Source organism: Neovison vison, chromosome 4, assembly GCF_020171115.1.
Source record: "Neovison vison isolate M4711 chromosome 4, ASM_NN_V1, whole genome shotgun sequence".
NCBI classification, from domain to species: Eukaryota; Metazoa; Chordata; class Mammalia; order Carnivora; family Mustelidae; genus Neogale; species Neogale vison.
The window spans coordinates 125,096,239-126,249,671 of record NC_058094.1 but is presented as its reverse complement, the minus strand read 5'-3'; the positions used below and the strand labels follow the sequence as shown (position 1 = coordinate 126,249,671).

The following is a 1,153,433-nucleotide window of genomic DNA, read 5'->3' as shown; positions in this document are numbered from 1 at the left end:
AGGAAGACCAACCTTTATTTTGCGGCCTCCAGAGCGCCCGGGGTGCCCAAGTTCACTTCTAGATGTCCTGGCTCATCCCATGGGAGAGCTCACGTCCTGGGAGCAGGCTGCACCGACAGAAGGGAAGGTCAAAGGGAAGTACAGCTCCCATGCACCTCGCAGCCCCAGAGAAGAGAGCGTGGGCCGGAGCGCTGTGCCTGCCGGGATGCTGGGCGCGCGGTGCCTTCCGGGATGCTGGGCGCGCAGGGCCTGCTGGGATGTGGAGGTGGGTTTGTGTGGCGGGTCTTTGGAGTGGACAGGCCAGGACCTGCTCCCTGGATCGCTTCTTTTTTGGTGACTTGGCATCAAGCGGCGCCACGTTTACGCCACGTCGGCTGGACCGGCCCTCGTTTTGCCCAGCGTGTGCGTGGAGGCCTTGTGTTCTGGCTGCGGAGCCAGGCCAGCTCCACTGGCCCTGTGGACAGGCTTCCGCAGGCTGTGGAGTGAGGCAGGGGCCACACCTCGGCTGACGACTCCTGCATGAAACTCAACGCTCGTGGACTCGGGGGTTCTGAGAGCAGAGTCATGAGAAACAGATTTATGCCACAGATTTCACGGAAGCTTCTGTGGCACTGTTTTTGGTGGGAGCCCAGGTCTCCAGCGCCGCACCGTGCCTCTGAGTCCCTGGCGAAGGTGACCGCGGGTACCTTGAAGCCGTCATCGGTGGCGCTGAAGCAGACTGTTTGGAGCCCCGAAACACTCCTGATCCACATCCTGCTCTGGGCCGTAGGCTGTGGAGGAGGCATTTTGTGTAGTTCTGGTCTCTTCTCGAAACTCTTGGATAACACCAAATTCACATGCTGGGACAGAAATGCCCAGACAATTGGTGGGAAGTGTAGACTGAGCAGCCGTGACCAAAGGAGCGTCCTGTGAGTGTACCTCAGCCACGCCTCCACTACCTCTGTACACACTGGATCCTCTTCAAAGAGGCTTTTAGAAAACACTACGTATCTTGAAAAGCACGTGGCACTTCTTTTTTTTTTTCAATTTATTTATTTTCAGAAAAACAGTATTCATTATTTTTTCACCACACCCAGTGCTCCATGCAAGCCGTGCCCTCTATAATACCCACCACCTGGTACCCCAACCTCCCATCCCCCCACCCCCCCACCCCCGCCCCTTCAAACCCCTCAGACTGTTTTTCAGAGTCCATAGTCTCTCATGGTTCACCTCCCCTTCCAATTTACCCAAATTCCCTACTCCTCTCTAATGCCCCTTGTCCTCCATGCTATTTGTTATGCTCCACAAATAAGTGAAACCATATGATAATTGACTCTCTCTGCTTGACTTATTTCACTCAGCATAATCTCTTCCAGTCCCATCCAAGTTGCTACAAAAGTTGGGTATTCAACCTTTCTGATGGAGGCATAATACTCCATAGTGTATATAGACCACATCTTCTTTATCCATTCATCCGTTGTAGGGCATCTTGGTTCTTTCCATAGTTTGGCGACCGTGGCCATTGTTGCTATAAACATTGGGGTACAGATGGCCCTTCTTTTCACGACATCTGTGTCTTTGGGGTAAATACCCAGGAGTGCAATTGCAGGGTCATAGGGAAGCTCTATTTTTAATTTCTTGAGGAATCTCCACACTGTTCTCCAAAGAGGCTGCACCAACTTGCATTCCCACCAACAGTGTAAGAGGGCTCCCCTTTCTCCACATCCTCTCCAACACATGTTGTTTCCTGTTTTGTTAATTTTGGCCATTCTAACTGGTGTAAGGCACTTCTTGATCATAACTTACCGATCTGTACAATGAGATGGGGATATACAAAGTCGGAGAAGAAATGAAAATGATTGAAGAGGGTACACTTCAAGTTTCAGGAACGAGGTAAGCCAAAGTGAACAAGGTGAGTCCGAGAAACAAAGTGCACAAAGAAAAGTACCCATCCCATTCTTTTTCCTTCTTCCGTCGTCGTGGTCGCCTTCTTATTCTTCTTCTCCTCCTCCTCCTCCTCCTCCTCTGAAACTTTTTTGCTTCTGCACTCAAAGAAAACACAATGGGCCAAACCACACTCCCCTGCCAGTAGTGGAAAATCCCTGTATAACCTCTGACTCCTGATAAACTGACTATCTAACCTAATCTACTCTCGATGGGAATCCTTTCTGATAACAGTGGATTAACGCATTTTCTTTCTTTGTTATATATGTTATATACTGGATTCTTACAGTTGGGTAAGCTGGAAAAAAGAAAGTGTTATTGAGAAAATCATAACAGAAAATACATGGACAGCACTTTATCTAAATTCCACACGGAAGTGGATATTCATGGGTCAAACCCATGTTAAGGGCCAGCTATATTAGTCTTTGTATTGTATGTGTTCACGGGGCGTTTGACTTCTTACAGCCATTCATATGAATTTATCCTGTAGTATTTACCAAGGGTGGAGAGTTAGGAACCAATTGCAGTGGGAATTTCTTGTCATACCCATTCTACTTTTTCTGTGTTTAGCTTTTTTTGTTGTTGTTGTTACTTTTGTTTTGCATGTATGTGTAGCCAACGGGGACGTAAGTGTGTGTACATATATCGGAATGATTTATCTGCTAGAACTACATTTTTTGTTTTCTTTTTATTTTACTTTATATATTTTTAAGATTTTACTTACTTATTGACAGAGAAAGAGACAGGGAGAGAGGGAACAAAAGCAGGGGGAGTGTGAGAGGGAGAAGCAGGCTTCGCGCTGAGCAGGGAGCCCCAGGAAACAAGGCTTGATTCCAGGAGCCTGGGATCATGATTTAAGCTGAAGGCAAACGCCTAATGGCTGAGGCACCCAGGCACCCCAGAACTACATTTTTTAATGAAACAATTATCTGTGTGGTTAGCATTTGACTTTAGCCAGGTGATGAGAAATTAGATAAATATTTCAGAAAAGCCTGTATTTTGAACTTTTACCCTTAGGAGTAGAGAGGAAACCTTTTCATATTGATATATACTTCCAAATGCATGAAGGATGGTTATATACCTTGCATCCGCCTGTTTATTTGCCATTTATGATTCTTCCTCTTCAAATGGGCTCTAAATAAGTGTTTCCTCTTGCTAGCTTACTTTGTTGAACAACTTTTGAGCACAGAGGAAAACATTATATTGAATTGAAAATGCATGAACTGATCAATAATATTGGATACCATATGTGGTTCTTTTAAGACACATTTGGCACAACATTTTTGGTTCTGTCCTGTTCTTCATTTTAAGTTTCCTTGGTGTCCTTTTTTATTTATAATACCCCTTACCCTCAAAAGTCTTAGCTGACTTAGAAAATGAGTAATAGGTAAGGCAAGTAAAAATTCTCAGAAAAAGTCCTGCATTTTTCACAGATTAAAAACACGACTATCTTCAGTAATTTAAAAAGTACACCCCACTGGTTGAGAAAAATAATTTAAATGATGGCCCCAAGCATGTTTAGACATTGGAACATGAGGCAAGTTTTAAGGAATTGCAAAATAGCTCTTAAATTTTTATTTTTATTTTTACAAAGTTTTTTTTTTTTTTCCAATTAAATACTCCCTGTCCTGCACCCCATTCCACCTCATTTTCAGAATGTTCTCTTGTAGTGATGGTTAGCAGTATACTTACATATGGCCAAGGGGCTAAGAAAATATTCCACTGGGGTTTTAGGAGCTTAATTTGTGGCATAAATCTCTGTTCTCAGGCCTCTGCTCTCAGACCCCACAGGGCTGTCAAGTGGTGCTGGAGGGCAGTAGGACTTAGTTATAAGTTTTAACTTTTATAGCATTTCACATGACTCTAAGACAATTGTTTTCCACTGGATTTCAGATGAAGCTGTTAGTTCCTCAGGAGTCCCCCATCTGGGTTTCCATTAATCTTAGAAACAGGCTCAAATCCTTTCACACTCACATGCTTTGTTTGCATCTGTAACAGGGCGATGGTGGATGGAACAAATTACTATCTTATTGTTTTCTGGCATCCTTACTCATTACAAAATCTTCCATAAAGGATGGTACCTTGTGGGTGGGATTTGTAAAAAGGGCAAAACAGGAATGGCTTAAAGAGATTACAACATGCACGTTTGGTTTTGTATTAAAATACGTTTTTCTAGAAAGACCTTCATGCATTTGTAGGGGAAGCGGTGGGGAGTTAGCTCCGTGTTAAATTGAGGATCAGTGAGATTAATTTATACGGAGAGAAATTCACTTTTTATAGGTATATAGCTCAATGCATTTTAAAATAAGGTATATTTTATGTAAAGCAAAACCCATGCTTTTTTAGTGAATAGTACAAGTTTTTACAAATGTGAGCAATCATGTAGCTATGGCTGAAATCAAGATATATAATATTTTTATCACTCCAAAAAGTTTTCTTATGCTCCTTTGTGGTCAGTTCTCTTCTCTCTACTGCCACTGATCTGATTCCTGTTTCTTTTTGTGTCTAGCTTCTTTCCATTAACATAATGATTTTGAGATTCACCCATGCTTTTACATGTATCGATAGTTTATTCCCTACTATGTTTGAGTATGATTCTATTGTATGGATATATACATGCATTCACTATTGTATGGGTATATCACAACTTGTTCACTTGCTAATAGATGCATTTTGAGTTACTCCTAATTTTTAGTTATTATGAAGAAAGCTACTATAAACACTCACATATATGTCTGTGTGTAGACAAATGTTTTCATTTACCTTATAGAAAATGCCTAGAAGTGGGGTTAGTGGATTGTATAATTGTGTATTTAAAATTATAGTAGACTTCCAAGCTTTTTCAGTGTAGCTGAACCATTATTGTATTCCCACCAGCAAAGTATGAATAGTAAAATTGCTCTAAATCTTCATCAGTACTTGGATTTTTGGATTTCTTTTTCAGATTTTTGTATTTTGTCTTTGTTTTGTTTTGTTTTGTTTTTGTTTTTTGCCATTGTTATTCTATGTGTGTAGTGATATAACACTATCTTTTCAATTAGAATTTGCTTAATGACTAATGATGCTTTATATATGTGTTTGTGCATCTGTATATAATGATGATATATATCTAGGTATATATTTAGGGTGAGTGTTATAATATGTGTTCTGTCTTCTATAATGAGGATAATCCCACTTTGGAGAATTGAGTTTGACATAGTAGGAAAGGGAACTTTTGGAATCAGGCAGATAACGGTTTGAATTCTGACTAGTACAGAACTTGTGCTTCTGTTTCCTCATTTCTTAGGTGGCCATAATAGTACCAGTCTCCTACAGATACTGGGAGTATTACATAAACCAACATAAACAAACATATCTAATGCAGCTAGCAGAATGCTGCAGTTCCTTTTCCCTCTGGGACAATGTTGGCCTTAACATGTGTGAATCTTCTGCAAAAATATCCTCCAGAGAGGTCTGATGTCTGAAACGTCGAGAGTCAAAACTTTATCGCTTGTGTGTCCTATGTGGAAGGGAAGGCCTTGGTAGGGTAAGGGGAAGTAAATAGTAACCCCACAAAGGGTCAGTTAGTCCTCTGGGGTGTTCTGTATCATTCAACTCATAACTTCACCATTGGCCTGCTTTTTAATTACATGGGGAAATGGCCTCTCCTCTCACTAGACCATGTACTTCACAGGGATAGGGACTATGTGTTATTCACCTCTATATCTCTCTTCTTGAATGCTGTGCCTAGCTAGAAGTCACCTGGTACCTTAGCAGTGTTTTACCTACAGCCTGAAGATTGGAAACACCATTTCTCCTTGTATAAGGAAACAATGGTTTGTCATGGGACTGACAGCAGCCAGTGTTTGGACATTTAAATTTATGTTTTGTCAGAGGGTTAAGGTTTAGTGTCAGGTTTACATTCTCTCTAGCTGGTGTTTATGTACTCAGCTTGGCAAGCTTAGCTGGAGAGTTCCATTAGTCTGTGGGATAGTATATATTTCTCCCTCTTCTTGCTTGAGCCAAGAGCATACATAGCCCTTCTGCCCCAAAACTCAAGTAGTCCAGGTATTCCAAGGAAAGCTGTCTTCTGAGACACCAGAAAGAAACTGACTCAAATCCTAAACCACATACAGACAAAGCCTGGATTTTGTTGGTTCATTTTGATTTATGGATTATCAGTGCTATACCTTATGTGCTCGTCCTGTGTCAAACCCAGCCTATTTCCTTTATTTCCACAGAGAAGCAAACAAAATAAACAATCACAAACCTAAATCCACCACATTAATATCCCAGCAACACAAACCACTTTAGAGTAAATATTAGACATCTCCATGCTCACAAAAAATCCTTGGGTTTTCAAATTCAGTCCAACATCCTGATATGTTGCCTTGATTTCTTTCTTCTACCTCTCTATCTTGAGTAAACTAAATAAAACAGCAAAACCTTCTTTTTTAAAAACCAAAAAAATTTCCCCCCCTTTTTTTTTTATAAATGGCATTACATTCCTCTCTTCTTACTTGTAACTATCAATTTCCCCTTCCATGGTTCTGATTCTAAACTTCCTCATGTTTTTTCAGACTTTCCTATAGCCCCTTCTTCACATCCTTTTAAAACTACTAGATGTCTTTTGAAAGTATTGATACAGTCAGACAGTTTTTGCAGGAAGAGAAAAGGCCTTATATCCCTCATTTGTAAAATAAGTTTCTTGCTATTACTATCTAAGAGCCTTCGTAATTTGGCTACAAATTAATTTTTTCCAATGAACTTTATTTTTAATTTAATTTTATTTTTTCAGTGTTCCAAGATTCATTGTTTATGCACCACACCCAGTGCTCCATGCAATACGTGCCCTCCTTAATACCCACCACCAGGCTCACCCAACCCCTCACCCCCCTCCCCTCCAAAACCCTCAGTGTGTTTCTCAGAGTCCACAGTCTCTTATGGTTTCTCTTTCCCTCTGATTTCCCCCAACTCACTTCTCCTTTTCTTCTAATGTCCTCCATGTTATTCCTTATGCTCCATGTGTAAGTGAAACCATATGATAATTGACTTTCTCTGTTAGACATTTCACTGAGCATAATCTCCTCCAGTCCTGTCCAAGTTGATACTAAAGTTGGATATTCATCCTTTCTGATGGAAACGTTAATATTCCATCATATATATGCACCATATCTGCTTCATTTGTTTGTGGAAAGAGTCAAAATGCCTCCAATGAACTTTTCAGTTTAAATATGTGAAAATGATTGAAAACTCTTTAAGTTTCTTTTTTTTTCTTTCTTTCTTTTTTTTTTTTTTAAGATTTTACTGGTTTACTTGAAAGAGAGAGACTGAGAGAAAGAGCATGATAGGGGAGAGGATCAGAGGGTGAAACAGACTCCCTTCTCCCGGGACTCTGGGATCATGACCTGAGCCATAGGCAATCACTTAACCAACTGAGCCACCCAGGTGCCCTCTTTATGTTTGTAAGCTACTTCAATTTGTGAGTTCAAGACCAACATTTCCAAATGCCTTAGAGCTATTCCTCATGCATGTCTCTTACAAACACTTCAAAATCAAAATGTCCCAAGTCAAATTGATTATTTTTGTTTAAACAATCCTCTGAGGATTAGTAAATGATAGCCATGATGTAAAAAAGAGGTAAAACTTAATAACACATAGAGTTTGCTTTTAACAGCCTTGGCATGGGGGCACCTGGATGGCTCAGTGGGTTAAACCTCTGCCGTTGGCTCAGGTCATGATCTCAGGGTCCTGGGATCGAGCCCCACATTGGGCTCTCTGCTCAGTGGGGAGCCTGCTTCCTCTCTCTCTCTCTCTCTCTCTCTGCCTGCCTCTCCACCTACTTGAAATTGAAATAAATAGTATGTTAAAAAAAAAATGTTTGTCATTAACAGCCTTGGCATGAATGGCTATGGGAATTGAAGGAAATTGTGATATTATTAACTAGAATATGTCTTGTATCTTGCACATTTTGGGTGGGAAGAGTTGCCTGATTAAGCAGATTTTAAGTTTTGATTGATTGATTGACATATAATTTGCCAGTTAATGCTGGGTCTAAGTGACCTTTCTAAATTGTGAAAAGAACAGTCAAGTCTTTACACAGATATTGTAGCTTGACAAATAACGTGTTTCTCAATACTCCTTTTATTCAGAGCTGGTTGCTGGGAAGGGGGTGAGTATGAATTTGCGTAGAGACCAAAGGACCTTCAGGAAACAAATGGTTTGAGACCACAACTCCTTCTGTTATGAGTTTCTATATTATTAGATATTTGAGTTTCTCATATTATGAGATATATGAGTTTCTATATTATTAGATATTTGCTGAATGATTTTCAAAGTATGCAAATGAAATTCATCAACCAGAAATGCTTTCCCTGTGCCTCACCCCTCCTGAACCTAAAAGAATGACAAAAGGAGGTCTTAGGATGAAAGTATGGACTGAAGGCTGGACTGAAAGCAAGAGCCTACTGTGTCTGTTGTGTAAAGAGATTGGTCTGAATGTAGCCTGTGATTGAATTCTGACTCCTGTGATCCAGTTAGGGTAGCTAGCATACTGGGTGTGTCTCACAGCGGTGGCTTAGCCTAAGGTACTATGGGAATATAAATTAATGAGGTAACATTCATTAGTGATTAAGCAGAAGGAGTCTATAGCTAGATTGCTGAAGTCGAAACCTGTTTTGGGCATGTTACTTGTCCATGCTTCAGTTGATCTTCCTATAATACAAAGATAGTAATATTACATATTTCCTAGGATTCTTAGGAGGATTAATAAGTTAATATTTGTAAAGTATTTAGAATGATCTCTTTTACAGATAATAAGTGCTATATAAATGTGTTTGTTAAATCAGATGAAATCTCGGGAAGTCAGTAGCATAGCAGCTTTAAATATGACAGTGGTCAAACTGCCTCCTCTTTATTTTTTTTTTTTTTTTTTGAATGCATAAAGCTATATTTATTTTTTTTTCCCCATTTATTTATTTTCAGAAAAACAGTATTCATTATTTTTTCCCCACACCCAGTGCTCCATGCAAGCTGTGCCCTCTATAATACCCACCACCTGGTACCCCAACTCCCACCCCCCCGCCACTTCAAACCCCTCAGACTGTTTTTCAGAGTCCATAGTCTCTCATGGTTCACCTCCCCTTCCAATTTACCCAAATTCCCTACTACTCTCTAACGCCCCTTGTCCTCCATGCTATTGGTTATGCTCCACAAATGAGTGAAACCATATGATAATTGACTCTCTCTGCTTGACTGATTTCACTCAGCATAATCTCTTCCAGTCCCGTCCATGTTGCTACAAAAGTTGGATATTCGTCCTTTCTGATGGAGGCATAATACTCCATAGTGTATATGGACCACATCTTCCTTATCCATTCCCTCTTTAAGAACTAGTTTGTCTTGTAGGGATTTAGTAACTTCAGTTACCTAATAAATAGTACACATTTTTCCTAAAATAGTTTCATTTTTAATTTTGTTTCCTTGTGTGTGCATGGATATTTTAAAAATCAGAATACATAATAGCACTAATGTTTTATTTAAAAATCCATAACTGAGTATCCTCTGACAATTCAGACAAGTTTTCCCAGTAATGGCTTTTAAAACAATTCTATAAATGTAAATGCAGATGTTTGGGTACTATAACATAAAACTATGTCTTTGGGCTTGTGTGTATAAGTAGTCAGATACATGTAAGTCTGGCAAGATGCAATTCCGGTTTATAATCAACACCAGCATGGAAAAGTGGACTGTTTTCAGAGACCTACTCCATTGGAAATGACATAACCACGTTCATTTCTCTGTCTTGTTTTGTGGCCTTAAACTGGGCATTGTCCCATTTTGTTCACTTCAGAGAGTCTATTAAACATTTGGTCATCCCCCTTCACTAAAACTAAAAATTACTTTTCATTAAAAAAAAAAAATCATAGTTGATCCCTCCCAGTAACCATGATGAAATTGCAACACCAAGGACATAAACAGTATTAGCAAATTCAAACAGTGTTTCCTTTAATTGCTTCAGGCATCTGAAAGACTAAAAGAACTATTATATTCTTAGACAAGGTTAGCCTTTGTAGGAAAACCAGAGACTTTAAAACTCATTAGATTTCTGCATTTGGTAATAGTTCTCAGCAGATCATTGTTATAAAATATAGAGTATCTTTTACACCTGAAACATAAATTTAATGACATGTTATTTTTGTAAAATATGAGTGCTTTATCTAAATTATAGCACTTGTCTATAATTTCACTATTATTAATTCACTTGTCCACTGGTCACTTATTTAACAAATCTAATCTTTGGAATATGAACAAAAATCTGAAATTAAACATAAAGGCGGTTGATAACTAACACACAGTCCATGTGCTTTTTTCAGGTTCCCACTTAGCGTCTATTTAGTCATGCTTTGAATCCAGGTCCAACAAGTTTGAAAGCCTGGTTTCTTGACCAATGTAGATTAGGGTCCGTGTATTTTAGGAGGGTAAGGTCAGAAGGTGTAAGTAAAGTCAGGTCGGCACCTGACTGGGCTTAACAATGCAGGACAACCATAAAAGATAGAAAACTATCATACGGTTTTGCTTATTTGTGGAGCATTAAGGAATAACATAAAGGACATGGGGAGATGGAGAGGAGAAGTGAGTTGGGGGAAACTGGAAGGGGACATTAACCATGAGAAACTGTGGTCTCTGAGAAACAAACCGAGGGTTTTGGAGGGGAGGGGTTGGGGGGATGGATGAGTCTGGTGGTGGGTATTAGGAGGGCATGGAGCACTGGGTGTGGTGCATAAACAATGAATTCTGGAACACTGAAAAGAAATTAAAAAAAAAAAAAAAAACCAGGTACAGCATCTCACAAAAAAACATGAGGACATTGAGTTTAAGGGCAATTAGCCATTTATCCTTCAATAAAACCTAAAAATACCAAACACCAAACTAATATTTTTTTCTGAGTCATTAAAAATAAGTTAAATTATGCTTAGAATAATTTTAGAAAGTTTCCAACCAAAAATATTTGGGGAGGGAATGATTTAAAGTGATGAACTCATGTAAGTGAAAAATCCACTTATATTCAAAACCTCATTCTCTGTACGTCTCTTGTATCTGTGGTTGTAATCTATAATCACCACAGAATACATTATCAAGTGTCTCCTAATATTAATCCCCATTTTTAAGTTAGAAAATTTGGGGAAAAGATTTATACCATATGGAATATTTTGACAGAATAAGCTGTATTCTAGTCTTAGAGTTCCTGAAATTATTTTGGAAAGATTCCACTTATCTAGAATTTCATCTATTTTCAGTGCCCCAAAATACAGCAAGAAGATGAACATACTTCTTCTCTTCTTCTACCACCTTCTTCATTTTGCAGCTAACACATAGTTGAGAGACTCCAGGTAGTGCTTTATTCTTTCTCGAAGTCCATCCTTGTTTGACAGAAAAAAAAAAAAAATTTTTTTTTTTTTTTTTTTTTAAGAAGGCACAGCTTAAGAGAAAGACAGCTAGAAGCATGGGAACTGAAAAGGAAGCCAACTTCTGTCCTTCCTAGGATGTACCAGAAAGAAAGATGTGAAAGAAGTGATGACAATGTGAGACTTTTGCCAATTGAAACCAGATTTCAAAGATTATGGCTCAATGATATAAATAGGTACTGAGATGCCCAATTTTGTATAGTTGAGGAAAACTCCAGAAATTCAGTTTCTAGCCTATCTCGGACTAATAGAGGTGGTGTATTTCATCCACATTGTAGCAAATAGTGTTCCCAAAAGTTCAAGGGCAAGAAAATGCAATAGTGTTGTATTCAATATCATTGCTGTACCTTCTCATAAGTGTCCTTATGACATCTAGGTAGTGTTTTTTCTCCTAGAATCAGTTACAGCCTTTAGAACATAAACAAACATGAGTAGACAGAATAAACTCATTTTACTTTGTAAAACTTAAAATTGTCCTTGCCTCAAGATATGAAAATATCTTATACAAAGCATTGGATTTCTCACCGATTTTATTTATAGTTATTAATCTCCCCCCCACATCCTAATTACTTCTTTACAAGAGTCATCAAACTAACCCTTTGTGCACACTGTGTGAACATTGTAGTCACACATCCTCTCACCACCGTCTTTTTTAATGTACTTGGAGAAAATGTAAATTATGATTTGAATAGAGAAGACCTGTGGCATTTAGTCTCATTCATTTACATTCTGAAACATGATTTTAATTTGAGATCTCATTATTTTGCTAATGTTTCTTGTTTATGTGACTTTTTGTTGTTTTGAGCCAAACTTAAGGATATTTTTAGGCATTTACAACTGATTTGTTGGTGATGGTTTAAATTTGATTGCAGGGAGTCTGAATGAAAATTTCTCATTAGAATTTTTATGAAGTGTATATTCAATTATAATTCAATTATAACTGTAATGTCTTTAACCTTTAATAGCACAAGCCGCCAGCATAAAAAGCATGTTTTACATCATGGGGTCATGGAGTAAATTGTAGAGTTTTATTAGCACAAGCCTTGGGTAAAACTGGCATAGGTGACATTTGGCTTTGCTATTCATAACCTTCATCTTTTTTTTTTTTTTCCTTTCTCTGAAACGTGGTACAGCTGGTATTCCTTCTGGCCTCGAGCACCCCTGTGTGCTCTCTTTCCTTCTATCGACCCATACTTGCTGCCTTAGGAAATGTCTGATTTTAGTTTTCATCTCTTTGTATGAATTTAGGTCTACGTGTTACTCATATTGTGGAGGCAAAATTGATTGATTGGTCTCCTACTTAAAGTATTTCAGGTATCACTGAAGGTGGGAGAGGAGGCAGAGGGCCTTCCCAGTGACCTAGGGGTAAGGTCAGCCTTGATGACAGGAGCTGAAGGAGTCCAAGGGGAAAAAAAGAAAAAAGAAAAAATCCGAGCCAAACTTAACAAATACAGATGAGTTTGGTACAATTGAATTTTTTTCATAGAATCATTGCAGGCTGAATGAAATTGGCAGGCTGAAAGTCAGATTCTGATGTATGTCTTTCCTGTTACAGACACTAATTTCATCCAGGAAAACTGTTTTGCAAACCACCTTGCATTTCTCTGTTCTCAGTGACATTGATCATCCTTTCCACCAGCCCATGATTAGACAAGACACCCGCACTAAAGACATGGGTCAAGGAATGCTTTTACATCGGAGTCAGCTATGGCTGCATGTGTGCAAGCAATAGAGACATTAGTGAGGAAAAATTAAATGGCTAGGGGAGACAAAGATGGTATCATGATCATTAAGAAAATGTTGATCAAATAACCTATTTTTTTCTTGATATAATCAATTAGTTTGCTTTGTTAGAATGTATCTCAAAATACACAGTACGTGAAAGGATTTTGACAAATTTATAAAAATCTTGATCTGATCCCACTACTTCATTGAACTGATTTCTTCATAGACTAAGTCCAGTTTCCATTTTCAGCCTCATTTCTAGACATGATTTAGCCATTCATACTCACTTGAGCCCATGTTTCTCTAATAAGATAGAATGGCATAACTCTGGGGTAGTACGTAGTTTATAATGTAGCTAAGGCATACACAAAGTACATGAAGTAACTAGGACACATACAAAGACACAGGATGCACTTGATATAGCTTCCTGGAATTTCAAATATTCCTCAAGATAACAATAATCCACATGGTAAACTATTTTAAAACATTATTTATAAACAAATATAGTCATGGTTTGGAGTAGAATTCCCAATATTAATTTTTTAGTAGAGATCAAAACTTGAAATTCTACTTTGGTAATATTCTATCTTCACCCCAGTGTTGCATAAAAACCTTCACCCTACTCCTTAGAGATGTTTAGGAACAGATATCTGAGAAGTACGTCATTACCTATGCTAGATTATTCACAGGTTTCAGAACATTCCAGACACTTATTTGCCTCCGTTCCTTTGCTTATGAATTCCCTCCATTTGGAACCCTTGGCTCATCTTACTTCTTCTTTTTTTTTAAAGATTTTATTTATTTATTTGTCAGAGAGCGAGTGAGAGCGAGCACAGGCAGAGTCAGAGGGAGAAGCAGGCTCCCTGCGGAGCAAGGAGCCCGATGTGGGACTCGATCCCAGGACGCTGGGATCATGACCTGAGCCGAAGGCAGCTGCCTAACCAACTGAGCCACCCAGGCGTCCCAATAATATAATATATATAAGTCCCAAGACATGGATCATAGCAAGAAGGTAGGCTGGTGTCTTTCAGAGGACTGTGGCTAATATACTAGAGGTAGCAAATATTTTGAAATCAGATCTAAGTTTGAATCTCAACTTCACTATTTCCTACTTGTATGAATTTGGGAAATTAATTTACTTTTTCTAAGTCTTAGTGTTCTCATTAAGTGTTCAAAATGGGGATCATAATAACTACCTCACAGTATGGTTGCATAGATTTTGAAATGATCCGTGCAAAATATCTGGCCCTTAGTAGGTACTAAATATTGTTTCCTTCTCCATCTTTACCAATTCTTCCCTATATGATATAATTTGATATAATCCTTATCAATTCCTCCTATATACTGGATAAACCCCAACCTGTTTAATCATCCCTTTCCAATGAGTCTTAATCTCAGAAAATGATGTCAAGAAAGGGAGAGGGCTGGTTAGGTTGAAGAATGCAACTGAGACAGAAGGATGAGGTAAATAAAATATCATGTTTATAATGGGAGGCCAAAAATAAGAGCAAATCCAAATCTAAAGATCCATAGTGAAGCACCCTGACTAAAGATCCTAAGCAAGACAGAATGGGTTGGCTGGAGATTCCCTTTGATGCATCCATATGGGTAGGGGAGTTAACTCTCCTTGGAGTACCTTTCACTGACTTTATGAGAAGGGAGGGGGTCAGCTAAAGCTTTGAGCTATTTAGAGATATACTAAAAATATATTACCAAAGCTTTAAATTTCTGCCCATCATATTTCCTCCTTGGGTAATTTGTAGAGATGGCCATCCCCCACCCCCCACCGCAACTAGTAAAATCTGGCTTAAGAGCAACTTGGAAGAGCAACTTAAGAGCAACTTGATTACAGATTGTTGTATCAAATTTAAAGACATGAAAACATTGCCTACTTTCAAGCAAGCAGAAAGCAGGAACCTGATAAAATAAGAAAGAGAACAGGTAGATTAAAAAAAAAAAAAGGAAGTCAGGGAGTAATTAAAAATGTGATTTTTAAAAATTACATTTTAAATGTAATTTAAAAATTAAAAATTTCCCGATTTCTGATGGAATATTGTCAAGTGGCAGGTAGTTCTTATCAAAGGTGAGTTCTGAGGTATAGTTAATATCCACAGGGATTGAAAGGAGAAGAATATAGGATTGGGAAACCAAACCAAACAGATACTGGAAAAATCACACTTTCCAAGGCCCTTTCAGTTCACAAAACTCATGGGATTGGGAAGCCCTGCTTGGATCCTGGTCCACCATTCTTGTAGCTAAAAATCAGAGAAATAATTCATCCTTTGAGTGCAAATGGATTAAAAGAGAGTTCAAAGAGAGTGGAGGATCATTCCTACAAGTTCCTTTCCTTCCTCTCTCCAGTCCCACAGATAAACCCAAATTGTCATCAGTTTGGTATAATCCCACAGGGGCACTTCTCCTGGCTTTGCTTTTTCCTTTGCATTCTCTTTTCTCTCTCCATCTCCCTCCTGCTTCTGAAGTTGACCTATAGACAACACAGCAGCATGAATCTGTGTTCTTTTCCAAATATTGGCGCAAAATGGTATGGAGAGAAATAACTTCCCTTTTCTAACATTTTCCTTTCCTGACTCCATACCTTTTTATCCTTTACCCATCTCCACCAACTCTGGTGATTTTAATAAAAGGTTCTCTAATAGCTGCTACTTAAATACCTCTCTTTGACAATGCTTAACTTCAGCTGATTAGTATAATGCTCATAGACACAATTTTGGAACTGAATAAGAACATTATTCAACAGAATAAGGATAAACTTGCTCATTAACTATCAGTTCTCCTAGTGAACTTTTCTCACATGGGCTCTCTGCTACTGATATATTTCTTTGGTTTGAGGTAGAGATGGTTTAAGAAAACATGTTGATAACATGTTAACTACTAGTTACCCCTAAGGACTACCTATCCCTTTCCTAAGACCTAAGGAAAATACACTGTGTCTTTGTTATTGACACATAGGCTAAAGTCAGGAAACTCTTCAATAAAACTAAGTAATACTATTTGATTCCACCTACAGATGTCACTGGCATGATATTTGTGGTCATCTTAAGAAAATGTAGTCTGTCCAAGAATGGAAAAACAAAATTAAGTACTTGTGAATTAAATAGCAAAATAGTTCAGTAAGTATATTTCTTGAAAACACATTTGCTGAAAAATCCCATAACATTACATAGAATTTGGTGGTAACTTGGTATAATTTTAAACCACCAGTGACTTATTAACTTGAAAAGACTTTTATGGGGTCACCTAATTGAACTCATTCTCTTCAGCTGAAAGGAACCCAAAATAGATGGTTTTCTATCATTATTCTAAACATATTCGAGACCAGAGATTTTGCAGCTTCCTTCAGTAAAACAGTGTGAGGTAGCTGAGTCATTCCTTGAGTTTCCCAAGTAGCAGCAGTGGATCCACACTGCAGAGGTTGGAACTGGTCTGCTCCCTCCTTGCTGCAGAAAATAGCAGGGAGGAGGAGAAGGGGCTGCACGAAGGAAAATGAAAGGTACGACTACCCCCTGTAGAAAGGGCTGAGTTTTACTTAAGTTGCTGAAGTTTATTACTTGGAAGAGTTAAGAACATGCTTGGCATTTATCAGGGATAACTTGATCTGATTTAAATATATGAGCACTGCCACCCACTGTTACTACTACCCACTGTCATTGGGGGATGTGGTTCCACACCCAGGCAGCTCGTGCCTCTTGTGTATAATTTTGTGAAATTACTGCCACATGCAAAACTGCAATTTGGATCAGTGGGACTTTACTGATAGCTTGAAATTCTTCCTGCCAGGGGATCTTGTGTGACTGTGACCTCCAAGTATCCCATGACAGCCTAGATATTCTGTGACAAGGATTCTTCATCATTTTGGAGCATAACCTCCTTGAGAAAATAAGGACCACTATGGACATAATACACAGGAAACTGTGCAGACCTCTTGGTGCCCGTCCGTGAGTGCCTGAGTCACCTTCCACCACTGACATCACAGAAAATAGCAAGGATAGCTGGCCAGACTGAAGGGCTCACATTTTCTTTTCTTTCTTTCTTTCTTCCCCTTTTTTTTTTTTTTTCTTTCTTTCTCTCATTTTAGAAACAGCACCACCAGGAGCAGGGACTTTCACATATACAGTAAAAATGTACAGTATCTTCAATGCAAAGTTGGATGGGTGCCAACCCCCTCCCCCTCTCCACCCAGAAGCATCTTCATTTGAATTTAAAGGGGTGGATGAGTGACAGCAAGACTCTGTTCTCCTTCTGACAGGGCTTTGGCAGATCATTGGTTGTCATCAAACCTATTCCATTTCTTGCTCCCTGCCAGGAATTCCACCTACATGCCTGATGGCAATTAGTCCCTTGTAGGTGCTAATGAATAAAACGCAGCACGTAGACTTCACGAGGATGAAAAAGCCTACGATCCAGATCTATAGTCACTCCAAGTATCAGTCCCCCACACCAGTCCCCCTCAAATGTAGCTTTCACTCTGTCCAGCACATGCTGGGGCCGGCCAGCCTGCCCCCTCCTCTGAACGCTGCAGCACAGGAAATAGAAGGGAGCTATGTGATAAAGACAGGGCTCAGCAGAAATCATGATTTTAGAACCTGAAGTGTTACCTGTTTTTTTGTTACTGTCACAGGCTGCTACAGGTTTCGGACCGTCTGTGCTGGGGCTGAATCTCCAAACCCAAAATATGCTTTGGAAGAAGTGTTTGGAGACCATGTTGGAGAGCATTCTGCCCTGAGTAGGGTTAGTTGATCAGTGGTTCCCAGGACCTGGTGATAATCAGATGCTCTTAAGCAGCCTTTAAATGTACAAATTCCCTGGCCCGGTCTTTAGAGAGACCTAGGATAAAGACTGAAAATCTAAATTTTAAAAATCTTCCCAGATCAATCTGATAATCCTGCCAGGATTGGTGCTCCAGGAATAGATGAGCTCCTGTGTCCCATTCAACTCGAAAACTCTAGGACTACGTGTCAATTGAAAAGTTCTCAGAGATTTCGCTCACTATTCATCTGTACCTTTACTATGTCTTGAGAATTTAAAGTAAGTAAACAATTCTCTTTTGTAATCTGGCTATCTACCAGAGATGAATCAATCTTCAAATATTCTTTTGAAATGAACCTGTGGTGATTTTTAAATTTTTCTTTAATATAACTTAGTTTTATACCTTTTCTACATAATAAGCATGTATTTTTTTTATAATTAAAAAAAGTCAGCAAATGGTACTTTTAAAGATTTTTTCTGCATCCCAAGAGGAACTAATTTGCTCACAGGGAAAACTGTATTTTAATACAATTGCTATTCTTTAAATCCTCTGTTTTCTTTTATATGTTTAAAAAGATTACTTAGAAAAGGGGTCCAGAGACCTTACCAGACTGTCACCTTGACAATCCAAAAGGGCGAGAAAGATAAATAAAAAAGGTTAAGGACACCTGATAGGCCACAAAGACCAGTTTCTTACTCACATTTTGTGTGCACAAAACATTGCCTTTCTAGGGTCTCAAACACATTATAAAACAATTGCTAAAGCTTTAGAATGATGTGTATAGTTTGGTCTCTTCTAATGGTAGCAAACCAAACAAAGTGGCAAGAAAGAAATTTTTCTTCCAGTTTTCATGGGCTCCAAAACTTCAGATAGTTTGAATAGGATTCCCTAGAGCATTCAAACTCCATCATGTTTATCAGAAAGAACTTAATCCAAACCCTTTGAGGTTTGTTCTTCTCTAGTCAATATCTATTTCGGCAAAAACAATCATGGTTTTAAAGTATAACAGAGAAGCAAGGAAGAAAAGAGAGATTTTTCTTTCTGATAGTGAAATGGGCAGGTGCAGTTGAGACTGAAAGGCCATAATTAAAACATTGTTCAGCTGAGGCGCTGTAGAAGTTCATGCAAGACTGAACAAATCCTCCCCCTGCCCCACACACCCGAGTTCAAGGTTTTGGCAGGAAAGGAAGCCCAAGGTGCACTGCTATTCAAGAAACAGAGCCCCGGAGCCTGAACTTTAGTACCCTTGAGGGACACATGGAAGAAATTCTATACTGCTGGACCAGTAAAATTGGCCTGTTTAAATCTATACATTTTAAACCACATAAGAAAGGAAAGGATAATAAGCACTTTTTAATTGAACATATAGTTATATGGCAGGACTTACGTATACACTGGAGTTTCAAAGATCTAATGAAATAAATATTATTTCTATTATACAGATGGGAAAGTAAATTTGGAAAGTTATGTAACTTGTCCAATGTCAAAATCAAAAGTATTTATTTTAATTGGCTGAATTCTGGGATGGACACCGTGTTTTTGTATGATCATATTAGAATATGCAGACTAAGAAAAGTGATGAAAACGTGGTTAAAAAATTCCTGATTATCCTCTCAACCCATTCCTATGGCAGACCTAATAAACTGATGATTTTATTTTCTGTGTGTGTTTGTTTTTTCGCTTTTTTTCTTTTTCTTTTTTTTTTCCTTTCTGGCCCAGAAACCTGCCCAAGGAAACATTCAAGGAAGTTATTATAGGTCACCTAGCGTTAACACATAGATGACACCAAGTACCAGCATAGCAAGGATCAGATGGCAGGGTGGAACTCTAGAGGAGACAGGCAGGAGCTAGTTGATGGAGCTTCCTGGTCTCTGGCTTCTTTCCCAGCCCTGTGGAAGGGCAATTCCACAGGGAATTCTTATATCCTTTAAAAAAAAAAAATCACCCAAATAATTGAGATCGTAGTTTGCTTTGTTCACCTTTCTGTAGAATCATTTGTAGGCTCTGGATTCAGAGGAAATAGATTGCTTTAATGCAAAGGATTTGTATCTGTGGAAGAAACAACTTACTCCTTGACTAGGGGTTAAGGCAGCTTTCTTTCTTGTGTTTTATTTTTTTTATTATTATTTTTTTAATTTGATAGAGCTTTCCCACATCTCTTTGTGGGTAGCTGCCTCCTCTGCATATGCATAAACCAGCTGTCCTTTGGAATGACACAGGCCCCCACAGTGTCATGGGGTAAGACTGGGGGGAGTTGACTGAGAACCTTGAACAGCGATGATGGGTGCTGCTACTAGCAGTTGTGGGCTAGGTAATATTTGTCATGCTTCAAAGCCAGAAGGCCAAGACCTTTGACCTGGACCACCATCTTTCAGGCTGCAGACCAAGGATTGCTGAGGCCTAATATAGGCAGGGAGTCAATCAGGAGAACTTAAGAGGGGGAAAAAAAAAAAAAAAGACTCTGCCTTTGCTTAGTTCTCCAGATTGGCTCTCCAGATGGCCCTCTTTTCTCTGGTAAATTATGCAACAAGCTGCTTCAGCCGAGTTTTGCAGACCTGGATGATCTTGAACTGATTTCAACAAACGGGCGGACTTGTGGGGTTGCAGGGCTTTCTCTTAGTCCTTTCATCCGAGGAAGAACACTGGGGAAGGAAAACCAGATAATTTCTGGCACCAGTCACAGAAATAGAGTGATACACATACAAAAAGTACTGTTGCTATATGCCCACCTTATAAGAAATGATTTTGAAGAAGCTAAGAGTCTATCTCATTAGGAAAGGTTAGAGTTCATCAAGATTATTCCACAGAAAGGTATTTGGCTTTGCAAATTCTCACTAATTAAATGCCAGGATCATCTCTAGTAATACTACTGGAATTGAAAAAGTAGAAACATTGCTTTACAGCATTAAAAAGGTATGAGAGTCTCACTCTTTGCTGCTATTAACATGTCCTGGAACAAAAATCAATAGAGCATGTACATGAGTCTCTTATTATTTCTTTGATTTGCAGAATGTCTCTTCCACTGTACTCTCCGGCTGAGGCAAGATGGCTTCACCCATCAAGCCCCAGGACTACTCCTAGTGATGAGGAAGATGAATTGGGGGAGGTGGGCAGTGGGTGGCAGGACCACACTCTGCTTTCCTACCCCTAAAAGCCAGATCATGGCCTGACACAGATTCTTCCTGTCCCTGAACTGGGAAGTAGAGGCATTGGGGCCAGATTTGCCACCAAGCAGGGAGGGAGGCAGAGTGAGAACAGGAGGCAGAATCAATAGGCCAAGTGGCAGGGGGAGCAGATGGGTAGGTGGTGGCTGAGCTCAAAGTTACAAATAAAGAGTTATAGGAAAGGGGAACAGCCCACTAAGAAGTATAATTCAGGAACTAAAAGGAAAGAGGAAACAAAGTTTCTGTGGTAAAATTATTTCTTGAGGAGATGAAAGTGTACAAAAGCCACATTAAAATTCACCCCATCATTCATTTTTTTTCCAGTCATCCATTTAACCCAAACATGTTTAAGCACCTTTCAGACCCTACACTGTATGTTGGGATGCAAATGGGAACAAGATACGGTCCATGCGCATAGTCAAGTACATGGGTGAAATCATTAAAAAATAACTAAAATGTGATGTGATAAACTGCCTAAAGAGAAATATCGGGTACTATAGGGACACAGAGGGAAGACTGACCCAAGAAGTGAGGTATAGAGGAAGCTCAATAGAGGAGAAGTTACTTTTATTGGATCATGAGATTGGTCAGAGTTTTTCAGATGACAAGGGGAAGAGAACATTCTCAGGGATGGGAACAGCAAAGCAATGGCATGGATGCAGAGGTGGAAGAGCCCACTTGTGTGTGTAACACTGGTGCTTCTGAGACAACTTCGGAGGACAGGCTAGGAAAGTAGGAAGTGGTCATCCAAGAATATGGAAGGACCTGGCACCAGACTTACATGTCATGCTAAGAACTTTGGATTATCCTTTGGAAAATAGAGCACATTTGAAAAAGAGAGAGAAAGAAAAAAAGATTAGTAGAGAGTAGAAGGTTGGTAGGGAAAGGATTAGTGACTCTTTAAATTCTAGTTTCCTAAACCAGAGCTGCTTTTCTTTCTCTCCTTCAAGCATAAAGCCAATAACTATCTAGTAGAGTGGGGCCTAATCAATTTAGGGACTCCAAATATAACTCACAGCTGATTCAGTTATTAGTTATGCATCTGAGAAGATACATAACCACTGTAAACTAACAGTGAAGAAAATGGTAGTATGAATAATTACTATTTGTTTATTCAGACACTATCACTAGGAACACGTTCTACCAGTCAGATACTGTGCTTGGCACTGGTTAAATTATCGTCATGTCTTCTGACCTCCTGAAGCTTTTGATGAAAATGGAAAAATAGTAAACATGTAAATAAATACATAATTATAAATCATGATATAGCAAATGAAGGAAAAGACCAGGAAATCAAAAGTGACTCAGGGTAGAGGGATGGTACCAATTTTATATGGCATGTGAGTGGGAGATTGATGAAAAGGGTCAGATTGTAGGAGATGGAGGGAGAGGAGTATAGGATAGGACATGTGAGATGATGTCGGAGAAATAGTGAGAAGGCAAAATGTGCATCGTCTTACTGGCAGCCTATGAGTTTATTCCATTATTCTACATAGAGTTGAAAGCCGATTAAAGGAGATGCTTTGAGTTTTTTAAAGATCACTGTGGATACTATGTGAGTGGATCTGAGGAAGGAAAGATTAGAGGTGGAGAACCTCAGCCAGAGGGTAGTGTGCTAGGAAAGACATAATGGTAGCTTAGGAAATAGTTGTTCATGGAGACTAGAAAAATGGATGAAGAGGAGTGTTTCTGAGGACCCAACATAGAAAGTAACTAGAAAGCACTCTGTTTAAAGTAGAGGAAAATAGAGGAAATTTAATTTATGGATTTGCTAGTCAGGTGATGGAAGAGCTAAGCTAGTAAGGGAGGATGAGGCAAACTTGACCTTAAGAAGACACTTTCTTCCTACTCTGCTGGAGAGACTAGAAGGAAGGTGGCACCATGAGAGCTTCTGGGCTAGAGTCACTCAGTGAAACTTAGAGCCATCACAAAGACGCTTACTTAAAATGTCGTGGAGGAAGAAATACCCTTTTCTCTCGTTTCATCCTATTCTCTGCTGTTCTATCATTGCCCTCCATTTGTGGAATACAGCTGGAAACCATCTGGTATAGGAGCCTGGAAACACACTTTTCAGAGCTAAGTTTCCTATATCATAGGACAGAGAAGATAAAAGGTGAAGAATAAAGCTGAATGCAAATAAGTCCAGGACTGATATAATATGATATTTGTATTTTAAGGTAGAATTAACATGACTTGGTGATAAGTAAGATGTGGGGAGCTGAACAGAGAAGAAATGTCAAGAATGATCACTAGGTTTTTGGCTTGAGAAATGGTACCATGGGAGAATGATGAAGACAGTAGATTTGGTGAGGAAAAGCATAAAAAAAATTCAGTATGGGAGCAGTTAAATCTAAGTTGCCCATTAGATGTATATTTAAGAAGTCATTAAATCAGGGGCACCTCGGTAGCTCAGTGGGTTAAACCTCTGCCTTTGGCTCAGGTCATGGTCTCAGGGCCCTGGGATGGAGCCCCACACGGGGGGGGGGGGTCTCTGCTCAGCAGGGAGCCTGCTTCCCCCATCTCTCTGCCTGCCTCTCTGCCTACTTGTGATCTCTCTCTCTGTCAAATAAATAAATAAAAATCCTTAAAAATAAATGAAGAAAGAAGTCATTAAATCAGTAGGTTGAATTTACAGATCTTGAGCTCAAAAGAAAAGTTAGAGCTTTTAAGTTTGGGAGTTATCAACATTTAGATTGTATTTACAGCCATGAAAATTTGGTGAGGTCACCAAGGAAGAGAACTTAAAATAAAAAGATGGATAGGATTTATACCTAAGAAGCCCAACAGTTAGAGGGCAAAGGGGGAATTGTAAAGGAGATGGGGGAACCCCATTAGAGCAAAACAACAAACAAAACTTACCAACGTTGACTGACAGCAAAATGTCCTTTCATTACAACTTACTTTTCTGTTCCCCTTTTAAGTAGAACTTCTTGATTCAGTTGTCTTTATTATTGCTGATTCCTTTGTTCACATGTTATCCTGAGCCCCATCTACCCAGAACAGGTTACCCCATACCCTTCACCACAATCAATTATGTCAAAGCCATTAATAATTTTTACATTTATGAATATTAATAGTCAATTCTCAGTGGCTCTTACATGACCTATCACTTCACTTATGAGAATGAGAGCTGGTACTATTAATAACTGTGCTGAGAACGTGTGTGATAGAAGACTGTCCTAGGTAAACCAAGACGTGTGGTCTCCATATCTATTAGCAGAAGTAGACAGGATTATCACTCTCTCCTTGACGCATTTGTCTTATGTGGTGTTCAGGGCATCACATCTAATGTCTTTTCTGCCTCATCTTAGTTCTTCTCTGTCTCCGGTGATACTTCTCTTATCCACCAGACCACCTCACTTTGGAGTGCCATAGGGCTCGCAATTCTTTTCATCCCTATCAAAACCCATTTTCTTAGTGATCACATTCAATATAATCAATTTCAGTCTATCTGTATACTAGCCACTCTCAAATATTTCTCTCTAGTTTGAAAATCTCTCCCAACTCAAATATTCAACTACACAATACACCCATTTCTACAGCTGAAACTCTGACCATCCTCCCCTACCTGTTTTGTAATCTTTCCCATTTCAAGTTAATGCAGTTCTATCCAGGTTTTGTTTAGGTAAAAAACCTCGATGTCATCCTTGACTTCCCACTTTTATTTTCACACTCAGCTCTAACTCATCAAGAAAATATCAGCATCTGTCACCTCCAGGTATTTCCATAATCCAAATGTTCCTTACCACATCTACCATAACCACCCTGGTCCAATGATTAGACAATGCGGCTACTTCCTTGCTTCTATCTTGCCCCTAAATACTCTTCTCAGTTCAATAGCCAGTGTAGGGGTTCCTGGTGGCTCAGTCAGTCAGTTAAGCATGTAACTCTTGGTTTCAGCTCAGGTCATGATCTCAGAGTTGCGGAATCTAGCCCTGCACTGGGCTCCACACTTATCAGGGAGTCTGCTTCTCTCCTTCTCCCTCTTTTCTCCCTCCGCCCCTCCCCTACACTGGGATAAATAAATAAATAAATCTTTTTTAAAAAAAAAAAAAGCCAGTGTGATTCTGTGAAATATGTTGGATCTTGTCACTTGCATGCTCAAAATTATGCAGATTCCTGTATCACTTAGAATACAAAGCCAAAGCCCTAAAACACCTACCAACCTCCCAAGCCTCCTTGCCTGACATTGCCTTCTCAGCCTCCTTGTCGCTCCCCAAGCCAAGAATACTCCTGACACTGAGCATCTGCTCGAGCTATTCCCTCTGCTTGAACAGATCTCTTCCCGTTTACTCACACGGCCCCTCCATCCTTTTTGCTCAAATGTCATTTCAGTGAGAGATTCACTTTTCTCTGTAACATTTATCATTATCTAATATCCATCGTATGTATTTACTATTTGTCTCTCTACACTGGAATGCAAGCTCTGTGAAATTGGAGTTTTTGTCAGTGTTGTTTGCTACTACTGTATCCCATCTCTTGGAACTGTGCCTGATGCAGAGTATAAACTCACTCAATATTTTTAAAATAACAATGAGTAAAAAAGTTGGTAATAGAAGAAGAAAGAAAACCAGGAGAGGATTGCGTTACAAAAGCCAAGAGAAGAGTGTTTGACAAAGAAGAGAGTGATCAGTGGCACCCAGTGCTGTTGAGACATCTCCTGAGTTGGGATTTGACACCATGGAGGTCTCCAATTATCTTGGCAAGAGTAGTTTCATTGAGAAGGTGGAGGAAGAAGACAGACAGAAAGGACATACAGGCTGGATGTAGTAAAGGTTGAATGGGAGATGATAAAGGGGATACTTCAGCATGCATAGCCAGGAAGCTTGGAGAGACAGAGCTAGGAGGGAGGGCTAAAGCGGAGCCAAATCAGTGCCATCATCAATACACAAGTAGCCATACTCCAAAACAAAAAACTTTCTTTGATTCTTAATCTGACATCCAGTCATAAAAGTCTAACAACTGAATCTCAGTTCAATTGAATTTCAGTTGTTAGAAAGACCTCTCAATTGAATTTACTCTTTCTGTTGTCACAGTCTTAGCTCAAAGTACCTTGACATTAGTATTTCATTAAATTCCTTGCCATCAGTAAACAGACTGGCCTCAGGCTCGTCACATTTTTGGAGTTTCCCTCAGGGGAATTAAATAGGCTAAGATCAGGATTAACAGAGGTCAGGGCTAAAGAAAACAAACAAACAAAATAAACCAGAATAGTAGGGATGATCTTCCAGCCCCAACAGTCCAAAAACATGTCCAAGGAGGCTTATCAAATTTGTCTAACCCTTACCAAGATCAATAATCAGGATAATGAAGGTTAGAAAAATTGGTGTGGTATCCAGATTTCCAGGTTACAGCTAGTCTCAGTGTGTGATGACTTTGCAAGCCAGGAAAAGACATTCAAACTAAAGATGTGAGAATACAGGCTGCATGGTCTATGCCTGGATAAAAAGAAACTGACAGAAGTAAATGGAGTTATTATGGTTCTCAGCTGATGGGCTGGGACAGTGAAATGACTACTAAAGAGTAGAAAGAAATGAATAAAAGGACATCTAGAAACTAAGGAGAGAATTTAAGAACAGATGGTTCATGTGGGAGGAAGGTAGATGGGAGACTATACATCCAGGCTGCCAGGGGCACAGGACTCCAGGATCAGGATAGCCGGATATTTTCACATCTCCTTTTCTGAACGGGAGGAGACTCATAGTATATCTCCTGGTCTAGTTTTTATTAAACTAGGCTCTGAGTTGGTGAAAAGCCTAATTATAGATGCTAAACTGAGGCTAGAGGAGGCTGTGGCCAATACAGGTCTTCACACTCCAGACCCCAGAGCTCTCCATTACACTATGGAACCACTGGTCTTCACACCTCATTCTCTCTCCTTTAGTTCCATTCTTTCCACTTCAGGGACACCAGAGTTATCTTCCTAAAGCACGTTCTGATGATGCCACTTTTGTGACTTCAATCACATAATCACTCTCCACTTAACAACCTTTACTCTAACTTGACTTTCAAACTCGTATGCCCCTCCTCTTCTCTCCATTCTCTGACCATGTGAATAGGGCCACACTCTCATTCAGTCCATCTACTGCCACTGCTACCTCAGTTCTTACTGCTGCGGGGCTTCACCTTCTCCGTGCTCTGTCAGATGACCTCCCACTGGCCATGTGACAAAGTTCATTTTACCATCAGCCTTCCCCAGGCATAGAATAGCATTAATCATTGTCCTCTGTTCTTTTTTGTTTAGTTGTTTACTACTAGTACAAGAGCTTATTAGTATAATAGTACAAATATGAGATTTTGGAAAAAAGATAGTGAGAAGACAAAAAAAAAAAAAAAAAAAAGCTCTGGCTGGGCTGCCTGGGTGGCTTAGATATTAAGCTTCTGCCTTCAGCTCAGGTCATGATCCCAGGGTCCTAGGACTGAGCCCCATGTTGGGCTCCCTGCTCAGCCAGAAGTCTGCTTCTCCCACTCCCCCTTCTTGTATTCCCTCTCTTGCTCTTTCTCTCTCTGTCAAATAAATAAATAAAATCTTAAAAAAAAAAAAAAAAAAAACCAGCCTTGGGGACTGGAAATGAAACCAGGAATGATAGTTGTCTTTCTCCGCTTGACTTATATCATTCCTGGTTTCATTTCCAGTCCCCAAGGCTGTTTTTTTTTTTTTTTTTAAGATTTCATTTATTTATTTGACAGAGAGAGAAAGAGCAAGAGAGGAAATACAAGAAGGGGGAGTGGGAGAAGCAGACTTAGACTGATGCAAACATAAATTTTACAGGGTCCAATGAAATTGTGTATGCCTAATTGTATACCTTAATCATTAGGCCACAAATTTAGCTTTAAACCTTTAGCTAAGATGAGGAGAGAAATTGGTCAGTTGCATAATATCTTCTTGTCCATAAAATAAACACCAAAGTGTTGGTTAGCAGATGCACAACTTAGTCCTCACATTTAAACCAGAAGAGATTTTTTTTCCAAAGGATTACCTATAAAGAGTAAACTGCAACAGAAAACATCTTTAATAAACATCTCCACGGAAGAAATAACCTCTAGTATCATAGGTTATGCCTTAAGGACTCATCAGCAAAGGCCTCTCAGCAAAGTGCAATTCTATAGGGGATCCTGGTCCAGACTGTCTAATTCTCATTTTCTCTGACTTGATCTAGAGAGAAAATATTGTTTAACTAAGATATCTTAGAAATTCTCCAGTTTCTTAACCTCTCCAAAATTCAACACACATTTTCCTGAACATTTTCTGTCGGGAGCCACGCTGGCAGAATAAGGACAAGATGGCGCATGTGCTTTTGAGGAACTAGATGTGATTGGCTGACAGCTTATGTAAGAGGTGCATGAACACTGCAGGACCTTTAGGTGGTGGAAGGGAATGATCATGCATGTGCTGCATGTAAGGGCTGCTCATTGGCTGTTACAAACTGTATATATATGCGTGAACTTCCGTGTAGGGGAGAAGTGCGGGGCCCCGGAGCGGTGGACCAGCACGGGTTCCCGGCGCTGGGGCGCAGTGCGCGCGGCGGAGACCCCCGGGGCCCTGGACCGGGCTGCTTCCAGCAGGGCGTCCCAGGGACAGGGCTGCCCCCAGATCGCGGTGCAGGAGGAGAGGCTATGAAGAGAGCACAATAAAGAAGCTTGCCACCCTGTGTGCCCCCGGGTCGTTCTTGATGGCGAGAGCGACAATTTTCCATTTATTAGCACTCGTAAGCCTTTTAAAACACAAGAACCTCACAATTGAAGGATCTATAGAGGAATGGACTATCTTTAGGAAATTCTTTATATAGGTTTTTTTGTTCCTTATGTATTTAGAATGCAAATATTGTGGTCCCGGTGAAAGACAGAATCATATGTTTCGCTACCCATTTAGCAGTCTGGTCACGAGTGGGAATGAAACACTAAGTTACTGACTGGGGACACATACCTAACTAAAAGGCTATTCTACCTTAACTGAGAAGGGAGACAAAAAGAACTTATTGGAAAGATAAAAATCATCTTTATAATTTTTGAATCCTTATTCAAACTTATAAAAATTAACCACTGAGGTCCCAAATCTCCTCTTCGTTTTGTATGATCAAAAGAGTTTGTCTTAAAAAACTTCCAAAAAATGGAAAGACTGTTTACATCATCATGAAATAGTCTGGATAAAGCTTCCATAGGATGCCTAGCTTTGACCAGGGGCTAATTTGGGACATTCTTGAGAATTATATCAAGGTAAATATATGAGGTAACTTGCTGAATAAGATTGCTAATACGTAAGTTAAACATCAAAGAACTTTCATTTCATTTCAGGAGAGATTGTCTATAACTTTTCATTTTGGCAATAATTAGATAGGAAAACCACTTGCCCATAATTTTCTGCTCTTTGGCACTGACCTATGAACCGTGAATGGTTCAGACTCTGGTTTGCGGGCAGAGTGGTGCCACAAATCTTCTCTCCTGGGTCCTTCCACTGCTAAGAAGCTCTTACTCTCTAAACAAGCCTGGGTATTAATGAAGAATTACATCAGATGCCACAAACTAGAAGCAAATGTCTTAGCACTTCAGATAATTTCTCAGTTTTTGTCTCTAGCATTTTAAAGCTTTGAAAATGTAATGACCCGGATGAAAGGGGCAATAAAAACAACAGTGTTTAGCATCATCTTGTATGTTCATGTGACAGAGCAAGTTATGAGACCATGGCTCCATTTTTTTCAAACCAATTCTTTTGAAAGTCATTATTAGAATCTATTAACAGCATCCCTGGCCTTTGTATCAGGCAAAGTACTTTTAAAGCAATAGTTCTCAACTGGGATCAATTTTGCCATCCAGGGGACATTTGACAATGTCTGGAAACATTTTTGATTGCTATAACTGGGGAAGGGAACACTTCTGGCATCTAATGAGGGGAGGGCAAGGATGTTGCTAATATTAAGTAAGGTGCCATGGATCAATTTATTTTAAGAGGAGCTTTGAGAAGCCTAGCATGAACGCCATAGAGAAAGAGCTCTGTGTTACTGACATGAGGGAGCAAAGTGGAGTTAGATGCATGAGGCCAGCAAACTGTGGCAGGAGGTAGCCCCAAGTATCACTTCACAGAACTTAGCAGAGACACTACTAATGTGGTGATAAGAAGATGGGGTTTTGGGGACGCCTGGGTGGCTCAGTTGGTTAAGCGGCTGCCTTCAGCTCAGGTCATGATCCCAGCGTCCTGGGATCGAGTCCCACATCGGGCTCCTTGCTTGGCGGGGAGCCTGCTTCTCCCTCTGCCTCTGCCTGCCACTCTGTCTGCCTGTGCTTGCTCTCGCTTCTCTCTCTATGACAAATAAATAAAATAAAATCTTTAAAAAAAAAAGAAGATGGGGTTTTAATTCATTTAGATCTTTAGTATAATGTCGAATCTACCACCTAATAGTTTCATAAATTTGGATAAGCTATTTAATCTCACCAAGTCTTAATTGGCTTCTCTGAAAAAGGAATAATAGTGATCACTTCTGAGGGTCATTGCGGGGGTTAAATAGGATGTTTATAAAACTCCTAAGTCGGTGCCTGGGACATGGTACTTAATATTTGTTAATTTATCTTAAAGTAAATTCTTTGCATCCTGAAGAATGCCATAGTTAGCCCCAGAAAGACTGATTGGAAAATCTTTAAAGTTTGAGATATATGACTATAAGTTTCACTTTTAACACTTAAACAGTATGACTCTATAACAATATTATTTCAAAAGGAGAACATTTCCAAATCTTATGTTTCTAGGATAACCCATTTACCAAAGCCATTAGCAAGTTTTACTAATAATGATTAACTGTAAATTTCTACAATTGTAGGAGAATGAGCTGTTATGTATTATAGACACACAGAACATGAATATAATTTGTTGTAAGAGTAGAGCAGTGGATTTCTATTGTTATACTTTCCTGGACTAATGCACACACTTTTGCTGGGACATATTTCTTCTTCTTTAATGTTGGGGCTTAAATAGAAGCTTCTCTCGGTTTATGAATCCTTTCGCTTTTCATTCCAAGGGAAGACATAAACCAAAGCTCGAACAACATTCTTGTCACCCTCCAGCTATTCCTTGCAAATATGGCCTCCTGTTCTGTATTATACCAATAAAGCCCTTTCCTGGGATTTTGAGTTTGGGATCAGAGAGAGAAAAAGCAAGTTTGAACTCTCTGTGGTGGTGAAATTGGAACATATAAGCCAGGTGGGTTTCCCACAATCTGAGAAAATGAATAGGAAGCAGAGATGTGGGCATGTGCATATATCATTCTGAGGGGTCAAGGTAGTGACAGAGACTCCCCCATTCTAGGCATATCTCTAGGGCCTAGCTGTCCACCTGCTAAATCCCCTGCCTTTTTCCATGTATGGGTATGAAGCAAAGAATTCTCTCTTTGGCCTAATCTAATTCTGTTTCTTTTCAATCCCTTAAAACCATAAACGTCTTGAAGAAGTCAGGTGAGTTGTAATCAGTTAAAAAAAGGGGAAAAAACCTGTTTCTGCATGTGTCTAACTAGAGGTTATTAGAGTGAGGGCTGAAGGAGTAAGAGATTTATTTAGTCAGATAAACTCTAGTTTATCTAGACGTCACAAGTTGATTGTGGGAACTTCCGAGTTAACTGATTAATTAATCTAAGTTTTAGATTCAGTCAGGAGACAGAAACCACTCTAATTGATTTAACAAAGAGGACACTGTATAAAGAATGGCCTATTTTGTATGGAGCATCTCAAAGAGTAGAAGGAGAATTCTAAAGTATCATGGAAGTAACAACTACGGGAAACAGCCAGTACCCACAGGGCTGCGGGACGTAAGGGAAGAGGTTGGAATTATGAACCCTTCCAAGGCTGGGGGAGCCACACGGTGGGCTGGGACCCAGACCTATGAGAGGGTGTCCTCAGTGGGTGCCCATAACTCTGAGGCGGTTTCCTGAGACTGACTCTGTCATTGTAGGAAAATCAGCCAGCTAGATAGATTCAGCTGCTGCTGCAGGAAGGCACGGTCACGGCTGGGGTGAAGGAGCGTGGCTCCGCTGCTGAGCACAGACGGGGAGGAACGAGTCCTGCTGGCTCCCTCTGGCACTGTCTATTGGCAGAGCATAACAAGGAGGCCTCTGACAGGCAGAAATGTGCTGTCAGCGTCTCAGGCCCAGAACACAGAGCTGCTGGTAGAGGTAGGTTTGAAGCTGAGGGACAACAGTTTAATAACTGGCATGATCTGTAAGGATAATGAACTATGCTTCTGGAGGACTGGGAGATCATAACCGACACAAGTCTTAAGAACATTCCCTGAAAGTAAGTAGTAGTTCAGCTAACAATTCTTTCCTTTCCTCCAGTGATAATTTGGTCTCCTGAGACTGCTGCAGGTCCTGGTGGAGGTGCCTAGATCTCCCTTCTCCCCTGGGAAGGACTAGTCATTTGTCTTCATTAGGGTCAATGTGATGCTGTATTAGATGGCCCCACATCAACTTCCCAAGCTTTAGCTGTAATTAGTCATTTCCAGTCTGTTCCCTGCAATTCCGATTTTCCTTTCTCTTTCATCATTTGCCTTCATAGAATGTCTTTTTCAGCTGTTGTCCACCTTCAAAACCCAACTCATATTCTTTTCCCTCTGGGAAAATTTCCAGCGTAAAGTGATTTTTCTGCCATAGTACATTTACTGTGTTTTTTTCTTCTTTTCCAAATAATGGTGACATGCCTTGTAATGCGGCTGGGGTCCATACCAAGGCTCAAATCTCTCTGAACTGGGGAAGAAATTGGAAGGAAATAAGAAGGAATTGGTGAGGAAGACTTGTAGCCTGGGCTGAAGCGCTAGCCAGGCGGTCTGCATCTCATGGTGGGACTGGGGAGTGAAACGAAAGCAGAGTGCCCCCACTAGCACTGAGTGCCCTATTCACTTCACACTCTTGAACCTTAGGGAGAAGTCATGACTAACCTATCTCCAGTTCCTGCCTGCTCAAGAGGAAGAACCTAAGGCTATCCTGCCAATTTAGATTTGCTTTAATTCCAGGACTGGGCATGTTTAAGGCTGTGCTTGAGTATCATGATGGGCTTCTGGAGTTGAGCTAAATTTGACATTGTTTAGATTGGGCCGTGATTTGTATCCTCATAGGTCTTTACCTAAGTTCTTGATAAGCTACTCTGTGTAGGGGAATAATATTCATTCTTTCCAATGAAGATCTGCCTTCCCTCTGGATTGAAAAGGAGACTTTTCCAATCTTATACCAGTTCTGTCCCAAGATCGCACTTAATTTTGCCTCTGGATACAAATCTGAGATATCATTTCACTATATAGAATTGCCACAATTATCTATGGGCCATCATTAACAAAGATCATTCTACTCATAGTAGAATCCAGAAATGATATAGAAGGGCAAAAGTTTCTGCTGATGAACATTACATTTTTCCTGGAATAAACCTTTTTAATGGAAAGATTTTTTTTATGTTAGCTGATAACAATCTTCTCCAATTACTTGCAAAAGTGAGTTGGTAGTTTAAAATTTCTTTCAGAGGTACTCTATTAAGTACATCTCGAACAGTGTTTACTGTCAAGACAGAAAGTTATGCCAGAAAAATAGAATCACTTTCCTTTATTAACCTGTTATTAACATCAGGTAGACAACCAGGTTGCAAAAAGAGTTTTCAATAACATTCACCCATTACCAAGAGACAAATGTTTTATCTCCTCACCCCTTCATATATAATTCCAGTGACAAATATAACTACTATTTATTACACTGCATGCCAAACATTGTACTTAATAGTTCATGCTCATATTTGACACTGAGATCAAATATTTAAATGGGCTGAAATTCAGAGCCTTTGATAATTTTCAGGCCATATTCTTTGTAAGAAGTGTGCTCATTGTTTATTGGTTTTGTTATAAATGCTTATTGAAAGCACTGCTTTCCTCTTAGTTCCTTGGTCTCTCCTTTCTAGGCAAGCAATGAGTAGTGAAATGAGGAAAGATGGTTTCAAAACACACAAAACCTGTTCCTTGTGTAGATACAGCTTAAAGAATATAAACAGATGGGTTTCTCCCACAAGGACAGGTCATCATACCATCAGGGGAAAATGAGTTGGCTGCTGCTGAGTTAAGAAGCAATGAAGTCATTGCTATGCACATAATTAAAATGTGATATTTCAAGAGGAGTGAATCCAAGGAGGAAAAAAGAAAAATCGCAGATAATACACACTGTGGTCGTGGCTTTGAATTAATGTGTGCCCGGGTGTAGAAGAAGCAATGCAAACAAATGTCAGCCATCAAAAATAGGCAAAATGACTATACATTTAGCTTGTAACATTCTCCACTCCACCTCCCTTGACACACAACTTAAGGCTAATAGAATCTAGTTTTGCTAAGCTCATTTGAACTCTGTAACTGTTGGTAGCAGACTGGATCTAGGGTATGTAGAATAACGTGATGAACACCATTTTGATGCCCTTGTCAGTTCATAATAAGACAAACCAATCCAGAAAACGTGGCCTCGGTCAAACACCTCTCGATGTTGCAATGACAGCTTTTGCATTGGAGTCTGAATTACAAAGTGGACCAATTCAGGGAAGAAGCTCTTTCTTGTAAAGGCAGATATTTGGCTTACACAGGTCTTCTCCTTTCTAAGCAGCCTTAGGCCTAAATAAAGAAGAGAACACTATAGGATTTTGAACAATGGATCCTGTGCCCTTCCTGTCCAGGAAGCTGCCTAGTGAGGAGAAAACAGCAGATGCACAAGCAACTGTTATCTCGGGTAAAAGAGATGCTTTTCTTGGGACCATATCACTTTCATGTTTACAGCTCCTCTAAGGCTATATCTATATGATGACAGGCTTTCTGGTGAAAGCTGAGAAATTCAGTTGCAAATCTGAATGCTACAAAATGTGTGGCTATTTGGCAACGGAAGGATCAAACATCTGGATCTTTGACTCAGTTTTTCCATTTTCACCCAATATTTTCATATCGTGAAAAACACCAATTAAAAAAAGCAGCCAATCTGGTGTTTTGGCTTTCTTAGCAGCCAATTTGTATCTCAGAATGGTTGGTCCAATTGATTGTGCTGCTTTAGATGGCCCAAAAGAACAGATCAAGATAAAAATAGTTGGTGGGGTAGCTGTTCTGATTTGTTCCAACTGATATGGTGGTATTGTGACCTCTAACTGATAAATGCTTTACAAATGCAAATAATTTCTGACATCTCGGAATTCCGTAATTTATTAGGAGGTAGATGATCATGATTTCTCTCCAGTTCCTCAGATAAGGAAATGGCTTTGAAAGTACATGATTTGCTTTGGGAAAAACAACAAGACAGTATTCATTCTCTGCTAGAACTTGTGGGTTACTTTCTCAGTGGAGCCTCAAACCTTTCCAGTGAGACCAAACCACACCTAAGTATTCACAGACAGCAAACTGCAGTTTACTTTTGAGGTCCTATGGTCCTATGGAACTAAAAAAAGAAAGAAAGAAAGAAAGAAAAGAAGTCTTGTTGAAATCCTGTTTCCCTGTGTAGTACGTTGAAGTTTCCAAATATTCTCATTCTGGAGAATGGCCTATTTTTTCAGGCTATCAATCAATGTTAATGCACTAAATACATTTGATGTAGAAAATTAAAGGGTGTGTAGATCGGGATAGAAAACACTGAGGTTATGATACAGTTTCTGTGCAATTATGTTTGAGTATTAGTTCTAATATCCAAGTGGTAAAAGCTCTCTAGTCAGGAAATAGATTGATTTTTGGTAATATTTACATAATCAGGAACTGTTTTAAAAATAGATGTAATTACATAGATAAATCACCTTTGTATTAGTTACGCCATTCTATTCCAATAAACCTAGACCTGTGAATCTGAGTATAACCATTTTTGTAGGCCCGCATCTAGGTTTCCACATGATGGTGAATCTATAGCTGCCTTCAAGATGACATTTTTTTCCTCTGGCAATGAATCTGATGCTATGGAAAGATTAAAAAAGAAAAAAATACTAAGTCAAAGAATAAAATTGAAATAATATTTAAGGAAAATTATTTTCTTTCCATGTATTTTTAAATTTTACAGCTTTCAAAATAACCCAGCATACAGTACCCCTCAGATTGACTGACTCATCTTCATGTCCACACACTTTCTTTAAAAACAGAAAAATCATTTTTGAAAATGATCAAAACATAACATTTTGCTGGAACAGATGCCTTGCCTGCGCTCTGTGCCACATTTTTGTAGTATTTAAAATGAACGTTTCAGTTTTAAACACCACGGCATGACTAATCGCCAGTGAAGAGGAAAAGAAGGTCCTAGTGGAGTCAGAGTTAGGGTCTCCCTCCACCCCATTTGTGAGAAACACTGGAGCTTATGATCTGTGCAGCTAGCTAGTACTGATCATGGGGCTGCCATTCTTGAGATTGCTTTTTGAACAAGACAAAGAAAGGGGATAATTTTTTTAATACCCAAGACCAATGTGTACTTTGGGGTGATCTATTTGTTATTTCATTTTGCATCTCTTATTATATTACATGCTCTCCTTTAAGTATATCTGAATTTTAACCTTACAGGATACATTCTAAATCCTGATTTAGAATAATGTCCCATTGTACAGCTGTTAATTCAGCAAAAGTATCAACAATAGTCCCTTTCCCTTTTAAAATTGACCTGATTTGGAAGATAAATTGTATAGTAACCCAGTGTATAAAGATTTTCTGTTCAGGAAAAACATTCATAGTACTTGATTTTTCTTGTTACATTTCTCTATTAGTGACTTAGTGATAGATGGATAAAAACAGATGGCTTTTTAAATCATATTGATTTTTCCAAGTTCCTACAAATTTGAGAGACTGGCTAACAAGGATAAGAGATCAATCTGGCTTTGTCCTGTAATATTCTGCTGATTGTCATTTTACAGACAATTGCTGTGACTAGTCTGGGGTCTGTCCTCTTCTTCCCTCCCTTCCAGCTCAGTGTGGCTGCCTCTGAAAAATGAGAGATCAGTTGAAAACCACATTTTCCAGAGTAAAGGTTTTATGGGTCACTGTAGCATTGTAGGAACATATGGGCATTCCAACAACAGAAACAACAAAGTATTCTTCAATGATAGACTGAATGCAGTAGGACTAAGTTGCTCCTTCTATTTTTTTTTAAAGATTTTATTTGTTTATTTAACAGACAGATTACAAGTAGACAGAGAGGTAGGCAGAGAGAGAGAGAGGGAAGCAGGCTCCCTGCTGAGCAGAGAGCCCAATGCAGGACTCGATCCCAGGACCCTGGGATCATGACCTGAGTCGAAGGCAGCGGCTTAACCCACTGAGCCACCCAGGCGCCCAAGTTGCTCCTTCTATTAATGTGTTCTGTTCAGTTCTAATCTTAACACACGTATAGGTCTTTGTCTTGGAAAAGTTTACTCAAATTCTATAACTTCTGTCTTCAATGGGAAATGTGGGATTCATGGAGAGAAATGATCAGACAAGCCAGTTCCAATTTTGAAATATTTCTAAATGTGTAAGCAAATTGGGCAAAACCTAGGATCTGCCAATTATGTGTGATAGTCCACTAGAATTTTTTTAAAAAGATTTTATTTATTTATTTGACAGACAGAGATCACAAGTAGGCAGAGAGGCAGGCAGAGAGAGGGGGAAGCAGGCTCCCTGCTCAGCAGAGAGCCTGATGCGGGGCTCGGTCTCAGGACCTGGGATCATGACCTGAGCCGAAGAAGGCAGAGGCTTTAACCCACTGAGCCACCCAGGTGCCCCTTCACTAGAATTTTTGAATAATGATTGAGTTATTGAGTTAATTTGCTAAAAAAGATAACAGTGGAAATGTTGATAGAATGTGGGGTAAAAAAATGTTATTTCATGATCCAGAGTGTTGCAGTTAACGATAAGCCACTGATTTTTCATCCTCCTTACATAAAATACTGCCCTGTGTCTAGAGTGTTTGCCAGGGGCTCAATCACACATTACATAATACTGAGTTTTCCAGAGAGGAGTCATGGCTCACACCCTTAGAGCAATATGGTGAATGTATAGAGGGATATAGCCAGTTATGGAAACAGACAGGGGTTGATCCTGTACATTCTTATTTGTTTGCATCACCCTGATTTATCAGTTTTGGGGAAAGTACATTTAAGTGGATTCCTGAGTTGCACAAGACACCCTGTGCTTCACCCTTACGCATGGTATCTATGAGTGAGGAAAGGGTTTGTTTGTAAGTGGAAGTGGAGAAACTGACACAACATTTAAACTAAGCAGAAACTGCATAACTCTGTTGTTCCCACTGCAATTATGAAACACAAAATGATCAAATAATTTTAAGAAGATATTTGCAATTTAATTAATTTTGTATTCTTCATCATACTAGGAAAGATTTAAGAAGCTTGCACATGTGTTGAGTGCAAGAGGAAGTAGAAGGACTAAAAACTGTGACTCTTTGGCATCTAATAACTTGCAGTGCTGTTGAGAGTCAGGAATATGAATTTATATGGGAGTAAATGATTTTTTCCCAAATCCCAAATCGTATCATATAACAACATGTTATGAATATCAGAGACTATCTCAGATACTCCATAATATCCTATACATTCCAGAATTATAGTGATTTCTAATATTTCATGTCATTCTTTCCAAGGTCCCTTTTCATCAGAATAAACATTTTAATTTTTGGATTAGAAAATTCAATCTCCATTGATATAGTTGAGAAATTTGAAGGTGTCTAAAGAAAACTTGCACAATGAATATATGCATATTTAATAAATGCTTCAAAAAGTTAAAAAAAATGGGTCTTAAAGATTTAGGGATCAGTTCAAGGGGGAAAGTTGAGTATTTCAGGCAATCAAAAAAGGACAGGAAGGACCTAGGAAATTGTGAGATGGTAAGAACAACAATTGGCAATGTTGGAGGTTGGGGGAGTAAAAGAAAATAAATTGAATGGATGGGGATTCTGGAAGATCTTTGAAACCAGGTAGTGCAGGAAAGATTCAACCTGAGAGCCACCCAAGGCTTCTCCTTAGAGGGGCCACTCACCATTGAATTTAGAAAGGTTGGTCTGGCTGGGAATGTAGACTAAGGCAGGGAGAGGGTAGAGTTGGAGGATTCAGGCCAGAAGATGGTCTAATAATTCATTTGTGAATTTTGACAAAGACCTCAAAAGCTATTTTTTTTTCAGTCATATGAAGATACTTTATAGTATCTTAAAGCAATGTCAGTAGAGTAGGATATGAGTGCCAAATATATTTTAAGCATTGGCATCATCAAAAAGGTGAGGGTTTTGACCTGTTCCATGACTGTTAAGTCATATCACAATATATCAGCATTTCTTCAAGTGTATTGCATGGTGCGTTTTTATTCCTTGGGAAGGTAGTAGGTGTTAGGATGGAGAAAAGGAGTTTATGTTTGAACATATTTGGAATGCTGGAGTCAATAAAATTAAATGAAATCCTTATTGCAGGATTTCTTAGAACATGTAAAATGTTAATGTCTTTGTGCATAGTGATGGGGTGGGGGTCTCTAACATGTGGCATTTCCAATCTGATTTGGCCATGGCATGTAGCATTTCCTAGGACTAGCAGACTACTGAAAACTCAGTAGGAACTATTCATAAAAGCTAGTGAAAGAATATGGTGTAGTCTTATGTGTGATATAGATCTATAGAAAAAATATATTATAAACATATATGCATATACAATTTCATTAGGATGGGGTGATTTCATAACTGCAAGGAATTCAAGTAATTCAGTCTTTGCTAATTGCCTTTGCCTTTAAGGCTTGTCAGAATTCTTCTCATTAAATTCATAATCTCTTCTCATGGGGGAGCATTGAGGACGACTTCACTGGAGTGGCTCACCCACTCACAGCCCCCAAATCAGGCTGTTCATCATCTGACTGTTTTTCTTCAAGCACACAAAGAAACTATTTTCTCTTGGGTAGGGGCTTCCCCTGACCTACCACCCACCCCTGTTAGGTAGAGAGTCATCCCCAAAGAGATGTGTCATTCTTGGAACAGAACATCCCTTAGTGAAGATTCACTGAGTAATCATTCAGCTAGAAGCATAAATCTACCCTGAGGGTCGGAAAAACCCATAGTGAAAGAGAATAATGGGCGAAGGGGAATTGCATTCCAGGCTATTAAAATAGACACAGGCACTGAAGTGAATGTGCTGAGATGAAACAAAGGGAACTCTCCAAAATTCAAATATGGAACTCTGGGTGATAAACTCCTGCCCCGGGTTGTGATTAACTCTTCAGTCACTCAGGAAGAGATCATCCTTGCTTTCTACTCAGGACAGTAAGATGGTTGATCCACACTGAACCATTTCCTGTTGACTTCATGGGGCTGATAGGGAACACACTTTCTTCCTTTTCCTCTTTCTTTTCTTCCCTGGTTCCCTTCCATTTCTGGCTCTCGTGTTGACCCTGCAAAAGACATTAGACAAAGGATTAGTCATAACTCAGGATTCTCCAATGACTCAGAACAGCCTACCTGCAGCCAGACAGGCCTGGGGCAGGAGCAGAGTTGGCACCGGCCCTGCTCCGTAGGTTGGAACGGGAGCTGAGAGAGCTGTCCTTGCTGCAGAGGCTGGCGGGGAAGTTACTGCTGGGTGGGCTAGGCACAGGTCCAACAGGGATCAACATGTTCCCGTCACGATTCCGGCAGACGCCTGGCACCAGGGGGGATCCAAGCTGGAGCCGCCCAACAGGTGGGCAGAGCCTTGCTCAGAAATTCAGACTGGCCAGGGGCTTGATTATCAAAAGGGCAGGATATGGAAGGAGTTAGAACGTGGACTCCTGGTCTCATTCCCCTCAACTGTAACTGTATGATCATAGACAAATTACTTAATGTTTCTTAAACTCTGTTTCAGATAATGTTATCAGAGCTTTTATTTTTTAAGGATGAGCTGAAAAAATAATATCTAACATCTATTTGGCCCTAACTGTATGTTAGGTACTGTGCAAATAACCTGCTATGCCTAACTATATTTAATTCTCAAGATAATTCCATGGGATCAATGTCATTAATTATCTCCCATTTCACATGTGGGGAAACTAAACTTCAGGTCACCAGGTGGTAAGTGATAAATCCAGACTGACTTCAAAGACCCAGATTTTAGCCAAATGTAAATTCCCTCTCAAAGGTTTAGCTCTTTCCTCATGATGCTGCTGCCTTTCTACCACTGCTACTGCTACGGAAGATAGGGATGATGTTCTAGACTCAAGTTCCATCCCTGGGGCAGGAGAGAGGGAAAGTTGATAGCAAGAGTGTGGTCTTCTTCTTAGTTCAAAGAGGGAGTTGGGGAGCTACTCAGTTGTTACAAAGAGCACTAAAAGCTAAACCTAGCCTTATAAACTGCAGCACAGGTAAGGGAGTTGAGCACAGGGAGTCATTTATAAAACCTCATCATTTAAAAAAATATTTTTAATTGAAAAATTGTTGACATACAATATTTTATTAGTTTCAGGTGTACAATGTAGTGATTCAGCAATTATTTGTATTGTGAAAGATCACGATAGGTGTAGTTACCAGCTGTGACATACAAAGTTACTACATTACTATTGACTATCTTGCCTATGCTGTGTCCTTTATCCCCATTACTTACTTATTTTTATAACTTATAGAACCTGGCCTTCAAAATGGGACACAGCACACATGGATAGATAACAAAAGAGGAGACCACAGATCAGCCCGGGGACAGTAACCCTGGATTATCATCCAACACAATCCAGGAAATGAGAAAAAGAGTAGAGAAATCTTCTACATGGAAGGTAATTGACTTCTACAGCCCACTGCAGAAGTTATGGGACATGTGGGGTAAGAATAGAGTCAGTATCAAACCAAGAACTGGAAGTGGACTGAACTTGAAGGTTGGAGATCTCAGGGGATTCTTGTGGATTAAATCTAGCAGATCAGAGGTTAAAATTCATTCAGCTATTTCTTTAAAATATAATTTTGTATAGTTTAGTGTACTGTACTGCACTGTGGTATATTATAGTGCAAAATAATAAGTACACAGTAGCATAGTAGTATGTTTGTGGTGTAGTATGTGATGTGATTTGTTGCAGTGTGGTCTGTTGTGGTATAATAGAGTCGTGTAATATAATGTAGGGTAGGGCAGGGTAGGGACAGTGTAGCATAGAGCAGTGTTTTGTTGTATTGTATGGTGCAGTATAGTTTTGTGTAGTATAATGTAGCTAGAAGTCAGGAAACCTGAGTTATCATCCTTTCTGTGCTGTTAATAGCTGTATGGCCTTCGATAAATCAGCTTAGTTCTTTTTGGCTGTAGTTTGTTGTAACATGAAATGAGGGGGTTGGAAAAGATGATCTTGAAGGTCAATTCTGAAACATCCCACAGCTTGGTTTTACTCATGAGACATCTAACAACTTATATTTTCTGCCAAGATTTAGAGGTTTCTTATACAGACTTTCCTCAAATTTAGAATGCCAGATAATGTTCCTGGAAGAAAGTAGAAAAGGGAAAAACCCATAAATAGATTTTAGTACCAATCTAACATTAGAAATTAAATTAAACGAAAGGCTAACTTATTGCAATGCAATTCTCCTCATAATTCTTTGTTAAGTGAAAGGCATTCTTAGCCAAAATACTGGGAGGTCTGGGTAGCTGGAATCCGGCTCTAGAAAGTTTCTCTTGGTATAGGCACAACTGCAGTACCTGGAGAGTAAGCAGTTTTGTCAAAATTGCTGGACCAGAGGACACCACCAGTCCAGTCTGCCATAATTACTAGTACTAACACTCAATTTTACATGATTCCTCTTTTGGAAGACATGTGAATTGGTACAATATTTTAAACTGAATTATTACTCAATCTAATAATAAATGTACAAAGTTTAAAATTAAATCTTACTGAGAGCCCTGTTGAAAAACATTGAAGTTTTTCCCTTACTCTTTTTCACTTGCTCCAGTCCTTTTGCCCCAAAGCAACCACTTTTGATCATCATCTATTACTTCTAATATTTATATATTTGCAAATATCTTAAATAATGTTATATACTATTCTCTTTTGATTCATCAGTTTTAGACATTATGTGTTGATTTTCTATGCTGATAGATAAGGATTTACCTCTCTAATACCAGCATTCTCTTTGTGTCTACCTTCCCACACTTACAGTACTTTATTTTGAGGTGGAATCAATATTAGTATTAGAACTATAATGCCTATGAAAATATTATTTACAGCTGAGCATTATGATAAATTGTGATTCTATATCCTCCCTTTTGTTTTTGCTGAAGTTAATATATGCCTTATTTTTTACTCACTTAATTTTCTTTGTAACTATTGTTAATTGTTTAAACAATCTCCAAAAACTTGCCAGTTTTTCGTAACATAAATCACATCAGTAATACTTCAATTTCTTGTGTCCATTTTGTTTTGTTTTGAGACATTTCTAGGCCTGTTTTATAACTGCCATCCTGGGATGTCCATAGTTAGAATTCGTTTTGCCTTTCTCCTTATTTGGGTTCCCTATTCTTCCTTATGACTCCCTTTGTAATGACATACTTCTTTGTTGTGGTTGTTGTTGTTTTTTAAGATTTTACTCATTTGAGAGAGATAGAGAGAACACAGAGGGAGAGTTAGAGGGAGAAGCATACTACCTGCTGAGCAGAGAGCCCAATTTGGGGTTTGATCCCAGGACCCTGAGAACATGACTGGAGGGAGCCAAAAAGAGACACTTAGCTGACTGAGAGCCACCCAGGTGCCCCCTACTTCTTTGTTTTTAAGGAGCAATTCCTTTAGCCATTCTGTCAGATTGAAAAATATAATGCTAGAGAAGAAATCATGATGATAACAGCCCTTGACATACTTGTCTTTTGAGTCACAATGTTCCAGTTTTTACTGATTTCCTTTAGCTCCTGGGACACTGTTGTCATCTTGGAATTTCCCTTCTTCTTCCTGAAGATCTCATTGCTACTCTTCTGTGTTGACTCTCCTGTTTTCTGAATCCTGTGTCTTCCTCTTTCCAGATTATATCTGCAGTTGGCTTCCTGAAAAGGAGTAGAAAGGAGGCAAAAATGTTTGAGACCATGCTTGTTTAAAAATGTCCTCATTTTTACCCTTACAGCTGATTGATTATTCAGCTAGGTATAGAACCCTAGCAGGAAATTATTTTGCCTTCAAAATTTTAAAGTAATTACTCTATCACTTTCCTGCTTTCAGACTGACTTACAAAAGTCAGATTCCATTTTGATTCTTGATCCTTTACATATATAACTTTTTTTTCCTGGGAGACTTCTAAAATTGCCTCTTTGCTTCTAGCATTCTGAAATATCACAATAACGTTTCTTTGAATTTTCATCTATTGTGCTAGAAACTTAGGAAACTTATGTCATTCAATTTTGAAAAAAAATTATTATTTTCTTCAATTAATTTTGTGGTTTGTCTCCTTCAACACAGTAAAATTATTCAGATGTTGGGCCTTCTGTGTTTTGCCCTTTACTTTCTTAAACCTTCTTTTCTGGCTTCCATCTTTTTCTTTTGTGTTCTTTCTGGATGAGTTCCTTAACCTTATTTTCTAAGTCTCTATTGAGTTTTCCATTTCTGCTTTCTGTAATATTTTAAATTTCTAAGTGCTATCTTTTGTTTTGTGAATACACACACATATATTCCTCATTCCCAAGCTCACAGATTTTGTAGTAGAACTTGCATGTTCATAGACATGTAGAACTGTGAAAAATGTGAGTCAATGATGCCACATTCCTTTGAGGTCATGAGCTCTGAGGTTCCCAGAGCTGATGCTCTGCCTTTTTGTTTCAGCTCTCATACTGTACATAAGTATCCTGCTTACAGTATATTTGATGCAGCATTTTCCACATTTTTGTACTCTTTGCTGATTATGTATTGAATAGTTGATGAAATGTTTCCAGGAGCTCACAGGAACCTAACCTTTTATCTCCTCCTAGGAACAATGGTGCAGTAATCTCTAATTCAGCCTTATAAGTGACTTTCTAGAATATAACAACCATGAATAATGAGAATTGAGTATATGTGTAATGTATATGTGTGTATGCATATGTATATATATTAATATAAACTTATTTTTCTTTTCCCTGCATACACCCTGTTTCTCTTAAGTCATTGTGTGTGTGTGTGTGTGTGTGTGCACACGCACGTGCTTGCTTCAGTTATTTGATTGCTTTGGGGGTTTTGTTCATGATAAAGGTGAAAAACTAATATGCTGGTTATATTTTCAGAACATGGAGATTGTGTTGACTTTGAGTTAAGAAAACCCAGTTTGTCAAGATTCCTTTAGTTATTTTTTTGTGGGCAAAATTACTCAGAGAATAGTTCTTTCAAAGAGAATAATTGTCCAGTTGTATGCATAATTGCATAATCATAAGCCTTTTCATTTAATAATTTTTGTTTTGAAAATAAATCTTCAGAAAGAATAAAAAGGACACATAAAAATTTAAGCAGTGAAGATGTTCATTGCAGTATAGTCATTTTGAAAAAATATAAAAAGGTTATATTTTCAATGGTCAATTAATTAAGAGGAATATCCCCTCCAAATTTTGGTGTAATATCATGCAGTCATCAACTACTGTATTAAAAGAATTGTTAACATCAAAACCAAATGCTTGTGTTATAATAAAAATAAAGAGAACAGTATAAAATATAGTCAGAAAAGATACATATGGGAAAGAATTAAGAAACTCATGTTTATTTTTTTTTAAGATTTTATTTATATTTAACAGACAGAGATCACAAGTAGGCAGAGAGGCAGGCAGAGAGAGAGGAGGAAGTAGGCTCCCCGCTGAGCAGACAGCCCAATGCAGAGCTCCATTCCAGGACCCTGGGATCATGATCCGAGCTGAAGGCAGATGCTTTAACCCACTGAGCCACCCAGGTGCCCCAAGAAACTCATGTTTAAATAGCAGGATTATGAGTGACTTAATGCTTTATTGTGCATGTTTCATCATTTATCTAACAAGTTTCCTATAATAAGCATGCTTTAAAAGTAAGAAAAGTTTATATCTAGGAACTAAGTGCTAATAGTAGTCTGTTTCCCTTTGCTTCCAGGTTTCTTGTAGGTACTTTTAGTATCTAGAACTAAAGTTACCAAACATCTTGGTTTGTCCAGAATTAAGGAATTTCTCAGGATGTGGGTATTTCATTTCTAAAACTAGATCAGTTCTGGGGCGCCTGGGTGGCTCAGTGGGTTAAAGCCTCTGCCTTCGGTTCAGGTCATGATCCCAGTGTCCTGGGATCGAGCCCCATAGAGCCCCATATAGGGCTCTCTGCTCAGCAGGGAGCCTGCTTCCTCGTCTCTCTCTGCCTGCCTCTCTGCTGACTTGTGCTCTCTGTCTGTCAAATAATTAAATAAAATCTTTTAAATAAATAAATAAATAAATAAATAAAACTAGATCGGTTCTGAGCACACTGATTGTTAATCACTCTATAACAAGTGATTCTTTTAATGAAAGTGATTTCCTTTAATGAAAGAATATGGAAACATGAAACATAAAACTGAATTGGCAACTGAATTACATCTACATCTATCTATCTATCTATCTGGAGAGAAAGAATAAAAATCTGTCAACTCTGTCTACACAGAAAGCCAGATTCTTTGAATTATACTTATAAGCTCAGCCAAAATTTTCTAAAAGTTGGGGTTCCTGGGTGGCTCAGCCAGTTAAAGGTCTGACTCTAGATTTCAGCTCAGGTCATGTTCTCAGGGTTTTAAGATCAAGCCCTGTGTCAGGCATTGTGCTGGGTATAGAGCCTGCTCTAGATTCTCTCTCTCCCTTTCCCTATGCCCCATCCCACCCCCTGCCTCTCTTAAAAAAAAAAAAATCAAAAACTATGACATTACTTGGTTATATAAAAGTTTAGTTGTATTTTATAATTAAAGTATTTTAGAGTTAATACAACACACAGGGACTATGTTGTATTTTGTCATACTATAAAAAATAAGGAGTTTGCTTCTATCTTGGCCTCTTCTCAAGTTCCTTCTCTTGCTTTGCTTCATCCACCCGATTCTAAGGTCCTTTCCAGTGATCTCTTTTGCTTATACTCTATCAGTGACCCAAAGGAATGACTTCAGGTCTCACATTTACACTGGGAATTCTCAAATTTACCCTTTCTTCTGATTTCCAGGAATTAATTTCCAGCTCTATATTTCCTGTCATTTATCATATCCCAAACTACATTCCCCTCCCAAATAGCCAAGATCCTGTAATTCCTCACTCAAATTAATTGCTCTACCAACATGCAGGTTACCATCCATTTTCATTTGTTCTTCCCACCTCACCACAGCAGTCAATTGCTAAGTCTTACCAATTTTAACTTCATAATTCTTTATTCTTTTTTCTCATAATTTTGATAATTCTTGATTTTGTTGGCCCCTGAGTGATATTTTTTATATAGTCCTTAGCACTGCTAGGAAGTCAAGCATTTTGTCTTGTCAGGTGGTTAGATGCCACTAAGTTACCATCTCTTCAAATTCAGCAAGGTCTTCCTGCTCCTCTAACTTCTTACAGTTTCTGAATTTGACCTCTATCCTGAATTTTGATATCCACACCAGTCAGTGCTGGGCATATCACTGATCTTTGCTTTGTCCTATAACTCTGCCAATGTTCCCTGTCCTGTATTACCAAACAAAAAAAAATGTAGTCCGAAGACACAATCTATGCCTCTACTTGCCACCTTGATTCATGCCAGATCTTGTTTGCCAGAGTATATCAGAAGCTTGAAAGGACACCAAGAGACTACCAGCATTTCCCATGCAGTTTACCCATGTATGAAAGTCAGGTAAATCCTTTTCCCATATTTACATTGGATCCTAGAGCATGAGAAATATTGATGGCACAGAGTGTCTCCCTTCTCTTATAAGAGTCCCAGAGGTCTTTGTAGAGCTTTAGAAGTGGGAAACTTTCAGTTGCATCAGCTCCATCAGAGGTGCTCAAACCAAAAGGATTCCTAAACCAAAATCTCAAACCAAGAAGATACAATTATTTTTTGCCTATTTTTCTAGTACCTGAAGCAGAAAAAGTTCTCTCACTGGGTCATATCAGAGGAGTCAGGTGGATCACTCCCTCTAGTGAAATAACCTGACCCTTGAAACGCCATAGCACATCAAGTTGGAAAGGAGTCATGACACATCATCTGGTCTCTTATCTGTGAACTTGGTTCCCACATTCAGCCCAGTTGGTCTTTCCAGTTGGGGACAATATATAACTCTTGTATTGAGATTTCAGGATCAACTATGAGTTTGAGTCCAAGTAGACATAGAAAATTTTGTATTCCTAACACCTATACAAGTGATTTTGGTAGGGACTTTTTTTTTTTTTTTTTTTTTTTTTTTTTTTTTTATTTATTTATTTATTTATTTATTATTTTTTTTTTTTTTCCAATTTATTTATTTTCAGAAAAACAGTATTCATTATTTTTTCACCACACCCAGTGCTCCATGCAAGCTGTGCCCTCTATAATACCCACCACCTGGTACCCCAACCTCCCACCCCCCCGCCACTTCAAACCCCTCAGATTGTTTTTCAGAGTCCATAGTCTCTCATGGTTCATCTCCCCTTCCAATTTACCCAAAAGCACATACCCTCCCCAATGTCCATAACCCTACCCCTCTTCTCCCAACACCCCTCCCCCAAGCAACCCACAGTTTGTTTCGTGAGATTAAGAGTCACTTATGGTTTGTCTCCCTCCCTATCCCATCTTGTTTCATGGATTCTTCTGTAGTGGAATTCTTTTTCTTTTTTTATGTTACTTGAAATCAAAATATAAAACAAGTAAGATTGGAATTATTTGTACTTAAAGCTAACTGGAATTCTCCAGGTAGCTTTCCCTATAACCTTTAGAGAACTCTAGCATTCTAGGAAATTATAGTTTGAAATAAGATAATGAAGATACTCTATGTCCACATTTCTATAGCAGAAATATATATATACAGTTTTTCCCCAAATTAACTTTGTCCCTTTTCTCCAAGTGTCTTATTTTTTTTAAGATTTTATTTACTTATTTACTTGACAGAGATAGACACAGTGAGAGAGGAAACACAAGCAGGGAGAGGGTAAAGCAGACTTCCAGCTGAGCAGGAAGCCCGATACAGGGCTCAGTCCCAGGACCCTGGGATCATGACCTGAGTCAAAGGCAGACACTTAACACCCGAGCCACTCAGGTGCCCCTCCAAGTGTCTTAGTAACAAATTCATGATTATTTGGGTTTACTGTGCTTGGGCTGATTGAGTTGGGAGCCTATGGCACTGTTCAGAGCCTCAAAATCAAAGTTAGTGGGTCTTCATGGGCCTAGACATAGACATCTGATCTCTGGATCTCTGTGAGGAATAAGAATATTTCAAGTTCTTACCTTCAATAATCAGACAGTTTACTTTTTTTTTCTCCCTATAACAACAGACAGGATTATTAGTAGTAGAAATTGAGATTTTCTTTATTCCACATTAAAAAAGAAAACACCGTGTTTTGCCACAGAATACTTTTCACCAAAAAAAAAAAAAAAAAAATGCCCAAACTTTAAATTCCTTAGAATTGAGGAGCAAAAGAAGTATAGTGCACTTATTTCCCAATTTTAGGCTCTTAGAAATGCTCTTGCAATTTACTTTTTTTAAAATTTTTTACAATTTGCTTTCTAAGTAAGAAAAAAAATGTGTACCTTCTTTTAGAAATTCTATTTCTTTCCTTCCTTCAAGCCTACCTTGTCATACCAATAAATGGCATATATTTAGAATATATAAAATTTAGGACTCTTCTCTGTAGTAGATGCCATAACTTCCAAAAGCACAGTTGTATAGTTTTTCAATTGAACCAAATCACGTATTTGCATCTGCAAATTCTGGACATGAGTCAGGGAGTTATTGTGTAGACTTTCATGACCAAATGAAATGTGAATTCAAAGTTCCTTTCAAAAGAGTTGTCACATTGATTTCTCCCTCAATTCTTAGAGCTAATGATTCCATAAAAGTAATTAATAACTTCTTTTAAGTTAAGTTCTACTTCAATGTCAACAGGTCAACAGCACTTTGCTATTAATGTAGTCCATTCCAGAATGAAATATAAACATCCTTTGCAGAACAGGGTGTTAAAACTAAATTTAATATTGAAGTATCAAAATGCAGTTTTGAGTCTCAAAATGAACGGGGTGCATCAAAATGCAGAATTCACAAAAGAAAGGTGAAGACCCAACCCCACAAATCTTCCATCAGACTAAAGCCGGAAAAGCATATCAGAGTATGTAGAGGAGTTGTGAGGTGTTTTCTTTCAAGGGAATTGCTATATGTGCAAGTCACTTCCAATTTTCAGAAGATTTTTTGGGGAATAGACCTGGGGGTGAGTTGTTTCTACCTATCCTGCCTCAGCTATAGAGCCACATGGAGAGCTTGAAGCATGTTTGTGGAATACAGGACCGCAACCTTATTCATGCCTGAGAAGGTCTAAAGTGGTCCATGGCAGGACGAAGAGAGAATAGAGGAATCGGTTGGGGAAGTAATTAATCTCACTTCCATGGTAGGGCAAAGGACATGTGTTTTTTCGTGGACCACATAGAAAAGGGAAGTCATGGAGCTCTTTAAGTCCTACCTGAAAGCATACTTGAAAGGAAGAAGATTGATCAGAGGAGAAATGGCATGTAAAGGATCAGCATCTGAGTGGGGAGGGGCCAATTTACTTATCAGTCACTTGCCCAATAAAAACTTGGGGAGAACAGAGAAAAATCAAAAGATACCCCTTCCAACATACTGGTGGCTGTCTAATAAAGGCTTAACAGGGCTTGAGAGGAAAGGAGGACTCTAATCTTGGAATGAAAATTGAAATTATAATTGTTATATTAACTTGGACATACTAATTTCTCAAATGACTGCTTTGTAATTTAAAATGATTTTAGGTCTGTCTTTGACCTAAGGTTGACTGGAATTATCTTGGAGATGGGAAAAACAACCTCATACCCAAATATACACTTTAAAGGAACAAAAGGAGACAAAGCAAATTTGCATTTGGTTACATTTTGGTTGCATTTTGGTCATGAGTTTTCACATAGTGGTTTATATTTGGATTGTTGAATTCAATTCATTGAGTATTTATTAAATCTTTACAAGAGGGTATTAGTATTGTTTAGTAAAACAGGGTGTAGTTAGGGAATAAAAATATGACATTGAATGCTAGATCTTTACCTAACTCATAATATTATCCTATGAACTTGATATCTTTGATCCTGTTTCCTCAACTGTTGTCTGAGGAAAATAAATTGAGATTATTTTGAGGATTGAATGGGATAGTGGAAAGCCCTGAAAAGACCATTTGGAAATAGTATAATAAATGGTCCCTCTCTAGCACATAGTCCTTTATAGACACTCTTCAGGTGAGCTTCAATAAGGAATGCTTGTATCCATATTAGATTATTTCCTTGTAATTTTGAACAAGTTTTTTCTTGTCTTTGGAGAAATTACTTTTCAAATGCATTAATTAGGTAGTCTGTGGACTCCTCTCCACAGTCATATAAGGACACACGTATACAGAATAACAGTAATAGTCAGTCATACTAATACTGGCTAGCCACAATGACACACACCTCTGAAATAGATACTCAAAAAGAAATGTTAGAAAATATCTTTTTAAACACATGTCTCATAATAATGACTACATCTTGAGTAGTTCCTAAAATAGACTGACCTTGGACTTTTTTAGTGCCCAAAAAACATAGATTCAGCACATCCAAAACCTCAAATTACTTCTTCTAGGCTGTTGAAACCCTCGTCAGTAAAAAACCACTCATATTTTAGTGAAGGATGAACCCACAAATTTTGCTGATTTTCTTGTACATTTAAGATCCTGAACTTTAACTGTGTGGACATTAAGATGACTCATACAAACTCTCTGATCCTCAAGGAACTTAACAATAGTGTTGGGTAAACACAGCCTAGGTGAACACAGTAACAAAGAAAGATACTTCATGCTAACTTCCAGGTGGGTTGGGGTGACAAGGAGACAGGAAAGAAGGTACCACAAAAGTTTTAAAAGGGTCAGGCAATTATTATCCAAACCAACCACCTCTGCTGTCCACCTCAGGCTTTATAATTATATGGTCCTCTTCTCCCCTCCCCTGCTAGAAATTTCCAAAAGACCACAGAAATGCTCCACAATGGGCGATGTCATCATTTGGCATTATTCACTGTAACATTTACAGGCTACCCCAGACAAGGAACTCAAGGCCTGGAATGTGATCCAGCCCTGTCAGGAGGATGCTGTACTTTCTCTAACCTAACTGAAAACTTCACAGTCCCTAGGCCCCCTTTTCATCCCTCACCATCTCCACACACTGTTAATCATAGAGTGACAAGAAACACTAACCATAATTTATATGTAGCCTCATTAATCCCTTATAGGGGCCTGAAGTAATTTCCTTCCATTTACACTCATTCAGACTCCATCCTTCTGGTTTCCAGGGTTCTCTTTATACTGTTTATTCCTAATCTGTGTTGGCGACTTGGGAATTTATTTTTCCAGTCCCTCAGAACTCTCTCCCTTCTAAGGCTGCAAGGCCTTATATAGTTCCTTTTCTGGAACTTTGACCCTGTCTTCATTATTTGACATTTCCTCACATGGAATTTCATCAGCTGGTTACCAGAATATGTTTCCATTAGTCTTTTCATGTCATCCTGAATTTTATCACTGGTCTTCTCCTCTGTAGGTATCTAATTCTTTAAATTTCATCACCTTATTACAATTAACTTTTGTTGAGCAAAAGTATTCTGAGAGAACACATTAAAACATGCCCTTATTCCTCCTAGCATTTGCCTTGCATCGCTTTCTCTCTCTTACTTAGAACAAGTTAACAGAAAATTAACCTTCTCCATAGGTAACATATATATACATATATGTGTGTGTGGGGAGTGGCCAATTTATATATATATATACATACACACACACACACATATATATATATATATATATATATATATATATATATACATACACACACATATACATATATCATGCTATTACCTTTGGAGAAGGTTAAACATATATATATGTGTGTGTGTGTGTATATATACATATATATGTGTGTGTATATATATATATATATATAGAGAGAGAGAGAGAGAGAGAGAGATCTCCTGAAATGTACCTGCTCTCCCCAGGCATCATTCTTCTAGAGAGCAAAATTTAACGGAGTGTCTGTATAGGATATTATTTTTAGAAGGTTCATCAAAATCCTCATGTCTCCTTTCTTGAACATTTTTATCATGACCATTTATCAGTGATTTATTTATGCTTCACAGGTGGCCCTTATTTGCATCAGTATTACCTCTTTTTGATTCAGTAGAGCTCTGGTACTTTCTGTCCTTTCTCTGATTTAGTAAAGCTTTGCTATCTTCTCTGCCCTGTTAAGAATCATTCAAGATTGTTGAACACTAGCCTTATGTTCTTTTTTTTTTTTTTTTCCCAATTTATTTATTTTCAGAAAAACAGTATTCATTATTTTTTCACCACACCCAGTGCTCCATGCAAGCTGTGCCCTCTATAATACCCACCACCTGGTACCCCAACCTCCCACCCCCCCGCCACTTCAAACCCCTCAGACTGTTTTTCAGAGTCCATAGTCTCTCATGGTTCACCTCCCCTTCCAATTTACCCAAATTCCCTACTACTCTCTAACACCCCTTGTCCTCCATGCTATTGGTTATGCTCCACAAATGAGTGAAACCATATGATAATTGACTCTCTCTGCTTGACTTATTTCACTCAGCATAATCTCTTCCAGTCCCGTCCATGTTGTTACAAAAGTTGGATATTCGTCCTTTCTGATGGAGGCATAATACTCCATAGTGTATATGGACCACATCTTCCTTATCCATTCATCCGTTGAAGGGCATCTTGGTTCTTTCCATAGTTTGGCGACTGTGGCCATTGCTGCTATAAACATTGGGGTACAGATGGCCCTTCTTTTCACGACATCTGTATCTTTGGGGTAAATACCCAGGAGTGCAATTGCAGGGTCGTAGGGAAGCTCTATTTTTAATTTCTTGAGGAATCTCCACACTGTTCTCCAAAGAGGCTGCACCAACTTGCATTCCCACCAACAGTGTAAGAGGGTTCCCCTTTCTCCACATCCTCTCCAACACATGTTGTTTCCTGTTTTGTTAATTTTGGCCATTCTAACTGGTGTAAGGTGATATCTCAATGTGGTTTTAATTTGAATCTCCCTGAGGGCTAATGATGATGAGCATTTTTTCATGTGTCTGATAGCCATTTGTATTTCTTGATTGGAGAAGTGTCTGTTCATATCTTCTGCCCATTTTTTGATGTGTTTGTCTGTTTCGTGTGGGTTGAGTTTGAGGAGTTCATTATAGATCCTGGATATCAACCTTTTGTCTGTACTGTCATTTGCAAATATCTTCTCCCATTCCGTGGGTTGCCTCTTTGTTTTTTTGACTGTTTCCTTTGCTGTGCAGAAGCTTTTGATTTTAATGAAGTCCCAGAAGTCTATTTTCGCTTTTGTTTCCTTTGCCTTTGGAGACGTATCTTGAAAGAAGTTGCTGTGGCTGATATCGAAGAGATTACTGCCTATGTTCTCCTCTAAGATTCTGATAGATTCCTGTCTCACGTTGAGGTCTTTTATCCATTTTGAGTTGATCTTTGTGTACGGTGTAAGAGAATGGTCGAGTTTCATTCTTCTACATATAGCTGTCCAGCTTTCCCAGCACCATTTATTGAAGAGACTGTCTTTTTTCCACTGTATATTTTTTCCTGTTTTGTCGAAGATTAATTGACCATAGAGTTGAGGGTCCATATCAGGGCTCTCTACTCTGTTCCACTGGTCTATGTGTCTGTTTTTATGCCAGTACCATGCTGTCTTGGTGATCACAGCTTTGTAATAAAGCTTGAAATCAGGTAAGGTGATGCCGCCAGCTTTATTTTTGTTTTTCAACGTTTCCTTAGCGATTCGGGGTCTCTTCTGATTCCATACAAATTTTTGGATTATTTGCTCCAGCTCTTTGAAGAATGCCGGTGGAATTTTGATCGGAATGGCATTAAAAGTATAGATTGCTCTAGGCAGTATAGACATTTTAACGATGTTTATTCTTCCGATCCAAGAGCATGGAATGGTCTTCCATCTTTTTGTGTCTTCTTCAATTTCTTTCATGAGTGTTCTATAGTTCCTCAAGTATAGATCCTTTACCTCTTTAGTTAGGTTTATTCCCAGGTATCTTATGGTTCTTGGTGCTATAGTAAATGGAATCGATTCTCTAATTTCCCTTTCTGTATTTTCCTTGTTAGTGTATAAGAAAGCCACTGATTTCTGCACATTGACTTTGTATCCTGCCACGCTGCTGAATTGCTGTATGAGTTCTAGTAGTTTGGGGGTGGAGTCTTTTGGGTTTTCCATATAAAGAATCATGTCATCTGCGAAGAGAGAGAGTTTGACTTCTTCATTACCAATTTGGATACCTTTTATTTCTCTCTGTTGTCTGATTGCTGTTGCTAGGACTTCTAATACTATGTTGAACAAGAGTGGTGAAAGTGGGCATCCTTGTCTTGTTCCTGATCTCAACGGGAAGGCTGCAAGCTTTTTCCCATTGAGGATGATATTTGCTGTGGGTCTTTCATAGATAGATTTGATGAGGTTCAGGAATGTTCCCTCTATCCCTATACTTTGAAGCGTTTTAATCAGGAACGGATGTTGGATTTTGTCAAATGCTTTTTCTGCATCAATTGAGAGGACCATGTGGTTCTTCTCTCTTCTCATATTAATTTGTTGTATCACATTGATTGATTTACGAATGTTGAACCATCCTTGTATCCCAGGGATGAATCCCACCTGATCATGGTGGATAATCTTTTTAATGTGTTGTTGGATCCTGTTGGCTAGGATCTTGTTGAGAATCTTAGCATCCATATTCATCAGTGATATTGGTCTGAAATTCTCCTTTTTGGTATGGTCCTTGCCTGGTTTGGGGATCAGGGTAATGCTGGCTTCATAGAAAGAGTCTGGAAGTTTTCCTTCTGCTTCAATTTTTTGAAACAGCTTCAGGAGAATAGGTGTTATTTCTTCTTGGAAGGTTTGGTAGAATTCCCCAGGGAATCCGTCAGGTCCTGGGCTCTTGTTTTTTGGGAGATTTTTGATCACTGCTTCAATCTCGTTATTAGATATCGGTCTATTTAGGTTGTCGATTTCTTCCTGGTTCAATTTTGGTAGTTTATATTTTTCCAGGAATGCATCCATTTCATCTAGGTTGCTAAGCTTATTGGTATATAACTGTTCGTAGTAACTTCTGATGATTGTTTCTACTTCCTTTGTGTTAGTTGTGATCTCTCCCCTTTCATTCATAATTTTATGAATTTGGGATTTCTCTCTTTTCTTTTGGATTAGTGTAGCCAGTGGCTTATCGATCTTATTGATTCTTTCAAAAAACCAGCTTCTAGTTTCATTGATACGTTCTACTGTATCTTTGGTTTCTCCCTCATTGATCTCAGCTCTAATCTTGATGATTTCCCTTCTTATGTGTGGAGTTGGTTTGATTTGTTGTTGATCCTCCAGTTCTTTAAGGTGTAGAGACAGCTGGTGTGTTCTGGATTTTTCAATTTTTTTGAGCAAGGCTTGGATGGCTATATATTTTCCCCTTAGGGCCGCCTTTGCTGTATCCCATAGGTTTTGGACCGAAGTGTCTTCATTCTCATTGGTTTCCATGAATTGTTTCAGTTCTTCTTTGATCTCCTGGTTGATCCAAGCATTCTTAAGCAAGGTGGTCTTTAGCTTCCAGGTGTTTGAGTTCTTTCGGAACTTTTCCTTGTGATTGAGCTCCAGTTTCAAAGCATTGTGATCTGAGAATATGCAGGGAATAATCTCAGTCTTTTGGTATCGGCTGAGTCCTGATTTGTGACCCAGTATGTGGTCTATTCTGGAGAAGGTTCCGTGTGCACTTGAGAAGAATGAGTATTCTGCTGTTTTAGGGTGGAATGTTCTGTATATATCTATGAGGTCCATCTGGTCCAATGTGTCGTTCAATGCTCTTGTTTCTTTATTGATTTTCTGCTTCGATGATCTGTCTAATTCTGAAAGAGGCGTGTTAAGATCACCTACAATTAGTGTATTCATATCAATATGACTCTTTATCTTGATTAACAGTTTTCTTAAGTAATTGGCTGCTCCCATATTGGGAGCATAGATATTTACAATTGTTAGATCATCTTGGTGGATAGTCCCTTTAAGGATTATGTAGTGTCCTTCTGTATCTCTGACTACAGTCTTTAGTTTGAAGTCTAATTTTTCTGATATGAGAATCGCTACCCCAGCCTTCTTTTGAGTCCCATTGGCATGAAAGATGCTTCTCCACCCCTTCACTTTCAGTCTGCGTGTATCTTTAGGTTCAAAATGGGTCTCTTGTAGACAGCATATGGATGGGTCCTGTCGTTTTATCCAATCTGCAACCCTGTGCCGTTTTATGGGTGCATTTAGTCCATTCACGTTGAGAGTGATTATTGATAGATACGTTTTTATTGACATCGAGTTACCTTTGAAGTCTTTCTTTCTGTAGACTGTCTCTATATTTCTGTTCAATGCTATTCTTGGGATTTTTCCTCTTTTATAGAACCCCCCTTAATATTTCCTGCAGTATCGGCTTGGTGGTTGCATAGTCTTTTAAGTCTTGCCGGTCTTGGAAACTCTTTATCTCTCCATCCATTTTGAATGTCAGTCTTGCTGGATAAAGTATTCTTGGCTGCATGTTCTTCTCATTTAGTGCCCTGAATATATCTTGCCAGCCTCTTCTGGCTTGCCAGGTCTCTGTGGACAGGTCTGACGTTATTCTGATGGGCTTCCCTCTGTAAGTAAGGAGCCTCTTTGCCCTGGCAGCTTTCAAGAGATTATACCTACAATTATAATTTCTCAATTTGACTATCAGGTGTCGTGATGTTTTTTTGGAGTGTATAATCTTGGGTGGAGACCGTTCAGCCTCTAGTACATGAACGCTGGTTTCATTCGCGAGATTCGGAAAGTTTTCATGAAGGACTTGTTCCACGACATCTTCTAGACTTCTTTCTTTCTCCTCCCCTTCAGGAATTCCAATAATTCTGACGTTGGAACGCTTCATGGCATCACTTATTTCCCTAATTCTGCTTTCGTGGGATCTAAGCTGTTTTTTCCAGGCTTCCTCCTGATCCTTTCTCTCTATCTGTTTGTCTTCCAGATCACTAATTCTATCTTCTGTCTCAGTTACCCTAGCTTTGAGAGAGTTTAGATTGGATTGGAACTCATTGAGAGCATTGTGGACCTCCTCCCTGGTAGCTTTAAGCTCCGCCCTAACATTGTGAACATCCTGTCTGGTCGCTTTCAGTTCGGCTCTAATCAATTCTGTTTGGTCATCCATGGCTTTCTCCAACCTAGCTATTGCCTGGATAATTGTTAGCCTGAATTCTCTTTCCGACATATTGTCTATGTTGATAGCCGTTAGCTCTGTTGCGGAAGGTCCATCCTCTGTATTTTTCTTCTGTTGGGCATTCCTCCTCCTAGTCATTTTGGTGGGAGAAGACTGAACAGATGTAGCTGGATGTATCAACTCTGGTGCAGTCAAGGTGCACCCTGGAACACTTCCTGATCTCCGTCTCAGAAGCCTCAGTCTGGGTGCAGAAGCTGAATAAATTCCCCCTTGGACGCTGGCAGTGCAGGTTCCAAGTTAAAGACCCTGGGGGCGCAGGATCTTTTGCTCGTCCCCAAAGCCAAGGCAGTGGCGGCTGTCTGGGAGCTCCTGACCGCCAGAGAGGTTCCAAGCAGCGATCGCACACTGAGATTTTGCCGCTGGCCGGGGCTGGGAGTGCCCGGCTTGCGCGCACCTCTTTTCAGAGGCGGCTGTGGGTCGGGCGCGCGTCTGGGGCACTGAGAATGGGGCGCTGGTCCGTAAGCCGCAGGCTGGGCTTTTGCGCGCCTCAGTCCGGGGAAGAGTTTCGCGGGCGCGCGGCTTAGACTTTGAAACAATGGCCCGGGTCAAGAAGCGCCCCAGGGCCTTAGAAACCCAGGAGAGCTGGAGCGACGTGCGCGCGCATCTCAAGCTTTGTGGTAGGGCTAGCGCGCGTTCTGCAGACCGGCTCCCATCCCCTCACAGGAGCCGGAACCCCGCGCTCTGGGGCACGCTGGCGGCTTAGGGACCAGGAGCCGGTTTCCCCGCCGTACTCTCTCTGCCTCCGCGCCGGGGAGGCCGTCTGGGACCGGGGACTCAAGCCCCTGTCCCTAGCCGCCCGATTCCCACAATTTGCCCCCGCGATCCTTTGCTCTTTTGGAGTGCTTTCAACCAGTCTCCGAGTTAATGCTGGTCCCCAGACGCAGGGCACTCTCGCTCGTATCGGGGTATTACTTTCCCACCGGTCGCCTCTGGTGGCTCCCTCCCCCTTTTGTTTATCTTCCGATATCAGTCCGCTGTTCCCATTCCGCTTTACCTGCTCACTGGCGTCTTCTGCCCCTGTAGAGATCCAGACGTGTATAATTCTGATCTCAGGCTGATTTCATGGGTGATCGGAGTTCTTTGGTAGGTAATCAGCTCACTTTGGGGTACCAGCTGAAAAGACGCCTCTTCCTAGTACCCCGCCATCTTGTCCCCCTAGCCTTATGTTCTTTGAAACCATACTCCCCTGTTTGTCCTCCTACCTCCCAACCATTCTCTCTTCATCTCTTGCTGGTTCCTTCTTCTCTATTTGATTTTAATAATGGAGTCCTTAGGGTTTAGGGGTCTGGACTCTAGTTTCTAATTCACATTTTGTTCTCTAGTTTTTATCTTAAGTCATAGCTTTAAACACCATATATCTGCTGATGTTTGTCAAATTAATGTCTGAATTTCTCCCATGAGTTTTAGACTTGTATACTTGAGTATTTTCTTTCTTAGCTTACACATTTAAGAAGCTTTTCAAACTTACTGTGTGTAAAAGGGACTTTTTTGTTTCTCCTCTGTCCACTGTCCATTTTGTTCCCTTCTGTCTTCTCTACCTTTCCATAAATGTACTATGAAATGCCTAGTTGGCCTGGCCAAAACTTGAAGAGTCTTGCATGATTCTTCTATGCATCAGAACATTTCATAAATTTTGCCTTTAAAAGCTATGTGAAATATATCCAATTTTCTCTACTCCTACTGCCATCCCTGTTCAATCCCCTATAATTTAACCTGGCCTGCTGCAATAGCATCTTAATTTACCCTTCTATTTCCATTCTTTCCTTTTAAGATCCATTCTCCACGTAGAACCTGGGTAATCCCTTTTTTCTTTTTATTAAATTTGAATCAGATCATATCATCCATCCCCTTGTGACATTTCTATAGCTTCTTTTTTAAAAAAGATTTATTTATTTATTTGTAGGGGTGAGAGGCAGAGGGATGAGGAGGGGCAGAGATAAAGGGAGAGAGAAATGCAAACAGGCTCCTGCTGAGCATGGAGCCCAACACAGGGCTCAATTTCATGACCCTAAGATCACAACCTAAGCCAAAACCCAGAGTTAGATGCTTAAAAACTGTACCACGCAAATGCATCCATTATTTCTTATTATTCTCAAAATAAATCCAAATTCTGTACCATGACCCATAAGGTCAACCTTCTAGTTTCATTTTCTACCACCATACATTTCAACCTATTGGTTTTCTTCCCATTCCTGAAGCACAGCAAGCTTATTGTACCTCAGGGCCTTTAGACCTGTAAATCATCCTGCCTAGAATACTGTTTTCCATAGTTCTTCTATAAATGGGTTATTTTCATATTTTGGGTCTTAACTCATTATCTCCTCAGAGAATGTTCAGTGATTGTCCTATTCTTTGTCCTAACACTTGTTATCTCTTGGTTTATTTTAGTGTCTGTCTTACCAACTAGGATCTAATCACCCTATGTAACTAGTTTTATCCCTTCTTCAGTGCCTGGAACTCAATAAGTTTTTTTTTTTGAAGAATAAATGAATGAATGAATGAATCAATCAATCAATCAATCAGTGAGTAAATCTCTGGTTCACTCCTTTATTTTGAAATATATTAGATACATGATCTTTCTTATTTTTAGCAGAACTAAATACTAGTTTTGCACATTTTACACATAACATTTTTAAGTAATTATGAAATCATTTTTTCTTATATAATCATAACATGTTATTTGAAGTGATAAGTTTCTTTAAAAGGTAAAATGATTGTACTCCTGTCCAAGGTAGAGTAACCGTTATATCCCATCTGAATCAGCCAAAAAAAAACAGACGACCACATAAGTAGTTGTCTTCATATATTTGATATATGGAAGTACAAGACAATGGTTCGTGACAGGGGGGATACACACAAGTTGTAGAGAACTTTTAGGCAACAGCTCATGAAAAAGACACCCAGAAAGAGTCTTGCCATCTTGAACTTGGAGTCAGAGGAAGCCAAGGCAGCTAGAATTTATAGAACACCATACCAAAGAAGAGATATCTGCATCGAGAGAAACCTCCAGAGATCTGTCAAGATGCCCTCTCAACTTTTCAGTGGAGTACTGCTTAGAACATGAATGTGAAAAAAATTCCCAAAGGCAAGGAAAGAGGCAGATGAAAGAAGCAGAGGGAACCATCCATAGCAATCATACACCCAGAGTAGAAAACTCTTATGGAATTATCCATGTGGCATTAGATAATTAGAATATTATACCTTAGCCCCAGGGGAAAAATAGCTCTAGACCAAAGACTGAACTAGTCCCACCTCTAAATCTTAAAAACCAATCTTTAAAATTATCAAACTGGTTTTGGTTTCTATTTCCCTGATGATTGGTGATGTCAAGCACCTTTTCATGTAACTGTTGGCAAATTGTAAGTCTTTTCTGAAAAAAATGTCTGTTCAGTTCCTCTGGCCATTTTTAAATCTGATTGTAATTTTTTTTGTTTGCTTGCTTTTTTTTTTTTTTCATTTGTTTTTGCTCTTGAGCTGTGTGACTTCTTTGTATATTTTGAATATCAATCCCTTACTAGATAATATGACTTAAAAGTATTTCTTCCCACTCCATAAATTGCCTTTTGATTTTGTTAATGGTTTCCTTTGCTGTGCAGAAACTTTTCAGTTTGATGTAGCTCCACTGTTTATTTTTGTTTTTGTTGTCTTTGCTTTTGGTTTCAAAACAAAAAAAGTCATTGCTAAGATGAATATCAAGGAGTTCACCCCCTGTGTCCTCTTTTAGGAGTTCTATGGTTTCACACAAGTGTTTAATCTATTTTGAGTTGATTTTTATTTATGGCGTAAGAAAGTAGTCCAATTTCATTCTTTTGCAATATGGCTGGCTGTCCAGTTTTCCCAGCACCATTTATTGAAAAGAACTTCCTTTCCCCATTTATATTCTTGGAGCCTTTGTCCTAAATTACTTCACCATGTACGCATGGATTTATTTCTAAGCTCTCTTGTTCCATTGATCTATGTGTCTATTTCAATGCCAAGAACATACTATTTTAATTACTGTACCTTTGTAACATATTTCAAAATCAGGAATTGTGAAGCCTATAGCTTTGTTATTCTTTCTCAAGATTACTTTGGTTATTTGAGGTCTTTTGTGGTTACATACAAACTGCAGGATTTTTTTTTTGTTTCATTTTTCCGTGACAAATACTATTGGAATTTTGATAAGGATTGCATAGAATCTACAGATTGCTTTGGGTAGCATGGACATTTTAACAGTATTAATTCTTCCAATTCATGAGGATGTATCTTTCAGTTTATTTGTATCTTCTTTGATTTCTTTTATTAATGTCTTATAATTTTGAGTGCACAGACTTTTTACATTTTTGGTTAAATTTATTCCTAGGTTATTTATTCTTTTCAATGTAATATAAAATATTTTTTCTTATTATAAAAATTATAAGATATTTGACTATTTAAAACAGAAGTAATAATAATGAATTATAATTTATGTTCTATATAACATATATAGAAATAAAACATATAACAACAATAACACAAAAGCCAGGAGTGAAGAAATGGAAGTATATTGTTAAATAAGTTCCTTATATTATTCTTAAAGTTCTGTAATCATACGTGCTTAGTTAAGGATTAAGGATACTATAACCCCTAGAGCAATAATGAAGTTATAATTAATAAGCTAACAGAAAGATAAAATATAATTAGAAAATTCCTCAATGAATACAAGAGAAAGCACAAAAAGAGGAAACAGGACAAATATAAAAAGATCAATTACAAGATTGTCTATTTAAACTAAACTATCTCATTAATCACCTTACAAGTGATTTTACACATTCTACTGAAATATATGATCAGATTGGACACCCCCCCAAAAAGCAAGGCCCAACCATTTTCAGAAATAAATGCTAAATATAAAACATTCATGAGATTTTTTTTAAGTATCAGTAAATGGAGAAATAAATATATATCACAAAACAGGAATTTCCAAATTATTTTTTTTAAAGATTTTATTTATTTATTTGTCAGAGACAGAGGGAGAGAGAGTGAGTGAGCACAGGCAGACAAAGAGGCAGGCAGAGGCAGAGGGAGAAGCAGGCTCCCTGCTGAGCAAGGAGCCCGATGTGGGACTCGACCCCAGAACCCTGGGATCATGACCTGAGCCGAAGGCAGCGGCTTAACCCACTGAGCCACCCAGGCATCCCGGAATTTCCAAATTATTAAGATTCCCAAAGTATCAAAATGACCTATAGATACAGTGTAGTCCCAATCAAAATCACAGCAAGCTTTTGTACAAATTGACATACCAATTTAAAGCTCATATGAAAATGCAAAGGACCAAAATGAGGCAAAACAAACTTTGCAAAGAAGAACAAAGTTAAAGGAGTATACACTACCTGATTTAAAGTCTTCCTTGTATAAGCTATAGTAATCAAGACATCATGGTATAGGCATAAAGATAGACAAATGGATTAGTAAAATACAGAGTTCAGAAGTAGACTCAATCATATATTCTCTATTACTTTTCAATAAAAGTGCAAGGCAATTTAACCATGAAAGAATAATTGATACTGGAACAATTGGCTGATATATGAAAAAGAAAGGAAAGAAGGAAGGAAGGAAGGGAGGACTTGTATCTATTTGTGCCTTAACCCTATATAAAAATTAACTCAAAATATATTGTATGCCTAAATGTAAGACCTAAAACCATGACACTACTAGAAGAGAGATAGCAAAAGGTGTAGTGACCTTAGGTTTGGCCAAGATTTGTTGAATATAACATAAGAAGTACAAATTACTAAAAAATTAATAAAATTTTATTAGAATTAAAAACTTTGCTCTTGAAAGACATGAAAAATGAAAAGGTAAACCACAGAGTAAGAGAAAATATTTTTGAAATGTATGACAAAAATTTGTATGAGAATATATAAAGAACACTTACAACTTGATAAAAAAAAGACAGATAACCCAATAATATATGGACAAAAGATTTAAACAGACACTTTGGTAGAAAGTATATAGAGAGATGGCAAATACATGAAAAGATGTTTAACATCATTAGTCATTATAGAAATGTAAATTGAAACCACAGTGATTGGAATGCCTAAAATTAAAAAGCCTGGTCTTATCATGTTTTTCTAAGGATGTGGAGCAATTAGAACAACAATATACAGTGATAGGAGTATAAAATGGTACAAACTCTTTGAAAAAAAAGTTTGGTAGTTTCTTAAAATGTTAAACCTATACCTACCTCTTGGTAATAATGAGTATGAAAGGATTGGACTAATGCTGGGAAGTTAATTCCTTGAGGTTATTTTACCCAGGCATAAGCCTTCATCTGGGTATTAAGTACTGCAACAATTCCTTCAAAATCCTTGCTTCTGCGGGTTATTGAATACCATTTCAGTTATTTAATCAATAATCAACTCATAGGGATGTCTGGGTGGCTCAGGCAGTTAAGCATCTGACTTTTGATTTTGGCTCAGGTCCTGATCTCTGGGTCATGAAATCAAGCCCTGCTTCAGGCTCTTCACTGTGGGTGGAGGCTCCTTAAGATTTTCTGTCTCTGTCTGCCCTTCCCCCCACATTCACACACTCTCTCAAAAAATAAAAGTAAAAAATAATAATCAACTAATAATAATTTGTTAGGCATTAATTTTTGGCATTATGCTAGATACTGGGGCTATAAAAGTAAATAAAAGTCTTGGCCTCAAGAAGTTCCATATTGAGGAATGAGGATGTACACATAAACATATTACATCAAGGTTGTGGGTTTTTTAATCTTTAATTATTTTAATTTTAATTTTTTATTAACATATAGTGTATTATTAGCCCTAGGGGTACAGGTCAGTGAATTGCCAGGTTTACACACTTCACAGCACTCACCATAGATCAATGTTGTGTTTTATTTAAGTCTTAAAAAGATATGTCAAATGTACACAAAATAAGGAATGACTAATTTTACTCCAAGAGTATCATAACCAGCATTTGGAAAAAAATACTGCTATAGGATATGGAGACAATTAAGTATTTAAATAGGGTCACATAATCTAGGAGAAGAATAGAGTAAGGTCTCAAAATAGCTCAAAAGCTATTATAATACCAAAGAAAATGATGTGAGAGCTTGGACTCAGGCTGTGGCAGTAAGAATAGATACTGATATCAGGAATTGAGAGACACTAAGAGACAAAATTAACAAGACTTGTTTACTAACTAGGTATGTGGTGTTAGAGGGCTATAGGAGTGAAATATAACATTTCCCTAACTTATATGACAAGGTAGTAAATCTAATTAACTGAAGAGAACACAGGAGATGATGTTTTGGAGAAGCAAGAGTGATATTGCTTATGATACAACTTGTAATATTGTGGCATGAGATACTTGGATAAACCAAAGCAGAGCCATTTAATACAAGTTCAAGCTCTAGAGAGCAGGTATACCAGAGCTACAGATTATTGATTATAGGAGGAATGAGTTATATTATTAAATCTATACACAATGCATATAAATATATACATTGTTAAGTCACTATAGTGTATACTTGAAACTTACATAACACAACTATACTGGAACTTAAAAACTTAATAAAATAAAAAAAGTTTAATTAAAACAACAAAAGGTAGAAAAACGAGACAAAATTAGGAACAGAGAACAAGGGCAAAAAATAGAAAACAGTAATAGATATAGTAGATCTTAATTCAGCAGTATCTATAATTACTTTAAACTTCAATTGTATAAACATACTAATTAAAAGATAGAGATTGTCAGAGTGTAGATAAAAAAACAGGCCCCAACTATATGTTGTATACAAGAAACCTACTTTAAATATAAAGATACATAGAGATGAAAAGTAAGTAGAGAAAAATAAACCATGCTAAACTAATCAAAAGATAAGAAAGCAGGAGTAGTTATATTAATTTCAGACAGAGCACTCTTCAGAGAAAGGAAAGTTATCAGAGATAAGCATTTGTTTCACATAATGATAAATAAGTTAATTCTCAAAGAAGATAAAGCAATCCTTAATGTGTATGCACCTAACAACAGAAGATCAAAATACATATGCAAAAACCGATAGAATGTCACGGAGAAGTAGATCAATCCACTGTAATAATTGGAGGCCTCAACATTCTCTATCATAAATAGACAGATACAGGAGGCGGAAAATCAGTAAGGGCATAGTTTAAGTCAGAAGTCAACCAGCTGACTATAATTGACATCTGCTAACTGCTTCCTTTTTGCTTCCTTTAACAGCAGGATACATATTCTTTTCCAGCTTGTTTGGAACATTCACTAAGATAAGCAGCATTTGGGCCATAAAATACACTTTAATAAATTTAAAAAATAGAAATTATTTAATATCTGCTTTCATACCATAGTTGAATTAAACTAGAAATCAGTATAAGAAAGATAGCTGGAAAACCCCCAAATACTTGGAGATTAAACAGTGCACTTCTAAATAACACATGGGTCAAAGAAAAAAATCTCAAGAGAAATTTTAAAATACTTTGAAATAAATGAAAGTACAACCTATCAAATATTGTGGGAAGCAACAAAAGTAGTGTTTAGAGATAAACTTAAAAAGCTGAATACATATATTAGAAAAGAAGGAAAATCTAAAATCAATCATCTAAGCATCTACTTTAGGGAAATAGACAAAGAAGAACAAATTAAATCCAAAGTAGACAGAAGAAAAGAAATAAAAATAGACTAGAATCAATGGAATTGGAAATAGGAAGTCAATAGAGAAAATCAGCAAAACCAAAACCTGATTCTTTGACAAGGTCAATATAATTGATAAGCATCTAGTCAGGCTAACTGAGGGGAGGAAAAAAAAATGGAGGGAAGACTCAAATGTCTAATACCAGAAATAAAAGAGGAGACATCACTACAGATACCTTAGAGATTAAAATGACAATAAATGAATATTATGATCAACTCAATGCCCACAAATATGATAATCTAGATGAAATGGGCAAATACCTTGAAAGACACAAACTGCCAAAAGTCACACAAGAAGATATAGAAAATTTGTACAGGACTAATCTATTAAAGAAATTGAAATAGTAATTGAATTTACTTTCAAAAACAGAAAGAACCAGGCCCAGACTGGTTCACAGGTGAAGTCCACCAAACATTTAAGGAAGAAATAATGCCAATTTCCTATAATCCCTTTCAAAAGATAGAAGCAGAAGGAATGATTCCTAATTCATACAGTGAGGACAGCATTACCCTAATAGCAAAACCAGACAAAGAAATTACAAGAAAAGAAGTCTACAGACCAATACCTCTCATGAACATAGATGCAAAAATCCTCAACAGAATATTAACAAATCAAAACGAACAAGGTATAAAAATAATTATACAACACAACCAAGTGATATTTATCCCAGGTGTACAAGCCTTGTTCAACATTCAAAAATCAGTTAATGTAACACCTTGTATCAAAACGGTCTAAATAAGGAAAACCACATGCTAATGTCAAAAGATGCTGAAAAGCCATTTGACAAAACCCTAGTAAAAACTAGGAATAGAAGGGAACTTCCTCAGCTTGATTAAAAAAAAAAATCTACAAAAAACCTTATGACTCAACCATTAAAAGAATGAAATCTTGCCATTTGCAACCATGTGGATGGAACTAGAGGGTATTATGCTCAGTGAAATAAAGTAATTCAGAGAAAGACAAATACCATATGATTTCACTCATGTGGAATTTAAGAAACAAAACTGGTAAACATAGGGGAAGGGGAGGAAAAATAAGATAAAAACAGAGAGGGAGACAAGCCATAAGAGACTCTTAACTATAGGAAACAAAGAGAGCTGCTGGAGGAGAGGTGGGGGGGTAATTAGGCAATAGGCATTAAGAAGGGCACTTGATGTAATGAGCACTGGGCACTATATACAACTGATGAATCACTAAATTCTATCCCCAAAACGAATACACTATATATTAACTAACTTGAGTTTAAATTAAAAATTAAAAAGAAAACCCTTATGACTAATATTATACTTTGGTGAGAAACTAGAAACTTTCTCATTAAGTTAAGGAACAAAGCAAGGATTTCTTTTTTCATGCTCCTTTTCAATATTGCTTTGGAACTCTTAGCCAATGCAATAAGAAAAGGAAATAAAAGATGTAGAAATTGAGAAAGAAGAAATAAAACTCTTCATAGATAACATGATCATCTATGTAGAAAAGCTGAAAGAATTGAAGAAAACTTCTGGAACTAGTAGACCTTATACCAAGGTTATAAGATGCAAGGTTATATATAAAAGTCAATTGCAATAGAGCTTAGAGTCCAGAATTGTGATGCCACCAACTTTGGCTTTCTTTTTCAATGTTCTTCTGACTATTCGAGGTCTTTTCTGGTTCCATATAAATTTTAGGATTATTTGTTCCATTTCTTTGAAAAAGATGGATGGTACTTTGATAGGAATTGCATTAAATGTGTAGATTGCTTTAGGTAGCATAGACATTTTCACAATATTTATTCTTCCAATCCAGGAGCCTGGAACGTTTTTCCATTTCTTTGTGTCTTCCTCAATTTCTTTCATGAGTACTTTATAGTTTTCTGAGTATAGATTCTTTGCCTCTTTGGTTAGGTTTATTCCTAGGTATCTTATGGTTTAGGGTGCAATTGTAAATGGGATTGACTCCTTAACTTCTCTTTCTTCTGTCTTGTTGTTGGTATAGAGAAATGCAACTTATTTCTGTGCATTGATTTTATATCCTGACACTTTACTGAATTCCTGTACAAGTTCTAGCAGTTTTGGAGTGGAGTCTTTTGGGTTTTCCACATATAGTATCATATCATCTGCGAAGAGTGATAGTTTGACTTCTTCTTTGCCAATTTGGATGCCTTTAATTTTCTTTTGTTGTCTGATTGCCGAGGCTAGGACTTCTAGTACTATGTTGAATAGCAATGGTGATAATGGACATCCCTGCCATGTTCCTGACCTTAGCGGAAAAGCTTGCAGTTTTTCTCCATTGAGAATGGTATTTGCGGTGTGTTTTTCATAGATGGCTTTGATAATATTGAGGTATGTGCCCTCTATCCCTACACTTTGAAGGGTTTTGATCAGGAAGGGATGCTGTACTTTGTCAAATGCTTTTTCAGCATCTATTGAGAGTATCATATGGTTCTTGTTCTTTCTTTTATTGATGTGTTGTATCACATTGACTGATTTGCGGATGTTGAACCAACCTTGCAGCCCTGGGATAAATCCCACTTGGTCGTGGTGAATAATCTTTTTAATGTACTGTTGAATTCTATTGGCTAGTATTTTGGTGAGAATTTTTGCATCTGTGTTCATCAAGGATATTGGTCTGTAGTTCTCTTTTTTGATGGGATCCTTGTCTGGTTTTGGGATCAAGGTGATGCTGGCCTCATAAAATGAGTTTGGAAGTTTTCCTTCCATTTCTGTTTTTTGGAACAGTTTCAGAAGAATAGGTATTAGTTCTTCTTTAAATGCTTGGTAGAATTCCCCCGGGAAGCCATCTGGCCCTGGACTTTTGTTTGGAGATTTCTGATGACTGTTTCAATCTCCTTACTGGTTATGGGTCTATTCAGGATTTCTATTTCTTCCTGGTTCAGTTGTGGTAGTTTATATGTCTCTAGGAATGCATCCATTTCTTCCAGATTGTCAAATTTGTTGGTGTAGAGTTGCTCATAGTATGTTCTTATAATTGTCTGTACTTCTTTGGTGTTAGTTGTGATCTCTCCTCTTTCATTCATGATTTTATTTATTTGGGTCCTTTCTCATCTTTTTGATAAGTCTGGCCAGGAGTTTATCATTCTTATTAATTCTTTCAAAGAACCAACTCCTAGTTTCGTTGATTTGTTTTATTGTTTTTTTGGTTTCTATTTCATTGATTTCTGCTCTGATCTTTATGATTTCTCTTCTCCTGCTGGGTTTAGGGTTTCTTTCTTGTTCTTTCTCCAGCCCCTTTAGGTGTAGGGTTAGGTTGTGTACCTGAGACCTTTCTTGTTTCTTGAGAAAGGCTTGTACTGCTATATATTTTCCTGTCAGGACCACCTTTGTTGTGTCCCACAGATTTTGAACCGTTGTGTTTTCATTATCATTTGTTTCCATGAATCTTTTCAATTCTTCTTTAATTTCCTGGTTGACCCATTCATTCTTTAGAAGGATGCTGTTTAGTCTCCATGTATTTGTGTTCTTTCCAAATTTCCTCTTGTGACTGAGTTCTAGCTTCAGAGCATTGTGGTCTGAAAATATTCAGGGAATGATCCCAATCTTTTGATACTGGTTGACACCTGATTTAGGACTGAGGATGTGATCTGTTCTGGAGAATGTTCTATGTGCACTAGAGAAGAATGTGTATTCTGTTGCTTTGGGATGAAATGTTCTGAATATATCTGTGATGTCCATCTGGTCCATGTGTCATTTAAGGTCTTTATTTCCTTGTTGATCTTTTGCTTGGATTATCTGTCCATTTCAGTGAGGAGGGTGTTAAAGTCCCCTATTATTATTGTATTATTGTCGATGTGTTTCTTTGATTTTGTTATTAATTGGTTTATATAGTTGGCTGCTCCCACGTTGGGGGCATAGATATTTAAAATTGTTAGATCTTCTTGTTGGACAGATCCTTTGAGTATGATATACTGTCTTTACTCATCTCTTATTATAGTCTTTGGCTTAAAATCTAATTGATCTGATATGAGGATTGCCACTCCTGCTTTCTTCTGATGTCCATTAGCATGGTAAATTCTTTCCCACCCCCTCACTTTAAATCTGGAGGTGTCTTCAGGTTTAAAATGAGTTTCTTGTAGGCAACATATAGATGGGTTTTGGTTTTTTATCCATTCTGATACCCTGTGTCTTTTGATTGGGGCATTTAGCCCACTAACATTCAGGGTAACTATTGAGAGATATGAATTTAGTGCCATTGTATTGCCTATAAGGTGACTGTTACTGTATATTGTCTCTGTTCCTTTTTGGTCTACTACTTTTAGGCTCTCTCTTTGCTTAGAGGACCCCTTTCAATATTTCCTGTAGAGCTGGTTTGGTGTCATCATCAAGACAGCGTGGTACTGGCACAAAAAGAGACACGTAGATCAATGTAACAGAGTAGAGAGCCCAGAAATAGACCCTCAACTCGATGGTCAACTAATCTGCAACAAAACAGGAAAGAATGTTCAATGGAAAAAAGACAGCCTCTTCAATAAATGGTGTTTGGAAAATTGGACAGCCACATGCAGAAAAATGAAATTGGACCATTTCCTTACACCACACACAAAAATAGACTCAAATGGTTGAAGGACCTCAATGTGAGAAAGGAATCCATCAAAATCCTTGAGGAGAACACAGGCAGCAACCTCTTTGACCTCAGCCACAGCAACATCTTCCTAGGAACATCGCCAAAGGCAAGGGAAACAAGGGCAAAAATGAACTATTGGGATTTTATCAAGATCAAAAGCTTTTGCACAGCAAAGGAAACAATCAACAAAACTAAAAGACAACAGACAGAATGGGAGAAGATATTTGCAAACGACTTATCAGATAAAGGGCTAGTGTCCAAAATCTATAAAGAACTTAGCAAAGTCAACACCCAAAGAACAAATAATCCAATCAAGAAATGGGCAGAGGACATGAAAAGACATTTCTGCAAAGAAGACATCCAGGTGGCCAACAGACACATGAAAAAGTGCTCCATATCACTCGGCATCAGGGAAATACAAATCAAAACCACAATGAGATATCACCTCACACCAGTCAGAATGGCTAAAATTAACAAGTCAGGAAATGACAGATGCTGGCGAGGATGCGGAGAAAGGGGAACCCTCCTACACTGTTGGTGGGAATGCAAGCTGGTGCAACCACTCTGGAAAACAGCATGAGGTTCCTCAAAATGTTGAAAACAGAACTACCCTATGACCCAGGAATTGCACTACTGGGTATTTACCCTAAAGATACAAATGCAGTGATCCAAAGGGGCACGTGCACCCGAATGTTTATAGCAGCAATGTCCACAATAGCCAAACTATGGAAAGAACCTAGATGTTCATCAACAGACGAATGGATAAAGAAGATGTGGTATATATACACGATGGAATACTATGCAGCCATCAAAAATGGTATCTTGCCATTTGCAATGATGTGGATGGAACTAGAGGGTATCATACTTAGCGAAATAAGTCAAGTGGAGAAAGACAACTATCATATGATCTCCCTGGTATGAGGAAGTGGAGATGCAACATGGGGGGTTAAGGGGATAGGATAATAATAAATGACACAAGATGGGATTGGGCGGGAGACAAACCATAAGTGACTCTTAATCTCACAAAACAAACTGAGGGTTTCTGGGGAGAGGGGGGTTTGGAGAAGGGGGGTGGGGTTATGGACATTGAGGAGAGAATGTGCTATGGTGAGTGCTGTGAAGTGGGTAAACCTGGCGATTCACATACCTGTACCCCGGGGATAAAAATATATTATATGTTTATAAAAAATTAAAAATTAAAAAAAAAGTCAATTGCTTTCCAGTATACCAGTAATGAACAAGTGGAATTTGGAACTAAAATACAATGCTATTTATGTTAATATCTCCTAAAATGAAATACGTAGATATAACAAATCTAACAAAATATGTCTAAAATCTATATGCAGACAGCCATAAAACTTGGTTGAAAGAAATCAAATAATAAATAAATTAAGAGATATTTCATGTTCATGGATAGGAAAACTCAACATGTTCAAGATGTCATTATATCAATTCTTCATTTGTAGGTTAAGAATCTTAAATCTGTAGATTATGATTAAATCCCAGTCAAAATCCCAGCAAGTTATTTTGTAGACATTGACAAAATGATCATAAGGTTTTTAAGAAGTAGAAAACCAAAAATAGCCAATACAATATGAAAGAAAAAGAATGAAATTGGAGGACTTACACTTCCTGACTTTAGTACTTACTATGAAACTACAATCATTAAAATAGTGTGATATTCACAAAATAATAGACAAATTTAGATCAATGAAACAGAGTAAATAGTTGATAAATAGACCCAAATAAATATAGTTAGCTGATTTTTGATGGAGAATCAAAGGCAATACAATAGAGAAAAGAAAATCTTTTCAGCAAATCATGCTGGAAAAACTGAACATCCACATATGAATAAAAAACAATAACAGAAAACACATGTACACAAAATTAATATAGACATAGATATTATACACCTCACAAAAATTTACTCAAAATGAATCCTAGACCTAACTCTAAAACACAAAATTATAAAACTCCTACAAGGTAACAAAGGAGAAAATCTAGATGACCATGAGTACAGTGATAACTTTTTGGGTACAACACCAAAGGCACAATCCATAAAAGAAATAACTGATGAGTTAGACTTTATTTAAATTAAAAGCCTGCTTTGTGAAATATACTGTCAAAAAAATGGGAAAACCATCCATAGAGTGGGGGAAATATTTGCAAAAGACACATCTGATATAAAAAACCTCTTATAATTCAACAATAAGAAATTGAACAACCAAATTAAAATGGGCAAAAGATATGAACAGACATCTCATAGAAGAACATATACAGATGGAAAATAAGCATATGATAAGATACAAAAATTCATCCCATTAGAGCATTACAAATGAAAATGGGATTTCACTATATACTTCTTAGAATGGCCAAAATTTGAAACTGCATAAATGCCAAATGCTGCCAAGGATGTAGAGGAACAAGAACTTTCATTCACTGCTATTGGGACTTCAAAATGGCACAGCCACTTTTGAAGACAGTTTGGCAGTTTTTTTACAATTAGCAATAATCGCGCCTCGGATAAACCTCATTGGCTACGATACTGCCACTGCGCAAAGCTGGCAGTTTTTTTACAAAACTAAACATATTCTTACCATATGATTTAGCAATTATGTTTGGTATTTATGTAAACAAGTTGAAAACGTATATCTCCCAAACCCTGCACATGAATGTTTATAACAGCTTTATTCATAGTTTCTGAAATTGGAAGCTATCATGATGTCCTTTAGCAGGTAACTGATTAAAGTATAGCATATTCAGATAATGGAATATTATTTAGCACTAAAAAAATTAGCTATCAAGGTGTAAAAAGACATGGAAGAACTTTAAATGTATATTGGTAAGTGAAAGGAGCCAATGTGAAAAGATTACATACTGCATGATTCCTATATGACATTTCTATATGACAACTGTATAACATTCTGTAAAAGGCAAAACTATGGGAACAGGAAAAGGATCAGTGGTTTGCAGGGGTTAGGGAGGAGGGAGGAATAAGTAGGCAGAGCATAAAGGGCACTTAGTTTAGTAAACCTATTCTGTAAGACACTATAATGATGTATAGATGTCATTATCTATTTGTTAAAATTCATAGGATGTACACCACCATGAGGGAACCCTAATGTAAATTATGGACTCAAGTTAATAAAGAACTGTGAATGTAGGTTCATCAATTATACAGATAAACTACTCTGGTCTGCATGTTCCCATACCCCTCACAGTGTATCACTCTGGTGGGGGTTGTTGTTAGTGGGGAAGGCTGTGCATATGTTGGGGCAAGAAGTATATGGGAACTTTGTGAAACTAAAATTGTTCTAAAAATTAAAGTCTATTAAAAAATTGTACATGATTTACACTTTCAGGAGAAACAGGATCCAGCCTCTGTAAGTGCTCCTCACCCCCATCTGTCCTTGAAGTCTCAGAAGTGTATATTTTCTGGTGAAGTTTGGGATCAAGCTTACTGGAGAAAGATGGGGGAAAAGCAGTAATCAACAACAGTTAACAAATTGTGACTGGGCCATGTACAACTAAATATAAATGATAAAGTAAATCTAGTTGTGAAGTATTGGGATTAATAATCTGACTCATGAACACATCACTAAAACGTTTTCCTTTTTAGAAGTAGTATGATACAAACTATAGTTGGTAGAGTAATAATAGTAGCCCTGACATATCTCCAGAAATGATAACTTGGGTCTCAGTAGCTTGATCACTCATTTTTAAAATCCTTCCTATATGTTACATTATTGTATAGTTTCAGTGTATAATTTACTTTGGGGACTTTGTTTTAGTGAAAAATGAAATATAATAAATATAAAATTCAAGCAACATTTTTAAACTTTCTCTGAGGAAAGGAAAAAGATAAATTAATTTAAATAACAATTTCCTTTTAAAACAACTTTATAGTATCATCTGTCAATTAACTGAGTCCAGTTATTAATTAGGTCAAAGAGTAGAAAAAGACCATGATGACACATTTAAGTCATGCCATTTCTTCCAGATTACAAATTTAAAATACTAATTCAACAATAAGTTTTTTCAAAAGGAAATTGAAATGCTTGAACAATTTTTTGACTTACTGTAGGCCTAGTTTGAAGTCTTGTGTGGTCTGAATTTGTGTGGCCATTCATCAATATGATGATTCATCAGTGGTTTTAGCTTCCAACACACCAGAAGATTTTAACTTGGGCATTACTAGGAGTTATTCATAAAATTGGCTTCTCTGCTCCATAGAGGAAAGGAAACTGAGAACAAAATCATTATTTTCTTATGCAACTATAAATTTTTACATAAACTAAAGGCTTTAAGCTTTTCATTTGGAAGAATAATTACCTATATCAGCGTTTCTCAGTCACGGTTCAGTTTATGTGGGGAGTTTGTGAAGGAAAGAGATAATTTTCAGAAATCCAGCAAGTAGCTTAAAGATAATAGGAAGGAGCTGTGACATGCACTAATGAAATGAACTTCTCATCCTGAACTTTCCTGAGGTTGTTTCCCCTGCATATTTTAATAATACAAATCCATTAAGGGCCTTATTTTTTTTTTTAATTTTCTTCCTTCCAAAGTTGTTCTAAAAGTTGAGAAAAGTTGAGAACCACTGGTCAAATTGATAAATCTGTAAATAATTGCTTTTATTTTTTATCCGTGTACCCAGGATGTATTTGTATGTCTAATTCTGAACATAATTGAAGAAAATGCATCCATTCATAGTTTTAAATTTATAGGGCATAGATACAAATTAAAACATTTAAGACTTTTATTAATGGTTCAGGTTTAATTACATAATTTATTGCCTTTTTAAAATGATCAATAAGTAATCCTTTTATAGTTCAATTTATTTGACAAAGGAGAAATGACATAATAGACTAACCTTAGTTTCTTTTGGCTTGCAAGTCTTCCTTTTAAAACATAAGTAGCCATATTGATAGATAACATACGAATGTACATACCTTCTTTGTGGAAACTACCTTGGCAATTTCCAGGAAACAGACCCATTTTCTCTGTTGTATCTGGAAGGTTCTAACAATATGTGTTGGTCTGACCTCTTCCTTTCATCTCTTACGTAGTTGGGCTTGGAAAATATATCCATCTGTGTTGTGTCTGTAGTACGTCTGATAGTTTGGTTTACAAGGAATGTTTTTAAAGTGAGCTGCAGTCCTCTTTTCCAGACAATATTAGAGTGTCAGGAGACTCTCAGAGCATTCCACACTTCATGCTCTCTTACCAAGGCCCACATCATTGAAAAGATGTATAGCTCGAGGCTCTCATGAACATCCAGAAGGGGTTCCTTTGAGCCTGGGTCAGGCAGGGACCTCAGGGATTGGTCACACATTGACACCATGGATCAAATATGTCTTGGTAAGAGGGTAAAGCAATGAATGAGGAAAAGCTCAGAAAACAGCAATTTGCCCCAGCAACAAAGATTTTTTTTTTTAAATAATTGATACACTAGCTTACACAGACTGCTTTGGAGGATGGGATGGGAAAATGTGTTCATTAACATCCTGGTGTGCATGTGTGTGCTGCACATGTGTGCATGCATGTGTATACATGCATGTGTGTATACACGTGCACACATGTATGTGAATTTAGAAATTGCTGGAAAATTATTGGAAATTTATTGTCCTCCAGGATAAATTGGTCACCCACAAGGAGATATTTAATACGTAGTTGATAGACTTATAGGAATTAAAGTTAGATATAAGACAATAGATTGGCATGCTATTCACATTAAAAGTAGTAAATGAAGTTATGAGATTGGATTAGATCAACAAAAGAGAAAATATGGAGACCATCTAAAGAAGAGTACCTAAGAGGATTGCAAAATATTTCATGTAGGAAGTGACAGTGAACTGAGGCTTGAAATACTGATAATACGTCAGTAGCCAGAGATGTCAGAAATGAAATTTCTAGCAAAATATTCAAATATGTGACTAGGTACTGAGTGTTCAAGGAAGAGAAACCTGTGCAATTTGGGAAGTACACAGGCTATTATAGAGAGCTTATATTCAAACATACTGGTGTAAAGGTAGATTGAGAGAGAATGCTAGATTTGCCATATTATGATAGAAATATTTTATAAAATATTTGTTCATGTTATGATCAAGTAATACAAAAAAATAAAGAAGATAAAGGGAAGGGAGGAGAACAAAGGAAAAATAGAAAAAGATGATAATATGGAAAAAATATCTGAATAGGTATAGGAAAAGAAAGACATGAAAGGAAAATAAATAACTAGTCAGCAAGGAAGACAAGGCTAAACTAAAGAAGAGCCTCTAGGAACTTCTGCTTAGTGTCAAAGGTCCCACCCTGGTGCTGTTCTGAACATGGCCATCACAATATTATTATGGGACATCCTCAGCCATGGGAAGTGTCTGTTAATAACTGGTTAGGCAGGTGTGGCTGTTGTTCCACTCTCCTCCTTAATGTGAGGCTCTACTCTGATATAACCATCCGAACTCAGGGTAATCCTCCCTGTCTGCACAAAAGCAGAAGTGACCATGGCAGAAAAAAAACAAGTCTCAAGGTCAATTCTGACTTCTCATCTGCAGGACCCCATCCAATTTCAAACAGACTCAAAAATTTTACCCAAATGGTAGTCTGTCCTTCCTTGTGGATGAGAAATCTCAAACTCAGCAAAAAGAAAAACAAATAGTAACTCTTTTGCCTTACACATCCCTTCCATAGTTAGTCAAAGGTAATAAATATTGTCTATACTTTAATCTGTGACACAAAAAGAGAAAAATCACCAACAAAATATACATGTGTGTCTTTCCTTTGTCCCCAACAGGGTCTGAACTTTGGCCTTCCAGTTAAGGAGCCACTGCATCACCTTTCTGGTTGTTCTCAAGCCCTGTGCTGAGGCAGGAGAAGCTCTGTTTGCAGACTCCATACTGCCTGGTCTATATCCTCAGACAGGGTCTACTCAGCCCTGTAATTCCATCCTACTGTGTTAGTGCAACTGAAGTTGAGCTCTTTTCTGTGGACTTGTGTAATCCCAAGACTTTATTCACCCAATTCATTTGTGTGTTTGTGTTTTCCAAGCTTGTTTCTCTTTGCACGTTATTAAGATTCAGAAAAGCAGATTTTTGCTTAACTGAATACAAGATAAGAAAGGTAGTTTGAGGGGCACCTGGGTGGCTCAGTGGGTTAAGCTTCTGCCTTCATCTCAGGTCATGGTCCCAGGGTCCTGGGATCAGCCCCTCATTGGGCTCTCTGCTCAGCGGGGAGCCTGCTTCCCTTCCTCTCACTCTGCCTGCCTCTCTGCCTACCTGTGATTACTGTCTGTCAAATAAATAAATAAAATATTTAAAAAAAAAGAATAAAGAAATGTAGTCTGATTTGCTTTTACTCAGGGAACCTTGTATTTTCACATCAGTTACAAATGGTTACATACAGTTGCGGCATTCTTCCTGTTCCTAAACTACATGTCAACTTTGCAGTTCTGAAAAATTATTATTTTTTTTTTAGCAGACTGAAATACCTAGTTCTAAGGTCCTTAAAATTGCGGATTACCCTTTTGAAGTACATGGGGGTGAGTGGTCGTAGAGTAAATTTTCCGAGTATTTTCTAACTACCAGGCAATGAGCTAGGCTCTGTTCCTATTTTATCTCACTGAATTCTTACAATGCTGCAAATAGTATATTATATCTATTTTATGATAAAATGGATCTGTTCTAGGTTAAGTAGCTTGCCAAACCACACCTGGTTGAAAGTATGCTCATCAGCAAAGATCACAAATCTCTATGATGTTATCTCGGGATTCTAAAGCTAGAAGCAAGGGAGGTTGTAGAAATGCACAAAACAGGGACACCTAAACCTAGGATCCTTTCATGTGTATCTGTATTTGTGTGTGTGTGTGTGCATTCTTCTTCTTTGGAATCCTGTGTTGCAAATCCATAGTTCTCCTCATGTGTAGTAATCTCTCCAGTTACGAGGGAAAGAAATTTTTTTTGCTAATAATCCAATATTTCAGAAAGCTTTTTTGGGTCTCTTTGCCATAAGCCAATTTTTGTTTTTCAGAATTCATTACCTTGTGAGTAATTATTATTGAATTTGGATGTATTAAACTTCTTATTGTATATTCCCATTTTTAACTATCTGTGTGGTACATATATTCCCTAAAGGTCAGATTTCTGTGCAGTCCATATATTTCCCAAAGGCCATATTTTGGACTTTAACATGGCAGCTATCCCATGTAGACCTTTCCAAAACACAAACAGACATAGAAATAAACAAATTTTGTATTTTATTGCTCTAACTTCTCAGTAAGTTTTTTCATCTATTTCCACATTCTCTTCCCACAGATCTGTGACAGATAAATAGGAGCTTCCAACCAAAAGACAAAGACCTTCTCTGTCCATTTTAACCTATGATCGAATTATAGTTGTGATGCCATTTATGCAAAATGACCTCTGCACGGAACTTCAAATATAATACTTTAAGGGAAAAAAATGCCACTGGGTTTCATTTTTCCTTTTTAAAAAATTTTTTATTTAAATTCCAGTTAACTAACATATAGTGTATTATTAGTTTCAGGGGTAGAATTTCGTGATTCATTAGTTGTATATAACCCCCAGTGCTCATTATATCAAGTGCCCTCCTTAGTGCCCATCACCCAGTTACCCCATCCCCCAACTTCTCTCTAACCACTGATTCTAATCTTTAAAAGTTTCTAAATTTTCAATTATTGAAATCATCAAAAGGGTCAAATTGCACAGTCATGAAACCATGGCCTTGGTGTGAGGGTAGCTGGATTGTTATTGTTTTTTAACTGGATATGTGTTTCTCTTACATGCTTTTCTCATATTGCTGCTTCACTTGGCTTGATTTTCAAAATCATAATTGGTCTCCTTCAACCCCAGACCACTCATCTTCCCGTGCAAAGCTTTGTGGAGGTGGAAATAATAGTGCTAGCAGTACAGTCCGACTACCCCAGTGAGTACCCCATGCATCCCCTTGATTACTTAATCACACTAGTGTTTCTCTGAGTGTGACCTAGAGATACCGTGGGTCTGGTGCATCTCTTTTGAAGGTCTTTGCAGTCAAAACTATTTTTCTAATCATAATAAGGTATTATTTGTCTTTTTAAATTCTCATGTTCTTAAGAGTAAACAGTGTAGTTTTCTAAAGGACATGGTAATACCAGGGGCATGACAGATTGAATTCAGAAGCAAGTAGAAGAATCCAGCTATGTCTATTAAGGCAGACATTAAAGACTTTTGGAAAATTGGAAAACAGTGTCACTCCTCAATAATTTTATTTCTGTTTTAGAAGATGTGAGTTACTTTCATAAATATATATTATGTATGGTAACATGTGGTGTGTTTATTATTATTTTAATAAATTATAAATGTGTTTTTAAATTCTCAGTTTTAATTTTTAACATGATAGATACGGATAGATAAAATTCATAGAAACAAAAGCTCTTTGAGGTCCTTAATAATATTAAAGTCGTACTGAATCTAAAGAGTTTGAGAACCACTGATCCAGAACAATGTAAATAATTTCTTGTAAAGTACGCCAGAAAATGAATCTAATTAACTTTGCTCTTTAAGGAAATCTTGTTCATGAAGCAGCCAGAACAATGACATCTGAAAAAACTACTCCTTTGCTCCCACAGCATGCCCTCTCTCCCCAGCCCCCACCCAGTACTTTGTGAGTCCTGTGAACACCCTTTGCACTTTATTTCCTAAACCCCATACTAGTGAGTAACTTACCTTCACTTTAGTTCCTTGCTCTTAGAAAAAATGTGATAATTCCTTTGTATTCATACACAATCACAAACACAAACACACACACTTGTAAACATTTTGTATTCTCTACTTGAAACTTTTCTGATCACTTAGCTTTGTACTTATTCCTTTTATCACTGGAGAAAATAAGGCACGATTCAGGGAAAGCTCTACTAAACAGCACACAGAGGAAGAGAGATTTGGAAAGTCCTTTTACTTTTGCTATTTGCACTGCTCTACCGATTCACACTAACTGTGGACTTGCAGAAGGGCTGATTTTATTTCTCTGTGGCCCAACAATAATAGCCTGGTTGCCTCTTCTACCCTCCCTCTCAGAACCTGGAAAAGAACAATACAGCATTCTGGAGGTTTCAGGTAGCAGCCAGGAGCTTGCCAGCATACTGACACCTGAGTCCTCTAGTGATGGATACAGTAACTCTTCTTTTGGAGATGGCCAACTAGCTGGTGCCTGGAGACATATGGTGACTTCTTCCCTGCCAAAGAAACCAAGCCTGTGTGCCAGAGACTTAGCCAACCAGTGCTGGCTCTCAGGCCTTCCTTCCCATGGGATGATAAATGAGCACCCCCCGGCATTGTTGCTTGTTTGGGGTCTAGCAGCACTTTCTGAGCTCCCAGGTATCAAAGTGTCAGGCACACCAAAAGGAGAGAATTCGATCAATTGATAGGAGAGACATGATAGAGAGAGCAGCATCCTTCTCTGATCTCTTCGCTGATAGGGAATGCAACACAGTGGCGCCCACATTCTGCTCCAGCGAGTCAGTCCCATACACCAGCTCAGGAAAGGCCCTGCAAAAGCAGAGCCTGCTGCTCTCAAGTTCAGGGACTTCAAGTTTCATTCTCTGTGCCAGCTGGGGTCGTTTTTCTCTAGAGTTCCAGAAGATGCTTGGCGTCCCTTCCTCCCCGCCGCTTCTTTAAGTTTTCTTTATTTTTTAATCAAGAAAAATTAAAATCTATATCTATATCTATATTATTTTTTTAATTCAAACAGTTACAGAAAAAAAGTTATAAAATGACTGTGGGTTTCTTATATTCCAGTACCCAACTTTTATTTCTTTATCCCTGGTAACCACAAGTATTACTTTTTCTGTACCACTTACTAATCACGTGTGTGTGTCTCCACAGCACAGTGATTACCAGTTAACAGTGCAAGATTTGGAGTCACACTGCTTGGTTTGGACTCCTGGCTCCACCAATTACTAGGACCATGGGCAATTTACCTTCACTTTCTGACTCACAGAGGGCCTATTAATAGTACCTACTTTTTAGAGTTGTTTAAGTATGTAAATTACTTAAAATAGTACCTGGCACATAGTCATAATTAAATAAGTGTTGGGGTTTATTATTATTAATAATATGATTATCATTTATGTAGACCTCTTTTAAACATTTACACAAATGTACTAAAGATGATGTTTTTTAACTTTGCTTTTTTTTCATCAAATGAAATAAGATTTTTCCATGTAAACACAGATCTATCTCATTCTTTTTAATAACTACATATTATTAGCATATTACTATGTGAATATACCTTTTAAAACCTAACTAGACTACTGTTGACTAGCATTTGGGTGTTTCCAGTTTTCTTCTATTACAATGTTTGGAAAATTTTTGTTAATGTTTCTCATCTCAATGGTAAATTCCTAGCAGTAGGGTCATAAAATAATAAGCAGTGGGATCAAAAAATAAATACATTTTTAAATCAATTTTCACTTTTAGCATTTGAAATTTTGATCTATTTGGAATTTATTTTTGATAACTGTGAGGTAGAGATCCAGTCTTGTTTTCTTCCAGATTGATGACCAGTGTTCAAATACTGTTTATTAAATAGAAAAATAGAAGTCTCACTGAATTGAAAGCTTATTTGTTATACATTAAATTCTGGATCTGTTTTTAATATTTATTCTGTTTCAGTGGTCTGTATTGCTATTGTTATATACCATTTTCATCAAATGATAAACACATTGACGATTTTTATGGATTTTGCCAATATTATGGAAATGATGGATCAATGTGTAATTCTCATTTTCCCACACATACTTTACTGGTTATTGTGAATCATTTTAAATTATTTTTGTCAACCTGCTAGTTGGAAAATATCTTGACTTTCTTATTTTAATATTTTAATTCAAAACTTAATTCAAAAGTAGAGTTGAACAAATTTTCTTTTTTGGGGGGATTTTATTTAAATTCAAGTTTGTTAACATATAGTGTATTGCTAGTTTCATGGGTAGAATTTAGTGATTCATCAGTTGCATATAACACCCAGTGCTCATTTTATCATGTGCCCTCCTCAATGTCCATTGCCCAGTTGCCCCCTCCCCATCCCACCTCCTCTGCAGCAGCTTTTTTTTTTCCTGTAGTTAAGAGTCTCTTATGGTTTGCCTCCCTCTCTGTTTTTATCTTAATTTATTTTTCCTTCCCTTCCCCTCTATTCATCAATTTTGTTTCTTAAATTCCACATATAAGTGAAATCATATGGTATTTGTCTTTCCCTGACTAATTTCACTTAGCTCAATACTTTCTAGCTCCATCCACATTGTTGCAAATGGCAAGATTTCATTCTTTTTGATAGCTGAGTAGTATTCCATTATATATATAGAATATATACATACACACACACACACACACACACACACACATACCCCACATCCTCTTTGTCCATTCATCAGTTGATGCACATCATTTGGGTTCTTTCCATAGTTGGGCTGTTGTTGATAATGCTGCTATAAACATCACGGTATATGTGCCCCTTCCAGTCTGTATATTTAGTATCCTTTGGGTGAATTCCTAGTGCAATTTCTGGGTCTAGGGTATGTAGTTCTATTTTTAACTTTTTGAGAAACCTCCATACTGTTTTCCAGAGTGGCTGCACAAGTTTGCTTTCCCACCGATAGTGTAAGAGGGTTCCCCTTTCTCCACAGCCTCATCAACATCTGTTGTTTTTTGTGTTGTTAATTTTAGCCACTCTTACAGGTGTGAGATGTTATCTCATTGTGGTTTTGATTTGTATTTCCATGATGATGAGTGATGTTGAGCATCTTTTAATGTGTCTGTTGAAAAAATTTTCACAGAATCATTTGCCATTTGTGTCTTGGTTTCTATAGATCGTTAGTATTTTCCATATGTTCTTTCTACTTCAAGTAAATTTCTGGTCAATAATGTGTGTTTTAGAATTTTATCTTGTAAATTTATTTTTTATACTTTTATTATATATTGTTTATTCCATTGATAGGGTCAGATTTGGATCTTTAATTATAAAGATTATGTGCACCTATGGGGTGCCTGGGTGGCTCAGTTGATTGAGCATCTGACTCTTGGTTTTGGCTCAGATCATGATCCCAGGATTCTGAGATTGAGCCCTGCATTGGGCTCTGATCTCAGCGGGTAGTCTGGTTGAGATTCCCTCCCTCTCCCTTTTCCCTTCCCCCCACTCTTTCTCACAAATAAATAAATCTTTAAAAAAATTAAGATGCTTGCACTCTAATATACACACAAAAGGAGACACATCCCTTGCATATTGACTTCTAGATCTGTGAATTTATTTTTATGTGTACAAATTTTTAAAGAACTGAAATTTATTTTTGTATATGACCTCACAAGACTCCACAAGTATTTTATTAATATTTCAAATGTCTGTCCTGTTTTCAATGTTATTTATTGACTCTTTTATCTTTTCAACACCGTGAATTCCAGAATCATCCAATCTTCAAATCCACATGTTTATATGATCTACTCTAGCATCAACATATATGAATTATGATAGCTTCATGATATGGTTAACACATGGTTTGGTTGATAATCCTTTTTTCTCTAATTCTACAAATTTTGGTGTCTACCCTTGCACATTGGATTTTTCCAGATGAAATTCAATATCATTTTTTAAATTTTCCTTAGCAGAAAAAACATACATCAAACTGTGCAAAATTTAAATAAATCAAATTGGATAGGTTGGGTATTAGATTATTAAAATAAATGATACCTATAAATTATAAGCAGAAAAAGATATTTCCAGTGATTGAATAACATCAGAGACTTGCTGTGTTCCTGATCTATGAATGATTTATAACCTGCTCTGTGATTTTATATTTTTTTCCTTTGTATAAGACCCCCCCTTGATTGCAATGTTTCCCATTTCTGATGCGGTTTTGGGTATAGGCTTTCAGTAATGTCCATATTTGTAGACTTATGAATGAACTTACTGATAAAATATCTAGTCAGAACATGTCTATTTCTCAAAACCTGCAAGAGCTCCCAGCTCGCAGTGCAGTCCAGATCCCTGCAATGGCCAGTAGACCCAATGTGTTCAGTGCTGGCTTTCTCTCTATACCCATCTTCTATTACTTTCTCTCTTACTCCACACCAACCACATGGTCTGCCTGCTATTTTTAAATACATGAATCCTCTCCCACTTGGAAGACTTTGCACATGGCTTGCATCACCACTTCCACAGGCCACACAGCTTTAAATGTCCCTGTCAATGAACCTTCCCTGACCACCCATCCAGTTCTGCTCTTTGAAAGAGTACCCTTTTATCCAACTATTAAGGTCCTCATAATACGTGATAAATTGTCTGTCTCCTTCACTAGATCCCCTTTATAATTAGGGACTTTCATCTATATTTTCACTGCTATCTCCCCAAGGCCTAGAATAGCACTCGTTATTTAATAGACCTTCAATAAATGTTTTCTGATTGAGTGAATGAGTAAATGAATCTTTTCAAAATTCAGTATCTCTATCCAAGACATGATATAGTATAACATATGAGTTTTCTCTCATGTCCTTTATAGATACACAATTTACATTAAAAATACATAATTCCTATTTTTACAGGATAAAGAAACATGTTCTTCCAATCTATTTTTTAATTGGACATTGTTTGCTTATAGGAAGGCTATTGACCTTTTTAAAAATATTTTATTTATTTATTTGTCAGAGAGGAAGAGAGAGCACATGCATGTCAGGCAGAGGGAAAAGCAGGCTCCCTGCTGAGCAAGGAGCCCGATGCAGGACTGGATCCCAGGACCATGGGATCATGATCTGAGCCGAAGGCAGACACTCAACTGACTGAGTCACCCAGGCATCCCAGCTATTGAATTTTTATTTTAATTTTGTAACTAGCTTCTTATTAAATGATATCATTCTAATAATTTTTAATTGATTGTCTTCAGTTTTCTAGATATTCAATAATATAGTATGCAAATAATGATAATTTTTGCATCTACATTACAATTGAATTGCACTGTCTAGTTTTTACAAGCAAGAATAAATATAGTAGTCATAGAGGGCATCCCTCTCCATCTTTAATGAAGAATGCTTCTAGTGTTTCACCATTAACATGGTGAGGGCTTTTCATTGCACGTATTTACACATGCATATGAACAGACACAGATGTCACAGAAGTATCCTCTGAATTCTATGTCAGTGCTTCTTTTTTTCAAGTTAGCAGTGGATGTTGAATTTTATTAAATTATGTTTTGATATATTTGAAATAAATATGTCTTTCCCTTTTAATCTATTTATGATTAATTATATGCTTTAATAATGGACCATCTTTGCATTCCTGAGAAAAACCTATTAGGTTACATTGTAGTTTTCTTTGAAGGTGCTGCTGAATTTTATTTGTTAATGTTTTTAAAATCCTTGATTTCATATTTATAAATGAGATTTATCCATAGAGTAAATTTTTTCCACCATTTGTTGAATTTTCTATTTCAAATGTATCAATCATCTTTATATATATATAGTCATTGATTTCTAAAATTGTTTTAATATTTTTTCTGTATTCTGTCATTGATACAAAAACATTTTTCCTTAGTTACTAATTTTCAATGGTGTCAATTTAATTCTTGATATATTTTTTTAAAGATTTTATTCATTTATTTGACAGAGAGAGAGAGAGAGCACAAGCAGGGGGAGAGGCAGGCAGAGGGAGAGGGAGAAGCAGACTCCTTGGTGAGCGGGGAGCCCAATGTGGGGCTTGATCCCAGGATGCCAGAATCATGACCTGAGCCAAAGACAGCTGCTTAATTGACTGAGTCACCCAGGAGCCCCTAATTCTCGATATTTCTATAATTTTATTTATTCGGTCATTGTTTTATTTTGATCCTGAATTTGTTTCCTTACCTTTGAAGTTGTGTTCTATTGTTTCAGTGTGTTCCTCTTGATGTTTTTCCTTTAAAACTTTTGTCCTAAGTTTAAAACACACGCGCGCGTGTGCACGCGCACACACGCACACAGACACACTGCAAGGAATTTCCTTCCATTTTCTGGTTTATATCATCTTACAGAATGTAAGCATTATCTGTCTTATGCATGTTCTTCCTTCACTGCATGCTTACTGTAGTGGAGTTTCTGCATAGTTACCATCGGTGGTGTGCTGGAGTGGATTCGTGAGTGTCAAATGTTTTTTATCTCTTACAAACATCACATTCACTGATGTCACTTTGGTAGGTTGATATTGGCTATGGTGGGAGTATTTACTGTCTGGCAATTAGCAAATGCTACAAATTGTTGCATGCCTTCTGCCACCCCCAGTTTGGTATACTTTTACCAGCATAAGCCTGGTTACCATAATACTGATACCATGTATACTGATACCATGTAACCAGTTATCATAATATTTCTTTTCCATGCATTTATGTTACATGCAATAAGATATATTAGCAATAAGGTATATTAGATTATTGTTCTGATAGTGTTCAGATGAATTCTCCCGGACATTTGTCAGCTTGACTTGGCCTTCTTCCTTAGAGCTTCAGTTTAAAGTCAGGACGGTCTGTAAATGTTTCTTCTTTTCCCCAAGTGCTTGGAGGCAGTAAGGGAAGTCTGTACATTTCTATCTTAATAAGCTAGTGTGCTTGGAGGGCCTGATTTCTGCCTTCAACAGTTTGGTTAAGGGGTGTGTTCTAGAGTTCACTTCACCTGGCCCAAGCTATTTCTCTGTCCTGTTCGGGTACCTTCAGGTATAAAAATCTTCCTCCCATGCCCATTCAGAACACATCTCCAGAGTGTTATATAACCTGGTCCCAGTATTCCCTTCCCTTGCCTCACCCACAACTCTTAGGCAACTGTCCCCTTCCCCTCCCAGCAAATCAGGGGCAAAATGAATAAAACCTGTAGCTGTGGACCCCAACTTCTAGTTTAGAAATAGAAGAAAACATTCTTTAATTGGCTTCTCTGTTTGCCTTTTCTACTTAGGGCATCTCACTCCCTTAGGACTCCCTCTCTGAGTTTTTATTTCTTTGCTCTTTTGTCTTCCATTCAGCTAAGTGCCTGTTTACCCTTGGAGATAACTGCTCAAAGTGACTCTAATTCTCTAGGGAGAAGTCTTGCCTAGTTCTTTCTTTACTGAGGTGTTAAAGAGGGGCTTCTGATTTCAAAGTCTTCCTTGTTCTTGCTCACTTCCTGCCAAAGACCTATGTACTTCCCCTTGTCTAAATCTCCCTCAGTTGGGGGATATTCATTAAAGTTTATTCTGGAGTCTCCATTTCTTTTTCCCTAGACTGATTCTGAAGATCTTAGTCAGGAGGCACAGCAGTTTCCCAAATTGGTTATCTTTCTCTTTACTAATTCAAAACTTTTCAAAGATTATGATCGAAAAGTATACTTTTTTATGAAAAAAAAATATATATATATATTCCCCCCTGCAGTGTTGTGCCTGTTTGGTGCTGTATACTTATTTTGAATTCATTTTGTGAGATTTTAGCAAGTAAATGCTGTATGATCTTTTTATATACTGTATTTCCTGAAATAATCTACTCCTGGCCCATTTTTTGATAACACTGGTCAAAGAAAAATGAAGATATGAGATCAATAATGTCAGTGGGTGTGTAACAGAGTTTGACGAGTGTTTTTTTGACCTTTCTCCATTTACTTAAATAGGGATGATTCAAGTGGAAGAAGAAACACGTCTTCAGGTTCAATGCATTCTGACTGGTTTAAGTTCACAAAAGCCTTTCAATTTGGATTGGGGTGGTTTTATGGGGGATACAATAGAATAGTTCACTGACTGTGTATAGTGTGTTGGGAATCGCATTTCCTTATTTCAGACAGTATGAAAAGCTACCAATCTGGATATGCACACTTCTAGGTATGATAGTAGTAATTCTTGTCTACTACTAGTACTAGTAATTAGTAGAATTACTATCTAGTAGTAAGTAGAATTACTATCTAGTAGTAATTCTACTACTACCATACCTGGAAGTATGCGTATTTAGATTAGGTGATTTTTATCTGTGGAAAGTACAATTGTGTATTTACAAGAGGTAACTGAACATTTGAGACAGTTCTACCTATTCCAGTCTCTTGAGCAAATTTTCCAATTCTTTGAGGAAACAGAAACCTAAAGATGCTAGTTCTGGCCTATCAAGGCAGGCAAGACCTATAAAAATTGCCCTAAACCATTTTTGGTACTTGGTGAAATTAGGTAGAACAGACAAATTCTGCAACAAGAGAAACTTTGTACTTCCCCCAAGCTTTCTGTATCATACCGCAGGAGAATAAATGCTAAGCCAAGGAATCTGGAATTAGTCCATCAATGCTGAGAAGTTTGATCAACATGTATTCGAGCCTACTTTTGGTCAAGCTCTTTACACATTTTGTCTCATTTCATCATCATCACAATTTCAAGATGCAGACACTGTGGTTGGTGTTTGTCATGGGTGAAATGGAGTCTCAGAGAAGTGTACTTACTGCAGATCACGGGGTTCGTAGGGGTGGATACAGACTTTTAATCCATGGCTCTCTGAATACTTCTGGTTATTCCTTAATACATCCCCAAGGACTCAAGCATCCTCTATCCTGGGAAACTGCAGCTACTCTCAAGAATAGATTACTTAGTACTTGTCTGTGTGGCCACCCTGAGTCAGACTTAAGGCCACTGTAGTTGGTTGGACTTGTTCATTCAGTGCTGCCTGGAGGCTATAAGAGGGATAAAAAAGCAGTCAACAATAGTTAATTTTAAAGACAAGGCACAAGGACAATTGACTTTATCACCCTGTTTTATAAACTCATTGACTCTCTGCCAAGGCTGACAAACTGACCAAGACAGAAATTTAGTACCTTTTATCAATGTCTGAAGCACATAATGTCACTGAAGTCCACACTCGAATCACATATGACTATTTGGATCAAGTACCAATCTTAAGAAATAGGTGTTAAAAGAAAAGGAACAAAACTAAACAAATCCTTCAGTCTGTTGTTTTATCTATTACAGCTCTCCATCTGATGTAGCCAATTTTGTTCATGACATTTACTGCTCTAAATAAAATGAATTACTCGTATGTTGACCAAATTAAAGTAATTTGGGTCTATTGGTAACAAAGAAGAAAGTAAGTTGTGTCCATAATGAAGGTATGTACGTATACCATGTACTTGGAACAAAGGACATGAGATGAAAAGAAGGCTTCACTGCTCTTCAGGCTCACATCTAGATGTAAAAATAGAGTATTTTGTTGTTTTAAGAGAAATGATTTTTATCTTACCTCCTCTTTCTCAAAGGATAATGCTCTGTGTGTGACAAAAAGAAATAGAAAAATATCAGTACTCTCTCTGAGAGTGGTTTGCCACTAAAAGTTGTCTTTCAATTACTTGATTAAAGAAACATGGAGGAAAAGCCAGATGTTGAATCTTGAATACATAATGGAGAATCCCATTGCTCCCTCCAGTCAGAGAGCAAAATTGAGCCAGATTTAAAGCCTGTGGGAAAGAGCCAGGGGGGTCAAGGCACAGGGAGGTCTGGCCCGGAGAGCCTGGATGATGATGACAGGATGGAGGAAATATCTGCACAGAACAGATACACCCTAAACAGTCATCATACATTTAGCATCTCTATTTGGGATGACCTCTTCTTATTAAAACACTCGGGCTCTCTGGGGAGGTTCATAGACTCAGGAGAGATATTGCTTTGTTCTAGACCAAAGTCTGAACTGTTACTTGAGGGTCATTGGGAATACATTACAAGGACATCATCTGTTCCACCTTTTTCATAATTTCCCCTGTACTCAATGTTGACCAGGATAAAGGAGGGTAATGACTACATAGAGAAGGGAGCAGCTAGCTATTACCTTGCTTATTTGATGGATACAAACAAAAGTATCAGATATTTCTGGCCACAAAACATGTCTTCCAACCAAAATTTCCAAATTTGTTGCCCTGTAATGTCAATTTATTAAAATTCACTTCTCCAAGTTCATATGTAGATCCATAAGGACTTAGACTGTTAAGATTAGATGTAAAAAAAAAATCACTGAAATGCAAATATTTTTTCCTCTTTCCTTTGGGTGAGAGGGAAAAAATATTTTCCTTCAGGTATTTAAGATTATAGTCAGTTGCCATGAGCCAGTTGCAAGGGCTTGGGCCAAGCACTGACCAGAATGAGATTTTTGGTGCCCAAAATGCTTGATTCTTCTTGAGTCCAAAGACATTATTATAATCTTGGATTCTGATAAACGTTCACCTGGCAATATTTTGAGAACATCGATTTCTGGTGATCCGCTGGCCTCGATGAAGACAGCATTAGTCTGTGGAAAGTAAGACTCTTTGCAGTGAAAACATAATCACTCTCTTCATTTGGTCATAGATAGAACAGATTACCAGATACCATTTCCAAATTTCACCTCATTTGTTGACAGGCCTGAATTTCATTGGACTATTCTGTTGAGACCAACGACCAGAGAGAGAATTATTTCAATCTCCTAAAAACAAACAAACAAACAAACAAACAGTCCCTGTGATGACAAGAAAATATATAAGAAGCATTGTATCTCAAGCCTAGCCTAACATTTGTAGAAAAGGTTTGGCAATTTTAAAAGTAACCTTGTTCAGATTCATAATGGTTTGAAATCCTTGAATGATTCTTAGTATGTACAAAGGAAAAAAAAGGGTAAGATGATAAAAACGTCAGGAGGCAATCGAAGTACCTTGAGTTGATAATAGAGTTATTACTATTAGAATAAATATTAGAATTTGAGGTATCAGATGTGAAGCAAATGCACCATCAAGGCATAAATATCTAGCTATCATGCAGTTGTCCCCAGAATTAAGAGAGATTGACTTATCTGTAAACAAAGAAACCATGATGACTGAATAGCTTTTCTTGTTTTGTTTTTCTTCTAAAAAATTACTGAGCTACATTTACTATAACTTTGACTTATGGAAAGGAAAACCTTGATTGTGCCTCAAAATGCTTTTTGGATGCCTTCCTCACTCTCTTTTTATTCCTATACATTTGGCATTAATCATGCTTAAGGGTTTGGATAAGGCAGGAACCCAGAAGAGATGCTAAGCTGTATCACTCAATAAAGCATTCCCTATTCAGCTTGATGCACGGCCCTCTGAATCTTGGTGGAGTCATTCTTAGAATAGCAAAGTCCATCTGCCCTGGGATAGCAGTAGCCACAGAAGAGACAGATGGAGACCTTCGAATACTGGACCACTTGGGCAAACTCCCTTGATTGGGAAAAAACAGCTCAACCTTTAAAATTGGCCTGAGGAACAGCAGATCCCCAGTGCATTCTTCGAAGTGCTTTCCACCTTTAATTTAGATATTTCAAGGGAAATTTAATCCATATGTTTTGGATTCATTTGGACTTAACTCATAAATATGCTTCATCAAGGACTGCCAAGCTCTGCATTCACTAGAATCAAGTAGTTTCATGGGACAATAGTGTAGACGGAGGAAATTTGATATCCAAGAGTCCATCACCCAAACAAGGAAAAGAAACCTTCAGGTTCAAACCACTGTCTATAAATTATCTTAGAGTAGTTATTTACCCTGCACCATTGTCATGGTAAAATAAGCCACTTATGACTGTGTGGGGTGCATACAAATGCACACACAATAGATACATGTCCTTTCCCAGAGAAATCTCACAACACACAGTCTTTCTGGTCAGCAGTTCCAGAAAAGTTAACAAATCTAAGAAGGAAATAGAGGTTTCTACTTATTCTAGCAGCTTTTAAAAACCATATGGTTAGACTCTTCTCTGTCTCTCACTTTCTGTCTCTTGTTCTCTGTCTCTTTGTCTCTGTCACATACACAAGACCACTGCTGGGACTCTGTCAGGTCACAGCCTAGGAATCCCTTTTCCTTCTGTGTATCTCCAATTGGCTAGACAATTTTGACCAACTTGACTTTCTTCAGTTTGTATTGTAGAACATCACTTGCTCAGTATAAAATGATGTTACATAACTGAATGGGCTTTTTCCCCAACTAAATCTCCCTCCTCTGAGATTATTTTATGCCTGCCTAGGGGGCTGTGGCCTACAGGTTAAGGATCCCCATGTGTTCACTGCTTAGAATAATGCAAAGGACAGTGGCTCAATGAGAATAGTGTTATAGTCCCTCCCCATCATTTATTAATTTATTTTTACTTAAAAGTTATAAATTCAAAATTAACAGTTTCTATCTATTTTGAACAAATGCTGTCTGTCTTTCAGGGCAGTGTACGCTTTTAATATTCTCTGTCTTAACATCTGTGTTGAGGAGTTTTCAGAGGAAAGGTAATTCATGGCCCATTTCCAAATCAGATCAAATTTCTTGTGCCAATGGCACCTAATACCTCAAGGGATCTGAGGGCCTCTAATGGCCAAATACACTGAGGGTATTAGAGACATTTCTGGCATGGCTGCTATCTGCACATTCTCCTATTAGAGAAAGTGAGAGGAGAGGGAGTCGTGCAGGCTGATGTGTCATTTGGGATTCTGGAATTCACGCACACTGAATTCTCAACTTTCAGTGAGGGTGGATGGTACTGTTGCCTTGTACAAAGCCCAGCCATGCAGGGGTAAGATGGCTTGAGCTAATGTTATCAGAAGGCCATATTCCCTTAGCATTTCTCACCTGAGAGAGCGCAGTAACAATTATGATGTCTGTTGGTTTGAAAGTCTGATGAAAAAGATGAATAATGGTCAGATTGGGCAACTAGATATAATATAAGACTTTATGTAACTACCTTGTAAACAACACAGCATTTTAGACCAAATACCCAGAGATTTTTTACTTCTGCAAAACAACAACATGAAAACAACACATGTTTCATCCCTTCATAGGAGAGGACTATACATCTTCTAGTTCAAGATAGAGTAAGACAAGTCCAAAAAGGCATAGAATCAATTCCGATTGTTCCTCTTTTCTGCAGGAGGAGCATGGTATCAAGGGATACTCCTTTTCCTTCATTATGCACTTTCACAGTAAAAAAATGCCACCAGTGAATTTTTGTGGGGCCAACATGGTAACTGCACTTTGCCCATAAACCTAAATTCATCCTGGTGGAAGTGACAATTGGTTAAGAAATAACAAGCCTTCAGGAAAAGAAAAGCAGAGACAATAGATGGAAGGGAGAAAAGAAAGCAAGTAAATAAAGAATATTTACTGGTTTCCAAGCAGCTGACAACCACCAAATCCCTCTTTTGGTTTCAGTGCAAGACAAATAGATTCACAAGGAAGGAATTATACTTCTTAGCACTGGACTGAGGTAGTCTTAGCCTAAGCAGCCAAACCCTGCTCAGAAGTTTGGCAAACTTACTTGGGTTACTCTACCAGCCCTCTCTACCTCCTTCTCCACCCAGAGCCTCCAGGCATCAAACTGCTTCTGAGCAGCTGACCTCAGCCCCACCCTCAGCCACACAAAGTAGCATTCTCCCCAGTGCCATGTCACTTCACCAGTGTGGAGGTCATCATCTCTGGTGATTACACTCGGATTTCTTTGAAAGGGTAGTTTTAATTTTGATATACTCCTCTCTCTGCCAGATAGATTTATTGGTTGATGGTAAGAGTGAGTGATTGTTCTACCAAGAAAGTCTGTTTGGCTTCTAAATCTTTATTTCTAATTTTTGCAGCATCTCTGTAAGGTGGATAACATATTTTTCTCTGACTTTTCTATGTTTTAAATGTGACTGGAAGTTATTTCCATTCAGCCTTGAGTAAGCTTTCCTTCTTAATCCTCAGGAACGCCCCAAATGGTTAACTGGAGTGGGAGCCCCTTAAATTGTCTGTCCCCAGAGAGAGGCTCTTATTACTTGCTATAAAGTACAGTCTAGGCTGTGAAGCACTCCCTTTAGTGTCTGGTCTTTTTCCCTTTTGAGACTTACCAAAAAAGTGGGGCTTTCATCGAGAATGGTGGAGGCAGGCAAAGTAGTGGCAGAAGGATAAAGGTCTGGGGATCACTTACCTCAGAAAAGAATAAGAAAGCTACAACCTACTGCCTCAGCAAGGACATCATTACCATGAATCAGGAACCATGATGGGAAGGATTTCATGAGAACCAGTGTAATCCTCTTCTGGTTTTATGCCCCTCGTGACTATATTGGGATCAGCAATTGAATCCTTTTCCTGAAGAAGAGAAGAAGACACCAGCACTTGTCTATGGGAGCAGCAGAGTGGAGAAGCCAAGGAGACCGTACTCACCTCCAGAGCCTGTGTGGTGAGCAGAAGCACCCAAGGACCTACTCACTGTGGGCACCTTCTTAGGGGAAATGCCAAGCAAGCCCTGAGCCAGAGGAATACCACAGGCTAAAATCAGACTGAGCTCTGGGGGTTTAGGACCCATAGTTTCATAACATGACTGGTGGAGAGTAGCTACCACACTAAAAGGAGGTGAAAGCCCAGTAGCTTGGGGAGAATAGAGAAACAGCATGGTCAGAAAATAGTCAGCTAGTTACTTTCTTATCTTCAATCCTGGAAGGTTTTAAGCCATGAAGGGTAGATAGCAGATAGTAAATGGGTATATCCATCTGGAATCCATCCTTGTTCTTTTGGTAATAGCACTTTAATATTCCCTCTGGAAGCCCTCTCCTACTCTTAGTCTGCCCCATCCCAGCCTCAGTGTAGACAGGCTTCCTGAGCCTCAGTCAATCAGCTCTGCTTGGCCACTGTGATTGGTACAAGGCTTGAGCATGTGAGCACTTTGGGACCAAAGAGAAAACTGCTTAGGACTCTGTTGGAGCTGTTGCAAAGAGATGCTCCATTACCCCTGTATTTGGATGATGGGAGTCTGAAGTTTCAAAGATGAGTAAAGGCAAAGCTGCTTTCATGACACCCGTTGGGTTCCTGCCTCATCAATGCTCCTGGACTTTTCAGTTAAGTGATCAGATATGTTTCCTTTTCTGTCCCATCACTTACATCTAGAGATCTTGACTAATATAGAATAACATCAAGTTTTTTTAAAAGGTGGGAGAGGGACTTAACCCACAAAGTGTAAAACTTAAAAAATGAGCAAGCAGGTTAATTTAAGTAGAATAAGAGTCCATATAAGAGAGTAATGAGAAAACCATACGATCATCTCAATAGATGTTGAAATGCACTGGACAGACTCCAACACCATATGTGATGTTTTTAAATAAAAGATTTAAGTAGGAATAGATTGTTATTTCCTTATCATAATCAGGAACATCTATTTTAAACATCATACTTAGTGATGAAATAGTAAAGGCATTCTAATTAAAATTAGCCACAAAACTGGGTAGGCAAGCAGAGAGGTAGGTAGACCAATAATTTATAGATTTGATACTTGCACGAATTCCAGAAACAATTTTATTTCTTCATTTGTCCTTGGAACTTGACCAAATGGTTCTAAAGTTCAAAATCAGATGAGAACCGCTAAAAGACATTAAGATAGATTTTAGTACAGCAACAATGCAAATGGTCTATTACTGGTGTAAAACTTGATGAATCAGTGGAATTGTTCAATAAATGTAGTTTATAAAATTGATGATTTTCCTGAGTCTCAGTCAATCAGCTCTGCAAAAAATGAAGTGAATTTTTTTATTAAATATTTAACATTTTAAAATTTATTAAAAATTTAACATTTAATATGTAACTGAGTTTGACTACAAAGTTTTTAAATTTAAAAGCAATAGAAAAAAGAAAAAAGAAGAAGAAAAAGTAGAGGGATATTACACAGGAAATGAGCGATAGGTTACCTAGTCTATATAGAATACATCTATATAGAATACATTCTATACAGAATACATATACAGGTGTCTACATCTGTATAGACAATAGTCTATACAGAATACAATATAGGAAAACATAAAGATAGACATCAAGCTGGGGGAGAAAGCTACAACAAATATCTTAAGCTTAATATTCTTCATGTGTTAACCTTTGATCCAATTCAATAATGAAAATACTTATTTACTAAAAGAATCCTAACTAAGGGAGATAGTTTGATCATTCTCAGGACAAGAAAGAAGTTGCAAATTGTCCCCACAGGACACAGGCACTCCTGCAATCTGCTAATGGGAAAGCAAACTGTTTAAACCTTTCCAGAAAGCAATTAGATCATAAGTGTTAAGAACCTTAAAGAGTTCAGACTTTCTGACCCAGTGATTCTCCTCTAGGATGCTCCTGAGGATATAATCAGAGGTATAAACACACGAGTAAGAACAGGATTGTTCAGATCAGCTTTATGTAAAACACTAAAAATTGACCCAACCGAATAAGTAAATTTGAATACAGCAATTTTAATTTAAAAAAAAAAAACAACAAAGATATTTTCCAACAAATTTTGAAAATTTTAAGTTTTTGAACATTATAAAGAATGTTATTTGTTCAATATTGGTAATGATAGAATTATGGATTATTTGTTTTACTGATAAAAGTTTTTTTAGTTTGTCCGACTTTTTTATTAAAGGAAGGTCAGCAAGGAAAATGAAAGGCAAAATTATAGTTAGTCATTTTATATTGCCTCCTCCTAACATAATAACCTAAATGTGTCAAGATTTTTATCTCTTTAATCAAATGATATATTGAATACACATAAACACGTGAATTTTAGTGCATACATTTTTACTTTTAATAAATGGAATTTATTAAACATACAAAGAGTTGTACTTTTTCATATTTTATTTAAAGTTCGCCTCAAACTGGGAAAGTTTTTTTCAGGGACATAGTTTGAAATAGGGCCACCAAATTTAGTTGGACATGAATTGTTTATGTGGATTACTCTTGTCACCTTAGTCAACCTCTAATGGGGGTTGGCGGGAATCACTTGTCTTCCACTGGTCCCTTAGGCTTAGACAACATCTATAGGGGAACAAATTAAAGGTCTGTAACTTCGAAATCAGGTACTATTCTTATGCATTTAAATCTCTCTCTTATGCTCTTTAACTCTCTTAACACCTGGCACCCTATTGGACATTCATTCCATTAATATGTGTAGGAGTATAGCTATATAGGAGTATAGCTAGGCAAATCATTTTGCCTTTCTAAGCCTGTTTCATCATCTGTAAGATGAGGATTGTGTGACACCATCCAGATAAAGTGCCTAAGAGAGTGCACACACACAGTAACCACTATGGACATTAGCTTTGTTGACTCTCATTGGCACCCTGGCTGATGGCAGACCCATATTGCAGGTCACACAAGTAGAGGGGCATGGTGCCAACTCTGTGGCTGGGCCCACTTCCCAGATGGTCTCCTCCCTCTACCTTGCCTGTGTTTTACTTCAGAAGAGCATTACTTGGACATGCCCAGGGCACAGGCATCCATCCAAGTGGTTCTAATGGTGTGCCGCATGGTAGAAATGTATTTCTTTGTAGGCCTTGTGAATCATTTACTGATAGCAATAGTAGGTAAAGGATTCCCACGCTTAATGCAGAGGTATTGTCTGTCACTCAAACACAAGGCCTGTATATGTGAAGACAGTTCATACCCTGGCTTCATGATGGCCTCAAGTTTGGAATAGTCTAAGTTTAGAAGGTCCTGTATTCAACTGCTAGTATACTGCCTATCCAAGCCTAGGCCTGCTGCTTAGGGCCCTTTCCTACATGTGGCCTGGGGTTGGGCTTTGATGGGGAGGTGGCTGGTAGACAAAAAGGAGGGCTTTATTATCTTCTGGTTGACAGTTTTAAAGAAAGATTTTCCTAACAAGGCTACCTCATATTCCTGGAATAAAGTACCTATATGAAGCTAATCTTTAGGCAGGTACCATTGTCCATGTTGTGTTTATTTTCCTAGCAGTCTCCACCTCAAACTGAGGCACTGTTTTCAGTTAGAGATAAAACCATTTCCTCTTTAAATACAAATACCCAGGGGGTGGTCAAATGATATACTGTACCCTACCCATTGTTTCTACCCTCCTGAGGATTTCTGAGAGCAGGCTTACTAGGGTGAGCAGTGCTGGTCTCTGGACAAAAAGAATGGTGAGGATGCAGCCCACTACTGAGGAGGGAGACAGGAAGGTGACTTAAAAAATTTTTTAAGGGCGCCTGGGTGGCTCAGTAGGTTAAGCTGCTGCCTTCGGCTCAGGTCATGATCTCAGGGTCCTGGGATCGAGTCCCTCATCGGGCTCTCTGCTCAGCGGGGAGCCTGCTTCCCTCTCTCTCTGCCTGCCTCTCCATCTACTTGTGATTTCTCTCTGTCAAATAAATGAATAAAATCTTTAAAGAAAAAAAAATTTTTTTAATGTATTTTTTAAAAAGGTATTATTTATTTATTTGACAGACAGAAGGTGACTTAAGACCTTGCTTTCATCCCTGCTTTGGGCAGCACAGGATCTTCAGTGTAGGTCTTTCTGCTTGCAATCCCTCTCTGGGGCCTCTACCCCTCTCTTCTCTGTCTCTTTGTGAATCATAGAAGGCCCTAGGGACATTTATACAAGCTCAAAACTTCCTTAAATTTTATTCTTCCTGGTTAAAGATGAATTTTCTTGTTTCCTTCATAACATAACACACTTGCATGTTTTGGTACCTGCCTAGGCTAGAGTTAAGGAAGCAAAAATAGAGTCGCCCTGATGCTTTAATCATGTCTGTTTCAGAGGCAAAAACTGGGAAGTGTTCTGAGGGTTCCAAATTTTGCCATCCCCAGTCATACGTGAAATATTGTAGTAACCTCATCCTTTCTATTTTCTCTAAAATTTGTTCAGTCTTTTCCAAATTTACCTGTGTAGGCAATCACCTTATAGCCTGCCCTTCTCCTACCACACCTGAAGCTGGGAAAGGGGAGTGATGTCCCAGTGAGGAGGCTGCCTGTCAACCAAGGACAGATAGTACTAAGTTGTCTCAGAAAAGGTCATTGCAATAGGTACTTTTTGTAGGTACCTGGTTCGAACTTTCTCATGTCCCATCAGTACCTTGATACCAATATAATCGGGGGCTTTTAAATATACCCAGTGGACAGGTAACTTATTCCCCTTTTCAAACTAGGAAACTCTTGGCTACCCACGGTAAACTAAATACTCCTCTCCTTGGAAATCTCAGAATAGGTCTGTGTGATATCAAACACCTATGCTGGGAAAAACAGGGGCAAACAAAGCCATAAGGGACTGCCTTTGAAATGGAGCCTGGGAACCCTTCAACCACATCGAGTGTTTGTTTGCTTTCCTTGTTTCCCTAGAACTCTGCTCACCTGGAGGCAACAGCCTGTACTTTGTCATTTGTTGGGATGAGGAGGGGCAAGGGAAAGGAGGCACTTTGGCTGGCTTGTCAAAGCATCCCCAACGGGAAACTATTTAAAGAGCTCCTATCTTAAGTAACCCTCAGCCTGCCATTCCTTTCACTTGGGGATATGCCAAGGGCTGTGGCTGACTCAGCTTGGGCCCAATTCTGTTGTCATTACTTAAACCCAAAGTTCCTGGTTCCCTGGTCTTGGTGGAGAGTTAGACTACATAGAGAGAATAGGGATGGTACCTGGGTTGGGGCTAGCTTTGGACATGTGTTTGAGACTTTTATTTTCCTCTATGAGTTTTAATTTATGGTATCAAAGGGATTAAAGAAATATGGAGTTCTCTTTTCCAGGAGCAGCCCAGTTGAGGACATATTAAGCCTGTGTCATGCAAGCAGGAGGGTGGAGGGAGGGAATACTGGCTTTCCTTCATTGATAACGGAAGAAGAGTCAGGTCTTCAGAATCTTTCAGATGAGAGCAGTTATACTCCATTTACTTTAGTTGGGAGCTGCTTCTTATAAGGATTCTAAGGGAAGGGGCCATTCTTTACCAGAACTGAAATACTGTAATAAGACAAAACACAGACCTTGCTGCCTAATGTGTTTGGTGTTCCCTGAGCAGCAGGCCCATGGTTTTCTCTACTCGAGGACTCTGCCACTATGGTGCTATGTTGTCTACCTGTCTCTTCAGTCAAGTCATCATGTACCTTGACTTCAGTCAAGTCATCCCGAAGGAATGATGTAATTAGTCATTGTCTAGTACTAAGTGCCCTGTAGACTAGAGCTTTTCCCCAGTCTGCCAGTTGGCTGACTTCTATCTCGATGCCTGCCTTCGGCCCTGATGCCCATGCCTGGCCCACAGGTGTGACCAGCTAGGGAAATCACATGAATTCTGATTTGTGCAAAGAGAACTACCATGGCTGACGACCTCAGATGAAGTCCTGGATGTGGCAGGTACTTGGCATCACGATTTACCCACTTCTGGAGAAGGGCATGTGGTTGCTAAATACTCTAAATAATTAGAGGCAGCAAAAGTTTGGCTTTGGTTCTCCTCTAAGGGTAACTCAAAAGTAAGATGAGGAGCAGTTTTCTAATTCCCTGAAGGGACCCTGAACAGCTTCAGCATATGGAAGACTCACCCCAGAGCTAAGCTTTAGCACTCCCAAGGATGTCAGCACCTCAAGGGTGAGTGTGGCTCCTGTGAAGGATCAGATGGAATGAAAGAGGTGACCCTGGAAGGACCAAAGCAGGAGAGGGAGGATCCTGGGTGAGAACTGAAGAGAACTGACTATAAAAATGCCTGGAAACTCTCTGATGACTCTAAGACTTGGTTATGGGGACTTTTGGAAAAGAGTGAGGCCCTGAACTGGCAGGTGCAAGAGGATCCACTAAACTATGTGCTATGATAAGGAAAATGACAGGAAAAATCCCTAAGAAAAGGAGTAAGGAAAGAAAGGCATAAGAATCTCAGCTTTGTAAATGTAGAAATCAGCAGGCAATTCTGAGATTTAATTCACTCAGGAGTTTAGAAAGATATCGAAAATAATACTCAACCCAAGAGCAATTACTGCCATTCTTAGGGCAGTTAAAGAGATCAAAGTGAATATATATATATATATATATATATATATATATATATCTCATGTCAGGTGGGGAGCCAGCAAGAGTGGAGTCTCTAGGAAAGTGCCATCAAGTAAGTGATGATTTGAGGTAAAAATGGTGAGAGTTTGAGAACTAGAATTGGCAGAGAACTCAAGCTATAAGAATGTGTGTGGTATAGCAAATCAAGTTGCCAGCCCAACTGAAGCAATACCTATCACTTGAGTTGCTGGCTAGCAATTGTACACTCTAGACATTAACATCTTGATTATGATGGTCAATCCAACCCACCAGGTCTCATGTCTATCTGTAAATAGACCTGCCAGTGTTCCTTGACTTGAGACCTTATGAAGCTAAACAATTTATTGAAATGGAAGTAGACTATTTTAATATATTAGTCAATGCTAATTAATATATAATATAATCATCACTGATCAAAAAGAAGTGGCTCTGCTGTACACTTGCAGTTCTTTCTCATTTAGGAGCTGTTGGGAACTCACAGGCTGGGAATGATCTAGTGTTGTGTTGTGTTCCATCAGGTTCTGCTGCTTTCTCTCCACCTGGGTGGTGCTTTTCTTAACTAGTAGATCTTCCCTCATGACCTCATTTTATTGAATCAGAGCTTTTCCTCATTGTCTTTACTGATAAAGTTTGCTCAAAGTTAATTTCAAGGACAGTATTTATCAGAAATTGTTAATAATTTGTTCCTTCTGCCAGTGCCATCTGGAAATACTGACTGTCTTATCCTGCTTGGATCCTGGGGATCGGCATTTTCTCCTATTTCTCCTCTACCTCTTCCTCTTTCTGTGCGGTTGTATATTGACCCCCAGATTCCCTGCCCTCGACGGCCACGGAAGGAGTTGAAAGCTGGATTTAACTTGGATTAGGATTAGGTCAGAGCATCCCCTGATATTAAACAGATACATGAACTTTGTGCCCTTTTCTGTGTAATGGTGACAAGAATCCCCTCCATAATGGCAACTCAGGAGTTGTTTCTGTTTAGCCATTTTATGCCTCCTTTAGGGAAGGCTTTGGTTACTTGAGCCATAAAGAGATATCAGACTCTTCTACCTGCACCTCCTGGACACCAGATACTTTGCAGAGTTGTTGAAAAGCACCATGCCTCCCATTGTAAGAACTCCGGCTACCCACACTATCACTCCAATCATCGTCATTACACCATTATTCCCTTAACCCTACATATTCGAGGTTTTCAAGATGCCTTCACAATCTCTGCTTTGTTTGATCTGCTCAAGTCTTATGACCTATTCATACTACCTGTTATTTCTTTGATGTTTTTTCAAATGAGGATCCTGAAGTTTGGCCAAGTTACGTGTCCCAGGGTCAACTCTTGGCCCAAAAGCACATGGCTAATAAGTGGCAGAGCCAGGGAAAACCAGATGCTGAGGGCATTCATAATACTCAGGGTCCCTCCTCAGTTCAAACTCTCCCCCGTCACTTGTCCAACCCCATAGGGAACTGCTCTCTGAGAGCTGGGAACAAGGAAGTCTGGAAAGGATCTGACAATCCAATTTGCATCTGTTAATGTTAAAAACTGATAAGTTTCAAAATGTCACCCCTCTCAAGGACACTGCATTTCAATGAGCCTCATTCAGTTATGTGATATGAAGGAATGCTTTCCTAAATATAAGACTGCAGGCATTAATGAGAAGTTAGGGATGGATTATTGGGAAATGGGAATGTTCCGACACCTCTCAAATCACTTCATGTCTGGGATTCCATTTGATGAATTCCCTATTCATTGTGGGGCCACTCCATCTCTGAGATGTTGATTTACATACCTGCCAGGAGCTTGAAAGCAGGCCTAGGGGCTTCATTTCCATTCATTCATAGCAGGGTGTGTGTGTGTTGTGTTTTGACCTCCTCACATTTGTTCACCTCTTCTCTTTCACATTCCCAGTCCAGTTTTGCCCCTTCCAGTGGGACCAGGTCCCTGACCACAAAAAGCAGCAGCCTAGCAATCCAAACCTTGGACCAGAGGCAAGCAGCAAGGGTTAACAGGTTTTGCACGAAGCAAGCCTGGCTCAGCCCTGCGAATCTCGTTTTCACATTTGCTGCTTATTCATGACCCAAACCCATCTGCTGCACCAGTAACCATCAGCCACTCCTGTTTCAGATGTCAGCCACCCCAGCTGTTTCTCTTACTCTGTAAACACAAAAGGAGGATGCAATTACCACAGTATTAATATTCTGGTTTGATTATTTCTGTGCAGTGAAATAAAGACTGATGAAGTCCCCTCTGGCCTACCAACATCTCAGCCCCATACAAGGCACACATACAAAGCACAATCCAGATTATAACCTTCCAGGAAGACCCAGGTGAACTTTGGAGGTTCTGCTATGACATTAACCACCTTGGAAATGCCAAGGTGAACGAAGTGTGTGCAGGAAAATGGACAACTCACTTGGGTCCTGCAGGGCTTTGAGAGTGGAGTTTACATTGAAATTAAGGAATGAGGCTTGCATGTAACTCAAACTGACTCTTAGATATGTTTTCATAGAGACTCCAGAAATCATAATGATTTCTTCTATCAGTAAATGTGAGACACAAGCTTCTGTGAGAACAGAATTTCCCTCTTTGGTTTTTCTCACCCATCCTAAGGCAGTAGGAACTGGAATGGTCTGACTCATCAAGAAATCTTCCTTCAGTTATTCCATAAATTTGCATTAAGCATTAGTACATCTTCCCGAAGTCATAAGCATGTCCCACATCACCTTGAATAAGGGGTACAAGGTACAAGACTCCCTACAGAACATCTCCTGCCCTCCCCAGTCTTCATGCTGGCTGATACCAGAGTAAGCACTTTAAAAAAAGAGGATGAGGTGGCACCAGTCTTTCTGGCTTAAGTTCTTGGCTCTACCTCTTACCAGGCATTTGATCTTGAGAGAGGTCCATTACCTGTCTGTGCCTTTGCTTCCTCATTTGTAAAATGAAGACAGAGTTGTTAAGAAGACCACAAGAGTTAATAGATGTAAAGTGTTTAGAAGAGGCCCTGGCACATACTCAGTGAACCATAACTGTTATTATTGTGTCTTATCTGTATTAAAGGACTTTCAGGTGATAATGTCGGGGTTGGAGTACTGGGGAAGACCTCATGGAAGAAGCACATGTAAGTCACACCTCAGACAAAGAACTCAATAGTTGTAGGGAAACAAGAGACAAAAGAAACAGCAAGTACAAAGTAATGAAGGTATAAATAAAAGTTCTTGGCATGTTTAAAGTTAATTAAGTCATGCAACAAGAGAGCAGGGCATGTAATGGCAGAAAAGGGCAATAGACTGAACAGGGGAGTTAAGTTTGTAATATACTAAAAAAGACCCTAACTGCTAAACCAAGGTGTTAGGACATGTTCTCATATAGAAAAGGAAGTCTATCCTAAACCACATTTAAAAAAAAAAAAAAAAAAAGTCTAAGAACAGACAGTTTGGAGGATTGAGGTGGCTAAAGCATGGGGAGACTGCTGAAAGGCAAGGGTCTGACCCATGGTGCCAGAGTGCCAACAAGCGGACCGAGAGAGTGACCTGAGGGCTGTGTGTTTAAGTGAGAAGTTCAAGGTGAAGACCACACTGGGGCTCGGGTTCTAGATGTTCAAGAAGAAGGAGACCCCCTTTCCTGGCACAGAGAACGCAGAAGTATGTGAGGAGCATCCCCAAGGGATAGGGGTTGATTTGATTTCTGGTCTCCTTGTGATGTTCCTGAGATGCTTAAAGGCAGGGAGCAGGAGCCATGCCCTCCAGGTAGCATTTCCTTTATCTGTACAACCTACTCCCTGCTCCAGCAACAGGTACTAACTCTGAAATTCCACCCACCTTGCACCCCAGCCAGTCAAACACTGCCTCATGGAGGGAGGGGATCCTCATGGGCTCTTCGTGGGCATGGAGTTTTGTTCAGCTTATTTTAACTTGCTGTAAGAGTTCTGCATTTTATAATGGAGAATCTTATTTTATGAAGCAGCTTTGGGGGTGGTATGTATTGGTGTGGAATGTATGCATGCCTCTGTGTGTGTGTGTGTGTGAGAGAGAGAGAGAGAGCACACCAGTGTGCCTGTACATTATGTACATGTCCATGTGTCTGAAGGTGTTGGTGTGTACGTGTGTGTATGTCTGTTCGAAGAGGAGGTGAATCTGATAAGAAGAGTCAGATTTGCATGATAAAATTTCAGGTACTTCTAAACCCTATCCTCAAAACCTGCTTACCCCTCCTGCTACTCTGAAATTCCTCTAATGGAGGCCTGACCCTTTTCTTCTTCTTCTTTTTCTTTTTCTTTTTTTTTTTTTTTTTTTTTTTTGTAGATGGCATTTTTAAAAAAAATTTTATTTATTCTGTTCAGCTTAACTATACACACCACAATGGGTAAAATTAATGAGTAAATGCCCTCTCCCCCAACTTGATAGTTCTGTGCCCTTGGACATAACCCAGCTTTCTCATTTATAAACGGTGATAATTGCAAGGTTGTTGAAGAATATTATAAGCATTAAATAAAATAAGACAGTAAAGCCCTATATCTGCTAAGTGCAAAGTAAACATGAGTTATTAATATGGAAGGACACGGACATGCTGACACTGTTCACGGTCAGGGTGGGGTTAGCCATGGCCATGTGACATCCTCATTCAGCCTTGGAGTCCCAGCTCTGCCTCGGTGTGACCTACACCTCTCTGTGCCTGAGCTCCCTTCTGTGCAAGACAGAGAGGCTGACCGTGCACCTCCTACATCGAGTTACTGTGCAGATAAGTTGGTGTGTGTAAACTGGGTAGCATGGTGCCTGTGTGCAGTTGACACTATTTAAATGTAGCTGCTAATGTTTCTAAAGGAGAATAAAAATAAATACAGAGGGTCTGGTGGGAGGGAGGGTACCACTGAGGAGGTAAGTGCCCAGGGCCAGGGATAGGAGGCTGAGAGTCTTGAAGACCAACTTTCTGATGATCGGGCCCAGAGCACTCAGCAGAACCATAGCTGTCCCTGGAGCCGGCATGCCGGGATGCTAGGCTCCATAGACTGCCCATCTAGTGCCGCTTCCAAACTGGAACTAAAAACAGTTGTGATATACAGTGCCAGAAAACTCTAGGTTGTCCTAACATGATGACTTGGTGGGGATGGCAGTTGTTTAAGTGTATGAACCCTAATATCTTTATCACAGTCACCATTTTCTGAAGAGGAAGAGCAAGCTGGGAAAGGGAGGAGAAACATATGGAACTAGGCCCTGGCCTAAGAGTAATACTTGCCTGGGAACAAGTGGGTGTCCCATTCTGAGAAGCCCCAATGCACGTCCGTCAAATCAGCTAAGCTTGTAAAAACAGAGTGGAGTTTTCTGGAAAAAGAGTGAAGAGAATCAATCACTTGCATTATCAAAGGATTCTTTGCTCCAGGGGGGAAAAAGGACAAAGAAAGAAAGAAAAGAAAAACACTAAAAAAAAACTTTTTTTCTAAAGGGTTCCCCACATGGTCTCTTTAAATGGCATCCTTTCTTGGTGAATTTCAACCCTGATTCAATTTGCAAGTATTGGATTTATACTGCAGTGCATAAACCATATGTTCCCGAGGAGAGGTACAAATGTGTAAAGTGAGGTACTCCTATAGGAATGATATGTAGGAGAAATTAAAACAAACCAGAGAAAAGGAGCTCTTTCCTTTATGAAGAAATTGAGTAATTTAAGTTAGAGAGTGTGTGCTTAAACATCAGCTGAAAAACAGCTGCTCCTCCGAGGAGAATGAGCCAAGAGTGAGGTTGGGAGGAAGTTGAGATGAGAGCTGTTTAGTTCTTTAATGCTCCTGTGTGTGGATAAAAGGGTGAGAAGGAGGGGATCTTCTCCGGCATGAGCAGCAGTTCCAAGCAGTTCTGGAAGTTTCTGCCTCACTGAATATGATCTTCCCGCATGGCGGCTGGAGCGGAGGGCCAGCGCCAAACACATGGTGCAGTGATGTCGCAGGGCCAGCGGGTCAGGCACCTGTGAAGCCGCAGCCACAATACGTTTTTCAGAAGCTGCTTTTTGACTTAACTGAGCACAATTTTCCATCCCATATGTGCAAAGCATTTCATCCATTAGCGTCTCCCTGGCTCCTTTGGGCGTCTTTTTTTCCATTCAAAAAAAAAAAAAAAAAAGAAAAAAGAAAGAAAAGAAAAGAAAAAAGAAAAACAGAAAGAAAAAAAACCCAACAAAACAAAACAAAAACAAAAACAAAACCACAGAAAAAATAAAAACTTCCTAACTCCAACTCATCATACACAAATATTTCACTTTGGAAATCCATTTCCATCTTCTCTCAAAGACTGAAGTGTTTTAACCTGTAGAGGTTCAGCTACCCCCATCTGCTTTTGATTAATGCAAGTTCTCTCTTTCCTGGGTCTGAACCCAATCACATTAAACAAGGTACTTTGCTAAGTGTTGTGAGGCATAACAAGGGACCATGAGCAGCTGTCTTTAAGGAGCTTACATTTTAATTTAATGTAATTTAATTTAATTTAATTTCCATGTAACTGCCTGTCTGAGTTCCTCGATTTCTACTGTAGGGTACCTCCTCTGAAAAAAAAAATATGTTTTAGAAACTTGCAAACTGACACCTTAAATCCTGAGTCATTGAGGTGGGGAATACACGTGTCTGTGTGGGCAAGAGTGTGCACTGTGTGCACACACACGTGCAAACACACACAGACATCAAAAACACTTCCTCAGATTCTATGTTGTGAGCATTCTTTACATTAAACAACATGACATTTTTTTGGAATCTAGAATGACAGGTCCTTTGACCTAAAAACCACATGTAGCCCAGATGTGACTGACCGTGGTAAGAATAGTTTCGAAAGGAGAGATGTGGAGGAAAGCAGAGCAGCAAAGGACACTGTTGCAATTGTGCAAGAGGGAAAAGACAATGGACTGAATGAGACAATGGTTGTGGAAAGGGAGTAAAGTCCAGATACATTCAAAGGTAGAGGTCAGACTTGGTAGTTCCCAGGACTGGGGGAGGAATAAGAAAAGTTTGGAGTCTTAGTTCATTCTCTCTCATCTGACCAGGATATTAGGAAGATGGCATTGATGTTTACTAAGGTACAGAATTCAGAGAGGAGCGAGGATGGGCTGGAAACAATTAAGCTAAGGGCAAATTAAATTGAGATTACTGGGGGAGCGCATCCACCCAGCTACCAATTGTCTATGGAGAACACTCTGAAGCTGAGAAGTCATTGCTGGAAGGCGTGAGGGAGAGCAGAAGAATGCTAAGTCCGAGAGGAGGGTAAAATCATATAATGAAAGAAGATTATGTGTCACATAGTGTGAATGTCCAGGAAGAAAATGATTGGTACTTGCACACCAGACTTTGCAGAATGTTGGTTCTTCCCAGAGAGCAGCAGTGCTGTGTTGGGGGTGGGGGGAAGGGAGAGACAGTGGTGGGGGATTTGGGAAGGTGGAAGGCTGTGAGTGAACCACACAGATCATCACAACCTTTGGTTATAAAAGGATGAGAAGAGCTTGTGAGTTTGTGCAAGGCAAATCCATGGGCACTCCTAGGAAGTGCACAGAGTACATAGTAGCATTCTAGTCTAGTCTCTTGATCCTCTAAAACACAATGCACATGGCCTGGTATCTGCACTCCAAGAACGTGAAAGGACTCAGATTCTTCTCAAAATATAAAGGGAAGAATTTTAAGGATCAATATACACAGATGGGTGTATAAGCATGATAATCCAAAGAACACTGATGCCTTTATAAAGCTCCCTCACCAACCTTTCCTGTCTAGTGGGTAACAGGTTGGTAAATGACTAATACCAGCATTTTCAGTTAACAGATGATGTAACCAAATGATCGAGAGTATCTTAATTATAATGTAGTAGGTTTTGGAAGTTTAATTAGAAGTGATATTCCAAGATGGCCAGAATTCCAGGGCCTCACCTGTGTGCAGGGTTTCTTCCATTTCTTTAATTCAGTCCCTACAGCGTGTCTAATCCTTGAATCCTTTAAAATGTAGGTTAAACAACTCTAACATGTAACAGAATTACAGACCAATTCTGTATTTGACAACATCTCTCTGAACAGGCTAACTTGTATTTTGGGATTATGTGGTGAGAGCCTCCTCTAGCCATCATGGTACCTCTCCACGGATGCACCCGTGTGCACTGACCGCTTCCCCACCGCACAGAACCTGCATGTTGAGTGGTTCATGGAAGGTGTGCATTTGCAACTACTCACTAGGGCTGGATGAAGCTCATGGCTAAAGGTCAACACTTCAGACCCTATCCAACCCCAGATGGCCTCCCCATATACTGCTCAGGGTGACATCTTCTGGTTGGGTCTCCTTACCTGCGGTCTGATACCACGTGCAGCTAGGGCTCTTTCATCCACGATGTGTACTCCTTCAGCAATTTCTGCAAAATATAAAAGCGCTCATAAAGAACACAGGCAACTTAGATGTTTCAGGCACTAATGTTGCCTCTTGACCTCCTTGATTTGCTGAGCTGTGGAACCTTTGACCACCTTGACTAGAGGCCATCTGACTCCTGCTAAGTAGAGGCAGCTCCGCCTAGTGGCTGAGAACGTGACAGCTGATATTGTGTGGCCCAGTTTAACTTCTTAGCTCTGCCATCTTCTGTCTGTGTGCTGCGGGCAAACTACTTAGTCTCTCTTGGCCTTGGTTTCCCGGTATCTAGAATGGTGATAAAACTAGAACCTTTCCTATTGGGATATTATGAAATTAAATTAGTTAATACAGGTTATGCGGCTAGAACAGTTCCAAGCATGTGGCCCACATTCACGAAATGTAGTATAGTTGTGGAATTGTAAGTATCTTGGCCTATAGCAGTCTACACTCTGACACAATGGAGTGGCTGGCGGAGTAGCTCAGAGGAATCTGGAACTGGCCGTCTGCTGGCCTCACTGATGGCAGCCTACAGAACAAGAAGGACTTCAGCCACAGGTTCTCGGCAGCTCTCAGCAAATGACAGATACGCACTTGGGGTTCGAAATTGCTCTCCCAGAGGACTAGAAGGAGCTATAAACAAAAGTCAAGTTGTCTCTCCCCCGCCCACGTTACCTTTTATAGTAAGTACAGCATTTGCTGATCCTTCAAGTCATTCCTTTTCTTTCCAATCTCCTGACCCACCCAGCTTCCCAACTCCCAGACAAAGAAGAGAGTTTTAAAGATATTCTAGATATGTAACAGGAAAACATACGCATCCTTTATTTACGAATCTTCCTTTGTGAAACCAGTTTCCTAGTCCCTGATAATTGGCATTACCCACTCTTAGATGAACCTGCGAGTTCGCCCTCACTGGGGAGAATCAAGCCCAGGGTATTTTCACAGAAAGCACAAAAAAGAGCCACCTCTCCAACAAAGCTTCAGGCTGCGGATCCCAGATAAAGCCAGGCACACATCTCCCTGAAGAGCTGACCACAGAAGGCATTTTGTGGGTGAAGCAACACCAGCAAGCACTAAGAAGTGAAAGAAAATAAGTCCTTTTCTTTTACTATACCTCATGGGCCCTTCAGGCAAAGGGACATGACACCAAGGTCCTGGTACCCTTTAAGACCTTGCTAAGAACAGAAAAGAGGTTGGGAATGAAAAGCAAGTAGTAGCAGCAGCAGCAAAAATGGCAGTTTGAATCTACTGAACACTTACTACACGCCAGGTGTTGTGTTCGGTGCTTTCCATGCATTGCCCCGTTCTGTCTTCCCCCATGCCCCTCCTAGCAGGTATGATCTAGAGTTAGTGTGATGCCTGGGACGACAGACTCTAGGGTGCAGTTTCTCCACCAGAGCACTATTGACCTTTGGGACTGGGTAATCCCTGGTTGTGGGGCTGTCCTAGACCCTATAGGATGTGAAGCATCCCTGTCTTCCTCAATCCTGTAAATACCAGTAGTATCCTTCTCTGCCCTAGCCATGACAACCAAAAATGTTTCCAGACATTGCCAAATATCTCCCAGGAATCAAAATGAGCCCTGGCTGAGACTCGCTGCTGTAGGGCCCTAGGAAAGAGGATTCCCAGTGGCAAGACTTACTATCGCTGCAGCTGTACGCTAGTCTCTTCACTGGCCAACGTGCCAACCACATCATATCTTAGAAATTTTTAGCCGAAATAATACCTCTACCATGCATAGGACAGTGCCTGACGCATGGGAAGTTCCAGTAAATGTTAGCAATTTTCATAAAATCTAACTTTTCTTGCTTAAGAGATGAAAAAAACGGAGATTCAGAGAAGTTAAAAAATCGGCCACATTCTCAGCTGAGACATGGCATAGCCAGGGTTCAAGTCCAGGCCATCTGCCATCAGAGCCGCATGCCCTCCACCAGTGTCTTCTGAGAGGAGGGCTCCGGAGCCTGCCAGGCTGTAAGCTGTCCAGCCAGGGGTGGGAGGGGTCGCCTGGGGTCCTAGCAGGGCCAGAAGCCTGGGAGTCCCATGGCTCTTCCCGGACAGCAGCAGGCACAGCAGCAGTGGCCTGAGTGGCTCAGCCGAGGTGGCCACGCCAGTTCCCTGGCGTTTGATGTTATTTGTCGGCAGTCACAAGTGGACGCTATCAAGGATTACTATTTGTGTATCCGTGAGTCACAATATGCCAGATTCATAAGAGCCAGATGTCGCAGCTGACCCAGACGGGGCCCTCAGACGGATCCCACGCGTTTTGTGTGTCAGGCCTATATCCATTCATAAAACAGCTCCTTCCCAAAATATAAGTCTTGAGGGAAAAAAAAAAATCTGAAGTTGGTTGTGCAGTTCTACAACTAGCTGCAATTGTTTTCCAAGACCCTCTCCCCGCTTCCCCCGCTAAATGCTTCTCATTCTCTTAATTCTGGATTAGTTCTAACACGGCTCAGAGCAGACAAGGGGGCATGGTATCTATCCCTCAGCCGCAGAAAAAGAAACAGGAATGGAAAGACAGAACTAGGTGAGCCTAGGATAATAATGTTATTTTTGCTGTTGTAAACATTAAAGCTACAGAAATAGCTCATGGTCAGAATCAGGCGATTGTGTCACTAACCAACTCCCCACCTTTTTTTTTTTTCTTTTCTTTTCTTTCTTTCTTTCTTTTTTTTTTTAATTTTGGATGTAGCCAGTTTCTCAAGGACACAGCTGAAAAACCCTTAAAAATATGCATGCACGCATACACAACAGTCTCAGGAGTTCAAGGTGTCTGGAGTAAGGATTAGAGAGGGTCAAGTCAGCTCTCCCTGTGAAAATTACAGCTGCACCAAAGATGGTACAGAGTATCAGCCCAGGGCTCAGGAAACTCGTCCGGTTCTCAGGAATGAGAAAATGCAGCTGTGCTGGATCAGACAGAATGTGGAGGGTCAGGCTTCCCTCTCCTCGTCACCACTCTGTCCAGAAAGAAAAGTTGGGGAGATGCCCCACTACCCCAGGCCGCATCCAGGCAGCCATGATTGAAACATGTCTCTGACATTCTGGAAGGGTTCAAAAGACAGGTATGCATTTCTAAGGAAACAAAATTAGCACCAAAAATAAACCCGGGCTTTAGCATTTTCCACTTTTCGTTTTCACTTTTTGTTTTCCTTCAGGGGTTGAAATTTAATATCTCTTTTAGCAAACTAGAGCTGGCTCCCTCTCTTCCTCTGGCTCTTTCTCCCCAGTGCGCTCAGTGCCTAGCTCACAGATACGCTCAGCTGATTAGGAAGACTGTGCATTGTCACCAAAGCCTGTTGTCACCAAGAAGATGTGTTTGGGGGCAGGTGCTTTTAATCCATCCCTGCACCACCCTCCCCAACATGCACCCAGCCAGGCTGACCCTGCTAATCTTCAGGTTCAGCATTTGTCAGGTGCTGACAGCGTAAGAATCCCTTTACAAAATGCACCCACCCTGGGGTGTCCGTGTGTGTGAGTGTGTGTGTGTGTGTGTGTGTGTGTCCAGCTCTCCTGCAAGGTTCCACATTTCCCGTGGGTCCCACTAGTATAGTCATCAGAATGACACAGCCTCATTCAGTAGCTGTTCTAAGAAACTTTGGCTGAGGGCTAAGCTTGCCCCTCTTAGTAGGATGTCCTCCCTGACATTTCTCCCCTCCCCAAGAGGCACTTTTGGTGAGACAACACAAACATCATTCACCAGCTGCACTCCCGCCCCTTAGCTTGATGACCTATGTTACTGGCTAGCACAGAGTCATTTTTTAGTTTAACTCATGTCCGGTTAGGCACAAAGATATTTTTTAAGGCTACTTTGTGGGGGGTAAGAACACATCAGGGGTCACTCCAAATCCATTCCAAATCAGAGTCTTGCAGGCCAACCCCACAGAGAGCCAGAAGGAGGAAATGACTCACTCTCTGGGCCCATTGCTCTCTTGTAAGTCATTAAACTCTCTCCCACCACAGAGAGCCAGGGGCCATCACCGAGGTTCAGCTGCTACTTGAAATCAAATCCTACTTCCAACGGCACCGTTTCCCGCCACCTTCCAGAAGGCCATGTCTTCAAGATGTGTGTCTATGCAATGGGCCACTCTAGGGTTGGTTAAAAATTTGGCTGAAACAGCTTTCCTTTCTTCTTACCTTCCTGTGATAATCCCTGGAATGTCAGTTGTTGAAATCAGGTAGGATTAGTAAGTCTTTGGTAAATAAGAATCACACATCGTCCCCAACTCATAATTCTTTAGCTCTGTTGTTTTCAGGCAAAATGGTGGATTAAGTCAGAAATGTAGAAACATACAGAAATGTATAAACGTGGTACATATCCCTCAAATTTATTAAATTCATTTACTTATTTCTCCCAACAGTCCATTCATAGTCATTCAAAAATACTCAAGTGCCCAATCTGCCTGACGGAGGGAGACCCAAGGGACAGACATGCATAAGACATGCTTCTCACTGATGGGCTGATAGAGTGCTAGCAGAGAGACTGGTGAGGAAACATACGTAAGTGTGTGACATCATGATCTGGGTCTTAGGAAGCATAGTACAGTGACATAGTGTGGGTGGTCAGTGCCACCTGCAGGCATCAGGCAGCCTTCTGAGACTGGATGAGCAGGTAATTTGCAGGCACCTCAGTGGGCAATGGGAGCTCTTTGAAGGTTCCATGCCCCTGCCTTTCTTCACGGGGCTTGTTCTGCCTACATTCCTTACCCGGCAATGAGGAAACTTCTGGCACATGGTTTAGGCACCCACTCTTTTCTCCTTGGGGAAATTATGAATAAATTAATGATGATGAGTAGTTAAAGAGAGGGAAGAGGTAAAGAAGCAGTAAATCAAAGAAAGCTGAGGCAACTGCAGACAAGGATGAGCATACCCACAGTACGTGGGTGACAGCTCCTAGAGGCCACATCTAGGGCAGACATCATACAGGACCCCAGAAGTGAAGAGGAGTTTGGATGCTGGATGGGCACACAAGATGGAACCCATTCATCCTCTGTATTTGTATACTATTTTGAAGAGAAACTTGACAATGAAGAGTAAAATAAACACATACCCATAATGTATTAGAGAGGGGGATTTTGTCTCCATTAAAAAAAAAAAAATCTCTGAATGTACCTGGAGAAAGAATATGAGGTAGTCAAAACATCTCATCTGGTGACAGTAATAAGAGAAACTGGTATTTCCCGAATGCCTATGATTTTGTTCAAGGTGGTGTTTGTTTTTACATTTAACAAGGGATTTTGATGTCTGTGATGTGCTGGACTCTCTGAGGACATCATGGGTTTTGTGAAATTGTGAAGATAAAAGACTGTGGGAATATAGAGGGAAGGATGAGAACTTTCCAAAGAGAGCATTTAAGAAAGCTCTAGAAGAGCTGAGATTGAAAACATGGGTAATATTTATAATGAAGGAAGTGATACAGAAATGGCATTTTAGTGAGACAGAAGTAGCCTAGAGAAAAAAGACCTAGGAATCAAAATTGGGGAAGGGGAAGTAAGAATTTCAGGGAAAAGCTTAGTATACTCAGAACGTGCACAAGGCTAAGTGTATCCTGGGTAGTAATTAACCAGCTCCTCTCTTTTTTTTTTTTTTTTTTTTTTTTTATTTGACAGAGAGAAATCAGAAGCAGACCGAGAGGCAGGCAGAGAGAGAGAGAGGGAAGCAGGCTCCCTGCCGAGCAGAGAGCCCGATGAGGGACTCAATCCCAGGACCCTGAGATCATGACCTGAGCCGAAGGCAGCGGCTTAACCCACTGAGCCACCCAGGCGTCCCAACCAGCTCCTCTCCTAATCACATGTGGTATCCATTAGTGCAAGGGCTGTGTAGACAATATGCTCCTATTTTCATACCTTGGGGCCTTGAGAAAAACAAGTGACATTTTCAGGGCACAGAGATTGTGAGAATAACTCGTTCTTTCCTTCTACTTGGTCCTGGGAGAAAATTTCAACCCACTGGCTCAGCACGGGGCGCTCCCTCCATCTCTGGGCAGGAAGGGGTTACTGCCAGGCTTTTCAACCTCAAAGGATTGCTGTAATTAGTAGATAAAATTATATAAGCAGCTAAAACAAAGCCAGGAGCACAGTGTGTACTTGGCACACAGAAACTGAGGATTTGTGAAGGAGTAAAGTAAAGGAGTAAAGGAGTAAACTTATGGGGACATGGGAATCACCTGGAAGCTTCTTAAAATAAAGTGCTGGGTGCAGCCCCAAGTTTCTCATTGAGAAGGTCTGGGGAGGGTCCAAGCATTTGCATCCTCGGATGATGCTCCTGCTGTAAAAATACTGTATCTGTGGGGACCCCAGCACTGGCCATTCTGCCTTTCTCTGCTATGTCACTTCACACACACTGAGCCTTTACTTCTTCCTGCCCGGGCCTCTCAAGCAACTCTGGTCTCAGAGACAGGAAGTTGATAAACTCATCTCCAAGGAAAATTTTTAGATAACCCATTAATTTACTACTTATTGCTTAATATAAATGAGAAAAAATCCAAAGGTAGAAATTATTTCAGGCACATTAGGTCATGAAGGGTAAAAAGATTTAGAGGAAGGAAGGGTCTGTAATACTTTTGAGCTCATACCTCTGTTATTGGTGAGATGACTTTGGAAATCTCAGAACTTCTTGGCTAATAAAGGAAACACAGTATTTTTACATAGCTTAAAGGTCACTGCCTTCACTTGGCCCATGAATACCAGAGAATTCAGTTCCTTTTTCATCTGTTCTTCCACTCCCCTCCCCACAACCTTCCCTACCTCATTACATTGGAAAAGTGCTACCCTGAGCACTCCAAGACAGCTCTGACTGACCCTTCTGCAATGGACGAAGCATCATTTAATCTGATATCCAACCAATATAGACAAGATGGTGCTGGTGTTCAAATACATTCCTCAAATTTAATATTAAGGAAAGAAAACCCTAGCTCATCTCTGTCACTGAAAGATCATGAGATTGCCAAGTGGAGGTTTAGAAAAGAAGCTGGGCTTTTCTGGGAAACCACCAGTATTCCAGCAAAAACCATAGCATAATGAGAGCTTCTGTGGGGAACTGGGAAACATCAGCTATGGAAAGAAAAGGCAGTATGTGGGCCGTACGTATAAATAATTCTGTGCCCCTTACCCAACTTGCACTTCCAGTGTAAATAAGCAAACCTGTGTGGGAGGATTTCTGTCTTCCTGTCAGCAGAGATAAGGAGGCACATCAACTGTAAGAGCTCCCCGGAAGCACCGGAAACACAGCTTCCAAACATCACTGGCCTGTCCAGTCTGCAGTGAACAGCACCTCAACCCCTTCCATCTGGCAGAAAAACAGACAGAGTCCACAAGGTGTACATAGCCACGTCTTGACAAGAGACCTTCTGTGTAGACCTCATTTCATTTGCAATCCAATGAGCCCTCACTGATGTGTGCTCGTGAATATTAGGTAGAGGGAACTAATATTTATTGATTGCCTTCTCTGTAATAGACTCCATGCTAAGTGCTTTACAAATAATATCTAATTTGATCCTCAAAGCAACCCTGTGGGTCAATGTATACCCTACATTTAACAAAGGAGGGAATTGAGGCTTAATCAAGGTTTAGCCACTTGCTTAACATTAGTGATGTGACAGGATTCAATGTGACTGACCTGTTTGAGGCCAAACTATTGCTTTCACTGAAAGACCTGGGTTTGTTTGTTTGATTGTTTATGGTAAAATACATATAACATAGATTTTGCCATCTTGACTATTTTTAAACATACAGTTGAATAATTAAGTACATTTACATTGTTGGGCAACTCAGCTCCAGAACTTGTTCATCTTGCAAAACTAAAACTCTATACCCACTAAATAACAATAGCCCACTCTCCCTCCCCACAGCCCCTGGTAACCACCCTTTTACTCTCTATTTCTATCAATTTGACTAATCTAGATACTTCATACAGTTGGAATCACACACTATTTTATCTTTTGGTGACTGGCTTATTTCACTTCATGAATGTCCTCAAGATTCCTCCATGCTGTAGCATTTGTCACGATGTCCCTCCTTTGTAAGGCTCAACAATATTCTGTTGTATGTATATATCACATTTCATTTGCCCATTCACCTATCAGTGGACACTTGGATTGTTTCCATCTTTTGGCTGTGATGAATAATGCTACTGTGAACATGAGTGTGCAGCTATCTCTTTGAGACCCTGCTCTAAATCCTCCTGGTTATAGATCCAGAAGTGGAATAGTTGAATCACATGATAATTCTATTTTTAATTTTTTGAGGAATCCATATCACTGTTTTCCATAGAGTCTGCACCATTTCACGTTCTCACCAACAGTGCACAAATCTTCCAGTTTCTTTACATCCTTGCCAACATATATTTTATGTTTCTTTGGCCAATACTTTTTTTTGTTTTGTTTTTGTGGTAGTGGCCATTCTAATGGGTATGAAATAGTATCTCATTGTGGTTTTGATTTGCATTTCCCTGATGATTAGTAATGTTGAGCATCTTTTTCATATTCTTTTTTGTGTATCTTTTTTGGAGAAATGTCTATTCAAATCCTTTACCTGTTTTTAAATCACTTTATTGTAGTTGTTGTTTAGTTGTAGGAGTTCTTCATATATTCTAGGTATTAATTCCTTATCAGAGAGATGATATGCAAATATTTCCCCCATGCCATAGATTGCCTTTTCACTCTGTTGATTGTGTCCTTTGATGCACAGAAGTTTTTTATTTTGATGTAGTCCAATTTGATTTTTTACTTTACGGCTTGTGCTTTTCATGTCATATCCAAGAAATCATTGTCAAATCCAATATTATGAAGCTTTTCCTCTAAGTTTTCTCCTTAGAGTTTTATGGTTTTAGGTCTTATATTTAGGTCTTTAATCCATTTTTCAGTTAATTTTTATATGTGGTGCTAGGTAGGGTCCAACTTCCTTTCTTTTTCTTTTTCTCCCTTTCTCTCTCTCTCTCTCTCTTTTTGTATGTTTGTTTGTTTTCATTTGGCTTTTCCTTGTGCCTATCCAGTTTTCCAGCACCAGCTGTTGAAAAGACTGTCCTTTCCTGTGGGATGATCATAGCACCCTTGTCAAAAATCATTTGACCATTATATGCAAGGGTTTACTTCTAGGCTTTAGTCCATCAGTCTGTATACTGGTCTTTTTTTTTTTTTTTTAAGATTTTATTTATTTATTTGACAGAGAGAGAGATCACAAGTAGGCAAAGAGGCAAGCAGAGAGAGAGAGAGGAAGAAGCAGGCTCCCTGCTGAGCAGAGAGCCCAATGTGGGGCTTGATCCCAGAACCCTGGGATCATGACTTGATCCAAAGGCAGAGGCTTAACCCACTGAGCCACCCAGGCGCCCCATGTATGTCTGTCTTTATGCTAGTGCCAGACTATTTTGATTAATGTAGTTTTGTAATAAATTTTGAAGTCAGGAAGTCTGAGACCTCTAATTCTGTTGTTCTTCAAGACTTCTGCAGCTATCAAAAGACCTGTTTTGAAGGGAAGATGCAAAATATAATTATAGAGAAGACTGTTGAAGTCCAGAAATGGAGTGAAGTTCTTTTTTTTTTTTCCTAAGATTTTATTTCATTTATTTGACAAAAAGAGAGAAAGCATAAGCTGGGGGTGGGGTGGGGAGAGGGAGAAGCAGGCTCCTCACTGAGCAGGGAGCTTGATGTGCCATGCAATACCAGGACCCAGGTGTCATGAGGTGAGCTGAAGGCACCCTGGAGTTCTTAATCACACAAAACTGGCTTGCCTAAGAACAATCAGTATGGATGCCAGAACAGTCTTCCAGTTTGAGAGCATTACTTTTAACAAGAATTTGAAAATATCTGCCCCATCCTTCGTAAGTTTGGTCAGCTGACTTAGAATTAGCCACGCATCGTCTCCCGTCATCTCCCTAGTCCCCTAGCCACTCAGCTCAGGTTCCTGGCCAAATCTCCTGGTTAGATGAGCTGCTCTGGATGAGAAATTGTGCCATATTCACACCCTAGAGCAGCAGGACAGTAAACAGAGTGAAATTTAAAGAAGCCTCATAGAGGTTGAGACCATTCAGAAAGGGGAGTTTCCTCTCCAGTTTTTACTTTAGTGGCAGAGGGTTAGAGCCTGGCAGAAAAAAAACACCAAACTCTGCAGGAAATACCTCGTTTAATCCAAGGTAATGTGGTTGGATCAGTGCAATGGATACAGAAACCTTCTTTCCCTTTCTTGAAAAAAAATACAATCAACAAGAAATATGAGAAAAGACAATATTGTTAGCACACTGGAAGAGAGCAGCAAGAAGTCCATGGGAGTCTGGAGATCAGTCATTATGCCACAGCCAAGGAAACAGGAGCAAAAAGGCTAGAACACAAGTAATGAGAGTACAAGAAACCCAGGTGGTGAGTGACTGCAGAGATTTTCTCAGCACCACATTGCTAGCCCTGGATTGTCCTAAAACCCAGCAGCCTTCCTCAGTCTGAGTAAAGAGCAGGAAGCACAGGAAGGAGCCCTCTTCCTCTTACTCCTTTCCATCACTCTGCCCACTCCCTGGAGCTCTCTCCTTCTCAGATATCCCCTGAGCGTCACTACAGTGGCCTCTCCTTCCAAGAAATCCTTGGTTTTTAAATTAACCCTCCCCATCCAAACCCCCAAATCCTCTCACCTCAACTCTTGACAAACCCTAGATGTGCATGTGTGCACACATCCATGCACACATATGCACGCATGCGCGTGTGCGCACACACACACACACACACACACACACACACTGGACTCTTCTTTTCCTGCCTTGAGGCTATTTCACAAGTACCAATTCCCAAGGGCTTGGTGTCCCTACACAGGAGATTCTGAGAGATTTGCTTTAGGTGACAAATACTTGTTAGAGAGATAACCTCATGACACCTTCTCTAAGCTAGAACAGGGATTTCTGGGGGATTGTCAAATGGGGAAAAGGGTTTCTAGTGGAGGAAGAGTTGCCAATAGAAGAGTTAGTAAAATGAGAGGGGTAAAACAAGATTATGTGTGTGTGTGTGTGTGTGTGTGTATGAAATAAAACAATCATTATTGATTTATAGAGTACTTATTCTATTCACCAGGCTCTATTTGATGAATGACACATGGACTGTCTTGGTTAGTTCTGATAACCACACCATGAAGCCAATGTCATTTCCGTCCTCAGTTTGCTCATGCTTCAACTCAGGAGAAGGGAGATGAGGGTCCATATGCTCACATGCTCTCCTTTACAGAAACTCTGAGGTTGGGTCTGAGAGGAGGACATCTGCCCCACTTTGATTAATCTCTTGCCCTTCCGTGGGTAGACCCAGCATTTGGGAATGTCAGGCTGGGTTTATAAAGCAGTTGCCCAGCAGAGTACTCTCCCACTGTCAAGAGGCAATTCGTCCCTTCCCCTTTCTGAAACCCGCACTGGTCACACAAGAGTAAGGTACATTACTAGTGAGTAAAATATGGCTACTTGGTCTGTTTAGAGCAGCATCTATCCCACATAGGAATAGGAATAGGCCTGTGGAGTGTACCCTGAACAGTCAGAAGACAAGAGGTCCATTGGAGCTCTCAGTCAGGGTGCCATTTTTGAGGGTTAGCTTCTCAGGGCCTCAGTTTGCTGCCTGCAGAATAGTGGTGGTTGAGGAGAGACTAAGGGAAATGCTCCCATGATGAAGGCATCAGTGGGCAGTCTCAAGAGAGTCCCCCACACAGCCCTGCAGCAACCCTCTGCTTGTACCCCATACCGACAGAAGTAGGAGGAAGGGAGGAGGGGCACCTCCCCTTCTGCTGTCCCAGCAACAAGTGGGCAGACAATCTGGCGACCTGAACTGTCTAGTCACAAGGCCTTTCACACCCTTTCCCTACCCCCTAGTTCAAGGCTTTCTCAGGAAGAAAAATATAAGAAAGATAAGAAGAACCACCCATCCCTCCTGTCTACTTGCAGGGTGTGTATGCATTATAAGATCATTCTTTGCCTTTCCTGTGTTCTGAGTGACCCAACAACATTCTCTCATAGCAACTGCATTTTTATATGGATTAAGAACCAAATGTTGAAAACACAACAGAAAAAGAAATCTTACTGCAGTTTCCAATATCTGACCTGCCAAGAACCAGGAGCTTCAGGGAAGCTAAATCAATTACTTAAGAAGTTTCCATTTTTTCAGCTTTTTCTCAAGAGAAGTTGGAGGGAAACTCTAACCTACCTTTCCAAAAAAAAAAAAAAAAAAAAAAAAAAAAAAAAGAAAAGAGTACATACCCGGCAGTGAACTGATAACTAAGGCATTTCCACTGTTTGCGTGTTGGATGGGAAAGCCTGCCCAGAGATTTGCCAAGAACACCAAAGCTGCCTCCAGAAGGCTTCCTGGGATTGCTGTTGGAATAGGCCCTTTAATTAGTGAACTTACCCAGGTTACCTAAAAAATTTGCATTGTTCCCCTGTCAGTAAACTCCATTTTTTGGAACTCAGCACTTTAAGGCAAAAAGAGTCTAAAGACATGGAATTTACTGTCTTCTTTCTAGAATCTTATTGAAAATTGCATATTATATAATTTGGGTAAATTGGAAGGGGAGGTGAACCATGAGAGACTATGGACTCTGAAAAACAGTCTGAAGGGTTTGAAGTGGCGGGGGGGTGGGAGGTTGGGGTACCAGGTGGTGGGTATTATAGAGGGCACAGCTTGCATGGAGCACTGGGTGTGGTGAAAAAATAATGAATAATGTTTTTCTGAAAATAAATAAATTGGGGGAAAAAAAAAAATCTCTGTTCAACTTAATGCAATTCCCCTAATATGTGCTGAATGCTTAAGTGTGCCCGGTTCATTGAATGCCAGATGTGAGAATTCAGAGACTCAGTACGAGCTCAGGAGATCACAAAGCAGAGGGAAAGACAGCATGCAAATGGAGATCTACGGAAGTTCAGAATCCACACTTCAAGGAAGGGCGTGTCAATGTGGGGGACAAATGGGCTACCTCAGAGCATCAGGACAGACTAGAGAAGAATGACCAAGATAAATATTGTTGGTTGACAAGGCTAATAAGGCAACCTGGAGAGAGGGCGTTTCTTTTGTGTTTTGGATTTTACAAACATTATCTTAGTTCATCAGCTCACATACAAGTGGGTTCCCAGTCTTCCAGAATTAGTCTTTCCATTTTATGAGTAAGAAAACTGAAGCAACAGGAGACAAAGTTTCTTGTCCATGGTTACAAAGCATTTAAACAGGGTTTGCTCAGGCCTCTAATTCATGGTCTGTGAGTTAGAATCAAGGTGTGCTCTAGCTTGAGGCAGACAGTCTTTGGACAGGAGGGAAGGTAATGAGTTCTGCTCTTCGAATGTCATGCTTGTGGTACACGTGAGAGCAGCTGAGCTGGAAATAAGGGCTTAGGATTCGAAGAGAGTTTGGAGGGAGATTTAGGAGCACGGGCAGATTGGTGAGAGTGAGGTTGGCCGGGGCAAGTGCGTGGTGAGAAAAACAGCTATAGATAGGATCCTGGGGTAAGGGGAAGAGACTGAAGATGGACAGATCAAATTGGGATTTTGGCTGAAGCAGCAGAAAGAGCGGTAACATTATGGAAACCACGAGAGAGGAGAGTTCTAAGGAATGAACAGGGTCAATAAATGCCATAAATGCTGTCAAGACACACAGGGGAATAGCCATTCAATTTATTTGGCAAACTAGAAGTTTTCCAGAGATAGGACTTTCAGCCCTAAGGTAAGAAGACAGAGGAGAACATGGCAAGGAGGAAGGTGAGGATACGAAAGCAAAGATGTCGAGAAAGCTGATGATGAATGAAGGGTGAGAGTTGAGTCTTGAGCTTTTATGGGGATTGCCTTGTTCTATTGGTTGGTCTGTTTCCAGATAGAGGATTTTTAAAAATGTTTGTATGCAGAAGGCAGAATGTAGTGGAAAAGAGAAGGTTCTGGGATAAGGTAGAGGCAGAAAGTTTGAAAAGAAGAAGAACCCCAGGGGGAGCCACATAGAAGTCAGCCTTGCAGAGATAAGAGATGATGCAGATAAAAGTGAAGGTCCCTCAGGAGGAACAGGGAACAATCCTGACCCTTGTCCTCATGTTCTCTGTGAAAGCCGTGTCAGGAGTCTGTGTTGCGCATGAAGCCTATTATAGGGTGAGTTGAGATACGGAGCTACAGAGGAAAATAGAAACCCACAGAAAGGATTTGCAGCAATGAAGACATATGGTGGGAAGTTATCAGCGGCAGGTAGGACAGGGGGAAAACTGACATCTGGTGGCCTACTATCAGTGGAGGAGACAGAAGTAGGTTAGATTATCTGATGTTCTCATGTAATTAAGTGCACGTTACATTCTGTCTGATACCTTCTGTAGATAAACACAGGAATGTCCATGCTATGAAGAAACAACTTATGTGGATAACTTTCCCAAGCATTCTCTACTCCCTATGTGTCCAGTACTATGTTTAGTATATATGTGGGCTATTTTAATTTTCCAAGGATGAGTTGTTGGCTGTTGCTCCCTCCAGTTCACAGTAAGGAACCTCAGGATTAGTTAAGCCACTTGTCTAAGGCCATCAAGCTAGTTTGTCAGAATCAGATTTAGAACCCAGGTCTGTCTTATAATTGCATGCTCTTAAATACTATGTTTCCTGATGCAGAAAATTTTCTGACATAAATTGCCACAAAACGTTTGATAGATACAAACATTTTTTAGAAGGGAACCTTAATTTGGTTTTCTTCCTGAGGAGGTGATATATGCACTTCTTGATTCATCCACACATTTGTTCATCCATTTGTGTGTTTTAGGTTTTTTTGTTTGTTTTTGTTTTTGAGCACCCCTAATGAACTTGGCAACAGGCAATTCAGCAAGGATCCTTGTGTAAAGGAGACCCGATTACACACTGAAGGAACTTTCTGCCTCCGAGGAAACAGTCAACAAAAGCATTCCCCTGCTGTAGGCATTATGAGAGAAAACTCTGTGACCACCAAGGGGCACCAGGGATTAGGGGCTGGTCTTCTGAAGGTCAGAAAAGATTCATAGAGGAAGTGGCCCGGTCTGAGTCTAGGAGATGAGCTGGTGTTAGGCAGGTTCTCCGTGGGGCTCGGAGCTCGGGAGGCAGGGGCAGTCCAGTGAGGTAAATCTCCGGGCCTTGTAGAGTGTGCTTCCTGGAACCACAAAGAAGCCCGAGTGGCTAGAGTGAGTTCCCAAATAGCAAGAAGCTGCCTTCTTCCTGATTTTTGATATATCAGCATGCCATCTGCATAATTATTTTGGTGATATATTTATTTAAATCAACTATTTAAAAATAATCTTGCTTCAAATTGAAGAATTCGCAAAATTGCTGTTTTGCTCCATGGATAATTATTTTTTCTTAGACATTAAAATTCAAAATACTCATCTGTGTATCTTACAAATCCTCTGCCACGTGCACAGCAGAGTGCAAACACCCTGAGCCAGAACATAAAAGGGAGACTCCAGCCCGTGGGTCTTCAGCTTCCGAGACTTGGGACCACTTGAGAGTATAAAGGAAACAGGAATCCTCTCCAGGCACCCGCATGTGCCGGAGCACACACACTCACACGTGGTATTCTGCATGTCATTTCAGCAAGGGAGGGCTTGCAGGTTCCTGGGTGAGAAGTTAAGTCACCTGTGTAGGCCTAGGCCAGCTGCTTCGTGAGCGGTGGTGTGAAGGCTTAAAAAGACGAAGCATGAATCCACCTGCTCTTTATCGTATTTGGATTCCGCAAGCCCACCTGGTTGTACTAAATAGCCAGAGATATAATTTTAGGAACCTTGTCATCTTAGCAGTAGGAAGACGGCAGCCTTAAGAGGTCAAGGCTAAGTGCAAATCAGCATTGGCCTGTGTGGACTGGGGACTTCAGCCCTCCACTGACTGGCTGAAGGAACAGATTGAGGGAGCCCAGCAGGCAGCTAGTGGCAAAAAAAAGCAAGCCACCGAGGTGCAGAGACAGGGTCGTGGCCCCCCGTTGTGCAAGCGCTCACTTCACAGCCTGTCAGCTAGCTTGTGGGGCGGGGAGCTGGGGAGTCTGGCCAGACCTCACTGAGAAGGTTTGGAGGGGCAGCTGGAGCCACCGCCCAGGAGCAACTTCGTGCTATTCAGGTTCTCTGCTCCGTTGCTGAGGCGGGGGCCGCATTAAGTGATGCCCGTCCTCACTCCTAGAGAGAGGGCCAGACAGCAAGTCATGTGGGTCTTCTGTTGGCAGAACGGTGCCACTCAGAGGCCCCTCCCTCCGCCTTCCTCCAAAGGCCACAAGAAGGGCAGACGGAAGGAGGGAAGAAAGAAATGAGGGTGGTGTAGATGAACGTGCTGAAGAATGCAGCTGCTGCTTTAAATGTACTGCTGCTGAAGCTCCAAACACGGTAGCCCAGAGCTCGTGTTAAATGGTGAGTAAATGAAAAAGGTCAGCGTGGCCAGGGACCCAATTACCCTCAGCCTGGTGCACAGGAAGGCCCAATTAATCCTCATTAGCTCGGCTTCGGTGGGGTTCTGTGCGAGTGGCTCTGGCCCCTCCGGCTCTGGCTCGGGTTGTGTTCCTGGGTCCAAAAGCCCTATGGGGAATCTTGTTTTCTCAAGGCTCAGACTCAGCTTTAAATGCTCGCTCATTTGACCCAAGAAAAAAAGGGATTGTGGCCCAGAGGTAATGAAGTGGTTTTTTTTGAAATCTGTCTCATTTTTCTCTAAAATGAGATTTCTCTTGAGCGCACAGGTATTACATGATCAAGACACACCAACCTCTATCTCCCTTGCACACACGCTTCCACGTAGATTCTTCTGAATTCAGAGGATCTGATTCTGAGTAAGAAGTTGGACCATGTCAACATAGCCTAATTTAAGTGCTTTAAACAGAATGAGTAGCGTAATTAAATTGCTTATGCCTCTTGTGCTTTATTGGTTTAACAACCTATTATAATAAGTATGTGGTCGTTAAGCTAAACAGACGATTTGATGCTAACATTCTGTCACCGTAAAGTATGAGGACAGCACTGACAGGACCAGACCTCTGTGAAGATGGGCACTTTGTCTTTCGACAGTTTCATTCTTCTGTTCTGGTGTTGTTTCCTCTCCTCCAGGTCCATTTTCTTTTCCCGTGTCCTTTTTCTACTTGGCACCACCAGGCCCCCTCCTAGTTTTCTCTTCCTCAAAACCTTGTGCTCCAGTAGGGATCAACTCATTCAGGCAAAGCCACCTCTGGCCCATTTTAGTTCCGTGGTTTTTTTTTCAAGTCTGATTCAGGACCCCCTACAGCTGGGACAGGTGGGTGCTTGTAAACAATTTGAATTTTTGGGCTCCACCAACCGAATCACTATTTCTTAAGAGTGGGAAATAAAAACAAGAAATTTTATTAAGTTTCCCAGGTAACTTCTATGCATGTTCACATTTTTGTGCACGTACTCACACACACACATAGTCACACACACATATGCACACACACGCGCATGTGCACATCACATAAACTAAAGTAGCTGGCCTCCCAAAGGCTCTAAGAGATGTTTGTAAACCCTAGAGACTTAGAGATTTAGGACAACACTCTAAGAGTGGATCTAGGCTGAGACACATGTAACATGTTTGGACAATAGAGTTCCATGTGTGTGAACTTCTCCCGTCCATGAATCAATGACTCCTTATGCAGAAAGTCAGCAGAGAAGCAGCCAAGCCACAGCCCATCATACAAAGGCCAGAAATGAAAGCTGGTATGTTAAGAGAGTATAAAGAGAAAGGGATACTAGAAAGGGAGATAACCTTGGGAAGGAGGAGTGGGGAACATGTTTGCACTTGTTGATCTGATTGCCTGCGACTTGTGAACATGAGTGTTATTCTGATGTCCCCATGGGGGCAGGACAAATGTTCCTGAGCCACCTCTAATTTGAGTGTTGAGTGACCAAATGTGTGGGCCCTACTAGTTTCCTTTGCCCTGTACACACTGATCCTACAAAATAGGAGCCTGGATCCAGGGCTTCCTCCCTCCCACTGCCCTGCTCTCAGAGGCACTCACTGCAGGAGCCGAGAGACGAAGCGTGGTATCATTATTTCAAAAGTGATTTCAACGTGGAGCACAGATCACTCTACTGTGGCTTACCCAGTTTTTTTCTCACTCAGTGATACATCTGAAGGTAGGCTCCACCACATTTTAAAAGCCCAGGGCTCCTTCTGTCTTTCTGATCTGCCTTCCTTAGAATGTAGCCTCCTCCCTATGGTGGTTGTACGCTCACCTTCCCTCTGCATTCCAGGCAAAAGGAGGAAAAGGGAAGCAAGGAGGAAAGGCTAAACTTCTTTCAGGAAAACCAAAGGTTTCCTGAAAGCCCCAGAAGTCTTCTGCTTCTCACCAGCAAGAATATCTGAAAGAGCTACTTCCAGTTCCAAGAGAATATGACAAATGTAGCTTTTATTTTAAAAATTTGGAACATTGTCTCCTTGAACAAAATTGGTCTGCTATTAGTAAAGAAGAGACCTGCAGATACTGGGTAGGTAATGAGCAGTGAGTGACCAGGCATAAAGATGTGCCCTTGGCTCATCTGGGGAAGATGATTCCTTTGTTCTATGTATTTGCTGTCCTTACAGTGTGGTGTGAGTAGCATTGATGCTAAACCCCTTCTCTCTTCCCATAGCTCCCCAGCTTTTAACATGTACCTCGAGCTTGTTGTGTCTAGTTTTAAGTTCATTCATTCATTTGTTGTGACCCCACTCAGTGTCAGGCACAAGCCCCGCACCCTGTGGACATGATGGAGGGAGGCAGACTCTCACTGTCATGGAGCTTGCGTGCCAGTAGAGGGAGGGAGACGTAAGAGCAGGTAAATACAAGGCAGAGAGGAGTGCTGTGATAGGAAAGGAGGGCACACAATCCGGCAGATGCTGCCAGATCTGCTGCGGGGCAAGGGAGACTGCTCAGAAGGTAATGCAGAAGGAAGGCAGTGGTGACAAGTGGGCAGGCTAGTCAAGAAAAAATGACCAGGACATTCCAAAGGATCTGGGGGAAGAATATCGGCCTCCTGGAAACATTTAGGGAGCAGCAGGTTTGAAATCCAGAGTGCAAAGCAAGGAAAAGCCATCAGGAGAAAGATGGGCAAGGGTCAGATCACCATGCCCTTGTTGGGGACAGCACGGGAAGCTAGGGAAGAGCCAGAAGCAGCTGTCAGGGTGGTCCCAGAATGTCATGTTGCAATGTCTCTCAGTTCTTTAACTCAGATAACTCCATTTTAATGGTTTTCCTCTAATCTGGTGAAGCAACTGGGAGAGAAACAGACAACTTTACTTTTTAGTCTTTTAGAGCAGTATCATGTAGACACAGCTTCCAAAATCTATGAATCAGAGAGGCCAGACCACACTGCTAGTGTGTTCACTGACCTGTGACATCTAACACCATGTCCCAAGCCATCCAGACTTGGCATACACTGAGCATAGAACCCAGTACCTGACTTGTGATGCTCTCATGAACTGTCAACTGCGAGCAAGCGCCCTAGAGCCTCCTTGGCTGTCCTCCTGCTCCCTCTTGGGCCACCAGGCCCTCCCGCCACTCAGCAGGTAACTGCTACTTTGAGCCAGTGAAGACTCACCTTGGAATTAACCCAATTTCTCTTTTTGTTGTAAGTGCAGATCCCAAAGACAAATGTCAGCATATATTCAGGATTTATGATGTGTGATTACTCAAGGATGGAAATCAGGGTGGTATTGAAAATCCTCAGATACTGAATTAAAATGTGTGAAAATTCAAGCAGAAGATCATCTGGAAATCTACTTTTCTGAATTTCTTAACAGGAAATGATGAAGAGAGAATGAGGAAGGGGAGTAAAAGGGTATTTCTTGGTCACTTCTTACTATGTAACCATCATCCTCACACATATTTCCCAGCCTTTATGTTAGCCCTCCTCCAGTAGATGAGGAAGTCAGAGTTCAGAGAGGTTCAGTGAACTCCTGAAGGATGAAATCCCACACTCCCCACTTCACCAACCTACCTGGTAAGAAAGACCTTAAAATGAAAGTCCCAGCTTACAGACTTTCTGAGAACAACAAAGTAGAAGCAGAAGACCTGGGTCAATCTGAAAATATTTCTGTCCATGCAGAACTTATGTCCACACACATACCTGCATATGAGTGTTCATAGTAGCTTTATTCATAATTGCCAAAAATCGGTGTCAACCAAGACATCCTCGAAAAGGCGAATGACCAAACTGGTGAGTGGTACGTCCTTTCAGTGGAATACTGTTCAGCAATGAAAGAAACGAGCTATCAAACCACAAAAAGACATGGAAGAACCTTTGCTGTAAATTATTGACCAAAAGAAGCCAATCAGTAAAGGTTACATTCGATAGGATTTTAACATATATAGCATACTGGAAAAGGTGACACTATAAAGATGGTAAAAAGATCGGTGGTTATTAGGGGTTGGGGAGAGGGATGAAGGGTGGGTGGGAGATTTTTAAGGTATCTAAACTATTATGGATGGTGCTGTAACATACATGGCGGTAGGCCTTTGTCAAGAACCATGGAATGCACAGCCTCGGGAGTGAACCCTGATGTAATCTGTGGACTTCAATTAATCATAGTGTATCGTTCCTGGTTCATCAGTTGTAATAAATGTGCCACACTAATGCAACATGCAATGATAGGAGAAACCCGGAGGAGAGTGGAGAGGAACTCTCTGTACTTTCCACACAATTTTTCTGAAAACCTAAATCTTCTCCGAAAAATGAAGTCTATGAACAGGAGTCTCTGGCATGAGTTTTTTTCTAGAAGGACATGGAAGTTTGAGATGCTTATGGTGGGCCTAGCAGAGATGGGGGCTTTGCAGGGCAGAGGGGACTGTTTCATGGAGAACCATGCATTCAGGTGTGCACCTGACCCCTGTCCCCTAGCTGGAGGGGCTGGCTACCACCACTGACTCGGAAGAGTCCATAAGTTACAGGCAAAATCTGGAGGTGGGCTCTCCCCTCTCATTTGAGGGTGGTCTGATTAATGTGTGATTAAAAGTTGTCAAGGAAACGTGATCCTTACAGTTTAGGCCCATTGCACAAACAAGTAGCACTGTCCTCATAGAGTGTAACATTTAGAATGAGATGACTCATGGTCACGTCAGACTCTTCAGATGACCGAGTTTTCAGGTCATTGCACGGCATGTGGGCTGACTGGCTGAGAAGTCCTCACGAGGGCTCCCACATTCCTGGGGACACGAGGGGAGGAGGGCAACAGGACAGACCAACTGAACTGGGCTGTGAACATTTAGAAATGTTACACTTTTGATCCGAGAGACATGCCCAAACTGTGATTTGTCCTCTAAAGGTAGCTCACTCTGGAGACATGTTTCAAGACTCCTGGCTGATGTTCCTGAGAACTTAATATGTAACACTCCAGCAAGTCTTCAAGGGAGGCATGAGACCTGGGCTCCAGTTGGAGGGAGCAGCCCGAAGTACACCACCAGAGCACGTAGGACTGCCCCCACTTTAGAGCTGGACAGCTGATTCACTCTGGCCTACTTCATTCTACGTTAATAACTCAGCATGGCCACCGACGTCCGGGGTCCTCTCAGAGACTACCTAGTTTCAACACAAGCAGGAGATCCTAGTGCTTTTCTTTCCCAAGGCCTTCCTGAGATCTACTCAGTCCCCTTTTATTCTACACGGGTTTTCCCCATGTGCCAGGGCCTCAGCCTTAGAAGAACAGAAGCTTGTCTCCTTTTTCTCCTGACTTCCAGTTCTATTGCCATTACACAGCTACCCTCCGCCCTAGATTTAGGGACAGGAGATCAGGTCTGGACACCCAAGGCCCTGTCCCACCACCTGGCAGCCCATGCTAATAATCACCCTTATCATCCACCAAGGGATTTCCAAATGCTGGATATCATACCAAGCTTTTTTCGTGCAGGAACTCATCTAAACCCCAAAACCTTATGAGGACCTCACTGTCACCTACATTTTACAGAGGAGGAATGTGAGCCTTGGAGATGTCAGCGGACTTGCACAGAAGCAGAAGGCATGGCAGCATTGAGATGACAACAGTGTTGTTTTGGTCTCTTGGAGCCCCAGCACGTCGTGATTATGTGGTGACTATGCAGCTTAAGTAGACCAGACAGGAATTTGAGTCTTTCATATCACAGACTCTTTGTGGTCTTTACATCACATCAAAAAATCAAATATGTCCCTGTTGTGTCTATTTTCTCCCAATATTTTCCCAATGGGAGCTTGAGATTTTTCCACTGGAGACAACTGGTTTATATTCCCCAAGAGCCAAGTGGAATGCCATGAGTGAGCATGTCATTGCCCTGAATACCTTTGGTTCTCTTGTAACCACAGATCGTGGTATGTATAAAACGGACATACAAACTTCCTGCATACTTGTCCCTTCCGTTCCAGGTTTCTTACACCACAGGATGTTATGTATACCTAGAAATTAATAGGGTTTTCTTAAAAGGGGAATTCCCCCCCTCACCCCAATATAATATAAGCTTAAACCTAATTGGTAACATGGTGGGATTACCATTTTTCTGCTCATAGATACCACAGAGCCATGGGGGGCGGGAGCAACCAAAGCCCGTAGCCCATCCTTAGCCCTTGCCCTGGACAAAGCCTTCTTCCCAAGGGCTGGTCCCACCACTCACAGTGCCCAGAGCAGTCCTTTCTTTGGGACTCTTACCTTGAAATTCCCTGAGAAGTCTGTAGAAGACAATGACACAGGATGCGACCTAGAAATTTTAAAGCACCAGCCCTTAAGGTCCTAAGCAGAAGGACTGACCTCTTTTTCCAAAATTGCTTCAGATTCTAAAACCAAACATATTAACCATTCTAGGTTCTAGAAATAATACTGATCTTTAAAAAAATTATTATAAATGCTAAGAACAAGATAATCAACATCTATGAGAGCCTGCATTGGGCAAGTGCCTTTGACATGGGTGCAGACTGTGTAAAACTTGCCTCCTTGGACTGTTTGTTAATGCTGTGTAAATACAATCATCTTATGTTTACCTAAATAGAGCCTAAATAGTCAGTTATGAGATACCACAACTGCATTTCTTAATGCACGTTTCCTTTAAGTTGTGGCTTTTAGTTTCGATGAATATAAATAGAATTAGTACCAACATGTCAATATCAAGATGATCTTGGCCTTCTGCCCTGGATACCTCAGGTTTCCCAGAGTTCTGTGGCTGGTGGAGCTCTTTTCTCCAGGTGATGCATAGATGGATCTACAAGATCAGAGCTGTCCTATAGAGGCAGCTGATGCAGAGGCCTACAGGGATCTGGCAGTTAATGTAAATGAGAGGTTCCATTGAAGTGTGGAGAGCAGTGGAGACCATGTGAGGGCAGAGGAACAGACCCTTTCAACAGAAGTTTCTCCTCTGTTGGTGCCTCTGGAAGGTCTAGCTATGCGATATGAGGGGCCCAGCGCAAATGCAAATGCGGGGTCCTCTGTCAAGACAGCACCAGCAGAGCAACACACCTAGCCTGGGGCCCTTCTGGGTGTCAGGCAGCATGTGACAGCACAGGTCAGAGGCCCATGAAGGTGGCCTCAGCCAGGAGAGGGCGGTGGACCAGGCTGACAGCAGCTGCACACAGAGACTGGAGCTTGCTCTCTTCTTCAGGCCTCTAAACCCAGAGCAGGACCCCAAACGGATGTTGTAGGTAGTGGCCTGGGCTTCTGAGGTAGCTTCTGAGGGCTCAGCTTTCATGAGCCCATTCCATGCTATGCTGCTGCTCCTGGAATCCATGCTTCCACCACTTCCACCAGCTCCCAGATTTCATAATGCAAACCTGTTCAGAGTTTCAGAGCTCAGCTGCATCTGAGTCCTTGATAACCTGGCAAGCTCTTCTGAAAGCTGTGGGACTCAAGGTAGAGACTTAACACACCTTCTTTTCTCTTCTTCCCAGTCTAAAACAGAATACATGTCTTCTTCCAACCCTGATATTTAAACTTTTTCCACTTTTATTCATAACTAACTCATTTTAGTTCATTGTCTATTTTGTAACTTGTTACTCATGTTTTATTTAAAATATTGATTGTGTTTCAAACATGCAAAATAATTACATTTCAAATGTAACAGACAGATATCCCAGCATATCTAAACTTAGATTTAATAAATTTTTGCACTTGATATATTTCTTTCCGCTTGATATATTTCTTTCTGCTCTGTTTCTTTGTTTTAAGAAAGAAATGACTCCGTTGGTAAAGCATGTGACTTTTGATCTTAGGGTTATGAGTTCAAGCCGCAACATTGGATGTAGAGATTGCTTAAGTAAATTAACAGGGGGGTGGGGCACCTGGGAGGCTCAGTTAGTTAATGATCTGATCTAACGACCTGACTCTTGATTTCAGTTTAAGTCTTGACTCAGGGTCATGAGTTCAAGCTTCATGTTGGGCCCAAGCCTCATGTTGGGCTCCACTCTGGGCATGGAGCCTACTTGAAGGAAAGAAAGAAAAAGAAAGAAAGAAAGAAAGAAAGAAAGAAAGAAAGAAAGAAAGAAAGAAAGAAAGAAAGAAAGAAAGAAAGAAAGAAAGAAAGAAAACATATTTAAATAATCCATGTACTCCTTCCCCTTTTACTCCAGAATTAACCACAATCTTGAAGTTCTTAAAACTTCCCCATCAATAGTTGTATCTTTTGATACTTTAAGTATCGAAGCATGATACTTTGATACAAAGTATCAAATATATATATAACTTAAATAAATAATAGTTTTTTCTTTTCTTTTTTTTAATTTCTAAGTATAGTTGCCACATAATATTAAGTTAGTTTCAGATAGGCAGCATAGTTATTCAGTAATTGTATGCATGATGGAATGCTTAAACGGTACTTATATTATATTATTGACTATATCACTCATGCTGTGATTTTCATTTCTGTGATTGATTTATTTTACAACTGAAAGTTTCACCTATCTTGCTCTTCCCCTTCCCCGATGTCAGCCATTCCCCCATCCCCTCCCCTTTGGCAACCACCAGTTTGTCTCTGTTTTTTTATGAGTCTTTCCCTCCTTGTAGTTGTTGTTGTTTGTTTGTTCATCCATTTTTTTTTGTTTTTGTTTTTTTTAGATTCCACATATAAGTGAAATCATATGGTATTTGTCTTTCTCTGTCTGGCTTATTTCACTTAGCATAGTACCCAAATTATATAATACATTTTCAACTTGTTTTTTTTATTCCCTCAACACTTTCAGAATAGATCTATGTTGATACAGTACATCTAGGATATTCATTTTAACTGCTGTTTAGTAAGTCCCTATATGCATATAGGATAATTTATTCATGCCTCATGCATGAGTCTTTCTGTTTCTTTCTGGTTCCTTGTTATTGTAAACATGGTGCAGTGAAGATCCTGCTATTCGCGTCCATGTGCACGTGGACACATTTCTCAAAGCTATGGGTTGTAGAGTTTGAACATCAGCAAGTTGGGAGCAGCATGACAATATTCATTCAGGGCTGTACTGACTTATGCCCCACAATCAGTATGTGAGAGTCCCCAAATCCCACATCCCCTCCTACACTTATTACCAGTCATGATTTTTTTTGCCATACTGATGGGTGTGAATAGCTGATCTAATCTTCATTTCTGTCACTGATGGGATCAAGTGTCTTTTCTTATGTTTATTGGACATTAGGGTTTTCTCTTCGCCAGGCATTTATTTATATCCTTTGCCATTTAAAGAAATTAGATTGTTTGTCTTTCTCGTGTTGCTATGAGGTAGTTCTTTATAATGTTCTGGTGTGGATTATTTGCCAGTTAAATTATAGCAAATATCTTCTGGCCTGCGGCCTACTCTCTTACTTTGGATAGTCTTTTGTTATACAGAAGATTTTAATTTTAATGTGATGAAATTCATCATTATTTGTTTTTACAGGCTGTTGTTTCTGTATCTTGTTTAGGGAATCCTTGTCTAATACAAGCTTATAAAAATACTCTCCAACATATTTTTTAATCTAACTTCATAATTTTGTATTGATAATTAGGTAGCTGTCCATAGCATGTATTTCAAAATTGTGATATAATTTACATAACATAAAATTTAACATTTCTCCAATATAGTCCTCTAAATATTCTAAAGTACCAGGCTCTATATTTATGTCTTTAATCCTCCTGGAATATAATGTTCTATGTTGCAGAAATAGGTGACATTTATATTAGGTGAGGTGTTAATATTTCTGAAGTAGGATGCTAACTTACTTTGTTTCCAGTGGCATTTTCTCAAGATCATTTTGTAATAGCACATTCTGTCTCTACTACTTGTAAGGCCGCTTCTGTCATATATCAAGTTCATCTTCCATCAGTCAGTTTGTTCCCTCCCTAACACCATGCTGTTTTCATTGATGTAACTTGATCATGATTATTGATGCCTAATTCTTCATGAAGATGCTTTGGGTTGCAGTTAATACTGGCATAAAGAGTGGGGGTTTAAAAAGTACCATGGAGTAAGAAGTCTGACAGGAAATGGCTATTGCTCCTTCCACCATCACTTTCTCACGAAATCCTATTCAAAGACAGAGAGAAGGGTGGGGACTTGAAAGTCATTGATTGCTTTTTGTAAGAGAAAAAAAAAGGGGGGGGGGATCCTTTCCCAGAAGCCCTTCTAGGGATTTCTGTTTACATGTCATCACCCAGTCCTGGGTACAATAGACAGCCATCCGTTGCCCAGCAAGGGGGAATGGGGTAGCAGGAACTGACTTATTATTGTGATTTGTCCATCACTCCTTGTAATTCTGTCATCCATTTTGACTTCATATGTTTTGGGACTCTGATGTTAGATGTTTAAAGATTTGGGATTGTGACCTCCCTGGCAGATTGTTCCTTTTATTCTTATGTGAGAATATATTTTGTATTTTTTCTTTATTTCTTTTTCCTTAATGATCCTTTATTGTCTTATAGACTACTTTGCCTAACATTGATGTTAATATGCTGGTTTTCCTTTGGCCAATATGTTCTTGTATCTCTTTTCCCATCCCTTTACTTTCAAAGTCTATTTCTTTATGTTGTCCATGTTTCTTTTGTGTGTATCAGTGAGGATGGGCCATGCTATGTGGTGATAATAAACAATTCTAACATTTCAGCAGCTTACAATAGCAAATAGTTATTTTTCTTTTGAGCCGCATGTCCCCCAAGGTTCCACAGGGGCCTCTGCTCTATCTGTCCTTACCGTGGGTCCAGAGCAGCCACTCCCTATAGTATTGCTAGAGAACATAGCAGAAGAGAGGAAAAACTTGATATGTCCTGCACTGGATGCTAATGTTTCCACCCCATTGTGACACACATCACTTCAGTTTATGCAAAATTGTCATAACAACTTCCAGAGCCAAATCTCACCAAGGAACAGGTGACTGAAATACAAACCACGAGTCCAGAATGAGAATAAGAAATATTTAGTGAGCTACTTTAATAACTGCCATGGCTGATATTTAAATTGTTAAAATAAAACTCTGTGTGAAAGGCAGTATTAAGAGTATTATATTATTATATTTATTATATATTTACTGTGAATAATGGTATATGAAGTAATTTTTATTTTATACTTACCTTGCTTTTATTTCTCTTATCCTTTCCTTTCCTCTCATTTGTTGGGGGTAAAGAATATATATACAATTTATATTTTTACTTGCTTATCCTTAGATTTTAATAAGTATGTTTAATGCAGCAAACCAATATTTCTATATCACAACTGAAAATATAGTGATTCTATGGAATGTCCTCCATTGTCTGTGGTGTTATTGTCTAGTTTTTTTTTTTTAAAGATTTTATTTATTTATTTGACAGACAGAGATCACAAGTAGGCTGAGAGGCAGGCAGAGAGAGAGAAGGAGGAAGCAGGCTCCCTGCCAAGCAGAGAGCCTGACGCGGGGCTCAATCCCAGTACCCTAGGATCATGACCTGAGCCGAAGGCAGAGGCTTTAACCCACTGAGCCACCCAGGTGCCCCTATTGTCTAGTTTTTAAAAACTAGTTTTAACAGTCAATACTCTAGACTTATCACCCATTTTAACCATCATTTGCTCACTACTGCTTTTTATATCCTACCACTCATTTCAGGGTTTATTTTCTTCTAATTTGATTATAGCGAGTTATTCTTTTATCAAACATATTTGAAAAAATAACTTCCACTCATCGTCTGAAAATGTCTTTATTTTTCCTTCTTTTCTTAAAAAGAAGTTTGGCTACTTCTAGAATTTTACACTGACCATTGTTTTCAATATAAAGTTATTTAGCACTTTGAAGATACCATCCCAGTGTCTTCAGGTCTCCATTTTTTTATGATAAATTCATTATAAGCCTAATTATCATTCTTAACTTTCAATATCTTTCGCCACCAGTGGCTGTGAAGACCTTCTGTTTGTCTTTGGTGTTCTGTAGCTCCACTGTAATGTGTTCACATGAGCATTTTGCTTTTAATCTATCCTGCTTAGGATTCATCAAGCTTCCTACATCTGAGGCTTGATGTCTTTAAGCAATCCTAGAAAATTCTCTGCCATCATCTCTTTGAATGTTGCCTCTCTTGTCACTCTTTTCTTTCTGAAAATTGAATTTGCTATGTTTTAGACTGTCTAAATCTCTCCTGCATAGTGCTTACCTTCTCTTTCACATTTCAATTTATGTATTGCTCTATGCTACATTCCAGGTAATTTCCCAGATTTTATATTTTTGTTTGTGGATTTTTTTCTTCCACTATGTTTAATGTGACTTATAGTCCATCCTTTGACTTTTTAATTGCAGGTTTTTTTCCTTGTGGAAAGAGGCTTCATTTAGTTCTTTTGATTAATTAGATTATTCTTCATACACAGTGTCATGTCTTTCAGCAAGTTTTCTATTCCTTTTAAATAAAATAATAATTTCAGATAATCTCATTTCCTGGTTTCAGATGGTTCTATTCTAGCACTTAGGAGGGGATCTCGTCTTCCTACTGTGTGTATTCACTTGCTCTTATGGTAAATCATTAATTGCTTCATATCGTTTGTAGTGCTTTTCCTGCAAGTTCTTCTTGATGTTATTCAGACTGGCATTTTTTTTTTTTTCCTAGATGATCAGTGATTTCTCATAAAAAGTAACTCAGAGTCTGATCTAGCAAACCATTAGGGATTCACCTCCACTACAAGCTGCAAACATACACAAGTGTTGTATGAACTTTAACAACAGAGCAGTATTTAAAACATATCTAAGGGAAAAAAGAGAGGGAGGGAGGAAACTCTTTTTTTGTCTTTAAGTTACCAGCTCTGAATCCCTAATTTTTTTTTTCAAGGAACCCAAGGATTTCACCTGTCTAAGACCAGATTTCATGTTTAATTACCGAGTTGAGATTCTGCACTAGCTGGCACTATAAATCTGATTGTCACTCTGTGCGTGTGACAGGCTGGAGACTTGCTTCTTTTTCTACTCTTCACTGAGCCCTGGCTAGAGCAAGCTTCTTGCCGCTTGCCAGGTTGGTCCCGGTGGTTTTCCTAGGAAAGTGTTTTCACAGAGGGAGTAAGCAGCCTCAGTTCAAGCACCAGGCCTTGTGGAGTCAAAGTCCAGGCTTTCTGTCCACATGTGAGTGTTAGTACTTCAGCCCATCAACTGTAGGACACTTATCTAAGTCTCAATCACCTCGCTATCCTATCAGGCTGTTGCTAAGTTAGCCGTGCGCTGACTAGGAGTTCACTCTTCATTCCTGACAACTGGAGATTCCTTCTATTTACTTTTCCCTGCAGATATGTTTTATAGACTGCTGCATTGGTATAACTCATCCAGAATTTCTGTGTTGTGGCAAGAGGTCCAATAGATCAGGGTTCCACATTGCTGGAACCACTCAGAGCTTTACTTTCTGTGCAAGAAATCACCACTCAGGGAAAAATATCACCAATCTGTAATTACTTTTATGGAAGTTTATTAAAATACTGAATTTCCTCAATGAATAAAACTTGGAAATATGTATATAAATGTGTTAGAATGGTATCTACTCCTTCAAGTAAGAAAACTGCTCTCCATCACATCAGTCAGTGTTTACCTTTTGTGTCTTGGTCATGGCCGCATTGTTCTAAATCTGTGTTTTAATAATGAAACTTTTCAAAATTAACATATGGAACTGCATTTTTGTTAAACTATTTACTTCTCATTTCTTGTTTCCAGGTTTCATTTAATATTATCCTTCACTGCAGCTACCATACTTTGTAGAAAATGCGTTCTCTTCCAGAGCCAAGGAAATGTAAAACAAAAATGACACACACACATGTCCCAAAAGTATCCATCTGTTCACTCACCCTTCTGGAATTTAGGAATTTTTTCATATACTAGTATGGAGACTTTTCCCCTTTAAGGCTTGTATATCTGATATTTTGTGGGACCTGGTAAATCCATAACATAGCATGAGATAAGTTCCAGGGAGTAAGATAACATTTGTTATTTACAATTCATTCAATCCCCTTGACAATTGAGTGTTATTTTCACTTTAAGAGAAATGGTAAAATGAATGGGAATGAAAATTAAGTGCTGGGAGTTGGCAAAATAGGACCTTTATGTTGGTGAATATTGAACACAGGGAAAATGACAAGTGACAGCCAGTTAGGAATTATATTTCATGGGAAGGTACTTCATAGCCAAATATAGACAGAGGGGATTACTGCTCTTGAAATACTGTTTTGGGATATTTCTTAAGATTTTTTTTCAAATTGTTTGTTTTCCCTATAGCCAAAGCCCCAGAAAACCCATAGTAGTCCTGCTCCTTACACCATTCAAGACCAGAGCTCTTATGGAGAACACCCCTCCTACCCACCCAGGAGGAAGTTGTATTTACTGAATCAACTCTAATTACAGCTTTAGCTGAGGTTGGGAGGTCAGGAGAAGCATGAATGCAACATTCTCAGAACAAAAACATGAGGTTGGAAAATTTGATCTGCTGAATATGTTTTCCCAACCCAAATATAAGTAGGCAGTCTATCTAAGGTTAATATAAGTAATTATGCCTTTGGTGTATCTTCTATCTCATAAACATAAAAATTATGAAAACAATACAAAGGCAGGTACTAATACATGAACAGGACCAGAATAGGAATGAACTGAACTACCATCTCGAGAACTGGAAAATAATTTTGTCCTTTGAGACTTACATTAGAAATCGACCCACAAGGGATCGGGATCAGGAGAACAAAGCCACTTTAATATGGTAGAACTGATGGTTCTGATATATCTATGGCAAGGGCAGGCATGGTTGATGTAATGTACATGTACATGTAAGTTGATGTAAATTTGGCAATTCATTGCTAAAGCTTGAAGCATGGATCTAAACCTTGATCCAGTCAAAAGACATATCTAAGGATATATGAAGTAATCCTATCAGTATTGTCTATATGGAAAATTTTTTTTTAAAGATTTTATTTATTTTTTGACAGAGAGAAATCACAAGTAGACTGAGAGGCAGAGAGAGAGAGAGAGAGAGAGAGAGAGGGAAGCAGGCCCCCTGCTGAGCAGAGAGCCCGATGCGGGACTCGATCCCAGGACCCTGAGATCATGACCTGAGCCGAAGGCAGCGGCTTTACCCACTGAGCCACCCAGGTGCCCCTATATGGAAAATTTTTTTAAAATAACCCAAGTTCAATGAGGTTGGTTAAAGAATTGTCAGTAATTGTTAATAATTATTTATAACCTGTTAATAATTGCAAAGCAATTTATAGAATAGTTTGCACAACACAGGGAAAGGCACCAGTTAGCCTTTATTTTTGTCTACCACTGCTTCTCCAGACTTTATCAGGTAGATGGAATTCCTCTAGAAACAGGGATCCATATATTTTGTTTCATTTTTTTAAATCATTCTTAGCATGTAATTCTCCAAACTTAGAACTTGTTTTTAGGAGAAAACATCTCTATTTATCTAACTTGGGCCTTCTGGAGGTAGATGGTCTAGAAGGGCTGGTGGTTCCTTATGCCTCCCTCCTGCCGTGCTCAATTTCCTCACCTTTCCCCCATTTTCCTATTTTATGAACTGTGGCTCTAACTTTTTCAGGGCTTCAGTGGGGGAGGAGAGAGGTAAGAGAGGTAAAAGTTTTTTGAATGGTTCTTTAATGGAAGGGACCATGCTCCTGGGGTCTGGCTGAAGGTTGAAGCTTTCTTTCTTTGCCCTGCACTGAACTTCTGGGAGCTCTCCCCTGGATTCATTTGATTGCATTTTCCTTGACTTTGCACGTGTTCCCTAAAATTAGTCACCATGCTCATAGCAGCCCACCAGACAAAGAGTCTGTAAGTCCCAGGATGTCCAGGAAATCTTCTTGGGCTGCACTGAAGATGGCCCCACCAGTTCTTGCTATCTGTGAGGCCACATCTGGCCCATGGGAAGCACCCACCTACCTTTCCCCCTGAAGGCAGACAGACCCAGCGTAGTTCAAGTAGCTCATCTCAGCTTTTAAGTTTTCTAAGCAGAAGTTGGACATCAATCTACTAGGTCTCCGCAACTAAGGAGAACACATATCAAATCAATTATGAGTGGGCCTTGAAGCTTCTCTCTCCTTTTTTTTTTTTTAAGATTTTATTTATTTATTTGTTAAAGAAGAAAAAAGCACAAGCAGGGGGAGTGGAGACAGAAGGAGAAGTAGGACTCAGTCCCAGGACTCTGGGATCACGACCTGAGCCAAAGGCAGACACCTAACCAACTGAGCTACCCTGGTGTCCCAAAGCTTCTCTATTTTAAACAACTGGAGGTGAAGTGGAAAGCATCCTACTCCCCATCTCCTAGTTGGAATGGGGGTTCTTACATCCCACTAACTGCTCTATTCAGTGAAATCTTTCTAAAACCTTTCCTAATCTCTATTTCTGCTTTTATATCCTTGATGTGAGGGAGAGTCCTAAGAACCAGGAAATGAATCTTTTAACATCTCCTTTGAAATTCCTACCACGTGGGATATATTGTTTTCAACTTCCTTTGTCTTTGCCACGTATTGCATCTCTATATCTTCATGGAAACTACATGCCACATAGGGGGACATGAATGGCCTTTATTCAGTAACTCCCTAATTTTTGATCAAGACAGTGTCAAAGCTTTGGAGGAGACTTTGTGTATAGAAAGGGAATTCCTGAAGTTAAATTTGTGGGCAAGGTCTTATACATCTGAATTCCTGTGCCAGAAAAAAAATTAAATAATGAAGGATACAATTCCTCCTTGCAAGAGGGAAAAAGCAAAAACACAATGATAAGGGGGAGAAAGTGCATGGCTAAGTAACATGGCTTCAAAAAAAAAAATTCATAGGAAAAGGATGTCTACTATTTAAATGTAATAGTCTTTACATCCTGAAGTGAAGAGGGCTACACAGCAAAAAAATCCTCATATGGATGATTTGTTGTTACTGTCGAGTCAAAGAAAGAACCCGATTTCCACATTTGGGTCTATGGCCAGAACAAAATAAAGCAACAGCTGTAGGCTGAACAGTAGAGAATGGAATTTAGAAGAAACAGGAAGTCGGAGTCACAGGTGATCATTAGAATGTGAGATTCTGGGAAGTTGCCAGAATCCTGAGAAGAGCAATGAAATGAAGGACCAAGGCATCTTATCTAGATAATAAGGAGCAGAGAGACCCATTTGACATCTGGCTTATACATATAAGTATACATATTAAAATGTCTGGAAGATGTTAACTGTGGTTATTGCTAGATGGTGGGATTACAAGAAATCATTATTTTCTTTCTTTCTTTTTTTTTTTTTTGCTAATATGTGTTTCTTAGGTTTTCTACCATGTTTTTGTAATTAGAAAAAAAGCAAATTTGAGTTTAACAGAAAAGAAAAAGAAAAAAATATGAATCCGAATCAGGTGAGCTAAGGAGACAGAAATATACAGGCTGTACCTTGGCAAGTTCATCCTAGCTCTAATGTACTATCCTGCTAGGTATTACATTCTAAAATGTAAAACAATAGATTTCTATTTTGTTTTATATGTGCATCAGTCTCCAAAATTAATTAACATGTGTTCACTCTGAATGTACTTACCAAAAAATAAAAATAAACCATAAATTTCCACCCCTCCATGTTGATCAGAAATACAGGCCTTGGAGGGCATGTGCTAGTGCCCTATCTCCTCCTGGAAAAGGACTTGGGTCAGGAAAGTATATTTCCCCAGAAGGGGTAGGGGGAGAACAATAAAAAGCTTTCACCTCTTCACTCTGGTTTTTAAAAAATCAAAGATGATACCCAGGTAATATAGTAGTAAGAGGTTGGGCTCTGGAGTCTGCCTTCCTGGATTAGAATCATGGCATTGCCACTTACTAGCCAGGAACATGTTTCCTAACCAGTCTCATTTATAAAATGAGGGTAATTAGAGGACCTTCCTCACGGGTTACTATGAACATTAGCTATGCTAATATGTGCAAAGCACTTGCCACAGTGCTCCGAACATACTGATGATCACTCAATGTCAGCTCTAAGGACTGGTACTAAGTCGTGTAGCTCTGCTGTCATATAACTCTCCATCTGGCACCCCACTCCCTCCTAACTTGTTTCCTTTGTGGGACCTCACTTGTTGACCACTGAGAACCAATTTTACTCCTTGTCCAAGATGGGGGTTCTTGATTTATTGAAAGTCTTTAAGGTCAGCCTTTGGAGTCAAGACTGAGCTGCCAGGTCACCCAGATATCTTGTACTACTTTGCAGTATTTCTGCAGAGGTAACCCCCTGTTGTGGACTATAAAATTCCTGATATGGGGCCTTTGATGGACTGTTTGGGTTGGAAGAGATCAGGGATGAAGGAGAGGATCTTAGGCATTCTTAAAATCCAAGAAAGCTAGGTTCTTTGAGAGTTGCTTCTGAGATGCCTGCATGTGTTTCAATCTCTTCTGTCACCAAAAGTGTGCCTCTGAATGCATATTAGATTTTGTTTACTGTTGATAACCTGTTTTCTTTTCTACATTCTCTGCATTTTGTTTTAATAATAAAGTCCAAAGTCAAATAAATTAAAAATTTTTTTCCTAGCCTGGCCACAGAGAGGAATAATTATATATAGATAGGCTAAATTTGTCATTAACTTTGCTGGACAAATTCCCCAAGTGGGAATTTTTATTGGCCCATTTTAATGTGGAAGTCCAAGTTCAGATAAAATAACTTACCCAAAAGAACAGGTAGGAAAAAGGGCTACTTTTTCCCTCTAATTTCAAGATATTTTTTAAATATCTTTTTATAATTTTTTTAAAGATTTTATTTATTTGACAGAGAGAGATCACAAGTAGGTAGAGGCAGGCAGAGAGAGAGGAAGGGAAGCAGGCTCCCTGCTGAGCAGAGAGCCAGACGCAGGGCTCAATCCCAGGACCCTGGGATCATGACCTGAGCCGAAAGCAGAGGCTTAGCCCACTGAGTCACTCAGGCGCCCCTCTTTTTATAATTTTTTAAAATAAGGCTGGAGAAATACACTTTCTTCCTCACCTCTTCTCTGTCAATGAGGGGAGGAAACCAAAAAATATTTAATTTAGCACCTTTGAGTGTTACATTATCTAGAATATGTCTGAAGACTCACTAGTTCCACATGAGGTTAATGGCTTGGAGGCAAGAAAGGAAAAAAGAAAAATGAAAACAAAAGAAAATAAAGCTTCAGGTCAAGGAAGTTTGGGACATGTTGGATTAAACCAAATGAGATAAATTTATTTACTGTGGGGGTTCTCAGACTCTTCTACATTCCTATGTCGGTCTTTAAAATTGTCTTATGGAGTACTGTGTTTCTCAGAGTAATCTGGGAGAGTTCTACTCTATTCCCATTTGGTAGAAACTTTCAAGTATATTTGACAGACTGTACAAAACATTTTGGAATGACACGGGAAGGGAGCTAAAATATAATGGCAGTGAGTTTTCAAAGAAGCTGTTGATGTTAATAATAGAGTTAGTGTTATGAAAAGTCTGAAAGTGGTGATCCAGTGAAAACCAGGTGAGAAGCTTCCTGGATCTTGTGTGTGTGTGTGTGTGTGTGTGTGTGCGTGCGCATGCGTGCATCTCTATCTAAGGATGTACATGTCTGTTTTAACACAAGAACATAATAGCTTTTTGTTTTTTCATTGTTTATCATCATGTTTTGACTCATGTTCTTAGAAGAGCTTGCAGCATGTTATTAAAAAGGTGACACAAGCTGGTTCTTGAGGAATGATCCCGGTGAGAAGAGGCAAGATAGAAGCAGCAGATACAAGGGGAAAAAAAGAGTGTAAGGGAAAGTAGTGACTTCTCAGCAGACAAAGTTTTTTTGTCTTTTTGTTTTGTTTTTCCTCATGGCTGTTGTGGGAAAACAGGAGTAGTAGAGGTTTTGGGGCACACACTTAAAAAAAAAAACTTAAAAGTTTTTATTTTAAAAGAATTTTAGATTTATAGAGAAGTTTTGAAGAAAATACAGAACATTTCCATGTGCCCCAGAATCAGTTTCCACTATTATTAGCATCTTATACTAATATGGTACATTTGTCACAATTAATCAACAAATATCCATATCTGTGCATTATTATTAATGGGAGTCCATACTATAGTCATATTTCCTTGGTTTTCATTTACTGTCCTTTTTCTGTTCTGGGATCCCAGCCAGGATAGCACATTACATTTACTTATCCTATCTCCTTGAGTTCCTTCCATTTGGCTATGGTAGTTCCTCAGACTTTTCTTGTTTTTTGATGATTTTGACAGTTTTGAGGAGTACTTATTAGGCATTCTGTAGAATATTCTTCAACTGGGGTTTGTGTGGTGTTTTCTCATGATTAGATGGGGCTTATGGGTTTGAGGAGGTAAACTGCAGAGATAAAAGTGCCTTTCTCCTCGCATCTTTAAAGCTGCCAAGTAGATAACGGCAAACTGTGGAAAACACTATATGTTCACCAAAACCTATTTCTGTTTTTGCCTAAGTGCATAGTTAGACTATATTTCTCTTTTTTTATTTTTTATATATTTTCAGCATAACAGTATTCATTATTTTTTCACCACACCAAGTGCTCCATGCAATCCATGCCCTCTATAATACCCACCACCTAGTATTCAAACCTCCCACCCCCCCCCACCCCTTCAAAACCCTCAGATTGTTTTTCAGAGTCCATAGTCTCTCATGGTTTCTTAGCCCCGCTTAAAGTTAGTGAGGCCATGAAGCTGGTTTCTGGATAACAGAATTCTTAAGCTTTGCTCACAACAAACCCCATGGATTTTCCACATTATTTTTTCATTTTTCACCCTCTGGTCAAAGGCAAAGATTCCAGTGGAGAATCTGAAACCCTAGGAAATGGTAGAGGTGACAAGGACAGGTCCTGGCTCCCTGAATGACCTTGTGGAGCACAGCCCTAAGTGGCCTACAGTGCACTGTGATATGAATGAGAAGTTAACTTTGTTATGTGAAACCACTGAGGTTTGGAGATTCAAAGTGAATCCTTCCCTGAGTAACACAGAGGTGATCAGGATGAAACTCTCAGCCAGTCACAAATGGTGAAGAATCTGTCTACAAGGGAGACTGCCTATCCCTTTGACAATCTGGCCAGTTAGGGTGTTTTCAAAGAGAGAGCCAATCTTATGAGCATCTCTTCCTTTCAGCAATTCCTTCCAGGCCAGAGACCTCCCAGAAACAGTAGACCTTCAACACCATTTGTGAGGTGATGTTCCAACTGAAAGCAGAAACCATGCTGATAAGGGGTCTTTCCTGAGCTTGTCCCTCTTGGTGCACCTCCACCCCTACTTCCACACACATGCAGTGCCTGGCCTAGGGACATTTTGTGTCGTGAATGTTGGCATTCGAAAGAGAAAGGAGTTAAAGTATTTGGGGGACTATATGACACCGGATTTTTGGGTTAAAGCAGACAAATCTAGAAATAAATTCACTCCAAATGTGCTTTTTCCATACTGTGTTCACTCTGAGTCTGCCATGTCTCAGCGAGTTCATTGTCTGAAGGGCCCCGCCTGCCCCCGCCCCAACCCCGATAGTCTTGTTACCTCAGTGCAGTTGAACAGAAATGACCTGGTGCCAGTGTCACCTGAAGGATGGGACACTGAAACACCCATTTATTTCTACATAGCCCAAATCTGGTTGATAGTAAGAGTCATCTGGGGAGCATTGAAAAATATGGAAATTGGAGGGAGGGTGCCTGGATGGCAGATTTGGTTAAGTGCCTGCCTCTTGATTTTGGTTCAGGTTGTGATCACAGGATCACAGACCTACATTGGGGTCTGCACTCAGCAGACTCTGCCTCATATTCTCTCCCCTCTCCCTCTGCCCCTCTCCTCATGCTCTCTCTTTCAAAGATTCTGACTCACAGGTCTAAAATGAAGCCTGAGAATCTCTATTTTTTTTTTCAATGTTACAGGAGGTAATGATCAGCCAAGTTTGAAAACCTCTGTTCACAACCACTTTCAGTAATAGTCTGACACACTAATTAGTAATACACTAATTTATTTCACTGAATCAATTGCTTAAAATTAAGCAATTTAATGTGTGTGTACACATACACACACCATCAAATCAATGCGAGGTAAAAAGTCTGTTCACTACACTATTAATCCATCTTTCTTTCTCCTTTTTAAAAAATATTTTATTTATTTATTTGACAGACAGAGATCAGAAGTAGGCAGAGAGGCAGGCGGGGGGGTGGGGAAAGCAGGCTCCCCGCTGAGCAGAGAGCCCAATGTGGGGCTCGATCCCAGGACCCCGGGATCATGACCTGAGCCGAAGGCAGAGGCTTTAACCCACTGAGCCACCCAGGCGCCCCTATCTCTCTTTTTTTTAACTTATGAGAGCCTCTTGTCTGACAACACCTCTGTTCCACTATCCCTTCTCTCACCCCTAACTCCTTCAATGACCGTCAGACTGCTGGGAAGAAAGTCTTCTCAAGGATAATGGTTCACATCAATATCTCCTGCCTACAATTTTATTTAATTTCTCTTTTAATTAAAAAAAAGTTCAGGCTACAGCAATGCTTCTCTTTTTTGTTTTTGAAACATCACAATTCTAAATACTTCATTGAGAAACGAACGGATTACCAGCATCCACTATACGTGTAATAATCGTATGCGATAAGCTTTCATATGATCGTCTTCAGTTTCTCCAACCTGCTCCTACAGATGCTGTCAACACATGTCTCTAATGTATTCTATCTGGAATTCAGAAAGTCTATTAAAAGTTTTCTTAGGGGTTCTGTGTTGCTATACAATTCTCCCTAGTTTTATTTTTCCTTGTTTAAATAATCACCTCTTTACTAATGAGTTCAAACTGATTACTAGGATTAATGTCAAGTTTGGTACTTTCCCCTTCAGTGATTATCAGCTCCAGCCTGGCAAACCCCCACGTCCTCTCAGTTCCCCCAAAGAAACTAGAACTTGCTAGGAGAGGCTGGGTTCTTTTACAGTTTTCAGATCCCTCTTATCATTATTTATTAGGGTGTTCCAATATGGAAATTATTGCTAATTGACTGAAAAGGTGAAAATAAAAGATCCCTTCTCACTTATTAAATTTTATGTGAAATTAGGGGAAGGATGTATGAGTATATTAATAAAAATACCTAAATTTGATGTTTATTTAAAAAAGAGAGAGAGTAATATATGTAATGATCAAACTTTTATTAAGGAGTCCCTGGAAGTTTTATCAGAATATTTATCATACCAAATAACTCCATTTCCCAGTCACATACACATACATACACACATGTACTCAAATAGAGCCACTTTAAAGAAATTTTTGCAATAATTAGATTCACATGAAATTGCAAAGACCATATAGGTAGGTTGCACATACCCTTCATCTAGTTTGCTCCAATGGTTTTGTCTTCTGTAACTATAGTACAGTATTAAAACTGGGATATAGACCCTAGTACATATCTTATGTTACACACGTCTTGAAAAATATGAATGAATGAATTAATGAAAATAAAAAATCTTATCTGCTTATCCACAGAAAGCTTCCTTCTCAGAAGCCAAACTGACTCACTGACTTTCACTGAATCAGCATCAAGTCACAATTGCTTTGTTGTGTCAACCCAAGTTGATAGAGTCAGTCAAGTGTTTTGGTTTGTCTTTGAATTGGGTTATATTTACCCAAAGGAAAAAAAAACCCTGAATGGAAAAAGTGATTCAAAAAAAAGAGGGGTCCCTGCGTCACTCAGTTGGTTAAGTGTCCAACTCTTGATTTTTGGCTCAGGTCATGATCTCAGGGTCGTGAGAAAAAGTTCCACCCTGGGCGTGGAGCCTGCTTAAGATTCTCTCTTTTTCCCCCTCACTCTTTGCCCCTACCCTCCAAGAAAAAAGGAAAAATTATCAAGCTAATTTCAGATGAAGTATGTTTCAGTTATCTGTGCTGTGAAATAAACTCAGAATGTGGTAACTTTTTAAAAAATCCCATTTATTTTGTTCACAAATCTGGGCAATTTGTGCAGGGTTTAGTAGAGACAGTTTCTCTCTGCTCCACTGTATCACTCCATATCAGTTGGGAAGGCTCAAACGCCAGCAGTTTCCTGTGGCCTCTGCTTGGCTGGCAGGCTTAGGGCAGAGTAGGGGTGGATCTTGGAATCATCTGAACGCCCCTTCAGCCACAACTGTATTTCCCTGCTCTGCAGGAAAAACTCGTAGAGCTGGGAGTTGGGACACTTGGCTTCTCAGTCATCTGTGTCACTCGGAGATGTGCTCTCTCCCCAGGATGCCTCCAACAGACAGCTTTAGGGAAGTTGGACTTCTTATATGTCAGCTCAGGGCTTCCAGAGAGAGAAGCTGAGGGAGACAGAGAGAGCATGCAGCTACATATGCTTTATGGCCTAGCCTTGGAAGTAGTGCAGCCTCACATCCGCAATATTTTATTCATTGTAGCCAGTCACAAAGGCCTATGCGATTTCATGGAGAGGGGATTTAGACCTACCTTTTGGTGGAAAAAGAGCAAAGTTTTAGAAGAGCATGGAAAACCAGAAATATTGTTATGATAGATCAAGAACATAAATTAGTGAAAACAATCTAAAATTAATGTTTTCCCTTTTTTAAGCAGCTAAATATGCCATGATCAAAATGTTATCAAGTAGCCACTTGAAATTCTGTTAGAATATTTGCCCTCCTAAATTGGCTCAACACTGCACACACACACACACACACACACATATCATATACACATATAATACCTATACATACACATGCACATACAAATGTATACACATAGATGATTTTTTATTATACTTTTATCTATGTCCTCAGCCAAAGCTTCTTTCTCAGAAGTCTGAACTGACTCACTGGCTATCAATGAATCCAACATCAAGACACAACAGTCCCCAATGTGGATGCAGGCTGGTGGGTTCAGCCAAATTATTTTTCGGTCGTCTATGAACTGGGTTATGGATCCCAAGAGAAGGAGCTGAAATCATCAAACTAATTTCACATGATGTACTAAGAAGAACACAGTACCACATGAAAGAGCTTAGTGATTAGTTTACCAAGCCATCTTGCTCTATGTAAATGACCTGTGATAAATGACTGGTCAGCCAAAGGAGCAGAAATCATGTATTATTTCCGCAGTTTGAAGTGAAATGCCATTTGTATTTATCATTGTTCTGAAACAGCACAGTAGATTGTGTGGGACAAAACTTTCTGCAAACATGTAAGTAACTCTGAAATAAAAGTAATGTAAGCTTTTATCAGAGGTTCTTCACTTGGATTATCAGTGGTGACTTACAGGTGGTGTCATTGTGCAGGCGACTGTGTAACTCACACAGAAATTTACAATTCTGAATGTGGAAATACTTAAATAAGGTCAAGCTCTCTTGCCTTTCATTTAGAATTTTTATTATAGATCCTGAGAGTCAAAAAGTACACCCTCAGCTCTAGCTTGAAATATTTCCTGGTTTTGCATTCTTTTGGTTTATTTTCATTTTTCTTTTAGTTTCTCTGGATCTAAGATTAGTGTAATTGAATGAATGGGTGGCAGTCTCCTCACCTAAAACTTACATGAGTCTTAGGGCAACCCTGTCCAGAGAGAATGGAAGTAACCACAACATAAATGAGGCCATTCGATACGATATTTCTTACAAATCAATATTACCTAGTGAATTCACCATTGAGGGCCTCCGATAACTGTCATTTATCATTTTTTGAGCACTTGCTATGTGCAGGTGGCGTGCTGACAACTTTGGTAATATCGTCTTTCTGATAATGACAAATTTCTGTGCAGCTGCTGTTATTCCTGTATTACAGGTAAAGAGATCAACACTCCTGGAAACTGAGTAACTTGACCAGGATCACAGAGTAGTGGAGTTAAGTTGAACCTAGATCCATCAGACATGAATGCTCCCCTAAGCCACTATTGTGCACCGCCCTTTACAGAGACTAAAAAACTCCAACAAGAAAGAAAGAAAGAGAGGGAGAGAGCAAAAGAGAGAGAGAGGAAGGAAGGAAAGAAAAACGCAGTAAGGAGTTTGAAAGGTGACTGGAAGAAGCAGAGAATGTGAATGTGAGCTAATTAAGTCTGGAACCTCATGAGGGGTATAAGTAAATACTTCAGAGTGAGAGAAAGTTCACTGGGACTAATGAGGGAGGGTCCCTGATCCCTGGAAAGAGTCTGGTTCCTGGAAATTTCCACACTTGAGAAACTGCCAGCCGAATGGTGAATGATTACGATTCACACACACTTGGTTGGGCTTCCTCAGTTATTGGTTGACCTGGGGCTGCACTCAAGAAAGTTACGGGAGTAGAACTGAAGTGAAACAGGGAAAAGAACATAAAATATAATTCATGAAAGGAACTGGGTGTAATTCAGAGGAAAGACAGTGGTTTCAGAGTTACACTGTAAAGGAAAAAAATGAGCTGGTTTGGGGTTGGAACAGCAGAAGTGTTCCCACTAATGTCTTCCCGGCGCCTCCTGTGTGTGCATCTGTGAGTTTGTCTTCCGGGTGGGCTATATGTGGGTGGCTCTGCCCTGTCCAGGTTCAGCTGGCAAGGTGGGGGACTACTTACATTGTTTCTGTCCCATGGGATTAGGATTCTCTCACTTTTCTCACCTCATTTTATCTTATCTGCTTTGCTTTAAACCCTCTGACACCATGCTTTGCAAACTTTAATGTGCTTATGAATCACTTGGGAAATAGTGTTCAAGTGCAGATTCTTCTCTAGTAAGTCTGGGTTGAGGCCCGAGTTTCTGTATTTCTAACAAGCCCCTAGCAGCTGTGGGTGCCCTAGCTGGGGAACAACACTTTGAGTCATGGGGTTCTAAAAAATAGTATCCCCCCCAGCATGAGAGAATGAGATGATTTCTTTCTCCCAAGAAAACACTTCTGCTTTGTCACTACACCTCATTTTCTGTATGTTCTAACTTGTGGCTAAGCCCGAGGACAGGATGGACAGCAGGTGCCACACCAAATCCCAGGCCTGTTCCCAGGCCTGTTTCTCCCTTAGCCCTTCCTCCCTTTGCCTGACTCCATCTGGATGGTTGGCTTTCCTTCCTCTCCAGAGGGAATTCTACTGAAACAGCTGCTTCCTCCTCATGTGTATCCACCAGTGTTCTTATAGAACGCTTAGAATCTAGAGCTTGGAATTGAGCATGAGAAATCAGCTGCCCTAGGCTTCCACCCTCAGTAAGTAGATGTTTAAACCATTCAGAAGGAGAGAGGGGCCCATTTTCCTCACCTGACCCACCATCCTTTCTTTTGTATTTTTTTCACTGTTCAAATTTTCAAGCATCAGCATGGGCCTGGTTCAGTTCAAGACTCAGTCACCAAGACCATTTTTGGATTAATTTGGTTCCAGGTCAAACATTCCAATTTCACACATTTATCCCATGATTTCCTAATGCTATCAAATGACACATCGTTTTATTTTTTTTCCTTTTGTTTTTCTCTTTCAACTAATTTATTTAATGGGTCCAAAATGGGTGATTAGACCATAAAAACATGTGGTATCCTAATTGGATTTTGAAAATGTGTAAACATGGCCCTCCAGTGGCTTCCTATTACCATCTGGACCAAATAGAAACTTCTGACCATTGATTCCAATTCTCCTCTGCCTACCCCACCCTGGTGCCCCCCTCATTTGTTACTTCTCTTCTCCAGGGTCTCTCTGCTCCAATGTGTCTGGGCTTGGTCTTTTTCAGAACCCTTTCGTCAAGGTCTGCCTTAAGGCTTCTGCCTGAACTGGTCTACAGACGAGAAACAAGATCTCGCTATTCATTCTCTACACATTTCAGAAGGGTTTACAGATGGGAGTTCAAGATCTATTCCTTTAGGAATATTTTCAGAATTAACCCCATCCATTCTTTGTTACACTGTGGTCCTTCGTTTACTTCAGTGCCTTCCAATTATTTTGGAAAAGAATTGTGTTTTCCTTATGTGTTCTTATGTGGCTCACTGAGTCATTAAGGGACAGTGACAGCGTGTTTCTTTTGGTTTGGGTACTAATCTGGGTACTGCAGATCACAGTGAATAAGCAGGCAAGGTTCTTAATATCAAAAGAGTTTACATACAGGTTTGGGAAGGTGGATAGTGAGCAGTAAACAAATAAAGGAACCATAATTTCAGATGGTGAGGAAGTACTTACTGCTGGATGTTCTGAGACTACAGAGCAGGGAGTCTGCTTCCTTTTGGTCTGAACTCTCTCTCTGAATCCATAGATGTGCACATCAAAGCTTGCATGTGGACAAAACATGTTGAGCACATCTCAAGGGAAAGATCTTGAGATGGGTTATGTCTGGGAAAATATCACTGAGGAGACTGGTGATCAATTTCATTGGTGAGAAGGTGTCTCTCTTTAGTCTTCAGCATAGCCAAGTTTTAGAAACTTCAATGTCTCATTAGTTTCTCAAACTTAATTGGACTCATCTGGGGCACTTGTTTCAGATGTAGACCCAGATGTTCCACTGCAATTGATCCTTGGACTGTATAATAAAACACTGCAACACTTTAAGTGATAATCAGAACACTGAGATGGATGGATGAATGAATGCATGGGAGGAAGGGAGGAAGAGTGGCCAGAAGGAAGGATGGATACATGAATGGACCCAAAGATTTTTAGGCTATAAATTAGTAGCCAGACTCACTAAGCATTTTAAGCAACTGGGCATATGATGCAACATAGTACTATGACTCTTAACTGTGTGCTGTGGCCCTGAGACCATGCTTTGAGAAGATAAGCTCGGTTCCATCTCCTTCCTCTAATTTTCATGAAGCAAATGCTTATTCTTTGAGCTCTAGGTATAAAAATTATTTTGAGAATGAATAATTAAAATAGACTGTGTTAAATTTAATCTTTCATTCAATTGTCCACCAAAATAGTTACATTTTTAGAATCATGTATTTCCTGAATAAGTCACCTTTACCAATTTTGCTGTCAGAACAAGATATTTAATACCACTGGAGATAAAGATAGCCCTCAGGAAGCCTCAAGATCCTCAAGAAACCATACTGCATTAGGACCAGACACTACCTCCCCTCAGGGTGGCTGAGAGGCAATAGGACAGTCCCACTTTTGCCAGGAACCGTCCTACCAGGCTCTCCATAGCCTGGAAAAGATGTCAGGAGAGGGGAGATGCTTAGCACGGGCCTTGTGGGAATTGCAATGCATGTTCTAACCCCTAACTGAGAAGCAGGGGAAAGTGTGTTTCCCTTTTTGAAATGGATTGAGGGGGCTCTTAGAGAGTCATTCATAATGACTGAGGTATCCGCCATAAGGAGAAACTGACCTCATATTCTCCACCTGGAGGTTTCCAGAGCTTCCAAAGTTGGCAGACCCTCCTGCAACATGTCTCCATGGAGAAATAGGTGCCAGAATTTTGGGCAGACCCCAATGTGTGCCCCTGAGATATGCCACAGGCATACAGAATTATGCAATCTGTGACCCTCTTGCAGCCTAGAAATTTCTGAAGACATTAGAACTTGGAGGACTGCTGCAGAAATGCCAGGGAAGGGCAGGGTGATCTCCAAACCACCTAGTTGTTTGTTTGTTTGTTTGTTTTTTCCCCATCCCTGGGTGATGTGAAAAGGGGCCCCAGCCTTTCATTGGCTCCAACTAAAGGAGCTCAAACATTAGTGGAGGAGCTGGAGCCATGATTTTCCTCTAGTATCCACCAAATAAAGAGCTGGAATTTCCACACAGGATTGATGGAGGACAAGGCTGCTTTGGGGAGAGTGGGACCAGCTCAAAAACACACATATGCCACCTATGTGACACCAGTAGAAGTAGACAGAACCAGGAAGAATGATAACAATGTCCGAAGTTTCCTCCCTCCTGAGGGTAAGTGGACAAGGAGGGATTTCTCTGGGCCCCCAGCCCTCCTTCAGGCTGCCTGAGGAGCTGGGTCTAGAGGAGGGAGGGGACAGTATTGATCCAGAGCCAGATCTTGCCCCCCACCCTCTTTGTAAGCAGCCAGAGTCACAGCTCTAGCTGTAAATTGGATATGCAATTAAGGGTTTAAATTAAGCCACACTAAGTTTTAATTACCAAATGTGACCAGGAAGTTATGGAATACGCCCAAGATTTTGTTAAAGGAAAAGAAAATAGTGGATTCTACAGAGCACAATCGAACACAGAAACTTTAAAAAATACATACAACTATTTCATTTTTCTTTGGATTTCAGTTGCAATTCCTTCAAGATCCCATTGTCATAAAAGCCTTTACTTCAAGTAATTTTTGTTCTCTCATGGTCAAATAATCCAAGAATGTTAATTTCCCATTTTATTTTCTCTCTTTTTGCATATTTCTGGGGTTACATAATGTAGTTTCACCCATTGATCACCCCACATTAAATCTTTCATCAAAAGTTCAAAGTCAAGTATTTGGTCATTTGCAAGCGAATCTATCTGGCATTGAAAACTAGGTCTCTAGAGTGAGGGGATTAGATGATGTGCCAAAGCATTGCATCCGGTTCCCTGGGTGATCTCCTAAGGCGTGCACACAGCAGGAACAATACTCCAGCCAGACTCAGAGAGGAGCACAGGAGTTCCCAATCGGAACACATGCTTGAGACTACTCTTGTTTGTATTTAGCCACTCTTGTATATACATAGCTTTACTCTGGATTAAGGGGGCCTTGACTTAATGTAAAAATGCCTTTGGAAAAGCCTGCTCTACAGAGGCAATCTCAACGGATCAAACAGGATTGTGCGCCTGATCAGTGCAGTAACAGTAAGTCAAGTTAGTGTACAAGTCAAGGAAGGAGACCCATTATTTTGATATCATGACTCTTGAGCCCAAACTTTTGTTTCCTTGTTACCAAAGCTAAAACCAAGAAAATGCATTTTAAAATAAAATAGCATTTGTGTTTCTGCTCTTTAATTTTAAAAATAAATTATGAACCTCTAAGCCTAGTATTTTCCCTTATCAAAATGAAAAATTCTTTCTGGAGCCTCCCTCAGGCCCCTCTCCTTCAAATTTATATCAGTACATAACTAATAAAGATGTATGTTATAATAGATCACTTCAGTGGATATTTATGTAGCTTTCAGAAATCACTTCACAATCTTAAAATAGTTATTCTTCAATCAGCCAAGGTATTCATTCAGTCAATAAATGCCATTCCATGTGATCATTGCTGTGACTGCCAAACTATGCAATCTTAAAATGTGGGGCGGGGGTGGGGGGTGGTGGTTAAAGAGCAAGAGGAGTGAATATCCAGGACAGGACCAAGTATTTTATGGCAGGAAGCCTTTCAGGTAGACTGGCCAGATTCCACATAAGTCCATTCATATCAGGAAGTCTTTATCATTGTCTTAAGCCTAGAAATCAATGGCCATCATCCCTGGAGAGTCTGAAACCTGAAACAACCATATTTCTTTAAGCACCTTTGCAAAAGTGCTTAATTTTCCATGAGAACTCACCGTTTTGACCTCGCTCCTTGAATTCAAGGAAAGGGTGGAAAGTCGAGTCCAATAAACGGATAACATTCAGGAACTTCAAACTTCATTATTTCTGATGGCAACCCAAAGCTTTTTCCATTGAAAAAAAAAAAAGGCGGGGGGGAAGGTGAGGTATTTCGCGTTCAAGTAGCTCTTTCAAAGAGGGGAATGAGAGCACGCAGCCTTCTTTACCCTGGTGAGAGCCTCATATTCTATATCTTGTGTCTTTGTTTTGAGTCCAGCCCCTGGTTGAAGGTCAGCTAAGGAAAGACAGAATGAGGTTCAAATTCTTTAATTAGTTTTGTCAGTGATTCTCTATGGTTGGCAATAAAAGAAATACTTTCTGGGAGATCAGGTTCTCCTCCTGGAACTTTGGATAGGATAAAGCCCTTGAAAGGCCAAGATCATTTTCAGCCCATTGTTCTAGCCTGTCTCTGAACTGAGCTTTTTGCTAAAGAGCTTTTGAGCCAAAATTTTTATGTCATCTCCACAATCATGGCCCAGGGCACCGACAAGAATGTCTCTTCCAGATACTAACGCACAGAGATCTGCCTGCCATTTTAGAAGGGCTTCATAAAACAGTGTACTCTGTGAGCCAGCCAATTAGGAGGAAAAGATTTTTTGTTTGAGAATATTGTGAATGAACACTGCAGTCTGGGATACACATTTCCTGGAATGCTCAGAAGCCGAGTCCTCCAAAGATAAAGTACTTAGGAAAGGATGAGGGCAGCTCACGAAGGATGCTGAAACTCATTTAGAAGTCAATATTGGAGGGGAGGGGAGAAAAAAAAACTTTCAGAGATTCGTCTTTGAGATGGCCATACCCTTTCACACGAGCAAGTTCTATTCTCTAGTCTTTACACAGGATCATTTTAGGGCTGAGCACATAGCAATAACCTTAAAAATAAGTTATTGCGGGGCACCTGGGTGGCTCAGTCGTGAAATGTCTACCTTTGGCTCAGGTCATGATCCCAGGGTCCTGCGATCTAGCCCCCCATCCGGTTCCCTGCTGAGCAGGAAGCCTGCTTCTCCTTCTCCTGCTCCCCCTGCTTGTGTCCCTCTCTCACTGTGTCTCTTTCTGTCAAATAAATAAATAAAAATAAAATCTTCAAAAAAAAATGTTACTGCATTGATATGGTCATATGCCAAAACAGAAATTCTTCATATGAGATAGGATAAAAATATGATTTCAGCTCCATCTCAGAAACGGGACAGTGCAAACTCAGGCAGAATCCACAAAGGAGAAGTGACCATGTCTTTCCAGCTTATGGAGCAGCTGGAGCATGTCTAAAAGGAACCACACCCACTGCCTCCTCAGTGAGTCATCACCCTCCTCCTTCCTTGGAGAATACCACCCTTAACTTCCTGACAGAGGACAGGGTTTTCTATGGAGGCACCTTTTTTCTCCCCTCTGTGTAAGGCATATACAGGAGAAGGAGGCTCCCTCCTCCTATAAAGGAGGGAAAAGGTATCAAATCTTATACTGATATCTAAATTCACAAATGTTTCTCTTGGGCAATCTCATTTTCCTCTACAGGTCTATATATCTAACCCAGATCATGTATCAGTTCAGAAAGAAACATTTGCTTTGTGAAGGTACCAAATTTCCTCCTTTGAACTTGACTGTCAGAGAAGAAAATAATAATAATAATAATAATTCCTTGTGAGTATCACTTCTCTTATTTCAGATGTCAGATAACTCTCAAAACCATCTTGCATCCTTATCATGTTCATCAAATAAGAAACTCAAACATCACAACAGAAAAAAAGACCAAAGAGAGAACATAGAAAGTAGGCATTTGTTTGCCATTCTTTGAGCAAATGCTCATCTATATCTGTTTCCTCCAGTGAAGATACACATTTTGTACTAAAATTCAGGGCCACGTCCACGGATGTCATCCAATAGCACCATATTTCGGAAGCTTTCTTCCCAGTAGAAGGAAGCAGCCACTTGCCTTAATGGGAAGAATATTAAGATATAAATGATTTCTTTTCACGCTACACACATAGTCTGTAGAATACTCGACTGTATGGTGACTTTTCCATACTATCATCTGGCTCTCAATTCAACAACGGGGCAAATGTTCCCAGAGAGCAGTGGGGATGGGAGTTGCTCCTCATCGATGGCCCCTGATGGCTGTCCTCCTCCATACCCTGCCTGTGGGCACCTTGTTATATCTGACCCAGTGGCATTTGTGACTTTGCCCACAATGTCACCCATTGCTGATATTTGTACCTCAGACTGACCAGTTGGCTCCCAACACCCCAGTTCTTCAGCAGAGTTTGAAGTTTCTGTGCTGGGTCTTTAAATTATTTCTCCCGCCTGCCCTGCTTAAGATTGCTTGAAAAACAGCAAATAAAAACAATAAGCCTGTCTTAACTTTGCCAAAAATAAAAATTGCCCGGGACTTTTCAGAAGCCACATTCAATTTGTGAATAAATGAAATGGATCTTCTGGACCAACCATGACAATAAGCACTGGCCTACATGTTCAGGGCCTGCAAGAAGTAGAGGCCATGGGCCTAATGAGAAGCAGTCGGCGAATCTAATGAGAATCAGACAGAAGGCCTAATGAGACATTTAACATGCTCTGCCTCTCCCTTCTTTTTTGTTCCGTTTTCATGGGAATCTGTGTTTGGGGAGCTCAGTTGCACTGGCTACAAGCAGATACATATGGCCTTAGTGGGGCAATCCAGGAAACAATACCAAAACTTGAACATGGCCGGGGTTAGGAAGGGTGGAACTCGGAAAATGTACCCAAGGGCCATGATAATGTGGTGAGGTGGGTTTTTAGTTTACTTACATTTTAATTGCATCTGTGCCCTTTTCAAAATACTATGTAGTCGTAGAGCTATTGCTGATGATACAATAAACAGGCAGAGATTTCCATCACATTACATCACTGCTCTGAGGGAAACAAAGATAAGGAAAGTATGCTGTGCTGTTCTGTGGCTGACTGCTGCCATTATGAAAGAAACGACTGGAATGCAGGTGCTGCCCCAACGAGGATACCTGGCATAGTCTCCTTCTGAGGCAACGTTCCTTGAACACTAGGTGTTTTCATTTGTTGCCCTTGGATGGAGCTGCCCACGGTAGAGATAGCTATCAAATTATAGGTTGGGCTGGGTCGAAGCTGGGGGCAGGAACACAGACCTTACTTAGTTACAGCACTGCATCTCAATTACCTGTGCAGGAGGCACGAAAAGGAAAGATGTGTATGTCCGTGCCCACTGTTTGAGATTTCGTCTGACCTATGGATTTAACAGTCTTGGAGCATAGCCTGATTTAGAGAAAGTAGGCAAGATTCCTGTCTTATTTAGCATGCAAGCATAGGAAATTTGCATTGGCTTTTGTTGCTGGCCTATCAAATAACAGTTTCTTTGGATATAAATACTCTTTGTTTTATTTGCTTGCCCAGATGGATGCTTTAAATGCAACTTTCCCCTTCTCTGTCCATGTATTTATTTATGACAACTCTTCGTTTTGGTTGTCAAGGTCCCGCTTCTGCTTGCCCACCTGTATCTCAATTAAAGACTCAAAGGTGAATGGAACAGGCTTGCTCTTTAGTGGCGCCACCTAGTGGTCTCCCTTGGCAACACAGCTCTTGGCCGTCAAATCTGATCTGATTACCTGTAGGTTGGTGGGGGAAGGATAGAGCAGGAGTGCACCAACATTTTAAGCTCCCGGTGCTAATCTCAGAATTCACACATGTCAGCTTTTTTAAACTTTACAAAATTTCTATGAAGTAAATTTCTAAATGCTGTTATTCCTATTAGCTAAAATTCACTGAATGATTCCTATGGGCAGAACACTGTGCTAGATGCTTTGTATATCATTGGCTTGTTTTTCCTAGTAATAATGCTATGAGGTGCAAAGTATGTGGTCCTTTGAGCTTAACTGCTAGGATCTGTAATGTGCTCTAGCCACTGCTTACTGTGTGACCTTGAACAAACTACTTAATCTGTCTGTGCCACAGTTTCCTTACTTATGATAGCACATACATCATAAAGTAAGCACTTGTAAAGTGCTTTAAAAAGTATCTGACACATCTGTATTTTGGGGGTAAATACCCAGGAGTGCAATTGCAGGGTCATGGGGAAGCTCTATTTTTAATTTCTTGAGGAATCTCCACACTGTTCTCCAAAGTGGCTGCACCAACTTGCATTCCCACCAACAGTGTAAGAGGGTTCCCCTTTCTCCACATCCTCTCCAACACATGTTGTTTCCTGTCTTGCTAATTTTGGCCATTCTAACTGGTGTAAGGTGGTATCTCAATGTGGTTTTAATTTAAATCTCCCTGATGACTAGTGTTGATGAACATTTTTTCATGTGTCTGATAGCCATTTGTATGTCTTCATTGGAGAAGTGTCTATTCATATCTTCTGCCCATTTTTTGATATGATTGTCTGTTTCGTGTGTGTTGAGTTTGAGGAGTTCATTATAGATCCTGGATATCAACCTTTTGTCTCTACTGTCATTTGCAAATATCTTCTCCCATTCCGTGGGTTGCCTCTTTGTTTTGTTGACTGTTTCCTTTGCTGTGCTGAAGCTTTTGATCTTGATGAAGTCCCAAAAGTTCATTTTCGCTTTTGTTTCCTTTGCCTTTGGAGACATATCTTGAAAGAAGTTGCTGTGACTGATATCAAAGAGGTTACTGCCTATGTTCTCCTCTAGGATTCTGATAGATTCCTGTCTCATGTTGAGGTCTTTTATCCATTTCGAGTTGATCTTTGTGTACGGTGTAAGAGAATGGTTGAGTTTCATTCTTCTACATATAGCTGTCCAGTTTTCCCAGCACCATTTATTGGAGAGACTGTCTTTTTTCCACTGTATATTTTTTCCTGTTTTGTCAAAGATTATTTGACCATAGACCTGAGGGTCCATAGGTTTATAGCAGCAATGGCCACGGCCGCCAAATTGTGGAAAGAACCAAGATGCCCTTCAACGGATGAATGGATAAGGAAGATGTGGTCCATATACACTATGGAGTATTATGCCTCCATCAGAAAGGAAGAATACCCAACTTTTGTAGCAACATGGATGGGACTGGAAGAGATTATGCTGAGTGAAATAAGTCAAGCAGAGAGAGTCAATTACCCTATAGTTTCACTTATTTGTGGAGCATAGCAAATAACATGGAGGACATGAGGAGATGGAGAGGAGAAGGGAGTTGAGGGAAATTGGAAGGGGAGGTGAACCATGAGAGACTATGGACTCTGAAAAACAACTGGAGGGTCTTGAAGGGGTGGGGGTGGGAGGTTGGGGGAACAAGGTGGTGGGTATTACATGGAGAAGTGAGTGTGGTGCAAAAGCAATGAATACTGTTACGCTGAAAAGAAATTTTAAAAAATGACTATTAAAAGTTATTTTAAAAAAAAGAAAGGAGGAGTTATAATAGTTTTATTGGTAATAAGTAAATATCTTCACTTTTGAACTGCTAATCTTGATCATTTGATAATAAAGAATGAAGTAATATTTTTAAAAAAGTATCTGACACAAAGTAAGCATTCAATATATGCTAGCTAGTATTATTAATAATAATAGAAGGCTTGGGTCCTGTCCCATTGCAGCTAAACACTGGTAGACAAAAACCCCATTATACAGACTGGTCTCAAATTTCATGTCCAAAATCTGAAATAGACACCCAATAGTACCAGGCAGCTCTATAAGTATCTCCCTTTCATGTTCACTTTTAAACTCCCCAAACAACTATTTTCTACCTGTTTATCTTCATATTTTCTACACCAAGGCTCCTCTTACCGTCAGCTGTTACCTTATTATTGAAGTAACAATTATGGAGAAAACACACAAGTAGGTAGGAGGTTTTTCATCTCTCCTCCACCATATTTGCTGACCACCAGTTCTCTGCCCTCTGCCTTTTGCTAAGGGATGAAGTTCCTATTCTCATCAAATGGTAAGTGTTCCAATTACACACCTGGATCTCATGCCCTCTTGTCTTTTCAAAGACTTGGCTCCAGTCTTTGCTAAATCATCACATTCTCCCTTTCTACTGGATCACTACCATCAGCATCCAAACAGGCAACCTTAAAATAATCCCACTTTGAGGCTACACTCCCTCCAATTAGTATCCCTTTCTCTGCTTCCCACTGTTCTAGGTAGAATGAAGAAAATCATATCCCAATAAATCCTCTATTTCTACCACTGTGTGTCTGTCTTTGTGAAAGTCACCCATGACCTCTATGCCACCACCAAATCTATTGGCAGCCTCTCTCTGCTCTCTTTACTTCTCAGCGAGGTTTAATTCATCTTTGCTGAGTTGCTGTGACACCACACTCTCCTGCTTTCCCTCTTCCCTCCCTTGTCTCCTCTTGTTGACCTTTAAAGTGCCCACTCAAATGTGCCATCCTACCCCTCTTTTGTTCTGTGTGTCTTCAATTCAGAAAATTCATCTACCCCCACCACTTTAAATTTACCTATATAAAAATTAAAAAGAGATACCCCTTAGCCCTGGTCTTTTCCTGAAACTCCAGACTCTGATACCTACTCCTGACTTAGCATTTCCATGTGGATATATAATAGGCACCTCAAACTGCCACAACAACAATTTTGATAACATACTCAAACATATTTCTATTTCAGTTTTTTTCTTCTTAGTATGTAGCATGACTATTCACCTCGTTGGTCCTGTCAGAAGTCCTAGAGCCTGTGATGAGGAAACTTTGATACATCTTTCCCTTCCATAAACTTAAAAATATGTTTCACCTCTATCCATTACACTTCATGTGGATATTTCCCACTAGCGAGAGCCCCATCATTTCTCCCCTGGCCGAAATGTGTCTCCTAACTGACTATCCTGATCCTCTCTCCCACATTTACAATTCATTAGCCACACAGCAGCTAGAGCCATTACCTGAAAATATAAATCAGATCACACTACATCTGTCCGTTAAATCCATCGATGGTTTCCTTTTTCATTGTAATTAAATCCAAATTTCTCACCTTAACAAAACACGATATAGTGTAGTGTCTTGAAGAAAAATAATCATGAAGCTTTTCCTTAATTCTGAGTGTTCTCCACTATCTTTCCAACAAATTCATTTTTTTAACCTAAGCTAGCAGAGTCTAACTTAGTTATTTACAGTAGAAGATCTGTCATTATATACCCTAAAGAAAATTATTCTGTTTAATGTCAGACTCTTTGCAAGAAAATGTTTGGGAAATGGATAAATTAGGGACATATCAACCTGATTGCAAACTCCTTCCATCCAAAACCAATAGGTTGTGTGTGTGTGTGTGTGTGTGTGTGTGTGTAATTAGAAATACATATGCACACATGAACATAGTGATACTTAATAAGAACTTGTTGAGTTGCTTTAAATTGACTTATAATTTTTCTGTGAACTCTGCCTGCTCCCAAATCTCAGAGACAAAACAAAGCACTCCTAAATTATCCTGGAAAGGAAAAGAACTGGCAAAGTAAAACCGTTTGCTATAAGACTATTAGGAAGGAATCAATGAAGATAAAAGTGCTAGAAATGTATACCTGAATGTCCTACTATTGCCTTGATCCTGGAAGTTTCTCCCTAGAATAAATTTGGGAGCTTCAGGAAGCAAAAATAGCAGCTTTCTACTATTTGTATTTGTTTTTGTTTAACAAGCACTTATTATGACTAACTGGATGCAAGGCACCACTCTAATTGCTTTATAATCACTGTCATATAACCTACAGTCTCCTCAAGAATATGAAGTATCAAATACTTTTGCTTAACCTCAGCTACCCTACCTTCTCAAGGTGGATGCTCTTCAAAGACCAAAAGAAATGTGAGCATAGAATTTTTGAATTTGTAACTCCAATGTAGCAGGTGTGAAATACCTGAAAAATGAAAAAAAAAAATAAAACTTAAAAAATAAAACTGTTGCCAAGGTTTGATATACTATTTAGTCTTCTCAATGGCGGTTGGTCTTCCTTCAGGAAAACATGAGGAATACTTTAAAAAGAAAAATAAATGAATAAAAACTGAGCAACAGGAGAGCTTGTCTTTCTGGCAGCCCCTTCATCCTGAAAGCTATTGCTGGGGAGGAAAATCTTTTCTCCACTCTTTAATAATCTTCTGGCTGATCTGATACTTAAATTGACATGAGACAGATTAACAGAAGAGAACCAGATGTAATTACACATGTAAAGGGAATCCATGTATATATGAGAGATTCCAAAGATAGTCAAGCAAAATGAGGTCTATCTGTCATTCTGGACCAATGAGAAGGGGGTAGGGGTCCTGGGCTTAACAGAGAGGGGAGACAATTCATGGGAAGAATGGAAAGAATAAATGTTCAGTAAACAAATATTTGCTGAGCTACTCAGAAACATAGGACTTTTTTTTTAATCAAACAGGCTTTGCTAGTTTCTTCCCTGTCTCCCATACCTCATTCATATTAATACTCTAGTTATCTGTGGTGATTAACACCCTTTCTGGAATAGGTCCTCTATCTAAATTCTTTTTTTTCTTAAAGATTTTATTTACTTATTTGACAGACAGAGGTCACAAGTAGGCAGAGAGGCAGCAGAGAGAGAGGGGGAAGCAGGCTCCCCACTAAGCAGAGCCTGACTTCGGGCTTGATCCCAGGACCCTGGGATCATGACCTGAGCTGAAGGCAGAGGATTTAACCCACTGAGCCACCCAGGTGCCCCTAAATTCTTTTTTTGTTTGTTTTTGTTTTAATTTAACTTAATTTTTTTTCCAGTGTTCCAAAATTCATTGTGCACCACATCCAGTGCTCCCCTCTTTTAGGCAGTTACCAGGGCAGGTAAAAACAAAAGCTTCTTAAGTCTTGTGGGTTTTGTTTGTTTGTTGTTTTTTGTTTTTCAGAATTATCAGCCTGAAATAATCCACATGCCAAAGAGACACATTTTGGGATGGTAAATTCTGCTTCCCTGTAATGTTTTTCCACCTAGGTTTATGAAGGCCACGCCCCAGACTTTTTCCAAATAAGTTAAAAGTATGTTATTTCAGCAGGTCACAGCACAGGAATACCTGTCCTCCCACATTCTGTTTATACACAAGATATGTTACATTTGCATTGGGTATATATTTATACGTGCAAGTGCCTAGCAAAGCTTAAATTAACTGTTAGAAAAACATAAATGTGATCCTTCTGTAGTTCTTTTTTCCCCCACAAATGGCTCTTATAGTGAAATTCCAGGTTGAAGTATCATTTGAAGCTGTGCTAAAGAGAGATCACCTAAGCTTTTGTGAAATCCACTATCATTAGGAGCACAATGGACAAGACTCACTCTAACCTGGAAGAAGCTAATGGAGAGAAAATTGTTGGAGGAGTTTCTAGAAGATGCCAATACTCAAGCTGTACCTGGATCAAATAAATAATCAGAATCTCTGGGATTGTACCTGGCTATCAGCTTTTCTGAAAGTTTCCTAGGTGATGCTGATATGCAGCCAGAATTCATAAAAGAAACATTACTAACTGGGTACTGGGTCTACCTACATCTCCAAATAAGATGACCAGACCTTAGTGTCTGTAGGATGCTATACAGTTGTTATCTCTTCCATATAGTCATATTCCTTTCTGACTTTATTCTGAGACAATTTTTTAATTTCACAGTAATCATATACTCAACTCACCAAACCTAAATTCAAAGTCATTGAGGAATCAAATCTTCATTGAAAAAGCTTCTTAGAACTGTAAAGAGGCCACTGAGAGTTCCAAGACTGGATCCTGAGCTCCTCTGAGAGATGCCCTCACAGTACTGGTCCTATATAGAAGTAGTGGTCCTACTTCACCAAGACAACAGAGCAGCATCACTAGAAGAAGAATAGTCTAAACCATTGCCAAGACAAGAAATAAAACCAAGTCAAGGGGATCAACGGCAAGAGCTGATTTGAGGAGAAAGTGAAGTTAATAATTTCCATTGAACAAAGACATCTTGAGTACCCATTGTATTCTAAGTATTGGACCAAGCATTGTAGGTACAATCCTACCTTGTGGGGTCTGAGAATTTAAGGAAGATATGTCATCAAATGATTTAAAAATTACATGGAAAGTTATGAGCAGAGTGAGAAAGGACATTTGTCCCAAACTAGTGTATTTGAGAAGATTTCTAAAACATAAAACCTTACCCAAGTCTTGAGAAGTAAATGTTAGTGAAGCAAGTTAGGAATGCTTGGGAAGTGGGTAAGCAAGGGCAAAGGCACAAGCACCTTTGACACAGCAGAGGTGTGTGTGGAGGGTGGTGTTGGGTGGTTTATAAACAGTCTGGTATGACCAAAGATGAGAATGTGAGGCAGGAAAGAGCAAGGTCAGATTCATATGGTAGACTCATGGTGTTGCCTGTAGTGTGGAGAATGGGTTTGAGAGTGGGTTTGGGGTAGAGAATATGGCTGAGGAAGGTGAGTCAAAGATGACTGCAGTGGTCTAGGTGAGTGATGGTAGGGCCAGTGCCAGGGCAGTGGCAGTAGAGGTGGATATGAATGGGCAGGAAGTAAAATCAGCAGGACTCAAGACTGATTAGATGTGTGGGATGAGGGAGAGAGAGAGCTGACTATAAACAAAGAAAGTTGGACATTGTGAGAATGTTACCCTCAGGACATAGAGTTTGAAATAGGTGGGGACAGACAGTTTAAGATAAAGATCATGAACCTCATGAGGATTTGGGGTGCCTGCTTTTAATAGAATATAAGCTGTGTGGTTCAGGTATGGCACAGCCTTGAGTTATTAAATTGGATTGCACATCTGTAGAAAGTGCTACAGAAATACCTTGTCTGTCTTCTCCACCTTCATTTTGTATTTTACTTATCACATTGACAGTTGGGATTAGTACTTTCCTAATTCAATTGTTTTTGTAAATCCCCATTCATCTGATGATTGATTACAGGTGTCTATAAACTGAGAAATGACAGAGTAAGCTTGGCCTCCCTTTGCTCCTTCCCTCAGTAACCAGAGGCCTGGAAAGTCTTGGGGCTGCCTCAGGAACAGTAACACACGCTAAATGAGCTGAAGGAAGGTGAAACATTTAAATTAACCTTCAGTGGAAACCCCAACCCACTTGTTATGGTCATTCTTGGCACAAAAGGCCTCTCATGTTGGCTAAAATCCAGAAACACAAAAATGGTAAAATAGCAGGACAGAAAGTTGGCATAGACCCTGTAGTGATTCCCTGTCCCATTGACTCCCCTGCCTTGGAATTCTGTCTAGACTTGGCTTCAAGGCACATTCTTTCAGCCTTTGGTAGGCAGAGGTGTCCGAGTTTTGCAATGTGTACATGATTTAAAAAGAACTAAGAACAGGCTCTCAACAAACCACTGCTTTCTGAAGGTCAAATCTCGCTGCTCCAAGTGTGACTGGGAAACACAAATATATTCCAGATCGCTCAGCCCACAGGTGCAGAAGCTTGCTGCAAATTTCATGTGCAGACTTGCGGGGTCCTTTCTCTGAGTCTCCAGATGCACATGGAATGTTTTATGTACAGGAAGACAGAGGCTACACAGGGACAGCTGGGTTTTGGAGAAAAAAGTATGGACATGTAGTTAATTCTACCACAAATCCCCATATTCAAGCCACCAACATAGGAAGGAGAAAGGGAGCATCCAGGGGGATTTCATCCACATACTCATTCCAAAAATTTTGAGTGCTTACTACAGGTCAAACATTTTCCAATGATATTTTCCTGCCTGTGACAAAATTTCTCACACTAGAGAAATATGTTTCTTGCCACTCGGAAATCACAGTGCCATTCAGGGAGTTAGAACATTGGCATACCATTTGCCCTGATTTATGATATCACTAGGAAAGTGATCTGATGACTTTTCTTTTATCTAACTTCCTAGTCACTTTTCATAAATGCCCAGGGGAGAAAGATACCTTGAGAAGTGCATTTCACAAAGGAAGCCATCTGCCTGAAGGAGATTGAGAAATGTTTGATTTGAAATGAAATTGTTCATCCCTCTTGTGCTCAATGGCTATATTGCCAGGAGGGTGTTGCCTTGGAGAGCCATAGGTTTTCAAATTCTCCACAAATAGAAATACAGAAAAATCTATCCAATGATCATAGTGATGATGATTAAAGTAGGCTAATAAAAATATTGAAGGAGATAAGAAGAATGGGGGAAACATAAGAATAATCTAAAACTGTAAGGGAAGGGAAGGGTTCAGAGACATTGATATCACAGTGTCATTCTTTCAGAGATATTTAATGAGCCCCTATTATTTTCAGACTGTGCTACATGCTGAGTATACAATAGTAAACAAAGAAATCAAACTTTCATGAAACTACCGTAAAGTGTCAAAGAGAGATAACTGAAAAATATATATAGGTATATAGGATGCCAAGTGCTGAGATAAACAAGAAAGGAAGAGAAAAGCAAGAGAAGCAACGTGTATATAAGCATTGGGTGGGTATTAATTTTCTTAACAGGTGTCAGAGATAGACACACCTAGAAGAAAACATTTGAACAGAATCTAATGGCCAAATGGAAGAGTGATTCTTTGGACAGAGTTGATTCTTTGAATTACTCATCTTTTCTATTCCCAGCCCAGTATCCTCAGTTTCATTACCTATCAGAATCATATTGTTCATGAAGTCTAAAACAACATCTTCTGATTATTAGACCATGCGAACTAAGACACAAGAGTTTATAACCAGTCTATTTTCTGTGCTTTCCTCTGGCCAGGTCCCAGATCCTATGCTATGTATGCCAGGTAGTTTGTGAGTTATTTGTGCTTCTTCCAAAAACATCAAGAAACCAATCCAGAGCATAAGCTCCAATCTCTTCAGCATAAGAGTATGGGATTTGTTAATTCAGATCAAGGAGTTAGAAAAGAATAAAAAAAAATTAAAAAAAATAAAAAAATTAAAAAAATAAAATAATAAATAAATAAATAAATAAATAAATAAATAAGAAAATAATATTCGGGAGTTAGAAGGCTTCCAGAATGTATATAACTGTTTGGTGGAGGAGAAGTATGGATACTTTCTCTGTTCTTTTCCCTCCTTACATTGGATTCTTGAGGTATTCTCATTCTACTATCAACAACATGGAAGAAACTGACTCCATCCTCTTACTCAAATGTGCTTTATTAAAGCAGTAAGAGCTCTTTAGCTTCAAGCTAAATGCACACTACACACCTCCAAGGGGCCACCTAGTCCATCATTTGGAGTCTTGCTTTGGCTGCCTCTGTCCTGACCTTGGAGGCAAGGATGACCAGCCATGTACCAGCATGGTACATGATAGATTTCCTGAGCAGCTTGTGCACCTTTCTCTATGTTTTACCCCTTCCTTGGGTATATTTAGGTCCCACCTAATGGGTTTTTAAAGTCTTAGCCATAATTTTATAGTTGGACAATTGGGTAGTTAAGTTGCCTTAGAACTCATGTCTCAAAGCTAGGGTAACTGAGACAGAAGATAGAATTAGTGATCTGGAAGACAAACAGATAGAGAGAAAGGATCAGGAGGAAGCCTGGAACAAAAAGCTTAGATCCCACGAAAGCAGAATCAGGGAAATAAATGATGCTATGAAGTGTTCCAACGTCAGAATTATTGGAATTCCTGAAGGGGAGGAGAAAGAAAGAAGTCTAGAAGATATCGTGGAACAAGTCCTTCATGAAAATTTTCCGAATCTCACGAATGAAACCAGCGTTCATGTACTAGAGGCTGAACGGTCTCCACCCAAGATTATACACTCCAAAAAAACATCACGACACCTGATAGTCAAATTGAGGAATTATAATTGTAGGTATAATCTCTTGAAAGCCGCCAGTGCAAAGAGGCTCCTTACTTACAGAGGGAAGCCCATCAGAATAACGTCAGACCTGTCCACAGAGACCTGGCAAGCCAGAAGAGGCTGGCAAGATATATTCAGGGCACTAAATGAGAAGAATATGCAGCCAAGAATACTTTATCCAGCAAGACTGACATTCAAAATGGATGGAGAGATAAAGAGTTTCCAAGACCGGCAAGGCTTAAAAGACTATGCAACCACCAAGCCGACACTGCAGGAAATATTAAGGGGGGTTCTATAAAAGAGGAAAAATCCCAAGAATAGCATTGAACAGAAATATAGAGACAGTCTACAGAAAGAAAGACTTCAAAGGTAACTCGATGTCAATAAAAACGTATCTATCAATAATCACTCTCAACGTGAATGGCCTAAATGCACCCATAAAACGGCACAGGATTGCAGATTGGATAAAACGACAGGACCCATCCATATGCTGTCTACAAGAGACCCGTTTTGAACCTAAAGATACACGCAGACTGAAAGTGAAGGGGTGGAGAAGCATCTTTCATGCCAATGGGACTCAAAAGAAGGCTGGGGTAGCGATTCTCATATCAGATAAATTAGACTTCAAACTAAAGACTGTAGTCAGAGATACAGAAGGACACTACATAATCCTTAAAGGGACTATCCACCAAGATGATCTAACAATTGTAAATATCTATGCTCCCAATATGGGAGCAGCCAATTACTTAAGAAAACTGTTAATCAAGATAAAGAGTCATATTGATATGAATACACTAATCGTAGGAGATCTTAACACGCCTCTTTCAGAATTAGACAGATCATCGAAGCAGAAAATCAATAAAGAAACAAGAGCATTGAATGACACATTGGACCAGATGGACCTCATAGATATATACAGAACATTCCACCCGAAAACAACAGAATACTCATTCTTCTCAAGTGCACACGGAACCTTCTCCAGAATAGACCACATACTGGGTCACAAATCAGGACTCAACCGATACCAAAAGACTGAGATAATTCCCTGCATATTCTCAGATCACAATGCTTTGAAACTGGAGCTCAATTACAAGGAAAAGTTCAGAAGGAACTCAAACACCTGGAAGCTAAAGACCACCTTGCTTAAGAATGCTTGGATCAACCAGGAGATCAAAGAAGAACTGAAACAATTCATGGAAACCAATGAGAATGAAGACACTTTGGCCCAAAACCTATGGGATACAGCAAAGGCTGTCCTAAGGGGAAAATACATAGCCATCCAAGCCTCGCTCAAAAAAATTGAAAAATCCAGAACACAGCAGCTGTCTCTACACCTTAAAGAACTGGAGGATCAACAACAAATCAAAGCAACTCCACACATAAGAAGGGAAATCATCAAGATTAGAGCTGAGATCAATGAGGGAGAAACCAGAGATACAGTAGAACGTATCAATGAAACTAGAAGCTGGTTTTTTGAAAGAATCAATACGATCGATAAGCCACTGGCTACACTAATCCAAAAGAAAAGAGAGAAAGCCCAAATTCATAAAATTATGAATGAAAAGGGAGCGATCACAACTAACACCAAGGAAGTAGAAACAATCATCAGAAGTTATTACGAACAGTTATATGCCAATAAGCTTAGCAACCTAGATGAAATGGATGCATTCCTGGAAAAATATAAACTACCAAAATTGAACCAGGAAGAAATCGACAACCTAAATAGACCGATATCTAATAACGAGATTGAATCAGTGATCAAAAACCTACCAAAAAACAAGAGCCCAGGATCTGACGGATTCCCTGGGGAATTCTATCAAAACTTCAAAGAAGAAATAACACCTATTCTCCTGAAGCTGTTTCAAAAAATTGAAGCAGAAGGAAAACTTCCAGACTCTTTCTATGAAGCCAGCATTACCCTGATCCCCAAACCAGGCAAGGACCCTACCAAAAAGGAGAATTTCAGACCAATATCACTGATGAATATGGACGCTAAGATTCTCAACAAGATCCTAGCCAACAGGATCCAACAGCGCATTATAAAGATTATCCACCATGATCAGGTGGGATTCATCCCTGGGCTACAAGGATGGTTCAACATTCGCAAATCAATCAATGTGATACAACAAATTAATATGAGAAGAGAGAAGAACCACATGGTCCTCTCAATTGATGCAGAAAAAGCATTTGACAAAATCCAGCATCCATTCCTGATTAAAACGCTTCAAAGTATAGGGATAGAGGGAACATTCCTGAACCTCATCAAATCTATCTATGAAAGACCCACAGCAAATATCATCCTCAATGGGAAAAAGCTTGCAGCCTTCCCATTGATCAGGAACAAGACAAGGATGCCCACTTTCACCACTCTTGTTCAACATAGTATTAGAAGTCCTAGCAACAGCAATCAGACAACAGAGAGAAATAAAATGTATCCAAATTGGTAATGAAGAAGTCAAACTCTCTCTCTTCGCAGATGACATGATTCTTTATATGGAAAACCCAAAAGACTCCACCTCCAAACTACTAGAACTCATACAGCAATTCAGCAACTTGGCAGGATACAAAGTCAATGTGCAGAAATCAGTGGCTTTCTTATACACTAACAATGAAAATACAGAAAGGGAAATTAGAGAATTGATTCCATTTACTATAGCACCAAGAACCATAAGATACCTGGGAATAAACCTAACTAAAGAGGTAAAGCATCTGTACTTGAGGAACTACAGAACACTCATGAAAGAAATTGAAGAAGACACAAATAGATGGAAGACCATTCCATGCTCTTGGATCGGAAGAATAAACATTGTTAAAATGTCTATTCTGCCTAGAGCAATCTATACTTTTAATGCCATTCCGATCAAAATTCCACTGGCATTCTTCAAAGAGCTAGAGCAAATAATCCTAAAATTTGTATGGAATCAGAAGAGACCCCAAATCGCTAAGGAAATGTTGAAAAACAAAAATAAAACTGGCGGCATCACCTTACCTGATTTCAAGCTTTATTACAAAGCTGTGATCACCAAGATAGCATGGTACTGGCATAAAAACAGACACATAGACCAGTGGAACAGAGTAGAGAGCCCTGATATGGACCCTCAACTCTATGGTCAATTAATCTTTGACAAAACAGGAAAAAATATACAGTGGAAAAAAGACAGTCTCTTCAATAAATGGTGCTGGGAAAACTGGACAGCTATATGTAGAAGAATGAAACTCGACCATTCTCTTACACCATACACAAAGATCAACTCAAAATGGATAAAAGACCTCAACGTGAGACAGGAATCCATCAGAACCTTAGAGGAGAACATAGGCAGTAATCTCTTTGATATCAGCCACAGCAACTTCTTTCAAGATACGTCTCCAAAGGCAAAGGAAACAAAATCGAAAATAAACTTCTGGGACTTCATCAAAATCAAAAGCTTCTGCACAGCAAAGGAAACAGTCAAAAAAACAAAGAGGCAACCCACGGAATGGGAGAAGATATTTGCAAATGACAGTACAGACAAAAGGTCGATATACAGGATCTATAATGAACTCCTTAAACTCAACCCACACAAAAAAGAGAAACACATCAAAAAATGGGCAGAAGATATGAACAGACACTTCTCCAATGAAGACATACAAATGGCTATCAGACACATGAAAAAATGCTCATCATCATTAGCCCTCAGGGAGATTCAAATTAAAACCACCTTGAGATATCACCTTACACCAGTTAGAATGGCCAAAATTAACAAGACAGCAAACAACATGTGTTGGAGAGGATGTGGAGAAAGGGGAACCCTCTTACACTGTTGGTGGGAATGCAAGTTGGTGCAGCCTCTTTGGAGAACAGTGTGGAGATTCTTCAAGAAATTAAAAATAGAGCTTCCCTATGACCCTGCAATTGCACTCCTGGGTATTTACCCCAAAGACACAGATGTTGTGAAAAGAAGGGCCATCTGTACCCCAATGTTTATAGCAGCAATGGCCACAGTCGCCAAACTATGGAAAGAACCAAGATGCCCTTCAATGGATGAATGGATAAGGAAGATGTGGTCCATATACACTATGGAGTATTATGCCTCCATCAGAAAGGATGAATACCCAACTTTTGTAGCAACATGGACGGGACTGGAAGAGATTATGCTGAGTAAAATAAGTCAAGCAGAGAGAGTCAATTATCATATGGTTTCACTTATTTGTGGAGCATAACAAATAGCATGGAGGACAAGGGGTGTTAGAGAGGAGTAGGGAATTTGGGTAAATTGGAAGGGGAGGTGAACCATGAGAGACTATGGACTCTGAAAAACAGTCTGAGGGATTTGAAGTGGTGGGGGGGTGGGAGGTTGGGGTACCAGGTGGTGGGTATTATAGAGGGCACGCCTTGCATGGAGCACTGTGTGTGGTGAAAAAATAATGAATGTTTTTCTGAAAATAAATAAATTGGAAAAAAAATAAAAATAAAAATAAAAAATATATAAAAAAATAAAAATAAAGAAAGAAAGAAAGAAAGAAAGAAAGAAAGAAAGAAAGAAAGAAAAGAATATTCGGGAGTTAGAAGGCTTCCAGAATGTATATAACTGTTTGGTGGAGGAGAAGTATGGATACTTTCTCTGTTCTTTTCCCTCCTTACATTGGATTCTTGAGGTATTCTCATTCTACTATCAACAACATGGAAGAAACTGACTCCATCCTCTTACTCAAATGTGCTTTATTAAAGCAGTAAGAGCTCTTTAGCTTCAAGCTAAATGCACACTACACACCTCCAAGGGGCCACCTAGTCCATCATTTGGAGTCTTGCTTTGGCTGCCTCTGTCCTGACCTTGGAGGCAAGGATGACCAGCCATGTACCAGCATGGTACATGATAGATTTCCTGAGCAGCTTGTGCACCTTTCTCTATGTTTTACCCCTTCCTTGGGTATATTTAGGTCCCACCTAATGGGTTTTTAAAGTCTTAGCCATAATTTTACAGTTGGACAATTGGGTAGCTAAGTTGCCTTAGAACTCATGTCCCTATAATTCTTCAGAACTATATAATGTTCTATTTGTTTTTCAAAGTTCTTCCATCTATTTTCTTACTTGTTCCTCATGATAGGGTTGTTAGAAAGCTTGTGCTATTTGATACCTCCATTTTAGGGGTGAAAAATATAAATCTCAGGGAGGTTGAGTAGCTTGTCCAAGAATCTAAGCAGATAACTTCAGACCTCTGAAGGCAGTTAGTTCTTCTGAATCTGAATCTATTGCTCTTCAATTATGTCTCAAGTGTGCAGAACCCTGATACTGGATTCTGACCACATGTAAAAGTCTTGCCGATGGGATGCAAGTCCCCTTCTTACCTACCTTTTACCCAAAGTGTAATTTGATCTTCCTGTACTCATGAAGGAAACTGCAGATGAAGCTGTTTCCTGTGCTGTGAGATGTGAACATCCAACAATGGTGAGAATTAATGACACTGAGAACCTTTCATTTCCTACCTTCCCTCCCTAGAAGCTCTCCACCCAGGCTTTGGCCATGATTCCATGAGTGCTTTCTGACTTATGGGCTTAGCTCCATTTGTAAAGGAGTTTCCAATTAAGTTACACAGGATAAACAGAGGTTATGGGGCATCCCCTTTGCCTGGCATAATAAAGCCTTTTCCTCTATGTAGTAACAAACAGAGCACACAGAACATTGAACACATCCAGAACTGACATTGAATGGATAGGAAAGAGGGCTTCTAGGGAATGCAAGTAAGGATAATGAGGTCCATCCTAATTTGTGTTCTAGAACTTTGCTTCCCAAATTGTCTGCAAACCAACTGATCAGTATCACCAAGAGGAGGGGGCTAGTTAGAAACACAGAAACTCAGGCCTCATCTTAGTCCTCTCAATGAATAGTCTGCATTTGAGCAAGATCCCCAGGGCCAGACTCCTAGTCACATCCCCTCTGTCTCCCTCTCTCACTTTCTCCCCACTCCTCTGTATTGTTGTGTCTGGTGTTTCACAACACCCCAATCTCACAATACTCATGTTCTTCAATATATTCCTTAAATTCTCAGTTGTAGTTATGGTTTTCCCTCCACCTTACTGGCACTGAAACTGAGGTTCAGAGAGTAAGACTTCCACTAAGTATTACTACATCTTATTATGACCAGAACTATTCTATACAAGTCCTCTGTGGCCCACTCTTTTGGGGGAAGGCTTTCTAGAACAGGGGAAAGGGAGTTCTAACCCATCCTGGAGGCTCACAGAAGGGAGACTTCCTTGGGCAGTTCTGGGCTTCTCTCTATGGTCACAAAATGGTTATGGGGACTTTAAGCTTCACAATCCAAACATCATCCAGAAGAGAAGGCTCTTCTGATCTGTCTACTTGTCCTGGCATCTGTTATTGGTCCAAGTTGTTTCACTCCCATTCTTGTACTGATCACAGGGGCTGAAGGTAGAAACTCTGACAAAGTTAAACCAATTTGGGTGTACTTCTAGAGCTGTGAGTGGGGTCTTTACACCCAATCATATCGCTAAACAGGAGGAAGTAAATTATCTTCCCCCGCCCTCTGTACCCCACCCCACAATATCCAGGATACAAGAGGTGAAATGAGAAAGTATAGCTCAAAGGAAACAAACCTTTACACCTCTACAAAAGTTAAGACTGTGCTTAAGTTAAATGTAAGAAATACATTTATGGACAAAATCCTATATTAACTGGGAAAAAAATGAAGTCACAAAACAAAATTAGCATTTTCTATGCCTTTTTAAAAAATTATTTCTCTGTAAAATAGGGTACATAAAAGAATGCTAGAAATAATAGGCTATAAGAGACTTTTATTCTTTTTCTCAAGATTTTATTTATTTATTTATTTGACAGAGAGAGACATAGTGAGAGGGGAAACACAAGTAGGAGGAATGGGAAAGGGAGAACAGGATTTCCAAGGACAAGGAGCCCAATGTAGGGCTCAATCCCAGGACCCTGGGATCAAGACCTGACCTGAAGGCAGATGCTTAATGATTGAGCCATCCAGGTGGCCGGAGACTTTTACTCTTGATGCTTTTCTCAATATTTTGGTTTATATCTTCAACAAACATATATTACATAGACTACATATTTAAAACATAGTTTTAAACATACACTTTATTCTTTTAACATCATTATTATCCTAAATGTCAATATTCAGATTCTAAGATCTATTCAGTTCTACAGCATTAAGATGAATTTTGTTGAAACACCTCTTATTGGTATTATTATTTCAGTAGCTCATGCCATTCTATAAGAGCTCCCCTCTAGAAAAGTAGATCTTCCCTAAGAAAAGCAAAACCCGGGGTGTGGGGGGGGGTTCAGTTGGTTGAGTGTGAGAATCTCAATTTCATCTCAGGTCGTGATCTTAGGGTCTAGGGATCAGGCTCCATGCTGCGAGGGTAACACCTCAAGTTTCTCTCTCTGCCCACCCCCCACTCATATATAAACACCCTGTCTCTCAAAGAATGAATGAATGAATGAATGAATGAATGAATAAGAAAAGTGAAACACAGAACTTAGTAGCACTAAAAGGAGAATCTTCACATGGGTAGGGGTCATGAGGCAATAAGCCCACTTTCCTTTTCCTGGGGGTTGCCTCACCCACCATTCTGTGGCCTTTAATACTTCTGCACACATTCAAAATAAATATCTTCACCTTGTTACCCCTTTGCATAACTGCAAAACATGTTGGACTTTTTACAAATAAAATAAAAGAATTTACTAATGAATGAGGAATTACACAAAATGAATAAACTTAAAGTATAATGATTCTATTGCAAATGTCATGATCTTTGAGGAATATAGATGGGAACTGCATCCTACATCCTAGATCCATCCCCACTTTATCCAAAATTCCTTTTCTCCTTTTTTAATTGAAATATTATTGACATACATTTGTTTCATGTGTATAGCATAGTGATTCAACAGTTGTGTACATTGCAGACTAATCACCACAATAAATCTTGTAACCGTCATCATACAAAGTTAATGCAATGCTGCTGATTGTAATTCCCATGATGTCTGTTATATCCCCAAGACTTAATTATTTTATAAATGGAAGTTTGTACTCCTTGATTCCCTTCACCCATTTCACACACCCCAACCCCCCTCCTTTTTGGCAAGCCTGGGTTTTATTTGTTTTGTTTCTTATATTCCATTTATAAGTGAAATTATGTGATATTTATTTTTCTCTGTCTAATTTATTTTACTTAGCATAATACCAGTGGATATAGCTTGACTTTTATAGAAAGAGATACATCTATGTTTTTCAAATTAGTGTTTTTGTTTTCTGTGGATAGGTATCCAGAAGTAAAATTGCTGGATCATGAGGTAATTCTATTTTTAATTTTTTTGAGAAGCCTCCATAATGTTTTCCATACAGGTTGCACCAATTTACATTCCTATAAAAGTGCACAAGTCTCCCTTTTTTCTAAATCCACACCAACAATTTTCTTATCTTTTTTATATTAGGCATTCTGACAGGTGTTAGGTGATAACCTCATTGTGGTTTTGATTTGTGTTTCCTTGATAGTAATGACGTTGAGCATCTTTTCATATGCCTGTGGGCCATCTGTGTGTCTTCTTGGGGAAAATCCCTGACTGTGTCCATTTTTAAATCAGATTTTTTTTTCATTGAGTCATATGAGTTCTTTATATATTTTGGATATTGACCCTTTATCTGATATATGATATGAAAATATCTTCTTCCATTCAGTATCTTGCCTTTTTATTTTGTTGGTGGTTTCCTTCACTATGGAGAACTTTTTAGTTTGATGTAGTCCCATGTGTTTATTTTGCCCTTTTGTTTGCTTTGTGGACCTTAGCTTTGGAGTCAGAGAAAAGAAAACAATTCTAATGCTTCTGTGAAGGAATTTACTACCTATGTCTTTTAGGAGTTTTATGATTTCATGTCTTACATTCAAGTCTTTAATTCATTTTGAGATAATTTTTGTATATGTAGTTTTCATTAAATATATGACTTATGGACCAGTTTCATTCTTTTGCATGTGGCTGTCAAGTTCTTCAAATACCATTTATTTAAGATACTGTCTTTTCCCCATTGTATATTCTTGCCTGCTTTGTCAAATATTAATTGATCAAATAAGTGTGGGTTTATTTCTGGACTCTCTGTTGTGTTCCATTAATCTATGTGTTTATTTTTGTACCAGTACCATACTGTTTTGATCACTATAGCTTTGTAATATATCTTGAAATCTGTGACTGTGATACCTCCAACTTTGTTCTCTCTCAAGATTGCTTTCAGCATTTGGGGTCTTTGTGGTTCTAAACAAATTTTTGGATTATTTGTTCTAGTTCTGGGATAAATATTATTGGTATTTTCATAGGGAATGAGTTTAATCTTTAGACTGCTATAAGCAGTATGGACATTTCAGCTTCATTTATTCTTCCAACTGATGAGCCTGGTACATCTGTTCATTTGTTTGTGTCCTCTTCAGTTTCTTTTTATCAGTGTTTTATAGTTTGCAGAATACAGGTCTTTCACCTCTCTAAGTTTATTCCTAAATATTTTATTCTTTTTGGTGTAATTGTAAATGGCATTGTTTTCTTAATTTTTCCTTCTGCTACTTCATTATTAATGTATAGAAATGCAACAGATTTCTGTATATTAACTTTGTATGGTGCAGCTTTACTGGATTCACTTATTACTTCTAATAGTTTTTTGGAGGACTCTTTAGGGTTTTCTATGCATAGTATCATGTCCTTTGAAAATTCTGAGAGTTTTACTTCTTCCTTACTACTTTGGATGTCTTTTATTTCTTTTTCTTGTCTGATTGTTGTAGCTAAGACTTCTAGTACTATGCTGAGTGAAAGTGGCGAGAATGGACATCTTTATCTTGTTTCTGATATTAGAGGAAGTGTGGTCAGTTTTTCACCATTGAATATGATTACCTACAAATTTATCATATATGTCCTTTATTATGTTGAAGTACATTGCCTCTAAAGCCACTTTGTTGATAGTTTTCATCATTAATGGATGACAAATTCTGTCAAATATTTTTTTCTCCATCTTACTGAGATGATAATATAATTTCTATCCTTTATTTTATTAATGATGTTATCACATTGATTTGTGATGTTGAACCATACTTGCATCACTGGAATAAATTCCACTTCATCTTGGTGAATGATCCTTTTAATGTACTGTTGAATGCTGTTTGCTAATATTTTGATGAGGATTTTTGCATCTATGTTCATCAGGGATATTGGATTGTAGCTTTCTTTTTTTGTCATGTCTTTGTCTGGTTTAGGTATCAGGGTATTGCTGGCCTTGTAGAATGTGTTTGGCAGCTTTCTTTCCTCTCATATTTTTTGGAATAGTTTGAGAAATATTGGTATTAACTCTTTTCTAAATGTTTCATAGAATTCACCTATGAATCTCTCTGATTCTGAACTTTTATTTCTTGCAGGTTTTTTGTTTACTAATTCAATTTCATCACTAGTAATTAGTCGGTTCAGTTTTTAAATTTTATCTTGATTCGGTTTTAGAAGATTGTATGTTTCTAAGAATTTATCCACTTTTTTTCTTTTTTTTCTTTTTCTTTTTTTTATTTTTCCAGTGCTCCAAGATTCACTGTTTATGCACCACACCCAGTGCTCCATACAGTACATGCCCTCCTTAATACCCACCACCAGGCTCACCTAACACCCACTCCCCTCCCCTCCAAAACCCTCAGTTTGTTTCTCAGAGTGCATAGCCTCTCATGGTTCGTCTCCTCCTCCAATTTTCCGATTCCATTTTTTTTTTTCTAAATTGTCCATAAGCATATTGTAGTTTGTAGTAGTGTCTTATGATCCTTGGTTCTGTGGTGTTGATTATTACTTCTCCTCTCTCATTTCTAATTTTATTTATTAGGTTTCTCTCTTTTTCTTAATGAGTCTGGCAAAAGTTTTATCAGTTTTGCTTATCTTTTCAAAAAAAAAAAAAAAAACAGCTCTTGGGACACCTGGGTGGCTAGTTGGTTGATAATCCAACTCTTTTTTTTTTCCCAATTTATTTATTCTCAGAAAAACAGTATTCATTATTTTTTCACCACACCCAGTGCTCCATGCAAGCTGTGCCCTCTATAATACCCACCACCTGGTACCCCAACCTCCCACCCCCCCGCCACTTCAAACCCCTCAGACTGTGAAAAACAGTCTTTTTTTTTTTTTTATTTGATCAAGAGAGAGAGACAAGCAGGGGGAGTAGCAGGCAGAGGGAAGAGCAAGAAGCAGGCTCTCTGCTGAGCAAGAAACCCAGTGTGGTACTCCATCTCAGGGACCCTGGGACCATGACCTGAGCCAAAGGCAGGCACTTAACTGACCAAACCACCCAGGTGCCCCAGCTGTCCAACTCATAATTTTCGCTCAGGTCATGACCTCAGGGTTGTAAGATTGAACCCCATACTGGGCTCCACACACAGTGGGGAGTGTACTTGGAATTCTCTCTCCCTCTCCCCCTCCCCACTGTGCTCTCTCTCTCTCTCTCACTATCTCTCTCAAATAAATAAATCTTTAAAAAAGAAAAAAAGCCAGCTCTTGGTTTTATTGATCTTTTCTACTATTTTATCAGTCTCTATTTTTTTCTCTGATCTTTATTTTCTACCTTCTACTAACTTTAGGCTTTGTTTTTTTGTTTTTTTATTTCTTTTTCTAGGTTCTTCAGGGATAGGGTTAGATTGTTTGAGATTTTTCTTACTTCTTGAGTCCTATACTGCTATAAATTTCCTTCTTAGAGCTGCTTTGGCTGTATCTCAAAAATTTTGGATTGTGGTGTTTCTATTTTCATTTGTCTTAATGTATTTTTTTTTAATTTACTCTTTGATTTCTTCATTGATCCATTGGTTGTTTAGTAGCATGTTGTTTAGCCTTCATGTCTTTGGGTTTTTAATTTTTTTTTCAGGTTTTCTTGTAATTGACTTCTAGTTTCATACCCTTATGGTTGGAAAAGATGTTTGGTATTATTTCAATCTTCTTAAATTATTGAGACTCATTTTGTGGCCTGACATGTGACTTATCCTGGAGAATGTTCCATGCATACTTGGAAAGAATGTGTATTCTGTTGTTTTCAGATGGAATGTTCTGTGTGTGTTTAAGTTCATCCAGTCTAATGTGTTGTTCAAAGACACTGTTTCCATATTGATTTTCTGCCTGGATGCCTCTATACATTGAGACAAGTAGGGAGTTATATTCTCCTACTATTATTGCATTAGTGTCAACTCCTTTGTAACAGATATTAAACATTTGTTAATATTTCTTTTATGGATTTAGGTGCTGCAATCTTAGGTGCATAGGTATTTATAATTTTTATATCCTTTTCTGGAATGATATCTTTATCATTTTGTAATGCCCTCCGTGTCTCTATAACTGTCTTTGTTTTAAAATCTATTTTGTCTGATATAAGTATTGCTACCACAACTTTATTTTCATTTCCTTTTGTATGGAATATTTTTTTCCATTCTTTTACTTTCAGTTTGCATGTATATTTAGGTTTGAGATGAGTGTCTTCAGACAATATATAGATGGGTTTATTTTTTGTTTCCACTCTATCACCCCATTTTTTTGATCAAAACATTTAGACTGCTTACATTTAAAGTAATTATTGATAGGTATGTACTTATTGCCACTTTGTTAATTGTTTTCTGGTTGTTTTTTGTTTCTTCTCTTTTATCTTTGCTTATGATTGTTAACTTTCTTTATTAAAGGTTGTTGGTTTGTGGTTACCATGAGATTTATATATAACATCCTAAATATACAGCAGCATATATTAAGTTAATGACACTTAAATTTGAACATATTTTAAAAGAACTTCATTTGAACTCCCCCCTTCATGTTTTATATATATGTTTTAATATTTTACATCTCTTTATTTTGGAGTCCCTTTAATTTTTTATATATGACTGATTTTACTATTTTTGTCTTTTAACCTTTATATTAGTTTTATAAGTATTTGCTCTACTGCATTTATCAAATGCTTGCTTTACTCATAAAATTGTTTCCCTTCAAAATTTCTTGCTGCTAATTTTGTCCTTGTCCATTAAAAGAAATTCCTCTCAATTTTTTTGTAAGACTAGTTTAGTAGTGATGAATTCCTTTGACCTTTGTTTGTCTGGGAAACTCTTTATCTCTCCTTTAATTCTGAATGACACCTTACTGGGCAGAGTACTCTTAGTTGGAAATTTTTTTCTTTTAGTACTTTGAGTATGTTATGCCACTTTCTTCTGGCCTGCAGTTTCTGGTTGAAAAATCTGCTGAGAGCACTATGGTGTTGCCCTTGTATATAATAATTCTGTTTCCCTCTATCTCTCTTTCTTACTCCTTTTAAGAATCTCTCTTTATCATTAACTTATGACATTTTAATAATAATGTGCCTTGGTGTGGGTCTCTGGATTTTCTGGACCTGGATTTCTGTTTCCTTCCCCTGATTAATGAAGTTTTCAGTCCATATTTGTTCAGATAAGTTTCCTGCATATTTCTCACTCTTCTGGGACCCCGATCATGGGAATGTTATTCTAATTGATGTAGTCCTATACCTTTTAAGGTATTTTCTGGTTTGTTTGTTTTTTTTTTTTTTTTGTACACATTTAGTTTTATTGTAACAAAGCAACTTGTACTTTTTTTATTATTAAATTTATTTATTTATTTTCAGAAAAACAGTATTCATTATTTTTTCACCACACCCAGTGCTCCATGCAATCCGTGCCCTCTATAATACCCACCACCTGGTACCCCAACCTCCCACCCCTCGCCACTTCAAACCCCTCAGATTGTTTTTCAGACTCCATAGTCTCTCATGATTCACCTCCCCTTCCAATTTACACCAACTCTCTTCTCCTCTATAACACACCTTGTCCTCCATGCTATTTGTTATGCTCCACAAATAAGTGAAACCATATGATAATTGACTCTCTCTGCTTGACTTATTTCACTCAGCATAATCTCTTCCAGTCCCGTTCATGTTGCTACAAAAGTTGGGTATTCATCTTTTCTGATGGAGGCATAATACTCCATAGTGTATATGGACCACATCTTCCTTGTCCATTCATCCATTGAAGGGCATCTTGGTTCTTTCCATAGTTTGGCGACCGTGGCCATTGCTGCTATAAACATTGGGGTACAGATGGCCCTTCTTTTCACGACATCTGTATCTTTGGGGTAAATACCCAGGAGTGCAATGGCAGGGTCATAGGGAAGTTCTATTTTTAATTTCTTGAAGAATCTCCACACTGTTCTCCAAAGAGGCTGCACCAACTTGCATTCCCACCAACAGTGTAAGAGGGTTCCCCTTTCTCCACATCCTCTCCAACACATGTTGTTTCCTGTGTTGTTAATTTTGGCCATTCTAACTGGTGTAAGGTGATATCTCAATGTGGTTTTAATTTGAATCTCCCTGATGGCTAGTGATGATGAACATTTTTTTCATGTGTCTGATAGCCATTTGTATGTCTTGATTGGAGAAGTGTCTGTTCATATCTTCTGCCCATTTTTTTATATGTTTGCCTGTTTCGTGTGTGTTGAGTTTGAGGAGTTCTTTATAGATCCTGGATATCAACCTTTTGTCTGTACTGTCATTTGCAAATATCTTCTCCCATTCTGTGGGTTGCCTCTTTGTTTTTTTGACTGTTTCCTTTGCTGTGCAGAAGCTTTTGATTTTGACGAAGTCCCAAAAGTTTATTTTTGCTTTTGTTTCCTTTGCCTTTGGAGACATATCTTGAAAGAAGTTGCTGTGGCTGATATCAAAGAGATTACTGCCTATGTTCTCCTCTAGGAGTCTGAAGGATTCCTGTCTCACGTTGAGGTCTTTTATTCATTTTGAGTTTATCTTTGTGTACGGTGTAAGAGAATCGTCGAGTTTCGCTCTTCTACATATAGCTGTCCAGTTTTCCCAGCACCATTCATTGAAGAGACTGTCTTTTTTCCACTGTATATTTTTTCCTGTTTTGTCAAAGATTAATTGACCATAGAGTTGAGGGTCCATATCAGGGCTCTCTACTCTGTTCCACTGGTCTATGTGTCTGTTTATGCCAGTACCATGCTGTCTTGGTGATCACAGCTTTGTAATAAAGCTTGAAATCAGGTAATGTGATGCCCCCAGTTTTATTTTTGTTTTTCAACATTTCCTTAGCGATTTGGGGTCTCTTCTGATTCCATACAAATTTTTGGATTATTTGCTCCAGCTCTTTGAAGAATACTGGTGGAATTTTGATTGGAATAGCATTAAAAGTATAGATTGCTCTAGGCAGTATAGACATTTTAACAATGTTTATTCTTCTGATCCAAGAGCATGGTATGGTCTTCCATTTTTTTGTGTCTTCTTCAATTTCTTTCATGAGTGTTCTGTAGTTCCTCGAGTACAGATCCTTTACCTCTTTGGTTAGGTTTATTCCCAGGGATCTTATGGTTCTTGGTGCTATAGTAAATGGAATCGATTCTCTAATTTCCCTTTCTGTATTTTCATTATTAGTGTATAAGAAAGCCACTGATTTCTGTATACTGACTTGTACACTTTTAATGTTTACAACTGAGCATCATCTTTCCTTTCCAGTGAAACAAAAAGAAAATTTAAAAATAAACAGGAACAAAATTACAATAGAGAATGTCGATTCCAAATAAGATCCTACAAGTTCTGCTGATTCTCCCATCGAGTGGCAGGACTCAAGTCATCATTAGGAGAGAGTTTTATTTTAAATGTGTCATCTTAAACTGCAAGGATGTCTGTTAAACATCACAATTAAACATGCCAAAGGAGAAGTCATGTTGTCAAAATGCCCGCTTAACCCACCCAAACATCTCAAACCCACCCTTTGCTGACCTTCTATAACCCCATTTTTTAAAATTTTTTTTAAACAAGAGAAAGTAGACATGTTGGTAAATGCTAACTGTCCATATTCACATAGAGACACAGTGTAATCTCTGAGCCCAATATACAGAGAAAGGAGGAAAAAAGCTAGAATTCTATGCACTACTACACAGGGGCCTAGCACCCTCCCGCTTCTAGCAGAGCTAAGGGAGCAGAAGGTTTTTCTTTTTTCCCACAGAGCACGGTGGTGTTGATTCCATAAAGTTTTTGTTTTTTTGAGATAGGAAGGGACAAAAATGAATTTGGAACAAAAAGGGGTAGAGATTCTTTTCCCACTGTATTCTGCTCAAGGTATTTCCTCCCAAAATAAGCTGAGAACCATGGTATAAAAGGAGAGAAAAAGGAGACTTCAAAAAACAGGACGAATGAGCACGAGAGGAGAAAAGAAAAAAAAAAAAAAAAAAAGATGGCAACTTGCTCCCAGGGACTGAAGAAAATTTAAAAAGGAAGGTTAGTGAAATAAGTCAAGCAGAGAGAGTCAATTATCATATGGTTTCACTTATTTGTGGAGCATAACAAATAGCATGGAGGACAAGGGGCATTAGAGAGGAGTTGGGAATTTGGGTAAATTGGAAGGGGAGGTGAACCATGAGAGACTATGGACTCTGAAAAACAATCTGAGGGGTTTGAAGTGGCGGGGGGGTGGGAGGTTGGGGTACCAGGTGGTGGGTATTATAGAGGGCACGGCTTGTATGGAGCACTGGGTGTGGTGAAAAAATAATGAATACTGTTTTTCTGAAAATAAATAAATTGAAAAAAAATTAAATTAAATTAAAAAAATTTAAAAAAGGAAGGTTAGAATCCATCAGTGTTCCATTAGTCATCTTCTCCTTCATCCTCCTCTCTATCCTCCCCCTCATCATCATCTTCATCTTCTTCACCTTCATCCTCATCTCCTTCATCAATGTCTTCCAATCCTTCATCATCATCATCATCATCATCATCATCCTCTTCTCCTTCCCCTTCTTCGTCATCCATATCGGGAACCAAGTAGTACTGTAATGGATTTGGCCAAATATCATCTTTGATGACCTCTCCTAATTCATCTGCACCTGCATCAGAATGGTCAGTAAACCAGGTGAAGAAGCTCTCTGGTTCCTCTTGCTGTCTCTTCCTGCTGGCTTTATTCTGTTTGACTTGAACGTTTTGTCAAATCCTTTCCAGATTTCCATTTCATTTCAGTGGACTTTGAAGATGGATCACCACTCTCATTCAGATGAAATTCTTTGGAGAGAACTTTATTTTCGAAGTAAGGGTTTTCATCAAAATAAAAATCTATTCTGTAACCTGATTTAATATCTTCAAATTCTGTCACTTCAACTCTTGTCAAATAATGCAGTGCCTCTTCATCCTCCTCCCCAAGCAGTGCAGACACGTGTGGATGGTTGACAAATGTTGTTACCCAAAAATTGGGGATTTTGGCGATCAATTCCGACCTCTTCTGAAAAAATGGTTGGCGGGGTTTGTTATATTTTTGTTCTACTTTCAAAATCTCCTCACTGGCTTGTTCATTAAGTCTGTCTATTTCATTTTGTACTTCATCAATATGTTCAATTGCGTCTTGCTGTTCTTTTTCTTCTTTATGCAAGTGCTGAGATGTTGACGTCTGCCCTGGCTTGGGAGCAGGAGGCTGTCTCGGTTTCTTCGTTTGAGGCGGGAGCAAAGACTGGCGTTTGGGGGCCATGCTGCGAGGAAACTCCAGGAAACTGGGAGAGAGGCACGTCTAGAAGCTCTGATTGCTCTTAAGGTATTTTCTTTAAACTTTATTTTCGTTTTCTTCTTTGTCTGGGTGAGTTCCATTGCTTCATCTTCCAGCTCACTGATTTGTTCTTCTGTTTCTTCCAATTTGCTGGTGAACCCTTCTAGTAAATTTTTCAGTTCAGATATTATATTCTTCAGCTCTGTCAGTTCTGTTTTGTACTTTCTTATATTTTCTATCTCTTTTTTGAAATTTTCACTATGTTCATTCATTCTTCTCCCTAGTTTGATGAGCATCTTTTTGACCATTACTTTGAAGTCTTTTTGGTAGATTACTTATCTCCATATCATTAGAGTCTTTTTCTGAGGCTTTGTTGGTCTTTTGTTTGGAACATATTCCCCTGTCTTCTCTATTTTCCCAATTCTGTGTTTGTTTCTATGTATTATGTGAAAAAGCTGTCTCTCCCAATATTGAAGGAATGGCCTTATATAAGAGATGACCCATGGGGCCCAGGATCACAATCCTCATAGTCACCAGAGCCAGATGCTTTAGGGATGTCCCCTGTGTGGACTGCATGTGCTAGCCAGCTTTGGCAGAGCTGTGGCTTTAGGTGTGGGGGTGGGGTGGGGACTTGCCCAGCTGTGGCACAGTCATAGCTCCAAGGAGGAAGGGTGGAGTCCTTGCCCAGCCAGTTGTGGTGCTGCTGGGCTTTAGAGGGCTGAGGCTAATCCACCCATGCTAACAGATTAGAGGAAGAGTGTTAAAATGTCATCTTCTAATACTGGGATTGGCAAGATGTAGTGGAATTGCAAAAAACAGTGCCCACCAGTTCTTCTATCCCTGGAGAGAATCCCAACAGGTCCCTGACTCTCTAGCCATCACTTTAAGATTAGTAAGTAAGTCTATTTCACATGTACTCTAGGTAGTTTTCAAGTAGCTTCTTCGGCAATGTTCTCAGGGTGAGTCTCTGTAACCCTTTATGGGTAGGTTCTCCATTCCCTACAGTTACATGTTTCTCTTGAACATAATTCCTGTTTGTTTTATGTTTAGGGGGATTTTTTTCTCCTATGCAGAACTTAAGAGTTAGAGAGCTAACTTTAAAAAAAGGCGGGGAGGGCACCTGGGTGGCTCAGTGGGTTAAAGTCTCTGCCTTTGGCTCAGGTCATGATGCCAGGGTCCTGGGATCGAGTCCCACCTCGGGCTCTCTGCTCAGCAGGGAGCCTGCTTCCCTCTCTCTCTCTGCCTGCCTCTCCTAATAGTGAGTTGCCACACCTGGGGTAGGGTTTTTGGTGAGAGTGTTTGACTCTCCTATCTCAATCTGGTCCTTTTATTCTTTGTTATGGATATGCTGGTCATTTAGTTTTCAGGACTTTTTAGAGGAAAGTATTCCCTATGTATCTGTAGATTTGTTTTGTCTGTGGGAGAAGGTGAGTTCAGGATCTCCCCATATGGGCTTCTTGAATCACCTCCTTCCTATTATGTTTTTGAGATATAGATAAAGAGAGAGAGAGAGAGAGCTTTCACAATGTATTAATCAATTTCTTGATTATAAGAATGGCCTCTACATAGACCCCGGATTGTCAACAAAAGTATTTATTTTATTTATACTGGCTTCTCTTTGGGAATAATAAATAAAAAGTAAAATCATGGTTCCAGTTCTAAGAAGCTTACCTTTTCTAATGGGAATACCCAACAAATGCCTGGAATTCATGTTAGAAAACCAAGAAAGAAATGTGCAAAAGCTCTCCATTTATCATTTGGCTCATGGTTGGATGGTCTACCTCCTTTACCACTGCTTCCTCAAATCATAGGTGACCCTTACAAGCCAGCTGTAATGGGTGTCTCTTCTAAGAATCCTTCTCTGATCCCCTCTCCAAGATCCTAAAATTCCTTTTCTTCTCAACTCCCCAGCATAGACTCTGTTTCCCCTGAAGAACATTTCACAATTTAATACAATGATTCTTCACTGGGTTAAATAATTCTTAACTGGGCTATGCTTCCCTCCAAGAAGCATAATACCAACAAAATAATACATATCCTTCATTGAGAACTTTTAAGCTGGACATTATAATACATCCTTTCATAGCAACTCATTTAGTGATAGTAATTATGAGTTTTAAAATGATTATGTAATTAATCAAAATCACACAAATAGTAGAAGTCCTCACATTTTAACCCATGTATTTTATTTCATAGGCCCTGCTTTGAATTACTGATGCCTTTTAATAATTTTCAAACTATTTCCCATACCCTCCCCTCCTCCCATTACAGCAGCTCGGATTGTGACCACTTCATCACATCCACACACTTTTGTCAATCAATGGTGAATCTTTGGGTTGGGTGGCAAGAAGTTACATACTTCTCAGATGCCAAGGTGAAATAATATTGAGAACCACTTTTTGATCCTATTTATCTGCCTCATCTCTCCTACTGGATTTGTTACTCCCATAAGAAAGAAACTGTATTTTCTTATCTATCCGCTCTCTCCGCCATATAACATCAGTATGGGTCTTAGAACAGTGTCTTGCTCTATCATTTCTGTATGAATATTTAAATAACATTTTTGAATAAAAAATACAAAATAAACATATTATGTAAGTAAAAATAATATAAGATACAAGTGATGACATTTTTAGGTGAAGGGGTTTCCTGGAGGAGGTGACATTTTTCATTTCTTTTGTCTGTGAGAACCTTGTGTTAGCACAGGTGAAGGTGAAAGACAGTCTAGTTTAGGAGAATTGTATAATGGTCTGAAGTAAAACATTCCTTGATGCTGATGAGAAATGACAATGCTGATAGATTATCTACAACCATGGAACAGATGAGCAAGAAAGTTTAATTCTGGGAATTTCTGTTTTCCATCCCAGGGATGGTTCCTTGGGCCATTATCACTTCAGTGGATGAAGGTACTTGCTACTTGCTAAAAATAAGCTACTAATGTTTTCCTTAGAATTACAGCACATGTCAGAAGAGACTAATGACCCAATGCTGTACTGTTTTCTTTTCATTTCAGTTGGCCTCAAACAAATAAACCTGATAAATATTATCAGAGTCACATATGCTCATTAAGGGTTATAGTCAGTGGCTATGTTTGTTTTACTGTGTAATAGATGATGAAACCATGGTGATGAGTGGACTAAGCTGGGATGGTTTCTGTATTTTCCCATCTTAGCACTAGAGACTTGCTCATTGTTTTTTTTTTTTTTTTTTCCACTGCCTGGTCTTAGAAATAGAACAGCTTACTAAAACACTTATTCATTTTGACATGTCTTAAAGCAGTGCACATTCACATCTTCTGATTTAGTTCAATGGTACATGGTAGATGTTCAAAAGTCATTCTTAAGTACAACATGGAATGTTAAGCAAGCACTTTTAGTGGCTAAACAACTAGTGGGAAAGCTTTCAAATAAGAAAGAGTATTGTTTAATAACTTATTAAGTCACTGTGATTGAAGATTTTGTTGGTAATTATCTTATGAATTAGTGAACAAAATTTGATGCTCTATAAAACTTAGAAAAGTCAAGGTACACTGTGCTGGCCTACAGCCTTTTTTTTTTTTTTCCTTGTAAGGCTTTAGGCCAGTAAAAGAAAATAAGCACTGTAATTATTTCATAATGAAAATACTACACATTTTCATATCAGATCTTCATGGCTTTCATATTTTCAAGAGACTATGAAAAAATAATGAATCTACCCACATTTCTGTAAATTCCTATCAAAACAGTAAAATTTTACCTGTTATTTGACTATCTGTAAAGGCTCATTTGCCTTTCTTGCTCTAATCCATCCCTGTCAACAGACAGAATACAATCTGGTCACATCACCTTCCACGCAGAAACCTTCAGTGGTACCTTATTAACATGATCCACACACCTTCACCTGATATATGTGACTGTTCACACCATGGCCTATTTCAGCTCCTTTTTAAATTCTTCTTTCACTCAGCTATTATTCCCCTCTTATGCAACTCTTGATCGCCCAAACTTCCTATGTCCTGACACTTACAGGCTTTTGTCTTCCAAGTCTTCAAATACCCTCTCCCTTATCTTCTGGGTAAAATTGTTTTCATTATGACTCCACTCAAATATAACTTCTTCTGAGATTTTTCTTCCAACTTACCCCCTAACATCCAGTAATTCCCTTTTCGGTGCTCCGACAGTATATTCTCCAGGCATTCATAACGTGACATTTCCATCACCCTGCATGTTCATTATTTGATTTAATGTCTACCTCTTCTTGTGCTGAGAATGTTTTTTTGTTTTTGTTTTGTTTTGGTTTGGTTTTGGTTTTGGTTTTTTTTTTGCAGGTAAAATCTCAACACTGATACAATATTTATCCCAAGCAGGTGCTTCATAACTGTCCATTTATAACACAACTGAAAAAATGAATTGCAAGCTGCTCCTCAGGAAGAAGGAACACACCCAGAGCTCATGATTTTTAATACCCTTTTGCTAGCTGCAGTTTCAGACAGGAGTTCCAGACTGAAGCCAGTGATATGGCTCTGCAAAAGTGTCCAAGTGGCTTTTAGTTTCTAGTTAAAACCACATATACCCAAGAGAATATCAGGAGTGATTACTTGAACCACCCCTCACTTTGTCCCCATAAAAATGGTGAACATAAACGCTTTCTCCTTTGAAAGTTTCTTTGAGTCTGCTGAGATGTGTTCATTTAGAAGAACAAAGGGTGATTAGCCTGTCACCAGCCAGACAGCAGGAATTGTATGTTTGACAGCCACTTCCACAGGGATACAGGCCTGCGTTTAGTTTCCAAACAGATTTCAGGGAACTGACTTGGCAGGGGAAGTACAGTCTTTCAGGGAAAGCTGCATAAGACCAAAGAAAACAGACTCACACCTAATAGCAATAATGGTTCCACCAACATCTTCTAAATCTGCTCTGTAGTTATATACTTAATGTCATTTTAAAATGATAGCCATGAGTATAGTTATTGAAATACAGAGTGACACAGATGCAAGGAGCCATAGAAGTTGTTTTGTTAATACCCTTTCTTATGCAGATGTGGATGTAAGGGCTAAAAAACAAGTCCTATTGGTGTAACCTATTTGGGATACAGGGAACATTTTTAGATAATGTGTAGAGGTGGTGTTGTGATAGAGTGGACAGGACATCAGTTCTAGATCAGGTAAGTCCTGTGTTATCACTTATCACCTCTATGGCCCTAGGGAAGTTACTTAACCTCTTCAACTGTTTCTTCAACTGCAAAAAAAATAAAAAATTAAAAAAAAAATAGACTGCTATCTTTGTTAGAGGTTGTGATAAGGATTAGAGATTCTACATATGGAACATCTAGCCCAGTGCCTGAAAAAATAGAAGTCCTCAAAAACTGATGGGTATTATTATTGTAGTGGGAAGCATGTTTGAGGTAGACTTGTCATTTGAGGCTACAATATCCAAATGTTCTTAATATTTGGAAAGAAGCTTGGGAGGAGTAAGGCTCACCTTCTACTACAGAACCTATCAGCTGGAGAGTGAACACCTGGTTTAGCTCAGCCAATCAGAACTTCTTGCCTGGGGCTCTGAATCTTAAACTGACTGCTGCACTAATACCACACCCTTCCCAGTCTCTTGCACTGCCTGTGTTCTGCCAGAGGATTAGAGTGATAGTCTCCCTTAGTTCATATATGTGCTCTGAGCTTTGCATGTCAGGGAGCTCTCTGATATCCTCCAGCAAATTCCTTATTTGTTTAGGTTTAATAAACTTGATTTCTACTATTTCTGAGTAGTTAAGATGCTCATTATGTAATTCTAATAGAGACAGAGAAATCCTTTCCAATGTACTCACAGTCCATTGTTAACACACTTTGCACTCTATCATTTCCTCAGTAAGAACCACAGCTTAATTTCCTATGCTTATGGTGAAAGAGTAGTCTATAGAGATCATGAATTGTGGATGAACCACAAAGTTTAATTCACAAGATAAGCAAATATATACACAAACCTGGGCTTGAGAGGCATTTCTATCTACTATGAGTTTAGAGACCTGAACTAAATGGCAGCAAAGTACTGCCAGAGAGTAGAAGCCCAGAAAATTCAGGCTCACCAAGTTAATATCAGTTATAAAAGAAATGATCATCAAGGGCAACATGATTTTGTATTCAGTAACCAGTGACTTTCTGATGTTTTTATGTTAGAGGGAAGTATATGACAAATGTGTTGGCTCTAGAATGAATAAAGGCACTTGGGTGGCTCAGTCGTTAGGTGTCTGGTCAGCTCTGGTCATGATCCAGGGTCCTGGGATCAAGTCCCACATCAGACTCCCCGTTTAGCAGGAAGCCTACTTCTCCCTCTCCCACTCCCCGTGCTGTATTTCCTCTCTCTCACTGTCTCTCTCTTTGTCAAATAAATAAATAAATAAAATCTTAAAAAAAAAGAATAAAAACAGCTCCTTAAGTCATCAAGGGAGTGAGGGAAGGGAAGGTACTACAATACAGAATTAAGTCAGAAGCAAGTAGGCAGGACTGTTATGTTTGAGGGTGGCAAGGGGATCATGAGCTCAGCAACAATCAACAAGGTTGGGTTGAGGAGCTGTTGGACAACAAGCATCAATCAAAGCAGAAAACTGCCCTGAACCTCCCTCTCAAGGAATGCAATGTACAACTAGTGGAATATAAGAGGGATAAAATGCAAATAGAAGTTCAAATGGTGCAATAACATTAAGCACATTCACATAAATTTAATAAAACAAGAAAAAAAAGAAATAGTAAATCAGTTGCTTGTGCAGAGTTCCATCATGGCAGTAGTTCTTAACATTTTGTGTACATTATCTGTGGCTCTTGTTAAAAAATAAAGATCCTTGGACCTCTTGCCCAATAGGTGCTACTATAATGGTTTTTGTGTAGAGCCAGAGATGTGTATTTTTAACTGATTTGAAGATGTTTCTTTTTTTTTTTTTTTTGAAGATGTTTCTAACATAGGTAACTTTACTCAGTATATTAAAAGAGTCCACTAAGGTTTTTTAGTTTTAATAGTTGTAATGCCAGGTTATGTGGTCTTAGAACAATAGGCTTGAGACTAAGACATTTGACATTACAGTATTATGAATAACCAGGAGTGAACTCATTTATGAAAATTCTAACTTCCTAGGTGGACTTGTAACCTGATGATGTAGACAGCCCAGTAATAAGAATAGCCATCATGCACTGAGCCCTCACTGTAGGCCAGATGCTGCTAAGTGCTCTATATGCATTAAATAGTCTACTCTTTTTTTAAAAAAGTATTTTATTTATTTATTTGACAGAGAGAGAGAGCACAAGTAGGCAGAGGCAAGTAGAGATGGGGGGGAAGAAGGCTCTCTGCTGAGCAGAGAGCCCAATGCGGGACTCGATCCCAGGACCCTGGGATCATGACCTGAGCTGAAGGTAGAGGCTTTAACCCACTGAGCCACCCAGGCGCCCCAATAGTCTACTCTTTAAAGAGATTCTATGAGGTTGATTTTATTACCATCCCCATTTTACAGATAAGAAACTGATCAACAGAAAGAATGAGAATCTTGGGTATCACATACTTGTGATGTTTTTTTTGTGTGTGTGTGTGTGTCAACTTGACTAGGCCCTGAGGCATCCAGACATTTGGTTAATGGTTATTCTGGGTGTGTCTGGATGAAATGAATCTTGGGGCATCTGGGTGGCTCAGTGGGTTAAAGCCTCTGCCTTCTGCTCGGGTCATGATCTCAGGGTCCTGGGATGGAGCCCCGCATTGGGCTCTCTGCTCAGCAGGGAGCCTGTGTCCTCCTCTCTCTCTGCCTGCCTCTCTGCCTACTTGTGATCTCTATCTGACAAATAAATAAAATCTTTAAAAAAAAAGAAATTAACCTTTAAATTAATATACAGGGTGAAGCAGATTACCTTTTTGAATGTGGGTGGGCCTCATCCAATCAATTGATGTGAATACCAACAAAAAAGGTAGTAAGAGAGAATTTTGCCTACCTGACTGCTTGAGCTAAGATATTGACTTTTCCTGGCCTTGGACTGGAACTTGCAACCTTGGCTTGCCTGGTTCTCAGGTCATTGGAGTCAGATTTGACCTTCCACCATCAAGCCTCATCTTCTGGGTTACCAGCTTGCTGAGTGCTATCTTGGGACCCCAGCCTCCAGAGCTGTGAGAAAATTAAATCTCTGTTGTTTAAGCCACTATGGCATTTTGTTATGGCAACCTCTTAGACTAAGCAAGATAGATTTTGGTACTGAGAAGTGGATGCTGCTGTAATAAATCCCTAATATGTGGAAGTGGTTTTGGAACTGAATGATGGGTAGAGGCTGAAAGAGTTTGGAGGTACATGATAGACATGTGGACATTAAAGGCATTTCTGGTGAGGTCACAGACAGAAATGAAGAACATGTTATTAGAAACTGAAAAAAAAAATGATCCTTATTGTAAAGTGACAAAGCACTTGACCAAACTGTGTTTGTTTTTACGTTTTGTGGAAGGTAGAACTTGTAAGTGATGAAATTGATTATTTACTGAGGAGATTTCTAAGCAAAGTGTTGGAGTGGTTTGGTTCCTTCTGACCTCTCAAAGTAAAAAAAGAGAGTAAATTGAAGAAACAATTCTAAGCACCAAAGAACCAGAACTTGAAAGTTTGGAGAATTCTCAGTCTTACTGAAAAAAAAAAAAAAAAAAGAGAGAGAGAGAAAGCTTCTTTTGAAGAGAACACTAAGAGTGTGGCTGAACAACCATTTGATAGGAGATCCTGAATTCTAATTAAACAATATACTACCTCAATGGAAAGAATAAAGATGAGATTATATCAGCTGAGATATAATCAGCTGCCAATTTGAGCTAAGGCGGGGCAGAAAAGATGGGACAGAAGGAAGTAAGACTGTTGGATTTGGGGTTTTACAAAATGGGACACAGCCCTGTCTTTCAAGCAATAGGAAGAAGTACTCCTAGAGCAATCTATACTTTTAATGCCATTCCGATCAAAATTCCACCGGCATTCTTCAAAGAGCTGGAACAAATAATCCTAAAATTTGTATGGAATCAGAAGAGACCCCGAATCGCTAAGGAAATGTTGAAAAACAAAAATAAAGCTGGCGGCATCACCTTACCTGATTTCAAGCTTTATTACAAAGCTGTGATCACCAAGACAGCATGGTACTGGCATAAAAACAGACACATAGACCAGTGGAACAGAGTAGAGAGCCCTGATATGGACCCTCAACTCTATGGTCAATTAATCTTTGACAAAACAGGAAAAAATATACAGTGGAAAAAAGACAGTCTCTTCAATAAATGGTGCTGGGAAAACTGGACAGCTATATGTAGAAGAATGAAACTCGACCATTCTCTTACACCATACACAAAGATCAACTCAAAATGGATAAAAGACCTCAACGTGAGACAGGAATCCATCAGAACCTTAGAGGAGAACATAGGCAGTAATCTCTTTGATATCAGCCACAGCAACTTCTTTCAAGATACGTCTCCAAAGGTAAAGGAAACAAAATCGAAAATAAACTTCTGGGACTTCATCAAAATCAAAAGCTTCTGCACAGCAAAGGAAACAGTCAAAAAAACAAAGAGGCAACCCACAGAATGGGAGAAGATATTTGCAAATGACAGTACAGACAAAAGGTTGATATACAGGATCTATAATGAACTCCTCAAACTCAACACACACGAAACAGGCAAACATATAAAAAAATGGGCAGAAGATATGAACAGACACTTCTCCAATCAAGACATACAAATGGCTATCAGACACATGAAAAAATGCTCATCATCATTAGCCCTCAGGGAGATTCAAATTAAAACCACCTTGAGATATCACCTTACACCAGTTAAAATGGCCAAAATTAACAAAACAGCAAACAACATGTGTTGGAGAGGATGTGGAGAAAGGGGAACCCTCTTACACTGTTGGTGGGAATGCAAGTTGGCGCAGCCTCTTTGGAGAACAGTGTGGAGATTCCTCAAGAAATTAAAAATAGAGCTTCCCTACGACCCTGCAATTGCACTCCTGGGTATTTACCCCAAAGATACAGATGTCGTGAAAAGAAGGGCCATCTGTACCCCAATGTTTATAGCAGCAATGGCCACAGTCGCCAAACTATGGAAAGAACCAAGATGCCCTTCAATGGATGAATGGACAAGGAAGATGTGGTCCATATACACTATGGAGTATTATGCCTCCATCAGAAAGGATGAATACCCAACTTTTGTAGCAACATGGACGGGACTGGAAGAGATTATGCTGAGTGAAATAAGTCAAGCAGAGAGAGTCAATTATCATATGGTTTCACTTATTTGTGGAGCATAACAAATAGCATGGAGGACAAGGGGCGTTAGAGAGGAGTAGGGAATTTGGGTAAATTGGAAGGGGAGGTGAACCATGAGAGACTATGGACTCTGAAAAACAGTCTGAGGGATTTGAAGTGGCGGGGGGGTGGGAGGTTGGGGTACCAGGTGGTGGGTATTATAGAGGGCACAGCTTGCATGGAGCACTGGGTGTGGTGAAAAAATAATGAATACTGTTTTTCTGAAAATAAATAAATTGGGAAAAAAAAAAAGAAGTACTCCAAAGGTAATTCAGAGATTGTCACAACTGCCACCACATGCCTGGGAGATAAGGCTGTGCCCAGGAGGCAAGGCTGCCTCAACCTCAAGGGTCAGGACTGCCACCCTTGCAGGGCCACCTGGCTGAGCCCTGGAGGCGATGCTGCCACCTCAGTGGGCCTGGAGGGCAAAGCATCAAATCAAAGAGGCTTATTCTCAAGATATACAATTTAATGGAACTGGCCTTGTTAGATTTTAACTCGCTTAGGACACATCACCCCTCCCTTTTTTCTAATTTCTCCCTTTTGGAATAGGAATTTTTTTTATTTTCTGCTTGTCCCAACATTGTATTTTGGTAGCACATAACTTGTCTGGTTTCACCCATTCACACTGAGAAGAATTTTGCCTCAAGATGAATCATACCTAGAACCTCATCCATATTTGATATAGATGATATTTAGATGAGACTTTGGACTTTAGAGTTGGAACAAGTTAAGATTTTGGGGGATTTGAGGGTGGAGTGAATGTAGTTTGCACATGAGAAAAATATTATTTTGAGAGTCCAGGGGCAGAATCCTATGGACTAAATGTGTCCCTCCAAAATTCCTGTGTTAAACCTAAACCCCAGTGTTATGGTAATCAGAGACAAGGACTTTGGGAGAGAATTAGGTTTAGATAAATTCATGAGGGAGGGGACTTCATTTTGAGATTAGTACACTTATCAGAAGAGACATCTGACTATACTTTGGGTGCTCACGCTTCTGGCTCTCTCTCGCCCTCTCTCTTTCATGTGAGGACACACAGAGAATGCAGTCAGCTAAGCCGGAAGGAAAGACCTCACCAGAATCCAGCCATGCTGGCACCCTGATTGCGCACTTTCAGCCTCCACAACTATAAGAAGTAAGTTTCTGTTGTTTACCGTATATTGCTGGCCAGTCTATGGTATTTTAATATGGCGGCCCAAGCAGACAGACACCTAACTAGGAAATGGTAATGTTGGGATTTGAACCCATAAGTCTAATTTGAGGACTTTCCCCATGACTATATTACACTTTCAATAAAATGTTTGTCCCTAAAAGATCTCTAGACAGTTAGCTCTATCCTTAAAATATGTTTCAGTCTTTCACAATCCCCTGACATCAATGGGATAGATAAAAATACGACTTGACTGACGTTTCCAGGTGCTTGGGTTTATTCTTCATTCTTAAAATGTCTTTGAACGGAGGGACAGAAATTTCTCCATTCCTCCCTTCATGAAGATGTTTAGACAGGCCACCAAGGGAAGGAGCAACTGAATCTCTCATTTCTACATGACTTGACCATGTTATCAACACCAGTGCTGAAATGAAGTTTCACCAGATGCAGCCTGGTCCCCGAAGGGTTTCACAACCACAGCATCTCCAGAGGGCCCATCAATGACACATACTCCAAGCAGTTCATCAGACCACTGTGTGCTAACCTTCTGTGGTCTGGTAAAAATGGAGCACTTGATAAAAACACAAACATATTTTTAGTACCAACATAGGTACTAAAGGTAAATGCAACAGCATTTCTGGTCTTTAGCTGGTCTTTACATACAATGTATCAAGTTCACACGTAGTTTGAGATCAGGTTTGATTCTTTTTTTTTTTTTAAGATTTTATTTATTTATTTGACAGAGAGAAATCACAAGTAGATGGAGAGGCAGGCAGAGAGAGAGAGAGAGGGAAGCAGGCTCCCTGCTGAGCAGAGAGCCCGATGCGGGACTTGATCCCAGGACCCTGAGATCATGACCTGAGCCGAAGGCAGCAGTTTAACCCACTGAGCCACCCAGGCACCCTCAGGTTTGATTCTTGGTAAAGAGTTACTGATTGGTTATAGAGTAGAGTGACACGAATCACACTTTTTTTCACATGAGTGGAAGGAAGGGTCCCAAGGATGTTTGCTTATGGATGTCTTAGAGCTTGATTATGGGAAATGCTAATGGTGGATAGTTGGAAAAAAGGCTGGCAGGGACAAGGGACCCCACCCTAAGAGGAAACCACCCTTAAGAGGATTTTACACCACCCTGGAAGGAGCTCTCCACCCTTTTCCAAATGTGATAGATGACAAAATTTGATTGGATGACTGGGGCATAGAAGGTTAATCAGATTAAAATAGTCCCCCACAAGCCCATAAAAACCCCTAGACTTAGAACTCCAGTTTGGCAAACCTCCCAGGTCCCCATCCTCTGGGAGCTTCGTACTCTAATCTTACTATAGCTCAATAAACTTTGCTGACTACCACTCTATCTCTTCATTCTTTGAAGAAGCACGACCAAGGACATGTGGAGACTCAAGGAACAATTCCTATAACACTAAGAGGTAAACCCAAGCTAAGAAGCTCCTCTTGTAGATGTGGGGTTTAGTATTTTGTGGAAACATAGGCAAAGGGCCATGATGAAAAAAGCATGGGGACAAGAGACTCTTAATGTGTGGAGTCCACCACACTTACACTTATCTCCAGTCAAGGAGGTTCATCATAGAGTTACACAAGACAGATAACACAACATACTACAACTAGAGCTATCAACCATACAATCATCATGAATCCCAAACCAAAGCATGACATCACTGTCCTGCTTAAAGCCTTTCAGTCCCTCCCACTACATGAAGAAAACATTGAAAAGCCCTGACCTGACCTGCAGTGATTGTCTTGTGCACATTCCATTACCCTAATCTAATGCCTTCTCTTCTTTTCTAACTTCTTTCCCTCATACCAGTCTCCCCTTGTTTCCTGGAGTATATCTGTCATTTTTTGCCCTGTAGCCTTGACATGGGAAGGGCTTCTTTCAGACAGTACTGCTCCTCCTCTTGACGTTGGCTTAGTCTTACCCTTCTTGGTATTATTACTTCTCCAACCCAAGTCTCACTCCCTGGTTTGATGTTGTTTTTGCTCTCATAACTTCCTTAGCACTCATACATTATGAAATTACTTTGTCTGTCATCCACCTAGACAAGGCCCATGAGCACTGGGACCATGTCAGTGTTCCACCACCTTATATGTGCCTAGAATTTGGGAGGTATTTAGTAAGTATTTGTTGAATGAATGAATGAGTTTAAATTCTTTGTGACAAGTGCTGGGCTGTCCCTGTCGATGCCAAGATGTTGCAGTTGCTTAATACAGAAGTCAAAGGATCCTGGAGAACTAGCACTGCCTGACTTGTCCTGTGGCCAACCTCTTTGTGACACTTTGGCAAAGATAAAGATGAAGGGTGTTGCCACCAAGACCCATAGCATGTATCTCTGTGAGGGTAGAATGGGTGCACCTGGAGGCTGAGTACAAGCCTGCATTTCACATGTACCACCCCCCCAACTGCTTCAGTCCACAGAGGGATGCTTTCTGGTTGGTCTGCCAAGAGCAGGGAGCCTTGGATAATTCACACAAAGATGCAGTAGGGGCTATCCAGGACCCTGTAAATAATTAAAGAGAGTACAGACCTCCAAGCCGGTGATGACCAGAAAAAATTTGAGTCTCAGGCCTTATACATCATGTAAACCTGCGCCAACCCATTGGATCTCTGAGGCATCCTTTGGATCATAGAAGGGCATTAGCCATAGCCAATGCTACAGCCTCCCTCAAGAACAGGAATCAATGGCACTTAGGCAATATCTGCCTAAGAAGGGACATACTGGTCACTTTAATGCAGTTTGACTTTAATTTGGAGAGAAAAGCAAACACCAGGGGAACCAGAAAAATAAGGCAAAGCAGAGTAACCTTGTCCCTTTTCTTTATCAAAACCAGCATTCCCATGGGAAAGAGTGGCTTCCATTTCTGGTCAGAGCAGCAGCTTTATAAGTTTATGTCCACTTCCTTCCCTGTCAGTTCCATGCAGACAGTCAACAAAGAATCCCTTGAGAAATGCTGAAACCCTAATTCTTTCATTCTCCTTTTCCCACAAAATGCAGATAGACCTGAGTAAAATGAGATAGCACATGCAAGTTGTTTTATGAATTTGTAGACTCATGACAGACTTTAAGTAATCTGCCCTAAGGGAAAACTAAGCGGATGGAGAAATTGAAGATGATATTGCCATTCTCTTTAGTAGAAGGATCCCTGTCCTGTCCCTTTAATTTTATAGCTAGCATACTGTGGAAGTCAGATCAGTAGCTCCCTTTTACAGATGGTCTATTGCATTTGCTATTGACATTACAACCTGTTCCCTTTTCTCTCCCTTCCAGCAGCAGCCAGAACATTGACCAAAGGCTCTTGGAAGAAGAAACACATTCAAGGCCATTAGTCTGTGGTCACATGTGTGTTCAGGCCTCCAACTCGCACTCACTCTATCCTGACAAGTACAGAAGGTGAAAACATTGCTAGACAGTCTGTTTCTAAGAGGTATCAACCTGTTGCTGAAAGATTTATCATCAGGGAACTGTGAGGTAGGAGAAAGCCTTTACTTGAACCAAAATTGGTCATTCAGAGTTCATACTGTAACTTGATCATTTATTTATATTTTATGCACCTTCCATCAAGGAGAAGAGAGGATGCATGTGGGACCATTACCTCACAGAATGTGATGTGGTCAAGCGACTATCTCATTGGACAGTGTTATAGAGACTCCATTGTGCAACTCATGTGAATATTTCTTTTAACCCTTTGGGCTCTGTGTGATCTCCAGTGAGCAGGGCAAAGTGAGGTTTTGTCTTCTTTATTCACCGTCCACTACAGATGGGATCATGGAATATGGCTACTGCTTCCAGCAGACACGTATCCCATACACATACATATCTCCCACTACCCACTCATGAAAAGGAATATGGCTGGGGAGAGGTGACAAGAGGCCTGGAAATACCTAAGAATGTACTATAGCAAAGAAGACTCTTGTAAATATTAATTGCCTGTGTTCATGAGATGTTCAGTGACATGACACATATCAATGTCCAGAAAAAGAAGTGACATCTTGGCACTGCTCTAAAAATCAAAGTAACACCTATGTACACAAGGTTTTACCCCTGCCAGAAAGTGCTTATTCAATTTACTCACTTAATCTATAATTTACCTATTCTTCAGAGATAAAGTAATGGAAGTCTAAGGGATGATTTGCCCAAAATCTTAGCCCAGAACTGGGATTCAAAACCCACCTCCTTAGACCAGAGGTCTATTCCCCAAGGTCTCCAAAACCACTTCTAAAGATCAGATATATGAACCCACATTTGAACTACCCAACATTTATCCTCAACCAGCAGACCCATAGTCATGATTGGTTCACATATGAAGGGGTACCTGATGATCTTGGGTTGACCATTCAGACTGGAACAAGGTAACAGAGACATGAGCCTCTATGGAGCTTAGTTAAGTGGAGCCATAAGAGGAAAGCCCATAACCTCTTGTTGCTGAACTCATAGAAGTTACTTTTCTTTCTACCTCTCCAAGACTTATTTGGGGTTCTCCAAAATCTTCCCTTTCTTACTTAAGATAATATGGAAGATATGCGATCTGGTTCATTCAACACACATTCTCAGTCAAGTTCTTCCTTGCCTTCCTCTTGTCTTTGCATGTAAGGGTGGCTATACAATACAGTTCTGGCCAAGGAGACAAAGGTACAATTCTTGGGCTTGATTATGGGCTCAAAAATAAAAAAGAAGAGATGCACCTTTCCCATTTCTTGCTGACTGGAAAGCAGATGTTATGCCCGAAAGGGCAGAAGCCATCTGGAAAACACTTCTTTAAAAAAGGAAAAGATCACTGAAATCGGCTATCAGCCCTGAACAGTCTACCTCTAGACTTTGTAACATATATAAAAAGAAAGATGCAGTTACTGGTTTAAGCCTCTGTGAGTTGAGTATTCTGATATTTCCAAACAGAAGATGCAGCTTCTTAAGCTTAGAACTAGTAGAATATTGCACTCCTTTGAAGGATATGAAATTAACTTAAATGATAACATCTCTTCTGTGATGGAGGCGCCTAAGAAAGCCATCTACACAGAGAGATCCAGAGGACTACACTGTACATGTAAGAAGGATGGTCCTTGATAAGCCCACTTCTAAAGCTTCCATCCTTTACAGATTGGAACTGGATGAAGGTATCCTGGTCAGGCTTTTTTAGGTTATTTGAAGGAAAATGTATAGGAAACCTTGGGTAAAGATGGTTACTGCAAAGATAGAAGAAATGTAGAATAATCTGGAACATTGACCAGACACCATAGCAGTTCAGGTTCCATTTATTACTAATCATCCACTTACTAATTATGCAAAAGATGTTTATGGACACCAATAATAATGCCAAGTACATATATTCCATGGTAAATATGATTTATCTGCTTTCAGAAAACTATAATATGGATCTCAAGGCACATGATTCAGTAAGTATTTCTATAAAGTTGATGAACGTCTGGATAATTGGGCTATGCATAAGTTTCACAGAAAAATGAAAAGTAGCTCAGCATAACTAAGAACAAATAATAATAATATTCTGCTCTGTTGTTGTTCACCTAGCATTTGTGCTTTCCCAAGAAAAGATCTGAGAGGACTGGGCTGAGACCAGTCAGGGTGAAATACTGCTCTTGGACACATTTGATAGGTCATTTCAAAAAGTGATTGGATTTCCTCCTGCCCAGTCATAGTGGCTGTTGCTGGAGTGTTTTTATGACTGGGTTAATCTGCTTAGGCTGCAATGACAAAATACCACAGACCATGTGGCTTCCACAACAGAAATGTATTTTCTCACAGTTTTGAAGTCTAGAAGTCCCAGGTCAGGGTCTGGCATGGTTGGTTGCTGGTGAGAACTCCCTTTCTGGATTGCAGACAGCTGCCTCCTTGCTATATTTTCACACAGTGGAAAGAGAAAGCTTAGATGTCTTTCTTCTTTTAAAGGTACCAGTCCTATCAGATTCAGGCCCCATCTTGAGGACCTCATTTAACATTCATCACCTCCTCTCAGGCCCCATCTCCAAATGCAGTCACACTGGGGGTGAAGAGCTGCAATATATTAATTTTGGAGAGGGGAGGGACACGAACTTCTATCCATAAGAATGCCTGATTTTGCCTGGCTGGAGAATACTCTTTATGAGCCCTACCACATGATCAAGAAGAAAATCAGGGACATTTTCTTTCTAATTTAGCTCTTTAAACACTGTGGATTTTCCATTAAACATTCTAGTAGAATAGGATGTGCTTCCCTCACATGAGGACAAAAATAGTACACCTGGGGGTATAGTAGACAGGGTCTCCCTCTGCAGAAGCCCAGCTCATTCACTTCAAGGAGACACTGTCTTTGGCCAACAGGTAATCCATTTCAACTGATCAGTTTCCAGTGCCAGGAAACCCATGGGGGAACCAAGGAGAGTCACTACGGGGGGATAAAGGATGGGGCTATAGGTGGAATATAAAATCCTGCCTGGGGTCTATACTTGGGTCTCAACACACATAAGTAAAAACAGGGATTTTTCGGGTGACTCTCAAATTGAGGTCAGGGTCAGATATTTGCATTCTCATTTAACAGAAAAAGAGAATACGCCAAAGGCATAGGAAGAGCTTATGATAAAAACAGAGTTTTCCCTGCCTAAAACCACTGGACCCAGCCACTATCAAGATCCATGCATGGCAGTCCTGTCCTATGGGAGACCTTGATCTAAGGACAAATCTTTCCTATCTTTTTTTTTTTCAATTTATTTATTTTCAGAAAAACATTATTCATTATTTTTTCACCACACCCAGTGCTCCATGCAAGCTGTGCCCTCTATAATACCCACCACCTGGTACCCCAACCTCCCACCCCCCCGCCACTTTTTAACCCTCTGATGGTTCAGTCTTGCTTCTAACAGTGTTAGCTACTGCTCAAGGGTCCTCTTCCAAAGTTTTCCTATGTCTTAAAGACAACATACCTGAAAAAAAGAGGCTGAAACTTTCAACATAAAATTCAGATTGGCATAAGCCAAGAGCCCCCAAGGAAGGATATATAAAAAGTCAGAATTGCATGTTTCCACATCTGTTTTCAATGAAACTTATGTCAAATAATTTTATTCTTTGACAAAAGAAATCCAAAGAATTACTTAGTTTTTTCAGAATGTGTTGAAATGTCATTAAAATTCACCTACTAACACACACATACAACATTCCACCTGTCCATAGTGTTAGATCAAATAAGAAGACGGGGCCTGTGCCCCCTGAATAGGAAGAGACCTGACTTGCAGCAGAAGGGGAGAGATGATGCTATGCTTATTAGCATTTCTGTTTCCCACCAACCTGGGGCATGTGATCTGTTCTTAGCTTGACACCAAACAGAGAATGGCTCTGCTACAATACCCTATATGTTAATGCAAAAGAGACATATCCCTAGAAAAGAACACCAACATGGGTCTGAGTACTCAAATGTAGAGAAGTCATTCCTGCTAGCAAGTCAACAATAGTCATTTTACAGAACACAATTGAGAAAACAAACGTACAAGAGTAAGTTTCTAAAAGATGATTTGTTAACATGTATGGAAAGTCTGTAACAGTGCAAACACTTTGGTTAAGTGTTTTCAGTCCTTGGAATTTACCCAAAGGTTATTTAAAAATGTATAGGCAAAATATGTATTATTAGGAGAGAGCTCTTCCAGGTTCTCTTGTGCTCCTACACATCCTGCTGTGTATGCCAAGAAGGCAACATCTACACCATTCTACCCAGGGCATTTCTCAGGCTTATGCTTAAGTCAGGTGACCTTAAAGAATAAGGTCACATCTCCTGGGGCAAAAAGCAGGCTTTCTTACTGCTTTCGTAGACGCAAATTCCCTAAACTTGATGTGTGTAGAGTTTCCATCTGGGCCCATGGAAATGCTGCTGCGGCTTTTGGGGGCCAGGAGAACCAGTGCACAAGTTGATGCCCAGAAATTTTGTGTCTGTGCCAGCATCTATAACATAGTACTTGGCTTGTTTCTGAGCTGGCAAGTAGGACAAAATCAATCCCAAACCTGAAACTTAAAGCAGCATTGTTTAGTAAAAATAATGACACTAAATGGCCTCCAAAGAGAATTGATTAATTATGCTACAAACATGCAAAAAATATGGTCCAGACATTTAAAACTACTTCAGTCTGTATCTTTGTTGACATAGAGATAATATAACAGTGTATTTTTGAGTAAAGAAAAGTGGGTAACTAAGAAATATGCATAGAAGATCCACCTTTATATACCTCTGTGGATTATTTAGGTTTTTTCTCTCAAGTTGTATGTGTTCTTATAGTTTTTGATAATATTTTGGGTGTTAACCCCTTATCAGATAATGTGATTTGCAAATATTCTCTCCCATTCTGGAGGTTGCCTTTTCATTTTATTGACAATTTCCTTTGTTGTACAGAAGTTTTGATGCTTATGGCAGCATTATTTACAATAACTAAGATATGGAAAGAAATTGAGTGTATATCAGTGGATAAATGGATAAAGAAGATATAGTATAGGTGTACAATGAAGAATTATTCAACAGTGTGAAAGGAAATCCTGCTAGTTGAGACAACATGGACAGACTTTGAGGGCATCGTATGAAGTAAAATAAGCCAGACAGAGAAAGACAGATAGTTCATGGTATCACTCACATGTGGAATCTTGAAAAAAAGAAAAAAAAGAAAGAAAGTTAAAAGAAACGGAGACTAGAGAGTAAAAAAGTTGTTGCCAGGAGCTTAGGAAGAGGGTGGGGGAGATATGGGGAGGTTGGTAAAAGAGTACAAATATTTAACTGTAAGGATTAATGTAAAATGATGAATACAGTTGATAACTCTGTATTGTATAATTGAAAATATCTTACACTTTTATATATTGATTACACCTCAACAAAGCTGAAATTTCACAAAAAGACAATCTGTCATATCTATGAGTTATACCATGATTTATACCAGAAGTCTGAGGCTGGCCTTCAATCTCACTGTTTCATCTCTACATATATGCTTTTCGAAATCTTTTAGGTCCCTCCTTTCCAGTTCATCTCACTGCTCTGGCCTGAATCTCAGTCTTCCCCATCATTTTCCTGGATATCTCCGTAATCTTTGAACTGGTTTGTCTCTATTTCACATGTCTCTGGACTATCTGTAACTACGGACGTGATTAAAACAACACCTCCTTTGCCTCAAATGCTTCCATGCCTCCCAAATACCAACAAAATGGTCTGGCAGGCCAGGCCCACAGTAATTAGCACCAGCTGTCTCACCACACTTCCTTCTTGTCCTCTGTGCCCAGCTCTGTGCCCAGACTCATTGATTGGGGTAAGAAGACCCTTTCTTACAGAATGCCCTCACTTCAACCCTGTCAGGCAAATGCTTGTTTGAGGATACCGCTTTTGCAGGAATTGTGTCATAACCACATCCCCAAGTTGAATTCCCTCCTTGGAGTCCCAAATAGATCACATGCAAATTCACCAAAGTGTTTACCATCCTTTGCCTTTATTTTTTTCATGCCATTCTTTCCCATTGGCTTGTGAGCTCTTTGAGGGAAGGAGTAGATCTTAATTATATTTATATTATCAACATTTAGTCTTATTCTTGACACAAAAGAGAGTATCTATGCATAAACTAAAAAATGCAGTTAAAACGTAAGAGTCTGAGTTTGGTCATACCCAGAAAACCTTTATTCTGAAAGATCCAAGTTAAGAACCCCTACTGACAGACTCCAAATGTGTTGCTATCAATATTCTGTTGCCCCAAAAGGAATAAAATGGCTGATTCTCACTTGCAAAGAATGTTGCTTTGGAAACAGGTGTTTCTGTCTGCCACAGGGCGGCCCCTCTGCTGCCACTGGCGAGAGAACACCTTGGGAATGTCCACATCCCTGGGAGGAGAGCCAGCAGGAAGAACTTACACTGTAATAGCATATGCTGTGTGCTTTATAAGATAGTCATAGGGAACTGAGTGTACTAAATACTCTAAGATTTTTTCCTATAATTTATTAAGAAAAACATTCAAGAACAGAAACAAACGTGAATTTGGGAAAATCAAAGCAGTTGTAGAAAAAGCAAATAAAATCCTTAGAAATGACTGATCTCATGGGATGCGTAACTGAATCTGGATATCAGGTTTCTATATTCCATTTATTTGCTTTTAAAGATTTTATTTATTTATTTGTAAGAAGGAGAGCATGTGGAAGAAAGAGATCATGAACAGGGGTAGGGGCAGAAGGAGAAGCAGGCTCCCTGCTTAGTAGTGAGCCTGATGTGGGGCTGGACCCACGACCCCAGGATCATGACCTGAGTCAAAGGCAGATGCGTAACCAACTGAGGCACCCAGGTATTCTCTGTATTCCATTTAAAATGTATCACTTGGAATAGGACTCTAAAAGATAGATCAAATGTAAACTCAGAATTTTCTTTACTTCTGTATGAACCTTATGTTAAGCAGGGCATAATTAAGTTTTCCCCACAAGGTCAAAATGTCGAGACAGACTCTGTAACATGATAGGATTTGATAAGCCCTTTCTAATATGAAGATTTTTGCCAAGAAATGCTCTGGAACAGCCAGTGACAGTGGAGTTTACAGAGCTATCTTTTAACTTGCAAGCAGGACAAGCTATCCTGTCATTAAAGCTTCTTTATCCTCCCTCCCAATACTTGGCACCCTGAGTTGGCCTCACTCAGTTGGCTAGAGAAGGAGCTAGAATAAAAGCATAACTTAGGGTCTTCTGGAAGGTACTGGGTCTTGGGAGCTCACCCAGCATCCACATAGCTAGAAGCAGGACTTCTGGACACTTCATATCACAGGGGCTGAAGAGGAAGGCTCTGAACTGGGCTAAGCCTATAGGTAAGAGCAGCCAACACTCAGAATAAGAGTCACCGTGTATCCTGCAGTAAGTCTATCCCAGACCTCCATAAATGTAGCAACAGTTTTCTTGTTGCTTGTGGCTTTGCTTCAGAGAATTCTTTGCTCCTCTTGTTTTTTTATTCTTTTTTTTTCAACAATGTATGCATTACTCTGTGCTCATCAAGATAAGTGTACTCTCTTCTTTACCTATTACACCAATCCCCCCCACCTCCCCTTTAGCAACCACCAGTTTGTTCTCTGTATTTGAGGTTCTTTTGTTTGGCTCTTTTCCTTTATTTTATTGTTGTTGTTCTTTGTTTTGTTTCTTAAATTTCACATATGACTAAAATCATATGGTATTTGTCTTTCTCTGACTTAGTTCGTTTATCATCATACCCTCTAGCTTCTTCGATGTTGCTGCAGATGGCAATATCTCATTCTTTCTTATGGCTGGGTAATGTTTCTTTTTATTTTTTAAAAATAATTTATTTATTTACTTATGAGAGAGAGAGAGAGAGAGAGAGAGAGAGGGAATGAGTGGTGGGGAGCCGCAGAGGGAGAGAGGTAGAAGCAGACTTCTTGCTGAGCAGGGAGCCTGATGTGGGACTCCATCCCAGCACCCTGGGATCACTTAACCCGAGCCAAAGGCAGATCCTTAACCAACTGAGCCACCTAGGGGCACCTGGGTGGGTAATATTTCATTATATATTATATATTTATGTATTATATATAAATATAAAAATTATATATTATATATTATATATATATTTCTCACATCTTCTTTATCCATTTAACCATTTACTTTATCCATTTAACTGAAGATTAACCAAATTTAATCTTTATCCATTTAACTTTATCATAACATCTTTATCCATTTAACTATCCGTGGACACTTGGGATCCTTCCATATCCTGGACACGGTAAACAATAGTGTAATAAACATAAAGGTGTATATATATTTTTGCAATTCATGGTTTCATTTTCTTTGGACAAATACCCAGTACTGGGTTTACTGGATCATATGATATTTTCATTTTTAATTTTTTGAGGAAACTCCATACTGTTTTCCACAGTGGCCAAACCAATTTTTTATTCCCAACAAAAGTGCATGAGGGTTAATTTTTCTCTACATCCTTGCCAACACTTTTTATTTCTTGTATTTTTTTATTTTAGCCATTCTGAAAGATGTAAAATGGTATCTTATTGTAGTTTTGATTTGCATTTCCCTGATGATTAGTGATGTTGAGCATCTTTTCATGTATCTGTTGGCCATAGGTGTGTCCTCTTCAGAAAAATGTCTTTGCAGGTCCTCTGTCCATTTTTTAGTCATATTATTTGGGGACTTTTGGTGTTGAGTTACAAAAGTTCTTTACATATTTTGGATATTAACCCCTTATTGAATATAAGATTTACAGGTATCTCTCCCGTTCATAGGTTTCTTTTGATTATTCCATCTTGGCTATTTAATCATTAAGCCCTATGTCATCTTCATACCCTTAGGCAACCCAGACACTTTGTCTTGTGGTCAGTATTACTTCTTTCCTGACAGACCCAAGAGAAATTTGTTGTCTTATTTTGATGTCTCTTCTGGCACCAGAAGCTGACTTCCACCTCTGAACTGGTTGGATCAAGGTTCGAAACTAATGTGTGGACACCACACTACATCAGTTTCTCTGTTCCTCAGAGCTAGAACCATCCACCAAATTATATACATATTGGAAGCGTAATCAACTGATCATGATTTACTGTGCCCAACCCAGGTCTAAGTTTAACCCTGATAACAAGATGAGGCTATCTTAAAACAGTTCTCACAGCTGACTAAGCAAATACAGTTCTATTATTTGAAGTCTTGGATATGGTTCAGTTTGTGACTTAGTCTACGGGTATTGTAAATGATTTGTTGGAAGAAAAAAGGGGGATTCTTTCATAAATATTTCAGAGATGTCTAGATGCCTCATTTCATTCTTTCTAGTTTTACAGAAGTATATAAATAAGATTCAAATATATGGACAAAGGAAGGAATTTGTTCCAAACCTTATAGAATGGTAGAATGAGTATGCTTTTCATTTGGAAATTACCTTAGGTTCATGAAAGAAGAAAAGAAAAATGGGTGGGTTATATAGAAACTTATTAAATATCATCTGTTATTAAAATTATGCCCTACAGGGGCACCTGGGTGCATCAGTCATTAAGCATCTGCCTTTGGCTCAGGTAATGATCCCAGCGTCCTGGGATCAAGCCCCACATCAGGCTCCCTGCTTGGTGCAAAACCTGCTTCTTCCTCTCCCATTCCCCCTGCCTGTGTTCTGTGTGTGTGTGTGTGTGTGTGTGTGTGTGTCTGCCAAATAAATAAATAAAATCTTTAAAAATGAATAAATAAATAAATAAATCTATAAATAAAATTTGCCCTACAGATTGGAAATGTTCATCATGTTTAGTTTTTCTTCATTGTTTTCAGTATTGGGCACTATATTAGGGAAGAAATAGTGAAAGAGTGACTTTTTGTGGTTATTGTATGCATTTCTATATGAGAAATCACTGTTTTATTTCCAGAAATTCCCAAAATTTGAAAAAGGACATTCAAAGCTACTTAGCCAGAATTTAAACAAGTACCTCATCAACATCATTTTGATTGAGGGTGGGAGTGTGTGAGATTGGGAAATGGGGAGGAGGTTATTTTATTTTAATTACTTGGGTGTGGGAGGATCTGGTTATCAGTTTCCTATGAAATGCATTCTCTGCTGAGGGGTTCTGTGCTCGTCTTAGTCATTAAATCAAGATTCTGTGATTCTCTCATAACTTACACATGAACTTAGTGACTTACAATAACACTTCATGATCCAATCTCAACTTGCTCTTTTCCAGCTGAAACAAGGATAACATCCCTGCCCCCAGGAGCCTAGCAGCACCTTTCCCACACCAGTGAGATTGTAGACTGGCCCATTCAGAAGCAGCAGCTTTTGGGCAGTACGGGATTCTGTAGTAGTGGGAGAGAAAGCACAGGGCATGTCCGTTCTCACCCCATCTGGGCAACAAAAGGGATCTTCTGAGTAATTCCTAGGTTGTGCTGTGTAGATACTGAATCCAGAGAAGGATGTATATTGTCATGGCCAGGGTCATGTGCTGATAATCATCAAATTTACAAAAGATGGAAGAAATATGGTGGATGCACATGTATATCTCTTTGAGTAGGGGACAGGGAGCTAACTTAAACATCTCTGGCCTGGTGAAACAACCTCTGGGACAGTCACATGCTTCCTCTCCAAGCTCTTTCAACCAAACTATGAATCTTTTCCAACATGGCAAACTACTGCTCTATATTAAGGCAAGATTTTAAACACCCCTCAATAGAGTCGTTAACTTCTGAAGAGGCAAAAGATGACAATCCATAACTAGAAAGGAAATATTGCTATCATAGGACCACTAATATATGTTTAGAGGATGATGCAAAACAGGTTTATTAGTTTTCAATTCTCCCATTACTGTAGAATCTTTCTCTTGAGTCCTCTCTTTCCTGGCCTCTCTTGATAGTATTTATGTCCTGCTTCCCTCCACCCAGAACCCTGGTTCCCAACCACTTGTCCCATTTAGCTTCACCACTTCTGGAAACTATATCGAATCTATAGAGTCTTATTTATCCTTGGAAGTAGCTTTAGGTTCTCCATAATTAAAATACACATGGAAAAACTTTGATAATATTATTCACTTCTTATTGCATAGCCTTGATCTTCTGTGCAAAAACAACTTGATCTCTATTCTCTGATTAATCTAAAAAAGAAAGCTACTGACTGAGAGATGGATGGAGAAGAAAAGAAAAGAGTTGTGGAGGAAAGACAACGGGTCTTTGTCTTGTGGTATTTGAAATCAGACCATTACCATGACTAAATTCTCACAATATTTTGGATTTTCAACCAACTATCTTCTTTCAGTCAATGGTATCTACAAATTAGTGAAGTTCAGCTAATGTAAATAACTTTTGTTTTTATTTGCCATTACTCATTTTTAAATGAAGGATTCAATCTCTGGTAGTAGCTGTATAGGTTGATTATCAGCTTTTCCAAAAGGGGCTAAATTATCTTTCAGAAACAGAATTGACAAATTCTTGGAACTTCAGAAATAGAATTGACAAATTCTTGGAACTGAAACCAACAAAAACACAAAAGTATTTATTTTGTTCATTTGTTTTAGTGTGAATATATAATACTTTAAAAGAAACACCATATGCAACCCAATTAATATGATTCATAGAGTTGTCATTAGAAATTAGCCAATAATCATGCTGAAGTGAAAAATTTTTATTTAGAAAATTACCAAAATTTGTTCTTTTTTCCTGTTATTATTTACTTTCTGCCTCTTTTCTCAGATTAATTGAAGGTGGTAGAACTAAAACAAATGAATTAAAGAAGAAAGAAGAGAAAAAGAAAAGAAGGGAGGATGATAAAAGAGTGTAAATACACAGGCCATATGAGGTTACACAGTTGAAAACATCATTAAATTTGGTTCTAAGGTCTCTGGCAGCCCAAGCAAAATAAGGTAGATATGAACCATTACACTGTTCTTATTAATAGATAAGAAGAAACACACTAGTTCCTCAGGAAAGCAAATATATTTTTCTTGTATTAATTTCTCAAGGAAATCACACTGATGGGACCTCATACAGGAAACACTGAGTGATGTCACACACAATATTCTACTGGAGTTCTCCAGGCAAGTACCCCACGCAGAGCACCCCTTAAAAATCAAGAGCACAAAATTGAAATGCAAATTAGCCAAATTTTAAGTCCAAATATGAAACTTTCTGTGAGTCCAGCTCGACTGGCAGCATGAATGGAGTACTTAACTTTTAGACAACATTTTGGTGGAGGCTGGTAAAAGACACTTTAAATGTTGCCTTTAAGCCATGGAAGGCCAGTGGTGTGATGAAATGGTTGAATGCAGATCAATTATTCCCAGCCAGAGAGACTCAGTCACAACACAAGGATGTATCACAACCAAGCTACAGGTTAGCAGTGGTTACAGTCTTCATTGATGGCTCTCCCTGCTCCCCTCAGACCTGTTTGTTTGTTTCTTTTCTTTCTTTTTTTTTAATTTTAATTTTTATTTTTTATTTTTACCTGGAGGTAAAAACAGGCACAAATTCTAACAAAAAGTTACTTAGCATATAAAGAATTGAAAATACATCTTCTGCAAACGAAGAAGACTATACCCTTGGGGGGCCTACACAGCTGGGATCATTCCCACGGAGCTGCACAGGCTGAGACTGGAGCAGCTCTAGGGGACCAAGCATCCTCACTCAGTGCTGCAAACAACTGACTGTTTCCATAATGTGAGTTTTGTGATGTGGTGTGACTAGGTCCCATTCAGAGAAGCTAAGTGCCAATGGTATTTGAGGCCCTTTCTTAGACTGTGCTTTCCTGAACTCTTCTCCAGAACCTGGGTCTCAGAACCAGCCCTCTTACTGATCAGCATAGTCAACACAGATGTCCCTACAAAGATTGAGTGTACTTCTGTTTTCAGGATATAATGTAACATTTAAAATTAAGTTTAAATTTTAGCAAGTTCCTTTCTGTTTCCTCTCATATACTGTCCTTTTTACCTCAGTGGGGTTCTCTTTCTACACAGAAAGACCCTCCTGACCAGGAACTAGATGGACAAGGTTCCTGATTATTCAAACACAGAGAGACAAATCTTTTTTAGTTTATAAGTGATTTATTGGAAGGAAATACAGATGTCCTTCTTGAGAGGAGGTTAATAAGACATTTTAACATCGGGACACCTGGGTGGCTCAGTTAGTTAACTATCTGCCTTCAGCTTAGGTCATGATCCCAGGATCTTGGGATCGAGTCCCATGTCGGGCTCCTTGCTCAAGAGGGAGCCTGCTTCTCCTTCTGCCTACTGTTCCCCCTGCTTGTGCTCTCTCTCTCTCATAAATAAGTAAACAAACAAATAAATAAAATCTTTTACAAAAATTTCAGTATCTTCAAAAATACAAAGAATACTATAAAGAATATGAAAACTTTTCTGAAAACTCCTAATACCATTTGTTCAATTCAGTATTCAGTGGGCTGAGAGACATCACTTCAAGAATTAAAGTGAAGGGGGGCACCTGGGTGGCTCAGTGGGTTAAGCCACTGCCTTTGGCTCAGGTCATGATCTCAGGGTCCTGGGATCGAGTCCCTCATCGGACTCTCTGCTCAGCGGGGAGCCTGCTTCCTCCTCTCTCTCTGCCTGCCTCTCTGCCTACTTGTGATCTCTCTCTGTCAAATAAATAAATAAAATCTTTAAAAAAAAAAAAGAATTAAAGTGAAGGAAAAACAGTTGTTCTTGACAAGTCCAAGATAGCCTTCCTGATGATGGTCCTAATCAGGCTAGATGAGTAAGTCAGCCTCATGCAAATGCATAATCTAAATTTGCATTTCACATCTTTTCAAAGGATTAAAATATTGAATAATATAAAATGTTGCTATGTTTGACCTATTTTTAACACATCTTGATGATTTGGAACTGTTTCTAGATCATCTAGATGTGTAAGCCCTGCCAGAATGAAAAGAATAAGTACATGCTGATAGTTGCATGTAACAAAGTGAATAGGATATAGATCTATGTAATTATAACTGAAGTACTGATTATGTAGGTAATATTTCTCCATATTTATCCCATAGAGGGCCATTTAACATTATTAAATTTTGAATGCAAATAATTTTGGAAAGAAGTATTTCATTTCATTTAACACGCTCTTCTTAAGAAGAACAATGCGAAAACATTCTTCCTAGTACAAATTGGCTCCAGGTAAGGCATGAAAACATATCCTGCTGTTCAGGTTTCTGGAGAAAATTATTTTTATTCCTAAAAGCAGAAACAAAATTGATGTTAAAAAGCTATCTAATTGGAGTCTAATATCCAAGCAGACAATGCATTAGTTGCATTTGGAAGAGTAAAAATCAGCGAACATCTCTATCTCTTTGGAAAGTGGATTTGGGATAGGATATATTTTTGTTCAGTGAGCTGAGGAGCTTGGTGACAATCTCCACTTGGGAAGCCAACAATACTTTTATATCTGCCAAAAATACTTTCTTACTTCTGGGTACAAAAACCAAAATATTTGAAAATAAAATAAACATCATACATGCATGTGGGAATAATTCACATAATATTTAGGTAAATTTTGAAATGGTATAACTCAGAAGAGAAAACTTATTAAAGCACAGGCTGGAGCTGTACTGCTTCCTTATTAACTGAAATTCACAGGAAAGGTACAGTTGATGCTTAAAATATAGTCTTTTTGGTTTGGTCAGCTTCTTTGCCCTTATTCTAAGGGCAAGGTACTAGAAAAACACTCATCTCCAGATGGTACACCTGGAAACCAGCCTAAAAGAGAGATACATAGATTTGAAAATAAACAGGCTGAAGCTGATTAGGATAGAAAAGTTTCCAGAAACTGATCCACAACACTCCTATCTAACAAGCATATTGAATTCTGCTGTATTCCTTATCAAAAGTCAACCTAGAGCCATTGTGTGATCAGTCCAGGAAAGGCCAAATAACCCACCTATTTCCCATTGAATTGCATACTATTTTCATGACATTGATGAGAACTTTTCAACTTAGAATTCTTTACTAGAACTGCCAGTGTGCTGCCTGTCTAGCCCAAACTCACTATTTTATTGAGGTCATTGTTGTTATTACTGTGGTGTATGACTTATCTTTAAAAAGATCCCTTTAGTAGGAGTTGGGAATCATGGGGAGCAGTCTATTGAACTATTGATATCACTCAATCTGAAACATATAGAGACACAGATTGTCCAGTTGAGGAAGAGGGGCAACAACCACCCTACCTCTCTGTTCTATCCTGGGTTTTTATTTCATTTGAAATAATTACAGAAAAACTGTGCTTTTCTGAGTTCTTCCCTCCCTCTTCAGCAATAACAGGTGGAAGATAAAGTCCAACCTAGCAGAAGCCAAGGCCAGGGAGTGGAGTGACTGATAACAAAGAAGAAAAGAAACAAATAAGAGTTCTGGAAGCATCACAGAGTTTTCAAATATGGAGTCTTTGGTTATACTCCCTCATCGTTTTTGGAGGGCTGAGTCGGTTTTGTGTGTGAACCCATCTGCCTCAGAGCCTTCACTCAGAGAGTGTCGATGTGTATATAGGAAGTTCAACCTTCAAAAGACAATTAACTTACTGCAGTTTGAAACCATTCAAGGTTATTCAAGTCTTTCTAAATGTATTGAATTCACTATGTAATTTAAAGTGACCTGCTATGGGTGGGGAAAGGGAGAATTCACATCCAGTTACTGTCAACCATGACAGTGGCTCATAATCTCATCTGTGTTACACAGCATTTTCCCCCTTCTTAAGAGAGTATCCTAATTTTTTAAGAATAAACATTTGACTTCAAAAATCCTTATGGTAATACTTTTCAGATATGTCTGTTCAGATAAGTTGTCATATCACCAGTAATATGTGGAGCTGCTGTTGAACACTCACTGCAACACACACACACACACACACAGACACACACAAAGACACACACACACACACACTGATGTTCTGGAAGAGAAGTAATGTGCTGGTGTGCTAGGCTATATTACAAGAAATATAAAATGACATGTGATACCGAAGATTTTATTTTGAAAAAAAAAAAAAGAATATCTAGAGGCATGAGAAAGGTTGGAAGAAGAACAAGTGAAAAAAGACACTTCATACTTTACCAAATTGATGTGTCATATATGTGTAATATTTCTCTTTAAAAGTATATTTTTAGTGCTACTAAGGTGCATGTGTCTAAATTTCCAACATCTTTTAGATTCATGGGACTTTTGAAAGTTTCCAGTATCTGGAATACTTATATATTGTGCAAAACCTACTCTGGTTTCAAATGTCCTTGTCTGGACTTGGAAGCAAAATGGAGGATCCTTCTAATGGCACTTATGGGACTCTCTTTACAAATACTGTTGTCATTTATGTTCAATGACTGCTGCAAGAATAAACCTGTGTGGGAACAAAAGACTTAACATGAACATAAGATCTATATTTGTCAAGTCTCAGCTTCCAAAACAATTGCAGAGACCACTATGAGAAACAACTTTGAAGGCCAGAGTTCAAACAATGTGCTATGCCCTTTTGTGGGTAGTTGTTTTTTTCCACTTCACAAGGGGCTCAGAATCTAATGGTCATCATTGGCAGTTGGGCAATGTAGCATCAAAGGTTTCTGGGGAGCAGGGTTATTGCCAGATTTGACACTAAATCTGTTTGTGGGTTTCATTCCAGTGCAAGTGACATGAATCATGGAGTGATGGAGAAAGTCATCTATTAAATGTTGTTTTAGCGATCTGTCTTGCAGCCACTTTGGAATACAATCATGGGTGGCAAATTTTTTAAAAAAAGAGATAGCTGTGCTGGTATTTTCCATTTGGCATTCAGCTACTTGTGCAATAACATGGTACATGAGAACCTCCAAGACATCCATAAAGTTTCTTTGTAGAAGCAAACCAGCCTAAGGGTATGTCTTGTGTTTTCCAAACACATAATGAGAGAGCATTAGTCATTTATTTGCTGTCTTCAAAATGGCAATGGGGGATTTACTAGCTAAATGAGAGATGCAGTCATGCTGCATGGTGAATAGAATAAAGGCTCAAGCGTTCCTGCTGATACTCTTTATGATTTCACCAAGAAACTGCTGACTTAGTTTGAGTCTCTGAACAAGCAATAAGTGAAGGCTAAGGCAGAGTTGTAAACTGCCTACTTGGGTATTGACAATATCCCTCAAGACATACAGAGAGGTCTTTGGCAAAAAGTGGTAAACAGGCATTTAAGAAAGTCTTTCTGGTAATTAGTGGACCATTAAGCTAATTGAACAGAAAATTCAATGTCCACACATGACAAAGAATACAGGCTTTATATAATTAGTTTAGGAAAGTCATTAACAACATCAGAAACAATAACTAAAAAATAGCAACAATAAAAAATTCTGTGGTGGGGGTAGAATTTGATTTCCAGGGTTGCTGCATTATATTATTTAAAAAGTCTAATTTTCAACAAAAATATGAGACATGCAAAGAAATAAAATATGGCTCATCCACAGGAATATAATGAATCTTGTGAGGAAGCTCAGACATTGAACTTACTAGAAAAAGGCTTTTTTTTAAAAAAATTTATTTATTTTTTTAAATTTCTTTTCAGTGTTCCAGAATTCATTCTTTAGGCACCACACCCAGGACTCCATGTAATGCATGCCCTCCACAATACCCACCACCAGGCTCACCCAACCTCCCAACTCCCTCCCCTCCAAAACCCTCAGTTAGTTCCTCAGAGTCCACAGTTTCTCATGGTTCTTCTCCCTCTCCAATTTCCCCCAACTCCCTTCTCTTCTCCATCTCCCCATATCCTCTGTGTTATTCCTTATGTTCCACAAATAAGCAAAACCATATGATAATTGACTCTATCTGCTTGACTTATTTCACTCAGCATAATCTCTTCCAGTCCCGTCCATGTTGATACAAAAGTTGGGTATTCATCCTTTCTGATGGAGGCATAGTACTCCATAGCATATATGGACCAGATCTTCTTTATCCATTCATCTGTTGAAGGGCATCTTGGCTCTTTCCACAGTTTGACAACTGTGGCCATTGCTGCTATGAACACTGGGGTACCGATCGTCCTTCTTTTCACTACATCTGTATCTTTGGGGTAAATACCCAGTAGTGCAATTGCAGGATCATAGGGAAGCTCTATTTTTAATTTCTTAAGGAATCTCCACACTGTTTTCCAAAGTGGCTGCACCCACTTGCATTCCCACTGACAGTGTAAGAGGACTCCCCTTTCTCCAAATCCTCTCCAACACATGTTGTTTATTGTCTTGTTAATATTGGCCATTCCAACTGGCTTAAGGTGATATCTCAATATGGTTTTGATTTGAATCTCCCTGATGGCTAGAAAAAGGCTTTAAATAAGATAATTTAAACATATCCTTAAGCTAAAAGAAATGATGTCTAAAAAAATAGAAGTATGAGAATATATATTTTATATATATATATAATCAGTTGTAGAGTATCAATGAAGATAGAAATTATAAAAATAACCAAATAGAAATTCTGGAATTGAAAAGTACAGTAATTGAGGGGCACCTGGGTGACTCAGTGGGTTAAAGCCTCTGCCTTCAACTCAGGTCATGATCCTAGGGTCCTGGGATCAAGCCCTGCATCGGGCTCTCTGCTCAGTAGGGAGCCTGCTTACCCCTCTCTCTGTCTCTGTCTGCCTCTCTGCCTACCTGTGATCTTTGTGTCCCAAATAACTAAATAAAATATTTTTAAAAAGAAAAGAAAAGTAATTGAAAGGAAAAAAATTACTAGAAGGGAGCAGCAGCAATCTGAGTCAGTAACAGGAAGAATTAACAAGCTTGAAGATAGTCTAGCTGAGATATCAAATCTGAAAGACAGAAAGAAGAAAAAATGAAGAGTCTCAGAGACCTATGTGATACAATTAAGAATACAAACATATGTATAATGGGAGTTTCAGAAGGAGAGAAGTGTAAGAATGGGACAGAAAGAATGTTTGAAGATATAATGTATGAAAACTTTCCAAATTTGATGCAAAATATTAATCTACATTTCCAAGAAATTACAAGTAGGATAAATTCAGATATCCTAATCAAAACACACCATAATCAAACTGATGAAAGACAAAGACAAAAAGAGGATCTTGAAATCAGCAAGAGAGAAGCAATTAAACTTATACTAGGAATAATCATCAATAATATTAATACTAATTTCTCTTAAAAAGCATGAAGACCAGAAGATATTCTGGTAACATTCACAAAGTACAGAAAAAAATGAGAATCTATATCTAGCAGATTGTTCTTAAAAATAAGATTAAAGAAGAAATGAAGACATTTCCAGATAAACTAAGCTGAGAGAATGTGTCACAAGCAAAGCTGTCCTACAAGAGCTATTAAATAGAACTCTTTAGGTTGAAATAAAAGGGCACTACAGAATAAGTCAAATCCCCATGAAGAAATAAAGAAATAAGGGTAAGCACATAGGCAAATATAAAAGATAACACAAATGTATTTTTTATTTATAACACCTTTTTTGTTCTTTCTGATTTAGGAGAAAATTACATAAAAAACCATAAGTATTTATGGTTGTATGATATATAGAGATTTAATTTTGTGGAAATAATAAAATGAGGGGGGAAGAAGGAAAGTTTTGTATATTACTTGAATTCACAGGCACTTATCCAAATGAGACTGTTAAAAATTAAAATGTTAATTGTAATCCCCAGGGCAACTACTGAGACAATACTAAAATAAATAGTAAAAGAAATTACAAGGGAATTAAAGTGATACATAAGATAATGTTTAACAAAAAAGAAGGAATTAATGAAGGAATAGAGAAACAAAAAAGAGATGTATAAAAACAATAAGCAAAACAGCAGATGCAACTTACTGGCAATTATATTAAATGTAAATTGATTAATCCAGTCAAATAGCAAATATTTAGGGGAAAAAGGTCCAGCTAAATGCTGTAACAAAAACTTTAGATTTATGACACAAATTGACTGAAAGGAAAAGGGTAGAAAAAAGATATATTAACCAAATAATAATCACAGGAGAGCTATAATGGTTATCCTAATAACAGAAAAAAAATAAACTCTAAGAAAAAAATTGCTAGTAGAAACAAAGAATGAAATTTTATAATAATAAAAGGATTAATTTATGAAGAAGGCATAACAATTATAAACATATGTTTACCTAATGTCAGAGACCTGACATATGAAGCAAAAAATGACAGAAATGACAGGAAAAATATACAATTCAACACTAATGATTGGAGATTTTAACAACTCTTTCAATGATGGATAGCAACTACAAAGAATAATGAAAAAATAGAAGATTTTGCAACCCTATAAACTGACTAGGTCAACAGACATCCATAGACCCCACCTAATAACAGACTACTCCTAATATGCACCTAATAAGAATGTGTATTATTCTCAAGTGTACATAAAGAATTCTCCAAGATAGATGATTTTAAGCCATAAAAGTAGTATCAAAAATGTAAAATAATTGAAATTGTACAAAAGATTAACATTCCATAAAATGATATGAAATTAGAAATCAATAACAATTTGGAAAATGTATAAATACATGGAAATCAAACTTAAGTGATCAATAGGTCAAAAAAGAAATCACAAAGGAAATTAGAAAATACTTTGAGATGAATGGGGGCACGTGGATAGCTCAGTCAGCTAAGTGTCTGACTTTTGATTTCAGTTCAGGTCATGACCTCAGGGTCATGAAATAGAGCCCCCCTTGGACTGGGTTTGGAGCCTGCTTAAGATTATCACTCTCTGACTCTCCCTGTCCCCTCCTACTCCTGCACACACAAGCTCCCTCTAAAAAATAACAAAAACAGAAACAAAAAAAAGAAAAGAAAATAATTTGAGATGAATGAAACCAAAATACAGTCTTCCAGTTTTGGAATGAATAAATCACAAGAATAAAAGGCACAGCATACGGAATACAGTCAATGATATTGTAACAGTGTTGAATGGTGGCAGATGGTAGCTACACTTGCGGTGAGCATAACATAACATATAGAGAAGCTGAAGCTGAATCACTCTGTTATATACCTGAAACTAATATAGAACTGTGTCAATTATACTCAAATCTTTTAAATACATGTCAAATTATACGAGGTGCAGCTAAAGCAGTATAGAAGGGAAATTTATGGCTCAAATACATATATTGAAAAGAAAGAAAGTCTCACATTAATAACCTGAGGTTTTATCTTAAGAAACTAGGAAAAGAAGAGCAAACTACGCTAAAGCAAGAAGGAGAAAAAATAATGAAGTTTAGAAACTAAATAAATGAAATAGAGAACAGAAGAACATTACAGCAAACCAACAAAACCAAAAATTTGTTCTTTGAAAAAGATCAACAATTATGATAAACCTTTAGCTAGAGCTCAAATTATTTAAATCAGGAGTGAAGGAAGGCACATTAATACTGACCTTAGAGAAATAAAAAAGGATTTTAAGGGAACATTATAAATAATTATATGCCAACATTTAAGATAGCCTATATGAAATGAACAAATTCCTAAAAAGATACAAACTATCAAAACTGAGTCAAGAAGAAAGAAAATCTGACTATACTTACAGAAAATTAGGAGATTGAAAAGATGATAAAAATTTACCAAAAAAATTTTTTAAAAGGTTAAAAAATTTTAATAAAAATGAAAAGAATTTTTAAAAAGCCCAGACACAAGTTACTTGTGGTGAATTCTATTAATCAATCAATCAATAGTAGCAATACTTCACAAACTCTTTGAAAAAAATAGAAAACAAGAAAACATTTAACAACTTAGTCTATGAAGCCAGCATTCCTGTTTCCAAATTCAGGCAGACATCACAAGAAAGGAAAGTGACACACAAGTAGTGTCCCTTATAAATATAGATACAAAAATCTCAAACATGTCTTGAAAGAAATTGCTGTGGCCGATGTCGAAGAGGTTACTGCCTAGGTTCTCCTCTAGGATTTTGATAGGTTCCTGCCTCACGTTGAGGGCTTTTATCCAGGTTGAGTTTATCTTTGTGTATGGTGTAAGAAAATGGTTGAGTTTCACTCTTCTACACGTAACTGTCCAATTTTCCCAGCACCATTTATTGAAGAGACTGTCCTTTTTCCACTGTATATCTTTTCCTGCTTTTGTCAAAGATTATTTGACCATAGATTTGTGGGTCCATATCAGGACTCTCTACTCTGTTCCACTGGTCTATGTGTCTGTTTTTGTGCCAGTACCATGCTGTCTTGATCATCACAGCTTTGTAGGAAAGCTTGAAATCAGGCAACATGATAGCCCCGGTTTTGTTTTTGTTTTTGTTTTTTTTTAAGATTTTATTTTATTCATTTGACACAGAGAGATCATAAGTAGGCAGAGAGGCAGGCAGAGAGAGAGGGGGAAGCAGGCTCCTGGCTGAGCAGAGAGCCTGATGCGGGGCTCGATCCCAGGACCCTAGGATCATGACCTGAGCCGAAGGCAGAGGCTTAACCCACTGAGCCACCCAGGCGCCCCTCGGGTTTGTTTTTCTTGTTCAACATTTCCTTAGCAATTCGGGATCTCTTTTGGTGCTATACAAATTTTAGAATTGTTTGTTTCAGCACTTTGAAAAATGCCAGTAGAATTTTGATCAGGATGGCACTGAAAGTATAGATGGCTCTAGGCAGTATAGACATTTTACCAATGTTTATTCTTCCAATCCATGAGCATGGCATTCTTTTCATCTTTTTGTGTCTTCTTCAATTTCTTTTATGAGTGTTCTGTAGTTCCTCGAGTACAGATCCTCTTTGGTTAGGTTTATTCACAGGTATCTTTTTTTTTTTTTTAAAGACTTTATTTATTTATTTGACAGACAGAGATCACAAGTAGGCAGAGAGGCAGGCAGAGAGAGAAGGGGAAGCATACTCCTTTCTGATCCTGAGCCCAGGACCCTGAGATCATGACCTGAGCTGAAGGCAGAGGCTTTAACCCACTGAGCCACCCAGGTGCCCCTATTCACAGGTATCTTATGGTTCTTTGTGCTATAGTAAATGGAATTGATTCTCTAATTTCCCTTTCTATATTTTCATTGTTAATGTATAAGAAAGCAACTGATTTCTGTGCGTTGATTTTGTATCCTGCCACATTACTGAATTGCTGTACCAGTTCTAGTAGTTTGGGGGTGGAGTCTCTTGGGTTTTCCATATAAATTATCAGGTCATCTGCAAAGAGAGAGAGTTTGACTTCTTCTTTGCCAAATTTGAATACCTTTTGTGGAGCATAAGGAATGACACGATGGACATTAGGAGAAGGAAAGGAAAAGTGAATTGGGGGAAATTGGAAGGGGGGATGAACCAGGAGAGACTGTGGACTCAGAAACAAACAGGGTTTTGGAGGGAAGTGTGTGGGGGGTTCAGTGAGCCTGGTGGTGGGTATTATGGAGGGCACAGAAAAAAAGACTTGAATCTAGAAAATGTCTGATTACCTTTACCCAAAGTTTTCTTTTCTTTTTTTTTTTTCTTTATCACCCTTCGGGTTTCCATCAGCATTTTCAGGAAATCACCTGATCTAGTATCCATGAAGAGCCGATTGCATAGAGCACTGGGTATGGTGCATAAACAATGAATCTTGGAACACTGAAAAAATAAAATAAAAGTTTTTAAAAATCTCGAAGAAAATATCAGTAACCCCATTGCAGCAACATGTAGAATTAATTATACATCGTGACCAAGTGGAATTTATCCCAAGAATATAAGGTTGGTTAAACATACAGAATTTAATCCATGTACTGTATCATCTGAATAAAATAAAGGACAAAAAATATGATCACTTCAATAGTAAAAGCATTTGACAAAATCCAGTATCTTCTATGATAAAAAAATAAAAACATTCAACTAAGAATAGCAGTGATATCATACCCTGATAAATGGTATCTATGAAAAAAATCCCAAGACTGGAAGCTTTCCTGATAATTTTAGGATTAAGAAAGTGTTTCTGCTTTTACCCCTTCTATTCTACATTGTACTGGAGATTCTAGTGAAGGAAGTTAGGGATGCAAAATAAATAAAAGGCAGCTAGGTTGTAAAGGTAGAAGTAAAACTATTTCTTTTTGCTATGACATGATCTTTTGCATAGACAACCTGTGGAATCCACACATACAAAAAATGGACTAGTGCTAATAAGCAAGTGCGGGACACAAGATCATATGCAAAATTAATTGTATTTCTGTACATTATTTTCCTGTCACAAAACATGTTTCCCACATAGAGTCTGCACAAGATCTTTTCATCCACAAAGCCTAAACAATTACACTTTCAGGCACTGTAGGTACACTCAGGTAGGTAAGAGTCCCAGAAACTCTATTAAAATGAATCGGTCTTCACTACTTGACATTGAGCTCAAACCAATATTTGTTTTTGATAGAAAGACAAACAAAACAAAACCAGAGTGAATTAACCTGTTTGGGCTGCCGTAACAAAATATCATAGACTGTGTACCTTAAACTAAGCAATTTCCCATGCTTCTAAATGCTGCAAAATTCATGATCAAGGTGCCAGCTGATTCATTTCCCAGAAAGAGCTCTCTTCCTGGCTTACAGGTGGCCACCTTCTCACTGTGTCTTCAAACAGTAGAGAAAACCATTATGCTTTCTTGTGTCTATTCTTTTAAGAACACTAATCTCATCATGAGGGCTCTACCCTCTGAGCTCATCTAACTCTATCTCCCACATGCCCCCTCTCCAAATGTCATCAGGACCCCAATACATGAATCTGGGAATGGGGTCACAACATTCAGTTCACAACACAGAAAAAAAGACTTGAATCTAGAAAATGTCTGATTACCTTTACCCAAAGTTTTCCTTCTTTCTTTTTTTTTTTTTTCTTTATCACCCTTCGGGTTTCCATCAGCATTTTCAGGAAATCACCTGATCTAGTATCCATGAAGAGCCCATTTCTCCTCGAGGGAATGAATTTTGTGCATGTTTGGCTAAGTAATCCCAAACAAACAGTCCAAGACAAAGACAATATTACTCAGTTCTGAAGAGCTCTTTTCTATGTTTCCCATTATAAACTAAGAAATAGAAGGCTCAGGATTCTATCATTGAAATATTGAGTAACATGCATGGCCCTGTTTGGAAAATATCAAACTGTATTTGATTGTTATTTACTCAGCATCAGTAGTATTCAATTAGCAGAATGAGCAGTGGAGTGAAAAATTTCAAGCAACATTTTGTCCAATGTTCATTTTATTAGTCTTGACTGTTAGGCTCCTTGAATTTTGTACATCAAGTAAAACACCAAAGTTGTCCTGTAAAGATGCCGTTTTAGAGGTGATAAGAAAGAGTCCACTTTCCTTATCTTGACCTCTGGTTTGGTTACTTCCTCCTCTCTACTCTGAACTGGAGGTTCTCAAGTCTTTTGGAAAGCATAAGCCCAAAAGAACTGTCCTTTGCTAAGAAGTGAATCTGGGAACTCTGAGGGGCTTTGCAGAATAGAGACTGGTAACGCTTAGCATAAATGGTGCTAAGATCACAAAAAGTTGGAAACATGCTATGGTTTGTCACAATAGTCATCCCTGGGCAGGTAATATATGTGCAGATAAGTGAGGGAGATTAATGCACTCGATTTCATTCTACTGTGCGTACTAAAGACCAAGTCAGAGAAGATCCATTCCTTTCCCTGAAAGGATTCAAACTGAAGGTGTCATGCAGAAACCGGTCTTTACATGTGGGGAATGCCATGCAGGCTCATGCTATGGGAAGCCATTCCCAATGTGAATGTTGGCATTCAGTTATTTTTTTTAAAGATTTTATTTATTTATTTGATAGACAGAGATCACAGGTAGGCAGAGAGGCAGGCAGAGAGAGAGGGAGAGGAGAAAGCAGACTCCCTGCTGAGCAGAGAGCCCGATGTGGGGCTCGATCCCAGCACCCTGGGATCAATTATCATCAGAAAGCTTTAAAAAGTCCAAAAAGAATAAAAGTCAAGATTCACTCAAGAAAAAGTAGAATTATTCTAAGAGAAAAATCAAGGGCTCTCTTTTATATCCCAGAGACATGCTAAGCTTTGGGAACTGTGACCTGCTACAGTTCTCTTCCTTCTGAAACACAGACCACAAAGAATTCTATGCATAGACATTAAACTTAGTGAAACTTACACCAGGAGCCATGTACACGAATCTTCATACCAGCGTGATATCCATGTGACTGGACAATGGATAAATAAAGCATGACATTACAGTAGCACACTATATTTTGATAAAAATAATTGTATTATAGTTGTACACAAGAACTTGAAAGCATCTTAAAATGTGAGTGAAGAAAAAAGTTCACCTTTACCGGAGTATCGATGATACAAAATTAATAATTAACAGGCACCACCCTCTACGTCTCCTTCCTCTGTTCTCACCATCTAAATAGATTGTTCATTTCTTGGGCATGTGGACTGTTTTATGCAAGGCCTTATATTCGAGCCGTGTTGAAGTGTGCCCTATAATGGGTACCTATATAAAGCAGAGAGCTGAGGTCCTTGGACCCCTGGCTAATCCTGGTTAATCCTCCAGTTTACTGGGCAACCATCTTATACAGTTTAAATACAGAAAACTGAAAGAACTAAGCTACCTTAGTTAAAGGCCAAATGAGAAAGTTCATTCCCAACAGGGAAAAATCTCCGTTCATGTTTCAGAGGAATCAAGACTGTGGCCTCAAGAATGACTCACCTGTCATTGAAGGCATGAAGTATAGTAGAGTGACAAGGACTCACTTCGAGGAGGTAACTCAGAACTGGGTCTGCAACACCATGGATGCAGGCAATGATGGGCTGGAGAAAACTGCAGATTTAGAGAATAGATGGGTCCTCCCGGCGAACTTTGACCAACCAATGCTTGTATCTTGGAGGAGGGAAGATTGAAGGACCTGTATATTTTTAATCAAACTAGAAATTATGGCAACTATTTTCTACCCCTTTAAAATAAAAATGCCAGCTTCATTTGTACTAATGATTATCATGTAATTATAGCATAACTCTCTGGCTAAGGGTAAATGTGTAAATGTGCTCTGAATGAAAGAATGGTACAAAAATGCAGTTAGTTATTATTAATGACCAAACTAATATCATAATTTGAGCTAGACTTCTTATGACCTTGGTTTTCTGATCCTCAAAGGTCATTTTTCCCACCAAATATCACATGTAATATCTTCAACATACAGAGCAGACAATTCTGTGATGTCCTCCAGTAGTCACTTTTTGCTAAACAACTATGGTTTTTAAAACCAGGTAAGGGTCTGGGTTATGAGTTCCTGGATGAAACCCCCACAGGATGCACACTTTGAATGGAACATTGTTTATCTCTTTCCTCTCCTTCTTTTCACTTAGAGGCTAAGGGATCTCCTGAAACTCCTATCATAGAGACTCCAACTGAATCTCGAATGTGTTTGCCATTATGTCTACCTCCTGACCCTAGCTCAGCTTTCTAACCTTCTCAGAAACACATATTCAATGTCCTTGCACCAGTGGGCCCACTCTTGTTCTGTCTGATCGACAAGAGCTGGGCACTTTCAAGACAGCTCAGGGGCCAAATCTCCCACTGGAAATCATTCATGTTGGGCCTGCTTATGTAATGCAGCCAAAGAGCAGTAAATACCACTAGGCACAGAGGGGGAAAGTAGAGGCCCATAAAGAAACTTGTTTGGGGTAAGTCAATTACTTGTGACATTTACTGCAAGGTAAATTCCAATTACCATTATCATGAAGTTGCTAACTCCAATTTGAGGTAAAAGCCAAGGGCACCTGTTTATTAACTCAAAGCTCACTAGGCATGTCCTTGAATACTGTTCATTTCTGGATGAAATGAAATATACTTGTGTTTTTTTTCCCAGAGAAAAGATAGCCATGGTGAACCTACATACTCAGTGAGGAGAGCCAGTGTTTTGTTGCTTCCTTTCAAGCATGCTTGTGATTTTAGTTTTGCCTGAGGCTGCTGTCTTGGGCTCCTTGGCAGGGACCAAGAACCCTGCCCTGTGACTCAGGGTCTGACTGCTGAGGCATGAACTCTAAGGTGGGTTGAAAGAGCCACCTGATGGGGAACAAAGGTGGGGTTTTTTGTGGTGTTTTTTTGTTTTTGTTTTTATTTTCCCCAGAAGTGCCCAAGTCTTAGCAGGCACAATCAAAGAGATAAAGGGTTTACCCACTACTCTTCCTAACAATGTCTTCTTTTGTGAATCAGGGGTGGGCTCTGGTGCTCCTCCCCCAGGGAAACCAGGTAGGATGTCTTCTCCCCTGGTCAGTTCTACAGAAACACTGGAATATGTGGCAATCATTTCACTAAGTCCAAAAGGGGTCCCTGGGAGTTCACTTCACAATCCAATTCAGAGAAACACTTAGACCTTTATCAGCCATGAGCCTTTCACCCCTTAAAATCCTGACCAAAAATTCAAGTGTCTCCCTTCACAAGTATGGGTAACCCTGAGGAAAGAGTTCCAATGATGATAAGATTTTTTTCTTCTTAACTTACCTGAGCTAATATAGGAATACTTTGAATCTTCTTTGAATCTGCATATTAACTGACTCTAATATGATTTATATTAATATTTTGGATATATGTAACTTTTCCAAGTGGGAATGAAAAAGATGATAATATCCTGTTGTGATGTTCTGAATAAGTGTCTGGGCCTGCCACCTCCTTATTGTGGCATCGTCCTTTTCTGCAGTCAAGAGTCTTCCCTCGCATAATAATCGCCTACACAGGCGTGCCCACGCACACAATCCTTCCGCAATGGACAGCCTCACTTTGCAGCTGGAATTCCTGAGACACAGGAGAATACAACTACCACTCCCAGAGGTGATGCTTGTCATTTTGGAAGCAGCAAATGCCTCCGCAGCTGTCTGGTAAATGTGGAGGCATCTGCTGGTGCCACTCCTGACTGGGCCCTTCTCCACTGGTTATGATGGCCATTGTTGGTGAAGAGGTTGCTGCCCACACCAAACCTGGTCTCTCAAACCCCCCATCCTCTCCCTGAGACCTTAAACCTGAGCGCTGTCAAGCCTCAGAACAACTAACTGTTCACCCCAGCTGAAGGCTCCACCTACCTCTGCCTCTCTCTAACTCCACCGATATTCTGTTTCAGAGAACTTGTAAATCCCCTTCACCAAGACTTTTCTACCCAGACAATTTTCAACAGCTTGGAACTTCAAAAACCCAGATTCAGGGACCTGAATCTTCCCACTTTTAGGAGGTCCCTGTAGTCCATGTGCAAATTTACCGACCACTCTTCCTAACATCTTTTGTGAAAAATAAAAATAAATATTTCACCTTGCCAACATTGTTAAAGGGAGTCTTACAACATTACTATTTTCTGGATATGTTAGCGCATTTCCATCTATCTCTCTAGAGAATTGGCAAATGCAAAGGTGTCAGTAATGCCCAACCTGCATCCAAGGTCATTCAACCCAGGGCCATTACCCTAGGGGTCAACACCAACCTATCTACTTCTAGCCTGGGTTTTTTCCTCAAGGGGGGCTTGGGATAAGGGTGCAACAGGACTACAATTCAGTAACCATCCAAATAAACATGCCTTGCATTTCTTTTTTTTTTTTTTTAACATTTATTTATTTACTTACTTACTTATTCATTTATTTATGAGAGAGAATGAGAGAGCACAAGCAGGGGGAATGGCAGACAGAGGGAGAGAGAAAAACAGACTCCCCACTGAGCTGGGAGCCCGACCTGGGACTGGAGCCCAACCTGGGGCTTGATCCCAGGACTCTGGGATCATGACCTGAACCAAAGGCAGCCACTTAATAGACTGAGCCACCCAGGGCCCCTCCAACTCTTTTTTTTTTTTTAATTGTCTTTTAAATAACAAAGGTACTAAGTACTTAGGTCTTAAAGCCACTTAACTTTCATTTACCTTGGCCACATCCTCTCACATGACTTCTCCATTTGTCTCTGATAACATCTAAAAAGAAATTATCCTTTCTCTTTCATCTGGGAATCCAGGGACATCCTGAGACCAAACAAAATTTGCCAATTAATAATCTGAGGTGATAATTTTCTTGCAAGTCAAGAATGGTGGAGGAGAAAGAAGAAACCAAACCAACCAACCAACCAGCTAATTAAGAACAAGAAAAGGAAAATACAGTTCATGTTGAAGGATCTGACAGAAGCACCTGCAAGCAGGAAGTTGCTGCCAGGTGGGCTGAGTGAGAGTGTGACCTTCCAGCCATTCCTAGAGGAAAAGTCCTATCCTTTCCTTCAGCCCTTTCTGTTTGGCAATATCAGCAGGTACAGGGCAGGAATCAATAAATACGGAACTTTCCAAAGCTTTTCATGACATTCTGGTTAACTTCATTCATAGTTACCATTTGTCCTGCACATGGAGTATTTTTCTCACAGATAATGCCAAATCAAAGAAAGAAATATTTGTCATGGCATGCTATATGCCAGATATGGGCACTTAGGAAATAAGAATAACCAGCACACCATTACTTCTCCGGAGAAAATAACTGCTAGACATATAAATATTTTCAATACTAGGTCACAGTGGATGAATTCTAGAATTATAGGAGACTGAGCATACACAGGGAACTTTAACCCAGCAGAAGAGGTGGAAGAAGGTAGTCAAGAGGACTTCCTAGAGAAGGTGCTCCTAGGATGAGTTATGAAGAACAAATAGGGGATTCTGGAAGAAAAACTATGGATGAAGAGCAGGAGTGAAATAATTGGTCAGCAAGATGTGTTCTGGGAATTAGAGGTGATGCTAGAACAAAAGGTCCAAAGGAACAAATAATGGGAGATGAACTCAGAAAGTCAGGGGAAACCAGGTTGTGAAGGGCCTGAATTCATGCATAGGCGTAGGACTTTGTGAGGTACACAACAGGGAGTCACTGAAAAGTTTTGCACAAGGGAGTGAGGAACCATCTAGCAATAATCTGAAAAATGAATTTGGGGGAATGGATGGCATAGAAGGAAAAAACTGGGACAAGAAGACATGCCAATAAGTTATTAAAATATTTAAGGCTAAGAGAGCATAAAAATTGAATTAAAACCCTCTCGGGATGAGGTTATTTGTGAGGTAAAATTTATAGGACTTTCTGAGCGATTAAATGGAAAATGGGAGACATAGGATTCAAAAGTAACTTCCAGGTATCTGACTGGAGTGACTCAGTTGGCAACTGCACTGATAAATAACATAGAGGATACAGGAGGAAGGTTACTTGAAGAAAAATAGGAGTGTTAGGTGGGTTGAGTTTGAAGTGGCTGTGAGGCATCCAGGTGGGGATGTCTAGTAGGCGTTGGGTGGGCATATGAGTATGGAGCTTGAAGAGAGGTCATGGTTACAGAAATAAACATGTGAGTCATCTATACCTAAAAGGTGGGTAACCGTATGTGATTCAATGAGCTCATTCAGGAATGAAGAGAGAGGAAAGACAAAACTCTGGAAAATCCCAACAGTTAAAATGGGTGGCTCTTCATTCCTATGAAGTAAATCAGAATGTTTAGGATAACCTTTTTCCCATCACCGCTTTGGAGGGGATTTTTTTACTTGTTCAGAGTCCCCCCCAGGCACCAGATCTTTTGGCCAATGACAAACACTGGAATCAAACAATAGCATAAGAACTTAAGCATTACCTATCCTTGTGAATTTTAGACTCTAAGGGATTCTGGCTGCTTCAGTGTTTTAATACCAAGGAAAGAACCACTAAGAATGAAATTTCAGGCATAAACAAAGATTTTTGAAGCCAGGATGGACCTCATGGAGTTCATTCTCTCTTTTGTCCATTCCCATCCCATCTTTTTATTCCAGTCATCTTCACCCAGGATTCTGGTCTCAGTGGGTACTACTCATTTCAGCCTGCAGATTAGCTGTAAGGCCTGAATAAGTGAAAATGTCTCTAAAACAAGTAAATCGTCCCCATGCTAATTTGGGCCTTGTTGTTTTGGTAGGCTAATAGAGTTTCCATATTTTCCCCTTTCTCACAAAAGATTTCAGGAGACAGGGTATGTGGCAAAGACTTTTTCCCCACCAGTTTCATTCTCCTCTCTTCAGCTCATGGCTAGACATTTCCCACTTCCCCTTTCAACCATCACCTGACTAATTTCTCTCCAATAGAAAGAATTTCTGTTTCTCAGTAATAGGATAAGTGCTCTCTACATCCCTGAAATCCTTCCTTTAGTGACTGTCATCTTTGTAGTACCCAGAGCAATATGAAACAATGGTTGTGGTTAAAAAAAATCATTTGCCACTCAGGCAGCAACCATGTGTGCCCCATGTGGGTAATCATTCTCTTTGTCATGTAGGAAACATAACAGGAGGTGCTTGGCTGTGATATGAAAGTAAGTTTGCCCCATATTCTAGTATCTTCTGATATGATTCCTACCTTCTTGATTTGGTTTGCATTAACTTTTGATTGGTAGGGAATAAACTTTTCCAACCCTGAAAATATCAGATCACCTAATGCTCAACTTTTTAAAAATTTTATTTTTTCAGTGTTTCAAGATTCATTGTTTATGCGCCACACCCAGGACTCCATGCAGCACATGCCCTCCTTGCTTATTCTACAGTTTTCATGTAAAAGGACAACTTTCAACAAAATTGTAGTTTTCTTCCTCTGATTTCAAATATGCCAACTTTAACATATGCTTATTTAATTCTGCTGGGACTTTTATTATCTCTTTTAAGAGCCCACAAAAAGTGGTTCACGTGTTCCAATATCGTGAATTTCTCCTACCAAATTCCCTAGTGCAGCAGCGTTTGCAGGCATGTGGTCTAAGGTCTAACATATAGCAGTTTGGGACATGACTACACTGATGAGTAAATTCACTCACTGAGTTCTAAGCTGTAAATAGGAGTTCTCAATGCCTTCCCCTCTATTCCTTCAGCTTAGCATTTTCATAATTTAGGGTTAATAACTGTACACACTCCTGGTAATGATTTAAGTCAAGATCCTATCTGTGCTCGATTTCCTAAATATGAGGTATCAAGCACAGATGTTAACTGACTCACAAAACTTGAGGGCCCAGTAGAAGACCTGATTTTGCATGTGACTTTAAAAAACAAAATGAGAGTCCTTGTCCCAGTAGTTAGAAGCCTTGTCCAATGATGATGCTAATCACTGTGGCAAAGGGGAGACAACTTGCTCTTTGGGTCAAGTACTACACTCTTGGGATGAGAATGGAACCCCACACAGACATCCATGACTGAGAGAGGAGGAGAGGAGAATCCGTAGACAAAAATTAGATATGTAGGAAAAACAACGTTGCCTGAGCAAACTCAAGCAAAACCAACACCAACAACAAAACAGTGAAAAAAGAAATCTCTCTTGAACAGATCTTTTAGTCTGTTTTTCAAATGCCATATTTTTGTACGAGTGTGGATTATTATTAAGCAAATATTTATTTCTTCCTCTTCCCTCCATGAGTGAAGTTTGTCTTCCTGACCCACTCACTGGTGCTGTTTAGCCATATGATTTTCTATGGCTAATGGGATGTCAATGACATGAAGAGGCCTTACATGTGTTTGCGTGCTTTGACTTGGCTCTTGTGCCTTGAATCTGCCATAGGAAGTGCATGCTGCCGTTAGAGCTGCCCCATCAGCCTGCATCCCAGAATGGACACACATACAGCAGATCTGAATCCAGTCCACAACCTCGAGCTAGGCCATTCTAGATGATGATTCTAGATGAGTCCATTCTAGATGAACTGCAGGCACCCTGCATAACTATAAAAGAAGAAATGCTTATGTCGTAAGCTCCTGAGCTTTGAGATTGTCATGCAGCATTATTTTGGCAAGTTTTCAAGACATTTTTTTTTTTTTTTTTTGCCATAGATGCTCCAGAATTTCCTTCTAAAAGCAGAATTTCTTTCTAAATGCAGGAATACAGAACAAGGGAAATTATCTTTAGGTTGCATTTCCAGAGCAAGGACATTGGTTTTTTTTGTTTTGTTTTGTTTTTAATTGCTAATCATGTTTAATTATTTTTTTCTTTTTTTTTAATTTTTTAAATTTATTTATTTTTTTTAAAGATTTTATTTATTTATCAGAGAGAGAGAGAGGGAGAGAGAGCGAGCACAGGCAGACAGAATGGCAGGCAGAGGCAGAAGCAGGCTCCCCGCCAAGCAAGGAGCCCGATGCGGGACTCGATCCCAGGACGCCAGTGTAACAGTATTCATGTTTTTGTACCACACCCAGTGCTCCGTGCAATCTGTGCCCTCTCCAATACCCACCAAGTGGTGGGTATTGGAAAGGACATTGTTTTTATTCAGAAGGTAGGTTTACTTGGATGGGCTAATAGAGATCTGGGGGATGATGGGATGTTGTCAGTTCTAAGAGGTACCCTTTTCCACTCTAACATTTCTGTCCCAACATGTGTTATTTAATCAATCATTGGTGGATGGTAGTTTCTTCATTTCCTTGTTCTGCTCCCCCCCCAGTCACGTGTCCTTTAAAGGCCGACTAAGTGGGTCTCACAGTCCAGCCATTCAGAAGTCCAGAGGCACATGCAGGGTTTGGCAGGACTATAGCTGATGACGGTTGTGCTCACTGACTGGTGTGTTAAGTGTCTAAACAGCATTAGTAAACATTCAAAGAGTATGAATTAACTGAGTGAAGCAAAGTAGTATCCTATTGAGAAAACGAAACAGAGAATTCCACGCTGCGGTATGGGTGAAGTCGGCTTTTTTTGGATATGCCTAATTGCCTGAATGCATAGTTTTTCAGAACCCAGATTACTTTACTGTATCATGCAGTAACAAAGCAATTATTTTTTATTTGGAAATTGTTCAGAACAGTTATTATCAAATGACCATCTTGACAGTTAAAAAACAAAAACAAAACAAACAACAACAACAAAAAAAACCTGTAAGCATGGTCCCATCCAGCATGGGAAATCACACAACAAAAAACCATGATGAAAAAAAAACAAAAAAAACAAAACTTAGTTGTCGCCTTGTGAGTGCTGGCAACTGTCAACCAAAACAAAAGTTTAGCTTCAGTTTATCAGATATTAAGCTGCTCTGTTTGACTGCAGTTAGTCAACAGTTTCAGCTGCTGAGGTTTTCCCACAGAATATTATAATTGGTTGGATAATTGGGGGTTGTGTTCCTGACCAAGGACTCAGCAAGAAATAAATCATAGATATAACCAACAATGTGTCATACAAGCAAGATACAACAACCATAAACCTCCCAAATCATTTGAATTAGTAAAATTATGATCCCAGTCCCATAAAATGGGCAAGAATTTACCAATAATAACATAAAATACAAGCCTAATGCATCATAAATTTAGCCAATCTAAAACTAATAGAAATAGCTATTATAAACATTGAGTTAAGACTTTTGTAGGATGATGTGTATGGCCCTAAGTCTTCAAGAAAAGAAAAGCAAGCTGTCACAGTAAATTTAACTGATGCATTCTTTATTTCTCAATAAATTCCAGTGCTGTAAATATGTCAAATAAAAGCCAATATTGTTTCTTGAAATGCAAGACCTTGGGGAAGGATGTTTAGGACAAAACACCACTAGCCCTTAAATTTAAATTGTCGACATTTCCATCTATCTCCATATATAATTAGCTGGCACCTGTGTGGACACACCCTTCTGGATGAGTCATAATAGAATTCCTCCAGTGTCCATCCCTGAACATAAGGATGTGAAAAGCAACACCAAAAGAACTCCTTTTCATGGTCCCTTCAGGCTGGTGGTTCTTAACTAAACCTAGTTTTTCTTGACATTTGGGACACCAAACACTGGATGGTGTCCCCACTACTGACCTCTAGTTAGTAGAGACCAAGGATGCTGAGTACTATCATGCACAGGAGAGCCCCCTAAAAGAAGTTATCCATCTGTAAATGTCCATAGTGCTGAAGTTGAAAGACTGCACTTTACACAAAAATTTGTACTACAGAAGAAAAGATATGGATTCAGCCATTCAGCTTACCTGGATAATTCTTGATCACCTATTTTATTGCTCAACAAAAAGTGCTTCTTATCAGCAGGCCTACCAGAATTAATCTGCAAGGAAAGCAAGAGACTTGATTGTTTTGTTCATCACTGTGATCTCAACCTAGTGCCTGGCACATTTGTGTGCTTTGGTGAATATTTGTTAAATAAATGAATAAGTGGATGGAAAGAGGAAGAAGGAAAGAAGGAAAGGAGGCAGGAAGGAAGAGAATGGTGCTAGGGCTAAAGTTTGCTTGATTTCAGTGAACTTGCTTTCCTTTCATTTACTGTTTTCCAGAAAAAAAGTAGACATGGATTTGGCTAATATTTACTATTTCCTAAATACTATTATTAATAGCTTCTTATATTGAATGTATCATATTAATGGTAATTAGAGGACTCAGAGTATTTAGTAACAATCACTATGCAATTGTTTTCGTAGCGGCTCACAAGTAGAAGATTGTAAAATAGTGTCGACTTTCAGTGTTGATGGCACTCAGTTTGGAAGATGATTTTCAAAAAAGGAATCACAACATCTAAGTAACCTAGGACTTCGTTAAAGGTTTCAGTGGGCTATATTGTTTGTTTGGGTATTTGTATCATTTTGCTTTGTCTATTGTTTATTTTCTTTGGTCTCCTGGCCTTTTCCCACCCCTAAGCAATATCCTGAGATGAAAGAGTCACCAGTGACTACTTGGAGGGAAGTGTTCAGGAAGAATGGAAAGTCATGCCTGGTGACCAGGGAAGAGGTTGGGAGGGGGAGGGACCACAAACATATATATGAATAAAGCCCAGACTTATTTTTAGCAGTCTGTTACCAGAGTCTCCATAAATCTCCTATCTTTCCTTAAATCACAATCCAGTGTCAGCATGGTCTGTTTCACAAACAAGCAAACAAACGAAACCCTGATTTTCCCTAGGGCCTATTATAATTTCTACATGTCAAAGTTCATCATTAAATAAATGCAAATTAGTAAATATAGTTGACATCTATCATGCACTATGGACTCTACTGGGTATTTGGACATAGATAAAGTATGCTTTTTGCTCTCCAAGAAAGGAAATATGGGATTAACATCAATATTAAGCCCCACTCAATAGGTGGCAGAGTAGATGAGAAAATAGGAAGCCAAATGCAGCAGAGGCTGACCGAATTTGCCAAATTCACCAAAACTGGCTTCGGTTGGATAGGGCAGTTAAACCCTTGGTTGGCATTAAGCACACAAAGACAGTCATCTTCACTTCTCATCACGTCTAAATGTCATTATGTCACCTCTAGGTTTGCACTCCAACCACACTATAAACACAGATCAACTGTCAAGTTTATATCTCATTATAAAAATGGCCCACATTCTTCTAGGCATCTATAGACAGGCATCTCAATGTCTCATAAACCCTACACATGATAGGTTAACAATTTTCCACCGATAGCAAATACCAACTTAAGTTTATAATTCTGGCTATTCTCCATTAAATGTTAATTTTGTCAGACTGGGCATTTGGGCATATTTATTGTATTTTGACCTAACATTCATCATCCTTAGCTAAATCACATTACTACAGCTTGATACACATTTCTTAAGCCTATGATCGGTTCATGTCTTGAAGCTTTGTCTACTCAATGGGCTCTTCACAGAATTTTCCCTTAAGGGCAATAGGACTTGGAGAAGCACTTTCCCTGTGAAGCATGAAAAACCAACAAAGCAAACAAAACAGAACTGAAAAAATCCCACCTCCATTCAATTTAATAATGCAGGAGTCACTGGATTGGATTACAATTTTCCAACTCTAGATGAGCTCCCTCTTGTCACCAGCTTCTAACAAGGAAAATGAAAAGTGAGTTCACCTGTTGGACCCTGACTTAAGGAGTCAGCTGGTAATGTGAGCACATCCCTGGAAGATGTACCTGGGAGGACCGCTGTCTAACCAAGTTGCTGTTTTTAGACTCAGACATACTGGCTCTAAAAGCCACCACTTTATAGGTATTTCATAAAAATAAATTTAGTCTTCAGAAAAACCTTCCTGATAAAGCCACTACATGAGTCCAAACTCCCTCATAACCTTGGAGCCAGCCTATCTGGAAAGTGCAAGAATAACCAGAGAAGTGGCCTCATTGAAATCTCTCGTGAAATATCTGGAAGCAGATCTGGAAGCAAGTAAGAATGAAAAAACAGAATTTCAGATGAAGTTCTACCGAAAGAAAAAGCCAAGCAAAGGCAACCATTAGCAAAGAACTTTTTAAGGATAGCTTTTCCTCCTATGCTTTCCTCCCTGTGACATCACAAGGAAGACAGCAGCCCGCACCTCGGTGACCAGCTCTGTCATAAAATAAACCAACACTCATCCAGAAAGCCCTGGCTGGTGGCCCACAAGCAGGAGCTGAGTGACCCTGGATGATGTGCCCCCCGCACTGCGAGGTAGTAAGTCAACGAGGCACATGCTGTATGAGCCACACTCAGAAACCCAACCAATGCTGTGGGGTTGTTCCCAAGTGATCTACTGCTTTCAAGACCCCAGCCCGCCTTGGAGGAGCTCCGGCCCAGGTGACCTGAGCAGGAAATGTTGACTTTGGAAATGGCTGGGGCTGTATTTCTGCCACAACAGATGATTGGGTCGGCACTCTCTTGTACTTAATAAAATTTTATTGCAGTGCTTGCCATATATGTTCATTTTAGCAAAAGAAATGGGACTAAAGGAGAGAAAACCAAGAATGACCACCCAGAGAGAGTTCTGTGGGCATTTTAAAGTATCTCATTCCAAAGATTTTCTTCTGGTTATGAGGTATCCTTGCATATTCTTCAAAAATGGAACCATAGTATCAATATTAATTTTAAAAACATAAATATAACATATATCCAGAAAAATGCACATATAAATGTCCAAATCATAAACATCCCTATTATGTTGTAAATTCTTCTTTCTTTAATAATTCACTGTGACCATCTAAAGCTACGAATAGTCCACTTTGTTTTAATAGCTACTTGATATTTAATTGTGGGGATCTTCTAAAATTAGCTGATCCCTTTATTACACATCACAATGAAAATTTTGGTTGCTATATATTCTGCTACTAAGCATTTTTTAATATTTTTTTTAATTTCAGTGTTCCAGCATTCATTGTTTAGGCACAGTGCTCCATGCAATACATGCCCTCTACAATACCCATCACCAGGCTCACTGAACCTCCCACTTCCCCTTCCCTCCAAAATCCTCAGTTAGTTCCTCAGAGTCCACAGTCTCTCATGATTCATCTCCCCCTCCAGTTTCCCCCAATGCACTTCTCCTCTCCATTTCCCAGTGTTCTCTGTGTTATTCCTTATGCTCCACAAATAAGTGAAACCATATGATAATTGACTCTCTCTGCTTGACTTATTTCACTCAGCATAATCTTCTTGTCCTGTCGATGTTGATTCAAAAGTTGGGTATTCATCCTTTCTGATGGAAGCATAATATTTCATAGTATGTATGGACCACATCTTTATCCATTTGTCCATTGAAGGGCATCTTGGTTCTTTCCACAGTTTGGCAACTGTGACCATTGCTGCTATGAACATTGTTCTTTATTATTTTTTTAATTTATTTTCTGCACAACAGTATTCATTATTTTTTCACCACACCCAGTGCTCCATGCAATCCGTGCCCTCTATAATACCCACTACCTGGTACTCCAACCTCCCACTCACCTGTCAATTCAAACCCCTCAGATTGTTTTTTAGAGTCCATAGTCTCTCATGGTTCACCTCCCCTTCCAACTTCCCCCAACTCCCTTCTCCCCTCTAACTCCCCATGTCCTCCATGCTATTTGTTATACTCCACAAATAAGTGAAACCATATGATAATTGACTCTCTCTGCTTGACTTATTTCACTCAGCATAATCTCTTCCAGTCCCGTCCATGTTGTTACAAAAGTTGGGTATTCATCCTTTCTGATGGAGGCATAATACTCCATGTGTATATGGACCACATCTTCCTTATCCATTCATCTGTTGAAGGGCATCTTGGTTCTTTCCACAGTTTGGCAACCGTGGCCATTGCTGCTATAAACATTGGGGTACAGATGGCCCTTCTTTTCACAACATCTGTATCTTTGGGGTAAATACCCAGGAGTGCAATACAGGGTCATAGGGAAGTTCTATTTTTAATTTCTTGAGGAATCTCCACACTGTTCTCCAAAGAGTCTGCACCAACTTGCATTCCCACCAACAGTGTAAGAGGGTTCCCCTTTCTCCACATGCCCTACAACACATGTTGTTTCCTGTCTTGTTAATTTTGGCCATTCTAACTGGTATAAGGTGATATCTAAATGTGGTTTTAATTTGAATCTCCCTGATGGCTAGTGATGATGAACATTTTTTTCATGTGTCTGATAGCCATTTGTATGTCTTGATTGGAGAAGTCTCTGTTCATATCTTCTGTCCATTTTTTTGATATGCTTGTCTGTTTTGTGTGTGTGAGTTTGAGGAGTTCATTATAGATCCTGGATATCAACCTTTTGTCTGTACTGTCATTTGAAAATATCTTCTCCCATTCCATGGGTTGCCTCTTTGTTTTTTTGACTGTTTCCTTTGCTGTGAAGAAGCTTTTGATTTTGATGAAGTCCCAAAAGTTTATTTTTGCTTTTGTTTCCTTTGCCTTTGGAGACATATCTTGAAAGAAGTGGCTTTCATGGTGATGCCTTTCCCATTTTCCTAGTTGGTTGAGTGTGAGTTTTTTCTTACTGATTTGTAAAAATATGTAATTTTAAAAATAGAGTAGTTACTTTTGAACATTTTGAAAATATAAAGTAATGGAACTAGTTCTCTATTTACTGGAGTTAGGAATGAAAATGTAAAGATCAACCCTCTCTCATAAGATAAATAATTAACAAACTTCTCTTTTACTATTTCAGTTTTGGTGAGGATGATGTCAGACTTTTATCTTAGATTATAGCTGTAAAAGTCAGTGTGTCTCATGTATTGTCAACACACTCTCCTTATCCCTACACACTTCGGAGTCAGAGATCCCATCCATAAATAACATCGTGGTGAAGTGACTGGGCTGTGATGAGAATCAAATCTGGATTCCAGTTCTCTATGCGACCTACTGGCCATGTGCCATTGGGCAATATAATACAGACTTCATCTCAGTTTCAGTTTTTTCAGCTGTGAAATGGGAAAAGCAATAACGCCTACTTCATAGGGTCTTTTGTGAGCATTAGATGAGGCAACACATATAAAAATAATAAGAGTTACATGTTCACTACGTTTAGGCACTGCTTTACGAGCATAATACCTGACAGAGAATGATCGCTTAATAAGTGTTGGCTCTATTAAACTATTATTATTACACCTGTTCTTCATGGACTCTAACAATTAGAATGAGGAATTCAGAGCCCAGGGAGGTACAAGCTAGATTAGGCACCAGCCCTTATGGTGAGGTTGATTTGTGTCTGGGAATGCAACGTATAACACGATAGTAGGATAGGCTAAGTTGGGATGCAGACACTGCACTTCTGAGCTGAGACAGTGTTTAATCATAATTGTGTTCATGAGAACTGCATGAGCCAGGAAACTTGTGATCATGAGTCAGAAAGCAAGCCCCCACCCTCACAAGTCTATACATACATGTGTACCCTCACGTACTCCAACCTCCACTCCTGCCCCACGCACATACTCAGGACAGATATTTCTCCTGAGGAATAAATCCTTACTTCCAGTTTTCTACCCAGATCTCAAGCTTGTCCTATAATAAGAATAAAGAAACAGCCAGGTAAGTCCATAGCTCCTGGTACCAGCACCTCCATGATGGAAGAAAGAGAACCATCTTGAGTCTGTAAGAGACCACTGAAGCTTGAAGGCATAGTTCTGTCTCTGGGAATATTTTGTTCCTTGGTCTGTCAACTCTAAATTATATAGCAGCTTTTAAATTTGACTCCCACCTATTCCTTAGGCAGCAATCCATGTGCTTCTTTTATTCTCTTCCGTTTTCCTCCTTCCAGTTTTTTAGATATGTCAATATACTTTGTCAGAATAATAAAAATTATGCTATTTTTCTTTCCTTGTCTCACATTAATTTTAGACTTAGATCTACAATTAATATATCCAAGGCTCACTGCTAGTCCTTCTGCCAAAGTTTCCCCAGGCCCCTCTGATTTAAAGGAAGCTTCTCTCTTTGGGCAGCCCCCAGGAAGGGCTTGGAGTCCAGGAGGGCATGAGTTGTATATATTCAAAGCTGGTGAAGGATAGCTTGGCTGGGTATAATGCTTGGATCACTTTCTTGAATTTCTTGAAATTGTTCTCCACTAAGATTTTGTTTATTATTGAGGAGTTTGATGTAAAACCTAATTTCTTAACTTGCCTTAAGGCCCAGAGGACTTTTAAATTTACTTTCACAGTATAACATTTTCATTGGTATATGTCTCAGAGTTGACTGTTCCATAATTTCTCAGACATATGGTAGGCTCTTCCAACCTATGGATTCAGGCCTTTATTTTTTTTCAAGAAAGTTTCCTTGAACTAGAATTTTCTTTTTAGGGGCGCCTGGGTGGCTCAGTGGGTTAAGCCGCTGCCTTTGGCTCAGGTCACGATCTCAGGGTCCTGGGATCAAGCCCCACGTCAGGCTCTCTCCTCAGCGGGGAGCCTGCTTCCCTTCCTCTCTCTGTCTGCCGTTCTGCCTGCTTGTGATCTCTGTCTGTCAAATAAATAAATAAAAAATCTTAAAAAAAATTAAAAAAAAAAAGAATTTTCTTTTTAGTTCTTATTCACTGTTATTGTTTTTATTTTGTTTTTGTTTTTACCTCCCCTGGGACTTCAACTAGGTAATGCTAACTCTTCTTTACTGGTCTTCTTTATTTGTCACATGTTTCTGATTCTTTTTACTTGCTTTTTAAATTGTGTTTTCATTCCCTTGGCTCTTTTCCCTTCCTCTGTTTAATGTCCCTTATTATATTTTTAGTCAAATCTATTTTCCCTGGGGTACCTTGAAAAAAAGCTTTTTTTTGGAGTTGATATTATTCTTTTCTTAAGTTTCTTTCCTGAGCTTGATTTCTTTGCATTTCACATTGTCCTGATTTTTATTCCTTTTTGTTCTGAGTTTTTAAATTTCAGTTTCAAGGAGTTCTTCATATCTACAAATGCCCATTTACAGATGTTTAATTCAGGTTGGGGTATTAACCGTTCCCTTCAGCTTTGTGATTTTATTTTGGAACAAAAAAGGCTTCCTCATGAGCTGAAATACTTTATTTCTTTTTAGGTTTACTTCTTACAGTAACTGTGTTCAGGTGTTGCCTGTCATTTTCTATTAGTTTTAAAATGTCTTGGTTTCCTATCAGCAGTATTAGACTCTGTGCAGGCAGGAATGGCTTGTTAGGTTCCTTACTTTGAGAGGCCCCTCTTAGGGTGATGGTGCGAAGTGCAGTTTCTTCGATAGCTGACATTTTGGAAGTTGCAAGAGGGGTTCCTCTGACTGCTGACATGGTGGTTCACTTTTATTTCTGTAATGCCTTTACTTTTCACCTTTACTACTAAACCTCTAAAGCCTCCTTCAGCTCCCAAACTGCCCATTTTCTCCTGGAAGTGGGGCTTTTCTAAGGTGGCCATGTCTGCCCCCTACTGTTCTCATACCACCTTCCTTCCTTAATTTCTTCAAACACAAGTAGACTCACTTACAGATCTCAGACCTGGTCTCAATATTTCCTCACTCAGGGTGCCCCCCCCCTTTCTGAGTGTTGTTCTGTATCCATGTAAGACTGTATCTGGTTGAATAGTGTCTCCTCCGAATTCATGTCCATCCAGATCCCATCAGTGGGGCCATATTTAAAAATAGGGTTTTTGAAGTGGCGGGGGGGTGGGAGGTTGGGGTACCAGGTGGTGGGTATTATAGAGGGCACAGCTTGCATGGAGCACTGGGTGTGATGAAAAAATAATGAATACTGTTTTTCTGAAAATAAATAAATTGGGGAAAAATAGGGTTTTTGCAGATGTAATCTAATTAAGATGGAGTTACGTTGGATTAGAGTGGGCCCTAAATGAAATGGCCTCGTGTCCTTATGAGAGGGAGATTTGGAGGAGAGACACAGACACACACAGAAAGAAGCAGCTCATAAGAACACATGGAAAAAAATGGCCAACCATGTGACCATAGAGCCAGGGATTGGAGTGGTGAGTTTACTAGCCATGGAATGCCAGGAACTGCTGGGAAACACTAGAATGGAGAGAAAGACATTGAACAGATTCTCTCTTAGAGTCTCCAGAAGGAATTAAATCAGTTTGTTTTAGACTTCTAGCCTCTAGAACTGTGAGAGAACAAATTTATGTTGCTTTGAGCCACCTAGATTGTGGTACTTTGTTACAGACGCCCTAGGAAACTAACAGAGTCACCAACACTAGCCATCATGCCCTCCCCTTTTTGCCTGTGCAGCATTCACCTAAGGCTTGATGCCAGTATTGGCTCCAGAGCCTACTCCTCTAGTTTGGGTGCCTCTTACACACAAACTGAAATCTGTAGTAATCTCACTCTCTTGGTATACTATTAAGTGTGGGCTATGAATGATTTTATTTATATTCCTTTTTAACCTGCATGTTTTTGGAAGATGTGTGGAGAAATTCAGATCTAGGTATCTGCTATCCTACAGGCAATGTGACTTGCCTTTAACCAAATCAGATGAGAGATGGATGTCCTGGTATAGTGAGGACCCTGATTCTCAAACTGAACACAACATCAGAATTATCTTAGATTCTTGAACACTATTTCCCAAAATTTCTATTCTGTAATTCCAGGCCAGGAACCAGGATCTTCCCTGAAATAATCTTCCCTAATATTTCCAATGTAGATGATACCTGTGGGTTATCATTTGTGAGCAATGTAAGACAGGGTTTTTTCCATTTGTGGAATCTAAGTTTTGAAGAAAGCAAAGAAATAAATAAGAAATTTAGAGAAATGTACTCAGTGAAGCATAAATGACACATATACTCAGATAAGCATTAATGACACATAGATTCAGATAGTTACATTAAGCTAATTTCTTTAATTTCTGTATTTCACACAAGATGTAATCCATACTCTCAAGATGTTAACTAATCAAAAAGTTCCCTGCCTTGGACTTATTTTTTGATCAACCAGCTTTTTGTTCCCGCAAAAGCCAAGAAACGTCATCCTCCTGGTGGAGTTTTTTTTTTTTTTTTTTCTCCATTCAAAGCCACTCATTGCCAGGCTCCATGCAACTCCAACTCTCTCATTCAGAAGGCATCTCTTAAAGTTCATTCTCTCAGCAAACATATTCTCCCTTCAAGCATATGGAGGATACTGGTAGTGAGAATTTGATCAATTTCCTGTCCTCTTTGCAGATTAACAGCAGCACTTCATAGAGTAATGCTTAGATGGGTTGGCTGAAATGGTTTGAAATGGACATGATCTGAGACCTTTCTGAAAATGAAACTAAATGATAAAAAAGCTTGAAAATGAAAGGATTGAGTAGCAAGCATTCCATAGAAGTCTTCCAAAAATGTTCCTTTTCATCAATCTGATCCACCATGTCTCATTATTTTTTTTTCATTAGTTTTTAATCCTTTCCAGAAGTAATGCCCTATTTATTGGTCACATTAAGGACAAAGTATGCAGTAACCTAAGTATAAGGGCTATATAAATATAGCCCTATATAAATATAAAACTGTTAAAAGAGGGGCACCTGGTTGGTTCAGTGGGTTAAAGTCTCTGCCTTCAGGTCATGATCTCAGGGTCCTGGGTTCGAGCCCCGCATCAGGCTCTCTGCTCTGCTCTGTCTTTCAAATAAATAGATAAAATCTTAAAAATAATGTTTTTTGAAAAAAAAAAACTGTTAAAAGAAAATATAGGAGAAAAAGTCCACAGCATGGAAGATGGCAATAATTTCTTGGGTATGACATCAAAATTATAGGCCACAAAAGAAAAAGAAATAGATAAACTGGATTTAATCATAATTAAAAACTTGTGCACCAAAGGACACTGCTAATAGAGTGAAAAAATAACCCATGTTATGGAAGAAAGTATTTGCAAATGACATTCTGATAAAGGATTAGTATCCAGATTATATAAAGAACCTCTACAACTCAACCATAAAAACACAAACAGTCTGATTTTAAAAATGAGCAAACCAGGTGGTGGGTATTATAGAGGGCACGGATTGCATGGAGCACTGGGTGTGGTGAAAAAATAATGATACTGTTATGCTGAAAATAAATAAATGAAAAAAAATAAAAATGAGCAAAAGACTTAAATAGACATTTTCCCAAAGAAGACATATAGATGGCCAACAGGTACATGAAAAAAAAGTTGTAATTACATTAGGTAATGAGTGTGTTAGCTAAACTTATTGTGGTAATCATTTTGCAATATATGTCTGGATCAAATCAACATGTTGTACATCTTAAATTTACACAGTGTTATATGTCAATTATATCTCAATAAAGCCAGAAAAAAATTCTAACTGATACAGATCTAAAACTTATCTCTGCCCTTTTTTATTCCCCTCAATCATGTGTGGAGAAATTCAGATCTAGGCACCTGCTAATATCCTACAAGCAATGTGATTTATTTTTAACCAAAACAAGTGAGTGATAGAGCTTTGTTTTTGGTGCACAGTAGGAATTTTTATTATTTTATTTAGAAATTGTATAGCTGTTCATAAATAGCAATTCATGGGCAAAAAAGACCCATTTAAGAAAATTAAAGTCCTATCTTTGCTTTCAGATGAGCAAACTTAGACTGAAACATATCTCTTTCTTGCTGAAAGCCAGAAAAGTAGACAACAAACCACCATATTTAAATATCTAGGTGAGTCCTAAGATGAAATATATGGTAGTTAATCTGACTCTGGACTGCTATATGCAAAAGAGTAACAGTTCTTATCTGAGTATTGTGTAATTGTCACTTGCATTAATATCTCCAACTAGTCTATGACACCCAAGCACCAGTTTTGTTCTTGACTCTGTGTTTTTAGAGTTCTTTAAGAGAAGTCCATTTCAAACTTTCATAAGCCAAATGAGAATGCATCAGGTTATATAACTAAGAAGGTTAGTCCAGATGTTCCACCACTACCTTCTCCTTGTTTTTCTTCTTGTCTCTCTCTCTTGTTCTTCACCCTTCATTTAAACCTATTCACTTCTCCCTCTTCTGCATGTATTATTCCTCTCTTCTACTTCATATTGTCTTTTCTCACATGCTGGGGAAATGTCTGCAAGCTCCCTTCTGCCATGTCCAGTGACATGTTCCTATATTCCAGGAGTAAGGATGTGGACTTCTTTGGAAGGCCCTTATTTGGCCTCCCACAAATGGGTGTAAGTGTCTCATTGAAAAGATTTGGAGCCTTACAGATGAATAGGTTTGCAGGGTTGAAATAAAGAGTTCATTCTGGGGGATGTTACATTCAGAATGGCAATGAATCATTCAAATGGAGGTGTCAAGGAGGGAAATACCTGTCAATCTGAAGTTTATTGGAGATTTATACAGTTATCATTGTGAGAGTTACCATAAAGAAAGGTTCTCATCTTTTTAATGTCCTCAGTTTTTTCATATATGTTATTTCTGTTTAGTTTTCAACATTTGGGGGAGGAGTACAGCATATATACTGCATATAATATATCATAATATGTAATATGTATATGCTTAAATTTTTAATTTTAATATTTTGATATTTTTCAAATTAGTGTCCAAGATAATTCACATTACATGATCTTTTACATTTTAAATTGTTTATATTTATGGTTAAGATATTTAGTTCTTCTAACTATGTATATTTTTGTCTTTAACCTTTGCTTTTTGGATTAGACTTACTGAAAAAAATGTTAAATAAAATCATACATGCTTCAATCCAATGAGTCTACCTTTATCCCTTTTTTTTTAAGTGATGATATCTTCATCAGTCATTTAATATTGCCTGGCTCTACTTTAATTACATTTGTTTAATTATAAATTTTAAAACATATAAATTTAAAAATTTTAAGTTCAAGTTTAGATACAGTTATTAATATCTTTGTTTAGTAATCGAGATAATGAAAGGCTGGAAAGTAAGATAAAAATACCATAATCTACTGGCTGAAGTGATAAAGCTAAAATGTTTTAATCATCTTATATTAACCCTAGACATTGTTATTACCAAAGAGTAGAAGATGAAGTTAAATATGTGCTTCAAGAAAGGTATTCATAAACCCCAATCATCTACCTGAAGACAAGAGTGTATGTCTTCAGCTTCCAAAACTTTTGGTATTGTAGCACAATATACATAACATAATACCTACCATAAATAATGAATCTTGGAACACTTAAAAAAATAAAATAATTTTTTAAATGAGGAATGAATATAAAATTTTAATATTTAAAAAAACTACCATTTTTAACCATTTTTAAGTGGATAGTTTAGTGCATTCTCATTGTGCAACCATCACCACCATCCACTCCAGAATTTTTATCCTCCCAAACTTGAACTCTGTACCCCTTAAACAGTAACTCCCCTTTTACCCTTTTCTCCAACCCCTGGCTACTACCATCCTACTTTCTGTCTCTGAACTGGACTATTCTATATATCTCATATAAGTAGAACATCATGCAATAGCAAATAATTTTTTTAATTGCAAGGTAATTATTCTAATTTTAGTATTGTTAACCAAGCAAATTATATCCCCCAAACTATAGGATTAATCCATTATAGGTATATACAAAGACCTCATGGTTTTGCAATGGAATCCAAGTCTTGGTCTGATGCAGAGTTGCCTCCATCAGACAAATACAAAGCCCCCTTATTTATCCTATTTAGCTGAACCCTAAAAGTCTCACTAACATTATGGGTCCTGCCTATATATTTTGTGTGTTTCTGACGGTGCAAACTCAGTCATAAAAATATCTACAGTACTTGCTTTAAAAGTACTTGCTGCCACTTAACTGTAAACAGACTTGTAATTTGGCTGTAAAAATTCATGACTTGCTGAAAGGGGCTGTAATAAAGTCATAATGATCTCTGGCACAAACACCGTCGGGGAGGCCAAGGATGGTTGGCTGGCCACAAAGGATGGTATGTATGATGTAAGCTGGGCGAAGCTTGGGCCATGGCCATCCGGTGTTGCCTCCAGAGAGGTTCATCTTTTCTGTGATCTTCAGTGTCCAACTATGTTAAATGTTGATGGGTTTATGGTTTATTAATCAAGTGATCCAACATCAATCTCAGCTTTGTTGGGGGTATAGCAACACCCTTCAAGATACTCAAGTCCCAAACAACAGTGATCTTTTTTTTGGCAGAAAAATATGGGATAATATTTGTAAATGAAGGCTAGAGATAGAGACAATTTCATGCTTTAAACAGTTCTCATTGACAGTCTAGTGTCCCATCTCTCACATTGCATGTGACCAAAGTTCTCCTTTCCCCAGGAATTGCTGGAGGAAGGTTTAGCCAAGTGAGGAAGAGGTTGTTTTTATTCATTCTGAGGTGGGGTATGTATAATCAAAAGGGAGACCCCTCAGGACCAGAAGTGTCTGCTATCACTAGGCTTGTTTTCTGCTGAAGGGTTTTCCAAAGGTGACCCAATAAGCTCAGTATTGATCCTTTGACTCAACAGACCAGAGTCTGAGCAAAGCTATGATCTCACAGAGCCCACTACCCCTCTGCACTGAGAATTGTCACTCAGTGAAACTAATTCTGGCTAAAGCCCACTTCAATTTGCCTCTCACTCCAGACCCAGCTAAGTCGCCCTTCACAGGAGGAGAATTTGACTAAACAAAATGGCTACCCCACCTTGGCATTGCCACAGAACAGGCCCCAGGGTAATGGAAAGTACTTTGATTGGAGTCAGGAGACCTCTACTTGGGGAAAGAATTTTATCTTAGTGGCTTGCATCCTCCTTTATAATATGATTTAACTCATTTTCTGAGTTTCATTTTTTTTTTTTTCTAGCTTTAACAGTTCTGATTTTTGTGCTGGAGCATATCTCTTGGAGCCCTTAGTTCTCTACCCATTCACAAAGACAAGGCCAGAGAGGGACTGGATACAAGAGTACCTTTCTTTCAGTCAGGGCCTTTGCTTAGACTTGGAGATGAAGAGAGAACCTAGAAGCCTACATGAAAATGTCATTTAATTTGAGATTTTATTAAAATTAAATCATTCTAAAAAAATACAAGGAGCTGACTTAAAACATGCTCTTTTATTAATCTTCTGTGGTTTTGTCTTTTTTTTTAAAAGAGAAAGTATATTAAATGTAAACATATCATTCTGACCACAAGTTTGTCTATAATGTCTAGATTCACAAGAAATCCTGGCCTGAACACTGATCTCATGGAAAGAAAACACATTCTTATTTCCTTGAAAAACCACCCCTGCACAGTAAATGCTGGCTGTTGGAGTTGAAGGTGACTCTGTGCCTTGGTGTGTGCTACAGAGTCTGGGGCCCATGTGAGAACATGAATAAATCTTGATGGGGTAGGATGATGACACCTCATTGTATGCCAGGCCCTCCTCACTTCCCCACTCCAGTCTGCCTGAATTAGGCTTGATGTATTTTACCATAGCCCTTGAACCACTCTACAAAATGACCAGTGAAGAGATGCTTGGGTGGCTCAGTCGGTTATGGCTGCCTTCAGCTCAGGTCATGATCCCAGTAGGATTGAGTTCCACATCCGGCTCCCTGTTCTGTGGGAGTCTGCTTCTCCATCTCCCTCTGCCTGCAACTCTGCCTACTTGTGCTCTCACTTTGTCAAATAAATAAATAAAATCCTAAAAAAAAATAATAATAACCAGTGAATCCCTACTACATCATGAAACTGATTCTGTGACTCTATAATTTTAAAAATATCCAAAACTTCGCTCGTAATTGCCAAAACTTGTAAGACACCAAGGCATCTTCCTTCAGAAGGTAAATGCATGTATAAACTGTCATACAACCAGACAAGGGAATATTATTTGGTGCTAAAAAGAAATGAGGTATAGAGCCATGAAAGGACATGGAGAAAACTTAAATGAATATTACTAAGTGAAAAGAGCCAATCTGAAAAGATACATAGTGTGTGATTTATAACTATATAACATTCTGGGAAAGGCAAAATTATGGAGACAGGGAAAAAACATCAGAGGTTGCTAAGATTTGGGGTGTGGGGGAGAGATGAATAGGTGGAACACAGAAGATTTTCAGGGTATTGAAAATCCTTGGTGTGATACCATAATGATGGGGATATATCATTACACAGGTGTCCAAACCTATAGAATGGATACCATCAAGAGTGAACCATAATGTGAACTAGGACTTTGGGTGATAGATGTATCACTGTAGGTTCATCAATGGTAAAAATGTACCCCTCTGGTTCAAGATATTGATACTGGCAAAGACTTTGCATGTGTGGGAGCAGGAGTATATGGAAACTTGCTGTGTCTTCTCCTCAATTTCACTGTAAACCTAAAACTGCTTTAAAAGGTGATCTTAATAAAATTTTTAAAAATCCAACAACCTTTTTCACCTTTAGCATTTCTGCACTATTTTAAGTGATTTTTAAGTCTGTACCCTAACTTACTCCCATCAGAATCAGATTTCTTTTGCTCCTCCCTGTGCCTATTTTTCAGTTCTGTTTCCTGATTCATGGGGCCCGGCATCCCTGCTTTGATACCTATGTGCCAAGAAAACCCTGTGGTTAATGTGGATGTGGAGAATATAATTTAATCTTCTGTTGGAAGATGACCATAAATCAAGGCAGATTGGCAACCCTGTCCAGCAGGACCTGAACTTCCAAAATACCTCGGGGTGACCCTGTAAATGGAGGCACACCAACTGCACGGTCTAGAACTCTGAGGCAATGCTTGCTGAACAACCTGTCTTATGGAGATTTGTGGAATTAAACAGTTATCTCGTGAAAAGGAGACTGAGGGCCAGGCTCCTGGACAATTACTGGTAAGCTGAAACAAACAGCATAGAGAGCTTTGCCTGGCCAAAGAGGTAGCCAAAGGATCTTGTTGAGGAAGCAGGAGACTTAGGACAAACTGGAGAGTGGTCACCTTCTTCCTCACTAGCCCTCTCCCTGAGTCACTTTTTCATTGTCCCCTCTGTGGTCATTAGGATCTAAGGAACATGGGTGGCTCTCCTAAACCTGAGTAACCAAGTTCTGCTTGGAGCTGGAAGTCGTCTGGAATATTTATTCTGCAATGGACTTAAAGCCAAGTAGGTAGGAATCACAAGATGGAGCACCAAAAGAGTCTGCTCAGACAAGATACCCTCCCCCACCCCCACTCCTCTCACACACACACACCCACACACCCACACACCCACACACCCACACACCCATCCTAACTTTATTCCTTTATGCTCAATGGGCCTGGACTTACTATTATATATTATTCTTTTTTTCTTTTTATCTGTTTTTGCTCTTATTTAACTTAAACTTTAAATTACATGTGCTTTCCAAAAATCACCTAGAATCCTTTGAGAAAAAATAATGTACAGATCAATCACTTCATAAATGAAAAACTAATGAAGAGTTATTTTTCTTATGAGGCTCCCTCACTCCAGCCAGAGGTTCTCACTCCATTCTGTCCCTGAAGCTCCCTGTGGAAGCATGGCTTCTCTGCTGTCTTATGGTTTCTTTTTCTTCCTTTCTCTTTCTTTCTTTTAAGATTTTTACTTATTTATTAAACAGAGAGAGAGAGAGAGAGAGAGAGAGATATTGAGCACAAGCAGAGAGAGCAATGGGTAGAGGGAGAGAGAGAAGCAGACCTCCCACCAAGCAGCGGGCCTGACATGGGGCTCAATCCCAGGACCCCGGGATCACGACCCGAGCCAAAGGCAGAAACTTAACTGACTGAGACACCGAAGCATCCCTATCTTGTGGTTTCTTAAACACAGGTAGCTTCCTGAGAGTGTGTGTGCTCCTTGTGGACAAGGACCCTCCTGCTTTCAGCACACTTCTCAGTGTCCATTGGCACCCACGCAGCCAAGGCCTGGACCTGGAACATACTTTCAATAACCAAACAAGCACTACCATTTCAGCCAACCAAATCTGTGGAATGACCTCTGGAGATCACTAGGGGTGAAAACTAGTGTTCTTTCTACAACTACTATGCCCACAGAGTGTTAAGTAATAGTTGTTGAGTGACTGAGTGAAGGTCTTTGAGGAAGGTGGTCATGAATGAGAGACACCAGCACAAGGTCACTTTCCCTGGAGAACGCTGGTGTTTCTGGGGGTTCTCTGGATCACTGGAGGGCTGGTTAAGTGTGGGATTCCTGACCTTCATGAGGCCTGATGCAGAAACCCCTGGGCTGGGTTCAGAGTCTGCAGGTTTAACAAGCTGTCTAGCTAATTCTGAGCCAGGTTTTCCCAGCAGTGCTAGTGATGGATAAAGAGCAGCCTGGAGGGTATGGCCCTCCTTGGAAGAAGCCACATCCGCCCCTAAGATTGATGCCCTCAGAGCCTGGCAGGAGGCAGGGAGTGACAGCAACACCACAGCCAACACCCAGCGTGAGCTTGGATCAGTCACTTCCTCTTCACAGTCGTAAGATGAGCCAAACAACTATGCACATTAACCTAACACAGTACATATAAGGCAGGACATGTAGAAAAGTTTAGTAAAGATTTTATTCATGAAAACCAAATTTTTCCTTTGCTATGAAAACATATTAGTGACCCCTAGGAACGAAGTAGAATTATAGACTCTAATTTCAGTTCTGAGAGTACACTCATCAGTGGTCCTTCACCACCTGATTGCACAGATCCAAATTCTTAATCTTTAAAATCTGGGAATCAGAGTCACTTATGGTTTGTCTCCCTCCCTATCCCATCTTGTTTCATGGATTCTTCTCCTACCCACTTAAGCCCCCATGTTGCATCACCACTTCCTCATATCAGGGAGATCATATGATATTTGTCTTTCTCTGCTTGACTTATTTTGCTAAGCATGATACGCTCTAGTTTGTTTCGTGAGATTAAGTGACTCTTAATCTCACGAAACAAACTGTGGGTTGCTGGGGGGAGGGGGGTTGGGAGAAGGGGGGTAGGGTTATGGACATTGAGGAGGGTATGTGCTTTTGGGTAAATTGGAAGGGGAGATGAACCACGAGAGACTATGGACTCTGAAAAACAATCTGAGGGGTTTGAAGTGGAGGGGGGGTGGGAGGTTGGGGTACCAGGTGGTGGGTATTATAGAGGGCACAGCTTGCATGGAGCACTGGGTGTGGTGAAAAAATAATGAATACTGTTTTTCTGAAAATAAATAAATTGGAAAAAAAAATTAAAAAGAAAAAAAAAATCTGGGAATCAATGAGAGGCTGAGTTCTTAAGACAGAGGGGCCAGGAGGTGTCCCAGCTCCACCTGTCCCTTGCTTCAGGAACCTCTGCAAGCTCGTTCATCTCTCAGGGACTTCAGTTTTGGGGTCTACAAATGGGGGTGAGAATCTCAACCCTTCTGGAAAGAGAGGGAGAGGCAAATACAGTATAAGGAACAAAGGTGACTATGGCATAGAAGAAAAGCAAGGAAGTGACCAGCCTCCTCAAGAGGCTGTGAGTCCCTCAAGATGGAGTCCTCGCCTGGCCCCCTAGGGCCTACAAAATGTGGGAACCAAGTAGGAGCTCAGGCAGATTTAACTGGCTGCAATTAATAGGCAATAGGCCAGTGTTTCCTAGGCACAATCTCACTTAATCCACACAGCTAGTTCACCTACAGACAAGGAAACGTGAAGAGCTTTGTAATCAGTCCAATGTTGCAGAATGTCACCCTGAACTCAGACTTCCAGCCACAAGTCCACGGGGTGCAGAGAGGGCCCAGAGAAAGAAAAGCTGGGGCTTGGAGATGCCTTCATGGAGCCCAGGGTCTTTGCTGGGCCTGGAAGGACAGCAATATTCCAGACTAGCAGAGATGGGAGGGTACTGAAGAAGAAGCTGGAACCAGCATTCCAGAGCTGCAAATCACAGGCTGTCCTGTGCAGGCTCCTTCCACTGCTTTGTGGTGGAGGCTTGGCGGCAGCCCCACACCCAAGGTGGCCGTGGTGCCTGTGCAACAGAGATTTTCTGCCTGGGGGTAACCTCGGCTTGCCCGCTGCTGTGGAAGTGCTCCACCCCTACCCTAGGGCTGGGCGCCCTGCATCTTCAGACCAGCTGAATCTCTCCGCGGGGCCCAGCGCTGTGCGGTGAAGCGGTGCGTGGTGCGTCAGGACCCGGTGGCTGCTTCGAGACTCAATTTCCTGACCTTTCAGCTTTGCCTCACCCTCCTTAATGACATTTCAACGTTGAGCGGGTTTCTGGGATTTTTTTCCCCTCTTTAAATTAAATATACAGTAGGTGTTTTGTGTTTAATTTCCTTAAGAAAAAAGTGTATTATAGAGGTGAAATGGTAAAAAAAAAAAAAAAAAAAAAAAAGAAAGAGAGAGAGAGAAGGGAGTCATGGCAGTTTATAAAAACTATATTGTGTGCTCCAGGGACTGGGGTGCCTTACTGGAGCCTCTTCCTTCTCCTGGGAATACTCATAATGTGGGCTTATGAATTGTGCTTGTTGCTGTGTTTTTCCTTGCAATCTTTTCTCTCCTTTTCAGCGTGCGCTGTGGTACCTCCTGAGTCGTCTGTCTTTTTATGTGTTTCTCAGAGGTGTGTTGCTGACACAATAGCCTCGAGCCAGCAGGCTCTGGAGCCACTGCTGTTCCCTGGCTTAATTACTTCCACAGGGTGTATTTATAACAATAGTGGTGCCACGGGGTGGGGGAGGGTGGGGAATGAAGAGTCCAGCCTCCCACGGGTACACCTCGTGGCCTCTACAGAAAACCTCTGTTGCCAAGGTGGTGAAGGGTGGTGGGAGGCTGGTCTGTTAGCAGACAGCAGCCTGCACCATACACCTGTCAGCATGGTAAGGACACTAGGTGTTCTAACCCCCTCTCCTCCCATATCAGGAGTGCCCAGCCCCAGGATGGGGGCTTCAAGCAGAGGCCACTGTGGAGTCCCATGGATCATGGGGCAGTACTTAGCTTTGGGCCCCTTCCCCAGCCCCAGTGGGAGCCACTCCACTTTTAGGCAATTCCTGTGGAAGTTCTGATGTGGTTTTATTTGAAGTTTGTCCCTGATTGGAGCAACTCCCCACTCGTATCAAAGGAACCATCTCTCGGACCCATGAGAGCTCAGTTTATCCCCCTGCACATGCACACCCTCCCAATTCACTCTCCTCCTTCCACCTCTCAAAATCCTCAGGCCCTGCTGGAAGCCCTCACCTCACTGACAGCTCCTGGGGTCCAAATGCAGTGGCCCCCCAGGGGGAATCTCTGCTTCTGGGAGACACAACCCACTCTTGCCAGCCACCAGAGTGGTCATTCTGCAGCACAACTTTGCTCCTACCCCTGGTTAGAGATCTTTTGTGGTTCTTCCACCTCCTAGAACATTAAAAAAAAAAAAAAATGTTAAAACACCACTCACGGGCCTGCGCACTCTGAGCCTTACTTACTTTCCAGCTGCTCCCCTGTCTCTCTATTATCTGCCATGTAGCAACCACATGGACCTTTTATTCACTCAGTGACTGATTAAGTATTTATTGAGCAACTATTAGGTGTCAGGAATGCTGTCAATGCTGAATGAGAGATGCAAAATAACTACCCCATGAAACTTGCATTCTGCAGGAGAAAAGGGACATAAGAGCAAATAGCAAAAAATCCTATGGCCAGTTGGGGTTCGCAGGGCTGTTTTGTATGGGGTGTAGGGCCAGGACTCTGGGCTGGTGACCTTTGCACAGAGGGCTGACAGGTGAGCACCTGGGACAGGATCCAAGGAAGTAGCATCCAGGCAGGGCCGAGAAGTAGATGTGGGCAGGGAAGCCGGCACCGTCAGAGCTGGGGTGGGAGTGTTCAGATTTCTTCTCCTCATTGTGGGAAGCTATGGGAGGGTTGGAAGCTATTGGATTATAATGTCCTCTTCATGAATTCCTTTCATTATTATTAAATGAACTTATTTGTTCCTGGTAATACTCTTCCACAAATTCACTTTGATTTATATTAATATAGCCGCTGTGGCTACCTTCAGTTTGTGTTACACGGTTTAATTTTTCATCCTTTTACTTTTCACCTGTCTGTATCTTTATAATTAAAGTGGGTTTCTTGGAGGTTGCCTACAGTTGGTCTTCTTTTTTTTGTTTGGTCAGATAATCTGTCTTTTAAATGGGGTGTTTGGGCTATTTACATCTAATGTGGTTATTGGTATAATTTGATGTAAATTTACCATCTTGCTTATTGTTTGTTTTCTCTTTGTCTCCATCTGTTCTTTGCTTTTTTTCCCCTTTCTCTGTGTCTTCTTTCCAGTGAGTATTTTTTATTGTTCCATTTTTGTCTCCTTGTTGCCTTATTAGTAATAAATTTCTGCTGTGTGTTTTTTTCCAGTTTTATTGAGGAATAATTGATATACATCACTGTATAAATTTAATACATACAACATGATGGTCTGATTTACAAATACTGTGAAATGATTGCCGCAACAGTTTCAACTAACATCCATCTTCTCAGGTAGATACAATTTTTAAAAAAAGGAAAAAAATGTGATGAGAACTATCAGGATTACTCACTTACCAGCTTTCCTGTTTATCACACCGCAGCGCTAGCTAGATTATGTCTCTGGGCTCATGTCCTTCGTGATGGGTTTGCACCTTCATCCACCCTCCTCCAGCCCTCCGCCCCAACCTGCAGCCTCAGATAACCACCAGTCTGTTCCCTTGCTCCAAATTTGGGGGTTTCATTTGTTTTGTTTTGTTTAGATCCTTTGTCTTTTTCTGATTTGTTGTACTTAGCATCATGATTTCAAGATCCATCCCTGTTGTGGCAAATGATAGGATTTCCTGGTTTTCCGTGGCTGAATCCTATTCCATTGTATGAATATACCACAACTTTTCTCTCCATTTACCTCTCAATCAGCACTTAGGCTGTTTGAAGCTTTTTTGCTTAGCTACAACAGGGTGATGGCAGAATTGACTTCGCATGCATGCGGATTTCACAAGGGGTGGTGAAGGGGGTTGGGGTGGGAGGGCCTGATCTTGTGTTGTGTTTCCCATTTTGAAGAAAGGGAAGGTGTGTGGTTAGCCAGAACAAAGGCCTCCAGTAGCCTCTTTAGTCAGGATTCAGGAGGTGAGAGGTGAAGCATGAGCTTCCCAGGGTCCTTCTCCAAGTCCACCCCGAGGTTAGCACTGCTCCAAGGCCCCTCTCCTCCCATTGAAGAGGTGGCCCCGCAAAGTGCATGGCGCTCAAATTTTGAAAGTAGCTGTCCCCCAGGGAGCCCTGCAGGCCACATACTTCCAGACTGCTCAGCTTAGCTATAAGCCCCAGAGGGATGCCCCCCTACTTCCTAGATGTCTCCCTGGAGCCATGGTGGCCAGCTGACCCACCAGTCTTCCAGAGCCCCATTCCCACTGCCACTGCCAGGATCCATCCTGCCAATCTGGACCATGGAGCTGCCTCAGGGCACAGCTTAACTCCTGGATCCCCTGCTTCATCCATCAGCGTCATGCTCCAGCATGCTGGCATTTTCCTGCAGCATTTGTGTCAAAATAAAATCAGTCAAATAAAACATAATCATGCGGCATCAGGCCACAGGCTGTTTGTCTCAGCCTAACTGATTCTGACAGCTCAGCGAGGAGAGCTGCAGAGCCGCCCGGTAAGCCATGGCTGGAGCCAGGGCTCCTGAAACGGAAGTGGACACTGCCGCACCCTAACTACATTCGAGCACTCCAACCCACAGGCAGGGGCCGGCACCTGGGCTCTGTCCAGGCTTCCTGCTTGGTACCTCTCCCCAGCCCTCTCCAGCTGCAGCTGAGGCAGGGAGCAGTGTCTGTCTGCCAGTTTCTAAGCTCCCCACGCCAAGGTGAGAATGCCCAAGGGCACCCAATCCACCTAAGGGTTCCTGCTTAGCTGTCTGCATTAGAGATCCTGTGACACAGCTTCCACAAAACCAACGTCCCTGCTCTAAAGCACAAAGCTAAGAATGGAATACCTTGTTGCTTCCTATGCAAAGCAAACTTGGGGGGATTCTCTACTCTGACACCCACAGGTTGAGTGTATCTCTACTCTCCTGGTTCCACCTCTGTGGAGAGCCATTTCCAAATATTCCCAGAATCTCTCAACCCAATCCATGTTGTGGGTAGAGGAGGAGACAGAGGCTGCTGTGGGTGGAGAGAAGCCCTGGGTTGCAGCCCCACAGGAGTCCCTGCTGACCCGTGTGGCCGCTTCGTCCCAATGCTTGGTTCTTCAACTGCAGAATAGGGACGCAGATGTGTAAGGAGCACCATGGGGCAGAAGGGGCATCTGCTTTGGAACCAGACAGACCTGGTTTTCAACTCCCCACTCTGCCACTTGGGGATCAGATAAAGTGCTGTGTGGACACTGCTTAGCACCTGTCTGCCCATACAGTCCTGGCGGGCACCAGGCCCTGCTGAGCAGGGCCTGCTTGTTTCCAAGTGTCCCATGTCTCCATGTCTTCATGCCACAGTCCCAGCTCGAGCACTGCTTCTTTCCTCTGCCGGACATGAAAGCTTCAGGGGATCATGAGTGAGCCCCAGAACCCCATCCTTTTCCTCTCCCTCAGGCATCTCAGCCCCCTCTTCTTGCATCTCCAGCCTCACCCATCCTGGAATGCCAGCAGGTCCCTGAGAAATAAACACTCCCTTGAGACTCTGTTCGCGTTTCTCTGAAACAGAACTCCTGATTCTCCCTGCCAAAGAGGTTCCTCATCCCTAAATATTTCATTTCCCCGATAGTTCCACTCTTGCCCTGGAAACTCAAGCCAGAAACTGAAGATGTTCTCAATTCGACCCCTCCTGTCTTGATGACTCTGACTTTTCTAAGTCGTTATTGAACTCCAGGGTTCTATATCTAAACCAATCTTAAATGGAGACTTGTGTCTATGACCCCAAACCCCTCTTAGCAATCCAGATCACTACCACCTTCAGCTCCCAGAGCTTCCTTGCTGGCTGCCAGCTTCCAGTCCTGCTCCTCACCCTGCCACCCAGTACACTCTTCAAGTAAGTGTGCTCTTTCTCACTCACAAATCGATTCAAGTCCCTCAGTGCCTTAATCCCCTGGCCTGCATCCAATAAATGCCCATTATACATAGAATTAAATTCAAACCCTTCTCCAGGACTCGGGATGTTCTTTACCATCCGGCCAGCTTTGCCCAGCACTTCATCCCACGCCACTGTTGCCACCACCACTGAGTATGTCCTAGTCACACAGGGACATTGGTCCTCGAGGTCCTTGCAAGAACAATTCCTTTGGCCTAGAACTTTCTCCCGTTTCTTGTTTATAGGGCTTTTATCCAACATAGGTCTCTGGCATAAGTGCATGAGGAACGGAAGTGAGGGATCCCACGGGTATAGCTCAAAGCTGTCATTTGGTCTGGATTCCTGAGGTGGAAACAGACCTGGAATATGCTGGGATGTTTATGGCATATCACAATGGGTATCTCTAAATTCCCTTGCCTCTTGGAGTTCATAATTTTGGGATTTGGCTACTTAGCAGGGTTGGAGAATGGACCACCAAGGAGTCATCCCACTGTGGACAAGCTCCTTAGTATGTTGGTCAAGCCTGCCAACATGTCCACCTAGCTCAGTTTTCCGTTCATTACTTCACCCCCACACCCCACACTCGGATCCATGATGCCCCCATTGCCTGAAGAATCTACCTTCCCCAGCTCTCTGTTCATTTTCTAGCCATACCTCTTCTTCAACAACTATGGATGGCACCCTTTCCTTGGAGGCCCAGAAGGAATGCTAGCTCTGGAGTATCTGAAACGCAGGTGGTCGTTCTAACCGGAGCATAGCATTGCTCCTTGGGGCTCTATGGTGCGGAAGTTACCTCCCACTAATGGTGCCTCACACATCCTGTCATGGACTGAGCATCAGCCCGTCAGGCGCAGTGCTAGGCAGTTTATAAGCCTCGTCTAACATTTGTAGCATGGGACCTATGAGGGAGGTACCACGAATTTCCCCATCTTACCCAGGGGGATGCTGAGGCTCAGAAAATCAATTGGCACCCTCTCTGTCACCGTTCAAGCCCACTTCTGTCCAGCTTCATCAGGCATTGTCTCAGGTGTGGCATAATTTCACCTTATTTCCAAGCATGCTTGTCTCTCCATGACCTTTGAGAGTTGTCTTCATATGCTGTCGGCCTCCACAGCATATGAGACACTGATACATTCTGGAAAATGCACTGTTAATAGGGTGGTTTCTCATTCTGCTTCCGTAAGGCTTTCCAAAAGGGGTGGGGGGAAGGTGAGGGTCTTTCTACAATAGCCTTAAGCATTCTGTTATAATGAGAAAAAGTCAGGAAATTGATATCTAAATGTTCCCAACACCAACATTAGCTTAAATTCTCATCCACACCCTTGGTCTAGGAGGGCCACACCAAGACAAGTCAGCCTGCCCTTTGGAGCCCACTCATTAGAAAAGGGAAGTGTTTATGTGGCCTCAGCTCTGGGATGATATAATGATTGCCTTTCCTCCCAGCAGGTCTCACCCTGTCTCAGGAAGACGTCAGGGGTCAGCACAAGGCCAGACTCTGAGTTGATGAGTCACTCTGGGAGAAGGCCAATCACAGGATGAAGGTTGGCTCCAGGGGACTGGCGAAAGGAAATGGTACCTTTCCCTTGGAGGAATGAGGTTGAATCTGACCTCAGTCTGATGCATGAAAAACACCTGGTCTGTCTGGTTGGGGATCCAGGAATGGAGGACGGGGTCCCCAGAGAGGAATACTCAAAGGTCAGTCTCTACCCAGGGTTTTTAGGAAATGCTCATTGCCAGATCTCTGAGGGGCTCAGGTAAGGCAGGTGTCAGGAATATGGACCCTTCTTATTTGTCAGTCTAGTTCCATTAAATGAAGGCAGAGTGGTGGGAACATGAACTTGAGAGAAAGAAGTAGAGGGGTGAGGCCCTAAAAGGGGTGAGACCAATAAACCTTGGCTCCTCTCCAAGCTAGCATATCTGCTGTGGCACCGTGGAGGACCACTGAATCCTGTGGTGAAAAGCTGGAGACTACATGTGTTACTGCCCCCTCTTTACCACACTTTACCATGAGTGTTACCGCCATTGCCGCCTCTCTCCACAGCCTTCACCTCCTCTGTCCCCAGTCACCTCCACTAGCTACCCTCTAACGTCATAGCATTACTTGGAAGGTACCATTCTAGGAGCTTGGTGTTTCCTTTTCATTTCTTTTTTTTTAAAAGATTTTATTTACTTATTTGACAGAGGGAGGTACAGTGAGAGGGGAAACCCATGAAGGGGGAGCAGGAAGGGAAGAAGTAGGCTTCCTGCTGAGCAGGGAGCCCAATGCAGGGCTTGATCCCAGGATCCTGAGATTATGACCTGAGCTGAAGACAGATGATTAACAACTGAGCCACCCAGGTGTCCCTACAGGAGCTGTTTTCTTTAGTAATAAGGAAACCAAGATTTAGAGAGATCAGGCAATCTGACCAAGATACATGCTTGTAAGTGGCAAAGTTGGAATGGTCCCCAAGCAAGTCTAACACCAAGACTGTACTCTTGACCACTGTGCCAGATGAAAGATTCCTTTTCTGGAAGAACAGAAGAGTTCAGATGAACAAAAAAATAATAAAGCAAAGACCAATCCTATTCTAGCTCCCTGACAGCTCCTTCTCTCTGTCTGCTCATGCAGGTGTTCAATGACACCATGGTACTCTCTAGAATCATGGGATGATTATATATTTTTTCTCCCTTAGGGCCATGGCTTTCTTTCTCATTTCTACCAAAAAATAGGTGGCTGCCATGCCTCTTCTATTCTAAATCATCATGGCCATTCTTGCCTTCCCAGCAGGTCACTGTGACCTCTGCTTGAAAATTTCAGGGGAAAATTTCTTTCTTTCACAAATTTTCCCCAGCATCTATCACAGCAGGAAATGCAGGCCAAATCTTAAAGTGTGAGGACTGAACCAAGCCCAAGACCAACTGCCAGCCTCACAGTACCCTGAGCTCAGGACACGCAGCCCAGGGAAGGTCCATCCCTCCAAGAATCCCAGGCATGTGTTCCCTCACCAGAAGGTTGGAGGCAAGGGCAACACAGGTGAGTCGGGTAAGTCAAGGAGCCTAGAATGTCACCTTCAGTCATGAACTATAAAGAGTTAAGGCCCAACCAGACCCATCAGGGAGGTAGATATCTGTTGAAGGTTCTGGAGTCTTTTCTCTGTGTGTGCCAGCAACTAAGGAGTGGATCATCCAGGTAGTCATCTCCTGTTGCTGGGTTGGAAAATTTTCCAGGGGATGCTTCAAATATAAGCATCTTGGAATGAGCCAGTCGCAATAAAAGAACCAAATGTCAGAAAAGCTGAACATAAATCTTGCCTAGAATAGGTATTCCTTGATGGTTGGATTTTTTTTTCAATATTTATTTATTTATGCATTAGGCTTACAAAAAAGGGAATGTGAAAGGAAAGCCCAACCTGATTTTATGAGCCATGATCATAGTACTTCTCTTTCTGGAACAAATTTGTAGTTGCAGAGTTTTCCTGTTATTTAAGATCCTGGAAACTGAATTGACTAGAGACCCTGTTTATGCCTGCAGGGCCAGGGGTGTTAAACCACACTCCATGTTACAGGATACATTCAAGGCATTTGCATTTTTCAATATTAAAACAGATAAGTACATCCTGGGAGGCCCCATGCTCAACTTCCCAGAAGGCTAATCTTATACTGGTTATAACAACTGTAACAGCTAACTTTTAGGGACACCTTACTCTTCCTTAAGCATTTTACATCCATAATCTCACTAATCCTCAGGATGATCCTAGGAGATAAATATTATCCTTATTTTATAGATCAAATTGACCCAGAATTGTTTTGAAGCTTTCCTGAATTCACAAAGAATGTATGTCAGGACAAAGATGTGACCTTAAGGCTGCTGAGCTCTAGAGCCCCTACCACTAACTTCTGTGTAATGATACCTATGGGTCCAAGAAAAGGCACTGAGTCCCAGTGGAATTGCTTGCTTCCACAACCTCTAACCCCCAAGGTCTTCAAAGTCAACATGAACTTGACGATAGGAATGAATTGTAGCCAGGATACTGGGTCCAATTCACCAAATTATCAGAAGCAGGCTGCTTCTATGGGACTATATACCTGGGAAAATATACAGGGGAAGGGTCTCCACTTTGTGCAGCTCATGAGCTGGACTGATACATAATGAACAAGCCTGGATTATTAAAAAGAAAGCATAGTGAGGCCTGGCAAATTGACCACAACAGTGTAAGTCAGGAGCACCGAGTTCCATTTGCCTCAGTGGAATCTCTTGCTTTCAAATAGGCAGGATGACTGAGCCATGAGGAGGAGAATCTGAGTGAACTGTGAAGATAATTCTTTACCTAACCCTGGGCACTCTGTTGCCAGAACCTAGGGTTAGGGCAGCAAAAGAGCTCTATTAGAAAAGAAGAAGCAAATCAAATGGATCCATGTATTTTAGTAGTGTAAACAAGGGAAAGGTAGACATGGGTCCAATTTTTTGAGCCCCCACCTCACACCGAATCATTCTAAGAAATGCCAAGGACAAATGCCTGATTCTAGAATACATGAAATAAGATGAACAGCATTCTGATCACCCTTTTTTCTTGTCTTTAAAACTGGACTGAGGAATCAATGACCTACTCTATTGTTCTGTTTAAGCAACTAAATTTATACACTTTCTAAAAGACCTATGTTTACCCACAGCATCTTTATTATTTTAAGTCATTTTTAACCCAAATTCAATGGGAAGCAAAATTCACAAGTGCTTAGCGTGAGCATTATTCTGAAGGCCTGAGTGTTGTTCGAACACTGAGCACATCTGTGCTTTTCTTCTGTTAGTGACATGGGGCATCCAGAGAGCTCACACGCACACACACACCCTTGATGTGTGCTACTAACTGTACACCTTCTACAGTGATCATTGGGTATTGCCTTCCACGGGGGAAAAGAGGATAGATTTGTACCCGCAGCTAAGTGATGACGACAGTCCTCTCTGTAACCAGACTGTAAAGAAATCCAATCAGTTGATGATAGACACTGGGACCCCATGCATCACAGAACAACTGGGTCATTTTGACGGCTCCTGAATAGCAGTAAATAGAGCTTTATGTAAAATTATTTATACTGGCCAGACTTCAAGAACTTAAACTGTAGTGTTTAATATGTCATAACCTTCATAAATTAAAGAATTTTCCCTCTATAATTTTCAGCCTGATGGGTCATCATCTGATGCCTAGAGGGTAACAGGAGAGCTTCCTGCTTGTGGCAGGATTAGTGAGTTGCTTTCATGTCTACAAGAACATTTCAGAACTTCCAAGACCATCCAAAAGGAAACTTGGAAGCAAGCAAAGGTGTGAGAACAGGAAACTTTCTCAGGGATTTAGACAATTAGAGCTGATGTTGATTTACTTAGCAAACCAAGTGACCCTCTTTGTCTGCTGGCTTTTAAAAATACATTTTTTTCTACACTGGTCTTAATGTTACCCTAGATTAGGCTGCTTCTCCCAGGCTTCCCCTCCCAGGCTTCCCATTCAGTTTTCCCTGCTGCTCCTTCTGCAATTGGCTTTCCCTGAGGAGGGAGTGAGGACCTCAAAATAAACACAATCCTTCTATCAGCAAGGTTTCATCTTGACTTTCTAAAGGACCACCCTATGTGGTAGAAGCCAGTATCAACATCCAGATGGAGAAGGATGTCACCGCACTTGAGGTCTGAGGTAATCTCCCGTCCTGCTGCTTTACTTGGCATAACTAGTCACTTCATCCCTCATGTTAAGAAAAGGCCCAACAATGTCCTCATTTATATCAGGACATGGGGCCACCTGCATGTCCTAGCTGAAGCAAGAGAAGGAGCATTTGATATGTGATAATCAAGTGGCTGTCATTCAGATGATCCACACTCCTAAGCCCCATAAACTTGTGCCTGAGTCACAAGAGAAGCAGTGGGTTCAACTTTAGAGGCTGTTTCACTAAAATCTCTGGAAATCATTGCATACCCAAGAGAATTGTTTTTCTGTTCATGTGATGAAATGAAACATAAATATGGAGAGGAATTCTCCCTACTTCAAAGAAAGTCAGAGAATATAGCAAAGATGTGTTCTTCAGTAGTGGCAGGTTATGGTTTCAAAGCAGCCAAGTCTTTGGATGATGGGTCATGAAAAGAGGTTAGTGATGGATGTCTCCGTGTTTCTGAGAACAGGGAGCACATGTTATCCCATAAAACATGGGGATAGTTCCAGGTACTTTAGAGGATACAAAAGGTCCTATAGTGGAGGATGGGGAGAAGATAAGGATCAAGGTTATGTTTGTTATGCCCCCTTTTTTTTTTACAATTCTTTTTTTTTTTATGTTATTCACCATACATTACCTCTTTAGTTTTTGATGTAGTGTTCCATGATTCATTGTTTGCATATAACACCCAGTGCTCTATGCAATATGTGCCCTCCTTAATATCCATCACCAGGCTCATCCATCCCCCACACCCCTCCTTTCTAAACCCCTCAGTTTGTTTCCCAGAGCCCATAGTCTCTCGTGGTTTTTCTCCCCCTCCAATTTCCCCCACCCCTTCATTTTTCCCTTTCTTCTCCTAATGTCCTCCATGCTATTCCTTATGTTCCACAAATAATTGAACCCATATGATAATTGACTTTCTCTGCTTCACTTAGCATAATCCCCTCCAGTCCCATCCACATTGATGCAAAAGTTGGGTATTCATCCTTTGATGCCTGAGTAATATTCAGTTGTATATATGGACCACATCTTCTTTATCCATTCGTCTGTTGAAGAGCATCTCGGCTCTTTCTACAGTTTGGCTATTGAGGCCATTGCTGCTATGAATATTACAGTGCATATGGCCCTTCTTTTCACTACATCTATATCTTTGGGGTAAATGCCCATAGTGCAATTTCCAGTTCATAGGGTAGCTGTTTTTTTTTAATTTTTTGAGGGACCTCCACACTATTTTCCAAAATGGCGGTACCAACTTGCATTCCCACCAATAGTACAATAGGGTTCCCCTTTCTCTGCCACCTCTCCAACATTTGTTGTTTCTTGCCTTGTCAATTTTTGCCATTCTAACTTGTATAAGGGGGTATCTCAATTGTTTTTTTTTTTAGATTTATTTATTTATTTGACAGACAGAAATCACAAGGAGGCAGAGAGGCAGCCAGAGAGAGAGGAGGAAGTAGGCTCCCCACTGAGCAGAGAGCCCGATGCGGGGCTCAATCCCAGGACCCTGGCATCATGACCCGAGCCGAAGGCAGAGGCTTTGAGTTTCCCTGATGGCTAATGATGATGAACATTTTTTCATGTGTCTGTTAACCATGTGTATGTCTTCTTTTGAGAAGTGTCTGTTCATGTCTTCTGCCCATTTTTTTACTTGATTATTTGTATTTTGGGTGTTGAGTTTGAGAAGTTCTTTTTAGATCTTGATTACTAGCCATTTTCTGTAGTGTCGTTTGAAAATATTTTCTTTCATTCCATGGGTTGCCTCTTTGTTTTATTTGTTTTACTTCATTTGTTTATTTTATTGCTGTGAAGAAGTTTTATCTTGATGAAGGCCCAAAAGTTCATTTTCACTTTTGTTTCCGTTGCCTTTGGAGATGTGTCTTGAAAGAAGTTGCTGTGGCTGATGTCAAAGGGGTTTCTGTCTATGTTCTCCTCTAGGATTTTGTTAGATTCCTGTCTCTTATTGAGGTCTTTCATCCATTTTGAGTTTATCTTTGTGTATGGTGTGTATGGTATAAGAGAATGGTCAAGTGTCATTCTTCTGCATATAGCTGTCCAATTTTCCCAGCACTATTTATTGAAGATACTTTTTTCCATTGGATATTTTTTCTTGCTTTGTTGAAGATTATTTGACCATAGAGTTAAGAATCCATCTGGGCTCTCTGTTCTGTTCCACTGGTCTATGTGTCTGTTTTTGTGCCAGTACCATGATGTCTTGGTGATCACAGCTTTGTAATATAACATGAAATCAGACAACATGATGCCCCTGGCTTTGTTTTTCTTTTTCAACATTTCCTTGGTGATTCGGGGTCTTTCTGATTCCATACAAATTTTAGGATTGTTTGTTCCAACACTTTGAAAAATGCCATTGGTATTTTGATTGGGATTGCATTGAAAGTATAGATTGCACTGGGCAATGTAGACATTTTGACAATGTTTATTTTTATCACAACTTTATATCAAATATTGGTATGAGGAACATATACATGTACAACTTGGCATAATAATAATTTGGTATGGTTTCTAAGGACTGAAGGCTTGATGGTCATTCTCCCTCTACCTTACAAGAAGTTGTTTCTCACAGGTCATGGCCTCATCGTAATCTACCTTCTTTGAGGCCAGAGGGAGAATTTAACTGGTTACCTTTGCACACTCCCAAAAGAACTTCCGCTAGCTGTCCTTCTTTTTCCTCTCTTAAAACATGGGTTCAGCACAGGTCACTGAATCATAAACTATTAAAGCTAAAAGGTGCCCAAGAGATCCTCTGGCTCAGTGATTTCTGAACTGTCTTGAATAACATTTTTTCAAATAAAATTTTATTCAGTCCCCAAAATAGAAAATAAATTTGGTAGCTATGATTCAATATGGCAGTTTCATCAGAACTTTTTATTATTCTTACCTAATGAATAAAGATGGATTGAATTAGGGAAAAATTCATCATTTTGCAGTCACTAATGAGACAATGGGTCCAGGCAGTAATCATGAATGAGGGCTGGAACCCTAAGATGAAAGGTCGTTAGAAGACTTTTAAAAAAATTTTAATGGAAGGATCAGGCTCATACCAACTGAGCTTATTTACCAAAAAACATTAGTGAAAGTGGGTTAACCAACTGTTCTATGGCTTCAGAGGTGCAACAGGAAGTACATATGAAGAGTATCCATGAGACCTTAAAAAATACAAACTCATATTCGTTCAGTGTCCAGGACATAAAAGAACAAATCAAACAGTACCATGAGGAAACAATCAGCCATATTCAGAACATGGAACTGTCTACAGAAAAAATGACCTAGTTTCTCTAATTGATCAAAGGCAGGGGCAGTGGATTTTATTGTTGCCCAATTATTCATTCCCTCTTCCTGCAAGAGGAAGGATTATTCATTTGTAATTGGATCATACATTTGTGCCTACTGCATTTTGGATGGTCACTCTCCCAGTGGAACTGTGTACACTCCTGTCCCATTGATACAAGTTGGGCTTCATGACTTTGCCTCATGGTGAGTAAGTGAGACTGGGCCACATCTAAGAAAGCTTTGCCGACAATCCTGTCACTGGCTTTGTTACCCTTTTATGTCTGTGGCAAGAACATCCTGACACAAATTGCTGGGTCCTAGCATACAAAGACACGTGGAAAGGAGTTGAACCACTGCCAAACTTCAGACAATGTGCAACAGGAGCCAGAAATTAAAACTTTTATTAACATTTTTTAATAGTTAGATAGAGACTTTAATTGAGATTTGGGGGTCACCTGTTACCTCAACAAAACTGGCAAATTTAATATGAACCTCCTCCCATCCCAAAACACACACACACACACACACACACACACACAAGAACTGTTACAAAAGAAAAGAAACTTAATCAATGTGATTATTGAAAACATGCTGTGGACCATGATAATGAATCATAGTTCAAAGAATTCAAACTTAAAATGTCACTTTTGAGATAATTGAAACAATTTGGATAATGTCTGTGTATTATGTTATATGAAGGAGGTATTGTCAGTTTTGTCAGGTGTGAGCATACTCACATACACATACTTTCTCAGTTAGAGATATAATGTGAGTTATGTATGGGTCAAATGACAGGATCTCTGAATTTTTTTCTGAATATTCCAAGAAAAGAGAATAAGAGGGTGGATAAGGGTCACAAAATATTGATAACTGTTGAAGCTGGACTTTAAGAATGGAGAGGTTGGCTATACTATTATCTCTAACTTTACGTATGTTTTTAAATTTTCCTTATAAATAATCCATAAATTATACAAATAAACTAAAAGGCATTAACAAACAATGACAAACAGGATATAATGGGAGTCACTAGCAGACAAGAAAATTCCAGAATTTCTGGAAGGTGCAGTGTTTGGATGAAGGGTAATTTAGAAAGTAAGATTGAGAAAGCTTCATTCTTGTGTGTTTGTGTGTGTGTGTGTGTGTGTGTGTGTGTGTGTGTTGGGGGTCTGCAGGGGGGACAGTGTCCTTAAGAAGAGTGTTGACTGCCCTGTAGAGCACAGCACAGAACTGACAACAATGGGTTTAAGTGAAAGTCTGTATAACCAGCCGTTGACATTATGACATCCCCCATCCACCCATCTACACACAGAAGATGCCCAATAATGTGTTTGCTATCCAGGAAAAAAATGGCAAATTCTTTTCTTTTTTAAAAATAAAACAAAACAAAAGCTGTCTGGGAAAACTAGGACAGCTGATATGCACATTGACACCCAGGAGCAAAGCACTCCCCAAACTGGCATTTTAATGTAATGGTCAGCTCCCCACATGTTCACCTTGAAGGGACGCGTACCTGACAATCAGCCCCACCCACAGAGGAACACCACCCAGGTGCCCATTGCTCCACTGCTGAATGTGCATGCACTTCTAAGGACCTCTGCAGCATGACAGAGCAGAGCAGAGGAAAAATAACACCAGAGAAAACAGAAATAATTGGTAAACAGAGGATAATATTTTAGAGAACAGGAAAACTTTTAATTAATATTCTCAGAGGGATTTGAAACAAGATGGCATCCAGAAAACCAGAATAGGATTCTACGAAAAAAGGGAAAAGGAAAAATCAAAGCTAAAGTACTGATAGGAATTAAAATTAAGTCCCAGCCTCCACTATGTCCCATCCAAACAAAGAAGAAAAGATAAAAGAAGACAATTCAGGCCCTACCAGAAGAAAAGGACCTGAGATACTTTCCATCCCTGGGAAGGTGAGGCAGGGATTAGGGGCACACAGAAGAGGAGTGAATGGAGTGGGCAAGGGGAGGGGCAGTGCATACCAGAGCTTTGTTTCAACTGTCAGTTTTCCATCATGCCTGATTTCGCCATCATGCATTTTCAGAATATATGACCCTCACATGTGCAGAAACAATTTGTTGTGATGAGAATGTTTTAGAAATGTAAAACCAAAGATGATTTAGCATCCTAAGAGGCAAATCCTCAAGTATGTAATAACTCACTCAGGCTTTTATTTCCAGAACCAAAAATCTCAAAGTCTAGCCTCTATACTGTCAGCACTTGGTGTGCAAAGGTTAAGGTTCCAAGAACAAACAAACAAACAAAACACCAAATTTCTCTCATAGTAAAGACAATTCCTTAGAGAAGTTCCTGTCATTTTAATTCCAAAAGTTTGTGAGTTTTGGATGAGTCTTATGTTTGAAGTTTTTGTAGAAAGAAAAGCTTTGCATATTAAGAAGAACTTTAACTCACACACATGCTCTACTCACTGAGTATACATCAGTGCCTCCAAGTACATTATTGAAAATCCACAAAATATCTCAAAATCACCTTTGCACAGTCTATGTCTAAAAATGCTTATCAAAGCATGTAGAATCCATATGGTAATGATTTGGAGGAAGTTATCCACTGATGAACGTGATTTCTAGTAAACATACATAGACATAGACATATATTTGGGTAAAACATAAGAGATATTTTTAGGAGGCTCTTGTGAAATTTTTTATTACATTTTATCTAAAGACCATTTAAAGTTTGGATGGGGCCTGGGTGGCTCAGTTGGTTAAGTGTCCAGCTCTGGATTTTGACTCACGTCATGATCTCAAGGCCCTGGGATTGAGCCCCACATTGGGCTCCCCATTCAGCATGGAGTCTTCTTGTCATTCTCCCTCTGCCCACTCTGCCCCCTCTCTCCCCACCCCACCTCCCCTGCTTGCTCATGTATACACACTCTTTCACTGAAATAAATGGAGAAATCTTTTTCTTAAAAAGATCACTTAAAGTTTTGATTACAAGCCATAATCCAAGAGAAACTTTGGCAAAAGGAGGCTTCAAGTGGGTTAAAGTGATCAATACAGAAAAGGAAGATATTTCTTAAAAAAAGTCCCAAGTAAACTTCAACATGTTTCAACTTCAAGTTCAAATGCTTTTGAACTTCATCCAGGTTCTCAATAAAAAAGCAAGGACATCCATGTATATATTGAAGAAGAGAAAAGTTATTATGAATTCTGGGGAAGGGCACTGTCCCTTCTGAGGAAGGGAGGGGAAGGAAGAAAAAAAGAAAAGGAAAGGAAAGGAAAGAAAAGAAGGGAAAAGAAAAAAGAGAGAAAGAAAGAATGGATGGATGGATGGATGGATGGATGGTGGGAGGGAGGAAGGGAGGAAGGCATAAATGGCTAATCCCAGGGAAAATTCGAACCCTGATGATGTGGAAGCCTGGAATGGCTCCAGGTGACACAGGCTCCCCCAGGAGCAGCAGTGGTATAGTGTCTGTTCACAGTGAGACCTGTGATGCTGAGAAGCATTTGTCAAGTCAGACAGCTCTAGAAAGGACACACACACACACACACACATACACACACACATTCATTCAGCACAAAGACTCACTAACCCACCCCAGAGGGCCTTACCATCCCAGAGTACCAATTCTACCTTCCAGGGGTCTGAGACAAAGCATGTGGAGTTAGGAGAGGAACCTCCGATTTATGGTGGTGAAGCTTTCCTTCCTTCTGAAATACAGCTCTGGCCCACTAGAGGGAAAGAAGCCAAATTAAACACTTTCTGAACATAGACTTCTAAATTAAGGGGGCCATTAGCTCCTTAGTCATGTCTTCAACTTGGTAAAGACACATAATCCCTTTCCTCTAATACGTTAGAAAAGTCTTTCTAGAAACTTCAACATGCCCTGTACATTTCCTAGAATTAACCTGCTTGGATTTTTTTCCCCATAGAGTAAGTTGACAGACAGCTTGACTCCAGCATACTGGAGTGTGGGCTCCAAGAGCGCCTGGATGGATCAGTGGGTTGAGGCCTCTGCCTTAGGCTCAGGTCATGATCTCAGGGTCCTGGGATCGAGCCCCACATCAGGCTCTCTGCTCAGTAGGGAGCCTGCTTCCCTTCCTCTCTCTCTGCCTGCCTCTCTGCCTGCTTGTGATCTCTCTCTGTCAAATAAATAAATAAATAAATATATTTTTTTTTTTAAAAAGAGTGTGGGCTCCTGAGTGCAAATAACAGCTCCAATGCCTAAGTGTCCCATGCCCTTAGGAAAGTCACTTAACACAATCTAATACTTACTGTCCTTCCCTAAGAAATAAAGATGAAAATAGTGTCCATCCTACAGAGCTACTATGAGGATTAATTAAGATAATCCCTGTAAAGTTAAGATATTCCCCTACCTGGAGGTATTGTGGCTGCAAACAACAAAATCACCAACTCAAACTGGCTAAAACAATAAGTAAATGTGTGTTTCATATGAGCTAAAATCGAGAAGAGCACACTTCCTGCACAAAATGATTGATAACTTGATATGCTGTCCAAAACCTAGGTTCTTTCCTCTCTCATAGTCTACTCTTGGCATGGGTTTATCTCAAAGCTGTGTCTTCTCTTGGTCACCTTGTGGCTTCCTCTGGCAACTAGGACTACATTATTTCTCATTTGTGTTCAATAAGAAAGGGCAAGGCAAATTTTCCAGAAGCTTTCCAGTAGACTTCTCTCATCCCATTGGCCAGAATTAGGTCACAAGCCCATTCTAAAATTATCACTGCAGGTAGAATAGGATCACCAGGACTGGCTCACTTGTGGAGAAGAAATGGACATAAGGAAAGATCATTAAAATATCCAGTAAGGATGATCTCTTACTAACATCATTGTCCATACTATGTTACCCTTTATGGTCTTATAGGAAGTTTTCCCAAAGATGCAACCAGCTATAGCTTCAACAGTCTTGAAATTGCAAATGGATTTTTTTTTTCTTGTGCCACTTCAGATTTCTTTCTAGTGTCTGTCCAGAGGAGTACTTAAGAAGAATTCTAGGGTTCCATTTATGGAAGGGGAAGGTAAAAATCATCAGTTGTAGGAATTAGCATAGGTGCAAGGTGCAAGGTATGTCTTCTTCAATGCTATGGGTAGAACTGAACAATTAGATTCTCTTTCTCTCTGCCACTTTTTAAACCTTAGACCACACAGAATTATCTTGAACATCCCTTTAAGCCTTCCAGACTAAAACCAAGGGTGCATTTTCATCACTGAACAATGAGTTTGACAGAATAATTGGTCTTCCAGATTTCTGAGAACATGAGCTTTCTCAACAGACCAATTCAACAACCATTTACTAAGCACATTCTCATTTTCCTCTTTTGTGTCAGGTGCTTAGCAGAATATAAAGGAAATGTAAGACATCAGCTCTATCCTTAAGAAACTTCCAATCTATCTCTGAAAATAAAGCATGAGAGTAGTAAAGGGTTAAATAGTAGACCAAAACAACCTAGAATTCATGGCCTGAGAAAATTGCTACAGCCATTTTAATTGGCCATGACTAAAGTGACCAACAAGAATCCCCTAATTAGTGGCAACACCATTTTGCAGACTGGCATGTGGGCTCAGCCCAAATCTGTAATAAGGACAGATACTTTCCATGGAGCAGGCAGACAGGTGGCCTCACTGGTTTTCATGCCCAGCATCAGTTTCTCCCATGTGTTAGCTCTCACCATGACCATGACCTTGTATAGACATATCTTCTCCCAGAGGAGGATCAGTCTTAAAGCCTGATGAGATGGTAGGTTGCTAGGGCTCCCGAAGTGTGGAATGGCTTCTCAAGGCTCCATCTTCCAACCACCCTGAGGACTCACATGCAAACATGATTGACTGGATCTAAGTGGTTCTGTACCCTTGGCCTTAAAGAAGGTATTATGTAGAGAATATATCGTTTGTTACCAACATTTACATGATTGCCATACCAAAGCTGTGTGTTTATAGCTCATGTGGAGCAGCTAAGCCTGATAAAAATGTATAGAGTAATAATAATACCTTTGACTCACCACCAGACACTTAATCTCTAGCACTGTGTAGGCAGGAAGGAACATGCTATGAAACTAGGAGGAAATGTTCTTGGTTTATAAGGTATTTATAATCTGGGTAAACTAATACAAAATAGATACGTGGAACAAAATGTATAATGCAACATTCAAGACTCTGATCTCTGGTCCAGGTTCTCACTGACTCACAGTCAGATTGCCACAGTCAGTCCCCTTGGCTCCAGTTCCTGGATTGCCTCATGCTCTGTCATAGCTACCAGGGCTACCTTCCCAATGTTCAACATTGGGCAAGTCCCTGCCTTGTTGGAAAATCTACAGCTAGCTTCCCAGCACCTGAAGAAAAACTGGCCTCTTGACTTTCAAGGCCTCCAACATACTCTAAAGTCTGCTCTTCTCCAGTCTTCCAATGCACTGCCGAAAGAAAAGGCTTCTTTACTGTTTTCTCTTTCCAAATGAGATGTGGCCTCCCTGCCTCCATGGCCTGCTCACCTGTGCATACAACACTCTTCCTGCCTCCAGTTATTTAAATATCATTTTTGTTTGAGGATGAAAATTTATTTCCTACATAATTACTTTCTTAAACACACCAGATTACAGAGATCATTCTCTCCTCGGAACTCCTATAGCAGTGGCATTCGTATGTAGGGCCACGAGTTACTCTGCATCAAGTTTATATACATGTCCTGTCTTCCCAGCTCAATTTCCAGTTCCTTGATGTCAAACACCTTTTTCCCACCCTCTCTACTTGCCCAAAGCTTCACAAACACAACCTTCAATGATGCTGCAGACAGCAAAATAAAACTAGGCATGTGAATTGAGGAGACTAAAAGAGTAATCAGTTATCATCTAGGATGGACTAGAATGAATTTTAAAAGGTTTCATAGACAGGGGACTTTTTAAAAAGATTTTATTTATTTATTTGACAGACAGAGACCACAAACAGGCAGAGAGCCAGGTCGGGGGGGGCAGGGGGTAGCCTCACCGCCGAGCAGAGAACCTGATGTGGGGCTCAGTCCCAGGACCCTGGGCTCATGACCTGAGCCGAAGGCAGAGGCTTTAACCCACTGAGCCACCCAGGTGCCCCAACAGGGGATTTTTAAAACTGGAATTGGAAGAAAGGAAAAAAATGACAGAAATGTCAAGAAGGAGAGGAAGCAAGATGGATGAGGGTTAAAATGGTGACTGTGGATATGGAAAGGAATGGGTGGATCTGGGAGCCTGGCCATGTTCTGATAGTTGAATAAAATCAACAAACTGGTACAAAAGTCTGGATGCCAGATGCCCTTCCCTTTGCATATCTTCTAGGTGCAACTTGCGTAGGTCTATAGAGTTGACAAGTAGGGCCAAGAAAAAGTCGTCATCTAGGCTTAAGTTCTATCTTATGACCTTTAAATGTTCTTCTTCCATTCAATTCTTTGAAACATCATTTCCTTTGGAGAAGTAACTTTTTCCAGTGGGAGCTTGTCAGTGAGTTTTTTGGTCCTTACTTTAACCTTGTCAAAACAACTGGACAGAATTGCAAGTGTAGGTTAATGCTTTGCACACGTGCTTACTTGCCTCATGCCCTCAAAAGTTCAATGTTATAGGGAAGACCCTACCACATCCAGACCTGCAGGATTCCAGAGATGTGGGGGGAATCAGTAGGCATGTGCTAATCAAGGGCTCAGCTGAGTTCTGCTGAAGTTATGACTGAGATCTGATCCACTAACCCTGCCCTGAGACCCTCAATGCTCCTCCAGAGAGATATCCATAGAGTGCATATGTCAAAGAGACAGGAGGATGTGCCAAAGATTGTGTGGATATTTCCCTTTCCTATTTGTTAACTTTGTAAACATTCTACTTCCCTATCATTCTGGATTACCAGATACCCAAAAGGGGCACTCCTAATTCCTCATTTAAATTGCCTTTCTCCTTTAAATAGTATTGTTCAAACCTGTCCATCACTTTGTCAATACTACGTACATCCCCAGAATGACCCTAAATGAAAGAACCATAGAATGGAAGAATTTAAAACAGGGATCTCAGTAATTATCTCATCAAAGTCCCTAACTCTACAGAGTAAATTACAACCCAGAAGGGGAATGTGGCCTGGCCACTGTCACTTGGGCATGTTATAGTTCTCTGATTATATTAAGGACTAAAACTGTCCCGACAATTTGATTTATGTCTTTAATGTAACCATAGCTATGAAAAACAACTAACAAGTTCCCACCATTAACTAGAATGTTTTGCTCTGCCCCCTTTAAAAACACACTTATGACAAGAAGTCAAAATAGATTTCGCATTTCCATAGAAAAATTGTAGACTTCATCTGGGGATTATATGATGCTTCAATAAACCCACCTCCCTTTTCCCTTAAACTTACATAATGTAGGAGGAAAGAACATAGAGGTGACAAGCAGGCACCTGCTCTTCTGTCTCAAGGACCAGCTTGCTGTAGTATAGTATTTCTTGTACTAGCACTGTTGACATTTTAGGCTGAATAATTCTTTGTTGTGGGGGGTATCCTGTGTAGGGCTCATGTTTCTCAGCATCTCTGGCCTCTAGTTACTAGATGCTAGTAGCAAACTTTCCCCCTTGCTGCTCCAGTTATGAAAACCAAAAAGTTTCTAGACACTGTCAGATGTCCCATGGGAGATAAATGGCTCCCTCTCCTTTAGAACTTTAGAACTGGGTCTAAACACACTGTGGATATGGTTATTCTGAGGAGTCCTCAAGATTTCTTACCAGCAGTTGTATTCCATTCCCCTGTTCCACTAACTCTACCATTACTGCTGCAATTTCCACCTCGGAGGCCAACACTGTCCCTTATTGTTCATAATTGCCCTATCTCAACAAAACAGTACAGGTGTATCACACTTAACAAAGAGTGAATATAACTGATTAAAAAAATACAACATTAAGGGTCAAAACTGAAAGTTGTATATAAAAAATAACTTTTTGTCATAATCCAATGGCGAACTATATTATTTATCTAATGCTGTGAAACAAATTGCCCCAAATTGAAGCTAACTTAATCTATTATAAACAAAGCTATGAACCATGAGAGACTGTGGACTCTGAGAAACAAACTGAGGGTTTTGGAGGGGAGGGGGTGGGAGATTGGGTGAGCCTGGTGGTGGGTATTATGGAGGGCACGTACTGCATGAAGCACTGGGTGTGGTGCATAAACAATGAATTCTGGAACAATGAAAAGAAATTTTTTAAAAAATGTAAATTCTGTAGTAAAAAAAAAAATCTAAAACAACAGCTACCTATTATTTCACACAGTTTCTGAGGGGCAGAAATCTGGGAGTAGCTCTACTGCATGGCTCTTAGATATCAATAAGCTGCTGACTGGGACTACAGACATTAGGCTATACTGAGGCTGGAGAATCTGCTTCCGAAGTTACTCATGTGGTTCTGAGCAGACCCCAGCTTCTCACTGGCTTTTGGCCAGAGGCTAGTTCCTAGTTCTGTGAGCCTCTGCACAGAGCTGCTCATTCCATGGCAACTGCCTTCCCCCAGAGTGAGGGGTGAGATGGAAAGACAGAGGAAAAAGGAGAAAGGGAGAACAAAAGCTTCCTTTCCACCTCTTCTATATGCCGTTGCTTCCACAGACCAGCCATGGTACAATGTGAGAAGGGATAGCGCAAAGGTCTGAAGCAGGGGTGAGGCCCATTGGGGCCCATCTTAGAAGCTGCCTACCATGGAAACCCCCCAATAACCTAAAACTGTCCTAAGTTTAACCTCTTCGCAGATCAGAAACATGATGATTTCTGACATACGTGTCCTCAGTTTCACCTGAAGATGGGAAGGGATTTGTATCTTGTCAGAACAATGACCCCAAGGCATTACATAATCAAAGTAATTCAAACTACTTCATTCCTCAAGTGACAATAGTAATCCTATTCAGGTGAGAACTTTCAACAAAAGCAAATTTTTAATTGCCCTTTCAATAGAAAAAGTAATTAATAACCCATAACATATTACTTCCTATTTCAGTTAGCCAAAATTCCATGAAAACTATTCATCAGCCTTTCTTTATCAAATATATATTAAGATCCTTCCCTGAGTTAGACATTTACTTATGTATTGCTATATAACAAATCACCTCAAAAGAATGGATTAAAACAACATCAATTTATGCTATCAGAAATTGGGGTAAGGTTCAGCTGGGCAGTTCTGCTCTGTGTGGCACTGGATGGGGTTGCTTACCCAGTTGTATTCATGTGGTTGCAGAGGTGGGTAGGAGGTCTACAGAAGCTTCACTCCTGTGCCTGGTGTCATTGTGCTCCCTCAAGACCCCCCCCAGCCCCCCGCTTTCAGAAGATAATGTCCATAAGCTTCCACAGGTGATAATGGTAAGACTTCATTCATGGTGGTTGATTTCTAAGAGCAGAAGACAAAGATGCTACACCTTTCCAAGGCTTCACCTAGAAATGGCATAGTGTCACTCCCATCTCATTTAATTGGTCAAAGTGAGTCACTTTTGGAAAATATAGCCTTTTGGAAAGTTCTCCCATGTCTTCAAATCTTTGGTCTAATTCCTTTGAATCTAGGTCTAGAGGTCAAAGGCATTTGACCTCTAGACCTAAATTCAAAGGACTTATATGATTAGGTCAGGCCCACCTAGGTAATCTTCCTATCCTCAGGTCAACTGATTTGGGGCCTTAATTATAGCTGCAAAACCTTTCCATAGTGGCACTTAGATTAGTATTTGAATGAATAACTGGGAGAGAGTATGTACAACAGGGACTACAAATCCTTGGGACACTTTTAGAATTCTTCCTGCCAAAGTGAGACAGTTGGAAAGATTTGAGCATTTGTAGATTAATTAATAGTACCATATCAATGCTAATTTTCTTCCCTAGATATTGTACACTGGTTATATAAAATGTTAACATTAGCAGAAACTGGGTAAACAGTATGTGGGAACTCGATGTATTATTTTTGGAAGTTTTTGTAAATCTAAAATTATTTAAAATAAAAAAAGTTTAACAACAACATAAAAGCAAGTCACCAGACCAGCCCAGATTCCAGGAAAAGGGAGATAAAGTGTATCTCTTGATAGGAACAGAGACATGGGCATATAGGAAAGGAGTAACTGATGATGAACATCTTTGCAGATCACCTATTATAAGCACCATGAGTAATGAAAATAATGAATATGACCAGTTCCTTTCTCAAAAAACATGTAATCTGGTGGGTGAGAGAATGTCTATCCAACAGATATTTACTGTGGATCTCCTACAGAGTAAGCATTGTGATAATCCCTTTAGATATAATAGTGATGAAGGTACCCACATGGATATCATACCTTAATGGGAGAGAGCAATTGGTGACCAGTAATTATAACTCAGAGGTTGGTCAGGTAAATACAGAGGACTGAGATGGCAAACAAGATGCACAGATCACTTCCAGCTGCGGAGATCAGAAGTTTCATTCACGGTTCAAGAGACCAACACCGAGCTGTACTTCCCTCTCCCCTCTACTCTTATGCACTGAAAATGCTCCAAATCAAAAGAAGTTATCTTCATGGTTCACTGCTGTATCTTCTCAGTTGGGGCAATGCATTTTTCATGGAATTTGCTGACTGAGTAGTTTTTTACACAATTGAATATTTTCCTACTAATGTAACTTTTTTTTTTTTAATTTTCTCCTGCTAATGTAACTTAACTCCTGCTAGGGTCATCACTATCATCCTAGAATCTCTCCTACTTCCTTTTTTTTTGTCCCGAAGACTCTGAAATGGAACTAGAAATGGGTGTTGCTCAGTTTCCAATCACCACTGATAAGTCAAGGCTTATTTACACCGGAATTTCTCTTTGGGTTTCAACAGTCTGCTGCCTATTGTCTAGCCCAAGCGATGCTCCTTTAAGTGGTTAAATCCAAGAGCTCTACCTTCTCTCATTGTTCTCAGGAGTGGTCTTTGGGAGAGCAGCTTTGACCTACCTCATCAGCCAACTTCATGACCCCACTTCACCTTTCAAAAGAACTAAAAATAGAAACTTGTATCTGTAAATTTACACCCAGAAAAAGTTGCTGGGGTGAAGAAAACATCGTAAGGTCCTATTTTGTAGAAGTATATCTTCTCAGGATTTGTAACACATGAGAAACTGTAGTAACCTCCCTGAGGTGGCAACCTGAGAAGACTTTTGTCAGGGTTTTGTTGACAGTGTCTGAACTCAGCTGATTCTCTTAGGATCCTTATTAGTTTTAGATCATTTGAAAAGGTTGAAAAGATTTGGACTAGGGTCATTTTGCTTCTGATGTGTTTATCCTTCACCCCTTTGAAGATTATAAAAGTTCAGGGACCATAGCTTTAGGAACCTGATTCCAGGGTAGTATCATGGTAATAACAGCAGCTATCACTCAGTCCCACTGAATATGGTAGATTGGAGGATATGTTCTTCAGGAGCACCTGTCAGTCCCTCCCAGGCATGTTTTTTAAGTGAGTTGGTACATTTAAGTCTCCTACCTAGAACAGTGCTTTACAAGCCATGCTTACTAAATGTTACTAGCATCAAATTTAACCCCAGACACAGAGCCCATGAACAGATCTGCCCGCATTTCTAAACAATTGCTGGTATGTATCCTAAGAGAGAAAAAAGAATGCAATAAGAGTTCTTATTTTACAGGGATGAATAGAATACATCTGCTTCCGTTTTGTACAGGAAATTAAAGATAAATCTGACGAGTGGCTGAGTCTTCTTCCTTCCTCAACTGGGCCTATTCTAGATCTGAGTGCTCATGCTGCTGAGTTAATAAACCTTCCCCTAGAAGTGCACTATGCAGATGCCCACCATACTCACCTCATGTCACTGGGGTCACAAGAGAGTAGCTGTACAAAGCATTGTACTTCCATTCCTGTCATCTCTCCATGGTTTTGTCACTGAGTTCAGCTAATTGAGCACTACCTCGGCTTGCACACTGAGCCCACATCCCTTCACTTACGTTCTCCCAGAAAGTAAAGTTGGAGAGCCAGACACCATGTTTGAGATTCAGAAGATGGGAAACATGGACCCAAAAGTGGAAGCCCAGGTGATTGGTATTCCAACTCTGTCATGTTTTTAAGAATGGGACACTAGTTTGCTCTTATCTCAGACCTTTCCCATTGCACTGTTCAGCAAATCAAGCTGAGAAGATTCTAATCACTGGGCACTGTTTCCAGAGGTGACCTATGGGGGTCATTGAACTTCTCTTCTGCCCTCTAGTCTATGTGGATGCTACTGCAAGCATGTTTGGCTGTATATATGAGCAATACTAGCTGGGGAAATATACCTCTTTCTTCTACTCCCAGAAATAGTGATTCTTTAACAGTCTCCCCAAAATGAATGCTACAAATTTCTAGACCCTCTCCAAAGGAAGAACACAATAATGTTCATTAATAGTATATTTCAAAGCTTCTGTCAAGAACAGCCAGGGAGTTCTCTGCAAAAATCTGAAAACATAAATCCAATTCACCTCAGGGTGAATGTGTGTTACACGTTGCCATGTCTCACACCAAGAGAGGCTATGGAGATCTGAGTTTTTCCTTGGGAGTCACAAAGGGGTAAAGGGACAGAAAGAAAGATATTTTCCAATGGCAGTTTCACGTTACTTTCTCTCACCATCTCAGTTGTGTATTCTGAAGCTCAGTGTCTTGATTCATGGTGAGCACGTGTGCGGCTCTGGGCAGGAGGAAAGGGTGCAGGTAATGGGATGAGGAGCAGGAAAACATTGTTGTTCCCATCTGTGTGGTCAGAAGCCAAAGAAACCAACTTGAGTTGAACAGACTGTCATGTGGTTAATTTGCAAAGAAAAGAAAGGGCAAGGGAGGTAGCAGGAGGGTGGAGGAGCAACATGTCAAAGTATTCTTCAACCTGTTGAAAGAAGAAAGCAAAGTTTGCTGTGAGGATCCACTCACCCAGTTTAAAGATGGCAAAACCAAGGTAAGGAAGAAGGCAGCATTCCCCTGGACTAAAATGCCAAGGTACAAACTACTCATCACCAACCGAGGACTGAGCAAGCCCACTGTTTCTAAGAAAGAGCAAGAAACAAAGGCTAAAGCCTAGTTGCTAGAAGAGAATCACTGACTGTCATGCCCTCCCTCCCCTTCCTCTGCTGAAGGCTCAATTAACTACAACAGTAGGATTCTGACTATCACAAAGGCTGAACTCTGCTCTGTATTAGATTTTATTTATTTTAGTTTTTTCCCAGGACTGAGGACATGGGACAGAGGGTTAGTAAGCCTGAGGACTTGCTCACAGCCTAGAGTAGCATTTGGATTTCTCTTTCATTTCCTTTCCTTAGTTTCAGGGGAAAAAAGGGGACAGCCAGTTATTTGAGAGCCGCCCCACCAGAAATTAATTCAGAATTGCTATTGGAGGTAAAGTCATGGTAAAGTCAAGTTTACCTTCCAAATCACTGAGCTAGTCCTATTTTTCTGAAGGTCAGTTGCAGGTTTGGGGATATAGGTTTGTGTAACAGGGATCTAGAACTCTGCAGAAAGAGGGAGAAAGGATATTATTACTGGTGGGAAAGAAAGGAAGGACTGGAGCTTCAAATAATGAGAAAAAAGAAAGGTTGGAAAGGTGGGGGCAGGAGGGAAGAAAGAAAGAAAAAAATAGAGTTACAAGGTATCAATTGATCACTTTGAAAGTAGTAATTTTTCTGTCACTTCGGACACTCAAATAAAGGCAGAACAGCCTCTGTATTAGTCTCCTACTGGTGCTATAACAAAATATCATACATTTAGTGGCTTCAAACGACACAAATGTATTGCATGGTGGTTCTAGAGATCAGAAGTCCAACATGAGTCAAAAACCAGTCTCACTGGGCTAAGGATCAAGTAGGGGTGTGTTCCTCCTGGAAGCTCGAAGGTAAAGTCCCTTTTTCTTGCCCTTTTTCATCTTCTAGAATATACCTACACTCCTTCATTAATTTCCATTTCAAATCCAGCAACAGTTTTTGAAGACTTTTTTACATCACATCTCTCTGACATTGACTCTTTTCCACATTTGAAGGACCCCTGTGATTACACAGAACCCACCAGGATAATCTAAGATAAGCTTCCCATTTCAAGGTCAGCTGATTAACAACCTTTATTCTCTCTTGCCTGGGACAGTGATATACTCACAGGTTCTGGGAATTAGGAAGCAGGTATCTTTGGTGGGCCATTATACTACTTACCACAGCCTCTCATTAAGAATGTTGCAAATAGGGCGCCTGGGTGGCTCAGTGGGTTAAGCCGCTGCCTTCGGCTCAGGTCATGATCTCGGGTCCTGGGATCGAGTCCCGCATCGGGCTCTCTGCTCAGCGGGGAGCCTGCTTCCTCCCTCTCTCTGCCTGCCTCTCTGCCTACTTGTGATCTCTCTCTGTCAAATAAATAAATAAAATCTTAAAAAAAAAAAAAGAGTGTTGCAAATAGACAGGAGACTGGGCAGGCCATTTAATGTTAAGGTCTTAAGGAATAGGGGAAAAGAGCTATTTCTTGAGAAAAATTTTAAGGTGGATAAATTCTGTTTCCCAGGTAGTGTTTGAGCTCCTTTTAGAGTTCACCTTCCCTGTTGGCGTCTACAGGTCAGGCTGGGTTCAGACTGCTATGGGTTCACCAGGGTCTCTAGAACAAATGCAACCTTGGGTTTGTCTGACCTGGGCATGCTTTCTCTTTTCATTTTCTGCTAACCCAATTGTCATATTTCAACTTTCATTTTTTTTTCAAAACTCTCCCTTTTTTGTGCTTCCCTCCCCAATATGTGGAATAAATATGAGTGTGAAGTATTTGCGCTCATTTTTCAATAATACTTCTGGAGTGATGCTGGAAGACTTGTTTTTGGGTGTTGGGGGATATGTGTCTTTTGGAGTTGCTTATAGCCCACTAACCCCACCACATAAATGTGTCCTGCACATAGACAGCCTGGTTTAAAAGTTCAGGGTCATTTGTGTTCAGAAGATAGCTTAATATGTCTATATAGAGAAACTATTTAAGTATCTTATGAGAGTAACAATTTATAAAACATTCAACTCTGGTGTTGCTATACTAGAATTGTAAGAAGGAACACAACTTTGTCCTGATATCTGGGAAAACTTCTACACACCAATAGGAGAGCCTCGTGTGATGTGTTTTTTTGTTTTTCTTAACTGCTGTTTGGAATGGAAGTATGTATTTTTTTTTTTTAATTTCTTTTCAGCGTAACAGTATTCATTGTTTTTGCACCACACTCAGTGCTCCATGCAATCCGTGCCCTCCCCAATACCCACCACCTGGTTCCCCCAACCTCCCACCCCCCGCCCCTTCAAAACCCTCAGATTGTTTTTCAGAGTCCATAGTCTCTCATGGTTCACCTCTCCTTCCAATTTACCCCAACTCCCTTCTCCTCTCTATCTCCCCATGTCCTCCATGCTATTTGTTATGCTCCACAAATAAGTGAAACCATATGATAATTGACTTTCTCTGCTTGACTTATTTCACTCAGCATAATCTCTTCCAGTCCTGTCCATGTTGCTACAAAAGTTGGGTATTCATCCTTTCTGATGGAGGCGTAATACTCCACAGTGTATATGGACCACATATGTATTTTTTTAACTTTTTCATCTTCCCTATAAAATGATGACTATATCTGTCCTAGTACCTCAAAATAAAGAAGGAAAAGACGTGAGCTTGGTATTCTGGCCTCATAAGGATCATTGATACTACAGTGTTCAAGGTGAACAACAATTTTTTTAAGACCCACTATGTCTTAAGAATCTCCTCAATTATAAGGGCTGACTCCCATAGCAGATAGTCTCCCATAAATAGAGGCAAATATAAGAAGAATCTCATAATCTTAGGAACAAGATTTGAATATGAACAGCCCAGGGTCAGGGTATGGAGGGTGAGTCATGTGCCTTTTTTCCCACTCATCTCCTTTGCCAGTTGAGAATCCATGGTGAGCAGTCAGAGGAGAGGTAGATCTAGACAGTCTGTTCATCTCCGGGCTGGCATTCTTTCTCAGAGTCCTGAGGATGAAGGCAGCATTAAGCCTTATGGGAGAGTGATAGGCAAGACATACATCTACAAAGCTTTTTAAGCAGACGGCATGTTACTGTCATGGGATGAAAGAGAGGTGAACTATCAAATTTCGGTGACCCAGAAGTAGAGTGAATTTCCCTGAAAAAGGCTGAAAACAAGGGTCACGAAGTCTTCATGCAAAACTCCCCAGTATGGGGCTACATGGGTAAGGTAGCCTAATGACCTCAGATGAAATAGCCCATGAGACCTGCTGTTTTTTTAAAATCAAGATTTTACTTCAAACTCCTAGTAGATGGATCAAAGACATAGGACTAGTTCAAGTAGCTGGACTAGTCACACACTAGTCACACATACTTGGTCAATGTTCATTTCTCTTCTTCTAGAGAGGTGTTCAGAATATCAGAGTGCATGCTGGAAAATACCATTTCCAGCATTTAACCAGGTTAACCAGAAAATAATGGCAGCAAAATGTTTAAGGACAAAATCAAGAGAAGGAAGACTTCATTGCTTGTGGACACACCCTCAGTTCCATAATGATTAACCCACTAAGTTTCGAAGAATTTTCTAAGTCAACCTCAGACACAAACCTGCCAGAAGGCAGGCCTTGACACACTCTGAACTTGAGCATATGGTCTCTTAGTGGTGTGCTCAGCTGTGGGAATGTGTAAGAAAATAGGGCCTGATAATTAAAACAGCACATTTGTTTATAAGCATAACTTGATCTGGGCATATTGCTAGCAATTTTAGTCAGTGGATTGTTTCTTTCAGGACTAATTATCGATCTGAACATGAAATACATTCTAAATTATTTCTCTCACTAAGTCAGGAGAGTAAATGCTTTCTGTTGGGTGATGAATATGTTCAAAGTTCTCTTGGGTCATTCTGAATTGTGTAGGTGGAAATCTGGATATAGGATTACACTGGAGACAGTCACCAGTGGTAACTCTTTTTCAGTCTTGAAGGATTTCAAGGTTTTAAAGGCACTTTGTGACCGTGAATGATCAGTATCCTCCCACACAAGGCTACCCAGATATTTAGGGTGATTGCTCACTAATCAAGTAATCTGCATTTAAAGATATCTACTTGGACCCGTAGGAGGAATGATGAATCTGATTTTCAAGATCATGTGACTTTGCCAATTCTCTATCATCTCGCCTTTTGCCATTTTCATCCCTGATTGTATAGACATGGAGGAATTTCATTTAGATGCCTGACCTGAAGCAAATATCTCCAAATGTGTATCTAGCCATTGGGGGGAAAGCACTGCAGAAGGCTTTACCCTTGTGGGATGAAAGTCTAACTCGTGGAATCACAGCAGGAGTGCTTCAGAATTAAATGTCCCCAAAGAGCAAAGCAGGGGGGACAATAGCTCTTCCAAGAATTAGTAGGCATTCTTCTAAAAAGTCCCATGAGACGTTGTGAGAAGACACATTTCCTATTTATTTGCAATCCTTGATTCTAGAAATATATGGGGCTCACAGCATGGACAAATGGCTCAAATCATCCCCATCAAAAAAGAACACTAAAGGAAAACCAGCTCTAAATCACAGTTTGAAAGATAGACACCTCTAACTGAAGTTTCAATTGCCATGTGGTAGGCCATGAGACAGCTGCAAACTGTGTGCCTAATGGTTATGACTTCAGATCACGCTGGGATATTGATCAGGAGGTCACGTGATGCCTTGGTCTATACCTGGGCTTGGGGGACTGGCAGCCTGAGCGACAGTTTATCCTGGAACATAGAGTCAAATCAGTTGCCACCTTCTGGACAGAAAACATTTTCCAGGCTTTAAGTTCCCTGATGAATACCTTAATATTTAAATGCAAATACTTAATACTAAGGCATGATATATTCTTCTCAGGTGAGTGCTCAGATTACAAGGGAATGGTTTCCTTTCATTCTCCTATTATTTAAACATTATTCAATGCCTAGATGGTCATTTGACACTCATTTAAAAACCTATTGCATTTGTACTTGGCTCAAATTAAGGTGCTGATTAAAGAACCACTCTTCACCCCCTAATGCAGATAGATCCATGCACCTCAACATACAACGATGGAAATTGATTTTCTGCAACGTATCATAAAATAATCAGGGAAATACAACATAAAGCAAATATTTACCCCCATGGGGAAAATGAAGCTCAGTTTTCCTAATGGACATCAGCAAAATCCATGGTTTAAATTACAGATTAACAAAGGACTCATGAGCTCAAAATTAAGTTATTCTGTTTAAAATCAATCACTGAAACTGTCATTCTGCTTATTGCTTTGACTTCCTAACAAAGGTTTAAATGAAGACTTTATGTGCAAGTAGAGAACGTCAAGAGATCTGCTCTTTTTCAGACCTGTGTGGGCTGGAGGGGCAAACATTTAGGCTATTAATGTAATTAGAATGAGGAATGTATTTTTCCAGGATAAAAAAACTTTCCAAAAAAAAAATTCCACAAATCCACAATTAATCTATTATCTGCAGTGGGGGAGAGAACAGTAAGGAGTAGTAGGTGGGGTACAAAAGCCCTAGATGCACTGATACCAGAGCCATTCTGGGAGCGCCAGGCAGGAAATCTGGAATTACTCTAACTTTTCTTTGCAGAGGCAGGCACCAGAACTGGAGAAAAGGGTCCAGAAAGACGACTGCCTTCGCTAGTGAAGTATATTCTGATTGTGGTTCAAGAGCATTTTCGGTCATTCAGCTTTGTGTTGGGTCACCACTCCAGTACCGAGCAGCTCCCCAATGGCCCTGTCATCGTATCCAAGGACCTCCTTCAGGATGTGCGTGGTGTGCTGCCCAAGCAGGGGTGGCGGCCTGGCCTCTGACATCTGGAACTTACTGTATCTCACAGCTGGGCCTGTCAAAAAGAGAGGAAAGCAGGAAGCCTGTTAATGACTAACCTTAGGAAAATCATTACCCAAGCAGCCTGGGGTGTTTTCAATGAATGCCAAAAATATCACTGCCAGTTACAAAATGGTGGCACATTTTGTGTGCCAATCATGTATTTTTACATGATGTTCTCTTGACTCGGACTCATCCAGCTGTGCAGTGGTCATCTGACCTGCCCATGTGGGGATGGGGCGTGGGGGACATGTATGTGCCTGGTGTATGCCAGTCCCACGCAGAAGTGGCCAGTACTGTCACCAAGACTCTCAGAGGTTGCTCACTCAACTGGGTTGACTCTCTGCATCCAAAAGAATAAGGACCACAGGTACACGTTGTCTCTCTCTGAAGCTGGAAATCCGACCTCAGGTGAAGGTAATCCAGACATTTATTATTCAGTGTCTCCTATAGACTGTAAGGTTTACTTCAGCAGGCTGCAGATCAACTAAACCACCACCAGACCCTGTTGAAGCCTTTTGGTGGCAGAAGAGGTATTGGGTGTGAGTTTCCCTGTCAGAGATCTGGGTTTGCAGGTGCTGTGCAAGGAGGAGGGGGTATTTATTGGCAGCTATTTGCAGAGCACTGAGCCACTGTACACGGGGTAACTCAAACATGACTCTCCACAACTACTGGAAATGGATTTTATGATCCTCATACTTCACTGTATGGACGCGAAAGCCCCAAAAGCTCAAGTTTTGCTCAAGGTCACATGGCAAATAGCTACTAGCACCGGGACTCCAGTCCACATTCATTGGCACAGTCTGGCACTGAGGGCCATGCACTCTGTATAAGCTCAGGAACCTGCTCTTCCTTTCCCACTCTTCCACAGAGAAGCTGGCCAGGCACTGGGGAGCACAGTGTTTCAGTAGATTTTTACCTTTGCTGCCTCACTCAATAAATGATATTTATGTTGGCTGTTCTTCATCTCTCATTTGATTAGGCTTTGGGAAAACAAATGATATAGTCACCAGAAGACTACAAAACAGTGCATTTCTATGTCATAAAAATGCTTCCAGCCTGCTCTTGATTTGGGGTGCAAAGTGCAAGTAGGTAACACAAGGTGAGTGAGGAGAGCAGCAAATGTGCTTCAAGCTCTTCGGAGAATCCCATTAATAAAAGGGTACTGTGGGGCTGCCTGGGTGGCTCAGTGGGTTAAGCCGCTGCCTTCGGCTCAGGTCATGATCTCAGGGTCCTGGGATCGAGTCCCGCATCGGGCTCTCTGCTCAGCAGGGAGCCTGCTTCTCTCTCTCTCTCTCTGCCTGCCTCTCCGTCTACTTGTGATTTCTCTATGTCAAATAAATAAATAAAATCTTTTAAAAAAAATAAAATAAAAAATAAAAGGGTACTGTGTTTGAAGCCACTGTTGGTGATAGAAAGAGAGGACACAGACCTCCCCAGACCATCAAGCCACACTTTTGTGTGACATACACCATCCAGTACAGACAAATGGCAACTTTCAACAGATGGTCAAATGTTTGCATCTTTCTTCTCCTTGCCCCCTTTTTTTTTTTTTACTGTCTTTTAAAATCATTTTTATTTACTTATTTAATTTCTCTTCAGTGTTCCAGAATTCAATGTTTAGGCACCACACCCAGTGCTCCATGCAATACATGCCCTCCATAATACCCACCACCAAGTTCACCCAACCTCCCATCCACCACCCCTCCAAAACCCTCAGATTGTTTTTCAGAGTCCACAGTCTCTCATGGTTTGTCTCCCCCTCTGAATTCCCCCAACTCACTTTTCCTCTCCATCTCCCCATGTCCTCCATGATATTCCTTATGCTCCACAAATAAGTGAAACCATATGATAATTGACTCTCTCTGCTTAACTTATGTCACTCAGCATAATCTCTTCCAGTCCTGTCCATGTTGCTACAAAAGTTGGGTATTCATCCTTTCTGATGGAGGAATAGTACTCCATAGTATATATGGACCACATCTTCTTTATCCATTCATCCATTGAAGGGCATCTTGGTTCTTTCCAGTTTGGCAACTATGGCCATTGCTGCTATAAACATTGGTATACAGATGGTCCTTCTTTTCACTACATCTGTATCTTTGGGGTAAATATCCAGTAGTGCAATTGCAGGATAACAGGGAAGCTCTATTTTCAATTTCTTAAGGAATCTCCACACTGTTTTCCAAAGTGGCTGTACCAACTTGCATTCCCACCAACAGTGTAAGAGGGTTCCCCTTTCTCCAAATCCTCTCCAACACATGTTGTTTATTGTCTTGTTAATTTTGGCCATTCTAACTGGTGTAAGGTGGTATCTCAATGTGGTTTTTTTTTTCAATTTATTTATTTTCAGAAAAACAGTATTCATTATTTTTTCACCACACCCAGTGCTCCATGCAATCCGTGCCCTCTACATTACCCACCACCCGCTACCCCAACCTCCCACCCACCCGCCACTTCAAACCCCTCAGATTGTTTTTCAGAGTCCATAGCCTCTTGTGGTTCACCTCCCCTTCCAATTTACCCCAACTCCCTCAATGTGGTTTTGATTTGAATCTAGCTAATGGCTAGTGATTATGAACATTTTCTCATGTGTCTATTAGCCATTTGTATGTTTTCATTGGAGAAGTGTTTGTTCCTGCCTTCTGCCCATTTTTTGACATGATTATCTGTTTTGTGTGTGTGGAATTTGAGGAGTTCTTTATAGATCTTGGATATCAGCCCTTTGTCTGTATTGTCATTTGTGAATATCTTCTCCCATTCCATGGATTGCCTGTTTGTTTTGTTGGCTGTTTCCTTTGCTGTGCAGAAGTTTTCAATCTTGATGAAGTCCCCAAAATTCATTTTCCCTTTTGTTTCCTTTGCCTTTGGAGACATATCTTGAAAGAAGTTGCTGTGGCCAATATTGAAGAAGTGAGTCATCATGTCTGAGAAACCCTCACAACAGATGTGGACTGACAGTGGAGGCCAAGGAGGCTTCAGGTACAAGGGTTAGAGTGAGGGTTCAGGTTAGGGAATGAGAATAACCTGCCCAACATCATACAGTAGGAAGTAAGAATCGGTTCCCAAGTTTGTTGGGTGGAAGAACGTAGGTTTTTAAACAAATAATAATTTTTGAGATGAAGTCCATATGACAGAAAATGAACCATTTCAAAGTGGACAGGGGCACCTGGGTGGCTCAGTGGGTTAAAGTTTCTGCCTTCAGCTTAGGTCATGATCTCAGGGTCCTGGAATTGAGCCCCACATCAGGCTCTCTGCTTGGCAGGGAGCCTGCTTCCCCCTGCCCCTCTCTGCCTACTTGGTATCTCTGTCTGTCAAATAAATAAATAAAATCTTTAAAAGTGAACAATTCAGTGGCATTTCATAGTTTCTATGCTGTGCAATGACCATCTCTTGGTAAGAGTTGGGAGACATTTCCATTACTCCAAAGTCAGACTCTCTATCCCTCTATCAGTCTCCATCAACTCAGCCTTCCCGTGAACTGTTGGTAACAACCACGAACTTCCTTTCTGTCTCTGGAGTCATCTATTCTGGGTGTTGCATATAAATGGAATCATACTTATGTGACCTTCTGTGTCTGGCTTCTTTCACATAGCATAATATTTGAGATCCATCCACCTAGCAGCATGGATCAGTACTAAAAACCTGGACTTTGAGCCTCCACACAGTGACGGTAAGAGGGAATCTTCGGGTACAACCACACTACTTGTGTTACTCCCACGAAACACTATACTTTCATGGTACCTTCTAGATCTATCCCGAAGACTCTGCTACCAGTCCAGATGAGAGGTATTTAACATTCTGTGCAAAAAAGTCCCATTTTTTCATAAAGATTTTATTTATCCATTGTCAGAGAAAGAGAAAGAGCATAAGCAGGGGGAATGATAGACAGAGGGACAAGCAAGCTCCCTAATGAGCAGGGAGCCTGATGAAAGACTCAATTCCAGGACTCCAGGATCATGACCTGAGCCAAAGGTAGACCCTTAACTGACTGAGTCACCTAGGTCTCTCACAAAAAAGTCTTACTTCAGAATGGTATTATTAACTACCATTTATTAGAATGGTATTATTAAAGAACTAGGATGGTATTGTTTGTTTTTTAGACTTGCTAGCATTAAGGCACTTGGAAAAATACTGTATATTTGGAAAGTTTATGTTTCCTTAAACAATTGTATGTTATTAAGGAAGCCATATCACAGTTTAATAAATTGTATATACTTTCCCTTAAGCCCCTTTAGAAACCAGGTATTTTGCATATGGTTGAGTTCAGAAAGATTCTGAAGTTGGGGTTCACTCATGTAATTTAAGATCAAAGTATGGTGTATATACATGTACTGTACTTGAAATTTTTAAATTGTAATTTTTATACATTTTTTAAATATTATTTTGCCATGAGGGTTATTAACCCACAAAATAAAATAAATATAAATTTATAGTTAAAATAAACAAAATTTATAGTCCCTTATATATATGCATGCAATGGGACAAATAAAGGTGATACCCAGATTCCAGAGAAAGCTAAGTTCTCATGAGTCCATTGAAATCTCCTGTTCTTGCAGTCCTGTGCAATAATCCTACGTACCAGGGACATCCCTCCCAGTGGAGGCTTTGCACACAAGGAATAAAGGCCTTTTAAAATGCATTTGTCTCAAGAAGTACAAAATGTTTGACATAATTATTTACATGTAAGGTCCAGAAAGAATGAATAATTTGATCTTCCATTAAAAAAAGATGAGCAGATAAGTCACATGTTCTTAAATTACTTTTTGGCAAGTAACATCTATGTTCACATATGCTTTCAAACACTTGCAAGCTGTGTGATCTTGAGAATTCTTAAAGTCCCTGAGCCTCAGTCTATACATTTCTAAGACAAGGTTGACAATGCCTACCAAGGGTTGGTTTGAGCATCTGAGTAATATAATATGGATGATATTTAATATCAGCAATTATCAAAGAAATACATATGAAATAATAATAAGGTACAATTTTGTTTATAAAATTATCAAATCTTGTGGCTATTTTGGTTTGTTTTTAAGAGGTCAGTGACAGGTAGGAGTGCAAGTTGGTATTGTCCTCCTGGCGGGAATTTTGTCAACTAAATATGAAGAGTTTTAAAAGTGTTCCCACACTTGAATGGAGAAACTGGGTTGCTGGGGGGAGGGAGGTTGGGAGAAGGGGGGTGGGGTTATGGACAGTGGGGAGGGTATGTGCTATGGTGAGTGCTGTGAAGTGTGTAAACCTGGTGATTCACATACCTGTACCCCGGGCGATAAAAATATATTATATAGTTTAAAAAATTAAAAATTAAAAAAAATGTTCTTCAATGGCTTTAATCAGGATGTTCACAAATTCCATAGGCAAGGATCTATACAAATTTCAAAATATGCTCAATACTCTTAATACCTATCTGCTTCCCACAGAGCTTTCTAACTTCTAGGTTTTAAGGGTTCTTTGTGTATTATTCTGTACATTGAAAAAAAAAAAAAAACTTTAAGTTCCCAAAGTTACTTTGTTAGGAATAGGTGTTTACCAACACATTCCTTCATATACTGTGCCCATAGGTCTATCTCCTACCCCTACCTTCCAGATGAAAAGGTCACATAGCTGCCATATTGAAAAAATATTTGGAAAATATGTCCAACACTTAAGAACTGGTTATATAAATTATAGTGCATATAAATGAAGGCAACCTGTATGTACAATAATTTCAAGCTCTATTTTGGGTGGCTTTGAACACAAACCACTCATTCCTGAAATTCCACAAACATAAAAACTTAGAAACTAACAAATATAAAACTTTATGAGTGAAGAGAATGGGTGGTAGCATCACTAGTAAATGAGATATCTCAACAAATTTAAGAATGACATGGACAGGATAATGCCGATATGTTAAAAGAGGTAGAGGAAGATGAAACCCAGAATATTCTACAAGGTGACTGAAAGGAAGGGGATGCTAATAGTCCATTTCACCCCCAAGAGGTTCTGATCTTAAAATCAGTGATTATGAGAGTAACAGGTCTTAGAAGAGAAGTAGGAGAGAAAGCAGAGAGATTGTGTCAGTTTAGAATAACTTACTAGTTTATACTAGCAACTAGAAGAAAAATGAAGCTTGCTTTCAATTTTTTTTATGAAATGGTATTAAGCCTACAATTGCATATCCACACAAATGATTAATCAAATATGAAGACATGCTCAAACTTTCAAAGATTATGTAAGTTTACCAAGTAAGTTACTTGATGTTAAATCCAGTAAAACATGGGAGTAAATAATAGGATAAAATTTTAGTACATGGTGGGAACCAACCAGGGAGTGCAGGGAAGGAAGACCTCAGGATCATAACTCAGAACTGGACAGTCAATAAGGTAGAAATAAAAAAGAAATGGAAACTCTAGGAAAAAAAAAAAAAGAAAATCTGTGTAAAAAAAAAAATGAAGATCCAAATATGAGGCAAATTATAACGTGGCAAGATCTTTTTTTTTATATAAACATATATTTTTATCCCCAGGGGTACAGGTCTGTGAATCACCAGGTTTACACACTTCACAGCACTCACCAAAGCACATACCCTCCCCAATGTCCATAACCCCACCCCCCTTCTCGCAACCCCCCTCCCCCCAGCAACCCTCAGTTTGTTTTGTGAGATTAAAAGTCACTTATGGTTTGTCTCCCTCCCAATCCCATCTTGTTTCATTTATTCTTCTCCTACCCACTTAAGCCCCCATGTTGCATCACCACTTCCTCATATCAGGGAGATCATATGATAGTTGTCCTTCTCTGCTTGACTTATTTCACTAAGCATGATACGCTCTAGTTCCATCCATGTTGTCGCAAATGGCAAGATTTCATTTCTTTTGATGGCTGCATAGTATTCCATTGTGTATATATACCACATCTTCTTGATCCATTCATCTGTTGATGGACATCTAGGTTCTTTCCATAGTTTGGCTATTGTGGACATTGCTGCTATAAACATTCGGGTGCACGTTTGGATCACTTTGTTTGTATCTTTAGGGTAAATACCCAGTAGTGCAATTGCTGGGTCATAGGGCAGTTCTATTTTCAACATTTTGAGGAACCTCCATGCTGTTTTCCAGAGTGGTTGCACCAGCTTGCATTCCCACCAACAGTGTAGGAGGGTTCCCCTTTCTCCGCATCCTTGCCAGCATCTGTCATTTCCTGACTTGATTTTAGCCATTCTGACTGGCGTGAGGTGATATCTCATTGTGGTTTTGATTTGTATTTCCCTGATGCTGAGTGATATGGAGCACTTTTTCATGTGTCTGTTGGCCATCTGGATGTCTTCTTTGCAGAAATGTCTGTTCATGTCCTCTGCCCATTTCTTGATTGGATTGTTTGTTCTTTGGGTGTTGAGTTTGCTAAGTTCTTTATAGATTTTGGACACTAGTCCTTTATCTGATATGTCGTTTGCAAATATCTTCTCCCATTCTGTCAGTTGTCTTTTGATTTTGTTAACTGTTTCCTTTGCTGTGCAAAAGCTTTTGATCTTGATGAAATCCTAATAGTTCATTTTTGCCCTTGTTTCCCTTGCCTTTGGCGATGTTCCTAGGAAGATGTTGTTGCGGCTGAGGTCGAAGAGGTTGCTGCCTGTGTTTTCCTCAAGGATTTTGATGGATTCCTTTCTCACATTGAGGTTCTTCATCCATTTTGAGTCTATTTTTGTGTGTGGTGTAAGGAAATGGTCCAATTTCATTTTTCTGCATGTGGCTGTCCAATTTTCCCAACACCATTTATTGAAGCGGCTGTCTTTTTTCCATTGGACATTCTTTCCTGCTTTGTTGAAGATTAGTTGACCATAGAGTTGAGGGTCTATTTCTGGGCTCTCTATTCTGTTCCATAGATCTATGTGTCTGTTTTTGTGCCAGTACCATGCTGTCTTGATGATGACAGCTTTGTAATAGAGCTTGAAGTCCGGAATTGTGATGCCACCAACTTTGGCTTTGTTTTTCAATATTCCTTTGGCTATTCGAGGTCTTTTCTGGTTCCATATAAATTTTAGGATTATTTGTTCCATTTCTTTGAAAAAGATGGATGGTACTTTGATAGGAATTGCATTAAATGTGTAGATTGCTTTAGGTAGCATAGACATTTTCACAATATTTATTCTTCCAATCCAGGAGCATGGAACATTTTTCCATTTCTTTGTGTCTTCCTCAATTTCTTTCATGAGTACTTTATAGTTTTCTGAGTATAGATTCTGTGTAACGTGGCAAGATCTTAAGTGATTGATGGAATATAAACAAAAAAACTCCAGTTGATTTGATGCCAAGATCATTCGAGTAGGGTATATTACTTGTTCGTCTTCTATAACAGAACTAAGTATGGTGTGTTACATCATCTGTTTAGTTGTCTGTATCTCCTTAGAGGGCAGGAAAATGGCAATTGTGTTTGATCATGTGCCCTCTACGCTTTTCACTGTGCTACAAAATGAAGGTAATGGCAACCATCCTTTCTTAAAGATCTATAATGAGTGTAGATTGTGTTTTTTTATTTGCATTATCTCATTGGACTTTTCAACTTATAAAATAGAGACCATTGTAACTCTCCCACCCCCTTTTTTTTTTAGAGAGAGAGAGCACACATGGGTGAGGCGGGTTGGGGGAGGAGAGGGAGTGGGAGAGAAAATCTTAATCTGGCTCCATGCCCAGCATAGAGCCCAATGTGGGGCTTGATCTACAAGTCTGAGATCATGACCTGAGCTAAAATCAAAATCAAGAGTGGGAGGCTTAACAGACTGAGCCCCCCAGCCTCCCCCACAGAGCAAAATAACTCTCATTTTATGGATCAGAAAACTGAGGTTCTCTATTTTTTTAATCCCCCCCCACAATTACTTTTTCATTCAAAGGTAAAAACAAAGAATATAAAAAGTTTTAAATTTTAAAAAACCTCTGTAGGTCACAGGTGAACTCTTTACTTGTAAGGGATGATTCATTAAGTTGTTTAAGAGATTCCAAATACTTGTGTTAGGTATCATAGCAGGTTCTGAACGGGAAGCCTCCATGGTTATCTAGTTCACTGCAATCCCCTAAGGTAAGAAAGAGGCAAGAGAACTGAGGTGCTAGAATGTCTTTCCAGGACGCCTGGGTGGCTCGGTGTGTTAAGCTGCTGCCTTCGGCTCAGGTCATGATCTCGGATCGAGTCCCGCATCGGGCTCTCTGCTCGGCAAGGGGCCTGCTTCCTCCTCTCTCTCTGCCTGCCTCTCTGCCTACATGTGATCTCTCTCTGTCAAATAAATAAATAAAATCTTTAAGAAAAAAAAAAAAAAAAAAAGAATGTCTTTCCCGCTGACTGCCCCCTCAAAGGAGGGAGTCCATTCCACAAATGAGCTAGTTATTGACAAAAACACACTATCCTTAAAGTATGTTAAAAAGAAGTCAACCATTGATTATGAGAATAAAGCTGTTTAAACATTTGATATATTTTAAAGATAATAGACTTTTACTGCCTAGCAATTACAAGCATCCAAACAAGTATTTTTCTATGCAGCTTGTTGTGAGGTGATCAGTGTTAAATATCAGTTTTCATCATGTCTCTGTTCATGTCTTCTTGACCTTCTCCATTTTTCCTTCCAACTTCATGCTTTGAGGTAAGAAAAAAAGTTTAACAATGAGAGTTATGGACTTGAGCATTCATCTGCATCTACCTATACTCCCACTGCGTGCAGTTGTGCTCCTAGTGGTTTTATCACAGCCATCCCCTGAGCAGTTTCTGGAAAACATCAGAACGACCTTCATTCATCTTCACCTCAAAGGCTCTGTTGCACCTGGAAGAGCCCAGCAACTGGCCCGCAGATGCAGCCGCTGGGAGGGCTTGGCCGATGGTGCTTCATGCAGCCTCCTCCTTCGACGGCCGCATTGAAAAGAAAGCACAGCTTCTTCCACAGGCATTTTAACTGAGGTCCTTTAAAGGGTTAGTTGGTTTGTTTAAGGTTATCCAGCTAAAAAAATACTAGCACTAGGACAAGGTCTCCTGTACATCAGGTTCCATGGTCCATAGTCCATGCTCTGTCATTTCACATAAATTTGTTGAATTAAAGATTGCTAACAGTTAAAGATTGTTGAATAAATACCATTTATGTCATTTTAATTAATTAATTTAGCCACTAATTAACTCAACATATAATTTTTTAACATCTATCCCTGTGCCAGGATCTTGGTTCTATGACCTAGATATGTATTAGCCAACATACCTAGTCCCTACTCTGGTGGAATTTATATTTTGATTTGGGAGACAGACCATAAACAAGTCAATGCAAAAATAGTTAAAAATGTTATAGAAATTATAAAATTATTTAAAATCTAGCTGGAAAGAGGAGAACATCATGGGCAGAGTGGAGAGAAGCCAGGGTCCCAGGAAAGGACTGTTCTAGATGGCATGCGTTATAAGGACAAACTGATTAGATGATCCCTAGGCTGAGTCCTAAACTAATCTATCCATACCACTAGTGGAGGAAAGAAGATTGCAGGCAGCATGAACAGGTTTGTTGTTCAAGAAACTCAAAAAAGATCCAATGTGGCTAGAACAGAATTTAGTAGAAGTGAGGTTCTAAATGAAGTTGGAGGGAGAGACAGAGTAGAGCATGCACAGGAATTTAGAAGTTATGGTAGTGATGGGGCACCTGGGTGGCTGAGCTGTTTAAGGGTCTGATTCCTGGTTTCAGCTCACGTCATCTCAGGGTGGTGAGGTCAGCCTCTCATCCAGGCTCTGCACACAGCATGAGGTCTACTTGAGATTTTCTCTATTTCTCTTGCTCTCCTTCTGTCACCCCACAAGTTGGGCTTGCTCTCTCTCTCTTTCTCAAATAAATAAGTAAAATCTTTCTTAAAAGTTACAGTAGTGAAATTGGATCTTATTCTGGGTTCCATGGAGTTTTGAGAGCAGTAATTGCACACTCCCGTTGCTCGGCAGAGAATGAGGCTGTTCAGGCTGCTGTGGGTAGATCAAAAATGTGGTGGTGGCCCGGACTAGGATTGGTGCCTGGAGAGTTTGAGAAAAGTGGATATGTTTGAGAGCTATGCTGGTGAAAGAATGACAGGATTTGCTGATGGATTACATGGACCAGGGTAGCTGTGAAAAGAAAGAAAAGGATCAAAGGAGAAACATGTGTTTCTGGGTTGAAAACTGGTGGGGCCATTTGCCACATAGGAAGACTGAATGAATTGTACATGGACAGGTTTTGGTGAAAGCAGAAGTCAAATTCTCTTTTGGACATGATGTTTGAGGTGCCTATGAGACATCCAAGGACAGAGGGCATGTGGGCCTTTAGCTACGCAAGTCTGGAATTCAGGGACAATGTTGGGCCAGAACATATAAATGTAGAAGTCACTTACCATCTGAACTTCCATATTCCTAAACACTAGATTTTCATGGCAACTGTATTTATTCCAACATCCTTGATGCTGAAGATTTTCGTTTAAATATTGTATTCACTTATTTGAGAGAGAACAAAAATGAAAAAGAGGATGAGATGGGGTGGGGGGAAAAAGGAGAGGGAGAAGCAGACACCCTGCTCACCAGGGAGCCCCATTTGGGGCTCAATCCCAGGACTCTGAGATCATGACCTGAGTGGAGGGCAGAGGCTTAACCAACTGAGCTACCCAGAGGCCCTGATGCTGAGGATTTAAATCAGTTGTTTAGGCAGTCTTCTCTCTACTATCTAAGCTCTGTATCAATATCTACTGTGTCAAAAAGTTTTGTATTCACAGGAAGAAAAATAAATGAATAAGAAGTTGACCTCTATATCTGGTAATCTTGGAGCTAAATGCATTCCTTTAAAAGAGATTCCATATCCTTGGCCTTAACCAAACAAGTTCCCATTGACTTGCCAGCTGAACATAGGGCATTTTTTATTTTATTTAAAAATTTTAAAAAGATTTTATTTACTCATTTGTCAGAGAGAGAAAGCACAAGCAGGGGAAGCAGCAGGCAGGAGAAGCAGGCTTCCCACTGAGCAGGGAGCCCGATGCGAGGCTCCATCACAGCACTCTGGGATCATGACCTGAGCTGAAGGCAGAAGCAAATGACTGAGCCATCCAGGCACCCCAGACATTTTTATTTTGGAAAAAACCATGAACATTGTGTCCGCAGAAAGGGGTACAGGGAGGGAAACAGGGTCATAGCCACTAAGGGATAAACTAAGGTGGGGAAGTCTTTCTTCTGCTTTAATAAAGTCAATCAAACTAGAAAACAGTGAAACATGTGCCCACTGCAGCAGTTCACTTGTTACCAAATCCAGAACTGCAGGCGCTGTCCTTTTGAAAAAACCACCTAGTCTAACAACTAGGACCTGGGATAGTGACCTGAACTGAAGGCAGATCCTTAACCATCTGAGCCACCCAGGTGCCCCCAAAGTTTTAACTTATAAAAAATCCCTCACAGTCAAGGATACAGGTATTTAAAAGAAAAGGAAAAGGAAGAAAGGAATCAGTCATTTCTTAAGCACATATTACATAATGAGTATTTTCCAAATGTTTATTTTGTTCATTCCCTAATACAACCCTTGGAAATAGGTATTTTCCCTCTTCCTACAAATAGCAAAAGGCAGGCTAAGGGAGGTTAGATTACTCAAGTCACACATCTGGTAAGTATACACTTACTGTTTGTTTGGTTTTTTTAAGATTTTATTTATTTATTTGACAGACAGAGATCACAAGTAGGCAGAGAGTCAGGCACAGAGAAGGGGGAAGCAGGCTCCCCACTGAGCGGAGAGCACAATGCGGGACTCGATCCCAGGACCCTGGGATCATAACCTGAGCAGATGGTAGAGGCTTTAACCCACTGAACCACCCAGGCGCCTCTACACTTACTGTTTTCAAAAGCATCAGAACCTACACCAGAGATCAATATTATACTCCCTTAGATTTTAACGAGTTTGAAAACATGGAACTTATTTTAGTTATTTAACAAATACTATGTGCTAGGCACTATTTTATGGGATTTAGACATTTGATTCCTTCAGCTCTTAAGATAATGCCAGAATCTACAATTATCATTATGGTTTTATAAATGGGGAAGCTGAGAGGCATAGAAGGGAAGGCACTTGCTCAGGGTCACAGAGTTAGTAAGAAGAGCCAGGATTCATACGCAGTCACTCCAAACCCCCAGTCTTTGCCAATGGGCTAAACTGTTTCCCACGGAAAAGGGAAAGAGCAAAAGAAGAGGGGATTTTTTTTTTCTTAAGATTTTATTTATTTATTTGAGAGAGAGAGGGAGCCCAAGAGCACAAGCAAGAGGGAGGGGCAGAGGCAGAGGGAGAAACAGATTCCCCTCTGGGCAGGGAGCCTGATGCAGGGCTTGATCCCAGGACCCCAGGATCATGACCTGAGCAGAAGCTTACCCAACTGAGTCACAGAGACGCCCAAGTAGAGGAGATTGTCTAAGTTTGAAACCAAACTCAGAGGTCTTGGAGTAGAACATGCCAAGAACAACTTTATATTTCATCTTCTGACCAGTCTGTTGTCTCCATCTTTCTAGATTACAGTCCTCCCAGATAACTTATGCAATATGTATTCGTTACTGCCTCATCTTTTTAAATCCATTTGTTATATGCCACTTATTTCCTTGTAGAAATCCCTGGGATCACAGCAGCACCAGTACATTCCCAATTTCCCAGGTTCCTGAGTCAGGCAATGTACTCCAAAGCTTTCCCCTCTACCCACCCCAAAAGGAACGAAGCCTTCCCTGTGCTCCCTGTGGAAAGTTATCTGGTTCAAGGCACTGGGAGGGCCAGTTCCTGGTGTGCCAGAGAATTCCTCAGACAAGCCCTGTAGTGTTTTCCATCTGTGGTTTGAGGCCCTTCAGTAACAAGACCCTGACTATTTTGTCTCATCTCCTTTTAGAAAACTTCCATGATTCTCTTAGGCTAAAAAGGGAATCTACCCAATCTATGCAAACATCCCAAGCTCTTCTAACTATATACAGCATTCATGCTACATTTCTATAATCCAGACCAACTTAATAATGTAAACAGTTGCAGGAAACAGAGGTAGCCAAAAACATGTGGGAAACCATAATGAATATTCAAGTAATGGGAACATAATATCACATCATCATGAGGGAAGGGACCTAAACAGTCCTTTTTTCCAGAACTCTATGCACCTCCCGTCTTGATGATGCATTTCTAAAGCAATGAGACAATCCATTGCTCAACCTCACAGCAAACTGGCAAATGATCAACACTAAGGGTTAAATTAATTAACATAGCTGGCCCATCTGATCAGAATGGGAGCAAGAAGGAAGAAAATTAAAACTAAGTGTGTGTGCATCTTTTCTTTTCTCGTCTTAATGCCTGATATGGGTGTCAACTTTTAAAAATACCAAGAATACTTAAAAGCAAACATCTGTTTTATAATATATGAAATGCTATATCAAACATTTTTATTTTGACTTCTTTGGCCCATCGCTAAGATACATGCTGTAGATACCACTTAATCTTCGAGGCTTAGTAGTGTAATAAGAAGCCAAACTTCATTTTGCTGAAAATAATGATAGCTCCAGTACCAAGTTATTTCACAATTTCCCCTCCAGTGCTTGAACTCATCATCATAACAATAACAATATTTTTTATATGGCGCCTCTCAGCCATAGCATCCAAGGCGCCGAATGGAGCCACACAGTTAGAACACATTAAGCCCATTAGATGTGAGATAAAAACAGATAAAGCCATTTAAACTTGCATGGGCAGTGGGAAAAAGCCACAGAGAGTCAAAAATGGCTTTGGACCTCTTTAATAGAAGAACTCAATCTGGGGCCCTGCTTTTGTGGTCAGGCATCCCAGAAACTCAAGGCAAACATGTGGTATGTACCACCAGCTTGGAAGGATCACCCTGGTCTCTTCCAGAATTTACAGGCACCATTTCTCATTACTGCCACAACACATCTTAATTCATTATTCTGTAACTCAATAAAGAAGTCCTTAAGAGCCACTACCTGGAAGGTAAAAGTATATTTTCAATAATGTCTATGGCCTTGTGGTAGTCATCAGTGTGGTCCCTTCGATCTCCAGGTCTCACCATCCCAGAGAACACTGATGTTGGATGAGGTTACCTGACTGTGACCAGAAGAACTGGTTTGCCACCTCCAGGCCAGAACACTCAATCGCTGATTTAAGACCCTCTACGTCTCTCTGATGGAGTGACCTGGCAGTGTGAAATGGTGACTGCTCCATGAGGCCGGGGCCCCTCAACCTATAATGCAGATTTCCGTGAGCAAAAGATACATTTGTGTGGTCATGTGCTGATGTTATTTGGGGATTGTTTGTTACTACGGCATAACCTAGCCTATGAAGGCCGATTACATGCCTCAACATTAAAACAGAGATCTGTTTGCTGGGGCCAAAGGAGGGACTCCTTCACCCAGCCCTTCAGCACTCCTTTAAAAAGCGTTCAGTTTGGAGAGTCCAAACACTTTGAAGCTCTCATCTTGGTGCAGAGCCAATTTTGACCACTGGAATGATGATAACAGCTATTATATATTGAGTACTTACATGTGTAGGGCATTTGGTGGAATGCTTCCCATATATTACCTTTTTTGATAGACTAAATGACTTTAAAAAGTCAGATTATTATTACCCCCTTTTATCAACAAGGGAAGTGGGGTTAAGTAATGTTATCAAAATTACACAGCCAGTCAACTAAGGAATTTCGTTACTACTTAGGCTGGTTAAATACAAAGTGCATGCTCGTTAACACTAGGATGTATTTCCTCCCTGCATAATGTGGAAGAAAATCTGTTCTCATATCAGTGGATGAATAAATACCATTCTTTGGCAGATGGTGTTATAAAGCAGTACTGTATTATAAATACTTATATATTTCATGATTGCTAATCCATTAAGGCATTTGTCTTTCATTTGAAAAAGAAACAGGGCAACTTGCTTTTGATTTATCTATCTTGTTCCAACCCACTGAAATGTCATAGTAGATTATCCATTTCCTGCTGGAAAAATATATGGCCCATAAGGAAATGCTATTCATATTCATTAGCAAACATGCCATCTCTCCTCAGAGCGCGCTACCCAAACTTGAAGCTGAGGTCTCTGAAAAATGCTGGACTGGAGGAAGGGCTCCCCTGAACGCTTCTTTCTAACATTTGGGCTTGCTTCTAATTATTTTCAACACTTCTGAAAATGCTGAAAAGGGTGAAGAAACACCTTGCTGACAATGTACTCTTTGCCAAAATAATCAATTCTCCCACTTCTTTGCCTTCTAAAATTCAAGTATCCAATACAAGTTCTTTGGGTGCATTCCCAGGATTTTGTTTGGTTAGACTTCACCATGGAAAACAAAATTGGTTCAGCTGAAATCTGTAGCCAGAACATTTTCAGCTTCATAGACCTTCAAAGTAGTGACCTTCTCCTCACCTCCTCTGCCTCTGTGCTCCATTAAGGAAAATACCGGAAGAAGTTTCCAGTCAGAGAAGCCAGATTGCATTTCGATTCAGTTTTGAGGGGAGGAACTGAGCAGAGCTGGAGCAGGTGGTTATTTGTGGCTCTTGCTACAGATGAGCTTTGAAAAGCTCTTCTGGAAGCCTCTGAAGGTCTTTTATAATTTAATAAAATTTTTCTGTGCTTCTTAATCTCTGTCTTAAAGGAATCAGTCTTCTATTTGCCATCTTCTTCCTGGCTTTCCCAAGAGTGCCTGAGATCACATAAACCACAGTCATAGCCCAAGAAAATAGACGATCAAGAAAAACAGGTCCCCAAACTTGCCGGGTGTTAACTAACTTAGTTTTTCCCTTTCACTTCACGTCTGAGGTCCAGAGGAAAATATTTTAGAAAATGTTTCCCCTCTATGCCCCTATTTCTGTTTCAGCAGAATCATCCTCTCAATGACAGAGCCTTCATCCCCAGCCTTGCCTTTGACACTTGCTATCCCAGTGGTGTTACCTCTGAAATGTCTCTCACACATTCCCACACTTCTCATCTTTCCTGCCATCTCCTTGGGCCAAAGCATTCTGAAATAGGAGGACAGCTTGCTTAATCTTTGTTCCCAGCTGCTCCATCCAGCTAAACTGCATTCGTTCTTGCCTGGACCGGACACTGTGCCCGTCCCTTTGCTGACCCGGAATGCATCCCAGCATGGCAGTCCTCAAGGTCATGTTCTTCTGCAAGCTCTGCTCAAGCTAACTCGATGTCAAGTCATCCTTTCTACTCAGGATTCAAAGAAACATCTCTTGTCTGATTCCTTATAACATTTGATCTGCTTTACCTCAATGGTATATCTCAGTCTCTAATTGTATTGCCTCTTGAGATCATTCTTGAGACCAGAATTAATGTTCTGTTCATCTTGTATCCCTCATAGCACCTACCACAGGGTAAGTGTTCAGTAAATAACTGAAGGATTAGACAAAAAAAAAAAAAAAAAAAAAAAGCCACCTAACTGGAATCTTAGATTAGGAAACAAGACCACTAGAAATCTATGATATATAGAAGTAAAGAAACATTAGGCCTTGTTCATATGACATATAAATGGAGTTATCCTGATTCTTCTTTCTCTTACACTCCATATCCAACTCATCAGCAAATCCTATTGGCTCTACTTCCAGACATATACAGAATCCAACTTCTTTTTTATAAACATCCTGGTTTTAGCCACCATCACCTTTTGCCTGGATTTCTGTGGGAGCTTCCTATCACGACTCCCTGCCTGCGTGCTTCCCCCACAATATAGTCTCACTAAGGCAGCTGGAGTCACCTTTTAAAAACCTAAGTCACATCACATCACTCCTCTGCTCAAAATTCTGCAAAGATTCCCTTGTTTCACTCTTGACAGTGGGCTTTGGGGTTCTACATAATCCACATGCCTCCCCACTAAGCTACCCTTGACTTCCCTTCCTGCCCTCTACACCCTTACTCACCTCGCAAGAAGCAGTGGTTTCCTGCTCTTCACCAAGCCTGCTCACCCTTAGGGGGTTTGTTCTGGCTGACCTCCCTTTTAGAACATTTTTCTTTCTAATATTTACACTAATTGTTCCCTTAAATCCTTTATTTCTTTGCTCCATGAGGTCTGCCCTAACTCTACTACATTTAACATTGCCACCTGTCATTCTGACCCTACCACTTCCAATCTCCTTTCCTCTTTTACCTTCTCTTTTTTCCATTGTACTTTTCATGTATGTCAACTGTTCTTTGTCTCCCTCTGCTAGAACGTAAACTTCTCAATGGCAGGGAGCATTGTCTATTTTCCTCAAAAAGTATTTGTTGAAAGTGAGTGAATGATTTCATTCAACTAAGCTTTTGAATACAGTTTTCAGAGTTCTTAAACAATAAAATTCAAAAGTGTTCTTTGCCTTAGACCTCAAGATTCTGGCAAAATAAATCCTGCCAAACAGACTCCAAAGCAAGGTAAAAAAAAAAAAAACCCTGTTGTTGACTGTGAGCTAAAATAGTTACACACGAACAGAAAATTGTTAAATGCAATGTGTTTGTCCTTACCACATCTGGCTTATCCAATTGTATAACTTAAACTTACACTACCCATGAGGACAGATACCTGCGACATTCCAAAGATGCAACACTCCAACAGCTGTGCAGAATTTTGGGGTATCAAGATTCATTTCATAGATTGGATAACAACAAGTTTTCAGGAGGATTTTTAAGCTCCACGAGGGCAGGAGTCATATCTGTTTTGTTTGCACTGTATGTCCAGAAGCCAATAAATTGGGATGCTCAACACATACTTGTTGAATGAATGTATGCATGAAGAAAAAGAACTCCTATATTTTCAGAAATAAACAAGGCAGTGAAAGGTTATTTTGCTGTTCATTCAAAGAAAGGTTTTACCATCTGGATGTTGGTACAATGATATCAAACTTTACCTTAATTTAATTTACTTAGAAGTTAATTTTTTATTTTGACAGTAATATGTAGAACTCTATGAACAATGTAAAATAGCTCACGAAAACATTGTCAGACTTAAAAAAATGTTTATTCCTTCTTGGAAGAACATAAGGTCTTTGGATTTTTAATGACTATTTGTTTCTCTATTTGGAAAACATAAGTCTCAGTTTTATTTATATGAGACTATAATTTTTACAATTGCACATTAATTTAATTTTGTTTCCCATGTTTCTTTGCTAGTGGGTGTTGTAAATTTCACATAATAGTAATACACGCCTGTTGTGATATACAAACATTTTCCTACTTATTGATTCTTCCCTTTTCCCACATTCTCCTTGTTAGCTATATAGATTGGTGCTTACAAAATGCCCTGCTGACTCTCTTGCACATTAATTCTGTGGTTATGCTTTCCTAGTACCTTTTGAATTATTTAAATGTATTTAACACGTAAGATTAAAAAGGTTATTAAATATCTGAAGTGTTGTTTTCATTTTCACAGTTACATTGTAAACTGGAAGATGGTCATTTACTTTTTTCATATGTTAGTTAAATGCATGGGTAATATTCTCTTCCCATATCAAGCTCTTTGCACAGCTTATAAGAACACAAACTTGGTTCTCTTCTTCCGCTAAGGGTAGAGTTGGCTGTTGTCTCTGAAATGCGTGAGGATATCCTCAATCCATGCTGAGTGGGAAGACATTCTTTCCACATTGGAATTTCATTAATTTTGCCTGAGTAATAATCCATCTTAAGCAAATGAAAAGTATGAAACATCATTTCTTACAAATTAATAAAACTAGACGAGAGATGTCTTGTAAATCCATAAGAAAACTTAACAATATACAGAAGTGGATTTTAAATAGTAAATCAGTTCTTTGCCTACAAAGAGTACTCTTTCTGTGTTTCAGCATGCTTATTTTTAGGAACATTTGAAACATTTCCTGTGTAATCATAATTAAGACAATAATTTGTTCAGGGATTTGTCTTTAACAAGATAGCACAAAGATAAACCTCAAAATGATCATCTAAACATTTAAATGATCATACAGCCAAAGTTAATGAAAACCAAATTTAAAATGTTACTATTCTTAAGTCTCTAAATTCACAAGGTCCATAAAACAAAATACCTGGTCCCCAATTACAGATTATCCCAAGTTAGAAAGTTTTTGATGAACAGTGATTCAGGGATAATTTGTCAAATGTAAATTTCTTAACAAAAATAAGTAAATAAGAAGAACTTTAAGTAGAAGTTTCTACATGACATTTTGAATCATGTGAAAGAAAAAGGGTATGTATTATAACAATAATGTGTTGTAAATTAAGAGTCCTCTCTGGATAAAACTTTCTCTGAAAGTTTTTGTACCTTAAAATTACATGACAATGTATAAAACAGTTTATGTGAGGAAAGTGACTATTTTTGTACACTATAAAAGGATCTGGTAGTTGGCACACTATAAAAAGAGTGTTATAAAGTCAAAAACATCCAAACACATGATATATATTTTAAGGATAACCACAATTTTGTTTCCTATGAAACAGAACATTCAAGAAACATCCAAGTGACCACTCTGGAGTGAGTCCGATTGCCCCGCCCAGTGGTATGATAGTGAATGTGCAGTAAACCCCATCGAGCATATTAGAAAGCCTTGGACATCTTCTTGGGAAAAACCCAGAGAGGAGCATTCCCAAATTCTTGTATTCTTTAAAAAAGACAAATTTGCTTTTTTTTCTTCACCCTTTATTGGTGAGAGCCATCTTACTAAAGATGAAGCAAACGCCTTAGATGTTTGTCAAAGTGTGACTAAAGGGCTTCCTACCTCAGTTTTCTAGCCTGACAAGTCGATGTTATGTATTGCTAGGCCTGGCCTTACACTCACCAAATCAGGACCTTTGGTAGTAGGGCTAGTCATCTGCATTTGAGTATGAACATCAGAAGTTTTTTGAATCACTAAGTTGGAAAAGTCCTGCCACTCCCAAGCTATGTGGATTTGGTGTCAAATATTTTAGACTCTTTTAGCCTCAGTGGCTTCATTTAGAACATGAGGGTGATAACCATATCCAGTTCATACACTACTTTGGAAAATTAAATTTAAAAATGCCTGCCGAGTACTTAACCAAGAACCCAGCCTGTATTAAGCACTTGAGAATTGTTAGTTCTTCTCATTCTTCTTATTATAATTAACTGTAGGATTTTAAGGGTAAGAGCTAATAGAATTGAGTTCTTGCTTCATGATAATCAACAGTGATTCAAACTCATGCGTAGGATCTAGTCTGAACTTTGTGCACAGAGACTCTGAAATGAGTCTATTTATTTTACCATTAGAAAAGATGAAAGCTTAATAAAGCATTACATTAAAAAAAATACCTTGAACTGCCAGTTCTGGCCAAGATGAAGCAGCCCTATTCCTCTCAAGCTATCCCTGTTCCAACTAAAAAACTTTGGACATGAGGCAGCAAAAATCATAGGAAAATTCTGAGAAGTTGAAACAAAAAGATGACTGCCAAGGGATCTTGGAACTTGAGGGGTTCCACTGAGAAGAGTTTTCTGGGTTTCTATGTTACCTCCTATACATTTTAGATAGGGCACAACAGAAGCCTCTCCAACCTGAGACAAAATAAATGGCAAGAAAAGCTTGTTCCTCCAAGCCAAAGAACCAGGAAAGGATGGCCTAACTGAACCATAAACCTTTCTGTCAATTTCTGCTATACTCTGGGCAAACACCAATGCAAGACCTCTCTACCAATATTGCCTGGTGGTTTCAGTATAGCCAAGCCAAGAGCTGATCTTCTGGCCTATCACTCCAACCCCACCCTCACAGAAGCAGGCAATGGCACTCTGACTTTCCAGCCCTGGGGAGTCAGCAGGACCAAAATGGAGAACAGATACTTCATTCCCCATTCAATAGAAAAGTTGTATTCCAATTACCCTGCCAAGATAGTGTCATGGTCACCCAACAGTGAGCTGAGTGGGTTTGGGGAGCCCAGTAGGAAGTTGAACATAAAGAACACCTAGCCTTCATGTTCCACCCTAAGAGGAGGGTTGTTTGATTTAAAAAAAAATAAGAGGGAGAGAGAGAGTGATAGAGATGGAAAAGGATGCAGAGACTCATAACATAATATCGAAAATGCCCTGCATACAATGGAAATTCATTCATCATAGCAGTAACCAGGAAAATAACAACCTGAATGAGAAAAGGCAATCAACAGATGCCAATGTCAAGATAAATCAGTTGTTGAAATTATCTGACAAGGATTATAAAACAGACATACAAATGCTTCATAAATAAAACAAATGAAAAATATAAAATCTTAGCATAAAATAGAAGAAATAGAAATTATTAAAAAGAAACAAATGGGAATTATACAACTGAAAAGCATAATAACTAAAATTTTAATTAACTGATGTGTTCAACAACACAGTAGAGATGACAAAGTCAATGAACATGAGGACCAATCAATAGAATTTAGCAGTCTAACAACAGAGAGAAAGTTGACTGAAAAAAATAGTTGCACAGAGAATTAGGACAATAACAAAAGTGGTAACATTTCTATCACTGGAGTCTCAGATGAAGAAAGGGAAAAAGTGGGACTTTCTGAAAAAGTATTTGAAAAAGTAATGGCCCAAAACTTCAGAAAATTTTGTGGAAGACATAAATATACTGGTGTAAGAATTTTAACAAACTCCAAATAGAATGAGCCCATGGAAATTTATGCCAAGACACATCATAATTAAACTTCTGAAAACAAAACACAAAGAAAAAATCTTGAAAGCAGTCAGAGAAAAACATCAGCTTACTTATGAGGGACAACAGTGCAAATGATAAGAGATTTCCTGTCAGAAACCATGTAAGGCAGAAGGAAGTGGAACTTTTTAAAAATTACTGAACTGACTGCGCCTCCCGGGTGCCCCTTCAAAGATTTTATTTATTTGTCAGAGGAAGAGAGAGAGAGAAAATGGCAGACAGAGGGAGAAGCAGGAATCACCAAACTGTGGAAAGAGCCAAAATGCCCTTCAACAGATGAATGGACAAAGATGTGATCCATATATACAATGGAATATTACTCAGTCATCAAAAAGGATGAGTACCCAACTTCTGTATCAACATGGATGGGACTGGAGGAGATTATGCTGAGTGAAATAAGTCAAGCAGAGAAAGTCAATTATCATATGGTTTCACTTACTTGTGGAACATGAAGAATAACATGGAAGACATTAAGAGAAGGAAAGGAAAGGTGAATTGGAGGAGGGGGAGGGAGAGATAAACTATGAGAGACTGTGGACTGTGAGAAACAAACAGGGTTGTGCAGGGGAGGAGGTAGGGGGATGCGTGAGCCTGATGGTGGGTTTTAAGGAGGACACCTATTACATAGAACACTGGGTGCGGTACCTAAACAATGGATCATGAAACATTGAAAAAATAAAATAAAATTTAAAAATAAATAAAATAAATAAATACAATTACTGAAAGGAAGGAATGGTCAGTTCTGAATTCTATATCTGGCAAAAATATCCTTCAGGAATGAAGAAGAAATCAAGATATTTCAGAAAAAGGAAGACTAAAAGAATTTCTTGATAACAAACCTACCCTCATAAACAGAAAATTCTCTAAACAGAAAAGAAATTGTAAAACAAGAAGACTCTGAGCTTCAGAAAGAAAAGAACATAATAAAGGGTGAAAATAAAGTTAAATATAATAGGTTACCCTTCTTGTGAGTTTTAAAATCATATTTGATTATTGAAGGAAAAATTATAATACCATCTGATGATGTGCTCAATGTATGTTAGAAGAAGGCAGTTCAAGATGGTTGCACAGGAAGATCCTGAATTCCCCTCTTCCTATGGACAAAACAAACCTACCACATATGGAATAATTTCCTAGGAAAAAGTCCTGAAAACTAAATGAATAGCACATCCACAACAAATGCTAGAAAAGTCTCTCTCACCCTTGGTAGAGACATTCCACCAAAAATCCTATTCCAGGCATGTCAACACACAATCAGCAGGGATTTCAAAAATATAGAAGTTTTCCTTGAGGAACAAAGGGCTTGTTCTCCATATAAAGCACCCTAATTCCTGGGTCCTCCACTGAAGAGATGAGCCCCCCAAATGTTTGGCTTTTAAAACACTGGGAAGTGCATCTAGGAGAACCATATAATTGTAGGGAGTGGAGAATCTGTTCCTCTAGAATTCACAAAAGACCCCCTCACTTTGGGACCCAGCACAAAGGAAGTAATTTCAAAAATGTCTATGTATATGTAAAGACCTACTTAATGATTTTAAACTGACTGCTGAAGAGACAGGAACCTGTTAGGACTCTCACTGGGGACTCTCACCATTTTTGCTACCTTATTCTATCTTGCTAATGTGGGCACAGGCAAATGTATGGCAAGATCCCTCTAACCTGTTAGCAGTGCTTGACATGCCTCAACCCCCACTCTGTAGCCACACACCAACAGCCAGGCAAGCACCTCAGCCTCTCAACCCATGCCACAGACACACCAGAGCCAGCCAGTTGAGCACCCTGCCCACTGCTCTTGCTGTAGCTGCAGACCTGTCATGGCCAGTGGATAATGTGCAGCCTATACAAGGATGTACACCTTGAGTGTTTGGCTCTAGCGCCAAGGGATGATTGCATGTGTGGCTCCCACAGGTCATCTCCTACACAAGACCACTCCCCCAAAAAGTAAAAAAAAAAAAAAAAAAAAAAGCACTGGAAGAAGTACCTCTTTAATCTCATACATAGAAATAAACACGGAAAGTCAGGAAAAATGAGGAGACAGAGAAATATTTTCCTAATGAAAAAAATAAGACAAGCCTTTAGAAAAAGTCATTAGGGAGGGGTGCCTGGGTGGCTCAGTGGGTTAAGCCGCTGCCTTCGGCTCAGGTCATGATCTCAGGGTCCTGGGATCGAGTCCCGCGTCGGGCTCTCTGCTCATCAGGGAGCCTGCTTCCTCCTCTCTCTCTCTGCCTGCCTCTCTGCCTGCTTGTAATCTCTCTGTGTCAAATAAATAAATAAAATCTTTAAAAAAAAAGTCATTAGGGAAATAGAGAGAGGTAATTAACCTGATAAAAACTTCCACATAAAAATGGTCCCCAGGGATTGCTTGGATGACTCAGTTGGTTGGGTCCACAGCTTTTGGTTTTGGTTCATGTCATGATCTCATGGGTCTTGAGATGGAGCTCTGTGTTGGGCTCCACACTCTGAAGGAAATCTGCCTGGGGATTTTCTCTGTCCCTCTGTCTCTGCCCCTCCCACTCCACTCTCTCTCAAATAAGTAAGTCTTTTTTAAAAAATGCTCACTGAACTTAGGAGAAAAATGGTTAAACATAGTGATAATTACAACAAAGAGATAGAATCACACAGAGCTGAAAAACAACAACTGAACTGAAAAATACACTTGAGGGGTTACACAGCAGACTGGATGAAGCAGAAGAATGGAATAGTGAGCTGGAGGACAAAGTAATGGAACTCACCCAGACAGAGTAGCAAAAAGAAAAAAGAACTTTTAAAAGTGAAGATAACTTGAGGACTTATAAGACAACAGTGAGCAGAATAATATCCACATTATAGGGGTCCTAGAAGAAGAGAGAGAAAGAAAGGAGCAGAAAACTTTTTTGAATAAATAATGGCTGACAACTTCCCTAATCTGGGAAAGGAAGCAGACATCCAGATCCAAGAAGCCCAGAGGGTTTCAAACAAGAAAAATCCAGAGTTCCACACCAGGAGGCATAATTAAAATGTCCAAAGTTAAAGATAAAGAGAGAATCATAAAAGCAGCAAGAGAACAACTTTTTATGTACAGGGAAAAACCAATAGGCTATCAGCAAAATTTTTGACAGAAAATTTTCAGGCCAGAAGGAGTGGCATGACATATTCAAAGTGCTGAAAGGAAAAAAGTCCAAACCTAGACTGAGTTGAGGAGGTTATCATTCAGAATAGAAGAAATGATACAGTTTTCAAGATGAGCAAAAGCTAAAGGAGTTCATCACCAACAAATTGACCTTTGAGAATGTTAAAGGGACTTCTTTAAGTTAAAAAGAATGGCACTAACTAATAGCAAGAAACATATGAAAGTAAAAATCTCACTAGAAAAAATATATAATAAAAGTAGTGGATTAATCACTTATAAAGCAAGTACAAGAATCAAAAAACAAAAGTAGTAAAATTAACTAAAAATTCAATAATTAGTTAAGGGATACACAAAATAAAAAGATGTAAGACATGACATCAAAAACATAAAATGGGGGTGAATAGTAAAAATGTATAGTTTTTTAATGTGTTAAAATTCAAGTTCCTACCAATTTAAAAGAGACTGTTATATGTAATTTATCTGAATCTCACAGTAACCACAAAGTAAAAACTTACAGTAAATACACAAAAAAATGAGAAAGAAATCTAAGCATAACAGTGAAGAAAATTATCAAATCAGAAGGAAAGAGAGAAAGAAAAGAAGGAACAAAGAGAAACTACAAAAACAATAAAAACAATTAATAAAATGGTAATAAATACACAAATATCAATAATTACCTTAAATATAAATGAACTAAATTCTCCAACCAAATGACTGAATGGACTAAAAAAAGACTATATGTTCATATATACGCTCTCTATAAGATTCATTTGAGAAGTAAGTAGACACAGAATGGAAATGAAATGATAAAAAAAGATATTCCATGAAATGGAAATGAAAAGAAAGCTAGTGAAGCTGTCCTCATCTGATACAAAGTAGATTTCATAACAAAACCTGTAATAAAGGACAATACGTAAAGAAATGAAGTCAATCCAGCAAGAAGATATAACATTTGTCAATATATATTATATATACAAACAGACTTACAGGGAAAAGTTGATGGCAATACACTAATAATAGGGGACTATAATACCCCCCACCTTGCATCAATGGATAGATTATCCCGACAGAATATCAATAAGGGACCATCGGGGGGGGGGGCGCTTAGATGGCTCAAGCAGTTAAGCATTCAACTCTTGATTTAGGCTCAGGATCATGAGATTGAGCCCCACCTCAGGCTCCGTAGTGGGGGGTGGAGCCTGCTTAAGATTCTCTCCCTCTCTCTGATCCTTTTTTCTCCCTCTCTAAAATGTTAAAAATAAAAAAGTATGGAAACATCACGCCTTCAACAATATATTAGACCAGATGAACTTATGAATATATACAGAACATTGCACTTCAAAGCAGCAGAATATACCCTTCTCAGGTATGCATAGAACATTCTCCAGAGGAGATCACACATTAGGCCACAAAACAAGTCTCAGTAAATTAGAGAAGATTAAAATCACATCAAGCATCTTTTCTAACTATAATGGTATGAAACTAAAAATTAATTTTGTAAGAAAACTGAAAAAAAATGTCGAGATTAAATAATATGCTACTGAAAAACCAATGGGTCATTGAAGAAATCAAAGTGGAAATTAAAAATGTAGAAATAAGTGGAAATGGAAATATGACATATCAAAATCTATGGGATGCAGCAAAAGTAATTACTACAGGCCTACCTCAAGAAACAAGATAATCTCAAACAATATGACTTTACAGTTATAGGAACTAGAAAAAGGAGAGGAAATGAAACCCAAAGTTAATAAAGGGAAGGAAATAATAAAGATCAGAACAGAACTAAGTGAAATAGTAAAATGACAATAGAAAAGATGAATGAAATTCAGTTATTTCTTTGAATAGATAATCAAAATTGATATAACTTAAGCTAGGTTCACCAAGAGTGAAAAAGAGAAGACTCAAATAAATAAAATCAGAAATGATAAGGAAGATGTGGTCCATATACACTATGGAGTATTATGCCTCCATCAGAAAGGATGAATATCCAACTTTTGTAGCAACATGGACGGGACTGGAAGAGATTATGCTGAGTGAAATAAGTCAAGCAGAGAGAGTCAATTATCATATGGTTTCACTTATTTGTGGAGCATAACCAATAGCATGGAGGACAAGGGGCATTAGAGAGGAGTAGGGAATTTGGGTAAATTGGAAGGGGAGGTGAACCATGAGAGACTATGGACTCTGAAAAACAGTCTGAGGGGTTTGAAGTGGCGGGGGGGTGGGAGGTTGGGGTACCAGGTGGTGGGTATTATAGAGGGCACGGCTTGCATGGAGCACTGGGTGTGGTGAAAAAATAATGAATACTGTTTTTCTGAAAATAAATAAATTGAAAAAAAAATCAGAAATGAAAGAGAAGTTAAAAATTAATACCACAAAAATACAAAGGATCATAAGAGACTATTATGAACAATTCCATGTCAACAAATTGGAAAACCTAGAAGTGGTTAAATTCCCAGAAATATACAATCTTCCAAGACTGAATCATGAAGAAATAGAAAATTGATTGATTACTAGTAAGGAGACTGAATCACTAATCAAAAACCTCCAAACAAATAAAAGTCCAGGACCAGATGGCTTCACAGGTGAATTTCATGAAACATTTAGAGTTAAGGCCTATTCTTCTCAAACTCTTCCAAAATGTTAAAGAGGAGTGAATGCTTCCAAACTCACTTATAAGGCTAACATTACCCTGATGTCAAAATCAGATGGAGGAAAGTACAAAAAAAGAAAAGTACAGGTCAATATTCCTAATGAACACTGATACAAAAATCCTCAACAAAATACTAGCAAAATTTAACAATACATTAAAAGGATGAGAGATAAATCCCACCTGGTCATGAAAAAAAAATCATTTTAATATACTATTGGATCCTATTAGCTACGATCTTGTTGAGAATTTTGGCATCCATATTCATCAGGGATTTGGTCTGTGATTCTCCTTCTTGATGGGGTCGTCACTTGGTTTTGGGATCAAGGTAATGCTGGCCTCATAGAAGGAGTTTGGAAGTTTTCCTTATGTTTCTGTTTCTTGAAACAGCTTCAGGAGAATAGGTATTATTTCTTCTTTGGATGTTTGGTAGAATTCCCCAGGGAATCCATCAGGCCCTGGACTCTTAGGTTTTTTTTGGATAAAACTCATCCATTCTCTTACACCATACACAAAGATAAACTCAAAATGGATGAAAGGCCTCAATATGAGACAGGAATCCATCAAAATCCTAGAGGAGAACATAGGCAACTTTTTCGACAGCCACAGCAATTTCTTTCAAAACCCATCTCCAAAGACAAGGGAAACAAAAGTGAAAATGAACTTTTGGGACTTCAGCAAGATAAAAATCTTCTGCACAGCAAAGGAAATAGTCAACAAAACAAAAAAACAACCCATGGAATGGGAGAAGATATTTGCAAATGACACTACAGATAAAGGACTGGTGTCCAAGATCTATAAAGAACTTCCCAAAGTCAACACCCAAAAAACAAATGATCAAGTCAAAAAATGGACAGAAGACACAGACACATCTCAAAAGAATGCCTACACATGAAAAAATGTTCATCAGCATCAGCCATTAGGGAAATTAAAATCAAAACCACATTGATTCCCTTCAACGGATGAATGGATAAGGAAGATGTGGTCCATATACACTATGGAGTATTATGCCTCCATCAGAAAGGATGAATATCCAACTTTTGTAGCAACATGGACGGGACTGGAAGAGATTATGCTGAGTGAAATAAGTCAAGCAGAGAGAGTCAATTATCATATGGTTTCACTTATTTGTGGAGCATAACCAATAGCATGGAGGACAAGGGGCGTTAGAGAGGAGTAGGGAATTTGGGTAAATTGGAAGGGGAGGTGAACCATGAGAGACTATGGACTCTGAAAAACAGTCTGAGGGGTTTGAAGTGGCGGGGGGGTGGGAGGTTGGGGTACCAGGTGGTGGGTATTATAGAGGGCACGGCTTGCATGGAGCACTGGGTGTGGTGAAAAAATAATGAATACTGTTTTTCTGAAACTAAATAAATTGGAAAAAAAAAACCACATTGAGATACCACCATACACCAGTTAGAATGGCAAAAATTGACAAGACAAGAAACAACAAGTGTTGGAGAGGTTGTGGAGAAAGGAGAACCCTCTTACACTGTTGGTGGGAATGCAAGTAATTATAGCCACTTTGGAAAACAAAGTGTGGAGTTTCCTCAAAAGTTAAAAATAGAGCTATGCTATGACCCAGCAATTGCACTACGGGTATTTACCCCAAAGATACAGATGGAGTGAAAAGAAGGGCCACATGCACCCCAATGTCCATAGCAACAATATCCACAATAGCCAAATTGTGGAAAGAGCCTAGATGTCCTTCAATAGATAAAGGGATAAAGAAGATGTGATCCATATATAACAATGGAATATCACTCAGCCATCAGAAAGGATGAATACCCAAATTTTGCATCAACTTTGATGAGATGGGAGGAGGTTATGCTAAGTGAAATAAGAGAGTCAGACAGAGAAAGTTAATTTTCAAATGGTTTCACTTATTTGTGGAATATAAAGAATAGCATGAAGGACATTAGAAGAAAGGCAAAAATGAAGGGGGGAGAATCGGAGGGGGAGATGAACCATGAGAAACTATGGACACTGGGAAATAAATTGAGGGTTTAAGGGGGTGGGGGCTGGAGGGTTGGATGAGCCTAGTGATGAGTACTGAGGAGGGCACATATTGCATGGAGCACTGGGTATTATATGCAAACAATGAATCATGGAACACTACATCAAAAGACAATGATGTACTATATGATGACTAACATAACATAATAAAAAATTATTTAAAAAATTAAAAAAATAAAAGGATCATACACCATGATCAAGTGGGATTTACTCCACAGACACAAGAACGGATCTATGCCTGCAAGTTAATCACTGTGATACACTACATAAACAAAATGAGGGACAAAAAAATCACATGACCATTTCAATAGATATGGAAAAATCCAGATGGTTTTACTGGAGAATTTTACCATTTAAAGAATTAACACAATGTTTACACAATCATTTCCAGAATATAGAAAATTAAGGTACATATCTAAACTCACTTTATGAGATTAGTATTATTCTGAGTTCAAAACTAGACAAAGATATTACATAAAAGGAAAACTAGAGATTAGTATCTCATGAATTTTAATCAAAAAAAATTCCCAACATATTAGCAAACTAAATGTGTAAAAAAAAAAAGTATACTCCATGACCAAGTGGGATCTAGTTCATTTATGCAAGAACTGGCTTGACATTTGAAAATTAATTAATTCAATCTGACACATCAAAAGAAAAATCATGATCATATCAATTGATGTAGAAAAATAACTAGTCAAAATCCAACATCTATTGTGAAAAATATTCTCAGCAAAGCAGGAATAAAAGGTACTTCTTTAACTTGATAAAAAGCATTTACAAAACCAATAGTTGCCATCATACCTAATGGCAAAAGATTGACTACTTTTCTTTAAGATTAGGAACAAGGCAAGGATGTCTACTCTTACCATTCTTATTCAGCAATAAGTACAGTAAGCTCTAGCCCCTATAATAAGACAAGAAAAAGAAATGAAAGGCATATGAGTTAGAAAGAAATTAACATTTCCCTCTGCAGATGTCATAAATATGTGAAAAAAAATCCCAAATAATCTACAAACAAAATGACAAACACCTTTTGGTAAGGTTGACTTGCTAGAAGTGACTTCAGCAAGGTTGTGGAGTACAAGATAAAAATACAAAAAGTAATCATACTTCTATATACTAACAAGGAAAATGTGGAAACTGATTACAAACAACACTATTTCTAATTCCTGTAAAGAAAATGAACAAATGTTATACAAAATAAGTATTCTGAAAATGACAAAATGCTAATGAAAGAACTCATTGAAGAACTAAGTAAACAGAGATATACTGTGTTAATGATTGGAAGAGTCAGTGTGTTTGGCAAAGGTGCAAAATCAGTTAAACAGAGTAAAGAGCTTTTCAACAAGTGGTGCAGCAGCAATTGACTACCCATAGGTAATCTAACCTCATGCTATGTTGCACACCCTATAAAAAACTTATTCAAAAGGGATCATATAAATAAGTGTAAAATGTAAAACTATACAACTCAGAATAAAAACTTGTAGAAAAATCTTTGGGGCTGAGGGTCCATAAAAGGAAAATTTGATAAATTGGGTTTTATTAAAATTAAAGAAATTTTTTCAGTGAAAGACTATGTTAAAATAATTTTTTTAAGATTTTATTTATTTATTTGTCAGAGAGAGACAGACAGAGAGCACAAGCAGGGGAGAGGCAGGTAGAGGGAGAAGCAGCTTCCCCACTGACCAAAGAGCCTAATGCAGAACTGTATTATAATTATACAAGGTATTATCATCGGGGAACTAGGTGAAGGAATTATTTCTTATGATTGCATATAAATCTGTAGCTATCTCAAAATAAAAAGTTTTGAAAAACCCATAAAAAGACCAAAAGAAACAAAAGCAATACCTTCCATTTGATTAAATTTTTTCACTACAAATCATTCCATAATGAACAACTCATCTCGAGAAAATGGACAACATTAATAATTTCCTCCAATTAGAAGTACTGAGTATTTTCCTAAATTAACTGGATGGATCCTGAAATTGGGGTATTGTTTTAGAGAAGTGATTTTCCTGGAGGGCTTAATAATGGGTTAAGAAGATTTGCATCAAACCAAGAATAAACTTTGCCTCAACTCCAAAATGATGTTTGTATTTTTTAAAGTTTTGAAACCAAATGAGAAAATGCAATACAACCATCAAATATATTCCACCAAATTGTTGGCAAACCTTGAGGGACTGCCTACCATGTCACACAAATCAGTTTACAGAGGGCTGAGCAAACCCTAGTCCTTTAGAAGAACACCGTTTCTGGAGAACTTGCAAGAGATCATGAGTGCTGCCAAAATGAAGGCTCTGGAAGAACTTAATTTCTGCAATCAGTATTTCAACATGAAAGGAATGGGTGGAAGGTGCTCTGAAGCAGACATCACTTGATAAGAAAAACTTAAAGAATCTGGATATGGAACGCAGGAAATAGCTGGAAAGGATTTTAAAAAGAAAGAGTTCACATTTAGTAATGTGGATATTAGATTTTAATTCTTTTACTCATTTTCTTTTAAGTGTTTAGGTGAATCTGGAAGGGGCAAAAAACCAAATACCAAAGCTGTTAGCAAGGTGAAATGGAAAAGAAAAGTAATATGTTGACCTACACTGCCCAGGACCATAACCACCAGTCCCATGTGGGCATTTAAATTAAAATTAAAGTTGACTAAAATTAAAATCCAGCTCCTCAGCTGGAGTAGCAAATTTCCAGTTCTCATTAACTCTATGCGGCCAGTGACTATCATACTGGACAGTACAGAAAACATTTCCATTATCTCAATAAAGTATTGAGTAGCTGCAATCCAGACGATTAAGGAAAATGCTACAAAGTTTCAGAACTTTTTTTTTATTTATTTAAATCAGAATGACCTCAGACCTGTCCACAGAGACCTGGCAAGCCAGAAAGGGCTGGCAAGACATACTCAGGGCATTAAATGAGAAGAACATGCAGCCAAGAATACTTTATCCAGCAAGACTGACATTCAAAATGGATGGAGAGATAGTTTCCAAGATCGACAAGGCTTAAAAGACTATGCAACCACCAAGCCGATACTTCAGGAAATATTAAGGGGGATTCTATAAAAGAGGAAAAATCCTAAGAATAGCATTGAACAGAAATATAGAGACAATCTACAGAAAGACAGACTTCAAAAGTAAAACACGATGTCAATAAAAACATATCTATCAATAATCACTCTCAATGTGAATGGCCTAAATGCGCCCATAAAACAGTACAGGGTTGCAGATTGGATAAAACGACAGGACCCATCCATATGTTGTCTACAAGAGACCCATTCTGAACCTAAAGATACACCCAGACTGAAAGTGAAGGGATGGAGAAGCATCTTTCATGACAATGGGCCTCAAAAGAAGGCTGGGGTAGTGATTCTCATATCAGATAAATTAGATTTTAAACTAAAGACTGTAGTCAGAGATACAGAAGGACACTACATCATTCTTAAAGGGACTATCCACCAAGTTGTTCTAACAATTGTAAATATCTATGCCCCCAATATGGGAGCAGCCAATTACATAAGAAAACTGTTAATCAAGATAGAGTCATATTGATATGAATACATTAATAGTAGGAGATCTTAACATGCCTCTCTCAGAAATAGATCATCGAAGCAGAAAATCAATAAAGAAACAAGAGCATTGAATGACACACTGGACCAGATGGACCTCATAGATATATACAGAACATTCCACCCTAAAACAACAGAATACTCATGCTTCTCAAGTGCCCATGGAACCTTCTCAAGAATAGACCACATACTGGGTCACAAATCAGGACTCAACCGATACCAAAATACCACCAATATTCCCTGCATATTCTCAGATCACAATGCTTTGAAACTGGAGCTCAATCATAAGGAAAAGTTCAGAAGGAACTCAAACACCTGGAAGCTAAAAACCACCTTGCTTAAGAATGCTTGGATCAACCAGGAGATCAAAGAAGAACTGAAACAATTCATGGAAACCAATGAGAATGAAGACACTTCGGTCCAAAACCTATGGGATACAGCAAAGGCGGTCCTAAGGGGGAAATACATAGCCATCCAAGCCTCTCTCAAAAAAATTGAAAAATCCAGAACACAGCAGCTGTCTCTACACCTTAAAGAACTGGAGAATCAACAACAAATCAAAACAACTCCACACATAAGAAGAGAAATCATCAAGATTAGAGCTGAGATCAATGAGGTAGAAACCAGAGATACAGTAGAACGTATCAATGAACCTAGAAGCTGGTTTTTTGAAAGAATCAATAAGATCGATAAACCACTGGCCACACTAATCCAAAAGAAAAGAGAGAAAGCCCAAATTCATAAAATTATGAATGAAAAGGGAGAGATCACAACTAACACCAAGGAAGTAGAAACAATCATCAGGACACACTTTTATAAAATGGCAGCTCCATAGAAGTGTTCCCATAGCAGCCCTAAAGGGTGGGGCTGGAAAGGGTCCTAACATCATCACATCAAAACAGTGGTCACCTGCTTGAATCCTCCTGGTGGTCCAAGTCTGTGTTTGAACACATCCTTTCCTGTGGCAAGTAATGATTATTTCCTTAGTTCTTTTTCAGGGCAAAATAAATTTTCCTATACCTTGAAACTGTTTTATGACTTTAGGTCTTTCATTATTCTCACAGTTCACTCCTGGATACAGTTCTGTATTCCAGTGTACCCAGCTCTCTAATCAAATAGTTGTGCTTGTTAAGATGCTCAGGGCATAAAAGTGCCAAACTTAAGTGCATGTTTCAGGTGCTCAGAGTATAAAAGATTTATCTTTTCTTTTGTTCTAGACATTATGTCTCTATTTCTACCAACTGAAATTACAAGGTGTCATTTTAGTAACCCCACCAATCAATTAATTTATTTGTAATGAGTCTTCAGTCAAATAAAACCTTGATTAATGTGTCCCACTGCGGCAGCTAATGGACATTTTTTGTGTCTTATTTCTATTAACTTGTCCATGAAGTGGATCACCAATGTCCTTTTCAGTATTTCAGGTGGCAAATTCATTGACACTGTTTGTTTTGTGTTGGATGCAAATGCATGACCTTCTACATATTTCCCAGTATAAGTATTAAAATGTTGACAAGAGAAATCAAGAATGTTTTCCAAGTCCTTGGAAAATTCTGATGACCGTTTACCTCCAGCCCAATAATCATGAAAGTGTGGATAACACCATTCTCAAGTCAGTCCAGCCATAGTAGTATTCAGCGCATGCTTCTCCATTTTACTTACAAAGGCATACCTGGTCATCTAGATTTTATTGAATTTCCTACAACATATTTCATATACCCTAGAAGGCTGAAAGCAGAGACTGAAATCTTCAAGTTTAAGATGATGGAGGAAGGCTTTTACAATACAAAGAGAAGAAGGAGGAGGAGGAGGAGGAGAAAGAAAGAAAGAAAGAAAGAAGGAAGGAAGGAAGGAAGAAAAAAAAATGGGAAAAGAAAAAGAAAACTAACTCATCAGCCCCAAGAGAACTAAAGTTGCACTTAGACTCTTGGCATGGCCAAATGAAATGGGCAACGTGAGAATTTTATATTAGAGCAATGCTGAGGTCCTTTTTAATGATTCTGATTTTCATACAATAATAAAGATGCTGAATTCTAATGAGTCTGGTATTTCCCACAGTCCTATACCTCTGATACAGAACTATTGGAACTGGCTTTGGGAGAGAAGCACTCAGCGTTCTAAATGCTGCCCATACCACTGTCCAGCTGGGATGTTTTAGAACCAAATCTTACACTGACTCATCAGCCCAGAGACAAATAGAGGAAAACTTGCAGCGTCTGTTCTCAAAGCAGGTGGCTATACAGTAATGATGTAGCAGGTGCCAGGATCCTGAAAGGCAACGTTCTAGGGAAACACTGTAGGACATAACTGTTTTTAATGTCTCTCCAACTTGAAAATGGTTTATGTCCATGGCTTCTGTTTTCAAATGTGCAATATGGTCTGGGACCTTAAAACATAGAATATGACATATTAACTAATAAGTTTATGAACACGTGTTGAAATGGCAAAGCACTAAACAGGTTGACTTCCCCTGCAGAAAACAGGCATTTAAAAGGAGTCAGTCAAGTCAATGCTTCCTCTCCACATAGGAATGTAATGTCCCAAACAGGGGAGAAATGATTCAGCAAGTAAGGAAAAAAATGTTTTCCAAATAGAGACCTCTCCTTGGGTTGTTAATGTCCCCTCGTCACATGCAGGGTGCTGGAATACAGCCCATTTCATCTCAAAGTCCTGCATGTGGATAAAGATTTTGTTTTTCCCTCCAGAAATCTACATCTAAAAGGTGATCAATTTTGATTAGGCTTTAAAAAAGGATTATTGATTAGATTCTCTCCCAGAAGGACAACAAGAGAAAGAAAGGGGCTCATTTAAATTCTTCTGAAGGGAGAACACGAAGCCACACAGAGCGCTACGTTGCATGGTCTGAGGGGATAGAGGTGAACAGACATGGAGTACGAGGGGGAGGCAGTTCTCAGCCTGGAACAAAATGGGTGTCTGGGTTGAAATCTCCATCTTTAGATAATTCTCAGTTGCCAGAGGTGTTTAAAAAAATAAACAAACAAACAACAGTGGATAGATGGAAGTTTTTTAATATGTCCCTCTCTCAGTGGTTTCGTACCAAACAATATTAATTTTTGGGGAGCAGTTGGCCTATTATGTAATGCTAAGCTTAATACTAATATAGCATGGAATGGGCTATAGAAGCATTTTCCCAATTATATCCTCAGAGATGGTCATTGCGATCCTGAGATGGAATTTTTCTCATCTCATGGGATGAAAGGAAAATAAGGCTCTGAGACATCAGATGTTGCCTAGAGTTCTCAGTTAAGGAAGCAGAGCAAGGGCTGGGGCCTCCTGGTTCCTGTTCTGGGTAATTTCACGACTGGATGTGGCCACCGGCTCATCCATATTCTCCAAAGACGTCAGGATGCACATGGGGAGCAGCCACACATCTGCACTTGCTGCCCCTTCTGAATGGTGACTGCCTCGCTGTCGCTAATGTCCTATTGTTACTCTGCTTCCTCTGATCCCTGTACTACATCACAGAAGACTCTCCCACATGCACAGGGCCTGGAAACTGGTGCCACTCCTACCTCCAGGTTCTAAGCACAGGTCCCTGCTAAAGGATCTCCTGCTCTGGGAGCCCTCTTTCACTCTTTCCTCCTTCAGAAGCCCAGCACCTTCTACCACCTGAGGCCAAAACCATCCCTGTAGACTTTCAGCTGCAGTGGGGCACATGGCAAGGAGACTCTCCCACAGAGAAAGGAGCATGAGATGAATAATGGGAGCAGAAGTGTTCTTGGTGTCCCCAGTTGGAACTCAAATCCCATTTTTCCACAGAATCCATGTGACTGATGTTGACTAGCTAGTGAGCTCAATAATTTTCGGAGTATCTAGTAGTGTCTTGATTAGACACTGACATTATTCAGGGCTTCATGGAGGACCCTGAGACCCTATCCATCATCGATAATATTGTTTCCACGGGACAATGTGCTTCAGGTTGCCTACGACTGTCCTCCAAAGAAATTCGAGCAAACAAACCCATTTGTGAGTTGGGCACCATCTGCCTTCTAGCACTGGATGTTCTCGCACTCGCTCTCTTCGACCTAACCTGTTTTCTCGTGTCCAACTTCTGGGTGGCCAGTGAGAACGATTGCTCCTCTGAGACCACAGCCGGCGTAAGCAATGAGAAGAGGGTGAAAGTTCTAGGGAAATAGGGAGGGAGTGAGAAGAAGGAAGGAGACAGAGTTGGAATCCTTCAAGAGAAGGCAGGGATCAGGAAGCCTGTGCCATGGACAGGCTCCAGGGAAGGAAGCCTTTTAAGGGAATTAAAATGGAACTTGGAGGCAAACAGGATGGCTTTCTTTAAGAGAGCACAAGCTGGAGAAAAGGCAGAGCTGGGCACATTCTGTCACCGAGGCGAAGTGGCAATTTTAAGCTAAGTATTTAACTCTCAGAAAGTTCAGTTTCCTGATCTCTAGAATGGAGATATCATTAACTACTGAGGGTATCTGTGAAGATGAAACTCATTCTGGTCGTGTGACCCACACCATCCCCGGCAGCGCAGAGCACACTGTTGAATGTCATTCCTCCTGGCTCTTCTCCTTTGAGAGCTTCAGTTTGGTATGGGGGAAAGACCGGAGCAAAGAGGTAGGGGTTTGAGTTCCAGCCTAGAATCGGCACGAGTGAGAGCCTGTGCACATTCTCCAACGGTCGGTTGCCCGTGCTGTTCAGATGGGACCTCCTCAGAGAGCTTGGTGGGTACTAAGTGAGTTAATGTGTGTGTGAATGCTGGGACCAGCTGGTGCTCGAGAGGTATTATTAATTCAGGATTTCAACAGGTGTGTGTTGAGTGCCCACTATGGGTCAGGCTGTGTTCTAGAAGAATGAATCCAGGCAAGGAGAAGGAAAACGATAGGGCTGTTATGTTCAGTAGGGTGACGAGATCTGACCAGAGACCTGAGTGATGGGAAGAAGGCAGAGAGCCATGAAACTAGCTAGGTAAAAAGGGCTCCAAGGCACAGGTAAGAGCAGGATTAAAAGCCAGGCTATTGGAGCTTGTCTGGGCCTCACTGAGAACCTGGAAGAAGGCCCTTGATGGTCTTTGTGACTGTGATGGAGGGAGCAGAGACAGGATGGTACAGGAGGGACAGGTAGCACACAATGTGTACTCCACAGACCACAGAGAGGACTTTCTATGGAGTCCTAGTGCTCTGGAAAGGTTTTACAGAATCCATACAGAAAAGGGACTGTGGTGCATGGATCACAGAAGGTGAAGGGGGCAAGCGAGGGTGGCTCCTTGATCAGTAGTACAGGACCCGTGGGGCTGGGGCCAGGGTGGGAGTGGTGAGGCTGAGCTGCATCCTGAGGGAAGGTGCATTTTGAAATTAGAGCCAGTAAGACTTGCTTATGTGTGGGCTATGGAGAGCAACAGAAAGAAGGTCGCTGAGAACAAATCAGTATGGCTGTTTTTACTCCAAAGGAGACTGAAATTCACTGTGGGAGAAATAGTCTTGGGGAGTCGGGTTCACCTTGGAGCAGGTTAAATTGGATGTGCCCTTGGGAGTCTGTGTGACATAAGGTAGGTCCTAGGGTGCAGAAGGACATGAGCCTGGGGTACATGCTATGGAGGCCTCAGCAGGCATGCTTCTCACAGGACGGACTAAGGAGCTACTTGCAAGACGCCTTTGTGTCTGAAACGTGTGGGACCAGATGCAGCGTCTGGGGAGCGAGAATAGAGAAGCACGAAACCTCCACCCAACCGGAGCAGCACTGTGAAGGTCAGCGGGGACATGCTCTGAGAGTGGAGGTTGAGAGGGCATGTCCTTAGGCAGGAGAGGTGCTTTCTTTCTTTTTTTTTTTTTTTTAAAGATTTTATTTATTTATTTGACAGACAGAGATCACAAGTAGGCAGAGAGGCAGGCAGAGAGAGAGAGAGGAGGAAGCAGGCTCTCTGCAGAGCGGACAGCAGGATGCAGGGCTCGATCTCAGGACCCTGGGATCATGACCTGAGCCGAAGGCAGAGGCTTTAACCCACTGAGCCACCCAGGCGCCCCTTGACTGAGATTTTTAAACCAAGTCTGCATTACTGCCCTCAATGGCCACCAACAGTAACAACCTAGAAGAGGTGCTTTCTAACCCAAAGTCTGCATGTTTCCCTTCGTTATAGCTTCTGCTTCCTTCTAAGTAATTAGAAATGTTTCAAACGCACTGAATACTGAAATGAAAATAAGGTGCACTCCACTCAACTTTGTGATTTGTGACCATTTTGCCACATTGCTACATTCATTTTGAATACAACTGAAGTCTCACCCCACCCCCCCTTCCTTCCCTCCCAGCAGCTTTAGTGAGCTAATGAGAACGGCACCCAGCAAATCCAACGCTCTCAGTGAAGCCGGGCACTGTGGTCGCGGTGGACGTGGCTGTTATTGTTACTATCGTGCTGACGCATCTCCTCATGCATTTTCTAGCTTGTATTCCATAAATGGATCTTCATGACGGTGAACAGTACAGTTTTCTGCCTTTTCAAAAAAACTAACATAGATGGCTAATTCTCATACTGTATTTTCCTGGACCTGGCTTTTTTCACTCAACATTTGTGTTTTCAAAGTGTCGTATTTTTTCTCTTTCGAGTCTGACACAGCATGGACAGTCAGAGTAATGCGGGAGCAAAGAGACTCTCTTTTCTCTGCACAGAGAGAAACGTGGAGGTGCTTGGAAGCCCAGCATACACACCTGCTCTCCAGCCCCCTCTCTATCCCATCCCCCTTTAGCCTGGCTGCTTGCCTGTGCCGCTAGGGCAGAGGAAGGCCAGGATCACTCAGTGTTGTAGCAATATTAAACTCTAGCTTCGCAGACCATCTGGTCTGATAGCCCCCAGCTCGTTCCATTGCATGGGCTCCAACAAGTTGCTGAAAGTGGGTGACAAGTCCTCACCCCCAAGGAGTTTAGAACTCCGGGCAGCCTCATTTTATTAATGAACTGACAGACACATTCACTTCTATGACCGAAGTCAAAAGTCAACATAGACGCAATACTTGCTGGTAACTGTTATTTTCCTGCTCTCTTGTAGCCCAACTACCTGTTTTATTTTTATTTCAGAGCCTTAAGAGAAGAGGCAATGTTTGGATTTAAGCTCCAAAGAGATGAAAGAGGGTAGACAGAGGGCACATTCCACATAAGGATCCAGGTGTAAATTTCAAAGTGGCAATTTGACCAATGTCCTCATGGAGCATAAGTGGGAGGACAGTACTGGTTTTCAAGACCCAGCTGCCAGGGGATGGCAGAATGGCAACCTCTGGGCTTGAGGTATGGAAGAAGGCCACCATGAGACCAGCTAGCCTATGTGGTGGGCGGCTTTCCATGGGCTGTGGGGTGGGAAGTGTTGTTACAGCTCTTGTGAAGCTTAAGTTCTGTGGCTTTTTCCCTTCTGCCAGCCTTGCTCAGGACCCAAGGAGAGATGGTTGGTGAACAGCCCAGCATAGGCAAAGCCTTGCATCTCAAGTCCCTTGGCCACAGCCATGGCGAGGAAGGGACACCCGGACCTGAACCCACTCTGGAGGAGGAATGGCCCTTGAGGTGAGTAAAAGAGCCAAGGTCCCTCTGCCTAATCTTTCCCTGGAATGAAGCACTTTTCACATTTCAGGTGGTTTTAGAAGAGCCGGGGCCAGGAGATTGGGGGCGATCCCACGTGAGAATCAGCTTGAAGCTGGGAAGCAGAGAAGTGATGCTTTGGCCTCGAAGTGGGGGCAGCCTCTTTGCTCCCGCCCCACCCCCCTCCCCCAATGCACCAGTTCAGGCTTCTCTCCCCAGACCTGATGCTCTGAACTTGAAGCAGCAGGTGCCTGAGTCCTGAGGAATTTCTCCACCTAGGAATGTCTCTCTGAGCAGGACAGCACCTTCCACCCACACACCCTGTCACCTCTGATCCTTTGCCATTTGCATTTGTGGGTTTCCACTGGACCCTGTGCTCAGGTTCACTCCAGAATCTGGTTTTGTGTTTTTCTTTCCTGTGCTTCCCTTTCCCCGCCCAACCCTCCTTTCTTCTAAGGCCCCAGCTCCCAGAGCATCTTCCTTCATGTGTAGGGAAGAGGGAAGATTCCTTTACATTCATCTACATTTTTTTTTTTTTTACCATGCATGACACAAAGATTTGAGGTAGAAGGGGCCCAAGAAAAATAAGATAGGAAAACCTAGTGGGTTTGGGGGCGAAGGAGAGCAAACTTGCATCCCGTTTTCCCTAACCTCAGACATACTTCGTTTCTTGGCCAAGTTCTCCGTTACTTGCCACAGTGCTCTTATTTTGTGCTCTAAGGGACAGGCGAAGGCTCTTTCCTGCTCAGCACATGCTTAATACTTAAAAGAAATACCCTTCCTTTGTCTAGCAATGCACTTGTGGAAAGACAAGGCTTCTGGGGGGCCAAGCACTAGAAACTCAGGGCCAGTTTTTCCAAAGACTAACACCTCGAGAGCGGTTCCAACACAACCTAAGTCAGAAACAAACAAACAAACAAACAAACACAGGGTAGCTCTTTGTCTTGAGCTGTGTACTTTCTGAAAACCGTTTCTCTAGCCTGCAGCAAGCCTGGGCTTTGGTGGTGAGGCCCAGAGGTGTAGCTTCTTCACCCAATGCTTGCAAAATGTTTATAGTGAACTCAAATACCTTCCAGAGAGCACTCTGATTCTCCATCTGATTTCTCCACCAGCTGTTCTCTGCCTGATTCATTGTGCAGATTTCTTTCTGGTGTAGTGGATATTCCCTAGTTACCCACCATAATGCTCAGTCTTACAGGTGTATAGCATGTTTGTAATGCTTGTTCATACACTCCCATGGAAAAAAATCATAAAATACAATCTGATGTGTAATTTTCCTGAATACTAAATGCTTTGCCCTAAACTTTTAAGATAGTGTATCAGTTGAAGGATGCCAGGAATTACTTCACCTCTTATATATGTACCTGTTATAGATTATGTTCATTTTCAAATTAATTTCAAAGCCAGCTGTGATTTTTGCTAAAAGTAATCCTTGATGGTATTGGTTTAGCAACTACCCTTTAAAAGTTAAAGAGACAATTAGTTGTCTCATCTGAGGAATTTAAAATGTAGTGTTTGGATTGTTTATTATGGTTTTACATTTTGAGCTTAAATCTCCTTAATCATATTGTCTATAACGTTTAATAAAGTCTTAGGGGGAAAGGAATGTACTGCTGGACCTTTTGAGTATTTATTTTTTCCTTATTTTTGTACTGTAATCATTTAGTTATCTCTACAACGATGCTAACCTAGAAAGGTAGGTTCCTATGCCACAGGGACTTACAGGAAGTTGAAGCTGGGAATGAAAGGACCTATATAATCTGAATCCCAGAAGACAGCCCCGCTGGCTGCCACTGTTGTCTATTTGGACCCATCAGACGGTGGGATGGATGGGGCACCTGCCAGCTACTTAATGAGATGAGTCAACTCTGACCGAGCTGGGAAGAAGTCTCTCCTTCAGAGTGAACACTTCTGAAGACACACTCCGTTTTCCCTTCCTCATGTGGAGAGTTAGGACTTTAAAAGAGGGATTTTTCTTTTTCTCTTTTCCCTTTCTTGCATGTAATTGACACGGTAATTCATATAAAAGAGAGATGGAGAGGAAGGAAGGAAAAATGGAAGGAAGGAGAAAGAAAGAAAGAAAGAAAAGAAAGAAAGAAAGAACGAAAATAAATAAATAAATTAAGGGAAGGGGAAAGAAAGGAAAGGAAAGAAGGAAGGAGAGAAAAGAGAAGAAGGAAGGAAGGCAGGGAGGCAGGCAGGCAAACAGGCATCTTCTTTAGTCTGTGACATACACTTCAAGTTAGGTTTCCTCAGAAAATCTGAAACCTCAGAAATGAGAGAGATGTAAATAATAAGTACACAGATTCAAAGTCTTCTAAGTAATGCTGAAAACAAGGCAGCCCGTGTTCCAACAAGGGCAAGACCTCACTTGTTGTATGCTTTTTAGGACTCTTATCACTGTCAATTTTAGTTTGATGAAAGTACTACCACATGTCAGAGACAATGCCATATGTTCACCAAAAAAACAATTTATTTTCCTTCTGGGCACACAGGAAGACTACATTTCCCAGTTTCTTTTGCAATTAGTTTTGGGCCGTGAGTCCTGGATTCCATCCAGTGAGATGCAAGCAACGTTTTGTATGCCACCTCCAGGCCTGGCTGCAGCCTCCCTCCTCCTACCCAATCTGCGACACCTCTCTGCCCCTTATTCTGTACCCCCAGGACCACAGGATGGTGGCATCACAGCAGAAAGCTTGTGGGTGCCTGAAGACTGTGTGAGATGATGTCCCCTTCCCTGCGACCCTATTGTACTGTAAGAGGGGCAAACAAAGATTAATTATTTGAGATTCAGGGGCTGCTTGTTATAGTGGCTAGCATTACTGACCCCCACTAATTTGCACCATATTAAATCACAGCTGCTCTCTCTTGATTACTTCCTGCCTCACCCAGAGGTTGTAAGGTTCCTAATGTTATAAGGTAAACATTAGGAAAATATTTCATCTATACAAGTGCTCCTTCTGTCTCCCGACCTGCTGTTTCTCCCCTTCATCCCTGCTTCCCCAACACACACACACACACACACACACACACACCTTTACCTTTACCAGCCCCTTTTTTGGTTTTGAAATGGCAAGCAGGCCTGTCAGCGAAGACCCCTTGGGCTTTAAGGACATCAATCAGCTTCATAGCTACACGTAAAGTTCTTTCCTTCGGGAACATTCTTTTGAGCATGGAATATATTTTGTTCTCTCCAGTCACAGAGTGAAGTCAAGGATATAGCTAGCTGCTTGTCATAAGCCTGAATGAATACGAAGGAGACATTTTATATCCACTGCTGTCTGTCACTTTCTCTTTTGAGCGTCTACCCCGCCTGAATTGGGGCATTAATCTAGCAACTACTTGGTGGTCACCACTAACGCATGAGATTGTAGGGAAGGGACTCACACGTATTTCCTTTTTATCCTCAGTATTTGGCACCTACTAGGTGCTCAAAAAACGTTGGCTATTGTTTCGTGATAAGATTATAAACCAGGAAACGAATCGGCTTTGACTCTGTCGAGAGGAATTAGGGCAATTTCATGGGACAGGGACAGCGGTCTGGCCTCTCTCTTCATTCATGGTTATTCGAATCCCAGATCTTATTCTTAAAGGAAATGAAATGTTAAATAGAAATACCACCTTTTAATCCACCGTCACATCACTTATTTTTTTCCTTGTCTCAGACGAAGAAGGAGGAAGAGAAGAGAGGTAAAAGAAAAGAAAAGCTTGTTCGGAGGCCCATTTTCCTTTCAAAGCAGAAAAAGAGGTCTCAAATGCTTACAAAATCTGCCCCTTACAACTCTTATTTATAGTAAGCAGTGTAGCAGAGTTTGGTGGAGGAAATGGAAAAAGTACCAGAGCAAAACTTGCATTTGCTAAGTACAAATGTAAAACTACAGTTTCCACCTTCATTTTCCAGTGTTAATTTTTGAAATCCCCATAGTAGGAAATCCACTTGAAATATGTTTGCCTTTGGATCTATTTTTAAATGAACAAATCTTAGTGCTTCTGGTATATGTATGTACTAGAGACAGTCTTAACCTAAGACATTAAGAGAGGAGCCTGGGGGCAATTTATCAATGACAGAGCCCAACACCAGAAGAGAAATTGTAATGGCTTTTTAACAAAGGTTCTATTTTTAAGACCTAATTGGCTTATCCACTGGGATTATTTCTGGTATTAAAATTTTTTTAAGGGATTGTTCCAAGAAATTCAGACAGGATGTATGGTAAAAATCATCACTAAGGTGATACAACAGTAGTAAATATTTATTGATGCAAAATAAAAAGCCCTGGAATATCTGGGGACTTGCCTGCTATGGTAGTGAGTTAGAGAGACATCACCAACAAGGCCTGCTTTTGTCTTTCTAATTGCAGCCAGAGAAATAAATGCAACCTCTAGACTTGTCAGAACATCCAATAGGACCCATAACGTGTCCCTTGGGGATTTGGTCAAACTCCTGTCTACTGATTCTTTACTTTCTTTGACCTTCCCACTCTTTTTTCTTACCCTGTTGGTCTTTCTCACTGCTCACGCATGGTATTCCTTCATTTTCTTCATGTTCTCACTGTCATTTTAGTCCTTCTCTATCTCTCTCTCAGAATTTCTCCACATCCACAATATCAGAAGCCCAATGACAAGTGTAGAAATGGATAAACTGAACGATGGTGCTCTGCCAGATTCCTTCCAGCTCTTTAGAGACTCCAACCTATCAGTCTTCCTCTCCTGTGCATGTATACCCTATGTTTTTCTCTCTTTCTTCTATTACTGTGTATATGTAGGTAGAAATATCTTCTATCTTATAGGACAATCATGTCTTGGAAGCAAAGGTTCTATTAGCTCTGGTACTATACCTCTTAATCTTCCTTCCCTCAAAGACTCATCTGAATTCACTGTCTCTACTAGCTTGCCTTCCATTTATCCTCAATCTACTAAAATTCAAATCCTGGCTTCCATCTCCACCACTCCATTGAAACTGCTCTTCCTGGGATGCCAAGATTTCCACATTATCCATGTCCATGGTCATAAAGAATAAGCTTTAAAGCAGGAGGCATCTTCCAGGACTACTTGTGGGAGAAAGAAGTCCTTGGTGGTTCCTTATGAAGAGGTAATCATGGTCTGGGTGCCATATTGCCTTGCCTCCCTGACTACAGTTGACTGCATCCAGAGGTTAAGAACATACAAGTAACCCAAGACTTTCACAATCTATAGACTATGAGGTCTTTCTCCATTTAGGGCTGATGGCAGGAAGCCTGAAGAAGCCTCCTCTGTGTTCTTGTAGTACCTTCAGGAGGCAACAAGTTGTCCTGATTTGCAAGAGTTGTGTTATATCCTGAACAAACTTCTGCTTTCTAAACTGTATTGGAAAACTCTACAGGAATACAGTTCCTCTTCTCTACAAACCTGGGTTCTTATGGCCTTCATTTTCTGTGTGTACTTGCCATAAAGCCACTGTTGCTTAAGAAACCTTGAATGAACATATGCTTTGCTAGCAAAAAGCTTACATGAGTACTAGAGACACCTAGCAATCCTCTTATTTTTGTGCTTAGGTGATAGAAGTCTTCTTGGTATTCCTCCTATTTATGTGGCTATCTCTTTTCTTTCTTTCTCACCATCTCTGTGTGCTTCTGAACACAATGGGGTTGCCAAAGAATGCCCTTAACAACCTCCTCAGCTTTAAAACTGCTGTTTGTATGAGCCATTGACTCAAATGGAAGGATCTGTGTAAGAACTTGAGGAACCAAATGTTGGTATTTGATTGAGCTTATCCTTTAATTGAGCATATCGTAGGTTCTGCTAATGAGATGAAACCCAGTTATTTTTTGTTTCATCTGTGTGTGTGTGTGTGTATATATGTATATGTATATATATATATATATATATATATATATAAAATATAGTGTCACCATTGCTCATTTTAATTTGTTCAAACTAAGGGAAGGAAATATTAGCATATATGGTAGAAAATAATAGATTTATGTAAAATTTACACTCAGAAGGAAAATTAGAGATGGAAAAAATAATATGAGCTAAAATTTATTTAGCACTCAAAATACTCAGGCACTAGTAAGCGCTTTATAAACACTATCTTTTTTTTTCCAATTTATTTATTTTCAGAACAACAGTATTCATTATTTTTTCACCATACCCTAAACACTATCTTTTAAAAATTTTTATAACAACCTTGTTGATAGGTAAGAAAACTGAGGCTCTGAGGTGGTTTAGTCACCATGGCAGGTGACAGAACCAGGATTTAAAATCAGGTATATTCATTTTCAAAATCATATAATAGTAATAATACTGCCTATCAATTTTACCTCAAAAAGTTCAATATGCTCAGTTTCCAAATAAGAATACTGAGTCCCAGAGGTGTGAAACAGCTTTTCCAAGGACACATAGTTGGTCAGGAACAGAGTTAGGACTAGGCAGGAATTACCATGGAGCATCTTCACTTGTCATTGAAATATATGTCTCCTAAAGACAGATATCAGTGAATAAGAAAGACAGGTCTAGGAGGTGAGCAACATCAAGTCACATGCTTTCCTCTTTGCTTGGCTTTGGGATGGCCTGCATTCTGTTTCTTATAAAATCTCCAAGAGACAACAATTACATTATGGGAAGGAAAACAGTCTATTTGAATGACACATAGAAGAGATATTTTTGCATAAAAGCAAGGAATTGGGCCACTTATAGCCTCTTAAAGATCAAAAGGCCCTTGCAGGAATGTTATTCCTCACTGCCAGTTTCTTATACCAACCCACAGCTGACTGACTTCCTTATTAGGCTTGGACAATGGAAGGGCAAAGAATTTAAATCAAAGAGGCTTTGTGAAACTGCAGAAGAGTAAGGTTTAGGAAATGGAGGCAATGTCCCCAGGGAGCATGGCTGGAAGTAGACCATGGTCTGGAAGTAGACCTTGGGCAGTAAGGGAGGAGATGTGCCCAAGCACAGAGATGCCTCTGTGCAGATAATCCAGACTTGGCTGATCACAGTTTTTACAAATCTAAGTCTTCTTAGTTTTCCAGATGGCCATTCCCACTTGTTCAGACTGTCTGGGCCCCTGCGGCTGGATATCTGAAGTCTTCTATCAGCTGGTGATGTCGGGGTCAGTCTTCAGATGCACCTGGGAATCAACCAGCTCTCTCGGGCCTGGAATTCCTCTGTGATTTGAGCCGCATTGCTGCCCTCACCTACTCCAGTGCATCTCTTGCTGACAAACACGGTTTGGTGAGACAAACTAGTTTGTGGTTGCTAGGGACATGTAGTCAGACAGCCCTTCCATCACAGTTCAAACTACCCCCAAGTTAGACTCATCAGACTACTTAGCTTCTATCTGGCTGTCCAACTTCTTTCTACAGACTCTTCCTCAAGGGCCCATAGTCCTTTCCTAATTTTCTCCTATTGACTATTTTAGTTACATGGCCTGGTCCTTGAGTAATTTACTTGTTTCTACTAAGAAATGGAGTAATGTCCACCAGACTCCACCTGCCTTGGCAATCTGCCCTCTCCTTCCTCAATAGTTTTGGTTTATTGAAGATATGTCACGTAAGGCCTCACATCAAGATCTCGGATTCTATAGCATTGTGCATCAAATCATATCCTTGTTATTTGGAGATGAATATAGGATTGGCCTATGGCTTGTCAATGATCTTCTCCAACTCATGAGCTTATACAGAAGTGAAGTCACCATTTTGTTTCTGTTTCTATTGTCACCATTACTGATGAGCATCTTCTGGGTGATGGGCATTGTGCTAAACGCTTCACATATATGAACATGCTTAATCTTTACAACTGTAAGAGATGTGTAGTAGATATCTTTCTTACTTCCTTTCTCTAGATGAAGAAATTGACATATGCAGAATCAAAGCCAGAGATTGCTGACTGCTGGGGCATGGCACCACATGGTGAATAGGTTATGAGTAATCTAATCATCTCACTCCTTAAGGTACCTGCGCCGACAGTCTGGTCCCTGCCTCAAGTGGCCCCATTTATTTACTCCAGGGTTCTTATCTCAGCATTTTTACAAATATTATCACTTTTCACTGATTCCATGACATTAAAAATGGTTTGGTTAAGTGGTGGAGCCACTCTGAGTTCAAATCTGTGGAAATCAGTACCTGATCTCAAGGTAAATGTTCATAATGATGTTTTCCCTAACAAAACCAATAAAAGGGGAGGGGTCAATAAAACCAGGCTACAATTCTCCAAGGGTGGGCATTAAAAAGCAACATTAATGAGAGCCACCAGAGTTTCTCTAATTTTATAAAGTTTAGAGAACAGAGTAACAGCGATGAGCAAAGAGGAAAATCAGGTTGAAGAGGGAAGTTACAGTGATGATGGTTTAATAGAGAATGCTGTGGCTGTCTTGAATGGAATTTCAAGTCTTCAAAGAAGTCCCCAGGAGGAAATTACTCTGAACGTTCATACAAGTATGGACAGGATAAAGTAGATTTAAAGCAGGATGGATTTGGGGTTGAACATCTGCAACTTTTGACCATGAGTTTGATGAAATGTACTGGCTACTCAGGACCACCTGGAACCCTTTGAGAACAAAACCTCAGCAGTGTGGAAAGGGTTCAGACACCCCCCTTCTTAAAAGCTGGAATTTGGTTTAAAATATCTAGTTGTAAGTACTTGTAAACTTGAACAATTTTTAACCTTTTAGTTTTCTTTTACAGAAAAAGATCTTATTAAACTTAATGATTTTCACTTGGATGCTTGATATTTGAGGGTCTGGAAGTATATCTATCCATTGCTTCTAGGAGTTTCCCCAAGTGCTTTCCAAGATGCATGCACTATTTAAGGAGCCTTTTCTTCTCACTGCTGTATTTGTGGTGTTTTTCTCTGAGGCTTCTTAGATGACGTGTCACACATGCATAATGATCTTAGACTCAGGCAAAATAACACCCTCATTTCATGCTCCTCCAATAGCTTGATAACACACGTGGAATCATTTAATATGTCCAAAAGCAAAGCACTAACATTTTTATATTACGAAGTAGCCCAAAGGAGTATGTACTCTTTTCACAAGGACATAAAACAAACAACAACTGCCATTAAATCAACTATACAGAAGAAATATTGATTTCTGACACTGGAGGCATTAACAATTTCCTAGGCTGGGTTCACATTTGGATGATACCAAAGTGATGGCTCCCCAAATGGTTTGCAAGAACTTGAACTTTGGAGAAAAGCTTTGAGAAGGCTCAAGGCCATCTCAGAGTTTTTTTATACCCTCATGGCCATACAGCTTGCACACACACCCCTCTCCACGTGAAAGCAAGTCATCCTGCTTTGAGGTGTTGTCAGCTCATGGGTTGTCAGCTTGGCTTGAAGTGGAGAACCCCCAATACATTTAGGCTTCCAGGCAGTGAACCAGCAAATGATTTTCTTTCTAACGAAACTGAAGCAAGAAAACTGTTCATGTCTGGTTTGATGAATGAGTTATTCAGAAGCAGTGAGTTCACCACTTTTGGCATCCAGAAATTGGTGAAGGCCCATATAAATAGTAAACAATGCTTTTTTGGCTTTACACCCCAACTCAAACAGTATGTTACATGCAGCCAGCCAGACTCTGCCCTTGGACACACCCAGATGAGTCCCACTGTAGTCAATGAAAACTATGAGAGAATTTCAAGGGAGTAAAGTAGGATGTGGGGGGGGCTCTACATGAAGGTCTGATGGCAGCATTTGAGCCCAGAATCTGGCTCAATGAGTTGGATTCATATGCCTTTAAATACCATGCCTTTTTTCTCTGCACTATGTTAACTAGCATGCTTTAAGCAGGCATGGGAAAACTGATCCAGGAGCCAGTGAGTCCTAAAACTGTCCAACTGTCTGAAGTCATACTATAAAAAGACACAGCCATTTTACTTCTGATGTGTGCTTTCGTGTAGACATATCAAGCTGACCACAAATAAAAGTGAAAACAGATCCAGAATAAGTATAGCAAACAATGGAAAACAAATGGATCCTGGAGTTCAGATGAAAAAGACTGGTTTTGCATGTGCCCATGTTCTGCTGCTTTCTCCCCCTAAAAATGTTTTCTTAACATTTCTAGCATTATTAGTGGAATTAAATTATTCCACGTGGGTGCAAAATCCATCCCATGGTGCCAACATTTGTTTTCTGTGCTCAAAAGCTGGGAGAGACACAGTGAACTTCTACAGCAATGGCACTGATCTTTTATTGTGGCAATTTGGACTCACTGTTCACCCATGGGAAGGTGGGCAGCATTCAGAACATATAAATAACAAGGACTCTGTCCTTGAGTGCCTTCTCATGTTTTCTAGCAGATGCTTATACTTAAGATATCCAGTCCCTGAATCACCTGCAATATTGATTACATTGAATGAATGTTTCTTGTCGAGAAGAGCAAATGGCCTAGACAGTGATAATTTTAAAAGGAAAGTGGACATCAGGCATGTAGAAATGGGTGCAGGGAGAGGAGCAGCATCCCCTTGATTCCTTCTGTTAAAGCTCACATTATCTGAGATGTCCTTATTAAGCATCTAGTATGTGCCAAGTACTTTTCTAGGTGCTACAGAGATAGCAGTTGATAAGAATGCCAAATGTCTGCTCTCATGTCGCTGGCATTCTATCTGGAGTGGAGAAAATCAGTACACCAATATTTCCCTGTTCATTTATGCACTTCCTTAAATTGTTGTTAAGCACCTGCTCTCTAGTTTTATGTCCAATGTTATATTTACGCACAAGGTGTATGATGCTGCCAATATTCGTAAGCATTGGGAAGACAGGAAGAAGTCTCCTCGCTTTTCTCTCCAGGGCAGTGATCAGTTCCTAGGTGATTATGATCAGCACATTGGAAACAATGAATAAAACACCACTGACTCACAATCCCATACTCCATTCTGTCACCCTACTATGATGGACTGCTTTTCATGTGGAAAGTGAATGAACTTTGTATTTTGTAGCTGATCTTTCTGGATAATGGATTAAAAAAGTAATATAAATCACTCTTTTCCTCTTCTTCCAGAAGCAAATGTAATTCAGTGTACTACCCTTCCCACTATGGATTGTAACAATATGTTTTCTACTCTTGAATAAAAATAGCACTTGAGTATATACTAAATACAATAGCTCAAATGTGCTAGAGATGGTTTTTAATTTTCTATATGATTTTCTTCAGAACCACTATTTGATTTCTTTAGCTTACCCAAATAATCCATCCCTAGTTGCATGATCATTTGTGTAAGTCTCTTTATAGTTGTCAAAATAAGTAACAAGAATGTATACTATTTTTAAAGGTTCAAAAATATTTTATTTTGGAAGATGGACTCTTGTTTCCTTCTGGAGGATGGAATAAGAAGCCACAGTGTGAGGGAAGGGAGGACCACAGCAAATACAATGATTTTCTTAAGATTTAAATGGTACTACATCGAAAACTAAAGATGTACCATACGGTGACTAACATAAAATAATAAAATTTTAAAAGTTTTTAAAAAAATATTTAAATGACAATGTTTTTTTGAGGCTTATAGGCAGATAGTTAAGGACATGGTCTTTGGGGTCAGAAAAAAAAAAAAAAAACTGGCTTGACTCCTGCTCCACACTAGTTGTATGATTTTAAACATAGGTGAGACTCTCTAAGATCAATCTTCCCATCAGTAAAATGGAACATTTTACTTATAAAGCTGTTGTGACAATAAAATGGAACAATACCTATAAATGCTTTAATGCAAGATCTGGCATAGCTGTGAGTACTCTATAAATGGTCACTTTTTTTATTATTACTATCATTGTAATTTTATTACTGTGACATGTCATGAAGCCACATGGAGAATCTTGCTTGATCTTGACCAGGAGCAGCAAGGAGAAAAAGAAAAGGAGTGAATTATAATTTAAAAAGCTTTGTTTTCCAAAAAAAATTATGATGAAAATAAAAGTCCATATTTTATTCTATTTCATTATTGTTAGCTAGTTGGAATAGGTAAATATAGATTTTTTTTTAAGAAACATGTAAACAATTCCCAATTTCTCATAATCAGGGAATAAAAGCATAATGGAATCATAAGTACTCTTTAAATTTCAATCAAATTTTTTATGTCGCTAACACAAAGTGGAACAAAAAAGTATGTCGGGACCACCTCCGGCCGGGAAAGTCCCCACCATTACACGATGGTGCTTGGCTCACTGCCAGCAAAATACGCTGCAAGTGAACACCGAACTTTCTGGTGAAGCCCACCTAAAGGAGGACATAGTCATTGGCTGTTTCAAATTTAATCAGCATAGTAACAGGACTCTCATTGGCTCTCCCCATTGTTTGGCCCCTTATTGGTCACCCTGACACATATAAGCTAAGAAAGTTGTCGAAATAAAGAGACGAAGCATTAACACCATGCCAGGCTGGTTGTCGTTCTTGCGGGCCAAGGGCGACAAAAGTAAATAAAATCCAGTCGTTTATATATATCTTCTGGTGCAAGACAGGCTAAATTCTGAAGAATAGGAAGGGGGGGGTGATTATGCTTAATATCCCCACTTTCAGTTCCAAATGTGCAAGAGGTTGACGCTTCCATGTTGTGATTTCTACCAGCCATCCATGAAAAGTGCTGTTACTCAAGGGACAGAAGAAATGGGCAGTGGTTTTCTGGTTGGGTACACTGCATGAGCCTGGTGAAGTGCATGGCTTCTGTACATCCCCATTTGATGGGAACTGAGTGATCCTTTCTGCTCCCCATCAAGTTCACTGCTCATGACTTGCAATCACCAGGGATCACCAGGAAAGGCGTTTACAAGGCTTTAAAGATGACAAAGGGAAATTTGTAAGGATTTTATAGTCTGAACGGAAAACCTCATCCATAATGAAGGAAAAGAGGGATCAAAATAGATAGTAAATACAGCCCTAGCAATAGAAGGAGACTTTTGAGGTTTTAAAATCTTGTTTTGGTGATGATCAAATTAAAAAGTCAGAAAGGAAACCATATGACAGTAAGCAACTGCGTGTGTGTGTGTGTGTGTGTGTGTGTGTGTGAGAGAGAGAGAGAGAGGGAGAGAGAGAGAGAGAGAGAACGCCAGCTGACACCACTGAGGAAATTTCCATAGGGGACAGAAAAAAAATCCCTTCATCCATTCTCTATAACCCTGCCTCTCACAGCATATCTTCAAGTCATTTGTCTAGTCTAGTTTGAAATGACTAAGTGATGCAGCTTCCAAAATGTTCCCAGCGAGACCATTCCACAGTCTACAAAATTGCACTGTTTCCTCTTATTTAGCTTAATTTTATTCCACTTCAATTCACTGTTTCTATTCAATGGGGGTGGGGGAGTTCGTCTGTTCTTTAAATTCATGTCATAGGAAACAGTTTCTGTTTTCTTTTCACTTTAATGATTGGGTTGAATCATCTGTAGCTGTGCCTAACATTGGCTTGAAGGGACGCAAGACGATATGCGGATTGTTTTCTTCAAGAGAGAGCTAGATGGGCTGGTTAGTGGGGACAAACCCTCATCCAGTAAAATTGCAAGGGTATTTTTAGTTGTATCCACCCTGGCCCATGGGGGCCTTAAGCACATCTGATAAGCCACAGATGACTTTTAGGGTTGTTGTTTTTTTTTTTTTCTCCCATTCTTATGTCCAATGCCTATAGGCAGGAGTTCAAAGTTCAGCCCTGTTTGAAATGTCCCACAAGCTTTTATTTCTAAACTGACTTCCTCAGAGGAGTACACTGCCATCTGCTGTACCTTCCAGAAGAAGGGGCATCATCTTAAAAAAATCAAGTCTTCATGTTCATGGTTAGGAGCTTTAAGATCATGGTCTATCTCACTATTGCCAGTGTCTCCAAAGCCCTCCTTCATTGCCCGGGTGAAACCTGGCCATGAAGGTGAACTCGAGTCCTGCAGAGTTCCTTACATGGCACACATCCACAAGATAGGAGAGATGTTCAGGCTAAAATTTTTGTATCTTTCTATCCTCTTTGAAATCATCCCAAGACTGTGGGAACAGGGCACAAATCTGAAATATTCTCAGACACCCTCAAGATACTTTGAATTATTTGGGAGTGCTTACATTCATGTAGCCCCAAAGCTCCAAGGCTTGATGGATCAGGAATTTTTGTAGGTGAGGGCAAAATTAATAAATGCCTCAGGTAATTTGCATGCATGATAAAGAGTATGAAAGGTTTTGGTCATTGGGACTCTATCCAAGAGAGGGTTCACAGATTTTTACTATGTTTCCCCTTCCGCCTATACGTTGTCTTCCCCTTTCAGCTATCTGTACTTAGAATGGAAAGTCACTCCGTATAGACGAGCTGATCTGGCTCACATGAACCAGACTGTCTACCACCGCCGTGTTGACTGCCCTTGATCATGTTAGCAAGGTGTTCCAACCTGAAGCCAGCCACCACTTACTAGGGTTTGTGACCCCACCCAAGCCCCCTGTCTTGGTTTCCTCAAACCTCAAACAGTAGTAATCATTGCCATCTCCCCCACTCCCGGGCTGGTGTGTAGATGACAAGATTCAATTCACTAATATCGGAGTGTTTAAAATAAAGCCTGAAATATAGTAAACACTCCATAATTGTGGACAGTGGACATTTAGGACCCTGTAGCTCCAACTTCAGGGCACAATCTAGAAGCTTCTGTATATCCTGTCTACCTTCCTGGGTAGAAAAAAAAAAAAAAAAAAAGAAGGAAGTAGAGAAACTTGGATCTATGGTGAGCAACAGAGAAAAAAAAAGATAGAAAAATTAAAAAATTGGTCTCTGTGGTATCCATCATGATCAGCAAAGACCTCAAAAGGCCACAGTACAACTCCCCTGCCCATCTGTGCCCCAGATTATACCCACTCTCATCGCCCAGGGCAGGGGTGGTCAGCGAGAGGACCCAGAGCCCCGTGGCACCCATCCTTCTTTGAAGAGAATGGAGTAAGTCCTGTCTTTTGGCTGGCTGGGTAAGTATGAATCTGGACATTCATGACAATGAGTCTTGAATGTCAGAAATGAAAACAAACGTCTGCCCAGAGCACAATGTCATTTTCCAGGCCCATGGTTCCTGGAGCCACCACAGTACTTGTACTACAAAAGGATTTTCCTTTGCACAAAAAGATTCTGCATAAAACCTTGCTGATTCTCGGGAAGGTAGCCCTTCCAAAATTTGTTACCTGGCTCTGTCAGTGACAGGTTTGTTACGGTAATGACTTTCTCGCGGCAGGTACTCAGCATTGTGCTTGTTTCACTAATTCCCCTCACCGCATTTTCCAGCCGAGTGCCAACCGGAAGACTTCCCCATGCCAGGTTTTCTGAAGATTAATAAATTGACCGCCATAATCCTTACTGCTTCAACTGACAAATTTAATAAGTGACAGGATGCGAAGCCCGGGTTCCCTGATGGGATTGTTTTTTTGTTCTGTTTTGTTTTTATTTGTTTGTTCATTCGTTTTTTGTCTTCAACAAGTTGTACAGAGTAGCACTTCTGAGACATGGTCAAGTGCTATAAACCTAATCCTTAACAATTTCCCCCTCTGCCCAAATGACCTCAATATTTTTTGAATGGTGAAGTGTTTCACCTGTCAAGCATCAACCGATCAACACTTGTCCATCCCTTGCTCTGTCTTTTCTTCTGGTTGTTTAGGTAATTTTCTTAAAAACAAACAAACAAAAAAACTTCTGATAATTTTCCAAAGAAAATATACAGGATGCTTTTAGTATGCTTTCTTTAGAAGGTTTCAAATGTAGTATGGTATTCCTAACCAAAACTATCAATATTTTTCAATAACCCTGATGTTAGTGTTTTTTTTTTTTTAAAAGGTTTGATTTGAACATTTAGATAAATAAGAGGACGAGTTCTAGTGGATCTAAAAGGCCTCATGGTACACAAGAGGGTTGGCTCAAGATGCCCTTCATGGGAAAAGCAGCTCTGGAGGACTTTCAGCCTTTTAAATGTGATTAAAGATGTGTGTGCATTATATGTTAATTTAAAAATTTAAAATTTATATTTAAAAAAAAGAAAAAAAAAGATGTGTTGTGGGGGGCACCTGGGTGGTTCAGTGGGTTAAGCCTCTGCCTTCGGCTCAGGTCAGGATCCTAGGGTCCTGGAAGCGAGCCCCATATTGGGCTCTCTGCTCATAAAGGAGCCTGCTTGCCCCACCCCCCCACCTACCTCTCTGCCTATTTGTGATCTCTCTCTCTCTCTCTGTCAAATAAATAAAAATCTTTTTAAAAATTAAAAAAAAAAAAACGAAAAGAAAGATGTGTGAGGGCCCAGGACCTACTCTGCCTTGAAGGAATCCCTTTCCCAGAGGGGCTGTGGGTTTCCTCAGCCCAGAGTATTTGGCCTCTACCAAAGCAAAGAAATCCATCAACGGAGTCTACTGCTATCTTCCTAAAGCGATGATCTATAAGGATTTATAATGGTACAATGTACTGTAACTCATAATTAGGAACGACGAGTTATTATGTATTTGTGAACCTAACATTCTGGGGTAGAGCCCATCTAACAAAAATGACTTAAAAAATAAATAAATAAAATAAAGAAATCAACATTTATTTGTGAAATGCTAATTATGTCAGCCAGTATTTGGGGGATCTTAGCTATTTTACTTCCTTGGATCATTGTGATAATTATGCGAGCTCGGTATCATTTCCTGTGCTTTAAGGTAAGGATTATGTTGTTCAGAAAATTTAAGTAACATGCACAAGGCATAAAGAACACAGAGAAAATAAGTGGTGGCATTTGAAACTTATAGCATTAAAGAAAATGTGATATTTTTATTTAAAATCCAAGATACCAACATACTTTGAAATACTAGCCACTAGCAAGAAGATATATTATATGCTAAAACTGGTTAAAACTTCACCTCTTATTTTGATTAAAGCTATGTCAGCAAGCAATGACTCCTGACTTTATCTCTTATTACTGTTAACAACCATTTCCTATGTCTTTTCTATATCTTGATGTTCTAACTCAGCAATCCTAAACAGATCTTTTTATTTTACTTATATTGAATCAGGTATACAGTTCTCAAAGTATCTTACAAAAAGGAGTACACCACTTTTTTTTTAATACAACAGAATTTATCAAAGGGGCCAGGATAATTTTTTTGTCATAATTAATTGATTTTACACAATCATTCATCGAACATATATATTTATGGACCCAGGTCTCAAGAAAGGGGCTGGGGATAAAAGATAAGTAAAATATGGGTCTACACTCAAGAAGGTCCCTGGGTAAAGGGGGAGACATAGTAGAAATTATTATAACACATTTTGATAGATCCTAGAAAATGTACCTGCATAGAAGTGTAAATTGGTTTGGAGAATGTGTGTGGCTGGAGATTCCATCAGAGTTGCTGATGCCTGAATTCTGAAGGAGGAATTAGGGATGTCTTGGTGAGCATGATGGGGGTGCACACATCGAGCTCAGGAGCGTAACGTAGCAATATGTCTAAGTGGCTTACACATATGGTGTGAGTTTGGGAGTGGACCAAGGCAACGAAGATGGATGGGGTCCCAGTTGTGAGGTCTTCATAGTCCAGGAATTTAAGTTCTGACCTCAATACAAAGCCCACGCATGGTACAGATTTAATACTGAGAAGCTCAGAACCCTAAAAATACCCACCCCTTGCATTATCCCTTCTAAGCAAAGCAGTCCCTGGTCATTCTTTCTGGATTCCATGCCTTTTATCATGTGACCCCACAAGCCTGACAACAATAAGCCAGGCTGAGAATCAGTGTCTGACCCAAATATTGGACATGAGAAGGTCTACAGGCCCATAAGGTAGATAGGATAGGGAATTTAGGAATGGAGAAGAAGCGATACATACAAAAGTGTGTAAGAGCATATATGACTTAGAATGGAGGGCTCTGTTGATTGAACAGATGTGAATGAGGGAGAAGAAGCACCTTAGTGATGACTGCTAAGTTTCCAGCTACAGTGACTGATAGGGCTGACAATTCAGGGAGTAAACACAAGAGGAGGAAGAGATTTCAGAGGACAGAGAGAGAGACCTTGAGTTAGGAAACTGAAATAAAATAGCGATGTATTGTGAAGAGAGTAGTCATGTTTTCTAAATGAAAATTTGATTTCTAATTGCTCAATAGGCAGTATTTTTGTGGAAAAATGAGGCAGGTATTTCTTTTTTTTTTTTTTCTTTTTTTTTTTCCCAATTTATTTATTTTCAGAAAAACAGTATTCATTATTTTTTCACCACACCCAGTGCTCCATGCAAGCTGTGCCCTCTATAATACCCACCACCTGGTACCCCAACCTCCCACCCCCCCGCCACTTCAAACCCCTCAGACTGTTTTTCAGAGTCCATAGTCTCTCATGGTTCACCTCCCCTTCCAATTTACCCAAATTCCCTACTACTCTCTAACGCCCCTTGTCCTCCATGCTATTGGTTATGCTCCACAAATGAGTGAAACCATATGATAATTGACTCTCTCTGCTTGACTGATTTCACTCAGCATAATCTCTTCCAGTCCCGTCCATGTTGCTACAAAAGTTGGATATTCGTCCTTTCTGATGGAGGCATAATACTCCATAGTGTATATGGACCACATCTTCCTTATCCATTCATCCGTTGAAGGGCATCTTGGTTCTTTCCATAGTTTGGCGACTGTGGCCATTGCTGCTATAAACATTGGGGTACAGATGGCCCTTCTTTTCACGACATCTGTATCTTTGGGGTAAATACCCAGGAGTGCAATTGCAGGGTCGTAGGGAAGCTCTATTTTTAATTTCTTGAGGAATCTCCACACTGTTCTCCAAAGAGGCTGCACCAACTTGCATTCCCACCAACAGTGTAAGAGGGTTCCCCTTTCTCCACATCCTCTCCAACACATGTTGTTTCCTGTTTTGTTAATTTTGGCCATTCTAACTGGTGTAAGGTGATATCTCAATGTGGTTTTAATTTGAATCTCCCTGAGGGCTAATGATGATGAGCATTTTTTCATGTGTCTGATAGCCATTTGTATTTCTTGATTGGAGAAGTGTCTGTTCATATCTTCTGCCCATTTTTTGATGTGTTTGTCTGTTTCGTGTGGGTTGAGTTTGAGGAGTTCATTATAGATCCTGGATATCAACCTTTTGTCTGTACTGTCATTTGCAAATATCTTCTCCCATTCCGTGGGTTGCCTCTTTGTTTTTTTGACTGTTTCCTTTGCTGTGCAGAAGCTTTTGATTTTGATGAAGTCCCAGAAGTCTATTTTCGCTTTTGTTTCCTTTGCCTTTGGAGACGTATCTTGAAAGAAGTTGCTGTGGCTGATATCGAAGAGATTACTGCCTATGTTCTCCTCTAAGATTCTGATAGATTCCTGTCTCACGTTGAGGTCTTTTATCCATTTTGAGTTGATCTTTGTGTACGGTGTAAGAGAATGGTCGAGTTTCATTCTTCTACATATAGCTGTCCAGTTTTCCCAGCACCATTTATTGAAGAGACTGTCTTTTTTCCACTGTATATTTTTTCCTGTTTTGTCGAAGATTAATTGACCATAGAGTTGAGGGTCCATATCAGGGCTCTCTACTCTGTTCCACTGGTCTATGTGTCTGTTTTTATGCCAGTACCATGCTGTCTTGGTGATCACAGCTTTGTAATAAAGCTTGAAATCAGGTAAGGTGATGCCGCCAGCTTTATTTTTGTTTTTCAACGTTTCCTTAGCGATTCGGGGTCTCTTCTGATTCCATACAAATTTTTGGATTATTTGCTCCAGCTCTTTGAAGAATGCCGGTGGAATTTTGATCGGAATGGCATTAAAAGTATAGATTGCTCTAGGCAGTATAGACATTTTAACGATGTTTATTCTTCCGATCCAAGAGCATGGAATGGTCTTCCATCTTTTTGTGTCTTCTTCAATTTCTTTCATGAGTGTTCTATAGTTCCTCAAGTATAGATCCTTTACCTCTTTAGTTAGGTTTATTCCCAGGTATCTTATGGTTCTTGGTGCTATAGTAAATGGAATCGATTCTCTAATTTCCCTTTCTGTATTTTCCTTGTTAGTGTATAAGAAAGCCACTGATTTCTGCACATTGACTTTGTATCCTGCCACGCTGCTGAATTGCTGTATGAGTTCTAGTAGTTTGGGGGTGGAGTCTTTTGGGTTTTCCATATAAAGAATCATGTCATCTGCGAAGAGAGAGAGTTTGACTTCTTCATTACCAATTTGGATACCTTTTATTTCTCTCTGTTGTCTGATTGCTGTTGCTAGGACTTCTAATACTATGTTGAACAAGAGTGGTGAAAGTGGGCATCCTTGTCTTGTTCCTGATCTCAACGGGAAGGCTGCAAGCTTTTTCCCATTGAGGATGATATTTGCTGTGGGTCTTTCATAGATAGATTTGATGAGGTTCAGGAATGTTCCCTCTATCCCTATACTTTGAAGCGTTTTAATCAGGAACGGATGTTGGATTTTGTCAAATGCTTTTTCTGCATCAATTGAGAGGACCATGTGGTTCTTCTCTCTTCTCCTATTAATTTGTTGTATCACATTGATTGATTTACGAATGTTGAACCATCCTTGTAGCCCAGGGATGAATCCCACCTGATCATGGTGGATAATCTTTTTAATGTGTTGTTGGATCCTGTTGGCTAGGATCTTGTTGAGAATCTTAGCATCCATATTCATCAGTGATATTGGTCTGAAATTCTCCTTTTTGGTATGGTCCTTGCCTGGTTTGGGGATCAGGGTAATGCTGGCTTCATAGAAAGAGTCTGGAAGTTTTCCTTCTGCTTCAATTTTTTGAAACAGCTTCAGGAGAATAGGTGTTATTTCTTCTTGGAAGGTTTGGTAGAATTCCCCAGGGAATCCGTCAGGTCCTGGGCTCTTGTTTTTTGGGAGATTTTTGATCACTGCTTCAATCTCGTTATTAGATATCGGTCTATTCAGGTTGTCGATTTCTTCCTGGTTCAATTTTGGTAGTTTATATTTTTCCAGGAATGCATCCATTTCATCAAGGTTGCTAAGCTTATTGGCATATAACTGTTCGTAGTAACTTCTGATGATTGTTTCTACTTCCTTGGTGTTAGTTGTGATCTCTCCCCTTTCATTCATAATTTTATGAATTTGGGATTTCTCTCTTTTCTTTTGGATTAGTGTAGCCAGTGGCTTATCGATCTTATTGATTCTTTCAAAAAACCAGCTTCTAGTTTCATTGATACGTTCTACTGTATCTCTGGTTTCTCCCTCATTGATCTCAGCTCTAATCTTGATGATTTCCCTTCTTATGTGTGGAGATGGTTTGATTTGTTGTTGATCCTCCAGTTCTTTAAGGTGTAGAGACAGCTGGTGTGTTCTGGATTTTTCAATTTTTTTGAGCAAGGCTTGGATGGCTATATATTTTCCCCTTAGGACCGCCTTTGCTGTATCCCATAGGTTTTGGACCGAAGTGTCTTCATTCTCATTGGTTTCCATGAATTGTTTCAGTTCTTCTTTGATCTCCTGGTTGATCCAAGCATTCTTAAGCAAGGTGGTCTTTAGCTTCCAGGTGTTTGAGTTCCTTCGGAACTTTTCCTTGTGATTGAGCTCCAGTTTCAAAGCATTGTGATCTGAGAATATGCAGGGAATAATCTCAGTCTTTTGGTATCGGCTGAGTCCTGATTTGTGACCCAGTATGTGGTCTATTCTGGAGAAGGTTCCGTGTGCACTTGAGAAGAATGAGTATTCTGCTGTTTTAGGGTGGAATGTTCTGTATATATCTATGAGGTCCATCTGGTCCAATGTGTCGTTCAATGCTCTTGTTTCTTTATTGATTTTCTGCTTCGATGATCTGTCTAATTCTGAAAGAGGCGTGTTAAGATCACCTACGATTAGTGTATTCATATCAATATGACTCTTTATCTTGATTAACAGTTTTCTTAAGTAATTGGCTGCTCCCATATTGGGAGCATAGATATTTACAATTGTTAGATCATCTTGGTGGATAGTCCCTTTAAGGATTATGTAGTGTCCTTCTGTATCTCTGACTACAGTCTTTAGTTTGAAGTCTAATTTATCTGATATGAGAATCGCTACCCCAGCCTTCTTTTGAGTCCCATTGGCATGAAAGATGCTTCTCCACCCCTTCACTTTCAGTCTGCGTGTATCTTTAGGTTCAAAATGGGTCTCTTGTAGACAGCATATGGATGGGTCCTGTCGTTTTATCCAATCTGCAACCCTGTGCCGTTTTATGGGTGCATTGAGGCCATTCACATTGAGAGTGATTATTGATAGATACGTTTTTATTGACATCGAGTTACCTTTGAAGTCTTTCTTTCTGTAGATTGTCTCTATATTTCTGTTCAATGCTATTCTTGGGATTTTTCCTCTTTTATAGAACCCCCCTTAATATTTCCTGCAGTATCGGCTTGGTGGTTGCATAGTCTTTTAAGTCTTGCCGGTCTTGGAAACTCTTTATCTCTCCATCCATTTTGAATGTCAGTCTTGCTGGATAAAGTATTCTTGGCTGCATGTTCTTCTCATTTAGTGCCCTGAATATATCTTGCCAGCCTCTTCTGGCTTGCCAGGTCTCTGTGGACAGGTCTGACGTTATTCTGATGGGCTTCCCTCTGTAAGTAAGGAGCCTCTTTGCCCTGGCAGCTTTCAAGAGATTATACCTACAATTATAATTTCTCAATTTGACTATCAGGTGTCGTGATGTTTTTTTGGAGTGTATAACCTTGGGTGGAGACCGTTCAGCCTCTAGTACATGAACGCTGGTTTCATTCGCGAGATTCGGAAAGTTTTCATGAAGGACTTGTTCCACGACATCTTCTAGACTTCTTTCTTTCTCCTCCCCTTCAGGAATTCCAATAATTCTGACGTTGGAACGCTTCATGGCATCACTTATTTCCCTAATTCTGCTTTCGTGGGATCTAAGCTGTTTGTTCCAGGCTTCCTCCTGATCCTTTCTCTCTATCTGTTTGTCTTCCAGATCACTAATTCTATCTTCTGTCTCAGTTACCCTAGCTTTGAGAGAGTTTAGATTGGATTGGAACTCATTGAGAGCATTGTGGACCTCCTCCCTGGTAGCTTTAAGCTCCGCCCTAACATTGTGAACATCCTGTCTGGTCGCTTTCAGTTCGGCTCTAATCAATTCTGTTTGGTCATCCATGGCTTTCTCCAACCTAGCTATTGCCTGGATAATTGTTAGCCTGAATTCTCTTTCCGACATATTGTCTATGTTGATAGCCGTTAGCTCTGTTGCGGAAGGTCCATCCTCTGTATTTTTCTTCTGTTGGGCATTCCTCCTCCTAGTCATTTTGGTGGGAGAAGACTGAACAGATGTAGCTGGATGTATCAACTCTGGTGCAGTCAAGGTGCACCCTGGAACACTTCCTGATCTCCGTCTCAGAAGCCTCAGTCTGGGTGCAGAAGCTGAATAAATTCCCCCTTGGATGCTGGCAGTGCAGGTTCCAAGTTAAAGACCCTGGGGGCGCAGGATCTTTTGCTCGTCCCCAAAGCCAAGGCAGTGGCGGCTGTCTGGGAGCTCCTGACCGCCAGAGAGGTTCCAAGCAGCGATCGCACACTGAGATTTTGCCGCTGGCCGGGGCTGGGAGTGCCCGGCTTGCGCGCACCTCTTTTCAGAGGCGGCTGTGGGTCGGGCGCGCGTCTGGGGCACTGAGAACGGGGCGCTGGTCCGTAAGCCGCAGGCTGGGCTTTTGCGCGCCTCTGTCCGGGGAAGAGTTTCGCGGGCGCGAGGCTTAGACTTTGAAACAATGGCCCGGGTCAAGAAGCGCCCCAGGGCCTTAGAAACCCAGGAGAGCTGGAGCGACGTGCACGCGCATCTCAAGCTTTGTGGTAGGGCTAGCGCGCGTTCTGCAGACCGGCTCCCATCCCCTCACAGGAGCCGGAACCCCGCGCTCTGGGGCACGCTGGCGGCTTAGGGACCAGGAGCCGGTTTCCCCGCCGTACTCTCTCTGCCTCCGCGCCGGGGAGGCCGTCTGGGACCGGGGACTCAAGCCCCTGTCCCTAGCCGCCCCGATTCCCACAGTTTGCCCCCGCGATCCTTTGCTCTTTTGGAGTGCTTTCAACCAGTCTCCGAGTTAATGCTGGTCCCCAGACGCAGGGCACTCTCGCTCGTATCGGGGTATTACTTTTGCACCGGTCGCCTCTGGTGGCTCCCTCCCCCTTTTGTTTATCTTCCGATATCAGTCCGCTGTTCCCATTCCGCTTTACCTGCTCACTGGCGTCTTCTGCCCCTGTAGAGATCCAGACGTGTATAATTCTGATCTCAGGCTGATTTCATGGGTGATCAGAGTTCTTTGGTAGGTAATCAGCTCACTTTGGGGTACCAGCTGAAAAGACGCCTCTTCCTAGTACCCCGCCATCTTGTCCCCCCGAGGCAGGTATTTCAACTTGTGTTATCACTACAACTTTGAAGTGCTGTGTTCTTAAGTTAAATACTGAGGTCAAAGGTTAGTTTTATGGTGAAAAGATCAATTCCTGGTATGCTACTTCATAAATACTAACCTAAAATGCATGGTATTAAACCTTATATCACCTACTCTCCTCTCCATCCTATTAGACATGTCATCGTAAGACTTAAAAGAGCTCCTCTGGATACCCTAGAGACCACAAATTGAGGAAAGTTGGCCATGCGCAATAGAAAATGCTTTTTCAGAAATGTCCTAATCCTCTTACTATTTTGTGCATATCCCAATTAACCCTGACTCTACCCTGCCTTGTTCCTTGGACTTCCAACTTCCAGGCTGCCCTTGGCTTGTCTCCAGGGACCAGCCACTGGCTCATCTATTGGTGACATCCACTCACTGCCACCCTTGGGTTGTGCCCAAACTACTGGGGTGACCAGTGGGCTCCAGACTTCAAGTGGTTTAGATTCACTGCATAAAGTCAAACCCTTTCCCTAAAATGATGAAGATATAAAGAAGAATATAATCTTGGTGATAATGGTGACAGATAGTGACCATACTTAAAGGGGTGAGCGTTGAATAATGTGTAGAATTGTCAAATCAGGATGTTGTACACCAGAAACTAATATAACATTGTGTGTTAACTATGCTTCAATAGTAATAATTTTTTTAAAAAGATATGACCTATAGCTATACCTGCTGTAGGAGATGCTATAGCTTAGCAATTAAGGCCAGGGGTATGGTGTCCGAAACAAAACAAAACAACTGGGTTCAAATTCCTGATCTGCCATTTCTAATGTAAGATCTTGAACAGATTACATTAGTTTGTTCCTTCCCTAAGCCTCACTTATAACAAGGATGATAACGGACTCTCCCTCCTAGCTTTGAGGTACAAATAAAATATAGTATGTGCACAGTAATGAACTTGGTATCTGACAGAGGGTAAAAGCTCCATGTTTCAACTGTGGGTTGCTGGGGGGAGGGGGGTTGGGAGAAGGGGGGTGGGATATGGACATTGGGGAGGGTATGTGCTTTTGGGTAAATTGGAAGGGGTGGTGAACCATGAGAGACTATGGACTCTGAAAAACAATCTGAGGGGAGTGAAGTGGCGGAGGGGTGGGAGGTTGGGGTACCAGGTGGTGGGTACTATAGAGGGCACGGCTTGCATGGAGCACTGGGTGTGGTGAAAAAATAATGAATACTGTTTTTCTGAAAATAAATAAATTGGAAAAAAAATAATAAAAATAAAACTTTTACTAAACTGGTAACAACAACAACAAAAAAAGCTCCATGTTTCTTCTTTTCTTTTCCACTTTCTTTATTATGAATTCTCCATAATATTATTTTTGCTAGTGCAAATGCTGTCAATTTGCCATCCATAAAGCACCATCTCAGAAATGCTTAGCTCACAGCTTAGCCTTCAATTAGAAGTTCTTGCCTTAAAATATCTATAATGTTCTCATCCTTTTTGAATACCTTTGTATATATCCACTTGTTTTAATAGGGATTGATGACTAAATGGGACACCAACACTTGGATTCCAAACCCAGTATTCACCCTTGCTGCCCTATTTCAATGCTAGTAGATGTCATGAACTGACTCTTTAGAGGACTCAAGGCACTGTTTTTTTTTCTCCAAAAGGTATTTGTTGTACACAGAAAGAGAAAAAGAAATTCTAAAGGAAAAGAACCTTGAGGTCTAGGATCCAAAGGGGTTTGTTATAAACAACTGAGAGTGTTAAAAAAAAAAAAAAAGAAAGAAAGAAAGAAAGAAAAAGAAAAGAAAGAAAAGAAGAAACATCTAGAGGAGGTCAAAAAAGTACCTCGACAGAACCCTTTTCATTTATATTGTTTCAAGTAAAATATCACATATTCAAAATGTTCCTATTAATTTTCATATGCTGCCCTCAGTTAGTGTGTTTGACTATTTCCCTTCATAATGTTTTGGCACAAAAATGTAAATAACATTGTGCTTCACCTTCCCAAGTCCTGACAGTCCATTTTCTGGGCAATAGTGGGAAGAATACACTAACAGTCAGAAACTGTGCACATTCTGCTGGTTGAAATCCAAAAGTAGTTTTTTAAAAAGTTTTCTGTCACAACTTGTTCTTGGGAGTTTTTTCCCTGCCAACTAAAAACTATGATTTTTTTCGGGAGAGTACAAACCCTCTTAAATATCAAACAAAATGACTATGTCACTGCATTGATTTGGATGGAAGCCCCATGAAAACGCTGATTTTCTATGTCAGGTCAAGATCTGGAACCTTTGCTTTTCTACTTCAGATTTTATTTTCCTTGAAGAACTTCTGGAGCTTTCCTATTTAACTGCTTTTGGGAAAAAAGCCAACTTTCCTTTCATTTAGTGAAAGAAGACAGGCTCCAAACGCATTTCAATTTGAGGATGGGGTACTACTGGAAATAGTGTCACAAGGAGCTATTTACAAAATGTTTCATTGTGATGATAAAGAGGAAGGGAGAGTTAGAAGAACCATGTTCTAGTCTTGGCTCTCCTGTTAACTACCTCTATGGTCTTAGGGAAGCCATTTTTACCTCTATGCCAGCTTTCCTCAAGTGCGCCTCAAGGAAGTGCTGTGTTATCCCACCCTCAGAGATGCACAACATAATATACACACTGCACAAGTTCTTCAGTGAGGAAATCTGTCACTTTGTTTAAACCAATGTTTCTCAAGCTTATTTGACCATGTAAATACAAAATTCATGTTCTATGAAAATCACTTTGGGAAACACTACACCAGGTATACATTTACTCATCAGGAAAAAGAGAGGAGGGTATTAGAAAAACATATATTAAGATTCCTGTAAAATTTTGTACTGCTTGATTGCTAAAAAATGTCTGTGGTATGAAAGGAGAATTAGAGAATGAAAAAAAATTCTCAATTTCATTTTAGAGAGAACATGAAACTTCTGTTTATGGAAATATGGTGGAGTAACTATCATGGAAAAACCGTCTTGACCTGAGACATTTTAAAAAGTTAGGATATACAAAAATCCCTAAAAAAAAAAAAAAAAAGTTAGGATATATTTTGTAAATGTTTTAAATGTATGGCTGTGTTAACGAGAAAGTAAAAGAAATCCTTGCATGGTGGTGAGGGGTTGGGGCTGGGGTTAGAGAGGGAGGACCCAACAGAGATAGAAAATCATAAAAAGTTAATTAAGTAAGTTCTGAAGTAAGCAGGTGCCCCAAGACCATCTACCAGTGCTTATTGACCTAAAACTGTGGAAAAACAGAAGACATAGCCTATGGGTTATACAAGGTAAAAAGTCATATTTGAGACCCCCAAAGTAAAGTTGAGATGTTACATCCCCCCTAAAAAAAAAAAATGTGAGACCTCAGCGAAATGTTAAACTGGAAATAAAATCCACCTTGCATGGCAGAATGGCAAGAAAAATTCTGCCTCACTCTGATTCTGATGAAGACTGACAAAATAGTTTCCTTGAGAATGTGTAACCACATATATATTCTTCATACAGATTTGGAGATTGGATTCACCCCATTTTGAAAATCACAAAAACTATAAGGAGAGCTGAATTTTAAAAAGCCATCAGTGTGGAAGTGTCATAGATGTCTACCAGAAACCAACACAAAGGAATATGCTGTCAATCTAGGCGTGAAAATTTCTGACAAAGTTCCAACAAACATAACACATGAAATATAATGCACCTGGCAATAAGTCACCATAAACTAGACAGAGCAAAACAAAGGAAGAAAGAATCAGATATTCAAATATTTCAGATATTAGATTATCAGATCCAGCATATTAATAGAGTTAAAGAAATCAAAAGAAGGGGCGCCTGGGTGGCTTAGTCATTAAGCATCTATCTTTGGCTCAGGTCACGATCCCAGGGTCCTGGGATCGAGCCCCACATCCGGCTCCCTGCTCAGCAGGAAGCCTGCTTTTCCTCTCCCATTCCCCCTGCTTGTGTTCCTGCTTTCACTGTCTCTCTCTGACAAATAAATAAATTTTTTTAAAAAAGAAATAAAAGGAATAATCAAAGCTGTAAGGAAAAAATAAAAGCCTACTAGGATAATCAGAAATATCTGGAAACATAGCTTCTAGAAGTAAAAAATAAAATCATTAAAATAAAAACTCAATGGAAAGACTAAACATTATCAGACACAGCTGAAGAGGCATTTAGTCAGTTGCAAAATAGAACCGAAGATACTACTCAGCATGCAATAAAAGGAACAAGGAGTTGAAAAATGTGAAAGAGAAGTGAAAAGATGTGAAAAATCAAGTGGCAAGGTTTAACACATATCCAACTGGAAGTCCAGAAGGATAAAATAGAGCATTCACATTTGAGGAATTTTCTGGGGTCAGTGAAAGACATGACTTCTCAGATTCAGGAAGCCTACCAAATTCCAAGAAAGAGAATAAAAACATCAATAAATCTATAACCAGATACATTTCAGGAAATTAGGGAAAAGAGATAAAAGTTCAGGAGAAAATTTTCAACTAAGCAACAGAGAGAGAAAGGAAAAATATCTCCCACACGGAACATACAGCTGACATCCAAACAGCAAACATGAAGCCAGAGGTGTGGATGTTACCAGTGCTTGCAAATGGCCTCGTTAATATTCTGTAATTATGGGAACAAAGTAAAAGGAATCAGAAACTGACCAATTAAATGAATAGCTAGAGAAAGGGTACCATATGGTAAGGGTAGAGCCATCACTAATCTTTCCTGAACTGAAGTCTGCAGGGGAGGGAGCAGGGAGCCATGCTGCCAATCTGCCACATCTCAGATGCCACCGCCCTTTCTCATGTTTGTTGTCTCATGTCCCCTCGCTCCACCTCTCCTACAAATTCAGTAATGTGTGCTATGGTTGCTCTACCAGGAATTCCATCTAGGGCCAAATTTATGAGTAGAGTGCAGGCAAATCTAGCAACTCCCTAAATCTAATTATGGCTTTTAAAAAAGAAAGCACATCTGAATGTCGTATGGAAATAAAGTCTAAAGCAGTGGTTCCCAAACACGGCTCTGCATTAGAACCATCTGGGAGTTTCTTAAAATGTGAATAGCTGTACTATATCTGATCCACTGAATCAGCATCTCAAACACAGGAATCTGTACTTGAACAAAAAGCTCTCTAGGTGATTTTGATACAGTGACAAGTTTGGGAACTTTCGGTCTAAGAGAATCCCAGCTAGTTCCAGTCTTGTGCTTCAAAGACCCAGAACCTGGTTCTTATCAACTCTCAGTCCCGTGAAAGTTGATCCACGCAAAACTCAAAATCAAACTGCCTTGGAGACTGAAACAGATACCAGAATGCCCACTCCTTACTGTATGTAACTGCCATGTGAAGCACAGATATTCATGTTTACATGATTGGCCCATCTCCACCTATAGTCAACTGTACGGAGATATAATTACAAGAAGAGACTTCAACAATTTACATGGGCTATCATTATCACATGTACCAGAGAGCTACATTCAGTCTAGTATATCCCATCAGCATATTTTCTTCATGGGAATTAGAAGGTTGCTGATGAATATGGAATCAGAACAAGGGGCCCTAGATAAATGAAAATCCCTTGAAATAGCCTTCCCACCAAAGCGATGGTTTTCAACAAGGCTGGAACATGCAAGTGTGTTGACAACAACCAGCCCCGTGGGTGAGGTCGTCTGCCTCAGTAGCCGTCCGATGATGGGGCTGATGGTACTTGGTTGGGACCTGGATGAGCACAGATGACACTTAGCTAACCACCCGAGCCCTGCTTCAGATTAAAACTTTTTTTAATATATACTGTTCCTTTCTATTCTGAGACATGAGCACATGTTCACATTTCTAAAGTCAAGATGTGTCTTAAGACAGATGTATAGATTTAATATGACTTTTTAAAAAAATTAATTCAGAGCAGCTCCAGCCGTGGGATACAAACTCTTCCTTCCATTATAATTGCAAAATTTCTGTGGTGGTGCCTTGTATTTACCCAGTTTATCTTAGGTCAGCCCTCAAGTAATCAGGTATGGCCTGAGGGGCAGGATCAACATGGTCCTGATCTCCAAGTGTGCGGGAGGAGGTTCCCTAGGAGGAAAAAAAAAGAAGAAGAAGAAGAAGAAAGGCTAGGAAAACAAAAGAGGGAAAGAAGATAGAAGTTTGTGAGGCCAAACAGTTGCCGTATTCATAGTATTCTTGATAAATTTCAAAGGGAGCATCTGTCAGAAACAAACCAATTCATTAAAATAGCATGTTTATAAGAGCAGGGTGGCAGCCCAGGTGAGATCTTAAATATATTTTTGGATTGTTTTAACAGTAAGAATTTGGACAGGAGGTAAGGCAGAATGTAAATCCAGGAATAATATTTCCATTTTTTATTCATTCCTGCCTTTATTAAACATTGGCCTTGATTGCAAAAACTTGCCAACCTTTTACTGTTTGTTTACATGGGACCTATGGAAACAGCATTAAGCAATTCATTCCTTCAAACTACCATCTTGCTCTTAAAATTCTAACATGCAACACTATGGTCGTTCTTTCAAGTCTACCAAGTTGACCTCGTTAGCAAGCCTTACAGAACTCTGATCCCTAAAGTAAATCCTGGAAACTCAGATCAGTTAGAAGCCTGGTTAAGCAAAACAGGGAGTTCAAACAGTCTCTGATTTTTAATTATTTTGTTTTCATCTTCAAGCAAAATTATTCGTCTGTATCCCATAGACAGTAAAGAGTTACAGAGATACAGTTTACAGTAAATGGTTATTTGATGAAGACTAACTTATGTTTTGCTCATTTTAATCCAGTGGTCTTACCTTGATCATAACAACTTTTATTTTCTTAATTGAAAAGGAAAAAGATATGGTCTAAGTAAACAACAAATGCATTTTATGTCAAATATAATTAATGTCTGATAAATGAAGTTTATGAATTTTGTAAAAGAAAAGGTCTTTGTTTGGCTTTTGAACAATCTTTAGTAAAATAGCTTTCTCTGCTCTCTTGACATCTGTTAGCTCCTCCATATCCTGGAAACATTAAGTGTATTATGCTTTCAGCTGGAAGCAAATAAGAACAAATCTCAGCCACCTCATTTTATAAATCCTTTCAATCATTCGTAATATTCTTTGACTAGCAAATAAAAGAACTGCATCAAAAAAGCAATTTAACTCATTGCTTACAGATGGAAATAATAAACATCGGTCATTGTCTAAGGACAGAGTAAAATCCTATATCTAAATCAGATCGCTCTCAAATATTTATTCTTCCCTCTATAATTTAAAGGGTGCTTCTAAAAAGCACACCAATAATACCTCAAATTTCTATTTTCCCCAGGTAAAGTGATCAGAGTTTCAAGATTACGTGCATGTAAGGAAGCATGTTGGTGACATGGTATTCCTGGATTATTTCACTATTGCATTGAAATTAATTTTATTTGCCTGTGAATAATTTCAACAGACCAACATTTTATTCTGTATTCCATATATCCATTGGAATTGTTCTCTAAATCTGAATTAGACCTTCAAAGAAAAGATATTTTGATAAAATTCTCCTCTTTGTATATTGGCACACTACCAAGTGTTCGGTTTCTCATATAAGCATATATCTAAATGTTGTACCACAGCAGTGACAATCCAGCAATGGAGAAATTATTATTTTATCACATTCTATCTGCCTCATATATGTACAGATAAATCTTAATTCAAAGGCAATCTTTGAGGTGAGCCATTTCAGACCTTGAAAGTTCACCTCTGGCATTTACTAGTCCAGGGAACTCAGTCACTTTCCCTAATTGTCTTTACTCATTTGTTAAATGTGGGCATCACACTCTTCGCATTGGGTTTCAGGAGAATTAGAGGAGTTGATGATTACAAAATCCAGTACAGAGGTTTGAAAACAAAGTAAGTACACAATAAAAATCAGCTTCTTTCGCAGACAATTACCATATGATCTCTCTGATACGAGAAATTTGAGCGGCAGGGTGGGGGGTCGTGGGGGAAAGGAGAGAATAATGAAACAAGATAGGACCAGGGAGGGAGACAAACCATAAGAGACTCTTAATCTCAGGAAACAAACTGAGGGCTGCTGGAGGAGAGGGGAGGGATATGGTGGCTGGGTGAGAGATACTGGGGAGGGTATGTGCTATGGTGAGTGCTGTGAAGTGTGTGAAGACGGAGAATTCACAGACCGGTGCCCCTGAAATAAATAATAGATTATATGCTAATTTAAAAAATTTAAAAATGGGACGCCTGGGTGGCTCAGTTGGTTAAGCAGCTGCCTTCGGCTCGGGTCATGATCCCAGCGTCCTGGGATCGAGTCCCACATCGGGCTCCTTGCTCAGCAGGGAGCCTGCTTCTCCCTCTGCCTCTGCCTGCCATTCTGTCTGCCTGTGCTCGCTCTCTCCCCCTCTCTCTCTCTGATAAATTAAAAAAAAAAAAAAAATTGACTTAAAAAAAAAAATTAAAAAATTAGTTCCTTTCTCTATTTTAATCCATAGAATTATAACATAAAATAGACTTTTTCTCAGGGAGCCTGGGTGGTATAGTCTGTTAAAGATCACAACTCTTGGGGTGCCTGGGTGGCTCAGTGGGTTAAAGCCTCTGCCTTCGGCTCAGGTCATGATCTCAGGGTCCTGGGATGGAGCCCCACATCGGGCTCTCTGCTCAGCAGGGAGCCTGCTTCCTCCTTTCTCTCTGCCTGCCCCTCTGCCTACTTGAGATCTGTGTTTGTCAAATAAATAAATTAAAAAATCTTAAAAAAAAAAAAGATCCCAACTCTTAGTTTCAGCTTAGATCACAATCTCAGGCTCCTGGGATCAAACACTGAGCCTGGCTCTGGGCTTAGAGGGGAGTCTGCTTAAGTATTCTCTCCCTCTGCCCCTCCTCCTACTCATTCTCTCTCTCTCTCTCTTTTTCTCTTTATCTCTCTCAAAAAAAAAAATAAATAAATAAATCTTAAAAAAAAAAAAACAAACAAACTTTCCTGGTTCTTGGTATGAAGAGTGTTTGTCAGTTATATCCTAGACATCTTGGGTATATTATGAATCTCTAGATCTTATTTACTTCTGTTTCATAGGACTCCTCAGACTCTGTGCTGGCAAGGAGAAGGGGGGTGCTATTTCATTTCTTCAAGGTGATGGTGGAAACCCAGTGTCTCCATTCCGTCCCCACCGACATCCTATGCTGGTGGGATGTGGTGGAGGGTCCTCCTCAATACTGCTGGGCAAGATGGGAGTTTGGGTTCCCTACTAATCCTCTGCTGATACTAACCTGGCTCACAAGGAGAGGAGTGCCTGGTTATACCTACTCACATGGCTTCAATTGACCCAGCAGGTGGAGTGGGTGGCTTGCCATCACTGAAAAGTGCTGCAAGTCTTGGGCTTTCAGCTCAGCTGCCCAAGGGACTTCCGGGGCGCCTGGGTGGCTCAGTGGGTTAAGCCGCTGCCTTCGGCTCAGGTCATGATCTCGGGGTCCTGGGATCGAGTCCCACATCGGGCTCTCTGCTCAGCAGGGAGCCTGCTTCCCTCTCTCTCTCTGTCTGCCTCTCTGTCTACTTGTGATCTCTCTCTATCAAATAAATAAATAAAATCTTTAGAAAAAAAAAAAAAAGATTCATTTCTACTTCCATCATGGCAGTGATTCTCATTCCTGCCAGGGGGAAATGGAAGTCCAGGCTATCCACCTGGCTTGCTCTGATGGCACCCACGTGTGAGTGTGGGTTGAGTGGGGCTCTCATCTCAGTGAAGCAAGGGCAAAAGTCTTGACTCCCTACTTTGTCTTTGCCTACAGAGGCAGAGTGGGGCGGCAGGGTTTGCCTGTGGTGTTTGAGGGAAGTAGGGAGGTTATTCTCTAAAAGACTTCTGTCATTCTAGCCTGCATATTTCCTGGCCCTTTGGCAAGAGAAATCAGGGTTTCTTGGAGCTTCTTTTTGCTTGTTTTTTGGTTTTTGGTCTTGGGATTTTTGGTTAGGCTTCTCCAATTCCCAACTGTGATAATGTGAGGGGAAAAGAAAGTAAACCCAAGGAACTCAGGGCCATGTCAGTCCCTGAGTGCCACGATCCCTAGCTGGTTTGACTTATTGTCTCCATCTTTCAGAGTCTGTTTATGTTTATCATCAATATCTATTTTTTTCTCTAAGATCTTGACTCATCAAGTCCTGGCTGCCTTAGGTATCCCAGAATCTAAATCCAAACCCAGCAAAACAGTGCAGGTTCCAAGTCACTACGGATCCTGTGTGTCAAAAAATAGTACTGTCTTCAGTGAGTGAAAGCTAAGGAGTGCATTGGTCCCACTTCCCTACTTCTCTTTGGGACTTGGTCTCTGAAGTCCTAGCTCTTTTGATAGTTCCTCAGGACTTTCAAACAGATCTTTAAAAATTGTCCTGTTTTTCTTATTGTTTTTACTGGTAGGGTTGGTGTGCTAAGCGCTAGTCTCCGCATTACCAACAGTGGAACACTCAGATATCTCCTACTGGTGTTTAGACAGCATTGTCCCTGGCATTCTCATCTTTTGTACCTGCCCCAGGCTTACAAATTAATTCCGACTATGGAGACCATACAGTGGACAGATTCCATTTGTAAAGTTTAAAGGGAACTGAATCAAAAGTTAACCAATGGATGATTAAGTATTTCCATGGCTGATATTCAGGTTGTGTTCACTGGTATACCCATATTAGCTACTAAAATATTGATTTATTAATTACTAAATAATTGTTGTCCTCCTTTCCCTGTGCCCCACCCTGGGATCCCATTGAAATTTCTAATGATCCAAAATGTAAAGGGCTGGGGTGCCTGGGGGGCTCATTCAGTTAGGCCTTCAGCTCAGGTCATGACTGCAGGGTCCTGGGATCGAGCCCCGTGCAGGGCTCTCTCCTCGGTTGGGAGGCTGCTTCTCCCTCTCCCTCTGCCTGCCTCTCCCCCTGCTTGTGCTCTCTCTCTCTCAAATAAATAAATAAAGTGCCTAAAAATATGTATATAAAGGGCTAACAACTGGTCAGGATGACGCCCATGGCTAGCATCCTATCATTTTTGGTAAGGGCCTGAGCTTAGCTATCGCTAAATACTTTGAACACCACTCCTGTGTACACCTGAGCAATGTATATCCAAGTTTGTTTTTTCTCTTATTATTGGAATTAATCTTAGTTTCCTCTTTCTTATTTCCATAGAGAATTGTTTGGCCATGTTTCTTTCATTTATTTGGGTGATAGGCAACAATATAATAGGGAAAAATATTCAGAATTGTTCCTGCTAATGAGCCCTATTTTGATTTCTAGTCTATGAATATCTTTATCTTTTATTAACATAATTAAAATCAGACATAATTACCAGGTTCAGCCAAATAACTTCTGATAAGGCTAACCTCACTGCTGGGATAATTTTCTCTTACTAATCAAAAATGTTACGCTGAATAGATGAAACTAAGAACACTCTCCAACGTATCTTACAGAAAATAATCATTGCAGAATCATTAATAGTGGCCATCTTTATTTTTCTATTATTCACATAATCATTTACTCCTTGAACTGTGGTCTCAGTATTATTGCCATTATGCTTGTCCAAGATAATGTGTTCAAATTTCACAAGAACACATGAGAATATTATGTTTTATGTTTACCACCAGCCTTAATCACTTATTCACTTATAATTCACTTATTTACTTCTACAGGGAGATTCAGGGCATTAATTAAGCTAGCTTATTTTTCTTTGAACTAAACTGCAAACCGAAGCCTAATTAATGATTTTGCTAAATTGCCATACAGTGGCAAAATCTCCACTTCCTCATATTTTTTCACTTAGAAACCGACCAATTGAGAGGATACAGCATGCAATTTTTTAAATGCCTTAACTCTTTTTGCCCTCATATGTTGCTTTGGAAATGGTGCTGCATGCCACAAGGGGAAGGAAAAGCATTATAGGTACATTACTGTTTCCAGCCATTGTGACCAAGGCTTCGGAGGCTGGGATCTACCTCAAGGGCCTGGTGGATGACTGAGGCCCAAGAAATCTCAATATCTAACTTACACTGTTTAACTAGGAGTAAGCTCCTTTAAAAGGGATAGGCAAGGCTCATATATCTGTAGTTACTTGAGTGGGTAGATTACTAGAGACGGGAAGCCTGCCAGATGGTCAGAATTTATTTCATATTGAGCTAATGTAATCATGGTTCCTACCCATAAAGAACTACTGAAAAACAGGTAGTCAGAATAGCTCAGTGTGAGAATAGCTTTATTCAAGAACAATCCAGCAGTTTATGTTTTCTTATATAAAAACAATTTTATGTACATTCTGTATACATTCTGGTTCACTTTTTCAATTTCGTATACATTCTGCTTCACTTTATGTATGTGTGTATTATTATCTTTTTTCTTTTTTTTTTTTTTTTTTAAGTAGGCTCCATGCCCAACATGGGGCTTGAACTCAAAACCCTGAGATTGAGAAACACCTGTTCTACTGACTAAGCTGGCCAGGCACCCCTGGTTAAGTTTACAAGGCAATTTTCATGTTAAAATTTACGGGAAAAAATGCAGAATCTTTAAATGTTAGGGTGTCCAAGGGAGAATAGTGGTGGCAGGGATTAGGAGACTACAACCATCCAAGGTTGTACAACCAGCTATGGGTCGTGATCAGAAATGTGAATGTTCCCTTATAAGTGGTTTCTCCAAGGATATTTGTTATCAAGATGTTATATGCAATAGTACCTTGCATTTGTGGATCCTATAGATAGATATACTTAGGGATAGGTGTAGATGTGGCAATAAGTAAAGTTTTATTTATTTTGAAGGAAGGAGGGAGGATTAAGTGACTTGCTCAAGGTAACAAAATGTGGAAGTAGAAAAGCTGGATTCTAACTCTTAGCTCAATGTCCTTCACTTTGGGCCACCATCTAAGTCATAGTTGCATATACTCTGTGTCTAATACAGGCATATCCTAAAGATATTGTGGGTTCAGCTTCAGACCATCACAATAAAGAGAGATGAATTTTCTGGTTTCCCAGTGCATGTAAAAGTTATGTTTATGCTACACTGTAGTCTACTAAGAGCGCAGAACCATTATGTCTAAAAAGAAGTATACACCTTCACTAAAAATACCTAATTGCTGGGGCGCCTAGGTGTCTCAGTCAGTTAAGCCTCTGCCTTCAGCTCAGGTCATGGTCTCAGGGTCCTGGGATCCAGCCCTGCATTGGGCTCTCTGCTCAGCAGGGAGCCTGCCCCCACCCCCCACTGCCTGCCTCTCTGCCTACCCGTGATCTCTCTGTCAAATAAATAAATAAAATATTTTTTAAAATATTTTATTGCTAACAAACGCTAACCAACATCTGAACTTTCAGCGAGTTGTAATCACAGGTCACAGATAGCCATAATAAATGTATTAATAATTGTGGAAAACTTTGAAATATTGAGAGAATCATCCAAATGTGACAGAGACACAAAGTGAGAAATGCTGTTAGAGAAACGGCACTGACTTACTTGCTTGAAGCAGGGTTACTACAAACCTTTAATTTGCAAGAAACACAGAAACAGAGTAACGCACGACCCAGTAAAAGGAGGTATGCCTGTAATGTTGCATAAAACAATTATGAAGGCATTTTGAAGTCATTTTAGCATTGGGCTTATAGTTGCTTTAAATTTACTTGTTTCCCCAGTCCCTACAGAAAAGATAGAATAGACAGAGGTCAAAGAAGGGGCATTCTCTGGCCCAAGAGACTCAGGAATTAACAGGGTATTAATAAGGGATTAGACTATAAGAGCTCCTCCCAGAAGCAAGGGAATCTGGTCTTCTGCATGTAATCCTGGTAATGTGGGATTTTCATGCTATAAAAGTGTTAGAAATTGTTATAAGGAGACAATGGTCAGAGCAGTTCTGAATGGCTCACTTGAAACACTGAAAATAAGAATAAAAAGAATGCTGTCCACCCTGCTCAAGGGAGACCCCATCAGAGGAGCTAAGGTCTCTGATAACAGCAAAGATCTGCTGCTGAGTGGAACAGAAATAATCTTTCACAGAGTTTTGAGATAACCCTCCTCCTGTGACTGCTCTAACCCACCTGCTTCTACTTGCCCTCGAACCAGACTGAAGCCATCTTGCAAAATCCAACTTGCCATCCGATGCTTTCAAACCCAGCAGGTACTATTGGCAAGGACAGAAATATTGAGACACGGTGAAAGGCTTTTCCCACACACTGACTTAGTACAGATTCATTCAACAAGCATTGGTTGAGTCACATGTCCATGCTCAGTACTCAGGAATCAAAAATTATAAAGATAACCATTGTCCTTTACAAGCTCAGAATCTAATTGGCTTTCTGGTACGAATTAGTTTTACATGAATTTAAAGGGCATGAATCAACTATTTGAAGAAGCAATAATAATTTTAATATAAAAATCAAAAAAATCTCCTGAGTGAGTAAGTCATAGGGATCCAGTTGGAGTAACGGCAAAATCTCTGATAAGTTCCAAGGTGAGAGCAAATCTAGCATCCCAGTCTATATCGGCAAACCCACATCAACACCAGTACGGTTTCTCAGTATTTCACCATTCATTTCCTTTCATAAGACATAGTTAGGGACTTTTGGAGTTGAGCACCAGACTGAGAATCTACTGGGAAGAGACATCTGGAAAAACACCCCTCGGTCTTTCCTCTTGAATTTAGCTCCCTTTTCAAGTTTCCGCCCCTGATTCTTATTCCCCTCTAGGTGACCCCCACTGCCTCTCCTGTTAGCATCTTGAAACAGACACAAACAAATCGGTTTTTTTCATTAGTTTCAGCTGAAACCTTCAGAAGTTTCCTCTAGTAAATATTCAAAAACAGAAGGGAAATAATAAGAATATTACATCTACAGGCAAGCTAATTAGGACAAGTTTTCTGACCTGTCATAGCTGGTTAGCTTCTCGGGCTATCTCATTCGATACAGATTCCCTGAAAAGGGGGTGGCTACCCTCGATCTACCTGGTAACTCTATGAGCATGGCAGGTTGATGTCCCCTTCCTAGCACCAGCTGGACCCCACATGGCAAGTTTCAGAATGTTGTCTCCACCCAGCATTATTAGCAAAAGGCAGAAATTCCATTTCGATTTCTGGCTGGAAGGGAGAAAGCCATGCTCGGGATGAATCGTCCTCTGCACAGGGTCAGCTGAAGCCCAGTATCTTACACAACATTATATCCGTACAACACTCATCTAGGTGGAGTTAGCCCCTCATTCATTCCTGTTGACTCTGATCCCTGCAAACGCATAGCAGGGAAGGCAAAGGCAACCGAAAGCCAGAAAAGTCACCACAGGAGCAGAGAAATCTCCCGAGTGTGTTGGGAATCCTTGTGATAGAGCAAGTCTTCCTGATCAGTAACTGTGCTTATATGTTCTCCAGTTACTTTTGCTAAACAAAAACACTGACAACTTCATGAATTGGATTTAATCCGGAAAAGGGCAAGGAAGGAGGCCCATGGCATTACTTTCAACTTTGACAGCAATGACCTTTTGTCTGGATTCTCTTGTTATTTCTAGACTCAGTGAATCTGTGCCATCCAGATACAAACTGCCCTCAAACTTTTCTAGACCATCCTTCATCTTGGAATCGAAGACAATGATCTAAATTTGGTGGCTACAGGAGTAATTCTGCAGGAAGTTTTGTCTGAAATCTTTGGTTAGGAAGACAAGGAAACTGACAAAGCCCATGTATTTATCACCTAATTTCCAGATATGATAGGCCACTGGTGCCCATATCTGAAACGTTTGCACACACTTGTCTTATTAGACAGTCTAAAAGTAATAGCAAAGGAAACATGGATGATGTAAGGATGAGAAAACTGGAGAATCAGAAGCTACCCAGGCATTGTCAGGCTCATTTAAAACGTGGATATAAAAAAAAAAAAATAAGGACATATAGAACACAATGTGACTTGCATAATGGAAAAAAATAACGAACATACTTAAAACTTTCTAGGAAAAGCAATATTCTATTTATTTATACTGTACTTCTAAAAAATAAGATACCTGCCTTTTCTCCTTGTTTTTCTGGAAATATTTTTTTCTAAATATTAAAGTCACACAATAAAAAATTTAGAAAAATACTAAAGAAGATAAAAAGCACCCGTAATTGGGGTACCTGGGTGGCTCAGTGGGTTAAAGCCTCTGCCTTCAGCTGAGGTCATGATCTCAGGGTCCTGGATCGAGCCTGCCTCCCCCTCTCTCTCTCTGCCTGCCTCTCTGCCTACTTGTGATCTCTGTCTGTCAAATAAATAAATAAAATCTTTAAAAAAAAAAAATCACCCATAATCTTACCACCCAGAAAGATATTCTTAACATCACAAAACCAACATTAATATTTTGGTGGATTTCCTTCCAGACATTTTTTTTTAGGAGGCACAAACTTCATTTATCAATTATGCAAAAGCTTGAATATTACAAAACAATGTAAAAGTCGGGTTTTAAACAAACAGCCAGCTCTAATGTCTTGATAATAGAGAGGATGGAAACAAAGAGCTAACTACCTTTTGGCATTAGAAAGTCAGCCAAGGATGTCCTCTTACCCAAGAGGCTAGTAGCATTGCTAATTCAGTGGTAGATAAACTGTAAGTCCCATGTGGCCCAGGTTACCCTTTTCGGTCTGATCCAATCAGCCAAGGACCTTGAACTTTCGAAGAAGTCTGCTTATTCTCAAAAACAACAAATTCTTCTTTCTGTTTTTATCTGAAGTCACATAACTTACTGGCATGCCTCTCAAAACATGCTGTAAATTCCACACACCATTATTAAAAAATATACATACACACATGTATGTATATACATATGTGTGTATATGTCCAAGTATATTATATGTCTGTGTATGTGAATTTCTATGTAACACATATGTATACGTGCATAGGTGTATGGAAGGATACAGGTATATAACTCCTGTAGTGGGGCAATTTTTAGAATTTGGCTCTCAGCCCTTACTTATCCCTAGGGCTGGTAGGGGAGCTGAAGCATTGTTGTTGTTTGTTGTTGTTGTTTTCCCTGAGCCTAAAGATTCAATTGTTACTTATGTTTTATTATGATTTACATGGTTATCCTTTTATTTAGGAGAAAAGCTTACTATCCCTGCTGATGTCCTTTTAAATTCCAAGGGAATGCAAGATGGAAGGTACTGTCAGAGGCCCAAGGCTAAGAACATGCAGATAATCAGAAAGCCCCAGGCTAACTATCCTGGGTATATATAAACAACACTGCTACATCACGTGCGTAACTGAAGAGAAACAGCCAGCTGATGCGGGCTTCAAGGAGGAGACTCTAACTGTACACAGAGGAGAAAAACCAAAATGAGCTCTCTTCAAAAGTCCATGTGATACCAAAAACAAAGAACAAAGTCATCGACAAGAGGAACCCAATGCTTGAAGAATGCGGAAAGATAAAATCAATGACATTGTCCTTATTCTTTCCTTTGCTGAACTCCGTCATTGGAAATATTTCCTTTCTTCCATTTTGAAGATTTATGATGCAATTCTTTATGTTTTCAGGGATTTCAAGCTGGCCCCTAAAAACTGCATCCTCAAAATGTTTAGAACTTTTCAATGTTGGTGTTTTAAATTTTTTTAAAGACAAGAAAATTTAAAAAAAAAAAAAAGAAAGAAAGAAAAAAAGAAAAGAAAAAAGAAAAAGAAAAAACCCACACTAGGAACTCCAAGTCCTGCCAATTTTTCCTTCCTGCCAAGTCCTATTAGTATAAATGAACGGTTTATTTTAAGAAATGCCTGATAAATTACTCTACACAATCAGTAATGAGGGTACTGTCAGCAAAGGAGAATCATTTCCAAAATTTACTTGGCATTAAGGAACTAACGCCTTCTAAGCTCAAACTGGGTTATGTGGCCCTCGCCTCCGTGGATTCCATAAATCTCTCCCTTCTCAGAGAACACAGGGATCGGCCGGTATGTGTAGCTGCTGAGGTTTCTCTGTCGGCTCACCGTTTTCGAAAATGGCAACAGAACACGGTCATTTGCAAACTTTCCTGGTCCACAGTTTGTACCACTCTGCCCAGAGTTCCTTTGCATCTTGGGCTCACACAAAAATATTAAAGACTATAAAGACCTCAGGTTGTTATAGTACAATCGAAAAACCAGGGCCAGAACCAAATGGAAAACAGCGGGATATAAAAAGCGAAAAGGTCAAGGAGTTTCCCATTTGTCTTGTGACATAAACATTCACTGGGTACCCGACCCGCATCCAACGTGACTTTGGAGAAACACAACCGTAGCGACGTGGAGGCCTGCAAGTCACTCCCCAAACGTAAAAGCAAAGGAAGGCAACACATTACTACCACTTCTTCTGGAAAAAAAAAAAAAAGGAAGAAGGGGGAAAAATGCATAATTTAAAGGATCTGTGGATTACAAAAACCATGACAGCTGTAGTCCAGCAACAGAAGACGAGACTTCTCCCCAGTGGCTTCTCCGCGGTGACACCGGGGCTGCATCCGCCCACGGACATACCCAGCGTGTCAGATCCCTGGCACTTTTATTAATGAAAATCTGGAGCTAGGACCCGACACGAGGTGGATCTCCTGAAACGCTAATGGAAAATGCCCTTGTCTTCCGAGTTTTATTTTCCTAAAGGGAGAAATGGGTGGATGTTCTGTTTGATTAATTGTGGCAGCAAACCCCTGCAAAGCTGTGGGGAAGTGGGGAGGAAGAGTTTAAAACTTGGAGTCTGTTATTTGTAAAGCTTTTCTGTGCTCTTCAGAGCAATAGCATTATAAAAGTTAATGTGCAAATAAAATAAACAAATAACTCCGTCCTTGCCCACCCATGGGCCGTGGAGACTGGCTCCCCTCAATTTTCCTGCGCCCACTTATAAATCCCCAGTGATGGGCTTCTCTGACTTGGGGGGTTAAGACTATAATCGAGCCACCTGGTCTGAAAGACTACCACTTACCCTTGTTAGCAGTGTCTGTATAATGTTTGTGATGACCCCGCACTGAAATCTTGTTCGGCCTCCAAGTGGGAGACCAAAGTGTTTCACACAATTTATACTACTCATATTTTGTATTTAATATGTTTAAACACTAGGATCGGAGTTCAGCGTTTAATGCAATGCAGTCTGTACACAAGCTGACTAAGTTACAGATGAGCAGAAGAGATGTTGCATACTTCCTGCAATCTTATAGCAGGACAGATACCAGTGCTTCTTAGGAAATATTTATAAGTTCCAAGCATTCTTAGCATCATTAACAAGCAAACTTCATAATGGTCATCAGCGGTCCTCAAGGGCAACGGATTCCCATTTTGCAGATGAGGAAAAAAGACCTGGAAAGGGATCGGGTGAATTTTTCCAGGTCAAGGACGAAGAGAGAGAGAAAGCAGGGAAAGACCCCACAAACCCTCGAGCCATCCTGCCTGATCTTCTTCTCCAAGGTCACTGCTCAGAATGCACTTGGCCTCCTCTACAGGGCTGGGAGAGGGAGTGTCGGTCAAGGTCCATGCTAACATTTCTTGGGTGGCTGGAAGCAAAGGGCAGGATACACGGCCTCTAATCATGGATTTGTGCTTGGTAAAAGCCATCCACAAAGTGAGAGTGAAGTGGAAAATCTCCTCATGCAAAAGCTCTCACCCTCATCACACCTACCAAGAGGAGGTAGAGTTCTAAAGAATGTCTTATTTCAAGGTTCTCAGGTCTGATCCCAAGTTGGTGCTAACATCATATTTCATTAATTGGAACTGTCAGGACCAGAACAGTATAAGCTTTATATCAAGTGGGTGCACATTAGTGGCCCAAATTCCTCGACCTCCCAGCCCCTGATGCAGTCTGATGAATTTCTGATCACTTGCAGAGTGCAGAGCACAAAAAGAAGAACAGTCAAGCAGAGAGAGTCAACTATCATATGGTTTCACTTATTTGTGGAGCATAACAAATATCATGGAGGACAAGGGTTGTTAGAGAGGAGAAGGGAGTTAGGGTAAATTGGAAGGGGAAGTGAATCATGAGAGACTATGGACTCTGAAAAACAATCTGAGGGGTTTGAAGTGGCGGGGGGGTGGGAGGTTGGGGTACCAGGTGGTGGGTATTATAGAGGGCACGGATTACATGGAGCACTGGGTGTGGTGAAAAAATAATGAATACTGTTTTTCTGAAAATAAATAAATTAATTTAAAAAAAAAAAAAAAGAACACTTTCTTTGCGGCCTCACCTCACCTCTGGGTGACAGAACACCCCTAGGTCGTGAAATTATGAAGTAACCCAATGACAATAATTACAGGAAAAAGGAATGCTTCTGGAATGAACCGATCTCAGCCAGAAAAAGAAGATGTGAAGATGGATACAAATTCCACAGGCGGCAAATGTCATAGTTAAATTTCTACATGTAATGTTCAACCTATTGTCAGCTTTGGAAGGGGCTCCTGCCTTATTCCACTAATCCCCACGTACGTCCCGCTGGTTCCTGTGATTCTAATGCCAGGCTTGGTCATTAACTTCTCAGACCTCCAACAGGGCTGGAAGCACACATACACTGAAGGAGAGAAGGGCCGCTGTGATGCCAACAATCTCGCTCTGCAACCTCTGGCCATAGCTGAGGAAGCTCAAGGACAGCTAACCCCGAGGGGACACGATCGATGGGCTGGTTTGGAAAGAGAAGCTATGCCCAGAGCTAGGACGTGAAGTCACTGAGCTAGTTCGCTGGAACCTCGAGGGCTCACCGAGAAGTAGGCATAGCCCGAATGGCCACTGCGGGCCAGCCGGGTGTGGAATTCATGAGACCGGAGTGACTCCGAGTGCTCAGAGGAACCCGGGTGGAAAATCAGGAGCGGGAGGCAGGAACATGACGACTCTGAGAGACTGAGCTAGAAAGGCAGTGTGGTTTAGCGTCTAGAAGCCCTTCTGAAGCTGGTCATTCAGTTTCTCCATGCACAAACTTGCAATAAATCCTCTTTCACATGAGGCAACTTAAGTGCGTGTCTGTTTCTTGTAACCAAAAGAGCCTTGAGAAGAACAAAGGCCCCTGAGGAAATGATTAAAGACCTTGTGGGGTAGTCCAACCATCGCAGCGTGCCGCCCCAGGCACACGCAGCTCTCCCCAAACCCACAGCAATGTCAGGGCTCCTGGAAGAGAGCGCCCCGAGGGCAGCTCCTGGCAGATTAGAGCACTTGGGAGTGATTTGGTCATTCTTCCCCCAAAATGAAAATGAAGTATCGCCGGAATTTTCTATGACTTGTACTTAGATTAAAACGTGACTCAAAAAAGGGAGCTGATGAAAAAAGAAAGAAAGAAAGGAACCCCACCAAGGACATAGATATAGAATTATGGTTATTCAGTTTGGCTGTGATGTCTTTTTGCCCTAACATTCAATGTTAAAGGAATGTATTACCTTAGTACTCATTGCAGGGAGTTCATCCCAGTGTTCATGGAAAAGATGAGAGTTCATCTCATACATGCTTCCAGATCGTATCTTGGTGTTCAAGCTAAGGAGAAAAAAGTAAATGGGAACCATCCCTAGGACTCAGATCTGGGTCAACGCACAAGAAATTTCATCAGTGTTTGGTGAACATGACTCTGAACAATCTCTCCAGGTTAAGTATAGTATTTTTACTGTGTCCGGAAGGGGAGCAAATTCTCTCTCGCCCTCTGCCTCTGGGAATTTTAATTCAGAACTTTACTTCTTCACAAAGTATTTTTCATAGAGGGGGTCCATTACACTCTCCTAGAGCATATAAGAATTTCAGGGCTTTCTCTGTAGTTCAGTATTTCACTACAAAATATCTTTTCAGGGGCGCCTGGGTAGCTCAATCCTTAAGCATCTGCCTTCAGCTCAGGTCATGATTCCAGAGTCCTGGGATGGAGGCCCACATCAGGCTCTCTGCTCAGCAGGAAGCCTGCTTACCGCTCTCTCTCTGCTTGTGTTCCCTCTCTTGCTGTGTCTCTCTCTGTCAAATAAATAAATAAAATCTTTTTTAAAAAATACATATTTTCATTAAGTTTTCAAAGTGCTCCCTGAAAAGTCTTTGCCTTGGTGTTTATTACACAGGGCACTGTTCCATGGATGGCGAATTGATTTTAACCTGCAGGCCAGCTCCAAATGATTGTTGGAGACCTGTGCCAAGAAGAGTTCTTGAAAGCCAAGTGGCCCCTATGCTTGGTGGTAAAGGGCCCTGAATTGATTAGCAATGTCTGCCATAGGCATGGGAAGGGAGAGAGCCAGGATGCTAAGCTTCACTTTATAGCTGTAATCTATAAGCACGGGTTTGATTTAGCATACTGCTGTTTTGAGCCTAGCATGAAACTATTCAGCTTCAAATATCCCTTTTAGATAGAGATGTTGACACTGAAAATGAAAATAATATATAGAAAATAACACTGATACAAAATTAGTTGCCTCCAGGTTTTTAGAGAATAACAGTAACTAATAACTGAAACTTCCCGAAGAATATGAAAACTCAATTCTGGGAAGTAAAATCTTTCTCAGGATGGGAAAGAACCATATGCCAGTCAAAAAGAAAACTATAAAAGTAAAAAAAAAAAAACAGTGATGATGATATAATAAACTGGGGGTCTGATTCTTTTTTTAAGATTCTTTTGATTTATTTATTCGACAGAGAGAGATCACAGGTAGACAGAGCGGCAGGCAGAGAGAGAGGAAGGAAAACAGGTTCCCTGCTGAGCAGAGAGCCTGATGCGGGGCTCGATCCCAGGACCCTGGGATCATGACCTGAGCCGAAGGCAGAGGCTTTAGTCCACTGAGCCACCCAGGTGCCCCTGGAGGTCTGATTCTTAAAAAAAAACCTCAAAAATCCTTTTGAGGACCAAATCTAGATAAAGCTGGATTCTGCATTCAGAACATGGCTCCTTTGTGTTTCTTTAGGTTGATAGTTAGGAAACTGAGTCAGTGTGAAAAAGGAAAATTGGTTCCGAGGCCCCAAAGTGAATCAATAGCTGACTCTGGGCAAAGAGAATAAAGGAGCTGCTTCAGAGCTGACTCTCTGTGGCCATCAGACACCGGGACTCCCCAGCTAGCTTTCCCAATAATGGCAGGGAGGCCCCCCTCGGGGCACCTTCCTGCAGAGGGCAATATGGCCCACCGGGAGTTTGGCCAGGGCTCCTCCTAGTCAGGGCTCAGGGGAGGGGTCAGGAGATAAGCTGACACAGAAGGACAAGACATCTCAACTGGACAGACTCTAGAAACTTTGAAAACGGGAAAGGCCAGGCTCTAATTGAAGAAACCGAACCACTTCTGAAAGCCTCATCTGTGTTCCAAACATATACGGAGCGCCTCTCTCGGATCCCACATGCAGACAGGATTTTATGTCGCTGCTTCTTTAAAGGAATTTGGAGGACTGCATCTATATTATTTATACTTCCACGAGTGAGATAAAAAGCAGAAATAATCCACTCACTTTATGCTTAAGCCAGAGGCAGTTTGACGTCTTAAGTTTGCACTCTGGAAGGCATGAACTGGGGCACCTGCGTGGCTCAGTCGGTTAAGTGTTTGCCTTCGGTTCCTGTCATGATTCCAGGGTCCTGGGATCGAGTCCCACATCAGGCTCCCTGCTCAGCAAGAGAGTCTGCTTCTCCCTCTGCCTCTCCTCCAACCACTTGTGCCTGCCAGCTCAAATAAATATTTCTTTTAAAAAATTAAAAATAATAAAAGGCATAAAGTGCATCCATCTAAAATCAGATGAGATTCTCCTCTCTGGCAAAGTAAAGGAAAAGAAAGTGCATGGTTTTGGAATCCAACTCACATCAGTTGGAATGTGGGTCCTGTCTCTTACCAACTGTGTGACCTTACATCAATCCGAACTCTGGTTTTCCAAAGCAGGCAAAATAGTATCTACCTTGCAAGATGGCCCTGAATCCAGTGTCTGACAGAGTCAGCCCTCAGCGCATAGCAACTACTAGTTTAAAGATACACCTCCTAGCAATGCTCACTGTCGATGCCAGTGGAAGCTTACTCTTCCAAAAGAGAGAAGTGGGACTCCATGCCGTGCCAGAGACCTCAGGTGTAAGTTGGTGGATGGGTCCAGAAATAAAATACATCTACTTGTAGTCAAGGTGTGTCAGGACACCAAACACACCCCACTCATTAGGAGCAGAGTTTGCTGAGATGTGCTGGGATCCTTAAGACCACCTCCTTTGAGTATGAGCTACATTGACGGCTGCAGATGGGAAAGTAGGTTTATCTTTTAAAACCTCCAGAAACATTCAGGTAACTCTTCTAGAAGTTTGTTTTTTTTATTTGGTTTGTTTCTTTGCTTTTTTGTTTTTGTTTTGTTATCCCTTCTGTGCAGAAACAACCCCCGGTGATACAATGCAATCATATTGTATAGTAATAGGCAGTTACCAAAAAATAAGTATTAAATACTACCGCAAAATATACATTTTCCAGTAATAAGCATTTGGCCCACTTCAAGGTTTTTCTGTTGTTGTTTTAATTTTTTTTAATGTGAATCATTTTAATAACTTTTCCCTCTTTTTCCCTAAATGTTCCTAATGGAAGAGCATTAATGGCCACAACAACTCATTATATCTTGACGTTCAGAATGAATTTGTGAGATTTGCCAAAATGCCTTAGTTATTATATTTCACAATTGCAGTATTTGAGGGGTGGATTGAAAATATGTAACTTGTGGAGAAAGCCAACCTAAAATCAAAACCCAGAAGTCTTTCCAAGTCTTTATAATAATCTGTATACAAGTATCATCAGCACCAGAAATAACTGTTGGGAAATATAATTGCATACAGGCAAGATACAGTGTCTTTGGCCTCCGGGTTCTACTTGAGCTTCTAAAAACCAAAGAATCCACAGGATCAACTCTCTTCCCACGTCCACAATGGATAACGAGAAAATGACAGATTAATTTCTTGGGACACTGGTGTCTGAGAACTTTTCAGGGTCAATTTTTAGCATCGATTCCTAAAAGGAGAGTAACAGACACATAAATATTATTGTACTCGTTGAGCTCCCTTCATGTAAATTAGAGCAAATCTTGGTTTTAGTTTCTGAAGGCGCTCTTTTGGCAATAATAACCTTGGCCTTCCACTAGTTAAGTTAAATCTACTTCATAAAATTGTTCTCTAACCTTTGATAAACGGGAAGGAGGACTAACTTCTAAAACTCTGAAATAATCAGCAGCTTTCCACAATTTTGTTGAGTCTCAAATTAGGGGGGAAAAAAGCAGAACAAAAGAAAGATTTAGTTTCCCAGATAAATTAAACAGCATTGTGGAATCCTAAAATCTGATGTAGTACACTTGCCCTCCCTAAAAGTTGTTCAACACATTTCTGTACAAAACAGATTTATAGCATCCATTTTCACTCTGATTTCCTGTTTCTCTGTTCATTCACCAAACGAGTATTTGGAAGCCTAAAATGGCTATGTGGAGTGTTTTAAGGGTTGACCTAGGAAGTGAGCACCCCTCTGGGGGCAATTTGATTGGTTAATACTAGTTCTGAGCCCAGTATGTGAATCTTTATGACTGCACAGCTTCAGGAATGAATTACTTGACCTCAACTTTCTCCATAGGGGTGCACACCTTAATTTTCCACACTAATTTTCAAATAGAATTACAAAAACACTTTCCTTATCTAGAGGTCAACTATTCGACAAACCCCACTACTTGGAACACAGACAAAAAGCAAGCAAGAAAGTATCTGTGCAGCCAAAAGTGATGTCACAAAAACCCATACATTTTCCCCATCGGAGAGTGGCTGATCGGTGAGAGCAAAGTTACCTTGATTTCATTAACAATTCTGATCACTACACTGATGTTGGTTTTTCCGAGCCTACATAGCAGATGAGAAGAAACAAATCACGAGGAAGACAGAGGGACTAACAGAGGCAATAAACCTAAAACGATATGACATAGAAGAAGATACTTATTCAAAAATTATAGGAAAAGCACAAGCAATCCCATATGCCTCCACAGTCCATGAGGACATCACTTATTATATAAAAGAAAGAATAATGAACATTTCTAATGATTATGAAAACAATGTTTCATCCACATAAATTAAGATAGCCAGATAGGAATGTAAGTCATTTTATAAGGTTCCATCAAATAAGGAAAACATTTCTAAAGGATTAGCATTTAAAGGGTAAGCTCTATGACCCACCTACCATGGATCCACTGACCAACCGATCAATCCATAGACCACAGTCACCTTTACAGAACAACACATTCCCTTGGAAGAAAACATCTGTAAATACCAAACACCAAATTAGCACCAGTAGACCCAATCATTCAGTTTGAAAAAGAGTGTATACTCTGCACTGGATGATCTTACTAAATCTAAAGAAATGCTTTGGACCTCAAACATGGAACTGTCCCCCCCCCTTTTTTTTTTTCTTCTTTAAACCAGAAGCACATTCTCCTCCAGAGAAAAGCTTTAGTCCATAACCCACGGGAGCTTGGCACAAGCTGCAAGAGTTAAAGGAAGGCTAATATTCAGCAGGTGGTAACAGGAATATGGAAGCCAGAGCAAGAAACTGAGCTTTCCAGGAGAATGAGTTGCTCTCCTTTCCTGCTCTTCCATGCTTAAGTGTGGAAAACAAAGGAGAATAAAGAAGTGTGGGAGAGCCCATGCTGCTGGGGTTGGAGGGGCAGGCTCTAAGTTGGCTGACTCAGGATGTCAGAGAGGAAGGCTGGGTAACCACACAGGCAACAGGCACAGAAGGAGACAGTCCCAAGCACACTGGAAGCTATGGTCACCCTCATTTTAAGGAGCAGGGTGAAAAAGAGCATGTTCATTAACTGTCCTCTAACCCATTCTTTTTTTTTTTTTTCAGCATAACAGTATCATTATTTTTTCACCACACCCAGTGCTCCATGCAATCCGTGCCCTCTATAATACCCACCACCTGGTACCCCGACCTCCCACACCCCCGCCACTTCAAATCCCTCAGATTGTTTTTCAGAGACCATAGTCTCTCATGATTCACCTCCCCTTCCAATTTACCCCAATTCCCTTCTCCTCTCTAACTCCCTATGTCATCCATGCTATTTGTTATGCTCCACAAATAAGTGAAACCATATGATTATTGACTCTCTCTGCTTGACTGATTTCACTCAGCATAATCTTCTTGTCCTGTCGATGTTGATTCAAAAGTTGGGTATTCATCCTTTCTGATGGAAGCATAATATTTCATAGTATGTATGGACCACATCTTTATCCATTTGTCCATTGAAGGGCATCTTGGTTCTTTCCACAGTTTGGCAACTGTGGCCATTGCTGCTATGAACATTGTTCTTTATTTTTTTTAATTTATTTTCTGCATAACAGTATTCATTATTTTTTCACCACACCCAGTGCTCCATGCAATCCATGCCCTCTATAATACCCACTACCTGGTACTCCAACCTCCCACTCACCTGTCAATTCAAACCCTCAGATTGTTTTTTAGAGTCCATAGTCTCTCATGGTTCACCTCCCCTTCCAACTTCCCCCAACTCCCTTCTCCTGTCTAACTCCCCATGTCCTCCATGCTATTTGTTATACTCCACAAATAAGTGAAACCATATGATAATTGACTCTCTCTGCTTGACTGATTTCACTGAGCATAATCTCTTCCAGTCCCGTCCATGTTGCTACAAAAGTTGGGTATTCATCCTTTCTGATGGAGGCATAATACTCCATAGTGTCTATGGACCACATCTTCCTTATCCATTCATCCGTTGAAAGGCATCTTGGTTCTTTCCACAGTTTGGCGACCGTGGCCATTGCTGCTATAAACATTGGGGTACAGATGGCCCTTCTTTTCACGACATCTGTATCTTTGGGGTAAATACCCAGGAGTGCAATGGCAGGGTGATAGGGAAGTTCTATTTTTAATTTCTTGAGGAATCTCCACACTGTTCTCCAAAGAGGCTGCACCAACTTGCACTCCCACCAACAGTGTAAGAGGGTTCCCCTTTCTCCACATCCCCTCCAACACATGTTGTTTCCTGTCTTGCTAATTTTGGCCATTCTAACTGGTGTAAGGTGATATCTCAGTGTAGTTTTAATTTGAATCTCCCTGATGGCTAGTGATGATGAACATTTTTTCATGTGTTGATTCTCATATCCTCTAACCCATTCTTGAGGTAGAGGGTAGTGGGAAAATCTGAGCTGGTATCTCTTAGAATACTCTGAAGAAATGTTCTCCCCAGTCCCCAGGGTCACTCCTTCATTCTCTCTGTTCCCTTGAGTTGTAGCTATGGCAACCTTTGCTACAGTCTCTCTTCCTTATTGGATTACCTACTTCTAAGAGCAGGGTCATCTCCCTAACTTGAGACCTTGAACTAAATCACATATGCTGAGTCCCCCCTGCCATAGAAGGTAACATTCATGTGTCCCAGGGACTATTTTTGGCCTATCACAGCAAGGAATCAGGGAAGAATTCCAGATTACAAAATGGGAAATTAGAATTTTGATTCTCAGTCACTCACTTTAAAACCGCATCAGCCAATTCCCTACTCTACCCGTAAACAGGACATTGCTGCGAAGCGCCCACCCACTGTTTACGTCCACAGAATTCTCATGAGGCTCGCCATCTTGCCAGGGAGATCAACTCTCCCCTTCCGTGTCTTTTTCTTTACCACTCCACGTGGAAGAATATCTGTCCTTATTTTGAGCCCAGTAGCCTTCCCTATAACATCCATTGTTCTTAGCTTGGTCCTACGAAGGCATATGCCTCTGTAAGTAACCACGGGGTCCGAGACTTCTCATGTGCATGCCCCATGCAGGACAGGATTTCAAGATCCCCACCCTGATGACTGTTCTCTCCTCGACGGACAATTCGTCACACCCACCTTCCCCATCAAGATACATCGCACAGCAGTCTGACGGTGCAAGGTGCTGATGTGTGTTGGAATGCCTGATCAGGTGTTTCCATTTAAAAAGGCACACACATATTAGATACATCATGAAAGGGTCAGCAGCAGCATCGACCACAACATGAAGGCATCTGGATTGCAATATGGTAAATACATTATTTTGAAAGTAAATCCAGCATGGGCTTCACAGCCAATATTCTTTTGAAGAGCACCATTTGTGGTGTTGATCATGTTGCACATACCTGCTTTCTAGAAATGGTGATAGAAAAGACAGGTGGGTGGCTCTGTGAGGTCTTTAAAACATGTCGGTTGTTTTCATCTATTGTCATCTGTCCCAATAAACGGAACAGATTCCTGCTGGCCAAAAGGTAACTCTCACAAAGTGGCCTAGAGAAGGTGAAAAATCCTGATGGTGTTCACAGAGATTGAGAGTCTGTGGGGCCAACAGGGATGCTAGAAAATTCCTAAAGAGTTGTCTGGGCAGGGGAGCAGCCTAGATTCCTACAGACCGACTGCCATGATCCTTCCAGGAGCAGCTGTGCAGAATTCTGAGAAACAGGCTGTTAAGCAGCTTGAAGCCATTGCCTCTGGACTCTCATCTGCTGAACAGAGAGGAAAAAGCCCAAACTTGAGTTGGGAAACACTCCCTGGGCAATATTCGGCTTGGCTCTCCGCCCCCTTGATAGTCCTTCCTCATTTCTGTGGAGCCCGCGAGCCTGGGATCCTTCCTCATAGGACTGGATTCAGAAGACAGAGCGCTGGTCCAGTGCTCACTGCACGTCTCACACCCAGTCATGTGTTTTACCTTGCCCCGAAACCAACGCCTGCCTTTCAGTTAAGTTTTGAGAAGTAGGTTCTGCCTTTGTCCTGAGACTCAGTTCTAGCCTTAAAACTATCCTGGCTGCCTTGTCCTTCCAGGATTTGGAAAAATCAATGATGCGGTCTTGCTCTTGCCTTTTTCTCTCTTACGTCAGGAGTTGAGTTCTTCTCCTAAGTACCAGTCTTGCTAAGCAGAAGGATTTACCTGAGGGCCACTGCTCAGGTTTCTGTGGTGTTCCTTGAGCCTACAATCTCAGTGTGTGTTTTATCCACTGCCTTTCAGGGCACCTTGCCATCTCTTGGTAAATATGACATCATGCTTACCAGTTATCATGCCCCATTTTCGGGTGCCATTCTCTCCATGGCCAGTAGGTAGGTTGTCCCCCGCCATCCCTCTGACCCACACCAGCATATCTTTCCTGTTGTGAGTTTTCACCTAAGTAGGCTACTCCTTCCTGCTAGGGGAATAACGCTGCCACTCCCAGGATTGTAACACCCAGGGAATCCCATGAGTCATCCTTTGGACTAATGCTATTTTGAAAAATACCCCATTAAGATAGTTTTTGAAGTGCTAAAGCTTCGAAATACCATCCAGTTTTCTTTTATATCACATGACTTCTGTTCTATAGCATACCCTTTGTGTATGAAGTGTAAGAGGAGGGTTTTTTCCAAGCACAGGAATTAATATTAGAAAGGTCTATGAAGAGACCACCTACATTATTAAGAAGAAAAAAAAAAAATAGGAGATTAATTCCTACTAGGCTATTGGGTTTTAGTCTTGTGGTTTAGGTAAGCTTTAATCTTTGTTTTTTTGTTTAAATACAGATTTAAAGGTCTTAAGTCACTGAAACATTTTCAAAAGCACCTAATAAGTAAATAGGCCAGACAATACGTGTCTAAACATTTTTTACATTAGATGTAGAAATATTGCTGTTGAGTAATCATCATCATAAGAATGAGATCTCTTTATGTATGGACCCCGGCCATAGGTCAACACTACAACCTATAATCCATCACCTCCATTTTATGTTGTAAAATTTCCCATGGCACATACACAGCAATAGCAATTACTGACATTTACCTAATGTAATAGTTGGCAGGACATTTGAAAATATGTCACACAAACACATAAACACATCAAGGTGCATATAAGGCCAGAAGGATAGTACTGGGATGATTATATCAAACATATGTGTTTCTGGTCAAGTCTAAAACTGGTTCCTTTTCAAATTACCCAGAAATTCTCTATATTTACCTTAATAGAGTGTTGCAGGGAAAAATTAATTCAAAGGCTTAATTATCACTAACATGCAAAGATTTACATTTTTTATTAGAAAACAAAAATAAATTGCCATTGGGATTTGCAGGAATTTGAATTTGGGGGAGAAAGAAACAAGCATAATACCCATACGTAAAAATGTAAAGTTGAATTTTCTCGTAATACCAGAACGGACACTGGGATCTGTGTACATACGATATATATTGCTTCTTTCTATACTTTTCTGGGGGTCATGGTTTCAACCTAATCACACAGGAATTCAAGAATAAAAAGTTATAACAGAATTCTGCTCCATTTAAATGGAAGAGAGCTGAAATAAACATTTTTCCTTTCCCACCTCACATGGAGGGTTAAATGTTGACATTTCTTTTTGTATAGTGAAGAACTTAATAAGAGTAAAGAGGAGCAGTCCAAAGAAAATAATATCCATGCCTGAAAGAGTAGGGGGCTGATGTGATATTCAAGGAACACACAGGAAGCCGCCATCTTGGTGGCATCTCAGAGAAGTTGTGCTGGTTGACTAGAGGGGAAGGTTTAAGCCATTTAAGCCATTTCAAAACTGTTCCAATATGAGTATTTCCTCCATTTTTTTTCCACTCATAAATTCAATTGTCCCCACCCCACCCCACCCTGACTTGCCTTCCTTTGGTTTTCTTGGTCATGACCTCCTACTCCCCCTTAAATAAAAGCAAAGGATACAAATGATAAAGACGGGTCCAATTTGCTTTTTGTATTGGTCTGGAAACCTCCAATTCTCTGATTTTTCTTTTGGCTCAAATACCCAAAGAGAGGACGTGAAGGTCTGAAAGTAAGTTCGGTTACTTTCTATTTCAAGGGAAGCACACAATTTTTGTTCTCTTTTTTAAAACAACATGCCGCTAACAATGTTTGTACCGGACTCTGGATCCCAGGCTGGGCATCCAGAAATGACTGAATGCAGGAGCCCAGGAAGCTGCTTCCAGCAAAGTTTGTTTCTGTTTTGTTTTGTTTTGTTTTGCTTTTTTAAGGAAAACAATCTATTTCCACAGAAAATATCACGGTATTTCAACCAGAATGGCAACCTCTGGTTTGGAATTCCTATAGTTTTAATTTGATTTAAGACCAAATGTGTTTAAGTGACAGCTCTTTTTTTGTCCTTCCTTGTCTTACTGAAAATTTTCACAATTTAAGATACAGAAAAACAAACCAGCAAGAAAAATATCTGTAAGTCACTACAGATGAACTGCTGAGTCTAAAATGCCAAGCATGGAGGAAGCGTGACTTTTGCTTTCTGAGGCCTGAGGCACCCCATGGCTACACAGGGACAAAAAACTGAGAACACCATTCTGATGATAGCTTGAGCTGCCCTGCACACAAAGGACCCTTAAGTGGTAGTAGGAGAGAATGGAAAGTTCTCTCCTTGGAAGGGGCATGCTGTGGCCTGTCGTGGCGAGCCGGGTGTGTCCCAGCTGCACTCCTGTTGCCGTCCAGGAAATTCGTGGTTCTCCTCAAACACTAGGTGGCAGAGGCAGGAAACAGGACTGGGGTTACCTTGATCGCGAGTGTTGACAGGGAAGATGCCTTGGCCAAGTTTAATAGGGTAAAACAGCTCCAGTGAAACTTAGTTTAAAAAAAAAAAATGTAATCTTTAAGATTATATTCTTTTGTTTCTAGAGTCTGTCCCATCCCACTGCCTTGGATTATTCCAGAAGAATTGTTTAAGACCCTCCTATCAGATCTGGTTTTCCCATCAGTACTAATATACCATTTCTGTGGGGGTTTTTTTTAGGAAAGAAGAAAGCATTATAAATATAGCCAAACAAGGTGATATATAACTTTTCTGCTAAGGTCCCGCCATGGAACCGAATTCCTGAGATTTGAAATGTGCTTCATGGATGTAAAAGACATAAGTAGTCGGTCCTGATGGTGAAAAGAGGTGAATGAGAGACTGGTCACCCTGGGGGGCTGTTGGTCTCAGATGTCCGATAAATAGGAATGTGAAATTAAGTTTTTTTTTTTTTTTCAATGTATATCCCTCTATTCAGGAAGAACACTCCTTCCTCAGTGGTAAGCTGAGCTAAGGTATTTGAGAGAACCGCTAGGATTTAAGTTGTCGCTTGCATCCTTACAATTTGGGAACTTCCTATTGAAATAGAAAGTGTATCTAAGTGCAGACTTCCTATACTTCCTGTAAAACTCAGGAATGCAGGGTGATACTTTGCGGGGAGCCTTTTTTCCATCTTCTCCTGGATTCAGCTGGGATGATCTCCCCCTGCTGTGTGTATACCGTTGGGCACTGGAAAGGAAGGCTTTACCGAGGCCTGCTATTGTAACAACTGGTGGCTTTGGCATTTTCATATAAACATAAAAGCTGGAGACGAATTTCTCCTTTATAATTGGCCCCATTTCCCCCTTCCTGGGACATTCCACAATGCCACCAGCAATGAAGTGCTCAGAAAGGAGGAATCGTTTCTGTTTATGTGAAAATAGATCCGGACTCCATGAGGCCAGGGAAGAAATAACAGAAGTCTTCAAAGACCACAGAGAGAAGTCATAATCCAATCTGGATGCTGTTTTGGAGATCTGATGGAGCTCTACGCACCAGCTCTGACTGCTGGGGGAGCTGGAGCCAACCATCCTCTCCTCCAGCCCCGTCCAGGTCTGCACGGAGTGTGGGCAACGCTCTTGGTGACCACGTGCTCTCAAACACGAGCAGCCCATTTCGCTCTCACGAGTGTTTCACAGACACTAAGCCATTGGTCTAAAGCGTATAAAAGTGATGATCAAAAATGCCTTCAGGAGGCAGCAGAACATCGCAATAAAAGGACAGGGATTTTTTTTTTTTTTTTCTTTTTTAGGAACTTACGCTGGAAGGCAAATCCTGGGTTGGTAACAGACTGCTTGTGTGACTTTGGTTAGGTTCTTTAGTTGGTCTGAGGCTCAGTTTGCTCATCTGTCAAATGGGGATACTAAAGACTCCCTGAGGTGTTGATACAATAGAGACGATCTGTAGAAGGCACCTTGTCCATAATCATAGTCCCTGGGGGCTAGTTTTACTAGGTGTCCCCAAAAGGAACTATTCGTATTCTGCTTTACATTACAAGCTGTATCTCCCCTACACAGTGTAACACAATAGAAACCTTTTCTAGGATTCTTACCACCAACAATATTACTGTATAATTCAGCTTAAAGGAAAACATGTCTAGAGGCCGGAAGAGGCCCTACGTGTTGCTACCAGCCCATAAGACCCAGATGCCAATCAAATATTTTTCTCTGTTCTTCAATGTCTGCTCCTCAGGGACATGGAAACGTACACATTCGTTCTAAAGGAAGAAACTCTGTTGGCACCAGGATATTCTAAAAAAGAAAAGTGTCAGCCTGAACCTCTTTCCAGATAACTCCACCGAGTTCCCGTGTGATGGCAGTCAGATCACCCTTCCTGGAAAATACTGTTTCCCTAACAGACTTCAGTTCAAGCTTCCCTTTTGTGCTTCAAGCCTGTTTCTTCTCATTTACCACATTAGGCGATTAATTGGGTTTTTACAGGCAGCTATCGCGTACGCTACTGTCATCGCTACTCACTCATACATCTTCAATTCTCCACATCTTGCCACTTCAATTCCACCCCTTAATCACCTCATCATCTTTGTCACATTTAAAAATTTTCCTTCCACTTAATCAACTCCATTTTCCCTGCTAGTGTACGAACAATTGTGCAGAATCCTCCTCATGCAGCTTTACTGAGGAGCAGGGAAGAGAAAGTGTTTCTCCTTAAGTGATTTCTTTCGATCCCAGGATAGTTTCTGCTCCTAGTGCAAGAGCATCACCGTGTGAGCTGTTCCTGAGCTGCACCCCGGCGTCGCCCTCAATCCATGCCCAGGGCCTTTCGCTGCTGAATGCGGCTCTCGTTGGTGGGGGCTGAGCCAGCCTCGAGGGAAGGTGCCCTCCCACACACTCCATGCTCCTGGCCGCCCTCAGACCCCCATGGCTCTGCTCCTGGCTCACCCTCTCCTGCCCAGTGTTTCTGGATGTTCAACCTTCACAAAAGGAAAAACAAAAAACAAAAACAAAAGCAGAAAAAACCTTCTAATGCCTCAGGACCCTTGGTCCCTTGAGCTAAGAAACAAGAGAAGATTCTAGCCCTTGGTGGATGGTCAAGTTTTCTTATCTGGCTTCCCCTCCCTTTGTTAGTATAAACCAGCCAACTTCTCCAGTAAAGGACCATTACAACCTGTCCCATTGCAGCTGCAGGGGATACGTGCTTCTAGTGGGATGGCCCACAAAATGCTTCTCCATGGGATCCTAACAGGAGCTTTGAGGGCGAAACACAATGTCCCTTGTTTTCCTAACGTAAGGAAACACAGCATTTAATATCTCCCTCTTAGATGCTCCAAACGTATCTTAGAATGTTAACAGTTCTGAGAAACGTGGAGGTAAAGGACATTCATTGACCTTTGTTTAACACAGGTTGTTCAAAGTTGTTTGACAAGAGTCGTTTCTTGGTGGGACGATTATTAGGACCATAAGAAACCTACTGTGTCCACGGAGTATATTCTGGAAATGCTGCATGGTGTCTCTAATGTCCCCCTCAACAAACTTTTACTTTCTCATCTGGGATCCCTGAGTTATTATTTTCACCAGCACCTTCTGTTGGAGAACAACGCTGTTTGGGGCGGATGCTTTTATGATGCAGGGTCTCCACTGACTCTACACACAACACACATATCCGAGAGCTCCTAGTTGGAAGATGAACAGAGAGGCTGCTTTTGGCCTACGTCACACATCTGGCAGCAGTGACAGACCGGGGGGCTTCCTGGTCCCCACTGCGTGTCTTTGATTGGTCACCGTCGAATGCCCCATTAAACTGAGTTCCTTGTCAGCCTGTGCTTGGTACCAAGTAGATACTGAATAAACGTTCGTTAAGCAGAAAAATGACCTGTGTTACCGGATAGCCTAGAGAAATAGTCATGATTATTTCTACTGTTAATGTTTGACAGGTAAGTAGTAATGTGGAGAGATTTAGTTCCCCCTCAAGAGTCACTGCTCCTGCATATACTGTTAAGAGTTTATTAATGATCTACAATGCACTTCCGCTCACGCCTGTGTGCAGAGCCTTGGCCCATATTAATAGTTAATGACCGTAAGTTACGGGTTTGATTTTGGATTACAGATGAGATACGTCGGTGAGACAGACAAGGAAGAGGGTCTATACCTCCAGCTGTGACCTGCAGAACCAGGTTTTGAACTCAGGTCTCACTGGCTAAGCCGATATGCACTCCACACAGATACACTACCTGGACGCAGGAAAACACCTTAGAAGTTAGCTGCATTTTTTTAGTAATCATGTTTTTGTCGTGACAAAATATTGAGAACATAAAACCTACCAAACAGTTCTGTGGCATTAAGGACAGTCACACGGTGGCCCAACCATTACCACTATCCATTTCCAGAACTTTCTCATCTTCCATAACTGAGACTTTGTACGGATTAAACACGGATTCCCCAACTCTCCCTCTGCTGGCTACTAGAAACCACCCTTCCACTCTGTTCCTATGAACTTAACTACGCTAGGTACTTCACGTAAGTACCTAGCGTAAATACTTACAGAATTTGTCAGTGTTAACATTTAAATTCTTGCTCTAGAAAGAGTATCAACCACTCACTGGAACAACAATGAAAAATCATCTTAACTTTCTTATACCAACACCACATTTTTGCAGTTAATTAGTGTTACTCAAAAGGAATAGGGCTCTAACTTTAAAAACAAAATCAGTCCTCTGCGAGAAAGAGGAAATTTGCCTACACAGGGCATGGTCAGATCCCAGGAAAGACGGCAAATCCAGGTAAGTCTGGGTGGCAGTTTAAGATCTGGGTCTTTTGATGATTGAAATCTTCATATATGTCCCAAACATGTCTTTTTTTTCCCTTTTCAAACTGCTTTTCTGTTAATGTGTGAAAACAGTACAACTTGAGGGAAATGTAATCCACATGTTTTGGTGCATTTACACTTACATGCTCTTGAGACTATCAAAATGGCCTAACAATATATTTTCCAATAGCTTTTTTTTGTCTTTCATAGAAACACAGTTATAGCCTTGGTTAAAAACAAACAAACAAAAATAGAACACACACACACACACACACACAAACAAAACCTTAATCCCCAAAGGAAAGAGACTCCGTCGAAGTTCAAATTCTTAAAATGTAAGCATTCTTTAAATAAATTGCCAAGCTGCTCTTTAAATGAAACATTAAAGATACACATTAAGCGGCCTTCAGATTAAGGACTAGTGTTGTAAAGTAAAAACTCTGTGGTTGGGGACACCTAGGTGGCTCAGTTGGTTAAGCAGCTGCCTTCGGCTCAGGTCATGATCCCAGTGTCCTGGGATCGAGTCCCACATTGGGCTCCTTGCTCCGCAGGGAGCCTGCTTCTCCCTCTGACTCTGCCTGCCACTCTGTCTGTCTGTGCACTCTCTCTCTCTCTCTCTCTCTCTCTGACAAATAAATAAAATCTTAAAAAAAAAAAAAAACAAAAACTCTGTGGTTGGCCAAACTTAGGAGTTGGTAGTAACCAGGGAAAAGAGGACAGGGTTCAGGGATACCCAGACGTGGGTTCCCATTGGCCCCATGACACTCAGCGAGTGTCAGTTTTCCAATAATAATAACGAACGGCTTACTGAATTGTCCTGGAGATTAAATAACTGTGTCTATAAAGTGCTCATATCTCCACCATATATAGAGAAGGACTCGACAGAGGTTCACTTGTACTCCCTCGTTTCAAATTTGAATGTTCCACCACAATGAGGCCATCAAAATCTCTTCACAAACATATATTTGCTCATAGTACAGTGACCTCCATTTTATCCTTTACATTGAAAGGATGGAAAGTTCATTGGGAAAGAAGACAAGGCAAAGTGAGTTACTTGAGATCCGATGCAGACTTGGAGGGCCAGTCACAAAGAGAATGTAGGTTCGGTCTTTGAGGGGTTAATGGGGATATACTGAGGACATTCTTTAAATCTATGGGCAATTGTGTTTCCCCAGCTTGTTGGTACTTCACCTAGCAAACAGCTAAAATTACTAAAATATCTTGTGTTAACTTTTTCTTGCATTTTTAAGTTAATTAAAATTTGATTTTGCTTAATTCTTTGAAAGCATGTGGCTTCTTATGATAAATTGGACAGCAGGGTTCCTGGGAGCACTTTCAACAGACACAGGGCTCTGAGTAGCCCCCACAACAGTCCCATGGCCGCTGTGCCTTCTCTGATGTTCTCATGCAGGACAAGCTGGGGAAGTTTTTCAAGGTCCCTCACCTCTTCCCCCTCTATGCAGGGTCCTCATCTTACTCAGAGGAGGAACCCAGAGACACACTCATTGCTAATTCCATGGCAGATAACAACGCAACAACACAGAAATATGGTTCCCGAGAAGCTGACACATAATGACACACACGAGACAGCATCCACTTTTGCCGAAAAAGACATAAGCAATGAATCCACAGACCCAGGTCAAAGCCAAATAAATCCTTATCACTTGGAGGCAATGTGATAAATGGGATATTGCAACATGACCTATCGGTGGCATTAAGATTGCTGGAGGTTCTTGTTTAGCCCTTTTCTACCATTGCTTCACCCCCAACCCTTCCCGTTAATATCAATACAGCACTACATGCCTGGTCCAAATGAAACGATAATCCTCTTAACAAAAAATGGCTAACTCCATTGATATTTTCTCTGGCTAAGTCTTCTCTCTCTCTCTCTCTCTTTTTTTTTTTTTTTTGAGATCTATAAAAATTTATTTGTTTATTTGTCAGAGAGAGAGAGAGAGAAAGCTCAGCAGGCAGAGCAGGGAGGGGGAGAAGCAGAGCCCCCACTGAGCAGGGAGCCTTTTGTGGGACTCAATCCCAGGACCTTGGGATCACAACCTGAGACAAAGGCAAATGCTTAACCAACTGAGCCACTCAGGTGTCCCTCTGGCTAAGTCTTCTTAACAGGAGTATATCTTGACTATATCTCGAGTATATCTTAAGGAACCATATTTATTTATTTACTTATTTATTTATTTGAGAGAGATAGACATAGTGCGAGTCCAGGGTGAGGATGAAGGGAGAGAGAGAGAATCTTATGCAGGCTTCCTGCCCAGTGAGGAGCTGCATGCAGGGCTCGATCTCGGGACCCTGAGATCATGACCTGAGCCGAAAGCAAGAGTCACTTAATGGACTAAACCACCCATGCTCCCTAAGGAAGCATAGTTAAAGAAAACAATTCTTACATGGGATTCAGCACAACTGATACCTCTTCATGGACCAAAGACTTTCTACCTGCTAATGCTAGAGGAGAGCAAAGCCATCCCTCTTCCAGAGAGGACCAACCATGAATAAACCCAGAAATGAAGGCAAGCAAGTCACTTTCAGCTGAAGCCCACTTGGAGGCAAAATGATGTCACCTCTTGATTACCCGAGGTAAGTTCATAACATGGAAGTCCAAACCGAAAGATCATTCTAACCCTTTTGTGCTCTGATTTTACTTCTCCAGCCAGTTTGCATGCCTAATTATGTTTTTTTTTTTAAAGATTTTTTATTTATTTGTCAGAGAGAGAGAGGGAGCACAGGCAGACAGAATGGCAGGCAGAGGCAGAGGGAGAAGCAGGCTCCCCGCTGAGCAAGGAGCCCGATGTGGGACTCGATCCCAGGATGCTGGGATCATGACCTGAGCCGAAGGCAGCTGCTCAACCAACTGAGCCACCCAGGCGCATGCCTAATTATGTTTAAATAATGTATTCTCTAAAACCTTATCTTAAAGTCAGTATTTACATTTGACCCAGAAAAAGATTTCTCTGGGTGCCCAGTGACGGTCGGCTGCAGCTGCAACAGCAAGGACTCAAGCGTGGATCCCAGAAAGTGTCCACCCACCTTTCAGAACAAGCTAAGAAAAAAATGCTTGACCATCATTGAGCCTTCCCCTCTTCCTGTGGCTCTGTTTTTGTTTTTATTTTGTTTTGTTCTGATTTCTAGATTTTGGTTCAACATGCAGTGGTCTTCTCAGACGATTTCAAACACCTCTCACCTCAAAAGGATCATTCCGTATAGGGTTACATCAGAGAAAGCACCTCAAACAATGTGTAAATCCAATTAGAGATTCACCAGGAAAAATTCGTCAGCCACATATCGCTTTCTAAGAGTGAAAACAACTCTGCATCCCAGAACTTTATTGATAACTTAGGACTGCCTTGCAACAAGAGTTTCTCGTCTGTTAGACAGATTCACTTATCTTAGCGTCGAGATTGATGAGGACATGCTGAAGAGGAACAACTGAGATCTTGGCCACTTTCCCAGTCCCAACTAACAGGAACATGAATTCCCTGAGCATGAAAGCCCAGCTCTCACGAAATATTTCTTCCTCGTGGCACAGATAAGCATAGTTGATGGAGATCCCTAAGTCATATCAGCGACAGTAACTTGGCTCCTAGGGCTTCTCCAGTTCCTGATGGAACGACATTCCTGGAGATGCGATTCACTCCCCCCCCCCCCCCCGCTTCCTCCCTGCTCTCCTAGGAAGGGAAGTCACTGTGCTATTCATTTCTCACTAAAGTATAACAATGTCTACGACCCTGCCTCACTGTAACGGGACTGCCAGAGAAGGCTGCAGGCACTCAATGTCAAATCATCCGGGAATACACTGATTTATTTAACTCTCAGTACATTGCTGTGGGTTAAGGGTTTAATAAAGTTGAACATAATGGAGGACTTTGGGAAGTACCATGGCTAGTCTATTTGAAAATTCATTTCCCTGCCAGCTTTCTCTCATTCTGTTGACAGACTGTAGAACCTTGCTTTCATCTCTTTCCTCTCTTTACAGCTTAACCTGGTCCCTGAAGGAGTATGCTCTTTCTAGAAGATAGATTGAGCACTACACACAACATGAAAACTTTACACACTCTTCCTGTTGTCATCTGAAAGATTTTTCTACCTGGAAGGAATAACTTATCTCACCTTTCATTCTCAGACTGACTTTACATAGAATTCCTTTGGAGGACCAACATTTTTTAAACTTTATGGAGGGATATAAGCTGAAGCTTGGGTTCCTCTTAATTTTTCTTTCTCCCTGGTGACATCTGTGACAGCCTTCCCCATTGCTGTTAAACGTTATAGAAATTTAACTGCACTTTGAGGATATGTGATTTCAGAGACACTATCTGATTTTCTGTCTGAAGGAGAAAAGAGCTAAAAGCATCAGGGCAGCATGAAGGCTTAGCAAACAGAGAATGGGGACCACGTGAGGGACTAAGTGGTCACTCCATATAATGTGTGTACTCCAAACTGGAAACAAACTAAAGAAATAAAATAAATATATTTGAGATAACTTCCACAGGTGACCAGTCTGTTCATAAAAGAATGCATACTGCTAAAAATGGTCACAAATAATGTTTTTAATTATTTTCCCCAATAGTTTTCCATTCTAATCAACATCTAGAAAATGTCTATCAAGTGCTCAGTGGTGCTCATTTGACTTAAACGGATATAGTATCTTTGTCCTCCAGAAGCTTTACAAAAGATGTTCACCATTTATAAAGCCTTGCAAAACATTCAGAAATTAAAAAATATATATATGTCAGGTAATAAAATAAAGCACCACATTCAACTTTGGAAAAATTCACTGTCAAAGCCAGACCTCCATCGTCCAGGAAGTCGGCGACTCCTTTCGGCACCAAACACCAGCTAGGTAAATGTTGTTTGCAGGTTCCAAATAGGAATATTAAAATATTACGGGGAAAAGATTGAACAAAAGTTTTATTGGAAAGAGCTTAGAGCTGCTTGCTGAAAAACACAGACCAAGGTACCAGCAGGCAAGGGTTATTCAATTTCAAGTCATTTTGCATGCACAGAAGACGGCTTCCCTTTCACACTCACCACGAAAATACTTTCCAGAAATGCTGCAGGGATGGGCAACAGCAATGCATGGTCACAGGGAAGTCGCTGGAAAAAGGTTACGGTGAGAAACTTAAGAGTTACCCATCAAACTCTATTTCAGTGACATCCTTTGAAGTTTGGAACTCAAAACCAAGGCGGTTTGGCACCTACAGAGTACATGGAAGGACAGCGTGTTCCTCCCTGGCTAAAAGGCCAATGGGCAGCAGAATTATAAGAAGAAGATGCAAATGGCGAAGGGCTCAGTGGAAACTGGCAGTCCTCTGGAATATAATAACTAACGGGAGGTCTTTCCGCTCGAGTCACAAGTAAGGAGAATGTTTCTCTAACAGCCGGTCTCTGGTTGACGAAATTTTGTGTTATGACCTGGAATGTACCTCTTAACTTGGTAATAAATGAACCCCAATTGCTGTTGCTTTCACAGTTTAAACGTCAGGATGCTAGGAGCTTTGCAAAAACTTTTCAACTGAGTGAGAAGGCTTTTTGGAATTGCTAAAAGCCATCCGTGAGGACATCTGCCAAACCAGATCGCGGCTCCTACCCAAGCTCCTCTTCCAAGACCCTTCTCCTCTGGGGAGTAGGGACCTCAGACAGCTCAGCACACATCCCCTTTCCATGTTAATTTGGTTTTAGTTTGGGCATCAGCTCCGTGTTAGGTCTTATTCTTCTGGCCTCCACCTGCCTCTCCAGGGTGACTGAGGGTGAGCCTGGCCCCTCCGGGCTTCTCCCTGGGAGCCCGTCCTCAGCTCCTCTGTGTGCCAACACAGCCTCCTCACCACCCCTGCAGCCCACACCACACTGGCCCAAAGCACAGCTGCCCATTGCAGATGTGTCTGTTTACACTTCATTTCTCAGGGAAGCCTTCTGTGAGGCCACACCCCGGGGGAGGTCTCCCTGGTCCATACTCTCCCCAGCTATGGCTATAGTTCTCCGTGGAAACTGTCATCCCCTTGGCCCCATCCATTGTTCACGCTGCCCTCCCTGGTGAAGAGTAGCCCCACGAGCAGAATCACCAGAGCTCCACCTAGCATAGGGAAGACAACAGTGGAGGCTGTGTGTTTGAGCTTTGACTACTCAACTCAGTACTCAAATTACATAAGTTAATCAGGAGCAAATTAGTAGTACATTGTGCCCACTATGTGGATACTTCTGTCCCTCAAGTATAGTGGCCTGCCGCCCTCCTGGGGACTCTAGAACACCAGAATATTTAAGCCTGGCAGAGAGACACATCACACCTCTTCTCATGTACACCCCCACCGCTAGTGATTACTTCCTCTTAGTCTCTCTCCACCTTGACCTGTCAAATAGGCTTTAAAGTTCAAAGGAGAGAGTAGTTTAATGAACAGCATATGAGATAAAGAACAATAGTATTAGCCTAACAACAACTCACAGAGACAATGTATGAGCATAAACTAGTTTGCATGCTTTATCAAGGAAATGCAAATTTCTTCTTAAATTATTTCCTATTCATTGCAAGTAGTGAGAAACAATATGAAAAGGGGGGATGTAGCAATAGAGATAAATTAATAAAGCACATAGTTTAGGTCATACTACTCGCTTTACTTTAATATTGGTAATGATAACAAATATCGGAACAATGTAGTAAGTACTTACAGTAATTATTGAAGTAGCCAAAAGGAATTTTGAAGAGGTTAATAATTTCCCATCCCTGTTCATAGTATATTAAACATTGATTGATCAGTAGTAGCTTGAAGGTATGAATCAATTAGCAGTCTCCTAGGTGCGAGCTCTAAACTGAGAATCCAAGGGAATGGTGTGCATTTACACATCTTGGAAAAACAGTGCCATAAATGTTGTATAAGAATTACTGCTGTTCTTCAAAAGGCAAGTTTCCAGAAATGACCAAGGTAGAAAATGTTTCAGGCAGATCAGTGTAACGTATGGAAAATTGAGTAAAGTTTTCAGGAAGTTCATTTAATAACATAGGGAATATAAGTAAATAAATATAAATAAATAAACATAGGAAACAGAAATAAAACTACTTATTTTTAATTATTAGTTTAAAGTAACATTAAAGTAGTTTTAAGTAACATTTTACAGTATTATAAAGTAATATTTTACAGTAAAAATCCTGTAAAATAAAGATGTATATATATATATAGATGTGTGTGTGTGTGTGTGTGTGTGTGTGTGTGTATATATAGAACTACATTTAATGAATTCAAAAATATGTCTCCACTAGCTAACTAGAACACAATGTAGCATAATATCACTTTTAACTCCACTCTGGGCTTCCTGTTTTGGCAGATTCACCTCATTGAGGCATTGCAGGAGAATCAGTCATTTCTATTAGCATTCATGAGGTCTCCAATGGGGACATCCCTTACAAAGAAAGGCAGAACGATCATAGGTCAATACCTAGGTAAATACCTAAGTAAATACCAGTGAAGGGGGAAATCCACAGCAAACAAAAATAATTATTTACTGATAAATCCCCTTTGCATTTAATATCTCTTACCCTATATGCGTGGCCTCTTGATAGGATACAGGGAATTAGGAGACAGAATAGCAACTGATTCATGTCCATAAGCAGAATTGTCTCTCCCTTTGCTGGGGAGCCCAATGTGCCAGCAGCTCTCAAAAGACACTCAGATGCTAATTCCAAAAATAACCTAAACATATCCATGTCACCTGAAATCTGAGACTTGGTATAGTGACAGTTCTATAAAAGTTCTGTAAAAGAATATAAGTCAATAAAGCAGATATATCAAAAATATGCTTAAGCTCAATAGATATTAAAGAGGTGGAATTTTCCAAAGGGAAATAAAGGTAACGATAACACATAAAAAGGAGATAGCTGTAGATCTGAGAATTCTGTTGCAATAAATTGAATTTTGGGCCCCAGTTTTTGCCCCTCCTTGCGCCCATGTTTTCTTTCAGGTAGCTTTGTTGTTTCTCTTAAAAAGAGAGAAAGATTTCCCCACTCCTTGGAACACAACCTAAAACTTGGTTTGGCCATCAGAATGTGGACAGAAGGGTCTGTTGATTATGCATGGTGGTGTCTGTTTGCCTCCTTGCTCTTTTGCCATTGACACAAGAACGTGAGCAACGTGTGGGGCAGAGCTGAGTCCATCTCACAGAGATACCTGGCCAGACCTGCATCTAGAAGCAAAGCCGCCCAACCAAGTGTGGCCTTGGCTGACTGTCCTCCCCCTCGTGTACATGCATGGAATGAACAAATGCTTCTGTCTGGATGGTACGCAGATTTGGTAGTTTTCTGTTACACAGCATTATTCTGACAATAGCTAAGTGATACATTTACACATTAAAATGATAAAAAGGGTGAGCCTTTCCCTTAGGAATCTGGAAAAATACTTCTCTCTTCCCGAGATTGACTGTTCACTCTTTTACCAGGAAATCAGAAAATTCACATCTGATTGATCTAGAGAGTTACATCCAATGAGTTCCTTCTAAGTTGGCCACTGACTCACTTTCCTCCTTCCTATACTAACCATCGTGTTAATGTTCAAATGTTTACCCTTTCCTCTCATGTGCTGGGGATATTATTGACTGTGACCTCATCTGTAAACTTGTAGAATTAAATTACACCAGTGGTTCCTGAATGTCCTTTGGGTCCCAGGGATCCAAACAGGTGTCTGGAGGAGACAGCATGAGGGAAGCAGAGGAGGAAAAAGCTAAATGGTTGAAGTGCTAACCTCTCCACCAGCAAAACTCTGTTTTCATCTATCTTGGATATTGAGAATATTGAGATTTTACTTGGAAAATTAGTTCCTCTGCTTAGAAAGTAAAATTAAAAACCACTCAACAAAATGTTTTTTAATGTGTCCTCACACTGAAAACACTGTGCTTAGGGGTTTTGTTTCGGCCACTTCCGTCTCTTCATCACTACCGCCTTGAACCCTAACTTAAGATATGATCACCTCAACTTCCTGACGTACTCCCTGCGATAAGTTATAAATTATGCCATTTCATTCCCTGCATCAAATTAGAGTAAAACCACAACTGGTGGGGCCTCGGGCTCTGCCTTTCTGCAGTCTGATTTCCTGGCTCTTACCTCACCTGCCCATGTTGGCTTAAACACACCCAGCTCTTTCCCCCTCAGAGTCTTCTCCCAGGCTGGTGCCTTTGTTTGGAATACTCTTCCCCTACTCTTCCCATGTTGACTTCTTATTATCCTACAGTTTTCCATTGCTAAGCCACCGGGCTTTCACAGATCACTCAAACAAATGCAGGTCCCGTCTGCCTCCATCATTCTCCATGACTACATGGAAGTTGCGCCCTCTTCTTTGCACTCATCATGACTTACACTTATGGGAGCATTTGCTGGCTACTTTTATTATTTGACTTTCCATTGAGTATGAGCTCCATTATATTTGCATCTCCAGGACCCAAAGCCTTGCCTGGCATATGGTATATGCTCAATCACATGAATGAATAAGTGACTTCCTTAGCTTTTATCAACAGGCCTTTTTTTCACTACCACCTGCCTACGCTGTATAGTATTTCCCTGTTAACACGTGGCCCCAGTCTCTGATGTGCTCACAGCTGCGTTCTCTCTTAGTTACCTTCCTTAATTCATGTATGGTGTTCCTTCTACCCCTGCACATCAGAATTTTCCCTTTCAACTTGCTTTATTCACCATACCTCCCTCTTCTTATCCTTTTGGCACTGATGGCCACGATCGGATCTCTTCTAGAACATTATTACTAAGCTAATCCTGTATCTTAAAATTAGATTATACTTGGAATGAACTTAACCATAACAGTTACTCAATAAACGTGATCCGACAGAAGTAAATGCTCTATGCTATTTGTCTGAAGTGAGTGAGGGCTTTGGGGAATGCCCAAGTTTCAAGCATCGTAACCAGCATATAGTTTCAAGTAAACAATGACCGAAGTCCTAACTAATTTCATTATCCTTTGTCAGAAGAAGAGACAGAAATAAGTGTCTGGTTTGTGTATAGTCTAGGAAATAAGGACCCGAAGGACAAGAACGTGGCATGTCTTCCCAGTGGTGCTCCGAGCAGAGACAGCAGATCTGAAGAATGGTAACATTATGATCATTAGAGGAGTGAAGTCTGTGGGGGCCGGAGGCTGGTCATGAGCTCTCACAACACTCTGGATACTCTGAGAGTAGGCACGAGGCTTCTGGCTTCCGGAAAGAGAATTCTCCCAGAAGTGAAAAAGTTGGCATCTTGGCTTAGACCAAAATGTCTTAGTGAGTTTGTTTGGTATGAGTCAAGTTTAGAAAAATTCAGTGTATCCTGAGTGAAGTGAAAACATTTAGTTTCCTTATCTACAAAGCTGAGAGCCATACTGTAAACCACAGTTCAAAAGGAAAGGTCCCTGGCCTCAGACGTCAGTAGACAACAACTCCATGGTGCCCAGCTTCCGCCCTCATTTGTGAGAGGTGCCATCTCTATGGTTGTCTATCTTTGGCAATTAGATGATGTACTTTTGTGAGCAAATGATGACAAAAAATGGAGTCAGATAATATGAGCATTTCGGGTCACCAAGGCAATCGGACGTTCATTCAAGCCGAGACACAATTCTGTAGCTTCAGCATATGCTCGTGGGTGTGACGTAACTAGGGTTTCCCTTTTATCCAAACAAAGAAGTTGGATGACATCTCGATAAGCTAGGGGGTCACCAACTATCTGCAGCGATCAGCACAGGGAAAAATTCAGGAAGGAAGGGATTAAGGAAAATGACAAAAATTTTCAAACCTGGCACTGATATCTTCCCCACGGTTGGATGTTTCAACTCCATGATGAGGCCATTGTGTAACACCTTTAAATGTAAAAACAGACAGGAGAATAAATTATAAAATAAAACTATTTAGTCTCACGGAGTTTGAAAAGCCACCTATTTGGTCCATTGAAGAAAAGATATTGCAAAACATAAAGATATTTGGAATTTTAATTTGGAAGTAAATGTTTTATTTTATTTTTTTTAAGATTTTTTATTTATTTATTTGACAGATAGAGATCACAAGTAGGCAGAGAAGTAGGCAAAGAGAGGCGGAAGCAGGCTCCCCGCTGAGCAGAGAGCCCGCTGTGGGGCTCGATCCCAGGACCCTGGGATCATGACCTAAGCCGAAGGCAGAGGCTTTAACTCACTGAGCCACCCAGGCGTCCCTGGAAGTAAATATCTTAAATAAAAATATTTCTGTCCTCTATTAAACCAAGTGAAGTCAAAAAGAATTAGAAGATTCCAGGACTAGCAAACTGCATTTTTTAATAAAGTCTTCCCACTCTTCAAAATTTTATTTGCTCCTAAGTATAGGGTATGATTTTCCCCCCTTTCATCTATGTTTGATCCTCTAAATACTAAAGTTTGGCCTCTTCCTGCACTATCTCACTGCAGGACATGGCCAAAGTCAACTGCAGAAGGACAGAATGCGAGAAGAACCAGGACCTGGTAAAGGGCAGCCCATGGGGATGGTATATGTGTTCCCGGCAATGTATTCAGTAGAAGGTGTGGGGAGACAGACCAGTTTGAAAGGTGAACCAAAACTAGAAGGCCCAGTGGCTGCTGGGAGTGACAGATTCAAGGCTGCTCTTACCAGAGCCAGGAGTCCCGAGTGGACTCAGGTCAGACACTTGAGCAGGAGATGGAAACCAGACATGTTTTCAGTGATAAGACCATAACGATCAGACTAGATCTCAGAATGATGAGTCAGTAGGAGCTGGCAAGGAGAAAACTGAGGAAAACAACAACAGCAACAACAGAGACCCCATCCTAGAGGGCTGGTCAGACTCCCATGCACGGCGACCAGGATCAAGAACACGAGGCAGACTTGACCTCAGGGTTAAGACACAAGGCCAGTTACTAGGCCAGGGACATTCTATCAGGACTAGAGAAACAGAAATGCGCCTTGAAGTTGAATTGCTTGATCACTGGAACAGAGCTACCTAAATCCTTGGCTTTCAGTTTTCCTACGGGGTAAGTAGGAATCCAGAATGTGGCAAGGATCAAGAGTCCTCCAACTGAGGGTGGAGGATGGGATGAGGACTTGGAACTTGATTCTAGAACCTGAAATCTGAATTATGGGAGGCAAAACGTTTGGTCAAACACAAACGAAAATGCTACAAAAGTTGGTTTCCTTTGTTTATTTATTTATTTTTTTAACAACCGGAGGCTACCTGGGTATACTATCTCAAAGAACCCCTAAATTCAATTTACTATTCCTATTACTGAATGTTCACTGAGACATAAAAGGGCAGCTTACGTATGAATTGGTTTCACCTGTACTGCCTACCAAATGGAGAGCTTCTCTCTTCCCGTTCTGTGCAGGGATCTAAGGGGCAGAAGGGATTGAGTGGCACAGTAAACTTACGGACCAGGCTTTCATGCTAATATCCCAAAAAGCCACATGTTGTAATGGTTCTACAGGATTTTGAGCTTCAGGTAAAAACAAGATGTGCATATCCATACCCTCATCATAGTCTGTTCACACAGAGTTAAAAGAGCATGGAATTAAAAAAAAAAACAAAACTAACTAACAAAAATGATTTCTCCCTTGGACAACCCAGGGGAAAGAGGTCAAAATTCTTGGGCTCTCTCCAAGTCCAGGGAGCTTTTTGGTCATGTTACGGAATAAGCCAGTAAGAGAAGAGAACCTCGCAGGTGACATTTTAAGGTTAAAAGTATGACCCTGCTGGGTCTCAATATTCTGGGGCACCACTGTTTTCTTTGGGAATGGTCACCACCTTTGGGGCGATGCTCTTTAAACAACCCCGTCAACCCCCCCTCAGCGAGGGTGATGCCACACCATATGGAGATCCTTTCTAGGGATGCCTTGCCTCTCTTTTGGAATCACCAGCTTTGCACCCAGGAGCTGGCCAGAGAAAATTCTTGCCAGTGTTAGAACTGAGCTATAATTTAACTCTGGTGTGGCTCGTTCTCAGCACCCGCCCAGCACAGCCTCCTCCTATGTGGGTGTGGGGGCTAAATGCCAAGGCGAGGTGCTAAATCTCAGTTCTACTGAGGACAGGAACAAAAATACCAAGCTAAATTTCACTTGAAACAATTATCTGCACACTGAATCATTCTTCTCTTCTCCTATCTGTTGCCCTCCTGACTACCTCTTCGTAATAACACTGCAGTGCTACTCACAAAAGACAAAAGTGAGTGTTCCTGAGCTAAATATAACTTAACTGATACTGTTGAAATTAATTAACGCTGAATTCTAATCGTGGTGGAAACGTTAAGTGTCAAACGTGAAAGGGTAGTTGGTAAAGGTCAAGGGACATACGTCAAAGTTTTGTGCCAGCAAAACCTCGCAGTTGATTGAAGTTTCTTGGGGAAGCAGCTTAAAGAAGGTACTTCCTTCGGCCCTCCCCTCATTACTGTTTGTATATGACTTTCCTGAGAGGAAACTTTCTAATCCAGCCTCATCACTTCCCTTGCATCGAAAATCACTCAGTTTCAGGCAGAAATATAAATCGTTCCCATGCTTGGCACAGGAAGTTAACTGCAGCTTTTCATTTGCTATAGCATTTGTACAGTTAGGAAATAAATGGGCTAGCCTGTGCCCCCATCTTCAGAAAGCACGGGCCGATTCCCCTGCTGGGTCACCAGGCACTTTTATGGAAAACCGCGAGTCGATACAATTCCATAGGCTTCCTTCGTGAATCAGGTCAGATGATCTCGGGGAACAATTGAAGCCGAGCCCTGCTGTCCCTGGAAACCCTGCCTAATGACTTGGAATCTTGGAAAACTCTCCAGCCTTGTTTGTGGGACGAGTCCTGCTCTGTTTAGCAACATATTCGAGAATCTCAGAACCCAGGCAGTCTGTCTGAATTTCAGCATAAATTTCTCCTCCTGAACTTCAAGTGTATTGTCTCTCCCTAACTTCATTGGAAACGCAGGACCTTGGCATGCACCAGCATTCGGATAACATTTCCTTGGCAATGGTGACAAAATGTTCCCCGTTCCTTTTCTCACCAGGGCTCAACACCCTAAACTCTATTACCTTAACCTAGAAATTCAGATTGAAAGTGTTTCATTTTCTGACCACTCACAATGGAATGGGGACCTCAGCTCTAGAGGACTCTGATACCATTTTCTCTTAAGGCAATATCATGGCTGGAACCCCTCCGCCTGGCTATTTGGAGCGTTTGGGGTACACATTTAGTTATTTTTAAATGAGGGAAAGAACCTTCCCTAGAACTTTGCACTGAATGTTGTCCTTCTTTTCCTTATTTTATTCTCCCTAGATCTCTTATGGTGGGGTAGCTCTTCTAAATTTCCTTTTTTCTCCTTATAATTGCAAAAGCCTATTCCTGACAAGAATAGAATTGTAGTGAGTGCACCAACCTCTTTAGCAAAGTATCAGGCCGATTTAAAATAAGGTTTTTCTTTCTTCTTCAAGAGTTTCACAGATTGACAGCCTAATGACAGAGTCAAATGGTAATGTATTAATGATGGGGGTGGGGGAAGGGTAAAATGTATACCTTAAAGTGATGTGGGAAATAAAAGTTTAAGTAGGAAAGTCTTTTGAATAGTCCTATAGCAGGAGTGGCAGACCCAGTCTGTAATACAGCACTAACAAGAAAAGAAATGTTAAAAATAAAAAAGCAATACCCACTCTATAGGTGGTAAAAATCTCTAAGGAAAGCAAGAGCTCTGGGTCAAGAGTAGAAGTAGCAAAATATACACAAAGGAAAAGAGACAGACTGCCGGCATTAAGTGACATACACGAATGGTATGTGTAAAGATCATATTGAAAATCAATATAATCCCACAAATGACATTAACCGTGTTGTGCGATAGCGAACTGACCTACCCCAACTTTGAACAGAGATGTGACCTATTCATTCCACTGAACAAACATCACAGAGCACCTATATATTAGACAATAGGATGGGGCTGGCAGTAAAAAGATGAATGAACTTGCATTCAAAGTGCCTGTAATTAGAAGGGAGGGTTGGGAATAAGAGACCTGAGCCAATTTTTACAACAGTTTAAGCTCCACGTGAAGGAGCAAAATCCAATAAGTAACAAGTAAGTGACTTTGTCTATCTTGGAAAGAAGCTGCAGGACCTAGTAAAAGGCACTGCACAAAGATAGAATCAAAATAAAATGCCAGGTTAGCAACTGCAAGGAAAAGTATAATATCAGCAGTTATCACCCACAAAACTCCTTAAGGGTCAGACATTGTGTTACAAGGGAAAGAGCTGTCTCCATCCAATCGTCTCATTAAGTCGACCAGGCAGGAATTATTCTCATCTACATTTCTACTGATAGGTGATGGAAGCCTAAAGAGGTTGAGAACTTGCTCAAGGTTCACAGTTAATAAATGGTTGACTCTGGATTATAATTAAGGTATGTCTGACCCTAACCTCTTAGCCAGCTGGAGACTCAGTAAAAGAAAAGAAAAAAAAAAAGTCAAGCATACTTTGATTTACCATTAAAATAACTAGCTGATGGGGTCAATTCTGTAAAACAAATTAGTCAATTTGCTAGGGAAAGAAAATCAGCCAAATGGATTGCTTGGCATCATGTAGCCCAATTAGTTAATAAACTGAGCTGCTCCCTTCCTGGGAGCCAAGGCTACCACAGATACAGAGGCTCTGAAAAGTGGAAGGATTTTGGCCCCAGCCTGGCTCAGATTTTGAAGGGAACAGACCCAGCAGGTGACCTTGGGCAAGGCACTTACCTACTCTGAGGTTCAAAACCCTCCTCAATAAGAAGGTAGCAATAATATCTCTTTCTCAGGAGTTCGTAAGGATTAAGTAAGATATGAGAATAAAACAGCAAGCATAGCACCTTGGACAGAGTAAACTCACAATTAATGGCAACTAATTATCATTATCATTAGACTGGGTTCAAACTCCATCTCCACCAAGGACAAACTGTAGGGCTTTAAGGTGCATTCATTCATGTAACAAAAATAAACACATTAACAACCACGATTAATAATCAATAAGCATTAAATGCATATTACTGTTCCAGGCATTATTAAGTGTTGGGAAAAAAAAAAAAACTAAGTCGCAGAACAAGCAAGGTCCTTACCCTCCAGAAGCTTACAGTCTTCTAAGGCATATTTTTTAATTAAATGGTAACCACCAGACTGCTATTTTTACTTAAAAATATCTGTTTAGGGCGCCTGGGTGGCTCAGTGGGTTAAGCTGCTGCCTTCGGCTCAGGTCATGATCTCAGGGTCCTGGGATCGAGTCCCACATCGGGCTCTCTGCTCAGCAGGGGGTCTGCTTCCCTTCCTCTCTCTCTGCCTGCCTCTCTGCCTACTTGTGATTTCTCTCTGTCAAATAAATAAATAAAATCTTTAAAAAAAATATCTGTTTAGTTCCCTGCTATATCCCCAGTGCCTTGAACATTACCGGGGACTATCTGATAGATGATAAATAATATTTTTTAAGTTTTTTTTTAATATTTTATTTATTTATTTGACAGAGAGATCACAAGTAGGCAGAGAGGCAGGCAGAGAGAGAGAGGAAGAGAAGCAGGCCCCCTGCAGAGCAGAGAGCCCAATGTGGGGCTTGATCCCAGGACCCTGGGATCATGACCTGAGCTGAAGGCAGAGGTTTTAACCCACTGAGCCACCCAGGTGCCCCAGATGCTAAATAATATTTTATTGGGTTTAACAAATCACATTTATTTATTCATTTATTTAATTAACTAACTAATTAAATTGAATTAACTAAGTAGCAAGTGGTTCCTTTTGGTTTCTTCATTTAGTGGAGGGTGTTGTCTCTTTTAAAATTTTAATAAATCCCTAGATTTCTCTAGACATGAAAATATTTTACTGGCTTCCCAAAATATACTCATTTGTAGGAACTTAGTCATCAAGTTCTAATGTCACTTTGCCACAATTCCCTCAGCTTCCTAAAGTTTTCCAAGTATCTGGAATCTGCCCTAGGTATAGGGACCCTATCCGAAAACACTGCAGAGGCCAAGAGGAGAAGCTCCTTGAGGACCATGGTCAATAAGAGTGAAGAAAAGCCAGAAAGGGGGATGCAGGAATTCAACAGAAACAGTGGACACATGAGTTATACGTGTGAAGTGAATCTACCGCACTTGAAGAAAATAATGATAGTATTCTTCCTCATTGGGAAAACTCAGAAAACCATTCCCCAAACAGACATGGATATCTTAGAAAGCAACAAAGTGTTCCAATGATCTCATTCATTCCATGGTCCTTTATCACTCAGTCATTCCTGTAGAGGAGAACAGCTGTGGTAAAGTTTCAATAACTGAAGGCATAACATACAACTAATACGCTGAAAGTTAATTCAACTCTCCTGGAAAAAAATGCAAATGTAACACACAATTCATGAAAAAAGTGAATAAGTAAATCTCTAACTTAGATCATGGAGAGCAGATTTAAGTGCTGACACTTTCTTTTGTCTTACTCCTTTTGAAACAATTGCTATCACTAAAATTACTCTGGTGTTAATGCACATGACACAGCCTTTCCCCCTCCTTTTTCTAATGAAAAACACAAATATTAGTCTTTCAAAGAGCTATTCTAACATGTATGTATAGTTTAATGAGAACATGTAAAAACTTAAGAACATTATTACCCAAGTGTTTCCAGCCCCGATTTTGTCCCAATTATCCCTCTTCTATCCCCAAATAATCATCTCCTGATTTTTTAAAATTATCCTTCCTTTTTTTCATTCTTATATCCTGTATGTTTTTGTCTCTAAGAATTTAGTGCCTGTTTTCACCCATTTATAAGATTTATATCAATGAAATCATGTGTATGTATTCTTCTCTGATTTGCTTTTTCTCTTTAACCTGGTTTTTGAGACTCATCCATTTTGAAGTATCATGGCCATGGGCAATTACAGCCACTAATGTAAATTATGTCATTATATAGATATATCATAATTTATTAATTCATTCTGCTCTTACATTGCTTTCAGTTATTTTGCTACAACAAACACTGCTGTCATACTAAACATCTCTTCATGCAACAATGACTCTAGGGCACAAACCTAGACACCAGGTACATGTATCTTTAATATTAGGTAACAGCATTCCTACCAGTAGTGAATATTATTTGCCAATCTAATCACTTTGCGATGCTATCTTACTGAAGCTTTAACTTGCATTCTCTTGATTACCAATGAGACTGAATATATTTTCCCTGCTTTTTATTTCCCCTTCAATGAAATGTTTGTTCATTTTTTTCTATTTGCTTAATTATCTTTTCTCACTGGTTCATGAGTTCTTTATGTATTCTGGTTATGAATCATTCATTGGAACATAAATTGACAATATTATGGCTTTATTTCTCACTCGTTTTGTGGTGTTCTGACAAACAGAAGTTTTTACTTTCAGCTTTCTGAAATTTATTGAATTTTCCCTTTATGTTCTGTATCTTTTATGACATATTTTAAAAATTCTTCCCAACTCTAGATGATAGGATAGTCTCCTAAATTTTCCTATTAAAATTTTAAAACATTGCCCTATTTATTTTTTATTTTTTTCCAATTTATTTATTTTCAGAAAAACAGTATTCATTATTTTTTCACCACACCCAGTGCTCCATGCAAGCTGTGCCCTCTATAATACCCACCACCTGGTACCCCAACCTCCCACCCCCCCGCCACTTCAAACCCCTCAGATTGTTTTTCAGAGTCCATAGTCTCTCATGGTTCATCTCCCCTTCCAATTTACCCAAAAGCACATACCCTCCCCAATGTCCATAACCCTACCCCTCTTCTCCCAACCCCCCTCCCCCCAGCAACCCACAGTTTGTTTCGTGAGATTAAGAGTCACTTATGGTTTGTCTCCCTCCCTATCCCATCTTGTTTCATGGATTCTTCTCCTACCCACTTAAGCCCCCATGTTGCATCACCACTTCCTCATATCAGGGAGATCATATGATATTTGTCTTTCTCCGCTTGACTTATTTCACTAAGCATGATACGCTCTAGTTCCATCCATGTTGTCGCAAATGGCAAGATTTTGTTTCTTTTGATGGCTGCATAGTATTCCATTGTGTATATATACCACATCTTCTTGATCCATTCATCTGTTGACAGCATGGTACTGGCACAAAAACAGACACATAGACCAATGGAACAGAATAGAGAGCCCAGAAATAGACCCTCAACTCTATGGTCAACTAATCTTCGACAAAGCAGGAAAGAATGTCCAATGGAAAAAAGACAGCCTCTTCAATAAATGGAGTTGGGAAAATTGGACAGCCACGTGCAGAAAAATGAAATTGGACCATTTCCTTACACCACACACAAAAATAGATTCAAAATGGATTAAGGACCTCAATGTGAGAAAGGAATCCATCAAAATCCTTGAGGAGAACACAGGCAGCAACCTCTTCGACCTCAGCTGCAGCAACATCTTCCTAGGAACATCGCCAAAGGCAAGGGAAGCAAGGGCAAAAATGAACTTTTGGGATTTCATCAAAATCAAAAGCTTTTGCACAGCAAAGGAAACAGTTAACAAAACCAAAAGACAACTGACAGAATGGGAGAAGATATTTGCAAACGACATATCAGATAAAGGACTAGTGTCCAAAATCTATAAAGAACTTAACAAACTCAACACCCAAAGAACAAATAATCCAATCAAGAAATGGGCAGAGGACATGAACAGACACTTCTGCAAAGAAGACATCCAGATGGCCAACAGACACATGAAAAAGTGCTCCATATCACTCGGCATCAGGGAAATACAAATCAAAACCACAATGAGATATCACCTCACACCAGTCAGAATGGCTAAAATCAACAAGTCAGGAAATGACAGATGCTGGCGAGGATGCAGAGAAAGGGGAACCCTCCTACACTGTTGGTGGGAATGCAAGCTGGTGCAACCACTCTGGAAAACAGCATGGAGGTTCCTCAAAATGTTGAAAATAGAACTGCCCTATGACCCAGCAATTGCACTACTGGGAATTTACCCTAAAGATACAAACGTAGTGATCCAAAGGGGCATGTGCACCCGAATGTTTATAGCAGCAATGTCCACATTGCCCTATTTATAATAAAAGCTCATGGCAAGTCAAGGATTGAGAGGAATTACCTTAGCTTGATTAAGATTGTCTACAAAACCCCTGAAGACAACATGATATTTAATGCTAATAAACTGAAAACCTTTTCTCTAATGCTGAGAACAAGGCAAGGATGTCTGCTGTCACCACTCTTATTCAGCATATTACTAGAAGTTCTAGCCATGAAAATAAATCCAGAAAAAAGGCATAATCTGCTTAAGATATAGAGATTGTAAGGGAAAAATAATAGAATAAGTAAATGTACAAGGGAGAAATATAGAAAGAAATATAATAAAAGGAAGTAATCACACAGATGCCATGCTGGTCCACATAGAAATCCTGAAGAATAAATGAGGAAGTAATAAATAAATAATAAATAAATACTTTTGGAAGTAATAAATAAAAAAAAGTAATAAACATTCCCGCATACCGACAATGAACATGAGGAAACAAAATGAAAACCATGATGCCATTAACAATTGCTAAAAATAAATGAAATGTTTGGATACCAACTCAAATACAGGTGTAGCCTCTGGATCCCAGAAATTACAAAATGCTGATGAGAGAGATCAAAGGTCACCTAAACGAATGGAGAAGTGTACTGTGTTCTTGGATTTGAAGACTCAACATCGTGAAGATGTCAAATCTCCTCAAATTTATCTATGGGTTTGATGTAATTCTTACCAAAATCCCAGCAGAGTTTTTCTTTAGATGTAAAAAATCTTATACTAAAATTTATATGGAAAGACACAGACCTTAGAATAAGCAATCTTGAAAATAAGAGTAAAATGAAAGAGACCCAGTGTCCCAGATATTAAGGTATACTGGATAGATGCTATATATCCTATAGGTACTTACAGAGTATGATAATGGAATAGAATAGAGAACTCAGAAATATATCCATACAGCGTACGCCCAGATAATTCTGGGAAAGGTGTAAATGCAATGAAGAAAGGACAGCTTCTTAAACAAATGGTACTGGAACAATCAGAAGAAAAAAGAAAAATCTCAACCTAAATCTCATTCCTTATATAAAAAATAACTTAAATGGATCATGGACTTCAATGTATAATTTAAAGTTCTAAAATTGTAGAGAAAAATCTTTAATATTGCTTAGCAAAGACTGTGTGCAAGGGATGGGAAAAAAGCTACAAAATGAGAGAAATATTTGCAAGCCGTATATCTGACAATGGACTAGTATCTTTTGTGTGTGTGTGTGTGTGTGTGTGTGTGTGTGTTTATCACTCTTATCACTTAACAGTAAAAAAAGAAAAAATCCAGTCAGAAAATAGGCAAAGGCTAGTACTTGGATGGGAGACCGCCTGGGAATACTGGGTGCTGTAGGTTTAGGGGCGCCTGAGTGGCTCAGTGGGTTAAAGACGCTGCTTTCAGCTCAGGGCATGATCCCAGGGTCCTGGGATGGAGCCCCACATTGGGCTCTCTGCTCAGCCGGAGGCCTGCTTCTCTTCCTCTCTCTCTCTCTGCCTACTTGTGATCTGTCAAATAAATAAATAAAATCCTAAAAAAGAAAAGAAAATAGGCAAAGGCATAAACAGACATGTTGCCCAAGGAGATACATAGATGGCAAATAAGCACATGGGAAGATACTTAATATCATTACCCATGAAGGAGATATAAACTAAAAGCATAATGACACAATACCAATGGCTAAAGTTTTAAAAAAGGACACCAAACATTAGGAAACAGAAACAGGATCACTCACACAATTTTGTGGAGAATGTCAGACAAAAATCTGCATATAGCAAATAACATGGAGGACATAGAGAGATGGAGAGAAGGGAGTTGAGGGAAATTGGAAGGGGAGGTGAACCATGAGAGACTATGGATTCTGAAAAACAATCTGAGGGTTTTGAAGTGGCGGGGGTGGGGGGGTGGAAGGTTGGGGAGCCAGGTGGTGGGTATTATGGAGGGCACGTATTGCATGGAGTACTGGGTGTGGTGTATAAACAATGAATTCTGTTTTGTTGAAAAGAAATAAAAAATAAAAATAAATTTTTAAAAATCTGCATATGAATATTCATAGCACCTTTATTTGTAATCGCCCAACACTGTGAACAGCAGAGAGGTCTTTCAACCCGTAAATCATGAAGCTAACTGCGGTACAGCATAGAATGGAATACTCTATACTGGAAGTAAGAAGAAACAAGCCATTGATTCCCACCACAGCCTGGATGAAGGTTGATGGAATTGTGCTGAGTGTAAAGAGCCAATACCCAAAGAGTACATAGTGTACGGTTGATTCCATTTACACAGCATTCTCAAAGTGAGGAAATTCCAGAAAGAGGCAACGGATTCTGGTAGAGGATTCAGGAAAGATGGCTGCTGAATGGTTTTCAGGGCAGTAGGAGGGATTTCGTGATGGAGCTGTTAGTATCTTGACTGTATCCATGGTATTACCCTGGTTGCTCTGATGCAAGGTAGTTTGGCAAGATGTTACTATTGTCGACCTGGGTAAAGGCCACCCAGGATCCCTGTACTAGTTCTTACAACTACATGAAAATCTATAATTATCTTAAAAATAAAATTTAATATTTTTTTTAAATTTTGGTCTTCCATATTTTGCTTTTGGGAAAAACTGGAATTGAATTTCACATATGATGTGGGAAGGGATTCAATTTCACTTTTCCCCCAGAGCCATTCGGAGCAGTCTCCTTCCTTTCCTCATGAATCTGTAATACCAGCTCTGGGGTAGATCACTTCTATACATGTTAGGGCTGCTCCTGGGCTCTCTGTTCTGTCCCGTGGGTACATTTGTCTACCCCGTGGCCAATACCACACTGACCAAATCCCTCTCTTTCATCATAAGGACCAGTGTTTCATTTGGCAAGATCCCCACCACACCTCTGCCTTGTTCTTTGTCTTCAGGGGTTCTTGGACCTTTGCTCTTGTCTATAAATTTTAAAGTCAGCCTTTCAGGTTCAAGGAAAACCCTACTGGGCAGAAATAACATCACTACAATATTATCTTACTACCCATTAAATGTTTACTTTAATAATTTCAATTTATTTAAGTCATTTTTAATATGTTTTATAAAGTGTTAGCATTTTTCATAACGGCTTTGCTCATTTTTCATTAGATTTGTCCCTTATAAAAGCAGTCCATGTTAGCTGCCAAGGTGAAATGGATCTTTTTTTTTTAAGTTGCTCTTATTGCTATTATATAGAAATAAAATTTACTATAAAATTATATCTGGCAAACAGTCTTATTAATAACTCATTTGTAGATTCTTTTGGTTTTCTATAAAATTAATGATATCATCTCTGAATAAGTCTAGTTTTGTTTTTCTGTTCCAAATCATACCTTTTATTCTGTTTTCTTATATTATATCATTGGCTAGGACTAACAGTATATTGATAGTGTTAGCAAAAAACATTTTTATCTTGTTCTCAATTTTAAAGGAAATATACTTAATGTTTCATCATTATTTTTGCACCAAAGCACTGCAGGCACACTGTATTAGGCTACAGAATATATTCCTAGTTTGTTGAGAACTTTTATCATAGATGTTGCCTTTTATCAATTTTATCCATTTATTAAAAGAATCACATTATTTTCCTCCATTAATCTGTTGACATGATGAATGAATGAATTTTCTAATACTGAATCAATCTTACATTTTAAGAAAAAAATAAGTTTTGAATTTTATCTGCTAATGCTACCATTTTTTTGAATCTACCTCGTGAATGAGAATGACATGCAATTTTCCTTTCTTGTTTTGCTCTTGAGTCTTAAAAACCAGAGTAATTCTTACTTCATTATGTGAGCTGCAGTAAACCCTTTTTTTCCTATTTTCTGAAAGCATTTGTGTAAGATTGGAATATCTGGTCCTGGTGGAAACTCACCTGCATACTCTCTCTTTGGGGCTGGTGTTTTGCTAGTGAGAAGATTTTTCATTACCAGTTTATTCTTTGATTCAATATAGGGAATTTTAGGTATTCTTTTTTTTTCCTTGAGTAAGTTTCAATAATGCATATTTTCTGGGAGTTTAACTACACCAGCTTTTCAAATTTGTTGTCCTAAAATTTTACATTACTAATCATATAATTTTAGAATTATTGCATCTTTTCAGTGAATTGAACTTTTTATTATTATAGGCTAGACTTCTATAGTAATGCATTTTGTTTTAAAGTCTGAACTAACATTATTAAAGCTACATGAGCTTCATTTTGGTTTGGTTTGTCTTCATGTATCATTTTGTGCCTTTACAATAAATCTTTCTAAGTTTTACGTTTTAGGCAAGTCTCCTGAAAATAGAAAATCACGGGACTTAGCCAGTCTTTGAATTGGAGGATTTAGTACATTTACATGGGAATCAGGATTATTAATAAATTTGAATTTATTTCTAGCACCTTAATACTTAGGGCTCTCTTTTTGTCACACTTATGAAAAAGAATCTCATCTTGCCTTGTTTGGGATTAGCTGAGATTGTTTTCCCACACTCCATTTTCCCCATATTTACTGGTTTGGAAGATGCACACCTATGCTTTTCTTTTCCCCTACAAGTTTTAACATACCCATTTAAATTAATAAAATACAAATCTGGTTAATAGCTACCCAGTTATCCCCATGCTAATTTATAATCCAGATATTCCCAAACTTTCTCTGCTCCCTGTGTCTGTAATGTCTCAGTAATTTCTTCACAGTGCCCCAAGGCAAAAAGAAGAATCTTTGGTTTTATTAACTAATTTCATTTTGTTTATTAAGTAATTAGGTCAAAACAACCTATCACGTATTTATATCCTAACAATTTGGGAGCTATCTGAAAAAAGTAATAGATTTAAATTGAAGGAAGAAATAATAATTTTGTTTCATTCTCCAAAAACCACAATTATTTTCTTGTACCACATGTGCACTTGTTAGGCACTATACAACTTCTCAAATCTTGGAATAAAATGATACATTTCCACCCTTATTTCTTGTTAAGTATGTATTTTCTTCTGATATTCGGGTTTTTTTTTTCCATAGAAATATCCATTGGAAAACTCAGTTTCATACAGATAAGATGGAATCGAAAGGAGCATAATGAATTCAATATGGAAACCGTGAACAGCCTTGAGCTAGCATTCCATGCTGCATCCAACAGATGTTGCTCTGTCTCTCTAGAAATTTCTCGTAACTTCTGGTTCCCCTGTGTGTTCACTAGGATGCTTTGGGTGCTTCAATAAATAGCTTGGGAACAACAGTTCAATGTTCTTGTTGCTCTATATTTGAGTTCTCTCTCTCTCTCTTCTTTATAATTCAAAACTCAGACAATATCAATACTATTTTTCATAGTCAAGGATTTTTAGCTTACCATATTTGGGGCTCACTGTTTTTTTTTTTTTTATTTGTAGACTTTCCTGAACCAGTTGTATTCCCTCTACTATGAGATGTTCTTTAGAATTCCCTTAGTCCTCTGTTCATAATAAATCCTCTTTGTTTTTATCCTCTTAGAAGTTACTTAATTTCCCCCCATTCTGAAAGATGCCTCTACCGGTTATACACTCCTAAGCTGATGGTTATTTTCTGTCGGCACATTGATGATACTCTTCCACAGTCTAGTGATCTTAATTGTTGCTTTTAAGAAGTGAGCTACAGGCCTAACGGTCATGCCTGTGTAGGTAATCTGGCTGATTAAACACCCTCCCTCTGTTTTTGGTTTTCCAGCATCAGTCTCAGCTGATGCTGCAATTTTTATGTAATCTATTTTGTCTTTAGTACTTCATGACCCTGAGGAATTAGGTCTTTACAAGCTCTGGAAAAATTCCCAATCACATTCAAACATTGTCTCTACCAATTCTCTCTAGCATCTCCTAGAACTCCAATTAGATGTATATTAGACATACATTAGCTATGCTTTGAACTTGATCACTCTATAGGATTCTGCATGCCATACGTTTGCTCCCTCTGTCTCTCTGGGTGAATCTAATTAATTTAGTCACATCTATGTATCAGATCACAAATCCTCTCTTATGCTCCCTCTCCTCTGCTATTTAATTTGTCCGTCATGCATTTGTGCTTTATCCAAAGATGATTGCATTTGCTTCTTCCAAGCCAGTGTTCAGGGGCAACACCAACATTAAATTAAATTTTATTCTTGTATATTTTGAGTCCCCCAATGGGATTAATTCTTGCCTTATATGCAGAACAGTAGGTTTGTGGCTAAGACATTCATGAAAGATTTTCTCTTTCTATCTTTCCTCCAAGAGCCAAAGTCAAGACAGGCTAGACTGCCAGCTCTTCCCTTCTTCATTCAGGGAAGGGTTTTGCATTTATTTGTTTTGTTTTATTTTTCACCTAGTTCACCCATGGAATAGGCTGCTTTGGGATGTCCAAGTTTTATCAGAAGTCCAATGTCTCTTCTAGCATGTGCTTCAGGATTTTTGTTTTAGCCCCACTTGTTAAGGTCTCTCAAGTCCAAGTCTAAGCCAGGAGGTCTTAGCCAGTGTTGGTCCAGTGCTTGCTTCTCTGCTTGTGTGTTTTCTAGAGACTTTTGTGCCAACAGGATTTCTCAGGTCACACAATCCTCCACATTAACAGAAACAGAGGTCATCTGCTGTCATCCATCCTCTGGGTGTCACTATGTGATATTCCTCTGGACATCTTCTCTAAGCTACATTTTTCAGGCTTCATTTGGTGCTCCAATTTTCCCAAGATTAATTAGCCCCAAGAAGAAGAAAAATAACAACTAGTAAATGGAAGAGAAAATACAACAGAATCCAGTGACATACAAAGGTGATTTAAGAACTTGACAGTCAGGATATTAGACGTCTGGACTTAGATCTTTAACTCAGTCCTCCTTGGCAACGGGGCCTTAAATGAAATTATCCCAGAACCCATTGCTACAAACTTTGGGGGGGTTTGAGAAAGCATTTGTTCCCCTCCAGCCCTGTGAAAAGAGCCATCCCCAGAGGTCATCAGCAGGGTGGTTGTGTGTGCTGTCTTCGTGTAGCAAGAACCAAATCCTTTGTTCTTAGGAACCTCCCAATTTTCCAGTGGGAAAATTGAGTTTTGACTAGTTCTAGGAACAGATCAGGAGGTTTTAATGTTTTTGTTTTGTTTTGTTTTTTGTTTGTTTGTTTTTTGAGAGAGAGAGAGAGAACACATGAGCATGAGGAGGGTTTGGGGGTGGTTAGGCAAAGCGAGAGGGAGAAGTAGACTCCACACTGAGCAGGAAGCCAGGGAGCCGGAAGCAGAAGCGGGGCTTGATCTCAGGACTCTGAGATCAGAACCTGAGGGGAAGGCAGAAGAAGCGTAAGCAATTGAGCCACCTAGATGCTTCAGGTCAGGAGGTGACAACATGGAAGGAACTAGAGCGTATCATGCTTAACGAAATAAGTCAAGCGGAGAAAGACAACTATCATATGATCTCCCTGATATGAGGAAGTGGTGATGTAAAATGTGTCCTCTCTCTTAATCAATATAGTCCTCTCTTCCTGGACACTCTGAAGATATAAGGCAAAGATTTGGGGGCACAGCCTAAGGTGCATAATCTGATCTAATTTGTTTAATGAATAGTTCTTGACTGTTTCCAGCAGTCATGGAAATCATCCTATTTTCTTTTCTTTTCTTAATTTATTTTTTGTTTGTTAAAGATTTTACTTATTTGACAGAGAGAGACACAGTGAGAGAGGGAACACAAGCAGGAGGAGTGGGAGAGGGAGAAGCAGGCTTCCCGCTGAGCAGGGGGCCCCATGTGGGACTCCATTCCAGGACCCTAGGATCATGACCTGAGCCAAAAGGCAGATGCCTAACAATGGGGCCGCCTAGTCGCCCTGGAAATCATCCTGTTTCTTATTAAGATTCATCTGTTGGTCAAGAAATCATCACTTAAGTATGAATCGTACCAACCGCTCTACTCTTTCAGGACCAAAGTAACAACGGAGTGTGACAAGGAAAAAAGTCAGTTGGGTAAAAATATAGCACAGCAACAAAAAAAATTTACGTGGACTCTCTGAGTGGGCACAGTGTTCTAAGTGATGTGTCAGGGTTCAACAGCCCAGCCAGCGTGAATGTAAAGAATGGAAGGAGTGAGTGTGAGAGCTTAGCACCTGCCTACCATCCACGGGGCGATCTGCAATGCCTTGGCTCATGTTATCCATACAGAAGCCCAGAGACGTGGGTGGGATTATTTCCATTTTATAGATGAAGCAGCAGACTTGGAGAGGTAAAATGACTTTAATCCCATTAACAGGCAGAAAAAAAGTGCCTTCCTCATGCTTCTCTGCCAGCAAAGCATATATTTTTTTCCACCACATTATGCCGTCTCTTAAGTGTTCAGTACCTTTTCCCACTATAATAAGATTCTCGTGTTCTTGACCTGAGTGCAACACAGATTTAAAGAGAAAGAATCACTGGGGACACCAAATATTCCAAATGATTGCCGCCAGCCATTTTTCTTCTGTTGGCTCGAGCACTGCCTGGGAGCTCAGATACAGTGAGACACGAGCAGTATTTTGTGGAGGGCTTCCTTTCTGTCTCTTTGATGGTAGTGTGTTGTAAACTCTACGGAGATCAACTCTCCTCTGGGAGCTAATTACAATAAGGCATCTCTTTATTCGCTGCAGTAAAGCTTTTCCTTACAAAGGCCACAGGAATACAAAGGACAGCGGGCCATAACAGAGCAGTGACATCTGATTCCTTAAGAATTTCTTCTTGAATGAAGTCATGCATGCCAAATATGTCTGACTCGTTATCACTCTCGATACAGTATGATAACGGTTTCACCCGGAAGGATTGCCAATATCAGGAAACCACAGAGGAAATGGTGGTGTGGCACACACACGATAATCTGAACAACCACAGAGCAGAACAGCAGTTGATAAACGGGATGATTACTCAGTCCTCTGCCATGACCATTTGTATACTTTAGGTCGGCCATTCTAGAGAACTGTAACCACCCAAGAGGCAATCCGCTGGCGGTCCTGTGGCCATGGACAGATCGTGGACACCGCCCACCATCTCTCCTCTTGCACCTGATTCATCAGTCACAGGATTTGCTCTGATTCAGAACAGAACAGAATCATAATGACAATTGGCATGTTTCTAAGACAAAAGCACTTAAGGTGGCGGTTGGAAAAAAAATGAATAAACTCTGTGTTTTCATTTTACATTTTGATTTGGTTTTCGGAGGAACATGTCGGAGGCAGATGCCAGTTTGCTTTGAGGTGAGAGATAAGGAGAAGTATTTTAGGAAGGAGTCTGTATGACGAGGGATGGGGGAGATAACATCGATAAGTGTGGGGGTGGGGGCGTCACTGATAATTTTGTGGACAAGTGACCCTTTGGCTAAGCCAGAAGATTTTATCAGTCAGAAATGGCTGAGTCATATATATGTGACTGTGGCTTGAACTCTTTGGAAATGGGGGGTGAGGGGGAGAAGGGGAGAAAAAGTGATACAAAGAAACCAGAAGAGAGACGACGTACAGCCAGTTGAGAGTTGGCCCTGAGCTCCCTTCAGACACATTCATTTTCCTAGCTGGCTTTTTGCATCCGGTGGCTCATAGTTACAATCACATGTGATCCACTTGCCTCATAGATACATTTGTCAGTCTGGATAGTCATAGTAGTGTGACATCTCAATGGAGCAGCCGGGAATGTGATTCTTGCCTCTGGTTGGCTTCCTGGAGTATCATGGAAAACACTGGCTTCTGAATTCTAGCTGTGTGATCTGTCTTCCTATTTATAACCATGCTGTATCTTTTGGACCTGATACCACTACTCTGATTAGGACATTTCGCTTCTTTTCACGATGAAGATTTTCCTTTAGACCTGAGCCCTGTGGTCAAACACACAACTTGTTTAACTTAGCCCTTGAATCGACCATTATACTGTATGTAGTAAGATTGAATAATGGCCTTCCAGGGATATCAAGCCCTAATGACCAGAATTTACAAACATGACCTTATTTGGGAAAAAAGAGTCATTGCAGATGTGATTCAGTTAAGAATTCTAAAGTGCTAAGATCACCCTGGATTATCTGAGTGGGCCAGAGATGCCATCACAAGTGTCCTGATAAAAGACAAGCAAGAGAAGTTAATGCCAACACCCCGAAGGGGAGATGACAGTGTCACCAGAGAGAGGCTGAGGGTGGAGTGAGGTGGCTATAAACCAAGGACCACCTGGAGCCACCAGAAGCTGGGGAGGCAAGGAAGGTTCTCTCCTCGAGCTGTCAGAGGGAGTAGGGTCCTGCCAACATCTTGATTTTGGATTTCCAGCCTCCAGAATTGACGGAGCATAAATGTCTGTTATTTAAGCCATCAAGTTCATGTTCATGTGACAGCCCCTGGGAGGCACTGGTCTACCTCTTCCGTTCCATCCAGATAGAGCCTCAGAAGCTGTTTCATTCATGGACCCCTATTTAAGCAACATCTCCTGCCCCCCCCCAAAAAAAACTGCCTGCCACATCTTATAAATCCAAATAAGATTCAGATGTTCTACATAAAGGAGACAGCCATGTTTTGAGCAGTGTACAGACTTCGATCAACCAGCTGGCATCTTACTGAAGTTCTTTTCATGAAGGAATATTCTTTTCAAATCCTACTTCGCACTCTTTTGGAACTAGCTTTGCCATTTTAATTGATAACCTGGTAAACACTTAAAACCATATACTGTTTTCCCATCAAATTTTTCTTTTTTATTTTTTAAATTGTGTTCTGTTAGTCACCGTACAGTACATCACTAGTTTTTGATGTAGTGTTTCATGATTTCATTGTGTATAACACCCAGTGCTCCATGCAATTTGTGCCCCCCTCAAGACCCATTACAAGGCTCACCAATCCTCCCATCCCTCTCCCTTCTAAAACTCTCCGTTTGTTTCCCAGGGTCCATAGTCTCTCATGGTTCATCTCCCACTCCAATTTCTCCCCCTTCAATTCTCGTTTTTCCTAAAGTCCTGCATGCTATTCCTTAAACTCCACAAGTAAGTGAAACCATATGATAATTGACTCTCTCTGTTTGACTTATTTCACTCAGCATAATCTCTTCCAGTCCCATGTATGTTGATGCAAAAGTTGGATATTCTTCCTTTCTGATGGATGAGTAATATTCCACTGTATATATACACCCCAGTGTTCATAGCAGCAATGTCCACAGTAGCCAAAATATGAAAAGGGCCAAAATGCCCTTCAACAAACTAACAGATAAAGAAGATGTGGTCCATGTACCCATCAAATGTTTCTGGCTTCCACTTCATTGATTTGTTGATGCAAAGGACCTGAGTTCAGGTTCAAGGACTGTTAGACAGGTGTGTGCACCATGTAAACAAAGGTGTACATCATCCAGGTGTGTGCACCATGTAAACAAAGGTGTACATCATCCTCGCTATTTGGGTTCACTGGCAGCACACAGTTAATTTCTGAGGACTCCTGAATCTTGACTTTCCCAAGTTTTCCCTTAATGTAGGAAGGCATGCTTTTAAAATGACCTGTATTTTCCTATAACATCAGAGTCCTCAGAAACCGCGATAAGGAAATGATGAACATCTGACGGGTATTTCAGAAGACCTTGGCCTTGTCTGAAAACCACAGGGACTAGAGGCAGGAATGCTGACCCATCTCGGCGCTGCGACGAACCAGGCTACAAACTTGGACAAAGTTTTTTCACCTCTCTGGACTTCAACCTGTTTAAACTTCAACTTGTTAAAAACTAGGCTAATGGGAGCTACCTCATCACCTTGTTAAGAGAATCAGATGAATTAAACTATGTTTACCTGAATGCCCTGAAAGACTCTCAAGTTCACTGGGGTCCAAATCGAACGCATGGTCATCCAACCTCAAACCTGTTCCTTTGAATCCCCACGTGCTGAGCCCCATGTCTCCTAATCGGGAAGTCTCCTGGACTTTTGCCCCAATCTTACTCCTGGCCACCTCTCTTCTAGTCAAGTTAAATTCATGACCAAATTCTATCACTTTTCAAATATGCTTTTTTTTTTTCTGAAGACAGGCCATAAATCAGGACTTCAGAACCACCTGCCAGGACCACTAAAAAGTCTCTGAATGGGTCTCCCCATGGACCTCATGCATCACCACCAACACAAACCATCTGAACTGAGTCTCGAGACTCCAGATCTGACAATGTGCTCCCCTGTTCTACATCCTTCCACAGCCCCTCTGCTTAGCACAGCCTGAGCCAAACAGCATTCTCTGGCTTGCACAATATTTTATCATCATCACCATTTTCAATCTTACTGGCCAAGATGAAGAATAGGGAGATTTTACATATACATCTGGATTTATAAATTTTCATGAAAAGCGAAAGGGTCTGGAAAGCCTGGATCTAACCTACGTGAGCTGAGAGGCTGCTGTTGTCTTCAGCTGTGGCATATGCTTTCCTGTTTTCCTCCACTCCCGCTTACCTGGTCTGATTACCTGCCTGTCACCTACAGGTGAATTCATAGCATGAAGTCTAAAGACGTCCTTTACCGTCACATGTCACCAAAATGTAGTGTGAACATTTCCAGGTTCTTGAACATCACATTCCTTCAATCCACCTTGGCTTTTAACACGCTTCCACATTCAACACACACACCGACCAATGTTTTCTTCTTTGCAAACATGTATCCTATAAGACTATTTACATGGAACTACTTGCGTCACCTTATTTCGCCAGCCCAGAACAACTCTGTGCTGCTTCTTCTAATCCTATGCTATTAAACCATGTACCACATTGGTTTCTAATTACCCGTGGACGTACTATCAAGTTCCCGAGGAAAGGCACCACCAACTCCTTTCATACCCCTACCCCCTGCACCTGGTATAGATAGATGTTACTAAGTGTTGATTAAATTTTTTAAATAAAAAAATAATAATATGTGGAGGTGCTTATCCACTATTTGGTACATAGAAAGCACTCAATAAATTTTATTTGAACTAGAGCAAACAATATTAGGCATCATAAACTAAAGTTTAATATGAATGTTCTCCATGTGGGATCCTAGCAAGAGAGAAAATCACAGCGTAGCACTAAGGATATAGGCTCTGGAATAGATTTTCTGCATTCAATGTCTAGCTCTTCTGCTTGCCAACCACTCATTGTTTGGTAAGTATCTTTTCTAAGTTAGTTTGATAAACTGCAAATGGAAATTCTAATAGCATCTGCTTCAAAAGTTACTGAGATGCTTAAATAAGGTATTTATAAAGCCCTGAACAGCTTTGGGCACCCAGTTATCATTAATACATTTAGCTGTAATTATTGTTATTGTTCTATTATACAAAGACTTCTTTACATCAAGAAATCTCCCTTTTACAACACACCCACAAACTGGACCTACAGAGGAGCATTCTCATGAGACAGCTGCATTCTAAATCTCACCTTCTACTTGTATGAGGTAGAAATTATATATATTTAAGGAAGTTGAGATGCCCTTTTATTGCCCTTCATAAAAGTCTTTTCCTAAAGCTCCAGTTTAGTCCTAAACAAATATACTTTATTGGAGAGAAGTCATCCTGGTTAAATTAAATCAAGCAATAAGATATGTCTAAGACAACAATTAAACATCAGATTTTAATTATGACATTTCTAAATATGTATATTCTTAAATAAGGCACATCTTTCAAGAATGAAAGCAGACGCATAATCTTTACCTCAAAGGCAAGGCTCTAAATTTATATAACTTTTTGAGAAGGATGTGTGTGTGTGTGTGTGTGTATATATATATATATATACACATAGAACTTTGTAAATATAAAATATTAGTATATAAACATACTGATTAATAATTATACTATATATGCATATAACCTTAAATATGTACCTTTGACCAAGTCATTCTAAAGAATTTTCCTTTTAAAAAGGAAAAAGACTCATTCACAACAAGGTTCATCTCCACATTTTTGTAGCATTATCAAATTGGTAGTAACTTCAGTTTCCAAAAATAGAATAATAAATAACTAACAATACAAATGCATGACTGAACCCTCAAAAGCCATTAAAATGACGTTCGCAGTTATTTGACAATGCAGGCAAGTCAATAATTCATGATACAGGGGTGCCCTGGACTCACCAAGATCTCATGGGTTGTGACACTGAGCCCAATGCTCAGCGTTGAGTCTGCTTGAGATTGTCTCCCTCTGCCCCTCCCCCGCTCAACTGCATCCTCTCTTTCTAAAAAAAAATCCATAAATCTTGAAAAAAAATTCAAGATACCAATCTGTATGAATAAGATAATCCCAAATACAAAAAAAAAAAAAAAAGATGGTAGGAAACACACCTCACTTGTTTCGGTAGGTAGGCTTCTAGAACCACAGCGTTCCTACGGTAGGCCAAATCCTTTCTCTGCCTAGAGTCACTAAGTACCTCATCAGAGCACTCAGAACCAGCCAAAAAGTTTCTGTCGCATGGAGAGTGACACTGTTTGTCAAGAAGCCAAGTGTGAAGAGCTGAGCTCTAACGTGAACAGGATGACTAATTTGGAAGAAGCCATGGAAGGATTTCTTGCTGAGCCTTGGCACCGCTATGAGACACGAAGGCACAACTGGATATTCTTGGTGGAATGGTCGACATTGGTCAGGAAGTACAAGTGGGTGAGGAGATATGATGGCAGTGGCCCTTGGGCCTCACATAATGCAAAGCGCTTCCGAGAGAGGGAACGTCCAGTGGGCTACAGTCTACTGCTGAAGATGAGGAAGGATGCTTGGCGTATAGTTCCCCAAATCCTGCAGCATTTCTAGCTCCTGAGACTAGAGAGCCAACCACTGTGACTGGGAAACGCAGAAGTGAACTCGTATCTCTTGGACAGGCTAAAGAATAACTTCCAGGGGACATCGATAATAGATTTCCTCCTAAAGAAATCATGACATCTTTGTATAAAGCATTGAAAATGCACTTGCAGAAGGCAAAAAAGCAATCTCGAAGGTCACGAAATCCTTGCATAGAGAAAAAGTTACTGCCTTAGCTAACAGCGCACAAGGAGTCACTAACAAGAACATGATACCATTCTTACTAATATATTATTCAGTATCTGACAGCCCACAGGGGCCTCACCTGTTTCTCCAAACACAATAAACATAGTCCGTGCAGCCTTTCAATCACACACACTGCTCTGTCTCGAGAGCCTTGCTTAAGTACCTCATTCATCTTTCACCTGCCACACAAGTGTTGTGCCTTGTTTATGTATCAGCCTTGGTTTTCTTAGTGCACAGCCCTTTGGCTATAAGCACTTACCCCTCCCTTGATAATCCAGCTTGTTCCTGGCATAGAGATGCCTGCCCCAGTGGCACCTGCATACTCAGTTACAGCATGTGCCTTCGGGGTGGAGGGGAGACACCCCCATTGCTGACACCCTCCAAGATCAAACCCCAGTGACTCAGCTGCTTGATTACCGCACTGGTGTTAAGCTTCCCCTTGCCCTTCACCTTGCCCCACATGTCATCTCTGTCTGTGAGTTACTATCTCGGAATAGAAGATAAAACATCTTCAGTGTATTTAGGGACATTTGAGAGTTAAGTGCCTTGAGCATACAGATTAGTATATATTAGCTTGTAACTGCAACATTTAAGGAATGTTTACTGTGTGCCAAGCATTTTCTATGGATGATTTCCTTTCATGGCTATTAGCCCCATTTTACAAACAAAGAAACTGAGGCACAGAGTCAATGTAATTTGCCAAGGTCGCCCCACTAGTTTAAATGGCAGGCCTGGGGGGCCTGGGTGGCTCAGTGGGGGTTAAAGCCTCTGCCTTCGGCTCAGGGTCCTGGGATTGAGCCCCACATCGGGGGTCTCTGCTCAGCGGGGAGCCTACTTCCCCCTGCCCTCTGCCTGCCTCTCTGCCTACTTGTGATCTCTGTCAAATAAATAAATAAAATCTTTAAAAATAAATAAATAAATAAATAAATAAATAAATGGCAGGGCTGGGGGTGCCAGAGCAACCGCCATTCTTAACTGCCTTCCTGATTACAAATTTAGCAATTATTCTTTTTTTTTACATTTATTTATTTATTTGAGAGAGAGAAAGAGAGTGCCAGCAGTGGGGAGGATCAGAGGGAGAGGGAGAGAAAGAATCCTAAGCCGACTCCACACTGAGCATAGAGACTGAAGGCAAGCTGCATCTCACCACCCTGAGATCATGAGCCAAAACCAAGAGTTGGACCCTTAACTGACTGAGTCATAAAGTTAGCTATTATTCTCCATGAAATACTGCTTTCGGTAAAGTCCCACATTCTCTTTACTCCCTCTGGTGGGTTCCTTGTCTAAAATAAATAAATAAATATATATACACACACACACACACACAGATATGTATACAGCTTATATATATATATATATATATATATATATATATACACACAGATATGTATACAGCTTATATATATATATCTCCTCCTGAATCAAGGCTGTTCAAGGATTTAAAGCAGGAGAAATCAGGCAATATTCAATTTCTACATAGAAAGAGTTTGGGACTGGAGACAATTCTAGGAACTAGACTTGGATCAAGTCTGCTGAGAATTTATGGGAGGCATAAACAATTAATATAGGATTAAAAAGATCATCTCTAAGCATGTGAGCATGTGAGCCGAACACAAGAACAGAAAGTTCTAGTGAATTCCAGTAGTTAAAGGAGAGCGATAAGAAAGAAAAAAACAAAATGGGAAGGTTTAGAAAGGCTTGGGGGAAGAGAGCAGAGATCTCTACCTCCCAGCGTCCTTTATGACCCTGAGTGTCCACCTGCTTTAGCAGCCAGAGGCCCCTTCTATGGCAGCTCAGTAGATGTTTAAAAGGATTTTCCTTTTGCTTTTTTCAAACCTTACATAAAAATAAGTTTGTTAAATTTTTATCTGCTTCCATTTTTTTAGATAAAGTATATAGGGTTGATTCCAATAGAGACTTGGCTCTTGTGCATATGAGATAAACACACGTATATGCTATATGTATAAATGTGTATATACATTTCTGTAGAACATATCGCATATGCAATAAGTGCATATATTACACATATAATACATATTCAGTGGCCTTGAACCGACTTTAGAGGAGAGGTCAGTCAACCACTGGCTGCACTTGGATCTGGGATTCCAGGCCACAGGGATTTCTCAAATAGGAGAGAGCAGTGAACAGCTGTGCTGGCCAGACACAGCGAGGGTCAGAGGTGGCAACATTGAGCTCCAGTATCCTCACACTTGCTGGTGCCCCCAGGTGAAGAAATCCCCCTTGTGTTTCGTGTTCTCAGATTAAGAAAACGAAGCAGTTAATCAGGAGTTGGTTCTTGGCTTCAGTGTACAGTTCAGTCAAACACTTCAGCGAGTTCACAGCAGACCCTGGCCCTTGGCATAAATATCTTTCCACTTCTGTTTGTGTCTGGTCTTTTTCTTATATTAACTTCATTGTTCTGTTTCAAAGTGCCTAGAATCCTGTTAGGAAGTCGACAGGAAATATACAAATGTGGATGCATTTGTGGACGCAGCAGCAGCTGCCTAGTGTTTCTCAAGCGGCGGGCACTGGGAATGGGAGGGACTAAGATCGCCTCTCGCGACCACACCAACAGGCAACACGGTCGGACAACCACAGTGGGTAGTAGGTGAAGGGCTCCGCATCCTTAATATGGGTCTGAATTAATGGGATGTTGTCTGTAAGTATGTGTCCTATGTGTCTATGTGTCCTAGAAAGTCATAGTTTTTTATGGCCAAGAAGTTCCTCTTAAAAACCAAATCAGTCAGATGGGGCACCCAGGTGGCTCAGCCGGTGAGGTGCCTGCCTTCAGCTCAGCCCATGATCCCAGGGTCCTGGGATCAAGTCCAGCATCCATCTCCTTGCTCAATGGGGAGTCGGCTTCTCCCTCTGACTGCCGCTTACTCTGCTAGAGCTTGCTCTCTCTCTCTCTCTGACAAATAAATAAATTAAAATTTTAAAACAAAAACAAAACAAAACAAAACAAAATTAGGCAGAGGTTTCCTGTGGTTTTATGATTTAACTGGAAGTCAGAATCTGAAGTAGGAGTCCATTACTAGGAATGAGGATCAGAAACTGCTCCTGTTAAATCAAAATAACCCCCATTCATTCAGAGAACCATGACTTTGAGGAAACGGGACATCCCAGAAGGTACAGGCCCTCTTGTCCAATGAGCACTCAAGGTAACTGTGCTTTTATTATCTTTCTGCAAATAGAACCAAAAGAAAAAGAAAAAGCAACAGCTCCTATGGCTACATCTGCTGGGAAAGGGAGAGACAGCATCCAGCCCACCTACCTCCCACTAAATTTGGAGACCTTGTATCCAGTGCTAGGTGAGTGTCTGAGGTCCAGTCTCATAGCAAGACAGCCATGCGCTTAGGAAGTGGCAGGACCCCCAGTTTCCCCCTCATTCTGCTAAGCATTTTCTTATTTCAGTTATCTAGAAGTTCCACTATCCCTCTGAGAAGCTCATAGAAAACTCTGCCAGTTTACTTTCTGTATTTGGACCCCAAGCTAGCTGATCTTGGAAGCAAATCACTTACACAGCACTATTGGTAGATTGTTGTCAGATGGCAAACATTACTTGAAAGTACAGATGTTGTTTATGATGTATACAGCTTATAAATAACTTTATCAGATTGAAGGATATCGTCCTGATGTGCCACATGGACATTTTACTGACCAAAAAAAGAGTCTTGTTGTCTGTGGGGGGGGGTGGGGGGGTGGAGGGAGTGGGGGGGAATACTTCTCTTCAAAGGGGCACATTAAAAAGATGTGCTAGGAAAAGCCAAATAGAACAGAGTAATTGAGCTTGGGGAACAACTGTATATGTATTGAACAGTATATGGAAACGTATTTTACTCCTTCAGACATTCAAGAGTTATTTACTGATTGCTTCTGTTTTCAAACTAAAAGAAAATCTCTTTTACACATGTGGGATGTTTAACAATTTATCAGTTATGTCTTCTGGACACGTCTCTGCAGGGGCTTTACCAACCCATAGTTCCAAGTAATGAGCTCCTAAACTACTGATTTATTTATATATGCCACGTATCCTTCTAAGAAGTCTAAACCCTGAAGAGCAAAACTTACAAAAGATAATATGTGGCTACACTTCTTCAAAAACTACCTCATGGCAGGGGCGGGGGAGTGCACATAGGTGGTTCAGTCAGTTAAGAGTCGGACTCTCCCTTGGCTCAGGTCATGACCTCAGGGTCTTGAGATCAAACCCAGTGCTGGGCTCTACACTCAGCGGGGAGTCTGCTGGAGACTCTCCCTCTCCCTCCCCCTCTGCTTCTACCCCCACTCTGACTCGCTCTACCTCTCTCTCCCTTTCTTTTTCTCAAATAAATGAATAAATAAATAAATAAATAAAATCTTTACAAGAAACAAAAAACTACGTTTCAGCAAGATTTACATTATGTTACGTTCTGCAAGACTTACGTGGGAATTATTCATCTATGATATTCCTATGTTGTTATTGTTCTTTTTCTCTTTATCCCTATGTTGTTGTTGCTTTTTTTTTTCCTTTTCAAATCTCAGGCTATACTTAAATACGGAGGCTCAACAGACGAGATTTTGCTCAAATGCATTGTCTTCCATATGAGGGAAACTAGTTACTATATTATTTGTCTGAATGGATCCAATCAAATTAATGTAGACTTCCAGGTGTGAGCTTTTTTGGACCAAAAAGCCCAAGCATCTTCCAGAACGCCTGCTTTTCTGTATCTTTGTTGGCATGATGGACCACAGATGAGCAACACTTCTGCAACGTGTACAAGACTATGGAAATGCACACTACTTTGATTTTACAGTTTCTTTCCTCTCTGAGCAAGTAAACTTCAGGATGTGAACTTTCTAGATTAAATTACCTGTTTAACCAGTTTCTCAAATGATAGATGTGAAGCGTAAACCTCACAAAGATGTGTGATCCATCTCAGGTTGCCCGGGGTAGGCTTTTGCAAAACTAGAAAGATCTGGGGTCGTCCTGTTTCACTTTGTGTCTTGAGTGTCAACCTAATAGCCGTTGGTTTAAGTAAGGCCAAAACCCCTTAGAAACAGACACTAGCTGTCCGTCTGTGCTCATCTGCCCGGAGTCTTCCACATTCCACTCCGACTATTCTTGAACCCACACTCAGGAGTTCTGGAAGGTTCAACATGGTATGGAGACTTGCGTTCGATTTTTCCTTAACTTCTATTCATCTCGTTCACTGGATCAAGGAATCAGTGAATACAACAATAAGTCTTGCCCAGGACCCCCTGCCTGACAGTTTGAGAAGCACAGAGAGTGAGTCACCGAGTCACAGAGTCACAAGAGGGACATTCTGTACACAGTTTTATCTCCTCAAGGGCTACCTCCTGGAACAGAGCCCTCATTGAGGCGTAGGTACAAAATAAAGGGTTAGCCCCTGAATCTGACTTAATTTCGTCCTGAAGCTAATTCCTCGTAAGGAGAAACATTGGCCTTGGCAGTAGAATTGAGCATAGTCTGCGTTCCAGGCTCATCAGCTGCACACAAGGGGTGAAAATTCCATGCATGGGTTTCTGAGAGTGTTTCAGAAAACACTCTCTGGCCTTCAGCAAACCATCCAGCCCAGGATCCCAGAGCATCTGTACTCCAACCGAACAGATCCAGAGAGCAGCCCTTCCAATCCCTCCCCTGGAAGGTCCTCTTTGGAGAGGACCACAAGCATCTTCAGAAAATGAAGATTCGCCAGACATCCTTGAGGGTCACTGTATCTAGAGTGGATAAACAGTGCGGTTTGGGAATGTTCATTCCATCTTCTTGCCTGTGCTGATGCCAAAACGACCAGTGGAAAAGCGAAAAATTCATTTTCATGCTACTGGTTTGACTGCTTTTTGGAATTGACTATATTTGGTCTAAAACCGACTGTTTTCTCATTGAACGAGCCAACATTCCCAAGGAGCATTTAAATGAGCTATATCGTCACAGCATGGGAATGGCTGAGCACTGCACCAAGGTCTATTTTCACTTGATTATATGTGTATTTATTATACAAAAATAGAGCAAAACGATGACTCTGCCAAGAGACTCTCCTACATTGTAGTATAAGAGCGAGCTAGGATTTCTTTAAATTGAAGATCTGCATGCTTGTTTTGTTTTCACAGCTGTCAAGCCTTTTTTTTTTTTATGTTAAAAATTTCCCCCCAATCGGTTGCTTTTCATTGTGCTTATTATTTAGGAGAATTTACTGGTAGCAAAGTGTGCCTGTTGGTAACGGTGGCAAGAGGCAGTTCTCTACTCTGTCAATCTGTGGTGGATGAAACTGTTCAGAGAAAATAAAAACCGACTGGGAAAACAGCCCCAAACATAACCAGCTTGCCTCCTATTTCAACAGATAGGTTTTCTTTACTGTCACAGCCTTCTGTAAGACCTGCTCTCATCCAGGACCAGAATATAGATGTGGCGTGAAGAGCCCTCACGGAAGGGCAGCCTTGAAGTGCTTCCAACTCCAGAAGGAAGTCTCGTTGGGAATCCTGTTCTGTAATGTAAACCGAGATTTCCAAACCTACCATTTCTCCGCCGACCATATACGCATGGAGGAACAGAGACAGGAGAAACTCTATCCCCATTCTAGCAACTAACCACCAGAGGACACTCCTCAGAGGCCGAGAATGTCCAAGTTATAGGAACAGAATGAAGCCACTTAAGAAAATGGTCAATTATGGAATGTTCTGTGCGTAAGTCTGTCTGTTAATTAAGAAGTGGACTGAAATTACTAATGGATTTCATAATGGCCACCAACCAGCTGCCAGTTGGCTGTAGCTTGGTGACAGATGGTAGTGACTGATGTGGACTAGATCTGACCCAGAGATAGTCCATCATTTATTAAATTGCAGGCCCAAATAAAATTCCACGCATTGCAACATTTCACCCTCCTGTCTCCCTGGGAGATACGCTGATCGCATTCCTGATATGCCACCCCCCTTGCAGACAGCAAACTATCCGAAGGCCTCAAATACAACACACAGTGAAGAAAGCCCACAGTATCTCTTAAGGGATGAAAAACAAAAAGAAACCAGAAGGAGGGCCACTTGAGTGCGGGACAGCATACATGGGAGCTCCATTCCTGCTCATCCGGTTCTGTTCCCTCCCCGCCCTGTGATCTGCCCCCCGCCTATTCAAAATCCAGGGGTGCTCGCTCACACCGCAACTGACAGGTCCTGACTGTCTGGGCTCTGCTTTCATCCATCAGCAGGTCCTCAGAGAGAAGCGAGCTGCCACAGACCGGCTCCAGAGTCTGGCTGCTAGGGGCTTTTGCATAAACAAGTCACTGAAGTGGGCAAATCAAAAGCCCCAATTACTGTCACCAGACTCACTGTTGGAGTATTTGGGAAAATTAACCTTAGCTGTGTTTTTGAGAGATAAGGCTCATAAAGACCAGGGGAGGGAAAAATCCCACTGTTATCACCGTAGATACAACCTAGAGAGACATTTGATAGAGGAAATACAGCTCTCTCTTAAAATCTTTTATGTAACGTGGTAGAGTTTCCTTCATGTTGTCAGAATGTCATGTAGCTTCCTGCCCCAGGTCAAAGACGATACATAAAGGTGTGTTTGAATATGAGATACATGCATCCGAGAAGAGAAACAGGACAGAGAGAGGTGGTGTTTGGTCATAGGAAGGTTATTATGTTACCTATTTCAAAGAGGCAGAGTACTGTTCTTGACAGAGTTCATATTTAAACGTTACACTAATCTTTTTTATTTTGTTAAAAAAAAAACAACTTCTTGTTTCAGCTGGAAGGAGTCTGGGTAATACTATAGCCTTCTCATACATGGCCCACTGGAAGGCCCCAAACAGTAGAAAGGCCCTTAGGGATTTGCGGAGAAGCCCATAGAGGCTATGGATAAAATTTCTTTGTTATCTCATGCTTATCTTAAAACCATATTTAGATTTTGCATTTGACTCCATGACATACTTATTTTTCTATAAATTAAAAAATGATGCTTGGGCACCTGGGTGGCTCAGTCAGCTAAGCATCTGCCTTCGGATCAGGTCATAATCCCAGGGTCCTGGGATCGAGTCCCTTGTCAGGCTCCCTGCTGAGCAGGAAGCCTGATTGTCCCTCTCCCTCTGCCCCTCCCCTTTGCTCATCCTGTCTCTCTCTCTCTCTCTCTCTTTCAAAATAAATAAATAAAATTTGAAAAATATAAAAGAAATGGTGCTTACTGTTGCTCCATTATAGACAAGGAATGTTGCAAGAGGGTGTGCCGTGTTATATCCTGGGGCTTTGTGAATTCCTGTCATAGCGCCCTGCACCTCTGGGTATCACTACGGCCAAACTGGCAAATACAGATCTCACCCAAATTGCTCTGTTGATGGATCAGAATACTGAAGCCCAGAGAGTGTGTGACTTCACCAAGTCCCATGATTTTAACATCACGTGAGATTAGGGGACTCACCCAAGGTCATGGGGAGCAGGAGAGAGACTGGAATTTAAGTGTCTGATGGTCCCACGGAGTCACGTGTGCTGGGTGCTGACCTGGACACGATGCCTGAGCCTGCATGTCCTCGTGCTGGTTCTCCACACCTTTCTTTTTCATCCAGCTTTGCGCCTCCGGCCTCACCGAGCCCACCAGGCTCTCTTATTCACCCAAATCTCCCTCCATGTTCACCCAGTTCTCAACCTCATTCTTCTCTTGAATGTTCTGTCGTGGGCTTTGGGAACTCCCTGCCTGACCCAGTTCTGGTCGGCCTGAGCTGCTCCAGGGGGTGGGCTACAATGTGTATGTTGCCAAGGGGACCCAAGGGGGAAAAGCAAGTGGAACCAAAAGCTTCTGAAGGAGATGAGACTCGAGACTGAAGAAACTGATCTAGTGCAAACACCAGACACCTCGAGTAGCGAGAAAGTTAAATGGGAAGGAGGAAGAGGAGAAAAAGAAAGAGAGAGAAGAGGAAGAGGAAAAAGAAGAAGATGAAGATGAAGAAGAAGGGGGAGGAGGAGGAGAGGGAGAAGGGGAAGGGGAAGGGGGAAAAGGTGGTGGTGGGCTCGGAGAAGGACAGGATGAGGCTCACAACTGGGAACAGAACAGGAAATGGATCCGGATATGGAGGACCAAAGAGCAGGCGAGAGAAAGAGGGACCAGATCATTTCCAAGAGAAGAGCACGAGAGAAGGCCCATGGCCAGAAGACTGGCTAATCCGATGTCCTAAAGGAAGTGCTGCCTGGAGCAGGGGAGAGTGGGAAGCAGTCACAGGGAAAGACGAGGCACGGAAGCTGGCCAGAGCCAGATCACATGTAAGCTGTGCTGGGGGCTAGGACTTGATCCTAAGGACAACGGAGAGATGCGGAAAGCTTAAGCTTGCAATGACTCGATGAAATCCCTCCTCTAGGAATGTTGCTCAGGAAGTCTCCACATCAGTCTCCATAACTGAAGGAGCCGTATTCAATCGCCTCTTCCAAGTGGCCTCCTTTCCTATCTGCGGGTTTTTAGAAAATTTTATATTATGTAGTCTTTGGGAAGAAAGACTATAAATAAATATTTTTGCAGTCTCTAATATTATAAGAATTTGTTCCCAGAGTTTGTGGCAATAGTGTGGACACTGGCTCGGACACAAGTATGTGGAATCCATTTCAATAAGTATTATTTAAAATACTCAAAGTTCCTTCACTGAAAAAAAAAAAAAATGCCACTGCAGAATCACTTAAAAATGTTTACGTATATACCTAAATCTCCAGGCTGCCGATGGCAATTTTAAATGGAAAGCCAAAGGCTGTTTCTCTTCCTTTTTATTGGACTATTATTAACCAGTCATAAAGCCTAGCAGTTCATTTATCAGAGAAAAAAATGTACGAATGTTTGACGGATGAAGTCTAGAGCCATAATGTTATGACTTTATTTGAATTACATTATATGGACAAAGCATGCCACTCCATCCGCCTCAAATTACTGCCCTGTTACCTAGGGTAACAGTCAGATATTTTCCTCGTTACTTAATAATACCAGATCTCAAATAAGTATCACAACTGAAAAACAGATGTTAAAATGTGACAGTCAAGGTCGGGTTACACTGAATACTTGTTAATTTTTAAGTGCCTGGTTACTTCTCAAGAATCGTTTCTAAAATTTTTGACAAGGTTTTGTTGAATTTCGTTTCAGGGGTTAGCGTCTTAAGACACACATGAGACACAAATAGGAACTTGACTTGTTATTAATCAAAGTAGCAATAAAACAGGGAGAAACTAGTTTTTATACAAAATGCTCATTACTTGGCATGAAATACGATTTTACACAAACGACTAAAGGGCCCAGTTTATATTCTTTCTCAATGATTTTCATTTGTATTCTCCCCTTTGTGCATCCAATAGTCTTTTTACATCTATTAAAGGCAGATTTTCATTTCAAATAGCAAATAACTTTTTATTATTGTGCTAGTATAGATTATATTTAAAAAAAAAAACAAAATGGATGAATAAAACAAAAAAATAAAAGTTTGTTATGGTACCACCCTCCACAGTCACTTTGCATATAAATTTAGTTCCAGGGGCACCTGGGTGGCTCGATGGGTTAAAGTCTCTGCCTTCAGCGCAGGTCATGATCCCAGGGTCTTGGGATCGGGCCTCGCATCAGCCTCTCTGCTCAGCGGGGAGCCTGTTTCCTCCTCTCTCTCTGCCTGCCTCTCTGCCTACTTGCAATCTCTGTCTGTCAAATAAAAAATAAAAAATCTTAAATTTTTTTTTTAGTTTAAAAAGTAAAAATTTAAAATAAATTAGTTCCAGGTTTTTTCTCTGTATATTCATATACGTAATATAAATTACATCTATAGATGTTTTCTTAGAGAAACAGTCAAAACATGCAGTGAAGATCTTTTAGTTTTTCAATCTTCACTTTTTTCATTCAATTAAGCATCACTTTTAAATTAAATATTCAATTAAGCATCATTTTTAAATATGACAGAAGACAGTGCCCTTGATATGGGATATGCTATAATTTGTTGCAGAAACTAATCACTGATTTCTGAACATTTAAGTGATTCAATGTCTTGGTTTTATAAATGTTATGGCAGTGAACAAATATGTAGTTTAATCTTTCTACACATTCTTGATGATTTCCTCAGCACAAATTCCAAGAAGTAAAATTCATGGGTCAAAAGGATGTGTGTTTCAAAAATCTTGGTACATAGCTGCTAAATTACATCCAGAAAGATTGTACTAAGTTATATTCCCATTGGAGGTGAGCAGATGACGTATTTCTGTCATTTTTTTCCTAGTTTGCTACCATACTTCCTTGATCCCAAGAAGCACATTTCCCCCACATTTTAACATCCTTAAAATCAATTCATGCTTCCCAGTTGACAGCATATCATATTTTAACTGGTGGTTTGTTATTTTTCCCATTCTCATTGACATTGTTAATAAAGTGATGTATCATATAATCAATGTCTTAAATGCCATAAAATATGGTATTTGCCTTTATATTATGTAGCTATGTTTATAGACACACAGAGGATTTTAGTTTGTTTGTTTGTTTGTTTTTTAAGATTTTATTTATTTATTTGACAGAGAAAGAGATCACAAGCAGGCAGGGAGGCAGAGAGAGGAGGAAGCAGGCTCTCCGCAGAGCAGAGAGCCCAATGCGGGGCTTGATGCCAGGACGCTGGGATCATGACCTGAGCCGAAGGCAGAGGCTTTAACCCACTGAGCCACCCAGGAGCCCCAGGATTTTAGTTTTTATTTTTTTATTTTTATTTTTATTTTTTTTAAATTTAAGATTTTATTTATTTATTTGACAGATCACAAGTAGGCAGAGAGGCAGGCAGAGAGAGTGAGAGGGAAGCAGGCTCCCTGCTGAGCAGAGATCCCGATGCGGGACTCGATCCCAGGACCCTGAGATCGTCATGTTCATGATTTCTCTAATTTTATGAAAAAAAAAATTACCTATGTTTCCTCCTGTATTATACTTTATGCTTAATTGTTTAATAAACTTGAAAATTACTTTTCCATAAATGAATACACCAATTTCCCTAATACTCATTGACCAATTCTTTTTGCTCGTATATCATGTTTAATCTGAGTAAACATTAGTAACCCCAATTAAATAATTGGGTCCACAAAACAAGCATTTAATAGATTTCCATTGATGGATGAATTCCATTTGTAGGAACAATTTGTAGACTTTGGTCTAAGTTAAGGTTTCGCTGTCACAGTTCTGCCCTTCTGAAGGGATTCTAGATTTAGGGGTGAAAGGCCATTCTGGCTTCCTGACGCATCCCTGTTTCAGCCACACAACCCACAAGAGGACCCAGCAAACTGAAAACCAATGTTTTTCATTGCCGGTGACCATCGTTCTGGCCTGCTGGAAGCAGGGAGGCAGGGTGACGAAGGAGGCAGGCTGGAGAGCCTCTGCTTTCAGTTCTCAACCAGACTCCACAGAAATTTAGTGAGAGCCCACCGGGGCTCCAGTCAGGAACACCTCCCCCACCCAGCTCAGCCCCTGAGCCCAGAAGCTCATCTTCTACAATGTCCACATCCAGTCAGCGCAGCCAACCCCCACGTGCTGAGCAGCTGCTCTGCGCCTCTTGCCGACGAGATGGGGACAAAAACACGTCTAACCTTAGAGAACCAGCCAGCGGAGGAAAAAGGCAGGTCGATTGAGGGAAGGGCCATTGAATCCAATCCTCGCATTAGTGTGCCCAGCGGGAGAGCAGTAAGAGAACAAAGAAGGGGACAGTGGTTCCAGAGGAAGGGAGGAGGACAGAAAACCACGTGAAAGAGGTCTCTGAAGAATCCAGGGGATCCAAAGACCGGCAGCCCATCTGGGTGAGGAAATGGCAATCAGATCTGTGGGCTTGGGCACCAAAATGGCCGTGAGTTGTCCAGTGACAAGTGTGGGGGGACTGAACAATAGTCTGGTAGGGACCGCGTAAGGAGGTGGAATTAGCACTTGACAACTGGTGGACCCTGGAGAGGTAGAGACAGGACATCGGGGCAGATGGCTCATTCAGTAGCTTGTACGTTTGGTAACATGCCTATGCCTAGCCTCGAGATAGCAAACACAGGACATGGGACAGAGGGAAGGTCCGTTCACGTGAGCAGAGTGTGAGCTGCTGCCAGTGGACAAAGCCTAGTGCATATGACAGCCCACAGCTGAACACTTACGAGTCTGGAGCTCACTGGAGACTCAGTCACATCCAACTGCCAGTCACCCTCGTTCGTTTGCTTTCCTGCATGAGAGCCTGCTCGCTGGGAAAGGACAGTGGAGCTCTTTCACTTGTTAGATTTGTGGGAACTAAGGAGAGTTTATCTGGGAGCATGCCATAGAGTGACCTTCCTTTCATTGTGCAAAGACACAGGAGACGGGGATGCCAGGAAATGGGAGAAGGGGCTTCAAGAAGTGCAAACGTTGTTTGCGATTCACAGATGAGGTCACAGTGGCAAGAGTTCCCCACCCCACCGCCATCAACACCTCTGTTGTGTTTGCTGCACAAGAATGATACTCAAGGATGACCTGTCTGTGCTAGGTTGGTCTGTTTTCAAAACAAACAAACAGAAAAAGGAATTTATTTTTAAAATACTTCCCCAGTAGAATCAAAAGGGTGATTTTCCCCATCCAAGTCATACCCTTGAAGTTCTTCTTAACCCCTGGCAGGTGGAAGGAAGAGACATCTTCACAACTCACTCGGTGTACAGACCTGTGACTCGCATCCCCATTTCTGGGATGGGATGAAACACCAGCGTGAATTAGATTTTTCTACCGCTAAACCAGGGTCATAAATAACACTAGCCAGGACGGGAGTTCAGGCGGGTAAACTGCCTTCCTGAAAGGAGGAAAAGATCAGTGGGGGCTGTGCGAGTATTAAGTCTTTCAGACACACAGTATTTTTATGCACTGTCCTGTGTTGTCTGACTTGTAAAAATTCCAAGAGTTTCCCACCTCCTCCAGAGTGTTACCAACGGCTTTAAACATGCCCAGAGTTAAATTTGCTTCTGAGAACAAGTGTTTGTGTTAATGTGACTTAATTGATAACAGCCCATGTGAACCGTATTATTTAAGACCTATGCATTACTAAATAGTTTCATTAAATAATGGAGAAGAACTTTAAAAAGAAAAACAAAGAAACGCCACACAAGCACATGGTTTTCATTTCGGCAATAAGGGCTGGAGAGAGCCTCGGCTCGGAGGTCGACTTCATGGCTTCAGGCAAAACTGGGAGATTAAGTAGAAAACTCCAGCAAAACCGTAGCTCTGGGTTTTAGAGACACTGAACTCAGTATATGACAAATCTCAGGGAATCTTTAGACTTTTTTGGAGGGGTGGAGGAGGGAGTAGTTGTGTTTCTTTTTTTTCTGTTTTGTTTTCAATAATTAAGTTTAGCTAAATAGTATCACCGTGGAAAGTGACACGAAGTTTAGAGTATTTCTTAATAACTTGGGATCATTTTCTGCACGACAAAAGCGAGGTAGATACCAAACGATATCCCCTGATGTGGTCACGGTGCCTCCTTTCAAAGAGGGAAGAGAATATAAGGGAAGGTATAAAGCAAGGTGTCCTGGGCATGGGGTGGGGGCAGGGGTTGGAGAAGGCGGGGCTGGAGTCTGAAAGAACAATCCACACAATTCCACACACAACGGATACTTCCCAGACGAATACTCTGAAGGACCCCTGCTCGATGCCTACGTCCGGAGGAAGAGTTAGAAGCGCTACAGGATATTAAAGTAGAACCATCGCTACCTCCGTTTCGGTTAAACACAAAAGGCCCAAAGGTTAAACACAAAATAACAGGTGGCTGTGGGTCTAGACCACCTTTGTAGGACTTACAAGAAATGGAGAAAATTGGTTCGTAACACTTCATTCCATCTCCACCTCGTGCATGTGAAAATGTCAGAGCATGGAAGCCTTGACCAGAGTAGCGGCCTCTAGCCATGTAAAAAATCCTCCCCCCCACGGCTTAATAAGAGCAGCTTGAGGAGGACAGTTAAGAAAGTACGGGAAGGGGCGCTTGGGTGGCTCAGTCCGTTCAGTGTCTGCCTTCAGCTCAGGTTGTGATCCAGGGGTCGAGCCTCGCATCAGGCTCCCTGCTCAGCAGAGACACTGCTTCTCTCTCTGCCTCTCCCTGCTCATGAGCCCATTCTCTCTATTGCTCTCTGTCAAATAAATAAACAAAATCTTAGGAAGGAAGGAAGGAAGGAAAGAGAAACAAAGAGAGGGAGGGAGGGAGACAGGCAAGAAGGGAGGGAGGGAGGGTGGGGAAGGAGCCAGAGGTTTATCCCACCAGCAGGGTGGGAACTGGGGGCTGAGGAGCATGGGTAGGGGAGGGGGACAAGTGAGAAAACAGAAAGGAAGCCTACTATGTACCCCTCCTCTGCCCCCCCACTGCAGACTTCTTTTTTTTTAAGATTTAGTTTATTTATTTAAAAGAGAGAGGCAGCGAAAGAGAGCATGAGCAGGGGCAGAAGGAGAGGCAGACTCCCCACTGAACAGGGAGCCTGATGTGGGACTCCATCCCAGGACCCTGAGATCATGACCAGAGCTGAAGGCAGAAACTTTAAGGACAGAACCCCACAGACGCCGCCCCCGCCCCCACCACTGCAGACTTCTGAATTGAAGTGGGCCTGGGCTGGGGGGGGCGGCGGGGGAGAATAAGAGTATCATTTTAAAATAAGTTCAGACATTGTATGATCCAGCTGGAATGGACATATGAATTACATCTGAGCTGAGTCACATTATTGAAAGTAATGTGGGGGGGCTCCTGGGTGGCTCAGTGGGTTAGGGCCTCTGCCTTTGGCTCAGGACATGTTCCCAGGGTCCTGGGATAGAGCCCTACATCTGGCTTTCTGCTCAGTGGGGAGCCTGCTTCCCCCTCTCTCTCTGCCTGCCTCTCTGCCTACTTGTGATCTCTGTCTGTCAAATAAATAAGTAAAATCTTAAAAAAAAAAAAAAGAAAGAAAGAAAGAAAGAAAGTGATGTGTGAAAATTCTGTTATCAACTCCCTGCAAAAGTTATAGGATCTTCCCAAGACCTGGCAGCAAGAAAATCCAAAGGTGTAAAACAAATGAAGGATTGTCAGCATCCCCTAAAATCTGCTCTAAGTTTAACTGTAGGGAGTAGTGAGGCTTTTGTATGCCAAGGGCCCCACAGGGGACCCACCTCTCCCGCTCAGAGACTCCGTCCTTCTCTGCAGCTGTCAGAGACTCAGTGTTGAAACATTTGGTCTAATGTCCTTCTTTGCAAAGATAGCCTACAAGTAGTGGTTCTAACAAAGATAAGAAAAGAAACAAATATACTTGCACTTTCTATGGTCGGTATTTCTTTACAAGTACGGGTTGCATACTCAAACCAAGTTTTATACGATCTTAAAACCATTTTTCTCCACAGAGACGATTAGTAGTTTCCCTTCTACACCACATTATGCTGTGGGAGGGTAGGTGCAACATCTTACAAGAAATTATGGGAGAAATCAAGTTACTTCTACCATATAATGTGACATATACACTGCTTTCCAGCTCTGCCTAATGAAATGGAATAGACTTTATTTGGCTAGAAAATACAGCTGATCTATTCTTATAAAATCCCTTGTGGTTAAAAGGAGGTAGTTTATATTTTTGATCAGATCTCACTAACCTCCTTCTCTGTTACTACGCCTCCTTTAACAAATAGCATATCCTGAAAGTTAGAAGATTGTAATCTGGCCATCAGTATAAAAAATAATTGGAATATTCACGGATTCATTATTGAAAATACCCGTTTACCAACCGAGGAGTTCTAGTCTATGTAGTTGTGATGGACTGAATGTCCATGGATTGAATGTGACCCCCACTCACCCGCCAAAATTCATAGGTTGAAATCCTAACCGCCAATGTGTCAGTATTTGGAGGTGGGGCCTTTGGGATGGAAGTGGGTCTTGAGGGTGGAGCCCTCTTGAATGGATTAGTGCCTTTATTAGTCGAGCACAACTTCCTGCCTCAGCGCCCTCTGCCAGGCGAGGATATAGTGAGAGGAAGGTTCTGCAGACCTAAGGTGGGCTGGGCCTCACCAGACACCAGGTTGCCCAGCACCTTCACCTTGGACTCCCGCCCTCCAGGACTATGAGAAAGCCATGTCTGCCGTTCAAGTAGCCCACCTGATGGCATTTCTGTCATGGCGGCCTGAACTGACAGAGACAGTAACGTAAAGGGCAGCAAAGTCAAGGCCAGCTCTTCCTTTATGCCTGGGCCAGGTAGGGTGGGCTCACTGGGGCGCCGTTTCCCTCATTTTCGAGGCAGGCCTCCCTGACAGCACCACAGTCAGGACTCAGGACGGAACGAGTAAGGACGCAAAGCAAGCACGACCTATGTGGCCTGCAGTCCTGTTCCATACATGTCAGGGGATGAGTCACTCCAGGGAAGACAAGGACGGGAGACCGGACATTGCGCTCAGAGAGTTCACAAGCTTATGATCTAGTGGGGACACACGGAGACATTTCAGCAGGGATTCAAATGTCCAGATAAAGACACATCACAGAACAGGGTCGATTCAACAAGTCGGCTCAGAGAGTCAGAGCTAGGATTCCACAGGAGGCAGGGAACCACAGGGGCAATGGGTTTCCAGAGGATGGTGTACGGAGCTTCGGGAGAGGTCTGGGTAGGAAAAAAGAAATCAATGTGGCTCCACTGGAAGGTCTCACAACAAAATCTTGGCGCAGTTTCTCTTCTAAAGACAGAAGCTGAGTCTGTGTTGCCCCGGAAGAGGAAACATATCACCCTCTCGGGGTCACCACAGTGCCCTCCATTAGCGTTTCTTACACACTCTGGCCTTCACTTACCAGCGTTCCCTGAATGGCCCTAGTAGGTATTTGGAATTCTAATCTCCGAACTAGAAGTTTCACCAGCTTGGTTAAAGAGCGACCCTAACCTAAGTGAACATCAGCCCACTTGGGCAACCACAAATTATGCCCCACTCCTTTCCTTACCCATTCCACTGGCAAGAACCCTTCTTCTAACATCTCAAGAGTTGCATTCCACACTCTAAGCACAGAAAGATGACAGGCAAACCTGGAGTTTATTTTAGATGGCATCTTTTCAGGTCAAAAACTCTTAAAGGAATTTTTTTCAAATTAAGATCCCAGGGGGAAAAAAAATCAAATAATAATAAAAACTCCAATGAGCATTCAGGCTGATCTTTCAATAAACTGATGATGATTTGCAACTTGTCCACTCAAATAAAATTACCTAGTTTTAGCACCTTTTTTTTTTCCTGGACTACTTTTTAATGTCACTAAACGGTGTTTTTGGTTTTTGTTTTTGTTTTTGTTCTTTCTTTTTTTCCTTCAGCATGATTTTAGAAATCTCTCTCAATCTCTCTTACACACACACACACACACACACCCAAACTCTAATCTCTAAAACTATCCCTTTTAAGCAAGATCTAGAAACCTGAGCTTGGACGAGGAATGGGGTAGAAGAAAACTTCCAAAGACTCTGAGGTAAAACATTGAAGGCCTCACTCCCTCAAGGCCCCTCTACTCATCAGCTCCAGAATAGAGGCTGGGACATACCTTCACCTCAGCTATGAGGTAGATCCTAAGTAATTTGTTCCTAAGACCTGGAGAATAAAAATGCACAGATAGCTTGTTTCCGTGTAAATAAAAGCAAACTGAAAGATATGCTTGTAGTCAACTATTTCTGCCCCACATTCTACAACACTTTCTGGAATGGGAAAGAAGTGGCCCTTCTTATAGCAAACATACAGAAAGTATTTTGTAACACTGTGGGAGATGGTAGTTTGGGGAAGGAATGAAAAGCTGAACAGAGGAACAGTATCTAAAATCTATCTCTTAGAAAGTTTGCTGAGTGTGGCATGGCGTACTCCTACCCCTTCTTCAAGAGACTTTCAGTAAAGACCTCCATTACTTCCAGTGCTTTTTGCAGTAAGATTTGTGTTTCTTTTATCTGAGAGTGACTTTAAGGGAATCTTTAAAATAATACAATCTTAAAAAAAAAAAAAAAAACCTTTTTAAAGTTGTTCACCTGACCCCTGACTATCATTAGCACCACCTGGGAGCTTGTTAAGATAAATCTTTGGGCCCCGCCCCAGACCTGTGTCAGAAATTCTGAGACTGGAACCCAGCAATATGGATTTCAAGGAGCCCTCCAAGTGAGTCCCGTGCTTGCTGAGTTTGAGAACCATCCCTTGTGGCTAATAGTCACTACTGAGAAACCACCTGTGGTGGAGGTTCCTGCTGTCTACCCTTGCAGGCCCCTTGACCATCTAGTGTACCCAACTGTGGGCTGCTTTGAGTAAGACAACTGAGGATTAACTCCCATGGCCTTCTCCAGACTCATCCTTGACTGACGGAATAAGGAAAGATGCCTGGGAAGCCACCCCAATGGCCACCCCAGCCTGGGGGACCCAATGACTGACTGGAATAAGGTTGTTAAGCTTAGACCCTCTGAAGGGAAGGGCCGCTCTGCCCTGTGAGCCTTGTGCATCAGGCCAAGGTTAGACTTGACCTAACACCACATCCCTGGGGACTCCTTCTTCTTCCCTATCTCGCTCTCCTCACTCTGGTCCAGGTTTTTCCTAAAGGCTGTTCCCTCATTAAATCAGTGCACCTAAATCCCTTTCACACTTTCTCCTTCACAGGAACCAGACGATGACACTGTTAATAGTTGGGACATATCTGCAGAAATGATTGCAAAGCTTTTCTTAGAGCAACGATGGGTTCGGGAATAGTTACTGTTTGGTGAGGAGAAGAGTTCCCAAATATGGGAATGCCCACAGGAGTCTTCTCAAAAGTGTATCAGACTCTACTCTGCATTTCAGGAAGGTGAAAAAAAAGGTTGAACACTGATGGGCTAGACGATGTCTACTGACCATTCAAATTCTGAAAGGTATAGGTCATGACAATCCCTAGTAGTGACTACTATACAAGATTATTTATGTTCAATTTTATGAAAAGAAAGGACGAGAAGTCCCAAGAGAGGAAGATATTGATGTTCACTAACATAAAACAATTCATTCGACAAATGTTTGTTGAGCTCCTAAGTGCCAGGCCCTGGGGCTTGCATAGTAAACTTTACAAGCAAAGTCTCCATCCTCAGGGAGCCTCCATCCTGACGAGGGAAACAGGCAATAAACAGATGAATATGTGTAATCCGATATTGAAGAGTGAGAAATATTATGAAGAAAAGTAAAGTGGAGGGACGGGGTAGAGAGTGATAATGGGGCGGGGGAGGGGAGCTCACTGAGGAGGTGATATTTGAGCACACACTTAACAGCAGTGAGCAAAGTCATGAGAATTTCTAGCATTCAAGACAGAAAAAAATCCAAGTATAAAGACCCTGGGAAAGGGCTTGGTTAGTGAAGGGGCCAGGGGCAGGAAATGAGTTCAGAAGGTACCGGGGCCCTGCCCGTGTAGGGGCTGGTAGGTCATAGCATGCACAGGACCTAATGGGAAGCCCACAGGGGTTCTGAGCAGGCAGTTGCGTGATTGGATTTATGTTTTAAAAGTCTATCCTTATAGAGAAGAGACTGTAGGTGGGGCAAGAGAATCAAAGACCACAGATAAGAGGATCCTGCCACAGACGAGGCAAGAATGAGATGGAGCTAATTAAGGCTTCCTGGGAAATCTTGTTTATCTACTCATTGACTTTATATATATATATATATTTATAATAATATATAATAAATATAAACATATAATATTTATATATAAACATATAAATATTTACATATAAATATTTAATATATAATATATCTATATATAAATACTATATTTATATATATTTTTTATTTTTTTATTTTTTTATTTTTTATTTTATTTTATTTTTTATTATTTTTTTTTTTTAGAGAGAGAGAAAGACAGAGCATGAGCATGTTGGGGAGGGGAGGAATCTGACTCCCGGCTGACTGAGCAGAGATCCTGACATGGGACTTGATCCCAGGATCCCAAGATCATGACCTGAGCCGAAGGCAGACACCTAACTGACTGAGCCCCTCGGACACCCCTTACTCACTCACTTTAATCCAGTGAGAGCTCCAAGGGCCCTAGGCTATGTGCATACTCTATGCAACTCTCCTTCCCCCTGGGCTTTATCACAGCCTGTAGCGGGAAGAAAGAATTTATGAAAGCACTGATTCTCTAACACGCAGACCGCTTTAGGTATAGACATCATCACTGCACAGAGTACCAAGGAAGAGCTTCAATCCTGGATCCCCGCTTTGACACTAGTACTACTATGTTTCGTCAAACAGCTTCCTGCTTCCTGTTGTTTTATATGGTACTATGCAGATCTGGGAAGTTTTACTGAGAACAAGTTCCGCTCTCTAAAGCCACAATGTAAGGAGCATTTTTTTTTTCCATTTCATTGTATTCATAGTGTATAAATAATGCTGTTAAACAATACCATAAAAGAAGACATTTGATATCATCTATGCTAACAATAAAAAATTTCTACTTTGTTTTTTTCGCTCCCAATAAAATCTATTATTTGCTAAAATTTTATTGTAAGTTTTTAAATGCATGGAAAAAAGATTTCAATTACAATTTATAACCCAAGCAAGTTTTATCATAGGAAGCCAATTCTGTCAAAAGGAACAAAACTCCACCAGAGCTTACTCTGAAACAATTTTTAAGGCCTCACTCCACAGAGATTTCTAATACCCCTTTTCCAAGTGGAATTCAATTTTCCCATTTGTAAGTTTGCCGATGTTGGTGGCTGCAGCGTGTGTGCCTGTGGTCAGGAGGTTTAGGGAAAATGGGAAGAATGAAGGTGCTGGTTTTAAAATTAAGCCTGAATCTTTCACGTGCCTGAAGGATCGTGTCCAAAAGAAATTGCTCTCCTTGGGACCAAAGGTACTATCTCACTGTTCAAAATACAAAGGGCCAGAAGTTTATGTATACCTTCCCCATGATTTGTTTCCCAGATCTGGCTTTCTACAAGCACTTCCTTCAGGAAAGCACACACTTTTCCTCCCTCGCAGCCCAATTTCCTATAGGAGCGCCTCTTTCGAAAATGGCAATGACAGCATTTTTGTGTTTTCTGGTGAGTGCAAAACACCTTTCCAAACAAAGTGGGGATGAAGCAGAGAAAGGAGAGGAAAGAAATGTTCTCCTTTCCCCCCAAACTGCCCCTCCTTATTTAAAAAAAAATAGTAGCTGTTGCTGTGTCTTTAGAGCTTACACTGGGACTTCCCATCTATGCCCCTCATTTAAAGGCAGATGTTTCCTTAGTGTTAGATGTGAATTTACGTAACCTGGGTCACTATAAAAGTTTAGGCCTACCCCAAGCAATTATGGGATACCCAGGGCTGCTGTTGGAGCATGCTAACACGGAAACACTCTTGAGTTTCAAGGTGGCAGTGAGGGTAGGAAATGCTCTACATCAGAGCTGTGAGATGACCGCAGTCTTCGTGATAACTCCGTTAAGGAACATGTCTGTTCTTTGGCCCAAAGTGAGGGAGGGTCTTTGGGGCTGTGTCGCCAAGATGAAGAAGTGGTTGGGGGGGCAGCTGAGTTACACAGCCTTGCTTCCTGGACATGAAATTATCATACAAAAGTCCTGTAGACTCTTGGCAATGCTGTGGTTTCCTCTAGATTAAGACTTAGCAAGAGCCCTAGAGACAGCTTCCCATTGGAGGTGGTCTTGGGATCGAGGCTAGTTGTCCCTACACCAGAGAAGCCTCTAGAAAGAAGCTGAGTGGGCGTTACTGCCAACAGAAGCCACTGCCATGAGAATACCACTCATAAAGGAAAGAAGATGTTCCACTTACTGATCGCTATACACTGATTTGTGTCTTCCCTAAATTCGTAAGTCGGAGCCAATCTCCAGCATGATTACATTTGGAGGTGCGGCCTTTGGGAGGTGATTATGTCATGGAAGTGGAGCCCTCATGAATGGGATTCATGCCCTTAGAGAGGAGGCCCCGAGAGTTCCTCTCCCTTCCTGGCCTGAGGACACAGCAACAAGAAGGCAGCCTGTGAACAAGAAGTGGGCTCTCGCCAGACACTGAATCTGTCAGCACCTTGATCTTGGACTTCTGAGCTGCCAGAACCATGAAAAACTAATTTCTGTTTCTTATGAGCCACTCAGTTTATAGTATTTTTTTTTTTTATCACAGCCTCAACAGACTGAAACAATGGTCATCAACTGTACTCAAATCTTACAATGACCACATTTCCTCAATTGTAAGACTCTACCATACTGACTTTTCAAGAGGGACTAAGAAATACCATCGTGATTAAAGGCACACACACACACAGCCCTTTCTAGGCTGTGCATTTATATGTATTACCTCATTTATCCCTCATAAAAACCATAGCCCTCTGAGATAGATATAATCTTCCTCATTTTTTTAGATGAGGAGACTAAAGCTGAAGACAAAGTAAGAAAATTTAGAAAACTGATTGGACCTAGAGTTTTGTAACTCTGATCCCGCACAAAAGGCCCTCTGAGTTTTTGAGATGTGGTATCCTGGAAGGGAGCCCCCACTGGGTATAGCTTTCCCAATTGTCCAAGTGAGACCCAGGGATAAATTTCCAGGAAAAAAGGCCATAATTTCACACCAACAGTATAATTAAATGGCCCAAGCCCCTGATGTAAGCTCTATTATTTCTGAGGGCATAACAATCAAATCCTACTGCTGCCAAGACCCAATTTTTAGAAGGTAATGTGGCCCAGCAGGAAGGAGCAATGGCTCTGAGGCCTGAGGATGTGGGGTTCGTGATCACGTACGAGGAACCGAAGAGCAAAATTTCTAATCAGTATCAACACGATGGTTTGTGAAATAAACAGTGCTGGGAAAATTGGAAATCAGAAGATCGTGTCCTTACTTCTCATACATCACGATGAATTCCAGATGAACCAAGAAAGTTTGAAAATGAAAGTGTAAAGATCTTCACGGCAATGGAATAGTGCTGTATCTTGATCACAGTGATGATTACATGCATCTGCATCTGTGATAAAATGGCTTAGAAGGAGGCACACACACATTGCACCACTGAGAGTTTCCTGATTTTGATGGTGTACTATAATTATGTAAGACATAACCATTGGGGGGAACTGGGTGAAGGGCACACAAGACTTCTCTACTATTTTTGCCACTTCCCAGTGAACCTATAATCATGTAAAAATAAAAAGTAAAAATAAAATTTAAAAATAATCATAAAAGAGATCGACTATAGTATGACAGAACAGCTGAACATGGCATGGCCAAGGAAGAATCCAGTGTTTAAAAAAAAAAAAAAAAAAACCTGATCAATTTAACCACCTATAAATGAAAAATTTTCTAATGTTCAAAAATATAAAATTGAAAGGCAGGTACTCAAATGTTTTCTACATATATGACAAATGGAATTTTAGTTAATTTAGTGTCATTTATATCCTGGCTAAAATTGTGGACTCAGGTTGAAAGAAGCAGAATCCTTGGATTCAAAGTCATGACTCTATCACGTGATAGCACGTGACTTTGAGAAAGTTACCTTCACTTTACCATCTGTGAGATGGGGATGGTGGCTTCCTCAATGAGCTGGTGGGAGGATTAAAAGAGTTAAATCAAATACTATCTGGAGCATAGTAACATGTGCTGTATTGGTTGAGTTAGTTGTCATTCTTATAATTGTTACTATTTGATACAAAAAAAGGTAAATCCTTCTGTGATGCCAGACTCTCAGCTACTCAGGATCTGGCCAGGATAAACTCATTCTCAATAACTCTGGACAGACTGACCTAATATGAATATATCCTCACACTGAGTTGGGCTGGGACATTTATCCTGACAGCTGATGATCTGTAGTAAGCAACACTTTGTCTTCGTGGTCACCATAAGCCAGAATTCTTTGCTCTCCTCAACACATCTACCTCTGCAGTTATCCATGCCTCCTCCCCCTAATGGTGCTTCAAGCCCACTGTAACTGGGTAATGGGATGTTCCTGACAGCCCATTGTGCTGGTATCCGGTGTCATCATCCCCCATGGAATACCTCTGTTAACCCTCACAGCGTCCTTGTTGGGTAGATATGACTCTCCTACTTAGTGAAGAGAGGGTAACACAGAGAAGTCAGTGACTGCCCAGGATCATATGACCATCAAAAAGTAGCAACAAATCTCAAAACCAGTTCTTCTGAATCAGAAACATGGATATTTCAAGAGTGATGGGACCCCCTAGGACCCATATTAGAAGCACCATGTCTAAGCTAAGATTCCCAGGAAGGGTCGATGGCGCTTCCCATTTTTCTAGCATGGGCTTTTGGACAACTTTGTTGACTCTTGATGGGCTTTACTTTTTTCTTCCTGATTCTTGTCAGTGTTCCAAATAGGAGTACTTAGCACGCAAGTCTCGTCCTGCAAGTCAACTGCTCCGATAGGTAGGCCACACTTGATGTAGGAGCGCATGTTGCTTTCTGTGTTCTGTAAGATGCTTTAGAGCTCTGTCTCCCCAAACAGATGGGAGCCTCATAGAATACAGGGACCACATGCTGTCATTATCTGTATCCACTCAAAACAACTAGTACGGCGGACTATAACTTCAGATTGTTTGCATCCTGATCTGGAACAATGCTCAAAAAGGCAGACCTGGTCCTGGTTTCTGTTTGAGAAGCTTTTCTGTATATGACTGACCCCCTGGATTATGAGTCCAGACACCTAAACTATTAGTCACCCTGGCCCCGAGGAAGAGAAAGGGTATTTGCTCTTTTGCTAGCCCTTGGAGCTAAGAATAGAATTCTCAATAAAATCACTATCCAGTGTGATCTTGGGCAAGTGATTAAACTCTACCGGATCTCTTTCCCTATATTATGAAAGAATTTATCACTTTTCAGGAAATCTACTCTGCAAAGTAGCACCTCCAATCCTTCCAGTCTCCAAAGGCATTTGAGGATTTGTAGAGAGATAGGGCAAGGTGGGAAGAGGAGAGGGCTCAACATGCACATCTGGGCCTGGGCCACAGCCAGCACTCATGGAGAAGACAGCCAGACACAGGTATGCATACACATTCATTCTCTCTCCCTCTGTGTCTCCATCTCTCTCTCTCTGTGCCCCCACCCACACACAATGCATACTTCTCTTATTATAATACTCTGTGTAGATATTACTTCAACATTTTTCCTTGGAATCACAGAAGGAGGGGGCAAGAATGGAAGAATGGCTTCGTTACGCCTACAAAAGAAAAACTGCCTCTAGCCAAAATCTTCTTGCACATCGTGTGGGCTGACTTGAAAGTGCCATGGTTTTTGACTGTAACATGTTCCATGTTTAGCTCTGGTTTATAGGTGAGGGCCCCCCAGGATGAGAAACTAACCCAGGAAAAGGCATTTCAGTGACCTTTCATGGGGTTGGAAATCACACACGGGGGCCTGCAGCACATTAATAAGAACACCTTGTTCTACAGTTCTCTTGGCCCTGAAAACACAGAGCACTCATGTTGACAGATTCCCACGAAAGAAAGTCACTTTACAGTAGGTCGACCCTGAGGGCAAAGAAGGTTAAATTGAGGTAGACTCAGTGCCTTTAAAATACACATAAATCCAACAGACCAACAGCAAAGGCTCCAGACCCAATGCTGAACACAGCGGGGAGGAACAGGCAGACAAATGCCCAAAGCCTGAAAAGCCAAGAAGGTAACTTTCAGCTTCCAGAGGTAATGAATAATGATTTCACGTGGTTTTCTCCACTTTGATGTTTGCACGGAAAAGTCACATGAAAATGCATGTTCTCCACGCTATTATTTCCCTCATCTGAAACGGTGCCAAGCTGGTTTCGCATTAGGAAAATTAAGTCCACAGAATCAACAGTTAGAAACTGGATTTTAAATTTCTTCTAAGCTCGTTCTACAGCCTGCTTGCCTGTCCAGGGAAATGGTAAAGACACGAGAGAAAGCTGGTCACTGCTAATTCTCTCTCTACTGCCTCCTAGACAATCTGAGGGAGACCAGACTCGGGCTTCTGGTGGTGCCGACGGTTATTTTGGGAAGCTCGCGCTTGGCTGGGTTTCCATAAAGGGCTGACGACAAAGACAGAGTGAGAATCACATACCGTGGTCCTGTAACCCAGGCGGGGCTCCCACTAATCGGAGTCTCTTACGCATTTCTTGCTCATGGCCTTGACAAGCTTGGGTCAGTGAAGAAGGGACCCAACAGGGACGCAGAGGCACACCAGACACTCCACGCCTGGGTTACAGGACCAAGTTTTTAGAACTTGCCTCCCCTTAAATTCTGGTCTGGCTCCAGGCGGCACCTGAACTCCCCACCTCGGTTTCTTCCACTGAACGGCAGGGGCCAGGCCCCCCCTTACCTACGGCACAGAATGTAGTGGCGTCTTACCAAATGGCAGAGCCCATCACGTTTTCACAATTGCTCTAGACATTCTTCTTAACAGGGAACATGCCCTAGCTACCAAACGCAGCCCGTGGGAGGCAATCTGGTGGAAAGGAGAGCTGAAAGTCCCCTCCCATCAATGGCCAAGGGGCCTATGGGCTATGAATAATTCCTTTCATCGCTATAGGTATCTATTTCCTTTAAAACATTCTATCCTTTTCCAGGTAATCCTCTGTCAATGACCATGCCTAGAGCCAACATACGATCATTGTTTCTCGCAAGTCTGTCTTTTAAAAGAAGGCCAGGGTTGGTCTGAGGAGAAGCCAGCCTGTCCTGCGGAAGCAGCCTGGTGCCCTCGGGCCACCGGCACTGGTCACAGGCGGCCCACGCCGGCTGGGCCTCGGGGTGCCGGCGGGGTAGATGAGCTCAGCTTTCAGAAGCTGCTGGATCAGCTGGGACGGGGGTGCCCCGCCACACTCACTTCCTAGAGCACAAGTTCAGCCAAAGCCACATTAAAAGATGGTTGCTTCACGTTGGCAGAACTTCTCAGGAGGCTCCAAATGAGAGTGTGTGGGAGGGGGAGTGGGCAACCGTGTCATAAAATGACGAAGCCGAGCGAGCGTTTCCTGTCCTCCCATTTAAAATCTCCGATGGGGGTGGGAGGCAGCCTCAGAGGCCCGGGGCTTTCCTGGAGAGACTATAAAAGGAAGGAATGATAAAAGGAGCCAGGGGTTCAGCAGGCTACTACCAGCAGAACCAAAGAGGGGGAGAGAAGTTTCCCCCTAGGCCGACCCTGGCTTGTCAGCGGAGGCTCATTTGCTGCAGGAAGCTTTTCAGAGGAGGTGCTGTGGGGTGTGGGTTTGTTTCTGGGGTCGATCTTTTATCCTCATTGAGTGGCTGCAGGTCTCAGACCCCGTCTTCTCATGCCCCCACCATACAGAGATTGAAGAAGTTAAAGGGGAGTCTGTTTCGTACATCCCACACTCCTTGTGGTCTCCGCCAAAACGTGTTACCTGATGCGCCACCTGGCTGTCTGAATGCTTGCTGCTTGAAATCGGGACAAGAATCGAGTTGGACAGGGGCCACAACTTAGATAGAAAACCACTGACACAGCTACCTAGTTTTCTTTCTCGGGATTGCCCGGGACAAGGGAACGCCATGGAGCCTTCCCTCCGATGCCTGTCAGTTTTCAGTCTCTCATGTCGTGACCACTTAAATCCTGCAATGTCAGATCCCGCGTAGGCAGGGCCCGAAAGCCCCATCCCCTGAGAAGAAGAGAAGTTCCCCTGAGTGTTTTCAGCAACGGCAGTCCTCAGATGGGACCGGCCACGTGAGAGCAGGCCCACGGAGCTGATGTCTGTGCACGGTGCAGTTTAAAACGTGGCGAGTAAGACGGTCTGTCGAGAGCTGCCACGCATCTTCAGAGCCCCGGGAACTGTATTTGACTCACGACGTTCAGAATTCTTCACCCACACTCATCAGTGTCATCATCTCCCTTGTCCTTGTTCTACCCGCCTCTAGAAATCCAGAGACACATGCAGCTGCCTACAGCAACCACAGAGCTCCCAATAAAGTGAAGTCCAACGAAAATTACAAAAGAAGACAAGTTTCAGAAAGTCTCCCAGTGTTCGTGGCTCTGGGGTTCCAATTCTGATCCTGCTAACAATCAAATAATGAAATATACCCTGGATGGATTTCAAGTTCTTTAACATTAGTTCATTCTTTTGACCTTCATAACAAACCTCTGATGGAGAAGGGGAAACTTCGTCATCCCTAATTTGCCGATGAGCAAGCCAAGCATGATCTGCGTAACCTGCCAAAGGTCACATTCCTGTATCAGCCGAGCCACTGTCAGTGTGGCCTTCCTGCTCAGTAACCACGCCATGTGGCCTGAGCTCCCGTCTCTCCAAGTCGCGGCCTCTCTTACCTGAACGCACACACCTACGCCCTCTCCACCTCTCCGTGGTAAGCTCCTCTCCGTGACTCGTTACTCATCTCAGTGTCCCTCAAAGCCAGAAACATCACTGAGGGCAAGGAGCGTGTGAGGCCCATCTCTGCTGGCCTGAGGACCCAGCACTGCACCCATGGTGCATCACTTGTTGGCAAGTTAAACCAAACGGAATCAATCTGATAAAATTGCAAGACAGGTAAATCATGTGCATTGACCTTCCTCCTGCAACTGCTCATTCCCAACCTTGACTCCCCCACCAGTCGGGAGCCTCTATGCCCAGATCATGCAAACCCAGAACCCGCGTGATTGACAGGAACTTAAAATGCTGTATATCCCTACAGGGAACACTCGAATCCAGTAGCTGTGACTCTATTTGATTTCAGGCACAGGCAGCAAGTCTGGGGTGACTTGGGAGTGTCGGGGCCTTCCTCGCAGGCCAGAAATCCCATTTAGAACTCACTGGAACTTCAGCTGGTACCGAAGTCACAGGGCGTTCACAGTCACCCACCTTTGGTTTTCCTCAACTATGAGTTGAAAAGTATGAGTCATAAACTGTTGGAAGTATTTTTAACGCACCAATTATTTGGATAGTAAGATGGAACGTTTCAACCCTAACTGAATGCGAAGGACAATCTTAGCCACCAATTAGACAGAGTCAACTTTGAAATCGAAGAAGAAATCCACCAAAAAAGGGCAAGCTCTTTAAAAAGATGATGCTGATATCCCGACACCGGCGGCTTTCCACACAAATAACCAAGGGCAATGGCCGCTTGCTCTTTATGGGGATGACGTGAGGAGGCCCAACCCTGAAGGAGACTGCATCTCGAGCATCCCTCAGCCCTGACCTTGCACTTCACTGGCAGATGGACACGTGTGAAAGTGTCTGCACTCCATCCCCGAAGATTCCGGAGACAGATCAGGGGTGAGCCCAACCCCCCTGGCCTCAACCTTTTTTGTTCACCCTCTGAAACCCTTAGTGCTTCCCCAGCCATCTCCTCCCCGCGGGCCCCTCGAAAAGCCTCTGTCCGGCCACTTGAACCTGCATGACTCATCCCATGGACATGGCCCTCCCTCTCCAGTGGCCCCAGAGCTCTAATGCACCCTGCCTCTGCCATGCCAGCCCCCAGTCCTTCAAGACACAGCTCACATGACCTGGGAAGCCTTGACTGACCTCCAGGTTGAGTTAACATCCCTTCTTCCTCCATTTTCCCCAAATCCTGAGCATACGTCCAGAACAATGTTAATGACACCACAGAGTAATTCCTGTTCACATCTCTACTTGTGCCCTCAGCAGTCCAGCAAATGTCTGGCACACAGGAGAACTAAAGAAACAACGTGCTGGCTGACTGACCAATGGAATGATTCTACAGCAATAAGGTGGCACGGTCCTAGCCTTCACCTCGGACCACCGGGAAGAAATGGCCCAATGTTCTCCGAGATGTTCCTCAGTGCCTAACGTGGCGCCTGGTGCAGGTTACCAGTTAGCTGAATGACTCCGAACCATGTAATTCTTCCCCTGACCAATCTTTGTTCATTCAGCCATCATGTATTTTTTTTAAGATTTTATTTATTTATTTATTTGAGAGACAGACAGAATTGTGACAGAAAAGGTCTCAAAATTTATTTGAGAGACGGACAGAAATTGAGAGACGGACAGGAGCATAAGCAGGCTCCTCACTGAGCAGAGAGCCTGATGCAGGGCTTGATCCCAGGACCCTGGGATGGTGATGAGCTGAAGGCAGACATTTGACTGACTGAGCCACCTAGGGGTCCCCAGCCATCATGTCTGGACTGTCTACTACATACATGCATTCACCAGGCACAGTGGAAGAAATACCAGCCAAACCGAGGGTCCAGAGGGGTCTGGAGTCAAGATACACAATAGATTTATAAAGAGGGGAGAGTCATCCAGGTTTGAGGGAACCAGCAGCTGCTCTTTGTAGGGGAAATAGGCAAGATTTAGCCAAGAAGATGAGTGTGGAGGCATATCTTAACCGATGCATGCACGAATATATTTTTTTTTACCCTGTTTAGCTGCGTGTGTGTGTGTGTGTGTGTGCACGCCTGAGTGTGTTTTGGATCCGTGCTACTACGATCCATAGAATACACTGGAATGAATATTTATGCAAATGCTAATTACACACCAATTATACACTATCATCTAAAACTCCCCTTGGTTACTTTCTGCCAACACAACGTCCTCTCGCACGTCTCTCCCACTTCCGCTTTTCTTTGGATGACAGTGGTTTTAACATCCCGCAGACCCTGGCTGGCTTACCATCCCCAAAAAGCTTCCTCTCCCGAGCCCTGTTAATCGCTCATGTTTATTACCATTTTTTTCAGCCGCAGTCATTGTGAACAGTAGCATGTTTTCCCCCACAGTAATAAATATTCATGTGTTTGTGAAGGAACGAAGAAAACGTTGCTGAGCATGAAGAGTTGATGTCAACAGTCAGGAGTGAATGAAACACAACATTAAATCTAGTAGCATTCCCACATCTTCCTGGAGGCCTCATTGTTTCAGACAGGAGGCGGAAGCTCTGGAGGTTGGAGGTTTTGATAATGACTACAGGATGGGAAGAAAAACAGAGGATACAATTGGCTAGTCCCAGCTCCACGTGTTGTTTCTGTCTCACAACAGGGCATGGGTAAGAAGCCTTTTCACATCGTCTGATTTATCCCTTGGTCACTGGGATGGTCTGTGAGTCCAAACCAGAAATAGAGTCTGGGCGGTGTTAAGCAGAGCCCCACTAGGAAATAAGGGGACGCCTGTAATGAGGACTCCGGGTTTGAACTCCTATTTGTGACCACAGAAACCCACTTGAATGTAACCCCTGACTCAGCGACAGCTACTGTAATGACCCAAGCGTAAATTTTGTTTTCCACCATTCCCGTCTGATGATGCCTAAGAAGCAATGCAAAGTTACCTTAAGAGTGAGTTGAAACACTACTTGCTTCCACGGTGTGTGTGCTAACGTGGGAGCAACTCAGAGATTAGCGTGGTCACTGTGCAAGGATGGCATGCAAATGTGAAAGCATTCTATATTAGAAGAAGAAGAAGAAGAAGAAGGAAGAAGAAGAAGAGGAAGAGGAAGAGGAAGAAGAAGAAGAAGAAGGAGGAGGAGGAGGAGGAGGAGGAGGCGGCTTTGAAATATTAACAGGTATTTATTCGCTGGACCCGGGTGCATGCAGTTGAGCAAATGCCCCTTAGACGTACGGTATCAGACAGAGAAGAGAGAAGAAAGGGGACGGTTGAGGGCACTTGTGGTATCAGACGGTAGACCAACAGTTTATACTCATGAGGGCGCTAGAGTCCCAGCTCTGCCACTTACCAGCCATGAGACCTTAAGAAAGCTGCTTGACCTCTCCAGGCATTCTTAACTGGGGTCATTTGTATGGGCTATTTGAGAGCAGATGGCAATTTCACACCTCGCCCCTCCCAGTAGTACCTTGTAAGTACTCGTCTTGCGCCCAACGCTGACTTCCATCTTTCCTGAAACCAAGACTTATGCGCTGATCACCACAAATGTAGGTGTTTTTCAAGCCAAAGCCACTAAAAAACCAGGTGACCCAGGGGCAGTCTAAACCCCCCAAAACGTCACTCAGCATGTGGTCCAGAATCATGCTGCTACTTTTTGAAGTGAGGCACTAATTTTATCTTAGAAAGTGCAGCACCATTTCCTAGGCAGTGACACCTTCTAAAAGGAGCGCTAATGGCCACAAATGGCAAACATCATTTAATGTCTCCTTTGTTTTATTTGTTTAGCGAGACCAAAAGAGGACACATTCCTATCTTGCTCATTGACTTCAGCAAGGGCAGGGTTCTGTTTAAAGACCAGGAAGAACAATGTGGAAATTGTTCACTAACAATGTGAATCGTTTTCAGACAATCCCCAGAAAATCTGGGATAAGTTAGGTGGAAGAGAGATAGATGACAGTATGTGGAAAACTTTATTTATGAATGTTAATAAAATTTCTATTGCAAAGGAAATACTAGAGACAAAACTGAAAAACCCTACATTGAGAATGCAGCTGACTCCAGCCTGACTCTGAGATGCAAACAAGCCAAAGACCGATTCATTAAGTGCCAAGTTCGAGGGAGGGATGGCAGGCTAGAGCCACAGCTGGGGAAGTTCCCCTCCTAAGGGTTTTGCCAAGGGCTGGCTCACATGTTTTGCAAACCAGGATAGATATGTGAGGGCGAACCTGACATCCTCGCTGAGTCTTCTCAGTGTCCGCTTTCTGCAGCATGGAAACAAGCTGGTAGGTTTTGTGCTAAAGGTAATCTTCCTCATTCACACTTGGGACCTTTGACAGAAATTTTCAAAATGGAAAACAAACATGGCAGCCCATCAAAATCAAGATCATAATGTTCACAACATCTGGAGATCGCTTTTGAGGACCATAGCCAATAAAACCAGAATGGGCGGGGACTGATGTAAATAGGCACCCGCAAGAAACATCCAGGTATGGGTGGGTTACACCGTGCAAAACGATGTCCTTCATTTGTTTGAGCTCTGGGAACATTTTCAAACAGTGTGGTGAAAACACAGCAGGGCAGAGTTTCTGTAAGGGTTTGCTTGATACGCTGCTGACTTCAATCTTCCACAGGTCGGAAGGAAATTGCTTTACAACAGTGATGGAAGGGCGTACTACTCCTCGGATCCCCCCAGATCATGGAAAGAAGAAATATTTTACCTGCATATAGCAACTAGGATTTGTGAGGAAGTATCAGTTAAAGGGTCATCAAGGTAAGAGGAAGATTTTTAAATGCTACCACTGAGGAGTAAGCGGGACTTCGGGCTCCAGTAAAAAGCCAGGCTCTCTAAAAGCTGGCTCATCTTTATTCCATGATAATATTTTCCAGGATATTTGCCCAAATGCTTTAAAACTCTTTGAGAATCAGCATAACACGGGAACCAAACAGTGTGACCTCTACAGTCCAGAGGTCTGGGGTCAAATCCCAGCTCTGACGCTGTGTGACTTTGGGAAACTTATTTAACCTCTTAGATCCTCGGCTTCCTCATCTGTGAAGGGGGCATCGAAATGCTACCTGCCTTACAGGGTCATCGTATCAAACGTTAAACGAGTGAATGCTTGCGAAGGATTTTGAAGGAACGGTGCCCAGAGTATTTTAAGCTCTCCATCAATTCTGGCTTTCCTCATCTAACTGCGTCCTCACACAGACCGTGTGAAGCAAGTACTATCCATCATTCTCGTCTCACAGATGGGAAAGTGACGATTTGATAGGTAAATTCACTTGCTCAAGAACAGACAGCTCAGAAGTAGTGAAGCCAGTACTGGAAATAACCTGTTCTCAGGCCAAAGCCAAGCTCTGCTATATAATGTGTTTGGGAATAGGACCATGGAGAGGAAGGCATGGTCTTTGCTACTAAAGTAAATAGCTGCCAGGGCCAAAATCAGGAAAATTCCTAGCCCGGGAATTAACCCTCCATGACTGTCTAGGGGGCATCCTTAACTCCCTTCCTTCCTCTCTCCAAAGCACTTAGAAAAGGGGGTAAAGGGACATGATGACAAAGATGACCGCTGGCAAAACCCTTCTGCCCTTAGGTCACTCGGGTCACTTTCTTAACACTTAGCGCAAAGCGTAAATATCTGAAATTCCTTCTCTTCCCTCTGTCCCAACAACCTTCCCAAGAACGTGCCTCTCTCATCACCACCGGATCTGCCATTGTAGAATTTTGCTGCCTGACCGAATTTCCGTTGCCTTCTGGGTGAACGCAAAGAGGCCTAGCAAGTTCTCAAAGGACTTTAAAAGGTAGGTCAGTGCCTGAGCCTTATAGGCACCTGTCTTTTTTCTAGGACTCTCCCTCCTCTGCCACTATTCCTGCCAGGAACCCAGGCTCCCTGAGGTGTTCTCCAGTCAACAAAAGTGTCCACAGCATAAATTTCATGTCTCCGTTTTTCTCATCCAGTTTCCCCTCAATGCAGGCTCCCATCCTCTCGGTACACGTTCAAAGACATTTTTTCTGCATTTTCAGTGACTGAACCATAGAAGCTCATAAAGCAGGACCTTCAAGCTTCCCAGTGTTTGTTGTTGCTCTTCTTTCGAGAGCTCGAATACCTTCTTTCCCTGTCCTGCCCCACGACGGTGTGCCCCGTTAGCCTGAAAAACTCCGACCCCTCCTCTAAGGGGAAGACAAGCACCACACTCCATTGCAGATTTCCCAGCCCACATAAACATCCATGTCCCCTTGCAAGGCAACATTTTTACCCTCTTTGCATTCTTCAGTTTCTCATGAGCCTATCACATTTGGCACACTGTGTTGTGATCCTTCTCTGTTCAGCACCTAATACAGTCTTGAGATGTAATAGCCACTTGGCAGGGTTTACTGATAAAAAAAAAAAAAAAACAAAACAAAAAAAAAATTAAAACGTGACTGCGGTAGGTGAGGCGGAGCGTAGGAGAGGTGTAGTGAGAACAAGTAGGATTTTTGATGTCAGACGGATCTACATTCAAATTCTTGTCCTGTCACCTCCTAGCTATATGACCATAAGCAAGACCCTATAAACAAACCTCTGTTTCTTCATCTGTGAAACAGACAGTATTGTTACAAGACGTAAATGAGAAAGGAAAGTGAACATCTTTGCTACGTGGCTCACATTCGACAAACTTTTGTGTCTCTCTTAAATTTTGCACACATTTTCTTCTCTTTATATTCTTCCACTTCTCCTCAACCCGCACACTATTTCTTCTTATGACAGAGGAATGTAGCTGTTGAAAGTTTTGGCTAAAAGGAAATTATAATGACAGGTTTTAGGAGAATCCCTCTGAGCAGTGCCTAAGAGGGGAAGGTAACCACTTGACTTGAATACCACAAACCTGATAGCAAATGTGGCCTTAGTGTGGAGATGGATGTAGGATTTTTTTTTTTTTAAGATTTTATTGATTTAGTTGAGGGGAGAGCATGAGAGAGGGGAGGGGCAAAGGGAGAAGGAGAAGCAGACTCCCTGCCCAACGCAGGGCTCGATCCCAGGACCTTGGGATCATGACCAGAGCCGACGGCAGATGCTTAACTGACTGAGCCACCCAGGCACCCCTAGGTGTTGGACCGTAAACCAGTGGACGTTAATATTTCTGGGCCCACTGACAAAGTCATCACCATTATGGAGTAGATACAGCAGGCTATCTTGGTTTGGTTCCATTAAAATTTTAATATATCTAACATGATTTTTCTGGTCCCACTCTCACCAGAAAGCTGGGCCTGCCTTCTGGGGAGAATTACAGATCATGCTGATTTGACTCTTTCCAGACCCCTATGGCTGTGATATTTCACAATCAGGAAACAGCATGGCTTCTGATTATGATCTGCCCATCAGAAGAAAACTTCTGGTCTTATTTCAGTAAGTTGCTCAAGTAAATTAATCAGTTTTCGGGAGCCTACCACAAAACTCATATACATTTTATCTTACATGAGACAATATGCATCGACCTTAACACAAACATGATTTCTGGCATCCTCGAGGAGAAGTTCAGGTCACTCCAAGATGTCATTTAGCTTTGTTTTCTCCCCTGTTCCTATAGATTTCTTTGGTATTCTTTAAGATCCTCAGTTCTCTAACAGAAAGCAGTTCCAATCTCAGTTTTTCCTATGCCCTCCCTCCTCTTCTGTCTCCAAGAAAAAAATCAGAGAGCCAAATGCAAAAGGTATATTTGATCTTGATGGACTATTACTTTTGCTGTTGGAGGAGAAACAGACCTTGTCAGTGATTTTTGGCCACAATCTTTAAGTCCTGAAGATTCCAGCTTAAACATTTGTATGGATGAATCTCTCTTATTAATTCATCGATGTGACTCACAGTAAGACCTAAGAAAATGTAGCTTTTCAGTAACTAATATGTAGCATAATTAGTCATGGGGAAGAAGTCAGCACTTAAGAACAATGATATCTGATTTGTAAAGTATATTTAAAGGAGACTGGAGAGAAAATCTAAGGCCTAAAACATTTTCTTGTTTTAAACTCTCTTTTGAACAGAAGTCAGCTCACATCACAAAAATGTTCTTGTTCATACATATAACAATACTGTAAATACAAGTTTTAAAAAGAGCTTTAAGGCAACAGTCGCAGACAACCAAATTGTAACCATTATGTTTACCATCTTGGCCCATATCCCAAGCTCCACATGTTCTGGGCATTTTTTTTTTTTAACTCAACAATAAGGGCCAAACTATGAAGATTCCCTTTTGTTGCTATTCCAAATGCATTAGAGAACAAATCCATTTATCTAAATATGAATATGAAACTCTTTGGAGTGTGGTGACCATATGTATCAATCCTCGGAAAGTAAAAGCAAAATATTAACTTCCCTTTCTGTTGGAACACTTTAGATTTCTGACATGAGGAACTGATCCTATTAGTGGTAATTTACAGTGGCTACTTATTGCTTAAATGTGGAAAATCCACGGGGGTAGACCAAGGGATTAAGGAAGAGAGTAGCCTGAGTAAAATAATATGCACAGCTAATCCTCCTCATTCACTCTGTATCATGCTCGTCCATCCAACTCCCTACCCACTGCCTCACCTTCCAGTCCATCCACAGCACCCCCAGCTACTCAGTTAAATGAGAAATGTCTGGCAAAGTTTGCTACGAGAGTGTGAGTTGCAGCAAACAGACTTGGTCTATTTATAAGAAATGATCCTTCTGCCATGGTTTCCTATCATTCACACCACGATTCCAAGAAGTTCCCCTGCCTTTACTCTATGATGTCTTTCACACAGAGATACATGGATCAAGGGCAAGTTTTTTGTTTTTTGTTTTTTGTTTTTTTTTAAAGATTTTTTATTTATTTATTTGACAGAGAGAAATCACAAGTAGGCAGAGAGGCAGGCAGAGAGAGAGAGAGAGGGAAGCAGGCTTCCTGCTGAGCAGAGAGCCCAATGTGGGACTCGATCCCAGGACCCTGAGTTCATGACCTGAGCCGAAGGCAGCGGCTTAACCCACTGAGCCACCCAGGCACCCCAAGGGCAAGTTTTGTCTTAATGGGGACCCAGCAAACCCGCAGCCGAAAGGCTCCGTCTATAATCAGAAGATGGTTGTTCCATTAAGGTTGTTAAATTATTTCATGAGTAAGTTTCTCATAATAATCTTTGTTTTTATTTTTTTATTAACATAGAATGATTATCTGTTTCAGGGGTATAGGCCTGTGATTCATTAGTCTTACACAATTCACAGCGCTCACCACAGCACATACCCTCCACAGTTTCCATTGCCCAGCCACCCTCATAATAATCTCCCTTAACCTTTGAGAGTGACATTCTAAACAACCTATACTGCTCTTTCTTTGCTTGAAAATGCACGATTTTTGTGTGAGTGAATGCAGACATAAAAAGATAAGAAATACTGCCTTTCTGTTATCTTTATTTTCCCCTGAATTTGGAGACCCATCACTTGCCATGGACTGGACATTCCAGATCTCTAGAACAATGAGATGACTGCTCCAGCAAAGTCTGCATTTTCGATTACTCTATAGGCTTAAAATGAATAAACACAGAGAGAGAAATGCGGGGTGGTGGGAACTGGAATACAGAACGATTAGTTTGTGGCTTTCTGAGAAAGCCTTGCTTACAGTGAGTTTTAAAGAAATGTAAAGTTGGGTCTTTTGCCTCACAGAATTAAGTAAAATCTTCCTTTCCTTCCTTCAGTGACGAACTGTACAAGGAGGAGACAACGTATAAAACTTCCACTTTGGTCCCACAGTCCCATAAATTAGCCTTTAAGTAAATCCATTCCATTTCAGAATTCCACAGGGGGACCTTAGAATGTTTACTTCCCCCAAAATTTATTGAAAATATGAATATAGAATTTAAATACTTCATCTCATCCACAAATATGCCCATTTTGATTTAAGGTAAATGTATTTTTATCATATAAATTATTATATGACAATATGATACATTATATATATTACATATAAATTACTATATAATATGTTATCTATATTACATATAAAATATTTATACATTATTTTTTAACTAAAAAATAAAATTTCATTATAGTAAATTTAGAAAATGCAGAACAATTTTTATAAGATTTTATTTCTTTATTTTTGAGAGAGCAAGCACACCCGCAAACAGCAGGGAGGGGCAGGGGAGAAGTAGACTCCCCACTGAGCAGGGAGTTTAATGTGGGGCTTGAACCCAGAAGGCTGGGATCATGACCTGAGCCGAAGGCAGATGCTTAACCAACTGAGCCACCCAAGAGGCCCCAGAAAAATTTTTTAAAGGAGAAAATTTACTCATAATCTCCTTCCCAAACACAATTAGTATTAGCATTTCAGTATAAATTTTCTTCCAAATTTGTTTTATTTTGTGTATTAATGTTACTACAATTGTGTTCAAAGTACATTAGAAATTTTGTCTTGCTATCATCTCTGAAATATTATATGCTTTTTAATGGTTTGATGATAATCTGTTATTTAGATATAACTGCTTTGGGGCTTTGGAAGTTGTTTTTAACTTTTTATTATTAATGGTACCTTGGGGACAAACATAATTTCAAGATAAATAAAAGTGCCATTACTGGAATAAGGGAAGAATGACTAGGCTTAATAAAGTGAAGAAGATGTAAAATATGGTAGTTGTTTAGAGTCATTGCTTATAAACTTGAAATACAGAAAAATAAAGGAAAACAAACAAAAAAAAATTATAAATAAATAAATAAATAAATAAAAGTGCCATAGCAACTACCCCAGTATTTGGGAACAATACCTGGTGTTCAAGGTATTGGGACAAACTGGAACTCCGAAGCACAATGGCTAGTAGATCTCGAAGCAGCTCACTTTAGATCTCTGGCAACAGAGACCTCTTTGGACTCTGCAGTTCCAGCTGGAATTGTGATGAGAGAGGGAGATTGGGTTGCTAATGGCATCCATATTGTCACATGGACATGAGCAAGAAGGTTAAGTTTAAGACTCATCATGCCATGAGAGGCCAAAGGTTTATACTTACATAGCACTAAAATTTACTCACTAAAGCACTAAGAATACTACTATGATTTGATATTCCTGTAATACCTGCCAGGTAGGTCTTAACATCTTGAATGTTCAATAAATGTTATTAAAGGATGAATAGCTCCATATTATCAAATCACTTCCTTGGTAAACAAGTTCATGGAAAAAACATATCTGTTATGTCCAAAACATATCTGGAGCCAAAATTAAAATTCAATGCAGGGAACCAGACAATTAAGTAAAAGTCTGCATGGCAATCATGAGATTCCCTAGCCTCCTTCCCCAACTTGACTCCTAGGACACAGACGACCAGGCTTAAACCCCAGACAGAGATTTGTAGGATTTCTTTCTAGAGAATTAAACAGACCAAGAGAATAGATGTGTAGATGCTGACATTTGAGGTCCCCCAAAGAAAGGGCTCCTTATCAGCCTGCATTCAAGAAGCAATCAGTCCAGAAACCCTGCCCTCACCTACAAGCTTCCAGCTAGACTTTTAGTGTCACCTTCTTCAATATGAATAGACCCAACGCTATCATTCTATGTGCTAAGCATCATTCAAAGCATATTTTCATTTTTTACACAAATTTGTTCATCTATTCCTTTATGTATAGTATTGTTTTTCACATATAAATACATATAAATGTATTTAATACATATAATGTATTTAATCATCATAACGACCCTATAGGGTAAGTACCATTATTGTTCCCATTTCTCAGTAAGGAAACTGAGATACCTAAAGAAGAAATAACCTGCTCGAGGTGACAAGCACCGAAGTGGTGTGACCAGTTTCACAATCTTTTAGTTTGGAACCGGAGCCCATGCTTCTAATCTCTACATTCTAATGCCTTGAAATAAATGTAGAGACAAAGGCAAACAGGGAAAAGGGAAACACTGGAAACAGGGAACCAGGAGCCAAAAGAAAAGTGTAAATCAACTATAACACATTCAATTTACTCATTGCACCCACTTAAAACAAAACACCAAGATGCTCTTATTCAGAGAACAAAAGAATATGAGAACAGAAGATTCAATAGGTGAGTTATAAAATAGAATTATAGAAGTAAAAGACAAAAACAGAAAATTGGAGAGTTTTCTCTAAATCTATCTAGATCTATCTAGAAAAGACAGAGTAAACTGTGACTATGAAATTAGCAAAGAAATCAAATAAGAAAACCTCCAGATTAAATGAGCCCATGAATATCCAATCAGCATAATAAATGACAGGAGTCATATTAAGGCACACAACTGGTAAACATTCAGCCACCAAATGTAACAAAGAGTGTCCTAAAAGTTTCGAGGAAGGAAAGTAAAAATGAAGAAGATGAAGGAATGGCATTAGGCATCTCACCAGTGACTCTGAAAGACAGATGACAATGAGTGGCACCTAACCAAGTATTGACCAAAGGTGAAAACAAAGTAAAAAGCCTTTCCAACATGTAAAGTCTCAACAAAATTATGTCCTTTGTGTCTTTTTTCTGATAGGAAGACAGGGTTCTAGAAAATAGCCCCAAACTGGTGATGCAGATGACATCAAGAAGTCATCTCATGGTAGAACTAGAGAGAATTAATCCAAATCAGAGCAATCAGAGGGATCTCTTTAGATCAATACTTGCTGATAATCATCTGTTTTCTTGTTGTTATTGTTGTTCACCTTACAGTGGAGTTTAACAACTCCAATGGAGAATTTAAGTTTGAATTACTACTATAAACACAGAAAACTAAGAAATGGGTAAACAGGACAGCTGTTAAATTCAGGAAAATGTAGGGGCTCTTGGATAGCTCAGTCAGTTAAGTGGCTAGCTCCTGATCTTGATCTCAGGGTCCTAGGTTAGAGCCCGGTCAAGTTTCCTCTCCCTATGCCACTTTCCCCACTCACATGTGCACGTGCTTGCTCTCTCTCTAATAAATAAATAAATCTTTGAAAAAAATTTAAAAAGTAAAATATACTCATAAAACAGTACGTATCTCAACTGTGAGAAATATTTATTTCCTCAGAGTAATGCAAACACTTGCTATGGATTTAACCCCAAACAGTCACCAATTATGTTGGAAAAGGATGAGGTAAAAAACAGGTTGTGAGTTGTGTGGGAAATGATTCCAGAGAGCTAAATCCTCATTGTCTACAGGACAGAATAAATATGTATCTACAACCTCAGGAAGTTAGGAGATAGGACTATGTTATTTAGAAATGTGGAGGTAATTGTAGAAGAAACAACATTTAGAGTTTCAGAAAAAGAGAATCTGGAAGAGAAGATGGTGGGGCAAGAGGATGTTGCTTTTCACTGTAAACCTATGAGTTCTACTTATTTCTTCAAAGCACATGTATGTATTACTTTGATAAAATGATGTTTTTTAATTACGAGGAAGAACTATAAAAGAGTGGATTAGAGTCTCAGAACTGGCCTCCAAGTAAAATCTCATGCTTTGGCATTTCTATCCCCTAGCTGCACAGAGACTGTTAGGTCTCCAAACATGACATGTCCTATTTCCTGTAATCTGTGATGTTACCTTAGATCAGAAAAATACAGATGTAATTAAGGTTATAAACCTTGATATGGGGAGATTATCTTGGATTATCTGGTGGTCCAATTCAATCACATGAGGCCTTAGGAGTGGAAAACCTTTACTGGCTGCAGCAGGAGAGACACAACATAAGAGGGCACAACCCACCCTTGTTGACTTTGAAGGTAAAGAAAGAGGGCCATGGCCAAGGAAGGCAGCAGAAGAGTTCTCAGCCGATAATCAGTAAGAAAATGCAGACCTCAATCTTACAGCCATAAGGAACTGAATTCTGCAAACAACCAGGATGGACAAGGAAATGGATTGTCCCATAAAGTCTCCACAGAGGGATGCAGACTACGGACATCTTGGTTTTAGCTTGGTGAGACCCATGCCAGAATTCTGACCTACACAATTTTTTGATGATACCATTGTGTTGTTTTATGCCACTACATCTGTGGTAATCTGTTATGTCAACAACAGAAAAACTAACATAATGCCAGTTCCTAAAACAACTCAGGCACTTACTACTGCTGGGAGAATCTGAGTGGAAGTCTGAGAGTGTATGTGGACACTCAATAGGCTTAATAAACCCATAAACTTAAAATTCACCAGAAAGGTCATCTTATCTTCTCAATACAAGTGACTTGGGCCACCTGTGAGTCAAGCAATGGAGGACCACCTACCCATCAAACACTGATCAGTACTTTTGAGCATGGCCGAAGGTCTGAAGGTTCCCACTATGGAAAAGAAAGCTTCAAACATCCAAAATTCTTCCATATTCTCCTATTAGAGCCATTCCTATCAAGTGCATCCAAGCCAGTGGGATGGGTTTATGATGGAATACAAATATTTGTAAACACCCAAGATAAAAGCAGAGTATCTCACTTCACAAGTAGGCACTGCAAAAAGAAGAAGGCAGTCTTGAGCACAGGTGAGCATCTGGAGAAATTGACCTGCTCCAACAGCAGTCTCTGTAGCAACATCAGCAAACGTTGCAGAGCTAACTCATATTTAAAGTCACAAACTATCTCTAACTTCAATCTGAGAGCCAGCAAATGAAGACAACAGCTCTGATCTTTCTTTTTTTTTTTCCTCGTTGTAAACTTCTTTTTAAATTGAGATATAATTATCGTATAACACTGTGTACGTTAAGGTGTACAACATTCTGCCTTCCTACATTTATATATTGCAATACCATAGTGTTAGCTAACCCCTCCATCATGTCACAAAATTACCGTTTCTTTTTGTGACGAAACTTCAAGATCCATTCTCTTTGCAACTTTGAAGTATATAATACAGTGTTATTGATGCATTAGACCACCAAAATATATTTATCTTCTAACTTTATCTTGTACCCTTTGATGCGTGACTCCTCAGTTCTGCCACTGACCCCTACCCTAGCCCCTGGTAATCACCATTCTATTCTATGCTATTACTATGAATTCATCTTTTTCAGATTCCATATATATGGGATATCATACAGTACTTGTCTGACCTCTCACTTGATATAATGCCCTCATGGTCCATCCATGTTGTCACAAATGTTGTCACAAATGACAGGCTTCCCTTCTTTTTCATGGCTGAGTAATATTCCATTCCAGTAATTGTCCTGAGGCTGTATGTATGTATCCCATGTCTTGATTATTGTAAATAATGCTGAAATAAACATGGAGTACAGATATCTCCTTGATATCCTCTTTTCATTTGTTTTGGATAAATACCCAGAAGTGGAATTGCTGGATCATATGGTTGCTCTGTTTTTAACTTGTCGAGGAACTTCCATATTGTTTTCCACAGTGGCTGCACCAATTTACATACCCATCCAACAGTGCAGCAGGATCCCCATTTCTCCATATCCTTGCCAACATTTGTTATTTCTTGTCTTCTCGGTGATAGCCATCCATCCTCACAGGTGTGAGGTAATATCATCATTTCCATTTCCCTATTTATTGTGATGTTAATTTTTCATGATTTTTTTCTCACTACATTAAAGCCTTATGAAATTTACACAGAATAATTGGGAAATTGTTTTTATCATAATTTCTACTCAGAAAAGTCTAGGGTTTCTTTAAGCAGGAAAGGCATCTAATTTAAAATTTCAGAAGAGTAAATTACTGATACAAAGCAAGAGAAATAAACTGACAAACTACAAAATACCAAAAGAAACCCTATTTCCACTAAAGACACGTCACAAGGTCCAAAACCCTTTAAGAATAGCAATAATACAAATGGAATTGATCCTTTCAACTCTTGCACTACAGACATTCTTCAAATCCTTTCCTTTCGGAAACATCAAACGGACTAGAATAAGAAGAATATAACTTATGTCCTCATTTGCAACAAAGAATAAAGACTATTTTCAAGCTACATAAAAACAAATAAGATATGAAATTCTCTCCTTCCCCCTGTGGAGAGTAAGAGGATTTATTTTTGTCTTTTGCCTCAGCTTTCTATGTAATGTCTTCAAGGTCCCCGTACTTAAAGTGTATTTACAAAGGGGGATCAGGATGTTTTGAGATTAATGTCCCAAAGGAAGTCTTCGGTTGACCTGTGCTGTGGAAACTGAAAGTTCTGCTTAATTTATAGAAAATTCGGGGCACCTGGGTGGCTCAGTGGGTTAAGCCTCTGCCTTTGACTCAGGTTATGATCTCAGGGTCCTGGATGGAGCCCTGCATCAGGCTCTCTGCTCAGCAGGGAGCCTGCTTCCCCCTCTCCCTCTGCCTGCTTCTCTGCCTACTCGTGACCTCTCTCTCTGTCAAATAAATAAATAAAATCTTAAAAAAAAAAGTCATGGGCTTTCCTGATAATGGAAGTGTGGAGGTTATCTGATGTTGAAAAGGGTAATGGTAATGAACTGAATATAGTGCTTCATCTCTTTGCTCATTACTATCTCTAGAGTCTCACTTACTACACTACTACTTAATAGATCCCCATCTCCAGGTAGCATGACCATGGCTACACTGGTCACACATCCCAGATTTGGATCTGGAAACTATGATCACCATAACCAAAGAATGTATAGAAAATGTAGAGAGTTAGGAGATTTCCAATCATAAATGATGTCAAGATTCCCTCCAGACTGGAACTTTACTAATGTGAAATAGAGATTTTTTTTTTCCCCTATAAAGCTTCATGAAACAAGGAACATCCCTGGGTGGAGGTTGGGGGATATAATTACCTTTGACAATAGAATGTACCCTGGGACTTTCAAGGCAAAACTGTTAGGTCTTTTATTTTTCTTTTACTTCTTTTGTGGGTGTGCAATCCTTTCTTAAACATTTGGTCTACATATGTATAGACCTGTGATTTTAAATGGCCTAATGAGCTTCAGACGGACTTCTAAGTAACACTCATGAATAAGCCAAAGAGAGAGTCTCAGATGCTAACATTTATTGTACTAAGAATTTTTTTTTATTTGCTGATTTTTCCCCTTTTAAAAAGTTAACACTTATTGAACATAATAGATTCTGAATCTTTTGCAGGTGTTAAACAGCTGACTTTAATTTTTTAAAGAACCAAATCCATCTATTACCAAACAACAACAACAAAAAATTAGCTCTATTTAGTTAGGTTATTTTGACAGGAAATCCTTCCTCTCTATTCTGTCCCAGAAAAAAAAAAAAAAAGGTTGTATTTCTCTGTAAAAATAAACTCTGTGAAGGGAAAGACATGACCTCATGAGGACTTGGTCCTTAAAAAGCCAAAGAGTCCAAGATGTGGCATTACACTTTTTTCCCTAGACCTTTAATTTAGGATGGAGGAACACATATTAGCAATACTGGCTTAAAAATGAAATAGCATATGTTTTTTCATGGCATAAAATGCTATGGTATGGCAAGTGGCTCTAAGTTAAGGCATTCTCTAGACTGGATTTGAAATTCCCATCATGGGGGAATACTGGAGTGAGTAAGAGGGGACCCATCACAGGATAGTAAATGAGACTGGAAAAAGGGAGGGGAAATTTAACAAAAGCAAGCAAATTTAATTCACGAGGGTTTTGGCCTTGGACTCAGGACTCTATCCTAACATCTGGGCTTTTTTCTTATAAATTTTCCAGTGTTATCACTATTTTATCAACTTGTTATTTTCTGTTTTCCATGCCAGACAAAGTGGCCACTGCTTCCAGCCACCAAAACAGAGGCCAAAGCAACAAAACAGGGGCAAGTAGAAAAGTACCTACAGTACAACTCACTGTTGTTAATAAAAGATCTTGATTTTACTGAAGGACTAAGATGGCAGATGTGTGCAGTGGGCTGAAGCCTTGTCCAGATTTCCAGTGAGTGGTTGTTACAAGATTGTAGCCTTCTTTAAAATACTCCAGGATAGATACTGATGTATCTATGCATATTAGTTTTTATTGATATCCTTGGGCTGGTCATCTGCACTAATCAGGGGTACACATTCCAGAGTTGGTGAACTAGCATGGGAAAAATCTTAATCAAAAAGCCAGCTGGAGGTGAACCATGAGAGACTATGGACTCTGAAAAACAATCTGAGGGTTTTGAAGGGGCGGGGGGGTGGGAGGTCGGGGTACTAGGTGGTGGGTATTATAGAGGGCACGGATTTCATGGAGCACTGGGTGTGGTGCAAAAATAATGAATAGAGTTATGCTGAAAATAAATAATAAATAAATAAGCCAGCTCCAAATAGAGTCACCACAAGATAGTCTTTAGCAATCTTCAAAACTGATTAACACCAGGGGCTTTGCTCATTAACGGATTGAATATGATATTTTTTTTTTGAGAGAGAGAGAGAGAGAAAACATGAGTGTAGCAGGGGGATGGAGGGGCTAAGAGAGAGGGGAGGGACAGAATCCCAAAGCAGGCAGTGCAGAGCCTGACATGGAGCTGGATCTCACAACCCTTAGATGGTAACCCAAGCCAAAACCAAGAGACACCAAGTGAACCACCCAGGTGCCCCTAGAAATATTCTTTAATCGTGATATTAGTAGCAAAATATGTGATAGAAATATGGTAGGGGCATTTCTACCTTCTCACAAATGACATTTGGGAATCTGGTAAGCCCAATAGCCTCTACCTTTCAGAATGGTGGCCTAGGCTCCCTGATGAAGTCTTGCATCCAGCCTCTGATTTGAGCAATTGTTGGTCACCACTATCTGGAGCTCTAGGCAGCTACGAAAACCAACCAGAAAGGACCTAAAGGTTATGAATAAGCAAGTTGACTAAGGTTCCTTTGCAACCAAGAGACTTTCCTAAAAACTTGGGGCAAGTAAACCAAATTGGTTGTTAATGGGAGGTTAATTGAACCAAACTGCCTATATTTTCTTCATATGAGAAAACAGTATCTGTCTTAAAAGTCCGAAGTTGTATTCAAAATTTCATAGTTCCTTGCCCCTAGGTCTCATATACCATGTGAACTACTCACCCCTGGAAAAACAATTCATACCAACCACTTTATGTTACTGTAGTGGAATTTTTTTCAGTGCATTTACTCAGAAAGGGAAAGCCAGAGTTGCCATGCATGCCTTATTTGTGGATTGTTTTCCTTCTTTTGATGACTGGCAGTTCAGAAGGATTTTTCTGGTGAAGTGAGGAGGTATGGATAATTATCTCTTGACAGCTAAATGTAACTCTAGATCAAGCCTCTTTACTTCACACATTCATTCATTCCTGCTCACAGATCAGGAGGAGAGAAAACTGTAAAAATGTCACCGTGGCTGCCAAGAAAACACTCTGAGGCAAAAGATAAAATAGGAGCAATAGCTTAGATCTTTGCTGCTGTGGTAGCCAGTTTCCAAATGGCAACCAATTATCCTTGCTTTCTAGTACTCTTGGATTTGTGCGGCCTCCTCCTATTTGGAAGAAGGCTGACTTGCGTGATCAATAGACTACTACAGAAGTCCTGGTATGAGAACTCCGGGAATAAGTCATAAAAAGGACCAGAGCTTATGCTTTGATCTCTTGAACCCTTTGCTCTGTGGGAAGCCATTTGCTGTGCTCCTTGGAGAGGAACCAAAGCCAGCAACCAAGAGCCAGCACCAACTTGCCAGCCATGACTGTGGGTCGTGTTGGAACAGACCCTGCATCCCCGGTCAAGCCTTCAGATGACTGTGGACAAGGCCAACTTGCGACTATAAACGACAAGGCAAAACCACCCAGCTAAGGTGTTCTTGAATTCCTGACCTACAGGGACTGTGAAAGAAAATATGCCACTTATTTTGTTTAAAGTCACTGTATTTGGGAGTCATTTGTTATATAGCAAGCAATAGGGAGCTAACTGTCTACAGCATTTTCAACTCCATTCTATTTTGAAAGTCTCCTATCATAGAGGTTTTAAAAAGCAAGATACTGATTCTTATTAGCTTCTCTTGTAGCTAGAAGTGGTCATAGAACCTGTTCTGACCAACAAGACCAAAGGGGTAGTCTACTAAGGGAGATTTCTTGGAAAAGGAAGAGGTACAAGCAGAGAGGTCCCTCACATGGCTCCTTCCCCCTAAGTTTCTGCTTTGAGTATGATGATGTCTGGAGCTGAGGCAGCTATCTAACAGTGGGATGCAGCAAAGGAGCATGGAGTAAACAGAAGAGAGGTTAGGTCCCCAACAACACTGTTGGTTAGGTGAATGAGTGCCAGCTACATCCTCCCAACGTGGAAAGTGACTAATATAAACCCAATTGTTGTACCACTATTAGTTGGGGTTTCTATTATTTACAGCTGACAGCATTCCTCACTAATGCAGATTTTGAAACCAAGAGGGAGGGCTTTATATTACAGACCCTAAAATGTAGAATTGGCTGAGGAGAGAGGTAGGACAGGCTATGAGGTTCAGCTGTCTCTGGAAAGAGGATCACTCTGGTCATGCATAGGGAGCATCTGTTTCAACTCTTGCCTGCTGGGATACAGACTACGTATTGAAACAAAAAAATGTTTTGTTAGGGGAAAATGCAGAAAAACTGGTTGCGATAGCCTTTTCTCTATACACCTTTCTTGGCCGTTTCAGAATGTTTAGGAAATTTATAAAGGACTTTGGTGGACACCTCAGGGCATGGCAGGTCAAAGAGGATACATACACACCAAGTAGTCATTCTGAATGCTTTGGGTTTGTACATGTGGTTTCCCATAACAATTGTGTGAAACTAAGTAGGCAACTTCAAAGCATAAAAGATTTTTCTCCTTTTGTCTTTCCTCTGCTTTGATAAATAACAAGCAAGAAAACTTTTGTAGATTCAGATATATACTTTTCCCAGTTAGCCCACAAATGGAAAATAACAGTTAGCAGGCCTAAGACTTCATGAAACATGTTTATTTCACTCTTTGTCCTATGATAGAATAGGAAGGTAGTTGTAACCACATATGAAGCCTGTAGAGGCTTTAAGGCACATTATACACATTACTTTATGTAATCTTCACAACAGTCCCTTTGCCAAAGGAGAAAACTGAGAATGCTTACAAAGGAAGCCCAGCCTCGTTTGGCTACAGAGCTTTTACTCATATCATCATGTTGTAATGCCTCTGAATGTTTCTGTTAATTATTTATTTAGAATATTCCTCAGTGTTGTCTGCTTTCCTGATGGGACTGGCCTCCACCTCCTCACTGGTGTCCCTGGATCTCCTCCAATCTGGCTGCAGCCAAAGACATCCTTCTCAAGTCTATACTTGTTCATGTTTATACATTATTATTTAAAGACTTAAGTCAAAACTCCCTGACGTGACACCTCAGAGCTCTGTGTCACTCACGAACTCCCTGCCCGCCAGCCTCAGCTCCCGGCATTCCCCTGCCCCCCCCCACCCCCCCGCCCCCGTCTTGACACCTCTTTTTATCTCCTAGCTCTCCCAGCTCATCTCGTGTCCTCCTGCTTCCTTTGCTTTCACAGCCATCTTTGCTTTCTGTCCCAGACTGCCCCCTCTGCCTGAGCACTTTCTCTAACTGTTTTGGCCTGGCGACCTCCCACACGTCCTTCATCTCAGACATCACTCAAGCACCGTGTGCTTCTATAAATTTCAGTCTTCTCTGTCTCGTCTTTGTCTCTCTCTTGGCTTGATTCTGTAGGTAATTTTTATCCTTGTGCTCCCCGTGTTCAATAGACGTTCAGTATATTCCTTTAAAAAAATGTCTGCATGCTCATTTAAATCAAAATTGGTCAAGATACAACCTATTCTAAAGAGCTGACAATTTCTAATGAACAAAAGTGAAACTGCATTCTGTCCATTAATTTATATCACATCTAGCACCAAATTATCACAGTAAAACTTTGTTGGCACACTGCACGCTACCCGCATTTATGTAATTATAGGCAGTATTCTGCTAGTTTCACAGACGCAACAAAGAACCCAAGCGCCCGGTCTAACTAAACTTGCACATTTAATTACTCATTCTCCTCATAAAATACACCCATTTTCTACACATGTGAATGATGTGTATTTTGTACATATATTAGATGATGAATAATTATATATTAGAACATTCTATATCTACATCTATAATTAAATATAATTATTTAACAGAACAGATTCCCTTTCAACTTTAGAGTGTTGTCAGCCTAGTTAATGTCCTTTACCACACCTTGAATCTCTAAGTAGACTAAGATTCACTCAAAAATTGTTTTCCTAATATTTACACCCACCTCCCCCTTCTAATCTATGGATGAGGGAACTTTTCATCTTTCTTTACTAAATCACTGATTTGATTTTCTATATAGTTCTTTACTATCACCAGTTAGATTCTTTTTTTTATTTTTTTATAAACATATAATGTATTTTTAACCCAAGGGGTACAGGTATGTGAATCGCCAGGTTTACACATTTCACAGCAATCACCATGGCACATACCCTCCCCAGTGTCCATAACCCTACTCCCCTCTCTCTCCCCCCTCCCCCCAGCAACTCTCAGTTTGTTTTGTGAGATTAAGAGTCACTTATGGTTTGTCTCCCTCCCAATCCCATCTTGTTTCATTTATTCTTTTCCTACTCCCCAAACCCCCCATGTTGCATCTTCACTTCCTCATATCAGGGAGATCATATGATAGTTGTCTTTCTCCGACTGATTTATTTCACTAAGCATGATACCCTGTAGTTCCATCCACGTCGTCGCAAATGACAAGATTTCATTTCTTTTGATGGCTGCATAGTATTCCATTGTGTATATATATCACATCTTCTTTATCCATTCATCTGTTGATGGACATCTAGGTTCTTTCCATAGTTTGGCTATTGTAGACATTGCTGTTACAAACATTCAGGTGCACGTGCCCCTTCGGATCACTGCATTTGTATCTTTAGGGTAAATACCCAGTAGTGCTATTCCTGGGTTATAGAGTAGTTCTATTTTCACCTTCTTGAGAAACCTCCATGCTGTTTTCCAGAGTGGTTGCACCAGCTTGCATTCCCACCAACAGTGTAGGAGGGTTCCCCTTTCTCCGCATCCTCGCCAGCATCTGTCATTTCCTGACTTGTTAATTTTAGCCATTCTGACTGGTGTGAGGTGATATCTCATTGTGGTTTTGATTTGTATTTCCCTGATGCTGAGTGATGTGGAGCACTTTTTCATGTGTCTGTTGGCCATCTGGATGTCTTCTTTGCAGAAATATCTGTTCATGTCTTCTGCCCATTTCTTGATTGGATTATTTGTTCTTTGGGTGTTGAGTTTGCTAAGTTCTTTATAGATTTTGGACACTAGCCCTTTATCTGATCTGTCATTTGCAAATATTTTCTCCCATTCTGTCAGTTGTCTTTTGGTTTTGTTAACTGTTTCTTTTGCTGTGCAAAAGCTTTTGATCTTGATGAAGTACCAATAGTTTATTTTTGCCCTTGCTTCCCTTGCCTTTGGTGATGTTTCTAGGAAGAAGTTGCTGTGGCTGAGGTCAAAGAGGTTGCTGCCTATGTTCTTCTCAAGGATTTTGACGAATTCCTTTCTCACATTGACGTCCTTCATCCATTTTGAGTCTATTTTCGTGTGTGGTGTAAGGAAATGGTTCAATTTCATTTTTCTGCATGTGGCTGTCCAATTTTCCCAACTCCATTTATTGAAGAGGCTGTCTTTTTTCCATTGGACATTCTTTCCTGCTTTGTTGAAGATTAGTTGACCATAGAGTTGAGGGTCTATTTCTGGGCTCTCTATTCTGTTCCATTGATCTATGTGTCTGTTTTTGTGCCAGTACCATACTACCTTGATGATGACAGCTTTGTAATAGAGTTTGAAGTCCAGAATTGTGATGCCACCAACTTTGCCTTTCTTTTTCAATATTCCTTTGGCTATTTGAGGTCTTTTCTGGTTACATATAAATTTTAGGATTATTTGTTCCATTTCTTAAAAAAAAAAATGGGTGGGATTTTGATAGGGATTGCATTAACCAGTTAGATTCTAATAGTGCTATATACCTAAATATTTTTTTGCAGACTCTCCCTATATCAACTGCCTTCTCTTAAAAAAAAGCAAAAACAAAAACAAAATCTATCTGGATCTCCCCTTATCTATTTTTAAACTATAGTCATTTTTCTAATTTTCTAGTTTATCTTTAGGGTTTTTTTTTTTAATTTTTAATTTCTCATTGCATGAAGCTGCCCTTTTCCAGAAGTTAAAGCATGCATTTGGAGACCACAGATTTGGGTCTTCATCCAGTTTTTTGTTTTTTTTTTTCCTTCTATGGTTGATGGAATTCCTCTAGTGGCTATCAGATGGCTCACTATTGTCATTCTTTTCATAACTGTAAAAGTTCCTATGTCTTCATAAGTCTTTCAGTAGAAAGTTAAGAAAGGGCACATTATGAAATGTGAATATGATGCCATTCTGAACCAATAAGCCCTGCCTGCCCTTCAAAGGACTTCTTCTGTCTCAGCTGGCACAAACCAGCTGAATTTCTTGGAAGTGAAGTGTCAGATTAAGCAACAGGCTGTAATAGGGAGCTTGCACTACAAGGTACATGAAGTTTCCATAGACTACATCCTGTGGTAAAAGTCTCTGTTCCATGCAGTTACTCCCTACAGAAAATTCATTCTTTCCAGGAAGAAATACCATTTGGTACTGCAATGACAAACTTGTTCTTTCAGAAAAAGAAAGAACAGTCTCACATTTTTTTTTAAGATTTTATTTATTTATTTGACAGACAGAGATCACAAGTAGGCAGAGAGGCAGGCAGAGAGAGTGGAAGAAGCAGGCTCCCTGCAGAGCAGAGAGTCCGATGCGGGGCTCGATTCCAGGACCCTGGGATCATGACCTGAGTCGAAGGCAGAGGCTTTAAACCACTGAGCCACCCAGGTGCCCCAGTCTCACATTTAAGGCTTTTGTATTTATTTCCTTAATAATTCAGTTTAGTCTTCAATCTACTCTCCCTCTTCACCTTAATTTTAGAACTTTAAAATGTTTAAAATCTGGACTTGGTTTTCATTGTTTTTCTTGTTGTTGTGGTTGTATGTTGTTTTAAATGACTTTGGCAGGAAATGAGTTTGGGGTGTAGAAAAGGCTTCTAGATATTTGCAGTATCTTTAAGGGAGCAAAAACTGCTTGTAAATTTGAGGGAGGGATTATTTCTCCCCCATAAGATAGCGAATCCACAATGCATGCAAATTTTGGCCATGAAACTTAAAACTGCTTCCATAACACAGGTAATTTGGTCTCAAAGACTGGTTATACAAAACAACAGGGAAAATGTGATACCTATGATTCCTTTATATTTATTAAGTGATAGGTGATTATAAAAGAAGTTTACGAATCGTAAATCTTCCATTTGTATGTTTTATTTCAGTCACAGACATTTTATGGGTGGTTATATAATATTCTTCAGCTTTACATAGTGCCCTTAAATAGAATCACAAAATTCCTTACTGAGAGCTTCATTCATAAGTAAAAAAAGGGAAAAAAAGAGCTTTGATGCAAGGTTTAAATAGAGGAAGTGACTCAGTGATTCAGGAGGAGTGTTGGCAGAAATGGAATAACATCCAAGAAGAAACTAAATTGTAAAAGGGCATAGGAGGTTCAGATTTGGGAACAGCAATATGAGCAGCAGGACCCACAGGTAGTATTTGAGAAATTTTTAAGCAAATATTTGGATACAGAAGTATCCAAATCTATATTCATATTTGGAAAACATGCCACTCTACAGGAAATCAAATCAGCGATTTAGGGGATAGAGATTGAAAGTTCTCTCATTACATAAAGGAAAGAGACAAAGAAATGAAAGCAATGTAAGAAAGAAAATAGGAGGTATGGAGGACAGAGATTCCCAAGTGTTCATGGTGATGGTTACACAACTGTATACCTTTGTCAAAACTCATCAAACTATACACATTAAAAAAATGCATTTTAGGGGTGCCTGGATGGTTCAGTCAATAGAGCATGCAAGTCTTGATCTCAGTGCCATGAGTTTGAGCTCCATGGAGATTACTTTAAAAAATGCATTTTACTGTATTGTAAATTACCTAAAGTTTACTTTTATTAGAATTTTGATTTTGAGGTAATTGTTCATTTGCATGCAGTTCTAAGAAATAATATGCAGAGATCCTAGGTACTTCTCACCCAATTTTTTCCAATGGTAACATCTTGCAAAACTATGTACAGTATCACAACCAGGATACTGACACTGATACAGTCAAGATACATTCCCTCACCACATTTCCATAACCACAAGGATCCCTGTTGTTACCCTTTGAAACCCACACACACACTTCATTCCTGTCCCCACCTTTTCCTTAAACCCAGGCAACCATCCATCTGGTGTCTATTTCTATAAATTTTGTCATTTCAAGTATGTACATTTAAAAGGAATGATAAAATATGTAAATTTCTGGGATTGGCTTTCTCATTCATCACAAGTCCCTGGAAATCAATAAAGGTTATTATATGCATCACAGGTTTGTTGCTTTTTTAAAAATGTGATAAAAACACACAACATGATATTTATCATCTTAACCATTTTATGTGTATAGTATAGTAGGGTTAACTATATGTACATTGTTGTGCCAAAATCTCTAATAGAACTTTTCCATCTTGCTAAACAAAAATCCTATGTTCATTGAATAGCTCCACATTCCCCACCCCCACCCCAGCTCCTAGTAACCACCACTCTACTTTCTCCACATCCTCACCAAAACTTGTTATCAGATGTCTTGCTTTTTCCTCTTCTCTTCTCTTCTCTTTTCTTCCTCTTCCTTTTTTTCTCTTTCTTTTTTGATAGTAGCCATCCTAAAGGGTGTGAAATGATATCTGACCATGGTTTTGATTTGCATTTCCCTGATGACAACCTATGTTGAGCATCTTTTCATATGCATTTGTATATGCATATGTACATGTTTAAATGACCATTTGTATATCTTCTTTGAAGAAATGTCCGTTCAAGTCCACTGCCCATTTAATCAGGTTATTTTTGTTGTTGTTTTTGTTAAGTTGTAGGAGTTGTTTTCATATTGTGAATAATAGCCCCTTATCAGATACATGATTTGTAAATATTTTCTCCTATTCCTTAGGTTGTTTTTCTATTGTGTTTATTGTTTCTTTTGCTATGCAGAAGTTCTCAAGTTTGATGTAGTCTTATTTGCCTATATTTGCTTTTGTTGATTGTGCTTTTGGTGTCATATCCAAGAAATTATTGCCAAGTCCAACTTCATGAAGCCTTCTCCTTATGCTTTACTAGTTCATTCTTCTTTATTGCTGGGTAATAGTCCATGGTATGGGTATACAAGTTTGTTTATTCATTCATCCTTGGGCTATTTCCAGTTTGGGATTATTGAGAATAAAGCTGTTATAAACATTCAAATACAGATTTTTATATGAAAATAACTTTTAATTTACCTGGGATAAATGCCCACAAGTAGAATTATGGGGTCATGTGGTAGTTGAATATTCAGTTTTTAAGAAACTGTTAAACTTTTCCAGAGTAACCATACCATTTTTATTCCAATCAGTAAGGTACAAGTGGTCCAGCTTCTCCATGTCCTCAACCAGCATTTGGCATTATTACTATTTTTTATTATTATTACCAGATAAGGGGGTAATACTATATCATTGTGGCTTTATTTTGCATTCCCCTAATGGGGAATGAAATATCTGTTAATGTCTTTTGCCCATTTTCTAATCAGACTTTTTTTTTACTGTGGTATTAAGCCTTTTTGTTTTTGCTTTTCTAATTTGTTTCCATTTTTTTATTATTATGTTTAATTAGCCAATAGATAGTACATCATTTTGCTTTTAAACTAGGAATGCTAGTCCTTTGCCAGATAATGTAGATTAGAAATACTTTCTCTCCTCTGTAGCTTGCCTTTTATCTACCTAATAGAGTACTCATGGAGTAAAGTTCTCAATTTTAATGAAATTCAACTTATCATTTTCTTCTTTTGTGAATTGTGCTTTTGCATTAAGTCTAATAATTCTCTACCAAGTCCTAGATCCCAAAAGATGTTTTCCTGTTTTTTGAAGGTTCTATAGTTTCATATTTTAAATTCAAGTTTGTAAAAAATTTTGAGCTAATTTTTGTATGAGGTGTGAGTCTTACACTTAGGTTTATTTTGTTTGTTTTTTGCTCATGGGTGTCCTATTTCTCCAGCACAATTTGTTGAAAAGGCTGTCTTTCTTCTGTTTAATTGCTTTTGTACCTTTGTCAAAAATAAGGTAGGCATATCTGTGGGAGTCTCTTTCTGGGTTCGGTCTTCCCTTCCATTGATCTACATGTTTAGCTGCCCTCCTATTCCACAGTCTTGATTACTGTAGCTATGTAAGTCTTGGACCTGCCTAGAATTTAGGCATAGGATAAAATTTGGGATAAGCTTGTCTGTTTCTTGCTGGAATTTTTCTAAGAATTCCATTAAACCTATATTATCAATATGACAAGTGACATAGCCCCTATGTTGAGTATTCCAATCCATAGACATGGCATGTCTCTGCATTTATTTAAATCTTCTTTTATTTCCTTCATCAGCATTTTGTGTTTTAGAATACCAGTCCTATACACATAATTATTTCACATTTATTTTTCAGAGAATATAAACGATACTGTATTTTAAGTTTGTTGTCCTGTCCACATATTCATTCTCAATATATAAAATGAAATTGATCTTGGTATGGTTAACATGGATCCTGATATCTTGCTGAACTCACTCATTAGTTCTAAGCATTTTCTGTAGATTTTTGAGGATATTCTGTATAATCAGTTATGTCATCTGCAAACAAAGACCATGTTATTTTCTTCCTTTCCAATGTGTATGCCTTTTATTTCCTTTTATTGTCTCATTGCAGGGGCTAGAACTTCCAGAATTTTGCAAATGCTCTTTATCAAGTTGATGAAATTCTCCTCTATTCCTATTTTTTAAAGTTTCTTCATAAATGGGTTTTAAATATTTCTAAAGTGCTTTTCCTTCATTGGTTGATATGATATGTCATGGGTCTTCTTTAGCCTATTAGTATAGTGAATCTATGGTAACCCATTGATTGGAAGACTCAACACTGGAAACATGTCGATTCTCCCAATTTGATAAATAGGTTTCACACAATTCCTACTGTAATCCCAGCAGGACATAGACACTTTCTGATTTCTAAATATTATACCTAGCATCTCTGCAATAAACTCTACTTCGTCATAACATATAATTCTTCTTACATATTGCCAGATCCTGTTTACTAATTTTTATTTAAGATTTTTGCTTCTACATTCATGAAGGATATTGTTCTGTGGTTTTCTTTTCTGTACTGTTTTCTCTGGTTTTGATATGAAGGTAACATTATCTTCACAAAATGAACTAAATAAAATGTGTTCTAATCTCTAATCTCTAAAATTAATTTCTGGAAGAGATTACATGGAATTGATATTAATTCTTTTTTAATATTTCTTTGGGGGGGTTTAAAATTATGACTTAAATTTTCTTCATTGTTATAGGGCTGTTCAAATTATTTATTTGATTATTTAAGTATTTCATATTGGGTGAGTTGTGGTTGTTAGTGTTTTCTGCAGAAGTGGTCCATTTAATCTAAATTGTTGAGTTTATGTGCATACAGTCATTCTTTATTTTATTATCCTTTGGAGATAATACCCCCTGTTTCATCACTGACCTTGGTCATTTGTCTTCTTCCTTTTTTTTAAATCTTTGTTAGTCTTTGTAGAGGTCTGTCAATTTTTTTTTAATTTAAATTCAGTTAATTAACATATAGTGTATTAGTTTTAGACATAGAGCACTATGCATACAGTGCATAGTTTTAGAGGTAGGGTTTGGTGATTCATCAGTTTTATATAACACCCAATGCTCATTACATCCCGTGGCCTCCTCAATGTCCGTCACCCAGTTACCCCATCAATTTTATCAATCTTTTCAAAGAACCAGTTCCTTGTTTCATCGATTTTCTCAATTGGCTTTTCTATTTTTAGTTTCATTGATTTCTACTCTTATCTTTATTAATTCCTTCCTTCCATTTGCATTTGTTTTATTTTGCTCTTTTTCTAGGTTCCTGTGGTGGGAAGGTAACCTTATTGAGCTGAGACTTCCTCTTTTCTGAGGTTCGCATTTAGTGCTAAAAATCTCCCTCTCCTTGCTGCTTTAGCTGTGTCCTGCAAATTTTGATATGCTATATTTTCATTCTGTTCGGTTAGCTTTGTTTCTCTGTTTGACCTCCTTTAATTCTCTTTTACCCATGAATTATTGATGTGTGTTGTTTAGTTTCCCAATTTTTGGAGATTTTTCTATTACCTTTCTGCTACTGATTTCTAGTTCAATTCACTGTGGCCAGAGTACACTCTATAATTTTTACTTTTTTAAATTGGTTGAGGTGCTTCCTGTGGCCCAGGGAATGATATACATTGGTATATATTCTGTGGACACCTGGGAAAAATACGTATTCTGCTGTTGCTGGACATCAGCTGATGGTTATTGAGTTCTTCTATTTCCTTGCTGATGTTCTTTCCAGTTGTTCTCTTGTTGTTGAGTCAGGAGTGTTGAAATCTCCAACTATAATTATAAATTTGAGAATTTCCCTTTGAGTCTCTCAGTTTTGATTTGCACATTTTTCATTCTGTTGTCTGTTGCATACACATGTAGAATTTGCTCTTTTCTTGGTATATTTACACCTCTGTCATTATATAATATCCAGCTTTCCTCTGGTAATTAGCTTAGCTCTAAAGTCTACCTTACCAGATATTAATATAGTCAATCTCATTGTCTTTTGATTGATGTTTCATGATCTTTTTCCATTCTTTTACTTTCAACCTACCAATTTCATTGAATTTGAAGTAAGTTTCTTATAGATTGTATACAGGTGAGTCTTTAATTCACCCTGCTAATCTTTGTCTTTTAATTGGTATATGTAGACCACTTATCTATAATATAGTTTTTTTATGTTTTAGAACTTAAGTCTGCCATTTTGTGTTTTCTGTTTCTCTTGATTTTTTTCTTTTTCCTGTCATCCTGTGGGTTATTCAAATACTTTTAAAAATTCCATTGTAGTTTAGGTATCATATTTTCAAACTGTGTGCCTCTGTACAGCTTTTTAAATGACCGCTCTAGGTATTATATTTACATATTTTATTGCTGTCCACTGCTATCACCATTTTACCAGTTTACTTTTTTATCAGTTTAAATGGAGTATGGAAACCTTACCTCCTTTTACATGTTTATCCTCCCTTGTTTATAATTTTCTTGAATAGTTCCCCAACATATATTTAGAACTACATCAGTGTCTGATTTTTGCTTCAATCTTCAAATATTATTTTAAAAAATTCAAGAGAAGGAAAGTCTATTGTAATTACTCATATTTTTACTCATCATGTTCTTTCTTCCATCCTTATGTTCCAAGATTCCTTCTTTTATCCTTTTCTATTTAGAGTTTCCTTTAGCCATTCTTTTAGTCTGCTAGTGACAAATTCCCTTTGTTTTGTTTCATCTGAGAATGTCTTCATCTTCCTTTTTCCCTTCATTCCTGAAGCATATTTTTGCTTTTTATAAGGTTCTGGGTTGACAATTCCTTTCTTTCTGTGCTTGAATCATATTGTGCTACTTCTTTCTTGGCTTCCATGATGTCTGATGAGAAATATGCTGCTATTTGAATTGTTTTTCCTCTATAGGTAAGGTGTCATTTTTCTCTGGCTGCTTTAAAAAAAATTTTCTGTCTTTAGTTTTTAGAAGTTCTCAGAATTATGATGTGCTTTGGCATAGATTTCTTTGTTTGTTTTTCTTCAGGATTTGATCAGCTTCCCAAATCTCTACATTTATATCTCTTGCCAAATTTTGGAAGTTTTTAGTCATTATTTCTTCCAGTACTTTTTCAGCTCCACCCTTATGATTTTGTCTCTCTGGGATACCAGTAACAGGAGTGTTAGATCCCACAGGTCCCAGATGCTCTGTTCTTTTTTCCCAGTCTATTTTCTCTATGTTGTTCAAATGAGGGGATTTCTATTGTTCTATCTTGAAGTGTACTGATTCTTTTCTCTTTCCCCTCTGCTCTGCTATTGAATCCATTTGTTAAGTACTGGGGTTTTGACAGGGATTTTTTTATTATTATGTTTTTCATTTGTTCTTTTTTGTATCATCTATTTCTTTGCTGAGACATTCTATTTCTTTACTTAGCCTTTTTTTTGTTCTCGTTTGTTTCAAGCATATTTATAATTGTTAGTTTAAATATTTTAACTATAACTGCTTTAAAATATTTGTTAGATAATTCTGGTATCTCTATTGTCTCAGTTTTGACACCCATTTATTGTCATTTTTCATTAAATTTGAGGTATTCCTAGTTCTTAGTATGACGAGTGATTGAAAGCTGCACAGTTTAATATTATGTAATGAGACTCTGGATCTCATTTAAACCTTCTATTTTAGCTGACTTTATTTAACTCTGATTCAGCAGAGCCACCTTCCTTCCCTCCTATCTATTTACTGTATTTATGTATTTATTGGCACATGGAGAATTAAAATGAACAATTTAAACAAAGAGATTTTATGTAACACACCACACACACACTCTGTGAAAGCCCAGCAGTTTAGAGGAGAATGGCCAAACCTTTAGCTTTAGAGGTTAGTTTCATTTGGTCTAAGCCATTCAGAGTGGCTCCTTACCCTCATCATCATCATTATAGATCTGGGAATGGGCACACAAACCAGGCTCAAACCTTAAGTACCCAGTGTTCCCTGGGCCTTAGCTATAGTTCAAGGACAAGCAATGTCACAATTAGGCCCATTCAAGCTAAAGCAAGGCATCCTCCATCTCTGGAGAGGGCTGAAGAAGCATGCAGCCATAACTGAAGGCAGCAGAAGCTGTTGACATTGAAGGAAGTCATATGAGGACAAATCAAGCACGACAAGCTGAGAATTAAAGTCAAAACCTAATTCATCACACTCAGAGCCCACACTACGCAGGACTTTTCAGTTACTTAAGTCAATAAATTGGTAGTTCTTATCCCTGGATTCTTCTGGGAAGGCTACTTCCAGAAGTAGCCTTAGATTCTTAGATTCTTAGATTCTTCTGGGAAGGCTACTGACACTTGAAACCCATCTCAGAGAGCCTTACTTATGTGTTCCGAGTTGTGCCTTTGACAGCCATATTTTTTTTTAATTTTTAATTTTTTATAAACATATATTTTTATCCCCAGGGGTACAGGTCTGTGAATCGCCAGGTTTACACACTTCACAGCACTCACCAAAGCACATACCCTCCCCAATGTCCATAACCCCACCCCCCTTCTCCCAACCCCCCTCCCGCCAGCAACCCTCAGTTTGTTTTGTGACAGCCATATTTTTTATTTTATTTTTTAAAATTTATTTATTTTCAGAAAAACATTATTCATTATTTTTTCACCACACCCAGTGCTCCATGCAAGCCATGCCCTCTACAATTCCCACCACCTGGTACCCCAACCTCCCACACCCCCGCCACTTCAAACCCCTCAGATTGTTTTTCAGAGTCCATAGTCCTTCATGGTTCACCTCCCCTTCCAATTTACCCAAACTCCCTACTCCTCTCTAACACCCCTTGTCCTCCATGCTATTTGTTATGCTCCACAAATAAGTGAAACCATATGATAATTGACCCTCTCTCTGCTTGACTTATTTCACTTAGCATAATCTCTTCGAGTCCCGTCCATGTTGCTACAAAAGTTGGGTATTCATCCTTTCTGATGGAGGCATAATACTCCATAGTGTATATGGACCACATCTTCCTTATCCATTCATCTGTTGAAGGGCATCTTGGTTCTTTCCATAGTTTGGCGACTGTGGCCATTGCTGCTATAAACATTGGGGTACAGATGGCCCTTCTTTTCACGACATCTGTGTCTTTGGGGTATATACCCAGGAGTGCAATTGCAGGGTCATAGGGAAGCTCTATTTTTAATTTCTTGAGAAATCTCCACACTGTTCTCCAAAGAGGTTGCACCAACTTGCATTCCCACCAACAGTGTAGGAGGGTTCCCCTTTCTCCACATCCTCTCCAACACATGTTGTTTCCTGTCTTGTTAATTTTGGCCATTCTAACTGGTGCAAGGTGATATCTCAATGTGGTTTTAATTTGAATCTCCCTGAGGGCTAATGATGATGAACATTTTTTCATGTGTCTGATAGCCATTTGTATTTCTTGATTGGAGAAGTGTCTGTTCATATCTTCTGCCCATTTTTTGATGTGTTTGCCTGTTTCGTGTGTGTTGAGTTTGAGGAGTTCATTATAGATCCTGGATATCAACCTTTTGTCTGTACTGTCATTTGTAAATATCTTCTCCCATTCCGTGGGTTGGCTCTTTGTTTTGTTGACTGTTTCCTTTGCTGTGCAGAAGCTTTTGATTTTGATGAAGTCCCAGAAGTTTATTTTCGCTTTTGTTTCCTTTGCCTTTGGAGACATATCTTGAAAGAAGTTGCTGTGGCTGATATCAAAGAGATTACTGCCTATGTTCTCCTCTAGGATTCTGATGGATTCCTGTCTCACGTTGAGGTCTTTTATCCATTTTGAGTTTATCTTTGTGTACGGTGTAAGAGAATGGTCGAGTTTCATTCTTCTACATATAGCTGTCCAGTTTTCCTAGCACCATTTATTGAAGAGACTGTCTTTTTTCCACTGTATATTTTTTCCTGTTTTTGTCGAAAATTAATTGACCATAGAGTTGAGGGTCCATATCTGGGCTCTCTACTCTGTTCCACTGGTCTATGTGTCTGTTTATGCCAGTACCATGCTGTCTTGGTGATCACAGCTTTGTAATAAAGCTTGAAATCAGGTAAGGTGATGCCGCCAGCTTTATTTTTGTTTTTCAACACTTCCTTAGGGATTCGGGGTCTCTTCTGATTCCATACAAATTTTAGGATTATTTGCTCCAGCTCTTTGAAGAATGCCGGTGGAATTTTGATCGGAATGGCATTAAAAGTATAGATTGCTCTAGGCAGTATAAACATTTTAACAATGTTTATTCTTCCTATCCAAGAGCATGGAATGGTCTTCCATCTATTTGTGTCTTCTTCAATTTCTTTCATGAGTGTTCTGTAGTTCCTCAAGTACAGATCCTTTACCTCTTTGGTTAGGTTTATTCCCAGGTATCTTATGGTTCTTGGTGCTATAGTAAATGGAATCGATTCTCTAATTTCCCTTTCTGTATTTTCCTTTTTAGTGTATAAGAAAGCCACTGATTTCTGCACATTGACTTTGTATCCTGCCACGTTGCTGAATTGCTGTATGAGTTCTAGTAGTTTGGGGGTGGAGTCTTTTGGGTTTTCCATATAAAGAATCATGTCATCTGCGAAGAGAGAGAGTTTGACTTCTTCATTACCAATTTGGATACCTTTTATTTCTCTCTGTTGTCTGATTGCTCTTGCTAGGACTTATAATACTATGTTGAACAAGAGTGGTGAAAGTGGGCATCCTTGTCTTGTTCCTGATCTCAATGGGAAGGCTGCAAGCTTTTTCCCATTGAGGATTGAGGATGATATTTGCTGTGGGTCTTTCATAGATAAATTTGATGAGGTTCAGGAATGTTCCCTCTATCCCTATACTTTGAAGCGTTTTAATCAGGAACGGATGCTGGATTTTGTCAAATGTTTTTTCTGCATCAATTGAGAGGACCATGTGGTTCTTCTCTCTTCTCATATTAATTTGTTGTATCACATTGATTGATTTGCGAATGTTGAACCATCCTTTTAGCCCAGGGATGAATCCCACCTGATCATGGTGGATAATCTTTTTAATGTGCTGTTGGATCCTGTTGGCTAGGATCTTGTTGATAATCTTAGCTTCCATATTCATCAGTGATATTGGTCTGAAATTCTCCTTTTTGGTAGGGTCCTTGCCTGGTTTGGGGATCAGGGTAATGACAGCCATAATTTTTAAAAGCTCTCCAGGTGATTCTGATGTGCCACAAGTGTTCTGAACCACTTCAACCAAGCCTTTTTATTGCTGATGACTATTTAAGTTAGGGTTTTCCTTACTTGCTCTTGAAAGCATTCTAACTCCATGTCTCCAATGTGCATAAAACTCCATGTTTAAATGTGCATAAAAATCAATTGGTTATTTTATTAAAATGCAGATTCTGATTCACTGGTCTATAGTGGGAATTAGTTTGCTAAGGCTGCTGTAACAAAATACCACAGGCTGGGTGGCTTAAACAAAAAATTGTGTTCAAAATCCTGAAGTCGATATGTCCAAGATCAAGGCATTTGCAGTGCTGGTTTCTTCTAAAGGCTCTAAGACAAGGGTCTGTCCCAAGGCCTCTCTCCTGAGTTTGTGGATGGCACTTTCCCTCAATTCAAATTTCCAAATTCCTGTCCACATTTCTCCTTTTAATAAGGACACAGTCATACTGGATTGGAGCCTACTATAATGACCTTATCTTAACTTGATAACTTCTGTAAAGACTATATTTCCAAAGGACATATCACTGGGGATTAGGCCTTTATATATAAATTTGGGTGAGACAAACCAGGGGGGAGATTATTAATAATGTGAATTTCCAACAAACCTCCAGGCGACACTGATACTCCTAGTCCATGGATCACACTTTGAATAGCAAGGTTTCACAGATATGTTTCCTATGCATTAGACCCTCCTATTCTAGATGAATGACCTTGAAATTACCTAATGGATAACCAACTGGTGGACAGAGTGCTAGAAATGGATTACCAGTCATGGCTATGGTATGGATTAATTTAAGAACGTGTGTACAAGAGACCACCCTGCTCACAGAGGACCTCCAAGAGAGACTAAGTGGTAGAGTACTTTAAATGACTAAGCACACATATACATTACACCAAAAAGTCATAAATAATTTTCTCTTGCTGGTCTTAAAAGTAAGTAACACTTTTACAAAATTGTCTTTTTTATATAAATTTTCTAAATTTTATACTTATGTATTACAAGCAGGAAAAGGGAAAAAATGTTGTTTTTCAAAGAATTATCCTTAATTAAAAGTTAAACAAACAAAAGCAATAAAATTAAACAATCTTTTATTTATCTTCATAAAAGAAGGCAATAATTCTTTACTGCCATATAGAGATATACTAGTACACTAATGTTTTGCCATTATTTGGACATTAAGCTAAATTTTTATTAATGCCATTTAAAGTAGTAAAACCTTCCCGTATTCTATATATGGAAACCAAGACTACTGCCCATTTGAGATTTTGGGTCATAAATTTGAAATGAGTCCAGTCAGTAAAGTTGTATTTTTTTTTCCACTAGCAATGTTCAGCTGCACAGATACATGTGTGGCATAAGTAGATAGTTGGATTTAAACTAGACTTGGGGTTTTGCCAGTCAAGTATGACAAAAAGACAGAGGAGCAAGGAATGCATGTTTGCAAGTGCTGAGCAGTAGAAGCCAGGGCGGTAGGCAGAGACGTTAGGGCACCAGGAGAATGATAGTAGTTGAAGAGACATAGCTAGATTAGTAAGAGAGCTCTTCTTGGAAAGGGAAAACCAGAGGAAGCCAGTTGGAAATATAGGAGGTGACATTCATTCTGGGTTGCTTTGATCAAATCAAGTTTTCTGAGGTGGCACATCTGTCAGTGATGAAACATCGCAGGTATGACTGCAAGAAGTTGTCAGCATGCAGTGGTAGAGAAGATCATGGACGTCAAAGGGGTCAAGAGAACCACTGTGCGGGGGTATTGTCCGATTTACCTGCTTGGATGTGGAAACTGCCAAAAGGAAGGGTGGTCAAAAGTGAGAGAAGCCCCCAGTTGCTGACATCTGACATCATCATTAGCTAAGACGCCAGAAGCCCGAGAGAGGACAACAGGAAGGGCCAAGGGTAGAAAAGTCTGATGACATGCATGTCAAAGAGCAAAGAAGGCACGACAGTTCAGAAGCAGAAAATAGAGAAAGGAATCCCCACCTGGCCTTGTAGCCCTGAGATCAGTGCAGTGGGAAGTCCACACGGCCGTCTAGGGAGAGGGCTGTTGGAGATGCAGCGGGCTCGGGAGGTGGCCAGGCTGGGTTATAGTTAGAGCAAGAAAGTGACCGGAACTTTCCAAGTGAAGGGGGAGGGTATAAGGAAGTGGAGGGGAGATCATGATGGGGAGGTCTGAAGCATGAGAGAGAGTGGGGGATGGCAAAGGGGATGTGACTGGGGCGGCCCCAAAGCACAAGGGCACAAGGGACAAGGCAGGTGGGGAGCCCCAAAGGGAACTAGGATGTGGGGACTGCTGGGACTGACCTTGAGTCTGTGCACTGAGTGGCTGGCAAGCTGGGGGAGGCCTGTGGTTGCTAGGCAATGCGGGGCCATCCCTCCTGGGAGGGGCTTGTTCCCTGAGCATGTGTCCTGTGTGTCACGCCTCACGTGTGTGTCACATTACATTTGTGATGCCATCCTTGGACTGTGATGACTGGCTATCCAGCAAAGGTTCAAACTCCCCTTTCCCAGCGTAGGCGCTTCCCAACCAACGGCTACATATTCCAGCCAGACATCTCCTCCACCCTCCCCCTGTGATGTCAGGTGGAGGCATGAGTCAGGTGTAAGGAAGTTCTGGCCAGTGAGACCTGAACAGGGATGTGAATGCCCGCTTCAGGCCTGGACCACAAACCCTTGCCATGCTTTCTGTCTTGGCGCTTTCACTGGCTGGATGTCAAGGTCAGGGTGACACAGAAGGCCTCAGATTGAATATGACAGAGCCTCTCTTGGCCTGAATGACTATACAGAGCAACTCTCCCGGTTAGGAGGCTTTATGTGAGGAAAATACAAATTTTCTTGAATAAGCCAATGAAATTTGCAGGGTTTATATATTACCCAGCTAATACTACTTTAACTAATATGTATCTATCATGTATCTCATAATTAGAGCCAGAGCCCTTCTCCCAAAATTACTAAAATGTAATTTAGTAGTTACACCCACCAACCATTACTCCACATCCCTCCTCCTTAGTTTATATGGAGAGAGAACTAAGAGGTGAGTTACTTCATAAGTAGTACAGTGTGTCAAAGCAGAAAGAGCAGAGTGGTGGGGCTCCTCACCCAAAGCCAAAAAAAAAAAAAAAGAAAAAAGATAAATAATGAGAAGTTATGGGTATGTGATTAATTTGATGGTGGGTATCCCTTCACAACATTGATGTACAGCAAATCATCACGTGGTACCTTTCAGATACATTACAACTTCATAGGTCAATCATACCTCAAAAGAAAGGTCTAGAAAAAAAATGGATTTGAAAAAGAAAAGAAATGAAAAGAAGATATCTCCCCATGCTATTCTTCCTGTCTGACCCCAATAGATAGGGATCTAAGTCTCGAAGAAGATGGAAAGAAGGGAGGACATCTATCCCTCCACTCTGAAGGAGATGTTTAGCCTTTGGTAGAAAAAGAGAGGACTTTAAAATGAGTATGGTATTAGACCAATATTTGTCCTGGTATTAACATAACTGGAAATTTATGGTGTCACACCAATGTTATATTAGCTAGGAAAGTAGGGGAGGGGTCCGATATTACTGAATTGAAAACAGTAATTGGTAAACATCAAGGCCATTTCATATCTTTGCCTCAGTGAGTTGAGACCCCTCAGTATAGAGGTTATACTACATGGAGTCATTCTGATATATTAATATTTAGAGGTCGACGACTGAAATGACACACAGAAGGAATACTGAGAAGTCAGAGGTAGAAATGAATGGGCTAGCAGAAGGCCCGACACATATTGATAGAGGTACAGTGTGTTTGACTGTCATTTGGGGCTTCAGTATTTAACAGTGGTACTGTTGGGTCATCAATCACCATACGTGGTGTCCGCAGACCAAGTATTTCAGCCCAGCTCTATCACATAAGTGCTACAGGAGCTTCCCAAGTCCTTTATCTCCTTTGACTTTGGATTCTTCATCTGGAAAGTGAGGATCATGAAATGCATGTGAAGAGATTACTCAGGAAATGTTGCAGGGCCCAAATGGACCCTTGTTACAGAATGTGCTCTCTCCCAAAAGACTCTAGAAGCAGAATCTGGTAACGATAAATTATAAGGATTGGTAGGCTAGGTTCTATTCTGACCTCATTGTCAACGTCAAATACAACATGGGTAAGGTACCCACACACCTGTACCATGAGCAAATTACACCTGGGCTGACAACCACGAAGGAAATAATTCCCTCCTGACTCACCAAAGAGGGGGAGGGGAGAAAGTATGACACATATATACATACACACACGAAATCTATAACAGTTATGTACGTATAACTGTCTTCATGGAAACTTGATTTATAGCTTTAAAGAAAAAAAAAAGCCTTAAAACCATGTAACCCCTAATGTATCCTTTCCCTAAAGCCATAAACACACCTCCAGTCATCCTGTCCAACAAAAATATACCACAGCAGGTGGAGTCACCAAAAAAGTAAATGGTTTCAATATTTTCATTCATTTCAGTCTATTCCCTCAACAAAAGCTTCAAACTGCAGGTGCACGCAGCATACTTCTGCCATGACAAGAGCACTGTATCTTTGTAACCGGGACTTCACCTAATGATGTGTGAACTGAATGCTAAGTGCAGCAAAATGACTCCAAGCCAAGAAAGCCCCAGTCAAGGGTCTTGCCTGCAAGAGGGGCTACGCCGCAGGAACGCACCAGACCGGGGTTGGACCTTTGGTCCTGGGGAGATCATCATTCCTTCCTTCCCTTCGACTTCTAATGTTTCGAGAAGGGTGTGTGAATTAAATTGGAATTTTCAGGCTGCAGACATTCCTCACGTTGGGGTCCAAATTTGATTTCAGTCTGGAAACCAGCAAATGAGTTTGAGAGACGAGTCAGTTTCAGGGAAGGTCAGGCCAGTCAAAGTAAAACGTGAACCAATTATTGCAGGGAAACGGTTTCACATCTGGAATTGGTTATATGTGGAACAGAAGGAAGAGTTTTCTTAGGACAGTTGGTTTAATTACATTTTTAAAAACAAGAAAGAGTAACCTAGGATTTCCAGCTAATCTCAAATGCAAACAGGCCACTGCTAGATAATGACTATGTTTGCTTCTTATTTCAACCAGAATCGTGAGGATTATATCCGTACGTGGTTTCTTTCAGTTCTTGGTCAGCTAAAGCCAATTTTTGAATGCCCCTTTGAGCTGCACATTTTGCCTGAATGTCTGTGTGTTTGGGTCAGATCTAGGTGTTCAGATATCTTATCTCTTTAAAAGAAAAGACGTTGAGAGAGAGGCATGGTTTTGGCATCCGACTGACCTAGATTTTAATTTACTAGCTGTGTGACTTTGGGGATGTTACTTAATCTTTCTTTATCTTTTTCTTATCTGGGAAATGGGAATAATTCTTATCTGGGTGAGATCTGTGTTCTGATTATTATATTAAATTAAATTACATAGCATATGTAAAACAACAATTATGAGACTGTGCTGCTATAGAAGGTAATCCACAAATGTTCAATCTCTTGACTCTCTTCTTTGTTAGCTTATTTTTTCTGAAAGCAATATATTTTTGGCAAATACGAGGAGACAGGAAGCTATATGTATGTTCCCTGCAACCTAAAACGTCAGCAGGATAGCACAAGAGAGTATAAGAAATTAAAACATACTAATGGATTTGAAAGTTAAAGGACTCCCTGAAATGTACACCCTGATATATTTTTGTGATGGTAGCAAATTGTACCTTTATGGTTTCACCACTGCCCTCTCTGCTTCCCCTAAAATAGTCAACAGTAGCATATTAAAGTTATCTCAATTCACCAAAATCAGGACAGTCAAGGGTCTTGGGGTTAGAGTCCATCCTGGGCAAGAGGGTGTCATCTCCTTTGTAACCAATCTCTCTAGCAGTCACCTATGGACAAGTTTATCAAGTGACACTCTATCCAGAATGTAGGAGGGGTTCTGCCTTGCAATGAAGAAGTTCCGTGTAGCTAAGCATGATGCTGAAAGCAACATTTCACTCCCGAGGAGCAGGTTATGACCTTTGAAATGAAATTCAGCCAAAGCGTTTATATCACATTAACACCAGTAAATGGAAAAGAGAGAGAGGGAGGATCTAATTATATTTGCTAAGGCACCGTGGCATTGGTGGTTTTTATTGCCTTTCCCTTAAGTTCTTCTGAGGTCTGTAATGTATTTCATAAAATTAATAGTAATATAGCATCCTTTCCATTTCCCCACTCGAGACCCGGTGAGGGAGTCCACCTCCGATGATGTGTCAGGGACCGAGAGGGCCGAGCGCTGTTGCTGGAACTGTGCGGATCAGGGTGACATGGAAAGATGGTTTCAAAAACACCAGATGCCACAGACACGAAGTGGTGGAACAATGCATTGGAATTACTGAAAGAAAAGAAGAGTTGTTTGTCCACATTTTTCAACCCTTAAGGACAGTTTTCAGGCCCTTCCTTGGTCTGGGTCTTTGTGTGTGTGAAGCACAAGATGCAGGACCAGGGAGAGTCAATGTTGAAATGGCACGCAACGCAAGGGAGCCGCTCGATGGAGCTGAGCTTTTCGCTCTCGTTACACTCGTTCTGTTTATAAACACTCCAGCGATGTGAATAATAAGAAGCCAAGCACAGGCCTTTGTCATCCCTCCATGATCTTTCTGGTTCTGGAGGGCTCAGGAGGAGGTGTTGAGTTTCTGTGTGCTAAAGCTTGTCAAGGGCACATCAAAATGCAATAATGAAATCAACTACCAGACAGATTGGATGGCAGATTTTGGCAGCTAACAAGGAGCTTTCTTGTTATAGGATGTGCAAACTTGTGGATTGCACTGCAATTAGAATTTTTTTTTTTTTGCCTGAGCTCTTCTTATACTTTAATTCTCATAAGTGACAACAGCAAAAGACTACTTCTCACTCCCTAACGTACTCTATCCATCTCCTTGTTGCTAAAGTAACTCGTGTCTTAATTTAACATCGAATTTTCCAAAAATCAGATCAATGCTATTCAGTGTTTTTGAGCTCCTGATACTTCAAGGAAAAGTCGGCGATAGATGACTTAAAACTAATTCTCTTGCCTTTTTTTTTTTTTTTCAGTGTGTGCAAAATATCCTTTTGGTACTTTTTGTAATTGTTGTTGTTGTGGTTTTAACCATATGTCTCCAGTAGGAAAGCAAGATCTTTGTTTCTTAACAGCTGATGTGTACTTGCTACTGTGTCACACAGGAGTCCGTAATACTGCTAGCGACAACTAAATCATTTCCACAAAAACTAATTTTAGCATCCAGGAAGGGAAAAACAACACTACTTCTGTGCTACTTAATAGCTGACTGGCATGTGAAACAACCCAGTGAACCAGGTCAACCTGTTTTTCAGAGGTTAAAGGTGAGACACCCACAGGGGTAAATGGTTTCCTCAGGGATTTACAGCTTAACTGCGCCAACACCAGCATAAGCCTCCATGCAGCTGACGAGGCAACTCCCAGAATATTCTGGTTTTTTAAACTATAAACAACCCTGGAAAGGAGTGAAGTGGGAACTGAAAGGAAGAGGAAGAGGATGGGGTGATTGGATTCAGATTTTTAAATGCACTTGGGGAATGTCCGCTTATGAGTTGGCTACCCTCCTTGCTTTCAGTAGGAGGGTGGGCATACCTGATAGTCACACAGTGGGCGTCACAAGCACTAAAATCACAATGCATCTTATGATTTTTTTTTTACAGGATGAGAGGTATTCATTTTAGTCAAAACAACAATGAAACCTCAAAAATTGAATTGTAAATCCTTAAGCAACAAGAGGACCTAACAGAGGAACTAGCCCCCATATTTATCACTCTTCATTTTACTGGGAACAAGAAGAAATGTACTTAAACACCCAAGTTTTATTTGAATATGAAATCATTTTTTAATGTTTTCAATGTGTACTTGACATTTTGCATTGGATAGACCAGACAGTATCAGTCTGTATCAGGCCAAACAATGGGTATCGGGTTCTGGGGATGAAAATAAACTAGAAAGCTTCTCTACTGAACCACAGCCAAGTAAAAGTGATAAAGAGATAGAGATACTGAGATCAGCTCATGCCTGGGGCCTGATGGTAGCACAAAAATGGAATTATCAAGTCCCCTCTTCATGGAGATGAAGCCAGAGCTGTCTTGATAAAGCATGTTCAGGACAAACTGGGAAGAAAGGACAACATGGGCAGAGGGAAGGCCACTAGTTCAAGCACAAAAGGTTGGAATCCAGTGTGAGGGCTGAGGCTGGAGATTTAGGCAGATGCAAGATTTTGCAGATTGAAGATTCCATGACAAGAAGTTTGGATAGGAAGGACATTCAGGGCTTCTGAGAGGGAGTGATGTAATCTATGCCTTTTACAAAGATCTTTAAGCAGGATTGCTGCAAACAGATTGGAGAGGATAAGTATTATTCTATCTATACATATTTTTCTTTTAAAACAATGTTTGATAACAGCCCCCAGGGCAATTCCCCCAACTTCTTTTTTCTGTGTCCATGAAGACACAGAAAAAGTAAAGTACACTGAAAACCAATATCAATAATGTCTGAATCTAGAAAAATGAACAATAATAAGTAGAAGACAGGTGGAGCCAAGCTACCTAATGTCTCTCCAAGGCTCTATTTGCAGCAGAAAGCCAAAAAGGTCATTGCATAGTAAATAATGGGGAGAAGGTTCTAGAGATATAGCATGATCCATTTTGGAACACCAGTATAGACACAACCCCGGGATCACAAATGTTAAAGTTTTTGATGTTATTTAATCAATTTGTCAAAGTCAGGGAAGGAGAGAGTTGTTCCTTCAACAGGGTAGAGATGCAGTATAGTTTAAGCTTGTTCTATAACAGGACACAAATATATAAACCTGCCTCCATGCGCAAAACCAAGAAAGTAATTCAATCTCAGGGTATATAAAGGTCAATCTAATCTTGTTTATTGAAAGATAGTGAGTCTGGACCCTTGTTTGAAGATGAGTAAAAAGAAAACTGATGTGGAGGAAATAATTTGCAGAAAAAAGAGAAAAGAAAAAATAGCATTCAGCAGATAGGGATGAATAAAATACTTTGTAATATTATTTCAGGGCTGAGGAGAATTTCAAGAAAATGTTTGTTTTCCTCAATGAAGGACAAGAAGACAAGGTAACTATGAATAAGAACAAACAATCTTGATGAAGTGAAAAATAAAAGGAGTTAAAAGGGTGAGGATAAAATGAAGAACCAATGGCAAGGACACGAAAACCATACTATTAGAATTAATGTCTTTACAATCTGTATTGAAGTTAGGGCAGAACCAATGATAACCAAAACTCAAAGCTATCATGATGGGCATAGAAGTTTTCTTACAACAAAGGAAAACCTAAAGCAGGAAGAAGGAAATGAGACCTACAGATGATGAAAATCTTAAAGCCGAGTTGGGTCTGAAAGTGGTTTCTGAAGAAAAGAATGAAATAAAAGAAAACCAGCAGTAATCAAAGATATAAGAGGAAAAACTTCCTTAGGAGGAAGAAGCGCCTGTATAAGCAGACTGCAGCGGTCAACAGCTTATAGTTCACAGAAAAAGCAGTGAAAAAGTGCAGGCCTAGGCATATCCCAAAGTACAAAATTAAGTGAAAGAAATTCCCAAGTTCAAGAATACAAAGCAACCAATTTTGATCCCTTTTAACAATATTCTTTGCAACTTTACAGAGAAAATGACAGTGAAGAAACATCTAATTCAGGCTGAAATTCAGTTAAAGCACATCCACGTGATCACGGCTAATCATTTCTTCCTGAAACAGATTGTAAGAGGTGGCAGAACCTTTCCCCAGAAGCACATGCACAGCAGTAGTCCAAACTCTCAGTATCAGCTGCCTCTAAAAGACCTCAGGTGATTCAAACCTTCGCACCAGAAGTATGATGTTAAAATGTTATCACATGAGCAGAGAGCTGAAACCAGGATGTGGTAAGCAGCCTCTGAGATGACCTCCAGTGATCCCCATCTCCTGGGACTCATGCTCTTGTGTAACCCCTCTCCTTGAGAGTGGATCCAATTTAGTTACCTCTTACAGCAGATGGAATGTGCCAGAGGTAACCGAATGTTTCATTCAGGATTAGGTTACAAAAAGAATGTGGCTCCTGCCTTGAGCCCTCTCATTCTACCCCCTCACCCTGGAATCTCCTGCTGCCATGGTATAACCTGCCCCGTTGAGAGGTCTACATGGCAAGGAACTGAAAGAGGCCCCACACCAAGGACTTGTGAGGAACTGGGGCCTCCAGCCCAACAACTCGTGAGGAAATGAACCCTGCCAACAACCCTTCCTAGTTGAGGGCTCAGATGGGAACGCATGCCTGGCCCGTGTAGTGGATTGCAATCTCACAAAAGACTCGATCCAGAGGCATCCAATTAAACTGGGCCAACTCCTGACACAAAAACTCTGAGATAATAATGTTTGCTGTTTTCACTCACTAAAGTGCTGGGTAATTTGTTACACAGCACTAGATAACCAATATATAATGTGTTAACAGTGAGTAAAAAATAAGGGGATAGAACATAATTCTTTGACTGGTTTCTGGGTCACTTGGTGTTCTGGGATTTCTAACATATGGCCTATCTTTAAATAACTGAAAATCAGTGTTGGTCTTGAGATGGGAGTCACCTGTGATCTGAGAAAGCACTAGATACATGTGCTGAATCCCACCAAGTCTGTGATCATGGGTTACACAGACTTAGAAATCAGCTAGTCAATTAATTAATTCATCCATCAATCTATCTTTTTTTATTATTATGTTATGTTAGTCACCATACAGTACATTGTTAGTTTTTGATGTAGTGTTCCAAGATTCATTGTTTATATATAACAACCAGGGTTCCATGCAATATGTGCCCTCCTTAATACCCACCATCGGGCCAACCATCCCCCTACCCCCCTCCCCTCCAAAACCCTTGGCTTCTTTCCCATAGTCCATAGTCTCTCACGGTCCATCTCCCCTTCCAATTTCCTCCCCTCATTTGTCCCTTCCTTCTCCTAATGTCCTTCACGCTATTCCTATGTTCCACAAACAAGTGAAACCACATGTTAATTGATTTTCTCTGCTTGCCTTTTTAAGTTTTTATTTAAATTTCAATCAATCTATCTTTAATACCAAAGTAAAATCTCCAAAAATATCTTAAAATAGAAGAGATCATTAACGTAGATCGCCATAATCTATTACGATTTAGGCCTAAAGCCCCAGAATTTATTTGGAAGGCCTGATAGTACAGTGGGAAGGAACACAGCTCCAGAAGTAGCAGACCCTGTGGGAGCACTGGGCCAAACAAGTTAGCATAGTAATCTCGGGCAAGTTCCACAGTCTTCCAATGCTTCAGTCTCCTCATCTGTGAAGTAGAGATATGCTATTGCATGAAACATTAGCACAGTAGTGTAATACCCACTCAGGAAATGTGAGGTGTTGTTACTGTATTTTAAGAGCTGAAAGTGGAAATGAAGGAAAAAGTAATTTGCTCCACTCCCCATCTCCAATATAGCCAACTCAGATATTGCTGTTTCAATCTTCATTCTGACAATCAGAAAAAAACACAAGACAAATAACAGTTTGAAGAGTATAGAGGTAAGAAAATAGATATTTTTCAAAACAATGGAGAAGCATAAATAAAAAGACCCCCCAAAAGAGTAAAAGAAGGAAGTATATATAAAAGAATCAAATGAATCTAAGATATTAGACTAAATTATATTAACGGTAGAAGCAGAGGAAAATGTTTTGTAAAGAAAAATTTTCTCAAATCTAGTCAAAAAACATATTACTATTATATTAGTTGGTCCTAGGGTTTCTATGACAAATTGCCACAGACTGGGGGGGTAAAAACAAGGAAAACGTATTCCCTCCCAGTTCTGGAGGCCAGCAAGGTGTCAGCTGGTCGGCACTTGCTCTGGACGCTCTAGGGACGGGTCTTGCATGTCTCGTTCTAACTGCTGGTGCTCGCCTGCAGGCTGTAGCCTTCCTTCCGAGGCAGCTGCCTCCGTCCCCCTGCGGGCACCTTCTCTGTGCGTGTATGACTCTGCTTCTAAATATCTCCCTCCTGACAAGGACACTAGTCATGAGATTTAGGACCAACGCCCACCAGCATGAGTTATCCTAACACAGTCACATCTGCAAAGACCCTATTTATGAATGAGGTCACATTCACAGGTCCCAGGGTTTAGGACTTCAACCTGTCTCTTGTGGCACACAATTCAATCCATCATAGTGATGTACCATGTACAAAAGGACACCTACATGATGTCTAGAAGCAATTTACGTAGGTGACAATAAAGAAACAAATTAGCATGCATCTACGTAATCCAATATTTGAAACCACTAAAAATCAGATGTGGAAGATTAATTCCTATGTGAGGAAATGGTAGTGATAGGCTATCAAGTAAGAATATTAAAATATAAACAGATAAGTAGGTAAAAAGATGTAATGACGTCAAATAATCTATGCAAAAATATGCAGAGAAAAAAGTCTCCGAGAAAACACACTAAAATATTGATAGTGCTTAACACTGGCTGACAGGACTAAAGGAGATTTTTATTACCATCTTTATAACTGCAGTCCTGTCAACATTTTCTTACAGTTAGAATTTTTTTAGACTCTCATAGTCTTTGTCTGCTTTATAACAGTGAATGTCATGTGTATGTCCCATACTCACCTTCTGGCAGTTGGGGATAGGCTGTGTTTGGTTTTTGGAGGAATTCAGTAGAGCACAAGGCATGTGTGGGATTGAGATGGTTTTACATTTACAAGTCACATATTAGTTAAGATCACATACCAATAACCCAGGTTTACAGTCAAGATCTGTTCCTTCCTGGCTCCATGAGCAGGTATGAAACCTAACCTCTGTGTGTTTCACTGTCCTAACCTGTAAACTAGAATATAATAGGGATGGACTCAGACTATTGTTTTGTGAGGTTTTTGCTTACATATTCAACAGAACCAACGGGTCAACTCTTTTTACCTACAATTTGACCAACAATGTCATATGATGTATGAGATGGAAATTTCAGGTACCAACAATGCCATATGGTGTATTAATATTAGTAGTATTAGTAGGAATAGAAGTAGTGGTAGTAATAACATAGCTTCTAAATTTCCACATGTACATTCTGACTCAGTGCATTGCCCTGAAAGGAAGTTTGATGACTTCAACTGTACATAAGGCACAGAGGTCCCAGTGATGCAAATGAGGGCTGGCTTGTTCCTTCCCCTCCCCTACCGAATACATAGGCAAGAATAATACATCTGCACATATTTTTTTTATATCCTTCAAGTGCCTTGATCTGGTAATGATCTGACAGTATAGACTTGCAGTTACCTGCCCAGCACCCAGTGAAATAGGCCACAGGGGATGCTGAGGGCTCTACTACTGGTAGTTCTCATCTGTTTCTGTCTTGCCCCATCAAGCTTCAGGGGTTCAAGGTCTGTGGCCCTTGTGTGCACCCAGCACAGCCTGTTGACCCCTGGGTGTTGTGCTCAGAGCCCTCTCCCCAAGAGCACAGCAGTCTGGGAGTCACCCAATTTCTGAGTTGGCTTCACCATCCCACTCACCCAGACCCATGCAGAGTTAGATGACTCAGGCATAGGACAAACAGCTACCGAATACCAGGACAAGTACTAGATGCTGAATAAGATAGCACCCGTCCTCCTGGAGCGTAGTGAACTAAAGCACTAAACAGATATAGAACTATACATTGTAATAAGCAGTATGAAAGAACTAAAAGGGTGCAAAGATGGGGGGAAACAGGAAGAGGTGAACTAGTCAGACTGGGTAGTCAGGGAAGGCCTCTTTGAAGAGGTAACAATGTATTCAAAACCCAAGGATAAGGAGAATAGTCTAGGCAAAGAGAAGGGTGGGACAGTGACCCAGGTGAGGATATACTGCGTGAAGGTCCTGAAAGTGCTAGACAAATATAAAGATAGAAACAAAGCAGGTGCAAAGGCCCAGGTGAGAGAGAAAAGATATGGGCGAGCTAACCAGAGAGGCCAGCCCTTCCTTGGTCTTGTAGGATGCAATAAGAAATACAACCTTATTTTGTTTTAATTTTACTGAGAAGACATTGATAGGTTTCAAGCAAAGGAACAACAGTTACTCAAATTGTGTTTTTATAACACTGGCTCCTTTCTGGAAAAGAGAAGGTCGAAAGGCGTGGAAATGGGGAGACCAGTGGAGAGGCCGGGAAGAGTTCCCCAAGTGTAGCGGGGCCTTGGAATTATGCAGAGACAGGGAGCTGGGTGTGTTTGAGTTTTCTGTTGAGAAAGAAAACGTAGACCTTGCTACTACACTGTGTATGAGGAAGAGGAAATCTTATCAGGACTCTTGCTTGAGCAAATGCCTGGATGTAGGGCCACGGATGCAGAGGCTAGGCATGGAGAAAATCTCATTGGTGGGCTGGTGACGCTGGAGTAGAAAACGAGAGTAAGACTTGAGTCTTGCATGGGATAACTGAAATATCCTACATTTCAAATACCTGGCCGACATCTAGTACTCCAGTAGAGATGAAAGGAGGCAGTTGGGAAATACACAATCTGGAACTGACATGTAGCCGTCAGCTCCAGATGAAAAAGGGGACGTCAGTCAGGGTCAGAACTGCGTAGACCTTGGGAGATAGTTCCTACTCTAAAGTACTAAAGCCTTGTCCTGAACTCCAGTTTTGCTGGCTGAGGGACTGACTTCCCACCTCACCGTTCTCCCTGAGGTGGAGGCCCTGCAGGAGGCTGGGGTCTACTCTTGGATCCCACTGGGATCCTGCATGACATCTAGACCAAAATGACCCAGATATTTCATGCCAGGCTTCTAGAACCACAGTCTGCCTCCTTTGATCCAAATCTGGCCTGTTGTGGACCGTGCACCTGTGTTCTACCGAGCACTCTATCTATTTTAAATGAGTCTTAGTGAAAGGCAGTGTGTCTCCAAGGAAGATAAATCCCAGTGTTTGGGGGAAGCGAGGGTGAGAAAAATCACAGGACAGAGCGCCTCTGCGTTCCACTGCGTATGCTCAAGTGCAGGAATTGAGGAGCATACAAGAAAGACAGGCCTGACAGCACTTCCCTCTTGTCCACATTGCCTCTGGCCCTTGTTGAACAGCCGGTCCTCCCCCAGTACGCAGCAGCCCGGGAGAGAGGAAAGTGCCATGTCAATGGCTCCCGGCCCTGGGGTTCTTCTAGGACTGTTCTCTGATCCTCCAGATCAGACGCTTCCTGTTTTCGCTACACAACCCCTAGGGGTAGGGGTCTGGGAAAGGCATTATAGACAGAGCAGCCAAGAGAAAGGAAGGCACCCCTTGAGCCACAGCCTGGGCAGAAGCTGCCAGCAGTTCGGGTATGTGCTGGACAGTAAGGCAAGGGCGGACGAAGAGGTGGAAAAGAGCAGGACACAGAGCACATCTGTGCGGAGAACAGCAGCACCTGCCGCACTGAATGACATGCTGACTCGGTCAGTGGGAGGACAGGACCAGGCCATGGGAGTGGAGCACTAGCAGGGGGCAGGAGCGGGAGAAGGGCGGGAAATGCATTTTGAAATGTATCATGTCAGAAGCCCCTGAGAAAAGTCGAGACAGAAAACACAGTGGCAGTGCAACTAGGGAAAGGCATAGGGTCCACCTTCCCCCTGAAATCAGGGGCAGGGATGAGCTCGGACCCACAGAGCATTCTGGGGACAAGGGCCACAGGGTCTGCCCAGGAGATAAATGTGGAGACAGGGCAACAACGGGGGCTTTCTCCTGGAGCTGCAAACTTCATGCCAGGATGCGAGCTTCCTGCCAGCTTGCAGGTGACAGGCACCTCGGTTTGGCCGGAATAAGACAGACGGTGGGGCGAGAAGACATATACAAGGACAGATGATTCATCCAGACATGGAAGGCACCATCGCACAGGCCAAGACAGCCAGAGGGGGGCTGTTGTGTATACGGGGGAAACCGAGGGTTGATGGCCAGGGAACGAGGATTTAGCTGCTGGAATGTCTCCAAGGAAACTTCCTCCATCTCCCAGACCTCTAGTTCCAGAACTTACAAAGAAATTGATGCAAGAGTCACACAGGGATCCATCCATCAGCTTTATTGCTGGTAAAGCTGGCTCAGAGAATGCGGCTAGTGCTGAGGTCCCGGTGAGACACCCTACTTCCCCACACCCATTCCAAACGGCAGGTTTTCTTGAGGCAGAGGGACAGCCTGCCCTGTCTGATTCACCCCAGGAGGAAAGAGCATGCCTGGCTTGCAGGCCCACTGGCCTTCCAGAAAGAAAACCCAGCAGGGCACTGAGCCACACACAGTCAGTTCCTTTCCCTGGATTCAGCAATCAAAGGAGTCTCCCTCTCCTTCAGGAAGGGGTGGAAAGAAAGGCTGAAAGCCCTTCCCAGTATCTCCAGAAGGACAGATGTTTCTATTTTATGGGCCTCCAAAGGGATGCTTGGAAAAGGAAGGAAATCATTCTCTTTGCACTGTACTGGTGTACACCGTCAAGATTTTACATTTTGATATTTATGGGAAAAATTCTAATTTCTCAATGAGCTATAAGACCTGACAATCATTTGTTCCAGGGGCCTTCAATGTGTTTTGTTTTGTTTTGTTTTCAGTTGTCAAAGTCACTCTTTGGATATAAAATACAGGAGACAGAGCCATTCTACCCAAAAGGAGCGAAAGGTAAGAGGTGTGGAAAGCCCGGGCAGGGACCTACAGGGACACCCTCCTTTCCTCAGCAACCACCCAAAGGCAACTCAGAGGAAGCCAAGGTGATGTTTCTTAGTTACTAAGAAAACTGCGAAACCAAATTGTGCAGCTGAGTCACTGGTGACAAGGGGGGCTACTGGAACCATCACAGAAATCCTCACCTTGAGAGGGGCTTAAGGGCAACACAGAAAGTTTCGACTCACTTGCAAGGGACCTAAGTTAACACCGGTCTCCTTTCTCGACTGCCATACACCCCATCTCGTCATGTCCCCAGGTCTCAGAGGCGGCTGCACGTAGCCGAGGAGTTCACACTGAAAAGTATCACCAAGGAAAGGGCTGAATACCCTTTATTGCCATTGTTGCTGACACAGATCTTTATGAAAGGGTAAATAATGATCATATGGTTCAACCTGGAGGAAAACGGAGAAAGTCCTGGAGCTGCCCCGCTGCCCTCCAACACTAGAATCTGAACACGGAGTTGTGCTGTCTGTCCTATCCAAAAGGGATCGAAAACAAGGAAAATCCTGTGTTGTCCCAACAGACATTTGGTAGTTAGAACCTCCGCCCTCACTAGAGGCCTGGTCTTCCCTGAGAAAGGGGTGGAGAGGAGGATGTTCTTAAAAGAGAAGGATAAAGCTGATTTGGCAGGGTACCTGGGTGGCTCAGTCTTTGAGTGTCTGCCTTCAGCTCAGGTCATGATCCCAGGGTCCTGGGATCGAGCCCCACATCTGGCTCCCTGCTCATCAGGAACCCTGCTTCTCTCTCTCCCACTTGCTCTCTCGTTGTCTCTTTCTCTCTATATCAGATAAATAAATAGAAATCTTAAAAAAAAACAAAAACAAAAACGATTTGGCTACTGAAGATAGCATTAGTTTGAATCACTGAAATCAAATGAAATGGAAACATTGAATTGTACGTTTTGGGGGTGTTTTTTTGTTTTGTTTTGTTTTAATAAATCATTAGCGGCCAAGTATTGGCTTGCTTACATGTTTCGACTTCCATTCCAATGGCTTGGTACCCAACCGACTTGGACCTTCCAGTATGCTAGGTAACAGGCTTTGGTCCATGTTTCTCCCTGATTCTGTTTCTTGGCTTAGGACAGGGACCAGAAATGGTGGGGTGGTCTTCGACTTTAGGTTACGGATTTTCTACCAAGGATGACCGAGCACGTCATAGGCTTTACCTTCTGCTGTCCTCTCCCTAACCCTGGTTACTATCTGTCCCCTCATCCCTCCTACCCTCAGCTCATGCCCACACACCACCCAGTGGCCACTCCGAGACCACTGCCTGATTTCCTATCAACTGCGGAATGCTCACAGAGCATTTCACCACTGTCAGAGGCCACAGGAGAGCCAGGAACCAGAGTTGAGTACCTTGGCATCTGATCACTTACCTTTCCCAAGAACACTACTGAAAGTATGTAGGAACATACCTATTTCCATTCTCCCTCTCATAATCACATCCAGGGTATAATCCCTACAAAGCATATGCACAGTTTTAAAAGGCCTCTCTGTGGGTGTCGGGGGCAATCACATCATCACATGTTGGCAAGCCAGAATATCACTATTACTAAACTCACTTTACAAAACAAAGTGGGGGTGAAACCAGGGGAAGGGGAATTTGAACATCAAACAGGATTGATGGGCTTATCCTCGTGGCGCTGCATTACAGGCTGACCTCCGCAGGCTGGAAATTGGGTTACATCAACAAACCTTTCACTTTAAAGTGTGAGATGAAAGAGTGCCTCCCCTCATATACTGCAGCCCGCCTGGCTCAGGTTTAAAGAAAGTATGCAGCCAGGTACCCGTGTCACATTTCAATGTGTGATATTGACAAGGATGCGAAAACCCCTGCCTTTGAAACTGAGCCTTCCATAGGCGGAACAAACACCTGAGGCACACTCCGCTGTGAAGAGCTGAAGGAGAGGGAAGGGGAGATGATAAAGGGGAAAGCTCCGCATGTGGAACGTTTCTGAATGCTCCCACCACGGGCCGTAACTCAAGTCCGCTAGAGCAGTGCGTATTTCGGGTAACTGACATTGGTTTGTTTGGTTTTCCTCAATATCAAGGCTTACTTGTCTTGTCACGATTCCAAAGAGCCAGTGATGTGTTGCCAAAGGAAGGAAAATTACTTATTTAACAGCACTGGTCTTTCTCAAGATCAATTCAGTGATAGTCCCCTCCAACGCCATCCACCTAATAGCACTCTCTTGTCATTTATTTATTTAGTGGCGCAGGTTTCCCTGGCGCTGCCCTGTGAAGAGCACAAATATTAGAGGCAAGCTTCATTTGCACTCTGCAAATGATCTTCCTATTTTTTTCCACATTATTTCCAAAGCACAATATCTCTGTCCCGTACTTTGAGTTTTTAGTCTTGCATTTTTGATCTAGAAGTTAAGAGGTACCAAGCCTTATAGCTGTTCCTCTAGTTTAATCAATAGGTAGGCATACAGGAAACAGAATGCAGACAGAGGATTTCTCAACAAGGTCCTCAAATTCTGCACGGCCGAGTGACATCATAAAAGGTATTCGAATCCCTTGTAAATGGGGAGAAAAGGCCATCTGCTAATATCCAATGATGCTAAAACAAGCCTCCAATTTTGGGACACAAAAATGCCCTGATATTTTTAAAAGCCTTGAAAACATCTCCAGCCAGGTCCTTCTTTGGCATCTAGCCAGGTCCTGGTCCCCTTTACCAGGAACAGAACCCCAGGATGCATTACCCTTCCTAATTCTTTATAGTCTGCTTCATTTGGCAAAGGACCCAAACCTAACCACAACAGTTAAAAAGAAAGGCTTACATTCTACTATAAAATATACAAATCATGAAATGTATACAACTAACAAAAACAGTTTCAGTACTATTTGATGAGAGGAATTTTGTGTGGCTTTTTCTTTCTTTCCTTCTTTCTTTTTTGGTAATTCGGCATTCCAGTAATGTGAAACCACTGTTTAAGATAGAAAATCATTTTTCAATCTCAGGAAACATTGTTACTAGCTGCCAAAAGTAGATCCATATAATAAGAACTATTTGCTAATGCTGAACACCTGCACTTCTACAGATAGACTCTAAGGACAGCTGTAGGCATGCCTTTGAGTCTACTGACACAGCAGTCAAGCACAAACACAACATTTTAGATAGGAATGCTTGCTGGTGGGGGGAGAAGAAGAAGGAGAAGGAGGGGGAAAAGAAGAAGAAGGAAAAGGAGAAGAAGAAGAGGAAGAAGAAGAAGGAGGAGGAGAAAAAGAAGAAATGCTTGCCTGCAGAAGGGCAAGGCACACATCCACACTAAATCTAGTGTATCTCTCTGTAGACACTGAAGTCATTAGATATTTAAAAAAGCAAACAAAATACATCTAGGATAAGGATCCCAGCTGCTAGAAGCTTACATCTTGAGGTGGTAGGATACACAAATCAAGACATACTAAAGGTATAAACATATATCATGCTTATGGAAGCCATGTGTAAATATTTATTTCACTTCCTATGGTTAGTGTTTGCTTTTTTGGTTTCATTGTTTGGTTTCCTGACTTACTAGGCTTAATGAAGAAGGACAGCCCCCGGAAGTTTGAATGGAAACTTCACAAAGAAGATGCAAGCATTGTTTTATAATCTTCTGAAATGAATAATTTCTAGCAAGCATCTCAAGGATGGTTTGCACATTCTCACCTACGTTTTCAAACATAGTGATACTAGAATCTTCATAACTTCTTCAATAAAACAAATACCAGAGAAAGGTGACTTTAATGTTATTATTACAAATAATAGAAAGCAATTATTGAGCAACTGCTAAGAACCAGAAAGTGAACTCCTTTACAAACGCTGTCTTTAATTCTTAATATCTTTATAAAGCAAATTCTATTACGCTAATTTTATAGGCAAAGAAAAAAAGGCTGAAAATCAGAATAATTCACACGGCTGGCTCAAGTTAGAAATCTGCTAAGTAAATGATAGACCTACAATTCAAATTCAAGGTCGTCTGGTTTGAGACACTGCAGTCTTTTCCCTATATTATGTTTCCTCCTTGCCAACATCTAGTTAGCAATGACTTTTTGCCAGGCACCGTACAGGGAATGCACAAGTTAGTGGCATAGATGTGGTCCTGCCCTGGCGGTTCACAATTTAGCCAGGAGGACAGACATACAAGGAGTACTAATAAGTGAAATGTGGGTTATTAGCAGGCAGTCCAGCATGCTAGGGACCACACACTGGACCTAGCCAGATGGTACAAATTCTGCAGGCTGCACAAAAAGCTACAGAAAAATACCTACTGAGTCATCACATTCATCTCCCTAAAACCGTAAGTCATCCCACTGCTCACCCAATTCAATCTCAGTATCTTGACGTTTCCATTTAAATGGATATCATCCAATCAGTGTTCCTTGCTTGACTGAGATTTCCGAGGGGCCAAATAGAATAATAAGAGCCGAGGTACTGAAAGGACTCTTAAACGCAAACAAAAGAATAACCGACTTTCTTTCCTTGGATTTCAAGTCTTTATAATGCCCTCCTCTCTGTCACATCCTCTGTGTGTCCTAATGCTCTCCCTGAAGCCATCCATTACTCCCTCTCCCCACCCAACAGTGCCCTCTTCGTCTGCATTACACAGCCTCAAGGTCCTTCTGCATCCCTACACCACCCCTCCCCTACTGCACGCCCCTTCTCCCTTCCCCACTGCTGACCTCTGCAGCATCTCCACACACCAGGAATCAACACGCCCCACAGGTGGGTAGGACAAAGTGGTATCATTCTCAGTACCTTTGTCCTTTCCTCCCATACGTTAAGCAGAAAAGTGAGAAAATTTCTGGAAGCACTCTAATGCAGCTTTCACCACTTTGAGACATGTGCTCAGTCACTCTGGACTGGAGATTTTTCAAAAGCAGACCAAAGCAAGGTGCCAAGATGAACTCAAAGTGCCCAATGAGCCAGAACTCTTTAACATCCTCATGACAGATGATGACATGGAGTGATCCCATCATAGCTCCACCTACTCCCCTCCACCCAGAAAGCCTTTATGAACACAAATCAGAGTGATAGTATTAAAGGGAAAACCTTGAATTTGATCTAATTTGTTTTTAATAAGTTCTTCTAAAATTTCATTAAACTTGTAGTAAGCAATTATCGAGGTTTATAATACATCTTACAATCAAGGCACTGTGTTACTAAACCCGCCACCAAAAATAACCACAAGACAATGACCAGTTACCTTGCCTTCTAAAGGCAACTGACCCTTACTTTTAGAGTAAAGCACTGTTAACTAAAATAGGGACCCGTGTGAGACTTTTTTATGATCCATTATCTTAAGTCGTGCATAGATCCGATAAAATTAACCACGTATGTGCAAACATTTACCCTGTGGCACCTTCTGGACAATTCAAGCAGTATTGCAACTAAAAATGATGCTATCAAATATTTCCAGATACCCCATAAAAGTGAGAAGGAGAAACACCAAAATACCAAGCCCAAAGCTTTCCATCCACATTGGCTGACTTTGTTAAGTTTTGCATCTACTAAACCTCTCCTTTTAAAGACTGTTTTAACCATCATATCACATTCTCAAAGGAGTAAATTTGTGCTGTTACCATAATAATCAATTAGTTAGTGTGGGGATGTTATCACTACTAGAAAACTAAGAAACCACAGAGGTAAATATATTAGAGGTAAATATCCCCACACTTGTGGGGATTGTCAGTCAGTGGCCAAACATGAAGACAAAAGACTCTGGGATTCCTACAGAAAGAGAAGCCATCATGCTGAAATATAGGCAGCCAACTTTCTAAGGCTGGTAAGCCATGTTTTGTGACAGTTTTCTGACTGAGTTCTGATGTTAAAGAATTAGCAACAAATATACCAGGAAGACACTGCTATTCACAGGAGTAGTCCAGGGTCTAATGCTGTACAAAATGATCCCAGGGCTGAGTGCCCAATGTTCAAAATTCAACACTTCTACCTATCCCAGACACTGGTTCTTATGACACAGCCATTCTCGTCCCTGATACCAGACACTGAATTGCAATGTCTTCATGGAGGCACGAGGCGTGACAAGAATGTAAAGGTCCTGTGGCTGATGTTTGCTAGGTGGTCAGTGTTAACACGCTTCTCACCAGTCCCCATGTAACCCCGTGAGGCATTGAGGATTATGTGGTTTTTCCTTCCCTTGATGGAAAGAAAGAGGAAGCTAGGTTTAGAAGTTGAAAATCTCCATTATAACTTTCCTTTTGGTGAGTTTTCCCTAGAGTGAAACGAAATTCTGAGTGCATCAAACAGAAATGGAAAACATGTCCTTCATCAATCATCTCATTTATGAACAGGAGCTCCCCAGTTGGGTGGTTCCCTGAATAAAATAGCTTACTCCAAATTTGTCTGGAACTTGAGGCCCCAAGAGCATAGAGCCAACATAAGTCACCACTCCTTTCATTAGTAATATTCACCTCTGTCTTCATGAAATCCCTGCCAGCCAAGGGAGAAATGAAGAGTCCACACCTTTAAGAATACTTGGACCCTCAACTCTATGGTCAAATAATCTTCGACAAAGCAGGAAAAAATATACAGTGGAAAAATGACAGTCTCTTCAGTAAATAGTGCTGGGAAAATTGGACAGCTATGTATAGAAGAATGAAACCCAACCATTCTCTTACACCAAACACAAAGATAAACTCGAAATGGATAAAAGACCTCAATGTGTGGCAAAAATCTATCAAAATCCTAGAGAAGAACATAGGCAATAACCTCTTCGACATCGGTCACAGCAACTTCTTTCAAGACACATCTCCAATGGCAAAGGAAACAAAAGTGAAAATGAACTTTTGGGACTTCATCAAGAACAAAACCTTCTGCACAGCAAAGGAAACAGTCAACAAAACAAAGAGACAACCCACGGAATGGTTGAAGATATTCGCAAATGACACTACGGACAAAGGGCTGATATCCAAGATCTATAAAGAACTCCTCAAACTCAACACACCCAAAACAAATAATCACATCAAAAAATGGGCAGAAGATATGAACAGACATCTCTCCAAAGAAGACATACAAACGGCTAACAGACACATGAAAAAATGTCCATCATCATTAGCCATCAAAACCACATTGAGATACCACCGTACACCAGCTGGAATGGCCAAAATCAGTAAGACAGTAAACAACAAATATTGGAGAGGATGTGGAGAAAGGGGAACCCTCTTACACTGTTGGTGGGAATGCAAGTGGGTGCAGGCACTTTGGAAAACAGTGTGGAGATTCCTTAAGAAATTAAAAAATAGAGCTACCCTATGACCCTACATTTGCACTACTGGGTATTTACCCCAAAGATACAGATGTAGTGAAAAGAAGGGCCTTATGCACCCGAATGTTCATAGCAGCAATGGCCACAGTCACCAAACTGTGGAAAGAAACAAGATGCCCTTCAACAGATGAATGGATAAAGATCATATGGTCCATATATACAATGGAATATTATGCCTCCATCAGATATGATGAATACCCAACTTTTGTATCAACATGGATGGGACTGGAGATTATGCTGAGTGAAATAAGTAAAGCAGAGGGAGTCAATTATCATATGGTTTCACTTACTTGGACCATAAGGAATAACACAGAGGACATTGGGAGATGGAAAGAAGTGAATTGGGGGAAATCAGAGTGGGAGATGAACCATGAGATACTGTGGACTCTAAGAAACAAACTGAGAGTTTTGGAGGGGAGGGGGGTAGGGGTTTGGGTGAGCCTGGTGGTGGGTATTAAGGAGGGCATATATTGCATGGAGCACTGAGTGTGGTACATAAACAAAGAATTTTGGATCACTGAAAAATAAAATAAAATTTAAAATAAAAAGAATACTTTGGGGACATATATGTACTCAGGGGAATATTTAAAATACTTTAAGACCAAAATAGTCAGGCACTGATTCATGCAAACATAGACTATGTGTTGCAGTTGTGGTTGTTATGGTGGTAAAATATACATAACCTAAAATTTACCCTTTAACCATTTTAAGTGTATAATCCGGTGACATTAAGTACATTCACAATATCAAGCAACCATCACCATCATCTGTTTCCAGAACTTTTTCCTTCCCCCAGATACTCTGTACATGTTAAACAATAGCTCCTCTTCCCCTTCCCTCCCAGCTCCTAGTAACCTCTGCTGTGAATTTGACTTCTCTGTGTACCCCCTGGAAGGACCATAGTGGTTCTAATTCTGTAATTCTTTGATACTCTTTCTTATCAAAAGATGAGTCTAATTTTTCTGCCCTTGGTACCCCTGGGTGGCTCAGTTGGTTAAGCATCTGCCTTTAGAAGATGACCTTCACGATCCCAGGGTCCTGGGATTAAGTCCTACATCAGGCTCCCTGCTCAGTGGGGAGCAGGTTTCTCCCCTTCCCTCTACATGCCTGTGCCTCTGCTTTCTCTCTCTCTCTCTCTGACAAATAAAATCTTGTTTTTAAAAAGTCACTTAATTTCTCTTCCCTTGTAATTTACTTCTAATGAATAAGACGAGGTAAAAGTGGGCCCTGAATAACTTTAAACCTCGGTCAAAAAAAGCTACAGCTTTCCCCTGGTTTCCTCTCTTCTCCCATCCTGAGAACCCAGATACCAGAGTCTGAGGGAGCCAGGCAGCCACATGGAAAGGTCAAATATAGCTATTCTGGCCACAGCCCCAACAGGAGTCCCAGCCAGTGGCCAGCAACAATGATCAGACATGGGAGCGAGCCTTCAGTAAGGGCAGCCCCCAACTTTGGAGCCACTGCACTGATGCAAGTGAAACAGAGAGGAGCTGGCCTCATTGAGCCCTCCCATGCTTGTTCCTATTGTGAACAAGATAAAAGCTGTAATTGCTTTATGTCATGAAATTCTGAGGTAGTTTGTTATGTGGCAATTGATCACCGAAATAACAATCATTCTGGCCAGTACCTCACATAGGAGTCTATCAGCTGAATGCAAGACCTTTACGTATCTCATAGATCATGATCATAGATCATAGATCGAGAAAAAAAATCAGAAACCCATTCCAGGGAATCCAGAAAACATAATAACTTAGACAAAAGTTATGGCAAGAAGAGATCAACAGCCTTGAGTCAAACAGTGTTACCTGAGTATCTGCATAATAGCTAGTAATAGCTAGAACAGTCATACCTTGGGAGTGAATATTCTTACCTGTGCAATGAATTAGTGACAGGAACAAAAGGCACGGCATAGGGAATACACTTAATGGTACTATAATAGCATCATATGGTGACAGATGGGAGCTGTGCTTGTAAGAATAGCATAACACAGAAGCTGAATCACTATGTTGTACACCTGAAACTAATGGAACATTGTGTGTCAACTCTACTCAAAAACTAGGAAGATACAAAATACTATTGATAGGGTTAAGCAGCTGCCTTTGGCTCAGATCATGATCCTGGGGTCCTGGGATCAAGCCCCACATCAGGCTCCCTGCTCAGTGGAGACCCTGCTTCTCCCTTTGCCTACCTTGCCTGCTTCTCTCCTTCACGCTGACAAATAAATAAAATCTTTTAAAAATATCTATTATTCTCCTACCCACTTAAGCCCCCATGTTGCATCAGTGTAGGAGAAGAATCCATGAAACAAGATGGGATAGGGAGGGAGACAAACCATAAGTGACTCTTAATCTCACGAAACAAACTGTGGGTTGCTGGGGGGAGGGGGGTTGGGAAAAGGGGGGTAGGGTTATGGACATTGGGGAGAGTATGTGCTTTTGGGTAAATTGGAAGGGGAGATGAACCATGAGAGACTATGGACTCTGAAAAACAATCTGAGGGGTTTGAAGTGGCGGGGGGGTGGGAGGTTGGGGTACCAGGTGGTGGGTATTATAGAGGGCACAGCTTGCATGGAGCACTGGGTGTGGTGAAAAAATAATGAATACTGTTTTTCTGAAAATAAATAAATTGGAAAAAAAAAAGAAAAAAAATATCTATTATTCATGGATACACGTAACACTGGCAAAACCAAAGTGTGCTCTCTGGTAAGAAAACAAAATTCAAATTTTGGCTATTTTAATTGTTTGCCACTTCACTTAATAAATATTGGTGAGAAAAACAGGATAATAGGTGATGTGTTCTGGCAACAGTAAGCCTAAAGGAGAAAAACTCAAGTTACAAAATATTCCCTTCATTTAAAGCTTCAGTAAAATGTGTCTGCAGACAGATTTTTGTTGACTTGTGTTCATTTAAACTGATTGTTGTCCTATGTTTTTTCTGGTTGAGAACTCCAGTTCTAGAAAATTCTCAGCTGTTATCATCTGTTAACATCTTTTCTTCATTCTATCCTTCTGGAACTCCTTTTAGAAATATATTTCAATGTCTCAATTCATCCTCTAACTCTTCTCTTATATTTTTCATATTTTTTTTATTTTCAACATTCTGTGTCACTTATTCAGTTCTAATTTCATTTCATTAACTATTGCTTCAACTGTGTCCAATCTATTCTTTATCTTCTTTATTAGTCTTTTTTTTTAATTTTTAATCTATATGAAAAATTCACTTGCAAGATTTCTCATAGATTCTTAGCTGTATTCATCCATACTACTTTCAAAAAAAATTTTTTTTATTCACAGTCTCTTATTACAGTTCAATTTGGATATGAGGTCCTTTTTCTATTCTTTCAAAGATTTATAAAATACTGTTACTGAAATAATTTAACAAATGTTTGATTAATTCTAAATCCTTAAGTGTAATTCCCCTCAAAGTCTTAGATGTCCACATACAATTTTTTAAGTATTAAATATTTTAATTGAAATATAGTTGACCTACAATATTACATTAGTTTCAGGTGTACAACATAGTGATTTGACAATTACATACATTATGAAATGCTCACCATGATAACTGTCATTACCATTTGTTACCACACAGTTATTATAATATTATTGACTAGGTTCCCCATGCTGTACTTTTCATCCAGGTAAATTATTTATTTTATAACTGAAAGTCTGTTCTTTTTAATCTCCTTCACCTATTTTGCCTATCCCCTGCCCCTCCCTTCTCCTCTGCAAATATCGATTTGTTCTCCATATTTATCCACATGTGTTCTTGGGTCAGGCTTGTGAGCTCTTCTTGCCCAGGAAATTTTAATTGCTTTGTTTCTTTGTTTTTATCTCTTCCTATACTCATCTCCACAGAGTGGACAGTTCCACAACTGCCTCAGCCTGACCCCAGAATCCACAGCTCAGAACAAGATCTTACACTAGCAGTTTGGGTCCCTGCCCAATGGGGAGTCCACAGTCACTGTGGTAACAGATGGAGACATTATTGGAAAATCCACTGGAATAAATGAGCCTTTCCTCATCAGGTCATTCTAACATAGCCCCTGACATCAGAGAGGACCTGGGCCCCTATGGCTCACACAGTGGGAACATTTAGTCCCTCATGTGGCCCGGATCGTTAACCCTGCTCCCACTTTCCAGTCTCAGAGCCCTTTGTACTTCAGCTCACTCCTCCCTGCCGTGTGGACTTTCATTCTCTTTCTGGTCATTAGAGACTTTTATTTTCAATTCAGCTTTACTAGTGATACTTTCTATTTTTGCAAAGCTCTTTTTTTTTTAAATTTTCTGTGTCCCAAATGGATGGGGAGGTTCACTCATGTGTACTCACTCTGCCATCCTGGATGCAGAAAAAGCTTGGAATAAAATTAATTCTTATCCTTGATTTTGCATGAAAATCTCAATGATTTTCATAGTTAAAAATTTCATCTTTATCATGACAAAGAGGAGATAAATTAAGTCTGCCACCGCAAAAGATAACATATTTACTATAATAAAGAACTGAGAAGAATACTAGGAAACAAGTGCTGTAGGTAATGCAGATTTCTGATGAATATCTGATTCAGAGCTGGTACTACCAAAAGAATATAACTTCCAAATATGCACACATATTTGGAAGTTATATTCTTAATATATTTTTTATGTGAAAGCAGAAGATATGCAGAAAATTACAGGTTACATTCCTCACAGTGGAAACAAACCTTTTGTAGATCTCCATAACTCCACGAGGAGACTTTATATCTTTTGAATTACTGAATCTTACTCTAGCTGAGTGAAAGCTGGTTCTCTAGATCTTCTAATTTTCAAAGACAACCTCTGATTGCCTGATTGCACCAAGTACCTGCTAAAAGGTATCAATTTTTGCTGAAGATGAAGATGTTCATCAACAGATGAACAGAATTAAAAAAAAGTGAGACTATGTATCTAGCTATCTAAAGAAAATGTGAGAAAAAAAATGTATGTGTGCGTATATATATTTTTTTAATTTATATATTTATTTATTTATTTATTTTTATTTATTTATAATGGAGAACTATTCAGCCATAAAAAAGAAGGAAATCCAATCTTTCTGACAATAGAGATGGACCCTGAGAGCATTTTGTTAAGTGAGGTAAGTCAGACAGAAAGACTAATAGCTGTCTGATCTCACTCATTTGAGGAATCTAAAACGTGAAAATTCTAGAAACATACTAGACTTCTGGTTAGCAGAAGCAGGGGGTAAGAGGAGGAAGAATTAGATGAAGGGGGTCAAAAGGTACAAAATTCCAGCTGTAACATAAATAAGTCCTAGAGATGTAATATAAAACATGATGACTATAGTTAACAATATTTTTTTGTATATTTGAAAGTTGTTAAGAGTAGGTCTTAAAAGTTCTAATCACAAGGACAAACACTACAACTATGTGACCTGATGGGAGTTAGCTAAACTTACTGAGGTAACAATTTCATAATTTATACTCATAAATCATTATGTTGTACATTTTAAACTTATACAATATTATATGGCAATTATATTTCAATAAAAATGGGAAAAAAGCCACTTTTAGTATCTTATTCTCTTGTTCATATATTCTTATCTGGATAAAATTACAAGGTGGAAAAACTCACCACCAAAAAAAAAAAAAAAAAAACCCACACAAACAAAAAACAAAAAGCAATACCAATGGCTAGGGACCTAATCAATACAGACATTGGTAATATATCAGAACTAGAGTTCAAGGTGATAGCTGGACTTGAAAAAGGCATAGAAGATATTAGAGAATCACTTTCTGGAGAAATAAAATCCCTTTATGGAGAAATAAAAGAACTAAAATTTAAACAAGTTGAAATAAAGAAAGTTATTATTGAGGTGCAATAAAAAACGGAGGTTCTTATTGCTAGGATAAAAAAGGCAGAAGAGAGAATTAGTGATATAGAAGACCAAATGATAGAGAACAAAGAAGCTGAGCAAAAGAGAGACAACTACTGGTCTATAAGGGGAGAATTTGAGAGATAAGTGATAGCATAAAATGAAACAATATTAAAATAATTCAGATCCCAGAAGAAGAAGAAAGAGAGAGGGGAGCAGAAGGTATATTGGAGAGAATTACACTACAGAATTTCCCTAATATGGCAAAAGGAACAAGCATCAAAATCCAGGAAGCAAAGAGAATTACCCTCAAAATCAATAAAAATAGGTCCATACGGGGTCATCTAATAGTAGAACTTACAAGTCTTAGTGACAAAGAGAAAATTCTGAAAGCGGCTCAGAACAAGTAGTCTGTAACATACAATGGTAGTAATATTAGATTGGCAGCAGACTTATCCACAAAGACCTGGCAGGCCAGAAAAAAACTAGCGTGATATATTCAGAGCACTAAACAAGAAAAATATGCAGCCAAGAATACTATATCCAGATAGGCTGTCATTGAAAATAGAAGGAGAGATAAAAAGCTTCCAGGACAAACAAAAATTAAAAGAATGTGCAAACACCAAACCATCCCTACAGGAAATATTGAAAGGGGTCCTCTAAGCAATGAGAGAGCCTAAATGTAGCAAACCAGAAAGGAACAGAGACAATATAAAGCAAGTCACCTTACAGGCAATACAATGCCATTAAATTCACATCTTTCAATAGTTACCCTGAATGTAAATGGGCAAAATGCCCCAATCAAAAGACACAGGGTATCAAAAAGGATTTTTAAAAAAAGAGAGAGAGAGACCCATTGATATGCTGTCTACAAGAAACTCATTTTAGACCCAAAGACACCTCCAGATTTCAAGTGAGGGGGTGGAAAACAATTTACCATGCTAATGGACATCAAAAGAAAGCTGGGGTGGCAATCTTCATATCAGATCAATTAGATTTTAAGCCAAGGACTATAATAAGAGATGAGGAAGGACACTATCTATCATACTTACAGGGTCCGTCTACAGTTTTAAATAGCTATGCCCCTAACATGGGAGCAGCCAATTCTATAAAACAATTAATAACAAAATCAAAGAAACACATTGACAATAATACAATAATAGTAGGGGACTTTAACACCCCCCTTCACTGAAATGGACAGATCATCCAAGCAAAAGATCAACAAGGAAATAAAGGCATTAAATGAAACACTGGACCAGATGGACATCACAGATTTATTCAGAACATTCCATTCCAAAGCAAAAGAATACACATTCTTCTCTAGTGTACATGGAACATTCTCCAGAATAGCTCACATCCTGGGTCACAAATCAGGTCTCAACCAGTACCAAAACACTAGGACCATTCCCTGCATATTTTCAGACCACTATGCTCTGAAGCTAGAACTCAATCACAAGAGGAAAGTTAGAAAGAACTCAAATACATGGAGGCTAAAGAGAATCCTACTAAAGAATGAATGTGTCAACCAGGAAATTAAAGACGAATTTAAAAAATTCATGGAAACAAATGAAAACAAAAACACAACTGTTCAAAATCTTTGGGACACAGCAAAGGCCGTCCTGAGAGGAAAGTATATAGGGGTGGAAGCCTTTCCCAAGAAACAAGAAAAGTCTCAAATACACAACCTAACCCTCCACCTAAAGGAGCTGGAAAAAGAACAGAAAACAAAAATCCTAAACCCAGCAGGAGAAGAGAAATAAAAAAGATCGAACAGAAGTCAATGAAATAGAAACCAAAATAACAGTAGAACAACTCAGCAAAACTAGGGGCTGGTTTTTTGAAAGAGTTAATAAGATTGATAAACCCCTGGCGAGACTTATCAAAAAGAAAAGAGAAAGTACCAAATTAATAAAATCATGAATGAAGGAGGAAAGATCACAACCAACAACAAAGAAATACAAACAATTATAAGAACATATTATGTGCAAACTATACGCCAGAAAATTTGACAATGTGGAAGAAATGGATGCATTCCTAGAGACATATAAACTACCAAAGCTGAACCAGGAAGAAATAGAAAACCTGAATAGACCCATAACCAGTAAGGAGATTGAGGAAGTCATCAAAAATCTTCCAAACAAACAAGAGCCCAAGGGTAAATGGCTTTCTGGGGGAATTCTACCAAACATTTAAAGAATTAATACCTATTCTCCTGAAACTGTTCCAAAAAATAGAAATGGAAGGAAAACTTCCAAACTCATTTTATGAGGCCAGCATTATCTTGATCCCAAAACCAGACAAAGACTCAATCAAAAAGGAGAATTATGGACCAATATTCTTGACGCAAAAATTCTCACCACAATACTAGCCAATAGGATCCAACAGTACATGAAAAGGATTATTCACCAGGACCAGGTGGGATGTATTCCTGGGCAGCAAGGTTGGTTCAACATCCACAAATCAATGTGATATAATACATTAACAAAAGAAAGAACAAGAACCATATGATACTCTCAATAGATGCTGAAAAAGCATTTTACAAAGTACAGCACCCTTACTTGATTAAAACTTTTCAAAGGGGGGCACCTGGGTGGTTCAGTGGGTTAAGCCTCTGCCTTCCGCTCAGGTCATGATCTCAGGGCCTTGGGATTGAGCCCCATGTCGGGCTCTCTGCTCAGCAGGGAGCCTGCTTCCTCCTCTCTCTCTGCTTGCTTCCCTGCCTACTTGTGATCTCTCTCTCTGTGTCAAATAAATAAAATAAAATCTTAAAAAAAAAAAACTCTTCAAAGTGTAGGGATAAAGGGTACATAACTCAATATCATCAAAGCCATCTATGAAAAACCCACAGCAATTATCATTCTCAATGGGGAAAATCTGAGAGCTTTTCTGCTAAGGTCAGGAACACAGCAGGGATGTTCATTATCTCCACTGCTATTCAACATAGTACTAGAAGTGCTAGCCTTGGCAATTAGACAACAAAAAGAAATAAAAGGTATCTGAATTGGGAAAGAAGTCAAACTCTCACTCTTCACAGATGATATGATACTTTATGTGTAAAACCCAAAAGACTCCACCCCAAAACTGCTAGAACTCATACAGGAATTTAATAAAGTATCAGGATATGAAATCAATGCACAGAAATCAGTTGCATTTCTATAAATCAACAGCAAGACATAAGAAAGAGAAATTAAGGAGTCAATCCCATTTACAATTGCACCCAAAACCATAAGATACCTAGGAATAAACCTAACCAAAGAGGCAAAGAATCTATACTCAGAAAACTATAAAGTACTCATGAAAGAAATTGAGGAAGACACAAAGAAGTGGAAAAATGTTCCATGCTCATGAATTGGAAGAACAAATATTATGAAAATGGCTATGCTACCTAAAGCAACTTACACATTTAATGCAATCCCTATCAAAATACCATCCACTTTTTTCAAAGAAATGGAACCAAATAATCCTAAAATGGATATGGAACCAGTAAAGACCCCGAATAGCCAGAGGAATGTTGAAGAAGAATGCCAAAGTTGGTGGCATCACAATTCCAGACTTTAAGCTCTATTACAAAGCTGTCATCATCAAGACAGTATGGTACTGACACAAAAACAGACTCATAGATCAATGGAACAGAATAGAGATCCCAGAAATAGACCCTCAACTCTATGGCCAGCTAATCTTCGGCATAAAAGGAAAGAATGTCCAATGAAGAAAAGACAGTTTCTTCAACAAATGGTGCTGGGAAAATTGGACGGCCACATGGAGAAGAATGAAACTGGACCATTTCCTTACACCACACATGAAAATAGACTCAAAATGGATGAAAGACCTCAATGTGAGAAAGGAATCCATCAAAATCCTTGAGGAGAACACAGGCAGAAACCCCTTCAACCTCAGCCATGCAACTTCTTCCTAGAAATATTGCCAAAGGCAAGCGAAGCAAGGGCAAAAATGAACAATTGGGACTTCATCAAGATCAAAAGCTTTTGCACAGCAAATGAAACAGTCAACAAAACCAAAAGAAAACTGACAGAAGGGGAGAAGATATTTGCAAATGACATATCAGATAAAGGGCTATCCAAAATCTAAAAGAACTTATCAAACTCAACACCCAAAGAAAAAATAATCCAATCAAGAAATGGGCAGAAGACATGGACTGACATTTCTGCAAAGAAGACATCCAGATGGCCAACAGACAAATGAAAAAGTGCTCCATATCACCTGGCATCAGGGAAATACAAATCAAAACCACAGTGAGATACCACCTCACACCAGTCGGAATGGCTAAAATTAACAAGTCAAGAAACAACAGATGTTGGTGAGGATGTGGAGGAGGGGAATCCTCCTACACTGTTGGTGGGAATGCAAGCTGGTGCAACCACTCTGGAAAACAGCATGGGGGTTCCTCAAAAAGTTGAAAACAGAACTACCCTATGACCCAGAAATTGCACTACTGGGTATTTACCCTAAAGACACAAATGTATGAATCTGAAGGGGCATGTGCACCCAGATTTTTATAGCAGTAATGTCCACAATAGCCAAATTATGCAAAAACCTAGATGTCCATCAACAAATGAATGGATAAAGAAGATGTGGTCCATATACACAATGGAATACTATGCAGCCACCAAAAGAAATGAAATCTTGCCATTTGCAACAATGTAGATGAAACTAGAGGGTATTATTCTGAGTGAAATAAGTCAATCAGAGAAAGACAATTATCATATGATCTGTGTGATATGAGGAATTTGAGAGGCAGGGTAGGGGTTTGAGGGGTAGGAAATAAAAAAATGAAACAAGGAGGGATTGTGAGGGAGACAAACCATAAGAGACTTTTAACCTCACAAAACAAACTTGAGGTTTGCTGGGGGATGGGGGGTAAGGAGACAGTGGTTGGGTTATGGACATTGGGAAGGGTATGTGCTATGGTGAATGCTGCGAAATGTGTAAGCCTGATGTTTCACAGATCTGTACCCCTGGGGCAAATAATACATTAGTTGTTAATAAAAATAATTTTTAAAAAACTGGAAAAAAAACTTTTAAAGGCTTTTGTTGTGATGCTATATGACCAAGATTGGAGCAAAACTTCCATCCTAGGAAGGAAACAATCTCAAACATGAATGGATTATCCTGAGTGTCAAGTTGGGCCAAATTCATGCCACACATATTACACAAGACACTATTTCAGGTTGTGGAGATGCTGTGGGAAAGGAGGCCCTTCGTCCACAGAGCTGGCATTCCAGTAAAACAGAAAGGACTCTGGGCCTGGAAGCATCTCCAGGGGAAAGTCAGAGTCCAAAGAAAGAATCCAATAACTTCAAAAACAAGCTGGGATAAAAGTCAAAGGTGAATGTACATGTGGGGGATGACTCCAGGTTCAAATTTGTGCAGCAACCAAGTAGACCTTTATTTCCCTAGAGAAGGTGGGTGGGATGGGGGGGAGGTTCTCAATAATCAAGGGAATCTCAACTCCATGGTCTTCTCTCTATGTCTGTCATACTCCATGTAGGCTTTTGAGATGGAACTGGTCTTATGTCTCAGAGTAGGTTCTACTCTATGGCCATCTACAGGAAGGATCTGATCCGAGAAATCTGTGGTGTTCCCTTCCTGATTACAACCCCTACCATAGTTATCCTGATCCAACCCAGGCACAGGGTTTAAGATCACAAAATGGCTCTTTTGACACTTTGTGGTGCATCTGTTGACTTAGGTTTCCAATGTTGAAAAACAAGCTCTTGAATGCTAAATTTGTAAAATTAAACCTAAACATTTGGTGGCAGGAACAACGAAGGTCCTATTGTAATCTTAACTCTCGTCTGGGTGCATATTAGGTTCAAAATCCATAACTATACACACAAAGCCCAAGTTAGGAAGACATAAATCAAGAGTCCATGTTGAAGGCCAGTCAGTTTGTTAGGGTCCTGGGATCGAGTCCCACATCAGGCTCCTTGCTCATTAGGGAGTGTGCTACTTCTTCTGCCTGCCCCTGCTTCTGCTCTCTCCCTGACACATAAATAAATAAAATCTAGAAAGAAAGAAAGAGAAAGAAAGGAAGGAAGGAAGGAAGGAAGGAAGGAAAAGGAAGTCAGGCAGGCAGGCAAGAGAAACCAGAACCATCCACAGTAAGGCTATGCAACACATCTTTATGATACGCTACTGCTGATAACAAATACTGTTTGCTGTTTTCATCTAGTTGTTCCCTTCTATCATCCTAGGACACAGGGATATGGAGACAAGAGCCAGTGGAGTGAAAAAAGAGAACTTGGGACTTTGGTGTGAATGTCCCATGAAGCACCTACTACATGACCTGGGTCAAATTACACAGCCACTCCAAGCTTCAACCTTCAAATCTATAAAACAGAGATATTAATAACTATCTCATAGGATTTTCATATAGAACAAATGAGATTCTTTCTGTCTCTCTCTCCATACACACACACACACACACACAGTCACTGGTTAACCAATTCCCATTCTCTTAGCTCAGAATCCTGTGTGTACTTGAGCATAAGAAACTCTATAAGTAGTTGTTATAAATTTACCCTATTAAACTCAGAGCTCACTGGGGACAGAACATGTATCTTTTTATCTTTCAGTCACAAGGGTTCGGAAAGTTCTTGGCATGGAGTAGGTACTTGAAAACATGTTCTTTTCCATCTCCGCTTTTCTAACTTTCACTGTTCATGTCACAAGGGCCCCTGTCTCGGTTGGAGAAAGGAAGCGAGAACAAGAGAAAGACGACACCCAAGTCCCCATGTTACGAGGGTGCACGTGCAAAATCCTTTTCCCACAAATGATGTGACAATCAGAGGTCTGCTATTTCTAGTGTCTGCTTGTCCTTGTTTTGTGCTCACTCTCCTAAGAAATAGTATCACAGTTCTCAGAGACTGGGTCAAGCAGCTATGAATGGATAGAAGGCATCTTAGTGTGAATGGAAGAAGCAGGAGAGAAACAAGGAAAAAAATCTACTTCCCCGTTTCCCAGGAGCCAACAGAGAGGCAGAGAGGAGCCTCCTCCTTCCATGGGACTTGGTAGGTGGCTGGTATCTGAGGATTCTGGGTTTGGGGGAAGGAAGAGTGTCTGGAGGAGCAGGTGGAGTGAGGGGGGTGGGGTGACAGAGAAGCGGGTTCCTGAAGGCACAGAGGAAGTGGGGAGAGGAAGTGCCAGCACACATAGAGTTGAGGACTGAGCTGGCTGGTTGACAGGGGAGGTAAGGGGCATTCCCTCCCTAAGTGTAGGCTTTCTTTAATCAAAAAGACAGGAAGCCAGGGATGCCTGGGTGGCTCAGTCAGTTAAGCCTCGTGATCCTGGGGTCCTGGATGGACCTTCTCAACAGGGAGCCTGCTTCTCCCTCTCCCTCTGCAGCTCCCCCTGCTTGTGCTCACTCATTTGCTCTCTCTCTCTCAAATAAATAAATAAATAAAGTCTTAAAAAAAAAAAAAGTCGGTGGGAAGAGGAAGTCCAAAGTCAGGAGAAATACAAGCACGTTGCCTCCAAAAACTTTCTTCTCCAGAAGTGCTGGTTTTTTCTCCCCACCCCACCCCCCACTGAAATTGACCTCAAAAACAGAGATGTTTCTTTGCAAACTGTAGCTTTCCATTCTAACTCTGCAATTCACAAATGGAGCTCTGCCTTTGGATTGACAGATCTTTTAAAGGGTCATAAACATTTCGTCCCTTGATATTTAATGTGTAATTCAAATTTTATATTTGGTTAGAATATATAATTCAGATTCACAAGATTGACAGTTCATGATACATAACCTGACGGATGGGGCCATCTTTAATGCTGATCACTGATTTTTGAAAAATACCTTTCCCAGCACATTCTCAAATAACTCCATTCTCAAATTAGTTATTAACAGACTCTGGCCTCAAATGATACACTCTCCCTTTCAAGGTCCTTCGGAATCGACCCCCACCTCCTCTGACACTCCTACCTCCCATTCCAGCCACACAGGATTAGTGGAGGTAGGCAAACATCATCTTTTTTTCTCTTTTTTCTTTTTTTTAATTTTTTTTGAGTAGGCCCCATGCCCAGTGTGGGGCTTGAACTCACGACTCTGAGATCGAGTCGTATGCCCTACTGACTGAACCAGCCAGGTGCCAGCCCACAGACATCATCTTGACAGCTATAACTTGAAAAGTCCTTCTGCTTCTTGTGCCTCTGGATAATTGAGTGTACCTCTAAGGCTATCCTCAAAGGTCTTTGGAAGCTCTGTGAGGCTCTCCCTGACTATTCTAATGATGCTTAGGAAGAGAGAATTTTCTCTCCGCTCTTGATTTATTACTTATTCTCTAGATGAGAGACTTTCTGATTTCAAATGATGGGGCTATAATGTTTAGATAATACATACCCTGAGGGGTGGTACACAAGTTCTTTTTCTGGATAAATACATCATTCATTGATTTAAACTACAAAAACCATGCATAGTAAGTGCCAGGCTGCGTGTCTTGCTGGGTTTAGGCAAAAGAGGAAAAAGGCCTAGCTCTTCATCTTATGGCTAGCACAGTTTCATAGAAGATGTGTAAACAGATGAGGGAATGGAAAATCATAATATGAGGAGGCAAGTACTATGACAGAGAAAAGCAAAAGGAGCTACGCAATGATATGCAAGGAACGAGTCCCAAGCAGAGAGGCCAGAAAGAAAGAGAAAGTAGCTTGAGCATCAGAGTCCTCAGGGCGAGGACACCAGGGGCGGAGGGGGCAGTGTCTGGGCTCCCCTTTCTCTGGTACATGCGTGGAACACACACTCTGATGATGGGAGGCTGTGCAGTTGAACACCGCGCAGGCAGAGAGAGGACAGAGCTGACCATACGGGAGCAAGATGGGAGCTTTGGGTCTTGTTCTGAAAAAGTGACAGCAGGTGACCCTCTCTTCTGTATACCTGGGGGCTGTAAGGTGGTGATGGGAAGGGGGAGACCTCTTAGGACCGTGATTAAAACATGTGAGAAATGATAAAGGCCTAAGGAAGGCAGTGGCACCGAGAGCGAAGATGAGAGGGCCAATCCAAAGGAGCTACTTTCAGGGTTCTCTCTGTCAAACTTAATGCCAGGTTGGATGTAGGGGTGAAGAGACACCAGGTTTGTTTCTGACTGGGAGTTCCTGCTACTGCTGAACCAGAGGAGGAAGGGCAAATTCAGGGGGTGAGAATAGGAAAGGTCTGAGGTTAGTTGGGACTTATTTAAGATCTTGGGCTGGGGGACATTCAAGGAAGAATTTCCAGATGACTGAGGACCGTATGTATCTGGAATATAGTAGAGACAATTTGATTAAAGACAAGAATATTGGAAAAGCCAGCATGTACATGGTAGCTGAGTTCTATTTACAAGCAAAAAGAAGGATAGATAGAATAAGAAATAGGTCTTCTTAGCAATGACTAATCTATTAAGAGGTATTCAGAAATCAAAACCCTAAATTTTGTCTTGCCAATGAATTCCCAAGCTCTACCCCTCACCCTCAAGCTCCCATCACAAATTCCCCAAGCAAATACAAGCCCAAACCTCAAGAACAAAGACAAGGTCAAAGCATGGGCTTTACCACTTCTACACTGTAACACTTCACCACTGTACCTTCATCACTATAGAAAGTGCCCTGGTGAGTGAGGCTTGACCACGGATGCTCTAAGGCCAGAGGCAGACAGAAAGGATCTACAATGTTTCAAGTAGGCTGAGAAGGTTGTTTAGTCCATTTGCCCTAAACTGAAACACAGGTCTCAGTTCTCTGTATCTGACCACTCCAATGGCCAGGAAAAGTGTGTCAAAGGTAAAGTAGACTGAAGTAAACAAGAGGACAAAGTAGGGATCTTTCCCATGATCTACAGTAGAAACCGTCTAATCCAGGCACCAAGGAATTCTTGGGATAAGTTATTTCTCTGGAAGTAATGGCTCTAAATCCACATCACTCCCAGTCTCATGGGAGGAAGAGAGGGACTGTATAAGGGTAACAATCAAGAGATACATATAGAGAGAATCCCCTGCACCTGGATCTAATAAATGTTATTACCCTTGACCCGTTTCATCACCCCTCTTCCTTGGGGATGAAGTTAGGAGTTAGAGGTTATAAAGACTTGCTGAGAGCTCCCCAATGAACCCAAAAGGCCAAAAACAGGACCCTGATACATAACTAAATTTTAGGGACCAACAAAATAAGAGGGATGTTTAAGGAGGTCCATGAGAAGGAAGGGGTAGAGGAAAAAAACAGAAGGGGGTGTGTGCCTCCAGAAGTGATGGGAGGACAGAATTTAGGAAGGGCAAATGGTCAAGAGAGCAAAATGGGATTGGGTATGCCTAGAAGGGTCATAAATGGCCTCCGTGGAAGAGGTTTGCAGCAGAGGCGCCCAGGATCAGGAACAGTGGCGTGCAGGAATTCACATGATCGGCAGATACGCTAAGATCTGCATGGTTTAGAGCAGGAGCTGAGAATTCTACTTTCACATGACAGCGAGCCAGCAGTCCTTGGAACTGGCTAATGGCCAAGTTATAACAGAATTCTCAGCTAAGTAAGAAGGTACCTCAATAACATGGTCTTTGCTTAGTTAGTGCCCAGATGGCTCACTTGAGTTTCTGACCACCAGATGGTGAAGTATCACAAGTGCTCTACTTTCCGATGAGCTGTGAACCTATACATTCTCCTTTCCTGCTCACCAGTTGGACAAATGTGGGTTAGTATTTCTTTTGGAACTGTAGCTGAATAAACTTTTTATCTTAAATCTCATTCTAAACAAAGATGGGGAGATAAAAGAATGCCCCCACCTCCCCGCATAGGACCTCAAATTTAACATGTCCAAAACCGAACTCGCACACATACACACATACACACACACACACACACACACACACACACCAGCAAAGAGGCAGAAAGAGATGGAGAAAGAACAAATTACGCCATCTGGTATTAGATTAAAATAAAACACCTATACTAAAATTATATTAATGAATTTTGCTGGATGATTTGAATACTAGATTCAAGTCCTGGCTGTGTCGCTTACCGGCTACGGGTTGTTGGCAAAGTACTTAATCTCTCTGTTTCTGTTTCCTTTTTGGTAAAATGGGATGGTAATTATGATAGCTAACTCACAGAATTTTAAGAATTTAAATATAAGAACACATCTAGCATGGTTTGTGGTACACAGTCAGGGCTCAGCAAATGCTATCTACTATGATTATTACGACGCTTCAGAATCTGCCAGGGTTTCTAGTTGACCATTATGACTGTCAATAGCCATGACAGCCTATGTACCGGGTCAAGGTCATTTGCACTAATAGAACACACATTCGCAGAGACATCCATACATATGCATATACATAAACAGGCAGTCTCCACATTATGAAGAGCGTCAATCTAAAAATATATTGATAAGAATGTTTTTTGATCTTGGAAATGTTTTTTCCCCTCACAGAAACAATGACTATAATAAAGTATTCGCAGAATTCTAGGACCCAAATTAACTTTTAAATGATGACACTTCTGAAAATATAATAAAATGAAGTGAAAACATTCAAGCTGCAAGGGAATTAGCAGATGCTGGGAATATATTGGTCCAAGATCTATTCTAGCTCCCTTCTAGTTAGCAAGAGATTGGAGAGTTAAAATTTGGGGGAGGGGGGACACAACTCCAAGACACTCTTGTAACTAGGGTTTCAGGCAAGACTTAGTTTCCACCAATCAGAGGATCTTCCATGAAATTTTGATGTCAAATAGTAAGTCACATGGAGAGAGAAGCAGAGTGTGGAGCATACCACCCCCCTTTCTGCCAGAGACTGTGTTGTTCCTGAATTAGGCTCTTCCTGGCTAAGCAGTCACTGCTGCTTTCCTAGGGCAGCAGGAGAAGCAGAACTCTGGTAGCAATAGCTTCTTTACCATCAGTTTCCTGCAGAGTCAGTGGCAGCCTTGGAGGAAGACAGTGGAAAGGTTCTGTAATCGCTTCCCAACCAAGCAGAGTAAATAGAGTCCTGGACAGGAATCCAAGCACAGCTTAGGCAAATCAGACTTACTGAGATCCCTGCATAACAGCGATCTATGCTAATTATCCCTGCAGCTCCTTCTTCCACTTCAGAGCCCATGGAAACCCAACAATATTTATAAAACAACTTTTTATAAAGAACCACATGGGATTGGGCAGAGGGAGGAAAAGGCAGAAGAACAAAGAGGTATTTCAGAGATAGAAAAGGAGCAGAAGCAGCTAGGTGCGTGTACTGATTGTAACGCAGCTAATTGAAAGACAGGCACTTTCTGTACACAAATACTCAAGAAGATCAGGTGATGGGGATTAAGAGTACAGTCCATGAAACAAGATGGGAAAGGGAGGGAGACAAACCATAAGTGACTCTTAATCTCACAAAACAAACTGAGGGTTGCTGGGGGGAGGGGGGTTGGGAGAAGGGGGATGGGGTTATGGACACTGGGGAGGTTATGTGCTTTGGTGAGTGCTGTGAAGTGTGTAAACCTGGCGATTCACAGACCTGTACCCCTGGTGATAAAAATATATGTTTATAAACAATAAAAAATTAAAAAAAAAAAAGAGTACAGTTCATCATGATGAGCACTGAGTAATGTATATAATCATTGAATCACTATATTGTGCACTTGAAACTAACCTAACACTGGAATTAAAACCCTGAAATTAAGATTTAAAAAATGTAAAAAAAAAAATTCTTTATTGGGGCAGCAGGATGGCTAAGTTGGTTGAACATCTGCTTTTGGTTCAGGTCGTGATTTCAAGGTCCTGGGATCGAGCTCCGCATCAGGCTCTCTGCTTGGCCTCTCTGCCTGCCTGTGATCGATCTCTCTCTCTCTCTGTCTCTCTCTGTCAAATAAATAAATAAAACCTTGAAAAATAAAAATAGACACTTTTAAAACGTCAAGATCCTTGGATTCCATCTGAGTTAACTTAATCAACCTACAGAGGGTGGCATGTAAGGATCTGGGAGTCATGCTGCAGAGTGAGGTTGGAGAACCAGTGTAATAAGTGGGCATAAACAGAGAGCAAGTTTCAAGTGTTTTACTACTATTCACTTCCCGAGATAATTTAGAACCTGAAGGGAGAATGAACATGTTACCTCAGACACGGGTCTCCTTTTAGCTTGTAGTTACGGATGTTGACCCCAAGCAGGATTGGCTGCCAGATGACATCTCCGCATTGAAGAGACAGGCCCCCTTGGGTGTGCCCGTCCCAGCCAGAGGGCTTGATGCCGTTGTCCCACCTGACAGGGAACCACCAATGTCAAGTGAAATTCAATGGCTGACTCCAATGACTAAATCCCATCTGCCTGATCAGTGGTTCTAGACAGGTATGGTGTAGATAGGTAGTTTGCGCTCACAATTATTGAGAGAAAATCACTGTCAGATCCTCAGCTGCTGTGGTGAACACCTTGCATTTGAATGAGCCTGTTTTAAATAACAAACATTTACAGTCAATTTGGAAATAGAATCACTCAGAACAGTAAATGTCGATCATGTAAAAATCCCAAATGGTCTGTGAACCACTATATTCAAATGAACGCAGGCCGCAGGTTTCCATGTTTGAAAACCAGCTCACCTCCTTCACGCAGTCCAGGCCCCAACAAAGGCAGCTTCACCTCCCGGAGTGCCCAACCACTCCCCCCTTTTTGTCTGCCTGCCTTTCAGTCTTCACCAAAAGTAGGAGCTTAGATCACAGGCCTTATTTTTTTTTTTTTAATAAGAAAAAGTCTTATAAAAAGTTAAGGAAAACTAAAAAAATAGAACAAGATCATATAGCACCTTCCTTCAACTTTTTTTTTTTAAGATTTTATTTATTTATTTGACACAAAGATCGAGATCTCAAGTAGGCAGAGAGGAAGGCAGAGAGAGAGGGAGAAGCAGGCTCGCCACCCAGCAGGGAGCCAGATACCGCTGGGCTAGATCCCAGGACCCTAGTACCAGGGCCTGAGCTGAAGGCAGACCTTAACCGACTGAGCCACCCAGGCACCCCCTTCCTTCAACTTTCAGTGTTGAAATCACTCGGTATTTTGAGCAAAAACTGAGTGCATATGCCAAGATGAGAATTTCAACTGGAAATATAAAAGGAAACAGACTCATATTTCTTGAGCATTTTCTGCGGGTCAAGCACTTCCACAGGGAAGGAGGCAGGACCGTGCACGTGACACAGAAATGGAAGCTACCAGAAGATGAGCAACTTGTCATGGGACATACAAGATGTAAAGCCAGGATTTAGACCCATGACTGTCTGGACCCTTTCCCCATGAGCTCTGTCATTATTGTTCAAAAAAAAAAAAAGTTTACTTAGCACATTTCATTTAGAGATACAGATATCTAAATATACAGTTAACATGACTTGCAGATAAGCTCAGTTCTTCGCCGTGTACTGGAAAAAGCACATATTCCCAGAAGGGAGCCGAAAATAGTTGCATCCCTCAGAGTCTCTCAGAAGGCAGGAAAAAGACACGGAGTCTGAGGAACTTTCCGTGGGGAGCAAGGGACGCCAGAAGGTGGACCGAAACACTGAGAAGAAAGTATTCTTTTGACCGCTAGGCGGCTGAACAGCGCCTTCCTGTACAGTTCAGAGTGGGGAAGGTCAGTGCAGGGCCCCAGGCAGGCTGCCCTACTTCCTAACTGTGAACTTGGGCCCAGGGGCTTCACCTTGGTCAACTAGCCAAAAGGAAACAGAAATATGTACTTCGTACAGTGTGAGATTTCAAGTAGATGAAAAAGGTGAGGTGCTTAGCACAGTGCCTGAGGCTGAGCGTCTGATTAATCATTGATAACTCCATATTAATGGCTCAGGAAAAAGACAAATGGTTTCCCCACCCTTTTACGCCGCCCCCGAATCTTCTTCAGTAAGGGCTGAAGTCAGCCTCCGGTCTGGACTGCTCATGGGTTGGTTCCATCCCTTCAACATGGCTACCCCGTGTTCACGGAGCTGAGGGAAACCCTTTCATTGGCTTGCACCACAATTTCTCTGCAGAGAAAATGATGTTTGTCTATAAAAATACCCTAATGCTTGCTGCTTGAGATAGAAAAGGTACGGTTCAGGGAGACATGGTAAAAGAGAGGCAAGGAAGGAAAACCTGGCTGAGGAAATGTAGGATTTTGAGTTGAGGGATGGCAAGGAGGAGAAAGGGGAGGGGGAGGTGAAGAAAGGGGAGGAAGGAGGAGGAGGGGGAGAGGAAAGGGGAGGGGGGAGGGGCAGGAAGGGAGAGTGAGAAGGCCTGGGCCTGCTGAGCACAGGAATGCGTCAATTAGGAATTCCTGGTGGCAAAGTGACTTCACATGGTTTAAGAATGAGGACGCTTTAATATTCCACTTAAATGTTTTGCTGGGATATAAGCCCTCCCCTGTGGCCTGCAGGTCTTTGTTATGGAACAGTTCCTCGTGGGAGTGAACTGCGAAGGAAGTGGGGGAGGGGGGCAAGTTAAGGAAAAAGGCTTGAGCTCCCCTCTAGGTCAACGAGGAACACGGAGGAAAAGGCAGCTGTGGGAGGTAAGACTCAGTGAGGTCAAGAGTTGAACCGGGAAGCACTGCCCATGAAAACAGTTTAGAGAATGTTCAGCAGTCTGGGAGATGGCATTGGAGCCTTGTGGGAGATAGGAAAGGGGGGCTAGAGACAATTTCATTTAAATTTCAAAGGACAGGGCAGCCTCAGAGACAAGGGGTGACCTCAGCTACCATCTGAGTTACACTAGCATTTCCAGATGGGAGGGAGGGGGAAGGAGATAAGACTGCACGGTGGTAAGTGGGATGGTGGAAAGCAGTCCTTTTCAAAGCTTATTTGTATTTAACAGAGAAACTCTTCAAAAGAAACATGACTTGGAAGTCCATTGTGAAAACAGATAAAAGAATATCTATTCAGCTTGGTATGTGCACATGCGTGTGTGTGTGTGTGTGAGAGAGAGAGAGAGAGAGAGAGAGAGAGGAGAAGGGGGGACACAGCCCCATCTACCTGCTCCCTCCACTGTCCACTTTCCAGTCCCCCTTAGAGCCGCTCTTGTGACAGGGTGGGGAGGGTGGGCGAAGGGCGAGGGTGGGAGGCTCCCACCCCAGTTTTAAGGCCACATGTAACAGTGCATCTGCCTATTTTTCAAAGACGAAGCACATTCAGGAATACCCGGCTGGCTCAAGTCCATTGACCATGTGACTCTTGATCTCGGGGTCATGAGTTCAACCCCCATGTTGGGCATAGAACCTACTTAATAAATAAATAAACAAGAAATAAGGAAATACACAAGAGGAGCATATTAGTTATGCATACAAGGTGTCCAATCAGATTGCCTTTACTCACTGAGTCTAGGCAAATTACCTTAACCCTTTTTTTGCTCTTCATGTATGTGTATAAAAGACCTCACAGGATTATTGGTATCACGAAATGCAGTGTTACATGTCAAGTACCGTGAGAAGACTTAGCACAGAATAAATAACGTTAACTATTATTGTTACTTTAATATACTTCCTTGGTAATGAAATAATGTGTAGATATTAGATAATCAAGTAATTTCCAGGTTGGCAGTTACCCCAAAGAGGTCTTGCTGGAGAGGGAAAGAGGATGGGCCACAGCAGAAGGAAGCTACTGGGGAGAAACATCAGGGTTGGTGGGGGGCTCGGGGAACCTCAGACTGAGAGGAGAGTGATGGGCAGGGGAAGGAAGGCTCTCCAACCCAGAAAAGAAACCACTATTACCATTCCAAGTCAGAGGGCATCTGAGTGAAAACACACAACTAAGTGAGTCCACTCACGGGGGAACTCAAATCTGTTGGACTGATTTCCTTCAAACCACATGCTGACTCTTTTTTTAGTATTTTGGTCCAAGGACCTTTAATTATCATTGGCAGAATTGAGGTGACTAAAACATCCCAACCCAGTGCACAGAAGGGTATGGTATCCTAAGGCAGGAGGCACAGCAAGATACCAGCAAAAAAGAAATACAATTCTACTGTTCCAGCTGTATTCTCAAAGGAGAGCCAATATCAGGAATTTCAAAGTTCCCTACAAAACATCATTTTCTCCTCTGCCACCCTGCAAAACTCTATATTACCCACTGGAATATGTGTGTGTGTGTGTGTGTGTGTGTATGTGTTCCCAAAACTTAAAAGACCCCTATTATCAGGGAAAATGATCTTCTAACAGAGTCCAAATGCTGAAATAGTGCATAGTTTCTACCAAAAAAAAAAAAAATTCTTGGAATTGTATCACTTTTAATAAAATTTATTAACTTAATCATTTTCTATAAAAGGAGATGTTAAAAAGTAGAAGGAGTATAAAAATGATTTGTGGAGGCTCATAAAGCAATAAATTGTCCTTTGTAGAATGCAGGGGATGAGAGGGAAACAGCTTGCTTGTCCGTACAGTGGCCACGTGAAATCCAGGGCAGAGTCCGGTTCCCCAGAACCCACACTGTTCCAAGGCTGCCTGGGCAATTGTGTCTTGTGGGGTATGCATCTGGGGACAAAGTTTGGCATCTTGGGGCAAGCTGAAATAGAGGAGCATGGCTGACACATTTTTGGAAAGAAAAATAAGAAAGTAGTTTCTAAGACTTGGGAAGAGAGCCACAGTAAGACTCAGGAGTCCCTGGCATGAGGAAGCGGGCAAAGGGAGAAAGAGAGTTAAAAGCCTGAAGGATAATGAAGTGTAGCCTTCCCTTGTGGAACCAAGGAGTGGTTCCATATGTCTTTATTGGCAGGAAGGTTTCTAGAAAATCCTGTTATCAAGCATCAGAGAGTTTGGACAGAGATCAAATGAATTGCCCAAGGTCACACGCTGTGTCAGGGCAGACCCAGAGTTAGAACTCATAGCCCTCAAGTTTCTAGTCTATTGCTTGGCTCCTTAAACCACAAATGCTTGTCAAAGAAGAAGTCTCCCTAGAGCTGAGGCAACACAGCTGGAGAGTATTAACCCCAAGGTTTCAAACAGACAGGATTTCACCGGATCACAGATCTGTAACCTTTTTCAGTGGATACACAGGGAAAGCTGGCGTGCAAAGGAAGACTGGGCAGGGATGGCGGAGGAAACAGGGAGGTTAAAGTAGGTGACCAGATCTCCCCATCCAACAAACCATCACCCTCAACACACACACACACACACACACACGCGCGCGCGCGTACACACACACAATTGGCTGATAAATTAAAAAATACTTGTCTGCAAGAAGAATCATTGTTTTAGAATAAGTCTCTGGTGTGTGTGTGTGTGTGTGTCTGTGTGTGCATGTGTATGTGTGCATTTTCCTTAAACCCAGAAAAAAGACTTCAACTAGATCAGTAATTAGATATGATTAATTAGAAGATGAGCAAAACAAAGTGAAACAAAACAGGAGGGTAGTGAAGTCTAAGATCATTGAAGAAAGTATTTTCCATCTTCTGATGATCTTATACTCCTGGGTTTGCAACCTTTCTTATCCATTAACTCCATTGAGAATGTGATTAAAGCTGTGGTCCTCCCCCCCGGAAATTGCTTATGGACCCATACTCCAAAATTTAGAACTAAAATTTCAGGAGTTCCAAGATTGGAAGTCAAAGGACCCCTTGTATGAGCAGCCTTGTTGTAAGCAGCTCTGCGGTGCTCAGAGGAAGGTATGAATGGTGTTGACTGGTCCGCGGCTTCTAAAAACCTGTCCATAAGCCAACTGCCTCAAGACAACATAGGATACTTGTTAAAAATACAGACATCTGGGGCGCCTGGGTGGCTCAGTGGGTTAAAGCCTCTGCCTTCAGCTCAGGTCATGATCCCATGGTCCTGGGATCGAGCCCCACATCTGGCTCTCTGCTCAGTGGGGAACCTGCTTCCCTTCCTCTCTGTCTGCCTCTCTACTTGTAATCTCTGTTTTTCAAATAAATAAATAAAATCTAAAAAAAAAAAAAAAAAGACATCTGAGTATCTTCCAGATCCTAAAGAATCTAAATTTGGAGATCTATAAAGGTGGGGCAGGTACCAAGGAACTAGCACTTTAACAAATGTCCCAGTTGATTCAGACACACAGTCAGATTTGGGAACCACTGCCTTGGATAACTGCTTGGTGATGGCTGTTAACTACTTGGAAACCAAATGTGATAAAGGTAAACAAAAGTTGGGAGAGGAGGATGTAAGAATAGTGACATATTTTCCAACCCTAATTTGGGACCAATGGTCTAACAATGGCAAAAAATATTTGACATCTGGCCCATCCTAGGAAATCTGGGACATATGGTCATTGTGATATAAGATGAAAAATGTCTGAGAAATCACTGCTTTAAAGATAAGATGACCAGATGGTCTACATTAAGATGGAAAGTTCCATCATTTCATTTCACATCCTGCATCTCTGATTTTCTCTTGCTTGTTACCTTCTCCTCAAGCTATTCAACCACCCTTCTTCCTTTTATCTCCAGATTTCTCCAACTGCTCCATATGTCAGGAAACCTCACTCTAGCTCCTTCTGAACAGCCTAAGGGCTGGCTCACTGGCCAAGACCAGCCTCCCCTGCTCTGTAGGCAAAGGTTCTAGAGAATTAACCTAGCTTTTTCTCCTTAGGTACCTATGTCCACCCACTTCACCCTTGAGCCTCTGTCCTCTCCAACTACAGGCCGGGGAGCAAAATGCAGCTTAGCATCTCCAGATGATGCTCAGAGGATCCACACTAGCCCATTTTTTGTCTCTGATCCATACAAGGAGAAAGAAAGAAAGAAAGAAACAAAAAAACAAAGTAACAAACATGGAAAAACTCCCTGTTCAATAGCGTTCTTTCTATTGCATTCCCTGGGCTATCATTGCTGACTTCCTTGTGTATCTTCAATTTCGTGCTTTCCATTTATTTCTCCACTTGCTCGGGTAATAAACAGAATAGCAAACATGTATATAATACGTATTACACATATAAATAAGTAAATATGATAAAAATGTCTTAGAAGATAGAATGAATAAAAACACGCAATAAATTGTTGGTGCTTACTTCTAGAACTGTTTTACTGTTTCAGAATAGCAAAAGGAAACAGACTGCAAAATACAAAACATACTCCTCACTATACTTACCATAGTGGTCTGCCATATGATGTATACTGAAAATAGATGCTGAATTAAATCAAAAAGTTTAAAGACTGATAAGAGAAAGAGTTCATGGAGGCTCTGTCCACCCTAAAATACAAGTTTTGCCCAGTATTTTGCAATCTTGCTCCTCCTGTTACTCAGCTAACAGTGAGTGAGGCAACCCTGTAAAATAATACCAGCGATCTGTGTTTGAAATCCTTATTTTTATTGTTAATGTCGTTAGCATAGCCATTAATGAAGTCCCATGTCATCTAAGTTATCTCGCATAAATTTTTTCAAAACTGTAGGTACTAGCTCCCTACACCCTACAGAGATGGAATATAGGCTCAGAGATGTCAAATATCTTGAGCAAAGGCACATAAATTGAATGCGTCCAACCAGGGTTGCACTGGTAAATGTTTACCAACCAGCTCTTTGGGGTCAGGGAAGAGTTCTGTAATATCTGCTGGTTCCCATGATATAAATACTCCCAGTAAGGGATCTCAGGCTGCCAAGGAGATGTCACGGAGCACAGAGCTGGGAAGGGGATGGGCACGGTGACATCTGAGCTGTGGCATGGGATCCCATACACAACTGTTTGAATCCCAGCCAGCCTTATTCAGAGAGTGGAATAGTCATCCATTGCACCATTCCTGTGATCCTATGAATATGGAAATTGGACACTGGCCATGTCTCTCTCCTTACGCTACCAAACAATTTGTAGGAATCGGATTATTTTTTCATTTATTGAAAAGGTAAAACATAGAGGAAGGGCACCCAATTATTCAGTTGTTACTGTGTAAGATTAGAATCAAAAGTGAAAACTCTTGAAGCAACTGGGTGGCTCAGTAGGTTAAGCAACTGCCTTCAGCTTAGGTCATGATCTCGGGGTCCTGGGATCGAGACCCACATCAGGCTCCCCGTGTAGGGGGGAGCCTGCTTCTTCCTCTCACTCTCCTGCTCCCCCTGCTCCCACTTTCTCTCACTCTCTCTCCTGCTCTCTGTCAAATAAATAAAGTCTTTAAAAGAAAAAGTGAAAACTCTTTGTGGACAACTTTCAAAGCTGAATTGGAAGTAATATAGCAAAAAAAAAAATCATATAAAGTATGACAAGTCTACTGGTGGGAAATATCATCATTCTTTTGACACAGGGCCCAATTTCTTCATTTAAGATTTTGTTTTTCTTCAAAACCAAATGTTTTAATCCAATAAAGTCAAGTCACACTACTTAGTCCTCAACTATAACATCAGGGGTTTTCCTCCTCTTCTTTCACCTGTAGCCCACATTGGCTAAAATCAGTCAAATGTCTTTGACTTGTTACTCTCCAAAATACTCTAAAATTCATCTATTAAAGTTACACATCAAGCCAATGTCTGCAATACTGGTCTACCTCATGACTATTAATAAAAGGAAAGGGAGAAAAGCATCTCTCCTTTCTGAAAGATGAGACTATGGCGTCCATAAGTGCCAATGCCCAAGAAGAAAAGAGCTGATTGGAGTAAAGGTAGGTTGCAAACATTGACTTTAAAACCAATCATTAGGGACATCTGGTGGTTCAGTCACTTGAGTGTCTGCCTTCGGCTCAGGTCATGATTCGGGGTCCTGGGATCAAGCCCGTTGTCAGGCTCCCTGCTCAGTAGGGAAACTGCTTCTTCCTCTACCTCTGACTCTACCCCTCTCCCCATTCGTGTTCACTCTCGCTTTCTCTCTCTTTCTCAAAATAAATAAATTAAATACTTTTTAAAAATTAGAATACAAGAAGCCTGGCAGTATCTCCAACATATGGGTTCCTATAGAAGCTGACATTCTCGTAGGCCTTTATAAATAACAGAAATTCACCTCTGAAAGGATGTGTGGAAGGCATCCCCAAAAGCTACCTAACCAATGTGGGATTCCCATGGTATCCCTGGCCAGAATGGGAGGGGTGGTGGAGGTAGCAGAGGTTGGGGGGATGGGGGGTATCTACCTCCACCTGCCACCACCATAGAGAGAAAACTCGCCATCTCTGGAACACAGTTTAGCATTGGATGGCTCCATTTCCAAGGGTGTCCATCTTTGCTCAGTGAAGATGTCTAAATTCAGACCACTGATCCTAATTATGCCTCCCAGAAGACAGACATGGCAACAGAAAGCATGTAAGATTTAAAAACACAAGAATCAGACTTCAATTCTGATGTCGTCCCCGTTAGGTTGAGACCAAATCATTTAGACTCCAAGCCTCAGTTTCTCCATCTGCAAAACACTGATAAAATAGCTACCTAGAAAGAGTATGAAGATCCAATGACATAATGATGTAAAGTGCTTTATAAACTGTAAGTCACTATACAATGAATACATGACATGAACTCAACAATCACTTCTTACTATGTCTATTTGACAGACCCTAACTTATTTAAAAATAGCTACCAAGTGCCACCAAGGGTTTTTTGTTTTGTTTTTGTTTTGGTGTGGTGGGGGAAGGGAGCAGATTTCAAAACAGAATGAATCAAGACATATTACTATGCTAGCCCTCTCTTCCTAAGTGCTCCAGCTTGTTAATGATTACAAAGTTATTGGCTCACTATAATTCTGAGAGAGCATATGCCTACCACTTCAATAATCCCCCTGGTAACAGCAGAGGTCTGGTTAGATTCTGAAGTATTTTGGTAGGAACGCTAAAGCATTTCCTGTTGGATTAGACTTGGAGAGTGAGAGAAAGAGTCAAGTGTGGTTTCAAGATTTCCGATCCGGGCAGCAGAAGTATGGAGCCACCATGCTTCAAGAAAGATGGAGAAGACTTTGGGTAGAGCAGGTCTAGCGGGAAGATCAATTAAGTTTGAGATATTTATTAGACATCTAAGAGGAAATGTCAAGTAATACTCTAACGAAATAGGAACAAAAAGACCAAAAGGAAAGACATCGGTGGCATATAATGTTGAAACCAGTTCAAGAGTCCTTTGAAAATAATTCTTGGGATGTTAGCTTTGCAACAGGCCTAAAAAACAACTGGTCAAAATTAAAACACTGAAATCAGTGGAAATCTCCAAGAATGGCTCTAGCAAAAGAACGAAATGGATTATAAGCAATACAGAATGTGATTACAGAGCAGAGGTATAATAAAGTAGAAATACATTTGTTGTCTTAAGTATATAAAAGGCAGCAAAAAACAGGAAGAAAAATATTATTTGAGATAATCTACAGAATAATTATGAAAAACCTGAAGTATGACATGATTTTCAAAAATTGGTAAAATGTAAGAAGATCCAATGTAAGAATTTACTTGGCGCTTTTTTTTTTTTAAGTAGCACAGGAGGCTTATCACTGAAAGGAAGAATGTACAGTCCTTGTTTTCCACTAGAGATATGTATGTAGTTATTGGTTTTCAATATTCAGAATCACCTTACAGGCAATTGTCTAAAGTAAACAAAATTTCTGAGATATTTTGATTTCAATCTTCTCACATTTGAAAACTTAACTCTTCAGCACCACTAAGGGTTATTTTTATATACAGTATCCTTAGTAAGGATCCTCAGTGACTTGTTTTAAGTAGCTAAGTTTCCTTTTTTCCTTGAAAAGGTCAGTATTCACAGACCTATTATTTCTTCCCTATTATTATTAAATAATAATTTTTTGAAAAGAAATCCAACAAGCTAAATTTATATCAGCACTTTACTGGACCTCTGAGCTCTTTTACTGTGAGAATCAAAACTTCTTCTTTTAAAAATATGTCAAAAGCACGCATTTCATGGTCAAACTTCAGATAGCATAAAAGTATAAAGCTTCAAGCCCAACAGAAACCTTGGAGGAGATCTTATTCAAAGCCTGGGACTAGATGGCCTCCCCATGCTTTCATCTACCCTTGATCATCCAAGAGCATTCATTAAGCCCCTGGATGACAAAGGTTTTCAGCTAGACATTAAAATGGTGCTCATCCACCTTTCAAAGACATAACCCCAGTCTTTAGAATGAGTCCTTCCAAATGGTAAGAAGTGGAGGCAAATGTCTTTGGCAAGTTTTTTCTCAGACATTAAACAAGAAGTAAAACAAAGGTGAAAAATGAAGTATGAGTTAAAAAGAAAAGACACAATACTCACTTGCCTTATAGCTTGGTACGAAAAACAGCCATAACTATTCCTGACCTTTAATCCACTAAGGATATCCTTTTCACATGTGAACTGGAAACTTTATTGAGTATCTGGATTCATTTATATGCAAATGGAAAAAATCTAGACATTGCCACGACAACCAAACTTAAGCAAATAAATATCCTGATAAATATGCTGTCCTCAAGGCCACACCATTTGGAATGGAACGCCTTGTAAGGTTTAAGCTCTGCTCAGGGTGCAAGGTAGAAAAGGGGGGTCACACCCCACTTCTACGGAAGAGCCTTGCTCGGGGACCCTTAGCCCACTGCCACCTTCTGGTTCTTCCCTCTTCCTACTAATCCCACAGTTACATAGTCCATCACACACTGGAAATGGACTACTTATTCCCCAAATACTTTTCTTTTTCTCCGAAGATAACTAGATTCCTTCATTAACCAGTTCTTGGATCTCATGCAAATCACCTGAACCTCAGCTTTGATATTCTCAATTTTTTTTTAAGATTTTATTTATTTATTTATTTGACAGAGAGAGAGATCACAGGTAGGCAGAGAGGCAGGCAGAGAGAGAGGAAGGGAAGCAGGCTCCCTGCTGAGCAGAGAGCCCGATGCGGGACTCGATCCCAGGACCCTGAGATCATGACCTGAGCCGAAAGCAGAGGCTTAACCCACTGAGCCACCCAGGCGCCCCGATATTCTCAATTTTAATGTACCTAGTTCTTGGGTTTCTTTGGCGGGAAAAAAAAAAAAAGGAAGATCATATATATAAATACGTAAACGTATTGTGTAGTGTCTGATACGTCGTAGGCATTCAGTAAGTATTATTATATTTTTGACATTTTAGATAGTCATCCCAAATCAAAGTATACAAAAGAGGCCTTGGAGGGAAAGGGAACTATTCCTGTTTCCAAGAGTTAACTAAGTGCATTAATTAAGTCCTAATGACTTATTAAACATTTTAAATGGTGGGTGACTTTTAAGACTGAGAATAGACTCATGTATACAACAACAACAACAACAATTTGATTTACTTTCTGTGCAAAGAAGAGGACTCATGCTTCACATTTGAAAGGTTTTCACAGACAACGAATAGGGTAAAGCCGAAGCAGGAAGAAAGATTTTTAAAATTTTTAAAATAAAGCATATACTTGTCCTTACTATCTACAGCAAACAGAAAACTGTTTGCATTTGCTCCAGTTAACATTTGCCTGTTCCCTAACAATCTAGGAGCCACAGAGCCTGCCCTCCCATCTCTAAGGAACCTCAGAGGTCCTGTCTTCTCCCCCACCTTTCCTTTGAACAGATGGGAAGTCAAAGCTAGGTGAAGTTCGTACCATGGACAGGCATCGGGTAGCTGCTCTGTATCAGGCTCTGTGCCTATTGGGATCTGGACTCAACAAGGTCACCAAGACCTTTTGATTTTCTGCCTTATTATCTTCTTATTTTCATGAGAGCAACCAGTGAATGTCTTCCCACCTAAGAATTAAAGGGCATAAATTAAAATATGACAATAGATCATCCCATTTGCGATTCTGGCATTGGCAAATTCTGGAAAAATGGATTCCTGGGTCATTGGGGCAGTCCAGAAGTATTTTTGTTTCAATCTCTCTTATAAAAAATAATCAGTGGTTGGTTAATCTATATTGCACTGTCTTGCATCTGTAGAAGAGGGAGGAAGAGGAGGAAGAAATGCAGCAACATCTCTGATGGCTGAGGGGCCTGTGGTACCTGAGACCCAGGTGTCTGTCGACACTCTGCAGGTAGTTATGAATCCGACTGGATTAACTTGCTGGTGGATTCAGGATTTGGTAGAGAATCAGAGTGCGTTTTTAAATGAGTTCTGTCATTTTCCTCTTTTTCTTCAGTCTGATGTTGGGGGGAAAACACTCCAGTGAGTTCTGAATTCAAGATTTCCATATTTTTAATACACTGTGGTAGGACATTTTTACTGCTTCAAATATAATAATAGCACAGGTACCGTTAAGCTCTGGCACCTTTCCTTAACTAAACACCCCCTATAAAAATGATGGCCATATAAATCAGCGTTTCTCAGAACATGGTCCTCCAACTCTAAGATGCTGCAAGAAATAAAGATGCCACAGAGAAATAAACACATTTTAGGAGCATCTCCTCTTAGAGACTGATGAGTACGCTGGGCTGGCAAAGTCCCTAGAAAGCCCAGCAGAGAAGAAGCCCAGTTGTGCTGTACAGGCAAGCCAGTGCCTCCCAAACTAATGTACAACAACCCATGCTATCAGCAGAGCACCTAGTAACATCCTGCAAACTGCCATTGTAAACCGACTGGGGAAGCAGGCTGTTAGCCACATGAGAGTGTGCTGTCTTCTCGAATGCGGAACTCAACGAAATGAGAAGAAAGCAAGAAAAAATGAAGCAACATCCCTCAGAGTCAACAGGATAATGCAGTGGGTTTTGAAACAAGTGCTGCCTTGGGCTTGTTTATGGTTCTTTATTGATCATTTTCCCCCTTCCCAGAACTAGTCCCTGAAGGAAACTTTAGGCTTTCAGAGAACAAGGACTGTAAAAAAAAAAAAAAAAAAAATCAATCAATCAATCAATCAATCAATCTTGGGCATATGAATAAGCACAGATAAAACCTTCAAAACCCAACAGGAACAACCTAAAAATTAATAGAAATCAAAAGTGTAAGCTCCAGGCTTCACTGCTGTGCACAGTCAGACGGGAAGGGAACACACTGCTGACTGTTGCAGGAAGGCTGTGCCACCCGGCTTACTGCCCAAGAATAAAGGCATCGAGGGGTGCCTGGGTGGTTCAGTGGGCTAAGCCTCTGCCTTCGGCTCAGGTTATGGTCCCAGGGTCCTGGGACTGAGCCCCACATCGGGTTTTCTGCTCGGCAGGGAGCCTGCTTCCTCTTCTCTCTCTGCCGGCTTCTCTGCCTACCTGTGATCTCTGTCTGTCAAATAAATAAATAAAATCTTTAAAAATGTATATAAAGTTCTATTTTAAAAAATTATTAAAAAAATACTTAAGGTATCGAAAGTGGAGAGGGAGCTACGTCACTAAGTCATTGTATATACTATTTGTCTCTCCCCACTGTCCCTCTCTCCCCTTCTTCTATCTCAGCTCTGGAAAATAGTCATGACTGAGGCTAAGTGAATTCTGACTCCCCACACAATCCGAGAATAAACTATCCAAACACGGTTTCTAAGTGCCCAACATCAATGTAGCAGTGTGGATCATTCTGGCATTTTCAGACCGTGCCCCGCACTGGCTATTCCAGCCTCACTCACGGTGTACCCCCTCAGCCCTCTTCTAACAGCCCGCTCTCTGACTTTCAGAGCCTGCGATAGCTTATTAAAAGTATTCATTGAATTGGGCTCCCAGGATTGAATCTGTGGCTTTAAATTTCGAAGTACACTTGTGAAATGCAAGTGTAAGTTCATTTCTAATAACCGTAATAATGTTAACTAATCTGATTCAAATGCTACCATACTCCAGGAACTACAGTAAGAGCTTTAGATAGGTTTTTCTCATTTAATCTTCATGGCCACCCTGTGAGATAGAATTATCCCCACTGTAGAGATAAGAAACCCAAGGCACAGAGAGTTTAGGTCAACTTCCCAAGGTTGCACAGCTACCAAGGGATAGAGATAATCTTTCCGTGTAGACAGGCTGACTCCAGATCCTGTCCTCTGACTCCTGATACCTCACTGCCTCTCATTAGTAAAAGAAAAGCTTCACTTCTGCTTGGCTATCAGTGCAGGTAAAAACAAAAGTATAATGCAGATCCATCCATGCTGTCGCAAATGGCAAGATTTCGTTTCTTTTGATGGCTGCATAGTATTCCATTGTGTATATATACCACATCTTCTTGATCCATTCATCTGTTGATGGACATCTAGGTTCTTTCCATAGTTTGGCTATTGTGGACATTGCTGCTATAAACATTCGGGTGCACGTGCCCCTTTGGATCACTACGTTTGTATCTTTAGGGTAAATTCCCAGTAGTGCAATTGCTGGGTCATAGGGCAGTTCTATTTTCAACATTTTGAGGAATCTCCATGCTGTTTTCCAGAGTGGTTGCACCAGCTTGCATTCCCACCAACAGTGTAGGAGGGTTCCCCTTTCTCCGCATCCTCGCCAGCATCTGTCATTTCCTGACTTGTTGATTTTAGCCATTCTGACTGGTGTGAGGTGATATCTCATTGTGGTTTTGATTTGTATTTCCCTGATGCCCAGTGATATGGAGCACTTTTTCATGTGTCTGTTGGCCATCTGGATGTCTTCTTGGCAGAAACGTCTGTTCATGTCCTCTGCCCATTTCTTGATTGGATTATTTGTTCTTTGGGTGTTGAGTTTGTTAAGTTCTTTATAGATTTTGGACACTAGTCCTTTATCTGATATGTCGTTTGCAAATATCTTCTCCCATTCTGTCAGTTGTCTTTTGGTTTTGTTAACTGTTTCCTTTGCTGTGCAAAAGCTTTTGATTTTGATGAAATCCCAAAAGTTCATTTTTGCCCTTGCTTCCCTTGCCTTTGGCGATCTATATGAGGGAGTGGTGATGCAACATGGGGGCTTAAGTGGGTAGGAGAAGAATCCATGAAACAAGATGGGATAGGGAGGGAGACAAACCATAAGTGACTCTTAATCTCACGAAACAAACTATGGGTTGCTGGGGGGAGGGGGGTTGGGAGAAGGGGGGAAGGTTATGGACATTGGGGAGGGTATGTGCTTTTGGGTAAATTGGAAGGGGAGATGAACCATGAGAGACTATGGACTCTGAAAAACAGTCTGAGGGGTTTGAAGTGGCGGGGGGGTGGGAGGTTGGGGTACCAGGTGGTGGGTATTATAGAGGGCACAGCTTGCATGGAGCACTGGGTGTGGTGAAAAAATAATGAATACTGTTTTTCTGAAAATAAATAAATTGGAAAAAAAAAAAAAAGTATAATGCAGAGATATCCTGATTTTTCTTGCTCGCCTGGTGGTTGAGCCTGGGCTCTGGAGCATGATAGCCTCAGTTTAGAGCCCCACTCTGCCTCTTAACCAGCTGTGTGTCTGGGAGCAAGTGAATAACCTCAGCTCCTTCATCTGTAATGTAAGGATATTAACTAGAATTTATTGAGCACTTATATATGCCATGCATTCCAAACACTTTGCAATATTAAAATACTTAATTCTACAAAGTAGGTAGTCATTATCTTTAATGATTAAATGTTTTAAAGCAGGTAAAGAACTTTGAACAATGCCTGATAAGGTGTATCAGTAAATGTCAGCTATCAGACATGATGCACATTCCCTCAAATTTTGCAACACATCACTATGACATCAATCATCATCCTAACAGCATCACAGGGATGCTGCTACAAGTCCGTGGCATGTGATTTTTAAACAGGGGTTAGTCTAGTTCCAGCAGTACTTTCCTGCAATGTAAATGTATAAAATATTAACAATAACAAGAGACTAAGGAGTCAGCTCTTTGACAGTGGTTTAAAAGCAGCAGCCGTCCGCACCTGGGGGGCTCCAGTCCCTTAAAACCTCTGCCTTCAGCTCAGGTTGTGAACCCAGGGTCGTGGGACAGAGCCCTCCCACCCCATTGGGATCCCCGCTCCGCAGGGAACCTGCTTCTTTCTCTGCCTTTGCACCTCTCTCTCTCTGTCTTTCTGTCTCTCGTGAATAAATAAATAAAGTCTTTTAAAAACATAAAAATATCCAATCAGAAAACATAAAATAAATAATAAATAGATAAATAATATATAAATATTTTATGTATTTATATATTTAAATATTTAAAAAATAAATAAATAAAAAATAAATAAAGTCTTTTAAAAACATAAAAATACCCGATCAGAAAATGAACTTTACTATTCATTAGCTATGTGACCTCGGGCAAGTGGCTACTTTACTCAGTTTCCTCACTTCTAAAATGAAGATAAAAATAATGTTTGCCTTCTAGGATTGTGATTTAAACACAATAATATAGATAAGGTACTTAGAGAAAGGCTGGGCAGATAATCCAAAAAATCAGCTCTATATAGTAGCAATACAATTCTGCTACCTAACTCAGTATATCGTGTAATTTTGTATCCCTCACAGAAGCACTGCCCCAAGAGAAACATTGGAGCACCTGTGATGTAGGGAATATAGCATCTGATCTCAACGAAAACCAGCGCTCTAGGTGAAGACCCAAGAACTCCATTTCCTAAAGTTTGCACAAGGACACCTAGGGTGTTGACATCCTCTTGGTGATCATCTCGCCATTGGCAACCTAACATAGGAAACTTCTTAGGGTGTTATTTTTAAGTCATTACCAACCATCAGGATACAGCATGGGGACATAAATGGCATTCTAAAGAAAACGGGGGCACCTGGGTTGCTCGGTCAGTTAATCGTCTGCCTTTGGCCCAGGGTCCTGGGATCGAGGCCCGCATTGGGCTCCCTGCTCAGTGGAGAGCCTGCTTCTCCCTGTTTGTGCTCTCTCTCTCTGTGTCAAATAAATTAATAAAATCTTTTTTAAAAACACTAAAAAATAAAGAAAACTGAATTTACTGATGTTAACTTGTCCTACTTGAACAGGAGAATAACTGTTTACAGATTCACGACCTAACTGCCTTTTCATTTTCTGTGTTGGAAAAGGAACTGCACCTCAAAGAATATGGTCATTCTGGAGTTTTGTTACTAAATCTTACATATCCTGACTATAAAAATGGATGCGAGATCCAGGAAATGTACAGCAAGTACACATGAAAGTGCCCGCTTGTACTAGTCACAGTGGGAAGTCGAGCCTCATGTGCTGGAACCAACCATGCTCAGGAGAAATGTCTGAAATGGTTGTCCTTCCCCAAAGTCTACTTCCTTTTCCAGCTTCCCTAGCCTCCCCAGCCTCCCCAGACTCCCCAGCCTCCCCAGACTCCCCAGACTCCCCAGACTGGGTTCTGGCTCCAAGGATGAGTGTCGATTCAGAGGGGAACTCTGACTTGCATTCCGTGGCCTTGAGAATTACCGTAATTAATTGTAAACTGACTTGGGGCAATATGGAGGCTCGAGGCTAGAATCTGAAGTCATGAGCATGAATAAATCTCCTTGGAGTAAAGTAGAGCCACATATAACAAGCTGTTAAAAAATCAGGATTATTGTTCAAACCTGCACTCTAACCCCAAGAGCAGTCCAGAATCATGGGGATTTTCTGGTCTCTTCTAAGAATGCCCCATTTCCAAACACTCAATTTGGGGTTTATATTTTCCAGAAGGGACCAGATGAGGTGTAAGCTGACCCATGTTTTTCTTACCCATTCACAGTTAAATGTCTGGCTCATTGGGGAGCTAGATCTCTTCTAACAAAAGGTTGAACTAGATATTTTTTTCCTTATGTATGTATCTATTTATTATGTTAATACGCCTTCCTCAACAAAATTTATGAGATAACTAGTAAAAAAACAAATTCTAAAAATCGGGCCCAAGAAAAATAAGACCCAAGCTAAAGATCACAGGTGAATGTAATTGGGTCACAGATTCAATTTTAAGTTTCCTGATGGTCAGACCAAATAAAGAAAAGGTCTCTAAAATGAAGGTAAAGGGACTGAAGATATGCAGCCAGATTTAAATGATTACTTCAGAATTACAGGTCAGACTATTTCAACGAATGTCTATCTACTAAAAACTCACAGATGCACGCTAGGAAAATATTTCCTTCACTCGTGTCTCTTTCAGAGGAATATCCTGCAGCCCTTCCCAGGAGAAAGGCCTCTAGACTCTAGAAGGAAGGTCTCTACAAACTTCAGTTTTTAAACTATGGTCAAGGTTCCTATTTTAATCCAAGGAAATGTATTATGACCAAGTGATGGCCCTCTATTCCACTAATGCATTCTCATTTTTGCTAAAAGTGAAACAAAAACAAAGCAAAACGACAATCCTCCCAGTTTTGAAATGTGGACTCACCAGGAATTGAGAAAGAGATCAGGTCTCCTTCGCAGGTCTATGTACTATGCACAGCAAAAGCTCAGTAAAAGGGCTGGATCAAATTAGCCCCAATTCCTCAAGTAGAATTATAAGCCACAGCCATTGTTCTCATGCGATTTATTAAGGATTTTAAGTGCAATTTTACAAGTACTCATATATAAATAAACCAAAGCTAAGAAAGTTTATAAAAGACAAAAATCACAATAGCGTGTATATGATAAGGAAGAAGGGAAGTAATTTAACACGCAGTGGGAAACTACCTGGAATATACCATCCGGGTCTCTGGTACACATGTATATTATCTCATTAAATCCCCCAGAATAATCCTATCCGGTAGATGCTACCACCATCATTGTTTTACAAATGAAGAAACCAAGGCTCAAAGAGATTCAAAAATTCACTCAAGATCACAGAGCCAACAGGAGTATTCTCGCCATAAATACACAGTTGCGAAACTCATGTTATTCCCAATATACATCAGAAGAACTCTCTCATAGGAGGGCACGTGATAGGTGGCCCATTTGCTAAGTGTGGAAACTGAAAAATAAAAAGTCAAGCTTTCTTTCTAGTGTATGTGAGAGCCAGAACTAGAACTTGGAACTTTTCTACTAGATCACAGTCTGTACGATCTTAAAGACAAGAAATCTGGAAGAGCAGTTTCATTGATAGAAAGTCCATGACATTCTGAAGACAGAGCTTAAGTTAATAAATAAAAATAATGTGTTTTTCTCTTTCTTTTTTTTTTCACCCAGTTTGGCTCATTGGTAAGTAGACTTTGTAAGTTCATTTGTGAATTCAACTATTGTACTAGAAGTACAAAGGGATATAATTGAGATAAACTAAAAACATAATAAATGGACTAAAAATATACCATTTTCACAGGGGAAACCACAATTTTCTAGGCTGTGTTCCCTAGAGCTAGAGAATATACTTCTAATGAGCTTTGAGTAATCACATAAATTGAAAACCTAACCTTGTAATGCCTGATAGTGATCTAAACTACTTAGCTATGTTTTGTATTATACCACAAAACAGTGGTTTGTTCACGAAATGTAACAAAATATCTTGTGTTACTCATACTTTGGCCTTAGGCTTACATGTGTTGAAACCATAATCCCCAACGTATTTCAGAGTATGTTTGGACAACCAAAGTTACTCTATGAAAATGACCCAAAAGGAAAACCCTATTCCATTAAAAACATAAATTGCTAAGAGTTAAATGTTTAAGTATTGCCTAGAGTGTATAAAGAAGATTTAAAATCTAGTGCTCATTTTCCCACTTAAAATAAAACAAAACAAAAAAATATAAAAAGGGACATTCAGGAACCATACAGGAAAGTTGTAAATTAGCTATATCCTGATCTACTTCATATCTGTTGCATTATGTCATGCAGAAGAAACCAGATACTACAGCCCAACAAAGAAAAGGGCCGTTTGATACCCAGAGTTTCAGACGCAGAAAAAGGCTACCCTGGTGGGTAAACATAGACTTGTCAAGAGTACTGTCAAGGCGATGTCAGGGGTTCCCACTAGACGTCACTGTTTGGAGAAGCTCAAGCCCAAATACCTGAAGCCGATCTTGGGAACGCTTAGAGACCATTTAGTCTGAAAATTCTCCAAAAACTACGATAGTTAAGACTGTAAGCGGTGGGATCAGATGGAAACTACATTGGAATACCAATTCTGTCATTCACTAGGTCTACGATTCTAGGAAAATCCCTTTACCTTCTTCTTTCACAGGGTTGGGAGGATTAAATGAGATGGTATCTGTAAAATACTTAGCAAATCTACCGGCACCTGGTGAGTACTAACAAGTTTAACTACAATTATTATCATTATTTATTATTGCTACTTTAGGAATAATCATTGGGCCCTGAGTACCTAATACAGTGCCCCTAAATATTAAGGGATAAATAAATGTCTGCTACCTAAATTGAGCTTTGGGGCTAGTGGTTGGATATATTACGTTGACCCATTTAATTATAAAGGAAAACTTCTAAGTACCAGTGTTCAAACTCCGGGAAATACTGGTCATCAAATAAGACTGGAAAAAATAAGTTAAACAAAATCAGTATTTTCTTTCCTGCAGAACTTCTCAGAGCCTTTAATGAGACCAGGTGAATTATGACTCTCTCAAAGAGACAGAAAATGCAGCTTGCAGTGCTTCTTAAATTCACTGTTCCGTTTCCTCATCTATAAAACATACGATTTTACCACATGATCTCTAAATTCCTTCCCTCCTCACTTAGAGGTTAGAATTCTAGCCATTTTTCAGAACTCGTTATACATATGAATAGAGATTGAAATGAATGTTGATCCCCCGAGATCAGAACAAATTAGATCTTTTTCCATTTTCCCACTGCAAAGCCCACCCGAAAAGAACTGAATCTTTGATGCTTTATCACATACATAACTTAATCCCAGCATTAACTTGCATAGATCAAGTTCATCAAGATTTAAGTCATTTCTGATTTAATATGACTTTTTGAGAACATGCATTAGATGTGAAAGCTCATGGGCTCCATAATGAGGACTCAATCACACAGGGGCACAATTTTTTAAAAACTTACTTTTAAATAGGTTTCTCATCAAAATAAAATGTGACTCAAATGCACATGCTCGACAACATTTAATATTTAAAAAGCAGATAATAGGGGCTCCTGGGTGGCTCAGTGGGTTAAAGCCTCTGCCTTTGGCTCAGGTCATGAACTCAGGGTCCTGGAATCGAGCCCCGCATAGGGAATCTCTGCTCAGCGGGGAGCCTGCTTCCTCTCCTCTCTCTCTGCCTGCCTCTCTGCCTACTTGTGATCTCTGTTTGTCAAATAAATGAATAAAATCTTAAAAACAGATATATAAAAAGCAGGTAATGAAATTGTTACCTAACTCGATTAAGTGAAAGAGGCATGTGAGACATTGCAGTTTTGCTTCTCTCCCCGTCTACAAAGACTTCTTGGACACTCACACTGATTCCCACTACCTGGGTGAGCCACATCCCCTCTCTTTCCTGCTACTTAGGCCATATCCTTACGGGCAGTCACCTCAAATCCAACATGCCCCAAGTTGAACGGCTCACTCCGGTTCCACCGAATCTTCTTCTGCCCAGCCTGGTATCATCCACCCGCCAAGCTGCCTTCTTTCCTCCATCTTCCTCACCCGGATCCAACTGTTAAGCAAAGTCTGGTGAAACCTTTTCTCAGGAGCTCCACTCTCATTTTTTTTTTCTTGTATACTCCAACGGTTTCTTAAATAGCCTCCTGTTGAAAATCTAATGTTTCCCATCCATGCTCTACCTTCCTGAGATAGTTCCACAATGAAAAGCAGTCTTTCTGCCTCCTTGTTATAAACTTTCCATGTGTCCCCATGGCCGGCTGTACGATCCAATCTGTTCAGCGTGCTGGAGCCCTTTCTTTCTTAAGACCTATTTATGCTGCAAGTGTAAAAGACCCCCTTGTAGACCAAGCATCTTGAAAGTCTAGGTGTTTTTTCTTTCTCTCCTAGTGCTCATCACCTGCCTCCAGAGTGCCTGCTATAGAGTGAGTGCCCGTTCATGTTTGTTAAATGACTCAAGAAATCATGCACGGCGTGTGTGCCTGGGTGGCTCAGTGGGTTAAGTCTCTGTGTTCAGCTCAGGTCATGATCTCGGGGTCCTGGGATTGAGCCCTGCATCAGGCTCTCTGCTCAGCAGGGAGCCTGCTTCTCCCTCTCTCTCTGCCTGCCTCTCTGCCTACTTGTGATCTCTCTGCCACATAAATAAATAAAATCTTTAAAAAAAATAATGCACAGAACTCAAATACAATTTTAGGCTCTGATATTGGAATATTAATGTTTAGAAAGAGCTAAGTTAAACATAAGGGAAAGCATTCATATGGGCCAAAATCTACCACTCTCCCCCTAGTATGACATGCTAAGCAGAAAACGTAAGTTATTCTCCCCGTGATTCTATTTACTCTGAGCACAAAGACACACTTTGATGTACTGTGCCATTGAACTCAATGCCATTACAACATGATTAAAGCCACATTCAGCACAGGGAGGAAATGGATGAGTACGAAGTTGACCAGGGTGGAACATAAAATAAGTTTTTGTTTGTTGGCTCAGATTAGACTTAAAATTACCCCTTAAAAACTCCAGTCTCTGTTTTCAGGACCCTCATCTTGCACCAGCAAAGCATCCCCTCTGAGAAGAAAATCTGCCCCCAGTGTTAGCAAAAGCGTGAAATTCTCCAGCCAGGTGAGCAGCCGCATGTGTTGCTCTGCCCAGCAGAGGGCGCACGGCCCCCAACACCTCGCCAGCCCGGTAGAACCGGGGTGAAGTTGTTCCATAAACCCAAGCCTCCAAATCCGGGTCAGTGCGCTGACCTCCTGTCCTTGCCTGCTCCCTGGCGCCCTGTTCTCTTCTCCCCACTCACAATGAGGTGTCAGTGATCTTGCAGCTCTCAGGCACACCGGGTCTGGAGCAAACGGGAGAGGGCAAAGGGGAGGCTGTTCACTTAGGAGTGTGATGACTTCTTGGAAAAGAAGACTTTAACTCACTCTTCCTTAGCAGGACAGCTACAGAAAAGCATCCTCGGCTGGTTGTAGCACACACTCTGATTCCTTCCTGCTAAGGGTGAGAAAGGGAACAGAGAGGCGGTTTTTAAATTGCCCCTCCCCCCAACTTGAAAAAAGTATTTTCTGCTCTTGGCAATTTGGTTTAGATGGCTGAGGCATCAGAAGTGCAACACGAAGGTCATCAGGCTCGTAAAAGGCTGAGACGGGGGTAAACTCCTTTCCCTAAATAGGGAGTCCAGTTTTAAGAGGCCTAACTAGTAGAAGAGGGAAAAAATATACTCTCAGATTCTAGAGACAGATGCTTCCGTCGTTAAGAGTAAGGGCGCTGGTCTAGAAAGGCAAGATAAAAAATAAACTGAACAGGGGCGCCTGGGTGGCTCAAAGGGTTAGGCCTCTGCCTTTGGCTCAGGTAATGGTCTCTGGGTCTTGGGATCAAGCCCCGCATCAGGCTCTCTGCTCGGCAGGGAGGGTTTCTCCCTCTCTCTCTGCCTGCTTGTGATCTCTCTCTCTCTCTGTGTCAAATGAATAAATAAAATCTTTAAAAAAAATAAAAATTAAAAAAAAAAAAAACTGAACAGGGCACCTGGGTGGCTCAGTGGGTTAAAGCCTCTGCCTTCGGCTCAGGTCATGATCCCCGGGTCCTGGGATTGAGCCCCACATGGGCTCTCTGCTCAGCAGGAAGCCTGCTTCCTCTCCTCTCTCTCTGCCTGCCTCTCTGCCTACTTGTGATCTCTGTCTGTCAAATAAACAAATAAATAAATAAATCTTTAAATAAATAAACTGAACAGATTTCAAGGAGCTCACAAGGAACCCCACAGCGATTCCAATGAGGAGAACAAAGGGACATCTCAGTCCTTATGGGGAGATGGTTCGTCTGCTCTGTTAACACCAAAACCTGGCTGGGAGGGAGCACATAGCAAGGGCCTCTTGTTAATATGCAGAAAGAGTCTTCAAAAAATTGTCTTTTTCCTTCAAAATACACTTCAGGCAGTCATGAGAGGTCTACAGAGAATTTTATCCATTGCACCTGGCTCAGGAAGCAGGATGGGGAATGACTGTTGGAAGCCCACAGGCGCTCCTGACCGGGAACAGAGTGCAAAGCCGGGGAGAAGTGAAAGACAAGCTTGTTGTAGCTCATGGCAAGTCGTACTATGGGGTACGATTTTATCCCGAAGCCAGAAGAAACCACTGCAGAGGTTTAAACAGGGAGTGCCGTGGTCAGATTTGCATGTTGGGAAGATCACTCTAGAAATAGAAGACAGTGGGCTGAGGTTATGCATATCAAATACGAAATGTTAAATTAAATTTCATGCTTGCTAATTCCGATAAGGCCTAGCAAGAGCATGCATTTATTTCCAAAAACCAGGACATACCCAGTAAGAATGGGGAGAGTCTGCCGTTTCTAGCCTATCCTAGACCTGGGGCCCCATTTTTGCAGACCACAAGGCCTAGAGCCAGCTGAACTCAGAATAAAATCTCAAGTGACCTACCTTGCAACACTACTTTCCAGTTAGAAAAGTAGTATTTATTAGACAGGAGCTTCATTTAATTTCACAAATACTTACAGAGTTGCTAGTAGGTTAAACCACCATGCTGGACTCTGCTGGGAACTCTGAGATTAAGAGAACGCAATCTCTGTCTTCCAGAAACTCATAGACTCCTTCACATCAAGTAGAGAGGAAAACACTTTTTTTATGGAGTATCTTAAAGCAAATAAACATACCAACGAAAGCACTTTTGGTGCATTTGTATGCATTCCTAAGTATCTAAGGCCTCTTAGTCTCTAACACCCAATTCTCCAAGTAAGGACATTTAGTTTGAATTTAGAAAAATCAAATTTAAATCAATATTTTTTTCCTATATTCTTAACTTGTATTTCTCCTACAAGCAAAGGCTGGATATTTAAAAAAAAAAAAAAAAAAAAAAAAAGTGAACACCAAACTAGAGAATGACTGTAAGTGAAAAATGTACCTAGTTCCTCTTAAAATTTATATTCCCAAACTCAGATGAGAGTCTTTTGTTCCCCAAGACCCATCTATGCTTAAAATGGCTATGCCAGCCCAACTGTTCCACAATCCCGCCATTCCTGCAAGTCTGAGAGAAGCAGCCACCCAGGGCCTTGGGGAGATCCCTGTCATTTTCAGGAAGCGAGCGGGCAAATTCTAAGGACATCAGTTCTGTCAAAAAGGATGATGGGGCTACTATCAATAATGGCTAGTATGTGGTTGCTAATCCCTGGAAGGGGGGCAGAGTGCACCCAGAAGTAATTGACGTAGATGACAAAAAGAACTGAAGAGGTCAGAAAGGAAGGGTATTGGTTCTAGTATGTTCTCACGTGGGCAAGAGGACTTCCCACTGCTTCAGTAACTCTACTTTTTGGGTTGGTTTGTCTGTTTGTCCCCAAGCCCGGAGTCAGCACAGAACCGTAGCTAGAGGCTAGACCTACAGTCTGACCCTGTGTTATAGCAGGCAGGATTAGGGAACAAAGGAATTCTATTCCACCCAGCACAGTCGAGCTGAGATTAGTTAGTACGAACCGCGTTTGAAATCCTAAGTATTGTTACATGTAGAGGCCTTCAAAATAATGACATAAATTAACATTTTCGTTTCCATGCAAAATTGAAATCATATGTCTATAAAAGGCCAAAGGAACTATTTCTAATTAGATATGCTAGAAGCTTTAAAATGAAAACTTCCAGGCAGAGGGCAATTCTGGATTTTCCAATACACATTGAATTTGGCCACTGGAACGTTTAGATCTGATTTTGTGTGATATTTTCTCGGCGTGGGCTTCTACAGCAGAGCCGCTATCATCCAGCGCCGGAAGCGGGAAGAGAGAGATACTGTGATTGTCCACATCATGGAATTTCGTGCTAATGAACCACAACGCGAAGCCAGGATACTGTGTGGTTCACATAATTGTTTCCGCTGACACACTCGAAAGCTTCAGAAATTTTTTCTCAGGGGTATTAGTTTATCACCGAAATCCTTTACGTGGTTTTGTGGCAAAGTGTGCCGGGTGGTTAGGGACCTAAGGGGAGCCTGGGATCTGCAGGCCCATGATCTCTCCCTTTGGTTCCTGATCAGATGGGCCAGGAGTGTCACATGAACACAACAGGACAGAAGATAAACTCAAATAACAAGGAATATCCAGCATGTACATTCAGATACCACATACTGCATGTTTCTCACTTGTACCATTATTACCTGGAAGCTATTTGTTTCCTTTTGTACCATCTAGGCGGGGATCTGTTTGTTTTCTCTCTAACCTGAGCAGTTCTGTGTTTCTTGGATACCTGGGACCTGAAAAACATAGTCCCCTTCTCCTCCTTGTTTCTGGAATGGACACCAGATTCAGAGATGTGCATGTATGTTGCTATTAGACGACAGAGGTCCATGTTCCAGAAAAATATTGGAACAGGATATAGAACACAGGTACCAAAAAATGTAGTTGAACACCACCCATAACAGCAAAGAAAGATGGTTTCAAAACAAAACGAAGCTGTCTTCAATTAGAAAGTCCTGGGTCCCATGCTCAGCCCATGGGTATATCTACTTCCTTTACACACAACGAATGCCCATCAGTTGAATCTAATCCACAAGTTAGGAAAAAACATCTCTGCCTTAACTCTTCAGAAATTCTGAATGAGTATGTCCCCATGATCAAGAAAAGAAAAGCGATTTACTTTGATTTTAACCAATTCCACTTTTCCCCAAAGTATTTGATGCTTGAATTTTTTTTTTTTTAAAGTAGCCTCCATGCTGGGCATGGAGCCCAACAGGGCTTGAACTCAAAACCCTGAGATCAAGGGGCGTCTGGGTGGCTCAGGGGGTTAAGCCTCTGCCTTCGGGTCAGGTCATGATCTCAGGGTCCTGGAATGGAGCCCCTCATCGGGCTCTCTGCTCAGCAGGGAAGCCTGCTTCCTCCTCTCTCTCTGCCTGCCTCTCTGCCTACTTGTGATCTCTCTCTCTGTGTGTCAAATAAATAAATAAAAATCTTAAAATAAATAAACAAACAAACCCTGAGATCAAGACCTGAGCTGAGATGAAGAATGGGACACTTAAGGACTGAGCCACCCAGACGCCCCTGAAGCTTGATTTTTCAAATCACATAGGAAGTCAAGCACCAAGTATCCTGTGTCTCCTGCCGGAATGAAAGGAACAGGGATTGTTTCAAATGTTTCAAATTGTTCCAATGAAAGGAACAGGACTTCGTTCCCTAAACTTCTGTAAAAGCTCTGGAGAGTAGGCTGATACACAGAGGTTCCGTGATAAAGCTTGTGACATTAAAATGAATACCTTGGATGATACCCTGCAAATGATAACCCCTTCATCCAGCAACAAAGACAGGCTAGATTCTGGTGAAGACATTCTTCAGCATGTCCTCTTTGGTTTGGTTAAAAAAGACTTGCACCAGGTAACTTTGAGATGCGCAGAATCCAGCTTGAATCCAGATGGGGGTTTGCACACTCCTGACCAGTGGGTGGCTAAAAACTCTGGCTTTCATGCTTTCATTGTTGGAATTTTTTGCTTTTATTTGTTTGGAGGACAGGTTCTTGAAAATGAATGGTAAAACGGTTTTGTGTGCACATCCAGGAAGAGACCATGACAGAACTCAGTATGGTTTCCCCACCGTGAGATACGCAGGGACCCCAGCACCACAGGGACACACTGAGTTTGAACAGCCCTGCTGCCTGCTCTTTTCCTGCAGATTCCAGGATTCCTAGAGCGGAACCTGGTGGCCACATAAGCTGTTACCCCTAACTTGCCCTGGTGTTTGGAGACCAGCAAGGGCCTCTGCGGCTGAAGTGGAGAAAAATGAAGAGGGCGACTACAAACTAGGAATTATGCTAGTGAGTGGACATGGCATTTCAGTTTTTTGTGTATTATCCACAAGCTGGTAAGCTAGGGAAACTTGGTTTAGAGATTAAAAAAAAAATACAGTGGATTAAAGTTTGTTTCTAGAAAGAGTAAGAGATTCTTAAGAAAATCCGATAGGCAGTTTGAGGGGGAAGATTAAAAAAAAAAAAAAAAAAAAAAAGCATTGTAATCAATAACGTTACTCAGATGACTCAGAATCGTGGCCACACAGGAAATCTTGTAAAACAAACCCCTCCAGAGGAGGGCTGAACAGTCTCCTGAGGGACCAGCTTTGGTGCCGACGTTAATGTAACCCCAAAGCAAAGGCAAGTAAACCACGGCAATTTGGTGCAAAAAGCCATTAGCTATCATCTAACCTCCCACGCTTCATTTCCTCAACTTTAAATAAAGACATTCCGAACCCTCCAATTTATAGTCGACAATCTAATTTCCTAATTAATGGGAATGCACAAGCCACCCGCAACCTTCTCGAAATGACCCCCCCACACAAGGACAACATGGCAAGCCCAGCTCAAGCACCAGCTTCTGAGGCTTCCCCGAAAGGATTGGTTTCAACCTCCCCTTCTTGCATCTGACCACAAAGCATCGCTGCTTCCTGCGGCTTCTGAAATAAGCCGCAGAAACAAGAGACGGCGTTTTATTCAGAGGGAAGGGAGGAGGACCGTGAACCACATTTCGGCTTTGCTCACAAGTCCATCTCTACCGCCACCAACATGTTCAGAATTGTGGATAGAAAAAAATCTATCTATGGTTTTGGAGGTGATGGAGACAATCTTTTTAGGAATCGCTATTCCTTTGTCAGTATGTTGAAAATCCAGTGTGCTCTCTCTTTCCGAGTTGGTTGAAAGAAAACACTCTGGATTCTAGAAGTCATGTATCCCACATGAGAAGTGTGGAAATCGGCAGCCTGTTTACAAAGATTGCTGTGTTTGGGAAGGCGGCATCATTCACTAGTCGAAGTTACCATCTTCCATCACCTGCTTTTCCATGTGATTTTCCAAGCCATATCCTACAGTTTTTTCTCACTTGTTACATGTCCCAAGAAACTCCTTTCAGATATATTTCTCATGAGATCCATGCCCGCTCCAGCCACCTGGGATTCACCATTCCCGTAACATTTTCCTGTCTGTCTAAACAGATGCTCTGGCCATGGGGCCTTTCTGCAGTTTTCCATCAGTAAAAAAATCATATACTTTGAGACTCAAATTAATGACCACTTCTATGAGGCCTCACTCCAATCACCCTTCACCAGAGTTTCTGGCTCTATAATAATTACAGAGCCTGATGTCTACTTGAATTCATTGTGTATGTGTGCGTCTTGCCGCGCAAGGATCAAGGCATTGGTTTCCTCTACACTGGTGGCCAAGATGACTGGAATCTCCCTGGAGAGTTATGCCTCTAACTATCATCTACTGACATACTAGAGCATCAAGGACTCAGGTCTGGAGAGAGCCCAGCTCTGCCCCATACTTAGGAGCGAGGGTTGGTTCCGGATAGCGAGCTGTGGACTGCTTCTCCTTTCACACCACTCTACTGGGTGACAGCTCGGGATGTAGATGCGGATCAGAGCAGCTAATGTCTTGGCATGTGGCATCCCTTGGACCTAAGTAGGGATCTGGACCAGCAAGAATATTATCACCCTAGAGAACAAAAAAGCGACTTTGTGGGACACTGTGGGCACGCTACAGGCAGACATGCAGAAAAGGCAGCAGTGGACTAATAAGACTTTAAAGTCCTTTGGATGACCTTTTTGGGTAAAATAAGGTGGGCACAAATTGATGGAGAAGGCAGATTATAGTCTTGCAATGTCCCAAAGGGTAGCTGGAAAAAGAAGAGAAATATTATCTGTGTCCATCAGGATAGGCTAGGTGATGCTACAGGAACAATCCCAAACCCAATGGTTTAAAACAACAAAGACTCCTTTTTCTCATATGCTACGTAATTACTTTGGGTCAGTAGTAGACTCTGCTCCTTTTAATCACTCAGGGACCCAGGCTGAGGAGAAGCTGCCATCTCAAGCATTCATCAGTCCACCACACCCTGTGTAGGGTCTCAGGCCCGACGCTAAATGCTTTGGCTTGGAAATGACATACACTCTCTGTTCACAACACATTGGCCAGATCGAATCACACAGGCCCATCTCACTGTCAGAGAGCCAAGAAGTGCAGTCTTACCACGTTGCCAGAAGGCAGAAAGCTGGAAATACTTGGTAAACAGCACTGATGACTACCACATGACCTTATTTGTACCCCAAGCTTGTAAAGTAGATCACAGTTGTTAGAATAAATTGAATGATATTTTAGTGAAATAGGTCTTCCTGTTGATTTAGTTTCAATGAATAAAATGCACATTGTTCATAGATGTTGAGAGTCTCTGCATCCGGTTTGAAAGATTCTAGAAAAATCTATTGGAACCTGACGTGGCACAATCGCAAGGACAGTTAGACCTGTAAGAACTTTCACTAAGGAAGCCTGCCCAGACTGGCTCCCGTTGTTTGATTAAAACACTGGAAAAGTTAATCTAGTTATCAACAATCAGATTTTTGGCAGTTAAGAATTTCCTTTTAAAGGAAGCAAAGTCTGAAGGAAAACAAAAGTTGATTAGAATGGCAAAAATCTACGAAATAGAAGTTCCTCATCTTCCACCTCCCTGCTGCTTAATCTCGGAGTCTCAGAAGCTTATGTGCTTCAGTGTTTCTACCCAGATACAGATAACATTATTTCATCCAGTTATGGGATAGCCACTCAACATCCACTAGTACAGGCACTCGGCTGGACTTCATTCATAATTTCATTGGCAATACAGACGCAGAGAAAAGAGGCACAATCCCTAACCTCATGAATCTTATAACCTAATTATCAGTAGTGATCGAAATCTCTTGGCTCTAAATAACAGAATGTAGTAACACATGACAGCCTCCTATGAAAATTACTCAGACTTTCACTGATGTGTTAAATGCACTGGAATAGGGCGCCTGGGTGGCTCAGTGGGTTAAGCCTCTGCCTTCGGCTCAGGTCATGATCTCAGGATCCTGGGATCGAGTCCTGCATAGGGCTCTCTGCTCAGCAGGAAGCCTGCTTCCCCCACCCCCTCTGCCTGCCTCTCTGCCTACTTGTGATCTCTGTCTGTGTGTCAAATAAATAAATAAAATCTTTTTTAAAAAATGCACTGGAATAGAAGCCCCTAAAGGGAGGTAATAGGAAAAATAAGTGATGTGGAAGATGGGAAAACAAGAGGCAAAGGGACACTTTAGCACTTCAGTGGAGCAACTGAGAGATCTTCATCCAACCCTGACCCCTGGACTTCCGGCGTGCAATGAAACATACATCCACATAAAAGCTCCGTGAAGTCAAACCGGTCAATGTGGGGCCTGTTCATGAGCTGAAGCTTCATGTCTTCTTGGCTGGCTCATAGGGCCTGTAAGCATTCTCCTTTAACTTCCTAGGTATTCAACTTAGAATAATTTGTCCGTGTTTGAAAAACTCCAATTTCCTAAATGACGTCTGAAGATTTACACGGCAATAGCAGCATGCCACATTATCAAAATGTTCCCTATATCTTCGCTAAAGCAGTTCTAGAATTTTCTCGTGCCTCTGCGGTCCTTTTAATATTGGTGGTACCAACGTGTCTTCCAAGGACTTGGTGTACTCCCAATGCCTATTGTAGTTTTATTTTTTAGTTATTTTTATTGGAAGGAGTGAGTAAACTATTAAAATACAAAGAATCTTTTGAAAGCTACAAAGAAAATGTGCAAAAAGCAATGAAAAGGATAAGAAATGGTTTCTAAATTAAACTGTTTGTTTTATTATTAACAATAACAATAAAGTAAGTCACACGGCCCATAAGTCCTCCCAGATGAGACATCTGCAGGATTCTCCGGTCTAAAAAGAACCTTAGCTTATAAACATGTCAGTCATGTTCTGAATAAAATGAAGATTTCACACTACATGGGAATGTGACTATTTGCCCTTCAACATGTCCAAGATTTAGTTTTATTTTAAGATGATTTTCCTTCCAATTATTTGTCCTATTTAGGGCACTTTTTTCCATCAACTTCAGGCAGGGGAAAGGTACCAGTAACTGCTTTTGATGAATATAAATTGTTTAAGCAACTAAATTTAAGATCATAAGCTACCAACTACTGCTACAAATTCTAAATCCTACCCAGCTCATGGGTGTGAGTAGGCTATGTTTTACACACACACACACACACATTTTTTTAAGATTTTATTTGAGAAAGAGAGAGCACCAGCAGCAGAGAGGGGCACAGGCAGAGGGAGAAGCAGGATCCCTGCTGAACAGGGAGCCCTACGTGGGGCTCAATCCCAGGACCCTGAGGTCATAATCTGAGCTGAAGACAGATGCTTCACCAACTGAACCACCAAGGTGTCCCTAGGCTCTGTTATGTTTTGAACTTTGTTAGCAAACACCATCTCCATATTTTGGTTACCACATTTCAGTCTTAATAAGTTATGTCTGCTGAGTGATCCTGAGGCAGAGGGTGGTGCTAGCTCTAGCTAGTTCTAGCTAGTTCCTCAGGTTACATCAAAAATTCACTGTACTCTTCTTTTCCATGGCAGAAAGAGAGAGAGGGGGGGGGGAGGGAGGGAGGAGGGGAGGAAAGAAGCAAAAGGAAGGAGTGTATCTAGTAGCTCATGGAGATACACAACATAAAGTCAACTGTTGAAAGTTCCTGAAGTTTCTCCTTTCCCGAGTCTCTGTCCAAGAAGTCATATGAGTCCTCGTCCTCTGTCTCTAATGTGTTGTCAGTCTTACTAACTTCAACTTGCCAATGAACCACTCCCAGCTTTCTATGAAATGCCTTTCAAGATTCGACGGGTTTACGCCATTTGCTTCTCTGCCCAAGGCATTAACACTCATCATATTATAGCAGAAATCAAAGCAGCACAATACATTTCCTGAAGCGTCCACAGAGGGAACAGAGGAATGGAAAGAATGCAGCCTTTCGCGCCGTACAGAGCCATCATTGCAGCATTATGACCTAGGCCAAACAACTTCACCTCTTTGTAGAGCCCATTTTCACCAGCCGTCATGTGGAGGGGGACATTGTCATCACAAAGTCATGGCAGACGGCATCAAGGTAAGATATTTAAAGCTATTTCTTCTATATAATATGAAGTGTATGGAGTATATTCTTTTTCCAAATGTCTGACAAAAAAAAAAAAAAAGTCCTTCTTTTTTTCCATGATCCAGGTAGGAAGCGAGTCCAAAACGAGAATGATTCAGTGATAATACAGAAAGAGGAGAGCATCAATTAACTACTCCGAGGAGAAAGGATACTTTAAAGGTGCCATCTTCGTTCTAAACCCAGCAGAGTAGCCTGCAGAGCTGGAGAAGCCCCAAGCAGACAAGACTTTGGGGTTCTTGCCCTACTTCCACCAAAGCAGTTGTGCTCTGCCTTGTTTCTTCCTGACCGAGTATAAGGGTAAAATTAGGAAATGCACCAGTGATGGCCTAGTTACCATTTTCTGGTTGGTGCCACACACCAGGCTCTAGTCCTATGAAGAAAGAAGGCATTTCCCCAGAAAAGGACAGCTGTTCTCACTGTGAATAAGCCTGGGAAAGTTTGAGTAGGGCAGGCTCATCTGGGGCCGAGGTTTGGCCCTGATTCCCAGGCTGGAGGCTGAGTGGTTTAGGTGGCAGAGGACGAGCTATCCCCGCCCTGTGGGGGAAGCTGAGTGAGATCGCTGCTGGCCTACAAAGGGTCTGGCCTGGGTCTGGACTTAGGCTGCTTCTAAGAGTCACACCCTGGGCTGCATTCTCCCTCTGTCACCCCCTATCCCGGGCGATCACAGGTGTGTCTCATAGGAAGTGACGTGGTGAGTTCTGATGGAATTGTATCCACATTTGGAGAAAAGTAGTAGTACAAGGTCCTTCTTTGGAAACCAAAATATGGAGTGTCATTGTCACTGGACAAAGGCACCTTGGCTACCACCCTCTCCCAAGGCAACCATCTGGTGACTTTTGTCTAGCCTGAGCTAGACAAACAGGGGACAGGGAGAAGGAGGTGCTGATTCTTGGGCAGGCATGAGGCAGAAACAGAAAAAAATAATAATAAATTAACATGTCTATGGCATTATATGTGCCAAGCACTAAGTGCTTTACGGTTATTTACTCATTCGATCCTTACCAGAACTCTATTAAATAGATATCCTGATTATACAAAGAAGGAAACTGAGGCACAAGGAGGTTAAGTCACCTACCCCAGGTGGGGTAATTAGACTGTTGGAGAGCGTTTTGAGATAGGTTCTTTCTCCGCCATTTGGCAAGGAGAGGTTCCTGACATAACAACTGGGCATGAAAAGGAAGTATGATCACATATTATAATTTCGCTAGAGGTGACAACATTTTGCACATTTTATTTGAAAAAGTAGTTCCGAGGTATTTTTTTTTTTTAACTCAAAAACTTCCCATTAAAGATTTTTTTTTCTTGCTACTATTCTAGAATGTTGTTTTCAAACTTCCTTGCCCATGAACCCCTCAGACAGGTCAGACTCTCGGGGTGATGAGACTCTCGGGGTGATGACTCTGGCCATTCCCCTTTGCCAATGCCTGTTTTCCAGTCATCATCAAAATCCACTTCCAGGCCTGAAATCAGCATCTGGGGATAATACACTTTAACTGTTCCTACCTCTCTGATGCTGGCTGCTGGGTTCCAGGGAGGGTCTGAGTTTGGAGAGGCAGGGGAGAGAATGAGTCAAACCAAGAGAGGCTCCTGCTTGGATCTCTTGAACCCTGGACTTGAGCAGGGCAGAGCCGGGGCCTTTAGCTACTTCCCTGGTCCCTCTTCCAAGGCCACATAAGCCTCTATGGCTCTGAACAGCTAACAGTTCCAAGAGCCTTCTGCCTTCTCACCTGGCCATGTCCTTTTCCTCTTTCTGTCACTTAGTCATTTTGCGTCTGGTCCACAGCTATGCTTTTCCCAATTGGCTCTGATCTAGATTGATCACCTGGCTCTTATTTGTGACCTTAATTCCAAGCAGGATATTTCACTTAGCTCTTTGGAGAGCTTTCTGATGTAAATACAAATGGAAAAATCTCTGTTTATAACTGAGAAATGTGTGCAACAGATTTGCACTAAATGCATCTCTGCCCTTTAGTCGCCATTCCCAACACCCAATGATGAGGAATAGCCGTAAGTTGAGCTGAAGACCATCCTTACCTCCTTCATATGGGGAAACACTAGCAAATGACTACTACTTTGCACGGGTTCTCTCTCTCTCTCTCTCTCTCTCTCCCTCTCTCTGTCTTTGATACACATCAAAATAGCTCTGTTAAAACCATATTGAAAATGTTGCCTAACTCAAGGTCAGTGTCTCATCAGCAGAACCTGAATGTAGAATCTAAAATCAACTAGAAAAGCCCCAGGCGTGACTTTCCTTCTAAGTTTACTACACGTTTTCCAAATATGACCCCAGGCCCCACTCCATCTGCGTCTCCCTAAGTTAGGAGCCCCATATTTTAGGGTGTAAATAGACCCTACCTTCTTATTTCCACTGGTTCTCTGCTGCAAACCCTATGCCCACCATTCCTCTGCCCAACGCCTGCAGACTCGGTCAACATGAGCTGATACACTCTCTTCCAGACAACCAGTGACTATAACACTTCACATCGTCAAGCCTGCAGATTCATCATTTTTTTGTCTGAGTCTCTGCTGCAAGGGAATGACAGAAATGATGGGACCAGATCCCTGTCTTTTGGGCCATAGTTACAAGTAGCTAAACTGGCCCAGTTCATGAGTACGGCAATGAGCAACTCACGAAAAAAGAAAGTGACTTTAATGAAAATGAAAATAAAACCCAAATTTTCAACAAGTGTTTATATCTGTCCTTCAACATTACCAGAGATTTGTCTTCCAATGTAAATTTGATACCTCTTGCCACACAGCGAAATAATTCTGTCCTTTTGTGGTTTTACTCTACTTTGTGAAAAGAAAGAACTAGAAATGGATACAAAAGGCAAAAGACTATATCTAAAATGTTTTAAATCTAGTAGAAAATGCAAAAAAGAAGCCATGAAATCGACAAAGTAACTGTTTGGTTCTTTGATTTTAGGTTTTCATGTTCTGTCTAAAAAAATTTTGTCATGAAGATAGTACTATCACCCTAACATAATTAAGAGTCAAGTTCTCTGACCCTGCTTATATGTGTCTCTGTCCCCCTATATATCTTTAAAATGAAATTACAAGGAGAAAAATAAAGGGGGTAAGTATTAAAATGGTGCCTAGGATCACAGTTGTAAGGATACACACACACACAAACACACACACATGCACACGGGTATATTATATACTTAAATAATCTATAAGATTACTAAACAAAGTGATGAGCCCCTGTGACACCAATTCCTGAGTTTGTATCGGTTCAAGAAGCACTTTTATTTACATTATTTTAATTAGCTCTCTTTGAAATTTTATTATACGTAGATGCACATATTTAATTACACATTTATCTGTACCACAACAGAAACATTTCCTAGCTATCAAAAACATCAGATGTCAGGTTTCTCTGCAAAATGTATGCATTATACCACTCAGAATTCTAGGAAAAACAAATACATGACTGAAAGGTAAAAATCAAAGGAAAAAAAATAACATTCGTTCAGGGCTTTGTAGCCAACAAAGTGTTTTCATATTCATCACCTTAAATTCCACATGAGTAAATGGAATTATTAAAAAAAAAATCCTGTAATTTATACTTTCCCTAAGAAGACTATTGTAAGATTAACCAGGATTATTGAAGGATTATTACATATAATGTTAATAAAGCCTGAATCGGGAGGAATGCTTAAAGCAGAAAAACAAGAAAAATGCTTAAATCATACTCATTAATTAATCTTGCTTACAGTTCTTTATTAAGATTAATCACTTTTTAAGCATAAAACCCTACCCATTAGAAATGTGATCATGGGAAACTTATTTAACTACTCTTTATGTCCATTATAAAATGATTTCTTCAGTTGTAAAACAGAGATAACCCCTTATCTGCTCACAGACAACAGACTGCGCCGTATAATATTTTGACATCCCCTCTACCTAAATATTTAACGTATCCATGGTTTTATGAACACACAACGACATGAATGAAGACAAAGTCATGTAAGCCTTTTAGATAATCAATTCTGCTTGACAGCTTTCTTGGAAATATAAAAAGAGGAAATCAGTATCTACAAAAAGATATCCATTATACTATTGTCTCATATAAGTGGCTTGTTGTAAAAACAAGAATTTCATTATGTATTCGGTGGGAAATTTTAAAGCAAGCTTTCAAAGGGGCTCATGACCTCATGTGATAGTTATTCTTCACTTAAACAAAATAAAAAGAAAATGGAATAAATCATATGACATCTTACCATTCAAGTTTAATTAAAATATATTTTCCTCTTCCAACCCCAGCCTCTTTCCCATGCCAATGGCAAATAAACACCAAGTTGAATAAACGTTTACTGTGTCAATTCATGTTAAATATAAATCTAACGGCTTTAGACACACACACACACACACACACACACACCCCTCTTTTAAGAGTCATAAATTCCTACACCACTTTTCTGCTTTTTGTATGTGTAGACACACATACACACACATACACATATAATAAATATGAGGATATATTTAGATACAAAAAACTAGAATTATTTATTTTTCAAAATAGCTGAGTTAGAGTAACCAACCATATTCCCACCTGCCTTTGTGAAAATAAACTTGGATCTATTTGTAAGTCTTTCTTTCTTTTTCAGTCAAGCTTTTTGAAGTACAATTCACATACAGTGAAATTCACCCTTTCTGGTTCAGGTTTCTGTGAGTTTGACAAATGCAGGGTCAGGTAACCATTTCTAACAATCAAAATGTAGAATATTTCATCATGCCCCCAAATTTATCATTTTTCTATAGTCAATCCCTGCGCTTCATCCTAGCTGATGGCAGTCACTGATTTGTTTCCTGCGCCAGCAATTTTACCTTTTCTACAATGTCACATGAACCGAATCATACAGTATGTAGTCTTTTGTATCTGGATTCTTCCATTGAGCCTAATACATTAGAGACTCATCCATATTGTTACATTTATCTGTAATTCTGCAACTGTTTATATTGCTAAGGAATATTCCGCTGGTTGGGTACATCACACTATTTGTTGATCTATTTACCTGATGAAGGACATTTGGGCTATTTTCTACTTGTCAGTCTTTCTTAACATGTCAAAGCATGAGACATTATAGGATGGTAGTTAAGAGCCTAGGATTTTGAGCTAGACAGACCTTCGTTCAAATCCAAGGTCTGCCATCTATTAATATGTTCTCTTAGGCAAATTACTTGTATTTTCTGAGTCATAGTACTGCTGTCAAGATTAAATTAGTATGTGATTTGTAGTATCAATTAATAGCTGCCGTTACTGTTATCTCTAATTCTCAATGTGTCTAATTCTCTGCCTTACAAACATAACATCTTCAATCACCTCAGAGTTTCCACTATATCCTTTCACTTAAAATACATCACCCCTTCTCTCTGCTTCCCATCCTCAAGGCCCAAGTTCATCTTCCCCTATGAGAAAGGCCACACACATCCCAAACCATAGTCCCCATTTAACTTTCCACCCTCCATGTTCCTACAGTGCACATTATCCAACCTGGCCGCAACTACCCACATGTGGTTTTTCAATTTTAAATGAATTGCAGCTTAAAAAATCAGGCACAGTCATCACCTTTCAGGTGTATAACTTGAAAATGTGGCTAGTGGCTGCCATATTGGACAATGAAGACTCAGGCATGCCTCACTTTATTTCACTTTACTTCTCTGTGCTTTGCAGATTCTGTGTCATTCATAAATTGAAGGTTTGTGGCAACCTGTACTGAGCAAGACTCTCAGTGCCATTTTTCCAACAGTATTTACTTTCCTGGTGTCTCTGTCTCACTTCAGGAATTCTTGCAATATTTCAAACATTTTCATTACCATTGTACTTGTTATGGTGATCAGTGATCAGCAATCTTTGATGTTCCTATCACCATTGTTTTGGGGTATCATGAACTTAATAAATGTGTGTGTTCTGACTGCTTCACCAACCAGACAATCCTGCATTCCCCCGCTTTTAACCTATTCCCTGAGACACAAAAATATTGAAATTAACTCAATTAAAAACCCTACAATGGCCTCTAAGGGTTCAAGGGAAGAGTTGCAGCCCTCTCACTTTAAATCAAAAGCTAAAAATGATTAAGTGTAGTGAGGAAGTCATGTCAAAAGCCAAAACGGGCCAAAAGCTAGCCCTTTGGTGCCAAAAAGTTAGCCAAGTTATAGATACAAAGGACAAGTTCTTGAAGGAAATTAAAAATGCTACTCCAGTGAACACATGAATGATGAGAAAGCAGAACAGTCTTATTGCTGATATGGAGAAAGTTCTAGTGGTCTGGATAGAAGATCAAACCAGCCACAACATTCCCTTAAGCCAAAACCTAATCCAGAGCAAAGCCCTGACTCTCTCTTCAACTCTGTGAAGGCTGAGAGAGGAGGAAAGCTGCAGAGGAAAGGTTTGAAGCTAGCAAGCTGGGTTCATGTGGTTTAAGGAAAGAAGCCATCTTCTAGAACATGAAAGTGCAAGGTAAACAGCAAGGGTTGATGGAGAAGATGCAGCAAGTTCTCCAGAAGATCCAGCTGAGATACGAAGTGATGGTGGCTACACTAAACAACAGATTTTCAGTGTAGACAAAATAGCCGTCTACTGGAAGGAGATGCCATCCATCTACGACTCCCATAGCTAGAGAGAAATCCATGCCTGGCTTCAAAGTTGCAAAGAACAGGCTGGCTCTTAAGGGACTAATGCAGCTGCCGACTTTAAGTGGAAGCCAGTGCTCATTTATCATCCTGGAAATCCTAGGGACCTTAAGAATTATACTAAATCTACACTACCTGTGCTCTACAAATGGAACAACAAAGCCTGGATAGCAGCACATCTGTTTACAACATGGTTAGCTAAATATTTTAAGCCCACTGCTGAGACCCACTACTCAAAATAAAAAAAATAATAATAATGAAAAAAATAAAGGAAAAGTATTCCTTTCAAAATAGGATGGCTCATTGACAAAACACCTGGTCACCTGAGGGCCCTGATGAAGATGGACAGTGAAATTAATGTAGAACATCCACTCCACAGCCCAAAAACCAAGAAGTGATTTGGACTTTCAAATCTTATCATTTAAAAATGCACTTCATAAGGCTAAAGCTGTCATAGTGATTCCTCTCATGAATCTGGACCAAATACATTGAAGACTTTCTGGAAAAGATTCACTTTCTACACACCATTAAGAAAACATGTGTTTTGTGGGAAGAGGTCACAGTATCCACATTAACAGGAGTTTGGAAGAAGCTGATTTCAATCCTCATGAATGGATTGGAGGGGTCTTGAGGAGCTCAAGACTGGGGGAGGAAGTAAGTGCCGATGGGGGAGAAACAGCAGAACTGGGATTAAAAGTGGAGCCTGAAGATGGGGCTGCATTGCTGCAATGTCATGGTAGAACTTGAATGAAGGAGACTTGCTTCTGATGGAGGAACAAAGAAATTGGTTTCTTGAGATGAAATCTACTTCTGGTAAAGATGCTGTGATGGCTGTGGAAATCATAACAAAGGATTTAGAATATCACATCAACTTAGTTGGAAAACCAGCAGCAAGGTCTGAGAGGCCAGACTGCAATCCTGCTTCAGGTCTACTGTGGGTAAAATGCTATGAAACAGCATCACCTGCTGCAGAGAAATCGTTCTGGAAAAGAAGAGTCAAGTGATGCGGCAAAGTTCACTGTTGTCTTATTTTAAGAAACTGCCACAGCCAGCCCAGACTTCAGCAACCACCAGCAGCAAACAATGATACAGCATCTTTTAGGTGATGCTGAGCCATTTGGAAGATAAAAGAAGAAATGAATTTAAAAGAAGAAATGATTACCAAGGTCTGGCTGGCAAAGAAGTGGGTCATTGAACATGTAGGACAAAAATGAAAAAGAGTATTCCAAGGTATGTACAAAATAGGCAGAACCCTGTCTTATACTTTTCTACATTCCCTCCAGAGCATCGGGCGCTGCACTACATCCCATGATGGGGTCATCACTAACACACGGAGACATGGGGGATCCCAAAGATCCGGAACAGGATTAAATGTAATCACATGACAGAGGGTGGTGTGTGAGGGACGGCCACGGAAAGAGCAGCCAAAAACCAGATGCTCAAAGCAGATCGAACTCAGGGCAGATTGGCAAAGGTGTGCGTAGAGCAAATCCAGAGGTACGGGCTAAGAAGCAAAGTCAGGTCAAGTTGAAAAAAATGAATAGATGGAAAGAGAACAGGCAATCAAAGTGATACTGAGATAAACACAGCAGGAAGGTGGTGTCCGAAGATTAGCACAGTCCAGCCAGAAATAATTCATTGCCTGAGAGACTGAAGGAGGAGAGAATGGGTGCCCATGCTGGAGGCCAGGCTGGGGAGTGCAGTCAGCTTGGAAATGCTGTCCCAGCTCCCTGGTAGTTCCAGATGAGATGGTTTGTCTCCTGTCTCAGATGCTCAAATGACATATGGAAGTCATACAAATCTTTTGGATAGGCTATGTTTACTGGCTAATGGCAAGACAGCTGAAACCTTTATTATTAATATTTTTTGAAGCATAAAGGTAAAAGTTTGGGGGGAAAAAAACCAACCTCTATTGAAATGTAGGGTAAGAAGTAACATCCTTAAGTTTATTGGCTTCCTTCGAGGCCCTCACTGCCCCAATGGTATCGCTCCATTTTCACGTGGCCTTCTTGGGCTCATATTTGGCTCGAGTGACTTGCTCGAGAAGCTGGCCCCAGAGACATAGATAGCTTCCGCTGCTTGTTGGTTCCACCACATGTGTTTTGCCAAAAGATCTCGAGTCACAAAACAGTGTTCTTCCCAGCTTGTCTGCAGCGAACTGAGTTATCAATGAAAATGTAAACTTTCTAAAGTCCAGACCTTGGATGAGAATCAAATGTGTTGGGAGGAAAAGGCAACACAACAACAACAAAGCTTGCCAACAGTAGCCCAGTCCCTTCTGAGGGATCTGCCTTAAAGAGAGACTGTAAGTCTCAAGACCCAATCCAGATACGACATCACCCACTCCTCGGGCACAAGGCCAAGACTTACTGTCTGAAACCACAAGGCTCCTATAATCTTCAGAGTTTCTAGAATAACCACACTTGGCCCAAGTCTGTGATGAACAGGAAGCTCATTAAGAATTCCCCACTATGCCCACGACAATCTCTTACCACAAGAAGCTACCTACAAGAGCGGGAACCGGTGCCCCTATCCTTCTAATCACATCTCCTTGGGCAGCAATCTGGGGGCTGACTTTTAAAAGGCAAACACTGAAAAAATAAAATTAAAATTAAAAAAAGAAAATCATAAAAAATAAAAGGCAAACCATCGAGGTCAGTTTGAATATTATTAAAGGATTAATCCATGTCGTTATCATTGGCAATGCCCTTGCAGTAGAAGACCCTGGTCCTCTAGTTTCCCACTGACACAGGAAGTTCCTCCGGAGAGCGCGAAGAATTCCCAGGTTATCCTGGGAAGCCAGAATGTTACCTCAGGTTCAGAGGACTAGAACGGCAGGAGAAAAGTATCCAGCATAAATAACATGCCACAGACTCGGGGACCTATAAAGGGCACACCAGATTTAGATCAAGAGTCACATCAGAATCCCAGCTCTCTCCCCTTCCAGCCGGGTGACCTTAGTGGAACCCTCCATTTGTCTTGTCATCAGTATACTCATCTGTAAAATGGGACAGCACATTCCTTAACTGCTTTGGTGGGGTGTTGTGACAATCCAGGGAGATAACGGCTGGGAAAACTTTGTAATCTGCATATCGCTATGCACACGGGAGCTATTATTTGGTCTTCTTCCCTAAAATACTGTGCCTTGGAACTCACTTAGCCTGGGGTTTTCCAACTGCACTTCTAAAAGAACATTTTTGGAGCTACTCAAATGAAGACTTACACAAATACGAGTATCTGTTTTCTGCTTCTTTTTCTCTGATCCAAGGAACTTGCTTCCTTTCACAGATTTAGCTCTTTATGTCATTAACTAAATTTAAATCATGCCTAAAGACTTACTTGTTTGGCAGCACAGTTTCATATCCTGTTTGGTTTAATTTTTAAAATTCTTTTGTAAAGCACTCCAAGATGTTTGCATGAAGATCACTCAACAAACGGAAGCTTCTCTTGAATACACACACAAGGACACACCCACATCAATGGGAAGAAACATAATACAGACTTTTGTTAACATGGTAAAACAAGTATACAGGAAACAGTTCCTAAAATTACATTCGCTACCACACTGTATGGCCATTTCTTGGCGGAGAGATCCTTAACCCCCTCAAGACCAAGTGGGGAGGCTACTGTGGTCTTCTAGAATCCGAGTCCACCAACTCACACAGAGTAGATTTAAGGATACGCCGCAACATAGACCCGGTATTTTCCATGCAGCCGGCATCCTGGCAAGAGAGAATTCCCTAGCGTTTCACCATTTATCAAGAGACTAAACATCAGATCCTGCGCTGTGTTACATAAGCACAATACCCTCATTGTTAGCAGCTGCTTATTGGTCACCATTGCACAACTTGACCAGGTGCACGGCGGGAGGGAGCTCCATCTTTATGCAGGGAGTCAGGGGAGATGGGCTCAGGACTTGTTTGATGATAGTAAAACCCTGATTCTGAGCCATCAGGATTATTATAGTCCGTAAGGTACTTGCCAATTTACGCATATGTGGTAGAAATTAAGGCATGCTGCAGATACAAAAAGAGCCACTGGTTTAATTTGGAAACAGGTTTTTTGTTTTGTTTTTTTTTTTGTTTGTTTGTTTGGGTTTTTTTTGTTTTTTTGTTCGTTGAAGAATTGACTTTCAGCTGAACTGTCCTGATATGAAGGTGAAAACACTGACTCAGTGTCGCTAAAGATCATTAGACAATTCTGATGAGGAAGATCTGTTTTGGAAGATTTATTTTGAATTAACCACGGCAAGGATATTTGACCTTTAATGATCTCTTCAAGAGAAACATGTAATGCTAAAATGAGCTTATTAGAAGAACCAAGGAAAGATCTCTCCATGTGGGACAACAGAGTTTTTTTCATAGAGCACAAAAAAATCTATCTCCTTTTACATTCAAGAAAAAAGAATCTTTCACTTTAAATTAACCATTAAGGTTCAGACTTTTATACTGTCTTATAGGAATTCAAGGGCTATTTTTTTCACCTTTGAGCTTTACTGAGTTTTAAGTGTTTTTAAGCAGATCTATCTTTATTGATGTAGCTGGCCATTCAATGAATTTGTGGTTTTAGAAAGCTTCAGATAACCAGCTAATTGTTTTTTAAGGGTATTATGTTGTAAAGCAAGTTACTGAGCTGCCAATTTTTGTATTCCACAAAACTGTATTTGCATAGTGAGTCCATTTTTTGTTCTTGAGTTGGTTTAATTTTTAAGGAAGGGGTACCTCAATGTAACATAGAGCTAACCTAAGGTTCTTTGTAAAAAAAAAAAATCAAACAAAAAAAGACAGTATCTAGGAAATAGTAATATCAACATTATTATTATTATTAAAAATGCCAATATTGATATTATTAGACAATTGTTTTCCTAACATTTTAGGATCTAGAGCTAATATTTACTCAGCCTGGGCTCTGTGACAGGCACAGAGCTGACGGTTCACTCAACACAAGAGCAACTACTAGTTTCCCGGATGTATCGATAACGAATTAAGGCAAAGTGGCTGGAGAAAGCTGGAGTCATGTGACGCCGGAGCACTTACTCTCACACAGCAACCTAATTTTGTGTTTGCAGCAGGAACTGTCAGAGGAGAGGCAGGTCTTCAGTAAAAGTCTTTTGTAAACAAATTATACCTCAAAGTTTGAACCACAGTGTATCTTCAGGGTAGATCAAAAATTAATGTTCACCCAAAAAGCACAATCAAATACCAAATGATGAATAAAGTTTATAGCACTTTCAGGAATGAAAAACAAACTTTAGACCCTATATCTTGATTAGAATTCTTTAGCAGCAAATAATGACTAAACTTTAGTTCTGGTTGTGAAACACAATAATGGAACTCCAATGCGTCATTGTTGGAATAGTACTTGGCCATCAAAAGGAATGAAACCTTGCCATTTGCAATGACGTGGGTAGAGCCAGACAGTGTCATGCTAAGCAAAATAAGTCCGTCAGAGAAAGACAAATGCCATATGATTTCACTCATGTGTGGAATTTAAGAAACAAAAGAAATAAGCATGTGGAAAAAAAACCAGAGTGGCAAACCAAGAAACAGACTCTTAACTATAGAGAACAGGCTGACGGTCACCAGAGAGGAGGTGGGTGGGGGAATGGGTTAAAAAGGTGATGGGGTAAGGAGGGCACAAGTTGTGATGAGCACCAGGTGTCGTAGGGAAGTGCTGAATCACTAAATTATACACCTGAAACTAATAGTACACTGTATGTTAACTAACTGGCATTTAAATAAAAACTAAAAAAAGCCACCATTTTTTAAAAACTTTAAAAAGTATATCATTGTTGAGAGACACCAAGACATCACACAATTTGTCAATATATCTTCATTAGGAAACAACATATCGATTACAGCAGTTAAGTGTGCACTTCATAAACCTTCCAGTGAGGACATTTTGAAGGGGATGACTTTAGCTTCAAACCCAAATACAGGTGTAGCTTTATAGTCTATAATGACCCTGTTTTCCTTGTGAAGAAAATGAGAATGTTTTTAGTTTGGTCATTGTTTCTAGAAGCAATCTCTCCTAGTAGCTTTTCCCTCCATCCTCGTAAGACTTGGTATATGTCCGTCCAGGTTTGGACTTGATAATGGGATCTTCTAGAGAGCATGCATGTCCCTGTTTCAGACTCCCAGGACTGAAGTATAATGAAGGAAGATTATGTTTCCTGAAGTTCTGTTTCCCCAGATTATTCATGTGGGAGGAGGAACATTTACTTCTGTGCCCATCAGTTTCCTGTCTTTAGTTTCATGGACGAGTCTTTACAAACATGAGGTGATTTGCGACTCTTTGAGACTCTCTCCACTCATTTTGAGGTGGCCATTTCCTTCCCAAGCTATAAATGGCAGGCTGAGCAGAACCTCCCTAAATTAGACCCTATTTGTACTACATCTTGCAGGAATTATTTAAATATTCTAGCCTGTGGGTGTTCCAATTTCTTATTTCCTGTGCAAGTACAGTCTTTTACTTGATATGTATCAGGAAAAAGATTATACACACACATACACACACATCTTTGGGGGGATAGGGTATTAAATGTGTGGGATAAAAATCACAACTTTGAAACAAAAATAAAGCAATCTTTTTTAGGCTTCCTCCACGATTACGATATTTAAGGGGGAAAATTAATTTCCATATCTTTCTCCAAAAATGCAATAAAAACTAAAATAAGTTACTGTCCCTCTTCCTCCTTTAGTTTAGAAAGGAAAACAAAATATGTCATGTTGAAGATTTTATGGAAACCCTGAAATGTGAAGTACTCGTCAGCTGGCTAACTCCTCCTAAGCTTAAATGTCACAGAGCTGCCCCAACTCCGATATAAGTTGTATTCCGCACACCAGTTTCTCATAGCCCATTTTCATTTAAGTAAGACCACACCTCATAATAGAGTTTTTAATGCCTGGCCTCCTCCACCTAATTGCAAATTTCTAAAAATGTTAACCCTTATATACCCAGTGCTGCCACAGTAGCTGGGCATGTGATACATACTTAAGAAATAATGTGTTGAATAAGCATTAAAACAGACAACAGGCTTTTTTTTTTTTTTTTTAGGAAGTTGTTTAAAGAAACACAACGCAGTGTCATAAAATGCTGGCACTCTCCTTTGCTAGTACAAATATATTTTCACACAAATGTATGATCAAAAATTAATCAAGAAATGTCACGTGCCTTCCTCTTGGCCCATCACATTTGAATGCCTTTGCTTTGTGGAGTCATTGGGGGACTGATTTGCTTACTTAACTCTAAACAAAGCACAGTGCAGGGCTCCACACCATGCCTTTGACAAAGTGGCTTGGGTACTTGGCCTACATCACAATTTAAAAGACAATATAAATAGGCAGAGGTTATGCCTGGACAAGTTACAAGTCTTCTAGCATTTTTAAAAAAACTTTCTTCACTGAAAACATAAATATTTTAAATGCTTATAGGACACATTTTCTTAAGTAAAATATTCAGCTTTTGGGAAACCAAGAGTTTGTCAACTCATTTAGATAGATAGACATATAAATACTATATACATCATATAGTATGTATAGAACATATATAATACGTAGACAGAGTAAATACTGTAAAAAACTGTGTATGGGAAAATATTTCTTATTCCTCCTCAAGCATCAATCAACCAATGGATTTCTGTCTAAATTCTGCATTGCAAACACAAAGCTTTAGATTAAGCTTTTTAATGGCCTCATAATTAAAGACATAATAAATCTAGGTAAAGCTAGTCAAAGTTGATGTTTGTTTCCTTATAGTGTCTAGACTGGCTATGAGGATTGTTTCAAATGGATGAATAAACTGCTTTCCAAGTACCCCTTCTATCCATAATAAATCTGACCAGATAGGTGAATTCTCTCAGAAAGAAGGCAGCATGAAGAAATTCCAAGTCTACCACATCCCTGAACTCTCCTGCTCCAGGGCAGGCAGGACCCTCCCAAAGATCAATAAAGGGACTACTCACTTGGGCCTCACCCAAGGTACATTAGCTACAGTCTCCTAGACTTGGCTCATGTGTTCACTTGGCCTGAGTGCTCCACTCAGTTCTGACCTCCCTGAATGAGCTCCCCCTTCCCTGATACTTCTCCTGTCAAGATTTAGTCACTGTCTCCTGATTAAACTCTCTAGAATCTAGATGCGCCATGTGCTAAAGCACACCCACACCATTTATGTCTGTTTCCATAAAAATGGATGAGCATGCACTTGTTTATGTGTTTTCTCTGTGTGTGTTCTTGGGCCCTCTCATGTGTCTGTCCAGCTGAACTGAAGGACTACAGAGTACTTCCTGCAGCCCAACCACAGCAGGACGGCTCGGCTCTGGTCTCAGACCACCGGGAGGATCCCATCGAAGACCCACTGTGTGGGAGAAGCATCTCACAGCTCCTCAAGAGCACTAAGCTGCGAGGGAAGGCAGAGGAAATCCGAGCCCCCAAAATGTTGTTAGAAGGGAGGGTTGAAATGTCATTTCAGTTTCTATAAATCACTGAGCCTATTTAATGGTGCAAATGTGTTGCTGATAGTTACAATGAAAAGATGGGATGCTAGTAACAGTCTTTAAGTGGTGAAATGTTTCCTTTTATTTTATCATTTACTTTTCTGATGTTCTAATAGAATAATATAAAATGTAAAACAAACAAACAAACAAACCAGTAATCCACTAGACTGCGAGTTCTATGAAGGCAGAGAGCACTACTTTTTTCATCTATTTTAAGTACTGTACTGTCCCTAGGGCCTAACATAGTGCTTAGCACATTGCTGGCATGAATTAATATTTATTAAGTGCTTACATGTTCTAGATTCTGCTCTAAGATCTGGGGATATAGCGACCAACAAGACAAAACCCTTGCTTTCATGGAGCTTGCATTCTATGTGGGGGAAGAGGCAGGAAACAAATAAATGGAGAATTAAATAAAGAAGAAAATATGAGAAAATCATAAGTGCTATTGGAAAGTATCCTGGTGAGGGGTTGAGGAGCTAATTTGAATTTAGGCACTAGGAGGGGTCTTCCTCACTAAACAACTAGAGCCAGCCATTAGATCACAATACCTGTCCTCTGTGGTTGCCCATGAGGACTACTGGGGGAGTTAAGGAATCAGAGACTCTGATTTCACCAGGATTAGGTGGTGGGGCCTGGGCACTGGTATATTTAAATGTTCCCAAGCCAATTCTAATGAACAGCCAGGAATGAGACCCACTCAAGAGAAAGAACATTCCAGCCAAGAAACTGCTTAGTACAAAAGTCTTCATATGGGAGTGAGGCGTATAACGACAGCAATGACTAATAAACCTTTGATTAGAATCACCTAGAGGACTTTAAACTTAAAGATGCCATTAGCACACCCTAAACCCAATAAATAGAGCAGACTGTGGAGCAGTGAGGGCCAAGAATCAGTGTTCTAGAAGACTCTGTAGAAAACGTCAATAGACCACTGTGTTCCACGTAAGGTGACCAGTCATCCTGGTTTGCCCAGAACTGGGGGGTTTCCAGGGACATTGGCCTTCAGTGCTAAAACTGGTGCTGTCCTTGGAAAACTAGTTAGAGAAGCAGTTCTCAAAGACTGGTTCTAGGGAATCAGAATTGCTGGTGGGGGGGGGGGGGGAATCTGTGTTTTAAGAGACCCTCTCCATGATTTTGATGCAAGCTAAAATTTGAAAGCCACTATGATAGAGCAAAAGAAAACCATGTCTATAACAGAGATAAGGTTAGAGAAGTAGACACTGTTAGAAAAGGAAGGAAGGAAGGAAGAAAAGAAAGAAGGATGGAACTCACCCAGATATATTTTCATAATGCCTCTAGTTGGGAAAAATATTAGAGTCTCTTCAAATTTTATGAACACATAAGCTGGTGGAAAGCCTATTGTGCTCAAGAAATAAAACACATGTTTATGGTTTTTAAACAATCAGAAGCAAAAAAAAAAAAGTCAACATAAGGCTCAAACTACTGTGAAACTCCTCAGAATAAAGTACCTTATTAATATAATGCCAAACTACTCACAGTCAAAAAATATGTACTTGTTATCTTCTCAAAGAATTAAAAAGTGACAATGCTCTGCCTTGTCATCAAGACTGCCTTTGTACTAGAAATGGAGGGGCTTAGTCCACTTCTCTTCCCTCCATTCCCAAATCCACTCCAATCCAAGCATCTGTCTTGAGCCAAGCAGGTGGTGAAGCTAGCAGGCAGTCAAACGGGACCTAAGGGATATCATATTAGAGATACATGAAAGGGACTGCTCTCCTGTGGACCTTCTTGCTTCCCTGGTGACCAAGTAAGGAGAGTCTCTGAACTTGGTTCTAAAAAGCTGGGCCTACTGGTGTCCTTGGAACCTGAGATACTGAGTAATACTGAACAGGTAGGGTGCATGTTCTCCATTGAGGCTGACAGATGGTGTGAAAACCATAGAATGGAGAGGATTTCTGGTGTTTGGACATAAAGCTCACCATCTGCTTGTTACTTCATTGAGATCAGAGACAACCTGCCCACTACCATTCCCCAGGATCACAACTGCTTGTGGAACCCTAACCAGAGGATTTAAAAAACACAACCAAAAACCACCAAAATTTTAAACTAAAAAACTTGTTATAAAAACTGAAAGAGAAGTTGGCCTCTGTCAAGAGTCCAATTAATTAGCCTAGAAAACCAAAGAGAAAACATGCCAAAAGATGGAAATCATGAGAAAAAGAAAAACCAACTATGGATAAATCTAGAAGCCCATAACATCCAAACAGTGGGAACCCTGGGAGGTAGAAAAGAGGAACTAACAGAGGAAAAATAAGTATCAAACGAATTAAAAAAAAAAAAAAAGGAGAAGAAAGACTTGAAAGAGTCCACTGAGTTGCAACTCAAAGAACTTGCACTCATTATTAGGCCAGAAAAAAACCTTGTATCTTGAGATATGCAAATATTTAGGTAACAAACAACCCATATGCCCAACTATAAAAAAACACTCAAAAAACAGATCTATTGAAACAACAAATATGAACAGAAGCCTTAAGAAAAGATTAAGAAAGGAGGAAACATTAATGAGAAAATCACACACGTACACATGTAAGTTATCTGCATATAATTCAACCTAGGTCAGACTGTCTACAAATGTATTAACTGGACGCTAAATAGGGACTCCTGAGATGAAAAGAGATATACCACGAGAGAAACTTTAATAAACCCCACAACTTAAAACATTACATTATCTCAGAACAACCTAGAAGTTTGCTAAAAATGTGAGGAGAGAGGAATAGACAGTAAAAATTTTCTGTAAGTTTCAATTCATCTCCCTGGAGGAATAGAGTATATTGCTAAGGGAAACTCTGGTATCTTGATTCCTTGTGATAATTTAAAAATATTTATGATACTGTGAGTACTAGAAAGTGAAGACAACCACTAGTGGAATAGAAAACTAATTTAGAAAAGGGAATAAAATAAATAAATTACAGCAACAGAAAATTGCTATAAATTTTTTGAAAAAGGAAATAAATACTGAATGTAAAAAAAAAATGAGGGGAAAAGCCACTAAGTATATCAGTGGTAAAATAAATGTGAATGGGCATATTCTCCCACTTAAAGAGTGGCAGACTAGATTTTTAAAAATTAAAACCAAGTAATAAAGATTTAATATAAACAAATAAATGAAAAGATAGGCACATGCAAATAAAAGGAAGGTAGAAGAACTAATATTAGTATCAAAAATGAGAAATTTGAGGACAAAGCACTAAAAAGCTCAAGAGATAGGTAATGAAAAAGGCATAATTTATTTTTAAAAATATATAAATACCAATCATGAATCTGGATATAAGAAAACATAACAAAACTAAATATTTAAAGCAAAAACCAAAAACAAATAAACACAAAATGGCTGGATCTGTGAGAGAAGCATAAAACCCCTCTAGAAAACTCAAAGGCTTACCTGCATGAAGAACCCAAAGTCCAAACTCAAGGAAATTCCAGCCACTGGAAAGAGAAGGGGGAATCCCAGAAAGGAGAGAGGCCGAAAGGGAAGTCTACAAACTCTGCCCAAACAATGATGACCCTGGACTGTCCCTGTAGCGCTGACAGCTAAGACTAAGAAGAACTGAACCAAGAATTGAAATTGAAAGGGGAGAGATTTTGTAGTTTGAGTCCAGCAAAATTTAGAGCCTGCTTAGAAAACCAGGACTCTTCAGAGGCATATACCAAAATACAGAATCTCTACAACAGATCATTCATAATGACCAGAAAACAAGCCAGATATACTCAATATGCACTTCCTCCTCTCCAAAACACACTCAGGAAAATAAAACATTTTCAAGAGAAAAATTAAACAATGGAAATGACCAGACACTAAAATCTATATTCTGAGATGTTTCCATCCTATCTTTCTTCCTTGTCTCCTCTATTCAGGGTAGACCTGCATTGAGTTTGGACAGTTCTCCCCGCCTTTCCCAGCTCCCTCTCCATTTTTCTCTCACTGGTGTTTCCTCTACTAATATCCTTGCTAGTTCAAGCTCATCTTGGTGTCTGTTTCTCTGAGGACCCAGTTATACAACTGGTCTGGGAAATCTAAAAGTCCAAACCAGTGGTCTAGCAATGGTTCTCAAACTTGCAGGTCATGTTCAATCACAGATTGCTGGGCCACACCCAAGGGATTTTGACACTAACCCTGCATATCTAACAAGTTTCCAGGTGATCCTGATACTGCTTGTCCGGGGCCACAATTTGAGAACCACTGCTTCATTTCCAAATGTGATCGTTTGGTCTCCAAGCTGTGTCCTGGGAAAATCTGATGCTTGAGGGTCAGCTATAAGAGGAAAAATGATGCTTAGGAGGCAGGGGTCCAGAGCCTCTCCCCCACTTCAACCAAAGCAGCTCTGTTGTTATCAGTTTTATATATTGATATGTAGCGGATAAAAGAGTTCAAGTGATGAGAAATATATTTGAAAACAATGGCTCTAAACAAAACGCCACCAAGCTTTTTCCTGTAAAAGGAGGACAATGCTGGTGATGCTCTCTTTCTGGTCTGGCTGACAACCTGGACCAGAATGCCCAGTAGGTAGGTACTTTGAACAGCCTTCCCCTACAACCTTATTCTAACTTTCACATACTAGGTCTAAAATAACACTCAGGTCTCTAAGAGCCTTCTGATTTCCCAAGTTCATATGTTCTCTGCTCTCAACAAACTGAAGAGTTGTTTTTTTGTTTGTCTGTTTGTCTGTCTGTTTGTTACACTTTTGGTAGGCTGAAACAGCTTTCTTAGAAGCTTATAAACCGTTTTGAAAAAGCACATTCCTCTGGTGAGGGCAGACCCCTTTCCCTCTATTCTCTCTTGCCTTTCTAAAAACTTCCACCCATATTTGACAGCTGCAAGGCAGAAGATGAACTAGATCGAACCACCGAAAGCTGCGAAGCTCCAGCTAACATTCAGTCTTCAAGCTAATGCTTGACCCTCGGAGAAACACTTCTCCTTCCTTGTAATCCTTTTAAACACATTCCTGTTTGGCCACTAGAGCTGAGCTCTTCAAAATGCTTAGCAAACTTTATAAGCCTCATTTGTTGTTGTTTTTTTTTTAATCTTATGTGAATAAAGGACCCATCTTCTACTCTTCAGTACGAAGAGACAAATGCCAAATAAGAGCAACAATGACTAAGGAAAGGTTGATTTATCACAGTTCTGCAAACGGGCCTCCCTTCCACAACACAAGACCACCGTTACATGGGATGTACTTACTCAGGTACAGGTAATTCAGTGTGAGGAACCCTTAAGAGACTTTTAACTTCTCTTCCTCTTTACCATTCTATCTATGTCTACTTAGAGAATCCATAGGACTTCTGAGACTAAAAGATTTTTAAAAAGGAGTTGAAGTTTCTGTTTGATGTGAATTAGAAGTTCTGACAAAAAATTGAGTGGGAGAACTTTGAAACAAAGTCTACATTTTTTAAAAAAAAATTTTAAAGATTTAACTTATTTACAAGAGAGCGAGCGAGAGAGAGAGAGAGGCTGGGAAAATCAGAGGGTGAGGGACAGGCCGACTCCACACTGAGCATGGAGCCTACTGTGGGGCTTGATCTCACAACACTGAGGTCATGACCAGAGCCGAATCCAAGAGTCAGATGCTCAACCAACTGAGCCACCTAGGCATCCCCAAATTCTACATTTGAATCAACCAGTAATTTAAATTTTATTCCCTTTTCCATGACTCTCAGATAATTAAGAGCTATCTTCCAGGGGTCAGAATACTAAAGTTGTTCCTAGTTAAAATACATACATATATTTTATTTATAAAATATATATATATATATATATATATATATATATATGGTGAGAAATTACACCAGACAAGGTAGAAATATATATATATATATATATAGTGAGAAATTACACCAGATAAGGTATAAATAGAAATATATATATGGTGAGGAATTACACCAGATAAAGTATAAATAGAAATAAAGGCAATAATAGCAAAGAAAACACTGAGGGATGCTTAGTCCCCTTTGTTCAAAAGTGTAAGATTTTCAACCTTTTGACATTGGTGGTAGTGACTTTTGAAAAAATACACACAAGGCATATAATGCAATGAATTTTTCTCCAAATTTCCAAAATTTGTCTCAACTTCCCTCCCCAAAGCCACTCTTTCATTGTATTGAAGTCTAGGCATACTAAAGAAAGTGCTAAACGAGGGAAGAATGGATGTAAGTTTAAAAAAAAACACACACACACACACTTGAGGACTTGTTCCAATGGTTTGGGTTTGGATTAATTTTAGATTAAGCCACTAAATGGACCCTGGGCAAGATGTATAGTCTCTGCAATGCAGTTTCCATAGCTATACACTGAGTATGACAACTTACCTCCTGTGATTGCCGTAAGGGTTTCATTGGGATGTCCTTAGGAGCAACTCTTACGGTTATTTGTAACAGTAAGTGCTCAATAAATGTCAGTTAACTGAAGGTAAAGGTTGATGCACCAACAATTTGAGAGACTAAACTAATAGGACCCCCTTTGAGACAATATACGTTTTGAGAAACAAAATGTGAAATAAAGGTTAAAAGGGTTTTAAATTACATAGAGGTTTGTTCTAAAAAGAATTCCACTTTCTATATTGTGGAAGTGAGGATAAAAAGAGTTAAGTGAATGAATAAATCCCTCGGTATGAGACAATGTAAAAAGCGTTTATTGTCACATACATGAATGGTTGCTAGAGCACAGCTGGAGGGAGGTGGGGGCTGGGGGTGGTTATCCGGGGAAGGTTTCACTCTGCACAGACTCATAGAGGACTTGAGTCTTGGTTATCAGGGGGAGGACGTCAGACAGATGAGGTGAGAGGAGGCAGAGGGAGCAGCAAGTTTACCAGACAAACAGAAATTCAAGGTGTTCACATAACATGTGACTTCAGGATCACATAATTTCACAAGCTCATCATGAAAAACAAGAAAAAGGAAGCGTCATTGGTGAATAAAACTGGCCCGTGCCTAGCAGAGAATTTTAAGTGGAGAAAAATGAGAGAAGTGAGATATATTGAATAAAGCTCTCAAATCATGTGTTCAAGGGGCGCCTGGGTGGCTCAGTGGGTTAAGCCTCTGCCTTTGGCTCAGGTCATGATCTCAGTGTCCTGGGATGGAGCCCCGCTTGGGGCTCTCTGCTCAGCAGGGAGCCTGCTTCCCCCCACCCCCGCCCCCGCCTGCCCTCTCTGCCTACTTGTTATCTCTCTCTCTCTGTGTCAAATAAATAAATAAATAAAATCTTTAAAAAAAAAATCATGTGTTCAAGAGGGAAGAACACAGGAGTCCCAACGGGCTGGTCCAGTCCAGCTCCACCAGCCACCACCTGAGTGATCTTGGGGAAATCTCTTCAAACCTTGAACCTTGGTTTCCTCATCTCCAAAACCCAACCTGGCTTACCAGATCGTTAAGGTGTCTGTCATCTCTAAAGAGCCTAGGAGATAATGAATTGAAGCTCTGCTTCTATATACCTGTTCATAAAACACATCAATAAAGTATTTAGGGCTTATTTTTAAAAAAGAAACCCACTTTTTAAAAACTCCCTTCACACTAAAGTAACTGTCTATGCGTAAATCCTATGTGTGTACATATACATATGTATATAAGTGTGTGTGTGTGTGTGTGTGTGTGTGATTACAGTTTATTACTTAGGGGAAACGTAAACTGGATTAAGTCACACCTGGTTAAGGTGGAAGGGGAGGGAGAGAAGGGAAGGAAAAGGAATTTGAAATGTCTGCAGAGCTCATTAGTGCCCTGATACCAAATGATTCAAGGACATCTTTGGCTTCGGTTCAAACAGTTGTTCTGTTCTGAGTAACACGACGACAGTCGAAGAAGCTGCAGCTGGACTCTGGAAAATCTTGTCTGATTCTTCTGTTATAAAAGTAACAAATCTGCTGTATACGTTGTGGACCACAGGACCATTTCAGAATGAATCCTGTCAAAGTCAGAGACCCAAAGGAGCTGCTCTATGCAGTTTCTGGTTTAAAAAAAAAAAAAAAAAAAAAAAAAGTGACTTGTTTTTAAGTTGCTTCAGTATGAGGAAAGGTTGAGCAAGCAATTTGGAGGTCACAGCTCGAGATGAAAGAAAAAGTGAACATCTGCGCTCACACCTTGTGATGGGACGCATTTTTTTCTTCCTCTCATCTTCCTCAGACCTGGATTCCACAGCCAACTCTCCACACAAATCCAAGGACGGATCTCTTCATCAACATGCATCACTTCCCCACAGGCTTATGTCTTGTTTCTTCTTCTCCCACAAAATTTCATGCCACCCCAAGTACTACCAATGACACTATTTTATTTAGAAATAAGGAGATGCATCAGGTCTGTCTCAGACACACCCTCCATTCTTCATTAATCCCAGCATCTAAAGCCAGTGGGGACTTCACACACCATCAATTTAGCTGCTTACTCTTAAGGAAGAGTTAATACTGTAAACGTACAGTAATATGATGAGATTAAAATCATAAATTTCTTCCAGAAGTTGTTCAAGTTTCTCCCCAGATGCCTTTTTCACCCACTGCTCTTCAAACTAAGGATAATCCCCATTAAGTTAAGGCACAGATTAATTCAATAAATAACTCCCGCTACTTCCTCCTGATCTTCAAGGGTTGTTCTAACACCAGAGTAACCTGCCATCCTTGCACGGCCCTCCAGCCCACCTCTTCACTTCTCCTTTCCTGACCCCCACAAAGCTCTCCAGAATCATCTGACCACTGATGAATGGACCCCGAGCCACATGAGAGCCAGTGATGCCAAAATATTTCTAGGGATGGATTTATTTCTCTCCAAATATAGATGATAAGCCCTATGGAATTTCTTTCTTGGGGGAGGCAAAAGAAATATTTTCCTTGCTGCCAAACCAATTTTCTCCCCCCTCCCCCCACCATCCCGCATCCTGAATTTTTACAGGCAATTTTCGACACGAAAATTTGCATGCACAGTGTAAATTGTCGGGAGCTTTCCTCCTGGAAAGCCAATTTCGTATTATACACCTTCCAACAAACTGACCACATCCTGACCAAAGCTAAGCACTGTGTAATGCTAAACAGACCTGAGCCTGCAGGAAATAAGATGCCACATTCGGGACAGATGTCAGCCCTTGTCTAGCACCCCGCCTTACACTCATCCCTCCCTGCAATTAGCCAGGCGTGAGATCTGGAGGTAAGTGGACAGCTTCTCATTCCAAAAGCAAAGGGAAAAAGCCACTTGATGACTGTTTTGCAAATATTTTGCTGAGGTTGACCACTGTCTGAAACTATTTGATTTCTGTGTAAGTGCTTCTTACTAACCCTTTTCTCCTGAGACAGTTGAAGACCATCTTAGACATTCTTACATAATCTCAGAGAATTCTAGAATACCACACATTCACACTTTATTTTTAAGGAACCGATGCCTGACAAAAGCTTTTTTGAAGACAGAAAAGCAGCTGAGTGCTAACTCCTGATACATTTAGCAAAATCGAGGTCAGATTCAAGCCAACAGATTTTACTCATGTATGCATTCATTCAAGAAACATTTTCTGAGCATCTAATTTGCTCAGAATGCTGGGGCCCATGCTTCAGTGATATGAAAAGAGAAGAAACAGCTTCTCCCCTCAAAGAGTTCATAGTGTAATAGCGTGTGTCTGCGCACAATAGCTCACTCCTCTGCTCAAAAGTTTAGAGTCTAGAGTTTTGAACTAGGAAAATAACAACATACATCTCCCAAGGGCAGAAATCGTTAGGCTGTCGTGTGTGTGAGTGCACAGTCTCATGATGCGTTTTGTAGTCAGATGAAGAAAAATGTAAACGGAGAGATGATTTATAATTAAATATTGATCCTCATTTGGATACTTAGATTTTCAACACTTTAATTTTTTAATTTCTCTTAGTCAACAGGAGGGCATCGGGGGTGCAGCTATTTAAAGAAGTAGCTAACACTTCCAGATAATTAAGATGTGGCAAGCTTAACTATGGTAAGCACAACAAAATGCAATTAATGTTCAGAGGTCTTTTATAAAGCTCTTGTAGGTCAAATTACAGGCTGCAAGGACACTCGGGGGTGTTCTGATCAGTAGTCAGCTTCTATAGAAGCGAACGCTGAGGTCTAGAAGAAAGTGGCCCAGCGATGAAGGCTTATTGATTTTGCCCAGAGGAAACGGTCTTTGCCTGAGATTCATGGCTCTGTCACTCCTACCTTCGACATCGTTCTAATTAGTTTGGTTATTTGATCCTTTGACCCAACAGAAAGCAAATTAGAAAGAAAGAAGATGGAGTTCCTGGCGTCAGATGCAGTCATGGCTGCAAACTCCAAGAGTTAATATCAAGAAATGAAAACACTAGAGGAAAGAACTTCCGAAGCACTACAAGATAAAAACGGCGCATGCGTCTGACGATGCACAGGAGCCCTGTGGCCTGCAAGTTGAGGGCGATCACTCCACACGTTCCACTATCTGCCCCGCAAGGCTGAACTGCCCCAGCAGTCTGTCTTTCTCATGCAATTTCTCCGTCCCTTGTCCCCCTCCTTCTCCTCGCTGAGCTCCACCCACACAGCTCTTGGGGTCTGCAAAGTTGCCAAGTTCTTTCCCACCTTAGGGCTGTCTCTGCTTCGAACCCTTTCCTTCCCCGGCTTCATGGGGCCATGTCCTTTCTTCTAGATGAGGTTTATATGGCAACCATTACTGGGAGGGCACCAGGCAAATATTTGTTGAATAAGTATCTATAATGTTAATTCTGTGTCTTTCTAAAAGAGCTCTCTCTAGTATATTCTAGCTCAAAAGAAGAGTAAAATACACACAACTGTATGTCTACCCATGATGTTTAAAATGAGTCAGTCTTAAGAATAAAAACAGCAGAGGGGCACCTGTGTGGCTTAGGCCTTAAGCGTCTGCCAGGGTCCTCATGATCCCAGGGTCCAGGGATCCAGTCCCACATCAGCCTCCCTGCTCAGTGAGGAGTCTGCTTCTCCCTCTGCCTGCTGCTCTCTCTCTAACAAATAAACAGATAAAATTGTATAAATAAATAAACAAATAAATAAAAACAGTAGCAACTTCAGATAACTATAAGAATTCTTATTTTCTGAAATACAATACAATCACCACTGAGCTATTACCCCAATGCAGTCATTTCTCTTGAAACCCACATTTTCCCTACTATACACGGGAGAGGTTTGATAATAATGTGGCTACACAGCCTTCATTTTTGTGGAAGAAAGCTATGTATCGTCAACTCTGAAGGCCATACTTCACATTTTGGTGGGAGAATAACCATCTACATTTCTGGCTATTACTTTCTCCGATTAATTAAATGAAAGACAATATCAGCTTATTCACTTGGGTTAGGACTCGAGGTCTAATAAGATTAAAAGCTTCTTAAGGCAATTATATTGTTCAGAACAGACCACAGGTCTCTCTCAAATGGATCAGATGGTCTGATTGTTTTGCCTAATGTAACTTTCAACTACCCACATATTAATTCCAAGTTAATTTTTATGATCTTTTTAACATTCAGAAAATTGAGATTGTTTAACAGTAAAAATTCAAGCCCACATTTTTATCCTCTCAATGATTTGTTAATCCAAAGTTGCTCAGTTCGCAAGTCGAAAGAAGATTCCTCTCCGCCCCAGCTGTGTCAATTCAACCTGGGATGGGAAACACGGAGTTCTGACACCCTGATGAGCTACCGAGATTTCATGATGGAAATGAAGCTGACAGCTCTGTCAGGGCTGTGAGAAGCAGAAGCAGATCCAGCTCATTCCTGCAGAGATGTGCTGGCTCTACAGAGCCGAAGATAATCAAAGCAAATTTGGTGGGTAAAATGAACCGATATAAGTCAAAGACACACGGGAAGAGATATTAAGCAAAAGGATGACATTCACACTCTACTGATCTGATGACTGCTGCCTTCACAAAAGGTTCAGCCACCACTGGGGCAAGGGGAGGCACCTCTCCTGAGGATTCAGCTGTTCCTTACACCCTCCCCTTCCAGCCCCCTAATCTCATCTCCTTCCTTTGGTCAGGTCATGGAGTCACAGGTCCTTGGTAGGTCCTTCCTGCAATGAAACTTCTCATGATCCCAAGTCCCATTCATCCCATAAATTAAATACCTGAATTTTTCAAAGTCATCTTGGGCCAATGTGTACATTCTCTGCCACCTTTCAAACAACCCTTCTAGTTAGATGTTATTATTTACGTCTTGCAGATGAGAAAGACGGAGACTCAAAGAGAAAATTCGCTTAGCCAAGATCAGACAGCTAGCCAATAGCAGTGCTGGGATTGAAACCCACACCCTTCGGAATGATATTATTCTCTTGACTTCCACTGTTGCAGATAGAACCCCCATTCTCACTGAGGAAGTTATTGAGTGTTTACTGCTAAAGGAAGACATTTTTCCTTTATAAAATGGAATTTCAAGAAAACGTCCACAAACACATTCTATAATCTTGACGTCAATAAATACTAACATCACCTGAGAAAATGTTCTGGGTTTCCCAAGAGGCCTACAAGGTCACTTTCCAGCAGCCCATGTGTGGACAAGCCACACCTCCAGTTTACACTCTGCAGAGGTGATGAGGTGATAAGCAATGCTGCCCCCACCCCCATCCCGGCCTAAAGGAATTTGGAAGCTCTGTCTCAGGGAAGCAGACAGCCTCTGGTAGCTGAGATGCAAATTCTATGCACAGTGGTTTTTACGGCAATCACTGAAATAGATGTTGATGTTCTGTAAGTTTTGTTCAAGAAAACTCTTTAAGGTATGGAGAGAATCCTTTACAAAAAACTTTATTAGTTTCCAGTTTTGGAGTATGCACTTGTTTTTATCCCTTGACCTTGAGGGGGGTGTTCGGGGGCGGGCAGGCACGCAAACGTGTATGGCTGATAAGTAGATAAATGTTCTTACTACTAATATGTCATCCTTACTGTGAACCGAATGATAAATTTAAAAAGTAACAACACAAAAATCCTATTTGATTAACTTCCCAATAAATTAAATGCTTGTTTGTTCATTATACCCTTTATCTGGTGAAATAAAAGAAATGCAGGATTTAGGTTCTTGGTCTACCACTTTCCCTCTCTTGGAGATTGTGTCGTTGTTTGCAAAGTAGAGATAGCTAAGACACCTACTTCAGAAATTTACATGGAGACTCAAATAAAGTCATTCGGGTGAAGACTTTTTGTAAGGGATGCCTGGGTGGCTCAGTTGGTTAAACTGCTGCCTTTGGCTCAGGTCATGATCCCAAGGTTCTGGGATCAAGTCCTGCATAGGGCTCCTTGCTCAGCAGGGAGCCTGCTTCTCTCTCTGCCTCTGCCTGCTTGTGTTCTCTATCTCTCTGACAAATAAATAAATAAGATTAAAACTAAAAAGACTTTTTGTAAATGACAATGCTTAATAGGCCCTCATATTAATTAGCCAGAGTCTTATCTAACTCAGAATCTATCTTTTTATACCATCATAGGAAATTCCACTTGGCAACAGTCTCTGTAGTTTCAGAAGGTCATGGTGTTGCTGATTTGGTGTTCCTTTTGACATTATTAAATTCAGGGATATCTTTCTCCCAGGAGTTACCAAGGTCACAATTTTGGTCTGGTTGTGGAGGCTGCCCTGCTCCTCACAAGGTGGGAAGTTGACCTTGTGGAATGTTAGAATGAGGGCCAAGCAAGAAGAGATGTGGGAATGACTTTGAAAGCAAGACAGACTTAAACTTGACTGATGTCCCCTGGGTCACTTCCAGAAAAGCGGACATGTTAAGATCAGCTGGAGGCCTGAAGACCAGGGAGAGGAAGCATGAAGTCCATATTTAAATGCCCAGGAGGGGGGGGGGTAGAAAACCCTCTTCATGTTGCATTAATATTTTCAGTGACTTTTCAGATAATATGCAGGCCTATAACGATTACAGTGTGGTTAGGAAATGAACGGTAATGAACAGTGTTGAATCATTTCATCTTCTAAGAAAAAAATCAAGAACAAAGTTTAATGATTATCCCTAGCAAGTAAAATATTGCAGACCACAAAATGGTTTGCCATTCTAATCCATTTCAAGCATAAACAAACATGCACACACACCCCTACACGGAAACCATGGTCAGAAGCTGAAAGAGTTAATTTAGGCCTTGGAGAAAACCCACTTTAAGCACTGGTTCAAAAGCTCTTAAATAGCAGAAAAATCAATACACTTTTATCAGACTTCAGTGTTTATAGAAGCAATACAAAACAGGATTTTGTTAAATGTATATATTATGCCAGATCAAACTATAAGTTAAAACATCTGTGTCCGAGTTAATCTCAGATACAGCATGGAGATTATTTGAATTGTGTGTTTCCTTTTGTGACCTTTTTAGATGTGGCTTTGGGAGGGGACAGGAGGGGGAATAATTTTCTTAAGCTTTTAGTTGCCTGCAACGGTGCCAACAGTTGAACACAACAGCAATATTTTTTTTAAGTCACCCAGATGAATAACAAAAAAATAAAGAAAACCCTTTTAGTAATTTCAAAATAGTGTTGTATAGGGAATCTTAAAAAATAAATTATAGACACATAAATATAGGTATGTGGATCTAAGACTGCTATAGGCTATCCATGACATAAAATTTTCAATTAAAACCACATTTATGAGCAATAATCACATTCTGAAAAGGCAGACACAACTTGCTAGTGGATTATACTACTTCCCCGATGAAATGAACCTTAAAACACAAGCAAATATGATGTACTTGGGTTTAACATGCACCGATGTTTTTAACACAATAAAGTCTTACAGAAAATGTCTTATAGAAAGTTCTGAGTTCCTGTTTAGAGGAGACAAGAAAACGAGAATTGAAGTTGATGGAAGCTTTCTTTTTTTAGATCTGTTTTTAAGGGATCAGACATCTGTAAATCAAATCCATTTTGATTGAAACAATAAATTTGAGTCAATTCTGAAACTTCATTTCAAAAGTGTAAGAGAGAAATTCATGGGACCCCTCAAAGTAAATGACAAGCCTGGTCTCTGAAATATGTCAGGAACACATTAACACCATGTAAAAATAACAGCAGAGCCAAACCAAAGTCACAACGGCCAAATGTCCTGAAAATGAGGCTCTAGGAAAGGAACTTGTGGATCTAATATTAGTTGTGTCTTTGGTAAGTGACTGGGACTTCTGATTTAATTCCCTTAATAAGTATTTTTGGCGCAGTCATGTTCTTCCTTCTTTGTTTAGCCGATTATGTGCTGGTGAGGAGACAAGAACTTGAGATTAAGAAGACAGAATTATAGGTGCTCCAAACGGAGCAGTCATCCAATAATCTACAGATATTTGTTGTTTGTTGTTTGTATATTATGCCCACACTCTGTTCTGGGTGCTAGAAACATAACCATGAACACAATATAAAAAAATGAGCTCATGGCATTTATGTTCTAGTGGAGAGAAAGGTCACACATGCACACATACACACACACACACAGTACATATCTAGATCTAAGGCCAGGTGTTGATGGGTAATATAATGAAAATGAAGCTAGGAAAGGGAACAGAGAATAAAGGAAGAGCACCATGTCGGTAAAACCTCTGTTGAGGTGACATTTGAGCAGAGCCCTGAATAAGGAAGGGAGCCCCGTGGTTTTCTGTAGAAAAGCATCCCACAAAGACAGAATAGCAAACACAGTAGTAACAGACTAGGCCCAGCAATGTATCCACCATTACATCAGGCCTTTGTTCCTTTCATCAAAACCATGTTCCCTTCAACCTTGCAGAATACACCACAGCAATATCACAACTTAGTCACATAAGTCATCAGTGTGTATCAAGAATTAGTTGATTCTGCCCAGTGTGACTACAAGCAGAGAGCCGGCTTCGTCAGCCTCTGGATAACAAAGAGATCTAGGGAACAAACGCTGTGTCTTAGCTTCTTAACAGTGATTGGGTAATAATAAAGAACTGGGAGAACACTATGGAATGGGGAAGTAGGAAGACAGTAACAGGGAATCCTGCCTATTTTTCAACTGCCCAAAGGCCAGTCCTGATAATGATACCTGCCCACATCCACAACGTGTCTTCAGTGCCCACCCTAGTTCTGCAGGATCCAGGGCTTCCGGTCAAAGGGCACGGTTATTCAGCCCACATTATCATTCTTCCCACAGCACAGGAAGTTGGATGTGGTTCTACTTCTAAGAGAATACAGTTAGTAAATGCCTTTTATCTAGACCAGACTAATACCGGGCCCTTTGGAGGTTGGAAAATTATCTTCATTCCTAATATACTAAAAGACTGTTCTTAATTAATAAATGTCTCCTAGAATGTCCAATTCAGTAGCAGAAAGGAAAACTAATTATTAAAAAGATCTGAGTCCTTTCATCCTTGGGTACGGGAAGTTAGGACCAGCCCCTCCTATGACAGGCCATGTTAACAAGAACCACTGTCCCAGGGATCAGTAATAAAAAGCCTTTTTTATGTTACAAAATTATCTTCATTCTCAGATGTTAAATCAGAGTCTAAAGGAATGGATAAATCTCTAGCAAGAAAAAAAAAATGTAATTCCAATTAATGATTTGAGGTAAGTAAACAGAATAGATTAACATTAATTCTTACATATACAACAACTTCAAGTGCATTCCTTTCCCCATCATACTTACATTAGTGCTTTTTTATTTTAAAATAATTTTTGGGTGATGACAAAAGTCATACAGACTTATTGTTTGAAACTTTGCCTATTTTTAACATGTAAATTGCCTACAATTCAACAACTCAGATCTAAGAAAGATTAATATTTTGGTATGTTTCCTTCCTTTCAGTTATTTCATATATAAACATATACACACACACACATATTATAGAAGAACCCTGTCTCACAGGCAAATATTCTGATTCAATAAATCTGGTTAGGCCTGGGTTCAATGGGTTTCTTTGCAAACGTGTGTGATGTAGACAGATCGTCATTACCAAAATGGTGATATTGTATGCTGGATTTTCTGAATCAATCCGATAACTCGGGGGCTCGCAAACTGTAGCCCTGTGGGTCAAATCCAGCTGCCACCTGTTTTTATAAATAAAGTTTTATTAGAACACAACCACACCTATTGGTGTATTAACCACAGCTGCTCTTTTCTACAATGGCAGAGTTCAGTTGCAAGAGTGACTGCGACACAGACTGTTAAGTCCTGCAAAGCCTGAAGTCGGTACAGTCTGGCCAGCCCCTTACAGAGGAAGTGTGTGGACCACGCCTTCCCCCACCATCTACCTCCCAGAAGAAAAATACAATGCATGTGTCCAACTACCCCCTCCTCCATATTTCTTTTGCCTTGGTTAGGTTTTTCACTGCCATAATCTGAGTTTCCAAACCAGCATGTCCATATTGAATTATTAGAGGCTTAGGGACACACTATAGTTTTTTTCGCTTTTTGCTTTATGTACCCTCAGCTGCAAAGTGGTGTCCTCAAGGTGCTGGGGGTAAGAGAGATAGTAGGTAAAGGCAGTCTAATGGAAACAGTTCTGATTTGGGGAACAATGTAGAGAAGCTTCTCAAGTATACCTACAGTCCTACTGTGACTACCCACCAGAAGCTGTCCTTTCAGATCATGCTGTAAAGTAATTGCCAGTTCCTTAATTATCAAAATGGATTCCCTAGAGGGAGTACTGCTTCCATTTAGAATGCAGAAAGCCACAAGAGGTTCTTCCCCTAACAAGGAGAAAGGGCTGAATAATTTACAGACCATGACTTCTCTCTCTTTTTTTTTTTTAAATTTTACTATTTATTTGACAGACAGAGATCACAAGTAGGCAGAGAGGCAGGCAGAGAGAGAGAGGAAGGGAAGCAGGCTCCCTGCTGAGCAGAGAGCCCGACGCGGGGCTCAATCCCAGGACCCTGAGACCATGGCCTGAGCCGAATGCAGAGGCTTTAACCCACTGAGCCACCCAGGCGCCCCACCATGACTTCTCTTGAGCACACCCTCGAGCTTAAAGAAGCAGGGCAACCAGGGGAACCAAAGTTCAAAGTTCAAAGTCCCACCTCTAGGAAGAGGTGGGACACAGAAAATATTTCACGTGTGGCAGAGCGTAGGAAGAAGAGATGACTGCCATAAATGCTACTAAGAAGCAAAGACCTAAAGTTTTTAACAAATTCTTCAAGTCTGACCATCAGGGAGCATGACAAGATAACTGGAAGGTGCAGGAAAGAGGTCCACACACTAGCAAGCTCTGTTCCATGGGTACCCACAGGACAGGAGGCTGGAGAGAACCCCTTCAGTGCACGTGCAGGCAAGTGTGCTCAGCTGCTACTAGGAGACAAGCATTAATCCCACTCACTTGCCTGGACCCTCCTCTAATCATTGGACAAAAAGCCCAAACCACTACAGAGAGGCAGAAAACGTTCAGCTATCCAAGCCAAGGCAAAGATCCATACCACCTACACATTCCACAGGAACCTGAACTCAACATGTCCAAATTAGAACTCGTTTCCTTCCGCTCAAAACCTCTACTAAGCACGATGTCCTCAGTAAGTACAACCACAAACTTCGGAGTTCAGCATGACTCCTTCTCTCTGGCCTTCATTCCTTCAGGTGAAATCATGTCTTCCTAAATCTCTCTCAGATCTAAAAAGAGGACAGCATTTTTTTAAAGATTTTTTTTATCCATTTATTTGAGAGAGAGAGAGCACGCATACACGGTGGGGAGGGGCAGAGGAAGAGAGAGATGCAGACTCCCCGCTGAGCAGGGTGCCTGAGGCAGGGCTTTGATCCCGGAAGCCGAGATCATGACCTGAGCCAAAGGCAGATGCTTAACCCACTGAGCCACCCAGGTGTCCCAATAGGAGAGCCTTTTAATTCCACTGTTAGGATTCACGTCCAGCCCCTTCCCCTCTGTCTCATACAACTGATCAATATCTGTCCCTTCTTAAAATATTCCAGAATCTCTCCATATCCACACTCCTCAGCATGGTGGAAAAACACACCCACCTACCTTTCAAATGCTTTCCCCCAACCCCAGGCCCACCCTGAACCCTCTGTTCCAGCCATCACATGGTCACCAACAATGTGCAAACTTTTACACTTCAGTGCTGTATGAATCAGGCACTCCTCCTGCAAGATCCTTTCTTGACTCTTCTATCTGGTAAGCTTGCATTTGCTTTGATACTTAAGCATTGACTCCAATTTCCCTCAGCCCTTAGCCCCAGTGTGCTGCCCATTATTTGCCCACTAAACTGTGATGCCCTGAGATGAGAGCTATCGATCCACATGTGCTATTCCCAACAGAAACCCCAGTCCCTAGCACAATGCCTGACACATAGTAGATGTTCAATTTGTTTGTTGACTAAATGTTAAGGCTGAAATGAAGACATGGACATGACATCCTCAGATGCAATAAACAATTGAAGGTTAATGATCAGTGCTACCTGTGGGAGGCAACCCAGCTGTCCAATTTCCGATGATATACAAACTTCTGCTCCTGTTTAAGAGCCCTGAAGGAGATTTTGGGAAAACGGAGCTCGATTTTCTCATGCCACTTAGAGAAGAGAAAGCCTAAATAAAGTTGGTTTGTTTTTTATTTTTTTAAATGATGGTTTTTGCCACTCCAGGCTTTGGTAAGGTAGATGGGCTTCATCAAGGCACTGCGAGAATTCTGTAGCAAGCTGCTTTTACTTACCTAGGTTGAAAGGCTGGTATCTAAGCCTTACCCATTCATGAGTAATTTCTGAAGGGTATGTATTCAGTGATAGCACTCCTAAATGAATCCAAACACAGGCGATGCTTTAAAGAAAGAACAATGTGGTGATAATCACCATTTAATTTCAAGTGTTGCATATTTGTTTCAACAAATTTCAAAACATTTCCCAAGGGATTTTAAAGAAAGTCACCAAGTATGTTTAACAAAACAACATATGGAATGCTAATTTTGTTGTGATGCTACACTCTAATACAGCAAGAAACAGATTTTTCATAAAATCAGCAGATTTGCAAACACTAATTAAGAAACATTGAAAACTATCAAGGTCAATTTAAAAATCCATTTGAAAACAAATATTCCTAGTCTTGTTAGTTGTAGTAATTTCCCACTAGGGATTTGCTGCACATTAACAAACTTCCACCAACCAAGTCTTGCAGTAAAGGTAAATAAATAAAGGTTTACACCCTAAAACAGCAGAATACTCATTCTTCTCAAGTGCACACGGAACCTTCTCCAGAATAGACCACATACTGGGTCACAAATCAGGACTCAGCCGATACCAAAAGACTGAGATTATTCCCTGCATATTCTCAGATCACAATGCTTTGAAACTGGAGCTCAATCACAAGGAAAAGTTCCGAAGGAACTCAAACACCTGGAAGCTAAAGACCACCTTGCTTAAGAATGCTTGGATCAACCAGGAGATCAAAGAAGAACTGAAACAATTCATGGAAACCAATGAGAATGAAGACACTTCGGTCCAAAACCTATGGGATACAGCAAAGGCGGTCCTAAGGGGAAAATATATAGCCATCCAAGCCTTGCTCAAAAAAATTGAAAAATCCAGAACACACCAGCTGTCTCTACACCTTAAAGAACTGGAGGATCAACAACAAATCAAACCAACTCCACACATAAGAAGGGAAATCATCAAGATTAGAGCTGAGATCAATGAGGGAGAAACCAGAGATACAGTAGAACGTATCAATGAAACTAGAAGCTGGTTTTTTGAAAGAATCAATAAGATCGATAAGCCACTGGCTACACTAATCCAAAAGAAAAGAGAGAAATCCCAAATTCATAAAATTATGAATGAAAAGGGAGAGATCACAACTAACACCAAGGAAGTAGAAACAATCATCAGAAGTTACTACGAACAGTTATATGCCAATAAGCTTAGCAACCTAGATGAAATGGATGCATTCCTGGAAAAATATAAACTACCAAAATTGAACCAGGAAGAAATCGACAACCTGAATAGACCAATATCTAATAACGAGATTGAAGCAGTGATCAAAAATCTCCCAAAAAACAAGAGCCCAGGACCTGACGGATTCCCTGGGGAATTCTACCAAACCTTCCAAGAAGAAATAACCCCTATTCTCCTGAAGCTGTTTCAAAAAATTGAAGCAGAAGGAAAACTTCCAAACTCTTTCTATGAAGCCAGCATTACCCTGATCCCCAAACCAGGCAAGGACCATACCAAAAAGGAGAATTTCAGACCAATATCACTGATGAATATGGATGCTAAGATTCTCAACAAGATCCTAGCCAACAGGATCCAACAACACATTAAAAAGATTATCCACCATGATCAGGTGGGATTCATCCCTGGGCTACAAGGATGGTTCAACATTCGTAAATCAATCAATGTGATACAACAAATTAATATGAGAAGAGAGAAGAACCACATGGTCCTCTCAATTGATGCAGAAAAAGCATTTGACAAAATCCAACATCCGTTCCTGATTAAAACGCTTCAAAGTATAGGGATAGAGGGAACACTCCTGAACCTCATCAAATCTATCTATGAAAGACCCACAGCAAATATCATCCTCAATGGGAAAAAGCTTGCAGCCTTCCCGTTGAGATCAGGAACAAGACAAGGATGCCCACTTTCACCACTCTTGTTCAACATAGTATTAGAAGTCCTAGCAACAGCAATCAGACAACAGAGAGAAATAAAAGGTATCCAAATTGGTAATGAAGAAGTCAAACTCTCTCTCTTCGCAGATGACATGATTCTTTATATGGAAAACCCAAAAGACTCCACCCCCAAACTACTAGAACTCATACAGCAATTCAGCAGCGTGGCAGGATACAAAGTCAATGTGCAGAAATCAGTGGCTTTCTTATACACTAACAATGAAAATACAGAAAGGGAAATTAGAGAATCGATTCCATTTACTATAGCACCAAGAACCATAAGATACCTGGGAATAAACCTAACTAAAGAGGTAAAGGATCTATACTTGAGGAACTATAGAACACTCATGAAAGAAATTGAAGAAGACACAAAAAGATGGAAGACCATTCCATGCTCTTGGATCGGAAGAATAAACATCGTTAAAATGTCTATACTGCCTAGAGCAATCTATACTTTTAATGCCATTCCGATCAAAATTCCACCGGCATTCTTCAAAGAGCTGGAGCAAATAATCCTAAAATTTGTATGGAATCAGAAGAGACCCCGAATCGCTAAGGAAACGTTGAAAAACAAAAATAAAGCTGGCGGCATCACCTTACCTGATTTCAAGCTTTATTACAAAGCTGTGATCACCAAGACAGCATGGTACTGGCATAAAAACAGACACATAGACCAGTGGAACAGAGTAGAGAGCCCTGATATGGACCCTCAACTCTATGGTCAATTAATCTTCGACAAAACAGGAAAAAATATACAGTGGAAAAAAGACAGTCTCTTCAATAAATGGTGCTGGGAAAACTGGACAGCTATATGTAGAAGAATGAAACTCGACCATTCTCTTACACCGTACACAAAGATCAACTCAAAATGGATAAAAGACCTCAACGTGAGACAGGAATCTATCAGAATCTTAGAGGAGAATATAGGCAGTAATCTCTTCGATATCGGCCACAGCAACTTCTTTCAAGATACGTCTCCAAAGGCAAAGGAAACAAAAGTGAAAATAAACTTCTGGGACTTCATCAAAATCAAAAGCTTCTGCACAGCAAAGGAAACAGTCAAAAAAACAAAGAGGCAACCCACGGAATGGGAGAAGATATTTGCAAATGACAGTACAGACAAAAGGTTGATATCCAGGATCTATAATGAACTCCTCAAACTCAACCCACACGAAACAGACAAACACATCAAAAAATGGGCAGAAGATATGAACAGACACTTCTCCAATCAAGAAATACAAATGGCTATCAGACACATGAAAAAATGCTCATCATCATTAGCCCTCAGGGAGATTCAAATTAAAACCACATTGAGATATCACCTTACACCAGTTAGAATGGCCAAAATTAACAAAACAGGAAACAACATGTGTTGGAGAGGATGTGGAGAAAGGGGAACCCTCTTCCACTGTTGGTGGGAATCAAGTTGGTGCAGCCTCTTTGGAGAACAGTGTGGAGATTCCTCAAGAAATTAAAAATAGAGCTTCCCTACGACCCTGCAATTGCACTCCTGGGTATTTACCCCAAAGATACAGATGTCGTGAAAAGAAGGGCCATCTGTACCCCAATGTTTATAGCAGCAATGGCCACAGTCGCCAAACTATGGAAAGAACCAAGATGCCCTTCAACGGATGAATGGATAAGGAAGATGTGGTCCATATACACTATGGAGTATTATGCCTCCATCAGAAAGGACGAATATCCAACTTTTGTAGCAACATGGACGGGACTGGAAGAGATTATGCTGAGTGAAATCAGTCAAGCAGAGAGAGTCAATTATCATATGGTTTCACTCATTTGTGGAGCATAACCAATAGCATGGAGGACAAGGGGCGTTAGAGAGTAGTAGGGAATTTGGGTAAATTGGAAGGGGAGGTGAACCATGAGAGACTATGGACTCTGAAAAACAGTCTGAGGGGTTTGAAGTGGCGGGGGGGGTGGGAGGTTGGGGTACCAGGTGGTGGGTATTATAGAGGGCACAGCTTGCATGGAGCACTGGGTGTGGTGAAAAAATAATGAATACTGTTTTTCTGAAAATAAATAAATTGGGAAAAAAAAAATAAATAAATAAATAAATAAATAAATAAAGGTTTACTTTCGATTTTCAATACCAAGCCGAACAGTGGGGTTTGGAAGTTTGGGTGGAAATAACCAATTTGTCTCTACTGGTATAATCTCTACTCAGGAATCAAAGATCTTTGGGGGTACAGGATTTCTACTTAACTTAAGATATATCGCTCCTGAGAGACTTTCCAGGAGTTCAGCGCTTGCCATAAGGGAACATGCTGTGATGCTGTTAACTTTGTGAGAATAATTCTCTGCCTTGTGTGGAGAGAGCAAGGAGCCCCCAGAAATTAGTTTGACAACCAAAACCTTAATGAATGCTGCCCTCTGCCTTGTCTGTGCCCATTGTTTTTTCTGCCTCTCTGTCCATTGGGCATGGAAATACACATAGCTGCACCTGTATGTATTATGTGCACAAGGATATATATGTGTGCATATGTGTGTGTGTGTGTGCGTGCGTGTGTGTGTGTGTGTGTGTGTGTGTCCCTTTCCAAACACTCAGAGTTTCAACCAGTGGGTATTGACTAAGTACTCACTAGGTCAACCTAGCTACATGCTCAGGGGTACTCATCTGTCATCAAAGTTAATTCCATGCACAGCGGATGAACAGATGTATTATATTTATAGTCTCTGACAGCAGATCCACCAGTAACACGCATCAAGTTGCTTTAAGCAGGCTAATTTATAACAAACTCCCCTTTCGCCTAAGAACCCTAGACCAATGACAAAAAAGGAGCTGATTTGAATCCAGGGAGCAAAGATAACACTATACTATTGCATATTCAACTCTTCTGTGTTAAATAGTTCAACGTATTACTGTCTTGTTTTGTCTTGTTCCAGAAAGGACTTAGAGTAGTTTTGTTTGGAGTAAGTGTGAGACTGGTTGAATTCAGGAAAGTTACTATTAACTGGAATTTGGCCTTTAGTTCCTATTGTATCCCTTTTGATGAAACTGGGAGCAGGATAATATATATTTGAGTGGGTCAGTCCTCTGTCCCACGGACCCCCAACACTGGACTGGCCAGATGATGGCTGAAAAGTCTTAAAGATGCAAAAGTTGTATGAAGCGAAGACAAAGATATATCAGAGTAAATGTCATGATTATTTGAACTTGTCTACTGATTCCTTGAGGAATGCTATCTCGTGAACAAATGAACTTCTTCTCCTTACCTCTTTCAGTTCACTTCACTATTTATAATAAAAATGAGGAGGATCTGAGATGATGGGGTGGGAATAACAATCTTGGCCAAAAAGAGACTATTAGACTTAATTTAATCTTATGTCTAGGGTTTTTGTTATAGATACAAACAGCACAGCAACTAAGAACACCAAACATGGGAAATTTTAAAACATTATTTATTGCTAAGTCTAAAACACTCAAACATCACAGCACAGTGATTGCCAAATCTAAATTAGAGTCTGTGGGATTTTTAAAAGTTTCTCTTCAGGGGAACGTTTCAGCTCTACGGAGAGGTGTGATACGTAAGAAGATGGAGCATCTGGCTGGAGACCAATTTGCCTACGAGCCCAAACCAAGTGGACCCATATGGACAGCTTTTATAAAATCCTAAATGGTAAAGCTGAAGAAAACTCTAGGCTCAGACTGCTTTCACAGCACTCATGGGGTTATAACAAATTCTGACTAAACCTAAGAATTTTCAAATAATCTATTTTTTATTTATTCATGTTTATCCACAGTGTTTTTTTTTCATTTCTCTGCTTTTATTTGGATATTTAAAAATTCACGGCTATTCAAGCATTTTGTTTAAATACCACAGACAAGTCACTCGTCTTTCCTTCGTAAAGGAGAAAAGAAACGTTAATGAGACAGATAATCAAAGTCCCCAAAACAGACAGGAAAGACTAGAACTAATGCATTTTCTTTTTAAAACATGCATAACATAAAATAAACCATCTAACCATTTCCGAGTACACAACTGCATTAAGTACATACATAATATTACACAATCATCACAACTATCTATTTCCAAAATGTTTTTATCATCTTAAACAGCAGCTTAGTATCAATAAAACAATATCCCCCAATTCCATTCCTCCCCCAGTAAACTCTCCTCTCCTTTCTGTCTCTATGAATCTGCCTGTTCTAGATACCTCATTAAGTGAAATTATTAGTATCTGTCCTATTGTGTCTGGCTTATTTCACCTAGCAGAATGTTTTTGAAGCTCAACCATGTTGTGATTGTATCCGAATTTCATTCCTTTGGCTGCATTATATTCCATTATATGGAATTATAATATAGAATTATATTCCATTGTATATAATATTTTGTTCATACATTCATCTGTAATGGACACTTGAGATGTTTCCACCTTACAGCTATGGTGAATAATACTGCTGTAATCATTGGTATACAAGTATCTTTTTAAGTGTTTGCTTTCATTTCTTTGGGATATGTTTCTACTAGTGGAATTACTGGACCATATGGTAATTCTATGTTTAACTTTTTTTTCTTTCCACCCCCAACACCTATGTCAGCCATACATACCCCTACTCACCTTGCCTCTGGCAACCATCAGTTTGTTGTTTATAGTTAAGTCTGTTTCTTGGTTTGTCTTTTTTTTTCTTCTTCTTTGCTTGCTTGTTCTGTTAAGTTCCACAAATGAGTGAGACCATGTGGTACTTGTCTTTCTCTGACTGACTTATTTCACTTAGCATTATATTCTCTAGCTCCATCCACGTCATTGCAAATGGCAAGATTTCATTATTTTTTATGGCTGAATAATATTCCATTATATATATGCATATATGTATATAATATATGTGTATCACCTCTCTATATATATGCATACCACCTCTTCTTTATCCATTCATCAATCAAAGGACAGCTGAGCTGCTTCTTAGCTATTATAAATAATGTTGCAATAAAGATAGGGGTGTATGTGGGGCACCTGGGTGGCTCAGTGGGTTAAAGCCTCTGCCTTCGGCTCAGGTCATGATCCCAGGTCCTGGGATCAAGCCCTGCATTGGGCTCTCTGCTCAGCCGAAGGCCTGCTTCCTCCTCTCTCTCTGCCTGCCTCTCTGCCTATTTGTGATCTCTGTCTGTCAAATAAACAAATAAAAAAATCTTAAAAAAAAAAAAAGATAGGGGTGTATGTATCCCTTTGAATTAGTATTTTTGCATGTTGGGGGCACTCAGTAGTATAATTACTGGATGGTAGGGAGGCTCTATTTTTAAATTTTTGAGGAACCTCCATACTGTTTTCCACTGTGGTTACACCAGTTTGCATTCCCACCAACAGTGCAAAAGGGTTCCTTTTTCTCCACATCCTTACCGACACTTGTTTTTTGTGTTTTTTATTTTAGCCATTCTGACAGGCATGAGGTGATGTCTCATAGTAGTTTTGATTTGCATTTCCCTGATAATAAGTGATGTTGAGCATCTTTTCAGGTGTCTATTGGCCATCTATATGTCTTCTTTAAGAAATGTCTGTTCATGTCTTCTGCCCATTTTTTAATTAGATTATTTGGTTTTTTAGGTGTTGAGTTATAATGTTCTTTATATGTTTTGGATACTAACCTTTTATTAGATTAGTCATTTTCAAAATCTTCTCCAATTCCATAGGTTGCCTTTTAGTTTTGTTAACTGTTTCTTTTACTGTGCAGAAGCTTTTTATTTTTTTTTATTTCTTTTCAGTGTAATAGAATTCATTGTTTATGACCACACCCAGTGCTCCATGCAATACATGCCCTCTATAAGCTTTTTATTTTTATATAGTTTATTTTTTGTTTATTTTTGCTTTTCTTTCTCTAGCCTCCAGAGATATATCTAGAAAAATGTTGCCACAGCCTATATCAGAGAAATTACTGCCTGTGCTCTGTTCTAGGATTTGTATGGTTTCTGGTCTCAGGTTTAGGTCTTAGCTCCACTTTGAGTTTATTTTAGTGTTTGGTGTGAGAAAGTGGCCCAGTTTCATTCTTTTAATGTGACTGTCCAGTTTTCCCAACACCATTTGTTGAAGAAGCTATCTTTTTCCCATTGTATATGCATTCTTCCTTTGTTGAAGATTCATCGACTCATTGATTGATCTTATAATTGTGGGTTTATTACTCAGTTTTCAATTCTATTTCATGAATCTATGTGTCTGTTTTTATGCCAGGACCATACCATTTTAATTACTACTACTTTGTAATATAACTTGAAATCTGAAATTGCGATACCTCTGGTTTTGTTTTTCTTTTACAAGATTGCCTGGGCTATTCGAGGGTTTTTTGTGGTTCCATACAATTTTAGGATTGTTTGTTCTAGTTTTGTGAAAAATGTTGTTGGTATCTTGATAGGGATTGCATTAAATCTGTAGATTGCTTTGGGTAGTGTAGGCATTTTAATAACATTTGGTCTTCTAACCCATGAGCATGGAAGGTCTTTTCATTGCTTTGCTTTGTCTTGAATATTTTTCTTCAGTGTTTTATAGTTTTCAGAGCACATGTCTCTCACCTCTTTGGTTAAGTTTATTCCTAGATATATTATTGTTTTTGGTGCAATTGTAAATGAGATTATCCATGTTTAACTGCTTGAAAAGCTGCTAACTGTTTTCCACAGCAGTCATACTATTTTACATTCCCACATTGCATAAGGGTTTCACTTTCTCCATATGTTTACCAACACTTGTTATTTTCTGTTTTGTTTGTTTATACTAGCCATCCTAATGGGTGTGAAGTGGTATTTCACTGTGGTTTTCATTTGCATTTCCCTAATGACTAATGATGATGAGCATATTTTCATATGTTTATCGACCATTTATATATCTTCTCCAGAGAAATGTCTATTCAAGTACTTTGCCCATTTTTAAAATTTGATTGTTTGTTGTTCAGTAGTAGGAGTTCTTTATATACTCTGGATGTTAATCCCTTATCAGATAGGTGATTTTTAAATATGTTCTCCCCATCTCTGGGTTGTTGATGTATAAAGGTTTTTTAATTTTAATGAAGTCAATTTCATCTATTTTTTTTTCTTTTGCTGTCTGTACTTTTGGAATCATATCCAAAAATATCACTGCCAAATCCAAAGTCATGGAGATTTTTTCCCATTTTGTTTTGTTTTGTTTTCAACCTGTATTATAGTATTAGGTTGCACATTTTAGGATTTTGATCCATTTTGAATTAATTTTTGTATATGGTATAAGCTTTTTGTGTGTGAATATCCAACACTTTGGTTGAAGAGACTGCCCTCCCAGACATCTTGGGACCTCTGCTGAAAAACAAATGATCATATAACCGAAGGTTTTCATTGCCTGTATGAGGGATAGCCACGAAATGCCTGTCCTTATACTGGTACCATACCGTTTTGATTACTATAGCTTTATAATAAGTTTTCAGAATGGGAAGCATGAGTCCTCCAACTTCATCCTTTTTCAAAATTATTTTGGCTATTCAGAGTCCCTTTAGTAATTTTATTTCTTAAAAAAAAAAAAAAGCCTTTGGGATTTTGATGGGAATTACACTGAATCCATAGATCAATCTGGGTAGTACTATCATCTACATATTGCCTTCTTATCATTGAACATAGTATGTCTTTGAATTACTGATGCTTTCTTTAATTTCTGAAAGAAATGAAAATGCACTTATTTTTTAATTTGTTTTTACACTTAACTGACATTTACCCTATTCTAAATGCCTTACAAGTATTAATTTATTTAATCCTCTTAATACCCCCACAAAGACTATTTTAACTCTGCTTTATGAATAAAGAAACTTAACACAAAGAGGTTAAATAACTTGCCTAAGTTCACAGAGCTCATTAAGTGGCAGAACTGGGATTTGAATCCAGGCAGTGCAGCAGTGGAGCCCAAGCTCCAACTATAATGTTATATTCCTTTTCAAGAACTCATTCATTAGGCATTTGCACAATGCCTGCCAGTTCCCCAGAAGCAGGCCCTGAGACAAGAGCTCATGCATGTATCAGTGATTTATTCAGGAAGTGTTCCTAGGAGCAACCCATTAAGGGAGTAAAGACAGGATAGGGAAGGAGAAGATGACAAACAAGAGTTTGATTCCAGGTCAGGTCCCTGTCTCAGTAACCTGATCTGGTGAGAGCTGTGGAGTGTGTGTGTGTGTCCACCTCAGGGAAAGGATTTTTGTGCTACAGTACTAGCTGCAAGTCACTCTGCTGGGGGTGTGAACTTTCAGAAAATCATAGCTCTTCACGTGTCTGAGATAAGTGGCTCAAGTAGCTCAAGGTTAGTCCTCTAGAGAAAGTAAGAACTTCAGGTTGGTAGGAACAAAGCATACAGAAGCTAGAGGATAAATACACAGGGGTGGTAAATCTCCAAAGAGATCAAGGAGATGTGGGTAGAGCCCACATCTATCTATCTATCTATCTATCTATCTATCTATATATACACAGAACCTCGTTTGTGTAAAGCACTATAGAAAACACTTGAAGAACTGAGATAAATGAGACTAATACATTTGCCTTCAAGTAGCAAAGTCAAGACATGCCTATTTATAGAGTGTAGATGGTGGTAATTACTATGAGGGGCAAATACATTGTTAAGAAATTGGAAAGAACAACTGTTTTATGCCCTGGTTGAGAGACTCATAAAAGATCACTAAGGAGGGGGCACCTGGTTGGCTCAGTGGGTTAAGCCTCTGCCTTTGGCACAGGGCATGATCTCAGGGTCCTGGGATCGAGCCCTATATCAGGCTCTCTGCTCAGCAGGGAGCCTGCTTCCCCCTTTCTCTCTGCCTGCCTCTCTGCCTACTCGTGATTTCTCTCTCTGTGACAGATAAATAAATAAAATCTTTAAAAAAAAAAAAAAAGATCACTAAAGAAGTGGCGATCAACCAGAGTGTTACAAATGGCAAGCTTTGGGGAGAGCCCTCAAGGTCAATCAAACTACAGAGCAACCCCACAAAGGAATGACAGCACAGTGCACCTTCACGATCAGGCAGTGTTCAGCAACACTGTACTACCAAATATAACGAGTTCCCCAAAAAAGTGTTTGCAAATGCAAAAAAAGTGTTTCGAAATGCCCCCACCCCAGACCTACCTGAATCAGACACTCAGCAATGGAGTCCAACAGTCTATTTCAGTACGCCATGCAGGTGACTCTAAAGCATGGCCAAGGTGGCGGGACATGTTCTACCACCACCTCGACTTCTGCTCCATGGAACCTGCCCTGAGCTGCAGGTGCACTAGGTTGTCACTGACTCTGCTGCCTGCCCACCACCATACTCCCCAACTCCCTCTCTTCACCGCTATGTATCTATCCTCTAGCTGAAGAATAATAGCACAGGATAAAAGTGGATCTACTACTAGAAAAAGGGATACCCATAATGGAGAGCAGCCTTTTGGGACCTACAAGCTTGAAGCTCAGCTATTGCAGAAACATGAGGTCAATTCAATGGGAAAAAAAATGACAGAGGAACAATTTTGCTGATCAGAGGGTGGGCGTGGACCACCATGGGGGCCATTCCCAACTCTCTGTCTCCAGGGAGTTCTAAAAGTTCTTACTCCTCCTCCTTCCTTGGGGTCTGGGGCAGCTCCAGGGGCTCACAATACCCAGAAAATGACAGGCTAACAGTTTATGCCAATAGGAGATGAGGTATGCAGCACCACCATAGTTTGAAATTGCAAATCAAACACTATATGAAAGATCACATAACTCTTATAAACAAACAGTTTAGAAATGACCATAAATATAACATATAAAAGTATGGGGGCGCCTATGGAGCTCAGTTGGTAAGCATCTGACTCAATTTTGGATCAGGTCACGATCTCAGGGTCATGAGATTGAGGCTGTCTCAAAGGGAGAGATTATTTTTCTGCCTCTCCCACCCTTCCTCTCCCTCCATAAAATAATAATAATATAGAAAATTATGTTTTAGGAAAGAATAGCATATTTAGTGGGACAGGATATGCAGAAAGGAGCCTTGGAAATATGATTTTGGGAATAGGCATCCTAGATGAGGATGAGGAACCATTAGGCCAGGCCATGAAATGAATAGAGCCTGAGCTTTAGTAAGTGTCTCTGACAAGGTGTGCAAAAAGACTTTCTCTGTAAGAGAAAAGATCCCAGAAGAAGGGAAACCTCTTAGGAGTCTCAGAAGTAGAACTGTGGAAAAGTAGAAAAAAACAGGAAATTCTAGAGATAAAATTGGCAAATACTTAACTAAGGAATGACAAGGAAACGTTTTTCTTCAGACTGAAGATCTCAATTAATGTGAAACAACTCCTCTACAAATGTCTGATTCTGATTTTTTTTTTCTGAAACAGAAAATTCATTCTTACCCACAGAACAACAGTCATTAAAACTATCCCCACAGAGAAGCTACTGAACTCTCTCAGTTACCGTAGAAGCGTTCTTGAAATGTGGACATGCTGAATGACTCTAGGTGTCCTTCAGACACACGCATGCTATCACACTTTTGGCTTAAGCCTGCAAATACATTCCCTTCCTCAGAAAGCCTGCAGGTTATAAAACAAAATGCTAATTGGCATGCCACTAAATTCTCTAGATCAGCTGTTAGAACAGGTTTAGGAAACCACTCGCCCTCAGAGTCAGACATTGCCTTATTATCAGCCCATCGTAAGGAAGTTAACATCTGCATAGCTGCTACAATTAAATAAAAATAGCAAATATTTGATGAGTGCTTAGTATGTGCCAAGCTCTATGCTCTTTATATGTCTTATGTCTTTTTTTCTTTTCTTTTCTTTTTTTTTTTTTTTTTTCTGAGACACAGAGGATTAAATGAATTGTCTGACATTACACAGCTTTTAAGAAACAAAGCCAGGGGTGCCTGAGTGGCTCAGTGGGTTAAGCTGCTGCCTTCAGCTCAGGTCATGATCTCAGGGTCCTGGGATCGAGTCCCGCATTGGGCTCTCTGCTCATCAGGGGGCCTGCTTCCCTTCCTCTCTCTCTGCCTGCCTCTCTGCCTACTTATGATCTCTCTCTGTCAAATAAATAAATAAAATCTTTAAAAAAAAAAAAGCCAGGATGTAAATCCATATATGCCAACTCCAGGGCCAGAATTCAAAGCACTAAAGCCATATCTCTCCATACATTACAGCTTTTAATTTAGTCCTTGTAAAAACTGTCTGTGGTACTCATTAGTGTCACCATTTTACAGGTGCAGAGCATGAGACCCAGAGAAAGTAAGTATCCAGGTCACCAAGAATCCACCTGTAAGACCTAACCCGAGTTGTCTGAGTCCCGGGGCCACGTTGACTCACTACCTGGGATGCTGCGTACTGACTGGGATCAGCTTCAGCATTTCCAAAACATACTGGCAGTTCTGGGAAAGGAAGCAGAGTATCTGAAATGCAGCCCAGACGACAGCAGTGATGATATGTACAAGATCAAGTGTGCGTACCCAGGAGCACATGCACACGTATACACACGCATACATACGTGTACACATGCACACGTATACAAACGCGGCAGCTTAGTAAAGGTGACGGGAGCGTGGCAGCGTCTACACTTCCACTCTCCACTACCAGTTCATGGTACATCAATCTGTGTGCACGTAGGTAGATACACGGAGCTAGAGATTATGTAGATGGTAATACAGAGATACCCGTTTTCAGAAAGGGACGAGAATAGTCATGTGGACTAGCTGGGTTGTCTGGGAATCCAGGGAGGAATTATCATCTGTTATAAAATATAATCAATCCTACTGATAAAGAAAACACTAAACACTTATGACAGCATGTAGCAAGAGCTGCATTATTCAGTCTCGACTTTCCAGGCCTGCTGCACGTGAAGCATGATCGCAGAGGCAGCGTCCACCTAGAGAACAAGTCTAGAAATTTTGCTAACTGAAACATGTGTTATTTTTCTAAAAGAATGACTCCTTTCACTCAACTCCCAGTCATTCCCTAGTTTTAGGCTATCTCCCCAGCCCACGTCTCGCTTTCTTTAAGGCACCAATATTCATCTTGGAGAGAGGAAGTATATAGCAAGACTTAAGTCAACTCAGAAACACTGCAAGGTTTTGTGTTTTTTTCTTTTTTTTTAAAACCTGGAACACAAGCCCGAAGGTAATTATTACCTATCTGATCACTTCCTTAAATTAGCATTGCCATTATGAACATTGTTTGTCAATGAAGATTGAATTAATAAATATGGTTATAACAAAACACATTCCTAAAGTAAACTATCTTCTGCTTACAACCCAAGCAGAGATCATTCACCGCCACCCTTCAGGAGAATGGCTAGAACCATCTCAATCCCTGAATATGGAAGGACAGATGTGAGCTCAGTCAGGTACAGATGTTGCAATCACGGCCACTGCTTCACATAAACAGAAATCAGTATGTCCCAAATCCCGTGATTAGGTCAGGAAATCTCAAATCCCTGAACCAATTGATTAATATGACTCTGATGGCGTCAGGAAACAAAGCGAGGGGGGATTGTTTGGAAGCGGCCTTGCAAGAAAGGCTGTACTTAAACATAATTTGCCCTTTTCCTTCCGTGCCTTTGGGGAAAGTGTGATGGGGGACATTGCCCTGATCGCAGCCTCTGTGTTGGGGCCAAGTTCTAGGTTATCATTTATGCAGCCGTCTTGCACTTTGATCTTGGTCATGCTGACAAGGAAAATGAGAGGAGCGAGCCGGGCAGGCCCCCAGCGCATGATCGTCGTGGCGGAGGACACGGGGTTGAACAGTTCCATGTGCCCTGGCCAGCCCGCACCAGCCCCCATGTGATCTATCCCTGGTCTGAGCGCAGGTGCAGGGACGCTGGGCCTGCCCAGTGCAGCCCTGGACAGTAACTAACTGATTGGAAGCATTGGGGAACTTACGAGAAAGCAAGAACACAAAAGTGGTCAGGAAATGGTTACAAATTAGAAAAAGAAAGAGAAATCAAGGGCAGAGGGGCCTCTTATGCCACAGTAATAAAAGCAACTTCCTCTTCACCCTAATTTCGGAACCACAGAGTCGAATTCTCTCCATATGAAATTCCTTACAAGTCGCAGGCTGCCCTGAACCACGGCCTGGGTCCCTTTCAACGTACTCACAGCGGAGTCGCAGAGAAACAGATGTTACCATTTTGCTGTCACACTGTTAAGGGAAAGTGTCGACTTGACAGGGGAAACAGCAACCCACGACCTCTGGAGAACAACTCTCAAGCATCTCATAGATGCTTCTGTTGTCCGGACAACGTGGATCCCTGAAGTTTGGGCTAGCTCTCCAAGATTGCGTAGCTCAAGCCGAACGGTTCCGATAAACTCTGTAACTGAGATGAAAGTGGCCTGCGGCGGCTTGCAAACCAAGTGGGATGCCAGTCTGAGAGGGCGGCTGGGTTCCAGCCTTTCTGCAGTTCTCAGGCTGGCTAACTGAGGCCCCCCAACCCCCATCCCCTGCAGAGCCCCTTCCTGGGCTGGGTGGCAATAACTCACATTCCTATCTGGGCTTTCAGGATTACTTCCCCTGTCTGTCTCAGGGCACCCATTCTACCTCACTGTAATCCCCATCACCAGAATCACCATAATCACCCGAATCCTCCCATCCCTATGCAAGTTTGTCCCTCCAACCAGACTGACTTCTTGCAAACGGAGAGTATGCCTCCTGCTGCTTCATGTCCACCGAACCTAGCACATACCAATTCCACTGCTATGCGTTCTGTGAACAAATAAATATACTTCAGTCTGGGCTGTCAATATTTATCACAACCTAGCAGAGTATATATTTATTTCTCTTCTGGATTACACTGTATACTTCCTCATGAACTCACTGAACCACTTCTTTGTATAAAATAAAATAATAAAATAAAATGTGTTTTAAAGTTCTATTCAAGCATAGGTTGAATATATTTACGGAGATGATGGCATTCAGCCTGGAAGTTGATTCTCTCCCTCCGAAGAGATAGTATATTCTGAGGAAAAATAAATAAAAGTTTATATTCAGCAGAAACCAAGTTGTCTTTTAGACCAGAAAGTAGCTTTCAACATGAAGGCCAGAACCTTCACAAGGATTTAACCAAAGCAGATGGGGGGAGGGGAGGGGAGTTGTGAAGGGAAAATGGGAGAACAAGGAAGTTGTAATCCATAAAAGCAAAAGTGGCCTGAGTGAACAATCAGGAGGGGGTCCGAGGGGCACCCACCATCCACAGAGCATGCCCGCTTGAATGCAGGGGGCCTGAGAAGGGCTTGGTGAGCACCAAGTCACAGGTGATGAAAGGCATGGAGCAGGCTGCCAAAGAAGGAGAAAAACCACAGAAGAGAAAAAGAAAACAGGCAAAATGAGTAAAAGGGAAAGAAGCAAGAAGGGAAAGGGTCCCCATAAGACATCCTGACCAGGAGAACTCTGGGAATATAGTAAATAGGTTCTCAGGACTGAGATGAAATGTATGTGGACCTTGCAAGACATCGAGAGCCCCTTGCAGGACAGAAAAGAAAGTGTGAGAGTAACAGGACAGAGAAAGAGCCACGGCTATTCTGGTGAGAGAGAGCTTCCCCCGTAAACGGAGCCCAAGGGCCAAGAAGAAGTATAGTGGTATGTTTGTATTTGTTTGTGATGTTCACACCATCATTTCATACATTTAGCTAATGTTTTGGCCACAGGGTATGCTTACACACTGCTCAGATAAATCTGTGTTGGTTTTAAGTCTCAGGAGAGGCCCCCGTAAGGACATTGTTATAACATAATGTGAGTAGTAGCCGTTCTTCACCCAAGCAGGAATGGACAGTTCTTGATTGGCTCCGCCTCTCTTTCTGCCTTCCTGTCAAAACAGAAGACTCTGTCCATGAGAGGAAAAACAAACTCATAAAAGACTAGGTATTGAAGAGAAGATGAAATCTGGACTGCTAGAGATCAGAAAAACTGAGTACCACCAGTACCACCTATGACAACACAAACATAGCCTCCTAGAGAGATCTGACAGAGAGCAGAAGAGCAGATGAAAGGCACTGATACCTCATAAAAGCACTGGAAGATCCAAAGTCACGAATAAAATCCAAGACAGCTTTTTGTGTTCTTTTTTTTGGGGGGGGGTGGGGTGGAAGGAGAGAGAGAATCTTAAGCAGATTCCATATCCAGTGCAAAGCCCAACCCGGGCTCCATCTGAGCCTGAGATCATGAGATCCTGAGATCCTGAGATCATGACCTGAGCCAAAATCAAGAGTTGGTCACTTAACCGACTGAGCCAACCAAGCACCCCAAGACAGTTTAAATTCCATTAAAATCGTGAACCCGAATGTTTATAGCAGCAATGTCCACAATAGCCACAATAGAAAAACTATGGAAAGAACCTAGATGTCTGTCAATGGATAAATGGATAAAGAAGATGTGGTATATATATACTATGGAATACTATGCAGCCATCAAAAGAAATGAAATCCTGCCATTTGCAACGACGTGGATGGAACTAGAGGGTATTATGCTTAGGGAAATAAGTCAATCAGAGAAAGACAACTATCATATGACCTCCCTGATATGAGGAAGTGCAGAGACAATGTGGGGGGCTTGGGGGGGTAGGAAAAGAATAAATGAAACAAGATAGGATCAGGAGGGAGACAAACCACAAGAGACTCTTAATCTCACAAAACAAACTGAGGGTTGCCAGGAGGAGAGGGGTAGGGAGACGGTGGTGGGGTTATGGAAATTGGGGAGGGTATGTGCTATGGTGAGCACTGTGAAGTGTGTAAACCTGGCAATTCATAGACCTTTACCCCTGGGGCTAATAATTCATTATATGTTTATAAAAAAATTTTTTAAATTATTAAAAAAATCTCTTTATCAGGTGGTAGAGCCACTATTATAAGTAACAATTCATGATTATGGATAGTCAACCTGAACTTTAGTTTGTACGCTCAATGGTTCTCTTACCTCCAGTGTCTAGCCTTTGTAAGTTATCTTTTTTGACAAAGTCAGAATATTAACCTAAGAAATAAATATAATTGTTATAAGTAACAATCATGATTATGGATAGTCAACCTGAACTTTAGTTTGTACGCCCAATGGTTCTCTTACCTCCAGTGTCTAGCCTTTGCAAGTTATCTTTTTTGACAAAGTCAGAATATTAACCTAAGAAATAAACCCAATCATGTCATTCTCTGCTTAAAATCCTGTCCCAGAGTTGCCTTCCAGTACCTAGAGAATGAATTCTGAACTGCTTAGAGCAACACTGAATAGTCCTGAGTCAAGTCACACTTCCATTTTTGTTTCTTCAATCATTTTTCTCCTCCCTCATCTTTTTTTCCCCACTATACTAGACCCTTTAACGTTCTAGGAATAAGTATGTTCAGATATTTAGACTGCCTCTTCATTCTATCCCTAACACTCATAATTCACTTTCCACTACTCACACAGCAAATCCTACTTCTCTCTCAAGCCCCTGCTCCCATGTTTTTACCCAATGACTCCTTTCTTAATCCTCTTAGTCACAGTAATTATTCCTGCTTATATATTTGAATTATGTTAATGCCTAATTGCATCACATTGGGAAAATGGCATACTACAGAGTTGTATGTGTCCAAATCTCCAACTGGACTTAGGCAGAGTCTTACCATCTAGGTGTTTTCCTCCCAAAGTTTCAGCCTACCCTTATATTTCTTTTTTTTTTTTAATTTATTTATTTATTTTCAGAAAAACAGTATTCATTATTTTTTCACCACACCCAGTGCTCCATGCAATCTGTGCCCTCTATAATACCCACCACCTGGTTCCCCAGCCTCCCACCCCCCGCCACTTCAAACCCCTCAGATTGTTTTTCAGAGTCCATAGTCTCTCATGATTCACCTCCCCTTCCAATTTACCCCAACTCCCTTCTCCTCTCTAACACCCCTTGTCCTCCATGCTATTTGTTATGCTCCACAAATAAGTGAAACCATATGATAATTGACCCTCTCTCTGCTTGACTTATTTCACTTAGCATAATCTCTTCCAGTCCCGTCCATGTTGCTACAAAAGTTGGGTATTCATCCTTTCTGATGGAGGCATAATACTCCATAGTGTATATGGATCACATCTTCCTTATCCATTCGTCCGTTGAAGGGCATCTTGGTTCTTTCCATAGTTTGGCAACCGTGGCCATTGCTGCTATAAACATTGGGGTACAGATGGCCTTTCTTTGCACGACATCTGTATCTTTGGGGTAAATACCCAGGAGTGCAATTGCAGGGTCATAGGGAAGTTCTATTTTTAATTTCTTGAGGAATCTCCACACTGTTCTCCAAAGAGGCTGCACCAACTTGATTCCCACCAACAGTGGAAGAGGGTTCCCCTTTCTCCACATCCTCTCCAACACACGTTGTTTCCTGTTTTGTTAATTTTGGCCATTCTAACTGGTGTAAGGTGAAATCTCAATGTGGTTTTAATTTGAATCTCCCCGAGGGCTAGTGATGATGAACATTTTTTCATGTGTCTGCTAGCCATTTGTATGTCTTGATTGGAGAAGCTGTAAGCAGAAGAATGAAACTCAACCATTCTCTTATACCGTACACAAAGATAAACTCAAAATGGATAAAAGACCTCAACGTGAGACAGGAATCCATCAGAATCCTAGAGGAGAACATAGGCAGTAATCTCTTTGATATCAGCCACAGCAACTTCTTTCAAGATATGTCTCCAAAGGCAAAGGAAACAAAAGCGAAAATAAACTTTTGGGACTTCATCAAAATCAAAAGCTTCTGCACAGCAAAGGAAACAGTCAAGAAAACAAAGAGGCAACCCACGGTATGGGAGAAGATATTTGCAAATGACAGTACAGACAAAAGGTTGATATCCAGGATCTATAATGAACTCCTCAAACTCAACACACATGAAACAGGCAAACATATCAAACAATGGGCAGAAGATATGAACAGACACTTCTGTTCATACATACAATCAAGACATACAAATGGCTATCAGACACATGAAAAAATGTTCATCATCACTAGCCCTCAGGGAGATTCAAATTAAAACCACATTGAGATTTCACCTTTTTTTTTTTAAAGATTTTTATTTATTTGACAGAGAGATACAGAGGGAGCACAAGTAGAGCAGCAGGCAGAGGGAGAGGGAGAAAAGCAGGCTCTCTGCTGAGCAGGGAGCCCAACGTGGGACTCAATCCCAGTACCCTGGGAACATGACTTGAGTTGAAGACAGATGCTTAACTGACTAAGCCACCCAGGCATCCTAAACTTACATTTCTTTAATGCTTGTTCTAATTTCATGTTCAATTTAAACTTAGTAACTATTCCAAGGCCTATTAGTATTTATTCATAATTACCAGAAAAGAGTTCTATAATTAGAATGCAATATTTTCTGTCCATAATTTATTAATCAAGTCTATAGAAAGTATACATCATAAGACCAAATGTCAAATAAAAATCCAAACAATAAAGTGACAGTGAATGTCACATTCACAATAGGCAACCTTCGTGCCATTAGTTAAATGGAATAATTTCTTCATGGAACATCATACCAGGACAAGCACAAGAGTGTCTAGAATAATTTTTAACCGATTATATGTGACCTAGGTTGTTGGCTATATCTTTAGATGTAGAAACAGTCTCTTGTGCTACATGGCACTCTCAGATGTGACCACAGCAATATGCTACACAAAATCCTCAATAATATGTGTCAACCAATGGGAGGAATGAGAAACTCACTATTCACATTTAAGCGGTGAGTTATCAAATTTTCAAAGCTGATAGGAACTCTGTAAAATTGTTTCTTTAGGTGGTAGACTACTGAACTAAGAATAGTCTAACAACCCACAGTATGTTTCATGAACAATTCAAATTAATTATGTGATTATTTGCTTATATCTTTATATGAAAATTTAAAATATGATTCTTCCCTTCAAGAACTTCATAACTTCTCTGGAGGACTAAAATAACACACATGAAAAAGTAAAGAATACACGACAGTGTAAAACTAAGTCACTAAATTAAAAGATTTGCTTTAGAAAGTTGAAGAAAACACAGGATGAGAAGGTGAAAATGAGGCAAAATGGTTTTAGAGTTGCTATGATCAGGAAAATAAAAATTCACCTGTGTTTTTTTATAAAATAATTAGACATGTATGCAAGGCTGCATGTCCAAAGTGGTGTCTCAGCATAAAATGGAAATTATCTTGGTATCCAATCTTGAATTAGTTAACAGATTATGGGATATTCATAAAGCGAATACTGTGAAAAAATGAAAAATATTCCTTTCATAGGTATATGGGTATGTAATGAAAAATGATAGCACTGAGAATGAGTACCATATATATATTTTATATGACCACAAACAGAAAAGTCTAAAAGGCTATAGAGTTTACCTCTGCCTCTTGAGTTAAGGAAAACATTTATTTCCTTCTTTTGCTTATCTCTATTATCTGCATTTTTTAATGTAAACATGTATTTATTTTATAACAGAAATAAGCCCTGAAAAACTTTTGTAGTGCCTTAGAGCAATTTGGCACTAAAGTCAGCCTTTCCTTCCCTTCTCTCTGTGTCCAAGAGATGATAGAATAAGATTAAGTCCAAGAAAGAGTTTTGAAATGAATAAAAAGTTTGGCTAAAAAGAAAAAAAAAAAAAGCAAGAAGAAGACATAGCCATTATATGCTCTTAAGGAAAGTATGATGGTTAGTTTGATGCATCAACTTTACTGGGCCATGATGTTCCCAGATATTTGGTCAGAGATTAACGGACATGTATCTGTGAGGATATTTTTGGATGATACCAACCTTTGGATCTATAGACTAAATAAAGCAGATCACCCCCCCTAATGTGGTGGCCGCCATCCAGTCAACCGTAGGTCTGAATAGAACAAAGACGCTGGGAGCTTCACCCATCTGCAAGCCGGAGTTGGGACACTGGTCTTCTCCTGCCCTCAGACTGGAACTTAACCATTGGCTCTCCTGGTCCTTGGACCTGCAGACTCAGCCCAAAACTACAGCACACCTCCACCCGCGGGTACGTGTGACCCGCACGCACACACTGGAACCACACCACACCTCCTCCTACAGGTATATGTGTCCCACATGCTCACACCAGAACCATACCCCACCTCCTCCCAGGGGAACCTACATCTACCTCCTACTGGTCCTGTTTCTCTGGAGAATCCTAATACAGAAGGGATTCTTGAAAAGAACGGGACTTACAGAAGGTTCATCTTATACTGGTATGCAGGACAGACTACAGTGGGCAGAGGCTCAGAATCCAGCCGGAATTCTTCAGAATTCCAAAATCGTTTGGAAATGGGGCAAAAAGAATGAGGGGAGGGCCTGGGGTGGAGCCAGTGGGAGAGGACAGCTCTAGTGCTCTGAGAATCAACAGGGCTGAGTTCTAACTCCAGCGGAATTATTCTGCCCTGGGGTAAGTCAGTCACTTCCCCCTCTCTCAGCCTCTGCTTCTTCATCTATAAAATGAGTTGTTACCAGAGACCCTCCAGGGTCCTTTTCTGTTCTATAAATCTGAGCTTCTATTATCAATAGAAAACAATACTCAGATGCTTTTACTCACACTGTGGATACACTGGCTTCACTTTGTTCTTACACTACACTGAATATCCATCCCATCAGTGCTCCATAAATAATACATTAAGCAAGCTCTTGTGGACATGATGGTTTAATTGTAAGGCCTGAAAATGTCCTGCCTTTTGGCCAAGTCTTTGCAATATCAATTACTTTATTAACTTAGCAAACATATAAAGGAAAACTGGCCATGTCGTTTTGAAACAGGCCCTTTTTAATCTAATTCTCTTTCTTAATCATGGAAAAAGCCAATTTATGTGACTAACACATTTCATATCAGATAATTTATTTATAATGAAACATTAAGTAATTTCAGCACTTGATGCAATTTGAGGATATTGCACGGGGGTTAAGCTAGGTTCCAGTAAAGCAGATGAACGTGCTAGTTTCATATGTGGGCATTCCTTTCCCATAGGTCTGTTATCTACCATGTTTACCTCTACCTCAGTCCAAGCCAGCGTAGGAAGAGAGAGCCTTGTTAACTTATTCCAACTAGAAATCTCATGTTAGATAAGAAGGAAGTCATCTGCCAGCCAATGAAGAGGATAGCCTCAGAAGAAACAAAACCTTGATCTCTGAGTTCTAGTCTCTAGAACCATGAGAAAATAAATATATGTTGTTTGTCACACACACACACACACAAATCTCATGTCAAAGAGTACTGTAATCAAAGATTAACTTCTTGGATGTTGAAATTCATGGGATCCATATTATATATGATTCTGGTTTTATAGGTACAGATGATTAAGCCCATATGATCAAAGTAAGGCAACTTACAAACAGATCACGAGGCCACTGAAGACGTAGTAAACCCACATAGAGAGGATTGCCTCAACCACACTCACCAGTGCCATCTTCACCCCAATCAAACTGTTCTCTGGGTATTGCTCCCGTCAGAAGTTGGAAAGAACATAGCCCCGATCCTTCTGTGGCTAGCGTACTTACTTATTCTCTGCATGCCTGTAAAAGTCAATAGAATAAGAGCAAGAAGAAAAGGGGGAGTACGCTAAACCTCTTTTCAGCCTGCTGTCTGATCTCTTAGAACCTGGACACATGCACCAGGTTTACTTTCATAAAACTCATTTCCTTTCCCTGTCTTGGGTTCTTCTTACAATTAAACCTGGATCTAACAGCATTTAATGTCCTGAAGCTTTCAGGTAAGGCCATATTTTACATCATATTTTATTTCTGGTCTTGGCAGAAAACTTGGAATTAGCTATTAAGTCCAGATTTCTCATCTGGTCAACTCCAGGCAAAAGTACAATAGAGAAAGAAAGAAAGAGCCAGACCTTGACCAACAGGAACTCTATGAAAAGTATTCCTCTCGTGTTCCAGTAGGAAAGAACACAGGGAGGCTCAACGTTTCCATCAAACAAGAACTTCTTCCAGGGGAGGGGCTCCACGGTAAGCCTTTGGTTGACTTCGATCCCGGAATACTGAATGTGTCATGAGTCCTTTCAACTCCACCCCCTCTGTCCATGCCACTAATTGAGGTTTATGAGATCTAACCTATTATTTCTAAAGAGGGAGGGAAAAAAAAAGAATTTGTTCCCAAAATATCTGGCTCACCCTCCCCACCTGCCTTCATTTATAAAACGAGCCATCTAAGCCTCTCAGGCTATTTTTCCACAGGCTTGTTTATAATGTGGTAATGATTTGCTGATACCAGCTGGGACGACATCGATGTGGACAAGTTGTGTGAGTGTGTCGGGGTGGGGGAGGGCTACGTAAGTGCACTCTTCAATAAAATTATAGTACATGTGTAGCCCTTTTTCCATATTTACTAGTTGGTTGTAAGCTCCTTCTCAAATGGGAAATAGACCATGTCTCCTTTGCAGAGGGATAGTTATTGAATAACGAAGACCATGTGTTCGGCTACGTCTTATTCATTGGAGTGCTGTGCAACAATTTTCTAAACCAAATTAATAACAGTGTCCTAAACTTATTTCCCCGGCGAAAATTTCTGGCTACTAACGGTGTCAGCGTGCGCACCTCACTGTCTCCAAGAGCACAGGTCATGGCCGTGCAACCAAGTGCATGATGGCATCCGAGCAAGGAGAATGCAGTGTTCACGGTATGCAAGAGAAAACAGACACCCTCTAATTAAACGATATTGTTTACACAAGCAAGAGGGTATTACATCACTTTCCCTACAAAAGAGAAGAGAATGTGAAATTTCAGGAAAGACAGATAGCTATTCAATGTGCAGCTTGTCACCACAGTCAGCTTCAGCGTAATAAAATGCACATGGAAAATCCCTTGCAGCGAGCCCGCTGGGTAGCAGATTCTTCCTCCGTCTGGGTCGGAGGGTGTGTATGTCTCCAAAGGAAATGATACCTCTCCTTCCCTCGCACACCCACTTACTGCACAGACAACTTCAAATAGTATTTCTGAGATGCGTCTATTGGATGCCGGGGGCACCGAGGCAAAGGAGCTGGCAGCAAGCCTCCCATGTGGTTGGAAAGAAGAAAGTAGCTCCTCCCTACGGGTCAAGAAAATGTTCATCCCTGGGACAACTAAGCAGGGGAGAGAACCTGGTGTGTATGGAAACTGCCCTTTTTCATTCTTACCCACCACCCCTCCCCACCCCAGGGTGGGGTCAAGTAAATTGCAAACAAAGACGATACAATTCTCATCGCCAAAAGGATTTTTTTCTAATTTTTCCAAGACTTTATGACAAACGACGGTACCTCCTCAGCAAGTATGATTTTTGCCACATCAGTCTAAGGGTATTTCTCTGCACCCACACTTGGAAACAAATAGCCTCCTTTATCTCGGCAAAACTTCAATGGCTGTTACCAGTTATAGAGGCTTTTGAGTGTGTGCTCATATTTCAAATACGGTATTTCTGTTTCCAGCCCAATATATAGACATATATGCTTATTATTAAAATGCACTCTATAAAATCCCTACTGGGGGGACTTTAGTTCCATATGGAGGTTACAGCTAAAACATTCTGGTCAGTCCTCAACCCATCCGCTCTCTCCACGCAAAAATTCTTTTTGGAGTTTCTGATAGAAACTTAAGAAGCTAATTAGAATCCACACGCGAAAAATCTCTTTAACAGTTGGAATCAGAAGTAGTAAGAGTTAACCATCCCGTCCAGCAGATTTTGCAGGTTTCCATCTGAAAGTCATAACATAACCTTTCATTCTGTGTGTCATTGGTACAGAAGGTTTTTCAAGGCAGAGTTCTTCAGCTTGTAAGATGCTAAACAGATGTACTGTAGAGTCTTCCAGGTCTAAACTATGAAGAGTCTGTTTTCAGTCTGTGTGTTGAATCCTTCATTTGTTTTATTCCTTTATCAAGATCTTCAGGTTTGGGGATTTCTTTTCTTAGGATGATCAGGTTCTTCTTCTTGTTTTGTAAGCCATGTATTTGCTTAGAACCAGACCTAACACACATTCTTTTGGAACAAAATGAGGAGTATTCAATTTAAATGTTGCCATTGAGAAGTGTATTTTCGGCAGGAAAAAATCTCTGCTTCCTATAGCAGGTGCTTGGAGCCCAATCCCAGATGTTTTGATGTGTAAATAGCAAAGAAAGAATTTGAGAAATGGGTGTGGATGCAAGAAAGAGGAAGGCATAAATAAAAACCAGACCTGCTGAAACTTCAGTTCACTTGGGTCTGTCACTAAAAGCCCTTTCTAAACACGTTGGCTTTTGTTTTCCATTGGCGGGCTTCTATACCTCAGTTTCTCATGTTGCAAATGCCGCTTCCCGAAACATGTAAACTGTCATAGTAATTGGCCTGAATGTTGATTTGGGCCATTCATTTCCAACAAACCAAATTCTATTCCTCTTTTGACCTGAATGATCTGTCTTGCATTCGAGTTCAGCAAGCCAAGACTCCAAACTCTACCATATAGACGGGGCCATTTCTCCCATCTTTATGGCAGAGAAGCTTGGAGTTTAATGAAGGCAGCGTGATAAACAGCATGATAAAGCTTAAACCTCAGTCTTTGTAGTTAAAACGGGCCAGTTTCGCCCCTTTTGTGCTTACCCACTTGTTACTTTGAGGGATTTCGGAATGCACAGCTCCAACAGGGTTAAAAGGGTGCCTATAAATGTTTTGTCCTTATTTAGCTTGATGTTGGCAGAGCCCCTCCATCATGTCAATGAGAGACACATGAGCAGAAAGGCCTTTAAAATATAGGCAGAACTTCATAATATGGGCAGCTTCCTTCTCGAATATCCTTTTGCTATCAAACTAATCAGTAGTAAGGGATAATTAAAGCCATACCCAGCATAGGGCTGAGTTTGGGCTATGTTAACCAATTCACTACCAGGCCCTTCTGCATCTACACTGACAGAGGACTTCCTTGAAAGCGAGTTGAGCGTGGGGGTAAAGGGCATAGGCTTTTTGTCACGAATCTAGCAATCACAGGATGTGTGGCTGAAAAAGGGACCTACCTCGTTAAGACATAGTTGCCCCATCCATGAGGTGAATAATGAAGACTGATGATGGCCAGGAGTAGACTATGGATGTCACGTGGCCATCATGGAGATTAATCAGATAAGGTGCATGAAGGACTCAGCACCAAGCCTGACACTTGGTGCCAAATGTCGGCTGTTATTACTGTGCCCCAGTCTTACCCTCTGCACCAACCAGAGTGAGCCCTTCCCTCCTCGCTGAACCCTGATGCCCGGGCACTGCACTGCCAAGCAGTTGCTGGTCTTATTTTCTCCAGAAGGCTCTTCTCATATAAACCGGTATCTATCCCCCAGACTAGCTTCTCATCTTCCCTAACCTCTGTCCAATTTTTGCCATCTTTTAGGATATAAATCAAATGCCACTTTTCTATGAAGTATGTCTCGACACTTCAGGTTGTAACATCCTGCCCCCTTGAATCTCCATGTTTGTTTTCCCTTTTGTAGAGCATTGAATTCAAAACGCTCCTTGTTGAATGTCATGTTGTGAAGACGGGCTAATGGATCATCCCTGTGTTGTATTTCTTTTCCCTTTTACTCCCTATTCCCATTTCCATTCTCCTTTTCCACAAAAACCCATTCTAATATATTAAATATATGTGTTTTTATGAAGCATTCTTGGAAAATATGTACTATTTTTAGGCATGCATACTTATTTACTGAAATGGATACCATGATAAATTTTATTCTGCATCTTTTATTGTTCCATGCTGTTCTGTGATCTTTCCATGTTGCTACCGGTACTGTGATCTGTTGCATAATACCGCATGATGTGGGGCACCTGGGCGGCTCAATCGGTTAAGCATTTGCCTTTGGCTCAGGTCATGATCCCAGGGTCCTGGGATCAAGCCCCATATCAGACTCCCTGCTCAGCGGGGAGTCTGCTTGTCCCTCTCCCTCTTTCCCCCCTGATTGTTCTCTCTCTCTCTCTCTCAAATAAATATTTTTTTTAATCTTTAAAAAAAAATACTCCCTGATATGCACTGCCCAAATTTCACCTACACTTTTGACAATATTCTCCTGGTCACCAGAAATTATTATCTTCATACATGACCTTTTATGGACCTGTTTGAGAATTTTATTGGCATATATACTGAACAGAAGAATTGCAAGGCCACAAGAAGTTGATTAAGTAATGCCAAACTGTCCTCCAGAATGTCTGCATGGGTACATACTCTCCCAAAAGTGCATGTTAGTCACGATACACCCATATCTCTGCCAACACTTGGCTCTCTCCAGTTTTCTAATTTTTGCTACTTTACTCAGTGTAAACATCATTGTTTTTATTTGCATCTCTCTGCTTACTAATGCATTTATTTGTCATGGTTCTACTTTTCTTGGGCAGTTAGCTTACACAGCCTGGAGACTTTTTTAACCAAAATATTTGCTTGTTTCTCTTTGCTCACTGCAAGATCACAAATTCCCTTCAGGAGGGTTTGTTTAAATTTGATTTGTTTTTTGCTCATTTTTGCTGTCACTACAATGCCTACCACAGCACCTGAGAGACAAAATATGTACACAAAACAAAACTGAAAGCATGGAAATATGAGTGGATAGAAAAAGTCACAGAAAAAAATAAGTGCTTTGAATTTTAAAATAAGTTGGATATGGTTCACCTTCTTGCTAAACCATGACTTTCCTGAATGCCCAATGGAAAAAAGACAGTCTTCAACAAATGGTGTCGGGAAAATTGAATAGCCACACGCAGAAGAATGAAACTGGACCATTTCCATATACCACACACAAAAATAGACTCTAAATGGATGAAAGACCTCAATGTGAGACAGGAATCCATCAAATCCTTGAGGAGAACACAGGCAGAAACTCCTTCAGCCTCAGCCATGCAACTTCTTCCTAGAAACATTGCCAAAGGCAAGGGAAGCAAGGGCAAAAATGAACTATTGGGACTTCATCGAGATCAAAAGGTTTTGCACAGTAAAGGAAACAGTCAACAAAACCAATAAAAAACTGACAGAATGGGAGAAGATATTTGCAAATGACATATCAGATAAAGGGCTAGTATCCAAAATTTATAAAGAACTTATCAAACTGAGCACCCAAAGAACAAAGAATGCAATCCAATGGGCAGAAGACATGAACAGACATTTCTTCAAAGAAGATATCCAAATGACCAACAGACAAATGAAAAAGTGCTCCACATCACTCGGCATCAGGGAAATACAAATCAAAACCTTAGTGAGATACCACCTCACACCAGTCAGAATGGCGAAAATTAACAAGTTAGGAAATGACAGATGTTGGCAAGGATGTGGAAGAAAGGGGAACCCTCCTCCACTTTTGGTGGGAATGCAAGCTGGTGCAACCACTCTGGAAAACAGCATGGAGGTTCCTCAAAATGTTGAAAATAGAGCTACCCTATGACCCAGCAAATGCACTAGTCGGTACTTACCCTAAAGATACAAATGTAGTGATCTGAAGGGGCACATGCACCCGAATGTTTATAGCTGCAATGTCCACAATAGCCAAACTAGAGAAAGAACCTAGATGTCCATCAGCAGATGAATGGATAAAGAAGATATGGTATATATATATATATATATATATATATATATATATATATAGGAATACTATGCAGCCATAAAAAAAGACAGAAATCTTGCCATTTGCAATGACGTGGATGGAAGTAGAGGGTATTATGCTAAGCAAAATAAGTCAGTCAGAGAAAGACAATTACCATATGATCTCTCTGATATGAGGAATTTGAAAGGCAGGGTGGGGAGGTTGTCGAGGGTAGGAGGGGAAAAAATGAAACAAGATGGGTCCAGGGAGGGAGTCAAACCATAAGAGACTCTTAATCTCAGGAAACAAACTGAGGGTTTCTGGGGGATAGGGGGTGGAGGGATAGGGTGTCTGGGTGATGGACATTGGGGAGGGTATGTGCTGTGGTAAATTTTGTGAATTGTGTAAGACTGATGATTCACAGACCTGTACCCCTGAAGCAAATAATGCATTATATGTTAATATAAATACATACATACATACTATCATTTTCCTTGGCTAACTGAACTGAGAATGCCAGCAGCAGGAGAGGAGGGGAAGAAGGTGCCAAATTCTAAAGTGGGGATTCTACAGTTACACATACTAGTCAGAGTGCAAGCACGTTCTCTCCGCTACTCACTTGAAGGACCTAATGGATGTAAGGCTGGAAGCTTTCTCTTGATAAGACCCAAAGCCCTGCTCTTAAATACGGGTATGAAGACTGGTTAAGAAGAATGTCCTGTTTGCCAGCAGAAGTATATCCTAGGGAGTAAGTCGGCATTTACCCAGTCACCAGCACAGACAACTCGACTTTCTAGAACTTCTCTGATAAGGACTGAGCAACAGTGGTCTCCCACTTCCTTCACAAACACTTGTTGGCTGTATATCATGAGAGCTGCCAAGCCACACATTCTGGTGATAAAAACGAGGTCACTCGAGTCCAACGGATCTGGTTAGAATTTTGACTGCCGCATACCAACTATGTCACTTTTTTTTTTCTTCTTCTGACACCAGTTTTGTCATCTGCAAAATGTTGACCATCATGCTGGCTTTATAGGACTGCTTTAATAACCAAATGAAATAATGGTATAGTTCTTGACAATTGGTGGCTGTTTTATAATGCCTATTATTTTTTTCTCAGCCCATTCTACGTTATCAAGATTAAAGCAATAGATGAAAGTATGCTGCGAATGCATGAAGTAAGTATTGGAAAGAAATGTCTATATCTATGAGAAATTATTTTGACTTGCAAAATTGAATTGCAGGCCCTATAGTGGGGAAAAGATACTATTTTCAGAAAGAAAGATTTGGTTCTAGTTTGAGCCCCAATTATACCACCTCCTTGCTGTGTAAATTCAGGCAATTTAGTCTCTTGACCTCAAACCAGGATGCAGACCACCGTCGATAGAGAAAGAATTATCCACACCACTGAGATGCTGCAAAAATTGGATCTTATAATGAATGTGAGAGCACTTTGCTACTTACAAAATAGCATAAAATATGTTAATATAATTTCCAAAGTCTGACAGCACCTTAGTTTTTACTGGTATTTAGTTAGTGCTAAAACAATAACCTATTCTATGATTCAAAATGTCAGAAGCATTTATCCAGGGATGAAGTAATGTTGGCAATTCCTTTTCCTACTACCTTATCATTGAGAGATGTTCAACTTTCACTCGGTACTCTGTAAATGAGAAGATTCTACCTAACATTTGAGACAAAAGACAAGGAACCACCTTTTCCCTAAGTTGAGAAGGACTAACAAGAAAAATGTCACTCTTACAGTGTCAGTGAAGAAGTTTGCTTGTCTAGACCAATGGCTTATTTTATGAAAATGGTGATGCTTGTAAGTGATCTTGGTTCCTTTCTTTCTGCTGGCTGCCAGAAATCTCAGACCAAAAGTCAAGCTCACTTCTGAATGTGCTGGACTAAACAGCATTTTGGATTTTGTGTTCTCAACCCTTCAAAGACATATTTTATTATTTGTACACATATTTTTCTTTGCCCAGGTTTTCCTACTTGCTCTTTTATCTTCTTGAGGAAGAAAGTTAAATAAGGAAAAGGACAGTCTCAGTGACTAGGGAAGAGTGAGTTTTGGGCTTTACTTTAAAGTTTTTGACAAGAGAGCGCCATCTTTTATCAGTGTGTCTGCCTCCTGCCCCTGGGCTGTCCCAGCGCATCTCATTCGGTCTTCACCTGCACACCTACTTTACAGGGTCAGCCATGTGAGTGTAAGGAGGGAGGGGGGCATCTTACGTGCTCCATCTTTACTCAAGAAAATGTCTCAGTGAAATTTCAATGTCTGCTTCTTATCATTCCTTCGTGTTGTCAACATTGAGCCTTAAACTTTGGATTTTTTTTTTCCAGAGAAATATTTCTTGAAAAACTTACCTAGCTTACCAGCTTTCATACTCTAGTCTTTAATATTCTAAAGTACCTTAAAAGCGAAATATGCCTTGCCGACAGGCAACACTTATGTAACAATGGTGTTTATTTTGTTTTACATAGCTTCACCCTCTGCTCTAATAAAAATAAATAAATAAAATAAAATAAAAATAAAAGCCTGGGGAACAAAGCTGTAATCTTATCTGGTTCAGTATGTATTAGGAAGGAGGGGAGAGGATTATTTTGACTTCAAAGATCAAATCATAGGTCTTGCCTTCACTTTCCTCTGTAGGCCGTACACAAGCTTTAAACCTTTTATATTGCTTAATATCTCCTATGCCAGGACATTTATTTGGTAAGTGGTAATAATCCTAACATTTGCATCCTTTAAACTGCTTTCTCACAGGATCTCAAAATCCAAGCATTACAAATTATTAATGCTAAGGGGTCGAAGAGGTGGTGATGGCTTCTTATGTCAAAAAATATCAATGCTAAATGATACAAAAATAATAATAGTTATCACCACTGTTAAGCATAGTAATAAAACTGAACTACCAAAACACAATATGGCCTGCTTCACTATGGATATAATTTCTTACTTGATTTTTTTTTATAAGGCAACACCAATAATCAAATTAAGTTGATCATCTACAGATGAATGCCACTGAGATTGTAAAAGGGTTAAAGGAAATCAAGTAAAGAAAGAGTGTTCTGTAGATATCCCTGGTTATTATTCTAACAACAACAAAGGAGTAGAGAAATTCAAATAGATGCAATGGGGTGCACTAAAATGACTCATATTGATTAATTATATAAAACGTGTATATGATATTTTCTAAACATCCCCAAATAGAAACTCCCTTGCTCATGTTGTAGTCAGTCTAAAACTAGCCTTATGCTGCTGTGTTTTGACTGTTTCTTTTTAATGTCTGGGAATATTAAATTCTCACCACCTCACTGTTTCCTATCTGTACTAAACATTATTAGGAAAAGTGCTTAATAGCCATTGGGATGACATTAAGTTCAAAATCTTTACGATCTCTGTCAAGAGGCCAGTATATCCAAATATAAAGGGAACACCACAGTAAAGGTTTGATAATGCTTTTTTCAGAACTGTATTACCATAACAATTATTGCTCAGACAAGCACATATGATTTAGTCTTTACCTGCATTGAGGATTCTAATGTATATTTCTGTTTTCTGCTGTTTAAATTACTCTCTGTTAACACCAGAGCTGCACAAGGGATGTATTCAGAATTATACTGAAGTAATTAATGACTACTTGGTTAGTAAAGATGAAGATGAAGCTTCAGAATTAATGAAAAAAGCCTAAAAAATACTCAAGTAATCCACAGGGGAAACAAAATCATGATAAGTTTAATTGTGAGTTTTATAGTTTTACCCCTAGTTTGAAACAAAATATGAATAATAGCTTAAAAAACTTTTTTTCTATTACTTTCATGGGAAGGCAAAAATTTCCCATCAGATTCACTGGTCCATATTGATAGGAAATACAGTTTTCCAGACCCTGGGCTCACAGGTCTGCCACACTTCTTACACAAAAGGGAAATGTTTCCTTCCCAAAGAGAAATACGCAGGCTTGATGGTGCTGTGGTGTGAAATTGCCAGAGTAAAGAAGAGGCTCCTTTCTCAAAAACTGTAGAAAGACCAACACCTGATGATATTATTTGAACCCCTAAATGCAGCCAGTCTTGACCCCAGGAGCACCTCCCAGACTTTGGCAATGATGTGAATTTCTAATTTCATTCTTTTCTCTTTAATCCACTTTGAATTAGATTTTGGTCACTAACCAATAAGAGAGTCTAAGATGTTCGTACTCATTTTTTTAGGTTTTGTGGTTTATTTCCTATTGTTCTGTCAGATGTCATTTAGAGCATAACTTAGACCTTAGAATTTTCTGCTGCTAATTAGCTTGAAAACTAGATAATCTTCTTTGAAATGCATAAAGTAAAGCTAACCAGGCACATAAAAGAGCCTAAGACGCTCTCCTTTAAAAGAAAATTATCCAGTTTCTTTCTTCTCTGCGGCTGAGAAACACATCCCTCTCCCAGCTCCCACAGTAGCACCCATGTGGTAACTAGTGATTTACGTGTCTATAAACTCCTGAGGGACTAGAACCAGGTCTTTCATCTCTGTATCCCCAGAGCCTAACCAAGTCCTGAATATATGGCTTGCCTTCGGGAAATACTTATTAAGTTAATGGGTCTCAGCATCTTACAGCTAAGTACTTGACTGGCCCTGGCTGGCCAGCTCACCTCAGATCTGAGAACAGCCATTCCATCCTAATGTGCCTCACAATTGCCTTGTCTTCCCCTGCTACGATTCACAAATCATGATGCCTCCACCAGAACTGAGGAAATGAACAAAGCCATGCACTCCCTCTACTTCCTGTTTCTTCACCTTCACACCACCCATCTCCCCCTTCTCCCTGCCAGTCTCGGGGCATACAGTGCCTATCTCCCTGGTTCTCTTTCTTCTCCCTTCCCATGTCTTGCATGTTCAAGATCTTACTCCACTTGCTCTGCTCCTTCTTTCTCTAGAATGTACAACATTTTCCTCTCTCGTGGTAGTGCCTTCTGGGAAGTGTGCAAGGCTCCCCCATCCTTGATCCAATGTCTTTCTTTAATCATCCCTTTGACCTTCCACTCACTGCCAAGCTCCTGGAAAGATCAATCCAACTGGTTCGCTCACTTCCAGGAACACCTGAACCTATGTTACTGGGGCTCTGCCTCTCCATTCCACAGAAACCTCTCTGCGTAAACAATGCCTGTCAAGTACTTGTACAACTTGGCAAACTTAGAAGTCAATGTTAAGTCACTAGTGCGGGATTCCTATGAGCTTTAGTTAGCTCAGCAATGGTGTTAAGATGAAAGTCTGTGTTATAATATTTCATTAAAATGGGGAAGTCAAGCCATAATGTTAATGGCAAAAAGATGAAACACCTGAAATATTTTGTTGACGTAGATCTGCCATCAACGTATTCATAGACAACAGTGCTGTATTTAACCTGGATTCCGCATAGTGTGAGGTAATAAAAATAAGTGATACTGTAAGCACACAATTATCTCTATAATATAAAATTTTTAAAACAGATCTCAATATCTTTTAAAACATCTCAATACCTAGATAAATGATAATTAGGATATTACATTTAAATTGACAGAGATCTGTCCTGCGATCAAAAATCTATGGAGAAGAGTGACTCACAAAATACTAAAAATATTCATAAGTCATACAAATAATTATATTTAAAATAGTTGCAGTTTTGGAATGAATCCCTTTGTGATCAACTGTCACCCATAAATTATAAAAACATGTTAAGAAAAACAGAGAGTAGGCGAAACTTATGGTTGAAAACATCTTATTTCTTAAAAACATGTTTACCATTAAGATGGCATAAATAATTTTTCAACTGTGACTGAAGGTTTTCGGAAATTACTGAAAATCAGAATGAAAGATAAAGAAAATTGTTTTAACTTAAGAATTAAGTCTTTGATTCTTACAGACTTGCCTAGATTCCATATAAAAGCACTGGTATAACAAGGACCAAATTCGTATTGAATAGTTAATGAGATATAATGTCATTCAGTCTCTTCAGTACTATTAGAGGGGACAACAGGTCTACCACAGAAGACAGCATCTATTTGTATCAGATACATGTAATTGACATCAGAAACCAGATGAAAGGGAGACAGTAGAAAACAGTGGATCATCTTACATTAAGTTGTTTTTCAATTGTACCAATTCAAAATTATTTTCTGAAACATTTAAACCAAGTTTAGTATCATGCCATTGACACATGTAGACATGTAGACACATGTAGACATTTTGCTGTAAATGTAAGTGTATCTACTCTGTCCTATATGTCTTTCAGATTTAGAAGTGATAAAGTTCTCCGAGGAGATGGCAACTAAAGAATTGCAAACCGTTCCCAATACTAGCAATTCTTTGTACACATCCGCAAAAGGATTGGCCATTTTTTTCAAAATATCAACAAGTAGAGATTAATAATGTGCAAGAAGCTACATACTTTTTAAAAACAATGTTGGACCTGCACTATAGTGCATTATTAGGTGTGATCGAAACATTCCAAAAGCTATGAGAACACTGGATGTTGTAGAAAATGATTTTTCAATCAAAAAGGTGGCTGATATATCAAGGGGTCTGGTGACATTCTGCTGCAAATCTGAATTTACATTGGGCTCAAAATTTCTTCATCATATGCTGAGTTAGAAGACTTCTTTCTAAAAAGGTTAAACAGAATCATAGACATTTTTTTATCTTCAGCTACATTTCAAAATAGATTTGCAAAAGGGTGGAATTCATATAAAAAAATATCCTCCAAACATGTAAAGATCAAAAAAACCATCTCAGATAAGACTACAGCTTTTTGAGTTACATATTTCTCCATAGCTCTCCTAAAAAAAGATAAATATTGATAGTTAGTTACTATTCTGAAATATGTACTGCTTAATTGGATGCAATATTATCCAACTTAAATTTACCTTTTGAGACCAATAATTTGGGCAAAATAAAAGAGCTACTCTTTAAAAGAAATAACACTTAAATAATTGAGGATATGCAAAAACCCTACAGATGATTACAAACATGATTTCCAGATTTTAATTTTATCAATAACATAAAATGAAATTTTGTTTTGTTTTGTTTTAAGTTTTTGTTTTGTTTGTTCAGTTTTTTATGGTTGAATTACCTTAACATACTCGGGCTTTTTATTTAATACAAACTTCATAATAATGTACCCCACATTTCATGGCTGCTGCATAGTATATTACTTTAGCTTACAGTTATTATAGCAACTCATATTCTACTCTGATTCATCTGAAAAAGTCTTGGAGGTTAAAAGGGCGATTTATCAAGAGATTTAGTAGCCTGTCACAAATTTTAAAAAGCAGGAATTGTTAATCAACTCAACTGAACTTAAAGACCACCGTTCTATGCATTTATATGAGCAGAGAGATGGATAATGTGGTATTGATTTAATTTCATCATAATTAAAATTCTGTTATAATTCACATATTAAACATTCATTATACGCCCGTAAGCTTTACTGCTGTGGAACAACGTTGATACTATTGTTTGGATGAGATAATGGGATCGGTATGTTGCTCTATGAAAATCGCTCAATATGTAAAAAATTAAAACCTTATTTTGTCAAATACTAATATGAAATGTTTTCTGAAACCTCTTGCCTGTTTAGGATCAAATCTGGAGAATTCAATACTACAAATATAAAAGTAATCTGAGGCCACCACTCCCCCAACACACACACATACACACATACACACTCGGTCTGGGGTGGCACACTTAAAATGGTTCTTAATCTTTCCTGATTTATGTGGTCCCTCTGAGAACATAAAGGAATCTTATAGTTCCTTCCATTTCAGATGTATTATATACACGCCTACCCTTGGCTAAAGCCTAACATAGGCTCTCTCCTAGGGAGAATGGGCCCCAGGTTAGTCAATTTTCCCTTCAAAAAGGTTGATTTTCCCTCTGGGTCCCCAAAGGATGACAAGACATGGGTTAGTTTTGTTTTGGCTTGCTTTGTTTCATTGCAAGAGTTCTAAAATAAATCCTTCTTTTAAAGATTTTATCATAGAGAGAGAGACAAGAGCGGGCACACACATGAGCATAGAGAGAGAGAGAGACAAGAGCGAGCACACACATGAGCATAGAGATAGAGAGACAAGAGCAAGCACACACATGAGCATAGAGATAGAGAGAGAGAGAGACAAAAGCGAGCACACACATGAGCAGGGAGTGGGGTGGTGCAGAGGGAGAAGCAGACACCCCACTGTGCAGGGAGCCTGATGAAGGACTCAGTCCCAGGACCCTGGAATCATGATCTGAGTCGAAGACAGACACTTAACCAACTGAGCCCCCCAAGTGCCCTAAAATAAATTCTTATAATGTTTCTGCTATGGTGAAGTCACTCTAAAACATCAAACCATTTGGTAGTGTTGGCTCCTTATTCCTGAAGAAACCATGCATTGATTTTATAAAAATCCACATGAGGCCAACCTTCCAGTCTGCTCCATCCCTTAGCTCCCTCGGCTGTGTGGTCTCCTCTCTCGGGCTTCTGGACAGGTGGATATTCAGAAAGACTGAGCTAAAGACTGTTCCATACACGTGGCAGAAACATATTTTTTAAATGCTCATGCTCAGTACAGACTGTGAGGTGACTAGGAACTTCTTGCCCATTTCAATATGAGCAAAACCCACATTATTATTATTAGTAGTAGTAGTAGTATTACTAGTATTAATGCATTTTTCACTAATTTAATTTCTAAATAGCATTGTTCACAACCTCAAAGCAATTTTAATTTAATACTTTCTCACATTTTATGGCTGATTATATTGTTAAAAGCAGATGAGGTCATTAAGAGACTAAAAAAAAAAATAAATCCAATAAACTCCTCTGCCATAGCACTGAATTTGTGGTCAGAAGACCCCCATCTCTGCTGCTCTCTGTATATCCATAAGCATGTCTAAGCTCTCCAAGTCTGTTTCTTCATCTGTAAAGCAGACACAACAGCACCTACCAAACAGTGTTTTTATGGGGTTTAACCTAGGTGGTTCATGATCTGACATCCCCCCCTAATTTTCAGTCCTTAGACTGGAGTATCCTTATATTTTCTCAACATGCATCTTATGTTCTGGTCACACCAAACTCCTCAAGGTTCTCTAAAAGTGTCACATTCATTCTACCCCTTTGGTTTGAAAACCTTCTTCTTCTGTTTGGATAATACGGATTAATTCACTAGCACTCAAGGAACCCTTCCCTGACCATCTCCAAGTTGAATCAGTTCATCCTCTAGGCCCCAAGATCGACCTGCACAAGTGTAATATTTACCTGTTTACTGGTGCAACGCCCTGACCACACTCTACACTCCTTGAGTTCCTACACTATGTCTTCCATCTCTTTCATCTCATCATTGGTTCCTAGTATACCCCCTAACCCACGGTGGGGGCAGGGAATTGGGAAGGAACTGGATGGACAATTCAATGAATGTACGACATGCAGGAAAGCATCAGGCTTGGTTATTTGTGGTACAGTATGGCTTCAGATTCAGTTAGCACAATCTGAAGTTTAGAAATGATGCAGCCTATGCTTGCCACGCTATCCCTTCGGTCTTGCCATTTAAACTTCTGAACAATAACCGCTAGGGTTCCTGAGAAGTTTTCTAAAGGAAATGAAAATCACCATGAAATGAACCCCACATATGGTCAGCACACTCTGTTAAGAACGTTTTATCTTGTTTGTATTAAGTTAGCATCAAGGTCTTTCAAGCTTACAAATCCCATGAAACAGGAAAACTGACATACAAGACATCAATATACCACAAAGCCAAATGGTAAGCATGATTTTCTCAAGTTTCAGTATGGTCACTGAATTCAATTGCCTAGCAGTAGAATTTGAAGGGCTATGCCCATCTCCTGCTATTGGTCCATATGCTTCTTCCTTAAAAAACCAAATCTTCATGCCAAAATGTACATATTACGTTTCAAATAGCAGTAATGGCAGAGAAAGAGAACTGATTCCAAATAGTCATTTTTCTGTAGCTAAAAATTACAGACTAACTCTTCCCAACTTGACATGTTATAATTAGAACTGTTCAAAAGGGACAAAAATAGCAATAAATCAAGAAATAAACCATTAGAGTCAATCACAGTACTTTATACCTATACAAACACATGCATCACTGAGGTTTCTGAGCTAAGGAACTATTTGACGAAAGAGGCTTCTGAAACGTGCAGGACAGAATTTAAAGGGGAGCAATTTGTTAAAAATCCTCCCAACAGTGGGATTCTGGGTGCATGTGGTCCGTCATGGGGCTGAATGAGCTGTGTTTACATTGCCACATTTTCAGGCCTTGGAAAGCACTACCTTTCACGTACTTTTAAACACAGAATAATCATGATCTTCACTAATACTCTGTGCTGGGATGAAATTTCTGTTGTAAATTCAGCTACTTTACCTTCTATCTCTGATAATGTTTTCCTTTCAGGTCTCATTCTGATAACACAACAAACAAACAGAAAAATCTTTTAATTTGACCATTAAAAGGAAGACTTCTTAAGACGGTGTTGTCTGTGTCAAGAGGAGCATTCTGGTTCCCGGAGCCTCTGGGTTCTCTCTGCCCTCGCTGAGACATCCCATAATCTGCTGTCTGCTGGGACATCTCTGCTGGTGAGACTGATTTCTTTGGCCCAGATTTTTACAGTGTCCATCTGGCACCCTCTGCAATGACCATGTGGTCATGTTGCCACTGTGGCTGGCAGTGAGATCCCTGCATCCCACATCCTCCTCTGGTTCACTGGTCCTCCCAGAAAGGGGATAGTAGAGAGGGAATAGGGAAGAAGACTTCAGCTTCTTTCTCTGCTGGACATTTTGCCGTGAAGAAGAAAGGGTCTGCAACCTTCCAAGGCTTTCCCCCAAGTAAAAAGGAGTACTGACTTTCAATGTTCTCAAATTCAGACAGATTTATTAATATTTAATTCTCCCCTCCCAGTTTCTAGATCCCACTGGAAGGCCACAGGATGCAGAAGTGACGGTATTCTGGGGATGCCTGGGTGACTCAGTTGGTTAACTGACTGCCTTGATCCCAGGGTCATGATCCCAGGGTCCTGGGATTGAGTCCCACACTGGAATACTTGCTCAGCGGGAAGCCTGCTTCTCCCTCTACCTCTGCCGGCCACTCCCCTGCTTGTGCACTCACTCTCTCTCTCTGACATATAAATAAATAAAACTTTAGAAAAAAAAATGAAAAAGAAGTGAAGGTATTCTGTCCCCTTTCTCAGCCTACTTCCCTTTCAGAGACTCCCTCCAGCACTTGGACATTTGTTCCTTTTCATGTTGTGGGAACATCACTGTTCTGCTCTGCCCTCAATCCCACCTCCAAGTTTTGATTTATAAGAAAATCACTATGTGATTTTTTTTTTCCTTCTCGAGAAAGAATGGCTTTTGTCAACAAAGGTGCTTACTTCAAGATCACGATCTTGCTATCAATGTGACAAATTCTATTTGAAAGTTCAAAGTCAAACTATGACTCTCTTGTAAGGCTTTCCTTCCCAAGAAGTAATGGATGTTATTGATTTAATGAGATGGAAGAACCAAGAATTCAAGTAGGAACTTGGGAAAATAAATCTGATACATCTGATACAATGTGCCTCTCAAGTCCAAATATGTATATTATATTTAATATAAATATATTCAGAAGAATTCATTTCTGTGAAGTTATATTTAACTTGAACCATTTGTAATGGTTCAATGGAATTAACAAATTATGTTTTTTACACAAACTTTTCACTGATCATAGAAAAAAGAGCAGAAATAAAAATCACAGATCTCACTAAGCAAAAGAATCTGAAATCTACTGGCCTAAAAGAATTTCCCATTGTTAGTGTACGGAGCAATTACTGTAACAGAATATGGTTTCTAATTTGCAGAGATAGAACTCAAGACCAAAATGTCACTTATTCAATTTTTATCAAGGTGGGTTTGCATTTATAATACTTGAGTCATTTTAACTCTCTACTATTCCCAAATGATACCCCAAATAGGAATTTACAGGGAGATTAGTTGTCACAATCTTCCTTCTCAGGGGGAAATAACTGATCACACCAGGAAGTCCAACCAAAGTAAATAAGAAAAGCTAACGTGGGGGCACGTCGGTGGCTCAGTGGGTTAAAGCCTCTGCCTTCGGCTCAGGTCATGATCCCAGGGTTCTGGGATTAAGCCCCACATTGGACTCTCTGCTCAGCGGGGGCCTGCTTCCTGCTCTCTCTCTGCCTGCTTCTCTGCCTGCTTGTGATCTCCATCTGTCAAATAAATAAATAAAATCTTTAAAAAATAAAAAAAAAAGAAAAAGAAAAGCTAATGTGGACTGAGTCTGCTCTTATGTGCCAGGAACCACTCTAAGGGCATTACTGGTGTTAATTTTATTTAACCTTTGCCATAATGGATCTAGGTAAGTAGACCCATTTTGAGTTGACAAATTAGGAAACGAAGGCACAGGAAGGCAAGTAGTTTCCTCAACACCACTCAAAGGCTAACCAGTAGAGTTATTTGAACTCTGGCAAACCCACCGCCACGTCTTTACACGTGACACTGGCACCACCGCACAGGTGAGAAAAACGCGAGGGCACGGAATGTGAGGTGTAAGAAAAGAACCAGGCGCCAAGGGCTCTTCTATCTTTATAAGGACAAAAGAAGGGACCGACATCCCATGTTTAGTGTTGGCATGCAAAATAACTCCCAGAACCATATGTTTCAAATGACCCGATCACTGGGTCTTTCGTTTCTGATCACTTGACATTTTTAAGCATGAATCATCTAATGAAAAAATTACAGGGCTTTCTTTTGAACACATTGTTTATTTGTCACCAAGCGATCTCAGATATACTTTAAACAAATTCCTTCTCTAAAGGAAAGACTACATACCCTCATGAATGGCATAATCCAAAAATAGAAATTATTTAAAACAGCTCTCACACCTTTTCTAAATTTCCTACATTGTGAAATGACAGCAGTGTCTCCCTTTCAACACTGCCTTCTAGTCAATGTAAAAAGAAATAAACCATCCCCACATGCTCATATTTGGTGTTTACTTTTCCGTCAGTCATCTAAAATGGGACGCAGGAAAAGGGATGTGTCTGTCTCTGTTAGAAAGAGAAGAAAAGTGAAGGAAAGAAAATCTAATGCAACAAGAGAGTTGCCAGATTTGGAACTGATTGAAAGAGTTTCGTGTCACCAAACATTTTTCAAAGACCGATCAATCCGCAACTCTTTTTATAAACCAACCTGTAATGACTGGTGTTTCCACACATTTTCTTCACACAGTTGCTTCCCAGTTTGGCAGTGCCTTTAATCTGAAAACGAATTTCAAACTTTAGATGATCACACAGAACCTTTTTGGCATCATGGAAAAGAATATTTAGATCATAAAGACTTAAAGGAATGTAAGCTTGAGTTCCAAGTAGTTTAAACTTTCATTACAGAGATGCCGAAAGCCACATTGCTCGGCTTACACGAGGATGTTTATAAGCGAGGCCATTTGTAACTCTGACTAATTAAATGAGAATTTAAAAGGATGTGAAGAAGAAAAGCAGGGATTAAAATTGATATTAAGTGAAACATATAAATTCTACAGGATAGCAAATACCAACACAGAACCGAGCATCACCATGTGATGGTTCCTATCCACATCTTCCGGCGTCAAGGGAAAACCACCTTGGAGAAACCAACAAATCCTTAAAATAACAGAAAAGTGCCAGCACTAACAGTGGTATACTTAGTAATCCCTGGGAAAATTCAAAAAAAGGAGAGTAATGAAATTTGTCACCTGCTAACTGGTTTCTGCTGCTTCAGAAAACAAAGAGCACATCAGATCAGGGTTCAGAATGTACAGCCAGGAAAGAACAGAATTCCTGACGGCAAAGCAACTGACTCCACTATGAATACAAACCACATTACCCTCATCCCAGCCCCCAAACCACTGGTTCTCAAACTCAGTGCCCGACCAGCCACAGGAACATCTTCTGGGAACTGGCTAGAGATACAAATTCTCAGGCTCCACCTAAGCCCAGCTGAATCAAAACCCTGGGGATAAGGCTTGGTAATCCATGTTTTCACAAACCCTAAATATTATCTTCATGCACACTGAAGTTTGAGGTCCATGGCCTTAAATGTCACAACGTGATCAATACAAGGAAGAGATGCCCTTGAATCTGAACAGTTCTAAGAGTCAGGAGTTTATCGATGCTTACTCTGAGCAAAGCTCTGCCTGACACATTACTTACAGTCACTCATTGAACCTTTTTGTCAACCTTGTAGCTGCTATATCCATGCCACTCACTAGCTCGACAGGGCACAGTGAAACTGTGTTCCCAAGAAAAGACAGTGCTCTTATGAGAACAGTGGGTTTCTTGAATGTAGATGTACTGAGAAAATAAACAGAGGAATGAAGAGAGGTTTTTCATGCACCTCTGAAGCAATTTTTACTGACAAAAACCTTCCTGAAATTTGGAAATTTCTTTGGAAAAGCAAACAGGTCAAGGTCTAGCTTTTTCGTGAATCAACTCCTTGAACTGGTTCCATTCCAATAGCCCTCATTCTGGTCCAGAATGAGATGTGGACTGGGGCCAGCTACCCAGCGCACTGAGTAGTGTTGGTGGTAAGTAGGATGGCAGGTACCAGCACATTCCATCCCTGCGGCCAACCCTCCACCCTTAGGAAAGCAACGGATATTCTTAGCATTGGGGGACAGAAAATATAAAATAATTCACTTCTGATCATTTGATATTTTTAAGCATGAATCATCTGATGAAAAAAATTAGATGAAGATAAAGGTAAAGATGATGGGGTTGAAGTGTTTAAATGACAGCTAAAATCAGGAAACTAACAGCCTCTTTTTATCCCCTTACATAATTCTACTACCTCATGTAGTGACTTGGCTTGAAACTTTGAGGTCTTTTTGAACATTCCTTTCACCTCATTCTCTCATCCAAGAAACCACCAAAGTCTAAAATCATATTGTTCAGATTCTTGTATATGTCACTTTCTTCCATTCCCATCTCCCTTACTTCACCTCAGGCCCTTATGATCTTGTCCTGGATGACCACAATGGCATCTGCACCTCCTTCTCATATTTATCATGGAGACCAGCCTCAAAGTCACTTTTATCACGATACTTCCTTGCTCAAACCCCATCAGAAATACTCTCTTAGTGACAAGATAAAGTCCAAACTCCCCAAACATAAATGTGAACATCTTCACAGCCTGGCTCCAGCTTTATCTCCAACACTCTCCTCAAGTGAATCCTAAACTCGAATCGCCATTCCAAAATCACGTCTCCAAAGCATGTCATGGATGTTCCAGCAAATCTTCATCCCTCCCCAAAGCTTCAGACAAAAGATGATGGATGTGAAATGCAAAGTGAAAACAGGCATTAAAGCACAGAATAAATTAATGTCTGTTTACTCTTCAGGATGTGATTACAGATTAGTGCTTCCAATTTCTTTATTCTGCCATATTGAATTTGTAACTGTTAGGAGAAAATAGTAGGTGTCTAGAAGTTTAACATGGGTCTTTGGTTAGCTTATACAGCAGCATTTGGCTTAAATATCAAACCCGAGCTTTCAGGTGCCAGAGATAAAACCATTTATAAAGGAAGAAAGCTTCTGCTCCAGAGACTCACATCCATGACGTGAAGCAAATACCCAACTCCCTCCTTCCTCTCTCTACGGAAGCACCACAACAGCCAAGGTTCCTGGGATTTGACCAAATTAATTGCTGGAAGAATAGGGATTCCTATTTTTCCCTTAGGAAATAACCATCCAACTACCGAAACCAATCAACTGAGTCCTTCAACTCTATTTAAAAAACTAACAAGAATCACCAACATTACCTCGAATAGCCAAAGGGATATTGAAAAACAAAGCCAAAGTTGGTGGCATCACAATTCCGGACTTCAAGCTTTATTACAAAGCTGTCATCATCAAGACAGCATGGTACTGGCACAAAAACAGACACATAGACCAATGGAACAGAATAGAGAGCCCAGAAATAGACCCTCAACTCTATGGTCAACTAATCTTCGACAAAGCAGGAAAGAATGTCCAATGGAAAAAAGACAGCCTCTTCAATAAATGGTGTTGGGAAAATTGGACAGCCACGTGCAGAAAAATGAAATTGGACCATTTCCTTATACCACACACAAAAATAGATTCAAAATGGATTAAGGACCTCAATGTGAGAAAGGAATCCATCAAAATCCTTGAGGAGAACACAGGCAGCAACCTCTTCGACCTCAGCCGCAGCAACATCTTCCTAGGAACATCGCCAAAGGCAAGGGAAGCAAAGGCAAAAATGAACTTTTGGGACTTCATCAAAATCAAAAGCTTTTGCACAGCAAAGGAAACAGTTAACAAAACCAAAAGACAACTGACAGAATGGGAGAAGATATTTGCAAACGACATATCAGATAAAGGACTAGTGTCCAAAATCTATAAAGAACTTAACAAACTCAACACCCAAAGAACAAATAATCCAATCAAGAAATGGGCAGAGGACATGAACAGACGTTTCTGCAAAGAAGACATCCAGATGGCCAACAGACACATGAAAAAGTGCTCCATATCACTCGGCATCAGGGAAATACAAATCAAAACCACAATGAGATATCACCTCACACCAGTCAGAATGGCTAAAATCAACAAGTCAGGAAATGACAGATGCTGGCGAGGATGCGGAGAAAGGGGAACCCTCCTACACTGTTGGTGGGAATGCAAGCTGGTGCAACCGCTCTGGAAAACAGCATGGAGGCTCCTCAAAATGTTGAAAATAGAACTGCCCTATGACCCAGCAATTGCACTACTGGGAATTTACCCTAAAGATACAAACGTAGTGATCCAAAGGGGCACGTGCACCCGAATGTTTATAGCAGCAATATCCACAATAGCCAAACTATGGAAAGAACCTAGATGTCCATCAACAGATGAATGGATCAAGAAGATGTGGTATATATACACAATGGAATACTATGCAGCCATCAAAAGAAACGAAATCTTGCCATTTGCGACAACATGGATGGAACTAGAGCGTATCATGCTTAGCGAAATAAGTCAAGCGGAGAAAGACAAATATCATATGATCTCCCTGATATGAGGAAGTGGTGATGCAACATGGGGGCTTAAGTGGGTAGGAGAAGAATCCATGAAACAAGATGGGATAGGGAGGGAGACAAACCATAAGTGACTCTTAATCTCACGAAACAAACTGTGGGTTGCTGGGGGGAGGGGGGTTGGGAGAAGGGGGGTAGGGTTATGGACATTGGGGAGGGTATGTGCTTTTGGGTAAATTGGAAGGGGAGATGAACCATGAGAGACTATGGACTCTGAAAAACAATCTGAGGGGTTTGAAGTGGCGGGGGGGTGGGAGGTTGGGGTACCAGGTGGTGGGTATTATAGAGGGCACAGCTTGCATGGAGCACTGGGTGTGGTGAAAAAATAATGAATACTGTTTTTCTGAAAATAAATAAATTGGAAAAAAAAAAAAAAAGAATCACCAACATTTAAGTGAAACCAATGGAGTGATAAAAATGTTCCAGGGATGTCTGGGAGGTTCATTTAAGCATCCACCTTGTGACTTCAGTTCAAGTCATGATCTCAGAGTGGGATTAAGACCTATATTGGGCTCTGCACTCACTGTGGAGCCTGCCGGAGAGTCTCTCTCTCTCCCTCTGCCCCATTCCTCCATGCTCTCTCTCTCAAATAAATGAATAAATCTTTTTAAAAAGGATTCCAAAAAGAACTAATCCCTAAAAAGTAAGAATTTCTGAAAGAAATAAAAATAAGTTTTAAATGGATTATAATTATTATAATCAACAAGACTAAAGAAAATACTGCCTTCTTTTAAAAAAACGGTTGAAAAGAAAGACTAGAAGAAACAGGAGGAAGAGAAGGAAGGAAAGAATCAGCATTTTTGGAAATTAAAAACAATGTGGCTGAAATAAAACATAGAAACAGATGAATAAATAGTAAAGTGGATATGCATATGAGAAAAATTTCAATTAGTGATTTGGAAGATCATAAGAAGTCTCCCATAGTAGAATAAAAGGGACAAAAAATAGGTCTTGGCAAAAACACTAAGAAAAAAAAAAAACATATGGAATCAAGCATGTAGTGTAAGAAACAAAATTAGCATTCTCTACCAACAGTGTGATGTCCAGCAAAACATTTAGGAAATTAGTAAAATACATATGAGTTTACTAAGCCAGATGGAAACAATATCAACATAAAAATCAGTAGCTATCTCACACGCTAACAATCACAAATTAGAAGACAAAGCCCATAAAGATTTCATTCAGAATTCAAGCAACACTCACATAATAACTAAGAATAAAGATAAAGTAAATGTGCAAAAGATATTTTTAGAATAACTGTCAATCTTACGAAGGACCTATAATAAGGCTTAAATCCTAGAAAAACACCATGTTCCTGGTTAGAAAGATTTGATATTGTAAAAGTGAATTTGCCCCAAATTAATTTATAAATTAAAGACAATCCCTCATCCTTCTAAAATCTATGTAAAATAGATTCATGAAATGAGCAAGGTCATTTTTAAAAAAGAAGAAAATCTGGCCTGACATACTATGCAAATAGGATAACTAAAAATCAGCAAGAAACTAATCCAGAGATATATAGACTGGACTGTAAACAGAATAGAGAATCCAGAAAAATATCCATACACATATGACATTTATCATGATAATGGTTCTATCTCAAACCAGCAGGAAACAAGACTAACAATCAATGCCATTGGGATACATGGCTTTTTACCTGGTTTAAAACAAAAAATAACAAAGTTATTTTAGAATCTTATATCATAGACAAAAATTCTTGGTATAATAAAGAGCTAAAAACAAAGGTATAAGGGAGCCTGGGTGGCTCAGTGGGTTAAGCCTCTGCCTTTGGCTCAAGTCATGATCTCAGGGTCCTGGAATTGAGCCCCATACTGGGCTCTCTGCTCGGCAAAGAGCCTGCTTCCCCCTTCTCTGCCTACCTCTCTGCCTACTTGTGATCTCTCTCTCTCACTGTCAAATAAATAAATAAAGTCTTTAAAAAAAACAGATCTATAAAAATGTCAAAGAAATAGCAAATACAGATATTTTAATAACTTTTTAAAAAATATTTTATTTATCCATTGGACAGACAGTAATAGTAGACACAAGTAGGCAGAGAGGCATGCAGAGAGAGAGGAAGGGAAGCAGGCTCCTCGCTGAGCAGAGAGCCCGATGCGGGGCTCGATCCCAGGACCCTGGGATAATGACCTGAGCCGAAGGCAGAGGCTTTAACCCACTGAGCCACCCAGGCACCCCAGATATTTTAATAACTTTGAGAGTGCAGGTCTTCTTACAGAAGACACAAAGTTCAGGTGCCATAAAAGAAAAAAACTGACTTATTTGACCACATTAAAAACCAAAATGTCCTGTTTGGTAAAATAAATAAATAAATAAGTTCTTTTTTAAAAGCATCACTCAGGGGAACAAGACTACTGTTTATAAATAGAAAAGGGGTTGAAATCCATAATATACAAAAGTAAGGACTTCTTGAAATCTAATAGATATTTAACAGTTAAGATGAATCAACCTAAAAAATTCCCATTCTCAGTTTTAATCTAGGAAATGAAAGTACTAGTGCTAACATTTATGAAATGCAAATGTCACTTCTTTTTGAATCAGATTAGTAAAAAAAAAGCAGCAGGAACCAGTAACATCTAGTATGGGCAATGATGTGAGAATATAGCATTCTCCATTCAGTTTTGACTGGAGTATAAATCAGCACAGCCTTTTGGGAAGCATTTTGGTAGTTTTCACTGAACTTTAAATTGTGCTTACCTGCTCAACCAGAAATGATACTTCAAGGAATTTATTCTAGAAAAACTTGCACATTGTCTTACTCTGTGCATCTAAACATTTCAAGTCACATATGTGCCATTTACAAAAATGTGTTATTCCCACATACCAATATGTATTCTTTGACAATAGTTAGATATTTAAATAATTCATCATTAGTATCATAACATATAATATATAAATAAGGGTTTGAAAACAAATTCTTTAAAATAATTTCTCTCAATATACTGACCACACTGCCCACCATTGCATACCCTTAACCACTGCATACTAAATATTTACATGGAAATTCTCTGTCTCCATTTTTAGGTACAATGTGCAACTTTATTGTGTCCATTGAGTCAAAAATGCTTCTCTGCTAATGACCAGTGCAATAGGTAAAAAAATAACCTCTCAAAGGTGTCCACAGCCTAATATCCAGAAACTGTCAATGTGTTATTGTACACAGCAATAAGGGCCTTCTAAGTATAATTAAATCAAGGCGTTTGAGATGTGGTAATTATCCTGGGAAATCTGGCTGGGCCCAGTACAATCACAAGGGTCCTTAAAAGAGCAAAGTGGATGTAGAGGAATCTGTTTCAAAGTGATGGATAGTAGGAGAAAGACTCAAATGTCCACTGCTGGCTTTAAAAGATGGAAGGAAGCCATGAGCGAAAGAACATGTACAGTTTCTAGAAGCTGGAAAAGGCAAGGAAGTTAGTTCTCCCCCACAGCCCCCATAGGAATTTCACCCTGCAGACATTTTGACTTTTAGCCCAGTGAGACCTATTTCAGATTTCAGACCTCCAGAATTATAATAAATTTGTATTGTTTTAAGCGGTTATGTAAAAAAAAATTGTTTTAGCAATAACTGAAAACTAATACAATCAGACACTGTATCAGGTGATACAAACACTAACACATGCTCTTGCCTTTGAGATCACAGCCCTTCCAGTGGAGGAAATAGGTACAAATTATAATTCTTCAGATAGATATTAAATGTCCATTTATAAGACTCTGATTCTTTTTAATTATGTATCATTTCATTATATCTGTTAATACACTATCACTTTAGAACTCCTCAGATGCCTGCACGTAATATAAAATTGACCTTGGTGGTTGGATATTATTGGCTGAGAGTAAATAAACTTACAACTTTGTCCTAAATATCTCAGTCTTTGCTATTAGGGCATTCTTCATGTCTTCCTGGATTCTGTAGGTAATGTTATAAAATTATTTATTATTAAAATAGGGATAAAAGGGACACTCAATTTCTATATTTCACTGTCAGCTTCACTTAAGAGTTTGGCAGACATTCATTATAACACATTATTGAGCATTTATGCATAAAACATAGTTTATGTAGTAGACTTTTGAATCCTGAAATTTTTTGAAAGTAAGCAAAATGTTTGTGTCACTTGGAACTTCCGAAATGGATTTTAACAAATAAACTACGTGGGAATTTCCCACTGAGGAAGAGAATTGCTGGCACTGCCTACAGGTGTTAGGGCCTCACTTACAACAGCCCTTGAATCCCTGGTGGGCAGAGACAGGAAACGATTTGTGAATATGCAAGTGGGAAGAAGTGTGTTAGCTTGTCATCTGCAGGGCTGCCCCTACAGCGACTGTGAGTAGATCTCCTCATCAGCCAGAACTAAGAGGAAAAAAGGACAGCTCAGTCGAGTTACTCCCTTGATGGAAAACTTCAAATATTTATGAGATGTTTTCCCTTGTGGCACATTTTACATTTCCTACACAAAATTTTCTCCAAATTAAAGGGCTTTTATGAGACTTCCAATATCAGTCAGGGTCAAGTCAAGAGGCTGAAATCTGGGGCACCTGGGTGGCTCAGTAGGTTAAAGCCTCTGCCTTCGGCTCAGGTCATGATTTCAGGGTCCTGGGATCGAGCCCCGCATCGGGCTCTCTGCTCAGCGGGGGGGCCTGCTTCCCCCTCCCTGCCTCTCTGCCTGCTTCTCTGCCTACTTGTGATCTCTGTCTGTCAAATAAATAAATAAAATCTTTAAAAAAAAAAAAAAGAGGCAGAAATCACACCATTTCTCTTTTCAAAGATAACTGTATAAAAAGCATTCCCCCTAAAGTTGGTAACTGAACTAATAAAAGGAGAACTCTAAGGTATTACGAAGGTAGCGGCTATAAGAAGAATTTAGTACTCCCAGGACCAGGGGAAACAATAGAAAATGCTAGAATTATTAAACTTGGGCCCTTAGAAATAGGAGCTGTGGAGTTAAAACTCAGATCTCCGAGAAGGTGCTGGCCTGGGAGAGATGGTTTCTCTGAGACAGGACATTTAAGTGAATTCTGTAAGTGTTGGAAAACTTCAAATTGAACTTAGCTGCTGCCTCCTGAAAAGTCTGCTGCCGTGGGCGGGGTTGGGGGGGTGTTGCCGACATGATGAGCATAGGAGCCCCAAATGAGCTGGAATCCATGGGAAGAAAGCAGAAAAACAGGCAAGAGAATGTCTTTTTGTCCCCTTCCCACCTTGGTGACTCCCTCTAGTGCCTCCCCTGTGCATGATTCAAACAGGAAGTCAGAAGGCGAAGCAGCAATGTGGTTTCCAGTCCCAACTCCAACATCACAGAGCAGAGCACAAAAGCATGGATGTGCCCCTGAGAAACAGCTCAGCAGTTGGTTCAGCCCTTCCACGATGCACGTCCACCAATACGCTTTCCTATAAACACCAACAGCACAGCTGTGTGCACGTAACAAGATGCACATGAATTTGTATTAGTACAAATGATGTCATATCAGTATAAACGAAGACATCCTCCCTTCAAAATCAATGGAGACAAAGATCTCAACAATCTCAGTATCTATCCCTATGCAATTCTACTCTCCAAATTTGGCCCCGGTCCCATCTGCATTTTCTCTTACCTGACTACTAATTGGAGAATCATCTCAAGAAAGCTATTAAAATACAAAGAGGAAAATACACAAGCTGCTTCGCTATTTAAGCAACTGGTCACAAGGATGTCACTGACGTTTACAACTTTCTTCTTTCACTGTCTGTCCCAAGCTTTCTCTAGCCTCAGCCAAAAGTTTAGTAAGTCCGTGTTCTGACCTGGTGAGGCAACCCAAACCTTCACTCCTGATGTGTCTGAATCCGGTTTTGATGTAATTTCTATTATTTGATTTGGAACTACTAAGTCGAGGCTCCCAAGAAAATGCACTGGGTTTCAGACACGGTTCTCTCTGGCCTCATGGAATGGTTACCAACCCTATTTTCCCTTGGTAATCAGGATCAATTACTCCAGCCAGCAGCAACCACCTGTGTTACTTGTTGCTCCAGTGGCATTTAAATCCCTAACAAGTCAGGTGGCTGCCTCATCTTCAATTCAATGAATCGGTACTGTGTCACCTGGTAGAAGCCTTCTTTCCTTATGAAGTGTGGCTACCAAACCCCCAGAGCTTAAAGTTGTAGAGGGAGAAGCCAAAATGCTGAGAATGGGCTTTCAGACATTATCATTCACGGAGCCATTCCTAACTCCTTGATTTCCTGAGCCATGTATTTTGGCCCCAGGGGAGACAGCAACCAGACATTGGACTCTGATTCCAAGCAGAACTGCATTCTGGAAGACAGCACCCGTCCTTCCAGCTATGGTCTCCATTCCACTCATCCACTGGGAAAGCTGCTTCTGAGTGATGAGATAAGGCGTAAGACAAGTGAACTTCACAGCCTGGAGCCAATGGCTGCACATTTTAGTTGTGAGACGCTGCACAAAGTTGGACAGAAGTACCATGATCACAGATAATACATTCTGCGAATCCATGGATGACGGTCCTGGCAGAAGCATTAGGGGCAGGGAAGGCAAATCGGTATCAGGATTACATATCAGTATTGGTGGGGAAATCGTGACCCCCATGATGGCATGGGTCCCAAGTAATCAACCCACCATGAAGTGGTCTCTGCGATTGGAAGGGCAGGCACGAAACAAGACACAACCCTTGGGGAGTAGTAATCTATGTTGCTGAGCCCATCCACAGCCTCTATCCCTGTGCCATGGCTATGCTGTGCATGGGCCCATTGAGCAAGGACTGGAGTGGCTGAGAAAAGAGGCTAACTGACATCCATTTAAAAAATGTGTCATTTTGTTTGCCTGAGAGGTGCTAATGAGCATGAACATGGGACAAAATCATCTTCACACTCTACACCTATGCAGGGGAGGGAGGCAATAGGTTATAAATAAGACATTTGAAGCTTGGAGAGATTTGGCAATTTCAAGGAAGTAATTTCAAGGAAGTTCCTTCCTTGGGGCAAGGAACTTGCCCCAAGTCACAGAAGAGAAACCAAAAGAGCAAGAACTCTCCCCCAAATCTGTTTGATTCTAGACTACACAATCTCTCACTATTCTAGTGTCTCTAAAAGAAGCAAGAACAGGAACCAGAAATGAAACTGAAACAGAGAAAGGACATGATTACATTATCAATAAGGCAAAAAAAAAAAAAAAAAAAAAAAAAAAAGCCCAAACCCTAGTTTTTAAAAAGTGAGGCTCTTGGGGCACGTGGATGGCTCAGTTAAGCAGCTGCCTTCAGTTCAGATCACGATCTCAGGGTCCTGGGATTGAGCCCCATGTTGGGCCCCCTGCTCAGTGGGGAGCCTGCTTCTCCCTCTCCTTTTGCCCCTCCCCATGCTTATGCTCTCTCTCTCTCAAATAAATAAATAAAATCTTTAAAAAAAAAAAAGCGAAAGTTTGGGTGGCTCAGTCAATTAAGCATCTGCCTTCAGCTCAGGTCATGATCTAAGGGTCTTGGGATCAAATACCTCATCGGGCTCCCTGCTCAGTAGGAAGCCTGCTTCTCCCTCTCCCTCTGCCATTCCCCCTGCTTATGTTCTCTCTCTCTCTCTCTCTCTCTCTATATATATATATATATATATGTATAAAATAAGTAAATAAAATAGATCAAAAAATTTTTAAAGCTAAAAAATTGAAATTAAAAAACAAAAGTGGGCTCCTCACCAAGGTCAGTGTTGCAAAGAACTGAACAGACAAGGCAAGAGGTTAAAATAGACTAATAGAAAATCATTTATCACCTTTTAGCTGAGACATGGAGATAGTAACCAAATATCACCGGGGCCTGCAAGATCAGCATGGTCACCAACGGACAAGGAGGGGACGGCGGTAGGTGGCAATAAACAGAAGACCAGAGAGGGCTGACCAAAGAGAGAGGAGGCAAGGGAATGTCACTGAAGCTCGTGTTAATGTCACACGTGTATGAAAGAAGTATGCAGAGACTGGATGAACAAAGTCAAAGTTACATCCAATATATTCTCGAAGTTCCCAAATAAAGAAGAATTTATAATGTTATCTACCTCTAGAACCACTTAGATTATTTTAAAAAACGTGAATTCCCCCAGCAACAGTGAGCAGTACATTGGAGACAGTCAAAAACAGGAATTAATAGTGATGGTAGTAGTAATTATAGCAACAGCTTGCATTTCTTGAGGCTATACATGTACCTATACTGTGCGATGCAGTATTCACGCGATCTCATCTTGCTATCACAAGCCTACAATGGCCAATATTATAGTCACCATTTTACAACTAAGGACACTAAGGGTTAGAGATAGGTAATTCATTCAGGGTTACATAATTAGTGACAGAGACAGTTACCACTGTCTGCTTCCAAAAGCCATGTGCTAGACTAGTGGAGGAGAAAGAGAGGGAGGGAAGCCCAGAGGGAAGGAGGGAACCTGACAGGGAGGGAGGGAAGGAAAAACGGTCGGTGTAAACAAGAGAAGTAAGTCCTTAGAATTAAACAGTTCAGTTAGTAATGGCAATACTTCTTGATCTTAAAGACTCTTGAACAGTAAGTTCGTATGCACCCCACTTAAATGTAGAACATGGGAAACAAAAATTTGGCCTCGACCCTGACCACTCCCCATCCTACTTACATCTATCCTATTTTCCATAATCTAGGTTTTTTTTCCCCCTGTGTTCCTCATTGCCTGGCAATTCCGGGTGTTTTAAATCCTTTAAGACAATCTGGCAACAAAATTACTTATAACCTTTTGGATTGAGATCTTGTTTTAGAACCAAAATATTTTAACTCGTACCTGCCAATCTGGATGATGATTCTAAGAGAACAAGTCCCTTATAAGTTTTTCCATCCCTTCTTCAGCCATCGAAAATGCGGCAGTAAATGCCTTCACCCAGGGATTCTGCAGCCCCGCATCAGTGTACTGCCGACGTATAAGGGAAGCATGAAACCCTGGATTCAAGTTACCGTACCTGGGATACATCTGTCCACAAACCGCAAGTATTAGAGAAGCGAGAGCATACAGGGAGTGGCAAATCCCTCACCTCGAATTTTGTTTGTTCAGGCCACAAATTGGTTCTATTCTTCTTTCTATTGAGCAAATGACTTGCATGTTTTAAGTTTCAGGTTTTTAAACTTGAGTTTTGTAGCATTTTCTTAAAAATATGCTAATATTTAGCCGAAGTCCTTCATATTTGTTATTTTATTTGATCTCATGATAACCTTAGGAGATCAATATTACTACTATTTCACAGGAAGCTGAGATTTACTAGCACTCAAAATAATGGGACTGAAAACAAGGTTTTCTCACCAAATGTCTTCTAAACCATGAAAGCCCCTAGAAAATTTAACCTTAATAGCCTCCAGAATTTCTTCAAGTGGTCTCATCTTTAGCGTTTCTAATTATACTCAAAGTTATATATTGAAAAATTAGGGATATTCTAGCATTTTAAGGATATCATGTGCTTTTTAATGCTTTGTTTATATTCCATATGTCTAAGAAACTTGCTATTAGTACCTTCTATGTACAAATAAAGTTCACTTATTTGGACCTTTCTTTTCCTTTAACTCAATGTAAAAATTCCTTATTATCTCCTTTGGTTATTCTCTCTGTCTGTATTAAGTAAGCCTGTTTCCTACTGTTTATTCCCAGTTTTCCAAACTTTAAAATTAGAAGCTATCAGAGCTTCCTCTTTTTATTTATTTGTTTTTAAGATTTTATTTATTTATTTGACAGACAGAGATCACAAGTAGGCAGAGAAGCAGGCAGAGAGAGGATGAAGCAGGCTCCCTGCCGAGCAGAGAGCAGGACTCAGGGCTCAATCCCAGGACCCTGGGATCCTGACCTGAGCCGAAGGCAGAGGCTTTAACCCACTGAGCCACCCAGGCGCCCCAGAGCTTCCTCTTTTTAAAGATGGTCCAAATTCCAAAATATCAGATAATACAAGTCACAGTACCTGGAATTAATAAGTGTTGAATGAGGTTTTCAACAAAGTTTGTTGGACCCCTTTGCAAATTATCCTAATTCTGCCCTAGACTTCCCTCAAATTCACACTGATTCTGTCTTGGCAATATAAAATTCCCCTACTAGAAAGAAAACCCACTTGTATTCTTAAGCAGAAATAATCCCTGTTTTTCTGCTATTATAAGCTAATGAAACTCATCAATAGCTTGTCTTTTCTCTATGACTTGCATCATCATGGTACTTTTTATTACAAATTCTACTCCTCTGGAAGTCTGTTCCAGAGATTTAATTCAGATATATACTGTCAAGATTTTTCTTACTCTTCTTTTCTCAGCTCAAAGAATTTTTTGTATCTACTATACATAAAGCATCTTGTGAAATCAGCTTTTTAAAGATTTTATTTACTTATTTTGGAAGCAAGAGAAAGCTCGGGCGGGGAAGGGGCAGAAGGCAAGGGAGAGAATCTCAAGCAGACTCCCCACTGAGCTAGGAGCCCGACTGTGGGCTGGATCTCATAAGCCTGAGGTCATGACCTGAGCCGAAATCAAAAGTCAGATGTCTGACCAACTGAGCCACACAGGCACCCTGAGACCTCTTTTATACAGTGTTGTTTCACTGTATTTTTTGTTTAATTATTACAATTATTTATTTTGCAACGATTTTGAACATAGAGAAGAGTTTTAAAAAAAAAACAAAAAACAGGAAGAGTTCTTACTACTCTTTACCTAGCTTTGCTTTATTTGAATTTTACTAGATTTTCCCCTAATGTCATTTCTCTATACAAGGATCTAATTTGGCATTACATCATCAACATCATCACCGGGGATGGTACCAGGCTGCAGAGTTGAATTGTGTCTGCCAGCTTTCTCTTCTGTAAAGTTATTATTCTTCCTATCATTGCTCATAAATATTTGGGAGAGGATGGTGACATTCTGAAAATACTCTGCTCCTTATTAAACATTTACCCACCAATGTAAGCATTCAGTGGTGGATTTTGCCTACTGTAGTTACTATTGTGATGTTCTAACAGTGGTTTTCTATTTCCTTCATTCTTCTACATGCATTAACTGAAATATTTCTGCAAGAAAGACTGTCTCTTCATCTCACATATTCATGTATTTAATCAGTCATTAGTCAGTGTGAATAAATAAATAGTTTTTTTTATTTGAGCTGTAATTCAAATACTTTGGGGGTTTACGCTCTTGCTTGAATTATTTGTTATTCCATTTGTTCTAACTCGGGCCATTGGAAGCTTTTTCAGTTTAGCTCCTATATCCTCCTGGTGTCTCCCTATACTTTTTGTTTTAGTACTCCCATATTTTCTGGCATCACCTGGTATCCAGGCTTACCTTGAATGTTTCCTCCATAAGACCTGGAAACAACTATTACTTCAAGAAGCTCTGATACTATTTAATAAGAGGATAATATTAAAAAGCAAGATCTGGGAGTTAAGTATGTTCATGATTACTATGGAAACACTGCTCCTAGGAACCTCACACATATGAATACCTTTTAATGCACACACATATATCTGTATTTATTTCTGTATTTATTTATCTGTATATATTTAAAACACACACACACACACACACACACACATACACGGTTGATATTGTATCTCTGACTCCAATCTAGCACCACACGGCTCATTCTATTATTACTGTGTTTATTTCTAAATGCTTTGACAACAAAAGAAACCTGGCTTTCATTATCTACAGTAGATCCGCCCATCTGTTCAATCCTATTATACATGTAAAGTAGTTTCAGAATTGCTAACCCATGCCCACTTGAAAAACAAAGTTACCAACCATAATGTGTGTCATCATTTTTGTCTTTAGCCTTACAGTATCCAGTCAAAACTCTGGTTTCCAAAGTCACTTAGGTCAGCTCCTTTCTTCCCTATTTCTTTCAGTGTAGTTTATCATTCATGAGTCACAGTCAAGATAGCGCATTTTTGGTCTTCTTGACATCCTGGTTGATTTTTTTATTAATTTACATACTCTTCATACTATCAAGTGGTATAAATTTCTGTATTGACCACCATAGTACCACACAGAACAGTGCAATCACCCCCAAAATTCCTGTGTGCTGCCCCTTTGTAATAATCTCTCCCTCAGCTCTTAACCACTATCAATCATTAATCTGTTTTCCAACTCTGTATTTTGCCTTTTGGGGAAAGCTATATAAATGTAATTACATAATATACAGTCTTTTGTTCCTGGCTGCCGTCAGCAAAATGAACTTAAAATTTACCTGATGTGTGTGTGTGTGGTGGGGATAGGGGTGGGAGGGGCGTTTGGCAACTTCCAGAATGATAACATGAGTAGCTCCATGGATTCACTCCTCAATGAAACAATCAAAGTTGGTAAAATTCTTTATTAAGAACAACTATTTAAAGTTTCTGTACCAACCCTCCCCTACACCCACACCCACCCCAAGCTCACTACTTCTGACAAGAAATGTTAGAGATATGGGGCTGTCTTCCTCTGCCTAACCCTGACTCATTGAGGCTTTACCCCAGGAATAACAGGCCAAGAATACTGAGATCCCAGTTATTTTGTCCCATCTTGCTCATAGAACAGAGATTCCATACTGGGAAAGGCAAAACAAAACGAGAAACTACCAATCCCACCAACTGCCCTGCTTATAAAGCAGGGGTATCATTCTGAGAATCTACCACTGCCCCTGCCTACAGTTCCAGAATAGTGCCTCAGAGACTGCCCATAGAGAGAAGGAAGCAATAAGAATGGAAAGATCAAGAATTGCCCCAAAGGAATTGAATGTATTTGGAAAGAGTACGGAGAAATTGAGGACTAAGGATGCTCTCAAAAACATTAACACATGAATGGATAAAGAAGATGTGAGATAGATTTAGATATGTGTGTGTGTTTGTGTGTGTGTGTGTGTGTGTGTGTGTGTGTGTAGGAATATTATGTGGCCATCAAAAAAAAAAAAACCCTGAAATCTTGCCATTTGCAATGACATGATGACATGGATGGAACTAGAGGGTATTAAGCTAAGCAAAATAAGTCAATCAGAGAAAGACAATTATCATATAATCTCACTGATATGAGGAATTTGAGAAATAAGACAGGCTCATAGGGTAAAGGAGGTAAAAATGAAACAAGACAAAAACAGAGAGGAAGACAAACTATAGGAAACTCTTAATCTCAGGAAATAAACTAAGGGTTCCTGGAGGGGAGAGGGGTAGGATGTCTGGGATGGCTGGGTGATGGACACTGGGGAGGATATGTGCTATAGTAAGTGCTATAAATTGTGTAAAACTGATGAATCTCAGACCTGTACCCCTAAAACAAATAATACATTATATGTTCATTTAAAAAATAATGAAGATTTGCTGGTAGGCAATTAATAGGAGGATAGTAGCTGTATGAAAGGAAAACAAAAGTAAACTGGAGGCCAGCTTATTTATCAGAGAGAACCAAAGAAAGGAAAAACTAAATAGACCTATTCTTGTAGTCAGAACAAACCACAAAGACAGGCCTCAGAAAACTATCCCCACAAAGGGGAACCAATTTATTTGGATCAGACTATGGGCTATTCATGACCAGAAGCATTCCTAAAAACAACGCAGAAAAACCTGGCAATTAATGGGGCCTAACATCCAGATATGATATCAATCAAGGCAGACAATTTAACAGAGAGATGAGGGAAAGTCAAACAGAGCTCTGCTAAAACCACCATAATCCCGTAATCCTATGCTCAGAATGCGCATGCCTGAGGTGACACCTCTGAATATAAACATCAAAGTTCAAACTGTAAAGGGGGAGGGTGAGGAGGGATTTCCCTGAATCAGACCAGAAAAGTCATTAAACAAATAAAAAAATAACAACAAGCATTGCAGAGGGGTCGTGAGAGAATATGTACCCCAAATTGCTTGCAATGCATTATCCAACATGTCCAGTTTAAAAAAAAAAATGATGACACATGCAAAGAAACATGAAAATGTGACTCACACACAAGAAAGAGTAGGCAATAAAAACGACTTCTGAGAGTATCCAGATGTCAGACCTAATGGATAAAGACTTCAAAATAGCCTTATAAGTATGATCGGAAAACTAAAGGAAACCATGCCTAATGAATTACAGGAAAGAATGATGAAAAGGTCTTGCCAAATAGAGAATATCAATAATGGGAAAGAAATTATTTTTAAAGGACCAAATGAAACTTCTGGAGCTGAAAAATAAAATAATTAAAACAAAATATTCACTAGAGGGGCTGAAAAGTAAATTTGAAGTAGAAGAAGAAAGAATGAGTGAACCTGAAGATAAACTGATAAGAGATTACACAGTCTGAAAAACAGACAGAAAAAAGAATGAAGAAAAAAAAAGATTCAGAAAAATGTGATACCATTAAATACAACAACAGAGGCTAATAAGTGTACCAGGGAAGAGGGAAGAAAGGAGCACAAAAATATTTAAATAAAAAGTGGCTAAACATTTCCCAAATTTGATGAAACATTAATCTACACATCTAAGAAGCTCAGTGAGCTCCAGCTAGGATCAGTTTAAAGAAATCCACACCCTGACACATCTTAATCAAAATGTTGAGAACCAAAGACAAAACGGAAATCTTGAAATCAAGAGGAAAATAACTTGGAACAAAAAGAGAACACCAGTAAGACTGGCAGGTGATTTCTCATAAGAAACAATGCACGTCAGAAGGCAGGGGCTATTATATTGAAAAGTTTTGAAATTTTTTGAAAAAAAAAATCAATCAAGAATCTTACATACATACATCTCACAAAATTATTTGTCAAATAATTATTTTTCAAACAGTTTTTCAAAAATGTAAATGGGTTAACTGGGGTGCCTGGGTGGTGTAGTCAATTCAGCTTCTGACTCTTGGTTTTGGCTCAGGTCATCATCACACGTTCCCTGCTCAGCAGGGAGTTGGCTTGAGATTCTCTCTCTCCTTCTTCCTTTGCCCCTCCCCCTGTCTAGAATAAATAAATAAAGGTAAATGAACTAAAGATATGCTCAGATAAACAAAAACTGAGAGAATGGGTTGCTAATAGACCTTATAAGACGTATTAAAGGAAGTTCTTCTAGTCCATATGGAAAAAAAAGTAAAGGCAAATATCAAACATAAAAGAGATAATAAATATATATTTCATCTTTCTCCTCTTAACTAAATATGAAAGAAGTCCTACTAAACGTATGTATATATGAGACAAACTCATTATATGAGTTCTTAACTGATTATATGAGGCCAGTACTACCCTGAAACAAAAACCAGACAAGATGTAAGAAAATTACATGCATACATATATACTTTTATGAAAATAGACAAAAAAAATCCTCAACAAATTACTATCAAACCAAATATAGCAATAAATAAAATGGATTATACACCATGACTGATTCAAATTTATCTCAGGTATGCAAGTTTGGTTTGACATCTGAAAATCAATTACAGTAATACACCATATCAGTAAAAAAAGACAAAAAGTAAAGATCATTTCAATAGATACAGTAAAGCAACACTCATTTCTGATAAAAGCATTCAACAAACAATAAATTTGAAGTAACTTCTTCAATCCTGAATAAAGGCACTTATAAAAAGACCACAGCAAAAGTTATACTTAATGGTGAGAAATTGAATGTTTTGCTCCTTAGATCAGGAACAAGGCAAGAATGTCTGCTCTTGCTACTTCTATTCAATATACTGGGGTTCTACCTAAGGAATTCAGGCAAAAATTGAAAGTCATCCAGATTATGTAGCAAGATAGCATGATCTTATAAACAGAAAATTTCCAAAGAATCCACATCGCCCCCTAAAAAATTTTCTTGGCACTAATAAATGAATTCAGCATGACTGAAGGAAAAATCTATTTTATTTCCATGCAGTATTAATTAAAAATATAAACCTAAAATTGAGAAATCAATCCATTTACAATATCATCAAAAAGTAAAATTCTCAAGCACAAAATTGGTCAGAGGAGTACAAGACTTGCATACTAAACTACAGAATATATTTTGCAGTAAATTAAAGGTGAAATAAATGGAAAGACAGTATCTTCAGGATCAGAAGACAATATTGCTAAAATGGCAATATTACAAAAATGATCTGCAGATTCAACACAATTTCTATCAAATCCCAACTAACTAATTAGCAGAAACTGACAAGCTACTCCTAAAATTTATGTGGAAATGCAAGGGGAAAAATATCTTGAAAATAAAAAACAAATTTGGGGTACTCACTCTTCATTTCAAAACTATGACAAAGGCACAGTTCAAGACAGTGTGGTACTGGCAAAAGAACAGACATACAGATTAATGGAACAGAAGTTAACCCTTGCATTTACTATGAATTGATTTTCAACAAGGGTGCCAGAAAATCCAATGCAGGAAAGAACTGTCTTTCAATAACTGGTGGTAGGCCACTGGTTATTTTTATATAAAAGGAAAAAGGTAGACTCCTACCTCACACCATATGCAAAACTAACTCATGGAGTTAATTAAACTAAATGGATTAGAGACCTAAATGTAAAAAAAATAAAACTATAAAATTGTTAGAAGAAAACATAATCATAAATCTTTATATCTTTGGATCCAAGCAATGGTTTCTTGGATACAACATCAAAAACACAAGCAGCACAAGAAAAAAATAGATAAATGAGACTTCATGAAAATTAAAAGCATCTGTGCTTCAGAGACCATCAAGAAACTATAAAGACATCCTACGGGTTGGAAGAAAATATTTGCAAGTCATATATGTGATTAGGGACTTGTATCCAGAAGACACAAAGAACTTTTATAACTCAATAATAATAATGGACAAATAACCTAACTGAAAAATGGGCAAAACATTTGAATACACATTTATCCAAAGTAGGCATGCAAATGGCCAATAATCACTTTAGAATATTTTTTACATCATTTCATTAGTGAAATGCAAATAAAAACTGTAGAGAGATACCATTTCATACCCACTACTATGGATATGAAAGTAAAGGAGTAAAGGAGGGAGGGAGAGGGAGAAAGAAAGAAGGAGGAGAAAGGCAGGAAGCCAGGAAGGAAGAGAGAAAGAAAGAAAAAAAGAAAGAATGAAAGAAAGGCAGAGAGAGAGGGAGGGAGGGAGGGAGGGAGGAATAAAGGAAAAAAGAGAGGAAAGAAGGAAGGAAAAGAGAGACAGAGGGAGGGAGGGAGAGAGGAAGAAAGGGAGGGGGAGGAAGAGGGGGGTGGTAGGGAGGGAGAGAGAGAAAGAGAGAAAGAGAGGAAGGAAGAAAGGAAATACGGGAGGGAAGGAGGGAGGGAGGGAGGAAGGAAAGAAGATAAGCGTTGGCAAGGACATGAAATTGCAACCTTCATGCATTGTTTGTGGGATTGTAAAACAGGGCAGCTACTTTGGAAAACAGTTTAGCAGTTCCTCAAGAAGTTAAACACAGAGTTGTATGAGTCTCCTGGCCATATATGCAATATAATATGCTATATTAAAACACAGGTCTACACAAAGCCTGTACTTGAATTTCCATAAAAGCACGATTCATAATAGACAGCATGTGATATAAACCAAATCCCCATCAACTGAGGAATGCAAGAGTAAAATGTGGTGCATCTATACGAAGGAACATTATTCAGCCATACAAAGGAATGGAGTATATACTAGCACGTGGGAGGCCGTTGAAAACATGACGCTACAGAGCCACTCACATACACATGTTGAATGATTCTATTTATATGTAACGTACAGACAGGCAAATCCATAAAAACAGAAAGTATGTTAGTGGTGACAGGAAGATAAGAAGAGGGTAAAATGGAGAGGAAATGCTAATGGGCTTCTTTTAGGGGTTATACAAATATTCTGCAATTAGATAGCGGTGATAGAATGCACAGTGCTGTGCATGTGCTGAAAACCATGGATTTCATACTTTAAAAGGGTAATTTTCCAGTATATGAGTAACATCTCAATAAAGCTTCTAGTTTTTTAAAAGGCCGCATATTGCACAATTGCATTTATTTAACATCTCTTAAAATGACAAAATTATAGAGATGGAAGGAAAACTCATGGTGGCCGTGCATTAGGAATGGGCCAGTGGTTGATATGAGATCAGAAGGGAGATCACTGCGGTTGCGGAACTGTTGTGTGTCTGGATTATAGCCATGGTTACAGTGCTCTAGACACTCGTGTAATAAAACAGCACGCACTATATATACACACATTTTACTGACGTCAGATTCCTGGTTTTGCTCTTACACTATAATTATGTAAGTAAGATGCAATCATCGAGGGAAGCAAGTGAGGAGTCCACAGGACCTCTCTGTATCATCTTTGGAACTCCCTGCGAATTTAACTCTTTCTAAATAAAAAGTGAATAAAGTATTTTAAAAACCTTCAATGGTCTTTGAATCCAATCTTTGTCAATAATGTCTTAATGATTAACCTGCTTCTCAACGAGTTCCTGAATCCTGAAAAAGACACCTTGACAGATAAATATAACATATTACAGACTTTGAGGCATAAATATATCTCTCGTTACAAAACAATTATTTGGTACTCCTGTTTATTGATTAGTCTCCTATTTGCTTAGAGTCAACCTCATACTGGGCTTCTTTCTCACTGGTGCTTAGCACCTGGCGTTACACTTTGCACACAGCTGACCCTCATGAACTATTTGACTATGAATGAGCTGTGATCTTTAGGTCTCAGCAAACAGCTGCGGTACCACCATTTCATTACTGTGAAGCATCGTCTAAAAGCATCAAGGAACTCTAATTAGGGCATCTTCCTTTTTGCTTATTTAAAGATTCTCTAGAGCGGTTTTGGGTTCACAACAAAACTAAAAGGAAGGTCCAAAGAGTTTCCATTTCTCCCCACCCCCAACACACGCATAACCCATTATCAACATCTGCCACCAATTACATCTTTACAAATAAAGAATCAACAATGACACATCGCAATAACCCAAAGCATCTTCTTTTCCACATATAAATTTCTCAGTCTCTGAAAAAATATAGTCCTTTCACTGTACTTCTATAGCTGTCAGGAATATACTTCTCTGAGCCATTGCCACTGTTTGTATGAGAATTTCATAACTTAGGTAAGCCCTAGTGGTATTTGTAAACTTGTTTGAGATAAGAGTCACTTAGCAACAACAACAACAACAAAAATCCACTTTTTCAATGACATAATGATATAATGTCTTTGTGTGCCTTGGGTCAGAGATCCCAGAGTATAGAACAGCATCTTGGTACCTAGTCTACTGTGTGCTCCTGCATACAGGTGTCCTGGCTTCCCCCAACTGCAGTGACAATTTGAGGATAAGGAAGATAGATCTCCATGGGACCAGGAACTGAATTGTATCCTGGAGAAAGCTCTTTAAAACAAATTTGACCATCCGAGATGGCTAGGAACAAGGTTTAAATGAAATCTGTCAGTCCAGTTGCAACACAGCAATACCACTCCCCAAGATGCCCACACATGTCTATAATTATTAAAGTAGCCAATTTCTTGTAACCTGGAGAGTACTTCTTCACAATGCTCACACACTGGTCATCTGTAGCTGGATTATTACCAGAACTGGAGTTTATGAGAGGTTCAGGGCCAGAGTCCTGACTGACAGGATATAAAACGAAGAATGAAAAGCTTCTACTAGCTCTTACCATGCATGTTTTAGGGTAGGCTCTGTCAAATACAGCTTGGACTTGAGGAATTCTATCTTCTGTCCCGAATTTCTGCCATGAACCTGATAAACTCTACATATGTCATGGATGGTTTATGCAGGCACACGTAAACCCCACAACTGCCTGCTACCCAGGACCACCAGCACGCTCGTACGAGTTCATCGGCTCCACTTCCAGTAGCCAGCATCACACCACATGGGCTGCCATTTTGGATATAGATCCAACCCTTCAGTGCGGCATACAAGTATTCCATGAACTGACTCTCGGGTTCCCCATTTTCATCTCCTACCCTATCTCCTCCACACACCACGCTCCAGCCATAACCCACCGTATGAGCTTCTCACACCGGCCCTCCCCCAGGCAGCACCACATCACCCACTTCATTGCTTGGTTAATGCTTCTGCCTGAAGTACTTTCCCATCCACCAGAAAACATCCAGTCATCTTTAAAAGGAAAAGAATCAGTTATAAGTGCCTTCATTTGAAGTTCTTCACATGCATTACCTCATTGAAGTTTGTTGTTTTTTTTTAAATTAATGGGGCAGAAATGATTCAAACCTCCATTTTAAAGAGGAAGAAGCTGAGGCACAGGAAGGTTGACTGGTGCCCATAGTCACTCCATGAGGAAGAGGCAGAGCCCGAATAAAAGCCAGTTCTGGCCAACTATAAAGACCATGTTCATAAACAACACTCTCCTCCCTCCAAAGCATTCTGTGCTTCTACCATAGAATCCTGGAGGAATCTTCTAAAACTCCAGATATCCTTAACTCTATACTAACCTGTGTTATCAAAATCCTGCTGCTAGAACCTGCAGGATCTCTATTTTGAAAAAGTTCCCCAGGTGATGGATGCCTACCCTGTTTGAGAATCACTGCCTGACGATATAAAAGGGCTTACAACAACTATTGACACTTCCACGTACCACGAAGAAATTGGACAGCATCTGAAACCAATTTTGAAAATTTAACCATTTTTCATAAAAGTTAAATGAGACATATCTATTTTGCAAAAATGAGAATCTGTAGAGAAGTATTTCCAAGAGTAACTGCATTCTGGTAACATTTTAATTACATTTTATAAATTAGCAAAAATCTGTTTTGTAAAGAAAAATGAATTTAAATTATCTTTCATTTAAATTTTTGACAAGGAATCAACTACAATTGGGTGGAGAAGATCTGAACATTTGATTGAGTGTGTGGCTGTCTTAGTGGTCCTCAGGCATCAGAAATAAAATCTCAGCTATGGTGCAGAAATATCAGCAATCCTTCAGGCTTCAACTACTCAGTGTTTTATGTCTCTGAAACAGCAAAGGGAGAATTGTTATAATCGGTCCATTTGAAATGTGAGAGAACACAAACAATGGCATAGAACAGTCCTCTGACATTTCAATAAGCATCGTTTTAAAGTGACAGAAATCTGAGGGAAGGGCAATGAAATTTGAAATTTTACTTTGCATGTTTAGAGAGGACTTCCCCTTTGCTCCCTTTCCACTTTAATTTTTTTAATGCAATCCCTATTGTTTTTGTAGCTAGACAATGTGAGGTATTTGAAATCAGATTTTTTCGTGTGTGGGTTTCTTTTTTTTTTAACTTTTTATTTGGAAATAATTTTAGACTTACAGAAAAGTTACAAAGCACAGTCCTCAAATACCACTCCACCCAGCTTCTACCATTAACAGCTTTCCTAACCACCATAAAATGATCAAAACCAAACATTGTACATGGGTACTCTCTTTCTTACTGAGAAACTGTGAATTTTGACGAGGATCACACTGGCCCTTCTCTATGGACCAGGAGACAATCCAGAATCCCACATACTGCATCTAACTGCCATACCTTTTTTAGCTTTCTCCCATCTGGGACAGTTCCTCAGCCTCTAGTAAAATTACGCATTTGGGGCAAGAAGGTGATGTTATGAATCATTTCAAAGGACTCATGATCCTGATAGACCTTTTTTTTTCTTAGAGAAAGAGAAACAACTAGGGGAAGTAGCAGGCAGAGGGAGAGGGAGAAGCAGACTCCCCGCTGAGCAGGGTGCCTGATGCCAATGCAGGACTCGATCACAGACTCCAGCCAAAGGCAAATGCCTAGTTGACTGAGCCACCCAGGCATCTTGATGCTGATAGATCTTATTACTGGGGATACTAACTTGGGTCACTTGGTTAAAACTGGTATCGGTGAGAGTCCTTCAGGGTAAAGTTAATCATTTTTCCTTTGTGACAGAAAATATGGAGGGATCCTTTGAGAGTCTACAAATATCCTCTTTTTCACTGTAATTTTAGCCTCCATCAGTGGTTCTTTCCTGCAACAGTTTTTACTGGGATGTTTACCTAAAGGTAATTTTCGATTTCCCCCATTCCTTCTACATTTACTAATTGGGATCCTACAATCTGGCCAGCTCTTTCCATTCTTCTGTATTTGTTTACTGATTCAATTATTTATACTAGGATGGACTCGTGGATAATCTATGGATTAGGATTCATTACTATAATTATATTCCATTTATTTTTGTTACTTAGATTGTCCCACTCTGACCCCTGGGAACTCTTTGAAGTTGGTTCTTTTGTACTTCTTCCACATTCCCATCATTTTGTGAGCACCCCCTCACTGTCATCACATGATGAGTTATACTAGATTTGCTGTGAAAAACTGGGTGAATGCTTTAAGATTTAGTACTGCTCAAAAACGAGAAAATATACTTTTTTTTCCTCAGTCTCCCTGACCATTGCTGGCTCTGACACTTTATTCCTCTTTCTGAAAATTCTGTTTTCCCTCATACTCTTAAATATATCATTTGCCAGAGAACAGGGAAGAAGTACTAGATACACGTCAAATGACTGACACAGAAAATTGACATTTATGGAAAGTAGCTTAAGGAAAAGCTAACGATTCATTCCTACAGTCCAAAGATTTTCCCTTTAGCAGAAAACCCTTTATTTTAATTTAAAAAAAAATAAACAAAACCCCATATACAAAGCATTCAAAAGCAATGGTGTATTAGTATATTAGTATAAATACAATGTTCAAAACTGTAATGTTTAACTTACCATACAGCTGGTATAAAAATCGGGGTTCTATGTGATAGTTTCAGTTATTTAATGACCTTTTGCATTCAATTTATTTCTATATTTTGTTTTGATTACCCATTTCAGGAAAAGCCTCATTTGCATGACAAAGTAGCTACCGTATATGAGCGCTTCTACCTAACATGTTAGGGTTCTCTTCAAGGAAAATTATTCAGGAACTCTTCTAAAAATAGTAAGAAATTTTGCTTTAATGTTGAAACACTCAGGTTCTGGGTACTACAGAGAAATCAGTATACTCCACGCTATCTCCGGCTGAATGTGGCTAAAAACCTCGACAGAATACATGCAGCGGCTATTTGAGGATTCAAAAGTAAACAGCAGCAGATGGATTGGGGAAGAACAGAATTCAAATACCACCATAGAGGCAGTAAGTTTACCAATTTTTTTACTGCCATATCCCCTGGTCTGAACTTGTTACATAGGAAACAAAGAAGTGAGCGCCGGGACTTTGCTATAGATTGAATGTTTGTGCCCATCCCCTATGCTCCCCCCCAATTCCTTATGCTGAAATCTAGTCCACAAATGGGTGGTATTTGGAGGTGGGATCCTGGGGGGGGTGGGGGTGGGGAACCAAGTCAGGAGGGTGGAGCCCTCAGGAATGGGATTAACATCCTCATAAAGGAGACCTCCAAGAGCTCCCTCATCCCTTCCACCAGGAGAGGACAAAGCATAAAATCAGCAGGGTATGAACCAGGAAGTGGTCAGTATCTTGAACTTGGACTTTCCCGCCTCCAGAAATGTGACAAATAAGTTTCCATGGTTTATTAGCAACACAGTCTATGGTATTTTTGTTATAGCAGCTCGAATGGATTAGCACAGATGTAAACAGGAAAGCACAGGCAGAAGCCTTTTTAGTTCTGGTTCAAAGAATGGGAAAGGGAATGCACACTCAAGAAGAGTGTGGAAACCACCCATTTTTCCCCTTTCTTTTATCTATTCTCCTACCCTCCCAGCTCTCAGAAAATGCTGTGGTGACAGGGTAACGGCAGCTTTGACGAGCAAGGCCATGGGAATCAGCAAAAGCCAAAATCCCAAGAGAAGGGAACATCCCTTGAGGTTTGATGGAACTGTAGTTTCAAAGCGTGGACTCAAATCTGATTGCACTTTTCCACTCACTGTCCTGTTGCCACTTGGCCCCAAAGACAGCTGCCATTGTGAAAGTGAACAGGAGAAGAGCATAACTAAAGCCATCATATCCAGCCAGAGGACCAAAACGAGGCACCCCAGGGAACTGGAAATGACCAAGGAGATCCTGAGAGAACTTGGGAATATGATTGCATTACATGACTTATGAACACCTGGACGCATGCCTACATCAAGTTCAACAAATCACACTTTGAGAACTGAATTAATAGATACAACGCCACCCAGAACCCAGACTGGCTATGAGGTGGTATATACACTCCCCCAGATTTGGATAGCTCTTCAAAAGGTTAGAAAATTGAACTGACATTAGGACCTTTTCCCTTCAAAGGCTAAGCAGAACTTAGTCTGAACACAATCACCTTGAAAGGATCAATGTCATGTGAAAAGTAGAGGGTAAGACAATTGAATAAAAATGACAAGGTCTCAGTGATCTATGGGACAACAACAAGAATCTATGAATATTCTATTCATCCTGTTTATAACTCCACTTTGTAGGTCTACATTGTGCTTGTAATTAGGGGCACAAAGACCAATAAACCAAAGGAACCAGCTTTAAGGGAGTATATGCGATATCCTACTCTTTCATAAAACTCAAGACCTAACTCTCCATGCTCATCCCCATGCAACCACTTAAATCCTCCCAACACTAATTTGTTCTTGGAAAATGAATTTCTAACCTCTTATGGTATCTTTTGTTTTTATTTTGAGATATAATTTATATAACATAAAATTCATCCTCTTAAAGTGCGTTAAATATATTCTCGTTTGTGCAACTATCACCACTATCTAATTCCAGAACATTTTCATCACCCCAGAAGGAAACCCCATACTCCTTAGCAACCATTCCCCTACCCCCTCCTTCCTTCAGTCCCTGGAAACCACTAAAGTACTTTCTGTCTCTCTGAATGGGTTTTATCTATTCAGGACATTCCATATAAATGGAGTCATACAAAAGATGGCCTTTTATGTGTATCTCCCTTCACTTAGCATGTTTCCAAGGGCCATTCATGCTGCAGCATATATCAGTACTTCATACCCTTTTATGGATGAATAATATTCCATTGCATAGATATACCACATTTGATTATCCATTCATCTGCTGATGAAAATTTATGTTGTTTGTGTCCTTTCAGACATACGAATAAAGCTTCCATGAACATATGTGCACACATTTTGTACAAACATATTTTTTCACTTCTTATACCTAGGACTGAAATCGCTGGGTCCAATGGTAACTGCATTTTTAACGTTTTGAAGAACTGCCTATTTTCCAAAGAAGCTACACCATTTCACCTTGTCACCAGTACTGTGCAAGGGTTCCAATTAATCTATACACTTAACAACACCTGTTACTATCTTTTTTCATTACAGTCCCCCAGTTACATCACACTATGATTTTGATTTATATCTCCCTAATAATTTATGAGCTGAGCATCTTACCATGTACTCAATGACCATTTGTATATCTTCTTTGGACAAGTGTCTATTTAAATCCCTGATCCATTTTTAATTATGTTACTTGTCCTTTCATTGTTGAGTTGTAAAAATTCCTTATATATTCCGGATACTAAATACTTATGGTATCTTTCACTGTAACTTGTAAGAGTTCCCAATCACTGAATACTCACTGAGTCCAATCACTTCTTTTTAGTGTGGCTTTTATCTCTTATTTTCCAGACCCACCATAATCATTGTAGTTCAGGCTTTTAATACCTGAAGCATAGATGAATCATTCAGCAACACAATCTTCTAATTGCTCTATTGGCAAAAGCTTTCTAGAAGATCTTCTTTCCTGTGTGTGTTTTTTTAATTTCTTTTCAGTGTACCAGAATTCATTGTTTATGCGCCACACCCAGTGCTCCATGCAATACGTGCCCTCCATAATACCCACCACCTGGCTCACCCAACTTCCCAGCCCCCTCCACTTCAAAACTCTCAGATTGTTTTTCAGAGTCCATAGTCTCTTGTGGTTCATCTCCCCCTCTAATTTCCCTCAACTCCCTTCTCCTCTCCATCTCCCCATGTCCTCCGTGTTATTTCTTATGCTCCACAAATAAGTGAAACCATATGATAATTGACTCTCTCTCCCTGACTTATTTCACTCAGCATAATCTCTTCCAGTCCCAGCCATATTGATACCAAAGTTGGGTATTCATCTTTTCTGATAGAGGCATAATACTCCATTGTATATATGGACCATATCTTCCTTATCCATTCGTCCGTTGAAGGGCATCTTGGTTCTTTCCACAGATTGGTGACTGTGGCCATTGCTGCTATGAACACTGGGGTACAGATGGCCCTTCTTTTCACTACATCTGTATGTTTGGGGTAAATATCCAGTACTGCCATTGCAGGGTCATAGGGAAGCTCTATTTTTAATTTCTTAAGGAATCTCCACACTGTTTTCCAAAGTCGCTGCACCAACTTGCATTCCCACCAATAGTGTAAGAGGGTTCCCCTTTCTCCACATCCTCTCCAACACACGTTGTTTCCTGTCTTGTTAACTTTGGCCATTCTAACTGGTGTAAGGTGGTATCTCAATGTGGTTTTGATTTGAATCTCCCTGATGGCTAGTGATGATGAACATTTTTCCATGTGTCTGTTAGCCATTTGTATGTCTTCATTGGAAAAGTATATTTTCATGTCTTCTGCCCATTTTTTGACATGATTATCTGTTTTGTGTGTATTGAGTTTGAGTTCATTTTTTAAAAATTTTTTAAAGATTTTATTTATTTACCTGACAGAGATCACAAGTAGGCAGAGAGGCAGGCCAAGAGGGGGAGTGGGGGGGAAGCAGACTCCCTGCTGAGCAGAGAGCCCGATGTGGGGCCTGATCCCAGGACCCTGAGATCATGACCTGAGCCAAAAGCAGAGGCCCAACCCACTGAGCCACCCAGGCACCCGGAGAAGCTCTTTATAGATCCTGGGTATCAACCTTTTGTCTGTAGTGTCATTTGCAAATATCTTCTCCCATCCCGTGGGTTGTCTCTTTGTTTTGTTGACTATTTTCTTTGCTGTGCAGAAACTTTTGATCTTGATGAAGTCCCAAAAGTTCATTTTGGCTTTTGTTTCCTTTGCCTTTGGAGACATATCTTAAAAGAAGTTGCTGTGGCTGATATGGAAAAGGTTACTGCTTATGTTCTCCTCTAGGATTCTGATGGATTCCTTTCTCACGTTGAGGTCTTTTATCCATTTCGAGTTGATCTTTGTGTACGGTGTAAGAGAATGGTCGAGTTTCATTTTTCTACATATAGCTGTCCAGTTTTCCCAGCACCATTTATTGAAGAGACTGTCTTCTTTCCACTGTATATTTTTTTCCTCCTATGGTTTTAGAAGTACCCATCAAGGGACGCCTGGGTGGCTCAGTCAGTTAAGCATCTGCCTTTGGCTCAAATCATGATCCCAGCTTCCTGGAGTCCAGTCCCTCATCGGACTTCCTGCTCAGCGGGGCACCTGCTTCTCCCTCTGCTTGCCTCTTCCTCTGCCTGCTGTTCCCCCTGTTTGTGCTCACACTCTCGCTCTGACAAATAAATAAGGAAAATCTTAAAAAAAAAAAAAAGGACCCATCAAATAATCTTGCACTTAACATCCAAATTAATATTTCCTACATATGAAGTTCTTGATTTACACGGCCTTGTTAAAAAATCCTTCACTTTTAACCAATGCCTATGTTAGGCTGACAGTCTTAAAGAATTTTAGGAGTTGATAATATTTCAGAATTTAGGCACAAGGTTACTGTCCCTTTTTCTTGTGGCATGAGTGGAAGGCAGTACAGGGAAGCAGGTAGAAAAAGCAATCACATTAAAAATAACTCCCTACACACAGGATCTGGTTTAGAAAATCATTTGTATTGCAGAAATGGTCTCTAAAGTTTTTATCTGAAAAAGAAAGAAACAAAGTGATGCTTTAAGAGCCTAGAGGGGAAGGAAAGACGAGAAAATGCTGAGCTGGTAGGAAGTCAGAGGCAAAGAAAGGAGAGGAAATAGAGACTGATAAAGGATGAGGACTCTAGGGGCTCCTGAGTGGCTCAGACGGTAAAGTGTCTGCCTCTGGCTCAGGTCTTGATATCAGCTTACTGGGCTCAAGCCTGACATCTGGCTCCCTGCTCAGCGAGGAGCCTGCTTCTTCTCCCTGTCCTGCTCCCCCTGCTTGTGCTCTCTCTCTCTCTTTCTGTGTCAAATAAGAAAAATAAATAAATATTTGAGGAAAAAATAAAAAAAGGATGAGGGCCCGAAGTGCATACTGGGTGAGTGAGGGGCACACAAAGTGTCAGTAACGGAAAGGGAGGTGCATCAGGGAAGGTGAGGGGACACAGATGATACTTAGTACTTTTTATATATGATATATAAGGCCATTTTTTATTCCAACACTTAGCCCACATGGAAAAATCCAAATCCATCAGAGTAATATTTAAGGTGCTTCATGATTAGGACCCAAGTTACACTTCCAACTTCATCTTCTACCATCCCCTATAATGATTCTCAAAATACAGTTTGTACCAGAATAATTCTGGGAAATCTACATAAGCCAATTCTTGAATCTTATCCAAAAACATTAAAAACCACTGGGCTTGGTTAGCTCCAGAAATATGAAATTTAACAAGGCCCCTGGATGATTCTAACCCAGGTGTTCTTTTGGAGAACACTATAAAAACACTACCATAAAACTTTTACATTTGTCTTTCAAAAGGAACAATAAAGGGGAGACCATACCTAGCAAGGTGAGGACAAGGAGACCAAGAAACCCAGCAGAGCACAGTCAGACCTTCTTAAAGGTACAAGTGTAAGTGGAAGGAGGGTGAGCACAAAGTACAAAGTAAAAGAAATTAGCACATGGATACTCTGACAGGCCAAAGAACTTCAGGATATCCCAAAAAGGCAAGGTGGAATGCAAGCAGGTAGGACTTCTGAAATGATGGAGTAAACTGCTCAGCAGACCCTTTTCTCAATGACATAGCAAGTTAGCATGTGGAAATTAATGTTAAATATAATTTTAAATCCCTGGAAATTATTGTGAGGGCATACAGCAGATGAAGAAATATTGTCTCAAGAAAACCTACTGAGTCTTAGAAAGAAGTGAGAATCTGGCACTGGAGCCATGGCTCACTCTGCTGATACGCCCTCTCCACCACCACCAAGCTCCAGAATTCCCTCTCCACCACCACCAAGCTCCAGAATTCCATGTGATGAAAGCTTTAACCCAGCACTCTACTCCAAGCAAGTGAGGCCAAAATAATGGGAGCTTGCTCTCTGCCAAACTCTCATTCTGGGATTACAGTTGTATCCCATTCGGGACAGGCGACTATATTTCTGACTTCCCTTAGAATTCCTGAAGCTATATTCCAGGCAGGCATAGCTGGGAGGACATAGTAGGTCTTCAAAATAAAGAGCTCCCCAGAACTAGTAGGAGGGAGTCAAGATGGCGGAGAAGTAGCAGGCTGAGACTACTTCAGCTAGCAGGAGATCAGCTAGAGAGCTCATCTAAAGATTGCAAACACCTGCAAATCCATCGGCAGATCGAAGAGAAGAAGAACAGCAATTCTAGAAACAGAAAAACAACCACTTTCTGAAAGATAGGACTGGCGGAGAAGTGAATCCAAAGCGATGGGAAGATAGACCCCGGGGGGAGGGGCCTGCTCCCGGCAAGCGGCGGAGCAACGGAGCACAAAATCAGGACTTTTAAAAGTCTGTTCCGCTGAGGGACATAGCTCCAGAGGCTAAACCGGGGCGAAGCCCACGCGGGGTCGGCGTGACCTCAGGTCCCGCGGGGTCACAGAAGGATTGGGGGTGTCTGAGTGTCACAGAGCTTGCGGATATTGGAACGGGAAAGCCGGCTGCAGAGACAGAGCCTACAGTAAGCTCGCAGCTCGGAGTTGCCTTGAACTGGTCGCAAGCTCTTGCGGATATTGGAACGGGAAAGCCGGCTGCAGAGACAGAGCCTACAGTAAGCTCGCAGCTCGGAGTTGCCTTGAACTGGTCGCAAGCTCGGTGAGCTCGGAGCGCGGCCGGAGGTTAGGCAGACGCGAGTTACTAGGAGCTGTTCGCTGAGGGCGCACTGGGGAGCAGGGCCCCGGGCTCTCGGCTCCTCCGGGCCGGAGACAAGGAAGCTGCCATTTGTATTCCCGTCCTCCGGAACTCTACGGAAAGCTCTCAGGGAACAAAAGCTCCTGAAAGCAAAGCCAAGCAGATCACTCAGCCCGGCCCCTGGTAAGGGCGGTGTAATTCCGCCTGGGGCAAAGACACTTGAGAATCACTACACCAGGCCCCTCCCCCAGAAGATCAACAAGAAATCCAGGCAAGACCAAGTTCACCTACCAAGGAGTGCAGTTTCAATACCAAGGAGAGAGCAGCAGAATTCCAGAGGAGGAGAAAACAAACCACGGAACTCGTGGCTTTCTGCCTGTGATTTTTTAGTCTTGCAGTTAATTTAATTTTTTTCTTTTTCATTTTTTTTTCTCTTCTTCTGCTAAAAATTTTTATAACTTTTACCCTTTTCTTTTTTAACGTTTTTTAACTAGATTATCTAATATATATATATTTTTTCTTTTTTATACTTTTCTTTATTCATTTTCTTTTTTTTAATTCTTTATTTTTCTTTTTTTTTCTTTATTTTTGAACCTCTTTTTATCCCCAAATCAGAAGAGATCTTAATCACTTCAATCTTTTTTTTTCTTAATTCTTTTTTAAATTCTTGATTGAATTTTTAATTCAATCTCTTTTTTTAATTCTTTTTTTCTTTTTTTTTCTTTCTTTCTTTTTGAACCTCTTTTTATCCCCAAATCAGAAAAGATCCCAATCAGAAGAGATTGGGAGATCCCAATCAGAAGAGATTGGGAGATCCCAATCAAAGGAGATCCCAATCAGAGGAGATCCCTCACTCAATCGTGAGAGGGGAGAAATCCCCCCTCACGATTTGGGATCTCTTCTGATTTGGTTAAAGCATATTTTCCTGGGATTGTTGCCACCCTTTTAGTATTTTACTTGCTCCTTCATATACTCTTAGCTGGACAAAATGACAAGGCGGAAAAATTCACAACAAAAAAAAGAACAAGAGGCAGTACCGAAGGCTAGGGACCTAATCAATACAGACATTGGTAATATGTCAGATCTAGAGTTCAAAATGACAATTCTCAAGGTTATAGCCGGGCTTGAAAAAGGCATGGAAGATATTAGAGAAACCCTCTCCAGAGATATAAAAGCCCTTTCTGGAGAAATAAAAGAACTAAAATCTAACCAAGTTGAAATCAAAAAAGCTATTAATGAAGTTCAATCAAAAATGGAGGCTCTCACTGCTAGGATAAATGAGGCAGAAGAAAGAATTAGCGATATAGAAGACCAAATGACAGAGAATAAAGACGCTGAGCAAAAGAGGGACAAACAGCTACTGGACCATGAGGGGAGAATTCGAGAGATAAGTGACACCATAAGACGAAACAACATTAGAATAATTGGGATTCCAGAAGAAGAAGAAAGAGAGAGGGGAGCAGAAGGTATACTGGAGAGAATTATTGGGGAGAATTTCCCCATATGGCAAAGGGAACGAGCATCAAAATTCAGGAGGTTCAGAGAACGCCCCTCAAAATCAATAAGAATAGGCCCACACCCCGTCACCTAATAGTAAAATTTACAAGCCTTAGTGACAAATAGAAAATCCTGAAAGCAGCCCGGGAAAAGAAGTCTGTAACATACAATGGTAAAAGTATTAGATTGGCAGCTGACTTATCCACAGAGACCTGGCAGGCCAGAAAGAGCTGGCATGATATTTTCAGAGCACTAAACGAGAAAAGGATGCAGCCAAGAATACTATATCCAGCTAGGCTATCATTGAAAATAGAAGGAGAGATTAAAAGCTTCCAGGACAAACAAAAACTGAAAGAATTTGCAAACACCAAACCAGCTCTACAGGAAATACTGAAAGGGGTCCTCTAAGCAAAGAGAGAGCCTACAAGTGGTAGATCAGAAAGGAACAGAGACAATATACAGTAACAGTCACCTTACAGGCAATACAATGGCACTAAAATCATATCTCTCAATAGTTACCCTGAATGTTAATGGGCTAAATGCCCCAATCAAAAGACACAGGGTATCAGAGTGGATAAAAAAACAAAACCCATCTATATGTTGCCTCCAAGAAACTCATTTTAAACCCGAAGACACCTCCAGACTTAAAGTGAGGGGGTGGAAAAGAATTTACCATGCTAATGGACATCAGAAAAAAGCAGGAGTGGCAATCCTTATATCAGATCAATTAGATTTTAAGCCAAAGACTATAATAAGAGATGAGGAAGGACACTATATCATACTCAAAGGGTCTGTCCAACAAGAAGATCTAACAATTTTAAATATCTATGCCCCCAACGTGGGCGCAGCAAACTATATAAACCAATTAATAACAAAATCAAAGAAACACATCAACAATAATACAATAATAGTAGGGGACTTTAACACTCCCCTCACTGAAATGGACAGATCATCCAAGCAAAAGATCAACAGGGAAATAAAGGCCTTAAATGATACACTGGATGAGATGGACAACACAGATATATTCAGAACATTTCATCCCAAAGCAACAGAACACACATTCTTCTCTAGTGCACATGGAACATTCTCCAGAATAGATCACATCCTCGGTCCTAAATCAGGACTCAACCGGTATCAAAAGATTGGGATCATTCCCTGCATATTTTCAGACCACAATGCTCTGAAGCTAGAACTCAACCACAAGAGGAAGTTTGGAAAGAACACAAATACATGGAGACTGAACAGCATCCTTCTAAAGAATGAATGGGTCAACCGGGAAATTAAAGAAGAATTGAAAAAAATCATGGAAACAAATGATAATGAAAATACAACGGTTCAAAATCTGTGGGACACAACAAAGGCAGTCCTGAGAGGAAAATATATAGCCGTACAAGCTTTTCTCAAGAAACAAGAAAGGTCTCAGGTACACAACCTAACCCTACACCTAAAGGAGCTGGAGAAAGAACAAGAAAGAAACCCTAAGCCCAGCAGGAGAAGAGAAATCATTAAGATCAGAGCAGAAATCAATGAAATAGAAACCAAAAAAACAATAGAACAAATCAACCAAACTAGGAGCTGGTTCTTTGAAAGAATTAATAAAATTGATAAACCCTTGGCCAGACTTATCAAAAAGAAAAGAGAAAGGACCCAAATAAATAAAATCATGAATGAAAGAGGAGAGATCACAACTAACACCAAAGAAATACAAACTATTATAAGAACATACTATGAGCAACTCTACGCCAACAAATTTGACAATCTGGAAGAAATGGATGCATTCCTAGAAACATATAAACTACCAAAATTGAACCAGGAAGAAATAGAAAGCCTGAACAGACCCATAACCAGTAAGGAGATTGAAACAGTCATTAAAAATCTCCAAACAAACAAAAGCCCAGGGCCAGATGGCTCCCCGGGGGAATTCTACCAAACATTTAAAGAAGAACTAATTCCTATTCTCCTGAAACTGTTCCAAAAAATAGAAATGGAAGGAAAACTCCCAAACTCATTTTATGAGGCCAGCATCACCTTGATCCCAAAACCAGACAAGGATCCCATCAAAAAAGAGAGCTATAGACCAATATCCTTGATGAACACAGATGCAAAAATTCTCACCAAAATACTAGCCAATAGGATTCAACAGTACATTAAAAGGATTATTCACCACGACCAAGTGGGATTTATCCCAGGGCTGCAAGGTTGGTTCAACATCCGCAAATCAGTCAATGTGATACAACACATCAATAAAAGAAAGAACAAGAACCATATGATACTCTCAATAGATGCTGAAAAAGCATTTGACAAAGCATTTGAAAAAGCATCCCTTCCTGATCAAAACCCTTCAAAGTGTAGGGATAGAGGGCACATACCTCAATATCATCAAAGCCATCTATGAAAAACCCACCGCTAATATCATTCTCAATGGAGAAAAACTGAAAGCTTTTCCGCTAAGGTCAGGAACACGGCAGGGATGTCCATTATCACCACTGCTATTCAACATAGTACTAGAAATCCTAGCCTCAGCAATCAGACAACAAAAGGAAATTAAAGGCATCCAAATCGGCAAAGAAGAAGTCAAATTATCACTCTTCGCAGATGATATGATACTCTATGTGGAAAACCCAAAAGACTCCACTCCAAAACTGCTAGAACTTGTACAGGAATTCAGTAAAGTGTCAGGATATAAGATCAATGCACAGAAATCAGTTGCATTTCTCTACACCAACAACAAGACAGAAGAAAGAGAAATTAAGGAGTCAATCCCATTTACAATTGCACCCAAAACCATAAGATACCTAGGAATAAACTTAACCAAAGAGGCACAGAATCTATACTCAGAAAACTATAAAGTACTCATGAAAGAAATTGAGGAAGACACAAAGAAATGGAAAAATCTTCCATGCTCCTGGATTGGAAGAATAAATATTGTGAAAATGTCTATGCTACCTAAAGCAATCTACACATTTAATGCAATTCCTATCAAAGTACCATCCATCTTTTTCAAAGAAATGGAACAAATAATTTTAAAATTTATATGGAACCAGAGAAGACCTCGAATAGCCAAAGGGATATTGAAAAACAAAGCCAAAGTTGGTGGCATCACAATTCCGGACTTCAAGCTTTATTACAAAGCTGTCATCATCAAGACAGCATGGTATTGGCACAAAAACAGACACATAGACCAATGGAACAGAATAGAGAGCCCAGAAATAGACCCTCAACTCTATGGTCAACTAATCTTTGACTAAGCAGGAAAGAATGTCCAATGGAAAAAAGACAGCCTCTTCAATAAATGGTGTTGGGAAAATTGGACAGCCACGTGCAGAAAAATGAAATTGGACCATTTCCTTACACCACACACAAAAATAGATTCAAAATGGATTAAGGACCTCAATGTGAGAAAGGAATCCATCAAAATCCTTGAGGAGAACACAGGCAGCAACCTCTTCGACCCCAGCCGCAGCAACATCTTCCTAGGAACATCGCCAAAGGCAAGGGAAGCAAAGGCAAAAATGAACTTTTGGGATTTCATCAAAATCAAAAGCTTTTGCACAGCAAAGGAAACAGTTAACAAAACCAAAAGACAACTGACAGAATGGGAGAAGATATTTGCAAACGACATATCAGATAAAGGACTAGTGACCAAAATCTATAAAGAACTTAACAAACTCAACACCCAAAGAACAAATAATCCAATCAAGAAATGGGCAGAGGACATGAACAGACGTTTCTGCAAAGAAGACATCCAGATGGCCAACAGACACATGAAAAAGTGCTCCATATCACTCGGCATCAGGGAAATACAAATCAAAACCACAATGAGATATCACCTCACACCAGTCAGAATGGCTAAAATCAACAAGTCAGGAAATGACAGATGCTGGCGAGGATGAGGAGAAAGGGGAACCCTCCTACACTGTTGGTGGGAATGCAAGCTGGTGCAACCGCTCTGGAAAACAGCATGGAGGTTCCTCAAAATGTTGAAAATAGAACTGCCCTATGACCCAGCAATTGCACTACTGGGAATTTACCCTAAAGATACAAACGTTGTGATCCAAAGGGGCACGTGCACCCGAATGTTTATAGCAGCAATATCCACAATAGCCAAACTATGGAAAGAACCTAGATGTCCATCAACAGATGAATGGATCAAGAAGATGTGGTATATATACACAATGGAATACTATGCAGCCATCAAAAGAAACGAAATCTTGCCATTTGCGACAACATGGATGGAACTAGAGCGTATCATGCTTAGTGAAATAAGTCAAGCGGAGAAAGACAACTATCATATGATCTCCCTGATATGAGGGAGTGGTGATGCAACATGGGGGCTTAAGTGGGTAGGAGAAGAATCCATGAAACAAGATGGGATAGGGAGGGAGACAAACCATAAGTGACTCTTAATCTCACGAAACAAACTGTGGGTTGCTGGGGGGAGGGGGGTTGGAAGAAGGGGGGTAGGGTTATGGACATTGGGGAGGGTATGTGCTTTTGGGTAAATTGGAAGGGGAGATGAACCATGAGAGACTATGGACTCTGAAAAACAATCTGAGGGGTTTGAAGTGGCGGGGAGGTGGGAGGTTGGGGTACCAGGTGGTGGGTATTATAGAGGGCACGGCTTGCATGGAGCACTGGGTGTGGTGAAAAAATAATGAATACTGTTTTTCTGAAAATAAATAAATTGGAAAAAAAAAAAAAAAAGAGCTCCCCAGCTCTCCCTGAAGCCACTGGCTTTTTTGATAAGAGAGGATGGAAATTCCACGCCTAGTGACCTAGGTGGGAGCTGATGAAAACAATAGGGATCTTTGTGGAAGGCAATTAAAAGAAAGGTGGTAGCTCCAGAACAGGAGCAAAATAGCAGAGAATCACCAAAAATTTAGAAGAGAGAACCAGGGAAAGAGACCTTTGGGGAAAGCCTTCCTGGGATCACCAGCAACTCATCACGGTAAGGAAGGGGTGCATGCGTCCCAGGCTGTGCCCACTAGGAGCAATCAGAGCCAGATGTGGAGACAGATCTGAAAGCATTCACCACGCTGCACCCTGACCCATCAAAAAATCAAAAGCCTCACTGGCACAAGCTCAATCTACCAAACACTGACTTAAGTATGCTATTCTGACCCAGGAGTGATGTCTAGGAAGCTATGCTTAAAAATCAAATCTCACTTATCTTTGGAAGTCTGGGCAACTGAGTGCCCAAGGTTGTGCTCTCACAGTAGCAAATCACAGAAGGAATCCCCAAGCTATTAGTCCCTGCCTGAGAGGAGGGGGGCAAAAATTCCCTTTACTGTGACAGCAGCTTCCAAGTCACAACACAACCAACCAAGTAGCACACACAGCCATACAAAGGATAAGAATCTAACTGGCTAAAATGGCCTTCACCCAATAAGTGGCTTATGCCAACTCGGGAGAGACCCACAGATAAAAGATAAAAGCAGGTGGAAAACATCTGAGCTGGGACCTCAGTGGTTAAGGGTGTTGCAGGGAAAATGGACTTCACAGAATTGGTGCATCCAAGTCACTGCTCTTTGACCTGTTAAGAGACAGACAAAACAGCTCCCGGGGTCAAAGCGGATCTAATATGTCCAGATATCAACAAAGAATTATGAGACATGCAAAGAAACAGTAAAGTGTGACCACTACACAGAAAGAAAATGCTGGCAATAGAAACCACCTCTGAAGAGGCCCAGATGGTAGACTTAGCAAGAAAAAACTTCAAAGCAGCTATTATAAATATGTTCAAAGAACAAAAGGAAGCCATGCTTAAAGAATTAAATGAAGATATGACGACAATGTCTCATCAAAGATATCATATCAATAGAGACATAGAAATATTCCAATTATTAAAAGGAACCAAATGGGAATTCTGCAGTCAAGATTAACTGAGATGAAAAATTCACTGGAGGGGCTCAACCCTGTATGTGAATTGTCAGAAGAAAGAATCAGCAAATTTAGAGATAGATGAATAGAGATTATGCAATCTGAAGAAAGGAAAAAAATGAAGAAGAGAAAAGAGCCTTAGAGAAGTGTGAAATACCATTAAAAGAACCAACATATACATAAATAGCCAAACCAGAAGGACATTTGAGAAAGAGAGGAACAATATCGAAGAAATAATGGCTTAAAACTTTGCAGATTTCATGAAAAACGTTATTCTATACATTCAGGTTCAGTGAACTCTAAGTATGATAAATGCTAAGAGACTCACACACACCCACAAACATAAACTTAAAATATTGAAAGACAAAGAGGAAACCCGTAAAGGAGCAAAAGCAAAATGACAATATACAAGGTTGCTGAATAAGATTAACGTACAACATCTCATCAGACATCATGGAAGTCAGAAGGGAACATATTAAGAGAGTTAGAAGTAAAAAACTGTCAAACAAGAATATTGTATCCAGCAAAACTATCTTTCACAAATGAAAGCATATTCAAGATAATCCCAGTTATACCAAAACAGGGAATCTGTTGGTAGCTGACTTATTATAATAAATATCAAAGAAAGTTCTTCAGGCTAAAAGTAAATGATACCACATAGCACTATAAATCCACCACAGATAAACAGAATAGCAATAAAATAATCACACAGGCAATTATAAAAATGATATAATTACATATTTTTCCTTTCTCCTCTTGGCTGATTTAAAAAGCTATTGCAGTATACAATCTGTATATAAGTGTAGTGTTGGGCCTATAACATATAAATGTAATGTATTTAACAATAATAGCACAAAGGGAGTGGATAAGGGCAAAAATGTGTACTGGATTGAGGAAAGGACATCAGATCCAACTCAAATCTTTAACTCAAATCCATATGTAGAAATTAGGGAAATAAGATAAAATAAAAAGATGATTATAAAAATTCTATAAATATGTATTTGATCTCATTTCTTTTATAAGCTGTCCTGAAATATTTAATATAACATATTATTTAGAGTAATCATTATAATGGTGTATTGTTGAGTTGATAATACATATAGATGTGAGAGAGAGGAGTAAAGTTTCCATATAAAACTGAAGTCAATTCTTTTTTGACCATCTTCCCATCCCTCTTAATTCTGGCAACCATCAGATTGTTCTCTATGTATAGGTCTGATTTTGCTTTTCGTTCACAAACATTTATTCATTTGTTTTGTTTTGTTTTGTTTTTTAGGTTTCACAGAAAGGTGGAATCACATGGTATTCGTCTTTCTCCAGGACCCTCTAGGTCAATCCATCTTGTAGCAAGTGGCAAGCTCTCCTATTTTTTATGGCGGGTAATATTCCAATGTGTGTGTGTGTGTGTGTGTGTGTGTGTGTGTGTGACCTTCTTTATCCATTCATCTATTGATGGACACTTGGGTTGCTTCTCATATCTTAGTTATTATAAATAATGCTTAAACAAACATAGGGGTGCAATATTTCTTTGAATTGGTGTTTTCACTTTCTTTGGGTAAGTACCCCATAGTGGAATTATGGGTGAAATGTAGTGGGAGATACAGGCTTCCAGTTATGGAATGAATAAGCCATGGGAATAAAAGATGCAGCATACGGAATATAGTCAATGGTATCGTAATAGTGTTGTATGTGATAGATGGTGGCTCTACTTGTGAGCACAGCATAAAGTTGCTGATTCACTATGTTGTACACCTGAAACTAATGTAACATTGTGTGTTAACTATACTCAAAAAGAAGCTGAAGTCAATATAGTTGAAGCTGAAGTCTGATAAAGTTAAGGTATATATTATAGGCCCTAAAAAAATCAGTTAAAAAAAAAACTCAAAATGTCATTGAAAGTTATGACAGAAATTAAAATATTATACTAGGAAATATCTACTTAATACAAAAGAAGACAATGAAAGGAACCAAGGACTAAAAAAGACAAGAGACACATAGAAAACAAAAAGAAAAATGTCAGGTGTAAATCCAACCACATCAATAGTAACTAAGCATGAATGGTTTAAACAATTCAATCAAAAGGCATACATTTTCAGAGCAAATTAAAAAAAAACAGGATCCAACTATATACTGTCTACATAAGAGACACTTTATATTCAAACATGCAAATAGGTTGAAAATAAAAGGATAAAAAACATGTACAATGAAAACAACAATCATAAACGAGAATGCAGGTCGGTGGGTTAAGTAAGCCTCTGCTTTCAGCTCAGGTCATGTTCCCAGGGTCCTGGGATAGAATTCTGCATCGGGCTCCTTGCATGGCAGGGAGCCTGCTTCCCTCTCCCTCCCTCTGCCTGCCACTCTGCCTGCTTGTGCTCTCTCTCTCTCTCTCTCTGACAAATAAATAAATAAAATCTTAAGAGAGAGAGAGAGAGAGAGAAAGAGTGCAGTGGCTATACTAATAGCAGAAAACCGATATTAAAACAAAAAAATCTAACCAGAAATAATCATCTCTTTCTTAAGATAATAAAGGTATAATTCTTAAAGATGGTATAAGAGTGGTAAGGATATATGCATGTAAGAACAGAGGTTGAAATATATGAAGCAGAAACTGACTGAAAGGAGGGACAGGTAATTCCTGAATAATGGCTGGAGATTTCAACACCCAACTTTCAATAATGTGTATAGCAACTAGGCAGAAGATGAAAAAGGAAATGTAAGAATTAAACAACGGTAAAAACAAACAAACAACAGACATCTAACACAGACATCTAACAGACATCTCTAGCATATTCAAAAGAATACACATTCTTAAGAACACAGAGAACATTCTGCGGAACTGATCCCATGCTGGGACATAACATAAGACTCAGTGAATCTAAAGGAGCTGAAATCAGTCAAAGTATGTATTTTCAAACACAAGGAATGAATCAGAAATCAGTATTAGAAAGTTTGAGAAATACATACAAATGTGGAAATAAATAAAAACACTTTTAAATAACCAAAGTTCTATAATTAACCCTTACATTAATGGCTAATTGATTTTGAACAATAGTGCCAAGAAAATTCAATGGGAAAATATTAGTCTTTTTCCAAATGATACTAAAGCAACTGAATATATATATGCAAAATAGTGAAGTTAGACTTCACATCTTACAGGATACACATACACACACACATTCTCTCTCTCCCTCTCTCTCTCTCTTAAAATGGATCATAGACCCATCAAAACCACAATGAGATATCACCTCACACCAGTCAGAATGGCTAAAATCAACAAGTCAGGAAATGACAGATGCTGGCGAGGATGCGGAGAAAGGGGAACCCTCCTACACTGTTGGTGGGAATGCAAGCTGGTGCAACCACTCTGGAAAACAGCATGGAGGTTCCTCAAAATGTTGAAAATAGAACTGCCCTATGACCCAGCAATTGCACTACTGGGAATTTACCCTAAAGATACAAACGTAGTGATCCAAAGGGGCACGTGCACCCGAATGTTTATAGCAGCAATGTCCACAATAGCCAAACTATGGAAAGAACCTAGATGTCCATCAACAGATGAATGGATCAAGAAGATGTGGTATATATACACAATGGAATACTATGCAGCCATCAAAAGAAACGAAATCTTGCCATTTGCGACAACATGGATGGAACTAGAGCGTATCATGCTTAGTGAAATAAGTCAAGCGGAGAAAGACAACTATCATATGATCTCCCTGATATGAGGGAGTGGTGATGCAACATGGGGGCTTAAGTGGGTAGGAGAAGAATCCATGAAACAAGATGGGATAGGGAGGGAGACAAACCATAAGTGACTCTTAATCTCACGAAACAAACTGTGGGTTGCTGGGGGGAGGGGGGTTGGAAGAAGGGGGGTAGGGTTATGGACATTGGGGAGGGTATGTGCTTTTGGGTAAATTGGAAGGGGAGATGAACCATGAGAGACTATGGACTCTGAAAAACAATCTGAGGGGTTTGAAGTGGCGGGGGGGGTGGGAGGTTGGGGTACCAGGTGGTGGGTATTATAGAGGGCACAGCTTGCATGGAGCACTGGGTGTGGTGAAAAAATAATGAATACTGTTTTTCTGAAAATAAATAAATTGGAAAAAAAAATGGATCATAGACCTGAACGTAAGATGTAAAAACTATAAAACCCTTAGAAAATATGGGAGTAAATATTCATGTCCTTAGATCAGCAATGGTTTTTTAGTACAACACCTAAAGCACAGGTAATCAAAGTAAAAGAGACAAACTGAGAATCCAGGCTCCATTTTTAACTGCTGAGTTCTTACAGAATATAGAACTCCATTTCAAGGTCTCTGTAAGCTTTGAATACACCATTTTGTACCTCTTTCTCCTTCATCATTAATCATTTTAGAAAAGTTCTTCAAACATCAGTGGTGTTCAGTCCCTGTCAATCACTGCTCATGTTCAGCACTACCAATAATACAACTAAAATACTTTTTAATGTAATAACTACAATAAAATGATAATGAAAAATGTTTTCATTTGAATAAATCTGTGAAATCATAACCTTTAATATTGGCTGTAAGAGAGAGGGAACACATATGGAGAGAATAACTTTACAAAAAAAAGGAAATTTTCGGATATTCTCAGGTCACAATAATTTCAAAATCACTGAACAGTAGAAGTGGAAACCCTCCATTAAATTCCTCTTAATCACTGAGATGGAACTTATGAGTAATATGACAAACTGACTACAAAAAGGCTTTAAAAGGATAAAGAGTTCTTTGGTAAGTTGGGAGATCAGGCTTCCAGTTCCGGAATGAATAAATCATAGGAATAAAAGGTGCAGAGTAGAGCATATAGTCAGTGGTATTATAATCGTGCTTGGGTGATTAAGACATTTTGCAACCCTTTGTCAGGTTTTAAACTTTTATTAATTCATTAAATAGGATTCGTTATGCCTATTACTTCTCACTGCTCAAACACCCACATTTCTGTGTAACTCATCTGTGACATTGAACACAATTTACCTTAAACTGAACTGGAGGACCTCCTTGAATGCTTCTTAGCTTTGTCTTTGCTGATTCACTGTTTTCCGTCACACTCTCTCCTTGCCCAATACCTAATACAAGACCATGTGTATAGTATGGGATACATAACATAGTCTTGTACAGAGAGAGACAGAGAGGGAGGGAGGAAGAGAGAGGGAGGGCAAGCACGTGACAGCCATCAATTATTATTTACTAAATGAATGAATGAATGTCTGACTGAGTGAATAAGCGATTTCTTTCTCCTTTGCCCTGAACCACGTCTCTCACATTTTCACAAAAAGATCAAAAGAAGGCTTGTTTCTTTAACATAAATTCTACAATCTTTTTTCCATCAACACCAATCAAGTAATGTCCAAGGCATTCTAGTTGGCTAGCTAAGTATATTTGTGTTATAGTTCAAAGAAACTGTTGCCTCCAAATTTCTTAGCTATATTCAAAAAAATGAATGTAAAACACCAGTAATGTTGTGCCACGTCCTTAGTTTTTATTTGACATTTCAGTGGGTTTCCTCTTACGTAATAAGAGATGAGGTTTTTTGCATTAGGATTCTTCTAAACTCAACAAAATAAGGTAAGATATTACTCCCCAATACTTTATGTTTTAATATAAAATTGAAGGTTTAAACTCTCCATTTTTATTTCATTTAATCCCTTAAACCCTTAAACCTAAAGCACATTATTTCTTCAAAAATTTAAAGTATTATCCCCAGATACCATAAGATAAACACACACGTAATGTATCTGAATTTGTTCACCACCTGAAGTACGTCATATATGTTTGGAGATACATACAAAATTTATTTTTTTTACTCCTTTGTCTACCAGGGATTATTTCCAGACATATTGTTTTGTCTAGATCTTCATCAACTGTTTTCCAGTTGCAGGGAACCCTGCATGTATGTGTGTTTCCCAGCAGTGTAAGCACTGTGTGAGCACATAATCGTACTTGAGGTGTGTAAGCCCACCAGGACTACACAACCACATTTCAATAAATATTAGGTAATGTCATGGAGAAGGCAATCTTTAAAACGCATCAACAACGCGTGGGTGTGGGTGTGTCTGTGTGTGTGTCTGCACCCACGTGCAGAAGCGCGTGCACGCCTGAGTGTAGAAAGGGCTTGAAAAACATCTTTGTATTTTGGGGTGATTCTGACACTTACTATATGAATTTTGAAGGACTTTTTTCCCAGATGCTCAGATAGTTTGCCAGAATGTGCTAAAAAAACAAATCGCCTGGAGAATATGAGCTAGCCTAGAGATTAATAAAGCCTCCAACTTCACAGGCTTCCACAAATAATGATATGAAAACAACAGATAATTTGAAGCTATCAAATATTTCAATACTTTGCTCTGTTTGCTTCTATGACATATTCATCCCATACGAAAGATTTGCTAAAGGAGTTGTAATGGCCTTCTGGGACAGAAAGAAGGTTTCTGTAGAAAATGTTAAATTAATTTTGATGGTGATACAAAGTTAAGGAAGGGTTGTTAAGGGATGGCTTGCTGCCACGGGGTGGGGTTTTGTTTTGGTATCCTTTTAGAGCCTGCAGGTGTTTGGCATCGGCTAAAATCAGGGCCAGCTGTGATATTTCAGTTCTGATACTTCCCTCCCAATAGTTCTCAGAAGTGATGCTTCGGGGTGATGTCTTACACCTGATGGATTCAACTTGTGTGGTAGAAATGTGAAGACTGTTAAATAACACCAGTTTGGCGACACCCGTTGCCCTCTCTTCCCCACCCATGGGTCATGGCATCAAGGAGGAAAAAACAAAAAAAAACAAAACAAAACATTAATCAGAGATTCGGTCATTCATATCTATGTATATTTTAATTGCACAGTTCAGTCGAAGAATACACTTGGAATCACCAGATACATGGTCTTAGGCAAAATACAAAAAAACAGGATCACACAATCTCTTTTGATTCTCATGGTAGATAATGATGCTGTTAACTGCTCTCATCGGTGGGATCCGTACCTATTTTTGCAGGAATCTGAATAGTTTCTATTAAAAGCTGCATTTTCTTTTAAGTTTGTTTGGGTTGGAAAACCTCAAACCACAATACATTTCATGCACATGTTCCCCAGGGTATGTTAAATAGGACCATACTGAGGTCATCTAGCAAGTTTTTTAAACTTTTTAAGAATTCCTTTAATGTACTGCACAATCTTGGCCTGGTTAAAAAAAAAGATATTTTAAGAGAGCACTTAAAAAATGACTCTTAAAATCTACATGCAGATAATCAATATTACACAGTTCTACAGAATACACAGAATTTTCCACAGATAATTTATCACCGAGGGAGAAAAGCAATAAAACTACCACTAAAAGGCTTTTGAATCAAAATTTCTCTAAGCTCTCAGTAGATACAGACCAAACCCCCCTAGTGTTCTTGACTGACTTAACAGTGGACGCTTGGACGATCCTTCCAACCTTTCCGCATCTGCAGCAGATAATCAGAGGCTCAAAGGTGGACAACCTCTCATCTAGCCAAGAAAAAATAAATAAATAAATCATCTGCTCCTTCAGCGGAGCCAAAAAATCAAGTTTCCTCAGAACAGGAGGCCATGATGAAATTATTTAGGTTAGAAATAGTTATTCCCATCACGTACACTTTTGTTGCCGAGGGAGCCCAAACCACGGATGAAAGGCGAATGGCCACCGGAGAAGCAGGCCCCCAGAAAACCCTCTCTTGCATTGGATGCTTCTGATTTTTTTTTTTTTTTTTTCATTTTGGTTAGACATACCCCTCTGCACTTCCCCAAAGCCCCACTTCCGGCGCCACGTTCCAGGCCCCGTGCTTCACCCCCGATCAACTTCCAGTTGAGCGAGCCTCTTGGCTGCGGCGGCGCATGCGCGCGGGAAGCCGGCCCCGGGCGACTGAGCGCGCGTGGCCGGGTCGGTGCACCCGGAGCCAAGAAGCTCTGCAGCTCATCGGGGGAAAAACAAGGGAGGACACCTTAAACGGAAAGGACACTTTTACGGAAAACAAAAATAAGAGGGTTGCAGCAATCAGGAATGATGAAGGGCTGAGGAGTTCTTGGCACAGAGCGCGCGGATGCCTTTTTTTAAAAGAATTATTACAGCTTGATTTGTAAGCCAGGGATCCCCGGCCCCACTGCCGCACTGAATTTCTTTGTAGCCACCAAACAAAGGAGTTTTTTAAACAAAAACATAACCTTTAGCAAAGGTATCCACCAAAGAAGGTTTTTTTTTTGTTTTGTTTTGTTTTTAACCAAAATATTACAGTAAATAAGGGTACGATCATAACCGGAGCTAATACCGTGTCTTGCACCTTTACCTCTGGCAAACCCTGCTGCCCTTGATAAACATTATCTCACGTAACAGGACAGTATAGAAAAAAGATCCTATTACATCACTTTATAGTTGAGAAAACTGAAGCCCAGTAAGTTTATAAAACTGCCCGAGAGCTAGCACTCCAGGGTCTTAACCATGATGCAGTGCTTTTCAACACAGGTTTTCCAAATAAAGGCTATACAAAGAGGTTGTCAGCCCCACCACTGGAAGCACAATAGCCTCTCCCTCATTTGGAAAACCTATACTTGGCAAGTTAACCAACTCATTCATTCACTGATTCATACATCAACAGCATTTACTCTGTATCTGCTATCTAAGTCGATTTTAAATTTATTTTTTCATAAAGGAAGAGAATTACTAAAGTCATGCTAAATCCCTAACACTTGGTACGTAAGTACAGCAAAGTTTTGGCAAATGAATTTTTTTAAGTAGTCCTAAAACATAATTCCCTGATTTTTTTGCGCTTTACATTCCTTCCAATATTCAAAATGATAAGGAGTTCTTTTTAAAAGAGCCAAGTGTCCTTACCTCTTGGGACAAACAATTCTACACACAATGGCCAGAGTCATCCGTGTTAATTTTTAAAATGTAACAATACTACATTGCTCTCTAGTCTTTCTAAAATTCCAGGTAAGCTTTATGTGCACGTTTGGTATTTTAAACTGCAAAGAATGAGATTATATATTAAAGAGACCAACTCTACTCTTGGAGCTTGGGTACAACTGTCAGTAATTATCACTGGATGATTAAGAATTTTTGATGTTAGAATGGTAACAGTTAGAATCTACTTTTTGGTGGATAAGAAGGCAATTTTCAGAGACTCCAGGGGTAGTAGCAAAAGCCAGTATCCTGGCTGAGGTAATAGCAATCTTTTCCATTTGAAAAATGACTGAAGTGCTAAAAATATGCCATAGACCAATATTAGAAACTACTAAGGGTCCAAGAGTTGCCATAGAATGATTAAAGTAATGAACCAAACTCCAAGGGGAAAGTGGGAATGAAAATCCTAACTATCCTATATTCAATCTGAAGCAGCCCATAAAATGAACAACTTGAAGGGTGGAACCTTGGTTCCTTGTTCATCAAAACCTAGACAATAGGCAATGTTAGAAGATACTCAGAGATTTTTAAAATAACGTTCTTTACCTTGGTGTCTTTGTGCCTGAAGAAACACAGATTGAATGATGGAAATGCCGATGATAAAACTCTCAGCAATGATCTCTAGAGAAAGCTGCCCTCAAATAGAGTTAAACGCCAAATCCTAAACAGCTGGTACCACTTTTCAGCAGGAAAATAATAGTAAAATCCACCCCTTCCCCCACAACAACTTCGAGTCAAAGCTTGGCCTCATTCGAAGCTACAATGTGAGAACACTGGTCCTCGGGGTCTGGTACATTTCAGAGCATGCGCACTGTAGCCTCGGGGCAAGGAGGCTACAGACATTAGCCCGCTGATGCAGCGAGGACCTGGTCACATAAACTCACTACATATCCAGCGTATCCAGCGGGCCCCCTTATCTCAAATACTTATTGGCCATTGTTTTATTCTGGACAAAGCCTTGCCACATTCAGGATCTTGGCAGGAAGAAAACACTAAGCAGAATTTCTGAATCCATTCATTTTTTTTCTCCAGTAAATATTGTCAACCTTGAATTAAATACATGTCAATTGTCCTTGCAGCAGATACTTGTGTAGAAGATAGGTACCAAAGTTAAAGAGTTAGGTCAGTTTTCAACAAAGTTCTCCTCAGAAAAATCATCTTCCATTTTCAGTACTTCATTTCAAAGAAAACTCGGTTACAATATAAAGAATCTTTTCAGGCCTATAATTTTGAAGAGTTGGAAGCTGCTAAGATATGTGAACAATCATAGTGAAAGCTTCATAGAAAAATGGGGTTCCTCTACCTTTTGGGATTAATATGTGACTCTGAGAAACAGTAAATTTCTTGCAGTGATACTAATTAAAGTAATAAATCAAAAATTTTTTGATAGCATCTAAAAATAATAATTTGAACAATGTTACAGAAAAAAACTCATTTTTTCTTTCAGGTGATCCTTATTCGTAGGGCCCAAGAAGTAGTCTATTAGAATTGTACAGTACAAACCTCTATTGAAGTATGATTGATTCTTCACAAATAATGTACTTTATTAATCAAAATATATAAAAGCCTCCCATTTGCAAAGTTAACTCTGACTTGCTTTGGACACTTTAAGATAGCAATCTGGTGAGATGTGGGCTCTAACAAAAACTATACAAACTAAATAACAACTGTAAAAGTTGTCATACTTCCTTCTGCACAGAATGTTCTCTGAGGGCCTGAGCCCAATCTCTCAATTGTCTACATTTCTGATTTTTCAGGAGACACAAATGTCTTGAACTTGCAAACTTTATGTAGAAACTGCTGCAGAAATACGTTAGATCTGATGGATATGACTGTAGACAACCAGTGTGATTCTGACTCACAATCTAATGCCACCATCAAAAATCACATTATGTGAAGGAAGCCCGTGGCCAATGGCTCACGTGTATTTATGTGAATCAAACTGGATAAAGAGAGGCAATTTCTTGTGTTTTCAACTTCCATGTACCAAAAAGTTCAAAAACCAAACCTGGGGTTCTGCAAATACGTTCTTCATGTCGTTGATTGGGCCATATGCAACCCCACTGCCATCGAAGAGGTATAACCATTTGCTGGTCATTTCTTCTTCAAACCTAGGAACAGACCCAAAAAAGAGGCATTTTTTACAAAGAAGGTACAACAGTTTTTCTCTTTTGAAGCAACCAGTAATGACAAGAATATGTTCCTTGGCTTTTCTTTGTTCCTAGTTTTGAGGATGTTGCCTAATGGAAACAACTTGACTTGCCCAGGAGTGGTTAAGAATAGCCACCCGGCTCCCATTGTTGGAAGGTCTACCATTAGAGAAATAATCCTTCCTATTTCTGACTCTGTGTGCTTTCTGACAGAGGATCCCTTGCAGAAGACACAGATTGTGTGGGGTTTTAAAACTGAGCTTAAATGCTGTGGTATTGAGCACTTTATAAATACAATAATATAGTTGCAATTGGGAGGGGATGTCATTGTGCAAAGTGTTTTTTAGGTCTCACGCATAGTAGTACATCAGCTTAAGGTAAATTTCTCAAAACAAAAACAAATGTAGTTTTAAAAGAAAGCTATATGTTTGGGGTGCCTGGGTGGCTCAGTCAGTTAAGCGTCCAACTCTTGATTTCAGTTCAAGTCATGATCTCAGGGTCCTGGGATCAAGCCCCACCACTCAGGAAGGAGTCTGCTCTCACTCTACCTCTCTCTCTCTCTCAAATAGACAGTCTTTAATTTAAAAAAGAGAAATATATATGTTCTACCTCCATTATATTTAAAATATACCAGAATTAACAGCCACAACACAACTTTAGCTACTTATTTGCAATACTACTTACTAATCAGAACAAATCTAGGCATGTGAAGACGGATATATCTGTTTAGACAGCAACACTCAAATCCAGCCAAGTCCTTTTCCTCTGTTTTGTTTTTTTTCTGTAATTTACATTAAACTTCACAGATAAAAAGCTTATTTGAGTGACTTTGTTTTCTCTCTTAGGTCTCAAGGAAGGGGGACCTAATTCATTGATGAGATTCACCGTTTTATATCTCCTCTTGTTAAAACAGTGGAACAGAAGTAAAATCTTGGATCCTCAAAGACAACTCAACAGTCATAACTTGTAATATACGAAGAATATAGAATCATTAATTTTTAAAATAGCAAACTATTTCTATTTAAGTAATAATCTAAGTGAAAAGAGATTTTTTTAAAAACATTAGGTAAAATAGACTATTGGCAGCAAGCAGAAGGCTTCACTACTATGGGCGGGCAAGTGGAAATATAGTAGAAATAGTATTCACAGACTTCTACTCAGCAATCGTAGACATAACTAGAATTAATCTTAGGTTTGCAGATGCCACGGGAAATTATAATGGAGAATGCACTATTTCTTCCACCGTTTACAACAAGGGTGGAAGCAATATCAGTACTTTGAGGATACTTTTCTAATCTCACCATTTTGATGAATAAAGATTTTCCATTGTCCATTTTAATTACAGGCGGTAATGTTAACTATGCCTACTTTGTACACAATCAAATACTTCACCTCTACATACTGAAAAGCATTCTCTTATGGGAACACCACCATGCAAGATGAAATGTCTTATATTAATCGATTCTTCACAACCTTTTTTTTTTTTTTTTTTTAAGGACTGTTAAAATCATCTCCTGGCCAAGACTTCCTACGACATATATATCACCAGAATGATATATGCTGAAAGAATAAAAGAGATACTTTGAACCTGGAGCCCTTTCAATCTGGGTGTCAATCATTTAAGTTTCCATAAGCAGAGCATTATCGTGGCTAACCTGATAAATTTTCAAGACAAGTGAATTTATCACCACCAGACTCACCCAAGTGGCCTCAAAGATCTGCACAGAAAATGCGTGTCAAGATCCCAACAAACCCATAGCTGCAGGCCTGCCAAAGGACACTCAGGGGAATAGTTGAAGTTTTAGTATTTATATAAGCTTTTCACCACTGGGCAAGAGAGGGGGATTTATTTCATGTTATGGAAAACAACGGATGCACTTTGGAAATGAGACTGGGGAGCGAGACAATGTCTGGAGCTGCAGTGGTGACCACTGTTTGTGGATGTGCGTGGGCGTGGGTGTGGAAGTGTTCATAAATGCCTTCAACTCGGCGGCCAGAGACAGAACATTGCGGCATTCTGCTGCTCCCAGAGGACACATCCATCATTTTCTTCTGAAAATCTATCTCTCGATCTAAATCTGATGTGGAATCTTTTCCTTTATCTATGCAAAAAAGCTGAAAGTGCATGTTTTTATTAACCACAAAAATGCTGCTTAAAAAAAATAAATGGAAAGAGCTGCTCTAAATCACTTAGGGCAAAACAGTACTGAGGATAAGACAGGAAGGGTGTCCTTCCATGTAGTGTAGGAAGCCTCAAAGCTTCGGCCTCCTCTGGGAAGTTACTTGGAAAACTCTTAAAACAAGTCAGACTTCATTGTGAACTTGCTAAATCAACCCATATATTCAATTTTAGATTTTTGCTGAATTCACTTCCTGCCAAGTGACTCATTTAGGAAGATGCACCATTAGTACGTGAAGAAGGACCTGATTTTAAATTTCTTAGCATCAAAATGTTACCTAAAGAACAAACAAAAAACTTCTCTTTAGAGAATGGATTAAAGCTGCAGCCAAATCCAAGAGAGAAACTAAGAGATAGAGGTTGTGAAGGTAGAGTTGGAGATAATTCTAACATTAATGATTACTAAAAGCAGGTTACCATGTCTTGTAACTTTTCTCCTCACGAGCACATTGTAGGGTAAGTATTACTCTCATATGACCAAGAAGAAATTCAGGTTCAGAGAAATTAACTCACTCAAATTCATAAAGCTTCCTCCCCTCACCATACTTTTTTGAGGCATGACAGGCCAATAAAAATTGTATATATTTACTTTGTACAACATGGTTTTTTAGAGTGCAGTGCTGTGCAGTGCAGTGATTTAATACAATACACATCATGAAATGATTACCACAATCAAATTAATTTACACATCCTTCACCTCATGGTTACCGTGTGTGTGTGTGTGTGTGTGTGTGTGTGTGTGTGTGTGGTAACATTTAAGATCTACTTAAGAACATTTAAGTATGAAATATGGCATTACCTCCAGTGACTGATTCTCAGAATTTTTTCATCTTATAACTGAAAGCTGGTACCCTATGCTCAGTTTCTCACCATTTCCCCCACACCCTAGTGCTGGACAACCACCATTCAACAGTCCGGTTCTGTGAGTTTGACTTTTTAGAGTCCATACAGCAGTGAGATCAATGCAGTATTTGTATTTCTGTGTCTGGCTTATTTCACTTAGCACTTCCATCCTCTATAGCTCAAGATACATCTCCTTACACTAATACTCTTTCATTCCTGATGCTTTTTGAAAGAGTTTGTTTTGTCCCAGACATGGGGATTACAAAAATAAAAACACCCGTGTTGTCAAAGATCATACAGTCTAATGGAGAACACTGCTAAGGGAATTGATGATTTGCGGTGCAAGACGCCGAGACAAAAATGAGTGTCCAGCCTACAGCTGAAGTACCAAAGAGGAGACCTGAACTGGGCCTGGGGAGTCAGGAAAGAGTTCAAAAGCCAGGTGACATTTGAGCCAGCTGGCTGTGGGATAAGTTAGCATTTTTCATGGGGGAAATGGAAAGAAGGGCTTTCCAGAGAGAGCAATGTGTACAAAGACCCAACCTGGAAAAATTCTGAAATCTCCTGTGCCCTGAGTGGCAAAGGATAAAATGGGAAAAGAAGGTTAGAACAAGAGTGCAAGGCATCTTGTCTGCTATGCTAAGGCTATTGCTTTGCCACTGGCCATGAGACACCCAGAGAGGTCTTTCAGTGGGGGGCTAACATAATCAGTGTTAATACAGGGAATGGAAGAATCCACATGAGATAACAGGCAAAAAAACTTGACAGGAGGCAAATGACTCTCTCCTCTGATGCATCTTTAAATCTCCCCTTCTATCAATACCTTCCATGTTATTGTCAATAATAAACAAGTCTTGGGGGCACCTGGGTGGCTCAGTCAGTTAAGCATCTGCCTTCTGCTCAGGTCATGATCCCAGGGTCCCAAAACTGAGCTCCACATTGGGCTCTCTCCTTGCTGGGGACTCTGCTTCTCCTTCTGCCATTTACCCTGCTCGTTCTCTCTTTATCTCAAATAAATAAATAAAATCTTTCAAATAATAATAACAATTTTTCATTAAAAAAAGCTTTCTGGACATTCTTAGCTCTTTTGTTCCTATCCTATTTTCCATTTCCAGCCTGCCATGACTGCCTGAGGCTCTGAAATTTGACTTGTACACCAACACCTTTTCTTGCCCGATCACTAAGGGTCTTCAGGGACCATTCCCCAATATTCTTTTCATAGTCCTCATCCTATATGTTCTCTGTGCATTTGATCCTGTTGACTATCTTATCTTTATATCCTATGCTATTGTACTTATTGGATTTTTAATACCTCTGTGGCCATTTCTGTTTCTTTTATTAATTATTTTTCCTTTTTCTTCTAGTCTCAATTACCTTGGTTCTCTTTTACTCATCTCAGTAATCCTGTCATCTCCATGCAGATGATACCCAAATCTATTTTCAGCCCTAACCTTCCCCAAGTCCCTCTTCCTAGCTACCAAGGGGTACTTCTACTTAGATTCGCTATCACCCTCATAAATACGACATGCCCATAGATGACTAAGACTTCCATTTCCCCCATAAACCTTGTATTTCTCCCTTGCCTGAATTCACACTCTTGGCTAAATTGGGAACTCTTTCTTTTCATCACCTCCTGTAATTTACACATCATTGGCCTGTAGAATCAACTTTTCAACAGTTAGGTTTTATTTATCTAGTCCCACTGTTCCTACCACAATTCAAGTCCCTTGATTCTTCACACTTGAACTATAGCAACAGTTGATTAAAACTTATTGCCTCCCAAGGGAAACAAGGGCAAAAATGAACTATTGGGACTTCATCAAGATAAAAAGCTTTTGCAAAGCAAAGGAAACAGTCCACAAACCAAATACAACCTACAGAATGGGAAAAGATTATTTGCAAATGACATGTCAGATAAAGGACTAGTATCCAAAATCTATAAAGAACTTATCAAACTCAACACCCAAAGAACAATCCAGTCAAGAAATGGACAGAATACATGAATAGACATTTTTCCAAAGAAGACATCCAGATGGCCAACAGACACTTAAAAAGATGCTCAAAATCACTCGGCATCAGGGAAATACAAATCAAAACTACAATGAGATACCACTTCACACCAGTCAGAATGGCTAAATTTAACAATTCAGGAAACGACAGATGTTGACGAGGATGCAGAGGAAGGAGAACTGTTGGTGGGAATGCAAGCTGGTGCAGCCACTCAGGAAAACAGCATGGAGGTTCCTCAAAAAGTTAAAAATAGAGCTACCCTATGACCCAGGAATTGCATTATTAAGTATCTACCCCAAAGATACAAATGTAGTGATCCAAAGGAGCACCTGCATACCAATGTTTATAGCAGCAATGTCCACAATAGCCAAGCTATGGAAAGAGCCCAGATGTCCATCAACAGATGAATGGATAAAGAAGATGTGGTATGTATATATAATGGAATACTATGCAGCCATCAAAAAATGAAATACTGCCATTTGTAATGACATGGATGCAACTAGAGGATATTATGCTTAGCGAAATAAGTCAATCAGAGAAAGACAATTATCATATCCTCTCACTAATATGTGGAATTTAAGAAACAAAACAGAGGAGCATAGAGAAAGGAAGAGGAAAATAAAATAAGACAAAATCAGAGAGAGAGAGAGAGACAAACCAAGAGATACTTTTAATCATAGGAAACAAACTGAAGGTTTCTGGAGGGGAAGGGGATGGGAGATGGAATAACTGAGTGATGGGCGTTAAGGAGGGCATGTGAGATAATGAGCACTGGGTTATAAGTTATAGGTATAAGGTATAAGTTATATAAGGTTATAAGCTATACACAACAGATGAATCACTGAACTCTACCTCTGAAACTAATAATACACTGTATGTTAATTAAGGTAATGTAAATAAAATTAAATTAAAAAAATAAAACTTATTGCCTCCTATTTTCCTCCTTTCAGTAAAACGAATTTTAGTTATGTCTCAAATCTGTCCAACTGTCTCTTTCCCAAGGATAACTATCTTCTTTCACACTAGAGAAACAGACTGTTTCCTCACTGCTATACACCCATAACTTAGAAGACAGTTGGCACTCAGTACTTGCTGAAGGAATATACAACTAATTGGTCATAATTAGAGGGTCTCAGTCATATTTCCTTGAATTAGTGGGGTGGATTACTTTATCCCAAAATCTTCCTGAGTCTAGGTTTATTTAGACATTGTGGCTAGGAGAAGGAAGACAATTTGACGGTCTTCATTTTAAATCAATACCACAGTATCTTCTCTTTTCCTTCTTTTCTTTTCTTTCTTCTTCTACCCAGTCTCTAAATTTTTCATGTCTTATCAAAAATAAATTTCAAGTTCCCAAGAACTAACTTACAAACATAATATTTCAATGTAGGGACTATGTTATCCAGAAAATTATAAGATCTTAGGAACTCTAAAGACCTTAAAAATTATCTATTGTTTAGGGCACTTGGGTGGCTCAGTCGATTATGCACCTGACTCCTGGTTTCAGCTCAGGTCCTGATCACATGGCTCAGCCTAGCATTGGTTTCCGTGTTCAGTGGGAGTCTGGTTGGATATTCTCTCCCTCTGTCCCTTCCCCGACTTGTGCACTCTGTCTCTCTCAAATCAATAAATTATTATTTTCTGTGTTCTACAAAACCATCCTATTAAGTGCATTGAAAATATTTCTAATAATAAGGAGCATACTGGCAACTCACTTACTGTAAATATTCAAACACAGGAAGTGTATAGAGTAGAAAAGGCAGGAGATGTAGATAGATCTGGGTTTGAGTCACAGCCCCAGCACCTCCCACCCATATGACCTTAATAAAAATAAATAAATAAATAAAAATATCAGTTAATAACATTCACAATTTTTCAAATCAAAGCTTAATTCTCACAACAATCCTGTGAGATAGGTATCATTATTATGCTCATTTGAAACATGAGTAAACCAAGGTTAAGAGACTTTAAGTAACCTTTTTAAGTCACATCAACATTAAGTAGTCAAACTGGAAGTCTATCTTGGGTTCTAAGCCCAAGTGTTAACCATCACTTTCCACTGCTTGATTCTAAGTAGCAAAATCCAGGAGAACAGACCAGACAAAGCTCTGTGAGTTATGTGCTGCCAAAGACCAGTCCCACAGAAAGCTGAAAAAGGAGTAATTGAAGCCTAGCCTCTTGACTTTAGTCTTAACTGAGAACACTTTATGTACCAGACACCACAGGAAATACTATGCACATATTATTTCTAGTATCATGATCCTGTAAGATGAGTTTTATGATTTTGATGACTAAAGAAATCAAAGCATAGAAAAGTCAAGTAGGGAGGTATATGTTAGAGAAAGCTACCAGCTCAAATCTATCAGCTGGTGGGATCTTGAACTGGTCTTTCTCTGTGCTCATTCAATAGGGTAGACCAGCTAGAAGTCGGCATCAACCCAGTTAAGTCCAGCACATAGTGCCACCCTTATCATGGCAAATCAGAGCTGGGGGACAGAAGGAAGTTAACCCTGTACCGAGTGAGTCGCCTAGGCTTCCATATTCCCAATTTCTTTCCCACTGACCATTGATCAGTTCTATGGTCCTATAACGTCTCATAATATTGACCACCATATTCCAGTCTGATCTTTTTAAGAATATTATGAGAAAGGACAAGCTACCCCTATTTCGAAGATGAAAAAATTAAAGCGTAATTGAGACTCATACTTCGGTCTTTGTATCCCAGGCTCAGAGCTCATCTCACTATGCACTGCTGCCATTTATGAAAGATAATCAACAAATAAATCAATAAATGAAATATATTTCCTAACCTCACCTAGCTTTGTGATGTTGGGTAAGTTTTTTAACTTCTCCGAGCTCCAATTTTCTCATCCGATGTAAGAAAATTATAGTTATAGATTGCTTAACACAGCACCAGCATATAGGGAGCACACAATAACTGCTATTTCACTTAGTAGTAGTGTCACTCACACTAAAAATAAATACAATAATAAAATATGTCTAAAATTGAAAGTCCAGGGAAGGAATTTTAACAATTCATATAGCAGACCTTATTTATTGCTGATCAACTCTCAAGATATTCTAGGGTTATAAAAGTATAAGCATACACATGTCAAATCATTATGATGTGCACCTAAAACTAATATAATGTTATACATCAATTACAGTTAACCCTTAAACAGCATTGGTTTGAACTGTGTGGGCCTACTTACACACAAATTTTTTTCAGTAAATACAATACAGTAAAAGTATTTTCTCTTCCTTATGTTTTCTTTTTTTAAAGATTTTATTTATTTATTTGACAAAGAGAAACAGTAAGAGAGGGAACACAAGCAGAGGAAGTGGGAGAGGGAGAAGCAGGCTCCCTGCTGAGCAAGGAGCCCAAGGTGGGGCTCCATCCTAGGATCCTGGGGTCATGACCTGCGCCGAAGGCAGAGGCTTAATGACTGAGCCATCGAGGTGCCACTCATTATGATTTTCTTAATAACATTCTCTTTTCTCTAGCTTATTTTATTGTAAGAATACAGTATATAATATATATAACATGCAAAATGCATTAATGAACTGTTTACATTATGAGTAAGGTTTCTAGTCAACAGTAGGCTATTACTAGTTAAATTTGGGGGTAGTCAAAAGTTATACACAGATTTCAACTGTGTGGGGGTCTGGGCATCACTGACTGCCACAGTGTTCAATGGTCACTGTATATCTCAGTCAAAAATTATTTTTAATTTAAATATTAAAAAGTCAAAGTCTCTGGGACTTCTAAAGTGTATATACTTGCTACTCGTTATTTCTTTTTCTACAAAGTATCACTGTTTGTACTGAAGCTTCTTGGGGACTGGTGAAGACACCAGTATCAGGAATCTCCACTGGTCTTCACTACACATGGAAATCCCAGAGTAGCTAGTGAAAATGCAGAAATTTCAGACTAAGCATGGAGTAATAAAGCAAACATATTTCACCAGGCTAGTAACCTGGAGAGCTGAAATAGTTTAAAGAAGTACCAACATCAATATAGTTTGTAGAGAAGCCACGGAGGTTATATCTTGCCTTTTTTTGGTCTCATCCTGTGGTTCAGAGGAAGCCCAGAGTCTCAATTCCTGTTGGTGATAATGCCTACTGGGAGTCATGCTGTGTTCACAACTAGGTAAGGTCCCATTTCCCTAAGAGACACTTAGGCGCCCCTGGGACAAAATCTGGTGATTTAAAAGTCAGTGACAGCAACTTGGAGCCTTTACCCTTTATCCTTACCACCCACTAGACTTTGTGAGATACTCAAAGACACTTTCTTCCATGATTTTCAGAGTTTCTTGAGCAGAGAGTATGGCAAGATTTGTGGCAAAAGTAAAATCATATCCTTCTTGGTTTCATGAATCTTTCCCCACTTTTGGGTCAGAACAGAAAAGTATTTCAAGGATAAACTATATGCACAGACTCTGTGACAAGACTTTAAATCTCTGAATCCCCTCAATCATTCCTCCACATAAAAATTCAGGACTCAAAAATGTAAGTTATTTTGAGGTTCTAGTTAGTTGTATTTTCAGAGAGGTTTTATATGAAAATCCAAATGTAACTTAACTAACATTGAAATACAACTTTATGTTGTAAAAGCAATCTTCAATGCACACAATGATTTATTCATATAATTGGAAATATGAATCAATTTGCAAAAAGTTCACATTTTTGCATAAGTAGAAAAGTATACCTGGTCTTGTTATATACTGCTTCTATGGTAGAGTTGTAGATTTGCCAACCACGGTTTTCTGGAAATAAATTTCAATATTTATATATCCAGAACCCACACTCTTTTAAAAATTTGTATACATCAGTTCCATCCCCTTACATAAATAAATACAAATACATTTGTGGGTTTCCCATAAGGGTGACTCTCCAGAATAGTGGAGACAAACTTCTCTTCACATGCCACCTTCTTGATTTACGAAAGACTGTGCCTTTATACTCCAAGTAATTTTGAAAAAAGAAAGAAAGAAAGAAAGGAAGGAAGGAAGGAAGGAAGGAAGGAAGGAAGAAAGAAATCTTGCAGAGCCTTAACAAAAACAATGGAGAATTGCAAAATACATTACACTGGAAGACAGTAAGAACTGAATATAACTTTGTAAAGATATGCTGTCCACATAACATAAAAGTTTTCAGAAGAGTTTATTTCAATATTATAGCAATGTTTCCCTAAGATTTTTCAAAAAGAGAATTCAGGAATATTATCCACTAGAGTTAGTTCTTAAATTATTAAGTTTATTTTTTATTTTACTCTTGTAAAATATTTCAAACATACCAAAAAGTGCAGGAAAACTATTAAAAAGAAAATAATACAAATATTTTCGTCCCGTCACCCACCCACATCATAAGAATCTTAACATTTTAGCATATTTGCCTCACATCTTTAAGAAACAAAATGTTACCAACACAGGTGAAGCCCCTTCTGTACCTCTCCTTTACCTTATTGTCCTTTTTCTTCTCTTCAAAAGAAACACTGTCCTATTACATATGTGCATATATCTATTTGGATTAATCCATGAGAGACACGAGGTACCATGTGGGTTTTTTTTTTTTTTTTAAGATTTTATTTATTTATTTATTTGCCATAGAGAGAGGGAGAGAGAGCGAGCAAACACAGGCAGACAAAGAGGCAGGCAGAGGCAGAGGGAGAAGCAGGCTCCCTGCCGAGCAAGGAGCCCGATGTGGGACTTGATCCCAGGACCCTGGGATCATGACCTGAGCCGAAGGCAGCTGCTTAACCAACTGAGCCATCCAGGCGTCCCCCATGTGGGTTTTTAAACTTAATACCGGAACTTGCTTTCTTATTGAACATTTTAATTTTAAGATCTATCTGTGTTCATACATAAGGATTTGGCTCAAGTGTTTTATCCACCAGGCACATTCCAGTGTGACTATTCCACAGTTTACCTTTCCTCCTGCTTGTGGTCTATCATTGTTTCCAGTCTCTTACTGCTACTTTCAATGCTTCAATGGAACCTCACACTTTTCTCTGTCTATTCCAACAGGACTGATTCCCTAAGATATATATGAAGAAGCAGAATTGCTGAGTCGTAAAGTAGACACATCATCAGTTGCATTAGATATTGCCAGACTATTCTCCAAAGAGATTGGTGCCGATTTTCCGTGCTCCATAGTCTCATCAACTTTTGTTATCACACTAAAGTGTTGTCAGTCTTGTAGAGGTAAAATGGTATCTCACGATTACTTTAAATTAAGTTGCATTTCTCGCAGTTGGAGAAATTAAACATCTATTCACCACCTTAAAGGTTATTAGATGGGTTTTCTTTTTCTTTTCTTTCCTTTTTGTATTTTTGCACATTTCTCAGTTGGATCATTTTTCTTTTTTTTACTGATTTATGCAGTTTCGATTTCTTCTAGATTACAGCTTGTCTTTTAGCCTTATTTACCTTTCCATCCAGAAGCTATTAATTTTAATGCAGACAAGTCATGATTCTTGTCCTGTAAGATTTTTGCTTTTCATGTTGACTTACGAAGTATATCTAACTTATTAAGTTTGTCATGAGGAATTAAATGGAAGGTATATGTAACAGTGCGTGGTACAAGTCAGTGCTACATATGTCACATTAAATAGATAAAACTACACTTATATTATTGAAAAGGCAAAATGTTGGCAAGGAGAGGGGAAGAATTTTTGGAAACAAATTTTTGGAAACAAAAATTTGGTACAGGGCTACATTTCATAAGGTCTGACCAACCCAAACCAAAGCAATGGGATTCTGTAAGATCCGGGCTGACGTCTACAAAGCAGTAACTGTAAACAGGCCTGTGACACTTCTATAACCCACAGAGGAACAGCTGGAATTAGTTGGTCGGCGTTTCTACCGTAAACAGAACCACTGATTTAATATTTCCTGTAATCTTCTCAGACCTTATTTCCTCTTGGGAATTTATCTCTACTATTTTTGATAAATTATGGTTAAAGTTATCCTTTTCTCCCTCTAGCAATTACTAGCTCTCTCCTTCATCTGAATGACAAGCTCCAGGCCCTACAGAAGATGGAGCGAAAGTCCATCCTGAGAACCCAGTCAGTGCCTTCCAGTACAGGGCCACTCAGAACCTTTCCTACAACTTGCTCTTAAACACATCAAGACACGTAGTAGGCTGAGTAGCCACTATTTCTTAAGTTACCACGAATTATCACCACATTCACAGTTCAGATCCATACAAATGATCATTCCCAGTTCAGAAACATACTCTGTTTTGTACAGATTTTCAATGAAGTGCGGGTTATATGTTAAAACAGTTTGACCAGCATTTGCTGTGACTGTCCATACAGCCCAAGCAGCATCATTGCAAACATGATATAAGGAAGTTGCCCTCATTGCCAAAATCCAGTAATCGCTTACATCAGGGCTTCTCACACTAAAAAGCATGCCTCTGAATTGAGATCTCTTTATTAAGAACCACTAGTACAGCAATAGTCAATTTCTACAGAAAAAAATATTTAAATATCAACAGACACAAAAGAAGAAATAAAATCAATGATAACATTAGTATGCAGAAATAATTTTAGCTTATATATTCTTTAGCATTTTTGCATGAATATACATTTTAAGAAATAAGAAGGGATCATATGGGTTTTTTCTTTTTTACTGTATTAAAATACACATGAGGGGCGCCTGGGTGGCTCAGTGGTTTAAAGTCTCTGCATTCAGCTTAGGTCATGATCCCGGGGTCCTGGGATCAAGCCCTGAGTTGGGCTCTCTGCTCAGCGGGGAGTCTGCTTCCCCCAGCCCCTGCCTGCCTCTCTCCCTACTTGTGATCTCACTTGCTCTGTCAAATAATAAATAAAATCTTTTAAAAATAAATAAAATGAAATACACATGAAATTTACCATCTCAACCATTTTTTAAAGTTATTTATTTATTTATTTATTTGGGAGAGAGTGAGCATGAAAGAGATCACAGAGGGAGAGGGAGAAGCAGACTCCCCACTGAGTAGGGACCCTGATGTAGGGCTCCATCCCAGGACCCTAAGATCATGACCTAAGCCAAAGGCAGACACTTAAATGACTGAGCCATGAAGGTGACCCCCGCCCCCTTCTTGACTATTTTTAATTGTACAGTTCAATGGCATTAAATACATTCCAGCAGCCATCACCACCATTCATTCATATAACTCTTTGTTCTTATAAAACTGAAACTCTATACCTATTAAACACTAACTTCCCATCTCTCCTCCTCTCCAGGCCCTAGCAAGCACCATTCTACTTTCTGTCTCTATGATTTTGACTACTCTAAGTATCTCATATAAATGGAATCACACAGTGCATGTCTTTTTGTGGCTAGCTTGTTTCACTTAGCGTAATGTCTTCAAGGTTCACCCACGTCAAGAATATTGCAGAATTTCCTTCCTTGTTAAGACTAACTAGAAATTACAAAACATTTCTGAAAGACATTAAAGACTTAAATAAATGGAAACATGTCCCAGGTTCATGGATTAGAAGACTTAGTATAGTTAAAATATCAATATTAATTCAAAGCAAACAATAGATTCAGTGAATTTCCTATTGGAATAGGAACCTGTAGAAATAGAAAAACCCATCCTAAAATTCAAATGGAATCTCAAGGAACCCAAATAGCCAAAATAGTCCTGAAAGAGAACAAAAGAGAAGACTCACACTTCCTGATTTCAAAACTTATTACAAAGCTGCAGTAATCAAAACAGTGTGCTTTTTGTATAAAGATAGACATAGAGACTAATAGAAGAGACAGCCTAGAAATAAACTCTCACATTTACAATCAGATGATTTCTGATATAGTGCCAAGACCATTCAAGGGAGGAAAGGACAATTTTCTTGCAGATAGTGTAGGGAAAACTGTATATCCACATGCAAAAGAATGAAGTTGAACTTATGTAACACCATATACAAAAATTAACACAAAATGGATCATGGACCTAAATGTAAGACCCCAAACAATAAGACTCGTGGAAGAAATCATAGGCTAAAAGCTTCACAATATTGGATTTGCCAATGATCTCTTGGATAGGACACCAAAGGTATGGGTAACAAAAGAAAAATAGACAAGTTGGGCTTCATGAAAATTTTACGAATTTGTACATCAAAAGACACAATTCATAAAGTAAAAAGGCAATGCACAGAATAGGGAAAATATTTGCAAATCATTTATCTGATATAGGATTAATATCCAGAATATACAGAGAACTCCAAAAACTCAAGAACAAAACCACACAATTAAAAATGGCCCAAGGGACTTGAACAGACATTTCTCCAAAGCACATGAAAAGATGCTCACCATTAATCATTAAGTGAAATGCAAATCAAAACCACAAAGAGATGCCACCTCACACTCATTAGTATAGTTACTATAAAGAAAAAAAATAAAACAGAAAACAGAACCACAAGTGTTAGCAAGGATGTGGAGAGACTGGAACACTCATGCGCTATAGGCAGAAATGTAAAATTATACAGCCACCTAGAAAACCATATGGATATCCATATGGAATTTCCATGTGACCTAGCAATTCCACTTCTGAGTGTATACACGAAAGAAGTGAAAGTGGGGTCTCAAAGATGTATTTGGACATGTGTGTTCATAGCAGCATTATTCACAGTAATTAAAATGTGGAAGCAACCCAAGTGTCCATGGATGAATAAATGGTTCACAATATTTTGCAACCATTTGAAATCTGGCAATCATATGTCCAATGGTCAAGGAAGAGTTACCTACTACGGCATTTGGATATTTGTATTATTTTCCTATGGTGTGTGAATATTGCTTCAATAAACATCCTTGCAGCTAAATCTCTGTACATGATCCTATTTCCTCAGGATTCATTCCTAGAAATGAAAAAATTTTAAATGTGCATAATTTCAGAACACTTTTATATTTCATTCACTGAACAGGTATTTACTGAGTTCCTACTAACTGCTAGGAAATGTCTAGGGTCATTGGAGTGAATAAAACACAAAAGTTCTCATCTTTTTGAAGCTTGCCTAGGAAAGAGAATAAATGAGTAAATCCATATTACTTGTGAAAGTGCTATGGAGAAAAGTAAAGTAGAAAATAAACCCTTTCCATGAGTGCTTTATTAATAGGATGACTTAAGAAAATCTCAAGGAAAAGAATAAATGTTGTCAAATGCATCATATGGACAGTTTCTCTTACAAAAACTCAGAAACTTGGTATTATTTTTATCATTTGATTTACTTTTTCCCAATTTGATAAGCCAAGGGGGGGGAAAGCATTTTGCTAATTACTAACACTGTTGATTATTTGTGTATCTTGATTTACAAAATGCCTGACAATATTCTTTCAACAATTTTCTACTGGGTTTTCCTCTTTCTCATTAATGTGTGAAAGGTTTTGACAGGTTTTGTATTTACCTTTACCTTTTATTTATGGTGGTTTTTACTGTATGGAATTTTTAGAATAATTCTGATTCTCAAGGACATAGGTTTAATGGAATTAGAAGAACCCATAATTACTCATTTGTGTTATCCTGTATTACATACACAATAATCTCAGAATAACTATTTCAATCTTACCACAAATATGACTTAAAAAAATTTTTTTGACTCTGTGGCCCAATTCTACCCCCATGTTTAATGTTCTGTATCTAAGCATCTACACAGTCAGAATACACTACCACTGTTCAGACTCTCCTTTCCACTCTCATTTGGTTATATTATATGTATATCACTATAAATGAGGCTTGCCACCAGTCTTTAGGTCAATATCTTTACAGTCAATTTTGTTATCTGAAGCTCAATCTTTAGTAGATTACTGAATTCTTGCATAATTACTAAAAATTTGTATCCTTTTTTACTTTAAGGTCAGGTTTAGTGCATATGAATATTCTTAGTTTTCTTTCTTTGAGTATCTTTAAAATGTTATGCCCCGCCCCCCCCCCTTTTTTGGGCACATGGCTCCTGGGGAAAAAAAGTCTGATAATATAGGGGCGCCTGGGTGGCTCAGTGGTTTAAGCCTCTGCCTTCGGCTCGGGTCATGATCTCAGGGTCCTGGGATCGAGCCCCACATCGGGCTCTCTGCTCGGCAGGGAGCCTGTTTCCCCCTCTCTCTCTGCCTGCCTCTCTGCCTACTTGTGATCTCTCTCTATCAAGTAAATAAATAAAAATCTTAAAAAAAAAAAAGTCTGATAATATAAATTATTTCCCTTATAAATTCTATGTTCTTTTTGCCTAAAGATTTGAAGGATATTTTTTTTCCTTTAAAGTCCAATAATTTTACTCTTAGTGTTGTTTTTTAGAGTCAATACTCTTGGGTACATGGTAAGCTATTCCAATATATAGCTTCAAATCATTTCTTTTAACCCCTGGAAATATTCTTCAATTACAGTGACTATCTTAAAAGTCTGCGAACAGATATTATTATGTTCTTACATATTAAAATGTCTTTATGAATTAAACAACCTCTTGCTTAGGCTACCAAATATGTGAGGAAACCACACAGAGAAAGGAAGGAAATGAACACAAAATTCCGTGTAGCTGCTCCTTTTGCCCAGGAGGCAACAGGAAGATGACATAGGTTAGTAACACACAGATGGACACACATTCTGGTTTTTGAATGGGTACTGCTTTCATGGGCATTCATTGATTATTTTGCTTTAACATTTAAATCAATATTAACCTATTTTTTAATGTTTTTATTTTTTTAAGATTTTATTTATTTATTTATTTGACACGGGGTTGGGGGTGGTGGCAGACAGAAAGGGAGAAGGTTCCCCCTGAGCAGGAAGCCCAATGTTGGGCTCCATTCTAGGACCCCAGGACCATGACCTGAGCTGAAGACAGACACTTAACTGAGTCACACAGGCGCCCCTTACCTATATTGTTTAAAATGTCTTTTATGACATGATGTACTTTAGTTTGTGTTTCCATACTTTATAAACACCCTATTGTTCCTGTATTTGGTTTTTTTCCCTTTTTTAGTTTCATACCTTGGAGACTCCTGTAGGTCATGTTTTAAGCTTTTTTCCCCCCACCATTTTCAACATTTGGTGCTTTCCTCAAATTCTTGTTTGAAATATATTTTTCCACTGCTTTTCAATTTTTACAACTTTCTTTATTTTCACGAAGAATTATCTGTGTTGATTCCCTCTTGTGTTCCTTCTAATTTAATCTTGATTTTTTTTCTTTTGTACCTAATATTTTCCTGAGTTCTTGTGTTCCTTCTACTTTAATCTTGATTTTTTTTCTTTTGTACCTAATATTTTCCTGAGTTCTTTCGCTTAATTTCTGTGTTTTCAAATTCAAAGTCAAGTTATTCTTTCATATTTTCTATCATTATTAGTGTCTTTTACTTCATTTTTATCTATTGTATGAGTATGTCTTTATGGCATATTTTTATTACCTATAGGAATATGATTCTACTTATTTTCTTTTTTAAATTTCATAAAAAGTCTGTACAGGATTTGAGTCTCAACACTTTTCTGTTACTTTCAGTTTTTTACCTAAAATTAGTTTCCCTGAACTACTTGAACAATTCCATCTTCAGGCACCTGGGTGGCTCAGGTGGTTAAGCCACTGCCTTCGACTCAGACGGTGATCCCAGAGTCCCGGGATTGAGTCCCGCATCCAGCTCTGTGGGGAGTCTGCTTCTCCCTCTGACCTTCTCCTCTCTTGTGCTCTCTCTCACTCACTCTCTCTCTCTCTCTCAAATAAATAAAATCTTAAAAAAAAAAAAAAGAATTCCATCTTCAGTATTTTTGTGCAGTATTTAAAAAAATATATAGGCTAGCCTGCTTTCCAAAACTTCCTGGCTCTTCTCTTTTATCTGTATGTTCTGTCCTTGTCTGTCAGGTCCATATCCTGCTCAATTTTTATTTCACCCCCTGCAGTTTTTCAGCATGCAGTCCTCTCCTGGAGGGTGATTTTCAACACTTCAGAGAAGCTACCCTGTCCCAGTTTCTTCAGAGCTTATCAGGAACCCCCTGCACTCAGCTCCTAGTTTCAGTTGCTGTCCTCAGAACTGCTGTTCCCATTCTGAAGAAAACCTCTAGGTTATCCTGGACTCGCACTCAAGTCTATGAGAGAGGCCCCAGTGCTACCTTCTATTATTTCCCTTACAGATAGAGGCTGCTATTATTCAGGTCCCATGGTTTTTGGTGGAGGTTCTTTGGGATTCAAGAAGATTCCTTGTCCTCTTGTTGTAAATGTTTTCCATGTTTTTTTTTTTTCTCATTTTGTTCCAGTAGCTCAGCTTTTATGTGGAGATTTGGGAGATCCGAAGACAAGGCTGCAACCACAATGTCCCCAGAAATTCAAGGGTGTTATTTTTTAAGAAATTTGGAGACACTTCCCTAAAGATTACAAGTCAGCTGCCATTCTGAGCTGCAAAGAAACTCATTTATGATTCAATTTTTATTATTTTTCCTGGCCATGTTCAACCTCTTATTGCCAAACTGGGAGTCATCTTTTCATTGTTTGCTACTAGTCCTGAGCAGGACTCAAACATAGAATGCAGGTGATTAATGATATCTACCTCTTCTACTCATTTAAAATACACACTCAGTGCATCAGCATCATATCGAACATAGTCTAAATCCAGGTATATGGTAATGGAAAACAACACACCATAGAACACAAGCCTGCAACTGCTCCTTAATTTTCTTGTTTCAAAACACTGTTTTTTAATGCATTTCTACTGAATTTGATTTACACTCACTAAACAAAAGATATTTTAAGATGAAGTATGAAATTCTACTACTTAGGAAAGGGCACATTATTTTGTTACTGTACACAGCATATTGACATGAAAATGATATGAAGGAAAAGAGATATAGGATAGAGAATGCTATTTTTTTATTCCAAAGAATTCCAGAGGTAGAATGAGTTCTATCGACAATGTCCTCCAAACCCCAGAACCCGGAAGCCTGGTCACCCCACCTGCTTTTCCACGTCAATAGTGCAGGAGGTACTCTGCCAGGGAAGACAGTACTTTCCAAAGGAACCCACTTCACATTTGGAAATCTCTGAGCAAGAATTCTAATTTTCCAATCTTTCTGCTCCTTTCTTTTCCTTTCTAGCCCCACCCACCCTGGTCTCCTTTCCCAGACAGAGAGCCTAAGATTCCTTCCAGATGAGAACCAATGCTGTAAATGGTAGAACACAACTGTTCACATCTATCCTAGAATCTGGCTCTGGAAACGTCTTCCCATTGATCCTTGTTGAGTCCCGAGGAGCCTCACACCATGTTCCTCTCCGCATCAGTCATTTAATATTTTAAAACAGCGAATCGTGGCCTTCCGTCATGTCCTCTCTTCTCTAAGCTAACCCTGACATCCTTTACCTCTGCCTCAACATATAAAGAATTTAAACAATTCGTAGCCTATCCATCAGTAGAGAAAAACATTTTATTCACAGGGAAAAGATGAAAATAAATCATCACAGAAAAACATGCTCAGTCCCACTTGTAATTTAAGAAATGCAAGTTAAATGATTTGAGGTATCATTATAAACTGTAGGAAATGGGAAAAAAGTATGGTTACATATTACTGAGGTCCTACAAATTAACTCAGATTTTCTTGAAAACAATCTGTTAAGAAGTAATACGAACTATAAATCTGTTCATGCAGTTTGAATGATTCCATTTGTACAGTGATATTCAAATCAAAAGCTTCTAATGCAGTAAAAAAGTAAAAATATCCTAAATGCCTAGAAAACAGCAAAATGCCTTTGTATACTACAGAATATTTATACAACAGGTTAGTACATAAGCAATTTAAAGTAAATATATAGCCAATATACACTAAATACTTTATACAATATACACAAAAATACTTTAGGAAATGCAAAAACAGAACTCACAATTGTATGTGCATATAATTATATCTAATTATGTATATACATTAACAAAACTCCACAAAACAATTTGGCAAGATATAAATAGCCCTAACTGTTCATCGTATTCTCTTTTTTTTTTTCCAAAATTTCTCAAATCCTTAAAAGAAATCAAGATGATTAAAGCAGTCTCATGGCTTTGAGAAGAATACGGGGATCCCCACTAACCGTTAAGTACTATGGAGCAAGAAAGGGCCTGGCTCATTTTCTGTTGTATCCTTATACCAGGACAAAGCCTGCCATTCGAAAGCTGACCTTTCTATAGCATATTCTATCTGCCAGCCACTGTTCTAAGCTCTTCACATGGTTTACACATTTAATACAACAAGCCTGTTACATAAATACTATTATCATTCCCATTTGATAGATGAGGAACCCGAGGCAGTGAGGGGTTTAAGTGACTTGGCAAAGTCACAGTCAGTCAAAGATCCAGGATGAGAACACAGAGAGTATGAGCTCTCTGCATTTACTCTCTCTGGAAGCTGAGAAAGGCAACTGACCTAGGAAACCCCTTTTCCACTGTGGCCCTATGCCAAGTGCTCTCATACATTATCTCACTAAATTATAGGAGCAATGTTGCAAGGATGCATTATTACTGCCCGTTCATTAACACGAAGAAAGTGGGTTTGTTCACTTGCTGTGGAATCTTGGAAAAGTCACCCCAAGACACAGAAATGATGCTTCGCAGAGCAGGAGCTCAATGTATTTGTTGAATGCAGGACTTGAAAATAACTTTTAAATACTTGGAAAAAGAATGAAGCTGGAACACTGAAAAGAAATAAGTAAAATAAAATAAAAAGAAGAAGAAGAACAAGTTGTAAGACTTAGCAGCCAAGGGATGCCTGGGTAACGCAGCCAAGGAATGCCTGGGTAATGCAGCCGGTTAAGCATCTGCTTTCAGCTCGGGTCATGATCCCAGGGTTCTGGGATCGAGTCCTACACTGGGCTCATTGCTCAGCAGGGAGCCTGCTTCCCCTTCCACTTGCTATTCCCTGTGCTTGTGTTCTCTCTCTGTCTCTCTCTGACAAATAAATAACTAAAATCTTTAAAAAAAAAAAAAAAAGACTTAGCAGCCAACATGGTTTTCTTAGAGGCAAATAACACCAAGTCGATCTATTTTCTTTTTTGATTGGGTTCTAGACAGGTATGTGAGAGAAATACTGCGGCAGTGTTCCTGGATTCCACCAAAGCTACTCACAGGGTCATTAAAAATATCGTTTGTGGATAAGATGGAGAAATGTAGTTTGCATAATGACCTAATGGGTAAATTTGAAGCCAGGCGACCATACACCCAGAGAGTTCAGTTTCAATCCTGGGGAGTAAGGGTGGTTTCTGTTGAAATTAAACGAGCATCAGGATGATGTCATATTGGTTAGGTTTGTGCATAACAAGACATTGGTAGAGACAGCAATCAAGTTGGCTTACACAGAGCCAATTTTGTCTTAAACAAAATTAATAGAAAATGTATTGAAGTCCAAAAATAATAAATGCACAGAGAAACAGGGCTTACTGGTAGCCAGAGTTGTTTTCTTTTTTTAAAAGGTGATTTGTGGCTACTCAAATCATGTCAATATGCCACAGAGCTGCCAAACAAGAGTGAAAGCTCAGACAGCAACAGAACTCCTACCCCAAACACATTAACTATCATTCCACGATACCACCGCCTGGCCTGTACCCACAAGAAGTAACACTGACCTCAGGCCTGCTGTACGCCAGGCATTGTGCTGAGAGCTTTACCTTTGTGCACTCACTCACTCAATGCTTTCCACAATTCTAGAGGTAAGGATTATTATTATCATCCCGCGAAATCTAGACTATCAAAGTCACACAGTTTGCCTAATCACTTACAATTAATAGGACAGGACAAGTGTTGAAATCTGAGCAGTCTAATTCTAGCTTCGGCTTCTGATACCCACAATTCTATTAGGCCTTTCTAGCTCTCTTGACACTCATGGCTGTGGGGGACATGGATGCCGCAGGCCATGTGCCCTTGACCAGCATGAGTTCAGCTCCAGCTTAAGAGAGTTCCAGCCTGCTAATGGCTTCCTGTCTCATATTCCTGCCCCTTTTCCTTCTAGGTGGGCTTTCTCCAGCAGGACAGGAATTTGCCAGGCCACGCGTGCAGGGGCAATCCTCAAGCACTTGGGAAATGAGATGGTGGATAAAGGACCAATATCCCCCTTCTCTGGTGAGATGATTCTGAAGTGTGATCCACACTGTTTTCAGTGTTCTCAGCAGGACTGAGCCCCAGCTGCCCTCTTTCATGCACCCTTTTCTGTCCTATTTTCCTCTTGTTTATTTGTGTTTCATGAGATCATTTCCCTAATAAACTACCTGTACCCAAGTCCTTGCATTAGGGTCTGCTCTGGGAAAAACCCAACTAAGATACCACCCTTGTGCTACTTCTGAATCACTCTGAAATCTTCCACTAAGTTCAAGTAATTAAGTAATTACTTAATTTCTTTAAGAATTTAAGTAATTTGTCTTTTTAATTATATCATGGATAGCTCTGCCATTCATTATATGTGCTTTGATTGTTTTATGTTATAAGCTAAACTAGAGCATGTCTTGGGGGAAAATGAAAGGGGTTAGCATGAATTTCTGTTAGGTCACCAATAAACCCAGTAGTAGTTTTGGGGAAAGGAAAATGGCAAAATAATGGAAGACGTATATGAGACAGGAATTCTGAACTTAATCACTGTAACTCAAGTGAAATGTAGTTCTTCGCCTTCCTTATCACCCACCAGTGGACTCTCAGTACCAAATTACAGAATGCCTCATTATCAGAAACATCTCTGAAAGGCATGAGTTCTGGAAATCATTTTCTTTTTGGATAAACTCAAAGGGAGTTAGGAGGACTCAGAAAAAAATAAACCAACCTGGGCTGGCAAACTGGAAAACCAAATCATGCCACCATTTGTAGATCGCAATTCTACTCTTCTAATTCCAGGAGTACTCCCCCCTCCCCCAGGAGTACTTTTAGAAGGCAATGAAGTGTGAATGATAAATCAGTAATGCTCCGAGGCTGCTATCTTATAGAATGAACAATGCAGACTTCAAAACAGCTTGGGAATGGGAAAAACAAAGGCCACTTGGGAAGGTGTCCAAAATGCGATCTTACTTTGTAGCTATTTTTTTTCCTGGAAAATAATATTTTAATAATTACATGTTGTCTTTTACTGCTATTGCTGCATGGAAAAAAATAAAGTCACACACTATCATAAAATTATTGACATTTCTCAAATATACAGCTTTAGCATGTACGTGTTGCTTTAAGATGCTTCATATGGTTACTGTTACAACAAATATGTAAATTTTATTGAACAACACCATAAACAACCACAAAAAGCATGCATAAATTGTTAGGAGATTCTTCTATTTATGGCAGAATTCATTGGTGGACTGTGTTTCATCAAAATATTCTTTCCCCCACTGAAAAATTAAAACTTTAGTAGCACACAAACAAAAGACATGGTACTTTTTCTTCTTACCCAATTTTACACTTTCCCTCCTATAAGTCAAAGCAAAGGATATATACAACTTTCTCGGGAAATTTATAAGGAAGAAAACTACATGTGAAAACAAGTAAAATGCATAGGACATTATCATAAAAATTTAGCTACTTATCTAGATTAACATTAAGGTTATAAAAAAATCAAAACTATCTTTGATTTTGATATTTATACCAAGTCAAATTAAGAACACGAACTAATGACAGGAGGCATTTCCTTAAATAGCATTAAATTCTTACCTTTATTTTGACCTCTATGATCCATGCTAATCTTGGCCCTCAATGACCAAATTCTTATAATAAAATTGTTGGTATGTTTACCAACTAGGTCAGAGCACAGAATTTATTTTTTGGTTTTATTTTTGGTGTTATGTTGTTTGTGCTCTTAAAATGGGTGAAACTGTAATTTTCTCCAGAGACAACCAATATTAGCTAACACTCTTCGTTTGGTGCCTTTCCTTTGTTGTTAATATGGTTTATAATTTTCCTTTTTAAATTAATATTATTAGCTAACACTCTTCGTTTGGTGCCTTTCCTTCGTTGTTAATATGGTTTATAATTTTCCTTTTTAAATTAATATTATATAATAAGCATTTCTCTTCCTATAAAAAATTATCATTAAATTTAATTTTTGGTGAATGCACAATACTCTAAAGTAAGTACTTACCTAACACCCTAATGTTAGATGTCTATGGGCTTTTCATATTTCATTATTGTGAACAACTCTGCAAGTGTCTTTATCTTGATTCCTCTAAAGACATTTGCTAGAATGTAAAAGACGATTATTTTAAAATAGAATAATTAAGTCACTAAGACTAGTCACTTCAATGCTCTATACACCCACTGTCCAATTACTTTCTCCTCATCATGGTATGAGCTTTAGTATCTTACCATGTGTTAAGACACATCAATTATTATTTATGTTTAATAAATATTTGAATGACTAAAAAAAGCATATTTGTGCCATCTTTATTTACATATATTTAATTACTAGTAAAACCAAATGCTTTTTTATACATGAATTTGACATTAGGATTTCAGCTTTTATGAGTTATTTCAGGTTAAGATGCTGAGGTTCTTGTGGGGTTTCTTTTTTTCTCTAATCTATTTGACTGTTCTCTTTGTAAAATAAGTACCATTATCTGTTTGTTGGAAGTATTTTCCCCACTTCATTTTTCTTTCAATTTATTTATGGTGTTAACACTAGAGCTGTTCTAATATACAGTAGGAACTGTCATCGCCAATACCTTTTTTTTTTAAGATTTTATTTATTTATTTGACAGACAGAGATCACAAGTAAGCAGACAGGCAGGCAGAGAGAGCAAGGGAAGCAGACTCCCTGCCGAGCAGAGCCCAATGCGGGGCTCGATCCCAGGACCCTGGGATCATGACCTGAGCCAAAGGCAGAGGCCCTAACCCACTGAGCCACCCAGGCACCCCGCTAATACCTTTTAAAAATTCATCTAGTCTACTTACTCTTGAAGACAAATTTTAGAATTTGCTAAATTCCAAAATTAACCCTTTGTTAATTCGGACAAAATTTGTCAGATTTTGTTAAACTATTAATAATGGGAAAAAGTGACATCTTTACAATACTCAGTTTTCTTAGCAGTAAGTTTTTGTAGTTTTTTCCCATGTAACTCCCATCCATACCTCATTAACCTTTTCCCTAGGTATTTTGTATTTGGGTTGCTGCTGCTAACCATGTATGGAATCTCTCCTCCATTTTTTGATGATAGAGGAAAGCACTATTTCCTGTACATTGCTTTTGTATTTGATCGCATGCTTAACTCTATTGTTAAGTTGCAAATTCTTCTTCTAAAGTATTATTCAATTCTTCTAAAGTATTATTCCTTTAATATAATATGCAGATAATTTTTGATACTTTTTGCGTCTGACAAGTATAATCATTTTAGTGAACAGTCTGTATTTATTAGTGTGTATTCAGATACCAATTTTATTTTCTCTCCCAACTTTCAACCCATTCTCTGGATCTGGTATTTTCCAAACCCTGGATAAAATCCCGGAAAGACCTGTAGGGTTTCCAATCTGTCTTAGGTAATGAACACACAGTCCTTTCATTCTGGTGTTAAAATAATCCAAGTCCAAGAATAATTCAGTCCAAGAACTACATAACTCTACTCTACTGTAATATAACAGTAACAGTCAGAACCTCTGTGCAAATTCACTTCTAGGTTTCCCAGAACTTCCTGAGATAAGCTCTACTTAATTATAGAGTTTACTCTTTTAATATTTTTAATATTCTATCTGATATTATTTCAGTATCCAGTTCCCAAAATTATATTAGATTATATATCCTAGTTTCCAAACTGTGTTCCAAGGCATGCTAACACCCCTTGCTTGATATGTTAATAGGAGTTGGGGCTAGTGGAATAGAAAGGAGAAAAAAAAGTTTCTCTGGCCGCATTAATTTGGAAATCACTGCTTGCTACGTTTCTCCCTAGAGATTCATAAAAGACATCAGCATATTAATGTTGTAAGGAATTCTCCAAAAAAATAAAATATTTGTCTTCATTTTAAATGTTGGCTGGCCTTGGGACTCATTTAGATGAATAAAATTTAATAGAAGAGACATTATGCACGTTCTAGACTCCAGACCTCAAGAAGTCTTGTTCTTCTGCCCTTCAGCAGTCTTCAAGGAGCACTCTCTTTGAGTCTTAGAGAGACTAAGCAAGTCTCTCTAGCCTGAAGCATTAAAAAGATGAAGAGAACCAAGTGATTCCATGTAGCCCATAGCCAGCACCAGCCAGACAAGTGTGTAAGGCCATTCTGGACTTTCTAGCCCAAATAACCCACTAGCTAAAATCAACCACTTAAGTGGGCCCCCAAATCCAGCAGAACCACCAAGCCAACTTCAGAATCATGAGAAATAATAAATCATTGTAGTTTGTAAAACAGGGGCTCAAACTCTAAAAAATGTGACCTATGGGCCATATTTAGTTCACCTGTTTTTATACAGCCCTCAAACTAAAAATGGATTTTAGAAGTGACATCACCAAGATGCAATATACATCATTCCTGACTTTGTTATCCCTCACAGGAACAACCAGCAACTATTTAAGAACAAGACACCACTGAGAGAATCCTAGAACAGGGGGCTGAGGCTGAAGCACCCCCAGGCCCCACACAGATCAAGACAGACTGCATCAGAAGACTAAAACAAGTGGCTACACCTTGACCATACTGCTCCTTACCCAGGCCAGTATAGCACCACAGGCAGAGGTCTCCCCTGAGCCTATGTTTCCCCCAGGGAGAAAAAGAACCCAGGGGAACAACTAGACCCCTCCTTAGCATTGTGGGTCACTTTGCAGGAACCCCTATTCTGACCTCAAACCACAGGAATTATAGGGGAGTCTTAAGAAGCAACCACTGGGGATCTGACTGTGAAGGAGAAAAGGGGAGGGTTTGCAACAACCGGGGCATACTTGAACTGCCTGAGTAGTAATCCCAACCAGTGGTTTTGCTCATCTGCACAACCAAATCAGGGGCACAGTCTGACCAGAGAACTTAGTGTGGAGTGTAGATCTGCCTGATTTGGATCCTCAAACAAGGAATTTTGCAGGCCCTGGAGCCCAGTTTGCTCAGGCCCAGGAAAGTTGCTGAATCACAGCACCACCCTCCTGGAGAGTGTCTTCCAGCCCCATCTGACCAGAAAGGATGACAACTCCTGCTACCTGGGCTGCCCAGTGGTGCTCAAGCTGAGAAATAAGTAGGCAGAGCTAATCTCCCCCAGAACAGAGCTAGTATGGGCATGAAATCATCCCAGGCTAAATACAAGCAAAAGAATAATTCATAGCCAAAGCTGATGGTAGCTCCCAGGTTCATGCAATAAGATGGCCTGTCTGAGAAAATGAGAGTAGCCAGGAACAGCCCCTCCCTCCACCACCCATGCAAGGAAGCTGAGACAGAGCCTCACCAACTATGAGGAGTGTCTTTTAGGTCCATCTGACCAGAAGGGCCAATAACAACTCCTGGAAGTTATGTAGCCCAGTGGCACTTGAGTGGGAAGGTGGGCTGGCAGAGCCTATAGTTTGCAGAACAAAGCCCGTAGCTTTGTTTAGTCAAGGATCTTAGGGACAGGATGGCTTGAGTTAAGAAAACAAAGTGCTTTACCAGCTATGGAGCTGCATCTTCTACTATACCCCGGCAGGACTCTAATTCAAAGTCCCCCTTACCACTGAATACAGTGTTCAGCTTGCCTATCCAGGGAACCTAACCAAAACACCCAGGAAGCTGCAGAGCTCTTTCAACAGCTCTACATAGAGTGGCATTGAACAGACAACACAGCCTGTGGCTTCCCCATCTGCAAAGCAAAACCACTGGCCTCACCTGACCGGGGAATTCAGTGCATAGTCTAGCCTGATTTGTGTCCCCAAGTACTGAGCTATACAGGCCCACCAGGTCCCATCCTGCTGCCTTGCCAGGACAAGGAGGCTAAACCATAGCTCCAACTACTAATGAAAATAGTACCAGTCGCCAAACTATGGAAAGAACCAAGATGCCCTTCAACGGATGAATGGATAAGGAAGATGTGGTCCATATACACTATGGAGTATTATGCCTCCATCAGAAAGGATGAATATCCAACTTTTGTAGCAACATGGACGGGACTGGAAGAGATTATGCTGAGTGAAATCAGTCAAGCAGAGAGAGTCAATCATCATATGGTTTCACTCATTTGTGGAGCATAACCAATAGCATGGAGGACAAGGGGCGTTAGAGAGTAGTAGGGAATTTGGGTAAATGGGAAGGGGAGGTGAACCATGAGAGACTATGGACTCTGAAAAACAGTCTGAGGGGTTTGAAGTGGCGGGGGGGTGGGAGGTTGGGGTACCAGGTGGTGGGTATTATAGAGGGCACAGCTTGCATGGAGCACTGGGTGTGGTGAAAAAATAATGAATACTGTTTTTCTGAAAATAAATAAATTGGGAGAAAAAAAAAAAAAAGAAAATAGTACCCAGCCCCTACCATCCAGTAAGCCTGCGAGAGAATCCAGGCAAACATGCACCTATCTTAAAAGCCTCACTTGGACAGAGAACCAAGCCGGCAGTCCTATGTAACTGTCCTCAGGCATTACCACAGCACCCCATCCCGATCCTCACAGCTTAAACAGGCACTTTGCCCAAAAATAAATCATAAATCAAAACAGTCCCCACCTGCCCAAGGACATTCCTGGGAAACATACCCAGAAACCCAAACTGACTGGTAAAGAACTGTCTCTGCCAAAACAAACCTGTTAAGTCTGGAAGAAGAGCCTGATTACTCAAATGCAGAGATACCAACATAAGGAATCAAGGATCAAAAACAGGTAAATATGACATCAGCAAAGGAAAGCAATAAAACTTTAATAGCTGATTTTAAAAATATGGAGATCTATGAACCGATAATGAATTCAAAATAATCCTCTTAGAGCAGTTTAGTGAACTATAAGAACACACAGACAACTAAATGAAATTAGGAAAATAATGCATAAGCAAAATAAGAAGTCTGACAAGAAAATAGCAGCCATCAAAAAAATAATAATTAAACAAACAGAAATCTCATAGTTCAAAAACACAATAACTTAACTGAAAAATGCAACAGAATTTCAAAAGGAAACTCGACCAGCATAAGAAAGAATCGGTGACCTGGAGGATAGGACATTGGAAATTAGCCAGTCAGAGGCACAAAAAGAAAAAAGAATGAAAATCAGTGAAGAAAACCTACAGGAATTATAGGACACAATGGAAAGAGATGATATTGGCATTATGGGAAATCTAGAAGGAGAAAAGAAAAAGAGACAGAAAGTATATTTAAAGCAAAAATAGCTGAAAATGCCCCGAACCTGAGAAGAGAAAAGGACATTCAGATCAATGAACCCCAAAGGACTCCAAACTGACTGATCACACATAGGGCTACATTGAGACACATTATAATTAAGTTGTCAAAAGTCAAAGGTAAAGGAAGAATTTTAAGAGCAACAGAAGTAAAAAGAGAAGTTACACACAAGGGAACCCCCATAAGGCCATCAGCAAATTTCTTAACAGAAAGTTTTTAAGCCAGGCAAGAATCAGATGACATATTTAAAATACTGAAATAAAATAGCTGTCAGCTAAGAATATAGGTATAGACCTGTCAAAGCTGTCCTTCAGAGACAAGGAGGGATAAAGACTTTCCCAAACAAATAAAGGCTGAGGGAGTTCATTATCACCAGATCTGCCTTACAAGAAATACTGAAGGGAGTCCTTAGAGTAAAAGTAAAAGAATGATAATTAGCATTATAAAGACATAAAAGGTAGCTATATCTCACTGATAACAGTAAATGTGTAGATTCTGCAATATGCTGAGTAGTGCATTATTCACTTACAACTCATGTATGAAAATTTTTTTAAATGAGCATAGTAAAAATAATTACAATATTAGTTGCATAGTATTTAAAACATGTAAATTTTAAAAGCAATAGCCAAAAATGTGAGAGGAAGGAGCAATAAAAGTATAAAGTTCATGAATTCTATTGAAGTTGGTTGTCATCAGTTTAAAACAGGGTTTTAAAAAATTAAGACATTTTAGTGGTATCTGGGTAGCTCAGACAGTTAAGCGTCTGCCTTCAGTTCAGATCATTATCCCAGAGTCCTGGGATCCAGCCCATGTCAGGCTCCCTGCTTGTCCCACTCCTTCTGCCTGCCTCTACCCCTGCTTGTGTTCTCTCTCTACCAAATAAGTAAATAAATTCTGAAGAAAAAAAAAAAAAGAAGTAAGATATTTCATGTAAGCCTTGTGGTAACCACAAAGGAAAATCCTGTAGTCATTTTAAAAAATAACACAATAAAGAACTCAGAGCATACTGATACAAAAACATCAAAACACATACAGACAAAGACAGCAGGATAAGAAATAAGAAACAATAGATCTCCAGAAACAACCAGACATTAATCAACAAAAGACAAAAGCTAAGTCCTTATTTACTTATCAATAACTACTTTAAATGTAAACAGATTAAATTCTCCAATTAAAAGACACAGAATGGCTAAATGGATTAAAAAAAAAAAAAGATCCAACAAGTGATCTGTCTACAAGTAACTCAGTTTAGCCTTAAGGACACACATGGACTGAGAGCAAAGGGGTGGGAAAAGACATTTCAAGCAAATGGTAACCAGAGAAAAAAAAAAAGCAGGGTTAGCTATATTTATATCAGACAAAATAGATTTTAAATTAAAAATGGGAAAAGGAGACAAACAGAGTCATTATATTATGCTAATGGGGCCAATCCATGAAGAAAACATAACAGTTGTAAATATATGTGCACCCAACACTGGAGCACTTGAACATAGAAAGTGAAAACTAATACAGCTAAAATGAGAAATAAACAGTAATACAATAATAGTTGGAGATTTTAATACATCAATTTTGACAACAGATAGATCATCCAGATAGAGAATTAATAAGGAAACAGTAGATTTGAATAACACTATAAACCAAACAGACCCAAAAGATATATAGAGAACAGTCTATACAACAGCAGAATACATTTCTTCTCAAGTGCACATGGAACATATTCTAGATTAGGATATATGTTGGGCCAAAAAAACAAGTCTTAGCAAATTCAAGGAGATTGAAACTATAACAAGTATCTTCTCTGACCACAATGGCATTAAACTAGAAATCAATGACAAAAAAAAAAAAAAAACTGGAAATTCATGAATACATGGAAATTAAACAACACTCTCCTGCACAACCACTGGATCAATGAAAAAATTAAAGTGGAAACAAAGTTTCCTGAGAGAAACAATATGTAAACACAACATATCAGAACTTGTGGGATGCAGCAAAAGCAATTCTAAAAGGGAAATTCATAGGAGTTAAGGTCTACATAGGAAGCAAGAAAGATCCCAAATAAACAACCTAATCATATGCCTTAAGGAACTAGAAAAAGAAGCATAAACTGAGACAAACAAAAGCAGAAGAAAGGAAATAATAAGAATTGAAGCAGAAATAAGTGATAGAGAGAAGTGAAAAGCGTTAGAAATGATTAACCAAACTCAGAGTTGGTTCTTTGAAAAGATAAACAAAACTGACAAACCCTAAGTTAAGATAACCAACTTTAAAAAGAGAAATAACTCAAACCAACAAAATTATAAGTGAAAAAGTAGACTTTACAACTAACACCATGAAAGTTCAAAGGACCTTAAGAGGCTACTATGAATACCAATAAACTGGACAATCTTGATGAGAAAATTCTGAGAAATATATAACTTATCAAGACTAAATCAGGAAGAAATATAAAATCTGAATAGGCAAATTATTAATAAAGAGACTGAATCACTAACCAAAAAATGTCCCAACACAAAAAAGTCCAGGACAAGATGTTTTATCAAATATTTAAAGAATTAACATCAATCCTTCTCAAACTCATTGAACAATATCAAAGAGGAGGAACACTCCCAAAGTCATTTTATGAGACCAGCTTTATCCTGATACCAAAACCAGAAAAAAATTTTTTTTCTGTAAAAGAAAACTACAGACCAATATCCCTGATAAAAATAGATGTAAACATTCTCAACAAAATATCAGCAAATTGATGTCATCAGCACACTAAAAGGATCACATGTCATGATCAAGTGGGATTTTTCCCTGGGATGCAAGGATGGTTCAATATATGCAAATCAACCAACGTGATACATTACATTGATAGAATGAAAGAAAATAATCATATGATCATCTCATTAGATGCAGAAAAAGCATTTGAAAAAATCAACACCCATTCATGATAAAAACTCTTAACAAAGAGTTATTTACATGGTAAATACCAAATAGTACAAGCTCATAGCTAACATCATACTCCATGATGAAATGTAAAAGCTTCCTTTCTAAGATCAGGAACAAAACAAGGGTGACCAGTCTCACCACTCTTATTCAACATCATACTAGAAATCCTAACTAGGTCAATCAGGCAAGAAAAATAAATAAAATTTCAGAAATGGGAAAGAAATAAAATCTTCTCTATTTACACTTTGACATGATAATATATACAGAAAACCCTAAATGCTCAACCAAACCCTGCTAGGTCTAATTAATGAATTCAGTGAAGTTGAAGCACACAAAATTAACATCTAAAAATCAGTAGTGTTTCTATACACAAACAACTAATTTCTGAAAAATAAATAAATAAATAAATCACATGTATAATAGCATCAAAACCAGTAAAAAATACTTAGGAATAAATTTAACTATGGTGTTGAAGGACCTCTACTCTGAAAACAAGACATTGATGAAAGACAGTAAAAAAGACACAAATAAACAGAAAGATACCCCATGTTCAAGGATTGGAAGAATTAATATTGTTAAAATGTCAATACTACCAAACCTATTTATAGATTCAGTGTAACCCATATCAATGGTCCTATGGCATCTTTTACAGCAGTAAAAAAAACACTCTGAAAATTTATATGAAACCACAAGAGACTCCAAGTAGCCCAAGAACTCCAAAGGAGAAAAAGAACAAACCAGAAGGTATCACACTTAATGATTTTAAGCTATACTATAAAGCTATTGTCATCAAAACAATAATGTACTGGAATAAAAACAGACAAATAGGCCAATGCAACAGAATCAAGAATCTAGATATAAACCCAACCAGCATATACAGTCAGTTAACATTTGACAAAGGAACCAGGAATACTCAATGGAGAAAAGACAATCTTTTCAACAAATGGCACTGGGATAATTAAATATTCACACATAAAAGAATAAAAATGGACCCATATCTTCTACTACTCACAAAAATTAACTCAAAATGGATGGAAGACTTAAACTTAAGACCTGAAATCATGAAAATCTTAGAAGAAAACATAAGAATAAAGTTCTTTCATATGGGTTTTGGTAACGATTTTTTGGATACCATGTCTAAAGCAAAAGCAAGTGGACAAAATAAAAAATAAACAAGGAGGGTTACATTAAACTAAAAGTCTTTGTAGAGCAAAAGAAACCATCAACAAAATGAAAATGCAACCTACAAAATGGGAAAAAATATTTGTAAACTATATCGCTGTTTAGGGGTTAATGTCCAAAATATAAAAGGAATTCATACAACTTAATAGTGAACCATGTCACCCAACAAAATAACCCAATTAAAAAATGGGAGAGGGTGCCTGGGTGGCTCAGTGGGTTAAGCCGCTGCCTTTGGCTCAGGTCATGATCCCGGGGTCCTGGGATCGAGTCCCACATGGGGCTCTCTGCTCAGCGGGGGCCCTGCTTCCCTCTCTCTCTCTCTGCCTGCCTCTCTGTCTACTTGTGATCTCTGTCTGTCAAATAAACAAAATTAAAAAGAAAAATGGGAGAAAGCCCTGAATACACAATACCCCCAGGAAAAGATACAAAAGATCAACAGGTACATAAAAAGCTGTGCAACACCACTAGTTATTAGGAAAATGCAAGTTTAAACCACAATGAGATTATGTCCCACCCATTAAAATGGTCATCAAAAAGTCAAGAGATAACCAATGGTGTTACAGATGTAGAGAAAAGGGAACCTTGTGCACTGTTGGTAGGAGTGTAAATTGGTACAGTCACTATGGAAAACAGTATGAAGGACCCTCAAAAAATTAAAAATAGAACTACCACATATGATCCAGCAATTCCACTTGTAGGAATAGATCCAAAGGAAATGAAAACTTTAACTAAAAAAAAAAAGAAAAAGATATCTACACCCCATGTTCATAGCAGCATTATTTATAATAGCCAAGATGTGAAAACAACCTAAGTGTCCATCAGTGAGTGAATGGATAAAGAAATTGTTTTATACATGTCAGTGAATGTGTTATATGACACAAATGTGAACATATATTATTTATTATCATTAATTAATATCACTAATTATTACTAGTCATTACTTACATAACATACTATAATAATATGATTAGTTATTATCATTTAAATAGTAAATTTATTATTATCCCCATGTACATGAATATGTGAATAAATATTATTCAGCCATAAAAAATGAGGAAGTCCTACCATTCATGACATCATGGATGGACCTTGAAGGCATTATGTTAAGTGAAATAAGTCTGACAGAGAAAGATAAATACTGTGTGATCTCACTTATATGTGGAATCTAAAAAAAAAAATACCAAAGTCATGAAAAAGACATGAGACTTGCGATCACCAGAGGTGGAGGGTGGGGGAGGGGGAAATGGAGAAAGGTGGTCAGAAAATATAAACTGCCAGTCATGAGATAAGTAAGTACTAGGGATATAATGTACACCATGATGACTATAGCTAACACTGATGTATGACATATAGGAACACTAATAGAGTAAATCCTATGAGTTCTCATTAGATTTAATATTTTTAAATGGTTGTTAGAAATAAAAAGAAGAGTATCTCCTAACACATGAGAACTGTTTGAAATTCAGCTTCTGGGGCACCTGGCTGGCTCAGTCAGTTAAGCATCCGCCTTCATCTCAGGTCATGAGGCCAGGGTCTGGGATCAAACCCCATATTGGGCTCCCTGCTCGGCAAGGAGCTTGCTTCTCCCTTTCCTTTTTTTTTTTTTTTTTTTTTTTTTTAAAGATTTTATTTGTTGGGGCTCCTGGGTGGCTCAGTGGGTTGAAGCCTCTGCCTTTAGCTCAGGTCCTGATTCCAGAGTCCTAGGATCGAGCCCCGCATCAGGCTCTCTGCTCGGCAGGGAGCCTGCTTCCTTTCCTCTCTCTCTGTCTGCCTCTCTGCCTACTTGTGATCTCTGTCTGTGAAATAAACAATTTAAAAAAATTTAAAAAAAAAGAAGAAAAAAAGATTTTATTTGTTTATTTGACAGAGATCACAAGTAGGCAAAGAGTCAGGCAAAGAGAGAGGTGGGGGGAAGCAAGCTCCCTGCGAGCAGAGAGCCTAATGTGGGACTCGATCTCAGGACCCTGAGATCATGATCTGAGCCGAAGGGAGAGGGGCTTTAACCCACTGAGCCACCCAGGCGCCCCTGCTTCTCCATTTCTGTTTCCCTCTGCCCCTCCTCACATTCTCTCTCTTACACTCTCTCTCTCAAATAAATAAATACAAAATCTTAAAAAAAAAAAAAAGAAAAAAAACGAAATTCAGCTTCCAGTATCTATGAATAAAGCTTTAGTGGAATACAGTCATGCTTGTTCACTGAAGTCTTGTCTATGGTTACTATCTCACTGCACTGATAGAGAAGCAGCTGTGGTGTAGATCATTTAGTCCCCAAAGCCAAGAATATTTACTATCTAGCCCTTTATAGAAACAGTTTGTGGACTCATTTTAAAGCGTTGTTTTAGGATGGGTTGCCTACCACAATAGGTAACTAAGATTTTAAAATTTTAATCCTATTTAAAAAATTTTAATTTATACACTATGCTTTATAGGTTTATCTATGCTTATATTTCTAAATTTATCACTACTTTTTAAAATATTTCATTGTAGTTGACTTTTCTTTGTTGAAACTTACTAAGATTTTTTTCTCTGTGAACTGGTCTAGAAATGTAAATGTTCCATAGACACCAGAAAAGACCGTGCTCTCTGTTAGCTGGGTATGCAATATGACATTCAATATACTAAATAAGTCCTCTTTTCCCTTTTTTTATCTGTTTTAGAAAAGAGCATGTTAATTAATATAAAAACAATTATGTTTCTCACAATTTCTAACTTTCTACTCGTTCTTTCTATATTTTAGAGTATATTTCTATATCCTGACGTGTTTAAAAATAGCTTGGAACAATCAATTACTCTTATTTCACAGATATAGTACATATCAGTGACCACCAGAGAGGGTCAACCCTGGGGCCATGAAGATACAGGCCAGCACTCTGATTTTCCCTTTTTTGTTTCCCTTCATTAAATTGAACAGAGTACTGAGACTTAAATAAACTCAGACATTCCAATGTCTGGATTTTTCTTTCCAAAGTTAGCAAATGAGAAAAAGAAAAACAATTCACAATAGAGGGAAGAAAAATCATTAAGAACGGAAAATGTAAATTTTTTAAATTCAGAGATTAGAAGTTGTGTGTGTGTCTGCATGTGTGTTTGTAAATGTGGGGTGCGGAATGTACACTTATTTTCTTTTCCTGGCCAGTATTATCCTTAAGAGAACAGTTATACTCAGAGAAAAGAGGAAAAAGCCACTATTCTGTGAGTACTATGGAAAAGGCATTGATAATCAGATTTCCAATGTGAGCCTCACCAAAGAGCTGTGTGTTATTGGTCAAAACATGTGCAACTGGAGGTAAGGTAGGTTTAGTCTGACATGGGGGAGCAGTGAGCAGCTTGCCAGGACTACTGTGGACTGTCCAGGTGAAGCTGGTCACCAGGGAAATGGTCTGGGATGCTGGACAGCTGGTGGAAAGACTCAGCAGGGATGTCAGCTGTCAGCACTGGGGGAGAGGTGGAGTCAGCTCTTGCTAGAAACATCAGTTAACGTAAGATCAAAGACCAGAGGAAGGCCTACACTAGAGCTCCAAAGCTCAGAGGAGATAAGAACAGAATGCAAGCAGGGGCAAAGGAGTTGCCGAACAGAACTCCGTCTGCGCCCAAGGCAGGCAGGAAATCGGGCAGGACAGGGACAAGTCTGCAGTCTGAAGAGCAAACCAGAGTGTCAAGAGACTGAATCAAACTCCAAATTTTCTGTCCAGTTCGAAAGTCAAGAGCAAAGCAAGGTCAGCCAGAAAAGTCTGGAGAACTGTGCCTATATCCTCCCAAAAAGAAGGCCTTCTGAGTTAGCTTTGAGTCTCCCACCAGATTGCACGGAGCCTCTGGCCATGATGCTGTTAAATTCTAGTTCTTACTCTTAGGAAGGGTTAAGTCCAACGGTGTCTGAAGCTCTATCCAGCTCCCCAAGCGTTTAGGACTCTAACATTCTATAAATCCAAAACTATACATTAAGTTCCAATGGAGAAATGAGCATATTAAATGTTTTATCCAGGGAAATGGCGTTTACTGGACTCCCTCCCACCACTATTGCCCCCCTTCCCTCTCCCAGCTGCCCCAGCACATACATATAAATATCCCACCACTACCATCTAATTCTTTCTACTAAAAGGCAGCCTGGAATGGTTTATGGCCCTCCTGGAAAGAAAAAAAAAAATGGGGGAGCAGGGAGGAGGGAGATGACATTCCATTTCATCCTGACTCACTTAAAGACATCACTTGATTCTCAATCACAAAGAATTATCTTAACAGGGTGGAAAGCTCCCTGGTCAGGAGAAGCTTATTTGGAGTTGCAGTAGTTCCCCTTGCATCCTGTAAGCCAAAAGGATACATTCCAGGGCTGTGGTTCTTTCATTATTTTTCCCTCCAGGCTGATTTTATAGTAACAACACATAGCCACTTAAACCTATCTCCAAAGAACCAACATCCAGAAAATGTACCACATAAAATATAGACATTTTACAAGGAACCATCTATTAGCTGATAATGGCCGAGCTGCCATGGAGCACATAAAAAAACAAATGTGACCCTCACCAAAACATCAGATCCATTTATCCCAATCAGCCCTCTGCAGTGAATGCCAGATAAACCTACAAGAATGGGATTCAAAGCATTATAAGAGGTCAGGAGGGAGGTTGCAATAAACTAAACATGTAGGTTGAGGATATACATAAATCACATGCAATGCAGCCTCATAAGACACTAATAGAAGTCAAGGGGGAGGTGGGGCGGGAGGGGTGGAGGGTGCGGGGAGAGGCTAGCAGGAAGATTTTAAAGTGTGATCATTATGGGAAAGAGAATATTAGACCAACCAAAGTGTTTCAGAGAGAGCAAACAATAAGTTTCTCTATATATATTAAAAACATGCAGACATAGGAGAGTCGATGGTTGCCAGGTTTAGAGAGGGGAGGAATGAACCAGAGTTAAAAGAGACTTCCCCGGCCTCCCAGCCCTGGCAGAAGCATCAGCAGGGGGAACGGGATCCCTGGGGCTCCCTGTCTATGACCGCTCTCCACCTTTCCCTCTGCTCTTTGCCTCTTTTGGGCAGTCTGAGCTTTAAAGATTTCTCGGCTTTCTCCACATTTCTCTGAGGAGGAAGTCTGAGAAAACTTACTTACGTTAGGGAATGAGAGTGTTCAGTGGGAGTCCCCTGGAGATTCTCTCCCTCTCCCTCAGCCCCTCCCCCCACTCGCTAAAATAAATCTTAAAAAAAAAAATCTATACTTGCCCAACCCCTGAAATCAGCAAACTATGTATAAGGAAGGGTTATATTCCGTGGAATAGAGGACCTTTCCAGTCCTTCTAAATTCTATCTCATAGGTGGGCACTGATAAAATCCTCCCTTGTTCTCTAAGCAAACCACTTACTCAATGAAGCCTCCATGCAAATAAGGGAAAGGAAGGTGATACATAATTTTCATTTGTAAATTCGTGTTAAAACAATTCAAACTGTAAAAGATAGGATAAGGCTAGGAAACTAGAGCCAGGAAAGGAAGACAGGAGAAGCACTAAAATAGGGATTTAAGAAGCAGTGAAGAGGAAGGAGTTAATGATATCTGCTGGAAATTAAATATACAGTAGAGTTCACCCTTAAACAGCACACAGGCTAGGGGCACCTGGGGGGCTCAGTGGGTTAAGCATCTGCCTTCACCTCAGGTCATGATCCCAGGACCCTGGGATCAAGCTCCGCATCGGGCTCCCTGCTCAGGCAGGGAGACTCACTCTTTGACTCTCTTCCTTTGCCCTTTACTCTCTCTTTCTCAATCTTAAATAAATAAATAAATAAACAAACAAACAAACAAACGAATGAACAGCACAGAGGTTAGGGGCACCAATCCCTTACACCGTTGAAAATTTGTGTGTAACTTTTGACTTCCCTAATTTTTTTTTAAATATTTTATTTATTTATTTAGTTATTTGACAGAGAGAGAGAGAGAGAGAGAGATCACAGGTAGACAGAGAATGAGGGGGAAGAAGGCTCCCTGCTGAGCAGCGAGCCTGATGTGGGGCTTGACCCCAGAACCCTGTGATCATGACCTGAGCCGAAGGCAGAGGCTTAACCCACTGAGCCACCCAGGTGCTCCTTGACTTCCCTAAATTTAACCACTAACAGCCTACAGTAGACCAGAAGCCTCACTGATAAGATGAACAGTCAATTAATACATATTCTGTATGTTACAATGTGTTATATACTGCATTCTTACAAGAAAGTAAGCTAGATAAAAAGTTATTAGGAGGGACGCCTGGGTGGCGCAGTTGGTTAAACGACTGCCTCCGGCTCAGGGCGTGATCCTGGAGTCCCGGGATCGAGTCCCACATCAGGCTCCCAGCTCCATGAGGAGTCTGCTTCGCTCTCTGACCTTCTCCTCGCTCATTCTCTCGCTCACTGTCTCTCTCTCTCAAATAAATAAAATAAAATCTTAAAAAAAAAAAAAGTTATTAGGAAAATCACAAGAAAGAGAAAGTACATTTACATTCCTGTCCTGTATTTACCAGAAAAAAATGCATGCAAACCTGTGCAGTTCAAACCCATTTTGCTCAAGGGTCAACTATAGCTTCATTTTCTAGTAAGAATAAAAATTAAGAAAATTACAGATATGGTTTAGCAGAAAATTAAATTCAACAGCTTTCAGGAAGACCAAAAATATCCACTAAAACTTTGAAAAACTTAACCGTAAAAATGACACAGGGGAACCCATGGGTATATTTTACTTCTTAGTTCAAAGGCCCTGGCTGAAGCTTTTCATACAGGCTATTAACACTGCATAGCAACTAAGGAACACAAAATGTTTCATTCTTTATGAGGGTACAGCCACAAATGCAAGGAATAATTTAAGTGGAGTGTTCACAAGTTCCAAATTCATTGCCCACACTGAGAAACAAGTGTCTCTTGAAAGGGAATAGGCTATGAGCCATTAAGGTCCACTTTTGGTTTAAAAAAACAAAGCAGTATTAATAGCCTTTATTAAGAATGCTGTACAAAGTTAAATGTATCCCAAGTCTTGTGAGCTATTTTTAATATTTCAAAAGGGTTTAACAGAAATCATTTATTTAGCTGCAATAAGGCCACACAGGCCAACTACACAATATCATGCTTTCCTGTTGCTGGAATTAAATTAATACAATAATAATCATTATATCATTCTAACCAGGATTTGACTGGCAGTTCCACAGAACTTTACTAAATAAAAACTGTGGAACTCACAAACTCTTTACAGCTAGGGAGAGAAAAATTTCTCAAAACTAGGGGATTCAATCCTTTTTATGAAAAAAGATACAGGAGAAATTTGGCGGTAAAAAAAAAAAAATTGGAGATACACCACACACAAAAATAGATTCAAAATGGATTAAGGACCTCAGTGTGAGAAAGGAATCCATCAAAATCCTTGAGGAGAACACAGGCAGCAACCTCTTCGACCTCAGCCGCAGCAACATCTTCCTAGGAACATCGCCAAAGGCAAGGGAAGTAAGGGCAAAAATGAACTTTTGGGATTTCATCAAAATCAAAAGCTTTTGCACAGCAAAGGAAACAGTTAACAAAACCAAAAGACAACTGACAGAATGGGAGAAGATATTTGCAAACGACATATCAGATAAAGGACTAGTGACCAAAATCTATAAAGAACTTAACAAACTCAACACCCAAAGAACAAATAATCCAATCAAGAAATGGGCAGAGGACATGAACAGACGTTTCTGCAAAGAAGACATCCAGATGGCCAACAGACATATGAAAAAGTGCTCCATATCACTTGGCATCAGGGAAATACAAATCAAAACCACAATGAGATATCACCTCACACCAGTCAGAATGGCTAAAATCAACAAGTCAGGAAATGACAGATGCTGGCGAGGATGCGGAGAAAGGGGAACCCTCCTACACTGTTGGTGGGAATGCAAGCTGGTGCAACCACTCTGGAAAACAGCATGGAGGCTCCTCAAAATGTTGAAAATAGAACTGCCCTATGACCCAGCAATTGCACTACTGGGAATTTACCCTAAAGATACAAACGTAGTGATCCAAAGGGGCACGTGCACCCGAATGTTTATAGCAGCAATCTCCACAATAGCCAAACTATGGAAAGAACCTAGATGTCCATCAACAGATGAATGGATCAAGAAGATGTGGTATATATACACAATGGAATACTATGCAGCCATCAAAAGAAACGAAATCTTGCCATTTGCGACAACATGGATGGAACTAGAGCGTATCATGCTTAGCGAAATAAGTCAAGCGGAGAAAGACAACTATCATATGATCTCCCTGATATGAGGGAGTGGTGATGCAACATGGGGGCTTAAGTGGGTAGGAGAAGAATCCATGAAACAAGATGGGATAGGGAGGGAGACAAACCATAAGTGATTCTTAATCTCACGAAACAAACTGTGGGTTGCTGGGGGGAGGGGGGTTGGGAGAAGGGGGGTAGGCTTATGGACATTGGGGAGGGTATGTGCTTTTGGGTAAATTGGAAGGGGAGATGAACCATGAGAGACTATGGACTCTGAAAAACAATCTGAGGGGTTTGAAGTGGCGGGGGGGGGTGGGAGGTTGGGGTACCAGGTGGTGGGTATTATAGAGGGCACAGCTTGCATGGAGCACTGGGTGTGGTGAAAAAATAATGAATACTGTTTTTCTGAAAATAAATAAATTGGAAAAAAAAATAAGAAAAAATAAAAATAAAAAAAAAATTGGAGAACTGTAATTTAGGATGCTGAGGGATTGAGATTTCCCTAAAATAGAATGAGCTCTGCTGTGTGCTGAGTGTTGTAAAGCCGCTTTCATGTGCGTTCTGGATTTTAATTCTCAGGATGACGCAGGAATTGTTATGCACATCATATACACACAAGGACCTGAGGCTCAGAGGAATCAGAGCTCAAGCTCAAGGCCACAGAGTTAGTCAGTGGAAGGCTCCTGCCTCACATTCAGTCCTTCACGGACTCCAATTCACTAACTAAAAGAACATTTCTTTTTTTTTTTAATATTTTATTTATTGATTTGACAAAGAGACAGCGAGAGAGAGAACACAAGCAGGGGGAGTGGAAGAGGGGGAAGCAGGCTTCCAACTAAGCAGAGAGCCCAATGCGGGGCTCGATCCAAGGACCCTGGGATCACGACCTGAGGCGAAGGCAGAGGCTTAATGACTGAGTCACCCAGGCGCCCCAAGAACATTTCTTTTCTGAGTGCTGGAAACCCAAAGAGACATTAGAAATAAAAATGAAAAAATCAGAAAAGGTATCGTCTCTTATGGTGTGTCAGTGTAGATTCATCAATTGCAACAGATGTCCCTCTCTGGTGGGGGCAGATGGGGGCGGGGGTCACATGGAAACGCTCTGTACCTTCCTCTCATTAGTGCTGTGAACCTAAACTGGCTCTAAAAACACAGTCTTTAAATAAGAAATCAAGAAATTTCAAGATTATCTAAGAGATTTAGAAATTGACCACCTTGTCAAGGAGGACAACAGATGATAGTTGAGGACAAAGATGCTTGGACGCAGCGGTGTGAGAGGGGCTGCTTACAACAAACAAGTGAGGCAGGAAAAGCTCTGAATTTTGAGCTCATTTTTTAAAAGATTTTGTTTATTTATTTTACAGAGAGAGGGAGAGATCACAAGCAGGCAGAGCAGCAGGCAGAAAGAGGGGGGAAGCAGGTTCCCTGCTGAGCAGAGAGCGCGATGTGGGACTCGATCTCAGGATCCTGAGATCATGACCTGAGCCGAAGGCAGAGGCTTTAACCCACTGAGCCACCCAGGCGCCCATACTGTGAGCTCATTTTGAAGGTAGCAGCCAGGGAGACAAAGAAATTACATCTTTTATTTTGAGCAGATGGGAAGACACAGAGGGTTAAAACACCAGGCCACATTATAAGGAGGTGCAGCAAGGTGGCAGGTGATTACATGTGGCAAGGTAAATAGTTTGGGGCACCTGCGTGACGCAATCCAATTCTTAGTTTCGGCTTAGGTCGTGATCTCAAGGTCGTGGGGTTGACCGCTCAGTGTGGAGCTGGCCTGAGACTCTCTCTCTCTCCTTCTCCCTCTGTCCCTCTGCCTCACCTCTCTAAAATGAATAAATAAATCTTTTAAAAAAAGGGGGAGGGCCTGGGTGGCTCAGTGGTTTAAAGCTTCTGCCTTTGGCTCGTATCATTATCCCAGGGTTCTGGGATCAAGCCCCCACATTAGGTTCTCTGCTCAGCAGAGAGACTGCTTCCTCCTCTCTCTCTCTCTGCCTACTTGTGATCTCTGTCTGTCAAATAAATAAATAAAATCTTAAAAAAAAATAAAAAGGTAAATAGTTTAACATTTCTCCTCAAAGTGTGGAGACTCCAGAGCAGAAAGACCAAATTTGCCTGAATGGTACCAAGATGTCAGTTTTTAAAAATTAACATCATCTTGGGGCGCCTAGGTGGCTCAGGGGGTTAAAGCCTCTGCCTTCAGGTCAGGTCATTATCTCAGGGTACTAGGATCAAGCCCCACTTCCTGCTCAGCAGGGAGCCTGCTTCCTCCTCTCTCTCAGCGTGCCTCTGCCTACTTGTGATCTGTCAAATAAATAAATAAAATCTTTAAAAAAAAATTAACATCATCTTTAGGCACCTCTGACATTACAGTCCTTCTCTCAACAGCAAAAAAAAAAAAGGCTCCAGGTCCAGCTCTCCAATATTCTGAACAAGCCAATTAAAAATAATTTGACACCAAGTTTTGAAAGTGATTAGTTAAGATGCAGCTCATTAATAAACTTTGAGTTCAACAAATATTTGCTTAGCACTTCCGTTTAGAGGACCCTGAACTACAGCACTTAATTTCACAGCATTTTCATACAGTAAACTCTGAAAATAAGTAAATATTCAATTGCATACCAGAAGCTTAAGAAAAATCAGATCATTCAAAATCAAAAATACTATTTCACCTAAGTAACTGCCACAGCATTTTAAAAGGAAAATTTATCTTACACTGTTAATTTTTACTTATATCCTCTTAGTGTAACCAACTTTTTAATAATTGGCATTCACTTCCTGAACACATGTAGCATTTTTCAAAAAGCAATCTAAAAGTTGTCATCAGTTTCTTTCTAAGCTGCTTTATTTTATATGTCATTTATATATGACTTACTGTGTTTTCTCCCTAGGAAATTACACTCTGTCCAATATTTCCTCCTTTGTGGTATCTATTTTCCTCCACCTACTTCTCTTTGTCCTTTAACACTCATCTCAGGTGGTACCACCTCCAGGAAGCCTTCCTTGACTTGCCCACATTGAGGTAGCTGTCCTTCTCTGTGCTCTCGGCACCCTTTATGTTTACCGTGGCACTTAGCACACACTACTTAAACCACTGCTTTACTTGTTTATTTTCCTAATTAGATCATGAACTCCTCAAGAGCCCAGATCTCTCCCTCCATCCCTATAGCTGCAGGACAAGTACACAAGGTCAGTGGCCAGTAATGGGGAAGAAAGGAAGGGAGAGAAAGAAAATGAATTATATGTCTATTTTCTCCATCATTTCTTGCTTCCTTCCTCCTCATTCCATGTCTTCCTATTATTTTTCCCCAACTCCCAACACTACATCTTTATCCTTCTCTTCTTGGTTTCAACGCACACCAGATTTTCAATCTCTCCCTTGAGGTCCTTACGTCTGCAAAACTGTGATCCAGGGCGTGAGTAGCACAGGCTTAGGAGACGCTGCTCCATGGCACTGCAAAGAAGGGGCTTGTTTTAATGGGCCCTGGATTAGTCTCTATTCTATCTCTTTGGTGTTCTAGCTGGGGACTTTTAACATGCTTCAGCTTTGCATAGTTTTCAGCCTTCGCAGCTGGGTAAACAGACTTTCTGCAACACCCTGGATAAAATGGCAGGCTCATGGGAAAAGTCTTCACCTTTAAATTAAAAAAAAAAAAAAAAAAAACTTGTTCACGGCCACTGTTGGGGAATAGTAACACCTGAGAGCACCTGAGGGGAACTATGTGTGTGCTGGCTGCGGACAACTAAGCTGATGACAAAAACATGCGACTGCCTTCCTGAGTGAGCCTGGCGGCTCTCAGAGTGGAGCATCGGACCACACTTAGCAAGAATAACAGAAAAGTGGGGGAAGTGACTGACATTTCTGGTAGGCTGTCCAAAAAAGTCTATAGATTTCATAGGAGAACACCAAGCCGACTGTAGTTAACAGTGCTGTATATTTGAAAGTTGCTAAGAGAGTACATTTTAAAACTTCTCATCACAAGAAAAACAAATGTGTAACTCTGTGAGGTGATGGATGTTAAGTGATGGTGATGACCATTTTGCAATATATACAAATATCAAATCATTATGTTGTACATCTTAAATTATACAATGTTGTATGTCAAGTGTGTCTCAATAAAACTGGAAAAAATGTGTCTTCAGGGGCACCTGGGTGGCTCAGTCGGTTAAGCATCTGCCTTTGGCTCAGGTCATGATCTCAGGGTCTTGGGATCAAGCCCCGCATTCGGCTCTCTGCTCTGCAGGGAGCCTTCATGCCCCTTTCCCTCTGTTCTCTCTCTCTCTCTCAAATAAATAAAATCTTTTAAAAAAAAAAAAAAGGTCTTCAGACTAAATAGAAAATAGTGGTTGCTGAGAAACAAACTCACCTTATGATGAAAATAATTCCTTTCTTTCACAAGCTTAAGAAACTACTTTATTATATAGTCTATCATAACTTTTACAACGTGATTTCGTGGCCACCTCCCCTCTCTCTCCCTAGACCTTCTTACCTGCCCCACCAATCCCCTCCTTAACCCCTCTGCCATCCACTCCCTTTCCCTGGACCCATCTCTCTCTCTCTCTCTCCCCACCTCCCCCCACTCTTCCTTTGAATCACTGAGCTCCAGGCTCATTGTCCTCCTTGCTACTCCTTAAACTCCCACCCACATACCTGCTGCCTAAAAAGCTTCTCCCAGTTATCTGCAGGCCCTTTCCCTCACCTCCTCCAAGACTCTGCTCAAATGTCACTTTATCAGAGAGACCCTCCCTGACCAGCTTAAATGGAACAGCCAGTCTCACAACCAACTTTTGCCACTTCTCATTTTCCTTCCCTGCATTATTTGTCACCAGCTTAGTTTGTCTCATTTATTTTTCTATTCCCAGTGCTCAGTAAATATTTACTGAGTAAATAAATAAAGACAGAGTAACATTTCAGGTAGCACTTTAGGGAGGCAATAGGACATATGGGGGAAAAAAAGTAGCCTTTTGAATTCCAACTATTCACTACATATGGAACCTTGAAACTAACCTCCCTACACTACAGAATATTCATCAGTAAAGCGGAAATAACAACGCTCCTCTGGTAAGTCAAGGCATCTAATAAATGCTGGTTCTTCCCCTTCCTTTCTCCCTGCCTCCTTTCTGCAGCTGGACGTCAGTGTGTCTGTGATTCACAGGTCCTGAGACAGCTGTCCAGTGAAAGGAACAGTGTGTTCCACACACGTGGAACAGCACCACCCACAGAAGGTAAAGCAGATCCTGTGTGGGTTGGATAAAGGGTAGGCTGGTGCTGAGTCAGCGAGCAAGGAGGACTTCTTTTCTGAAAGTGTTGTCTTCTGGCCGGGACCCCAAATAGAGACGTCTGAGGATGGTTTCCTGAAACTGTAGGACGGACCCAGAGGCACGACTGAGTTCAGGATAATAATAAGTCTGGGAAGCATTCCAGACAGAGAACAAAAGACACAGAATGGGAGTGCGGCCTTAGCAGGGACTTTAGGCTGAGAAAAAGGTGGAAAGAAAAGATCATGTCAGGCTGTGGAAGACTATGATGTCAGACTAAAAAGACCAGATTTAATCCGATAATCAAGAGCCACTAAACATTTTGAATATTTCATAGAAAACGTGGAATCATCTCGTGAAACGATACACGTTTGCACTTTCACGGAGGCTTCTGATTTCTAAATGCCGAGCACTGAAGGGTACTGATGAATCCAGTGACGTTTGCGCAGGAAAACGAAGGACAGGGTTGTAGATGGGAACGAATCGCATCCTAATCCCCCCTCCTCATCACTGTTGGGAAGAGACTTGAGCTGGCAGAGAGGGAAGAACTGCAGACCCCAGGAGAGCACCAAAAACCATCAACACGCTGGCACCGGAGAGCAGGAAAGCCATCCTCTGGGCAGCACAGGCTCCCTGTGGTCTGCGTTTGAACAGCAGGACCCAGGGCAGTATGACTTCCCCTCTAAGTTTCCTCTCTTCAGGCTACCCCCTACCCCTCGTCTCTACCATGGGATTCGATTCCTTATTCCTTGTTACATCCTAATTAAGACATAAGAACCTGAAGGGTTCCAAAATGATGAAATTTCCACTCCTATGTCTAGAACAGGAGAAATAAAAAGGCAACAAATTAATTCACCCCAAAGAGAGAAAATAGAAGTTAATGTGTTACAGATGCCACTAGAAGTCTCTCCACAGTGGAATTCTAGGACAGAAGTTAGCCAGGAATAAACGTTTCAGGGCCTCGGACACCAAAAACTTAACTTTGTGGTTCCTGAAGTTATAAAAGGGCCAGCATCTAAAGAACAAGATGACACTTGTATCTGCCAAGGTTCCGGATTTTTCTTGGGTCCACTCTTCTCACAGCATGGATGTGATTTATTTAGACTATCAAAGAGCTTTTGATAAGGCTCTCACAAATGCCTATTATTGAAACTGGGTAACCATGGTTGAAAGGAAAAAGTCCTATCAGTGAATTAAATGGATTAAAAACTGCTGGAGAGGCAAAGAGGCAAGAAGCAGAAATAAATGGCCAATTCTCATGTGGGGAAAGGTTAATGATCGAGGGCTCTTAGGCTCTGTGGGGGAATCAGACTGATACTTTACCAACGACCAAGACAGGGGAGCCCCATGCCGTGTTCTCCGAGCACCAGCCCCACACAGAGCCCCCATTGATCAAAGAGTCTGGGGCACAAGGAAGAGATGCAAGCAGTCCAGGGAAGGGTAAATAGGTAAGGAACGTTGTTGATCCACCCAGAGATGCCCCAATCCCAGGCGGACAGAAATAAAATTACAGTAGCAGAATTTTATTGGCTCAGAACTTTGAAACACACTACGGAGAAAGACAAGGGCTCTTTCAAAAGACAAGACCTGATATTGGAACAAAAGTACTTCATTTATGAGCATGATGAGGGGGAAAAATGTTCCACACTGAAGAACAGCTCATGTGGGCATTTAGATCTGCAAAAAAAAAAGCAATGCCTACTCTATACGGAGAGGTTTAGACATACACAAAAGTCAAGCAGGTAGGAAAGATTAGAATTAGCACTTTTTTTTTTCTTTTTCAACATTTCCTTAGCAATAAAGGGTCTCTTCTGGCTCCAACAAATTTTAGGATTGTTTGCTCCAGCTCTTTGAAAAATGCCTGTGGAATTTTGATCAGAATGGCACTGAAAGTATAGATGGCTCTGGGCAGTATAGACATTTTAACAATGTTTATTATTTCAATCCATGAGCATGGAATGGTCTTCTATCTTTTTTGTCTTCTTCCATTTCTTTCATGAGTGTTCTGTAGTTCCTCGAATACAGATCCTTTACCTCTTTGGTTAGGTTTATTCCCAGGTATCTTACGGTTCTTGGTGCTATAGTAAGTGGAATCAATTCTCTAATTTCCCTTTCTATATTTTCATTGTTAGTGTGTAAGAAAGCAACTGATTTCTATACATTGATTTTGTATCCTGCCACATTACGGAATTGCTATATGAGTTCTAGTAGTTTGGCGGTGGAGTCTTGGGTTTTCCATAGAAAGTATCATGTCATCTGTGAAGAGAGAGAGTTTGACTTCTTCTTTGCCAATTTGAATACATTTTATATCTTTTTGTTGTCTGATTGCTGTTGCTAGGACTTCTAATACTATGTTGAACAAGAGTGGTGAGAGTGGGCATCCTTGTTGTGTTCCTGATCTCAAAGGGAAGGCCCTCAGCATTTCCTCCATTGATTCACTGTGGGTTTCTCATAGATAGATTTTATGAAGTTGAGGAATGTTCCCTCTATCCCTGTACTTTGAATTGTTTTAATCAGAAATGGATGCTGTATCTTGTCAAATGCTTTTTCTGCATCAGTTGAAGGGACCTGACTTCAAGCTTTACTATAAAGCTGTGATTACAAAGACAGCATGGTACTAGCACAAAAACAGACATATAGACCAGTGGAACAGAGTAGAGAGCCCAGATATGGACCCGCAACTCTATGGTCAAATAATCTTCAACAAAGCAGGAAAAAATATACAGTGGAAAAAATAACTTCAATAAATGGTGCTGGGAAAATTGGACAGCTATGCGTAGAAGAATGAAACTCGACCATTCTCTTATACCATACACAAAGATAAACTCGAAATGGATAAAAAACCTCAATGTGAGGCAAGAATCTATCAAAATCCTAGAGGAGAACATAGACAGTAACCTCTTTGACATCGGCCACAGCAACTTCTTTCAAGATATGTCTCCAAAGGCAAAGGAAACAAAAGTGAAAATGGACTTTTGGGACTTCATCAATATCAAAAGCTTCTGCACAGCAAAGGAAACAGTCAACAAGACAAAGAGGCAACCCATGGAATGGGAGAATATATTTGCAAATGACACCACAGACAAAGGGCTGATATCTAAGATCTATAAAGAACTCCTCAAACTCAACACACACAAAACAAATAATCACATCAAAAAATGGGCAGAAGACATGAACAGACACTTCTCCAAAGAAGACATTTCAAATGGCTAACAGACACATGAAAAAATGTTCATCGTCATTAGCCATCAGGGAGATTCAAATCAAAACCATATTGAGATACCACCTTACACCAGCTAGAATGGCCAAAGTTAACAAGACAGTAAACCACATGTGGTGGAAAGGTTGTGGATCAAGGGGAACCCTCTTATACTGTTGGTGGGAATGCAAGTTGGTGCAGCCACTTTGGAAAACAGTGTGGAGATGCCTTAAGAAATTAAAAATAGAGCTTCCCTATGACCCTGCAATTGCACTACTGGGTATTCACCCCAAAGATACAGATGTAGTGAAAAAAAGGGCCATCTGTACCCCAATGTTCACAATGTGGCAATGGCCACAGTCACCAAACTGAGGAAAGAACCAAGATGCCCTTCAACGGATGAATGGGTAAAGAAGATATGGTCCATAAATACAATAGAGTATTATGCCTCCATCAGAAAGAATGAATTTCCAACTCTTATATCAACATGGACGGGAATGGAGGAGATTATGCTGAATGAAATAAGTCAAGCAGAGAAAGTCTATTATCATATGGTTTCACTCACTTGTGTAGCATAAGGAATAACACGGAGGACATTGGGAGATAGAGAGAATAAATGAGTTGGGGGAAATAAGAGGGGGAGACAAGCCATGAGAGACTGTGGACTCTGAGAAACAAACTGAGGGTTTTGGAGGGGAGGGAGGTGGGGGTTGGGTGAGCCTGGTGGTGGGTATTAAGGAGGGCACGTATTACATGGAGCACTGGGTGTGGTGCATAAACAATGAATTCTGGAACACTGAAAAGAAGTAAAATAAAATGAAAAAAAGGGACATATTAAAAATCAATGAATTTTGAAAGACTGAAACAAAAATAAAATGAAATAAAATAATATTAAAAGAATTAGCACCTTTTTCTAAGAGAAAGTTGAAAGTTTTGATGCAGGTTTTAACAAAAGCACAACATGTCATGTATAGAATAATCTGGAAATCAAATACTCTCACTGATTAACATTAATCCCGTGTGACCCATAACTCAATCTGGCATTTTCAAAACATCATCATGACAAACGTCCAAGAGAACTTTTGACTTAACCTTTCTTTGTCTCAGTTCCTTCATCTGTAAAATGGGAATAGAATTTACCTCACAGGATAACTGTAAGGGTTAAATGGCATGGTCTATGTAGAGCATTTAAAGGTAAAAAAAAAAAAAGTTAAATTATTTTTATTAGTATTGTTGTTATTAGTATTTACAATAGACTAAACCCAAACACTTACACATGCTATAGAGAAGATATCTATTTCAAGCCATTGTGATTTTCTTATAGGTATCATTCTTATGAGTCAATACTCATTAAGACACGTAAAGTACTTTCAAATAAAGAACAGAAAACATAGCTCTGAAATATCTTTCCACTAACCCATTCTGCAAAATGGAAGAGAATTACAAATTAATCTAAAAAAGGCAAAAAAGAGCATACACATAAATACGCACACAGACACAAATCAGGCAAATGCTAAGGACATATTGATTCTTAAATGTACCAAGAGTAGATCCACGCTTACCGTGCAGACAGTATTTTGATAAGCTCTTTTCTATTCTGTACACGAAGGTGGTTAGTTTTATACTTGGAGTCATCAATCAGTTCGGGCAAATTCAAGATCTAAAAAGGAAAAATAATTTTAATGCATAATTCACAATTTTTCACGTACCTGCCTGTGAGTGTTCCAGGCTTACCAACATGCTCCCCGGGATCCTTCCTTGCTGACCTTTACGCTTCCAGACAAAGGCAAATAGAACAACAAAGGAACAGAGATGGAAGGATCATGCAAGCAGGGCAGGTGATGCTGGGACTAACTTTGTCATTTATGAGAAGTTTTGGCTATATTTGGGTATGTGCCTACAGATGGGAGCACAGAACAAAAGTTATCAGATCCTCACAATAAGTCTTGTCTAGAGAGAGTAGGTACAGAGAAATAAAACCTGATAGAACTGACCTAGTTCTGAGAGCCAATATCATAACTACATGTCCGCACTTACGTGAAGCCCATAATCAACATAAATCTTGTAGGTACGTCCACTTATTTGTTCCACACGTAAATAAAATAATATTATTCGTCCCAGAAGCCCTATCCAGGATGTTGTACAAGGTGCTAAAATAAAGGAAAAGCACATACATTTGCCCCAAATGTTCACCATTAAAACAATGTCAAATTAAAAGATATTCTTCCTATAGAAGTGTCACTATTTTTCTTTACTATGTCTCCCTGAAGGAATAACAAATAGAAATGCTTTTATATACTTCCTCTTTTGCTCCTCCTCAATAAAGGGAAAATCTATCTCGCAAGTCCCTTTGGACATCTTGCAATTTTAACGAGACCATAATGAAAGTACCAAGTGGATTTGGAATGGAAAAGAAGTTTTATAAAGAATGTGTGGAGGCAGTGTTTGGCAGTTGTGTTGGAAAGTCAGAAGGAGCATTTATGGGCTCCGGGCAGGCCATGGGGCCAACAGAAAGCTTCACTACCTTGAGTAATGTATTTGCTTGAAATATAAACATTTAATGGTTTCATTTGTTTCCCATAGTTTAAATACAACCAATCCATTAATCATCTCACAAAGGACAGAGAAGTGAAGACGTTTCCCTGGAGCAAAGAGAGCATCTCCACTCTGTCATTTCTCTTTCGCGGGCTCCACTTCCTCATTTCCTTGAGGAATAATAAAGACAGCATTACTCCCCCAGATTTTAAAAAAGCAACACCACATAGAGCGGCTTTCCTAAAAACCTCCGTGTCACCACAGCTGATTTCATGACTTCAGAAGCAGCCGCCAGGCTTGTACGGGTATGGAAACCTGCCCTCCCCTCTCTAGGAGTGAATAAGTCATTTCCAGAAGAAGCAAGTGCCTTCCCCAAATCACAGGTTAAACCTGCAAATCTGGCCTCACCCAGAAATAGTGTAAACTGCATAAAAAGCTGCTCAGTCATTGCACTCAGTGGTAACCAGGACGCCCTCGGATGCTGTTCTCTGAATTTGACTCATCGCACCTCTTTTCTCTGAGCAAGCTGGTATGAAACAGTGGGTCAAAGTAATTATGGTTCTGTCCTCAGCCATGCTGCCTTTCACAGTGTTTCTAGAGAGACTGCTTCCAGTGCCGTGATCACAACCAGCCCTTAGGAGCTTGAGGAAGCATCCCCTGGGCGGAATGAAGCAATGTCAGCGAAAGTGCCTGACATACTGAGCAGCAAATACATGTGAAGTAGTCCAACAAGGTACTATTTCCCCCAAAGAAATAATGAAGTGTGGGCGTGCTGAGGAAGGACGGGAAAGAGGGAGGAAAGGAAGGAGAAGAAGAATGTCTTTAATGAAACTTCATTTCCTATGAACGTTTCTACTAGACGTAGAGTTCTGGGTGGACCGTTTGGTGCCAGATGGCTCTGGGCTCCCAGTTTCTGACAAAAAGTCTGCAGTCAGCTGAGGCCGTGTTCCCCCACAGGTAACCTATTACTTTCCTCCAGGTGCTTTCAAAACCTTTTCCTTGGTCCTTCGTTTTCAGTGGGAAGACTTGGGTGTGTTTAGGCATGGATTTACTTGGGTTTATCTTATTTGGGGTTTGCTGAAATTGTGAAATCTGTAGGTTTTTATCTTTCACCAAGTTTGGGAAGTTTTCAGCAACTATGTCTTCAAATATTTCCTCAGCATGTACTCTTCATCTTCTCCTCCTGGGATTACAATGATATCAATGTTAGACTTTTCGTTACTATCCTGAAGGCTCCTGAAGATCTGTTCGTTCTTTCTTCCATTTCTTGGGGGAGGGGACCATCTTTTTTTCTCTTTCTCTCTGTTGTTCCAGATTGAATAATTTCTATTTACCTATTCTAAGTTCCTTGGCTTAGTTCCGTTGTGCTATTGGGCTCATCTGGTGAGGGGTTTCTTTTTTTTTATTTGGTGGTCATATTGTTTGGTTCTCCAGTTTCTAGCTGGTTCTTCTTCCTATCTTCTTTTTCTCTGCTGGACATTTCTCCTTTCCCATTTATTTCAACAGTGTCTGTGATGCCTGTTGGAGCATTTTTATAATAGCTGTTTTAAAGTCTTTGTAAGTTAATTCCAACATCTGTGTCCTCTTGGCATTGGCATTTATTGACTGTCTTTTCTCATGCAAGCTCTGGTTCTTCATATGCTGAGTAATTTTGGATTGTATCCTGGATGTTTTAAATAGTATATAATGGGCCTCTGGGTCTTGTTTAAATCCTACAGCAACATTTTATTGTTATTGTTTTTAGCAAGCAACTGATCTGGTTAGGTCCAGGCCGCAAGCCCCAACCCGCCTTCCGTGTGCTTTGGATCTTGTGTTAGTTCAGTTCTCAAAGCCCCTGCGATGCTGTTTGAGTCCGTCCTGCGTGTGTCCCACTTAATGGTCAGGCTGCCTCCTGAGCAGTATTCTGTGTGTTAACTTGGTTTGCAACTTCTTTGGTGGGATGGTTAAGATCAGATCAGTGTACATGCAGCTCAGGGCTGAGAGCAGAAGTTCACAAACACCTTCAAAGCTCACTTTCCAAAGCTCATCCCTCTCGGCAGGCTCCCTCCAGTTCCCTGGGGCTCCCCTATAGTTAGCCTACTTCCCTGCACACTTCCAGGGTGGAGGCCAAGCAGTGGGAGGACAGAGGAAAAAGCCACAAAGATTCCTCCCTCTTTTTGAGGGGTAGATGCAGGATTTCCACACTCTCTCTGCTGTTAGAGCTCACTTTCATGCTCCTCACTCCAGGAACAAAGGGCATCTCCTAGGACTCAGCTCTGTTTCCTAGTGCCCATTTCCATGTTTTTGGGTCCCCTGTATCCACGAAAGGAAATCACTGTAGAGAAAGCTGGTAAACTTAATTCTGGTTTGGAAGTTTTGTTTTGTTTTGTTTTGTTTTTTAAGATAATATTTATTTATTTGAGAGAGAGAGAGGAAGGGAGAGCACAGAGGGAGAGGGAGAAGCTGAGCAGGGAGCCTGATGCGGGGCTTGATGCCAGGGCCCTGGGATCATGACCTGAGCTGAAGACAGACGCTTAACCGACTAAGCCCCCCAGGAGCACTAGAGGTACTTTATTTTTTTCAGAGGTACTTTAAATTCTGGTGTTCTTCCCCGGTTTACCTACCACTACTTACTTTTCAGCATCCTCTTAGAGGCAGTCCATACATTCTATCCAGGTTTTATCATTATATTCAGTGGAAGAGACAGGGAGAAGTGTGCTTACTCTATCTTATCCAGAACCAGAATCTCCAAACCTAATTTTTATGAGGCCATTTACAAAGCACATTCTGTGAGCCAGAACTGGACTGAGTATTTTACTTATCCAATCTAACTCTTACAAAACTCCAAAAGTTATATATTAGGAGAGTTATATATCATAATCTTCATTTGACTGTGAGAACACAGATGCTTGGCCAAGATTAAGTGTCTCACCAGAGGTCACCCGACTAGTGTCAAGACTCATGGTATGCCTTAGAAGTCTGCTATCACGTCCTCAGACCACCCACTCCAGCATCAACAACAATGCTTACTCGAACTGGAGTTTCCTGTACCCCACCTCAGACATGCTAAGTCGAAATTTTGGGGAATGAAGCTCCAGGAGATTCCCTCTGCATGCTGAAGTTGAGAACCAATGCACGTTCCCTGCAATACAAGAAACCTTCAGTCTAAATGACTTTTAAAAGGATGTCAATGTACTTCAAATAGGAATACCCATTAGTATTGGCATCAATCAGCTTAAAATAGCTTACATATGCTCATGTTCCCTACTCTTCTGTATCATGTTAAGAGACATAGAATAGGATTTGTTCTAAGCCAAGGTTCACTTTATATGCAGAAAGATTTTCTGAACGCCAAGCCTTGAACCCCCTGCTCTTGTTCTCACTCTAATTCCTGACAATAAGGACTCCTTAAAAGGACCCATCCCCAAGAAGCATTAGTCAGCCAGTATATCAAATTCCATTTTGGAAAGAGAATAGACCTAAGTAAATTCTATGCATTCATCACAGACAATACTGCTATATTTCTCCCTAGGAGATAGAGCTGCCCTATCTTTCACTATTTACTTGGCAAAAGAACCATTGATGGGCTTACTATAAAAAACTGGGGACCTCATCTTCTACGTGGCCAGTTTGAATGGCAAGCCCCTCAGTAATAGATAAATCTGAACAAAAAATACTTAGGAGAAACCCACAATATATGGAAAAGGGAAACAGGCCATTTTTCTTAGGTTAAAAGGGTTTTAGGGCAAGTTTACATGTAAGGATATATAAAGTCAATCAGTTTGCAAGGTTGCTCAAGATGCCTAGTAAATGGAAATAACATTAAAATACTCACAAAACTTTTCTTGAGTATCTCAAAGGATTTGATAGACATTATCTTAAATGCTCATAACAGGGATTATTATTCATAACTCACATATGGAAAAGCAAGGTCAAGTATGCCATTCTCAAAGGCCCTCTGACGCTCTCCTTTTAAACAAATGTATCATAACACACCATCCCAATAAGTCATATTTTAGTACTCAAACTTATGGCAAATATTCCGCTTTGAAACAAAAATCTTTTTCAAAAAAACGTTCTTATGGATATTTATGAGGAAGTTCAAAAGTTTCAAACTGATCAGCAGTAATGAATCAAAAATAAAAAGAATTCAGTACAGTTATTTTCAACAGTGAAGAATATGTCAACCAGTAATTTCTCCCCCCCCCACCTCCCTTTCTGGAGAGAGAAAACTCCAAAACATATGGCCCAGGAAGAAAATCTGTACTCATTTATAGCAATGAACTGGCTTTTACATCTCTGCAGCTAGAGTACGCAAATGACTTCACAGGCAACGGCTTCCGTATGTTTCATATTTTTAACATTGACCGTTCATAATAAAGATTCTTTGATCCTAGATCAAATGTTTGAATCCATTTTCTCTCCGCTTACTCAGAGTCACCGTTATGAAAGCTCCCCTCTTTCCCACCTCAGATGTTCCAGCCTTTCCTGCAATAGGAACGGTCTCTATTTGTCACCTTCTCCGCGGTACTTCCCACCGCTTTGCTGTGATTTTCCGCTGTGCTCATTAACCTCTCGCACAAAAGAGCCACAGTGATAAATAATTTTTGTACATAAGAAGTTAATGACAATGAAGAAGGTTCCCCTAAGGAATTCACAGGCATCTTTAATGAACCTGAAGGCTCACCGTGAGTGGTTATCTATGATTAATTAGTACAAGAAAATAAACTGCCCATCAGAAAAACATCCTCAACAGGTAAAACTTCTTTTTACCTGTAAGAGAAATTAAAATGAAAACTTAAATGTAGATTTTTAAAGCTAGATTATATTTCTGGGGTTAGAACTGGAAAAAGTGAACAGGAACCTAAAGACAAATTTAAAAAAAAAATCTAGGTTAGTAGTAAAAACATCAAATAAAAAAAATATCCAAGTGATGCCAAAAACTTAAAATCTTCAACATAAAATTATCCTTAATGACTCCAAGGCCTTTTTTTAAAAAATCTTGTTGAGGAAAAACATTTTTAATACAATCTTAATTGCTAAAACTTAAAACATGAACTCTGCAGAAAGGTACTCATTAAACAAAGGCTAATTTGAAAAAAAAATGTTTGGTTTTCTAGTGGCTAAAACAATAATTTGGTATTACATTGTATTTGGGCTTAATTAGGTCTCACATTGTTAACAAAGAAAAGAAAAAAAAAAAAAAGGAAAGCAAAGAGAAAAAATATCCTGATGCTAAAAATGCCTTTAAAATGAATTCTTTTTCTTTCCCTTTTCTCATTGGACTAATAGTCGAGGTCATGTTGGTACTATACACTTTGGTTCATTTCAAAATATAGCCAGATACCTCAAAAAAAAAAAAAAAAAACAGTCAGTATGCTAATTCAGACCATGTCCTTAGCATTTGGAGTATAAAAATTGCACAGGGTAGGGGAGAAAGTAGGGGTCTCAAGGTAGCTATAGACCTAAGGACAGTGTTCTAGGTGAAACTGAACTCTCCTGGCTCTGGACAAAACAAGTCATTGCATAGATCATTGGCCAATCCCACTGATTACTGATTACCTTGCACACAGTAGCAAACTGCTGATTGTTTCCTGCTCCAACCACAAGATATCCATCCTTGGTTTTAAAAGCCTAAAATAAATAAATGAATACATAAATATATAATTTTATATATTAAAAATGCCACAGAAGTTAGCTTCAATTTCTAAAACTTCTACACAGAAATCATGCTCTAAATCAACATTATTAATTAAAACCATATCAATTAATTAATATATTTTGCTTTTATATATGCATGGTTATTTTTATGTGGCATTTTCAAAGCACTCTCCAACTCTTCCACTAACTGTTGTAACATGGGTGGGGGTAGCGAACTTAGAAAAATAAAGAAAATTCTAAACTAAACTAAAATAGTTTTGTTGTAATACTAACACAAAATTCTATATTCATTACTGTATGGATTGTTTGGTTATTCCAAAGTTTTGTGCTTTCTTTGTTTCCATTTTTCCTTGGAGGGCAAAGAGCAAGAGGGTACATAACTTTCTACGAAATGTAAGAAGAATGGCGGGAAGGAAGGAAGGAAGGAGGAAGGGAGGGAGGGAGGTACATAAGCTGATAGATTTCATCTTTGAAGATCTCAAATGTAAACTCTTGGACATCATCACTCTTCTGTAAGTGAAAATTGGCACATGTGGATCTGTGTACCTCATGTGGTTTTTATGTACCTGAAAAATGTTTGTCGCTTCTAGGAGACATATTTCTTAGAGCAGCAAAAAGAATATAAATAATTGATACTCCCACCTCCCTGAGCCCTAGACCCTCTGGAGAACTCCCTTCTCCACATTTGATCACAGTGCTGGCTGGAGGAACCAACCTTTACCCTCAGAAGGCCTCGTCCCCATTTTTCCTTAAGTAAATGAGTTTCTTTAGTTTCCTTCCTTTTTACATAAAAATTGTTCTGTATCTTCACCTAGTTTTTCTTCACTTACTGCTGCCTCTGAGAAAGATGACCTCTATCTTCCTTGCCAGGGCTTGCTCCTATGCTAACCCTGGTCCCACCTTCACTCACATCCTTCAGAACCCTGCTGTCATCTTTAATCTCTTCATTCCCACTGAGTCCTTTTTCTCTGCCTACAATTAGGCTCAGGTCTACACTAAAAATATTAACAGCAGGAAAACAAAATGTCCATCAGTCCTGACATGCTTCTCAAATGATCTTGAGATTTTCTTCCTTCTCTCCATCTCTAAAAGATACAAAATTTCTACCTGCCTATACTTCTTCACCAGTACCATATTCTGATGCTCTTTGTCATCAGGATTCTTACCCCAACACTACACTGACACTATACCTTCTTGACCCCGCTGTATTATTTGGTGCTGTTAACCATCCCTTCCTCCAGGAATCTATCTTATTTCTAGGCTCCAACTGGGTTCATCTCCAATCTCTTGACCTGTATTCCATATGTCCCCTTTTCATAATCTTCTTCTTAGCCTTCAGCATTCCTTAAGGATCTGCAAGGGGTCTTCCACTACACTTGCTTCTAATGGTTGCCACTACGCACACGTGGCTATTGAATATAATTAAACTAAAATTAAATTAGCCATTCACAAAAGACCACATATTGTGATTGCATTTCTAAGAAGTGTCCAAAATGGGCAAATCCATAGATAACAGAAAGCTTAGCGGTCACCCATGGCTGAGAACATTGGGAGAATTTGAGGAATAACTACCACTGAGTACTTGGTTTCTTGTGGGGGTGATGAAAAGGTTCTACAACTGTGGTAATGGTGGAACAACTCTGTGAATACACCAAAAATCACCGAACTGTCCACTTCAAATAGCCAGATTATAGGACATGTGAATTATATCTCAATAGAGATGCTATTAGGAAAAAATTAAAGTAACAGTTCAGTTCACAGACGCACTGGCTACAAGTCAAGCCTTCCATAGCTACGTGCGGCTGGTAGATGCCACATCAGCACAGATAGACAGCATTCCCGTCATTGCTCAAAGTCCTGCAGTGGAGTGCTGGGAGACCCAAGCTGGTAGTGTGTAGGTTTTCTTTTTATTCTACCTACCAGGCCTAACCTGATATCTGAAGAGTGTCAGGCAATGAATAAGTGGTTGTAAAATGTAATGAATCTCTCAGATAACTACTCCCATGTAATAGGATTGTGGCTAAAATGAATCTCAAGCAAAACACTGTAATGGGGTTTATTCTATTTACATTTTTGCTTGCTTTGGTAATGAATGCTACTCAAAAGATAACACATGAACTATTTTAAATGACTATTTTCCCGGTTCACAGGGTAAAAGCAAAGTTAGTGTTATAAATAATGCATTAGTGTTTCTCAAACCACAGAAAGGGAATTTGCAGTGGACCTGTGAGAGAGGGGCAAAGGATTTTGAGCAGAGATGTCTCAACAACATAGTTGACAGTGTGAAGGTACACACATTGTCTGCTTGCGTGTTTGTTTTGCTTTGTTTTGTTTTGTTTTTGCAGGGAAAAACTAAGTCGGGGAGTGGGTAAGTAATGTGAAGTAAAAATGTGTGTTACCAAAAATAATGTGAAGAAAGACTCAAAAATTTTAGATTAGTAAAAAAAAAAAAAATTTTAGATTAGTGACATGATATTCAACAAGTTTACATTTTGGGAGATACTCATTTCCTTTTAATTAATGCAGAAGAGTTTCTTCCTTAAGCCTTAACTATACCATGAAATATTTCTTTATCAATATACAATTTGCAAAATTTCGAGCACAGAGATCATAGGAAAATGAAGACTGATTAGTAGCTGAACCACCAAACACAATTAAAGGTCACCAAATAGATTTGTAAGGATGAAGGTAAAATTGAGCTCTTGAAATACTTATTTGTCCCCTGTTATTATTGCTACAGTGTATATTTAATAAATATATTTTAAGTAAAAACTTAAAACAATACAATTGGCTGAAGACTAAATAATTATGTCCGCCCAAGTTTCACATGTTAAAACCCTAAATCTCAGTATGATGGTATTATGAGTGCAGTAATTAATAAAGGGAAATCTCATTAAATTGAAGTCAGGAGGCTAGAAGGAAAAGTCATACCACTCGGTGTCAATTACAAGAAGAACTGTCAGTTACAGACCCCAACAGAAGAATCATCAATAGGAAAGAAGGATCGATTACAGACCCCACAGGAAAAGATGTAGATTTGACCCCTGAACCACACCAATGCCCCGAAACACAGTTGAAAATCCATGTATAACTTTTGATTCCCCAAAACTTAACTACTGATAGCCTACTGTTGACCATAAGCCTTACCAATACCATCAATAGTCAGCTAACATATTTTGAATCTTAGAGGTATTATATACCCATATTCTTCTAGTAAAGAAAGTTAGAGAAAAGAAAATGTTAAGAAAGTCATAAGAAGAGAAAATACATTTATAGTACTGTACTGTACTTATGGGAAATTTTCCAAGTATAAATGAACCGGTGCAGTTCAAACCCATGTTGTTCAAAGGCCATGTGTCCACTGAATCCTCTACACGAAATTAACAGCCCCTGCAGCTCAGCAAGTGAGAAACCATCATCACCCTGAACTCTTGCTTTCCTCTGATGGTCTCTCATTCAAAACAAATCCTCCCAACTTCCTCCTTCATCTCCATAAAATAACATTCCTCCTCTTATTTGTTTGAACTTACCTTGCTTTTGCCATAGCTTTTATGAATAACAGTTATCTGTTATTCCCAAATAAACCTATTTTCGCTTTAAAAATAATGGTCAAGTTTATTTTTAAGATTAGCAGAAGCAAGAACATGGCCATCTGCGAATCACGAAGTAGGCCCTCACCAAGACACCAAATCTGCCTCTGCTGGGGTCCTGGATTTCCCAGCCTGGAGCACCATGAGAAATAAATGTCTGTGGTTTAAGCCACCTAGACGATCGTATTCTGTAACAGCAGCCTGAGGATTAAGAAATTGGTACTGAGAAGTGGAGTGTTGCTGTAACAAACACCTAAAAATGTTCAAGTAATTTAGAAGCAGGCGATGGGTAGAGGCTGGGAGAGATCTCAGGTACATGCTAGAGAAAGTCTACACTGCTGTGAAGAGCCTATGCTGAGCCGTTGAGAGCTCAGAGAGAAAAGAGGAGAGCTATAGAGAAAGTCTCTATCTTCTTAGAGAATACCTAGGGAATGCTGAACAAAATGTTTAGAAATATGGACAGGAAAGGCCACTGTGATGAGGTCTCAGATGCAAATAAGGAACATGTGGTTGGAAACTGAAGGAAAGGCAATCCTTGTTATAAAGCAGCAGAGAACTTTGCTGAATTGTGTTCACGCCCCAGTTTTTTGTAGCAGGTAGAACTTTGCAAGTGATGAAATTAGGTATTTAGCTGAAGATATTTCTAAGCAAAATGTTGAAGGTGCAACCTGGCTCCTTCTGACTGCTTATAGTACAATGTGAAAAAAGAGATTACTTAAAGACAGAATTGTTCTGGAAAAGGGAAGCAGAAATTGAAAATCTGGAAAATTCCCAATCTATCCATATTGTAAAAAAATGAGAAAGCATGGTCAGAAGAAAACACCAACAGTGTGGCCACGTGACTGACTGATTGTCCTTCAGTGGGTAAATGGATAAATAAACATCCAGACAATGGAATATTATTCCACGCTAAAAAGAAATGAGTTATCAAGACATAAAAGACATGGAGGAACCTTAAATGCATTCCACTAAATTAAAGAAGCCAGGCTCAGAAAACTGCAAAGTGTATGATCCCAACTATATGACATTCTGAAAAAGGCAAAACTATGGGTACAGTAAAAGGATCAATGGTCGCCAGGGACTGGGAACAGAAAGATATAAATAGGTAGAACACAGAGGAATTTTAGGGCAGTGAAAATACTCTGCATGATACTATGATGATGCCTACATGTTATTATACATTTGTCCAAACCCACAAAGTGTACAACACCAATTTGTGTGTTGTGGACTCTAATGTCAACTGCAGACTTTGACTATACTATGTCAGCGTAGTTATAGAAGTTATAACAAACATAGCACTCTGGTGAAGGATGTTGACAATGGGGGGAGGCTGTGCACGTGTAGGGAAGGAGGTATACAGAAAATCTCTGTACCTCCTGTTAAATTTTTTTCTGAACCTAAAACTGCTCTAAAAACTAAAATTTATGGATTTTTTTAAAAAGGACAGCAGGAATCATCTTTGTCATGATGATAATATTCTGTATCTTGATTGAATCCGTATCAATATCCTGAGTGACACTGCACTATAGTTTCATACAATCTGAAAATGGAGTGAACTGGGTAATGGGTACACAAGATCTATCTCTATTATTTCTTAAAATACATGTGAATCTACTGTTATTTCAAAAACAAAATTAGGTTTAATTTTTTTAAGTCATCATGTATTAGATTAGGGCCCTGACAACAGAGATGGAAAAAAACAGAATCAAGAAATATTTAGAGCAGCATTATTTACAGAAGCCAAATTATGAAAGCAGCCCAAGTGTCCATCAATTGATGAATGGGTAAGGAAGATACAGTATACACACACATACACACACACAATGGTTATTCAGCCATAAAAAAGAATCAAATTTTGTCATTCATAATGACATGGAAGGTGCTACAGAGTATCATGCTAAGTGAAATAAGTCAGTCAGAGAAATACAAATCTCATATGACTTCATTTATATGTGGAATTTTAAAAAATGAGCAAAGGGAAAAAAGAGAGAAAGACAAACCAAAAACCAGACTCTTAATTATAGAGAACAAACTAATGGTCACCACAGAGGAGATGGGTGAGGGGCTAGGTGAAATGGGTGATGGGGATTAAAGAGGGCACCTGTCTTTGAGGTAAATACCCAGGAGTGCAATTGCAGGGTCATAGGGAAGTTCTATTTTTAATTTCTTGAGGAATCTCCACACTGTTCTACCCCAAAGATACAGATGTAGTGAAAAGAAGGGCCATCTGTACCCCAATGTTTATAGCAGCAATGCCACAGTCGCCAAACTGTGGAAAGAACCAAGATGCCCTTCAACGGACGAATGGATAAGGAAGATGTGGTCCATATACATTATAGAGCATTATGCCTCCATCAGAAAGGACGAATACCCAACTTCTGTAGCAACATGGACGGGACTGGAAGAGATTATGCTGAGTGAAATAAGTTAAGCAGAGAGAGTCAATTATCATATGGTTTTACTTATTTGTGAAGCATAACAAATAGCATGGAGGACATGGGGAGAAAGAGAGGAGAAGGGAGTTGGGGTAAATTGGAAGGGGAGGTGAACCATGAGAGACTATGGACTCTGAAAAACAATCTGAGGGTTTTGAAGGGGTGAGGGGTGGGAGGTCGGGGTACCAGGTGGTGGGTATTATAGAGGGCACGGATTGCATGGAGCACTGGGAATGGTGCAAAAATAATGAATACTGTTATGCTGAAAATAAAAAATAAATTTAAAAAAAAAAAAAGGAGGGCACCTGTCATGGTGAGCACTGGGTGATGTATGGAGGTGCTGAATCACTATATTATACACCTGAAACTAGTATAATACTGTATGTTAATTAACTGAAATTAAAATTAAAAACTTCAAAAAATATATTTAGGTGGTAAAATCTGCTATAGCTGGTAATGACTTGAATGTGATGGTCAAGAGGTGAAGACTGGGGGAAAGCAAGATGTCATGGTGAGCTTTAGGTTTCTGAGGAGCTTTTGAGATAGTCTTGTGGAGATTCCAAATGAACAGAACTTAGAGACCAGATGTAAGTCTGAACTGTAGAGAGAACTTGAGAGTGGTTTATTATAATCTATAACCGAAGCCATCACACAGATGAAGTCATGTAGGAAGAGTTCAACAGTTGAATAGGAAAAAAGTGGGGAGCCAAGGGATGAGTCTGAAGGTCATCCCCATCTCAAGTCCAAGCAGAAGAGGAGTTAGCCACAGGAGTAAGAGGAGGACCAAAGAATGCCCACAAGGTGGTCTTTCCTTCCCTCAACAAATGCTGTTCTGGTATCACAATGTGGACCGAATGAACTTTGAAGTGAATCAGGGACAAAGTAACAGTTAAGAGAATGGGGAGAGCACATGCAAACATCTGTTTGATAAATCTGGTTGTGAAGGAAAAGAATCAACAACACACAGAGAACACAGACTGAGCACATGCAGGTGCCATGTTGGTGTGGTTGTAGGAAGATGAGCGAGTTCCCACTAAATGCTTCTACTTTCCTATGAAATAAGGAGTGAGGTCAGCAACTGAAAGCAGGGTTGGGACACATGAAACTGGAAGCCTGAAAAGAATGGATAAGTTCTGACGTCCCACTGAAGAGTGGAACAGCCGAGTGACAAGATACACGTAGTTGTGTTGGAAGCCCCACTGAGGGATAGTCTCCAACATCTCTCAGTCACAGACATAAAACAAATGGATATTTGCATTTACCGGGATATTGTCAGATGAAAATAACAAAAAGGTAAAAGATGCAGGAAAATTGGAAAACTGGCCATAATGTTACTGGGTGATGGGCCATGGACTAATTGGATATGGAAAAAGGTGGTGAAGATGGGAGGAGGTTATAGATGGGGCAAAGGGAAAGATGTCAGTGGATAAGAAATCCTGATGAAGTCAAAGAACAGTCATGAAGGAAATGCTTGTACATCCAAGGTGGAAAAACAGGAAACCATGGATGGTCACCTTGTAAAATACTTGATTCAGTGCTTGTTGAAATGAAGCAGATCCAGTGAGATGTGAGAGCCACAGTATAAGATCCATAGACTCATTTCCAAAGAGTAGGGACTCAATAGATAGCATTACTATTAAACAATTACTAATATACTGCATCTACCTAAAAGGAACTTCGACTGTGCTCTAAGCCCTTAGATCCTGACTCTTGGGCCTTCATCTATCTCCAAACAACTCCTCTCTTTCTTCTTATTACCTTAGTTGTCTCACTCTCCATACTGAGCAAGTGACAACATGCCCTACACACACATTGCTAGCAGGCTTTCCATCACAGGGTGAATTTGCATCAAAAGCACCTAATTGGGCTATGAACTCTCATGGCTAGAGTGTTTCTCATATAAGGAATTCAGGCCTCAGGAGAAAAGAAGCCACTGCTTCTACATGAAATGCTGAGGGAGGGGGCAACAGGGACCAGTGTTTACAGCTTTAAAAGGACAAGGCTAAACCCAAGCCATTCCTCTTAGGACACCAGATTTATTATTCCTGGGAAAAGAAATGCTCCTTGCTGGGGGTTGTGCTGATTCAAGGGTGACAAGTGTCACTGGTAGGGGAGATCACACAGAAACTTGACAGTTTTCTTCACATTCTAGTCACAACATACTTCCTCTTTTGGGGAAGGAGGTGTTTCTCAGACTGAGAAAAATACTGATGGGTCAAGGGATTAGCCATCCCAAGGAAACTGCACGACTTACAAGCAGTCTGGGAAACATAAAGACAGAGTTAGAGTTCAGTTCCTCTGGTTAGAGCAGTTTCAGGTATAAAAGGGACCCCACTGAGAGACTGAAGGGTGGCCATATAAGATATAGGGGTAGAGAACACTGAGCAGACATGAAGTCAGAGAAATAAAAGGGTCAAGTTGGTATTCCCATTGCTCTTGGAATTTTCTATTGCTTCCTAGATGCTCTGCTTTCCCAGTTTCCAGGCATGCTAACCTGGATGGATGATCTCTTAATTATTGAACTTCCTATGATTAAAACCACAGAAATACCTCCAGAAGTTCTACAGCAACTCAATATATCAGATGGTCAAGAGGAAAATGAAAAATAAAAAAAGTAAATCTGAAACTTTCTGTGTCACCCTCTTAAGCTATCATATTGACACATCAGTATTTCCTCTTGTCTAAATAAAGTCCACAATGAGTAGTGCATCTGCTTCAAAAACAAGAGCAAAAACTCCTGGGCCTCCTGGGGCTACCTAAGTCTTAACAAAATTTTCTTCCACAAAAGGTAACTGTTGCTAAATGACTTCATCATCCACTGGAAAAAGACATTCCCTGAAGTTTAACTCATTGCCATGAGAATGTTTTCTGGAATGTCAAGCAGTTACTGACTTTGGGTCTGTGCTAGTACATCGTGACAAATATAGAGTACTATTTCCTACCACAAACAGTTCAGTTCACCTTATGGTGCTGAAGCTGGCTGAGCCAGATGGCAACGAGGCACAAACCCGCTTACAACTCAAGAACAGTGTCCTCCATGGGATGGGACCCTGCAACAAGTGGATAAGTAAGGCCAGGAGTCCTTCATCTCGCCTACTATTTGGCTTTGTCTGGACATCCTTCATCATAGTGAATAAGCCACTTTGAAGTCTTATTTCTAAATACAGACCCTGGCCTTGAATTGTAGAATAGCCTTGAGAGAGACATGATGTGGCAATTTCCTGCAATCCCAGATCCAGGCCGGGATTTTCCAATTCCACAGGAAATCTGACTGTTCAAAAATATATTGGAGGTTCTTCAAATCGATTTAATCTCACTAAAATCTAACAGATCTACGGTCTTCAATCACCCAGTTTCTGACACTGGATATGGAGACAGTGGCAAGGAAGAAAATGGAAACCGTCTTATTGTTTCTATATTCTTCACAAACTGTCAACGGGTGTTATTTTTCTTACAAAATAAGTCCTTTGTCATGAAAGCCTGCTGTCATCATAAAAGATGCAGTCATCATGCATCTTGGACACAATGGAATATGGCACATGGTGCTATTTTTACTGGAAAGTATGGGCCAGGAACTGATTTTGATGATCCTGAATTTATTTCACTATAAAGAATGGTAAGTCAGATTATTTCAAATAGCCTACCAAAAGTGCCTACCATTTAATGGCAAGCGACAAAAATCTTAGACAAGTCCATATTGATTTTTCAGGAGCACTTCAAGGTAAAAATTCCTTGACTGTATTAATTTTTTTTTTTTTAAGAGAGAGCGAGTAGCAGGGAGCGGCAAGGAGGGAGAGAGGATCTCAAGTAGACTCCATGCTCAGTACAGAGCCAAATGTGGAGCTCAATCTCACAACCCTGAAGTCATGACTTGAGCCAAAAATCAAGAGTTGGAGGCTTAACCGACTGAGCCACCCAGGCACCCCTGCATTAAGCATTTTTAAAGTGTTCTCTGCATGTTATAGCAATCAGAGTCCCATACTAGTTATATCTCAAACATATTACAGCAATCCCATAACCAGACCCATACTAGTTACAGACTATCCATGAAAATATTATTTCTGACAGCAAGCCTACACTGATCTCAGACCAGTTCAAAGCATTCACAGACCAGAACTTTATTCAAGATGTCACTTTCAAGCAAAAAATCAAGCTAGAAAAGGATATTAACTATAACTAAAATAAGAATATTCTAAAAAATAAAAATTAAAATAGAATAAGTATATTCTAATGTGGATCATAGAGTGGTTTGCCAACAAGGTTTTCCAAACATAGCTTAATTCCATTATATTTCAATATTTTTCAGTGACAAAACATAGGACATCCACAGTAGGAACAGAGTTGGGGTGAGGCTCTGACATTAGACCTACACTCTAGACCTAAAGAGTCACTGGGTACAAGTCCAGTGACAGAAGAATTTTCAGCCCAGAATCTGAAAGGTTTGAATAACCTGGCTCAGGAAAGCAGTCAGCAAGATAAAGTATGGAGGTACAGGTACGGGACAGGGCGAGAAATTCTGACCAAATAATTCTTGAAAGTCCTACTGCAGGCAGTTGGCCACTGAGATGTACAGACAGAAGTTACAGGGTCCCACTGATAGGAAAGAGGCTCAAAATCTTTCCTCCAAATTCCCGCACAAGAAATTGTGAAGATAAGGCAAAAGGTAGAGGGACAGGAACCAGGCAGTTAAGTAGATGAGGAACTCAGAGTCAGAGACAAAAGCAGAAGCCTGAGCCTTTGAACAAAGATATATGAAGCAATGAGAGTGATCCGTGAAGGTCTGGTGGGAAAGTAAGAATGTAGAGCCCACTGTAGTTACACCTAACATCCAGGACAATATCTAGCATGACCGGCACTTCGTACATTTTGTTAAATCAAAGCCAATGTATTAATGCTAGATCACAGCAAACTGGGCAATTCGGGAGCTGTTACTATAGAGAAGGCATGGTGGCAAAACTGGACATCATGCAGTTGAAGAGATGAGGAAGTGTCAATGACTCAAAGACAGGCATGTACTGATAATGGCAAATATACTAAGCATGGATTTCCACAAGCTTCCTTCCTCACTGATGATTGCCTAAATTTAAAGGTGAAGATTATGTTTAAGGGGAGCTGGAGAATATAGGTCCTATAGTTAGAACAATGTGGGACTTAGTCTCCCTAATTAAAAACTTCTCCTTCTTTCCATGGCCAAAATTTAGCTCATGTACAATGTCCCTTTTCAGAGGCCATTTTAGTTGGCTGAAAGATCTCTTCGCTTATCTCCCTAACACTCATAGCCAAGGTTTTCTCAGACCATCATGATATTTGGAGGCAAGGAAGCTGCCATCCTGTAGAATATGAAGAGAATTCTCCTAGCATCTCCCATTGGGCATGGATCCATTCATACTGCCACTACCTCTAGCCACCAATTCCTTCATCATCACCCCAATGCAGTATCCAAGACAGAGGTGTTTATGGAACTCTGGTACTCCATCTTGAAGCATATAGGATCACCTTTAGTATTCTTTCCATCAGACCCTCCAGATAGTTGCTACCAAGTAACTAGATGTGAACTGGAATTGAAATTTATTTCTCACCCAGTATAAAATGGTTCCTGTACAGAGGCTTGGAATCAAACTCTACAGATTCTCAAAACATCTTTGGACTTGGCCAAAAATCATGGGAATCTACTGAGGTTACAGAGTGGACAACAAGCACTTAAGTAAGGCCCTGCTAACTCACCCGGAAGAGGTAAGATGCAGTCCTCATGGGATAATCAAGTATCTAAAACAAGTCAACTCAAGGGTCAGAAAAAGGGCACAGGAAAGATCTGTCTTAAATATCTGCAAACATTTCTAAGGAAAGTGATAGAAAAGGTGGTGGGCTACAAATTCAGACTTTTCTGAGACTGCCATATTTCAGAGTCTGGACTGGTCCCATACTCCTTCTCCAGGTAATCAGGACCTGGGAGCCTAACTCAAGGCATCTAACGTGTATGTGAGATTAAGGTAGACACCAAGGTGATGAATTACCACTGTAGAGTGAAAAAGAACCATAGTAGAAGCCAGAATCTTGGAAGACTAAATGTTCCATAAATTATCTCCCTGGGAAACTAATAATCAGAAGGCAAAATTGTCAGAATTAAGCATGGATGAATTACTTCTTGTCTCAAGTCTACATGCATCTGGATACTGAGTCAAGCCTGAATCTGATGTTGGAATGGTCAGTAGAGTCTTCTGTGTGTGGCTACACGAAATAGGGGGAAATAAGACTTCTCTTTCAACAGAAGGAGTCAGGCTGAATTACTAGAGAAAGAGATCTCAAAATGCTCCCCAACCATTTACATTTCATGAAATTCTCTCAAAAGAAAAAACAATGCACTCTGAATATTATTCTACACATTCCTGTTCTAATCACTGGTGACCCAAAAAAGTTGGACTCATGGGCACATACACCATGACTGAGGTCATGGGAGTGTTATGCAAAGTTATTTTGCATCAAAATTTAGACCAACTAGGAGGCTTTCCCTTCCAAAGTAACTTAACAGCACAGCATTCTTACAAACAACCTGAGAAGAATTTTCAGTAAGTCCTTCCAGTAGGTGAAGAAAGCAATAATTCCTTTCTGGTCTCCATAAGCACTTAAAGAGACGATATTTGGTACTTCTGTGCATCCCTGTCAACATTAACAGGTCATATTAGCTACAAAGTCAAAGGTAGCAGGAGATTCTGTTTTATTTTAGAGTTTATCTATATGAATAACTGTTATATTTTAGTTCCTATGGGATTCACGTTCTGTAAATGAAGGTGGAAACTTATTCTGCATAAGAATTTTTATGCATAGGGGCATCTGGGTGGCTCAGTGGGTTAAAGCCTCTGCCTTTGGATCAGGTTATGATCCGAGGGTCCTGGGATGGAGCCTCGCATCGGGCTCTTTGTGCAGCAGGGAGCCTGCTTCCTCCGCTCTCTCTGCCTGCCTTTCTGCTTACTTGTGCCCTCTGTCTGTCAAATAAATAAATAAATAATCTTTTTTTTTTTTTAAAGAATTTTTATGCATAATAACAGAATGTGCTGGAAATAACTTACCCATTCCCTGTGTCTTCAAACACTACAGTCCCTCATCTCAATGGCATTAAATATGTTTAATTTCCACTCCACTCCAAACCCCACTTGAAGAAGCACCTCCACACTTCATGTGGCTGACCATTCCTCATCCCTGGTTGACTAGAATAGTGTGGATACCAATCCCACGACAGCTAATGGATTCACTGGACAGGGATCAATTACACTAACTTGAGAATTCAAACATCATGTTCAGGTAGGGCTGAGATGGCCACAGTAGGCTTAAGTAAGTAACTAAGAAAGCCTCAGAAAGGCCACAACTGAGACAAAAGAAACAGATACGGACCAAGAAACTGCTCCCTGTCTGATTGTATCCTGATTCTCATGAAACCAGACTATGCTTTTGGTTCTGAAAAATCTCTATAGCCTTACAGTAACCACCCCCTCTTATCTGCCTCATCTCTATTTATCAGAATTAGTTTGACTGAATTTCTGTTTGTTAGAACCAAAAAAGACTTAATCATAGATTTCCTAAACTGTGCTGTATGATAGAAATGCAGGATCAATATATGACTGGCGTTCTCTTGCTAGAAGAGTTTTGGGAAGCAGCAAATGAGAAAGTTGGGCCAAATGAGAAGGTTGGGTCTATATCTTATGGACTCGATGTCTATTTGCCTAGCACAGGGCAAAAACGACAACAACAACAACAACTAGAGATTAACTAGAGATTTTAAACTGGTATTTCCCAAAACTAACTCCACAAAACACTGTTCCAGAAAGTGTTAATGACAATGAGTGTGATCTTTCATTTTCTTTAGGGTTAGTTTCACCAATTAAGTGAATTACTTAAGGTCTGATTTAATATACCCCCTAATGGATAAACTCTGCTGTCAATTGTATACAGTCCTTAAATAAAGTCTTTGACTATATGCCAAAAGAAAAATGCTATAACTTAGTTTACCTTAATCCATATTTTCCACCCAATAATCTCAGTTTTTTAATATGATAGCTAATTATTTAGATAAAGTAGTTGTGGTTTTTTTTGAATGACCTTGAAATCTTGTAAATCCAGTGTTCTGAGAAGAGAGTGACATTTGCAAAGACCAAATAGTTTAAATTCTTCAGGAACCCCTCTAAATGTTACAAAATTAAAATTCAGGTAACCACACATATCGTGATAAGCACTGAGTTCCATATAGAATTGTTGAATCGTTATGTTTTACACCTGAAACTAATACAACACTCTATGGTAATTATATCTCACTAAAATAAATAGCAATGTAAAATTTAGTTTCTAATTATCTACATTATGTACAATAGATTATTTTGCTTATCAGGTAGTAGTCTCTCTCTGCTTCTATTTCCCTACTATTCACTTCTTCCTTCCATCCCTGGGATTGTGCTGTCCCAGAACAACAGCAAAACTACTCTCAAATGACATCCTAATATAATATGTTTTTCTCAAAGTCCTTACCTTTCTTTATCTCCTTGTCCCCAAACCTCCCACTTTACTGTAGGGAGAAACGACACAATCCTACTTCCTCCAGACTCCAACTCCTCCCACTCTATGGGATTTCCTGACCTCCCCTCTTCAGCTGACCTCTCTTCCTCCTCCTTACCCTTTGGCTCTGTGAACTCACTCTCTGTTACAAAGATTCAACCATAACTTCTATAGGAATTCTCATTCTAATACTGAACCACCTCTAAGCTCTTTATAAATTAATCAAAGTTGGTAATCAAAACTCAACTACTTAACTACCATCTAAACCGGAAAAGGAATAACTTGGGAAACTGAACCAAGGAAACAGCATCATAAAGCTGGGACACATAAAGGGCTATTCCACCAGTAAAGTGTAAATGAGAACGATACGTTCATAAGAAAAGGGGAGAGAGAAAAAAAACTCCCCCGAATAATCCTAATCATGGCTTTTCCTTAGAGAGGTTCAAATTTATCCATAAGGGCATGGATTGCAAAAGCCAAAAAGTTAGCAGAAAAACAGTTCTCTGTTTTCACTGCCTTTGGGTACTATGCAAGAAGCAAATACAAATCCTATTTAGAAGGAAACCCTCAACCCAAACTGAAGAGGATTTTCACTGAGATAGTCCAGTTGTATTTGAGCCTATAATCCAACATTATACAATGTACATGGAAATGAGTTACCGTGAGCCAGAGTTGAAAGCAACAATGAAAAGCAGAATAGAATCACGAGATCTTAAAATAATGGTATTTCTAGAAATAGAGTATAAAATAAGCATGGTTAAGACTTTTTTAATGGAGTATAGATTCAAGCATATGAGAAAAGTGTAAGTTACTCCTAAGAAAGGTACATTTTTAAAAGAACAGAGTATCAGTTTTAAAAGTAAAAGCATTATTGAAATTTAAAACTCAGTAGACAGGAAATAAGAATTCTTGCCTGAAATAGACATTTGGAAAAATAAGCTAGATAGAATTAAGCATTAAGCAGAAAGAAGATATAGAAATTTTAAGAGACAAGAGAGGTTAAAATGAAAATATCCAATTACAGTTATAGAAGGAAAGAACACAGAAAATGGGAGAAACATAGTATATAAAAGATGATGCCTGATAAATATCCAGAATTAATTAATTCTATAAACTCAGTGAATCCCAAGTGGGACACACAAAAAGAAATGGACAACTAGATAAACCATAGTAAAACCGAAGAATACCAAAGCCAAACAAGGCATGTTAAAATCATCCAAATAGAAAGGGCAGAATATCCATGTCATTTGTACAAGTAGCAAAAACCTCAATAGCAATATAGAAGTCAGATGATAAAGCTGAGATATAACTCTAAACAAAGAATTTTATACATTAAAATATTCTTAAAGAATGACCTTGAAATAAACTCATATTCAGACTAGCAAAATCTGAGAGAGTTTATCACCAACAGATCCTCACTGAAGTGGTTTCTAAAAAATATGCTTTAGGAAGAAATTGAATCTAGAAGGAATAAGATACAAAAAGGAATGGTAAGGGAAAAAAACACAAAATCGGGGCACTTGGGTCACTCAGTCACTACGCATCAGTCTTTGGCTCAGGTCATGATCCCAGTGCCCTGGGATCGAGCCCCGAATCGGGCTCCCTGCTCCACGAGGAGCCTGGTACTTCCCTTCCCACTCCCCCTGCTTGTGTTCCCTCTCTTGCTGTGTCTCTCTCTGTCAATAAATAAAAACTTTAAAACACATACACACACACACACACACACACACACACACACTACACACACACACAATATATATGAGTTAATCTAAAACCCTAATATGAAAAAAGAAGAAGGGGGGATGGAAGAAGAGGGGAAGGAGTAATCATGGTAGTGGTGGCTGCGACAGTGGTGGCAATATGGCAGCAATGGAAATGAGGCACCGAGATCTCCTTAAAGAGAGAACCTGATGTGAGGTGACATCAGCAAAAATGCAGGACGGGAAGGCCCAGGCCCTTCCCACCTGGAAACACGGACTCAATAACAAAACATAGATCCATATCCTTTCTGATAAATCCAGAAAATGGTTGAAAGCCTGGTGCGCCCCAACTGAATATGAACCAAACCATATCAAAGCCAGTAGGAAAATCTGTGGCACTCACTTGCCCTAGTCCCTCCCCGCCCCAGCTCAGGGAGGCATTATTGAGCAAAAACTCCCCAGCTGCTGACTTTTCCTTGGGAAAGGAAAGAAAAAAAAAAAAAAAAAAAAAGGATGGCCAATATGCAGACTTTCTGAAGGGCTACCTGAGGAACTGGATTTTGTCTTGCTTGAATCTAAGTGTTAACAAGAAGGGATGTTAGGTTGTGGGCTTCTGAGAACAAGAGGCTGTGGACTAGCACACACTCTCTCACCATAGTCCCTCTCCCGGTTCACTGTAGAAAAAGTGAAAGAGAACTCCCAAGTCCTGGCTTCTCCTTGGGGAGGGAAAGAGTTGGGGAATGTGTATAATTTTCCATATTTTCAGGGGGATGCCCAAGGGACAAGTTTCTGTTGTGCAAGTCTCAGAACACTTATAAGGACACAGCATACTTTAGATGCCTTAGGATTGCAGACTAAAAAAGAGACTTGGGTGGCATGCTACAATTTCAGAGGAACCACAGTATAACAGACAGAGTGTTGTACAGAGGGGGGCCCTCTCACTCAAAGGCAGGGAGAGAGGAGGGGCATATACGTTCAATATTCTGGCACCTCAGGGGCTGCTCAAGGGACTAGTTCCTGTCACTCCAGTCTCAGAGCACTGATTTGACACAACATACACTAGATACCTGGGGCTGGAGCCCCGGGTGGGGGTGGGGGTGAGATGCCAAGGGGAGGTGAAATGACGATAAAAGGTTGCTGGGAATTTGTGTCACTTCCAGAGAAACTGCAGTAATGCAGACAGACACCAGAGGGAGCAAAAGAGGGAGCAAAGAAAAACAAAACTGGCAAATCCCTCTAATTGTAAATTTACACAAACCAGTCCAGATAATATACATCCACCAAAAAGGTTTGAGGAACCCCCAGGATATCTAGCCAGGATAACTTGTAACAGTATTTCCCTGTACAAAGCCAGAGCATAAAAACTGGAAAGGTGGCTGTTTTTTCAAGTACACGTGTACTTGTGTACAAGGTACACGGAGAAACAGGGACATATCGGTCCAATCAAAGAAGCAAAATTAATCTACAGAACTGATCCTTAAAAAATGGGTATGTATGAGTTACTTGATAAAGACTTCTAAATGGCCATTATAGAGATGCTCAATTAGCTCAGGGAAACTATGTTTGAACAAAATGAGACTAACATCAAAAGTAAAGAAAATATTAAAAAGAACCAAACTCTTCCATTGTATATATGGACCACATCTTTTTTTATCCATTCGTTTGCTGAAGGGCATCTCAGCTCCTTCCACAGTTTGGCTATTGTGCACACTGCTGTTATGAACATTGGGGTGCATGTGTCCCTTCTTTTCACAACATCTGTATCTTTGGGGTAAATACCCAGTAGTGTATCTGCTGATCATAGGGTAGCTCTATTTTTAACTTTTTGGGGAACCTCCACACTGTTTTCAAAAGTGGCTGCAGCAATTTGCATTACCATCCTTAGAGCTAAAGAATACAATAACTGAACTGGAAAAAGAAAGAATTTATTGTTCACTAAATTGAACAACAGCAGACTTGATCAAATCGAAGAAAGAATCATTGAACTCAAAGACAGGTCATTTTAAATTATTCATTCAGAAGAAAAAAAGAGAAAAGAATGAAGAAAGTATAAGGAACTTATGAGACACAATCACGCAGACAAATATAAAATTTTGAGTATCCAAAGAAGGAGAATAGAGAAAGGATCAGAAGGGCTATTCAGAAAAATAGCTAAAACTTCCCAAATCTGGGAGAAGAAATGGATATCCAGATTCAAGAAGTCACTCCTCCCCAGGAATCCAACTAGAATAAATGTAAAGCACTCAACACCAAGGAGCACCAGGGTGGCTCTGTCAGTTAGGTGTCTGCTTTCAGCTCAAGTCATGATCCCAGTGTCCTGGGATCAAGCCCACATCAGGCTACCTGCTCAGTGGAAAATCTGCTTCTCCTTCTTCCTCTCTGCACGCACTCTCTCTCTCTCTCTCTCTCCCTCAAGTAAATAAATAAATCTTTAAAAAAAAAAAAGGCCACACTAAAATACATTATAATTAAAATGTCCAAAGTCAAAAATAAAGAGAATGTTGAAAATGGGGACAGCAGGGGGGGAGGCAGCTCATCACACACAGAGAGGCTCCCATAAGACTATGAGCAAAATTTATTTATTTATTTATTTATTTATTTATTTATTTTTGTGAGCAAGATTTCTTAACAGAAATCTTATAGGCCAGAAGAAATGGGATGATATATTCAAAATGCTGAAATAAAAGAACTGAATACCAAGAATGGGATTTCGAGATTACCAAGAATGGATTTTCCATAATACAAGGCAAATAAAGATTTTCCCAGAAAAACCTAAGCTAAGGAAGTTATCACCATTAGATCTGTGTTACAGGAAATGATAAAAGGAGCTACAACTGATACCACAGAAATATAAAGGGTCATAAGAGACTACAATGAACAATTATACAACAAAAAATTGGACAACCTAAAAGAAATAGATAAATTACTAGAAATATACAATCTTCCGAGACTGAGTCATGAGGAAATAGACCCCTAATGAGTAAAGAGATTGAATCAGTAATTAAAACCTTTCAACTAACAAAAGTCCAGGATGAGATGGCTTCACTGATAAATTCTACCAAACACAAAAAGAATTCCAATATAATTAACCATATAATTAATAGCAATCCTTCTTGAACTCTTCCAAAAATTGAAGAAAAGGAATACTTTAAAACTCAGTTTAATGAGATCAGTATCACCCTGATGCCAAAATCAGAAAAAGATACCAAACAACAAAAAAAGAAAATTACAAATCAGTATCATGAGAAAATAGATGCAAAAATCTTCAACAAACCAAATTCAACAATACATTAAAAAGGTCATATACTAAGATTAAGTGGGATTTATTCCAAGAATGCAAGGATGTTTCAACATCCACAAATCAATCAACACTGATACACCCCATTAACAAAATGAAAAACTAAAACAAAATACATGATCAGCTCAATATATACAGAAAAAAACATTTGACAAAATTCAATGTGTATTTATGATAAAAAAAAATCTCTCAACAAAGTATCTATAGAGGAAATGTACCTTAATTTAATACAGGCTATATATGACCAACCCTAGTTAATATCATACTCAATGGTGAGAAGCAGAAAGCTTTTCCTCTGAGATCAGGAAAAGGCAAGGATGCCCACACTCTTCTTATTTTTATTAAACATAGTACTGAAAGTCATAGCCAGGAAAATTAGGAAATTTCTTTTTCTTAGGGAAAAGAAATAAAAGACATCCAAAATAGAAAGGAAGAATTAAAACTGTCACTATTTGCAAATTACATGATACTGTATGTAAAAAATCTTATAGACATCATCAAAAAAACCATTAGAGTTAATAAATGAATTCAGTAAAGTTGCCAGATACAAATTTAATATGCAAAAAAATCTGTGTATATATGCACTACTAATGTACTATCGGAAATAGAAATCAAGGAAAATAGAATCAAATTGCATCAAATAGAATAAAATATCTAGGAATAAATTTAATCAAGGAGGCCAAAGACTTGTACTCTGAAAACCATTAGGCACTGATGGAAGAAACAGAAGACAGAAAGAAGTGGAAAGATATTCTGCGTTCACACAATGGAAGAATTAATATGTTAAAATGTTTATACTGCCCAAAGTAATATACAGATTCAATGCAATTCCTATAAAATCTAGTGGCGTTTTCCACAGAACCAGAAAAATTAATCTTAAAATTTATATGAAACCATAAGAGACTCCAAATAGCCAAAGAAATCTTGAGAAAGAAGAACAAAGCTGGAGGTATCAGCTCCCTGGTTTCAAACTATACTGCAAAGAAATAGTAATCAAAACAGTATGGTATCGGCATAAGAACAGACATAGAGATCAATGTAACAGAATAAAGAGACCAGAAATGAACCCAACCATATATTGTCAATTTATGAAAAAGGAGGCAAGAATATACCATTGGGAAAGGACAGTCTCTTCAATAAATAATGATGGAAAAACCTACATGCAAAAAAATGAACCTGGACCACATCCTTATACCACATACAAGAATTAACTTAAAATGGATTACTTCAACATAAGACCAGAAACCATAAAACTCCCAGAAGAAAACATATAGTAAGTTCCATGATATCCATCTCAGCACTGGGGTTTTTTTTTGTTTGTTTTGTTTTGTTTTACTCCAAAGCTGAGGGCAACAGAATCAAAACCAAACTAAACTGAGTAACTAAAAGCTCTGCACAGTGAAAGAAATCATTAACAAAAAGATAATCTACTGAATGAGAGAACATATTTGCAAATCATATATCTCATAAGGGGCAAATATCCCAAATCTATAAAGAACTCATACTACTCAAAGCAGGAAAACAAACAATCCAATTAAAAAACGAGAAGACATGAATAGACATCTTTCCAAAGAAGATGTACAATGGCCAACAGACATATTAAAAGATGCTCAGGGCGCCTGCGTGGCTCAGTTAGTTGTGTCTGACTCTTGATTTCAGCTCAGGTCTTGATCTCAGTAGGCTCAGAACATAGAGCCTATGATACATACATACATACACACATACATACATATGACTCAGTACCACCAATCAACGGGGAAATGCCAATCAAATCCACTATATCCCCTCCCACCTCTCAGAATGGCTAGTATCAAAGAGAAGAAATAACAAGTGCTAGCAACGATGTGGAGAAAAGGGAATTTTCATGCACCTTCAGTGAGAGTGTAAACTGGGGCAGCCACTATGGAAAACAGAATGGAATTTCCTCAAAAAAAATTAAAACTAGAACTACTATATGATCCAGTAATTCCACTTTTGGGTATTTATGTGAAGAAAATAAAAACATAAAAATAAACAAATGTACTTCAAATATAATATAAATTAAAAATAAAAACACTAATAATTCAAAAAGATCCATGTAAACTTATGCTCATTATAGCATTATTTATAGTAGTGAAGATAAGGAAGGAACTGTTTCCATGAATAGATGAATGGGTAAAGAAGATCTGGTGTACACACACACACACACACACACACACACACACTGCAACACTACTTAGCCATAAAAATATAATGAAATCATGCCATTTGCAACAGCAGGGGTGAAACTTGAGGGTATTATGCTAATTGAAATAAGGAAGGAGAAAGACAAATACCACTTGATTTTATTTATAAGTAGAATCTAAACAAACAAACAAAACAAAACCCAGACTCATAGGTACAGAGAATAGAGTGGTGGTTGCCAGAGGAGGTGAGCATTCTTGGGGCAGGTGGGGAGGGGTTGAATTGGGTGAAGAGGATCAAGAGGTCCAAACTGCTACTTATAAAACAAGTAGGTCATGGGGATGTAATGTACGTAGGGAATACAGTCAATAACATGGTATTAACTTTGTATAACAAATGGTAACTAGACTCAATGTGTTGAGCAGTTTGTAATGTATACAAATGTCAAATCACTACACTATACTCATGAAAGTAACATAAATAGAGCTTCCCTATGACCCTGCAATTGCACTATTGGGTATTTACCCCAAAGATACAAATGTAGTGAAAAGAAGGGCCATCTGTACCCCAACGTTTTTAGCAGAAATGGCCACGGTCTCCAAACTGTGGAAAGAACCAAGATGCCCTTCAACGGATGAATGGATAAGGACGATGTGGTCCATATACACTATGGAGTATTATGCCTCCATCAGAAAGGATGAATACCCAACTTTTGTAGCAACATGGACGGGACTGAAAGAGATTATGCTGAGTGAAATAAGTCAAGCAGAGAGAGCCAATTATCATATGGTTTCACTTATTTGTGGAGCATAACAAATAGCATGGAGGACATGGGGAGATGGAGAGGAGAAGGGAGTTGAGGGAAATAGGAAGGAGAGGTGAACCATGAGAGACTATGGACTCTGAAATACAACCTGAGGGTTTTGAAGGGGCAGGGGGTGGGAGGTTGGGGGAACCAGGTGGTGGGTACTGGGGAGGGCAAGTATTGCATGGAGCACTGGGTGTGGTGCAAAAACAATGAATACTATTACGCTGAAAAGATATATATATATATATATATATATATATATATATATATATATATAGAAAGTAACATAAAATTGTCAATCATACTTCAATTTTTGAAAAGACAAAAAAAATCAAAATGGCAATAGCAAGTCTTTCCCTATCAGTAGTTACTTTAAGCATAAACGGATTAAGTCCTTCCAATCAAGGACACAGAGCAGCTGAATGAATAATAAAACAAGATCCAATTATACAGTATGGACAAGAGACTCCCATTAGGCTCCAGTCCACACATGGGCTGGAAGGGAAAGGATGGAAAAGCCATTCCATGCAAATGGTCACCAAAACATTGGTGGATATACTGGTATCAGACAAACAGAGACTTTGAGTCAAAAAGTTTCAAACATGACCCCAAAAAAGGATATTATATAATGGCAACAGGGTAATTCACCAGGAAGATAAAACAGAAATATACATGCCCCTAACCTCAGAGCACCCAAATGAACGGAGCAAACACTGACAAAACTGAAGGGAGAAACAGACTGCAACACAATAATAGTAGGAGATTTCAATGCCCTGATATCTGCAATGGGTGGAAGGTCGACCCAGAAGATCAGTAAGGAACAGAGGACTTGAACTAACAAGTGACTGGTGATGGGATTCAGGTAAAACCCAAGACTCAACAACAATAACATATATATAGGGATTATGGGTAGCGTTTAATCATTGCACATGGTATCCGAGAAGGCAGAGAGAGTAACCAAGTTTTTGAAAAGTAACTACTGAAAGATAAGATGTAGAAACAAGAGTAGACAGTGTCCACACTCCCAAAGGGGAACCTGCATGGAGTAAAATCAGACAGAGCTGAGTTTGAATCTCAATTCCACCAACTTATTAACCGCGTGACTCTAGACAAATCACAGAGCCTCAGTGACCACTTCTATAAAATGAAAATAACATCCACCTTCTAGAACACTGTGCAGATTATCCCAAGGAGAATGTCTTGGGCCATTTGGGCTGCTAGAACAAAAAGCCACAAATCAGTTGGCTTATAAATAATAGAAACAGATTGCTTACAGTTCTGGAGGCTGGAAGTTTGAGGTCAGGTGCCAGCCTGGTGAAGTGAAGGCCCTCCTCTGGGTCACAAACTTCTTGTGTTTTCCTCACACAGTGGAAGACACAAGGGAGCTCTCTTGGTCTCTTCTCTGTGGACACCAGTCTCATTCACCAGGGCACCACCTCATGACCAGAGGCCCCCTCCTAATACTCTCATCTCAGAGATTAAGTTTCAACCTTTGACTTTTGGGAGGAGGGGTGCACTTCAGACCATAGCAAGTATCCTTATTATTATCACCTGTTAGTTATCTATCAAACCCCAAATCCTTAAGAGCACCAGGAACATCCCATAGTTTAATACAAGCCCACCCGTTCAATCTCACCCCTCACCACCCCTACACCTATATTGTATGATTTGCTCGAAATTCATAATCTATCATCTCTGAAGAAAAAAATGTCTTCCTACTTCATGCCTTCTATTCATACCTCAGCACCCACTACTTCCATAAACCTCCACTGACCGTAAGTCCACATATTCTCCAGTATTCTAATACTTTAAGAGCCTGAGATCCAATTCCAGAATTCCCACAAGTGGTTGTCTTGCATGTGCAATAACACTTTCAGTGATGCAGAAGTCAGTACCAGCCCAAGTCGCCAAGTCCTTACGCAGGTATTTCTGACCACTAACAGAGGTGACATTTTTTAATCCAAGTCAGTCTTTTTGTGGCTTGCTCTTCTTTCAGGTAGTTTTTAACCATAGGACATGTCTAATATCACTGTACATGAAAGCCTTTCAAATATCACAGGATCAGAATGGGTAAGGGTGAGGGCCAGGGGTTTCGATTTTTATAAAACATTCCTGGTATTGCTTTAAGCCCTCTAAACCTTGATATCCTCCTTTCTAATTTACTCCTCTTAATGTTTTGCTCCAGAATTGATCGCAGGACCCAACTATCCTGGCTTTAATCCTATAATCCCGGTTCTAAGGTTTTGATTATTCTCTTTTATCCCTCTAAGTCATAAGCTCTTTGAAGTAAGAGATGATTTCTCATTTATCAGTACCCTTGCCCCTGTGCATAGCGTAACTCCTTGTACAATAATACAGCATCACAGGTTGAAAGCCTGTTTTAATTGCCTTCTCGTCACCCCATTAAGAGATGGAGGGATCCCCTGCACTAGGATTAAGGGATGATCAAGCACAGCATATCTAAAGCTGGGCACATAAGACCAACAGTTTATTTGTCACTTGTACCCACAGCCTCAGGGAGGAGGGCAGTGCACACCACACAGGGTCACATGGGGGGCCGTGGCGGGGGGCGGTGCACTGAGGAACAGAGTGAATGACCAGGGGCTCAGGGAAGCAGGCTTTGCAGGTTCAAGAGTGAAGAGTGGTAGGAGAAGAATCCATGAAACAAGATGGGATAGGGAGGGAGACAAACCATAAGTGACTCTTAATCTCACGAAACAAACTGTGGGTTGCTGGGGGGAGGGGGGTTGGAAGAAGGGGGGTAGGGTTATGGACATTGGGGAGGGTATGTGCTTTTGGGTAAATTGGAAGGGGAGATGAACCATGAGAGACTATGGACTCTGAAAAACAATCTGAGGGGTTTGAAGTGGTGGGGGGGGTGGGAGGTTGGGGTACCAGGTGGTGGGTATTATAGAGGGCACAGCTTGCATGGAGCACTGGGTGTGGTGAAAACATAATGAATACTGTTTTTCTGAAAATAAATAAATTGGGAAAAAAATGAAAAAAAAAAAAGAGTGAAGAGTGCCCTCTAGTTCCCACAGAACCACGTGATTGCCTCCTTTGGATAATTCCATGAGCTGGCAGAAAACTGATAGGTGCTACCCAGGAATCAGCAGGAGCTGTGCCTGGTCTGTTTGATAAGGAGAGCTGATCAGCTAGAGGACTTTATTCGTGGGAGCAGAGTCAGAAAGGAACTTGCAACTAGGCCATTCCAGGCTCTCCTGGCTCCAGATGTCAAAGCAATTCATCGCAGTAATAGCAGGTCTGATACCAATAGGGCTTTTATTTTCCACTTTAATTTCAGCATTTTAAAGAGGTCATCAAACTGTCTCCTGGCTTCCACAGATTCTGTTCAAAAATAAGTCATTATGAGGCGTCTGGGTGGCTCAGTGGGTTAAGCCTCTGCCTTCGGCTCAGGTCATGATCTCAGGGTCCTGAGATCGAGCCCTGCATGGGGCTCTCTGCTCAGCGGGGAGCCTGCTTCCCCTTCTCTCTGCCTGCTTCTCTGCCTACTTGTGATCTCTCTCTCTCTCTGCCAAATAAATAAATAAAATCTTTTTTTAAAAAAATCAGTCATTATTCTTTATGTTGCTCCTTCACAGATGATCTTTTTCCCCCTACTCTGACTTCATTTAGTCAATGAAGATTCATAAGATTCTGATGTCCTGAAATTTTCAGTTACCTGAGATTCTTGAATCAAGGGGTTGAGAGCTTTCATCAGTTTAGGAAAATTCCCAGCCATAATTTCTCCAAACACTGCTTAATCCCCTTCTCTAGCCCTTCCTTCTGGGATAAAATTACACATATGTCTGAGTGTTTGCACACGATCTGTACCTTATACTTTCTTCTGCTTATTCTTTTCTTCTACCTGTTCTTTTTTCTATTTTTTAACTTTTTTTTGCAATTTTTTATTATGTTAAGTAAGTCTAATTTTATTATTAATATATAATGTATGATTTGTTTCAGGGGTACAGGTCTCTGATTCATTAGTCTCACACAACACCCAGCACTCACCACAACACATACCCTCCCCAATGTCCATCGCCCAGCTACCTCATCCCTGCACCCCACCCCCCCAGCAACCTTCAGTTTGTTTCCTGAGATTAAATCTATTATGGTTCGTCTCCCTCTCCGGTTTCATCTTGTTTGATTTTTTTTTCCTCTCTTCCCTTATGATCCTCTGCCTTATGTCTTAAATTCCACATGTCAGTGAGATCATATGGTAGTTGTCTTTCTCTGATTGACTTATTTCACTTAGCGTAATACCCTCTGGTTCCATCCACATCCTTGCAAATGGCAAGGTTTCATTTTTAATGGCTTCATAATATTCCAGTGTGTGTGTGTGCGCGCGTGTGTGCACACGCATGTGCATGTTTGTATGCACACGTGCACCCACATCTTTATCCATTCATCTGTTGATGGATATCTGAGCTCTTCCCATAGTTTGGCTATTGTGGTTATCTTTTTTTAAAGATTTTTTTTTTTTTTGAGAGAGAGACAAATGGGATGAGAGGCAGAGGGAGAAACAAACTTCCTGCAGAGCAGGGAGCCTGACCAGGAACTTGATCCCAGGACCCTGGGATCATGACCTGAGCTGAAGATATGAACACTTAACCCACTGAGCCACCCAGGTTCCCCTTTTTTCTATCATGAATTTCAGTCTGGATTTTTTTTAACTGACTTATCTATGAATTCACCAATTCTGTCCTGCTGTGTGCAGTCTGTGATAAAATCCATCTGATGAGTTCTAATTTCAGACATGTTTTGGTATTCTCCAATGTCCATTTTTTTTTAAAGATTTTATTTATTTACTTGACAGAGAGAGACCACAAGTAGGCAGAGAGGCAGGCAGAGAGAGAGAGAGGAGGAAGCAGGCTCCCTGCCGAGCAGAGAGCCTGATGTGGGACTCGATCCCAGGACCCTGAGATCACGACCCGAGCCGAAGGCAGCGGCCTAACTCACTGAGCCACCCAGGCGCCCCCTCCAATGTCCATTTAATTCATTTTATATTTCTGTGGAAATAGCCTATCTTTTTAATTATCATTATTTAATCCATCTTTTTTTAACATATTAACCATGATTAATAAATAAATCATTAATTATATCAATTATATCAATTAATAAAACTGAATAAAAATTTAAAAATCCACACATCTGCATCATCTCTGTGTCAGTTGCAATTGATGATTTTATCTTATTAGTGTTTTTTTTCCCCAGCTTTTTCACATCTCCAAATTTTCAGCCATGGTTTAAACATTATAAGTTTCTAAACATGCTAAGTTTCTGACTGATGTTAACTTTTATAAAATTCCAGGATGTTTATGTTAAGTTTTGTTATGGCAAGCGTTTTGAATTACCTGAACGCTTGTCATGAATTAGCTTTAGCCTTTGTTAGGGTTAGTCTGTTTCAGTATTTTCCTTACTCATAGACCTTGGTCTTTATTCAGAGGGTGTGGTCTTTCCAGGTTCTCCAAGTATTGGCAAAGCCTACTTTTGGCGGAGCATGTTGCAATTTATAAAGAATTTTCTTGTACGTTGTTTTATTTGATCACACAGGGTTCTCCTACTAAGAGAACTAAAAGAAAGTATTCTACACGTACAACAAAAACATCCAAAAGTTCTCCAAATTTGCTAGGCTATTCCTTGTCCCAGGACTATTTATTCAAGCCATCATCATTCATTCATCCAATATGTATTTATTATGCACCTATTGTATCTCCTGAGCACCATATTAGGCACTGGGAATACAAACTCAAATAATATACTTCTAAGAAGTCTAATGTAAAAGCTTGCATCTTTGGAAGAAAGGGAGAAATGTGAGGGTTAATAAAAAAATTAAATGTCTTCTGTCTTATTTGTTTCAACATTCTCTTTTTATGGTAGTTTGTTGGCTTGAATTTGCAATGCTTATGTCTACATTTTAAGAAAAATCTGGGAAGAGCTAATGTACAAATAAATGATTCTTACTCACTGTAAATTTATTTATGTATCTTTTGTAAATCTTTAGTGCACAGGTTCTGCATGTAGTATGCCCGCATCATTTCCTTACTCGAGCTACTTCAAGCTGCACAGATTTGCCATAAGGGTCTATGATGAATAGACAGAAATTAAGCCACAGAAACAGCTAAGACAAACCACATATCTTCAGGTCTTGGGATACATCAGAAATTTGTGGTTGGGACAAATTTCTTGCTGACATTTTTGAGGTTGAGATGGATTGTTATACGGCTTTATCAAAACCTGGAGCAGCATTTTAGAGACTAAACCCTACACAGAGCTGTAGCCAGTAGGCACAGCACTGACAACTCATTTTGGAGCTGCAGCAAGAAAGAAAGAAACACACAAAAAATAGACACATTAGAAAATGCCATATCTAAAAGAAGAGATCTACTAGTTACCAGTCAGTTTTAAAGTAAACGGTTATAAGAGATATTAACCTGACATTATTTAGAAGTCATCTTTCTAGGGGCACCTGGGTGGCTCAGTGGGTTAAGCCTTGCCTTCAGCTCAGGTCATGATCTCAGGGTCCTGGGATCAAGCCCCACATTGGGCTCTCTGCTCAGCGGGGAGCCTGCTTCCCCCCACCCCCGCCTGCCTCTGCCTACTTGTGATCTCTCTCTCTCTCTCTCTCTCTCTGCCAAATAAATGAATAAAATCTTTTTTTTTAAGATTTTATTTATTTATTTGACAGAGGGAGATCACAAGTAGGCAGAGAGGCAGGCAGAGAGAGAGGAGGAAGCAGGCTCCCCGCTGAGCAGAGAGCCCAATGTGGGGCTCGATCCCAGAACTCTGAGATCATGACCTGAGCCGAAGGCAGTGGCTTAACCCACTGAGCCACCCAGGCGCCCCTAAAATCTTTTTTTTAAAATAAGTTATCTTTCTAAAACAATGGAGGAGGAAATTCCCCCAGTGCTCTTTGAGTCTTTGAATAAGAACATTGAAATGTGTCTGAGACTCAGAGCATCTTGAGTCAGATATATCCAGGTCACTGGTATAACTTGGAAGGCATCACATTCCAGAGGTCTGTCTCCAAGAATACTGATTATCCACCTGTTGCTCAGCTCAGGGAAAAGGTTTCTGCCTTGATTTCTCTACTAAGTACCCCTTTTATCTGTTCAGACTAGAATGCTATCCTAAACCATGGGTGACTTTGTTAGGACCTGAAAACATGGTAGGTAAGTTCTCGTAGTACCTTCTCAAGGGGTAGAATTCATGTCCCTATAACATCTTCCACCACAGAGAGACTGAGTACTTGGACTTGTAGTGATAGTTACTATTTACTAAGCAGTTCTTACCTGCCAGACACTATGTTAACCTCACTTAGTGAATTACGTGGTTTGGTTACCAGCACACTTTACTGTTGAGAAAACCAAAGTATGGAAACGCAAGTGGCTACCTCAAGCTATCGATTAGTAGGGCCTCCCTGAAGCTTAGTGCTCTTGCTTTTCTGACCTTGAATCTACCGCCACACTACCTAGATACCTACACCTGGTGCTTGACTTTGTGATTCAACCTGACATCCTTAGGCCATCTGAACACACCTGAGATCGCAATATCCTTCACAAATGGGGGATGGCTCCCCCTGGGTAATTTCACAGGGGCCAGCCTCTGCCACCAGGCGGGGGTCTCCAGCACCAGCCTCCCCTAACCGTTTGCTTCAGCTATATGCTGTCTGTCACAGAGCTGATGTTCACTTTGCAGGATCCCAAAACCACCTGTCCTACGTTTACAAAAGCTTCAATTTTGTCTGAATCCCTATGTCATTTGTCCTCCCTAAATGTTCTGGCTTAGAGACAAGAGACCAGGATTGTGTTATTAACTTACTATATTAGCCTTAAGCAAGTCACTTAAACTTGCCAGGTCATAGTTTCCTCGCATAAATTTAGGGTGTTGAACTGGTCCCTTCCAGCTATAAAAATCTGTGATTTTAAGATCAAACACAAAATTCTGATAGGAGGATTGTAATAAAATAGTGAAAAAGAAAGAAAATGGTCTGGTCTAGAAGATCTTGCTTATTTTAAAGCAAGTGTTTGGGGCTATTTTATATATGTTTATACACACTTAGAGACATTTAAAATGAGGACATTTTATAAGGTAAGAAACAAGAAAGCCCTCACACATGATATTTAAAATGTGGCTCCAGAGTTCACAACACCCTCATCATGTATAAATAGAACATAGCATTTACAACCACTTACTCTATAATATATTTCTTTTGGCTGAGAGGTAATGTTCAACTACATGAGTTTCTCAGAACACTGACCTTTGTTCTTTATGTTGTTGAATAAAGTAATGCTATTTTGTAAAGACTTAGTGTCCTTAGGCACTCAATCTAATTATTACTGTGTTTTTTGTAAGTAATTATAATGGCTCCATTCACGGAGCACCCACTATTGGGTGTGACTCCATGCTTGGTAATTTACATACATAATCTCATTCTTCCAAAAGACTGCCAAATATTATTATGCAATATTACTCCAAAGAAAATCAGGCCTCAGAGAATTCAGTAGCTTAGCTGAACACCATTAAATAAGAAACCAAGATGAGAGTCCAACTCTGTCGAGCTCTGCTCTGCCATTTGGCCTCAAAATAAATCTGCTCGTTATTTAAATAATAATAATAGTAAAATTTATTGAGTCCTTATTGTGCAATAACCCTCGTAAGCCTCCCAGCAACATTACGGCTAGGCACTATTATTATCTCCAGTTTACAGGTATGGAAACGAGATCCCAGAGAAGGTAAGCAACTTGTCCGGGGGTTATGCAGTGAAAAAAAGAGTAATGCTTGCAAACCCCTTCCTGCAAAGTGCCTACCGTGTAGGAAAGTTCTAAAGGAAAAGTACTCAAGTTTCTTCTCGAGTTTTACAAATGGCCAGTCAGGATGATCAGACTAACAAGACAATGACCACAGAGTCTCGACTCTGTCTTGACAATTGCTTCCATTCCCCACACTTTGGTTCCCTTCTTTTATTTTCTTTTTTCTTAGATTTTATTGATTCATATGAGAGAGATTCCGAGCATGAGTAGGGGGAGAGGCAGAGGGAGAAGGAGGCCTCCCGCTGAGCAGGGAGCCAGCCATGGGGCTCGACCCCAGGACCTGAAGATCATGACCTGAGCTGAAGGCAGATGCTCAACCATCCGAGCCACCCAGGAACCCCCATGGGTCCCTTCTTTATGAAAAGTATGTGGGGCAAGTTTCTGTGCCTATTCCAGTCAAGTCAAAGATGATGATGGTGACGATGATGACCAAGATATTTTAGAAATGATTATTATATACTCAACGATTCCTATGATTTGACACATTACTCCACCATGGCAGAATACACATTAAAATTTAAACATGCGGACACCTAGGTGGCTCAGTCAGTTGAGTCAGTCTCCATCGCTTGGTTTCGGCTCAGGTCGTGATCTCAGCTCACGAGATCAGTGGAGCCCCATGTTGGTGTTGGGCTCCATGCTCCGCAGGGAGTCTGGTTCTCTCCCTTCCCCTCTGCTCCTCCCCATTCTTGCATGCACACTTTCTCTCTCTGTATATAAAACAAATAAATAAATCTTCAAAAATTAAATAAAATTCAAACACCAAAAAACACTTATTAGAGAAAGTGTAATTGATCATTCTGAAAACCTAAGGGTTTTTTCTTGAAATTATTGAAAATTGAGTGTAAACACTCTGTTCAGCCTACAGAGAAAAACATAAGAAATATTTTGTCAAAGAAAGAAGAACTTCAAAATGGGGAGCATAAATAATATATGGCCAGTTGTAAAAATATGTTTTAAGTATCATAAAGTTTATGATAAACTTTAATTCCAAATAAACCCCTTGATGTTGTAAACATACACTGTGCTAGAGTGTTTAAAAATACATACACAGAATCAAATTCTCCATTGCAACATTAATTTTCCATTACCTTTTCAATTGCATCCTATGAAAACATACACATATAGAAGATGGATACTTTATGACAGCAAAACATTGGAGCCAGTGTAATGAGGTTTATGTCAGTGTTTCCATTTAAGTTACTTTTTTTCAGTAGTTAATGACCGCACATAAAAATGCAATTAAGTGAAATCTGGCATCTGTGTTCTCAGTAACATTTTTTAAAAGTGGGGGGAGAAATGCAACTGGTGATCATTCAGAGGAAGATTTTTTCAATTAATTTTGAGGAACAGGTACTGTATCGGAAAATTAAATAAAAGCTTTTGACAATTAGATTTATAATATATTTTGGAAGCTTTTGCCAAATAAATTAAATCTTCTCTTTTCCTATAAAATAATCTGTGACATGACATGACATGACTTTGACATGTACTATTTTCCCAGATATGATGTGCATCAGCAGTGACATTAGTGTTTTTCTACAGTCCCTTGTCATAGGACTTGGGAGTCCAGGTAGTCCTAGAAAGGTGGTCTAACAAAGAGTAATAATGGAATTAAATGTGAAATGAGACTCAACTTAGAATTATGCCCTTGAAAACTGTTGACAGAGTTGGGAAGTCACATCAGTGTCAGCTCTGCCACTGGTTACTCTGTGTGAGCCAGACAAAGTATCGAATGTCTCTGTACCACATTTTTAATCTGATAGTAATAACAGTGCATGTCGCATAGGACCCACTCATTCAAAAACTTGAGCACCTACTGGGGCAAACCGTTATAAGCCAGACTTCCTGGGACTTCCTTTATTAAACTACAGTAGAAGGTATTCTTAAGTCATGGAAATTGTTCAAAATGAAGAAATGCTTAGTGATGACATGTTTTAAAAAGGATGTTAGTTTTGGCAGCTGGCTATTTCTCTAAGATGGCAGGATGAAGAGCAGCAAACCATTTCAAATCATATTAATTACCTGGCTGTGAAAGAACATCTGCCTGGTTTAAATGAGATAAATTAAAAAAACCACCCCCAAGCAGGTAATGTTTAATTGAACAGATATTTGCTGAGCCTCTACTTTATTTATGGCGAGTACCAAAGATCACATCCAATATGAATTGGCTGGAATATCTTGAAAAGGGTAAGATTTTCATTCAGAGGAAGAGAAAAGAATGCATTCTAGATAGAAGAAAAAACATTCACTAAAGAACACACAAAATAGCCAAGAATATGTTTAGTTGTCACAAAAGGTTCAAAGATAGGGGAAAAAATTAGTCTGGACAAGGTGTAAGCCAAATCGCGAAGAGCCCAAGAAAGTGTTTACACATGATCCAATGAAAGATGTGTTGACATCAAAAAATGGGCAGAAGATATGAACAGACACTTCTCCAATCAAGACATACAAATGGCTATCAGACACATGAAAAAATGTTCATCATCACTAGCCCTCAGGGAGATTCAAATTAAAACCACATTGAGATATCACCTTACACCAGTTAGAATGGCCAAAATTAACAAAACAGGAAACAACATGTGTTGGAGAGGATGTGGAGAAAGAGGAACCCTCTTACACTGTTGGTGGGAATGCAGGTTGGTGCAGCCTCTTTGGAGAACAGTATGGAGATTCCTCAAGAAATTAAAAATAGAGCTTCCCTATGACCCTGCAATTGCACTCCTGGGTATTTACCCCAAAGATACAGATGTCGTAAAAAGAAGGGCCATCTGTACCCCAATGTTTATAGCAGCAATGGCCACAGTTGCCAAACTATGGAAAGAACCAAGATGCCCTTCAACGGATGAATGGATAAGGAAGATGTGGTCCATATACACTATGGAGTGTTATGCCTCCATCAGAAAGGATGAATACCCAACTTTTGTAGCAACATGGATGGGACTGGAAGATCCATCCTCAAGAAGAGATTATGCTGAGTGAAATAAGTCAAGCAGAGAGAGTCAATTATCATATGGTTTCACTTATTTGTGGAGCATAACAAATAGCATGGAGGACAAGGGGCGTTAGAGAGGAGACGGGAATTTGGGTAAATTGGAAGGGGAGGTGAACCATGAGAGACTATGGACTCTGAAAAACAATCTGAGGGGTTTGAAGTGGCAGGGGGGTGGGAGGTTGGGGTACCAGGTGGTGGGTATTATAGAGGGTATGGCTTGCATGGAGCACTGGGTGTGGTGAAAAATAATGAATACTGTTTTTCTGAAAATAAATAAATTGGAAAAAAAAAAAGAAAGATGTGTTGACAGTTTTTCCAAAGGATTCAATGAAATAATACATATGATAACTTTTAGCGTAGTACCTGCCACATACTAACTACTAAAACTGCTAGCCAATCAATTATTTATTAAAAATTTAATTACACCTCATTCTAACCACTAACAAAATAAAACCAACATAAACAAAGAACTCCGCACTTGCCCCCACCATATCACATGCTTACTATAAATTTAAGACTAATTTAGAAAAGGATTTAAATCCATCTTAATTGGTTCTATAGACTTCTAGGAATCAGATTTTTTTTAAAGATTTTAGTTATTTATTTGACAGAGATCACAAGTAGGCAGAGAGGCAGGCAGAGAGAAGAGGAAGCAGACTCCCCGAGGAGCAGAGAGCCCGATGTGGGGCTCGATCACAGGACCCTGGGATCATGACCTGAGCAGAAGGCAGAGGCTTTAACCCACTGAGCCACCCAGGCACCCCTAGAAATCAGATTTTTAAATAAGTTAGAAATAGTTCCTTCAGTCACCTACACCTGGTCTTGATCTGGGAGCAAATGACACAAAGTGGCAGATATTGGAATTCACCAAAATATGGCCAATATTTTAATATCCATAGAAAAGAGCTGGGGGAAGATAAAGAGCTCAAAGCTGGGAGAACAGAACCCTTTTCTGACAACTGTTCATATAACCCTAATGGCCCAGGGTTAATGGACAGTCTTAGGGATTGTGACAACTACTAGCCTTGGGGAATCCTCAAGGAGGCATTTCCTGACATCCTTAGAGAGAGGTTTCGTACCTACTGTGTGGATCACCACTACATCCAGTGCTTGGCACACAGTAGGTAATTGGTAAGATGACAAAACAAATCAACAGAGGCTCATGGAATCGGGGCCAACGATCCTTTCAGACCAGAGGGCAGTAGGAATCCTAGGCTTGGATTCTGGGAAAAGATCCTAGAGCCTGGTCTGGTCAGGACTAGGAGGAAGGTGTCACTTGCCCTACGACCTCTCAGTGCAAATGTTGATGATACAAGAGGTGAGGTATCGAGGAGGAAACAAAGGAAAAGAGAGCAACAGATCTCCAGGAACTGGACAATAAGATAGAAACTCAAGAAATTAGATATAAGTGGAAAGCAGAAGTCATAAACTAGAAAAATCCCCAGAGCTGCAGAGGGTAGCTCCTAAAAGTCTTGGAAGGGTGCCAGGGGGTCTCAGGAATCAGTTAAGAGGCATCTATTACAACTCTCTTACCTGGCTGTATGAGACAGCCTTTAAAGACCCAAGGATGTGAGAAGGTCAAGAAGGGGACTCAGTAAGAACATGAACAATGGCATTTGATGAGAACCAAAGTTGTTGAAGGAGATGCCAAAAACACAGTTGGAAAAATGGGTTGAAGCCTTTGACAGCATCCATGTTTCCAAAGCTGGATTTTAATTGATAAAACCTTTGAGCACCTCTGCAAAGTTTGTGAGCAGGGGAGATTCGATCAAAGCTCTGTTTCCAGGTTCAAGAAAGTCCATATCAGAAAAACAAAGGGAGAAGGTCAAGTTTGTATAGGAGTCCAGGCAAACAAAACTGAGTCACCAAGTCAGGGTTGTGTCCCTGGAAATGGAGATGGAAATCCCAGCAGCACAGACAGCCAGGTATAGAAGCAACCCGCTAGTAATTAGAAACTTCAGAGAAATGTGCACACATAATCTTCTAAAAAGCAACTACGTAAGGGGATCTGAATCCTGCACACTTTTGCACCCCATCACAAGTCTCAAGAAACTTTCTCCGCACAAGTAGCAATAATGCACTCCACACAGTACATTATTGGAACCTCACAGAATGCTATCCCTTGTCACCAGAATGTTCTCTCCCCACCTTCTTTATTCTCATGCCTTAAAATTCACCTCAGCCTCTGATGTTCCCCAAGTTCTCTGACCTCCCACAGTCTGTGTCCTCCCCAGCAGCCTTCCACTGTCTGCCTCGGTCCATGCCCCATGCGAGGTGCTGATTCACCTTTCTGCTCTCCCTCCAGGAGCTTGTAACCCATCAGAGGGAAAGGAATGAACACACAGACTAGAAGCACAGGCTTCTTTTCTGCAGCTTACCACCCACATAACATCCTCGGGCCCCTTTCTCTTCTGCCAAACGCATGTAATACCTATGTCACAGGACGACTGCAAAACATGAGAGACAGACAGCACCTGGAAACGGATTAAAACAGAAGCATTGACTCCGACGTCGGCTATTGCCCAAGGTAACCACCAAAGTCGAGGACTAGAACCAGACTTCCTATCAAGCTCTCTAGTCTCCCAGCCTCCTTCCATGCAGACAGGTCTCTTGGCAGTGGACCTCCCCAACAGCAGACGGGGACCATACATCCACAGAGAGATACCAAGCTCCTGAATCAACGGGCCATTTCTTCCCACAGATATTGGACAAGAAAAAAATGTGAAGAGGGAGCACCAGAAGTACAAACTGAACTCAGTGTATCGCTGTGGCCAGAATAAAAAAATGAAAAAAATGGGGGAAAGAAGCTTTTTACTGATTAATAATTAGAACTCTCCTCGTTTTCCTTCTAATTCAAGCCAAAAAATTATTTCCCCCCCCTTTGGTAATGAATCAAGTGATTCATGAGTATATTGGGGAATCTAGGTTTGGAGTTGGCTAGCAATATACAAAAGTGGATGTGGTTAATTAAGTAAAAGGAAAAAAGAAATGAATGCCTGCTATCAGATCTCTATTTGCACTCCTTTTTAGTAACTGTGTCGTCAGCTAAAGAAATTCAATCAGTAAAACCCAGGAAGGGGTGCCTGGGTGGCTCAATGGGTTAAAGCCTCTGCCTTCAGCTCAGGTCATGGTCTCAGGGTCCTGGGGATCAAGCCCTGATCAGGCTCTCTGCTCAGCAGTTAGCCTACTTCCTCTTCTCCCCCTGCCTGCCTCTCTGCCTACTTGTGATCTCTTTCTCTCTCTGTCAAATAAATAAATAAAATCTTTTAAAAAATAAAAAAATAAAACCCAGGAAGAACTATCCATTTGCAGTATCCATTTACAATACAGAAACATGAGCCTGGCCTTTTTCTCCATGCAGCGGGATCACAGTGCCCCACAAACGAACACATTCCTTTATGATTCCGCTGCATTTCATTACACCAAAAAACTTAGTTAACATACTTTACACTGATGTTCTTCTTTACAATTACATCTCTTGCCATAGTAACTTGCAAATATATTTACAGCATTATGCTGTAGGCAGGGAGGAAGAAAAAACATAAAGCATTCTTTCAGGACCCTAATGAATCTTAAAATTGATTATAAATACATTACAGTTTATGGATTCTGATGCTTAACAAGTCATTTTAATTTCTGTTCCAAAATTAAGTTGCCCAACATGCAGAGAATAAATGGGAAAATGTCACTTCCTCTATTCTACAAATGAGAAAAACTAAAAATGATGATGCTTTTCACTTAAAGAATCTCTTGGTAACTGACAGATTATACAAGTAATGTTGTCACTGACTATCCAGACCTCCCCATAATGTGCCCATTTATAACTCTGCACCCTAAGTGGCTTAGTCCTTCATCTACCATGGAACCCCTCTTCTGCCTTGGTTCCTGGGAGTTAGGAAATGTCACCGGAGCAGTGGTAGTCCATCGACAGGCCAGTCAGTGGCCTCCTCCTGACCAAAACTTTGGACTGGTCCCATCTCATTATTCTCCCAAACTTCTGACACTGGGAAAAGGAGATTCTGGGCCATTAGATGTGAAGCTCGTAGAAAAATATAATATGAAAGTGACTGAGGGACATGGCAAGGCAATGATACATGTGTCCCAAAATAAGGAAGAAGCAAAAACAATACTGAGTCCCTGGGAAGGAAGCCAGTCATTGGGAGAGCATGGTATTATCTGAGGAGAAGCAGAGCGGGCCAAGAGACCAGATCCTAGAGAAGACACAGTTCCTGAGATTTCCAATCTGTGAGTCCTCACAATGAACGTCTTTTGATTTAGTGCATCTCTGCCTGCAATTAGAAACATGGTGATTTCTAACATAGTGTTTATTGGATAATTGGTATGGCTATTTCAGAATTAAGGAAAAGAAACAATTTCGTAAAATGTAGAATTCAGAAATATAACAGAAAGGAAGCTTTCTCCTCTTCAAACATCAAAAGAAATACAAAACTTTGGGATTATATTCACACACAAAAATACATGTTTGTCTGAAACCAGCTGAAACGTGAAGCCTGGGGCTCATATGAAATAGAAATTCTTATCAGGGGGATGCCTGGGTGTCTCAGTTGGTTAAGCGACTGCCTTTGGCTCAGGTCATGATCCCAGGGTCCTGGGAACAAGCCTCACGTCAGGCTCCTTGCTCAGTGGGGAGCCTGCTTCTCCCTCTCCCTCTACCTGCTACTCTGCCTGCCTGTGCGCTCTCTCTCTCTGTCAAATGAATGAAATTAATTAAAAAGAAAAGGAAATGCTTATCCAACGTATTGATTTTTCTATGTTGCATAATAAATTACTATAAATTTATTGGCTTAAAATGGAACCGATTTATTATTTCAGTTTCTATATGGCAAATCTGGGCATAGCTCAGCTGGGTTCCCTGCTCACGGGCCCAATAGCTGAAATCCAGGTGATGGCTAGGATATGTTCCCATGGGAGGGAAAGTATTCCCTTCCAAGCTCCCTTAGTTGGCTGACTCATTTCCTTATGGTTGGAGGACTGAGGTCCTCAGCTGCTAGCAGCCATACCTCTACAAAAGGAGTTCACAATATGGCCGTTTGCTTCTTTATAGCCATCAGGAGACTGTCTCTCACCCTAGTCCGTGTAGACAGAGTCATATACTGCAACAGAACCATAGCAATGACTATCCCATCACCTTCCAAATGTTCTGTGGACTAGAAGCAAGTCCTCAGTTCCACCCGTATTCTAGAGGAGAGAATTAGACAAGAGAATTAGACATGGGACCACCAAGTTTCATCTCCTAACTAGTTCTGTCACTTCAGACAATTACTATTGCTGAGTACTATGCTTCTCCCTTTTCTGTTTGCAAAATAAGCAACTCAAAATTCATCTACCTTGGAAATGTCTTCAGAAAATTAGGAGGAAATACTAGCTCAAAATGCAAAATCCCACACAGACACCCTGGAGTGTAAGAGCTGAAGGTAATCTTTGCTTGCCTAGGCACCTATTTCAAAGAGGCATACACTTCAAACAGGGGTTTTGTTTTGTTTTGTTTTGTTTTGTTTTAAAGTAGGCTCCCCACCCACATGGAGCCCAATTCAGGACTTGAACTCATGACCCTGAGGTCAAAGACCTGAGATGAGATCAAGAGTCGGATGCCTCACCAACTAAGCCACTCTGATGCCCCAAACAGGACTTTCTTGAATAAACACATTGCAAGCCACAGGACTAAGTAAAGAGGCCACCACCACCAATAACCCCCCAAGGCATGTTTCTTTTAGAGATGTTGGTTGATTTCTAAATTTGCCCACCCCTCTTTTCTCGTTTCCACACTTTAAATTCTCACTCTTAGATTTTAAATTCACCAATAAAGACTGAGGTGGCAAAACCCCAGTCAGTCCTCCATCCCCAAACCTACTAAAAGAAGAAAGCCCAGCCCACCCACTCTTGTTCTCTCTCTCTCTACCTGTGATCCCACTGTGGCCCCAGGGATGCTGTGTCATTTCTAGCTCTTATAAGTGATAAACCTTTAATTTTTCAGTGTTTCTTGATGGTGTTGCTGAAGGGTGTCTTGCAATCCTATAAGAACCAAAAGGGATGGACCAGCCACAACAGTGGTTATTAATAGGCTGAAACCAGCACAAAACACACCCTCACTTGCCAAAATCAATACAGATTACCAAACTGCAAAAATGTTCTTACGAAATTAACACTTCTAAAGGAAATAAAAATAACTTTAAAGAGAACAAATCCCATAATCCCAAGGCAAACTGATGAACATTCTACATAATATTTTCCACTCATCATCCAGAAAGATGACAGATAGATAGATGATAGATAGATAAATAGACAGATATAGATTCATGTATTTATGTTTATACAGTGGTTGTCATAGCACAGAAACAAATGAGATAAGCTTTTCCCAATATGGTCTATTAGGTTTCAGTGCCTAAAGATTCCATCAAGTTGATACATCATAATGTAAAATACCATGCTCCATTAGAGATTAGATTTGCTATTAGTTATTGACATAAATAAAATTCCTCAGGAACAATTTGTAAAAAGTGGGAATTTTGAGCCAAGATATAAAATCACTACATGTTTCTTGAAAGGCACTGCCAAGCAGTTTTCACAAAGTAGCTTACCAAGCACCTGGGTGGCTCAGTTGGCTAAGCATCTACCCTCCGCTCAAGTTGTGATCCCAGGGTCCTGGGATCAAGCCCTGTGTCGGGCTCCCTGCTCAGGAGGCAGTCTGCTTCTCCCTCTCCTCCTGCTTGTACTCTCTCTCACTATCTCTGTCACTATCTGTCTCTTTCTCTCTCTCAAATAAATTAAATCTTTAAAAATCAATTAATTAATTAAAAAGTAGATTACCTAGTCATATAAGGCCAAGGCAATGCGAAACTATTTAACTTCATTAAAACATCAAGTATTATCTATTTTTTGTGAATTTAAAGGTTGCAAAATGAAAGCTTTTGTTTTAAGTCACATTAGTTTAATCACTAGTAAGGCTGAAATAGCCTATCTGTATTTATGTATAGGTTGTATTGTTATTAATGCAAATTATGTTCTTGATCATTTTTCTATTGATGTATTTCTTTTCAATCCATAAGAGCTCATTATAGGTCATAAAATGAAGTTAATTTTACCTAGCAATTTCTTTTTCAAAATGCATTCTATACTAACATATTTTATAAATCAATATAAGTTTATGCTTTTTAAAAAGTGATAGAAAAAGACTAAAATTAAAAGAAAAACAAAACAACTGCTGTTCAAGTGAAAACACAGAGAAAGCAGGAGTAGTAATATAAATCTCTGATGAGGCATAATTTAAGTTAGAAGGATTAAACATGAGAGAGAGAGGCATTATACAATAATACAAAACATGATTTATACAAGGAAGATTCAATTTCAAAAACATATAACTTAAAAGTTAAATAACAAGAATGTTAAATAAACAAAGCAAAGCAAATCAGAAGTAAAATAAACAAAACAAAATAAATAAAGCAAAAACTAATAGCAATGCAAGGAGAAATTCAAAAACAACATAATCAGAGAGACATATTAATCTTTCAAAATACCACAGAGCTAGTACGTTAGAAATATGTAACCACATAGAAAAACTAAATAATATAATCAATAGAAAAATTAAATAATACAATCAGAAAACAAGACATTATAAAAATGCATAATATACAATTTCACATACTATAACTGGAGAACATTTTATTTCTTAATGTCCACAGAACATTTTTTTAAATAAATCACATACTTGAACACACATACACACAATGCTTAAAAATTTCAAAACCCAACAAATTCTATGGGCCACTTCTGATTATAAACCAGTAAGTCAGAAAAACATAATAAAGTTAATAAAAATAAACCTCTATGAAAATTATTATTTTCCTAAGTAATCCCTAGATCAGAAAATCAATGAAAACTGCAATTACTAATTATCTATAAGACAATGAAAAAGAGATTAGCTAATATCAAAACCTTTGGGTTTATACTGTATCTTACAGAAAAATGTACAGCCTCAAATATTATTATTAAAAAAAAAAACTGGGAGCGTCTGGGTGACTCAGTCGCTTAAGCCTTCAACTCCTGATTCCAGCTCAAGTCATGATCTCAGGGTCCTGAGATGGAGCCCAGGTCCTCAGGGTCCTGAGATGGAGTGTACTTAAAATTCTCTCTCTCAGGGTGTCTAGGTGGCGCAGTGGGTTGGGCCTCTGCCTTCGTCCTGGGTCGTGATCTCGGGGTCCTGGGACCGAGCCCCACGTCCCGCTCTTTGCTTGGCGGGGAACCTGCTTCCCCCTCTCTCTCTCTCTGCCTGCCTCTCTGCCTGCTTGTGATCCCTCTCTCTGTGTGTCAAATAAACAAATTAAAAATCTTAAAAAAAAAAAAAGAAAGATTCTCCCTCTCCCTCTGCCCCTCCCCCTATGCACACACTCATGCATATGCACTCACTCTTTCTTTCTAAAAAAAAAAAAAAAAAAAAAAAAAACAGAAAATGAAAAAACAAAAACTGAAAATAAAGGAAACAAGTACACATTTTAAATATTTAAAAAGAAGCTACTAAACAAACCAAAAGAAAATAGAGTACAGAAATTAACAAAGGAAAGAGCTGATGAAATATATGACCAAAAAATAACAGAAAAAAATTTAAAAATTCGGGGTGCCTGAGTGGTTCAGTGGGTTGAGCCTCTGCCATCGGTTCAGGTCATGATCTCAGGGTCCTGGGATTGAGCCCTGCATCAGGCTCTCTGCTCAGCGGGGAGCCTGCTTCCCCCTCTCTCTCTGCCTGATGCTCTGCCTACCTGTGCTCTGTCTCTCTCTCTCTGTCAAGTTAATAAAATCTTAACAAAAATAAAAATAAAAATAAAAAAATTGACTCTTTGCTAAGACCAAAAAAATATGTGAATTCTCACAAGTCTGATAAAGAAGAAAAGATAGTTAACGTAGACAAAAAGAAATTAAAACAGAGACATAACAGATATAGAGGAAATTAGAAAAAAGTTTTAAAATACTATATGCAATTCTAAGTACATATGTGAAAGCCTAATATAAATGGTTAATTTTCTAGAAAAATATAAACTACCAAAACTAATGAAACAAGTAGTAAAACCTGAACAAACCACTAATGATGAAGATTATGAAGGCAATTATCATAATTTTAAAACTAATTATTTTTAAAGGTACTAGGCCCAGTTAGATTTACAACTGAACTCTTTCCAGTATTTCCCAAAAGGAAAAAAAATTAGGTAAATAATATACAGTACAATATTGGTTTTTGGAGTATAATTCAGTGATTCATCACTTACATATAACACCCAGTGCTCATCATAACAAGTGCCCTCCTTAATGCCCACCACCCATCTAGCCCATCCCCCAGCCACCTCCCTCCATCAACCCTCAGTTTGTTCTCTATCATTAAGAGTCTCTTTGGCTTGTCTCCCTCTTTCCCTTTTTTCTTTTCCCCCTTCTCATATGTTCATCTGTTTTCTTTCCTAACTTCCATATATGAATAAATCATATGGTACTTGTCTTTCTCTGATTTATTTCCCTTAGCATAATGCACTCTAGCTCCAACTATGTCATTGCAAATGGCAAGATTTCATTCTTTTTGATGGTTAAGTAATATTCCATTATACATATATACCACTTCTTCTTTATCCATTCATCAGTCAGTGGACATCTGGCCTCTCTCCATAGTTCAGCTCCCTCAATATTGTTGATAACACTGCTATAAACATCAGGGTGCAGGTACCTCTTCAAATCTGTGTTTTTGTATCCTTTGGATAAATACCTAGTAATGCAATTGCTGGACAGGGTAGTTCTATTTTTAACATTTTGAGGAACCTCTATACTGTTCTTCAGAGTGGCTGTAACAGTTTGCATTCCCACTAACAGGATTCAAATTCCAATGTTATTTAAATTATCCCTAATCAAATCTATCAATATTTGCAATAGTTCAAAAGAATGATACATTCTTCAAATGTACATTTGAAGATATAGCTACAACTATCATCAAAGAGGGAACCCAAAAGAGATCAAGAAATATAACAAAAGAATTACATCCAAAACAAAAAAAAAATCATATTTATGTATGATTCTATAAATGGTACTAAAAATCACTTTATAAAATTCAGCAATAATTTCTACTAAGAGCCCAAAGAAAAATTGAAAGAAAATAAATAAAGATTATGTAAAAAGATAAACATTATTAAAGTCAGGATGACCCTTTATCACAATTATTAGCCAAAATCGAGTTTTGAGATTCTAATATATGAAGACAATATATCTAGAAAATTAGACCTGAAAAATTCAAGATCCTAAAAAGAAAGCTGCTGCAATTTATAAAGTAATTTGATAAGGTGAGGTATGTCATATGCAAAACTAACATTTTATGTCTAACAAACGTAAGAAATTAAAATAAGAAAACAAAATTGTTACTCAGAATTGCTATTCACTATTCACAATAGTGAAAAAGACAATGAGGTATTAAATTTGATTCTCAAATACAAAATAAGATTTTAATAAGTCAAGAGGCAAAGCATGTCCTTGAAAAGGAAGATTTGATGCCAAAATATTAAAATATATGCCCTCCCGGGCACCTGGGTGGCTCAGTGGGTTAGGCCGCTGCCTTCGGCTCAGGTCATGATCTCAGGGTCCTGGGATCGAGGCCCGCATCGGGCTCTCTGCTCAGCAGGGAGCCTGCTTCCTCCTCTCTCTCTGCCTGCCTCTCTGCCTGCTTGTGATCTCGCTCTGTCAAATAAATAAATAAAATCTTTAAAAAAAAAAAAATATATGCCCTCCCAATGCATATACTTTGAAAGCATGTATGTTTCATTTCTTCATTTCTTCTGGGTTCAAGCAATCCAGTTAGAATCATAATCACTTTGATTAGGTTAAAATAATTTTTAATATTCACATGGAAGAATAAATGTGTAAGAAGAGAAAAAATAAATATGAGTAAGTTGAAGACTTGTCAACCATCTACTAACACTTACTGTAACATCATCTTAGTCAAACAAGAAATAAACAAATAATTCAGTAGAATGAAAAAGAATCAGCAGTAAGTTCTAATGTATATAAGAATTTAATATGACAGAGATAAAAAACTACTTAGTCAAAACATTGTCAACACTAGCTACCCATCTATAAGTAAATTAAGTTGGACATTCCTTCCCATCATATAAAGAACCATATTTCCTATGGAGTAAAGATACAAATGTAAAAATAAAATAAAAACGGAATAAAATTTAAGAAAATAAATGTTCAGAAATCTTTTAATCAAGGTCTTTTTAATCAAAGGTAGAAAGCCCAAAAGTTCTAGAAGAAAAGTCAGACATATTTGACTAGATATTGACTAGATTAAAAACAGAGCCAAAGATGAAAGTTGGAATGGGAAAATACCAATATAAAAAGAATTCCTACAAAAAAAAAAAAAAAAGAATTCCTACATATTGATAAAGAAAAATATTAAAACAATCAAAAATATAGTATAAATAGGAAACTCAAATATCCAAGATTAGATATTAAAATGGCATTGCTGGCGCCTGAGGGGCTCAGTGGGTTAAGCCTCCGTCTTCGACTCAGTTCATGATCTCAGGGTCCTGGAATCGAGTCCCGCATCAGGCTCTCTGCTCAGCAGGGAGCTGCTCCCCCACTCCTTCTCTCTCTCTGCCTGCCTTTCTGCCTACTGTGATTTCTGTCTGTCAAATAAATAAATAAAATATTTTATCCTTTTTTAAATTTTTTTTTTGACAGAGAGAAATCAAGTAGGCAGAGAGGCAGGCAGAGAGAGAGGAAGGGAAGCAGGCTCCCTACTGAACAGAGAGCCCAATGCAGGGCTGGATCCCAGGACCCCAGGATCATGACCCAAGCCGAAGGCAGAGGCTTAGCCCACTGAGCCACCCAGGTGCCCCAATAAATAAAATCTTTTAAAAAATGATAATAAAAGGACATTCATTGCTCTTCAATTTCTTACCCATTAGGGTTGGCAAAAATTTTAAAGAGTGGTAATACCCAGTATTAGAAAAAAGTAGAGGTAGGACAAGAGAAGTCATGTTTACTGTTCATAAAAATGTGAATTGCTTCTTTTGTTCCCTTAGTTATAGCAATCCCACTCCTGATAACCTATCCGATGTATCTAATAGGCATAGCTTATTCATACTTAAAGGAATGTTTATTACAGCATTTATTACTGCGGCAAAAAAAAAATGGAAACAGTATATTGTCCATAAATGGGGAAAAAATCATGTTATACCAAGCCATGAAAAATTATGCAACTCTTTTAAAAGAAGATCTTGAAAATGAAATTCCACATTAAGTATTATTACTAGATAAGTATTACTGCCTTTTCTTTACATTTTTCAATATAATAAAAATAAAATACAGTGCTGTGATTTATACTTATTAATGACATGCAAATGTTTTTTCATGTTGTTATTAGCCATTTGTATTTTCTTTTGTATGACTTATCTCAATATTGCTCATTTTTCTATTAGGATTTCTGTATTTTCCTTATTGTTTGGCAAAAAATCTTTACATATAAGCACTTATTCCTCAAACATCAAATCATGTTATAAATATTTTTATTTACCATATAATAGTGTATATGGAGTAAACCTTCTCTCATACAGACATTATACATTTTCAGATATTAAATCTATCAGTAATATAATTTGTCCTTGTATTGGACTTAAAAAATGTATCGCCACACAAAGAGTATATAAATACTTTCCCATATTTTCTTTCAGTACTCATAGAGTTTTAATTTTTTTACATGTAAATCTTTAATCCATCTGGAGTTTATTTTGGTGGATAAAGTGAGTTAGGAATCTGACTCTACTATTGAAATAGGGGTTTTGCCTGAAACAGCAGGCAGGATCTCCAGAAAGGAGGTCAGACATAGCCAAACAGTACATTTGAGGGGAAGCCAGAAGAAGAAGAAAGTAGCTATGAAAAGCTGGCCTACAGAACTGCAATTTCCTTACATATAGAGAAGAAACCACACAGAGAGAGAACTTCCCTGCTTGGGTGTCCCATGTCTCCAACTTCTACCAGATTGCTGGGTCACTAATATAAATTTACCCCCTAAAGCCATTCCACTGTAGAGCTTAGGGAAGAATCCTAATATTTTGCAAGAGAATATTGTGAAATGACCCCCCAAAAAAATCCATTCATGCTATCTGTTGGTAAATACATAGCCAGAATACATCATTTTTATTGAAGAATGTATCAATATAAAGACAAAATAATACCCATAAAGATGTTATGAAAGAAATAAATACAACATGTAAGAGGTACTGCATATTTTAATGTAAACATGACAGAATACATAAGTAAATTTTAAAAACCATTTATTTATGCTCTCAAGTAAGTTAAAGAAACCATTCTGGACTTCCAAACAAAAAGAGTAAAGGTGAGCTAAGGAAAAACCCTTATAGGAAAAGAAAATCTACAGAGCAAAAAGAGAAAGATTTAATAGAATTTAAAATCACACTAAAACTAAAACTTGTAAAGGTCAGCATCTGTACTGCAAAAAATCTAATAAGTCTTCAGAAGAACACTTTTAAACTTAGCCAAGACTGAACAAGAAAGGGACAAAATATTAAAATGGTCCAAAAATGATAAAAAGTATAGAAGATATAAAATGGAGATTTTGCATAAAAATAATGTATTTTACTAAAGAAGAAATCTAAACAAATGAAAAAAATCTAATACTGCATGATAAATCTCCCTTAAATAAGGACAGTTGTTGTTTAATCTTCTCTTGGAAGAATAAAGAAAGAACATGCATGAGCTACTTTTACAAACTACAATTCCTCTGGGCAGTAACAAGACTATTGTCTTCGTCAGCACATTCAGCCACCAAAAATTCCTAGTTCCTAATTAAACCCTGTCTACCTAACAGGATAGAATAAATGCACCTATAAGAATTTAGCGTTTCATTTGTGAGTCGAACTTAGTAGGAAATAAGTCAAAAAAGGAGAGTGGCTTCTGAGGTGAGTCATAATGACTATGGACAACTAGGAGCGTCTCTGGTCTAAGAGACAAGATGGGGGAGGGGACACTATAAAAGGAATTATCAGCTATGAAATCCTACTGGCGCCTTCTGACTTCCATTCTCATTTCCATCATATCTGCCATCAGCAATGCCCAACCAGAAGAGGAGCATTTCAGCATATGATCAGGGTTACTAAGTAAGATGATGGGTTACAGGGGGCAGGAAGAATGCCCTACCTTATTTTTTGTCCAACCACACTCAATAAATTTCCCTTTTTTACATGCCTGATTCATTGGCTTATGTCAGTGAGTTAGGGAGGAGTGAGATGAGCCATTTTGCCAAGTCTATATTCTTTCTTCCACTTCATCAGAGCTTTTCCATAAAAAAATAAGATTACTGAGTTGAATAAAAAATTGAAATATGCTGACCAGAAGCCTTCACTCTACACAGGATACAACTAATTAGACCTAGAAAAACCCTGCTGAATATTTCTCAAAGATAAATTGTCCTTAAATATTTATTTTCTTTAAAGATTTTATTTATTTGACAGAGAGAGATCACAAGTAGGCAGAGGCAAGCAGAGAGGAAGGGAAGCAGGCTCCCTACCAAGCAGAGAGCACGATGCAGGGCTCGATCCCAGGATGCTGGGATCATGACCCGAGCTGAAAGCAGAGGCCCTAACCCACTGAGCCACTCAGGCGCCCCATTAAGTATTTTTTCAAATGATAGACTGGATATTAAGGAGGACACAGTTTGCTTGGAGCACTGGGTGTTATACACAAATAATGAATCATGGAACACTACATCAAAAACTAATGATGTGGGGCACCTGGGTGGCTCAGTGGGTTAAGCCGCTGCCTTCGGCTCGGGTCATGATCTCAGGGTCCTGGGATCGAGCCCCGCATCGGGCTCTCTGCTCGGCGGGGAGCCTGCTTCTTCCTCCTCTCTCTCTGCCTGCCTCTCTGCCTACATGTAATCTGTCTGTCAAATAAATAAACAAAATCTTTAAAAAAAAAAAAAAAAAAAAAAAAAAAAGAAGGAGGAGGCCATGAGTAGAGCAACTGCATACTAGAAGGAGCAGCCTTTAAAAAAAAAAAAACAAAAACAAAAAAAACTAATGATGTACTGTAATGATGACTAATATAACATAACATAACATAATAAATAAATAAATAAATGGTAGACTGGTCTAGATCACTTCTTCACAATATAACATATGGAATAAAATAGTTGTTAATGGGGAAAGACCGCTTAAGAATTCTATAGCCAGGGCACCTGTGTGGCTCAGTCAGTGCGTGTCTGCCTTCGGCTCAGGTCATGATCCCAGGTCCCAGGATCCAGCCCTGCTTTGGGTTCCCTGCTCGGCAGGAGGCCTGCTTCTCCCTCTCCCACTGTTTGTGTTCCCTCTCTCTCTGTATCTGTGTCAAATAATAAATAAAATCTTTTAAGAAAATAGAATTCTATAGCCATACAAATTGTCACTCACTTATAAAGGCAACAGAAATATATTATTCAATATGCAAAGGCTTATAAAACATACCAAGTATGTATAATGGAGGAGAAATAAAATCTTTGAGGGATATTTCAGTCACAGACAGGTTAAATAAGACAAAAACCCCATGGGTATGCAAATTGAGCTAAGAAAGAAATGGAGATGAGTATTGCCACCACTTAATCTCATAATTATTCCTATATAGCTACTAAAATATAAATATTAAACAGTGTAATAATTATTGAAAGAAATGATACATAAATTAAAAAGATAAGTAGTAACTGAAGAAAGCAAGTAGTAACTGAGATGAAAAAGTAACAAAATATGCAAACAAATCTGGAAATTGTAGGAGGAAGATCAAAAGGTACAAATTCAGGGCGCCTGGGTGGCTCAATGGGTTAAGCCGCTGCCTTCGGCTCAGGTCATGATCTCAGAGTCCTGGGATCGAGTCCCGCATCGGGCTCTCTGCTCAGCGGGGAGCCTGCTTCCCTCTCTCTCTCTCTCTCTCTGCCTCTCTGTCTACTTGTGATTTCTCTCTGTCAAATAAATAAATAAAATCTTCAAAAAAAAAAAAGGTACAAATTCATATCAAGAGAAACAATCAATATGGTTTTTTTCTTAAGATGGGTAATTAGAAAAATGTAGTCTCAAGTAAGTTTTTTCAACACAAAATAATTTTTAGTAAAAATTAAAGCAAATATACATTCTCCAAATTCTTCCTTGAAGGAAGAAAAGAGCAATACAGCAAGGTCTCAGAAGACACAAAACAAAGGGAACAACAGAAAATTGTTTTGTTTTGTTTTTTTAATTCAAATCATATAAGTCAAGAAGCAGAACCAAATATATTGGTGATATATGAACAAGCATTTATTTTAAAACTGTATTTTAAAAGACATATCTAAATCAAAATTATTCCAAAAGGTTTAAAGTACATATAAGAATAAAAATGATAATAGCAAATACTGATAGTATAGAGAAAGCTCTAGGCACCATCACAGGCATTTTACACATACTTACTGACTGAACTCCCACACCCCCATTTTACAGATGGTATAAAACTGAGGTACGAAGTGGTTAATTAACTGGCCTGAGGTCAAGCAGTAGTAAGTGGCATCCCCAGGACCAAACCCCAGGGATCTTGCCCCAGAGCCCATGACAGTCACAACCCTGCTGCCTGACAGAGAGACAGGGGTGTGACTCAATGCAACCCCTACAGAGAACTGTCACCTCTCTCTGTGGACTTCACTGCTGGACCAAGTCATACCCAAGAAGTAAAATAATGTCACACAAGCAAACAAAAATTGTAGAATTTAGGACAAAAAAATTTAAAAAAATAATTAAAAATAACTAGATGAATGAGGGGAAGTGAATATCATACAGCTCAAGATCTGAATTAGAGCTCATTAGAAATAATAAAAATAAAATAATAATAAAAATAAAATTAAAAATAAAAAATAATAACAAGCATAAAAATAAAAAAGAAATAATAAAAGATTCTAGTGACGTAGCCAGTCACAAGCCATATTATCATAAGCTCTTACTTACTAGCTGGCAAACATAATGGGAAAAGAACCTACCCACTATACTTCCCAAAACATGTCAGATATCCAGGAATAGACAAGAAAAAAAGCATATGACTTAACATGAAAAAAATCTGCAAACCCTGGCTGAGGGGTATACTATAAGAGTTGATTCGTGTCATGTTCCTGGATGAGATGATTTAATTACGGTTAGGACTCCAGCCAAATTAATTTTTTATACTTAAAGCAATTCCAATCAAATTGGAAAAAATGTTTTTAACTTGACATTTTGACTCAAAATTTCTCTCCAAGTATACACAGATAATAAGAAGCAAGAAAATACTGAAAAAGAATAATGTTAGAAAACTTATAAAAGTAGAAGTCTGGGGCATCTGGGTGGCTAGGTTAAGGGTCTGTCTGCCTTCAGCTCAGGTCATGATCCCAGGGTCCTGGGATCCAGCCTTGCATCCAGCTCCCTGCGTCATGGGGGAGCCTGCTTCTCCCTCTCCCTCCACCGCTCCCCCACTGCTCATGCCTCTCTCTCTCACTCTCTCTTTCTCTCTCAAATAGATAAAATCATCTTTTTTTAAAAAAAAAAAGTATAAGTCTGAATCTGTTTTAAAGCTAAAATAGTGATAATAGACTTTAACTGGGAGACAATGGAACAGAACATGAAGTCCAGAACTGCGTGAGCCTGGGTGTGTGTGTTCATAAAATGAGTTCGTATCACTTCAGGGTTAAGTTAACGAGTGGTTATAAGTTAATGAGATAACCATTTGAGGGAAATCCATAAAAATATGAACAGGACTTAGGCAGTAAAATTACAAATGATTTTCATCTTGTTGTGTTTCCATTTGTTTTGTCTTTCCTTAGCACTTTGATATTTTCCGGAGCTCTCCAAATTCCCAGCACGGAGAAGGTTTTAATTGTGTAATTAGAAAAACCTCATGAATGTTATTTTAATGGTGTGGATTCAATCAGAGTTGTAATTAGAATAGAAAAATATGTTGTTTTAATCCTATAAACTTGAGATTCCTTCCACAGTGAAAGGCAACTGAGGGGCACAAACAACTTTGGTAACAAACTGTAACCCAGATGATGTGTGAAAGAGAAAAGGGGTAAAAATCACCTCAGTGAGCTGGGCACCGCCCTGGAAAAGCAGGGCTTGAGGAGAGGCTGCAGGTCAGAAAGGTGTTTGGTGAGGCCTCCTCCTGTGGGTAGGAAGGGCTGGCCGCCAGGAGGGATCAAGAAATCAGAGAAGGCCCATTCTTCTCAGTTGGCAGAGGCCTGTTTCTAATACCGTTTCTCAAACCAAAACCTTCTAATGTGAGTGACTATTTTTTCTAAGTTACTATGAATGTAGATGAGAATCTTTAGGAAAAAATCACTAAAGAATATGTTCTCTGTAGTGACTCCAACACACATGAGAAATAGAATATACATCATAAAACCAGCATCAAACACTGCTGTGAACACAGATACAATGAATACTGGAAATCAGGACGGCCTGTCCCTTAAAAGAAGGAAGATGACTAGAAGGAATGCTCTAGGAATATTGCCATTTTTTCCCAAAAGGTACCACCTTTAATTTACCTATTAAATTTTCTGACATAATGACCACCAAAAGACCATAAAAAGGTACAGTTGGTTTGAATGTCTTGGAAAAGCTCGCTGGCATCAAAATCAAGAAGTTACTAATATCCTTCCAAGGGAAATAGGTAAAACAGGACTAAAGAAAACATTTGAACTCAGGGGTAGGTTAGTGAGTTAATGGTAATAGAAAACTATCCCAGCCTCACTGGGGACTGAATCAGATCGCTCTTATTTCAGAGAATGTGTCCTGTTTTAAGCTAAGATAGTCTAGTTTAGATTGAATATAAATGAAAATGCTCTTCTAGTCTATATTGCCAAATCTGTGTGCATTGAGAAATAAATTGGGGGGGTATAAAAAAAAAGGCACTCCTATTACATATACTCCTTAAAAAGTCTTCTAAAAGCTCAGACTTGCCAAATCCTTTTGCTGAGGACTGCCAAAATTGAATGAGGAAAGATCAAAAGCAAAGCATTGTCCATGGCGTTTACTCTTCAATACTTACAGACTGAGCTCAATGTAACTTTTTTTTTTTTTTTGGCAGGATCCTCCTAAGTTCTGAAGCTATTTCTATCCTTTTATAACTTAAATTGGACTACTTTCAAACATATATATCTGAGGAGAAATAATGATATTCATTTTGTTTTTTTTAATTTTTGCCACGGTAGTAGTACACACAAATTGGACGTCTTTACCTTCATCAAAAGAGCTACAATTAGGTGAACACGTTGACCTTAATTTCATATAATATTCTGACAAATGCTTTCTGACTTTTTTTAGTTTTAATGAAACAAAATACATGGAATTGCTCGTAGATGTAAAAGCCATTTCATCCAGCTCTTGAAACACTGCATAGCTACGTCTTTTATATTTTTATATGGGGAGCCAAGTTAAGTCAGGGAAAGTGTGTCTTCAATCAACAGGTGTTGACACCAAAAGTTAATTTTATGACAACAAAACCCACTGCAAGTATTTCTCTACTGCAAGTATTTTTCATTCATATTTTCTGTTTTCTTTGTTGTCGTTTTTTTAAAAAAGAAGACCTTGAAACTCTTTTTTTCTGCCCCAAAACTGTATTTAACGATATCACATACATATCTGAAGCCTAATGAAATACAAAATGTATTTAAGTTTTATTTTTGTTAAGCTGAACTTCATTTCAACATGTTTTTAAACCAAGAACTAGGCTATCATTATACTTCCCAGCTTTCTGTTTACATGTATAAATTAAAGCTTAGCAAAAATAACAAATAAAAAGAGAAGGACCTTTTGTTTCTACTCCCAAGCCAAATGATCATTGTAAAACTCAGAATTCTCTAAGCTGTCAATGACTATGAATAAGCAATATTATTTACGCTTTATGACTAAGTTACAACTTTCTGAATAAAAGAGATTTGTATAAATCAGCTCAGAACTGGAACTACCCCTAATCAGATTAGCTCTCCAACACAAATAAGCTGCTTCACTTTCCTAACAGCATCACGATTAAAATCTGCTCTGACAGCATTATAGGATTTCTAAAATTGAAAGGGACATTACCTTATTGTGAAAAATGCTAAGCTTATAAAATATTTTCTATAATAAGAAACACTGATATTATAAGACGCTAAGTCAAATGTGCTTTGTCATAAAATAAAAGACATCACATATTCCAATGCTAACTTTAAAGCCGTAAACATATTATCTTAATGATAATGAAAAAAAGAAAAGACATTCTCTTCATTACAGAAATGGGGAAATTGAGGTCCATATTCATGTAACCTCTTTTGTCCAACATACTAAGAGTTAAAACAGTTTCCCTCCACACTTCCTACCTTTTTAAAACCAGCATCAAACACTGGTGTGAATGAGGTCACTGTGTCCTCACTGATCAGGACTCTCTTACTCTTTCCAGCCACGTGACTAGAGATCAATAAACTAATGCCACAGTCTTGCCCCAGCAGTGCAGGAGGGGCCTGGATATTTTCAATCCTGGTCTCTGGGGGATCTGCTGAGGGGCTCTCGTCTTTGATTTCCTAGGCAGCTTGCCGAAAGGTCCTGAGGTTTAGGTGTGGGTTTTGGTGTTAGGTGGTGAAGAGGGCCTAGAAATTAAACCACCATACCCCAGCTCGGAATACCAGGGAGCTTTGCTGTGGTGTTTCAAGCCAAAGCCCAGCGAATTGCATCAAGACACTGGAATTAAGAACAGGAACCACTTAGTCCCAGCACTACTCCATGAGGAGTACAGACCTAGCAAAGCATTGGCCTAAAGAGTATTTTTCCTCTACAAGAACCATGTTAGCAAAATGCCAGAACATTAGGAACTCCTCTATGTAAAGACCATAAGTGCAACTAGGCACCTAGGAACGTCTTCCTCAGACCAAGGAAGCTAAAGGACAACAGAGATCATGACCGTGGTACACACTCTTGTGAAAGGTGTCAGGGCCCTTGCCTAGCTTCCTAGTTAGTAAAGCCGATGTCACTTTCCCTGTTAGAATTGTGGAGCCGTAACTCTGCAAGGAACCTCCTCAGCTCTAATTCATCTCACTAATGAGAAAACTCAAGCCTGGTGAAATTCAGCAACTTGCCCAAGGTCTTTCGGTCAGAGCAAAGCCTCCTGAGATGCAGGCAGGGGCCCTCCTGTTGCACAGAGCAGTATTCCTGTGTCTACTTCTGTTTCTAAGTGACCCGCACCCATGCACTTTGTGTTAGGTCCCCGCACGAAGCCAGTACTGTTCTTGTCTTGATCCCTGCCTTATCTCCTTTTCTTGCATCACTGAAAACCTGAAAAAGAAAACCCACAAGAAAGAAAGAAAGGAAGGAAGGAAGGAAGGAAGGAAGGAAGGAAGAAAGGGTGAGCAGAGAGAGAAGAGAAGAGAGGAGAGGCAAGGCCAGGCCAGGCCAAGAACTGGAATGAAGATTCCAACGAGATTGATGACATTTCATCAGCCAGCGAACCAGTCATAAAGAATCACCAGGAGCAGATGCTGCTTCCAAAATTAATCTTCAAAGAGATTAAAAAGGCATGTTCACACTGTAAACTCAACCTGTTTGCCATATAGACAAAGAAAACACAAAAATATGCTTGCCATCGAACTGCATCAAATTAGTTCCATTCTCCTATGAAGAAATTGAGTAGAAATAAGTTATGAATCATCTGAGTACTTCAAAGCCAGAGACAAGGACAGTCTCGGACAGAGATTCAACATTTGAGCTACTCTGACCTGTGTTCCAGTCACAGAACATGTTCGGGTTATGAAATTATTTCTTGTGAAATTTACATGGATACTTCATTTTTATGCCTGTATAACTTTCCTCAACATACAGTTGAGTTAAAAATACAGTGATTAGTCCATCTTTGCAAACGCTATTCCCTTCTAGCAAAAGCCTGTGTTCCTGAAAGCGTTCTCATGTATTTAATACATAAGACAAATCAATTGTAAGATAAATCATACTCAAGTGTGTGGTGAATAAAACCCTACCCAGCTTCCTTCAGCACAACAAGTCTTGTTCTATGCATTAGTGAACAAAACTTGCATGGGACTCTTTATTTATTGACAGAAGGATTTGTATATTGTTTGGCTTCTCTACTTCCTTATTTTTGTGCGTGGTGGGCAGCTAAGGTCCTTGGATTTTTGTACAAAACCTAATAAAACTATGGAAAATGAGACCAAAAAGAAAATCATTGTGTTTAACATAGTTTAAAGTTATCTACTCCCCAAAGGCAAAAGAAGGAAAATGGAAAAATATATGTAAGAATGAACATAGGACACGAGGAATAAGGTCACAGCTTGAAACGTAGTAACACAGACACCAAGACCAGATACTGCCTTCCCGTACAGGATCCTATACTGAGCTCCCTCAAACCTATTGGCAATGAAGTGAAGTGCAATACAAATTTTCCAGTAAAAAGTCTCTGGTGTTCTCACCTAAAGCCATGGAAGACAGTAGTCCTCATCACTAAAACCACACATCAATCAGCAAGTTGGCAATGCTTTCTCTGGACAGTCCAAAGCTTAAGCCGTTTGGAGACTGAACTTCCTCTCACCCTAAAAAGGGTGGGTCCATCCCAATCGGCAGGAAGCAACAGGAGAGGACTTTCTAAAAGTTGAAAGGAGAGAAAGAAAGAGATTGAAAGAGAAAGACTTTATTTCCAAAACCATTTAGTGTAGCGCTTCGTGAACTACAAGTAGTAATCCCCATCCCCACATATTTAAGCCAAAAATAGAAAAGTCAGATAGACTTTCAAAAGTGGATTTTTGGGAAAGAACAGAAAAAAGATGGATGTGAATAAAGAGTCCCTGTAGAACAAAGAAAAACCTCACCGTCTCTGTGATAATATGTTGTTCATGGGCTTTACTTCCCTATCTTATCATGGATTTTGCTCCATGGAAGGTTATAAAAAGAAAAAAGAAAATGTCTGCTTCTTCCACCACAAGCTGCCCTTCATAATGAAGCAGCTGATATTCAGGCCATAGGATGTCAGAAAGCACAGTAAGAGAGGACAGCTTGACTTTGTCCACCAGCCATGAACTGCACTCCCGTAACCTTCTCCATTCACTCATCTTAAAAATGAACACCAGGGACGCCTGGGTGGTGCAGTTGGTTAAACGACTGCCTCCGGCTCAGGGCGTGATCCTGGAGTCCCGGGATCGAGTCCCACATCAGGCTCCCAGCTCCATGGGGAGTCTGCTTCTCCCTCTGACCTTCTCCTCGCTCATGCTCTCTCTCACTGTCTCTCTCTCTCAAATAAATAAAATAAAATCTTAAAAAAAAAAAAAAATGAACACCAAACATGAAACTTTGGAAAGAGCCAAGATGCCCTTCAACGGACAAATGGATAAAGAAGATGTGGTCCATATACACTATGGAGTATTATGCCTCCATCAGAAAGGATGAATACCCAACTTTTGTAGCAACATGGACGAGACTGGAAGAGATTATGCTGAGTGAAATAAGTCAAGCAGAGAGAGTCAATTATCATATGGTTTCACTTATTTGTGGAGCATAAGGAATAACACAGAGGACATTGGGAGATGGAGGGAGAAGTGAGTTGGGGGAAATTGGAGGGGGAGACAAACCATGAGAGACTGTGGGTGCTGAAAGACAAACTGAGGATTTTGAAGGGGAGGGGGCTAACAGGAGGGGTGAACCTGGTGGTGGGTATTGAGGAGGGCACGTATTGCATGGAGCACTGGGTGTGGTGCATAAACAATGAATTCCGGAACACTGAAAAAATAAAATAAAATTTTAAAAAATGAACACAGATCACAACAGATCATCTCTAATGCCTCAACCAGCTCAAAAGAAAGACGGAGAGGATCGTAGATGCTCCGTAGCACGGGTTCTGGAACCACCCTCCCTAACAGTGTGAGCTCAGGGTAATACACCTTATTTTCTTCCACAAGATTTTGTTTCTTCATTAGAAAAAGGCGGGGATAGATAACAGCACTTATTTCGTAGATTGGGCATAAGGCACAAAGAAGATAATCCATAGAAAACACTTAGAACAGTACGAAGACACAGTAAATGCTCAATAAATATCAGCTATTATTGTTATGCGTGCTCACTAAATGTGTTTTTCATGAGGCAATTTGGAATGTTTCGTTTAAAAAAAATTTTGTTGTAATGAAAAATATTGAAGGGAGCAAACTGGAGCATTTCTGAAAGATTCTCAGAAAGAAATGCGATCAGGTTAAGGACAGAGGAACCCTAGCGAAACTAGAGCCCTCTAAGATTTGGGGCCGGTCTTCCTTAGGGATCCTTCTTTATTCAAATAGTATATATTCACCAGGTTGCTTTCTCATCTTGATTTATAGCTCTTGTTATTTCTGGTCTTATGTAAACTTCCCTTCTAGGAAGAAGGATTTGCTATTTTAAGTTGTTCAACTCGTTTCTAGCTAAAATCAGAATTTGGTCATTGTGAGCACGTTTTCCCTAGGGCTTAATCACTCCTTACATTAACTGAATGGCCAACTCCAAGACTGCAAAATGGAAGTACAAACCCCAAAGAACACAGAGTCCTTAACCTACCTTTCTAGAATGCTCACAAGTTTAACTGACTCTTCTCTGCTTGGCCCCTAAGAGTGTGCTGCCTAAATTCGCAGCCTCTCACATTCCACTCTGTCATCTTGTCCCATCTGCAGTGCCCACCACATCTACTCCACAAGGTTGCAGAGCCCCCCGGGGGCAGAGATTTCGTCTACATCATCCCAGGGTCTGGCCCTGCTGCCACCTGATATATAACACGCCCTACAGATCCTGTGTTGTCATATCATGATTTCTTAGGTTTAGTGTAATAAAAGCCTAAGAAGATTTTTTAACCAGTTGGTAATGAGGGAAAACTCTTCTTTTTATGACCAGAGACTGCAATATTAATTTATTTATTTATTATTTTTTTAAAGATTGCAATTATTTATTTGAGGGAGCATGAGCAGAGGGAAGAGGGAAAGGGAGAAATAGACTTGCCACTGAGCAGGGAGCTCAACGTGGGGCTTGATTCCAGGACTCTGGAATCATGGCCTGAGCCAAAGACAGAGGCTTAAAAGACTGAGGCACCCAGGCATTCCAAGACTGCAACTTTTAAAAAAGTATATCTGAGGCTAACCCAGAAGGAAAAAGCATTGGCCAATTACCTTTCCTTAATCTCAGAAGTTAAGAAGAATAATTTAGCATTGACAAGAAAGGGGTGAATCACAGATAAAATAACATTAAGATGAAAAAATGGTACAAAATAAAAATGTTTTCACAACCTCAAAGATGAACTAGACAGCTTTTTTTTTTTTATGATTATTTGCATCAGAGAGTTATCTCAGGCTCTGTTCAAACCCATCCAACTACAGGTGTGGCAAGCTTTGCCACCTCATACTCCACCACTTTTTTGGGGCTACAGGCTCATACTCTACCTGTGAGAATTGGGCTGAAGGGGGTGATTATCCAAGGACACTAAAAGGTGGGCTACCACTTAGGTGAGCAGGATAGGAAGGAAACCAAATGTGGAGACACAAAAATGCATCACATTGTTGAAAGTCAATGGAAGCCATTCTGGCAGCGGGTGAGGACCTCACCAAAGGCCAATGAGAAGAGCCGCTCATCACATGCTTGCCACAAGGGAGGCAGTAACAAGTTCTTACTCAGATGGAGACTCAAGTTGGCTCCTAAGAGGTTCCCATCACAGTGGACACTGGGCAACCTCTAGAAACTAACTCTGCCCCTATTCATGATCCCTGATTAAGAGCCCTATTTTCAAAAAAAAAAAAAAAAAAGAGCCCTATTTTCTCCTCCTACCCCACTCTCTCCTTCCTGCCCCACCAAGGAATCTTATCTAGTCTTGGTGATGAGAAGCCCTGTTCTGCCTCATTGTGTATAATGGTCAGTTGTCATAACTTCAGTCTGTCACCCAGCTTCCCACTCTTCTTTCTTGTGGCAATGGGATATCCATTTTTTTCAGAGGAAACACCCCTCTTCCATTGTCAGTTTATGCACTTGGGTAAAACTGACTCTACTTGAGAATCAGAGTAAGATCATGAATTAAAATAAGTTCATCTTCTTACACAGACTCTGTCAGAAAAGAGAGGAAGAGGGAATACTTCCCAACTTATCTTATGAGGCCAGGATTACTCTGATACCAGAATCAGATAAAGATATTACACAAAATAATTCAACAAACCAATATCACTCAAGAACATGGACATAAAAATTAAGTGCACACACAACTGAATTAAGCAACTTACACAACTTATCAAGGTGACATCCATTAATGTAATTCACATATTAACAGGATAAAGAAGAACATCCACATAATCATCTCCAGAGATGCAGAAAAGGCATTAAACAAAACACAACACCAATTCATGATTTTTTTAAATTCTCAGCAAACTAGGAATGGAAGAAACTTCTTCAATCTGGTAGATGAAATCCATATAAATCCTAAAACTAACATTGTATTTTATGATAAAACACCAAACCATTCTTCTCTAGTATCAGGAAAAAGCTAGAATACCTGTTCTTACTCTTTCTATGCAACATTGTACTGGAGGACCTAGTCAGAGCAATAAATCAAGACAAAAGGCACAGCTGGCATATAGATTAGAAAGCAGGAAGTCAAACAAGCTAGTGTGTTCATTTCACTGTCATGGCCTCTCTTTGGAGATGGACACATCACCCAAGTCAGGCCAGTGAGGACTGAATTTGAGTATGAACTGTCTTTCCTGTTGTGCTATCCTTCCTTGTGGTGAACAGACTCTCGAGTCTCTGGGGTACATCTCAAAGTCTGAGAATAGAGCTACTGCATTAAGTGTGGGGCCTGAAAATGACCTAGGGACATTGAACCAGGAATCACACTGGTTTGAGAGGAGTTCTATCTCTGGACTGTTCAGCTATATGAAATAATAAATTCCTTTTTTAGCTTAAGGCAGTATAGGTTATCATTTAAGAATCTTATTTTTTTTTCTAATATCTTCTTTCATACCTTTAATCCCCACAGGGTTAGACTTTTGAATTCTTTTCCTGTTGTTGTTGTTGTTTTTTTTTTTCTACCCCAAAGGCTGACTCTAAATCTACCTTGCATGGGTAAAATAACATATAAATTAGTATATAAGGATATTATCCTGTCACACGTGTGAAAAATAAATGTAATATGGTGAAATTTTTTTTTAATCTCTAACTGGTGAATCAAAGCCAATCCTCCATAAACCTCTTCCAAAGGCTGACGATGTAGATTCATCTGTGATGCTTCGAGATTCACTTCCCTCACTGCAACAGCAGCAGAATGCCAATGAGACATGGCAGATTTGTGCAGTGTAGATATATAAAACATATATGTAATTATACTATGGCCAAATTCAACAGGAGATATGAGAGGTATATCGTACACATTGCATTTTCAAGCATGAAGGCTCAAAACAATTACTTTTCTCCACAACCCCAGGCCATCCCTTCATAAGTCCATCCTTAGTTCATTGCACAAATTCTTCCTAGACTCCTACAAAAATCCTTCTCCAAAATGTTGCTAACTAAGCCATATTTTTCCCCTCTCTGATTACCCTACACTTGTTTTATGTACAGCTACTCTCATTATAACATAATTTCCTTATTGTTGTCTTTTAAAGTACACTGTACACGGAGCCCAAAACAGGACTTAAACTCACGACCCTGAGATTGAGCGCTGAGCTGAGATCAAGAGTCGGATGCTTAACTGACTGAGCCACACAGGCGCCCCATCACATTATTAATATAAAGATCGAACCTCACAATTGAAGGTTCTTTTCTAAGACGTCAGCTCTACTTGGTCAGAATGTCTTAGGATGGGCTAACCCAAAAGAAGACCTTATCTGCTATGTGATCACGGGCAGCACAAGTTAGGGAGACATAAACATGAGATCAGGAAGGTAGAGGAGCCAATAAAAAAATGGCGTGGCCAGCTGAGACTCAATCCCGCTGGGGCCCTTCCTGCAAAACACAGACAATCTACCTTAGAACTGTGTTACCAGGGAAGAGACAAGATGGAATGTATACCACTGACAGTCATCCCTCACTGGTTGAGGGTTGCCCATGGAGGCAGGAACTCCCTGGCATTTCTGAGCTAGCCTATGTGGGTTAAGCAAGCAACTATGACATGGAAGTAAGCCCTCTGGCAGAGAAACAGAGGCACAAATGCTTGAGACAGGAAACTGGCCATGACCACACTGTAGGAAAATGTAGAAGTAGATGCAAGCAGCGTGGAGTGAGGCATCAACAGCATTGGTTACACGGTTAAACACATTTCAAGCCGTCTCACGACCATGACCTTCTTTCTCCTACTCATTGTCTCATGGGTCTCTACAGTCTCCTCATGCCTCTTCATTCACCTACTTCACATATCATCATAAGTCTACTTCTAACATAGACACAATTCCCATATTAAATTAATCTATCCCTTTTGATCAGTATTATCCAAAAGACAAAAGAAACTTATGCTTGATATAACCTGTCCTTTTTCTGATCAGTCTGTCCTTAGGCTCCTCAAGAACAATCTTCTTGAGGAAACAGGAGCATTAACTTTCAAGAGTTTCAGGAATAAAGAAGACATAGTCCCCACTCTCCAGCTGCCTAGCAGAGGGAAGAAATCAAGGTCACAAATAACTAAACCATAAGGCAGAATGAGCTAAGTGCCATAAGAGAGGTACATACAAAGTGCTTTGAGGGCTCAACGGAGATAAATATCACATCCAGTTGGCAGGATCGGGAAGGATATGTGAATGAGGGGGCTTGTGAGCTCAGCTTTGAAGGATGAATGGGATTTTGTCAGTAAAAGGTGGCTAGAGGGCTTTCTAAATATAGAGAATATTATAAGCAAAGCTCCAACCACAGAAAAATGCACACTCCTCTGAGAAACAGTCTGGTTTGGCCGAAGCATAATGTACACATCACAGAGGTGTGCTGGGGAATAAGGCTGAGAAAGACCACTCTGCGTGCATTTTTAACCATTTCAGTAATTTATCACCAGAGCTTTCAACTCCTCAAAGCAGCATGACATTAATGCCTCCAGTGGTAAGGTCAATCATCTGCATATTACTTTTTTAATACCAGGTTAGTGTTCACATTGTAAAATGTCTACAATATCAAACTTGTTGAAAGGAAATGTAGGAAGTCAGAGGGGGTCATTCCCTGATGATCATGTAAGGATGGCATAAAAGTTAAGAGTCTGATCTTTTTTCTTTTTAATTTTAATCTCGGTTTGTCCAAATATGGCCGAAAGAAAGAAGGGATGGCCACTGTCTTATTAAATAGTTGGAACGAGGTAATAAAAAAAAAAAGACAAATGAACAAAATAAGTCAAGGCTTAATATTCTCTTCAACAGGTGTCCAAGTCTACACATATATGTGAGTTTAAAAGGAAATTAGCCAAAGTAAATAATGTGGGAAAATCCATGTTAAACACATTTGTATGCATGTGGTTTTTCTCCACATCCTGGGGGAGTTAACATTTTAGTCTCACTACAGTTCCCTTATTAATCTTACTCTTACCAGAGTCAAATGGGAAGTAAATCTGCTGAAGTGTAATAACCGAAGCTAAAAGGAAATTGTTTCTTTCTTATAGAACAAATACTTCACCCCGAAGACTGTTTTGGACCATCCTAACAGTTGTTTTGTCCACCCACAAATACACAGCCTTAGCCCGACTCATAAACACACAGTAGCAGGAGCTCACCTGCATCATAATCTGTCCCTACTTTTCAGAGCCTCCCCATGTCAGAGTTGTGATAAAAGATGTTTTGATTCCCACTTTAATGTTCTTTCCAATTTACCTGAAATGAGTCTTAGTAGGAAGTACTATTTACTAAATAATTCACTTTTTGAATCTCTGCAATGCAAAAAAGTGAGGGTCACTTCTTTGGGTAATGGTCTCACTACGAGTGTAGAGGCTAATCTGTGATTTCCATGATTTTCCTCCCACAAGACTAGGCTAAGATGACCTCTGATATGCTCTTGGGTGTAGTCTTCTCGAGTCTCAAAAAAGTTCTTGTTAGAGGCTGTTAAATAAGTTCAAGGTGTTTCTTACAGAAAAGTTTGGTTCTGCATCCAGGGACCACAGTATGCCTGTTCTATGGGAAGACAGAACCTCTATATATGCTAAAATAGAAATTAAAGTCCTCGTTTTCATAGAAGAATGTTAACCTTCCACTTAAAAGTTCTAAGACTTAAAGCAAGACTATCTGAATTGTTAAGCAATTCAGAGCACCCAGATGACAGCTTCTTGCCACAGCGTTCTCCTCAAATGCTCTCGAGCTTTCATTAAAAGGTGACTGAGACAACTAGATGAAGGTGCCCTATTTTCTGAGCTGGGGGGGAAAGGAAGTAGGATGGCCTGGAGCATATGAATGATTATCAGATGTGAATCTGTATATAACCCACTTGAGAATTTTGTTAAAATGCAGATTACGAGGGGCGCCTGGGTGGCTCAGTGGATTAAGCCTCTGCCTTCGGCTCAAGTCATGATCCCAGGGTCCTGGGATCGAGCCCCACATTGCGCTCTCTGCTCGGCAGGGAGCCTGCTTCTTCCTCTCTCTCTCCCTGCCTCTCTGCCTACTTGTGATCTTTCTCTCTGTCAAATAAATAAATTAAATAAATAAAATCATTTTTTAAAAATGCAGATTATGATTCAGAAAACCTGGGTTGAGGCTCAAAATTCTGCATTTCTAACCACCTTCCAGGTGATGCCTATGCTAGTTTGGGACCACACTTTGAGCAGGAAAGGTATAAAGCAGGAGTCAGCAAACTGCAGCCCACACCAAATGGCCCATGAGATAATGGTCTTTACATTTTTAAATGGCAGGTAGAGGGGGAGTGGGTATTAAAAGGAGAACTTTATTTTGTGACATATGACAATTATACAAAATTCACATTTCAGTGTCCATAAGCAAAGTTGTACTGGAACACAGCCAAACTAGCTTATTTAAGTATTATCTATGGCTTTTGTTGAGCTACGACAGAGCTGAGTAGTTGCAAAGGGAACTATAGAGCCCACAAAGTCTGAACTACTTACTGTGTGGCCCTTTCCAGGAAACATTTGCTGACCAGTGGTCTAACGCAGTGGTTCTCATCCCTGGCCACATGGTCACATCACCTGCAGAGCTTCAAAAAATATTGGTGACCATGTACCACCCAAAATCAGTCTGAATCCAGAAGCTAAGAGGGTGACAATGGTGTCATTATTTCTTTAAAGCTCTCCCAGTGACTCCTATTAGCAGTCATGTTTGAAAACCACTGGTCTAAAGGAAATACCTCCTTTGAACCCATGTCTCAGCACATATAAACAAGGTCACCAAAGTCAAAGCTCAAAGTCCAGGTCAAGAGCTTGTTCCTGCATGACATCTGCATTGTGGTCACTAGGAGCTAAGACACAATACCAAGCACAATTCTTTGGGTTTGTTGTTGCTGTTCTGAACTCCAGCACTTCAAGACTAGTAACTAAGCTTTGCCACTTTCTATATTTCTCACCACATTCATTTTCAAGAACTGTCATGGCTTCCTTCTTCCTCCAGATGGCTGAAACCAGCAAGCTGTATTATCACTAGACTAACACACATGACCTGTGAGTGATCTACAAGTACACCCAGCTTTATTCCTCGCCTTCCTTTCTCCAGGAAAGGAATGGCCTGTAATCCCACATCAGATCCCCATCTCTTTAATCCAGCCCTAGGACCTCACTTGGGGCCTGCCTTTGGTCATAGCTTCTCCTGTGTCTTTAACCTCTCCCTCTCAGTGGCCTTGTCTCTCACAGCCTAGAAATCTGCTAAATTCTATTTCCTCCCTTGGAAAAAAAAAAAACACTACATGTACAAGAACATTACACATATACACACATACATACACACATAGAGAGAGATACATACACACATTCACGTTTAGTACTACACAATCCTATCAACCAAAATACTCAAAAGAAAACTCCTAACTTGCCGTCTCAATTGCCAGCCTAACGTTTATATCTAAAACCAGTGTGACATGATTTCTGTCACCATCACTGCACTAGATCTCTTCTTGCAAAAGTCGCCGGTTGTCTCCATTGACTCATTCAGTGGACGTTTCCCAGCTCTTGTAACACCGTTCTACAGCACTGCACAGCCGTTTATCACTTTCCTGAAACTCTGCTTCTCTGATGCCACTGGTTCATCATATTTCTGATTATTCTTGTTCTGTCTCCTTAGTCAGCTCCCCTTCATTCACCCAAACCAAGTGCCCCATAGCTCATCAATAGCTCACTATTCTCACATGCACCAGGATCTTGATCACTCTAATAGTTGCTGCTACCAAAAATGCTTATGATTCCTAACCTTGTCTCTACCTCAAATCCCTGCCCACAATATCAGACTCATTTAGTCAATTTCTATTGGCTGTTACCACTTGGCTGTATCAACCCAACATGAACTCATTGTACCTTCTGCCTGATCCTCCTCCTCTATTTTTCTCAGTCTTAACTGGTGACTCTACAATCCACAGAGTTATATAGGCTGGAAATCTGTCACTTACTGTTTATCCCTCTATCTCCCTCATCACCCACAGCTAAGAGTGATTAAATACTGCAAATTCGTATCTAAATACCTCCTAAATGGATCCTCTATCACCACTGACCTAATCCAAAGTCTTCATCCTCTTCACACAGAAGACGGAAACTGGTCTCCCCACCTCCTGTTTTGTCTATGAAAACCATTTCCTCACCCATTTAAGAGTGATTTACCTAAAACACAAACACAGCCATGCCAGTTATATGCCTGAAACCTTTCAGTATCTCTCTATCCTATAAGAACATGCTTAAGCTCTTCAACACAGATTTCTCCACTGTTTGGACCTGACCTCACTGGCATCGTCCCCTGTCTCATTTAATACTTTCAGTATACTGCAAGTAACAGTATAAGTTCTCCTATTTGCACAATGTTCTACCTGGAATTCCTTTCCTTCCCCACCCCCCTCAAATTCTCCCTGCCCCCTCGAGAAACACCCTAAGCTCATTATGTACTTTAAGACTCAAGCTTCCCAGGTTTGGTGAAGTGTCTTCTTCTGTATGTCCATAATGGCCTGTGCACTTCTAGCTCATTCATATCATAATGCAGTAGTTGAGGAAACTGGCTAATGACAGAGGTCTGGGATTCAAAAACCCCTGCTCCACCATTTGTCAACATTCTGGGAAAATAATGTAACCTCTTTAATTCTTCAGTTCTTTCATGTGTACCATGGGGATCATATTCACCTTACTGCTTTGTCATTAGGATTGTTTTTTCAATTTATTTATTTTCAGAAAAACATTATTCATTATTTTTTCACCACACCCAGTGCTCCATGCAATCCGTGCCCTCTATAATACCCACCACCTGGTACCCCAACCTCCCACACCCCCGCCACTTCCAACCCCTCAGATTGTTTTTCAGAGTCCATAGTCTCTCGTGGTTCACCTCCCCTTCCAATTTCCCTCAACTCCCTTCTCCTCTCTAACACCCCTTGTCCTCCATGCTATTTGTTATGCTCCACAAATAAGTGAAACCATATGATAATTGACTCTCTCTGCTTGACTTATTTCACTCAGCATAATCTCTTCCAGTCCCGTCCATGTTGCTACAAAAGTTGGGTATTCATCCTTTCTGATGGAGGCATAATACTCCATAGTGTATATGGACTATGTCTTCCTTATCCATTCATCCCTTGAAGGGCATCTTGGTTCTTTCCAAAGTTTGGCGACCGTGGCCATTGCTGCTATAAACATTGGGGTACAGATGGCCCTTCTTTTCACGACATCTGTATCTTTGGGGTAAATACCTAGGAGTGCAATTGCAGGGTCATAGGGAAGCTCTATTTTTAATTTCTTGAGGAATCTCCACACTGTTCTCCAAAGAGGCTGCACCAACTTGCATTCCCACCAACAGTGTAAGAGGGTTCCCCTTTCTCCACATTTTCTCCAACACATGTTGTTACCTGTTTTGTTAATTTTGGCCATTCTAACTGGTGTAAGGTGATATCTCAATGTGGTTTTAATTTGAATCTCCCTGAGGGCTAATGATGATGAACATTTTTTCATGTGTCTGATAGCCATTTGTATGTCTTGATTGGAGAAGTGTCTGTTCATATCTTCTGCCCATTTTTTGATGTGTTTGCCTGTTTTGTGTGTGTTGAGTTTGAGGAGTTCATTATAGATCCTGGATATCAACCTTTTGTCTGTACTGTCATTTGCAAATATCTTCTCCCATTCCGGGGGTTGGCTCTTTGTTTTGTTGACTGTTTCCTTTGCTGTGCAGAAGCTTTTGATTTTGTTGAAGTCCCAAAAGTTTATTTTCGCTTTTGTTTCCTTTGCCTTTGGAGACGTATCTTGAAAGAAGTTGCTGTGGCTGATATCAAAGAGATTACTGCCTATGTTCTCCTCTAGGATTCTGATGGATTCCTGTCTCACGTTGAGGTCTTTTATCCATTTTGGCTTTATCTTTGTGTACGGTGTAAGAGAATGGTCGAGTTTCATTCTTCTACATATAGCTGTCCAGTTTTCCCAGCACCATTTATTGAAGAGACTGTCTTTTTTCCACTGTATATTTTTTTCTGTTTTGTCGAAGATTAATTGACCTGGGTCACAAATCAGGACTCAACCAATACCAAAAGACTGAGATGATTCCCTGCATATTCTCAGATCACAATGCTTTGAAACTGGAGCTCAATCACAAGGAAAAGTTCAGAAGGAACTCAAACACCTGGAAGCTAAAGACCACCTTGCTTAAAAAAAAAAAAAAAAAAAGAATGCTTGGATGTCATTAGGAATTAATGAGATAGAGTGCGTAGGATATAACCTGGCACTGAGTACAGATCCAACAAAGTAAATTTTAGTTATTATCAGAATTTTAGTTGTTATCAATGTTTGCTGTTGATTTTAAAGCCAAAACACAAAACTTGATGCATGTGTTCCATAGTCAAAAGTCTTACCCTTTGCAAAGGAATCTGCAAAATATGATTACACTTTAATCTACTTAAGTTTGTCTTAATAGTGGTCACAAATAACTCTTCCTTACAAAAAGAAATTATCTTGAAACATATTAAAACAATAACAAGAGGGGAAGTCTGATAATGACTTGTTGACAAAAAGACAGGGAAGCATGGTTTTTCTCATTGATAAATGAACATCTCATATTTTTAAAGTTCTTAATTTGTAAAAATATGACACTAAGAACCATGGGGGACTTTTTAATAGAGAGAAAAAGATCTCTTATAACTAAATCATTATCCACACCCAAAATAATAGGAGATCCTGCTTTTATTTTACTTCAGAGCATGATGTGATAATATAAAATGTGAATTTCTACAAGAACATCTGCTAATTTTTAAAATGTGAAAATGTTCTGACTTGTGTTTTTCCAGTGATTTGTATTTAAACTAATTTCAATTCCAAAACCAGAATTCTCTCATTATAGTATAAGCCTGTTATAATTACCCTAAGGAAAATAAAATGTAACCTATTACCAACGTGCCCACTAGCCTGCTTCATTAAATGCCTATCATTACAGCATATTTTTCAGTGGTGTGTAAGGGGGACTCAAACAAATATATTCCAGGTGCAAACTCTATGTTACTCAATAGACTGAACCAGATTCTTTTTTTTTTTTTTCACTCTTAACCTTGGGACAGTTCCGATTAGATTTCTACTTCATTTTTCTACTTGCAGTTGAAAAGTGGGTGCAGGCACATAGAAACCAAAACTCACAGAGGCTTTGACGATACGGTGGGCCTAAGCCACTCTGCTCCTCCCAGATACAAAGAGAATGTTTCCTTCTGTACTTGTAACCAGCACCCACTCCTCCACTCACAGCCTGTGTTTCCTTGGGCAAGTAGAAAACTCCTTCAGCCTCATATCCTTCTCTGTGAAATGGGGTTAATAATTCCTATCTCAGGAAATTTCAGGGAGCATGAATGAGACAGCACAAAGACGTAAAGGACTTAGCATAGGGCCAGGACCCCTAGACATGATTCCTTACACAGCACTTACTGAGGGCCAGGCAGTGTTCTGGGTACTTGATATACATTACTTCCTTTAAGCTTTACCAGCCCCGTGGGCTAGATACCTATTATCATCCTCCTTTAACAGATGACAAGCCATCTGTAAACCACGGTTCTGATTCTTTCGCAAGACAACAGGATCAGATAAATGGGACTAGCACTAACCACTCCAAAGGGTTTGGCAAGAAAAATAAATCCTAAAGCCCTAAGGCATTCATCGCATGGAACAAATTAACTTCTCTCTTATCAAACTAGAAAGTAACATCCCCAGGAGAATTGTGAATGATAGCAGTTCAAACAGTTCCCTGCATTCTGTTGTTCAGTTGAAAAACTCCAATGAGGGGCTCTTGGGTGGCTCAGTTGGTTAAGCAGCTGCCTTTGCCTCAGGTCATAATCCCAGGGTCCTGGGATCGAGCCCCCACCTCGGGCTCCCTGCTCAGTGGGGAGTCTGCTTCTCCTTCTCCCACCCCCTCTGCTTGTGTGCCCTCTCTTGCCGTCTCTCTCTCTGTCAAATAAATAAATAAAATCTTTATAAATAAATAAATGGATAAAAAATAAAATGGATAAAAAATAAAAAATTATTTTAAAAAAACAACTCCAATGTAAAAAAGTACATATTCCCTCAAACCTACCCAATTACTCTCTGTGCCTCAGCTTAACCCACAGCCATTGTCCTATTTACCCAAGTTGTGGAGCTCTGATTTCCTGTGGTGAAGAAATCAGACCAGACAGATAGGTTGGGAACATTTGTTTTCTTTCTTTTTTTTTTTATTAACATATAATGTATTATTAGCCCCAGGGGTACAGGTCTGTGAATCACCAGGTTTACACACTTCACAGCACTCATCATAGCACATACCCTCCCCAGTGTCCATAACCCAAGGCAACATTTGTTTTCAAGGGATGTGATATAAAAATCCATAGTTGGGTATAGGCTGAGATAACTCATTGAGATTTTTTTTTTAATTTCTTTTCAGCGTAACAGTATTCATTGTTTTTGCACCATACCCAGTGCTCCATGCAATACATGCCCTCCCCAATACCCACCACCTGGTTCCAACAACCTCCCACCCCCCACCACCCTTCAAAACCCCCAGGTTGTATTTCAGAGTCCATAGTGTCTCATGGTTCACCTCCCCTTCCATTTTCCCTCAACTCCCTTCTCCTCTCCATCTCCCCATGTCCTCCATGTTATTTGTTATGCTCCACAAATAAGTGAAACCATATGATAATTGGCTCTCTCTGCTTGACTTATTTCACTCAGCATAATCTCTTCCACTCCCATCCATGTTGTTACAAAAGTTGGGTATTCATCCTTTCTGATGGAGGCATAATACTCCATAGTGTATATGGACTATGTCTTCCTTATCCATTCGTCTGCTGAAGGGCATCTTGGTTCTTTCCACAATCTGGTGACCGTGGACATTGCTGCTATAAACATTGGGGTACAAATGGCCCTTCTTTTCACTATATCTGTATCTTTGGGGCAAATACCCAGTAGTGAAATTGAGGGTCATAGGGAAGCTCTGTTTTTAATTTCTTGAGGAACCTCCACACTGTTCTCCAAAGAGGCTGCACCAACTTGCATTCCCACCAACAGTGTAAGAGGGTTCTCCTTTCTCCACATCCTCTCCAACACACGTTGTTTCCTGTCTTGCTAATTTGGGCCATTCTAACTGGTATAAGGTGGTATCTCAATGTGGTTTTAACTTTAATCTCCTTAATGGCTAGTGATGATGAACATTTTTTCATGTGTCTGATAGCCATTTGTATGTCTTCACTGGAGAAGTGTCTGTTCATATCTTCTGCCCATTTTCTGATATGATTATCAGTTTTGTGTGTGACTGGCGGCATCACGTTACCTGATTTCAAGCTTTACTACAAAGCTGTGATCACCAAGACAGCATGGTACTGGCATAAAAACAGACACATAGACCAGTGGAACAGATTAGAGAGTCTAGATATGGACCCTCAACTCTATGGTCAAATAATCTTCGACAAAGCAGGAAAAAATATACAGTGGGAAAAAGACAACAATTGGTGCTGGGAAAATTGGACAGTTATATGAAGAAGAATGAAACTTGACCATTCTCTTATACCGTACACAAATATAAACTCAAAATGGATAAAAGACCTCAATGTGAGACAGGAACCCATCAGAATCATAGAGGAGAACATAGGCAGTAACCTCTTTTGATATCAGCCACAGCAACTTCTTTCAAGATATGTCTCCAAAGGCAACAAAGAAACAAAATGAACTTTTGGGATTTCATCAAGATCAAAAGCTTCTGCACAGCAAAGGAAACAGTCAACAAAACAAAGAGGCAACCCACGGAATGGGAGAAGATATTTGCAAATGACAGTACAGACAAAAGGTTGATATCGAGGATCTATAAAGAACTCATTGAGATTTTAACTAGCTTTTTGGTTTTGCTATTGTTGAATGATGCAAAAGACTGAAACAACATTTGGTAGTTTGCATTTTTGATTTGGCCTTCTTACGCTCCACTTCCAACTTCTAAGAATGGATAACCAGACCTTCTGCACTCCTTTGCCACAGTGTGGGCTACAGGGCTGAGGCAGAAGTTGCCTAAAGAGAACGTTCTTTCTTTGCCAGAATTTTCCAAAAGCCTTGTGCTATAGAAACAGCAACAATAAAAGCTAATGCATTCTGTGTGAGAGTCACAGATAAAGGTGGGGACAAGCGTGGCACAAGCAGCAAGAGGAATTAAGAAGATTGTCCCAAGCTTGATGAAGGGCTGGAGGTCTGTGGGATCTTCAGTAAAAGGATCTCAGGTCTCCCCCTTCCAGACTTCCAGGAAAGAGGTTGGGTGTCCATAGGAAACACTAGCGAGGTGGCCACACAGGACTCCACTCAGAGCACCTGAGACCCCTGGGTCCCCCACATACTGGGCGATGCAGTAGCTACAACACCATCAGATCCCAAAAGATTGGCTGGTGAGGTGAAAGTCACACATTAGGGGGCTCCACTAAGGGACTCTGGAAAGGTAGGGGAGGCTTTTATTGGTGTTCTTGTTGTTGCTGTTGTCATCGTCAAAAAAAGTGAGAGTTTGGGATGCCAGAAACATCCTACGGTGCACAGGACAGTTCGATACCACAAAAACTTTTCCACCCCAAATGCCAGTAACACTGAGTTGAGAGAAACAGGTGGACAATGGGTATCAAACTGGAAATTAATTTGGACTAAAAGACCAAGGATCAGGGAGGAGTCAAGATGGCGGAGAAGTAGCAGGCTGAGACTACTTCAGCTAGCAGGAGATCAGCTAGATAGCTTATCTAAAGAGTGCAAACACCTGCAAATCCATTGGCAGATCGAAGAGAAGAAGAATAGCAATTCTAGAAACAGAAAAACAACCACTTTCTGAAAGGTAGGACTGGCGGAGAAGTGAATCCAAAGCGACGGGAAGATAGACCCCGGGGGGAGGGGCAACAGAGCACAAAATCAGGACTTTTAAAAGTCTGTTCCGCTGAGGGACATCGCTCCAGAGGCTAAACCGGTGTGAAGCCCATGCGGGTGCAGCGTGGCCTCAGGTCCCGCAGGGTCACAGAAGTTTCGGGGGTGTCTGAGTGTCGCAGAGCTTGCGGGTATTGGAGCAAGAAAGCCGGCTACAGAGACAGAGCCGACAGTAAGCTCACAGTTTGGGGGTGCCTTGAACCGGCCGCAGGCTCGGTGAACTCGGAGCGCGGCCGGAGGTCAGGCAGACGAGAGTTACTGAGTGCTGTTCTCTGAGGGCGCACTGAGGAGTGGGGCCCCGGGATCTCGGCTCCTCCAGGCCAGAGACCAGGAGGCCGCCATTTGTATTCCCATCCTCCAGAACTCTACGGAAAGCGCTCAGGGAACAAAAGCTCCTGAAAGCAAAGCCGAGCGGATTACTCAGCCCGGCCCCTGGTAAGGGCTGTGCAATTCCACCTGGGGCAAAGACACTTGAGAATCACTACACCAGGCCCCTCCCCCAGAAGATCAACAAGAAATCAAGCCAAGACCAAGTTCACCTACCAAGGAGTGCGGTTTCAATACCAAGGAGACCAGCAGAATTCCAGAGGAGGAGAAAGCAAAGCACGGAACTCATGGCTTTCTCCCTGTGATTTTTTACTCTTGCAGTTAAAGTAATTTTTTTCTTTTTCATTTTTTTTCTCTTCTTTTGCTAATTTTTTAAATATTTTAATTTTTTTAAATTTTTTTAAATTTTTTTTTAACTTTCAACCTTTTCATTTTTAACATTTTTAACTAGTTTAATATATATATTTTTTCTTTTTCATACTTTTCTTTATTCATTTTCTTTTTTTAATTCCTTTTTTTTTCCCCTTTCTTTTTTTTGAACCTCTTTTTATCCCCTTTCTCCCCCCTCACGATTTGGGATCTCTTCTGATTTGGTTAAAGCATATTTTCCTGGGGTTGTTGCCACCCTTTTAGTATTTTACTTGCTCCTTCATATACTCTTATCTGGACAAAATGACAAGGCAGAAAAATTCACCACAAAAAAAAGAACAAGAAGCAGTACCGAAGGCTAGGGACCTAATCAATACAGACTTGGTAATATGTCAGATCTAGAATTCAGAATGACAATTCTCAAGGTTCTAGCCGGGCTCGAAGAAGGCATGGAAGATATTAGAGAAACCCTCTCGGGAGATATAAAAGCCCTTTCTGGAGAAATAAAAGAACTAAAATCTAACCAAGTTGAAATCAAAAAAGCTATTAATGAGGTGCAATCAAAAATGGAGGCTCTAACTGCTAGGATAAATGAGGCAGAAGAAAGAATTAGCGATATAGAAGACCAAATGACAGAGAATAAAGAAGCTGAGCAAAAGAGGGACAAACAGCTACTGGACCATGAGGGGAGAATTCAAGAGATAAGTGACACCATAAGACGAAACAACATTAGAATAATTGGGATTCCAGAAGAAGAAGAAAGAGAGAGGGGAGCATAAGGTATACTGGAGAGAATTATTGGGGAGAATTTCCCCAATATGGCAAAGGGAACAAGCATCAAAATTCAGGAGGTTCAGAGAATGCCCCGCAAAATCAATAAGAATAGGCCCACACAACATCACCTAATAGTAAAATTTACAAGTCTTAGTGACAAAGAGAAAATCCTGAAAGCAGCCTGGGAAAAGAAGTCTGTAACATACAATGGTAAAAATATTAGATTGGCAGCTGACTTATCCACAGAGACCTGGCAGGCCAGAAAGAGCTGGCATGATATTTTCAGAGCACTAAACAAGGAAAACATGCAGCCAAGAATACTATATCCAGCTAGGCTATCATTGAAAATAGAAGGAGAGATTAAAAGCTTCCAGGACAAACAAAAACCGAAAGAATTTGCAAACACCAAACCAGCTCTACAGGAAATACTGAACGGGGTCCTCTAAGCAAAGAGAGAGCCTACAAGTGGTAGATCAGAAAGGAACAGAAACAATATACAGTAACAGTCACCTTACAGGCAATACAATGGCACTAAATTCATATCTCTCAATAGTTACCCTGAATGTTAATGGGCTAAATGCCCCAATCAAAAGACACAGGGTATCAGAATGGATAAAAAAACAAAACCCATCTATATGTTGCCTCCAAGAAACTCATTTTAAGCCCAAAGACACCTCCAGATTTAAAGTGAGGGGGTGGGAAAGAATTTACCATGCTAATGGACAGCAGAAAAAAGCAGGAGTGGCAATCCTTATATCAGATCAATTAGATTTTAAGCCAAAGACTATAATAAGAGATGAGGAAGGACGCTATATCATACTCAAAGGGTCTGTCCAACAAGAAGATCTAACAATTTTAAATATCTATGCCCCCAACGTGGGAGCAGCCAACTATATAAACCAATTAATAACAAAATCAAAGAAACACATCAACAATAATACAATAATAGTAGGGGACTTTAACACTCCCCTCACTGAAATGGACAGATCATCCAAGCAAAAGATCAACAAGGAAATAAAGGCCTTAAACGACACACTGGACCAGAAGGACATCACAGATATATTCAGAACATTTCATCCCAAAGCAACAGAATATACATTCTTCTCTAGTGCACATGGAACATTCTCCAGAATAGATCACATCCTCGGTCCTAAAACAGGACTCAACCGGTATCAAAAGATTGGGATCATTCCCTGCATATTTTCAGACCACAATGCTCTGAAGCTAGAACTCAACCACAAGAGGAAGTTTGGAAAGAACCCAAATACATGGAGACTAAACAGCATCCTTCTAAAGAATGAATGGGTCAACTGGGAAATTAAAGAAGAATTGAAAAATATCATGGAAACAAATGATAAAGAAAACACAATGGTTCAAAATCTGTGGGACACAACAAAGGCAGCCCTGAGAGAAAAATATATAGTGGTACAAGCCTTTCTCAAGAAACAAGAAAAGTCTCAGGTACACCACCTAACCCTACACCTAAAGGAGCTGGAGAAAGAACAAGAAAGAAACCCTAAGCCCAGCAGGAGAAGAGAAATCATAAAGATCAGAGCAGAAATCAATGAAATAGAAACCAAAAAAAAAAAAAAAACAATAGAACAAATCAACAAAACTAGAAGCTGGTTCTTTGAGAGAATTAATAAAATTGATAAACCCCTGGCCAGACTTATCAAAAAGAAAAGAGAAAGGATCCAAATAAATAAAATCATGAATGAAAGAGGAGAGATCACAACTAACACCAAAGAGATACAAACTATTATAAGAACATACTATGAGCAACTCTACGCCAACAAATTTGACAATTTGGAAGAAATGGATGCATTCCTAGAAACATATAAACTACCACAACTGAACCAGGAAGAAATAGAAAGCCTGAACAAACCCATAACCAGTAAGGAGATTGAAACAGTAATTAAAAATCTCCAAACAAACAAAAGCCCAGGGCCAGACGGCTTCCCGGGGGAATTCTACCAAACATTTAAAGAAGAACTAATTCCTATTCTCCTGAAAATGTTCCAAAAAATAGAAATGGAAGGAAAACTTCCAAATTCATTTTATGAGGCCAACATCACCTTGATCCCAAAACCAGACAAGGATCCCATCAAAAAAGAGAGCTATAGACCAATATCCTTGATGAACACAAATGCGAAAATTCTCACCAAAATGATTCAACAGTACATTAAAAGGATTATTCACCACGACCAAGTGGGATTTATTCCAGGGCTGCAAGGTTGGTTCAACATCCACAAATCAGTCAATGTGATACAACACATCAATAAAAGAAAGAACCAGAACCATAGGATACTCTCAATAGATGCTGAAAAAGCATTTGACAAAGTACAGCATCCCTTCCTGATCAAAACTCTTCAAAGTGTAGGAATAGAGGGCACATACCTCAATATCACCAAAGCTATCTATGAAAAACCCATCGCAAATATCATTCTCAATGGAGAAAAACTGAAAGCTTTTCCGCTAAGGTCAGGAACACGGCAGGGATGTCCATTATCACCACTGCTATTCAACATAGTACTAGAAGTCCTAGCCTCAGCAATCAGACAACAAAAGGAAATTAAGGGCATCCAAATCGGCAAAGAAGAAGTCAAATTATCACTCTTCGCAGATGATATGATACTCTATGTGAAAAACCCAAAAGACTCCACTCCAAAACTGCTAGAACTTGTACAGGAATTCAGTAAAGTGTCAGGATATAAGGTCAATGCACAGAAATCAGTTGCATTTCTCTACACCAACAACAAGACAGAAGAAAGAGAAATTAAGGAGTCAATCCCATTCACAATTGCACCCCAAACCATAAGATACCTAGGAATAAACCTAACCAAAGAGGCTAAGAATCTATACACAGAAAACTATAAAGTACTCATGAAAGAAACTGAGGAAGACACAAAGAAATGGAAAAATGTTCCATGCTCCTGGATTGGAAGAATAAATATTGTGAAAATGTCTATGCTACCTAAAGCAATCTACACATTCAATGCAATTCCTATCAAAGTACCATCCATCTTTTTCAAAGAAATGGAACAAATAATCCTAAAATTTATATGGAACCAGAAAAGACCTTGAATAGCCAAAGGAAAATTGAAAAAGAAAGCCAAAGTTGGTGGCATCACAATTCCAGACTTCAAGCTCTATTACAAAGCTGTCATCATCAAGACAGCATGGTATTGGCACAAAAACAGACACATAGATCAATGGAACAGAATAGAGAGGCCAGAAATAGACCCTCAACTCTATGGTCAACTAATCTTCAACAAAGCAGGAAAGAATGTCCAATGGAAAAAAGACAGCCTCTTCAATAAATGGTGTTGGGAAAATTGGACAGCCACATGCAGAAAAATGAAATTGGACCATTTCCTTACACCACACACGAAAATAAACTCAAAATGGATGAAGGACCTCAATGTGAGAAAGGAATCCATCAAAATCCTTGAGGAGAACACAGGCAGCAACCTCTTTGACCTCAGCCGCAGCAACATCTTCCTAGGAACATCGCCAAAGGCAAGGGAAGCAAGGGCAAAAATGAACTATTGGGATTTCATCAAGATCAAAAGCTTTTGCACAGCAAAGGAAACAGTTAACAAAATCAAAAGACAACTGACAGAATGGGAGAAGATATTTGCAAATGACATATCAGATAAAGGACTAGTGTCCAAAATCTATAAAGAACTTAGCAAACTCAACACCCAAAGAACAAATAATCCAATCAAGAAATGGGCAGAGGACATGAACAGACATTTCTGCAAAGAAGACATCCAGGTGGCCAACAGACACATGAAAAAGTGCTCCATATCCCTCGGCATCAGGGAAATACAAATCAAAACCACAATGAGATATCACCTCACACCAGTCAGAATGGCTAAAATCAACAATTCAGGAAATGACAGATGCTTGCGAGGATGCAGAGAAAGGGGAACCCTCCTACACTGTTGGTGGGAATGCAAGCTGGTGCAACCACTCTGGAAAACAGCATGGAGGTTCCTCAATATGTTGAAAATAGAACTGCCCTATGACCTAGCAATTGCACTACTGGGTATTTACCCTAAAGATTCAAACGTAGTGATCCAAAGGGGCACGTGCAACCGAATGTTTATAGCAGTAATGTCCACAATAGCCAAACTATGGAAAGAACCTAGATGTCCACCAACAGATGAATGGATCAAGAAGATGTGGTATATATACACAATGGAATACTATGCAGCCATCAAAAGAAACGAAATCTTGCCATTTGCGACAACATGGATGGAACTAGAGCGTATCATGCTCAGCGAAATAAGTCAAGCAGAGAAAGACAACTATCATATGATCTCCCTGATATGAGGAAGTGGTGATGCAACATGGGGGCTTAAGTGGGTAGGAGAAGAATAAATGAAACAAGATGGGATTGGGAGGGAGACAAACCATAAGTGACTCTTAATCTCACAAAACAAACTGAGGGTTGCTGGGGGGAGGGGGGTTGGGAGAAGGGGGATGGGGTTATGGACATTGGGGAGGGTATGTGCTTTGGTGAGAGCTGTGAAGTGTGTAAACCTGGCGATTCACAGACCTGTACCCCTGGGGATAAAAATACATGTTTATAAAAAATAAAAAAAAAGACCAAGGATCACCCTTGAACACTGTTCTGTGCAACAGCCCCAGGAACTAGACGCCAGAACTTTGTGAGTGAGAGAATGAGTGCCCTTATGACTGAAACGGAATTCCCTTCAAGCTAGTGGGATGGGAGTTCAGAGTCGGATTTAGGTTTATTTAAAAGAAATAATGTACTATATATTAGCTAATTGAACACAATTTTTAAAAATTTTTAAAAATTAAAATTAAAGGGGTGCCTGGTGGCTCAATTGGTTGGACATCTGCCTTTGGCTCAGCTCGTGATCCTGGAGTCCTGGGTTCAAGTCACATATCAGGCTCCCTGCTCCCTGTTCAGCAGGGAGCCTGCTTCTTCTCCCTCTGCACCTCCCCCCTGCTCATGTTCTCTCTCTAGTCCTCAAATAAATAAAACTTTAAAAAATAAAATAATTAAATAATTAAATTAAATTTAAATAAAGAAATAAATAGCATGGCATTTCTTACAAACACTGGAGCTTACTAAGAAGACTGATATGCCCTATAGCTATTTCATTTTTAAGAGAATAGTATCAAGGCCTTTCTGAAAGCATGATCAGCTCCAATCTTATCTTCTGAATGCTCTTTTTTACTCTATTTTGTACTGTAACAGTTCTGAAAATGGCTTTCTAGATTGTATCTATGTCTAAATGCAGTGAAGAAAGAATCAAACCATGTTCCCATCCCTAAGAGAATACCCCATATTTCTTTATTCTGAATTTCTTGTGAAAAAGGCAGCAGTCATTGTATTTTTAACATTTTATTTTTAAGCTATTTTATTTATAATCAATAAAATCTGGTTAAGCATCTGTATATGCATCCATCCCACCTAACAATTGCTACATGTCATAAGAAGATTGGCAAGAAAGGACTCGGGCAATGCTTTATAAAGTGACACAAATTATTAGTTTCATGAGAAATGTCCACACATCACCTTAAAAGCTGTAAACAGCCACGTGCATTTAAAAAAAAATAAGATCAGAAAGAGACATGAAGCATTTTCAACTTTGTAGAAAAATAAATTCGAGGAAAGAAATAGAACACTCTTGATGTAGCATCTTCTCTAAAAGTGAAAAAAAATACTATATGATAGAATTAATATTTAGACCTTTACTAAAAACTTTGAGGGGTCAACACAATCCCTTTTGTGTTTGGGAGAAGCAGCACAAGTTCAGGTTGCTTGCCCAAGGACAGTAATCAGTGAAGGTGGGGTCCATATACTACATGTAGGTTAAAATGCTGGTTGGAGGGACGCCTGGGTGGCTCAGTTGGTTGGACGACTGCCTTCGGCTCAGATCATGATCCCGGACTCCCGGGATGGAGTCCTGCATCAGGCTCCCAGCTCCATGGGGAGTCTGCTTCGCTCTCTGATCTTCTCCTCGCTCATGCTCTCCCTTACTGTCTCTCTCTCAAATAAATAAATAAATAAATGCTGGTTGGATTCCATTCTCTTACAAGCACTGTATCTTTGTAAAAAAAGATGTCGCTCATTGAACACTTAGTATGCTTCAGATATTCATCTCACTAAAGTCTGACTAAGAGGTGGATCTAATTTTCCCCCATTTACAGCTGGAGAAACTGAGGGCAGTGACATTAAGTAGCTTACAGAAGGTCACCCAGCAAGTAAGTACTGACTGAAATCCAGCCAGAACAGTGGGACTCCAAGGCCATGCAACCAACTATGAGTCCTCCTTCTCTCTTTACCCCTCATGCAGTGAGGAAATTTCATGCATTTCAGAATTAATATGGCTTTTTTTTTCCTAGTGGCCATTAATGACTCTGGCACTGACAACTCAAATATGCGCTAATAGGACTATTTTCAATTTCCTTAAAATGTTACGATCATTGAAAAGAGCCCTGGCTTTATCTTCCATACTTCCCAGTACCCCTCCTCTATCATTAACACTGATCACACTGTATTTTTAATTATTTGGTTTAACATGCCAGACATAAGACCCTTGAGGATACTCAACACCTGATCACAGTGCCTGGCACATAGTAATCTTTCAGTAAACCTTTGGTGAATGAACAACTTAGGGAGCCCGGGCAGCCTTGTAAGCTAAAGGACGCATGGCATAGCCATAACACCTGGCTCAGTGAGACTCCACTGTCAACTGCTGGATCATGATTGACTTGGAGTGACGCAGTGGTCCAAAGAGATGAATGACTGAAACTCCACCTAACTACATAGCCCTTGAAAACTCTCCACAGGAGAACTCATGCCTAGGTTAGGGAGATAGCCCTAACCTAGGCACGAAACTCTCATACCTGTTTTCTCCACATTTCCTACAGCACACTTAACTCCTATTCTTAAATTGTATGGATTCATCTTTTTATCGCCAGCACCCCCTTAGAGCAACTACGCATTCAATCTTTCTTTATCTTCTACCCAGTGCCCTTAGCATTGACCTACAGTTTTGATTTATTTATGCCCTTTTTTAATAATGGTTCTCCTTTACCTTAGTATTTATCCACAATCAAGTTTCATGTTCCAAGTTTATTTCCCACTATCTTTCCCTTGACCCGTTTTTTAGTATCATCTAACGAGAACTACCGGCTGATGTCCTGACAACCTTCTTCTTTGCTCACACAGTTCATTCTGCACCAAATGCCCTTCATTTTCATGCTTGAGCCCAGCTCAATTATCATTCTCTCCAGGAAGCCTTCACAGACTCATCCCAAATGGATGTAATTCTTTCCTCATCTCAATTCCCATATTTTATCTGTATTTTTCTGTTGACATGTATAATTTTACTCTATAAATTGTTTTATATTCCCTACTAGATGATAAGCTCCCTAAAGGCAAATGCCACCTATTATTCGCTTCCGTATCTTTCACAGCAAGTAGCACAGACTCTTCCACACAGTGGTGCTTTCGAAGTTGAGTAAATAAATGAATGAACAAGAAGTTAAGTGCATCTTTGTTCTGTTATTCTTAGGTCTTGAACCTGGCTTACTAGAAAAGACATTGATCATAAATCATACATCCTCATTTAATTTTTCTCAGAAGTAGCTATGAATCTTAGGCAAGTCACTTAACCTCCATGGGTTCTAGTTTTCTTGTCTGAAAAAGAACATGAACTAGAGCTGCTCTCTCAGGCCAAAATGAACATGTCAATAAAATATATATATATATGATAAAATATAACTTATATATAAAATAAAATAATATATAAATATGTATTTATATATATAATAATATAAAATACATATATATAAATTATTTTTTACATATATATGTAAAAAAATAATTCCAAGCAGAGGAAATATGACTCTCCTTATCCTTTGCCTAGTAATTCTCAGTGTTTTTTTCAGAGCTCAACTCATTATCACTTCCACAGAGAAATTTCCCTGATGACCATGACCACATCAAATCCCCCCACATAATGCTCTCACAGCACTATAAATCTCCATTCTGCAGGACTTAAGATACTGATGATTTCTACTCATTTCTGTATTATTTAATTAAATTCTATCCCCATGTATCCCCTCTATATTCAATAAAATGAATAAATGAGTTTGATCTATCTTAGAATATGAGATCTTACAAAAATAAAGTATTTTTTTCAGTAGTTGCCTTTGTAACTTCTATAACCATGTATGTTTCAGCACTTAAATGATTTTCAAAGATATGGACAAAAGCTAGGTGATCACAACTGCAAAGAGTTAATGTAATTTTCAAACTATCCAATTTGTCATTTCATCAAAGGTTATATATTCAAAGAATATGGTCTCAGACACTTCTAAGCATGAAACCTAAATTAAGTTCTCTTGTTTTATTTCAGCTTTTTGCTATTTTCATCTGTATTTTTCTCTACTTAAAATAAATGTATCTATAAAACAACTCATTACATGTGTTTTCTTGGATCATTAGGTAAAAATACCAATTTAGAGATTCTGTGTATGATATAGAAAGCAAACCCCTTATTATAAGCAGAGAAAAAAACAAAAATGTTTCTTTGTAAACAGCCACAATTTAATATTTGATTTTTAAATCAAAAAATAAAAATTAATCATATTAGTTAAGTGAAATATCAATGAAGTCATTGATGTAAATCGTGTAAGTCATAAATGCTACCTTTTATGTGAATAATAAGGAAAGACTACAACTTGTCTTAAGAATATAGCTAATCAAAGCAGTAGGAAATAAACTTTGAAATACTCAACTTAATATGAACATTTGAAACTTACTGGCTTCTTTATCTCATGAATATATCTGAATTAACACAAATATAGTAGACTCAATAAGCTGTAACACTTTATTCCTCAATACATTCCCATCAGCCATTTTGTTGGCACTATAATTATGAGTTAAATGTATGATCTTAGACACAAAGCCAAAGCTTTGTATCTTCTTTCACATGCTTCTTTCTAAACACTTGGGGAGTATTCTTTTCCATAAAATGGAGAACCTGACTGAAACTGGTAACCCATGACCTCTTCCTATCCAATAAAGTGGATTGGCTGTGCCAAATCCTTGAGAGTGAGGTTCTCTCAAAGGACAACTCAAGATGAGCTAAGCTTACTTCCTTCCACCTTAAAATAGCTCTTCACTTTTTAAATTATAAATATATGAAGAGTATAAACATGTGAAGAGTAAACCTACAACCAATAAAATTCTATTCCTGACAATATAATTCTGAGAGTCACTAGATTATGTAAGATCCTGAAAAACATATTCAGTCTATCAGAAAACCCACATGCTCATAAAACTCTTAAAACAGACTAAATAAATATATGACAGGGCAGTGCTTATATTTAAAATATCTTAGGTGTTTTTGGAAAAATAATACCACCATGATTAAATAAGAGTCCATGTCTTAATTATTGGACTCAAGAAATTTCAAGAGTTATACAGACCCCTCCTTTGAAGGCAGGAGCTACATTTACTCCAGGTATATATAATCAGCTGCACTTGCATGATGCATTGCATGTTTAAGTTCAGTTCATCATCTCTTCTAAAATAAGTGTCCAGGGGCACCTGGGTGTCTCAGTCAGTTAAGCGTCTGACTCTTGGTTTCAGCTCAGGTCATGATCACTGGGTCCAAGGATCAAACTCTGCATCAGGCTCTATGCCCAGGGGGAGTCTGCTTCTCTCTCTCTCGCTCTGCCTCTGCCCTTCCCCTCAAATGTGTGCTCTTTCTCTCTCTCTAAAATGAGTAAATAAATCTTTAAAAATAAAATAACTGCCTATTTTTTTAATAACTGCCTATTTTTTAAAATGTATTATTTAAGATAAATTTAAACACAAATGATTAGCGTTTAAAAAAAAAAAAAGACCATTCATTGTTTTCTTCCTTAACCAAAACCATTTTTCCAGATGTTATATCGTTATCTGGTTTGGTGGAATTTTTGTGTGTCTGTTTGTGATTTTTTAATAATTAGGATATCTGGTACAGTGAGAGAGACAGGGGAATGTCATATTATGGACTTGCCAATATAATCCTTAACGTATTAAGTTTCATTACATCCACACTAGAACAACACCACTGGGTCTAGAGAATCTCCTGAGACAAGGAAATAACCTCATCACACCGATTTAGAAATTACTGAATTTTATCATTTTTTCTGAACAACGAATCAACAAATTTAGGGGTTTCTTTGGGGAGGGGGTTGTTTGTTTTGTTTTTTACAAAAGCAAAACTGGTAATGCTTTGTAGTTTTTTTTTTAAGGAACTGGAGTTTAAAAGAACATAAAATTGTGAAGATGACATATTCACATTTTGATATTCTAACCATGTGAACAAAAGAAAACATTCTATAAGACTTGGGCAAATAAATCTAAATAATACAACTGCCTTATAACCTTCTTGCACAAAAATACCATTTAAATATTATCAAAAGTTTCTCATTACTCCTTATTATTAGTACTACTACTACTAGTATTTTTATTTCTATTATTTATGTATTATATATCCAGACACATTCAGGGTCATACAAACCTGCAGCATAAAACTATTATAAGATGGAGGTGACTCTTGAAGAATCTAATAACGTGTATTTAAAGAGCTAAAACAAAATGGATTCTATGTCTTATTTTTCTTGACATGTCCCACTAGACTCCTCCTACTGAGAAGAAATATTAGTACATCCTGCATGGAGATGGCACAAACAAGGTGTGACTGCAGTAAGCAACGGGCCTTATTAATGAACTACAACCAGAAAGAAAGGCCTACACACTTACTTTTTTAAAACCAAAATTCTCATTTGACAGACATTTACTATTTATTTTAAAATAAATAATTCTGAATCATCTCAAATAGTCTGTACAAAGAAGAAACTGAATCACTAAACCTCTACCCCCATAACCTACCAAAATAAAGACAAAAAGGAAAAAAGAACAAAAAATGTGTGAGCAGCAGTCAAACGGAGGACACCACAAGTTTTGATAAGGGCCATCAGAGACAAGAGATTGAAGATTTAGGATATCAACATTCAGCTCCTTTCAAGAAGCACTGCAGAGACGAGAGAAACTGAATCCAGAAAATTCTGAAAATTCCAACTGGTATCCCCCAATCAGAAATGAAGGAGAATCTTGGGGATGAGATAGAACCCAAAGAAAAAACCAGTAGGATTGTGGGGGGACGGGGCAGGGTTGGGGGAAAGGCCAGTAATGCCTCTCCAACACAACGCATCTTGTCCCTCCAGAGGTAAACCATAAAATACAACTCAAAGGACACGCTGTTTGGCTATTCCCTGTTTAGGAGGCAGGCTACACACTCTTCATTACCTCAATAAAGAAACATAAACTGGTATTTATATAAAGGAAAGAGAAAGAAAGAAGAAATCATGCAAAAACAATAGTGAAGTCATGAGGCAAAACTACTGTGAAGTTCTTTCCCCTCCATCCTTTAAACACACTTCACCCAAGGGGTGCCTGGGTGGCTCAGTCTGTTAAGTGTCTGACTCTTGATTTCGGCTCAGGCATTATTCCAGGGTCCTGGGATCACCCATATCTGGCTCCTTGCTCAGCGGAAAGCCTGCTTGAGGATTCTCTCTCTCCCTGTCCCTCTGCCACTCCTCTTGGCTTGTGTACTTACACTTTCTCTCTCTCTCTCTCTCTCAAAAAAAAATGAATAAATAAAAACTTAAAGAAACAAAACAAAACAGGGGCCCCTGGGTGGCTCAGTCATTAAGCCTCTGCCTTCAGCTCAGATCATGATCCCAGGGTCCTGGGATCCAGCCCTGCCATCAGGATTCCTGCTCAGCAAGGAGCCTGCTTCATCCTCTCCCACTCCCCCTACTTGTGTTCCCTCTCTCGCTGTCTCCCTCTGTCAATTAAATAAATAAATAATCTTTTTTTTTTTAAAAAAAAAACCACACTTGAGGCACCTGGGTGGCTCAGTGCATTAAGCCTCTGCCTTTGGCTCAGGTCACGGTCTCAGAGTCCTGGGATCGAGCCCCACATCAGGCTCTCTGCTTGCAGGGAGCCTGCTTCCCCCTCTCTCTGCCTGCCTTTCTGCCTACTTGTGATCTCTCTCTCTCTCTCTCTCGGTCAAATAAATAATAATAAATAAAAAATCTTTTTAAAAATTTAAAAAATAACAAAAAACCACACTTTATTCAAAAACCACATGTTGGAGTCACATTAAAATAAATAAATAAGTAAAAGAAGGAAGGAAGGAAGACTAAAGACCCCCCAAATCCTCTCCTCCACCTAACAATAAAATCATTGGCAAAAATGGTCGATAACAACCTTTTCAAGACTCTGAAAAAAAAATTTTTTTAGGACTCTGAAAATTAACCGAAGGCTTACAGCAATCCAGAGAGCATTTATTTCAAAAAAACACCTAAATCACAGTAAGAACAGTGAGCTTTATGGCATTTTAACTTGACCTGTTCCCATCCCCCAGCTCCCAGATACACAGGAGCCTTGAAAATCAACAGTCTGCAATCACAGTGAAAACCAGGAGTCTTGCAGCACCTAGAGGATACAGAATGGGGTTAGAACTTCCAAATCTCATTACCAGATAATTGTCAGCATTTGACCTACCTGGAAGACCCCATTTTGAACACTTTTTTATTAACTTTTTTAAAAATTTTAATTTCAATATAGTTAACATACAGTGCTGTATTAGTTTCAGGTGGACAAGACAGTGATTCAAGAACTGCATACATCACGCAGTGCTCATCATGACAAGCACACCGCTTATGGAAGTCTTCTTTTCACCTGACTCTGACTTGGAGTTCCCTGTGTGAACAGACTTGTCTCTGGAGGCATTTGTTTAAGCATCACTGCAGTGGTTAACAATTGGGATAAACAAAAGATTAAGCAAAAAGCCTATCAAGGGAAATCTGGGGAATGAAAGAAATGTCCATAAGGAGCTTTGAAAAACATCAAAATATTCCTGGAAATCTAAAAGGTCCATTGACAGGTATGGGGCTGTTCGCTTTACCAGGGCTGTGCACATGCTCAGAAAAGAGCTGAGAAGACCCTTGTTCTCAGCGGTGACTGACCTCGAAGCTCTGCACAAGCAGGAAGTGAAGCAGAAGGCAGAGTTGTCAACTGCCTGGCTGAGTGTGAAAGATCTACGTCCCAGCACACATGGGGAGACCCTCGGTAGAAACTGGGAATCTTATTGGTTCCAGGCATTTATGCAAATCTCTGTCCAATCATTAACTGATCACCCCGCTAACAGAGGTCACACACAATGAAGAATACAGACTTTACAGATTTAGCTCAGAAAAATCATTAGGCTAACAGCAACAACAAACCCTGAGGAGAGAGAAGAATCTGATTTCCAGATTTGCCACATAATATTTTTTTCAAGTCCTCAGACTATTCTTTATTTACACTTTAACATGAAAACTTTCATATATGGAGAAGAGTTTGAAGAAAGTATATGATTCCCATATACCCACTACCTAGAATCTACAATTAACATTACACTGCATTTTTATCACATACCCATCCACCCCTCTATCGACCCATCAACACATCTCTTTTTCTCTTCATTCTTTTACAGTACACTTCAAAGTAGGTTGCAGATCATCAGTATCTGTTCCCCCATTTTAGCAGATGTATAATTACTTAGAGTTAACACTTTTTTTTTAGTTTTTCTTTTCCTTAGGTAAAATTTCTATACAATGAAATGCACAAAATTTAAGTATACAGAAACTTGTGAAACCTAAATCCCTCTCAAGATACAGAACAAGACTCACCCCCCAAAAGGTCCCTCATACTCTTCTCAGTAAATCTCTCACCCTTTCCTAGCCCCACAGAAGCAATCACTGCTCTGATTTTTCTACCCAGATTATCTTTACCTTTTCCAGACTCAACCATATAAATTGACTCAAACAATATGTACTCCCTTATGTAAGGCTCCTCTCACTCAATACAAGGATTTTTAGAATCATCCATACTATTTTTTAAAATATATTTAACATTAATTTACTACTTAATGAAAACAACTATCAAGATGAGACAGATAGATTTTCACTACGATAAACAAGGGGATTAGGTAGTATTCCAAACGAAGACTAAATTCTAGGACTAAGATGATGTGGCACCTTTTTTCCTCTGTGAATTTGCTTTCAAAGAATTAGCTGATACTTTCCCAATAAAGACAGATGGAATGTCCATTTTATTTAGCACATCAATGTCATTGGATCCAATGCTAACGAGGTCATTAGAGTCAACATTGTGAACTATGGCTGCTTTGTATCCTGTTCTCTATGAATTTAAAACCTTTACATCAAAATTACAATCAAGTCTTCTAATCAACACAATGTAAGCACCAGATGAATTGTCTTTAAATGGTGGAGCCATGATAGGTTCACAGGCATTTTCTAGTTTTGAGTTAATCAAAAAACCTTTTAAACCTTCAGCTGGGAGTCTATAACCAAATCTTGCAGAGAGGTCATCAAATGTCTGAGATGCATTTTCAAAATTATATGCTAAAATGTCTGTTTCTACAGGTTGTAGGTGTAAGAATGTAAAGAAATGGATAGTCAAGATGGTATAGACTTGTATGGCTATATGCGTATCACCACAAAGAGCAGCATCTCACTATAAAATCACCAGACTAGCTGATGGGGTGAGGATGAAATGCTATCTCCTCTGCACAGTGTCTGGGCTGAGATCCACATGGATGAGACCAAGACCCACCAATGCCTTAAATACAGTTCTAGTCACATTGTTAGAGATGCAAGCAGCTAGAAGGTTGAAAGCAAGAACCCAGTCACCAACCTGGGAGTCATGCTGACATAAGCACTCTGGGCCTGACATGAATCATCCCAAAGACTCAGCAAAAGTCAAACCTGCCACATAATACTATATTAAATGTGTAACTTTTAACAACAACAAAAATGTGAAATATGCAAAGAAACAAAATTTATGGCCATTAACATGGAAAAAAGCAGTCTACAGAAACTGTTCCTGAAGAAGGCCAACCATTGGACTTACTGGACAGACTTGATTAGTTTCTTATGACTGCCATAACAAGTTATCATGAACTTGGTGGGTTTAACCAGCGTAAATTTATTCTCATATGGTTTTGGGGATCAGAAACCTGAAATGGAGGTGCAGGCATCACCACATTCCATCCAGAGTTTCTACGGAAGATTTCTTTCCTTGTCTCTTCCACCTTCTGATGATTGCCAGCACTCCTTGGCTTGAGGCTCTATCACTCCAATCCCTGCCTCCATCTTCACATTACTTTCTCCTATTTTGTGTATCTCAAAATTCCCTCTCCCTATCTCTTATAAGGATGCATGCAATTACATTTACAGCCAACTCAGGTAATCCAAGATAATCTTCCACCTCTCAAGATCTGTAACTTAATCACATATTTTTCCAAAAATTACTCTTCTGCCATGAAAGCCAGGCTTCAAGGTTTAGGACATGAATATATCATCAAAGCCAACATTCAGCCCACTACAAAAATTTTAAACCAGCTATTTAAGATATCTTCAAGGAATGAAAGGAAACCATGTCTCCTGAACTAACGTACGAAAGCAATGTCTTACCAAATAATACCAATAAAGAAACTGAAATTATAAAAAGAACAAAATAGAAATTTCAAAGTTGAAATGGAATACTATGCAGCCATCAAAAATAAAATCTTGCCATTTGCAAAGATGTGGATGGAACTAGAGGGTATTATGCTAAATGAAATAAGTCAATCAGAGAAAGACAACTTTCATATGATCTCTCTGATATGAGGAATTTAAGAGGCAGGGTAGGGAGTAGTCTGGGATAGGGAGGGAAAAAATGAAACAAGATGGGATCCGGGAGGGAGACAAAAGAGACTCCTAATCTCAGGAAACAAACTGAGGGATGTAGGGGGATGTGGGGGAGGCTGGGTTATGGACATTGAGGAGGGTATGTGCTACAGTGAGTGCTGTGAATTGTGTGAAACTGATGATTCACAGAACTGTACCCCTGAAGCAAATAATACATTACATGTTAATTTTAAAAATAATAAAATCAAATAAAAAAAGAAATTTTGAAGTTGAAAAGTACAATGATATAAATTAAAAACGCACTTAGTAGTGCTCAATAGCAAATCTGAACTGACAGCAGAAAGCAAAGTTGAAGATAGGTCAATTCAGATTACCCAGTCTGAGTAGCAGAAAGAGAAAAAAAATTTTTTTTAAATTAAAAACACTCAGAGATCTGTGGAACATAATCAAGTGTACCAATAGGACACAATGGGAATCCAAAAGAAAAAAGGAGGGGGAGAAGAGAGAGAAAGAGGAGATGAAGAAGAGAAAAAAAGAGAGAGAGAGAGAAAAAAAAAATTTAAGGAATTAGTAGCCAAAACATCATATCTTTGATGAAAATATTAAAAAAAAAAACCTATACATCCAAGAAGCTCTATGAACCCCAAGTTGGATAAATCAAGAGTTCCACATGTAGACATATCATAATCAAACAATCAAAAGATAAAGAAAGAATCTTGAAAGAAGCGAAAGAAGAGACTGATCACATAGAAGTGAGTCTAAACACAATTACAGTTGACTTTTCATAAGAAACCATGGGGGCCAGAAGACAGCAGGATAACTTATTTATAGTGCTAAAAGAAAGTAAAATGCCAACCAAGAATTCTGTATTGGGCAAAACTACACTTCAAATATTAAGGACAAATTAAGATTTTTTTAAAGATTTTATTTATTTGACAGACAGAGATCACAAGTAGGCAGAGAGGCAGGCAGAGAGAGAGAGGAGGAAGCAGGCTCCCTGCAGAGCAGACAGCTCGATGTGGGGCTTGATCCCAGAACCCCAGGAACATGACCCGAGCTGAAGGCAGAGGTTTTAACCCACTGAGCCACCCAGGCACCCTGGACAACTTAAGATTTTTTTAAATGGTCCTCTCAATTGATGCAGAAAAAGCATTTGACAAGATTCAGCATCCGTTCCTGATTAGTACAATTCCAAGCATAGGGATAGAGGGGAACATTCCTCAACTTCATAAAATCTATCTATGAAAAACCACAGTGAATATCATCCTCAATAGGGAAAAGCTGACAGCCTTCCCTTTGAGATCAGGAACAAGGATGTCCATTCCCGACACTGTTGTTCATCATAGTGCTAGAAGTCCTAGCAACAGCAATCAGACAACAAAAAGAAATAAAAGGTATTCAAACTGGCAAAGAAGCAGTCAATTTTCTCTCTTCATAGATGACATGATACTTTCTATGGAAAACCCAAAAGACTCCACCCCCAAACTACTAGAATTCATACAGCAATTCAGTATGTGGCAGGATACAAAATCAATGTACAGAAATCAGTTCCTTACTTATATACCAACAATGAAAATATAGAAAGGGAAATTAGAGAATTGATTCCATTTACTATAGCACCAAGAAGCGTACGATATCTTGGAATAAACCTAACCAAAGGGGTAAAGGATCTGTACTCGAAGAACTACAGAACACTCATGAAAGAAATTGAAGAAGACACAAAAAGATGGAAGATAATTCCATGCTCATGGATTGGAAGAATAAACATTGTTAAAATGTCTATACTGCTTAGAGCCATCTATACTTTCAATGCCATTCCAATCAAAATTCCATCAGCATTTTTCAAAGAGCTGCAACAAACAATCTTAAAGTTTGTATGGAACCAGAAGAGACCCTAAATTGCTAAGGAAATGTTGAAAAAGAAAAACAAAACTGGGGGCACCACATTGCCTGACTTCGAGTTTTACTACAAAGCTGTGATCACCAAGACAGCATGGTACTGCCACAAAATCAGGTATATAAACCAGTGGAACAGAGTAGAGAGCCCAGATACGGACCCTCAACTCAGTGGTCAAATATCTTTGACAAAGTAGGAGAAAATATACAATGGAAGAAAGACATTCTCTTCAATAAATGGTGCTGGGAAAATTGGACAGCTATGTATACAAGAATGAAACCCAACCATTCTCTTATACCATACACAAAGATAAACTTGAAATGGATAAAAGACCTCAACATGAGGCAGGAATCTATCAGAATCCTAGAGGAGAACATAGGCAATAACCTCTTCAACATCAGCCACAGCAACTTTTATCAAGACATTTCTCCCAGGGCAAAGGAAACAAAAGTGAAAATGAACTTTTGGGACTTCATCAAGATCAAAAGCCTCTGCACAGCAAAGGAAACAGTCAACAAAACAAAGAGGCAACCCATGGAATGGGACAAGATATTCACAAATGACACTACAGACAAAGGGCTGATATCCAAGATCTATAAAGAACTCCTCAAACTCCACACACACAAAACAGATAATCATGTCAAAAAACTGGGCAGAAGACATGAACAGGTAACGTGGGGCATCACGTTACCTGATTTCAAGCATTATTATAAAGCTGTGATCACCAAGACAGCATGGTACTGGCATAAAAACAGACACATAGACCAGTATGTCTATGTGAACATAGACAGAGTAGAGAGCCCAGATATGGACCCTCAACTTTATGGTCAATTAATCTTTGACAAAACAGGAAAAAATACACAGTGGAAAAAAGACAGTCTCTTCAATAAATGGTGCTGGGAAAACTGGACAGCTATATGTAGAAGAATGAAACTCGACCATTCTCTTACACTGTACACAAAGATCAACTCAAAATGGATAAAAGACCTCAATGTGAGACAGGAATCCATCAGAATCCTAGAGGAGAACATAGGCAGTAATCTCTTTGATATCAGCCACAGCAACTTCTTTCAAGATATGTCTCCAAAGGCAAAGGAAACAAAAGCGAAAATAAACTTTTGGGACTTCAACAAAATCAAAAGCTTCTGCACAGCAAAGGAAACAGTCAAAAAAACAAAGAGGCAACCCACAGAATGGGAGAAGATATTTGCAAATGACAGTACAGACAAAAGGTTGATATCCAGGATCTATAATGAACTCCTCAAACTCAACACACACAAAACAGGCAAACATATCAAAAAATGGGAAGAAGATATGAACAGACACTTCTCCAATCAAGACATACAAATGGCTATCAGACACATGAAAAAATGTTCATCATTAGTCCTGAGGGAGATTCAAATTAAAACCACATTGAGAAATCACCTTACACCAGTTAGAATGGCCAAAATTAACAAAACAGGAAACAACATGTGTTGGAGAAAATGTGGAGAAAGGGGAACCCTCTTACACTGTTGGTGGGAATGCAAGTTGGTGCAGCCTCTTTGGAGAACAGTGTGGAGATTCCTCAAGAAATTAAAAATAGAACTTCCCTATGACCCTGCAATTGCACTCCTAGGTATTTACCCCAAAGATACAGATGTCGTGAAAAGAAGGGCCATCTGTACCCCAATTTTATAGCAGCAATGGCCACGGTCGCCAAACTATGGAAAGAACCAAGATGCCCTTCAAGGGATGAATGGATAAGGAAGATGTGGTCCATATACACTATGGAGTATTATGCCTCCATCAGAAAGGATGAATACCCAACTTTTGTAGCAACATGGACGGGACTGGAAGAGATTATGCTGAGTGAAATAAGTCAAGCAGAGAGAGTCAATTATCATATGGTTTCACTTATTTGTGGAGCATAACAAATAGCATGGAGGACAAGGAGTGTTAGAGAGGAGAAGGGAGTTGGGGTAAATTGGAAGGGGAGGTGAATCATGAGAGACTATGGACTCTGAAAAACAATCTGAGGGGTTGGAAGTGGCGGGGGTGTGGGAGGTTGGGGTACCAGGTGGTGGGTATTATAGAGGGCACGGATTGCATGGAGCACTGGTGGTGAAAAAATAATGAATACTGTTTTTCTGAAAATAAATAAATTGAAAAAATTTAAAGAAAAAAGAATTTAAGCAACTAAAAAAAAAAAAAAAAGACATGAACAGACACTTCTCCAAAGAAGACATACAAATGGTTAACAGACACATGAAAAAATGTTCATCATCATTAGCCATCAGGGAGATTCAAATCAAAACCACATTGAGATACCACCTTACACCAGTTAGAATGGCCAAAATCAACAAGACAGGAAACAACAAGTGGAGAAAGGGGAACCCTCTTACACTGTTGGTGGTAATGCAAGTTGGTGCAGCCACTTTGGAGAACAGTGTGGAGATTCCTCAAGAAATTAAAAATAGAGCTACCCTATGACCCTGAAATTACACTACTGGGTATTTACCCCCAAGATACAGATGTAGTGAAAAGAAGGGCCATCTGTACCCCAATGTTCATAGCAGCAATGGCCTCAGTTGCCAAACTGTGATAAGAACCAAGATACCCTTCAACAGACGAATAGATAAAGAAGATATGGTCCATATATACAATGGACAAATACACCTCCATCAGAAAGGATGAATACCCAACTTTTGTATCAACCTGGACGGGACTGGCTGAGTGAAATAACCCAAGCAGAGAGAGTCAATTATCATATGGTTTCACTTACGTTTGGTGCATAAGGAATTACACGGTAGACATTGGGAGATGGAGAAGAGAAGTGAGCTGGGGGAAATTAGAGGGGAATACAAACCATGAGAGACTGTGGACTCTGAGAAACAAACTGAGGGTTTTGGGGGGGGCTGGGGGTGAGTCTGGTGGTGGGTATTGTGCAGGGCACATATTGCATGGGAGAACTGGGTGTGGTGCATAAACAATGAATTTTGGAACACTGAAAAAAATAAATTAAAATTTGAAAAAATAAAGACAAAAAATGAGAAAATTCACTGGAAGCAAACCTGCCCTACAGAAAATACTAAAGAGTCCTTCAAACTGAAATGACAGGACACTGGAGAGTAACTCGGAATCATATAAAGAAATAAAGAACACCAATAAGTCAACTATATAAACAAATATAAAAAACAGCATAAATGTATTTTCATTTGTAACTCTTCTTTTCTCCTCCTGGTTTAAAAGATATCTGCATAAAGTAATAATTACAAGTCCATGTTGATAGATATACAATTATAAAGATAAAATTTGTACAAAAACCACAGCAAAAAGGAATAGGGAGAAAATGGAGTTACAGAAACCAAGTTTTATATAATACTGAAATGAAGTGGCTATAAGTATATAAACTAGATTTTTAAAAGATTTTATTTATCTACTTGAGAGGGAATGTGCATGCAAGCTGGGGAAGGGACAGTGGGGGAGGAAAAACAGACTATGAGACCATGACTTCAGCGGAAAACCAAGAGTCAGACATCTAATTGACTGAGCCACCCAGGAGCCACCCTAACTAAATGAGATTTATAGGTTCACATAAAAAAAATCCAGAAAATTGCAAATGGCAAAACCATACTTCTATTATAATCAAAATGGCTTAGATAACAAGTAGATAACTAGTTCACTATCTAAAAAGGTAAATAAAACCAATGACAAATATATACACATAAAATTTCTAGCAAAATACTTAAGAATGTATGAATAGTGATTTACTGAAAATGGAATTGGGGGAAGAAAAAGTTTTACTCTCTCTTTATAGCCTTTTCAATCATTTAAATTTTTCATACTCAAAATTTATTCATTATATAATTTTTAAAGAATTAATCAATATTCTACATCAGCAGTATGAAACTTCCATCAGATATATATATACATATAAGATCCCCTGTTGGTATTACACATTAAATTCCTATTATAATACACACCAGAAAATCATCTTACACACCCTCCACCTGACATGGGAATCTATTGTATATTTTCCTACCAATATCCATCATATTTTTTTCTTCAACTGTATTCCAACTATCTATTCATTTGCAAATACTTATTTGAGGATCCAGTCTGTTGTGGAACTAGATTCTAAATTCGGAATCCCTGTCCTTACAAAATTTACATTCTATGAAGATACTACAGGGTACATTACTATTAGAGTATGTTATTACAAATATGTAAGTAGACAAAATAATTATAAATTGATTAATGTCGTGGTGAAAATTAATAACAGATAAGGAAGAGAATAAAGGTGGAAGGAATTTTCTAGATATGTCTAGGACAGGAAATTACCTTTTAGATGGGTAAGACAATCTCTCAAAGGAGAGACAGTTGTGCTGATAGGTAAAGAATTTCAAGGATAAAAACAAATCAGCTCCATCTTCTCCATTGGAGAAGAACATTACATTCAGGAAATAAAGCATGTGCAAAGTCCCTGAGGTGGAAAAGAAGTCCATGATTTCAAAATCCAGATATAGATATAAATACAGATATAGATATATATGTCATTTTTCATAATCTTATTTCCCCTCCAAAGACTCAAAAGTCCTTTGGAAGAAAAGAAGCAATGCCCTCCACAAAGTACCCAATCAAAGGGGCTTGCCTTAATTAGGTATCCCAGGAGACAATCTTATACATGTGTGCAAAAAAAACCAAAAAACACCAACCTGATTGCACCTTTCTACTCTTCCTCTGACCCTTAAAAAACTTATCAATAAAACAACATTTTTCCAGTGTCACTTAAAAGTGTAATAGTAACATCAGCCAATGTTCAGAGCAACACTCAGGACCTTACCTCACTTAGCATGACTCCTTTTGCAAGTTCAGAAGACAGCTTTGTCACCCTTTCTCCATTAGTGCTGTCCCAAGAAATAGGACCCACCTCAATTAAGCTTGAAATTTCAGGACCTCCTTTCCAAGAACTCAGCCTCATAGACCACAATATAATTCTTACTCACTTGGATGAGGACAACTCATCCAAACTAGATTTCACGGAAGAGGCAGGGGCAGTTGGGGATGTAGAGGGAAAAACAGCATGGATAATCTGGTCCTTAACAACTTCCTCCTGAAGTTCCCGGGATAAAAACCTCTGCTCAGGCCACATGAATTGTACTGTATCTTCACCTTCATCTTTTCTTCCATGTTCTTGTTCATGTGACTCACTCCACTCAGGACTGTGCATTCAAAGAACATCAGAATCTGAGCAGAGATTAGAAGTGAGTGCAGTTCGATGGGAGAGTAGTGGAGACTGACAACCAGGAAATGCTTAGGTAGAAAAGTAAGGCATTCAAATCCAGACTTTAAAAAAAAAAAAAAAGAAAACACCAGACTAGTCATATCAAACTCATCTGCAGGCTGAATCCACTTAATGGATCATTCATGCAGTGTGTGACATCCCTAGTTCCACACATCTAGATTTTGCCTTTTCTTTAAGGCTTTCAGGTCTTGTCTTTCCCCTAACATTGTGCACTGACCCCCTGAACTAACACTTTGCCTCTGTCTCCACTTGATGGAAAGAAATGTAAAGAATATGGAGCCAGAAGACTTGAGTTAAACTCACTTGCTCACCTGTAATTGAAGGCAGTATCTCTGACTCTCAGTTTCCTCATTGTAAGATAAGATAACAACACCTACATCAGGTGGTCACTGTGAAGGCTGAATCAGAAAATACAAGCAAAAATCACTATATAAATATTAATTCAAACTGTAATTGTTGATCTTCCTCATCCTTGACTTAGAAATAGCTTTTGCTCAGGGCTAAATTGATTAATATCCCACTTTCCTGAGTCTTTTCCTGTATAAACTTGCCCAGGAAGGTACCCAGCACATTTGATCAGTGTTTTGGCTTATGGTCTGGTCTGTACAGTAGCAGTGTACCTCTCTAACACAGTGCAATGCAACTCAGAGGCTTCAAGTCTTACTTCACAGCATAACATAATTTTTTTTTAATTTACCAGTACATTTTTGTATTTGACCAGATACAAAAGGGGGCCTAGGTATATATGCCAATAAACAGCAGACATAAAAAGAAAAATTTAATATAGCTATTTTGTACCTACCTATGTGAACTCTTTATGATAATGAATTCAATTTGCATATACATTTTATCTACAGAATATTTGAAACATCCTCACAGATTTCTATTACTGCTGTCATTGACTCATTCCTATTAAAACCAGTTATCTTGTCAAAACGCCTGAAAATACTTTCCAAAAGTGATTTGCCACAAACAGAATGAGTCAATCATAGGTAAATCACTTGTCTATCTCCACTGTGACTTACAAAAATAAATTTGCATTCAACTTCCAACATCAAGGACAATCAGAAATACACACATATAGACAGACTGACATCCATGGACACTCAGTATCTTCATGATTTAAATATGAGGACTTCTTTGTATTTTATTCCTTCTTCAAGAATACATACTCATCCAGTGAACAACTCTCACATTAGAAATTAATATCTGCAGGTTGTGAGGTTATTATTAACTTAGAAGTTATTTTTAAATCTTATAATGCTGTTCAGGGATAAAAATCTATAAACTTTGGGGTTACCTTTCACTGATCTAAATTTGGTATAAATCCTACTCTATCATAGCGAAGTGGAAAACCACAGAATTAAATACCTGTTATTTCCAGAATCATTTAACTTCTCCATACAAAGCAAAAGGAGACAAAAATGGGATTTTCTAACTTCAAATCACATCATCTAGGAATTCATACTATCACAGTTTTATTCCTTTTGTGTTTCACTGATAGTATTTTCAATTATGAATATGTTTAGTAATAATTACTGCTAAGACATACAATTAAACCAGGATATAATTTTTACATATAGTATAAATTTTTACTCTTAGAGTTGGCTTTTGCAAACTAATAATCCTCTGTATATATAAATTTGTGCTACAACTTATTTTTATGAAGAATCAATACGGATTTGAGATTATGAATTCCTAGAGGACAGCATACCTAGCTTACTTGCATTGAATCGTTTACAATTATTTGGTTCATGATGTATCTGCTCCTTAAGAGTCACGTTTATTGCTGTGTTTTATAACAAATAGTACCTTTTCTTGTAAATAAACATTCTTCATGGAATAGTCTTTTTTCTTAGAAAGCATTCCCTGTGATCTTTAATTTTATCTTTCAAAGTTTATATAGATGTTGGTTTAATGACCTGAATAATTTTACATATTTTTTTCCATTGATATCAAAAATTAATTCTATTAAGAATGAAAATAACATTTGGGGGCACCTGGGTGGCTCTTAAGCCTCTGCCTTTGGCTCAGGTCATGATCTCAGGGTCCTGGGATCGAGTCCCGCATCGGGCTCTCTGCTCAGCAGGGAGCCTGCTTCCTCCTCTCTCTCTGCCTGCCTGTCTGCCTACTTGTGATCGCTAACTGTCAAATAAATAAATAAAATATAAAAAAAAATAATAACATTTGAATGGTGTTTCCCAGCTGAGAAGAATCTATATCCATCAGGAATATAGATGTACCAGGAAAATCAGAAGAAGCAAAACTGTGAAAGATATCCCTATAAGAATGGTAAATAACATAGGAAGAGCTCAAAAGAAAAGTGTTTAAGATCATCTAGGGCTTCTTTTTTTAAAAAAAAATTAGATTCATGCATTTGGTGTGGAAATAAGAGAAAAATATAAAAAGAGTTACCCATTCAGTATGTTTCAACAGCCAGTTTTATTAATCAATTGCACAGTGCTTTGTGAACATTAATTAACTAAAGATGTAAGGTCTATGATCTTCAGTACATTTTGTAATGGTCTCAATCGGTCTTCAAAATGCCAGATGACTAATAAGAAGAAGCAGACACCTGACAGATGATGTTACAAAAACTGTCTCCATGTGAATCCACCAGTTCTTCAACTCTAATTCCATTGCTGGACTTATAAGAAAACAGGAAGTGTCAGAAAAATAAAATTTGAAAGCAAAACTTAAAAAAAAAAATCTTAAGCCAGTAAGACCATGTCAAAAACACACACACACAACCCTGGATCTCATTTGAAGCATGTTACACAATCCTGATTTTTTTTTTTTGAAAAACACATTGTACTCCTCAACCTATACTATTTTTAACACACACATATATACACCCCCAAGCAAATAATTATGTTTCCTGTTTATTTAAAAGAATTATAAAGAATTTCCTGTGAACATGATTTTTAAATTAGGGAAGAGAAAATCAAAAGATTCTTTTCTTCCCATACCTCAGGAAATGAAATGGAAGCTTTGTTAATAATCTTTCTGAATATCAGTACAATGCTGAATGTTACTCCGAGCAGTGATGATTATGGTACTAAGGAAACAATACCAAGTCTTTCATGACTGAAAATACCTTCTAAAAATATTAAGTTTAGTCAATCTCTGGTGTGTAGCTAAGACTTCTTAGTAATGTTTTTAAGCAATGTGTAATATTTTGTCAAGTTCTCAAACATACTCAGTTAGCAGGAGAAGAGGAAACAAAATATAATGAATTCATTATCTACATTTTTTATACTACTTTAGAAACTTGAAGTGCCTAGGAAATCATGCTTTGCCTTCCTCTGACTCCACACCTCCACTCCTGAAGGTTAATAACTGACTTTTTTTGTACAATAACCTTTCTTAGTCTTTCCTCACTGGAATCATTGCCTACTGTCTGTATGCTCACAAGCTGTAGGAGAAATCAAAATAACAAATCAAACAAAGCGCTGAATGCAAAGCACAAAATAAGAGTTCCCGTCTCATCCTGCCCTGTATTTAACTTCGGGAGTCATGAAAAGTAACCAAGCAACATTACTGAGTACTTATATAGCAATAAACTGTTTTCAAGCAATTGAAAGAAAGAGAGAGAGTATGCAAATTGAATAAGTCACAGCTGAGAACTTGGTCAAAATGGATTCTTCTTTTCTGGCATTTTTTACGAATGTTCATAATGATGAAACAATTAGCATAAAAGAAACATTTACGGTCTTCTGAGTTGGGACTATCTAGCTCTATGCCATTTTACAAAAGTCTCTGGGTAAGTCATGTCACTTCTCTGAGCATCAGTTTATTCATCTGTAAAATAATAATAATAATAATAAATGTTGCACAGTGTTACTAGGAGTTACTTAAGATCACATGTTTCACACAGGGCAGGTACTCAATAAATTACCACTGAGCTTATTATTTGTTGGTTTAAATCATGTTGTGTTCACATTTTTGCACAGATGCAATTTATAGCTGAGGTGCATTATAAAAAGACTGTTTTCTTATTAAAAAGTAATATACACAAATTGTACAAATGTTTAGAAAACGCTGAGAAGCAAAAGAAAAAATGAAAATTACCCAAATCTTACAACTGAGATAATCACCGTTAGCCTTTAGGTATATCTTCACGTCCCTGCATTCTCTCTCTCTCCCTCTCTCATTCTACACTCTACACTCATCCTAAGCATGGTGAAAAGAACCCCTGCAGATGAGGACTCCGATGTGCAGTTCTTCCTGTAGCCCCAGCCACATATAGAGCAATCAACTTCATACAGAGAGACTTAACAATTACCCCTCTGGGAGAAAATCAGTCTTGATCCTTCAGGTCGGGCAAAGTGAGAAGAATATACGGGCAGGGAGGAGCAGGTAGAGTTCAGAGAACCCCACCAATCTCCCATGAAGAGGAATTTACATTTCGATAAGGTCTCCAGATGAATTTGAAAACTGGCAAATTGGGGAATCCATACATTATAGGAAAATGGATTTTCTTCAATTTTATGATTGCCTAGTTCTGAGCAGTGGTAAGTCAGAATCGATATTAATGTCAGCTATGGATATGTAGCCAATGAGCACACTCTGTCCTTCGAGTCTGAACTTCAGACGACAGCAGAAGAAGATGACAAATTAATGCCATCATCCTATCAGCTCAGCGGAAGAGAAGCATCCAGCGAAGAGAGAGTAAGACAGAACAAGGAGCTCAGAACACAAGCAGTCAAGGACAATGGACCCATTCGCTTACTTATTCATTCATTTCTTTCAAGACGATATACACTGCGAACCTACTATGTGCCAAACAATGTGCTCTATGAGGAGAATACAAGAATAAGCCAAACAGATCCAGCCCTTGCCCTTACTGAATTTATGACCCATTAAGACAGATAATGAACATTACACAAATAATCACAAAAACAACACATTCATATAAAGTCTTACAAAGGGAGATCTGACTCGGTAGGCAAGGGCCAGAAGAATGTGTTCAAGAAAGACTTCCTGAGAAGGCGACTAAAAGACTAGTGGGAGTTTATGAGGCCAAGAGAGGAGGCCAGAGTGTGTTTCAGGGAGATGGAAAATGTCAGGAAGAAAGACTTGGAGGTGGAAAGAAGAGTGACTCATGTGAAGAAATGAGCAGGCAGTGTATATGGAGTGCAGTGAAGATGGAAGAGGACGGTGGGAGATGAACAAGGGCAGGGAAGCAAGGAAAGATCATGGGAGCCAGGAAGGCAGGTTAGAACGGGGTCTTCATTGCTTGTGAGGCAAGAGTAAAAGCAGGGGAAATGAGAAGCTACAGTATTCTGAGGGATGATGGGGGGCGCAGCAGTGAGGGAGGTAACTGGATATAACAGGAGAGATCTGAGAGACGCTGAAAATAAATATCCTTACCTTAGTTAAATCTTATTATCTTAATTTCCATTATATTTATTCTTACTCTTACCTTCCTACTTATGACAAATGACGCTGGGTTTCATTTTATGGAAGTAAAACAGTTTGGGTTTTTTTTTTTTTTTTGAAAGAGAGAGCACATGTAGGGTGGGGGGAGGGCAGAGGGAGAGAGAGGATCTTAAGCAGGCTCTACACACAGTGCAGAGCCTGTCACGGGGCTCACACTCACCAGCCTGAGATCATAGACTTGTGCCCAAATCAAGAGTCAGATGTTGAACAAACTGAGCCACCCAGGCACCCCTATAGCCTATAGTTTTTTTTTCTTAAATAAGGGATTTTTTTTTTTTTTGGTGTTGTTTAGTATGTTGATATACTTTTAGTAAATATCTCAATGCCAGCAGTGTTTTTTTTTTTTTAATGGGTTGGGTTTTTTTGGTTTGTTTTTTGGTGATTGCATTTCACTTTGTAATTTTTAAAATAGAACTGTTTTCATATAATATTAGATTAAGTCACATTTTACAAATAAAATGACTAAATGCAAATTCTTATCCTATCACATAGGTCAAAACTATATTTTTTTGTGGAATTAGATAGTAGTAAGTTATACAAACTTGTGAATATACTAAAAAAAACAGTGAACCATACATTTTTAAAGGATTAATTTTATAGTACGAATTATATCTCAATTTTTTAAAAACTATATTATTGCTTCCAGACCTAAGCCTCCACTCTCAACTTTCCCTCTGTGTTGGATATCATCATTAATACTTACAGCTATATAGTACTACAGCAGAAAAAGATACACACACACACACACACACACACACACACACACACTCTCTCTCTCTCTGAAGACAGATACATGCATGAATGCCTTTGCCAAGCTCCCTTCTCTAGCAGCAGACTTAGTACCCAAGTCTTTAACCAGAGCAGCCATTTTCATCCTACACATCCCAGCAGGGCTACTTTAGTTGGCAGTGTGGGAAACCTTGGAGGATTACGATGATTGATCAGTTGATCGGTTTTTGGTTATTCTTTGAACTCGATCATCTGAATCAAGCACATATGAAGCAGCTACATCTAATGACTCTGAAGAGTATTGTTTCCCTGGACTCTGAGTCAGCCCACCTGTCTTACTTTCCTTTCTGACTTGACTCTTAAGTGTCACGGTCCTCCATGTTCTTTACCGGGATCTCTTCTCCCTCTAAGCTAGAGCTTCTCAAACCTTGACCCAGGTGACCCTGGATCAGTAAAGTCAGAATGTCTAGGGACAGGTCTCAGGCATCAGAATTTTTTTAAAGTTCCCCAAAGGATTCCAGTGTACAGTCAGGAAAGAAAACTCCTGTTCTTGATTCCCTCCCTAGATAATCTCATCCACTCAGTCACTTTAATTAGCATCTTTACACCAAAGACTCACAAATCTGTTATCTCCAGTTTTCAACGCCTTTACTGTTCAAATAAAAACAACACTAAAGAGGAGTCAAGACGGCGGAGAAGTAGCAGGCTGAGACTACTTTAGCTAGCAGGAGATCAGCTAGAGAGCTCATCTAAAGATTGCAAACACCTGCAAATCCATCGGCAGATCGAAGAGAAGAAGAACAGCAATTCTAGAAACAGAAAAACAACCACTTTCTGAAAGGTAGGACTGGCGGAGAAGTGAATCCAAAGCGACGGGAAGATAGACCCCGGGGGGAGGGGCCGGCTCCCTGCAGGCGGCGGAGCAACGGAGCACAAAATCAGGACTTTTAAAAGTCTGTTCCGCTGAGGGACATCGCTCCGGAGGCTAAACCGGGGCGAAGCCCCCGCGGGGTCACAGAAGGATCGGGGGTGTCTGAGTGTCGCAGAGCTTGCGGGTATTGGAACGGGAAAGCCGGCTGCAGAGACAGAGCCGACAGTAAGCTCGCAGCTCGGAGTTGCCTTGAACCGGTCGCAAGCTCGGTGAGCTCGGAGCGCGGCCGGAGGTTGGGCAGACGCGAGTTACTAGGAAGTGTTCGCTGAGGGCGCACTGGGGAGCGGGGCCCCGGGCTCTCGGCTCCTCCGGGCCGGAGACCAGGAGGCCGCCATTTGTGTTCCCGTCCTCTGGAACTCAACGGAAAGCGCTCAGGGAACAAAAGCTCCTGAAAGCAAAGTCGAGCAGATCACTCAGCCCGGCCCCTGGGAAGGGCGGTGTAATTCCGCCTGGGGCAAAGACACTTGAGAATCACTACACCAGGCCCCTCCCCCAGAAGATCAACAAGAAATCCAGGCAAGACCAAGTTCACCTACCAAGGAGTGCAGTTTCAATACCAAGGAGAGAGCAGCAGAATTCCAGAGGAGGAGAAGACAAACCACGGAACTCATGGCTTTCTGCCTGTGATTTTTTAGTCTTGCAGTTAATTTAATTTTTTTCTTTTTCATTTTTTTTCTCTTCTTCTGCTAAAATTTTTTATAACTTTTACCCTTTTCTTTTTTAACGTTTTTTAACTAGATTATCTAATATATATATTTTTTTTTCTTTTTTATACTTTTCTTTATTCATTTTCTTTTTTTAATTCTTTATTTTTCTTATTTTTCTTTATTTTTGAACCTCTTTTTATCCCCAAATCAGAAGAGATCTTAATCTCTTCAATCTTTTTTTTCTTTATTCTTTTTTAAATTCTTGATTGAATTTTTAATTCAATCTCTTTTTTTAATTCTTTTTTTCTTTTTTTTCTTTCTTTCTTTTTGAACCTCTTTTTATCCCCAAATCAGAAGAGATCCCAATCAGAAGAGATTGGGAGATCCCAATCAAAGGAGATCCCAATCAGAGGAGATCCCTCACTCAATCGTGAGAGGGGAGAAATCCCCCCTCACGATTTGGGATCTCTTCTGATTTGGTTAAAGCATATTTTCCTGGGATTGTTGCCACCCTTTTAGTATTTTACTTGCTCCTTCATATACTCTTAGCTGGACAAAATGACAAGGCGGAAAAATTCACAACAAAAAAAAGAACAAGAGGCAGTACCGAAGGCTAGGGACCTAATCAATACAGACATTGGTAATATGTCAGATCTAGAGTTCAAAATGACAATTCTCAAGGTTATAGCCGGGCTTGAAAAAGGCATGGAAGATATTAGAGAAACCCTCTCCAGAGATATAAAAGCCCTTTCTGGAGAAATAAAAGAACTAAAATCTAACCAAGTTGAAATCAAAAAAGCTATTAATGAAGTTCAATCAAAAATGGAGGCTCTCACTGCTAGGATAAATGAGGCAGAAGAAAGAATTAGCGATATAGAAGACCAAATGACAGAGAATAAAGACGCTGAGCAAAAGAGGGACAAACAGCTACTGGACCATGAGGGGAGGATTCGAGAGATAAGTGACACCATAAAACGAAACAACATTAGAATAATTGGGATTCCAGAAGAAGAAGAAAGAGAGAGGGGAGCAGAAGGTATACTGGAGAGAATTATTGGGGAGAATTTCCCCAATATGGCAAAGGGAACGAGCATCAAAATTCAGGAGGTTCAGAGAACGCCCCTCAAAATCAATAAGAATAGGTCCACACCCCGTCACCTAATAGTAAAATTTACAAGCCTTAGTGACAAAGAGAAAATCCTGAAAGCAGCCCGGGAAAAGAAGTCTGTAACATACAATGGTAAAAGTATTCGATTGGCAGCTGACTTATCCACAGAGACCTGGCAGGCCAGAAAGAGCTGGCATGATATTTTCAGAGCACTAAACGAGAAAAACATGCAGCCAAGAATACTATATCCAGCTAGGCTATCATTGAAAATAGAAGGAGAGATTAAAAGCTTCCAGGACAAACAAAAACTGAAAGAATTTGCAAACACCAAACCAGCTCTACAGGAAATACTGAACGGGGTCCTCTAAGCAAAGAGAGAACCTACAAGTGGTAGATCAGAAAGGAACAGAGACAATATACAGTAACAGTCACCTTACAGGCAATACAATGTCACTAAAATCATATCTCTCAATAGTTACCCTGAATGTTAATGGGCTAAATGCCCCAATCAAAAGACACAGGGTATCAGAATGGATAAAAAAACAAAACCCATCTATATGTTGCCTCCAAGAAACTCATTTTAAACCCGAAGACACCTCCAGACTTAAAGTGAGGGGATGGAAAAGAATTTACCATGCTAATGGACATCAGAAAAAAGCAGGAGTGGCAATCCTTATATCAGATCAATTAGATTTTAAGCCAAAGACTATAATAAGAGATGAGGAAGGACACTATATCATACTCAAAGGGTCTGTCCAACAAGAAGATCTAACAATTTTAAATATCTATGCCCCCAATGTGGGCGCAGCAAACTATATAAACCAATTAATAACAAAATCAAAGAAACACATCAACAATAATACAATAATAGTAGGGGACTTTAACACTCCCCTCACTGAAATGGACAGATCATCCAAGCAAAAGATCAACAGGGAAATAAAGGCCTTAAATGATACACTGGATGAGATGGACATCACAGATATATTCAGAACATTTCATCCCAAAGCAACAGAACACACATTCTTCTCTAGTGCACATGGAACATTCTCCAGAATAGATCACATCCTCGGTCCTAAATCAGGACTCAACCGGTATCAAAAGATTGGGATCATTCCCTGCATATTTTCAGACCACAATGCTCTGAAGCTAGAACTCAACCACAAGAGGAAGTTTGGAAAGAACACAAATACATGGAAACTGAACAGCATCCTTCTAAAGAATGAATGGGTCAACCGGGAAATTAAAGAAGAATTGAAAAAAATCATGGAAACAAATGATAATGAAAATACAACGGTTCAAAATCTGTGGGACACAACAAAGGCAGTCCTGAGAGGAAAATATATAGCCGTACAAGCTTTTCTCAAGAAACAAGAAAGGTCTCAGGTACACAACCTAACCCTACACCTAAAGGAGCTGGAGAAAGAACAAGAAAGAAACCCTAAGCCCAGCAGGAGAAGAGAAATCATTAAGATCAGAGCAGAAATCAATGAAATAGAAACCAAAAAAACAATAGAACAAATCAACCAAACTAGGAGCTGGTTCTTTGAAAGAATTAATAAAATTGATAAACCCTTGGCCAGACTTATCAAAAAGAAAAGAGAAAGGATCCAAATAAATAAAATCATGAATGAAAGAGGAGAGATCACAACTAACACCAAAGAAATACAAACTATTATAAGAACATACTATGAGCAACTCTACGCCAACAAATTTGACAATCTGGAAGAAATGGATGCATTCCTAGAAACATATAAACTACCAAAATTGAACCAGGAAGAAATAGAAAGCCTGAACAGACCCATAACCAGTAAGGAGATTGAAACAGTCATTAAAAGTCTCCAAACAAACAAAAGCCCAGGGCCAGATGGCTTCCCGGGGGAATTCAACCAAACATTTAAAGAGGAACTAATTCCTATTCTCCTGAAACTGTTCCAAAAAATAGAAATGGAAGGAAAACTCCCAAACTCATTTTATGAGGCCAGCATCACCTTGATCCCAAAACCAGACAAGGATCCCATCAAAAAAGAGAGCTATAGACCAATATCCTTGATGAACACAGATGCAAAAATTCACACCAAAATACTAGCCAATAGGATTCAACAGTACATTAGAAGGATTATTCACCACGACCAAGTGGGATTTATCCCAGGGCTGCAAGGTTGGTTCAACATCCGCAAATCAGTCAATGTGATACAACACATCAATAAAAGAAAGAACAAGAACCATATGATACTCTCAATAGATGCTGAAAAAGCATTTGACAAAGTACAGCATCCCTTCCTAATCAAAACTCTTCAAAGTGTAGGGATAGAGGGCACATACCTCAATATCATCAAAGCCATCTATGAAAAACCCACCGCGAATATCATTCTCAATGGAGAAAAACTGAAAGCTTTTCCACTAAGGTCAGGAACACGGCAGGGATGTCCATTATCACCACTGCTATTCAACATAGTACTAGAAGTCCTAGCCTCAGCAATCAGACAACAAAAGGAAATTAAAGGCATCCAAATCTGCCAAGAAGAAGTCAAATTATCACTCTTCGCAGATGATATGATACTCTATGTGGAAAACCCAAAAGACTCCACTCCAAAACTGCTAGAACTTATACAGGAATTCAGTAAAGTGTCAGGATATAAGATCAATGCACAGAAATCAGTTGCATTTCTCTACACCAACAACAAGAAAAAAGAAAGAGAAATTAAGGAGTCAATCCCATTTACAATTGCACCCCAAACCATAAGATACCTAGGAATAAACCTAACCAAAGAGGCTAAGAATCTATACTCAGAAAACTATAAAGTACTCATGAAAGAAATTGAGGAAGACACAAAGAAATGGAAAAATGTTCCATGCTCCTGGATTGGAAGAATAAATATTGTGATAATGTCTATGCTACCTAAAGCAATCTACACATTTAATGCAATTCCTATCAAAGTACCATCCATCTTTTTCAAAGAAATGGAACAAATAATTTTAAAATTTATATGGAACCAGAAAAGACCTCGAATAGCCAAAGGGATATTGAAAAACAAAGCCAAAGTTGGTGGCATCACAATTCCGGACTTCAAGCTTTATTACAAAGCTGTCATCATCAAGACAGCATGGTACTGGCACAAAAACAGACACATAGACCAATGGAACAGAATAGAGAGCCCAGAAATAGACCCTCAACTCTATGGTCAACTAATCTTCGACAAAGCAGGAAAGAATGTCCAATGGAAAAAAGACAGCCTCTTCAATAAATGGTGTTGGGAAAATTGGACAGCCACGTGCAGAAAAATGAAATTGGACCATTTCCTTACACCACACACAAAAATAGATTCAAAATGGATTAAGGACCTCAATGTGAGAAAGGAATCCATCAAAATCCTTGAGGAGAACACAGGCAGCAACCTCTTCGACCTCAGCCGCAGCAACATCTTCCTAGGAACATCGCCAAAGGCAAGGGAAGCAAAGGCAAAAATGAACTTTTGGGACTTCATCAAAATCAAAAGCTTTTGCACAGCAAAGGAAACAGTTAACAAAACCAAAAGACAACTGACAGAATGGGAGAAGATATTTGCAAACGACATATCAGATAAAGGACTAGTGACCAAAATCTATAAAGAACTTAACAAACTCAACACCCAAAGAACAAATAATCCAATCAAGAAATGGGCAGAGGACATGAACAGACGTTTCTGCAAAGAAGACATCCAGATGGCCAACAGACACATGAAAAAGTGCTCCATATCACTCGGCATCAGGGAAATACAAATCAAAACCACAATGAGATATCACCTCACACCAGTCAGAATGGCTAAAATCAACAAGTCAGGAAATGACAGATGCTGGCGAGGATGCGGAGAAAGGGGAACCCTCCTACACTGTTGGTGGGAATGCAAGCTGGTGCAACCGCTCTGGAAAACAGCATGGAGGTTCCTCAAAATGTTGAAAATAGAACTGCCCTATGACCCAGCAATTGCACTACTGGGAATTTACCCTAAAGATACAAACGTAGTGATCCAAAGGGGCACGTGCACCCGAATGTTTATAGCAGCAATCTCCACAATAGCCAAACTATGGAAAGAACCTAGATGTCCATCAACAGATGAATGGATCAAGAAGATGTGGTATATATACACAATGGAATACTATGCAGCCATCAAAAGAAACGAAATCTTGCCATTTGCGACAACATGGATGGAACTAGAGCGTATCATGCTTAGCGAAATAAGTCAAGCGGAGAAAGACAAATATCATATTATCTCCCTGATATGAGGAAGTGGTGATGCAACATGGGGGCTTAAGTGGGTAGGAGAAGAATCCATGAAACAAGATGGGATAGGGAGGGAGACAAACCATAAGTGACTCTTAATCTCACGAAACAAACTGTGGGTTGCTGGGGGGAGGGGGGTTGGGAGAAGGGGGGTAGGGTTATGGACATTGGGGAGGGTATGTGCTTTTGGGTAAATTGGAATGGGAGATGAACCATGAGAGACTATGGACTCTGAAAAACAATCTGAGGGGTTTGAAGTGGCGGGGGGGTGGGAGGTTGGGGTACCAGGTGGTGGGTATTATAGAGGGCACAGCTTGCATGGAGCACTGGGTGTGGTGAAAAAATAATGAATACTGTTTTTCTGAAAATAAATAAATTGGAAAAAAAAAAAAAAAGAAAAGGAGAAGACTAAAAAGACCTTATAGGATTGGACTGCAATCAGTGATATTAATATGAACTTATAGGTTAAAATATGTAGATAGATAGATAGATAGATTTAAATATATATATAAATGTATATGCAGATGGAGAGATATACAAATAAATGAAAATATATGGATATATGGAAGTACATGTGAGTTAGGATATATACTACCTACTGAGCGGAGGAGTGGTGCCATAGTAACAGTGAGCACACCCAGTACCCAGATTTGTATCTTCTAAGTCCCATTCTCCAAAAAGGAAGCCAAGCTCCTTGAAGAACTGGTGCATAGCAAGACTGGAACAGAGAAAGAGAAGCCTGGGACATCTTGCAATGTTAGAAAATAAGGAAGTGTGCAAAACAAAAGGAAGCCTGTCAAAGAGATACAAGAGCCGAGTAGAAGGGGCTCTCAATGGCCAAAGCTAGAACCACTTGGGCAAAATAATAGTAAGAATAAGAATAAGAATAATGGGGCACCTGGGTGGTTCAGTGGGTTAAGCCGCTGCCTTCGGCTCAGGTCATGATCTCAGGGTCCTGGGATCGAGTCCCGCATCAGGCTCTCTGCTCAGCAGGGAGCCTGCTTCCTCCTCTCTCTCTCTCTCTCTGCCTGCCTCTCTGCCTACTTGTGATCTCTCTCTGTCAAATAAATAAATAAATAATCTTTAAAAAAATAAAAATAAAAAAATAAAATAAAATAAAAAGAATAAGAATAATGGATTATTAGCCATAGAACAAAATAAATATCCATGAGTCCTTGTGGATATACATACTCAAATAAATGAGCAAATATAGGATATGGAATATCTCCTCTTTACAGAAGAATTCCAATTAATAAATGTAAAAGTAAAAAAAAAAATGTAAAAGTGAAAGTGGACTTAGAAAATCACCATTAATCTAGCACCACAGTAATGTCTGTTGCAGACAAGATCCACTGAGGGGCACCTGAGTGACACAGTCAGTTAAAGGTCCAATTCTTGGTTTGGGCTGAGACCCTGACCTGACCTGATCAGTGTTGTGAGATCAACCCCCGTCAGGTTCTGCACTCAACATGGAGTCTGCTTAAGACTCTCTCTCTCTCTCTCTTTCTCTCTCAAATAAACAAATCTTAAAAAAACAAAACAAAACAAAACCTAAAAAGATTTGAGGGATGCTCAATATCAGTGGGCAAAGTTTGAGGAAAAAGTGGGTATTACTATACTTTTGTAGCAACATGGATGGGACTGGAAGAGATTATGCTGAGTGAAATAAGTCAAGCAGAGAGAGTCAATTATCATATGGTTTCACTTATTTGTGGAGCATAACAAAAAGCATGGAGGACATGGGGAGTTAGAAGGGGGTTGGGGTAAATTGGAAGGGCAGGTGAATCATGAGAGACTATGGACTCTGAAAAACAGTCTGAGGGGTTTGAAGTGGCGGGGGGGTGGGAGGTCAGGGTACTAGGTGGTGGGTATTATAGAGGGCACGGCTTGCATGGAGCACTGGGTGTGGTGAAAAAATAATGATACTGTTATGCTGAAAATAAATAAATAAATAAAAAAACTAAAAAAAAAAAAAAAACAACACTAAACAACAAAATAAATTTTACTTTTTAAGATAACATAAAATTCAAAAGCATGCTGAAGTTTAAGTAACTTCTTTCTAAATTTTTCTAATTTTCTCTCTCTTTTTTTGAGGTGTGAGGTGCCTGTGTTTTGCTGGTATCTCAAAAAATTGACTAGAATGTCTACTGGGAAATCAGACAAATGCTAGAATTTTCCTTTCCTTTCCCAAGTTTCCTTTCCTAAATTACAGATGTTGGGGTGGAGAGGATCTCCAACTGAAGATCCCATAAGCACGAAAAAAATCAATATGTCTAAAAAAGAACTCATCATTTCCTCATTTCCCCCAGATAAAACCTGCTCTTCCTCTCATGTTTCCTATCTCAAAGAATGGCCACCCAGAGGCCAAAGCAAAAAACCATGGGAATCATGATTAAATCCTCTATCTTTCATATATCCTCACTTTCAATTAGAGACCAAGTAATATCACTTCTAACTCTTTAACAGGTCTTGTAGCTGTTTGCTTTCTCTCCATCCCCTTAACCATCATTTCCTCTCACCTGGAGCACAGCAACAGCCTCTTGACTGGTCTTCTTACCCACAATCTTTACTCATTCTGCACTCCCACCAAAATTGTATTTCTAAACACAAATGCCTTTGTGTACATAAAACCTTTCAGAGGCTCCTTCCTGCCCCCAGGATAGTGTTCGCATTTCATAACATGGTTTATGAGGCTCGTACAAATCTCTCCAGATGCTTTCACCACTCCCTCTGCTGCTAGCCCAATGCCCCCATCACTGCTTCACCTGGCTTCAGATTTTCTCCTCTGGGAAGTTTCTAGTCTCCCAAAACCAAATTAGGTGCCCTTTTCACTCACGCCCATAACATCATGCCCTTACTCTGTTACTGCATCAATCACTAATTTGATTGTCTTCCCAACTACAAATGAGCTCCTTAGGAGCAGAGACAATGTCTTATTCTTCATTGTCACCCAGTGCCTGGTGCACTGTAGGTGCTCAGTATTGTGGAAATAAGCAATTAATTAACTAATTAATTAATTAATTATAACCCTTAGTATCCCTTCCCACAGATCTCAACAAAATTTGCATTAATCCTCTTCAAGAAAAGTTAGAATACAGGGAAAACAGTAGTTTAAAAAAATCTTGCACACACATGTACAGCAGACCCACGGGCTACCCTGTGGATATTAAAAGGCTGTAGTTCATTTATCCAACATTTGTAAGTAGTTACTGTTTAACTCTGCCCATAATGACCTTGTATTATGCAGTGTCAACAGTCACCTAGTCATCTCATATTAAGAAATATTAAAGTATGATATCTGTCATTTAATATAAATAATAGCTACCATTACCATTCTCCAAGCACTGTGCTCAGCAGTGGACACATATTGTCTCATTTAATCTCCATAATCAAGCACTAAAGTAGATCATGTTACAACTTGTCAGAGGAATAAACCAAGGCTGAGTCAGGGGAAGCACCTTGCCTACAGAACAGTTAGGTTTTGAAAAAGCCAGTATACCAACCCTTCTCTTATATACCGTTATAGCAGGGAAAAAAAACGAACAGGAAACTTGCACTTACATAGCCATGTCACGTTTAATCTTGCTCTAGTTAACAGAACACCAAGTTAAGGCTGCGGGATGGATACAATAGTGCATATCCATGAAACACAGCCCCATGCCAGAGCTGAAGAGTTGACTGAGTTCTTTACTTAACATGTGATCTAAAAGAGTGTGAAATGCAGCATAAAGTAGGCAGCTTTGGCTAGCAGTCACAGTTACCTATATCCTGGAGTCAAACCACACTCCTTAAAGCACACATTAATTGGTGAGGGGAATTTTATTTAAATACACTGGCATATTAAGTAGCTAAAATACACTTGAGTTCACCCTCCTGGAAAATGCAATTAGCTACTACTTTCTTTGGCTTGAAATTCTTCCCTTGTTGAAAATTCTTCATTTTCTCTGCATAACTTGTTTTAATTGAAATGTAACAGACATGCAACATATTAGTTCAGGTGTGCAACATAATGATTCCACATTTGTAAACATTGTGAAATGATCACCACCACAAGTCTAGTTACCTCACTGTACAAAATTACAAAACAATTTCTGTGTGTGTGCTGAGAGTCTTTAAGATTCACTTTCTTAACAACTTTCAACCTACAATACAATATTAGTGATTATAGCCATTGTGTGATAAATTACAGTCCCATAACTTATTTATAACTGGAAATTTGTACCTTTTGACTCCAACAATTTCATCCATCCCTCACAGTCTTCTGTCTGGCAGCCACCAATCTATTCTTTTTATCTATGAGTTATGTTTTGTTTTACTTGTTAATTTTTGTCTTTTTAGATTCCATACATAAATGAAATCATATGGTATGTGTCCTTCTCCATCTGACTTATTTCACTTAGCATAATATTCCCAAGGTCTAGCCACATCGTCACAAATAGCAACATTTCATTCTCTTTTATAGCTAAATAACATTTCCGTGTGTGTGTGTGTGTATCCATATCTTCTTTGTCCATTTATCCTTCAGTGGACACTTAGGTTGTTTCCATACCTTAGCTATTATAAATAATGCTTCAATAAACATCAGGGTGTATATAACTTTCCAAACCACTGTTTTTGTTTTCTTTAGGTAAATACCCAGGATAGAATTGCTGGATCATATGGTAGTTCTATTTTTAATTTTTTTAAAAAACTTCCATACTGTTTTCCATAGTGGCTGCACCAGTTTACATTCACCAACAATGAATATGGGTTCCTTTTTCTCCATATCCTTACCAACATTTTTTGTAGCTTGTGTTTTTGAAAATAGCCATTCTGATGGGTGTGAGGTAGTATCTCTTGGTGGTTTTGTTTTGCATTTCCCTGCTGATTGGTGATGTGGAGCATCTTTTCATGTGTCTGCTGGCCATCTGGGTGTCTTCTTCGGAAAAATGTCTATTTAGGTCCTCCACCCATTTTTTTACTTGGACCATTTGGGGGTTTTTGGTATTGAGCTATTTGAGTTCTTTATATATTTTAAATGTTAACTCTTTAACAATACATGATTTGCAAATATCATCTCCATTCAGTAGGTTGCTTTTTTATTTTGTTGGTGGTTCCCTTCACTGTACAGGAGGATTTTAGTTTGACACAGTCCCATTTATTTAGTTTGGCTTGTTGTCACTTCCTTTGTAGTCAGATCCAAAACAGCATCACCAAGAGCAATGTCAAGGAGCTTACCACCTATGTTTTCTTCTAGGAGTTTTGTGGTTTCTGGTCTTAACAGTCAAGTCTTTAATCCATTTTGAGTTAATTTGTGTGTGTGGTGTAAGACAGTGGTCCAGTTACATTCTTTGGCATGTAGCTGTCCAGTTTTCCCAGAACCATCTTCTGAAGAAACTGTCCTTTCCCCATTGTCTATTCTTGGCTCCTTTGTCATAAATTAATTGACTATATATGCTTGGGTTTATTTCTGGTCTCTTTATTCTGTCCCATTGATCTCTATGTCTACTTTTACGCCAATACCACAGCGTTTTGATTACTATACTTCGTAATATTGTTTTTACAGACTTTGTAATCAATCAAAGAGTGTGATACCTCCAGCTTTGTCTTCTTTCTCGTGGTTGTTTTGACTATTCAGGATCTTTTGTGAGTCCATATAAATTTTAGGATCATTTGTTCTAGTTCTGTGTAAAATGTCAATGGAAATTTGATAGAGTCTGCATAACACTTTTGAGGGATTTAATGATAATACCTAATGGTAAAGAGTCTCATAGACTCTTTTGCTTAACTGCTATATCTCCTTCACACCTGAATTACCTGATCCCATATATGTGTATGATATATAATAAATCATTCATTCATTTCATTCATCCAATATACTTACTATAGGTTATATTTTATAGGCCAGAAATAGTCTATCATTAACTTACTCAAAAAACACTTACTCGGCATCTACTGCTAGATATTTAATGCTAAACAAGATAGTTAGTTTTTCCTAATTTATTATTCCTAATTTGTAATTTTTTTAAGAGTTTACTTATTTACTTATTTATTTATTTGTCAGAGAGAGAGAGAGAAAGAAAGTGAGTGCAGAGCAGCAGGCAGAAGTGGAGAGAGAAGCAGGCTCCCTGCTGAGCAAGAGGTCAGATGTGGGACTTCATCCCAGGACCCTGGGATCATGACCTGGGCCGAAGGCAGCGGCTTAACCAACTGAGCCACCCAGGTATCCCTATATGCCAAGTCTTACGCAGTGGCTGCACCAATCTGTACTTTTGAGTATCTCTAAGATTCTGAGTGACTAGAGATAATCAGTATAATTTCTGCTCATATTTGTTCAATCCATAAACTAAGAATTATCTTTACATATTTAAATGGTTTTTAAAAAGCAAAAGAAAAATAATATTTTATAATAGCTAAAAATTATATGAAATTCCACTTTCAGGATTCATAAATAAAATTTTTATTAGAACACAGCCACACTCATCTGCTCACATCCACGGCTGCCTTTGCACTACAAAATTCAAGTGGTGGTGACAATGACCCCACGTGGCACTCTCACTCTCATGGCTTTGCACACTTGCCTGGCACACCGCAAATCACAGTGATGAAGCTGTAACTCAACAGCATTTCAAATGTATTACCTTACCACAATCTTTTATGACCAATGCATATCCATCATGTCAAAACTAGAGGAGAAATGTGCCATATTTTAAGCACACACTGGAACATGGACAATTTTTTTATTAAATTAGATAACGAAGTATTTTGTTTATCATTCAGTGATATTCGATCCATGCAAAAAGAATACAATAGACACAATTAAGTGCTCATCACAGTATTCCAACTCCTAGGAAAAGCAGTGGTCAGAAAAATCATAAAATTCAAAACAGAATAACTCACCACAGAATTTCTTCACAAAAGTATAAAATAATAAAAATGAGACTGCAACCACAGTCAGTTTCTAAGTGGCTCACGTGTTAGCCAAGCAAGGAAAGCCTTTTACCAATGGTGAGCTAATTAAATTGTGTTTGATTACAGCAGCTGGAGCAATGTGTCCAAAGAAAATAAACTTGTTGAGGATTATTAGTCTTTTGGTAAGAACAGTTGTTCAAAGAGTTGAAGACATTGGGAGCAATATCCATAGTCAACTTAAAAATGAGGCAAATTACTTTGAGTGGTTTTCCTTGGCTTTGATGAATTGACAGATGTTATGGATACTGCTCAGTTGTTCTTTATAAAAAGAGTCAATTTTGCTGATTTTGAAGTGACTGAAAACTTAGCCTCTATGAATAGGCTGCATGGCACAACTACAAACAAGAATATTTCCAAAGAAGTTGAAAAAGCACTAATTTAATACAACTTAAGCTATTAAGGATGTGTTACAGCTTAGGGTGGTAAAAATTATGTGTGGAGTAAAAGAGACTTAGTTGGCCAAGCTGGCTGAGCTTTGTAAAAATGCCGGGTGTTTAAAGCCGAGGGCTTAGTCATTGTATTATTGATAGCAGGTACTACTGAGGAAAACATTTCAATCTATCAAATGACATTCGACCTGCAGTGTTAATGGTGGTTTTGCTCTGATAGCCTTAACCATCATTAGTCTCATGCAGTTTTCTCAAAAATAGAAGCTGAATAGGGGCGCCAGGGTGGCTCAGTCAGTTAGGCAACTGCCTTGATTTTGGCTCAGATCTTGATCTCAGGGTTGTGAGACTGAGCCCCACATTGGGCTCCATGCTCAACACAGAGTCTGCTTGAGATTCTCTACCTCTCCCTTCCTCTCTGTGCTTCCCGCATGCTTGCACTCACTCTGTCTTTCTAAGTAAATTTTAAAAATCTTTTAAAAAAAAATAGAACTTGAATAGCCTGACCCACTCTCCCACACAGCAGTACTATGACTTAACAATGGTCAAGTCTGACTATGATTTGTTTTAAGCTGACGGTCAAGAATGAGTCTTTTCTGAATAAGAAGAACAACCCTCAACCACTATAAATGAACACTGAATAGCTTTGGAAATGAGATTTTCCTGCAGAACTGATCATGCTTCTTAATGAATTCAACCCAAAATTATAAGGCAAAACAAACTAACATGCAAAACTTTCATGGTGATAAAGTCATTTCGTTGACAACTAATGTTTGAATCACAAGTACCATCAGCCCGCTTTCTGTATTTTCCATTCTGGCAAAAGTTAAAACAAAAAGTGAGAGTCCCGTTCCCACACAAACTTGAAGTGGATATGTTTTCGGAGTGCAAACTATAGCAATGTTTTTCAGGCTTCCAGGCAATCGCAAAGGACATTTCCATATTTCAAAATCCATTTAACTGTGCAATTGAGGACCTTCCACCTAACTTTCAATTTTAGGTGATTAATCTGCAATATCACAACATATAAAAGAAGAGTACTGGGAGAAAAATCTACTAAATTCTATAAATGCTGTCCAGGCAAAGAATATGCTCGATTAAAATCAGCTGCTGGTGGATTGATATCACTACTTGGCAGCACATTTCTCTGTGAACAAAAAACATTTCAAAGATGAAATACGTAAATTCTTACTACACATCAACATTAAGAGAAAAACATTTGCAACCAATTCTGGTGATAGAGAGCACTAACTCTGTACCCCTAATTAAATATAAATATTACCCCCCAAATTCCATTCTTTTCATTAGCAAATCTGTTTTATCAAAAAATTATACTTCTTTTATTTCTTATTTAATTAATCAAAATTTTGTGAAAATTTATTTTCTCTCTTAGTATATAAGTTCTCACAGAATACCCTCAATTTTGCCTCTTGGCTAGCAAAGCCTAAATTACTACATAGTCCTTTACCAAAAAAGTTTGCCCAACCCCTGCTCAGAGGGGTTGGCAGTGGGGCACCTGAATGGCTCAGCCATTAGGCATTTGACTACTGATTTCAGCTCAGCTCATAATCTCACAGTCATGAGATCAATCCCTGCATCAGGTTAGGCACTGGGTGTGGAGTCTGCTTAAAATTCTCCCTCTGCCCCTCCCAACACTCTCTCTCTCTCTCTCTCTCTCTAAGAGAAAAAAAAAGCATGGTGGTAAAATGGAGCATGTCACAATCTTCAAGGAGCATAAACTGTTAATTCCCCAAAGTAGAATAGGTTACAAAAATATAAAAATAAAAAGTTATCATAGATTATGATTGATATAAATCAAAAAGTCTTTAAGTATAACCTTGTCTGAAAAAGGAACAAAGTACAACCTACCTCCTAAAACTCTTACCAAAACATCTGACACAAATTATCACATCAGGAATGATGATGAAGAAAGAATCTATGAAGAGGCTGGACTCCCTCTGGGACCCACAACCTCCACCAAGATGCTTCGTGTCCCTAGATGAGAATCCAGGGAAGTAACAAGGATGAGGTCAGCAGGATCAGTGGCCTGGAAATTAGAGTCCTCCTTATTTATCTGGGCACCATGCAAATCTCTCCATGCAACTTAATGGAGAGTTCAAGCACCAAAATAATGACTGAGTTACAATTTCCAAAGATGGGTTATAAGTTCACAGCCAAATCTGAGTCAACGTAAAAAAAAAAAAAAAAATACATACGTATTTGTGGACACGAGTCATAGTTGTACATGGCATGGCCAACTTCCTAACCATGTGAGGACCGAATGGAACAAATTATACAAAGTATTTAGTTAAGTGCCTGGGACCAAAAATACTGGCTATTATTAATATTTATCCAGCCACATCTGTTACTACTCTCCTTTCACATTCCTTGCCTCCTGTGCTCCTTGTTATTCCTGAGTTGGAACCTTTTGCACTTCTGTGCATCAGCACATAATGTTCCTTTTCCCTGAAATCACCATTTCCGCCTTATCTCCTGACTATTTTACTTTGTCCAACCTCCATCCATTCATTCTCAGTGGGCTCTGTTCTGCTCAGTATTCTTGACACTGACTGTATGGTGCAGGGCCCAGTTCCCTTGCCAGCTGATTTTTAATTAGATTTTACCAATGGGAGGCATTAATGGGAAGAGGAAGAGATGGAGGGATTTCTTAGCAGCTCTCTCCCAGCTTAGGCACTGTATCTCTGGAAGCAGCCCATTGCCTCCACTACTGCATCTTCAACCAGGGGCCCCTCCTATAGAGTTTCAGTTCACCCTGGGCTCCGGGACCTCTGTTTCCCTCTTGTCCCTTTGGCCATGTAAAGAGGTAATAGTTTCCCACTCTGTGTGCCTCTCCATCCTTTCTTTGCCTTCTGCCTACCCTGTCACATGCAGTATCCAGATTTAAGCTATCAGGCCTGGATTTACTTCCTGCTGACCTCTGGCTGATAAATCTGCCTAGCAAATTCTTATTCAGCCTTCTACATTCAGCCTGAATGGATGTACTTCTATGAAACACTACTCAACAACACTTTTCCTGAGGACTCTCTTGTTGATGTTCCTCTCATACTTTCTTCACCATATTGTGATTGGCTTTACTTGTCCCCAACAGAATATCAGCTCCTTAGGAAACAGAGTCATATCTTGCTCACTGATGAATCTCTGGCACCTTATATAGTGTGGAAGAAGAGAGGGAGGAGACAATGAAAAACTATAAACGTCCTCATTACTCTTAGGTGGGGTGCAAGGCAGAGGAAGTTGGAAAATGGCCTAAAATGATGGCCTATTATTAATAGGGTTCCCTACCCCCACTTGTTTTCCTCAATGTAGCAGGTTTTCCTTAAAATACTTTCTCAGACTCTTAAAACAAATAGCATAAAAATGAAAACACAAAATAGTGATAATCATCAAAAGAGCTACAAAACGAACCTGAGACAAACCCAGAATCTTCGATTTTATCAGAAGTGACTGAAGTGGGGGGAAAAAGGAGAGAGAGATGGGGAAAAAAAGTTCAGACACATTCATGTTTGATATTGATGAAGATGATGATGGCTGCATATTTCTCATATGTAAGATGTTATAATATTAAGACTAATTAATGTAAAAATCTCAAATTTTATATCATATGTGGTAAAAAAAAATCCAACTCCACCAGATAAAAGTAACAGCATAAAAGAATCTTGAAATGACTAGGCTATAAAGGCAGAAAAAACTGATATTAGTTTGACCTACAAATTGATTTTATTGGGGCACCAGAGTGGCTCAGTAGGTTGACAATCAATTTCAGCTCAGGTCATGATCTCAAGGTCATGGATCAAGCCCTGCATCGGGCTCTGCACTGAGCATGGAATCCGCTGGATATTCTCTCCCTCTCCCTTCCCCTGCTCAAACTCATGCTCTCTTTCTCACTCTGTCTCAAATAAATAAATAAAATATTTTTTAAAAATTGATTTTATCTTGACTACAAGAGTTATTTACTACAAAAATAAATACCTAAGCCCAATTTCAGAAAACTGAGTTTTTTGTTTGAGAAGTTTTTGTTTTATCCATTTGTCACATACCCTTCATCCTCAATATATACACAAATCACCTGGGTATCAAGGTACAATGTAGACTCTCATGCATTAGGTCTGAGATGGACCCTGAGATTCTGCATTTCTGTCAAGCTCCCTGGTGAGACCTATTTATCCAAGTGGTGTGTTAGGGACTTGGAGTAGTTCGACTCTCTGTTCTTGCTCTTGTAATTTCACTTTATTTTTTAATTGTATTATTATTATTATTACTATGTGATTTTTCTCAAGTTTTAGCTGCATTAGAATTACCTGGAGGCTTGAGAAAACACAGATTCTTGTTGTATCTTGACTCTGATGGTAGGACATATTAAAGTTTCATTTAACCAAACACATGCTCCAATGTATGTTAAACTGCTAAAAAGGGATCTCTATATTATTTCTCCCAATTGCATGTGAATCTACAATTATCTCATAACAAAAAGTTAATGCACCCACACACACACACAGATTGCTAGGCCCTAACCCAGAGTTTCTGATTCAACAGACCTGAGATGTGGCCTGAAAATTTACATTTCTAACAAATACCCAGGTGATGCAGCAAGTTTGGGCACCATACTCTGAGAACCACTGATGTCAAAAAGAAAACCACTATTTGGCTACAGATTAGAATCACCTGCGGAGCTTTTTAATAACTCTTAATATTCAGTCCCACCGCAGAACAATTAAGCAGTCATTTCTGGGGGTGAAATTTGAGTACTAATATTTTCTAAAAAGCTTCTCAGACAATTCTAATGTAAAGTCAAGAACCACTAGTCTAGAATTAAAATCTCTATTTGTTCAATCATAACCCACTTACATCATTTAAGAAAGATGTACGAGATTAGAAAATTTTCCACAGACTAAAAAAATGAAGTCAGAAAACAAAAGTTGGCAAAACTGCCATTAAATAGAACTATGCTTTTAGCCCAAAATCTAAATGTGAGGTCAGGCAGTCATTAAAGACGGCTTATAAATGTTTTGTTGACAAAATTAAGCCTTATTTGTTCTGGAGATTTTCTAAAAGCAGGCTTGGGACTCTGATCACAGTTATTACCTAACCCACAAGGGTGTGTTATGAATTAATGAGATAATGCTAGTAAAGGCTTGGAGAATCTTGGAAGGATAGTGGAAGAAAATACACACTATTATTAGAATATTATATTGAATCCCAAAATAAATCTAGTAATATATTCAAAGAAATTGGAATATAATTGTTTTTTTTTAAAAAAGGGAAAATAAATATTAAAATATTTTCATGGGAAATAATAAAAATTTGACAAAAAGGAATCAATCCTTGTCTGGATGGAATGTACTTTTTCAGCACAAAAACAGTGTGGTCACCAAAAAAAAATTATTAAATGTAATACCTAAGCATAACATTTTATACATTAAACACAGAAACAAAGCTAAGAGACAAGTGAGAAAAAAGCAGTTGCAACAGCCGCAAAATGGGAGGAGTATTGCCCATGGGCGTGGCCAGCCAGTGAGAGGACCGACCATGTGACACTCGAAAATCATAGTCAGTTCAGTATGTACTTAACAGCTGAGAAAAAACATTCAGAATCATTAATATAACAAAACAACACAGTTATGAGTATGTTTCACCTATCAAATAAGCAAAGATTTTTTTAAACAATGTGTAACTAATGAAAAGTGTAAAAGTATTATCCATTACTCTTCCCATACCTCCATTTGAATGGATATATTATTATACACATGAAATGATTGCTATAATACATAAATATATTTTTATAATATATGATATATATAAGTATAATATATATAAACTATGTATATGTATATATATATTTAGAGAGAGAGAGACAGCCCCCACATGTCAGAGGAAGAGGGGGAGGGGCAGAGGGAGAGAAAGAATCTGAAGCAGCCTCCATGCCTAGCCGGGAGTCCAATGGGGGAGCTGAATGTCATGACCCTGAGATGATGACCTGGGCAGAAATCAGGAGTCCTACACTTAACCGACTGAGCTACCCAACGAAATGATTTTTGAAATAAGGAAAAGAACACAATGAGGATAAAGGGTACCGGAACAGAAATGTTGAAGATTTTCCACTAGGTATACTCTAAACAAACCAAAATAAATGAAATCATCAGGCACCCCCTGATAACTCACAGAAGTAGAAATCAACATTGACAAAAATGCAAAAGACCTTGTTAGAGCAACAAGATAATACAAGTGGTGGGAGCAAACACCACAGCCTTCATTCTGCAACTGAGAAAAGGCAGTATTTGAAAGCAGAGCTCTGGTAGGATTTTGTGCACTGACAATACCAAATAGAAAGCAGAATACCAAGGGCTAGACTCAAATATTTCTGACAGAGGACTCAGTTTATACTTGGAAAAAAAGACTATTATAATGTCAGATACAGAAAGTCAGTTGCTGAGCCCAAATCAACATACTGGAACAAAAAAGTGACTTCACTCCCCTGATGCCTTTTGAATTTTTATCAGTGAGTATTTCACATTAAGATTTAAAAGAAGCCTTTGGAACAGCAACCAGATAGCGATGAGCACTAAAAAGAAGCGAAGCCACCTACTTTGTTTCTCAGCAAGCACCAGACAACACAGATGAGAACTCACGCAATGAGGATTATATAGAAGAGAGATGGAGAAGTCCTATCAAATAGTCTACAACATAGGGGCATTTGGGTGGCATAGTCAGTTGAGCGTGGGACTCGTGGTTTCGGCTCTGGTTGTGATCTTGGGGTTAGGGGATCAAGTCCCACAAAGGAATCCAAACTTGGTGTAGAGTTTGCCTGGGGTCTCTCCCTCCCTCTCTCGACCCCCTCCTGCTGGCATGCTCTCTCTTTCTGAAACAAATAAATAAGTCTTTTTAAAAGATATTCTACGACATAGAAGAAAAAGAACATAGAACTCCAGAAACATGAAAAGACAAAAATTTCAAAATTATTTATGCGCATGCTTTTATTCACTCAACGAAACTCCAGGAAATGTGGTCCCTTGGAGATAAGCAATAAGCCATAAGATTTTGAGACAATAGCATGATCTGAGAGAAGAAATTAGAGTAGAGGCAGATAAGAATACTATGACAAAAATATATTAAAAGCAAAAAGCAAATTTCAGCACTGCAGAGACTGGAGTAAGTTATGTGGGAGAAAAACCTCAAAAGTTCTTCCAGAATGAAGAAGAGAAAGAACAAGAATGAAAGTGAGGAGACATAGTAAGTATGGAGGACAGACAGACACCTGATATAGATAATCTGGTATTTCTAAAGAAAAGATAAAAAGATAATGGGAGTATGCCTTCCTAATTAAAAAAAAAAGACAGGTTTGTAAATTAAAAGCCAAAAAAATTACTAAATGAGGATCAACCTAAAAATACCCTACTGCAAATTCCAATTCCCAGGGGGAAAAAACCCACCATTCTGAAAAATCAAAGATGAGATTCTTTTTCATAAAAAAAACTAAAACTAAACTTGAGTACTTGAAATAAGAACAATAACCAAACACCCAAAATTAGAACAAAGACCCAGTGACAAATAAAGGCAATTAATAAAATCATAAGGAAACATTATATAATTGAGAGAAGTGATCACAAAGTAAGTGGAACAGCTGAAGAGACAAGAAACTACTATGAACTAAAAATTATTCCCCCCAAAAAAGCCCTATAGTCGGAGATTTTAGGAAAGTTTTTCATCAAACAGTCTAAGAAAAGATATCTCTCCTATTACATAAAGGTCACCTTCAAAGTTGCTTAGACACTAGCTCCTAAATGTTCTTACTACAAAAAACAGAGTATAATTATATGACGTAATCAAGGTGTTAGTTAACGCTATGGTGGTAATCATGTTGCAATGTAGAAATGTATCAAATCGATGTATTGTATGCCTTAAACTTACACAATGTTGTATGTCAGTTAAATCCCAACAATAAAAAAATTTAAAGAAGTTCAAAGCTTCATAAAACTGGAAAACTGCCTACTTTGATCCCCAAATCTAGCAGTGCCCTCAAACTACAACCTGAAACATAATAAACACACAACACTTAGAAAAATAGATGTAAACATTTTAAGTAAAATGCTACCAAATCAGATCAGCAGCATATAAAAGAAAAATAAACTATTACTGAATATAATTGGTCCCAGAAATTTTTTAATAACTCGATATTAAGAAATCTGTTACACTGGGTGCCTGGGTGGCTCAGTCGGTTGAGTGGCTGCCTTCGGCTCAGGTCATGATCCCAGGGTCCTGGGATTGAGCCCCACATCAGGCTCCCTGATGATCAGGGAGGTTGCTTCTCCCTCTCCCTCTTCAACTCCCCCTATTTGTGCTATCTCTCTGTCAAATAAATAAATAAAATCTTTTATAAAAAAAATTTTAAAAAGAAACCTATTACACTAATGCATTAATCAGTAAGTGAAAGGGAAAATTCCTGTCCAACAACTTTTATGTTCAATGCAATTCTGAAGAACACTTGAAAGGGATTTTTTTTTTAAAGATTTTATTTATTTATTTGACAGAGAGAGATTACAAGTAGGCAGAGAGGCAGGCAGAGAGAGAGGAGGAAGCAGGCTCCCTGCTGAGCAGAGAGCCTGATGCGGGACTCGATCCCAGGACCCTGAGATCATGACCCGAGCTGAAGGCAGCGGCTTAACCCACTGAGCCACCCAGGTGCCCCTGAGACTATGGACTCTGAAAAACAGTCTGAGGGGTTTGAAGTGGCGGGGGGGTGGGAGGTTGGGGTACCAGGTGGTGGGTATTATAGAGGGCACAGCTTGCATGGAGCACTGGGTGTGGTGAAAAAATAATGAATACTGTTTTTCTGAAAATAAATAAATTGGGGAAAAAAAAAATTGAAAAAAGCTTTGGGGGCACCTGGGTGGCTCAGTGGGTTAAGCTTCTGCCTTCAGCTCAGGTCATGATCTCAGGGCACTGGGATTGAGCCTCATGCACATTAGGCTCTCTGCTCAGCCAGGGAGCCTGCTTCCCCCTCTCTCTCTCTCTCTGCCTGCCTCTCTGCTGACTTGTGATCTCTGTCTGTCAAATAAGTAAAAATAAAAATCTTTTTAAAAAAACTTTTTACCTATTTTGAAAGAAATCATCAACAAAAAATCTAAGTAAGTGATGAAAATGAAAACAAGGGGCAGATGTTCACCACAGAGTATCAGGGCATATTACAGAGTCCCAACATGACACAGGTTTGAGAGGAGACATCAGTGGAATCAACAGAATCAACACAATTTAATATGTGATAAAATTAACACTTTAAACAGTGGACAAAGATTGGATTATTTAAGTATTCTGGAATAATTAGCATATTATTAAGAGGAACCCACTGTAAAATTTACTTCATATTATATAGCAAAATAAATTGCAGGTGAATTTAAAATCCAAAAAATGGGAAAACAAAATTACAAAAGTCATTTTTTTTCCAATTTATTTATTTTCAGAAAAACACTATTCATTATTTTTTCACCACACCCAGTGCTCCATGCAAGCCGTGCCCTCTATAATACCCACCACCTGGTACCCCAACCTCCCACACCCCCGCCACTTCAAACCCCTCAGACTGTTTTTCAGAGTCCATAGTCTCTCATGGTTCACCTCCCCTTCCCATTTACCCAAATTCCCTACTCCTCTCTAACGCCCCTTGTCCTCCATGCTATTTGTTATGCTCCACAAATAAGTGAAACCATATGATAATTGACTCTCTCTGCTTGACTGATTTCACTCAGCGTAATCTCTTCCAGTCCCGTCCATGTTGCTACAAAAGTTGGGTATTCATCCTTTCTGATGGAGGCATAATACTCCATAGTGTATATGGACCACATCTTCCTTATCCATTCATCCCTTGAAGGGCATCTTGGTTCTTTCCATAGTTTGGCGACCGTGGCCATTGCTGCTATAAACATTGGGGTACAGATGGCCCTTCTTTTCACGACATCTGTGTCTTTGGGGTAAATACTCAGGAGTGCAATTGCAGGGTCATAGGGAAGCTCTATTTTTAATTTCTTGAGGAATCTCCACACTGTTCTCCAAAGAGGCTGCACCAACTTGCATTCCCACCAACAGTGTAAGAGGGTTCCCCTTTCTCCACATCCTCTCCAACACATGTTGTTTCCTGTTTTGTTAATTTTGGCCATTCTAACTGGTGTAAGGTGATATCTCAATGTGGTTTTGATTTGAATCTCCCTGAGGGCTAATGATGATGAGCATTTTTTCATGTGTCTGATAGCCATTTGTATGTCTTGATTGGAGAAGTGTCTGTTCATATCTTCTGCCCATTTTTTGATGTGTTTGTCTGTTTCGTGTGTGTTGAGTTTGAGGAGTTCATTATAGATCCTGGATATCAACCTTTTGTCTGTACTGTCATTTGCAAATATCTTCTCCCATTCCGTGGGTTGCCTCTTTGTTTTTTTGACTGTTTCCTTTGCTGTGCAGAAGCTTTTGATTTTGATGAAGTCCCAGAAGTTTATTTTCGATTTTGTTTCCTTTGCCTTTGGAGACATATCTTGAAAGAAGTTGCTGTGGCTGATATCAAAGAGATTACTGCCTATGTTCTCCTCTAGGATTCTGATGGATTCCTGTCTCACGTTGAGGTCTTTTATCCATTTTGAGTTGATCTTTGTGTACGGTGTAAGAGAATGGTCGAGTTTCATTCTTCTACATATAGCTGTCCAGTTTTCCCAGCACCATTTATTGAAGAGACTGTCTTTTTTCCACTGTATATTTTTTCCTGTTTTGTCAAAGATTAATTGACCATAGAGTTGAGGGTCCATATCTGGGCTCTCTACTCTGTTCCACTGGTCTATGTGTCTGTTTTTATGCCAGTACCATGCTGTCTTGGTGATCACAGCTTTGTAATAAAGCTTGAAATCAGGTAAGGTGATGCTGCCAGCTTTATTTTTGTTTTTCAACATTTCCTTAGCGATTCGGGGTCTCTTCTGATTCCATACAAATTTTAGGATTATTTGCTCCAGCTCTTTGAAGAATGCCGGTGGAATTTTGATCTGAATGGCATTAAAAGTATAGGTTGCTCTAGGCAGTATAGACATTTTAACCATGTTTATTCTTCCGATCCAAGAGCATGGAATGGTCTTCCATCTATTTGTGTCTTCTTCAATTTCTTTCATGAGTGTTCTATAGTTCCTCAAGGACAGATCCTTTACCTCTTTAGTTAGGTTTATTCCAAGGTATCTTATGGTTCTTGGTGCTATAGTAAATGGAATCAATTCTCTAATTTCCCTTTCTGTATTTTCATTGTTAGTGTATAAGAAAGCCACTGATTTCTGCACATTGACTTTGTATCCTGCCACGATCAATCACAAGGAAAAGTTCCGAAGGAACTCAAACACCTGGAAGCTAAAGACCAACTTGCTTAAGAATGCTTGGATCAACCAGGAGATCAAAGAAGAACTGAAACAATTCATGGAAACCAATGAGAATGAAGACACTTCGGTCCAAAACCTATGGGATACAGCATAGGTGGTCCTAAGGGGAAAATATATAGCCATCCAAGCCTTGCTCAAAAAAAATTGAAAAATCCAGAACACACCAGCTGTCTCTACACCTTAAAGAACTGGAGGATCAACAACAAATCAAACCAACTCCACACATAAGAAGGGAAATCATTAAGAATTACTCCAAAAACCATAGACTGATGGATTTGATCCCATTAAAAAAGCAAACTATCCTGTATAAATAAAGCCACCACATATAAAATTCACATGTGAATAAGAAAAATACTGCAACTATATATCAGAAGATTAATACCTTCAACATATAAGTTCTACAAATCAATAGGAAAAAGATTAAATCCATAAATGGTTAATGTAACAAAAAGTGTAAAAAAGCTTACTAACCAATAACCAACAGAAAAATGATAGTGTAGGTGGAGGAAGCAGAACATAAAAACCTCTAGGGTTGGGCTAGAACACAAGACAAGGAGCAGATGCTGATGATGGCTGGGGAGAGAGTGACAAGATACTAAGAATTTGAAACAGGAACAGGATAGATCCCTTCTGTGACATGTTGAGGAGTTTACATTTAAACTCAAGTGAAAAAAATGTACTGTTGATGCTTTTTAATGTTACAAGTGACAATAATCAAACATAAGAATCAAACCCACAAAAATGCTAGGAAAACCAAGTGGGTAATTTCCTCTTCTAAAAATCTTTGGTAGTTCTATACATGCCTATTCATCACATCATCATTCTTAATCCATGTGACACTAAAAACCATGTTTTTGAAAGATACATAATGATACGGCAGATGCTCACGATAAAGGAAAATGGAAGATAGACATGCCCATATATATGCTTATGTGTGTGCACATATACACACGTGTGTACACAGATTACACACATATATGTACATGCACACTTATGCACACCAACATATACATCTCTCCAACCTCTCCAAATAAAAACACAAACACATATACATAAACACATGTACACACACATTTAAAAAAGAGAAAGAAGTGACTAGAAAAAAACGCACACAAATTTCAGTAGTAGTTATCTCTTGGATGGTGGATTTCAGCCAATGTTTTCCTTTTTATATACTCAATATTTATTCTCTATAAAAATTAATGTCCGGTTATTCTGGGTATCTCAAAACTTCATTTGCCATCCATGCAGCTCAACTCAATATATATACAAATAAATAAAAATATTATTTCCATAAACTTTTTCTACCCAGTCAATTTCAATTACTAAATTATGGAATTTCATTGTTTTTGTTATTATTTCCAGTGCTTCCTGATTAACTTTGTAATTTACTGAACATTTCTTTCGTGGCAATAATGACATTTCACATGTAAATTTAGAAACAGTCAAGCTTATATTAGAGGATAATCTATAATCAGAGCCATACAGGGTCAAGAGAAGACAGAAATTCAACTGTAAGCAGGACAACCTCTCGACTCCACTTAACATATAGAATATATCACAGATATATACACATTTGTACATATATACATGCACATGTATCCTTATGTACATACACATAACCTGTGACATAATAAGCAAGTCAAGAGTCCATCCAATCCATTTTTCTATGTATAACAGCATCACTAGTATTTATAGTCTCTTCGCTGATTTGTGAGTATTTTTAAACAGTGTTCATAAAAATGATCACCTCCTCATATGCATTATGCCTACACAACCCAAAAAGGATTTCTATAGGCAAAACTAAATGAGAAAAATCCAGATCTTAAGAGAAATCAATTTATTGTTTAATATAAAATAAAATGTTTCTACAAAATACCTAAGCATAAAAAAATCATTTAATTATTATTAATCCTGGTGGATAGTTTGTTCTGGGATCTAAGTAAATATTAAATATTAAATGGGGGCACAATGACTAAAGTCAGAGATGATGAGATAGTTCTAAGCACAGAAAACATAGGCGATAGTTAGAAACATGAATGATCTTCAAGCAAGTACCCAAGACCAGAACAAGCCAAGAATGCAAAAATTAGCTGCCAAAAACAGACTAGAATAGCCACAGTAAAATCATAAATGACTACTCAAGAAATCTAGAACTTTAAGGATATTTCATAAATCAATAGATTTCATCTGTATTTATACATAATGATGTATATATGTGCATGTGTGTACATATATGTGCAGATAAGATAAATGAACATATATGCATATATGTGTCTCCATAGGTACTTATGTGTGTATACCTGTTTTTAGATTTAAAAAATTCTAAGTATAGCCTGCAAGGTAGATACTATTTACTATCATTTTTGTAGTTGAAAACCTGAAGCACAGAGAAGTTATATAACTTTCTCACATAACCAGAAAATTGTGTAACCTGAATTCAAGCCTAGATAATGTGGCTACAGAGTCTGTGCTTTCATTCACTACCCTATAGTTATTTTCCCTATGTTAGGAATGAAAAGAAGGAAGTAATAATAGGTACAAAAGAGGTATGTGTGGTTTTTTAAAATTATGGGAGAATATACTTAACTTTATGAGAAGAAATTAGAACACTTAGATTACATGAACAAATTTATAGAAAAAATGTAACTGAGAAAACTGACTTAAAAAGAAATAGAAAATCCATATATATAAGTTGTTAATCTTTTTTAAAAAGCTGTAGTTAAAATCTATCCATCCAAAGACTACAAGGCCCATTTGGCCTAGTAGACTGTTTCTACAAAACTTTTAATATATAGATAATTCTAATCTAGAGAACGGCAAAGGGATGGATATTTTCTCTCTCATTTCATGAAATTTACATAAAAAACAAACAAGAACAACATGAAAAAAGAAAGTTCTATGCCAGCTTACTTACAATGTAAAATAGATGTAAAACTCAGAAAAATAAATCTATAAAGGTGTAAAAATGGTATGTTATACTCATTGATTTTTCCTGGGAATGCAAAAAATTATGTAATATTGGAAAATCTATTTATATAATTCAGGCAAGGTTGAAGATATACATAACTATAGCCCAACAATTCTACTCTCAGGTCTAGGGTCCAGAGAACTTCAGATATATGAACAACAACAAAAATCTAAGAAATGCTTACATTTTACAGTAAATGTAAAAAATGGGAAATCAATCTAAACATCATAACAGGTAAATGGTAAATACTGTGCCATCCCATGGAATAATATAGGGCCTGGAAATGAATGTATTTGAACTGTATGTGCTAATGCAGATAAAACATAAGATGAAAGATAAAAAGGCAATTTTCAAAATGACATATCAGCACCTAAAATAGTACTATGTATTCTTACATAGTAAAGCGCGCCTGGGTGGCTCAGTGGGTTGAGCCTCTGCCTTTGGCTCAGGTCATGATCTCAGGGTCCTGGAATCGAGCCCCATGTTGGGCTCTCTGCTTGGCAGGAAGCCTGCTTCCCCCTCTCTCTCTCTGCCTTTCTCTCTCCCTACTTCTGATCTCTATCTGTCAAATAAATAAATAAAATCCAAAAAAAAAAAGATATATGTACAGACAAGGCTAAAAATATTCATGATACTGATAATATCAGATTTAGGACAGTATTATTCCTGTCTGGGGAAGGAAGGGAACAGGAGGTCTCCCTCATGCATCTATCAATCCACACCTAGTACGCACACAGGCTTTGAATGCTCAAGCCATCTTCTCCCCATTCCCCCTCTTACTTACCAAGCATAAACGCAGGCTTCAAGATTTAACACAAGCTTCATATCCTATACAAAGCCTTTTCTGACTCTTCTGGTTACCTGCTCTTCTGGACTCCCACAGTTCTTGGTAAAACTCCAATTAAAGCACTAATCACAAAATTCATTTGTATCAAAACCCTGTCCTCCCCACTCTGGTTCCTTCTATGCACTCTGGAAAGTCTCACTTTAAAGAAATTTAATTCAATTCAGCAAGTCTCTAGTAGGAATCAAGCACTATATTCTTAATCCTTGGCTGAGGGCTATGTTGCTAAACATATTACATGCTTCCTGCTTTTAAAAAGACTATATTTACAAAAAAAAGTGTTTTTTTGAGACAAAACTTAATATACATAAAGCTATTAGAGATGCTACCCATCAAACATACTGGGTAGAAGAAAGAACAATTTTGGAAGATCATGATAGAAATGAAATTTAAACTGGAACTGAGAGAGAAGGGTCCAAGGGATATAGAGAGTGATACTGATGGGACCTTCCAATTTTTTTCCTAAGATTTAATTATTTATTTGAGAGAGAGAGTAAATGCATGAGCGGGGGCTGGGGCAAAGGGAGAGGGAAAGAGAGAATCCTCAAGCAGACTCCCTGCTGAGCACAGAGACCCAACTCAGAGCCCTGAGATCATGACCTGAGCAACAACAGAGGTGGCCACTCAACCGATTCACCCAGGTACCCTGAAGACACTTTAAAGAAAGGGCAGCAAACTTTTTCTACAAATGGTCCACTGCAAATATTTTCAGCTTTGCAGGGAGTACAGTCTCTGCCACAACTCTTCTGTTATAGCACAGGAGCAGCTATAGATAATACATAGTCAAATGACCACACCTGAGACTCAATAAAACTTTATTGATGAACACTGAAATTTAAATTGCACATAATGTTCACGTGTTATGAAATATCCACTTGTTCATGTGTTACATATATTTACCTGATTTGTCTTAACCATTTAAAAATGTAAAAACTATTCTTAGCTCATAGACCACATTAAATCAGGTACCGGTTGGATTTGACCCATGGCCATAGTCTGCCAGCCCCCGCTCTACAGGACTGCCAGTTGCAATACAGGAAATGGACTAAATCAACCTGAAGGTAGGATAAGTACTAGGAGCTGATAATGAATGCTAAACAGAGGAAGGTCAAGACGGCCGTGCATATGAAGAGCTTATAAATATCAAAAAGAAACCTACACACTAATAAATAATGCAAACAAAAATATCAATAAGGCAATGTTTTGTGAACTCACGTGTATGGAGACACATCTCAAGCTGGTAATTTAAGTTTATAATTTCCCGAGTTTTAGGAAGTAAGAAAGAAAAGAAAGTGCAAGTATTGAACAAGAATGTATCTCACCACAGTTGCATCGGGGCTAAAAGAGGCATGTGGAGTAGCGATTATTCACCCTTCTGGAAACAGTCCTGAGATTTATGTGGAAGGTGGGGAGGAAAAAGGAGATCAGACTTCCTACTAACAGAAATGTTTATAGGTGAAGAAGGGGCCAGGAATGGTGGGAAGAAAAATATATAGTTTCAAGTATGAGGATCAGCCCAAGAGATTCTGCTCTTGATAAATTTTGTAAAATACCATCATCTCTGTAGGTATCTATGATTCCTTTTCCCCTAAAAGATTCTATGACTGAAACACCAGGCATATTTTCAAAGAGATTTCTGACTCCTTGGCTTTAGGAAAAATCTGGATTTAAGTCCCAAGCCTGTCTCATTTGCTGTCACCTTGCCCAGAAACATTCTGTGAGGTGGCCTGCTGGTCATTAATATAGAAAAATATCATGAGTTCCTAGTCCACAAATTGTGGACTAGGACCATTAGCTGTGAGTTAGTGAGCTAGTGGTAATCTCAAATAAAAACAACAATAACAATCTTAGGAATTAACAGATGGATTAGGACAACATTTTGAGATAAACCTGAGAGTGAAAAGCTGATGCAGATGTGTGTACTTGCATATGACTATGGAAATCACTCCACTGCTCAGCCTGGATTTTAAACAAACAAATAAACAAGCAAATAAAGATGTTTATCAACAGCCTTTACATCACATAGAAAACTTGTTATATGCCACTCTTCTAAAATTAGCAAGATAGTTTAGGCTTCATCACTTCAAGACTGAGGGGGACCATCTGTTAAGATATTAGGACCTTCTCTTACCTTCTGATATTCTGGGAGTAGAAGGTGTCAATATGGGTAATAGGGGACCCAGACATTATTTTAAAGGCTCTTGAGAATGAATGTCTAGTACTCTATACACTCTCCACCGGGCCCACCACTCTGAGATAAAGATCTACTAATTATTAATCAGAGTTCAGAAATTGATCATTTGTCTCTCCTTTACTTTCCTGAAATTTGATTTCACTTTACATTCCTCATTCTCATCCACAAAGCAAGGAGTGATATCTCAGGTCTTTCTTCTCCATTATTCTGCTGGTCTATAACTTACACAAAGGTAGCTTTCAACCAAGTATAAAGTCCTCAGTGACAATTAGAGCTGTTTAAAAATTAAATCGTCTTCTTGGTAAGAAGCAAGTTCCTTGTAGCTGAGTTGGAGAGAAGCTGGATCAGCATCTGGAACAGACTATCTTGTGCCAGGTGAGAGAATGAATGATTTCTTCCAACAAAGATTCTAATTTCATCAGGTCCCCCACTCCCGAGACTCTGCATTCAATAGTTGCCATGGACCATGGTTCAGGGAAATGTTACATATATTTAATTTGATCCCCGTAACAATCTTTTGGGACTGTATCAGGAGTTGAAACCAGGTTATTTCTCATGTTCCTTTCTAAGATAGGAGAGTCAAAACCCAAACAATGCACAGACACAGAGGTTTTGCTTCATATAGGATCCCCCACCATGTGGCCTGCTCAGAAGGATGAAATGACAGTGGCGCCAAATTTCCTTCCCGGCTCCAAAGGGAAGCAGGTTTCTAAATCATTCGGAGCCCACAATTTTACAAGTTGAGTCTGGTTTCTCCCTAAATAGGGAGCACTTCTCATAGTACTGGAGCTGCCTTGCCACCTTCTTCTCCACTTACACAATCTTTCAAAAGCTTGATCCTGCTGATTTTTAATTTCACTGGCCAAAAGAGCTCAGGCCTGCACCCTCCAAAACTTCATTGTGTACTTCCTCTTCCAGATTATCTATAAACACATTTACTAAAGAGGCCCAGCAGAAATCCCTGGAGGGGCCTCCCTGTTTACACATCTCCATCAACAGCAGGCTCACACATCCTCCTTCTGTTTCCTCCATTCATACCTCCAGGTGACAAAACTGTCCTCCTAATACCACGGCAACACGATTTGGAATAGCTTTGTTGTAAAACTTGTAACTGACTCCTTGAAAGTCCAAACAAATTACATTTGTTGTTCTTTTCCTGGCGCTTCTGTGCCTCCTCCAACCATTCAGATACGTTCTAGAAAACTGAATGTTTTTCTCCATTCATCACACTAAGTGGTCAATGGTCCTACAATTTTTGGAGGTTACCAATATGAATGAGACTCCCCAGCAGATGTTCACCAGGTTTCTAGCTCAGAATGGAAAGAAGAGTGGAACTCACAAATAGTGAAAAACAAGTGCAATAACTTGTCTTACACGTGGGCCATTTATTCCCTTCTTCAGGCCCTTATAACAGATGCCACAAAGTTTCAGCAATTTACTTATATTCGGCACACCAAGCAGGTAGAACATCCGGTTCCCTTACTGCCATTTGATCTAATACCACATCTCTCACCTCTTTGCTTCAAAAGACATGATGACAGTGGAAATTTCTATGTTTCAACAAAGACCAAAGCAAAGAAATCATTGAGGCTCCAGATCTCCTTTCTTCCCCGTGAGCACATCTTTCGCGCCCTGATCATCAAGCAGTCCCATTGATTCCCCAGTGGACCTTCTGCCTTTCATGTACACAAAAGCTTTTATTTCTGGATGACAGTACTTTTTGTGCTGTTTCTTCCATTCCTTTACAGTCTGACTTATTTACACCTGACCTGTCACACTTGAAGGCCTTCCCTGTTCTCACTTGAACAATTTTTTGCCTCCCTCCTCCCCCCCCACACACACCCCTAACTTTTTCTTCTTCTACACTTTATGAGATGGATGCAAAAGTTTTTATGTGAGCTCCTAATCTTTGGTATGTGGCATATTTTCCTGCCCTTCTATTAATGTGTTTAAAGCATTTCCAGGTTTCCTACAAGTTACAGACTTTTTAAAATATTACTTTCAATGTTAACTTCATGCACACATTGATTTGATCATAGTTCCATTCTCTAAAACTAAATAATAATGTGACAGGATTTTTTTTGCCTTTACTCCCCTTCAGAAGGCTGAATGTAATTGAGTTGTGAGCATTATTACAAGAGTCACAGATAATTTCCTGCCCCAATCCCTGTCTAATCTTGGGCCCAAATCCAGTATAATTCCATTCCTTCCTTAATTCCAAAACTTCATGCCTGAAGAAACATATGAGATCTTCCAGTCTCAGGATATGGTTTCCCTGATAACTATTATTTGGTCTAATTTTCCAGTGATATCAATAGAATTTCAATATCCTGACCCTAATCGGTTGGTCTTTGGTGGGGACTCTTAACCAGGGCCCAGGGATGGGAGGTCTGAGAAACTCCTGAAATCATAGGCAAAACCAGTATGTCTATGGGAATGTGTACTTTTATGAGAAAGAATACCATAGTTTATACCAGTTTCTTTCAGGAATTATGAAACAAACAAACAAAAAAGTTTAAGAGTCACTGGTCCACAGTGTCCCTAAACATACTATTATTGAGCATGCATTTCTCATCCACAGAGAATTTATTTCTCCAGCAGTATTGTGTACATGTTTATTTACTGTTTTTATTATACCTATTCTGTTCTCATTATTTCTGTATACAAAATGCTATAATCCCATCATTTCATCCATCCCTAATAGTCCCATAGATCTCCTAAACCTACAGTATCAGTTTCTCCAATTTTTACCAGTTTTCTCCTTCTACCAAGCCCAAGGGAGGGGGGAAATGGAATGGGGATCCTTACTTGCTACCAATCACTCTGTCAACTCTTTTTTATACTTCTAGAGTTTATAGATTCAGTATGCATTTAAATACTTGAGGCTTTTGGGCGCCTGGGTGGCTCAGTGGGTTAAGCCGCTGCCTTCGGCTCAGGTCATGATCTCAGGGTCCTGGGATCGAGTCCCGCATCGGGCTCTCTGCTCAGCAGGGAGCCTGCTTCCTCCTCTCTCTCTCTCTCTCTGCCTGCCTCTCTGCCTACTTGTGATCTCTCTCTGTCAAGTAAATAAATAAAATCTTAAAAAAAAAATACTTGAGGCTTTGCCTTTTCTACAAAACTGTCCATTTTCTGTTAATACGAAGAGAGAGTTTTGCCATCCCATTTTCATCCGACACACCACAGAATCCCCTTCTCCTCACACTCCTCCCTCCTCACCCCACTAGCATCGTCCCAGCAAGGTCTGTGTCAAACTGGGTCTCATGCTTCCTCTGCACTTATCAACTTTCTCCCAATTTTTAGGTTAAAGGCTAAACTGGCACTTAACAGATTTGCTACACACAGAGCCCATTTTCTGGCCCCCCACATTAACACAACACCTCAATGCACCATTATATTTGCTGAACAAACCTCAGATTCTTTTGCAATCGACACAGTAACACCATTATAAGTTTTGTGCCCTACCCCCCTCTTCTTTGAACTGGACTGAACTTACTGATTTGACTCCTTGCAATGGAGACAAGAATGATATGGGAGGGAAGAAAAGAATGTTCTGTGCCCTTTTTAAGGTTTTTTGAGAAGGAATTTTAAACAATAACCAAAAATATATATTAAAATGAACTATGTAAAAAAAACTCCAATACAGATTCTAAAAGTCTAGCAAAAAAGTGAGAGTATATTTTTAAGAATGCATCACGCTCACAATTCTTAATATTTTCAATCGTCTCCTACTTAAGGCATACAGTTACTCATACAGTTACTTTTCTATCAAAATCTCCATTGTTCTTCAGCAACGGGATATTATCCAATGAAACCCTAGGGCGGCTTACAATGCAATGGTGAAGACCCTTACCAGGATGTTCTCGGGATGAAAGATCTCCTCATACTTCCGCACGGCAGCCTATGGAGGTTTCTGCTACCCAGGTCATGTTCTAGTGACCCCACGGTCTAGAGGTACTCCCGGACCACAGGGGTCACTCCATAGCAGATAAGATTAAAAAAGAGCAGGTAAGCTATAACGTATATTGCAGAAATTCATGGAGATTTGGCAGTCTGCATCTCAGAGGTTTTTGGGGTTTTTGTTTGGTTGTTTGTTTGTTTGTTTTTTCTGTTAGAAACGACAATTATATTGGCGAACAGGATCCTGGCCCAGCCTGTCATGCGGACGTACAGACTATCCTAACAATGCTCCCAATTCTGCCAAACTCAATCACCGTTTACAACACTGAGGGCAAGTTCACTGAGCGTTGCAGTGTAGGCTGTGTAGGACAGCTTTCTGTCCTTGCTGCAGTCCTAGTATCCACATCCTCCCCACCACTCTCCTACCCTAGTGATCTGCTCCGCACCAACCCACCACCTCATTACACACACACACACACACACACACACACATCCGCCAGGCAGAGGAAAGGAAGACTCCTTGGCTTGGAGCTGTCCTCTGGTAGAGACCAAGTATAGAAACAGGAGCTCCTGCTACAGATGGTGGATGTGAGAGATGGGGATAAGCCACAGGCGTGGGGTCTGTGGGATGGGCACAGTAATGATGATAAAAGCTACCATCAGCTAAATATGAATGTCCCAGACTCTACGCCACATACTTCAGATGCACCGTCTTGCTGATTTGTCACCACCACCCACGGACGCAGGAAATATTATCCTGATTTTACAAATGAAACTGAGGCTCAGTGAAAGGAAGCAGTTTGCCCAAGGTCTGACTCCAAAGCCCATGCTTTTAAATAATACATCTAAAGTCTGCTGTCGTATCTGGCAGCATCTGACATCTCAGCAGCAACAATTAAAAAGATGGGAGGGAAGGAAATTCAACAGTAAAGGGGATGATGGTGGAAAATCCTATCCCTGCAGAAGTAGAAATTTGGACCGTGGCTAGGAACGGGAATGAGCATTTTTGGCTAGTTTTCCATAATTTCGATACTGCTTTAAAAAATGAAATTGGTTTTCAGTAAAATGCTTGAAATGCTTCCTTCTGCTCTCTGTCATTAAGAATCACATCATAATAAATGACATTGCAAAAAGGACTCTAAAGCTTAGAAGTAAATACTACAGCTTCCTTAACTATTTTGAACAAAAGAAAAATGTTATTTAAGCTAAAACCATATTGTTTTCACATCAATAAGAAGATGTACTTGACTGAAATCAAATTAAACATTCTGCATTTATATGGTGATATTATAAATTAACTGCCCCTCCCACAGACCAAGAAGAGGAAACATACACTCACCAAACACACCCAATGATGCACACGTGCACACACACACACACACACACACCTGCTACTTTATGAGTTGTTTGCTACCCTTGTTAACTGAAACAGATGAAAAACCACATCAGACTCAGAGGGAGGAGAGTTTTGCAAGGGTTTGATTTATTTCAAGAACTAACTTTTCTCAAGCTGGGCATCCGGGGGAAAAAAAAAAAAAGAAAATTCTAAAGCATAGTCCTTAACCTTTTCACCCCCTTTCCTAATATGCAGACCTAACCAGTTGTTAGCAGGACTTGTCCTAGGGGCCTCATATGTCTCTGCAAGTATATCATCTCCCTATGGATTTTACTCTACAGTAAAACTTACCCATAAATGTCCCTTATATTCATCTTCATGGCTGGAACTAACGCCCTACAAGATTACACTCGGGACATTTCTTTCTAAGCAGAAGTGAACCGATCTTTTTTGTAAGACCACCCTGGGGACACCCAAAGAATTCAGAAAGGTCCGCACTTCCTCCCACAATCACGCAGAGATGGATGCTAATTTCAGGATACAGCCTTGCCTCCTTTCTGCTCTCAATCACTTCTACGGAAATCAAACCTGTACACATTTACACTGCATCACTGCGCTGAGCAGGCCGGGATGCTGTTCTCTCCATCAGCCAGTCAGTCTGAGCAACTGCAGCATAGTCTGTGCTAAGGTTATATAATGACAGAACTGGCCCAAGCAACAGGGGGCTTGACGGAGGGAGAGGAAAGTCATGAGTGCTAATAAAATGAAAATCATCCCCAGGAATCACTCTTCAGGACTTTGAACCAAAAAGAAAGGTAGTTTTACCTTAAATAATCAATGTAGAATATCAGTAGCTCTAAAGATAGGGAGGAAATCACCTAATAATATGCTCATTATTCACATTTTTTTCAAGTCCCCATTGAAAAGTGCCATCCCCATTAGCAGGTTACAAGAGTGACATCTAGTGGACTCTTATGCAATGACCAAAAGGATTTCACATGGACTTGAGACCAGGGCTTCTCAAAATCTAACATGACATCGAAATCACCTGAGGCTCTTGTTAAACAGCAGATTCTGGTTCAGTAGAATACACTAGAAACTATTATTTCTAACAATCCACAGGTAATGCTGATGCCACCGCTCCATGGACCTTTTGTGGCAAGGACCTAGAACATTTCGTACCTGCTTTTACCCTCAGGAGAGAAAAGCGGGAAGGGACATTTGAGAACTGTTTCCAGGATAAAATTAGGCCAAATGAATTAACTAACCCAACTCAGCATGCACACTTACAAGCTCCTGCCTGCACAGAGGCCCAATACCCATACTCCTCGTCCGGAGTGCCGGGGACCAAACTAAGAAGGAAAAGACCTTCCTTCACAATCACATTTATTTGTGATATGAGTTGCTCAAGTCTCCAACACAGGATCACTTCAGAACTTAACATCTTACAAGTTTTCCTTCACTGTTATCATTTTATTTACCCAATACTGAATTATAATATAAAAGTAATTTGTACCAGGGGCGCCTGGGTGGTTCAGTGGCTTAAGCCTCTGCCTTCAGCTCAGGTCATGATCTCAGGGTCCTCAGATCCAGCCCTGCAACGGGCTCTCTGCTCAGTGGGGAGCCTGCTTCCCCCCCCCCCACAACCCCGGTCTGCCTCTCTGTCTACTTGTGATCTCTCTCTCTCTATCTCTCTCTGTCAAAAAATAAATAAATAATTTTTTTTTTAAAGGTAATTTGTACCATATCAGAACTCAGTTCTTTTTCCCAGATGCCCTGCACCTGAGCAGGAAGCTGTTGGGGTATTGTCTAAGCACCAAGCACAGCTACTCAGAATTTCAGCAACATTTGCCCTGGACACCCCAGGAACAGAACGGGATGTGTGACTACATCCAAATTCAGCCATTTCCAGAATCCAGTCCTATGTGATTTATCTGAGCCAGAGAACCTTGACCTCCACGCATAGCCTCCAGGTGAGACCCTCAGCTCAAGGTCGGGTGTGAGGTCCTCCACAAAGCAGCTCTGCCAGGCCCCACTCGAACTCCTGCCAGGGCCCCCACCTCAGCGACAGCAGACCCCGTCTTTGGTTCGAGGTCACAGTTCCAGAAGCCATCACCATCGACGAAAAATCAGTCTCTCTTTCCCCAAACACACACACACATAAATGTGTACAAAACCTACATTCTAGTCCAGTAAAATCATTTAGGACAAGTGGGTTGATCTAAGATGATCATTTCTTAAGCAGTAGAATTCCTATTTCAAACAAACACAAAAGTGTTTTGGCAGAAATGAAGCTGGAATACTTGGAGATCTGCCCACTTGATTTCTCCCCAGGCTGCCCCTTGCCCCACACCCCTGAATACTTTTCTTCATGCCCCAAATACTCCTTTCCACTCTAAAGCCCACCCCCAGCGACCGCCCAGTTTGAATCAGAAACAATGGCTCTCACAATAGCTAAAACCATCCCAAACTCCCTTATCGCTCAAGGACAACATTGTTTTCATTCCCCAGATGGAGCTAGAGATACCTGTCTCACTATAACTTGATTTAGTTATGATTCTAACAGTTTTAGCATCTGCAATCAAAGGATTTATTCAAAAGATGTACAACCTGATTTCCTTACGGAAATTTGCTTTTAAGTCATAATTAAGGATCTCTGTGATGAGTAAACAACAGAACTGTTTATATCTCTTCAATTACTCTTGGCAGTCCTAAAGGGGAAAATAGGTAGAGGAAAATGTCACATAATTCTTCCTCAAAAAAGGGATGAAGATAGAAAATGAAACTCAACATGCCAGTTTCAGTAAGGAGCACTGCATCGCTTGCCTGCATAGTCGGGAGCCCCTGCCTCGGTTAGAGTTTCAGTTACGGCACTACATGGGACCTGGGGCAAGTCAGTCATCTCTATCCTCACTCTCCTCATCTGAATAGAGGACAGAAGCAATACCCACTTCCTGCAGCTGTTGTGAAGACTGAATTAAGATACGTAAGGTAGTTAGTAACTGTCATCATTCAAGAAATGTTACCTCTAATGATTATTACAATTATTAATATAATATTATTAGGAATAGTGACTATTAATATTCTTCTTTACCTGAATATTCACAATGGTATTTGCAAAATCTTTTTAGGTATTTATTATGCCTTTTTTTTTCATTCAAGTGTAATTAACCTACAATGTTATATTAGTTTCAGGTACAGAATGTAACAATTCAACAATTCTATAAGTTTCTCAGCATTGGTCAAGGTGAGTGAACTCTTAATCCCCTTAAACTCTAAAGAGTAAGTGAATTCTTAAACCTATACCCCCACCCACCGCCCCTCTGGCAACAACCAGTGTGTTCCCTGTATTTCAGAGTCTGTTTTTTTTCTTTGTCTTTGTTTGTTTGTGTTTTGTTTCTTAAATTTCACATATGAGCAAAATTATATGGTATTTGTCTTTCTCTGACTTATTTCACTTAACATTATACCCTCTAGGTCACCCAAGTCATCACAAATGGCAAGATTTCATTCCTTTTTAGGGCTGAGTAATATTCCATTGTTTATATATGCATGTGTGTGTATATATACAGCACATCTTCTTTATCCAGTTATCAATGGATGGACACTTGAGTTGCTTCCATATCTTGGTTATTGTAAATAATGTGCAATAAACATATGGATACATAGATCTTTCTAAATTAGTGTTTTCATTATCTTTGGGAACTACTGGATCATATGATAATTTTATTTTTAATTTTTGGAGGAACCTCCATTCTGTTTTCAAAAGTGGCTGCACCAACTGGCATTCCCACCATCAAATTTTAGTCAAAACTGAGAGGCATAAACAACAAACAGTGCCATCAATTCTGCATATATGTTGAAAATACTGAGAATGCAAGAGAAGCTAATAAGATCCCAAATGAATTTCAGATATATTCCTTAGCAAACAGTGCCTATCCTTGTGTCTCTTTCTATTTTACCTCTTGGTGAAATGCATTTAAAAATATATATATTTGGGGCACCTGGGTGGCTCAGTCGTTAGGCGTCTGCCTTCACCTCCAGGCATGATCCCAGGGCCCTGGGATTGAGCCCTGCATCGGGCTCCCTGGTTGGCAGAAGGCCTGCTTCTCCCTCTCCCACTCCCACTGCTTGTGTTCCCTCTCTCACTCTGTCTCTCTCTGTCAAATAAATAAAATCTTTTATATATATCAAATGGAGGCAATTCTGATTTTTAAAAATTATATTAGTTTTTGAACAATCATAACTATGTTTATTCTGTGTGCAATACAATCTCCTTAAACATCACACTGTGTAATTTATTTTAAATTTAAGAATTTTATTTTAAATCAAGGTAAGCTGAACTTCATCTCAGGAGAGGCCCAGAGGGTGGCAGCTGGTTCGCCAGCAGCTGGCCTATACACCATTTTTTTATCTGCCTGTTGGACTGCTCAATTCTCTATATTCTTAGGACTGTGCGCCAAAGTCCTGGACACGTGGCTTCAAAGTAACCAGAACCTTCAAATTAAAAAAGAAATTTTTTTTGTTTTAACAAGAATCCAAAATTCAGAAGGACCTGAGGCACACATAAGATTTAGAGCAAATATTCAAAAACTACCTTGCCAAAAGCTTTAGAGCAAAGGGGATAGGAGAAATTCGGACAATTCCTGCCTTAATTTAAAAAAAAAAAAAAAAAAAAAAAACAGTCTTTGGAATATTCTAAGGTGTCAGTACTGAGGAATCCAGAACTTTTCAGAAACCTGTGAGATGTAGCCTAATGTCTTCCCTATCACCAAAAGCACTTCTGTTCCAAGTGAATCTCTAGGCATTTTTAACAGGGTAAAGATTATCAAAGTTCACTGCATTTCAATGTTAACAAGAACAGATGCTTAAAATACTCTGTAGTTCTTTCTCTTTTTAAGACTGCAGGACAAATCAGCACAATGTTTGGTTCTGAAAGGGAGATATATCTCTTATAGAGATAGGTTCCCATATTGTGTGCTTCTCAGAGATTACTTTGGAAAATCATTTTTGTCATGCTTCATTTTGTTAACCATGAATTTAGACTAAATCTCAATTAACTAGAAAATTCAGTAAACTAGAAGCCTGATTCGCTTTGACACAAGTAGGTGACATTGCTATATACGATTCTCCTCAAACTCTGTTTGTTTTAAGAAGTTGGTATAAAAGTTCTCAGCACAAGGAGATTTTTTTTTCCTTTTTTTCTTTCACTCCCTCTCTCTTTTATTTATTGATTTTTGGGGGGAAAGAAGAAGAAATTAAAGTAGAAATTCCCTTAAGAAAGAAATTCATCTATATATCTTTACTCTTTATTTACTCTGCCTCTTAGCTGCCGTGGGTAGCCTTCAAAGAGATTATTTTGTAGCTTCCTAGAAACTATTATACAAAGTTAGAATCATTAGGTCAACTACAGAAATAATAATAGGAGCCACTTTCCACTGAATTCTTACAAGAGTCAGGTATGGCACAAAACACCTAGCGTACACCATCTCATTTAATTCCTTCAAAAAACATGGAAACAACTGTCATTGTTGACCTTTCTGCATAGGAAGCAGCTAACACTAGGGATATTAAAAGACTTGTCCAAGATTTCAGAGTCAGTGAGTGGCAGAGCACACATCCTAATGGATGACCTGGAAGGCTTAGAGTCCTGGTGCTGATTCCAAAGCTCAAGTTCCCCCAACTGTGCCTGCTGTAGGGCTTCTCAATGTCTTGAAATCAAGGCCCAATTCTTCCTCATCCAGAAGACTGCAGGAACTAAACCACTGCCTGCTTCACAGGGGACTCAAGAAATTGTTGCTTAATTAAAGAAGCAAAAGTCATTTTGAAAGCATAAATTGAAAACGTGGAAGGCAGAAACCTACAATTAACTGCCCCCATAGCTCAAAATTCAAACATACTTCAAAGTCACTTATTGGGTTTGATACCTACTAGAGTTATGATAAGCAGGCCATTTGTCAAAAAGATGTTGGAAAAGATTAAAGAATTCTACCGTCTATCGAAGAAACTAAAAGACAGTCAGTCATCCACAATGTATCAAGCACCAAAAGATGACTACTTTGAATACAGAAGGAAAGGAAACAAGTTCTGAAATATTAAAACCATGGTTCTGATCCAGGTTCTTTGACTTTCTACCTATAGCCATAGTGAAGTTTCTTTCTCTCTCTTTGGTCTCCCTTTCATCAATATAAAATAGGAAAAAAAAATTATGTATAGTATTATACATATATATAATATTATATATACACACATAAAATGGTTACAGAATGTATGTTCAATGAAAGCCTGTATGATTATTTTTACTGTTACTACCAATGCATCAATTAAATTAAAGATGTGATACAATCATATGCCTGTTAAAATCATACTTCCAAACTTCAGTGAATGCTTTAGTGTAACTATGGTTTAAAAAAAAAAAAGTCACGAAAGAAGAGGCACATGTATATCATTTACATTTTCACTTTTTGAAAAATCCTTAACATAGGTTAAAAAAAAGATTCCCAAGGTTACCTAATCTGTTATGATTTTACAGCATTTTAACGTTTCTAAGGAATGATAGCAAAGTGCTGCATCTCTTCAAACTTGGAATTTACTGCCTGTCTGAGTCTCTGCTTGTGCCAAATTAAATATACAGTATAATGTCCATACCAGAAATAACATAGCACAGCTTCCTGCTCTATTCCTTGGTTGAGTGAGCCCAAACTGAGGAAAGGGAGAAATGATTTTATTTAATCATCTGAATAATTGTATTCTTCAATTTCTTGAATTAGAAGGTACTCCAGAACAGGGGGGAAAAAAGCTTTAAAAGAAATTGTCACGTGAATTATCAGACCATTTAAAGCAAAAAATCTTTTTGAAGGCATTACCTTTGAAAGGCTCAAGAAAAAGTATATAAAGAGTCATGTTAATGAACTGCTCAGAAAGTCAACTTCCCCTAGCTACTCTGCAGCACTCAGACTGCTGAGGACTGAGGACTTCAACATCTCTTGGCCTATGAGGTCCATGTAAACTGGAGACTAATGATTCTTCCCAGTAGGTACCAGCCAAACCGCTTTTGAGGAATTGGGTAATAGAAGAGCATGGAGAAATGGGATGGTAGATGGAAAAAGGTGCCCTGGGAGTCTAAGGAAGGTTGCTAGGTTTTTTTAAGGTGAAGGACATGGTCATATCATTATCCACTGATAGCAATGCAGGTATCAGAGGAGATAAAGTGCAGGAGCGATGCCTTTAAGTAGAGAAAATGTGGAAGGGGGACAAGTCATTCATTATGATAGGAAGGAATGAAGAGAACACACAAGCAGGGGCTTGGGGGGTATGGCAGAGGAAAGATGAGATAGTTCTCTTCCGCTTGTATCTATTTTCAGTGAAATAAGAAACCACCTTTGGCTAAGGAAGAGGAGGGGGGTGGGAAAGATCCGAGGAGAGAGAAGAGGTGAAGTAGTCATCCCAGAGGAAATAAATGTGTAGGTAGCGTGCCAGGTCTGTGGGTAAGGCTGAGAAAGATGGCCCCGAGCTGGGAGTGAGGCTTTACACGTGGTAGCTATGTTTTCCTCCAGCCATACACTACAAATGAAGTTTAATCGGATTTTGCCAGCTGAATACAAAGGAGACAGCATCGTCACCAATAATAATAAAGTCTCATCGGGAACCTTCTTACTCACAGCGCAGCATCCGTATCACCGGGAATCAGGCAAAGCATCTTCACAAGATGTCTATTTAGAGACTCGGATGCATGTGAAAGTCTTAGAAATACCTGAGTGGTGGCCAAGTGAAAACAAGAAAAATCATCAAGGATGTTATTGGGGTGATCTAAGAGGATTTTAAAGGCACCAAGATTGTTGGCAGAAGAAATGACTGGGTCAAAGGAAGAGATGCACAGAGCCATATGCGAAGCACTGTCCAGGGGGTCATAAGATGACCTGGAAGGCTTGGAGTCCTGCTGGCGACTGAGGCAAATGTCTGAAGGATGATGGGATTGGTGTTCTTTTAAGGGAAGGAGGTAGTTGTGGTTGTCGCATCCAGACTCGTCTCTTTAGCAGGTTATACCGATCACACGGGCGATGCTGTTGCTGAAGAAGCTGTGGTATGACGAGGAGCACACAGAGCCCCGTGAGCTCCCCCAAGACCTGCTGCAGACAGTAGAGACTGGGAGAGAGATGGTCTTATCAGAAACTGAGAGAGCTGAGCAGGCTTCCATTAGATCCACACGCCAGCACTCTTCTTAGGGCACAGAAGCAGTATGTTGTGAAGCATTTAGCATAAAGGTGGCCACCCAAAGATCTGTGCTTGCACTAGCAAGCACAGTAATTCTGTTTAAGAGTAGAGAAATTCACTGATCTCAAGGAGAAGCAGAAAAGAAAAAAGGAGAGAAGGAGGAACAGAAACAACGGGAGATTCATATGCTCTTCAGGATAATGAAACTCCCGAGTAGCAGCCCAAGCATATGGTGAAGAGAGATGAAGTCTCCTATCCGAGACTGTACAAGTTTTTTCTGTAAAGATCTCCCCCATTTTCCTTGAAAATGTACAGTATAGTTTCCTCTCTTCATGACTCTATTTGTGAATGGATCTTTGTTGAGACTGGAGAGAGGCTGAGGTTTCAGGAGGATCATGAGCCCCCAAAGCAGAGGAGGACATGCAAATACAGGGTCCTGGGATGTTGAAGAAACTTGAGAGAGAGTTTTGGATAAGCACAGGTTATGAAATTAGGGGGATTATGATGTTAATCCTATATACATAAAGGGCATCAGCCCCACTGATTACTATCTTACACAATAAAACACATTCTTTTTGAAGACCAGCCAACTGCTTTCTCTGCACTCTCCTATCCCATCCCCCACAACCCCCCTGTCATTATCAATATAACTGAACATCTAAGAAACATTCTGGGGTACCTGGGTGGCTCAGTGGGTTAAGCCTCTGACTTCGGTTCAGGTCATGATCTTAGGGTCCTGGGACTGAGCCCCACATTGGGCTCCCTGCTCAGTGGGGAATCTGCTTCTCCCTCAGCCTCTCCCTCTCAAATAAATAAGATCATATATGTAGAGAGAGAGACACACACACACACGTGAACATTATGTAATTATTATCCCTTGGGCTATGTGTTCCTCAAGGGCAAGGGCTATGTGTTTCTCTAATGGTAATGGAAACAAAGGAAGCACTGAAATCTACAAGTTCTTTTTAAAAATCTGAATTCTTGCAGAGCACCTGGGTGGCTCAGTTGGTCAAGTATCCAACTCTTGATTTCAGCTCAGGTCATAATCTCAGGGTTGTGAGACTGAGCTCCAAGTTGGGCTCTGCACTCAACACAAAGTCAGTTTCTCCCTCTCCCTCCCCCTCCTTGTTCTCTCTCTCTCTCTCTCTTCACACCACCCCTTCTCTAAAATCAATCATCAATCTAAAAATCTGAAAAGCATCCATCAATATATTCTACAAGTAGCAAAATGACTATCTCAATGCTATCTACTTTTGTTTAGCTTACTCATTTTTAAAAAGTTGGCAAAGAATAGGGAGGAAACAACACAAGTGGATAATCAACCTGAGAAGTTAAAAATTACATGTATGTAAAATAAAACATAAATTAAGGATCACTACTTTTCAGAAATTTATATTCATGCATTCAAGGTCTGTGATATTTCAGGTGGGGTTCAACAAGAATTCAGGAGAGTGAACGGGGTACCTAACTAATTCCTGAGACCATCGGGGTCCTCCATTATAGACTTCCAGCTCAAAACTCAGACAACTCAAATTAGATGCAAAGCTATAATTATTTTAGAAAACTGAATTATAATTATCCTGGCACTCACCCATAAAAATATTTCCCAAATCTATTTTAAAAATTAAAAACAGACCAAGGTCTAGAAGCATATCTAGGATCCATCTTAGTACGCTAGTTTCATTCAAGCTGAATTTGCATTTGTTCCTTAATCACAGTGCTGAACCGGTCCTCCACCAAGAGGAAATAAATTAATTCTGAGTTCCTGAGGAAAGATCCTAGTAGATCTTCTCTTATTTCTTGCAGATAATAAAGCTGCAATCAACTAGATCAAATAAGCACAATATCCACTTTATGTGACTGGAGCAGTTCAAGCAGGAAAAGTATAGTTCTGTCTTTACAGAATACACACACGCGCACACACGTACATACACAGAGTTTCCCGTATCTTTTGCCTACCATAATAAAAGCCAAGGATTCTAAATTTCTTTTTACCTCACAGTGAAATAACTGAGAGCATACCCAAGGTGCCAGAGCTCTCACTACAAACACTCAGGAGGGGCAGTAGAGGTCTATACCAAATTTTTTAAAAGACGTTCTTTAAAAAAAAAAAAAAAACTATAAACCTTATACTAGAACATAGTGAACACCTCCCACGTGATGTGATGTAGAATTATACTGTAAAGCTTTCCAAGTCAAACACATTTTCTCCACACACCAAAAACTGAAGACTGGACTTCCGTTATTAGCAATGAATTTCCATGTGTTCCAACATTTCCCTCTGCTAAAATGCCTGTGAGAGGGACTTCCATCGTCAACAATGAGGATCAGTTAGTCAATGCAACCCGTCAGCTAGGAGCAGGTCTGATGGAGACGGTGTGGGTTGGAGTACAAGAAGGCACTGGAATCCTAGCACTCTCCAGTCAAAGGCAGCAGATCTAAAAGATAACTCTACAAGGAGGCAGATCAGAGTTGGGATCCATCTACTCAATTCAGGTATCAAATTTGCTATCTGAGAAGAGAGAAGGCTAAAACTGGTGATCTCTAAAAGGTGCAAAATTGCCACTTTCATGACACATAGTAGGTCTGGCTCAAAGAGTACAGGGCTCCCAAGTAGGGAACCAAAATGTCACTAATGCTGGTCATAAAAGCACTGTTCAAGAAAAGAGGGCAGGCACTAAGGAGACTGTTCTACAACCGTAGCTATGTCAAAGGGCAGCTCTGCAGGGAAATCACAGTAACGCCTTACGTGTAAAGAGACCATAAATAGAAACAGAGAAAAATTCTAGACTCAAATTGGGTCACTGAATTGCTCAAATTTGCATGAAAAGAAATGGGAAAGAAACTAGTTTAGCTGAAGGAAATAATGTTCTTAAGACTAAAAGGATGATTAGCAGTGTTGATGGATTTGCTGGCAAATGCAAAATGCTGGCTTTGATGTGTTCCGTCAACAGCACAAGCTCCGAAATGGCCACAGTAAAATTTACCCCTTCATTCAACGTATATTAATACAGTGCCTGGTATGTGCTTCTGGTGGATACAGTGATGAAAAAGACACCTCTACTCTCAAACCTCCAACATCTGACAGAGGACATAACAAATACAGCAGGACATACTACAACTGAGTCAAGCAAAGGTTAGGGGTTTGGAGGAAGAGTTAGAGTTTTTGTTCTCATTTTTGTTTGCGAAGGATCACAGTTCCCTCACATATTCATTCACACTAGCCAACGTCAAGAATTTCTAAGGACAAGTTTAGACACTTAATAAAGAACAGCAGTTCCCGAACCATCTGCTTTGCTCTGAAAATAAAGATCCGTCACACGCAAATTTTCATTTTACTCCAACCCTGTGAGAATATTATTGTCAGCTGGGGTAGGTAACATTTGGTTTATAATTGACATGGTGAACAAACCATGCTTTATAAAATGGCTACAATCAGTGCTTCTTTGGGGCGAAAAAAAAAAATAAACCATCATATGAGGCCAAAAGTCACTCACTTTCAGCAAGTTCCTTTGATCCATTTAAGTGTCCTGTTACTAATCTTCTGACAAAGAAATGTGCAAAACACTGAATTTAAAATGAACAACAGGACCTTGTTACAGTCAGACAAAGATATATAACAGAATATCCTGAAAGGATTTTTTTTTTCTTACAAAGGGAAATAATCTCCCAAACTCATATCATACAAAACTGCAGATCAGAGCAGCCCAACCCTCGCTGTGTGTATCAATCCTACCTGGTAAGGAACGATACTGCCGTGAGCCGTGCCCCAACGTTTTGCTTCCTTTTGGCCAATGAGATAATTAGCAGCTACCTGGGTCAAACATGCCACCTGCCAGGAAAAAAAAAAAAAAAAAAAGAAGGAGTTTATCCACAATCACAAGCAGAAGGTTATACTACGAAAGTTCTCATTTGAATTCACTTCATGTCATTGCAAAAAGAGAGAGAGAGAAGCAACTCCAAGCAGATCAGAAAACATACAGGAATCACCGTACAAAGAAAGGAAGAGCAGTATTACATTATCGCATGAGACTAAGCATGAACAGCACTCGGCGCTCGAAAAGATCACCTGAAGACAGAGGTCGACCCAACAGATAAAACCCTGGGCCAGCCTTTAGCGTCAAGACCACAGCAAAATACATCCGCAACTGGTACGTTCCTCTCCCCTCTTCACCCACGTCCTTTTACTTTCTGTCAAGATGACAAAAAAAGAGCCTGTGTCATCACTGAGCAGCTGAACCAGTCATGAACCATATTCCTCCAAGTTTCTCATTTTGTGACAAAAACAACAATAATAAACCTCTATTTTGTTTAAGTCCGTTCAGTCAAGTTTTCTGTTGCTAGCTGCCCAAAGCATCCTTAATGAACACACAGAGTCCAAATTATTTTACTTGTGAAAATTCCTCAGTGATTCATCCTCATTTACACAAAAAGTGCTCTCCCTCCCTCAACTTAGTCCTAAACCCATAGCTTCATTATTATAATTATTTCAGTTTTCAAAAGCCCTAGACCTATTAAAGGGGTCATCTAAAGCCTTAAGGTCAACCTCTGACTCCCGCAGTATTTTATACACATCGCTTAAAAACCTACAACCATCCAATTCCATATGGGGAGAACAGGAGGAGAATGAACTCGATTCCTGGTGACGCGCCACAAGGAGCTTATGTTCCCACGAACACCCATGACACCAAGGGCCCCAAACTATGAAAGACAAACCTAATAACAACCTTCCATAGTTTCCAGAAAAAAAAAAAAAAAAAGCTTCTGGCCTCATAACATAATCATTTTTCCCATCCTAGATCATCAGTAGTGACGTGGCTCCCAAGCCAGCAAGTCGAACAGATCCCAAACTGAGTTCGGCTGCTGGAACAACTCCAGGGATGGTTTTTTAGGGCTTGCAGAGGCAACCTGTGATTGGCCTCTACCTGCCCCGGCAGCTTGCCTCCCACATAGCCTATCTCCATAGGGCTCAGCCTGCATGAATCTCCTTAGAGCAGCAGACATTCTCCTTTACTTTATTCTTGGGATTTACACTCACTTTTATGTTCATTTACTGCTCTGTTGAAATTGGAACTGCCTTATGGCAGCTGGTTCGGCTGTACTGCCCAGGTGGCAAAACTAATAAACTTTGAGTCATCCACTTCTGGACCTCCATCTGGTCTCGGGCATTTGAACCATGGAGCATTCCAGGGCTGCCTGGGGCTGCCTAGTGCTAATCGCCATTTCACAGATCACTTCTGTGTCTTTCAAAATGGAAAATCAAATCAACATTTTGTAGTAAAAAATGCACTGGATGGGAAGTCCAGTTTCACGGTTTTTTCACTTCTGTCAACTCTAAGTAGTTGTACGACTGTCAGTATTTAATTGAAATACGTCGACCTTCAGACACATTCTCTATAAAATCTTGGGCATTTGACCAAAAGGGATGGTTCTCAATCTTTTTTTTTTTTTAAAGCAGAACTCCTGTATCAAACCGAATTAATGCATGAAATCCTAATATGTGAGCAGGTTAATACCCACAGTGTTCTGGTTGAAGCAGAAGCAGGCCTCCAATGTCACAATGTCACCCTGGGCAGCATAAACACAAAACACAATTCGCAAAGTAGTAAATGGTCTTATATTTGCTTCTAAGGTCTACACCTCTGACTATTATTCTTAATAGTCTGGCAGATAATAGAGATGCAAGTATAGTCATTTTCCCATAAAAGCTCTTCTTGAAATTGGGGAGATTTTCTCAAGTCAGAGGTTTTTCTGTAAGAAAGGTTTTTCTTTGATCTACCTCTGTTGGGAGTGGGAGTCGGGGCTGTTCCCTTTGAAATAAATTCTGGTGCTACTGGGGGCCAATGAGTCACATTAATAAAGGTAATACTTTACAAGCAAAGAATCATAAGAAGCTTGGTATCTCTACTTTTTTTAATTTAAAAATCAGCTGATAGGCAATAGACCAACATCAGCATAGCTGCAAGTGGACTGGGGCACCTGGGTGGCTCAATTGGTTAAGCATCTGCCTTCCTCAGATGATGATCCCGAGGTCCTGGGATTGAGCCCCACATCAAGCTCCCTGCTCGGTGGGGAGTCCACTTCTTCCTTCCCTCTGCCCACCCCCACTCATGTGCACACGCTTTCTCTCTCTCTCTCTCAAATAAATAGAAAAAAGCTTAAAAAAAAAAAAGAGGTAGGACTGACTGGATGATCACAGGTTAACCTGTGAATCCTAGACTGATCTGAGATGCTTAACAGGAGTAGGTATGGGCTAGATTCTGGGCTGGAGATCAGCCTGACTGCCTCATTTCTGGTCCACGACCTCTTTCTTTCTTCTCAATTTTGACTTCTGTGTTTCTGACCCTACCTTGCTAAGCTGTATCTTTGACAACTATTTCATAAAAGTAGCCCTATTCAGAGTAAGTTTGAACGGACAGTCAAAACTCATCTCATAGGCTATTTCTAAATGGGATGCCCTATCAATTTCCTCCACACAGTGGTAACTCATGAAAACAAAAAGTATTTCAGAACCAGTAGGCTCCCACTGGGCAGAAAGGTTATATAAGGTTTTTAAACCATGGCCACTCAAAAACAAAGTGTGATTCTTCAGTATTCAGAGGCAAATCTGGGGTGGGGGGAGAATTCTATTTAAAAAAAAAGAGAGAGCAACAGGGCTAAACTTAGCAACCCAGTGTTTAAAAGGGGCATTGCAAATCTGAGAGTAATCTACTATTTACAATGAAGTATTTTTAAGGCAGCAGAAGGGGGAGAAAGTCAACAGTTATGACGTGATTCTGTATGAAAAATCAGGCTTCCTGGCAATTAATGACAAATTTTCCACAAATCAAAAGAATGCGGGATGTGACTTTTAGGTTAATAACTACATACTGTATATCCATTCTAAATATTGCATTAGATCATCATTACTTTCATCTCCTAAACTTAGGCTCATTATTTCATCATGTGGATGCTATATAATTTACTCAGAATGTTGCCTTTATATGGTTTCATCTAAACAAAAAGGCCAACTTTGGTTTAATAATAATCATTCTGACAGCAAAACTATTATTTTAGATAACATAGTGGGTCCTGGTATTCTATGTGTCTAACCAGAAAACCAATGGATGGTCAAAGTGGATCTCAAAGGGCACAGCCCAAAAAGACATGAGGAAGAATACACCCAATTATTTCCCAAAGCAGCCCCATGCTCTCTGTCACCCCATGGCTCACTTCTAGCAAATTAGGATCCAGCTGCAATAATAGAAACTTTCATCTCCAAAAGGACAACCAAGTATGACAGGTAAAGTAGGGAAAACAATACTCGAACTCTGGTCCATGACATCATTACTGGTGGATGTTTCCCTCCTGCTCTCTTGCATATTCTGGCATCCACGTGAGCTGCGCTGAACACCAGTCACACTTCGCTTCTGCACCTGCCCATCTCTCCATCCACTCTTACACAACCATTTCCATTAAGTCCCCCTCACCACCAAATCAAAACACTATTTTCCTTGCCTCTGAACAAACACAACACCTTAACCTACCTATTCAGGCTGCACTCTCACAGTCTACCCTGTACTACAACTACAACTACCCTGTACTACACATACAAGATGGCAAGTTAAGAAGACCTAGATCAGTGGTTCCTAAACCTAGTTGTGCATCATAATCACCTACAGAATTCCTCGATCCCACCCCAGGCCTACTGAATCTGACTCTCCAGGGGTGGAGCCTGGGAGAAAAAAATAACTTAAATAATACATCATACACAGCACACCAGATCTGAGAACCAAAACCTCAGGAAAATCTAGCCAAACCCCTTAATATTAGACATGGATAAAGAAAGAAACAGAGAAGGAAATAACTTATCTGAGGTCACAGAGCTTGCTAATGACAGCGCTTTAAACTACTCCAACTACAGTGTCCTCCTCCACGCTCCAATATTACTCATAGCTGATCCTTTCCCTCCTTTTAAATTGGAACTATTCCAAGGTAAGAACTGCGCACTGCAAATCCTTCATACATTCTCACAGGACCTAACATAGAGTTCCTACGGTAATTTTTTTTTTAACACACAAATGAAAATAGTAATTACTAGTTTCTTTATTCAACAAATATGGAGTGCCACTTTGTAGAAGGTATTATGTTAGGTACTGGGTATGCAACAGTAAATGGGAAGATGCAGTCCTGCCCCCTTTGTATTCCAGAATAGTGGAGAAGACAACTAAACAGTTACAGGAACTGCCATGGGGAAAAGTTTAAAGACAAAAAGAATAACACGTGTGAAAGCCGTAAGGCAAGAGAGTGGCATACAGGAAAGAATACAAAAAACAGAAAAGGAAAAAAAAAAATCTGAAAGTACCCCCAAAGTAACTAAAGCATGACAAGAAAAAGATGGGAAATGATATTGGAGAGGCTGACAGATCATGCCACCTCCTGAAGGTCATGAGTAAGGAAGGACCCATTCTCTGCATACCTTTTAGAATGATCATTTTGGTTTTTTTAAGTCATCTCTATACCCAACGTGGGGCTCGAATTTACAATCCTGAGATCAAAAAATGCATGCTCCAATGACTGAGCCAGCCAGGTGCCCCTCACCATGATCACTTTAAAATCAAGAACTATAGCACATCATCCTTCTATTAAAAAGTCATAGGGCTTCCCACTGAATTTGCAATTAAATCCAAAGAATGGACTGAATAGAGACAAGAGAGAAAAAGGACCAGTTATGGAAATTGTGCAGGTCCAGGCATAAGCTGATGATAACTCAGACTAGTTAGTGGCAGTGGAATCAGAAAAATTAGTGGGCTTAAGATATATGTTAGGGACAAGACTGGACAGAACATGTTTCTGCCTGAATATCTGGGTCAGCTCTGAAGGCCTCAACAGAAATAACGAAGTCAGAGAGAGGAACGAGGTGAAGGGAAAGAAAATAAGAACCCATCTTTGCATATGTTGAATTGGAGATGTCTGTGAGACAGGGCTGGAGTCGTCAGCATATAGAAAGTATTTAAAGTCATTCCCTAAGGGGAAAATACAGAGAAAGAAGAAGAAGAAATCAGAAATAAGATAAAACAAAAGAACGTAAGCCTCCATGTCAAAAACAGCCCTTCCTCTAATCATAGTTACGGCCAATGATGCAAGTACAAACTACCAGTGCCAAAACACCCCCAAATGGGGTAAGTTAAATAAACTGCAATATCCATATGTAATACCAGACAAAGTAGGCATTTCAAATGATACGACAGAAGAACATAGTCCCATGTGGGGAAACGTTTACAATTTTTTCCAACTTTTATTTTAGAACAGGTGTAGATTTACAGAAAACTTACCAAGATGGTAAAGAGTTCCCATATACTCCACACCCAGTTCCCCTATTACTTTTATTTTTTTCTCAGCTTGGCTGTATTTTTCATTTATTTTTTTAAATTTTAGTTGACACAATGTTACATTAATTTCAGGTGTGCCACATGGAGATTCAACTTCTCCATACTTATGCTGGGCTCACCACAAGTGTAGCTACCATCTGCCACCAGACAACGCTACTACAGAACGACGGACTGTATTCCCTACTGCGCCTTTCATCTCCGTGACTTATTTATCCCAATGCCCCTATTATTAACATCTTACCTCAGTGTGATCTGAATTTTACAATTAAAGAGCCAACACTGATGCATTATTATTAAAGTCCATATGTTCAGATTTCCTTAGTTTTTAATGTTCTTTTCAGTTCACAGATCCCATTCAGCGTACCTATCACATTATATTTAGTCATTGTCTCCTTAGGCTACTCTTGACTGTAACAGTTTATCATACATTCCTTCCTTCTGATGACTTTGACAGTTTCGAGAAGTACAGTTCAGATATTTTTGGAGGATGTTCCTCGAGGGGGATTTTTTTATATGTTTTTCTCATAATTAGAAAATTATGGGTTTAATTTATGGGGCATGTGAATTTGGGGAAGAAAACCCACAAGCGTAAGATTTTCATCATATTATATCCATATCATATCCAAGTTAAAAACAATGGATAGGACTTATCACCATTGGCGTTGACCTTGATCACCTGCCTGAGATGGTGGATATCAGCTATCTCCACTGCAAAATCATTCTATTTACTTCTCCCCCTTTCCACACTGTACTCTTTGGAAGGAAGTCACCAAGCACAGCCCACACTTAAGAGATGGGGAGTTGTGTTCTTCCTTCTTTTTCCTTTTTTTAAGATTTTATTTATTTGAGAGAATGAGTGAGAGAGAGCATGAGAGAGGAAAAGGTCAGAGAGAGAAACAGACTCCCCAAGGAACTGGGAGCCCAATGCGGGACACGATCCTGGAAGTCCGGGATCATGACCTAAGCCAAAGGCAGTCACTCAACCAACTGAGCCACCCAGGTGCCCTGTGTTCCTCCTTCTTGAGAATGAACTGTCCCCATAAATTATTAGAATTCTGCCCAGGAACTTTGTCTCTCCTCCCCTATTCATTTATTCAATCATTTATTTACATCAGCCCAGAGCCATGGTATTTGTTTTATACTTTGGGTTATAATCCAATATTACTCTATTTTGTTGCTCAAATCATTTTGTTCTGACCACTGGAAGCTCTTTTCAGTTGGCGCCTGTGTCCCTCTGACACAACCCATCATTGTGAGGATTTTTTTGTTTTTAGCACTTCCTTTTGTGGCACTACAAAATGCTCCAGGCTTATATTTATTTGTTTTTAAGATTTATTTCTTTGAGAGAGACAGCACAAGTGGGGTGGAAGGGAAGAGGGTGAGAGAGAAAGAGAATCTCAAGCAGGCTCCCCGCTGAGCACAGTGCCAGATGCGGGACTCAATCTCACAACCCTGATCTGAGCTGAAACCAAGAGTCAGAGGCTCAACCGACTGAGCCACCCAAGCTCCCCCAGGCTCATCTGTAGATGTCATGTTCCAGTCTTACAATAAAGCATAAAAAAGAAGGGGAGTCGTAAGGTAAAGAAAGGGAATGCTTATCTTATTTTTGTATTATAAATTTTACTTATTTTAGTGTCAACCAGCACCTCATTCATTCATTCACTTATTCAAAAATCTCAGTATCGGAGGAACAAGATGGCAGAGAAGTAGAAGACCTAAATATCACCAGGTCCCAGGAGTTCAGCTAGGTAGTTATCAAACCATTCTAAACACCTACAAACTTAACAGGAGAGAGAAGAGAAGAAGAGCAGCAATTCTAGGAACAGAAAATCGACCACGTTCTGGAAGGTGGGATGTGCAGAGAAGTGAATCTGAGGCAACATTCATGGAGATAGACTGTGCAGGGAGGGGCCAGCTCCCAGCACGTGGTAGAGCAGGGGACCACAAAATCGGAACGTTAAGAAGTCTGCTTCACTGATGGACATCACTCCAGAGGCTAAGCAGGAAGAGCCCATGCAGGGACAGTGTAGTCTCAGGACCAGCAGGATCACAAAAAGACCAGGGGTATCTGAGTGTGTCAGAGCTATTGGAGTGGGGAAGAAGGCTACAGAGGCAGAGCCAAGGAGAGGGCTCTCAGCTCAGTATTACCTTAAAACATGATCCAAAGCACAGTCAGGCCACTGCTCTTCAGGCAGGGACCCAACAAGTAGCAGATCCAGGGAGATTCACCTTCCTCCTCTGGGAGGAGTGGCTCAGGCATCAGTTGGGTTTGGAGCTCCAAATGGGGCATTGCACCAGAGACAGAAACACTTAGTCACAGGACAGGTGAGCATGGAGTAGGGCTGGAGACCATGGAGACAGGAGGGATTGACTGCTTTCCTCTGAGGGCACACTGAGGAGTGGGGCCCTAAGCTCTTGGCTCCTACGGGCTGCAGATTGGCAGCCCTTCATTTTCATTCCCGTCCTCCAAAGCTGTCCAGAAAGTGTTCAGGGAACAAAAGCTCCTGAGACCAAAACCAAGCAGATTACTCAGCCTGACCCCCTGGCAAGGGCAGTGCAATTCCACCTCAGGCAAAGACATTTGAGAATCATTACAAAAGGCCCCTCCCCCAGAAGGTCAGTAAGAACATCTGGCCAAGACCAAGTTCACCCACCAATGAGAACTGTGGAACTCAAACACTAAGAGAAAACAACACATAGAATTCATGGCTTTTTCCTATGATTCTTTAGTGTTTCAAAGTTAAATTTTTTTAATTTTTTTTTTCTTATTCTACTTTTTAAATTTTTCCTAATTCCTATTTTAACATTTTTAAACTATTTTATTTTATCAGCATCTTTCTAAAATCATTTTAATTTTCATTGTTATAATCACATTTGATCGCTTCATTGTATTTAACCTTATTTTTTGTATACATATGGGTTATTTTTTTTCATTAAAATTTTAGGATATAATTTCTTCTAATAGATCAAAATATACCCTAATTCTAGCACATGGCTTTGTTCTAGTCTCCATCCTGATCACATTCTTTCCTCTTTTCAACCAACTTCTTATCTTATCAATTCCTTTTTAAGAATCTTTTTAAATTTTCATCTTTATGGTCATATTCCATCCCTTCATTGTCTTTTCCCTTATTTTTCTATAAATGTAAGTTTTTCTTTCTTTAAAATTTTGGGAGGTAGTTTCTTCTACAGACCAAAATACACCCAAAATCAAGTGTGTGGCTCTGTTCTATTCACCAGACTAATATATATGTGTGTATATATTTTTTTCTTTTTTACCCCCCCTCCCTGGTTTCAGATCTCTTCTGATTTGGTTAGTGTAGATCTTTCTGGGGTTGTTGCTAACCTTTTAGTATTTTGTTCTCTTATTTATCTAACTTATCTGGATAAAATGACAAGGTGGAACAACTCATCACAAAATAAATAAATAAATAAAAGAACAAGTAGCAGTACTGATGGCTAGGGACCTAATCAGTATGGACATTAGTAAGATGTCAGAATTAGACTTCAGAATGACGATTATCAAGGTGGTAGCTGGGCTTGAAAAAAGCATGGAAGATATTATATAGTCCTTTTCTGAAAAAATAAAATCCCTTTCTGGAGAAAAAGAAGAACTAAAATCTAACCAAGTTGAAATAAGAAGAGTTATTAATGAGATGCAATCAAAAATGGAGGCTCTTACTGCTAGGATAAATGAGGCAGAAGAGAGAATAAGTGATATAGAAGAGCAAATGATAGAGAATAAAGAAGCTGACCAAAAGAGAGACAAACAACTACTGGACCACAAGGAAGAATTTGACAGATAAGTGATACAATAAGACAAAACAATATTTGAATAATTGGGATCCCAAAAGAAGAAGAAAGAGAGAAGGGGGCAGAAGGTATATTGGAGCAAACTATAGCATAGAATTTCCCTAATGTGGCAAAGGGAACAAGCATCAAAATCCAGGAGGCACAGAGAACGCCCCTCAAAATCAATGAAAATAGGTTACTACCCTGACATCTAATAGTAAAACTTAATAGTCTTAGTGACAAAGAGAAAATACTGAAAGCCATTTGAGATAAGAGGTCTGTAACATACAATGGTAGAAATACTAGGTTGGTAGCGGACTTCTCCACAGAGACCTGGAAGGCCAGAAAGGACTGGAATGATATATTCAAAGCAAGAAAAAATATGCAGCCAAGAACACTATATCCAGCTAGGCTGTCAATGAAAATAGAAAGAGAGATAAAAAGCTTCTAGGACAAATGAAAACTAAAAGAATTTGCGAACACCAAACTAGCCCTACAGGAAATACTGAAAGGGGTCCTCCAAGCAAAGAGAGAGCCAAAAATTACCAGATTAAAAAGGAAAAGAGACAACATACAGTAACAGTCACCTTACAGGCAGTACAATGGCACTAAATTCATATCTTTCAATAGTTACCCTGAATGTAAATGGGCTACATGTCCCAATCAAAAGATATAGGATATCAGAATGGATAAAAAAAAATACACATCAATATGCTGTCTATAAGAATCTCATTTTCTATCCAAAGATACCTCCAGATTTCAAGTGAGGGGGTGGAAAACAATTTACCATGCTAAAGGACATAAAACAAAAACTGGAGTGGCAATCTTTTTATCAGGTAAATTAGATTTTAACCCAAGGACTATAATAAGAGATGAGGAAGGACACTATACCATACCTAAAGGGTCTGTCCAACAAGAAGATCTAAAAATTTTACATAGCTATGCCCCTAACATGGGAGCAGCCAATTCTATAAACCAATTAATAACAAAATCAAAGAAACACCTTGACAATAAGACAATAATAGTAGGGGACGTTAACACCTCCTCCTACTGAAATGAGCAGATCATCTAAGCAAAAGATCAACAAGGAAATAAAGGCTTTAAATGACACACTGGACCAGACTGACATCACAGATATATTCAGAACATTCCATCCCAAAACAACAGAATACACATTCTTCTCTAGTGCACATGGAACATTCTCCAGAATATATCACATCCTGGGTCACATATCAGGTCTCAAATGGTACCAAAATATTAGGATCATTCCCTGCATATTTTCAGACCACAATGCTCTGAAAATAGAACTCAATCTCAACAGGAAAGTTGGAAAGAACTCAAATACATGGAAGCTAAAGAGCATCTTACTAAAGAATAAATGGGTCAACCAGGAAATTAAAGAAGAATTGAAAAAATTCAAGGAAAAAAATGAAAATGAAAACACAACTGTTCAAAACCTATGGGACACAGCAAAGGCAGTCTTGAGAGGAAAGTCTATAGAAATACAACCCTTTCTCAAGAAACAAGAAAGGTCTCAAGTATGAAACATAATCCTACAATTAAAGGAGCTAGAGGAAGAACAGCAAAGAAAGCCTAAACCCAGCAGGAGAAGAGAAATTATAAAGAGCAGAAATCAAGGAAATAGAAACCAAAAGGACAAATCAACAAAACTAAGAGCTGGTTCATTGAAAAAATTAATAAGATTGATAAACACCTGGCCAGAGTTATAAAAAAGAAAAGAGAAAGGACCCAAATAAATAAAATCATGAATAAAAGAGGAGAGATCACAACCAACACCAAAGAAATACAAACAATTATAAGAACATATTATGAGCAACTATACACCAGAAAATATGACAATCTGGAAAAAAATGGATACATTCCTAGAGACATATAAACTACCAAAACTGAACCAGGAGAAATAGAAGACCTAAACAGACCCATAACCAGTAAGGAGATTGAAGCAGTCATCAAAAATCTCCCAACAAACAAGACTCAGGGGCAGATGGATTTCCAGGTGAATTTTACCAAACATTTAAAGAATTAATACCTATTCTCCTTAAATGTTCCAAAAGAGAGAAATGGAGGAAAACTTCCAGACTCATTTTATGAGGCCAGCATGACCTTGATCCCAAAACCATACAAAGACCCCATAAAAAAGGAGAATTACAGACCAATATTCTTGATGAACATGGATGCAAAAATTCTCAGCAAAATACTAGCCAATAGGATCCAACAGTACATGAAAAGGATTATTCGCTGTGATCAAGTGGGATTTATTCCTGGGCTGCAAGTTTGGTTCAATATCCACAAATTAATCAATGTGATATAACACATTAATAAAAGAAAGAACAAGAACCATATGATACCCTCAATAGATGCTGAAAAAGCATCTGACAAAGTGCAGCATCCTTTCTTGATCAAAATTCTTCAGTGTAGGCATGGAGGGAACATACCTCAATATCATCAAAGCCATATATGAGAAACCCAAGTGAATATCATTCTCAGTGGGGAAAAACTGAGAGCTTTTCCCCTAATATCAGGAACACGGCAGGCATGTCCACTATCACCACTGCTATTCAACATAGTACTAGAAGTCCTAGCCTCAGCAATCGGACAACAAAAAGAAATAAAGGGCATCCAAATCAACAAAGAAGTCAAACTCTCACCCTTTGCAGATGATATGATACTTTATGTGGAAAACCCAGAAGACTCTACTCCAAAACTGCTAGAACTCATACAGGAATTCAGTAAAGTGTCAGGATATAAAATCAATGCACAGAAATCAGTTGCATTTCTATACATCAACAAAAACACAGAAGAAAGAGAAATTAAGGAGTCAATCTCATGTACATTTGCACCCAAAACCATAAGATACTTAGGAACAAACCTAGCCAAAGAGGCAAAGAATCTGTACTCAGAAACCTATAAAGTCTGAAAGAAATTGAGGAAGACATAAAGAAATGGAAAAACGCCATCTGTACCCCAATGTTTATAGCAGAAATGGCCACGGTCGCCAAACTGTGGAAAGAACCAAGATGCCCTTCAACGGATGAATGGATAAGGAAGATATGGTCCATATACACTATGGAGTATTATGCCTCCATCAGAAAGGATGAATACCCAACTTCTGTAGCAACATGGACGGGACTGGAAGAGATTATGCTGAGTGAAATAAGTCAAGCAGAGAGAGTCAATTATCATATGGTTTCACTTATTTGTGGAGCATAACAAATAGCATGGAGGACATGGGAGTTAGAGAGGAGAAGGGAGTTGGGGTAAATTGGAAGGGGAGGTGAATCATGAGAGACTATGGACTCTGAAAAATAATCTGAGGGGTTTGAAGTGGTGGGGAGGTGGGAGGTTGGGGTACCAGGTGGTGGGTATTATAGAGGGCACGGCTTGCATGGAGCACTGGGTGTGGTGAAAAAATAATGAATACTGATACGCTGAAAATAAATAAAAAATAAATTAAAAAAAAGAAAGAAAGAAAAACGTCCCATGCTCATGGATGGGAAGAACAAATATTGTGAAAATGTCTATACTACCTAAGCAATCTACATGTTTAATGGACTCCTTATCAAAATACCACCAATTTTTATCAAAGAAATGGAACAAATAATCCTAAAATTGATATGGAACCAGAAAAGACCCCAAATAACAGAGGAATGTTGAAAAAGAAAACCAAAGTTGGTGGCATCACAATTCCAGACTTCAAGCTTTATTAAAAAGCTCTAATCATCAAGACAGTAGGGTACTGGCACAAAAACAGATACATAGATCAATGGAACAGAATAGAGAGCCCAGAAATGAACCCTCAACTCTATGGTCAACTACTCTTCAACAAAGCAGGAAAGAATGTCCAATGGAAAAAAAGACAGTCTATTCAACAAATGGTGTTGGGAAAATTGGACAGCCACATGCAGAAGAATGAAACTGAACTATTTCCTTACACCACACACAAAAATGGACTCAAAACGGATGAAAGACCTCAATGTGAGACAGGAATCCATCAAAATCCTTGAAGAGAACACAGGCAGCTGCTTCTTTGACCTCAGCCACACCAACTTCTTCCTAGAAACATCACCAAAGGCAAGGGAAGCAAGGGCAAAAATGAACTATTCATCGAGATCAAAAGCTTTTGCACAGCAAAGGAAACAATCAACAAAATCAAAAGACAACTGACAGAATGGGAGAAGATATTTGCAAATGACATATCAGATAAAGGGCTAGTATCCAAAATCTATAAAGAATGTATCAAACTCAACACCCAAAGAACAAAGAATCCAATCAAGAAATGGGCAGAAGACATGAATAGATATTCTGGCAAAGAAGACATCCAAATGGCCAACAGACACATGAAAAAGTGCTCCATACCACTCGGCATCAGGGAAATACAAATCAAAACCACAGTGAGATACCATCTCACACCAGTCAGAATGGTTAAAATTAACAGGTCAGGAAATGACAGGTGTTGGCAAGGATGCAGAGAAAGGCAAACCCTCCGGTGCAGCCACTCTGGAAAACAGTAAGGAAGTTCCTCAAAAACTTGAAAATAGAGCTACCCTATGACCCAGCAATCACACTACTGGGTATTTACCCTAAAGATACAAAATGTAGGGGAATGTGCACTCGAATGTTTATAGCAGTATTGTCCACAATAGCCAAACTATTTAAAGAACCTAGACATCCATCAACAGATGAATAGATAAAGAAGATATGGTGTGTGTGTATGTATATATATATATATGCATATGTATATATGTATATACATATATACACACACACATATATACATATGTATACATATATATGTATATGTATATGTGTGTATATATGTATATACATATATATATGTATACATATATATGTATACATATGTATATATACCTATATATGCATATGTATATATACATACATGTATGTACATATGTATACATACATGTATGTATACACACACACAATATAATACTATGCAGCCATCAAAAAAGAAATTTTGCCATTGGCAATGAAGTGGATGGAACTAAAGTGTATAATTCTAAGTGAAACAATTCAATCAGAGAAAGACAATTATCATATGGTCTCTGATACCAGGTATTTGAGAGGCAGGGTAGAGGGTCATGGCGGGTAGGGAGGGAAAAAAATGAAAGAAGATGGGATTGGGAGGGAGACAAACCATAAGCAACTCTTAATCTCTAGAAACAAAGAGGGTCAGGGTGGGGGGAAAGGGAGAGGGTAGCTGGGTTATGGACATTGTGGAGGGTATGTGTTATGATGAGTGCTATGAAGCGCATAAGCCTGATGATTCACAGACCTGTACCCCTGGAGCAAATAATATATCATATGTTAATAAAAAATAAAATTAAATAAATAAATAAGATTTTCTTAAAATCTCAATATCACACCTACCTTGTGCCAGAAACTGTTCGAGGCACAGGGGATATAGCCATGAACCAGAAAGATAGGGCTGCGCTCTCACAAAGCTTACGTTCCAGGGTTAAGGTACATTCAGGCATAAACAAACAGGAAAATATCAAGAAATGATAAGAGGGCTTTTCTAGACTAGCAGGTTAGTAAAAGCCTCTTGGAAGATGTTACACTTCACCTGAGACCTGTAGACAGCATGCGAAAAATCTAGGGCAATGTTTCTAGGCAACCACATCAATTAAGAGACTTAACAGCAGTAAAAATTTATTGTATTTCAGGGGCGCCTGGGTGGCTCAGTGGGTTAAAGCCTCTGCCTTCGGCTCCGGTCATGATCTCAGGGTCCTGGGATTGAGCCTGTATCGGGCTCTCTGCTGGGCAGAGATCAAACAGCGAGCTGCTGAATGGCAAACTATGACTGACACACAGGTCACTCTACTCTCCAACCCATCCCTACATGAACTCACCTCCTCACCTCCTCACTCTCTCTATTCAACGTCTCGACTCCCACTCCCTCTCACCCTCGTAGTGCCTGGTTTCACGTTCTACAATCTTCATCATGTCCTTGGCTTTACACTCTATATTCCCTGCACGGGCCCTCAAATCACTCAAGTGGACTGGAGTCCCTAAAAATCATTGAGTTGTCCTCTATATCTGCTGACACAGCACATCATTAACTGGATCAGTCATTCTCCCTTTCTTCTGCTCAACTTCATTCATTAACTATAAAACATCTTCTGGGGAAAATACATTTAAAAACAAATGAAGGGGCCAGCATCCATAGAGAAGACACCTTTTAGGACTTATCCTCCCATCAGAAAGAACTGTTAAGATCTTGACATCTTTTTCATCCTAACACCATTACTTTACATTTCAAAATTCCTTAGGCAATTGAATCTGCCACACTTTGTCCCTCACAGCTTAAAGTAAATGGAGTGCTGCAGAATCATAGAGAAGGTACTGAGGCTGTCCCATATTGAAAAAAGAATAAGAATTCTACCTATTCATACCACATTTACCACGTTAAGCTGGCCACGATCCTGAACAAGTTTTACAGGACTGTTCTACCTTGGTAAAGAAAAATCTGTCATTAAACCTCCTTTTCTAGCAGGAAAACCTCTACGGATAAACATGACCTTAATTATTACATAATACTTATGATTCAAAGATTTCTGCTTTGCAGCAACCATGTCTTGGCTTCTATTCCAAAGTAATTAGAAATAAACTTCAACCTATAAATATTTTACCTATAAACACTGAAAAAAACCAGTAGAGCTGTTATGTAATTTTAAAATCTCTACTTTTATTTGTTTGGCAAAGGAAAAACATATTATCAAATCATTTTCTTCATGGCAATTTTTTAACTTAATGAAACATACACATTTCACATTCCTCTAAACTATCATTAATCGTAGTCAAATCATATTGAGGTTTATTTTATGTACTGAACGCAGAAGAAAAAAATACTTGCATTATACTCAGAATAATTTTGCCAGTCCCTCTGAATCAAAATCAGACAGGAGGAAACTAGATATCAAATGCCAGAAGGTAAGACCAGACAACACAGAGAGACAGAATTTCAAAAGCATGTTTAGGATAGTACATCACACATATTTCTTACCATTAACTACTGACCCAGTCAATCATTTCACTCAGAAAGTGGCTATAAATAACTAAAAGGAAAAAAATGTGATGAGTAAGTGGAAATAGAGAAAAGTAGCATTTAACGACCTGGTTTACTTATTTAGTCCCTTGATGTCTTCAGTTTCGAATGTTTTCTTCAAATATGTTTTTGCATTTTAAATAACTTCATGCTTTAAAATATTTGTATTTGGGGCACCTGGGTGGCTCAATCAGTTAAGTGTCCGATACAGTTTCACTCAGGTCATGACCTCAGGGTCCTGGGATCAAGCCTCACCTTGGGCTCTGCACTCAGGGAGTCTGCTGGAGATTCCCCCTCTACCTCTCTGCCCCCAACTCACACACATTCTCTCTCTTTCTCTGGCAAACAAATAAATAAATCTTTAAAATATTTGTTTTTAGGGGCACCTGGGGGTGGCTCTGTGGGTTAAAGCCTCTGCCTTCAGCTCAGGTCATGATCCCAGGGTCCTGGGATGGAGCCCCGCATCGGGCTCTCTGCTCGGCAGGGAGCCTGCTTCCCCTCTTCTCCGCACCCCTTCCTGCCTCTCTGCCTGCTTGTGATCTCTATCAAATAAATAAATAAAATATTAAAATATTTGTTTTTAAAAACAAATGAATACACAAACAAAAAGCAAAATCAGACCTATAAATACAGAGAACAAACCAAGGGTCGCCAGACAGAAGGGGTATGGGGGGTGGGCAAAATGAGTGAAGGGGAATGGGAGATACAGGCTTCCAGCTATGGAATGAGGAAGTCACAGGAATAGAAGGCACAGCATCGTCAGTGATTATGGTGACAGATGGCAGCTACACTTGTGTTGGGCACAGGCTGCGAACAGAGAAGTTGAATCACTTGCTGTACACCTGAAACCAATGTAATGTTGTATGTCAACTATACTCAAAGTTTTTAAAAATTTCTGTTTTAATACATTGTGCTGCAACACTAGTTTTATTTTTTTTAATTTTTTATTTTTATTTTTTATTTTCAGCAACCCTAGTTTTAAAAAGAAGTTATGAGAAATGAAAGTTGCTTTTGTTTATTGCTTCCTTCATGCATTCAGCACAAATATTTAATAATCCCTTATTAAATGCAGAGCACTCTGTCAGGTGCAGTCACAGATCCCAAAGTCGACAAAAGAGGGTTTTCTGTCTCAAGAAAGTTAAAATCTCTAACTTAAAAACAGAAATAATCAGTCCCACAAGATACTTTTAAAACGATATCAAATTGAGATAAAAAATGACATTTGAGCTGACCCTTTGATAAAGGGAATGTAGTCATGTAAAAACAGTGAAAAGGGCCTTCCACATGAAAGAAATACCATATGCAAAGTCACGGCAGAGATGGAAAAGTATTGGTTCTGAATAAATGAACAAATGAATGAGTGAATGAATGAAAAATAAAAACTGAAACAGGGCATTAGATTGGATGAACAGAAAGGAGATCATAATGATCATTAAGATGCAAAACAGTAAAGCAGTAAAAACAAAAGCAAGATTAAAGGGAGCTAAGGAATGAATGAAAAGAACACAGGAGCCACAAGAGTACTTTTGAGGCTTGTGTAAAGGAAAAGAGAAGGGGGGTGCCTGGGTGGCTCAGTGGGTTAAAGCCTCTGCCTTCGGTTCGGGTCATGATCTCAGGGTCCTGGGATCAAGTCCTGCATCGGGCTCTCTGCTCAGCAGGGAGCCTGCTTCCACCTCTCTCTCTGCCTGCCTCTCTGCCTACTTGTGATCTCTGACTGTCAAATAAATAAATAAAATCTTTAAAAAAAAAAAAAAAAGGAAAAGAAAAGGAAAGGAGAGAGAGTGGACCACAGCTCACACATGTTAAGCAGGAAGATAAAGGTTTTATTTTGGAAGATTAAAAAAAAAAAAAACCCTAAAGTGCATTTAATTATGCAAGCAAAAGGGATAATTGAAGGTGTGGAGTCTTAAGCAAGATAGACAAGTATAAGAAAGGAAGTACGAGTGAAGGAGTTATGATTAAAATATCATCTCTCAGTGCCGTCTACCCTAAATAACGGCTAAGCTGCAGTCATTTCCTCTTCTGGCTCCGTCCATTAGGATGCAGGCTTCATGAGGGAAAGGACTGATGTAATTTGTTTGCTTCTCTCCCCAACAGCAGAAACACTGCCTGAGAGATACCATAGGCCCTCAGTAATTACTGAACTCCTAAAAAATGAATAAATGACACAGTTTTCCTCTAATTTGGGAGAAGAATCTTTTTAAGATTCTTGAATTTATAATTTTATAATTTTTTTAAGATTTTAAGATTTTAGAGAGGTGGGGGCGTATAGAGAGGCAGAGGGAGCAGGAGAAAGTGAAAAAGAAAATTTGGAGGCAATCCCCACAGAAAAACAGAATAGTAGAAGATATCTTCACAGAATGTGAAGAACAGGTTGAGATTGGCCTCTTTGTCCCTCTAAATGCTAACTCTGCCCACCGGAGTCACACACAACAAGTCCATTCACTCTTTTACCATGTACCAAGTGGATAAGCAGAAAGGCCCAGCTAGAGATCCACGTCAGGGCCCGAGGCCTCATCTTCAGGGTAAAGTAAACAACAAAAGTGGCCCAGAGAGTAAAAGGGAATCTTAGGAGTCAAGACCTCACTGGGCGAAAAGTGAGTAGATGATGCTCATGACTTACGAATGGGTGGAAAGAGGAAACTACAACTCTTCCCTTAAGTCAGAATTAGCCTGGGGTGGGAGAGAGGTGAGTCTGTAACAGGGGTACCAATAGGTCCTAGGAAGGAATTGAGAGGCTAAGAAGTTGACTAAAGGCTGACTCCCACTGACCTGATTGATGTCCCTCAGTGTTCCACAGAGGCTAGGACACTTGGGTGGCTCAGTCAGTTAAGTGTCTGCCTCTGGCTCAGGTCATGATCTTGGGTCCTGGGATCGAGCCCCTTCACCAGGCTTTCTGATCAGCAGGGGAATCTGCTTCTCCCTCTCCCTCTGCCCACCACTCCCCACTCATGCCCTCTCTTTAACGCTCACTCTCTCAAAGAAATAAATACAATCTTTTAAAAAAAGAGAAATTAAGGAATCGATCCCATCTACAACTGCACCAAAAACTATAAGATACCTAGGAATAAACCTAACTAAAGACATGAAAGACCTGTACTTTGAGAACTATAAAACACTGATGAAAGAAACTAAACATGACACAAAGAAATGGAAAGACACTGGAAGAACAAATATTGTTAAAATGTATATACTATCCAAAGCAATACACAGGTTTAATGCAAAACCTATCAAAATATCAGCAGCATTTTTCACAGAGCTACAATAACCCTAACATTTGCATGGAAACACAAAAGACCCTGAGGAGCCAAAACAACCTTGAAAAAGAAAAGCAAAGCTGGAGGAATCACAGTTCTGGAGTTCAACGTATATTGGAAACAATCAACAAAACGAAAAGGCAACTCATGGAATGGGAGAAGATATTCGCAAATGATGCATCTGATAAAGGCTTGGGATCCAAAACATATAAGAACATATCAAACTCAATACCCAAAATACAAATAATTCCATTTTTAAAATAGGTAGAAGATATGAACAGACATTTTTCCAAAGAAGACAGAGGCCAACAGACACATGAAAAGATGCTCAACATCACTGATAATCAGGGAAATACAAATCAGAACTACAAGACATCACCTCACACCTGTCACAATATCAACAACACAAGCTACAAGTGAGGTTGGTGAGGTTGTGGAGAATGGAGAACCCTCCTGCACTGTTGGTGGGAATGCAAACTGGTGCAGCCACTCTGGAAAACAGTATAGAAGATTCCATCCAACAAATGGACTACTCGGTATCTACCCAAAGAACACACAAAAACAGTAATTAGAGGGGATACACATATCCCGATGTTTATAGCAGCATTATCTACAATTGTCAAATTATGGAAACAGCCCAAGTTCTGACAACAGATGAATGGATCAAGAAAATGTGGTACACACACACACACACACACACACAGGTGCGTGTGCATACACATGCTGGAACGTTACTCAGCCATAGAAAAGAACGTAATCTTGCCATTTGTAATAACAGGGATGGAGCTAGAGAGTGTAATGCAAAGTGAAATAAGTCCGTCAGTCCACAGGATTTCACTCATATGTGGAATTTAAGAAACAAAACAAATGAGCAAAGGGGAAAAAAAGAGAGAAAGAGAGAAGCAAACCAAGAAACAGACTCTTAACTACAGAGAACAGACTGATGACTGCCAGAGGAGAGGCGGGCAGGGGGATAGGGGTCAGAGGTGATGGGGACGAAGGAGGGCATCTGTGATGAGCACAGGCTGTTGTGTGGAAGTGCTGAATCCCTATACTCTACACCAGAAACCAATATGACACTGTATGTTAACAAGCTGGAATTTATATTAAAAAGTAATTAATTAATTAAAGTTAAGCTCAGAGAGACATGCCGTCACTGGCCTTGACGACCCAGTCTGCATGAGCCCAGCGGCCACAGGAACACTATTCTGCCAACAACCTGAAAGGGCCTGGGAGAGGACTCTGAGCCCCAGGGGAGAACCACAGCCCTGCAGACACCTTGACTGTGGCCTTTTAAGACCTGAGCACATGATCCAGCCTTTCCTGGACTCTTCTCCCACAGAAACTACGAGATGATAACTTTGTGTTATTTCAAGCCACACTCATGTTAATTTACTGTCGCAATAGAGAATTAACACAAGGCTGAAGCCATCAAAGTAGATGACTATGCTGGGTACTGAGAGGAAAAGCAGAGGACAAGGGCACAGCACTGGAGTCACCCAAGGAGGGGACAAAAAAAGAATAGAACTGTAAGGAATCTAAGGGTAGTAAGTAGAACAGAAAGTTGTGGTGTTTGGAGGCCAAAGGAGAAGCAAGTCAGAAGGAATCATACTGAACATGTGTCAAATAAGCCAAGGGAGGTCAAGAAGGAGGACAGCGAGAATCCTGTACTCAACGAAAAGGAATTAGCCTTCAAAGGCAGTATGTGTCGGAAGAGTGACGGGAGGGGGTATCATAACGCAAAGGATTAAGAAAAGTGGGTAGAAGGCAGAAAACTCAAATACAATAATATGTTAAGTTTGGCAGTAAGAAGGGGAAAGAGACAGAACAATAGCTGGAATGTGAGTCAAATTACCAAAAATGGTGTCAAGTGAAGACTGTGCATGAGGTTACCTTTTCCAGGGTATATGGACTTTAATAGAAAACTAATGAAGACACAAAAGCCTTAGAGCTAAAGGAATGAATCTCTCTTAGTGGAATTTCAGGCATTTCCCCCAAGTTCATGGGAGAAGGATTTTCTCATTGGGTCACTTTCCTAAAACCTTTAAGTCGCAGAGCTCTGTAAAACAACCCTGCACACCAACAACTTATCAGCTAAGCTCTGACATGAGAACAGAAACGAATGTGTACACTCTGCCTACATCTGATCCATCACACTGATGAAAATCCAAGACTGTAAAGGTGATTCAGATGATGATTTTTGCCCGGCCCTGTCGCGTGGCACTGCTCTCCAGGCTTCTGTGGAACAGTTCCCAGAACAACAGACTCACCAGCATGCCGCACCTGATTAAGTTCTTCAGCGATGACTCTCCTTAAAGCGTCCTCGTGGGAGTTCAAGGGAAAGCGCAAAGCCCGGCGTGAATTAGGACAAGAAATCATGTCAGTGACCAAATGATTCAGCAGGTAAAATATGTGTTATGTCATTACACTTCAAGCAAAAATGCATGCCATGAAGGCTTGCCATGTTAGTTCACAAAACCAACTCGGTGATTAAGAAACAACAACAGCAAACTCTAAGAACACCAAGAGAGAAAAAAAACAACACATTCAGTAATTTTATATATTAACTCCGTTTACTCGAAAACTTTAATCTTGTATTTAACATTTCATGGTTTCATTTGGCAAATGTTTCTTGAGTGACTATGCCACAGGCAGCGGGCTGGTGCTGGAAACACAGCAGTGACAGTGAAGGATTCTCTGCCCTCAGGGAACACGGAATCTAGTGAGAAGGCCTGTTAAACACGTGAAGCTTCGTGAGGACTTTGGGGGCAGAGATCTGACCGGAGGCAGGTCTGGGGGAAGGGGGGGCAGCAATGTGACAGGAAGTAGGCCTCGAGGACTGGTCTCGAAGTTGACTTTGGATGATAAGCACATTCTTTTCACACTTCCCTGCTCCCCTCCTGCCACCAACACACAAAATGCTTTTGGCAAATCCATCTGCCACGTTATAGCCATCTTTACGAATTTAAGAGTCACCTCCTGAGGAACAGAAACAAGGAGAATACACTGCCACCTATACGATCTCTTCTCTGTTCTTACGAACCTCTCTCCAGAGACCAAAATCGAGGAAACTGATTTCAGAGCTTCGCTAACTTACATCACAGTCAGAACTCATCAACAACAGGCCTCGTGGCACAGGCTGGATGGGTTTTCAGATCTAAGCTGCCAATTGTGGACAGGTTTGGACTTTTCAACATCACCTCTAAAAGACCTCAAAGGTACACCGACATAATCGGCCTTTGATGATACACTGTATCATATATCCATATTCTCATATGCCCCTCATTTGGGGCATTTGCATACGATCTGCATTCTAACGTATCCACAAATCTGTTTTTATATGCTGGAAGACTGTAACATGATAGAACCCGTAAGGAGCCACTCTGCTTTGTTGTGTCAATTCTCATATTCCTCAGACAATGATCATTCTTAGCCACATCCGCCACCTACTCCTTAACCACAATTGAAGGGCGAGACAGTTCTGAAGAGCACAGAGTCTTTGAATCTTTCTGACATCCTCAGCAGTCTGGTGGAAAGAAATTTGGATCCTGAGTCTCAGCTTGGCTCTTCACAACAAAGTTCTAAACCCTGACTCAAGTTTGCAAAACATCACCAACTTTCTCACAGCTCTTGTTTGTATGATTTCAGAAGAACATGGTAAAAGCACTTTAGACATACTCAAAAGGAAGCGTCGTGAAAAATTACCCTTTAAAAAAACCTGTTGTCTATACCAATACAGACCAAACAGCTAACACGGGGTTTACTACGTAACAATTTAGTAATTTCTATGAGTTAGATTGGCGCTTTCCATCCTTCATGGATACCAAAAATCCATCTAGGAAGAACAATTCCCACAGATGGCAAAACAGGTTAATCAGCTTTAGAAATTCCAAGTATATTGATTGTTTTTATTAATGAAAGAAATTCCTGAACTGCAAATCTTTTTAAGTTTTATAAATATCAAAACACACATTAAAACACTCTTGGTTCAGAAGGACCATAGAGGAAGGGAGAGAAATCTAAAGGGGGAGAAATCAGAGAGGGAAGGAGATGAACCATAAGAGACTATGGATCCCGGGAACTAATCTGAAGGTTTCAGAAGGGTGAGGAGTGGGGGGTGCGGGGGGGTGGGGGGAGGGGTAACAGGGTGATGGATATTGAGGAGTTTATGCTGTGATGAGCACTGGGTGTTATACTTAACTAATGAGTCACTGAACACTACATCAAAAACTATGTACTATACAGTGGCTAACTGAAAAACTGAACATAAATTTTAAAAAATTTTTTTAAAAAAAGAATCTACAAGCCAATTCCTTGCATGGAATTAGATGGAATCTACAAGCCAACTCCTCGGATGGAATTGGTTCCTAAATCCCAAGGATTACTGGCTACCACCAGAAGCTAAGGAGAGTCAAGGAAGGATTCTACCAGAAAGCATGACCCTGTTGACATCCGGATTTTAGACTTTTGGTCTCCAGAACTGTAAGAGAATAAACTTCTGTTGTTTTAAGCTTAAAAAAAAAAAAAATAAAAATAAAAATAATTAAAAATAAAACACTGTTGGTTCAGAAAAATACCAGTGGAACCACTGATTAAAAATCAACATTTTCACCTGAAATGAATATAACACTGTAGGTTAATTATACTGGAATTAAATTTGTTTTAAAAAATCAATGTTTGAATCAAACCATTTGAATAAAACCATTGATTAAATCTTCAGTTAGACTATAAAGTTGCAAAAAATGATTTTTGATAAGATTTCTAAGACAAGTTACCAGCGATTCATCGCCAGGGGTTGCAAACATGATCATGGTTCAGTTCACGACTGTATTGTATGGGCTATGTAGTATTTCCAAAATTGAAAAGTTTTATATAAAAATTCAAATTTCTTACTTCAAGAAATTGGGAATCTGGCCACACTGGGCGATGGCATGGTAAAACTGTTAATACCTCCTCCAAACATGTTCAGTCACAATCTCAATAGAGGCTTAAAATTAGCTATGTGGAAAAATGTACACAAATGAGAATTGTCAAATGCTACAAATCACAGCTCTTTTCTTCCCGAAGAAAGCACAAGCATATGCCACATTTGGGACCACAGTCTCACATGGCAGCAAATGTTGGAGTGAATGGTGACAATGCCCTCGTTAGCCCCTCTCCACCACCATTGCCTACTGTTTCTCTGGCTCAGTTCACTCATCTTAATGACCCGTCTGACATATTTTAGTATTTAACTTTGCAACTCCTGGTTTACAGTCATACTCTTTTCAAAATAATACTTAGATGGGGGGGGAACCTCTCAGATGATAACAAAGAAAAAAAATTTTTAAAAAACCTAAACCACTATGCTTACTTGAGAGTTCAAAACAAAGACCAGGCTTAAATGGAATACTGTTGGACAAACTGAAATACCGTCTTTAGATTCCTTCTTCTCTCTTTTCTAATCATGGTGTTATTTAGGCAAACAAGAACACTGTGATGATTTTTAAGTCATAAATGGAATAGCTGGCAAAAATAGATAGTTTTGAAATGATAAGAGTATTGTTTAGTTTTATACTCCCAGAAACAAAAAACGAAAAACTGAGAATTTTTATTTCTGAGGGAAAAGATCATCACTGCTTCATAAAACTATGAAGCCTTTCAGTTTGTCTGCAGACAAATGGCTATTTGATAGAAATTTTGAAAACCTGGGAAGAAAAAATCTGACACAAGACAAACCTCTGATTAAATGACTCTCGATAAGAATGTCTGAACATGAAATCAGATATGATAGTGGTCAGGAAAACTCCCTTTCATGTCACATCATGTGGGTTCACACACAGATGACTGTTGCTTAGCCTCCCCTAATACATGGTCTGTGCTGCCAAACACAATAATGCTTTCATTTATCCCTCCTTTCCCTTGGGGCATAAGCATCACAGTCTCACCCACCAGAAGAAAAGCATTTTTCCAGAAACCACTACCACAGCCCCAAGAACAAAGACAGAGGACAAAATTTGGGAAAGAACACAGACCAATGGAAGTTCCTAAAACAGTTCCCACTGTTGGGTTTTGTATTTCTGGATACTGTCCTAGCAATAATCACCATCAGCATAAGGAAGGGGCAATGCGGGCATTTATCAAGAGACTCATCTCAATGCACCACTTTAAAATTCGATCTCCTCAAAAAAAAAAAAAATAAAATTCGATCTCCTCTCCACTACTTCCCACTAAACTTGTTTTCAGTTTCAGACCTACTGTAGCATAATCACCAGCCTTTTCTTTTATTTTTTTGAGATGCCCTGAAATAGCAAGTATTTGGAATTCTATCCTAGCCCCCAAATTATAATAAGCTCAATTTTACTTTAACAACAAATCAAGGATAGTAAAGCAATAGGAAGAAAGGAAAGAAATAGAAAGGAAGGAAAGGTTGGAGGGGCAGAGGGCAAGAGCAAAGAAAGGTCATAAGCGTGTTTTGAGGTAACATGAGACAAAGGGACCAAGATTAAAGAAGAAGATAGAAAGCAACGGATTGCTCAATATAAATTTTGAGCTGGGGTAGAATCCAAATACTATTACTGATTGCAGTGAAAAACATTTTGCGGGCGCCTGGGTGGCTCAGTGGGTTAAGCCGCTGCCTTCGGCTCAGGTCGTGATCTCAGGGTCCTGGAATCGAGTCCCGCATCGGGCTCTCTGCTCAGCAGGGAGCCTGCTTCCCTCTCTCTCTCTCTGCCTGCCTCTCCATCTACTTGTGATTTCTCTCTGTCAAATAAATAAGTAAAATCTTTAAAAAAAAAAAAAAACATTTTGCTTCTGATTTTCTACTTCAGATCCCATACATGGGACATTCTCCAGTATACATGGCAAAGAAAGCTCAGGAAATGATCTTTAAAAAAAGTTTGTTGATAGTGCCAAAAACAAAAACAAAGCAAAACAGTAACAAAAAGAGCACGAATTTTACCTATATTCAGTAGTTTGTACTAACTGTACTAATAAATGTAGAGCTTTGTTTTAGTATATTTTCACTGATTTAATGCTAAAGGCCCGAGCCTCAGTTACCACAAGATTAACAGAGTTCTTTTCTTTTTATTTTTAATTCCAGTATAGTTAACATGCAGTGTTGTATTAGTTTCAGGTGTCCTGAGTTCTTTCAGTAAAAGAACTCACGGTGAGTTCTAGTATTTCTACTCAAAATTCTGAGGTTTATACTGCAGCTAACTGGTAAGGAAGTTATTTCCTGGACTTAGAACAAGTGATCTCAGCCCTCTGCCTAGCTTAAGCTCCCTCCAGCCTCCGCGGGTCTCACCTGGATAATGACAATAAGCAATATGTCATCAGTGTTTTTAGTTTAATTTTGGTTGAGGCATTGTAGCATGCACATTCCCTAACATTTAAAAAAAAAAAAAAAAGGCAGTAGCAAAAAATGACTTTTACTTTAAAAAGTCAATTGCAAGACTTAATCAAAAGTAAAGGCTCTGGGTAAAATATCAGTCTCTGCTGCAACTAGTGTGCGCCTATGTGAGGACATGCAAAGCTAAGGAAGGCCGTGATAAGGTGAGAGTGTGCAGAAGATGGGTCGAGGATAATGGTAATATAATAATAAAAGTTAACATTTATTTAGTGCCGCCTATGTAACAGGCTCTGTGGTAAGTACTTGATGTACATTAATGCATTTTAATCTTCGCAGCCACCACAGGAGACAAACACTTGTTAGCCCATTTCCTAGATGAGAACACTGAGGCTGAGAGCCGTTTTTACGACTTAGTAGCTCATTGAGGAGTCAAATCTCAGCACTCTGACTGGAGAGTCCATGCTCTGAACCACTATTTCATAGTTTAAATAGGAAGGTTACCAGCTGGAGAGAGGTTAATTCAACAATGAGTCGAAAATTAAGTTCTTTAAAAAAAAAAAAAAAAAACTGAAATTTTACCTTATAAGGAAAAAAAATACATTTTGCATTCAGATTAAAACGTTCTACCTAACAAACACAGTATAAATTTTAATACATATTTGGCAACAGGTAACAAGTGCAATTACAAACATTAGAAATGCATATTAAAAAAACAGAAAGAAGGGAGCACAAGATTTCAACCACCAGAGAGAATGGATCTCTAATGCAGTTCCTGAGCCCACAGCGCCATCCAGTGATAAGGTAGGTGAAGCACGTGTCCATCGTCTTCTGCAGGTTACCATAATCTTTTCCATAACTAACCCAGACTTTTCACACAAAAGAGGCAACCTACATGAGTAATGCCTATCTTTTAATTTACTACAACTTTTGCCAAATGACCCTTACATTTAAATTTCCCCCCACTCATTTCCGAATTAAACATAATACGACTTTGACAAGAACAACCCAAACTATTAAACTGAGGGGTAAGAAAGGTTGCTGGTAATGCAGCAGAGTACTTCATTTTCCTCAAGAAATCATTCAAACTATCGATTAATAGCATCTTTCACTCAGTGACGTTACAATACTGTCACCATAGGGAGTACATCAGTGCTTTTTAATAAAACTTTTCAGGGGCACCTGGGTGGCTCAGTGGGTTAAGCCTCTGTCTTTGGCTCAGGTCATGATCTCAGGATCCTGGGATCGAGCCCCACACTGGGCTCTCTGCTCAGCAGGGAGCCTGCTTCCCCCTCTCTCTCTGCCTGCCTCTCTGCCTACTTGTGATCTCTGTATGTCAAATAAATAAATAAAATCTTTAAAAAGGAAAAAAAAAAAGCTTTTCAATTCATGGATAATGGAGTTCAAAAAAGTAGTCAGTGACGAAAGCTGAATTATCCACTCCAAAAAGCAACGCAAATTGTGGAGAGGCCCCCCTCAGCAGGACCTGCCCTGTGGACCTCCACAATGACACAGATGTAGCACCAGGTGGTGGAAGAGAGTCAGAGGAGTAGGGAGAGGAGCTGAGCAAGCGCCAAACAAGGCAAAATGTATCGACAGACCGACACAGATAATAATTTAAAAAAAAAAAAAATTCTCACACTGGGAATGTTTACCATATGACTTAACTGAATTCTAAGGTTTCGTTGTCATCAAAAACTGTAATATTACATAGCAGGTTATATCTTAAGACAAAATAATTATATATGTCCCTGGAAGACATTCAAGAAAAATTCATTAGTGAGTTCTTCTCATAAAACCTTTTTTTTCCTGAAATATTCACCACTTTTCATAGTAGTTATTGCTAAAGAGGGGAATTTCAAAAAAACTTCCACTTACTAAGTTACACATTTGTATATTTTTAACATTCTTTTTTTATGAACATGCATTTCTTTTGTTGAAAGTGCAGCAAAAGTCCTGTGCTCACTCTACTACGGTCATCAGGAAGAAACACTGACTAAGACATCTGCCTCTCTCCTCTACATATCCCTTGTACATTTCAATCATTATGCAATTGAGATTTTCACATACACTTCTAAAACACAGTTTTTTGCTTAAAAATAACAAAGGACGACTTACAAACCCAATTATTTGGTCATGTATATTTCCCAGTTACCAGCGAAGCCAGCTTTTTAAATTCTTTCATTTTTAAAATGCCATGATTGATAACACGCCTATGGGTGTAAATGGGATTAAAAAGACAAGTATGTGAACTCTGGTCGCCAGCGTGTGAGAAGTGGAGTCTGACTTGAGGTTCACGTCTGTGGTCCCTGGAATGTCCCTCTCTCCAGCTGGTTTCCTTTAAGTCAAGGGTTCAGGATGAAGAAGAGTTCCCACACTCCTAGAGACTGCAAGTCACGCTGTCAGTCAGCTGCTGATTTTCAGCTGATCCACACTGTCCTTGCCTAAAGTTGTGGTCAATTTACCTTACAGTCAGAAAACAGGTTCTTTCTAAGCCCCTCTATGTTCTTTTAGTTCCCTGTCTAGCTAAAGGTCCCATGGAAACTTGTAGAATGAAGAGCTGAAGTACAGTGATGCCAACAACTAAACCCACAGGCCAGCCAAAAATGCTACATCAGGTATGACTTGAGTTTTGATTAAACAATTATGTGGCGGTGGGGCATCTGGGTGGCTCAGTCCATTCAGCATCCAGCTCTGGGTTTCCGCTAAGATCAGGACCCCAAGGTTATGAGATTGAGCCCAGTCTCAGGGCCCTGCACTCAGCACAGAGTCTGATTGAGATGCTCTCCCTTTCCATCTCCCTCCCCCTCTGCCTCTCTCCCTGTTCCTGTGTGCATTTGCTCCCTCTCTCACTTAAATAAATAAAATCTTTTTTAAAAAATTTATCTGGGGAGGGACACCTGGGTGGCTCAGTGGGTTAAAGCCTCTGCCTTCAGCTCAGGTCTCGGGTCATGATCCCGGGGTCCTGGGATCTGCTCAGCAGGGAGCCTGCTTCGCTTTCTCTCTCTCTCTCTCTCTGCCTGCCTCTCTGCCTACTTGTGTTCTCTGTCAAATAAATAAATAAAATATTTTAAAAAAATTTTATCTGGAGAAATTTTAATACCACCTAATTTTAAGAGTATCAAGAGTATCAAGTATTTAAGAGTATCAAGTATCAAGAGTATCAAAACTTGCAGGTTTATGCTAACACACACCTCCTTTTAAAATTGTGACCCACGGGTCTAGTGCATCAGAGTCACCTGGGATGCTGCATCAAAATGCAGGCCCCTCAGCCACCTGGGTGCCTCAGTCTGTTAAGTGTGTGTCTTCCACTCTGGTCATGATCCCAGGGTCTTGGGATTGAGTCCCGCACCTGGGTCCTTGCTCAGTGGGGAGACTGCTTCTCCCTCTGCCTGCCATGCCCCCTGCTTGTGTGCCCCTTCTCTGTTTCTCTCTCTCCCTCTGACAAATAAATGAATAAAATCCTAAAAACAAAACAACAACAAAAAAAAAAGGCAGGCTCCTGAGTCCTGCCCCAGCATGAGGCCTGGGAGGAGTCTGTTTGGGTTTTTCATTTGTTTGTTTGTTTGTTTTAATCTCCCCAGAACCACGACACAGCCATTAGAATGGCCAAAATCCAGAAAGCCTACAATGCCAAATGCTGGGAAGGATGTGGAGTAACAAGAACTCTCATTTATTGCTAATGGGAATGCAAAATGGTGAACAGTCATGGCTAAAGACAGCTTAGGGCACCTGGGTGGCTCAGTCGTTAAGCAGCTGCCTTGAGCTCAGGTCACAATCCCAGAGTCCTGGGATTGAGCCCCGCCTCGGGCTCCTTGATCAGTAAGCAGCCTGCTTTTTCCTCTCCCACTCCTTCTGCTTGTGTTCCCTCTCTAGCTCTCTCTCTCTCTCTCTCTCAAATAAATAAATAAAATCGTTTTTAAAATGTTTTAATAATAAATTAATTAATTAAAATTAAAATTAAAAAGACAGCTTAGTGGTTTTCTACAAAACTAAATATTCTCTCACCATACAATGCAACAATAGCACTCTGCATTATTTATCCAAAAAAGTTAAAAACTCACATCACTCAAAACCTCTATGTGGATGTTTATAACAGGTTTATTCATAATTCCCAAACCTTATAATTGCCAAAACTTCAATTATTCATAGTTATCAAAGCTGTAGTACATCCAGACAATGGAATATCATCCAGCATAAAAAAGAAATGAGCTGTCAAGCCACAAAAAGACATGGAGGAACCTCAAATGCATATCACTAAGTGAAAGAAGCCTATCCAAAAAGGTTACATACTGTATGATTCCAATTTTATGACATACGTCAAAGTCAAAATGAGAGATAGTAAAATGATCAGCAGTAGGCAAACACAGGGGATTTTTAGGGTAGTGAAAATACTCTGTATATTATAATGATGGATATGTCATTATACTTTTATCTACATCCACAGAATGTTACAACACCAAGAATGGGCCCTAAGTTAAACTTTGGGTGATTATGATGTGTCAGTGTAGGTTCATCCTTGGTAAAAAATGTATCCTTCTGGACAGTGATGTTGATAACAGTGTAGGAGCAGGGAATATATGAGAAATAGCTCTACCTTCCTTGCAATTTTGTTGTAAACCTGAAACTACTCTTTAAAAAAAAAAAAATTTCCTTCATGATTTCCATACATCCTAAGTTGGGGAATCCACAGATTGTGGAGTACAAGTTGTCAAACTCTGATGTACATTAGAATCATCTAGAGCACTTTTAAAAATCCCAATGCCCGGTCATATCCCTTACCAATTATTGGTATCTCTGGGGGTGAGACACAGGCAGCACTTTCTGAAATTTCCAAGTGATCCCAAGTTGCAGCCCAGTTTGAGCACTGGTTATAAAGGTACAAGTCGGGGACCAAAGTCAGTACTCCTTGGTACCTAGGCATGTTCAACTTAAAGTTTTTAACAATAACAGCAAGAAAAAATGTTTAATACCTACTTAGTCATGGTGGCAGCAAATAAAACCTAATACACTGCCATTAAGAAAAATTAAGTATGGTTTAAACATGGAAAAATACTTATTACCAATATGACAACATACAAAGAAGGGGGGGCGAGTTTTTCAACGATTTGAGTCAAACAAAAAGGAAACTTATTAAGTCCAACCTTCATGCACAGAAACCTTATGTTCTGAATATTGTAAATCAGTTTCATTACATAATATGATGGAGGAAGTGACGAACATTTTTTTCATACTGTTACAAATCAATCTGCAACAGTTTGGAGATATTTGTAAGATGCTGAAGCAGAATGTGTATCAAAACAAACTAAATATTCAATTCTGCACGAATGTCAGAGAAATAAAACGATTTCTCGGGTCAAATCTTTTTTCTGTGGTTGAAAACACTTGACAGATGCACTTGGTTTTCCCTCAGTGGCTTACAAGACACTACATTATTAAATTTGAGACAATATATCTGAACACAGTGGAAAACTACAGTCACAGAATTTAGAGAGCATAGTTCTACCCAAAGAAGTACAAATTTCAGACTCACAGTGGACCTACAGATTAAATAGAACACAAAAGGGTCATGTATTCATTTTACTATCGTGGCCTGGCTTGAGTTCAATAAAATCAAAAACATAAAGAATTACAGAACTATTTGGTGGAAAGGAAGTCATCATTTCAGAAAAGACTCAATGGTTTACGTGATTTCAAATCATGCTTTAAGTTTCTGCAGCTTCCTTTAGAGGAAACCTCAGAATGCATTTGTATTATCTTCTATCCTGTAAGTGTGGTTCAGTTTCACAAAGAATTGATTGAACTGAAAACAAACTATCCCACCAAGAGGACACAGCATTCCTGGAATTTTAGAGATAAATATATGGATTCCAGAGCTACCCTGAAATTTCTGGCAATTGTCTCTCAGCCATGTTCTTTAAGTCCTCTACCCTTATGAATATTCATCTAAAATGTAAAATTGCTGAAACTAAAAATGAGTGCCATAATTGGCGATACAAAGTTTGAGTCAGAATTGATATGGACCTTAACTTGCACAGACCATGAATTCTTTAATACCAACAAAAATTTATATTAAAAAAAAAACTTTCTGCCACAGTTACTCGTGCCTGCTTAGATAGTGAATTAATTTCCCATTGCTGCTGTTACAGAGGACCCCAAATGTAAAGGCTCAGAACAACCCAAACTTGTTATCTTACAGTCCTGGAGGTCGGAAGTCTAAAATCACTGTCACTGGGCAGATGAGGCTTGTTCTTTCTGGAGGCTCTCTGATGAGAATGTGTTTCCTTTCTCCTCAAAAGATTCCAGAGGCCATCTACATTCCTCCTGTGTGTGGTCTCTTTCCTCACACAACACTACATTCCTGCTATCACGGTGTATCTCAAACTACTGACTCTGATCTACCTGCCTCCCTCTTATAAGGACCTTTGTAAGTACAAAGGATAATCTCCCCATCTCAAAATCCTAGCTTCATCGCATCCACAACATTCCTTTTACCATGTAAGGTAAAATATTCATAGGTTCTAGAATAAAGACATTGACATCTCTCAAGGCCATTAACCAGTCTACCACAGACAGTAACAGTGAAGGAGCAGATGGTTAAACAGTTTTCCTTTTCAACACAAGTGGGCAAAGATTTCTTTTACTAGAATTTCTAATACTAGAATTTCAACACATCTACCTATTCTCCTGCATTCTAAGACTATTTCGCCCATTGCAAAAGCCACTAGCCACATGTGACCGCAGAGCCCTTGATGAGGATATTCCAAATTAAGATGTGCTATAAGTATAAAGCACTTATCAAATGTGAAAGACTTGGTTCAGGAAAAAAAATGTAAAACACCTCCTTCTCAATTTTATATCAATTTCACATTTGAAATAAAAATACCTTGGGTATATCTTGTTAAATGGAATATATAATTAAAATTATAATTAATTTTGAAATTAATGATGATATAATTAAATTAATTTCATTGGTTTCTTTTCACTTTTCTTATTGTGGCTATTAGAACAATTTAAATTACATATGTAGGGAAGTAGTACTTCTTCGATGGTTCATTTTATGTGTCAATTTGAATGGATTAAGGGATGCCCAGATAATCTAGTAAAACATTATTTCTGGTGTTTCCAGAGAAAATTAGCACTTAAACAAAGAGCAAATGGAGATCTCCTCACCCATTCAAGTGGGCATCAACTGACCCAGTCCATCATCCAACCAGCTTGAGCTGGAACGTCCACCTACTCTTGCCCCTAGACATCAGCACTACTGGTTCTTAGGCATTCATACATGGACTGAATTAAATTATTGGCATTCCTATATCATATATATATATATATATATATATATATATGTATGTATACATATACATATATGTATAGAAGCAGACCTACAGTGTGTGTGTGTGTGTGTGTATACACACACACATATATGTATATATATGTATACACACACACACTGTAGGTCTGCTTCTCTAGAGAACCGTAGTCAGTACAACTTCCAAAATGAAAACACTGGAAAAATTCTCAAGATCAACTTTTTCAGAACCTGGAAGCTAAGCAAATCCTTGGAACAAAAGAAAAATGAGTATTCAAAAACAATGACTGAATATATATAAGAACAGTAAGCTTTATGATGTCTTAATTTGCCATAATTCCATCCATCTCGACCAGCTCTGAGGCAACTTTGAAAACCAACAGCTAGCTGAGGTAGCTGAGAATACCAGCAGCCTAGAAGCCACTGAAGTAAGCAGAATGAGGTTGAAGCTTATGAAAAAGAAAATTGTCACTATTTAACCTGTCTGGCAGTGCCCTGGAAAAGTCCCATTTTCCGGGTTGCTTTAATTTGACCTGCCTCAGAGCTTACTCAGTACACAAAGCCCTATCCTGAGGATATTTGTGAAAAACAAACCATGAGAGACTATGGACTCTGAAAAACAATCTGAGGGGTTTGAAGTGGCGGGGGGGTGGGAGGTTGGGGTACCAGGTGGTGGGTATTATAGAGGGCACGGATTGCATGGAGCACTGGGTGTGGTGAAAAAATAATGAATACTGTTTTTCTGAAAATAAATAAATTGGAAAAAAATTTTTTAAAAATCAGCAATAATTGTTTAACATTACAGCTAGCTGAGGTAGCAATACCAATTAGAACAAACAAGAGACTACCCAAAAATTTAAAAAGAAACACGGGGGAAAAGACATGTCCGTAGGGAATGTTGAAAAGCTCCAGCATATTCCCTGGGAATCTGGAAGGCCACATGCATGTGCAAGGCCATGTACATGACCAAGAAAGAGTTGAAAAGGCCTAATGTTTTACTTCTAGCCAAACTTCAGGTTATCCACACACATGAAATGAAGGCAAAAGTAGACTTATGAACTCTGCCCCAACACACATGGTGCAAAAGCTAACAGATATATTGGTTCAAGGCAGTTAAGAAATTCTCTGCTGACCTTCAACAGTCTAAGCCTACTACTCCTCAGACAACTGAAGATATTTGCCCAGGTCAGCTCCCTGGTGTGGACTGAAGGTCTGAGGGCAAACAGACCAGACTCTCCATGCCTGTGAGGGCTAAGGACTCTTCTCCTTTCCTCTCCCACTCTATCCCCCTGAGGCCTCCATTCCCAACATGTGATGAGGCACTTGGCAGTGGAAGCTTGTCCAGGGTAAATTCACACACATTTTGAACTCATATGGGACCCTTTCCTGATCCTGGCTGACTCTCAGCTACCTTTGTTCCTGCGGATCCAGCCACCATCTCAATCTACAGGCAAAATACATTCCTACATGTCTGGAGTGAATCCAACAATTCCATATACAAATGATGATTCAACAAGGATTCCAGCATATACCATCAGAGGATCCCCTCCCCCTAAATCCCACCAACCTGGCCACCAAGAAATGTCACTCAAATCGCCTACCAGTATATTAATATAATACCATGATCTGGTCTGTAACTGCACGGAATCCCCGATGATCAACAAGTTTAGGTAGGGATAGCCTGCCCCCACCCCCATCCAGCATGAGGTAGCTACTGAAGATGAGACCTCCACCCAAATGCCAAAAATCTATCTTTGTCAGGGGAATGTAGAGGCCACTTGTAGGAAACAGGTTTGAGGAATGGAAAACTGAGTAAGGTAAAAGGGCCCACAGTGACCACCAGGCTGGAAGCAAATAGGCTCATTAGGTGACCCACCTTAAAATAACCATAAGTCCAAGCTGACCAGTGTGTTACTTAAAATCAGGTATAAATACCAAAAAAGGAAAATTCCATATGTTTCCATACCTCCTTACTTCCCCTATGAACTATCACCCCAATCGTGGCCACCTGCTTTGCTGTCCTCCCTGCTGCTCCCTTGCAATGTATTCAATAAACTTCTATCTCTTAAAAAAAAAAAAAAAAAGACAAGAAAGAAATTTTCTGCCCAATCAGCAGCTGACCGCTAAGCTAAGTGAACACAGACTTCAGTGGCTACACAAGACAAAGGATAAAGACTTTATAGAATTCATTTGGTAAAGTCATTAAAAAAACAACAAACCCTCGGGAACAGAAGAAATTCAAACTCCACAGTTTCTACATTCTATTCTTTAAAATATCCAGTTTTCAACAACAACAAAATTATGAGACATGTAAAAGAAATAGGAAAGTATGGCCATGTGCAGGTTAAAAAAAAAAAAAGTCAACAGAAACTGTCTCTGAGGAAGTTCCAGTGTTATACTTTCTATATACTTTCTAGACAAAGACTTTAAATCAGCTACTATAATTATATACAAAGACTTGAAAGAACCCTGTCTGAAAAAGAAAAGAGTAAGAATGACTATAAGATCGGAGTCCAGAGGAGAGGAAAGAATACAGTGGAAAAATAAATACTTGAAAAAGCAATGGCCAAAAACTTCCCAAATATGATGGAAAACATTAATCTACACATCCAAGAAGCTCAACAAAAACCAATCAAGATCCAAAGAATTACAAATCTAAATACATCAGAAACAAACTGTCAAAAGATGGAAACAAAGAATCTTGAAAGTAGCAAAATTTCTTACCTCCTTTCTCACTAAAAATCACAGATGCCACAGGATAAGAACATACTCATTGTGCTATGGGAAGGGAGAATGGCAACCAAGAATTCTATTTCTGGCAAATAAGCGATCTTTCAAAAATAAAGGAGTAATTAAAAACTCCTAAATAAACAAAAAAAAAAAAAGGAAAGAATTTGTTGCTAGCGAACCTACCCCACAAGAAATACAAAGTGAGTCCTGCAGACAGAAATAAAAAAAAAAAAACAAAAAACCACCCCAGACAGTAACACAAATCCACACAAAGAAATAAAGAGCACAAGTAGAGATAGCTAAAACAAGTAGGCATAAAAGATAATATAAACATATTTTGTCTATAAATCTTTCCTCTCCTACCTGATTTAAAAGAGAACTGAATAGAGCCTATATTGGTAAATCTGTGTTGATGAGCATACAAATGTATAAAGATATAATATGTATGAACAATAGTGCAAAGAAGAAAAAAGGAAACAAAGCTATATTAGAGCAAAGTTTTTACATAATATTCAAATGAAGTTGGTATTAATCCAAAATAGATTGTTTTAGATTAAGATGTTAATTGTAATTCCTAGGGCAGCACTAATAACAAAACATATATATATATATATATATTTCATATATATTAAGGGAATTACAATAGTATACTAGAAAATATGTATTTAGCAAAAAAAGGTATTAATGAAGGAACAAAGAAACAAAAAAGACATAAGATATATTAAAAAACAAAAGCAAATGTCAAATTAAAAAAAGAGACTGGCAGAAGGCATAAAAAAGTCAATTCAACTATATTCTGTCTAGAAGAGACATACTTTATTTTTTTTTTTTAGAAGAGACATACTTTAGATTCAAAACCACAAAGAGGTCAAACTAAAAAGATGAAAGAAGATATACCATGAGTCATAGGCTAAATAGTGATTCCTCAAAAATTCATGCATTTAAGTCCTAAGCTTCGTACCTCAGAATGTGATCACATTTGGCGTAGTGCCTGGATGGCTCCATCAAGGAGTCTGTCTGAGATTCTCTGCCCCTCCTGCTTCCCCCCTCCTCCCCCAACTTGCTCTCTCTTGCATTTTCTCTCTAAACAAATAAATAAATAAATCTTTAAAAAACGAAAAATAAGAATGTGACCATATTTGGGACAGGGTCTTTTAAGAGGCAGTTAAGTTAAAATGAGATCACTAGGATGTGCCCTAATCCAATATAACCAATTTCTTTATATAAAGAGAAAAACTGAACACAGATGTGCAAAAAAAGATGATGTGAAAACACAGATAAACATGACCATCTACCAGCCAAGAAGAAAGGCCTGAAACAGATCCTTCCCTCATGGCCCTCAGAAGAAATCAACCCTTACAACGCCTTGACCTCAGAGTTCAACCTTCCAGAATTATGAGAAAATAAATCTCTAATGTTAGAGCAACCCATGTATAGTACTTTATTATGATAGCCCAAGGGAATAATACATGATGAAAATGGTAGCAAAAAACAGATAAAATAGACTTTACGACCAAAAAATTGTTACTAGAGACAAATTAATTCATTTTATAACAATAATATTTACCAAGAAGATGTAACAATTATAAACATATGAACCTAACAACAGAGTACTTAAAGACCTGAAGCAAACACTGAGAGAACTGAAAGAAGAAAGAGACAGTCCAACAGTAACAGATGGAGACTTAAATATCTCACTTTCAGTAATGGGTAGAACAACTAGGCGGAAAATCAACAGAGAAATAGAAGTGTAGAAATGCGAATCAAAACCACTTTATATTAATTACTTTACAGTAGCTGAAGTAAAACAGAATAGCGAGCAGTAGCAAAGACCTGGAAAAATTAGATATTTCATAAATTGCTCATGAGACTGTAAAATCAAGCTGCTTTTTTTAGGGGAAAAAATGACAGGTCCTCAAAATATTAAACATAACATTACCATATAAACAAACTAGTTCTAACAGTCATCTATAGAACACTCCATAAGAGCAGCAGAACACACCTGAGAAGGTACACCAGAAACATTCTCTAAGACAGATCATTCATTAGGCCCAAAATAAGCCTTGGTACATTTAAAAAGACTAAAATTCACACAAAGAATGTTCTCTAGGGGTGCCTAGGTGGCTCATTTAGTTAAGCATCTGACTTCAGCTCAGGTCATGATCTTAGGGTCCTGGATCGAGCCCCACATTAGCTCCACATTCAGCATGGAGTCAGCCTGTCCTTCCCCCTTGGTCCCTTCCCCTACTCAAGTTCTCTCTCTCTCAAATAAATAAATAAAATCTTTTTAAAAAAAAATGTTCTCCAACTACAATGGAATGAAGTGAGAAATTAATAACAGAAGGGAATTTGGGAAATTCACAAATGAGTGGAAATTAAACAACACATTCCTAAAAACCAATGGATCAAAGAAGAAATCACAAAAGGAAATTAGAATGTAATTTGAGATAATGGAAAAGGAAAACACAACATACCAGAACTTATGAGATGAAGGTAAAACAGTTCTTAGAGGGTAATTTACAGCTGAAACTGACAATATTTAAAAATAAAAAATCTCAAATCAATAACTTAACACTCCACCACAAGATATCAAAAAAAGAAGAGCAAACTAAACCCAAAATTAGAAAAAGGAAGGAAATAATAAAGAGCAGAAATAAATAAAATGGAATGGACAATACCAATAGAGAAAACCAATGAAATCTAAAGTTGGTTTGTTGGAAAATTAACAAATCTTAAGGGAGACTGAAGAGAGAAAAAAAAAAAGAGAAAAGACTCAAGTTACTAAAATTAGGAATAAAAGAGTGAGACATCTACTCACAGAAGTAAAAAGGATTATATGAAAATGCTATGAACAATAATGTCAATAAATTAAGTAACCTAAATAAAATGACACGCTGCTACAAAGACACAAATTACTGAAACTGACAAATGATAGATACATAACTTAGAACAAATAGATTAAATTAGTACTCATAAAACTTACAAAAAATAAATTAAAAATTCAGGCTTTTTTAACTTTTCTGATGAATTCTACCAAAGAACTAAAAAACAGAATTCTAAAAAATGCTAACTCTTCACAAACTCTTCCAAAACTAAGAGAGAAGGGAACAACTCATTCTTGAGATATACCTGATACAAAAAACATCCAGAAGAAGAAAATTACAGATCAATTCTCCTTTTGAATAGACCCCAAAATCTTTAACCATATACTAGCAAACAGAATATAGCAACTATACACAAGATTAGACTTGCCCAAGTGAGATTTTTCCCAGGATTGCAAAACTCATTCAATATATAAAAATCAATGTAAGCCAATCAATATCAAAAACATATTAATAGGATAAGTGATGCGAGCCAAATCATGATCTTAATAGTTGCAGAAATAGCATTTGCCAAAATCTAACACTTTTGTGATAAAAAAAAAAATTCAGCAAACCAAGAATAAGGGGAAATTCCTCAACTTGATAAAGAGCATCAGGGGTGCCTGGGTGGCTCAGTGGGTTAAGCCTCTGCCTTCAGCTCAGGTCATGATCTCAGGGTCCTGAGATCGAGCCCTACATCGGGCTCTCTGCTCAGCGAGAAGCCTGCTTCCTCCTCTCTCTCCCTGCCTCTCTCCCTGTGATCTCTGTCTGTCAAATAAATAAAATCTTAAAAAAAAAAAAAAAGATAAAGAGCATCAGTGAAAAGAGCACAACTCACCTCACACATACTGGCAATGCTCTGCTCTAAAATGAAGAAAAAGAAAAGGTTGCCTGCTCTTGCTCCTTCTATTCAACATTGTACTCAGGTTCTTTCTACCCAGGGAAATTAGGCAAGAATAAGAAGTAAGAGGCATCCATTTTGAAAAGGAAAAAGTAAAACTATCTCTATGCACAGATGATGCGGTCTTCTATATGGAAAATCCTACAGTATCCCCTAAAATACACTTGGAACTAGAAAAATGAGCCCAGCAAGGTTGCAAGATATGAGATCAATATGCAATCATATTAAGTTCTATTGCTCAGTGCTGATCACTGTGCTTATTAAAATCATTCTCCCAAAAGACAAGTCAAGATTTATAGCTGAAACATATTCCCAAACATCCCTATTTGCCATAACACTGTATTCCTAGTGTTGGACATTTAAATATGTAAGTCCACAGATAAATTAGTGAATACTGGGAGGGCCTTATACACTCGAGAGTAAAAGTACGGCAGTCTCTGCATCCAGACCGTTCAGGTTCTAGCTCGACGACTCAGTGAATGGCTGTGTGACATAGGGCAAGTTGCATTACTATTCTATGCCTCTGTTTCCTCCTAAGTAAAATGGGAAATAAAAAAGCCACCAAGGAAATAAATTGGATTATATATGGAAGATGCTTAGAACAGTGTCTAGTATAAAGTAAACATTATACAAGTTTTACTATGTTATTAAAGACATTCTCAATAATTCAACTTTTCAAGAATACAAGAAGCCTATATAAAACAGTGTCTACTAGCAGGTCGGCAAGCTGAATGGCACTTTCCCAATGCTGCACCTTGGCAGGCACTGTTGTTAATAATCACAACCGTCCTGACTCCGTCGTCTCAGTACTGGCCTCCCTGTCAGCCCAAGTGATGGAAAAGACTAAAGCTGTTGGCAGTCCTTGTTTCTATGCTCATCCCACCAAAACAGCATCAGAACTCAACCCTTACCCTGTAGGCTTGACCTAGTCTCCTCCAATAAATTCCTTCCCCACTAAAACCAGATTCTGGGGGCGCCTGGGTGGCTCAGTGGGTTAAAGCCTCTGCCTTCAGCTCAGGTCATGATCCCAGAGTCCTGGGATGGAGCCCCATGTCGGGCTCTCTGCTCAGCAGGGAGCCTGCTTCCTCCTCTCCCTCTGCCTGCCTCTCTGCCTACTTGTCATCTCTGTCTGTCAAATAAATAAAATAAAAATAAAAAATAAAAATAAAACCAGATTCTGTTACTGACTCCTAACTTCTAATAGGCCTACTAACTATAGATTACTGGGTTATTATTTAAATGTCACAACCCATGTTTATTCTTCAGATGATTATTAATAAATAGCCAATTTTAATGCCAGTGTCAACTTCAAGGGATGTCTTTCGGTCAGTTACATCAACATTTTGTCAGTTCCTAGAGCATGCCAAGTCTTGTCCTGCTACATGCCTTTGCATTTATTGTTCCCTCTCTCTGGAATGATCTTGCCCTCCTCACTAACAGAAATGCCCCTGTTATCTTTATTACACGGTTTATTTCCTTCTGCAAATGCATCACTTATTACTTGTTTTTTATCTACATCTTCAGTGACAATGTAAATCTGACATGGCAGGGAACTTGCTGGCTTATCATGTATTGTATACTCCACCATACAGTAGAAGAGAAACAGGGATGGATGGATGGATGGATGAATAATGGGTAGATGACAAATAGATTATTAGTGAGGATTCAACTTCACTTTTTACTGCCAAAAGGGAGTATCAGTAGGTTAAAAAAGAGAGAGATGTGAATAATAACATTTAAGGTGAAAATATATTTGGTATATGGCATTTACCATATCAGAAAGGTAAATTAAAGCATTTTAGAGGATTTTCTATGAAAATGGTTGAAACCAAAGTAGCTTCCTTTTAGCCCTCAGTCATGTAGAAAATGAAATCAACCAGAATATCCAAATTGCTAAGTGCTTTAGTTAATCAAGATCTTACTGTATATTACTGGTATATAATGACCCTAGGCTACAAAAAAAAAACCTTAAAAATTATAAACTGCTGGTATGTAATGACTCAAAGTCTAAAAAAAAAAACTTCGCCATTATTCTTCATATACATTCTGTAAAGAGTTAAAGTGATTTTCCTAGAAATTAAATGTCAGCCACCGAGCTTGATGCTAGTGGTTTACTTATCCTTTAGCTACAATGATGGAATAAAAATTGGGGCCAAATAGACAAGTTCCAGTAGGAATCAGCTGGTCCATAACTTATGGCAGGTATAGAGCCACCATTAATTAGCCAACACAGAAGGATATGATTACAACAGTTTTTTTTTTTTTAAGATTTTATTTATTTATTTGACAGAGATCACAAGTTGGCAGAGAGGCGGGGCCGGGGGGTAGGGTGGGGGTAGGAAGCAGGCTCCCCACTGAGCAGAGAGCCGGATGTGGGGCTTGATCCCAGGACCCTGAGATCGTGACCTGAGCTGAAGACAGAGGTTTAACCCACTGAGCAACACAGGTGTCCCTGATTACATTTTATTCTACAAAAAATTTTCCAATCCTAAGAAGTACAAGGATGAAGGTAGGATCAGCTCACTTAGCAACAAAAACAAATTGTTCCAACTCTGGGAACAGAAAGAATAAAGATGATTCTAACACTATTAAACCCACCTTTAGGAACAGTCCATTACATTCATTATTCTACAAGATTCTGCGAAGACAAAATCTAAATTTGGTGAATATTTGTCAACACCAATGGATCTTTCTCCGTGACTCTTTTATATCCTGATCCTAATTATGTTTCTATTTTTCAGAACATTTTGAAAAATATCAAATTGTTTTAAAGTATCTAATAAGAGAATTAAATTGGATGGCAATGAAACTTGTCTTGTTTTATTCTGTTCTCCTTTGAAATAGTCTCCCACTAGTAATTATCAATTATCACAAATTAAAAGCTCCAGTTTCCCTCACTGTGGTCCATGTCATATAAAAATATTCAATGCCAATGACTATAACTAAGGATTTCAGTTATACAAAACCAGAGCATCCTCCCAACACATATTCCACAAGATTTTCTTAAAAATAAAAAAAAATTTTAAAAATCAAACCATGTTTTATATTACAGCCAACTTGTATTCAATCCAACCAATAGTATAAAATAATAACATAAAAAAACAGATTATCTAAAATTCTCATTTTCTTTGGAAGTTATCTGATTTTTCACTTTTGGGTGTGTCTTTACCTTCCTAATTAGTTATCTTTTTTTTTTTTTAATAAATGTTTGTTTATTTGACAGACAGAGATCACAAGGAGGCAGAGAGAGAGAGAGGAGGAAGCAGGCTCCCTGCCGAGAAGAGAGCCCGATGTGAAGCTCGATCCCAGGATCCTGAGATCATGACCTGAGCCGAAGGCAGAGGCTTTAACCCACTGAGCCACCCAGGTGTCCCCCTAATTAGTTATCTTGATATCAGAAATGTTAATATTTATTTGTACCTCCTGAACTTTAATAAACAGTAGGAGATAACTTAGGGAGAATGCCACTTAAGAATGGAAACCAGATACGCATTAAAAATTGGCCCCAAGTAATGAAGGATGATCAGGCTAACACAGGCCTTCACAGAAATGCATCAGGCTTGTCAAAAAAGGGAGGTTCAAATGTAAACTCACAGTTCTCTGATTTCTTAAGCTTTCTGATATGAGCTCCTCATTTTTCCTCTCCCTGCTCCATGCTGTCAACTTCCTTGGTCATAGGCTGCTGCTTCTCTCCCTTCCCATCCTCTGTTCACCCTTCAGCAAGATCTCAATTTCCAACCTCCAATTCCTTCCTGGATACATAATGTCCTTCCTCACAAATTCAGCACATTTACAGACTATTCTTTTTTTTTTTTTAAGACTTTATTTATTTGACAGAGAAAGAGAGACAGGGAGAGCAGGAACACAAGCAGGGGGAGTGGGAGAAGGAGAAGCAGGCTTCCTGCCCAGCAGGCCTCAGTCCCAGGACCCTGAGATCATGACCTGAGCCCAAGGCAGATGCTTACTGACTGAGTCACCCAGGCACCCCTTACAGGCTATCTTTAAGGGAATTCTTCCAGAGCGGACTTTTTCGGCCTACTGCTCACCATACTTCAGAGGTACACAGAATGTTTTAATTTTAATTTCAAAGTGAGAAAAAAACTAACACAATAATAATTAATACATAATAATGATTATATTCATCTTTATACCAATGCAGCTATAGTTCTTAGTATTTTTATGGAGGAAAGGACCCACAAAGGTAAAATCGTCTAAGGCCCACAGAATCAAAATGGGCCCTGAATTCCAAATCAACCCAGTGTTACATTCTTTCCCACTCAAAACTGGTCTTTTCTAGCCTCATGGGTACAACCCAGATCAGAAATGACTGTATGAAAATTTGTTTCAAAACCTGATTTATGGTAATGGTTGCATAACTTACTAACTGTACTAGAAATTATTATATGGTCCCTTAAAACTGGGTGAATGTTATGATGTACAAAACATACCTCACTAAAGTACCTGGGTGGCTCAGTCAGTTAAGCATCTGCCTTAAGCTCAGGTCGTGATCTTGGGGTCCTGGGATCGAGTCCCGCATCAGGTTTCCCGTTCACTGGCTCCCTCTCCCTCTGCCCCTCACTCCATTCATGCTCTATCACTCTCCCTTTCTCTCTCTCTTTCATATATACTTTTTTAAAAAATACACCTCACTAAAGCTGTTGGGGGGGGGTTTCTTAGTTTTTTATTTTTTATTAACATAAAATGTATTATTAGGCCCAGGGGTAGAGGTCTGTGAATCGCCAGATTTACACACTTCACAGCACTCACCATAGCACTAGAGCTGTTTTTTTAAAAAGATACAGAATAAAAAAAGAAAAGAAGAAACACAGGTATCTAAAGACAGAAAAAGATGAATTTCAGATTACGATACTTGTTTGAAATTCAGAAATTTATCCAGAAAGGTGTGCTACAATAATGACAGCTGAAATTTTATCTACCCTAAAATATGAACAGTGTTACAAACATGGAGAAGGGATAATGACATCAAAAATGCCAAAACATTCTATATGTGAAAATAATTATGCAAGGTTGGTGCTAAAAAGATTCATTGTCGTAGTAATTAGGGAAGCCTGGTTGCAATTAAGTACAGGAAGGATATTAAAACTTCCAAAAGATATTTCTGCAAGCCACAACAGAAGAATAAGAGCAACAGAGTAATTGGAACCACATCCAAACCCACTTCCTTGTTATTTACCAATATCATCTGAAGAATAGAGTTTAGATGCTGACGTTAGACAATCTTCAGTTGACAACTTTAAATCATATTAAGACTAAAAAAAAAAAAAATCAAAGAATTTTATGACAAGGGTTAAAAGTTCATAGCCTTGGAACTATGAAAAATTTGGTGCCCACTTGTAAACCACATCCCGGCCACTGTCGTGTCTCTACAATGAAATGGTTTTGTTGTGGTTGAGGCAATCAACTCTGAGTTAATAATTAGCTACTATTCGAATCAAGTGTAATTTGCGTAATTGTATACCAGCTCACTTCTAAGAGAAGGAGTACAAAATTTCATTTTTAGCAACTGATATCGAATGTTATAATCATTCGTTTGTCATCCTATGTAATGCAATCAAAATGAATAGAGAAGTACGTTTTTTTACCCACGGCATGAAATCACCATCATTTTCCAGGCAGCTGAAATTAAGTTCAAATGTTATCTGCTCAATGCAGGTGAACATTTATATAAAAAAAGAAAATGAACACATTTTTTAAAAGGTGAAGTTTCCTATTATACTACTTTGAAAAGTACCTAGAAATAGTGCTTCACATTTACATAAAGCAAAGTTTAATCATTCTGTGGTTTGGTATTTGGATCTAGAATCTATAAATGTTATGTTAAATTGAAAGATGAAGTAAAGTTAGTCAAGATTTCTCTATTATGAAAATCTACAATAATTATGATAATAAATTCATTATGTCAATAGCCACCTTTTTAATTTCTAACACTGCAAAATATTTTCTCAATAACCTAATAAAATTAATGCGAGTCATCAGAATACTTTCTAATTTATGCAGAATTTTTCACATCCTTTAGTGCACTAGATTCTCAAAAAACTCAGTATTGTTAATATAATGGTGATTGGCCCCCAACATCTATTTCCCCTGCCTCTGACCAAAAAATAACCTTACCATTCTTTGGGGGAATCACATTTTCCCCCATTACAGTCATATTGTTTGGGTGGAGTGAACCCCATCCCTGGTACCTAGAACAGCTTAAGACAAACAGCATATTTTTCAGTCCTCATTAATTGGTTCAGGAATGGTCACTTAAGCCAGTGAAATATATGGTCTTGTTTTCTGGGCTTCTATGAAAAAGGTCTTCCTTTTTCTTCCACGGAAACTGCTAAAAGATTCTGTAAGTTTCCCTCATGGTACAGTATAAAGATGTAAGATCTGGAAGCAGTACTGCTTCAACTATAGCTCCGTGTAATGAAAGACGGAGAAAAGGGGACTTGGAAAAGGCAGCGCAGAATAGGAGGGAAAACAGGGAAATAAAGACGAGAGGGAAAAAGAGAAAAGAGATGCCCAAGACTGGAGTGGCACATGAGATGAGAAGAAAAGAAGTTACAGAGAAAAGAAATAGGGTAGAGGCAAAACGAGAAGAACAGAGCTTGGGCAGCAGTGGGAGAAGAGAATGAAAATGGTCTTATCGCCCACCACCTTGCACTTCAGACTGGCTTCAACAGAAACTATTATCTATACCACTGCCCTTGAAGACTTAGCACTGTTCCCAGCTCAGAAGCTATTCTGGTTGTGGCAACCATAGCATGTTTCCAAGGAGACACAGTCTTTGGTTGAAAAGACCATCACCGAGGGAACTGCTAGATAAAAACCAGAGGCCTTGAGAGGTTAAAATCCAGATTTCTAAGCATGACATGTGAGGCCCTTAATACTCTTGGCCCAACTGTGTTCTAAAATTCTCTCCTCCAGGGCGCCTGGGTGGCTCAGTGGGTTAAGCCGCTGCCTTCGGCTCGGGTCATGATCTCAGGGTCCTGGGATCGAGGCCCGCATCGGGTTTTCTGCTCAGCAGGGAGCCTGCTTCCTCCTCTCTCTCTGCCTGCCTCTCTGCCTGCTTGTGATCTCTCTCTGTCAAATAAATAAATAAAATCTTTAAAAAATATATAAATAAATAAATTAATTAAATAAAATTCTCTCCTCCTGAGAACCATGCATCACCTCCAGCTCTCCATTAGGACAAGACCATCTCTACTACTAAGCCTTGAACAGACGTGTCACCTCCCACTCTAACCGAGCTACCACAGCGCCTGGGACACAGTGAGTCCTCAGCTGACAAGAGCTCATTAAAAAAACCCACTCCAAATGTTCTCTTTCTCAAAATTCCCATATTTCAACAGAAACACTTGTCCATCAGGTTAAATTCCATGATAGTTATCTCTCCCTGCGTCCGAACATGATTAGATAATGATCCAGACAGGTCCACTTTGTCGCACTGTCTTACTCTGACTCTTGGAATGCAACATGGGCACAGGAGGGGCCCCCTTTCCAATAAGTGATCTTTTTTTTCTCTCTGCCTTTTACTAAATTTACCTTCTTCCCTGGAGCTTCACCACAGGAAAGCTAGATCTTGCCTGTCCCTCAGTGCCAAAGCTTTTGTCTTTTTGTGTAGGGGAAAGAGAAACCAAAATTCTTGCTGTGATTCTGTTGGTCAAGCAGATCAACATCTCCTAGCTTCAGTTTCTTTCCAGGTAAAATAGGAATAAAAAGTCCTGCCCTATACACTTGGGTGCCAGTGGAGCATTGAACTCTTGGTTTCAGCTCAGATCATGATCTTGGGGTTGTGAGATGGAGTCCAGACTTGCACTCAGAATGGAGTCTCCATGGGATTCTTTTCCCTCTTCCTCCCACTCTGCCCTTCACCCCTCTCTCACTCTTGTGCTCTCTCTCAAATAAATAAATAAAATCTTTTAAAAAAATTCCTGCCCTACCTACCTCAAGTGATTCTTATGAAGATCATATAAAACATTAGATCTGAAAATCCATGGCTTTAAAATAAGACTTAATCCATTTTTATTGTTAAAAGGTAATGACAATAGCCAAGATATGGAAACAATCTAAGTGTTCATCAATGGATGAATGGATAGGGACGCCTGGGTGGTTCAGTTGGTTAAGTGGCTGCCTTCAGCTCAGGGTCCTGGGATCGAGTCCCACATCAGGCTCCTTGCTCAACGGGAGCCTGCTTCTCCCTCTGCCTTCTCTGCCTGCTGCTCCCCCTGCTTGTGCTCTCTCCCTCTCTCTGACAATTAGATAAATAAAATCTAAAAAAAAAAAAAATGGATGAATGAATTTAAAAAAAAGTTTTACATATATACACACACAATGGAATGTTATTCAGGAATCAAAAAAAGAAGGAAATCCTGCCATTTGTAACAATGCAGATGGACCTTGAGGGCATTATGCTAAGTAAAAGAAGCCAGTCAGAGAAATACAATCTTGCTTATATGTGGACTCTAGAAGAAATTTTTTCTTACTTTAAAAAATAAAAAAATTTAAAAAATAAAAAAAGGGACGCCTGGGTGGCTCAGTTGGTTGGGCAGCTGCCTTCGGCTCAGGTCATGATCCCAGCGTCCTGGGATCGAGTCCCACATCGGGCTCCTTGCTCGGTGGGGAGCCTGCTTCTCCCTCTGCCTCTGCCTGCCTGTCTGCCTGTGCTTGCTCTCTCTCCCTCTCTCTCTGACAAATAAATAAATAAAATCTTAAAAAAAAAAAAAAAAACTGAGCTCATAGAGAACAGATCGGTGGTTGCAAGAAGCAAAGGGCTAGTAAAATAGGTGAAGGGGGTCAGATGGTACAATTTCCAGTTATAAAATAAATAAGTCACAGGGATGTAATGTACAGCATGGTGACTATAGCTAATAATACTGTGGGAAAAAGAAACCGCAACTATGTATCAGGATGGATGTTAACCAAACTTATTGTGGTGATCATTTTGCAATATATACAAATATTAAATCATCATATTGTATAACTGAAACTAATATAATGTTTTATGTCAGTTTTACCTTGATTTTAAAAAGGTAGTTAATGAGTCTAAAACACACTAATAACTTTAGCAACCTTGGACTGGATCAGCTACAGCAAATGGGCTAAATCCCTCCTACCGAGTTTGCTAAAAGCAAATCATCTCATCATTAGTTGTTTATCAAGTGCTTATCCTAACTCTATGGTTTTCTATGTTTTTCTAACTTTCCTATGAAACCTAAGGGTCATGAGACATACCCACTGCTAACAGTGGGTGTCCTATTGATCTCAAAAGATTGGAAGAGCCGGCTATTTGATGGGTACTGGGCTGGGCTTTGAAGATACCACTATAAGCAGGAACAAACATTATTCCTGCATTCATGGGACTTATCGGCTCAGGGGACAACATGAGCAACAAACACACACACATACCCCAAATGACTGGAAAGCAGTGTATGTAGGTATGCATGCATGAGTTTGCACTTCCTGTACCCTCACTTTGAAACAGCCCTACTGGTGATATCAAACCCCCTCTTCCACTCCCATCCCCAGGGAACCACACACCTCCACACCATGAATCACTGTGCTAGGTGCTGGAAGAGAATTAAATTCTACCATACGCTACAAGAGAATTTCTTCCAAAGCTAATTAATCATTGACATGTAAGTAAAGCAGACTAGGTAAAGATCAGGAGATTTAAATAGAGTCCCAAATCCAGGACCAGCCACATAATTTGCAAGTACTGGTGCAAAGTGAAAAAAATGTAGGGTCTCTCATTCAAAAATAATTAAGAATCTCATGGCAGTGATAACAGGGTATTTAAACTAAGCCTAGGACTCTCTGTGACTGCACAGGTCAAACCCCCTGAAGCCTTCCTGGCTTCCAACATTATTGAATGTGTAACTTGTAGCCAGTTAACTTACCCTGCCTCAGGTTCCTTACAGATATAAAATTAGAGGAAGGAAGAAAAGGCTTTCAGCTTCTTTCCATAACCAACATCTGTGTTTCTCTATTTAGAAGGCAGTTCATTCATTTGGAGAGAATTATTTTACCCTTTTATATAACCATTAAAATGCTCACTGTGACTCAAAGCTATGTTGAAACCCCATATGTAGTATTTTACCTTCAACCATTTTGATGTTTTTTCTAACCTCTAGACAAGTCCTTAATTTTGTCTATGAGAACAAATCTCCAAGCAGATTTCCAAGTTTACTAGTCTCCCATGTATGCCATTTAAATCTGAAATTCCTAACTGAGGTTTCCATCTATAAAGTAATTTTTCCCATAGTAAAATATCTCCTTACATAAATTTGGTATTTTCTTTTTTTCTATTCCTGAAAATTTATCAGTTCTGGATAGGCATCTAGGTCTGCTCCAATAAAAATGAGACAAAATGTCAATCTTAGAGTTAGTTAGCCTTTTAATTCCACCAGGTTAGTTTTTAGCATGACATAACTGATAACTCTCTAAACCAGGGATTCTAACCTGGAGTCCGTGGAAAGAATTCTGGGAAGTAATTAATTTGAATGGAAAAAAATTATATCTCTATGTCCATCCAACTTCTAACAAAATTTAGCATTTTCTTCAATTATGAATGTAGGCAACAAACTCCAGGAGTGTTAGTAGTTCATATGGCTTGATTACCAATAAACTATCCATATTTTCATATCATATTCTAGATATTGCAAATATCTTAAAACATCATTTATGTTCAACATTACCTCAAAATTGCAATAGTTACGATAATAGATCATATGGTTTAATGTATTAGTAAAAAACTACATGTGTTATTACAACACAAAACTGGTTTTTATATAGAATTAGACATATTTTAATAAAACTGGCTCCCTTGTAATGATAAGTATATCATTTTATGCATCTAAAAACAAAATTCTGAAAAAAGGTCCATAGCCTTCACCAGACTATTCAAAGGGCCCATAGTACATAAAAGGTGAAGAAATCCTGGTCAAAAGAAGTTATAGAGCTCATGTGACAATAAAATAAAACCAAATGTACTCTTTTCTCACAAATAGTAATAGACCCATTTTATACAGTCTTTAAAACTCTAATTCAACAGCAATGTCTACATATAACAAAATTTTCATGGCCTGTTTATTTTAACTTAACAATAATTAAGCATACCAAAATAGAACAGCTTTTGCTGTTGTTGTTTGTGCGTTTTTCCTGGTTTGTTTGTTTTTTTTTTTTTTTCTTTTTGAAAATGGGATTTTTGACCATAGGATTCAATATGAAAGAGTATAACCCAGACATATGCCTACACCACAACCTCAAATGTTCTTTGGATTGGTACCTGAGATGACAGTAGGTTACAATCAATGAACAGTCCTTTCCCTGTTTTGTATCTTTGTATCAATCCAGCCATAATGGCTCCATATGCATACAGGCCAGTAGCGAGATCAGTCATGGCCACTCCCGGACGAACTGGGTCTCCATCCTGGGTTGGGGAGAGAAAATCAGAGAAAATTGAAAATTGAAACCATCATATGATTTCTCAAATATTCTAAGAGAAAACAGAAGAAAGAATTGTAGATGGCATGTGCATGCACACACACAAAAGGAATACACCAAGCTGCTATAGTGGATATTTGCTGCTGGTAAGAATATATTTCTAGGGACGCCTGGGTGGCGCAGTTGGTTGGACGACTGCCTTCGGCTCAGGGCGTGATCCTGGAGTCCCGGGATCGAGTCCCACATCAGGCTCCCAGCTCCATGGGGAGTCTGCTTCGCTCTCTGACCTTCTCCTCGCTCATGCTCTCTCTCACACTCTCTCTCTCAAATAAATAAATAAAATCTTTAAAAAAAAAAAATATTTAAAAAAAAAAAAAAGAATATATTTCTATTTACTGTATCTCTCACTCCATGTCCTACAGACCAAACCAAACCAAATAAAATAAAATAGAATATTTTAAATATGCCTGAAGTTCCTTCTTAATATATTTTGCCTAGTTTAACAGAAAAAAATAAATAATTGAATTTGAATTCAAATAAGGAAATTCATTGGAAATGAAAGAGAGGTTTGGTTTTGCTTTGTTTTTGTTTCTTGTTGGGTAGGAGGGTCTCCCAAGAAAAAAGAAGGCAGAAGACCTGGTCTACTCTCCTTATAAGCACGTTAGTTACTGACAAATATACTAATGGTATTAGCTTTTAAAAAAAAAAATGTACTCATCCATAGAAGGCTTTTAGCAGAATACTCTTGTTTTAGAACCATTATGGTAAACAAACCTAGAACTATAGGTTGGTAAGAGACATCACCTATGCAATTATCGGAGTATAAAATGGTATATTTCACAGCCTATAATGTTCCCTATTGCACAAGGTAACCCATGTACATCATTAGAGATCATATCTACTGCTCCGGGATGGACAGTTTTGTCTACCATGGGAAGAAAGAAACTAGGGGCCTCTCTCAATGTCCAGGACCTCTGTCTGCTTTTCCTGTGACTTTCAGTTCCTTGTATCCTTAAAATTACAAGTAAAGCTTAAAACTGATTAACATCTTCAATTCATGTCAGTTTGATTTGACAATCCAATCACTGACCTATATGTAAAGATACTAGAATAGTGCCTGGCAAACAATAAGTCTCCTATAAAAATCAGCTAACACTATCATTAACATTATTATCTCTCATTGTTATATCATAGAGTTTCTATTTTGCACTACCTCGAATTTTGCTAATCCGTTCATCACACAGAATACATTAAAAAGCCTATATTTCATCTGGTTGATACACTCATTCAGTCACCTCCTTATTCATTAATTCCAGCTGCTATTCAATCATTTTCAGAAGGTAGTTTTTCCTTTCCTGCAATCCATACATGAACTACGTCAATCATCTTACGAGAGTGCTAAATAACGTTAAAATCAAGTAAATGAGAATATTTAATAACTAAACTTTTTCTCTGCTCTTTAACACAATTTCAATGAAGATACAGCAATGAAAATTGGAAACCTCTGTCTGTTTCCTACCCATTATGATTGGAAAAACTTGTAGTGGCTTGAATCAGTAAATTTAAAATTAAAATCATCATTGGGATTTAAGATTATTTATAGTGTTAAAAATGAGAGAAAAGTACAAATTTAACTTTATAGACACATTTTCTTGCTATAAAATGAATAAACTCATATTTTATCTGCTCTACTTCTCAGACCAATAGAAATAAATTAGACAATAAATCCCTTATCTTATATATAAACTTCCTGAAAAGGGGAGCTTTTATTACCTGCTTAATATTCCAAAAACATCATTATCCAGAATAACAGTATGAGATTATAAGTATTAAACAAACATTAACTCGTCAATATATCAGAGACAATATTATCACTGTTAAAGGTGATAAAATTATTTATATCAAATAATTTTAGTGAAACACCAACTTACTAACATACTTAGATTCAAAGTATGAATCGGGCTTACTAACATACTTTAGATTCAAAGATACAAATAAGCTGAAAATATGAAAGCATGGGAAAAAAATATGTCATGAAAACAATAGTCATAAGAATGTTGGAGTGGCTATACAAATATCAGACCAAAGAGTTATTAAAGCAAACCAAAAAAAAAGTCACAAGAGAAAATTGGATCATTGCATTAGGAAGATATAACAAGTATAAACATATATGCACATGTTTCCATATATGGAAAAAAACAAAAAGCCAAAAGTGACTGATTTGAAAGGAGAAACAGACACTTCAGGAATAATAGAAGGTTTCAAAACTCAAATATGAATAGTGAATAGAACAACTAGATAGGAAATCAAGAAAGAAAGAAAAGATTTGAACACCATAAACCAAATATATTTAATATCTAGAAAACATATCCAACAACAAAATGCACATTCTTCTCAAGTGCACATGGAAAATTCTCTAGGACAGACAATATCATAGGCCATAAGACAAACTAAAATAAATTTAAAAGTAGTGAGTTCATACAAAATATGTTCTCAAATAATAACTGAATGAACTTAAAATCACTAACAGAGATTAAGAGTCACTTATGGTTTGTCTCCCTCCCTATCCCATCTTGTTTCATGGATTCTTCTCCTACCCACTTAAGCCCCCATGTTGCATCACTACTTCCTCATATCAGGGAGATCATATGATAGTTGTCTTTCTCCGCTTGACTTATTTCGCTAAGCATGATACGCTCTAGTTCCATCCATGTGGTCGCAAATGGCAAGATTTCGTTTCTTTTGATGGCTGCATAGTATTCCATTGTGTATATATACCACATCTTCTTGATCCATTCATCTGTTGATGGACATCTAGGTTCTTTCCATAGTTTGGATATTGTGGACATTGCTGCTATAAACATTCGGGTGCACGTGCCCCTTTGGATTACTACGTTTGCATTCCTACCAACAGTGTAGGAGGGTTCCCCTTTCTCCGCATCCTCGCCAGCATCTGTCATTTCCTGACTTGTTGATTTTAGCCATTCTGACTGGTGTGAGGTGATATCTCATTGTGGTTTTGATTTGTATTTCCCTGATGCCGAGGGATATGGAGCACTTTTTCATGTGTCTGTTGGCCATCTGGATGTCTTCTTTGCAGAAACATCTGTTCATGTCCTCTGCCCATTTCTTGATTGGATTATTTGTTCTTTGGGTGTTGAGTTTGTTAAGTTCTTTATAGATTTTGGACACTAGACCTTTATCTGATATGTCGTTTGCAAATATCTTCTCCCATTCTGTCAGTTGTCTTTTGATTTTGTTAACTGTTTACTTTGCTGTGCAAAAGCTTTTGATCTTGATGACTGTGGGTTGCTGGGGGGTGGGGGTTGGGAGAAGGGGGGTAGGGTTATGGACATTGGGGAGGGTATGTGCTTTTGGGTAAATTGGAAGGGGTGGTGAACCATGAGAGACTATGGACTCTGAAAAACAATCTGAGGGGTTTGAAGTGGCAGAGGGGTGGGAGGTTGGGGTACCAGGTAGTGGGTATTATAGAGGGCACGGCTTGCATGGAGCACTGGGTGTGGTGAAAAAATAATAAATACTGTTTTTCTGAAAATAAATAAATTGGGAAAAAAAATAAAGAAAGAAAACAGCAAAAAAAAATCACTAACAGAGGCATAATTTGGAAAACCAAAAATATGTGTACAGTAAACAACATAATTCCAAAGCATTAACAAGTAACAAACAAAATCACATAAGAAATTAGAAAATACTTCAAGATTAATAAGAGGCATCCATATTGGTAAAGAAGTTAAAATGTTGCTATTTGTGAACAACATGATACTATACACAGAAAGTCCTAGACTCTACCAAAAAACTACTAGGAGTAATAAATGAATTCAGTAAAGTTGCAGGATACAAAATTAATACCCAGAAATCAGTAGCATTCTATATACTAATAACAAAATAGTAGAAAGAGAAATTAAGAACACAACCTCATTTGCAATTGCACCAAAAAGAATAAAATACATAGGAATAAACTCAGAGATGAAACACCTGTATTTTGAAAACTATAAAACACTGATTAAAGAAATTGAAGAAGAAACAAATGGAAAGATATTTCATGCTCATGGATTAGATGAACAAGAATATTAAATGTGCATACTACCCAAAGCAATCTACAGATTCAATGTGATCCCTATCAAAATACCAATAGTGATTTTTTTTTTACAAAAAAAGAACAAATTACCCTAAAATTTATATGGAACCACAAAAAATTTCAAATAGTCAAGGAAATCTTGAGAAATAAAAACAAAACTGGAGGTGTCACAACCCCAGATTTCAAGTTATACAACAAAGCTAAAATAATAAGGGCACCTGGGTGACTCAGTCAGTGCCTGCCTTCAGCTCAGGTAATGATACTAGAGTCCCAAGACTGAGTCCCACATTGGGCTCCTTGCTCAGCAGGGAATCTGCTTCTCCCTCTGTCCCTCACCCCACTTGTGCTCTCGTTCTCTCTCTCTCAAATAAATAAATAAAATCTTTAAAAATAAAGTTGTAACAACCAAAACAGTTTGGTACTGCCAAAAAAAAAAAGAGAGAGAGAGAGAGAGAAATAGACACATAAATCAACAGAACAGAATAGAGACCCCAGAAATGAAACCACACATATATGATCAATTAATCTATTACAAAGGAGTCAGGAATATACAATGGAGAAAAGGCAGTCTCTTCAATAAATGGTGCTGGAAAACTAAACTGCTGCATGTAAAAGAATGAAACTGGACCACTTTCTAATACCATAAACAAAAATAAACTCAAAATAGATTAAAGTAACAAATGTGAGCCCTGAAACCATAAAAATTCTAGGCACTAATTTCTCTAACATCAACTGCAGCAAAATTTTTCTAGGTATGTCTCCTAAGGCAAGGGAAACAAAAGCAAAAATTAACTATTGGGATTGCATCAAAATAAAAAGCTTTTGCACAGTAAAAGAAACCACCAACAAAACAAAAAGGCAACCTAATGAATGGGAGAAGATATTTACAAAGTCAAAAAGATATATACACCACTATATTTATTGCAGCATTACTTAAAATAGCCAAGATATGGAAGCAACCTAAGTGTCCATTAGTAGACAAATGGATAAGGAAGAGGTGGTATGTATGTACATGTGTAGGTACACATACACACACACATGCACAGATATGCTGAAATACTACAAAGTCATAAAAAAAGAATGAGATCATGCCATTTGAGACAACATGGTTGGACCTAGAGGGTATTATGCTAAATGTAATAAGTCAAACAGAAAGACAAAAACCATATGATTTCCCTTACATGTGGAATCTAAAAAAATAAAACTAGTGAATTAACAAACAAAAAGCAGAATCAGACTTATAAATACAGTGAACAAACTAATGGTTGCTAGAGAGACGGAAGGTTGGGGATGGGCAAAATGGATGAAGGGGTGTGAGAAATATATAGGCTTCCAGTTATGAAATAAATTAGTCATAGGAATAAAAAGCACAGCATAAGGAATATGACAAATCGTAGCTACACCTGGGCAAACATAGCATAATATATAAACACGTGGAATCACTATGATGTACACCTGAAACTTATGTAGCAGTGTATATCAACTATACTCAAGTAAAAAAAAAAAATACTTTTTAAAAGAAAATGTTTCAAGATAAGTGAAAATAAAGGTACATCATACCCAAATTTATGAGATGGAGCTAAAGCAGTATTTGAGAGCAATTTATAGCTATACATACCTATATTTTAAAAGAAGAAATATTTCAAATCAATAACTTAGCATTCCTCCTTTAGACATTGAAAAAAGAAAAGCAAACGAAACTCAAAGCAAGTGAGAAGAAGGAAGTAATACAGGGTAGAGCAGGAAATAATGAATAGAGAATAGTAGTCCAATGGAGAAAAATCAACAACAACAAAAAAAGTTGGCTCCCTGAAAAGATCAACAGAAGTTGACAAATCTGTACCTGAACCTTATTTTTTTAAGATTTTATTTATTTATTTGTTTATTTGAGAGCACGGGAGTGAGAACATGAGCAAGGAGGAATGGTAGAGGGAGAAGCAGACTCTCCACTCAGCAGGGAGCCTGATGCAGGACTTGATCCCAGGACCCAGGGATAATGACCTGAGCTGAAGGCGGATGCTTAACTGAGCCACCCAGGTGCCCCTGTAGCTGAACTTTTAGAAAAAAGTGAAAATAAATCTAACTAGCAAATAAATGGAAAAACTGAATAGATACGACAATTAGAGAAACTGAATTTGTAATCAAAATCTTCCAAAAAATTTCAAAAAGTCCTGGAAAATTCCACCAAGCATTTTTTAAAGTTTTGATTTAAATTCTAGTTAGTTATCACACTGTGTAGTATTAGTTTGAGGTGTACAATATAGTGATTCAATGCTTCCATACATCACCAGGTGCTCATCACAGGAAATGCAGTCCTTAACCTCCATGACATATTTAACCTGTCTCTCCCCACCCACCTATCCCTTGGTAACCCTCAGTTTTTCTCTATAGTTAAGAGTCTATTTCTTGGTTTGCTTCTTTTTATTCCCCTTTGTTCATTTGTTTTGCTTCTTAAATTCCACATAAGAGTAAAATCATACATCTACCAAGCACTTAAAGAATTAATGTTAATTCTTTGCAAATGCTTCCAAAAACTCGAAGAGGAAAGAACACTTCTCAACCTCTTCTGCATGACCAGTAATATACTAAGGTCAAGCCACACAAAGACATCACAAGAAAATAAAACTATACAGGCCAGTATGTCTTTTGAGTGTGAACACAAATTCTCAACAAAACACTAGCAAATTGAATCTGGCAATATACAAAAGGATTATACATCATGAGTAACTGGGATCAATTTTCTCAGGAACAAGGTTGATTTAACATTTGAAAATCAATCAATGTAACAATCAAATCATTAAAATAAAGGACAAATGCAAAATGATCATCTCAACAGATGCAGATAAAGCAATTGATAAAATTCAACACCCTTAATGATGAAATATTCAACACACTAGGTAGAAAAGTGAACTTCTTCAATCTCACAAAGGACATATGTGAAGAAAAACACAGGTCACGTCATAAGGAACTGTGAAAAATTGAATGCTTTCCCCCCTAATATCAGGAAAAAGAGAAGGATGCCTGTTCTCATCACTTCAATTCAACATCGTGCTGGAAATTTTAGCCAGTGCAATTAGGAAAGAAAAAGAAATATAAGGAATCTGGACTGAAAGAAATAAGTAAAACCATGTTTGCAGATGGCATTATCCTATATATAGTAAATTCTTAGCAATCCACTAAAAAACTCTCAGAACTAATGAATGAGTTCAGCAAGTTTGCAAGATAGATGGCAATATATAAAAGTCAACTGTCTTTTCACAGTAACAATAAACAAATTAAAAATGATAAGAAAACAATTCTATTTACAATATCATTAAAGGAATAAAATACTTAGAAATAAATTTAACAAAAGAAGTACAAACTTATATCTTGAAAACTATTGAACACTGCTGAAAGAAATTAAAGAAGACCTAAATAAATGGAAAGACATCCCACTGTCATGAATCAGAAGACTTTATATTGTTAATATGGCAATACTCCTCAAATTGATCTACAGATTCAATGCAATTTCATCTACCAAAATCCTAGGTCCCTTGTTTTGTAGAAATAAAATCTAATTCTAAAATCCATATGGAAATATGAGGAAAACAGCCAGAACAATATAGAAAAAGAATAAAGTTGGAAGATTCAGACTTCCCAATTTCAAAATATACTGAATAAAACAGATATACAGACCAAGGAAATTCTCAGGTTTACTTTCAATTCCTTTTTGACAAGCATACCAAGATAACTCAATGGGGAAAGAATCATCTTTTCAAAAAATGGTGATGCAAAAGAGTGAAGTTAGAGCTCCTCCTTACACCATATACAAAAATTAACTTTAAATGGATCTTAGACCTAGACATTAGATCTGAAACTATAAAGCAGAAGAAAATATAGAAGTAAACTCTCATGATCTTAAATTTGGCAATGATCTCTTAGCTATGACACCAAAAGCACAAAAGGAAAAAAGAGATAAATGGAACATGTTTAAAATTTAAAACATATGTGTTTCCAAAAAAACCATCAAGAAAATGAATAGACAACTTAAAAGTTTTTTCAAGTCACATATCCGATAAGGAACTTATAACTAGAATTTTAAAAGAAAATCAGTAATTTAAAGCTCAAATAGTAAGAAGGGAAATAACCCATTTTCTTAAATGGGCAAAGGATCTGAATAGACATTTCTCCAAGATACACAAATGGCCTTTAGCACAGGAAAAGATGCTCAGCATCCCAAGCCATCAGAGAAATGCAAATGAAAACCACAATGAGCTTACAACCCAACAATAAAAAGACAACCCAATTTTAAAATGAGCAGAGTGTTGACACGCTTTCAAAAAAAGATCTACAAATAGCCAATAAGCACATGAAAAGATGCTCAACATCATTAGCCATCAGGGAAATGCAAATGAAAACCACAATGAGCTTACAACCCAACAACAAAAAGACAGTCCAATTTAAAAATGAACAGAGGGTTTGCACACACATTTCTCCAAAAATGACATATAAATAACCAATGAGTACATGAAAAGGTGCTCAAGGTCATCAGTCATCAGAGAAATGCAAATCAAAACCACAATGAGATACCACATCATACATATTAGAAGGGCTGTCATGAAAAAGAGAGATAATAGCGAGTGTCAGCAAGGATGTGGAAAAATAAAAATTCTTAAACACTGCTGGTGGGATTGGAAATGCTATGCTCACTGTGGAAAACAGTCTGGCCATTCCTTAAAGAGTTAAACATACACTTACCATATGACCCAGCAATTCTTCTTCCAGGAATATACCCAAAAGGATGAAAGCCTACATCCTCATAAAAAGCTGATACACAAATTTTCATAGCAGCATTATTCATCACGGCCAAAGAGTGGAAGGAAACCAAATGTCCATCAACCAATAAATAAATGAAGTGTAGGATAGCCATACAATGGGCTATGTTAGGCAATGAAAAGAAATAAAGTACTGATACATAGACTTTATGCTAAGTGACAGAAGTCAGTCTCAAAACCGCACACTGTTAGGTCCCAATAATGGGTCCGTGATTAAAGGAAGGAGACTATACAAAGTGAAGGTCAAGCAAAGCTTTATTTTGTGCCAAGCATCAAGAATCAAACTGACCAGCCAGGGCCACGTCTCTTACAGAGAGGGCAACCTCTCTCTGTTTCACAGACTAGCTTTTAAGGGCAAAGGCCATGTGGTTGGGCCTGGCCTTGCACAGGTGGCCAATGAAATTGTGCAGAGAGAAAGCTGCACGGTCATGCTAGGTCACACACAAGTGACCAATTGAATTATAATTTACCCTATAGTAGACATTTGAACCAGCCTATCACCATGGTCAGAATTGGTGCCCAAAAGGTGCCCAAAGGGCAGGGCTCCTACTCCTTGGTAACTAGGGAGACAGTATGCATCCCCCCACTGATCGGATGTCTCCACCTGGCCTGACCCACCCTTGTATTTGGGCTTTGTTACCTGGGGCTGGTTTCCGGGACTTGTTTTTGAATAAGTCCCTTGGGGGAAGGGGGGCAGGGACAGTTTAAGGGTTAAACAACAAGGTTATTGTTTAACCTGGATGGAAGCCTCTGGCTAAATAGGTCCTTACACACACATTATATGAAATGTCCAGAAAAGGCCAATCCATAGAGACAAAAAGTAGAGCCAGGGACTGAAAGGAAGTGGAACAGGAAGTGCTGCTAATGAGTTTGGTGTTCCTTTTTAGAGAGATGAAGATGTTTTAAATTGATTGTGGTGATAGCTGCACAACTCTGTGAATATAAAAATCACAATGAATATAAAACCATTGAATTGTACCATTGCAGGACTCGCCCCTATATAAGGGTACTGTTAAAGCATATAGGAATTTAGGTCATCACGGTGAGCTAAATTATAAAATTAAGAATTTTTAAAAGAGGGATGCCTCGGTGGCTCAGTTGGTTAAGCGACTGCCTTCAGCTCAGGTCATGATCCCGGTGTCCCGGGATCGAGTCCCACATCAGGCTCCATGCTCAGGGGGGAGCCTGCTTCTCCCTCTGCCTCTGCCTCTGCCTCTGCCTGCCACTCTGTCTGTCTGTGCTCACTCTCTCTCTCTCTCTGACAAATAAATAAAAATAAATTTTAAAAAAAAAGAATTTTTAAAAGATTATTTCTCATACAGGATTTAAGACTGTATATTTTCACTCATTTCTGCATATCTATTCCCACTACTTTCAGAGCTTACCAAATAGATTTTTTAAAGGAAGGAAGGACGGAAGGAAGAAAAATTGTGTTTTTCTAAGTTATTACTTAAAACCTTGTTTTGTTAAAAAAAAATATGTAAGAAACTATAAATCAATTCTGGCACGTGTTCAATAAAGTGGCATGAATTTGAAGTCACGCATCTTTCTTTTTAGTTATATTACCCAAACTAATTACTTCACAAAACAAAAAATTGTGAAAACTTTTTTTAAAGTAGTTGGCTTCATTTGCAAAATTAAAAAAATATATATCCTTAAATGTATCTGTCTAGATGTCATATTTTTATTTCATACTCAGTCATTCACTATACCAATGTAATTTACAGAAAATTTTGTTTCTACCTTGGGGCCCATGAATTTTTTAGTGACCTGTTTTCTGAAATATGAATTCTTCCACCATTTACTCACCATGTAATCTGTGGAAAGTTCTTAGTCTTTCTACTTTTTTCCCAATTGTCAAAGGTAGGTAATGATAAAATCTACCTCACCAGTAGGTATGAGAATTTAGTAAGAAAACGTGTATAAAAGCACTTTATGTACAAATGTGATTTTTTTAAAGATTTTATTTATTTATTTGAGAGTGAGAGAGAGCATTAGAGGGGAGAAGGTCAGAGGGAGAAGCAAATTTCCCATGGAGCTGGAAGCCAGCCCGATGCGGGACTCGATCCTGGGACTCCGGGATCATGACCTGAGCCGAAGGCAGTCGCTTAACCGAGTCACCCAGGCGCCCCACAAATGTGACATTTTATGAGATACTTGGTGTGATGCTAGGAGACCCATCAGAAACATTTAGCAATAGTCCAAGGGAGAGAGCCAAAGGGAACCTCAATTAAGGAAGAGAGCACACATTGACTCCAGAGATACTTAGAAATTTGAATTCTTAGACTTTGAGTATGGATTGGGTGAAAAGAGAGGTTAAAATTAAATTAAAATTAAATTAATTTGGAAAAACAATCAACAGGAAATTGCTTCTTAATATGAGAGTAGTATTTTGATTATGAAAACCACTGTAAGTAAGACTTACAGCTCCAATTAGTAGGAAAGTATCTTTAGTACAAAGAGCAACACGGAGAACAAAAAAACGGTATATTCAGAACAAATAAGTATTTTAGTGCACAAGAATGCGGTCACTATAGTCACGGCCTTCCATTTCATAGATGCAGACTATGGAATCACACAGTATCTGAACCTCGTGCTCTAAACACACACTCTACCTCAAACCACTTATTAAAGCTAAAAATATGCTTATATTGACATCCACACACAAATTTCTACGAAGCAATACTTCCCTTACAGGAAGGAGATTCCAAGTAATGGCTAAAACACTGAACTCAGCGCTGCAGAGCCAACTCCTAGGTGCCTTCACTTTCCCACCTAAAAAGAGGCAAAACAAAATCTACCAGTACGTGCCTCACTGACACTACAGAGGCCTCCAGCCTAAATCACATCTTTTTAGAAGTTGAAAGGATCTAATAGTTCAGTCCTCTTATCGGTGAAGACAGAAAAGCAGGAGAGTATATAGTTGTGAAGAGATCAATCCCTGGTACTTACTAGCAAACAGTGTTCCCACTGTAATACATTAAATCCAGGCTCTCAGGGGTGGACAGTACCAACAAGACAAAAATCTTCAGACATTTCACCTAGAGACCTGAACAGGAAGATCATTTTCTTCATCAAAAATCGAAAGACTCGGGCACCTGGGTGGCTCAGCGGGTTAAAGCCTCTGCCTTCGGCCCGGGTCATGATCTCAGGGTCCTGGGATCGAGCCCCGCATCAGGCTCTCTGCTCAGCGGAGCTCCTGCTTCCACCTCTCTCTCTACCTGCCTCTCTGCCCACTTGTGATCTCTGTCTATCAAATAAATGAATAAAATCTTAAAAAAAAAAAAGACTCGAAGGCCCAACCCATCCATCATCCACACATCTCCATTTCAACCTTGACAAAGCACAAGTCAGAAGCCAAAACCACAACAAACTGGGACCCCAGGAAGAGGGAAGAAAAAGAAAAATTGAGAGGACAAGAGAAAAAAGATCAGAGAGTCCATATCAAACAGGCAGCTCAAGGGAAAATGAAACAAACCAATTTATGCCACTCTCCAGCTGCTAGTGAACACTTCGCTACCTATTGTGAATTTCTTTCTGGGAATAAATTAAACTTTTTGTACTTCTAAATATTAAAAGTATAACTTAGAGGTATTAAACCTACAGAATATAACATTCCATAGTGCACTCTAAAACCAGGATCTAACTCTTTGCACAATCAGAAGTAAGCAATCCCTGCTATGGACAAGAAACTGAGGAACAGCTAGGTTAATTAAATACTGTAAGATGTTACAGCCATTTAGTAGCTGAGTCAGGCTGAGACCCCAAATCAAGTGACCTTGAGCTCACTGCCTCTACCATATTACCGCATTCAACTGTCTTCCTTAAGGATTCATTACGAGGTCTAGATTCTTAACTATCTTCTATTTGGTAAGCCAGTAAGGAGATCCCTGCAGGTCTCCTGAATTTCTACAGTGCTATATAAGATGTCGTGCTTTTCAAGATACTTCAACATATGCTGTTACATTTAGCTCTCAACAGTAATTCTATATGTATCAATATTATCTCCATTTTACAGATTATGAAGGAAGGATTCAGATGACACATGAGCTGGTCAAAATCATAGAGAGCAAATGGTACAACTAGTACTAGAGCTCACCAACCCTGACCCTAAAGTTTCTGTCCTTTTCGCTGCCATCCTGCCTCTGTACATTTTTCTAATTCCAATACCTCGTATCTCTCCTCTTCAGATGATCACTAGAGAGCAAAAATTTTAAAGAGGTGAGGTGATTTGCCATTCCTACAACTGCAGTTAAGAAGTCATCATTCCTGATGTGGACGGTTTGTTCAAAGCAATTCAAGTGAGTTGCACACAATCTAATGCGCTTAACTGAGAAAAACTATTTTACCAGTGTGAAAAATGTAAACCAGACGTTTTTCAGAAAATTAGAAAAATCCACTCATTGGGAGCCCACCAAATTGAAAAGTAGACAAAATTACATTCCAAAATGTTTAACATACCAATTACAGTATTTTCTTATCCAGCGATTAAATACCATCTAAATCATTTTGAGCTAACTCCCACAGTGAGATGCCCAAAATATCACCCCGCCTGGCTGTCCTCTGAAGTTTAAATAGGCTAAGACTGGGAGAAAACGGAATGGATGGTTAGGGAATTGTGATATTTTAAGAGGTGGACTAAGAAATAATTTGGAATTTTCTTTTACTTCTTTCCATGTTGTTCTTCAAGAATAGTTTCTGTATTATTGCTTTCTCTGATGCATCAGCAAGAAGCAAAAACAAATCTAAAAATCAATGTTAAAAAAAAAGTCAATGTTTCTTTTTTATATTTTTTTATTTTAATTCCAGTATAGTTGACATACAATGTCATATTAGTTTCAGATGCACAAGGTAGTGATTGAATTATTCTTTTTTATTACTCAGTGGTCATCATGGAAAGTATACTCTCAATCCCCATCACCTACTTCACCCATCCCCCCACAAGCCTCCCTCTGATAAGCTTTATTTTAAACAAGTACCCGCAGTTAAAGTTGTTTTTCAAGAACTTTTTTTACTTGAAGCATACTTAGAATACACGGTTCTCAAAGATTCATATAAAACATCCCATCCAAGAAAAACAGAATACACATTTTCTTTACGTACACAGGGAAGAAACCCCTGATCAAATCACATAAAAAGAGACGTAACAAATATAAATTTAAGAAGACTAAAAGTCAATGTTTCTAACTTCTGAGACAAAATAACATTCATATCCACTAAGATCTACCATAATCAATCCTACATTTAAAAAACCTCCTCTGAACACAGCCTCACATTGTATTTCAGCAAGTTGCTCAAGACCACCCCAGACCTTAGTCAGGAGTAGTCTACAGCTGGTACAACTTAAGTAAGCCATACCTAGAAGCAACAAAACAGATGAACTCTTGAGGGCTTTCCTATCCTCTGATTTTACCTACTTCATTTAATTTTACTTCCCACCAATAAATGATGTCTCAAGGACCCAAACTAGGAACGTTGAATGCAATTACTTTGATGGAAGAATCTTTCTACATCAGTACCATAAGTCATCCAATACGACTCTTCCTGAACCCTCCAAATGCATGGAATTGCCAGAATAAGCCAAATAAAAACATGAAATAACCTGGTGAAAACGATTATTTTAGTGTAATTTAGTCATGACAAAAGTTAGACAGAATATATATAGAACCAATGTTGATGCCTAACGAGAAACCATCAGCACATAAAGAAAAATTTACCTTTCTGGTGTCTATGGCAGTGTATTTGCTTTATCCAAAAGGATTATCAAGTCCTTAAGATTCAAGTTTTAAAAGGTGAAGAATAAATAGTGACAACATATCATTTTACCTGCTCAATATTGTTACTGAATGTGTCAAGAGATAACTGCTTTGTTCCTCTCATCCTGGTTCCTTCTTTGGTAATTAGGTTAATAACAACACTAACAGTAGAGAAGGTTTATATTGAGATCATTAAAGCTTAGTCCATAACCAATTTTTACCACAGACAATGCCATGAAAAGATCAATTAAATCTACAGAAAGTCCATTGTTACTAATAGATTTCCCTATAAAGTAGGAAGATCGCACCTACATCCCACCGCTCTTCATGTAGCATTGCGGCACATTCGGAGACTGGCAAACTGTATTTCCCAGAGATGGCTGCAATATCTCCCATCCCATATGCCCTTCTGGTAGTACCTTGCCACTTCCTGATCTGTGAATCTGGGTGGGCTTATGACATGATGAGAAGCAATAAAATGCAACAGAAGGGTTAGAGCGTGACTTCCACGACTATGTCACCAAACATACAGGTAATGGTGCCTTTGCCTGGCTCACTGGAACACTTGTGCGAGCAGACCCTGGAGCCCCCATGCAAACATTCCACGTGGAGAACCCTGAGATTACATGGGAGAGATGCCTGGCAGCCCCATGCTGCTCTGGCCCCCACTGTCTCTGCTTTACTACTATTGCTTGAGAAACCTCAAGCCAGAACCACCCAGCTAAGCCCTTCCCAATTTCCTGACCCATGGAAACTATGAGAGTTAATAAAATAATTGTTCCTGTTTTAAGTCATTAAGTTTGAGGGTCACTAACTACACAGTAATTATTAGCAGAACAGAAATCTGAGCTTATAACTGCCAAGAAGGAAACTGGCACACACTGTGAAAGGATACCTAGGAAACACCAGGATCCCAGCTGCAGTCTTGACCCTCTTCTGTGGTGACAGTCCCTCAACCTCCCTTACCTGTCAGGAGAGGAATTATGATTTACTAACACAAGTGTGAGCTTTCTAAAAATCCGAAATTCTTTTCACCAGTGACTACGACTCCAAGCCCAGTATTTAATACTTGTGCACTTGTTTATCCTCAGCCTACAAAGGGAAACACTACTTCTAGCATTTGACTAAAATCGCATTTGACTCTACTAAAAGGTATTGTTTTTTACAGACTTCATCCTCCTAGTATTTTAGATTTTTTTCATGCCAAAAATGCAGATGTCTATTCCTCTTTGAACTTGTAGTAAAAGACAGAAAATTAAACTTCCTTCTCAAAAATTAATGTGGAAACTATTTCTCAGTTACCACCAAAGAGGGTTATAGTGCCTGATGGCAAGTAAGAGGGATAGTAATGGGTCAAAAGAATATGGTTCAGAATTAAGACTAACTGACCTAAATCTTATTTCCTCAAAGATGCCTACTGCCCTTTAGGGACCCTTCTAAACTCTTCCTTTATAGTGCTACCCTTTGACAGGTATATTTCTTAATCTTCCAACAGTGACGCTTATCCCACTCTCCTTAAAGATCTCCAAAGGAAGAAGAACCATTGTTGAGTATCTAGGACATACTAGGCATGTGACAGAAAGGGGAACAGAGCCGGCATTATCTCCCAAGTGCTTGCCTACACATTATCTCATTTAATCTGAGGACATCTTTCAGGCCATGCTTTAGTATTCTCATTTTTACAAATTTAAAAAAATGGGGTTCAGAGATATTACGAGTGACTAGGATTCCTGCCTCAAACCCCAGTGCCTTTCCACCCCACAATGCCAGAAGAAAAAGCATAACCTGTTTCTTTAGGCACTGCACTGTTCAACAACCAAATGGTCAGAAAGCTTCATTCAGCTAACTCAAATCTCTTCTTTGATGTGAGCTCATGTTTTTCTATTCATTATTCTATGAACAATGAAAATAACTATTCCACATTCTCTCCTCAAACACAGATAAAAACAGAAGTCAATTCATTTCTTTACCCTATTTACAGTAAACAAGTCCAGTCCCTATGGGATATCATTGAGAAAAAAAAAAACAAAAAACAAAAAACACTATTTTATATCCCTGGGATAATTTTGGCCATTCTTTTTTCAAGATCTTCCCTGATTATAAACTTTTTCAAAGCACAATGACTCAAAATAAACACAAATCTCTAAAAAGTAACCATTTACTAAGATAGAAAAAAAAAGGGAGGGAAAAGATATTTCCATTATGATTCAAAGAACAAAAACATTAGAAAGAAACTTGTTTAAATACTTTTTAACCTTTACCTCAGACTGTACATTTTTTCAAATATTTTTACCATATTTTTTCCAAACATCACAACCCAAAAATTCTCTTATTCACATTTTCTGAGAATGAGATGTTTACAAGAAGTGATCTACCCAATTGGAAAGATTCTCTTTTTATTTTTATGTCTCTTAAAGAACTTTAGAAAGAAACTCAAATGTCAAAAAGGTTGCTATATTTTATCAACCTCTTATTATCAAATGAAAGCTGAATCCTTCCTGGAACAAAGAGAGATTCCAAATTCAAATGTTGCAAACGCTCAGTGAATACCAACTATGCATAAGATCTGTATTATACCCTAGGATACGAGAGTAAGTGTCCTTGCGACACTTTCCCTGAATTATGCCCCTTATATTCTAAAGACAGAGATAGACACACAATTAACAGCGTAATGAAAATTATACAGGGACATAGAGAAAGAAGTGGCAAGTTTTGCCTTAAAAAGGCTAAGAAAGCAACTTCTTTCAAGATACATCTCCAAAGGCAAAGGAAACAAAAGCGAAAATAAACTTCTGGGACTTCATCAAAATCAAAAGCTTCTGCACAGCAAAGGAAACAGTCAAAAAAACAAAGAGGCAACCCACGGAATGGGAGAAGATATTTGCAAATGACAGTACAGACAAAAGGTTGATATCCAGGATCTATAATGAACTCCTCAAACTCAACACACATGAAACCAGCAAACACATCAAAAAATGGGCAGAAGATATGAACAGACACTTCTCCAATCAAGACATACAAATGGCTATCAGACACATGAAAAAATGTTCATCATCATTAGCCCTCAGGGAGATTCAAATTAAAACCACATTGAGATATCACCTTACACCAGTTAGAATGGCCAAAATTAACAAAACAGGAAACAACATATGTTGGAGAGGATGTGGAGAAAGGGGAACCCTCTTCCACTGTTGGTGGGAATGCAAGTTGGTGCAGCCTCTTTGGAGAACAGTGTGGAGATTCCTCGAGAAATTAAAAATAGAGCTTCCCTATGACCCTGCAATTGCACTCCTGGGTATTTACCCCAAAGATACAGATGTCGTGAAAAGAAGGGCCATCTGTACCCCAATGTTTATAGCAGCAATGGCCACGGTCGCCAAACTATGGAAAGAACCAAGATGCCCTTCAAGGGATGAATGGATAAGGAAGATGTGGTCCATATACATTATGGAGTATTATGCCTCCATCAGAAAGGATGAATACCCAACTTTTGTAGCAACATGGACGGGACTGGAAGAGATTATGCTGAGTGAAATAAGTCAAGCAGAGAGAGTCAATTATATGGTTTCACTTATTTGTGGAGCATAACAAATAGCATGGAGGACAAGGGGCGTTAGAGAGGAGTAGGGAATTTGGGTAAATTGGAAGGGGAGGTGAACCATGAGAGACTATGGACTCTGAAAAACAGTCTGAGAGATTTGAAGTGGCGGGGGGGTGGGAGGTTGGGGTACCAGGTGGTGGGTATTATAGAGGGCACGGCTTGCATGGAGCACTGGGTGTGGTGAAAAAATAATGAATAATGTTTTTCTGAAAATAAATAAATTGAAAAAAAAAAAGGCTAAGAAAGTAACTAGAGGACGAACAAAAGTCCTGGATATCTAGGGGCACCATTGGCATTTTGGAAAAAGAATTTTAGATTCGTGAGCCCATCCCAAATATTAAGGATGTTTACCCATCCCAATCCCAAGCACTAAAATGTTAATAACAACCCAAATACCTCACATGTCATTTTAAAACTCCCCTGGGGTAGGGGTGAGGACTACTACCCCAAATGAAAACCATTGTTAGAGCACAGGATACCTCAAGCTCAGAACCAACATAGTGAAGAGAACCATCATCCTACTTCTTCTCAGTAAGGACAGTAGCAGGGGAGATGGAGTAAAAGAAAGGTGAATGACTAAATGAATAAGAAGATGGGTTTAAAAGATTACAAGATAATATGGTCAAGGTTTTTGATGTGGAAGACGCAATCAGAGAATACAGCCCAAAATACAATCTTCATATAGCAAATAGAATATAAACCGAGAGCATATAAATTGGTTTATCAAACTGTCATTGAGTAAACATAACTCTAGAACAGCCACTGAGTAAGACTTCAGTGTGGTTTCACCTATAATTCATGTGATGCTTCTACCATCACTTAACAACTCTACAATCACCATTTTAAAATGATATCTGCTCTATTTTACAGAGGAAGAAACTTAATGCAGACAACATTTCTAATGGCACACTGAATGATAGACGAGGACGAACATTCAAACCCAGATTTCTAATTCCTGACGCCATGCAATGAAGGTGTTAAACAGGTCATTAATGGAGATGTTAAAACTGTTCAAGGTAATGACAAGAACTGGACTGGACACGACAACTGTGAGAGTCCAGTTCCTGGATGGCAGAAGAGAGACAAGACCAGGATGACTGAAGCTGGAGGTGTGGGAAACAGAGAGTTTGTGCAGAGATTTGGGAAGTGGAGTGAGTGTTGGCCTACACTGTAGCACCACAGACTAGAAGGAGGGTGGACAGCAAGAAGACTGGGACACCACCCTTAGCCTGAAGTTTGTAGAAGGTGTAATAGCAAGAATGAGCATCCTCCAATGAGAGGAATTTGAAAAAAAAAAAAAGTGACTATTACCCATACATAATACAAACAATATTTCAAAACAATTATACCAATCTATAATCCCTTTCTATACTGGTATTAAATGTCTCTTTTGTCCTACAACATTTAAACAAACTGTTTATATTTACTTCAGTCTTTCCCCCTGGTTTAAAAAAAAAAAAGGTTTTTTTTAACATTTTTTTTGGGATGTTTCCAACTTGTTGACATTTCTCTGGCATTTCTGGTGTTTACAAATCAACTCAGTATTATAATTCCAGGAGTACCAGTACTATATATAGATAAACTATAATAATCTTCTTACTCTGCAATGTGAAACAAGAGTGGTTAGAGCTCAAAATGACATTGACAATATCAAAACAATCAACATAAATAAATAATTCAGTTGAGTAAAATGTTAAATAAAAATAATGTATTCGAATTCAGATTGTATCTACTAGACAGTTTAGAAAGTTGGTAACAATAATAGCCTCTATAACAAGAACTACTGACCAGTAAGAATCCCCACTGCCAAACAGAGTAGGTGCTTAGACTTCCTCACCCCAAAAAGGGTAATACACATGCACCCTCACTCCTCAGTCTAGGTAATCCCAACATACAGTTTTTTAGATGAGATAATCTTAGACTGATGGTCAAAAGGAAATGTCAAGGGAAAATGAGATTATGAATAAGAGAAAATATACAAACCTACAGATTATAAGCAGACTATTCAGCCTGTTTCTTTTTTGATTCTTTCATGGAATGAAGCAAAAAAAATCGTATCTTGGGGTCCCTGGGTGGCTCAGTCAGTCAAGCATCTGGCCCTTGATTTGGACTCAGGTCATGATCTCAGCATTGTGAGATGGAGCCTATTTAAGATTCTCTCTCTTGGGGGGCTCCTGCATGGCTCAGTCGGTTAAGCTTCTGCCTTCAGCTCCTGATCCCAAGGGCCTGGGATCAAGTCCCACATCAGGCTCCCAAGGAGCCTGCTTCTCCATCTGTCTACCTCCATCTCTCTCTCCCTTTTTCTGACAAATAAATAAATAAAATCTTTTTAAAAAGAAAAAAAAAAGATTATCTCTCTTCTTCCCCCTCTGCCCTCCCCCCTCTAAAAATATAAAATTAATTAATTAATCACATCTTATCTAAACCTCCTATTGTTTTTTCCCACTGCAATTTATGGATAAGTTCAAACTGAAGGACATCCCTATTACTACTCTCTTTCAAAGTTTAAAAGCAAATATTTGGTTTTTATCCTATGAAAACTAAAGTATCATTAAACATACATTTATCAAATTTTTGAAAAAGGAGTTTTCTAGAAAAAAGAACAGGTACGTTTTTAAAAGCATCTGAGTTACAGAAAAGGGAACAGTGATAGAGAATAAATTCAACATATTAAACTATAGGAAACTGCACGACTTTTCATACTATAAAGAAATTTTTAGCTAGCATTAGATATTTCAGAATAAGACATAATCCTTCCAAAACAAAATGCTTTCTCTGAAAGAAAACACTTATCTGAAATAGTTGAGTCCTTTCCTCCCCCAAAGAACCATACATAGTTCATTTCTTGAAAAACTGGGATTGTGTGAGTATATATGCATGCATGTGTGTGAAATCACTTATTTGAAATCTGTTTTTGAGGAATTTGAGAATTTTTGCATTCTTTCATTAATTTCACAGATGACCCTGTCTTTCTTTGTGTTTAGCTCCATTTAGGGGTCAAATGTGAGAAAAACAAACCGAAATTACATTGTCAAATACATTCTATGGAATAACAGCTAAAATATCAAATAAGCTTCAATAACAAATATCAGTAGTGTTAATGTGAGTCATTAACACTAGGGGCCTAGGTGGCTCAGTCAGTTAAGCATCCAACTCTTGATTTAAGCTCAGGTCATGATCTCAGGGTCATGATCTCAAGGTCATGAGATCAAGCCCTGGGTTGTTCAGCTCTGTGCTCAGCAAGGCATTTACTTGAGATTCTCTCTCTTTCCCTCTCCTTCTACCCCTTCCTCCACTCACAGTCTCTTGAGCTCTCTAAAATAAATAAATAACACTTCAGAAATTAAATGATAGGGGTGCATGGGTGGCTCAGTCAGTTTAAGCATCTGCCTTCAGCTCAGGTCATGATCCCAGGGTCCTGGGACCCAAGCCCTGCAGTGGGCTCCCTGCTCAGTGGGGAATCTGCTCCTCCCTCCCACTACTCTTGTGCTCTCCTTGCTCGCTCTCTCTCTCTCTCCCTCTCAGATAAATAAACAAAATCTTTTTAAAAAAATTTTTTAATAAATTAATAAATAAATAAATCCAATTCTATTTAAACTACTTAAAGTAAATTGGATAGTCAGTAAGTCAACCAACAAATCAGCTACACACAAGGGAAAAAAACAGGATGACTTCTTTTCTCTAAACTTATTGGCAGTGTCACTGAACTGACTTAGGATCTAGTTGTTTTAATGCATGTAAAAGTATATCTACATCCGGTCAACCAATATCTGAGTGCCCACTATGTTCCACGCATTGTCATAGATTCGGGCAGTAAAGTAACATGACCGTGACCTCACAGAGCTTATATTTTAAAGGTGAAAACAGACAGTAAATGATAAACTGGTAAGAATGAAATATAATTTCACACATGATGAGAAGTGCTATGAAGAAAAATAAAGAAGGATAAGGCATTGGAAAGTAATTGGATATCTTAGGGGAATGGGTGGACAAGCTAAAAGTGTTGTTGCCCTTTTGGGATTGAACTCTACTTAGTAGGATATTAATTCAACTATTCCATTTACTGAGCACATGTTCTTATTTAGACACAAAATAGGTGTAAACTTAATGACAACCATGACAAACAGGTACATTACTGCCATTTTACAGATGAAGAAATGGAGGTTGCTAGCAGCTTGTCTAAAGTTACTTACATAAGAAAGAGCAGAGCCTCATTCAAACTCTCTGTGACTCCCAAGTCCATGCTCTTTGCCCTGTAACACACAACTGCTCTGATACGGATCAAGATGGCGTCACTGTTTCCAAACTACAGTTCCTTACCACAATTACAACATTCATTAGCTTTCATAAGTTTTCATAAATCAAATCCTTCTGATACACTATATTTCGGAGAGATGTTAGGAAATGAGAGGAATGATATGTCTTAATTCTAAAAATTCAGTACTTTGAGAATTATTATTTATAACTTCTGTAGTAATAATATTTGAAAATTCTTACTAACATTTGCTGTGTTTCAAAAAACATCTTCATTTTCTGGATACTATCCCAAAACATTTATTATAATAAAACTACGGATTGGGGAAAACTTATGTGGTAACGCTGAATGGGAGAGGCCATGAAAAGATGAAAAGAGCCAAAGACTGAGATGCACCCATGAGGTATAGCTCCTCCCTTCTCCTTTCTTGCCCACACAGTATTAAGGAAAGATAGGTTATTTGACCAAATCCTGAGAATCCAGATGAAAAATCTCTAAGAGGAAAGAAGCGCAATGAAAGGGAAAACAAAAAACAAAAACTCTGAGAAAAATTTATAAATATATCATTATAGGAGGGGAACCTGGGTGACTCAGCTGGTTAAGCACTGGACTTGGTGGGTTTGAGCTCAGGTCATGATCTCAGGGTTGTGATATCAAGCCCCGTAGCAGATTAACCAAATTAACCCAAAGTCTGCTTGAGATTCTTTCTCCATCCTTCTCCCTCTCCTTCTGCTCCTCCCTCCTCACCCCTCCCCCAACCCCCAGCTTGTGCTCTCACACTCTGTCTCTCTCTCAAATAAATAAAATCTTCAAAAATAATAATAATAACCTTAAAGGAGAAAGTCTAAGGCCCAGAACCAAGGCAAAAAGTGCCACCAGGATCCTTGTCCATACATATGGGTGTTCCATTCACCCTTAGCTGGCTGAAGCTGACCTAGCACAGTGCACTTGTTGGGGTCTAAGAAAAACAGCAACACTAAACCCCAGTAAAGGTTGCAGTCCTGCAAGACTTGGCCTCATCCCACACCTTTTCTTCACCCTCGACCCATTCCTCAAGCAGCTCCAAGTTGGGGAAGTTACTGTTGCAGTCCAGATCTTCAGGGCTATGGAACTTGACTTGGCTTAGGGCTGGTAATAGAGATAGGATAAGTGAGTAAAAGTACTGAAGTATAAATACTAACTAAACTTTGGCTAAGTAAAACTACTCATCAGCAAGAATTGGGAAGTGACAAAAGGGAGATAGGGGGAAGAAATGTAAGAGTGCTAATATCTACTCATAGCATGAAATCAACACATAATGTTTAAAATTGAACATGAAGGTAGTTAACAAAGCATGAAATCACTCCAGCATCATTTAAAGGTTTTCATCATCTCTTGTCTCAACCTTGAAGGGATCTGTTACAAACAATTATTTTTATAAAGAAACATTTAGCTAAATTTGAGCAATGCCTTCCATTTCACTTCAGTTTATTATTCCCCTGTTAAATTCAACTAAGCTTAATACTTATTTGCTTTAAATTAACAAGAATATTATGATCAAGATATATTATGATCTTGTTATGAAATTATTTCCCGTCATCATGCCCTGTGACTATGTCCACTTATAAAGCATAAACAGATGTCTGGAATGATGCTCACTAAATATTACTACTAGTAACTTCTGAGTGGTAAAATTAGGATAATTTGTTGTTTTCTTATCCATTATTTCCTGCATTGCTTAACTTATTTTTAAAAATTTTTATTTAAATTCCAGTCAGTTAATATACAGTGTATTATTAGTTTCAGGTGTACAATAGGTTGATCAAACACTTACATATGACACCAAGGGCTCATCACAAGCAACCTCCTTAATCTCCACTATCTATTCAACATATCCCTCCCTCCCACCACCTTTCTGGTAACCATCATTTTGTTCTCCACAGTTAAGTGTCTGTTTCTTGGATTGGCTCTCTCTCTCTCTTTTTTGTCCCACTTTGTTCATTTCTTTAATTTCTTAAATTCCATATATAAGTGACATCATATGGTGTTTGCATTCCTCTAACTTTTTTCATTTACCATTTACTCTCTAGCCCCATCCATGTTATTGCAAATGGCAAGATTCCATCCCTTTTTATGACAGGGTAATATTCCACTATATATATTTATACACACACACACACACACACACACACACCACCTCTTCTTTACCCATTCATCCATCAATGAACACTTGGGCTGTATCCATAGTTTGGCTATTATAGATGATATTGCTATAAATGTTGGGGTATATGCACCCCTTTGAGGTAGTAATTTTGTACTTTTTTTCCTCTTTGGGTAAATACCTAGTAGTGCAATTGCTGGATGGTAGGGTAGCTCTATTTCTAAATTCTCGAGGAAACTGCCTAGTGTTTTCCAGAGTGGCTGCACCAGTTTGCAATCTCACCAACAGTGCAAGAGTGTTCATCTTCCTCCACATCCTCAACGATATTTGTTGTTCCTTGCATTTTTCATTTTAACCTTTCTGACAGGTGTGAGGTGATGTCTCATTGTAGTTTTGATTTGCATTTCCCTGATGATCAGTGATGGTGATGAGATTCTTTCCATGTGTCTGTTGGCCATCTGGATGTCTTCTTTGGAAAAAATGTCTATTCATGTCTTCTGCCCACTTCTTAACTAGATTATTTGGTTTTGGGGGGTGTTGGGTTTTATAGGTTCTTTGTAGATTTTGAATACTAACCCTTTATTGGATATGTCATTTATGAAAATCTTCTTCCACTCCAAAGGTTGCCTTTTAGTTTTGTTGGATTGTGTCCATCACTGTGCAGAACCTTTTATCTTGATGTAGGCTCAACAGTTTATTCCCCTTGCCTCCGAAGACATACCTAAAATGAAGCTGCTATGCCTGATGTCAAAGGGGTAACTGCCTGTGTTCTCTTCTAGGATTTTTATGGTTTCAGACCTCACATTTAAGGCTTTGATACATTTTGAATTTATTTTTGTGTATGGTGTAAGAAAGTGGTCCAGTTTCATTCTTTTGCATGTGGCTATCCAGTTTTCCCAGCACTAATTGTTGAAGACATGGTCTTTTTTCCATTGGATATTCTTTCCTGTTTTGTCCAAGATTAATTGACCATATAATTGTGGGTTCATTTCTAGGTTTTCTATTCTGTTCCATTGATCTATGTGTCTGTTTTTGTGCCAGCACCATCCTGTTTTGATCAGTAGAGCTTTGTAATACAGGCTGAAATCTGGAATCGTGATGCCTTGAGCTTTGCTTTTCTTTTTCAAGGTTGCTTTGGCTATTCGGGGTCTTCTGTGACTCCATACAAATTTTAGGATTGTTTGTTCTAGCTTTGTGGAAAATGCTGTTGATTTTTTTATAGGGATTGCACAAAATGTGTAGATTGCTTTGGGTAGTATACACATTTTAACAATATTTGTTCTTTTGATCCATAAGCATGGAATGCTCTTCCATTTCTTTGAGTCATCTTGAATTTCTTTCATCAGTATTCTATAGTTTTCAGAGTATGGGTCTTTCACCTCTTTGGTTAGATTTATCCCTAGGTATCTTACTGTTTGGGGTGTAGTAAATAGGATTGATATCTTAATTTCTCTTTATGCTGCTTTATTATTGGTGTATAGAAATGCAGATTCTGTATCCAGCAAATTTACTGAATTCATTTATCAGTTCCAGCAAACTTTGGGGGGATCCTTTTGGGTTTTATAGGTATAGTATCACGTCATCCTGCAAACAGTGGAAGTTTTAGTTCTTCCTTGACAATCTGGATGCCTTTTCTTTTTGTTGCCTGACTGCTGTGCCAGTACTATGTTAAGTAACAGGGTTGAAAGTGGACATCCCTGTCTTTCTCCTGACTGCAGAGGAAAAGCTCAGTTTTTCCCCTTTGAGGATGATATTAGCTGAGTGTTTTTCATATATGGCCTTTATTATGTTAAGGTATGTTCCCTCTAAAACAACTTTGATGAGGGTCTTTAGTATGAATGGATGTTGTACTTTGTCAACTTTTTTTCTGCATCAATTGAATTGATCATGCCGAATGATTCTTTTAACGTATTATTGGATTCAATTTGCTAGTATTTTACTGAGTATTTTGGCATCCCTGTTCATTAGGGATACTGGCCTGTAGTTCTCTTTTTTTAGTGCAGTCTTTATCTTGTTTTGGTATCTGGGTAATGCTGGCCTCACATAATGAGTCTGGAAATTTTCCTTCCTTTTCTATTTTTTAGAATAGTCTGAGAAGAATAAATACTAACTCTTCTTTCTTTCCTTTTTTTTTTTTTAAGTGAGAGAATTTGTAAGCAGAAGAAGGGAGGGGGAGAGGGAGAAAGAGAATCTTAACCAGGGTCCACACTCAGTGCAGAGCCTGACAACGGGGCTCAATCTCACAAGACTAGATCATGATCTGAGCTAAAATGAAGAATTGGACACTTAGCCAACTGAGCCACCCAGGTACCCCATTAACTCTTCTTTAAATGTTTGGTAGAATTTGCCTGTAAAACCATCTGGGTTTTTGTTTGTTTGTAGTCTTCTGATGACTGACTCAATTTCTTTGCTGTTTATCAGTCTGTTCAAGTTTTCTGTTTCTTCCTGTTTCAGTTTTGGTAGTTTATATGTTTCCAGAAGTTTGTCCTTTTCTTCAAAGTTGCCCTAATTTGTTGGCATGTAGTTATTCATAATATTCTTTTATAATTGTTTGTATTTTTGCAGTGTTCATTGTTATTTCTCCTTTTGCATTTGTGATTTTGTTTATTTGGGTCATTTTCTTTTTGATAAGTCTAGTTAGAAGTTTATCAATTTTTTTAAAGATTTTATTTATTTATTTGACAGAGAGAGATCACAAGCAGGCAGAGAGGCAGGCAGAGAGAGAGGAGGAAGCAGGCTCCCCACTGAGCAGAGAGCCCGATGCGGGGCTCGATCCCAGGACCCTGAGATCATGACCTGAGCCGAAGGCAGTGGCTTAACCCACTGAGCCACCCAGGCGCCCCTGAAGTTTATCAATTTTATTGATTTTTCAATGCTGCTGGTTTAATTTATCTGTTCTGGGTTTTTTTTATTTAATTTTATTTTTTTCAGTGTTCCAAGATTCATTGTTTATGCACCATACCCAGTGCTCCATGTAATACATCCCTTCCTTAATATCTACCATCAGGATCAACTAACCCCCCCCCACCTTCCTCCCCTCCAAAACCCTCAGTTCATTTCTCAGAGTCCACAGTCTCTTATGGTTTATCTCCCCCCTCAAATTTCCCCCAATTCACTTTTCCTTCCCTGCTCCTAATGTGCTCCATTTAATTCCTCATGCTCCACAAGTAAGTGAAACCATATGAAAATTGACTCTCTCTGCTTGACTTATTTCACTTGGCATAATCTCTTCCAGTCCTGTCCATGTTGATACAAAAGTTGGGTATTCATCCTTTCTGATGGAGGCATAATATTCCATTGTATATATGGATCATATCTTCTTTATCCATTCATCTGTTGAAGGGCATCTTGGCTCTTTCCACGGTTTAGCGATTGTGGCCATTGCTGCTATGAACATTGGGGTACATATGGCCCTTCTTCTATCGACATCAACCACATCAACCTCTTTCAAGGCATGTCTCCAAAGGCAAAGGAAACAAAAGCGAAAATGAACTTTTGGGACTTCATCAAGATTAAAAGCCTCTGCACATAAAAGGAAACAGTCAACAAAACAAAGAGGCAAGCCATGGAATGGGAGAAGATATTCGCAAATGACACTACAGACAAAGGGCTGATATCCAAGATCTATAAAGAACTCCTCAAACTCAACACACACAAAACAGATAATCATGTCAAAAAATGGGCAGAAGACATGAACAGATGCTTCTCCAAAGAAGACATACAAATGGCTAACAGACACATGAAAAAATGTTCATCATCATTAGCCATCAGGGAGATTCAAATCAAAACCACATTGAGATACCACCTTACACCAGTTAGAATGGCCAAAATCAACAAGACAGGAAACAACAAGTGTTGGAGAGGATGTGGAGAAAGGGGAACCCTCTTACACTGTTGGTGGGAATGCAAGTTGGTACAGCCAACTGTTTGGAAAACAGTGTGCTCTTTTTTTTTTTCTTAAAGATTTTATTTATTTATTTGTTTGAGAGAGAAAGCATGTGAGAGAGCACAAGGAGGGGGAGCAGCAGAGGGAGAGGTAGAAGTAGGGAGCCTGATGCAAGGCTCAATCCCAGGACCCTTTCCATATGGAAAGGCATATGCTTAACCAACTCACACCCAGGCACCCCTGTTCTTTTTTTTTTCCTTTTCAGTTTCCTTATCATATATTTATGGTCTAATTTTTATTACTTCCTTCCTCTTGCTGGTTTTAGGTTTCATTCATTGTTCTTTTTCTACTCCTTTTGGTGTAAGGTTTGGTTGAATTTGAGCGATCTTTCTTGCTTCCTGAGGTAGGCCTGTATTTCTATATACTTCCTTCTTAAGACCACTTTTGCTGCATCCCAAAGGTTTGGGATCATTGTGTTCTCAGTTTCATTTGTTTCCATGTATTTTTAATTTCTTCTTCACTTCCCTAGTTGACCCATTCATTGTTTAGTAGCATGTTATTTAACCTCCATGTCTTTGGGTCTTTCCAGATTTTTTTTTCCTCATGGCTGACTTCTAATTTCATAGCACTGTGGTCAGAAGAGACGCATGGTATGACTTCAATCTTTCTGTATTTATTGAGGACTCTTTTGTGACATAATATGTGATATATTCTGGAGAACGCCTGTGTATCCGTGAAAAGAATGTATGTTCTCTTGTTTTATGATGGAATGTTCTCAATAAATCTGTTATGTCCATCTGGTCCAGTGTGTCATTCAAACCGTTTCCTTGTTTACATTGCTTAGATGATCTAGCCACTGGTGTAAGTGGGGTATTAAAGTCCCCTACTATTATTGCGTTATCATCAGTTAGTTCCTTTATGCTTGTAATTAATTGTTTTATATACTTGGGTGCGCCCATGTTGGGTATATAAATATTTATAATTGTTATATCTTCTTGCCAGATTGTTCCCTTTATGATCATATAATGCCCTTCTTTGTCTCTTTTTACAGGTTCTGTTTTAAAGACTAGTTTGTGCGGTATAAGCATTGCTACTCTGGCTTTGTTTTGATATCCATTTTCGTGATAAATATTTCTTCATTCCTTTATTATCAATCTGCAAGTATCTTTAGATCTAAAATGAGTCTCTTATAGGTAGCATAAAGATAGGTCTTGTTTTTTATATCCATTCTGACACCCAATGTCTTTCGATTGGACCACTTAAACCATTTACATACAAAGTAATTATTGATAGATATACATTTATTGTCATTTTATTACTTGCTTTTTCATTGTTTCTGGAGATTTTCTCTAATCCTGTCTTGTCTTTGCCACATTTGAACTCTTTTTTGCCCTCAGAGAGTCCCCTTTAATATTTTTTTTAAGATTTTGTTTATTTATTTATTTGACAGACAGAGATCACAAGTAGGCAGAGAGGCAGGCAGAAAGAGAGGAGGAAGCAGGCTCTCTGCCAAGCAGAGAGCCCGATGTGGGGCTCAATCCCAGGACCCTGGGACCATGACCTGAGCCGAAGGCAGAGGCTTTAACCCACTGAGCCACCCAGGCGCCCCTCCTTTAATATTTCTTGAAGGGCTGATTTAGTGGTCACAAACTAACATTTTATAATGAGTATTTATTATTTATAAAATCAATTACTTTAATTTAAAATAAAATATAAATAAAACTTACAAGTTACTTCACCATTAACTCTGACAAATCAATGATCAGCTATGTTTAAGCAGTGTCACCTTACAACGGTACATAAATTAAGGGCAAGTTGATTATTTAATATGGACTATTTAACTTCTTTTTTTTAAGATTTTGTTTATTTATTTGGCAAAGATCACAAGTAGGCAGAGTGGCAGGCAGAGAGAAAGAGAGGGAAGCAGGCTCCCTGCTAAGCAGAGAGCCAGGTGCGGGGCTTGATCCCAGGACTGAGAGATCATGACCTGAGCTGAAGGCAGAAGTTTAACCCACTAAGCCACCCAGGCACCCCTAACTTCTTTTATTAATACATTAATATTCGTAATTAATGAATAAGATTAAGATCAAGGAAACATATTATCCTGACATGAGTCAAAAAATAAGAAAATATACTTGATGAACCTAAGAACTCACAATCCTTGTAATAGTTAATGAGTACAAACTAATGCACTAGGCACTAGTGTTATAAAAATAATGTCAAGAAGCATATATTTTAACCAATGATCAAATACAGTAGAATTTTTAAAAAGCAAAATACGTGTTTACATGTGTGGGTTTAAGAGGAGCCATATCTCTAGTTATAAGCATACTTTGTTTTAATGCAATTAGCTTTACTGCACTTCACAAATACTGTATTTTTTATAAACTGAAGGTCTGTGGCAACCCTACATCAAGGAAGTCTGTCCGCACCATTTTTCCAATAGCATTTGCTATGTCTTGGTGTCACATTTTGGTAATTCTCGCAATATTCCAAAAGTTTTCATTATCTATTTGTTCTGGTGATCTGTGATCAGTGATATCTGAGGCTACTACTAGAGCATGGAGATGTGATTGAATTCCTGCAATCTCATGATAAAACTTTAACAGACAAGGAGTTGCTTCTGATGCGTGAGCAAAAAAGTGGAATCTACTCCTGATGATCATGCTGTGAAGACTGCCAAAATGACTAAAATAGATTTAGAATAGGACATAAACTTAGCTGATAAAACAATGGCGTTGTTTGAGAGGACTGACTCTCAAACTATGAACTCTGGTAAAATGCTATCAAGCAGCATCACTTGCTGAAAAAGAGTTCGTGAAAGAAAGAGTAATCAATGCAGCAAACTCTGTTGTCTTAGTTTAAGAAGCCGTCAATGGGGAAAACTATACCCATATAGTGAATACATCATTGTTCATCAATTGACGAATATAACTTTCTTAATGTTTAATGACTTATTACTTAGAATACATATTACATATTTATCAGTCATTTACTTTCCACAATCTCATACTCCTTGATTTCCTTCCCAATCCCCTCTCCAAATTCCTTATGCATTAAAAAAAAATGAGATAGCTAGACAGATAGATAGATACTTGCTTTGAGTAATAACTGGTTAGCACTGAGTCATGCATATGAAAAAATACTTTATTTGAAGCAGAAGATCATAATATATAGACCTTAATATGTCATTAACTTCTGTTAGAGACTATCAAAGAATATCTGCTACCTCCTTTAATGCAAAGGGGTTTTCAATAATAACACCTCTCATAGTGTTTCTAAGAGTTACCCACAAACCATCTCCATCAGAAGCATTTGAAGCCATCATTAAATATGCATTACTGATCTGGGTTAAAGCCCTCAAGAGTGGAGCTGAGAAATCTGCAGATATACCCAGCCCTGGCTGATTATTTTGTGTAGCATCTTGCATTATACACATTGTGTGCTTTTGTGTCTTATAAAAGATATTTTATTTGCATATTACCGTATCTTGAAGAGAAAGTTTGTATCACTTCCAGATGCACTTCACTAAAACACAGAGAAGCTATATATGCTCAAAATCAATTAGCACAATGCCAGCTATGCATTTATTCCTTCATCCAACATGAATTTGTCAAGTGCCGACTAAGTTCCAGACTGGTCTAGGCATAGAGATACAGCAGCGACCAAGCAAAAACTCCTACAAGGCACATATTCTCCTGGGGAGAAGTTTAGATAGCCAGTAAGCATTACACAAGAGTAATTAGTTATAGCCACGCCCCCAGACTCTTAATTGAGTGCTTTCTCACGCCACCAAATGGTTGGTTCACTAACTGTAATGCATCATATCATGTAGCATGCATAAGCAAGATGCAAATACAATAAAAATTAGGATTCATTCTGCAGGCAGTAGGGAGAGTGGATCGAGGCATCAGAGTTTAAGGAGTAAAGCAAACCAGAGTTCAAAGTCTGCCCTCAGCACTTCATATACCAAGCCAGCAACCTGGACAAGTTATCTAAGATTTTAAGATTTAGTTACAGAATTTATCAATACCTATCAATACCAATTTATCAATAGCCCTGGAAGGATCAGTGTGAGGATCAAGCATGGGTCTAGCAGAATGTAGGCCCGTGTTACTGGTTCTCTCTTTCCCCAAATCAAATGTGAATCTCATCTGACTATACCACTGCATACCTAACCTAAAAGGCTAGATTTTAGATTTACTGGAAGTCAACTGTCACTAGTTTGCTTAAATTTCATCATAAAGACTGCTTTCACAAATTTGATCATATATTATATACTTAGATGCTGCCCTTCTGGGATAAAAAAGGCAATATTATCCCATTATTTTTTAAAAAAACGTGCATTTTGAGAGTTTTTTTTTATCAAAATACTACTCTATACTGTGGGACTATCACTCATTTTCTAGGCAGAATATGTTAGATCATCAGGGGTGCCTGCGCGGCTCAGAGGGTTGAGCCTCTGCCTTCGGGTCATGGTTTCAGAGTCCCGGGATTGAGCCCCGCATTGGGCTCTCTGCTGAGTGGGAAGCCTGCTTTCTCCCTGTCTCTCTGCCTACTTGTGATCTCTCTCTGTGTCAAATAAATAAATAAAATCTTTTTTAAAAAAAGAATATATTAGATCATCGCTAAAAAAAATGTATATGTATACTAATACGTCATCTCTTCTTATCGAAATATTGAGTGATATAGTAAGTCCCTAAATAGTAAGTCCAGCTCCCACATTCTACGTCTCCAACCTAATTTTCTCCCTTCTTTGCCAGCTCACAACAACCCAGTGACACTGGCATTCCTTGGCTCCTCAAACCTACCAGACTCCCCAGCAGTTAAACACCATGCATGGCGAGGTCTGGTCACCAACCTAATGCTTAACTGGGTCCCACCTTAAACATCTGGTTCTCAGAGAAGCCCTCTCTGACCCTCCATCCTGGTGAGGTCAGGCTGCACCGTAAAGGGTGATATGGTGAAGCCTCCAGATAACGATAAATGACAGAGAAGCCTGGGTTCCCATCAGTCATCAAACAAAATGGAGTTATGCTACAGCACAAATACACAGCTGTGTATTTGTATCGATAAAATTTCACAAGCAGCACGATATAACTGACAATAATGCACCTGTGATGGTAGCCAGGGCTTTCAGAAGTATCCCCTCCTCTGCCATGACGCTGAATGCATTGCTGATAACAGGGAGTTCTATTTTTTTTTTTTGGACATATAATGTATCATTTGCCCCAGGGGTACAGGTCTATAAATCATCAGTCTTAAACAATTCACAGCACTCACCACAGCGCATACCCTCCCCAGTGTCTATCACCCAGCGACCCTACCCCTCCCCCCACCCCAGCAGCCTTCAGTTTGTTTCCTGAGATTAAGAGTCCCTTATGGTTTGTCTAACAGGGAGTGCTATTAAGGGCAACTCCTGACATGGCCCAATTCTCCTCATTTCTGCTTTTATCCCTGATTGTCAGACTGCATTTTGCAGAGAACTTTGGAAGTATGTTAATGGTCTGAGGCACACTGAGACATATGTTAATAGTATACCAAGCCCTTTTTCAGAGTTCTTTTTATTTGTATCTACTGTTTACTTTCTGTTAATGTTTGTTTTCTCTTCTTAAGGATTGTGCCTACCCCATCACCCGCTGTATCGCCAGTGCCTGCCAGTTCCCACATACAGAAGGAGTATGTGCAATGACCGGTCACTGGATCGATGATTTAAGACGTAAGGGTGTGTCCACGTGGAAGAAACATGGTGTACGGAAGTGCAGTTTACTTAACACATGTAAAGTGTATAAAGTAGTGCTGGGCACCTAGTGAGCACTAAGTCAACGCTCTCATCTACCAGTAGTACAACGGAAGAGAGAGGGCCTGTGAGTGTCTGACAAATGACAAGACCGAGCATGCGCTGTGTGGTTAACCCTGTCAGAGCGGAGCTTCACGCAGTAAAGGAACCACAGTAACCCTTCACAGCAGGGGTTTCTGAGTTAATTCATTTTAACATGTGAATGTGCAACTTTAACAGCCCAAGATCTTTTCACATATTCATGGCTGAACTCAGCACTTTCAACAATCCTGTCTTACACACATAAGCACTTCTGTGAGATAGAGCAAAGAAAGAGATCCGTGCTCCATTCTCTCAGAGGATGGGAAGAAATCTGGTATCCTTAAATATTTTAAGGAAAGGTCATACATCTCTTTCCCTAGACTTACGAAAATGAAACAGACAATGAAAGTACAAATACCTATATCTCAGGTCACTGAAATCCCACCAGCTGCTTTAAAATTAACAAAAAGAAGTTAAAACTCGAGGTCACTCTGCCTCCGTTCATCCCAGAACTGCAACTGTGTTCCCTAAAGAAATCACTGATGCAAGCAATTGGGGGAAGGAATACCTAAGTGGAAAAAGTTTTTACGCCTACCAGTCCAAGCTGTTTTGAAAATGGATGCCTTTCATTATTTTTATTTATTAGGCTCTCACACTTTCCTTTAACTTTCATGCCATTCTTACTGTTTTCTCAAAGAGTCCATTTTCTAAGTCTTCCATCTAAGATAACACATTTTAGCCATCTGTATACTTTCTAGGAAATTTCTAACCTATTATCAAAAAAGAGGGATTTCGGGGCGCCTGGGTGGCTCAGTGGGTTAAAGCCTCTGCCTTCGGCTCGGGTCGTGATCCCAGGGTCCTGGGATCGAGCCCCGCATCGGGCTCTCTGCTTGGCGGTAGGCCTGCTTCCTCCTCTCTCTGCCTGCCTCTCTGTCTACTTGTGATCTCTCTCCCTCTCTCTGTCAAATAAATAAATAAAATCTTTAAAAAAAAAAAAAAAAGAGGGATTTCTATAAAATCAAATAATTCCCCCACTGTCAGAACCTAATGTATGCAACAATCAGACACAACTCCCCTTAAGGCCTTAAGTAACAAATTTTAACATACATAACCACTTATTAATATTGCAGAGGAAAAGAGACCCTCCACTGAGTACATATGCCACATGAAGGTACTCTGACAGAAATGGGCATCTGCCATCTGGTCTAGTCAACTATTCCACTTCACAGAAAGAATAATCATAAGTCACACCCAGGGCCTATACCAAGCTTGAGTAATTAAATACAAATGCAAAATTATAATACAAAAACAGATCAAGTGTTCATCAATTGGTCTGTCGCTTCTTGCTAAAAAAAAAAAAAAATTATTATTTTCCAGAGCTACCGTACAATCAAGATAAAGAGTGATATTGATATGAATACACTAATCATTGGAGATCTTAACACGCCTCTCTCAGAATTAGACAGATCATCAAAGCAGAAAATCAATAAAGAAACAAGAGCATTGAATGACATACTGGACCAGATGGACCTCATAGATATATACAGAACATTCCACCCTAAAACAACAGAATACTCATTCTTCTCAAGTGCACATGGAACCTTCTCCAGAATAGACCATATACTGGGTCACAAATCAGGACTCAACCGATACCAAAAGACTGAGATTATTGACTGCACATTCTCAGATCACAATGCTTTGAAACTGGAGCTCAATCACAAGGAAAAGTTCAGAAGGAACTCAAACACCTGGAAGCTAAAGACCACCTTGCTTAAGAATGCTTGGATCAACCAGAGCTACCCTACAACCCAGCAATTGCACTACTGGGTATTTACCTTAAAGATACAAATGTAGTGATCCAAAGGGGCACGTGCACCCGAATGTTTTCAGCAGCAATGTTAACAATAGCCAAACTACGGAAAGAGCCTAGATGTCCATGAACAGATGAATAGATAAAGAAGATGTGGTATATATCTACAATGGAATACTATGCAGCCATCAAAAAAAAGAAATCTTGCCACTTGCAATGAAGTGAATGGAACTAGAGGGTATTATGCTTAAGCAAAATAAGTCAATCAGAGAAAGACAATTATCATAATCTCTCTGATATGAGGAATTTGAGAGGCAGGGCAGGGGGTTGTGGGGGGGAAGGGAGAGAAAAATGAAACAAGATGGGACTGGGAAGGGAGACAAATTCAAACCATAAGAGACTCTTGATCTGAGGAAACAAACTGAAGGCTGCTGGGGGTGGGGGGAGGGATAGGGTGGCTGGGTGATGGACACTGGGGAGGGTATGTACAATGGTGAGTGCTGTGAATTGTGTAAGACTGATGATTCACAGACCTGTACCCCCAAAACAAATAGTACATTATATGTTAATTTAAAAATTATTATTCGAGGTAGCATTGATGGGCAAGATGGCAGGGTAGTAGGAAGAGGCACCTTTTCAGCCGTACCCCAAAGTGAGCTGATTACCTACCAAAGAACTCCAATCACCCATGAAATCAGCCTGAGATCAGAATTATACACGTCTGGATCTCTACAGGGGCAGAAGACGCCAGTGAGCAGGTAAAGCGGAATGGGAACTGCGGACTGCTACCGGAAAATAAACAAAAGGGGGAGGGAGCCACCAGAGGCGACCGGTGCAAAAGTAATACCCGAGTAAGAGCGAGAGTGCCCTGCGTCTGGGGACCAGCATTAACTTGGAGACTGGTTGAAAGCACTCCAAAAGAGCAAAGGATCGCGGGAGGAAATTGTGGGAATCGGGGCGGCTAGGGACAGGGGCTTAAGTCCCCGGTCCCAGATCGCCTCCCCGGCGCTGAGGCAGAGAGAGTGCAGCGGAGAAACTGCTCTTGGTCCCTAAGCCGCCAGCGCGCCGAGAATGGGTGGGTTCTGGCTCCTGTGAGGGGATGGGAGCCGCGCCGGTCTGCAGAACGCGCGCTAGCCCTACCACAAAGCTCGAGACACGCGCGCACGTCTCTCATGCTCCCCTGAGTTACAAAGGCCCCGCCGGCGCTCTTTGACCCACGCCATTGTTTCAAAGCCTAAGCTGCGCGCGCGAAACTCTTCCCCGGACAGAGGCGCGCAAAAGCCCAGCCTGCGGCTTACGGACCAGCGCCCGGTTCTCAGTGCCCCAGACGCGTGCCCGACCCACAGCCGCCGCTGAAAAGAGGTGCGCGCAAGCCGGGCACTCCCAGCCCGGGCCGGCAGCAAAATCTCAGTGTGCGACTGCTGCTTGGAACCTCTCTGGCGGTCGGGAGCTCCCAGACAGCCGCCACTGCCTCGGCTTTGGGTACGAGCAAAAGATCCTGAGCCCCCAGGGTCTGCAACTTGGAACCTGCTCTGCCAGCAGCCAAGGGGGAATTTATTCAGCTTCTGCACCCAGACTGAGGCTTCTCTCTGAGAGGGAGATCAGGGTGCGGTTTGATTTCTTCTAATACTACAAAAACCATCAAAGGCGGTCAAGGTGAGAGGAAAAAAAGTGAACAAGCATAAAAACCGCCAGAGAATAAAAGCCTGAAAAAAACCAGTTTCCCCAGAGCCCACCCCCTTGAGAGGGGCGGGGGGACTCAACTCAGGAAACATCATTGACTGACAACCCACGTGGCAGGCCCCTCCCCCAGAAAACAAACCAAGAAAGAAAAAAAAAAAAAGGACTACAAGAGAACAACCACTACTTCATAGAAAAACTTGTATTGTTCCCTCATTTCCACTATTCCGGTTCATATATATATATATATATTTTTTACACATAGGTAATTTTTTTAACCTATTTACCATCACAGCGAGCTGTACAGTACATCAAATTCCATAATACCTTTCTAACCTGAACTTTTTGATACATACACCTATGTTTTTCTTTTGCATTTTTATTTTTTGAATTCCTTTTTTAAAATTTTAGTTTAGTTTAGTCTAGTTTATTCCTTTTTATCTTTATCTTCTAATATTCATATAGAGTTAAACTTCAAAATAATCTCCTTTCCCCAATCAATACTACCCCTATAGGTAAACCAATTTTTAATCCCCTTTATCTTAGGAAAGTTGAGTCCTTTAACAAAGATATCAAGATACATCCAGGAAGAATCAAAACAACCTTCCTCGCACACACTGAGAATTTATAAGAACTCTCCCATCTTCTTCCACCAGTGTTTCTGTGTTTTTTGTGTTTGTCCTGATAGCATATAAATTTTACACTTGCGGTTCGTTTTGACGAGGTTCTTTCTGTACTTGCATATATATTTTTTTTTCTCTTGCCATATACTTGTATCAGTCTTTTTATCTCTTTTCGTTTGTCTAGTTCATAAATCTTACCTTGGGGCCTATCTGTGCTGAACCTTCTTTTTCATCTTCCCTTTCTTTCCTGTCTCTCTCTCTCTCTCTCTCTTTTCTTTTTCTTCTTCTTTTCTTTTTTTTCTTTTTCTTTTTCTTTTCTTTTGTCTCTCGTTTGGGTGCGGAATCCTGATTGCTCAGAAGTGTTCCAGGGTGCACCTTGACTGCACCAGAGTTGATACATCCAGCTACATCTGTTCAGTCATCTCCCACCAAAATGACTAGGAGGAGGAATGCCCAACAGAAGAAAAATACAGAGGATGGACCTTCTGCAACAGAGCTAACGGCTATCAACATAGACAATATGTCGGAAAGAGAATTCAGGCTAACAATTATCCAGGCAATAGCTAGGTTGGAGAAAGCCATGGATGACCAAACAGAATTGATTAGGGCCGAACTGAAAGCGACCAGACAGGATGTTCACAATGTTAGGGCGGAGCTCAAAGCTACCAGGGAGGAGGTTCACAATGCTCTCAATGAGTTCCAATCTAATCTAAACTCTCTCAATGCTAGGGTAACTGAGACAGAAGATAGAATTAGTGATCTGGAAGACAAACAGATAGAGAGAAAGGATCAGGAGGAAGCCTGGAACAAACAGATTAAAAACCACGAAAACAGAATCAGGGAAATAAATGATGCCATGAAGCGTTCCAACGTCAGAATTATTGGAATCCCTGAAGGGGAGGAGAAAGAAAGAAGTCTAGAAGATATAGTGGAACAAGTCCTTCATGAAAATTTTCCCAATATCGTGAATGGAACCAGCGTTCAGTACTAGAGGCTGAACGGTCTCCACCCAAGATTATACATTCCAAAAAAACATCACGACACCTGATAGTCAAATTGAGGAATTATAATTGTAGGTATAATCTCTTGAAAGCCGCCAGGGCAAAGAGGATCCTTACTTACAGAGGGAAGCCCATCAGAATAACATCAGACCTGTCCACAGAGACCTGGCAAGCCAGAAGAGGCTGGCAAGATATATTCAGGGCACTAAATGAGAAGAACATGCAGCCAAGAATACTTTATTCAGCAAGACTGACATTCAAAATGGATGGAGAGATAAAGAGTTTCCAAGACCGGCAAAGCTTAAAAGACTATGCAACCACCAAGCCGACACTGCAGGAAATATTAAGGGGGGTTCTATAAAAGAGGAAAAATCCCAAGAGTAGCATTGAACAGAAATATAGAGACAGTCTACAGAAAGAAAGACTTCAAAGGTAACTCGATGTCAATAAAAACATATCTATCAATAATCACTCTCAATGTGAATGGCCTAAATGCACCCATAAAACGGCACAGGATTGCAGATTGGATAAAACGACAGGACCCATCCATATGTTGTCTACAAGAGACCCATTTTGAACCTAAAGATACACGCAGACTGAAAGTGAAGGGATGGAGAAGCATCTTTCATGCCAATGGGCCTCAAAAGAAGGCTGGGGTAGCGTTTCTCATATCAGATAAATTGGACTTCAAACTAAAGACTGTAGTCAGAGATACAGAAGGACACTACATAATCCTTAAAGGGACTATCCACCAAGATGATCTAACAATTATAAATATCTATGGTCCCAATATGGGAGCAGCCAATTACTTAAGAAAACTGTTAATCAAGATAAAGAGTCATATTGATATGAATACACTAATCGTAGGAGATCTTAACACGCCTCTTTCAGAATTAGACAGATCATCGAAGCAGAAAATCAATAAAGAAACAAGAGCACTGAATGACACATTGGACCAGATGGACCTCATAGATATATACAGAACATTCCACCCTAAAACAACAGAATACTCATTCTTCTCAAGTGCACACGGAACCTTCTCCAGAATAGACCACATACTGGGTCACAAATCAGGACTCAACCAATACCAAAAGACTGAGATGATTCCCTGCATATTCTCAGATCACAATGCTTTGAAACTGGAGCTCAATCACAAGGAAAAGTTCAGAAGGAACTCAAACACCTGGAAGCTAAAGACCACCTTGCTTAAGAATGCTTGGATCAACCAGGAGATCAAAGAAGAACTGAAACAATTCATGGAAACCAATGAGAATGAACACACTTCGGTCCAAAACCTATGGGACACAGCAAAGGCGGTCCTAAGGGGAAAATACATAGCCATCCAAGCCTCCCTCAAAAAAATTGAAAAATCTAGAACACATCAGCTGTCTCTACACCTTAAAGAACTGGAGAATCAACAACAAATCAAACCAACTCCACACATAAGAAGGGAAATCATCAAGATTAGAGCTGAGATCAATGAGGTAGAAACCAGAGATACAGTAAAATGTATCAATGAAACTAGAAGCTGGTTTTTTGAAAGAATCAATAAGATCGATAAGCCACTGGCCACAATAATCCAAAAGAAAAGAGAGAAAGCCCAAATTCATAAAATTATGAATGAAAAGGGAGAGATCACAACTAACACCAAGGAAGTAGAAACAATCATCAAAAGTTATTATCAACAGTTATATGCCAATAAGCTTAGCAACCTAGACGAAATGGATGCATTCCTAGAAAAATATAAACTACCAACATTGAGCCAGGAAGAAATCGACAACCTGAATAGACCGATATCTAATAACGAGATTGAAGCAGTGATCAAAAACCTCCCAAAAAATAAGAGCCGAGGACCTGACGGATTCCCTGGGGAATTCTACCACACCTTCAAAGAAGAAATAACACCTATTCTCCTGAAACTGTTTCAAAAAATTGAAGCAGAAGGAAAACTTCCAGACTCTTTTTATGAAGCCAGCATTACCCTGATCCCCAAACCATGCAAGGACCCTACCAAAAAGGAGAATTTTAGACCAATATCACTGATGAATATGGATGCTAAGATTCTCAACAAGATTCTAGCCAACAGGATCCAACAGCACATTAAAAATATTATCCACCATGATCAGGTGGGATTCATCCCTGGGCTACAAGGATGGTTCAACATTCGCAAATCAATCAATGTGATACAACAAATTAATATGAGAAGAGAGAAGAACCACATGGTCCTCTCAATTGATGCAGAAAAAGCATTTGACAAAATCCAGCATCCGTTCCTGATTAAAACGCTTCAAAGTATAGGGATAGAGGGAACATTCCTGAACCTCATCAAATCTATCTATGAAAGACCCACAGCAAATATCATCCTCAATGGGAAAAAGCTTGCAGCCTTCCCATTGAGATCAGGAACAAGACAAGGATGCCCACTTTCACCACTCTTGTTCAACACAGTATTAGAAGTCCTAGCAACAGCAATCAGACAACAGAGAGAAATAAAAGGTATCCAAATTAGTAATGAAGAAGTCAAACTCTCTCTCTTCGCAGATGACATGATTCTTTATATGAAAAACCCAAAAGACTCCACCCCCAAATTACTAGAACTCATACAGCAATTCAGCAACGTGGCAGGATACAAAGTCAATGTGCAGAAATCAGTGGCTTTCTTATACACTAACAATGAAAATACAGAAAGGGGAATTAGAGAATCGATTCCATTTACTATAGCACCAAGAACCATAAGATACCTGGGAATAAACCTAACCAAAGAGGTAAAGGATCTGTACTCAAGGAACTACAGAACACTCATGAAAGAAATTGAAGAAGACACAAATAGATGGAAGACCATTCCATGCTCTTGGATCGGAAGAATAAACATTGTTAAAATGTCTATACTGCCTAGAGCAATCTATACTTTTAATGCCATTCCGATCAAAATTTCACCGGCATTCTTCAAAGAGCTGGAGCAAATAATCCTAAAATTTGTATGGAATCAGAAGAGACCCCGAATCACTAAGGAAATGTTGAAAAACAAAAATAAAGCTGGCGGCATCACCTTACCTGATTTCAAGCTTTATTACAAAGCTGTGATCACCAAGACAGCATGGTACTGTCATAAAAACAGACACATAGACCAGTGGAACAGAGTAGAGAGCCCAGATATGGACCCTCTACTCTATGGTCAATTAATTTTCGACAAAACAGGAAAAAATATACAGTGGAAAAAAGACAGTCTCTTCAATAAATGGTGCTGGGAAAACTGGACAGCTATATGTAGAAGAATGAAACTCGACTATTATCTTACACCGTACACAAAGATAAACTCAAAATGGATAAAAGACCTCAACGTGAGACAGGAATCCATCAGAATCCTAGAGGAGAACATAGGCAGTAATCTCTTCGATATCAGCCACAGCAACTTCTTTCAAGATACGTCTCCAAAGGCAAAGGAAACAAAAGCGAAAATAAACTTTTGGGACTTCATCAAAATCAAAAGCTTCTGCACAGCAAAGGAAACAGTCAACAAAACAAAGAGGCAACCCACAGAATGGGAGAAGATATTTGCAAATGACAGTACAGACAAAAGGTTGATATCCAGGATCTATAATGAACTCCTCAAATTCAACACACACGAAACAGGCAAACACGTCAAAAAATGGGCAGAAGATATGAACAGACATTTCTCCAATCAAGACATACAAATGGCTATCAGACACATGAAAAAATGTTCATCATCATTAGCCCTCAGGGAGATTCAAATCAAAACCACATTGAGATATCACCTTACACCAGTTAGAATGGCCAAAATTAACAAAACAGGAAACAACATGTGTTGGAGAGGATGTGGAGAGAGGGGAACCCTCTTCCACTGTTGGTGGGAATGCAAGTTGGTGCAGCCTCTTTGGAGAACAGTGTGGAGATTCCTCAAGAAATTAAAAATAGAGCTTCCCTATGACCCTGCAATTGCATTCCTGGGTATTTACCCCAAAGACACAGATGTCATGAAAAGAAGGGCCATCTGTACCCCAATGTTTATAGCAGCAATGGCCACGGTCGCCAAACTATGGAAAGAACCAAGACGCCCTTCAAGGGATGAATGGATAAGGAAGATGTGGTCCATATACACTATGGAGTATTATGCCTCCATCAGAAAGGATGAATACCCAACTTTTGTAGCAACATGGACGGGACTGGAAGAGATTATGCTGAGTGAAATAAGTCAAGCAGAGAGAGTAAATTATCATATGGTTTCACTTATTTGTGGAGCATAACCAATAGCATGGAGGACAAGGGGTGTTAGAGAGGAGAAGGGAATTTGGGTAAATTGGAAGGGGAGGTGAACCATGAGAGACTATGGACTCTGAAAAACAATCTGAGGGGTTTGAAGTGGCGGGGGGGTGGGAGGTTGGGGTACCAGGTGGTGGGTATTATAGAGGGCACGGATTGCATGGAGCACTGGGTGTGGTGAAAAAATAATGAATAATGTTTTTCTGAAAATAAATAAATTGGAAAAAAAATTATTATTCTTCCATGGGGCCACATTGACATTTAACCTCAAGTACATTTGTAATAAACACCTCCGTTTTCAATAAGATTTCACTTTCCCTAGTTTCTTTCTAAAATTAACTCAAATTTAACCTTATAGGTTAGTGAATAAGAAAATCCCTTTGGAATAAACAGGGGGGAAATTTATGAATATTCTGAAGACTGATACCTACCTCAGGCCCTGTGATATGCATCAGACCAGAAACAGCAGAGGCAACAGCATCATAACCAGCTCGCTGAGACAATGGGCCTGTCTGGCCATACCCTAAAATGAGAAGAATGGACATAGTCAGTAGCATCATGCAAGGAGAGAAGAGTACAATGACATATGGTTTCACTTATTTGTGGAGCATAACAAATAGCATGGAGGAAAAGGGGAGATGGAGAGGAGAAGGGAGTTGAGGGAAATTGGAAGGGGAGGTGAATCATGAGAGACTATGGACTCTGAAAAACAATCTGAGGGGCTTGAAGGGGCAAGGGTGGGAGGTTGGGGGAACCAGGTGGTGGGTATTACAGAGGGCACAGATTGCATGGAGCACTGGGTGTGGTGCAAAAACAATGAATACTGTTATGCTGAAAAAAATAAATAAATTTTTTTAAAAGAGTACAATGACATGTTTGTAGCCAGAAATCTTGAGCAATTTATACTATGAGATCGATAGTACCCCTTGAAAAGGAAGCAATAAAAATTATTCATGATCTTATATCCCAAAACGTTGCAAACTGGTAACTTGAGGGCTAGATCCCACTGCATGAATGTTCTGTCTGGCCTGAAGAGGGTCCTGAAATGTCTTCATGTAGTTTCCAACATTTTAAAAAAGCAGGAGATAGCACATAAAATGCAAATTTCTTGAAAAATCAGAAAATAATTCAAAACAAGGCCCACACAACAATCAATTAGAGTTAATAACAGCTCTTCCCTTTATATAGGGAAACAAATTCTCCAATTTGCCATTCCTCCGTGACTCTTACTCCTTAATGCCTAAGCCTGATTCACTGATTTAATCTTGCCTCCCAGCTCCATTCATATATGCTACTCTTGTTCTATACAAAACAATAACAAAGTAAAATAAAATAGTGTATCTCTAGATTCTGTTTACATTTTTCATATATCTGTGTGTATACATATATATATAAATGATGACTAGAAATTATTTCTAAAGATTTTATTTATCTATTTATTTGACAGAAAGAGAGAGAGAAAGAGAGAGAGAGAGCATGAGCAGGAGACAGAGGGAGGAGCAAGGAGAGAGGAGAATCAGGCTCCCCACTGAGCAGGGAGCCCAGTGCCGAACTAGCTCCCAGGACCCTGGGATCATGACCTGAGCTGAAGGCAGATACTGAATCAACTGAGCCACCCAGGTGCCCCAGCTAAAATTTTTGATCATAAACAATATGATTACATAACCTAACAGTGCTTTTTAAGATTACAAAAAGAAAGTGAAGGTATTACTTTTTCTTTTCTCTTTCCTTTTTTTTGGGTGGGGGGGAGGCCATCAGCAAAAATCGAAAGAACACAATAATTTCTCCTGCTCTCTTCCAGTCCTGGCACTTACTGTTGAATGGAAAAGATTATTTCAGGTACTACATGTATCTGTCTCCATATCCTATGGTATCAACCAGAAAGAGGACACATGAAACAGCCATCAGCTATTAGCTGAAATGTCCTGCATACCTCACTTTAGAAAGATCAAAAAGAGGTACCTCGGGGCCTTTGCTTGCTTCTCCAGGCAGCTGGAATGCTCTCCCTTCATTTCACGCCATATATCCACACACCTCACACTCTCTCACATTCTCCAAATCGGCACTCAAACATCTCCTTACCAGAAAGACCTTCCCCAGAGAACACTTGTAAAAGAGCACTCTCACTTCTCACTTTGAATCCCCCTGACATTTGTCTCTGTAGCACTTATTACAAGATATATAATATAGCTATGTGTTTATTGATTTATTTTCTGTCTGCTCTCCTACCAAAATCTGTGCTCCAGAACTTTTTTCTATTTGATTCACTGCTGTAGTCACAGCATCTAGAGAAGAATTTAATAACACTCATTGATAAAAATGAATGAATGAATACTTGTCATATAAAACAATTTTAAAAAACAATCTATAACAACTAAATTAATAAAAAAAACTAAAGAAGTTTTTGCTTTGTTTTGTTTTTTACCAAAATGGCAATATGGGAGCTTTCTGGATTGTCCCTCTCCCACAGACACAACAAATGTACAGCACCACGTGGAGCAATTCCCTCTGAGAGAAATCCAGAACTATTTGTTTGACTCCTATACATTGGTGATAGAGAAAATACCCACATCTAAATGGGTGTTTAAACCCCACTTCAGGCACAACACCATATATTCAGGAGGGAGCCCCCAACTCATAGCTTCTCCTCAAGGACTGAAGGGTTTGGACCACACATCTGGGGCCCCAACTTTAAAGGCTCCCACATGAGGAGCAAGCCCCAAAGTACCTAGCTGTAAGACCAAGCAGAGCTTACATTCATGAGTCCCTTTGGACTATAACAAACAGAAAAAGAAGGTGTTGACAGGCACAGGAGAACTAACCACAGCTATCTTTCCAGGGATCAACACAGAGGGATCAGGTAAACCATCCATCTCCCAGTCTTTCCCTGCAAAGGGTCTCACTGCATACTTTAAAAGCTGCTACCTGAGGATTTGGACTATAATTAATATATATCTAGGTGCTCACTGCAATCCCTCCTGGAACCCAAAAGAGCTAGTGGGTCACACTCATGCTCACTCCAATATGAGGTAAGCAGTGTCTCTCTGGAAAGAGCATCTACACAAGTCTGGCACATCAGCCTTTGCACCTACTGCCCAAGGGATGGGCCCCCAGATCACCTGGCTCTGACAGCCAATGGGTTTTGCAGACACAGGGCTATACCAGACAAAGAAGCAGTTTTTAAACAGGCTCAGGAGCAAACTCCATGGCTATACATCCCAGCTCAGTGCAGAAGGAGAAGGCACAAACACCTGTCTCTCACCAGGTGTTTCACCTTTCTCCCCAGAAGGGTTTGACTGCATACTTTCCCAGCTGTTGTCTGATCAACATGCATCTAGGTCCCAACTGCTATCATCCCCCTGGGGACACAGATGGATCTTGGCACACCCCCAACCACGAGGAGCCACAAAGAACAAAGGCAATCATAAAGATCTGAGGGAACCTGGCACTCAGACCAGACTGATTGATGAGAGTCATCTCCTACACAAGACCAGTGTCAAGACTGAGAAAGGTGGCTGTTTTGGCTAATATATAGAAACCAACATAAAGAATCAAAGTGAAGAAACAGGAATATGTTCCAAACAAGAGAAAAAGGTAAATTTCCAGACTGATCTGACAGAAATAGAAATGTTATTTATCTGATAGAGAGCTCAAAATAACATAAAGATGCTCACCAAGACCAGAAGAATGATGTATGAACAAAGTGACAATTTCAACAGAGAATATCAAAAAGTGCTACAGAAATGACAGAGCTGAAGAATACAATAACTAAAGTGAAAAATTTGATGGAGACACTCAACCACAGACTAGATCAATGGGAAGAAAAAAACAGCAAGTTAGAAGATAGGCAATGGAATACACCTAATCAGAGAAGCAAAGAGGAAAAAGAGTGACGATAGTTTAAGGGACTTATGGGACATCATCAAAAAGAAAAATATTCACATTAAAGAGACCCCAGAAGAAGAAGAGAGAGAGAGGAAGAGGCAAAAGCGATTTTAAAGAAATGCCTCAAAACTGTCCTTATCTGAAAGAAAAAACAAGATGTCCAGATTCAGGTAGCCCAAGAAGTACCAAATAAGATGAATCTAAGGAGATTCATATGCAGACACATTATAATTAAATTGTCAACGGTGACAAAGAAAGCCAGCAAAAGAAAAGCAACTTGTTGCATACAAGAAAATTGTCATAAGTCTATCAGTGGATTTTACAAAAACCATGTAGGCCAGAAGGGAGTGAATAAGATATTCAAAATACTGAAATAAAAAATGTTGCCAGCCAAAGACACTCTATCTAAGAGTTATCCTTCCAAATCAAAGAAGAGATAAAGAATTTTCCAGACGAACAAAAGCTGGAGGACTTCATCACCACTAGACCAGCCTTACAATTATGTTAAAAGGAGTTCTTCAGGATAAAATGAAAGAGTGCTAATTAGTTACATTAAAACATGTCAAGGTATAAAACTCACCAGAAAAGGTAAATATATAGTTAAATTCAGAATACTCTAATGTTGTAGTGGTGGTAGGTAAGTCATTTCTACAACTGTAATATAAAAGTTAAAAGACCAAAAAAAAGTTAAAAGACCAAAGTATTAAGAATTCCCATAATCACAGTAATTTCCTAATGGATACATTAAAAAATGTAAATTATGAAATCAAAACCTTAAAATGTCAGGGGAGAATGTAAAAATTCAGAAGTTTTCCATACAACCCAAGTTAGGTTGTTATCAGCTTAAAATAGACTGTTATATGGGCACTTCGGTGGCATAGTCACTTGAGTGTCCAACTCTTGATTTCAGCTCAGGTTATGATCTCAGAGTCATGAGATCAAGCCCCACATCAGGCTCCATGCTCAGCGATAGTCTGCTTAGGACTCTCCCTCCCTTCCCCTCTGCTCCTGTGTGCTCTCTCTCAAATAAATAAATAAATAAATATTTTTTTAAAAAAGTAAAAGTAAAACAGACTATTATAACTGTAAGATGTTTTACATAAGCCTCACGATAGTACAAAGCAAAAACCTATAGCAGACACACAAAAGAGAAAGAAATCTAAGCATAGCACCACAGAAAATCATCAAATCATAAAAGAAAACAAAAGAGGAAGAAACAGCAGTTTCAAAACAACCAGAAAACAATTAACAAAATGACACAGTAAGGTCCATACTTATCAATAATTACTTTAATGCAAATGCACTAAATTCTTCAATCAAAAGCATATAATAGCTAAACAGATTTCTTTTTAAAAAAGACCCAACTACATGCTGCCTGCAAAAGATTTATTTAAGATTCAAGTACAGAGACTGAAAATGAAGGGATAGAAAAAATAGTCTATGCAAATGAAACCAAAAGAAAGCAGGGGTAGGTATATCAAGTAAAATATACTTTCAGCCAAAGATTCCAATAAGAAACAAAGAACGGCATTACATAATGATAAAAAAGTTAATCCAATGAGAAGATATAACATTTGTAGATATTTATGAACCTAACATAGAAGCAACTAAATATCTAAAGCAAATATTAACAGACATGCAGGGAGAAATAGATAGCAATACAATAACAGTAGGGTTGACTACCCTACTCTCCACAATGGATAGATAATAAAGAAAGAAAATCAATATGAAATCATTGCACTTAAACTACACATTAAACCAGATAGATTTAACAGATATTTATAGAACAGTCCATCCAACAGCAGCAAAATACACATTTTGCTCAAGCATACACCTGAAACCTTCTCCAGGATAGATCGTATGTTATGCTGCAAAACTAGTCTTAATTAATTTAAGAAGATTGAAACCTTCTCAAGCACTTTTTCTGATCATGGAGGTATTAAACTAGACATCGATTATAAGAAGAAAGTTGGAAAATTCACAAATACATGGAGATTAAAAAACATGCTCCTGAAAAAAAAAATGGGTCAAAGAGGAAATCAAAAGATAAACCAAAAAAAATCTTGAAACAAATGAAAATGAAAATACAACTTAACAAAACTTGTAAGATATAGTAAAAGCCATTCTAAGAGGGAAGTATACAGTGAAAAATACCTACACTGAGAAAAAAGTTTTTAGTAAAACTTCAGAATACAAAACAACCTAATTTTGCACTTCAAGGAACTAGAAAAAGGGAGAACAAACTAAGGCCAAAGTTAGCAGATGGAAGAAAATAACAAAAATCAGAACAGGTAAATATGAAAAACTAAGAAAACAATTTTTAGCTAGATAATTAAGAAAAAAGAGACAAAACTCAAGTAAGAAAAATCAGAAATGAAAGACAAGTTACAACTGATGCCACAGAAATACAAAGGATATAAAAGACTATTATGAACAATTATACAACAACATATGAGACAACCTATAATAAATGGATAAATTCCTACATATGACCTACCAGGAATGATTTATGAAGAAATATAAAATCTGAACCAACCAATTACTAATAAGGAGATTGTATCAATAATCAAAAACCTAAAGTACAAAAGTCCAAGACCAAATGGCTTCACTGGTGAATTCTACTATAAATACCTAAAGAAGAATTAATATCAACCCTTCTCAAATATTTCCCAAAAATAGAAGAGGAGGGAATGCTACTAAACTCATTTTACAAGGTCAGCATTACCCTGAAACCAAAACCAACTAGGACACTATAAGAAAAGAAAATTACAAGTCAATAACCCCAATGATACAAAAGTCCTCAGCAAAAATTAGCAAACCATGGGGCGCCTGGGTGGCTCAGTGGGTTAATATGTGGGTTTATAATGAGAGAATGTGATCAGGCAGGTTACTAGAACAAAGCCATACACTAGATTTAGGGTATATTTTGGTCTGTTATATGAATCTGCATCCAAAAGGGACCTCTGCCTTCGGCTCAGGTCATGATCCCAGGGTCCTGGGATCGAGCCCCGCAACGGGCTCTCTGCTCTGCAGGGAGCCTGCTTCCTCCTCTCTCTCTGCCTGCCTCTCTGCGTACTTGTGATCTCTGTCAGATAAATAAAGAAAAAATCTTTTAAAAAAAAATTAGCAAAAACCAAATTCAATAGAACATTTTTTTTAAGATTTTATTTATTTTTTAGACAGATCACAAGTGGGCAGAGAGAGGAATGGAAGCAGGCTCCCCGCCAAGCAGAGAGCCCGACGCGGGGCTCAATCCCAGGACCCCAGGATAATGACCCGAGCCAAAGGCAGAGGCTTTAACCCACTGAGCCATCCAGGTGCCCCTCAATAGAACATTAATACACCATGACCAAGTGGGATTTATTCCAGGAATGAAAGGATGGTTCAACATCCACAAATCAATCAATGTGATATTTCACATCAATAAAGTGAAGGATAAAAATCATATGACTATCTCAATAGATACAGATAAAGCATCTGACAAAATTCAACATCCATTTCTAATAAAAACTCTGAACAAATTGACTATGGAGGGAATGTAGCACAACATAATAAAGGCCATATATGCCAAACCCAGAGCTAACACCATATGAAATGGTGAAAAGCCAAAAGCTTTTCCTCTAAAATCAGGAACAAAACAATAGTACCTACTCTCACACCACTTTTATTCAACATAATATTGGAAGACCTACCCAAAGCAATTAAGCAAGGAAAAGAAATAAAATGCATTCAAATCAGAAAGGAAGAAGTAAAACTGTTTTTGAATGATGTGATCTTACATAGAGAAAACCCTAAGGACTCCATCAAAAAACTGTGAGACAAATTTAGTAAAACTTCAGAATACAAAATCATTGTACAAAAATATGTTGCATCTGAGGTGCCTCAGGGGTTCAGTCGGTAGAGTCTCCAACTCTTGGTTTCACTCGGGTCATGATCTCTAGGTTGTGGTCAAGCCCCATTTTGGGGCTTTGTGTTCAAGGGTAAGTCTGCCTGAGATTTTCTCTTTCTCTCTGCCCTCCCCCATTCATACTCTCTTTTGTTCTCTCCCTCCCTCACTCAAATAAATACATAAATTTTTTAAAAATCTGTTGCATTTCTATATACCAACAACAAATCAAATGAAAGAGAAATGAAGAAAGCAATCCCATTTACAGTAGTACCAAAAATAATAAAATACTGGGGGACTTGAATGGCTCAGATAGTTAAGCATTTGCTTTCAGCTCAGGTCATGATCTCCAAGTCCTAGGATTGAGCCTCACATCAGCCTCCCAGTTCAGCAGGGAGTCTGTTTCTCCCTCTCCCTCTCCCCCTACTTGTCTCCCAAATGAATAAATGAATAAATTCTGTCTCTCAAATGAATAAATAAAATCTCTAAAAAATACATGTGTAATATATTAACCAAAAAGATAAGAGAGCTATACAATGAAGATTATAAATAGACACTGATGGAAGAAACTGAAAACACATTAAATAGAAAGATAACCCATGCTCTTGGACTAGAAGAATGAACACTGTTAAAACATCAACACTACCCAAAGCCATCTACAGATTCAACATAATTTCTATCAAAATCCCAATGGCACTTTTTATGGAATTAGAAAAATAATCTTAAATTTATATGAAACCACAAAAGACCCCAAATAGCCAAAGCTAATGTAAGGAAAAGAACAAAGCTGGAGACATCACACTTCCTGATTTCAAAATATATTACAAAGCTACAGTAATCAAAACGGTATATGGTACTGGCATAAAACAGACAAATGGACCAATGAAACAGAATACAGAGCCCAAAAATAAACCCATGCATATATGGTCAACTAATCTTTGACAAGAGTACCAAGAACACAGAATGTTAATGGATAGTCTGTCCAATAAATGGTGCTGAAAAAACAGATATTCACATGCAAAAAAAATGAAATTGATCCCTATCTTACACTATACACAAAAATCAACTCTATACACAAAAATCAACTCAAAATGGTTTAAAGGCATAAATATAATATCTTAAATCATAAAATTTCTAGAAGAAAACATAAAGATAAAGCTCCTTCACACTGACCTTGGCAATAATTTTTGGATATGACACCAAAACCATAGGCAAAAATAGACAAATGGAATTATATTAAACTAAAAAGACTTCTGTGAAGCAAAGGGAACAATCAGAAATGAAAAGACAACCTACAGAATGGGAGAAAGTATTTGCAAACCATGTTTCTGATAAAGGGTTAATATCCAAAATTTATATGAAACTCATACAACCAAGTAGCACCAAAAAATCAAATAATCTGATTTAAAAATGGGCAAACAGAACCTGAATAGATATTTTTCCAAAGAAGACATAACAAAAGACCAACAGTTACTTGAAAAGATGCTCAACTTCACTAATCATCAGGGAAATGCAAATCAAACTCACAGTGAGATATTATCACATCCTTGTTAGGATAGCTATTATCAAAAAGACAAGAGCTAACAAATATTGGCAAGGTCATGGAAAAAAGGGAACTCTTCAGCAATATTGATAGGAATGTAAATTGGTATAGCTATTACAGAAAACATTATGAAAATCCCTCAATAAAACAAATTTAAAATGGAACTATCCTATGAAAACAAATGTAAAATGGAACTATCCTATGATCCAGCAATCCCATTTCTGGGTACATATATCCAAATAAAATAAAATCAGTGCCTCCATAAGGTATCTGGACTCCTATATTCACTGTAGCATTATTCACAATAGCAAAGATACAGAAACATGCTGTGCACTTTAAATATACACAATTTTGTCAATTTTTCTCATGTGGCTTCGGAATAAAGAAAAAATATAGATATATAAAATAAAATCCCCAGATAAAATTATCACTTAACATTAAGAAATTAAAGTAGTTCAAGATTAAATTATATTTATCATTACTGATGACAGAAAAGATGTCACAACATGTATCTATCTCCTTTATGCATTATTATAGAAAGTTTCATACATAAAGTAGAGAGAATCATACAATAAATCCATCAGCAACTTCCATAATTATTCATAGACAGTCTTCTTTCCACTACATTTATTTTTCAGTTAAAACTATTATATGACTCAGAGGTCCAAGATGGCGGAGGAATAGGAGATCTGAATTTCGTCTGTTCCCAGGAATTCAGCTAGATAGTTATCAAACCATTCTGAGCATGTACAAACTCAATAGGAGATCAAAGAAAAGAATAGCAGCAATTATATGAATAGAAAAATGACCACTTTCTGCAAGGTAAGACATACTTAGAGTGAATCTGGGGCAATATATGGGAAGACAGACCATGAGGGGAAGGGAGACTCCATCAGCCAGCTCCTGTCAAGCAACAGAGCAGTGGAGCACAAAATTGGAACTTTCAGAAGTCTGCTCCACTGAGGGACACCACTCCAGTGGCTAAGCAAGGGTGGAACCCTCACTGGAACAGTGTTGTCTCAGGACTCTAGGGGTCACAGAAAGACTGAGGGGGCCCGAGTGTGGCAGAGCTCCCAGTTTTGGAGCAGAGAAGCCAGTCACAACCAGTGAACAGAGGAGTGGGTTGCCAGCTCGGGGTTGCCATAAACTATGATCTGCAGCACTACTGAGCCACTAGTCTTTGAGCAGGGACCCAAAAAGTGGCAGATCTGGGGAGACTCCCCTTCCTCCCCCTGGGAGGAGGAGCACAAGAGCACACCACAGGAGCCCACCTCAGGAATCTGCTAGGTTTGGAGACTCCAAATGGGATCATGAGCCTAAGATAGAAATGCTTGGTCACAGGCCAGGTGAGTAGAGAGTGTAGCCGGAGACCAGGGAGACAGGAGTGATTCACTGTTTTTCCCTGAGGGCTTACTGAGGAGAGGGGCCAAGCACTCAGCTCCAGGGCCAGAGACTGGGAGGCAGCCATTTTCATTCTCATCCTCTAAAGCTGCACAGAAAGCCTTCAAAGACAAAAGCCTCATATAGCTAACCAGAGTAGATTACTTAGTCTGGTCCCTCACAGTGCAACTCCACCTGGGGAAAAGACACCTGAGAATTAGTGCAACAGGCCCCTCCCCCAGTAGATCAACAAGAACATCCAGTCAAGACCAAGTTTACTGATCAATGAGAACTGCAAATCTCCAGCCATAGTGGAATATAGCACATAGAATTCATGGGTTTTTTTCCCATGATTCTTTAGTCTTTCAAGGTTAATTTTTTTCATTTTCTATTTCTTTTTCTTTAATTTTTCTTTCCTTTTTTTTAAGACTGTATTTATTTATTTGAGAGAGAAAGAGAGAATGAGATAGAGAAAGAGCATGAGAGGGGGAAGGTCAGAGGGAGAAGCAGACTCCGTACTGAGAAAGGAGTCTGAGGCAGGCCTGATCCCAGGACTCCAGGATCATGACCTGAACCAAAGGCAGTTGCTTAACCAACTGAGCCACCCAGGTGCCCCTTTTCTTTCCTTTTTCAACCAACTTTTTTTTTTTTAATTATTTATTTATTTATTTGACAGACAGAGATCACAAGTAGGCAGAGAGGCAGGCAGAGAGAGAGGAGGAAGCAGGCTCCCCGCTGAGAAGAGAGCCCGATGCGGGGCTCGATCCCAGGACCCTGGGATCATGACCTGAGCCGAAGGCAGAGGTCCCTTTTGGATGCAGATTCATATAACAGACCAAAATATACCCTAAATCTAGTGTATGGCTTTGTTCTAGTAACCTGCCTGATCACATTCTCTCATTATTTTTTAATCTTTCTTCTTTCTTTTTTCAATCAACTTCTTATCAATTCCTTTTTAAAAAACTTTTTTAATTTTCATTTTTATAGTCATAGTCATCCCTTCATCATATTTACCCTTATTTTTGTATATATGTAATTTTTCCTTTCTTTAAAATTTTGGGTGACAGTTTCTTCTAATAGACCAAAATACATGCACAATCTAGTGTGTGGCTCTGTTCTATTCACCAGCCTGATCATATTCTTTTTCCCCACCCCCACCTCCAGTTTCAGGTCTTCGCTGATTAATTTAGCAAATATTTTTCTGGGGTCAATGTTACCCTTTTAGCATTTTGTTCTCTCATTCATCTATTCTCCTCTCAACAAAATGACAAAATGTAAAAACTCACCTCAAAAAATGGAAAAAGAGGTAGTACCAACTGCCAGAGACCTAATCAATATGGACATTAGTAAGATGTTGGAACTAGAGTTCAAAATAACTATTATAAAGAAGCTAGCTGGGCTTGAAAAAAGCACAGAAGATACTAGAAAATCCCTTTCTGGAGAACTAAAATCTAACCAAGTTGAAATCAAAAAGTCCTTTAATGAGGTGCAATAAAAAATGGAGGCTCTTACTGTTTGGATAAATGAGGCAGAAGAGAGAATTAGTGACACAGACCACATGATGGAGAAAAAAAGAAGCTGAGAAAAAGAGAGATAAACACGTATTGGATCACGAGGGGAGAATTCAAGAGATAAGTGTTCTCATAAAGCAAAATAATATTAGCATAATTGGGATTCCAGAAAAAGAAGAGAGAGGGGTAGGGGCTATACTGCAGCAAATTATAGCAGAGAACTTCCCTAATTTGCAGAAGGAAACAGCATCAAAATCCAGGAGGCACAGAGAACCCCCCTCAAAATCAATAAAAATGGGCCAATACCCTGACATCTAATAGTAAAACTTACGAATCTCAGAGACAAAAAGAAAATCCTAAAAGCAACTCAGGACCAAGAGGTCTGTAACCTACAATGATAAAAACACTAGATTGGCAGCAGACCTATCCACAGAGACCTGGCAGGCCAGAAAGGACTGGCATGATATACAGAAAGGACTGGCATGATATATTCAGTGTACTAAATGAGAAAAATATGCAGCCAAGAATGCTATATCTAGCTAGGCTAGAACTAAAAATAGAAGGAGAGATAAAAAGCTTCCAAGACAAACAAAAACTAAAAGAATTTGCAATCACCAAACCAGCCCTACAGGAAATATTGAAAGGGGTGCTCTAAGCAAAGAGAAAGCCTAAAAGTAACACAGACCAGAAAGGAATAGAGACAATACACAGTAACAGTCACCTTATAGGCAATACAATGGCACTAAATTCATGTCTTCCAATAGTTATCCTGCATGTAAATGGACTAAATGCCCCAATCAAAAGACACAAGGTATCAGACTGGATAAACAAAAACAAAAACAAAACAAGACCCATCGATATGCTGTCTGCAAGAGACTCATTTTAGACCCAAAGACACCCCCATATTTAAAGTGAGGGGGTGGAAAACCATTTACCTACACTGTTGGTGGGAATGCAAGCTGGTGCAGCCACTCTGGAAAACAGGATGGAGGTTCCTCAAAAAGTTGAAAATAGAGTTACCCTACAACCCAGCAATTGCACTACCGGGTATATACCCCAAAGATACAGTTGTAGTGAAAAGAAGGGAGCACCTGAACCCCAATATTTATAGCATCAATGTCCTTAATAGCTAATGTATGGGAAGAGCCTAGTTGTCCATTGACAGATAAATGGATAAAGAAGATGCAGTGTGTATGTATATACAATGGAATAATACATGGCCATCAAAAAATGAAATCTTGCCATTTGCAATGACGTGGATGGAAATAAAGGGTATGATGCTAAGCAAAATAAGTCAGAGAAAGAAAATTATCATATGATCTCACTGATATGTGGAATTTGAGAAACAAGGCAGAGGATCATGGGGGAAGAGAAGAAAAATGAAATGGGATGAAACCAGAGGGGGAGACAAACCATAACAGACTCAGGAAACAAACTGAGGGTTGCTGGAGCAGAGGGAGGTGGGAGGGATGGAGTGGCTGGGTGATGGACATTAGGGAGGGTATGTGCTGTGGTGAGCACTGTGAATTATGTAAGACTGATGAATCACAGACCTGTACCCCTGAAACAAATAATACATTTTATGTTAATAAAAAATTTTTTAATTTTTTATTAAAAATCTTTCTAAAACACTATTATATGAAGAACAAGGTAAAACCATAAAAAAAAGTCTTGATTCAGGTAAAAACTAGTCACACAAAATCCTATCCTCTGTCATATTTGTATTCCAATTTCAAAAAAAAAATCTGTAAATTCTGAACTGTTACTTTTTAAATCTTTAGATAAGCATAAATGGGATACCTAGGGAACATAATGGGCAACAATGTAAAGGCAACATTCTCTATGCAAAAATACAGATATTAATATCAAGAATTAGGAGTGAATTTATATTCCAGTGCATCTACTTTACAACTATAAAGGGCACCCTACACGAGGCTTCCAGTATTCCACAAAATAGTTTTTAACACAACGGTATCTCCAGCATTAAACTGGCCCCCTGGAGCAGAGATAAGCTCCACCATAAGATAGGAACGCTGGGTTCCGTGAACCACCTGTTATCTCAACAGGAAGTCAAGAGGAGGAATTAAGTTTCAGTCCGCTCTCAGTGAGGAAAAAAATCAGGTGCTCAGGAATCTGGCCAGGAGCCCAAATCCCTCAAATGGGACCAATCGAGGACCCTCACCATGCGCATGACTCTAAAGGGAGTCTTCTAAATAAAGGCCTGCAGGAAAATATGCTCAGAAAAACAAACAACTTGCTAAATAAAAGTGTACCATAATAGTGGCCTTGTGATACAAATTCTTTTGTTCAGTTTACAACAAAGAGGAGGCATAAATACCTAATAACTTTAAATTACAACTTACAAGTACTTCATTTATATATATATTTTTAAAGATTTTTATTTATTTATTTGGGATAGAGACAGAGTGAGAGAGAGCACGAGAGGGGAGATGGTCAGAGGAAAAAGCAACCAAATTCCCCACGGAGCTGGGAGCCCCACGTGGGGCTCAATCCCAGGACTCTGGGATCACAACCTGAGCCGAAAGCAGCTGTTTAACCAACGGAGCCACCCAGGCGCCCCCAAGTACTTCTTTTTTTTTTTTTTTTTTTTTTTTTTTTTACTTTCCAATTTATTTATTTTCAGAAAAACATTATTCATTATTTTTTCACCACACCCAGTGCTCCATGCAAGCCGTGCCCTCTATAATACCCACCACCAAGTACTTCTTTTAAAGAGAAACAGGGGCACCTGAGTGGTTGAGTCAGTTAAGGATCCAACTCTTGATTTTGCTCAGGTCATGATCTCAGGATGGTCAGATCGAGCCAGGCATCAGACTCTGCACTGGGCGTGGAGCCTGCTTAAGATTCTATCTCTCAGGGTTCCTGGGTGGCACAGTGGGTTGAAGCCTCTGCCTTCGGCTCAGGTCATGATCTCAGGGTACTGGGATCAAGCCCTGCATTGGACTCTCTGCTCAGCCAGGAGACGGCTTCCCTCCCTCTCTCTCTGCCTGCTTCTCTGCCTACTTGTGATCTCTGTCAAATAAACAAATAAAATTTTTTTTAATTTATTTATTTGAGAGAGATTTATTGAGAGAGATCACAAGCAGGCAGAGAGAGAGAGAAGAGGAAGCAGGCTCCCCGCTGAACAGAGAGCCCGATGCGGGGCTCGATCCGAGGACTCGGAGTTCATGACCTGAGCCGAAGGCAGCGGCTTAACCCGCTGAGCCACCCAGGCGCCCAATAAAATATTTTTTTAAAAAAAGATTCTATCTCTCCCTCTGCCCTTACCTGCAACTCAAGTGTGCACATACTCTCTATCTCTCTCAAAAATAATTTAATTTTTTAAAAATAAAGAAAAATATATTCTTCTAGAGGTAGTATGGCATAGTGAATAAGGATGAGTTTCAGGATTGAAAAAACCTGGATTCAAATTATCCCTGTGTGAACTACTAAATCTTCAACAATTTATCTGATTTCCCTGGTCCTCCATGTGCTCATCTGTAAAATGGCAATATTCACATTTATCACATAGATTTCTTATGGGGATTCTATTTGATAAGACAGCATAACCAAAGCACATTTTACATTGAAAGCTAAATACACTTCATTAATAAATATGCATTAATTAATATACTAATAACATAGTAGCTTACCCTTTCCACAACATATTGAGAATAACAAAAAGGAGGTTGCCTTAAGGTATGTTGAATTGATTAGAATAAATATTCAAAGCACTGTAATTATGTTGTTAAAAAACATTAAAATTGGAAGTTTTGTACTTGGAAACTTGCATTTGTTCATTTTAGAGAAGAAGCTGACAATAATATATATATATATAATTATATATGTGGTATATATATACAATATACACACACACATATATATATATAATACACACACACATATATATATAATACACACACACACACACAAACACACACACATACTGATGAGGGATAGAAGTAGAAAAATGTCCATCTTTAGCCTGGAAGGCTGACCTACAGCCTGCAGTTTCTATAAGGATCAAATATGTGCTGGTTGCCACATTCTTAAAGGGTCTCATGACTGCCTACACATCTCACTGACAGTTTGTATCAAAATGAGTAAGTACCAGAGAAATCTTGGGAAACTATTTTATAAGTAAAAATTCTAAGAAGACATTTATGATCTAATACTCCCTGCACATCCCTCCCCCCTTGAATACTAACCATATAACCGCCAGCTTCATACAGCAAAAAGTGCAGCTCTTTCTGCCCTTAGGTCCTCTCCCCATGCTATTTAAATAAATGTACTAAGTTGCACCATATAACCTCCCAAGAATTCTTTCTTGACCACTGTACTTGACCATCCTGCAACAGTATTAGTCAAAAATCGTTCCACCGTTTCATCTTACACTTAACCTTAACTATTTGAATATTGACTATCGGGACAACCACCAAATATTTCTGACAATAAATAGAAAGTTTTAAAGCAGGGAACTGATATTATCAAATGGTATTTCGTAAAGCAATGTGAAGAGTGATTTATTAATAATTTAATAAAGAGCTGAAAAAAATGGTAAGCATGGGATCCGGGTACTTCTTTTTAATTTTATTCTAGCTTTACAATTCCAAAATCACCATGATCAAAATTCAGATTAAAGAGAAAATATCTGGGGCGCCTGGGTGGCTCAGTGGGTTAAGCCGCTGCCTTCGGCTCAGGTCATGATCTCAGGGTCCTGGGATCAAGCCCCGCATCGGGCTCTCTGCTCAGCCGGGAGCCTGCTTCCTTCTCTCTCTCTCTGCCTGCCTCTCTGCCTGCTTGTGATCTCTCTCTCTGTCAAATAAATAAATAAAATCTATTAAAAAAACAAACAAATAAATAAATAAAAGAGAAAATATCTAAGCATGCCAGTTCTATTGTATGTTCAAGTAATGGGGTGAGGAAAATTAAGAAGGTTATGAAAAATCAGAGAGGAACACTCCACATACATTCATTCTTTCCCTCCCTTTCTCCTCTGTCAATCTATCTCTCCTCTCTTCCCTCCCACCCCTTACTCACATTCATTTTAAGGAGCAACCCCGCCATCTTGTGGCTTTTATGAACATTGACGATAAAGCAAAACCTGCATTCCTAGACATACAAGCCAAACTGTGAGGAAAAGAAACTAAAGGGAAAAGATTTCTTCTTTTAATATTTGCCCTGAATACCAGATGATCTGGCCTTCCCGCTCCTGGCTTCACTCACCTTTCTTCTTAATTGTGTCTAACTGTGTTTTCTTTTTCTTCTTAACTTCTGAGTGCTTAGAAAGCAGGAACTCCCACTGGTGCTTTTGCTTTCTATGACTCCTATGACACCTCCCACAGTGCTCAACACACTATCAAAGGTTAACTTTCTGATGGCCAAACAGGCCTTTGACAAACCGGCGAGAGAAGCTATGAACTCTCCCCAGAAGAAAATAACTGAACATATTTCAAATCCCATTCATGCAGCTCTGGTGAAGAGGCAGGTCAAGGGCCCTCAGCAAGCAAATCCCTGCTTGTCTCTGTCCACTCCAGACCCACAGCACCTCCATGATCAGCATAACTCTCCTGAGGGGGATCAGTTCAAGGACAGCTGTGAGGCTTCCAAGCAACTGAGAGCTCCCGCCTGGGGATTTGGCTTGATCATAAAAAGAAAAGAGGGAACAAAATAAAACATCTCTCACAGCCTCTATCATTAGCCTCCTGCTCTGGTCTACCTCCCTCATGGTCGCTTCTTGTGATCATAGTGATCTCCTGAAAATCTAAATCAGAGTGTCCTACTGTCCTGCCTAGCGCTTTCTACGGGCTTTCCAAGTCACCCAGAGTAAATCCAAACTGCGTATCTTTGTGTCTTAGTTATTGTCTGCTCTCTGGCCTAATCTCAATTTTCCCACTGCCCTCTATCGGGGGTCCTACTGGTCTTCTTGCTGTTCTCTGAACACACCCATAGCTTCCTTATTTCCATCCTGGAGACTCTGCACGACCTAGAATGGTCTTCCTTCCAATCTACACATGGCTGGCTACTACTGATTATGTGATCCTGAACACACCTTCCCTGACCACCCAATCCAACAGAAGCTTCTAAGAACTCCTTAGCATTTTATTATATTTTCATTCTCTCTAAAGTCCTTATCACTATCTGATATTTAACTTGTCAGATGAATATATGTCTCTCCTCTAGAATGTTAGCTGTGACAGGGGTGTATGTTCTCTGTGATATCTTCAGCACCTAGAATAAGGTCTACCAGTATCTCAGTAAATGTGTATTAACAGCTAAATGAATATTAATAAATAAGCTAGGGAAAATGAAATAACACTTATCTTCTACTGGCTATAAAACAAAGATTAAACTGTACTTCCTCTAGTAATACCTGAAATAACCTGGCTGGGGCTTGGGCAGAAGAACCACAGAGAAGGTCCAGGCAACTAAATTCCCCAGGTTCAACTGCCGACATTCCCCAGGAGTCCATACATCTTTGGTCCCCCTCCCATCTTCAGTGTTCTCTCTACTGACTTTCCTCCTTACTGCAGCTCCAAACAAGATACGGGCAACCCCCTATCTATAATAATAATGACTATTTATCAGGTCATTACATATTAGACACTGGTATATGTTTGTCCACAAGATCACTTAATTCACATAAAAACCTTACCAGTTAGGTACCATTTATCCCCTTTTTACAGCTATAAAATCTGAAGCTTAGAAAGGCTAAGTGGCTTGTCCAAGGCCACATGGATAGGAAGTAGCAGAGCTAAGATTTTAACCCAAGTCTGAATCCTTACATCTAAAGATGTTTGTGTGTGTACAGACATCCCCACCAAAAAAATCGAAGGTACCACAAGTTAAAGATACCCTAATCAGAAAGTATCATTCCACCTCAGTCACCCCCACAGGCCATCGATCCAGACTGCTCCCTTTCCCACATTCACGTCACTGACACACACACATCTGCACATCCACACATCTGCACAGCCCAGAAACCGAAGAGGCGTCCTGGACTCTTTTCTCTCAGTTCCTGCCCATATCCAGCCGGTCACAAATTCCTTCAGTTCCTGACCATATTCAATCGGTCACAAAGCACCGGTTCAGGTGGTAATGGGCTGAAAGGTTGAATCACAAAGTAGGCAGTAAGCAAGATTAATCCCAGGGTTACAAGGACCTTATACGTAGCTATCAGGAGAGGATACTGGGGTGGCCCCCTCTGAGGTTCATTCTTTCCCAGCAGCTGTCGGATAAATTTTTCAATTGCCTTTTCTGACATGCCACAGTGATGGCCTGTTAGTCTCACCAAATCAACAGTCTCTGAAAGTTTGTCATAAATGCTGAGATCACTGGCGGCGAGATCCATGTCCCTCAATATCCTAACTCTGAAATCCATCTAACCCCTCATGTCTTGGGAGAGCTTCCTTACTGGTCCCCCGTCTCAGTTTATTGTTCACATGGCTACAGAGACCTTTCAAATATGTAATTATGATCAATTCATTTCCTTTATTAAATTCTTACTAAATTGCCCTACAGGATAAAAATTCCTTAATATGACAGACTGAGTCTTTTGTGACCTGGCCCCTAACTACTCCATACATCTTGTCTCCTGTCACTCCTCCAAAGCAACTCATCCTTGGTATAGCTGCTTTCCAATTATTCAAGGCTCTTTCATTCCTCTGGGCCTCTGTATGTGCCATTTTACTTGTGACCCCACCCACCTCCCCCACCTGTCTAGTAAATATACTCTTCCTCAAGATACAGACTTACTTGATAATGGGCTAGTAAGGACAATAAAGAAGGAAGTTTCAAAGAGGACTACTATCTATCCTGTTAATGAACCCAAAAACAAAACAGAAGTATGTTTAACGCTAATACCATGCTATTCACTAGATAGGTAATATGACTATTTCAGCAATTACAGAAACTCCAACAATAGATTATTTACCTTAAAGAAGATCAGAAGGCAATAATAAAATATTTTACAATAAATAAAGTATCCTTCAAAATACATATAAATACAGTTGACTTTGGATAGCACAAGTTTGAACCACGCAGGTCCACCTAGACGTAGATTTTTTCTAATATAGCACAGTACTATAAATATATTTTCTCTTCCTTATGATTTTCTTAATAAAACTTTTTTTCTATCTTGCTTTAAGAATACAGTACTTAATATATATGAACATATGAAATATGTGCTAATTGATTGTTTATGTTATTGGAAAGGTTTCCAGTCAACAGTAGGCTAGTAGTAGTTAAGTTAGGGGGGCCAAAAGTTTTGTTTTTTTGGTTTTTTGGTTTTTTAAATTAATTTATTTATTTTCAGAAATACAGTATTCATTATGGCTGTTCTAACTGGTGTAAGGTGATATCTCAATGTGGTTTTAATTTGAATCTCCCTGAGTGCTAGTGATGATGAACATTTTTTCATGTGTCTGATAGCCATTTGTATGTCTTGATTGGAGAAGTGTCTGTTCATATCTTCTTCCCATTTTTTGATGTTTGCCTGTTTCGTGTGTGTTGAGTTTGAGGAGTTCATTATAGATCCTGGATATCAACCTTTTGCCTGTACTGTAATTTGCAAATATCTTCTCCCATTCCGTGGGTTGCCTCTTTGTTTTTTTGACTGTTTCCTTTTTTTTCCTTTTTTGTGACTGTTTATTTCCTTTGCCTTTGGAGACATATCTTGAAAGAAGTTGCTGTGGCTGATATCGAAGAGATTACTGCCTGTGTTCTCCTCAGAGTTTCAACTGCATGAATTTCAACACCTCTAACCCCCACATTTTCAAGATCCACTGAATCTGGACTTCGTTTCTTTCTTTGCTCATTTTCTCGTGTGTAAAGTGTTTCTGAATCAATAATGATAGATTATGAACTACTAATGGATTTTATTCTTGTTAAGATTTTATTTATTTACTTTGTTTCCTTTGCCTTTGGAGACATATCTTGAAAGAAGTTGGCTGATATCGAAGAGGTTACTGCCTATGTTCTCCGCTAGGATTCTGATGGATTCCTGTCTCACGTTGAGGTCTTTTATCCATTTTGAGTTTATCTTTGTGTACGGTGTAAGAGAATGGTCGAGTTTCAGAATGAATCTTTGAATCACCTTTGAAGAATCTTCTGAGCCACTTTCTATTTCATACAATTGATTCAAGAATAATAGTTAACATGTATAGAGCACATGCTGTGTGCTGGGAACTGTGCTGGTGCTTTGTGACATTTCATCACAGTCTCACAAAAAGTACATGAGGCACTTTAATTACTATTAAGGAAAATGAAATTATGACAGAATGAGTGCCTCCCCCAAGTTCACATAGCTACTCACCATGTATCTGTAAGTCATCATCAAACTGTGGACCCTCATTACTGTAAAACCACTTTTACAAAATATCTCCATGAGTATCAATAGTTCATACATTGTTCCAAGACTAAAAATGTGATATAGTAATCATTAGGTCTGCTGTCTCAATAGCCTTTGAAATTAGACCCCTCACTCTCTACCACAGAGAGGCAGCAAAATTCGTTGGCTAATTATACAGCACCTAAAGCATTTAAAATACAATACTAACAAGCATATGTTCCCAGTCAGAAAGAGTAAATAAACTTGTGAGTTAAGCAGTATTCTGCCATGAAGCAAAAGCATACTAAGAAAATACAAAATTTTAAAAAATGCTTACACTGGGGTGCCTGGGTAGGTCAATGGGTTAAGCCTCTGCCTTCAGCTCAGGTCATGATCTCAGGGTCCTGGGATCAAGCCCCGCATTGGGCTCTCTGCTCATCGGGGAGCCTGCTTCCCCCTTCTTTCTGCCTATCTCTCTGCCTACTTGTGATCTCTCTTTCTCAGCCAAATAAATAAATAAATAAAATGTTTTTTTAAAAAGTTTCTTTACAGTGATGATACCTGTGTTTATCACAGAATTACCACTTTGTTTCACAATATCCAATCTGATGATGTTAATATATATGTGTATGTTTGTTTAAGAATTGTTCCTTAGACTTATCAAACTCAACACCCAAAGAACAAATAATCCAATCAAGAAATGGGCAGAGGGGACGCCTGGGTGGCTCAGTTGGTTGAGCAGCTGTCTTCGGCTCAGGTCATGATCCCAGTGTCCTGGGATCGAGTCCCACATCGGGCTCCTTGCTTGGCGGGGAGTCTGCTTCTCCCTCTGCCTCTGCCTGCCACTCTGTCTGCCTGTGCTTGCTCTCGCTTCTCTATGACAAATAAATAAAATAAAATCTTAAAAAAAAAAATGGGCAGAGGACATGAACAGACATTTCTGCAAAGAAGACATCCAGATGGTCAACAGACACATGAGAAAGTGCTCCACATCCCTTGGCATCAGGGAAATGCAAATCAAAACCACAATGAGATGCCACCTCACACCAGTCAGAATGGCGAAAATTAACAAGTCAGGAAATGACAGATGCTGGCGAGGATGCGGAGAAAGGGGAACCCTCCTACACTGTTGGTGGGAATGCAAGCTGGTGCAGCCACTCTGGAAAACAACATGGAGGTTCCTCAAAAAGTTGAAAACAGAGCTACCCTATGACCCAGCAATTGCACTACTGGGTATTTACCCTAAAGACACAAATGTAGTGATCCGAAGGGGCACGTGCACCTGAATGCATATAGCTGCAATGTCCACAAATAGCCAAACTATGGAAAGAACATAGATGTCCATCAACAGACGAATGGATAAAGAAGATGTTGTATATATATACAATGGAATACTATGCAGCCATCAAGAGAAATGAAATCTTGCCATTTGTGACGACATGGATGGAACTAAAGGGTATTATACTTAGTGAAATAAGTCAGTCGGAGAAAGACAACTATCATATGATCTCCCTGATATGAGGAAGTGGAGATGCAAAGTGGGGGGCTTGGGGGGTAGGAAAAGAATAGATGAAACAAAATGGGATTGGGAGGGAGACAAACCATAAGAGACTCTTAATCTCACAAAACAACCTGAGGGTTCCTGGAGGGAGGAGGTAGGGAGAGGGTGGTGGAGTTATGGACGTTGGGGAGGGTATGTGCTATGGTGAGTGCTGTAAAGTGTATAAACCTGGCGACTCACAGACTTGTACTCCTGCGGCTAATAATACATTATATGTTTATTAAAAAAATAAAAAATTAAACAAACAAACAAAAAAGAATTGTTCCTTAGGCATAGGTTTTATTTTTCCCAACTAGTTAACATAACAATAAGCACATAGTAAGCATTTAACGTAAACATTTGTCACCTGACTAGTGCATATTTTTGTATTTTATAGTATTTCACGCATGCCTATGATATTCTTCACATAAACTATCAAAATAAATAAGTACAGTTTTTACAGGACTGACAGGAGTTAGGGATAATTGAATATCAAGATACTGTCTTGTCTATAATATACACAATGTTTTTAAGGAAAAGTAATTAAAACTTTTTAATACCTCCATCATGAAACTGGAATCTACAATTTCAAAGACTTTCAGGATCACGTCAATGCAACCTGTTAAACATGACTTTAACTACACTGCAATCATGGACACACACACACACACACACACACACAAACCAATTATCCTAAATCCCAGAACTCATTCAACACTACTATAAACCAAACTTATATAATGAAAATAAATTGCAAAATTTTTTCTCAAATAAGAATTCAAATATAAGGATGCCTCGGTAGCTCAGTGGGTTAAATATCTGTCTTTAGATCAGGTCATGATCCCAGGGTCCTGGGACTGGGTCCTGCATCGGGCTCCCTGCTCAGCAGGGAGCTTCTTCCTCAGCCTGCTGCTCCCCCTGCTTGCCCTCATGTGCACGCTCGCTCGCTCTCTCTCTCTGACAAATAAATAAATAATATCCTTTTTAAAAAAAAAAAGAATTTTAAAAAAAGAACTCAATTTTCATGGGCTGTATTCTAAAGTAATTATATTAGCAGTTATATCTATATCCCCAAAGTCAACATTTTCTATAAGACAAAAGCAGCTCACATTCTGATAAATGACCCCATAAAATCATTAAAGAATAACAGAATTTCCACTGCTATGTATTTTTCATTTTCAGGTACAAAATCAAATTTTAAATGTCAGAAACATAAAACATACTCTGTGAGTAGAAAAGAAAATAAAAATTCAGCCAGACTCTCACATAAAACCAATTCCCTATAGCCAGATTCCCACACCCCAAATAGCAGCACTACGTCAGACTGTGAAAGAACATTCTAGGCAAAGAACATAAAAATGTTCAGTACTGACCTCTTTTGAGAGACTAAACACCAACTCAAATCAAATCCAGTTAAGTGGATAACTCGACTGAGTAACAAATTAAGAAGAATCACCTTTAGCCTTCTTTCATTGCCAAGAGAAAAATATTCAATTAAGTGCAGTCTACATCTTTATTTAATAGAGATCAATGAAACAACAGCATAACAGTAACCCAAGGAAGAAAGATATTAAATAAAATCCAGTTATCCTTGAACTGGCCAAAGTTGGGAGCAATTAAAGCCTTTCCAAAACTGCAGACTTCTGGGTAAGCAATATTTCCTAAACGAGGAAATACACAGTATTATATATGTGTACACAACAAATCCAAAACCAGGAAAGTAACAAGAAATCAGGACAAAGAGTATATAACATGTAATGGCACTGGTGAAAATCTTCATTTGTAGAATAAACTGAAGGAAGCTTCTAAAAAGTTTGCAGTTGAGAGCACATCTAGTGCTCAGACCTTGGTTTTTAAATACCATTCTCTGCTCCATGGAACCAGGGCTCCTTGGAGAAATGGTTGATTCCAGGACTAGGACAGGAGAGAAAGAGTGACATAAAACAGGATAAACCTAGAACATCTCGTGCCAAAAATTTAGGAAGTGCTCAAAAAATGGTGAGGATATATCAAAAGGACACAGAGGACACCCTGAAGATATTCCCACTGGCCAAATCTGGGGTAATCCGCACTGAAATAAATAATGATAATAAAGGATTGGAACTGATCGAATAAAACATGAATCCAACACTGATAGAAAGGAAAAGGAAAGCTCTTCCCTGTTCTAAAAAGGGACACTTGTAAAAAGTCACTCTTAATGCGTTTATAAAAATTGTAGAAAGAAAATAGATGATAGATAGATAGAGGCAGTAAGAAGGTTAGAGCAAAAGTATTTTTATATCCTGCTTCACGGAATAATAAGCAATAAGTAATGAGTTCTTTTTGTTTCTATTTCCTTAATTATCTCTTTTTAGTAATGAGTTCTAACACATACCTGAACACCATTTAACTTGCCCCAGGCTTGAGGAAGAAGAGGAAGATAAACAGGAAGAGGAGGGGAAGGCAGAAGCATCGAAGGAGGCATAGCTACCATTTCCTGAACATTTCCTTGTAATAACCCTATACTAACCCTTATAATAACCCTAAAATTTAAAGATGAGAAAATTTCACTAGGAAAGGGTAAGTAACTTATCCAAAGCCACATAAGCAGTAAGTGACAGAGACAACATTTCAACCTGTCCACTGTATTGGGGATAACCCCCTGCTCTCTTTGCCCTGCTTTGATTCAAGCAGTTCCAGTTTTCTCTGCATTAGGCTTCTATATAAGTATTTGAAGAAAAGGCCAAATAACTTTAAAACACTATATTACACTATCCTCCCTCATAATGTTCCTAGATACCTCCCTGAAGCTGCAATGACAGTATCATTGTGAAGACATAAAACCAAGGCTATAAAGAGGTCAGGATGAGCTAAGCCCAGACAAAACTTCAGGAAGGAAAAGAACACCCACCATGGTGCTCAAACCCAAAGCAGGAACCTGGATAGTCCTTTCATTCTAGTAAATCAGTTACAACAACACTTTATTCCACTAATATTGATTTGATAAGTATCTACTGAATATCTACTATGTGTAAATGTTACTTGCTAGAAAATCAGTAGCATTTAAGAAAAATGTTACCATTGGAAAACCATTGGTGTCCAATAATGACAGAATCCAACCCAATGTAGCTTTCTCTTTTGCTAAGTACAGTTTCTGGTGCACCCATGGTTGGGCATAGGCTAGAAGGGGTGGGAGTAGAGGAAAATGAGAGCATAGTCAGTATGGAATGTCTTACTTAATTGGCACTATCATGTTGATCTAGGCTTGGCAGAGGTTAAAAGCCTACTGTTTTCATAGAGTACTGTAATGGCTTCTTCAAACACTCCCCTACTCCATCAGTGCGGGTTTCTCACCTCCAGGGTCTCTTGACACTGGAGAATGTCTCTCTTTTCCAGCTAATCCCATATGTTCCCTCCTCAGCCCCAGACATCATCAGCACACCACAGCTTCCTTCTGCCCTCTTGGACAGGATCTAAAGCAGTCACACAGTGTTTTTCTCTTTCTCACTCTGATCCACAGGAAATATTGGCAAGACCACAGTGGCTCCCAAACCGCAGCCCTCCAGACATCCTCTGTCTCCCTAAATATCTCAAGCATGAATCACTATCAATCCACTTATCCACCAAGCTCAAGGGAACAAACACCAACTCCTCCCAGAGGTCCCATTTAAGGTCCTTTTCTTTGGTTTAAGATTGTAAATTAGCAGAACTATTTCTTTTGAAACTGCAAGTGTTGGATTAAAATTTTTTTAATTTAAAAATGATTATGGAAATGCACCAAAATCATATACATATACATATCTCAGGGTGGTAGCACTGTAACTCATAATTATTTTCTTTTTTATAGTCCTCTATTTTCAGAATTTCCCACAATAAACATTTGTCCCTGTTGTGACTGACAAAAAGCAGTAACAAATATTTTAACTAAAGAAAAACATAGATAATGTAAATATCTGGTTTATTCTACAATTAGATGTTCCATGAACAAGAGTTTCAAAGCATACTTCCCAATATTAAAGGAAAACTGCTTTTTTCCCCTAACTGCATGGCAAAAGTCAAGAAGAAATCTAACTATACTTATCTACGGTATGTCCACTAATGATAAAGACACTGACTCAAAAAAAGAAAAAGAAAATTGCCAGTTACTGTACTCCCACTATAAAACTGGTTTTATGTCAAAAAATGTATCTTCCTCATTGTCTGAATTAAACTCACATCAAGATGAATTACATTTTGGGGGCACCTGGGTGGCTCAGTCGGCTAATCATCTGCCTTCGGCTCAGGTCATGATCCCAGGGTCCTGGGATCGAGCCCCACATCGGCCTCCTTGCTCAGCAAGAGTCTGCTTCTCCCTCTCCACTCCCCCTGCTTATACTCTATCTCTCTCTGTCAAATAAGTAAATAAAGTCTTTAAAAAAAAAAAAAAGAATTACATTTCCTTTCAAGTATCCAAACAAGGTCAAAGAAAGATGATTCCAAACATTTTGTGTCAGGGAGAGTCCAACCAGGTTCAACATTGTTCTGAGGATAATCCAAAAATAAATAATTTCGAATCTGCCATGCTAGAATAAGAAACTAAGGTGAGGCTAACATTATTTTGTAGGAAATAAGTATTTCTATTTATTTACGGAACTGTGCTAGGAATAGAAAACTTCCCAAATTATATGAGAAATCACTGCATAAAATGTATTCTCTGTTGCGGCCCTCAGTTAAATATCCTTGATGAAGTGATTACAGACTTTCAGATTTTGTCATTTCCACATGCAACTTCCATTAAGCAGCTCGTTCCTCCATCATCACTCAGGGACTATCACAGCCTGATGGTCTGATAGCCTAAAAGTACTTGGTAACAGACTTATCACAAAGTTGGGAACAAATGCCAAGCTTCCTCCTGATACATTCAAGTTCCAAAGCCAGCTTTATGTTTTTAATTAATACTATCTTTGCACCAGATGTAAATAAACATCTGGAGCACTCTGGGAATATCATTAGAGCCAGATGAAGTATCAGGGTTTTTCTGACTTGTGAGTTAATATGGCAGGAGACAACCAGGCCAATACGCTTTCTCTCAACATCCCATCAAAATACCTAGAGAAATATAGTAAAGATCAAAACCTGTGTGCGGGGGGCGGGGATGGAGCCCATTGGAGGTGGAGTAGGAAGAAAGAAAAAAACTTTGAAGGGAAGATAACATCACCAACAATGTCAGGTGCAGACTTTCCACTAAAAGCATCATTGGTGCAAAGAATTAAAAAGTACATTCTTGAGCGATACATCACATGCATACTATTCTGAACCAGAACCATACAGGCCACCTTCAAACAAATAGGGGGAAAGAAAGGTTTTTTCCCCCACATGTTCCTATGCTAATGAAAACCAGCCAGAGATTAGGGTAGACTTCCTTATCTTTACAAGGTCTTAATTAAGTAATTGATACTTTTTATGAGACAGTGAACAGAAAATTAAGAATTCTAAGGAAAAAAGTTTGGTCAAAGGCATTTCTTTTAATAAGATCCCTTTTAATTTCTACATTGTTATTATCTGCAGTGGCTTCTTTCAGTCCTTGAAGATAAGAACTTTCTAATTTTTTGCTTTTGTTTTATTGTGTCTGCTCGACATTTGCTTTAAGCATGCAGACAGCAGTCACCACCCCTACAACCAGCATGACTGGTGTAGAAAGGTTCACCCAAGGAGAATCTCTACAGACATGGCCTGGTCCCTGCCTCTCGAAGAGATGTTTATAATTGTGATGACTGATCATCCAGTGACAATAAATGAGTGATATCCAATTATAAACCTTTTTTTTTTTTTCTCATTTGGAGCATTGGAAGCCAGGTTTCCTCTGTTCTGGAATAGAAAAGTATGAGGACATGGGGAGTTAGAGAGGAGAAGGGAGTTGGGGGAAATTGGAAGGGGAGGTGAATCATGAGAGACTATGGACTCTGAAAAACAATCTGAGGGGTTTGAAGTGGTGGGGGGGTGGGAGGTTGGGGTACCAGGTGGTGGGTATTATAGAGGGCACGGATTGCATGGAGCACTGGGTGTGGTGAAAAAATAATGAATACTGTTGTGCTGAAAATAAATAAAAAATAAATTTAAAAAAAAAGAAAAAGAAAAATTACTACCACAAAGTAGTAATAGCATAGTAACATAGTTCCCTGAACAGTAAAATAAGCATCTCTTGCTTTTATCCCTTTCCTTTAAATTGTGTGAACTGTCCTCTTGGAATGAAACTCCCTAACCACGCATGACCTACTCGAGGGACACTAGTGACAGTTTTTCAAAGCCATCTATTTCCAGAAGGATTATCACATAGCAAGTGACTCTGTCCACAAACGCAAGATTTTCCAAGAGTACCCTGGCACAGTCGGTAATTCTAGAATCCATAAACTGCATAAAAACAGAAGATTTCCAGAACCAGAATTTGGGTCCACCATCAGTTCCATTCACTTTTCTGTTTCTATAACCATTCAAATTCCAACAAATTCCTAGTACAAAACAGAAGAGAAACTGCATAAGGATTGTAGACGAGCAGGATACCAGGATGCTTTGATACCGAAGCAAAAGCACTGTGAGCAGGAGTGAAGACAAGAGTAACTCTGGAAGCAATTCAGGGTTGGGAATTTGACTGGGGATGGAGTAGGAGGGGACTTCACGCGATTTCTGTGGCCCTAGCTTCATCATAGTATCCAGGCTACAAAAGCAAGAGACTAAAAACCGCAGCGCAGCAAACGTCTAGCTAACTTCAGATATGGATTCCATGAACAATCAGCCATGCGACCTAGCGTGGAGAGAGGGGAGGCACCAGCAACCTAGTGGAGAGAGCAGAACACTCCACCAGCAACAGCCTCGCACGTGGCCTCCCGAGGGGCCCGTCATCCTTCTCCCCTCCTAACAGAAAGAGGGTACAGATAAATTACAACACCCTTCTGAGGCAAGTTTAGCCAGCTTGTCCCTTTATGCTTCCTTTTTTATTTAAGTACAGTTGACATGCAATGTTATATTAGTTTCAGACGTACAACAGAGTGATTTAATAATTCTGTACATTACTCAGTGGTCACTAGGGTAAGTGTAGTCACCATCTGTCACCATGCAACGTAATTACAGAATTATTGACGATGTTCTCTATACTGTGCTTTTCATTCCAGTGAGTTATGTACTTTATAACCGCAAGTTTGTACCTCTGAATCCTTTTTATCTGTTTTGTCCATCCCCTACCCACCTCCCTTCATGCTTTCTTGCAAGCTATCTGTATGTCTGCACCAAGTAAAGAAAAATGAAAAAAATGTTTAAACAGTTTTATTTCCCAAAACAAGTAAAAGAAGTAGAACAGGGATTTCCTATGAAGAAAATTATAAGTAAATTTCAGTTTTGAACCAATAGCTCTCTCCTACTAAAGAAAATTAGAGCCAGCTCTTCCTGAAAGATCTGGCCTGTGGGTTGCAGTCACCTACCTTTACTTATGAATGGAGAAACAGCCATTCCAAAATCCAGAGCCTTTCAAAATATAAAAGTTCGAAACCCTCAGCTTACTCTAAATATTATCTGCATTTGATAAGAAATAAATGACACACAAAACTCTTAGACCGGCTCTTGTTTGTTGGTATCCTAAAAGTTCTGCATCATTATAGCTAAAAATACCAACACATAATATAGCCCAGGAAAAGGGAGACATCACTAACTTTGATTGATTCTAAAATATCTGCCCATGCTAGAAATTCTGGGGATCTCTTTCATCCTCTACCTGATTCCCCACATCATCAAGGCCTATCAATTTGACACCTGGGTTATCTTCTAGATTACACATTCCCTCATCTCCATACAGCCTTTCCACTTTAAGTCTCAGTGTGGACCCAAGACACGCCTCATGAAGAACGCCACTGTAACCCCAACCTCGGCTTCCAGTCCATAGTTCTGACGCACAAAGAGGCACTAATCAAAACCCTATTTTAAAATGTCCAGTGGGTTTCCAGGCACAGATAGTGAGCTCTGCCCATTCTAACAGAAATAACCAAAGAACTACAAAAAGGAGGAAATCTGTAATGTGGCCTCCAAATTATCAGGAACTTCTATTACACACAACTCAAATGGGATTAGTTTGAACATAGGTCTTGAGTGTAGATATGTAACTCACCCCCCTACGCTTCCTCTCCTCACAGGAAGGCAACAGTAGAGAGTATGTAGTGGTAAAGGCAGAACAGCGAGACTGCCTGGTTCAAAGTCTGGCTCCACTGCTTCCTAGCAGGGCAATGCCAGACAAGTCACTAAACCAGCAGGGGGATCCTGGACGAGTCAATGAATTGGCAGGGGGATCCTGGTCAAGTCACTGAACCAACAGGGTGATCCTGGACAAATGACTGAAATGGGAGAGCAATCCCGGACCAGTCCCTAAACCGGCAGGGTGATCACGGACAAGTCAATGAACCAGCAAGGGCATCCTGGACGAGTCACTGAACTGGAAGGGCGATCCTGCACAAGTAACTTACCCTCACTGTGACTCAGTACTCTCTCTCTTAATACATATAAAGTGACAAACAGTACCTAAAATTCTTTATGTTCAATAATTACTATTATTATCCTACTACATTGTAGAGTCCATAAAGGCAGGGATTTTTCTGTTTTGTTCATTGCTGAGTTCCCAGGGAAAGAAAGGCCTGGGAGGAGAAAGAAGGGTTATGGGAAAATGTTTGCACCATACCAGTCAGTGTTTTCTCCACAGATTTGTCTCAGAATGAACTTCTCAGAAGGAGAAGGCCATACCTTAGTGGTCAGTAACAAAATGGTGCTGTTTGGTTCAAACAATGCTGTTTCATTTTCTCAGTAGGCCACTTGCTACATGGATTCAGCGTCAAAGATTTTTAGAAATGGAGTTAATGCCTATCCACCTCTTTGGGCTATCTTGAGGATTTGGTGATATGATGTGTATATATATATATATATATATATATATATATATATGCAACTTAGTTGCCTATATATATAGGCAACTTAGTTGCATATATATATATATATATATATATATATATATATGCACTTAGTTGCAGGGCTAAGGCAAGGAAAAGAAAAATAAACTTGTCCTGGTGCCAGAAACTGATGTTAAAAAGAGGTGGAGAAAAGCTAGAAGAGAGGGAGAGACAGGTAGGGAGAAAGAGAGAGAGCAAAAGAAAGGAAAAGATGGAGACAGACACAGAATCCAACCTAAAAGTGCAACCCATGGCCAAAGCTGGAGAAACTTACACAGTTTTTTTTTTATTTGAGACAGAGAAAAAGAGAGAGCACACAGAGGAGGGGCAAAGGAAGAGGGGGAAGCAGGCTCCCCGCTGAGCAGGGAACCCACTGTGGAGCTACATCCCAGGGCCTCAGGATCATGACCTGAGCCAAAGGCCAACACTTAACCAACCGAGCCACTCAGATGCCCCAAGCTGGAGAAATTTAAGCAACAAAATAAATAACAAGAGCAACTGATTATAACCAAATGAGTAAGACATAGATGCATGAGTCCAGCTGATATGAATGGGTAAACAAATAAATGAGGAAGAATGGACAAATCATCCTTTCAGAATAACTACAAGTATCTGTAGATACTGCCCACCCCCAGAAGGTACAGCTTAATTCCCCTCAGCTTGAGAGTAGGATGAGCTTAGTGACCAGAATGCTGTACAGAAAGGGAAAAGCAGTGAATTTATGGTAGAGAAAGCTGGCAGACCCCACTCTAACCAGGAGATCAAAGTTAACATGATCAGTGATGGACCATGCTGACATTGGGTACCCCGATATGATACCATGAGAAGGGCATTTCATCTCTGTGACATTCTTCCCAAAAAGCCCATCACCCCAGTTTAAGCATAAGAAAACATCAGATACAGGGCACCAGGGTGGCTCAGTGGGTTAAAGCCTCTGCCTTCGGCTCAGGTCATGATCTCAGGGTCCTGGGATCCAGCCCCACAGCAGGCTCTCTGCTCAGCAGGGAGCCTGCTTCCCTCTCTCTCTCTCTCTCTCTCTCTGCCTGCCTCTCTGCCTACTTGTGATCTCAATCTCTCTCTCAAATAAATAAATAAAATCTTCAAAAAAAAAAAAAAAAGAAAAGAAAACATCAGATAAACCCAAAGTAATGGACGTTCTATGAAACATCTAACAAGCACTCTTTGAAAGTGTCAAGGACATAAAAATAAGGGAAGTTTGAGGAACTGTTAACAGGTTGGAGAAATTTAAGGGAACATAGTAAACTATATGCAATGGATTCTGGGACAGAAAAAAGACATTGTGGAAAAACTGGTAAAATCTGAATAAAGAGTGGGGTTTAGCATAGGATATCAGTGTTAATTTCTTAATTTTGACAAATGTATCCTTGTTATAGGAGATGTTAACATTATTAGAAAAAGGCAAAGAGCATATACAAGCTCTCTGCACTATCTTTGCTCCTTTCCTGTCCATCTAAAATTATGCCAAAATACAAATTTTTTAGGAACTTATCATATCCTTACCACACAGGACCAATAAGTGTTAGAAAATAAACAGAGCATCTAAGATGGAGAGAAGAAAGGGCAGGGGCCCAGTGGTCTAGAACAGATTGGCTCCAGCTTGGGCAGGGTCCCTAAAGGCTCTCTCTTACTAGATCACACTTGGTGGAAGCAACAGAACTTAGGGGACAGTAACAGCCACAGAAAGGGCAACAGGCCTGGAAAGCTTCAGGCAGTAGCTCAGGTTACATGTGACAAAAAGCACTGTCCTCCCTCCTGTCCTCCTTCCACTGCCACCTCCACTAACTTTGAAGGCAGGTCCTTAACCCTGGCTGCACATTTTAATTACCTGGTGAACATCTGCAAAAAGTATGAGCCAGGCCTCACCCTGCCCTCTCTGAGATTCTGGCTTAATGGGGTGGCATCAGCATTTTTAAAATGATTTCAGGTGATGCTACTGTGTAGCCAGGGTTAAGAAATGCTCTCTTAGAGGAAAAGTGACCTTAATTAGGACCCACTAACAAAGGAATGCTGATGCCACACATGTAAGTACTCCTGGAAATTGCTAGAAATGTTGGAGGAAAGAAAGCCATAGAAAACAAAGAAAAGAGCTGGCATGGAATTGGAAATATACATAATTTAGGGGGTAAGTGCTTTCAAAACAATAGAAAGGGGCAAAGCAACAGCAGGGATGGGAGAGGTGGAAAGAGACTTACTTCCGCTCTCTCTTAGGGATCACATTTACCTGAGCCCTGAATGAAGAAACAAGAACCTCCGTTAGAAGGACTGGATAAAAAAAATGCAGGCATAAATGTCATGCACAAAAGTCCCGCACTAAGAATTAGCCTGGAAGTTTGAAGGACAAGAAGAACACGAGAGTGACAGTGGTTCAGTGAGCACAGGAGCCTAGGATATACTATAAGATGAGGTCATAGATAGAGGCATGGTCCTACAGGCCATAATGAGAGGCTTAGATCCTACTCCACCTATGTGAGGAGGGGTTTTGAGGGAGCCACGGAAGGGTGGAAAGCAGGAAAGTAACATGATCTGCTTTGCAGTCATTCTGGCTGCTGTTAGAGGAGAACATAGCAGTAGAAGCAGAGACAACCAGGACACTGCCCCAACCTTCTGGACCGAGGCGAGGTAGCCTGGACAGTCTGAAAACCTGAATCTGCCTTTGTTTATCTGAAAGCCTGTCAGATAAATGAATCACTGCTAAATCAAAAAAAAAAAAAATCCCTGAACTAAAAAGAATTTCAATTCAAGGTCAGACCAGCCCTATAAGAGATCTAATCATCTTCTAAGGATTTAGGACTTTATTATAACAAGGCCTAGAGCAGAGGTTAAAGTTTTTCAAACCAAAGACGGCAGCAGAGGGTTGGCAATATTCTCATGGATAAGTGTTTTCTTAGAGAATTTTGAATTTTCTATTTTCAATTCAGTAATAACCCTCCCCAAAATAATTAACAGCAACATAGTCTAATCAGCTAATTGACAACTTCATAACTAAGCACTAACCCAGAATTTCATTGCATGCATTAATGTGTTTACAGCCAAGTTTGTTCCTAAAGAAATCCAAATATCACGGTGCGTGGTTCTGCAGTAATTTCAAAGAAGGAAAGCGCTGAGAGAATGGCATCATGTATAACTGTGGTAAGTACCCTATTCCTTTGGGGAGCGGAGGAACAACACAGATCTTAACTTTGTACTGACTTGCAGCTGTGCAGCAGCAAGCAAGTGGAGAGACAAAACCACAAAGGAGTTTTACTATCACTAATTCCAACAAGAAGTGCTAGAGATATTTAATGCAAATGTCAATAATGCCTCATTGCTAACCTCGAGTTTGCTGTGATGCAATTTTCATTTCATATAAGTAAAACACATACTTAGTTTATTAAGTTAAATAGTATTACAAGATTTATAATAAAAAAAAAAACACAATCTTCCATCTCATACTTCCCTAGGCTCAAATCCCACGACCCACAATTATTCCCAACTCTTTTAGCTAGATAACATTGATCTTGATTTTATTCTATATAGTAACATAATAGTGATTTATGCCATAAATATAAAAAGTAAAACTTTAAAACTTTTAGAAAACAATATAGGACAATTTCTGAAGTATTTACCTTAATGTTTTTAAAATGATATCCATATTACTATTTCTAGAATTTCAACTTCAGAGATTAAATATTAGCTTTCAACTATGGAAGATTTTGCAATCTTACATCATGTCCCAGACAAAATCATATAATCAATTTTGGTATTTATCTTGGTATGGCCATGAAAATATTGTTGGGGGTGCTTGGCAGGCTCTGTCCATAAAGCATGTGACTCTAAATCTCAGGGTCATGAGTTCGAGCCCCACACTGGGTGTGAAGCCTACCTAAAATAAAAAATACAAAAAAAAGAAAAGAAAATATTGTCTACTTCTGAGTCACATTATCTTTCTTTTTCTCTACTTTTCAGTGTGCTTAGTTTTTTTTACATACCTAATACTAAATCTTTCCCCACTACCCTTCCAATAGAACTGAACTTCCTTTCTGATGACCAAACACATGAGGCAATCTCTAAGTTCGACTTTTTTTTTAAATTGGAGTCCTGTGTCCTCCTATCCAGCCTGGGCCAGATGTTCCTCAGACCTGCTCCAAAGCTTGCTTTATAGGGCTTTCCTACACCTAGCTCTACACTGTTGAATCTCTTGTTTCCCAAAACCCAGGTCTTCCTTCACTACTATTGAATTATTAATTAATTATATTATTCCCTTATTTTGCTGGAAAACATCCTTCAGTAACTTCCAGAGAAAGTATGCAAAGAAGTAAAACTTCTGAATTTGAGTAAAACTTACACATCTGAAAACCTTTACTCTACTCCTATACTTGATTTGTCTGGGTGTAGAATTCAAGGGTAAATACCATTTTGGAAGGAGCAAGATGGCAGAGGAGTAGGAGACTGAGATATCATCAGGTCCCAGGAGTTCAGCTAGATAGTTATCAAACCATTCTGAACAGCCAAAAACTCAACAGAAGAGGGGAAAAAAAAGAAGAATAGCAATTCTAGGAACAGATCATCGACAACTTTCTGGAAGGTAGGACATGTGGAGAAGTGAATCTGAAGTGACAAGAAGATAGACCGCCAGGGGAGGGGCCAGCTCCTCACAAGTGAGAGAGCATCGGAGCAAAAAATCACAAATTTAGAAGTCTGCTCCTCTGAGGGACGTTGCTCCAGAAGCTAAGCGTGAGGGTAGAGCCCTCACAGGGACAGTGTAGTCTCAGAACGCACCAGAGGTGTCTGAATGTGTCAGAGCTCCCAGGTATTGAAGCAGGGAAGCTGGCTGCAGAGATGGAGCCGAGAAGGGGCTCTCAGCTCAGATTACCAATAAACCATGATCCAAGGCACAGTTACTCTTTGAGCAAAGACCCCACAAGCACCAGATCTGGGGAGAGCCCCTCTTTACTCCTCCAGGAGGAGTGGTGCAGGAGCACACAGCAAGAATCTGCTGTGTTTGAAGACTCCAAATGGTCTCGTGCCAGAGACAGAAATGCTCGGTCACAGGCCGGATGAGCTCAGAGTGTGGCCAGAGACCAGGGAGATAGGAGGGATTGACAGTTTTCTACTGAGGGCACAATGAGGAGTGAGGCCCCGAGATCTTGGCTGCTCTGGGTCAGAGATTGGTAGGCTGCCATTTTCATTCCCATCTTAGAAACTGTACAGAAAGCATTCAAGGAACAAAAGCTACCAAGAGCAAACCTGAGCAAATTTCTTAGCCTGGCCCCCAGGCAAGGGTGGTGCAATTCCGCCTCAGACAAAGATATTTGAGAATCACTGCAACAGACCCACCCCCAGAAGATCAGCAAGAACATCCAGCCAAGGGGCACCTGGGTGGCTCAGTGGGTTAAGCCACTGCCTTCCGCTCAGGTCATGATTTCAGGGTCCTGGGATCAAGTCCCGCATCGGGCTCTCTGCTCAGCAAGGAGCCTGCTTCCCTCTCTCTCTCTCTGCCTGCCTCTCTGCCTACTTGTGATCTCTGTCAAATAAATAAATAAATAAATAATCTTAAAAAAAAAAAAAGAACATCCAGCCAAGACCATGTTCACCGATCAATAAGAACTGTGGAACTCCAGAGCCAGGAGACCATGAGGGTTGCATTTGACAGTAAGTGATATAATAAGACAAAACAATGAGAGAATAATTGGGATACCAGAAGAAGAAGGAGAGAGAGGGGGGCAGAAAGTATATTGGAGCAAATTATAGCATAGAATTTCCCTCATTTGGCAAAGGGAACAAGCATCAAAATCCAGGAAGCACAGAGAACTTTGAAAGGGGTCCTCTAAGTAAAGAAAGAGCCTAAAACTACCTTGTCAAAAAGGAAAAGAGACAATATACAGAAACAGTCACCTTACAGGCAATACAATAGCACTAAATTCATATCTTTCAATAGTTATCCTGAATGTAAATGAGCTAAATGCCCCAATCAAAAGACACAGGGTATCAGAATGGATAAAAAACCAAAACCCATCAATATGCTATCTACAAGAAACTCATTTTAGACCCAAAGGACTCCTCCAGATTTCAAATGAGGTGGGGAAAACAATTTGCCATGCTAATGGACATCAAAAGAAAGCTGGGCTGGCAATCCTTATATCAGATAAACTAGATTTTAAGCCAAAGACTACAATAAGAGATGAGGAAAGATACTATATCATACTTAAAGGGTCCGTCCAACAAGAATATCTAAAAATTTTAAATAGCTATGTCCCTAACATGGGAGCAGCAAATTCTATAAACCAATTAATAACAAAATCAAAGAAACACATAGACAATAATAGTAGGGGATATTAACACACACACCCTTACTGAAATGGACAGATCATCTAAGCAAAAGATCAACAAGGAAATAAAGGCATTAAATGACACACTGGACCAAATGGACATCACAGACATGTTTAGAACATTCCACCCCAAAACAACAGAACACACATTCTTCTCTAGTGCACATGAAACATTCTCCATAATAGATCACATCCTGGATCACAAATCAGGTCTCAAATGGTACCAAAAATTGGGATCATTCCCTGCATATTTTCAGACCACAATGCTCTGATAATAGAACTGAATCACAACAGGAAAGTTGGAAAAAACTCAAATACACGGAAGCTAAAGAATGAATGGGTCAACCAGGAAAATAAGGAAGAATTGAAAAAATTCAAGGAAAAAAATGAAAATGAAAACACAACTTCAAAACCTATGGGACAGAGCAAAGGCAGTCCTGAGAGAAAAGTCTATAGCAATATAAGCCTTTCTTAAGAAACAAGAAAGATCTCAAGGACACAAACTAACCCTACACCTAAAGGAGGTGGAGAGAGAATTGCAAAGAAAGCCAAAACACAGCAGGAGAACAGAGATAATACAGATCAGAGGAGAAGTCAATGGAATAGAAACCAAAAGGACAGTAGAACAAATCAATGAAACTGGGAGCTGCTTCATGGAAAGAATTAAGAAGATTGATAAACCCCTGGCCAGACTTACCAAAAAGAAAAGAGAAAAAACCCAAATTAATAAAATCATGAATGAAAGAGAAGAGATCACAACCAATACCATAGAAATACAAACAATTATAAGAACAATTATGAGCAACTATACACCAGCAAATTTTTTTTTAAGATTTTATTTATTTATTTGAGAGAGAGAGATTACAAGTAGGCAGAGAGGCAGGCAGAGAGAGAGAGGAGGAAGCAGGCTCCCTGATGAGCAGAGAGCCTGATGCAGGACTCAATCCCAGGACCCTGAGATCATGACCTGAGCCGAAGGCAGCAGCTTAACCCACTGAGCCACCCAGGCGCCCCACACCAGCAAATTTGACAATCTGGAAAAAATGGGTGCATTCCTAGAGACATATAAACTACCAAAACAGAACAAGGAGAAATAGAAGACCTGAACAGGCCCATAACCAGTAAAGAGATTGAAGCAGTCATCAAAAATCTCCCAAAAAACAAGAGCCCAGGGCCAGATGGCTTTCCAGAGGAATTCTACCAAACATTTAAAGAAGAATTAATACCTATTCTCCTGAAACTGTTCCAAAAAACAGAAATGGAAGGAAACTTCCCAACTCATTTTATGAGGCCAGCATGACCTTGATCCCAAAACCAAAGACCCCATCAAAAAGGAGAATTACAGGGGCGCCTGGTTGGCTCAGTGGGTTAAAGCCTCTGCCTTCGGCTCATGTCATGATCCTGGGGTCTTGAGATCGACCCCCGCATTGGACTCTCTCCGCAGGGAGCCTGCTTCCTCCTCTCTCTGCCTGCCTCTCTGCCTACATGTGATCTCTGTCTGTCAAATAAATAAATAAAATCTTTAAAAAATATAAATAAATAAATAGGAGAATTACAGACCAATATCCTTGATGAACATAGATGTGAAAATTCTCACCAAAATACTAGGCAATAGGATCCAACAGTACATGAAAAGGATTATTCACCACGACCAAATGGGATTTGTTCCTGGGCTGCAAGGTTGGTTCAACATCCACAAATCAATCAATGTGATACAACACATTAATAAAAAAAAGAACAAGAACCATATGATACTCTCAATAGATGCTGAAAAAGTATTTGACAAAGTACAACATCCTTTCTTGATCAAAACTCTTCACAGTGTAGGTATAGAGGGTACATACCTCAATATCATCAAAGCCATCTATGAAAAACCCAAGTGAATATCATTCTCAGTGGGGAAAAACTGAGAGTTTTTCCCCTAAGGTCAGGAACACAGCAGGGATGTCCACTATCACCATTGCTATTCAACATAGTACTAGAAGTCCTAGCCTCAGCAATCAGACAACAAAAAGAAGGAAATCCGAATCGACCAAGAAGAAATCAAACTCTCTTTGCAGACGATATGATACTATATGTGGAAAACCCAAAAGATTCCACTCCAAATCTGCTAGAACTCATATAGGAATTCAGTAAAATGTCAGGATATAAAATCAATGCACAGAAATCAGTTGCATCAACAACATATACATCAACAACAACACAGAAGAAAGAAAAATTAACGAGTCGATCCCATTTACAATTGCACCCCAAACCATAAGATACCTAGGATAAACCTAACCAAAGAGGCAAAGAATCTGTACTCAGAAAACTAAAAAGTCCTCATGAAAGAAATTGAGGAAGACACAAAGAAATGGAAAAACATCCCACGTTCATGGATTGGAAGAACAAATATTGTGAAAATGTCTATGCTACCTAAAACAATCTACATGTTTAATGGAATCCTTATCAAAATACCACCAATTTTTATCAAAGAAATGGAACAAATAATCCTAAAATTGATATGGAACCAGAAAAGACCCCAAATAACAGAGGAATGTTGAAAAAGAAAACCAAAGTTGGTGGCATCACAATTCCAGACTTCAAGCTCTATTACAAAGCTCTAATCATCAAGACAGTAGGGTACTGGCACAAAAACAGACACAGATCAATGGAACAGAATAGAGAGCCCAGAAATGGACCCTCAACTCTATGGTCAACTACTCTTCAACAAAGTAGGAAAGAATGTCCAATGGAAAAAAAAGACAGTCTCTTCAACAAATGGTGTTGGGAAAACTGGACAGCCACATGCAGAAGAATGGAACTGAACTATTTCCTTACACCACACACAAAAATAGACTCAAAATGGATGAAAGACCTCAATGTGAGACAGGAATCCATCAAAATCCTTGAGGAGAACACAGGGAGCAACCTGTTCCACCTCAGCTGCAAAAACTTCTTCCTAGAAACATCGCCAAAGGCAAGGGAAGCAAGGGCAAAAATGAACTACTGGGACTTCATCATGATCAAAAGCTTTTGCACAGCAAACAAAACAGTCAACAAAACCAAAAGACAATTGACAAAAAGGGAGAAGATATTTGCAAACGACATATCAGATAAAGGGCTAGTATCCAAAATCTATAAAGAACTTATCAAACTCAACACGCAAAGAACAAAGAATCCAATCAAGAAATGGGTAGAAGACATGAACGACATTTCTGCAAAGAAGACATCCAGATGGCCAAGAGACAAATGAAAAAATGCTCCACATCACTTGACATCAGGGAAATACAAATCAAAACCACAGTGAGATACCACCTCACACCAGTCGGAATGGCTAAAATTAACATGTCAGAAAATGACAGGTGTTGACAAGGATGCAGATAAAGGGGAACCCTCCTACACTATTGGTGGGAATGCAAGCTGGTGCAGCCACTCTGGAAAACAGTATGGAGGCTCCGCAGAAAGTTGAAAATGGAGCTACCCTATGGCCCAGCAATCACACTACTGGGTATTTACCCTAAAGATACAAAATGTAGGGGAATGTTTATAGCAGCATTGTCCACAATGGCCAAACTATGGAAAGAACCTAGATGTCCATCAACAGATGAATATATAAGGAGATGTGGTATACATACATACACACACACACACACACACACACACACGATGGAATACTATGCAAACATCAAAAGAAAAAAATATTGCCATTTGCAACGACATGGATGGCACTAGAGGGTATCACGCCAAGCGAAATAAGTCAGTCAGAGAAAGGCAATTATCATATGGTCTCTCTGATATGAGGAATTTGAGAGGCAGGGCAGAGGGTTGTGTGGGGTAGGGAGGGAAGCAATGAAACAAGATGGGATTAGGAGGGAGACAAACCATAAGAGACTCTTAATCTCAAGAAACAAACTGAGGGCTGCTGAAGGGTGAGGGAGGAGAGTTAGGGTGGCTGGGTTACGGACATTGGGGAGGGTATGTACTATAGTGAGTGCTATGAAATGTGTAAGTCTGATGACTCACAGACCTGTACCCCTGGGGCAAATAATAAATTATATGTTAATTTAAAAAATACCATTCTGTCTTAAAATTTGGAAGATTTCTTTCCAGTAGATCAAGATAAATAATTGTATTATCCAAATCTTCCAAATTGTTAATGACTTTTTTTGGGTCTACTTGTCCTATGAATTACTGAAAAAGATGTACTAAAATCTTCAACTCTAAGGGTCTCTAGATGGCTTAGTTGGTTAATGGTTTCTCTTCAGGGGTGTCTGGGTGGCTCACTTGGTTAAGCCGCTGCCTTCGATTCAGGTCATGATCCCAGTGTCCTGGGATCAAGTCCCACATCAGGCTCCTTGCTCAGCAGGGAGCCTGCTTCTCTCTCTGCCTCTGCCTGCCATGCCACTCTGCCTGCTTCTACTTTCTCTCTCTCCCTCTGACAAATAAATAAATAAATAAATAAATAAATAAATAAAACCTTAAAAAAAGGGGGGAAGGGGTCTGTCTTCAGCCCCCGTCTCAGGATCAAGCCCCACACTGAGCCTGCACCAGGCTCCCTGCTTGGGTTTCCCGGTCCCTCTGCCCCTCAGCCTGCTTATGCTCTCTTGCTCTCATTCTCTCAGATAAATAAAATTTTAAAATAAAAATCTTCAACTGTGACTGTGAGCTTATGTTTTTCCTTACAGTTTAATCAATTCTAATGTATTATGAGGCCATATTATTTGTGGTATGTATCTTCAGAACCGCCAAACTTCTCATGAATTTACCATTACAAACCATGTGAATCATAAGGCATGAATCCTTATCAGGTAGCCTTTCTTTTGTTTAAAAATGCTTTCTGCTTTAAAATCTATTGTTTAGTATTAACATAGCTTCACCAACTTTCTTCTTTTTTTTTTTAAGATTTTATTTATTTGACAGAGATCACAAGTAGGCAGAGAGGCAGGCAGGGAGAGAGAGGAAGGGAAGCAGGCTCCCCGCTGAGCAGAGAGCCCAACTTGGGGCCAATCCCAGGACCCTGAGATCATGACCTGAGCCAAAGGCAGAGGCTTTAACCCACTGAGCCACCCAGGCACCCCCCAACTTTCTTAAAATGTTTACATGCTACATTATTTTCCAGCTTTTTGTTCTCAACTTTTCTGAATTATTTTGTCTTAAATGTGTCTCATAAGTGGAGCACTGTCTGGCTCTGTCAGTAGGGCATGTGACTCTTGATCTTAGGGTGGAGAGTTCAAGCCCCAGCTTAGGTGTGGAGCCTACTTTAAAAAAATAAGAAAAAAAAAATTAAAGGTATGTCCCATAAGCAATATTTAGTTAAATTGTGGGGTTTTTTTAAATCTAGTCTGACAATCCTTGATATTGACTGGTAATGTTAATCTATTTATATTTAAAAGATTGTAGGGCAGCACCAGATCCAAGACAGCGGCCAACCGGAGGCTGATGAAGGAGGTAGAAGAAACCCACAAAGGTAGAATGAAAATCTTGGGCCACATCCAAGTCGATGAAGCTACTGCATTACCTTGGCAATGACTTACTGTTCCTGACCAGTCTCCATCAATAAGGGGGCCCTTGTCATGGGAATCAACTTTCCAACAGAGCATCCGTTCAAACCACCAAACGTCATTGGAAAGAAAGATCACCAGGACAATGACGAGGGGGGCAGGGCTGCCCGGTAACGAGCGCTAAAAGCTGGAAGCCAGCAACCAAAACCCACCAAGTAACCCGTCCCTCCTAGCGCTGGTGAACGACCCCAGCCGCAGCACCCATTGCGGGCTGGCCTCGCTGAAGAGTAAGGACCGTGAAAACCTCTAAGAACATTGTAGACTCTACAAAGCAATACGAGGCGCGACCGACTCGGGCGAGTGTGCGCGGGGACCCCCCATTACATGGGCACACGCAGACGCCCCGCAAAGCAGGTCTCTGGGATACTGAGGCGCACTGCCGCCTGGCGTCGGCTCCGGCCAGTTACTCACTTTCTACTGGTGTTAATCACAAGTGGTCTAAGTAACCTGTCAAGAAAGGATTAAAAATTGAAGATGCTCTTGTTCTGCTTTCTTTGTTTTAAATAATAAAAAAATTACTTCTTCAATCTACTTTAAAAGAATGGCGTTTCTTTTCTTGTCCAAATTGATCCAAATGTTCAATTTATATTCAGCCCTAAAGGTTAAAAAACGGACGGGGGTAGCTTACAGTTCCCTTTCTTCCCCCGTGCCTGCCAACTCCCACTTTCTTGCATTTGGCTATCTTTCACCCATTGGCTTCTCCAGGCCCTTCTCTGGCTCCTCCACTCCTGTGTGCGCTGCCCCCGTGGGAGACATGCAAATTGTCCTTAATTCCTTCAAAACACAGATCAGATTGTTTCACTCCTCTGCTCAAAAATCCCCCATGGGCTTGCATCTCAGAGTAAAAGCCAAAGTCCTTAAAGCTGCCCACAAGGCCCCATGGGATCCAATCCCCAACCCCCTCTCTCACCTAAACTTCGTTAATTGTCCACTCACTCACTCGGATCCAGCCACATTAACTGCTCAAGTTTCCTTGAACCTGCTTAGAACGTACTTTTTCGAGATACAAGTTTATATATGCATTCTTTCACTTCGTTTAGGCCATTGTTCCAATGTCACCACCCCCATCTATGGGGCCTTATCTAATCCCCTTTTCCCACTGATGGTTTTCAAAGATGACTTGAGTTTTTTGAACTTATCATAACAGTTAAGAAACCTAGATACCTGAATGACGGCATGAGCAAAGCCCCCACTGACACAACTTAGGCTGTGACATCAGAAAAAAATTAACTTCTAGTGTACAAAGTCATTGAGAATTTGGAGTTATTATAGCAATATTCTATTTTAAAAAGTTGAGGTAATTTATTAGTGTTAAGGATTGAGTCTTGGCACCAGACTTGTGATTTTGGACAAGACTCTCGGCCTCTGCTTCATCACTGAAATAAAAATAATTAGTACACCACATTAATTTTTATGAAGACCAAATGAGGTAATGCATCTAAAGCTTTGACCACATAGTAAGATTAATAAATAGAAGCTATTATTAGTTAAGGTAGGATTCTTGAAATCAAGGAAGTACATGTATGATGGTTAATTTACGTATCCATTTGACTGGGCAAAGGGATGCCCAGCTAGTCAGTAAAACATTATTTCTGGGTGTGTCTGTGAGGGTGTCTCAGGAAGAGAAGAGCGTTTGAATCAGTGCTCTGAGTGAGTAAAGATCACCCTCTCCAATGTGAATTAGCATCATCCAATCTGCTGAGAGCCTGAATAAAACAAAAAGGTGGAGGAAAGGCACATTTTCTCTCTCTCTTTCTCTCTCTCTCTCACACACACACACACACTCCGCTTGAGCTAAACCGTCTGTCTCTTCCTGCCCTCCGATATAGACAGTGCTGGTTCTCAGACTTCTTTAGACCAGGATTTACACCATGGCCCCTCCTTACCCCATACTGAGGCCTTCGGGTTTGAACTGAATCACACCACTTGCTTTCCTGGCTCTCCGTTTTCAGAGGGTGGATCCTGAGACTCCTCAGCCTCCATAATGTCAGGAGTCAATTCCTATAATAAATCTCTTCATATATATTGGTATCGATAGATATAGATACCCTATTGATTCTATGTCTCCGGAGAACCCTGCGTAAACTGGCATTGGACAGCAAATATGTCTGCTGAACTGAGAATACAGAACTGGGGATAGCCCAGGGGTACGGTACTTAAGGAAATAAGGGAAAATATGAACAAGTACTTGCCTTGAATTTGATGAGGACATATTTAGGGACGGGAAAGGATTTTCAGCAGAAAGTTGGGCAGTAACAATTTAAAGGTCATTCTGTCAGCAAAGTCATCTGCCTTTCTATACAGCAAAACAAAAGGCTGACTTTAAAAATGTTTATACAGTTTAAATGTTGCATTATCCATTCTCTAAAATTTTATATAATATTGACAAATTTTTTTGCATTTCAGGAAACACATGTATTATCAAAGCCTTCTCAACATTTCCTGCCCTTGAAACAACCATCCAAACTCTCATCCATCCCTTAACCTAAAAACTCTTGAAAAATTGACAGCTTGTTATTTTATCACCTCCTATTCCCTCCTAAACACCCTTATAATTTGGCTTCTTCTCCCAGAAGTCTAGTGAATTGTTCTTGCAGGATTAACAATAACCTTTCAATTGTTTAATTTAGCCTCTTAATTGTTTAATGGTTTTTCTTCTAGTCCATATCCTATATGGATCAATAATGAACCCAATAGGGGCGCCTGGGTGGCTCAGTGGGTCAAGCCGCTGCCTTCGGCTCAGGTCATGATCTCAGGGTCCTGAGATCGAGTCCTGTATCGGGCTCTCTGCTGAGCGGGGAGCCTGCTTCCCTCTCTCTCTCTCTGCCTGCCTCTCTGCCTACTTGTGATCTCTGTCTGTCAAATAAATAAATAAATAAATAAATAAATAATGAACCCAATGAACATCTGTTTGAATTCTTTCTTTCTTTTTTTTTTAAGAGTTCATTTATTTTTTTTTTATATTTTATTTATTTATTTGACAGAGAGAGAAAGAGAGCACAAGCAAGGGGAGCAGCAGGAAAAAGAAGCAGACTCCCCACTGAGCAGAGAGCCCAAAGTGGGGCTTGATCCCAGGACCCTGGGATCATGACCCGAGCCAAAGTCAGATGATATATTTTTTTTAAGATTTTATTTATTTATTTGACAGATCACAAGTAGGCAGAGAGACAGGCAGAGAGAGAGAGGGGGAAGCAGCTCCCCGCTGAGCAGAGAGCCCGATGCGGGGCTCGATCCCAGGACCCTGAGATCATGACCTGAGCTGAAGGCAAGAGGCTTAACCCACTGAGCCACCCAGGCGCCCCAAGGCAGAAAATATTTATTTTAGAAAGAGAAAAAGAAAGCACGAGTTGGGGGTGGGGGAGGGGGAGAGGGAGAAGATTAATGCTGAGCATGGGACTTGATCCCATCACTGATATGACCTGAGCTGAAATCAAGAGTCACATGTTTAACTGAGTGAGCCACCCAGGCACCTGTTTGTATTACTCCTGCATTAGAGATATTGTGCTAGTATTGGCAGTGCAAAGGAAAAAAGACATAGTAGTGCTATCAAGGTGATCGCAGATTTATACTTGAAGGGAGAAGGAAGTCAGCCAAATTACATTACACTGGGGAGCTGCCTTTGCCTCAGGGCATGATCCCAGAGTCCTGGGATCGAGCCCCACACTGGGTTCCCTGCTCAATGGGGAGCCTGCTTTCCCCCTCTCCCTCTGTTGCTTCCCCTACTTGTGCTCTTTCTCTCTCTCTCTGCCAAATAAATAAATAAAATATTTTAAAAATTCAAGAGTTACATTATATTGCTTGGCATGGAGTAGACACAACACTTATTTTGCTGAATGAATGAATGAATGAATGGGTGGTCGCATGCATGCCTGCATGTTTAGATGAATAAATACAATCTAATAAATGTTAAAATCGAAAGAGTATAAAAAGGGCTATGAACTTACAAGTCAAAAATGTCCTCTGCATAGTATCTGACCCTGATCATTTTATCTTCCCCTTGAAATTCTTTCTTCCCGTGCCCCCCGATATTGAACTTATTTTCATTTCTCATTTCTCCCAGATCCCAGAATGGCTCAAGCCAGGCAATTTGAAATCATTTCGATTCCCTTCTCTCCTTTCTTTTGGTCACTCGGAGCATGTGCTAAATCCTTCTCTGATCCACCCGCTCTACTCTACCCACTGCTTCTGTTTTCTCCCATTATTTTACTGAAAATCATGAACTGCTATCAGGATACGCTCTAGTAAAATGCAATTCTCTACTTGCACTTAATTATCCTCCTAAAATGGATTTGACCAGGGCATTTCCCTGCTTAAAATCTCTGATGATTTCCTATTAATAACAGCATAGAGACTGAGCTTGAAAATCTGGCATAGGAAGTCCTCTGTGGCCTCAATTTACTTTTCAAGCTTCATCTTCCGCCTCATGCTCTATCCACCCAGGCCTCTGCACTGCTCTTTGAACACGCCTTGTCAGTTGCGTCTCAGTTCCTCTGCCGAACTGTCTAAAATGTCTTCTACCTCCATTCCCTGCCTAGGGAAGAAAAAAAATAATCATATTTCAAAACTCAACTTAATGATGACCTCCTGTGCTTAGACTTCCCTAGCACCCCACAACCACCATGGCATTAGTCAGCCTGCTGGCTGCCCCTGTGTCTTACTAATCTTTATGCTCCTGGTACCTATCAAATTATCTGTAGAGGCCACTTTTGCACAAACAGGCTTGAGTGATGGAATGTAGAAAGGGCCCACAGTGACCACCTGGCTGAATACAGGCAGGCCCATAGACGACCCACCTCAAAATATCCATAGGCCCTGAGTACCCAATGGTCTACTTACAACTAGGCACGGTTCCCAAAAGGGGCAAGATTCCATATGTCACCATATTCCCTCATCTTCTGCCTTTAAAAACAGCCCCACGCACTGCCTCGCGGCAGACAGTGTCTCTCCTCTGCTAAGTTGCCCACTGCTCCTCTTGAAGTGTATTCTATCTAAACTTCTATCCCCTTTGTTCTCCCTCCGGTGAACCCTTTCACTGCCACACCACCAGCTTCCACCCGATCATTGTCCCACTTTTGGGGGGGCCCCATCCGATCGAGACACCCCATTTATTCACCACAGTATCGGCATCAATACATATTTCTTGAATGGATAGCTATTCCGTCACATCAGTATAGGTCCCACAAGTTCTTTTTTTTTTTTCTTAACATTTGTATTCTTTTTAATTTTGGGCTCATATAACAAAGCAAAAATAACCGCATCTTAATACAGTATACAGTGAAGTGAGCACATAAAGCAGCCTTGAGGGACGCCTGGGTGGCTCAGTTGGTTAAGCAGCTGCCTTCGGCTCGGGTCATGATCCCGGCGTCCTGGGATCGAGTCCCGCATCGGGCTCTTTGCTCAGCGGGGAGCCTGCTTCTCCCTCTGCCTCTGCCTGCCTCTCTGTCTGCCTGTGCTCGCTCTCTCACCCTCTCTCTCTGACAAATAAATAAATAAATAATCTTTAAACAAAAAGCAGCCTTGAGCCACAGAATCTGGGAAATGTTAGAATGTGAGGATTAGTACAGTTAGTTCAGCCTCTGCCCTGAGACACGGTAGCAGGAGAGCAGCTTCGAGTCAGTTTTGAGCATCACTGTCCACATGCCAGAGAAGAGGGTATGTGGAAGGGAAATGTCTGGAGGACTGCGAAGGAGCGGGAATAGAAGACTCAGGTCTCAGAGTAACGTTGCACGTGAAGATTGTATCACTTTTACGGATACATTTGCACTTTTATTGAATCCTTATAATACTATTGCTGGGGGAGGCGCCAGCATCAATGTTCCTGTATTACAGCCAGAAAACAGAAATTAAAAGAGATTAAAAACTTGACAGAAGTTACACAGCCATAACAGTAGAACTAGGAATTCACCCCAGGTTCCCCAACCCCTGAGCCTTTGTTCTCCATTACGTAGTCTCATGAAAAAGAGTTCCAAGTACGACTAGTATTATACCCCCTATAAAATTCATGTAACATAACCTGAAACATATTTAATGACTTAATCTTTAATATTTCCATAACAATTTACAAATCTGAAGGAACGTTCACGAATTACATCCCAGACTCCACTAGAAGTTTATGAAGTAAGCAGGCAGATTTACTTCCATTTTAGAGATGAGAACATTTAAGATCAGATCAATGTAATGACTTCCCCAAGGTCAGAAGACACTCTCATACAAGTCTCATAAATCCTCATTGAGAGCTTTTTTGGATAACACTGCCTGGTGTCTTTTATAATTGATAAGCAATTAATATAATTACAAGATCTGCCTATATGTAAATTATGCCAATCATGTGCTATTTTATGTGATAATACATAATAGATATTTAGCACAGCGCCTAACACATAATAAATACTCAATAAATCTTAGATATTATTTTATATAGCCCAGCCAAATGTAAATATTTTCTTGATTTTATTTCTTATTACATCTGTAATCACTTTTGTTACGGAGAATTATTTTCATTCTTGGGAATGTAGGCACAGGACATAGACTCCCAAATTTAACATCATAATGCATTTTCTATCTTAAAGACCCTCAGAGTTTTGACTCAAAAGGGAGCAAAAGGGAATGAATAAATAAAATAAAAAGAAAAGGGTAGGTTTTTTCCTCTCCATCCTGTGGTGTCACCCTGCTATCCAGAACATGCATACCAAATACTCTAGATCTGCCAAGAACCAGATAGTAAATATTTTAGGCTTTGTGAGTTGAGGTGTGAGGATGTTCTCTGATGAACTACTCAACTCTGCTGTTGCAACACAAAAATAGCCGTAGACAATATATAAACACATGGGCATGGCTGTGTTCCTATAAAACTGTATGTTCAAAAATGGCAGGCCCCTCCTCTTATAATGGAACTGGGGAACTGCAAAGAATCCAGTGAAATGCTGGAGTGCGGTGGGAGGTGGAACAAGAGGGAAACATATTCCAAAAGGTGCCTCTCCACACCTATGTCTCACAATGTGAGATTCCTCCTGTGACTTATCTCCCTCTTTCCCACCCCTTATTTTTCACCTGAGAAGTATTTGGGCCACACAGTTAACGATTCTATGCCTTTCACATTAGCTCTGGTTGTTTTTAAGACTGCATAACTCACGACAGTCAAAAAGACCAAGCAACCTACGTCCATAACCCCCAGGGCCTCTGGGTGTCCTAAGAAACAGTTCAAGTCCAAAGGGCAGATCAGACCGGAAATGATGGAGGAATAGAGGACGCATACAGTATTCTGTTCAAAGAAGGAAAGATACACAGAAGCACTGAAGATAAACACTGAAGACTTTTGCTGATAAATGATCCTGAGCACCTTCAACCGAACACTGGCAGGTAGAAGGTCTAAATGAGAGTTATCTGTGTGGACAGGATGTACAGCTTAAAAGAATCACTGTTTGTAACCCATATGGTGGGTTAGAAACAGAACTGAGAATACATAAGCCCAAGCACATGAGACACTACCGTACAGGAAGAGTAGAAGACTCAAAATATAAGGATAGTAAAGAGAACACATAAAATTCTGGGTGTATCTAACTGAGATAAGGGTAGATCCCCCACTATCATTTTGGCTTTCCTTGGAGAGCTGTGAGAAACAAGATTGAAATTTCTGGCTGGAGTGGCAGAAATGTACCCTCCTAGAAATACTTGGGACCAGTTGCCTGGGTGGCTCAGTGAGTTAAGCCTCTGCCTTTGGCTCAGGTCATGATCTCAGGGTCCTGGGATCGATCTCCTACATCAGGCTCTTTGCTTGGCTCTTTGCTTCCTCCTCTCTCTCTGCCTTCCTCTCTGTCTACTTGTGATCTCTGTCTGCCAAATAAATAAATAAAATCTTTTTTTAAATAAATAAATATTTGGGACCATAAAATTTCATCTGTCAGATTGACAATACTTAAGCATTTCTATCAAATTTCTTTTCAAAGTTAAGACCAGCAATTCTGATCAATTATAATGCATGATTATAACTATTTATCCTAGCAGGCACTTCTTCTCTCCAGAAAGTATTCATTTAAATGAATAAATATTTGCCTCAACCCTTTGAGTATTTCCTAGACAATGTTAGGAATGACAAATTATTTACAACGGAATGATAAATATAGGGTGCATAGAAATACTATTATGGAATAGGATTTTGACCCCCCAAAAATGGAATGTTGATCAGTATTTAGTAGTAAGCAAATGTACAAGTATATTCTAATATATACGCTAATCCCATCAGACTGAAAAGAAACAAAAAAGAAAAATCCTTGAAATAAAGGGTTTTTAATTTACCCCCAGAAGAATCAGTTTATTCCTGAACAAAGGAGCGTTTTATACTTAGTCATCAAGTACTTGTATCTGCGTACCATTATTCAGATACAGCAAGACATTTTCCTGTGGCTGTGACATAATATTTATAATTTTTCCTATAGTCTACCTTGTAGTTTAAACTCTTTTTTTACTAAAATGTTTTCTTTTATTCTATTTTTTCATGCTAATTTTTACATTTTCAATGGTGATAAAGCACACATAACATAAAACTCACCATTTTAACCAGGCTCAAGCATACAGTGCGGGAGCGTTGATGTTGTGCAACCATTACCACAGATTGGGTCCTAAACTTTTCATCTTCCCAAACTGAACCTTTGCACTTCCCCACTTTCCCCTCCCCCCAAGCCCCAGGAATGACCCTTCTACTTCCTCTCTCTATGAATCAGCATGCGGGATGTAAGTATTTGTCCTTTTGTGTCAGGCTTATTTCACGTATCATAACATCTTCAGGGTTCATCCACATTATGGCAAGTGTCAGAATTTCCTTTCCTTTTAAGCTGAATGTTATCCCATTGTATGTATATACTACAGTTTTTTCATCCACCCATGCCTTTGTTAATGGACACTGGGGTTGCTTCCAACTTCCAGCCATTCTGAATAATGCTGCTTCAATGAACATACATGTGCAAACACCTGTTCAAGCCTCCATTTTCCATTCTTTTGCATATATACTCAGAAGTCGAATTGCTGGCTCATGTGGTAATTCTGTTCAAATCTTTGAGGAACCTCCATTGTGGGTTACATATCCCACGAGCAGTGCACAAGGGTTCCAATTTCCCTATAACCTCACCAACACTTAATTTTGTGTAGCCACTCTAATTGGTATGAGGTGGTATCTCATTTTGGTCTTTATTTGAACTTCCCTAACAATTAATACTGTCGAGAATCTTCTCATGTGCTCGCTGGCATTTGTATATCCTCCTTGGAGAAATGTCTATTCAGGTCCTTTGCCCATTTTTTAACTGGCATGTTTGTTAGACTAATTTTCCTTCTATCCAAATATGTTTGCCAAATTTTTTAACACTGGTATTTTTTCACTTGATAAACTTTTGTGGGTTTTACATTGTTTACAAAACAGAATCACTGATTCCACAATCTGATGGTTTATCAAGATCTCTGATCTTTCAGGATTGCGTGACTATGACTTATACTTTTAAGCTCTGTGATGAAAAATACTGTAGTTCAAGTAAAGGACTGAAAGTTGTAGCAGTGCACTAATGCTGGCTAGGAAGACCATCGACAGAATGGAAAAAGTATTATTAGCACTCATGAAATACATGCTATCTAAATTTTATCTAACATTTATTTTTTGCATCCTTTTAAGTGTAACATTTCTTCTTATCTAGCATCACTTCTTTAAATTTATGGATTTATTTCCCAGGCCTAATACCATAAAGGGAAACGATTCAGTTTGATGACAGGGTTTTGGGATGAGGGCTAAGTCTTGACATGTGTTATCTGGCATGATCCATAAATCATCTGATTTGTGAAGATTTTGAAATAATTACTTTAACATGAACTAATGTTGTCATCTTTTTCCCTCCTGCTGGTCTCGAGTTCCCAAGGAGTTCCTTAAATTGGGAACTATGATCCATATATTAGAAATCAGAGACCAAAGGTGAAACCAACTGACTCTAGATTTATACCATATTGCTATGCCGAGCCGATTTCTTTGCTTCTGGAATTACAAAGCATTCAGAAAACAGCTCAACCTCCTTCTCAAGTCTTGACCTCCTCTTTTAGTGATCAATAGTATATGAAAAATAAAAGTAACTGGGGACTGAAGTAGGTCAAACATACATTCATGTATAAAATTGTGTGATGAAATAGTATTCAGTGCATACCCATAAATACAGAACGCTTTTAAGGAGAACTCTTTTAAGAAGAGCAACTTCATCTCTTTTAACGTAATGGGAAGTCATTTTGTTCATGTTCCAGTCCAGTAGATTCCCTTAATTTCACAGTTTCATGAAGAGTTCCCAAGGGAAACTATCATAATGTTCCTTATATCCAGTAACAACTCCGTATCAGCCTTAAAGCAGTATTTGCTAATGGGAAAAGATCTTTATTTAGAAATTGTGTATATGGAAAAACTTGACCTTTACACTTGTGTTTAAATATTTGAGAATGCATATGAAGTCAGTCAAGACACTTTATCATCAAATATTATCCTTTCATACTTAAAAAATTTTAAGACCAATATCTCAGGTTTGTCAAAATTTGAGTTAAAGAATGTTCAAATGAAACTCCCTTGTCTCTGTTCATCTGAGGTGTCAAACCCAAAAACAATGCCGGAAATGCCGGAACACCAGTGTGAAGGATGCTAAAATATGAAACCTGTTTTGCTGCCCTTGGCTTATCATCCATTTGAAGGTATGAAAGAAAAGGTAGGGACGCAAATAAAACCTTTAGCAAGGGCTTCCTTAGAAAGAGTTGTTAGCATGCTGTGCATTTCACCCTGCCACAGGGTAGGGGCAAATTGCTTCCCTGTTACTTCAAGCTAATTGAAGGAGACTTCAAAAAAAAAAAAAGCATCTGTGATCTTGGCCTGTGTTCTGAGAACTTGAAATTACCTAAGGACTTGACTTGTTGCCTAAAAACATACCAAAAGCAAGATGTTAAGGTTTCATCAGTTAAATGTAGCAAAAGTAACAGGTTTGGAAATAAATTGCACTACCCGCAATGATAGAAACGGATGGTATGCCCTATGAGCCAAGTGGCCCATCAGAAGAGCAGAACTAGATTGTTTAAAAGGAATTCTACCCATAAGGTTAAGCAGAAACTTTATTCTGATGCCTATAGGAACATGTGTGTACACATAGTCTGTGTATAGAGGACTGTGTACAGAGGACCACAAAAAGACAGGGGCTGAAGGGGAAGAACTACAGTCCAAGGTCTCAGGATCCTACAAAGCTCCCCACAAGACAAAGAACCACCAACTGAGTTTCAGGTATACAGAAGTCTTCAATGCAAGGCTCCAACGACCCCCGTCAATCAAAGGCTTTTGTGTACCCTAATGGGATACTCACTTCCCTTTCCCTAAGAGACCCTGACTCTGAAGGAATTACACATAGCAGCTAGCAACAGGGAAGAGAAGAATCACGGAAGAATGAAGAAACTATCACCCTCCAACACACACATACTCTTTCCCTCTCTCTCTCTGTCTCCTCTCTCTCCCCTTCCACTTCTCTCTTTCTCCCCAGACCCCAAAAAGGCAGGCCCAAGTTGGGGAAAAGGAAAAGTCATAAACTGCACAAGAGTCTGAAGTTATGGTTTTAGATTGGGCTGGACTTTTTAATACTTTAAATGAAACAACCAGCGAAAAAAACATAGGACTTGTCTGGGATTTCATCCATGAAAAATGAAAATGAGTCAAGGATACAGGTTGCAGAGGTAGGGTGGGAGAGAATAGAGTTTCTGGGTCTACTCCACTGAGTCCAACTCGTACAACACATCTGTTATATGTGTAAGGGTAAAAAGAAGTATTTAAAGATAAAGAGGTTATTCCCTTTGGGGATAAAATAAAGGCATAAAGTCACTTTCTGGAGTCAGTCCATGTCTACAGACAAAATATAATCTCAGTACCTCGCTTTATGGGCTGTGTTTTGAAATCTTGTATTTATGTGTTAAGTTTCCCTTCCCCAGCAAAGATGGTGTCATTATTTGTTTAAATAATGAGTTTGGTATGAAATGGTAAATATGTCAAACCACACTTTTGCTGGGGATCACTGACTCTAAAGTTGGACAGATGGCCACAATACTCTGGATTTCTGGAGAAAAGAAAAACATTTCCGGAGAGAACAGGGTGCAACCAAGACATTCATAATTCAGACCAGTAGTTTCCAATTATTTTGACTATAAGGATTCCTTTCAATGTCATATCCAAACTATTTATTCAGTCTAGAAATGATGCTTACTGCCATGTGAATGTCATGTACCCTAAACTGGACTACAGTCTTACAAGGTTAAAAAAAAAAACAAAAAACCTTGCCCATTGTTATCCCACATACCTTAATTCTTTCTCTTCTGTCCTTCCTTCCCTTCTTTCTTCCAACCTTCTCTCCCTCCATCCGTTCCTCCTGCCTTTCCTTCCTTCCTTCTTTTTCTTCCCTTCAACATGTTTATGGGTTTACAGTACAGGCAGACATCTAGATATATTTTTTTAAGATTTTATTTATTTATTTGACAGAGATCACAAGTAGGCAGGGAGGCAAGCGGGGGAGAAGGAGGCAGGATGGGGAAGCAGGCTCCCCGCTGAACAGAGAGCCTGATGCAGGGCTCGATCCCAGGACCCTGAGATCATGACCTGAACCCAAGGCAGAGGCTTAACCCACTGAGCCACCCAGGCACCCCAGTAATTCTTCTTTAAGAGATGAGGTTATGTGGTGAATATGCAGAAAATGATGAGAATAGATACACACACACACAGACCAGCTCACTCCCTAAGAATCCAAGTGCAGCAATGTTCTGTTTTGTAGTCGTTGCCATGATATGAATGTTGGATGCAGTCACTGGATGGTTTGCCATGGCCATTTGGGCTCACCGTTCTCTGCTACTGACACTGAAACACTATGGAGGCATGGGGATTTCTTCAGTAATCTAAGGAAATTTTATCTTAATCACTACTCTCTGGAATATGAACCTTCTTTCAATGTCCAGTGGTTTCTTTTTTTTTTTTTTCATTTTTTAGGCAACTTTATGAAAACATCATTTATACAGCATTAAATACATCCAGTGAAAGTCCATAAATCAACATACAGAATTTTACAAACAACACCACAATCTAAAAACTTTCCTCATGCTTCTTTGCAGTTAATCCCCCAAGCCCATCTCCAGCCTTAGGCAACCACTGATCTGTTTCCAGCTTGTAAATTTGTCTTTTCTTAGACATTTCATATAAATGAAATCAAACTATACCTAGCCTTTTGCACCTGGACCGTTTCATACAGTTTGATGTTTCTGAGGTTCATCTATCTGTAGTATGAAGCAGGACCACACTCCCTTTGATGGCCAAGTAGGTCATGCTCTTGCCCCCAAATGTCTAAAGTCACTGCCAAAGCCAAAGGTCATGCAGCTTTCCCCCATGTCCCTCTTTTGTGCACTAATTTGCTTAGCATAGATTTTAAAAGTTGACTCGGCCTAAATTCCTGGGGTGAATCCCACTCGATTGTGATGTATTATGATTTTATATACTGCTGGATTCAATTTGTCCCTATTTTGTTGAGAATTTTTACTTCCATGTTCATGAGAGATATTGGTCATTGGTTTTCTTTTATTGGAATGTCTTTAGCATTCCAGCAGCAGCAGCGCCTCATAAAATGAATTTGGAAGGATTCCCTCCTTTTCTCTTTTCTGGAAGACATTGTGTAGAATTGATAGTATTTCTTACTCAATGTTTGGTGAGATTCACCAATGAAACCATCTGGGCCTGAAGTTTTTTCCAAAGAGTTTCAACTAAAAATGTAATCTCTCGGGGTGCCTGGGTGGCTCAGTGGGTTAAAGCCTCTGCCTTCGGCTCAGGTCATGATCCCAGGGTTCTGGGATCGGGTCCTGCGTCGGGCTCTCTGCTCTGCAGGGAGCCTGCTTCCTTCCTTCTCTCTCTCTGCCTGCCTCTCTGCCTACTTGTGATCTCTCTCTCTCTCTCTGTCAAATAAATAAAATCTTTAAAAAAAAAAAAAAGCAATTTCTCTAATAGGTATAGCACAATTCACGTTATTCTTGAGTAAGTGTTGGTACATTGTGTCTTCTAAGGATTTATTCTATTCTATTTCATCTCGGTTTTTGAATTCATGGGCATGGAGTTATTTGCAATACTCTGTTGATATCTTTTTAATGTCTTTGTTGTCAGAAATGATGACCCTTCTTTCATTCCCAATATGGGTTAACTTTGTATCTTTGTATCTTTTTATCTTGGTCAGCATGACTAGAAGTTTGTCAGTTTTTTGGTTTTGGTTTTTAGCATAGTTGACACACATTACATTAGTTTCAGGTATACAATATAAGTAATTCAACTCTCTATACATTGTTACACTTACAAATGTAGCTAAATTCTATCACTCTGTAATACTATTACATTATTGATTATATTCCCTGTGCGGTGCCTCTTATTCTCAGGACTTATTCATTCCTTAACTGGAAGCCAGTACCTCCCACTCCCCTTCACCTATTTGGCCCACCCCCTCCCCACCCCTGGCAACAATCAGTTTATTCTCTGTATTTCTAGGTCTGATTCTGCTTTTTGTTTATTTATTCATTCATTTTGTTTCTTAGCTCCCACATATGAGTGAAATCAAATGGCATTTGTCTTCCCCTGACTTCTTTCACTTAGCATAGTGCTTTAGGTCCATTCAATATCACAAATGCCAGACCTCATCCATTTTTATGGTTGCATAATTCCATGTCCAATGTTATTAATGAAAGTCCTTCAGCAGGTTAGTCAGTATTTGATTCCTACCTATTTTAAAGATTATTTTTAATGTAATCTGGATCATATCCCTCTACGGCTCAAATCCTTCCCTGTATGCCATAGCATTTTCACCCCTACACAGTGTCTTCTCAAGCATTCTGATTGTTTTTAGTATTTCAGGCACATTGGCTTTCTCGTAGGCTTTTAAAGGACTTTAGATCCTTCCTACCTTGGGACCTTTGCACATGATATTTTTGCTGCCTGAAATGTTCCTCCCTTTGGTCTTCAAATGGCTGGTTCCTTTTCCTGTTTTAGGTCTTTAAATGATAACTCCCCAGAAAGCGCTTTTCTGACACTATGCATCTCCTCCTCTATGAATCTCCATCATAGTACTAACACAATTTATTAGTACTTCCCATATGATTTTTTTTTAACTTCTTTATAAAATGTCTCTAACACTAGGCTGTAAGCTCCTAAAGGCAGAAATCATGTCTGTATTGTTCATCCTGTACACTCAATGAGCTGGGCAATACAGAAGCTCATGAAATATGCGTTGGAGTGGGAGAAGGGAGACAGAGAAAGGGAGGGAGGGAAGGTGAGAGGGAATTACTTGGGCATTTCTGGATCTTTTGTTATGCTGAACATAAAAAGGTACACAGAATAATATAACAAATATGCATGTGTATTTGGCAAATACAGTTGAAGTCCCGTGTATGTCCCTACCTTGTCCCATATCCCTCCCTCCTCACTCCCCAGGGGTAATCATTCTCTTAAATTTAGTATTTGTCATCACCATGTATGTCTTTATATTTTAACCATACTTAAGTGAATTACTAAAAAATATATACAATTTTTATTGTCTTAACTCTACATAAACAGTATCATCCTGCGTATCACTCTTTGTAACTTGCTTTCTTCACTGAATTTTATGTTTGGAAAATTCATCTGACTGAATTCATGTTGTTCCAGCTTACTCTTTCCATTGCTTAATGGTATCCCATTCATTATATTACACATTTAGCTATTCTACTAAAATATACTTCATCTCATATTTTCACCTTTTTGCTATTACAAACAATGCTGCTATGAACATTCTTTATGTCCCCTCATGCACATGTTTGAGACTTTCTATAGGGACGTACCTAAAAGTGAAAACTGGAGATCATAGGGTAGATTTGTGTACGATCTCAAAACAGCTTGCCAAATTGCTCCCAACATGGATATCATTTTCCAACCTGGGTATCTGTCCTCCAGCAACATTCACAGATTCCTTTGTCTGGTAGAGTCAGGTTTTTAAATGTCTGTCAATCTCTTAGGTGTGAAGTGGAATACTATTCTTGTTTTAATTTGCCTTTTTCTTTTTTTATTTAAATTTTAGTTAGTTAACATACAGTGTAATTTGCATTTTTCTAAAAACTACTGACCCTGAGTAACTTTCTACAGCCAATCGGGTTTCCTTTTCTGGAGCTCGGCCCATTTGTCTGTTGAACTGTTTCTCTTTTCTTCTTTGGATTTAAAGAAAATTTTTAAGGTATTCTGGTTATTAATCCTTTGTCAGTTATCTTCCAGGGATCTGTGACTCACCTGCTTGCCTTTTTATAGTGGCTTTTGATGCACAAAAGTTTTTCATTTTAATAAGTAGTCAAGTTTATCAGTCTCTTCCTTTGTAGTTCATACTTTTCGTATGTTGTCTACAAAATTCTTCCCTGCCCTAAGGTCATAAAGACATTGTCCTATATTGTTTTCTAAAAGTTTTAGAGTTTTACTTTTTATATTTAGGGTATAAATCAACACTATGTTACTATATAGAATAAACTCAAGATCAAGGTTATCTTTTCCTGTAAGGATAACCAATGTTCTACCATCAATTACTGCATATTCTACCCTTTAATGATCTGGAGTATAAGCCCTAAAAAAAAAAAGTTTCCATATATATGCCAGCATGTTTCTGAGCTCTCTATTCTGTTCCATCGATGTATTTCTTATCCTCATACTAATACCACACTATACTATTACTACAGATTGTATCAGTCTTTTTATCTAACAAGGCAAATCTGCCCACCATGTTCTTCCTTATAACTGTCTTAGCTATTCTTAGCTCATAAATAGAGCCCTCAGATTTTTTTCTACTTAAAACTAAAGAATGGGTCTAAAATATTCTCTTAAAATATTCTCTCTGATAATGAGTTCTGAGGTCCCTCTTGAGGACCTATCCTCAAGCAGAATCCTGTAATCTGTCCATACAAGGACAGAGATTAAGAAAATGCCATTGGGGAATTCACAAAAATCAAAAAGGTACTTGGCAAAGCCCTTTCCCAACCCCCCCAAAAAAAATTATTAAAGGGCATACACAATGTTCCTACCACAAAATTATTCTGGTCAATAATATAAAGCAATGTTTATCCTTCTAGAAAAAAAGAGCAATGAAGTTAATAAGAAGAAAAAGAGTAAATATTTTTAAATGTGGTAGAGAGGATTTTTACTGCTAACTTTTTATAATTAATAACATGCTCAGAAGAAACAAAGGAAAGAGGGTACAACTTAAAATTAAAGTGCCATGGAGAATATCATTATACTAAAAGTATAAAGAGGTAGAGAATGGTCAGTTTAAAAAACAAAACTTCTTTAAGAATATAAATATGCCCTTTCAGAGATTTTCTTTACCCCCTGGTACAAAGGACACATGAATTTCCTCAAGAAGTAATTCCTAGTGAATGATAGCTTTTTAAACACTGCCCCCTAATGTTCATACTCCGAAATGGTAAGAGGACCTTACTAACAAAAATAATCCTTCCTCCCTTGTGATCAGTCGAGCATTTTTGTCCTGCAGACCAGATTTCACAGACTGAGGCAATCTCAACCACACAACTGTCAGAGTGCATTAAACTAAATCTCCCAGCCATTCTAAGATTACTCTCATCAGCAGTAAGGCCAACATGTGAGTGAGAACAGACTATTTGGGCTTGGACAGCACTGACAGAACAGCAATGCCACTGGGGAACATCAGGGAAGTCTAGGATCCCAATCATAACATGTGCAACTTTAGACTGATCTAATCAGTCTTATTTAAAAAAAATATGAAAAACAAACACTGATTACCAAGAATATCAAACTTTTACAAAAGAGATGGCCTTACTTTATATACACACAGATTCATGACTCATAAACGACCTCTGCTTCCAAAGACTCCGTTGACATTTAGACTCCCTGACGAGTAAATATGATTAACAATAAATGAAAAACCAAGACAATATTCTTCTCAAGTCAAGCTGTTCAGTGTCTTATCATCACTTGACAATTTAAGTTATAACAATGTAACATACAACAATGATATACGTCTAAGTAGGGAAAGCACAGAGGCAATTAATATTTAGTCAAGAGGCCTGAATTGTAAAGCCATCTGCCATGAAATAGCTGTAGGACCAGAGGTCTCTTGGACATTCCGGACCTCTTTCCTTATCAGGAAATAAAGGAGAATGAACTGTATGGGTGTTTTTCTCATGATTGTCAGGAGATGGGGATGTAGAGGATTACAGAATTATGGAAGGTCCTTGTTCAGACTGTAAGTGCCTCTCCCAATCACCTCCTAATTCCCCCATCCCTATCACCGAAAAGCATATCAAATCTGCACTCTCCCCATAGCTGAGAACTTCCACATTATACAATCTATCTCCAGGGCCCTTCGACACACTAAAATGTGAACAGGGGATCTGAGAGCTGGAAGAAAATGCAGAGATCCTCTAGCCACAAGCCAAGACCCAGAAGAACTGCTGGCTTTAACTGTAGTTAGTTATAGATATGAAACTTTGGGAACTGTGAGGCTTCCCAAGTGAGGTAACTTTTCTTTTTTTTAGATGTTATGTATTTATTTGAGGAACAGCGCAGGAGCAGGGGAAGGGGCAGAGAAAGAGAAGAAGAAGACTCCTTGCTGAGTGGGAAGCCAGCAGCCCAACCTGGGGCTCCATCTGAGGACCCTGATATCATTACCTGAGATAAGTTAATGCTTGACCGACTGAGCCACCCAGGTGCCCCCCAAGTGAATTAGCATTTTTGTTTGGCTGGGGGATGTGATAAAATACGTTGTTATTCCTAATCTTTACCCCTCTTGGAATCCATGCCTTGCCATGTGACTCTGTAGATCCTGCCACAAGAGTAGAACATATTTCACCATGCATTCGTACTGGGCTTGGTCGAGTGACATGCCTTGACCAAAGGAATGCAAGCCAACGGGATGTAGCTAATGTTTTAAATGTGCTTCTGAGGTTAGGCTCATTCTCTTGTACTCTTGCCTTTCACTATGAGGAAAACGTGCCTTTGGTGGCCACTGGTCCAAGGAGTGTGAAAGACAGAACCAGCATAGCAGGCCCCCCACCCCTGAAACTTGGAGCCAAATCTAACTAGTCTGGATCAGCTGAACCTCAGCCAATGCAAATTCATGGGAATGAGAAATAAATATTTACCGTCATTGAAGATGGTACATTTGCAAGTTATGTAGCATTTTATGATAACAAGGTAATGTGAAGATAATATTTTACCTATTTTAGTAATTTAGACCTCCACATTTCCAATAGACTGTGAAATTTTAAGGAAAAACCTTTCCCTCGATATTCAGGCACAAAGACTTAAGTGTGATTACATATCTATACAATAGTACATTTAAGAAAGAGTCAGATTTAGTGGTAAAGAGTCATCTATTATTTACAGATGCTGGCTCTCATGTTGATTCAGTAGCGAAGTTAACGATCATCCCCTCTAAAATAGTATCGACCAAACATTGCAGTTATAGCTTAATCTACATTTAAAAAGCACCACATAATTATACTGTGAAAAGCATCATTTATACTAAAGTAATATGTCATAGTCAAAGCATTATTATATCTCAATTAACCTGAATGCATAGAAATGGGAGTATTTTGGTTATTGCTTTATGACTAATAAAGAAACATTTTTAATCCTATCGCTCCTCAACTACCCCCACCACTCCTACCCTAATGCAAGCTGCCAATATCTCTAGCCTGGAGTAGATTCACAATTGTTCTTCCACTTGTAACGTTGTCCTCTACTGTCTGTTCTCAACACGGTAGCTAAAGTGATCCTTTTATTGGGGGGGCTTTTTTTCCCAGTGTTCCAAGATTCATTGTTTATGTACCACACCCAGTGCTCCATGCAATACATCCCCTCCTTAATACCCACCACCAGGCTCACCCAAGCCCCTACCCCTCTCCCCTCCAAAACCCTCAGTTTTTGTTTCTAAGGACGTTAGGAGAAGGAAGGGAAAAGAAAAATACATTTTAAAAATACATCAGATCACGTGGGTGAAACTGGAGGGTATTATGCTAAGCAAAATAAGTCAATCAGAGAAAAACAAGTATCATATGATCTCACTGATACATGGAATTTGAGAAACAAGGCAGAGGATCATGGGGGAAGAGAGGAAAAAATGAAATGAGACAAAACCAGAGAGGAAGATAAACCATAACAGACTCTTAATCTCAGGAAACAAACTGAGGGTTGCTGGAGTGGAGGGCGGTGGGAGGGATGGGGTGGCTGGGTGATGGACATTGGGGAGGGTATGTGCCACAGTGAGTGCTGTGAATTGTGTAAGACTGATGATTCACAGACCTGTACCCCTGAAACAAATAATACATTATATGTTAATAAATAAATAAATAAACAGGTGAAATTTTTAAAATTTTTTTAAATTTTTTTAAATTCTTTAAAAATAAAATAAAATAATAAAAGTACATCAGATCATTATCATTCTTCTGTAAAATACTCCATTAACTTACAAACTTATTCAAAGTAAAAGTCAAATTCCTTAAGAGTTGCCAACAAGCTCTTCATGATCTTGCTAACCAACATCTTCCTGTTTTTCTTACTGTTACATGCCCCTTGTTCCCTGCTTCAGCCATCCTTGATGGTCCTCAAACATGCCCAGCACACTCCTGCCTTAGGTCCTTTTGCACTTGCTGTTTCCCCTTCCTGAAGCCATCATTGCCAATATCTGTATGATTCACTCCTTTACTTCATCCAGGTCTCTGCCCAAATGTCAATTTATTGAGGGAGACTTCTCTCTCTCTCTCTCTCTTTTTTTTTTTAGCATTTTATTTACTCATTTGAGAGAGAGAGAGAGAGAGAGTGAAAGCATGATTGGGGGTGGGGGATTGGGGAGGAGAGGCAGAGGGAGAGAGAAAAGCAAGCTCCCTGCTGAGCATGGAGCTCACTGTGGGGCTCAATCCTAGGACCCCAGGATCATGACCTGAGCGAAATGCAGACACTTAACCGACTAACCACCCAGGCACCCCCACGGGAGCTTTCACTTATCTCCAAGTATAAAATAGCTCCTCCTCACCCCATCCCTCTTGCCCTACTTTATTTCTCTTTAGCCTTTATCATTAATGGGCTCAATTACAAAAAAATAAAAAACTTAAAGAATATGTTTATTTATTTACTATCTATGTCCTTAACCTATAATATAGGGCAAACCTCCATGTATTATCCACTGCCACATCCCAGGACCTTAGAATACTGCCCAGCAAATTACACACCTGCAGTAAATATTTGGTAGATGAATGAAGAGTGAAAATACTATAATTTTTTCTGATAGGGGCGCCTGGGTGGCTCAGTGGGTTAAGCCACTGCCTTCGGCTCAGGTCATGATCTCAGGGTCCTGGGATCGAGCCCCACATCAGGCTCTCTGCTCAGCAGGGAGCCTGCTTCCCTCTCTCTCTCTCTCTGCCTGCCTCTCCATCTACTTGTGATTTCTCTCTGTCAAATAAATAAATAAAATCTTTAAAAAAAAAAAACTATTAATGTAACTAAGAATTTTCACAGCCACTTTTATATATTACCTCCCTAATTAATAGATAAGTGCTTAAAATAGATTAAACTAACTCAAATAATAACCTTGTTTCCTTAGACCTAACACATACACACACACAAACACCCACAACATTCCCCAGCTAAATAATCTGGAAGACTTTACTGAGCTCTTTTCCTTGACCTGGCTTAACACCTTTGAATAAATTAAGGGGATATGTTGATTTCCTGTGCTACGCTAAAGCCAATTAATATTTCACCTACAATTCTATGTATGAATTAATAACAGTATTTTGTAAATGTCTGTAAAATATCAATAGAAAAATTTGCAAAAACAAACAAAACTACAGACGTACAATTCAAGAAGAAATACAAACAGCCAATAAATACATGAAAAATCTTCATTTTGGTTACCTATAATGATCAATCAGAGGGCGAGGGCTAGGGAGAACAGAATCACTTCAAGAAAACCAATACGAGCAAGAGGCTTCTTACAGGAACAAAGAAAGTCAACTAACTAGAAAATCTATTCGCTGACAAGAGTGTGGGATCAAAATACCTGTGATAGAACAGTAGATGATGTGAGGGGCAATCTTGTCTATATCTTCATATCCAAGGCCCATAGCAGACAGTCTGCCAGGGATGTAGTTTTCCACAAATACATCACAAACAGCTGCAAGCTGAGGAAGGAGGGGAAGATGAGTCAGACTTCTTAAGGGACTTCCAACCTTTGAACACACCCCCACATGACACAATTTGGATTTTAGTAAACACAGTTGATCCTCACATTGTAATAGTCCAGAAAAATCACAGGAAAAGTAGAACTGCAAAGTAGAATTAAATGAACATAAAGGCACCAGTGGGTCAACTACTATGAGATATTATGGACAATAAGACAATGGCCACTGAAATATTCAGCAAATAGCATGGTGTTAAGGGGATATGCTTACATTAAACATAAGAAATATCTAGGTTACATGGTCCTAATATAGTCTCAAGTAGCTTAGATAGAAAAGTTAAAATACATGTACAAAAATATATGAAAAACAGGGGTGCCTGGGTGGCTCAGTCATTAAGCGGCTTCCTTTGGCTGAGGTCATGATCCTAGGGTCCTGGGGTCAAGTCCCATATTGGTCTCCCTGATTGAGGGAAGCCTGCCTCTCCTTCTCCTACTACCCCTGCTTGTGTTCCCTCTCCCGCTGTCTCTTTCTCTCTCTCTCTCTCTCTCTCTCTCTAATAAGTAAATAGAAAAACCTTTAAATAAATAAATTAAAATATATGGAAAACATCTTAAATCCTGTAGAAGAAACTAGATACAATGTCTTTGCTATTCTCCATCCTTACTATGTAATATTCCTCATTACAACCTGCACATATGGGTATGTAATACATATAAATGTCATTCAGAAATCCTTTTATACTTTTCAGATGCTTCCTTTCCAAAAAGTTCTAAATGTATTTAATTAACCATAAAAAAAAAACTATTAAACGGTAACCCCATGTAGGCACTCCTGCCAGCAGTAAAGGACACAAACTACATCAAACACATGTAGGTTTCTACATGGGTCAGCTCTCGTTGCATACATTCTGCATGGTGCATTATGTAGTACCTTACGCAAAGGGCATTTAATGAATTATTTTTAATTTTAAAAAACCCTGTGTGGGTACTTCAAGAAGTTAAACATAGAATTACCCTATGACCCAGCAATACCACTCCTAGGTATATACTCAAAAGAACCAAAAACAGAGACTCGAACAGGTACTTGTATGCAAATGTTCATAGCTCAATGACTCACAATAGCCAAAAGGTGGAAATAATCCAAGTGCCCATCAATGGACAAATGTACCCATAAAGCAGAATATTATTCAGCCATTAAAAAAAAACAAAGTTCTGATACACGGTACAACATGGACAAACCTTGAAAACATTATGCTCAATGAAATTAACCAGACACAAAAGTATAAAACTTGTATGATTTCACTTATATAAAATATTCAGAATAGGCAAATCCATAGAGACACAAAGTAGATGAGAGTTTATCAGGGGCTGGAGGGAGAGGGAAGTGGAGAGCTATTGCTTAACAGGTACAGTTTCTGTCTGGGGTGAAGAAACATTTTAGAAACAGATAGCAGTAGCGTTTCACACTATTATGAATGTAACTAATGCCTCCGAATTGTACACTTAAAAATGGATAAAATGGAAATTTTCATGTTCTATATATTCTATTACAACAACAAACATTTTAACTGTATAGGTTATTTGTATTTTCAGACCTTGTGGAACTCTAAATCACATCTCAACCTACATTAAGTATCCAGATGGACCACAAATAAATTCACTGTTTCAGTAAAACAAAAAAATAAATAAAACGAATAAGTTATGCTAATAAAAAAGTATTAAAAATATTATAAAGTATTCAAAATAAGCAGATTAAAAAACAATATACATTACATTATCTCATGTTTTGGGAAAAATGAGTATACAAGGGTATAAAGAGATTTGACATGATACAGTAAAATGTTAATTTTTTTCTATGAATATGTATTAGTATTTGTGTAACATGACAAAGATTCTTTTAACTAACAAGAGCTGTGCTCAGAGCACCAGGCGGTCTGGCTCTATCACATTATTAAAAAAATATGGAGCAGGTGAGTTTAAGAGCTACACATTTTTTTTTAATTTAAGATTTTATTTATTTATTTGACAGAGATTGGAAAGGAGCAGGCAGAGAGGCAGGCAGAGAGAGGGGAGAAGCAGGCTCCCCGCCAGAGCAGAGATCTCGACGCAGGGCTTAACCCCAAGACCTCGAGATCATGATCTGAGCCAAAGGCAGAGGCTCAACCCACTGAGCCACCCGGGTGCCCCGAGATACACATTTCTACTCATAAAGATGCACAGTAGTTTTTAAGCTTACCCAAGAACTGAGTATGTATGCATTCTAATATTTATAAAGAACTATCCCAAAAAAGTATATAGTGCAGAAATTTTTCTTTTCTCCATTTTATAAATATTTATTTTAAAGATGTCTTAGCCACTTACCAGATATTGACTCTTAGTTGCTCTGTCATTCAACATAGTCTCTCCTCCTCTGTTTCAGGATATTCACCCATTTCAAGATCATGTATGTTTTCTAAAGCTTCATCTAATCATAAAAATTCTAACACAAGAGTGTTAAAATCTGGGGCGCCTGGGTGGCTCAGGCAGTTAAGCATCTGCCTTTGGCTCAGGGCACAGCCACTGGGTCCTGGAATGGAGCCCTGCATTGGGCTTCCTGCTTAGCAAGGAGTCTGCTTCTCTCTCTCTCTCTCTCTCTACCTCTGCTCCTCCCCACTACTCATTCTCTCTCTCTCAATTAAATAAATAAAATCTTTTTTAAAAATAAAAGGGTGCTAAAATCATAACATCAGAAAACTCCCTCTGAGTTACACTGCTCCCCACGCTAACTACAAGTGTTATGTTTGACAATTGCTTCAAAGGAGACCAACTATTTACTGGCTTTTCCCAAATACAATAATCTACTAAGAAATAAAGGGAGAGGACTGGTTTCCAGTTTTACTGCTGATCATCTCTTCCTCATCTAGGTGTTCACCAATCACCTAAAACACCTATCCTAGAATCTGGCCCAGAAAAAAAAGCAAGCACAATTTTGTATGAGTTAGAGAAGCTACTATCTTTTTCTTTCTAAAACAGAAAAAAGAAAATCCTCCATCTAGCCAAAGAGTAAATAAGAACTAAAATTAAGTTGAAATACAGAGTATCTAATTCTGAGATCCCTTTGTTACATGTAATTTAAGAACACAGTGGAGATCAGAAACAGAAAGGAAAGTGATGATAATAATTTAACCACATTGCTAAAGAAATCATAAAGTAATTTTTTAAATGTTATATCGAAGAATATGCTTATTGGTAGGAAAAGTATTCTGAAAGATTTCAACACAAAGTTTCCTATCATCCACTTTAAGATAGTTCACGAGGCGTCTGGGTGGCTCAGTTAGCTCAGCGTTGGACTCTTCAGGTCATGATCTCAGAGTCATGATCAAGCCCCACACTGGGCTCCGTGCTCAGTGCAGAGTCTGCTTGAGATTCTCTCTCTCTTCCTCTGCCCCTCTCCCTGCTCACACTCTTTAAATAAATATATAAATAAATCTTAGAAAAATTAAATATATAAAATAGTTTAAAAATACACACACAAACACACACATAGGCATACATATGTAAATAAGCAAATACAGCAACATATTAACATCACTGCATCTAGGCATAGGGTTGAAGAAAGTTCATTATACTCTTCTTTCAGCTATTTTGTACGTCTGAATTTCTCATAAGAAAATAAAGTCCAGGGCCGCCTGGGTGGCTCAGAGGATTAAGCCTCTTCCTTCAGCTCAGGTCATGGTCCCAAGGGTCCTGGGCTCAAGCCCCGCATTGGGCTCTCTGCTCAGCGGACAGCCTGATTCTCCCTCTCTCTGCCTGCTGTTCTGCCTACTTGTGATCTCTCTCTCTCTGTTAAATAAATAAATAAAATCTTTAAAAAAAAAAAAAAAAGAGAGAAAGAAAGAAAGAAAATCCATGACATTGCTCTTTGGAACATATGTGCACACAATATGGATATTGTGACTGTCAACTAGTTAACATAGAGAATTATTTGAAATATAAATGATATGTCAGAAAGTTAACAAATCATATTGCTATGAAAATACTGGGCTCTACATAGATTTTCTAAGCAGAGTTTTGGTTTTTGCTCAAGCTGTTTCTAGTTAGCCTGGTAGACAAAGGCGTCATAATTTTTGAAGCTCTCATGTATCCAGCTGATTGCTTTGTATGCTACTTTGGAACTGTTTCCATAAACTAAACTCAGTATATTAGCAATCATAGCCACCATGGTCTGAATAAAGAGGTTGTTTTGCTACTCTTAAGCTAAAAGAGAAATTGATGCCAGAAAGCATAAAAAGACTAGGCAAAAAATAATTTTTTCCTTAGGCAATAAGATATATAACATGCTAAAAGCTAAAAACATGGAACTAACTAAAAGCAACAGACATCAATAATGTCCCCATACAATTTATTTAAGTTTAATATGACTTGAAATGTACTTTACTATTATCAATCAGACATGAAGAGAAATCAAGCTCATAATGAAAGTTAATTCAGGGGCGCCTGGGCATCTGCCTTCAGCTCAGGTCATGATCCTGTGGTCCTGGGATCAAGGCCCGCATCAGGTTCCCTTCTTAGCGGGAAGCCTGCTTCTCCCTCTCCCACCCCCCTTGCCTGTGTTCCCTCTCTCGCTGTCTTGATCTCTGTCAAATAAATTTAAAAATTTTTTAATTATAGGGGCGCCTCGGTGGCTCAATCATTAGGCATTTGCCTTTGGCTCGGGTCATGATCCCCAGGTTCCTGGGATCAAGCCCCACATCAGGTTCCCTGCTTGGTGGTAGGCCTGCTGCTCCCTCTCCCACTCCCCCTGCTTCTGTTCCCTCTCTGTCAAATAAATAAAATCCTTAAAAAAATTTTTTTTAATTATTTAAAAAAAAATAAAAAGAAAGTTAATTCAAGGTAGAATGTAAATGTAATTCAAAGTAGAATAGTAAAAGACTGGCAAGATCCAAGGACAGCGAGAAGGAAGTCCTGGAGATTTGTGTACTTTGGTCAGAATCATACATGCAGTCCTAAAATACTCAAAAGCACACTTACGCATTAGTAGCAAGAGTTATGAATTCCACCTATTGAGAAGCTCTAATGAAACTACAAAATATCTCAAATCTGAAACGTTGACTACTTAGGATAAAATATCAGAATGCTCTGAAATAGAAGCAAAAAAGCAGGAACTGTGAACACTGAAGACAATACTGAGAGAACAGAAAGAGGAGAATAAAGGCAAGAACAATCTTAAGGCAAGAAAATCTTAAGGCAAGAAAATCTTGAAGAAAAAAAAAAAACTTACATCATCTACCTGAAGTCACATAAATTAGTAAGTAAAGAAAGAAGGATTAGAATCTCAGCAGTGGAGAACTAGGAAGCACCAAACCAGTACCCAATCCTGCCCCTCAAGCAAAGATGCTGAAATCAGCTCTGGACATATTAGCCATTGGAATAAAGGTTAGAAGAGCTTGGGCTCTCCAGTGATGGGACCCTCATCACTGGGTTCAAACCTCAGCTCTTCCCTTTACCAGCCCTTACCTCTTCGGAGCATCCCCTGAGGCCATGAGACTCACTGCCCTCCCATGAAAATGAGGATTCTGATACCCATTTACAAGTCAAATCCTGAGGATCTGAGGGAATAATATATGGAAAGTGTCCAAGCCTAAGAGTGATGCAGAGTAGGCATTGGGTCAACAGTAGATAATATTATGACTGAAAACTTTCACAGGGTAGAGAAATATTATACAAAACATATAAGAAATTAGAAAGCAAATTTCACTTACAATAAATGTAAAGTTAAATTCTTAAATAGCGTTTACAGGAAAATTAGCAATTGCCAATGAAATAAAGTTTTAAAACACTTCAACTCATATTCAAATCCCCAGTTACAACCCAGGTGGTAAGATATCTTCCATAGAGCATACTGTACCTCTTTGATGATTTTCACCCCTTTTGGATCCTTGATATTTACAGCTATACTCTAAAAATTAAAATATATATATTAAAATAATATAAAGGTTTTCATATGACTGACAGTTCCATAAGGAAACTGTTCATATCATATGTTCTCCTGTTAAAGCAAGTGTATTTTCCTCATGAAGAAACATCTGAACTATCTTTACTGATTTTATTTGCAATGGAGATATATTAGGATGATAGCAGGATTCTACTAAAATTTTTTCAAATAATAATACCAAATGTTAGGCAATTAGCAATCTCTGAAAGAATAAAATGTAAAGAATCAAATTATTTTTCTCTTTAATAAAATTATTCCATTATAAACCATTATAAATTCTCATGAAATAAGTTAGTAGAGAAGGAAAATTAGTAAAAAGCTCTCGTTTCTATTTTGTAACTAGTGAATGAATAAAATTTCACCTTCTTTTAAGTACTAATTATATATGCAAGAAAAGGATAGAAATGAATGATAGAAAAGGATAGAAACAAAAATTTTGTTATTACAAAAGAATTATATAAAAAAAACAAAGAAAGAAATTATATTCTTACTTTTTTATTTCTATTAACACTGAGGAAATAAGTACTCTCTGTCCCCACAAAAGGTGGCCCCCAAGTTCGTGTATCATCACCAGCTCCTGAAAATAACAGTATGAGCTATTAATTTTTAACTCTTAAATATCATGGGACATCCAAACCAACATTCACCCATCATATACATTCACAGATGCCTTCACAAAATCACCTCATTTCAGTGGAATTAAGCAATCCACAGGGGCCAAAAGAACTTGTTGCAACTCTCCAAACTCCACCTTATTCACTAAGTCCTACAGTATCATCTGTCACTAGAATCCATCCCTGAAAGTCAATATCCAGAAAGAAATATCCTTTTAGCAGTCTTCAGATTTAATAATTGGCAAATTTAAAAGAAAAAAACCTACTTTCAGTTTTTGGCAAGCAAAAAGTAAAAATCTTTGGCAGTTTAGGTCAAAAAGTAAAAGGCTTTGGTAGTTTAGTTCAGCTCTTTCTGTGTTTCTTGGCATTAAATGTGCAAAGAAATGCTGAGTCTGTGAAAGATTTTTGTTAAATAATTAAACCAGAATAATGGTAAGCGAGATTTTATAATAAAATGGCATCATAAATAAATAAATAAATCTTTAAGTTTCTGTGAAATCCCAGAAATAAACCCAAGCATACGTGGTCAGTTAATATATGACAAGGGAACCAAGAGCTCTCGATGAAGAAAAGACAGTCTTTTCAACAAATGGTTATAGGATAATTAAATATTCACATGTAAAAGAATGAAACTGAACCCATAGCTTACTCACAGAAATTAACTCAAAAAGGATCAAAGAAGTAAACATAAGACCTAAAACCGTGGGCGCCTGGGTGGCTCAGTGGGTTAAGCCGCTGCCTTTGGCTCAGGTCATGATCTCAGGGTCCTGGGATCGAGGCCCACATCGGGCTCTCTGCTCAGCAGGAAGCCTGCTTCCCTCTCTCTCTCTGCCTGCCTCTCCATCTACTTGTGATTTCTCTCTGTCAAATAAATAAATAAAATCTTAAAAAAAAAAATTTAAAAAAAAAGACCTAAAACCGTAAAACCCCTAGAAGAAAACATAGGAACAAAGTTCCTTAAAATGGGTCTTGGTAATGATTCTTTTGGATTTGATACCAAAAGCACAAGCAATAAAATAAAAAATAAACAAATGGAACTCCATCAAGCTGAAAAGCTTCTGCACAGCAAAGGAAACCATCAACAAAGTGAAAAGACAACCTATAGAATGGGAAAAAATATTTGCAAACCATATAGCTGATAACAGATTAATATCCAAAACATACAGATAACTCACACGACTCAAATAAAAACAAATAACCCAATCAAAAAATGGGCAAAGGACCCAAAGAGATATTTCTCCAAAGAAGACAGACAAAAGGCCATCAGGTACAGAAAAAGAAGCTTGACAGTACTAGTCATTAGGGAAATGCAAATTAAAACCACAGTGATGTAATCATCTCACACCTGTTAGAATAGCCATAAGCAAAAAGACAAGAGATAACAAATACTGTTGAGGATACGGAGAAAGGGGACACCCCTGCACTGCTGGTAGGAATGTAAGTTGGTACAGCCACTGTGGAAAACAGTATGAAGGATCCTGAAAAGGTAAAAAGAACTACAATATGATCCAGCAATTCCACTCCTAGGAATATAGCCAAAGGAAACAAAAACACTAACTCAAAAAGATATGCAACCCTATGTTCATAGCAGCATTATTTACAACAGCCAAGTATGGAAACCCCTGTGCCCATTGATGGATACATCCATCAATAAAGTTGTAGTATATATACACAATGGAATACTATTAAGCTATAAAAAGTAAGGAAATCCTACCATTTGTGACAACATGGGTGGACTTTCAAAGCATTATGTTAAATGAGAGAAGTCAGACAAAGACAAATATTGTATGATCTCACTTATATGTGGAATTTAAAAAAAAAACAAATGAACTCACAGAATAAGAGATCAGACTTGTGGTTACCAGAGGTGGAAGGTGCAGGTGGAAGGAACCGGAGGAAGGCGGTCAAAAGGTATAACATATAACACTGCTATATGTTATACAGGAAATTTGTTAAGAAAGCAAATCCTAATAGATCTCATCATAAGAAGAATTTTTTTTCCTTTTTTCTTTTCTTCTGTCTTTTCCTTTTATCATATCTCCATGAGAAGACAGATGTTAGCTGAACCTACCGTGGTAATAATGTGGTAACGATGTACATAAATCAAACCATATGCCATGTGCCTCAAACTTATACATGATGTATGTTGACTATTTCTCAATACAACTAGGAAAAACATTTGTGTTATAGCAACAAATCATGAGAGGCAAGATAAGTTACTGAACAGCAGATTCATTTAATTTCAAATAGTATTCTAGAATAAAGCTTTAGTCACCTAGGTCTTGCTTCAAAGGAGAAGTTTAAAATCATCAAAATACAGGGTTTTTTTTCTGGGCATCTACTTCAAGTCATGTTTGTGTTAGATTCTGTAACTATAGAGTTACAGAAAAATTTTCCTTGGCACAAAAAGCAACTGACAATGTAGACAGAACTCAGAAAATCCATCAATGATTAAATGGCACAAAATAGTATCATTTAAGAATCTTATAATATAAGGCCTGATTAAATATTGGTATCAGAAACTAATCACTATGAGGGGCCTGGATGGCTCAGTCGTTAAGAGTCTGCCTTTCACTCAGGTCATGATCCCAGAGTCCTGGGATGGACCCCAGCTTCGGGCTCCCTGCTTGGCGGGGAGCCTGCTTCTCCCTCTCCCAGCCCCCTGCTTGTGTTCCTCTCTCGCTGTCTCTCTCTCTGTGTCAAATAAATAAATACATTTTTAAAAAAGAAACTAATCACTATATAAGTAATTACAATTAAAGACTGGCCCCCAAGAAGAGAATATTTGTGAATATGAGTTAGACTTGAAATTCTAATCTCATCTAAATAATATAATTAACCTATTAGCCCATTAGACTTTACCACTAAAACTGATCAAGAAAAGCAGACATAAACTTTTGGGGAAAAAAAAAAACAGAGGCCAAAGAATAGATTCATTTATTAAAAAAGAATAATAACAACAACTTCCCAAGAGAAAAAACAGAACACAGGCCAGAGGAGAAAGAAGCATTAGTTCCAGGGGTATCTGGGTGGCTCAGTCCATTAAGCGTCTATCTTTGGCTCAGGTCATGATCCCTGGATCCTGGGATCGAACCCCACGTCCTGTCAGACTCCCTGCTCAGCTGAGAGTCTGCTTCTCCCTCTCTCTTACTACCCTCCCCCACTCGTGTGCTCCCTCTCTCTCTCTCTCTCTCAAATAAATAAATAAATAAAATCAGAACAAAAAAAGAAGACACATTATTTCTAACTGGAGATGAACCAATAACAAAACAAAGAAATCATGGTAAGCATCAAATGGAATAGCATGCTCAAAATAAAAGGGGAAAAAGTGAACTATAAGATCCCAGGAAAGGCAATCTTCTAGGAATAAACCAGTAAGAGGCTTCACGGCAGGTGTGAATCTGATCTTCAGGATCAGACAGGATCTCTTGGAGTAAAGAGAAAGTCCAGCCACTTCTACTCTCCTGAAACTTTCAATACACTAATTTTCTTAAAATAAAGCAACGTCAAGGGAGGGCTAAAATTAGGTAATTTCACATGTTTACATTCATCTCTCAAAGTGGAAATAATGTCAGGAATCTTAATTGGAGGCATACATGGTTTTCCTACCCAGGACTTTAGAGAGGATCAGTGGCCCCTGGAAAGAATCAGCATGGACAAGAAATAAAGACTAAAATGACCAACTGAGAAAACTGACAGTTGAAAGATGTTTTATTGGACCCACACAAAATTTAAAGTTTTTGATTAGCTGCCATGACTTCAAAGTCTGGAGATCTCATATAAAATTTCAGACTGCTTTTTTTAAAAGATATTTTGACACATTCAATCCATTCAGCAAAATATTTATTGAGCACCTACTACGTCACAGACAGTGCTCCAGGCAGAGGAGACACAGCAGTGAACAAAGGACCGCACACACCTCTGCCCTCATACTCCTGCCTAAGGGCCACAAGCCACGAGTACCAGCAGCATCATTTTCTGCCTTCCCTAGTCCACGTTGCCCAGCTAAGTAACTAAGAAAGAAGAGAAAGAAAATCTATGGGCTCTTTGATTACAAATATAAGAATAGTCTAAGTCCCAAATCAGAAAGCTATAACCTGGGTGGCTCAGTCGGTTAAGTGTCTGCTTCAGCTCAGGTTGTGATCCCAGGGTCCCGAGACTGAGCTCTGCATCAGGCTCCCTGCTCAATGGGGACTCTGCTTCTCCCTCTACCTCTGCCTCTCCCCCTGCCTCTCCCCCTGCTATGCTCGTTCTCTCTCAAATAAATAAATAATTTTTTTTAAAAAGGAAGGAGGGAAGGAAAGAAGGAAGCAAGCAAGCAAGCGGGAAGGAAGAACTAGAGGAGTGGCCTGAGAAAAGACTAATTCTCTCCTGAACTTTGAAAATCCTGCCAAATTACTCTTCCTCAGATCTGTGTTGAATAACTATCTCAAAACCTGAAACAGTTAAACACATAATAGAAACATTAAAATGCATCATGCAGGGGCGCCTGAGTGGCTCAGTTGTTAAGCAGCTGCCTTCAGCTCAGGTCATGATCCTGGGGTCCTTCTGCTCAGTGGGAAGCCTTCTTCTTCCTCTCCCACTCCCCCTGCTTGTGTTCTCTTTCTCTCTCTCTCTCACTCTGTGTCAAAAAAATAAATAAAACTTTTTAAATAAATTAATTAATTAAATAAAATGCATCATGCAGAAGGATTAAGGGAAAGAGACCAATCGGGAAAAAAACAATGAACAACAACCTATTACGAACAAAGCTCAATCCCAAGTGTATGGCCATGGGATGTAAAGTCCTAGACAAAGGAAGGTACCCCTACAGAAGAAAGGAAAACGTACAAAGGAGAAATGAGGCCTACATAAAGAGGGAATAATGAACTCTAAAATGAATATAAACATAAACATTTAGATTAGTGCTCAACTGAAATAGCAAGAGAAAGTAGACCTGATGCTCCGTGTAGGACGGGAAGACCCAGTGGCTAAAATGACAAAGTGCCGTGGTATTGAATTTGCATAATAACACGGAAATCAAAGTTTTATGAAACCTGGAAAAGACAAAAAGGGTATTCAGCCAGAAGGCAAACATTATTCAGCATACATCCCACAACAACCAAATGTGATGAACATCAGAGACCAGGTAAATGAAGCTTTCGTTACATCTGGAAAGCAAGGTTCACCAGACTCTTCCACCACCCGGAACCTGATAAACAAAGGGTCAAATAAATTCCATATAATAATAACAGAGTATTCCCCATGCTTATCAGATAATCTTCTGCTAATTGCTTTGGCCTCCTAAGAAATCTAATAAGCAGAAAGTTGAATCTTCTACACCATGTCTTCTACTTTATAGTGTTTAATCACTTCTGGGAAATTAATCAGGTGATGTAATTATAAACTAGTCTTTTATGAGTCTTGCAGATATACTCATACTATTCAAGGTTAGACCATTTTTACTAATTTGGTAATTCTGTTCCATATCCATAAGGATCCAACTTGAAGAATAAGTAATAATGCTAAGTTTTGAAACCTTCCAAAACGAGCTCCTTATAGGATGATACGGAGGACATGGAGAAGATGGACTCTGCTCTTTAAGTGCTTGTAGGAGAGAAGGAGCATACAATAATTTCTTTCAATAGTAAGTACTGAAATAACTTTCAATAAGAGCATGAGCTAAACACCCAAATACTAAGAAGGCACCAAATAAAAGTAAAAATTGTGTACACCGAATAGATTTATTTGGTGGACCAAGAGGAAAGGAAAAATGGGAAAGATGTGATGAAAAACAAACCCAAAGAACTGATCTCAGTTTCAGTGTTCCTCTCTCAAAATGCTTACAATTATAAAATAAGAAAGTGTTTCTTTTATTAAAAACAGAAAAGAATGACTTCTATTGGAGTATCTGGGTTCCTTTTGGAAGGACGCTGATTCCTTTTCCTTCTCTCCTTCCTGTGTGTCCTGCTTCTTCTGTTTTACCCTCCCCTCCTCCTGGCCTTCTCTCCATCCCCCAGCAAGGAAGGGTGGTCAGGCCAGCTCCAAAGTCAGTCTCAATGGTAGGCTTGCGCGGGACTAAGGAGGGCCGGACCAGGGTGAGTGCGTGGATATTCCTGATCAGCTGTGTGACTTTGGACAAACTGCTTTATGTCTCTGTTTCTCTGTGTTTATAATCTCAGAATAATACAGAGTCAGCCCATAAGGTTGTAGCAGAGATTAAATAAATTAATACAGGCCTCGTGTTAAGACCTGTGCCTGTCCCTGCAAGTGCTAGATCACTGTTGTGGTGACAGTACATGGTGCATCTTAGTCTCTACTGGAGGCTTTCAGGTACGTGTGAAGGGCCTGGCTAAAGCCTTAAAACCTGGCACTTATAAAAAGTAAGAGGAGGGGCACCTGGGTGGCTCAGTTGTGAAGCGTCGTCTTTGGCTCAGGTCATGATCCCAGGTCCTGGGATCAAGCCCCTCTCTCACTCCCCTCCCCCTGCTTGTGTTCTCTCTCTTGCTGTCTCTCTCTGTTAAATAAATAAAATGTTTTTTTTAAGTGAGTAAGAAGAAATCACTAGTATAGGTTCAGAGGAACGTAAGGAATGGAGAGGAAAAAAAATAATCATTTCATTTCAATTCTCCCGTCATCCCATATACAGACACATAGTTATTTTTTAAAAAAACAGCTAAAAACTGTAGTAGCCTGGGGCACCTGGCTGGCTCTGTTGGAAGAGCATGTGACTTCTGATCTCAGGGTTATGAGTTCAAGCCCCACGTTGGGTGTAGAGATTACTTAAAAATAAAATCTTTAAAAAAGAGAAACTTGTATTAGTTTCCATGTTTTAAAGAGAGCAATAGCTTTACCTGGTCTTTCCACTTTTATAACTTCTGCTCCAAGATCTCCTAAATTCATAGTAGCAAAAGGTCCCGCCAGTACTCTACAATATTAACAATGGTAAATAATTACCACCTTGCAGATTTTTATATTAATTCTTAATAGCTCACTAACAGAGATAAACTCATATAATTATAGTAAGAATTAAAATTATTGGGCGCCTGGGTGGCTCAGTGGGTTAAGCCGCTGCCTTCAGCTCAGGTCATGATCTCAGGGTCCTGGGATCGAGTCCCGCATCGGGCTCTCTGCTCAGCAGGGAGCCTGCTTCCCTCTCTCTCTCTCTGCCTGCCTCCGTCTACTTGTGATTTCTCTCTGTCAAATAAATAAATAAAATATTTTAAAAAAAGAATTAAAATTATTAGAACTGTTCAAAAATAGCAATTTGGCACTATGTATTAAGAGCTTTAAAATGTATATTCCGAGGGCACGTGGGAGCTCAGTTTTAAGCATCTGCCTTTGGCTCAGGTCATGATCCCAGGGTCCTGAGATTGAGCCCCCCCATTGGGCTCCCTGCTCGGTGGGAAGCCTGCTTCTCCCTCTCCCACTCTCCCTGCTTGTGTTCCTTCTCTCGCTGTGTCTCTATCAAATAAATAAATAAAAACTTTAAAAAGAAAAAAAAAAGAGTATATTCCCGCAGGGTGCCTGGGTGACGCAGTTAAGCATCTGCCTTCAGCTCAGTTCATGATATGGTATCAGGGTCCTGGGATTGAGCCCCTCAGTGGGAAGTCTGCTTTTCCTTCTGCCCTGTGCTTTCTCTCAAATAAATAAATAAAATCTTTCCCAAAAAGTATATTCCCATTGATTCAGTAATTCCACTTCCAGAATTCTATGCTAAGGAAGAAATCCTAAGATTTCCTGAGGCAAGGATTTATGAAAAATGAAACCTAATTTGTAATTGTGAAATATTAGGGGAAGAGTAATTATATGACAACTACATAATAAAGTATCATCTTGGGTGCCTGGGTGGCTCAGTGGGTTAAGCCACTGCCTTCGGCTCAGGTCATGATCTCAGGGTCCTGGGATCGAGTCCCGCATCAGGCTCTCTGCTCAGCAGGGAGCCTGCTTCCTCCTCTATCTCTCTGCCTGCCTCTCTGCCTACTTGTGCTCGCTCTCTGTCAAATAAATAAATAAAATCTTTAAAAAAATTAAAAAATAAAAATAAAGTATCATCTCACATTTTCCTGGAATTTTGAATGACACAGAAAAACACTCAAAATATAACATTGTCTTTTAAATGTGGGCAAAACTGTAATTTCAATTTTTTTAAAGATTTTATTTTTTATTTGAGAGAGAGAGCATGAGCAAGGGTAGGGGCAGAGGGAGAGGGAGAAGCAGCTGAGCAACTGAGCCAAAGGCAGATGTTTAACCAACTGAGTCACCCAGATGCCCCCAAAACTATAATTTCAATATGGTTCCAATTTTTGTTTTTAAAAATTATATATAAATATGCAGATTGGAAAAATGCACAAATATACTTATTGCTCTTAGAATTATGCAATATAAAAAATTTTCTTTTTTGTTTTCCTTTCTAAAACTTTGATAGTAAGCAATATAATTCAAAAAATAAATGTATTTTTTTTGAAAGAAGGGAAAACTTCCATCACCAAAACACAGATAAACCAATACAAACCTTGTTAGATCCAGAATTTTCACACCCTCCAAGGGCTTCATATTGTCAGTATCTGGCAAAACACAGAAAATATTTTAAGAGTACTGATTATTAATTTTCAGGAGGAAGAATGCAGAATTCTTCGTAATGTGTTTTAAGTAATCTGTATCATTACCAAAAACATATGTTTTCCTTCACAATATTTCTGCTTTCTATGTAACACAGAAACCTTGACCTGATTCAGTGAAGTCAACCTGTAAAAATTACAAGGGCTGATACACAGTTAATGAAGTCCGCAGCTACAATTAAGATAGTTTGTCTAATGAAAAATAAAAGTAGTGGGGGAGGAACATCCGGCTGAGCACAAAGGATTTGGGGGGCACTATGCTAATATGCTAATGAATCATTGAGCACTACATCAAAAACTAATGACATGCTGTATGTTGGCTAATTGAACATAACATATACAGATAGATAGAGAGTTATAGATATATATACAGATATCTATATCTATATATATATGATGTAACAGACTGAAACAAACATACCACTCTGGTGGGAGGATACTGATAAGGGGGGATGTGTGAAGGCAAGGGACAGATGAAATTCTCTGTACCTTCCTCCCAATTCTGCTGTAAACCTGAAACTGCTGTAAAAAATAATAATAATAAAAAAGTCTTTAAAAAATAAATCAATAATGAACTAAACAACAAAAAAGGAACAACAAAGACCTCCACATACCTGTTCCACATTAAGACAGGGAGACAATATGATTTTTTTTAAAAGTTTATTAAACAGTTTAATAAACAAAAGTTTATTAAACAATCAAATGTGTATGTCCTTTTTCTCTTTACCCACCAGCTATAAAAAATAAGTAGATAGGTCAACAATCATATCACTAATTCACGGATAACATCAACATTAAATGACAATGTTAAACTCTTGCCAAATGGTTTACTAAGTTTATATCATAATGGATACCAAGCTGAATTATTGGGAGAAAATGATGAACTACGGGTTCAGTACATTTTTTTTTTCAAAGATTTTATTTATTTATTTGACAGAGAGAGATCACAAGTAGGCAGAGAGGCAGGCAGAGAGAGAGAGACGAGGAAGCAGGCTCCCTGCTGAGCAGAGAGCCCGACGCGGGACTCGATCCCAGGACCCTGAGATCATGACCCGAGCCGAAGGCAGCGGCTTAACCCACTGAGCCACCCAGGCGCCCAGGGTTCAGAACATTTTTAAATCAGACTATTTTTTAGAGCAGTTTTAGATTTGGTTAGTACAACTGAGCAGAAAGTGCCAAGAATTCCCATGTACCTCTTTTCCCACGAATGCACAACCTCCCCCACTTTGAATATCCCTCACCAGAGAGACACATTTGTTACAGCTGATGAAGATACACTGAAGGGTCCCTATCACTTAATTTACAGTTCACTCTTTGTCTTGTACGTTTTATGGACTTAGACAAACACATAGTGGAATGTACCAAACATTATTATATACAGATTCGTTTCACTGCCCTAAAAGTCCTCTGTGCTCTGACTACTCATCCATTCCTCCCCTCAAAACTCCAGAACCCAATCTTTTTACTGTATCCACAATTTGCCTTTTCCAGAACATGATATAGCTAGAATCATACAGTAGGCAGCCTTTTCAGATTGGCTTCTTTATGTGTTTAAGTTTCCTCTATGGCTCAACAGATCATTTCTTTTTCAGTGCTGAATAATACTCCGTTACCTTGATACACCAGTTTATTTATCCATCCACCTACTAAAGGACACGTTCATTGTTTTCAAGATTTGACTGTTATGAAGTAAGCTGCTAAAATGTTGTGTGCACATTTCTGTGTGGACTTAAGTTTTCAACTCATTTGGGTAACTATCAAAGAGTACCGATTACTGAATAGTATGGTGAGAGTATGTTTAGTTTTCCACTCCTTCTTCCAAAGGAGCTGTACCATGTTGCATTCCCACCAGCAATGAATGAGAATTCCTTAGTCCAATACATTTTTTAAAAAATCTCAATGCAGCTCCATCACCAGTGGAAGTTACAGGAGTCACACATTTATACATACACCATTACAGTCTTGAGAAGTATCACAGTGGCACAGTAATTCTTAGCTAGGAGGGTCCCCAGGCCACACTGCTCTAGGAAGAAATAAGCAAAGGGCATTTTGTCCTTGAAACCAGTCAATGTATTCTTTTACAATAAAAAATTGCTATCGCAGCAGTAGGAAATATATGAAGTCTATGTGACTGGTGCATTATTTTCTTGGAAACACACTTATGTAGGAAACTAAATTATATGCAGAGGATAAACTGATGAGCAGAGGATCAGAAAAAGGGAAGTAACTACAACAATGTTCAATGTGGTAACCATGAATCACCTTTCCAGATATCCACACACTTGTACATTCTCCTTCCATGCTGACTCTGAGCTTGGACAACTGCCTTGCTTTAAGCCAAGGGAACATTACATAGTAGGACTTGACTTTTTGGAATACTTCCACCTTCAGATGAAAAAGCAGAGGACAAAAGAACAAATGGAGAGAGGCTTAGCCATCCCAGTCTGTAGCTGTCCCAGGTGAGGTCCAGACTTGTGGGTGAAGCCATCTTAAAACACTCAGATCCGGGCGGCGCCTGGGTGGCTCAATGGGTTAAAGCCTCTGCCTTCGGCTCAGGTCATGATCTCAGGGTCCTGGGATCGAGCCCCACATTGGGCTCTCTGCTCTTCGGGAAGCCTGCTACCTCTTCTCTCTCTGCCTACCTCTTTGCCTGCCTGTGATCTCTATCTGTTAAATAAATAAATAAAATCTTAAAAAAAAAAAAAAAACCACTCAGATCCAGGCAGGTGAGTTCAGGTGAGTCTAGCAGGACACTTACAGAACTCTGAGAAAAAATAAGCCACTGTTGTTCTAAGCCATTCAGTTTTGAAGTGGTCTGTTGTAGAGCAATAGATAAACAGATACAACGGCTATGGCAAGCAATCCTCTCAAAATGTAAAACATATGTCATGCCCCTGCTTGAAATCCTCTAATGGCTTTTTACCAAACTTAGAATGAAACCCAGCAACTTCCCAAAGCCCACGGATGCTGCTTGCTCTGGCCCTCTGCTACCTCTCCGGCCATGACCCTCCCGCGTCATCCCTCCCGCCCAGGCTTCCCCAGCTACATTAGCCTTCTTGCAGTCCCTTGAACAAACTGAGCCTATTTCTGTTTTAGGGCCTATGGCAGAAACAGAGCTGGACCACCAAGATTCCCCTTCAAAGAAAGGAATTTCTGGGGCGCCTGGGTGGCTCAGTGAGTTAAGCCGCTGCCTTCAGCTCAGGTCATGATCTCAGGGTCCTGGGATCGAGTCCCACATCGGGCTCTCTGCTCAGCAGGGGGCCTGCTTTCCTTCCTCTCTCAGCCTGACTCTCTGCCTACTTGTCCTACTTGTGATTTCTCTCTGTCAAATAAATAAATAACATCTTTAAAAAAAAAAAAAAAAAAAGAAAGGAATTTCTGCCCAACCTACAAGAACCATGGTCAACTTACAGCTCCAGCATTGGTTTCCTCAAGGTCCACCTTTCCTCACTCAGGTGAGAGCGCTCTGTTCTCAGGACAGTCCCTGGTCCAATGACTGAGCGAAGTTGGGCAGAAAGGCCTGTTCGTTTCCTCCACCCCCTGCAGCTGTCCTTGGTGTACTGAATTTGACAGGTGCACGCGAGTCTGGTGGCTCGTCTGCCCAATCCTATTTCTTTCCTTTCCCTTTCACGGGTGTTACTCCTCAATAAATCCTCTGTCCTTCCAACTCTGTCTCCATATCTGCTTTCTGGAGAATCCGAGATGTGACAGGACCTTTGCACCTGCTATTCTCTAGTCCTGGAACTCTTTTCCTCCACACAGTGGCATGTTTTGCTTACTTCACTCAAATTTCTGCTCAAACACCGCACTCTCAGAGAAACCTTGCCTGATCATCCGATCTCAGACAGCACCACTCTGGATCTCAGTATGCTTTAGTTTTCTTTATAACACCTACCATGACTTCACATTACCTGATATGTTTATTTATTGTACTGTCTTTTCCACTAGAACGTAACCTCAGTGAAGGCCGGACTTGTCTGTCTTGTATCTCCTGCCAGAACAGTGGCTGGCATACAGTAGGCACTCTCTAAGAATTAGCTGAAGGGTCACACGGGGAAGCGGTGAAAGAGGGAGGAAGAACTCATATACTTAATAATTCATATGATCATTGCAATGAACTGAATGTGTCCCCCCCAAAACTCGTAAGTTGAAATACTAGCCCCCGAATTATAATATTAGGAAGTGGGACCTTTAAGGGTGGAACCATCATGAGTGGAATTAGTACCCTTAAATGAATCCCAAAGAACTTCTTCGCACCCCTTCCGGCATGTGAGGACACAGCAGGGAGTAAGCAGCCCCCAACCCGGAAGAGAACTTCACCAGAATCCAACCATGCTAGCCCTCTGATCTCACATTTCTAGCCTCCAGAACCAAAAGAAACAAATTTCTATTGTATATAAGTCTGTGATATTCTATTATAGCAGCCCAAACTTACTAAGATCATTGAGAGACCAGAATCTTCAAAGTCAAATAGCTGATTTTTTTTCTAACCTGGAGAGAGCTTGAGTACAGTGAGAAAAGACACAGTTAGGGCCACCTGAGTGGCTCAGTTGGTTAAGCATCCAACTTTTGATTTCGGCTCACGTCATGATCTCAGGATGGTGAGATCGAGCCCCACATCAGGCTCTGTGCTCAGTGGGAAGTAGGCTTGAGATTCTCTCTCTCTGCCCCTCCCCCTGCTCTTGTGTTCTCTCTTTCTAAAATAAATAAGTAAATCTTTAAAAACACACACACACACACACACACAGTTAAAGACATAGTGAAAATGCTCTGCCAAAGAACTCTCAGTGGGCATTGGAGATATAGGTAAGTAGCTGGAATAGAAAGGAAAATAAGACAGAAAGAGGAATCTGACGAAAAATGACAGAAGAAAAACTACCTAGGATAAATTTCTATTAACAAGACAGCTCAAAGACCTTTTTTTAATATATTACAAGAGTTAGTATTAGATTTTACATTATATGTGGTACCTAAACAAAATTACCAAGTTCATTCAGTAAAGTCTAGCACAAACCCAAATACCTTACGTGAGTGGTTCTTGGGAAGATTTTTTTAAAAAGGGTGAGTTGGAGCTGTGGCAGAGTGAGTAGAATAGGTACACAAGGTAGGACAAGAGTAAAAGCTCCCATTAAACAACCTTTGTCCCTACTATGTGCTAATCATTCTATGAAGATACAACATGAGAGACATCATACCCCTTCCTCCTATTTCATGATCTACCGGGGAAAACCGGAAGATACAATTACTATTATTATTAAGAGTAGCACCCTAGGTTCAAATTGTTAATCTATTTAGTACTTATAACCTTGTTCTACCTTGATTTCCCTATTTGTAAAACTGGGAAAATACTGGGGCCTATCTCAGAAGGATACTAAAAAATTAAATGAAATCTTGCCTCACAAGCATTTAGCCATGGTGCTCAATAAATGTCAGCTCGTGTCAGTATCATTTCTACCTTCTCCCCAAACTTGTCTTGTGTTTCTTCAATCAGTAAATGGCACTCCTACCCACTTGGTTACCCAAGTCAAAAACCCAAACAAAATTCTTCAACCCTCTCTCTTTTTGCGCCCCTTAAATTTAATAAAGAACCACTCATTGCATAGTCTTTCTCAAAAATATCTCTTGGCTCGCTTCTCTTCTCTCATCCCCACTGCCACCATTGCAGCTCACGTCACCATCAACTCTCTCCTGAGTTGCTCTAAAAACCTACTAATTCTTCTGCCAGGCTTCAATCTTGGCTCTCTTCAAAACAACATCCATAGGGGTGCCTGGTAGCTCAGTTGGTTAAGCATACAACTCTTGATCTCAGCTCAGGTCTTGATCTCAGGGCCATGAGTTCAAACCCCTTGCTGGACTCCACACTGGGCGTGGAGCCTACATTGAAAAGAGAAGAGAAGGGGCACCTGGGTGGCTCAGTGGGTTAAAGCCTCTGCCTTCAGCTCAGGTCATGATCCCTGGGTCCTGGGATCGAGCCCTGCATCGGGCTCTCTGCTCAGCGGGGAGCCTGCTTCCTCCTCTCTGCCGGCCTCACTGCCTAATTGTGATCTCTGTCTGTTAAATAAGGAAATAAAAAATCTTTTGAAAAAAGAGAGGAGAGGAGAGGAGGCACAGAAGAGAAAGAAGAGAACAAAAGAAAGAAAAGGAAAAGAAAAGGCACCAGATTTATTTTTCTGGTGCTGCCAGAATTATTTTTCAAAATGCAAATTGGCCCAATCTTTTCAACCATATCAGTTTCTCATTCCTCTCTTCCTTATCTCAGTTAATGGCATCATCAACTGCTCTAAGATAGAATTTAGAACCTTCCCAGGCATGTCTTCTTCTTTACTCCCCACATTCAATCAGCCATCAATTTTCCGTTAAATCTGCTTGATTCTTCCCCAGTTCCCTGGTACTGCCTCTGCTCAAGTCTTCATCATTTCTTGTCCCAACTGTCTGCAAAAGCATCTTAACCTATTTCTGCCTAACTCCGTCCCCACCAATCCATTCTCAACACTGCTTCCAGAGTAATCTTCCAAAATGAAGAACCCATTATGCCACTTTCTTGTTCATTCACACATTCACTCATGGTCCTTTCCCTCATGAAGCTTACAGTCTATTTTCCTCCTAAAACTGCAAACGAGACCATTGTTCATGATTTCACCCCTGTCCACCTTTTCAATTTCAATCTGCAAAAAAAGAAATGTCTTACCAGTCATACTTCTTTCAAATCGCTCACATTTCCAGGCCACTGTATGTGCTCTTTCCTCTGACTCTAATAATCCTTTGCCCTGTCTCACCTACACAAGTCCTTCCATCTTTCCTAAGTCAACATCCTTAGAAGGCATCCCTGCTCGACAGCATCCTGAGCAAGTCTCTGTCAATAGCACTCTTCTGAATTATGACTTACTAGTCAGTCTTAACTAGATAATAAAGTCTTGAGAAAAGAGACTTTCATTCTGTATTTCCAATATCAAGCACTAGCATCTGAAATGTAGTAAGAACTCAATAAATATTTATGGAAGGAAAGACAGTTCCACTTCCCTGAAGGGTTACTTCAGGGAAGTGGAACTGAAGGGAAGAGCAGCGGGGTCTTCAGTTACAATTCAAAATAGATCGAAGAAGAAACAATGATCATTTCCAGAGTGAAAATGAAAAGCCAAGTGTCAGGAGGGGCATTCACTTTCTACTTTGTTTTACTGTAATTCTGGTTTTTTTTTTAAAGCAATGAATAAAAATAAAATCCTCTGTAATTTAAAAAAAAAAAAAAAAAGGAAAGACAGGACAGAATGGAAGAAAAAATGTCCTCACATTTTGCAATGTATTACATTGTAATATTGTATTATATATTGTAATGTTGTAATATATACAATGTATACATACATTGTATACAATATACAATATACATATACAATATACAATATACATATATAATATACAATAAAATGTATTACAGTGTAACACATTTTACAATGTATTAATAGACTGTCATAATGGAACACTGTAAAAAATATTATGTAGGCCCACTGCAGCAATGATAAGTAGGGCTTCTTGGTGCCCATGATGGATGCCGCAGTGTTTTATAACCTAATCTCAGAAGCGACATACTATCACTTCTGCCATATGCGATTAGTCACACAGGCCAACTGGTGCAGAGTTAGGGAGTGTTCACACAAGGGGGTATGAGGAAAAAAGGATCATTACAGCCATCTTGGAAACTGGGCAATGCACTCAAAGTGGCTTTAGTTTGTATTTCCACGATGACAAGTGATGTTGAGCACATTTTCATATGTTTATTTGCCATTGTCATGTCTTTTTTCTACTAAACATCTACTTGAAACTTTTGTCTGTTTTTTATTCAGTTCCCTTAATGAGTGTACACACCATGACTTCAAGAACCCTTACCATCCTTGTCACTTAACACACTGCAACATAAATATCAAGCTTTTGGAGAGGGCTGTCTGTTTTGTCCCCTACAAAATTAAATTGCCTAACTTCAAATTCATTGCTACCCAACAACAATCTCTTCCCAAAACAGCTACTGCAAATCCTCTCCACTCGCTAAACCTCTAAATCCCTTTCTTCTCTAGCTTTCATGTCAAATGAGCTTACTGGAAAATTATTCTTTGGGGAAGAATTTTATCAACCCAAGAGAAAATAACGAAAAATACTGATAGTAGTCATTCATACATAAAAGTCCAGCCATATTATCCTGTATTGAAATTAGTCAGTCAAGAAGCCTTACTTTAGTGTGCTAGCCCTGCCATAACAAAATACCATAGACTAAGGGCCTTAAACAACAGAAATTATTTTGTCACAGTTCTAGAGTCCAAAAGTCCAAGATCAAGATATTAGGAAGTTTATTTTCTCCTGAAGCCTCTTTCCTTCATTTGCTGATTACTACCTCCTTGCTGCCTCTTCACTTGGTCATCCCTCTGTGGAGTATATCCCTGATATCTCTCCTAACCTCTTCCTATAAAGGCACAAGTGACGGGCACCTGGGTGGCTCAGTCGGTTAAGCATCTGCCTTCAGCTCGGGTCATGATCCTGGAGCCACAGGACTGAGACCTGCATCAGGCTCCCAGTTCAGTAGGGAGTGGGCTTCCCTCTGAACTTCCCTCCTCTTCTGCTTTCTCTCTCTCACTCACTCTTGCTCAAATAAATAAATAAAATCTTTAAAAATATATGTTTAAAAAAGAAAGACACCGATCAGCAAAGGCCCACCAGAATGGCCTCATTTTAACCTGAATTATCTCTTTAAGAAGCCTACCACCAAAAATAGTCACATTCTGAGGATCAAGGGGTTAGGACTTTAACATATGCATTTGAGGGGACACAATTCAGCCCATAATAAAGTTCTACCCATGCATGCAGTTTCCAAACAGTTCTTTTAATATCCATCTCTTATCATGTAGAACAGCCAAAAATCAGCAAAATATAAGGAAAACTGTATCAAGAAAGAGACAAAAGCAAACATGAAAAAGAAACTGAGAGAAAACAGATATATGGCAGGTAAAAGAACTTTTTTAAAAACTACCATTATGATTCCATCAACATGACATTCTGTATAAGTACCGCGCGCTAACCGATTGCGCCACTGGAGCTCCTCAACATGACATTCTGGAAAAGGCAAAAGATAAAGATAGGAAACACGTAAGAGCTGGGAGAAACTGGGGATGAAGAGAGGGAATGACTACAAATTTTGAGGGGGAAGGAAAGTGTTCTGTGCCTTAATTATGGTGATGGTTACATGACTCTATACATTTGTCCAAACTCAAGGAACTATATACCAAAAAGAATTTTAATGTATGCAAATTTTACCCCCATAAAAAATTATCAACATTATCAGAAATATGAAGAACTTGCACCAATAAAACAAAAAAAGATACTTGTAAAAAATATTTAGACAATAAAAATATGATCTTAGAACTTTAGAAAAAGATACAAGAATGAAAATTTAAGAGAAAGGTAGAAAAATAAAAATAAGATGGGGCACCTGGGTGGCTCAATTGGTTAAGCAGCAGACTCTTGATTTGGCTCAGGTCATGATCTTAGGGTCCTGGGATTGAGTCCTGCTTCAGGCTCCACGCTCAGTAGTGAGTCTGTTTGAGGACTCTCTGCCTCTCTCTCTCTCTCTCTCTGTGCCCCTCTCCCCACTCATTCTTCCTCTCTCTCTCAAATAAATAAATCTTAAAAAAAAATAATCACCCAGAAAGAACAAAAAGAAATAATAAAAGTGAAAAACAGAGAAGAAGGAGGAAAAATAAAGGGTCAGCCCAGGAATTCTAATAATACAGGCTGCTCAAAGAGTGAACAGCAAAAACAGAAAAGAGAACATTAATAAAAAAATAATTCAGAAAATGTTCACAGAATTGAAGGGTATGAATTTCCAGATTGAAAAGGCCCTCTGCAAGCCCTGCACAGATTTTTAAAAGGCACATGCCACTTTGAAAAGATATATGCACCCCCTATATTTACTGCATTATTTACTGCATTATTACAATAGCCAAGCTATGGAAGCAGCCCCAGTGTCCATCAATAGGTAAATTGATAAAGAAGACATGATGTGTGCGCGCGCGCGCGCGCACACACACACACACACACACAGGAATATTACTCTGCCTTGAAAAAAGATGCAACCATGCCTTTTGCAACAACACATGGATAAACCTACAGGCTATTATGCCAAGTGAAATAAGTCAGACAGAAAGACAAATCACGTAAGATGTCACCCACAGGTGAAATCTAAAAAACAAAACAAATGAATAAACAAACCAAAAGCAGAATCAGACCTATAAATACAAACTGATGTTTGCCAGAGGGGAGAGGGTTGCCAGAGGGCAAATGGATAAAGGGGAGTTGGAGATACAGGCTTCCAGTTACAGAATGAATAAGTCATGGGAATGAAAGGCACAGCCTAGGGAATGTAGTCAGTGATACTATAATAGCATTGCCTGGTGACAGACTTGTGACGAATATAACATCAATGTACAGATTTGTCAAATCATTGTATTGTATACCTGAAACTAATGCAACATTCTATATCAACTACACTAAAATTCAAAAAATTAACTAATTTGGGGCGCCTGGTTGACTCAATGGGTTGGGCCTCTGCCTTCAGCTCAGGTCATGATCTTAGAGTCCTGAGATCGAGTCCCACATCAGGCTCTCTGCTCAGCAGGGAGCCTACTTCCCCCTCTCTCCCTGCCTGCCTCTCTGCCTACTTGTGATCTCTCTCTCTGTGTCAAATGAATAACTAAAATCTTTGAAAAAAATTAACTAATTTAATTAAATTAATAAAAATAAAAAGATACACACCAAGAATGAATAATTCATGGGAATGAAAAGTACAGCATAGGAAATATAGTAAATGGTGTTGTAATAGCATTGTATGATGACAGACAGTAGCTACAGTTGTGAATATAGCATAATACCTAGAGTAGTCACACCATGATATTATTCACCTGAAACTAATGTAACATTGTGTTTCAACTATACTTCAATAAAAAAATTTAAAAATAACAAAGTGCTAAAAATTTTCAATTTAAGAATCTAGAATATTAAGATTTTTTTTTTCTCTGCCAAAAGAAGATCTGAAAACTTTCTAGGGAGAAAAAAGCATATAGAAAGGACTGGCTAGCAGAATGTCATTGAACTTCTCAACAGTACTGAAAACTAAAACATTAAAATGGAACAAAAACCTTAAAATTCTGAGAGGAAAATTTTTCTTTTAAATCTAAACCCAGTCAAGCCATGAGTCTTGTGTGAGGGTAGAAAAAGAATATATTTAATCAAACAAATTTTCAAAAACTTTGCCTTCCTATCCTTTCTTGGGAAAATGATTTCTAGAGGATACGCTCCACCAGAAATACAATAAGAAATAAGATATGGTGTCAGAAAATGTAGGATCTTAAAGGAGAAGAAAGATGAAAAGAATCCTCAGGATGATAGTAAAGAAAATACTAACACAATAGCTGACATATTTATACTTATGGTACAGTTGGGAATAAATTCAGGAAAGATATTGAGAAAGTAAATAAAGAAGCCAGACAAATATTAACAGAAGGGAAAAACAAAAAAGTGTGTGGGGCAGCAATGTAATCAAAAAATCCTAACAATTTAAGTACTGAACTGGTCTAGCAAAATTTACCATTTGGTAAGAGGGAAAGTGTATATGTAATCGTTGGAATGACAGTAAGACAAAGGTAGTCTTTATCACTACAGATAACGCCTAAAAACAAAATCAAGAATCATAATCACCTTTGTTAGAGATCTGGAGGTAAAAAACAAAAGAAACAGCTGAAAGAACTGAAATTTGTTATCTCTGGAAAAAGGAAAGGGGCAGAAAGACATAAGAGGCTACTGTTTTTCATAATTAACTTTACAGATCTGAAGTACATGTAAAACCTTGATTTTCAAAAAATTAAAAAACAAGTAAGTTATGTTAAACTGATGAGCAACAGGTGAAGAGTCATTTTTGCTGTGATGCCCCCTGCAGTGTTTTGACAAATACGGTCACTCTGAAGCCTTCCCTGACTCATTATTCATACACGCGGCTGCAGCTTCAGAGGGGAATCACAGTCCATTCTCATTACTCGCAGATGCTATATTAGAGAATCCAACTACTCGCTAACTCCAAGATCAATACTGCAGGGCTTCTGCACTCATTCCAGGACAGGAACAGAAAGCAGAAAATTTTCAGTCACTTGATGGACATGTTCCCATGTGAAGTCAAAGTGGGCAACGCACTGGCCTTTTTGCTTCAGGTCTCACACTGTAAGCAAGTGTCCTTTATGTGGTTTATTTAGTATCACAGTTTCACATTTCTGTGCTTGTTTTGGTGATCCCACCATTTAAAATGGCCCCCAAGGGGCGTGTGGATGGCTCAATCAGTTAAGCGTCTGCCTTCAGCTCAGGTCTTGATCCCAGGGTCCTGGGATTGAGTCCTGCACTGGTTCCCTGCTCAGTGGAGAGCCTGCTTCTCCCTCTGTCCCCACACTGCTCAGGCTTTGCCTCGCTCTCTCAAATAAATAAATAAAATCTTCCAAAAAAAAAAAAAAATGGTCCCCAAGAGAGTGGCGGAAGTGCTATCTGGTGTTCCTAAGTGCAAGAAGACTATGGTGAGCCTTTTTTTATTTTTTTTTAAGATTTTATTTTTTTATTTGTCAGAGAGAGAGAGATCACAAGCATGGAGAGTGGAAGAAGGAGAAGCAGGCTCCTGTTGAGCAGGTAGCCTGATACACAACTTGATCTCAGGGCCCCGAGATCATGACCCGAGCTGAAGGCAGCCACCCAGGTGCCCCTCCCCCATTTTTTAAGATTTTATTTATTCATTTGAGGAGAGAGAGACAAGAGAGAACATAAGCTGGTGGAGGGCCAGAGAGAAAAGGAGAAACAGACTCCCTGCTGAGCAGGGAGCCCAACACAGGGGCTCGATCCCAAGACCCCAGGATCATGACCTGAGCTGAAGGCAGATGCTTAACTGACTGAGCCACCCAGGTGCCTCATGGAGAAAATATGTTAGTTGAGCTTTGTTCAAGCATGACTATAACTATAGAAATTATAATGCTATGCACCAAGTTCAAAGTTAATGAAACATCAGTATATATTAAATAAGGTGAGTTTAAACAAAAACACACACACTTAACAACATTATGTGTATTTATCAGTGGTCAAAAATGTGTGACCAGGGGCGCCTGGGTGGCTCAGTGGGTTAAAGCCTCTGCCTTCAGCTCAGGTCATGATCCCAGGGTCCTGAGATCGAGCCCCGCATCGGGCTCTCTGCTTGGCAGGGAGCCTGCTTTCTTCTCTCTCTCTCTCTCTGCCTGCCTCTCTGCCTACTTGTGATTTCTGTCTGTCAAATAAATAAATAAAAATCTTAAAAAAAAAAAATGTGTGACCAAAGACTGGCAGGAACTTAATCCTCTATTTCCCCTAAGAGCAATGGTTCAGTATTCACTAACTAGGTGTTCAGTTTATAGAATATAACTACCTCTAATAACAAGAATTACCTGTATAAAAGAGGTAAGAAAAAGATTAGTGCTAGCTCAACAAGGAAGGCCTTGACCAGCCCTGGGAAGCATTGAAACAAAATTGAATACCGTCATCAAACATAGTTTGGAAGGGTGGGCAACAGGGAGAGGAAAAGCAAAGGTTTGATAAATTGATTCTAAAATTCATCTTGATGAGTATATGATCAGGAATAGCCCAGAATTTTTTGTGGAAGGAAGAATATTTAGCCTACAAAGTTAAAAAAAAAAAAAAGTAAAACTTTTAAAATATGCTATTAACATCTAAAACAAATGGAGAGAGAAACAGCCATACAAAGAAATGAAAAATTGTTACATAATGCAGAGAAAATCTCAAATAAATGGGAAAAGGATAAATTACTTAAGAAACAATATTGGGAAAACTGATTATCCATCTAGAAAAAGAGGAAATGTGACCTATACATAATCCTATTAAGTTCTAAGATCTAAATACAAATTAAATTTTAAGTAAATGAAACCATTAAAACACTGGAAGAAGATGAAAGAAATATGTTACAGTTTTAGGTTGAGGAAAGCTCTTCTCTGCCCCCCCAAATTTTGAAATTCTATCATCAAAGTTGATAATTCTGGCTACATAAAATTTTAAACTCAATACAATGAAAGATACCATGATTAAACTTAAAAGATAAGTAACAGACTCGAAGGATAGAAAACTTGCAATATATGTAAAAAGCAAAAGGTTTCTACAATATATAAAATAATATTAGAAATCAGTAAGAAAGAGGGGCGCCTAGGTGGCTCAGTTGGTTGTGTCTGCTTCGGTTCAGGTCATGATCCCAGGGTGCAGGATAGAGTCCCACATCTCTCTCTCTCTCTCCCCGCTTCTGACAAATAAATAAATAAATATTTTTAAAAAATTATATTTAAAAAATCAGTAAGACAGAAAGCCCAATGGAAAAGTACAAGACATATATGAACAGTCAATTCATAGATAAGTAAAAATTTCCAGTATGCTACCAAAAAATGTTTATATCAATTTCATTTACAAGCAGAAGATGAAAATTTAAACAATAAGAATTTTTTTCCTTACCACATTGGCAAGCATTCATAAATTAACACCCAGTATTGGCAAGGGTGTGGTGAAATGGGCACTTTCATACACTGTAGAATGTAAATCACTAATGACTCTGTACTGCAGCAATTTAACACTTCCCATAAAAAATTTAAATGTTAAAATCCTTTGACTAGGTTCTCCTGTTGATGGAATATAATTCACAAAAAGATTCCACAACTATGCCAAGACATAGGTAAAACGTTCACTGCAGAACTTGTTTTGATTTTCTGCTGTACTTCAGATGTCTTTCATTCAGCATTGTTACAAATAATTCACATATAATAAATTATACAATTAATTAAGTTTTGCACCTGAGTGGCTCAGTGGGCAGAGCATGTAACTCTTGCTCTCAGAGTCTTGAGTTCATGAGTCCAAGTCCCACATTGAGGGTAGAGATTACTTAAGACCAAAAAAATTTTAAGAAAATATTAGTAACAATTAATTCAGTTTTGACAGATACATACACCAGTGAAGTCACGCCCACAATCAAGAAACAGAACTTTCCATCACCTGAAAGTTTCCTCCAGTCTTTTGCAAACTATCTTTCCCTCCAATCCCAGCAGTAGGAAACTACTAATCTGCTTTCTGTTACTACAATTTAGTTTGCATTTTCTAGAATTTTATGTAAATGAAATCATTTAGTAAGGATTCTTTTGTGTTTGGCTTCTTCCATAAAGTATAATAATTTTGAGATTCATTCATGTTGTTGCATTTTTTTAAAGACTTTATTTATTCATTTGAGAGAGGGAAAGATAGGATGAGCAGCAGGAGGGGCAGAGGAGAGTCAAGAGTCGGCTGCTTAACTGATTAAGCCACTCAGGTGCCCCTGTTGTTGCATTTTTAATAAGTGAGTAGTATTCTACTATATTTGTTATCCATTCAACTATTGATGGACATTGAGTTGTTTCCATTTTAAGTGAATCAAGCTGCTATGAACATTCAAGTACAAGTCTTTGTGTGACCATGCTTTAATTTCTCTTGAGTAAATACCTGGTAGAATGGCTGAGTAATACAGTGAGTGTATCTTTAACTTTCTTTTTTTTTTTTTTAAGATTTTATTTATTTGTCAGAGAGAGAGAGAGAGAGAGAGAGCGAGCACAGGCAGGCAAAGTCAGAGGGAGAAGCAGGCTCCTCGCGGAGCAAGGAGCCCGATGTGGGACTCGATCCCAGGACGCTGGGATCATGACCTGAGCTGAAGGCAGCTGCCCAACCAACTGAGCCACCCAGGCGTCCCGTATCTTTAACTTTCTAAGAAACTGCCAAACAGATCTTCCAAGTGTTGTACAACAGAGCATGAGAGTTCTAGATGCTCCATGTCCTTACAACACTGGGAATTGTTATTCTTTTTAATGTTAGTCATTCTAATGGGTAGATAATGTTTCTTGCTGTGGTTTTAATTTGCATTTCCCTGGTGAATAATGTTGAACATCTTTTCATGTAATAATTTGTCATTCATATACCTTCTTTTGTGAATTGCCCCTCTAAGTTTAATAATTAAGAAAAATATTAAAAGCAATACAAAAATCCAACAAGAAGTGAAATATTAAATAAGCATTGGCACATTGTTACAATACACTCTCAAGTAGATACTAAGATAAATGAGACAGATTTATATATCCTGACATGAAAAGTTGACCCAAGATACATTTCTAAATTAAAAAATAAAATCAAATTATAGAATAGGATGTATAATATAATCCTATTTTGTTAATATATAAATACATATATTTAAATATATAATAACATTAAGAGTGTATATTGGTAGGGGCGCCTGGGTCACTCAGTCAGTTAAGCAAACCAACTCTTGATTTCGGATCAGGTCATGATCTCAGGGTCATGAGAGAGGACCAGTGTAGAGCCTGCTTAACATTCTCTCTCTCCTTCTCCCTCCCCCACCCGTGGTTCATGCATATGTGAGCTCACTCTCTCTCTCTCTCCCTAAATAAAAATAATAATAATAAATGTTGGTAGTTGTAGGAGCATTCATAAAATTCTATCAGTGGTTAAATCTTGGGGAAATAATTTATTGAGAACTTTTACCAGCTAAATTATATATTTCTGTAATTTTGCTTACTGTGATTATGTTTCTAATCAGCAAAAAGAAGACAAAAAGCAAAAAATGAACACATAAAGAATCAACAAAATTAGAAAAATACTTTCAACAATAAAAAACATAAAAAGACCTCAGATATAAGAAAATATTTTGACATTAGGAATGAATATACAAGTAATTCTTCTTGTTGCATAGCTCTTCAAAAGTACTGGTCATCTGTACTCAGATCTCTTTTTAGGACCCCTGTTTTATTTGAAATGATGCATGAAATACGTTTAGGGGTCTCTTCATCCTGTCATACATCTCATTTCATTACAAATCTATTAAGAGAAGTCTACATTTCACTACCAATGCCAACTCACAGCCAAAATTAGTAAAACTTTGTTTAGTGAAGCAAAAACTTTTAAACTGAACTCATTTCACATCAGGCAATAGAATTTTACTTGTATTATTTGAGAACACAGATAATACAAGTAAATAATACAAGATAACTACCAGACAGAACTTCCAGAGTACACTGAAGTCAAATGAATGAGTTTTACACCGTAAAGAGCATGAACGCTGGAGACTGACTAGATTCGATTTTCTGCCCCAGGACTTACCCCCCACTGGCCTTCAAGATAACTTCACTTCTCTTAACTTGTTTCCTCATTTGAAACACCTAAATCATAGAGTTTGCAAGGGTTAAATGAGATGTTGTATATAAAGTGTTCAGCACACTTTTTGTCATATGGTAACTGCCTACTAAAAGTTTCCTTTTGTCATTATTATCACTATCATACATGTATTACATATAGTCACACCACCTATTAAAGTAAATAACTTATTCCAAATGTTAAAACAAGAAAAGAAAAACATGGGGCGCCCGGGCAGCTCAGTGGGTTGGGCCTCTGCCTCTGGCTCAGGTCATGATCTCAGGGTCGTGGCGTGGAGCCCCGCATTGGGCTCTCTGCTCAGCAGGGAGCCTGCTTCACCCTCTCTCTCTCTCTGCCTGCCTCTCTGCCTACTTGTGATCTCTGTCAAATGAATGAATAAAATCTTTAAAAAAAGAAAAGAAAACCACATGATTGTTTGAAGAAACAGAAATAAACATGGCTCTCAATACCCTATACTTAAGAAGGATATCTACACACCCATATTTTGCCAGTTTGTGAAAGACAAGAATAAGCTGGATGGGAATAAAGGGTGATTATAAGAGGAAAAACAGTTGGAAAGGGCATCAGTTGTTAATTTGTTGTTAATTTGTTGTGATCTATTGAGCAGCTTGTATACCCCTCTATCTTATTTAGCCTCTAGGAGTAAAAGCTATTATAAGGATACAGCTGAGCAATCATGCAAAGAAGTATAATTGTAACAAAGGCGCCATCAATTGTATGCTTGCCAGAGCTGCTTCTAAGTCTCCCCTGGTATTTGGCCCCAAGGTTTCCAGGACACAAACAAACTTGAGCAGCACTAGAGTAGACATAATTGACAGATGCCCACCTAAGTGGCTCATTTGTGTGACAGCAATCATGGCATCCCTCCCCACTGTACTAGCCAACATTAAAAAAGAAAAAAAAAAAACCAAGTCATAAAACAACTGATCAAATATTATGTCAAATAGAACATGTAATATACACTAAAAGGATTTTTTAATTTGATATTTTACAGAGAACTTAACTACCAGAACTTAGGAATAAGAAAGCAGGAGATGGACATCTTCTCAATGCATGTTCTCTAAATCTGCTGAAGCTTTATTTAGGATAGTTAGCAGGATGTTCTCTCTCTATCATGGGTTAGAAGTCTTGGGAAAAAGCTCTGTTCCTAACAGTATAGTTTGACAGGTATCTGAAGGAGATTAGAGTACTTTAAAAATTAGTATCCACTGGAAGACATTCTGTGGAAAGTAGAATTTCAGAGCTGTAAAAAGGTGGAGTGGGAGTGATGCTCAAGTTGCAAGGTGATCACACAGAGACCACCAGAGAGTAGTTAGGTGGGTAATTACTTACAATAATTTATAGCTGATATCCTATTTCTTTTTTTTTTTTAAGATTTTATTTATTTATTTATTTACTTATTTATTTGACAGAGAGAGATCACAAGTAGGCAGAGATAGAGAGAGAGAGAGAGAGAGAGAGAAGCAGGCTCCCTGCTGAGCAGAGAGCCGGATGTGGGACTCGATCCCAGGACCCTGAGATCATGACCTGAGCTGAAGGCAGCAGCTTAACCCACTGAGCCACCCAGGCGCCCCCATCCTATTTCTTAACAATTGTCCTTCACCCATAAGAACTCCGCTATTTCTGTGGGATTTGCAATCAAACAGGTCTTGGAACTGTTGGATGTCACTATTTTAAGGAAAACTTGAGGAGTTTATAGAAAAAATGATGTAAAAAGATCAGAAAGGGGGCTTTTGAGTCATGAGTAAACCATGCACAACCAAAATACAAGTCAGTGCCAATCCAAAATCCCTCTGTTCTTCCACACTTCCCTGCTTTCTCTTGCAGTTAGATTGGGGTCCAATACCTGGGGTCTGGCCAATGAAATGAACAGGCACAAGTAACAAAAGCCATTTTAGGCCCGACCCTTAAAAATACTGCATAAAGGGCGCCTGGGTGGCTCAGTGGGTTAAGCCGCTGCCTTCAGCTCAGGTCATGATCTCAGGGTCCTGGGATCGAGTCCAGCATCGGGCTCTCTGCTCAGCAGGGAGCCTGCTTCCCTCTCTCTCTCTCTCTCTGCCTGCCTCTCCATCTGCTTGTGATTTCTCTCTGTCAAATAAATAAATAAAAAATCTTAAAAAAAAAATACTGCATAAAATCCTCCAGGCTTCTCTTCTCACACTACAGTGACCTTGGAGGCTGCAAGTTACAAAGAGTGAAGTTAGATGTCCAAAAAAGATGTTTTTATTGTATTAAGCCATGAAGATCATGGGCTAATTTGTACTGCAACACAACCAAGCCTACTGTGACTACTAGAGATCCCAGCATTGGAGGAGAAAAATGGTAACCTCGAGGCAATGTCACAGCATCAAAGCTAACAACTGATAAGTCCATTTCAGGGGAATTGTTTTACTGTCCCTTGAGATTTGGGAGGACTTTCTACGAGATACATGAACCATTTTAAAGAAATCAATTTCCAGGTTTTCAACTTCCATACATCTTCTTGCCTAAAATTAATCAGCCTAATCGCTTCTCAGCCTTTTGGCTAAGATCAAGTGTAAAATTAATCAGCCTACAACTAAGCCTTCTTTCACAACCCTTCTGCCCACTAGGCTAAAGAAAAGTATATTCCCTACACATCTCAGATCTTACTCTCACTTTAGTTATTATAAAATGTATTTTAAGCGATAAAAATTTTTAAATATCAACTTATATGCAAGGGATTGTTTTTTCAGTCCTTTAGGAGATGGACCGCTACTATAGACTGGTATGTGGAAAGGTGGAACACTACCAATTTATAGACCACGTAAATCAATTTAGAGTTATAGAATTTATAACCAAAAGTCAGAAAGCCAGAGGGGAAAAAAAAGTCGATGTTCAGGACTCATTAATGGGCCATCCTGAAGTTAACTACTCAGATGATCAAAGTGGCTGAACCAGGAACTAGTGGAGCAAATGATAGTTACTAACTACTGAAAATGAGTGCTCACACACCCCAGGGGCTCCTTGAACTCAACGTTGGTGGTATGGCTGTCCTCTGCGAGAAGACTAACCAAACGTAAGTTCTTTGCACAAATTAGAAAAAGGCATCTCCTTCTAGAGAACTGGCAAAACAGGGCTCCCTCTAGGTTGTTCATGAAACACTATCATTATGTGTTGATGGTGTTGAGGAAAAATTGTCATTTAATCACAGCAAAGAAAAAAATGTGTGTGCAAGGAGGCGGGGGGATGTTGCAGTGTTAGACTGTGAATAGGATGAGCTCTCGTTTGACACACAAAAAAGGTATTGATTCCTATTTTACAAAACACTGCAAATATTTAACTAAGAGGAATAGAGGGGAAAGGAAGGCACAGCCTGGAGAAAGTGTGTGGGGTGGACATACATGTGAAAAGAATATGTTTTACAATTGGATTTGTTTTTCGTTTTTTAAAGATTTTATTTATTTATTTGACAGATAGAGATCACAAGTAGGCAGAGAGGCAGCAGAGACAGAGGAGGAAGCAGGCCCCCTGCCAAGCAGAAAGCCCGATATGGGGCTCGATCCCAGGACCCTGGAACCATGACCTGAGCCGAAGGCAGAGGCTTTAACCCAGTGAGCCACCCAGGCGCCCCTGATTTGTTTTAACAGCTTCCAGTGGGTAATTCTGAAGGGCAGAAGAGAGGTCTAGAGAGAATTTAGGGTACTTCCATGTGAGGATCTATGAAACCCTCCCAGAAACTTCTCTTCAAGTAGTAGGGATAAAAATTATTCTTCAAGACTTTAGTTTTGGGGGCGCCTGGGTGGCTCAGCGGGTTAAAGCCTCTGCCTTCGGCTCAGGTCATGATCCCAGAGTTCTGGGATCGAGCCCCGTATCGGGCTCTCCGCTCAGTGGGGAGCCTGCTTCCTGCTCTCTCTCTCTCTCTGCCTGCCTCTCCGCCTACTTGTGATTTCTGTCAAATAAATAAATAAAATCTTTAAAAAAAAAAAAGACTTTAGTTTTGGGGGATGGAAAAGGGAAAGCAAAGAGCATGTTTGCAAGTACAGAGGCAGGCCTAGCATGTGTTCATGTTACAAACTCTTCAATACTGTTAATACCAATTATCAAATTGTCCATATATACTGGCACCAGCAGTATACGAAAATGGTATACATTCTCCATCATCTTCCATGACCCTGGATATGATCTCTTGGCTTTGTGGGATTTTTTTTTTTACTTGTTTGTTGTAAATTTGACAGTTAAAAATTTGCATGCCACTGTCATTTTAATTTGCATTTAATGACTTCTGAAATCAAATTCTGAAAGTTTTTCATATTTGCTCTTATAATTCATATTTGCTCTTCTTCTTCTTCTCTTATAAATTATTCTTATAAATTCTCTTGTAAATTATCTTGCCCCATATTGCTAAGGCGCATTTATTTTATTACTGATTTGTATGGATTCTTTCTGGAGAAAGAATATTAACTTTTTATCATTCACATTTTGTGAAAATAACTTTTTCCTATCTCTTGTTTGCCTTCTGACTTATATTGGAATTTCGCTTTCAAAAAAATCATTTTACTTTCCGCCTCTGGTACTGTATCAGGATTCCTCAAGATTACCCACAATTCCGGGGTGCCTGGGTGGCTCAGTGGGTTAAGCCTCTGCCTTCGGCTCCAGTCATGATCCCAGGGTCCTGAGATCAAGCCCCGCATCGCATCGGGCTCTGTGCTCAGCGGGGAGCCTGCTTCCCTCTCTCTCTGCCTGCCTCTCTGCCTACTTGTGATCTCTGTCTGTCAAATAAATAAATAAATCTTTAAAAAAAAAAAAAAGAAAGAAAGAAAAGAAAAGACTACCCACAATTCCAGGTTACCTGAGTGGCTCATCTTAAGCATCTGCCTTCAGGCCAAGATCTCAGAGTCCTGAGATACAGCCCAGCATCAAGGCTCCCTGCCCAGTGGCAGCCTGCTTTCTCCCTCTCCCACTCCCCCTGCTTGTGTTCTCTCTCTCGCTGTATCTCTGTCAAATAAATAAATAAAATCTTTAAAAATTAAAAAAAAAAAAAAAAAGACTACCCACACTTCCAGGGATTTGTTAAAAGGATTCACAGGAGTCAGCATACAGTTGTATTCGTGACTAAGGTTTATTGAAGCAAAATGATATATGACAGGATCAACAACGGAAAAAGACAGGCAGGGTCTGGAAAAATCCATGCACAGGCTTCTTATGTTCTCTTCCTTCTGTGAAGGGCCACACCAAGCAGCTTCTTTCTCCAGAAACAAACAAACAAAAAGGCAACATGTCCAATGCTTCTACTCAGGGAAATCTTATTACAAACTCAGAATCTAAGGTTTTCACTGAGCGCTTTTCACATAGACATGCTCTGCTTCCCAGTCTTTCCAGACTCAGAGGAAAAGTAGGTTCACCATAAATCACAAGGATTGTACAAACCATCTAGGCACCCTTATTAATTAGGAAGCAGTTCAAGTCCCAAGTTTCCAGATGCCATCCAAGGGCTAAACTTCTAAGATGGTCCTTCTAAAGACAGCAGCTTCAGGGCTGCCAGGGTGGCTTAGTCGGTTAAGTGTCCAACTCTTGATTTCGGCTCAGGTCATGATCTCAGAGAGCTAAGATTGAGCCCTGCATCAAGCTCCAAGATGGGTCTGGAGACTGCTTGAGACTCTCTCTCTCCCTCTATCCTTCCCACTTTCTCTCTCAAAAAATAAATATGTTAACTCTTCTGCACAGGTACGATGTTTTCTCAAACCTAGATCACCTAAATGTTCATGTATAGGTGGGTTTCCCATTTAAAAAGCTTCTATTTTATTTAAAGACTAAAACTATCTAAGGCTTATTTTTTTCTATTTAAATATTAAAAGTTGCTTCTTGGATAGCAATTAATATTTGCTTTCTTGCTTTCTATTTTCTTAAACACTTCAGGTTACCTACAAAATGTCTGTATTTTTATAATTGGAAAAGTACAAAAATACAACTTCTGGTGAAAATAAAATTTTATTTTCTAATTTCAAAATAAAAATTTGTGTCTCAAAAACAATAATTACACTCTTACATTCTCCTTCATATTGAAGTATTCTGTCTACAGTTTTATTCACAATGAAAATTTTTTTTTTAAGATTTTATTTATCACAATGAAAATTTTTATAAGCGTGAGTTAATGCTTCAATACCTGTGTTACACCTGAGTAAAGAATATTGGTCTACAGAGCGTCTGCCTTCAGCTCAGGTATGATCCTGGGATCCTGGGATCCCGGGATCAAGCCCCTATGTCGGGCTCCCTGCTCAGTGGGGAGACTGCTTCTCCGTCTCCTGCTCCCCTTGCTTGGGCTCACTCTGGCTCTGTCTGTTAAAAAAATAAAATCTTTAAAAATATATATTTAAGGGTCCCCTGGGTGGCTCAGTTGTTAAGTGTCTGCCTTCGGCTCAGGTCATAATCCCAGGGTCCTGGGATAAACCTCACACCCTGCTCCCTGCTAATTAGCAGGGGGCTTGCTTCTCCCTCTCCCAATCCCCCTGCTTACGTTCCCTCTCTCACTGTGTCTCTCTCTCTCTCTCTCTGTGTCAAATAAATAATTATTTAAAATATATATGTATTTTTTTAAAAGAATATTAGCCTACAAATAAGTAATTATGTAAAAAAAACAGTTCACCAGTGCGTGACTACCACAGACAATGCATACATGCTTAGAGTTGAAAAGAAGATGATCATCAGTGAAGTTTGGCTCTCAGAGACTCCTGAGAACAAGTTGCTTCTAATACTTGCTTTATCATTGAAAATATTATGTAGGTGATAGTTAAGTGATCCACTGTGTTCAGTATAGACCTAACCCTATAAATGACTGAATTAATCACATCCCAGAGATACACTGACGTTTTTACTACTAGAAGTCTTTAACATGAAACAGCTAATAACAGGACCTCTATAAGAAAAATGGAAATAATCTGAAAGTTTCAGGAAATACCAAGGTAAATATTATATTCTAAGTATACATATAAACATTTCTATACATATAAATTATTAAATATACTCTCCTATAAAACAAAATGTCTTATATCAAAAACATGTTTTTAATATTTACATGTATGCATTTTTTAGCCTGAGAGTAAACACAAGGTTCTGGAGTAGAGATCAGAGTTATTCTTACCTACACCAAAAAATGTATACCACTTTTCCCACACCTAATATGTCACAGGCATCCTATAGCGAGCCAGCTGGTTAGGCCTATATATACAGGGGTTGAATCATAGGGAAGGGCCCCAAAACTATCATAGCTGCCCAACCACTACTTTCCCAGAGAAAGGCAGAAAAAAAGCTAATCTTCCTAATGTAAGCAAATTCTCCTTAGAAGAGGGAAGGTCTCAGAGTTCTTACCCTTCGGAATGTAAATAAATGTCTCTAGAAGGAAGATTAACTTCACAGGGTTTACAATCTCAATCTTGAATGTGTCTCAGGCTCTGAGTTTTATAACCCTTTGAAAGAAGAAACAAACTTCCTGGGCATTCTCTAACAATCTAATCTCTTAACAATCTTTTAACTTCTAAGTCTTGCCCTTTAACCCAAGTTCTAGTTGTCTTGGCTTACAAAGCTGTGACCATACAGAAACATGAAAATATACACTTCGTGATTAATACACAGTAAAATGAACCAAAACATTTATATTTGCAGCCCTTGTCAATATTTGACACCTCCTAAAATATTTGACACCAATATTTGTGAGCCCTAGGGAATTCCTCTGATTTGCCCCAGAAGCCTCTTTTGAGGGGGGCATTTAGAAGTGCAGAGTGAGCAGAACTCTGAAACCCCAATTCCTGCTTCAAATACATCCCATCTGCTCTCAAATTTTGGGCTTCCAATAATGTTTTTTGAAGATAAGGCGCGCTCGCGCGCTCTCTCTCTCTCTCTCTCTCTCTATATATATATATATATATATTTGAAATCCCCTTGGCAGGGGGGGTACCCACCAAAAAATCCTGGGCAACCTAAATAAAAATCCTGTCATAAAAACAGACATGGTTTCATTTATGTCTACACTTAAATTTTCTTTTTTTTTTTAAAGATTTTATTTGTTTATTTGACAGACAGAGATCACAAGCAGACAAGAGAGGCAGGCAGAGAGAGAGAGAGAGGGAAGCAGGCTCCCTGCTGAGCAGAGAGCCCAACGCGGGACTTGATCCCAGGACCCTGAGATCATGACCTGAGCCAAAGGCAGCGGCTTAACCCACTGAGCCACCCAGGCGCCCCTACACTTAAATTTTCTTGATGTGGTGCTCTTATTTGCATTAATGTGAAACCTAATGAAACACAGAACACCACAAAATTAATCAGTTATTTCTGGGGCTCCAGATATAGTTCACAGGTACTCAGAAATGTTCTGAGTACCTGTGATGTTCTGATGTTCTGCTTGTTGATGTCCTATGTATACAATGCCACTTGAAAAAAAGTACCTAAACACTAGTAGTGTCTTCCATGAAAGCACTGCCCTATGCAGTATCCTGTTTTCTATTACTGATCCTCCCTAAACAGTGCTGTAATTCTCTTTTGGGAGGGAACCAAAACCTCTGTTGCTCACAAAAATAAGAGGTGCCCTTTTCACAGGACTCAGAGTTCAAGGAGCAGCCACTATACTCTCATATCCACCACCCCAGTTCCTCACTTTTCTACTTCCAGGTAACCCAACATAAAACTTCCTCCTCCTCCCTTCACCTCTCTTCCCCTGCACTAACCACCATACAAAAAGACTGAATACAAATAGATGCCTCAGACCCACCAGTTCAGGCACCCAGATTGCAATTCCCACACTGACACATGGGAAGATTCTAGAGACATTTATAAAAATTCAATATTAAGGTTATACGTGCTAGTCTCTAAATCTAAAATAATAAGCTATACAGCACTTCCAAAATTTTACAATGTTTCTCTATTGCATTTTTTTAAAGATTTTATTTATTTGAGAGAGAGAAAGCAGAAGCAGGAGGAGCAGCGAAAGGAGCAGGGAGCTTGATGGCAGGTTTGATTCCAGGACCTTGGAATCATGACCTGACCCTAAGGCAGATGCTTAACTGACTGAGCCACCCAGGCGCCTCTAACTATTGCATTTTCCAAAGGTTAAACTGGGTGGTTCAGTCGACTGGGCATCTGTCTTCAGTTCAGGTCATGATCCCAGGGTCCTGGATGGCGCCCTGATCAGTAGGGAGTCTGTTGCTCCCTCTGACCCTCCCCCAAGCTCAGGCTTCTGGTAGCACCCGCACAGACACGCGTGCACTCCCTCTCTCTCAAATAAATAAATAAAAATCTTTAAAAAAAAAAAAAAGGGCAGACTTATTGTCAATTCATATATCTTTACTTAAGGGGGAAAAAAAATCTCCTGGGATTCAAGAAACCTGAGTGCTGGTTGCACCTCTGCTTGTTGTGTGAACTTAAGCTAGTAACTTAACTTCTTTTGGCCTAGTTTTCATCTCTAAAAGGGCAAATTGCCTATTCTCAGAAGTGATCCAAGTGGGATTCGGAGTTTTCATATAATTATTAACTCTCCTGGGACGCCTGGGTGGCTCAGAAGGTTGGCGTCTTACTTGGCTCAGGCCTTGATCTCAGAGTCCTGGGATAGAGCCCTGCACCAGGCTCCCTGATCAGTGGGGAATTTGCTTCTCCCTCTGACCCTCCACCACGGTCGTATTTTCTCTCTCACTCTCTCTCTCTCAAATAAATAAAATCTAAAAAAAAAAAAAAAAAAAAAAAAAAAGAATTAACTCTCAACACTTCTATATCCCTGCAAACCTGATGAAGGGTACACTGTTATGTATAATCTACCTGTCAAAAACTCTGCACTGTACTTCTTTCCTTCCCCCATTTCTAATGGAAGTTCCCGTGTGTAGAAGACAGCAAGATCAGTACAGGAAAGAACATTCTAGAAGTGTAGGCCAAGTAAAAAGACAACATACCATATTTTAATCAATTCTGCAAATCAATTGCCAGTTACCAAAAAAAAAAAAATTAACAAAAGTAATTTTGGTCCCCATCGCCTTCATTTTTCTGCCACCTCTACCCAAAAAAGATTGGTTGGTGACATGAAAGGTAAGACAAGAGAGAATCACTGAACCATAATGATGTGACCGACCCCATGGTTCATTCGCTCAATATTTGAGTGCCCAACTACCTGGCATTAAGCCAAGCACCAAGACAACGCCCAAAGGCTAAATTTTGGGGCGATACAGAGAAATACACACCGAAGTGGATCATCTGGGGTCCTCACGCCCTACACGCTTCACGAAGCCTTGAAGGCATTATCCTGACTTGATGGATTCTACAACTGCGTCGACAGGAGAACTGAGGTGAACAGAATTCCCTCAGAATGACCGAAAGCCACTGGTGTCTCCGCTCCCCGAGGAGGATCCAAGCTGAGAACACATCGCACTTCAGCTGGCCTTGTCCCCGAGCACTTGTCACACGACAGCGAGGAGCGGCTCCCCGCCACCCCCCGGGCTGTGATCTCAGGAGTCCCAAAGCTCTTCCGGATTCTGTTTCCCACAAGCTGATTCCAGGAGTCACACGGGACCATCGTCCCCAAGCTCCGAGGGAGTCCACAAAGAGCTATAAAACGGCCATAACTTTAAATCGCAGCCCTAAATAAAGTTCTGGGACAGGTGTCTAGTACCACAGAGTGTTTTATTAGACATCAGGTGTCATGCTTGGATTAGCACGTGTGTCTCTAACCGAAAGTCTGCGAAACAGTCAGGATTTCAGAGCTTCGGTCAAAGTGTGCTCTTCGGGAATCAGCGTCCGCGCGCCCGAGCCCCCTCCCCAACCCACCCCCCGCTCCGAGTAACGAGAACAAGGAAGGAGTCGAGTGCGACAGGAGTACCCTCGGCCTCTCCCCGGTCCCGCAGAGCTGTGCTCGGAAGTCCGCTCTGCAATGCGGGCCGGGGCACCTTTTCAGAGTGAGTTGAACTCGGGACATTAGGCAGGGCAGGGGGAAGGGGCCGAGGCGAGCCCAGGACGACAGCGCTGGGGCGCGAGCTCTCCGCCCCCGTCCCGGACGCCGAGCAGGGTGACCCCGGGGCGGCCGAGGTGCGGGGCCAGGCACACCGCGGGGTCACCAAGCGAGGGCCCCGAGAGGCGGGAAAGGCCAGAGGGTGGGCTGTGGGGGCAGGAGACGCTACGGGACAGCGCGGGTGCTCGCCTCACGGCGCCGCCGGAGGGGGAGACCGCGGCCGGAGTCCCCTTCGCCGCCCGGACCGCGTCTCGGAGGGTACCTGACTGCGGGCGGCCGGTCCACAAACCCCTCCCGCGGCCCGGGCCGAAGAGAAGGCGGGTTCCCCGCAGAGCCGCGACCCTCGCCAGCGTCGCCAGCATCGCGCGCCTCTCAGATAGCCTAGTCCGGGCGTGAGGAGAGAGTGCAGCGCGCGCCGCCCGCGGCCCGCCGCCACAGGGGGCGCCCGTGAGCAAACCAGGCCCCGCCCTCCCGCCTAGTGGGCGGGGCCTCGCCGGCCAGTGCTTGCGCGGTTAGTGCTTTCCGGGCGGCAGCTTCCAGTTCGTGCGGTGGTTCGGTTAGTCCGCCCTGAGCAGGCGGCGCAAGACCATAAATGCCTTTGTTTGCTGGAGCCGCGTTCGGCGTTTGTCCTTTTTCTTTTCTTTCCTTTATTTAAATCTGCTTGATCTCTGCCCAATTCAGTAACCCACTTCTACCGTGCGCCTGCCAGAACCTTTGTGAGGCCGGAACCAATATGCTGTGCCTCGATGGCGGCCGGAGGACTGTTTTGGCCAGGACCACCAAGTCTGTGAGAAGGGTTGGTCGGGACAGTTCCGGCGGGAGAAGGCGGCGGTGAGGTCCTCGTCTTCGTCTCCTGAGATGCACCGACAGAGTTTTCGACCCCCGACTCCTCCCTACCCCGGCGCGGGTGTAGGAGGTTGGGGTAGCGGGAGCAGCTTCCGGGGTACCCCGGGCGGAGGCGGACCGCGGCCGCCCTCCCCTCGGGACGGGTACGGGAGTCCGCACCACACGCCGCCGTACGGGCCCCGGTCTAGGCCCTACGGGAGCAGCCACTCTCCGCGACACGGCGGCAGATTCCCGGGGGGCCGATTCGGGTCTCCGTCCCCTGGCGGCTACCCTGGCTCCTACTCCAAGTCCCCCGCGGGGTCCCAGCAGCAATTCGGCTACTCCCCAGGGCAGCAGCAGACCCACCCCCAGGTAATAATAGCCAGCGTTTGCCGAGCTCTTACTGTATGGCAGGCATGGTACTAATAATAATCCCTTTACACGGGTTATTTTGTCTGATCCTCTATGAGGTGAGATACTATTGTTGGCCCTGTTTTGCAGATGAGTAAACTGAGGCTGAGAGAGAAGTTAAGTAACTTACTGTAGGTGAGCGTAGGCAACAGAGCACTTGAGGTTTCTCGAGCCCTCGCGCTTTGGACTAGGACACCGCGGTGCCTGCGCACACTTCCCTGACTCCTGTCCTTGCCAGCGATCGTGCGGGTTCGCCGGGGTGAATTCCCTCCGACGGGTAGAACGAATGACCTCCCAGCGTAGAGCTCTCTGGGTTGTAGGGTTAGAGACTGGTGCCGTTTTCCCACTACTGGCCCACTGTTTTGGCGTGGGCGGGGGGGGAGGGGAGCTTCGGACTACACCGGCTTCTGCTCCAGGTCTTCTAGGGAAAATCGGTGCTTTTTGGAAGTTTCCCGTTCCTCTCCGTGAACACAGGAGACCGAGGGAGTGTTTCCGGTGTGCCTAGGATTCGTGTGATTTAAAACTTAAACGGTTTTCTGCTTTCCATTGTGCTAAACCAACCCCACCCCTTTTGAGTCTGGAGCTAAGTAGATAAAATTGCATAGGATGGAATTTGGAAGCCACAGGGTTAAAGCACAGTTCGTTATTTCATCACCAGTTCTGCAGAGTTACTACATTAGACAGAAAGCATTTGAGCTTTCATAATGGAATTATTTATACCAAAGAGCAAATTAAAGCAGAAAAGAAACGCTTTTCATAATGGAATTATTAATAAATGAGTATGTCAAATTGGCTTAAATACTTTTACAAACAAAAACACTAGATTAAAAGAAGAATGGACTTTGCAGTTGAACATGCTTGGGTTCAAAATAACTTTTAACTAGCAGTGTGATCCCCACTAGCTTTAAAAAAAAAAAAAAGTGCCAATTATCTCTACAAAACATTTTTTTAACTGATGATTTTTTTTCTAAAGGGTTCTCCAAGGACATCTACACCATTTGGATCAGGGCGTGGTAGAGAAAAAAGAATGTCTAATGAGTTGGAAAATTATTTCAAGCCTTCAATGCTTGAAGACCCTTGGGCTGGCCTAGAACCAGTATCTGTAGTGGATATTAACCAGCAATACAGCAATACTCAAACATTCACAGGCAAAAAAGGAAGATACTTTTGTTAACATTTCTGAAATTCACCCGGAAGCTCCATGTGTCAGGAACATCTTGGACAAAACTTTTACTCCTGTAATTAAGTTGAACCCTAAGATGGTGACTTTGAATAATTAGTTCAGTCTTCTTGGTATTTTTCATCTTATCAAGTATTGTTGAGATTAGAGAAGACATACAGTAGAGTAATTTGCAATATTTAGCTCTTTGGAAGTGCCTACCACATTTTAGAAGATTCACAGTTTCCAAATATTTAACGTTCATGGTTATATAATGGACATTTGTCTTTCAGTGGTTTTCCAATGTTTTAAAATAAAACATTTTGTCTTTCTAGATATATTGTGGTTTTGTCATATGCTAAAGAAGTAGAATTATTAAAATATTGCCTGTAATCACTTGCTTAGCATTCATAGGTAAATATTTTGCATACTACTTTTGAAAATGAAATAAACCATCCTTAGAGATACAGACAGTTATGTATTTGTTCACAGGGAAAGAGGGTGAACGAAGAGAACAGAAAAGAATTCTATTCATATTTATTATAACCATTGTTCTTTGTGCATATTTTATGTAATGCTTTTGTAAATGCATTGAAAGTCACAGAAACCCATTTAAAGGGTATTTATACTTTTTATATTCATTTAACTGGAAAAGGCAAGGATAGATCATAGCTAGATTAAAGTGCTCTGTATCTGAATTTCTCAACATCTCTCAATATTTTGGAGTCATTTTCTCTTGAGCCAAGGAAGATGGGTACCAGCATTCTGAAATCACTTCCTTTGTGAAGAGAACATCTCCCAACACTGTCCATCCCAAGAAAGACCGATTTGTCCTACCTGGATCATGTTTCTGTATTCCTGAACCAATAATGGCCCAAGCAATGAGGCCTAACTAGCTTGAGCTATGAACCTCCCCTATAATGAGACAGGGCTCCACTAGGCCTGCGTGGATTAGAAAAGTGGTTTTCCAAAGGAAGAGGTGCTACATGTGTATACCTAAATTAACTATTTCTTCCCAAATATTTCAACAAAACTAAGTCTTCTAACATTCAGGCTTTTTAGATACTTTGATATCACAACATGATGAAGATAAAGCTAGTTGAAATTCTCTTTAAACATTCCCAAAAAGAAACATCTAAAAATGAAATGGTCACACAACCTGTTTGAGCCATACTCAGTTTCTTACCTCTTGGGTCTCAGAGGCAAAGAAGAAAAGCAGAGGGAAAGAGTTTAGACTAATAAAAGCTCCACAGCAGCCAGGACTATTTGTACCAATTAAAAGCTGGATGAGTTATTTAACTTCTCTATGCCTCAATTTTTTCATATGTAAAATGAAAATAGTACCCATGTCATAGAGGTGTTGTGTTTGAGGATTAAAAGGGTTTATATGTGTGCAACTCTTAGGCCAGAGCCTGGCACATAGTAAGCACTCAATAAATGGTAGCTATTACTTTCTCATTCACCCCTATAGAGCCTCAGCTGCTAGAATGATGTCTGGGGAAATAGTAGGTGCTTAATAAATATTTGGTGAATGAATGCAAGCATTCTGATTATAACTACTGTATTGCTCTGCCTTGTCTCCTATTATAAAAAGAATAGTAAATTAGTAATTTTCCCCAGTATTTTAAAGGAAATGTCTTTATTCTCTAACGTCTTTCCCAGATGATTTGAGGTCAGGAAGTGTGATGAAAATTAGAGCAAATGGAATACTTTTGTAAATCTTTTAATGAATTTTGTAGGTAAGAAATACTATCTTTAGGAAGTGGCATTTGGAAATAATTATTAAACCACCTCTTAGCGATCACTGGGTTATTGGCAAAGATGAAAAAGGAAGTGAGAAAGGATTTTGTGCCATTGTATTCATTGTATTCATAGTGTATCTGGAAGATATACAAATTGTAACAGTTCTAATGGTTTTACGTGCTTTTTATTTCACTGTAAGTATAATATTAAATATTTAGTTAAATGTAAAATTTCTTTTTTGCTAAGTCATCAACATCCACTTCAGAGCCGAGCTTTTCTGACTTTGCTGAGAGAAACTTTTGTCCTCAGGAAAGGTGCATTACTGCTTGGCTTTAGTTGGTAGTGTATTCAGTTAACAAAATTCTTGCAACATTGTTAATTTGGTTTGTTTCTATTATTAGTCTATCTTTGTTTAGCTGAATCAAAGAATTGATCATTCTTTAAAATGAAAAATAATTGTTTTTTAGTGTTCCAAAATACACGTTTACCTCCATAGAAATGCTATATAACGTAGAAAATTTTTTGGCTAAGTATGCATCTTAAATATTCAGGTAACTCAAGAACAGAAGTTGGGTCTTCAGACAAAGGTATGTGTACTTCTGGGAGTCTTCAACCTTCTAAAGGAAATACAGGCATAGAAAACATTCCAGATCCCCAGTTCCCATATATATACTCTTTGTTAAAATGATCTGTCTAAAGAACATTTTCATGTTCAATGGATTATGCCAGTTTTCTTTACCTTCTGCCTTTTCATTGTCACCCTCTCCCACTTTACATAATAAAACTATGGCAAGCATGTGTTTTATAATAACCCTAACAATATTTCAGGTCCCACATAGTCTTATAGAACCTTGCACTACCCCATCAAGATGAGGAGTTACAGCCCTTCCCTTTCAACCTGCTCCAGACAGACCTTTCTGACTGCCCAATTTAAGAAAGTATGGTAGAAGTTAGTTTTCATTATTACTGAAGTGTGGTCTTAGAAATGGGTTTATTGGCCCATGTGGAGATGTTCAGAATTCAGATGTGTTGTCAAGTAGGAAATAGTGTAATGACAGTTTTTGTTTAATGGCCTTGACTTTTTTGTTTCCTGACTTCAAAAAACCATTTTTCCTGTGGGTGAATCATGTGAAAGTAAAGCAGAGAACAAGAACATAACATGAAGGTAAAGTTACAAATGATTTTAAGGCAACAAATGATTAGTATTTGCCTCATCTATTTTAGAATATTCAAAATGGGTGCAAAGCATGATGGGTTTTGGTGAATGCTGTTAAGCAAGCTATTTTCACCATTCTCCATAACAGTAAAGAGCCTGATAAATATGTCTCAAACCTGTCTCAGTAGCATAATTAGCATGGTTTCAAGGAGGAAGAAGTAAGAAGTTCCATGTTTATTTCTGATATGCTAATACTAGATTTTCCAGTGAAAAGATCCCATATCAAAGGTAAGTTCATGATTGTATATTTTTCAGATTCTTAGGAGAAACATTTTTATTAACCTTTGCCAGTTCATTATCAGATTCTATAAATCCATATTAATTTTTTACCTAGCTCAGCTGAGTTCTTTATTTCCTATTTCTTCATTCTTAACATGTATTTAGGTTTAAGTTAACATAAACATTTTTTTTTAAAGATTTTATTTATTTGACAGAGATCACAAGTAAAGAGGCAGTTAGAGAGTGAGGGAGAAGCAGGTTCCCCACTGAGCAGAGAGCCCGATGTAGGGCTTGATTGCAGGACCCTGGGATCATGACGTGAGCCAAAGGCAGAGGCTTTAACCCACTGAGCCACCCAGGCGTCCCCCATGTTAAGATAAACATATCTTAACGGGTTTTGTTGTAAATAAGACATAGAATAGTCATCAGTATACCTTGCATGTTTCCAGAACTTGCTAGTGATTCATTATCTTTTTTGCTCCTAATTTCCATGATCTAATTTTTAATCTAATCTAAGACACTATTGTATGACTCACTATTACATACCACTTAGTAAAAACACTGCCCAGTAAATTATGATATGCCATCAATTTTTTTTTTTAAAGATTTTATTTATTTATTTGACAGACAGATCACAAGTAGGCAGAGAGGCAGGCAGAGAGAGAGAGATAAGGAAGCAGGATCCCTGCTGAGCAGAGAGCCCGATGCGGGACTCGATCCCAGGACCCCGAGATCATTACCTGAGCCGAAGGCAGCGGCTTAACCCACTGAGCCACCCAGGCGCCCCTGATATGCCATCAATTTAAGATGCATCCCAATTTCAAAAATGTTCAGATGTGTGTCTTAGTTTGATAAGATACTGCAAACAAAAATCATAAAAGCAGAACATAAACTCAGGTGTAGGTAAATGGAATAAATATTCCCAAAATATGTACTAGGACATAGTGCATTTAATTTTAGAAAATAAGTTTAGCTATAATTAATTCTTTTTCAGATATTTATATACATCCTAATTTCTATTAAACATGATTGTTTTTCAGACATAAAATTTCTAATCTATATAGAGTTATCCTCAAGAAATCTATGCTATTTCCAGTTTTGTAGAGGGTGTTTTTTACTCAGTTGTGTCTTAATTTTATGCTCTATCAGCTAGATGAGTAAGTGAAAAAGTTACAGATAAGTCTTACTAAACATCTTTGGTTAACTTTCCGAAGAATTAAGAAGGAGAATGGCTTGAACAACAAGGTCTTTAGTGAGAGTGGTCTTCAATTTTTTGCTTTCAAAGTTGAAGAAACCTCAATCAGATTGTCAATTAAAATTATTAAAAATAATTTGATGACAGCTCAGTTTATAATTTTGGCATATAACTTAAAAGGAGTCCAGAAATTGAGTAGCATCACTGTAACAATTCTTTCTGTCCCTTTTTACATGTGTTTTCTCAGTGTTTATACCTCTACATAAAAAGTAATAAAATTGATGTCTTATTCTAGCAATGGCTAGAATTTATCCATGAGTATGAGAAAATGCAGCACCATCCATTTCATTGAGATACATTTCCAATAAAACTTGTTTTGTGTTTTTAATTTATAAAAATTAATATATTTTTATTATTTGAATAATAATGATAATCCACACAATGTTCAACACTTGGAGCTTTATAGTTGTTGGAAATGTATTTCTTTAATTTCTAAAAATATTTTTTATTTCAGTAAATATGTATTTCATGTATTTTGGGACAGATGTATAATAGAGTATCAGTAAAAAACTTTGAAGCAATACACTATTGCAATGAGATAAAATTACATAGAAGAGTACAATGGAGATAAAAATTGGGAATAAAATAGCATAAAATTTCTGCTAACTGTTTTAAGGAGTGATAGTAAATATCAAATTGCTGTGATATATTGATTCAGCTGGATATCTTTGTAATGTACTAGTTTTAGCTTAAAATTTCAGTATTACAGAAACTTCCTTTACAGTTTTTAAGATTTAGGTAAAAATATTTTTATATTGACTTGACCATGTAGAAGAGGGTATATTACTTTTCAAAATATTTTAGAGAATATATGACCAAAAATTTTAAAGGTCTCCAGCAGAGAAGGAAAAAAGGAAATACAATACAGTAAACTATAAATCCAAAAGAAATCAGAGAAGGAAGAAAAAATAAAACTGACAGTCCTAAGAAATCTATCACAATGAATCAAAGAAAAATAAAAATTTATTTTAAAGAAACATCAGATTGGATTAGGAAAATGGAATCCATCTATTTGCTTGTTTTACAAAGATGCATCTAAAATAAAGAGTTAGAAGGGCCTCTGGGTGGCTGTAAGTTAACCAACTCATGGTTTTGGCTCAGGTCATGATCTCAGGGTCGTGAGATCAAGCTACCACATCACACTCCATGCTGGCATGGATCCTGCTTAAGATTCTATCCCTCCCCTCAAAAGTGCTCTCTCTCTCTCAAAAAAGAAAAAAAGTAAAATGAAAGATTATAAAATGAAGGGTTATAAAAAGATTCAAATTCACAGTGGGAATTCAGCACAGCTCTACCTGGCATGGATATAGCAAGCAGATGTGGAATTTGTAAGGATAGAGAAATGGTGCACAAAACAGAGATTGTAGATATTATATGTATATTTTTTTCAAGTACACACAGCATATAAAAACTTCTATAAATGTTCTAAATCACCAAGAGTCTGCAAATTTCAAAGATTCGATTCATACCCAGACCATGTTTTCTGACCAAAATGTTTGATGAATTTAAAAACAAAAAGTACCCTCCATCAAAGAATAAGTCCGTGACACAGAAGACAAACTATGATGAATGTTAAGAAAGCAAAAGACTATTTGGATAAACTAAACAAAAATTGGTTGGGGGGGGGATATATAATATTAACATTTGGTATAACATCAGAAACTACAAAAAAAAAAAAAAAAGACTACAGTAGGAAAACAACAGTGATGGAATCACCAAGAAGGATAATGCAATAGTGAAATGAAATAAATCTTATTGCATCACCCTTCATTTTTTTATTGCATTGCCCCGGTCATGCATCATATTTCAAGAAGGTATAAAAGAAGTCTAGAGAACACTATCCATGTAAAGTTTTTAAGCTTTCATTGAGCACAGTTAGGAATTTGTCATTTTTTATTTGGCATTCATATGGCAAAGAAAAAATTAACAGGTTTTTCATGGTTGTTAGACAAATGAGCACTCTGGGTTCTAACCCTAACTATAAAAAGTTTTCAGTTGACACTACCCTAGAAAATTTTTTTCAAATTCAGGAATCAATGAATGAACATACATTTCTAAGGACAAAAGGAAATACATCATCTAGTTAGTCATCCAAAAGAAAGAACTTCATCACACAATACTATGTCATAAGAACACCTCTTGGGTTTGTTTATCAAAATTTATATGAGTTTGTAAGACAAACTTTAAAGGAAGGTGCATATTCAAAATTGATTGAAATGAAGTAAATGATATAAAAGTGAAAAATCTATTGGACTGACCATTCTAATTGGTGTTTACACATCTAAAAGTGAAAATGTTTTGCAATTATGAAGCACAGAAGATGGCCATCCTCTAACAAAATGTGACATCAGAGTTTAAACTGTATTATATTTTGAAGATTCAAGTGTAAGAAGAACCAAAAGGAATACTAATTCAGAGCCCATTAGAGATATACTTGGAATCTGGCATCAAGATTTATGCACTGAATATGTTCTAGGCTTTGGGACAATTCTCATATATTAGTACCATGAAAACCAGGGAAATAAAAACTGGATTTGCTATGTTTATATTTTTATTCTAATTTCTAGTAAAGTTGTATCTCACTGTATATTCTGTATATTTTGCTGAACTTCAAATACTTCTAAAATTAAAAGGGTCTTTTGGACCCAGATGACAAATGACATTTATCTTTTTTTGAAGATTAAGATGAAGAAATTACATTGCTACTGATAGAGGGTTTGAGAGTCACTCAAACATAGTATGACCAAAGCATTCGAAAACAGATGAAATGAGTAATTTTTTTAGAAAGGGCCATAATCAAAATTGACTCAAACAGAATGGAAGGCCAGAATAAACCAATAGTGGTGAAAGATACTGAGTTGATAATCATTCTCCCCATGAAAGGACGCCAGACTTACCAAGTCTTCATGGGACACATTAATGCCTAAGTAAGAAAACTTACGAAAAAAAAAAAAAAAGAAGAAGGAGAAGAGAAAGTATCGAACACAGCCTACAATCTTCATAATAACTTGATTTCAGGCCTGGCCAAGAAGTATAAATGGAAACTGTAGTCTTTAACTTGCGAACATAGTCGTTAAAAATCTTAAGGTCACCTGGGTGGCTCAGTGGGTTAAGCCGCTGCCTTCGGCTCAGGTCATGATCTCAGGGTCCTGGGATCGAGTCCCGCATCGGGCTCTCTGCTCAGCAGGGAGCCTGCTTCCTCCTCTCTCTCTGCCTGCCTTTCTGCCTACTTGTGATCTCTGTCTGTCAAATAAATAAATAAAATCTTTTAAAAAAAAAAATCTTAAGGTCACAATTCAGCAATTACGCAATAAGAGAAAAGTGAAGAAAATCTAATAGGGTGTATGTCAGGATTGCAGTGATGCTTTGGCATCTGAAAATTTGTTTCTGTTACACCTGATTGAAAGAGAAAATCTATACTAATAACGCACTAACGAAGACAAATCATTTCTTAAAATTACACAAAAGTCTTTGAGAAGTGGGAACTCCAAAAGAGACCTGAGGTATGAGAGTTGTAAAGGAAGAGAAACTAATCCTATTGCAGATGACATCTGCGTAAAACTGCAAGGGAGGCAAACTTTTGAATTAACTGCTCTGAATCCAAGAGCAATGTAGAATTACAGCATTACACCAATCAAAGATGACAGGTAAAAATGGCGCCTCCTCTATAGCAAGCTGCAATCAATCTTGTAGGGGGAAGCTACAGAGAAAACTTCAAAGCATTTTTGAAGAACTTTTTAGAAAACATGAGTAAATGGAGAGTTTATTCATGGATGGAAAGACAATATTGTAAATTTGTCCATCCTTAAATTATAAATTCAATCCAATAAAAATCTCAATCCTTACAGACCTTGCAAAATGATCCAGATATTTATATGGAAGAGGAAGTGATCAAGATTAGTCATAATAATGTTGAAAAATGTAAGCAGACTTGCTCTACCAGATAAAGAAGCTTGTAAACATAATGACTGGTTGGCACAGGAATAAAAAGATTAATGACACAAAAAAGAGACCTCAGAAACACACATTTATAGAAACTTGATATTTGGTTAAGATAGAATTGGAATTCACTGGGGAAGGGACAGACAAGTGCTAACAAGTCAAAATATTGAGGCTTACAAAAAAGGAAAAAGTTGTTCCTTATGCCATTCAAAAGCAAATTTTAAAGTAGAATGAAGACCCAAATGTGAACAGTAAAAATAAAAGTAAACAGAAGAAAACATGGACAGCAGCATTTTTTTATCAACTGGTAATAAGGAAGGATTTTTTTTTTTTAAGATTTTATTTATTAGGGAGAGAGCAAGCCCACAAGCCAAGGGAAGAGAAAGGCTCTATGCTGAGCAGGAAGCCCGTCTCAGGGCTCCATCCCAGGACCCTGGGATCATGACCTGAGCCGAAGGCGGACGCTTAATAATTGAGCCACCCAGGCATCCCCAGGGAAAGATTTCTTAGAGCAAATAGGGAAACCATATAAAATGTTGACAAATTTGACTATTAAAAACTCAACAAATGGCATTATAAACAAAGTTAAAAGATGGGATTTTTTCTCTCTAAAATAAAGAGCTAAACAAAATCTTAAAAGGGGACACAGGGGGTCCGTGGGTGGCTCAGCTGATTAAGCATCTGCTCTTGGTTTCAGCGCAGGTCCTCATCTCCGTCATAAGAACAAGTGCCACATGGGGTTCTATGCTCAGTACAGAATCTGCCTGAGATTCTTTCCATCCCCTCTACTTTCCCCTCTACTTCTCCCCCTGTTCTCACTCACTCTCTAAAATAAAAATCTTTTTTAAAAGTTGGATTTTTACAACACACATGACAAATTATATCAGAATATATAACAAATTCCTTCAATTCAGTGAAAAAATCAAGCAACTCGATGAGCCAAGAAGACAATTATAGAAGAGCAAATCCATACAGACAATAAGTACATGAGTCCCTCGTAATTAAAAGACTATAAACTGAAGTCACAGTGAGCTATCACACTGTGCTTTTATGGCAACACAAAGTGTCAGAGCATCCAGTATAAGTTCCCACAAAAAGTATAATGAGGTAGAACCACTTCAGAGAGCATTTGGCAAGACAGCAAAGCTGGAGATGCTCCATAAACCTGAAACCCAGCAAATCCACATCTAGCTATTGTGGAACAAAATTAGATTATAAGTGTTAGTGTAATTCAGACTTGTCTAAAATTGTAGCTGAAATCATTAGCGACAAATCAGAAAAGGTTATAGTAGGAAAGCTTTCTGAGACCAAAAAGTACTTTGGAGAATTCAAATATGTTTAGAAAAGTTTTTTTTTAAAGAATATTTGCATACGAGTTACAAATTCTAAGGTAAATGTTAAGTGTTTACTCAGAAGCCCAGAGACATTGCTGTAATCTTAGATTTGCACTTACTGTTGTCCTCCAAGGATTATTACATATCAACATGAGGTTATAGAAAAGTAAACTATTAAAAATACTTCTGCATAAAATTTATGTTTACCTAAGTTGTTATAGGTGAATTGGTTCACAGACTTTGTATAATAACCTGCTGACCATGATCTCATTGTTTTTACAATGAACTCAACATAAAAATATATTTAAATCTCTTACTGAATAAAGTATCTGAAAATCTCCCTGGGGAAATTATTTTAAGAAATAAATTAGAGGGACGCCTGGGTGGCGCAGTTGGTTGGACGACTGCCTTCGGCTCAGGGCGTGATCCTGGAGTCCCGGGATCAGGCTCCCAGCTCCATGGGGAGTCTGCTTCGCTCTCTGACCTTCTCCTCGCTCATTCTCTCTCACTGTCTCTCTCTCTCAAATAAATAAAATAAAATCTTTAAAAAAAAAAAGAAAGAAATTAGAGAATTAAAATATGAACTGTCTCCTTCTACAGTATGTAACCTAGATAAATACTTGAGCTTGAAAAAAAAAAAATACTTGAGCTTGTATTTTTACAGAGATACATTCAAGAATGTTCTTTGCAGTGATGTTTGTAAGATCAAAAGGTTGGCAATAATCGAAATGACCATCAATAGGAAAAAGATTACTTAAGTAAGTTGTAATTTTGCAAAATGTAATAGAATTCAGCAGTCAAGTTAATTAGAGCTATATGACACAATATTAATGAATCCAAAATAATTTTATGGGGGCGCCTGGCTGGCTCAGTCATTATGTGTCGGCCTTTTGCTCAGGTCATAATCCCAGGGTCCTGGGATCAAGCCCCGATTCAGGGTCCCTGCTCCGTGGGAAGCCTGCCTCACCCTCTCCCACTTCCCCTCCTGTGTTCCCTCGCTCGCTCTCTCTCTCTCTCTCTCTGTCAAATAAATCTTTTTAAGAATAGTAATAATTTTATGTAAAGAAGAGAAAAAGGTAGTGATAGTCTTTACATGAAAATTTAAAAGTCTGCCAAACTAAAGTAGTATAAAAGCATGAATAAAAGTAAGAAATACTCTTCATGATAGTAACGATTTTGGGGTAGGGGGATTTAGGCTTCAAATGAATTTGGGTGGATGGGTAGATGAGTGTATTACAAGCTATCAAAATTTGGAAAACATTAAGATTTATTAAGACTGACTATGAGGTATACATGTTTATTTTCCTCATTTCTTCAAAGTATTTCATAATAAAAAATTCATTTTAACCTCTTAACTCATTCTGTAATGCCAGAATCGCCCAAATAAAAAACCAGACGATTGCAAGGTAGGAATATTGTACACCATTATCTCATGAACATAGATGCCAAAGTCATCAGCAAAATATTAGCAAATTGAATCTAACAAGGTATTAAAAGAGTCATATACTGTGAACAAGTGGAATTCCAGATATGCAAGTCTGATTCAGTATTCAAAAATCAATGTAATTCACCACATTAACAAACTAAAGAAGAAAAATATGATCTTATCAATATATACAGAAAGAGTATTCGACAAATCCAGCACCAGTTCATGATAACTTTCAGCAAACTAGGAATAGAAAGGAACTTTCTCAGTTTAAGAAAGAATATCTATAAAAACCTACAGCTAGTTCCATACTTAATGAGAGAAGTAAGTTGCTTTTTTTTTTTAAGATTTTATTTATTTATTTGACAAAACATAGCAAGAAAGGGAACACAAATGGGAGAGTGGGAGAAGGAGAAGTAGGCTCCCTGCCGAGCAGGGAGCCCCATGCAGGACTCCATCCCAGAACCCTGGGACCCTAGGATCATGAAGAGTCGAAGGCAGATGCTTAGGGACTGAGCCACCCAGGCACCCCAGGAGAAAATAAATTTCAGCGAAGATCAGGAACAAGTCAAGGATGTCCCCTCACATCATGGCTTTTCAGTGTACTGGAAGTCCCCCCAAAAAAGGAAATTAAAGGTATACAAATTGAGAAGAAATTAAACCCTATTCACAAGTGATACTACTGTGTATGTAGAAAATCACAATTAAAAAACTAACAACTGGGGGCGCCTGGGTGGCTCAGTGGGTTAAGCCGCTGCCTTCGGCTCGGGCCATGGTCTCGGGGTCCTGGGATCGAGTCCCACATAGGGCTCTCTGCTCAGCAGGAAGCCTGCTTCCCTCTCTCTCTCTCTGTGCCTGCCTCTCTGTCTACTTGTGATTTCTCTCTGTCAAATAAACAAATAAAATCTTTTAAATAAAAAAAAAACAACTGAAGTAAGCAATTATAAAAGGCTTACAGTATACAAAGTTAATATCAAAGTTAATTCCATTCTTATTTACAGCAATGAACAATTAAAATTTGAAGCAAAAATCCACTGGGGTGGGGCGCCTCAGTGGCACAGTCGGTTGATCAGTCAGCTCTTGGTTTCAACTCAGATTATGATCTCAGGGTCGTGAGATTGAGCCCTAGGTCAGCCTCCACACTAAGTCTGGTTGGGACTCCCTCACCCTTTGCCTATCCACCTCCACCCCCTGCTCCTTCTCTCCGTCTCTCTCTCTCTCTCTCTCTAAATCTTTTTTAAAAATCCAAAATGACCTACATTAACACCTAACAAACAAACAAAAAAACCTCAAGTATAAATCTAACAAAATACATGCAAAATCTCTATGAGGAACACCACAATACTGGTAAAAACAAAGTAAGTGGAGCTATGCCATGTGCACAGGAAAATTCGATGATGTCATGATGTCGGTTCTTCCCAGGTTGATTTATAGGTTCAATCCAATCGCAATCAAAATCTTGAAGTAATTTTGCAAATACTGACAAATTAATTCTAAAGCTTAATTGAATTTCATAGGCAAAAGACCAATTGTAAAAGTTAATTATACAATCAAAATAGCCAACACAATATTGAAGAACATAGCTGGAGAACTGGCACTATCAGACTTCAAGACTTCCTACAAAGCTGCAGTAACCAGGACCATGTGGTATTGGCGGAGGAGCAGACAGCTAGGTCGGTGGAGCAGAGTACAACCACCAGAAACGGACCAGCACAAATATACTCAACTGATCTTTGATAAAGGATCAAAGGCAATTCAGTGGAGAAAGGACAGTCTTTGAGCAAATGGTACTAGAAAAACTGGAAATCTGCAGACCATAGAAAGTGAATCTAGAAGTACACCTTTCAAAAAACATTAACTCAGTTAGTCATAGACCTACATGTAAAACAAACCTATAGAAAAAGATAACAGAAGATCTAGGTAACCTTGGCTGTGGTGATGACTTTTTTAAATACATTAAAAGCATGATCCATAAAATAAAAAGTAAGTTAAACTTCATTAATATTGAAAATTTCCCTTCAGGACGGTGTTCAGAGAATGAAAAATCAAGCCATGGATGAGGGGAAAACATTTATGAAACAGTGAGATACTGTTATAATGGTTAATCCAATGGCTGAAATCCAAAACACTGAACACTAAATGTTTACAAGGCCTTAGAGCAACAGGAACCTTCAGGCATTGCCAGGGAGAATGCAGAATGGGGGCAACTTCTTAAAAAACTAAATGATCTCAGACCAAATGATCCAGCAGTCACATTCCTTGGCATGTACAAAAATGAGTTGAAAACATGTCCACGCAAAAACCTGCATATCCGTATCTATAACAGCTTTACTCATAATTGTCAAAACTTGGAAACAATCCCTTACCCTTCAATAGGTTACAAACTGGTACATCCGTACACTGAAGTTACCGAGCAATAAAAAGAAATGAGTTACCAAGTCACGAGAAGTCATGAGAAAATTTAGAAGCATATTACTAACGGAAAGAAGTCAGTCTGAAAAGCCTGACACCCTGTCGTTCCACCGATGTGACATTCTGGAAAAAGCAAGACTGTGAAGACTTAAAAAGACAAGTGGTCATCGAATTTGGAAGGGGTTGGTGGGTGGAGGGAGGCATAAGTTTCTGAAGCTTGGGATTTTTAGGGCTTTGGAAATATTGTGTTACTCTGTATGGTGCTGTTAAGGGTGGATACGTGTCAATATATATTGACCCACACCCACAGCATGTACAGCACAAAGAGTGAATTCTAATCTCTGACCTTACATGTTAAATAATGTGTTGATAATGGCTCATCGGCTATAAAATATGTACCACACTAATGCAAGACATTAATAGCAGGGAAAATGGGGGTCAAGGGAGAATGAAGGGATATATGGGAACTTTCTCTGTTTTCAACTCATTTTTCTGTAAACCTGAAGTGAGAAAAATAAAGTCTGTTAATTTAATTTTTTTTTTTTTTTTACTTTGACTTCATGTGGAAACGAGCTGATAGATTCTCAAAGACCATTTAGTAAGCCACTGAGTTAATCAGGGTCAGAGATGGTCATGAATTGCATCAAAATAGCAATAGTGGAGCTAGAAATAGATGGATTCCAGGAATAAGGAGGTTTATGGTATTAGTCCTACAGCTTCTGTGGAGAGAGGTATTATTTCTTGTTTTTCTCTCAGTCCTATTCCCTTATAATCTGTGTTAAATATTTGTAAATGCATAGAATTGTAACTGGACCACCTTAACTCTGTATACTTTTAAATATACATTTGTGAAAATAATTCAACACAAAGTAGTTTTCAAAAACATGGATATAGTAAATACTTCAATGGGCCCTCAATTTTCCTTCACTTTCCATTGGTAGAAAGCTGTTTTGCTTTTTTAAATGCTCTGACTCCTTTGGACTCAGTTTCTGAATCAAAATCTGGTTTTGCCAATTAGATACACTTGCCCAAGATTTGGGAAGCAGAAGTAAGTAGAGTCCGTATTCAGCATTTTCTGGCTCTTGCCACAGGTTAGAAAGATTGTGGTTTTCCTGAGAAGATTCCAGGGTTCATTTGCCAGCCTTCTAGGTGCCTCCAGCTTCTTGATCTAATTCCCTAGTACCTGGATGTAGTTGTCTTCCTGTTAATCTGGATGCAGTTGCTGGTGGTGGTTATCTCCAGTTCTAGTCTTCCCTCAGTGCAGGAACCTCCCTAAGGACGACTTCTCTATTTGCAGACAGCCTTCCAGGGGCCCAGCTTAGATCCTGCTCCTTCGGGTGTTCAGGTGATGTTATAAGAACCTTCCCACGCGGGTGCCTGGGTGGCTCAGTTGGTTAAGCTACTGCCTTTGGCTCAGGTCATGATCCTGGAGTCCTGGGATGGAGTCCTGCAGCGGGCTGCTTGCTCAGCAGGGAGTCTGCTTCTCCCTCTGACGCCCTTCCGTCTCTCTCTCTCTCAAATAAATAAATAAAATCTTTAAAAAAAAAAAAAAAGAACCTCCCCACTTAATAAATATAGTGTATTTTGTTTCAGCCTTAAACTCTGATTGGTTAGCTGTAACAATCCATAGAGATACTAAAAGTAAAGTTCAGCTGTTATCTGGAAATCCCTCTTTGTTTTTTTAATGGGGAATAAGGAATGGGAAGAGAACGGATAGATGACCCTGTGAGGCTGCAATGGTTGCATACAGACCAGCAGACCAACTTTCATTACCTCACCAGTATCAGTGAGTGTCTGGGCCATCTATATTATCCAAATTCAGATAGGTCACTAACCTTTTTAGTAGTTAAGTTTTGTTAAAGAGCACCAAAAACCAGTGCCCATGAGGCTAGAGTAAGAAGAGTCAAAGGAAACTGTCAAAATTTTATTTTTCTTTAGGTGACCATATCATCTGAAATAAATATACTTGGTTGAGTTTCATGTCTAGCACTCAAATTTCTTTTTTTTTTTATTTAAAACAATTTAACATAGAGCATATTATTAGTTTTAGAGGTAGAATTTAGTAATTCATCAGTTGCATATAATACCTCATTACATCAAATGCCTCAATGCCTATCACCCTGGTACCCCATTTCCCACCCACCTCCCCTCCAGCAACCCTTGTTTCCTATAGTTGAGAGTCTCTTATGGTTTTTCTCCATCTCTGATTTCATCTTATTTTTTCTTTCCCTTCCCCTATGTTCATCTGTTTTGTTTCTTAAATTCCACATCTGAGCAAAATCATACGGTGTTTGTCTTTTCTGACTTATTCCAAAAAGCATAATACCTTTAGCTCTATCCACATCATTGCAGATGGCAAGATTTCATTCTTTATGGCTGAGTAATATTCCATTGTATATATTTGTATATTCATCTGCCAGCGGACATCTGGGTTCCCTCCATATTTTGGCTATTGTGGACATTGCTGCTATAAACATTGGGGTGCATACACCCCTTCAGATCACTATATTTGTATCCTTTGTATAAATACCTAGTATCTAGTACTCAAATATCATTTCTTCTCTTTCATTTTATAATTAGGGTAAGCTTTCCCCATAAGAAAGTATCAGCATGCTTTTCATTTGTTTTGATTTTATCAAATGGCCTTTAAACATACTAGATCTGTAATTTGATGCTGCTCAAGCAACATTTAAAATAAATACTGGACATTACCATTCCCTTTGGTCTTTTATATTGTTATTAATCCTTTGAAAATCAGAATCTCTAATGCTTCTTGTAGAACAGTGAGCTCTGTTACTGAAGCATCTTCAACATTCAGCTATGAGAGAGAGAGCAAGAGGAGGAGTCATTTCTCTTGACATCTTTTTCTGACCTACTTTTACACATGACAGAAGCAGAGAATTTTCTTTTAGTTTAATTTTATTTTTTCAGTGTTCCGGGATTCATTGTTTATGCACCACACCCAGTGCTCCATGCAATACGTGCCCTCCTCAATACCCACCACCTGGCTCACCCAAACCCCATCCCCTTCCCCTCCAAAACTCTCAGTTTGGTTCTCAGAGTCCATTGTCTCTTATGGTTTGTCTCCCCCTCCGATTTCCCCCACTTCACTTTTCCTTTCTTCTCCTAATGTAGAGAAACTAATTGCTTTGTAAGTTTGTACGAAATGCCTGATGCAGAATGCAATGATGCCAGGTTTTCCCATTTTTCAAATGACTCCTAGAATCTGAACGTTTTTTACAAAAACCCTCCCAGTTTCAAATTAATTGTTAAAACATTTTATGTAAAAGAAAACCACCTATAAGCTGAATCCCAACCTTGGCTCATCAGTTTATGACCTTTGTTCTAAGCAGTCAGCAGAGAAATGTACACATGTTGTCCCTTAGTAAATGCTTTTAATGTCACTCAGTAAATGCTGGGCCAGGGATGGGGGGAGGTCACTGTTTAAGCTAGGATTAGAATCTATTATATAACTTTTCTGAATAATTCCCAAATATGTAGATATAAAGGAATTCTTGTTGGTTGACATTCTACATGTTACAACCAGTTTTGTAGTTCAACAAAGTTTAATAGATGATGGTGATTTTTTTCTTTAATGTAATTAACATCACTACACGAGCCTATAGAACGTGTGATGAAACTCCTGTTGAAAGATAATACTGGGGACGCCTGGGTGGCTCAGTTGGTTGGACGACTGCCTTCGGCTCAGGGCGTGATCCTGGAGTCCCGGGATCGAGTCCCACATCAGGCTCCCAGCTCCATGGGGAGTCTGCTTCGCTCTCTGACCTTCTTCTCGCTCATGCTCTCTCTCACTGTCTCTCTCTCTCAAATAAATAAATAAAATCTTTAAAAAAAAAAAAAAAAAAAAAGAAAGATAATACTGTATTATGAATCCTGAATTTAAAACAATGACAAATTTAATCTCAAACTTTGGGACTATGTACTATGCTATAATCATTTTGAATTCATAACCCTCAAAAATGAATTGGACCAAAAATCAAAACTATAAGGAATAGATGTTAGCAAAATAAAAGTTTGCACATTACTAGAGTTTTCTCTCAAAAGCCACATGTTTTTCATGCCTACACAAAGTTCTGTACGTTGTCATGAGCTAAGTGTTTATCACTTTCAGCTATATGGCATTTATTAAGGAAAAAGTTTTAGTGTCTCAGTCTATGCCTTGAATTGGTTCAATTACTTAACTGAACAAGGCAAATTAAAATACGTTGAGCTATTTGTTTTGTTTTGTTTTGTTTATCATGGGTACTTCGTAGGACACCAGTTCTGGTTAATGTTTGCTACTTCTGATGATAGAAATAACATACATTTCTTATGAAAAATCCCAACAATTCAGGGTTGTATAAAGTAGGATGTGAAAGTCTTGTGACCCCAGCCCAATTAGTGGATTAAATCTTTCCAGAGATTTTATATGTACAAGTACATTTGAATAGGTATCATACTAGATGCACAGGTTGGTATTAACCCACTATAGTTAGATATTTTGGTACTGGATTCAAATGGCAAGGTTCGGGAAATCCCACTTAAATTGACCCACACAGCAAATGTACTTTATTGACCAAGTCCGAGGCTGGCTGGAGAGAGGAGCTTGGATAAAGTTATCACTTCCTGGGTTTGATCCCTTTGGCTGGTTGTTCTGCTCTTTCCTGTCTTGGTGCCATGTTCCAGCAGACTTGCTTCATGATAGTAAGGCTGATACAACCCTTAGTAACCCCAGTGGAGAGGAGAGATCCTACCTTCTTAACAGTCTCATGAGAATCTTGGAATTGAGTCTCGCAGGCATTGACTGAGGGCCGTGCCTATCCCTGAAGGTCATGTGACTCAGAGAATTTGGTGTGAATCTGTAGGTCATGTTTTGGGGCACCCGTCACTCAGAGAGGCAAGTTAGTGGTTCTCCTAATCATGAGGACTGAGAGTGAAGGAATGCATAGCTTCCCAATAGAAACGATATTCTTCACAAAGGGAAAATGAATGCTAAGTAAGAAAAGACATCCCGTCTCTCGGCAGCCCAGTTGCCATATATAGGTTTCTCTATACATACGCTGTTTTTGTTTTATATTTCTAGTGTTTACAGAAAAGTTGTGAGGATAGGACAGAGAGTTCCCAGATAGCGTCCACACAACTTTCCCTGATGCTAACATCTTACATAACCATAGTGCATTTGTCAAGACTAAGAATACTAAGTGGCAGGCTTTGGATTTCATCAGGCTTCCATTACTGATGTCTTCTCTTGGATCCAGTCCAGGATTCACTGCAATCAACTTACATACACTTTTTTATTTTATTTTTTTTAAAGATTTTATTTATTTATTTGACAGAGAGAGATCACAAGTAGGCAGAGAGGCAGGCAGAGAGAGAGGAGGAAGCAGGCTCCCTGCTGAGCAGAGAGCCCAATGCGGGGCTTGATCCCAGGACCCTGAGATCATGACCTGAGCCGAAGGCAGTGGCCTAACCCACTGAGCCACCCAGGCGCCCCTAGATACACTTTTTTAAATAGTCGCATCTGATAAAATGTAGCTACCGTATATGTCAAAACACATATTTTTACAGGAACAACTCTGTCTCGTTATTCGTTCATACTGAAGTTCAAAAAAGCCCCGGATGATCTGTATTTCTCTTTTTTTTTTTTTTTTTTTTTTTAAATTTTTTTTTTTTAAATTTTATTTATTTATTTGTCAGAGAGAGAGAGAGAGAGAGAGGGATAGAGAGTGAGCACAGGCAGACAGAATGGCAGGCAGAGGCAGAGGGAGAAGCAGGCTCCCTGCTGAGCAAGGAGCCCGATGCGGGACTCGATCCCAGGACGCTGGGATCATGACCTGAGCCGAAGGCAGCTACTTAACCAACTGAGCCACCCAGGCGTCCCTCTGTATTTCTCTTTTTGAGTTTGATACAGTACAACTCCTTCTGGCAAAGTGTGGCTGAATCACAAACTCAACTAGTTCACCACACTTAGTATTGCAGTGGTGGCAAGGAGACAGGTTATTTGCAGTTAGAAGGAGGAAGGGAGGAAATGACGAAGGATGACAGAAAGAAGGAACCAAGGAGGGAGGGAGGAAGGAAGAGAAAGAGGAGGAGGAAGAGAGGAAGGATGGGTTCCATCAGGATGGGAAAGAAAGGGAAACACACATGTACCCTAACTGAAAGAATAGCAAAGTGTATCTGGACAGTAAAGTGAGATTTTTCATCAGCTGTGCTTCTTTCTGAATCTCTTGTCTCTGGCATATGGTAATATCTGAGATGAACTTGGAGGCTTTTTCCTTCAGGGGACCGCTGCTTATTCCTACCAAGTGTGCTGTCTTTCTTAGACGGACTGACTTAACTTCGTGTCATTTTATTGTCTTATTCGATGTCGTTACAATTGTACTTCCAGCAAAGAGTTTCCTTTTTACATATAAAATCAGTATTTGTTCACTGGATATGGAGTTTGTATGGTGTGCCAGACGCATTTCTAGAGGCTGGAAGTAGAGAACACAACCAACCAACCAAACTAGTGCCTTCAGAGTGTTTTGTTTTGTTTTGTTTTGTTTTGTTTTTGATAGACAGAGGTTACAAGTAGGCAGAGAGGCAGGCAGAGAGAGAGAGGAAGCGAAGCAGGCTCCCTGCCGAGCAGAGAGCCCTATGCAGGGCTCGATCCCAGGACCCTGAGATCATGACCTGAGCCAAAGGCAGAGGCTTTAACCCACTGAGCCACCCAGGCGCCCCGCTTTCAGAGTTTATATGGGGAAAATTGATAACGCAGGATAGAGGGGTGAGCTGGATTGCCTGGTTTGGGAAGAAGAGATTTTCTGGCAGTCCCGATGCTTTATGCATGGTAACAGGAAAGAAGTTAAAGAAATGGGGGCGATTCCTGAAAGGTGGAGGTGATGTGGTAGGAACTTTGGAATTTCTCATCTCTGTATCTGTAAGAACAACATCGTCAACTGAAAGTGAGAATGGGAGAGTGTTACAGGCTCGGGTGAGTCTCCTCAAGATCCCCATGTTGGACTCCTAACCTCTACTTCCTGAGAATGTCACTGTATCTGGAGATTCGTCCTTACAGAGGTGATTGCGTTAGAATGAGGATGTCAGTGTGGGCCCAAATCATATGACTTGTGTCCAGATAAGAGGAAATTTGGGCGCACGGGAAGGACACTTGGGCACACGCAGAAGGAAGACCGTGTGAATACACGGCAAGAAGGCAGCGTTGGCAGCTCCAGCAACTTCCTCCTAGAAGTACTGGGGGTTTGCAGAGAGAGGGCGGGTGTGCGAAATGATCGCGTGGAAGGACTAGAGAATCATGCTATCCTTCATCGAATCTAAAATGCCGCTCACTGAAAGACACACCAATATTTTAGGAACCACAGGAAAGGGAAACCCTGCCAGTTACAGCGTGGCATGTCCTAGTGGCACATGTGAGACACACCTTCATTCCGGAGATACATAGTGTGAAGATGGGTGCGTTCTAGAACCGATTACGTGGCAGGATAGCCTCATGGGTCCACAGAGAGACGTGATCATGAAGGAAGTTGAAACTGGTCAGCACGGTTTGTTTTTCCAACTATGTTCTGCTGCAAGGCATGTGGACATAGAGTGGATTTAAACAGTGTTTCTTGGACGCCTGGGTGGCTCAGTCGGTTGGGCATCTGCCTTTGGCTCAGGTCATGATCCCAGGGTCCTGGGATCAAGTTCCACATTGGGCTCCCTGCTCAGTGGGGAACCTCGTTCTCTCTCTCCCTCTGCTGCTGCTCCCCCTGCTTGTGCTCACACACACACTCTCTCTCTCTCTCTGACAAATAAGTAAAATTTTAAAAATAAATAGTGTTTCTGCAGCATGGATCTAAATAGTGTTCGTTTTTGCAAATGAGTACAGGAAAGCAACGGGGTGCCCAAGGCAGCTGAAGAGGTAGATGAAGGAGAGATTCGAGTGAAGCTGGTAGCCAGAGCCCCAGGATGAGGGGGAGCAAGCTGCAACTTAGGAGGGGTTTCGAACAGCAGTGCAGGCAGTATGCTGGAAACTGAGATTTGTGGGAGGATTGCATTATCGGTGTTGATAAAGCCCAGTGTATGACTAGGGTATGAGCCGCGAGATGAGGTGGAGGATAAGACCGTTGGAGAAGTGGCTAAGAAACAAGCCAAGACTTGCACTATCATCCACATGTGGAAATCAAGATAGAAAGAGGCAAGAGTGAGTGAGCCAGGAATTAAAACTCTCCGAGAATGCGTAGGGGAAGGAGTGTGGCAGGGAGGGGAGGCGAAAAGGGAAGGATGACTCGGAGGTCAGTAAAATAACCCGGCCGGAGTGAGGGAGTGAAACAGTCTGATGACAGCAGAGTGGAAACCCTGTCGCTCTGAGGAGGCAGCAAGGGCAGTCTGAAATGGAAAGCAAAGGTCGAGAAGGAAACCTACCTGGATTCCAGGCCCCATGGTACGAGGAAGAGAAAACAGCTGTCACCTGAGAAGGTGTCAGGGCAGTCGGGGTCCTTAGGGAGGGGGGCCAGGCGTCCGTCAAAGAGGAAGGCCCGGAGAACGCAATGACACCTGAACACACCAAGGAGGGTGTTCTTGGGTCCCAGTTATTTCCCTTAGATTTGGCCGTAGCTTTTAGCCTCCAGTGTTCAAGGCGAGCGGTCCGATGGCAGACTGAGTCTTCTCTGGACTGTCTCTTCTGTTACTTCCTCAACATAAATAAATCTAAAGTTCCAATAAAATTTAAAATTCTGAGATACTACTTTGATGTATTTCACATGTGACTCTGACCACAGGTCTTGCTCCAGCCTCTTCAATGAGAAGCCTCCTGCCTCTTCCAGCTCCGGGAAATTTTCTTCTACTACTTTTTTGCTTATTTCCTCCTCTCCATTTGCTCTGTTCTCCCCTTTTTCTATCAGAGTTTCTATCAGATGAATAGCAGGCTATCGTTATCTATGTCCCTACTCAATTTTTTATACTTCTCTTCATTTAAATGTCCTGTGGTGAATGTTGGGAAGGACCGTCCCCAGCACTTCTGTCAGGGTCACTGATTTGACCTTCAGCTGTGGATATTTGGTTCCACAGCCCCGCCACTTTTTTTTTGTTTGCAGTCATGTTTTTAATATCCAAGAACTCTGATTCTTACTTTTGTCAGCCTTTTTTTTTTTTTTTAATATTTTACTTATTTACTTGACAGACAGTGATCACAAGTAGGCAGAGAGGCAGGCAGGGTTTGTGGGGGAAGGAAGCAGGCTCCTTGCTGAGCAGAGAGCCCGATGTGGGGCTTGATCCCAGGACCCTGAGATCATGACCTGAGCCGAAGGCAGCGGCTTAACCCACTGAGCCACCCAGGTGCCCCTCTTTTTTTTTTATTTTTTTTTAAGACCTTATTTATTTGAGAGAGACAAAGCACAAGCAGGGGGAGGGGCAAGGGAGGAGCAGGCTCCCCACTGAGCCCGGAGCATGATGTGGGACTCGCTCCCAGCACCCCAGAAGGCAGATGCTTAATCGCCTGAGCCACCAGGAAACCTGCCTTTTTCTTTTTTTAAATAAATGCTTAATGAGAAATGTCTCTCCCAACGTTCTTTTAACCATGTAACCTCATTGCTCCTTTCAGGAGTTGAACTGGCAATGTATATGTAGCTTAGTTCTGGCGAATCCTGAAGTGTATATAATTAGCAAGGTGAAGGAGCTAGAAAATCGGACAATGTGACCTCCACTGTCCCAGGTTTGGACGACCCTTGGCGTTTGGCTACGTTGTTACCTTATATGTTGGGACGCTCTGCAGTGCACCTACAGAAACGGAGTTTAGCAAAATGGTGGGAAGAAAAATTAGGATGTTGGACTTTGTTGGCTATTTCTTGTAAGCCCACAAGAAAGAGCTGTGTCACGTGGAAGGTGACCTTCCCCAAAGCAGAAATCTTTTCTCCATACAGCCTGCGATCCAAGTCAAGACCACAGGGCCTGAAAAGCTGAAGACTCGACCCCAGGAGGTGGGAGACAAAGGAGGAGATAAGACTGAGAAAAAAAGATAAACTTTTCTCTGCCTTTCTCAGAACTGTGGGACCATGAATCATTCCTTCCTACCCAAGGCTGTTGTTTCACACCGTCTCAAGGCCAGATGTCGTGAAAGAAAAAGTAGGAGGGATGAAGAGATTACAAAAATGAAGCCTGGAATGAACAAGGTCTCATTCTCACACTGCTTCATTCGAAATATTACATCACAAATGATCCAAAAAAAAAAAAAAAGGCGATTCAATTGGTATCCTTTTAGAAACAGTACAGTTGCGATTATGATGAGTTTTGTTGACTATAAATTTAATATATTTATTCTCATAGCTTTCATAATCATTGAAGATCAGGTACCAGGCAAACTTTCTTCCCTGTTATAAGCCCCCCGACCATTTCCACCCTCCCATTGTAAGTGGATTCCCTGTGAGTAGTTTTCTGCAGCACCAATTCCACTGGCATCAGAAGGATCTACATTCAGTGGTTCTGAGCTTGGAATTTCTCGGAAAATTTTCACTGAGTGGTCTCCCCCTTTGTTTTCATTGTATTCTATTCAAATTTTTCTGACTTCATTTGCTTTTTGTCTTCCAAGAATTTCTAAAAACTTCTGGGACACCGAGGCCTGTGTTCCAATGCTGTTACCAAATTGTAAAAACACACATTTTAGGAGGAGAGTGTGCTCAATGTGCGAATCTCTCCCTGCACCGATTTCTTCAAGAAACTGTTTTTCTGTGGCCCTTAAAATACGTGCTTCTATGTGGACTCTGGAGCGAGACTGACTGTTAGGGACCAAATATTTGGGTCCCCCCGGCCCCCCACCTGGAAAATTCATAAACCGAAGCCCTAACCTTCTGTTGTAGCTAAATATGGAGTAAGGAAGTAGTTAAGGTTAAATGATGTCATTAGAGTGGCCCCTGGTCCATGAGGATTAGTGTCCTTACAAGAACAGAATGCCGGAGAGCTGTTGGCCTTGCACTTGCTCGCTCGCTCGCTCTCTCTCTCCCCGCCCCGCCCCGCCTCCCCACACACTCAGAGAAAGGGAAGAGGAGGCCATCTCCAAGTCAGAAGAGAGCTTTTACCAGAAAAGAACCCTGCTGGACCTTTGTCTGGGACTTCCAGCCTCCAGACTGGGAGAAGCAAATTCCCATTTTAAATGTCAACCCCCAGCCCCCGTGGTAGTCTCTTACGGCCAGTTCAAACCCCAGCCCTGCCTGTAATGGATTATGTGACTGTGGGCAATTTGTTAAATGCTTCTTCACCAGTATGATCTTCTGTAAAATGTACTATGACTAGTATCCAGCTCCTAAGACTTATTAGGATTAAGTAAGTTAATATTTAGAAAGGGCTTCGGACAGTGCTTAACACAGTAAACACCAGAGTGTTGGTTAAAGAATCACTTAACTGGGGACGCCTGGGTGGCTCAGTTGGTTGGACGACTGCCTTCGGCTCAGGGCGTGATCCTGGAGTCCCGGGATCGAGTCCCGCATCGGGCTCCCAGCTCCATGGGGAGTCTGCTTCGCTCTCTGACCTTCTCCTCGCTCATGCTCTCTCTCACTGTCTCTCTCTCTCAAATAAATAAATAAAATCTTTAAAAAAAAAAAAAAGAATCACTTAACTGCAAATGTAGTCCTAATTTCACGAGTAGTGTCTCTAGATAAAAAGCTGAAGGCATACAGTAAAATGTTAGTTAAGGTCATTCTGCAAACTATCAAGAAGACGTTAACATTTAAGTACTTAAATGTTCTGAATTCCACTTGAATCTGAGGATACCTTGAGTCACAGATTCACAACAGTGAATCTTGAGTCACTTACAGTGACTACAAGAAGTGACCTTCTTCCTAAATGTGATGAAGTACTGTTAGTGCTTTGTGTTTCGTTCAGTCACAACAGATCTCTTGTTTTCTACAAGCTTTGCTTTCTCAGTCGTTCACATTTAGGCCTATGATCTATCTCAAATTAACTTTTGAATATGATAGGATATAGGACTCAAGCTTCATTCCCCCCACCACATGGACACTAATTACAATAACAATGTTTACTAAAAAGATGATTTTATCGGGGCACCTGGGTGGTTCAGTGGGTTAAAGCCTCTGCCTTTGGCTCAGGTCATGATCCCAGGTCCTGGGATCCAGCCCCACATCGGGCTCTCTGCTCAGTGAGGAGCCTGCTTCCTCCTCTCTCTCTCTGCCTGCTTCTCTGCCTACTTGTGATCTCTCTCAAATAAATAAATTCTTTTAAAAAAATGATTTTATCTCTTTGAATTACACGAAAGTGAATGCGTATGTGGGGGGTTATTTCTGGACTTGTATTCTGTTCCGTTGGTCCCTGGTCTACCCCTGTGTCAATGCCGTTAAAAGCTGTTACTTTATGTTAAACATTGAAGAGTAAATCCTTCAGCTTTGCTCTTCAAGGTCCATCCTTGTTCCTTTCCCACTTGCCCTTAAATTTTAATTTCGATGTGTCAGTTCTCTCTCTCTCCTCTTCCTCTCTCTCTCTCTCTCTCTGTCGTGCACACACACACACACACACACACACACACACACCCCTCTGCTGGGATTGGGATTGCATTGAATCTACACATAGCCCAGTGCAAGTAAAATTGACATAACACTGACGCTTCTGATCTGTGAGCTTAATGTATTCATATCCGTGAGCTAGCTCATTCTCTTTCTTTCTCTCCATACGTTCAGGTCTCCTTTAACTTCTCTTGGCAATGTTTTGTAGTTTTTGTTGTTGTTGTTGTTTTTTAAGATTATTTGTTTGAGAGAGAGTAAGCGACAGAGAGAGAACAAGTTGGGAGGAGCAAAGGAAGACGGAGAAGCTGACTCCCCACGGAGCAGGGAGCCTGATGTGGGGCTTGATCCCAGGACCCTGGGATCATGACCTGAGCCGAAAGCAGATGCTTAATTGACTGAGCTACCCAGGCACCCTGTTTTGCAGTTTTTAGCATAGAAATATAATATCTTTTGTAGGATTTATTCCTAAATATTGTTTTTTTTTAATGTTAATGTTAGTGATGTTTAAGGAATTTCAGTTTTTCAACTGTACTATTTTATACAGATACATTTGATTTTTGCATTTCAATCTTTTATTCAGTTTCCTTGCTAAATTAACTTTTTTGTGGGTTTTTTTTTTTGTATTTTCTGTCTGCAAATAAAGACACATTTGTTTCTTTTTTTCCCAAACTTTCCATTTCCTCCCTTGTCTTATGGTTCCAACTTGTAGTAAAATATTGACAAGCAGCAGTGATAACATTCTTGTCTTGTCTGGACCTCAGGGAGGAAGAGTCTGCTATTTCTCCATTAGGTATGATAGCAAAAGGTTTTAAATAGTTACCCTTTATCAAATTAAGGAAGTTCCCTTCTATTTCTGAATTTTTGTCATAAATGGATGTTTAATCTTCATACTTTCTGCATTTACTGAGATGATGATACAGTTTTTCTTATCATGTGAATGTGGTAAATTGCATTGATTTAAGAATTTTATTTTATTTATTTTTTTTTTTTAAAGATTTTATTTATTTATTTGACAGAGAGAAATCACAAGTAGATGGAGAGGCAGGCAGAGAGAGAGAGAGGGAAGCAGGCTCCCCGCTGAGCAGAGAGCCCGATGCGGGACTCGATCCCAGGACCCTGAGACCATGACCCGAGCTGAAGGGAGCGGCTCAACCCACTGAGCCACCCAGGCGCCCCTGATTTAAGAATTTTAACCCAGCCTTGCATTTCTGGAGTAAACTCCACTTGGTCATCATGCCTCCATCGTTGTTTGTTGTTGTTGTTGTTTTAATATGGATTTTCCAACATTTTGTTAGGGATGTTCAACGAGAGACACTGGCTTGCAATTTTCTTGTAAAGTCCATGTCAGGTTTGAGTTGTCAGGATTATGCTGAACTCCTATGAGTTGGAACACATCCCTTATCTAATCTCTAAGAGGCAGAAGAGTTCATCAGCAAAGCATTCTGAGCCTGCAGTTATATTTGTTTTGTTTTGGGGGGAAACGTTTCTAATTATAGGTTCAATTCCTCTCATAGAAATAAGACTTTTCAATCTCTTCTTCTGTCATTCTTAAGTTGTATTCGTCTGTTTCATCAAATTTATCAAATTTATTGGAACAAATTTGTTGTTGTTGTTGTTGTTTTAATATTTTATTTATTTATTTGACAGAGATCACAAGTAGGCAGAGAGGCAGGCAGAGAGAGAGAGAGGAGGAAGCAGGCTCCCTGCTGAGCAGAGAGCCCGATGCGGGGCTCTATCCCAGGACCCTGGGATCATGACCTGAGCCGAAGGCAGAGGCTTTAACCCTCTGAGCCACCCAGGCGCCCCTGGAACAAATTTGTTAATAGGAGTTTATACTGTCTGGCCCCTTTATTATCCAGCTTAAGGACAGGCAAAACTAATCCAAGGTGACAAAAGTTAGATGGGTAGTTCCTAGGAGTACTGCTTGGGAAGGAGCATGACCTTCTAGTGTGATAGAAATGTTGTCTATCTTGATCTGGGTGGTGGTTACATCGGTATAAACTTCTAGAAAAAAAGCCTTAGATGCTCTTACTGTTACATTAATGTATCCATGTTATATTTACATATAAGTTTAAATGTGAAGTTAAAAGTCAAACTGACCTGTGACTCTGATGCCCACCTGGGGCTGAAGCGTTTGTATGCAAGTGTGGCCTGAGGCAGCCAATCTGAACGCTGAGGGAGACCACGATCTCCAGAGTGAGTGGTTCCAGTGCAGGAAGACTTAGACCATTTCCTTGTAGTAAACACAGAACTAGCCCACTTTTACCTCCTCCGGTGCAAATAGAGAAAAAAAGTCATTTCTCTAAATCTGAAGGTAGTAAACGTTAGTGTTTAAAGGAAAAAGAGTGCACGAATTAACACACAGCTCTCTGTTAATCTCTTCCTTTGATGTTTAAGAAGAGACCAGACAGGACAGCCTAGGTGGCTCAGTTGGTTGAGCAAGACCCTTTTGGCTCAGGTCGTGATTCTGGAGTCCTGGGATCGAGTCCCATGTTGGGCTCTCTGCTCGGCAGGGAGTCTGCTCCTCCTGCTGACCTCTCTACTCTCATGCTCTCTCTCTCTCTCTCTCTCTCTCTCTCAAATAAATAAATAAATAAAATCTTTAAAAAATAAAATAGAAAATAAAATTTAAAAAAAGAAGAAGAGATCAGACAGGAGATACTTCAAGACTATTTTTATATTCTGTGGAAAGCCTCAAGGGTGAATGTTATTATTTGTTGACTGAGCTTGGTATCTTCCAACTTAAAATTTATTTTATTACAAAAAGATATTAAGAGGGGCGCTTGGGTGGCTCAGTCGGTTAAACATCTGACTTCAGCTCAGGTTCTGATCTCAGAGTCCTGGAATCAAGCCCCACATCCGGTTCCCTGCTCAGTGGAGAGCCTGCTTCTCCCTCTCTCTCTGCCTGCTTGTGCACACTCTATCGCTCTATCAAATAAATAAAATCTTAAAAAAAAAAAAAAGATATTGGGACGCCTGGGGGGCTCAGTCGGTTAAGCGGCTGCCTTCAGCTTAGGTCATGATCCCAGGGTCCTGAAATTGAGTCCCGCACTGGGCTCCCTCCTCAGCAGGGTACCTGCTTCTCCCTCTACCTCCTCTGCCTGCTGTTCCCCCTGCTTCTGCTCTCTCTCTGATAAATAAAATCTTGTATATTATGATAAAAAGCAAGCATGAATGAGGAAGCAAAATTTGCCCTTCCCCACTCCCACCCTATCTGTCAATAACAAGACCAGATATTCATGAAGCACTTACCATATTCCAGGCACTATCGAGTTACTTAACCCATAACACTTTAGTATTGTACCCATTTCACAAATGTAAAAACTGAGGATAAGAGTTTCAATAACTTCTCTAAGATTATACAAAACAAAATATGTTAAAGCTAGAATTTGATGCTGGCTGAGGAGCCTGTTTTTTAAACTACTGTGCTGTATAATTACTCATAATCAGTTTTAGGTTTCAAAATATTTTTCTACACACCATATATAGACATATTTCTTTAATCAAATGGAATCTTACTATACTTTTTATCCATAACAATATTCTCCAAGAGATGGATGTTTATAGATATTCATGCTTATTACTTTGTAAATAATGAGATTATTTATAACAGATTCTCAGAAATGGAATTGCTGTCAAAGTGCATTTTCCCTTCCTCAGTATTTTTAAATTTTTGTTATTCAGACCCTCAAAAATGTGTATTTTATTTTTTAAATTTATTTTTTTAAAGATTTTATTTATTTATTTGACAGAGAGATCACAAGTAGGCAGAGAGGCAGGCAGAGACAGAGAGAGGGAGAAGCAGGCTCCCTGCTGAGCAGAGAGCCCGATGCAGGGGTCGATCCCAGGACCCTGAGATCATGACCTGAGCCGAAGGCAGAGGCTTTTACTCACTGAGCCACCCAGGGCCCCCAAAATGTGTATTTTAAACATTTTCTCTTTTTGACTTTAGTATCTGTACTTGTATATAACCAATTGTCCCAGCAAACTTAATGTCTGGTAGAGCAAGTCCAAATTCTTGTGGTTTTTTTTTTTTTTTTCCCAAATTACCTTGGCTATTCTCGGCCCTCTCTTCTTCTGTATAAATGTTTCTAGCAACTTTCTCAAATCGTGTATTAATGCTATTAACTTTCCTATAGATTCTCTTCGGTGTCCTGTGTGGACAGTCATATAGTCTGCCATTAGGAACTTTTTCTTCCCTTCCAAACCTACTTTTCTCTTCCTTTCTCTCTCTCCCCAGCTCTTTCGTAACTGTGTAACAAAGACCTGCCACGAAATGTTGAATACCAAGTAGTAACTAATAATGGGCATCTTTGTCCCTTCCTGATCTTAAAACGAGCTTTTCTAACATTCTGTGCCAATATGCTCCATGTGTCTTTAGGTTTAGGTAATGATTATAATAGTTATGTAACAGAACTGAAACATCATTATTTTCTTAAATGAGTCTAAAATCATGAATTTTACTTCCAAAAATACAGAAGGAAATAGAGGGGTAGGAAAAGGGGAAAGTGGGCAAATTTCTTTTTTATTTGGTGATGGTCTACAGCAACTCTTTTATACCTGAGGTTATTCATTCAAAAAATGGGTTTACAGATGTCTTCCAAACATTTAAAGCTAAACAGGAACATTACAAATAAACAGAAGGCCCCCAAACATGAGTTTTAAAGAGAGAGAAAAAGAAAGTTAGCAGAAGGTTAAAAACAAAGCCAGCAAGGTGACACTGAAAAAAGAAGAGTATAAAATAAACTGACAAAAGACTAGGTAAGTTTGATAATATTAAAACTGGACCTAGTAGAATTAAAGGTTTAAAAAACTTGAATAAATGGAATAAAGATTATGAATCTATGACCTGTAAGTCCTGAATGTAGCACGGACTATGTAAGACAAAGAGGATTAGGTGTATAAGGAAAGATACATAAGAGCAGAATGAGAATTTACATTTCTTCTTGAGAGAAGTAGAGCGTAGATGGTAAGGATCTAGAGACTCTTACCAGTATTCAATTAATAACATTGACCTAATTGTTACATGACACATTGTTTCAAAGGACTTACCCTTTACAGAGAACCAGGAAATATTTACAAAATGTGTTTGCTTAGCATGCTAAAAAGAAATCCTTATTAAATTCTCAAAAAGCAGCCTGTGTGCACTGGCTATATGTAGTAGAAGCTATAAGTTAATAACAACAACAAAAAAAAGGTAAAAAAATAAAAAATACAGCCAGCCACCTGGAAACTGAAACACGCTATCCTAAATAATCCTTGGATCGAAAGAGCAATCAAATTTGCAGCCACCAAATATTTAGAAAACAATAATGAAAACACACCATTCTCAACCTATGGGATAGAGCCATAGGAGTGAAATACTAAAAACTAGATATTCGTAAGATCAGAAACAAGAATGTTGGGCGCCTGGGTGGCTCAGTGGGTTAAGCCGCTGCCTTCGGCTCAGGTCATGATCTCAGGGTCCTGGGATCGAGTCCCGTGTCGGGCTCTCTGCTCAGCGGGGAGCCTGCTTCCTCCTCTCTCTCTCTCTGCCTACCTCTCTGCCTACTTGTGATCTCTGTCTGTCAAATAAATAAATAAAATCTTTAAAAAAAAAAAAAAAGAAACAAGAATGTTCATTATCATATTCAATCAACTGGAAATTGTTAAAACCATCAGAGAATTCCTAACAGTAACATGGTTTTAGAATTGGAGAAAGGAAAACAAGTGTATCAGTCAGTAATGGATCCTCAAGAGGTAGGAATAAGTAAGGGAAGTAGAAGAAAGGAATCAAAGTCAAAATGCTGAAATAAATGAGAAAATCAGGAAGAGATCATTCTTCTCTGGTGGTGAAAGAAAGAATGGAAGGACAAAGGTTGCCATTATGATACATTATGCCAAATGATACATTATAATATAGATAATATTATAATGTTATAATGATCAAGATATTATAATAGATAATAAATGTATTTACAACACTGAGATTATTAAGTGCAACTATATGCTAAAAACATTTTACTTTTTAAAAGATTTCATTTATTTATTTGAGAGAGAGAGCAGGAGGGGCAGAGGGAGGGAAAGGGACAAGCAGACTCCCCACTAGTATGGAGCCAACAAGGGGAGGTAAAGGTAGGGGTTGAGGGGGGAGATCTATCCCAGGACCAGGAAATCATGACCAGAGCTGAAGTCGGATACTTAACCAACTGAGCCACCCAGGTACCCCAATGCTAAAAACATTTTATTTTTACTTATTTATTTTTAAAAATTTTATTTATTTGACAGAGAGAGAAAGAGAGAGAGAGAGAGAGATCACAAGCAGGGGGAGCAGCAGACAGAGGGAAAGGGAGAGGCAGTCTTCCTGTGGAGCAGGGAGCCCAATGCAGGGCTCAACGCAGGTCTCAATCCCAGGATCCTGGGATCATGACCTGAGCTGAAGACAGACGCTCAACTGACTGAGTCACCCAGGCACCCCAGGAAAACATTTTAAATATAAGGTAGACCACATGATGAATTTCCAGAAAAGGGAAAACTACCAAGATGTACTTAAGAAACA

At 39.6% G+C, this 1,153,433-nt stretch overlaps 2 protein-coding genes and 3 pseudogenes across 5 annotated transcripts; 1 reads left to right on the top strand and 4 right to left on the bottom strand.

Annotated features, from left to right (window-relative positions):
- Positions 1 to 73,972: 73,972 nt before the first annotated feature.
- On the bottom strand, positions 73,973 to 74,187 carry LOC122905629 (annotated as a pseudogene).
- A 114,511-nt stretch (positions 74,188 to 188,698) lies between these two features.
- On the bottom strand, positions 188,699 to 189,616 carry LOC122903987 (annotated as a pseudogene).
- A 102,043-nt stretch (positions 189,617 to 291,659) lies between these two features.
- SUGCT (succinyl-CoA:glutarate-CoA transferase) lies at positions 291,660 to 1,118,854 on the bottom strand. Of its 3 annotated transcripts, XM_044245656.1 has the most exons (14): positions 1,118,728 to 1,118,854; positions 1,090,129 to 1,090,180; positions 1,088,468 to 1,088,541; positions 1,081,512 to 1,081,597; positions 1,080,934 to 1,080,984; positions 1,074,927 to 1,075,047; positions 1,009,353 to 1,009,444; positions 964,997 to 965,140; positions 912,802 to 912,897; positions 759,295 to 759,366; positions 752,781 to 752,878; positions 701,044 to 701,146; positions 406,267 to 406,330; positions 291,660 to 293,092 (listed from the first exon to the last, which is right to left on the bottom strand). In XM_044245656.1, exons 1-14 carry the CDS (start codon positions 1,118,825 to 1,118,827, stop codon positions 292,929 to 292,931), a joined length of 1,317 nt encoding a protein of 438 aa, XP_044101591.1. In that variant the 5' UTR covers positions 1,118,828 to 1,118,854; the 3' UTR covers positions 291,660 to 292,928. The 3 variants fall into 3 exon arrangements, with proteins under 3 accessions (XP_044101591.1, XP_044101593.1, XP_044101592.1); XM_044245658.1 differs by lacking the exon at positions 406,267 to 406,330 and having other exon boundaries at positions 292,995 to 293,092; XM_044245657.1 differs by lacking the exons at positions 291,660 to 293,092; positions 406,267 to 406,330 and adding an exon at positions 696,928 to 697,603.
- Positions 848,764 to 850,362, bottom strand: LOC122905260 (annotated as a pseudogene).
- Positions 1,118,325 to 1,123,399, top strand: LOC122904634 (M-phase specific PLK1 interacting protein). 2 transcript variants are annotated; one of them, XM_044245659.1, is made up of 3 exons: positions 1,118,325 to 1,118,412; positions 1,119,147 to 1,119,662; positions 1,120,675 to 1,123,399. In XM_044245659.1, the coding sequence occupies exons 2-3, from the start codon at positions 1,119,324 to 1,119,326 to the stop codon at positions 1,120,873 to 1,120,875; spliced, it is 540 nt and encodes a 179-aa protein (XP_044101594.1). In that variant the 5' UTR covers positions 1,118,325 to 1,118,412; positions 1,119,147 to 1,119,323; the 3' UTR covers positions 1,120,876 to 1,123,399. The 2 variants fall into 2 exon arrangements, with proteins under 2 accessions (XP_044101594.1, XP_044101596.1); XM_044245661.1 differs by lacking the exon at positions 1,118,325 to 1,118,412 and having other exon boundaries at positions 1,119,014 to 1,119,662.
- Positions 1,123,400 to 1,153,433: the final 30,034 nt, after the last annotated feature.

Excerpts from the sequence above, each read along its gene's own strand:
- LOC122904634 (XM_044245659.1), top strand. The coding sequence starts at position 1,119,324 with ATGCACCGACAGAGTTTTCGACCCCCGACTCCTCCCTACCCCGGCGCG. Across the intron at positions 1,119,663-1,120,674 it reads AGCAGCAGACCCACCCCCAG|GGTTCTCCAAGGACATCTAC; the intron begins GTAATAATAGCC and ends TTTTTTCTAAAG.
- SUGCT (XM_044245656.1), bottom strand. The coding sequence starts at position 1,118,827 with ATGCTGGCGACGCTGGCGAGGGTCGCGGCTCTGCGGGGAACCCGCCTT. Across the intron at positions 1,009,445-1,074,926 it reads CATCTACTGTTCTATCACAG|GGTATGGCCAGACAGGCCCA; the intron begins GTATTTTGATCC and ends TTCTCATTTTAG. Across the intron at positions 752,879-759,294 it reads AGTTTGCTACTGTGTGCAAG|ATCTTGAATTTGCCCGAACT; the intron begins GTAATCAGTAAT and ends TTTCCTTTTTAG.